Raw genomic sequence first — 986,061 nt, forward strand, 5'->3', positions numbered from 1 at the left:
TCTCCCTCTTTCCTCTTCGTTCTTTCTTCTTTTTAATCTCTTTTGCTAGCTGCCTACCTTCCTGTCTTTCTTTCTTCCTTTCTTTCTTCTTTCTTTCTTTCTCTTACCTGTGTACCTTTTTCCTCTTTTTTTTTCTCTCCCTCTCCTCTTCGTTCTTCTTTTTAATCTCTTTTGCTAGCTGCCTGCCTTCCTGTCTTTCTTTCTTTCTTTCTTTACATTCATCTTATATTGTGCTGTAGTGTTAGTTCATTAAACATACAATCTTTTTTTTCTGATACGAACATATGATAGGCGAAGGAAGAGATTCCTTGTAGACTTTTTTACCATTCTCTTTCTTTATTATAGCGGTGTTATTATTCCAATAACTTCTGTGGTTTAAGAAGTCCTGATAAAAATCTCCATGTCTGCTTCCATGAGAGTATAGAAGAACCAAGAAAAAAACTTTATTCTTGAAATCAGATGAGCAAAAGGAGCAAAGAGGAGGGAGATTTATAATCTTGGTGGTTTTGGTGATAGAACAATAGGGCCTATAGGCCTAATGGTGTTGAATTTCTTGGCGCAACTACTTCGGCGCGCGGTTATAATTAATGTATATCCATCGCAATATGTAATACATTTCGGAGTTAGAAATTGTAATATATAAGAGTCATTTGCAAAATTTGTGTAACAAATGGACGATTGAGAACGTCAAAATTAAAAGTACTATTTAGTGCATGTTCTGCATGTATTAATATAGTGCAATGTCTCTGCCATAGTAATCAGCCACTGTACACTCACCTTGCTTTACAGCTTTCTCTACAAGTATTAATGAATCTTTGATGACACGACTAAATGTCAGATGTGTTATAGTACAAGACAATGGATCTTTTATAGAAATAGAATTCCTTTATTTTCTATATCAGATATTTAAAGAGTGCATGGATCCTAGAATAGTAACAGAACTAACTTCAGATCAAAAATGAACAAATATTTTAAATATCTTAATATCAGATCTGTTACCTAAGATAATTTAAATGCAAGAACTTCTTCAGTAACCAACAGGAAAGCATTCTTTCAACGACAATTATTATCTTTGTAGATTGCCCATAAGGCGAAGATATTTAAGCCTTAGTTTCTTTAATGATAGATAATTAGAAAACAAATTAAGGCACTGCGCACTGTTTTGAATGATATAACAGACATGACATGGAGTAACAGATCTGACAGGTAACAGACATGACAAAGCAAACATAAGCATGTGCTAACCAATTTTTTTTTTTTGCTTAAAATCTTCAATATCGCAATTTAACTACTGCACACATGTACTATTATGTCCTCTTGATCTTGACTTTAGCCTATATGTTGTTATTTGTGGAAAACAACACAAACAGATCTGACAGAGTAAAATGCACGCTTAGACTAAAACACAAAACAAGAGTATGACACAGAAACTCACCAAACCAACATGGGTGAACATTTATTTATTTAGTTATTTATTTATTTATTTATAACATAGCAATACAGTCAAGATGGATTTTTGTGCATCATCCTGGCTTGTGCTAATATCTGTGGGATTTTTTTTTCAACTGTGTATTCATAGTAACAGAATGGTGTAACAGACCAGACTGACTTACTGGACTAGAGTAATTATGCAACCATATTTAAGGACATATAAAGTCAGACATAAATGAAGAAGTTTTGATAATATGAAATGTTTCTTTATTTTTTTTCTCATTTACATTATTAAACAAACCTTTATCTGGACATAATCATACTCCATTTTAAATACTTAATTAGTATGGACACGGCATTTTAGCTGTTACTGTGATAATTTTATTTTATTATCGTGAAATATTTCACATGAAGGAAATAATTCTTATGACGTTTACTACATAAGTATTGAAACTACTCACTGTTAGGAATTTATAACTCTATAGTTATAAACGCAATAAATGAATGGTATGAATTGATGGACGTCATTTGTTATACAAATTCTGAAAATGACCCATAATTGTTCATTTTTCTGTACCTATTTTTATCTGATATTATTAACAAGTTAAGTACTTGTGCATAACTGATATACTCTTGACTCACATCTTATTAAATTTAACAGGAATATTGACTACACTTTTCTCTTTCTCACGTTCATTCTTAACGTACTCCATGAGAGTGTTTTTACAGAGATTTTTGTGTTACATTTCTCAATAGTACTAATGAGAATGTAAGATTGTCTTTTGACCATGCAATGTAGTATATCAGGTGATATATTAAATTTCTAACGGGTCTGGTCTGTACATGTGCGCTGAAAAATGGTGAGGAAATTGTTGTTCACAGCTCTCACGCTTCCTCACTGTTATCATGTGTAATACTAGAACACACCGGATGTTGGACCCATGTCCAACATCGCCCACTAATGAGAGAGTGTAGCTCTGCTCAGAGACAGATGCGTGTGAGAGAGTGATGCAGTAACATTATTATTATTATTATTATTATTATTATTATTATTATTATTATATGGGTGGTGTTATTACTACAATGCAGCGTGCGGTGGGAAGAGAAATAAGTCAACTTTTACTAACCACAACGCAATAAGTGAACTTCCAAGAAGTCCTCATATCTTCCGCGAGTGTTCTTAAAAAAAAGTTGAATCGCAGTTGAGGGCAGGTGACGTTTATTTACCGTAATTCTCTGAATCAAATAACTGATGGTTCGCGTGGTAAAAAGTGCGAATCTTCTTTACAGAATGTGTGGTAAGCTTGAACGCAGAGTGTGGGGTAATAGCTATTTTGACCCTGAAATCCTGAGTCAACTCTTCGTGTGCTGATCACGTTACTCCTTCGTACAATTCAAGGGCGATATTGCTATTATCTGACCTGGCCGGGAAGATAAAGTCAACAGGTGAAAAATTACTTCTGACTCATTTCTTACTGACAAACACACATTAGGCAGATCAGACTGTGCTTCTGGGATTTTATACAAGGTACTAAGTCCTCTTTCATCAGATGCTTGTGTTGAGTTTTGATAAAAATATAACGCATTTAATTTTCACGTCTTGTACCGAGAACTGAATGTAGGCGTATTTGTGCTAATATCAATCTTTTATGGCGAGGAATTGCTACTACATAGCTTATCGTAACTTTCCTAATCGAGTGTGTTATTTACAACAGATTCTTAAAGTGTAAGAAGAGTGTGCACGTTTTGGAAGCTTGCGAATACATTGCAAAAGAAGCTGGGCTTGAAGACACATGGATATCTACGTATGTGTTCGTCACAAGCGGAGCGCGTGAGGTAGGGCATGTTTAATATTTACTTTTAGTCATCATCTCATCATCTTTATAAACAAAAGCCCACACTGTACTGGAGCAATTTGTGTAAACGTCTTTGTAAGCAGAAGCAGCATCTTTGTGTCATATTTATTGCTGACTGTAACTGTACAGCGCGGCGTCTTTTCCTTGTATTGCAATACGTGCTGAAGAAAGCGCGTTGGTGCTATATCCTAGGTGACAGTTGCTCTGCATGCTGCATGGCCAGAAAGATAAGCGTCAGTAATACGGGAGCATATTTTTGGTTACACAACATAATAGCGTGTTACGCTGTATTACGTTATGTTAGTGGGGATAACTAGTTCTGAAGAGAGGTAAATTAAGTTTTTATTCTTGTATAGAAATACGTTTTTAACGGACTCGTTTTCTTTGCTTGCATGAAACCATGCTAATTGTAATTGCAATTAAGGAGTTTCTGGTTGCCTCCGTCCTTGACCACGTCATCAATAATCGCCTGACGAGCAGTTTTTGCTTTCTAATTTGTTACACTCTGTCCGACGCATAGACTACATAGGACTTAGAACTAATCTGCAAGTTACAGTTTTATCACGGACTCTGAATTCATAAACAACTTTTGTATGCATATGACTCCAGGGCAATATTTACAATTCTCCCCTCCCCAGACCAAGTCTGAAATGACGTCCCCTCTGTTTATAGGCCTACTATGCAGTGCCAATCGATGGGTGAAAAAATAAGTGAAGTGGAGGACACCCAAAATTTTTAAGATATCGTGCTCTTTAGCTATGGAGCATTTCGTTTCTATGCATTTTTTCTATTGATTTTTGTACTTCTAAACGTTTCTTATATGTTAATATTTAAAATAAATTCTTAAAATTCTAACGACTTAGGGATGACAATTTTTTCACGCTCCCCGAATGTAAGTGTTTGCACACATAACTATAACATCACTTGCTAACTAGGCTCCGAATTTGTCGATTTAAACCAAAACTTTCAATATATAGTAAACAGTCCTGCATTTTCCCTTAGACCTTCAGCGATTATCACTAAATCTTTGCTTATTCCACACACCGCTTTTATTAGCCGACTGAACAGCAAGAAAGACCAAAAAGTAACTTTGTTAATACAGCAGTGCTGCATAACCATGTAAATTGTGTAAACCACGTACTTTCTTTGAAAGATTTGCATTTTTACTTAGTTCAATAAAGTCCACACGCCGTCCACATTTTAATAAAACTTATCTTCGTCCTCCCACGTACTGAAAGACGTCTCTAATTAAAGTAATTACACAGTTACAATAAAATATACAACGAACACATTTTAACACTACCAGATAAGATATAATAACGAAAACTTTAAAGCAACAATAATGTACGGATGTGCTAGGAAGAATTGCATGTTTATAGACAAAAAATGAAGTACCGCCAAATTCAAACTTCACTTGCGCTGTTAGCTATGTAGTCTACATACTATGTAGGGCCTACAGGTGTAAGGGGTGTAAGTGCCATTATTTTAACTGATTGTTCATGTCATAAGGAAGAAGAAATGTCCTTAAAATTTTTTCTACTTACAGCATTTAATTAATTATTAAAATTTGGAATATTAGGCGTTTGGCAACGTTGCTGGATGGGAAGGAGGGAGTTTACAAGTACACAGTACAGCTCAAGCGGACACAGACATACAGGTACAAAACAGATGCTCTGTTCTAATGCAGAGGCGGACCATTGTTTACATAAAACGAACAGTAAATACAAACTTTCAATCTCAATAATAGAACTTTATGTTAAATTTCATTTTATTTTACAATATTGGTTCAATTTTTTATTGTACGTTTAAAAGTAAACAATAATGGTTTACTGCACAAAATCAGACGAACTTTTTTTAAATGCAACATTTTAATCTCTCCCGCTTCCATAAAGCAGTAACATTTTTAAAGAAATTTCTGTTTGTGTGATTTTCGAAACGAGGTAAGAGAATCCTAGTTCCTAATAATCGTTGAGAAACCGCTACAAAAGTTCGCCGATTAGGTAACCTTAAATGTGGAAAAATTGACGGTACATCTTCTCGCCTTACTTGAATTACGACGACTTTCTCCATAAATTAATAACAGATGATATTCCTAAACTGTGAATGACATTGTAAGTTGTTTATCGAATACCTGGCACCGAACTGTCGTCCGTTCGGCAGTAGACCTATGGACAGGGAGCTTGAACTCAGCTGACATGTACGTACGTCTGTGCAAAGTACTGCCTGCTGAACACGTTGCCACGTCTCTCACGCCAGAATATTAACAAATTTAAGCATGCAATTTTATTTTATTTCACGAAAACGTAATAGAACACACAAATATATATTTAAACTAATATTAACTCTGTTAGATATACCTACTGATGTAATTGTTTTCGTAATTTTACTAACGATATAAGCAGTATAACGCGAATAATATAAGAGAAGAAATATTTTTTCTGGGAAAACTATCAAGTTTTGACCCTATGTTGTATGGACTTTTTTGATCCTGTAGGCCGTCCCTACGACTGTGAAAAGGACGGCACTTCTACCCCTTATCCTACACCCTGTCCACATGGTGGCCCACTTAACATTTTCACCTCCGATAGCATGTGAAATAATTCAGATACACACAAACCGACAATTGCAAGTTAAATTACGTCGAAGGGGACATCTGATACACGTAATGTATTTTTGTAAATGAAATAATTTTCAAGATATTAGAGACAACTTTGTTGTTTTTTTTTTTAATGGGAACCAACTATGTTTTGTATTGCAAGTGTTGCGTTAATTCTGTCTAATAATAACTGACTACTTTACCGACTGTTTGAATGTCACCGGTAAGAGTAAACTTAAACAGTGTCTGACGCACCCTTCCTTAATATCTAGTTCATAATGTTGACGTAATTGAAGATCGAACACACCCATAGTACTGTACACTACCCAATACAACCCTTATTTCGTTAGTTCTGTACTGAACAGTTGTACGACAAGACATCGGCGAAGTGTTTCGGAACGGCTCTCTAGAAAGTTTCCACGTGTGTAGGTGCGTTAAGCTACTGTGTATTATACAATTAATTGATATGAATGTTTTAAAAGTGAAATCAATTTAACCTGTCAATCATTACTAGGCATTTGATTGCACACATTGATTCTGTTTGCGCACCAGAGATTTTATGTTTTGTTTTTTGAGAATAATTTTTTATTTTTTATTGTACACTACTTTTGTCTTTTGTATCTCACTTCACCACGTGCAACATTTCCATAGTATTAAAATGTACAGTATATTGTGATTGTGATTTGATTGACGCACAACTCTAACCCTAGTTGTCCTCCCTCTGTTCGATCCTTGGTCAGACATTATGTTTACTCTTACCGGTGACATTCTTCTTTTTAGTAGGTTATTTTATTACGCTTTATCAACATCTTAGGTTATTTAGCATCTGAATGAGATGAAGGTGATAATGCTTGTGTAATGAGTCCGGGTTCCAACACCGATAGTTATCCAGCATTTGCTCATATTGGGTTGAGGGAAAACTCCGGAAAAATCTCAACAAGGTAACTTGCTCCGACCGGGAATCGAACCCGGGTGACCTGGTTTCGCGGTCAGACGCTCTAACCGTTACTCCACAGATGTGGACCCGATGACATTCAAACAGTCAGTAAAGTAGCCAGTTGTTATTGGCCAGAGCTAACGCAACATTTGAAATACAAAACCTAAGAAAAAAGAAAGTTGACTCTAATATCTTCAAAATTATTTAATGTACAAAAAAATACATTCGATGTATCAGTTGTCCCCGTCGATGTAATTTAAGTTGTATTTGTCGTTGTGTGTATATTTGAAATATCTCACACGCTATTGGAGGTGAAAGAGTTAAGTGGGCCACTCTGTATACGAGGGTTGGGGCGTAAGTCAGGCAACTATTTTTTTGTAAGAATGTAGGTGCGGTTAGAGATCTATAAATATGCAAATTAAAGGGCAGGGTACGTGTACTAATGCCGTAGGGTATGGTAGGGATTAGACATTAATAAACGACGCAGCATTTATTTATTTATTTATTTATTTATTTATTTATTTATTTATTTATTTATTTATTCTGGTGTAGTTAAGGCCATCAGGCCTTCTCTTCCACAACACCAAGAATACAAATACAATAACAGAAATAAAAAGGGAAAAAAAACACTATAAACGAAGTAAAGTCACACAAAAATATACACAGGTTGCAGTCACACAAACTTTAAATGAGTGATTAAGTATAATTAATTGTATCCTAATTAACTAACATAAACAAGAAACTTGCGATTTTAATCTGGAGTAAAAAAAAAACACAAATCAACACTTCTAGCAATATCTAAAAAGCATTAAACAAGACAAAATTTTCCAATTTAATTTTGAATTGTGATAAAGTCCGGTAGTCCCTGACATCATTAGGTAGCGAATTCCAGAGACGAGGTATTTCTACAGTGTAGGAGGATGAGTATAGAGACGTTCTATGATGAGGGATAGAAAGAAGTGCTTGATGTCGGTTTCGAAGAGTTGTAAGAAATTGAAAGCGCGATAAGAGATAATTCGGAGTAGAAGTATGCATGATTCTAAATAGAAGAGACAGTGAATGTATTGTTCTTCGTTCCTTCAGACGCACCCATGAAAGTAACTGGAGGGAAGGTGTTATATGGTCAAATTTACGAGTATTGCAGATGAATCGTATGCACACATTATGAACACGTTGTAGTCTCTCAGCTAAGAGTGAACTTACATTAGTTAGTAAGGAATCGCAATAATCAAAATGGGGCATTACAAGCGTCTGAATAAGATTCTTTTTTAGACTAAGTGGTAGAAATTCTTTCATATGAAACAAAGAGTGAAGTTGAGAAAATATTTTTTTGCAAGTGTGTGTTACTTGGGTGTTCCAATTTAGATCGCTATCCATAAAAATGCCAAGATTTTTAACTGTTATGCTATGCATTATGCTATTTGAAAGGGCAATATGTGTACTATGTATACTAGTGAGGCATGATAGGGTAGAATAGTAATAAAACATCCATAAACGACACAGCATCACGTTACTCTTGTTTACACGACAATTGGAATAGCATTACAAGACACAAACTCACCCTAAAAACTCATTGGGACACATTCACCACGGCGATCGACTCACAACTGCGTCACACATTACACGTAACATCACCCTGTGCGATAACCATATCACACTGCCATTCCCGTAGTGCTGCGACCACAAAATCGTACTATGGTTCCATGACACGGCGGTGGACTCACAACTGAATTATTCATATTGGTCTTTGTGCAATAACCATACGTTACACTGGCATCTAGTGATGCGACCACATACTTTGGATGCCCTACTATACACGACATACGAAATCTTTTGATATAGATCGACTTTGAAACAATATTTGCCATGACTTATGCTCCAACCCTCGTGTGTGTGTGTGTGTGTGTGTATATGTATATATATATATATATATATATTTATTTATTTATTTATTTATTTATTTATTTGGGGAGAGGACGCTACGAATCAAAAGGACTGAAAACATTAGTCTATATCAGGCCTGTACAAGGTTTGCGCTCTCCGAGTCGGCTCACAGCTCGAGAGCGGAATGCAGATATTGGCTGCGCTCTGTATAAGGGTGGTCTGGAAGAAGGGGTGATCTCGTACAAAATGTACATAAAAGCACTAGTACGAGTGTTCATGAAATGAGTTCCCGTTCAGTGTTTACAAAACTATCTTGGACTATTATTAATTAATAAACAAATATTTATTTTACAGAAATAACAGAAACTCTGTAGCTACTTAAATATACAATATTATTTTGTAATATTTTTATTTATCAGTACATCAAAACGGGGTTTTATGCTGTTGGCAGCTGAAAGGAACAGTACTGATCGTAATGAGACATCAGTTACAGATGTTCGATGTCTGCCTTTATTGAAGTTGTTAATAGAAAACAGTTGCTCACGAATATAAATGTTGAGCCAAACATAGCAATAATTTTCACAGTCATCTTGTGTAGTCTTGTATATTATTGCTGAGGTTTAGTCTTGTAAAACTCAACCAAACTAGTAGTATTATTCAAACGGTCTTTAGCCCTTAGGCCACATTGAAGATCAATAAGCTCAAGCTATAAATCGTATGATACTGTTTCAACTGGTGTTGAAGGAATTTATTATAACTTTAAACTTCTTTCCAATTAAGACAAGATCTTGGAACCTAGAATTAAATTCATTTTGAATTTCAATTAATATTTGCACATAATCGTTTAACATGACTTCACCACGAGCAGTTTCTATCGTTCGAAAGTGAGCCATATTACCTTCCCGAAACTGACTTACCAAAAGTGTAAGTTTACGACTGAAATCCTGTTATTCAACATATCAACAATCAGCTGGCTTTTTCCCAAGAGAGATATACTTAAATTGTTGAAGATTAAAAAATTCTAACGTACTGTACCTCATGTAATAATGCAACTTTCAACTCCTGAAAACTTTTACTGCTATCTTCACCAACAGAACTATCGTATCAGTATGTGTGGACTAGCAATAACTCATTATAATGTTTTCCTCTTTCTTTCAACTTTTGTGGCAGACAAGCATTCACGCCAGCTGCTGTGAAAAAAAAAAAGCATTTTCCATGCAATATTGAAAGAATTTGCCTGATGATCACTTTTCCGTCTTTTAGATTCCTCCATTATGTATGTATGTATGTATGTATGTATGTATGTATGTATGTATGTATGTATGTATGTATGTATGTATGAATTTATTCACACTGCAAAAGGGTAAATACCCGGTGCCAGTGGTAACTAATTACACTCAAAAATGACAAATAGTAATAATAATAATAATAATAATAATAATAATAGTAGTAGTAGTAGTAATAGTAATAATGAGCATCCCAAATTAAATGAAGCACGATCACTTAAAATAACATTTCAAGTAAATCTAATTGGTATCTTAACACTAAGTTCGAATTAAAATTCACGAGTATGATATGTTCATACATGCACAAGTACCTTTCAGCACTACACTCATTTCGCTGTCAACTCGCTCACTCCACTGGAAGTGCGACACATTTCAGTGATACTATCTGATTTCACTAACACTTCAAACACATTTCGTTGTTCAAATACTTTGCACTACCACTATAAACTATAAAACTTCACTGACACAAACACACTTCACTTACACAACACACTTCACCCTTCACCGACACAACACACTTGTTCACTGATACAACACTTCAAATAATGAAACATCAATTACACCCTTTAAGTAGTGTGTATAATATACTACCGTCTATTAGTGAAGTCCTTAAGCCTATTTTTAAATACATTTTTGTTTATTGGAAAAGCCTTTAGTAAGTCTGCAGGTAAAACTTTCCAGTCCCTGATAGTACGATTGAGAAAATAAAACTTTCCAGTGTCCGTCCTCTGTCTCCTTTCCCTCAATTTATATGAGTGGTCTTTCCTTGATGAGTAATTTGGCGGCTGCAACCTATTTTTTATTTCTCTTCTGTCTTAATATGTAGCCGTAGATAGGCAAAATGAAATACATAACTACTGATAATACACACTACACCTGATAGCTGCGTGGACTATCCTCTACCTATAGCAGCCTACGTCATTCCGACGTACCTTTCCTGCGAGCGCCGTTTGTGTAGGGCTGTTCTTTCTATGTAATGTTTAAAGACTTTATTTATTTATATTTACAGTATAGGCTACTGCTAATTGAATAATAAAATATATCATTACACATAATATGAAAACAGATTAATAATTATTATACAATTTAGACCAAATATTAAGAGGACACGTTCCCCTCGGCCCCCCAGTAACGGCGCCCCAACCAACTTGACACGGTTAAGCTCTAGTCATAGCTTTAGATTTTTGAGTTTAAGAGCTTGCACAAGTAGAAGACATGACACTTCATATTGAAAGAATCCGCATTTAAAACGTGCTATAATACGTCAGTGTTTCCATGGTAACCAACGAGTGAACAACATTATTGTGACTGCACGTCTGTCGTTGAATTTGTAATGTAGTTAGTTGATGCTTTCTTTCAAACGGTTTCCTTGTTTTTGAGTAGGATACCATTACTGAATGTACACTTTGGTAGAGGCGCAATCATATGAGCACTGTAGGGGAGTAGAAACTGGCCCAACATAATGTTCGAAATGCAAAATACGAGTAACATGAGATGAACGTTGAGGGATTGAATACCACACCAACGGAAAAAATGAATACAAAATATTGCTGAAAGATGGTATAAGTGGCACTTCACTGTACCTGAGTAGCCGCCACTGACATTATGGTTCAGAAGTCAGATTCTCCTTTTAACATTTTGTTCGTTTTATAAAAGCAAATGGAGGACACTTTAAATAATGAACTTGTTATAAACGATAGCTGAAGGAGAAATTTACCTTTGCGTTACCTAGTAGCCTTACTTAAAAAATGGCTTTTAAGGAACCGAAGGTTCATCGCCGCCCTCACATAAGCCCGCCATCGGTCCCTATCATGTGCAAGATTAATCTAGTCTTTATTATCATAGCCCATCTCACTCAAATTCATTTTATTATCCTCCCATCTACGTCTCGGACTCCCCAAAGGTCGTTTTCCCTCCGGCCTCCCAACTAACACTCTATATGCATTTCTGGATTCGCCCATAGGTCTACGTGCTACATGCCCTACCCGTCTCAAAGTCTGGATTTAATGTTTCTAATTATGTCAAATGAAGAATACAATGCGTGCAAAGCTGCGTTGTGTAACTTTCTCCATTCTCTAACTTCAACCCATTTAGCCCCAAATATTTTCCTAAGAACTTCATTCTCAAATACCCTGTTCCTCTCTCAAAGTGAGAGTCCAAGTTTCATAACCATACAGAACAACCGGTAATGTAACTGTTTTATAAATTTTAACGTTCAGATATTTTGACAGCAGACTAGATTACAAAAGCTTCTCAACCAAATAATAACACGCATTTCCCATATTCGTTCTGCGTTTAATTTCCTCCAGAGTCATTATTACGAATAAATGGTGAAATCAATTTTATACGTAACAGAAATAGAAGGCCACCGACACAGCTGAGGAGTGGGTTCGATTCCCGCTTGGGCTGGTTACAAGATTGGATTTTTATTCAGGTTTTCTCCAACTGTAAAGCAAATGTCAGGAAATAATAGTGAAAATTCTCAGACTCATCTATACAAATAAAAACTTGCTATCACTAGTTCCATCGACGCTAAATAACTTAGTAGTTGTTACAGCATCGTTAAATAGCCGACTTAAAAGAATAGAAATAGTATGACGTTAAAAAATATAGGCCTAAAATCTTGCAAGAAGTGCTTATAGTACTTTAGGCCTAATCAAAATTCTCCCCTCGTTTCATTATGGATAATATTTTTGTATTCATTTTGTGCTTAAATTGATATCTCGCCATGATGAAGCGGCTTGCTTCGTGCTTTCTGTTGGATATAGGCAATGCTCTTATATTCATAATCTACTACTTGCATCAGTTACGTTTGCTGCACATAAGAACCAAAATCTGTCAATATCCCTGAGGTAGTGTAGGCCTACTGTGCTGCGAAGATACTAGGGCACATTACGAACAGTACTCATGTGTTAAGACAGATTGAAGTGAACGCAAGGGTTGCCAGATTTTGAGATGGGTAATAAGGAACATCTTTAATCAACATTCGGTTTCTTAGTAAAAAAAAAATGAGTGTATAAGAGAATTCATTCATTCATAGTTTTCTGTCCAAATGCAGGTCTTTTCTGCAAACCCAGCATTCTCCAATATTTTCTATTTTCTGCGTTCCTTTCAGCCTCCGCATATTATGATCCATATATCTTAATGTCGTCTATTATCTGATATTTTCTTCTGGCCCGAACTTTTCTCTCTTTCACTATTCCTTCCAGTGCATCCTTCAGTAGGCAATTTCCTCTCAGTCAGTGACCCAACCAATGTATTACATGTTAGTAGAATGAATCTTATTATGATTAATGCATTATGTAATTATTTATTACGTCATATAATTATATTGTGAAGTTTGAGCTTGACTCTTTCATTTTATATATTCCTATAACATGTATTTCCCACTTGCATAAGCCGTATTTAACTATTTATTTATACATAGGCCCCTATAACAAAATCTTCTTGTAAAATTCTCTGTTGAATTACAAAAAAGTTCATTTTTATAAAATTTGCAGTTTTCTATTGTTTTCATCCATCCATTTTGTAGCCATTACTGAAAATAATCGCCGTAAATTGGGAAAGATTAGCAAGAACTTCATTACAAATATGTATAATATGTTTCGGTTTCTGTGCATCAGTTTAATCTATAAAATACTACTCGGGACAGCTATCTTTACCGGCGGCTTCTTTCTAAATCAACTCGACTGCGCAGCGAATCGGGAGTACACTCAACAGCAAATATTGATGCAATCAGTTGCTGCTCTGTCACTGTGCGGAAAGGAAGTTACTTCGGAACAACGTTGCCGGCCCTGAGGCTTGATTGGATTGCACAATTGTTTCCAAATTATCGTACTTTTCATTGGAGGATCTTACACTACATATAAAATAGGCCCATTTTGATTAGTTTATCTAAACTCCCTCCAAAGTGTTTTATTTAAGTGATTTTTTTTTTCATTCTTATAAGGAAATAATTGTTAAAAATTAAATATCAGCATATAAAACGATTTTTAAACACTTTATCTTCGTACCTTGGGAGCATCTTCAGAAGGATCAATAACAGCAGGAACATAAGAGCCAGAACCCACATCTAGCCAAATCATGCTTTCTGGTATAACTTCCTGTAAAGTTGATTTGAATAATTTCGAGGAAAAATTGTTCCGGGGCCGGGCATCGAACCCGGGATCTTTGGTTGAACGTACCAACGCTCTACCAACTGAGCTACCCGGGAACTCTACCAGTCACTGATCCAATTTTTCCCTCTATATCCACAGAACTCAAAGTGGGCTGACAACCGTCAAGCAACCAACATTGAGTGCACACTAACTCTGTGTGACTTAAATTGTGGTTTTCTGTTAACGAACAGTGACGTGTATTATGCAAATCAAGCTTTCAGGTATAACTTCCTGTAAAGTTGATTTTAATAATTTCGAGGAAAAATTGTTCCGGGGCCGGGCATCGAATCCAGGACCTTTGGTTAAACGTAGAGGGGAAACGTAGAGGGAAAAATTGGATCGGTGTCTGGTAGAGTTCCCGGGTAGCTCAGTTGGTAGAGCGTTGGTACGTTTAACAAAAGGTCCCGGGTTCGATGCCCGGCCCCGGAACAATTTTTCCTCGAAATTATTCAAATCAACTTTACAGGAAGTTATACCTGAAAGCTTGATTTGTATAATACACGTCATTATTCGTTAACAGAAAACCACAATTTAAGTCACACAGAGTTAGTGTGCACTCAATGTTGGTTGCTTGACGGTTGTCAGCCCACTTTGAGTTTTGTGGATATAGAGGGAAAAATTGGATCGGTGTCTGGTAGAGTTCCCGGGTAGCTCAGTTGGTAGAGCGTTGGTACGTTTAACCAAAGTCCCGGGTTCGATGCCCGGCCCCGGAACAATTTTTCCTCGAAATTATTCTACATCTAGCCCTTTTACAGTTTGTTTCATTAGAGCAAAAACAAGCTTTAAATTAAGGAATTGTTTATCATAATTTTCTACAATTTTATTTCCGTCCTGTATATTTAAGTACACTGGATGTAGATTTTTTGGAGTAGGACCTACTAGGGCTACTATCACTCTCTTCTGATTCCATTGCGACTATTTCACGTCAGAACCTATCACAGTGACATCTGATTTCTTACTGTCCGTGCACTACCACGAACACAACTGGCACAAGCAAGTACCCATATATGTACCATGTATGTACTAAATAGGCCCATATATTGAATATGTTTATTTCCTTTTTCTGTTATGGTGTTCTCAAAACATTACAACCAACTTATTAGTTATTACATGCTTATGAGGCTACAGCAATTATGTTTAGACTATCGAGAGAATTGTAGAGACCATTTCTCTGACATATTTGGAAATAAACAAAGAAATGTTTGTCAGCATCATTTTTAAATAGCCAGAAGCAATGGTCACTACGTGATTTCTTGTCGCTATAATAATGTTCACCAAAATCAAGTTGCCATATCACCTGGGTTTGGAGACATAGGAGAGCAATGTTTATAGAAATATGTTTTGCCACAATAGACTTCTACAGTAATTGTAACGCAGAAGTGCTACATGCAGAAGCTACTATAAATGTATAAATGAAATATGCCCGTAATACTGGAGAAATGTATACATGAAATTTCATTGTAATAAATATTTAAAATCCTCTCCTTTTGACCTGTTTTAATCTCTTTGCCGATAGGATCCTACATGTCACGCACTATCCATGGAACGCGCGATCATACAGTACATGATACCAAATTATCGCATATGCGCGATCCATATTGTATGGTTGGCAACAGTGCTTCGGAAGTATTTTATACGTGGTGACATTGTGTGTAATTTTGAAACATGGAAACTCCGCCTAGGATGTCACCTCGGGAAAAAAACGTTCGCAAATAGAAAGATAAAATATAATGGATTTAAGTTTGTAAAGAAGAAAAAAGAGCGGTCTAGCCATTCCTCTGAAAAGAACTGTGGATAGAACGGCGAAAGCAGTGGGGGAAGAGTGAAAAATCGGTGAGAAATAGCAAAAGAATGCGCGAAAGCTAGCATTTCAGGCATGCAATGCACGTATGTCTATAACATAGCGCATTTTCCCATCTGTGGATAACATTTTGACATGTAGTAGTATGTAGTATCTTCCTCCGGGCTCTCTTCTCTGCTACGATTATATATTCGATGTAAGTTCACGTTCCGAGTTATTCATACGTGTCTCGGATACGTAGGCTACTGCATCTTTGCAGATTGTGTACATGCTCTCTCTCTTCCCCTCCACTCCCTGTTCCCGCCTAACACGCACATAAACATGATAGTGGCGCCCTCGGAGAGCAGCGGTATTCCTATCTGTCCCGAGTAATGCACGCAATGGTTTATGCAGAAAGGAGCCGGCCACACAAGCTAATATGATGTCCTTGCATTTCTACTGGAAGCGTTTGGCAAAAGAGCTGCCCTACCCTCCTACCACTTTTCTCTACGCCATCATTCATTTATAGTGTTCTGCCCAAGGGCAGGTCTTTCACTGCAAACCCAATTCTCCAGTCTTTCATATTTTCTGCTTTCCTCTTAGTCTCCGCAAATGATCTATGTATGTTAATATCGTCTATCATCTGATATCTTCTTCTGCCCCGAACTCTTTTCCTGTTCACCATTCCTTCCAGTGCATCCTTCAGTAGGCAGTTTCTTCTCAGCCAGTGACCCAGCTAATTTCTTTCTTTCTTCCTGATCAGTTTCAGCATTAGTATTTCTTCACCCACTCTTTCCAACACTGCTTCATTTCTTATTCTCTCTGTCCATTTCACGCACTCGATTCTTCTTCATATCCATATTTCAAATGCTTCTAGTCGCTTCTCTTCTTTTCGTCGTAATGTCCATATTTCTGCCCCATAAAATGCCACACTCCACACAAAGCACTTCACTAATCTCTTTCTTAGTTCTTTTTCCAGAGATCCGCAGAAGATGCTCATTTTTAATTAAACGTTTCCTTTGTCATTGCTATCCTCGTTTTGACTTCCTGGCAGCAACTCACTGCTTATAGTACACTCCAAGTATATGAAGCTATTCACTTGCTCTACTGCTTCATTTAGAATTCACACGTTTACCTTCTTTACTTTTTTCGATAACCACGGTCTTGCTCTTGTTGGCATATATTTTCATCTCATATTCCTCACATCTGTCATTTAGTACCAGCAGCATATTCCTTAGTATCATCTCCTCTTCTGCTTACAACGCCATATCATCATGAAGTCTTATGCACTTTAATCTCCTTCATCCTACTATCACCCCTCTCATGTTTTGAAAAAAGTTCTTCATTAAATCCTCCAAGGGTAGGTGATAAAGGGGAATTCTTGTCGTACTTCTCTCCCTATTTCACTTCCTTCTGAAATTTCTTCTCCTATCCAGACCTTGACTCGTTGTTTCATATGAAGGTTATTGATCAGTCTCATTATTAATCTTTATATGAAACAACTAGTCAAAGTCTGTCAACTCAAAGTTCCGATATCAATCCCTGCAATTATTTGCTTTGGGGATTCTTAGAAAAACAAGTCTTCCATCTGCATCCTGAATGTCTGGTGAAACTCAGAGCCCCGCATCATGCAAGTGTGCACCACAAGCGATGAAGATCTGTGTCGAAGGTTAGTTAGACCATACAACATTTCTCAAAGTAACAATCCCCTCTCTGATGTGGAGTTCGTGAAAGACTGTACGCTTTGTGTTTGTGATATTTTATGTCCTAACAACACAAAATAATAATTGTGAGCCAGTAGGTTTGTGACGGAAAACAATTTATTACTACTAGGATCGAAACTATAGATGAAAACCTAATATTACAGCCACAGTCAGAAATTGAGTTTGAGATAATATAATTTTCCAACAAGCGGAGGAAAATCAAAGTAAGCCACCGGCATGGCTCAGTCGGTTAAGGCACTTGTCTGCTGGTCTGAAGTTGCGCTCGGGCGCGGGTTCGATCCCCGCTTGGGCTGATTACCTGGTTGGGTTTTTTCCGAGGTTTTCCTCAACCGTAAGATGAATGCCAGGTAATCTATGGCGAATCCTCGGCCTCATCTCGCCAAATACCATTTCGCTACCACCAAACTCATCGACTCTAAATAACCTAGTATTTGATACAGCGTCGTTAAATAACCAACAAATAAAAATCGAAGTACCGACACATGGGACGACTTTAGCCTTTTCGGTATAGCTTTGGCCCAAATAAAATATAAGATTTTAATTTTCATATCTGGCACCCGACTTCAGATAATAAAATATTTGTTTAATTGGCCTATAGGTGGTAGTATTATGCACATATTCTAAGCATTTTAAGTTTATCAGATGACCGCAATAGCGCAGCACACTCATTAGTACAACAGCTGTTATATAATATCAATTTATTCTCTGCAAACCTTTTTCTTATTGGGTTATTTTACGACGACGTATTAACACCTCAGGTTATTTAGCGTCCGAATGAAATGAAGGTGATAATGCCGGTAAAATGAGTCCAGGGTCCAGCACCGAAAGTTGCCCAGCATTTGCTCGTATTGGGTTGAGGGAAAACCCCGGATAAACCTCAACCAGGTAACTTGTCCCGACAGGGATTCGAACCCGGACCACCTGGTTTCGCGGCCAGACGCACTGACCGTTACTCTACAAGTGTGGACCTCTGCAAACGTCTTTGTGTCCAGACCACAAATTAAGTGATAAAAATCAAGTAGCTTACGTGTCTTAACTTACAAAATATATGTGGAACAGGTAGAAAACTGTTTGGCTTTTATGTTTTCCCTTGTTGGCGTAATTTCATTCGAAACAAAGTGATGTCTTTTCAGTTGATTTCTTGGGCATCTTTAGCCTTGGGCTAACGTTGCCGAATCAATTTTAACGTGTTTATGTTAGTTAAAATATTAATCTGCAACGTAATTTATTGCTTATTTCGTTCTTTTTATGCGACTTGTCTTGGGACACACATTAAAGCATTAAGGGCCCGCACATATGCAAATTATACAAACTAGCATTTTGAACAATGCCTACAGAACAGCACTTAAGAACAGGACTAAGAACACGGATAGCAGCTTCACAACATTACGGAATTCCCAAAAGTACGATTAAGCTACTCGTAAAATTGAAAGGCAAACATCAGAAGAGTCCTGTACGTCCAACAATATTCACTCCGGAAGAACAAAAAGTAATTGCTGCATATTTGCTGAAAATGGTAGAGATCAGTATACACGTTAACAACACTGAAGATTTTCAAGTTGACATCAGTTCAGAGGAATAGACTTGGACTGATGTAAGAGATCAGATTTTGTCTCACAATCTAAAGGAGACACTGTAAGAAAGGGATTTTGTCATCGTACAATATGAGATGGAATAATTGTATCCTGGACTTTGGTAAAACTATCGTCAAATGAAGAATAAGACGTAACTGTGGACTGCATGACGAAAATGAAGAAATCGTGGAAGTGGCCAAACGAGGAAATTTAACTTAAAATTGGTGTGACAAAAAACAAAACAAAAAATTGAACCACGAAAAATGATTGGAAAAAGGCATTTGCTTTCTGTCTCTCAATTGAAAAAGTAATGTTTCTTTCTTAAATGGGTATGCCAGCTAGATAACATATAGGCCTAAATCTATTTTTTTTTCATAATATTGTTCTCAATTTCAGTAATACAATTGAAGAGTCCACTGCAAGAATGATGGATGTCATTTGGAATACATTTTGCAGGAGAAGCAATTGAAAGTTTGAAATGCTTAGCGCTCAAAGCTTAACTGTGATTTTCCGATCATTACTGGACAATGACTATCAGTGTTAATGCCATATAACTCTCTATGTACATTTTATGTCTTAAGCTATGCATTGACAGTCTTGGTCCATTTTCGACAAGAAAGTGACATCCATTATTCTTGCAATGGACTCTTCAATATTTTCATTACATAAATAAAAAGCTAGGTGATTGTAATATTTTTGTCTATTATTGTTTCTGTGACATGCAGATGCCCAAAATTGAGGTTACTTTGGCCAAAGACGTGTTAAAGTCTTGATTACTATGATATATGGTGACTGGGTTAAAAGTTGCTCCATTTCAGGGCAACATTAGTCCAAATAAAAAAAAAACATTTAAAATTTAGTAACATGTCTGTGATTGCAGTATAATACTGACTGACATCTTAGGAACTCCAGCGGTGAAAATGAACAATTTCAAGTTAAGCAAATCTGGCTTTCAGGTAGTAGCTCCCTGTAAAGCAGGTTTGAATAATTTCAAGAAAAAATTGTTTCGGAGCCGGGTATCGATTCCAGGACCCTTCGCTTAGCGCACGAATGCCCTACCGACTGAGCTACCCTAGGAACTATACATGACAACGTCACAATTTTTCCTTTATATCCACACAACTCAAATGGGCTGACAAGACGCCCAACTTTGAATGCACACAAATTCTGTGTGACTTAAATTGTGCCTTCCTGTTAACGTACCTCCACTAACGAATATATTATGCAAATCTGGCTTTCAGGTAGTAGCTCCCTGTAAAGCAGGCTTGAATAATTTCAAGGAAAAATTTTTCCGGGGCCGGGTATCGATCCCAGGACCCTTCGCTTAGCGCACGATTGCTCTACCGATTGAGCTACCCTATACACGACACTGTCACATTTTTTCCAGGGAGCTACTACCTGAAAACCAAATTTGCATAATATATTCGTAACTGGAGGTACGTTAGGCCTAACAAGAAGCCACAATTTAAGACACACAAAATTTGTGTAAACTCAAAGTTGAATGCTGGTGTCTTGTCAGCCCATTTGAGTTGTGTAGATATAAAGGAAAAATTGTGATGGTGTCATGTATAGTTCCTAGTGTAGCTCAGTCAGTAGAGCATTCGTGCGCTAAGCGGAGGGTCCCGGGATCGATACACGGCCCCGGAACAATTTTTCTTGAAATTATTCAATTTTAAATTAACTTCATAAAAAATACAGCACTTTAAACTACACTGCAAGGTAAAAGTGGGCTAATGTTGCCCCACTTTACGGTATATTATAAAATTAAGTTTAATGAAATTACCATTTGAAAACAGATTTTTGAATCACTCGCGGACTTTCAAATGTTCGGAGGTCCGCGGATCACAGTTTGGGAACCGCTGTTTAGGATATGAAATGTCATATTCTGCCCGTCTCTAGTCGTGACATTTAAAAGTCTTCAACTACTTGGCATGCGTGCTAGTACTGGGTGAATAGATTGTTGAGAAGCCGCAACGCCACTGAGAACCTTCCTGCTCGTTGCTCGCAGACTGTGCTTAAGCAAAGTAATTTAATTAAACTTAAATGTATAATGTACCGACAAGTGGGGCAACATTAGCCCACTTTTACCGTGCAGTGTAGTTTAAAGTGCTGTATTTTTTTATGAAGTTAATTTGAAATTGTTCATTTTCACCGCTGGGGTTCCTAAGATATCAGTCAGTATTATACTGCGATCACAGACATGTTACTAGATTTTAAATGTTACTGTTTTTTTATAATTGGGCTAATGTTCCCTAAAATGGGGAAAATTTAACCCAATTATCATATATCATAGTAATCAAGATTTTAACACGTCTTGGGCAAAAGGAACCCCAATTTGCTTGCTATAGCAAATCAAGTCTGACGTTTGTGAATTCGAAAAATAACACATATTACATATTTTCAACTGCAATGAATCATTTGCTTTCACAGTGAGTCATTCGCGTCGTTTTGGGACGCCAAGCAATTGACTTAACAAGTTGAAATTTTTTTCCAGTCTTCAAACATCATCGCAATGTTCACAACATGTCATTTATGACCTGCGGGAGTCGAGATGTAGAGACTTCAATTTCATCAGCAGCCTGAGGAGGGAAACCAATTTGGTTTTCTCAAAGTAAGAAGCGACTAAAATATTCATTCATTCATTCATTCATTCATAGTTCTCTGCCCAATGGTAAGCCTTTCACTGCAAACCCAACATTCTCCAATATTTCCTATTTTCTGCCTTCCTCTTAGTCTCCCCATATGATTAATAAACCTTAATGTCGTCTATTATCTCATATTTTCGTCTGTCCCAAACTTTTCTCCCGTCCACCATTAATTCCATTGTATCCTTCAGTAGGCAGTTTCTTCTCAGCCAGTGACCTAGCCAATTCCTTGTTCTCTTTCAGATCAACTTAAGCATTATTCTTTCTTCACCCACTCTTTCCAACAAAGCTTCATTTCTTCTTCTCTGTGTCCATTTCACACGCTCCATTCTTATTCAAATCCACATTTCAAGAGCTTCTAGTCGCTTCGCTTCTCTTCACTTCGCCGTAATGTCCATATTTCTGCCCCATAAAATGCCACACCCCACACAAAACACTTCACTAGTCTCTTTCTTAGTTCCTTTTTCAGAGGTCCGCAGAAAATGCTCCTTTTTATTAAAAGTTTCCTTTGGCATTGCTTTCCTCCTTTTGATTTCCTGGCAACACTAATGTTACTGCTTATAGTACACCCCAAGCATTTGAAACTGTCCACTTGCTGTACTGCCTCATTTAGAATTCGCAACTTTACCTTCTTTTGTTTTCTTCCGGTAACCATAAAATATATAATATGCGTATATACTTATAATAGACCCATTATTATCAATCTGTTCTACTCAAGATCCAGCACTTACTCAAGATAATCGCTGTGGAGTAGCGGTTAGCACGTGTGACCGTGAAACGAGCGGGCTCGGATTCATATCCTGGTTGAGGAAAGTTACCTGTTTGGGGTTTTTCCGAGTTTTCCCTCAGCCAATTGAAGGAGAACTTGGACCTCGGATTCATTTCGCCATCATAATGACACTTCCCCTTTTCCATCATCATCATCATCATCATCATCATCATCACCATCATCATCATCATCAGCAGCATCATCATCTCCATTTTTTCCTATGTTTCGGGCTTCCTCCGATGTAGATTCGGCTGCGGGCCGCCGACGAGCTTGGACCCCGTCGATATGTGGACATTCGTTGTTGGTGGTAGCGCTACGCACCTTGGGCTCTCCACTCGTGGGACCGGGGTTGAGGGACCGCGGTGAGGCTTATGCGGAAAGGGAAAGGGATTATGTAGGCTGTAGGGGAGTTCGGAGGCGGCGCGCAGGGAGATCCATAGAGCGGGCAGAGGGCCTTAGGGCATGCACACCATTCCATCCCGGGTAGTACAATGGACCCACCCGAGCGGACTGTGTGCGAGGACAGTCCCACTCCGTAACCTCCACTGAAGGGGAACTAATGTAATATAATAGAATAGAAAAAATAATCATATTAATTTTCAATTATGAAACAGCTATCGACACTCTTAAATGCGGAAAGAAACTTGCAAAATATTTTAGCGTTAAAATAACGATTAAAAATAATTAAACAATTACAGTATATGTGATGCAAGACAAACCTCGCGTTTTTATTAAGCTTCTTTCTGAACTTAGAATACTACCTGCAGCTGTTCAGTAGAATTGACTTCTCTGTACTTTGTGTTTTGTTCCTCACTGCATAAGCATTCTTATCATGCAGTGTGAAGAACATTAGAGCTCAGTCTGCAGTACTTGTTGAATTTCTTTTCGTTATTTAAGGGGACGCTATGGTGAAATAATTGTGAAAAATTAAGGAAATCCATTAAATTTTTTATGACTCTCTATTTAGGCTGAGCTCAAAAAGCTAATTAAGTCATATTTCCATGACTGTTTTCAACTTTTTGAGCTAATATGAACTAAAAATTTTGAAAACTTTGTCGCCAGGAGGCTTTTTTAGTGACATCAATATAAAATATATTAAAACATGATTTCAAAACTATTAGCCCTAATGACACCAAATTTTGTAAAATTTTGGATGAAAATTATAGAAGTTTTGAAACTCACGTAAGTGTCTTCTTAGCAGGTCCGAAAACAGATGACTGAAAGGTCAGAGTTTAGATCGTTTGTTATTTATAGGATGTATCCATACCCTGCATCATTTACTCTCTCAAATTAAGAAAGGTAAAGCTGAAACTCTCTGTCTTATGTTCTAAAGACTTGTCGCGCCTGCTCAAGAAGTGACACGTCACACGCTGCAGTTTCTGTTGTGTAATGAAGGAAGTGTTTTCCTGGTTGCTATTTGTCAGCTCTTTCAAGATATGTGAACTATTTTTGTACACTTTGTGTTTTAGAGTTATCTACATAGAGATAAGTCACAAGGAATTAGATCGAGAGATCGAGGAGGCCACACATTTACTGTAACAGGCCTAATTCTATCCTCAGATACTCTATGAAGTTTGTCTATAGAATAGATATATGTGCTGTTTTAGAATTCTGTTGAACAGATAGCACGCATTTACTTCCTCCTCGACATTCTCTGGGGAAGTCTAAAAGACAATGTACAAAAATGATGTGCATACCCGAAGAACTGAAACATATAGCAGCAGAGTAAATATCGCATGCATTCCTCAACGGAAACTACAGTGACCGGTGTGTCACTTATTAAACAGGTGCGATAAATATTTGGAACATGAAACAGGTAATTTCAGCGTCAGTTTTCCTAATTTGGATTAGTAAATTATGTTCTCACTGCTTACATTTATTACTATTTTACATTAATATTTTGTGGTGTGTTCAATTGCCGACACTGCAGCGTATCACCGACAACAAGCTCTTTACATAATCGAAATGTGCGAGGAGCCGGGTTTCCGCGTTGTAGTTTCTTCGCAATCTTCTCACACAATATCTTCTACTTCTCCTTTCTCGTATTTTTTAAAGGAGCAATACGGTTGCAACTGCAGTTAACCGAAACCTCGTCAGCATCCATGCATGCCATTAGATTTTGTATGTGGGCTCTCTCCATCTTTCACCACAGGCTTTAATTCACTGCAGTCGCTGAGATTCGAACCCGTGATCTTTAGCATGATATGTTGGCCGGACATACACTATAATAAGTGATGGACTAACACAAGTAAACGGTATTGCCAAGTCTTTATTTTGGGTATTTATCGTTATTTTCATGTTTACTTTGGCGCTTTAGTTATGTAGTCATTGATGCTTATTATAGTCCTTGTAAACAATGGGTGGCGCAAACGTATTTCACCGTTCATTCTATACTCATTCTCATGCGATTTAGCTCATGCAGAGAGCGTCTTTTTAGCCACCAGAACAACACGAACCATTCGCTCTTAAGCAACGTTCAACGTTGTCTTGTATTGTTAAAACTCGATCGCTGTTAGAAGCGGCCTCACCAACAGATATTATTAGGTTGGTGCATAATTCCGTAGCGATATTTCAGAAGTTTATTAAACACATCAGATATACATAAGAGAGAAGTTAATCATCAACAATGTATTCTCCTTCAATATTTACAACAATCTGCCATCGCTGGAGTAATTTTTCGATTCCACACCTGTAGAAATTGCGTGGTCTTGAGTTAAAGAAATCGTCAAGCCATGTTCGGAGCACATTTCATTCGGAAAGGAAATTCCTTGAAGGTTGTTCCATAGAGAGCGGAAAAGGTGAACATTTGAGGGCGCAAGATCAGGTGAATAAGGTGGGTGCGGAATGACTTCCCAACCCAACTCCTGGATAGTGTTTTGTGTCAGGTTAGCAGAGTGCGGACAGGCGTTATCGTGGAGTAGCATCACTTCACGCATTCTTGTTGGTCGTTTTTCTTGGATTGCGTATGAAAGACGTCTCAGTTGGTGACAATAAATTTCGGCAGTGATGGTTACAAATCGGGGAAGAAATTCGTAGTACAGCACACCCTCGTAGTTCCACCAAATGCATAACATTATTTTTGTGGATGCGCGCTGGCCTTTGTACGGGGAGTTGCTTTTTCGTTCGGGCTCAACCATTCCTTTCTTTTCCTTATGTTAGCATAAAGACACCATTTCTCGTCATCAGTAGCCGTATTAGATAGGAATGTTCGATTTTGTTCACGAGCCAATCTATGACGAGCAAGCAAAGATGCACATACGACCATGCGGTACAATACACCTGATTTTTTAACCTTTCTCATTGAATGCAAATGTTGCACGGTGGTGGAATGGTCACAGTTCATTACATTTGCCAGTTCTCGGGTACAATGACGTGGATCATTGTGGATTAATGTGTTTAAACGGTCTTCATCAAACCTCGAAGGTCTTCCTGAACGTGGAGTGTCACAAATGTCAAAACGACTTTCCTTAAAACGAGAAAACCAATTTCTTGCCGTGCCCTCTCCGATAGCATTGTCCCCATACACGGCACAAATGTTTCCGGCTGCCTCCGCTACTTTCACCAATCTATTGAACTCAAAAAGAAGAATATGTCGCGAAATGTTCCACTTTCTCCACTTGACACTCCATTTTCTAGGGTCCACGGCTCCACTCACTATCTTGCAAAAATGAAAATTTCAATATGTAAACTCAAGCACAATTAAATTTCAAATAAAAAATGACAATCCATAAATAAACGCATAGCAACCGGAGTACCAACACGCGAAACAAAAACGCTATGATATTATGCAACAACGCAATAAAATTTAACAAATCGTTATACTGATTTAACAATAATTTTAACACAAAAACTGTTTCACGAACAGTTGCAAATGTTAACAATTTTTAAACACTTTATTAAATTAATTTCAGAATATCCTGTGTTGAAATCTTAACAAAATTGTAAAAAACCTGAATTATATCTGGTCTAAATTACGCTGTATATGCAGAATTTACTATCTAATATTTTAAATCTACCGTACGTCATCTAGAGATGGGTGTATATGATTAATGAGTTTGAAAAACTAACTCAGGGTGAATTTTTAGTGAGGTATAGACTCTCGAAAACAGTAAGTTGTCAGGAAGATAGTAGAATACATAACGGAAATATGCCTCTCTCTCTCTCCCTCTCTATAGGTACAGTATTAATTGTGTTAGTTTCTAATGCTACAATTAGAATGGGACGAAAATATGTAAGTTCTTAGGGTTTCCAACAGTCGAAGAACGAGGCCACAAAATGTTACCTTATTTAGTTCTTTCGGCAATCTTCCCAAGACAATTGAATGCATTAGTATTTCACAATCACTCGTTATCCTTGGCTTTGATTTTTACACTATCTGTTTCTTGCATTTCAAATTACATTTTCATATTTGGTTACTAATAAAATTGCTGTTTTACCCAATGTCTAACAAACTAACACAGACTTTTCTATATTAGTAAAGTTGAATCATGCATTTCTTTTCACACCACCAGTTCTGCCTTCCGCTAAAGAGACCGCAATATTGCACAGTTTTTCCTCCTTGTGAAGCGGATGAAACGTGTTCAGAAAGGCTTTGGTTCTGACACGCCTTCCTGATTCATACTAGGCCCTATTCGAAATGTTTAGAGAGTTAAAAAAACGTTAGATAACATCCATCTGGAAATCGTTGATGGAACCGAAATTCACTAAAAAATGTTAACACAATTGTTAAAATTTTTATCATGTGTTAAGAAACAACGTGTTAATGCATTTTTAATATTTGTTGATTGTCTTTTGTGGTGGTAATTTAAATGTTACATGTCCCCACACAAAATATTGTATTCGCGAAGAAGATGAGGCGTATGAATTAAGTTGAGTGAAAAGCGATACAGTTCCGAGATCAAGAAAGCATGGAACTCTAACTCTGTGCCGACCACGCTCTTTCATGACGTATAAAGAGGATACATTACCTACATAATTGTTCTCTCTCTTCCTTCAGTTTTTGCTGACATTCTTAGGTACTGCTATTTAACTCGGACGGTTCCAGGTGCATTGTTCCCAATTCCTCTGAATAGACATATTGTATGTGATTGTGTGTGTAGGTGACATTGTATCTAACTCCTAATAAGTAATACTATTCTACAACTCGAATGACATAATTCAAAACGCTTACTCACCTGATATCCAACTCCGGATGTACTGAATGCTAGCCGTGCTCATTGTGAGTAGCATGATCAAAATTCGCTAGTTCATCAAATAATTTCATTCACAAAGGGAATGTTCCTCAGCTGCATACTATGAATGCAATGTAATAAGTCACTAACAGCCTGACAGTATCGTAATATGTAACTGTCATTCATTGTGGCGGCGTTATCAATCTTTTTGTGTTTTACGTTAATGATTAATGTTAACAGATTTCTCCTCCTTACTATAATTTCTACACAATGTGGAAGTTTTAAGAACATTCACCTTCACTACTAATTGCAAACTACGTTATTCAGAGTTTCCTACTAGGAATACAGGGTTGTTTCCGATCTCTGTTAACGAATTTGAATGACGTCATGTTCGTCAGAAGTCACACGACAGCTGAACTGTGGCGCGAGGTGACAGACCAGTAGTGAGTGATCTCATAGTCAGAGTGCACGACGACTCAAGCAGAAATTCCCAAGAAAATCTAGCCTTTTTGGGACGGGTACATAAACACTTTCCGATGCCAAGTACAGTCAAGTGAAAAAAAAGAAGCCTGGAATAAAAGACGTTTCGTTATTTCCAAGAAAGGTATCTTCTGTGTAGGCCTACTTAATAAGATTGGTAAAGCTCGAATGGAATTAATTTGTATCATCTCGTGGGTTGCGGCGACTTGTGACGGGGGTGGGTTTGCTTGCTTTTTCCACTCTGGAATTAATCCCATCCGAGCTTTGCCAGTCTTATTAGGTACACACAAGATGCCTTTCTTGGAAATAACGAAACCACGTGTTTTGCAGGCTCCTATGATTTTCACGTAACTGTATTTGGCATCGGAAAGGGTTGTTATGTAACCCTCCCAAAAAGGCTCGAATTTCTCGGGCGTGATACACCGTGCACTCTGATTATGAAATCACTCATTACTGGTCTTTCACCTCTCGCCGTAATTCAGCTGTCGGTGTGATTTCTGACGCACATGACGTCATTCAAATTCGTTATCAGAAATCGGAAACAACTCTGTATTTCCCAAATGTTGGTGTAATTCCTATTCACAAATTTCAGAATTTATTGAGATAACACAATTGCCAGGATATATTACGGAACGAATAGAAAGAATTTATTGATATGTACAGTTCCCCTAAAAAAGAATGAGACGGCTCTTGATTGTCGAGAGTTAAGTTCTAAAGCACGGTTCACGCGGTATCGACGTAGGCAGGAAGACAACTTGTCGTGCATTCGTAGGGTCATTTTCATCCTACTCCAAAGTACACACCAGTGAAAAATGTTATTAGTTGTCTGTCTTCTGGTGTAGGTCTCTTTTTACGTCCTTGATCGTTTACTTTTTATGAAAGTTTGAAATATATCGTGTAAGACGAAAGTCATTCGCCAAAGAGGGAGAACAATATTAATTTTGAAATGACAAATGTAAACACACGGAAAAGACAGCAAGGAACATTGTGAGGACCACGATAAGGCCAAAGATCAGGACCACGATAACATATTACAAGAAACACGACAAACACCACGACAAGGATTAAGATAAATACCACGACATGGACCACGATAAGGATTACAAGGATCAGAACCACGAAAAGGACTATTAGAAAGAGAACAAGCATCACGATAAGGACAAAGATCAGGATCACGGTAATGTACTACGACAAGAAACACGACAAACACCACGTCAAGGATTATAATAAATACAACAATATGGACCACGATAAGGGTTACGACAAAGGACCAGGATCACTACAAAAATATCAACAACCTTCATAAGAACCGTGAAAGTGACGAATATATGAACTCAAGGACCACAATAAGGATGAACCATGGTAAAGAAAACGATACTGATCACAACATGAACCATGACAAGAAGCACGATAAGGACTACGACAGAAACCACGGTAAGGATCACGTCATGAAACACGACGAGCTTCAAAATAAGAATCACAATAAGGACCTCAATATGGACTACGATAAGGATCACAACATCGACCAAGATAAGGATCACAACAAGGACCAGGAGAAGGATCACGGCGTGAACCGCAGCAAGCACCGACAAGGATCACGATAAGGACTCCGACGTAGGCCACGATAAGGATCACAGATATGGACCACGATTAACACCACGACAAAATTACGATAAGGATCGCGACATGGACAGCGACAGACAAATCAAGGATCACGGTAAGAACTACGATAAGGTCTTCGAAATTTAACAAGGTAAGGACCAAGACAAAAACAAGGAGCAACACTATAAAGACCATGACAAGGACAACAAGTAGAACGATAAATAACATTACAATGGCAACAAGCATTATGATAAGGACCATGGAGAAACCAACAAGGACCACTCTAACGGCTGCGATAAAGAAAACGATCACGATAAGGGCCACGACATGAAGAGTGATAAGTATTACGATAAGGAGTACGCTAAGGATCCGAAAGGGCTATGATAACCAAGAAAGAACCGTAAGAGGACCACGAAAAATTTCACGAAAAGATCGCGATAACGACTAGGTCAAAGATAACAAGGCCCACGACAAGGACAAAGCAAAGACAAAGACCACGATAAGGATAGCGATATGGGCAACGAAAAGCACTTTGATAAGGATCACTATAAAGGCCACTACAGTTATCACAAGGAGGACTGTGATAGAGATCACAAGGACAACGATTGCGATAACAACTATGAGAATGACAAGGATCACAACAAGAACAAAGACAAGAACAACGATAAGGACAAAGACAAAGACCACGATGAGAATCATGACATGGGCGAAGACGAGCACCACGATAATGATCATGAAAGGGACCACGACATTGGGCCACGATAAGGATCATAAGGAACAGGATTGCGAAAATAACTATGACATTAACAAGGACCACTATAGAACCACGACAATAACAAAGACAGGGACCACAATAAAGATCCCAATATCGACCACGACAAGCACCACGAGAATAACCACGATAGGGGCCACGATAAGGATCACAACAAGAACCATGATATGGACCAAGACCACAATAAGGACAATGACAAAGACAACAAATACCTAATGAGAACTATTACAAAAACAGCTATTAAGACGATAAGGACTATTACAATGCCAACAAGGATCACGATAAATACAACAAAGATCACGATAAGGGACATGTCAAAGACAACAAGGAGCACGACAAAAACAATAAGGATCTCGATAAGAACAGTGACAAGAAAAGCAAGGGCCAATATAAGAAACGCGACATGGACAAAGACAAGGGCCAGGATAATAATTACGAAATGAACCAAGTTGAGGACAAAGTTCACAATAGGGACCAAGACCACGATAAGGACCATAACAAAGACAATAAATACCACCATAAGTATCATGATAAGGAGAACAAGAACTATAAGGGTCATTGCAGTGACAAGGATCATGATAAGGACCACGATAAGAAAAATGACAAAGACAACGATGACCGCGACAAGGTCCGTGACAAAAACAAGAATCATTATAAGATTTATGGCAAATAATCACGATAAGGACCATGACATGGGTCAAGATAAGCGTCACAAGTCCCAAGACACAGATCATGACAAAGAGCAGGACAAGGACCATGATTCACGTCATGATACTTAAACCTATCTTGGTTCTTGTCGTAGTCCTTATCGTGGTCTTTGTTTTCTTTGTCAGGGCCTTTAAGCTGATCCTTGTTGTCTTTGTCGTGATCCTTACTGTGACCCTTGTCTTTGTCATGGTCATTATCGCGACGATTGTTGTCTTTATTGTGGTCTTTATCATGGTCCTTATTTTCTTTGTCTGGGTCGTTATGGTGATTTTATTCATATTCGTGTTTCATTTCGTGGTTCTTATCGTGATCTTTGTTGTGGTGCTTGTCGCAGTTCATGTTGTGGTCCTTGTCGTCCTCGTCTTTATCCTTCTTTTTATCATGTTCCTACAAATTTTCATTTTAAATAGTAATGTTTTTCTCTTTTGGCAAGTGACTATTGTTTCACACGCTATATAATGTCCTCAAAGTGGCGTTTTAAGATGTTGTACGGCAGCCAGACCGATCACAGATTTACTCTGGATATTTTCTACCGAGCGGTATGTAACTAAATTTGAGGTGAGCTATACTATAGTAGAGGAGGCAAGACTTGCCCTTTGACCTTATCATGTGTCGTGGATATATGACCAATGAGTATAGAGGGGGAAGATAGATGAACTTTCGTATCAGTAGATTCGTATAATATTAACCAACATGAAACAACTCTATCCTAGTAGCTCATTCTTTCCCTTGTCACACAGCTCATATGCCGTATCTCGCCTCCTCATCAAGGGCCTTTAAGGTACAAAAATTTGTACAATTGTACTCTCACAAAATTGTCACTTATTCCACATCTTGAAACTTCAATACTAATGTGAGATCTGTAGAATACAGTAAATGAAATAAAATAAAATAAAATAAAATAAAAAAATAAAATAAAATAAAAACTTCTCTTGGAGAGGAAGTCAGCATTCTCACTCGCATGTTTTCCCTCTTGGAACGTCTTTCTAAATGGCCCGGGCTACAACACTCTTTGTCAGTATTGTGAATGGGAACCTGCCTGCGGTGAGACTAAAAGCTGGATAAATGTCCGTCTCTCCATCTTTTCTCAGTGGCTGATACGGTTAATATTTAAGTGTAGCAATTTAAAATTAATTTCTTAATGCTTGTTGTTAAAGCATTTTATATTTTTCAATTTCATTGTAATTGTTAGTTTTTAATATATACGCATTTACAATGTATATATGTATAATATATAAATGGTGTAATTACATTCATTAGAATAACGTTTATAATATTACAATTTCTATTTTTCTATTGTCTGTGATTATTAACACTCAATCTAAGGACTCTGTAAAACTCTATTTCAACGTTATTCAGACAAAAATGATTCTTGGTATAGACTAAGAATCGAATTCGCTCCCTTTTGCACAATACGCAGAAGACTTAACGTCTGAGCTATTTATACGACACGGAAGTTTTCATTTCTGCACGGAGTGTCGATCTAGTCATGAAGATTCAAATTTCGATTTAACCACGCGATTTATGTATATATCTATCTATTATTTACGTCATATTACCATATTTCTTGCAGTTTTTGAAGTGCATTTGGGAACGATGCTAGCAGCAAACCAAATAGCCTGAATTTAAGTAACTCAAATATTCGTTATCTTTTGTATCAATGCTCTGGTCTTCGATCATGCGCAGTATCTTACATTTGAGACTTAAGAATATTCCATCGTCTCATTCTTTTCTTGGGAAATTGTACATATGTAAATAAATTGAAATGAAAGAAACTGCAACATTTAAACACTGCCTACTGCATTTAATGGAGTAGTAGAAATGAGAAGATAGAATGGTTATATTTATTTCAGTAGGAATTAACTGACATACTTTTAGCACCACAACAAACGTGCTTCACTTAACCTTCTGAGGACTGGATACATTTTGTAACATAGACGACTGTGTGGGGTGTTTCTTCACCGCAACTGATTATTTGAGATAATAAGTATTACTGTTCCTTTTTTATGTATATTTATTCACAAAAGAATATTAGGACAGTAAATAAGCCTCAATAATTAAGATTGTTGTAAAACGGGACCACCAACAATGGTAACTAGCAACAATGTTTACAAACAGTTTTATTTCTTAGTAGGCCTACATAAAATAAGGATAAAAACCATCTTACAGTTTATTCTTTCTATGCACTCTCAGTAACTGAGGCTCATCAATGAACCATTTTCATTTAGTGTTCGGCCCAAGGGCAGGTCTTTCACTGCAAACCCAGCTTTCTCCAGTCTTTCCTATTTTCTGCCTTCCTCTTTGTTTCCTCATATGATCCATATCTTATGTCATCTATCATCTGATATCTTCTTTTACTCCAAACTCTTCTCCCGTTCACCATTCCTTCCATTGCATCCATCAGTAGGCAGTTCCTTCTCAGCCAGTGACCCACCCAATTCCTTTTCGTCTTCCTGACCAGTTTCAGCATCATTCTTTCTTCACTCACTCTTTCCAACACAGCTTCATACCTTAGTCTATCTTTCCACTTCACACATTCCATTCTTCACCATATCCACATTTCAAATGCTTCTATTCGCTCTCCTTCAGTTCGTCGTAATGCCCATGTTTCTGCCCCATACAATGCCTCACTCTATACAAAGCACTTCACTAGTAACTTCCTTAGTTCTTAGTTTACGTCCGGAATCTTTTACCATGGAAAGACTCATCATGCCGTGTTTGCAGTTTTTCTTGGGAAAGGTAAATGCGGTAGCTTCCCGTTGCTTTCCACACACCACTCTCTCTTTCGCATCTTAAAAAGGTCCTAGGTGGAGATGAGGAGAGTGGATTTGACTAATTAGGCCCTTCGTACTTCACTGAAATTCAACGCAAGGGTCAAATATCAGTTCTATCAGGGTTTTGACCCGATCAGAGATCGGGAAATCCCAATAAATTAGCCTTTGCCCCAATGTGGACTTATGAATAACATTATAATTATCTTGATTTCGTACTTTACCGGCTTTGACTTCATAAACTCTAAGAGGACATAGTCCCATAGGTGGAACCAACTGTTCATCAATGTCAAGTGTGAACACGGATTATAGTTTTCTTGGCAGTGCCGAACAAAGTTAGTGAAAAGTTCTCGGAAAGCAGCCATTTTGTCTGTGGATTTCCCTTCTGTCCCAGAATTATAATCGTCAAATCTTAAGTCTTAGAGACCTATCCCTGACCAGAGATCATGAGAAGGAAGACCTTTGAAAGAGGGTGTCAGTGGTTTAGAGCATACTTACTGGTTCCTCAATCAGTGCACCAGCTACAAGCACAATTCCGAAGAATGCATGTATTTCCTCACGAACTGCAGGAACCCAATGTCTTTTTTCCTTATTCGGATTTTCAAGATTCCATTTTCCGAACACTAATTCTCCTTTTTGATTTGAATATAAAACTATTATGTCAACTATTTCATTATCAAGGAATAGCTTGAAAATAGTTTCAATATTTTCTGTACATTTGCACTCACAATATTTGGCGCGGTTTCTTCGTGTTGGTGTGTAGGACAATTTTTTCCACTTTTCTCCACTTCTACTAAAAACATACGAAGAATCGTCTTCTCCAGAATCTCCTGTAGATGGATCCACTTCATCATGGGGTACAGGTTCACGTGTGATTACAACGTCAAATTCCCCTATAATTTCTAAATTATCATCTACTTTTGAATCAGAAGAAGAAGAAGAAGAAGAAGAAGATCATTTACCAACCTTCCTAGTTCTACATTATCAGTTATAATCTTCTACGTTTAGTACTTTTCGACGTATTGCAAAAAAAAAAGCCATACTTCAAGACAGTAAGAGAGTAAGTGATCCTCAGCAATGAACAATTAAGTTAAAATGTGGAACATATTTAACTTACATGTTGTAAGACCGGTAGGCTACTATCAACATAAATAATCTACAAAACATTTCAAAGTAAAAAAAAAATAACAAAATTAGTAAGTGACAGTAAAGACTGTGGGGTGTTTCAACACCCTAACTACTAGTTATATGTTTTCTAAGAAAATTAATAAACTGTCTTACTTTTAACAGTTGGCATATTAAAACTTAAGGCAACTTTGACACAATAAGAAATATCATTACATAAGACGAGCTTTTAGTGTGTTTTTAATTTAAAAAAACTGCGACTGGGGTGTCAAAACACCCCACCCAGTCCTTAGAAGGTTAACCCTCATCGGGCCAGATATGGTAGGTTCTGGGGAGATAAAAATCGTCCTTGCCTTTGAAGTTGAGGATTTTGCCAAGGGACGGTAATTTTATGTAGAAAGAATTTTTACATAATTAAGGCGAATATCTGTCACTGGTGATTTCTGTCTGTGATATATTCAGACCTTACTTTTTCGGTCTTCTTTATATAAAGGCATTAATTTAAAACTGATAGAAAGACGAGCACCGGGATGTGACTAGGATTTAATGGTTAAGAGTCGTTGGACGCCTTTCTCTTTTGTCTCCTCTGAATTTCTTCAAGTCCTTAATGTAGTTACACAATTTGTATTCAGATAAACTTTCATTTAGTTAGTATGATACTAATGAAAAGCCTTGTGCTTATCTGAGAGTTGTTCATTTCACTGTTAAGTCTCGCTTTGAGCGTCACTTTAAACATTTCAAAGTCCGACTGTTTTGGACAAGGAGACCATACTACTTCCAATGTTTTCATACAGCAGATTTTCATCGCCTTCTTTCCCTTTATTGTACTCGTAAACAAAAAGAAAGCTGTTTAATGCAAAGATGCCACGATCGACAATCGGGGGGCACGGTAGCGTTGAGGTTAAAGCGTAACGCTGCAAAGCTGTAAGATCTTGGATTCGATTCCCGATATGGGCATGAATTTTCTCATTTTTATCTAATCGCTCCGGCCGCACTATGGCTCTGGCGCTTTACCAGCCTCTAACAAATAATTACTAGCGTGTTTCCTTGATGGTGAAGGCGGCGACACGCAGGATTAGCATCCCTACCGTCATTAATACCGATCTTCTGTACAGATGGGAAACTTAACCTCCCACCATCCTGAGGATCTCCATGGCCTGTGATGGGTCAAGAGTCTGAACTATCGCTGAAGTCCAGTGGAATTCTACTGATATCATCAGAACCATAAATGTCAGTTTTGAAAATATGACTATTCGTGATGCATCTAGAAATTGAATATTCAATTTTCCGCCCTGCATGATAGTTTATAGTCAGGCATCACTGAATCTACAAGTTTAGGACGGCACTTCTCTCCTCCACGAAGCTGGAGAAAAACATTACAGACCACATCCTATAACTATCAAATTGTTTTATGTGGTAACATCTGATGAACTGCGTTTCGAGCTACCTACGCAAGAAATTCGGCCTGAAATATGCATTCGGGTTTGGTAATGATAGTCGTTTTTAATTGTAGTTCATATATATTTTATTTCTCCTAACATTGTGCTTAACCAGTGGTTCTGTAAGTGTTCAAATATTACATTAATTACACTGAATATATATATATATATATATATATATATATATATATATATATATATATATATATACATACATAATAGTTTATGTTTTAAGGTACTCTCTGCATCCTTGCTTCCCTTATTTGCTCACATTATTATGAGATAAAATTAAGATAGTCCGAAGTCGTGTTAGAGTATTTGCCAATCCATGAGTATTGATAAAGTGTTAACGTCATAAGCAAGGGTGAATATTCAAGAAACTTAGCAGGTCATTGACTTCTCTCTGTCGCGTTGTATTTTCTAAATCTACATATATTCCTGGGTCATCGTGTACAAAGTTCGTTTGTTTCTTCTATATGTCTATTACGAACTGTTATTTTATTTATTTATTTAATTAATTTAATTATTTAATAACTTATTTATTTAATTATTTATTTAATTACTTATTTATTTGTTTACTTATTTATTTACTTATTTACTTATTAATCAATTAATTAAATTATTAATTTATCCATTTTTATTATTTATTTAATCAGGCGTAGTTAAGGCCATCAGGCCTTCTCTACCACATCACCAGAATACTAATAGACATATACAAGAAATAAATGCAGAGAGAAGTAAATAAGAAATAGAATTAAAATTAGAGATACAAATACAAAAAGTATAAATGCGAAAAGAATGAGAGAAATAAAAAAAATATATGTATACCAGTAGGAAGATAAGATCACAATGAGCACAAAGGTACTAATAGAGTATATTGTCCACCTAATGTATTAGTGATTAAGAGAAACTTAAACTCTCAAACTAGAAATTTTGAACCAATAAAATGTAGAGACTATGAAAATAATGTGCTAATTAATGGACGCTGCCGTAAAAAAATATACAGTATTATTAAATTACGTTACTACTAATTGCGTAAAAATTAGGGCAATTAATTAAAATCAATAATTGCAATATAAAAACAGTTCTGTCAGAAATTGTGCCATAGCGAAGACATTGTATAGTATGTGACACTGTGGGATGACGAATACTGTACTTAATATGTACTAATTTTGTGTTAACAGAAACGTAATATATATCACAAACTGTATGGTGACAACTGTGTAATACATGACAAATATTGTGCCGATGAATATGTAATATGTGACGAATTTCCGTGTGATCTATAATTTGTGACGAATCTGCCGGAACCCGAACTCCACTTCTTTGAAGCCATAAGTCATAATCTCCCCTTCAACTCCATTCAAAAATGTATTTAACTCTGATTGAAATAAGGGCATCTCCTGACCAATCAATCGCCCATGGGATTGAAAGATGAATATATTTTATACGAGTATGTAGGCCTATTGTATACGCACATCCAGCATCGATGTAAGCAAAGAACTTAATTTTAAAATACCTTTTATAGAAATATTTTAAATTTTCAAAATTTAAATCTATGTGGCATAAATAGCCGAACTGGTAAACAAGTACTTTGTTTTCCTCTTTGCTAAATAAAGGAATAAACCAGTTCCATTAAGCATAACAAGAAATGATATTACTAATATGCATTCGAAATTTTACTAGTTATCGCGTAGTGAATATTGGTAAACCTGAATATATGATGGGACTTGCACGTAAATACATCCGAAAAAAACTCTACATTTGCTAACTTTTTAGCTCTAGTTACACAAGAAATTACAGCCATAATTTTATGTAATTCTTACAGCGTTGTAATGGATCATGTAGGTGTTTTAAGCTGGGAGCGGGAGTGGGAAAAATACTGATATTAAAGTATTTTATATACAGATACAAAATAATTCAAAGAGCAGTATTTTAAATACAAATACAAAATACTTTAAAAACACACCGAAATACATTTGTATTTCAAAAACTCAAAATAAATTTTTGTATTTTAAATATTCGATAAAATATATCAAGATAGAGTAGGCCTAATTATAAGCATTTAGTTTTGGAGCTCAAATATATCTATTATAATTTATTTACATTATATTTAACTACGTACCATATCATAACTTCCTCTGATTGAGATTCTGGCTGATATGTACAGTAGTGGCAAAAAAACCGGACCGACTCTTGTAGCTGATTTCAGAGCCTTGTTCACTCCAGAGCACGATAGACTGGTAACTAAGACTTTCGTGGTTCGAATCCTGCCTGGGAAGGAAACTTTTTTTTGTTCCTTATTCAAATTTATTCCCAATACTTTTCGATTGCAGCGATATTTTACTATTTAATTAACTTATTATTCCCAGAACATGAATTTTACCAGCAATCGAAAAGTATTGGGAATAAATTTCAACAAGGAACAAAAAAAAAGTTTCGTTCCCAGGCAGGATTCGAACCACGAAAGTCTTAGTTACCAGTCTATCGTGCTCTTGAGTGAACAAGGCTCTGAAATCAGCTACAAGGGTCGGTCCGGTTTTTTTTTTGCCACTGCTGTACAGTACATCTATTATCAGGCAGTACATCTCACTTGACGATATGTGTCAGAGGAAGAACAATTGTTTGTAACATCTGAAGTCTGATTAGTGTAACATGTAGCTAATCAGCGATGTATGCAATGGAGGGGGAAAGGAACTGGTCACCCTACCCCATTATCTCCTGGCCTAGTTCCCTCATAAGTGGTGCTTTTTGGTATCACTTGTGAGGTTCAGACCTGTCTTCGGACAGTTGACTAAACAACAACATATCATAAATCAAAATTCGTAAAATATAGGGTGCGGCAGTGGAATATGACTGTTTTTATAGCCCTGTCGTGGTGCACTCAGGACGAATTAAAAGAAAACATATATACTGGAAGTAATCTAGTGCAATGCAATTTATTACTGTCTGATTACTTTATAAAAACTACATTCCATAAGTGAATGGGTTATTTATGAAAGGGCCTAAGTCTTGAATACTAAATTGTTAGCAATTAAAGAAAAACTGCTTACAAGCGAAATTTTGAGATTAAGGCTGGAATAAAAATTGTATCATAAATTCTACAAAGCATTTAGACTAGAGTGCGAAACTTAGTCCTCTTCATATCTAAATCGATGTATCTACACCCAAAGAGCAGTTATTACATTACAAACTCAATTTCACAAAATAATGACTTAGGCCCTTTCATAAATAACCCATTCAAGTAGCCTCCGGGGTAACGAATACACTCCTGCAATCTTCTATGACTTGCCCCAACAAAACAGGTTCAATGGCATTAATTTCGTTCTTTGTTTTGCTTCAGCTGGATGATGGTGCGAGTTTTGTTGCGATACACCATACTTTTGAGGCAACCCCATAGGGTGTAATCAGCGCACACTTCTCATGGTTCAATGAACTGTCTGCGAAACATGTTTCCAGAACGAATAATTTCACGATTTGGAGACATTTCCTGGCCGCCAAGATCTCCTGACCTGACTGCAACTGATTAGGCCTACTTCCTATAGGGTTATCTCAAAATAGGGTGTATCGCAACAAGCCTCGCACCATAATCCAGCTGAAACAAAACCATCGAACCTGTTTGTTGGGGCGAGTTATGCAGAACTTTCATAGACGTTTGCAGGAATGTATTCGTTGCCGTGGAGGCTACTTACGAAATGTAGTTTTTTTAAAGTAATCGGACATTAATGAATTGCATTGCATTAGATTACTTCCAGTATATATATATATATATATATATATATATATATATATATATATATATATATATTTCTTTTAATTCGTCCCGAGTGTCCCACAACAGGGCTATAAAAACCGTCATATCGCACTTCCGCATCCTATATATTCCTGCTGGTATCAGAAATTTCACAATAACATTATTCAGTGGTCATAAAGCAATGCTGTACAGTACATTGTGACTTAGATATTTAATACTTGAAATAGTGAATACTGCTACTTAATGCCTATTTTTTATTTAAATATTTACAGTGAAAATAATGAATTAGATAAGTACATAAAGAAATTTGTGTTATTATTTTACAGTTTATGCAGTATTCTTGAACAGGCAAAACAAATTGTTTGCAGTTCCTGTGAGACAGTATTGCCTTCTGTATAAAGAAGGAATAAAGATGTAACCAACATAAATGTAATTCAGGAGAAAGGAAAATAATTTCAGGGGCGTATTTTAGTAGGCCTACATTTACTGTATCATCACAACCATTTGACTAAATATGGATACAAGTTTATTCAGCCATTGAACGCAATAATTTATTATTATAAATAAATGCTTCAAAATTACTTTTTCCACGTACATCATATTATATATCAAGAATCTGATGTTACATCCTTTCCCGGGAGGTTTTCAATTATTGAAAATCTACAATATTTACGTAAGAAGTATATTTGTTGGATTACTGAAGAATTGGAGCAACATATTTTTCGCTAATAAGTTTCTTAACGTTTAAACTGAACAGGTTACCTGAACATTTTTTTTTCTTTTTTCCAATCAGCAGTTGAGACAGGGACCCACTTACTCCAATTTTTTATAAAATTTAGTTATGGGCTGGATGATGCTTTTTAGTTTGTCCCTCATGCGTGGAAGGCAAGAATGCACTAATTTCGACATTCATCTGCATTCTGGGGTCTGTTTTAAAACTCGTAGGAGTCAGAACTCCACTTACTCCGTGGGATAACAGAGTTTCTGCATTTCAATCTTAATTTCCCGGTAGGTGGCAACACTATTGTTCAACCAGCTGAGTAAAGTGATACGGTACGGTATTCGAAATGTCACAAAAATCTATGAAATCCATGTAAGACTATTAAAGGCACAATATCGAGTCGATTAACTTCCAGAAACCCAATATAAATGCATCATTCCTCAGTCAACTAAAGTACAATTCAGCATTGCCATTGAAAGAAGAAAGCAAAAGGACTTGCAAAATTTAATGCAGTTTATTTCTGAGGAAAGTAGGATGAATTACCAAACTCTGTTTGCGGACAGTAATAATCTAGAATCTATGCATGATTTGGGGCTTTCTCGGCGTTGGTTCGCTAATATGTTTTCGCGGGATATCAGCAGAGTTAAAATTTTGGAATGTTCCAAGCTTTCAACTGCTATCTCTGCAGCCACCTTCAGGGAAGTTCCCTGAAGATGGCTGCAGAGATAGCAGTCGAAAGCTTGGAACATTCCAAAATTTTAACTCGGCTGATATCCCGCGAAAACATATTAGCGATCTAGAATCTAGATGCACAGGAAGAACATGAGAGTGAAAGAAAAAAACAGAATCTGTAATATGAATCAGACTGTGTTAACATTTTGATATTGTTTGTGGTTTTTTTTTGCGTATTTTGATGTGCTTTATGGTAATTTATGATTTCCTGTCTCATATATTTGAAATAAAAAAAAAATGTAGCAATGTTAATCTTAATAATAAACTTCCATTTTGTCGTATATTCCTGTTTCATAAGGGAATTATGATATACTTATCTTTTTTCACATGGCTCATATTTATTCACTTTTCTTAATTCACACACTGGCACTGTGGAAGTCAGAAAACCACTAACTCCAGCAGTGTTTATTTCAAATTGTAGCGTAAGATAACCTAAAAATTTAGGTTTTGAAGTATTTAATTGATAGAGAATTTATTTTTACACAATATTAATAGATAAATGTATAATATTTAAAGTTAGTAAGAGAAATAATAAGTTTTTTCTATCTCCTGTAAAATTTGGTATATTGGAGTTAGGGAGTTTTTGATTTCCCTGTCTCAATTATATTATCCTAAATCTCATAATGACTCTTCCCTTATAAAAGAAAAATTTCTCAAAAAGTTCATCCGATCAAGATCTCTTTGTTAGTGAATGTATAATTCCTGCAAAAGAGAACAGTCTTTCTACGGGCGCAGAGGAACACAAACTTGTATTGTACAGTAATTGATAAAGGCGTTTTTCACTATTGGATATTAATTGTCTAGAATGCAAGGGTTTTCTCTTTGTCATTAAAATTGTATGAGCTCATACTCAACAGTAGACAATTGTTTTATTTTTTTCAATGTCTGCATATATTCATTAACTTCCCCTGGTCAGATTAGTTTATGATCGGAAGGAAAAAGGGATGCTGGTAGTATTTTGAAGAAAATCTCGGAGTTTTCTCCACAAAGGGCGTTTGCAATGAAAATCCGAAACTTAGCCAGGTAACTAAGTTCATAGGAGTTATTTGTGAACGCTAAACTTATAAGCAGGTTTTTTTGTGGCTCAATCAGCGCTTTATATGTTCGAGACACATGTGCATTTGCATTTTTGCTTGCGGTTTAATTAACATATTATGTTAATGTCACGCACAAAAGGCCTCTGTCCTGAAGACGGCAGTATACAAATATTCGAAATGTATACTGAAGTAACATTTCAAGAATTGCAGGGTCATATAATACGGTATTTAGTTGTAGCACAATGAGGAGCGAAAAGGGAAGGGATTAGGAATGAATATTCCTCCACACACATATATAATATTTAAATGAATGTGTGCTGGAGCTTCAGGTCACTCGGCATTAGAAAATGGGAGGCTCATATCAATCTTCCGTCGTATTTAAAACTGTAAACGACCATTTATTTCTCGTCTTATATTTTTAATATGCAATAGAATCCCCGGAGATTTAACCTTCGAAGATGTGGAAAAATTCAAATATCTTGGAGCAACAGTAACAAACATAAATGACACTCGGGAGGAAATTAAATGCAGAATAAATATGGGAAATGCCTCTTATTATTCGGTTGAGAAGCTTTTGTCATCTAGTCTTCTGTCAAAAAATCTGAAAGTTAGAATTTATAAAACAGTTATATTACCGGTTGTTCTGTATGGTTGTGAAACTTGGACTCTCACTTTGAGAGAGGAACAGAGATTAAGGGTGTTTGAGAATAAGGTTCTTAGGAAAATATTTGGGACTAAGAGGGATGAAGTTACAGGAGAATGGAGAAAGTTACACAACACAGAGCTGCACGCATTGTATACTTCACCTGACATAATTAGGACCATAAAATCCAGACGTTTGAGATGGGCAGGACATGTAGCACGTATGGGCGAATCCAGAAATGCATATAGAGTGTTAGTTGGGAGGCCGGAGGGCAAAAGACCTTTGGGGAGGCCGAGACGTAGATGGGAAGATATTAAAATGGATTTGAGGGAGGTAGGATATGATGGTAGAGACTGGATTAATCTTGCTCAGGATAGGGACCAATGGCGGGCTTGTGTGAGGGCGGCAATGAACCTCCGGGTTCCTTAAAAGCCAGTAAGAAAGTAAGTAATAGAATCCTTCTACTTTCACTTATTGTACGAAATTATATGAAAATCTGTTACATAGAGGAGCAATTCGAAGACAGTGTAAAACTAACGTAACTACAAAAATTTACATTTTTAGGTTTTTACATCAATCGACAATAATTCCTTCTTCTACTTGGTCACAAAAAATCGTAACTCAGTTCCTAACAGTCTTTTATATAATACAATTCGTAACTACAAAACATGATGGTATAGTTCATGTGTAATAAGCGTATTGCCTGTTAAGGATTTTGTTGTGAATACAAACATCGAATGTAGTTACGTAAGTTTCACATTAACCCTCGTACTACCAGAATTATTTTGTTACATTGGATACCACTGTGGTCTTTGTTGACCCCAATTCATGTAATTAAGGAAAAATGTTTTAAGAATTAAATTTATATTACACTTTTACTACGTCATACTACTTTTGACCAATGAAACGTACGAAAGGACGTGTTTCAACCAATCATGGCTGTTTATCGCTACAATTTTATCACTTAGCATTTGTTTGTTTTTATCACTTCCCTAGCAAGTTTCTTTGTTTTCCAACATTTCAATATGCAAATTCTATACGGTACTATAAAACATGCTTTATGATCCTCATTTGCTTCCCGCATAAATAGTCAACTGAAAATGGCGGCTCCGTTCAAACTTTTTGGTGAAGCTAACATTAGTGAAGTAAGTCAATTAATATTCATTTTATTGTATTAGAGTACTTTATTTCTTCTAATCTTTATATAAGGTGAGTTGGGGTAAGTGCATCCTCTAAATATAAAAGTTCAACTTTGGTGCATAGTAACACCATAACCCTTTGTAATTTTAAAATAAGATTTTATTGGTATATTAAGTGGTTAATTCTGTGTATTTCATCTTGTCAGTTGCGTAAATTGTCGAAGCATGTTTTATGAAACAAATAAATACCATTATAATTTTGAGGGTATGCAGTTCCCCATTGATATGGGGCAAGAGCATCTCTAGGCTTAACTTTCCGTGGTAATGGACAGAACATAATCGAGGGGCAAGTGCGTGTTCTCTGTTCTTTGAGCTACAAATGCAAGTTTCAAATTTTATTTTATTAATTTGTTCTGATAAGTTATATATTGCCTATTTCGGCAATAAACGGTGTTGAGGGAGTAAGATTAACACTCCCCGAAATGGAAGGACGAATCTCACATGAACTACAGAGATATGAACTGAAGTTGCACTTGCCCAAGAAATGCACTTACCCGAACTCACCTTACTTTCTTCTGTTTTTATCACCTACCTACAATTTGCTTCTTTGTTTGCGAAAATTTCAAACTGCAATGTCTTTACGATACTGCAAAACATGCTTTGCGATCGTCATTTGTTTACTGCATAAATAGTCCACTGAAAATTTCGGCTCCGTTCATACGTTTTCGTGTAGCTAACATTAGTGAAATAAAATTGTAGTAAGTCAATTAATATTTTATTGTATTAGAGTACTTTATTTCTTCTAATCTTTATGTTTTCTTCTAATCGTGTAATAGTCAATTAAATCCCACTAGAGTTTTGATTTTCTCTAGATAAATCAAAACCTCTAGTGAGATTACTGTTGATAATACTGATGTACTGATACACACAAAAATATTGACGAAACCGAGTATTCATACAGTATTAATTGAATAATTCTATTTTGATTTATCTGTAACATAATAATTTTTGCACCTGACAAAGACAGATTTGAATATTTCCTACAAACGAAAGAAAAGTATTTATGGCATCAGTCTTGATATTTTCTGTCCATAGAACGTTCACATATGTGACATCATCCGAGTTTCGTTCCCCTCTGTATATTAGGAGCCAAAGGAACTTCACTCGACTTCTGTTGTACTGTGTTAGAGATGTTCCCAACTTCAGGAGAAATTCCCTCCTTTTACAATTATTACTGTTCTGTTTCCATTCAGGATTTATGTGCATCCATATTGTGAAACATTGAGTGCACTGGAATCTAGTATAATGTAGAAAATTATCACAGGCCATTTCCTTGTCATCCATTTTGTGGTGTAATTTCTGACTAAATTGTCTATAATGTCCACTCCTGAATTTCTAGCATTGCAATCGAGTATTATGATAACTTAAGTTACGCTGCTTCACTATTTCCTGTCTTTTCTTTGAAGTGCATGGTACTCAGCAATGTTACTTCCTTACCTTTTTTTTTGGGGGGGGGACAATTAGAAACTATTGTAGTTAATTCTAGGAATGTAAAGAGAGAGGAGGCAGAAGCAGGAGATTTGGATTTCCTGGAGTGACCGAGAATTCCTATAACAATCTTCGTCCTTTTCATTTCCAGTTTAGAAATAATATGAAGCATCTATTTTCCCGTCATCATCAGACTCCTCATCAGCATTGTTTGGATTTCTTGAGGTGACCCATCATTGGGTGGTATTAATAAAAATGAAGACCTTACTTTGCTCATCTTCCTCATGAGCAAAACGAGCTTGCTCTTTCTGTGAGTTTTCTTCACTTCGCGTGGGAGTTCGTATCAATAGATTCGAGGTCAGTCCAGCCATAACAACTTGTTATTAACAAGCGATACCGCTACGTGCATTTCGATCGAAAGAATTAATGATTGAGCTAAGAGTGACACTGAGGAAGATGTTGAGGAAAAGGGGAAATATTTATCTTTCTTTATGGACATCATTAAGCATTTTTCAGTTATATTTCAGAAGTCAATGTTGTCGGATCATGGCAAAAGAAATCCGCCGCATTTGCAGATATTAGAGAGAAGTATGAAAAGGGGTTTGGATGCCAATAAATATGGCACAATTAATTTAGAAAGTGTCCCATATGAAAACCAGACTTTAAAAAAAGGTAGGAAACAAGCCCATAAAGATGAATGACTGGTAAACGAAGTTGTGGGAATTAATGGAGGGGGAAATCAATTGTTATAATAGGGTAGAAGGTAAACAAAAACACTATTTCAATCTAGATAGCTTAATGATATCAATGTTAAGTTAGAAAAAATATGGCAATTATCACATTCCTTTTCAGTTACTATTTCCGTTTAGAACTTTCATACATCTTTCTGTTTACATTGTAAAATAATGTAGGCTGCTTAAACTGTGGGAGTCTATTAGCCTTAAACATTTCCCTCTACAGAAGCGAAATATGGACATTAAACGAGGTCAAATGCAGGGTAACTTACTCAAAATAGCTTTTAAGAACCCAGAGGTTCATTGCCGCCTTGATATAAGCCCTCCATCGTTCCCTATCCTGAGCAAGATTAATCCAGTCCCTAGCATCATATCCCACCTCCCTCAAATCCATTTCATATTTTCCTCCCATTTACGTCTCGGCCTTCCCAAAGCTCTTTTTCCCTCCGGCCTCCTAACTAACACTCTATATACATTTCTGGATTCACCCATACGTGCTACATGTCCTGCTCATCTCAAACGTCTGGATTTAATGTTCCTACTTATATCAGGTGAAGAACAATGCGTGCAGTTCTGTCGTGTAACTTTTATCATTCCAAAAAAAAAAATGCAGTGTAACAGTAGACTTAATTATATACCGATATGCTAGAATTAAAATACAAATGAAAGAAAGCAAAGCCATTACCAGACAAAATAGCGGTTCGACTCGGCTTACTTGTAAAAAAAAAAAAAAAAAAAAAAAAAGCACTACACATCATAAAGAACTGCGAACTTCTAGGACGATAGAAAGTTACCTGGTTGAGGTTTTTCCGGGGTTTTCCCTCAACCCAATATGAGCATATGCTGGGTAACTTTCGGTGCTGGACCCCGGACTCATTTCACCGGCATTATCACCTTCATCTCATTCAGACGCTAAATAACCTAAGCTGTTGATAAGGCGTCGTAAAATAATATACTAAAATAAAAAAATCTAGGACGATAAATGAATAAACTTTTATAACAAGTTTTAAGGTGTAACTCTCTGCCGAGTCGGGTTCGTATGGGATCGTTAATAAAAAAAATCCATAGTGATACTTGTGGCGGACAAGATTGCTGTTGTTTTCTCGGGGTTCTGCCGTTTCCCCTGGTAGGAATTTACATCATTCTGTCAACATTCCTCCATTCAGTCATTATTCCATAGCATCCCTCGAATGCGACGTAAGGAGGGGGCTGGCCTAGGGTGGAGTGGGGTTGCCTGCTCGAAACCTGGATACATAGCGAACCTTAGTGTAGTCAGCCGGTGTGAGTTTGGTAATGTGCCTAGCTAGAGGGTTAGTGCAATAGATCTTGTTAGGTCGCAGTGCTGGGTCATAGTGGCCCTCTCCCGAAGTTCCATTTCATTCCAATGCATAATACTTGACCTGATAATTTCATGTAATTTACATTTGTGTGTAAGTTGTAAATAAAGAGGTATTGGACATTCTGTATGTTATCAGCTGTGGTTTGATAGTAGTTTTCAGGGATTCTTGCACGCTTTTCCTTATAATACTCTTGTTACAACAGCGCTAGCCTCTGCAAATCTGTTAAGGAAATATTTAAATGCACTGCCTCTGGTTCGGTTTGTGTCACCTAAGAAATAGTCGGTTAAACAATCCACATTTTCTTGATTAAATCGGTACAAAGTTTTGTAATCTCTCGAAAGTGAATCTCTGTGCTTCTTATACAACTTTTGAGGCCATTGAATATCCATGAAACTCAGCCATTTCGATAGGCCTACAACAGCTTCACTGCACAAGCTTGAGTTACCTATTTAGGTACCTCAGGTTTTTTGAAGCAAATGCCTCAGAGCAAGAAGCAAAACTCCGTTTTATTAATATGTAATGCGAGGAAACTATTATGTGTTGACTCCTTTCTCAAAGGTGGAGGAAACTCTTGATGAGCAAGCTCATTTTCCTCAACTTTATTAACAGGAAAAGGAGGAAGATCATAAAATTTGAAGGAAACTCAGATTCCTCATCTTTATTAATACCAACCATTCTTTTACCTATCCAACATTATTTTATATCTTTTGTTATGAAAACCTATTCTTATTGATAATGAAACACTGGCACGAACACACACTGAAAGGCACAGGAACTTAGTAGACAGAGGCAAAAAAACTTACATTAGTCACAGCAGAAGAAACAGAAAGGCGAGATTTGTCATTGTTGCAAGTGCTTTGTAAAATAGGAATTCGAAATTCTTACTTTCAAATTATTTCATTGTTTAGTGCAACTAATTAATCAATAAGATCAACTTTGTGTGTGTTCATTTGATACCCCAATGGTACTCAGTGTAGTAATAACAATTAATAATTTTTTGTGTTCAAAATAAAACAAAAAGGAAATGTCCCTAGATAGATCACACTCAAAGAAAGAAAGTCAATTTATTTCAAATTTTAACTGAGAAAACAAAAAGATATATGACTTCGAATGTGCTTTTGGAGTCTTATACGACCCCATGAAAGTAGGAGGGTTAAGCCCTCGAATTATTAATTTTGTCTAAATTCACCGTCTAAGAAAGTGTAGTTTATCTTGTCCAAACATAGTTTGTCAATATAAAGAAAGCGCTTCCTGTGACTTCTATGTACCATTTTATATAAAAAAAATCTGTTATATAGGACAGAAGTTACTAATTTTGTCAAAATTCACCTCCTAGGAAAGGGTAGTTTATCTCATCCAAACGTAATCAGAGAGAGTGAATATTCATAAGGAAAATATCACCTGCGAGTCCTGCGACTTATGATGTATGCTACGCTAGAAGTAGACAATTATTATCATACCTCACGGTCTTAGCACTATTCCACAGTAGGCCTACTAATATTTGTTATTTCTAGTTGGTTATTTAACTTATCAATTACTAGGTTATTTACCGTCGATGGGATTGGTGATAACGAGATGGTATTTGGCATGATGAGGCCGACGATTCGCCATAGATGACCTGACATTTACCTTACGGTTAGAGAATCGAATCCACGCTCGAGCGCAACTCTGGATCAGGAGGAAAGCTCCTCAGCCGACTGAGCTACGCCGGTGGCTACTAACATTTGTGAATCTTGTTCTTCTAAATATAATAAGTGTCCAATTTTCGCCGTTCACCCGATATTACAACGTCTTCATGATCCAAGTATGTTTGTGTTATACTGAATTATTTGTTTTGGATAATCGCCGTAGAAAATTGTGCAGAACACAATACGCGAGAACTTCGGTATCAATCTCTCAATGTCGGAAGTTATTCATTGAAAGAACACTCGAAATCGTGATGCTAGTATTCCGAAAGCACTTTCTGCAACTCACCGTGCTGTCTAGGGTCAGTAATAATTTTGTTTTCGTCGTGAGTTATTTCTCTTTGTGAGCATGGTTTAATTATATTTTCCATAAGGAAAAGCCTCATCCCCATGGTAAAATATAATCTGATTTTGATAATTTGACTGAATTTGGTATATTCAGATTATTTACTGCAGACATTTGTAAATCTCCATTGATTTCCATATCTCCCTGTCTGATATACATTCGTTCGTAGCCAGTTAACATATACAAAGGGTTGTTTCAGATCTCACGAGCAAATGCTGGGTAACTTTCGGTGCTGGACCCTAGACTCATTTCACCGGCATTATCACCTTAATTTCACTCAGACGCTAAATAACCCAATAAAATAAAAGTTTCGGATGGGATTAATTCCAGAGTGGAAAAAGCAAACAAGTCGCCGCACCCCATGCGATGATACAAATTAATTCAATTCGAGTTTCACCAATCTTATTAAGTACACAGAAGATGTCTTTCTTGGAAATAACGAAACCTCGTTTATTGCAGGCTGCTTTTATTTTCACTTAATTGTACTTGGCATTGGAAAGGGTCGTAATGTACCCGTCCCAAAAAGGATCGATTTTCTTGGGAATTTCTGCTGTGAGTCGCCGTGCAGTCTATGAGATCCTCATTACGAGTTCATTCATTCATTCATTCATTCATTCATTCATTCATTCATTCATTCATTCATTTATTTTATTCCATAGATCTTACATGAGCAATGAAGCTTTAAGATGTGGAACATGTCAACATTTTACAATATTACAATTACAATTTTTACAAATTTTTATAGTTTTACAATTTAGTAATTTTCTACAATTTTTACAATTTTGTACAATTTTTTTACATTTTTTTTTTTTTTTTTTTTACATTTTGGCGAGATGTAATGAGATGAGATGAGGTCCGAGGATTCGCCAAAATATTACCCGGCATTTGCCTTTTCGGTGGGGGAAACCTCGGAAAAACCCAACCAGGTAATCAAATCAAAGGGGTTGATGCCAAGGACTCGCCATAGACCATCCGGCTTCAGTCCCACGGCTGGGGAAAACCTCCGAAGAAACCAAAGTCCAAAGGGGGATCCAACCCAAGCCCGAACGCAGCTCCGGATCAGCAGCCCAGCGAGTCTGTCGACTGAGCAACATCGATGGCTCTACTAAAAGTATACAATACATAGCCAATCAGATTATTAAATTTACAAACGCAAACGATCATTCATAAGTTGAGCTATATTATAATACAAAACAATTTAATTAAATTTAAGGCATAAACAATTCAACCAGTTGTGATATACAGAAATTGATAATACATATCATGCAAACTACTTCAAATTACAAACACAAACAATTTATCAGTAGAGCTATATAGATTACTATTCAATTTAAAGCATATACAATTCATCGGCCAAATCTATACAAATATATACAATACAAAGTAGCATACTTTCATTAAGCTATACAAATTTGTGCAATTAATATCAAGTAGATTAATTCAATTTATAATCATAAACAATTCATCAGTTGAGCTATACATATTATCATTCAATTTACAGTAGGTCTATATACAATACATCATTAGAGCTACACAGACTAGTAATCATTTTAAGAACATATACAATTCATCAGCCAAACTATACAAACATATACAATCAAATTAGTATTTTCGTTAAGCTATACAATTCATATGAAGTAGATTATTTCAATTTATAAGCTTAAACAATTCATCAGTTGACCTATACAGTATACTATTCAATTTACAGTACATACAATTCATCAGTTATGCTAAACAAAAAATACAATACATAGTAAACAGATTAAGTCACTATAAAAACATATTTTAGTTGAGCTATATAAAATTGTACATGTCATTTAAGTAGAATAATTCAATTCACAAGCATAAACAATTCATCAATTGTGTAGAAGGTATGAGTATGTAGAAATTTGGTTAATTCTTTTCTGAACCTTTTCTCGTTGTTCTTCAAATCTTTAAGATAATTAGGCAGTGCATTGAAGACTGTTATACATGAATAGCGAACTCCTTTTTTAAAACAGCTTAGACTAACAGAGGGTAGATGAAGATCTGATTTATGTCTTGTATTAAAATGATGAATGTCTTGATTAGTACTGAATTTATCTTGGTTCTTAATATATAGCATCATTAGGGAAAGAATGTATTCACAAGGTAAAGTCAAGATTTCTAAGTTTCGGAAAATATTTTTACATGAGGTCCTTTTATGCACACCGGCCATTATTCTTATAGCTTTCTTTTGTAAAACAAAAACGTGTTTAGCTTCAGACGAGTTACCCCAGAATATTAATCCATATTTCATTACAGAGTGAAAATATGCAAAGTATGACATTTTAAGTAAGTTTATATCACCAATAGTAGATAAGGATCTTAATGCATAACAGGCAGAGCTCAATTTACGAGTAATACATTCTATATGCGTTTTCCAGTTCAAGTGATTATCCAATTCTAATCCAAGAAACTTTGTGCTTATAGATTCTTTGAGATGAGTTCCATTTAATCGAATACTGTAGGAAACCTGAGCACTATTGTGTGTACTAAATTTGACTGCACTGGTTTTATCAACATTAAGTGCTAGTTTATTTGCATGGAACCATTCATTCATTAGATTCAGCACTGTATTAGAAGTGTTTATAAAATGATCGTATTGTTTGCTTGAAATAATTACACTTGTATCATCTGCAAATAAAATTACATGGGATGAATTGTTTATGGTCAAGGCTAAATCATTAATATAAACTAGAAACAACAATGGACCTAAAATTGACCCCTGCGGAACACCATGTTTAATATTTCTAAATTCTGAATAAGTAACTGTCACCTCACGCCACAGTTCAGCTGTCGTGTGACCCCTGACGCACATGATGTCATTCAAATTCGTTATGAGAGATAGAAAACAACCCTGTATAAATTCATAGTTTGCATTAACTATTGCATACAAAACAACACTGACCGTGCCCTTGTAGTTGTAAAAGTGAGATAGTGCGATCCAATGTTTGCAGGTTTCTTGATTAAGACGCATTTGCGATCCATGGCTCCCAGAAAACTTTTAAAATTTACTCCTGATCACAGGAAATATTCTTAATAAAACACAATTAACTTTATTTATATTCCTAAGATCTTCCAGAATATTAAATAAATATTAAAATCAAAGAATAGAATTCATTACATCTACTGCTGATCTCTAAACGTAAATAGACATGTGAACTGTAACTAAAACTGGGGATTTCGGATTATGCCACACAGCGGCATACATATAAATCGATTTGTAAGTCAAACAATTGTGATGTAGTTTATGCTGTGGGCAATTTTATTGTTTATGGTGGTTGTACTGTTTACTTTATTTTTCCTGAACGTACCCTGATCTTCTCCTCCGCTGATTGGAGGAACGACACGCATCGCCGGCCTCGGCTTGGAGACCGAGCGAATGTTCAGTTGGTGAGAGAATTCGACGCAGTTACGACTTCAAGAGAGAAACGGGCAGTCTCCCGTCTCTGCTGAGATTCTCAACTCATCGTATTACGTGGTTCCGGTGGTCAAGGTGACCCCGCTGATTTGGATAGCTGCGACTATCTGTGTGGTATAATTCATCGGTGGAACATCGTTTGGATATCATCGCTTTACAGACTAAGGGATGGTCTGTTTCATTCTCAGCATTCCTGATTTTCATATTCTATACTACGAGGGATCATCGACGTCCATAAGCCTACAGGGAAGTTCTCTGGGGCCGTTACGCCATTAACGTATATAACGGCTTACTTGGTTACCGTGTGCTTTCCATGGGTTTGAACTTTGATTCAGCTAAAGGTTGGAGACTACAACTTTATATGTCTTATTTGAGCCGAGTCTATTCAGACTGTATTTTCAATGAGTGTTCAGTTTACAGTGTTATACATCGCCTTTCTTACATTGATCTTGATGGCAGACATTAATTTTCTCTCTTTCATTATCTCACTATTTTATATTGTTATTAGATCTATAATTCTTTGTTTTTTTGTATTTTTACTTTAATTTATCTCTCTCAGTTTGCTAATATTAAATTGTTATAATTATTATGGTACTTATATTATTTGTGAAAGGCAACCAAAAATACCTAAAGTTACGATCCTTTCCCCTTTCCTGGGTTTTACTCAGGCACGTTGATACAACACTATTTATTTAAAAAGGAGTATAAAAAGACCAGTCACTGTGAGGTTGCCATTAATTGTACGGTGTAGGTCTGCCCTAAATCCAAATGGCTTGTATATCTAGGTACGTAATTTCTAAAATAAATACATGATAATCCTAATGAAATCGTTATGCGAGTCCTTTGCATCTATCTCTGCTGGATGGGATAATAGATAGGGAATAAGAACAACAATTATTCAGTAGTTAAGTAAAAAATGCGTTCGTAGATAGTCATAGACACGATATGCCAAAAGTCATTCTCAATATCAGGAATGCTGAAAACATGTAGCCTATTTAGGGGCGCATACTTAATTTCCGTAATTCACCCAAGCTTTCACATCTGTAATTCCTTGAGCCGCCCGTAGTTGTTGTCCTTGGTGCCCCATGGGAGGCGAACTATATAGCACCGTATGATTAGGGTGACCAGATTCACATCGATAAAAAAGAGGACACATAACTTCAAAAAGGAGGATATTGTTCGAAAAAAGAGGACAGAAAATATGTACTGTATTTAGATTTAGGCTTAATATAAGTTCAAATTCCGTCAATATCTATTTTATTACAAAATATTTACAGTATAGACTTAGGCTTATATCACACTACTTAAATGTATATTAATATCTATTTTATTACAAAATAATTATGAAAAATACTAATTATTTTACAGTTAGCTACATATCAAAGTCAAGGGAACTACATTTGAATCGATTATTTAGAAAACTTACCTAACATGTGGCCTTTTCGCGCATGTTACTTTTTTAACAAGAGTGTTCTTTACTCTTTCCTATAACATAGACTATTGTTAAAAATCATAAAATAATTCGCATATTTCATCTATAGAAATGGATAAGAAATGGACTTTTAGTTTGGTTAAAGTAATAAATGCTACTGAAGTAGTTTGCGCAGAAGAGTACATAACCGATTCAATTGTTAAAGAGGACAGATAATATCTATTTGGATTTAGGCTTAGGCTTATATTATACTTAAAATTATATCAATATATATTTCATTAAAACTAGGTCTACTTATGACATAACTTAATAATATAAAATTATTTTATAGTTAGCTACAGTATGAAAGCAACGGCAATAAGAAATAGGAGCAAAGAGATTTATGATCGTTGGCAAAGAGTATATTCCGTCGTTGCTGCTGCCACCTTCAGGCAAATTACTTGAGAAAGGCGTCAAATGAGATACTTTCAAAAAATCAGGCATACAAGTTACGAAAAGGACATTTCTTGATTTCTGTTAAATCCGCCCGAACCCTGGACAAAGGTCTAAAAAGAAGGACATGTCCGGACAAAAGAGGATGTCTGGACACCGTACATATGATGATTAAGAGAGCAATGGTGGAATATCGGTAGGGGAAACGGGAGTACCTAGCGAAAACCTACCATCATGCACGTTTTGTCCACCACAGTTTCCAGTTACATCCATCATAGGGACTCGAACCCGGGCAACCAGCGTGGAAAGTCGACGCTCTACCGGTTCGGTTAACGGTGCGTCTTCAGGGAAGAACTCAGCGTCAACTTTCTGCAACATATAAATCCTTCCTTTCATATTACTTCCAATAATGAGGCAGTAAGAGCAGGTTTCATCAGCAGAATAATGTTAAAACTTTAGGATGCTATTCATAGACATTTCGCGAGCCCGCGCTACGAGCGTGCTAAACTAGCCCCGGCTATCGACTGGCTACTTGTGCGGGATTCATATCATATCATATATCATATCATAATATATCGCTGACACTAGTTTATGAATACGAAAAACATTAGTTCGCTGATCATCGACCGGAAGCCAGCGCTAAGAATGTCTATGAATACGGAGAAATTGTTGGTACTGATCTAACAATAAATTTAACGAAAAAATTGTCCCTTAAACTCTTAATAACTAATTTGCTAATCTGTTAAGATAAGTTAAGTATTTGCTATGCTAAAATTTTAAGAAAAATGTTAAAGCAACAATTATTGCAGGTACAAGCCTAAATTACGCTGTAGATGCAGAACTACTTTTAAATGTGCCGTACGTCGTCGTCGTCTTCGTCGAGAGAGAGATGCAAGGATTGATAATTTCGATAATCTATCAGAGTACGAAACTTTACTGAGGTATAGAGTCTAAAAAATTGTTGTATCTTATTTATTATTAACTGTAAATTGGCGTATGCAGTATCACATAATCTAGATATTTACACAAATTTTGCAACACTAAAAATAAGAAAAAATACGAGAATAGTACAATAAGAAGACTAACAAAACAAGATATTTACAACACTTACATAGAATGATAATAATTACTTCTAATCATTTAAATTACAGTCCACATCTGTGGAGTAACGGTTAGCGCGTCTGGCCGCGAAACCAGATGGCCCGGGTTCGATTCCCGGTCGGGGCAAGTTACCTGGTTGAGGTTTTTTCCTGGATTTTCTCTCAACCCAATATGAGCAAATGTTGGCTGGGAAACTTTCGGTGCCGGACCCCAGACTTATTTCACCGGCATTATCACCTTCACCTCATTCAGACGCTAAATAACTTAAGATGTTGATAAAGCGTCGTAAAATAACCTACATACGTAAGGACACGGCTTTTTGATTCGCACTCTTCCCAATTTCCGTGAGAGTTCCAACTACCAGTACCATGGCGAGAGTTAAGAAATATAGCTATCAGCTAACATCCACTTGGAAATGCTTGGTGAAACACAAACGCAAGAAAAAATGTTAAAATTTTTAAAAAAATCTAGCATGTTTTAATAAATAATGTGTTAGTGCAATTTTAACACTTGTTAATGAAAGCGCCCTAAATGAAGTCATAAAGTCCTAACTTACATTTTAATTTTACGTTCATGCGTTCCGGAAAAATATATTTCCCCATGTTTACATCTTCTATACATTCATATTCACACTACATAACGTAAAATACCAGAAGTTGTAGTAGTAGGTTAGTTCTAAGCCTGATCACATATAACAAATTGATCAGCCTAATGGAATTTCAAGGCAAACCCTTTTATAAATATTACTATACTGCCATCTAGCAACCGCAAAAGAAGCCATGTTATAACCCTTATGAGATTGCATGGAGCAACTACGTATATTTCATCTAGCGGTCGTTACCAAAAAATGCCTTTTCGACAGTGGAGACTCTGGTGGTTGTTCTCATTTTATGTTTTCATTTCATAACATAGGAATGGACAATCTGATATATATGTGATCAGAGTTGTAATAGCAACAGCATCAAAATGTATATATTATTTCAAGTTTAAACTCAATTCGTCCGTTTAATCTTCTATATTCTCAAAATTTTAAGCAGCATAGGTTACTCAGAAGTAGAGGGGCTCTTTGCTCGTGTGGTGAGCATGACACAAGTCATGGCTTAAGACAAAACAGGACAAACAAAAACCATTTCAATCACACTAAACCCTGAGTTAGGAAAATTGTTTCTGCTCCCCGGCCTGAAATCGGGTTGTTACAGTAGAGCGTCTCGTTTAGGCACAGTGAAAACGCAAACAAAATGCCGGTAACGTGTGGGAAGGACAAGCCGTACGATAAACACGAGGGATGCACAAGGTTTTAGTTACAACATTCATGACGGAGCATTAATTAAAATTATATTTTTCAAAAACACACAAAACAAAACAAAAATTGCATAACGCTATCATATACACATTTTAACAAACAAGCAATTGTAACGTTGAAATAATTCAATATAACAAATCAAATTTTGCTACTTATATGATGTTGCTTCCAAGCAGCATTTTTTTACGATCATGAATTTCATTTTCTGTATCACCGTCTTCTCTGACAGAACTAACAAAACTACAGTAGGCTATATTGGTCATGTACAGTGCCTGAATAAATTTAACTTTGAGAAGGGATAATTATGTTAAGGAAATAGTGTTGTCACTTCAGATCAATATACTGTAGTTTTGTTAATCCTGTCACAGAAGACGGTGATATTATGTTAGTCATACAGATAATGAAATTCATGACCGTAAAAATGCTGCTTTGAAAGCAACATCATATAAGTAGCAAACTTGATTTGTTATATTGAATTATTTCGAAGTTCCAATTGCTTGTTTGTTAAAATGTGTATATGGTAACGTTATGCAATTTGTTTCCTTTTGTTTAGATTTTTTTTTTAAATATAATTTCAATTAATGCTCCGCCATAAATGTTGTAACTGAAACTTTGTGCATCCCTCGTGTTTATCATACGGCTCGTTCTCCCCACACACGTTGCCTGCACTTTGTTTACGTTTTTACTGTGCCTAAACGAGACGCTCTACTATGTTTTTTATTATTGTTACTATTAGTATTATTATTATTATTATTATTATTATTATTATTATTATTATTATTATTATTATTAAACATATATAACAATTATCATGGTCACGGCCATTACATTTTTTCTGTGAATTAATACAATGCTACGCAATACACTTTTGGAAGTCAATTGCCTAGTTACAAGTGTCTAGATGCAGAGTAAATCTTCTGCACGACGGATTTGGCGTAGTCACTACAGCATTGAATAACGAATGTTGAAAGCCACAGAGCTGGTCGCAGCTGGCTGCGAATTATCGCGCGATGAGGATGTTTTATTCAAGCTGTATCTGTTTCGACGCAGTTGTTCATCCTCATCAAAGATTCCAAGCGTTGCGGAGGACGGGGAAATCGTATTATACATCAAATCTCCGCTCGTGACATGAAATTCAATAGTGAGCTGGAACGTGAATGGTAATAAAGAACAATGGCATAATGCTCTCCATTGTTTACTGTTTCATTAGCGTATACTTCACGTGTTCAGAAGAGCTGTCGACTGTCCACGATCTGGAAGGTCTCCGATTAGACACCGGCAGAAAAGTAGTTTTACATGCGGTAGAGGAACCTGTGCCGTCCCTAAAGAAGTGAGAAAAACGTACATGAAGATGAGTGAAGTACATTTCAATACATTGAATTTTATACTGTACCTTGAGAATACTGAACACGGAATGAAAAAAGAAAATGATTTGAGCCTAATTTCGAGACGTTGTTGTGCATACTAAACGAAGACACAATTGAAGACCTCCCGGTAAAAAGAATGTAACATCATATTCTTGAAATAAGTTATGTAGGTAGAAAAAGTAATTTTAAAGCATTTATTTATAACAAAAATGATTGCGTTCAATGGCTCAGTAAACTTGTATTCTTGTTTAGTCAAATGATTGTGATAGCAAATATAGGTATAATAAAATATGCCCCTGAAATTATTTTCCTTTCTCCTGAAACACGAATTACACATTTGTTCATTACATCCTTATTCCGGGGAGGTCTTCAATTCATGTTTCTCTTGCCCACCAACATCAAGTTGGGAGCTTTTGTTTCTGCTGTGATGTCTTGTTCACATTACAAGTGAATATGTCTACACTAATTCAGGCTTGATTCGTTATGCATACAACTCAAAGAGACATGGTTAAGTGCCCGTTCACACGGTACGGGATTTTATAAAAACAGGCATTTACTCGAAACGATATCGTGCGGGCAGCAGTAGGCACACGGTTCGCTTTTTTTCCGATATGTATCTTAAATTTTATCAATCTACTCATGGTTCGATTTTTTCCCCGTATATAATGAAATTTAAGTTATATGCGGGAAAAATTGAACTGTGTGTACACTGCTGTCTGCACAAAATCGATTCGAATAAATGCTCGTTTCGAGAAATTCCTGTACCTTTGAAAGGGCCCTAACTATCGCCAGAAGCCATAGAACATTCCCGAATGCAGAAGGACACCACTTGAACAGTCTCTGATTGGCACCAAGATTATACCACGAAGCTTGAGTTGTGAGGGTGCTAGGAACAATAGACTGTAGCGGTACTATTTCGCATTGTCTGTAATGAGGTGATATTAGCGATCCTGAATGAGTGAATGTTAGCCATGATGTCCTATGTTGGGCACAGGCCTCCTGTGATGGGGTTAGAACCCCCTCGACAGGGATGGCTCAAGTGTACTCACTTGGTGAGACAATCCAGGCGAGCTTGTCGTGTATACTGCTTTCGTGACATGGTTAATAACCATGTTAGACTTTAACTAGTCTCAGGACTCTGTTCTTTGTTCATGTTTTTCTTGCACAACACACATTATACTGACACTGGTACTTTGACAAACTAGCGATCCTAGTGGTTAGTAACTATCTATGGATGCATATTTACTACGTATTGAGCTTCGTGACTGTATATACTAGACTGTTATTATACCTTGCAAGCAGTTTCAAAATACATTTTAAGATTTGTTTCCAATAAGTCATGTGTCACTTGTGTAGTACATGACAAATCATTTGACGGAAATTGCTTGTAAAAAAGATTACCGAAAACATGCCTGAACCCCAAAATGATACCAACATGGTACTATTTATGAGACAAATAGGCCAAGAGATAATGGGGTAGGGTGGCCAGTTCCTTTCCCCCTCCATTGAATACATCCTCAATTAGCTACATATTCCACGATACTTCAGATGTATATAAACGATTGTTCTTCGTCAAGTGAGATGCACTGCCTGATAATATATGTACACTTCAGCCAGAATCTCAATCAGAGGATTTATTGAATGTGTCCGTCTGAAACTGGTGCACGATCGCCAACACTTAATAGCACAAAGCCCATAATAACATAAGACTGAGCACGAATACTATCATTGATCTATTGTAGGTCCTACTACCCCTCCAGCTAATGCTAGACGCTAATATATGCCAGAAATATCCAGTCACAATGTCCATCAATTCGCAAAAAAGTCCATGATAAAATGTCCATGCTAGAAATATTAATCGAACATAATAGTCCGTATAACTGATTTATTCATTAAGATGCGCACATCTCGGATGAGAAATGTCTGACATTGGCTTAACAATGATGATGGATTTCGAATTAGCCCTTAAGGTATGGTCACATGTCGCTACTTTTGCAGCGATGCAGTAGGCTACAAAAAACTGCGCAACTCTCGTACTGCGACGTGTGAAGAACGGTGCAACCCGAAAAGTAGCGGCTGCCGAACCTGCTGCTCGCTACTTTTCCATGCTGCGCGCAGCTTAAAAGTAGCGACGTGTGAACAGGATTCTCAGGGTTGCAGCCGCAGCATTTTTGATATCGGTTTTGTTGAAACTTTTGCTGCGGTTGCGACCAGTGTTGCCACCCAAATGTGCCAACGATACTTTTATTGTTTTGATGTATTTTAATGTCAGATGTGATGAAAATAAATTATTTGTAACAGTTATTAAATGCACAACACAGTCTGAACATATTTGCTCACGATATAATTCACTTTTTTAATTTTCTGTAGCGTAGTTTCAAACAGGAGGGTTGCCAACATTGATTACGTGAATATGCTGTTGGTTATCATTTAAGTATATAGGCGTTTTTAAAAGCTTTATAGTAAAAATAATGCCAATTTCTGAATACTAGTTAGGACAGAAAAGCAAATAATAGATAAGTAAGTTTTCGCATGAGTTTATTAATAATGCGAACATAACCACAAAATGTATATTGAGAAGTCGACACGGAGATGGAAACCTGCAGCATGACTGCGGCTGCAAAAGTAACGCCTTGTGTGTGAACAGACTCGCAACCTCCAGTTGCAACTTTTGCTGCACTCGGGTTGCGCAGCACGAAAAGTAGCGTCAGCGCGCTACTTTTGGCTTACGTGTGAACACGACACGTAACTTTTGCAGCTGCAGTACAAAAATTGCACAGCAAAAGTAGCGACGTGTGACCGTACCTTTATGAACGCAATATAAACTGCATGTCTCTTTCACTTGGTACAAACCATTTGGAAGCGTGTGACTGACCTCGGACGCCGTGGGTATTACGAAAATATTGAAAGCACTATTTTTCGCGATGTAATTGCACCTCATGATCCTTCTATTTATCCCAATTGAAGACTGATATTACACGTAATATAGATGACCATCTTCACGATCTAGTAACACCAGTGGTGTAGCGTCAGGGGAGATAGGGTAGACACTGTCTACACAAAAGCCACGAAATAATTCATACAGGGTTGTTTCCGATCTCTGATAACGAACTTGAATGACGTCATGTGCGTCAGGAGTCACACGACAGCTGAACTGTGGCGCGAGGTGGCAGACCAGTAGTTAGTGATCTCATAGTCAGAGTGCACGGCGACTCAAAGCAGAAATTCCCAAGAAAATCGAGTCTTTTTGGAAAGGGTACATTACGACCCTTTTCAATGCCAAGTACAGTTAAGTGAAAATAAAAGAAACCTGCAATAAACGAGGTTTCTTTATTTTCAAGAAAGGCATCTTCTGTGTACTTAATAAAATTGGTAAAGCTGGAATGGAATTACTTTGTATCATCGCATGGGGTGCGGCGACTTGAGACGGGGGGTGGATTTGCTTGCTTTTCCACTCTGGAATTAATCCCATCCGAGCTTTGCCAGTCTTATTAGGTACATACAAGATGCCTTTCTTGAAAATAACTAAACCACGTGATTTGCAGGCTCCTGTACTTGGCATCGGAAAGAGTTATTATGTACCTCTCCCAAAAAGGCTCGATTTTCTTGGGCATTGCTACTGTGATACACCGTACACACTAATTATGAAATCACTCCCTACTGGTATGTCACCTCTCGCCGCAATTTAGCTGTCGGTGTGATTCCTGACTTACATGACGTCATTCAAATTCGTTATCAGAGATCTGAAACAAGTCTGTATTACAAGTATCTTTTATAATTTTCTTATGTTTTTTTCTAAACTTCTAAATAGATTTATTTTTATTTCTGATAAAATTAATGAAGTTCCGCGTAATCTATTTTAGGCGCCACAGAAATAAGTTTCCTGCAGCCATGGTGATACTGCATGTGGGGTAGACAGAACACGACTTGCCTCTTCCGTCTTCTTCAGTCTCTCGTAGCTGCACCAGAGTACCCGCTCTGGCTGCGCTTCAAAAACGTGCGCGCGTAGGACGTCCTTCTTCCCACACACACCGAACATAACGCTCCCTACTCGCAGATGGCTAGACGTGTTTACCGCGGTTTGTGCACTGCAGCAATACGATAATGTTTGTACCAATCCAGTGAGTGTTTTGTCTTGTGCTGTAATTTTTATCAATCTTTTTTAAGCATGGAAAGATATAAGGTTATGATTGGCATGAAACATGTGACTTTTGATTCTGTTGGTTTCCTCAAAAGCAATTATTTCTTGTCTTTAACATTTATTAATGAAAATAAACATAGTTCGCAAACGGGACGTTTAAGCGACGTACTCTAGTATATATTGCAACGCTGCTTTCTTAGTCGCGTGTCGAGTTGTGAAACAACCACTGCTTCGGTAGCTTACTCACTTATTGCACACCTTCCCCTGGTTGTTCTCCGATCGAACGTAGTGATAACGCAATGGATGGGTCGCACAACCACTTTCCACGCTTATGTGCTTCACGCGTTACTCTGAAAGATTCTCGAGGTGTTACGGAAAGAATAAAATGAAATTTGGAGTCAAACAGTTCAAGCAATAACAGACCGTACGCAGTTGAGAGAACCAGTGAACGAAGGCTAGTTTCCGCGTAACGCCTTAACCGCGTTGCTGTCGCGCCCCTGTTAAGCTAAAGGTATTCAAAAGAGACTCGTTATGATTTATTGTTCTTGTATGAGCAATTTGTTTTATTTTTAATTAAAATGTGAGAAATATAGATAGTTCACTGCCTTGGTAGCTCAATTCACAGTGTGTTTATCGCGACCGCAGATCAGAGTTCAAATCTCGGCGATGACGACATTGTATTTGTGATGGACAAGCCAAGATTTTGGAATATTTTTCTCAGGGTTTTCCCGTTTTTCCCCGTCACTCCACCAACACTCTCCACAATTACCCTTTCATTATCATCTGTCTCGAAAAATAGGTCATCATTCGTGTTTGGGAGACGCCGAAACTATCGACCGCCATGGTAGGTTTTCCTCGCGGTTTGTCCGGTGATTAGTAGATAGGAGTAGTGGTGAATTCTAGACGGCTTATAGGGCTTATAGATCTGTGTCAGAGGCACCGGAGCCTCATAGATCACAACCACGAAGACGCGTGCAGATCTGTGACGTTACGACAGGCCACTAGGACAGGTCTGGTATATGAATTTGATGGATAGAGAGTAATGCATGTTTTGAAGGATGATTGGCCCGGTTTAACCGAACAGCACAATCGACACGTAATTAATTCCATCACTGTTGTACTAAAGGCCTACTTAAACTTAAGTGGTTGGGGATGCTCTTTGTCCCTCCCTACAAACACCTCTATACCTCTTTGCCATTATACAGATAATTAACAACAATTCTAATTCCTTGGACACTGGTGTTCAAAGATATCTTACCTACATTTTTCTGATCGTGTAAGCGAACTTTCTAACCACGGGATAAGTCAGAACCAATGATGTAACAAATTGACTAACTTTGAAATAGTTCCGCTAATTCTCAATACGTGATACTGTTATTGATATGAGTAAAAATGTGTTGGAGAAAGTAATTATGTAGATTAAAATATTCCCATAATTGACAGTAACAACGGTTTCTCGCTAAACATACTACTTTTACAATCATTAGAGGGGGATGAAACTTTGAATTCTATAATTCGGGTACATTTATGTACCATTGGCGATACTGACTGTTATCTTCGCCATCTATTCGTAAAAGTAATAACCAATGAAACCACATTTACACAAACAAATTACACTGCGTAACAAATTTTAACTTTTATTTTGCGCTGGGCATGTGATACATGTTTTCCATATAATTTGAACCTCCTGAATACGAATATGACAATAAAAACAGTTGTTGGATACGATTTTTATAAATATTCGAATTTATATGTATTCAAAATACTGCTTTATGTAATGACAATAAGGTTAAATATTTACTGTACAGAAGATTACAGCTTTCTTTTTCTGCATTTTCTTTCATACTGGGCATCAGATACATCACGAGCTAATGTCCAAAAATAGTCTGTTAGCATATTGGTACTCCACAGTCCTTGGTATCCTTCTTCCATAATTGAAATTTCTTGATGAAAGCCTCACCATGCTCATAACTGAAATCGCCAAAATTCTCGGGGAGAAGTCAAGATGGGAGTGAAGGAAGTGAATTTTCAGTGATATTTTACAACCCAGAATTTCATACACCAACAGTGAATTTTGCAATAGTTCTTCATAGTTCTCACTTCTACGGTTATCCAGAAAATTCAATACAACCTCCTTGAATGAAATCCAGGTGGCTCTCTCTTTTCCTTGCAACAAAGTTTCGAAGTGATTGTCCTTAATTTTTTTTTTATAATTTGTGGTTCATTGAAAATTGCCTCTTTTATTTTTGAGTCACTAATAGCAGGAAAGTTTTCCTGGATATGTTTAAATGCTTCAGTTTCATGATTCATCCTTTTAACAAAATTCTTCATTAATCCTAACTTAATGTGTAAAGGGGGTAAAATTACCTTACTTTGAGGTACAAGGGGTTGATATTATTTTTCTTCCCTGGCTCTAGTGATTGTCGTGTTGGCTATCTACTTTAATTTTATAATGCTTATCTCTAGCGCGACTGTCCCATACACACAGAAAACAGCAAAGTTTGCGTAGCCTCATTGCATTCCAAGAAGCAATGCTACAACCTTCAAATCCGCACATATAAACCATTCGTAACTTTGAATATTATAATTAAAGCACTCTTTAAAGAAATATAGTTCTTACACAGAATATTAACACCACAGAAATCTCCTGGTAATCTGAAGCGATTTCATACGGCGAACCTGTTTCTCCCCCCTCCAAATGGAACCGAAAAGTGCAATAAAACGATTTGCGCTTCTAGAAGTGGTTTCGGCAGGGTGGTCTATTGCATTAATATGAACTACAGTAATGTGATTGAAGCTCACAGTCTCGAGTAAAATCTGGTAAACTCGAGTGAATTCATACCGCGTAAAAGGGCAATAAAATAATTTCCTTTTGTACAAGTGCTTGTAACATGGTGGCATACTTATACCACTATTGTTTTCATATAATGGGTCGTCACATTTGTAAAACAAAATAGTTACACACGAAATATGGTGATTTTTTTTCAAATAAAATGTATAGAAATGAATTATATTGTGCATCTCGAAAACCTGAACAGATGGAATATTTTGCTTGTTATTTTTTTAATTCAGGAGGTCGAAATTAGTAAGAATTTGTTAGTTTTATGTTTGGCACAAAATGACTGTCGGCCAGTGTTATTGATCACTCGATTAGTAGGAACTATGAACGCGCCAGCACTCAGGATGATCATGTAGTATAAAGAGCACGTCGTTATTAATTTTTATTAATTTTGCTTTCTTGATGTTAGACAATTTGTTGCGCTTTCCAAAACTTTGTATAATTCACGAAGTTGAAAGAAAATGTTTAATACTTTTTCCTTTTATATTGACGCTATGGAAAATATATCTCCTAAGGAAAGGAAAATTGACTTCATATACCATCACTGCATAGAAGTCAGATCCTACGACTTTTGAAATGAATACAACTGCCGCATGCTGTGCCTGTGTACATCTCTTTGTGTGTCAGTGCTACATTTTCGTAATATCTCATCGAGCCTGAATAGCAGCATGTAGGAAGTGAAATCTCCGCTACTAAAGAACGTTAGCGGAATTCATTGAAAGCCCCTCAAAAACCCCCATGGCTGTGGACGTGAGTACGTCGCTGTAACTATGTATGTTATCGGCGTCACGAGAGCCTGTTGCAACCTTCGCGCCGCGCCGTTATCAGTATTTCCCTGGAAGACTCTTGGTAGTCAGTATTCAGCACACAAGGGCTAAACATTTTCTATGCGCATTGGAGGTTTGTACCTATATTCTAACAAAGGTCTCACGATAGACGTCACAGAAAGATTACGCTGTTGTTCCTAAAGTAGTTTAATTCTGAGATTCGTTTTGCATACTCACTCGTTGCTAACAGTAAGTAGTCTAATAATTTTGTATAACTCCTGACATAATTTTATTACTATTTTATTTTGTTTTCCCGAACTGAACAGAATATACGTAATCGTCAGGCTTCGAGACTTCGGACCCGATAGACCAATTCAGTGGGAAATCCACATAACGGCGTACTGAGTATAGTGGTAAAGCGTACTGTAGAATGAATGCCAACAAATACGCAAAGGAAAACGCTCTGTATTTGAAGGTTCTGACGAATAATTTGGTTTTCATACAAATCTATTTTCAAACTGTGTCTGAAACTATTACACGATTAGAAAAGTCAGAGCAAGAGATGCCGGAAGTCCTCAAATTAGTTGAGGAAATGACACAGAGAATTAATGAGACACCAAGTACACCGTTACTGAACGTGTAAAACATAAGTGGAAATCAATTTTATGTAAAAATAACGGATATGGAACATTGGGTAATATAAACAGCACATAGAGTCACCCGAGAAGGACTGTCTCTTAGAGACTGCAATGATGGTAGGTTTTTCGTTTTGCTCCTATCACGTCATGCGATGTAGAACGCAGCTTGTCACAGTACAAACTGTGTTTGGCAGATAAGCGAAAAATATTTACGTTTGAGAAACTGAAAATGTATCTTGTAGTACATTGCAAAACGGTACTGTAACTGGACTTCCTAAAGACGACCAATAGGATAAATGAGTAAATTAAAATTGCTACATGTTTATTTCCACCATTAACACTGTGTATAATTAAACACAAATGCTTATAAAAGACAGGATAATAAATGCTTTTCACATTCTTTTGACATTGTCATTGTGTAATGTATATATACTTTCAGAATGTACATATGTGTGTGTTTCCCCATACTACCGTACTCTATTCTAAATAGCAACGTTGTTACCTCAACACATCTCTACTTTTCACTATCTGCAGCGAGTCAACAACCTATAGTACATGCACAGTAAACTTATTTTATCGGGTCCCAAGTCTCGAAGCCTGATAATCGTAATGAAGACTAGAATTTTGATTATGTATTTTTCCTGTTGTTTTCTTTACTTTCACATTTCAGGAATTATCCCCATTAAGCACTGTGATGCTGTAAAAATTTATTTCGATATTTTTACGCTAAGACACTTTTATTCACTTTGATTATGTAATGTGGACTTTATATTGCTAATAAAATATTCTAAACACGTTCATTACGCAACTAGTTAGGTAATGATGCTTCTATTGCGCAACTAGTTAGGTAATGATGCTTCTATTGCGCAACTAGTTAGGTAATGATGCTTCTATTGCGCAACTAGTTAGGTAATGATACTGATATTACCTAACTGGTTGCGTAATGTGAACCACACATTAAATTAAATTAAATGGAGTTTATTTTATTTATTGCAAACCTTGATGTCTTATGCAAGATTTCGATAGTATTAAACATTCAATTATAGAATTTTTAGCATTTTCAATATCTGAATCCTCGTTTGAACTCATTTTAACGATGTTATTTCTCCTAGTACTGTTGTTCTTCTGTTATAAAGAAAAGCCTATCGTGTTCAAAACTAGTAGAACAAACATAAACAAAGCGCCTCTCTGACAGAAACTAATAATAATAAAATCGCCTCTACCAAAAAGAGACATGCTCAAAACTAACAAAAAATAATGCAATTACTTTTATTAAAAACATGTTTTTATCAAAGTGGCCTCGTTTAAGAACTTTCCATTCTCGTATTGTAATATGAAACGTTATGATATGAGTATCGTAAATAACTATTATACTGTCCCTGATAGATAAGAAGTGGTTTTGTTCGTGTTGTCTAGATATCTACAATGATTTCTCTGAAAATATTGGGCGCATTTTGTTCACATCTACTAGCCAATTTCTCCAGCAATGACGGACATTAAATAGAGTATTTCAGTAAACAATTAATAAATCTGGTTTTTATTTAAAATAAATAGCTCACAATGGAAATCCACTGAAAATGAAATCATACTGTTTATTTAATCATTTTTAACGTGGAACCAACAAAATATACATGGATATGCTTCTTTCCTAAGCAGAAATATCTTCCCAAAGTGAATTGGTAACTGTGTGCAAAATATAATTTATTATAATATAACGAAATAAGATACAATTTAAGCCACCTGCGTAACCCATGACATAGCGCACTTTTCTGCTGATCCGTAGCTGCCCTGGGAGCAAATATAGGGTAAAATGATTGTTTCTCCGAGTTTGAAATCACCGTTGTGCTCTACTAGATATCTGATATTTGTGACGCATTTATGTTCTTTTCGATTACTTTATAACTAGACTTCGTTGATTTGCCACACGCGCCGTACAGTCAGGTTGCCGATGTACGTAGTATAGAGGAGGAGGGCGACCTCCCGGTCTTGTAGTATAAGCAGTTCGTGTCAAGAGATGTGACCGGTCCAAATAGATAGAGCAGCTACAGCTAATGTATACCTATGTAAGCCCTGTTTTTGCATTACTGTGGTTAGAATAGTCAAAGGTTAACATTAGTTCAGTGCAGACAAGAATTCAATCAAACATGCTACAATGAGTGTGTTGCTGGTCCAAACAATTGCCCCTGGAATACCCTTACCCCCGCAGCCAGTCTTGACCCGTTGGAAAAACGTGGTTGGATGCAGAAAATTACGGCAAAATAATGGAGGTAATTGATGCATTGGATAGCACAGACAGTTCCGCTGTTGCAGCTGTAAAATCATTGCCTTCTGAACAGCTATTGGAAGATATTCTGTTCATTGATTCTGATTTTAAAATCGTGTCCAAAAGAATCACCCTGTTAGAATAGTCTAAATTACAACTCTCAGAAGCCCTTCATATAGTGGATAAAGTATCACAAACCGTTATCCAAAATAACAATTCACTAATTTCAGAAAAATTGAAATGTAAGTTGAGAAATATTATTGCTAAAAATTCTGCCTATTCACAACTTCGTATTATAAATGATGTAACGGTTAGCGCGTCTGGCCGTGAAACCAGGTGGCCCGGGTTCGATTCCCGGTCGGGGCAAGTTGGCTGGTTGAGGTTTTTTCCGGGGTTTTCCTTCAACCCAATATGAGCAACTTTTGGTGCTGGACCCCGGACTCATTTCACCGGCATTATCACCTTCATCTCATTCAGACGCTAAATAACTAAGCTGTTGATAAAGCGTCGTAAAATAACCTACTAAAAATAATAAATTATGTACTATCAGGTCACGACAAGACGTCTGAAGTTGGTGTACTAAAAAGTAGTGACTTTCCGTTCTTCAAATATGCACCTATTACATCGTGTGATGTCGAATGTACATTTTCCCAATATAAAAACTGTTTAAGTGACCATCGGAGGAGGTTCACTTTGCAGTCGCTCAAAATGTACGTAACTCTTTAATGCAATGCACATATTCAAGGATGATGTGAATATATTACATTAAATTTTAAGAGTTAATATATTTCACTACAAAATAATTGTGTATTTACATGTTTAGACATTTCCTACTTCAATGATCATTCATTTTATTTCTTGAATGCAGGATACAGGTTTTATTGTAATCGCAGTATACTGCTCAGTGTTTACATTAGAGGCATACTCCATCCGTTGCACGTCCCCTTCTCATACAATCTATACCGCGTGCGTAGTAAACCTTACGATTCTCGTGGCAATTCCACGAAGTCTATTTATAACCTTGCAACACACATAATAATCTCACAACTATAAGAGGCTTTCTTACTTATCTCTTCTATTGTTGGCCTATATTATGAATCGACGAATATAGGAAACTTTTGTCTCATAGTATTATATGTAATATTTTGAGTCAGAAATTTCCGTTAACATTGTCCGTATTTCTCCCCCAAACGTCAGCATTTCTTTGGTTATCGTAGATCTACTAGAGGAGATCATCAACTTCACTTTTTCGAAAGGAAAGTACGATATAGAATCAAACACCTTCGGACGAGTTTGTGATGTCCAGCATAATTTCAAGAAAACTGGCATTCATTATACCTTAATTTTTCAGTATAGGCCTACGTAAAGAAAATAAATAAATACATACAGGGTGATTCACGAGGATTTACCGTCCCTTACGGAGCTTATTTCCGAAGACATTCTGAGCAAAAAATGTCATATAAACATTTGTTCTACTCTCAATATTTTCAGAGTTACACTAATTTTGAAATTGTTTGTAAAATACCATTATTCTTTAGTTTTAAGGGTAAAAGAATATTAACAGATAAAGAATGAATTATACAGGAGTATCATTTCTTCAATTAGCTAATATTCTAAAGATAAAAAGTGTGTTGTGAATTTTGATAGTTGCTTCGTACAGATTTTTTTTCTATTTTTAACTACAAAATTACATTTTCTTACGCATTTATTACAACAATTGTAAAAAATCACGCCACTCTTGTAAATTCTTCAATACTGTACATTAGGATGCATAATTAAACTGTAAAGAATCAAGTTCCTAAAGTCGTATGATTTGTAACAATTTTTGTGTTAAGTGTGTAAGAATGATGTCATTTTTAGTTAAAAATTGAAAAAAAAAAAACTGTACGTAGCAATTGACAACACATTTTTAGCTTCAGAACACTAGCCAATTAAAGAAATGATACTTCTGAATAGTTCACTCTTTATTTGTAATATTCTTTTAACATTAAGACTGAATAAAAAATGTATTTTACTAACAACTTCAAGATAGTGTATCTTTGAAAATATTGAGATTAGGACAAAAGTTTATATGACATTTTTTGCTCAGAATATCTTCGGAAATAAGCTCCGTAAGTGACGGTAAATTCTCGTGAAATACTCTGTATACACAGTGAACCGTGAATAATGTCATTAATTTCAGCGGGTTATTCTTTTGAGATATATCAAACAAAAAAGATAAATATAATTTTGCTTCTTTTTGCTCCTTTTTTGAGATAAAAATTGTTTAACATGAAACATTTCATACAGTTGGGAAAACCATTGATTTAATTCCCAATATTTTCAGTCACTTTAAGAGAGCAGTGTATTATGACAATAAATGATTGAAAGAATTTTTGTCCTTTAAATGTGCAGAAATTTCATTCGAACAAATATAACTTTTGGTTTTGCAATGAAATTTTAAAATGCTACATTTGTTGGGATAAAATTTCTACCCATTTAAAGAAAAAAATTAAAATTATTTCAGTCATTTATTACCATAATACACTGCTGTCTTAAATTGACTGAGAATATTTTGAATTAAATGAATGGCTTTCCAGAAACACGCTATGAAGTGTTACGTATAAAACAATTTTATCTGAAAAAGGAAGCAAAACCGAACAAAATTGTATTAAACTTTTTTGTCTGAAATATCTTTAAGAATAACCCCCTGAAATTAATGATATTACTTGCGGTTTATTCTGTATAGATCAGCACGGTGAAGTTAAGACCACGTTCAGAAACTTTCAAGATCATTTTATCAGTGTTAATTTTAAACCGAGTTTTTCTAGGAATAACACTAATTTTATGCTGTAAAATCGTAACGGATATCGTGGAGTCTATGTTCGAAACAAGATATCTTGTATTTGTTAACTTTCATTCGATTTATTTAGATTAAATTAGAAATTAACCTGCATAATTTATCAAAAACTTTTTCTTCATGAGTATCCGATCCCTGAACTTTGTAGACTCCGACCAAGCACGCTAGCACAGAGCTATCGAAATGCTTGCGATGAATTGTGAATTGTCACAATCGGGGTTGTCGTACTGTATCGTATTTTGTTTTACGTATAATGAGCTTATAACTCTTAGACATTAATTTAATGTTATTTCAAATCAATTTCGTAACTTTTGCATTAGTTATGAACAGGGAACGGATTTATATGGACTAAAAATATATGAAATATGTAAATATATATGTAGTTATTTTTACCAAAATATGGAATTAAATATGGATTTTTACCAAAATATGGAATTAAATATGGACTTAAAATTATAAAAAAATGACTATGTACGTTAAATATTGGTACATTTTAATCAAACTAAACAAAAAATATAATGGACGTACCTTATCTTCCAATGTAGTTTCAACAAAACACAATTTTTATTGTCTGTTACCATAACAATAGGTTACAAACATTTCTTTCAAGTGCTGAAAAGTGAATCTTCTTCTATTGTCTCTGAGGATAGATTTATACTGACTAAAAGAGCGTTCGACGTCACAAGAAGTAACTGGTACATAATTCAATTTCACAATGTCTGCTGGGGATAAGTCCAAGTTAATCTTCACTGTTGATTCACCACTCATCACAGCAACAACCTTTTGTAGTTCTTCATATCCAGGGTTTTTTGAAAGTACAGTGTCCACCTTAGCTCTTACTGCATCTGCAACTTTACCTCTACCACGATTCAGTTGTTCCACAGTACTATTTATAATTTCAAAACTTTCAGATAGTGAAAGGTGCCTATTTTGGAGACTTTTGAGCGTTTTTATGATGCATGAAAATGTATGCTGAATGTGAGCTAAGTCATTCTTCACACTTATGTCACAGGTAACTGTTTTCGCAGTATCAATTGAGACTGCATCTTCAGAGTCCAATGCAAGGAGAACATTGTTAATAGAGTCTATATGTTCGGCATAATATTCAACTGCTTCTAGCCATGTACCCCATCTAGTTAAAATTGGCTTTGGTGGCAATGGAATTTCAGGGTACATTTCTTTCAACACGTTAACTCTACTGGGAGCTTTGAGAAATACTTTTTTCACTGATGAAATCAACAAATCTACTTTAGGGAAATTGTCTCTGACCACTTCTGCCACACGATGAAATGCATGCGCCACACAAGTAAAATGAGTCAATTTAGGATATACAACAGATAATGCTTGTCCAGCTTTGACCATATAAGGGGCAGCATCGCTAATAAAGAATAACACATTATCGTACATAATACCCTTTGGCCACAGGATACCCATAGCTTCGTTGAACAGTTTAACTATAGTTTTGTTATTGCACTTTTCTAGAACATCACAATGTAAAAGAATTCGTTCAGAATATTGTTCACTTAACAAACCGATAACTACATTACCAACAAGTCTACCTTCTTTGTCGGGAGTCTCATCAATGGAAACCCAAATTGAACTATCTTTAATTTCATCTCTTATCTTCTGTATTGTCTCATCGTAGATGGATGGAGCATACGTCTTCCTAAGTGTTGACTCATCCGGGATTGTATGTTGAGTATATTTTTCAAGGAATTCCCTGAAGACCTTATTCTTTAGTTTGTAGAGAGGAATATCAGCAGAGATGAGAGAACGGCACAGGTCGATGTTAAACTCAGATCTTACATTCGATGTTGTTGGTTGTGTTAAAAACAATTGTCTCTGCTTGGAATTTAGTTGTTTGTTGGCCTGATGTTTACTAGTTGTAATGTGTTGTTGCACCAGGAACTTTTGTGTAGATGATACTGCACACTGACACAAATTACAAAATAATATTTTATTGTCAGTTGATAAACCATCTTCTTTAAATTCTGAAATGTAACTTGTTAGTTTTGATTTTAAATTGACTGAATGACGTACTTTTGGCATATTTACCGTCTTTATAGTATGATTTACAAAACTGAACCTATGTGTACTCTGACTGGCATTTAACTGTTGAGCTGCACAACTGAAGTCTGTTAAAAATTGTAAATTAAATTAATACAGTTTTGTAACTTACTTTCCCATTGTTGATAGGACTGCTAATTTTCAAATAACTCTAATGTTAAAGGGATTACTGAACATGTGTTTAAATCTCTATTGTTGAAATGTATTTTTAAAAGTTAATGGAATTTTGTTTTGTTTTATTGTTAAACCTAATATAATATGGACTGTTTTATATGAAATATGGAAAATATATGGAAATTAACGAAAATATGTACTAAACTCTAAAATATGGAAAAATATGGAAAATAAAAGTAGGATTTTTCAACCCTACACATTGTGAAACATAAAGATAATGCAAAATATAAATTATATTAGCTTTATAAGTAAATATGTATTTACATATAAATCCTTTCCCTGGTTATGAAATACCTTCATGTAATTGTACTATTCAAATAACATTGGGATGGAAACAGTCATTAAATGGTTGTGGTGTGAATCGTGCTCTGTAGAAAACTTCGAGTCGGGACTTTTTTTTTTTTCTGGGATTCCACATCATTATTTGAAACTAGTTTACAGCTACATACCAAATAATATTGTTAAGCAAGTTATGTAATTTTCTCACACTGCACTGGCTAGAGTCATTTACTTCACTTTTCCGATCTCTGCTGTCTCAAAGTTCTGTATAAACTCTCTTACAGTTATGGAGATAATTGGGGAAATGATAATATTCTGTCATTACCAGAAAATGGTTCAAACGAAAATGTCCAAGAAGGAGTAAGGGACAAGGGAAAAACTCCACATCCTGAAAGGTCTAACGTAAGCAATAATTTCGTCTAATCCTATATAGTCGTAAGTACAAAAATGTCCATGAAGTATTTCAGTAAAATGATACAAAGATCCAATAAAGAAAACAAATAATAAATCATAATTCGTTAAGACGACGGTACAATGGAATTCAAACACTCAAATAAACATTTCTTGTTAGTTGATAGAACTCATCCCAAGCTTAGAATTATCCAACAATGTATTTTAAATAATAGCAGAAATGTAAATTTCAGACAACGACGACCAGGTTGCTGTAATTTCAAAATTTGTTACATTTTCATTCCGTAAACAGAAACCACACTACAAAACACTGCAGATATTTCCATAGGCGCACATGTAATGTTAGATCAGGCCTGCACAAACAGCGCTCAACGAGCGCGCGCTCTTTCGGAGCGGGAGAGCGGTGTATACCGCTCGCCGAAACGGAGAGGAAGATACGTCAGAATGACATAGACTTGCTATATACAGGCTGTTTAAAAAATACGGGGCATAATTTCAAGTATGTATTTCCCACATGTAGACAATCAAAATAGTTCATTACAACATGTGTCCAGAAATGCTTCATTTCCGAGTTATGGCCTTCAAAACATTGAAATTCACCGGAACGTTTTTCTTTCCGCAGGTCGTTGTCATTACAGAAGATGTTCAAAATGTCCACCTCCTGCTTGAATACAGACCTCACATCGATGTCTCATTGACCTGCGAACACGATCCCAAACTCCAGGAGTATTGCGTATGTCCTCAGAACATGCCACAAATCGATTCCGAAGGGATTCCAAATCAGGCACCGGAGACGAATAAACCAATGATCTTAAATGGCCCCACAAGTAGAAATAGAGAGGGTTGAGATCAGGTGAGCGTGGAGGCCAAGCAATTGGGCCACCTCTACCTATCCATCGATCAGGAAACCTTCGATCCAAGTACCGGCGAGCCGTACGACTGAAGTGTGCAGGAGCGCCATCATGCAAGAAGTGAATGTGTTGACGATTGATCAGTGAAGTGTTTTCTAAAACATGAGGTATGGTGTTTTCCAGGAATTTTGTGTACGCCTGCCCCGTAAGTTTGTTTACAACTACATGGGGTACAACTAATCGATCACCAATGATACCGGCCCACATATCGAGGGAGAACCGCACTGGTGATGAGATGGAAGAGTTGCACGTGGGTTTTCATACGCCCATACATGCTGATTGTGGAAATTTGTTATGCCATCTCGTGTGAACTGTGACTAAGGCAGGAAAGTTCGGATTTACACCACACTGCTGCAAGAACCACTGACAGAACCTAACTCGTGCAGGGTAATCTGCTGGTGACAGGGCCTGTACACGTTGCAAATGATAAGGATACAATTGATACTCTTTCAACAGTCTCCAGACAGTCGTATGAGGAACATTGACTTGCAACGCTACCCTTCGTGTGCTGATAGAAGGAGGCATGTTCACAGCCTCCAGAATCTCCTCCTGTACTTCTGGAGTTGTAGATCTTGGTCATCCCCTTCCCAAACCAGGAGAGTTAAATTTTCCATACTCGCACAGACGGTAATGGAGATGTACAAATGTCTTCCGATCTGGACATTGTCTCTGTGGGTACCTCTCCTGGTACAAACGACGAGCCAGCGCAGCATTGCCGTCCGCCTTACCGTACATGAAGTGTATCTCTGCCAGTTCTTGATTTGAATACATGTCGCACAGTCTAACGCCTACACAACACTGAATGTAACCTTCGCCTCGGAATGAACTGTCTGAGTGCCCTCTTAATGTCTCCTTAGACGGCAACGATCTGCGGAAAGAAAAACGTTCCGGTGAATTTCAATGTTGTGAAGGCCATAACTCGGATATAAAGCATTTCCGGACACGTGTTGTAATTAACTATTTTGATTGTCTACATGTGGGAAATACATACCTGAAATTATGCCCCGTATTCTTGAAACACCCTGTATAGGTAGAGGAGAGGGAAACAACCTCTCAGCTATCTAGTGGAATGGAGTGCGTATTCCCAGTAACTGTTTCACGTTGCTTAGCTACTGCTACAGTACAGTATGAAGGAATCTAAAAGACGGAAAAGTAGTGATCAGACAAATTCTTTCAATGTTGCATGGGAAAATGCTTATTTTTTCACAGCTGCTGGAGTAAATACTCAGTCCTTTATCTGCCACAACATTTTGAAAGGTAGAAAGAAACGTAACATAATACGTCATTACGAGTCCAGACATAAAGATGCTAAAGATATTAATATTCAACAATTTAAATATCTCTCTTCAGGGAAAAGGCCAGCTCATTGTTGATATGATGACTAAATTACGGGATTTCAGTCGTAAACTTACACTTTTCGTAAGTCAGTTTCGGGAAGATAATGTGGCTTACTTTCGAACGATAGAAACTGCTCGTGATGAAGCCATCTGAAACGATTATGTGCAAATATTAATTGAAATTCGAAATGAATTTAATTCTAGGTTCCAAGATCTTGTCTTAAGTTTCACACCTCTGGAATAACGGTTAGCGCGTCTACACGCGAAACCAGGTGCGAGGAGTAGTAAGGAAAGTGTGGTCACGTGATCAGCTTGTGGGTATGGAGGTCCTGGAGGGGCGTGGCCAAAGGAGGGGTGGGGGAAGGAGGCGTGGCGTTGCTTCGTCATTGGTTGAAACAGAAGTGGGGGAACTCAATTTTGATTGGTACATGGGGAGGGTCTCAAATGCGATGTGTTAATGAGGTTGGAAGGGGGTTGTGATTAGCGAATGAGGATGGAGACCTCATGTATGTGAATGGTCGTAAACGGTGGTTGGGTGGGGTGATGCTCGTATGCGAATGGATAATGGGAAAGCGATTGGCGAATGAGAATGGAGGGAATGTTGAATTCAACTGCTACTGGGGAGAGGGGTTTTGTGAAAGTGAAAGCTTGTTGACCTCTGCGTTATGTAAGTACCACGTGTCGAGGTCCGTTGTTAGTAATCCACATGGTTACAAAATAATGTGGAATAGTGGCGTAACGTGTTGGCCTCGGCAGGGCAAGTGACAAGGTAAACAACACCTCGACGCGTGTTGTGTGCAACTTTGTCCATTGTATTGTGAGAACGTTTCCCCCGGCCAGTTGAAAATAAAGTGTTGTATGAGTTTTTAATACGCGATCGGTGTAGCCATCTGCGTGAGAAGTGGGTCACGCATGTCGGAAGCGCAAGGTCTGTCTCGAATACACACCTGTCGACCTTACTTGAAAGAGAAAGTCGCTGACACGTGTCTGTGTACACCTCCTGACCTTCCGCAGCCCAGCCAGTTGAAGAGAAAGTTGTGTTGCGAAAGATATAGCCTATGAGTTTTTTGCTCAATGTCACTGATATAAAAGCGGAAGTATTAGGGCATGATGAGGAGTCATGGACATTAACGCTTTGAAGAACATTTCACTAATAACGAAAGAATAACTTTGAAAATTGCCATTTGAGGTAACATATTCATATCCAACTGTTATGAGAGAAGAATGGTTGGATGAACCGCACCAAATCGTTCACAAGTACTACATAAACAACTGTAATAAAATACATACGGAGGTGAAGAGAATAATACATGGAGAAAATCAGTTATAGTACGTCCGCTCAAATGAGAGCCACTTGCACCTACATTGAGCGGGAGGCGTCAGGTGTTTGTCTTGAAGCACGCGGGTGGTTGCTGGTACGCCAGCGCTGTTGACAGATCTAAGTCAGTGCTCCGGGAACAAGTTCATAGGGCTATAATATTCGGTTTCAGACGAACCCGGAAGTATAATAGAGTTAACTCAGAACGAGGCAGAGGACAGTAAATGTATATTGCGGCTTTTGTGTTCCATATAATATAAATAAAAAATTAAATAGCTTCAACGTGAAACATCTCAATGCAATGCGTAATAAAACACAAGCTACCCAATATGAGTTTCCGTATCAAAGAAATACTTTAATGGAAGTATTAGCTACATTTAATAGGGTTTAAATATAAAATTCATGGATCTCAACCAGCAGCAATGGAATCATTATGAATGCGGATGTGGCATTCCTCGTATTTACGGAATATGGAGTATTATGACAATTGGTTTATGAAGAAGTATACTTAGACGAAACATGGCATGATACCCATAACGGAGTAAAGTGTCGTTGCTGAGATGGATCAAGTTATTGTGATGACAATTTTTCTTCTGGTAAAGGACAACGAATACTAATTTTACATGCGAGGGGAAGAAATGGTTTCATTCCAGGAACATTATTCGTTACCCACCAAAGCATGTGTGATGCCCCGGCTGATTATCGTGGGACTATGAATTCTAAATTCTTTGAAGAATTGTTTGAGGAATGTTTGCTAAAATGAGTAGAAGAAACGTCTGTCATCATGGATAATGCCCCTTACCATTCCCGTATTGTAAATCCTGTACCTACCACTAGATCAATAATAGATGTCATTAAGACATGAAAATAACATCCCTTTGCCCACGCCAGTCCCAACAACAAAGTTACATCTACTACAAGAGATAAAACGTAGACATTACAGAAAAAAAGATGTATGTTATTGACGAACTATCATCAAAATACGGCCATGTTGTACTACGACTGCCCCACTACCATTGCCATAGAATTCGTTTAGTCGGAACTGAAGAGAAATGTCTGGTCAGAAAATGCATTGGGAAATAAAACTGTTCAAGAAGTACGCGATTTAATAGTAACTGTGATGGACGGCATTAACAATAAAAAGCATTGTGTAAAGTAGGCCTATATCGAACATGTAAAGACAAAAGAAAGTGATTATCGCTCCTTAGAAGCTAGCATGGAATCTTATGTAAATGACTTAAATAATGATTCAACAGACTCTGAATAGGAGGTGTTCGTGTTTTAGTTCTGTATTTATAAGACGCTCATGAAGGTTCACTTCAGTCTTCAGAAGGGAGATATGGCAACTCAGCGTTGTTTACATGCAACCTGCTAGGAGTTGCGTGACTACTTGCTCCCTGCGGTAAGTGTGTCCAAACGCACGTTCCAAGTGGCTCTGATTTGAGCGGATTACTGATTACTCATTAGTGTTACCATGTGGTAATACGGAAATTCTTTTTTTAAATTCAATTTCAGCACACGAGGACACCTGCCTAAGTAATGGTGAGCACCTGATTGAATGTAGCGACCATCCGAGTCACATTTCCCCGTCTGGCGGTAACTGTGCGATCCTAGCTGCCTCACAAATAGGTGAGTACAGTGTGGTTATTTCTTTTATTAATTCTAATATGATATATATAATGGTGATATTTGTTATTTTACTTTTGTGTAGAAACCAGAAAGTGTGGACGTGGTTGTGAAAGCGCCAAAAAAATAAAAATACCGGGAGAGATGTGATGACACATGTGCCAATTATAAACTGGTAAGTGTATTTCTTTATCGTATGAAGTATAACTGTACTTGTGATGCACAATGATTATATTTGTTATTGTTTTCTTAACAGAAACCTGAAATTGTGAAAATAGTCGTTGATGAGGAAAAAAAAAGCCAACAGGAAAAATAGATTTTGGCGGGAGAATTGTATTGAAACATGCCCCAACCACAAAGCGGTGAGTGTATTTTTGTTTGTTCTGATATCAAATGATGCTTATGTAGTGTGTACTGTATGCATGGCTAACTTGCATTATTGTTTTCAGCAGAGAACTAAAAGAGGAGAAAAAAGGAAACGCGAAGCTTTGAAGGAGGAGGCGACGGATGTGGAAGACATTATTCAACAATTCACCACATAAATAACAAAAATGGAGAACAAATGCGACATTTGTGGCAAAACATTTTCACATAAATGGAGATTAACAGCACATGTGAAGAACAAACATAGTGCGATAGGGTACAAATGCGATATTTGTTCAAAAGACTATTCATCCAAAGACATTAGGCACGACACAAAAAAGAATATCACAGCACAACCAGGTTCAAGTGTAAACTATGTGGTACAGTTGGCAAAGTCGAAAGACATATGGTCCAGCATGTGAAAAACCATAGTATGGTAAGTATGTAAATATAAACATTTACAAAGTTTGTTTAATACTTATGAAAATATTGATGATTGGCTATCAGGTTACAGATATCAAAGGGGCTTATGAGAAAGTGAATGGAGATGAAAACGCTACACTTGTCATGAACACCGCACGGGTAGATTCTATGCCACCATCTACCTCTGCATCCGAGATGATTACGTCACCTTTCTCGGGAGTGGTTGCTATCCCAACATCAACATCTAGGATGGTTGCACAACCGACCTCTGGAGCGGATGCTGTCCCAATGGTGGCGTCAACATCCAGTCAAGTATGTTCAGGATCTGTGTTTGCGTTATCGGATAGAGCATTCAAAAATCGTTTGAAGACTTATATTGCTCTAAATCTGACATCATGAGAGTGAATTGAAAGATAATTTAGAATGTGTCACTGATGAAATGCAAGACATTTTAAAGAGACATTTAAGCGAGTACTCTGCTTTAAAATTTAACATATTTGTTGAATGTATGTTTGCCAGTGTTCACAACGAGACAATATTTCATAATTTTAGAATTAGGCCTAAACACGGTGTGCTATATTAGTATTCGGATATCAGGGAATTTATCAACAAACAAAAGGAAAAGGTTCTGAAAGAGTTTCAAGAATGTAGTACGAAGGGTTGGGGTTTATTTTATGTCAAATTACATAAATTAGAATTGCGAGTAAATAAATATACGCCATTGATGGGTGGAAGTGCACACATGGAACTTCCCCACAGGTACAAAAATTCAAAGTCTCTAGTAAACATTGCCAACAGTGATATCTATTGTTTTAAGTATTGCATACTATCGAAATATGTTGATAGAGACAAGAACTTTACGTTTAGCTATGAAAATAGACCAGATTTGGAATACAAATATGATTGGTGTATTGACTTCCCCGTGGGAATTAAGGACATTGCAAAATTTGAAAACCGCAATGATATTTCAATAAATGTGTTTGCACTTGACGAGAATGATGATGTATTTCCCCTCAGGATGTGTGAAAAGGAATTACCGGATCATAGGGATTTGTTATACATCAGTAATGAAAACATCTCACACTACTGTTGCATAACAAATTTCAGCGCACTCGTACGGCCTCAACTGACACCTTCCGACAATAAAATTGCTGCTTGTAAACGGTGTTTTGCATATTTTCGACATAATGAGGTTAGGTCATGTGCAGAACGATTGAAAGATCACGAAAGCGTATGTTCACAATTTAGTGCTGTTAGATCAGTGTTTCCGTATAAAGATTATCTGTCTTTTGATCGTCCCGAGTTTTCGCAGAAGGTGAGATTTGTGATTTATGCAGATTTTGAGTGTCTACTAGAGCCCATTGAGAATTGTCATGGGAATCCAGACTCCAGTTATACGGTGCAATATCAGAAACATACACCGTTTAGTTATAGCTATGTCCTTAAGGATAGTCAGGATACGTACACTGACATGAAATTGTACAGGGGGTGTGATGCAGCAAATCATTTCGTACAAGACATGGTGATGGAAACGAAAAAAATTGAACAAATACTATTTCAGGATATTAAAGAAATGATTCCATTAACCAGTGAAGAAAATGACGCATACTTGAAAGCAAATATATGTCATGTCTGTAAAAAGGGCGATTTTATAGGTGATAATTATAAAGTTCGTGATCATGATCATTTGACGGGGAAATTTCGCGGTGCCGCTCACAATGAGTGTAATTTGAGGTATCAGCATCAGCACTTTATTCCTATTGTACTGCATAATTTGTCATCATATGATGGACATTTTATTGTGAAGGAATTGGGTTATGATGACAACCCCATCCGAGTTTTACCAAACACGCAGGAAAAGTACATCAGTTTTGTTAAAAATGTTCCTAGCAAATACAGAAGAAAGCGTTATATGCAAATGCGATTTCTTGATTCTTTTCGGTTTATGCCCTCCAGTTTAGCACAATTAGCAGAAAACTTGCCCAAAGATAAGTTTTCGGAAACGAAAAAAACTTCAAAGATAAATTTGATCTTGTTTGTCGCAAGGGTGTTTTTCCCTACGACTATTTAACAACGTCAGATAGACTAGAGGACAATTGTCTGCCACCGAAGGAGAACTTTTTCAGCAAATTAACTAATGAGCATATTACCGAAGAGGACTATAATCATGCAAAATCTGTGTGGGAGACATTCAATATTCAGACGCTGGGGGAGTATTCAGATTTGTACTTAAAATCCGACAACCTCATCTTAACAGATGTGTTTGAAAATTTTCGCGAAATGTGTCTCAAAGCATATGATTTAGATTGTATGTATTACTATACAGTGCCAGGACTTGCCTATTCAGCAGTGTTGAAATTAACAGGTGTTGAATTGCAATTGATTAAGGATATGACTATGCTATTACTTTTCGAACAAGGAATACGTGGCGGAATCTGTCAATGTGTGACTCGTCATGCAGTTGCGAACGATCCTAAAAGCGACAATTTCGATGATTCTAAATCCCATTCTGCAATTTACTATGTGGATGCAAATAATTTGTATGGATTCGCCATGTCTAAAAAATTACCATACGGGGGATTTGCATGGTTAACAGATGAGGAAATACATCATTTTGATCTTCAAGCAGTAAATGATGATGGTGAAATAGGTTATGTTTTAGAGGTGGATATAGAGTATCCAAATCATCTGTTTGAAAAACATAGAGATTTACCATTTTGTGCGGAATTTGCAAAACCACCAGATGGGAAGCATAAAAAATTGTTGACAACACTGCATTCGAAACAAAACTATGTGCCACACTACAAACTTTTGCAGCAGGCAGTGGATCATGGCATGCAAATTGTGAAAGTACATCGTGCTATAAAATTCAAGCAATCGCATTGGTTAAAACAATACATTGATTTGAATACTGAAATGCGTAGAAATGCAAACAATGATCTTGAAAAAGATTTTTTCAAAGTTATGAATAATGTAGTATTTGGAAAGACGATGGAAAATGTTCGAAAAAGAACACATTTCAGATTAGTTTCAAATGATGAGAAACTGAAAAAACTCATTTCAAAATCATACTTTCTCGATCGAGTAATTTATGCTGAAGACCTGGTGGGTATTCATTTAAGGCAAAATCAAATTTTGTTTGATAAAGCATTGTATGTAGGTATGTGTATTTTGTAACTTTCAAAAGTGCAAATGTAAAATTTTCACCATCGCATTATGAAAGAACAATTTTGGTGACAAATTTAAGTTGTGTTACATGGACACAGACAGTTTTATATATCTTGCTGAAACAGATGATTTGTACCATGATCTGCAAAATGTACGGGATCATTTAGATACTAGTGTGTATTCACCAAATCATATTTTATATTCAATACAGAATAAAGGCGTGCTTGGAAAGTTCAAGGATGAAATTCCCAATTCACATATTGATGAGTTTGTAGGTTTGAAGGCTAAAGTGTATGCCTTGAAGTGTTCCGATTTTGACATTAAAAAACTGAAGGGGATTAAGAAAAGTGTAATTAGGAATGAAATCACGCTTGCAGATTATGCAACATGTCGTGAATCTGGTATCTCTACTTACGCAAGAAACAATTCTATTAGATCATATTTTCATAATGTGTTTACAATGTGTGTAAATAAAGTGACTTTAAATTCTTTTGACGACAAAAGATTTGTATTACAAGATGGTGTTAATACGTGCCACATGGATTTTTATGAACCTCCATGTAAAAGAAGATATGTGCAAGAGTGTGTTTAAATAATAAGAATATTATATTTTATATACTTTTTATTCACTCATAATAAACTTACAATGATTGTGCATAAACTTGTTTTTATTTCAATACATCACCCTCATCAATCCAACTATTCTTTGAGTTAGGAAACCCATACCACTTCACATACACCTTCCCAGCCTTCCTCCTCAAAATTTTTTCAACCAAATAAATATGTGGAAAGTTTGTCTTTTCAAGTTTCTCGGTATTGAATGCTCCTAAAATGGGTGCACCTTCTAGATCATGAAGTATGTAAGTAATTGGCTGAGTCTGTTGCACTTTTTCACATTGAATATTTCAGTACTCCGCGATGGTAGGTAGCCCTTGGTAAACAGCTTCTTATACTCATTTTTCGGATTTGCAGCTCGGACTTGGGTAACCATGAAATATCAAAGTCAGATTTTTCGACAACTAAGAACGATCCCCGCAACTTCTGGACAAAAATGCAACTATTATTCGATCATGCATGGTCATTTTCGACATCATTGATTAGAAATTAAGATAATTTCAAATAGGGCTGAACTGATGCATGCAGGTAGTACTTCTAACGAAATAATTTGAAACATCACATCCTGTTGCAAATAGGACATAGATGCAACAACATGTCGAAAATGTGATATATATGCAACAACCTGTTGCAAATAGGACATATATGCAACAACATGTCGAAAATGTGATATATATGCAACAACATGTTGCAAATGGGACATATATGCATATGCACAGGATGTTGCATATATATATCACATTTTTGACAAGTTTTTGCATATATGTCACAACAATGTCATTTTCGTATCAGTTGCAATGATGAGGACAGAGGAACTGGGTGTGCGACTATCTTCTTTCCCGATTACACATGGAGTATCTCGATATGATTGTATAAATCAATAGGTTCAATATATCCCATTGAAAGGGAGAAAGACATGTGCTCCAAAAGGGTGTAACAGCGTTGTTCGAACACAATGTTCAAAGTGTCTTATTGGGTTGTGTATAAAGTGCCTTTACTCATATGATATGTTTAAAAATGTAAGTATGTGTTTACTTTTTTTTTCTGAGACATTATACAATTTGCAATAGGTATCATGCTACACCACTTTTATTTTGTATCAGGACGTCCATTATGATAACTGATGTACAAGGTTTCTAGGAAGCTTGGATAAACAACTGCACCCTTTTGAAAGAACTCGCCGTCTCCACGGGAATTTGCAGCAAGGTTGCTGTTTTCTGCTGAAACCACCCCGTCACTTGGCACCGTGAAACTATCGACATACTGTTGCATGGGTACAATTTTTGTAACATGTCACAAGTATACCATTCTCGACTATCAGCACTTCTTGCCTTTTCCTATTCAGCTTTACAAGGATTTGATGAGCCTGTGTAAAGTGGTGTTATTCCCCCAAATCATTGCAATGAATCCATTCGTCTGCAAGAGAGTGCATCAGTTCCTAACTGTTTATCTGAAATGATGAAGCTCTTGCAGTTGAGTAGTATTTTGATCTGTATGATAGTTTTGCTTTAGACCTATACAATTATTCCCCCAAATCATTACATTGAATACATTCGTCTGAAAGATAGTGCATCAGTTCCTAACTGTTTACCAGAAATGATGAAGCTCTTGCAGTTGAGTAGTATTTTGATCTGTATAATAGTTTTGCTTTAGACCTATACAATTGCAATTTGTTTAATTTTCTGTTTAAAATTCGAAATAAAACAATGTGAACTAACCAATGCTGTAATATAAACAATGTACAACATTTTACTTGAAATTTTTCTCGATTATCAATATTATTGCGTCTAAAGTGATGTGATGTTTCAAATTATTTCGTTAGAAGTACTACCTGCATGCATCAGTTCAGCCCTATTTGAAATTATCTTAATTTCTAATCAATGATGTCGAAAATGACCATGCATGATCGAATAATAGTTGCATTTTTGTCCAGAAGTTGCGGGGATCGTTCTTAGTTGTCGAAAAATCTGACTTTGATATTTCATGGTTACCCAAGTCCGAGCTGCAAATCCGAAAAATGAGTATAAGAAGCTGTTTACCAAGGGCTACCTACCATCGCGGAGTACTGAAATATTCAATGTGAAAAAGTGCAACAGACTCAGCCAATTACTTACATACTTCATGATCTAGAAGGTGCACCCATTTTAGGAGCATTCAATACCGAGAAACTTGAAAAGACAAACTTTCCACATATTTATTTGGTTGAAAAAATTTTGAGGAGGAAGGCTGGGAAGGTGTATGTGAAGTGGTATGGGTTTCCTAACTCAAAGAATAGTTGGATTGATGAGGGTGATGTATTGAAATAAAAACAAGTTTATGCACAATCATTGTAAGTTTATTATGAGTGAATAAAAAGTATATAAAATATAATATTCTTATTATTTAAACACACTCTTGCACATATCTTCTTTTACATGGAGGTTCATAAAAATCCATGTGGCACGTATTAACACCATCTTGTAATACAAATCTTTTGTCGTCAAAAGAATTTAAAGTCACTTTATTTACACACATTGTAAACACATTATGAAAATATGATCTAATAGAATTGTTTCTTGCGTAAGTAGAGATACCAGATTCACGACATGTTGCATAATCTGCAAGCGTGATTTCATTCCTAATTACACTTTTCTTAATCCCCTTCAGTTTTTTAATGTCAAAATCGGAACACTTCAAGGCATACACTTTAGCCTTCAAACCTACAAACTCATCAATATGTGAATTGGGAATTTCATCCTTGAACTTTCCAAGCACGCCTTTATTCTGTATTGAATATAAAATATGATTTGGTGAATACACACTAGTATCTAAATGATCCCGTACATTTTGCAGATCATGGTACAAATCATCTGTTTCAGCAAGATATATAAAACTGTCTGTGTCCATGTAACACAACTTAAATTTGTCACCAAAATTGTTCTTTCATAATGCGATGGTGAAAATTTTACATTTGCACTTTTGAAAGTTATAAAATACACATACCTACATACAATGCTTTATCAAACAAAATTTGATTTTGCCTTAAATGAATACCCACCAGGTCTTCAGCATAAATTACTCGATCGAGAAAGTATGATTTTGAAATGAGTTTTTTCAGTTTCTCATCATTTGAAACTAATCTGAAATGTGTTCTTTTTCGAACATTTTCCATCGTCTTTCCAAATACTACATTATTCATAACTTTGAAAAAATCTTTTTCAAGATCATTGTTTGCATTTCTACGCATTTCAGTATTCAAATCAATGTATTGTTTTAACCAATGCGATTGCTTGAATTTTATAGCACGATGTACTTTCACAATTTGCATGCCATGATCCACTGCCTGCTGCAAAAGTTTGTAGTGTGGCACATAGTTTTGTTTCGAATGCAGTGTTGTCAACAATTTTTTATGCTTCCCATCTGGTGGTTTTGCAAATTCCGCACAAAATGGTAAATCTCTATGTTTTTCAAACAGATGATTTGGATACTCTATATCCACCTCTAAAACATAACCTATTTCACCATCATCATTTACTGCTTGAAGATCAAAATGATGTATTTCCTCATCTGTTAACCATGCAAATCCCCCGTATGGTAATTTTTTAGACATGGCGAATCCATACAAATTATTTGCATCCACATAGTAAATTGCAGAATGGGATTTAGAATCATCGAAATTGTCGCTTTTAGGATCGTTCGCAACTGCATGACGAGTCACACATTGACAGATTCCGCCACGTATTCCTTGTTCGAAAAGTAATAGCATAGTCATATCCTTAATCAATTGCAATTCAACACCTGTTAATTTCAACACTGCTGAATAGGCAAGTCCTGGCACTGTATAGTAATACATACAATCTAAATCATATGCTTTGAGACACATTTCGCGAAAATTTTCAAACACATCTGTTAAGATGAGGTTGTCGGATTTTAAGTACAAATCTGAATACTCCCCCAGCGTCTGAATATTGAATGTCTCCCACACAGATTTTGCATGATTATAGTCCTCTTCGGTAATATGCTCATTAGTTAATTTGCTGAAAAAGTTCTCCTTCGGTGGCAGACAATTGTCCTCTAGTCTATCTGACGTTGTTAAATAGTCGTAGGGAAAAACACCCTTGCGACAAACAAGATCAAATTTATCTTTGAAGTTTTTTTCGTTTCCGAAAACTTATCTTTGGGCAAGTTTTCTGCTAATTGTGCTAAACTGGAGGGCATAAACCGAAAAGAATCAAGAAATCGCATTTGCATATAACGCTTTCTTCTGTATTTGCTAGGAACATTTTTAACAAAACTGATGTACTTTTCCTGCGTGTTTGGTAAAACTCGGATGGGGTTGTCATCATAACCCAATTCCTTCACAATAAAATGTCCATCATATGATGACAAATTATGCAGTACAATAGGAATAAAGTGCTGATGCTGATACCTCAAATTACACTCATTGTGAGCGGCACCGCGAAATTTCCCCGTCAAATGATCATGATCACGAACTTTATAATTATCACCTATAAAATCGCCCTTTTTACAGACATGACATATATTTGCTTTCAAGTATGCGTCATTTTCTTCACTGGTTAATGGAATCATTTCTTTAATATCCTGAAATAGTATTTGTTCAATTTTTTTCGTTTCCATCACCATGTCTTGTACGAAATGATTTGCTGCATCACACCCCCTGTACAATTTCATGTCAGTGTACGTATCCTGACTATCCTTAAGGACATAGCTATAACTAAACGGTGTATGTTTCTGATATTGCACCGTATAACTAGAGTCTGGATTCCCATGACAATTCTCAATGGGCTCTAGTAGACACTCAAAATCTGCATAAATCACAAATCTCACCTTCTGCGAAAACTCGGGACGATCAAAAGACAGATAATCTTTATACGGAAACACTGATCTAACAGCACTAAATTGTGAACATACGCTTTCGTGATCTTTCAATCGTTCTGCACATGACCTAACCTCATTATGTCGAAAATATGCAAAACACCGTTTACAAGCAGCAATTTTATTGTCGGAAGGTGTCAGTTGAGGCCGTACGAGTGCGCTGAAATTTGTTATGCAACAGTAGTGTGAGATGTTTTCATTACTGATGTATAACAAATCCCTATGATCCGGTAATTCCTTTTCACACATCCTGAGGGGAAATACATCATCATTCTCGTCAAGTGCAAACACATTTATTGAAATATCATTGCGGTTTTCAAATTTTGCAATGTCCTTAATTCCCACGGGGAAGTCAATACACCAATCATATTTGTATTCCAAATCTGGTCTATTTTCATAGCTAAACGTAAAGTTCTTGTCTCTATCAACATATTTCGATAGTATGCAATACTTAAAACAATAGATATCACTGTTGGCAATGTTTACTAGAGACTTTGAATTTTTGTACCTGTGGGGAAGTTCCATGTGTGCACTTCCACCCATCAATGGCGTATATTTATTTACTCGCAATTCTAATTTATGTAATTTGACATAAAATAAACCCCAACCCTTCGTACTACATTCTTGAAACTCTTTCAGAACCTTTTCCTTTTGTTTGTTGATAAATTCCCTGATATCCGAATACTAATATAGCACACCGTGTTTAGGCCTAATTCTAAAATTATGAAATATTGTCTCGTTGTGAACACTGGCAAACATACATTCAACAAATATGTTAAATTTTAAAGCAGAGTACTCGCTTAAATGTCTCTTTAAAATGTCTTGCATTTCATCAGTGACACATTCTAAAATATCTTTCAATTCACTCTCATGATGTCAGATTTAGAGCAATATAAGTCTTCAAACGATTTTTGAATGCTCTATCCGATAACGCAAACACAGATCCTGAACATACTTGACTGGATGTTGACGCCACCATTGGGACAGCATCCGCTCCAGAGGTCGGTTGTGCAACCATCCTAGATGTTGATGTTGGGATAGCAACCACTCCCGAGAAAGGTGACGTAATCATCTCGGATGCAGAGGTAGATGGTGGCATAGAATCTACCCGTGCGGTGTTCATGACAAGTGTAGCGTTTTCATCTCCATTCACTTTCTCATAAGCCCCTTTGATATCTGTAACCTGATAGCCAATCATCAATATTTTCATAAGTATTAAACAAACTTTGTAAATGTTTATATTTACATACTTACCATACTATGGTTTTTCACATGCTGGACCATATGTCTTTCGACTTTGCCAACTGTACCACATAGTTTACACTTGAACCTGGTTGTGCTGTGATATTCTTTTTTGTGTCGTGCCTAATGTCTTTGGATGAATAGTCTTTTGAACAAATATCGCATTTGTACCCTATCGCACTATGTTTGTTCTTCACATGTGCTGTTAATCTCCATTTATGTGAAAATGTTTTGCCACAAATGTCGCATTTGTTCTCCATTTTTGTTATTTATGTGGTGAATTGTTGAATAATGTCTTCCACATCCGTCGCCTCCTCCTTCAAAGCTTCGCGTTTCCTTTTTTCTCCTCTTTTAGTTCTCTGCTGAAAACAATAATGCAAGTTAGCCATGCATACAGTACACACTACATAAGCATCATTTGATATCAGAACAAACAAAAATACACTCACCGCTTTGTGGTTGGGGCATGTTTCAATACAATTCTCCCGCCAAAATCTATTTTTCCTGTTGGCTTTTTTTTCCTCATCAACGACTATTTTCACAATTTCAGGTTTCTGTTAAGAAAACAATAACAAATATAATCATTGTGCATCACAAGTACAGTTATACTTCATACGATAAAGAAATACACTTACCAGTTTATAATTGGCACATGTGTCATCACATCTCTCCCGGTATTTTTATTTTTTTGGCGCTTTCACAACCACGTCCACACTTTCTGGTTTCTACACAAAAGTAAAATAACAAATATCACCATTATATATATCATATTAGAATTAATAAAAGAAATAACCACACTGTACTCACCTATTTGTGAGGCAGCTAGGATCGCACAGTTACCGCCAGACGGGGAAATGTGACTCGGATGGTCGCTACATTCAATCAGGTGCTCACCATTACTTAGGCAGGTGTCCTCGTGTGCTGAAATTGAATTTAAAAAAAGAATTTCCGTATTACCACATGGTAACACTAATGCGTAATCAGTATGTAACTGATTTTCTCCATGTATTATTCTCTTCACCTCCGTATGTATTTTATTGCAGTTGTTTATGTAGTACTTGTGAACGATTTGGTGCAGTTCATCCAACCATTCTTCTCTCATAACAGTTGGATATGAATATGTTACCTCAAATGGCAATTTTCAATGTTATTCTTTCGTTATTAGTGAAATGTTCTTCAAAGCGTTAATGTCCATGACTCCTCATCATGCCCTATTACTTCCGCTTTTATATCAGTGACATGGAGCAAAAAAACTCATAGGCTGTATCTTTCGCAACACAACTTTCTCTTCAACTGGCTGGGCTGCGGAAGGTCAGGAGGTGTACACAGACACGTGTCAGCGACTTTCTCTTTCAAGTAAGGTCGACAGGTGTGTATTCGAGACAGACCTTGCGCTTCCGACATGCGTGACCCACTTCTCACGCAGATGGCTACACCGATCGCGTATTAAAAACTCATACAACACTTTATTTTCAACTGGCCGGGGGAAACGTTCTCACAATACAATGGACAAAGTTGCACACAACACGCGTCGAGGTGTTGTTTACCTGTCACTTGCCCTGCCGAGGCCAACACGTTACGCCACTATTCCACATTATTTTGTAACCATGTGGATTACTAACAACGGACCTCGACACGTGGTACTTACATAACGCAGAGGTCAACAAGCTTTCACTTTCACAAAATCCCTCTCCCCAGTAGCAGTTGAATTCAACATTCCCTCCATTCTCATTCGCCAATCGCTTTCCCATTATCCATTCGCATACGAGCATCACCCCACCCAACCACCGTTTACGACCATTCACTTACATGCGGTCTCCATCCTCATTCGCTAATCACAACCCCCTTCCAATCCCATTAACCAATCGCATTTGAGACCCTCCCCCATGTACCAATCAAAATTGAGTTCCCCCACTTCTGTTTCAACCAATGACGAAGCAACGCCACGCCTCCTTCCCCCACTCTTCCTTCGGCCACGCCCCTCCAGGACCTCCATACCCACAAGCCGATCACGTGACCCCACTTTCCTTACTACTGCCAGGGTTCGATTCCCGGTCGGGACAAGTTACCTGGTAATTTTTTTCCGGTGTTTTCCCTCAACCCAGTATGAGCAAACGCTGAGTAACTTTCGGTGTTGGACCCCGGACTCATTTCACCGATATTATCAACTTCTTGTCATTCAGACGCTAAATAACATAAGCTTTTGATAAAGCGTCGTAAGATAACCTACTAAAAGCACATTCTACTATATACAGTCGCGAAGCTTGAGGTGATTTTTTTTTAAATCTCGCGATAAAGCGCTCCAAGCGGTTAGCAACTAGAAACAATAGACTGTCCACTTTCGACTTTGGGTTTACAGTGGACTCATTCGTATTTCCATCGCGTGCTAGGTCGTTGCGTATTTCGCATTGATGCTCCTGAAAAAAAATCCTAACATCTATTTCTTATTTTACTTCTAGATGCCAAAAGTGGTTAATAAACAGCAGGAGGGAAAATCTAATGACAAATAATGAAGCATATCTTTATAATAATATAAAGTTTTGCTCTGTTCATTTCGAAAACACACAATTTATGAATGAAAACAAAAATAAATTAATCTGGAATGCTGTTCCAACTTTATCTGATGTTTCAAATAAACCTGTTCTGTTATTACTTGAGAAACAAAAGCTTTGCACTAATTCTACGCCTGTATCAGCTGATACCTTGAATAATTGTACATTTTCAGACAACTTAGGCCTACTTTTTTTTTTCAAAGGATATGTTTTTAATTATAGCTGTTAATTTTGTTGTTATTGTTATTTGTTACTTTACTAGAGACGTAGAAAAAGTAAGTCTGTTACAATAAAATTTATTGATCACGTTTTATTTCCAATTCTGGTGTGATTATTATTGCTTAACCTCATCCCACTTTGTTAACTACGTAAGCCTTCACTACAAGTACCGGTACACGTAAGTTACTCCCATTAATTCATATTTCCATTATTGTTATTATATTATTGTTTTAAAGGGAAATGAAAATTAATATTTATTGGTTTCATAGTTAATTATCGCTATAATCTTGAATGAGTGAAGCGATTATAGTAAATTTCAGTTCGTTTTGCACAAACAAAAATAATACAGTGAAACCTGTTCAAATCGGAACCTGAATAATCCGGAATCCTGTCTATTTCGGAACAATTTATTGGTCCCGGCGAAATTTGTATGTATTATGTGTAATTTTTCCTGAATAAAACGGAAACTGTCCAACGCGGAAACGGAAACTGTCTGCTACTGTTCAAAACGGAAACAATATTTTGGACACACTATATTTTGTAACTATATTTTGAAATAGCGCGTAATTTCAAGGAATATACGAAATATGTAGGTCACCAAGATAAAAACAAGTTTTCTTTGCAAAATTCTAGAAGGTACGAGGGTGTGTGGGCCTGTCGGTCATAAATTTTATAACCCTGTTGACTAGGCAGACGAATCCCTTCAAAGATTTTCAATGCTTCACACCCGTATACTCTCGTAGCTAAACAAAGCGCAAGTGTAGTGATTTCCAGGTTAAAAAAAAGTTGCATAAAATGTGGCATTAACATTAAGTGATGAAGTAAAAGTTATCGAGATAAAGGAAATTAGAAACAAAGTCTATGTGAAATAATATTGAAGTACAGTTGTGGAAAACTCAGGTGTGACACTTTAAAAAATAAAGATCATAATGAGTGAGTGGCGTGCGGCCAATATTAGTGACACAAAAGGAACCAGAAAGCAACTGTTTATGTGGAAATAAATGAACTGTTGTGGGAGTGGGTTCTTCAAAGAACAAGCCAATTTCTGGATCTATTCTGCAAAGCAAGTTATTGAACTGCGAAAGAAATTACATATATCAGAATTCAAGGCTTCTAATAGATGGTTCCTAGTCCAATTAATTAATAATGTGCAGTGATATGCAGTACAATATTAGAGTATACTGTTAGATTATAAATAGAATGAGATTAGTAAACTTGAGTAATGTTTAATGTCTAATGAGTGAGTTACGATAATATTTATACAGAAAATGAGATTTTAATCAAGATGATTCACCAACGTAATAAGCGACAGAAAGCTGATTTAATGTGATGAATGTCAAATGGAATATTTTGTACTTCTTGCAGTTTGCGGCATGTCATTTTGTTTTTCATGTATATGAATGACAAAATATTCCACTTTAATGTCACACCTGAATAATACGGAAACCTGTCCACAACGGAAAAAAATTAGGACCATGTCACTTCCGTCTTGAACAGGTTTCACTGTATTAACCTATTTCTTGCAGGTATCGAGTTTATGGTGGAATTTAATATACTTAATTAAAATAATAAATTAACTTTATCCATTTAATATTTCAATAATGGAAGGAAGGTGTTAATTTTTCCAAAAGAACACGTCAACGAAAGTGTAACATATTTTGTCACCTGCTAGGAGAGATCTGTGATGATGAGGCGATAGTAGCGATCCTAGTGGTGGGCAATTACCCATGTTTGCATTTTTACTACATATTGACCTTCGCGACTGTATAGCCTATAGTAGACTGTGCTAAAAGTCTTGTCTTAATTGAAAAGAAGTTTAAAGTTATCATAATAAATTCCTTCAACACCAGTTGAAACAATGTCATTTAAGTTACAGGTGGGCCTGGTTGGCGCAGTTAGTATAGTGCTGGCCTTCTATTTCCGAGGTTGCGGGTTCGATTCCTGGCCAGGTCGATTGCATTTATGTGTGCTAATATAACCTCGGCAGTTGCGATCGTCGTTAAATAAAACATAACATTTAACGATTTACAGCTCGGACTTACTGATCTTCAATGTGGCCTAAGGGCTAAAGATCGTTTGAATAATACTACTACTAGCCTGGTTGAGTTTTAAAAGACTAAACATTAGCAATAATATCCACGACTACACAGGCTGGCTGCAAAAATGATTGCTATGTTTGGCTCAACATTTATATTTGTGAGCAACTGTTTTCTATAATCAACATTAATAAAGGCAAGCATCGAACATCTGTAACTGATGTTTCATTACGATCAGTAGGCTACTGTTCCTTTCAGCTGCCAACAGCATAAAACCTCGTTTTTATGTACTGATAAATAAAAATATAAGAAAATGATATTGTACATTTAAGTGGGTATAAAATTTATATTATTTCTGTAAAATAAATATTTCTGTATTAATTAATATTAGTCCAAGATAGTTTTGCAAACACTGAACGGGAATTCATTTCATGAACCTCGTAATAGTACTTCCTTTTGTGTACATTTTATACGAGACCACCCCCTTCTTCCTGTCCACCCTATACTGAGCGCAGCTAATACCTGCATTCCGCTCATGAGCTGTGGGCCGGCTCGGAGAGCGCAAACCTTGTGCAGGCCTGTGTTAGATGAAGATTCAGACAACATTGTGATAAGGAAGGATGATACTAACAATCAACTCCGACCTCCTAATTTACTCGAGATAAGTGGAAGGGAGGTGTCAAATAGGTTAAGAAATGCTGAGCGAACCACGCGGAACCATCTAGCTCTGCAGTCCGACATGAATTAGCTCCAGCTGTAAACCAAGAAGTGCTGATATCTATTGCGTAATTCAGTAGTGAGAATGGTTTCATAATAGAATTCATCCCGCCAACCAGTACAGTGTCAGGATTGCTTGAAGACCTCGCTATTGTGGAACCACACAAGACATTAGCAGGAGAAAATGTAATTATTCTATTTATTATACCGTATAATAAGAGTCCAGGGGGAAAAGGGGGGATGTCCACTTTTAAACAATTTTCAGGAAATCAATTTTAAAATTTAGAACTCTATCATTTTGAAAATAATACTGACTGATATCTCAATTTTATTTTGTGACATTTATTGTTACATATTCCACCAATATAGGCCTACAACGTGTGATGCACAACATTGAAGTATTATGACTACAGTAATTAAAAAACTCTTTTGGTGTAACCTCATACCTGGGAAAATGGGGCTCTGGCAACTAAAAAAGTTAATAAAGGTGGGGCTACCCCTATAATGATGACATTAAAAATGTCATAGAAAAAGAATAAAATGTTAGTTAACTATGAAATCAAAAGAGAAAACTAAATATAAAATTATCACTTATTATTGGAGAAAAATTCCTTCCAGGACAGGGAATCGAACTCAGGACGTCTCAGCTCTGCGCGCTAAGCGCTCTTTTCATCTGAGCTGTACCGGGACCCGATTCACGTCGCCGGTCGAACTCTCCTCCTTCGCATTATCAGTGGTCTACTACCTGCATTTAAGACATACAAGCCATGTATGCAGGAGCGTATATTTAAATGACTTTATGTCCATTTTCGACGACAGTTTATGAATCACTGTTAACATTGATATAATATACTTATATTCATATACGAGACCTCGGCGTCCTCATTGAATAATCAGACTATGAGTAGACATTCTGTATAGCTCAGATGGAAAGAGCGCTCAGCACGTAGAATTAAGAGGCCCTGGGTTCGATTCCCGGTGCTGGAACTAATTTTTCTCAAATAACAGGTATCTACAGTATGACTACTCATAGTCGTTGATTATTCAAAGTGGACGGCGTGGTCTCGTATATGAATATAATTACGTATATAAAATTAACGCTTCACAACACTGAGTAATTGGTTCTCTTTCAGTATGTTTCCGTTCATGCCAGCCAATTTTTTTGAGCTTTGAGTAGAATTTTTTTAGCGTATGGTCCACATAACACCTTTAATTCTTGCAAAACCTGCCACTTCTCTTGTGATATCGGTAAGTTCCCTAAAATAATATATTACTATATTAGTAATATAATAAATTAATAATTAGGCCTACTTATAATTGATTTTGTAAAAATATAATCTCACCTTCATATGCTCTGTCTGGATACAGGAATTATCCACTCAATAAGTCTGCATTCACTGGCCGTTTTCTAAGTGGAGGTCGAATCACAGAAGAGTACCAGGCACCGTTGTAAGTATCCCTATGAATCACCATTCTTGGATGTTTTTCTACTCTCACTGGCCTTGATTGGAATGGACAATTCTTCAGGTAAAATTCTTCCAAGAATGTAGTCCAGTCTCCAATCATGGAATTATCGACTTCATTGACTTGAAATGATGTGGGCTTGGTTCTGGCACATCTGATTATATTATTCCAGTCGTCAGGAATTTCAGTTCTTGATTTTGTGTTTACAAGTGCCATATTCTTGTCGCAGTCCATGTAAGAATATCCCCGAATAGGGAATATGATATGAATTGAACTGAACCTCTTTTTCTCGTGCACCATGTAATGAAGATTTCTTACTACTGTATAATTCTTGTTTTGACCACTACAGGAGTCACAGAACAGTTCTAGGTGGCGAACATTAGAAGATAATTCAAATTGTCGGCATCGGTAGCGTAGTCTGTATAGCGATGACCTTCTGTGCTCGAGGTTACGGATTCGATCCCGGCCTAGGTCGATGGCATTTAAGTGTGTTTAAAATGCGACAGGCTCATGTCAGTAGATTTACTGGCATGTAATAGAACTCCTGCGGGACAAAATTCCGGCACACCGGCGACGCTGATATAACCTCTGCAGTTGCGAGCGTCGTTAAATAAACCATAAAGAAAGGTAATTCAAATTCGCAATAGTGATTCAAGAATGAAACTACTTCATTAGCACCCTTTTTTTTCCAGTTGTTTCTGTGTTTGCATAGGAAACTGATTTAAGATCAAACAATTGGTGCACATTAAATTAATAAAAATATAATTGGCGCTTGTAATATACAATGTTTGATATGTTTGGTGTCGGCAGATTCTTCTGGTAGTCCATCACTAAGCTCTCAACTTCTTCTGATTTCCTGCACCTATTTTTATATTTAGTCTTACGCTGAGAAAATGTTCGTTTGCAAGATGTACTTTCTTTTGAACATCTGAATGTTTTATTTCCTGTTCAATCTCATTATTCCTGGTTGTATTTTCTATGCGCAAGCTGTTAAGTTCAGTACTTAATCCCTTTAACTTGACTGAAAATTAATCGCAAGTACTGACATGTCACATCTTGAGTACTTAGTGGAGAATACAGTTCCGTAAGTTTCATAATTCACATAATGATCATTATACATCTCACAATAAATTTCATATATTCTCTTTATGTTGAGGGTTTCAGGAAGATTAATTTTAGAATTTTCTCCATAGAATAATGACTTAAACGACCTTTGAAAGATTTAATATGCTCGATGACTTTGTCATGTGTATCTGTGGACAGTTTGTGAGGACGATTTCCATGTTTTCGCCTCCCATCGATAGGTACTAATCCAGAATATTTCAAAGAACACTGAATTGTTTGTAGTCTCTTCTTCGTTATTCCATGGAGAGATAAGAAGGATTTCTGACACAACAAAATTACCAATTCTTCCGTATTCAGCAGTTTGCTTTTCTCTGTAAGAGGATGAAGCATCGTGGCACTGGACATCATCTTCATTCTTCCTGCTCCTTCTTCGTGATTTAGTTGAACAGTGATGATGCCAGCAAGGTGAGAACTTAGTGCATTTCAAGCAGTCAGTACATTAAAGCCACGTATTATTTTCTGAATGTCAGAGTCTTGTAGTTTTCAAAACATTTGTTTCTACAGTTACATTCTTTACCAGTTTCAAAACTTTGGGCTCTTAACTTTTTAGAAGCATCACTAACACGTCCAAACCTCTTCCTTTTTTGTATTGGTACAAAGAGATTCTGATACAGAGTCACACATGTTTGCACTTCAGTTGCTCTAGTAAAACCAACATGAGTAATAATTCCATTGTTGAAGCTAAATTTATTAGTGATTATTGTCAACAATGGATTATGATTAATATTCAATCCAATATCAAGGAAACAATGAAAACCAGATTGTATGACCCCCTTCTTTCATTGTTCGACATGGAAACGCCCCCTTCTTTTCCTGTACAAGTAATATTTAACCAGCAGTTATTCGGTAACTGAGATCTTTCTTCTCCTTTTCTAAGTGTAGAATGAATACACTTCATATGAAGTATATTATAATCGGATGGAAATATGAATTTACCTGAAAGTGGACATCCTCCTTTTCTCCTGGACTCTTCAATTGATAGGACTTTCATCGTATGTTGATGCTGTATATATTAATGGACTTCCAGCTAGGGGGAATAGAAAAACAGTGCCTCCAAGGTATCCTCCAGAGACTTAGTTTGTTTATATGTTTTGAGCGGACTACAAATAAAAAATATTGTTGTGGATGAATTCTATTCACAAATTCAACGACTTCGTTGTGGCACTTCAAGTAAATATTTGAAGCTTCTTTAGCACCTACAGAAACATAAAGTGAAACAGAAGCACTAGTAACCCAAGTAATGATAGGACACTTGCATGTTAAGTAGCCATTAAACAAAAAGTATCTGTTAAATCAACAACGCGTCTTCCTTATGGTTATAGGCCTCGATTACCGAATATATAAATACACTAGAAACCTTCTCCATTACTTACATTTACATTACATTTAAAGCGTCATAGTAATACAAACGGCGAAGAGAATCCTCAAGAATATATCGAGTAATGTTTGTTTTCTGTGGAAACATATTAATAAATTACGGATTTCTTCCTTAAAAGGATTATTTTATTACCAGAAAGTGGAGAGTTTGAATGGAATTAACATTAAGTAGGATATTAATTACCTCTGATTTTTGGGTCTGGCTGATATGTGCAACTATTATCAGGCAGTAGGTCTACATCTCACTTCACGATGTGTCAGAGAAAGAACAATTGCTTGTATGCATCTGAAGTGTGATTAGTGTAATAATATGTAGCTAATCGGCGATGTATGCAATGTAGGGCAAAGGAACTGGCCAACCTACCCCATTATATCCTGACATAGTTGCCTCATAATTGGTACCTTTTTTTGTATCACTTGTGTGGTTCAGACCTGTCTTCGGACAGTTGACTCGACGACGACGACAACAACAACAACAACAGGACATTAAGTTAATATTTCCTTCGACAGGACTAAATGAAATGTTAGAAATAAAATTGTTGTTATGGACATTTAATTATTGGACATTTAACTCTACGGTTATTACCAATGTGACATGATAAAACAGCTGTAGGATATCTTAAGGGTGGAGAATTTTACCTATAGATGGATTTGCCTCTGGGACATGTCACATAGTGAACGTTACGAAATGTTGGACATTTACCTTTATTGGATATTTTCGTTTTGGACCATGTCTCTGATAACCCCTTATGAGTATCGTAAATCTAAAGTATCATTTACACGCACAGACAGTTCAAAAAATGGTTTGTGCATGTAATTGGCGCAAGTCTATTGCGGATACCACTGGTGAGAGAATCTATATTCCGTGCGAGTGACTACTTGTCTACGGATGACTCCGCAGCAGTGTTGCCAGATTGTGGGAAATTTCCCACAGGCGAGGGAAAAAATAAGCGAAAATTTTGACTTGTGGAAAAAAAGAGAAAAGAAGAGAAAACATGTAAAAAAAAGTGGGAAATTTAGACGCGAATAAAACAACCTTGAAATAGATAAAGTAAGAAAAATTGTAGAATAGGTGACGAGGCTGTCGGCGGTGTTGTTGTAATACGATCCACTTTTCAAGCTAAAAGATTGCACTGCTGTTCATTCAAGATCTCCAACACCCATCTGAGAGTTTACGGTTCAGATGTTTTGTATTAGATTTGGTGAATGATGATATATTTATTTACATAGTATAGACCTCTTATTACAGGAGGGGTCGCGACAGGAAAATCTTGGCTGTGAGAATACAGTGCGCGTGCACGGACTTCTCATGCAGTGTCAACGTGATCCTTAGCCGGATTTATATCCGCGTGCACATTCCATATCAAATCAAGACGTTTCCTTCGTACTCCGGTTACACATCTTGCATATACGAAGGTTAGGTTAGTTTAGGTATTTTTAACCAAGTCCGCGCATGCGCAGTTTGTTCTCACAACCAAGTTCTTCCTGTCGTGAGCCGCACGTGTAATTATTATGTTCTTTTTATTACTATTATATGTGTTTATTTACTACGCACCGACCGCACACAAGTATCCATAAGTGTTTATGTAGACTGTGGGAAAAATCTCAGTTGTGTGGGAAATTTTATGCTTCTTTATGGGAAAGTCAAGGTGGGGTTCCTGACAGCACTGCTCCACAGTCGATCTCCAGCCGCTCATTGGCCAAACTCTCTAATATACTTAGCAACAACGGTTACACTGTGTTGCATAAAATAATTCATTTTTTTTTTGTGAAAAATGAAATGCACATGTGCTAATGTACACAAACTCTATCCGTTTTTAGTGTGTGTGAGACAACTAATGTGGTTTGTGCAAAAATCTGAGTATGCTAATCTACGCATGCGCAAAGGTTAGTTTGTGTTCTTGAAAATTACTTAACATAATATGTGGGTTCCTTTTCAAAGAAACCATGCTAATAAATTGCATCCTCCAAGATTCATCGCGTAGCCGCCACGGTGGATTAATGGCTAGAGCATTATACTTATAATCATGTGGACTCGGGTTTGATTCCCGATTTATAACTTGTGGTCCAGGTAACACAGGGGTTTTCTCCACAGCTTTACAACTCCAGTTTTATTATCAAAGTCTACTTTTACAATTATCTTTTAAGAATTACCAGTAAAATATCATGCTCTCAACATGATTTATTTTAGATCTGAACATTATTATACTATTATACAAATGCCTTTTGAAAACCCGGAGATTAATTGCCGCCCTCAAATAAGCCCGCCATCGGTACCAATCCTGAGCAAGATTAATCCACTCCCTACAATCATATTCCACCTCAATCAAATCCATTATAATATTATCCTCCCATTTACGCCTCGGCCTCGCCAAAGGTCTTTTTCCCCTCAGCTCTCCCAAGTAACATTGTATATGCATTTCTGGATTCACCCAAATATGCTACATGCCCTGTCAAACTCTGTCTGGATTTAATGCTCCTAATTATGTTATGTTATGTCAAGAATACAATGTGTGCAGTTCTGTGTTGTGTAACTTTCTCCATTCTCCTGTTAACTTTATCCCTCTTAGCCCCAAATATTTTTCTAAGCACCTTATTCTCGAACATCCTTAACCTCTGTTCCTCTCTCAAACTGAGAGTACAAGTTTCACAGCCATACAGAACAATCGGTAATATAACTGTTTTATAAATTACAATTTTCAGCTTTTGAGACAGACTGGATGACGAAATTTTCTCAACCGAATAATAGCAGGTATTTTACATATTTTTTCTGCGTTTAATTTCTTCCCGAGTGTCATTTGTATTAATTGTTACTGTTGCTTCAAGGTACTTGAATTTTTCCACGTTTTCAAAGGATAAATTCAGAATTTTTATATTTCCATTTCGTACTATATTTTGGTCTCGAGACAGTCATATACTTTTTTTTCCGGGGCTTACTTCCAAATCTATCTCCTTACTTACTTCAAGCGAAATGTCCGTATTTTCCCTAATGGTGTGTGGATTTACTTCTTACATATTAAAGTCATTCGCATAAACAAGCACCTAATGTAACCCGTTGAATTCCAAACCTTCTCTGTTTTCCTGGAATTTCCTAATGGCATATTCTATAGCAAAATTAAAAAGTAAAGGTGATATAGTACATCTCCTTGCCGTGCACACTCATTTAAATCATTTTTTCACACAGTATGTAATAGTGTATAAAGACAAAATTATGTACTTTAAAAGTTATATGACACTCCTTAGAATATTCTTAAATGATACCCTTAAGGTTGTTAGATGTGTGTTAAATTATGGGTACAACGTTTTGTAGATCTACGATTTAAATATTAAGCATGCGTTGACGTACGTAAAGTTGTGATCTGTAGTTAAATGGATATAGCTCAAAAGTATAGACATGTTTATTTAGCACAAAGGCTTTATGAACGAGCAAACTGTATCATATTATAAGTGTGTGGCTTAGCAGACGTATTGTGATAGGAGGTCCTGGAAAGTCTCTTTTTCTCAGAAGGCAGTGGTCCCGAAACGATAAGAATGCAAAGATACGAAACAAGCGCTTCCTGTTTACACCAATCATCATATCGCAATAGAACGCAATGCAACAAGAGTAAACGTTTACGATCTCCGTGCATGGCCATGACATGTTCTGCATTGGAGAGAAATTTAAATTTTTCCAAGTTGATTCGAATCCCGCCCTTGAAACGTGAAACATAAAATGTTGCCTGGCTTTGTCATAACTACTGAAACTGGTGTTCTCCAAAATGAAGCCTTACAAAACTGCAGAAGTGTCACAAACTTCAAAAATATCTCAAAATGGATTCGAATTAATATATTATACATCTATATAAATTCTACAAATTTTAGATAGCATCAGATTATTTTATCAAACTGAGAAGAAAAATTAGTCAGTGATCCGTAAGATGAATAGTAAAACGTTTCATATAAACCTGACCACATTCAAAATAAAAATAATAGTTTTAGAGGTTAGATACAATCTGAACAAAAGTAGTGAAGTACAAAATTTAGACAAGTTACTGATTTAAAATTTGTGACTTCACGTTATATATTATGTAAAATTTGAACATATCCGTAAAATATATATCAATTTAATCACTCTATATTGAACAATGAAGAGAACACTAAATAAAAGGTGCGTGAAACGTTTATGCTATTCCTGAATATTATTGTGAGCAAGGTTGAGCTTATAAGGATGTTTGAGATTTGAAATAAAACTTTAATATTTTCTTTCCTTACCTGAATACTTCAAAAATAAAATGGGCCAAGTGACAGTAATAAGTAGACTTCGTGGAATTGCCACGAGAATCGTAAGGTTTACTACGCACGCGGTATATATTGTATGAGAAGGGGGCGTGCAACGGATGGAGTATGCCTCTGATGTAGACACTGAGCAGTATACTGTGGTTACAATAAAACCTATATCCTGCATTCAAGAAATAAAATGAATGATCACGGAATAGGAAATGTCTGAACATGTAAATACAAAATTATTTTATAGTGAGATATATTAACTCTTAAAATTTAATGTAATATACTCACATCATCCTTGAATATGTGCATTGCAGTAAGGAGTTACGTACATTTTGAGCGACTGCAAAGTGAACCCCCTCCGATGATCACTTAAACAGTTTTTATATTGGGAAAACGTACATTCGACATTACACGATGTAAAAGGTGCATATTTTAAGAACGGAAAGTCACTACTGTTTAGTACACCAACTTCAGACGTCTTATCGTGACCTGATAGTACATAATTTATAATACGAAGTTGTGAATAGGCAGAATTTTTAGCAATAATGTTTCTCAACTTACGTTTCACTTTTTATGACATTAGTGAATTTTTATTTTTGATAACGGTTTGTGATACTTTATCCACTATATTAAGGGCTTCTGAGAGTTGTAGTTTAGACGATTCTAACAGGGTGATGCTTTTGGACACGATTTTAAAATCAGAATCAATGAACAGAATATCTTCCAATAGCTGTTCAGAAGGCAATGATTTTACAGTTGCAACAGCGGAACTGTCTGTGTTATCCAATGCATCAATTACCTCCATTATTTTGCCGTAATGTTCTGCATAATAATTAACAGCATCCAACCATGTTTCCCAACAGGTCAAGACTGGCTGCGGGGGTAAGGGTATTCCAGGGGCAATTGTTTGGAACAGCAACACTCTCATTGTAGCATGTTTGATTGAATTCTTGTCTGCACTGAACAAATGCTAAGCTTTGACTATTCCAACCACAGTAATGCAAAAACAAGTGCTTACATAGGTATACATTAGCTGTAGCTGCTCTATCTATTTGGACCGGTCACAACTCTTAACGTGAACTGCTTATACTGCGAGACCGGGAGGTCGCCCGCTTCCTCTATACTACCGTACATCGGCAACCTGATTGCATGGTGCGTGTGGCAATTCAACGAAGTCTAGTAATAAGTTCTTGAGAAAAGAGAGTTCTCTTTTTAAGAAACACATTTTTAGTCACACAATATAGGCATAGGCCTATTTGTCAAAATTTTATGAGATAATGTAAACATAATTTTACATATTTGTCACGTTGTTTTTTAACTCGCACTTATTCAAGAACATGAAAAATATAACTAAATCAAACAGCATGAAATGTAGCTCTGCGCTACAATACTACGAAACATAACGGACTATGGAAACTACAGGATATTGTATTAAGTGTAATGAGTGAAACAAAGTGAATGAACATAAATATGGAAATAGAATATTTTCTTCAACGCTAACAAAGAAAAATAAAAACCTGTACTTATTTTTTCAAGATTTGTTTAATAAGAAAGAAAACTAAATATCTTGAAGTAAATCTTTTTTTGAGTGCACCATTATTATGGAAAATGTCTTGTATTTCAAATGAGATTACCTCGGTAGGTTTTCATAAAAGGGTCTATTTTGATCCTTCAGGTAATCCATCATATCCTGCAAGTCCGTCTTCTTTTCAGCTCAAAGTCTTCTGATGTGTTTAGAAGGCTGCAGAAAAGAGGAATTATTGTTCAAATTCACTTTCTTCTGAAAACATCAATCTCGACCCACTGTTCAAAATCATTGTTATTCGAGTAATCACTACGTGTTTGCTCTTCGTTATTCTGATCCACTGAGCTTTTGAGATCTTAATTTTAGTTGTTGCAAGTTCTTCTTTAGAAGCAATTTTAAAGTCATAGAGCTCAGTTGGATGGTCAATTAATGAGGAAAAAATTACTTAGATCATGGTAACTGATAGTTACTCTTATGCATGCGTTTTCGATTTGGGCAAAATCTCGATCATAGCTTGGGAGTGTCTTTAAACACGGTACATTCGGTTAACTTCATCAATAAATCCCTTAACTTCGAGGTAAAACCATAAACAATAACATTTTATTTTTATACATCTTGATTAGACACTAATCACTAATGAATACAGGGTGATTCAGGACCTCTGCAACGAACTCTGAGGATTGACAGATCTCGCAATGAGGATCATTTTTCGTAAAACAACCCATGTTCTCCGACGTCTCGTGTAATAGCTACGCGACATCGAAAAAAATACAGGTTTTTAGTGACATTTACAGTTAATTATGAAATTAATTATTCATTTATCTTTTCAAGTACCCTTCGGACAGGTTACAAGTGTCTTGTCATTTTGCTGCCGCGTTTGAATGGAGCGCTCAACGGAACTCGCGTCCTCTGATCATGGAGGATGTACTCTTCACGTAGTGAGGGAACATGTGATTCAACATAACGTCCCAACGCACTTCAATCTGGTTGTACGAGCACATCTGAACATCTACGTGGAGCAATGGATAGGAAGAGCCGGACGTGTTGCGTGGCCAGCGTGATAACCCGACTTCACGCCCTTAATCTTTTTTTTCTTTTGGGACATGTGAAGTAATACACCACTCGAATTAACATCGGAAAGGAACCAACAATGCGATTATTAGCTGCTTTTGATCAAATTCGACACAGGCCGATAACCACTGCTAAAGCGACAGTGTAATGAATGTAATCAGGTTCAGGGTAGACACTCTGAACACCTGTAACTTGTCAGCAAACATACTTGAAAAATAATTCATTTCATAATTGTTAATGTCACTAAAACCTGTCGTTTTTCGATGTCGCTTAGCTCCTAAACTAGGCATCGGAGATCATGGTTTTTTTTACGAAAAAAAAAAGATCCTCATTGCAAGATCTATCGATCCCCAGAGTTTGTTGCAGATGTATTGAACCACTATGTATAAACATATTTGGTTTATTAAATGAAGCTATTATGGAATTTTACCTGAGTCACTAGCCATTGTTATTTGAGGAGTCTGATATCAAAAACGGATATACACCATTTTTATCGAAATTTAGTTAAGGATCAGTTCTTGTAGTATTTTTCGCACTCTTTTCAAATCTACGCATGATCCATTTATTTTAGAAGCTGTTATTTATATGCTTTTGTGAACGTTAAAGTTTACTGTTACTTTCATAATCGGATACCTCTATACATCACCTCCGTGGTTTTTGTACTAGGGCAAAGTTAAATGACACAATAATGAATTTTGCTCAGGTAAAGAAAATAACATTACGCTGGCATTTCCAATGCTTGCTAATCTCGTTGAACATTATCTATCGCTTCTGTGGAGAGGATTTTCTCATCTGTAAACTATATGAAAATAAAGAAAAGGAATAAACTTGTCAGCTCAGCAATAATTTCAGGCCTATTATAAAGTAAGAGAATAATAGAAGAGAGTCTTTGTTACGAAAAAAATAGCATGAAATCAAAATTCAGATCTGGATCTATGTGTGATTTTAATAGGATATCAGAAGATATTTCTGATTGCGAATGAATAATTTCACATTCAATATAAGAACTATATCAGAAAATAATTTTTGTGTGTTATCAATTTCGGTTATCTTAATGTGTTTATTCTCAACTCTGAACTGTTATTGAACAGAGAAATGCTGATTGATAGGAATTTTGTTTTAATTTTTAAATTTTTATGCATTTTTTACTCTCGAGTAACTTATAAAGATTTTTGGTTTGTGATGCTATTACAGACATTTGTGATTGTTATGTGTGTTTAGATATAACTTGATATTCTGATATTATAGGATGATACTGTCTATTTCTTGCAAAATTATCGGATTTTTTTTTATAAAACATAGATATATTCGAACGGGGCACAGTGGTCTAGAATGTAAATTTAGCGGGACAAACTAATAACGTTTCAGCTATCTGACAGATTTTTATAACATTTTACACAGTAGTTACAGGTAGCATATATGTTTTATATACAACCTCTGATTACGTTGGTATAAGTGGAACTACCCCTTATGGGGGGCAATTAGACAAAATTAGTACCTTTCCTCCTATTTAACAGATTTTTATGACATTTTACACAGTAGTTACAGGTAGCATATATGTTTTGTATACAAGCTCTCGTTACGTTGGTATCAGGGGAACTACCCCTTATAGGGGGGCGCAATTAGACAAAATTAGTAACTTTTGTCCTATCTAACAGATTTTTATGAAATTTTATACAGTAGTTACACTTAATACAAAGGCATTAGCGGACTACTATGAACTGTACAATACTGGCGTGCCGATGAGAACCTTCATGTTTACACGTGCAACATAAATGTCCACTTGCGCATGCGTCGCCACTGGCGCAACGGGAAGTTAGAATGCCACTAATATTTCCAAAAATTGCATGTAGTGTCGAAACTTGCATGGCAGTACAGGTTTACACGTGAATTTTTTTTACTTGCGTGCCAATAACTACTGACGCCAATGAATCCATGCACGTGTAAACCCACCATAAGCTTCGCGTCATCCATTTTATTATACTTTCAATATTACCGCGATTGGAGGCCTTGCAATCGATATATTTCCCATGACATTCTCTATTTAGATCTTGGACCGTACGTAAATCCGTTTAGAATTCTATGGCCAGAATTCTGGAGGGAATCCGGTCATGCGGACAGAGGCGATACGGCCAAGTGGGCGATGCTCCATTTAAAATAATGCAAAAAATAAAAACCCAAACGCGCTGTACGGATCCGTTCCGGTAAGTGAGCGCCTACCTTTAAAGGTTTTAATTCTCTCTTTTAATTGTAGGCCTAACTCATTTAGTCCTCCTTGAGGGAAGGGGCACGGACTTGGAATTGCCCTCGCACATAGGACGCTTGGGTTTGCCCATTGTACTATCCGGAATGGAAAAGTATGCATGTCCTAAGACAGTGGTCGTCAGCACTCGCTGAAATGTGTTACGGGTAAGCAGTGCATGGCAACATGCACCCTCGTGCAGGAGGAAGCTTACCCGCCAGCAGCTGATGCTGTAAGAGACGTGCGGTTAAGAGACGCTAGCCTGAGAGTGCAGTGTTCTGACTACCGCTGCCCTAAGACCTCACGCACTACAGATTCCCTGCCGACCGCTTCCGAACTCCCTATAGCCTACATAGCGCGTAGACATTAACGTGGTCCCCCAATTGTGGTCCCACGAGCTACCATAAGTCCAGGAGAGAGAGACCATGGTACATAGCACTACCACAAACAACTAATAACCACATACCACGAAGTTCAAATTCGTTGGCGGCCCGCAGCCGATTCTACATCATAGGAAGCCCGAAATATATAAAAGAAACGGAGCTGATGATCAGAGAAGGGAATTGTAATTAAGAAGGCGAAAAAAGTCCGAGGTCCAGCGTCGAAAGTTACCAAGAAATTCTACTTCAATTGGTTGAAGGAAAACCTCGGAATTAACCTGAACCTTGTAACTTATTCCAGCCAGGATTTGAACTTGGGACCGCTTATTTCACGGTCAGGCATGCTAACCGTTTCTTCACTGTGGACGCTCTGGTATAGCCTTTCTACTGATTTTTCGTAAATCTCAAAGATTTTCTCTGGGCCTGACCCTGTACCAGAAACAAATTAAATTAGTAAAATAAATTAAATTGTTAAATGAGGGTTATCTCATCTATATAATAGTGGTAGTGGTAGTGGTAGTGGTAGTGGTGGTAGTAGTGGTGGTAGTAGTAGTAGTGGTAGTGGTGGTAGTAGTAGTAGTGGTAGTAGTAGTAGTAGTTTAAGCACATACTCGTAAATGAATATTTGCCGAAGTTTTTCTTAGTGCACAGTTAAAATGCCGTTTTATATTGCACTGTTTTACGCAACGCGATTCAACTGAACAATTCAGAAAACGAGTTTTTTTCATTATTATGAAATGAAATACTTTCAAGCTCTCTCATATTACAGTGACGTAGTACGCCTCTGAATATTCCTCATTCTCATTTTTAATGAATGCATATTGTTCAGCTTTGCTTGTTCTTTCATAGAACAATGTCTACGTAACAACGCAGTAGGTCGCAATAGCCATAATTATGTTTACATTCTGCTTTCGGAACGGAGCCATCACTCGCATATTTCCACATTTGGGACGTGACTTTTTTTTTCCTGGCAGTCCGTCCAAATTGACGTTATACATATTCTTCAAAGCTAGTCATGGTTCTGATTTATAAAGCAAAAAATAAGTCCCCAACACTATTCCACTACCAGCTGTAAGCAGCCGTGTTTTTGAGTCATATCATGCGACATCAAGACTAAAGAGAGCCAGCGGATTGGTCAACACGGATGTGAGACATATTGGAAATAAATACACAATTGAATTACGTCACTTTGCAAATAAAAACGGTTATCAGATAATTATCTGTTAACTTGGGAATATAAGACATGTTGAAACGAAAGCATTTGCAAGGTGATGGAAGCTGTAAACTGTTAATGAAAACAAAAAAAATAAAGAAACATTAATTTTGGATTTACGTCACTTTGAAAATAAGCGCTTCAATTTACATACCGTCTAAAATGTTGACAAGAGCATTTTTTCCGAAAAACTTGCAAAATGTTGGTTAACATAATGCTACACATTGTACCAATTAATTTAAAAGTATTGTTTCATGTTTATAATATTCAAATAACATATGTATAACAGTTTGTAATGACTCCAGGACTCTGGCATACATAGAACTATCCTTTGTTGCAATTTTATACCTGTAGGAATACCTGAAAAATTTACCATGGCCTGCTGAAAACTGCGTTAAGTAAAGCTTGGTTGCTTTAACTTAGATTCTAACCTATGAAAAGTTTTGATAATGATATCGGTAAGTTTTCTTTCAAAGGAAAAGCAGTTTATTCATTGTTACCATGTGAAGAGTTCGCGGGAAAAAACGATGAATGTCACATTTCTGTTAAGGATTAGATAATGATCTAATTGAGTCTATAACTGCAAGATGTAGTGCTGTTTCTATAGAAAATAAAGGAAAGGATTACTGTATTCGTGGTGATAATTCTCCTTTTTACCATTTTTCATAAGAACAACATTAAATTTCATAGTGATCCATTGAATTAGATAATGACATCAACCTTAAATAAAACTGTGACATTCATCGCTTTTCCCGCGAAATCTTCATGTGTTAAGTGTCACATTTCTTCGTTCACGCGCAGGTTACATACTGTCTGCTCCGTAGATTATCCTATGTGCGCCATAATGCAGGATGTGACACGAGCTCTGGGCAATCTTTCACACAACAGGCGAGTAGACTTCCCGAGATGCGTATACAATATGTGCCCCGGGGCGACAAAATCGCTCTTGTACTACTACAGTCTGTACACGCGGCGTTGAGTACAGAGATTTGGAAATACATTAAACTTGCTTTAGTCGTGAATATTTTAATTATGTTTTAATTCCATATTTATAGGGGTACATACTGAGATTATGTATTCCAAACAACAAGTATTTATTTATACACACAATGCTGCAAACTAGACCTTTCTATGACTAATGTTTTCCAAGTAACGTGCTTCTAAACGTGGATACTGTTGGTGCTATATTGAAAATCATTCGACATTTTGAGATACGGTTTTAGTGCTGTCATTAGCTCCCTCTTGTCTACAGCACATGAAAAGATATATATTGTTCAGTACTTCTTTAACGTCCCTCTTAAAGTTAGAGGTGAGATGCTAATTGGCAATAATGGAACAATAATAAAATGAAAATGACTGTGGATAACTAAGTGCCCTATATCTGTTACATTTACGACCAAACTCTCATGTCCTGCAAGGAATCGAAACCCGGAAATATGAGACCTAAGTTTTGTGTACACGTCATGCAGATCAGTAAACAGAAAGTAGTTCATTTTTCTACAAAAATTGCAGAATTTGTAAACTGAAAGATAATAATTGATTCTACATGATTTGTAGGATCCTTAAACAGGAAGAATAACAATTTAACCATTCACTCATTTTGGAACCTCTAAACAGAAAAGATACCAATTGACTACATTATTTGTAGAATCCGTAAATAGAAGGATTAACAATAAACATTACATTCCTTGTTGAACTGTGAGCAGAAAAAGTAGCATTGAACTTATTTTTAATTTTCATTTGATTTCATTTATTATATTCCATAGATCTTACATAAGCAATGAAGCTTTAAGATGTGGAATAAGTCAACATTTTACATGATTACAATTACAATTACAATTTTTACAATATTTTACAATTTCTTACAATTTTACAATTTTCTACAATTTTTTAATAATATTTTGGCGAGATGTAGTGAAATGTTACATGAAGAAACTCTAAAGCAGAAAAAGCAACAATCCTATTAACAATGCTTGCAGATCGCGAGATATTTCATTCACAGTCACATCGATATACGCAACATTATCACGAAAAAATGTCGCATCGCGGTCTTCTAGAACCAGTGAAATATTTTATGAAAATAATTACATAAGTTACCATTGTAGGAAACAACGAGATAAACATTTTGGAAAATATACAGCCATTTATGTGAGTTCCAATAAACCAGTTACAGTAATTGCTCAAATGATATTTATTTTATACTAACTTTTTTAGATGTGGCTCGTTTCTCGAATGATATAATATTTGGAAATGGAACAGGAAAATATATGCAAACCGTTGGCAGTAGGATAAACTCAGCACTATTCAACCATGAAGTCTTCTTCTGCTGTCACATCAAAATCATTATCATTAAATCTCAGCACACAGAAATCTCTTTTCATGTGTACATCATCATAAAGTAGCCGGAAGTTTTAGACACTATGTAGGTCAGTAAATTGATACAGAATTCATAATTTGGCTACATACAGAGTGGATGGTAACCTCTACACCAAAATTTAAGAGGTGATTGTACATGTTAAATATAACAAAACTTTTATTACACATTTCCTTCGATGAAGCACCATTAAGCAGGAAAAGAATAGCCTTTGCCCAATGTTTGCAACGCTATATTGAGATGATGGCCCGAGAGAAATGTGTGATTGCCATAAAAGCAGACAGTTAAAAGTAATCTGAACAGTTAATGTCTTGAATCTTTTTACAAATTAAACTGTTTAGCCATGAATTTAAATTTAATAATAGCTAAAATCGTTTAAATAAAGCTTGCAACGCAGCGCACATCGCGTGTTACCTACTAAGTATAGGAGAGGGAGAGGAGAAGCTAAGGGGTTCAGGCCGCGCTTGTTTAGAGTTATTGCAGTAACCGTGATGTTGCCAAATGCTTCATAGGAACATAACAATTTTCTCTAAAACGGTGCATGTTAGAGAAAAAACTTACTTGGATTTTTCAAATCTCTCATGATTTATTACCAATTTCACTTTGGTGCAGAGGTTACCATCCACTCTGTATATTACTTCATAAGACTAGTAACTGTAATGAACATAATATACCTTTCAGGTCCACACCTGTGGAGTAACGGTTAGCACGTCTGGCCGCGAGACCAGCTGGCCCGGGTTCGATTCCCCTGTCGGGGCAAGTTACCTGGTTGAGGTTTTTCCGGGGTTTTCCCAGAACCCAATATGAGCAAATGCTGGGTAACTTTCGGTGCTGGACTCCGGACTCATTTCACCGGCATTATCACCTTCATCCCATTCAGACGCTAAATAATATAAGATGTTGATAAAGCGTCGTAAAATAACTTACTTTAAACACTACTGGAAAAAGAAAAACAGAGAGACTTCATATCAAATGAGATGAAGAAGTACATCAAAATACAATATCTTTGGGAGACGATAAATTCTTAATAAATTAATCGTACAGCTGTGTAGTCACTGCACACAGGTCTCGAAATGTTCAATATGTACAGAGTGAACCGTAAGTAATATCACTTAATTTCAGGAGATTGTTCTGTGAGGTATTTCAAACACAAAAGTTTATTCTTCATTGTTGGATACACACTTTTAATACTCATATAATTACTGATTAATTTTATAATTTCTTTACTGTGCTAACATTAGATAATTATCTGGCTGACTAGTTTTGAAGTGTGTTCTTTGTTGTCCGAAGCCTAGTGAAGGTTCCGTTCTAGCTTAGGTTTCGAACAATGAAGAACACCACTTCGAAACTAGTCAGCCAGATAATTATTCTAATTTTAACACGGTAAAGAAGTTATAAAGTTAATCAGTGATAAAAGTTTATTCAATTTTGCTTGTTTTTGCTTCCTTTTCGAGATAAAAATTCTTTTATATTAAACAATTCATAGCGTGTTTTGAGAAAGCCATTGATTTAATTCGCAATATCCTCAGTCAATTTAAGACAGCAGTGTATTATTGTAATGAATGATTGAAATAAATTTAGTTTTGTCGTTTAAATGTGCAGAAATTTAATCCGATTAAAGTGGAACACTTAGCATGAATATGATTTGATCACGCCACACACATTTATTCTGTCACAGAATATGATGCGTGCAATAATAATAATAAATATAATAATAATAATAATAATAATAATAATGATAATAATAATAACAAAACATCATACTGATAATCATACTGATAATAGTGGTATTAAGAATAATAATGACAATAATGAAATTATTATGATTTAAATTGAATTACTACTCTCTTTTCCATTTTAAATTCATTCATTTATAAACGTATTACACATTTCGGATATGAGACATTTATTATGTTGTAGGATATGTTTTAATGTGACGGGCACGTCCTCCTACAGTGGTAGTGATAACAAGGTGTGACTGTTGATGTCCTAATATAAAATAAAAGGAAATAATTATTGTAGTATAGGTTTTGGTTAGTTCAATAATGCCGTAAAAGGATAATATGTTTCTTAACGTTTCTGGAATCATTACCGGTTTTGTTTTCGAGGGTTTTCATTACAAGTATAATCTAAAGGACACATACGCATGTTAAATTGATCAGTGAAGTATTTTTAATTAAATTTACTATATTCCACGTGCACAATTTCTGGGAAAACAGACTCTCACAGTCAGATACCTGTATTCAATATGAACAAATCCATCCCTTGCTTTAGGAGAAATCGTTTTCCACAGTTAGCCGGCCGTAAACCAATAATTGGATATTAGGAATGCCAAAAACCTTAATTTTCGCAAATATTTCGACATCGACGTTTGGAAGCATCAAAATGCTCTCTCTTTATAGGTCTACATCTTGGTAGTATGTAGAAGGAGTTACAATAATAACTTGCTAATGCCCATGAACCAAGATTGAAAGTTTCTCACATTATAATAGTCTCTTTGAAATATTTCTAAACTGTTGTAGTCAAAAGGACAGAATCCTTGTTAAATTGGCATTGATACAGAATCCAGTTAGGACAGTAAATACACTTTAATGTTTTAACGTGTTATTCCAATAGATACCTTTGACATTCATGTGGCAAATATTGCAGGGATTGAATCAGTGTTTTAAATGTGGACTGAACTAAATGTACAGAATAAAAAACAGACAACATGAGGTACTGCCATATACATTTCCGCATTCTTCCTTTGCAGGAATGTAGAGGAATAGTAATCTTTTTGTCATGTGTCGGAAGCCATATGTCCAGAATATTCCATGTACAGTTGTCCTTATTACATAAGAAATACAGAACTGAGTACAGTAGAGCATCGATTATCCTAAACAACGGGAGGGAGTTGTTTGGATAACTGATTTTTGGGATAACCGATCATTTACGAAAATGAATTGAACCGGTGTCATAGGAGCAGTATGAAACAAAGAAACACTGATATTAAACACAAAATTGTACATATATATTTTGTATAACACGTCGTACAAATAAAACAAAACTAACCAGAGCCTAGTTTGACAAGTTAAAATGGCCATTAAAGTAGGCCTACAGTTTAGTTTTTTTCCTTCAGAGCTGATACTAGTTTTTTGCAGCCAAATCTCGCAAACAACGCTAGCGAAACGTCTACATGGTGCGCGCGCAAATTTGAATTTGCCGACTGGAACGCTTTCGGTTAACCGATGTTTCGGTTGATCGGTATTCGAATAATCGATTCTCTACTGTAATACATTATGTCGCTTGATGGAATCAGTGCCTTAAATATAGACTAATTTGCGATGTGGTTATTCCGTATTTTATGTGAAGATTTAATTAGGCCGACTTTAAAGAGTTCGTTTGAGGAAATATATTATTATGCATTTGATATTTCATAGTTTGCTAAGACAAGTTATTAATACGTAGAATATGAAATTTCTCCTTGAAATGCTTTTTTCTTTATAAATTTAAGAGATGTGACACAATGCCCAAAACTTTAAATTGAACTGCTTTTTTTATTAAATACATAGTATTAACTAACAAAATAAATCAACATTCTTAACCTGATGAACTATCGATAACTGAAGAGTACTGTAATTGCATACACTCCAAAAGAAAGTATTTTTCTGCTTTACCTGGAACTCATTTCGCCTGTTATCTCACTAGCCAATACTGTTCAGAGAAACATAAGAAATAAAACAAGCACCAATATACGACTTAAATGTTATAAATTTGTAGAACTGAACTGAAGGAAAGGGGGGAAAGGGAGGGGAAAAAAAGGTACACGATAAGTTTATCGCGACCTTGAAAGGCTATTGAGACTAATAATAGCTTATATGTGAGCTCCTAGCCTAAAGGCCATTTGTCTCACTCCGTTGACACTATCCCAGAAGGGACGTGAATTAATTTAGCAGGAGTAAAAGTCGAAAAGACCGTCAACTCTTAAAAACGTTAGTTGGCATGGAATTTAACCAAGCCAGGAGATATCACCCGTCATAGCAGGTCTCGGTGCTATTTTACAGTATACTCATGTGAGCTACGGTCTCCACTGAGAAACACGAGATGAAAATACGAAGCACCGAGATGAATTTTGTTTAAAGTGAAACATTTCATAAGATTAAGTACGAAGATACGCGTTCGTATATACAGTAGATGAAAATGGAATACTAGCTGAACAAATTTTTAAGACAGCAAAGACTCATCCAAAGAGATATTGGAAAGCCAAAAGAGAGATAAATAACGGAACAGGAAACAGCCAATCCAACGAAGGAAGGATAAAAACCTGAAATGCTAGCTTTGAAAGAACGAAGCTGCCAGTTCCGTTATGTTGTGACTTAATTATTCTGAAGCACGTACTAATTCCTGTCTTGTATAGTTCCTTCCATAAGAGGTTTTAGAATATTACAATAGTAACAAAAATAGCTTGGATACACTTCACAGAATTTCCGATATAAATTATACTAAATTTGAGTAACTTTTTCATGTAAGAAATTTGTGAAGAATAACCGAAAAAAGCGCCAGATCGTGATGGGAGAGGATATTAACCTCATTTAGATTTAAAATAAAATCCAAGAAGCAGAAAAATTGCATTGAAATATTTGCTGTAGCTGAGAGAGAAATAGAGCGGCCGACAGGTTTGCTGTTTCAATAATAATTAATTTTCTATGCAGACATGATTTATTTTTCACTTTAATAAATAATGGAACTTTTGCTCGGGATGGGTTTGATTTCCGCTTCGACTTATTACTTGGTTCGATTCTTTCAGAGGTTTCCCCAACTTTAAGGCGAATGTCAAGTAATCTATGGCGAATTCTTGGCCTCATCTCGCTATCACCAAATTCATCGACGCTAAATAACATAGTTTTTGATACAGCGTCGTTAAATGACCGACTAAAACAAAAGAATAGCCTATGTTTATTCGTATTAATCTAATTGTAGACTTGGTTGAGTGGAAGGGAAGACCTCAAGGTCTTAACTCTGCCAGCAAAAAATAAAATAAACAATTATTATTATTATTACTATTATTATTGTTATTGTTATTATTATTATTATTATTATTATTATTATTATTATTATTATAACATGTAAAACTAGATTATATCATTTGACGTCTGTAGCTTTAAAATCAGAAAAATATATGCACCTCTGAATTTCTGCTTGATATGCACAATTTTCTTTTTTACAAACTGTGAATCTCCCAATTCAAACGTGTTGGCAGGATGTGAGGTGCAACATAGAATTCCATCCGCAATGTAGTTTCTAACATTACGGACTTGTACCGACTCAGGGTTACTTGGGAGACCACAGGTTCCTACTCGTAAAGTTTTACATTTCGACCCCTCTACAAACTCCTTCAGTTTGAGCACAACATTTTCAGTCACTCGGTATTTAATTAATTTTTCATAAATGTTGCTTATAATAAATATTGTAATATCAATTTGGTATTATTTTATCTTCACAGGAAGGACTTAAAAGTGATACGATATATTCTAAATAGTGTGATAGTAGTTCTCGAAGAAACTTTGACCAAATTTCTCTCTTTATATTGAACATTTCTTGCTTCAGCTGTTCACCCATGCGTTAGAAATGCATTTGCAACCCATCCGTAAGGGTACGTACAAGCTGGAAGGAATGCCTAAACGTTACGCAATGGAGACGAGCAAGACGAAGAGTGTTCGGTCGATTGCTACCGAGTCTGTTAGCTCTCTGGTAGCTGTTATAATGGAACCCTTCATTATTTCCAGCTACCAGCGACCTAAATGGCTTCACTGTGCATGCGTCTTGACAGTCCGTACACACTACCTCACGTGCTAAACACGTACTGCTATTCATTTCGATGCTTATAATAGATTGTGAAGGATTAATTTCAAAGATTTACAATGTTTGGTATCAGATTCATCCTGACTACCAAAACCTATATCTTATTGTGAAATTATGAGATGAAGTAGCAGTTGAAATGGATACCAATAAAGATAAAGGCTCTTGGAGGTCATAGAGATAGAGTCCCATGCTTTCTTGACCTCTGCACTAGAATGAAGTAGTGTGAAATGGATCCCAATAATAAATGAAAAATTGATATTTTACGGTAAGTGACGATTTTAGAAACTTGAGACAATTATCGGTACTGACCTTTTGGCAATTAAAACATATTATTTTGTCCATGTTCTATTTGCATCAGAATTAAATATTGTGACCAATATGGGATGAAGATAAATGCAAACAAGAGCAAGACCATGGTTATCGGAAGAAACGTAAAGAAGGTAAACGTGCGAATTCTAAATGAGGCAGTAGAGCAAGTGGACAGCTTCAAATAGTTGGGGTGTACTATAAGCAATAGCATGAGCTGTAGCCAGGAAGTCAAAATAAGAATAGTAATGGCAGTGGAAGCTTTTAATAGAAAAGGAGCATCTTCTGCGGACTTCTGGTAAAAGAACTAAGGAAGAGATTAGTGAAGTGTTTTGTGTGGAGGGTGGCATTTATGGGGCAGAAATATGGACATCACAACGACGTGAATATAAACATTTGATATGTGGATATTGAAAAGAGTGGAGCGTGTGAAATGGACAATGGACAGACAGAATAAGAAAGGAAGCTGTGCTAGAAAGAGTGCGTGACGAAAGAATAACTGATTAGAAAGAGAAGAGGTTCTTCACTACTATTTGATAAATCTTCGGGATTCTGGTATACAATCGTCGTCAGAGCTTGTATCTGAATCTAATTTATTTTTAAAAGGTTCCTATAACACCACTTCTAAAGTTTTGTTACCTCTCGACATACTATAAAATGAAAAAAAAAGTTAAATATAAATGCAATGAACACCAATTATCAACAAAGACACATTAAGCCGCAATCATAAGAAAGCAGACGAAATATAGCTGTGCTACCAATATCAGTAAAATTTTAGTTTCTAAAATTTTTGGCTTTCCACTATACTTCGCTTTAATTCTATACATCAATTAACTCATTCCAAAGACGTTATAATAAAATTATTCATATTATACTGTAACCATGCGGATGAGTTCTAATCTTGCTGCTCCCGTATAGGTCATCCAGATCCAACCTGCAACACTCACGCTGCCACTCTTGGCAAGAATAGCCACGAAGCGAGAATCATATCGTTGTCCGACTCGGCACACAGAACACTCCCGACCTAGCGAGATGTAATAATGTATTATTCCTTCACTGGAATAGAATTAAAAGGTGAAGGAAGTAAATAATCTGCAGCACGTGTAATGCAGAAAAAATTGTAAATAAAGTAGTGAGTACATGGATACACGCTTCGATCCCTGTCGTTTCCATGAGAACAATAACAGATATGATATTAAGTTATCATAATAAAGTTAAGAATTTATTAAAAACAGGAAAAAAGCCGAAAATCTAATGAATCTAAACTGGACTGTATGAGACGTAACAGCCTAAGACTATTTGATATTGCAATATGCAAATGCCTTGACTTTGCGAACTGTAAATGTGAAAAGTCGCGAAAAATCCATAAAAACAAAGAAATTTCCTGGTCGATCAACGGACATGTATAAAAATAGCGATTGGAAATCTTGACAATGTAGTAACAAAAAAAAAACTTCAAAAACAAGAAGAAAGCAGATCCATGAAACGTAAACGAAAAGAAAAGCGTCATCTATTTCTCTAGAGTGTGCCATACAACAGAGCACCTCATCGGAAGAAAATACTTATTCGGACTCGGATTTCACTTCAAAATATCCTCTGGAACTTGTATTTTAGAAGCACGAAGAGTTTTGGCAAGGAGAAGTAATTGAAAGTCTGTTGGCAAGTTTCTAGTGCCAGAATTAAATTTCATGCCTAAGGAATATATGGACTTGTTTGACTGAAACAAGTATAGTGTCACGGACCTACAGTGATAGCTCATATAAAAACTGAGGATGTTCTGAAAATACTGAGTGACGTAAATTTACAACAAATTGATGTTCCTTGTTTCCCTTGCCACACAGAGGCCGTTGAAAGACTAGTAAATGTGGTCAGTGATGCTGCTCCTTCTGTATGTGGCTATGATGCAAGAGATGCATACATTCGTTCCAAGCTTCATGCAAGGAAAGAATTACCTAGGTATGAAAAGAAAAGTAAGTATTTTTCATCTAGGCTGGAGTAACACTGTAACAGAAAGCAAGATAATAAATGGGAGGGTGGGCGAGAGGAACTCGATAGTAGCCACCTCCCCGTGATGAGTTCTGGGTTGTTAGAGCCTGAAAATATTGTTAAGAGTTCTGTTCAGTTATCTGGCTACTTCTATTAAATATTAAAATGTTTAAAGTACAGAAAATATAAGATATATAATGAATATTACAGCCTGAAGCAAGCACAGAGCTGCGAAATTATTGAAACATATATTTAGATAAAATTCTTAAACTTTAAAGCTAATGCACCCCGGCTATAAATCTTCTTATGAGATCCAAATTTGATACAGATAATAATTAACTCATAAGACAACTTTTTAGACCCCTAATTTTTTAATTAAAAAAAATTAACCACCGATTTCGATACACCCTACTGTGCAAGTCCATAATGTCAGGAACTATATTGCGAATGTAATCCTATGTTGCACTTTACATTCTGCCACCACGTTTGAATTAGGAGATTCAAAACATTTGTAACAAATTGTTCCAGAACTCTTGGAAAACGTGCCACTTACAGTGCGTCACTAGATTTTGATAGAACGAAGTACCAGCACACTTTATTCTTGTTGTACGAGACATTCTAAAGTTTACATATTCCGGGAATTTTATCGGAAGAGGAGGATTGTATTGCCAACCCGATCCCCTGATTCGATGTCTCTTCATTACTTCTTTTTGGAGAACATTAAAAGCCTCCTTTACGAGACTCCGGTGGAAGATTCAGAAACACTTTTAGCTAGGATACTTGCAGCATCCGATGTGGTTCGGAGATGCCTGGGTTATTTGGGAGTGTGTGCTACAGTTTCCTTGGACAATATAGTGCCTCTACTGAATCTAGTGGTCGCCAGTTCAAACAACTTTTGGTGTAGTGTATAATAAATGGTTAAATTCACTTAATTTTGCCTGCTGAAATGTTTACACAAATCACTATTACTTCATTGGTATGTTGTCAACTTTGTAGTTGTGCACAATGGGCCATTTATATCTGAGTGCCATGGTAGTAGTCAGCACCCACAGTGTAGTTTCTAACATTCAGAGGCTTATACTGTCTCACGATTACTTCCTAGACCATGAGTTCCTGTTGAAAAATTTATATGTTGAAATCTCTCTGTAAGCTCCTTCAGTTTGAGTACACCTTTTGAACGCAAATATGAATTAGGTCACATGTCTAGGTGTAGGGATTATAAAGGTGCCTTCTTTGTGGAATCCAGCAAAATACATTTATCATCATGTTTGGGCGCATATTAAATGATTCTTCTTTACAGTTTTTTATATTAACCATTAACAGTCTTATAATTCGCAGCATATTTCAGGAAATTAACTTTTACGGAATATGTAGACTGTAGATTTGTAGAACATTGGGTGGTTGACTAAAAGGCCTTATGCCTTAGCATAGGCGAAGATGGAACGAATTCCTTGGGGAGTACAGTACAATAGGACGATAAAATAAGCTAATTCATGAATACATATTCTAATCATGAGCATAAAAATGCACCGCAGCCCGAAGCTTATTGTTCCTACGACTACTGTCTTATGAAATATATTTTTCGCCGAACTGTACGTGTACAGCATGCTGCACCCTGAAACTCGGGCTATGGTAATGATCACAAAGCATTTGAATAAATTTTGGCGAAATGAGTCCGATGCACAACGCCAAAAGTTACACAGTAAGTTTGTTTCAATTATTTAAGGAAAAACTTCGGAAAACTCAAATCAGATAACATGTCCCAATCGAGATTTGAACCCAGGCCTGCTCCTTTCATAGTCGGCCATGCTAACCGTTACTTCATTGACGATACATATCTATATAGATGACAGAATGCTAATGTTGAGATTACTAGGGAAGAAACTATACTTAATGTAGTGCAAATTTACATGCCACATAGTGGATTAGCAGACGAGGAAGTGGAAGGAAGCTATGACAAGACAGAAGAGATAGTTAAGAAAAAGAAGAAGAAGAAGAAGAAGAAGGGAGCATGAGTAATCCTAATATGCGACTGGGGCACAGTAGATGGGGACAGGATGGAAGAACAGTTGGAAAATATGGATTGGGGAAAAGAAATGACAGAGAAACATCTTTGGTAATTTTCTGTAAAAGAAATGCAATGATTGTTGGAAGTACAGTTTCCCTGGAAAAGGATGAGACGATTGAATATTCCTAAGTCTCAGATGTAAGACACTGCGCATGATCGGAGACCAGAGCACCGATACACAAGATAACGAATATTGAGTTACTTAAATTCAGGCTATTTGGTTTGTTACTAGCATCGTTCCGAAATTAAATTAAAAAACTGCAAAAAATATGATAATATTACGTAAATAAAAGATAAATATATACATAAATCGTGTAGTTAAATCGACAATGGACCTTCATGACTAGATCGACACTCCGCACAGAAAGGAAAGCTTTCATGTCGTTTCCATGGCTCAGACGGTAAGACTTCTGCGTGTTGTGTAGAAGAGTGCGAGTTCGATTCTTAGTCTACACAACAATTTTTTTTGTCTAAATAACGTTGAAATAGCTAAGTCACGTTGAAATATAGTTTTACAAAGTCCTGAGATTAAGTGTTAATGATCGCAAACAATACAAAATTACAAGTTATAATATTATAAACGTTAATCTAATGAATGCATTTATACACACACATATATACAATGTAAATGCATATATATTAAAAACTAACAATTAAAATGAAATTTAAAAAAAATATATAATAATAGACAAACTTTTACAAAGGTTTAGAGTCCTTAGGCTATGTCATTTGTTGAGTAATTATTACAATAATTTATTAATAGCTTTCCCATATGTGTAAGAAATGCACTCGCAAAAAACAATTTTTGTTAAAAGTATGGCTTTGGATTATTTCATTCTCACCCCTGCAGTTAATTTTAACTATTTTATCTACGTGTTTGCATTCAATTTTATTCATGTTATGATTGAATGTATAAGCACAGTTGCAGTTATTGACTAATTACATTTATTAATAATAATTATTAAATACATCTGTTAAGTAACCAATTGCAGTATCTTTTGCAAAACCTTGAATGTTTAAGTTGTCAATAATATTTCTGTACTATATACTATAATACGTTAAAAGAATTTGCAATAGATTTGGGATCCTCACTTTATATTCATTGGTCTTAATGAAAAAATATTTTCTTTCTTAGGATATCTACAAGTTTAAATTTAATAATATTACGAATAGGTTTAATTGCATTATCTGAATTTTGTACTTTTCTACTCAAATATATTCTATTTCCCTCTTTCATAATTTTTGATAAATTACACTGTACTTCTTGCAGTATTTAAGAACATGAAGATCATTACATTGCAACTCATTACATATAGATTCTTCTTTTTAATACATGAGATTTTGAAGTCCCTGCGTTATCTACATGTTTTAACTTTTGAATTTTTTCACAACATTGAGTGGAGAACATCCACTGAAGTGATTATGAAATTAAGTGAAAAATTCAATACATTTACTCTTAATATCAGTAGTACCAGTATCATATATGTTTTTCCAAGATTGATTTTGTAGACATAAATGTAAATAATCACTAGATACAGCAATTACGATCCTTTCTTAGTTTTTAAATTAATATTTTGAAATTGTTCAGTGACATTGGAAACACATAGGATTTGTTTATCATGGTCAGACAAGCCATTGATTATAGGTTCTGTCGAATAGGAATTCAGTCTAATTCTGTGTACAAAACGTTTATCAATGGCTGTGTTACTTCAGCTTGTATGCTATGGGAAAATGACCCTACGAATAAGGTTTCCAGTTTCAAGGAGTGAATTTAATTTACTTTTACGGAAAAGTTCCGAGAGATAATCTATGTTTATGTCACTACAGATCACAAATTCCATATGAGATTTCTAAAGTCTTTTCTTTACAAATTCAATGTTGGCTATAAATATTAATAAATAATGTAAGAAATACGAATGATTGTAGTTATAAGTCTGATTTACATTATAAAAAGCAAGAAGTTACATTCCTCGGCAAGATTCGAACTTTCGATGTTCGGTTTTGTCGTCCAACGCACAACCACGGACCTATTCAATGCTTATGTTAACAACATACAATTTAGCTGTAGCAATGTGGTGTCATAACTTGGGGTTTGTTTAATTAATGTAATTAGATTTAATTTGATTAGTTTCGCAACAATTGGACTTCCTGTTATATCCTGTTATTTAGATATTTAATTTAGGGTTGATTTATGAACTCTTACTATGCAAGATGCCTCTTATTTCAATAATTCTATATCATGTTAAATAGTCATTGTCTACACTAAAGTATTATCGTCATCTCTCATTTCTCATCGTAATGGCGAACCGACGTGACATGAGACAGCGAGTTATAGCTCTAGTTGAGGCTGGATATGGGGCTAGATCTGCTGGCCGTTTGGTCGGTGTTCCTGGAAGTACAGCCGCGAGATGGGTTCATCGTTACCAAAATATTGGGGAGGTCTAAAATCGCCCTATTCCTGGGCGTCCGCGGTTTTCTTCATTGGAAGAGGATGCTCTTTTATTCGAGACAGTTCGACAGGACCCCTTTCTGACTGCTAACGAAATAAGAGCAGCATCTAACTTTCCCGGCTCTTCACAGACTGTGATCAGCAGGTTGAGGAACCGCGGTATTAGGAGCCGGAGGGCTGCGCAAATGGAAATATTTGGGGAAGCACAAGCTGTCGACCGTCTTGCCTTCGCTACCAATCGAGTGGATTTCGATTGGAGAAATGTAATTTTCTCCGACGAAACAACCATCTCGAGTGATTACGAAGGTCCTGTCCGTGTCTATCGTGAGGATGGTCTCCGACATGACCAGCGCTATGTGCACCGACGTGAAAGATCGGGGCGCTTTAGCATATCGTGTTGGGGTGGATGTCTTACGATGGACCTGGCGTTATAGAACGCATCGATGGCCGGTTTAATGCGGAAACTTACGAGCAGATTCTGGAAAATATATTCCTTCCCTCCGCCCGAGAACGTTTTCCCGAAGGAACATTGCTGTTCCAGTAGGATAACCATCCCGTGCACTATGCTGCAAGCATTCAAAGATGGTTTCAAAGGAGACCCGAGATCGAAATCATTAATTGGCCTCCGAAGTCACCTGATTTGAATGTCATCGAAAATTTATGGGCGGAATTGAAAAAGAGAAGGATAGCCACCTATGCCCACCGACGCCCTCGAAATCGAGACGAATTGTGGGATCAAGTTGTTGACACCTGGGAAGATCTCGCCGGGGATCAGAACTTATTCCACAATCTCGTGACATCCATGCCGGATCGACTTAGAGCTGTAATAGAAGCTGATGGCATGTGGACAAGATTTTAAGTTAACAGGTCTCTTTTTGTTTCTTATGATTTTTGTTTGAGGAAGAATACTTTTAACTTCCAAGTAAGATTTATTTTTTTTGACGAGGTTCAGCCCACTTGTAAGACCCAGAAATTGGGCATAAATTATTCCATATTTTTCGACAAATTAGACAGTCGAGGAACTCTGAACAAATTAATTACACCTCAGTAAAAAAAAGTTTTACCTGGGATCGAACACGAGACGTTTCGGTTATACAATGGAACCGGCACGCTACTATATGAGCTACCGAGACAAGACAGTGATAGCAGCAGTTCAGAATGTAGATCCCTTAGCAGGCATTTGCCATTCGGTACAGTGAAGCAATGATATTTTGGGACTCGAGCTATGTTGTGAAATCCTGGCCTTAAATGGCAGTGTTATTCGTGATCCTTATTCTGGTCCTTGTCCTTGTTGTGGTCCTTGTAACAATTCTTGTACTATCTGTCATGTTATGTATCCCTACGTCGATATCGAGTGAACCGCGCTGTAGAACTTTAACTTCCGACGACCAAGAATCGTCTCATTCTTTTTCAGGGTAACTGTACATTATTCCAAGAACATAAACGAAGAAGATACACATGGACATGCCCAAAGAACGAAAGCAGATATCAGATAGACTATATTATGGTACAGGTAAGGTTCTGAAATTTCTTAAAAAATGACTTTACAGGAGCGGATATTATCTCGGATCATGTCCTGCTGATAGGCGAAGTAGATATTCGTCTGAAGAAGATAACAGGAAGACAGGTGACGAAGAAATTGAACATGGAAAAACTGAAGAACGAAGAGGAAAAAAGGAAATTTGAAACAAATTTTCAAGAGAAAGCCGCTATATTACCCATAAAATCCACACCTGAGAATAGTAATGAGTACTGGACTCATCTAAAAACCTGTATACACATAACAGAAGAGGAATTAGGATAGAGAGAAAGTGTGAGAATGAAGAAAACTTCAGTCACAGGAAAAATGTTGGAGAAGATAGAGGAAAGGAAAAAAATGGAAAAATATCAACACAGAAGAAAATAGAAGAAACTACAGGAAACTAAAGAACGAACTAAGAAGAGAAACTAATAAGGCGAAGAAAGACTGAATAAAAGAGAAATGTATAGAAATAAAGGATATAGAGAGAAAAGGAAGATATGATTTAATGTACAGGGAAGTAAAATGTTTGGACTTCGTAAATAAGAACAGGAAACCCATGTGGTCGTAGAAGACGAAATCGGAAATGATATGTAACTAAATTAAAAATGTAAACAGAGGAAACTACTGACATATAATAATAAAGTATGAGGATGCAAATATATAAAAGTATTAAGATCTATGAAAAATGAAGAAACATACCTTCAACATAATACGTAACAAAACACATTATTATCTATTAGGTATGTACCAATTAGCGTAAACTCAGTGAACTTTAAATCCTGTAAATACTAAGTGAAAAGGAACATGTTTATAACTAATTTATTACAAGAGAAATAATATTAATAAACAAACCTTGAAAACCAACAAAGTGAGTGTATGCATCTACAAATTATAGGTAGTTCTGACGTATAGCAGGCAATCCGAATCTTCCACAATATTGCAACATATTTACGGGATCACAAAACAGCTGTTTACAATGAGCTTGAAAATCAACGGCGTAACTTTATAAGCAGGCGGGACCCAACAGTTTGGCCAGAATTCTGATACACCAGAAACCACAAGTAAGACTATAAAAATGTAGTTTATACAATATTTAATATTTAGAAGAATTGTCAATTACTTTGTCATCATTAACCGTAAAAATTGCTAAAGACGGCAACGATTTTATTTTCATTTATTGTCTTGTTTTTATCGCCAACTCGCACTTAGTTTATAATACATAAACAATGAGCGTTTGGTACGACCGCGAATAATTCCATCGACACACACATATTGTAACATTAATTTACATTGATAATCGGCATTAGCACAAACACATGCTCTGTATCGTAGGCCTCCATTTGACAATTAATTACAGTGTTGCCGACGTATGGCTCCGTCTTGTAAATGAAAAAAGCTCTGGTTTGTACATGGTCCTCGAAAGTCTGTGCGTAGAGCTATCCTGCAGTTAAACATTTCTAAATCCACCGTTTCCAAGGTCCTACGTTCTCGTCTGCGATTTCACCCCTACAAACTGCAATTAGTGCATAAGTTGAAACGTGATGACCATGCAAAACGACGTGTTTTCTGTGAAAATTTATTTACACTAATGGGGGATGATGAAGACCTTTCAGTCAAATTAATTTTTAGTGATGCGGCAACCCTCCACCTCAATGGAAGCACAATTCACACAGACTTGAAAATTTAGCATTCAGATCATTTAACACAATTTGCTTGTATCCAACAATGCCTTAATGACAAGCGAAATAGTGGAAACGGCGTTTTTTCTTTCTTCTTGTGCTGCCATCTGTTGTTTCGGTCAACAATTACCAATTACGCATTTCCTGAAATTCTTTCAGCTGTTCTGTCTAATGACACCGGTATGAATTTCGTAAAACACACAGTGGCAGAATTATAGCAGTTTGTAACCTCTGAATGTTTCTGCGCACACACTGTACTTTAAGTTGTTTATATGAACAGAGTATAGTGTGCTAGTGCATTAGATCTATAATTACATAATTAACTTGTACCAGTGTAAAGTAACATAATTATCATATTATCTATACGCTTGGCTGCACTCAACCTTAAATCAGTTTTTAGGTATGAACTTCCTAAGACTGATGATAACCTACTTTAAATAGCTGCTAGAAGGTAAAACGCCATTAAATAAATCAGTGGCATTTTAAATCTGAAATTAATAACCCCCGCAACGGTATCCTTTCAATAATCCAGTACGTAGAGCTTGCTTTTATTTCCACTGGACTTCGCATGCTACTGAACCCGGTGGTAGATAGACAGTAGCACAGTGCATGCAAAGCTGCAGCAGCCGTAGTCACAACAAGCTGGAATTGATTTGGATGTCGGCCCTAACCTCTTTGTGGGCCTGTACTAGAAAATTTGAGGGGTGCGGTGGGTGCTCCTCCAATGCCGCCTGCACCCTGACGCGTTGCGCAGCAGCGCCGCTTCTGTCTCGCTCGCTCATTCGCTCAGTCAGTCGATGCGGCCCGGTGGAGAAGTGTAGAGGGTACTGCCGGTCGCCCGCAGCTGTTCGAGAATGTGAGCGAGTGAGTGAGTGAGTTAGTGTCTAGTGGTGTGAATGTGTCATCGACATCCAGAGGCTTGGCAACGTTCACGCAGATAGAACAATCATGATACTTCTGTGAGTAGCAACTCATCTTTGCATAATAAACAATCGCTCTTATCGCGGTTACGTAACAGCAAATAATTACGCATGTAACAACACGAATTCTGTATTTCGGCAGAACTGTGGCTCCATAAATTTAGGGACGCACAACAGCTGTATGTAATCTGTTATGCTTTAATTTTATTTGCATTCACAATCCTCGCCGATGAGAGCTTTCCTTTATTTTATTTGCGTATCTTTAAATACGACCAAATGAGACATTGGAAACGCAATTAATTTCATTGCAACATCATTGTTTAACCGAATGTTTTATTCTGAATATTTACCTTTGTACGAATTAATTTTGTTTGGAAGGTAGCTACCTTTTAACTTCCTGGTGATAAGAGGATGATTGTTATGTCATATGTAGCTAGTTATTTGGAGTCAAATTTACACTCTCTCGAATTCATTCATAGTTGTGCCTCAAAATCGATGCTTGGAATGAAAACAACCACACAAATTTTTCTTCCCCTTTCAAAAATATTTGCTAATTTCTTTGAGTTTTATGTGTGATAGGTTACATTACTGGGAAAATCCTCAGTGCACGGTTTTTTCACTGCCAACAAGGTATCTTAAAAGACCAGAGTTTGCCGAATGCGAATAATCACGATTATGAAAAAACACTAAAGGGCACTTTCCAGTGCCAACAATTTATTTTGTGTGCACAAGGGAGAGGTAGTTGGGGTGGAGGGGAAAGATGGAAACCTTAAATTGAAGTTTATCCCATTACTTCTTTTTACTGAAATGATAATGGTGATCATAGTGATGATGATGATGATGATAATGATAATAATAATAGTAATAGTAATAGTAACTATACGTTTTTAAGAGAATATTTCCACTTGTGGAGAAATTTTTAATGTTCAAACTTAGGTCTTACGTCTGAAAATATTACTTTACACTGATACAAGTTAACACAACAATAACGACAATAAAATTATTATCTCTTTAGTATCTAAATATCACTAATTTCACAATGTATTAAGTTTACACTTTATAAATATTGATTCTAATATTATACTACTACAGTTCCGCGTCGTAGCGTTATGGTGTTAGGTACAGCTCACAGCAGTAAAATTTTGGAAATATTCAACATTTTCTTTCTTTCATTATTGTATCTTGTACAATAACGAAAATTAGTATGTGTAAATAAAATTGTTTGTGTATTGATGCATGTCATATCTACAATATGGTCCACACCTGTGGAGTAACGGTTAGCGCGTCTGGCCGCGAAACTGGTGGCCCGAGTTCGATTTCCGGTTGGGGCAAGTTACCTTGTTGAGTTTTTTCCGGCGTTTTCCCTCAACCCAATATGAGCAAATGCCGGGTAACTATCGGTACTGGACCCCGGACTCACTTCACCGGCATTATTACCTTCACCTCATTCAGAGACTAAATAACCTGAGATGTTGATAAAGCGTCGTAAAATAACACACTAAAATAAGAAAATCTAAAATATGATATAAGATCACTTCTCTACCTTTGACAGATTGATAAAAATTAAATTCATTTTAAAAATGTTATTTATTTATTAAGGAATATAGTTGAAAGAGCATGATATTGTAAACATGAGTTTCAGCAATAAAATAAAAGGGAGAGAACATGAAATAGTTAACAAGTTTAAGAGTTATGAGAGAAACGCTTCATCATTGCACAGTAAACTACCACCATTTTGAATTTTGAAAAAAATAATAAAAATACTTTTTTTAATCGTAAAAATGTTTTTTTCGTATAGCAGAAGGACAGTGTTTTATACATAAGCTTACCAATTTTCGTTATTGTGCAAGATACAGTAATGGAGGAAAAAAATGTTGAATATTTCCAAAAATTTTACTGCTGTAAGCTGTACTTAACCCCTTAAGGCGACTCGTCTGGGACTAGCGTTACGGGAGCTGTGGTTCGAGTCCTCGTGGAGAAGAAATTTTCTCATTTTTGTGCCAACGTACGGGATTGTTAGGCAGGGCTGTATGAAACATTGTCACCCCGAGCCATTAAACAAATTCTGCTCATCAACATAAATACCGATCTCCAAAAATATAAATGAAACGAAGACAGAGAATTCAATATTGAATATTCAAATGATAGTAACAAAAGAAAGACAAAGGTACTGAGCAAGTAAAATTAAATATAATTTTAATTGTCAATAGTGATGTAGTGCAGTACCTCCAGAGCTCACAGTTCTGCTTTTTGCTGGATCTGAAATATTACAAAGTTTGTTTATCCCCTTGACTGCTGAAATATTGATTCGTTGCTTCGTTTATTGTCCAGAACCCTGGATCATCACTAATTTTACTTATTCCATTTCTACAGTCATCGCTGTCATTAATTTCATTACGTGGATACTGATCGATATTGCCATTAATTCCTCTTTCACTCGTAATTAGCAGTGACGAAGCTAAGGTGTTATTAGTGGTTAGGCTGGAAAAACCGCTTACCTTGTATCTTTTTATACGTCAGATGTTTCTCGGCTTTTCTATCAAAATTTGTTGTGACACTGACCATAGATGATGATGATGATGATGATGATGATGATGATGATGATGATGATGACGATCACCACTCATTTTCACCCCCAAACACAATACAGGTAGGCCTATAACAATAGTGTCAGAGTTGTAAGCTCCGAAACCGGTTGTGGTGCTAGAGACGTCCTGTCGGAGCGTGAACTTGCTTATGTCTGTGGCAGCACCGGAGCACGCAACGAGTCATAGTGGAGCGCTCCGCTCCGTTTAGGCTGTGTCTGACAACGCTGGCCTATAACAATGTAACTTGTCTCAGAGCACTCTGTTAGCCAGGGATATTTCTTTCGTATTTTGTCTTCCTCCATCCGCTATTTTAGTATCTAAATGTAGTGTCAACCTCCTCTCTTTGCAAGCTCATTTTGTTTCATACGCCCAACTTGAAAACTGTTTTTCTTATAATTCTGCAAATAATGATCTCATTATTCTCTCAGTATGAGCCATTTTACACAAAATTAGTATGTAACACACGCATGCACTTTTTTATTTAACTAACACTCAACAATGCAGCGCATTCAAATATCGCCGTTGAGGCTAGCCCCTCATGATGCTACTGACTGAGTCGTAGCGAATCGATATCCCTAAGATGTTGATAAAGCGTCGTAAAATAACCTACTAAAAAAATCGATACCCCCTCCTGCCCGGCCTCCCCTCAAGCTTGGGAGTCCTCTGCCTGTGAGCGAGGCAGTCGCGTCGCGGTACGAGGCTTCTGCCAAAAGCTTTTCCCAATGAAATGAACGCTAACAGTTTATTTAATATATGGAAGGATCGGAGTGAAACCAAGATGTGTTAAGATACATCGTTATTACGAACGTACAGTATACTGTTACTGGATATAATAACTCAATTTTTGGGTAGGCAAAGCCTCAAAACCCTCTTAAGAGCTTTGCATCTGAATTAATTAGTTGTAATACAAGTATTATCACAATACTGAAGATGTACTCACGTCGGTTTCCGAAAGAACGCCTCATTTCATTTCTAACTGGGAAATTGTGTTCTATTTTTTATGTCAGATAAAGCACTTTCGGTCATTTTATAATTTAAATTTCGACTGTTTTATATACTCAGTCTCACGTAATTTTATTCGCATCCCAACTTAATAACGAATAAGTGAAGACTGTTATAGTCTCTCAGTCACAGCCGACTTTTAAACACACCATAACTTGTGTACTAGTTCATTTCAATTGCCAAGATTAATAATGCATATTTCTGACAACAATGAAATTGGACAGACTGGAAGATCATTTCAAACACATCACAAGGAACATATCACAACCATAACCAAATTACATAACAATTCAACCTACGCAGAACACATCACAAACTCCAATCACAACTACAGCAACATGGACACCGACATGAAAATACTACACATCCAACCAATGAACCAGAAACTTGAAACTTTAGAATAATATGAAATTTATAAACATACAAAAATACAACCCCAGCATATCCTGAACACTCAACTCAATTTCAGAACACACACCCTTTTCAACACAAACATCAACATACCCCACCACAACAGAAAACCTGAAGAAAGCGCGGAACTTTCACTATCAATCAGTCAATCAATCAATCAATCCAATCAATCAGTTTTATTGTCATAAGTACAAAGTACTATAAACATGGTCAATAAAATATATTAAAACCTTATACTAATACTAATATTAGAATTAAGACATTCATTTAAATTATAAAATGGATTTTAATAACCATTATTTCACTTTAGTGGAGATAAACTAAAACTAACAAAATGGGCCTCAGGAGGCAACAGATTAAACATGTGGACTGCTAAAATCGTGCACCAATTTTTATAATTGGGTAATTTTGTATTCGGAACAAGAAGACGGTAAATACGTCTAGTAGAATGATTATGACTGTTGTTCTTAACATCGAAATATTTTAAGTTGCTTTTTACTTTCAATAAGCATTGATATACATACAAATTGTAAACAGCCAATATGCCCTCGGGAATAAACAGAGTTTTTTTTAGAATCAGTGTCCTAGATACTGTATAAAACGAACTATTTCCCTAAATATGTATGCCATAAGCAATAATATTATGAAAAAAATGTATAATAAGCATTTATTAAACATTCATTAAGCACCAATGGTTTTTAATTTCCTCAGTAAAAAAATTACTCTTGATAATCTAATACAAATACTATCAATATGTACTTCCCAGGTAAGACTTGGGCCTAAGTGGATACCACAAAGTTTAAGTTCTTGTGTTATCAATAAGAGTACTCTTTAAGGAAAATAATATTTCTTGTGTTTTACTCAAATTAAAATTTAAACCATTTGATTGAAACCAACTGGTAGCCATTTCCAATGAGGTATTCATTGATGATCTAAGAGGCTTAAGACTATTACTATAACAAAGAAGTGTAGTATCATCTCAGAACAGGATACTAGTACCATTAATATTTGAATGTATATCATTGATCATAACTAGAAACAATAAAGGACCCAAAATTGAACCGTGAGGAACTCCACTTTCAAGATTTAAAGATTTAGAATATTTTCCCATTTATAAAAACCTGTTGTGAACGATGAGATAAATAGCTTGAAAATAAGTTTAATTCAAAATTTGTAATTCCATAAAAACATAACTGACTAATAATTGTTTGGTGGGGCATACAGTCAAACGCCATGGTCAAGTCACATAAGGTAGCCATAGCATTCTTCTGAGTTTCAAATCCAGAAAAAAAAGAGAAATCTTTGGACAATGAAGAACATCATTTCGAAACTAGTCAGCCAGGTAAATTTCCTAAAAAATTAACACAGTAAGGAAGTTGTAAAGTTAATCAGTGAATGAAATTAAATTATAAGTGCTGCAAACTGCAGGTAATTAAGATTTTTTTATTTGGTTATTTAATGATGCTGTATCAACTACTAGGTTATTTACCGTCGATGGGATTGATGATAGCGAGATAGTATTTGGCGAGGTGAGGCCGAGGATTCGCCATAGATTACCTGACATTCGCCTCACGGTTGGGGAAATTCTCGGAAAAACCGAAATAGGTAGGCTAATTAATCCAAGCTGGAATGGAACCCAAGCCCGAGCGCAGTTCCGGATCAGAAGGCAAGTGCCTCTGCCGATTAAGCTACGCCGGTGGCCTTCAGAATGTTAATCAACAGTGGAATGGTTTTGAAATTGCCCTAAAGAATAAAATATCAACAGTGAAAGAAGTTAGTAGTAGACTAGTAATTTAATGTTCTTGACTCTTGACTATCATCATTCTAAACATAAATAAATTCGCAACATTAAAGTTATGTAATTACTTTTTTTCTAACCAAAGGGTCTCTATAAATTTCAGGTATATAAACTTAATAACTTGCCAATGTTAGCATACAGCAGGTGTTATTTTGCTTTGCTGTCATGTAACAAGAGACAGCTAGCCACCGACGTAGCTCGGTCGGCTAAGGCGTTTTTCTACCGATTCGGAGTTGCGCTCGGGCGTGTATTAGATACCCCCTTGGGCTGATTACCTGGTTGGATTTTTCCGAGGTTTTCCCCAACCTTAAGGCGAATGCCAGATAATCTATGACGAATCCTCGGCCTCACCTCGCCAAATACCATCTCGTTATCATCAATCCCATCGACACTAAATAACCTAGTAGTTGATACAGCGTCGTTAAATAACCAACTAAAAAAAGAATAGAAACACATACTTAGTGGTCAGTTATAATTGTAGTAGTAATAATAATAATAATAATAATAATAATAATAATAATATATTATTCAGCGTGTCAATTAATGTTTCTATATACTCCTAATTGAACCGTTGAGCAAAGTAAACATATTACATTTTGTCCGACAGAACAACAAAAAAGTTCTCCTTCTCATTCTTTACGAAACCACCTCTTACTGCTTGTAGAGACAGAGTTTGTAGAGCGATATGATACCGCCACTGCTTGCCTTCAGCACGTGAACGAAACACACAGCAATGTTGTACAGGAAACTCCTCGTACCCGTTTGAATGTCTGATTGCACGATGTAATCACGACACCCGCTTTGGTCACCGCTGATCTACATGTATGCAATGTCTTTTCAAACTCATTATTGTGCTTTCTATTCTATCTCGGTACCAATACCAAAGCACAAAAAGTGTAGGCCTATATCTTGCCATGCGCGTCCGAGTTCCAGAGTAACATTTTTTTCCTTTACTTCAACAAAAAAAAAAAAGTGAAGATTTCCTGTTGGAAGATTTGTCACTAAATCAACGAGACAAGATGTTGTGACTGATATTGGTGATCCGTATTCCGAGAACAATCGATCTCTACTCCCACAACGTTCCATAATTTATTGCTTAGGATGATGCTTGCATTTTTAAGTCCTGAAATGCGTTAAGAATAGCTTTGTTCAAGGAATCTTCGCGAATCTTACTTGGTCAAGGTTCTTATAAGAAATTTATCAGCATATGAAACGATGCCGGCTCAATTAACCATATATTTTCTTTTTATCCTGTAACATAATGTTTCATTCAAATTTATTAATTAAATGATATTACTAGCTCTCGATATTTCTTTTATTTATTATTTGTTTTTAGATGGAATGGAATTTTCAGGAGAGGGCACTATGACCCAGCACTGCAACCTTTCATGATCTATTGCGCTAACCCTCAAGCTAGACGCATTCCCAAGCCCAAACCGGCTGACTACACTAAGGTTCGCTGCGTGCCAAGGTTTCGAGCCGGCAAAACCTCTCATCTGCGCCAGACCCTCCGTGCGTAGCCAAACGGGAATCGGTGAATGCTATTGAATGATGAAATGGAGAAATGTCGACGGAATGATGTAGATGCCTAATATTGGGAAACGGGAGAACCTCGAGAAAAAATCTAACTGCGACCTTGTCCGCAACAAGTATCACTATAGAATTTTCAATGATAAATCCCAGACCTGACCGGGACTCGAACTCGGACCGCCTGCGTGGCTGACTGAATGACCACTCAGCTACCGCAGGGATTTTGTTTATAGAGATAAATTCTGCGCTCCTGGAAGAATTTGGAAAACTTCTTTCACTAAGTTCATAATTTTTGTCGAATAACAAAATTAACACAAGATTTATAGGTTACTGCGCTAATACTATCACAAGAATCATGCACTACGTGTCTGTGTGAAAATCTGGTGTCATATGTAATAAAATAAGGATAAAATCATAGTATAACAATATCTATTTTGTTTTCAGAATATGTTCTTGCAATTTAATTGTAAGGAAAAGAAAAAAAACGATCTTACGTTAAATGTTATTTTCACTTGTAAGTTTGAGATATGTAAATGAAGGGTGACGGGAGAAAACAGGAAATGTCACAGAAGACTATTATTGAGAAAATCAAGTTTTAATATCTGAACATTCCTGCTTTTTATTCGGTGTACAAAATGTTTAATGTTGGCACATACGGACATTTTCAATTTAATCTCTCTGTGATTGGACAATTCTGTAGTCCCATTCACCAACTATATACCATAAAATCTCTAAAAAAAAAAGTGGACATTACCTGTTTTCCCCGCTAGTCTTTAAATTCAATTAGCAGGCATTTATTAGTGACGTTGAGTGAAGAAGTATGCTATTGTTTTCTTCTATAAAGTTACATCCTTGATCACGCATGTATAACCACCGTCGTAGCTCAGTCGGTTGAGGTGATTTCCTATCGATCCTGAGTTGCACTCGGGCACGGGTTCGATTCCCGCTTGGGCTGATTACTTCATTGGGTTTTTCGAGGTTTTCTCCAATCATAAGGCACATGTCAGGTAATCTATGACGAATCCTCGGCCTCATCTCGCCAAATACTATCTCACTGTCGTAAATACAATTGACGACAAATAACCGAGTAGTTTATACTGCGTCGTAAAGCCTTGGTTCTTCTGAACCGACGCATGCGAAGTGCGAGGCCCACCTCACACAAATCCAGAGTACACGAGAGATAGTGAGTGGTTTCTATAATGTTCTGCGAGATGCGAGGTCTTCGTACCTCGCAGTTATAGAAACCACTATCTCTCGTGTAGTCCGGATTTGTGCGAGACGGGCCTCCCACCTCTCATGTCGCATGCGTCGGTTCAGAGAAACCAAGGCTTTAAGTGACCAACTAAAAAATCACGTATACCATATATCAGATTGACCATGCCCGTGTTATGAAATGGCAACATGTGGAAGAGAACAACCACTAGGATCTCCACTGTTGAAAATGAAATTTTTTATAACGACCACTAGATGGAAGTACTGCTGCAAGCTATTACTCCATGGAATTCCGTCAGGATTGTAAAGTGACTTATTTTGCAGTCGCTAGATGGCAACGTAGTGAAATTGATAAAAGTTGTCTTGAAAGCGCATTAGGCTGTTCAATCTGTTATATATGATCAGCAGGCCTCGGTCTAGGGTCACCGAGCCACTAGATTGAAGTTTGAAACGCACGGAGTATAAATGACGCCATGACTCGTAGGGCGAGGTAACACTGCGAGAGTACAGTTGGTTTCGTAACAAAGTACATCATCGTCGCTCTTATTGCTGTTTGACGTGAATCCCTGCGATCACCATACGTACGAGGCGCATCCAGAAAGTAAGTTTCCCGATTTTTTCCCCTTGAAAGTAAACGTAATTAGCCGTGTCAATTGCGCATGCGTAACAGATCTATGACGTATCAATCATATGACAGCCGGACAGGTCCCGCCTGGTGCCAGTAGCGCGGCAGCAGTGGTCCGAAATGGAAGCTCTTATTCCTTCTCCCGCCGCCTGCGAGGTTCGGTCGGTGATAAAGTTCTTTAATGCACAAAGCATTGCGCCAATTGAAATTCATCGGCAGCTCTGTCAGGTCTATGGGCCGAACATCATGAGTAAGCAGATGGTGCGTCGCAGGTGTAGGCAGTTTTCCGAAGGTCGTCAATGTGTCCATGATGAAGAGCGCAGTAGGCGACCGCCCCTCATCAATGATGATCGTGTTGAGCTGGTGCGGCAGTGCATCATGGAGAACCGTGGCTTCACGATTACGGCGCTGAGCAGCCATTTTCCGCAGATATCGCGATCCTTGTTGCTTGAGATTGTCACTAGGCACCTGCTGTTCAAAAACGTGTGTGCCAGGTGGATGCCGAAAAACCTGACACTCGAACACAAAATGCAACGTTTATGAGCAGCACTGACATTTCTGCAACGGTATCACGATGACGGCGACGAGTTCCTCGACAGGATCGTCACGGGCGATGAGACTTGGATTTCGCACTTCACCCCGGAAACCAAGCAGCAGTCAATGCATTGGCGGCATAGTGGATCTCAAATTCAAACAGACGCTGTCGGTACGGAAAGTGATGTGCACGGTGTTCTGGGACAAGAAGGGCATTCTGCTCATTGACTTCCCTCCAAGAGGTGAAACAGTGAACGCTGACCGTTACTGTGAAACATTGCGAAAATTGCGACGTGCCATTCAAAACAAGAGGCGTGGAATGTCTACTGTAGGTGTTGTGCTCCTCCATGACAATGCTCGTCCACATACGGCAGCTGTTTTGACGGAATTTGGCTGGGAGTTGTTTGATCACCCACCCTACAGTCCTGATCTTGCTCCCAGCGATTTTCACGTTTTCTTGCACCTCAAGAAATTCCTGTCCTCCGGTGAGCGTTTTGGCAACGACGAAGAGCTGAAGACGTCTGTCACACGCTGGTTCCATTCACAGGGGGCAGAGTTCTACGACAGAGGGACACAAAAGTTGATCCCACGATACGACAAGTGTCTCAATTCTGATGGGGGCTATGTTGAAAAATAGCTGAAACATTGCTGTACCTGTTGCCAATAAATGTTTTCCTGAAAGTGTGTGTTCTTAAAAAAAATAGGGAGACTTAATTTCTGGATGCGCCTCGTACTTTAGATTCTGTGAGTATACAAGCAGACTATATTTGATCTTATTTTATTTATTTATTTATTGATTTATTTATTTATTTATTTATCTAATTATTTATGTATCCGTATTTATGTTAGTGTTAATTTCGCTGTTTTTGAATTCACAGTACTGAGGAATATGTCGAAAATTAAGAACACCAAGCGTTTTTTCCAGAAGGAACTTGTAGAGAAGTTCGGAAAGGAATATTTTCTTACTCTTATTAAAGGAAGAAAGACTGGATATTGGAAATTGTGCAAAAAGATACTGTATAAGGGCAGATATAAATCGATTTAAAAAACCTCCGTAATGGCAAAAGGCATATCGAAAATATTAAATTACACAGTCAAGACAGGGCTTCAACATCATAATGAGACATAGAAAATCAAATTATTATTTTGTGTTGTTAAAACATGCATAGTATAATATAAACTGAAACATGTAATGGTAGACAATTCTTTTCTGTAGTCTACTAGAAATGCACTGTATATATTATACGGTATATGTAAAACGTGAACATTTATTTTGTGTCCTACTGTGACTGAACATTTACATGTTGAGGCAAGGAGTAACTGCGCGCTCCATCGCCTATTCCCCTCGAACTACACAACACAGTCGACCGTGGGTTTCGGTACCCTGGACCGAGGCCTGGTGATCAGGGGTTACACTTAATACGCTTCGAAGACTCACGGCGCAGCTTTGATGCTATTGGACACTATGAGATCAGGTTGGAAAATCTTATACAGTATAATTTTTTTTTTCTCCTTTGTCAGTGTTATGTTCTATGGGCCGTTATATATTTCTTCACGTAGTGGTCAAGGTAACACCAAGTCAACTAAGTTCCATAGCGTGTCCCTTCAGAGTTAGAACGTAAAATGCTAACATGTGGGTTTAATGTATAAATAACAACGAATTATCCATAGAAGAACATAGAAAATTTGAGTGTAGATTTTCTAATTAACGTCGACGATGTAAGAAAAGCATTGCCATCATCGCTTTACTTCCACTCCCGGGGAAGAAAAGTCCAAGAAATATTTCTTTGGTCGGCGGGAAAAGGCACATAAGTAAAAAGAAATTAATTTTTCAGGAGAAACTATTTTTTTTTAATTTACCCTTAATTGAATACAAGTGTAATAATGAAATTCATATATGTTGGTTAAAGTAGGACCCTTTTCAATTTAACATACATGAAATTTTATTATTTCAAAAATTAGAAAAAATACTTGACTTATGTGATTAGGTACAACAGAGAACTCTGACTTATGTCATTTTGTGCAACTAATATATCTAACTGAACATTTTAGTTTGAAGTTATCGCCTAATAAGAATGCTGTTGGAGGGTCTAATGCCAGAGTGAACCAAGTACGAAAATTTTAAGTTGTGTTTATGACAGAAAAAATTCCCACGGTGCAGAGTATGATAGTAGGACGCTACTGTGGTATTTTTGTTCCCACTTTTTTAAATATCAGCATTTAACTTTAATATCAACTATATTAATTAAGACAAGATTTCATACCTAGTATTTCCTGACATCATACCCTCCAATTTTGGAATACTTCACAATAAGATCCCTGCTAACTTTTTTCGGTTTTCACATTCAATTAAGTGTGGATCACTATTGTGGACACTGAACACTATTGTTTACTGGTATATGCTGATAAAATTGGTGAGCAAATGCTGGAATAAGTGAAAACAAAGAAATGAAATCGTTTTTCTTCTCAGTGTTTATTGGAACTGGTTTTCCTGTGATTGGCTTTACTGTATACGTCCTCTTCTCACTTCCTCCCCTCCTGATGCATAATGTATGGAAAGGAGCACTTTCTTCCAAGCTATTTTTGTACATAACTCCACCAAAATGCTCAGATGAGTAGCGCAGTCATTTCACATCATGCCATTTGAAGATACTGTTTTGTCTACCTCGTGTCCTCATAACAAAGGGTCTTTCAGTAAATATGAAAAGTCCAGCAAATTATGCTGTCCCATTTCCACAACTCCGTAACGACTGCTGCTTGATCGTACTAACTGGAACCAATCGTATGATACAATAAATGTTAATACAAACTGGATATTCTGTTGTCTCCTTGTAAAGAGCATAGGCCTAGGCATCTGCTCTAAATTCAAGTCACAATGTAAGCGAAGGTTACTATTTTGTTTATGGATATAGGGACTCTCATACGCAGGAAAAGATATTATGTGGTTTCTCACTTCTTCAGGCTTGCTTTCAGGCATTTGTTCCTGGGAGGCATTTTACCATGGAATCTATCCGTCTGCATACATGCTCATGAAATTAGAAATAGTGAACAATTATATACTGTAGATTACATAAGACTAGTACAAATGTTTCTGTCATGCGGATGAAATTATACATCTGACACATACTGTATTCATCTGACGTTGTTTACGTTGTCTACTTACAGTATTCCATTCAGTGCGCTGTCTGAGGGGTGGGGACAGGAAACTACACTAAAGCAATGCAGATAGCGTAATGTGTAACGACCATGGTCGGTCCTGATATGCACGTCTTTAGACAGCAGTGTGTGTGTATAAGATGCAGTGTCCAGTCGATCAGTCCTAGTGAAATGGAGGAGTACACGAAAGCGGAATATGCAGACATGATTTTCGAATACGGATGAGCCAATGGGAACAGTAGACAAGCTCACAGATTGTATCGGGTCAAGTACCCACGCAGGAGACATCCGGCCCATACCATCTTTCCACAACTGTTCCAAAGGTTAAGGGAAGGAGGGCACGTGGTGTCAAATTACAATTCCATTTCCACACAAATATTTTTGCTTATAACTTGCGACTCAGTCATTTCCAGACCATGGTTCCTCACCTCAAATTGATACATGTGCCTTTCCCCATCATCCCTGAAAGTTTGTAACACTAGCCAGGAAACATCCTGTATGTGGACAAAATAATATAAGTTGACTTTGGTGCCTTTTCCATTCCAATACTTTTTCCATATTTTTAGTAAGTGACTTTTTCCACAGCGATATTATGAAAACTATAATGAAAATATTACAGTCGAATGTACTATTAGATGCGTCTCAGTCTCCGCTTTAATGTAACACAAAAAACTACAAATCGACATTTTTTACTTATGTGCCTTTTCCCGCCGACCAATGAATTTTACCGGGGTTTAGTGAGTTCCAGAGCCGCCCTGAAAATTCATTTCTGTCTAGAATAAGGGATGTTAGTCTCGGCCACTCTCCAATCCAGATCATACAGTATGCAGTTGTTGATATTATCACACTTAACTCAAGAAGCGGCTGAATCTAAACCCGTGCAGGATCTCTAATCTATTTAGACCAGGGTTGGGCAGAATTATGCACTTTGTGCTTGCACGGTGTACTACGAGAGAATTGTGCTTATAAAGTGCACGAAAACCGGTTTATTCAAGTTGCGGTACGTACTGTATGTTTCAAAAGAAAATGTTATTCTGCCAAACTAAATAAGAACACAAAGTAATGAAACACTTCCTTAAACACAAAACAAAACATGTCTGTTGCACATTAATTCATATTACTCAATTTCTCAAGATTTAGAGAAACTGTATTAGTACAAGCTATGCGAAGAACTGCCGTTAAAAGGCCATCATTTCTTGTTTGAGATTTGTTTATTTTCGTAATAGGAAGTAACTGTTCACATCTATAAGTGGAACCAAATAAACACAAAACTTTCTCACACAGCTTATGGGAAAGCGTCCTCTTGGGAATCCGTCATAAAACTGCATAATACTCGACCTTGAATCATATTTCGCTCGCATCTCTCGATCATATCGCAGGTCAATCAATTCACACTATAATAAAGGGGGGACGTTATCAATAATCAGTTGGAATCAGAACATGTAGCAAAAATACGCAAATCCATTTCCAGGCAATCTAAATCGTGGAACCTTGATATAAATTCCTCTAATAGACCGGATAGAATACATGCGTACATTTCGAAATTTTCATTGTTCAAAATTCTATTCGCTTAGATAAGGATGGGAAATGATATATTTCGCCCTTTTGCATTTTACGTATCCATAACAGCAATTTCTCCTTAAAAGCTGCAATTCTATCTGAAAATTGTGTATTATGAATTTCTTTTCCCTGAAGTCCTAAATTTAGCTCATTTAAAAGTTGTAAGATCTGTTATAGCTAGTGCTGCTTATGATTAGGTTTTTCTCCGGAGCGGTTGTTTGTACGCTTTCAATCGGAGACCTCCGGTTACCTCCGATTGATGCCGCGCGGGTTGCATATGTGCTGCGGCGCAGACATACATTTTCCGCTGAGCATTCCTTTAATCGGATCAGGTAGTGATTCGAGTCCGCTGACGTCCGCGTATCGTTTATATAATTCATAATTTTTTGTTGTTTATTTTCTCTTTTTTATTTACCTCTCTCTCTCTGTCTCTCTCTCTCTCTCTTTTTCTTCCTTCCGCTCTTCTTTTTTTCTTGTTTTGCATAAAGTACTAAGTTCGCTGACAGATTTTTTTTTTCTAGTTTAGAAATTCGTAGTATATATGGAAAAAGCGCATTAGTTTAAGTCAATGATTAAATTAATAACATTAAAATTAACTGAAAACTAACGCAGAAGTAAAGCTTTTCAGTAGATAATGTAAACATTTATAATTTTCCCGGAAATACTTGTTTATTCAGAAACAGTTTTTGTCAATTATTATTCTAATCCGTTTAGTTTAACGTAAAATATATTAAGGGAGTTTCAGAATGGAACAAAAGAAACGTGTGGCATCAATGGATTAAAGTTTACTGTCCAAAATAATTCATTCAGTTACTTCACCGGACAGGATTGTGATCATTGTGTTAAAGGGTGCCAGTATTTGAACTGTCTTTTCTAAAACGCGTCACTCTTCCTCTGTAATAAAAAATATAAGCTGATATCAACTTAAGGATAATCGTAATTATATTATTACCACACGTTTCTTTAGTTTCAGAATGAAACTCAATATTTTAATCTAAACATTAAAATATAATTCAAGTTGCCTTTTAAATATTCCATATAAGATATGTATGTTTTTATTGCCTCTATAGTTAAGTTTTATAGAAATTTCAAGACTTTTTTTCTAGACTGTGGACCTTTGGAACAATAGCACAATATGTTGGAACAATCTTAGAGGGTCCTTTTTTGCTGAAATTCTTCTTTTTTTTTTTTTGTTTTTTTTTTTTTGTTTTTGTTTTTTTTTTTTTTCAGTTTTTCATTCGCAATGTTACTCTGTTCCACACACCAAACCACGAAATTATTTATTAGAACTTTTATGTATAAATCAAAGTAAACACGCTTTTTAAAAGAGTTCAAAAGTGTTTTGAACAGTTAAATTTACTTATTTGAAAAAAGTGACGATTGCCGAAAAGTGTGAGAGAAATTCATCCACATCTGGGGTCTTATAAATTTCTACTTTCATGGTAAGGTTCAAGATGTGCGTACCACAGCCTAGATGGCAAAAATTTATTTTTTTTTAACGGCAGCAACCATATTTGGGGCATTGTCTGTGACAGTGGCAGAAACTCTGTTTAGTCCCCATGAATTAATGACTTGAAATCAACCAGCAATTTTTATCGGATGTATGACTTTCCTTGATGATAGATAAGTCCAAAGAACAGAAGTTAATTGGTCACCTGTCACGTAGTGGCCTGTTACTGTTATGTATCTATCTTACCTGTTGGAGGACCAACAGTTTTTTAAGTCCTTTAATTCCGTTCGCAGTTTATTCTGAACGCTGTCGTATAAGTCGCTTAAAATAACTTGCAATATTCACGTAAACGTAGATACCAATTGAAGAAAGCAACTAAGAATCCTGGTTAGTTAAATTATAATGAATAGTTTTTTTATGTTTTCTGCACATTATCACAATGCTTTTATCACGTAAACCACGCGCTCTATTTACTTACATGAGAAAAAGTGTTACGACACTGCAGTGAATATCTTGGGTTTAAACCCTTGACGATATATTTAAATCCGGCATCTTCGACGACGCTGAGTGGTTGCATATCATTGGACATAAACTGAATTAAAAGTTTATCCAATTTAACTTTTTCAGCACTGTTCGATAGTTGTGCTGAGTGTTCGAGCTGCTGTCCAACATAATTGTCGGCGCTTTCTTCAAGTTCGCGATTGTGCGATCGCTTCAAATGGTCTAACAAATTCGAAGTCCCACCACCCTTAGAGTAAATTCGCCCACAAAGTTCACAGCGTGCGACTTTGTTATTATCTTCATCAAAATTAAAGAATTTCCATGCGACGGATATTCAATTTGGTGCCATTTTATTCCACTCAAACTACCGTCAGTCCGTACGCGCCGGTCGTCCTTGAGCTCTACGTCATCCAACTTCGCTTCGGTCCGAACCACCGCATCCCTCCGTATGTCCCCTGTTCCACCTACGATAGTACCGGAGATCATCGGTGGAGAGCTTTATTCGTAATCTCCGATTCCTCCACGGTAGAAGTCACTCCGATGAGCAGCACTAGTTATAGCTGCTGGCACACTACAGCGCGCTGCAGCGTTCGCACTTGGAATTCCCCGTGCGCACGGAGGGCAAATGCACTCAAACGCCCATCGCTGATTTAGACTTTGTAATCGGCAGTGGGAGGAAATTTCGTATGTAGAATTGCAGGCAATCTAATGCCTTGGTGCCTCGCATAAATCCGTACCACAGGAGAGACTAGTGGTTTCTATAGGTGCGAGGCGCGCAGACCTCTCATCTCGCAGTTATAGAAACCACTCACTATCTCTCGTGTAGTCCGGATTTCTGTGAGGCGGGCCTCGCACGTCGCATGCGTCAGTTGAGAAAAACCAAGGCTTTATGTAGCACTTACTGCGCATTCGTTATAAAAGTATGTGAGACGAAGTACGAAACGGAATCGAACTAATTTTTTTGACAAGAACAAGATAAATTGGAAATAATGATAATAATAATAATAATAATAATAATAATAATAATAATAATAATGGTTTTATTTAACCTATTAGAGTTAAGATCATAGAACTTTCTCTAACACGTCTAGAAGCGAATATTTTTGCAAGGCATTTCATATTGTGAAAAATTATGAACATTGCAGAAAGTTAATAATAATAAAATGCGCTTATTACACAATTTTAATACTATTAATAATAAATACTATTATTAAAAATAAATTACGTGTACATTATGTACCGTAATTTTTTATTTTCTTTCTTCCTTCCTTCGCTTAACGTCCCCTTTTATAAGCTTCCCTTTTATCCGACTTAACACTACGGGTAGGGGAGGGCGATTCAGCTGACTTTACACTAGCGTTGTGCATTACAGGCGCTATGTTCCTTTCAAGTTTGTCGACAATGGCAAAGTTCGATATTCGCCGATGTTTGCTCAGTAGAAAGAGGCTTGTCGTGTTTGTTCCACCTTGTTATAAAATATTCACTGCCCTCCACTCCCACCAATTCATATTTTAACCGCTTAAGGATTTTCAGCACAGATCTTGTTATTAGTTTTTCATATGAAATGAGACGAAGTTTGTAATGTCTTGGCTGCCTCTCTCATGTTCGAACGTTGCAGGACACTATTGTACACCATCTAGATCTGACATTACTGGCCTCCTTGTTCATAGGATCAGTTTTGTATTTACTCCTGGTAAATCAAAGTCTCTACATGTACAATATTATTGAAAATAAGTAACGCAATTGAGTAGCTGGGTACAATAAGAACGTTAGCCTGTCAACGCTGTTATTGCATAGACAGCTATTCTTAACCCGGCGGAGGGCGCACGTAATTTACTCGCTCTGGCTCTGACAAACCGAATTTAGGTATTTTTTTTATTTTATTATTTTACGATGCTGTATCAACATCTCAGGTTATTTAGCGTCTGAATGAAATGAAGGTGATAATGCCGGTGAAATGAGTCCGGGGTCCAGCACCGTATTGGGTTGAGGGAAAACCCCGGAAAAACCCCAACCAGGTAACTGGTCCCGGCCGAAAATCGAACCCGGGCCACCTGGTTTTGCTGCCAGACGCGCTGACCGTTAGTCCACACGTGTGCACAAATTTAGATATAAAAGAAAATTAAGGTTATTATACAGTCTTTTTTTTTTTTTGTTGGTAAATGAGAGTTTAGCCACCGGCGTGACTCATCGGTTAAGGCGCTTGCCTGCCGGTCTGAAGTTGCGTTCGGGCTCGGGTTCGATTCCCGCTTGGGCTGATTACCTGGTTCGGTTTTTTCCGAGGTTTCCCCCAACAGTAATGTGAATGCCAGGTAATCTATGGCGAATCCTCGGGCTCATCTCGCCAAATACCATCTCGCTATCACCAATCTCATCGACGCTAAATAACCTCGTAGTTCATACAGCATCGTTAAATAACCAACTTAAAAAATGAGAATTTAACTACGTTTTTACATAGTAACGTAGAACGTGTAAACTATTTGCTCTGGGTCTCGGAGACCCAGCTGGAGTACTACAGGGTTAAATATTATGAATTATAAGATATCCAGTTTTACTTTATTACTACACAACCCCTTCATATAAGGTTAATTATTTAATTACCAAATGTAAACATCTTGTTCTAAACATTTTAAAATTTCTGTGTATTTTTTTCTCAGTAGGGAATTATTACATCTACGCTGTTATTTCACCCAGCTCCTCAATTTGGAGAGTACTTAAAGCTTCACATTCGAGGACCCTTTTACTCTCGAACACCTAATAACGAAATGACATCTGATTCGCTGCATTTGATATGTAGAGTCAATAACAAATCAGATATTTTACACTATGCCAGACACCTCCAAAGGAAAATACTCCTCTAATACTTTCAGCCCATGATCATGAAACGCTGGGTTCATATTATTTTGAAGCTGACACCAATACATTGAAATTAAAGTATTGTTTTAAGAAGTTTTGTTCAGCATCCTATATAAATGGTTCTATACGCTCTACTGACAACACTCTACATAAGACGAACACTGTCAAAACATCATAATCTCTGTCCACTCATATTGACTTAAAACTCCCGTGTATATTACACTATATGCCCCGATTGCTTTCACAGTGCACTAAATGCGTAATGGTGGTATTTGAGCTTTACGTCACTGCCTTACAGGTCTCCAAGTCCTTTTGCTATGTCTATATCTGGAATTTGTATATACGGGGTGGAAGTGAAATAACTCTGCAGATTTTCAGAGTAAATAGTTCATGTTGTATGTAACAAAAAAGTGAAATACCATATGGGTGGAAAGTTAATAGTTTTCTTAGAATAATTTTTTTTTTTCTTTTCCAGATATTAAACACAGTAACTATTGCGAGTAGAGTCGTGACTTTTGTCCATATCGATATAAAATCTAATAAAGAATCATTTATCCCTCTGACATATTTCAATAGCGTGGATGGTTTTCGTGTAAAATTAATTTAAAAGCCACTAATTTTAAACCACTGAACGTTGCGAACAGATTGCAACGTCGTAGCGAGGAAGGGAAGCTGAGTTCGTTGAACTTTTACATCTTTAGTACTAGAAGAAAGATTACTGTGTTAGCGGCGATGTTGCCGGACTGCTGAAACTTCCAACTTAATTTTCCAATTAACCGTGCATTTAATCACAAAACGTAAAATAGGTTTTATATTAATTTAAGTGTAACTATCGCCCCTTTCAATATGCAAGGTTATGTGTCCGTGACACAATTATGAACCTCCAAATCAGGACTCCATTGACTGGGAACGTTACGACATTTAGGTCTCTGCCCAAATAACATTTTTGTCCTCTGCAGTTCTCTGGAGAACCTCGAAATTTTCAAAGACCTTCCTCCATTCTGCGCATACGATTCTGGATTCTTGTTTTCCAATTACGACATCCAAACTTCTTTAGTTCCTCCTCTAGTCCATTCAGGCAATTCTCTGTTCGTTTGTCTTTCAGGATTTTCAAAAAGGAATCTGCCTAAATGACACAGACATATTGACAAGAAACAAGCATTCATGCCCAGCGTTGAATTTGAACCCACGATACCATTCATGCATCGTTAAAGCTGCGTTTTTTCTTGTTAGTCGTTTTGTATACAGTGGTCGGTCTAGAAATTTGGCCTTTACTTAATCCTGGATAAAGTTACGAACTGAGAATCTTTAAAAAAAAAACTTAGAAACACAGTTAATTGTCGCTGTACAACAATATGGTGCGTCGTCAGCAGCACACTTTGGGATTTTTACTCCTATACAGGGACCTCGTTTGCTGAAACCAAATACCCAGTGGCGTTTGCTAACATTTCTGAACCAACCGTAGTCATTGAACAAATATTTGTACTTCCAGTCGCTCAACTGATTGAATTAATTCAGCTTACATGCCGAGACCGCTTGCATCCCCTCTGTGAAGTAATATTTAATCTGTCAAATTACGGCCGCTAAACAATGGGGTAAACTCATAGTAAGGTTAAAATAAATAGAGGAACATTTTCAAAAATGTTTTTATTTTTGCGTACTATAATTTAACATGTAGAAAAATAATTTGTGGTCAGTGTCATTGCATAGACTACTACATCCCGTTAATAATATTAAGCCTCCTGTAAAATATGAAAATATATGCCTATGAAGCGGGGTGATGGGAGAAATTTATATTTTATACCATTTTAAAAGTAGATATTTCAATAATATTTTTACATGCAATCTCCTTGCTATACGTATTCCTGCATCTAGTACAGTAGGTTTGATTATGATCAGATCAATGGTTTTTGAGTTATTAAAATTAAAATATGCATATCTTCAAAATCTATCTCCTCTTACAAAATTTAAGTTTTGTGCATTACTCTCATCTTAAAGGCATTTCTGAAGTAGTTGGAGAAAACCAAGCATCCAGAATTTTAAATTTATATTTTAAATAGGGAGAGTTAAAAAATATGCAATTTTATAAAAAAATGTTTAGTGTCGACTATTTTTTTTATTTTGAAATTATTTACCTTATCAAAAAATTATACTCTGTTACGGTAACCATAGTATATACAACATGCATAAAAATGTTGATGTTCATAATATTAAAGTTGTAAGAATCTTAAAGCCATCTCTGAAGTAGTTAGAAAAAACCAAGCATCCAGAATTTTAATTTTACATTTTAAATAGTGGGAGTTAAAAAATGCTATTTCAAAATTTAAATGTTTAGTGTCAATTATTTTTTATTTCGAAATTATTAACTTCATCAAAAAATGATGCTGTGTTACGTTAACCACAGTATATAGAGCATGCATTAAAAATTTGATGTTCCTAATATTCAAAGTTCTAAGAATCTATAAACTTTGAACATGAAGAAATAAAGAAATCTGCTGTAAAATTTGTCAGAAAACAACTTTTAAAATTTACATGGAAGGGTGCGCATTCATGGATGCAGCCATTTATATATGGCCTAATTTTATGCTTCCAATCGCCGCGAAGCACGGGAACTTGTACAACACACAAACAAGAGACCGCTGATTCATTTTTTACAAAAAGAAAGAAAGAAAGAAAGGAAATGGAAAACCTATTTTGACTGAAAATGACCAAAATTTAGGTAATCGTTATGAACGGATAATGATGTAGGCCTTTGTAACAATTAAGGCATAAGACTAGCGTTTCATGGAAGGAAAGTTCGAGCCACTGGAGAAGTGTAAGGGTTGCGAGCGTGTGTCATACTCCGACATTGTGGTCGGCAGTGGATTTGATTCCGGCTTGGTGGATTACCTGATGTGGTTTTAAGAGGTTTTTCCTGGCTGTAAGGCGAATTCACCCATTCCCAATGCAAATCGCGCCAAATACCACCTCCTTGTAACCAATTCTATCGACGCTGGATTACTGTGCAGTGGATGCACAGTCTTTAAGTGACATTTGCATCAGCATACTTGCGTGAGAATACATTTTCTGCTATGGTCTTCTTGAAGAACAAATATAGAATTGAACTTAATGTTCAGGTAGACTTGCTATTTAAAGTATCTACAGTTGAGCCAGACTTCGCAAAACATCAACCATTCCACTGATGACCTTATAATAAGTGTAAAATATTGATATAATTTTTCGCAGCAAAGATATCAACTATCCCACTGATAACAATATGGTAAGTCTAGAATCTGGTTTCATTTTACACAGTAAAGGCATAATATAACGTGAAATAATTTATATTTATGAACTTTCATATTATATTCAAAAGCTAGTTCTGAAATTTAATATCACTGTCAATTCAGTAAGGATGTTTAATTCACTATACATTATGCAAATGTTTAATGGGTAGAACACGGTTACCAGCCTAAATTGAACAAAAGAATATGCGTTCCCTTCGAAATGAAGAATGAGTTTCAAGTGGTTCGTGACACTCAAAAGATCGGGTAACACTGCAGTAAAGCATTAAGCCATGCCAGCGGATTTATAATTAATTACCTTTCATAAAAGTTTCGTTACCGTAGGATACTATAATTACGATTGTTCTATAATAGATTCTTTAAACAAATCATCCCGATATTTATTCTGGTTTCAAATAATAATAATGATAATAATAATAATAATAATAATAAAATTTAGTTATGTAATTAATTAAATTATTTATTTAATTAATTACTTATTTATTTATTTATTTACTTATTTATTTATTTATTTACTTATTTATTTATGTATTTATGTATTTATTTATTTATTCTATTTATTTTATTGATTTATTTATTTTATTTATTTATTTATTTTATTTATTTATTTAATTTATTTATTTAATTAATTTATTTAATTTATTTATTTTATTTATTTCATTTATTTAATTAATTTATTTAATTGATTTATTTTATTTAAATTTATTTAATTAATTTATTTATTTAATTTATTTATTTTATTTATTTAATTATTTTATTTATTTATTTATTTTATTTATATATTTCTTTATTTTATATATTTCTTTATTTTATTTATTTATTTTATTTATGTATTTATTTTATTTATTTATTTTATTTATTTACTTATTTACTTACTTTATTTTATTTTATTGATTTATTTATTTTATTTATTTATTTATTTATTTTATTTATTTATTTAATTTATTTTATTTACTCAATTTAATTTATTTGCTTAATTTATTTTATTTATTTATTTTATTTATTTAATTAATATATTTATTTAATTTATTTATTTATTTTATTTATTTATTTAATTTATTTATTTAATTTTATTTATTTATTTATTTGTTTATTTTTTATTTTTTATTTATTTACTATTTATTTATTTATTTATTTATTTATTTATTTATTTATTTATTTTCATTGGCCATTGGCCAAAAAAAATCCAGCACAGTGATACAATTAATAGATAGATAGATAGACAGACAGACAGACAGACAGACAGACAGACAGACAGACAGACAGACAGACAGACAGACCTTTATTGTCGATGGCATAATGTATGCATAGACATGGTCAAATATATACAATTACAATTTAATGTAAAATAAGTCAAATAAAAAAAAAAAAAACATTCATTTCAACGGCCCATGCGTGCATCCTCAAGACTGTAGGGACACAATTTTATTAATTTCGTTTTTATATAATTCTTAAATTTCAGAGAATTTTTTGTATATTTGATGTCATCAGGCAAACTGTTGTATATTTTAATACCAAAGACCATATATGTTCTACTAGTGTTTGTAAGGTGGTGAACTGGAATAGTTAAACTATTTTTGTTACGAGTGTCGTAGGTATGGAAATCACAATTTTGATGAAAATCAGACATATTTTTATAAACTAGTAGTAAAACATTAACAATGTATAAACCATAAACAGTAAAAATATTATATTGTAAAAAATGTTCCCTACAAGAAGTCCTACTGTCAACGCCCGCTATGCATCTGACAATACGCTTTTGAGCAATAAATATATCATTCAGCATGGTTCCAGATCCCCAAAAACAAATACCATATGAAAGCCTTGACTCGACGTGAGCGAAATAATAAGACATTAATGCATCTTGATTTATTATCGTCCTCAAAATTCTGATTTGATAACAAATGCTATTGAGCTTAGAAATTAAACTTGTGCAATGGGGTCTCCAAGACAAACAATCATCAAATGTAACGCCCAAGAATTTAGTAGTTTCCCATTTACATAAGTATTGATCTTGAATAGAAATATTGATGTCCTTCAAATTTCTCATTTGAGAATTGTGAAAGTAAATATATCCGGTCTTATTAACATTTAAGTGAAGCAGATTGCTATCAAACCATGTTTTGAGATCTTTTAACAGGTCACAACAGGTTGTCTCTAAATCCAGTTCCTCTCCATCTTTTACAATGACAGAAGTATCATCAGCATACATACACATAAAATGATTTCTCACATACACGGGTAAATCGTTTACATATAAATACAATAAAATTAGTAAATATTGTACAAATTAAATAATGGAGATAATATAATGCAGAACATAGATTACAATGATTATTTTACAAGGATTAAAACTATAACATTTTATGGAAAGGAGTTGATTCTTACAAATGTATTGCCAATTTGTGTAGAATGATTATGCAAATAATATTAGCAAAGACATTGCCATGTTCTAATACTTCTATACATTGAATGGATCGAAATGTCCTACATGTAAGTTAGCATTTTTAATACATCTGGAGACCGGCGAGGAATATTTAGAATTTCTAATATTGAAGAGTTTGTGGTGTCTCATATTCTTCCTAGGAATACGAAGGGTGACACTGTTTAAGAAAGATTGACAATTAATGCCACATTTAAGGACCTTACATAAGAATAAGTAATCGAGGTCATGACGTCTAGCATACAAGCTTCGACATTTAAAGTGCTCGCATTTTTTTATCATAGTTATACCCGGAGTTATTAGGCAGAAATCTGTACGAACGTAATGAAATAAATTTCCTTTGAATATTTTCCAGTTTTGTCGAATCAGTACTAGTAAAATAGTTCCAAACTACAGATGCATATTCGAGTTTCGATCTCACTAATGTATAAATGTATTAAAAGAGTCAGGTGTTGAAAAAGAATAAGTAATTGACCGAATTATTCCTATCATTCTTATTGAATGGTTATAAATACAATCAAGGTGGTTGTGAAAATATAATTTGTCAATTAATACACTAAGGTCTCTAATTCAATCTTTTCTGTTAATTAATATATATTTTAGATGATAGTTATATTTTTATTGTAGAGATTTCCTTGAAAATGATATTACGTAAGTTTTGGATTCATTAATCATTATCAATTGACCAATTGGTAATTGAATTGTCATATAATAATAATATTGTTACTTGATGAACCGAGAAGTCTTGAAAAGTAACAAGTGAAATCACGACCAAATAAATCGAATTGAATGCAGACTACGTGCGTAATATTGCATTTGTGAAACCGATACTGTCATGGGGTCATTCTTTCTCAGCCCTGCAAGTTTCATGTCTCATCTCCAGACGAGTAGGCCTAACTAATAAGCCTCAGAGGAAGTACCCCTTCCTATATCAACATCGAAAACCAGAACTACCTCTAGATTTCGCCCAGCACATTTTTAACAAGTAGATATAAATTGAAAGAGGGGGAAGTAAAGATTGTTGGTGGAATGACGAGATTATCTCAAGAAATAACCTCTGCAACGTCTTTTTCTATCACAAATTTCATTACGACCTCGGAGGATATCGATCCCCGGTCACCTAGACGGAAGACCAGCGCGCTAGTATTGAGCCGCAGGCAAGACAATGTGCAGTATTATCAAGCACTTCATTTGGAACCTCGCTTCTGAGCGAGCGATGGACGATATTTTTTTCCGACGTACTCCAATGCCTATTTCTAACGAAGTATTCATTATTAGTAGATCTGTTTATACCTATAGCCTATGTGACTAACATACATAACTTAAGAAGAACTCTCATGTTGCTGTGGTAGGAATATAGACATCGGTCGAAGTTTGACTGTTGTAGACTTGTAGAGTTATCAAAGTTTTGTATTATGAGAACCGCACTTCCGTGAAGAGCACTTCAATTCTCGGATACTAAACAAACATCGGCCAAGCCTTACTGGTTCCCTTTAAAAATTTGCTGGGTGTATAGGTCAGTTCCATGAGTGTGAAGATCCATTCATGATACCACGTAGGCCTACATTTATAATGTCTATGTAGTTTACGATGAATACCTGTATTTTCGTTCTACCAGCGATGAGAATACAACGAACCTGTGCAAAGTGTTGTAAGTTAAAAAAATTTCTATTTCGCGTTTATTTCACTATGCAGTCTATGTTAATAGATAAACATTAAAAATGTAAGAAAAGTGAAACTTGTATTCACTTCTAAAGTATATGACTAGACGGCGTGCTTGGAATACCTTTACGGCGGCTATAGGTTGTTGCACAACGGAGCTTAGACATGTGATGTTACTCTCGTAGGTACATTTTGTTAAGAACGCAAAATGACCTGTCAGCCGTCCCGTTGCGCGCTGTAGGAACCGAACCTAAGCCAGCAGAGTACTGTGCGCAGTCATAGTGAATAGTTGTCTGACCTTAGTGTCGAGCTTGTTTGTCACAGTGTGTACGTGTACAGTAGAGCGTCTCGTTTAGGCACAGTAAAAACGTAAACAAAGTGCAGGTAACGTGTGGTGGAGGTCGAGCCGTACGATAAACACGAGGGATGCACAAGGTTTTAGTTACAATTAATTATATTAATTAACATTAATGGACATATTTTCCAAAAACATACAAAATAAAAGAACACAAATTGCATAACATTATCATATACACATTTTAACAAACAAGGAATTGTAATGTTAAAATAATTCAATATAACAAATCAAATTTTGCTACATAGTCTATATGATGTTGTTTTCAAGCAGCATTTTTATGGTCATGAATTTCATTCTCTGTATGTCTAACATAATATCACCGTCTTCTGTACTGTACCTAAATAAATTGAACTTAAGAAGTGATAATTATTATGTTTAGGAAATAGTGTTGTCACTTCAGACCAATATATTTTAGTTTTGTTAATTCGGCCACAGAAGACGGTGATATTATGTTAGTCATACAGAGAATGAAATTTATGACCGTAAAAATGCTGCTTGAAAGCAGCATCATATAAGTAGCAAAATTTGATTTGTTATATTGAATTATTTCAACATTACAATTGCTTGTTTGTTAAAATGTGTGTATGATAAAGTTATGTAATTTGTGTTCTTTTGTTTTGTGTGTTTATGGAAAAAAATAATTTCAATTAATGCTCCGCCATAAATGTTGTAACTAAAACTTTGTGCATCCTTCGTGTTTATCGTACGGCTCGTCCTCTCCCACACGTTACCTGCACTTTCCTTACGTTTCCACTGTGCCTAAACGAGATGCTCTACTGTATTTGGTAACGTGTACAAGTGCAATGTCGAAACACCAGTCGTATTATTTGCATTCACCATTGACATCCTGTGATGTTGAACGGTTCTTCTCAAAATATAAAAACTGTTTGAGTGATCGCCGCAGAACGTTTCAGTTCTCAAATCTTCGGATGTATTTTGTTGTTCATTGTAATGCAGTCAACGAAACCGAAGAAGACGGAACCTTGCATGTGTAGGGTATGTATTCATGTACTTTATTTTCAATCATAACCAGACTGTACTTACCTTTATGTCCGCAGTGTGTGCCCAGTACCGAGTGTGTAAAAGCTATAGTCAATGCTTGGGTACATTGATTGCTAAAGTATCCCGGTTCCACCCTCTATATATAATACCGTACATATGACCATATGCCAGTGACTACGCTGATGAAATGATTTTCTTCCTATCGAAGACATACGTATTTACATTTGAAATGCTCATTAACTTTACAGTTGTTTGCGTTTGGCGATGTTATCAATCCGAGATATTCATTAGCGTTGATGCTGTGGTAGTTAATATTCTTCACCACCAACTTCAAGGTTAGTTTTGTTAGATTATTCCACCTTGAATGAAATCGTGGACGTAGTCTTTCCAAACGAAATTAAGCTTCCTCACGCTCTGTTTTCTAGATATGTATTTGTAAAATTTCATACGATATATATTTGATTTCATTCCCTCCACATGTTTATAACATGTTTCGCGATTATTCATTCTGTATGTTAATAGTATATTATGCAACGAGCCTATAATATTCGTAATTAAGACGCGAGTAGGCTTATGTTTATGAAACGAGCGTAAGCGAGTTTCTTATTTTCATATGAGCATTTTAATTACAATGAATATGATTGTTTTTGTTCTATCATGATTGAATGTCTAAGTTTTTACAAATTTCTTACCTTGTTACTTTAGTGATAATGAAATGGTGAATATGCGTGTATTTTCATATACCACACGATGATAGTACCTGATTGACATGGTTACGTTTCTGTGATGTCGCATAGAGAAACGTAACCATGTCATTCAGGTACTACCATATGGTGATAGATGAAAGAAACGCACTGTACGATACTACCCGATGTCCGATACTACCCGACTCTCCCCTAATGTTTATTTCTGTGATTCTATCAATGTCACATTCAAAACTAGCGCCTGCCATTTTGGAATGATGCTCTCAATGCTTGCGAGATGTTACGCGTATGATATTAATAAATATCGCATATGCTTAGTTGGAAGTCGATAGTTACAATAACATAATGAATAGCAGTACTTTAATGTATGTCATTAAGATAAAGTTACGGCTAAGTCTTACTTGAACCAAGATTTAATAAAGACTTAAATTTAAGTATGGATGGTGAAATCTGTCTTAAGTTTTCCAGCTCTAATTGCTTTCTGAAGGAAGATGTCCCTTTAAAAAGCATCGCCCTCGAATCCGTTAGCCACGGATCTAACGGGAAGTAACACAGAGAACGACTATCGGTTAAGGTGTTTGGATTTCACTATTAAATACTGAATAACAGTGACTGAGTGTACAAGTTAATACATCGACGTTGCCATTGCCATTATCTTAATCATCATCATCATCATCATCATCATCATCATCCTTGTACATAGTCTATTATTGCCCAATTTCGTAATTTAAGACCTACCGAGGTTGAATTGTTCTGTGCATAAAGGATGTACGAAGGATTGTTTCCGATCTCTGAAAACGAGATTTGAATGACATAATGTGCGTCAGGAGTCACACGACAGCTGAACTGCGGCAAAAAGTGACAGACCAGTAGAGAGTGATTTCATAGTGAGAGTGCACGGTGTCTCATAGCAGCAATATCCAAAAAAATCCAGCCTTTTTCGGAGGGGTACATTACGACCCTTTCCGATGCCAAGCACATGTAAGTGAAAACAATAGAAGCCTAAAAAAACGTGGTTTCGTTATTTTCAAGAAAGGCATCTTCTGTGTACGTATAAGACTGGTAAAGCTCGGATGAGATTAATTTCGTATCATCTCGCGGGGTGCGGCTTGTGGCGGGGGTTGGATTTGCTTGCTTTCTCCTCTCTTGAATTAATCTCATCCTAGCTTTGCCAATCTTGTTAAGTAGGCCTACACAGAAGGTGTCTTTCTTGGAAATAACTAACCCACTTTTTTTTTGCAGGCTTCTATGTTTTTTCACGTAACTGTACTTGGGATCGGAAAGGGTCGCTAAGTACCCCTCCAAAAAAGGCTCGATTTTCTTGGGCATTGATGCTATAAGACACCGTGCACTCTATGAGATCACTCATTTCTGTTCTGTTACCTCTCGCCGCAGTTCAGATATTGTGTTACTCCTGACATACACTACGTCATTCAAATTCGTTTTCAGAGATCGGAAACAAGTCTCTGTATTTTGCTTTCAAAGGAGTCCATATTGAAAGATATAAAATTATATTAGTCATATATTTAATTATTTATTGCAGAACACACGTCTTTCTTATCTAATTTTGTTATTTATTTTCTGTAACAGACGAGCAACGATATTCACAAATTAAAAACCTGACGAAAACAATACAAAAATAATGAAGTAATATTTTATCAGACATTTTGTTCTCTTCGTCAGTAGCAAGAGGCCCAAGAATTCTCTCAACCGTCTAGTACACTTACTCTAGCTCCACAGTATGGAGTTTCTCGTGGACAAATTTACTGAAATTGTTACCGTATAAGATTTGTTTCAAAGACTGAATAATCGCGGTAGCAACCCTACATTCAGTTTCCGAATTGTTTCCTGCAGTGTGTACATGAGGAATTATGATCCCATAACTGATATATTTTACTGACTAAGCGAGCCAAAATTTATTGGGATATGTAAATTTCCAAAACAATCGTTATTGGAGTTCGGAAGCACCTCTTGAGTTACATAAGTTCCCGTTTCATGATATTCGTAATGTTTTCTACAATACTACACAAGAAGAACTAGGCCTAATATTCAACAATTCATTTGTTGTAATGTAGGATAAGATTGAACACTTTGAGAGCATTTAATTACTAGGGATCGTTTTCTAGCCCAGGGCGTACGGAGATAAGGTTTGTTGTTCATGGACTATATTGTCGTGACGTCATGTTTTGGTATGTGTCACTGGTAAAATCAGGGATCACTTGCAGTTGTCGTTCTATTCGTGATTCAAAACTAGACCTCGCAGACTGTTCACAATGCATTATAGTGATGAATACTGATACAGAGAAGACCTTTCCTGCATTTTAAATTATTTATTCATTCATTTAATTGATTTATTTTTACTGGCAAAGTTAAGGACGTAAGGCTTTCTCTTTCACAAAACGGTATAACAATACATAATAAATAAATGTAAATAACAGCAATACAAAAACAATGAAATAATAATAATAATAATAATAATAATAATAATTAGTAAAATGTAGGTGTATTTAATTCTACATGTAATTCTAATAGTTAAACTATTACATTTGTTATCACCATTAAATCGAGAAAAATTCGTTCCGGCACCGGGAATCGAACCCGGGACCTCTCACCTCTGCGCGCTGAGGGCTCTTTCCAACTGAGCTATGCCGGGACACGATCCACGGTGCCGGTCGAACTCCTCTCATTGTACTGTTTTACGGCCTACTATCTGCATTTAAACCTTGTAAATCAATATGTAGGAGCGCATATTTAAATGACTTTTATGGTCATTTGTGTTAAATAAGACAACTTGAACCAAAGGAATGATTAACATAATGAAGGAAAATGTGTATATTAAAAATAAAGACCACATTCTTAGAAGTAACATTTCAACAAATATATTCTAGAGCAGTGGTCGTCAGCACTCGCTGAAATGTGCAATGGGTACGCGGTGCCGTCCCGTGTGCACTGTCGTGCAACAGGGAGAGATAGAGAGCATACCCGCAAGCCGCTACGAGAGCACTATAGTGCACAGCGTTTTCCGCGGGTAAGAGAGGCTAGCCCCAGCGTCCTCTGTGCTGACGACCCCTGTTCTAGAGAGAGAAGTAGTCATTTGACAATCGACTTTTGTAAGTAGTCAATGTCTGACAGCTTCTTCACACTATGTACACTAGAACACACTATTTTTACTATTTAGATTATCGTAAAGAATGTAGGCTTACAGTGATCGAAGATATTCATACTATTTACAAAATAAGTAGCCTATAGTATTTATTTACTTACTGACAAATGGTTTTTATAGAACCCAGAGGTTCATTGCTGCCCTCACATAACCCCGCCTTCGGTCCCTATCCTCAACAAGATTAATCCAGTCCCTACCATCATATCTCACCTCCCTCAAATCCATTTCAGTATTATCCTCTCATCTACGTGTCGGCCTCCCCGAAGATATTTTTCCTTCCGGCTTCCCAACTAACACTCTATATGCATTTCTGTATTCGCCCAAACATGCTACATGGCCTGTCCATCTCAAACCTCTGGATTTTATGTTCTTAATTATGTCAGATGAAAAATACAATGCTTCAAATTCTGCGTTGTGTAACTTAGGTGTAGTATTACTAAATAAAATACTTTGCATCACAGTACACAGCACTGTACATATGAGTGTAAATAATGTTAGATTAATGTGGGTCTACATTCTTCATAATAGTGTAAGAGTAAAACAGCGTATTCTAATGTACCTAGTGTAAATAAATTAAATTGTAAATATTACTGTAATTGTTAAAGTGGACATGTTTTGTTCTGCCCATCTTGATCAATAAAAAGTCGCGTGAGCATCAGTCAAGTACTTCGCTTGCTAGATGCATGCGCGTCTTCCACTTAAACATTTCTGTAATACTTGCTCTTGTAGCCTCGTGGGGCAAAGTACGTTCTTTATTAATTGCCCTCTTAACCCTGTAGTTTAACTTGCCTTTCTTTTACTATGGCCGAACCAGGAATGGATTCATGCCCTTGAGTCGACCTGGTTGGCAAGTTGGTGTAGCGCTGGCCTTCTGTGCCCAAGGTTGCGGGTTTGATCCCGGTCCAGGTCAATGCCATTTAAGTGTGCTTAAATGCGACAGGCTCATGTTAGTAGATTTACTGGAATGTAAAAGAACTCCTGCGGGACAAAATTCCAGCACATCCGGCGACGCTGATATAGCCTATGCAGTTGCGAGCGTCGTTAAATAAAACATAACATTTAACATTTCTTGCCCTTGAACTTACGGTGGTGCATTTTACGTCGTATTTATGTGATGATTGCCAATGTCCGGTATTTGGCCTGGTTGGCATTTCCGAGTTCGATACTGACAGGTGAAGAATTCTGCCTCAGCCCAGATAGAGGATGAGTCCATCCTCAGACGAGTACTGGATAAGCACTAGAAATCGGATTCTCGTACTACTCCAAAGACTTTATCTCAGTCTATTTGAACTATTATAGATGATAGATTGAATAAGGGGGAGATTGTGTGTGTTGATGGGATGAAAGAGGCAAAACCGGAGTACACTGAAAGAAACCCTCTGTAACTTCTGCTTTGTCCAAGAAAAAATTCATCGGAACCAGGCCGGAGATAGGATCCGGACCGCCTGGATGAAAGACAAACGCGGTGGCGCCGAGCCACAGACACGATCATCCTGTAGTTTGATCGTAAAATTGAAGCACGGTGAAAGCATTTCCCGTTATGATGGTGGAAGCCTTAGCAACAGGCCGAGGTATTGCTGGTATGTGTAAGTTTTCTCTTCATTGCAAACCATGTAAGCTACATATTTTGTCCATAATTTACTCCTAAAACGGTACCTTTTCAGGTGAAATCATGGGGTCAGAGTACTTCTAAGGTTTTCAAAATGAAAAGGAAGTAACAGCTATTTTCAGAACAAAAAAAAAGTGGTTGAAACGAATCAAGATTTCCATCATTTCGAATCTGAAATCAATGTACAAGAGCTGAACGGAATAAATATGGATCAAACTCTACATTCAAATAATATCTGCATAAATATTTCTAATCACATCCCTACAGAAATTAAAAACAAAGTACTCTGCAACTTGAACAGAGTCAAACAACAAAATCTCCCTCCATATATGAAAGCACTACAATCAATCAGTTGTCGTCACTCATTTATACCAGGGAACAATACCTTCAGAAGCGATCGAGCCTACCAACATTTTTTGACATATTGAATTAGAAGATGTCACTGCCGAAGACATATTCACCTCACTGATGAAATTTTTAAGACCACTGGGGTTTCACAACGAGTTTTGAAAGATAAACTTATTGAAGTTGCAAATCATAGCGCAGCAATATTGTTTGGCAGGAAGAAAGGAATAGTAGCATTAATAAAGCAACAATTTTCCAAGTGTTGGTTTGCCACTGTGTCAATCACAGGCTGGAACTTTCTGTAGCACGTGTGATAAATAAAGTTTTCCCATTACCGGTAATTCATTTTAAGCCTTTTCTCGATAATCTATACACACTTTATTATCAATCACCCAAAATCGAAGGGAATTAAAAGCACATGCACTGCAGCTTCATAGTGAAATCCTTATTGAGGTGTGTAGTTGCAAAAGCAGATAATCACTTTTTTTTTTTTTTCGAAAATGAGTTAATGTTATATTTCATATCTTATGTTTCTACAACTACTGTAGCACTATTATGCTCCAAAGCCAGATGCATTATATGGATATGTATGATGCAAGAATAGTATTGGTTGCAAATTCTTGGTTCCTTGCAAACGTTTCTCCATCATACTGAAAAATTATGTTTTAGTCATGTATCTTATTTTGCAACTAAACGCCTCAATTGGGAGAATATTATATATCCCCTAGATTGCCTGCAGATTCAGAAGTGTTTCTACTGTATGGAAAAATTCTGAAAAATTGGTTGCCCACTTCAAAACTGCCAAAGACGATGAAAGCGAAATAATACTGAAAGAAACATGTATCAATGATTACTGAAAACAATAACGAATATTCATTTCATGTTAAACCTTGGGTTGATGTGTGTTGTGCTTCAAGAATTGGCAGAGCTTAGCACTCAGTTGCAAGCACGTGATATCACAGTTTACTCTGTCCACAAAAAATAAGCAATCAATTGATTCATACTCTTTGCAGAAAGGAAAGTAAAGGTTGAGCCATAATATCTTCATGCTTTAAATGCAGAAGCACAGTGTAAGTTCAGAGCTGCAAGATATCGACAAAAGAATCATATTGATGCGACTAAATTGTACGAGTGTCTAAAAGAAAACTCATGGAGAACCGACTTTCAAATGCAGAGCTGCAGACGATATTGAAATACCTGAGTGGACAAGAGTGACTCGTTCTTCAACTTGACCGGATAGTCCTGGCTTAACTTGAGAGAAAACAGAAGTAACCAACTTCAGGAAGTGAGTTGTACTCCCTGAGAAACAAATGCTAAAAGGTTTTAGAGATTATATTTCAAAGATATTTCCGTCATCTCTTCTCGCACTGGTTTACACTGTCAAAAGCATTTCAATTTTGACAGTGAGAGTGAACGTGGTTTATCACAAAATGTGAACGTAGGGGAGAGTCGGGTAGTATCGGACATCGGGTAATATCGGACAGTGAGTTTCTTTCATCTACCACACGATGATAGTACCTGATTGACATGGTTATGTTTCTGTGATGTCGCATAGAGAAAAGTAACTATGTCATTCAGGTACTACCATATGGTGGTAGATGAAAGAAACGCACTGTCCGATATTACCCGATGTCCGATACTACCCGACTCTCCCCTAATACTAACTCCAACAAGAACTTCATTACATTTGAAAACTATAACAAATTTAATTTCATGTAATTGTTTGGCCTCCTCTCAGATTGTTTAAAATTATAAATTATGTAAATTCGTGGTTCCTGAAAGGGCGACATCTAGCAACCGAAACTAAAAGTAAGAAGAGGAAACTTGAAGATGGCAGTAATAATAATGTGGTACCAATTTGGAATTTGTTGCGACTAAAGTCTAGGGCAAGAAACAAATTTTACACGAAAAATTCGATCATTAGGTATAAGGTGAAACATAACTTACCTACGTAAATCAACACAGCTTTTCTAGTACACCCTCGAGTGTCGAGTCAATCATAGTAGATAATTGTAAATAGGAGAGAAAGCTATTTGGGGAAGACACACCTATTTCTAGTTGCCAAATGTATGAGCACTGGAAGTTTAAAAGACATGAGATCGAGAGACGGCAAAATCTTAGAGCATGTATACTATTCCCTCTGTCCAGGTTAAGTTCGGTCTTCCTCTCTTTCTTCTTCTCGTCGGAATTCATTCATAAATCTTTTTCGGTAATCTGTCTTCCATCATCCTTTTTATATGGCCAAACCATCTTAACTATATTGTTTTAATGTCTTCTACAAGGAATCCTTTCAGCTTCATTTTTTTTCCTTATCACGTTGTTACTGATTTTCTGTAATAATAATAATAATAATAATAATAATAATAATAATAATAATAATAATAATAATAATAGATGTTGAGTATTGGTGGGAAGAAAGAAAGAAAGAAAGAAAGAAAGAAAGAAAGAAAGAAAGAAAACCGCCCCTAGATAAATTCTCCGCAACTTGTGCTTCATTCACAAGGTCCCTCACGACCAGGCGGGTATTGAACACGGGTCACCTGGTGGGAAGACTAAAGAGCTAGTGGTGACAGACGCGCCGAAGATTTGTTACACACTCGCTTTACTGTTTTCTTTAATGTATATCACGTTTGAGCTCACCTACAATGATGATGTGTGTGCAGGTTAGAAGTCGGACTCTGTTGATTTAGATCAGGGATGCAAAACTGTGCTACAATTGTGGCAGACGTTACAAGCCGGAACACGTAACTCATCCCTTCCTTTCGACTCTCGCGTCATTGGAATTTGTAGGGGAGAAGAGATATCTATTCATTGTGCTTGTGAAACGTCACAGGTACGTCATTGAAGGCCGGAGGATTGTGGACAGGAGAAAAAACCCTTTCTCCATGCTTCCACCTCTCTCTTCTCCAGTTCTGCATCCCTGATTTAGTCGAATGCACTAAAAGATAAATGAGATAACTAGTAGTCTTTATTCAACAACTTTAACTATTTTTCATTTGTTCTGGAGACCTGGTTCGGGACAATAAATGAGATAAATGTAAGAGTATTATTGATTCTATAAAAGGAAGAAAATAAGAGAAGTAGATAGGTTCACCATTAATCGAGCAGCTAGAGTCACTATTTTCCTGGTAGAAAATACTTCAAATCTTGCCAAATACAATATAATTTTTTACTATTAAACAGGTTGTATTGCAGATTTTCTGTGATTGCTCCTTCTCCTCTTACCAGCATTTCAACATTTCTACATAACACACAGTCCAGAAAATTCTGTGAAAGTACCTTATCTTACCTCTTTCAAGTGAGTCGTTTCGCAGATTTCCTAGGGATTAAGGTGAATGCAAGATTATCTGAAGCTGATGCATAACGGAGTATGTGCCGAAGTTACAACAGTTCATAATGGATACAAAAATAACGAGAAATTGTGGGGATATAAACGGTAATTTATTGTCTAGTACTGGTGAAATCAGCCAAGTTCAAAAGTAACTGGAGTCCACACCTGTGGAGTAACGGTTAGCGCGTCTAGCCGCGAAACCAGGTGGCCCGGGTTCGATTTCTGGTCGGGACAAGTTACCTGGTTGAGGTTTTACCCGGATTTTCCCTCAACCCAATATGACCAAATGCTGGGTAGCTTTCGGTGTTGGACCCTTGACTCATTTCACCGACATTATCACCTTCATCTCATTCAGACGCTAAATAACCTGAGATGTTGATAAAGCGTCGTAAAATAACCTACTAAAATATAATAGAAAGACAGTAACTCGTACGTGTTAGTGGCATTTGAGCTATGAGCACCCCCTAACTCCTTGACTTGAGGCGAAAGAACTTGCCAGTTGTCTGTCCCTTAATATGACATTCACATTAGTTCATTCGCAGTGGCGGCGGCCGTGTAAGTTATTGTAACTTTCAATAGCTTATCTAAATACGTAAAAGATATTTGGAAATCTTTGTCATTTTTCTTTCTAGGATTCGCTGTTTACTATAAAATGTTAGTTTGCTAGTGAAATATCTTGTATTATGTAGCAATTATATACAATTTTCGAATCACAATTTGCCGACCTGAAAATGGTGAACTGGAAAATTCTCCTGTTTAACAGCTCTCTGAACTTCCTCTACAGTGAGGCTTCACATAATCTCCAAATGGAACTATTTGAATTACAGAATTCTACTACAATTAAGTATTCTAACAAAGAAAGCTGGTAACTATATTTTAAATCACTGGCCCTGTGATAGATTTCCATGGTTGCGTGTGTTTGCAACAAATGTAATGACAACCTTCGGATCTACATACATTTGCAAGCAAACCTTTTCTAAAATGATTTACATTAAAAGCCAGTATCGAAATAGGATACGCGACGATCACTTGGTATACCTTCTAAGACCTTGTAGATAGTCATTTGTGCCAAATATAGATAAATTTGTAAAAAATTAAAAGTTGCCAGAAAAATCAATAAGAGAAATGTGAAGCACAAACGGCACGAAATCTACAAAGTTCAACGTTCATATTCAGATAATTGCATTAAATTTCGTTAAAGAACATCATAATGCATTCAAGCCACCACTGAAACTTAGCAGACATAGCCCATGTTTGTAAACACAGAGTACACGATCACAACAGAACGTCGCAGCTGGTGGAAAGAGGTAAACCCACCTTCCCCTCTTCCAACTGCGGTTGCGCATCCCTGGGTGAAATACTTGCACAAAAATAAGCGGGCTTCGGCCTAGGGACACAGAGTAACCAGTATGAGGTTTAGAGTACACGGAGTATAAATGACGTCATGACCCGTGTGCAGTCACCCGACTGGAACAGCACAGGTGGGTCCGTATGCATTACCGTTGAGTGTAGGCCTATTGCTGCTTGGCTGCGGTACGTGTAACAGGCTTCGGCATAGGGACACCTGATTGAAGGTTACAACTCACGTTAGTACTTTAATGGTAGACATTTATTGTCTACACTAGGAATGTACTGTATATACTGCATCTGTACAGCTTTAAATATATTTTGTGCCATACTGTGACGGACTGTTTACATGTTGAATCATGAAGTAACAGCGAGCTCCATCTCCCACTCCACTCGACCAACACAACACTATAGTCAGTGCGTTCTGAACTTCATACGTTTCTGTGCCCAGGACCGAAGCCTGAAAATAAGTTTGTCACAATCACTTAAAGGAAAAAGATAAAGAAGAAATTCTTCTCTGCCGCTTTGAATTGACGGGTTCATCCATACAGACTTATTTACGCAGTAGGACTACTGCACACGCAAACAGTTCCCTGTCGACGCAATTTCTTGCCTTAACCTGAAACTACACACATCCATGGAAATTATTCAGAGTCAATGTCACGTATTACTAACATATTGACGTACTAAATTAAATTCTCGCTAATGCAGCTGTGAAACGCCTTTGAGTGGAAAATTCACTTTCACTCTTCGAGCACAAGTGCCGCATGCTGTCAGAGACTGTTTACTTTGCAAGTCCAATAGAGTTTGACTCTGTCACACATACATTAGTTAATAACAACTAGCAATGAAGGCCACTGGCGAACTACCGAGATAACGATTGGGACTCGAAATCTGAGATTGCGTTGAGGTCTGAGTTCGATTCTTGCTTGGGCCGATTTCCTGGTTTTGGATTTTTTTCTAACTATATACGAACTATGGACGAACGTAAATTAACTCCACAGAAAATCTTAAGATTCATCCCGCCAAGTACCATGTCACTATCATCGTGTATCCGACGTTAGCTAGCCTTGTAGTTGATACAGAATCGTTAAACAACGGACTGAAAAGCGATGAAGCTAAAATATAATCACGGAAGCAGTATGTTACTTTGTATCTTAAGAGTTGGTAGTTGGTGTGGTCATCATTACCTTCAGAGATGTACGATAATTGTGCAAATATTGTAAGTGGTGATAGATAAAATTATTAGGAATTGAAGAACCCTCAGCAACCTTGTGTTCATTGTAACGGTTTGTCCAGTATTTAGTAGTATATCGATCTGGCATATACATACAGGTCTATAAGCGCCTGCAGTATTAGGTTGCTCCCCAGAAAGGAATAGTGCCCTTTGCACTCTGAAGATCTCACATGAATTGCTTGTACTCAATTTGTTTATCTAGGGTTGCCAGGTTTTACGTTTTTCACGTAAGTTTTAGGGTTTTTAGTTCATTTTTATGGCTTACTTTTTTATTTTTCACGTAAGACGCTTTCTTCCGTTCATTTACTTTTCAGCCAAAAATATATTTTAGAAATTATAATTTAAAATTTTGTGGTAGTGAAAATAATAAAATAATGTTCAAGATTATTGAACTTTTCTTTAAGTAGTGAGTTAAATTTTTATGATTCAAGGCTGTTGTTGAAGTATTTGGAATCAAAGAACATGAAACTGACTATAAATTTTGTTTACTTATATTTGATGCGATTCTGACTTTCGAGAAAGCAAATGAACTATTAATTTTGTATACAGGCCAGATCGTGCCTAATAATAGCCCACGAATAATGGGCTGTAATATGTTTGCAAGACTTGCATTACCAAGTTTATTAACAAATTCCACTAACATTTGTCATTAAAAACATAAAATAATACAATAAAAAAATCAACCCTGCCGGGAAGCTAACTTACAACCTTTTATTCCGAAATCAGAAACCTTACCCCTACGCTACAGCACCTCGTAGCCTTTGCTGCATTGTAGACGGATCAATATCAAACAATCAACCGGAACAAACATCACAGCATTGCCTTCGAACGCAATGAGTTTACTCGTGTGACCTGACTTAAAACTTTACATTTTAACTACCAAGAGTCGGCCCATTCTTTTTGAACACAATTGTACTTTTAATCAAAATAAAACTTTTATCTGTATAACTTCATGCTATAGTAAATGAAAGAACTTCAAATTGAAATTTTTAATGATTTTCATTAAGCCGGGCAAAATCTTCCTTTTTATTGTTTTCTGAAGAAGATCTGGCAATCTTACCTTTAACTGGAGTTGCCCTTCAACTCTATTATCTATTTATATATGTATCTATATATGTTTTCTAATCGACATATTTTGTTATATCTTCGGCAATAAATATTATTGTCTACTTTAAATTATTGTTTCCAGTATAAAAGATCGTACCATTATTGTTTCATCATCATTATCATCAACTATCAATATACTGTAGGTCATTTAAACCTGTTTCGATTCAAAGGTCATCTTCCCAGTTACGTCTGGATCTTCCTGTGGCACGTTTTTCTTTTGGGTGGTAATGTAACTGTTTTGTTGATGTGTCTTCTGTCATAAGAGTAATGCGCGATCGTTTTATAGAGCGTAGATGTTGCTAGTTGAAGCATATCTTAATTTTCAGAAAGTATCACCTGATAAATATCAGTTGCGAGGTGCGCAGACCTCGAATTTCGCAGTTTTAGAAACCTCTCACTATTTCCCGTGTAGTCCGGATTTGTGCGAGACGGGCCTCGCACAAATCTGGACTACATGAGAGATGGTGAGTGGTTTCTATGGCTGCGAAGTACGCAATCTGCGGAGGTTCGCAGAGAGGCATCGCAGCGTCGTCTCGGACCGAATCGCGCGGCCGGATTTGTGCGAAGCGCGCACTGCGAGGCCTCAGCAAATAACTTTGGTTCTAGAGGGAAGAAACAATGGTGGGTGGTAAAGAAAAGTTGTAAATTCACATTTTTTCACTCCTTAAATTTAAAGGAATTCACAACTTTTCGATGATTGGTTCTATCTCCCTATTCAGGTGAGAAAATAAGAGGTAAGAAGGGTAGCCTACTCGTCGGAGTCGTTACAAATACCTGTTCTACTTGACTAACCAACAATAGATTGCAAAGAGGGGAATATAAAATACGTAAGAGATGAAAAACAAACATGAGGGTTCACAAGAACGGATATATGAAGAAAATGCTGACGTATCTATAAAAAAATTGAAATTAGATAGCCTAGATAGAGTAGAAAAAGGCAGTCTACTGATCGCAAATACTGTGCATGTAGCAGTAAAACCGTATTAATTCACTGACAGTGTTCGTCCCAACGACAGATCCTTCACTGCAAATCTAGCAGTATTCAATCTTCCATATTTTATGCCTTCTTCTTAGTCTCCACATACGTTTCAAATATCTTATATTGTGTAACATCTGATAATTATTTCTGCTCCGAACTTCTTTTCCCGATCACAATTCCTTCCAGTGCATCTTTCAGTAAGTAGCTTCTTCTCAGCCAGTGAACCAACCAATCTGTTATCTATTCACAGCAGGGATGTTAAATCGCCTGTATTACGTGCTCATACTGCAAGCATTACAAATCCAACAAGATTCACTTTTCAGCAAGATAAAGTGCAAATCATCGCTCTTAAGGAAATGGTTTGCAGGTTCTTGAGAGCACGCAGTGCAGGCGCTTTGATAGCCCTGGTTTACAGCTTTTTAAAATGAATCCAGTACTCATTATTATTTTCAGGTGTGGATTCTAATTTAGTGGCTTTCTCTTGAAAACTTGCTTCAAATTTTCTTCTTTCTCTTCGTTCTTCAGCTTATATATATCCAATTTCGTCACAAGAAAAATATTAGAATTAGATACATATAGCGTTGACAAATAGTCTAATGAAGATATCACTGTCTTCTCCACTAACAATGCAGGATAATTTTGGCTTATTCTTTCAAAAGTAGCAAGACGATGAAATCCATTGGACATAACAAGCGCTCACCAACTGATTCACGCGAACTCGCAGGATGAGAAACCACAAGCTTTTCAGCGTCATTGCGAAAATGGTAAGCAGGGTCGGGGTTGGTTTTTCTGAACCGACGAATGCGAGGTGCGAGGTGCAAGGCCCGCATCGCACAAATCTGGACTACACTAGAGATAGTGAGTGGTTTCTACAGCTGCGAGATGCGCGGTCTGCGCAGCGTCGCAGAGAGGTCTCGCTGCGTCACCTCGGACAGATTCGTCCGACCGAATTTGTGCGAGGCGCGCACTGCGAGGCTTCAGAAAATAGCTTTGCATCTAGAGGGAAGAAACAATCGTGGGTTGTATAGGAGAGATGTAGATTGGATTATTTTTACATTGCTTAATTGTAAATGAATTCACAACGTTTCGTAGAATGGTTTTATCTTCGTCATAGGCGATAAAAGGGAAGTGAGAGTTGAAGATCAATATGAGAGTTCACATAAACAGATAAATAAAGAAAATAATGAAGTATATGGGAAAATAAAATTATTATAATTTAGATATGTTGAGTAGGGAAAACCTCCATTCACGTCCACGTCGTGGTCCCCGGGGCAGTGTAATCCGTGGTTACACTGAACAAATTTTTATATTTTATCTTGCTCCGAAACAAAAATAGGTGAATATTACTAATAATTATGTGTACCCTAAATCTTAATTTATAATCCAAATTGCCCCATTACGTACAGTTTTCCACGGAAAATGAATTTAATTTTTAATGAAAAACTTGTTTTTAATTTTTCACTGCTTCTGGTAAAATGACAACACACATGGGATTCAAAACGCCTCATAATATTTGAAAAATGTTTACTGGATACAAACATGATGTTATATAGTTTAAAACAGAACAACAATAAAAATATTTCATGCATGTAATGAGACAATTTTTGAAATTTGAACTTACATTAAACGAATTTTCTGGATCACTTCTGTTTATAAATAGACCCGATACTTTCTTTTACAACGAACGAACAATAGTTTCCAAGCATCCTGGATGATGATCTTCCTTTATATCGTCTTTCCATTTCAGATATTTCTTGATGAACTCTTTTCCCATGCTCCTCGCGTACCGCTCCAACGTTGGGAGAAAAGAAATTCAGATGAGAATATAATAGGGTATTTTGAGAGACATATTACACCCCATTTTCTCATATGCACTTGACATGGCTTCCACAACAAGTTCTAAGTAGTTGTCTGCCATTGAATTTCCCAAGGAAATTTCAGCATACATCTTTGAAAGCACGTCATGCCATTTTTCTATAATGGAAAGTTTTTCCTCAAACAAAGGGTCAGCCATAACTTTGTGAATTTGTGAACCGATGAAAATGCCTTCTTTTAATTTACCTGCACTCAAACTGGTAAACTTTTCTTTTAAATACTAAAACCACACCCTTGTTTATTCATTGCGTATACTTCACGTTGAACTGTTCTGAAATTTACTGAATAGAAGGGACCAATATCTGTTAATCTATTACGAGTACAAAATAAAATGCCAACAACCATAGCAAACCGGAAATAAGTTATAAACTCATAAAATGCATTAGCTTTAGGTGCATTTTCAGATTCAGCGCACACAAAACCATAAGGAACACATTGTTTTAAGTTGGAGCAAAATTCTTATTGTTCAATGGTATAGAAAACGGGAGAGAATGAGAGCGTGGGTCCGTTCCGTACAAACCGGAATCCTCTGGCTATGGGGTCATAACTAGATAGAAAAGCAGACAAGTTTAGAGGTTTTAAGGTAACAGTCCCACCACGAAACTCACTCATTGAGGGACTAATGCCCTAGTCTGAGGATATTTTCAAATACTCGAAATTTTCAGGAAAAAAGTCGGAAGCGGTGGAGAGACCAGCTTTTAATCAGCGTTCAGTCTGAAGCGGAACAGACGAGTTAATTTAATGATGAGGATAGTGATGATAATGACGATGATGTTGGAGTAGGGAGATAGTGACTACTGGATGCAAATAACCGTGAATTTAGTAGTAGAATAGCATAGGGAAGCATAAATCTGTAGAAAATGTGTAAAAAAACCGGAAATCATATCTCAGGAAGGTTTAAACTAGGTCGAAGTTTTCAGATGTCACCATCAAGCAACCGAGTTTAAACCTCCCTGACGTGTGCTGAGCTATCATACAGCAATATTAAAGCTAAATAGAAAATATTACAACGCCCTTTCACGTGATTCGTTTCGCAGCCGGAAGATGTAGGTTAGTTAATTTTACGGCTCTTTATCAATATATTATGGTTATTTAACTTCTGAATGAAGTTGATAATGCCGGTGAAATGAGTCCCGGGTCCAGCACCGACAGTTACCCACCATTTGCTCATATTTGGTTGAGGGAAACCCCCAGAAAAACCTTAACCAGGTAACTTTCCCCGACCGGGAATAGAATCTGGGCCACCTGGTTTCGCTGCCAGACGCGCTAACCTTTACTCCACAGGTGTGGACCACAGATCATACAGAACTCTAGTAAGTACATGGGTTGATTGGAGCATGATAACTGGTTAGCAGGCAAATATGCCACTTCAATCCGTGGGAAAGAGTGGTCAGAAAGTTGGTTATGGATATAGTAAATGGTTGGATTATCTACAGAGAAATACATGGACGAGATTCCCTGGACCTACTTGAATTCCGATGATACTTGGCTGTTCAATATCTCAAGATGTTTTCGAATTGCAAGAGAATGGGGCGCCCTATTTCATCACCTCGAGGAGTGAAATTTGATATGAGGTTTGATAATAGAGGTCATTTCATGGCAAATCGACGCTCTCAGAAACACTGCCGGATGGAATGGTGTAAATGGAGACCAGTAACATTTCGCAAGAAGTGTGATGTAACACTCTGTCAAAGATGCTTTGAGCCTTACCACACTTGGTAAAGACAGATATTATTAAAATAAGTGTGTTTCATTATTGCTACAGCATTGTATTGTTGCATTAATTACTAAAACCGTCATAAATAAATTTATTTATATTGGTGTAAATATTTCTGGTTATAATACATTAAATATACAAAAAAATATATTTACTTTATTGCAAATGAATACGCAGATATCATAAGTGCCCAGCGGTCTATTTATAGACAGGGTGATATTCAACTACTTGGTGCACGGCAGAAGAAACAAAATATATTCTTGACATCTTATGGATTAAATTTTTGAAATAGATACATTGTTCTAGTTTTTTTAAATAAAAATAATTTGGGCTTTAATCGGTTAATTAAATACAAAATTCTATAGAAGAGATCCGTTGAGACTCCAAAATAACTTTTAAATTTTGTTTCACTATCAATCAGATGGCGGTTTATAAGAATATTGTAAGCACCCTCGCTTTTGCTATTCTTGAAGATATCACTGTCTTCACCAAAAAGCCCTTTAAAGCCTTGGTTTCTCTGAACCGACGCATGCGACGTGCGAGATGCGAGGCCGCCGCTGCGAACCATCTTCGCAATGACGCTGCGAGGCTTGTGGTTTCTCAGGCTGCGAGATCGCGTGGATCAGTCGCTGAGCGCATGGTGGATCTCGTCACCTGTTTGCTAATGCTTGAAGAGGAAGATAATGATGAAGAGGAAAATGATCCTGATCCTGCATTCTTTTTGGTGAAGACAGTGATATCTTCAAGATTAGGAAAAGCGAGGGTGCTTACAATATTCTTGTAAACCGCCATCTGATTGATAGTGAAAGAAAATGTAAAAGTAATTTTGGAATCTCAAGGGATCTCTTCTATAGAATTTTATATTTAATTAACCCATTAAAGCCCAAATTATTTTTATTTAAAAAACTAAAAGAAGGTATCTATTTCATAAATTTAATCCATAAGATGTTAAGAATATTATATTTTGTTTCTTCTGCCGTGCACCAAGTAGTTGAATATCACCCTGTCTATAAATAGACCGCTGGGTCTGCGTATTCATTTGCTATAAAATAAATATATTTTTTGTATATTTAATGTTTTATAACCAGAAACATTTACACCAATATAAAAAAATTATTTATAACGGTTTTAGTATCTAATGCAACAATACAATGCTGCAGCAATAATGAAACACACTTATTTTAGTAATGTCTTTACCGAGTGTGGTAAGGCTCAAAGCATCTTTGACAGAGTTTCATCACACTTCTTGCGAAATGTTACTGGTCTGCATTTACACCATTTCATGTGGCAGTGTTTCTGAGAGGGTCGATTTGCCATGAAATGACCTCTATTATCAAACCTCATATCAAAATTCACTCCTCGGTGATGAAATAGGGCGCCTCATTCTCTTGCAGTTCGAAAACATCTTGAGATATTGAACAGCCAAGTATCATCGGAATTCAAGCAGGTCCAGGGAGTCTCGTCCATGTATTTCTCTGTACATAATCCATCCATTTACTATATCCATATCCAATTTTCTGACCATTCTTTTCCATGGATTGAAGTGGCATATTTGCCTGCTAACCAGTTATCATGCGCCAATCAACCCATGTATTTACTGTAGTTCTCTATGATCTGTGGTCCACACCGTGGATTAACAGTTAGCGCGTCTGGCCACGAAACCAGGTGGCCCAGATTCTATTCCCGGTCGGGGAAAGTTACCTGTTTAAGGTTTTTCTGGGGTTTTCCCTCAACCAAATATGAGCAAATGCTGGGTAAATGTCGCTGCTGGACCCCGGAATCATTTCACCGGCATTATCACCTTCATATCATTCAGACGCTAAATAACCTAAGATATTGATAAAGCGTCGTAAAATAAACTAACCTACATATTCCAGCTGCGAAACGAATCACGTGGGAGGGCGTTGTAATATTTTATATTTAGCTTTAATATTGCTGTATGATAGCTCAGCACACGTCAGGGAGGTTTAAACTCGGTTGCTTGATGGTGACATCTGAAAACTTCGACCGAGTTTAAACCTTCCTGAGGTATGATTGCCGTTTTTTACACATTTTCTACAGATTTACGCTTCCCTATGCTATTATACTACTAGATTCACGGTTATTTGTATCCAGTAGACACTATTTCCCTACTCCTCCATCATCATCATCATCATCATCATCGTCATCATCATCACTATCCTCAGCATTAATTATCTTAGATTAGGCCTTCTCGTCTGTTCCGCTTCAGACTGAACGCTGGTTAAAAGCTGGTCTCTCCACCGCTTCCGAATTTTCGCCCGAAAATTTCGAGTATTTGAAAATATCCTCAGAATAGGGCATTAGTTCCTCAATGAGTGAGTTTCGTGGTGGGACTGTTACCTTAGCGCCTCTAAACCTGCCTGCTTTTCTATCTAGGTATGACCTCATAGCCAGAGGATTCCAGTTTGTGAGGGACGGACCTACGCTCTCATTCTCTCCCGTTTGCTGGAACACTTAACAACAAGAATTTTGCTCCGACTTAAAACAATGTGTTCCTTATGGTTTTGTGTGCGCTGAATCTGAAAATGCATCTCTTTCCTTCGTAACACATAAGGGTTTTAAGAGATACTATGATTTCACTTTTCGGTCAGCGTTGTCCTAGGAAACATCTGGCGCGGGATGGAGGTTGTAAACCAAAACTAAAGCTAATGCATTTTATGAGATTATAACTTATTTCCAGTTTCTTATGGTTGTTGGCATTTTATTTTGTACTCCTAATAAATAAACAGACATTGGTCCCTTCTATTCAGTAAATTTCAGGACAGTTCAACATGAGGTATACGCAATGAATAAACAAGGGTGTGGTTTTCAGTATTTAAAAGAAACGTTTACCAGTTTGAGTGAAGGCAAATTAAAAGAGGGCATTTTCATCGGTCCACAAATTCACAAAGTTATGGCTGACTCTTTGTTTGAGGAAAAACTTTCCGTTACAGGAAAAATGGCATGACGCACTTTCAAAGATGTATGCTGAAATTTCCTTGGGAAATTCAATGGCAGACAACTACTTAGAACTTGTTGTGGAAGCCATGTCACGTGCATATGAGAAAATGGGGTGTAATATGTCTCTCAAAATACCCATTTTACATTCCCATTTGGATTTCTTTTCTCTCCAACCTTGAAGCGGCAAGCGACGAGCATGGGAAAAGCGTTCATCAAGAAATATCTGAAATGGAAAGACGATATAAAGGAAGATCATCATCCAGGATGCTTGGAAACTATTGTTGGTTCGTTGTAAAAGACAGTATCGGGTCTAGTTATAAACAGAAGTGATCTAAAAAATTCGTTTAATGTAAGTTCAAATTCAGAAATTTTTCTCATATGCATGAAATATTTTTATTGTTGTTTTGTTTTAAACTACATAACATCATGTTTGTATCCAGTACACATTTTTCAAATATTATGAGGCGTTTTGAATCCCATGTGTGTTGTCATTTTACCAGAAGCAGTGAAAAATTAAAAATAAGAAGTTTTTCATAAAAAATTTAATTCATTTTCCGCGGAAAATGGTACGTGATGGGACAATTTGGATTTTAAATTCATATTTAGGGTACACATATTAGTAATATACACCTATTTTTCTTTCGGAGCAAGAGAAAGAGTAAAAATTTGTTGTTCAGTGTAACCACAGATTACACTGCCCCGGGGACCACGACGTGGACGTGAATGGAGGTTTTGCTACTCAACATATCTAAATTATAATAATATTATTTTCCTATATACTTAATTATTTTCTTCATTTATCTGTTTATGTAAACTCTCATATTGATCTTCAACTTCTCACTCTCCTTTTTTCACCTATGACGACGATAAAACCATTCTCCGAAACGTTGTGAATTCATTTAAAATTAAGCAATGTAAAAATAATCCAATCTACATCTCTCCTATACAACCCACCATTGTTTCTTCCCTCTAGATGCAAAGCTATTTTCTGAAGCCTCGCAGTGCGCGCCTCGCACAAATTCGGTCGGACGAATCTGTCCGAGGTGACGCAGCGAGACCTCTCTGCGACGTTGCGCAGACTGCGCATCTCGCAGCTGACTCATTCCACGTCAAATCGCACAAAATTATACAAATTTTGACCGTCATATTTCTGATTGCGTTTATATTTTTTTTACCAACTGTATGGGTCTAATAAACCAACAAGTGTATTTTTATTTCCTCCTAAGTCCACATGTTTTAAAAATATTACATGTTAAAATTCGTTAAAAATATCGCACAATGCAACATTTAAAGAGTCATATTTCTGACGATATTGATGTTAAATTTTTTTTGAAAACTGCATTTAAAAGCTTAAAGTACTGTCTTTTATTAAATATTTACTAACTAATTTTTATATAATTATTACAAATATTTATTTATAATTCAATTTTTAAAACATATATGTCAATGTGAAATAACCCTATTAAAAATCTAAAAAAATGCCTACTAGGTGCACTGGAGTATTCTTACTAATTCCAGAAAAAATCAGAATGGGATCTCCAATAGTTTAATGAAAATTTAATTACTTATGACAGAATGTGTAGCGGTCGGCGCAGCAGCAGTAGACGGGAAGCGTTAAAGCGCGCTGGGAGGTTTATCGGCGCTGGATGATTGGCTGATCGTTGCAGCATTATACCCAGTACGGATCAAGTCACTCGAGGAAACACTGCTAATTTACTTATTATGATATCTTCAAATAATTGTACATTATGCTTTTTAAATGTTTTTCATTCACACTTTAAATTTTCATTCGCCTACCTTCTTTCTTGAAAGAAAATTCTTTTACTAAATCTTCAGTTTTTACAACAGAATGAAAGAATGTAATTTTAATGTACCAGTTATTGGTTTTATATTATGGTATCTGGCCTGTAAATTTTCAGTGTGGTTTTTGTGCTTATTGAATGGACAAAATATAAATGACACGTTAGAAATGTTTTTTTTTTGTGACCAATCAAACAGTTTCTTTTTGGTGTTGTTATAGGATCTTGTATAGGCTAACTCTCGTGGCAAGTCTTTTAACAGTATCTCCAATGCCATGACATGGACCTTTACCATGCGACGTTGCAAAGAAGTGTCATTGAGCACTAATTCCACAATCGTCTTCATGTAAGCAATTATTTTTAAAATTCTATTTTTTTTTATTGTGAACTTGATCCATTGGAAAAGTAGATGATTTTTTTCATATCGTTGAATTCTTGCTTTAAGAAATTGATTGCTTCGGATTGAAAAAAGTGAAAGGGATCGGTGTCATGTTTCATGGTTTCTGAGATGACAATACTTTTGTAACGAATTCCTGTATCTCCTTTGAAATATACTACGAAAGGATCTATTTATTTATTTATTTAAATATACGGAATAAAGAATATAACTACAAACAAGAGAAATAGAAATAAAATAATACAATCAATATAAAAAAGGAGATATAGTAGTATTAACAAAATTTGAGACCGAATGAGCAGCGCTCGTGTTCGGTCGCAGTTCAGATATGATATTAATAGGCCTATAAGAGAATATAAAATAAAATATAGTAAGAAGTAAAATTAAAATTGTATTTTATTGTGGCTTGGCATATGTTCCAATGCACACCTTGTATTGAATCTTGTATTACAAATGAATAATTTTCAGAAAAGTCTGCAATAACTATGTAATTTTGAGGTTGTACATGTCTTTGCATTCCGTCAAAAATGAAATATGGCTGACTTTTGAAGGGATGATGATGCATTTTCTACATAGAAAACTTAACATGCTAGGGAACCTTTTACTTTTTGAAACTTTTCACGGGGGTATCGTTTTTGTTGTAGCTTTCTTTTCTTGATAGGGGATTCTATTGACATCAAACTCTTGTTTAATTCCTCAATATTAGTGATTTCTAGCACTGTACCCATAGAACTCTAGAAGAAGATCTGGGATTATCACTTTCTCTGTCTGCACTTTAATTTGATTCATGTTTATTAATATCACAAGAACTACCGGCTTCACATATAATTTCATCTGACCTATCCGGAAATTGATTGATTTTTATGGAACGAATCACATATTTGCACATTCAAAGACTCCTTTAAATTGAGCTTTATCAATAAGTCGCGACTTACGCTTCTTAGTGTACTTTTCTTCTTAAAAGCGTGATTAGGAAGGTAAATGGATTTAAACACTTGTTATATATTACGCGATCTTTACCATCACTCATGTTGTATAGAAGTCACGCCACTGCGCGAAATTCAAACCCAAACTGATTATTTCTCTCCTATATTTTGTCTCCTGCCATCTGTTTACTGCCATAAAGTTTACTGCCTTATCCAGCTTTGCTATCATCAAACACTTGGCTGTATTACAATGTAAACATATAATGCAGCACTGTGAAGGGCTTCCCCTCTTAGCTCAGCTGACAATAATAAAATAATTTTAGATAAGATATTTACTGTTCCTTAAGGTATGAATCATTAGATGATTAGTATGGTGACATGAGATGCAACGGGGGATTTCGTAAAAACTTTCCACGGGCAGCCTTCTAGCCTATGGCTGCAAGCAGTTCATTAGCTGGGCATCGCGAGCGCGTGCATGCCTCCGGAAAATAAATTGTTACAAATGTATGGGCGCCGATCCCATATTTATAAATGCAGTAGTTTACAGATAATACATCAGCGAACAAGTCTATATTTTTTTTTTTCAGATTTTTAACTTGGCTATTTAATATAGTAATTTTGCTTTGGAAAAGAAATGATTAAAAAAATAGGCCAAATTTTAAATGTATTTTTGATAGGCCTAAAGTAATAAAAAGTGTTGCATTTAGTCTTTCAAATGCGCCAAACCGCAAATCTCAATTATATGTAGACACAGAGTTCCAAGTGAATTTATGTAACAGTGCGCGCATAATTTGCGTAACTTCAAATATTCATAATTACACAAATAATTAATAATTGTGAAAATAAAACAATACGGGTCTCCTTATTTGATGTCTGGAATTCATTAAAAAAAATTCGACCATTTCCGAGAAGGTCGTGTTTATTGCTGTGCGATTTGACGTGGAATGACTCAGCTGTAGAAACCACTCACTACCTCTAGTGTAGTCCGGATTTGTGCGAGGCGGGCCTCGCATCTCGTCGCACCTCGCATGCGTTGGTTCAGAAAAACCAATGCCGGCGCTGCGTATAATTTTCGCAATGACGCTGACAAGCTGTGGTTTCTCATGCTGCGAGTTCGCGTGAATCAGTTGCTGAGCGCTTGTTATGTCCAATGAATTTTACCGTCTTGCTACTTTTGAAAGAATAAGCCAAAATTATCATGCATTGTTAGTGGAGAAGACAGTGATATCTTCATTAGACTATTTGTCAACGCTATATGTATCTAATTCTAATATTTTTCTTGTGACGAAATTGGATATATATAAACTGAAGAACGAAGAGAAAGAAGAAAATTTGAAGCAAGTTTCCAAGAGAAAGCCACTAAATTAGAATCCACACCTGAAAATAATGAGTATTGGACTCATTTTAAAAGCTGTAGTAAACAGATGACAGATCGGTTGGGTCACTGGCTGAGAAGAAGCTACCCACTGAAAGATGCACTGGAGGGAATTGTGAACGGGAAAAGAAGTTCGGAGCAGAAATAATTATCAGATGATACACAACATAAAATATTTGAAACCTATGTGGAGACTAAGAAGAAGGCATAAAATATGGAAGATTGAATAATGCTAGATTTGCAGTGAAAGATCTGCCGTTGCACAGTGGGCCAGACTGAGTCAAAAATGGGACAAAATTGAAAAAGTGAACTTTTTTTACAATACTTTTGACAGTGTATACTGATAGTAGGGATGTTTGTGAGCACTAAACTCATGATGCTTCATCGATAACACGTTTTAACAACTGTGGCTACAGCCTTGAAAGAGAACTATTGTAACCAGGCGGTAGCGCACCAGTTAGTCCTAGGCCGTGCGCTTGAGACAGTGGTGTGTGTTACGTGGTCATATTCATGAATAAAGAAATAACAATGGCTGAGAATGTTAGAACAAAGGGTAAGTTTTATTAGGAATATTTGTCATTTTGAATTGGTTTAAACAAAGTGTAAATATTTGCGATAACTTGGAGGGATGCAATTTAAGCTAATATATTTTAGTTTTCAATATTTAAAGAGGGTTATAAAGTGCGTGTCACTCGATGTTACGAAAACGTTTGTGTCGATGGTTCAAACAGACCCTATAGATTGCAGAAAAGTCGTATTCAGCTGCAGATACTTGCACTTTTATGTTTAATGTGCGAAAATTCAGATACTTACGTATTATTCATTACTATTCCAGATGACCGCTGTTTTTATACTGTGAAATCATGGAAGCCCTGCTACAAAATAATAATGATAAGACAGCTGTTCACAAGTTTGTTATTTCATAATTAGGATTACGTGAAAATTGTCAACAAGATTTTTCTTCAGAACTAAAGAAAAAAATATTTCATTCTCCAGAATTTTAATAAAAGATAGCAAAATTACTACAGAATGAAAAATAAATAGGAAGAAAAATATGGCAGTTCGTTGGATCAAGAATTTAAGCTGCCCCCATGTAATAAATTTCATGTTGAACATGTTTCTGGATGTTCATAGTTGTATAGACATTCTGGGCATCCAAGAAAATTGTTCTCTGAAACATCTAAGAAGACTAAGAGGGAAACTGAACATCTCAGAGAAGCTGCTGATCCTGCTGACCTTACTGTTGCTACTCAGATAATTCTGAAGACTTCTGGTAAAAAGAAGCAGCTAAACTAATGGAAAATGCTCTAAGTACACCACCCCGTGCAGCAAAAATTCTAACTGCATATACGTAACGAGCATAGTGGTTCCTGCAAAAATGTTATAAAATATAGTGGTGATGACGTTTTAACCCTGATAATGGATGCGAAATTATCTAATACACTTTATTGAGACTACAAGCAAAACGTAGAAATGTAGATTTATATCCAACGTACAATGAAGTACGAGAAGCAAAGCTGCATTGCTATCCATGTGATATTACTGTGACAAATAAGTGCAGAAGTGAAGTTACGGAGTCTATTAGATCATACAGCCAGACGAATTTATGAAAAGGAGAAAGGAAGAAATTCAGAGTCGGTTTCGAAATCAGATGGGACTTCTTGTGAACAAATCTAAACCTGGGGGATTGGAAACTCAAACGACGGGAATTCTCCTGGAAGTTTCTTCTCAAATCCCGAATTAACATCGCCCATAACCAGGATAGACAAAGACTTAATTATACGTTTTCCAGTTGTTCTTCGAGTAATTTCTAGTGGAAGAGACATTAAAGTTGATTCTTTCAATCAATGTGCGCTAGAAAATGCAAAATTGTTCTTTCAGAAGTATCCCTGGTTTAACCTCCCAGCTAGCTTACACAAAATTTTCATCCATGGGTCTCAGATTATTAACTCAGCTCTGCTTAAAATTGGACAGTTATCTGAGGAGGCTCACGAGGCTCATATTAAAAAGATACTAAGATATACTGAGAGCCCCACACAAGGAAAAGTTCTCGTAAAAACACTGATAGATTTAGTCAACAACCTTCTCATATCTTCCGATCCTCTCATTTCAAATATCAGAAAGTCACGTAAAAACACAAAACTCCCTTGTGGAAGGAAGCATTACATCTACTGAAAGATTCTAGTGAGGAAGAAAAAGAACGTGCCATTCATGAAGAAAATGTCAGTAATGAAAATGTAATGAGGAATCAGATATTGAATAAAAAAACTATAATGTTGTGAAAGTGCTTTTAACTTAAAGAAAAAGTGAAAACTATTGAATAACTATTGATTTTATGCATCCAAGAAACCAATGGAGACATAAAATAATTTTGTCCCATTTTGAGTCGATTCTGGCCCAATGTGCGTTGGGACGAACACTGTCAGTGAATTAATACGGTTTTACTGCTACATGCACAGTATTTGGGATCAGTAGACTGTCTTTTTCTACTCTACCTAGGCTATCTAATTTCAATTTTTTTCTAGATACGTCAGTAATTTCTTCATATATCCGTTCTTATGAACCCTCATGTTCGTTTTCCATCTCCGCTCTTTGCAATCTATCGTTGGTTAGTCAAGTACAACAGGTGTTTGTAACGACTCCGACGAGTAGGCTACCCTTCTTACCTCGTATTTTCTCACCTGAATAGGGAGATAGAACCAATCATCGAAAAGTTGTGAATTCCTTTAAATTTAAGGAGTGAAAAAATGTGAATTTACAACTTTTCTTTACCACCCACCATTGTTTCTTCCCTCTAGAACCAAAGCTATTTGCTGAGGCCTCGCAGTGCGCGCTTCGCACAAATCCGGCCGCGCGATTCGGTCCGAGACGACGCTGCGAGGCCTCTCTGCGCACCTCGCAGTCATAGAAACCACTCACTATCTCTCATGTAGTCCAGAAGAAAAACCAAGGCTTTAAGCATTGGTTTTTCTGATATCTGCGCATCTCGCAGTTACAGAGAATACTCACTATCTCTCGTGTAGTTCGGATTTGTGAGGCGGGCCTCGCACCTCGCACGTCGCATGCGTCGGTTAAGCCTTAGTTTTTCTGAGGTCTGCGCATCTCGCATTATAGGCATCACTCACTCTCCCGTGTAGTCCGGATTTATGCGAGGCGGGCACGTCGCATGTCTCAGTTCAGAAAAACCAAGGCTTTATCGTCCACTCCGCAAGACTTGCGAGAAGAGGATGTGAACAGAAACGTCATAAGGAGAGTTTTATGGTATTAAAGTTGAGAACTTGAATTGGTTTACATATTATTTATCAGTTATCACATAGAAAATAAATATGGAAATAAATATACCAAATAATCTAAGTTATTTACTCGGAATTCAAAAATATTAACAAGGTATTTTCCTGGGATTCATTTTATGTTCATTGTTGTTTCTATTTTATATTAATGATTTAAATTGAACCATAAACAATTTATCCCAAGTAATATTACTTACAGATGATATAATTAACTCACCCGCACAGCGGTTAAATGACCTCAAGGAGCGTTACACTGTTGGAACACATTACATTTCGTATTCTCCAAACTATCGGATGTATCAGAAAACTTATTTGACAAAATTTCTCATTGACTCAATCTATTACCTCTTTGAATTAATGTAATACGAGTAGGTTCCCTTCCATCCTGTATATACCAATCCGCAGAAGTCCCAATAGTCATTAAAGCAAGGATAAAAAGTGTCCTTGAAAATATTTTGTATGAGTTTAATTTGATGTGCCACATACGAGGTGCACTATTAAATTCACGAAGTTATTGTCATTTGACGATAGAGTAAGAAATAAGGCCTACTGTATCGTATTTTAGATTTTTCGTCACGTCTTGTGATTTAAGACGAATATCTTCGGCATACAAATAGTTTTTCTCAACATAGTATTTCTTTTGATAAAGTGAACGTACATAATTGAGTACTACAACAAGTGTAGAGATCTAGCACTATATATGTGATTTGTTACTTTTATACGTATGCGTAAATTATTTTATACTGAAGTTTACGAAGATTCTAATCGGCAATTAGTGTATTTTTATTTTATTTGATCATTACGTTTCTTGTCCTATGGTCGTGGACCATTGACACAAAGACAAATTTTGTCACCACCCGACTGTACGTGTTTGTTGTGCTGGTTTGTTGACGTTCAGAACTGTGTTACTACTGTCCATTCGGTAGGGATATAGTAAAAGTTCACCCAACTTAATAGTTTCGGTACCAATTTCCTAGTTCTGATGATCACTGTTGTGTACTAAATTTGATTAGACTCGTATGATTAACATTAAGTGCTAATTTATTTGTACTACACTTTTCATTCCATTGATTTATTACAGTATTGGGTGTGTTTATAAAGTGTAGATAGTGAAATGGGTTTCATAGTTTCATACATAATGTTGTAATTACTAATTACGTGAAAAGCTGGATCACTATCTGGAGATTATCATGATCAGATGAAGAGCAAAATATTAAGTTAAGTCGTGACCAACATTTTCAATTTATTTAGAGCTATAGGTTATGCATGGATGAGTGACGTAGTTGTGACGGACAGAAAGCGCACAGATTGCCGTTATCTGTAAATTTCTATATTGAAAATTATCATTAACGTTCTAAACACATTTCCAAACATTCAATTCTTACCTGAGTGTAAATTGAAACCGTGGCCTAATAAAGCACGACTGTGTTATACTCCTATATTAAAACCTTGTGACAAAATGACGAGCTAGTACCCTGGAAAGTCTTCTGTTTCAGTAAATACTCCTGAATCAGCAGTGTGAAATGCCCCAGAGATATCCAGAGCTTTATGAGAATTGTTGGAATTATCAAAAAATAAAAATATGGTGATACTAACGTTTTTGAACAAATCCTATTCTCGGATTTTCTTATATACTTTACATGATGACCTTTAGTTCCTCGGTAGCAAAAGTGGGCAGATGAAACCGCTACGATTAATCTATATCCAATGCCTTCTTAATGGTTTAGACTAGAGTTTATGACGTCACAAACTAAGGCGATTATAGTCCCATGTGCAGTATAAACCGAAAGTAATGTATATTACATCAGAGTACATAACAGAAAACTTAATATTGTATTTTACTCTTCGTGTTATATAATATTACGCGGTGCCACATTGCAATCTCGGACACTGAAATAATTCGTAAGAAAATAAAATTAAGTTACAATACAATATTTCGTTACAAATTTATGGGCAACATTTTGTTGTTTGAGATTAAATATGCTCATCAATTTGTTGTGTTATTTGTGTAATAATATCAATTGTGGATTTAAAAACACTGTGGAGTAATGGTCAGCATGTCTGGCCGCGAAACCAGGTGGCCCGGTTCGAATCCCGGTCGGAGCAAGTTACCTGGTTGAGGTTTTTTCCGGGGTTTTCCCTCAACCCAATATGAGCAAATTTTGGGTAACTTTCAGTGCTGGACCCCGGACTCATTTCACCGGCATTATCACCTTCATTTCATTCAGACGCTAAATAACCTGAGATGTTGATACAGCGTCGTAAAATAAACCAGTAAAATAAAAAATTTAAAAACATGACACTTCAGGCAGAAGGGTACCCTATTACGTTTGAAAATATGTTGTTTGAAATAATTTGTGACCTTTATGTGAAATGATGATAATATATAAACCCACTAATGACTGAGCACACCGAACGCCAGAAACGTTTGTGGAAAATGTGTTTCGTAAAATATTGTGATTTTTATGTATGAAATAATGACCAAATTGTCGTATAATAAAAGTTAACAAATTGCTACATATTTCATACGTTGGAATAGTAGATTAACTAGCACATCGTCTCTGCATGAAGTGCGGAATGAAAATGCCTTTCTCAGTATTTTCCTGAAATTTGAGAAGTCTCGTTTTGCGGTATTTCGTGTAGTGTCTGACACATAAATGTTAGTTTGATATTCCAGTGCTAATACTAGACAATCTGAATTTTCTTGTGAATATCGTGGATATATAATACAGTGAGATTTAGATCCCTTATAAATATATGTTCCCCTACCCGCTTATAGTACGTATGACGGATAAAAGGAGTGGTAAAGCAGAATAGGAAAGGAGAAATATATGTGCAATCGGGAAACATAAGGGAATAATAGGGCCTACAAACAGTGATAGCAAACTAAATAATTATAGTCTTTTTAGTCTCTAGTAGTGTAAGTTGTTCACATATGAACTTCAGCAGCTGTATTTAATTTTCTTCATTTTTTGTACAAACTCCTATAGATTAGATCTAACAAACACTGGCTGAGTTATCTTGAAAATTAGTCATTGCTCTTAACGAATTGTAGGCTGTAATGTGAATATAAATCACATGTGAGATTTGAACCCAATAGCCAGTCTAAGTACTTAACATTGCTGTGAATATATTTTACAATTATTCTGGTGTTTGTTATCCGAAAGAGCATTTTCTCAGAGAAGATGAAACACTAAACCAATATCATGATATATAGCTCATCAGTATGTTTCTTAATAATTAAGACACTCAGAGTGCTTGTATAGGGTGATTCAAAAGAAAAGGGTCGTACTTTGAGATATGATAGTATGGGCGATTCTAAAGGAAAAATATTGTCTTATTCTCAATTGTTTTGGAGAAAACCAATCGAAGCAATGAGGAACGGAAACAATGCAGGTGATAAGAGATCATTACCTGTATATTGTGTTTAACTGTCCATTGTTATCTTTCCATAACATGTTAAAATATTCCGCAATCAACCTCGATGCAATTTGCAATTGTTGTAGCCAGTAACCGTATTGCTAATTTGAGGTGGTTCATATATTATTTAATGTGATTACAAGCACTTAAAACGCGAGCAAGCATTTGCTTCCTTCTTTTCCACTTTGCGCTTCGCTCTTTAGCCATGACAAAGAATAATCTAATGATGTAAGGTCGGGTGACCTTAGTGGCCAAGAAATACCGCGAACAATTCAACGCCCAGGATTGTTTTCTTTAAGAACCTGGATCACTGGCCGGCTGGGATGTGCAGGGACCCCATCTTTTTGAAAGTACATACCAGCCCATATTGCCAAAAGAACATCCTCCAAGTATTCTGGCAACACAATTTTCAGAACTCAATATACCGTGCTCCATTAATACTGTTATCTAAAATAACTGGACAAGTGAGATGGCCATTAGTAATACCACACCATACATTAAATGTGAAACGACGCTGAAAATTACTGACGGCTACGGGTAAATATTGATTCATTCGTGAACAGTAATTATGTGTGGAATCTATCGGTCATTAGCAATGATCCATTGATAGAATTCCAGGCGTTCATCATCATCGCTTTCATGAAGGTTAGCACAAGTTGGTGATGATCGGACTTCTGCGTTTGGTTACTTTGAGTACAAGTTAGGTGTACATGGATTATAGGCCTACTAGCTTCGCTTGGAACGGAAAGCTCTGACTCGTCTCCCTTCTCTGTTTCGTGTGTTTACATCTGCTTAATCCTATAGGCACTGAAAAATGGGAATACCACTCACATACAAAATATACTGTCACGTGGATTTAATAAGAAACTAAATATTTACTTCAAGCCACCTTATAGGCAAAAGGAGATTATTCTCACACTAAGTAAAACGCATCTAAATTCTAGATAAGCCTCCTTTTTGTTTTACAAAATATTTTTCACCCAAATAGTAAAAGCCAATGTTCATTATTTTTCTCCTGTTTACAGAGTTTTGAATATTTCAATTGAACTTATTAAAATAAATATATGTATTTCATGAAAGTGAAAATGTGAAATGTGTTTAGAAATAAATAATAAGACAAGTTATTGAAAGGTTTGAAATTTGAATATTTACTTCTGAAAATGAGCTAATACTGAAATACATAAAATATGTTGTGGCCTTGATGTTTCAACTTTCGTTCATTTAGAAATGTTTGTAGGTTTTTTGTCTTTATGTATTGTCGTCTTTAATGTCTGATTGTAGGAATTAATTATGAATACTTGTTTTATATGTGAACGTTGTGGCTGGGTACAGCCTATGTATGTACACATCAATAAATAGATAGATAGATAAATAAATAAATAAGTAGTGGAAATTACAACAATAAAATAAATCACAGTTAAAAGGAAAGAAAATTATCTACACTGACTACTTGTTTCACGAGTCACGTTACGAGTGACTGTAAACATTTTAAACGTTTCAAATAAAATTTTTCTACTTTTTCCTGATAAAATACATTTCCTCCTTTCCTAATGAAGTGCTCGCTACCAAATCCTTCTATTAGAGCACTGATATCCAAGCGCCTAGCTTGTTTTGGCATGTTCACTGAATAGCAGACCTTAAGTGTGTACTCCGCGCTATACTCCATACAACCTACACTGTTGCGGATTTCTCGGAGTCTCTAGGTAACCAAACGCAGGACTGTAGTGATGATACGGATGAAGGCCTTACTCGTGTTTTATGCAGTACTTCTTCTAGCTAGAGCTAATAGTTGGGCTGCGTTCAATTATTTGAAAAATGTTCTCCGCTTCATTTGTGTCTTGTTGGTCCCGTCGCCCAGTAAAACATGGACACTAAGAAGAGTACCACGTGCACTCAAGTGTCAAACACCCTTCTATGGAAAATTTAGGTTAAGAAACCGTCTTTGGTTTACACGAACAGCACCTCTACAGTTAGGCCTATCGTTGTAAGAATCATGGACATACACCATGTAAGCATATTTTGAATGTTTAAAAACTGGTGGCAACATAACTTCACTACATAAAATATTCTCGCCCTTAGTAAACTGCTACAATCTTTCTGACAAAGATTCGAAGTCGGAAAGCTAGAATGATAAGACTTATCTCTCCACCAGTCCATGTAACATATGCAACAGCAAGTGGCCAACATGACAAAAGCAGTAGTACAACCTAGTATCATTTTGGTTGCGTCTGGATTAATGTGAGCAATTATGCGCAGGAAGAAATGGAGACTCAGGCCTATTATTTTAAAATAGCTTTTACTCGGAAACCATTCAGAATAAGACATGTTTATATAATGTTTTTACTTTGGAATCGCCCATATTCTTCTCTTGTACGGAGGAGGGACCTGAAGGCTTACACTGCAGCCTGAGGCTTTTTGTGCTTACCACTCCTATTCTGTGAATGAGTGGATATCCGAACGGCCGCGCTCTTGTACAAGTACAGCACTCCGCACCGTGAACTTAACCCGGGCTATGGTATGGATTATGATGATGATGATGATGATGATGATGATGATGATATGTGAATTAATTATGGCAAAATGAGTTCGAAGTCCAACGCCGAAAGTTACCCACCAATTTTACTTCAATTGGTTGAGGGAAGATCCCGGAAAACTTCAACCAGGTAACTTGTCCCAACCAGGATTTGAACCCGGGCCCGCTAGTTTCATGGTCAAACGTGCTGACCGATACTCCACACCGGTGGACTAGAATTGTCCATATTATCATCCCTAAACATTTGGATCTTTCCTCCTGAATCACTTTGTATCTATGTTTTTGAGAATAGTAGGGCCTACTTAAATTTGGTGCTATGTTCTTTAATAAACATTGCTCACACTTCTTCCTCTTGCTTTCTAGATTTTTCATCGTCCTTTTTTCAGGATCTTTATGATAATGGTCTATAGTTGGGTTAGATATTCTCGAAAATCAGGAAATATTGACGGAAGTGTATTGGTGCTGCAGTAATGTTTTTTACGTGAAAGCACTTGCTTCGAAACTAAATGATGCAGTATTTTAAATTTAATTCTTTTATGGATATTATCTCGATAGCAGTAACCAAAATAAAAGTAGGCCTATATTACCCAATATTTTAAAATTTAGTGACGCATGTATTGATATATTTTACGTTAAGTATGTTCACTAAGGTAGCTTGGAAATAATTTCCTCAATACACGTGTCGCCCTATTTCCCTTAAATTCCACTTTTTTAAACGAACGAGGCTCTGGGGACCGAGTCATGGTGGTATAGCCATTCCACCTTATACTGAGGAAATGCAGTACACGCTAGCTTGTCCAGAAGCCGGACTTACCCCGCCACTGGACTTACCTCCTCCTTGCTAGCAACTAGTTGGAGGGAAATTCCTAATATGCTTGCAAGTCTACAAAAAGATATAGCCACACGGATTCTCAATAATAATAATAATAATAATAATAATAATAATAATAATAATAATAATAATAATATAGCAAATATCTCGCCGAAACTCTGCACCCCCAGATTAAAAATCCTGGAGTCCACACCTGTGGAGTAACGGTTAGCGCGTCTGGCCGCGAAACCAGGTGGCCCGGGTTCGATTCCCGTTCGGGGCAAGTTACCTGGTTGAAGTTTTTCCGGAGTTTTCCTTCAACCCAATATGAGCAAATGCTGGGTAACTTTCGGTGCTGGATCCTGGACTCATTTCATCGGAATTGTCACGTTCATCTCATTCAGACGCTAGATAACCTAAGATGTTGATACAGCGTCGTAAAATAACCCACTAAAATAAAAACTCCTGGCGCTGTCCCTAACTTCAGTTAACTGCACTGGTTTTCAACTCTGTCGGGTCGTTGTCAGTGTCAAATGTATAGAACTCCTGTTGTGTTACAAAATAGACGAGCCAAAGTACAGTAGAAGTCGGCTTCCAAAAATGACTTTGTGACTATACTTGTGGGGGTCTAAACTGCTGTGACGACATACCTGAGAGTGACTTATATATCTGAAATAGGACCTGAAGTACGGACGGAACACTGGAATCTTGCTCCGGAACTGCAGTCAGGCGTTGCACAGTGGTACAAAATCCATATTTAGGACAAAAGTAGAAAATCACATGTCAAAAAATGAAATAAAACCTTAAATTATTCTTCCTATATAACTGAGTAACCCTCGATTAGTTAGCGGAGATGGCTGCAGAGCGAGGTACGATACCGGTAACTTATTTCGACCATCCAACATTCTTACTCAGCAAGTGCTGAGAGTTTGTCGTTTTCCTTGTGCTGTAGCTCTGTTGTAAGTGGTCGATTCCCTTCATATTTTGTATCAATATGTCAAGTAGTTCTTAAAGTATGTAAAACTATGTTTCTGTTTTATTTAATGCTGTTGTAGCACGTGAATGGACACGGGACAAAACATAAATATAACCATTGAGTACAGATTTGGCTAAGACAGAGAAAAAACACCCTTTGTTCCGTCCCAAAATGATTTTTTTTTCACTTCCTCGAGTATTATCTGTATTTTAAATGATGTTTTAAGGTGCATAGTTTTGCGGAAATAGTAAATTATGCGCACTATTATCTCCAGGTGTAGTAGTGCAATTTTTCTCAATTGCAATTGATTGAATATCGGAGAACGGAATCTGCTTCCAAACTACAATTCAGCGAATGCAAGAACTATTAATTATGTATCAAATAAACTTCCCGAGTACCCGAAAAATGTAATAATAACTGAAATTTTACCTATTTCCCATGATATATTTTTATCGTTGGAGAGCAAAAGGATAAAGAATATGATTTTTTTTAACGAAATGAATATTTGCTTAGGACGTCCACGTACAATTCCACCAATGAAAAGAAATAGGCCTACTGATTTTGTCTAAATAAACCCCTCTATAACGGGCAGTTCTGCTTATGCCAACGTAGTCACAGCTTATATACCAAACAAATGTACTATCTGTAACTGCTGTATAAAGTTTCATGAAAATCTGTTAGATGGGAGAAAAGTTATTAATTTTATCTAAATTAACCCCTACGAGGGATAGTGTCTCTTAAGCAAGCGTAATCGGAGTTTGTAAACAAAATAAATCTACTATTACTCGTCGACCTGGTTGGCAAGTTGGTATAGCGCTGGCCTTCTATGCCCAAGGTTGCGGGTTCGATCCCGGGCCAGGTCGATGGCATTTAAGTGTGCTTAAATGCGACAGGCTCATGTCAGTAGATTTACTGGCATGTAAAAGAACTCCTGCGGGACAAAATTCCGGCACATCCGGCGACGCTGATATAACCTCTGCAGTTGCGAGCGTCGTTAAATAAATCATAACATTAACATTATCTACTATTACTCAATCAAGGCGAATGGAGCCGCGGGCGTAATGTGAAATATCGCGATGCGGTATTATGAACGCAGGAGCAGTTGCCACGGGTCTGGTCTGCAGGACTCTACTGGCCTTGGTCGAGTAATACCTGTAACTAATGTATAACATTTCATGAAAATATGTTAGGATATAAGTTATTAATTTTGTCCAATTGCACCCCCTGTAAGGGGTAGTTTCCATCATACGAACGTAATCAGAGTGTATATAAAAAACAAATACGAGTATGCTACCTGCAACTACTGTATAAAGCTTCATAAAAATTTGTTAGAAAGCTTTAAATGTATTAGTTTTCCCCGCTAAATCTGCGTTTTGGACCACTGTGCGTTGGTTCCAATTCAGTTATACTGTAGCTAATCCAGTAATTGGTTCTGAGGTTTTCCCCAACTGTGAATCGAATGTTAGACACAGACATGGCGACTTCACGAACTCAATGTCGTTAAATAATATCTTGCTATCACAGCTTCCACAGATGGTAGATAATCGCGAAGTCATACAGCCTTGTAAAATGTCTCATTCAAAATATATAATACACCAAGAAGTTCATCGTCGAAGGAATACTGATGATCAGGCTTAGGATCTGGGACACTTTAGTAACCAATGTACGCACAACTTGACTATAGAGTTCTCTGAACATAGTATACAGACATACTGTTATTGTAAACAACGACGTCAATGTGCTGCGTTATATTCTACTGTTAATAGTACAATCTAGTGACGGTGCAAAATGAAGTAGGATACATACCTCACAAGTTTTCGTGTCCCTCGGCGAAGTTGAAGTCGTTAGCGTTACAATCAGTGGTCTCCAAAAAGCGTATAGTCTTTCGTGTTCTCGATGCTGTCCGCCGAACACAGTGTGCTGTAAGGCTAGAGAAGGGGAAGAGACTCGTACCTCAACAGATGGGAGCGATCAGTGGGGGATCGCGGCAACGGTGTGCTTATGTTTACAAATAATATCAAAATAATAAGAAATATCATACGTTTGTATATTATTTTGACATATATGAAGCTGGAGCCCCGTCTGTTGCTATTGACACAAGCCATTGCAAATTCAACCTCTTCTGTTCTGTGGTGCCTTTCAGTGCCTGGAAAAGATCTTCTCCAGTTGTGTTTTGTAATTACATCTAGAAGACATTCAGACACAGTAAAATGTTCATTAACTCCTCGGATGAAAATGGCTAGGTGAGCTTTGTCATTTCTATCTGTGCTTTCGTCCAATGCAAGTGAGTAAGCTACAAACTGGTCAATTGTGGTTTCGACTTCGGATTCAATTACATTTACAATCTTGAAATTCCTTCTCTGAACTGTGATTGGAAACAATTTAATTTCCTCAAACTTTGACTTTGTTCTGGACACAGTATTTAATAACGTCCTGTATGCACGATTTTACAAATGATGCTTCTGTAAAGGGCTTAATTGATTTTCCAATATTCTAAGTTAGAACATAGCTAGAAATAAGCTTTTTTTGTTTAAGACTGAGGATACGTTTGTGATTTGTGTTTGTATTTTCTTATTTTATATTTATCAAAATATTTCTAGGCCTACGCACTTCATTTAAAATTATACGAAAAACTATATGTTTGTCATGCGGAACTGAGTGTGATTATTATGTATAACCAAAAGTTATACAGATAGTCCCAAAATAAATTCTTTTCACATGTCCAACATGCCTGTAATTGTATGATATTCTTTGTGAAGATCGACTAGTGTCGTCGCACGTTGAATTTTAACACACCCTTAAAAATTTTGAACAAAGTAAGCATTTCACATTCTCCCTACTAACACAAAAATATTTCTCTTCCTATTCATCCTTGAATGTACTACGTCCATGATTAGAAGACATTGTGAAACGGTGGAACACTCCGACCAACACAATGATAATGGCAGTCCGCCACTGCTCTTCGTTTGCTCATAAACATTGAGTACAGTACACGTGGGGATGGGTGAGGCGGAGCGCGCTCCTTACGTACTGGCTTCGGTTCCGTTAAGGGGCTTACTCGCGAGTACGGTTTTGGAGACGTTTGGTTACAATGAACAACCATGTAAAAAACTGTTCACTATGAATTAAAATACACTATGATGGCCTGAGTTATTTTCGTAGAGAGAGACGGAAGAATACTGTACCGCTGATCAGGAATCGGATTGTACTCTAACGGACAGGTAAACAAAACTCAAAGCGACACCTCACTCCATCTGTACTCCGTTGCACTGCAACTTCAATTCATTCTTAAGTTGTCTCGGTCCTAAGCATGCTGATGATGCATGTAAGTGTGTAGAAAGAAGAGACTATTCTGTGTCATTCTAAATTGAGAGGCTCATGCCACATTTCTGTTGATGTTTAGTTTCTTCGATAATCCCACAGATCTTGCCATCTAGGATCACTTTTATGAACTTCCCGTCTTGTGGCAGGTGTCTACCGGACATGGTAAGCATTAGAGATGAATAAAATTAACTGCCGCTCTCGCTCGCTCTGTTTGCTGCATTTGTCTTTCGAGTCTCATCTCGTAATTCTCGCTGCGCTTCGAGTCTTGCTCGTCATTCTCGAAATAGCATTTGGTCGGCGTGGAAAGATTTCGTAACTTTGAATAACATATATCATTGAAATAAATAACATAAATGTTTAAATGAGACAAAAAAGACAAAACAGAACAGTATCTTAGATATCAAAATGTTCTAGTTCTATTATATGATATTACCTATGGTTATATAAATAATAATAAAAAAAATCTCAAATAAATTTGCATTTCTAAGAAACATAAAACATGACATTAATATATTTTTACTTCAGATTGCACACTCGATCTTAAACATATGAAAAGAAAATTCCTAGCTTTCAATAAGGGCCTAGAAATTAAATAAAGACTGAGGAACGGATTATTATACATGAAAGGTAGAGATGATGTTTCAAATAGGCTACTTGATTGTTTATACATATATAACAGTTGCCAAAGTAGATAAAAGTTCAGTGAGGTATAAACAACTGCTGACGTCGGGACTTCGGGAGATGATCAATATCAAGTCCCGGAAGACTCACAACCAGTCTTTACGTCAAGGACGCGACATAATACAACATTGTTGTGCGGGTTTTCGGCTTTGTGGGCGCTGTTAGTCTTGTTTTCTCGATCGTTGTTCATCTCTAGTAAGCATTTATAAATGCCTCATCTTCACTTGAAGAGAGAATCTCAGTGGAATAAACTCTTCTCCTGCAAAATTAATTAATTTTTTTTTTTTGCATGGGCCCCTTTCCCACTGAGCCCTTCAAACATATACAGAGTGAACTCTAAGTCATGTCATTAATTTCAGGGTGTTATTCTTTGAGATATTTCAAACAAAAAGGTTTAATATAATTTTGCTCGTTTTTTCCTTATTTTTTCGAGATAAAAATTGTTTCTATTAACATATTTTCATAGCGTGTTTTGGGAAAGCAATTGACTTAAATCCCAATATGTTCAGTCAATTTAGGAGAGCAGTGTATTATGATAAGTGATTGAAATAGTTTTAGTGTTGTCCATTAAACGTCCAGAAATTTGATCCAAACAAATGTAACTTTTCGTTTTGAAATGGAATTTTAAATTTGTTCGAGCAGATATGCTGACAAATATCCAAATGAGGGAATGTATTAAGGGAAGTCTGTACTTCCATATCTTACAATGTTAAATTCCTCAATTTTGGGTACACTTTTCTCAGAAGGTACAAAAGATACAAATGTAGAAAGAATAGGGCATATGTAACATACCATTATGTATATACCCGGTTAAATAAATTTAATATTCCATTGAGCGGTTTGCAAAAAAAATCATTGATAACATTTTTTGCATTAAGAATGTCTGCAAATTATTTTTTTATTTTTGCTGAAGATGGAAATAAACTTCTTTTTTTTTAACCTACTGTGTAAAATGTCATCACATTGATATTGTGCAATATTTTCTGAGAAACGTATACCAATGTCACAAAAATAAGAAAGTGCAGAAAAATAACAAAGTTTCCATAGTTTGCAATGTTAAATTCCTCAACTTTGGGTGCACTTTTTTCAGAAGTGATGAAAGATACAAACGTAGAAAACAATAGGACATATGTTGCATACTTTTATGTATACACCAGCTAAATAAATTTAAAATTCCACTTAGGCCCTAGTGGTTGGCAAAAAAAAAATTTTCATTGATAACATTTTTTGCATTAAGAATTACTACAATATTTTTGCTGAAGATAGGGCTAAAAGCTGACAAATAGAAGAAATAAAATCATATTATCATTTTACACACATTAAACTACCGAAAAGCGATAAAAACCAAAATTTCATTTTTTTGTCAAAATTCGGTGTACAGACTCCCCCTTAATTTTATCTCATTGGATATTTTCCGTGCATATTAGAACCATTTGCATTTGTATGTTGAGGATTTATTTTATGTATTTTTTAGTTTTGCATAGCCTCCTGAGTCCTGAGACATTTGTTGTTGTATTTTTAAAATTAATGTAATGTATAATTTCAAGGGAAAAATTGTTCCGGGGCCGGGTATCGATCCCGGGATCTCTGGTTGAACGTACCAGCGCTCTGCTAACTGAGCTACCCGGGAACTCCACCCGACACCGTCTCAGCATTTCCCTTTATATCCACACAACTCGCGTGGGCTGACGAAACGCCAGAGACCCACATAGAGTGCACACAATCTCTGTGTGACTTGGAATTGTGATTTTCTGTTAACGTACACAGTGACGTATATGAGACGGTGTCGGGTGGAGTTCCCGGGTAGCTCAGTTAGCAGAGCGCTGGTACGTTCAACCAGAGGTCCCGGGATCGATACCCGGCCCCGGAATAATTTTTCCCTTGAAATTATTAAAATCTGCTTTACAGGGAGCTTTACCTGAAAGACTAGATTTGCATAATGTAATGTAATTTTACATTTAAAAAAAAGTCACTGACATGAGGGAAAATGTTAGAAAAATTCTGCAGGTTACAGTTAGGACACAAATACAAGTTACTTCGGTTCTCTGCACATACATCTTGTATCATAATCATGTATGAAGCATGTTTTTAGTTGGTTATTTAACGACACTGTATCAACTACTAGGTTATTTAGCGTCGATGAGATTGATGATAGCGAGATGGCATTTGGTGAGATGTGGCCGATGATTCACCATAGATTACCTGACATTCACCTTACTGTTGGGGAAAACCTCTTAAAAAACCCAACCAGGTAATCAGCCCAAGTGGGGATCGAACCCGCGCCCGAGCGCAACTTCAGACCGGCAGACAAGCGCCTTAACCGGCTAAGCCACGCCGGTGGCTATGATGTATGATATAATATGCTATACTCTCAGAACTCAGAAAGATAGCCAAATATACATCGCATTGATAAGGGAGTTCAGCAAAGAAATGTTTTTTTTCTATTTTCCCATTCATTTCTCAGATTTAGATTATAGTTAAACGTGATTTTCACTGTCTAAAGCTTTTATATTTATTGTAACAGTATTGCATATCTTCCGAATATTCTTATTCCAAGTTTACATTACATTTCAGCACGTACGTTCATGCCATTAACAGACCTTTTTTTAATTTCATACCACTTTTCTGTTCGGCATCAATGTGTTTAACACCAACCGTCACAGAAAATTTAAAACAATTAACTCAGGACTCTAGGTGAAATCTGTAGAACAAATCCAAAACCAGTGCTTCTTACACTCTTACACTCAAGAGGGTAGTTCCGTTACGAAAGTCTTATATGTAGTCTAATTAAGTCGTGGTGTGATAAGTGAAAATTTCGTTACGCAAAAGCGGTGTGTTACCAGACTTAAGAATTGACTCTATTGTTTAGAAAGCCACCTACAAAACATACACCAAGGTTATGTTCATCATGAGGTATCAAGTTGTACAATTTTGTGTAGGAGAGCGCACGAAAACCTTGACCGTAATTGCTTCATTGACAGGAGTAAACTTAGTTGAAATTTACTGCGTACGAAGAATAATAGTTGGTTCACACCCCAAAATAAAATCGTCGTCAAGTGTAAATTATCCAAATTGCGAAAGCAGTGGTATATCAATTCTAAGTACAAATTGTATCGATGGTTTATGCCCGAATTCGTATTACTCCATAATTCTGTTGCATAATCGAGACTGCTCATCATTGCACATATCAATGTGTTCTGCGAAAGTGTTATATTTTTACGTTGTTTCAAGTTGCTTGTGTTGACACTTTCATTATATACATATTCGTAATAATTCGTATGCCTTAAAAACTGTAGAATTGCTAAAAAAAATGAAAACTTTACGAGTGTAACAGGAGAAATGTTTGTATGAATTCCTGCTATGTTATAAATGTACATATTGAAATTCTATGCATTGCGGATACATCACGTTGAGGACAATGTGCAATCAATATGTGTCCGAACTACTTGTACACTTGTTTTTATTATACAGGGACATCACTTTATTTTACCAACATTTTTAACATTAACCTTGCTATACTTGGAAACACTGTTGCCCCCTTCCATTACAGGAGTTTGATGTTACTAGTGCAATATGTAAACAAATCCTTTTACTAGGTATAGGAAGAGAGAAAAGTAGTGTATCCATTTATGTTGTAGGGAAATACGATATTACGATTTTCAGTTTGATCATCACTTTTACGGAATTTATCAAAATACAGTAGAGTAGTAACTTTTTTTTTCAAAAACTCAACTTTTCAGGCGGCTATGTTCGTTATGTAATGTCTACTTTATTTAGCATATTAATTATTGATGTTAACATACAATATAGAGAGTGCATTTAAATTGTGGGGGTCAAAAGTAAAGGGCTATAAGTGCACTTAAGTTATTTTTGAGAAAATGGGGTTTACATATTTAAGCTTTCGTAAAACCGGTGAAATTTGTATTTAAATTTTAATGTGTGATGCGATTAAAATATCCCTTTGCCACTAAAATTTTAGATACTTTAGCTTACACTGGATGCACTTAACTCATGTTATTACAAATGTCACTAGCATTCCTTTGCTTCTAGCCACCTCAATTCAAAATAAGCTAATCTGAATTTTTAAACAAGTTGCTGAAAATTGTTCACGTTCATTACAATGCAGGCTTCAATTCCTTACGCATATTATTAAAAACATTTTGAAGCATATTCTCTGAAATTTAATTTATCGTTTCTTCAGTATAATTTTTTAGTACGATATTATTAATATAGGTTCTTTCTTCTGTAGGAAACGCAACCATATTTCTGAAACACACTATACACTGCAGTGTTTACTTCACTGCTTGAAGACTTCGAATGCAACAGCGGCCGTAAGTTTGTGTGTCTGAGGGGAGGAAGGACATTAGTGAAGGAGTGGGAGTGAAGTACATTCAGAAATGCAGGTACAATAAAATGCAAATAAAAATAAAATGATGTCCCTGTACAAATGAAATATATGTATGTATCACTGAAAATCATTGCTTTCATGCCTGTTGAGTCAGTCTATCAAAGAGCGTCAGATTGTCTTTAAGAACTGGGCCTCTATACGTGATTTCGTGTTAAAATGTCAACTCATTGCGATTTTTTCTGGAATCTCCTCATATACGCCGTATGGCTAGATTTCTTCTCTGCTTTTCAAGTAATGCATTTAGTATAGATTTCAGGCGTTTCCCTGGTTCTAGATAACTTGTCCGTTTCCTATATCCTGTTGTTGCCTATAGTCGGGGTAGTCCGGTAACTTATTGTTTGCTTCCTTTTTTTTTTAATTTCATGCAAAATAAAAGGCAACTCTTTTTATATAAGAATGGCTTTGTATGCTGATGCTTATTTATTAAATAAATGATGACTTAAAATGACAAATTGAACTAAATTATTTTTCTTTAACGATTCTATCACTTCGAATGAATTTTCGTTGTGTAAAACTTCACAAATCATTAATTTTGAGTTTCAGTTTTCATTAATTTGTATCCTCTTACTATAGTTTAACTTTAAAAAGTCTTAAGCATTAGAATTTGTCTGTGGAAAATGTATTTAATCTTTCCCTAGAAATACGGAATGAAATATTAATCATATTTAGTAAAATAACTCAGTGATGAAAAGTACTGTATGTTTAATTAGCTGTTTATTAATTTCTGGTTTTCACTTATAATGAGATATGTTTTAGACGTTATGTGATTATTAAAAAGTGTCAGTCACACAGAGAAAAATAGGCATGTAATAAAGTGCATGTGCATTGACAAATCAATGTAAGACGATCTTAAAATTCGTAGCTATTCCTATGCGAAGTAATATAAGATTGAAACTGACGCTAGAAACATCACAGTTGCCATTTATAACCCAAAAGTTTTAGAATTTCAATAGTGCCTATCTACTTACTACGTATACTTACGTACTCATCCCATAGGAGATTTTTATCAACATCGGTAATATGCTTTCAAAGCTCACAACATTATACTAACGACAATCCATAGGTATAAGCCATTCTCTTGCCAGTGAGTTCTTCCGTATATATAACGAGAGGAGTAAGTTGCTATTAAGTTGTATGGGAAATAGGCAGCTCATTTTCCATGTATGCTATACGGTTTGCCTCGTTTCCTACTGCTTTGATGTTAATTAATTCAAGTGAAAACTCGCAACCAAGGCGCTACGGTGAATGAGTTCTTATTAATTTTTATGACCCCACTTATACACCCAAAAATTTGTAACAGGATCACTCACTGAAACATGGTGTTTAAATATGTGGTTGCACATGCATTAATGCATGCGTGCGTACATACGTACATAGGTCGCCCTGAGTGGCATAGTTGGTATAGCACTTGCCTTCTGTGCCCGAGGTAGCGGGTTCGATCCCGGCCCAGGTCGATGGCATTTAAGTATGCTTAAATGCGATAGGCTCTTGTCACTAGATTTAGTGGCATGTAAAAGAACTTCTGCGGGACAAAATTCCGGCACACCGGCGACGCTGATATAACCTCGGCAGTTGCGAGCGTCGTTAAATAAACCATAATTTAATTTTACATACGTACATACATATACATACATAGGCTTAGATACGTACATACAGTAGAGTGAAAATTAATCCGAACACGACATATTTTTACATTTTCTGTCATTGTTGGCCTCACACCTGCTCATACCGCTTTAATTGACATCTTTAGTACGTGTAATTCCATTGTTGAAGGTCTGTCGTTATTATTTTTTTATAATATGTGACATTTTGCCTGTCGTTTTGTACTTATAAGCATTTCAGTTGTGTTTAAGACTTAATACTGCAATCCTGTGTACATTCTGTCGTCTTCACAAATGGATACAACTCCACGAAAACGGTCTAAAGTTATAACATTAGCAGAGCATTCTTCTATGACACAGAGGCAAATTGCTGCAGAATGTCACATCGGTTTGGCTACTGTTAATTCGATCATAAAACGATACAGGGAGACTGGATCCATCACACCCCAGAAAAAAGGAAACTGTGGCCGGAAAAGGAAGACTTCGCCTGCAGATGATCGTTTAATTGTCAGGAAAAGTAAATTTAATCCTAGACTAACTGCTGTCGACTTAACCCGCGAATATTCACGTCACAACAGTACGGCGTAGGCTTTTGGAAGCTGGACGAAGGGCTCGTAAGCCTATTAAGAAGCTACTGCTAACCCCTGTTATGTGCAAAAAACGCTTAATGTGGGCAAAATTACATCAACACTGGACAGTGAATGACTGGAAGAATGTACTTTTTCCGATGAGTCTCATTTCGAGGTCCACGGCCACCGTGTTTCTTACGTACGGAAAGGATCCGTAAAAGTAACAGCAGCTCATCTCCAACAAGCACCCAAATACCCCCCTAAAGTAATGTTTTGGGGTTGTTTTACACATGAAGGGCCTGGAGCCTTAATACCTATCAAGGGAATGATGAATTCTGACAAATATATTCACTTATTGGAAACCAGAATCGTACCCCAGCTACAAAAATCATTTCCGGATGGCAGAGGTATGTTCCAACAAGACCTGGCACGTCTCGAAAAACTACAGAATTCTTCAACAAGAAGAATATTCAGGTACTCCCCTGGCCAGGCAACTCACCCGACATCAACCCCATTGAGAACTTGTGGTCAATTTGCAAAAGAAGAATGCGAAAAATGGATTGTTCTACAATGGAGAAGATTATTTCTGCCCTCATTGGTGTGTGGTTTCGCAATGAAGAAATGAAGAATATTTGTGGGAAATTAGTGGAATCCATGCCAAATCGTCTCAGAGCTGTTATTAGGAACAAGGGAGGCCACATACATTACTGAGGTATGTCTTAGATCCTTTTTTATCCCGTTTGAGTGTTTTTGCATTAGTAATTACGTTCGGATTAATTTTCATGCTACTTTACATACAGAGACACACACACATATACAGTGCATTATAACATATTAAAGCAAAAAAGACATAGCATAATATGTTAAATACTGGCTTACATCGCTTGTATGGAATCAGTCATACATTTTGAAGGTTTGTAATTGTTGTGACAGTTAAATTAATACAGAGTACAATGGAGTTAAAGTGGGAACATTGTGTGGTATCGCAGATAATCTCTATTGGCACCAAACGTAGTACAATTCTTGAAAATCTGAAATATATATTTATTGGTTGGTCTACTGACTATGGAATATGGACCTCAGTATACACCACGAGAGTTTATAAAAATGTTCTATCTGTTAGTTAGAATGCATAAATTGATTATTTATAAGTAGACGACTGGGAGGAAATGCACAATTCCTGCTACAGCGACGTGGCCGGACGTTGAGTTTACCACAAGGATCGATTTTATGTAGTGTGAGATGATAGACGGTGCGAGTGACTTCCTGATGATAGCAGTGGAGCAGGAGAAGGGTGGCCTACAGTGTTACTGAGTTCTTTCCTATAATCGGCATCAAACTAGTGACTCCAGTACCTACGAGTCAGTTAAACAATAAATGCTTTGTAAAGGGTGTAGTGTGATAATGTCCTGTTAGTACACTCAGACGCGCATCTCGTATCGAGATAGCCATGTGAATATTTCTTTTCGTTCTCTGAGCATATACGTGGAAGAGGCGAACAATATCTCTTGTCAAGTTGGTACGAGAAGTGTGTGGTTTTTGAAACTTGTGTGAACTCCTCAACAGAATGGACAAAGACTTCATCTGGTCAAATATATGAAGACGGAAATGCAGGTACGAATATAAACTCTCCTTTTGAGCATTGTATCAAGTTTGACACGCATTTATATTAATATATTTGGCTTTTGGATGGATGGATGGATGGATGGATGGATGGATGGATGGATGGATGGATGGATGGATGGATGGATGGATGGACGGTTCGTCGGGCGGTTGGACGGACGGACGAATGAACGAAAGAGTGATTGAAGTAGTAGGAGTACTGAAATAAAGTCTTGGTAGGGAATAGCATGTGTTCAAGTGACGGAGATAATTATGGGGCTGATGATTACGATAAACGAATGGGAATATAAAATATGGTAGGTTGTAAATCAAACTTCCCTATTTAGAATCAGTCTCTTTCTCGTTTTGAGAAGTTGAGACACAGTTAAGCTTCAATAAGCGATTCTCCAACAATTCCAGAGGTATAATTTCGTTTTCTGTGTTACCCCGTAAAGCAGGCCTAATGCTCACAACTCCATGCAAAATTTAGATTAGAATGACAGTCAGGATCTGCCTCAATATTGCTATGCAATGTGTAGTAAGGCTTATATGTACAATAGTGGCAAAAAAAACCGGACCGACCCTTGTAGCTGATTTCAGAGCCTTGTTCACTCCAGAGCACGTTAGACTGGTAATTAAGACTGTCGTGGTTCGAATCCTGCCTGGGAAGGAAACCTTTTTTTGTTCCTTATTCAAATTTATTCCCAATACTTTTCGATTGCAGCGATATTTTACTACTTAATTAACTTATTATTCCCAGAATATGAATTTTATCAGCAATCTAAAAGTATTGGGAATAAATTTGAATAAGGAACAAAAAAAGGTTTCCTTCCCAGGAGTGAACAAGGCTCTGAAATCAGCTACAAGGGTCGGTCCGGTTCTTTTGCCACTACTGTACATATGCTTGGTTGGAAGGTGAGGTGGCGTTATTTTTATACACATTAAAAATTTCACGTATAATAAAGCCAGAGACTACCTTGATAAAGGATCTGTACAAAAGACAGTAGACGTATTTTCACTTTTTTTACGAACTAACAATTTAAATCTATATAAATCTTGATTTGAATTAAATTGTAATGCACCGCTTGTGTCTATTCTTCCAATAGTGATTGTGTTCGATCAACTTATTGAACATTATCGTATCCATGCGGATACAGGATCCGAAGCTTTCAAATACAGAGCACAGAAAAGCAGTCAGGTCGCTACAACACAGAAATAGTCCGAAGTGAGGATAAAAATAATGTCGTTTCGGATTGATTCATATATAATATTAATAGTGACAAGAAAATCGATAGCCATTTTTCGTCGAAGTGGTAGACCAACGGTACTGCCCAGTTCATAGTAGTAGGTCAAGACAGAAGTCCTATAGAAAGGAAAAGGGGTGGTTCAAATTACATATAATATTTCATTGTATGTTTTACGCCTTTCGCAGCTGTTCAGTTTCTTTATTATAACTTATTTCTTTGAACTATTACGCAAAAGAATGCACAAATTAACTCGTATAATATTATGTACTTATAGAATGAAATCAATGAACATCAATTTTCTGAACTGCATAGAAAAAGTATTATCTCTAATCCCAATATTAAGTCATTTGAATTTATTTATAAATGCTGTGGTACTGTATACGTAAATTAATGTACTAATTAATTTTTCACAAAATTCATGGAAGACAATTTTCCATGTTGTCTTTTCTAATATTAATGTCCTATTTACGGACTTTTCTGTCTAATAGCGAGTACATGACTTACGTCATTCACCCAAGTGTCTCCATCTGTGGGCAATGCCCCGAAGCTGTAGTTCTTTTAGCTGCCGTAGGCGTTATCCTTGGCGCAGCATGGGAGACAAACTGCATAGTACCCCATGACGAATGATTAATGGAGTAATAGTGGAATGTTGTTTGAGGAAACGGGAGTAACCCGCGAAACCCACCACAAATCAATACGAGAGCCACTAGGGAAGTTCTGAGATACGTAACAATGAACAAGAGAATTATCATACCTATTGCATTCTTTCGAAGTACTCTCCAGCACAATCTATGCAACGTTACATCCTCTAGAACCATGTCTGGAAGCAACTACGCCACTCATTCTCTAGGTTGGCGCTCAGTTCCTCTTCATAGGCAGCAACAGCTTCTTCAGGACTCGAAATCTGTGTCAACGCAAGCGATTCTTCACATTTGGGAACAGGAAGAAGTCGCGCGGTACCAGGTTAGGACTGTAGGTCGGATAGGTGAATAATTTACGATAAGTTTTCTCCAGAAAAGAAATTGTTGCATTGGTCGTGTGGGCAGAGGCATTGTCGTGTTGCAACAAAATGCCCCACAGTCCTATCCATGGACGCCTCTCCTGATGTTTTGCGAATAATCTGGGCAGACAGGTCTCTGTATACCACTTAGCATTAACAGATCTCTGGTTTTCCAGCATAACAGTAGCCACATGACCGCTTATTGAGAAGAAAGTGGCGGCCATTTTCTTCCCTACACTCCTAGGTCTCTTCACCTTGATCGGTGGCTGCTCGTCTGGAAAGAACCAGACTGATGACTGACGGTTGGTTTCGGGATCGAATTGGTAAACGCAGGTCTCATCCCTTGTTACGATATCCGAAATTCGTCGGGATTCCCCACTGTTAAATCTTTCCAGCATTTCCCCGCACCATTCCATCCTGATGTGCTTTTGACTCTCGGAGAGGTTGTGCGGCAGGATGGTGGAAACACTCGGCGAACTAATCCCTAAGATCATCTCTATGTTCTTATAGGTCAGTCTTGGATCATCTTTTATCATGACCTCCACACGAGAAATGTTTTCCTCAGTAACTACCGTTGACGGCCTGCCACTTCTCTCTTCGTCTTCAAGTGAGGTTTTTCCCCGTTCAAACTCGATAAACCAGCCGAAAATTTTGGCACGTGAAGGAAAAAGGTCACTGAAAACCTGTGTCGAACGTTCAAGAGATTGTGACTCCTTCAAACTCCATTTAAAATCGTAAAAAATCATCGCACGACAATGGTCTCTCTTTAGCTCCATTTTGCGCTCATTGATTTCACGCACCCTTACAACTTTAAAGGACGACTGCTCAGAGATGACTGAAGGGATATGTTTCAACTGCCAAAGTTACGGCACCAAAGGACGGGACTTTCAAGTGCCATAAAAATTTTGATCTGTTTGTTGCCAGATTGTCGTGCCTCATAACTTTCTTATTAATAGCTACCCTCGTATCTTTGTCCGCCACAAATTCCAGTTGTAACTTTTCGTTCTGGAAAGTAATTTTAAAATATTACATTTGTTCGGATCAAATTTCTGCACATTTAAACGACGAAACTAATTTTTTCAGTCTTTTATTATCATAATACACTGGTCTCTTAAATTGACTGAGCACATTGGGAATTAAATAAATGGCATTCCCAAAATACGCTATGAAATGTTTCATTTGAAACAATTTTTATCTCGAAAAGGAAGCAAAAACAAGCAAAATTATATTAAACTTTTTGTTACAAATATCTCAAAGAATAACCCCCTGAAATTAATGGCATTACGGTTCACTCTGTATACTTTCGGTAGACTATTCAAACTTATAACCGAATGATAACATCAATAGTGTCCGAAATCGTAACCACATTTCATGTTGCATAGCTCGATCGGTATCACAGGTATCAATTATACCAACAATATTCCGTACTCCACAGAAGAGTGCATAATGATTTAACAGTTTAAATTAAATATTTAACCACAGCTTTTGGTTTAACATGCATATGAATATGCGTTTCACAAAAGAACTGTAGCTGAATTTATTTGTTGTGCTCCATTCTTTCGTGCATGTTCCTTAGTGATAGTATTACTTGTTTTTGAAACTGTAAGCATACTGTGAGTAAACTACACTTTCCACGTTTATTCTTCATAACTACTTCGAAGCGACATCTTCCACGAAACAATGACGCAATTCCATCAACGACAGGGTGCATAACCGCATAAAAACATTCTGGCAACAATGAATTGTTTATCTAATAATTCAGTTGCAGCAAACTTATAAAACTCCCTGCGATCATTTTTTGTTTTTATAATCAAATTTTATTATTCTATTCTTGTTATCATCTTCTTTACCCATATAGACAAGAATTTCTATATAACCCATAAATTCTAGTCTGTTTGCTTGTGATATTTGTGCCAGCTTTTTCATTGAACTGTTTTACAATGATGTATAAAATTTCCAGAATAAATAGCCTAACCTCTCAAACCAGTCATATAGGCTATTGTCGTCACACTTTACTTTCATTTCGTAGCTTTTCGCGTTCTTTACAATGTTTTATGCAACTCGCCTTCAAATTCGAGGAAGTTTGGAAATGACAGCTCTTCAGTACTCGTAAAATACTGAACACTGATTTCATTTTCAGATTCGTCATGGAGATCATTTCCAGAACTGGATTCCATTCCATCCCAGTCCACTTCTTCACGCATAGCACATTGGTCTTCAGGTTCACTCACTCCTTCATATTATTCATATTCGACTTCAATTTGAGAATCTGTATATTCCTCTAATAACTCTTGTGTCTTCTTTCGACCCATTTCTATAAGAATATATAGCAGACCGAACAATAAATTACAGGAAACAAATTGCAGACAAAAATGCCTCATCGCTCCACCAGACCAGTATGATGTACAAAAAGGAAACGATACATTTAATATGTCCATTATTGGTGGATGTAACAAAACAGGAAAGAAATATGTCCATTGTTAGTATGCTAAGTGTAGTAACATAAATCACAGCGGTCAGTGGTTCAAGAGTCCTCCATCACTCTTGAAATAAGTTGAAACTCTAGGCGTATCATGGACGACACCAATTACTAAGTGGTGTGGGGTATTTTTTGTTCGCCTCCCACATATTTTCACATTTTAGTAAAATTATCATTGCAAATGTTTAAGCAATAACAGAATAAGTTATTAGAAGGCTTCATAGCACAATAAACAGTATTTTTATATTTTGAAAATATCATTTACATACTGTATACAAAGCATAATTTTCTGAAAATGTGGGAACAAATTAGGCCTACTCCCTGTTATGGATAAGGCTAATAGTATTGACCACAGGCATGGCATTTCATTATCTCTTAATATAATGTAAGGAGAAAAAACCATTACCAATTCAAATTAATCGTCATTTTACTTTTTGTTTCTTTTTACGTAGAGGCATAAAAATTTGTCAATAAAAATGACTAGTCTATATATCATGTGCATCTTTCAGAATAAGTTGACTCGTAGATAGCTATTATTAGTAGGACAGTAGTTTTCAAACAGTGCTCCGTGAAACTATTGAAGAGAAAAACAAATTAAATAAAGAAATGACAAGATCTCAAAATTATGCATTTGTGCGACCATCAGCTGTGTGTAGGTATTTGCTATAAATTAATTAGCCCCTACGTTGTGCTGTGAAGCAGTGTACAATGTACGTAGGAAGTGTTACAGAGCAAAGTGCATGTTATGCGTCACCTCGGTCTGTTCTGCCAGCCCGCACGCTCTCGGAACCACGCAAAACATCGAGAATATCCCTGAAGCGCACAGACTGAATGCCGCGAACCCAGACTCGACGGCGCCACACTAAGGCCCATTGACAATGAAAATTAAACGTAAACGTAAAGTTAAACGTGTAAAATTACTGAGATGTAGGCATTCACAATGAAATACGGAATCGTAAATATTAGCCAATCAGAAGAGAGAACAAGTGAAAAGATGACAGTTGACTCAAAATGGCTGTTTGTATCGTTCTCGTAACAGTTTCATTCTTGATTGACAAACATAAACTCAGCCACCGGCGTAGCTCTGTCGGCTAAGGTGCTTGCCTGCCGATCCGGAGTTGCGTTCGGGCGCGGGTTTGATTCCCGCTTGAGCTGATTACCCGGTTGGATTTTTTCCGAGGTTTTCCCCAACCGTACGGCAAATGACAAGTAATCTATGGCGAATCCTTGGCCTTATCTCGCCAAATATCTCACGATAACCAATCTCATCGTCGCTAAATAACCTCGTAGTAGTTGATACAGCGTCATTAAATAACCAAGTTAAAAAAAAAAACATCAAATCTAACAAAATGCAGATTTCCCATATAAAATACAAATTACAATTTGAACTTATTTCTGATTTAACGATATTTAGTAGGCCTATAGACGCAACAAGAAAAATAAATAATTGAAACATTGGAAAACGAAGTGGGTTATGTTCGTACATTATTATAATTCATTAATTAACATTAAAATAAAACACATTTTTTATTTATCTTCGCAGCGCAATTCACGTGAAATTGTTTCCGATATATTAGTTTTAAACGCTCCATTTTTGTATAACTCCGACTTTTTTGTCATGTCATAAATCGCAACTAACATTTCATCCAACGACGCCATTGTGAAACTGCAAACATCAGTGCGTTCTGATTGGCTGATTTCTTACGTTTCGCATAACCGTAAACGCAGAAACTTCCAGTTCGCGAGCTTCTAGTTAACATTTAATTGAACGTTTTTGTTCATGTTTACATGTTCCATTGTGAATGGTTCCATTATATCAGACATGGGAATTTCAGACTCCGCGTGTCAGACTACTATAGCTACCACCCCTCACTTTACTCTGCCTTACAAATGGTATTTAAGGAGCCTGGAGATTCATTGCCGCCCTCACATAAGCCCGCCATCGGTTCCTATCCTGAGCAAGATTAATCCAGTCTCTATCATCATATCCCACCTCCCTCAAATCCACTTTAATATTATCATCCCATTTACGTCTCTGCCTCCCCAAAGATCTTTTCCCTCCGGCCTCCCAAAACACTATACAGGGTGTTTTAAAAATACGGGGCATAATTTCAGGTATGTATTTCCCACATGTAGACAATGAAAATAGTTCATTACAACATGTGTCCGGAAATGCTTTATTTCCGAGTTATGGCCTTCACAACATTGAAATTCACCGGAACGTTTTTCTTTCTGCAGGTCGTTGCCGTCAAAGGAGACATTAAGAGGGCACTCTGAGAGTTCATTCCGAGGCGAAGGTTACGTTCAGTGTTGTGTAGGCGTTAGACTGTGCGACATGTATTCAAATCAAGAGCTGGCAGAGATACACTTCATGTACAGTAAGGCGGACGGCAATGCTGCGCTGGCTCGTCGTTTGTACCAGGAGAGGTACCCACAGCGACAATGTCCAGATCGGAAGACATTTGTACATCTCCATTACCGTCTGTGCGAGTATGGAAAATTTAACTCTCCTGGTTTGGGAAGGGGACGACCAAGATCTACAACTCCAGAAGTGCAGGAGGAGATTTTGGAGGCTGTGAACATGACTCCTTCTATCAACACACGAAGGGTAGCGTTGCAAGTCAATGTTCCTCATACGACTGTCTGGAGACTGTTGAAAGATTATCAATTTTATCCTTATCATTTGCAACGTGTACAGGCCCTGTCACCAGCAGATTACCCTGCACGAGTTAGGTTCTGTCAGTGGTTCTTGCAGCAGTGTGGTGTAAATCCGAACTTTCCTGCCTTAGTATTATTTACAGATGAAGCACAGTTCACACGAGATGGCATAACAAATTTCCACAATCAGCATGTATGGGCGTATGAAAACCCACGTGCATCTGTTCCATCTCATCACCAGGTGCGGTTCTCCCTCAACATGTGGGCCGGTATCATTGGTGATCGATTAGTTGGACCCCATGTACTTGTAAACAGACTTACGGGGCAGGCGTACACAAACTTCCTGGAAAACACCATACTTCATGTTTTAGAAGACACTCCACTGATCAATCGTCAACACATTCACTTCTTGCATGATGGCACTCCTGCACACTTCAGTCGTACGGCTCGCCGGTACTCGGATCGAAGGTTTGCTGATCGATGGATAACTTGGGTAGAGGTGGCCCAATTGCTTGGCCTCCACGCTGACCTGATCTGAACCCTCTCGATTTCTACTTGTGGGGCCATTTAAAATCATTGGTTCATTCGTCTCCGGTGCCTGATTTGGAATCCCTTCGGAATCGAATTGTGGCATGTTCTGAGGACATACTCAATACTCCTGGAGTTTGGGATCGTGTTCGCATGTCAATGAGACATCGATGTGACGTCTGTATTCAAGCAGGAGATGGACATTTTGAACATCATCTGTAATGACAACGACCTACGGAAAGAAAAACGTTCCGGTGAATTTCAATGTTGTGAAGGCCATAACTCGGAAATGAAGCATTTCCGGACACATGTTGTAATGAACTATTTTAATTGTCTACATGTGGTAAATAAATACCTGAAATTAAGCCCCGTATTTTTGAAACACCCTGTATATGCATTTCTGGATTCGCCCATACGTGCTACATGCCCTACCCATCTCAAACGTCTGGATTTAATGTTCCTAATTATGTCAGGTGAAGAATACTATGCGTGCAGTTCTACGTTGTGTAACTTTCTTCATTCTCCTGTAATTTCGTCATAGCTCCAAATATTTTCCTAAGAACCTTATTATCAAACACCCTTAATCTCTGTTCGTCTCTCAAGTTGAGAGTCCAAGTTCCACAACCATACAGAACACCCGGTAATATAACTGTTCTATAAATTCAAATTTTCAGCTTTTTTTAAAGGTAGACTGGATGACGGAAATTTCAAACCGAATAATAACAGGCAGTTCCCATATTTATTCTGCGTTTAATTTTCTCAGAAGTGAAAACTACTGTCCTACTAATAATAGCTATCTACGAGTCAACTTATTCTGAAAGATGCACATGATATATAGACTAATCATTTTTATTGACAAATTGTTATGCCTCTACATAAAAAGAAACAAAAAGTAAAATGACGATTAATTTGAAATTGGTAATGGTTTTTTCTCCTTACATTATATTAAAAGATAATGAAATGCCATGCCTGTGGTCAATACTATTAGCCTTATCAATAACAGGGAGTAGGCCTAATTTGTTCCCACATTTTCAGAAAATTATGCTTTGTATACAGTATGTAAATAATATTTCCAAAATATAAAAATACTCTTTATTGTGCTATGAAGCCTTCTAATAACTTATTCTGTTATTGCTTAACGGGTTTGCTCACGCCAGCTGAAGCCTGTAAGTAGAGAGGTTATCATGGACTGTGAAAAATTAGTAAGAAAAGTGCAGAAACGACGCTCTTTGTGGGGACATGAGGAACAAAGAATACTGCAATAGAAGCAAAAGTGCAGAACTGTGGGAAGAAATGAGGTGTATAGTTCCAAAACCCGACATTTGCTTTCTAAGTGGTTTAGAGAAAAAGCAAAAAAACTATCTGTAGTGTTTCCAGTTTTGAGATGTGCAGGAAATTTTTATAATAGTCTTTAATAGTAAAGCTGAGGATAAAATTACATGTTTGAACTAAAGGTATGTATTTTTGTAAGAGTTATTAGATTATTAAATTTGGACATGTCGTGTTTTGGAACTAACTATTGCATATGTCGGATTTTGGAACGAACAATAAAATATATGTCGGATTTTGGAACTAATAATAAAATTTATGTCGGATTTTGGAAATTCTAATAACATTAGTTTCATTAAATAATCCACATTTTATACTAAAAAGCTATTAATTTTATTGAATCCATGGAATATAATAAACAATTGTCATTTATTTATATATAGCATCAGAATATTATATTTCCCTTCTTCCTGTGGTTCACAGATAGTCAATCTTCTTCACACTCATCCTCGTTATAAATACGGTCTGTGTTATTCTTGCAATAGTCCAAAATTTCCATGTCTCTCCAGTTATCTTAAACATTTCTTTAAGTAATTTGTTAACATTACTTAGTTCTTCCTTATAGATTATTCATGTGTTTTTGTGCAAATGTAATTTTTGCATCCAGAGCACGTTTTCCTCTTTTTCAAAATACTTTGTACAAATTTACAATTCTTCTATAGTTTTGTTCACCCCTTATCGCAACTCCATTTTTTATTCCTTTATCTTGATTCTTTTACAGAATTTCAGTTTGAAATGCCAGCCATTTGGTGGCTTCAAAACAGTTTGTATATTCGTTTTCCAGTCATAAACTGGACAGTCTATACTTAACTTGTTTATGGTGTCATTGATGTTGAAGATATTGCAATAATCTTCGGATTTCATAATGTTCATCTTCTTTGCCTCCTTCTCAATTCCATAAAAAATTCTATCCGTTGGTATGGAGGAAATGGAGTGACTCATTTTACCTAATTGTTCGATGAAGTCTTTCATACCATATCACTTTATTTCACATTTCTTGCTACATATATCCTCTTCTCTTCTTTTTTTACTGGCGGAAGTCCAATTTTTAAATGCCATTTAAATACAAGTCACACCCAATTCTTTGACACTTGCAAGATTTTTAAGAAAGTTTGTCGGTAAACTGGTAGAACACGACCTGCTCCCATCCCCTGATGTCTCATTGTTCTGTGAACAAAATATGTTTTAGGATAATCAGCTGTTGTGTATTCAGTATGAATTCATCTTGAACCAACTTATTAGGGACGCTGTAAAACACTTTGTAAAAGTGGTTGATATCACGCTGAGTTAGGAAACTTCATTGGTTTATGGGTAAAATTTTGAGTTCTGAGAGAGTAGCTACCAATAATCAATACAAAAAATTATCAAATACAGGCATGCATCGCACAATCACTGTAAAGACAAACATTACAGTTAGCATAAAACTTAACTTCCTATCCTTTTTCTGTGTTTTGACTAATTCTCTGTATCACCGACTCACTTTCTTCCGCTCCCAGGCTCTGAAGGCGAAGTTTGTATGTGAGATTCTATGAAAATTTTACTTCTATAAGAAGCTCACACAACACGTCAACACGTTGTAAAAATCTGCACAGCTCTGAAGTACCAATATAATTATACTTCGCACGAAAACATGACGACCTTCCCTCATCCCCTTCACCAGTTAACTGCAGGCACGCGCAAGGGATAAACCCTTAGCCGAGTTGCCAATTCTTGAAGTCATTGTGATTTGCGAACGTTTTTCAAACTGTGTTTCGTGAAACCGCGATTTTCAGAGAGACTATATTATCTTTGTAAATATACCTTAATTTGTAATTACTAAAACAAAATTGGTGTAAAAATGAACAAACTTATTTTAAAAACACTTTATATTTATATTTTCACTAACATGTTTTGCCTAAATAAACAAAAAAAATGCAGACTTCTATAATAAGTGTTAAATTCTCATGTTAATGCAGTTCCAGAATTTTATACTTAATTAAGAATGTTGCGCCGGTAAAATTTTCTGAAACTGTGATCATTGAATAGTTATTTTTTTAATTGGGTTATTTTACGACGCTGTATCAACATCTAGGTTATTTAGCGTCTGAATGAGATGAAGGTGATAATGCCGGTGAAATGAGTCCGGGGTCCAGCACCGAAAGTTACCCAGCATTTGCTCGTATTGGGTTGAGGGAAAACCCCGGAAAAAAACCTCAACCAGGTAACTTGCCCCGACCGGGATTCGAACCCGGGCCACCTGGTTTCGCAGCCAGACGCGCTGTTGAATATTTATAGAATTTATAGTACAAAAGAGTAAAGTTAGATTTTATCAGCTTCGCCTTGGGTGATAATTTCCACGAACGCATAAAATCTGTTTACTCTAGTGTGCTATACAATATTTTATTTATTACTGGTATGTAAATTTAATTTTAAATTGTATGGCTTTTCTTTGTAATGTGTTGTTGGCGAAGAAGTTCATATATATTCATTTTACTATTGCTAATATGTTGGTTGTCATGTAGAGAGTGATTTAAAAACATTTAATTCACTGCTGTAAGTTAGAAAACTTTTAAGCACTGCTGTGAATAATGTCATTATTTAGGTTGCTAAGGACGGTGTTGCTGTTGGCGATATCTCTTTCGCGTGCTGTTCACATACTGTTCGGCGAAGTAAATCACGTATAAAATCGTCTATCTTACCGAATTCTATTTTAATTTGTTTATTTTCTCTTTAGTTGGTGAACCGTAATTCTTAATTTCTATGCCCATATATCCAACTCCGCCGGTGGTTAAGATTTATACTTATTAAACTGCCTGAACTTTTGATTACTTTATGGATAGAATTTCTAACGTTAGACACAATTTTAACACTTTGTTTTCTTAGCTACGCTCCTCTGCAAATAAGATATTCTGTTTTCTTCGACGGTGTTATTTGTTGTTCTTGTCGTGATGGTCCTGGATCTTCAGGTGTATCAGGAGGCCTGGCTGCGGATCATCTGCTCCAATACTCATTAATCATGGCCGGAATAAATTAGACATATTGAAGCGCACAACGGTATAAAACAACACGTCGACAAAGACACTGAGAACGGGTGAAACCCAACAGGTAGAGGCAATGACTGCTACATTTGGCAATGCTGGGATCTATTGTATTTCTGCCACGCGGCTAGGGACTGAGTAGAGGATGGGGGTTTATGAGAGATTACCAATTCCAAGAAGAGAGGCCGTCATGTTTCCGAGCCAAGTATAAGCTTATTCTTGCAAATCAAGATTTTCAGGTATAACTCCCTGTAAAGTTGATTTGAATAATTTCGAGGGAAAAATTGTTCCGGAGCCGGGTATCGAACCCGATACCCGGCTCCGGAACAATTTTTCCCTCGAAATTATTCAAGCTTATTCTTATTCAGCTAAAGTTCCACTGTCGATTTTCCCAGTAAGTTCCGTGCACTGAACAATTATGATATTCTAAAAGAAAACACTAGTGGTATAAAGAAATCACACACTTTCTTTGTCTTGAGCAAAGATGTCGACTTCTGGAACTTTACTGGCCTTCATAGTTCACACAATGGAAGTGTAAATGTCGGACTTTGGAATAAACTGCATATGTCGAGTTTTGGAACAATACCTTAACAAAATAAGTCGGGTTTTGGAAAAAATTCCATATTTTAAAGCTTGATTTATGTTAGAAATATCGTTTTTTTGAGGATGAAATAGTGTTTTTCCAATGTATTTCAACCCAAAAATATAAGAAATGATCGTAACTCATTTTTCATAAAAATGGCAGATGTCGACTTTTGGAACTATACACCTCAAATAACTAAATAAATGGGCAGAACAAGTATTTATGTTAATTATATTAAAGTAAATTATAAACACTTTCATTTTTATCGTTCAAATATTGTGTTTAGGCCACTATATTGAAACAGTGCACAGTCCTTTGAAGCATTTAAGCCATTTTTGTTCACACGTGAAAAAAATATGAAAATATTTAGCATTGTCTTCCTTGACGGTGTTTGTTGTATGTTGGAACTGAAAAACGCTTTAATCACATTACGAACTTCTGTAGCTGTGAAACTGGGACGAATGCTTGGAAATTCTCTGTGATCCTCTGGAATGTTGGTATTCTCACTAGGTGAAGTAGAACTCTGTGACGCCATTAGTGCCGCATTATCAAGTCCTTCTTGATCAATAAAGATATTGTGAAGGAGACCCACACATCTTGTGATAATTTTAGCAGTTTCGACATCCGTTTCAATTTGCCTTTCCCAATATTTGCCACTTCTAACGGTCAAACCAAATGTATATTCTATTTTCTGCCTTGCTGTTGATAGGTTTTCATTGTATAACACAGTTTGTACATTTAAATTACTTTACGGAAGAGGTCTCATTAAATGTGTTTTTAAGTGGTACGCCTCGTTTCCTATCATTAGGCCTACATAGAGTGTTTTAACGTCTGTGCTTGGTAAGAAAGAAGGTTCTGGAATATTAAAATTACCACGTCCTATCAACTTTCTTAAATTCGGTGATTAAAAAATTTCACATCACTTTGTTTGCCAAAGCCCCCTACTTCAATGCAGACAAATCTGTAATCTGAATCACAAAAACCTTGTAGAACAACAGAGAAATAATGCTTGTAGCTGTAATACACGCTTCCAGATTGTGGAGGACATTTAATTCGGATGTGCTTCCCAACTATTTTACCAATAGTATTTGGAAATTCCCATTTTTCGTAGAAAGATTTAGCTGTTTCTTCACGATTGTTTTTCGTCGGCTTAGCCATATGTATATTGAATAAGTTATCCCATATTGCATTGAATATTAGTAATAAGGTGCAATGAGAAATACGATAAGAGAATGATAATCTTCTGTATGAATTCCCCTTTGCTAGAAATAAGAAACAAATCAATTACTTACTTACAAATGGCTTTTAAGGAACCCGTAGGTTCATTTCCGCCCTCACATAAGCCCGCCATCATTCCCTATCCTGTGCAAGATTAATCCAGTCTCTGTCATCATGTCCCACCTCCCTCAAATCCATTTTAATATTATCCTCTCCCATCTACGTCTCGGCCTCCCCAAAGATCTTTTTTCCTCCTGTCTCCCAACTAACACTCTATATGCACTTACTCTATGGATTCGTAACAAGCTGCTTTTTACGGTGACGGGTCGTTACCCTTCGCCCAACCCTCAAGCTGGAGGACCACCCCTTATCGGCTGTCCACGACTGCTTATTCAATATTTTCGCAGCTACCTTCCATATCTGGAGGCCGTCTCCTCTATCCACATATTATTTAGCATTCTGTTCTAGTTTAACGCAATGTTACAAACAAAATGCAACAACTTTCCATTAAAAAGTTCTCATTAGTTCTCATTGTATTTCAGAAACCAAAGTAGTCAAAAATAGAAAAGCCTTAGAGATAATTATAGGCAAGAACTCAAAAAGGTTGCAAGCTTTCAAAAATCTGGAAATCTGGAAACGAAAATCTGGATTTGCTTTGGACAGATGTCATTCTTAAAAGATATAAGGAACCCAGCACCAATGTCAGGGAACCTATTATCTGTTCCGGATAATGGCATGGAAGAAAGTATCTCTTAATTCCGAATCCTGACATTGTACCTGAAGAAAATATACCAACTACCCCATTATGAAACATTACTTGTGACAGTCAGTTTTCTGCTTCTGATGGTCGCAAAAAAATCCCAAGAGAAAAAGAGAAGATTCATTTTTAGCCACAGAGAGAGAAAAATTGTCAATTTTGAAAAGCAACAGTAAAATGAAAATGGATGTAGATTATAATTTCTTCATAAGCTTTCTGCCTATAATGAAGCAAATGAATGATATTCAAAAGTTAAATTTCACGATGAAAATGAGCTCATTTGCTTTGGAAATAATGACTGGATCACAGCCAGTTTCCTCGGCAACTGGGATAAGTAGTAATGAATAATTTCATTCACCTCTTTGTCCAGCAACCGAGTTTAGTTTGAATGTAATAACCAAGAGGGAAGTAGTAATGATAATGAAAATTTGATGAGATTTTGGAATTTAAAGTAAACTATCTTCATTACATTATCTGAAAGAAAATTTTATTTGATTATATTTTATAATTTAAAGCAAACCACCTTATACTGTACTATAAAATGGAAGAAAATTTTATTTGATTTCAGTTTCGTTATATTTTAGAATTTAAAGGAGACTATTTTGGACCATATAATATGAAAGAAAATTGAATTTCATTATATTTTAGAATTTAAAGGAAACTATTTTGTAGATGTCCTAAATTATAAGCAGAGCCGGGTATTTATGAAGATCGCGAAAATCACGACATAACAGATATACAATACATTTTTACTAATCTATACGAATTAAGTGATTCTGATTATTAATATGCGGCTAAAACAATCGCGAGAAATCGCGAAATAGAGTTCTAATAGCAAAATATGAACACATTCGCGAATTATTACTATTGCGTCCTTTTATAGTAAATTTCATATTCTGAGTTTTTTTTTCGGATTTTTTTTCACTTGAATTTGTTATATAACCGAGTAGACTACATTACATGGTATTCCAGGTGTTCTGATTACATTAATGAACTCAAAAGACGGAGAATTCAACATTTCACTAATAATTTGAAAGTGTTAATTTGAGAGTTGCAAGTTTCTTTTTTCCGTTTTTAATGAATGTGTGTTAATACAGTCTCAATCCAACAAATATTGTCTATTGGCCATACCGCAACTTTACCAGAATCCAACGAACCTTTAATGTAAATTATTTGGAAAGTAATATTCATACTGTGTTAATACTCCAATTCCAAAATAATTGTATTTTACAAAATTTCCATTAATCTCCGCCAAAAGTAGGCCTACAAATCAATCTCCAACAATCTCCACCGACACCAATATTAAAAAAAAACACAATTGATAAAATTAATCTCCATAAATATCTGCCCCTCATTATAAGAAAACTTTTTTCATTTTATTTGGTTACTATATCTTAGAAATTAAAGCAAACTACCTTGTACTATATCAATGGTGTTAGATAAAAGGGCTTAACCCTCATTTCTTTATATGTGACTCTTTTGCTGTAATTAGTTAAAATTTAATTACAAAACGTGAATATATGTTTCTTGACAATCATGTTTACATTTCTTCGTATAAAGTAACTAATAATTCTGCAGTGCTTAGGAAAAGTGACATTAGTCAGTTTCCACAAACCTATTTTGATAATATATTGACAACTGACGGAACATCTGCTCGCTTGAAAAAAAATACATAATTATTTCTCCCATTACAATAATTCATACAGAAAAAAATCAAATCGACATAAACCAGTGTAAGTTGTCAATAAATTATCAAAAAAGGTTTGTGAAAACTGACTTATGTCACTTTTTCCAGGCACTGCAGAATTATGTGTTGAAATTTAATTATAGCTGTTTCTGAAAAAAAATTCTTTTATGGGATAAGCTCTTTTACGTGAACACCGTCGATATAATATGGAAGAAACTTTTATTTTATTTGGTTCAATTTTAGAATTGAAAGGAAACTACCTTGTCCTATGGGCCATTCCATGTCAAATCAACACAAAAAAGTGGACTTTTCAACCTGACCACCTCAGATTTTCATTAAATTTGGTGGGATGGTAAAGAACCTTAAGTTAATTAATTATGTAAAATTTTAGCCCTCAATAATGCACGATATCCATACAGCAATTCTGTCAATATGAGAAAAAATGTAAAAATGTCGCATACTACGTCAACAAAAATAATTCATAACTTCTCTTCTAATTGAGGTACAATCTTAAACTTGGGCTTATTTTAAAGCTAAGGGATCATACGTTTCAATAAAAATAGGTTTGCATCAAAGTAATGAATTCTTTATTGAATGGTCACGTGAAACACATTTTAACATTGAATATCTATAAATGCGGGTCATAAATTATTTCGCGAAAAATGTATGTAATAGAGATAAGAGTATTCTCCCCTCGGTGTACGTTTCATTTTGGAAACGTTTCAGGAATATCAGTAAAAAAAAATATATCAGTGTATTGGTTTGTAGCACTTAAACCCATCTTACACCAACACTGCATGCGCGCGAGTTCGTACTTGTCTGATTATCTGCGTCGTCGATCTGTCAGGCCGTCATGAGTGGCAGTTTATGCAGTCTTCAATTTATACAAAACGTGCGATCTGTTTCAAGTGCAGTGTTGTTAGTTTTTGTAGTATGTGATAGTTTTGTGCAATGTAATGGAGTCGCGTTTTAAGTTATAGGCCTATGTTTGCTGCAATCCCTTCGAGAAATCGGGGCATTGTAATTAGAGGAACAATTTAAAAAGTGTTATATCGTGGATACTTAATGTATTCCCTGATTTAAAACAGGAACAAAAGGTGTGCCCTATGTGTCGCAAAGAAAAAAATAATAATATGATGCTATTACGCAAAATCCTCAGAATGACTGTAGTAATGAAGAATACGTCGATTCTACAGCAAATGTAAGTTCATTAAATACAAGTCTTTTTGACCAAGGTGTGTTCCTTATTAAACAAAAAAGGCTACAACAAGAGAAATATAAGAGACAGAAATTTGAAAATATTGTAAAAGATAAAGTCTTCGATATTAAAGACGCCGAGGGACCAGGACCTTTCTGATTCTGAAATTTTGTCTCAGTTGCAGGAAAATTTTCAAAATTCAGGTAAAAGTGAGAAAATCACCATTTTAACACTACTACCTAAAAGCTGGAGCGTAAATAATATAAAAAAGAGTTTCTTTCAGCTTTCGAATATGTAATTCGGAAAGCAAAAGTCCTGGCGAAGGGAAAGGGAATTTTGTGTTCACCAAATCCGAAACCTGGAAAACCCTTGCTCCCGGCTGTTGCCGGTAAAGTTAAAGAATTCTGTTGTTCTGACGAGATAAGCAGAATGATGCCTGGTAAGAATATTTGTTGTGATTAAAGAATCAGGGAGTAAATCACATGAGCAGAAATGAATTATATGCAGTGTTTAAAAATTCTAACCCAGAAATGAAGGTAATATTCTCCAAATTTTCAGCTCTTAGACCAAGAAATTGTATTCTAGCTGGAGTTAGTGGAACTATACTGTCTGTGTTTGTGTCCTTTTCAGAATGTAAAATTTATGCCGGAAGCAATTTATTAAAGTTTCAGGCCTACGTGGATTTCTAGAAAATTTTTCTTTATACCTTCCAACTTACCAACATTTCTTGGCTACTATGGTGTGCAATCCTCCTCATATAAATTTCTTGTTCAGGAAATGTACAGAATGTCCTGAACCATTCAAAATAAGAGAGGGTTTAGAGAAATGTTTCGAATAAAACTTCAGTGAATCAGTGACCTACAAGCAGTGGATGACGACTGACCGATCAACGCTTGAGACCATAATGAAACCCACAGACAAATTTTTCGACTGTCTCTTGGAAAAACTTGGTGATTTACTGACTCACTCATTTATATCATCTGAACAAAGTAAGTTTCTACGTGATATGACATCATTTCTACAGCCATGCCAGCTTCTTGTGTTATGCGACTTCGCTGAAAACTATTTCGTAATCGAAGATGAAATTCAGTCATATCACAGGACTAATGTGCAGACAACCATTCATACTTTAGTAATATATTATAACGAATCGTCATCCGATACGGTCTCTATTAAAAATCTGGTAATAATTTCACACTGCCCGAAATATGACACTACAGCTGTACATCTGTTTCAAAAATATCTAATGGAGTCATTAAAATAAACATCTGTAATTCACCACAAAAATTATGTATTTCTCCGATGGATTCTCTACTCAGTATAAAAATAGCAAAAAATTTCCTGAACCTCACATTACATGAAGATTTTGGATTTCCAACAGAATTGCATTATTTTTGCATATTGCATGGCAAAAGAGCATGCGACGTTGTAGGTGGGACACTTAAAAGGTTTGCGGCTTGTGCTAGTTTGCAGAGACCATCCGATAAACAAATAACTACACCTAGGGAATTGTACGACTGGACAAGGGATCATCTCCCAAACATTACTACCGTTTATGTGACTGAAAAAAGCTATACTGAAGAGGAAAAAATGATTGCTCTTCGATTTGCAAAATTCACCGCAGTGCCTGGAACACAAGTTTCATACAGTCCTGCTGTTTAGGATGGGTATTATACTTGCTAAGCAGTTTTAAACTGCAGCCGAATCAACGCAGCATCCTGTCTGGAAAGATGATCAGGCTATTTCATCTCAACAATGAAAGATAAGCATTTCTTACAGAACTTCAGGTTTAACAAAATCCATGTGACAATTTATTTGAGTTGATAATTAAAAAAATCGAATTATATATTACATGTTAAATTACATAGTGACATTCAAGAATAAGATCAAATATAATTAAATACAACGAATGTGTGGGACATAATTATCGCGACTTATACGGTTAGCTTACGCTTGCAGTGACATAATAATTTTTATCTTTGTAACCTATGATGATTCCAAGTTGAAACTTATCAGTGCATTATATCACTAATTCAGGCGTACTATGTATTTTTTTCCTTAAAATAGAACCCCCGCAATTTTAAATATGAATATATGAAAATTGTTTCACCATGTTTTTTTAGTATAATTGAATATATGCAGAAAACAATATAAGCAATAAAAACTATCACATATTAAGAATGTATCACCCAATTTTTGTAAATTTATCTGGAGACGTTGTTGAGATATATAATTTTAATTGAAGCGGCGTGCCTACAAAAATATGATTTTCTTCATGTTTGAAACGCCACTGACAGAAAACGAAAAGCACAGGACATATGAAACTCGGCAGTTTTAGTTAGCGCGGCAGGTAAAACAAACCCTCAAATTTTGAAAGAAATCTGAGTCGGTCGGGTTGAGCGCCTTGTTGATTTGATATGGAATGACCCCTATACAATACGTAAGAAAATTTTATATATGATTACAGTTCGTTATAATATGAAAGAACATTTTATTTGAGTTGAGTTGCTTATATTTTAGAATTTAAAGGAAAATGTTTTGTACAGACCCAGAAACAATTTGGACCACCTGAATTTTGTTTCTGGGTCGGTACTATACAGAGCGAACCGTAAGAAATGTCATTTATTTCAAGGGGTTATTCTTTGAGAAATTTCGAACGTAAATGTTTAATACAATTATTTTACTTGCTTTTGCTTCCTTTTCGAAATAAAAATGATTTTATATGAAATATTTCATAGCGTGTTTTAGGAGAGCCATTGATTTAATTCCAATACCAGTCAATTTAATAAAGCAGTGTATTATGGAAATAAATGATTGAAAAAAATTAAGTTTTATTCTTTAAATGTACAGAAATTTGATCCGAGTAAATGTAGCATTGTAATATTTCTTTACAGAACGAAAAGTTAACATTTGTTCACATCAAATTTGTGCAAATTTGAAGGACAAAACAATTTTTTTTCAATAATTTATTATCATAATTCACTATTCTCTTAAATTGACTTAGCATATTGAGAATTAGAGCAATGGCTTTCCCAAAACACGCTATGAAATGTTTCATATAAAACAAATTTTATATCTAAAAGGAAACAAAAACGAGTAAAATTGTTTTATACTTTTTTTGTTTATAATATCTCAAAGAATAATCCCCTGAAATTAATGACATTATTTATGACTCACCCTATAAAATATTAAAGAAAATTGTATTTCATTTGATTAGAATTTAAAGAAAAATACCTTCTACTATGTAATATGGAAAAGAAAAAATCATTTTGTTACATTTTAGAATTTAAATGAATGTATCTTGTATTATTTGATATGAAAAACGTTTTGATTTAATTTGATTTTAAAAAGTTAAGGGAAACTGTATTACGTGAAAGAAAATATCCTTCTATTATATTATCAAATAGTTTAATTTCATAAAATGCCCTTAACTCAATGTTACTGCAAGCTTCTCTTCTGGTGAAATGGAATGTTTTCTATTTCTTGTAATATTGTTTCTTATCTCGTTTAAGATATAGTAAAATGTAACTGGCTTCATCCTATAATATTCGAAAAATCTTTGTTCGTCTTTAAGCATTCTATGCAAATGATGAAATTCATCCAATTCACGTTGCTTTTCATAAATTGAGGTGTACGGAATACCTTTGTCTATGTAAATGTCTCAATTTTAGAAAACTATTTTCATATAAAAATAACTCCACACTTACGGAGAAATTCATTGCTTGTACGGTAGCTGTATTATATGTACGTGGGTGTTTCATACACTATTTATTAACATCAGGTGTCTTTTGTGCGCTGAAGTGTTGGTTGTGTATGGCATCGGTTGAGATAAGAGGTCATAAGGTCTGTGTTATCTGTGTATTGCGTAATTGAACTGCCGAGAACTCGCTCAGATAAACATCCAGTCAACTAACGAAAACAAGCTCAAAAGCATCTACTAGCTACTAGCACGAAAAATCTCTAGTAGAAGCGAGTTGTTTCGTAACCGTACACTAAATCCACGGGTAAGAGACGACAGCCCGAGGGTGCACTGTAGAGATGGGATGAACTGTTCTTTTTAAGAAACATTTTCGACTGTAACTGTTTCATGAACGAAACTGTTCCAAAATAACAGTTTCAAAGAATATGTTTACAACATCAGTGCCAACTGTTTCAACCTCTCATCTGCTTCGGGAACATGTTTCAAGGCCCTTGAATCGTCTTTAAATCACCTGTTCAGTGTATTATAACAGCGAAAGATTAGTTTTCGTAGGTTACTGTTAAGGGTACAGTAAATAACTAAATTCAAAATAAATCGATTTTAGTCAAAATAACGCATATAGCCCTAGGAGAGTTTAATAACGATGACATTAGCCGACGATATGTTTCGCGGTATATTGATAATTAACACTATGTTAAGGCACCATGAACGTATTCTCCATCAATGGACAGTTAATATTTAGGAGATTTATTAGGGAATTTGATTCGTACAATTAAATTGCGCGATCCTACATAGGCTACTGTTGCACGAAGGTCGTGTGGAGCATGGTTAATATTATACATTCTTTATCCCCGCTAACAGGTCCCATCTACTTGATCTTCCTACAACACGTATTGGAACCACACCTGTGGAGTAACGGTCAGCGCGTCTGGTCGCGAAACCAGGGGGCCCGGGTTCGATTCCCGGTCGGGGCAAGTTACCTGGTTGAGGTTTTTCCGGGGTTTTCCCTCAACCCAATATGAGCAAATGCTGGGTAACTTTCGGTTCGGGAACATATGGACCGACGATTCGAACAAAGATGGATAGGCCGACGTGGTCCAATTGCATGGCCTCCACGATCATCGGATTTTACTCCATTGGACTTTTTCTTCTGGGGTCGTATTAAGAGTTTGGTTTATGAGACTCCTGTAGAGACAGCAGAAGATCTGGTGGCACGAGTTGTAGTCGCTGCAGGAAAGATTGCAGATACACCAGATGTGGTAGAGCGCATTTACCAAAGCATCATTCGTAGGTACAATGCGTGCAACGAAGTTGGTGGTCGCCACATCGAACCGCATTTGTAGTGGATTTGAATGTTAACCATCATATTTTGAAAAGGACAAAAACAGTTTAAGTTGAACTGTAAACAAAAGTGTTTGTGACAAATGATTCAGTTTCCATTTTGTTTCTTTGGTTATTAATGAGTTGAATTGTAAAACAAGTGATGTACTGGGTCACGCCTCATAATAAAATAAATTACTTGTAAAAGTGGTCGCATTAAAAACATGTTTTCAAACGGCTGTAGCACGGAAACGTTACGTTTCCGGACATGGATTCCAATTCAAAATATTATCTACTCAGTCCCCTTAACAAGTCCTACTGTACTCCAACCACGAGAAAGTCTCCAGGGAATGAAACGAAGCAGGGTGATGCTGTGAATGTTGATGTCATAAGATGTCATAAGGTCACACACGTGGGTACTCATATCTCTATTGGCTATCTCTCAAAGCACAAACCATAACACTGATACACATTTTTGTACTACCCTAGTTACAAAATTAGATCACTGTTAATCTCCTGATCTTTTAATTCCTCCATACAGGAAATAACATAGCAGGAGAGCGCATGATTTTCAAACTGACGTTATAACTCTAATATTATCTATCTACTTCGCTCCAATAGATGACGCAATAGTAAGCACATTCCTTTCACGGCTTATTTCCTGGTTGGAGAACAGTAGAAGTTTGTAAGGGGAATTTTAGAGCAGCCTGTATCTACTTTCGATTGGAGGTCAATGATAGCGCTACACATGGCCTTTGCAGACAAGAAGAGGAAAATTGTTTAGAAACTGAACTGTTTATCTCTTGGAACCATGTGGAACTTGGAAGTTATCACTGGAGCAGTGTAACCCTCTTTGGAACAGTTGGAACAGGTTATATCACGAAACTGATTCAATATTGTGAAACAGTTTCAAGTAAACTGTTCCAGCTTTTTTTACCCATCTCTAGTGCACTGTGCCGAGGACCGCTGTTGTAGAGCAACGGCTTTACTCTGCCAGTGTTTATAAAGAGCGCGACCTGTGAGCATACTGCTACTTTGTGGCGGACCACCGATATAAGCATATTATAGACACACGATTTATCCCATAAGAAGAGGTGAAACATTTCAAGAGGATATTTTGTGGCTTACAAAGATTATGCAATATACTGCGTGCTTTGCAAAAATATAAACAAAACAAAAAAACAAGAACAATTGTCACGTATTTCTATTTCTATTTATAATAATAATAATAATAATAATAATAATAATAATAATAATAATAATAATAAAAACCTCTGACTGAGGCTCTAGCTGATAGGTATATCTAGGAGTATTATCAGGCAGTGCATCTCACTTTACGATTTATGTCAGAGGAAGAACAATTTATTGTTTTATGCATCTCAAGCCTGATTAGTGGAATATGTTACTAGTTAGCGATATATGTAATGGATGGGAAAGGGAACTGGCCATCTTATCTCGTTATATCCTGACTTGGTTGCTTTCATGAGTGATCCTTATTGGTTTCACTTATAAAGTTCAGACCTGTCTAAGGACAGTTGACTAAATGATGATTATGATCATGATGATGATGATGATGATAATAATAATAATAATAATAATAATAATAATAATAATAATAATAATTTTTATAACGGCCATCTTCGTGGTTTTTCGAAATCCATTCATTGTTCTTGCCGGTAGTTACAGATGAAGTTATTGAAACTTCAGTGTAACCACAGTTTAGTATATACAGTTGCGAAACTCAATACTTACTAAATATGCAAACATAGACAGTTGAAATATGCATCCATAGATAGTTGCTAGCCACCAGGATCGCTACTATCGCCTCATCACAGATTCTTTCCCTAGCAGACGATAAAATGTATTGTACTTTTGATATCGTGTCCTTTTGAAAAATTAACACCTTCCTTCCACTATTGAAATACGAAATACATAAGGTTCATATATTATTTTCATAAAGTATATATTATATTCTATAAACTCACCTTCCTGGATCTTTCGGAAGAAGGATAACTCTGACCTCTTTTTCTTACAATTTATAGTGCAACAAACGTTTCCTTGTCCCATATTATTACTCAAATTATTGTATTTTAGCCATTTACAGTTATTACAGCAGATAACGAATATTTCACAGTTTACACAACTTTTCACAACAATGCGAAATACGGCACAGTCAATGCCTTTTCGATCTAGACCAGGCCGTAATATATGTTCGGGTTTTCTACTTTATTGTATGGAGCTCAATGAATTATTATATTATAACTTTATTGCGTATCATAGCTAAGTTTTATTTAGTGTAATGTGTCCATAAGTTCCCTTTACTTCTTGTTGCATAATATGTTGCAGAAATAATGACAAAACTGTGTTATTTTAATGTGAAGAGAATTTTACATGTTAACATAATCTTTTCGCATCAACATTTTAAGTTTATAATGGAAGCTATTTTGAGGTTTAATAAAAATAATTTATATTGTGATTATCATATAGCACATCTACCTTCCTTGATAAAGACAGAAAATTTATCATACTACCCTTATGAAATTAGTGTACGTACGATTGTTACTTCGTCTCTTAGGTAGTAGATAAATACAATAATTCAGTACTCAATTGTAGTATTAAAATACAGACAAATTGAATGTGCGAAGTATCATACATGACATTATGCTTAATTATAATTTATAATTGCGAATTTAGGAATATAAGATATAGTAAACATAACCTATAATATTTTCATATGAATGGCAGGGCATTGGAGATCACTAAAATTAGACAGAAAGGGGCAACTGGGACAGTAAACATAACCTATAATTTCAACATATCTAAATATTCGTGCGATGCAACTGAAAATTATTGAATCGTGCATAAATGAATGTACAAGAATTTCGCAATATTTAATCGAAATAAAGGCAGGTAGGTCTATTACACATACGAACAACGTAATTTTCACACAAAAATAATATTACACCTTAACTCGCAAGGAATTGTGTGTTATATCTGAAGTGTCTCCTAATCATTGTTTTAAATTTTATTAATGCAATTGCACTACATTTTAGAGAAATATATGTTACTTTTTATGCATTCCAATTAATTTATATGGTTGAAACGCCGCCCTTCGTGATCGGGTTAAGCGAGTCACATGGTCTGCCTTACGGCCTGTATTAGATCACGATGGCAGTGACACAGTCTATTGTTCCTAGTACACACAGCGCTCCAAGCGGCTTGCAACTATCGCGAGAAATGCAAAAAATCACCCCAAGCTTCGCGACTGTATATACTAGATTGTGTTGTAACTCTGAGCTCGTTGAGAAATGTTATCTCCGAGGCAGGGAAAATTTCTAGCTACAAACACGTCAGTCTGCATACCTTTGGAACGAAGACTAATATTATGATTCAAAATATTATATTTGTGAATAGTTTTTGTCTTGTATCGTGTTTACAAAATCACCTCACCATTCTGGGTTGCTACACACAACTTGTCAATGCTCCGGCTGAGTGTGTCCAATTTGAAGCCAAGGATTTCTCTCCTTGCTAAAGCAACGTAAGACGTAAGCACTCCTGAAAACAGTAGTTATTTAAGTATTGATGTAAGATTATTTTTGTATTTCTCCGGTTGAGAATGTCAAATTTTACGCCAAGAATTTATTTCTATAGCAAGTGGATAAACTGTGTGGTATCACGTTCATTATTTATATTAATATTTCTAAGATATAGGTATCCCTTTTCGTTGCAGGATTGTATTTATTGATTTATTAAACAAAAAATACGTCTATTTAAAACGATTATTCCCTTCCATACAAAACAAATCCCACATTTTAAGTAGTACATCCAGGTATTTAAGGGTCCGGGTGAATTGGCACAAAACCCGAACAGGTAAAGATAGTTATAAGATCGAGATATGTTAATTGCCACAAAATTACCTGTGGTCAATTTTAGAGTTGGACCTGCGAGATATGTTAATTGCTACAAAACTATCTGCGGTAAATTTTTTGGTTGGTATCTGTGTCGATCAAGTTTCTTATGTTTTGTATCAGTGTCTGTTCTACCCTGCTTAGTGGTGGCAATGAATTTGTCTTACAGTGAAAAAAGTAAACAGCATTTAGCGATCAACAATTTTAAATTTCATGTTCATTATACTGTACATCTAAAAGTAAAAAAAAAAAATACATGGCGGTGTGTCCAAAGAAACTGCAGAGCGAACGTTTACACAGCAGGGTTAACTGAAGAAATATAACATGGGGAAATGTAACTTTACTCATCATACGAGCATAGCCGAGGTAAAATTAAATCGACAGGAAATAAACTATACTTGCAAAAGAAAAGCAATAGAAAACTTAAAAACCTTAAGAAATCATTCGTGTTGAATTGGTAAATCATGACAATGAACGTGAGTTGACAACAGCGGATCTTGAACTTATTAGACGAAATATACATTTTTCCAGATCAGCTGTATATTCCGCATTGCCTAGAACAAGACGAGAGGTCCAAGAAATGCTGGAATCAATGACCATAAAGACAAATAGACGTGAAGATTTTATTCTTGAAAACTACATAGAAAGTGAGTTAGTGATATTTTCGTGTACCACAAATGTATCAGCTTTGACTTTGTGGCAATTCACATATCTCACACTGACCCAACCGCAATTTTGTGACAATTGAGTGTTCCAGGTATTTAAACCGAAGCATAAAATATATTACGGTACGCCGCTGTTTCTGCTTCAGCGGACAGAGGGGAAAGGTAAGTCTCAGTACTTCCCTCCTCTCTACTGGCTGGCACACAGTACGTCCATACCCGCATTATATTACACAGAATCTAGTTTTAATGTTTACGTTTCATTTTCATTGTGAATGACCCTTAACTTCGAGTCCTCTGTGAGATAATTTCCCCGCGCTTCTACACCTTCGAGAATTGAAGCGTCGGCTGGAACAACGTTATAAGTTACATTTAGTAAAATTTACAGGAGCTGCAAAAACATGTACACGTACAACGTTGTTCTTATAGGGTAGCAAACTTTCGATTGGACAGATTTCACGTACTGCATTGATGGACAGTTGCAAGCCAAAGAGATAGCAAGGTATACTTCGCACGAAAACATGACGACCTTCCCTCATCCCCTTCACCAGTTAACTGCAGGCACGCGCAAGGGATAAACCCTTAGCCGAGTTGCCAATTCTTGAAGTCATTGTGATTTGCGAACGTTTTTTAAACTGTGTTCCGTGAAACCGCGATTTTCAGAAAGACTATATTATCTTTGTAAATATACCTTAATTTATAATTACTAAAACAAAATTGGTATAAAAATGAACAAACTTATTTTAAAAACACTTTATATTTATATTTTCACTAACTTGTTTTGCCTAAATAAACAAAAAAATGCAGACTTCTATATAATAAGTGTTAAATTCTCATGTTATTGAAGTTCCAGAATTTTATACTTAATTAAGAATGTTGCGCTGGTAAAATTTTCTGAAACTGTGATCATTGAATAGTTATAGAATTTATAGTACAAAAGAGTAAAGTTAGATTTTATCAGCTTCGCCTTGGGTGATAATTTGCACGAACGCATAAAATCTGTTTACTCTAGTGTGCTATACAATATTTTATTCATTACTGGTATGTAAATTTAATTCTAAATTGTAGGGCTTTTCTTTGTGCTGTGTTGTTGGCGAAGAAGTTGATATATATTCATTTTACTATAGCTAATATGTTGGTTGTCATGTAGAGTGATTTAAAAACATTTAATTCACTGCTGTAAGTTAGAAAACTTTTAAGCACTGCTGTGAATAATGTCATTATTTAGGTTGCTAAGGACGGTGTTACTGTTGGCGATATCTCTTTCGCGTACTCTTCACATACTGTACGGCGAAGTAAATCACGTATAAAATCGTCTATCTTACCGAATTCTGTTTTAATTTGTTTATTTTCTCTTTAGTTGGTGAACCGTAATTCTTAATTTCTGTGCCCATATATCCAACTCCGCCGGTTGCGTCCGATGTTAAGTGGTTAAGATTTATACTTATTAAACTGCCTGAACTTTCGATTACTTTATGGATAGAATTTCTAACGTTAGACACAATTTTAACACTTTGTTTTCTTAGCTATGCTCCTCTGCAAATAAGATATTTGTTTTCTTCGATGGTGTTATTTGTTGTTCTTGTCGTGATGGTCCTGGATCTTCAGGTGTATCAGGAGGCCTGCGGATCATCTGCTCCTACACTCATTAATCATGGCCGGAATTAATTAGACATATTGAAGCGCACAACGGTATAAAACAACACGTCGACAAAGACACTGAGAGTGGGTGAAAACCAACAGGTAGAGGCAATGACTACTAGATTTGGCAATGCTGGGATCTATTGTATTTCTGCCACGCGGCTAGGGGTTGAGTAGAGGATGGGGGTTTATGAGGGATTACCAATTCCAAGAAGAGAGGCCGTCATGTTTCCGAGCCAAGTATAACATGACATACAACATTATTACACGGAAACACGTCGAATGAAAATTTTGTAACTTACCACGTTGTTCCAGCCGACGCTTCAATTATCTGTTAAAGTTTGTATTACATATTAAAGTCTCGCATTTCTTCGCACTTTCAGTCGGCTGGGGTTTAGTTAGCATTCAGTCGAAAGTCGAAACGAATCAAGCCTCGGTGCAGTGTTATTTATTTATGATTGCTTTAAGTACACTCTTTTCAATTCAATTTTTATTACAATCAATCACGAGAATATCGTGTCGTCCGTATTGAGCACGAAACACAGGTCGTTTGAAGCACCTACGCAGTGATTCAGGAAAAAAAAAAACAGTCGAATTTATTTCAGTAGACTGAAGTCTTGATCCCTACAAAAATCTCCGTTACAGTACTTCCAATAGCCGTGAAAGTATCGACAGCTAACAGAAATATACAAATTTTATATTGTTTGCAATTTCGATTAGTATTTATTACTTACCCGACCACCACCACTACTACTGCTACTCCTGCTGCTGCTGCCGCTGCCACTACTACTACTACTACTACTACTACTACTACTACTACTACTACTACTACTACTACTACTACAATCCACACCTGTGGAGTAACGGTTAGCGCGTATGGCCGCGAAACCAAGTGGCCCGGGTTCGATTCCCGGTCGGGGCACGTTACCTGGTTGAGGTTTTTCCGGGGTTTTCCCTCAACCCATTATGAGAAAATGCTGGGTAACTATCGGTGGTGGACCCCGGACTCATTACACCGGTTCACTGGCATCATCACCTTCATCTCATTCAGAAGCTGAATAACCTAAGACGTTGATAAAGCGTAGTAAAATAACCTACTAAAATAAAATAAATTTATTATTATTATTATTATTATTATTATTATTATTATTATTATTATTATTATTATTATTATTATTATTATTACAGTGTGGAATATGTTGAATCAGTTGATAGTGATATAATTGCTGAGAAGGTAAAGGATTTAGGACGAATGAGGGACAGCGTGTATGCCAGAACCTCTTCAAATGTTAACCAACTACCTTGATCTTCGTATGACATGCCACAGAAATAATGGTATAAATGAAGTAACACGATTACTAGTTAAATATTTTGTTCGTGTCGGCCTAAGTGGCGCAGTGATTAGAGTGCTGGCCTTCTGTGCCCGAGTTTGCGAGTTCGATCCCGGCGCAGGACGATGGCATTTATAATAATAATAATAATAATAATGATTTATTTAACCTGGCAGAGTTAAGGCCATACGGCCTTCTCTAACACTCAACCAGGAGTAAAAACTGCGTTATAGAAACACTACAAATTTACAAAGTACACACAAAACTGAATAAGATAATAATAATAAAATGTAAACAACAAGTAAGAAGAAATCAGACATAATATATAACATACAGAAAGAAAGAAAAAAAAAGCATAATAAAATGTCAACAGCAGGTCAAAAATAAATGAGGCCTACAAAGTATAAAAAAATAAGAATTATTGATAATAATAATAATAATAATAATAATAATAATAATAATAATAATAATAAATAGAATAGTAATGATAACAATAATGATAATAATAATATTAATAATAATAATAATAAATAAAATAATAATAATAACAGGCCTAATAGCAATAATAATGCTAATAGTAGTAATACAATAGTGCAGTACAAAGCATACAATGAATACAATATTTTTAAATATACACAGTAAGGAAAATTATGTTTATATATAGCTCAACTTATCACATTAGAGATATACCATTATCGGAAAATATGAGAACAAAAATATAAAATAAGTTAAATATCACTAGAACATAAAAAAAAAAATTGTGAATACGTGGAAACATGCAATACAACACTTGTCATAATAGTAAGTTAGTTTGGCAACTCGTCATAAGATAATTTTCTAACTTGGATTTGAAAGATTTCAATGTTCGGCAGCCCTTGACTTCAGGCGGCAGAGAGTTCCAGTGACGAGAGGTAGCAACAGCGAAAGATGAGGAATACAGAGATGATGTGTGAAGTGGAATTTCTAGCGTGTTATCGCGTTGTGATCGAGTATTAATATTATGATAGCGAGAGAGAGTATGAAAACGAGCGAATAAATAATAGGGGGATGAAGTGTGCATAATTCGATATAGGAGAGAAAGTGAGTGCAGATTTCTCCTCTCATGTAACCTAAGCCATGATAACTTCTCGAAACAAGGTGAGATATGATCATAGTATCGAACATTACAAATGAAGCGGACGCACGCGTTATGAACACGCTGTAGTTTCTGGGCGGAATCAATCCTGAGATCACTGAACAAAACGTCGCAATAATCGAAGTGAGGTAGAATGAGTGTCTGTACCAGCGTCTGTTTTAATTTAGATGGATAATGATACAATCTTTTTAGTGAATGGAGAATAGAGAATGCCTTCTTACATGTATATTTAATATGCGTATCCCAACTAAGATTAGATTCGAAATGCACTCCGAGATTTTTTACGGTAGAGCTAAACGGGATGATTGTTTTATCCAGTTTCACAGGTGGAATATTCAGGTCGTTGACTTCAGGAATTAATCTACGGTTCGCGAACAGAGTAGCCTGTGATTTACATGCGTTTAGGTTAAGCCCAAATTGTTGAGACCAGGAAGAGATGGAATCAAGATCTTCATTAAGACTATTAATGCTATCATTTAGTGCATCAGGACGCGCTGAAATATACAATTGAACGTCGTCTGCATATATTTGATATCTGCAGTGCTTAAATGATTTAGAAATTCCATTTATATAAATAGAGAAGAGCAAGGGGACTAATACTGATCCCTGAGGAACTCCTGTATCTACAGTACGCCAGGATGAGAAACGATTATTAGATATGACACGCTGCTGGCGGCCAGTAAGGTAGGAGTACATCCAGGTGATAACACTATCAGAAAGGTGTAGCGTTTGTAGTTTAGTCAATAGTAGATCGAAGTCAACAGAATCAAAGGCTTTGCTATAGTCCAATAAAACTAGTACAGTAGCCTGTCGTTTATCCATGGCTGCGCGTATGTCCTCAGTAACATTCAACAAAGCAGTAGAAGTGCTATGGCCATTTCTGAATCCTGATTGTAAAGGGTCTAAAAGATTAAATTCTATTAGGTAGTCTGACAACTGCTTATGAATGATGCGTTCCAGGGCTTTGGATAAAACGGGAAGAATGGAGATTGGCCTATAGTCTTTTGCAGAAGTTGGTGAATTTACTTTAGGAAGTGGGCGTACCAAAGCTGTTTTCCAGAGTTGCGGATAAACAGACGTGATAACTGAAGAATTGAAAATATGGGTTATTACAGGAAGCACTATATCAACTAACTTATTGATAAAGACTATGCTTATGTTGTCAGAGCCTTGTGCTTTAGATTTAATGCTTTTAAGAGCCCTTCTTACTTCAGAATCAGTAATGTGCGAGAAGAAAAATTTTTCGCGAGAAGGAGGAGGATTAGCTAGGAGAGTATTAATTGTATTTAGTTTTGACTGTTTTTCAGGTCGTATAGTGGGAGGTGAGGTAAAGTATTCATTGAGTTTATCAAGTGGTATGTTTATAACTTCAGCTTCTGATGCTTTCTTCCCTACTCCCATATCACGTAAGTTATTCCAAAGACACCGCGGGGGAACGGACGGGTCGACGAGACTCAGAGCGTGACGGCGTTTAGCATTCCTAATGCTTTGTGTGGTTTTGTTTCTAAGTTTTTTGTAGTTGTTAAAGTTTTCGGCAGATTTGTTGTTTCTGTACTTCCGGAAAGCAGCGTCACGTGACGTCATAAGATTACGAATACTGTCATTCAGCCATGGGGCGGGTCGGTGGGTGACTCGTCTCTTCTTTAAAGGTGCATGTTTGTCGAATAATTGTATTATCATGTCATTAAAGGTGGCAACTTTTTCGTCAACAGTGATTAAATTAAAAATAGTATGCCATGGCATTTGTAAGGCGTCAGAAGTTAGTTGGTCGTTGTCAATGCCTTTTAGATCTCTGTAAGTAATTACCTTAGCTGCATTTTTTGGGCACTGAAGAGAGTACTCGGCAAAAATAAGATCATGACCAGATATTCCCGGAACTGGTAACTGTCCTGAAGTTAGAATTCTATCAGAATTATTCGTAATGATTAGGTCAATTAAAGTATCGGAAGTAGGTGTGTGGTGGGTAGGATTGAGTGGAAGAATTGTTAGATTGAAAGTTTCGAACAAATTACGGAGTTGATTAGTCCCATTTGATCTAACTGCCAGAAGATTTAAATTGAAATCCCCCATAACCAAGACATGTTCATATTCATTTAAGTGTGCTTAAATACGACAAGCTCGTGTCAGTAGATTTACTGGCATGTAAAAGAACTCCTGCGTGACAAATTCCGGCACACCGTCGACCCTGATATAATGTCGGCAGTTGCGAACGTCGTTAAATAAAATTTAATTTAAATTTTATTTTGTTCGTTGAGACAAGTGACAACAAACCGCAGTACGAAAGTTACGGCAAGTCCTTGCCAAACAGTGCGATGTTTCTTAAAAATAATTAGCCCTCACTTTTAGGGAATTCATCCAGATTGCAAGGCCAAACCGTCTGATTTCTTCAGAAGGAAGTACGATAAATTTACACAAGCCCATTCTGTCACTCAGAAATAATTAATGAAAATAATAGCGACCTACTTTGTTACCGAGTTGCTGAAGCTGGCGAATATATTATCATATGCCTTTAAATAACCTAAAAACAGTAAATACAGGTGTAAAGTATTATCTCGTGTCTCTTCAATAAATCGGTTTTACGTTAGAAACCGAATCTATACATCCCCTTCCAGTTCTAAATGCATTTTGATTTTCGTCCAGATTGTTTTCTGCATATTTGTCTGACTTATCCTGGCGTATATTTTTGATGCTGTAGATAATACTGTAATTACTGTGATTGTCACATTAATTTATTGAAACTTTCTTTTAAATATTGACTATATAATCATGTGATATCTGGTTTGTCCCCTATATTCTGAAATAAATTTAATTTTTTTGTTTCAATCCTTGTCCCTCATATTGATAAAGCTCAACCGACATGGTGTCTAATCTCGGAATCCTATTGCTTTCTAGTTCATTCGTATTAATATCTTATGTTTCGAACTCATTGAGATATATTTCTGCCACTTTTTAACACATAATACGTATATATTATATATAAACAACTTGCAGAACATGTTTGAAGAGCTCCCGCAACAGATGAAAGGCGACATGTATAGGCCTATTCCATTGGAGCCGTCCTCTGTGGTCTTGCGGTTACCGCGCTGAACGCTGGATCCGAGATACGCGAGTTCAAACCCTGCCGATGGTGATAGATTCAATGTCAGATAAAGTTCTTAGCGTGGTTTCCTCCAGGAAGGATTAAGGATTTTATGGGGCTGGATCTGAAATGGATCTTTGCACTTAGACCGTTTATGCTCATTGTACGTTCTATATGCGGTGGTTGTCCAAGTCCGATGATGGCCCGGGTCACATTCGTTAATCCGACGCTGATAGGTCGGTCATTCTTCCCGGGGCCTGTAAGTAAGACTCCGTCTACCGAGGGATCCCAACCCGTAGTCCGGAGCCCCAAGCTCTTAGAACCTAGATCACCATCGGAAGCCCATACTACCTCCAGATATCATCCCAGCCTTTTTTATTATTACAGATGATAGATAAAATGATGGAAAAAATGGAAAATATTTGCGGAATGAAAGAGTACCCCGAGGAAAACCCTCTGCAAAGTATGTTATGTCCACCACAAACTCCACTCAGACGTGGCTAGGGATCGAACCCGAGCCTCTGGAAGGAAGATCAGTGCACTAGCACTTGAGTCACAGTGTTATCGCGGAGCACTTTTAAGGAGAGAAATTCGTCACTGAACACTATTATCCTTACACAAAAGACATGTTGACCAATGTGTGTTTTTGCCTGCATTTCTTAGTTGTTATTGGATAACACATTGGCGTCGATCATCTGCTATTTTAATTTCTAATTAACTGTAAACATTTTGTTAGATTTCTTCACAGTATTTCTCCAGAAGCACAAGTTCAGTCTTGTACGCAAAAGAATTTAGACAGAAGGTCTGTGTTACGGTTGAATATCGCAGATGTGAAATGAACGTGGCAAAATTCTTAATACACTGCTCAACACCAGACTGTGGCCCAGGGTACCGAAAGCATTAAGTTACAAACGCACGGACCACTGTGTTGTGTAGATGGAGGGGAATGAGAGATTGAGAGTGCAGTTACCCTTGCCTCAACATGTAAACATTCAGTAACAGTATGACACAAAATAAATGTTCACGTTTATAACTATAATATATACAGTGCATTTCTATTACAACAAATAATTGTCTAACATTACATTATACTGTACAAGTTTTAAAACAACATAAAATAATCATTTGTGTATGAGCAGAAAAAAATACAGTACTTACATAAAATACATTTCTTCACAATTTAACGCACCGAATTACAAAGTACATTCGCAATGTATCAAAAGAAAAGTATCTTCTACTTTCACTCAAAATGACTTTTTCAAGAAACGCTTTGAAATGTTGTTGAAAGGGATGTTGGCATGTACCAACATACACAAATGTCGATGAAATTCTTTCTGATGTTCTATGTCTGATTTTGATGTTGAAGCCAGTTTTGACTCTATAATTAAATATTTTTCATGTACCTTTAGCTGTTACACTGCTTTTGAAAGAATCGAGTTCTATCTGTTCTTATGCTATTTTTTAACAATTTGTAAAATTCAGTGTTTTTTTTTTCTTATAATAAGAGAGGCCTAATATTCCTTTCCGAACTTCTCTATAAGTTTGTTCTGAAGGGAACGCTTGGTGCTCTTAATTTTCGACATGTTCCTCAGTAGTGTGAATTATAAAACAGCGAAATTAAGACTAACACAAATATGCAGGTATAAATAATCAAATAAACAAAAAGAAATAAAATATACTCATATTTGTTTACTCACAGGATCTCAAGTACGTATTGTGATTGCAAGGACCCACGCCAAGCAGAATGAGAAAGACGGTAATATAATTTCTTACGGAACGAACTGTAGTCTCACAGTGCCAGCCCACACCATGAATCATGACGTCACGTATATTCCGTGCGTTCCAAACTTCAGTATCGCGAATCGTTGACCCTAGACCGCAGTCTGCTCAACACTAACTAGTTGCTAAGACGTAAAATTTCAACTTGGCACTCAAATTTATAACGATCATATATGAGATGAAACACAAGAAAAATATTTGTGGTAGACTCCGCATACTCAGTCTACTACTACCTTCACCAACTGTACTCTGGCCTTTGAATTTGTGGGTGAGGATTTACTGAATGGCCTGCACTCTCTCCTCACTTCCATAATTTCGCGTGCTTATTATTTGGCCATACCTCAGAGAGCTAGCATATGTCTCGCCGTTTTTCTCACGTGAGATTCTTCCGCGACTTATTGTTGGTGACACTTCATTGTGAATATTGCCTGAATTCGTCATTACATGAGGCGACGCCGTGAAGCAGGATTTTCTGCTGAAGAAAGCACCTTAGAACGTTTCCTGTAATATACAAGTGTAGGCATTGAGGACTAAGTCCGACGAGAAGCGTGTTTTGACCTACGTAGGTTCATATTATTTATTTCGTTCTAGAGCCATTACAAAAGATTTTTCAAATACTGCAGGAACAATACATATCTTTTGGATATTTGTTCAACATTTTAATTTAAGTTATTTGAGTATCAATCTTGCTGAAGCACTGTCGATTATTGCACAAGATAACCTTCTAAATACTGCAACTGCCTACGTTGTCAGTTTTTAATAGCTAGGCACATTGGGAAATGTTTTATTAACTCTGGATATTTTCAATAATCGTACTTGCTAAAATTTTTTTCTTAAGGGGTTAGGTACAGCTTTACAGCAGTAAATTTTTTGAAAATATTCAACATTTTCTTCTTCCATTACTGTACCTTGTGCAATAATGAAAATTGGTATGTGTAAAATACTGTCCTTCTGCTATATGAAAAAATGTTTTTACAATGTAAAAAAAATATTTGTTTTTTTTTTTTAAATTCAAAATGATGGCAGGTTACTGTGCAGTGATGAAGCGTTTCCCTCATAACTCATAAATTTGTTAATTTTTCATGTTCTCTCTCTTTTATTTTATTGCTCAAACTCATGTTTACAATATCATCTCTTTCAACTACATTCCTTAATAAATAATATATATATTTTTTTATTTTGTGTTAGAAGAAAATACTGATATTTGACCATTTTTAAACTAATTTTCATTACTGCACAAGATAGAGTAATGGAGGAAAAAATGTTGAATATTTCCAAAATTTTACTACTGTAAGCTGTACCTAACCCCTTAAGGTCTGTAGCTTATTTTTTTTAACAATATTATTTGCTAATATGTTATATTTCGTTCTTTTCCCTTCCATTCAGATCATGTCTACATATTTGAACATACTGAGTAAATATGTGGGATTACTTCATGTGAACTTGTAAGCGATGACGTAGGTCGCTGATTGCCTTTACTTCCAAAGCATATCTGTTTGCATCCAAATGTAAACAGAAGCAGATAAGTAACAAGTCTGCGTAGTCATACATGAGTTAATTTCGAATTCAGCACCCGAGTATGGTCAAAGTATCTGATATAATTTAAGGTTCTGCGAAATATAATGCAAGTCCGGAGATCGCGATGACCTGAAACTAAAGAACACAATGTCATTAGCAATCATGAACGGCTTTTTAATTACATTAGCTGAAAAGAATGTGATGAAATTCTATACTGTAGTTTCTTGTAATGCCATGAGATATGTAATTTCGGGTGTAGGAGAGTCGACCCTGTCTCCGAATTCAAATCTGTTGAACAAGCCAAAGTGACTGCTGATGTTAGCGGTAAAGAAATGAAGTAATAGGCCTACATTGTATCATAGAAAGTTTAAAATGAACATGGCGCTCCAGCGATATAGAGGCATTAATGTACTCGGGACGGGAAGAAAACTAAGGATATCAGTCCCATGTGAGATGCGCATTCGACAGACTTATAGGGGGAACTCAAGAACATAACTCGTCTTCGGTATAACAAACTCCTGATTGTCGCTCTATCACCAAAATAGTGTGCGATGCTTTTGAAGTTGTTATTTCATTTTCCATTTTAGTGAGCATAAACTCCCCTCTAAACACCATACGAGGAGTGATTTGTATGGATATCCTGGATAGCATACCTGAGAAGATGTAGCTGGAATTGACAGACTGCCCTGTGTCCATGTACCGTTTAAAAATTGAAGAGCACGGATAGACTGTTCCCTTCCGTACGGTTTACTTCACTTTCGAGAGAGGTCACTTGCGGAGAAATCGTTAGCTACGAAAGCCACCGTATATGTGCTTTTGTACCGAGCCCGATGCGACACTTCGTTGTCAGAGGTTCAGACCTAACTCAGAATCGGTGTACGAACATCATCGAGTGCTCATAGTGCAGCGAGAGTTACCATGGGATTTCCCAATGTCCCCCCGCTGGCCAGTACTCCTCTGATCGAAAGAGTGCACTCAAGAGGAACTTTCCCATCTCCGTATTCAAGAAAATATGACTATCTTGGAGGCGCGTAAGCTTCGCTACGAGAATAAGGAGAAACAGACCGAAGCATTGTGAGCATCAATATTGGATAAAACAATTCAGGGCACTGATACCTTGACACAGACTCCACTTCTCGACTGTATATTCGGGCGGCGAAATGAATTTTTTTTCCTGGACGTACATGGATATAAGCCAAAAAGAACTGTGTTGTTTTCATTTCATTTAATTTCATTTCATTTATTATATTCCATAGATCTTACGTTAGCAATGAAGCTTTAAGATGTGGAACAAGTCAAAATTTTACAATATTACAATTACAATTTTTACAAATTTTAAAAGTTTTGCAATATTTTACAATTTTTACAGTTTTACAATTTTGTAATTTTCTACAATTTTTTTACAATACTTCGGCGAGATTTAGTGAGATGAGGTGAGGCCCGAGAATTCGCCAAAAGATTACCTGGCATTTGCCTTATGGCTGGCGAAAACCTCGGAAAAGAAACCAACCAGGTAATCAGATCAAGGGGGTGGAATGAAGTGAGGCCGAGGACTCGCCACAGACCATCCGGCTTCAGTCCCACGGCTGGGGAAAACCTCGTGTGTCACGTCACACGCAAGAAGCTTGACGTCACATTTCTTGATGCTCGGTCTCGTTCTTATTCTCGTTCGCGATTGAGCGAAAGTAACTCCTTATATTCCTATATTATAAGATATCAAAATATCTTGTCCATTCCAGTTCCCAACTAGATTATTGAGATGAATTTTTGGTTTCCATACGCTCAATGACAGAAGAATGACTTACTCGATTATATTTCTCAGAACATTATGAACAAAAATAATACTGATTCCACTAAAATATTCAAACTAATTCCATTTTGCATCCCTCCAAATGTATATAGAAGAAATTTGGTATTTAATAACTCTAGATCGAGAAAACTATCAACGCTTTTTCCTTGTTTTGGCCCTGCAATTTATTATCGAGTTATTAAATATCTTATTTTTGTCAATATTGAATCTTAGTAACCTACATTTTTTTTCATATTTTCATTTATTTTATTTCTATTGCATAGACCTATATCTATTTTATAAGTGCCGCTCATGTGAATCATTACACTAGCCTGCATGATATCAGATGGCTGAAAACTAATTATGGTATTAGCTCACTTTCTCATGGTGATTCCAGAACTGTTCTTGGTTTTCTTCTAACACGTATAGTTTTTTCATAATAGACCCAATTTTATTTGACTTCAAGGATTTCTTGCTGAGAGCATTATACATGCCAGTAGGTAATGAGTATTGTTGAAGGGAAATTTCTCAATAAAGACCTGTAAGCCTCTAGGTTGGCACAACTGCTACTGCTATATGTAATTGTGTGACCTTGGAAGTGTAGCAAATGTCAGACGCTTCCATCATTATCAGTGGTGTTCTCGTTTTATTTCTCCATTCTGATTGCAAGTATAGTTGCAGTCTTACAATGTCTACTCGCAAGCGTGTGAACAATCCTAATAGTTTGCGTTACATTTGTGGAAATTACACAGTGCTTAAGCAAAGAACGAAAAACGCAGGCTTTGTGAAAAAAGCTTACAATGCTTATTTTAAATTTAAACATGGTGACCAGAATAAGGCCTGGGCGTCTAAGAAAGTTTGCCGTTATTATGTTGAGAGACTAAGATTGTGGATAAAAGGGAAGAAATCATGCATACCGTTTGCAATCCCTATAAAGTTTATGAATTTGGCCAGAGCGGAGAAATTTTGTGCCTGGAACTAAAAACATCCTACATGAACCACTTGTTGACTTCCAAGACTTCACATCAAACTGGACTTGATGAAGCAGTTTGTAAGGGCTCTACCACAGTATGGGCCCAGCTTCAAGTACCTTTCTAAAAATTTCCCTTCATCACAAAAGAAAAATTGAAAGTTGACAATACTGTTGTTCCTCAAATAAAGAAACTGATGAAGGATGAAGATTTTGAGAAAAGAGTACATGAGAGAGAAAAAACGCATGGATCGCCTTCCGATCTGTTACTAAAGACTTTCTAGGGAATAACAAAGATCCTAATTACAGGGCCATTGTTGAAACAATGTTACAAATTTCAAGAAATTTGGTTGTAACATGTGAGTAAAAGTTCACTTTCTCTACATTCCCATATCGACTACTTTGCGGAAAATCTGGGACATTATAGTGAAGAGCAAGGTGAACAATTTCACCGGATATTAAGAAGTTGGAGAGGAGGTATCTTGGGAGATGGAATGAAACTATGTTTGGACTGTTGTTGGATGTTGAAGCAGGACAGCAAAGATTGAGGATCTGCAAGGAAGCCAAAGAAGAGAACGTTTGGAAATTAATTGAACACTGTTTGCTATTTGTTTTGTTACAGGAGAGTCACGAAATTATAAGGGCAGTTCTTTACAGTATTTTAAAAAAGTGTTTATAATAAAAATTGTCCATGTGTGAAATTATATTGGATTTTATGCTTACAGTAGCTAAAATAACGTAACTTTCTTATTTTGTGTAAAAAAACCTGAAGTGACAGACAAAAATGGAAGTCATTTCTATAATCAGTACAAAAAACTGATTGAAGACCACATATGTTTAAGAAATCACATGAGAAAAAAATTTAAAATGCAGACTGGTATTATCAATAATTTAAATTATTCATGTATATTTATATGAAGAAGTTGCTTTGATGGGCATCTAGCCTGTGCACTTTCCCATAAGTCATGATGAATAAATAAAAATAAATGAAGATCTCCCTCAAAGAAGGTTGTATATCATATGATAAGGTATATGATATAAAACAGAGATGTCCAAAAGGTGATTCGCGAATCACTGTGTAGTCACTATGCAATCTGCAATGTAACCCCCTCCATTCGCCCTCCTCTCTCGTAAGGCACCCTGACTGCCATAGCGTGTGCTTGATACAGTAAACAAGGCAGTGACGGGCGTACTGGATGTATAAGGTGGTTTACGAATGTCTCTGTCCAAGCCTTCGACCTCCAAATTTAATGTAGAGTGAGAACTGGAGTTTCTTTGAATTTTGAATTCATTTTAATAAAGCTGCCAAATAAGTCGAATTATAATGAAGAAATAATATAATTTCAGTTTTGTTTCCGTCTTGACAAAACTGAAATTCTATTATTTCTTCATTATAGAGTTTCTTTGCTTTGAAGATGGTGATAATATAAAATGTCTTATATGTTCCAAGATAATTTCCGACATGTTTCGAGGGAATGTAAAACGTCATTTGTTGCATGGCATTCTCAATATGCTGAGATGAAATGTATTATTGATTATTATAAATATTATTATATTATCGTTATTGAATATTATATTATTATTATTATTATTATTATGCATATTCCTTCATTATTCCAGGAGTAGATCGGGCAAAAGAATTGAGTAACCTGTTAAGTAAGCATGCTCTGCATACTGACGTTCCTGCACCTGACATGACAGAAAAATATTTGTTAGTTAAACTGTGTCATGGGAGATAGCCAAATCTCTCAAATCATTTGAGGAAGGCGAGTTTGTAAAAACATGCATGGTTAGAGTCGCAGAAATGTTGTGGCCCAAAGAATTGCAACACTTTCACAATTTACACCTTTCTCGACAAACTGTTGCACGAAGAATTAAACTATCTGACATATCTAGGCAGATTGATGCTACAATTCATAACGTTTTACATTTTTCTCTTGCTTGTGATGAAAGCAATGATTTGATAGGTACGGCTCAGTTATCTTTATTTATACGAGGTGTTGAAGAATATTTATTAGACCGGATTCCTTTAAAAAGTAATACCACTGGAGAACAAATATTCAATGACCTTTGCTCGTGCGTACATAAACATATTTACAGTAGTCAAAGCTAGTGTCCATAGCAACTGATGGAGCCCGTTCCATTATTGCCGAGAAAAAGGGTTTAATTTGCAGACTATAAGTACAGTATTTCTTAACGAAAGAGATGTATCAAATTTCTACACAGTACATTGCATTTTTCATCAAGAAGCCCTTTATGAGAAAACTTTGAATTTTCAGCACGTCATGGATGTGGTGATACGTAATATTATAAACAAAATTCGAAACAGCGCGAAGTCAAGATGTAGGACCCGCATGACGGACCAGTGTGTGATGTAACTCCGGATTTCAATACAATATTGCTGAAACATATATGTGAAACTGAAGAAGGCTAATTTCAGTAGAATACATTTCATTCATTATTATACTTAGACATAAATATTGGTTTATTTTTACGTCAGACTAATGATGATCATGTATTTAATTTCCATTTACATGGTCCTTGTAGTTCATAATAGTTTATTTCCAATTGTTTTGAATCTATTTAATGGTTTATACTACGAGTAGTTATCACACTATTCCAACGCCTATTGTTTGTTTATGTATTTATTTGAATTTTTATTTGTATTAATTAACAAATTGTGATTATGAATCAAGTTAAAGTACACAAACTTCCCCGATGATGTCTAGCGTACAATAAACCGCCACTGTTCTAGTTAACTCACCTGTCGCTACATCTTCAACCCTCCCACCCAAGGTCATGAGCGTCTTGCAAGTGATTCGGCGCAGACGATCCTTTTGGACGCCCATGATATACAACCTTCTTTGAGGGAGGTCTTCAAATATATAGACTCTATTGTAACATTAATAAAAATAAATAGCCTATATAGACCTTACTGTACCATTTTTAGAAGTGTATGAAATGTACGAACTTCCGTGGAATATACGGCACGAGATACTTTAATAATAATAATAATAATAATAATAATAATAATAATAATATAATATAATATAATATAATATAATATAATAATAATAATAATAATAATAATAATAATATTGTCCTTATACTGCTTGTTTGAGGCTTGAAAGTAATGTAATTTTCCCTAAGATAGGTTACTAGCCTTATCGTTAGGTAGTCCAGTAGTGGGGCTGCCACTTTTAGCCTCTGGACAGGCTTGTAATGCAGCATTATTTTAAAATGGAACCAAATCTACACATCAGGAATCAAAATAACCAGTGCTCTAACATTAAATACCTTACTCTATGCCGATGATCAAGTCATAATTTCCAATTCAGAGGATAATTTACAAAGAGGATTGTATACATTAAATAAAATATTAAAAAATTTTGGGATGGAAATTTCAGCACAAAAATCAAAAGTAATGGCATTTTTAGGACAAGACCCGGTCAGAAGTAAGATAATACACAATAACCAATGCCTCGAACAAGTGCAAAATTTCAATTATCTAGGTTGTGAAATATCTTATCAAAATGAAAAAGATGTGAACAAGAAAATTACCAAATTTACACAAATTCTAGGAATAATAAACAATACATTAAAAGCTAAATTAGTACAAAAATCTACAAGAATAAAAATATATAATACCACTAGCATTACCCTCCCTTTTATACGGAAGCGAGATTTGGACATTAAAGAAAAAAGACATGAACAGAATCAAAGCAACGGAAATGAAATTTTTCAGGAGGACAGCAGGATATACTCTTTTAGACCGAAAAAGGAATGAAGAAATTTTAGAATAATTAGAAGTAGAGTAAGTAGAAGAAAAAATCAGCAGATACAAATTCAATTGGCTAGATCATGTAAGAAGAATGGAAAATTCAAGAATCTAAAAAATTATGATGCAGTATAAACCTAAAGGACATCGTCGACCAGGAAGACCTTTAAGAAGACTGCTAGATGGGGCCGAAACAGGTCTACAGAGGCCTAATTCGTGAAGGATGATGATGATGATAATATTGTAGGATTTAATCCATTAATCTACTCGATTAAACTATCAATTTCTATTTGTAAGATTAATCGATCAAAATATTTAATCGAATAATCGAGTTGATTAAAATTAATCGGTTGTAATTGATATTAATTATTATTTTGTTAATACAAACTCATACTAAAAATTCCGACAATATTTCTCTCTCGGAAATTGCTTACTTAAAAACACAATAGTACTATTATTTTCTAACTGTAAACCCGATAGCGTAGGGAAAATCTTTCCACAAACGCTTCGGAAAGAGATGGAGATGTGAGGACAGTGACCTAGTCTACTTCAATTGAAAGTTGAAACACAATGCGAAAACCTTATTAACTTTTATGGTTTTCCAAGAAAACTTCCACCTTGTCAGTTCATCTTCCCAGCATATGAAATACATACTATTCTGGGATTCGTCTCCCTCATTCCTTATAAAATAACCATGTCTACACTGTGTGCAAGTGAGAGCATAACTATCTTCTCCTTTATCTAAAATTTGGTAATTCGGATTACAATAGGACCCAGTCTTCTTTTCGACCACTGTACTTTTGCAGGTGCTTGCAGTTTCTGTAGTGAGTTTGTATATGACGGTCGTGTTTAGTTTGATAAAGAAAAAAAATCAGCCTTCTGTGGTCTGTGAAAAATGTAAACTCCATTATGTCATGAGAATTTGAGAGGTAAACTCGGTGAAACGTTTGGATTTAAATTGGACGGTCGTGGAGAAGTGCTTGACAGAAAAAAAACTCGTGTTTAGTGATGCAGGAAACATTGTTACTAAGCGTAGAGCGGCACTTAATTCGGAGCATGTGAATGCACTCGCATGTTTAAAGTAATGGATGAAGCAGTATTAACTACGTGAGTCTTCATACTTTTTGTTAATTATGTTTGTCTCAAAAATTCCCGGAGAAATTGACACAATAAATTATAAGCCTCATAATAAATATGTTAGTAAGTAATTAAAATAGTTGTTTTGTAATATAACGGTACAATATATACAGATATACAACATTTAATACTTATGCTTATCACCTAACACAAGTTAAATTTAACAATAATAAATTGTGTATTACAGTTTATTAAAACTTTTTTCAACTCGATCAAATAGTTAATCGATTAAATACTTTGATCGGTCGACAGCACTAGTAGCAGCAGCAGCAGCAGCAGCAGCAGCAAGGGACGACACTTTGTCCCAGTTCGCCACGAGGTTCACCGGTACTGGTGTATAGAGTATAGCTCGCGCAAGTAACTATTACCGAAAACCAATGGTGGCGTTGCTGTCTGTTTTGACGTGTGTATGTTGGCACGCCGAGGGGGGAGAGGTACGAGCCGATGGAAGTACTCTCTCTTCCAAGAAGATGAAAAAATGAGGACATCGCTGTGGAAATAAAGAACGTAGCAAGAGAAAAATTCGAAGCTAATTAAACGCGTAACATATGTTTACGAATGAAATAATAATAACGTGCGATACAAGACACGCATTCACATGCAATGGAACAAACTAAAGTCGTAATGTAACTATCACAACGCAAGACTGATTTGATCGATGTCATTTCTCTTCCGACTGTACTTTTCAATATCATTTAAGTTATCTCGTGACCTTTCCTCTCGCCCGCTCTTCCTTATCGCAGTGTTTGAGTCGCATTTCTTCCGTCGGTATTCCCTGCTTGCGAGATCTATACCTATGTTTTACTAGTTGATAGGATCAGTCCAGCGACAGTACGCGACTATTTGCTGGTATAAATCGGCGGCGGAACAAAAATGCAATGTTTCTACAGGTTACCACTGCCATATAATATGTATGCGCATAGCATATGCCTTGATTAGTTACATGTTTACAATATTACTTACACATATTTACAACACCATATACAACAACGAAGAGTTAGTCAAATTACATACAAGTATTTGCAATCGAATTACGTTCAGCTTGATTCAGGGATTTTGGCCCTTGCATAAAGTAAGTAGATAGACAGGGTACGAACACGTTGACGATGGTAGACCGCTCCTCAAAATCTTTACTGGTTACCGAGTTACGGCCAATTAACGTCAAAACTAAATCACACGCGCGTAGTTTAAAATAGAATACAAATTTGTGTAAATTAAAAAGCACGAATTACACAAATAATTGATAAAAGTCGTCTCTACTAATTACACAAGTCATCATTGACATCTGGTCCACAGATCACCTCTCCAATGCCTCTCTACTCCACGCCGAGACTTGCGCTGCAAGCTTGAAAGAATGACTGAAACCATTCTTGGAGCTTACAGCGTGCTGGAAAGCTAGCAGTAAAGCGACCATCCATGAGTCAACGTGTGCGGTGTCATATGATTCTAGCGATTCATTTCCCCCACTACCGCTACCAGCTAGGGGTACGAACACGTTGACGATGGTAGACTAGCTGGTAGAGTAGCTGGTAGCGGTAGTGGGGGAAATGAATCGCTAGAATCATGACACCGCACACGTTGACTCATGGATGGTCGCTTTACTGCTAGCTTTCCAGCACGCTTTAAGCTCCAAGAATGGTTTCAGTCATTCTTTCAAGCTTGCAGCGCAAGTCTCGGCGTGGAGCAGAGAGGCATTGGAGAGGTGATCTGTGGACCAGATGTCAATGTTGACTTGTGTAATTAGTAGAGACGACTTTTATCAATTATTTGTGTAATTCGTGCTTTTTAATTTACATAAATTTGTATTCTATTTTAAACTACGCGCGTGTGATTTAGTTTTGACGTTAATTGGCCGTAATTCGGTAACCAGTAAAGATTTTGAGGAGCGGTAACTTTTAAAACGAATTTCCATTCTTACTCAACATTTTTCTCGCTTTGACCCCCCATCTAACGTGAAAAACAAAAAAATTTACCGCTTACCGAAAATTTTTTTCTGTGTGCAGATCACTTCAAAGTTAGTATTTTTTTTCTCACTTTTAAAAACAATATTTTGACTTCGAATTGTTTTCTGTGCTTCCCTTGGACATTGACCTATCAATACAAAAGATTGCAGCGCGATTGTTTGAATATTATAGATGCTACGACGTGATAAGTTAAACGGAGTGAGAAATATCATTCTTGGCTACTCCGACTATCAGCCAGCGGCCTGTCAAGCTCCGCCTTGAGCATACCGCTTGCTTCAATCGTGGCGGGAATCCTGTGTCAGTGGTTGTAAAGTTTTAAAACACTGCACACATTGGATGTAGAAAAACGTATTGCTCGTGTGTTCGAAAGACCTGCCACGACATTAACTTTTCGTATAAGATTCAAAACTGGAGGTAATTAATTTTTTTAATTACAAACTACTAATGAATTCGGATGAATGGACATCGTCGTTCACCAATAGGCCTGATTTCCAGTCTTCGACCTCATTTCAAGAGTTTAATCGCTTTCTTCTGTATGTGCCTTAATACCACGAAAAATAAAAAAAATAAACAAATAAATAATAACTAATATCAATCAAATTATTGAGAATGTTCACTAAACACTATTTTGTAAGAATTGTACAGTTTACCTCAGTGTGAGTATAAGCCGTTCTTCCTGCAAAATAGGATTCCCTGGCAATTTTTCCAAGCCTTCTGTATGAAAGCTTTGGTTAAATAGAGAAGATAATCGAAAATTTCGATTTCCACTCTCGGGTAGCTAATGCATTTTTCTGGAAAGTTCCGCAGATATTTAAAAATATAATATTCACCAAACGCAACCCGTATTTATAGGATGAAGGGAACACTCTCGAGAAAAGAATTCTTGTAATAATAGTCACTTTGATTCTGCACTGTCTAATAAATCAAATTCGTCCTCACTACTTGAATCCCTTGCGATATCAAGTCTACACAGAGATTCCAAGGAGATGACCTAATCAGCTGTGAGTCAGCTGACAGATTAAAGCGACCTGCAAACAAGCTCCAATTTGTGCACACCAAGCTTCCTTGTCTTTCATAAACACTGCTATAGCGGTTTCAGAATAAGAAGGCATATGGCCTAAGCCACTGCCATCGTGATCTAGACCAGGCCGTAATGCAGGTTGTGTGACGTCACTCGATGAGTCGGGCTTTTCTATTTGAGTATACGGAGCTGAGTGAAATATATTACTTTATAGCGTGTCGGCGCTCAATTTTATTTAGTGTAATGTGTGTGTAAGACCCCTTCACACTTCTTATTGCATAATATGTTGCAGAAATAATTACAAAACTGTGTTATTTTAATGTGAACGGAGTTTTACATGGTAACATAACCTGGTTGCATGAACATTTTAAGTTTGGAATGGAAGCTATTTTGAGATTTAATAAAGAAGAATTATCTATATTGTGATTTTAATTTAGCACATCTACCTTCCTTACTTGTAGGTACAAAATTTACCACAGTCCCTCCTATGAAATTAGTGTATGTACAGTTGTGTGTTAATCTGGTAGGTTAGATAAATACAATTCATTACAACCCAGTATAGTAGGGAACAAATACATAATACAATTAAATTTTTATTCAATGTAATATGTGCATAAGTTCCATTTATGTGTTGCATAATGTGGCAGGAATAATAAATAAAACTGTGTTATTTTTATGAGAAGAGAATTTACCATGTTAACATAAGCTATCTGCGTCAACATTTTAGGCTTAAGTTGAGAACGAAAACGGTTTTGAGATTTAATAAAGAAGAAAATATTTTTAGGATAAACTTAAGAACACGGTTACGTCCTTACTTATAGGTAGAAAATTCGCCACAGTCCCTCCTATGAAATGTACATACGTTATATTACTCAGTAGCGCTGAGGTATAGTTCCGGTAATTTCTGAACTGAAAACAGTTGAATTTATTTTTTGTGGAGATGCATTTGATCCTATAAGCAAGGCATATTAAGATCCTGAACGAACCGAACTAATTTGTATATGCAAGATGTATGAATACGAAGGGAACTACCTCAGCGCTAGTTTAGCCCTAGTAACATATTAAACTAATCAGACTTCAGACTGGAGTACCGTCTGAAACGAATAAATACAATTGAAGTGTAGACAAATTGCATTTATAAGTTATACGTAGCGTTATGCTTAATTATAATGCATAATTGCGAATATGGAAATAAGGCAAGTACTGATAGAATAAACATAACCTATAACTTCAACACATTAAAATATGCGTGCGATGCAACTGAAAATTGTTGAAACGTGCATAAATGAATGTGCAAGAATTTCGTAATGAAGCATGAGTGCTTTATTTCAACTAATTACAATTCTAGATACTGTAACAGTAATGAAAACTATAGGGTATAATTTTTCGTAATATACTATATGTATCTCGTTTTTAGTTCAAATTGTGTATATTATCAAACGTCGTATTATTTACTCGTATAATGTAGGTTATTCACAAATAAAAAGGGCGCAATAATTTAAATTTAATAAGACAAATACGGTAAACTATCAATAATGGATTAGACAAGAGTAACATCGGTAACGCTGCACTTAGGCCTAATCACAACTTACTTTACATGCCAGTCAATGTTTCACTTTCACGTATATATTATTACACATACTTAGCCTACTGTTTATAAGACCAAAATTTCACTTAACCACATAAGGGCGCAACATTTAGTCGAAATAAAGGCAGGTATTACACATACGAACTTTGCCTGCAACATCGTAATTTTCACACCAGAAATAATATTATACCTTAAATTGCAAGTAAATTGTGTCACAAGTGTCTCACAATCACTGTTTAAAATTTTACTGACGCAATTACACTGCATTTCAGAGAAATATATGTTATTCTTCATGCACTGCAACTAATTCATATGGTTGAAAGACCGCCTTTCGCGATCAGCTATTAAGCGAGTCACGTGGTCTGCCTTACGGCCTATATTAGATCACGATGGCAGTGCCTAAGCCAATTGAGTGCTAGCAACAGTTCGACGTTGTCACACAGTGCACGGTGCACGAGACGTGGAAGACAGAGACAACAGATAAGGACAGAACATATCAGTTGCAGCTCTCTCGCTGCGCGAGCTGGTCGAGACCTGTTTCTTCATTTTGTGTAATGTTTAAATATAATTACTCTTACTGAAGTAATTCTCATCTCAATTTTTATTACTTCTTAGCTTCATAGATCAGTAGCTCTTGGAGTCAATGACTTGCGAAATAAAGTGACAGATATGTAGAAATTTACTTTGCTAATGTCTGAGAAAGAATGTTTTAATTCTTACTCAGACTTCCTTGTACAGCAAAGCTGAATTTATTATTGTTTATTTCTCCAGAGGAAAGATAAGGTACAGTTTATTTGTAGGGGCAGCCTAAGAATCTAGCGATAACAAAACGAAAACAAATCTGTAGATACGTAATTTAGTATTGAAGTTGGAAAGTATTTTATTTTTCCTCCGTTAAATGAAGCCTATATAATTTAATTTAATTCTCTAGCTTATACATTTACCTAGGGGTCCAGGGTTCTACATTCTGGTTACGAATCTGGCTATAATGCAACGTAATCATAATGTGTGTTCATACATAATTCAGTACTCATACTGGAACTGTAGATTATTTTATTTTTCTATGATAAACTAAGTCTATCTAATTTTATTTTATCATATAATTTTTACACATCTAGAGGGGCAGTGTTCCATATTCTGACTAAGAATCCGGCTGTAAGGATATAAGCATATCTGTTCATATGTAGGCCTAATTCAGTACTCATATTGAAACTGAAGATTACTTCCTTTTACTTTATTAAATCAAGCCTATCTAATTTAATTTAATCCTCTAGCTTATACCTACCTAGAAGTCCAGGATTTTATGTTCTATCACTCTGGCCTGTGGCAATGTAAACCTACGAGTGAAGGTAGTTGTATAGAAGCGAATATGAAAACCGTAATCCAATAATATCGTTAATATATTGAAGATAAAATTGTATATTAGAAAACATCATATAAAGTGTAATATATATAACGAAAGGTTTTTAAAATAAAAATTGAGTTTTGGAATTATAAAATCTCCTCGTTCCTAGCATGCTTGTATTTATTTTAAAAGTGAAATGTAGTTAATGTGCTTCATTTTATAAAGTTTTCTAATGCTCTTAAGGAAATGTTGTTAATGCTCTTCGTATAATTCATGGAAAAAGAGGCAGGAGTGTTTATGTTTATAATATCATCCAAATATCTCATGTTTATGCAATATTTCGTCTTATACCATGTATAATATTCAAATGAAAAGTGAAAGTCGTATCTATGATTATTCTCAGCTTTCTTCTTCTTTCCACGTTCTATTACAATGGCACTGCTAACACATACTACTAATGTATTTAAAATATCGTACGATGAAGTAATACACGGTTCTGAAAATTGTACAAATAATTAACACGTTTGTTTTGCGTTATTTTCCAGGAGAGGTAAATTCAAGTATACCACCTATTTTAATTGTCTCTTTGTCCTGTCCGAGAATTTGAGATAACGTGTGCACTTCTAAACCACACGTCTCTGCAGTCAGATTCTTTGTTTGTGAAGAACTGACACGCACTGAAAAAAATTATGTACAAAAATACAATACCCCTCGCCTGTGAGTGTAGAACTATCCCTTTGCGTATAACAGATGAAACACCAGAGCCAATTGCAATCCCTTCAAGAGACATTGTTACGGTAAGTTACGCATCACACAAGAGAAAACAGTCCACAACTGAATTTGAAAATAAAGAGATTCTATCTTCGTTTACAGAGACGGAATTCAGAGCAAAATATGTTCTATGCTGTACGTTGGATATCTCTGTTTAGTCTTAAAGCGATAACACGCGAACCAGTTGACATACAATTGCCATTCTTGTACTGTTGGATTCAGAATTCGGAGCTCTATCGAATGCGATAGCTTAAAATTCATTCCTAGCCATAAGTATTGTGCGCGCAAGAAAGAAACTAATACGCGGCGCTTCAGCGAGACTTCGCGACGATTTAACTAGGCAACACCGCTTCACTGTCACTGGCTAGTCGACATAGACCGGCCTGAACTAGCTCCGCCTTATATGCCTTCTTATTCTGAAAGCGCTCTAGCGGAGCCTGCTAGCTTTAAAGCTAGGCGCCAACGTGTTCGTACCCGCGAGTTACTCATCACCACTGCTCTGCTCATCACTACTGGCGGGCTGGGTCACACAGGTCAGGCCGCGAAGTCATAACACCCGACACTTCCTTCTTATCATGGCGCGGCACACTCCGTCTTAAAACACAATATTCTTCCACACGTCCCGTTACTAACCACTACGTCTGTTGTTTAAACAATGTCATGATGACTTAGATTTTCTTGACATGAGTGTCCCTCAGCTTCGAGCATAGATATTATTTTCGTTCTTCCTCTTTCCTCTTCCCCTCCTATGCACATTTGTGATTAAATTTCTTTCTTACGACGCAACACACAGCTCGCTCACTAGCCAAACAAACAAGGACAGCGGCCATTAACGCTGAATGGAGCTGAACTGTACATTATTCTGATACAAACTGCAGTCCGTTACAATATATATATATATATATATATATATATATATATATATACATATATATATATACAGTAGCGTGCAAATTAATCCGAACATGACATATTATTACATTTTCTGTCATTGTTGGCCTCACAGCTGCTCATACCGCTTGAATTGACATCTGTAGTACGTGTAATTCCATTGTTGAAGGTCTGTCATTATTTTTTTTATAATATGTGACATTTTGCCTGTCGTTTTGTACTTATAAGCATTTCAGTTGTGTTGAAGACTTAATACTGCAATCCTGTGTACATTCTGTCGTCTTCAAAAATGGATACAACTCCACGAAAAAGGTCTAAAATTATAACATTAGCAGAGCATTCTTCTATGACACAGAGGCAAATTGCTGCAGAATGTCACATCGGTTTGGCTACTGTTAATTCGATCATAAAACGATACAGGGAGACTGGATCCATCACACCCCAGAAAAAAGGAAACTGTGGCCGGAAAAGGAAGAATTCACCTGCAGATGATCGTTTAATTGTCTGGAAAAGTAAATTAAATCCTAGTCTAACTGCTGTCGACGTAACCCGCGAGTTAATGGCTACCACTGGGGCGAATATTCACGTCACAACAGTGCGGCGTAGGCTTTTGGAAGCTGGACGAAGGGCTCGTAAGCCTATTAAGAAGCTACTGCTAACCCCTGTTATGTGCAAAAAACGCTTAATGTGGGCAAAATTACATCAACACTGGACAGTGGATGACTGGAAGAATGTACTTTTTTCCGACGAGTCTCATTTCGAGGTCCACGGCCACCGTGTTTCTTACGTACGGAAAGGATCCGTAAAAGTAACAGCAGCTCATCTCCAACAAGCACTCAAATACCCTCCTAAAGTAATGTTTTGGGGTTGTTTTACACATGAAGGGCCTGGAGCATTAATATCTATCAAGGGAATGATGAATTCTGACAAATATATTCAATTATTTGAAACCAGAATCGTACCCCAGCTACAAAAATCATTTCCGGATGGCAGAGGTGTGTTCCAACAAGACCAGGCACCATGCCATACGTCTCGAAAAACTACAGAATTCTTAAACAAGAGGAATATTCAGGTACTCCCCTGGCCAGGCAACTCACCCGACATCAACCCTATTGAGAACTTGTGGTCAATTTGCAAAAGAAGAATGCAAAAAATGGATTGTTCTACAAATGAGAAGATGATTTTTGTCCTCATTGGTGTATGGTTTCGCGATGAAGAAATGAAGAATATTTGTGGGAAATTAGTGGAATCCATGCCAAATCGTCTCAGAGCTGTTATTAGGAACAAGGGAGGCCACATAGATTACTGTGGTATGTCTTAGATCCTTTTTTTATCCCGTTTGAGTTACGTTGTTCGGATTAATTTGCACGCTACTATATATATAACTTATATATATATATATATATATATATATATATATATATATATATATATATATATATATATATAACAATGTGCATTTTTAAGTATAAAAAAGTGAAATTTCTTCTGTTTGCACTATAAATATACTTGCACTGCAAGAAAGTTCGCTCAACATCGCACGATGTTATAGGTGTATTTTTTAAATAAACACTATTGTCTACGTTATTGACACCAAGCTGCATGCTGTTGATTTTACACACTTCTGAATAGCAAGAATTTTTTTTGAAGGACATGCTGCAGTTTTACTTTAATTCTGTCTGTAGCCGGTCCATTAGGAACATTTCTAATCGTCTCTGAAATGTTTCGGACTGCACGAAGAGTATCATACCGTGGAGCTTTATCTCTCAAAAAAGGTAATAGTCTTTGATAAGGTGTTAAAGTTATTTGAAATAAACAGTAGATTCATAAGAAGATCTCCTGAAAGAAGTGTTGTTGCTGATTAAATGGCACAATTGTCCTCACTGTCGAAGCTTCGCAACACTTCAGCTACCTTTTTATAATGTTGTGCGTAATAGATGACTACAGATAGCCAGGTTCCCCATCGCATTATGATTGGCTGTGGTGGTAGAGGAATATGTGGTGCCATTTTTTGAATTTCAACACTCTGGATGAAGCTTTGCAGAACGCCTTCTTAACACTAGCTATAAACTTGTCAACATCGCCAAAACAGGACCGAACCTCTTCTGCCACCCAATGGAGTGCATGGGCTACGCAAGTGAGGTGGATTTTATTGGGGTATATTGTTTTTAATTCATTTTCTGCTTTGATCATATATGCAGCACCGTCTGTCACAAATAGTATCACATTGTCCCGTTTAATGCCATCAGGCCATAAAAGGGTCATAGATGTCTCATTTAATTTAACAATAGTTGCACTGTGTACTTTATCTAGACATCACTCCTACAACAACATGAGCTACATATCGTCCCACAGCATCCGATGTCTCGTCTATAGATACAGATATTTTGTTATTACCTATAGCTCTTCGAATACGGTTCAGAGCAGGGGCGGCTTTAGAGGTAGGGCCGTTGTGCCATGGCACTACCAGAATACAGAAGGAAAAGGAGAATTCATATTTTCCGCTCAAAACCTGAGAGAAACAAGTTACGCTTACACAAACTCTACCGTCAATATGATCTTTGCAGCGAAACACGTTGTAACCAGTGTTTGGAGGATGGATCTGTGCCAGGCACTACATCCCATAAGAAATATAATTGGACGCGCGCGCAATCTTCATGTTCGCTCGTCCTTTTCAGCATCTAAAGCATGATCTAAAACAGGCCTGCACAAGGTTTGCGCTCTCCGAGCCGGCTGACAGCTCATGAGCGGAATGCAGATATTAGCTGCGCTCAGTATAGGGTGGACTGGAAGAAGAGGTGATCTCGTACAAAATATACACAAAAGGAAGTACTAGTACGAGTTTTTATGAACTGAATTCCCGTTCAGTGTTTGCAAAACTATCTTGGACTAATATTAATTAATACAGAAATATTTATTTTACAGAAATAATAGAAATTTTATAGCTACTTAAATGTACACTATCATTTTGTTATATTTTTATTTATCAGTACATCAAAACGAGGTTTTATGCTGTGGGCAGCTGAAAGGAACAGTAGCCTACTGATCGTAATGAAACATCAGTTACAGATGTTCGATGTCTGCCTTTATTAAAGTTGATTATAGAAAACAGTTGCTCAGAAATATAAATGTTGAGTCAAACATAGCAATCATTTTCACAGCCAGCCTGTGTAGTCCTGGATATTATTGCTAAAGTTTAGTCTTGTAAAACTCAACCAGGCTAGTAGTATTATTCAAACGATCTTTAGCCCTTATGCCACATTGAAGATCAATAAATCCGAGCTGTAAATCGTTAAATGTTATGTTTTATTTAACGACGATCGCAACTGCCGAGGTTATATGAGCACATATAAATGCAATCGACCTGGTCCGGAATCGAACCCGCAACCTCGGGCATAGGAGGCCAGCGCTATACCAACTGCGCCAACCAGGCCCACCTGTAGCTTATATGACATTGTTTCAACTGGTGTTGAAGGAATTTATTATAACTTTAAACTTCTTTCCAATTAAGACAAGATTTTTAGTAGATTATTTTACGACGCTGTATAAACAGCTTATGTTATTTAGCGTCTGAATGAGAAAAATGGTGATAATGCCGGTGAAATGAGTCCGGGGTCCAACACCGAAAGTTACTCAGCGTTTGCTCATACTGAGTTGAGGAAAAACTCCGGAAAAACCGCAACCAGGTAACTTGACCCGACCGGGAATCGAACCCGGGCCACCTGGTTTCGCGGCTAGACGCGCTAACCGTTACTCGACAGGTGTGGACCTTAAGACAAGATCTTGGAAACTAGAATTAAATTCATTTTGAATTTCAATTAATATTTGCACATAATCGTTTAACATGGCTTCATCACGAGCAGTTTCTATCGTTCGAAAGTAAGCCATATTACCTTCCCGAAACTGACTTACGAAAAGTGTAAGTTTACGACTGAAATCCCGTAATTTATTCAACATATCAACACTGAGCTGGCCTTTTCCCTGAAGAGAAATATTTAAATTGTTGAAGATTAATATCTTTAGTATCTTTATGTCTGGACTCGTAATGACGAATTATGTTGTGTTTCTTTCTACCCTTCAAAATGTTGTGGCAGATAAAGCACTGAATATTTTACTCTAGCAGCTATGAAAAAATAAGCATTTTCCCATGCAACTTTAAAAGAATTTGCCTGATCACTACTTTTCCGTCTTTAGATTCCTCCATACCGTACTGTAGCAGTAGAACAACGTGAAACAGTCACTGAGAATACGCACTGCTTTCGTAGATAGCTGAGTGGTCGGTTCCCTCTCCTCTACCTATAGTAAGTCTTGTCATTCTGACGTATCTTCCTCTCCGATTCGGCGAGCGGGTAACACAGCTCTCCCGCTCCGAAAGAGCGCGCGCGCTCGCTGAGCGCTGTTTCTGCAGGTATGATCTAAAATGTGCCAGGCACAAATTGCCGCTAGCTTTTGAAATGCTTGTAAAACTGTATACATGCCCATTTACTACGCCAATCCCTCGCGCTCTGTCTGTCCTTCCGCTTTGTCGGAACAAGTTTCTTAGAGCGAAGACTGCAACAATAAGATAATAAAATCTCTCCCGGTTTCTTGAAAACTTGGCTTGAGAAAGTTTTCACTTTATTATTTCTACCAACAGTACCAAGTGTAGTGTGAACGTGTTAAGTCGTGAGGTTGTCATCGTAATAGTGGTCGTGTTATCGTGTTGTGTACTGTGAAAAAATGAACTCGGTTGGCGCTTTATTGAAATCTCCGTTTTCAACATTAACATATGAAAACAAACTTCGTGTTAAAGAATTAGGCAGACCAACACCGCACTTAAATATTCATCAAAAGCAGCAAAGTGCTAAAGTTAACAGCTCTCGTAAATTCAACCCAGATATTTATTTAAAAAACAACTGGTTGTATGGATGTGATGTGAAAAATGCGTTCTTCTGTTTCCCGTGTGTTCTGTTCGGAGGTGAACTTAGCTGGTCAAAAGTGGGTGTGACAGATTTAGTACACTTATGGGGTAAAATAAAAAACACATCATAAGCCAAAGGTTAATATGAATAACGTCTTCAGTTTGTCTATGCTGGGTAAAGCGAACACTGAAAATCAGTTAAATTCACACTACAGACTCGCGATTGCAAAACACAATGAGCAAGTTGATAAAAACAGATATGTGTTAAATTTAATAATAAATTGTATACGATTTTGTGGGGCACTGGATTTAGCACTAAGAGGGCACGATGAATCTTAGGAGTTTTGTTTGCAAAATAGACAACTTCAACAAAAAAATGATGGATTTATTTTCAAGTCAGAAGAATCGGCGAATGGGTTTTATCTATCGCGCATATTAACCTGGTCAACAAAATTGCTCAAGTTCTCCAGTTGTATAAATTTTGGTGAGTGATGATGATGCTGATGATGATGATGATTATTATTATTATTATTATTATTATTATTATTATTATTATTATTATTATTATTATTATTATTATTATTATTAGAGACGAGAATTTCATGCACTATAAAATCCCAAAATATGCATGCATTCATGCACTATCAAACAATGAAATATGCATGATCAAGCGAAAAAGACGTTAAAATATGCACTTTTATTTTTGTTTCTAAATGTCTTATTTCTCTTCGCTTTTTTTTGCACAGTTAAAAACCTAACAACATTTTTAAATTGGTTTCTGTGGGGTTCCTGCACTTGTCAGTCAATATGTTTTTGTAGGCAGAGAATGACCTCTCTATATTGCAAGAAGTTACGGGTTTAAACTTGAATGAACATATTTGTGACAGTGTCAGGTCAAATTCTTCATTCAAGTTTTCGCCACAAATAACCTTATTCACTGAACAAAAGAATCCGCAGTCCGGGTTAGCATTTATGACCCTGTCCAATTTGTTTTTCGCCGCTACATCCACTTTCCCACGGGCGTAACTGAGGGATCTATGAAATTCTTTGAAGATTCTTTCTTTTGTTGCATTCTTACAATATGTGAAACAGATGCGACATGCTGGTCGACTTGACATTTTTTAGTACATTTCATCTGAAATTATAATAGACCTTACGGTTACCTAGATACAATTTAAAAACGGACATTGTAATTTAATAATTATTTTAAACAAGTTTTGTATTTTTTTTTACAAAGAACAATTGTCATATAAAATATTCGGAAACAGAACAGCATTGCTTTACTCTTTACTCCAACAGTCGCAAACTACGACATCCTCATCTGACCTAATAAAATCTTTTCCTTTACAGTAATCCACTGTCCAAAGAGTACACTTTTGGAATCTTTAAATTGGAAACATATTACAACCACATTAACACGCGCAAACGGAATAAACAAGCACATTAACAACTTACGACATTCACACACTTCAAACACAGTTTAACGATGATTCCAATTTTAGAAGAATCTAAATTGCTACTAGTACTAGAAAAGGAAGAGAATTTACAACCTCCCTGAAAGAGGATGCTTTTGACCTAAATTATTTGTCGGCAATTTCCTTGAGCCCTCTATATTTCCTCTCTACTTACTATTCTCAAAATATCCAACGTAATAAATTTATGACACGCAGTGTATGAAGGGTCGTCGGTAAAGTGTTGTAAAAGTGAACTTCCGTCCAGGGAAAGGTCCTCTAACACCTTATTGAGAAAATCTTAACATTTTATTTAATTTTTCTGTTATTTAGTTTTTTCTTTTTCTTCTTCAATCCTGATTCCTGAAGCTAAAATATGGGACATAAAATCGAGAAACTGAGGTGTCCACACAAAACCATTAAAACATGCATTTAAACTGAATGTAATGTATATTATATGCATTATTAAGCTAAAGATTACCTAAATATGCATTATGCATGTTTTTATCCCTAAAAAGTCGAAAACATGCAAATATGCACGGGAAAAGTACACATATTTGGAACCGGAAAGTAATGAAATGGATAAGTACTAAGTATGAGCTATGTCCTATGTTCCTATAAAAACATGCATTTGCATGGAATTCTCGCCTCTAATTATTATTATTATTATTATTATTATTATTATTATTATTATTATTATTATTATTATTATTATTGCTTATTTCTTGTCTTTGGTTGAGACCATACGCGGATCCAGGGAGGAAATAGTAGGAAAAAGAGTTACCCTCCCCCTTAGGGTATCCTGGATATACCACTGATTTTGGCACTAGGCATTAAATATGTACAGTATGAGCCGCCACTGGTTCAGAGTTTTTTCGTATGCAGACGATAAATACTTTGTACATATTGATGTTATACTACGCATTTTTCTAGACGTGTACTTTTCCATAAACCGCTGAAAATATGGACTACTGAGCTTGTGTATTGGAATATTCGCCGATACCATCATCTCTCTCAAATCATTATAAAACTCAGAGTTTGTAAACCGAGCACATGAGAGAAATAACGGCAAACGTTCACTGTACTTTTCTTATCACAGTGCTTTTGCAAATCTCTACGAACATTTACCTTTAGTTCTTTGTTGCACACTTTACAGTGTATGTTGTCGCCCTTCACACTAAAATACTCACTTCAAAACGCAGTTGCAATTACATTAAGTTTAGACTCTTGTCTGACTACATTGTATTATGTTTACACTACCGCGCACAGAATCACGATCACAACCACGTTGCCATTAAATGACAACAGGTAAGGAACAAGCAGGCAGCGGCAGAGAGCAGCATAGGTTCGAATCCTAAACAAATCAAACGTACAGTTTCCCTAGAAAAGGATGAGACGATTGAATATTCCTAAGTCTCAGATGTAAGACACTGTGCATGATCAGAGACCAGAGCACTGATACACAAGATAACGAATATTGAGTTACTTAAATTCAGGGTATTTGGTTTGTTACTAGCATCGTTCCGAAATTCACTTCAAAAACTGCAAAAAATATGATAATATTGCGTAAATAAAAGATAAATATATACATAAATCGTGTAGTTAAATCGACAATGGATCTTCATGACTAGATTGACACTCCGCACAGAAAGGAAAGTTTTCGTGTCGTTTCAATAGCTCAGACGCTAAGACTTCTGCGTGTTATGTAGAAGAATGCGAGTTCGATTCCTCGTCTACACAACTATTTTTTTTTGTCTAGATAACTTTGAAATACCTAAATAACGTTGAAATAGAGTTTTAAAAAGTCCTCAGATTAAGTGTTAATGATCACAGACAATACAAAATTACAAGTTACAATATTATAAACGTTAATATAATGAATGCATTTATACATACACACATACAATGTAAATGCATATATATATATATATATATATATATATATATATATATATATTAAAAACTAACAATTAAAATGAAATTAAAAAATATTCCTAAGCCACACAGACACACTTTTATAAAAGGTTTAGAGTCCTTAGGCTATGTCATTTGTTGAGTAATTATTACAATATTTTATTAGTAGCTTTCCCATATGTGTAAGAAATGCACTCGCACAAAAACAATTTTTGTTAAAAGTGTGGCTTTGGATTATTTCATTCTCACCCCTTCAGTTGATTTGAATTATTTTATCTACGTGTTTGCAATAGTGTTTAATTTAATGTGAATTCAATTTTATTCATGTTATGATTGAACGAAAAAGCACTTTTGCAGTTATTGACTAATTACATATATTAATACTAATTACACTAGTCAACAAGGTTTTTGTCACAAGGATGAAAATGGTAATTTTAGATCAATTTTTGTGTGCTGATAGTAGATCTAAACTTGAAAATTTTCCATCACGCACCATTTAAGAGGAAAATTGGAAATTGTGAAAAAAAAAAAGAATGAACTTACCAAAGAATTCGGGTATCGAACTATGGACTTTATTTAAATGGTTACAGAGTAAATTCATACGTTTTATAACTTATTGTTGCTTAGGATATACTAGAAGTGTATTTTAAAGAATAGGTTCTTTCAAATACATGAGTCTGCATTAATAAGGTGCGTAGTGGGTGATATATATGTGTATTATTTTATTGCTTTATGGCGCTAGACCGACAGAAATCACTGAGAGGGTGGGCTTTTAGAGTGAAATAGGTTGCATTTTAGGATTAAAGCGGCTACACACGACCCAATCTGCAGGGTCCGATTTGCAGGGCGGTTGGGTCGGACGAATTGGTTCTGCTCTCCACACGACCCAACCTGCAGTAGGCTGATCCGCTCCATTGTGAAAAGATATATCATGGCTCGTTCACTTTCCAAGTTTCAAAAAGTTGGAATTGCATTGAGTTTGTTGTTACAGAACGATAAACAGGTACTATATGAAAAAAAAAATTTCCGGTTAAAAAAATATTTAGGAATATATATATATTTCAAGATTCAAAATGTTGACAGTTCACTGTGCAGCGATGAAGCGTTTCCCTCATAACTTAACTTGTTAACTTTTCACGTTCTCTCTTTTTTTATTTTATTGCTGAAACTCATGTTTACAATATCATGCTCTTTCAACTACATTCCTTAATAAACAATATTTTTTTTATTTTGTGTAATAGAAAATACTGATGTTTAACCACTTTTTAAAATGAATTTATTTTTATCAGACAATCTATCAACGATAGACAAGTGATCTTGCATCATATTGTAGATATGACATGCATAAATACACACAAAAAATTTTATCACAGAATGTCGGATAGTTTTTTAGTTATATGGGAAGCGCATTATCACTGCACAGTGAACTGAATTTGAAAAAAAAAAAAAAAAGTAAATAACTTTTTTAACCGTAAAAATATTTTCTTCATATAGCAGAAGGACAGTTGTCTATGCGGATGACGTGAATTTGTTAGAAGAAAACCCACAAACGATTAGGGAAAAAACGGAAATTTTACTTGAAGCAAGTAAAGTGATAGGTTTGGAAGTAAATCCCGAAAATACTAAGTATATGATTATGTCCCGTGACGAGAATATTGTACGAAATGGAAATATAAAAATTGGAAATTTATCTTTTGAAGAGATGGAAAAATTCAAATACCTTGGAGCAAAAGTAAGAAATATAAACGATACTCGGGAGGAAATTAAACACAGAATAAATATGGAAAATGCCTGTTATTATTCGGTTGAGAAGCTTTTATCATCCAGTCTGCTGTCAAAAATCTGAAAGTTAGAATTTATAAAACAGTTATATTACCGGTTGTTCTTTATGGTTGTGAAACTTGGACTCTTACTTTGAGAGAGGAACATAGGTTAAGGGTGTTTGAGAATAAAGTGTTTAGGAAAATATTTGGGGCTAAGAGGGATGAAGTTACAGGAGAATGGAGAAAGTTACACAACTGCATGCATTGTATTCTTCACCTGACATAATTAGGAACATAAAATCCAGACGTTTGAGATGGGCAGGGCATGTAGCACGTATGGACGAATTCAGAAATGCATATAGAGTGTTAGTTGGGCGGCCGGAGATAAAAAGGCCTATGGGGAGGCCGAGTCGTAGATGGGAAGATAGTATTAAAATGGATTTGAGGGAGGTGGGATTTGGTGATAGAGACGATTAATCTTGCTCAGGTTAGGGACCAATGGCGGGCTTAATTGAGGGCGGCAATGAACCTCCGGGTTCCTTAAAAGCCAGTAAGTAAGTAATTAAGTAAGTAAGCAAGCAGAAGGACAGTGTTTTATACATATTAATTTTCATTATTGTACAAGATACAGTATTGGAGGAAAAAAAAAAGTTTAATATTTCCAAAATTTTAGTGCTGTAAGCTGTAGCTAACCTCTTAAAAATAAGAAAACATTTAAACTCTTCTCATATTTTCGACAAAGCATAGGTGTGCATATTGATAACGTTGATCCTATTGTGTTGGCATGTTTTGCACTACATAATTTGTATTTTTCGAGAAGAATTCCTAAAGCTTGATTACGCATATCTCTGTTCAGATAATTTGCGTTTGAAATGTCCCATAAACAAGGCATATCTTTATACAGTTCAAAAATATCCCTCCAGACTTCTTTCTCTTTTTCCGTCATTCCACGTCGCACTCCTGTCACTGCTCTCAGTTCTTCATAAACGCCACTTCTGCTGTTCTGCAAGCTGCAACTGACAAGAAATCAGCCCGATCGTGCTACACACGACCCAACTTGCAGGGTGTTGGAGTGGGGGAGTCGGCAGATTGGGTGGCTGCACGAACCAACCACCCGACACAAGGTTTGCTGTCCCAGAAAGCCTACACACCACCCGATCGGCAGGGTCCCTGCAAATCGGACCCTGCAGATTGGGTCGTGTGTAGCCGCTTTTAGTAGAATGTTGGTTGAGCTTGTGACAAGTTGTATCGCTGGTTTTAAGTGTTTATCTTCGCGTTCATTTACGCTTTCTCAGAATGAAAAAATCTCGTCTTGCGTGTGTAAATTCGCCGGACAGCTTTTGTTACGTATGTGGAGAATTTACGGCAAAATCGCAGCGTCGGCCTTTATCAGATAAATTAAAACAAGCATATTATTGCTATTTTGAATGTAATGTGTGTCATGAGGAGAAATCATGGGCTCCCCATGTGTGCTGCACAACATGTTACTCAAAACTGATAAAATGGATGAATGGAGAGAAGACTCGAAGTATGTCGTTTGCAGTTCCAATGATCTGGCGTGAACCGACAAGCCATGCAGAAGACTGTTATTTCTGTTTAAGAAAGATTACGGGATTTTCAAAGAAAACAAGATCTAAAATTGAATATCTTAATGTTCCATCCGCAATAAGACCTATACCACATGGACCAAAACTCCCTATTCCTAATCCTCCTTCGCAATTGGAGGAATTGTTTCTTTCAATAGAACAAACAGATAACTTGGCTCAACCATCAACATCCTCTGATCAGTCCTATGGCCCAGAACATCATAAAGAACCCCATTTAATTCAACAATGTGAACTGAACGACTTAATAAGATATCTTAATCTCACTAAATAACAAGCTGAGATTTTAGGGTCTAGACTGCAAAAGTGGAACCTGCTAGCACCAGATACTAGAATTTCATTGTAAAGGAAGAGACATGAACGGTTTTCAAAGTATTTTATAATGAAGCAGTGTATGTGCGTGTGTGTAAATATAGACGGCTTAATGGAAGAACTAGGATTTCAGCACATCCCAGAGGAATGGAGGTTATTCATAGTTTCTTCCAAAATAAGTTTAAAAGCAGTGTTATTGCACAATGGAAACACTAAACCATCAATTCCAGTGGTGTATTCAGCAGATATGAAGGAAACTTACACAAATTTGTCAGTGTTACTAGATGCAGTCCAATATAAAACATACTGCTGGAAACTCTACTGAGATTTGAAAATTGTCGCTTTATTGCTTGAATTTCAGGATGGATTCACAAAATACTGTTGCTTTCTCTGTTTGTGGGGTAGTAGAGCGACTGAAAAACACTACCCAGAGAAAGTTATGTCCCAGGAGAACATAATATCAAGTATGTCTCTTTAGTAAAACCGGAAAAAGTACTGCTTCCTCCTTTACAAATCAAGCTTGGTTTAATGAAGAATTTCATTAAAGCTATGGATAAAAATCGAGAAGGTTTTGCATATGTAAGGAATATGTTTCCGAAACTCAGTGAGACTAAAGTGAAAGAGGAAATTTTTTTTGGCTCTCAAATTAGGAAACTTTTGAAAGATGAGAGCTTCGAAAAAAATTAAGTGTTGAGGAACTAGAAGCTTAGAATGCCTTTTGAAGTGTTGTTAGTGGGTTTTTAGATAATAATAAAGCTGACAATTACCAACAGCTTGTACAATAACTCCTGCATAGTTATCAGAAGCTTGGTTGTCGAATGTCATTGAAAATACATTTCCTACATTCCCATCTGGACTTTTTCCAGAGAACTTAGGAACTGTAAGCGATGAAAAAGGGGCAAGATTCCATCAATATATACACAGGATGGAACAACGATATCAAGGAAGGTGGGATTCTAGTATTATGGGGACTACTGTTGGTTTTTGTTCAGAGAAGGTGACTCAAACTACAAGAGGAAAAAATAACTGTAAGTAACTAAATACTTTTTTTTTAAATCTAGCTTGAAGTCTGTATATGGTTGTTTACTTCAATGTAGGGCTCTTAAGTTATTTGATTCGAGATTTTAATCAATTTAATTTATAAACCTTAAAAAATTATAGTTCATTTGATCCAGCTTTAAATTAATAAAATAGAAGCCTATTATGAAGGGGGGAAAAAAGGAACATAATGTGGTCTTTTCTTATTGAAATTATTATTTATGCAGCGTTATTATTTTTCAGTGAAACGTCAGTGTATTTTGTGTATAAATTTTGCATCTTAGGAATTTATTTATTTTCACTGTTGTAATTACGTATTTTGAAATGCGCGAAAACGTTTTTTTTAATCAAAATACTTCCCCTTCTGTCACACAACAATGTTACGTGTTACAAATTTTTCGCTGCCATTTTCGTAATCAGCAGGGTTGATCTAGTAAAAATCAGCTGATTTCATTTCTGTGACAGACAAAAAGTTAAAATTTGTTGACTAGTGTTATTAAATGCATCTGTGAAGTTACCAATTGCAGTATCTTTTGCAAAATCTTGAATGTTTAATTTGTCAATAATATTTCTTTACTATATACTATAAGACGTTAAAAGAATTTGCAATAGATTTGGGATCCTCTACTTTATAATCACTGGTTTTAATGAAAAAATATTTTCCTTCTTAGGATATCTACAAGCTTAACTGTAATAATATTCCGAATAGCTTTAATTGCATTATCTGAATTTTGTACTTTTCTATTCAAATGTATTCTATTTCCCTCTTTCATAATTTTTAATAAATTACACTGTACTTCTTGTAGTATTTAAGAACATGAGGATCATTACATTGCAACTCATTACATACAGATTCTTCTTTTTAATACATGAGATTTTTAAGTCCCTGTGTTATCTACATGTTTTTACTTTTGAATTTTTTTACAACATTGAGTGGAGAAAATCCACTGAAGTGATTCTGAAAGTAAGTGAAAAATACAATACATTTACTCTTAATATCAGTAGTATCAGTATCATATACGTTTTCCCAAGATTCATTTCGTAGACATAAATGTAAATATTCACTAGGTAGGCTACAGCATTTACGACCCATTTTTAGTTTTTAAATTAATATTTTGAAATTGTTCAGTGACATTGGAAACACTTAGGATTTGTTTATCATGTTCAGACAACCCACTGATTATAGGTTCTGTCGAATAGGTTCTGTCAGTCTAATTCTGTGTACAAAACTTTTATCAATGGCTGTGCTACTTCAGCTTGTATGCAGGTGGGAAAATGACTCTACGACTATGGTTTCCAGTTTCAAGGAGTGAATTTAATTTACTTTTACGGAAAAGTTCCGAGAGATAATCTATGTTTATGTCACTACAGATCACAAATTCCATATGAGCTTTCTAAAGTCTTTTCTTTACAAATTCAATGTTGGCTATAAATATTAATAAATGTAAGAAATATAAATGCAGTTAGAAGTCTGATTTACATTATAAAAAGCAAGAAGTTATATTCCTCGGCAAGATTCGAACTTTCGATGTTTGGTTTTGTCGTCCAACGCATAAGCACGGACCTATTCAATGCTTATGTTAATAACCTACAATTTAGCTGTAGCAATGTGGTGTCATAACTTGGGATTTGTTTAGTTAATGTAATTAGATTTAATTTGATTAGTTTCGCAACAATTGAACTTCCTGTTATATCTTGTTATTTAAATATTTAATTTAGGGTTGATTTATGAACTCTTACTATGCAAGATGCCCCTTATTTCAATAATTCTATATCACGTTAAATAGTTATGTCTACACTAAAGTATTATCGTCATCTCTCATTTCTCATCTTAATGGCGAACCGACGTGACATGAGACAGCGATTTATAGCTCTAGTTGAGGCTGGATATGGGGCTAGATCTGCTGGCCGTTTGGTCGGTGTTCCTGGAAGTACAGCCGCGAGGGGGTTCATCGTTACCAAAATTCAGGGGAGGTAAAAAATCGCCCTATTCCTGGGCGTCCGCGGATTTCTTTATTGGAAGAGGATGCTCTCTTATTCGAGACAGTTCGACTGGACCCCTTTCTGACTGCTAACGAAATAAGAGCAGCATCTAACTTTCCCGGTTCTTCACAGACTGCGAATAGCAGGTTGAGGAACCGCGGTATTAGGAGCCGGAGGGCTGCGCAAATGGAAATATTGGGGGAAGCACAAGCTGTCAACCGTCTTGCCTTCGCTACCAATCGAGTGGATTTCGATTGGAGAAATGTAATTTTCTCCGAAGAAACAACCATCTCGAGTGACTATGAAGGTCCTGTCCGTGTCTATCGTGAGGATGGTCTCCGACATGATCAGCGCTATGTGCACCGACGTGAAAGATCGGGGCACTTTAGCATATCGTGTTGGGGGTGGACCTGGCGTTATAGAACGCATCGATGGCCGGTTTAATGCGGGAACTTATGAACACATTCTGGAAAATATTTTCCTTCCTTCCGTCCGAGAACGTTTTTCCGAAGGAACATTGCTGTTCCAGCAGGGTAACCATCCCGTGCACTATGCAGCAAGCATTCAAAGATGGTTTCAAAGGAGACCCGAGATCGAAATCATTAATTGGCCTCCGAAGTCACCTGATTTGAATGTCATCGAAAATTTATGGGCGGAATTGAAAAAGAGAAGGATAGTCACCTATGCCCACCGACGCCCTCGAAATCGAGACGTATTGTGGGATCAAGTTGTTGACACCTGGGAAGATCTCGCCGGGGATCAGAACTTATTCCACAATCTCGTGACATTCATGCCGGATCGACTTAGAACTGTAATAGAAGCTGATGTTATGTGGACAAGATTTTAAGTTACCAGGTCTCTTTTAGTTTTTTATGATTTTTGTTTGAGGAAGAATACTTTTATTTTTGACGAGGTTCAGCCAACTTGTAAGACCCAAAAATTGGACATAAATTATTCCATATTTTTCAACAAATTAGATAGTAGAGGAACTCTGAACAAATTAATTTCAACTCAATAAAAAAAAAGTTTCACCTGGGATCGAACACGAGATGTGTCGGTTATACGGAAGAACCTACACGCTACTCTATGAGCTACCGAGACAAGACAGTGACAGCAGCAGTCCAGAATGTAGATCCGATAGCAGGCATTTGCCATTCGGTACAGAGAAGCAATGATATTTTGTTCCCCGAGCTAAGTTGTGAAATCGTGGCCTTAAATGGCTGTCTTCTTCGTGATCCTTATTCTGGTCCTTGTCCTTGCAACAATTCTTGTTCTATTTTTCATGGTACTTATCGTTACGTCGATATCGAGTGAACCGCGCTGTAGAACTTTAACTTCCGACGACCAAGAATCGTCTCATTCTTTTTAAGGGTAACTGTACGTACGTTCGTTCGTTCTCCGGCGCAGCACACACAGGTTGCCCTTTCCTGTCACAGTGCAGTACCTTCGAACCCATGGCCTCCGTGACGTCAATATAGGCAAGCAACAACCAACCTAAAATCCGTCCATGCTGGGACAAAGTGTCGTGTCGTCCCTGGTAATAATAATAAAAATAGAAGAATATAATAATAATAATAATAATAATAATAATAATAATAATAATAAACAAGAGGGAATTATTTCAGAAACTTGTTACGAAACTTAAGGAACAAGGTTTTCAAAAGAATAATGTGGAAGTGGTTAGAAAAAAAATTAGAAACCCTTAAAACAGTATACCTCGAAGCCTACAACATTCACCGCGCAGTTGTTTATGCCTATTTGTGGAACATGGTTTCAAGTTTAGTGGCGTCAAGTTTAGAGGCTTCAAGCACTTGACTCCTGTAAACTATCCCCGTGTGAATCAGGGTATAAACAGTGTAAAATTCACAGTGTCCTTGAAAACAGAGAAGTGTAAAAGTAACCAGTGAAGGGACCATAAATTAGATCTTCTTGTCCATTGACTTTGTACGCAGCCATATGTAGAACTGCAACACCTCAATTGTCCAGAGAATCCTGCTGTATTGTGTCGCTAGGAAAGACACTTCCATTCCGAAAATTGCCCGAGCAATCTAGGTTACAGAGTTTATCGATATGTCCACCCAGCCAGTGTCAGGGTCCGGGCCGACAAAGGTTATGTATGCTATCTCTGATAGACACAGTATGCATACATTTTTATGATCAACCGGCATATGCTGCGTTAGTGAAAATATAGGTATATAAAAGCATTCCACGTCAGCTTATAAGCAATGCAATGGTCCTGCCCACCTTCACTTTTCAATAGTATGTCTAATATGTCTATATCTGCGTCCTCATATACCTTTTACTAAAGAATTAACTAAGTAATTAGAGTGAATAATTGAGTGAAAGAATGTGTGATTGAATGAGAGAGTGAATGAATGTGTGATTGAATGAGAGAGTGAATGAATGTGTGAGGGAATAAGTGAATGAGTGAGAGCATGAGTGAATGAATGAGTGAGGAAATGAGTGAATGAACAAGCGAATAAATGAGTAAGGGAATGAGTTAATGAATGTGTGGTGGAATGAGTAAGTGAATGAGTGAAGGGATGAGTGAATGAATGATTAAGGGAATGAGGGAATGAGTGAATGAATGAGTGAGGGAACGAGTGAGTGAATGAGTGAAGGAACGAGTGAATAAATAAGCGAGGGAATGAGTGAATGAATGAGGGAACGAGTGAATGGGTGCGGGAATGAGTGAGTAAGAGAATGAATGAGTGAGGGAATAAGTGAATGAATGAGTGAGGGAATTAGTGAATGAGTCAGTGAGTGAATGAGAAAGAGTGAATGAATGAGAAAATGAAGGAATGAATGAGAGAATGAATAAATAAATTAATGACTGAAGGACAGAGACGCTTGCCTCCTAATCCGGAGCTGCACTCGGGCGTGGGTTCTATTCGCGTCTAGGCTGGTTACACGATTGGGTTTTCCCCAAACATGAGGCGAATATCATGTAGTATATGACGAATCCTCAGCCTCGTCTATTCAAATGCCGTCTCGTTATTATCAATTTAATTGCTAGTAGTTGATATAGCGTCGTTAATAGCCAGCTAAATGTTAATAGAGAAACCTTGGTTCCCATTTTACTGCTAAATAACCTTATGTAATGTATTTGTATGTCTATGTTTTGAATTTTATTAAATATTATAATAATTATATTGGCGCATATGATGAGGATGATAATAATAATAATAATAATAATAATAATAATAATAATAATAATAATAATAATAATATAATAACAATTTATTTTAGATGGTAGAGTTAAGGCCGTAAGGGCTTCTCTTGTCCACTGCTGTGGTCTCGTGGTAGCTTCTTCGCTCCCGAACCCAGCGAGCTGGGGTTCTATTTTCCGCTTGGGACGAGTTGACTGGGTGAGGTTTTTTTCGGAGTTTTTCCCTTCACTCCTATGAATGAATACTGTATCGGGTAACTTTATTAGGCGTATGGAACCCCACTCATTCTCTCCACTTCCTTTCTTCCCTCATCATCCTTTCGTCATCATTCCGGTTGTCTTCCTTGGTTTTCAGATCGCGCCTTCGGTGGCTCTCCGAAACTGCTGACACTCTCGGCCGGCCTCCATGGATATGTCAAGCGTGGTAGCTGGTGACCCAACGGGAGAAGGAGTCCTACACCTCAGACCGTTGAGACGGGAGGGATGGCTTACACCTCAGACCGTTTGAGGGGGAAATGTGGGGGAGCTGTCGGGGGTGGAATGGTATACGTGATTGGAGGAATGGCGGGACTAGTCGTCCGGGTGTTAGCGGTTACGTCGGTTCCTTGTCATATTGTCAAGACAAAACTCTTAAACCTTTTATACTCAATCTCCTCTTAGAATTTTCCTCACTCCAATTAAGCTAAAGTATCTGTTAACTAGTTCCTCTCTTCATCAAAAATAATATTTGCTTCTATTTTTGTCTTTCTGGACGAATTTGGCATTGATTTGTGTCATAGTGCAAAGTTCACGTTCTGTGTTGTTCATAATTTCTGATGCGACGTTTAATTATCACATCTAAAACTATCGTCATTATGATCATAAACATGACAACCACGTCCTTCACCAACCAGAGAGACTGTCGGAATAACACATGAAAGATATTCACATCTGGCGCGATACATGAAATTGCTTAAGGGGACGGATGGAAAAATATACTTCAGGCCTGTATTTGCACAGAACTGCAAATATACAAAAAGTTGCAGCCATAATTTGATGCAATTTTACAGCCTCAGAATGATGTATATTTAAGTGAGAGTCGTACCTCTAAGTGCAGAGTTTATTTACTGACTATTATATATATTCAAAATATTAAATTTGATACAGTGCACTCGTCTCAAAATCAAATTATGTTAGGCAGTTGAAATTTGTGTAGACTTCCAGAACTCCAGAAATGTAAAAAATATACTTATTATGGTACTGATGTAATAGCCTAATTTCAAGTATTTTTACAGAAACTTTTAATTTCAATTAAAATTAATATCTATAATCGAATGATAAAGTCGTTTCAACATAACCAATCACAGAGATATTTAAGATAAACTTTAATAAAAAATTGCAGTAACAAAATGAATATCGTTACATAATAAGTTTTTGAAATGTGTGTATTCATACTCGTACATGCATTTTTTTCAAAATAAAATTTTAACATAATATGTTACGTCTGAATTATGTTCTGGCTGATACATCTATTATCAATAGGGATGGAAGTTAGTACACCGAACCTATGAAGTTAACTACGTCGCGTATTATACAAGTCGTGTTGTTTACATCAACTGAGGATAGTACAGGGACTTCTACAGAGTACTGCTATGCTTGAATCAAAACATTGCTCGGTATAATCAGGTGAGTAAAACAAATAAGGTATGACACACATTTACGAAAGCGACTTACCTCATTCTCTTCTTTATAGAAAACGGTGATACATTTTAAATAAAAATGGTGTACCGGTACTTTAAGTGTCACTATGTAATTCTGTTGCAATATACAACTATGTACATTCGTAAATTGTCAAATATAAACCTGTTTCGTTTGTCACTCAAACAAGAAAATGTTCTTTCCACATCACTCGATGCAAATTTGATGTAGTTTTTATTTACTATAATCTTGTGCCTGTTCACTATTTAGTTCATATTGCACTTCACATGGTTCCGAATATGCAGGATTTTTTCAAGGATAATCTTCAGTTCTACTTCAACTCTTCTCTTACCAACAACTGATATTTTTAGCGCGGGCTTTCGGTGGATTATCAGCGTTTTTCATATTCATAAACCAGTGTTAGCGATAGGATATGATTTGAATTCTGTACTAGTAACCAGTGGATAGCCGGGGCTAGCTTAGTACGCTCGTAGCGCGTACTGCGAAATGTCTATGAATAGCACCCATAGAATTTAAAGTTATTTCATAACACTAGCATAAGTATTGTGTAAGCATGGTTGTTGGAGTTCTGGAATTCTCTAGAGTCTAGACGTATAACTTTTCAATGAAGTGTTTAAAATGTGAATTCTAAAGTTTATAGAACGGAATATTCGCACCTATCAGCATCAGACAAAAGTCATAATAAAAAGTGGACTGATCCGAAATCGACTTACTAAAGAGTTTCAGATGCTCGATGTATCTTTTAGAGTCACAATGTTTTTGTAAATAACGATGCAGCAGAGGGGCTGCTGCAGGTAATTGTTTGAAGAGATATTGAAACATAACATCATACATAAGTCGAGAAAGCAAAAAATTAAGGTCTATTTTGAGTCAAATTTTGAAGTAGAATGTTTCTCTTGCCAAGAAATGTATTCCATATAAGTATGTATGTCGTAGCACAGCATCCGTGAAATAATATTCCTTCTTTACATTGTGTATACACATTACATAATTTCCACGTAATATATATCTCCAGTTCCTGATAGGTTTGTATGATTACCAGTAAATCTTGAAGTTTTGCATTCAACTTCATGTGATTGGAAGATTTAAATTCTGCCATGTTAAAAACCGCTCACAAAACAATACAACTCCGCTGCAAACGTTGCCACGTAATGAAACTGCTTCTCTACTGTGCATGTTGCTGTAATGTAGTTACGAAAGTCATCTAACCACAGTTGCGGATATACTGCGAGCTTTTAAGTGAACAGGAGACAACTATTAAGATGTTGCTTCACACAATCTGAAATCTATGTTTTGGTACGAGCTTCCTACCTCTACTTATAAACTTATATTAATGTATACTTCAATCAACGTAAGAAGGAGATTGTAATTCAGGTTTCATGTAATTAGCAGACCGCGCATTTTCGATCCCGATACTGAACGTTAGGTGTACGTCAGTTGCAGGAACCTCATTGAAGTCATTGCTACGCTCCCTCCGTACGCCAAGGGACGTGATGTCTTATCTAAGGACCGAAAATCCGCTGTTTGGTAATTAGTATTATCAGTATTATACTTTCTGGGCTCTAAATTTCGTACGATTTCTTTGTCTTTTCTTAAACTATGTCCGATTTATTATTTTCCACCACGTCTTTATGTTTGTAACTTAGTTCTTTGATGTAGAGCTACATTTTCATCTGCGGCTTCTTCCATTTCACTGGATATTTCTGAATATAACAGGTTTTCAACGAAATGTAGCCAGCATTGAATTAATGATTTCCGCACTTTCCGCGTGGAACAGCTGTGGGATAGAAGCACTACGTAATTATATAACGACGTCGCTTGCTTTTACCAAGCAGTTTTAAAGGACAATGGAGGCGCCCTTCCTATAGGCCTACTGTACTTGTTCTATAGGTAAAATGGGATTGCAGTGAAGGCGCAGACAGCTAGTACGAGCACGCCCACTTAGTACCAGTTGAACAGCAAAATGCTATGTTGTCTGTTTGTTCTACGCTTTTATGAATATTTCGTATGACTGAGTGCAAGTCAAATATTGCAATTGAGCAATGAAAATTCATTTCACAATACCCTTACTTTCCACTTATATGAAGTATACAATAATGGTAACAATAATAACTTACATGTCAGTTTATAAAAAATGATAAAATCATAAGAAAAAAGTTACAAAACATTCAAACTGTATTTCACATACTCTTAATTTCCACTGTTATGAAGTGTACAATAGTAGTAGTAATAGTTGGAACATTATTTATCATGGACCAATGTGGACCATGGCCCGGGGACGCAAATTTTTTGGACCAGCATTATTTTGTACCGAAGTTGAACTGTAAAGATCTGAGAAAATTTTATGCACACGCGCATATGACACAAGCATTTTACTTTAAGTGTTATATGAGGAGCTTGGTATCAAAATTGGACAGCTCCACTTTTGCTTTTTTTTACGGGAGAGGCGAAAAACTAGATCCTTGGAAACCAATGTCACCATTATACGTACATTTTTTTAACATTCTCATGGGTCATAGAAATATTTTTTCAGTCTAAAAATGTGATTAAAATTAATATTCAGGTCGAAATTCAAGTTTAAAAAGTGAAGTTGTCCATCTCTGAAACCAAGTCATGGAGTTATCTGTTTTTGGAACCAAAATGAATCCATATTTAAAGTAAAATTGTCTACTTTTGAATCTAAGTCTCTTCTAACTCGGTTTCAAAGCAAATTTACGTAAAACAGTACCTATTCATCCACAAACCGATTATATAAACAATCAGCCATGTTGGATTCGCGATGCGGATAGGAAAAGGTGGTACGAATGTGGGCTTCTCATTGGCTACTGAAGGAATTGTCATAATTTGAAACCAAGCCACAGTGGAGTTGCCTACATTTTGATTCTAAAGCGCATAATTAAGTGCTATTTTCACTCTGTTCTGTCCGTTTTTTGAACATAAACAGTTCCAGAATCGCAATCAGCACACAAAATTCTATGAGAAACAATCAGTATCTCGAAATCGCAAAAAATGGAATTGTCTAACTTTGATACTATGCTCCTCATATAACCATGTTGCTAATTAATTAACTAATACATACAAATCAGAATTATGTATAACTGGGCTCCGTATAACTGAGGTTTTACTGCACTTATATTTCATTTTATGAATGGTGGTGTGTGCAAAAATTATGGAATGATGGTAGGAGAAACAGAGAGAACTTTCCCAACACCGATTTTGTTCTCCACAAATTCCATTTGAAGTAGCCGGGATCTCTACCCAGGGCTCCAGTGTAAAAAGCCAGTCATAGGCATTCCACCAAAATTGTGCCAGCATTTTGAGAGTGGCTACTGTGATTAAAAACTTTATTTCCATATTCAGCGTACTCACTCGCATCTGGTTCTGCATATATGTTTTACTTTTCTTCAGTATGCATATTTGCTTGTACATAACCTGACCACAAGTTGTGACTATGTGAATGTCTGTCAGCCTGTAATGAGTTCACAGGTGGGGTGTGCTCAACAATATCGAGCTCACGGGCATACTGGGGTGAGAGCCAGTTCTCTCACAGGAGACTTGTTACTGATGAACTTCGCCGTTTATACTCTAATCTTTAGGCTCCTTGTGTCATTAGACCTTCGAGGCATTGTGATTTCAGTGTGATATCAAGTTTTTAAAGCTATCTTCCCTGCATCTCGTGAGGAATTAAAAAAATGTTGTAGTTTTAGTGAAATCGCGCTGTTTCAAATATTTCACTCTCACGAGTAGTACAAGAAAATAAGTATTGACTTGAGTCGATCAGAAAATAACTGATATTTTTGTACATTACTGGGTTTAAATTTAGATTAACCCATTAATGCCCGTAATTCCCTGTATGAGATTTTAGCGTGATATTTCTGTTATGTGATCCTGGAAGAAACCTAAGCACTATAATTTTATATCATTCATGTACCTTCAACCAAAAGTACCATTCTAGGCTGGCAACTTTAGTTGCCACTGGGCACTTGCGTGTCTAATATTTTGTTATTGTGAAATAAATGCATCTTACTTCATTAAAGCTTTTGCTTTATTTAGCACTTGCAAATTTACAAACACCACATCACTTTAGACTATTATTTTTCACGCAGTCCATAATTATTATGTGTAATTTAAGGGAAGAGTCGATTTTATTCAACACCAAATAGTCCTCATGCATCATAAAATGTTTTGAGACATGAATCAGGAAAAATAAAAATGCAAACTACAGTTGTGAAGAGATTATCGGAGTAGAATTTTATTCCTTGTGGTAACTGCACATGATCAACCAATCCCAAAACAACATGACTTCCTTGGCCAGGATCTGTTTCAGGAAGGCAAATTGAACTTCCACAATATGGTTCAGCATGAAAGATAAACGCAAATGGATCAGCAGCAACTCACAATTTGAATCTGATGCGCACATTCTTTCCCCTTATGAACTGTCATGATGCTAAACAGTTCATAAGATCATACTTTCATCAATGTTTACATATTTGCCAGACACCTGTTTGAAGGAAGCGTTCAGTATGGAAGAGTTGTCTCACTTTATATAGATAATCAGAACATACAATCCGTCATTATTTGCTAGGTGAAGGAATCTCAGTAGTTCATCAAATCGATTGTGTCGCATAGATTCTGACACTAGTGGCACATGAACATCCTAATCGCTTTTCCAATAAAGCCTTCTTGATGGCAGTTTGTGGTACCCAGACAGAAGTAGAATACCGATTAGAATAAGAATATCTTCCTTTGAGATAATCAAATTATGCATAAGATGCTGGCTGAGCCGCATATCTGTTGGTTTCCATAACTATAAGCTGAAGTAATTTTGTAGAGAAAAAGGGTCTAAGACAGGCTCGCAGAAGTGGGCGCCAATTGTGGCGTTGCGTCACTCTTCGGACTACGTCACTCATTCCTTCCTTCCATCCCCGCGTCATTGACTTGGTAGGAGAGGGAATTTGTATTCAGTATCTATGTATGCGATTGCGCATGGATCAGTGACGTCATTCAACGCCGGTGGACTGTGGACGGGGAACCAACGCTTTCCCCATGCTTTTCCACCCCTCTCTAACCAGTTCTGTATCCCTGGTCTAAGAGCATATAAAGGGGATTTTCTTGTTTCTCTGTAAGTAGATCTTTAGCGTTTGGTCAAATATCGGGACTCCTCTTCTTGATTTTGAAGTTTTCACTCTGCTGCCTTTGCTCCATTTAAATTTGAAGTAGTTAGCTTCATTATTTTTCGAGGCTGTATTGGAACATTTCCTGCAAATGAACATTGAGTCGCTGACGAAACATTTGACTTCATTGGAACCATGGATGAAGATACCATAGCAGGAGTAGAGCATTAGTCTTAGTAGAAGTAGTAGGCCTATATATTCCAAAAGTTCCTGTAATTGCAGATACAGCAGAAGTGTCTGAATGATACCCATCGTCAAAGTCTATAGGAGAGCTCGAGAGCGAAGTATTCTAGCTGGAAGGTGATCAACGTTATCTTGAGCTTCATTATACGGGAGGTATAAATCCTGATCTGTTTCAGCTTTCTTCTCCTCGAATGGTGGACCGATTGCTATGCTATTCACCGTGCTTTCTTTGTCTTCCGCAATATCCAGAATTTCATGAACTGTTAAAGATTTTACCTTTCCTTTTCTTGGAATTTTGTGAAATCCTAAAATAAACATAAATGTTATTCCAATTACTTCATAATGAATGTATAAAATCTCTATACTTACAGTTTTATATATAGCCTACCTGTAAAACGATAATGCAATAACATATGAAAATCAGAGATATCAGTTCCAGATATTACGCAAATAAAAATGTACTACAGCACGGTATCTAACTACGAATTAGCCAGTAGTGAAGGAAAGAATTGCTATAAAAAATTATATTATGTGATTGTTCGTTTCCAGCGTTAGCAATGGTAAAATTTGGAAGAATTTGTAAAATAGATAAACAAACAATCGTAAGTGCCCACTGGCAACTAAAGTTGCCATACAAATTCAAACCACTCTAATGAAATTGTGAGAAGTTATACATTAAAAATTTGGTTAACATAATAAAATTGCACATATTCTTAATAGATTTATGTAATTTAAATTGCTATGCAGCAATTGTTAGATATAATTATACTTACATTATTGAAGGAATGTGTAGCAGTCGAGAATCTTTTGTGTGCACTCCTCTTTAATTTCTTCTATACTAACGACGTAACAAACGGATGAGCTAAAACTCAACACGAACTAGTGGAGGACATTTTAATCTTTATACCAATTATTGTGAACAACGAAAAAAATTGAAATCAACCATTCAGTAAAGCATTATTGCCTTGGCAACTTTAGTTGCCACTGGGATATAATGGGTTAATTTCGCTTACAAGCAAGCATATACGGCGCCAAGGATTCAATTTACGAGGTAGAAGTGATTATGTATTTAACTCCGGTAGAAGATGAGAAATTTTAAATTTTCAATGCAACCACACAAGTATAAACACAGAGTAATATTATATTTCAACTATTCCACCGTTAATATGACAAAATTGCATCAATTTCCTTATGTTAGTGCTATTTAAACTGCAAGACATCAGTATCCGCACAGAAAAGCCCTTTAAGGGCCCAGACCAACCAGCCGGCTGCTGGCCTCACGCCCACATGCCGAAGTAAAGGTGGACGATCATTCAATCAGAATGGAGGTATCGTGTGGTTAGCACGATGATCCCCAGCCGTTATAGCTGACATTCGTTACCGGATTTCCCTACCTATCGCATCTCCTAAAGTGGATCACGATGCTGGGTGGGGACCGGACCCATACACTGGCCGAAATTTCACGAGAATATTCCTTCCCCCATGAGGACTCGAACCAGCCCGCATTCCGTAACGCGAGTCCTAGCCAGGATGCCTTAGACCAGGGGTCGTCAGCGCAGAGCACCCTGGGGCTAGCGTCCCTTACCCGCAGAGAACATAGTGCACCATGGTGCACTCGTAGCTGCTAGCGGGTATTCTCTCTACCTCTTCCTGCTGCACGACGGTGCACGCGGGACGGCCCCGCTTACCCTTTGCACATTTCAGCGAGTGCTGACGACCACTGCCCTTAGACCATGAAGCCACGGCATGGTACGCATAGAAATACTGTCAAATTAAAAATAGAAAACAATTATAGGCCTACGTATTTATCCGTTTATTTGTAACTTTGGTACATCAATCTGTCTTATGTGACAATACAGTAGTTAAAATCTTCTCAAAAATCGTAAACGTTATTATGTCATATATACAAATTTCAATTGATTTTCAACGAATAGCAATAACGAATAACGTATAACTATCCCCTATTAGGATATAGACCTATTTTGTATTAGCGACATTTCTGTCAGTACTTAGGCCTACAGAAGTTCTTTCCTCGGTAGTCTAGTGGTTGTCATACTAGCGACTAAAGGACGAAATCCGGACGCAAAAGATGAATATTAAAGGGACAATAAAATCTTGAATATGACTTCCTTCGGGAGGGAACGAAAGCTGTGAGTCCCGTTTCTTATATTCACGGGACGTAAACGAACCCTGTCCCTGACAGAAAGCTCCAAGCAAACTTTTTTTTTTGTCCATTTCTCGCTTATATTGACTTTGGAACCTGAATACCCTCTTGAAATGAAAGACTCGTTACATAAAATGCCACTATTAGAAATACGTACTGAAAGCTTTTCTCTGTTTCATATAATCTATTTCTTTGTCAGCATAGTTAGAAATCTTTATTTTCATGACAAGAACTTGATAGTAATTCCTATCGGTGATATTTCCAAGTGGAACAGATCTGGATATTTATACGCATGGTGTTTTCATGTCTTTTCTATTTTTTGCAAGATTTCGTCAATGAAAAAAGCGATGTAATTTACATCAGCTATTTTGTTTTGAATGTGATTTTACAAATACCCGTCACAATAATTTCTCCAGTTCCGGTTTGCTGTGACGACATCATTTCAAGAGTGATTTATGTCCGTTTTTTAGAAGTTTGGCAGGTGTGTTTAATATACAGTTATGTAACTTGAATGAAACTAATTTTAATAGCTCAATCTTAAAAATAATTTTTGCAACACATTATTGCCTGTTTACATATTTTATGTTATTAATGTCTAGCAGTCCGATGAAATTTTATAGATTCAAGCTACATACGGATAGCAGAGGTGGCTTTTCCTCAATATTTGTAATTTCAGTACAGGCACCTGTCTTTTTCAGATACGATAGGTACCATCTGACAATGAATAGTTGCTCCGAAAATTTGTTTGTAAAATTATTATTATTATTATTATTATTATTATTATTATTATTATTAATTATAATAATAATTAATAATAATACTAATACAAATATGATCATCATCAGTATATTTTATGAGTTTATTTACGTTGATAGATAGTTCTTGCGTGAAATACGAGTTTTGTTTTCTTTGTTGAGACCGTAAAATGTTAATTGTGTTCGGCTGCATAAAAGACAACTTATGAGGCTCAATGCTTTGATGTAATGTCAATGGAGTGTCGGAAAATATTATTCGTATATTATTAAGAGAGCTAGGACAAATATCTCCATGCTTGCAATGTGTACGCGTTACGATTATAGCTTGTCTGGTAGAAATGATGGAAAACGCAATCCAGTGGCCTGGAACTGTAAACAATAGAGATAGGGGTGTGTAAGAAGTTGACTAGAGTACAGTACAAGTATTAGCCATTGTTGTGAAACAAATGCGTAATATACAGTATATAAATTTAGTTTACATTATAATAGTTATTAATTCTGTACAACTGAAAACTGACGGTCGGATACCTCAGTTCATAGAGCGCTGGCTACTGACTGGAAGGTCCGGGGTTTGATCCCGGGTGGTGACGGAATTTTCTCGTTGCCAAACTTCCAGAACGGTCCTGAGGTTCACTCAGCCTCCTATCAAATTGAGCACCGGGTCTTTCCAGGGGGTAAAAGGTGGTCGAGTCCACACCTGTGGAGTAATGTTTAGCGCGTCTAGCCGCGAAACCAAGTGGCCCGGGTTCGATTCCCGGTCGGGGCAAGTTACCTGGTTGAAGTTTTTCCGGGGTTTTCCCTCAACCTAATATGAGCAAATGCTGGGTAACTTTCGGTGTTGGACCCCGGACCCATTTCACCGGCATTATCACCTTCATCTCATTCAGAAGCTAAATAACCTAAGCTGTTGATAAAGAGTCGTAAAATAACCTACTAAAAAAAGATAGTTGAAGCGTGGTGCCGACCCCACTACCTCATTCTAGTGCCGAGGAAACGGAAAGCTCTACGTGAAAAACTTCGCTCCAAATCACACAATGTGATGGGAGCGAACAGAACATATTGTAGATCATGTTCAAAACTAGATGGTGTTGTGTGAATCTAGGAAATAATTTCTTATCTGAACGATTGTGGCATAGTCAGGATTTTTCTACAAAATGGTTTTCATTTTCTGCTACACTTTCTCTGTGACAGACTCAGAAGCTGTTGTATCAGTTTTTTTAGAAACTTCTACAACTGGCAGGATATTAAGCATTTGAAAATTGTATTTTCTAAACTCATAATGTTTTGGTCACATCTGCAAATTTGTTTTTAATTGATAACAAATTTGCATACTGTATAGTTTGCTTGAAACAAGCGTTGGTGGAGTTCTTATGTCTTATGCCGTATTACAGTATTATTTTAATGATTTTCATTTGCGATGCTTAATGTACAACGGAAATTTGTCTATCAGATTTCTCTAATAACGTATTTAATGTGGCAGGACGTGATGTTTCTGACATTATTGATTTATGTTCACGTAGCCGTTGAATAGAGTATAAACACGGAGCGACTACAAAACTGTCCGTACTGCTGTCGTACTAGAGACTGTACAATTCAGAGTCAGTTTGTGCCGTATGACTTAACGCATAACTATGCGCGTCGTAGGTAAGTTGATTTCTTCTTCAGTGGATACGTTCTCTAGCTCTAATTCATTGAACAACAAAAATTTTGCTCCGGCTTAAAACAGTATGTCCCTTATGGTTTGATGTGCACTGAACCCGAAAATGCATCTCTTTTCTTCTTATCACGTAAGGTTTTTAAGATAAATTATGATTTCACTTTTCGATTAGCGCTCCTCCAGGAAACATCTGGCTCGGGTTGGGAGTTGTTGTAAACCAAGAAAAGTTAATGCATTTTATGGGTTTATGATTTATTTCCGGTTTCTTATGGTTGTTGGCATGCTCTTTTATACTTCTAATAAATAAATAAATAATGGTCCATTCTATTCAGAAAATATGATAACAGTTAAAAGTGAGATCTACGAAATGAACTAAAAAGAGTGTTCTTTTGAGTATTTAAAAGAAATGTTTACCAGTTTGAGTGAAGGTAAATTAAAAGAGGATATTTACATTGATCCACAAATTCACAAAGTTATGGCTGACTCTTTGTTTGAGGGAAAACTTTCCGTTACAGAAAAATGGCATGGCGCGCTTTCAAAGATGTTTGCTCAAATTTTCTTGAAAATTCTAGGGCAGACAACTACATAGAACTTGTTGTGGAAACCATGTTAAGTGCGTATGAGAAAATGGGGTGTAATATGTCTCTCAAAATACACTTTTTACACTCTCATTTGGATTTCTTTCCTCCTAACCTTGGAGCGGTAAGCAAAGATTTCATCAAGAAATATCTGAAATGGAAAGGCGTTATAAAGAAAGATCATCATCCAGCATGCTTGCAGACTAGTGTTGGTTCCTTGTAAGAGACAGACCCGGGTTTAGTTATAAACAAGTCATCCAGAAAATTCTCTTAATTGCTAAGTTCAAATTCTGAGATTTTTCTCATTATACACATGGAACATTTTATTGTTCTTGTGTTTAAAACTATGTAACAACATTTTTGTATCCAGTATACATTTTGTCAAGTAGACCCTATTATGAGGCATTTTAATCCCTAGTGTGTTGTAATTATATCAGTATCAGTGAAATATTAAAACAAAGGAGTTCTTTTATAAAAAAAAGTCAATTCATTTTCCCCGAAAAATGGTACGTGATGAGGCAATTTGGATTTTAAATTCAGATTTAGGGCACACATATTATTAGTATCTACCTATTTTGATTTCGGAGCAAGACAAAAAGTAAAAATTTGTTGTTCAGTGATTATACGCGTACCGGTACCTAACAGTGTACGGAAAAAAATGCTTTATTTCCCACAAACTCTTAATTTTGTGACAACATTTATGTTTCGATATATATTTACAGTAAAATTAGCTGCAGGATGTCCCTCAAAGACCATCTTGATATGAGCTGTTCAGAGCAGAAATGATGTAAGTCAGAAATGGGTAATAAGGGTTAAAGTAAACATTCTGTAAAATACAGCGCAAAGTAGCAATTAATATTCAATTTATATAAACTATTAGTAGTCAGTGGATAGCAAGGAGGATATGTTAATTGCTACTTTGCGCTGTATTTTACAGAATTTTTACTTTAAACATCATTACCCAATTTTGACTTACACCACTTTTGATCTGAACGGCTCATATATTCAAGGAAAACTGCGAGCGTAGTGGAAGTCTACTGACATCGTGGGTTCAACTGGAATTGAACCCACGTGCAAGTAAACGCGGCTGCCTGCTGAGCTAATCTGGTGGCTTAAACAGATCTTCTAGTAACACAATTTTAGAGATCACAGATGTTCGAATTAGCGATAAACGCGACAGTTCGATGCTTAAAAGAAAGTTTTTCTTTGCGAATGCGTCTGTAATAATAGCGAAAATGACAATATTTTTAGCGCGAAATTTTGCGAAATATGTGTGTTAGAGCGAATTAAATTATTTTGGCGAAAAGAGCGAAATATATTTTTAAAAAAGCATTTCACTACTTTTTAAAAATTTGATTCACCGTTTTAACACATTTAACTTGTGATCAGAACGTCCACTCTTCTTACAAGCTGAAAGCTAGAATTATAAAAACACACACTCGAAGGGAGATTAAGAGATCATCCCTCCTTCCAAACCCGGCCATTGACACTTGGCAGAGGGGAAAAGGTACTCTCCATCTGAGAGGTTGCTTTTGTTTGCTGGTGTTATAATAAGGCAAAGGGTGTTGCTATTTTAGGAACTTCATCCGATATTCAGTTGTAAAGATGGGTTGAATATCGCATTCCAGAGCTAAAGAATTTGGTAATGAGGGGCTTTATGTATCCGAGACTAATATTTTAATGAGTAAATTTTGTAATGTGCGAGTAGATTGAAATAAATGAAACACAGTGTCTAAACATTGTTTAAAAAATATAGAACATGTGCGCCTTAAGGTGAAAAACTAATATAGCCTCTAAAAGACAAGCATCAATGAAACACTTTTCATCATTATTTTGGCGCCTACTACGTAATATAGCTTTATCTTTTCATATAAAAATTCCTTTCGTATTTATACGAAATTATGATGATCTTATAACTAATTAGCGATGAAACGCGAAATATAATATTTTTATCATGATTTTCTTCGAAATTATTGTAAAATTCTGTGGTCTTTACACATTTTCATTGTTCACATATTGTTTCTAAGTTGTCAAAATACTGAAGTCTTAGGCCCGGTTTCAGAGACAACGATCAAAAGAGGGTTTGATTGGCCATCAGTTATATTTTCGTTGCAGAAAGAACAATCGATTTTGGATTGGAAATCAATCTTCCATCAGATTTGATCAACAGATTTTTGCTGATTAGTCACTGATCAGTGGTCATTGATCAAGTGTATGTGAAGTTACAGCATTTTGCATAGGAAATAGATAACGTAGCTAGTTATATTGTTCTAAAATGACCTAATAGATGCTTACGATGAAAACATTTTCAAACAACATGAAGATATATTCGATAAATATCGATAAGCGATGTCTGACGTCATATGGTGAATGCGTTGTGATTTCAGAGATCGGAACCGAAAAATTGTTTTCTTTTCCTGCATCATACGAAACCATCCATGTTATTTTCTATTACACTCATAAAGCTCTCTACCATGTTTAATAAGACGACTCTATTATTATCAGAAAAATTTGCCCCCTTACGTTTTTAGTTAGATTCATTTCTTTTACTCTATTTTTTAGTTTATACAGATGGTATCCGCCTGTTTTACTTCTACAAAAAAAAAAAAAAAAAGACAAAGGCATTCATTTGTTTTCGTGATCAGCTCCCACTTGATGCATTAGTTTCTCACCTCTTAAAGAGCATCAAATTGCCCGTAGTTGCTAAATAGCGTTGGTGCTAAATGTACTTCTTTCTCAAGTCAGCAATTGAAGCGTCGGCTGGAACAACGTTATAAGTTACATTTGGTAAAATTTACAGGAGCTGCAAAAATGTGTACACGTAGAACGTTGTTCATATAGGGTAGCAAACTTTTGAGTGGACAAATTTCACGTAGTTACTGCATTGATGGACAGTTGCAAGCCAAAGAGTATAGCAAGGTAACATGACATACAACATTATTACACGGAAACACGCCGAATGAAAATTTTGTAACTTACAACGTTATTCCAGCCGACGCTTCAATTAGTAAATCGAGGCAAGTTGTCTGGAGGTTCACTTCCGTGCAACGCAATAAACAATCAAATAAATAACACGTCAACTGATTGGTAATCAGAGACTGATTTGACTTGCATTTCTGCAACCAGGTCTTACAGTCTTGCCAATAGTGACCTGCATCCATGTAGTAGTTCTTCCAAAACCCCCTTAATTTTGTTTCCTTTTTGGGCTCTTACTACATGTCTTATTCAATTTAGCATTTTAATGTTGATTCTTACAACTATGTTGGGTTCTCGATAGAGACTAAATTTCTTGTTCATTCATCTTCCCCATTCTAAACATAATCTGCACCATTTTAAGCTGCCTGATTAAAACACTGCACCAAATATTTTGCTCAAAATTTTACTTTCAAAAATCTAGTTCTTAATCTCTTTTTGTTATTGTGGAAGATTCAGAAGCATAAGTCAGTATATGGGAACCAGCGATTTGTATATATTCAATTTTACCTTTCCTAATATTAATTTACTTTTTACAGAATCTCCAATCCAGGAAAATAACATCGATTTGCATTCTGGATTCTAATGCCAATTTCTTCTTTTGCATTGTTGATCACATTTGTTTGTGTTAGTAATTATGAACCATTTCAAATATATTGGTTAATATATAGGGTGTTTAAAAAATACGGGGCATAATTTCAGGTATGTATTTCCCACATGTAGACAATCAAAATAGTTCATTACAACATGTGTCCGGAAATGCTTCATTTCCGAGTTATGGCCTTCACAACATTGAAATTCACCAGAACGTTTTTCTTTCCGCAGGTCGTTGTCATTACAGAAGATGTTCAAAATGTCCACCTCCTGCTTGAATACAGACCTCACATCGATGTCTCATTGACCTGCGAACACGATCCCAAAATCCAGGAGTATTGCGTATGTTCTCAGAACATGCCACAATTCGATTCCGAAGGGATTCCAAATCAGGCACCGGAGACGAATAAACCAATGATTTTAAATGGCCCCACAAGTAGAAATCGAGAGGGTTCAGATCAGGTCAGCGTGGAGGCCAAGCAATTGGGCCACCTCTACCTATCCATCGCTCAGGAAACCTTCGATCCGAGTACCGGCGAGCCGTACGACTGAAGTGTGCAGGAGCGCCATCATGCAAGAAGTGAATGTGTTGACGATTGATCAGTGGAGTGTCTTCTAAAACATGAGGTATGGTGTTTTCCAGGAAGTTTGTGTACTCCTGCCCCGTAAGTTTGTTTACAAGTACATGGGGTCCAACTAATCGATCACCAATGATACCGGCCCACATGTTGAGGGAGAACCGCACCTGGTGATGAGATGGAACAGTTGCACGTGGGTTTTCATACGCCCATACATGCTGATTGTGGAAATTTGTTATGCCATCTCGTGTGAACTGTGCTTCATCTGTAAATAATACTAAGGCAGGAAAGTTCGGATTTACACCACACTGCTGCAAGAACCACTGACAGAATCTAACTCGTGCAGGGTAATCTGCTGGTGACAGGGCCTGTACACGTTGCAAATGATAAGGATACAATTGATACTCTTTCAACAGTCTCCAGACAGTCGTATGAGGAACATTGACTTGCAACGCTACCCTTCATGTGCTGATAGAAGGAGTCATGTTCACAGCCTCCAGAATCCTACAATTGCACACATATTCAATAGTTCCTTAATCACTTCAACTTTCCCTAAAATATGGAAGCAAGCTTTCGTTCTTCCTCTTCCAAAAGTCAAAGTTCCCACCGACCCGAACGACTATAGGCCAATCAGTATCCTGCCAGCCATATCAAAAGCACTGGAAAGAATCGTACACAGACAAATTACTAACTACATGAACGAACACAAACTATTCGACAAGTATCAGTCAGGTTTCAGAGCTGGACACAACACAAGCACTGCTCTACTTAAAGTGACAGAAGACATTCGTGAAGCAATCGACTCTAATAAAGTAACAATACTAACACTTCTTGACCTTAGCAAAGCTTTCAACTCTGTAAATTTCGACCTGCTCACCCATAAATTGAGAAATCTGCATTTGTCAGAGACTGCTGTGAGTTGGTTCGAATCCTACTTACGGGAAAGACAACAATGTGTTGTATCCGGGAATCGAAGCTCTTCCTGGCTTAACATAACATCAGGTATACCACAGGGTTCGGTACTCGGACCATTGTTGTTCACAATATATGTCAGTGATATTACATCTCATGTAAGGCATTGTAACTATCACTTGTATGCTGACGACCTTCAATGCTACATCTCTTCCCGCTTAGATCGAATAAATGACGCTATAGATAAATTGAACAAAGACATTGACTCGATTGTGACATGGACAAAGAAATTCCATCTTAATATCAATCCTGGAAAGACACAAGCAATCATATTAGGACACAAACGGCAAACCGACGCTGTAAAGCACCTCGACATTTCCCCCGTTAAAGTAAGTAAAGTGCATATCCCTTTCAGTTCTTCGGTAAAATATCTTGGCATTCACATGGATAATAATCTCAACTGGGACATGCAAATCACAGAAACCTGCAGAAAAGTATATTCTATTATTCATGTGCTAAAAAGGATAAATGTTCATCTTCCCTCTTGCTTAAAAAAGTCCCTTGTGCAGACCCTTGTATTTCCCTATTTTGACTATGCTGACATTTTACTGACTGACCTTTCCAGCGACAACAAAATGAAACTTCAACGTGCTCATAATTTGTGTGTACGTTTTGTAAGCAATGTTCGTAAATATGATCATATTACCCCATCCCTGGAAGCAAAAGGTTGGCTTAAACTAGATAAGAAAAGAAATCTACATTCACTTCTCTTTCTCTTCGAAATCTTGAACTCTTCTATTCCTTCGTACCTGTCGTCTCGCTTCACTTACCTTTCTTCCCACCACAATCTGAACACACGCTCTCGCCATGAAACAATACTAACAATACCATCCCATCGCACCTCCTCATACTCATCCTCTTTCACAATAGCCCTGCCAAGACTCTGGAATTCGTTACCTGCTAGCATCAGGGACTGTCGAAATAAAATTCAATTCAAACGCAAACTTACTAGGCACTTGGTCAGTAATTGAGACTCGTTCAGACATGGTTTCTTGTAAATAGTTCTTTTAATCTACCACAAAATATCTCAATATCCGGTAATTTCATCACTATAGAATTTTGTTATTGTAGGTTTAATTTGTAATTTAGTAAATACAAAAATATTCTTTGTTCTTAACTTCTATGATAAAATGTCTAGCTTTCATTAATCAGGTATTCTTGTCGTACTTTAATTTTTATTGTAATTGTAATTGTAAATTTAATATTAATTGTAATCTTATTGTTCATGTTATAGTTGTAATCCCCTGGTAGAGGGGCAGAGAAGGCCTGACGGCCTTATCTCTACCAGGTTAAATAAATAAATCTAATCTAAATCTAATCTCCTCCTGTAATTCTGGAGTTGTAGATCTTGGTCGTTCCCTTCCCAAACCAGGAGAGTTAAATTTTTCATACCCGCACAGACGGTAATGGAGACGTACAAATGTCTTCCGATCTGGACATTGTCGCTGTGGATACCTCTCCTGGTACAAACGACGAGCCAGCGCAGCATTGCCGTCTGCCTTACCGTACATGAAGTGTATCTCTGCCAGCTCTTGATTTGAATACATGTCGCACAGTCTAACGCCTACACAACACTGAATGTAACCTTCGCCTCGGAATGAACTGTCAGAGTGCCCTCTTAATGTCTCCATTGACGGCAACGACCTGCGGAAAGAAAAACGTTCCTGTGAATTTCAATGTTGTGAAGGCCATAACTCTGACATAAAGCATCTCCGGACACATGTTGTAATGAACTATTTTGATTGTCTACATGTGGGAAATACATACCTGAAATTATGCCCCGTATTTTTGAAACACCCTGTATATGTGATTACATGAAGATATGATTCGAGAAATGACTAAATGTTTAATCTTGCAGTATAATTTTTTTAACCACTTGTTTTAACATTACAAAGTTTTGTAGTAAGAAATTTCACAATAACATTTTTATAGTAAGAACTTTGACAATATCATATTTTTATATGTGCTACTAAAAGTAACGAAATACACTGTGTTCTCCATTTAATTTCTCTGTTGTTAACACTAAAAGGAAAACAATAACTACAAAATTCTGAATCATAGAAACATGAATATCACTTCACTTCAAAGCCAGCTATATAATGGATGGTCTTATGCCAAACTGAACTACGTGACATAACTATGTTTCTTTCGAAATATGTGTTAACTGTATAGTCTTGCAGCAGCTTAATCACTTGGAATTTTAAATTTGTTCTGAACTCAAAATATTCATGTCTTCTAAATAACTTAAGCATTAATCAGAACACTTGCAGCACATTCCGCAATCTTGGGCTTAAAATTAAATTTTGACATAGTGCACTTAGGTGTAAGATTTCAAATAGGTGTTGAAAGGAGTAAATATCTTTGAGACTGATGTAGCTGCAATTATTACTGTTATAATAAACAACGGTTTTAAAACATGGAACTTACACTAATAGAATTCTTTATATAGAAAAACACTGCATATTATTACAAAAATATAGTCCTATTTCATAGAAAACTATTTTAACCACTGTTCTTAGTTTCTCCTTTCACTCAGGATCAAAGAAACACTTTAAGAAAACCATCACACTTAGGTATGAAAAAAAATATATGTAAGACATTCAACAAAATTTTACAATATTTCCCTAATAGTGTAGATCTTCATATTCACTGATGTGCTCATTATTTTCTTGCAGTTTACATTGTGATGAAGCGTGAAATATTGTACTGTAAAATGAATGATGAACTGGTGGGACAAGATGTAACAAGCTTTTGGTGTCTTTCAGTTATTCTGGGTTAAGAGATCAGCCCAGAGGATCAATGTGGTTAGAATTATATTTACAATATTACCTGGCCGGCCATGTAGACTGCTATTGAAATTTAGGCTACTTGTGAATGTTCTTCAATTGCATTATGTGTATGTTTGAATTCCATAATTCCTGGTCTCTTGGTTAAGAATCTAATTTCTCTTATTCTTAACCATTGCACTTGGTTTCCTGCTTGACTCTTCTTCCTATAAATTAATGCTTCTTCGAGCACTTTTCTACTTTTGAAGTCTTTTGATTCCATTCTGACAACTTCAAATTTTGTTTTTTTTTACCCTTGATTTTTCAATTATTTCAGTCCATTGCGTCGGAAAGTAAATTTGAGAATGGTAGCGTAGCTTCTTTTCCATGTCCCCAAAATCATTATCATTTGGAAGAAATGAGTGTCCTGGTTCAGCAAATTTGTGCACATTTCTCTAATAGTGTTTTTTGAACTAAATACATCCTAATTGAAGCCATTTTGAAGTTCTTGTTCTGTGCTCCACATGAGTCGGACCACACAGTTAGCTTCTTGTCGGTCTTAGTTATGAGTTGCAATATATTTTAATTAACATCACTCAACTTCCTGTGCTCCTCTAGATGCAATGCTTTCATTCCGCGCATGCATAGTTACTTCGCTACATGAAACATCGTGTATCCACAGATTAAACAGGTGTTGTCTTTTATGATATGCTACTGCATTAATAGTTTTGGAAGAAGCATTGCTTTCTGTAAGTCCAACGTTAATACCGTGAGATTCTCATTTTCTTTATTGTTTTGTGAATCTCCCTTGGGACTTTGTCTTGCAGACTCTACTCTTGTTTGTGTTTCAGATTTTTTAACAATATCTCTTTGTCCTCATTTCCTGTTTCCTCAGCTGCTTGAATCCGCACATTCAGAGTCACAGATATCTTTCAGAGGAGACCTGAAATTTAAATTAAAATCTCTCCTGGATACCTTCTCATAGACTGATTGACTGGAACTTGAAGCTTGTCATCTTCCTGTTGCATTTTTGTGATGAATTATAATGAGGCTTAAGTTGAGATTAGTACCTAAATACTACCAAATACTCTACAATGATAATACCGGAAAGTTCACGGAAAAAGTGGCGAATGGCTCGCCAGTGCTTTCTAGCGGCAGGGATTGTAGGCAACGAGGATGACGTGACGAATAGCGCGTTGAACTGTGATAAGAGCTTTGTTCTTCAACAAACACATGATGTCGTAAGGATTATTCTCATTATAGTTGTAGTCTACACAATATCAGTTAAATGTGGAAATGTTTGTTCTATGTTTTGTAAAAACTATGCCTAGCAAAATATGCTAGATCTTTCTTCAGATTTCCAAAAGATAGAGATTGGGAGTAGTCATGTAAACACCAGTAGAATATTACTTTTCTGTTACAAGGTGATGATGATGATGATTATTATTATTATTATTATTATTATTATTATTATTATTATTATTATATTAATACTGCTTCTACTTCCGGTGCTACAGTTATTTGCTTTTGTCTTTTAGGTGTGCCATGCTCATATAGGTAATTAAACGCAGATAGACGTTAATTAATGAGGTTTAATAGGGCGCGTCAGTTACTATCGCTATTTGCGTCCTTATCTAAACTTCTTTAAGAAACAAAACACAAACAATATCATAACCAAAATGCGAGCACTAACTAAAAACGCTGTCAACAGTTCTAGACGAAACATTTAAAATTAGAGGGATAGAATATAAATATGTACAAAAATCACAAAATATACTGAGATCACTTTTGATTATCGGACTTCAATAACCATAATTCGAAACATTAGGGGTAAGTAAAAATAGAGTGTAATAAATTGCAAAAGTATACCGAAGTTTCAAATCAGTCGTAGGACTGTTAATTTTTAATAAGCTACTCTGTTTTTAATAACAGACTGAAGATAATAGTTATTCATTCATTGAATTTAATAGCTCCTTCTTCCGAAAATATGAGTCAAAATCAAAGCACAATGAAAGAATCGCAGAGGTCTCAAATAAACATATTAGATCTTGCATCGAGGAAGCTGCAGATTTTCTGATATTAGAAACGACAGACCATACTCCTCCATCGCGTAAATGGATAGTGCATTAGCAATGACATATTAACTGAAACTGCATAAATCTACTTTACATTGTTCATATAAAACACAATTTCTTTATAGCCTAGTTTATCCGTATAAAAAATTGAAAGTCTTTACTTTTTAATCCAAATAGTGTCTCTTGGGATGCGTAACATAAAAAGGTGAATTGATTTTGTGAAGAAAGTGGACTCATGTTTTTTCATAATAAGTGATTCATATAGTTATTTGGACAAATAATTTGCCTAGTCCTATATTTTAAAGGCATTATTAATATTTCACTAAATTAAGATCATTTTTTTACGATTCAAGAAATCCTAAAAGATAAAAACTGGCTCAAGCGGAAATGACAGCTCTAAACACAGTAAGTCCAAATACCGATGTAATTGAAATTGTTCAAGATGATGAATTCATTAGTCACAAGTGTGCTTAAAAAGAAGGAAATGGGAAACGATATTCCAGTTAAGATAAAAGTTTTGCCGCAACATTTCATTAATGTTCACCTCAAGACGAAAGATTTCTAAGAAGAAAATTATGTTTACAAACAGTTAGATGTCTGAAAAACTGACTTCATGAATTTGGTATAGGCTCGGTATAAATCGCACCCTTCTAAAATTAATTATTAAAAATAAAATCCGACATTGTACCATTGAATGAAAAGGTTGAAACTATTATTGTTGAAGATAAAATATCTTTGAAGGAAAATATAACTTATAATGCTAAAACAGACACTTTGAGGGATTCGTTGAATTATGTATAGACAGGCCTAATCAACAAACTTCAACTGACGTAAAAATTTCAGAAGTGCCATTTGCAAACCAAACAATGATTTTCATTATTCGAGGAATGTGCAGATTTTTAAAACAAACTATAAGTTATTTTCTATCAAAAGATACAGGTCTGCTGAGATTTTAAAATCACATCTGTTCGATGTAAGAGATAAAATACAAGATACGGGCTTCATCCCTAAAGCAGCGACTGTGCCAGTATCTTCACTGGCAAATATTTCAATGTGGTAATAAATTGTTACATCAAAAATAAAATGGATAACCATTAGACAAGGAACGAAATACGCGATGTATGAAAGTTTCTAAAGTCGTGCACAACTAAATCATAATTACATTTGAAAATACGAGAATTGTTTCATTTCATTTCTATTCCAATAACTTTGTAATTTCTTATTAATTTAAAATGCTGTGAACCTTGTGACTCTAAATAAAATTATTGATTTGCATTTTTTTATTGACATCAAATGAACACCTCTCCGTTTTTCCTCATGTAACCTAGCACGCCGCAAGGAGTGTATAAACAATCCAAGCCGCTAGATAGCAGCACAGTCACTTTTCGCCGCCGCTTGCAATACTAAACCGGCAAGCTTTCCAGTATTAATGTTATAGAGTATTTGATACTACTTAGAAAATATTTTCGTGCAGTAATAATTTGATATAGTTGGAAAACTTCAAATATGTTCTTGAATGCGGTGAACCATCCCTTCTGGAGTTTTGTTGTGCGGGATACGTTTTTCCCTTTGGTGTCCTTGTGAGTGACCCGAATTTTATGGTGCATTTGTAGTTGGTAATCAGCTAGTTTTTGTGGTGGACGAGATTTTAACTTGTTAAAAGGACTTGTGATTTGAAGTCCAATATGAATATTACTAGTATTATTACTGTTATTATTATTATTATTATTATTATTATTGTTGTTGTTGTTGTTGTTGTTGTTGAATCTGAAAAATTTACAAATAACCCTATCGCGTCTAACAAGGTATGTTAGGGTTGTAGTTAAAATGAATAATAATAAGGTAATCATAATACACAACTATTCAAATATTTTTAAAACCTTTTAAAAATATGGCAAGTGAAACAGAAAATATTTACAACAGCAAGGCTTAACGAATATTTTGAATGTAATGTTGCATTCATATAAATATGAAGTTAATTTATATCTTTCTCTGCAGAAAAATTAGACAAATAAATCGAAGATGATAAGCAGTCTGTTATGATTCGTTACATTTACAGAGATAATCGTTTTAGTTATTAATATGAAAACTTTGTAAATAGGAATGAAATTTACCATGACGTGATAGAAATTGAGTAACGATGTAGTTGGATGCCAGTAATTTACATTTAACCCGATGTGAAACCGTGGAGGAAGAAATAGCTATTTTGCTAAAAATCCCGATGCACTATTTCTTCAGTAGTCATCCCATTCCTTTATCATATTCTTCCTAAATTTTAATGTTCTTTAATGAACGAGAATGGACACTTTAAACAGGGATAGTCTAAACTAGAAGATGCTGCTTTCTGGTCAGCCCTTCCATTACTGGTGGTTCCAGCGTGTCCTAGTACCCATATCAAGCTTGTGTGCTCTGCGTGATTACTAATGGTTGCTCTAATGCTAACTGATATTTGATTCAAGTTGAACTTGTCATTTACCGAACAAAGCGCAGCTTGCGAGTTACTAAACACTTGAGCACATATTTGTTGTCACAACACCATTGAACAGCTTTCTGAATGGCGAGTAATTCAGCCTGTAAGACTGAGAGAGCAGGTTTGATTTATTGTACCTACACTTCATCGCAATTGCAATAAACAATGATATATTAATATCAACTCCAATAGCCACCGGCGTAGTTCTGTCGATTAAGGCACTTTCCTGCCGATCCGGAGTTGCGCTCGGGCGCGGGTTCGATTTCCGCTTGGGCTGATTATCTGGTTGGGTTTTTTCCGAGGTTTTCCTCAACCCTAAGGCAATGTTAGGTAATTTATGGCGAATCCTCGGCCTCTACACACACAAATGTAGCTTTTTAAGTTTCTAGGTCTTGATTAAGATGCATGTTCTTGTATAGCACATCATCAGAATTAGTTTTAATTGTATTATTGTTTTATATGCATGTTGAATTTATGCCGAAAACTGTCCCGTTTGGCGCTCATTAAAAATATACGGCTGGCCACTTTATTTTTGCGCAAGTGTTGGCCTGCATGAAGCAATGCGTCATTGTACAATTGAAGCTGATGTGTTGCATGCGCGATACATTGAAAGAATAAGGTTATGTTAATTTAACATACAAAGAACAATCGAAGATAATAACACAGCATACACCTGGTAAATTTCTCCTCTTCAGATATTTCGCAACGTTTGACAAGATGCCAGTCGTTTGTGCAGACATGAGAAACCAATTTACACTTAAGGTTCGAATGTTTACTTTTCCATTATTCCTTGGGCTACACCGCGTTTTAGTATCATTACCAAATAACAGTACTTTCACGATACTTATACACTGAAACTGGAATTCGGTTTAGGTTGCTATCACGAAATATTTGAGTCAATGAAATTGTGAAGTATGTTTAAACAGTGGTGTCAGGTTTATATTGTTACACTTCTGATTGAGGTAAATTTCGAGACTAACGGAAATAAAAGCTTTTAACAAATCTGAAACACCTTCTTGCTATCTGTCGGCTTACGTCGATTTCTACTAAACTAATTAATACATTTTGTTCATGTTTAGTATCTTCGAGTCAAGTCATATGGCATAATTAACAGGAAATCTAACATTTTTATTGAAAAGTACTGTTAAGTTTTATTTAAGGGAATAACACAGAACTGTGATATATTATTTCAAATTGAGTTTCGTATTTTCTTCTTGAACGTTTTCGTTAATAATACACGTAGGCCTACCGACTGAAATAATATAAACAAAGTCTCCAAAGATAATTATTGTTTCGAGGAAGCTTTTTGTCACAGGTAATATAACAAGAGGTTTTAAATCTATCAGAGCAAAAGAAATTCACTCATGATATTTGAAGCGTCGGCTGGAACAACGTATAAGTTACATTTGGTAAAATTTACAGGAGCTGCAAAAAATGTGTACACGTAAAACGTTGTTCTTATAGGGTAGCAAACTTTTGAGTGGACAAATTTCACGTACTGCATTGATGGACAGTTGCAAGCCAAAGAGTATAGCAAGGTAACATGACATGCAACATTATTACACGGAAACACGCCGAATGAAAATTTTGTAACTTACAACGTTGTTCCAGCCGACGCTTCATTTAATAAGGCTACTTCGATAATAAGATAATAAATAATAACATTATTAATAAAATAATGTCCACCGCTGGGGAGTAACGGCTAGCATGCCTGACTATGAAACGATCGGGCCCGGATTCAAATCCTGGTTGAAACAAGTTATCTGGTTGAGTTTTTTTCTGGGGTTTTCCCTCAACCCATTAAGGGTAAATGCTGGGTAACTTTCGGCGCAGTCAACGCCGTAGCTCTGTCGGCCAAGGCACTTGCCTATTGATCCGGAGTTGCGTTCGGGCGCGGGTTCGATTCCAGCTTGGGCTGATTACCTGGTTGGATTTTTTCCGAGGTTTTCCCAACCGTAAGGCGAATGTCAGGTAATCTATGGCTTCATCTCGCCAAATACCATCTCGCGATCACCAATTCCATCAACGCTAAATAATCTCGTAGTTGATATAGCGTCGTTAAGTAACCAAGTAAAAAAAACTTTCGGCGCTAGATCCTAGAATCATTTCGCTGACATAATCACGTCCATTTCACTCAGACGCTAGATAACCATAGCAGTGGATAAAGTGTCGTAAAATAAACAAATAAAATAAAAGTAATACATACTATTATTGGATAGAACAATTGATTTGAGGCGTCTAGTATCAAAACCGGCCAAGTCACAAAATAAAAGAAAATGAGTTTTCACTATAAACTGAAAGTAGTAATGTACCTCTATCTGGTGATGAAAGAATTTATTTTGAATCCTATATTGCTGGATTATGCAACAAAGTTACCATGTAAGTAAATCATTCTGAAAGTACAGACTCAAAAGCAAAATTTGGTCCACCTAATTTTACTAATTTCCCGATACAACGCATTGTGTATGTGCAGTAAACAAGAGCGCCTAAATCTATGCTGCTTGTGGACAGTCTTGCGAAGTCTGTTGCCTACATAGAGGAGGACTGCAACCAAGACTCGGTACATTTTTAAATTCCTTATCTGTACAAATATATTTGATCTTAAACACTGCTTTCTATGTCAGTTTAATATATTAAATAAGTAAGTGCGCAGGAAATTTTCCAAAACATGGTACATCTGTGGAATAAATAATGAAGGTTCGAGAAGATCGTTAAACCGACTTGTGTTTTGTCACATTTTTGTGGTGTTTCTTGAAATAATCAGACCTTACACTTTATTAGAATTACTACCGTTGTGATCCACCGCTGTCTGACCGTGAAATGAGCGGGCCAGTGTTCAAATCCCGATTGGAACAAGTTACCTAATAATAATAATAATAATAATAATAATAATAATAATAATAATAATAATGATGATGATGATGATGATGATGATAATAATAATAATAATAATCCGTGGCGCTACAGCCCACGAAGGGCCAAGACCGACCAGCCGGCTGCTGGCCTCACTCCCACAAGCAGAGATGGACGATCATCTAACCAGAATGGAGGTATTGTGTGTTTTTATTTATTTTAGTAGGTTACTTTACGACGCTTTATCAACAGCTTAGGTTATTTAGCGTCTGAATGAGATGAAGTGATAATGCCGGCGAAATGAGTCCGAGGTCCAACACCAAAAGTTACCCAGTATTTCCTCATATTGGGTTGAGGGAAAACCCTGGAAAAAAACCTCAACACAGGTAACTATTGTGTGGTTAGCACGATGAGCCCCCCAGCCGTTATAGCTGGATTGCGTAACCGGATTTCACTACTTATCGTAGCTCCCGAAGTGCATCACGATGCTGGGTGGGCATCGGTCCCATACACTGGCTGAAATTTCATAAGCAAATTTCTTCCTCCATGAGGACTCGAACCAGCGCGCATTCCGTAACGCGAGTCGTAGGGTACGCACACAAAGGAAGCAGGTTCCCCGCTTTCAGGTTGCCGGCGCCGACACCCGCTTACCAGCGCCAAGAAGTTTTACGTGTTAGCTAATGAGGTCCGAACAGAAAGGAAACAGGTTCGTACTTGTCAACGCGTGCAACAAGCGCCTACAAGTTTCCGGAATGGTATGCACACGAAGAACGCTGGTTTCTCGCTTTCAGGTTACCGGCGCCGACACCCGCTTATCCGCGCCAAGAAGTTCGGCATGTTAAATAATGAGGTCCGAACAGAAAGGAAGCAGGTTCGTACTTGTCAACGCGTGCAACAAGCGCCTACAAGTTTCCGGAATGAATCTTTAATTCCTGCTCGCTGGTTGTTGACGTCTGTATTCTGTATTATCGGTACACAGGAGGAAGTAAAATGAATTGTGATGCATTAATTGCTGCTATTTATAACAATCCTGCTATATGGGATTAAAAAGACAAGTACCATAGCAAAAGGAATGTAGTAATTGTTTAGTCAACTGTCCGAAAACAGGTCTGATCCTCACAAGTGATACAAAAAGCATCATTTATGAAGCAACTAGCCCAGGAGATAATGGGGTAGGGTGGCCAGTTCCTTTCCCCCTCCATTGCATACATCGCCGATTAGTGAAGAATAAAGTTGTTGGAAAGGGATAAGTGCAGAAATGAAGCAGGACGGTAAGTAAAATATCTCAAGATAAGAATAGAAAATGTTTCACAATAATTGAGGGGTTTCTAGATTAAACATCACGTCACAAAAATTTATTTTTAAAAGGTTTATATGATCCTAATGGGGAAATTAGACTAAGCAGACCATTAGAAACCTTTAAATGGGGAATTTCTTAAAAATATTTTACAAACATTTTTTTCTATAGGTAAGACGGTATTACGTTTTTAAAATGTTTTCTGAAAAATCTTATCGATTAATTTGATAACTTTTATCTTCCAACACTTCGGTTGTTGATTTGATTGCTTACGAAATGCTACATTAGAGCTAATTAATTCTCACTTATAATACTCTTCTTAGAAACAAAGCTGAGGATGAAGTGGAAGTACGAGTATAAGCTACTATATGTAAGAGATTAGTTTGCAGTCCATTAGTGTAATATGTTTCTAGTTAGCGATGTATGCAAAGGATGGGAAAACGAACTGTCCACCCTATCCCTTTATCTTCTAGCTTAGTTGCCTCATGAGTGATATCTTATTGGTGTTACTTATGAGGTTTATTCGTACAGTTAACTAAACAATAAACAATTTGCCGTCAAACGTGCGAAAATTCCACCTTCTCGATGTGGAGATCCTGGTAACTGCAGCGATCATACAGTAAAATGTTCACATTTTTGAAGCTATGAAGTTCCTTAACATGTAGTGAAGCCCAGGGAATTTGACCGAAGTGTCTGTAGCTCCTGGTAATCCAGACGAGACAGCGACTGAATTCGACGACCATCGTAGTGCAACACCATCCTCACCCTCACCGACTAGAGAGGATATTAGTGACATTAAGCCCTAATTTTTCCCACAATGATGACTAGATCTCGGATTTTTAGGCATTTAAAAACTGACTTCTAGGCCCATAAAATAGATCCTGAATTTATCAAATTAGGCACTAAAAACATGGATTTAGGCAACTAAAAATACAATTTCAAGTAGCTAAAATTACTATTTTATGCAGCTAAAGTGTACTTTCTAGCCACACGAACTACAGTAACTATAAAAATGCAATTAATTAGTGAGTATTTAATATTACGTTGTACAGTGACAAAACAGTAAGAAAAATATTGCGGTTAGAAACTTTGTTTCTGTTAAGTCTTAAATTCTGAATACCGGTACATAATTTTTAAATAATTCATCGGCCTCAGTGCTCTAAGGCTGCTAATACATAAGTGCTTATATTACAATTAAATTAATTAATTTACCAATGAATTTACAGTTAACACATTATTCATAATTGGCATTTCAATACATAACTACGTTTTTCTCTAATTTTCTATCGTCAAACTTTGCCTTTTCTTAGATAGAACCAATTTATAATGGAAAAAATGCTTCTCAATGATACTGAAGCAATGGATACCTATTTAAATCTAGCAATATTTACCATGCTGATTTCTTTAGGGAGAACTGCACCCTCCCTATTCTTCACATTTCTACTGTCTGTTCAAGTGCTCAACAAAACCAGTCCTTCCAGGAATTTCTTCTTTCCTACAACCAAACTGTTACAGGATACTTGTACCATACGCACCCCATCACATTCATAACTTTCTCTTTCATGCTACACGAAAATTAAAAAATATACAGGCCTACGTAACAAAGAGAAATGGACAATTTTACGATCTAAAACCTTAAAAATAGGCATTTTTAAGAGCCATAAAACCGCTTTCAAATATTCATATTGTACATAAAATATGAAGATATTTAACTAGATTTGATTTATTTCTACAGATAAAAATAGGTATTTAATCTAAAATCCGAGATCTAACGATAACCCACGGCCTACTGTGTCAGAGTCCCTGATATTAAGCCTACTACAACGTTTTTGGAATCCTCTTGTGTATGTGTTACAGAAAAAAAGACGTAGGCCAACAGATGTATTCAATGATTCTGTGCTACATATTGAAAGGCAGAAGCTTCAATATTTACAAAAGAAAAGACGTAGAAAACGTGGCCAAGAACGTGAGGAGACGAACATCTACACTTTTTAAAAAAATCTACTACCATAGATATCAATTACACCAGTTTTTGGCTAACAGATGTTCCACTGCATTTAAAATGTAATAAAATGTGTCCAAAGTGATTCTGGTATACTGAAGAAATGTATCTTCGTCTGCATTCAGCTCACTAAAGAAGTGATGTTATTCACAACATCTTTTTTTTTACAAAGATTTATTGATGAAAGCAAATTGTATTTCTTGTCTCTCTTAATACATCTATATGAGACTATTAAAATATAGAAGAAAGTCTTCATCAGACGAGCTAGTCATCGTGAAAGCAACTGGCAGGTTTTACCGCTTTAACACGCGTTCTCTGTGTCCACCACTCAGCGTCGACAGGCGCAGGCAATCGACGCTGGCAGCCAGCGAGCAGGTTACCAGCGTTTACATGCTTTCTTTGTGTGTGTACCCATAGACAGGATGCCTTAGACCACGACGCCACGGCGCGGGACGAGGATTTTCCCTCAGCCCAATAAGATCAAATATTGGGTAACTTTTGGCGCTGGACCCTGGACTCATTTCGCTGGTATTATCACCTTCATCTCTCTCAGATGCTAGATAACCAACGCAATCATTCCAATAAAAAAAAACCACCGGTACGTTGCTTATGAACAATTCCCGCATTAATTGACTCGTAAATACTGAGTAAAAACGAAACTCGTTCAATTTTTGGAGACATCATTGTATACAAATAGGCATAAGTCACTTTTGTCGATTTCATGGATGCGAAAAGGATGTAACTGACTTTACAAATCTCTCGATCGAATTCTTTTAGAAGTAAAACACTTTGTCGTTGTACTTCGCACATAACAAAGAGGGGAAGTAAAGAAGATGGGAGAAGAAAGGAGGAAATAGAAACCGCAGAAATACAGTCTACGAAGTTGGTGCTTAAGGGGGTAAGTAATAAAAGAGTGGCAAAAGACATAGAAACAATTGAGTGTTCAAGGAGTAAGAGTAACTATCAAAGTAATCGGAGGGGAAATGTATGAACGAATAAATGAATTAGTGTCCAGAGAAACAATAGATAAAGGAGGTGACTAGAGGAATTTGGAAGTATTTGTTAATAGGAATTGGTAGTGAAATGTTACTAATATTGGAAATCTCGACAATCAGAGAAATTGAAATGATAGGAAGAGAGGAAGTATTTCAACTTAAGTTTACAAATGAAGGTTGAGTTGACTTACAAAAATAGTGTCTAACGGAAAATTTATCGGGGTGAAAGTGAACAAATAAACATGTGATTCAGTGACTAATGGAGAAATAGGGAATAAGGGTAATGACAGAAGTGAGGAGAGGTAGAAGTGATTGTAAATTAGAGACGAAAGTGAATGATTATGATTAAATAGTCTTAGTAAAAGTTAGTTTAAAATTAGGAAAATTTTAGACGATAGGAAGTACTTCAATATAAATAAACAGAAGTTCTGAGGTGTTCATTAGATAGAAGAGACAATTTTAAGGTGAGAGGTTAGAGAGCAAATTGAGGGTATGTATTATAGCAGTCATGTCAATTAATGCCCATAGGCGCAAGCGCGCGCTTTAGAGCTCAAGAGAGCCTGAGCGCTTTACAGCGGAAAGGAGACAGACGAAAGAGGTAGTATATGCCGCTTGGTCGAGCTATATACAGGGATGGCCAGCACTGATTCAATAGATAAAGGGAAGAGAACCTATTAAAACTGTATCCAATGTTAATTTTTAGATTTGTCTGAGAACTATAATGTGCATTATAGGAATGTAAGTTTTAATTTTAATGCTCATTTTTCACAAGTTTGTTTTTTTTAATCAAAAGGAATATTATCTCAACTTTTTTATATAAAAATGAAATTTTCAGATGTAGGCATATTTATTTAGTAGCCTTACAGGTACTGAAACAATGTTTTCGTAAATATAATATACCGTAAATACGTATTACTGAAGTTAGTGTATTACAAATTTTGAAAATATTCGCATGGAAAATGTTTGTAAGGAAATGAATAATTAACAAAGCAACTATGTTACATCATAAGCAAAAGATATGTGCCCATGTGTTGTAAAAATGTTACCCCTATAGCTTCAACAGGTTTCGAGAAAATAATTTAATATTCTGATGATAGAAATTTGCTCACCAGTATCATCATCTTTGGGATATCACTTCCTTTATTAATGATGTGTTTTATCCACTTAGTACAGTATAGTTGTACTACTATGGAATTTATGTGAATATTTCTTCTTAACTCTTTATTATGTTATTAACGTTTAAAACACAACAGCAATATTAAGAAATTGGTGTTAGTACTTTTGTTTTACAGACAATATAGATAATATTAAACAGAAAGAAGCCATATAAAAATAATGACAAAATTTCGTTTGAAGTTTGTGCACCACTATTTTCTTAATCCAACAGGCTGCTTATTCAGATATACAACCCTTCCTCTTTCCATATCTAGCGCTTGATGCCCGCGCACGACGTCAAGGTCAGAAAAATGCGCTTGCTTTGACATCACTGTATTATAGTAATAGGGTTAGCAAAGGTAAAGTAAGATGACTGCACACGTCGATGAAAGTTTGTATGTGTTATTGTAATTAGAAGGTGATGGGGAGCACGAATACAGAGATCTAGTGGCGACCCATTACTAAATAAGATCTGTAGAAGTAAACATATTATATCATATACTTCGCACATTGAAATATAGAATGCAATTCAAATAAAAAAATATGCAATACTGTGGGGATATGATAGAGGATTGACTCACGACACATTTTGTATCAGTGAGACGCGTTCAAACGTATTTGCACCGTGCTTGGAATCTTTTGCTTCAGTGTCACTGTACCCTAGCGAACTCTGTGCATAGGTGGAGTGATCTCCGCGAGGAGTTTTGGCTGCACGTGAGCGGATAAGAGCAGATGAATTGGCTTTGCATGACGTCAGGAAATATCCCTCGTGTTGAGCTCTACTCACCCCAGTGCATTTGCGTGCATTCGATCTAGAGCAGGAACCCGGATCGTGTAGGTATAGGGTGCATAATAAAAATGTAACGTCGTGGAGAGAGTATTGATTAATCTTAAAGGCTTACTCATGAAGAACAAAATTTTCTTTTTATACTCTCTTGTTCGTTCATTTCTATTGCGTCTCTTTTCATCACTCAAAGTAGCTATTGTAGCACCACCAGAATCTGTGTAAGAATTCCCAGAAGATAAAACGTTTTCAAAATCACTTTTCTAGTTGGTTATTTAACGATACTGTATCAAATACTAGATTATTTGGCGTCAATGTGATTGCTGGTAGCGAGATGGTATTTGGTGAGATAGGCCGAGTATTCGCGATAGATTACCTGACATTCGCCTTACGATTGAGAAAAACCTCAGAAAAAATCCAACCAAGTAATCAGCCCACGCGGAAATCGAACCCGCGTTTGAGCGCAACTCCGGATCTGAAGACAAGGACCTTAGTCGACTGGGCTACGCCGGTGGCGAAAATCACTTCTCGGACGTGAATTCTGTGTTTACTCTTCATCTCCTGACATCCTTTTGCCCGTCTGCTTGAAGATTGCGTGATGGTTATTCTACACTATAAATTACCTAATGAAGTTACTGTGGAAATGGTATTGGACGCATGTTGCAATATTTAGTTTGCAGACGTTCGACGACGCGACGTTGCAAAAGCTATTCACTCTTTTCTATTTCTTCCCAATCTTACTCTAACGTTAACCAAGTGAGATACTGAATTGCCTGTTTCGAAACTTTGACCCTAATGTTATTGTATATTGCATTACATTATTTTCTTTTACCGATATTTATATCATATATTAGTTTTAGTTTAAATAGTGGCCGCAGTATAACAAGTCTTGAATATTTGTTGAAGTATGGAGTAATGGTGACAGTGTATGCACGTATAGTGAGTCTCAAAAAACATTTCCTATGTTTCTGCCGGCCGGCCAGTGGCAGATTCCCCCCCCCCTCTATCGCAGCTGTTGTATCCGCGAACTCGCGGCGCTTGGCGGATTAAAACTTACGTACTATGTTATACAGGGACATCATTTTTACTTCAATTTTTATTGTACCTGAGTTTTTTAATGTACTCACTCCCACCCCTTCTACTAATGAAGTTCCAACTGTCCTCCACACAGAACCAAGGCCGCATATAGTAAACAGTACTGAGTTAGTGAATATAGTACGTTCCAGAAATATATTCGCGTTTTCCAGCAACGAAAGAGCTTTCAATATTGAATCATATTTTCGCACAAGAACTGCCGTCTGTTTGCCTACGTCGCATTCCGATTTCTCCCACCCGCTTCTGCTCCCCCCTCTGTAAAGGCTAGTGGCTGGGCTGTCTTAGCTCTTTTCTGAAAACATTAAATTCTGTCAGGAATTGGACGGCTACGTAATATTATACAACTGTTTGAAATAACTTAAATAAAAGTCACGTGATTTCCCCCCTTTCTACGACCCTGAGACAAAACCACTTCGACGGACAGTAGATAGCATGTCTGAGTAATTTTATCTGTGCGGGTCGGGCAGAAGTGAAGATTGAATTTACAGTACGTAAGGTAGGCCTACTCTTTTATAGAGTAGGTACATAATTATTTCAACATGAGTTACTAGTACGAAGGACGAAACTGGTAATTGGAATTAGATGTAACAGTCTATAGTGCGATAATATGCACAGAAGAACTGAAGCCTGTATTGAAATTACCTGCCACCATTTTCAAAAATGTGTTTAAATATTCATATTATGATTATTTTTCAATTTAATTTCATTCTCTATATTGTACGCTAATGTGCTTTAGACAGTATAATATGCACTGCATAATGAAGACGTTCGCATGGATAACTCGGATCGTGAGTAAAAACACTTATTGTTAATACTGTACTGTATTTTGATTAAACGAAAGCCTAATGAAAATTATCAAACTCCAAATAGCGGTATTTCCTAGTTTACGTAAATGGATGAACTACTTTTCTTCCCTCCTATACCTAGTAAAGTGATTTGTTTGTATTTTACGCCAGTATCATCGAACTCCAGTCGTGGAAGGGGGTAGCAAAGAGTGTTTCCGGTTCTCAACCGTTAATCGAAAGGTATAGCCAGGTTAATATTAAAAATTTTAGTAAAAATAAAATGATGTCTCTGTATTAGTAACATTCGGTATTCACCCTTCTCACGGTAGCTGCTGGAAGTGTTGCCCATAGAGATGAACAAAACTAACTGCCACTCTCTCTAGCTGTGTTCATTGCATTTGTCTTTCGAGTCTCGTCTCGTCACTTTCGTGCGCTTCGAGTCTCGCTCATCATTCTCGAAATAGCATTTGGTGGGCGTGGAAAAATTTCGTAACTTTGAAGTACATACATAATTGAAATAAATAACATTATGAATGTTTAAATGAGACAGAAATACAAAACAGATCAGTATCTTAGTTATCGAAATGTTCCGGTTCTATTAGATGATATTACCTATGATTATAAAAATAGAAAAAAAATTCTAAAATAAATTTGCATTTCTAAGAAACATAAAACATAACATTAATGTCTTTTTACTTGAGATTGCACACTTGATCTTAAACATAGGAAAAGAAAATTCCTAGCCTTTTAATAAGGGTCTAGAAATTAAATAAAGACTGGGGAACGCATTATTATACACTGAAAGGTAGAGATGATGTTTCAAATAGGCTACTTGATTGTGTATACATATATAACAATTGCCAAAGTAGATAAAAGTTGAGTCAGATACAAACAATTGCGGGGATTCAAGGCTGCTTGACTTCGGGACTGATCAAATCCGAGTCTCGGAACACTCACAACTAGTCTTTACGTCAAGGACGCGACGTAATACAACATTGTCGTGCGGGTTTTCGGCTTTGCGGGTGCTGTTAGTCTCGCTTCCTCAATCGTTGTTTATCTCTATTTCTTACTATATGAACTGTACACGACAAAAAGGATGAAGAGAGTTGCCGGAACATTCAGCGTCATATGCCATTGTTGTATGAAGCTTAGAAGATAGACCGGACCTAGCTGGTACGTAAACACAGAAACAAAGCGAATAGTGTCAGTCTACGAGTATACGGATGTATAGTATGCGTTCACGTACAGGAAGAAAAGACACTTAGGGTGCTATGCATAGACATTTCGCTAGCCCTCGCTACAAGCGTGCTAAACTAGCCCCGGCTATCCACTGGTTACTTGTACAGGATTCATATCATATCATATCGCTAACACTGGTTTATGAATACGAAAAACGTTACTTCGCTGATCATCCACCGGAAGCCCGCGCTAAGAATGTGTATGAATATGGCCCAGAGAGTTTATTTTCATAAACTTTGAGATTAGTCTGAAACTTGTCACATGTACTTAAAGTGTCACGGCGGGCTATCCAAATGAAATGTTAAATCTGGTGTTGAAGATCGTTCTTTTGTATTTATAAGACATCGGAGCGACATTGTGAAATATACATTTCATATTTTTTTTATGTTGAGATTGTCGGGAAGATACATTCCATCACTTTTTGACTGACCATAATGGCTTTTCCGTCCCCTGAATGATTTAATGTGGTTGAGCACACTTTCGAAGATGTCACATTTTTTGTTCTGATGATTATGATGTTTGCCTCGTTGATATTTAGGTGGCATACCTGTAGACTTGAGATAGTTCTGTAGTACCTGAACGCGCTTGTAAGAGATCCCATGGAAGGAAATGAATGGTTTCGAACACACTGGTATTTCGTCCATGTCGTTAGATTTTAACACCCTTACCTTATAAGAATACTTCCTATAATGTAATTTAGCTGCTTCAAAGGAATATCTCAGAAGTGTCCCTCATAAGAGGATGTAAATCTATAATTTCAACAGTCAATGAAGTTTTGTTTTTATATAACAATTTATTTTTTATGACTGTACCTAGTTCCCTTTATTACGTTATGTATTAATTGTATCAAAGCACCTAGAGCAGACTATTCCAACACAGCGTTTGAGGGCTAGGGAGCCCGGACGCTGCCCTGTGTCTGCCCTGGGCGGACCCCACTCCTCTCTGTCACTGCGTCTATGGTGGTGTACGAAAGCATACGATCATCAACTCTACTCGTCTGTTCGATAATATTCTGTAGGCATTGCTGGATTATGCGTTCCATCATTCATTCATTCATTCATTCATTCATTCATTCATTCATTCATTCATTCATTCATTCATTCATTCATTCATTCATTCATTCATATGGTGTACTATCGTTTGTGCTTAACTGTTTTCAATAAGAATGAAGAGAAGTGCGTCGACAGTCGGTTAGGATTTAACCGCTCTTGGAAGGGCTTATATCTTGTCTAATCTGACGACAACAATGTTCAATGTTTAATATGTCATATTAATGTACATACAAAAACGTGCAACATTAAGCGTCACTTTGAAGTTAAACATTCTGATACCCACGCTCATATTATCGGCGAAGAGAGGACGGCATTAATAACGAAACTAAAGGTCGAAATGCAGTCTTCTTACGACGAGATAAATATCATTTCAACTAATTAAGTACTCTAAGGACAATATGATTAAATTAATGGTTAGGTTATAGTAAGTTTATTTTGAACAGTTGTCAACAATGTATGGGAATTATTATAAAGACGTTTGTTAAACTGTTAAAGTATTTTCTGTCCGTTTAACTATGTATGTATATTTTACATAGCGACGAAGTCATTAAAAAGTAATCAAAGGAATGTCATTATTGTCTTCCTAACTACAGAAAAAAAAGAACAATTTTATTTTGTTGTATTATTTTGTAATGACCAATTGTTGTAATCCTTGATTTCTTCCTGTGTATCATAAAATGTGCCATCCATATATGTACCTCACTGGCTCACTCTACCCCTTGCACGCTTGCAACCCTCTCAGCGATCGGTATTCCGTCTCTTTCCCACTCACTCGCTGTCTCTCTCCGGGGCTTGACACGGCTCCAAGGAACCCAGGGCAGCCACGGGGCATCACGGGGGCTGCCCACTTGGAATGGTCTGACCTAGAGCATATTAGTATTTTGTCCTTAAGAATTTATGCTCATTAAAGGCTTGATTTAAATAGCTATTAGACTATATTATAACAATTTATTTCGTTTTCTTCTTTAATTCGATCATTCTGTTCTCTTACATATTATATTACTCTAATATTTATTAAATTTATTAGCCTATCATAAATTGTATGCATTAAATAACATAGACCCTATGACTACATCATAACGAAGTACTAATGTATTACAAAATCCTTGCTGCGAGTTACTACAGGAGTAGGATGGTAGTAGTGTAGGGGACAACTCCTCGGTTGCCGCTCCTTCCTCCTCACAAGAAAAGCACAAGGAACATCATGCGCTCGAATGCTTATTCATCCTTCTTGCCGTGTAGTCCTCATATGCTACGGCGCACACAAACATTTGGTTTCACGAGATAACGAATGACCTATACCGGTACAAGTTTCATTCCAGGTCAAGTGTACAGGTTCTGTAAATTATAAAATAGACTTAAGAATGTTAATGACCTTACATCTTAAATAGTAAACATTCAATTATATGCTATTAAATCCCAGGGAAATTCTTATGCTTTTTCCTTACTTTTTGTGAACTTTTTTATTATTTTCTAAAATAAATCTTGTAACCCTAGCACTATAATTAGCAGTCATCACTAGACTTCGGAGTTGAGTCACATTTACTCTGAATTTAAGTACACGCATAATAATACAGTGTTTAAGAAGTAGTTGACAAGGTCCTCTTCCCTCATACGTACATCATATTAGTGGGATGGAGGAATACAGGTCATGCAAATAATAATAATAATAATAATAATAATAATAATAATAATAATAATAATAATAATAATAAATGTTCGCCTGAATGACTAACATAAATATTACGTTGGTTGGAATACATCGCATTATCATCTCTAGGTCGTAGAAACGTAATATTATACTTAGGCCTATAAACAGTTATACAGGACCATACTATTTACAAAATAACAAAAAGAAGCGATATGAACACAGTAATTTAAAACATAGGTCACAGAAATACTGTAGATTTGTATGAAACCAATCAGATTACCTACTATAAAAGAAACAATGTTTAGATCAGGGCTGCAGAACCCGTAAGTAGGGGAAATACGACATCAGCCTCACTCCACTTCTATTGGGGATGATGATCGACTTCTGCGTAGAGTTTTTGACATTCTTTGCGTGTGGAAGGTTCATCAGTGGCGGCAATGTAATTTTCAAAAAGGATTGTAATAAAGTCGTTGCATTTATAATGCGTTATGTCGTTTCTAGGTTTACGATTATGCTAGATTTTCTGTCGGTAGTTTCTTTGAGATTTCTCTGCACCTAGCCTGCTTTAGATTTTCCAAAACTTTCCTCCTATCATCACCTACGGAAACATAAATTTGTAGCTTTTAATAATGAATCTTGAAAGTTCATTTAAATGTCACTATTCATTTTAATACAAAATGAACACAATGAGTGATGTCCTTAATTTAACAGCATATAAATAAATAATTTACAGTTCGTAATAATTAACTTACCCGAAAGTTTGTCTAGTCCATAATTCTTAATATGAGCTTTGTTGAAATGTCGTTTATTATTGAAATGACAAGTAGAAATAAATTTGATGAGACACAGTAAACAAGCAATTCTTTCGCCTTCCTCAACAACAAAATAATCATATTCCCATTTCCTTTGGAAGTAGTATTTCTTCACGGGTTTAGATTTTGCCATGTTCCAGTTCTCTTCAAACTGCAGTACGCGTATTGTGTACCTGCAGCCGCTAGGATGAATGTTGATATAGCCGGGCGCAACTAGAACGCCATGACCACACTGGTAGGAAAGGTGGATGAGGTAAAAGGGATACGAAGGCAGTCGCTCTGAGGAGCTACAGTTCCGCAGGTCTGGTTTAGATTAAACATTTCGTAAATAGTATGTTCTATTTAAAATAAACCCAACCCCCGTATGAGTAAAACCCGTTACCAAGAAACGAAGATAATATTATACTTAAAATGAAAATAACTTAAGTATTCTATTTAGTAATTTAATATTAGTAAGAAGTCAAAATGAAAGTTTTGTACGTTAACTTGATAACAAAACAGAGTAAACTAATAATCAAATGAATTAAAATGATGTACTGGCATCACAAATTAATAAGAATATACTTATTTAAAATATACTGTACAGTATGTTAAATATAGTAATATATTAATATTAATTTAAATTACGTATACTACATACCTCCTATTTCTAATTTGGATTTATACAGTATAATTTTTAAATATAGATACTGATACTTCAAAATCATGTCATTATAAATTTTGGTCCATAATTAAGGCTATGTTTTTTGCCGGCAATTGTGACGCATTTTGCCATTTCAAATAAAATTACGTATTTTTACTGTAAGCTTTTGTGGAAGGAATTTAATAATATAGCCTATACTTAAAAATTTGTTCCAATTGAATTTCGTTTTCGACATCGCAATGACTTCACGTAGTCCCAACTGTAGTGCAGTACGAAACCTTCAACTAGATCGGAAAAAATAAACAAGCCCTAGCCTGTTCCCCCCTCCACTTCAGTCCAACACTCCGCTATCAGTCAACCTATAATCTCCTCCATCGGGACCTCAACTTCGAAGTCTGCTCATCACTTAAAGCCAACTTTATCCTTTCATTCACAAGAGAATACAAGTAATTAGTACATTACAGCAAAGAAAAATCCATTCAATATGCAACCCACCATATCGACTGTGAGATATTTGAGATGCAGAAGATAAAACATGATGCCCGTCAAACATTCAAGCATTGCACTACCGTTACCGGTACGCGTGCATTTAACAGCTGCAAATAAACATGAATGAAAGCGATCTAGCGAGTGCCTGTGTGTGTGGAGAGTGAATGCTGTAACCCAACTCGACCTTGACACAATTGGCGTGATGGCCCGCCATTACTCCGTCACATATGCTAATACAAAGTGCCTGTGTCTTTTTTTGATTTCACGGACACATTCATTTCCGAAGAACCGACTGAAACATCTGCCAAGAAGTCGACACGTTTCTTGAAGTGTATGCTTCGTAATGATGTCACAAATGAGGCAACAAGTAGAAAGTTAGCTAATAAAACTGTTAGACCGCAGTCGAAGGATGCCACATGAATTTAAATTAAATGGTCTCTAAATTTATTGATCATGAAATATAACAATTTTCAGGTTATTATCTGAAAAAATAGACTTAGTACCGTCAACTGGTCTGACTGAAAATGTCAGTTGCATAGAATTGTAATGTAAGCAACCGATGCATAGGAGAAATAGGACTGTTTTTGGGTTGCAGCAAAATTGACATGGTAGATATTGATCAAGTAAATTTCTCCTGCAATTTTCTGTCACTTAATTCCTCTCAAGAATTGAAGGGGTGAGAATAGTATAGTCCTAAGCCACAAAGACACAATTTCACAGGAGTGCGTATTAAAGGTTTAGAGTCCAATGGTATTAAGTGCGGTATCATAATTTCTTCTGCGTATATTTACGTCATTTGTTGAGCAATTTGTACTGTATATTTTTAGTAGCTTGCCCATATGTGTAAGAAATGAACTCGCACAAAAATACATTTTTGTTAAAAGTGTGGCTTTGGACTATCTCATTCTCATGCTTTTAATTATTTCTTTCCACTAAAGAAACTTACGCTCACCATCATCCCTATCCAAGTACAATAATATTGGTCCTCGAAATAATCAGATTGGATCTGGCAGCCATTTTGTTTTACTAGACTTACTAGTCACCGATTATTTCCTTTAACCGTTCGAATATGGTGTCGTGTTTAACCTCTTTAAGGTGAGACAGTAGGCCAAAAATAAAAAGTATTTTTTTTGTTTTTATATATAGTTGAATTGTTGAAACATTTCTGCGCATTTTGGTACATAATTTAGCTGTGTAACTCAATTATCAGTGTTAATTATTTTTTTTTTAATATTTAGTAACAGCTGTATTACGAGCCATTTCACAAGAATTGTGATCTCTGGAACTTTTGCGCTTAGAAGGCTGTGGTTTTGCTTGTTTTCTAGCATTTCTTCTGGTTTATGTATTGGTAGACCTGTCGCAGCGTATTTCGATAGTCGTATGTTTGTTCCCGCGTCTTTAATGCTGTCAGAAAGTAAATCTATAAAGAAGTCTGTAAGACTAACAAAGTTATTGATGAACTCCAGGATTGTTACGGAAATCCCATTAAGTACAATACAGACAGCTTAGAGGCAATCAAAAGAGCTGTGTGGGCCACTTACTACCACAGAATTTCAATAGACGAGACGTCATGCCACTATCTTTGTCCACCTCCACCTGACACATGGTGTAAATATAGACAAGCCGAGGAAGCTTGCACCCTTGACAAGTTCACTCACAACACTTCATTCCTGACACTGTTATGGAAGAAATAAAACTTGTATATAGAGATCTGGCCAAACCTGACCTTTTGAGAAAATGTCTACATGGCAACACTCAGAATGTGAACGAAGCATTCAATAACACTATCTGGACTCGTGTGCCAAAAAAAGAATGTATTTGTTGGCTATAAAGCCCTATAGCTCGGAGTGTGTGATGCTGTTATCACATGGAATGATGACAATATTTCCAGAATAAAAGTGTTAAAACAGGTGTAAAAGCAGGAAGAAATACTGTCACCATTGTGCAAGAACTTGAAAAGCTACGTGTATCGAAAGCAGAGTACACAGCACAACAAATGTCCAAAGAGGCTAGGAAGAAGAAAAGATGAAAACATCTGTACCGGTATGTCTAGAAGATGAAGAAAGCTGAGACTATGGTGCAGGGTGATTTTAGTCATCAGAAAAAAAATGTAAATTAAAACAATGTTTTTATGTTGGAAAACTTTGAAGCACTTTTTCTCAGATATGAAATTTTCAAAGCAATTACCCCATTTTCCCAGAAACTATTAGAGATGTTTTCATTAAAATTTCACAGATAGTCAAGCTTACTAAGCTGAATCTGTGGATCTATAAACGTAATATTGTACTTTATAGTTCTTGTGTAATCATGATTTTTACATTAAAAATTCAGAAGAAAAATAATGAATTGGAAAAAATTATTATACACACTTAGACTACAAATATAAATTGCATAATAGATCAATGACCTCTACAAGGGTCATGTAAGACACTTTGAAAAATTCATCTGTGTGCATTCAATAGTTCAATAGTTCAATGGGTTATCAATTTGTATGTTTTAACATTAGTGGGATACAGCCTACCGTCTCACCTTAAGTTCTAACCGAGGTAAATGCACCGCAAAAATGCTTCATTAGTGATTAGGTGACAATTTTAATCGGTGTTTACACCAACCGACGTTGATGCACGTGGCTATTTGTCCTCTACGTCGTGTTCAGACGAATGTGAAACTGGAAATTATTGCAAACAGAAACTCGTAGGTTACTTCATTGAAGTGACATGATACGAATAGCATCATGTTTAAAAGAAAAAGAGAAATATGCAACAACATTCTTTGTATTGTGATAAGACCATATTTACAAAGTCGCTAAATCTCGTATTCATGCACTAATAAGTAATAACACTAGAACCATTCTTGCATCCGGCCTCAATGGTTCGCCAGCTACAATAAATTGATAATGCTGTAGTGTTGCAGTGTGGTGAAATTTTCTTAATTCAATATGAATAGAATGTACTGGGACCGTTTCTGCTGTGAAACCATGGTTTTCACTACTAATGTCTCATAATCTCTACATAATAACGTATAGAGACGTCCTTCGTTTTCGTATGATTAGCCTACTTCTATAAATAGAACAAAATTTGTAGTTTCAAGCCAGGCTAAGAGGGGCGGATGTTTAGTATCTACGAAGCTTTCAGTACAGCTTTCTTCGAAAGACAGTAAATTAAGACTTCGGTTCCCTGAATATATTCTTTGATACATGAAGAAACTCGTTCCTCATTTGGAGGGTTTCAAGGCAAATTTTCCAGTCGGTTCTTCCTCATGTAAAATTTCAGTTTTCGTATTCGCTATGCTCATTCGTGACTCGCCTGCTTAGAATCAAGTTGTTCTAAACCCACTTCTTTTCTAATCCCGTTTTTGTGTCCATTATTCTTCTAACTCCTCTTCTGTAACAGTTTCACATTTAGAATTGTACATTTTTCGATCGGAGTGTTTTAAAAATAACTGTTCCACATGTTTCCAACTATACTTTCCAAGTTCTGATTAGTTCCACATTTTCGTAATTCCATCATTAGAGACGGTAAATTTTAGCAACATAGAACTAAAAATGTCGCAATTCAACAACCACACTTAGCATTTTATAGTACTTTTAAAGTTAGAATTTAGCACTTAGTAGCGTTTTGAACAGAACAATTTTATGGAAAAGTTATGTAGTGGAAATTCAATGTTATCAATGTGTTAACAGATGCATTTTCTAGATTTTCCAGTTAAAATTCTTGAAAATAATAAATAAGTAAAGGAACAATATAAAATTAAAATGAAATTGTTAACATTAAGAAATATGACAAAACAAAATGTTGTAATTTTATCCCGACGCATGTTGTTGCTCAATAACAATTACACGCTACCACATACAACTATTTTGGGAGTGACTACTGGACCTAAAACGATCGCATAGACAGGCAATATTCTATCACCAGCACTACACAGGTTACTTGAAAACTTGAGGTAACAGTACAGATAACAACAAAGAAGATATCATGTAGGTCACATTCTTGTGCTACTTATACCGTAAAAGCTAACATCCACGGGTGAACAAACTTTTTAAAAGAAAATATAATATTCTCTATGTGGCGGGGCATTTAGATTCTGATTTTTTTTTACAAAACACACAAAAAAAGTCTTATAAAATGTTGTTTAGTCAACTGTCCGAAGACAGGTTTGAGTCTCATAAGCAACACCAATAAGACATCACTCATGAAGCAACTAAGTCAAGATATAATGAGGTAGGGTGGCCAGTTCCTTTCCCTCTACATTGCATACATCGCTGAATGTTCATACTACTCAAATAAATTGAGAAACAGGAAGAGGAACTTCCGAACCGAAAGTAAATTGCACAAGAAATGAATACAGAGCTTCCTATAAAAGTAGTTCGATTTTGTTATCTTCGGCTTCCTTTCGATTTTCAATATATATAATTTAACGACCAGGAGAACATTTTCGATTTTTTGTAATCACTCACTGTTGCAAACTTATATTTCACTACAAAATATTCGGAAAAATAAAACTATTAGTTTACAAGTTACATTTCCAGAAATATGCAATTAAAATTTAACTGGAAAGTCCCTCCGGACTTCTCTACTACTAATCCCCATCATGGGTACCATTATAATCGAAAGTTATTTGTTAATAATAATAATAATAATAATAATAATAATAATAATAATAATAATAGTGTTGATATCATAGGCGGAGATCCGAGGAGGAGCATGAGGGGACAGTGCACCCCCAGGTCCAAAAAATATAGGCTACTGTCTCGCTGTAGCTTTATGTATGAATAAAACATAATTAGTATTCAAATCAAAGTTTACTAAATTGTTTGAGTTTCTAAATATAGGCATTCAGTATGCGGTTTAAAATTTTATAATGTGGGTGAGAAAGACTCGGTAAAAGTCTGAAACATATGAGGCATTCCGTAAGAGAAGGGCGAAGCCGTCAAATGTACCTGTAGAGATAATCGATGTTGAAAGTATTTTACCTGTAAGCGATATAAGGTTGAAGCCGCCGGAGACAGGTCTGTAAATAATGATGACTACTTTTTAAACGAAAACGAATACCTTTATTGAAAATTGCAATCAAATGTCCAATTTAATATTCCAACTTAATAGTGATCATAGGTGACATGAATTCATCAATATTATGGGAATAATTTGAAAACAGTATATTAGAAGAAGGAAAGGACGTAGAATGAACTCAATAGTGACAGACAACAACAACAATAATAATAATAATAATAATAATAAATAAATAAATAAAAACACTTAATCACACTGTGATGTGACATTTACAAAGAGTCTGAAATTATTAATAAACAAAAATAAGTAGATGCCTGTCATGTTATTATCCTTGCTATCAAAAGTGGTCTCACTTGTTCTGGGAACAGAGGCGCTAATAATCCATTACAACATCATGAGTCAGTCACTGCTAGTTGCACGTTTTATTTGCCAATCACGGCGTCCAGAAACGTTCTGTGGCACATAGATAAGTAGAGCTTTCAGATTCTTTATTTTCTCATAAGTGAGCTTTATTGGCGTGACATACCTCTTTGGCAAAGTCAGCTGAGAGTATCGACCTGTTCTTAATGCGACATCTGTTCACATCAACACTGGTTACGAGCTTAGAAATATAGGAATTCTGGAGGTCATAATCACCCAACTCCCAAAAATTACGAAATACAAGTTGTATTTTCTCCATACCTAATGCGTTGAAGCATCCACAAGTACATGACGGGCCTATACCGCGAGCTTGCCCATGTCGAGATGTTCTCGTACTAATGCACGATTCACCTTTGTTCTTTTTTTAATCTTTGCTTGTACGTTTTTCCATTTTTCGACATGCCTCTGACGTTTCTTATAATAGCCAGATATGCCTGGTTAATTATCACTGTCACTACTACACATAATAAGCTATTAAATGGCCATATGCTGTACACGTAATTCCTCACTACGGTTATACTCGCCTGTGTAGTTATAACAACACTGAGACAATGAATGGCGCGCGCCTTCAGGCAGAGTGGTGTATTCGCCCTTCTCATACGGAGCAATATGAATATTGTGAACCTGTCACAGACTACGCAGTTTCTCCAACCTTACAAACAATGATAATTTCGATGTAGTAAGGGCGAGCTGGCCAACGTCGCCCTTCTCTTAACACCTCAATATTATAGAGTTCATTCAGTTCACTTCACGTGACAATGAGATCGCGGGATATCCGTTCCTTTTTTAAAAGAATAGAATAAATTTGAATTAAACTTATTAGTAACAATTAAGAACCTGCTAATACTACAGGTAACCCTAATCGTTATAATGGATAGAAGAATAAAGATTATAAAATTTACGGATTGGAATATTAGTGTCGCTGAAACACAGCGAACAATCTGTTTAATTATTGTATCTAGGTACACTACGGTCTCTGGTGTCAAACGTCAAAGTACATAATGATGTAAATCTCTCCTCGTGAAGCGGCGACGAAAGTAAGTTAGTGTGTGTTTACTGATTTTTTAGTCTCTGGGTCTTAAGATTTATGAAGGGAAAATTTTTGGTAAATTTTTCAGTCTGGTAAAGCTTAATAAGAATAGAAAGAGGTACATTGAAAGCAAAGAACGCACTCTCCCATATTAGTCACATTACTTTAGCAATTGTGGGAATAAAGTTTGCTCAGAACTGCTTAAACTGGTTTACTCTAGCCCATAACGCGAATAGTGAAGCAACATCCTCTTTAAAATACAGTCAGTGGGTAAAAAATAGGAATGTCTCTCAGTTGACTTCGTTAGGAATGCAATATAACTTCCCAAATATGAACGGTAATAATTATTTTTATAAATATGTTCAAAGTACTGTAATCAGAATTTGAATGAAATGATAGGCAAGTAAAAAGAAAATACGTTGTGAATTAAATATTGATTTCATTTTACTACATCAGCGCAATTCCTGATAAGTATATTATTTTCATTGTTATTAAAGAATTTTTAACCATTAAAATGTTTTTAATATTGCATGTGGACAGTGTTTTGGGTTTTAATAATGTTTTTAGTAGGTTATTTTACGACGCTTTATCAACATCTTAGGTTATTTAGCGTCTGAATGAGATGGAGGTGATAATGCCGGTGAAATGAGCACGAGGTCCAGCACCGAAAGTTACCCAGCATTTACTCATATTGGATTGAGGGAAAACCCCGGAAAAAACTCAACCAGGTAACTTTCCCCAACCGCGAATCGAACCCGGGCCACCAGGTTTCGCGGCCAGACGCACTGACCGTTACTCCACAGGTGTGGACTGAATAATATTTGCTGAGAAGTACTTTAACTGTGATATATGTTTTTTTCTTTAATTTATGTTAGTGTCCTATTAGATAAGTCCTAGTTTTCAGTTTGAGATGTCCTCGGATCCACAAATTTCTTCTGGTAACCCTAATGCTGAAGCAGCTATTATTATTGCGGGTAATGACATTTAACTGCGATGCGCCTGGGTACAACCACACACCCACCCATGGATTAATTGTGTATCGGGTTATATTGTGATCTTTTTTTATCTTGTGATAAGTAAAGAATAAGTGTGACCAACATTGAATAGAAAATGAACCTTTATACCAACACGTTGACTCGAACATTTTTATTAACATAGAAACATACACATACATGGCACAAACGCCCCAACACAATCTATTCCCCCTTCCCTGGCAAGAGACTAGTAACAACTAGAGATCGGCAAATCAGACAAGACTCACGCCCGTACCTGCTTGCCGTCAGGCTTGGGTTCCGGTGACGCTACAAAGAAAGTTAACTACTAAGACTGAACCCATTGAGCCCGGGTTTTATAGGTTCAGTCCAGGCGGGACCCAAGAAAGCCTGCCTGTTCGCTCGTATTATTAGGTAGAGTACTTGCATTCACGGAAGCCAGTCTGCGCTGGTTAAGATGAAACAGTACTAGTTTGAAATCTAAGTTCGTTAGCTATTTAGTCACTTCAAAAAATCTTTATCTTATGGTCCAACACGGCAGATAATTCTTGATTAAAGAAACACAGTTTTACGATTTATTGCGCTACAGAATTCATAAAATAATAAGACAATATTATACATTTCATATTCCTGCAAAGTGTATTTGACACAACAAAATAGTAACATTTCGTAACTTGTGACTAGTTGAGAAGGGAAGAGAAGAGACGAGGGGAGAGGAGAGGAGAGGAGAGGACGGTGGGGAGGAGAGGGAAGGGTGGCCCACGGACGTAAACAGTCATGGGCAAGCCTGATAGACATTTTGCCTTCTCTGGTAACAACCCAACAAAGCGAAAGAAAATCCTGAAATAACCCTCATCTCTAGCGAGAGAAGATGAAAAGAAGAAAAAAAACTAACTGCTAATACAAAATATAATAATTCGTATGAACTCAATTAGTTCACTCCGCCGCCTCTCTTAATTGATTTTTAGTTGGTTATTTAACGATGCTGTATCAACTACGAGGTTAGTGTCGATGAGATTGGAGATGGCAAGATGAGGCCGAGGATTCGCCGTAGATTACCTGACACTTACCTTACGGTTGGGGAAAACCTCGGAAAAACCCCAACCATGTAATCAGCCCAAAAGGGGAACAAACTCGCGCCCTAGCGCAACTTCAGACCGCCAGGCAAGCTCCTTAGCCGACTGAGCCACGCCGGTGGCTCTCTTAATTGATAACAACCACACTCAGAATGGATCATAACCCCCAAAGAGCGTACGATGTTACAGACCAAATAAATATAGTACTGTTCCACCTTGAAACATAGTCATATGCCACACTGGAGGAAATCTTAATGTACCATTAGGTGTAGAAAACAAAACACCATAAAACATGGTTATGCACTTTCACACACATTCACCACAAGGAACGACATTTCTCACTAAATTACGTGGATAATCTTCTTCTAGTAAAATACGTAGGAAATCCAACAGTCACTCAGCGCGTGGTATAAGTAGTCGTATACTACCAGTAATGGTGTGGCAAGTGCAAAGCAGAAAATCCAAATCAAAACATGGTCTCTTATGCGGTCGACGTACAACTCGATTGAGCGTTAATGGTCACTGTCCTTGGTTGTTTGGCTAGTGAGCGAGCTATGTGTTGCGTCGTAAGAAAGAAATTTAATCACAAATGTGCATAGGAGAGAAAGATGAAAGAGGAAGAATCAAAATAATATCTATACTCGAAGGTGAGGCACATTCATGTCAAGAAAATATGTCATTATGATATCATTTAGTCAAAAGATGTAGTGCTTAGTAACGCGATGTTGGAAGAATATTGTGATTTTAAAGAGGACTGTACCGCGACACGATAAGAAGGAACTGTTTGGTGTTATGACTGCGCCTCCTGACCTGTGTGACCCAGCCCGCCAGCAGTGATGAGTAACTCGCTCTTGGTCTATCTACTTACTTTTTGGAAGGGACAAAATCCCTGAAACAAGTTTGCAACTTCCGCACTGGCTGATAGCAGACCCAATTCCCACGCTAGCTGAATGCTTAACAGGCAGTCGACCTTAATTCGTCGTTGGCTGATAGCTGACTCATAGGCAGTTGACAATACTTCGAATATGGTTGACAGAAGACTCACAGGCGGTCGACCTTACTTCGAATCTGTTTGATTGCACTCTCCCAGGCAGACGACCTTACTTCAACTCTGGTTGATAGCAGACTCACATTAGGTCGACCTTACTTCGACGCTAGCAGATAGCAGATCCAGAGGCCGTCGACCTTACTTCGTCGTTGGCTGATAGCTGACTCATAGGCAGTTGACCATACTTCGAATATGGTTGACAGAAGATTCACAGGTGGTCGACCTTACTTCGAATCTGTTTGATAGCACTCTCCCAGGCAGTCGACCTTACTTCGACTCTGGTTGATAGCAGACTCACATTAGGTCGACCTTACTTCGACGCTAGCAGATAGCAGATCCACAGTCCGTCGACCTTACTTCGGCTCTGGTTCATAGCAGACTCACAGAACGTCGAACATACTTCAAATCTGGTTGATAGCAGACACACAAGCGGTCGACTTTACTTCGAATCTGGTTGATAGCAGAATCAAAGGCCGTCAACCTTACTTCGACTCTGGTTGATAGCAGACTCACATTAGGTCGACCTTACTTCGACGCTAGCAGATAGCAGATCCACAGTCCGTCGACCTTACTTCGACTCTGGTTCATAGCAGACTCACAGGACTTCGAACTTACTTCGACTCTGGTTGATAGCAGACTCACAGGCCGTCGACATTACTTCGACTCTGGTTGATAGCAGACTCACAGGCCGTCGTCCTTACTAAGACGCTGGCAGATAGCAGATCCACAGGCCGTCGACCTTACTTCGACTCTGGCTAATAGCAGACTCACAGGCCGTCGACCTTACTTCGACTCTGGTTGATAGCAGACTCAGAGGCCGTCGACCTTACTACGACGCTGGCAGATAGCAGATCCACAGGCCGTCGACCTTACTTCGACTCTGGCTAATAGCAGACTCACAGGCCGTCGACCTTACTTCGACTCTGGTTGATAGCAGACTCAGAGGCCGTCGACCTTACTACGACGCTGGCTGATAGCAGACTCACAGGCTGTCGACCTCACTTGGATGCTGGCTGATAGACTCACAGGCGATCGACCTTCGACTCTGACTGATAGCAGACTCACAGGCGATCGACCTTACTTGGATGCTGGCTGATAGTAGACTCACTGGTGGTCGACCTCACTTGGATGCTGGCTGATAGCAGACTCTCAGGCGGTCGACCTTACTTCGACTCTGACTGATTACAGACTCACAGGCGGCCGACTTCACTTGGATGCTGGCTGATAGCAGACTCACAGGTGGTGGACCTTACTTTGACTCTGACTAATAGCAGTCTCACAGGCGGTCGACCTCACTTGGATGCTGGCTGATGGACTCACAGGCGATCGACCTCAGTTGGATGCTGGCTGATAGCAGACTCACAGGCGGTCGACCTCACTTGGATGCTGGCTGATAGCAGACTCACAGGCGGTCGACCTCACTTGGATGCTGGCTAGTAGCAGACTCACAGGCGGTCGACCTCACTTGGATGCTGGGTGATAGCAGACTCATAGGTGGTCGACCTTACTTCGACTCTGACTGATAACAGACTCACAGGCGGTCGACCTCGGTTGCTGGCTGATAGCAGACTTACAGGCGGTGGACCTTACTATGACTCTGACTGATAGCAGACGCACAGGCGGTCGACCTTACTTCGACTCTGACTGATAGCAGACTCACAAGAGGTAGACCTCACTTGGATGCTGGCTGATAGCAAAGTCACAGGCGATCGACCTTACTTCGACTCTGACTGATAGACTCACAGGCGGTCGACCTTACTTCGACTCTGACTTATAGCAGACTCACAGGCGGTCGTCCTCACTTGGATGCTGGCTGATAGCAGACTCACAAGTGGTCGATCTTTCTTCGACTCTGGTTGATAGCAAACCCACAGTCGTTCGACCTTACTTTAATGCCGGTTGATAGCAGACCCACTGACGGTCGACTTTACTTAGATCCTGGCTGATAACAGACTTCTTCTCACAGGAAAATAGAACATAAAGCCGTTAAAAATTTGAAAGAGCCATTGAATCAACCCGTAGCAATTACCTTCGAAAACTCGGAAGAACCAAGAATCAAACTGCTGCGCTTTAGCGAGCGGAAAATTTTTTGGTATAATCTGCAAACCCCCCGGCAACGTAAAGAGGAGCACAAGTTCTCTCTAGTGAGAAAAAGAAGAAAAATAAGAACGGGAATAAATTAAAATAAATAAAGTAAAAGGAAAGAAAGAAATAAAACTGCAGTAAAAGGAAAGTATGAATGGAAAAGGAGAAAACGTGGCCGGAGAAGCAAACGCCACACAACTTACCACTAGTGACCATAAAAGTGTTAACTGGCGAAATGGGCAAATATAAAGCATGCCACAGAATAATTGATGGCACAGCTCTTTAGTTCACAGAAGGATCTTAGAATCTCGTTAACAAAAATCAACAATATTTATTTTATTGACATTTTCTGTACTTAGCTAAGCAAAGTATAGGTTTCAGACTGCATAAAGAATGTTTATTTGTTCTTTGTGTGTATATGAATTTGTTTTTTATGCGTGTTGGTTCATTAATATGCTCATGATAAGAATACATATTTGTGAATTTAAATTAAATAATACATTAGAGGAATATAGGCCTAATAGGAAGCTAAGTGAGACGATAGAGATAATTAAAATAGGCGAAGAGTATGGTGGGAGAGGCTAGATCGGATAGCGAAGTATAGTATGTAGAAAATAAGTGAGATCAGAAAATGGAATGTACACAAGAAACAGACATAATAACATACATATTGGTTAATGGTGTAGTAATATTTAGTAAAAAGTATTATTAGAATCGGTGTGTGTTCGATATAAGTGAACTGGAAATCAAGAAAGGAGTTGTAAAAATGTGAATTTTGAATGATCTATATTAAGTCGTTAGGTTTGAAATGTGGGGATACTGATCAATTTAAGTGGGGACAAAAGTAAAATTATAAGACCGGCTACAAAAGGTATATCTGTAATGAATGTAATTGTGGCCCCAGATACAAAAATTCTGAGGTTCACATTACATGGATGTAAATGTTGACATCAAATAGGGTAAGAGAGAGTGAATAGGACCACTAAATGGAAGATTGTCTGCAACGCGTACCAGTTAAGTAACTCAGTTTTAACTATACTCTAGTTAGGTAGCCTGTTTCTTCCTCTATCTCAATCGGCCTGGTTGGCGTAATTGATATATCCTTCTATGCCCGATGTTGCGGGTTCGATTCCGGGCCAGGTCGATGGTATTTAAGTGTGCTTAAATGCAACAGGCTCATGTCAATAGATTTACTGGCATGTAAAAAGCTCCTGCGGGACAAAATTCCGGTCCACCGGCGACGCTGATGTAACCTCGGCAGTTGCGAGTGTCGTTAAATAAAACATAACATTTCTTCCCCTGTCTCCCACATTAAACTTAAATTTCTTGCTTTCAAATATTAAATGCTGTTTTGAATCAAGTCGACATAGCCTACTGCATGGTCCTCTTCGACAGACGTCGTGCGAGTGAGTAGGTCCACATAGATGGGTGAAAGGGTCCACTTCGAGGAATGTAAAATTATGACAAACACGCTCTATTTATACTTATCAGACATTATTGAGTATTTTATTATAATTTCTCCAATTAATTTTACTATAATTACCATTATTACAAACACTAGGTGTGACATGTAGAAGAAACAAAACAACTGACGCGTAAAAATAATAATTTTAAATTCTACAAAATTTAAGATAATATTAGAAAACCCCGAAATAAATTAGATTTTGGACAGTGTCCATTGCCTGATGTATATTTGTACGACGTTTCGAGACTTGGATCTGCTCTTGTCTTTAGCGCTTTTCGTGAAACTGACACTTCTTACTTTTCTTCTTTTTTTTGTAATTTCCTTGAGGTTACCGGAGGCAAGTATTTAAGCCTGAAACTCTTTAACACTAATCCAGTACGTTAACCACTAGACCACCGAATTCTTAGCGGACTGGACTAATGTTTAACCACCTCGGAATAAAAATAATAAAAACTATCAGTATCATGAAAAACACCTGAATAGGAGAGTAGACCGATCTCTCGATACGTCGTGTATTTCTAATATATCAAACAATGGACAATGTCCGAAAAAGACGAGTCATTAATCTTATACCATTGTCACAGAACTGTAGACTTTTTGAGATTCTTTAGTAATTTACACTTAATTATTTTATTTCCTCATAGTCATTAAAAATTCACACTTACTGTGGTTTTATTTGGCTGAAAAAATACAGTTCTGAAGTCTAAAAATCGCTGTAATCGAAAAGTATTGGGAATAAATTTGAATAAGGAACAAAAAAATGTTTCCTTCCCAGGCAGGATTCGAACCACGAAAGCCTTAGTTACCAGTATATCGTGCTCTGGATTGAACAAGACTCTCAAATCAGCTACAAGGGTCGGTCCGGTTTTTTTGCCACTACTGTACATAATCTGTTTTAAATTGTAACACTTTTAACGATTCGACTATATAGTTTTAGATTTTAAACAAGTGTTAACGTGAATAAAAACAATAAAATTCTCTGTTTTGCTTGGTTAAGCAATTTGTGTATGTTCTTAATAGTCATTTCTCTAGATCTCATGTAATTATGTAAAAAGATTTTCACGACATTATAACGTATTAATTATCTTACAATTAATATTGGATCATTTGAGTTCTTTTAATTTTCCTTATCACATACTGTACTATCATTTGCATAATTGTGATGCATTCGCTACTGACACTTGCGCAAACACACCCGCTCGCGCACGTCGTCGTACCAGTAGTATACGTATTTAAAATCATCTCCATCACAGGCGATGGTTAAGACTCCCACTTATGCAGATAATCAACTGCATAATCTTTTCTCTGTTAGAATAATCCTCTAGTAAACAATAGCACGGGAGTGAAATGAAGCTTGATTGCCCACAGCTTTGCGTCACCGATTCTCAGTAGGCCTACGTGATCCCGCCAACTGTTGTACATTCTGTTTCATGTCAAAAATTTCCCTTTACTCTCAAAGTAACCCTACCGTCACTACTCTGCATTCGTTTGCTCAGGAAGGAGTTACTTTCTAATTAACATTCCTATTATGTTCGAAACTTTGTCACACATGTTGTGAATGGGTCAGTTTGACCCAGGATTTGAAAAACGGATGTAATAGTAAAACATCTACTTTTATTTATGTCTTGGTTCAAGAAAAGCAATTAATGTCTTATTTTCCAATGTGTGAACACAAAATAATTACCAATTTAGTCTATGCAAATGTTGCATTAGGCCTAAAATGTTTGCATGATCTTGGCAGAGAAATGCTTTGCATCTATTGCATTTTTGACAGTCTTTTGGTCTTTGTTCGGTCTGTACATTCTTTTTGTTGCACATTCTCCTTAACTCGTTCCTGGAACGTTTTCCAAACTTAATTTTATCTTCTGAGGCAGGCTTCTTTTCATCCTTTTTTACTCGCATTGCTTGTGTTAATTGTAGGCCTAGTCCGATTCCTTCAGGAACAATCTTCGTCTGTACAATTTATTTGGATTGTACTCGCATGAGCATAGAATAGCCTACATAAGCATTTATTCCTTCAATATCGAGTACATTATAAAACACACAATCAGACTATTTTTTGGTACTCCTTTTGCAAGAGTAGGTACTGGCACGTTTATGTGTGGTGATAATTTCTCCCTTCGTTTTGTTGTAATGTAATATGATTTCAGGCTTTCTGTGCTCTTCTGAAGATGGACCGCAGTCGTGATGCAGTGTGGACAGCAAAATCACTGATTTATTCTTCTAAGACACATGCGACACCATAGTTACGTCGGGCTGAAATCCGAAAATGCTTGGACATCCTGGTCTCATACTGTTTGGCTGCATATCTTATGGTTTGCTTTTTCTCAGAGTTCTGACTGACGTTAGATTCCTCTTGAGAAGTTCCTCGGCCAAAATATAATAATCCGTGGCGCTACAGCCCACGAAGAGCCAAGACCGACCAGCCGGCTGCTGGCCTCACGGCCACATGCCGAAGCAGAGGTGGACGATCATCCAACCAGAATGGAGGTATCGTGTGGTTAGCACGATGATCCCCCAGCCGTTATAGCTGGTTTGCGTAACCGGATTTCGTTACCTATCGTAGCTCCCCAAGTGCATCACGATGTTGGGTGGGCACCGGTCCCATGCACTGGCCGAAATTTCATGAGAAAATTTCTTCCCCCATGAGGACTCGAACCAGCGCGCATTCCGTAACGCGAGTCCTAGGCAGGATGCCTTAGACCACGACGCCAATGTGTGGGAAATGCCAAAATATAGCCGGTGAAAAAATTGCCCGTGATGTTTCGATCAGTCTTTTCAATGCTACCAACATTTCTGCCTTGGTTTGTTTCTCGTGGTCGACTTTCTGGCTTTGATTTGTAAACTTCTGCTGCACAAACATATTATGCTGTTTTTATATCACAATTGATACCATACTACCCTCTGGGTTTTGAAAGTGTGTACTGGCGGAACAGATATTTGTCTCGAAATGGCTCCAACTACTCATATACTGTGACATCTTGGTAGGGTAAGAACATTTTTGGCATTTGTTCCACAAACATAGGAGAAAAAAATATAATAGCAACCAATTTATCATGACGTTATCTAATTGGTCGGACTGATTTTTATCAAACCTGAGAAACTTGCTAGTAGTATGGAAAAAACTGTTGCACAGAAAACAGGTCTACCATACATACTGTCCCACAGTTCTTGAAGTGATTATCCAGCAGATCTGTACATACCAGCTAATATCAGTGTGAGTGAGTGAGTGAGTGTGTGAGTGTGTGAGAGTGTATGAGAGTGTGAGATTGTGTGACTGTGTGTGAGAGGGTGAGAGTGTGTGAGATTGTGTGACTGTGTGCGAGAGTGTGAGAGTGTGTGACTATGTGTGAGAGTGTGTAAGAGGGTGAGAGCGTGTATCGGAAATGTATCGGAACCAGTGGCGGTTATTCAAGTGAAGTACATGAAGGCCACCTTCACCCCTTTTTTCGTGCTTTAATAAAATATATTTTATCAATAAATTAAAATAAAATGAATCCTTCACTAAACCATATTTTGCTCTATTTTTTAATATCTTGTTCGGCTTAATCAGCTCAGTTAACATTCACTGCAGCACTTCACATGAACCCCTCACCAGCCAGGCCACGTGGCTAGCAGACCAGCTGAAGGTCCGAATGAGACTTTCCTTTTGGCCTTCAGTAAGGGAACGAACAAGTGAAAAATGTGGAAAAATGGAAAAAAATACAAATTTTTGTTTTTATGTTCATAATTTTATTTAAACCTTCTACTTTCATAATATGGCCTCATTTTTTTATTTGGGAGCCCTTTAAACCGTGTCACATGACGTTTAAATGTCTGCTTGCACGTGCTTCGTTGCCCTTTAAACGAGCTGTCAGCTCTAAAGTTTATGTTGAGCTTTGTAATTTGAATAAAGCGGGCTAGTTTTTTTTCTGGTGTGTATCTAGTGAAATTAAGTTTGTTGTCACTCCTGAATATACTATCAGCTTGCCTGTCAGCCCTGCAAATACTTCGTTTTGAAACTGAACGGCAAAATATTGTTTGTGGACCGTTTCTTCTCGAGTTTGTGCGTTTGTACGTGAATATTCATACTTGTTTTGCTGATTTCGTGTTATTTAGGATGTTATTAAAGTTTTACACTAATTTTGTATTCAATTAGTTGTATATATTAGTGTGAATAAGTTAGTATAAGTGCATTAGGTTAGGAATCGTCACAATAACATTCAAGACCACGTGTATAACTCAACATTTAGCATTTTAGGCATAGTTTTAGTTTTCTAAACATGAATAGACTAAGTGACATTCATAATAAGGGCAAGAAACGATCAAAATATGCTAATAGGGCTAAAAATTTAGCAAATATAAGGTGGAAGAATGCCAAAACTATTGTGGAATGTGTGCAACAAGAAAATGTGTTAGGCCTAGTTGGTGATAATGAAGATCAAGTGTCAAAAGAAACAAATAATAAACAAAGTGCTAGTGAGATAAAGTTGATAAAATATGGCAACTTGCAGGAGAATTCAAATATAAGTGCCCCCCAGTGTAGTGAAGACTACACATTAGTGCATGTAAGTTTGTGGAGTGAACTGTATAAAGGAGTAAAATGTGGTGAATGTGGAATGGATAGTGCAAAAGCTGAGCTTACTGAACCATCAGGCTTTGCATTTAAAGTGATAGTGAAGTGTTATAATTGCAACACAGTGTTGAATGAAATGTATACAAGCCCTAAGGTAGGTAACACTGAGTCAACTCGACCTCCCTTCGATGTAAATAGGAGAATGGTCAACGCCTTTGTTACCATGGGAAAAGGACACTCTGCTATGGAACAACATTGTATGGCTATGGGTATGGCAGGTTTGAGCTCACCATCCTTCAACTCTCACCTGATAAAACTGACGGAAGAAAACAAACTTGTTAGACAACATGTGTTGAGAAATGCTCACTCTGCAGTTAGACGAGCTCACATGGAAGTGGACAGTTCTATTAGTGATAGTGATGTTATAAATATTGGTGTGTCATACGATGGCACATGGATGAAGCGTGGACATACATCAAAGTATGGTTTAGGTTTAGTCATAGATATTTTAACAGGGCTAGTGTTAGATTTTGAAATAATGTCAAAATATTGCAGTACTTTTGAAAAGACAGAAAAAAAAATGGATGTTGCAAGTGACGAATATAAACAGTGGTATCAAAGTCACAAAGATGCTGGTGTTTGTGAGAAAAATTTTGATGGATCTTCAAATGCCATGGAGATGAAAGCTGCAGAAATTCTCTGGACCCGGTCCATTAGGTTGTGTAATATGAGGTACACAACCTTATTGTCTGACGGGGATGCAAAAACACACCATCACCTTCAGCAGCTTCAAGTTTATGGTGAAGGCATTGACATTAGAAAAGAAGAATGTGTGAACCACGTTGCTAAGAGAGTAGGTAAAGGTCTACAGAATATTGTTAGGGAATGGAGAGGGACAGATTCCTCAATCGGAGGCAAAAAAAAGGGAAGTCTGACTGCAGAAATGATACCTCGACTGCAAAATTACTACAGAAAGGCCATTATTGATAATATCCCCGATGTAAACAAGATGAAGAAAGCCATCTATGCAACACTTGACCATGCAATGTCCACGGATGACAAGCCCCTGCATTCAAGATGCCCTAGTGGTGAAAAGTCATGGTGCTTCTTCAACCGGGCCATTGCGAAGCAAGAAGCTGTTCCGAAGCATGACTTGAAAACCATGAAGACAGTGTTGCGACCTGATGTTGTGGCTAAAATCATGCCAGTGTACTGTAGACTAGCTAGTGATGAACTTCTTAGCAAGTGCACTGCAGGAAAAATTCAAAATGTGAATGAAAGTGTTCATAGTGTGATATGGCGGAAGTGCCCAAAAGAAATTTTTGTATCAAAAAAAAAACTTGAAGTGGCTGTTACTTCTGCTGTGACTGAATTTAACATGGGTTGTACAGCAAACATTTCCATGAGAGATTTAGTGTCAACAGTGAAATTATCTCCTGCAGCATACAAAATTGGCAATAGGAGAGACAAGCGTCGACTGCAGCAAGCGGCTACTTCAACCAGTGAGAACTTCAAAACAAGCAGGAAGAAGCTACGTTTGTCAAAAAGTGTCACTGAAAGTAGGAAAAAGCAGCAGGAGGGGTCAACATATCAGGCAGGAGGGTTTTAAGCAATTTCCATAATGTGTAAGTACTCAAACATAGTGTTGTACTTTAAAACTTGATTTTCTCCCTTTTAAATTTTATTACATTTTAACATGTTCAAATTGCTCCATATGATGCATTTCTTAACCAATAGTGATGAAATTTTTACCACAAGCCCACATTACCTAAAGGAAAAAGACTGTCACATGGATTTTTAAAATATTTATTATTTCCCAAGATATAAATTGATTAAGATGCATGAAATTAATTTTTTTCTTTAAATTGGCACTCACCCAGTTTTGAATTTTTTTCTCAGTAACTAAGAAGTGCTAACTAAAAATCATGTGATAGATGTTTTATTATTGTTAGAGGAACTGTTCTATATTTTTTTTAAATTCATAATGTTAAGCGTTCATCATGCAGCATTTTTTAAATATTAATTAGTATTAATTGGTAAATAATTAATTTCTTCAAAACTAATTAAGATACATTGATGAAATTTATAGGGATGTTTTAAATACATATCAGCACTCTGTGGTAAAAATTTCAGTCCATTAGCATCACAAATGCATAATTTGAATATTTCACTTGTTCATTCCCGTAAACACACCCGGTTGCCATGACAACGAGTTGCTTACTATGAATTACCGGTCCCTTTTGCGAGGCTATTATGAGGGTCTGTGGAGCAGGCATTCATCTCCTTTCTCTATTCTTGAAAGACAGAATCTCTCTCTCGTCCAAACATTGGATCAGGGTGGCAAACTGTAATATTTTGCAACTAAATAAGAAAACATAAAATATTCTGTAAAGAAGTTAAATATTGTTTAAATTTAGCATATAACGTATATATTTTGGTATTTTTTAACGTTAGCATCTCTTGAATATTATGTTTTGTATGGATTTTGAAATAATTTGAGTATCCTGTAATAAAGAAAGTTGGCATAACATTTGAAACTACGTTGTACATTTGACCCGCGCTGACCAACGATTTCGCTTTACGTATTCTTTGTTGTGATAAGTGCAGCGAAGTGTGAAGGTGTTACTACGTGTATTAATGCGATGAAAAAATGAATCCGTTAAACGATTAAGTGTGTAATCTTTTGGAGACACCGTTCTCTCCTTGGTGTGCAGAAGATAAGCAAGATATTTTAAAATACCGCAGAACAACAAGTCACATTAATATAACTATGAAAAAAGTGAAAAGTGGTGGTCGGTCATACAATATTCAGTTTGAAGATTCGTGGTATGCCGATTGCAACTGGTTAAGTGGGAGTCACTAAAACGAGAAGTTATATTGTTGGTCTTGTCTTCTTCTGGGGAACGAGAAACCCGCTTGGAATTCAACTGGATTTTGCGATTTCAGAAATGTCAATCGCGGTCTTCACAGCCATGCAGATTCAGCTGAACACATTAAATGTATTTTGCAATTAAAGGCACTGCAGAAGAACGTGAACACCATTGCGGATGCACTAAAGGGAAGTTATAGGTTATACGTAAATCAATTTAATGAAAACGTATGTTTAAATAGACTGGTAATGCACACCGCAATCGATACGGTATTGTTTCTAAGCAAGCAGGAGTTGGCTTTTCGCGGTCATGATGAGAGTATTTCGTCACAGAACAGGGGGAATTTCAAAGAATTATTGGCTCTCATTTCATTGGCCCTATGAAAATTAGAAATCACTATGAAAAAATTAGGCCTGTTCTTTCTGGGAAATCTAAAACGATTCAAAATTAAATAATTGATTGTATTTCTGAATGCATCAATGAACTTGTAAGAGATGAAATTACTAGTGCCCCTTTCTTTTCCATTCAAGTGTAAGTTTTCTGTTCAACAGAATACTGCTTTGATTTAATCGTAGCTACTGATTTTACTGGATAGGTAAGCTTATATCGGAAGTTGCATGTTCCGAAGTTGATTTAAAATATGAATACAGTTTACGATTATGATTGTGATTTTGAATTTTGTTATGGGTCCTATTTCTTGTGTACTCTTTTAATTTGATGTGTTGTATAAAATGTGTTAGATTTTGTCTTTTTTATGTCATGTGGACTTGTGGTTGTTTTATTATGTTGTGGTATGTATTGTGCGGAAGTTTTGCTGGGACAGTGAATTCTTCGGGATTAAGGGGACGTAGCTTCCGAAAATGTTGAAAATTTGTTTATTTTATATGCTATGCTTTTCATAAAACTTAAGAAAATGGTGAATATATTACATTAATTCAATATGACCATCGTATAGGTTACAAAAGCATTCGCGACGTCACGGCTATATAACGATTCTAGGAAATTACCTAGAATTCTATTGACCTCCACCTAATTTATCCGGCACGAGCCGCCACTGATCGGAACACAACAACAGTACGTAACTCATAATTAAAATCAAAATCCGTGATTGGGTCTAAATGACCCAATCACAATAGATGTGTCAAAGTGAAATATATGACGAAGTACTATATTTTTCTGTATAAAAGTAATAGGAAATATTCGTAATGATGTTTTTTAGAATTACTCAAAGCCCTGTTACATTATCGCCGTTTTTGTACGTTTTGTGTTAATTTTAGTAAGTGTAATGGGTCAGTTAGACCCATTCACAATAGGAAGGTTAATTAAATTAGTTTAAACTGTCGCGTAAAGCCAATCGCCGTCGGACAAGGGTGTTATTCCTTTCTTATGTTTTACCATACACACTGACACTATACAAGCAGGGGTGTAATTGTGTCGAGGCCCGCCGGGGCGCCATCCCGGTATTACTCGACCAAGGTGAGCCGGAGCCGTGGCGCTACTGCTCCTACGTTTGTAATACCGCATCGCGATAGTTCACATTAAGCCCGCGGCTCCATTCGCCTCGGTCGAGTAATACTTCTGCAACCTCGGAGCGCCCTGCTTCTTTATTTTCACTTTTTAAAATAACATTCATATTTGCGTCTTACTGAACTTTGTAAGGTAAACATGGATTAGTAATATGCCTATGTATAATAGTAGCGGCATTAATAATAATACTAATAATAATAATAATAATAATAATAATAATAATACTGTATTTACCTGTGCACTTAAGCCTACATAGCCCACCCTCTTATTGGAACTTTTGCCTCCGCACCTAAGCCTAGATACATTACCCTTTTCTCACACCCTCTTTCTCAAATAATTTTTCTCAGTCGGCCTTAATTCTGGAAATTTTTGCTGGTGAATTTGTTTTCTTTGGTGTCTTGAAGTGTATATGACTGTGATTCTGATTAATATTTTCACGAACTTTCATTTCAGTTCTTTCAGCAATGTCTCTTATACTTCTTTGAATCATGTTACTGGAGAGAGATACAGTACCTGACCACATTAATAGAATCACTTCCAATTTGTCAAACACTTCATTTTATTTCTAAATTTACTGGTCCACACCTGTGGAGTAACGGTCAGCGCGTCTGGCCGCGAAACTAGGTGGCCCGGATTCGAATCCCGGTCGGGGCAAGTTACCTGGTTGACGTTTTTTCCGGGTTTTTCCCTCAATCCAAACAAGCAAATGCTGGGTAATTTTCGGTGCTGGGCCTCGGACTCATTTCACTGGCATTATCACCATTTCATTCAGACGCTAAATAACCTAGATGTTGATACAGCGTCGTAAAATAACCCAATATAATAAAAAAAATACTGAAATTTTACATTTAAAAGTAGAACTATATTATCTCCCCTTCATTTTCAGAATATATTTTGAACAAGATTTATATTTTCACATTAGTAAGTGGCAAAATACTCTATATAAGACCATATGAAGTACTTATAAATTTGAGTCCTCCTTTTACTCTAATAACATCAACTTTACATGGCATACTCTCAGTGCTTGATTGTATCACTTCCTGGATTCAATTATTGTGATTCCAAACCTGAATTAGACGTTCAATTAATTGTACTTTGGTTGCATTAACCTGTTTAGCCATTTCTCTTTTCACCACGTCCCACAAATTCTCAATTGAGTTCAAATACACAGAATTTCCGGACCAAGGCAAAAGAGGGAAGTTTTTCTGATGTAGAAAGGTTTTCACTCTTTTATTAGTGTGACAAGGTGCCCCATCATGCATAGATACATATTTTTCTCCATTTCGATACCAGTCTTTTAATTGTGAAATTAGTCACGTCTCCAACATATTGATTATTATTGAATATCCAAGTTTATTGAAACCTATTTTACCCTAAGGTAGCGAACACATCGATATACAGGTCCTGTTTTATTGTTCCCTGAACAATGTACAGGCGACTTGCACCTTTTCCTGATATTACTGACCACACTATGACCGATGTTAGATGCTTCACAGTTTTAACCATGCATTCGGAATCCAATTTTTCTTACTTTTTTGGTAGGAAAAACTTTTCTTTATCAATAATTCACTGGAAGATTGACTCGTACGAGAAAAATACTTGAGAAAGATATAAATACAGTATGAGGGTATAAACTTTAAAATTTAACAGTATTTATAGTTAGAAGTTTAAAATACGGTTTTAGAACATGCACAATGTTTGTACGTTCAACACTCTTTTTACAATCTTTCATAGTGAAATGATAGTGCTGCTTTGTCCAAAATAGACGCTTCTGCAACTTTGCATCTTTTAGTAAGCATGCAGCACTTGTAACCTTGCTCGTACAATCTCTTGCCACAGTTCTTTCAGAAACCGCAATTCCGTCACATTCCAGCTTAGTTGCCAGCTGACATTATGCTCTCTTTTCTGATTTCCCTGCATATCTTGAGAATTTTTCTGTTATCTTTTGGTGACGTTTTTCTTTTTGAACGGAATTTTCCTAAACGATAAGAAGATAAATTTTCTCCCTTTTCCAGTTTCTTCTATTGCGGTAGACAAGATTTCTGAGAAATGCTAAGTTTTCTCGGAATTTCTCTTTGTAAGAAGTTTGTGTTCTGGGTTGAAGCTGCAATCCCAGACTTCTTCCGAGGCGTAAGATGCAAATTTTGGCCGTAACAAACACTTGAAAAAACTCCAAAAGCACAATGTGGATTAGGTAATATTCTAAAAACACTAGAATACTTTATTACAGCAAACTAACCCAATATCTCACTATGACTTTGTGAACGATAATGGAATGTTACATGAACACTCAAACAGATTTAATGAGTAATATCCTCGAAATGAAAGACATTGTTGTCAACATATTATGTTGCAGTCATGATCAATGATTAGAAATAATGTATTAAAGAAAAAATAATGTCTTGCACCGTGTACAACAGCGGTCATCAGCACAGTGAACCCTCGGACAAGCGTCTCTTACCCGCGGATAAGATATGCGCTGGCGTGCATCCGTTGCTGCTGGCAGGTACGCTTTCTGCCTCTCCCTTCTTCACGACGGTGCATATTGCGATACATTTCTTACCCTTTACCCATATCAGCGAGTGCTGACGACCACTGGTGTACAACATAAATTACTTCAATTGTTTTAAAATTCGGGAGTGATTCTATTAATATGGCCAGGTGCTGTATTTGCTTCAGCTTATCAGCCTCCTTTTTTATCAACCATTATTTGCACCACATTCACAGCAGTCGGTAAAAGCAGATTTTTAGCAATTGTATATGGATTACTAGAGTTTTCAGTGCGAACTTGCTAGTAATGCTTGCTAAGTAAAACATCTTACTCCTTGTGGAAGAGGTTTACCTTTCTGTCAAAGAATTGTACAGGTTTGTCTCTTATGTTTTGATGTTCGGTATTTAAATGTGGAAAAACCTTTGATGGCTTCATACTTTCTTGTGACTACTAAACATTGAGATTTATGTATCCGGCTTTAACAAAATGCGTATAGCTTGTATTAATAGTGTAATATTCTATATTTCACCTGTATCGCAACAATACGATTGAAATATTACCGCAGCGCCACCGCATTGAAGCCTAACGAAATGCGCGGATTTTTAATTATTAAATTATTATTATTATTATTATTATTATTATTATTATTATTATTATTATTATTATTATTATTATTATTATTATTATTTCTATAATATAATGTAACAGAACTAACATACATTACTGGTATTTTTTAAGTTAAAATGCGTAGTCTGTTACCCTTCTGCAAAATCATATCTACACAAGCAGGTTCATTTCTTAATTTATTTCACCTGTACTCTGTTCTGAATTACGAAATTTACAAAAAAAAAAGTCGCATACAACTAGAAGGCAATCAACAATATTCGCAATTGTAAATGACTTAATTTCTGCTACATGGTATGATACTTTTGTTGACAATCCGTTTTTATACACAATGGAATATATTACTTTGTGTTCAGATAATACGGACATTTTTAGAATTTTCAGTTTTTCTATCCTTGATTGATGTTTTGGGTACTTGTTATCAAAATTTTAATGCACGCTATTGTTATGTCCATTAAGATAATAGTCATTTATGCAACAAGTGGATAATCTTGATGATTATGGCATGAGTGAATCTTTGTCGCACTCACTTATCGTTCGTGCGACAATTTTCACGAGTGTAATAATAAGATTATCCACGAGTTAGATATAACATTTTATCGCATCTTAGCATTATAATTGTAGGAAATAAATTATGAAATAATTCGGCATCCGTAGCTGATGTAAGTGTTGATATGTTCATATTGATCGTATCGATTATTTGCGCCTGGCATTGGCATTGAATAAAGGGAAATGGATAACCTTGCAGGTATTACAAACTCTATTTATACCTCAAATTTTATGTTACAAATGTTCCTTTATTTTGTTAACATAGTTTCTCTGAACCACAGAACTTGATATTACAAAAGTGATTCAAAATTGGAAATAAATGATACGTTACCTTCTGTCCTGCATTTCATTTCTTGTTACGTGGCCCGTAGAAGCGATAAGCAAGATAGCCAGACGAGGTGCATGCATCCTCTCCCAAGCGTTCCGGTATTACGTCATAGTGAATAAGTCATTGCTATTATTGGCACGCGTGCCACAATAAGCCGATTACGCACGATATTGGATGTAGTAACAACCTGTTTATAATGCTAGGATGGCACAAAACTTTTATAACCCATTATTATATCAATTATAATAAGTACATGACACAGGACATATTTCTTTAAGAAAAATAGGTCTATGTGTCGTTGTTTAAAATCTTCCTCTGCAGTAATGATGCAGGGTAACCAAAGTTTTCTCCAGCTACATATTATTACAGAAAGTAAACAATGTTTCTCAGAAAAAGAATAGTAATATTATCCCAAGAGCGGCAATAAATGTTTCTGAGAGCCACATGCGGGCCGCGGGCCGCGGGCCGCGGGCCGCGTAATGAGTACCGCTGAACACTGACTGGTTTGTGGTGTAGTGCGGCTGGCATAGCGGCCTCGGTGTGGGCGCACCTTTATAGGCTGAGTAAAACACAGGATCATAGTGTGGCCAGAAGGATTAGATCAGCGTTTCTCAAACTTTTTAGAATTGGGGACCACTTTTTTAAGTCAGAACAGTTCCGCGGACCACCTTACACTTGTTCCCTTCGAAAGAAAATTGATCATTTTTGTAGCATATTTTAATACCAGTATACCTGTATTTTAAAACAGAATTAATTAATTAAAATTAATTTAATTCAATTAATTTTATATTATTAATTAATTAAGTTAATGTTACTAGAACAAAATTCATTTTTTTAAATAATTCAAAGCTATTAGAGTGTGGATAATCTTTAACTTATTAACTGAACAAAATAAATAAATGTTGATACATTAATGAGATGGATGAGCCTGCCGATTATTGTTCAATTGTTATTATATTTGGATGTATGCTGGTAAGCTTAAGTCGGAGATCGTCACATACATTGAGTCGATCTCGGTACTTTGTTTTTATTAGAGTTAGTGATGAAAACCCTTTCCTCACACAGATACTTAGAAGCAAACTGAATTATAATCTATAAAGCAATATTGTACAGTTCACTATAGTCTCTTTTCACTTGTGACGAGGTCTACAAATTAACCATACCTTCCGATTAGAATTTCATTTTAAGTCCAGTGTCATTCGTGAGTTCAATATTAACTGTTCTCTTTCACTCAATGAAAGTTTGTTAGTTTCAATATCGGAATGAAAGAGATCACGAACCAATGAAAATTAATCATATTTGCTTGGAAAATAAGTTTCAAATTGTGACCTCAGAGTTTCAAAATAAGAACATAGTATGTCACTGCATAATTATTCCTTTCCAATAACGAAATAATTTTCAACCAAAAAAGATTATAGGTTTGGAAATGGTGGACAAATACTCTGTTTTACGCAACTGACCCATAAACCAAATTTTCTCTCGAACCCCTATATTTTCTCATGTGCATTGAGAACAGTCAAAGAATTACCTTGTAGACAGAGATTTATTTCGATTAGTTTTGAGAATGCATCTGAAAGATATGCCAATATACTTAGCCACATGTCATCAACTGATTAGCAGGGAAAAGATGGAGAGAAATTCCACGTTCATAGTGCTTTAAATCACTCTTTTGTTGCTGAGAGTAGAGTGGGAATTCGGTAGATGAGTAGGGTAATAAATTTAATAAAATGTCGGTAGGTACTGGGAGAAAAAGTGAAAGCCAACTGAAATGTGTCATTTTCAAACTCAGAGATTTTCAATTATAATGTGATACGCAATTCGTTTGAATATTATTTTTTCTTCTGTCCCTTTTGAAGGACCACAAGGGCAGACCTCGAGGACCACAGGTGGTCCGCTGACCATAGTTTGAGAAATGCTGGATTAGATCATGGGAAAAGATTTATATGGCTCTGTCGTGAATCGATCCCTCGACCTTTCGACAGTGGAGCATTACACTTTAACCGCGACGCTACCGCGCACTGCAATATACCAATATGCTGTATGTTACGCACTTGCGCCAAATTTTACACAAGTTGAGTATTCTATATTATTATTAAGGGTGTTATTATGACCTAGCACTGCGAACTTCTACAACTCTTATGCTGACCTCGAGCTCGGTGCATTTTCAACCCATACCAGCTGACTGACTTGAGCCAAGCATTGTAATGTAACGCTCACTTTGAATACTCCGTATGTGTTATTTGTAAAAGACGTTCTAACCGTTACTCCACAGCTGTGAACACGCATCGGCTTTCGGAATTTGAATCTGATTCGGAATCGGCCTGCAATCTCTCCGTACCTTTAAAGTTTTTATGAGTATCCATGTTTAAAGCAGGCGACCCCGTTCTTCCCTCCACATGCCCCCTCCGTGAGTCACCAGACAACAATAAAAAAATACTATGAAATTGTAATGGAACGGTGATCGGAGTGGGAGAATTGAGATGACTCCAAGAAAAAACCCAACTGCGACCTCGACCGCCACATGTACGATTATGGATTTTTCAATAGATAATGTCAGATTTTCCGAAACCGGACCGCTTGCATGACAGCCTGATGGTCTGTCTGGAGTACCCAGACACTACAGGAGACATGAGTTACCTTTCATGTGCTGTTTTTGATTTGAGACTTTCGTCACTAGCGCCATTATTCTTGAGTCGGAATCAGCGGAAGTGATATACGTATATGCAAACGAATTTTCGCATCACATACACAGCAGTAAATTATTTTCAATTACAGTGCAATAACTTATACTTTGTTTGTTTCCAAGAGTTGAAGTCATAAGAGCGTTCTCAAATTCAGGTTAACAGCTCCAATAGTATACAATTGGAGATGTTAACCTGAATTTCAGAAGCTAATACGAATCGAACTCTTGGAAACAAGCATAAAGTATAAGTTATTGCCGTGCATGTTATGTACGGAATGGGCAGGAAGTCCCGTTACCCCATGTAAATACCTCAAATATACGCACTATTTATGTAAGTCAGTAATCTGAATTAATCTCTTTACTTTGTATTGTATATATGTTTGTATAGTTTGGCTGATGAATTGTATATGCTTTAAATTTAATAGTAATCTGTATAGCTCTATTGATGAATTGTTTATATTTGTAATTTGAAGTAATTTGCACGATATGTATTATCAATTTCGGTATAGCTCAACTGATTGAATTGTTTATGCCTTTAAGTTGAATTAACTTACTTGCTATGTACAGTAGTGGCAAAAAAAACGGACCGACCTTTGTAGCTGATACAAAAGAATCCTGTACTGTGTATTGTGTCAAACTGTAGTAACTTCAATATGGATAGTGAAACTACAGGTATGTACTGCTATTTAATGTAAAAATACGCAGTTATCTTTACCGAATAGAGGTAGAAATGTAATATTGATGCCAAAAGAAAACTCTCAAAGTTTTTTCGTCTGTAAGTTTGAGGCACTGAAGGAAACAAAGGAATGTAAGAATGGAACAAATGCAAAAAATGACATTGTTACAATTAATTATACAAGATGGATATGTTTTGTGACTAGCAAAATTTGAATCTGTAACTCTGAAATCAGCTACAAGGGTCGGTCCGGTTTTTTTGCCACTACTGTACTATATTTTGTAGCTCAACTGATGAATAATCGTTTACGTTTGTAAATTTAATAATCTGATTGGCTATGTACTGTATATTTTTAGTAGAGCCATCGATGTAGCTCAGTCGGCAGACTCGCTGGCCTGCTGATCTGGAGCTGTGCTCGGGCTTGGGTTAGATCCCCCGTTTGGTCTCATTGATTGGTTTCTTCCGAGATTTTCCCCAGCCGTGGGACTGATGCCGCATGGTCTATGGCGAGTCCTCGACCTCGCTTCATTTCACCTCCTTTGATCTGATTACCTGGTTGGGTTTTTTCCGAGGTTTTCCCCAACCATAAGGCAAATGCCAGGTAATCTTTTGGCGAATCCTCGGGCCTCACCTCACCTCACTACGTCTCGCCAAAACATTGTAAAAATTGTAATTTTAATCTTGTAAAATGTTGACTTGTTCCACATCTTAAAGCTTCATTGCTAATGTAAGATCTATGGAATATAATAAAAAAAATACATCCACTTTACACTGTGTGTCCTAAGTTTGCAAAATGTCAGTATTTCCCCATCATTTTCCTCACAAAATAATGCTGATGTAATTTGTTGGATAGCGTGTCGCACGGCGTCCTTCAATTCATCAATGGTGTCGTACCATTCCTATGCAACAATGGTCTTGAAGAAACCCCACAGCGCATTGTCACAGATTGTGAGGTAGCTAGTCGTGAGGAGCTGGTGTAGATGGGTGACCCACGGCCAATTCAAACGTTGTGAAAACACCTCATTGACATACTCACGATCGGAAATGGCATAATGGACACTTAGGACACACACTTAGTGAAAAGTGGATATATGTCTGCATTATGACGGGAATTACATAAATAGTGTGTATATTTGAGGTATTTATAGAGGGTAATGGAACTTCGTGTCCATTCTGCATATACTTTAACTGTATGTTAAAAAGACTTCGTTTGATATATCTAATTTCGTTTCATGAGAGTATGTGTGAGGACATTATAAGAATGGCTGGTAAACATGTTATCTAAACATGTCTTATCTTTACAATTTTCCTAATTTCATGTTTATAAGGACATACAAACACATTAGGTAGAATGAAACTTTTGGGTATTTCACCGTGCCTTGGAACTTTTCACGTCAGACTAATCCGGACGATTAAGTTTCTAAACGTATGTATTGTTATTTATTAGGCCTATTGTTTTTTTCACCGACAACAGTTTCTTCCCTCTGTACGCTGTCTAAAAATCACAAGATTCAATGGAAAACTACCAACGTTGGCAACAGTGAACATGAATTCCGAAATAACGGAATTCTACATTTTAATATACCTTAACAATGGCCACCATTATATCTGGTTATTTAATTCCCTACATCAGTTTTTCCAAAGTCAGACTTGTTAAGTCGCTTTCTAACACCCGTTAACGATATATTGACTACATTTCACAAAAATCCTTACTTTTTTTAAATAAAATTTACAAATGTATAAATATACAAGAATTTTTCGTTTTAAGGGGTACTGAACTAAAAATTACATTCTGGAATGATATACTGCATTTAATTATACACATAGTGGCGCAAACTAGACTTTTCTACGACTAATGGTGTCCAAGTAACATGCCTCTAAACGTGGATAGTGGCGGTGCGTGTGGCCTCACACTGCTACACCGTACCGCACTGAGTCCATTTTTGCTTTAGTTAATCACATTACATTCACTATAATTCATGTTCAAATCGCGAAAATTACCGTTCTTTTCTTAACAAAGAGTTACGTAGCTGCGAGCTTACACGATGCAAGTCACGTGTGCGGCAGTGTGACGTCAACAGTAGTGGTGGACAAAATTCCTTTGTTCGTATATTGACAAACATTTGATATTTTGAGTTGCGGTTTCCACTGTTGTCATCTGCTCCCTGTTGTCTGCAACATTATGAAAAACGTACTTTTTTAATTCAGTGCCCCTTTAATGGTATAGGATCTCTCCGAGACACAGGTGGTGTCTGGTGACATACTCGGCAGTTCATTTCATTTATAGACGTAGAGAGTGGTCGAAACTAAACGCCATTGTGGTTGAAGGAAACTAGTCGACTGCGAGCCCATACATGCTTTCGGTTTTATGGCTCTGTTTACCCTTGTAACAGTTCCCGCCTCCTCCCCTGGGCTGCGGAACGACGCCTTTCTATTTGTAATACCTTCACGAAATATTCTTCCTGAAGAAAGTGTTTCCGATTTTCTTGTGCCTGATATGACAGCAATTTACAAACTCGTAAAGAAAGTAACGAGACAGACTCGGTTCAAAATGAGAAACTTCAAGTTATTAAACAGGTCTTAACAGAGTAAATATGAGACAAAATAGGTTTCCGATTAGAAGAAAGCCCTTGAAAATCTTTGTGCCGAGTAGCTTAGCAGATAGAGATGTATAAAAGCTGAGTTCAACACGCCACTAAGGGCCGTATTCACCAACGTCGGTAAACATTTTATCTCGGTTTTTAGCTACAAAAACTTAGATAATAGCTACATTTGTATTCACCAACAAAATTATCTCGGTTAATTGGGATTATCTCGGTTTAAAATTTTACCGGAGAATTGTTGGCCGATAAAATAGGAAAAACTGAGATAATCGGAATAACAAGATGACTCGTAGACGACTGGAACATTTAATTGATGAAAGGGAAAATGACAGTGATGAGGAATATGGCCAAGAGTACAAAAGACGACGTCCTAGGTGGCTAAAAGAACGCGCCACATACTTTCAGGACTACGATGACTCAGATTTTGTAGCACATTTTAGATTATCTAAAACTTCAGCTTTATCAGTATTATCAATTATAGAACATAACCTGGAATTTACAACAAATAGGTAAGCTGAATTCTCTACAATACCTATTGTTTATACCAGAGAGGGGCAGCAAAAAAATTACCGTACTTTACAAGGGACGTCGGGGAACAGATCGCAAGCAATCCATTGCTCGACTCACCGATCAGCTGTAGCAGCGCGTGCGGGCCGAGCATTCAGTTTCATTACGGTAGGTCTAAATTATTAGTTTCTCGCCATTTTCTGAATAACTTGGTTATGTATTGCCTCGAAGGCATTGCAGCGTCACGAAACTGATGTAGAAATTTGCGAACAGTACAATCATAAGATTTGTTTTTTAGGAGAAATGTCTCAACTAGAAATATTCGTTGCACAATACTATACGTCACCATACTGACAGCGAACACAATGTTCAATAACAAGTGTAATAATGCAACACTACGTAATAACGTGCACTCAATAAACACTCCACTCGTTAACTAAACACTCCATACGCTTCCCGCTGTCCACACACTCAATCCTCACCACTTGGAATTTTAGGCCTACCGTATTAAAACTGAACGCCTGGCCCGCCCGCGCTGCTACAGCTGACCGGTGAGTCGAGCAATGGATTGCGGACAATCTGTTCCCCGACGTCTTCTGCATAGTGCGGTAACTTTTCGCTTCCTCTCTCTGTAGTTACCCAATTTATATACCTATAAGTTAGTGCTATAAATACACACACGCGCATATACATGCATACTAACGATCGTATTGACAGGCATCGTGGTTGGCTATGTATCTTCACATTTTTTTTTTCATAAAATTAAGAAAATTAAAATTACATTGAAGTTACTTTTCTCCCATTTTAGGAATCAAGCTGTATCGCCCATAAATCAGCTGCTACTAGCACTAAGATTTTACGCTACTGGTGGTGACCAGCTCAGCGTTGCAGATTACGCTGGTGTGAGTCAGTCTACAGCTTCCCGAATTGTACATAGAGTCAGCAGTGCCGTAGCTACTTTACGATGCCAATATATTAATCTTCCGCAAACACCTCAATCTGTACTTCAAACGCAGATGCGTTTTTACAGCATAGCCAGATTTCCAAAAGTAATAGGAGCAATGGACTGTACCCATATTAGGATACGATTCCCTGGAGGTAATACTGCGGAACTCTTCCGAAACAGGAAGACTTACTTTTCGCTAAATTTACAAGCAATATGTAATGCTAATATGGAATTTAGCGACATAGTGGCTAGATGGCCAGGCAGTAGTCACGACAGTACCATTTTCAATAATTGTGTACAACGAACCAGGCTCCAACAGGAGATCTACGGGGATTCAGTGTTACTAGTAGATGCAGGCTACCCCTGTAGATCTTACCTAATGCCTCCTCTGGATATAGTTCATACACCGGCAGAGAATCTCTATAATGAATCTCAAATCAGATCAAGAAATGTAATAGAGAGAACGTTTGGCTTATGGAAGCGAAGATTTCCGGTTCTTGCTTTGGGGATGAATGTAACATTAGATCATACGTTTGCCGTGATAGCTGCTACAGCGGTACTGCATAATATTCTTCGTCGAGCTGAGAAGAATTACCTCAGGACGATCCACATCTACAGTTACCTGCACCATGGGCTGAACTCTTAGGCGAAGGACAGATTGTTGGACGACTGATCAGCAAAATAGACCTATATCTCGCCGCGACAATCTAGTGAGACGAACAATAATTGATACCCATTTTAGAAGCCTCCTACCACAATAGCAGTACAGCATTTTACATTATTAAAAGGTCTTGAATAAATGTTGTCTATTTTTCCTTACACGTTGTTCTTTTATTACAAAACATAAGAAATAATTTGCTTTTTTCATGGTTCAATTCTATAAACAAATGTACTATTTACATATTACTTATTCATTACATATTACTTATTTACATTACTTATTCTTTTAATGTACCGACACGGCTAAATTATTTTTTCATATAATGAAAACAATAAAATTGAATTAATAATTATCAGCACAATGCATTGTAACAATTTTAATTGTTGTTTAATAATATTTCAGTTTTCATTTTCTCGTGTTTGAGTATAGTTCATTTTCGCTTTCAAGTTTTACTCTTTCAATTTCGAGTTTTAATTTTTCGTGCTCTAGTCGAAGAGAGTGAAGCTCCTTGTTCCACAATGTTCTTGTGTTGCTTGTTCAATGCTCTTCATTATTGCCTCAGCGTTTAACTTGTGGATTTTTGCTAAGGGCTCTTCTGACTTGCTAAGCATTGATCTTCTGCGTGTAGTCCAGCTTGGGGGGACATTTTTGAAGAAGTTGAAGGAGCTGTACCACTGACGTTGGCCGAGTCGTCACAGGCAACTTCACTTGTAGCTTCAGTGAAGCAGTTTTTTATGGCTTGAATATTAGCGCTGTCGGCGGCTCTACTGCAGCTTGCAGTCACAGTCGATTGCAGTGCTGGATGCTTGGGAGACTTAAGCATATTTGGTGTATATTGACCCCAATTGAATTGCGTTGGATGAATTTCAAAATTACTACTTATTTCCGCGGATTCTTCTGTCAGCACAATTGTATCACCATTATTAACAACTACAGTATCTTCATCAATCCTAAACAGATGGAAAAACTATTTTGCGCAACTACTAAATGTACATAGGCCAAATAGAAATGATCGGGACGATATTGAAATACAAACTGCTGAGCCATTTATACCCGAACCCACGATTTCAGAAGTCGAAATTGCGATAGAAAATCTGAAAAAGTACAAGTCTCCAGGTATCGATCAAATTCCAGCAGAATTAATACAAGAGGGTGGAAGTGCATTACATAGCGAAATTTATAAACTTGTACTTGCTATTTGGGAAAAGGAAATTGTACCAGAACAATGGAAGGAGTCCATAATTGTACCTATTTTTAAAAAGGGGGACAAAACGAACTGTGGTAACTTTCGAGGAATATCACTTTTGTTGACGTCGTACAAAATTTTGTCCAATATTCTTTTGAGGAGATTAACTCCGTACGTAGATGAAATTATTGGGGATCATCAGTGCGGTTTTCGGCGTAATAGATCGACTATTGATCAGATTTTTTGTATTCGGCAGATAATGGAGAAAAAATGGGAGTATAAGGGTACAGTACATCAGTTATTCATAGATTTCAAAAAGGCATATGACTCGGTTAAGAGGGAAGTATTATATGATATTCTTATTGAATTTGGTATTCCCAAGAAACTAGTTCGATTAATTAAAATGTGTCTCAGTGAAACATACAGCAGAGTCCGTATAGGTCAGTTTCTATCTGATCCTTTTCCAATTCACTGCGGGCTAAAGCAGGGAGATGCACTATCACCTTTACTTTTTAACTTCGCTTTAGAATATGCCATTAGGAAAGTTCAGGATAACAGGCAGGGTTTGGAATTGAACGGGCTACATCAGCTTCTTGTCTATGCAGATGACGTGAATATGTTAGGAGAAAATACACAAACGGTTAGGGAAAACACGGAAATTTTACTTGAAGCAAGTAAAGCGATCGGTTTGGAAGTAAATCCCGAAAAGACAAAGTATATGATTATGTCTCGTGACGGGAATATTGTACGAAATGGAAATATAAATATTGGAGATTTATCCTTCGAAGAGGTGGAAAAATTCAAATATCTTGGAGCAACAGTAACAAATGTAAATGACACTCGGGAGGAAATTAAACGCAGAATAAATATGGGAAATGCCTGTTATTATTCGGTTGAGAAGCTCTTATCATCCAGTCTGCTGTCCAAAAATCTGAAAGTTAGAATTTATAAAACAGTTATATTACCGGTTGTTCTATATGGCTGTGAAACTTGGACTCTCACTCTGAGAGAGGAACATAGGTTAAGGGTGTTTGAGAATAAGGTGCTTAGGAAAATATTTGGGGCTAAGCGGGATGAAGTTACAGGAGAATGGAGAAAGTTACACAACACAGAACTGCACGCATTGTATTCTTCACCTGACATAATTAGGAACTTGAAATCCAGACGTTTGAGATGGGCAGGGCATGTAGCACGTATGGGCGAATCCAGAAATGCATATAGAGTGTTAGTTGGGAGACCGGAGGGAAAAAGACCTTTAGGGAGGCCGAGACGTAGATGGGAGGATAATATTAAAATGGATTTGAGGGAGGTGGGGTATGATGATAGAGACTGGATTAATCTTGCACAGGATAGGGACCGCTGGCGGGCTTATGTGAGGGCGGCAATGAACCTTCGGGTTCCTTAAAAGCCATTTGTAAGTAAGTAAGTACAATATCTAAAGGTTCACTGTCACCATCATATGGGTTTTTCAGTCCCTCTACTGAAGGCCGAATAAGTTCTATTACCCTTTCAAGAATAGGATCATCTATAATAACCTTACTTGTGCCCCCACCTGTTTTCAATGCTTCCATCTTGATTTCCGCCGATGCCTTTCTAGAAGCCTTCTTTAAATTTTCCCAAATATTTCTCAAGTTTGTAGCATCCCGAACAGGCCCGTTTCCTTGAGAATTAAAACTAATTGAAATTGTTTGCCATTGTTCATTTTTCATTTGAGTTGTTACAACATCTGTTTTTTTTATTTTCTATCACATTTATATTTTCTGCCACCAAATCCAATAACAATTCCTTCTCTTGACATGTCATATTAGGTTTCTTTCTACGTTTCTGATCAACACTAGCCATAACTTAAGGTAGATAAACTATTTTCGCACACCTAACCTATATACACTCGTAAACTTGTTTATTTTTATCATGAATTTATAGTTTCCATGGCGTTAGTCAATTGTTTCCCTCTATGCTTTCCGTGCTTCGTTATGAAAAAATTAACGATCAAATGCAGTCTGAAACGAAAACTCCGTTTTTGAAAACCAGGATAATAAATTATGTGGTGAATACAGAACCGAGCGTTATCCGAGATAATGGTATTACGAGAGTTTTAGAAATCTGAGATAATAGCAAATATTACTGACGTTGGTGAATACGGGCCTAAGTTGTTGAAGTTTAAAACCGTCCAAATCGTGTGTAGTGCTTTTTGTTCCAGATGACGCCGCTAAGACAAGGTAAATATCCCACAAGAAATACGGAACATAAGTCAAAATGAACTAAAGAAAATGTCCGGAAAAGTGCTGAAGAAATGCTGGAATGCAGGTCACCATTTCCAGCATTTAAACAAGTTAAGCATTTTTACTTGAGTTTATCTTGCCTCAAATTACGATCATAGTTTGACGAGAGACGGGCTACCTCTATTCCAGGGATGTCAAGGTCAGAGCACGTGAAAGACTCTACGTGCTTCCAAGCGCTCACGGGTTCCAACAAATCTATACTACAGGCAGTAGCAGTGAAAAAGAAGGGGTGAGCAAAATTAACTCTATTGGCCTACCACTGCAAGATGAATTAAACTGCTCTTCAGTAATAGATAATGTGTTACGCTCATACAATAAAACAAGAAATAAAGGCTTGTTTTGCAGCATGTTCCTCTCTAATAAATGCAGTTAATTATAAAATAGTAGGATATAACACATAATAAACATAGCTTCACTTTAACTTAAGCAGTTTTAAATAATGAGGATTATAATTAGCCTAATTATTATTAACTGTTACATAATCATGTACTACTTATATGAGCGTCATCACACTTCTAGAAACAAATTTAAATTCCTGACTTCTCGCGTAATTCAGAAGTGCTTTTTCTGATTTTTGCCGACACCAGCCTTCTTATGTCCGGTGAAATGTTGTTTCCTGCAGCAAAATAATTTCTAATGGAAGACCTGAATTGGCTAACATACCAAGTCCATTGAGGTAAATTTTTCAGGACCGCAAAGAAAGTATATAGGCTTGCATTATGGGTATTGAAATAAATATTTGTATGATCCAAAAACATAGGCTTAGAGTCGGACTTGGGATATTATTTTTACAGCGTTTTAGCCTATGTTAAACACAACACAGCTTGTTAGGCAGAAACTCGAATTCAGTAAATTTTGGACTTGGAAAGTTTGTCAATTCAGGTATTCATTTGTAACTGTGTTGGTATATTTTCTGGGTTTGATGAGTAAGAATCACAAAAAAAAATCTAACTTGGGCTGGAGCAGGTCAGTATCTTTAAAACGTCTATGGAACTCTTCCCAGAGATTTTTTTAAACATTGAATTGTTTTATACTGTTGAGCAGAAGTTCAATGACTCTACAGATGGTGATGACATGCCCACGATGATGAATATCAATATAAAAATGACTGAGATGAACAGCTGGGAGAGGAGGACTTTTTATTATAAAGTGATTACTTTGGCGTATGAGGGAAAGTACAGTAGCGGCAAAAAGAAACCGGACCGACCCTTGTACCTGATTTCAGAGCCTTGTTCACTCCAGAGCACGATAGACTTGGTTTCGCAACAAACCTTAGTGTAGTCAGCTGGTATGGGTTTGGAAATGAGGCTAGCTTGATGGTTAGGGCAGTAGATCTTGAAAGGCCGCAGTCCTGGGTCGTAGTGCCACCTCCCGAAAATTCATTTAATTTGATCTCTCTATCATGAATTCCACTGACACTACATAATCTAGTAGTTAATACAGCGTCGTTAAATGGCAGATAAAGAATAACGTAATTTCTAAACTGCACAGTCGTACAGTTTCTGGTAGGCCTACTAACTACTTTATATCTTGAACACTGATCTTGTTGTGGAACGCTTATTTTATAGAGGGTGGAAGGGAATCTATTACATTAATCGACAGAGGTAATAGATCAAGTCAATGATAACAAGTTTTGTCAAATAAGTTTTTTGATACGTCCAATAGTTACGAGAATACGAAATGTAACGTGTTGCAGAACAGCTATGCTCTTTGAGGTCATTACCGCGCAGTGGGGGTGAGTTTGACTGCAGTCATCCGCTCCGCAAGACTTGTGAGAGAAGAATGTGCTCAAAGGAAAAGGAACAATCTCCGGTATAACCTCCACCTTGCAGTTTCGTTTATCACAAGTATCTCCTCATTTCACGCCATGAATCTACTCGATTTCGCGAAATGTCAAGCCTGCGCGTTAGTACTGAGCCACTAGAAGGGAAAGTGATAATGTAATAGCCTAATGTGTAGTAGCGTACGTCATTAATTCGTGCAGTAATGCAATGATCCAACAGGAATTATGAGAGTTGGGGTAACAATTAATGTGTAACTCAGTAGATAGTCCTGCACAAGAAACAGCAAAGCTTTATTTGACAAAGAGCCACTGATATAATAATGTAAGAGATAATAGATCAGCTCGAGGAAGAATGATGGGAAAGCAGTCTTGGAGAATCTTGCTCATAAATCGTGGTGCTTATCACAAATAAACAGAATCAGGGTCATGAAGAAGACATTCTCATAATAACTTTTACGCGTTTCACAATAGATCAATTGAGACCCGGAATCCATTCTGTATCGAACTCGAGTTAGATACACGATTGCATTGACTTCGTTACTGGCATCTGTACATCTAAAATAGAGGCCCAACTCCAACATTTAACCATGCTAAAGTGATGTGGAATATCTATCGGAACCAAAGAGAGACCCAAATCCAGGCACTTGGGCCCTCTTGTACTCCATTAGGCAGTTGCCGCATTTTATCGCTAGATGACAGCAGGAGCGTTCTACATCAGTTCAAATACCTTACTAGACTAGACGACAGTTCGGAAGGCGGTCGGCTGCTATATGCGCCGTAGCATTTCTGGTATGTGACGTCACAAGCTTGTACAGTAGAACCAATCGGAATCAGTCTATAACAAGTACTTCTCGAGTTCGTTTGTTCACGTGTAAGTGTTTCAATACATTGAATAAGTAAAACTAACATTTACTGTGTTTGTGTAAGATAAATAAATGGAAGAAGAGACTGTAAAAAGACAAGTATTGCACAGGCAGGTGCGGAAAATATTGTTTAAGGTGTATAATTATTTTAAAAACGTTGACGAGCAGAACGCTGCCGGCCATCTTGATGCTGGCTGCAACGTTGCCAACGTGGAAGAAATGACTCCAGAAGCATGTGGTGTGGGATTGAGAACCATGCAAAGAATATTGTTAGTGAAGGAAACAGGGTTTTTTGGTGTCATGCTTACAGTAATCAATGGCTAAGTTCATTATTGTTTTTGATCATTTAAATTCTCTCCTACGCTGTTTGTATCGCACGTGCGCGTGAAGTACGATGTGGCAATGTTGTAAGCTTCCTTGCCCTCTCTATCTCTCTCGACGCAAACGCTAGCAGACTACCGCCTTACGAATTGCCGTCGACTCTATAAGCTAGGGAAAATCCTGATACTGAAATGTTATGTTTTGATTTCATGCAAAACATTCCATACCCATATTTCCCTATCGGGCAGATGTTTTATTTCATGCAGTTGTGGCTACATAAATTTTATCTTTACAGTGAAAGTTAGGTAAATCAACTATGTTCATGTGGCCTGAAACAGACGCTAAAGGGGGGGGGGGCAAGTGAAGTGGTAAGCTGCCTGAATGAATACATTAATGCAAAGGTAGATGCAGAGGTTAAGAAAACTTTACATATTTAGCGATGGGGCTCCAGAACGAAATAAGAATCATTGCATGGTTGCATTTTTTCTACACTGATCACAATGAAGCGTTTTGAAAAGATTGTACATTACTTTCCGATCACAGAGCATAGTTTCTTGCCCTGTGATATACATTTTTGTGTGATTGAGAGGATGAAAAGAAAAGAGGAGGAAATTCAACATTATATGGAATGGGTAGACCTTGTTCGTAAAAAGTTTGATGTTAGAGTCATGTCAGGGCAAGAATTTCGGGATTATAAGAATCACTTCCTTCAGTATTTAAAAAAGACAGCAACAAAAAATGGAGAAAAATTCACAATATCTTAGTATAATTTTTTTACCTACAGTAAAACTCATGAGAATGAGACTACAGTTTCACGAACAGTGTCAAATGTTGTGTTTGATTACTTCAGATTAATTAAGCCAAATTCTAAGCCTCCGAATCTTCCCAATGTATACAAAACCCTGTCCAGTGAAGGTTGCCAAAATTCGAAACTTAAACACAATAAAATTCATCTAAGACAGGACGTAGTCTCTTATATAGAATCACTGCAGTCAGCAGAAATTTGTCCGATTCTGAGGGCGATTAACATGTTAATGTGTATTGTGTAACAAATAAAAGAAGGCCTATTGTAAATCAAAGTGATTACTTGTCATTTATATTATTGTTTGTAAATACCCGCACATTAACATTCAAAACCACTCAATATGGCTGCAAACTTGTATGTAAAGGCTCCGGAATCCAAGAGGGGCCCAATATTTAATCACCTTGAAAATTTATTTCGCATGCAAAATAATTAGTAGAAGCTTGTTACTATGATGTAATGGAGATGTACTTACGAAAAAAAGAAGTCAGAGGCATTTTGTAGCAATAGAAAACATTTTTTCAATTTCGCAAAAGTTTGATGTAATGGACTTGGGCCCCTCTTGGATTCCTGATCTCAATTGAGGGATATCATAGCTAACTCTGCAATCTCCACTTTTTTCCATTTTCCATGTTTCCATTGCAATGTATTCCTCAGAACCTATTCTTTCAAATGATGTCTTCCTTTCATGAAAATGTCATCAACATTCCATTGAAAATAGAGTTTAAAAATCAGTGTTCGCTGCAGACTCTGCAAGCTCCCTTTGGTTTTCCATGGTAGACTCAACAATCTCCAAACTACCAATAGCGTGCCAATGTTGTAGTCACGTGATATCACATTCACTGTTCTTACAGCCTGCTTAGCGTGGTTAGTGAAACATGCCCGACAAAACATCGAAAGTATTGAGTTATTATTTCAAGACGAAGGCATTCAATCATACCGCTGGACCGTGTATTTGGCAATATGGAGAAAAATTAGGAAAATCGGCACTATTGTCAATCCTACGTAGTATCGAACCATCGAATTGTATCGAAAATGGGAGAAGACTGTGAAGTAAGAGATTTAAAGAGACTGCAAGTGAAGTAATGAAAAATACAAACACATGGCATTTTAAGATAGTGAGTGTAAGAGGTTTTTCTTGAAAAGAAGTTGAAAAAACAAGTATGGTGTAAAACCAATAAATCTTTAAACTTGTTTTTCCCTTAAAATAAACTTCGGGATAAACTTCGGAGTCGCCCTCGGTAGCGCAGTTGGTATAGCGCTGGCATTCTATACTCGAGGTTGCGGGTTCGATCCCGGCCGAGGTCGATGGCATTTAAGTGTTTAAATGCTACAGGCTTATGTCAGTAGATTTACTGGCATGTAAAAGAACTGCGAGACGAAAATTCCGGCACACCGGCGACGCTGATATAATCTCTGCTGTTGTGAGCGTCGTTAAATAACCCATCATTTATTTAAACTTCTGAACACGGTTACATTCCTTCCCCTCTTCCCCAAAAATTCAAACCTTATGCACATAAAATAAATTGTTGGGACTGAAAAGTGCCTTTTCGTAAGCGTGATAACGCATATTCGACAAACAAAGACGAATATGTTTTTTCCTAGTATTTTAGGAAAAATTGTTGTCCGTATACTATGGTTTTGCCTATCTTTGATAAATACGAGTATATGACATAAAATTTAATGAGCATCTATGGCCTTGTCGACTGCTGTGACGCCATCTTATAGCACTTGTTCCTAGGATATCGGAATTTTTAAATTACACTGAACTTCCGTTGCAATTTCCCGTCATTTTTTTTAAGTTTTTTTCTTTGTCTTTGATATGTGAAAAATGTTAATCCATACCTATAATGTAATTTTTTATAGCAATTTTAAAGCGGGTTTCATATGTTTATCAATAAAATAAAACTTATCTAGGTATTTCGACTTAATTAATTTGCCAAGTAGCTTGGAATTGTAATGTTGTACTTCGTTACAGCCAAGAATTTTTCTCCATTCAGTATTGTTTGACCCTTGATCCCAAGACGCATCTATTTGATTCGAAAAAAATCATGAATTTCGATCTTTTATATGGATAAACTATCAAGAAATTATATTTTGTAAAAGAAAATAAAGTAGATTTATGCAGTTTAGTAACTGATTCAGTTAACATACAGAATAATATATTATTGCTAATGTACTATCTAATTACATAGTGGAGGAGTATCGTCCATAGTTTCTGTCTGACATCAGAGAACCTGCAGTCTCCTTGATGGAAGATCTAATACGTTTTTGGGACCTTCGCGGTTTTTTCATTGTGCTTTGAATTTGACCCATATTTTCGGAAGAAGGAGCTCTTAAATTCAGTTATTAAAGCAAAATATTAAAAATAACAGGCCTACGGCTGATTTGAAGCTTATGTATACTTTTCCAATTACATCTCATTTTTACTTACCCTTGACTTTTTAGATGTATTATTGTTATTGAAGTCCGATAATTTAAAGTGATCTGAATATATTTTGTAATTTTTGTATGGATACTATATCCCTGTAATTTTAAACTTTTTGTCCAGGACATACTGCCTGTCTGTATATTTTTATAAATTTGAAGAACGATCTGGCAACTTTTACAGAAGAACACAGAACAAATGGATACTTTAAAGTAGAAGGGTGCCAAGTGCCAAAATGAAACATTGGAGATAAGATAAACAAATGTAGCTATAAGAATAATTGTACACATATTTGTGTCATGTTTTTTTTTTTTTACTGATAGAAAACAGCAATAGTACAGTGTTTACTCATTAATAATAGTGGTATGTAAAGAAATTACTTCTCCATATTTAATTATATAACGCAAATTGTGAAAAGGGTTATGTAATGGGTACAGTTGCAGTAGAATGGTGCAAAGTCCAATATCTATTTTTTCCTATTCTGGAGCAAGTTTTAGTTACAGATCTGCTTGTAGAACTGCCTATGCTCCTCATTTGGAAGGTAGGGAATCATTGTTCTTCTTTTCTTCAGTAATTTCCCTATTCTGTACTTTAACTTGAAAAAACGCTGATTGCATATCTTTCATGTTTTCCCCCCTTTTTAAGCAGTATGCACTGCTTCATTATCATGGGACTGTTTCACAGAAACACTACCTGCTTTACTAACATCATACTGAATGCAACACGCCTTAGAAATATTCAAGTTCTTGTTGGAAATTAGTTGATCAGCAACATCTTGGATATTACGGAAATCTGACTCTAACATTGGAACTGTTTGAAATGATTTTACAACGTGAGATTCTTGTGCGATTTTAAGCAGATCACTAGGATTTAAGACTTTTGTCACTTTCTTTCTTTTTTCAATCAAAGCGAAATCAAAATCGCATTGCAAGAAACTGTGGCCACTGAGAAGGAAATGTTGTTCTATGTGCTCAAATAAATCAATAGGAACAGAAAAGAGACTCAAGAAAACCATTACACGGTTTTTGTTTTGAGCTGCACAGTTATTGCTCCAGAATATCAGATTCTTCTTCTTTATTATGTCCATATTGATCAGTTTTAGCAGACACGAGGCAATCTCATTGGCACCTCTGCTCGCGATGCTTTCATCCCACATACACATGTAAGACTGCATTGTATCACATACACAAACTCCAAAGTTACAACACAAAAGCTGACGTCTGTAAAACATTTCGCTGTGTGTAAGTGTGGGCACAAACATGACCTATTGAAGATCCATTTCAAGGGAATAAGCATTACTATCAGGCAACTGTGAAAGATTGGTGTCAGTCTTCATAATATTTTGTGCAGCTTACCGTCTGAAACTGCATGGTGCTGGCAACGTGACATCTAAATATCTCTTTTATAAAAAACAACTGGATGTAGCCTCTTTCATGCATCAACCTCCTAGGCACGTTGCACTTTTCTGCGTAATAATTTCGTTTTCTATGATTTTGGCACTTTGCATCTTTCTACTTTAAAGTATCCAAATAATTCCACATTTCCCTGACATTGTATGCAAAAACAATGATAATAATCCTTATGACTTACAGCAATATAGGTGGCATTGCTTACACCACGTATATGTCGATGAACAAAGCTCATGTCACAGTTAACAGCGCAATGCTTCGTCATCTTCGCTGCCTGCAATCCCTGTCGCTAGATAGCTGTGGTGAGTTATTCGCCACTTTAACCATGAATTTTCCAGTATTACTATTAGAGTGTGTTTGGTGAGATCCTGTAGCATTTTATATATTTATGTATTGTTTGTTTGATTATTTTATTTCAAAATATATAATTTTTTGGGGTGATTGAAATAATTAGTTAACTCTTTTTTATAATTATACGTTTATTTATGGGAAGATGATCCATTTTTGTTCATTACACGATTAAATTACGTTACGGATATAAGTATAATTATGAAGACTAATTATTGGCACTCAAATCGCACTACTATTTCTAGAATCAGCAGTAGCAGTAGAGACTGTAACTGCTGTACAGGAAGGATGTACAAGTCTGAAAATTATCTTCATTTTCAAATAATTTATGTAATTTTTTAAGTTCTCGCATTGTACCACTTTTTTTTACTAAGTTTTGGTGAATACTTCTCTTTTTACCACGTCTTGCAATCCTTGATTTAACCCACAGATGTTTCCTTTTGTTCTTATTTTTCAGCAAAATGGATAATATTGTAATATTTTGAACTAATTGTAGTTAAACATGCGTAGTACTATTCATCATTCATTTTTCATAATTCCTCTAGATTCAAAATCCGCTGTATCCACTTTCACAAATTGAAGGATTTTGACAGTAACTAGTCCCAGAGAGAATTCTCAACCTAAGAGTGACTTAACAAACCTTTTGCATTAAATTTAGTGGCTTATTGAATTCAAACTATATAGCCTAATGATTAGAATTCATTCTCAGCAAGCAATATGTAGGCATAACTCAATTATGAAAAAGATGATCTTTAGAGGGCTTTGGATCTAAAGGATTCATATGTGATAAAAAAGATTTTATTTGATTTATCTATAAATGGAAACTGATTAATTTTATACATCTTGATTACACAACTTTTAACACTATATCAAACGGAATATCTATTATGTCTTTCTCGTGTTAAGAACAAATAATACTCTACAAAAGCATCTCAACACAAAACAACACAAACAAATGCAACCACACAGGCGTATACAAACTCAAATGCCACACCTGCAACAACTTCTACATAGGACAGACTGTTAGATCATTTCAAACACGTTACAAAGAACACATCACAGCCATAACAAAACTAACAAAACGCTTTTACATATGCAGAACACATAAAAAATGCTAACCACATATACAGAGACATTAACACAGACATGGAAATTCTACATATTCAACCAAAAAGCCAGAAACTAAACACACTAGAACAATATGAATTACATAGACACACAAAAACACATCCAAATGAAATTTTCAACACACCTCAATTTCAGAACACACCCTCTTTGATTCCACATTACACTACACAAACACGCCCCCACAGAAAACACAAACAAAAGGCGCCAAGACCAATATCAACCGCTTCTGAAGATGGCCCATAATAGGCTGAAACATGTTAACCAGGTACGGTAAAATTTAACACGAGAAAGACATATAATACATATTCCGTAATTATTTTTCGTTATATTTGATAAATATTTTATATAGTGTGATATACTAAAAATTCGACATTCTTTCACATATCTTTCGTAAAATATTTTATCATATTCTTTGTCAAAGAACTTTGATAGTGTAATGATCGGTAGAAGGCAGTAGGATTGACAGGCGCTAAGGCCGTGTCCCAAAGCTACATTTAAAGCTGAAGTGAACTATATAGTTTACTAAGTAATCGGATGTGACGTAGCAAGTCATGATCCAAAAATACATAGTGCATAGTAAATAAGTCCGTAGTAGCTAGTGAACGGAAATGCTTGCTTGATTGATGAATTTTTACTAAATAAACATGAATCTCTCATTATCTGCTGTTGGAGCTATGGAATCTGAAGATATTTTCGAAGTATAATGAAATTATAATGTAGGATAACACGTTAACTTTCAACGTTGGCATTGTTAGTATCCATTTTTTTAAGTAAGTTATTGTAACATTTTAGACTCTTATTTTTTCACACATAACTCATAATCAAACTGCATTAGAACCCTGCCTCCGTAATTGAGTACTGCACGGTGATGTTATGGTGTTAGAAAAATAGTCTATGAAGAAGGACGTGATTCAATCATTCATGTTCAAAGTTCTCTAGTGTGTAATTCACTAGTCATCTACAGTAGTCGCTAGTCACTAGTGTGTAGTATGGACTTAAGCTTTGGGACACGGCCTAAGACTCTTTTCTCTATATGTAGGAAGATAAACGTATAGAAAGGTATATAGGTAGATACAAGTAGGTTACGGGTGTAGGATGTGTGGACGGATCGATTGATGGGTCTTTAAAAATATCCATGATCCTACAGACCATAGAAAGAGAACCGAAACTGTCTTCGCAACCGAGATGGATGCAGCTCCCCGCCCTCATTAGAGGCATTGCGGACGTGTAATAGGTTAGATGAGCATAGATAGCATTGAGATTAACCTCTTGCGCAGGCGGTTCAGTGAGGCGATCCATGAAACAGTCGTGGATATTTGGAAGACACAGTTTGAGGCGATAGACAGCCGACAAATGTCAGATTTCTGGCTTGTATCTCGGTACCTGTCCTACCAGGCGCAATCAAATCATCCATTAAAGGTCGCATCTGAAGTCCGAAGAAAGAAGACCACGACACTGCGGCGTCCATTATTTTCCTGATGCACTCTGCCAGGTCGCTAATATACCCGGAGCCACGGATTTGAATCGCATATCTGGACGCAACGATGCTTTTGAGCCACTTACACTCAATTTAGTTTTGGATTTGACCTACTTTATAACAGGTGGAGAAGACGCTTGTAGAAACATTTTATTTTGTTACGTTGGCAGTAAAGTTAGATAACACAACTTCCCGTCCCACTTATTAAATCCAGATTGCGGACTGGCAGTTTAATAGGTAAATCATGTTATTGTAGTTACTCTAGAGCAATCAAAAAGATTTTACTAACATTTTAACATTTCTAACGCATTAAATAAAATATTTCGCTTTTTCTTTATGTATATTTAATTTAATTAAGGAACAATAAAAGTTGAAATAAAATTGTTTTGATGTCTCTATAGGTGGCATACTAGACTGGTGTGTTTAAAAATTGTATATCCAACCTTTGGAATGTCAATAAAATTCACAAAATACACTACATATTAATAATTAGTTGAACATTTTGTATCCACTACTGAGGAACGTCTCCTTACATGCTATAAATTGGCTTCGGGGACTGAAGGTACAGTTCAATGCTTTCATGATCTTAGGACTCGAATGAGATGTTGTTTAAAATATGGCCATGTACGTGAGAAAGGTAAATATATGAATGGAATTAGGAATTAGTAACATTATAGAAATCACTGATTATTATAGATCAAAATGGTAAACTATTTTACAGAGAACAGATTAAAGCTGTATACTTACAAAGCTACTACAATAGCAACCCATAGAACCCAGAAAAATGGGAAGATCGAAGAAATACTGGAATAACTTTAAAACTTAGAAAGAGGAATATATTGTAGTGTCCAATGCTTGATGATCTAAATGATATACTTTCTTAAAATATTTTCTTTGACTTGATTTGAGAGTTTTCATATTCATTTATTCAATTGTATCACTTTTAAGATAGATATTGAGATAAATTTATTGAAAAAAATCTTGAAGTGAAATATATTCCAAATTGTTGTGCCAAAACCTCATATGTCACAAAAATGTCTATAATTTATACAAAGTTTGAAATAAAACAAAAAGTACACATATTTTTCCTTTGTCAGTAGACATTGATTTGTAATGGCATTATATAAAATAAATTCCAATAATTGTGTGTATTACACAGTTCTTTTTCTGTTTCCTGAAAATTCTAGACTCCTGATATACGAGGATTTGCTGTCATAAAGACAGAATCTATCTCATTGTGCAGAAAGAATTTTAGAGATGAAGCCATGCGCAGAATTTTGTGAACTCCCATTAACATAATAATTGGTACACACATTGCAATAGGCCTTATGGTACTGTAATCTGTGACAATATTATGCAGTGATCTACGTGAAATGTGTTGAAAATACTGTGTTTTCATTTCCGAAATTGTTAAGCACTGATTTTGCGATTTTCCACCACTATATTCTTTCCGAATGTCTCGTAAAGCTTTGGTTTTCTGAATCAATGCATGCGACGTGCGAGGCCCGCCTCGCACAAATCCGGACTACACGAGAGGTAGTGAGTGGTTTATATAACTGCAAGACCTCGCATCTCGTAGTGCGGGGCGGGCCTCAAACCTCGCACGTCGCATGCGTCGGTTCAAAAAAACCAAGGCTTGAGATGTTTACTTGGATAGAGAAGGCGCTGTGTGAAGTAACAGAAATTTCAATGAAAATAGACCATCATTATACTTTCGCTATCATATCCGTTGAGATACTTCTAATTGAGTTTCTGACTGATATGTACTGTACATTAGGATGGAGCGAAAAATAGCCAAACTTTTTTTTTTTAAGTTTATAACGCATTACCCGTCAAAAGTTGCCTATTTATGTAAATAATTTGTCTGCCAATTGTCGTATAATTTCAAAAGCTCCTTTTTTTGTCTCCAACTTCCATCCAAATATTTTCCCCGGCTTAGCATGTAATAGTGATAGTTCATGCTAGTTTAGACTGACGTGAGTAAGAACAAATACATTTTTAAATTCATTCCATTGCTCTTAACTTACATAAACATAAAAGAACACAAAATCCTTGAACTACACTACAATAACCCAAACTTTCAAAATACTTGAAAATTTGATTTAGTTTCAAAACTTAGCAGGTCCTGTCTGGATTTGATTCTGGTTTGGATCGAACCATCTCTTGCGTCAGGTCCTACAACAGATATGCTAGCCTCGGTTATTAATTTCACCCATCATTCCACTGATTATGTGTAGCAGGGAAATCTTCAGAAATGTACCACTGCACTGGTTGTTGTTTCTTGCTCATATAACAACTGTAAATCTTCATCAGAAATATATTATTTTAAAATAGGAGGCTCCGTTATTTCAGTTTTCTGCCAATCAATCACATAATTGTAGTCCGTTGCAGTGAAATGAAGTCGTGGAATTTTTAATTGTCTTGTAAAATGTTTGTTTTTATCTTGGGATTTAAGGATATTACACCGTAGTCCTGGTTTTCATATGTGTTTTCTCTCATCGGTTAACATACTCGACAAAATATTTTCCGGATGAGAAAAATAAGCATTCTTTGAATGACGGGATCTACTTGCGTCTCTGTACTTTTGAAAAAAAAAGTTCTGATATATTATCAATTTTTATTTCTCCTCGTAAAGACAATTTCTTTGTCATAAAAAATCAACGCTACCAATCAATGTTTGTCATAAAGTCCGTTGATCTATGAGAAAAATGCGTTCATTTAAGGGCACTATTCGTATCTTTTCATACTTGAACGCAGTGGTGACATAGTAACATTGCATTTTCAGATGGCTATATAAAATAACTGAATTTTATAATTTTCTCTCAATGTTATAACATTTTCTTTGTATGTATCACTATTCAACTTTGATTTTCGTTGCTTCGTCAAGCACATATAATTACTAAGATGAATGAGAGATTTAATGCGAGGTTCAGAAAGTGTCCGTGTTGAGGCTTTTTCCCCATTTTCTTTTTTTCAATTTTAATGTTAAGGGGTTTGATATTTCCGAAACTGTCGGTTCCTTTTTTGAATCTTGTTTAAGTTCATGTCTTAACTACAAGTAACACTTAAAAACGTCTTCTTGAGTAGATAAAACATCACCACTAAAGTTTTTGGTATGTCAATAATATCATTAACTTGACTTGTACTATGTGTCGACGACATCTTTGTCTTCAAAATGAAACAATAATATATTGCTAGAGATACTACATTCTCATTATAAAAACACTTAGGCTACTTATTACGTAGTGTTTATAATCATTATGTCACACCACGCCAACTACGGTATAATACTTACAGACACAATGCAGTACAATACAACAGAGATGAGGGAATCACATAATTAACCAAATAATGATTACATGGCACATATTTTTGTGTAAACTGTCAGTTGTATTTAGACGTTAAATGGTTAGAAATTTGTGAAAAATGCGTCATCTATCTTACTGTTTCATAGACATGTTTCGTGTTTTGAAATATATCTGTTATATAGCTCAGATGTTCAGATCATAACTGCATTATAATCATTATTTCGTTACAGTGGGCATAATGTAATATTTTGGTGATCATGTAAATTTCAAGGTTAAGCTGAAGGCAAGATAATGTTTAAAAAATCTGAAAAAAAAAAAAAAAAGTAGTTCACCGTTTCCACCAAACACATGTTTTGAGACATCATCCTATTCAAAATTTTGACTTTTATTTTTTCGCTTCTATCAGGCAGCACATCTCAATTGACGATATGTGTTGCATGAAAAACAATTGTGTGTATATATCCGTAGTCTGATTAGTTTAATATGTAACTAGTTAGCGGTATATGATATAGAGGGGGGGGGGAAGTAACTGGAAAACCTATCCCATTATCTCTTGGCTTAGTTGCCTCGAGAGTTATGTCTTAATGGTGTCACTTAATGAGGTTCAAACCTGTCTTCGTACAGTTGACTAAAGAACAACAAATTGCATTAAATCTGAAACATGCTGTAACCCGACATTTGTGTAATTGGTGTTTTGCTTGTGAGATATTGTTTTCCAAATCTTATCGATGTAAGGATTGCTTCATAAATGCTGTTTTGAATATCTTCTCGCGGAGAGATATTGCATTATTTCTCTTAATGTATTAGCTCATTAAAGTACTTTCTCAGGTACGTGCATACCGAGCAATGATTCCATACTCAAACCTTTTGAAATATTTCTAACAATGATATTATTTTTTCTTATTATAAACAATTAAATCGATAGAAAGTCCTCATAATACTGTTTATGTAGCCACCTAAATGAACGCAGCAAATCAGAGTGAGATGATAGAAAAGAGTTTTATTCTATAGACTTGTCTTACACCGGATTAACCGTTAGTCATTAATTAATTTTGATGGATGATTTCTTTAGTGAAAGCAACAAAAAAGTCGATTACCTTTTTTGTTTTTTTTTTTTTTTCTTTTTGATAGTTTTCCAGAAAAACGTGCAACTTTTTCAACACATGAATTGTGCCATCTTGCAACGCTGTAATCAGTGACCGAATGCACAGTAGTCTCCGATGGGCAACCCCTTCACCATACCTGTTTCGAATAGGGGAGCGGAGGTTATTGCCACGTAGGTTGTTTTTGAATGTCGTAAGAAGAATATACAGATAGTGTAGTGTTTAATTTTTGTTTTAAACAGTTATAGAGATGCTACAATCAGTAGATTTATTTAACAAATTAGAAGTACTTGCCTATAACTTCAATTTTTAAACTAGTTAACAAGGATACTTACATAAGAGAAACTAAATTTCCCGAAATGTCTTTAAACGCAATTGTTCATGTTCACTTTATGTATTGCTTAGATTTATCATTCTCTCCTCCATCTCGTTCTAACGTACACGCGAGCTGAACTACCTACATATCTCTTGACTCCAGGCAATAACCTTTTACAGTGTTGTCACGGTTTCGTATAATGTAATATTCCTCTGAGGAAAGAAAATTTACATTTGTTGGAATCAAATTTCAGCAAATTTAAGGAACAAAACTAAATTTCGTTCAATCATTTATTATCAGAATCTACTGCTCTTTTAAATTGCCTGTGATTGTGGGGAAGTTAGTGAATAGTTTTTTTTTCTAAAATACGCTATCAAACGTTTTATTTAAACATTTTTTTCTCGAAACGTATGCAGAAACGAGCTAAATTGCACTGAAAGTTTTATTTGATGTATCTCAAAGATTAACATCTGAAATTAAAAGAATTTACGGCTCATTCTGTAGGCTATATATACATATGAACGATGAGTGTAATTCCTAGGAAAGTTGTCTTCCTGACTCATACGTACAATATTATCACATTTTCCGGTACATATTTGTTGCTGAAGTTGTACCTTATTCAGTGAGATGTAGGAATTAATTTGAGTATCACTTCAGTTTTCGTTTCCCGATTTTAATAAAATATTTATATCTAATAGAATGAAACAGGACCATTCAGCTCACCCGCTTAAATCGCCACTGCAACGTACTCTACATTACCATAATGCAATTCTGTAGTGCTCGGGAAAAGTGACACAAGTCAGTTTCCACAAACCTTTTTGATAATTTGACAACTTACGGAACATCTGTTCGCTTGGAAAAAATACATAGGTATTCCTCCCATTACAATAATTCATACAGAAAAAAATCAAATCGACATAAACCAGTGTAAGTTGTCAATAAATTATCAAAAAAGCTTTGTGAAAACTGAATTATGTCACTTTTCCCAAGCACTGCAGAATTATGGCGTAGATTAAGTGTGAAAATCGGGACAAGCTCCTGCTGATTTAGGCCGTTGACGTGAGCTCATTGTGCTACGTCTAAATTTTGATGTGTGGGGGAAAATGACCAGGACAGGACTCTTTTACTACACCGGTATCCACCTTTACTTTCTTTCCGAAGGAGGCCACGCTAAGAATATTTATCGCCCTTAGCTGGGTTTGAACAGTCAAAAGTCGAATTGAATGGCAAGCATGTATACCACTAGACCACCGAGGATGATTCCCTAATTTCTGTCATCCTGTCATAAGATATTTCTCCTCCAATCCTTTCAGCACTAACATAGCAGTAATATTATCAGAATTTATTCAATTAAACACACTTTCTGTGGTTCATTTTCTTGAAGACATTCCCTTGTTGCCATCGTTCACTAACGTTTGGACTCTGGCTTTGTTAGGAATTGTACCTCACTCCTACACACAGTTGGAGCAAACGATCTGATGAAACATCTGTATTTCCGAAGCAAATATCAGGCAATCAAGATCAGCACTATTTGTCACGGAGAAATATAGACATCCGCAGACAAAACAAATAAAATCTCCTTCTATCGGGTATATTAGTTAACTGTCACGTCTATTGTTCCCACGGCCGTGTCAGCGCTGACAGATAACATTGCAGACGGCAGTGACTAGGCCTTGATAATTTACTGTCAGCGGAGAATTCATTTTATTTCCATGCATGTATATACAGGGTCATCGTTTTATTTTTACAAACATTTTTAATATTAATCTGGCTATACCTTTGGATCAAGATTGAGAATCGCAAACACCGTTTCCTAACCCCTTCCACGACTGGAGTTCGATGATACTGGCGTAATATACAAACAAATATCTTTACTAGATATAGGAGGGAAGAAAAGTAGTTCATCCATTTACGTAAAGTAGCAAATATCACGCTTTTGACTTTGATAATTTTCATTAGGTTTTTGCTTAATCAAAATACAGTACTGTATTAACAATGAGTGTTTTTACTCACGAACTGAGCTGTCCATACGGACATATTTATTATGCAGTGTATATTATATTGTCTATAGCACATTAGCGTACATTATAGAGAATGAAGTTAAATTGAAAAATAATCATAATATGGATATTTAAACACATTTTTGAAAAATGGTGGCCGTTCATTTCGATACAGGCTTCAGTTCTAATGTACAGCTGTCAAAAGAAAAAGTGGCCGCTCTCCTGAAACAAAGTTCCCTTCGGGTATTTTCGCTATAATTCGGAGACAGGCGATGTTACATGTTGTTGGACCACGTTGCCTGATATCTACAGTTATAATTGAAGTATGCTGTGTGTTATTCGATAGCATAATGGTAGCGTTCAGGCCTCTTATTCATGAGGTCCTGCGTTCGACTACAACCTCGTGCTTTTTATGTTCTTTTTTGTTCTGTTTTTGAGAGAGACAAACTAGACATAATGGCTCCTTTCGCTTTTAAGATTATTTTAGTAATTAACATCAGGTTCATTAATATATTATGCCATGACTTTATCATTATGATATTGTGGCTGCAAATGGAAAGAAAAAAGATTTTATTCTCAATAAAATATCTTTCGTGGCATAAACAAAACAAATTTACTGGCGTCGGCCTTAAAACATTCAAACAATTAAGCGTTCGAGAAACAAAACAAAAAGCCACAATTCAGTATTTAGTCTATCTTCCTCTTATCTCGATCATCTTGCAGTCGAGTGGGCATGGAATTGACTAGTCTTTGCAAATAGCGACTGTTCTTAGACACGATATTCCAGGCATTCTGAACATACATACATAAATGTTCTGTCCATGGCAGGTCTTTCATTGCAAACCCAGCAATCTCCAATCTTTCCTATTTTCTGCCTTCCTCTTAGTCTCCGCATATGATCCACATATCCTAATGTCGTCTATTATTCCTTTCAACCAGAGACCCAACCAATTCCTTTTCCTCTTTCTAATCAGTTTCAGCATCATTCTTTCTTCACTCACTTTTTCAAACACAATTTTATTTCTTATTCTGTCTGTCCACTTCACACGCACCGTTCTTCACCACATCCACATTTCAAATGCTTCAATTCGTTTCTCTTCATTTCGTCGTAATGTCCATGTTCCTTCCCCATACATTGCCACACTCCACACAAAGCACTTCACTAGTCTCTTCCTTAGTTCTTTTTCCAGAGGTCCGCAGAAGATCCTTCTTCTTCTATTAAAAGCTTCCTTTGTTCATGTTTGCAGTTTTTCTTGGGAAGGATAGGCCTAAATGCGGTAACATCCCGTTGCTTTCCGCATACCACTATCTCTTTCGCATCTTATTAAATTTCAGGGGACCCAAGCGTGGAGATGAGGAGAGTGGATTTGACTAATTGGGCCCTCCGGACTTCACCGAAAGTCACGGCAAGGGTTAAATATTAATTCTATCAGGATGTTTGACCCGGTCAGAGACCGGGAAATCTCAATTAGCTTTGCCCCCCGCATCCTGGACTAGCTTCTACGAATCATCAGAAAATCTTAGAGTGTGATTGGGCCAATTTTTCCGAAAATGTTTCCACACTTTTGCCCTCGTAGCTCAGCGGACGAACGTCGGAATTTAGATGTCAACGTCTCAGGTTCAATTCCTCGTTACTCCTTTTCATTTTATTGTGGTTCAAGATAGTATAATGTAATAATACAAAAAGAAAAACTAATAGCAGTATCATGCAACTGGATTTTTCCAAACCTAATATTAAATGTATGTTATTTATACGGCTAAAGAACGATTACAATATAAATAACTTGAATATTATTTATACAGTATCACTAAAGAACGATAACAGAATATAAATGATAAATATCGGTTTGTTTAATTAATATAAGATATTATATAATACGTATTTAATTATCTAAATAAAATAACCTATTTTACAAAGAAAGATGGTTATTTGTGTTATAATAATTACTTACATAAAATACAGATTATTTATATTGCGAAAGAACAATAACAATATAAATAGCTTGAATATTATTTTATAATGCTAATGAAGGAAAACAGAATATAAATGGTAACTTGAATATTATTTATATCGCTAAAGAACGATAACAATATAAAAAAACGTGAATATTATTCGTATCGGAATTTTACAGATTTATTACAGATGTATTTAAGAAATTGTAGAAGAATAGTAATTAGTAACAGTGTCCTATTTATTCTTCTTGGAGCCAAATTTGTAACTTTTAAAAGTATGGTTACTATCTTGAAGTGTATGTGTTGTAACGGATGCTTGATTTGTTATGTATGTGAGTCAGTTATGTGGTGCTTGATGTCGTCGCAATTTTGTAATTATAGTTTGATTGTGTTTGTGTGACTATTGTGTATTAATTTATTATGTATAGTACGGAAAGCTGCGTATTTGTGTTATAGAAGTATTACGTATGTGTGTTGTTAATGTTTTTGTATGTTTCAAATTGATAACTGATATTTATTTTGCAATCGCAATGCCTAATTTACGGTTTGTTTATGTTTTGTTTACATCGCGTAAGCTAATTTAATTTTCTTTTCTATTTCTCTTTATGCTTATCTTTTTTGTGTATAAAACTATAGCCCTAACATACATATGTAAAATAGGGCTAACCACCATTGGAGATACAATAATAATAATTGTTATTCATATCGTTATAAAACGATAACAGAATACAAATGATGACTTGAATTTTATTCATATCTCTAAAGAACGATAACAAAATATAAATAACGTGATATCCATAAAGAACGATAACTGAATATAAATGATAATTTGAATAGCATTTATATCGCTAAAGAACGATTAAAAAATAAAATGAAAACTTGAAGAAGGCCCGAACCCACAACCTCTGAATCATTAAACAAGCACTCTACCGCTGGCCTACGAGGCGCAGACATGGAACACTTTCATAGTTCGGGAACTGCTCGTACAAGCACATGCATCGTGTAACATCGCCGCGACCCGAGGTGGACTTTGAAAATATTCGCTGTTCACGAGTGCGGCCACTTTTTTTTTTTGACAGCTGTACATATTATCGCACTATAGACTATTGTACGTAATTCCAATTACCAGTTTCGTACGTCGTATCAGTAACTCAGGTTGAAATAATTCTGTACCTACTCTGTAAAAGAGTGCTTTATGTACTGTAAATTCAATCTTCATTTCTGCCCGATCCGAAAAGATCAAATTACTCAGACATGCTATCTACTGTCCGTCCAAGTGGTTATGTCGCAGTGTCGTGGAAAGGGAGGAAATCACGTGACAGTTAATTACTTAACGAGGCCCTTTTATTTAAGTTATTTTAAACAATTATATGGGTATAATATTACGTAGACGTCCAATTCCTAACAGAAATTAATGTTCTCAGAAAAGAGCTAAGACAGCCCAGCCACTAGCTGGCGAATAAAAGCTGGTGGGGGAAACCGGGATGCGACGTAGGCAAATGGACGACAGTATCTGTGCGAAAATGATTCAATATTGAAAGCTCTTTCGTCACTGGAAAACGCGAACATATTTTTGGAACATACTGTTTACTATGACCGTAAGACTACTATGACTGTATATGCGGTCTTGGATCTGTGTGGAGGACGGTTGAACTTCATTAGTAGAAGGGGTGGGAGTGAAGTACATTCAAAAACTCAGGTACAATAAAAATTGAAGTAAAAATAAAATGATGTCCCTGTATTTATTAAGACCATTAATCTATTTGGTCCCGCGTCGTGACGTCGTGGTCTAAGGCATCCTGCCTGGATTCGCGTTACGGAATGCACGCTGTTTCGAGTCCTCATGGGGGAAGAAATTTTCTCATGAAATTTCTTCCAGTATATGAGACCGGTGCCCACCCACCCCGGTGTGAATTTCTTGCAGAAAGACTAAGCACTAACAAATAATAGCATTGTAGCAGGGATGTCGAGTTCGGATATATTGTACCTTCTGACAAGGAGTATGCAGACCTTCCGCTTACAGAATTGCATAAACATGTTTAAAAGTGTATGACTTGAGGCTTTCCCGGCGTTTGATATAGAATAACTCTTCTCGGGTTTTCAGCCACGTGAGTTGAAGATTAGCTTCCAAGCTTTCGACGGCTAGCTCCCTGAAGAAGATGGCAGAGCTAGCCGTCGAAAGCTTGGAAGCTAATCTCCAACTCACCTGGCTGAGAACCCGAGAAGAGTTATTCTATGTTTAAAAGTGATTCTTTCTCACTGTTATACCTTGTTTGTAAGCTCCGCACCTGGCATGTCTGCTCAATAGGAATAACACAAATCAACAAGTTACTACTGTGATTCCACGCAAATATTTTAATATCACCTGAAGTTGTCACGTGCTCAGAACAAAAGGCTAATTAAGAGTTACCTCGCTACTAAGGTTAACCGCAAAATTATGTCATATTTGAAAGAAATTGCAACGAATAATATATTATGATTTAAAACTTTTAGTAGAATCGTTTTGGGAGATCTCGACGCTTTTAAGAAAAGTAGCCTTTGCGAGCACTTGTCATAGTGAAAAAAGTTCGAACTACACAAGATCTATATTGACCGCGATTATAATCTTTGTGTAAGTGAAACTTGTGGGTTCAATTTGTTTCACGTTCATAGAAAACAATAAACATAATAAAATGTGAGTTACACTTTTCTTTCGCTCATTAAATATAATGTACCATCTTTAGTTGATTGTATTTTGACTGGATGTGCGTGATATTAGTAGATGCACAAACTATTGTATACGCATTTCACAGGTTATTAAAGGCACCAAAATGATTACCCTCAAACAATTATCTTTGTTTCGGGTGTGCTGCTATCCTTCGAATGAAAGTATAACTCTGGGAGATTTCGACAATGTTTTGGGGTGATCTCGACTTGTGTCGAGTTCTTCTTGATTTCGCTTGCGGTCCTTAGATGACCTAGGGGCTGTCTCTATCAAAATTTTAGTATTCTTGGTCTTAAGAGGGTTCCCAATCCTTCATAGAGCTTTTGAGTGCCACTTTGTTCGTCTATCAGCTTTTCTCTGTGTCTGTTTCCTTGTATGAATCTACTCATCTTTCATTTAACCAATTTAAATTAAAATTTATATTTCAATTTTCACTGATATCGAACAAAGAGGAAAAAGCACAACTCTTGTTACAAACATTGAACATCAATTAGTTCGGCATATCCTTCGCCTTGATTCTAAAGACTTATGGATTAACAATTAATGACGTAAGATAATTGAAATCTTGACGTACTGCAGGATAACATGTTTTAGTACGATCTGGTTCCAGCTGAAAATTTGTGTGAAATTCGCGTTGAAGAAGACATTACAACTCTCCCAAGAACACCACAGACACGATCTGCACAAGGAAATTTAGATTTGCCTAATTTCTTACATACTGGTATTTCCTTTGAAGAACTGTCGCCAGTTCCGCTGCTAACACTTTCATCTTGTGGCAAAAGAGTAAGAAAACTGCAAGATTCAGACGTAATAACGTCTGAAAACTATAGGATATAGCTGAAGGAGACTAAATAATAAAATGAAGTTAGGCTTTCCCATAGAAGGAAGCTGCCTAATGCTCGGCGTATAGGTGGAGGGAGCTAATTCAACGAACAATTTGGACAATAAAAAAAATCTACTGTGCCGCATGTGGTGCGTATTAATACGATGAGAATATAAGAGAACTTTGTGTTCATTGTGTTGGAGAATACGAATAATGGTATCACGATACATGTGTGGAAAATGACACCGATAAATAAATTCATATGTGACCAACGCGAGTAAGAATAACTTATAAAATATTTATATTTCAGGAGCAAAAAGCTGTATTGTAAATGTTGGGTTTTAAAGTGTTTCGTTTGTTTGCCGTACTATGTAGAAATCTGCTCCATTATGGGAGAAGTCGACACTTGGGCATAAATTTGTATTTTTTTTTTTTAATACAGTGATATAAAATGAGCACATTGGCACCAGATTTTGTGAAATGTACGTAAAATATGTCCGTACATATTAGGATAAAATATTAGAATAAAATATGCATATATTGGTCCCGAAATTAACATTTATCCTTAGTGTGTCGAGATCTCCCTGAACGAACCTATAGGTTATCGATGATGCATGCCGAAATCATAAAATATAAAATAACATCGAAAATATTCAGTTACTATGCTTCTAAAAATTTGATATATACAAAATCATAAAATATGCAACCATATGCGAAAGCAGACTAGAAGAAATCTTAATGTCGACTTCTGCACCACTATCGCTTCACAACCTGCAGCCTCAGTTTCAACCAAAAAATGTGCACCGAAACAAACAAAAAATAAAACTGTCTGCGAGTCTTCTAGCGACAGTGGAAATGATGATGAAGACAATGATGATGAAGATGTAGTATTCCCGTTATGTGGGAAAAATTTTCATGACATAAACAAGGACAGAAATGGATCAAAAGCACGCAATGCTGCCATTGGACCCATGAAATGTGTTCATCTTGTGAACAGAACAAAATTTATTTGTGACGTGTCTGAATGGGTGAAATATAAAATTGAAAGGTTTTAATTATATTGGACGTAATGAACTATTTAATGTTAGGTTAAAAAGTTAAACTGTAATTTTGCTTTGGAAGTGCTAAGAAACTTAAGAAAATATCACATGAAGGAGTTTTTGTTTTACAAAATGTAATTTAAATAATTTTCTGAATGCTCTCTTACATATTTTCTATAATTATTAGTTATTAATAAACAGGGAACGGATTTATATGGACTAAAAATATATGAAATATGTAAATATATATGTAGTTATTTTTACCAAAATATGGAATTAAATATGGATTTTTACCAAAATATGGAATTAAATATGGACTTAAAATTATAAAAAAATGACTATGTACGTTAAATATTGGTACATTTTAATCAAACTAAACAAAAAATATAATGGACGTACCTTATCTTCCAATGTAGTTTCAACAAAACACAATTTTTATTGTCTGTTACCATAACAATAGGTTACAAACATTTCTTTCAAGTGCTGAAAAGTGAATCTTCTTCTATTGTCTCTGAGGATAGATTTATACTGACTAAAAGAGCGTTCGACGTCACAAGAAGTAACTGGTACATAATTCAATTTCACAATGTCTGCTGGGGATAAGTCCAAGTTAATCTTCACTGTTGATTCACCACTCATCACAGCAACAACCTTTTGTAGTTCTTCATATCCAGGGTTTTTTGAAAGTACAGTGTCCACCTTAGCTCTTACTGCATCTGCAACTTTACCTCTACCACGATTCAGTTGTTCCACAGTACTATTTATAATTTCAAAACTTTCAGATAGTGAAAGGTGCCTATTTTGGAGACTTTTGAGCGTTTTTATGATGCATGAAAATGTATGCTGAATGTGAGCTAAGTCATTCTTCACACTTATGTCACAGGTAACTGTTTTCGCAGTATCAATTGAGACTGCATCTTCAGAGTCCAATGCAAGGAGAACATTGTTAATAGAGTCTATATGTTCGGCATAATATTCAACTGCTTCTAGCCATGTACCCCATCTAGTTAAAATTGGCTTTGGTGGCAATGGAATTTCAGGGTACATTTCTTTCAACACGTTAACTCTACTGGGAGCTTTGAGAAATACTTTTTTCACTGATGAAATCAACAAATCTACTTTAGGGAAATTGTCTCTGACCACTTCTGCCACACGATGAAATGCATGCGCCACACAAGTAAAATGAGTCAATTTAGGATATACAACAGATAATGCTTGTCCAGCTTTGACCATATAAGGGGCAGCATCGCTAATAAAGAATAACACATTATCGTACATAATACCCTTTGGCCACAGGATACCCATAGCTTCGTTGAACAGTTTAACTATAGTTTTGTTATTGCACTTTTCTAGAACATCACAATGTAAAAGAATTCGTTCAGAATATTGTTCACTTAACAAACCGATAACTACATTACCAACAAGTCTACCTTCTTTGTCGGGAGTCTCATCAATGGAAACCCAAATTGAACTATCTTTAATTTCATCTCTTATCTTCTGTATTGTCTCATCGTAGATGGATGGAGCATACGTCTTCCTAAGTGTTGACTCATCCGGGATTGTATGTTGAGTATATTTTTCAAGGAATTCCCTGAAGACCTTATTCTTTAGTTTGTAGAGAGGAATATCAGCAGAGATGAGAGAACGGCACAGGTCGATGTTAAACTTAGATCTTACATTCGATGTTGTTGGTTGTGTTAAAAACAATTGTCTCTGCTTGGAATTTAGTTGTTTGTTGGCCTGATGTTTACTAGTTGTAATGTGTTGTTGCACCAGGAACTTTTGTGTAGATGATACTGCACACTGACACAAATTACAAAATAATATTTTATTGTCAGTTGATAAACCATCTTCTTTAAATTCTGAAATGTAACTTGTTAGTTTTGATTTTAAATTGACTGAATGACGTACTTTTGGCATATTTACCGTCTTTATAGTATGATTTACAAAACTGAACCTATGTGTACTCTGACTGGCATTTAACTGTTGAGCTGCACAACTGAAGTCTGTTAAAAATTTTAAATTAAATTAATACAGTTTTGTAACTTACTTTCCCATTGTTGATAGGACTGCTAATTTTCAAATAACTCTGATGTTAAAGGGATTACTGAACATGTGTTTAAATCTCTATTGTTGAAATGTATTTTTAAAAGTTAATGGAATTTTGTTTTGTTTTATTGTTAAACCTAATATAATATGGACTGTTTTATATGAAATATGGAAAATATATGGAAATTAACGAAAATATGTACTAAACTCTAAAATATGGAAAAATATGGAAAATAAAAGTAGGATTTTTCAACCCTACACATTGTGAAACATAAAGATAATGCAAAATATAAATTATATTAGCTTTATAAGTAAATATGTATTTACATATAAATCCTTTCCCTGTTAATAAACATTCTTGGTGTTCTATGTTTTTATTTCATTGTACTCTTGAAATAATTGTCATTCAATATGCTAAAAAGTATAGGGGACGAAATTTAGACTGCTTCATTGAAATGTAAAAAATTGCATAATTTCATTCTTCATGTTTTATATTCAATTTGATTACAAATTTATGAATTTTGAATTCTGTGCCTTGTAGTTAAATGTTGAAAGTTCTTAACTAGATTAGTTTCAAGTCTTCAACTTTAATGGTATATGAATGGTGAGACAAAACTAAATGGGGGACGATAAATGGGCATCCTACCTTACTAGAGGGTTAATATTCCTACTCAATGGCGAAAGTACAAACCTCTTCGTTGCGATAAATACTTTGACGAATTTCAGAAATATCTAAGGTAATTTCAGCTCCAGAATTTAATATATTAGAACGAATAAATTTTTTATCGGTCCTTTAGACAAAACAGTAACTGCTTTTCATTTCACACTCTCATATACAATTTATCTGATCAGGTTAGCGCTTACCTCTTGATTTCGATTAACTTCATTACTAAACATGATGATCGTTGCTGCTTTATTTAGGAATAATCTTGTTTTACATGATTTAGCAGTCCACTTCCATGCCACTCCTCGTTGTGTTTCTGGATATTTCTTAAAATTTTTTACCATTTACCGATATCAAAATTTCCTCCTCCCGCTTAAAATCTTTTGTAATTGAGCGTTACTCGTTAATCGATTGAACTCCACAGAAAGTCTAATGACCATTAGAACAAAGTGACAAATGATATTCGAGTTACGTATTGCCAATCCTTGTCACAGAAGGGCGATGGGGTCAGAGCGCAACTGATGTCCTTACAACTACAGCATCCGCGCGGAACTGATGGGTTTATTTTCAAGGGGTCCGCGCGCAATTGACGAATTTTTAATTTCTTCGCGCACAACTGATTTATACGCTCTAAATATGTTACAGTATAATGAATAAGCAAATTCAGTCATGAAGTGTTGTTTTGAACCTAGGCTTACACAAGTCCGGTGTCGTAAAATTTATAAGGTATTTGAAACACTCGCATTATTCAAGAACTTAGCAGAATTATCACCTTATTTACATTATAGAAACGAGATATTGGAACTAATTACTGCTGACATTAAGGGTTCACTTTATTAAAGCAACAACTGACTCTAAAGGATTAGTATGGGTGTAATTTTATTGCACGGTTGGAAATGAAAATAATACTGTTGTTGCCTCATTCTTCCAAATTTATACTGTGTTGAGCGATATTCCTTGGAAACCGTGTGTTTCTAGAAAGAGTTCTGATAAGATAGATAAAGGTTCATAGATATCCCCTTCTATGTGCTGTAGGAATCCATGAAATAAAATTATGAAATTAGCTTTTTCAGCTCATTTGAAAAATATGTCACTTTTAAAGGGATCTGTGCATTTAATTCACTTTCAGTGTTTCGTGAAGGCACATTTCGGTGACGGCTATCCGTCGCAGCTCTTCTCATTGTCGCTTCTCTGATTAGAATTACTTTATGTGAGTGTTCCATGTCCGTGTGAGACCAGTATTCTACCATTCCGAGTGCTTATCTGCTTTTATTTGTGTACCGTTCGTTACGCTTTTCTGTCATTCAACTGGTTCTCTATTTTTGTTTCGCTTTCATGTCATATGTAAGCCTATACAGAGTAAAAATAAAGTACTGATTGAAAATTGTATATTATGTTATTCCACGCTATTCTTTTAACTTCAACCGACTGTCACGTGTCCAAATGTTACAGTCCGGCTATATACCTACATGTACGCCTAGAAATGGATGTTGTTTTGGGTTTCCAATGTGATATTTAGAACGGAGGCTCACATATTATATTATCGTGTTCAAAACAAGTCAGTATATAGTCAACGCTATTTAGTCGACCATCTGTACGTATACAGACTGTTACAGCAATAAGTGCAAATATTTTAACAGATGTTAGATACAATTCATAGACTATGTATATATACAGTTACAGCAATAAGTGCAAATATTTTAGCAGGTGGTAGATACAATTCATGCAATCTGAACAACCTGTGTTTATATGCGTTTAAAGAGTTCCACCGGTAGATGTGATCAGAATAGATTTTGGGTATTGCACAGTGTCCTGGAACTTAACATTTACAACGTTTCGGAACTACACAGGTCTTCCATCTTCAGGCAGATAGGTATTACCAGAGCGGTCGTCTACTTTATTGGGCTGGTTATGTCTGGCTACTCCAAGCAACTGAGCAACGATAATTCTTAGCTATTGTTTAAGTGAGAAATACTTGGTAGAGCCAATTGAGACCGTGAATAACAAAATAACTGCAACCAGTAATAAGTAGGGATTAGAGAGAAGCATAATATAGTTCACAATCGGTTTAGATTCGACCGGTCAGAGAACATCCGTCAAGATCGACCATCCGACCGAATGTTCGAATTTCAACCGGTCACGCCTTACGTTTTGCAGACTAGACAGAACACCAGGCTTACTTATGGAACTGACATTTTCTGAATACGCATTCGGAGTAACAATAGAAGGAAATTTATTATGTCTTATTAAAAAAATGTGTTTGTTTTTATATAGGTCTACAAATGATTGGACACTCAAATACACTTATCTTCATAACTAATACATAAATGAACAAATGGACACCGGTAACAACAAAGGAAATAAGTGTAATACATAATATGAAATCTGGTTCCGGTACGTAAAAAATACAAGAATAGAATAAATTACAATTACTTACTAAAGAGAAGAGCAAATAAGTACATAGACCTACATGCTAGTGTAACATTTACACTTTAAATTCAAAATGCATACTTCTAAAACATTATTTGTTAATATTATAATGCCTTTTATTTACTCTAAACAGTTGCATTGTTATTTCATTAATAAATCGTTTTTAAAAAGATAGAGTGTTATTAACAAAAAGAAAAGTATTCTAAAGTTCTAATGCTTGTATTTTCACTATGCATGTTGTTGCTCTTGATGATATCCAACTGCAATACCTGGATGAATGATTCAATGAAAGAATGAACTAATGAATGAATCAATCATTGAATCAATCAATGAATCCATGAATGAATGAATCAATGAGTCGATTGATTGATTGATTGATTGATTGAATGTAGTGAGAGAGTAAGAATTATCAATTGAATGGTGCTACACTATGATAATTGCGTCCTTGTAAGGGGCTCTTGGAACTCCTGCATGGCTCAGTGTGGTCTGCCAAAGCCGTCCACAAGTCCCTTGTGCAGACCCTTGTATTTCCCCATTTTGACTATGCTGACATTTTACTGACTGACCTTTCCAGCGACAACAAAATGAAACTTCAACGTGCTCATAATTTGTGTGTACGTTTTGTAAGCAATGTTCGTAAATATGATCATATTACCCCATCCCTGGAAGCAATAGGTTGGCTTAAACTAGATAAGAAAAGAAATTTACATTCACTTCTCTTTCTCTTCGAAATCTTGAACTCTTCTATTCCTTCGTACCTGTCGTCTCGCTTCACTTACCTTTCTTCCCACCACAATCTGAACACACGCTCTCGCCATGAAACAATACTAACAATACCATCCCATCGCACCTCCTCATACTCATCCTCTTTCACAATAGCCCTGCCAAGACTCTGGAATTCGTTACCTGCTAGCATCAGGGACTGTCGAAATAAAATTCAATTCAAACGCAAACTTACTAGGCACTTGGTCAGTAATTGAGACTCGTTCAGACATGGTTTCTTGTAAATAGTTCTTTTAATCTACCACAAAATATCTCAATATCCGGTAATTTCATCACTATAGATTTTGTTATTGTAGGTTTAATTTGTAATTTAGTAAATACAAAAATATTCTTTGTTCTTAACTTCTATGATAAAATGTCTAGCTTTCATTAATCAGGTATTCTTGTCGTACTTTAATTTTTATTGTAATTGTAATTGTAAATTTAATATTAATTGTAATCTTATTGTTCATGTTATAGTTGTAATCCCCTGGTAGAGGGGCAGAGAAGGCCTGACGGCCTTATCTCTACCAGGTTAAATAAATAAATCTAATCTAAAATCTAATCTAAAAAGAGTGAGAAACAAGTCGAAACCGAATAAAATGAGACACTCCGCGAGACGGAATAGTAGATTAGTTTTGCATACTGAGTAGAGCGCCAGGCGTTCAATAGCAATATATAATTTCTATTTTTTTCGTAACCAGTTGTGCACGACTCTAGTAGGGACCGTATTCTGTCTCAGGGCAATAGTCACCTGTGGATGCAGTACTAAGGTACTATTTATTCAGTTATACTACAAAATATAGTTTTACATTAGATAATTTAGCTGGTTGCATGGGATCAGTGAATTGAACCCAAGGCCAAGACAGAGAAAGAAGAAGAAACAAGAGGGAACATTTGCATCTTGTTTGTGTGCAGTTGACGTTTCATCCATGATTCAAAACAAGACCCCGCAGATTATTTATAATATGACACTACGATGATCTTTCCTACAATCGAAATTCTTTGTTGATTTATTTATTTTTACTGACAGAGTTAAGGCCTTCAGGCAGAGATGTCAAAGCGCCTGCACTGCGTGCTCTCAAGAATCAGCACAACATTCCCTTCAGAGCGATGATTGTACATACTTCATCTTACTAAAACGTGAAGCTTGTTGGATTTGTGTTGCTTGTAGTATGAGCACACAGTGCAGGCGCTTTGACATTCCTGCCTTGAGGCATTGTCTTCCACTCAACCAGTATAAAAATACATAGCAAATATTATAAATAACAGCAATACAGAAAACAATGGAATAATAATAATAATAATAATAATAATAATAATAATAACAATAATAATATAATAATAATAATAATAATAATAATAATAATAATAATAATAATAATAATAGCAAAATATAGATATGAATACATTATTACAGAAACAACCTTTGTCAAAATTGCTATTTTTCAGGAGGACAATAAAAATAAATAGAACAACACAAGTCAGCTGTTTCAGTACAACTGGTGTTTATCCTTGTGGCTATTGCACCTGACATGAATCATTTTTGGAGTCTATAAACATTTGAAATATCAAATGTGTCCTTAACTCAATTTCATTAAAAATGACTAGGGCTGTTTTTGTAATAATGTCTTGATATGTTTAGATGCATGCAAGTCTAAGAGTTAAACAATTACAATTTAGTGTTAAATGATCTAATTTGGACCAAAGGGATAATAAACATAATGAAGAAAAATTGATGTATTAAAAGTAAAATTCATATTTTACACAAGTAATATTTGAAGATAGATCATATTCTAGAGACGAAAAGCAGTTTTTTGACGATCCGTTTTTGAAAGTACGGTAGTCTTACAGCCACTTTAAACTATGTATACTAGAATACGCTATTTTTACTATTTTCACTATTATAAAGCATATAGGCCTACATTGATCGAACATATTTACACTGTTATAACACTATTTACAAAATAAGTACGCTATAGTATTATTAAATAAAATACCTTGCATTACAATATACAATATTGTACATAGAATTGTAAATATTGTGTGATCAATGTAGGCCTATATTTTCTATGATAGTGTAAATCAGGGATGCGATGCTTACTAGTAATTCCGTGCGGGAGCTTTTTTAAGCTCTCTCCATAAACGCGGCGTTCTTCTGCTGCTAGTGTAGCAGTAAGAAATGGTGTACAGAACGTTGCAGATCATGACAGATAGCAAGCGAGATTAAAGTGCAGATTTTAATGATAACTAGAAAGTTCAGTTCATTCGAGAGCAGGTAGTCGTAGAGAAAGGTTGTCTTAAAGAGCAGGTAGAATGGGTTGTGAACTAGCAGTGTACCGGGCGAGGATCGGTACCTGGGCGGCGCGGGTGGTGAAGTGGATCCCGGCAGCTTCGGGCCAGGGGAGTGCGGAACCGACCCTGAGCAGTTTTGTGGTCCTGATACTAGCCATGCTGTGATTGGAGGAGTGGAACTGAACCCAGGACCTGTGGAATCTGTGAAGTGCGGAGTCTGCAGAAACAATTTGAGGACTGGCCTTCTGTGCATCACCTGTTCGACGTGGTTTCACTTCTGCTGCCAAAAACTCAAGAGGGACCAGCATATTGAGGAGAACTGGCGGTGTAAGGAATGTATGAGGGACATAGCTGTTGAGACCACGGACACAGAAATTGAGTCGCTGAAGAAAGAGGTGGCGGAACTGAAAGGAAAGCTGCAACAGACGTAAGAACGGCTGAGAGAGATGGAAGCAGAGAACAGGCGACTACGCTAGGAACGACACGGGGAGGCGAGCGAGGAGAAGCAGATATTGGTGATAGGAGATTCCATGGTGCGACATGTGGGACAGGAAAATAAGGACCTCGAAGTGCTGTGCTACCCGGGGATACGAGTCGACGAAGTGAAACTCAAACTGGAGCAACAGGAGAAAAGGGACAAGAAAACTGTAATATTACATGTGTGGACCAATGACCTGAGGCGACGATTTGAGTACGTTATGGGAGATATGTACGACTTGGCGGTAAGGACGAAGGAGCTGTACCCCCAGGCGAAGATAATTATTAGCGGGATAGTGCGACGACGAGATTTTCATTGGACTCGGATTGGACGACTCAATGAGGCATTCGACTGGGTGGCAGACAGGACGGGAGCAACATTCGTGGACCCAAATTCGTGGATCGGTGACGGGGACCTGGGACATGATGGAGTCCAACTAAATCGACGAGGAGCGACGGGACTAGGAGCGCTGTTCTCGAGGGCGGCGGCAACGGAGAGGAGCAACGACCGGGAATGACGGCGGCAAATAGTATGTACGAGTGCTATTACTACGGCGGAGGAAGCGGCGACGGCGACGGCAACGGGAGAGACGGAGGCGGTAGCGGCGGCCACAGCGGAAACAACAGGGATCACCAATATTATGTCATGTAATGGTAAGTCTTTAGTAGTACTGCAGGTCAATTGTAGAATTATTTATAATAAATCAATTGAATTCTGGAACCTAGTAGATTCGCATAATCCTGACGTCATAATAGGAACGGAATCATGGCTTTCCAGCGAAGTAACAGATTCAGAAGTATTTAGAAACGATTATGTAACATACAGACGCGACCGTGTAGGAACAGGGGGAGGGGTTTTTATATGTGTAAAAGAGTGTTTGCAGAGCGCTGAAAATTTTAAAGACTCGGAGTTCGAAATGTTGGGTGTAGACATAGCGGATGATTATTCGCGAAACATATTACACATCATCGGTTTATACAGGGCCCCGAAAGAAGGCTTGAACGTACTGTGTAAAATAAGAGATATGTTGGAAAATAGACAAATCCGGGGTCAATATGTTATCGTTGCGGGGGACCTGAACTTGCCCCAGGTAAACTGGCAGGACACAATAGAGGGAGGGATGAGTCAAGCCCAGTCATTAGTAAACTCACTCATCTGGAAACATAACTTAATACAAGTAAGACAGGCCGACAAGGGGAGATTCCTTACTAGACATATTTCTTTTAAGAGCCTCAGAAATAGTCGCAGGTATTGAAGTGATTCCAGGTATTAGTGACTACGACGCGGTAATTATTGAAATATTATGGAATGCTAAGTACAAGCAAAGCGGAAAAAAGCACAAAAATATCTTACAATATAACAAAGCGGACAGAGAAGGCTTCCAAAATTATCTTAGAGAAAACTACTCATTATGGTAGTGAAGGGCAGTAGTGTAGAAGAATGCTGGGCGGAGTTCAAGCAGATTATATTAACAGGAATACAGAAATTTATCCCGGTTAAACGCTTATCAAACAATCCCGATCCGGATATTATAATAAACACATACGGAAACTGAAAAGAAAACTAAGGAAATCCTATAGACAGCGCAAGGAAAGCCTTGCAAAACAAACAAATTTCACACAACTATCGAAAGAACTGCTAAATGCGAAGAAGATAGCGCAGGAAAATTACCTAAATAAACTTTTTAAAGGTGAACAAAACGGGTGGGGGGGGGAATTTTATAAATATGTGAAGAGACGACGCAAGGAAAACTATTCGAGCCTCCCCCTAAAAAATTACCGCAATCAATTTATCGTACAGGACAGCGAAAAAGCAAAAAAATTAAATTCCTATTATGCCACTGTTTTTGGGATGAGGACAATAATACCCCACTTAGCTTCTGTGGAAAATACGGGTCAGTTTTCTATCAAGCCTAGGGACATAAGGAGAAGGATCTCTAAATTGAAAACTCATAAATCAGTAGGACCTGATGGTATCGCCGGAGATGTACTGAAATTGGGAGGAGAAGCCATGATTCCGTATCTAGTGCGTACATTTGAAATATCAATTAACAATGGTACTGTCCCGCGAGATTGGAAAGATGCAATAGTGCTTCCAAATATAAGTCAGGGTCTCGCTCAGATACAAAAAATTACAGACCGGTCAGCCTCACCTCTGTAGTTTGCAAACAGATGGAACACTTGATTTCAGCTTATCTAAGGCAGCATTGGGATAACTCAAATTGGTTACATAACTGTCAGCATGGATTTCGGGGGGGGGGGCTATTCATGTGAGAGTCAATTAGTAACTGTATGTCAGGATTTAGAAGACGGAATAGATTCCAGTAGCCAAGTAGATGCAGTGATTATTGACATTTCACGCGCATTCGATGTAGTCCCACACGATATGTTGTTGGTTAAACTACAATCAACGGGGATTGACTTCAGAGTACTCCAGTGGATCAAGGAATTTTTAACTTGTCGCACTCAGAGAGTACGGGTAGGGGAGGAACTATCGAACCCAATTGAAATTACTTCCGGAGTCCCACAGGGGAGTGTCTCGGGGCCTCTTCTATTCCTGGCTTTTGTAAATGATCTGTCAGTTAATATCTTGTCTAGGGTTCGCTTATTCGCGAATGATTGTATGGTATACAGGGAAATAAAAAGTTATGAAGATACTACTCTTCTTCAGACTGACCTAAATAGAATAAACGATTGGGCAATAGCCAACAAAATGAAAATAAATTCTCTAAAGAGCAAAGCCATCAGCTTTACAAGGAAAAGAAATAAAATAGTCGCATCGTATACGTTAGGGAGTGAAACCATTCCGGAAGTTAACAAATGTAAATACCTCGGAATAACATTTAGCAGCGATCTCGGCTGGGGGGAACACGTTACGGACACAGCGGGAAAAGCATGGAGAGCGTTACACTTTGTGATGAGGGTAATAAGAAAAGGGTCTGATAAATCCAAAGAGATTGCATATAAATCACTAGTACGTCCAGTAATGGAATATGGTGCTGCATGTTGGGATCCTTACAGATTAGAACATATTAAGACACTGGAAAATATTGAAAAACGGGCTCTCAAGTGTTGTCGGAAAAATTCACAATTAAGGTGGGACACACTCACAGACAGGAGAACGCGAATTCGATTATGCGCACTGTTCAAAACATACAGAGGTGAGCCTGCCTGGAGAGAAATAAAAAATAGGTTGCAACCGCCAAATTACTCTTCAAGGAACGACCACTCATATAAATTGAGGGAAAGAAGACAGAGGACGGACACTGGAAAGTTTTCTTTTCTCAGTCGTACTATCAGGCAGGGACTGGAATGCTTTACCTGCAGACTTACTAAAGGCTTTACCAACAACCAAAAACGTATTTAAAAATAGGCTTAAGGACTTTACTAATAGACGATAATTATACATAGTATGTAAAGGATGTAAATGATATTTTGTTATTGAAGTGTTGTATCAGTGAAGAATTATGTTGTGTCAGTGAAACGTGTTCCTGTCAGGGAAGCTTTATAGCTTATAGTGGCAGTGCAAAGTATTTGAACAGTGAAATGTTTTTGAAGTGTTAGTGAAATCAGGATAGAATCAGTGAAATGTGTCGTAGTTCCAATGCAGTGAGTGAGTTGACAGCGAAATGAGTGTAATGTGGAAAGGTACTTGTGCAGATATGAACATACCATACTCGTGGGTTTTAGTTCGAACTTAGATTTAAGATACAAATTAGATTTATTTTAAATGTTTTTTAAGTGATAGTGCTTCATTTAATTTAGGATATTCCCTATTATCATTATTATTATTATTATTATTATTATTATTATTATTATTATTATTATTATTATTATAAATTATTGTTAGTATTAATTATTGGTATTATTATTAAGTGTATTTTTAATTAACAAGTTTATTATTGTCATTATTGATTGTAATTGGTTACGCCTGCAACCGGGTATATACACATACATACATATATAATGAATATGGCGGTGAAGTACAGTGTTTAACAAGTAATTATATATTATTTGCAAAAAAATGTCAAACGTCGATACGAAACACAACATAAACACGGATATAGACATTATTCTGAAGAAGAAAGAAATTGATTTCAGACAAGACATCACAGGTGCAACTACTATTTAAAGGGACACTTGTGAAATAATACTGAAAAGTTATGAAAATTCACAATTTTTGTTTTTTTATGATCGTTTTATATTTGAGACTGTTTTAAATGATCTAACCATATCAAGTGTGGCCAGACATACAGCGCATGGGGTGAGAGAAATGTTTTTTTTTTTTTTGTCATTTTAATGCCGTTTCTCGACTTAAAATTTTAGTAGTTTATTGCATAAAAAAGCTCCTTGCACAATAGTTATTGTCATATTGGTCTGAAACTTCTCAAAGAGGTCAATTAAATGTTGATAAATAAAATTTAATTAGCATTTATATGAAATATTAATATTAAGTTTCTTCGGGGAATATTCATATTGCACTTAAATTAAATATGTTGTAATGGTAAAATCATAAAGTTAAACGTTTATTATGTCTCTCTATTTAGACTGAGCTCAAAAAGCTAATTCATTTTTATTCCCATAACTATTTTCAAGAATTTTAGCAAATATGAACTAAAAATATTGAAACTTTGACGCAAGGAGCTTTTTTTAATGACTCCAATATAAAACATATTTAAAAAAAGTATAATTTAAAAACTATTAGACCTAATAGCACCAAATTTTGTACAAATGATAGTATTTTAGTTCTGTTTATGTAGTTTAAATTTCACAAATTTTGGATGGAAATTGTGGAAGTTTTAAAATTCATATGTGTCCCTGTAAATGATTGACCCCAAACATTACAATGACTCTCCAATGGCATAATTTAATTAATTTGCTTTTCCGTGTTATGTGCATCTCACAAATAACTCTAAGAAAACTCATTACATAATCATGATTGGAGAGTATGGACTACATTTTCACAATCACACAATCAGTATACTTTATTTCAATGATATTGTCATTATTTTTTAAACAAATGCTCAAAAATACTTACAGATCACACACATCAAGCAGGCAGACTCTATTAGATCCTCCCAACTAATGAAGTGAAGAGTTTAAAGAATAAACAACTGCTTTAAACAAGAAAATGGTTTACAAACAATTAACTTTTTCTCTTCTCTTTTTGTTCTTAAAACCCCTTTCCTTTGCGCTTTGTTTATATATGTGCATGTATATTAAATAATTATTATATAGCCAGAAATTTATTAACGCAAGTTATTGTAATAATTATTGTCTTTATTCGATGCATGTGTATGTACAGTTGTCAAAATAAAAAAAAGTGGCCGCACTCGTGAACGGCGAAAATTTTCTAAGTCCACTTCGGGTCACGGCGATGTTACACGATGCATGTCCTTGTAGAAGCAGTTCCGGAACTATGGAATTATTCCATACATGCGTCACATAGACCAGCGGTAGAGTGCTCGCTTAATGATTCGAAGAGTGTGAGTTCGAGCCTTGTTCAAGTTTTCATTTTATTTTTTTAATCGTTCTTTAGTGATATAAATAATATTCAAATTATATTTTGTATTCTCTTATCTTTCTTTAGCGTTAAAAATAATATTCAAGTTAACATTTATATTCTGTTATCGTTCTTTATCGATATAAATAATATTTAAGGTATTTATATACTGCTATCGTTCTTTCGTGATACAAATAATATTCAAGTCATCATTTGTAATCTGCTATCGTTGTTTAGCGATATAAATGATATTCAAGTTATCATTTATATTCTGTTATCGTTCTTTACCGATATAAATAATATTCAAATTATAATTTATACTCTGTTATCGTTATTTAGCGTTATAAATACTCTGATTTTATATAGTAATTATTGTAATATAAATAACCATTTTCTTTGTAAAATAGGTTATTTTCTTTAAATAATTAATTATATATTATATAATATCTTATATTAATTAAACCGACATTTATCATTTATATTGTTATCGTTCTTTAGTGATCCTGTATAAATAATATTGAAGTTATTTATATTCTGTTATCGTTGTTAGCGATATAAATAATATTCAAGTTATCATTTATATTCTGTTATCGTTCTTTAGCGACAAATAATTACATAAATTTAATATTAAGTTTGGAACAATACAGTTGCATAATACTGGTGTTAGTTTTTTTTTTCTTTTTGTATTATTACATTATACTATTTTCAAACACAATAACATGAAAAGGAGTGACGAGGTATTGAAACTGAGACGTTTACATCTAAATTCCGACGTTCTTTCGACTGAACTACGAGGGCACAAGTAAAGAAACATTTGCGGAAAAATTGATCCAGTCCCCCTCCAAGATTTTCTGATGATTTGTAGAAGTTCGCCCAGGATGCGGGGGGCAAAGGCTAATTGGGATTTCCCGGTATCTGATCAGATCAAAAATCCTGATAGAACTAATATTTAACCCTTGCGGTGAATTTCGGTGAAGTCCGGAGGGCCCAATTAGTCAAATCCACTCTCTCACCGCCACGCTTGGGCCCCTGGGCTCTATTAAGATTCGAAAGAGACAGTGGTGTGCGGAAAGCAATGGGAAGTTAACGCAAGAAAAAAGAAAAACTGCAAAGATGGGCAAAGGAAGCTTTTAACAGAAAAAGGAGCAACTTCTGCGGACCTCTGGAAAAAGAACTAAGGAAGAGACCAATGAAGTGTTTTGTGTGGATTGTGGCACTGTATGGGAAAAAACGTGGACATTACGATGAAATGAAGAGAAACGAACAGAAGCATTTGAAATGTGGATGTAAAGAAAAATGTAGCGTGTGAAGTGAACAGACAGAATAAGAAATGAAGTTGTGTTGGAAAAAGTGGATGAAGAAAGAATGATGGTGAAACTGATTAGAAAGAGAAAAAGGAATTGGTTGGATCACTGATTGAGAAGAAACTGCCTACTGAGGGATGCACTGGAAGGAATGGTGAGCGGAAGAAGAGTTCGGGGCAGAAGAAGATATCAAATAATAGACGACATTAAGATAAATGGATCATATGCGGAGACTAAAATGAAGGCAGAAAATAGGAACATTGGAGAATGCTTACTTTGCAGTGAAAGACGTGCCATGGCAGAACATATATGTATGTATGTCCAGGATGCCTGGAACGTCGTAGCTAAGAACTGTCGCTATTTGAAAAGACTAGTCGAGTCAATGCTCACTCGACTGGAAGATGTGATCAAGATGTGGGGAAGATAGACTACTGTAAATATATTGAATCGTGGCTTTTTGTTTGTTTTTTTTTAACGATTAGTTTTTTTAATGTTCTAAGGCAGACGCCAGTAAGTTTGTTTTGTATATGTCACGAAACAGATTTTTGTTGAGAATAAAATCTTTTTTTCTTTTCAGTTGCAGCCATAATGTCATAATAAATAATGATAAAGTCATGGCATAATACATTCATGAATCTGATGTTAATTACTAAAATGATCATAAAAGCGAAAGGAGCTATTATGTATATTTTATATCTATGTCTTAAAAAGAAAACAAAAAAGAAGATAAAAAGCACTAGGTTGTATTCGAACGTGGGACCTCACGGATAACAGGCCTGAACGCTACCATTACGCTATTAAGTAACACAAAGGATACTTGAATTATAACTGTAGATATCAGGCAACTGGTACAACAACATGTAACATCGCCTATCTCCGAATTGTAGCGAAGATACCCGAAGGGAACTTTGTTTCTGGAGAGCGGCCACTTTTTCTTTTGACAACTGTACATCCCTGATGTTTACGTTTGAACGCTATATAGTGCATACGCTATGCGCTCGTGATTAAGGTCGAGCTCTTCTACCGTGGTGGAGAGCTAATATCGTCTCATCACTGGTGTAAATAGTAAAAGTAGCGAATTCTAGTGTACATAGTGTAAATAATTTAAATTGTTAATATTAGTGTAATTGTTAAAGTGGTCCATGTTTTATTCTCCCAACTTGACCAAATATAAGTCGCGTGAGCAGCCAGTCGAGTACTTCGTTTACTTATGCAAGCGCGTCGTCCACTTAAACATTCCATTAACACTTAACCTTGTAGTCTCGCGGGAGAAAATGCGGTCCCTATATTTCGTTCCATAATGTCTGACGGGAGATGTAAATATTGCTGGCAGAAGAGGAGAAAAGTGTAATTGCTATTCAACCAATGGCAGAGGACTCACTCCACACATGACTTGAAATTGGGCGGTCTGAAGCGTTCTATCCCCGACCAACTTCAAGCCAAGAGTGGAATGAGACTTTTGCCATTGATGAATAGCAATTATACTTCTCTCCTCTGCGGGCAATGTTTACTTCTCCTGTCAGATATTATGGAACTAAGTATAGTACTGTTATTGCAAGTTATCTTGAACCTTACATCCCCTAAGTCTGTCTTTCAAACTGCTCGGTACGGCATGTGCTCATCAACGTAACGGCACGGCAAGGATGCCCGTCCCTCGGGTAACGTGACTCTTTTCAGAAAACGTTGGTTCTTTCACTTTACGGCTCTCTACTGTAAAAGAACTTGGTCCAATACAGACATCATCGTCTCACGACACTCCGGTTTTGAGAAGAGAACATATTTTCGTAGCAGGTTTTAATTAATCTGTAATGAGTAAGTATTTAAATATAATCGTGTGTACACTCCTCCGCTCTCATCTGGGCTGGGGACCGGCAATGGTGCAGTTACTACAGTTATTTCTATACGTTATATGGGCCTACATGACTTACACCTACAGCTGATATGTACTTATTCTTATAACAATATTTTACAGGCTTATTATTTGAATTTACATTAATTTACAATTATACACAATCCATATCCCTATCATTACTGCCATCATTGTCATCGTCTTCATCGCTTGGTCCAAAATTAATTATTTCCTCAATGGCATCATCCATTCGGAATTATCTTCTCAATCGTAGGTACTACTTTCTGAACAAGATAGAGTTCCTCTATTGTATCCCAAATAACATGTTGATCGAAGTCGTCCACTTCAACTGTACACAAGTCCTAATTCTGGAATGAAATATGTTTTGTAGAACTATAACAAAATAATAACTTACCACAGTAATTCATTATGTCGCTTACAGGACACACACTATTGTACATAACTAATACAGTATAGCAATAATTTCTAAACATTACATATCTATTCTTTCCCGGAGTAATGTGAGGTTCATTCGGTTGTAATTCAATATTATTCTTAATTCTCTTCACGGAACTAGTACTTTAGCCAGAGTATTTAGCCATCTCTCATATTTTTTTATCAAGCGGTTCCAGCAAACATTTGTTTAATTTTTCGTCCTCGCAACACTTAATTGTATTTGCGATAATTTCTCTTTCTCCGTTGTGGATATCAGCGTTACTTTTTCTCCGCAATGCGGTGGTGTGATTTAAACATAATTACTACCCTGTGGTTGCTGCTCCATGTTAACACTACCGGTACGTAGTGAAGGAAATAGTTCTATGTTTCTTGACAAGAGATTATGATGCGGAGCATGCGCAAACAACTCAGTTGGCTCCACCCACGTTACGCGCTTCCTTCCCTCTGCCCCTCTGTCGCCGCTCAGGAAGATCAAGATAACTTTCAATAACAGTAACAAGTATCATATCTCGGCAGCATGCTTTTACCATGTCTAGCTTCTACCGCTATGGTTGTCTAGCGTCTGAATGAGAAGGTGATAATGCCGGCGAAATGAGCCCAGGGTCCAGCGCCGAAAGTTACCCAGCAATCACCTTCTTTTAGAGCAGACATGTCAAGGACACGGGCAAATGTTTTCTGTGAGAGTGCACTTTGCGAGCGATCTGGTTTGAGTGAGAGTAAAAGAAGTCCTAAGTAGGGGTGTGTACGTTGTACAGGAAATAAGTTACTACAAGAATGTAGAGTTAATACTACGCCAGACATCGCCCTATTAGGATCATTTATTTAGGAAATTTATGTTTCGACAGTAATGTTAAATGTACTTGACAATAATTCTTAATAAAAATTATTTTACATTAAAACACAAACAATTTGAAATATTACTATATTGAATGACACTACCCCATCCATGAATAAATGCGAAGTAGGCTATATGCTGACACCTTTTCAGAATTTTTATATATTGACGATTTTTTTTAAATAAAGCTAACATAATTCAAATCTCTTTTGCTTTTACACACATGCGAACATCCGGATTTGTCATTATTCGAGAAATTTTCAATCTTCTAACTTTGTGTGCTGTTCTCTAGAAATAATTATTCCAATGTCAGTTTTACTGCAAACTATCCTCATAATGGACTCTATGTGAGCTTCTATCAAACGTGACCTTCGCCTACTTTGGCTGAGATTCATTTCTGAAAAACTGTATACGCACCTAAAAAGTGTTCCCAAATATTGACATTATGTCTGCTGCAAACTTACAAGCGCGATGGAATTTAAACAAATAAATAATAATCACAGTAAAGGCTTTAAAATTCTTAAAAACACAGCGATATAACTTTAAGTTAGATGTAAAATTTTGGACTAATAGCTTGAAATGATTATAATCAATCATTTTCATCCTACCATCTTCCGCGACGTTCTTGTATTCATAAGAATTATATACATTGTAATGTCACAATACATTAAATTTCTTACAGATATATTTTTTACACATTATACGAGGCGCATCCAGAAAGTAAGTTTCCCTATTTTTAGAAAAAAAAGAACACACACTTTCAGGAAAACATTTATTGGCCCAGCTACAGCAAATGTTTCAGCTATTTTTCAACATAGCCACCATCAGAATTGAGATACTTGTCGTATCGTGGGATCAACTTTTGTATCCCTCTGTCGTAGAACTCTGCCCCCTGTGAATGGAACCAGCGTGTGACAGACGTCTTCAGCTCTTCGTCGTTGCCAAAACGCTCACTGGAGGACAGGAATTTCTTGAGGTGCAAGAAAACGTGAAAATCACTGGGAGCAAGATCAGGAGTGTAGGGTGGATGATCAAACAACTCCCAGCCAAATTCCGTCAAAACAGCTGCTGTGCGCCGAGCCGTATGTGGACGAGCATTGTCATGGAGGAGCACAACACCTGCAGTAAGCATTCCACGCCTCTTGTTTTGAATGGCACGTCGTAATTTTCGCAATGTTTCACAGTAACGGTCAGCGTTCACTGTTTCACCTCTTGGAAGGAAGTCAATGAGCAGAATGCCCTTCCTATCCCAGAACACCGTGCACATCACTTTCCGTACCGACAGCGTCTCTTTGAATTTCGTCCTGACCGGAGATCCACTATGCCGCCAATGCATTGACTGCTGCTTGGTTTCCTGTGTGAAGTGCGAAATCCAAGTCTCATCGCCCGTGACGATCCTGTCGAGGAACTCGTCGCCGTCATCGTGATACCGTTGCAGAAATGTCATTGCTGCTCCTAAACGTTGCATTTTGGGTTCGGGTGTCAGGTTTTTCGGCACCCAGCTGGCACACACTTTTTTGAACAGCAGGTGCTTAGTGACAATCTCATGCAACAAGGATCGCGATATCTGCGGAAAATGGCTGCTCAGCTCCGTAATCGTGAAGCGACGGTTCTCCATGATGCACTGCCGCACCAGCTCAACACGATCATCATTGATGAGGGACGGTCGCCCACTGCGCTCTTCATCATGGACACTTTGACGACCTTCGGAAAACTGCCTACACCAGCGACGCAGCATCTGCTTACTCATGATGTTCGGCCCATAGACCTGACAGAGCTGACGATGAATTTCAATTGGCGCAATGCTTTGTGCATTAAAGAGTTTTATCACCGACCGAACCTCGCAAGCGGCGGGAGAAGGAATAAGAGCTTCCATTTCGGACCACTGCTGCCACGCTACTGGCACCAGGGGAGACCTGTCCGGCTGGGATATGATTGATATGTCATGGATCTGTTACGCATGCGCAATTGACACGGCTAATTACGTTTACTTTCAAGGGGAAAAAATCTGGACTTACTTTCTGGATGCGCCTCGTACTTTGTGCCTCTCCATCAAAGCTTGAATAAAGAATCTTCATGCTAAGGTTGAATAACAGGTACTACTGATTCTAGAACTAGTAGTGCGATTTGAGTGTCAATTAATAGTCTTCATAATTACACTGATATTCATAACGTAATTTAATCTTATAATGAACAAAAATATATTCCCACAAACAAACGTATAAATATAAAGAGTTGATTGATTTTTCCCATCACCCCAAACAAAATACGTAAATGTACGTGCCATCTTGTTGTTTTTAGTACTCACTATAGAGCAAGCAATCCTATATTTCGTAATACAGTACCAGTGTACTTATTTTCCCCTGTCGCCCCTCTTGCAGCGAAAGAGGGGAAGTGTGCAGTCGCACGAATGCTTGCATCGCGAGCGAAGAACACATCGTGGGCTGATTCTGACGTGACTGTTATAGAGCATGCACTGGTATTTAGTGATAAGGATTAAGATGTAATAAACGTGTTTCGTTCCTTGCAGATTGCGCAGACATGCTAGTCTGCTCAGATACCAGTAATTATTCTTTACCGATTTTTGTGGCGAACTTCCGAGAATAGCGTCAATGGCATCTAATCTTGCTGCTGTTAAAACTGGTCTGTCTCTAGAACGGTCCTTCTATAACACCGACCATCTTTGAAGACAGATGATTTGTAATGTTACTGGAATTGCTGATTAGCTGGAACTGTTCATGAGCCACCCGCTATCAATTCAGAGAAACAACTTTCAATTCAGTTTTATTTTTTTGTTTTTTTTTTTGTTGGTTATTTTACAACGCTTTATCAACATCTTAGGTTATTTAGCGCCTGAATGAGATGAAGGTGATAATGCCGATGAAATGAGTCCATGGTCCAGCATCGAAAGTTACCCAGCATTTACTCATATTGGGTTGAGGGAAAACCCCGAAAAAACCTCAACAAGGTAACTTGCCCCGACCGGGAATCGAACACTGGCCACCTGGTTTCGCGGTCAGATGCGCTAACCGTTACTCCACAGGTGCGGACTATTTTCTTGCTATTGTATAATTTAAGAGAAGCGCAAAATGGAGCAAATGAATATTTTCAAACGGAGTTATTGTTGTCAGTGGTGAGATTTATTTACTGGGACTCTCTCCAGCGTTGACGTCAAATGGAGGTACAAAATAAAAAGCTTCGAAAATTCCTCTGACAATCGAGGCACTTTTTCCCCCTCTGTTCACTACTTAAAACAATAAATTTGAATGGGAAATCACAGAAGTGGCAACCCTAAGGAAGAAGGTTATTGAAATAACGTAATTTCAAGTATAGGGTCTATAATTATGTTAATAATTGAACCTTATAAATCCGGTTATTTAGCCCCCTAAATAAGTTTGCGCTTTCTCGCACCCGAAAAAAGTAATTCCATTATATCAAAATCCTTACGCCCATTTTCAAGGTAAAATTTACAGATACGTACAACAACAAAATTACTCCTTTAATAGTACTTTTTGATGTTTACACATTTTACATTACGGTAGTATGAAGTTATAATTAAGTACATTTTAACTGCATGTTGACGTCATAAGCTACTAGTTTCACTATAATGAAAATTTTATTAAACTAATATTATTTTAATTTCTATCCTTCTAGTATAGATTAAATGATACAGTGTATATATAGAACATATAAAAACTAACTTTCTTCGACTACTTTTATATGCATAAAATTCTTTCTCTCTTCTTTTCGACATTCCCCAAAACTTTACTGGCTCCTCCATGGAAATTCCCCTACACGCCACTTCAAAATCGCTGCTGTAGCCATTCTGTTAACAGTGTCATTAGTTGTAAGTTTTTATTTATCATTTACCATTTATTATTTATTTACCTTATTTATTTATTTACCTTATTTATTTATTTATTTATTTGCGTATACATTTATTCATTCATGTATTTATTACCTTTTCTGGCAGAATTAAGGCCATGAGGCCATAGGATTTGAGGCACACGACCAATCTTTTTCTTGCTGGCTACGAATAGCAAAACAATTTTATTTTCTACAGCAGTAGAGAGATGCTTGTCTATGGGGATGACGTGAATATGTTAGGGGAAAATCCACAAATGATTAGGGAAAATACGGGAATTTTACTTGAAGCAAGTAAAGAAATAGGTTTGGAAGTAAATCCCAAACAGACAAAGTATATGATTATGTCTCGTGACGAGAATATTGCACGAAGTGGAAATATAAAAATTGGAAATTTATCCTTTGAAGAGATGGAAAAATTCAAATACTGGGAGCAACAGTAATAAATATAAATTACACTTGGGAGGAAATTAAACACAAAATAAATATGGGAAATGCCTGTTATTATTCGGTTGAGAAGCTTTTATCATTCCGTCTGTTTTCAAAAAATCTGAAAGTTAGAGTTTATAAAACAGTTATATTACCGGTTGTTCTTTATGGTTGTGAAACTTGGACTGTCACTTTGAGAGAGGAACATAGGTTAAGGGTATTTGAGAATAAGGTGTTTACGAAAATATTTGGAGCTAAGAGGGATGAAGTTACAGCAGAATGGAGAAAGTTACACAACACAGAACTGCACGCATTGTATCCTTCACTTGACATAATTAGGAACATTAAATCCAGACGTTTGAGATGGGCAGGGCATGTTGCACGTATGGGGGAATCCAGAAATGCATATAGATTGTTAGTTGGGAGGTCGGATGGAAAAAGACCTTTAGGGAGGCCGAGACGTAGATGGGAGGATAATATTAAAATGGATTTGAGGGAGGTGGGATATGATGATCGAGACTAGATTTGTCTTGCTCAGGAAAGGGACCAATGGCGGGCATATGTGAGGGCGGCAATGAACCTCCTGGTTCCTTAAATGCCAGTAAGTAAGTGAGTAAGTAACAGCAGTAGAGAGAAGAAGGTGTGCAATCTTGTGGACCCTTACAGTTTATTGGAAGTGAGAGAGCGCTACCGAACTGCAAAGTGTGTTCCGATGTTCGGCGAGATAAATCTTTGCGTCCTAGGACTCCTATTCAAGCGGGATAAATTCCATGAGTATGTTTTGTACGCAGTAACACTTGCTGTGTGGTCGGTTACCTATGCATGAGCTACCAGAATGGCGCAGCATAGCAATGTTTCGATCCCCGAATGCTATTGATTTACCACACTCCTGTCCCGAGCCCGCCTGTATTGGAAGGAGATTTGCGTATTGTCAAGGGATAACATGTAAGATTTAAGTACAATAGTTGATTAGAGTAAGGTGACCAATTATGACCCTCGCTCTGTATTCGCCACTAGATCGAAGTTCTTAAAAGAATGACAAAATCTCTACAGAGAATTTTTTCTGAAAAGGGCCATTCCATCACAAATGAGTCTAACATCAAAATTTTCAATCACATTTTGAAGATTTTGCAAGAGAAAACATTGAAATAATCTGTGAAAAAAGAACTATGGGTTAGTTCACCATTTATTAAGAAATTATGGCTTGAACTAGATTTTGTACTGTAAGTTAATATTACCACAGTCTAGTATATACAGTCACGAAGCTTAATACATAGTAAATGCGCATTCATAGATAGTTGCTAACCACTAGGATCGCTAATATCGCCTCATTACAGACAATGCGAAATAGTACTGCACAATCTATTGTGCCTAGCACCCTCACAACTCAAGCTTCGTGACTGCATATATTAGACTGTGGTATTACTATGTAAAACTCCCCATTTTATTGTTCTGAATGAAAGGAGATAGTGCACTGTTGCAGCCACAATAATATTTTGTTCTGAAAGATAGGCATATCCTAAAATTAGTGCATATTATAGTGCTTGGTTTAATGTCTCGCCTGAGACAAAATAACTTAAAAATTTGTTTTTAGAAATGCAAAGATTTAGATTAAAGTTGAAGTTATATATAATTAAACTTGTCTTCGTTAACATTACGAATCCAGCATTTCAGATTGGTACAGAAAGAGGTTTTCGAGATTTATCGTGATTATCGTATGTCCCACCAGTGACAGATTTTATGGAGACATCTTTTTCCACACATGGGTAAAACGACATCTGCTAACAGGATGCAGAAATTGCTTGCAGAATATAAAAGGAAGTATGGAAATCATAAAGAAATGGAAAGGGAGGACAAAAAACGGGAAAAAAAAATTATAAGAAAAGTAAGAGAATCGAGCAGTGCATTTAAAGGAAACAGATGTAAAGAAGCTGAAAGAAAAGAAAATACTGTACTGGAAAAAGATGAAAGATAATAGTGAAAACAAAAAAAAAAAATACGTTTTTCTTCCAAATTAGGACCATATAGGACTCCCCAGACACAGTTAGAGTAGAGTTAAGAAAGTTCTTTCTCTCAGCGAAAAATTTGCTGTTGTAAAGGAGCTTATGTTGGAATATATACCTAATACTGATAAAAGAGAGGTACAAAAAAGTATTTTCGCTCATTATATGAAGATATAGTTACTGAAGTTCAGAAGTTTTGTGCTCTAGATCATATCAATCGGCAAGCCCCTGCTATCAAAAATTCCTGTGAACATTCTATAACTCGATGGCTTGGTTCCAAACGTGGCTAGCTACAAAATCATAAATTTTCAGTATTCACAAATTAAACTTTGAAGCTACACATCAAACCAGGGTTTTTATTTGGTTATTTATTTATTTCACTATAAAATTTTGACATTAATAATTTAAATAATTTATTAGCTACAAATGTTTTGCACTATCAGTTAACATAAATTTTGATGATTTTTTTTAAATAATAAGATAGCCACGTATGGAATTGTCAATATATGAAAGAATAACATTGAAATAAACTAGTACATAATGAACCATACTTCATTCACTTCAGATAAATACAAATAAATGTCAGCTACAGTAAACGTATTCAATTTTATCAATGCTTGTTATCCTAAGATGATTGATTATTTAAAAACTTTAATTCTGACAAAAAAATTGTACTAGTTCTGAACAAAATTAAAAAAAAAATTTGTAGAATGTAATAGTGTATTTTATCACACACTGAGTTCTCTTTACAAACAAATAGAGACAGATATTATTTTCAAATTCTTGGTAAACTATAGTCTTGCTCATTTAAAGAAAATATTCATTTTCGTCATCATTGATATCTGGCACCACTGTTTCATCATTTTCAAGAGCAGAATCACTTAATAAATTCTGAAAGAAATCTTGACAGTCATTAGCAACGTCACCTGAATTGCAAATTTCTCGCAAATGCTTCAACTTCAATCTAGAATTTGTCCTCTTCTCAATGTGCAATGGTTTCAGACATTTCTCCATTGTATTCATTGTAAACCGTATTTATTTTGCTGCCCTCATCAGATGTATTTCTATTCATCATCACTAACGTTGCTAATGCTTTACAGTAAACAAACTTGATATCTTTATTTTGGTAAACTTGATACTTCGGTTCTGTACGATTGGATGGTCTAGCAATCGTCATCCATTCATATGGCAAGTAAACTGGTACATTTTTTGACGCAGTTTCATTCTGGCATGCATCGAATCGCACTCCATCTGACTATGGCGAGACACAAGAAACTTTTGGTCAATAGTTTCTTTTGGTAACACCATTACAGCATAAATGAATACTCCAGCTACATACTGGTTCTTATTTTGTCCTTCACATGTGTCACTTAAGAGCCTTACACTCTTCACTCCTTCTGAAATACTTTTCAAGGTGATGAAACAATTTCACAAGGCCCTCGTCCACCTTATATTTCATTCCACATGTAACATTTTCCACTCCCATCTCCAACATTAAATATAGTAAAATTATATATAGTTAACTTTGTTTTGTAGAAGAGGATGGGTTCGTTGGATTTGTGGGGACATACAGAACTTGTTGTAAGTCGAAATTACAAGAATGTATTTTATCAGGATTTAGCTTAGCTTCATTTTTGTCAAGTTTTTTTTTTCCTCTTGCTCTGTCCTTTACTGCTGTGTGTCTGTTATGTTCATCTTGCATTAGTATTAGCTTTTGTTCCGCATTAGATGATTCATAGGTTGTACATTTAGAACATTGATCTTTACGTAGTCTATGGAAGGACAGGTTAAAATAAGTTTTGAAAACATGATGGTAAAACTGTTCCTGACAGGTTATAAACCAGTATCCTTACATTCAATTTTGTATAGTCTGTACATCTTTGCAATATTCAATTTGACTCAAGTATTTCTTTTTTAATCGTTCCTGCAATAGTGGGATGACATTGTAGGAAATTTGTTAGTGTGAGCTTTTACTAAAGATACCAACTCCTGAGATATTTTTGTAGATCCATACCCACTCCTTTTGTCCATTTGTGTTGTCCTGCTTTGAATAGCAAAATGTAGTACGCCCTTCTTAATAGCCAGAGTATTGAGAAACGTCTTCTTGCATATTTCTTTTCCCGAGTTTTCAACATTAAAAAAGACTTTCAGTGTTTTAGACCGTTTAGAATTTTCTGCACATGTTTTTCTTTTACATTCAATCACCACTACAAGACTGTTAAAAATCACGTTGCCTATTAAAATTGCCAAATCCAATAATTAGTGAAAATTTCGCTTCTTTGCACTTGGATGATACGTATTTTGCATTTTAGCCTACAATCATAAGGCTCAGCCAATGATTTATCTGGAATATGTTGACTCTTCGAAGTCTATAAAATTATAAGAGAGTCAATTTTAATACATTTACTTCTAATTATAAAAATATAATAAAAGAAAATTCATAACAGCAAATAATGAACACGTGTGCAATAATTAATTTCAAATAAAAATAACAATAAGTTACCAGCTGAGAGTTGTATTTCCATATCACACTGCATTGCAAATCCACATCCTGCGATGTTTTCGTAGCAGTGGCTGTACTTGTCTCTGGACTTATTACAAAATGGCTATTATCTTCGCTTGAAAGAGGCTGTGTATTCATTTCCTTAGATGAATAAGTAGCAGTAATATGGGGATCATATTTTTAAAATGTAATAGTTCTAGCATTATTTTACTTCTGGAAACCATCTTCAGTACAATAATTGTATCACTAATTATTCAGAAAACTCGCACAAGTAACTAGCGTGCTGTTGTTCACAACAGTAACCGAGCTATGCTTACATAAAGGAGTGAGAAAATTATTATCGTTGGAGTATTATGATTTCTAATTTTAGCCATCCATTACGACAAACAACTATAGGTTAAAAAGTTTTATTGTCATTGTTAAGACACTTAGTAAGTTACTGAATTTCAGATATTAAATTTTAACATAACGAATTAACGACTATAAATCTAGTTTTCCTTCACGAGTAAGATTCGTAACAAAATTACCTATTGCATTTATTATTATTCTATGTATCTATCTGCAGAATTCACAAACTTTGTGCAATAAACAAGCCATTCCACAAGTAGCTATGTGATATAGCTATATATGGAAAACATAAAAATAAAGAAAACTCTATTCCAATTATGGCTATCTGTTTTGAGACACATTTGGAACTGATATTCAACCTTGGGTTTCACATAGCTACATTGTTACACCATGATTTGAGGTGCTATTTTTGAACTTAACGGATAGACACTTTTAGAGCTGATATATAATCAGGTTCTGAGTCAGAATATGCAGAAATCTCAAAATCGAAAATTTTGCAGATAGCCACATTTGGAACCAAGCCATCGAACTGTTTACTACAGAATCGTCACATGATTTATTTTGTCTTCTTTGTAGTGGCCATCAATAAGTCCCACACGTTCCTTCTAGTAGTATAGAACTTTCAGAGGTCGTTATCTGTGATTTAGAAATTGAGCAGTGCATGACTGACCTGATTGCACTCAGAGCATTATTTCAAGGGCTATGATTCTGACAACTTGATCATTGGTTTTACACATCTATTATAACTAATGAAATACGAGGTATTTAAGCCCAATTCTGACTCTGATACTGACAATAAAGGTGAAAATGACGATTGAAGAAAACTGCAAGAACATAGTGCAGGAACAACAGCATTAGCAACTCATGAAATCAACACAAGATCATTTGTGCTAGTGGAATTTAATAGTGACACTAGAAAGACTATATCAAGGCCTAAGTATGCAGCCATCCACCAAAGTAATGTAGATGAGGATGGTGATGTGAAAATAATGTGCATGCGAACTGTTGGTGAATCATTGACGTTTTAAGGACTGATGAATCTGATTCGTCATATTATGTAGATGTGATCAAATTGTGTGCGTCTTTCTGTAACCAATAATGAAATAGCTATGTGAGAAATTGTATTTTCTATGAGTTCAGTGGAACTATGGACATACGGGTATATGAGTGAGGATAAAATGAATAATTCACATCATATCCCACCTGTGACAAATGACTGTCCTACCTGTGACAACAATTAATAATTTATATTCTGCATGTAAATGTAATTATTCTTATTTTATGCGGATTATGGTGAAATACGAGGCGCGTCCATAAAGTAACTTTCCCACGCCTGCGTGTACGTGATAGAGTAATGTCCCGGCATGGCGCATGCCCGAGCGGAACTTCCCGATTGCTCTCAGTAGATTCGTTGAAGATGGACGTTCCTATTCCAGCTCCCGCCGCGTGTGAAGTGCGGTCAGTGATAAAATATTTGAATGCACAGGGCATAGAGCCGATTGAAATTAATTGTCAGCTGTGCCAGCTGTGCAAGCAGATGGTGCGTTGCTGCTGTAGACAATTTTCAGCAAGACGCCAAAATGTGCATGACGAGGAGCGCAGTGGGAGGCCAACCATCATCACAGACGACCTTGTGGAGCAACGCATCATCTAGTTCAGTGATGTCAATCAGAGCGTATATGAGCTACGAGAACGCTTGCGCCACTGGAGCACGCAGAGCGCGCCAGCTACGAATACGTACTGCAGTGAGGGCTGTACAATGTACAGTTGGCATTAATCATGCACCCAGCGAAGAGATCGCATAGCAAGTTCCAGGTCGAATGGGCACTGGAGTTCCTATGCAAGGAACAGGAAGGAGATATACAGTGCTTAATATGTGGTAAACATACGATTAATGAGAAAAGCAGCATACAGCGACATTATTCAACATACCGTGAACAAACGTACAGATATATCGAGGGGGAAGAACGATTAAAATTATTAGATACATTACAGACTACCGTAAGTACAAATATCTAGATTATTTACTACGTATCAATTAATTTATTATTTCTTTATTGAGAGTCGACCTGGTTGGCGAGTTGGTATAGCGCTGACCTTCTATGCCCAAGGTTGCGGGTTCGATCCCGGGCCAGGTCGATGGCATTTAAGTGTGCTTAAATGCGACAGGCTCATGTCAGTAGATTTACTGGCATGTAAAAGAACTCCTGCGAGACAAAATTCCGGCACATCCGGCGACGCTGATATAGGCTAACCTCTGCAGTTGCGAGCGTCGTTAAATAAAACATAACATTTAACATTTTCTTTATTGAGGGTCCTTACAGGGAGTTATTCCCAATTACAAGCACACCAACATAAAGAAATAGCCTACAAACAACAAATTAAAAACAAATGATACATAAACATGTGCTGTAAACACAAAGTTTACAAAAGTTGAGTGTATATACTAATGTGATAAACTTCTAATTTCCAAATACGTAAACTGAATTGACAGATGTATAGGGCTACATAACAAAAAAATAAAGTACAGTTATTAAAGAGGTATTCAATTGAAGACAGTCCTGTAGGCCTAAATAAATAGTGTTCAAATTTAATATATGGGCTATTCCATCTCAAATCGACCGAAATATAGAGAAAATTGACCTTGCAATTTTTAAATACAATGAAACTTTTTCTGTCCGTTGACAACTGTGATACAATGCTTTGTACAAAGTTTGAGGCATCAGAACTTCATAGTGTTTAAATTTAAAATATTTAAATTTATCGTATTTTCACAAAATTAGCAACTTTAAACTGTTGTGGCTCCGAAACCCTTTCACCCAATGATCAAAATCATGGTTTATTTTGATGCTGAGAAGTTAAAGTTTATATTCACATGTAAACAATTTTTCTTACTTTTTATGGAAATGGAGAAATAGAGATTTTTCTTCATTACGACGCCTTTGCCCACGAAAAAATATTTTTAAAATATATGGTTAGATTCCGCATTGAATGTACAAATAAGCATATTTTTTACTGGTGCACCGTTGATAAAGTATTGAAAATATCGAATAAAGAAAATAAATAGTACGGGCTGTTCCATGTGAAATCGGACAAAATTTCACAAAATCTGACCTCGCATTTTTTAAATAAAACGGTGCTTCTGTCATTGAAAGGCCTTCACTGGACAAGCCTAATGGTGAATTAAAATATCCCCAACTAGTATTACATTTCATTTTATAGAGCGTCAAATTTATCGTACTTTCGTAAAATTCTTAGATTTGGAAGAACATTGCTCAGAGACATTTAGTGGTAGAATTTTCAACGACATCTCTTTTTAAAGCAGACTCAGAGAGTAATATAATGACTTTGGAGGGATTTTTTTAAAATTCTTATTCACTTGACTAGGCAGATTTATTTATTTTACTTTTTTTCTTTAAAAAATAGCTGAAACAAAAATACGACAATATGGGCGACTTAATATAGAATGAAACATAATTTACAGATCCAAAATTTTCTTTGGTTAAGGGTGAAAAAAAAATAAAGAAAGAATTCTCATCGTGGATTTCTTCGCCGCGCGGCTGCATCCCACAGCAAGCTGAGCGTGCGCGTAGTTGGCCAACGCTAGCAGCTCGTTAAGTTGCTTCATGCGAGTAGTTCACGCATTTGAAAACAACTCGAAATGAAAGACGTATTTCTCTGAATACTAAAATAATTACATAACCCTACACTAACCTGTTACTGTTTAGTGATGGTTACTTCAACACTATTGGCAGCATGGGAGAAAAGTTTCATTTCCAGCTTTGATGTGGAGACAGGTATGAAGGCATGCGATGTTCTTGTTCCAGTGGACTTTCCTCAATAGAAGCGAGCGATTGATTTAATTTTGGAATCTCAATTTCTTTCTGAAAGTCATTAGAAGTCGTAGTGGTAGTAGTGGTGGTAGTAGTAGTAGTAGTACCGTCACTTGTATTATCAGCACTATCCACTTCAATAATTTCTCTCCTGTTCTTTCCTCTGTAACACTTGGGTTACCTGCGCTTCCTCCTACATTAGTTTTATCACTGTGATAGGTATCAGAATTGGGATTTGTAATTTGTTCAGCACAATATTTAGAAGTACCGGTAATATCCGTAGGGGATGGTCTCATTATGTACCTAAATTGTATCAGTATGTAACTACTTAATTCCGATCCAGTTTTATGTTCAACTGTGTAAGCAAATCTTATTCCTGGTTGAGTGTAAGAGAAGGCCTTACGGCCTTAAATCTGCCAGGATAAATAAAGCCATTATTATTATTATTATTATTATTATTATTATTATTATTATTATTATTATTATTATTATAGTCTTGTATAATTGCAGGAACACGTTTTACACATTCTCACAGAGTTTTTTAAGTTAATGGGAATGTTAAACTTTTCCAATATCCAATTTGGCACTACCTTCAACTTTTCTGTGGTACTTTTTCTATGTAATCGTTGGAAGGGGCTGAAGCAGCGATCTGTCCTAAAACGATTTTCCATTTTGGGCACCCTATAAAAAAGGATTTGACTTTTCAGTACCGATAATGTGCACATGTATTTTTGTGACGCGATTCTGTAATAGCATGATTGATAGCTATAATTCTTGCTTTTAAGGCAATACGTAATCATCATCTTACCTTAACAGAGTAGTTTTTGTTGAATTTTCTGCAACACAATAACAGAAAACTTTCAAACAATGGAACTGAATATCCTCTGTCACCCTGTAATAATATACGCAGAAGACTGGCTGGTGGGTCACGTAATCATCTCATCCCTTGTGTTGTGACTACACACCAGCTGTTTCAAGGCCAGCTGATAACATTCTGGCTCCTCTCACATCGCCGCATGACGCTGCAGGGAGCGCGTATTTTTATAGCGAGATTTGAAATATTTATTTTAAGGCTTTTCATTTAAAATAGCTTTTTAAAAAAAATTGTATGATTTTTGTCTCAACAATAACTAATATTATAGTATTTTATATCCATACTTTTTTGGTGGTAACAAGTTATAAATCACAAAAAAACAGTATATCCATGATTTCCACAAACAATAAAATATATGTGTTACACCCCATTAATACACTTAAATGTGCACTACAAAATTAGCTATAGCTTAATTTTTTATTTCGAAGCCAGGCGTAGTAGTATGTGTTTAAAGTAAGAAGAAAATACAAAATACGCTAAATTTTAAAGAATTTTATCTGAAAACTACTGGGCTAAGGAAAGCCAAAATTTGTACATTTACTAGTTCCCATATAGTAAACGTCTGTACGAATTTTCAGACAATTCTGACATGTCATGGTATTTCGTTGTCCGATTTCATATGGAATAGCCCGTACGCGCGTGAACTAACCAGCAGGCTGTGAGACGGGACCTAGCCGAGATAAGCAAGGCCAGGAGACAAACACGTGATGTTTCGTCTAGTAGCGCATAGCTGGACTAGCTTTATCACAAGTTTTCATAAACACAGGAGTAAAATGACTCCCAACGCTCGCTTATCTTAAGCTCTCGGCCAGTGCGTTCAAGTCTAGGCGTGTGAAAATAATTCACTTTGTCCGCCCCTGTGTCTTGCTCTTATCTGTGTTAACGGCTATCCACTCCATCATCTAAGCACGCGAAGGAATCGAACGTCCGTTATGCGCTCTTTCTTTGACATCACTGCTAGTTGCTCCACTAGAAAGTGGATGCGGGATGACGTAAGGAAAAGTGAAGTTGTTTCGTATCAGAGTATATGGCACGTGCCGCGCCGTCCGTCTTTTGTGTACCTGGCGAGTACAGCAGCGTACAAAACGAAGGAACCCCGGTCCGTTCATAGTAACATTGCAACGCAATGTGTGCAGTTGTGTTATCCTGCTCGTTGTGCTGATCCATTCATAATGGCAAAACGTTAAATTCGCTCACAGATACGAAATCCAATTAAGAAGTATGAGAGTGACATTTTATGTATTAACGAAGACAATATCGTATGTAATGTGTGTAAAATTTAAATAAAAACCAGAACAACTCAGGCTATAGAGGAACATTGCAACAGTATATCGCACAGGAAATGCGTTGAAATGAAATCTGAGGAACCATCTACATCATCATCATCATCATCATCATCATCATTTAGTCTAACGACACGTGCAACATGATGCTGAGTACAAATATTCCCCTAAACAAATTGAGTGATCCCCATTTTAGAGGTTTTGTTCAGAAATTCTCTCGATACAAGAACTGTTTAAGCGATAGGCGAAGACGATTCAGCTTCGACAACTTTCGAGAATATATCGTCGTTTACTGCAGCGCTGGTAATTGCATCAATGATGACGAGGACTGAACCTTGCAAGATATGTATTACAGTACGTTATTTTTCTTTTCCTTCTGACTGTACGGAAATACAGTAGCATGTTGACGTCGTCTGTCTACGATTAAAACCTGTTGAGCCAATGGTCTGAATGAAAAATATGTAACATATAGTAAATGTGCACCTTCATTCAACGATAAGTCATCCCGCATCCACTGTCTACTCATGACGTTAGGTCCATAGACCTAGCACAGTTGACGATCAATTTCAATCGGCGCTATGCCCTGTGCATTAAAAAACTTTATCATTGACCGCACTTCACACGTGGCGGGAGCTGGAATAGGAACGTTGATCTTCAACCAATGCAACGAAACTACTGAGAGCACTCGGGAAGTTCCGCTAAGGCATGCGCCATGCCAGGACATTACTCTATCACGTACACGCAGTCGCTTCGCGCAACATATGGTTTGCTAGCTGTGGGACGAGTGGGAAAGTTACTTTATGGACGCGCGTCGTACAGTTCCTCTTGTATCAGTCTTGAATTTATTTTTCCAAGCACATCACAGAACTTTGATAAAACTTCATACTGTGCCATGCTTGATGTCCATTTTTGGTCCCACCTGTGACAAGATTTCAAAACTTAATAATATTGAAACTCGGGCAAAATTTCTTTAAAATTTATAAATGATGGAAGATTTTAATATAGGGAGTGCATATCATATAATGGTTTTTAATTTTTGTTCCTATTGAATGAAATATTTGTCATATGAGCAGAAAAAATGAAATTGTCCCGTTCGTGAAAATGGAATGGCCGAAAATATATCTAACTGGAAATTCAACGTTAAAAATCTATTTTGTTTGCTATCTTCGGCGACTGTTGTCTTTATTGATTGATTAATTTTTTTCACGAGGGATAGATCCGGGATGATTGTCTAAGTCCGCCGAATGGTCCGGGTGACATTCGTAAATTCGACACTGACAGGCGGGTCATTCTTCTTTTTGCCCTGAATGTAAGATCCCATCATTTACTGACGAGCCCAGAGTCCCAAACTCCAAACCCCAAGCCCTTAGAACCTATATCAGCCTCTGAAACCCATACTACCTCCAGACATCACCCCAGCCTATTTATACTACTACATATATAGATGAAATGAGGAGGAACTGGAGAGTTGGTAGAATGAAAGACAGAAAAAGGAGTACCCCAAGAAAAGCCCTTTGCATTATCTGTTTTGTTCACCAAAAATTTCACCCAGACCTGACCGGGAATCGAACCCGAGCCGCCTGGATGGAATTGAATTAATTGAATATCATTGCAGTCAGTGAGCACAATTATGTGCAATCGACAAAGTCAAAAAGGTCAACGCGCTAACACTGTAGCCACAGGCGCGGCTGACTTTCCTTGTAGTTGTCGCATCTCAGAAATAGGATCCTGTTCTAGCATACTGGTCTTATACCTACCGAATTATCGCTTACACACTAAGTGCTGTCTATGACTTCCTAACATCCTCCCTAAAATTGAATTCTTCTATTCAGAATTAAAAGTGTATCTAAACCGCGAGTCATTTTCACAGATTTAGACGCAGCCATTTCTTGAATTGAGTGTTATGTCAGTAACTGCAAATGTACCGAACTGAAAGTCGGAACACGAAATTCCCTAGGATTTGGCAGGCTGGCTTTTCGAGAGCTGGACCTGTAACGGAACTTGGAGTTAAGCTAACATTGCTCCATTATGCGTCCTATATGCCATGATTTTTTCAGTCCAACAGGTGGCCTGGCCGGTTTTCGTGAATCCAATTCTAACAGGAGGGCCAACCTACCTCAGCCCTAACAGCCACATGCAATTTCCAGACGAATACCGGATAAGCGCTAGGGCCCGTAGCACCAAGTTCTTAAATGCTATATCAACATAGAAAAATGTAACCATATACTATTTTTAATTATTGGAAAAGGTAAGATGAAATGAGAGGGAGGTGGAGAGTTTTGGTGTAATAAAAGAAGGCAACAGAAGTAGTACTTAGAGGGAAACCACTGCTTTGTCCACCACAAATTCAATCACGGCCAGGACTGGGGTCGAACACGGACTTCCTTGATGGGAGACTAGCATGCTAGCACTGAGTCATTGGTACAGCGTGATTTGATATCAGACTTAGGACAGAACGAGGAGAAACCACTAACACGACTCGTTACACTTAACCTTCACATTGAAATAATTCCATCTGCACGACTGATGATACCTAACTTTCATAATATAATAACCACTCTGCCTACATGACTCATGATAGTACTTAACTTGCACATTACAATCATTCTGCTTACACTACTCATGATAGTTAACCTTCATATTACAACCACTCAGCCTATACAACTCGTCACACTTCACCTTCACCCCGCCGCAACGCCTACACGACTTATGCAAGATACTTAACTTTAACATTTTAAGGACACCACCGATAGGCCTACGACTCATGACACGTAACCTTCACATTTAAATGCAATTTTTCAGGACAACTAACCATCTCATTATAACCTCTGGGCCCACTCGACTCATGAAACCTAATCCTCGCAACAAAACGGCTTACACGACTCATGACTAGGGGGTGGATGTCGATGACCTAAAAATCTACTTAAAATAATCATTAAAATGCCCTTAAACTAATGGAAAAATGACATAAAATTAAAGAAAAAGACATTTAAATATTATTCACCGTACTCGCACCACAACTTCTTAAAAATTAGTCACCTTGTTTCAATGACTGCCCTGCAAATCTCGGAGAGAGGAGGCAACTTCCTGGAATTTGGCTAAGATAAAGGAAAAGAACATCCAACAAAATGAAGGTTTTAAGGGAAAACTATAGATTTTAATGAGGGTTTGCAATATGTTTCAATCAGTAGTAGTAGGGTTTAAGAAGGGCGCGTCAGCTACTATGGCTATTTGCGCCCTTATCTAAAATTCTTAATATTACAAATACATAAATAAAATAGGTAATAATCAGAGTGCCAAAAGAACTAAAAAGGGTTGTCACGATAAAAGGAGGCACTGTTTCAATCAGAGGTGGTCCATGTCAGTGTCTTCATTCTCCGTCTCTTCCTCCTTCCGCGCTTCACTTTTGTTACCTGATCTTCCAGATGAGGGAGTGTGAATGACAAAAAACAAATTGTGGGCGCAGCGTGCATTCTTGCAATATTTGTGTTAAAAATACTGGCTACTACAACTACTACTACTACTACTACTACTACTACTACTACTACTACTACTACTACTACTACTACTACTACCACCACCACCACTACCACCATTACCACCACCACGATCACCACCGCCACGACCACCACCACCACGACCACCACTACTACTACCACCACCACCACCACCACCACCACAGTAGACTCCCTTTCGAACCATGTTGAGGACACAACATACTGTCAGGGACAAGGTGAAAGTTTCCCCCCTTCCAAACATAAATTCTAAAGACACCCTCATACCGACAAAAGAACAGTATCGGTCAAAGTCCTCACTTAAACTAAGCTGCTGTCAAGCATTTTATATTACTTCCGTTGTGTGAAGTGAAGCCTTCAGTGAAATGAGGGCTGGGCTTTAGATCTGTTCCAAACTATACAACTCAATCTTCACTGTTTTTCACTTATTCAGTAGGTAATTACTACGGATCTATTTAGTTAGAAAATGATTTAACAGTTCTGTCGGTAAAGAAGAAATTAAAATACATTCCAAATGATCTAAAAGTTCTTCAAAGTATTAAAAATTACCCAAAAAATTCCGAAAAAAAATATATAAAAATGACCTATTAGTTCAAAAACGTCAAAAAATGCAAAATATGCAATATAAGAAATTATTTGTTTACGTTAATATTAACATATAAAGGATTTCTATATTAATAGACATTGTCCTAATGTGAAAAATAAGAAGATGAATTTCTTCAACATCCGCCCCCTACTCATGACACACTCAACTCACACATAACCTTCACGTTAAAAATGATCTGCCTCCACGAGTCATGACACCTAACCTTTACATTTAAAATATTTTTCCTACACGACTCAGCACACTTAACCATCACATTATAACCACTTAACCTACACAACCCATGACACCTAACCTTCACAATAAAACATTGTGCCTACACTACTCACGACTCCTATATCATTGTAAGCACTCAATCCACACAACCCATGATACCCAATCTTTACATTAAAACATTTTGCTTACACTACTCACGACTCCTATTTTACAAATCACTCATCCCCCACAACCCGTGACACCTAACCTTCACATTAAAACATTTTGCCTACACTATTCACGACTCCTATATCATTGTAACCACTTAATCCACACAACCCATGATACCCAATCTTTACATTAAAACATTTTGCTTACACTACTCACGACTCCTATTTTATTATAATCACTCAGCCCCCACAACCCATGACACCTAACCTTCACATTAAAACATTTTGCCTACACTACTCACGACTCCTATTTCATTATAATCACTCAGCCCACATAACCCATGACAGCTAACCTTCACATTAAAACATTTTGCCTACACTATTCACGACTCCTATATCATTGTAACCACTTAATCCACACAACCCATGATACCCAATCTTTACATTAAAACATTTTGCTTACACTACTCACGACTCCTATTTTATTATAATCACTCAGCCCCCACAGCCCATGACACCTAACCTTCACATTAAAACATTTTGCCTACACTACTCACGACTCCTATTTCATTATAATCACTCAGCCCACATAACCCATGACAGCTAACCTTCACATTAAAACATTTTGCCTACATTACTCACGACTCCTATCTCATTATAATCACTCAGCCCACATAACCCATGACAGCTAACCTTCACATTAAAACATTTTGCCTACACTACTCACGACTCCTATCTCATTATAATCACTCAGCCCACATAACCCATGACAGCTAACCTTCACATTAAAACATTTTGCCTACACTACTCACGACTCCTATCTCATTATAATCACTCAGCCCACACAACCCATGACAGCTAATCTTTACATTAAAACATTTTGCCTGCACTACTCATGACTCCTATCTCATTATAACCAATCAACCCCTCTTCATCGCTAAATTATAATCACCCTCCTTAAATAACTCTACGCCTTTTGAATTCATGGTATTATGCACTGTCAGATTTATTCAAGTACAATTTTCTCTCTTTCCTTTTTTAGATAATTTGTTCACTTGTGGATTCCAAGGGCAAAGGGAAGTTAAGACGATGAAATGGATTTTAAACAAACACAGGCGGCACAACACTTGCTTCGGTATAGCGCAGGTATGTTCAGCACGTGCATTTCTAGCCTTTAATCGTGGTGCAATAGTGACGTAGAATGTCAGAATTGCATGTGGGCACACGTTTAAAGATATGCTACATCACTTCTGTACTTCATTGAAAGGCTAGAAATGATCGCGTTGAACATGCCTGGTATAGTGTCACAACCGTTAAGAATGTTATTGCGAAAATGTGTTACAGTGAGCGTCAGGGATTTTGCCACATGCATTTTGTTATTCTGAACTTCAGAGCTAGGTGCTCACTGATGCAGAGCCAGTTGATATCTCTGTCTCAGGCTGCAGGGACAGTTGTAAAAGTAAACAGGCCCGTGGATAGTGCTGGATAGTCACGTTCAAAACTTACGCACATGTCGCTAAGTATAGAACTAAAATATTCTTGTCCTACGTGATTTTGCACAAACCATACATAGGCTGGTATTCATAGTCGACATTTTATATCACCACTTTGCAAAGTGATACTTTTAACGCAAGTGGCTCTTTCATGTTTGTGGTATTCATAGACCATTACCTCTGATTGAGGTTCTGGCTGATATGTATATCTATTGTCAAGCAGTACATCTCACTGGACGATATGTGTCAGAGGAAGAACAGTTGTTTGTATGCATCTGAAATCTGATTAATGGAATATGTAGCTAATCGGCGATGTATGCATTGGAGGAGGAAAGGAACTGGCCGCTCTACCCCATTATTTCCTGGCGTAGTTTCCTTATGAGTGATGCCTTATTGGTGTTACTTATGAGGTTCAAACCTGTCTTCGGACAGTTGACTAAACAGCAAACAACATAGACGTTTGAAGAAGTGCACTTTACAAAGTGTCACTTTATGCCAGCAAAGTGTTGAGTTATAATTTTGTTGGTAACAGAAGTCCCACAGTGCCCTTCAAAACAAATGAACAAGCAATAACAAATTAATGTATAACCCTTATTGCCAATTTTAGTGACAAGTCTCTAGATCTAGCGGTTTTGAGGGGAGTCCAACGACAAACATTACGAAATAGCGACCAGCGACTTTTCTGGAGTTTTTATTAATGATTTGGCAACAAAGTTAGTGATTTTTTGTTTTTTTTTTTTCATTTTACCTGTTTTTAGTAACATGTATTATTTGGAAAAAAATAATTTTATATTTTGACATTTTTAATATTATTACAGAGGAAATATTTTCTTTGGTATATTTTCAAAACTTTATAAGAACAACCCTGCGCGACGAATCATGACGGCAAGTGAAATCCCCTGCATTATCTTCCCTCTCACGAATTCTTGGCATTATTAATGGAGTAGTATTTCATCAACAATAATTTTTTAGGTTGAGGTGTAGCCTACCAATACAAATATTCTGCCTGGTCTAATTCTAATAGATTTCTGTGTTTGCTATGGCCGTACTTGCTCTTTCCTATTCGAATACTAAGGTAGAACGCCTGTTCATCAAAACTACGCAACAGAATTCATATCAAAACAGCTAGTGCTATATCTCACACCAGTAACACCTTGAGGATTTCGGGAAAAACGAGTTACAAACACCAAATATCATGAACATGTTTTGCGGAAGACTGGAAATACTGAATACTACTTCCGGGCTATAGGAGTCCTTGTCTTCAACGTCAACAGTTACAGTAGCAATGAAGGATATAGATTATTTATATCTCTAAAAGTTACGATATATTTTTGTGTTGTTAATCTTACCCGTTTCTTTAGATATGCTTATCTTTTTTTGCTTATAAATTGAATTTAGCGACTTTTTTTAGCGACATTTGATATTTTATTTGACGACTTTGAGGAAACAATTATTGTTGGTACACTGGTATAACCCACAGATTATAACCCTTGTGATTTGAGTTGGGAGACTAATATTGATCGCGCGAGAAAGAAAATATATATTTAAAGTTGTTTTATTCAGTTTTCGTTTTTTTTATAGTCTACATTATTTCAGTCAGTTCAGATATAGAACAGTTTATTAAATAGGTAGTGATACTGCTGGTGGAATTTTTGTAGATAGGCCTATATGCTAAACTTAGGTTAGGTTTTATACATTACATAGCTGATCCATCGATTTATATAGTTAAGTTAGGATTTGTACATATCTTTTTTCATTGATTTATATCGTTAAGTTAGATTTTGTATGTATCCGTTCCACTGATTTATATAGTTAGGTTAGATTGTGTACGGTTTTTTTTTTTACCTTGGGGATTTAGTTGAAGTGAATTTTAATGGCAGGCAGAGTAACTATCTCATGCCCCCATGTTTTAGATTGCTACCAGTGCACTTCATTAGAACCAGGTACCCAGCTTCGAAGCCGTTAGCCCTGTGAACTTACAATATATTTATTTTCCCCTATTATCATAATACAGGGTTTTTATCTAAGAAATTAGCAAGTTCTTTGTGATAGTAGAAGAGAAAGAGTGGGGGAAAGGAAGTGGTCCGTGGCCCATTTCTTTTAGGGCTCATCCTGACATTTGTCTTATTGCTCAAGGGAAACCACTGAAAAACCATGAGCAGGATGAGATGTCGTGCTGACGACAAGCCAATTGGCTATAGTGGGGTCGGAATATGTTGAGGTGGGAGGTTTTGTTTTAATCATTATTCAAAGTACAAATACATTAAAGGTACATAAAAAATTGTTTGCAGTAAAAACAATGCATCTATGCTGCCAATAACGTGATGACCCTGAAACAGAGAAATAACATTATTAGTGCATTAATAGATTTGTCTGTGTGTAGAGTCAAGTGGTTATTTAGTGTTCAAGTTGGTATTCGTCTTGTACGTTGTCGTTCCAAGCTAGAGGGTGGAGTACACTCTTAGGTCTTTTATGTTTATCTAATGCAGGATTGTAATTTCCTAGTGAATAAATTAGTGGGTTTGTGCTGCTGTACGACTTGGTGTACGTGCAGAAGGCTTGATTTGAAATATATTCTTGAATTGTCGAAATTTCTAGTTCTTCATGAATCAATCTAACAGAAGTTACTCTAGGAAGTCCTGTAATGAATCTTAAAATTTTGTTTTGGAAAACTTGTAATTTTTTACGGACTGTAATAGGTGCATGTCCCCAAGCAGGACAAGCATATAATATTACTGACCTAATTAATGTTTTATACAAACTTTGAGCTGTGTGTATGTTTAGATTACTGCTTTTATTTAATATTGGATAAAGCTGCACCATTCTAGAATTGGCAAGTCTGAGTTTCTGTTGTACGTGTTCAAGGAACGTAAGCCGTCTGTCTAGTGTCACTCCGAGATATTTTACTGAAGTTTTCCACTCGATTTGTGATCCATTTATGGTTACTTTTGTATTATTTATTCCCGGTCTATTGAATTTATTTCTTCTGCTAAATAAAATTGCTTGTGTTTTGGAAATATTTAATTTAATTCTCCATCTGAGGAGCCATGGTTCAATGTCACGTAGGTGACCTTATAGCCTGTTAATGGCGACAGTTGGCTTCCACGATGCCGTGAGAAAAGCCGAATCGTCCGCGTATAGCGCCAGAATGCTATTGTTGAAGTTTTGATTAAATGGTAGGTCATTAATATAGATTTGGAAAAGTATCGGTGCCAGAATGCTGCCCTGAGGCACTCCAGCGTTAATACCTCGCGACGTGGAGTGCACGTCGTTCAGTTTAACCTGGAACGTTCTGCCCCGAATATAATTGTCCAACAGCTTCACTAGGCGGCAATATAAATTATTGTTAATTAATTTATATATCAAGCCCGCATGCCATACTCTGTCAAAAGCTTGTGTATAATCTAGGAATATAGCCGCTACTGTTCGATTTAAGTTGAATGCAGTGGTAATGAATTCCGTTGTGCGCAGCAATTGCTGTGTGCACGAAAGACCTGAACGGAATCCAAACTGTTCGTTTCGGATGAGATCATTGTTTCCGAGTTGGGATTTCAGTCTTTTCTGTATGATCTTTTCCGCAACTTTACCTAAAACATTTAGTAAACTAAGGGGTCGATAATTACGTGGATCCGATTTATTCTTTCCTGGCTTAGAAATTTGAATAATGAGCGTGTGTTTCCAAATATTAGGAAAATAGCCTATCCGAAAGATAGCGTTTATGATGCTTGTAAGCATTTTAAACGATTTTTGTGATAACTGTTTCAATACTTCAGCATGTATGCCATCGGGGCCAGGAGCTTTTTTTATTTGGCAAGTGTCTAACTTGCCATTTTATCTCGTGAACACTAGCAGGACGGATTCGTGGTGCATCGTTATTGTTGAGGTCCACGTTTTGTAGGTACGTAGTTGTGTCTTGTGTTATTTTGTCATGTATTTGTCTGTCATATAAGTCACCGTGTGGATGGAAGGAGTTCTCGAGGACTTCCGCGAAAATAGTTGCTTTCTCCTCTGGACTATTGTACGTTGTCCCATTGTGCTGGATGGGAGGGATGTCACTATATGGCTTAGTGAAGAACTTTGTAATTTTCCACACTTCGCTCATATTGTCGGTATCTAAATTAGTAACTTTTTGGGTCCAGGCTTGGATGATCTGATCGTTTATTTTCTGCGAAATTTCCCTTTTTAAACGATTTATCCGTGGTCTTAGGCGAGGGTCCCGCGTTCTTTGCCAGGCACGTCGGCAGTCATTTCTTTCCCTTATTATTTTCATTTTTGTCTCTTTCGTTACCGATATTAGTAGAAATTACATAAGTGTTAGGTTTATATTTGTCATGGACGATAAGAAGATGCCTCCTCTAACTGGTATGAAAAAGATATATCGTTGGAACTAATCCAGCAGTATAAAAAGTGATCGAAAACAAAAAACCGACGCAGTAGGAATAAAAGAAAAAAAAAAACAAAGCATGGAAGGAGCTGTGCTGTATTATTGGAGACACTGACAAATTTTTATTATTCGCTTTTGTCAACCGGTCCTCGAAAAGATGAGCAATCTCAATAAGAGTTTCTTTATCAAATCGGAACTGTTTTTTAAATTCTATATCATTATAAAATTCCATGGGATTGTCTTTATCCCTAATGTAGCCTTTCGTACATTGTCCACTAATTGTGCCACTTCTTCCACACGTTCTAATAACACGACAACTTCAAGACGTCCGCCATTTTTTTACGAAGTGACACTTTCGGCTCAAAGTTTGATCGGAAGTACACTTCCATCCAAAGTGTTCCTTTGCACCAAAGTGTCGATTGTGCAACGAAAAAGTGAGACTTTGCGTCTTCCAAAGAGTGTCGACTATGAATAACAGCAAATTGTGGAATGCAATGGAATGGAATTTTTTGGAGGGGGGACTATGACCCAGCACTGCGACCTTTCATGATCTACTGTGCTAACTCTCACATTCCCAAACCCATATCAGCTGACCACACTAAGGTTCGCTGCGTACCTAGGTTTCGAGCTTTCCAACCCACTCGTTTCAAGGTCAGCCCGTCCGTGCCAGGCGACTATAGGCACCGTGAAAGCTCCTCTGGTGGCGACTGTTGTTGCTAACTGCAGGACAGCAGAGATAGAGTTGTGCTTGAAGCGTATGATATACTTAACGTCTCAGGTTAAACGATTAGAAATATGGATGGATCTAAAAAGCGGAAAAGTAACGCTAATTGCCGTGCTCTTGGGTGCAATAATGCTTATAGGAACAAACCAACCGATATAAATTTTATTCATTCCCAAAACATAAAACTGAAGCGGAACGTCGCTAATTATTGTGGATCGAAGCAGTAGGCCTACACTGCTTGTAATAATAGTAGGCCTATTATTATACAGGGTGTTTCAAAAATACGGGGCATAATTTCAGGTATGTATTTCCCACATGTAGACATTCAAAATAGTTCATTACAACATGTGTCCGGAAATATGGCCTTCACAACATTGAAATTCACAGGAACGTTTTTCTTTCCGCAGGTCGTTGCCGTCAAAGGAGACGTTAAGAGGGCACTCTAACAGTTCATTCCGAGGCGAAGGTTACATTCAGTGTTGTGTAGGCGTTAGACTGTGCGACATGTATTCAAATCAAGATCTGGCAGAGATACACTTCATGTACGGTAAGGCGGACGGCAATGCTGCGCTGGCTCGTCGTTTGTACCAGCAGAGGTACCCACAGCGACAATGTCCAGATCGGAAGACATTTGTACGTCTCCATTACCGTCTGTGCGAGTATGGAAAATTTAACTCTCCTGGTTTGGGAAGGGGACGACCAAGATCTACAACTCCAGAAGTACAGGAGGAGATTCTGGAGGCTGTGAACATGACTCCTTCTATCAGCACGCGAAGGATAGCGTTGCAAGTCAATGTTCCTCATACGACTGTCTGGAGACTGTTGAAAGAGTGTCAATTGTATCCTTATCATTTGCAACATATACAGGCCCTGTCACCAGCAGATTACCCTGCACGAGTTAGGTTCTGTCAGTGGTTCTTGCAGCAGTGTGGTGTAAATCCGAACTTTCCAGCCTTAGTATTATTTACAGATGAAGCACAGTTCACACGAGATGGCATAACAAATTTCCACAATCAGCATGTATGGGCATATGAAAACCCACGTGCAACTGTTCCATCTCATCACCAGTGCGGTTCTCCCTCAACATGTGGGCCGGTATCATTGGTGATCGATTAGTTGGACCCCATGTACTTGTAAACAGAATTACGGGGCGGGCGTACACAAACTTATTGGTAAACACCATACCTCATGTTTTAGAAGACACTCCACTGATCAATCGTCAACACATTCACTTCTTGCATGATGGCGCTCCTGCACAATTCAGTCGTACGGCTCGCCGGTACTTGGATCGAAGGTATCCTGATCGATGGATAACTTGGGTAGAGGTGGCCAAATTGCTTGGCCTCCACGCTGACCTGATCTGAACCCTCTCGATTTCTACTTGTGGGGCCATTTAAAATCATTGGTTTATTCGTCTCCGGTGCCTGATTTGGAATCCCTTCGGAATCGAATTGTGGCATGTTCTGAGGACATACGCAATACTCCTGGAGTTTGGGATCGTGTTCGCAGGTCAATGAGACATCGATGTGAGGTCTGTATTCAAGCAGGAGGTGGACATTTTGAACATCTTCTGTAATGACAACGACCTGCGGAAAGAAAAACGTTCCGGTGAATTTCAATGTTGTGAAGGCCATAACTCGGAAATGAAGCATTTCCGAACACATGTTGTAATGAACTATTTTTATTGTCTACATGTGGGAAATACATACCTGAAATTATGCCCCGTATTTTTTAAACAGCCTGTATACCAATATAAAAAATATAATGTGCATATTATATTAAGATTATAAATAACCATTAAGTGAACAACGACGGGAATTTATAATTTAAATTCCAATGCTGTGTATGCTATTGTATTTAAAAGTAAAAACATAGTACTTAATTATTAAGTCGTTTACATATACGGTATATTATTTATAATATTAGCAACAATAAATAATAATATATTCATTTTTTTAACGTATTCATATCGATATATAATTCTTGATTTCAAATGCTGATGGTTCATCTTGGGAACCAACACCCGCAACAAGAATTTGCAATATTCATTTTATTGGGAAAGAGATTCGAACACCCCCAAAACCAGCATACCGTTCCTAGTATTTTTCCACAAGATTGCAAGAAAAAGGCTGTCTCATCTCAACTAGCTTCGGAAAGGTACGAAAGAGACGCAAAAAGAAGAAGAAAAGGTGAAAATTTAAGTATTATGGTAGATGAATATTCAACATGTGTTATTTCGAAAAACGAAGTAGCCATACAGGCAGAAGTAAATGAAACCATTCTTAGTGATTCTGTTTTTCCTTTCACAATTGAATTGTGTGAATTTTCTATCAAGCGTCTATTCCATTACATGCCAAGCTGAAGTCACATAAGAAGTGTTATGACAAGAGTTCAGGAACAAATTAGCCTATATGTTTAATGAAATGTAAGGTTTCCAAGATTATTCTTCAATAAGAGACGAGACAGAACTACGAGACTTACCCGGAGTGACATTTGTAGTTTTCAATCTGTTGTTAAAATTGCTGCCAATTGAAACACAATCTTGCAGTAAGATTAGTAAAGAAAATCGTCTACTTACATTGTTTTTAATTAAAATGAAAATTGCATTGTCGTATTCTCCTATGAGAGTGATTTTCGGAGTTCATCGTACAATTATATATGATGTATTTTTACCACCACATTAATGTTGTTGACATCCACAATGGCTAATTTTGTGTACTGGTCTAGTAGAGAAAGTATTCAGGAAACAATGCTTGCAATATTCAAAAGAAAGTACCCAAAATGCAGAGTGACAATAACAATTATTGTTGATTGTACTGAAGTTAAAGTGGAACAACCACTCAGCATGGATCAAAAATAGTAGCCTTCAAATCTATTTGCTACGGTGGAAGATCGAGTGACATTCATAAAATCTGATTGCGGATTATTGACTCTATTAGATTGTGGTGATGAAGTCAGGTTCGCCCGGAATAAAAACAAACCTCTCCGATAAATGGGTCATTGTTGTTACTCCACCGTATCTGCATGATGGCAAATTAACAGCTGAAGAATACGAAACTACTTACAGTGTTCGAATTCATGTCGAAAGGTGCATTCACCGAATTAAAATATAAATAACATTTTACACAAACTATCGATTGAATTGCTTCCGTATGTTGATGTTGTTTAGTCAACTATCCGAAGACAAGTCTGAACCTCACCAGTGATACCAGCAAGGCACCGCTTATGAGGCAACTAGACCAGGAGATCATGGGGTAGGGTGGCCACTTCCTTTCCCCCTCCATTGCATACATCACCGACTAGCTACGTATTACAATAGTCAGATTTCAGATGCATACAAACAATTGTTCTTCCTCTGACTCATATCGCCAAGTGAGATGTACTACCTGACAATAGATGTACATATCAGCCAGAACCTCAATGAGAGGTACCGGTAATATGTTGATATTGTTCATGTGTGTTGTGTTTTAGCGAATTTGCAGTCGCCCATTATTCAGGAAGTGTAATTAACACTACTTGTAGAACTAAATCACATTAAAATACGTAATTTATGGAGACATCATACACACATAAATATTACACACGTCATGACATCAAATATAAATATATAAATGTTTTCGTAATATGACTTCCCCCTCATTCAATGGTCTGAAATCTGATTTAAATGCCAAAGAACTGCACTGATATTCAAAGAACTCTGTAGTCACACTTTTACACTCCTCTAGCAGTACTGAACTTTCCACTGTGTGTATTAAATAATTAAATACATATTTAACATATTTACGGTCACGTCACACTTCATTCTGTTTTCTGCTTTCAGTATTCTACGTAAAGGACATGAAATATTAATTAAGTCGTCTAATTTAAAAAAAGAAGCCGGCACAGCTAATCTTAGTTCTTTTTTTCGGAAATAGGTCATTAAATCTCCTTCCCTTAGAATATTTCTCTTTTCCTACTGGAACTATCTAGTTTGTTCATTATTAACGTAATAAAGAAACGCAGCTACATGTTTACACGAGTTTCCAAGTCCTGCCGAGCAAGGGCAAGTGCTATTAATAATATTTATTTCACCGTCAATGTATAAAAAGGTCGATTAGAGAAAAAATCACGAACAAGAAAGTAGTAATAGTAGTAATAATAATAATAATAATAATAATAATAATAATAATAATAATAATAAATCATAAAGTATTGCAGTATAAACTTTGGGGGACATGCACTTACTTCAAGAGATACTTGGTAAAAGTAGTCTAATTTTAAAAAAGAACCCGGCACAGCGAATCTTAGTTCTTTTTTCGGAAATAGGTCACTAAATCTCCTTCCCTTAGAATATTTCTCTTTTCCTACTGGAACTATCTAATTTGTTCATTATTAACGTAATAAAGAAACGCAGCTACATGTTTACACGAGCTTCTAAGTCCTGCCGAGCAAGGGCAAGTGCTATTAATAATATTTATTTCACCGTCAATGTATAAGAAGGTTGATTAGAGAAAAAATCACGAATAAGAAAGTAATGATGATAATAATAATAATAATAATAATAGTAATAATAATAAATCATAAAGTATTGCAGTATAAACTTTGGGGGACATGCACTTACTTCAAGAGATACTTGGTAAGGTGGATAAGTAACAGACGTTTGCCGAACTTCTGCTTTTAATAAAGGAAAATCATCCTTCATTTCTTTCACATTATTCACATATCCATTAATAAAAAGATTGTTTCCTTTCATTAGTTCGGGACAGAAGAAAATATAAAATAATAGACGACGTTAATATATATATATATATATATATATATACATATATATACATATACACTAGTGTCCAAAATTTAAGCATAATTCAATATTTTGTTCCCAACCTATCAGAATGGCACCAAACTTGTACAAATGAATCACACAGAATCTGGTATGCAACAGAGTAACACATATCAGCAAATTTTGTTTTATTCTGGCTTAGGGACACATTTTACACAATTACGGCACAGAATCAATCACTTCCACAACAATGATGGTGCTGAATGGTTAATATGGGGTGTGGTTACCCATCATAGCTACACAGGCGTCGCAGCGCCGTGGCATGCCCTCTATCAGGTGGTTCAAGAGCTCTGCAGGCAGCTGTTTCCATTCCTGACGAAGAGCACTGCGGAGGGCTGGAAGTGTCCTTCATGGAGCCTGGTGGGCTGCAACTCGTCTTCCTAATGCATACCAGGCATGTTCTATAGAATTCAGATCCGGGGACATCGCTGGCCAGTCCATGCGCCGCATATCTTCCCCCTCATGATACTCGTCCACCAGGTTGGCTCTATGCGGACGTGCATTTTCATCCATAAAGATGAAGTGTGGACCAACTGCACCTCTGAAAATTTGCACATATCGTTCCAATACCTCGTCTCTGTACCTCTGGGCATTCACAGTACCAGCTGCGAAGATGTGCAGATCTGTACGTCCATTGAACATTATGCCTGCCCACACGAGTACGCCACCACCACAAAATGGGCGTTTTTCCACGATTTTAATGGGATGAAACCTGGTTCCACGTTCACTCCGGATTACCGTGCGACTGGAATCATTGGTCAAACTGAATCTGGACTCGTCTGTAAACAGCACGTTTCTCCATTCATCCAAAGTCGAAAGTTGATGTTCCCGACTCCATTGTAAGCGATTCCTTATGTGTATTCGAGTGAGCTGGACACACACTGCTTGTCGTCTGGCACAGAGACCGCCTGCCCTGAGCCTCCGGTATATATTTTGCCTGGAAACTCGAACGCCTGAGGCAGCTGCAAGCTCAGAAGACAGTTGTATTGCAGGCATCGTCCGATTACGTAGTGTTGTTAAGGTCAAATATCGGTCTTCTTGCGGCGTTGTGACCCATGGGCGACCTTGTACAGGCATACGACGAACATCTTCTGTGTCTTCGAACCGTCGCCAAAGCCTGTAAATGACACTTTGTGCCACATTCAGGGCTCGAGAGACTTCGGTCTGTGTCTGACCTGTTTCCAGACATCCGATTATTCTACCCTTCAAAACAGGGTCCAGTTGGCGTCTCTTTGGCATGTTGGTGCTGTCCTGTATACACTGTGATAAGAAACTACCCTCCGTTCACAATGAGAGAACAAGAACGAATGAGTCGCAATGGGTCTGTTTGCTTACCTTCGAAACACGTGTTTATTCGGAGAGAAGGCGGAGGTTGAGGTACCCCCTGCCTATGCACAGAGCACAAGTACGATGCGGCACACACTGTGATAAAGGTTTATAGCGATTGCTCACCGTTTTCCCTTTCATTTCTCTGTTTATGAATTATGCTTAACTTTTGGACACTAGTGTATATAGCCTATATATTATATGGATCATATGCGGAGACTAATAGGAAGGCAGAAGATAGGAAAAAAACTAAAGAATGCTGGGATTGCAGTGGAAGACGTGCCCTTGGGCAGAACACTGTGAATGAATGAATCCCTTCTCACTAATATTACAACTTTTTAATCGACAGAAAGCCGCATGTAATTTCTATATCATACATGACTAGTGAATGAATGCGATCCTGTAGTTAATTAGGAATTGAGACACTACGCGGCGCTACCAGTACGATTTCCAGACCCATGCACGATGCCTATATAAGACGAGCCCTACAGCCAGACTGCGCAGAAGCTTAGAGTAGGGACAAATTGAAGCTTGCGTCCGCCGCCATGCTTTGGGACAAGCACCGGCTAGCAGACGGCTGCACTATACAATGCTGAATGTTTAATCTATATGTTTGGTGTCTCTTATAAATCAATCTGAATGGGTAAATGGAAAAACGGTTTTATTAACATTTAAAGCGACCACGTTAAAGACATAATCAAGCTTAGTTACCATTAGTTTGACATGAAACGAAGGAAAACTGTAACTATTTGATACCGTAACTAAAGATGTTGTATAGTTACTTGACAATATATAGAGCGAACAGAAATACAAATGGATATTGTAGTAATAGTTCAGATGAAAAGAAAATTATTAGTATTAACTATTATTAACGAAACACTGCCTGTGTAAGACGTTACATTAGGCCTACATTGTAAACACGTTTGCTTTGATGTGGACGAGAAAAGAACAATTATTATTTATTCGCTTCCATATCACATAATATAGGCCTACACCTGTAAAATAGAAACACGTACAGTACCTAATGTTTTAGTTAGAAATGTAAGTAGGCCTACCGTGTAATAGCTTATTATCACAGCTGTAGTATGAAATAAACGTCACATGCATGAATTAGTTAATTAGTCGTATAATAGAACTCAGGCCTAGTGTACAGAACATCTTGCCTATTGATTTATTATTATTATTATTATTATTATTATTATTATTATTATTATTATTATTATTACTATTATTATTATTATTATTATTATTATTATTATTATTGACTCCGTTAGATATTGTCTTACAACATGTTTATGTAAAGTCGTGTTGTACTGGTAACCTTAAGCTGTGTGCTAACATCTGCTCTTTATGTAGTACTTTCTTCTATTTGGTTATTTAATGACACTGTATCAACTACTAGACTATTTAGCACCGATGGAATTGATGATAGCGAGATGATATTTGGCGAGACGAGGCCAAGGATTCGCCATAGATTACCTGACATTCACCTTACGGTTGGGGATATAAGAAAAAACCCAACCAGGAAATCAGCGGGAATCGAACCCGCGACCGAACGCGACTCCGGACCGACAGTCCTTAGCCCACTGAGCTACGTCAGTAGATCTTTATTTACTTTTATCAGGATGAATAGAAGAAGTGTACGCACTTCTATGCTTTCCCATTGTCGGTGGCGGACCTGACAACTAGTGGCTCTTCGATCGCTTAGCTCCATCTGTTGTCTGAAGTCAGACACCTCGAAAATATATTTCTTGCGCGTTTAATGAGGAAAGTTGCTAGGGATTGTTAATATGCTTTGTTGTTGAGTTATGTAGATGTCTTCAATATGTTGTGCTTTGAATTAACCAGTGACAAGAGAATATTGTGTGGTGGTTTACAAAATAATTACAAAAATTCCGTACTGTTTTGTTCCGGGTTATAGATCGGAATACAGTAGAAATAGTGTAACAAGACATTTCTTTTCATCTCCTAAAGAAAAAGATGAGTTTGGAAAGTGAGCCAGAGCGATTCCGCGGAAAGATAGGCAGCTTTCGGTAAATAACCGATCAGACTGTTTTAATATAAAACGTCATAAGACAGAAATACCGCGAGTGCGTTGAAAATTACAACCAAGAGTTGTACCTCACATTTTCCCCAATTTACCGAAATTGAATCGTCCCATGCAGAAAGGGCTTCAGTCACAAATTTCGAAAAAACGAGATATCGATGGAAATCGTATCTTTATGGGTGGCTCCATCGGCCTGTGCAGAAAGGTATTCAGTCCAATGCTTGGAAAGATAGAAACTGAAGCGTCAGGCTCAGAGTTCTATGCAGAAAGGAATACAGTGTACAGAATGTTTTCTTTAGTTTTCTCAAAACTAGGTCTAATGGACTGAAGCCCTTTCTGCATGGAGCGATTCAATTATGAAATATATATGAAAATAAACGTTGCGGAGTGGTAATATTCGATGAGGTCAAACTCAGAGAAGAAATTCAATTTAATAATTATTCCCTTAGAGTGGATGTATTTGTTGATTTCGGAGATCTCACGTCTGATCTCCAAAAGAAACAATTAGCAAATCATGCATTAGTATTTATGTAAGATTTAATTCAACCAATTGCTATTTACGCTAGCAGAAACGCTACTCCAGGTGATATTCTCTTAAAATCCTTATTCAAGTTATACTACAATTAGAAGCAGTTGGAACGAGAGTAGTCGGTTTCACTTGTGATGGCAGTCAAATAAATAAAAAGGCCTGGAAATCTCAGATTTTGTGCACATATTGAAATGCATAAGAAATTATTTCCATGATAAAGTCGAACTCTCTGACAAAGAAAAAACATCAATTTCAGTTTTTATAGGAGACTTTTTGAGGAAGATTTATCTGGATGTGTCGGATTTAGGGTTTGTCCCAAGTTGACAACAGCTCATTTACATCCTTCGTCCTTTCAGAGAATGAATGCCAGACTTGCGTTCCAACTCTTCAGTGACAGTGTCGCCAAAGATCTCAAATTTTATCGTGAAGTAGGGTCATCGGGTTTCGAGGGAGTGAGGACACTGAAGAATTTACAAGGCATTTAAACTGCATTTCCGACGCATTAAATTCACACACTCCTGCTAAGGCTCTTTATAAAGACTCTTCTAACCACAAATTCCTTATTGATTTTCTTCAATGTCTCAGAACTACAACCAACACACTTGCTTCTGGTATAACAATGGAGTCTTTAGTAGTAACTTTGCAGAGTACCTTAGGAATGAGTGAATGGCTCTGGAGCAAAGGATACAAATATGTCCTAACAGGGAAACTCACCCAAGACCCCTTGGAACGTCACCTCGGAATTTTACATTCACTCAGTTCTGATGACCATCCTTCGACGATAGATTTCCTCCATATGCATTTATTACAATGTATTTATGTCCCTCCAAAGCAGGTCCTTAACATTGCAGGAAACTGTGAACGGAAAAGTGATAAACTACTCACATCTTTTGTGAACCAAATGCGAACATTAGCGCGAAATGCGGAATTATGTAACAAGGCAGTTAAGAAGTCTGTAGAAACTTGTATAAAAGAAAAAATTGTTCTTTGTGGAGAAATGCATGGTCAAGACTGGGAAAGTGCTGTGCCCGAGTTGGTAAATACCACTCCTGCCGTGTTGATTGACAGATGTTTAGTGTATCATGTGGCAGGTTATGTCGTAAATCATTCCTCTAAGTTTATTGCGTGTACCCTCTGTGTCCATTCCCTTCGACAGAAAAGTAATGTGTCTAAACATTGTGCAGCTCTCACCCAAATCAAGGACTACAGATCCGGTAGGAACGTCAGTTTTTTAACCCATCCCTCCCAAGCTTCTTCAAACGGATAAGAAAATTAAAGAAAAGATTAGCTCAGCGAGTGCAATGTGGGGTGATATCTTGTATGACTGTCTTGACACTATTGACGCTCTTACGATCCAGTCTTCGGGAGCAGGTTGTTGCAGAGAACACATAATGGATATTATTCATAAATTAGTCTACCACTACTTAAAGTGCCGATTCTTCTAAAGGACAAAGGAAATCCGAAGAGAATTAGAAGTTCGTAAATCCGCCAAGTCATCTCACAAACTCTCGAAGGTAGCAGGCAACTAATCATTCATATGGTGAGTAATTTAATTAATCTATAAGCACGTAAAATATCTTTCAACTCTGGTTTTATTTAACATTTTGTAGAGTTTTCTGTCTCTGAATTCGCAACTTGTTAAATACTAAACTTATCGCTTTCATAGCGTTTCAGATCCCATTGTATTTTCTGTTACGAACGTTCATAATAGTATAACTGAGAGAAGACTATTAATTATGAATAAGGGACTATGCAGGTATTCTTAAAGTTACGAATAGACGAGTTAAATGGTAGAAATTTGCTTTTAAAAAGGACTACGTTTAGCGTAACAAGAACTGTGAACTTCCTCCAAGTCAGGACCCTAGCGATAGAAGCGCCGCGTTGCGGCGGACCCGTGTAAACTCGCTGAGTGCGTACACTATTCCTTCTATTATTCCTGCTTTTATGGTCAGTTTAACAAGTTTAAAATATGATTTTAGGGAGGAATCTGGGATCCATTTTCTAAAATATGTTTTTATACAGTAAGTGTAGAAAGATTGTACAAGTGTTCTACTTCTAGAGCACATTGTTTTCAGACGATGTAAGAATGGGTGGTAATATGCCATTGAACTGTCAACATCTGTATAATCGCTCTTTCACTTAAACGGCATATTTCTATAATCTCAAATGATGGTATGACAAGACTCCCATTATTCTTTCGTTAAAAAAATAAAAGAGATTTTGTTTACTGCTGGTAGGCTAAGAACCATAAATTGAGCCTTTAGATTTATTACACCATATTTTTCTTAATGATTTAACAACAAAGCCAGCAATGAATACAATCACATTTTGACAATATTGTGTCATTGAGAATTATGTAAGAATGAGGGAATTGCAATCAATGTCTGCAGTAGAAGAGTCATATCGCCTCTGATTCTCAAAACACTGAGGATTGTTACAGTGCGTTAGGTGTTTGGAAAACACCATTAGGTATATAGACATATTTAGCGGACATCCCTCTCTTTGTAATATAATTTAAATAAAGTATTTACGTATTTTCTAACATATATAAAAAACATAAGTAAAAATATTCCATGTATTCGGTCATAGGAAATAGAAATAAACTAATAAGTATATTTATGAGCAATATAAGGCGTTTATATTTAAAACAATGCTTAGTTACAATATTTAGATTTAATTCTGTTATTTTATATTATATGTTAGAAAATACGTACTGTAAATAAGTTTAGTTATATTACAGTGAAGGAGCAAATCCACTAAGTAAACGCCTATACAGGGTGTTTTAAAACTACGGGGCATAATTTCAGGTATGTATTTCCCACATGTAGACAATCAAAATAGTTCATTACAACATGTGTCCGGAAATGCTTCATTTCCGAGTTATGGCCTTCGCAACATTGAAATACACCGGAACGTTTTTTCTTTCCGCAGGTCGTTGTCATTAGAGAAGATGTTCAAAATGTCCACCGCCTGCTTGAATACAGACCTCACATCGATGTCTCATTGACCTGCGAACACGATCCCAAACTCCAGGAGTATTGCGTATGTCCTCAGAACATGCCACAATTCGATTCCGAAGGGATTCCAAATCAGGCACCGGAGACGAATAAACTAATGATTTTAAATGGCCCCACAAGTAGAAATCGAGAGGATTCAGATCAGGTGAGCGTGGAGGCCAAGCAATTGGGCCACCTCTACCTATCCATCGATCAGGAAATCTTCGATCTGAATGTGTTGACGATTGATCAGTGGAGTGTCTTCTAAAACATGAGGTATGGTGTTTACCAGGAAGTTTGTGTACGCCTGCCCCGTAATTCTGTTTACAAGTACATGGGTTCTAACTAATCGATCACCAATGATACCGGCCCACATGTTGAGGGAGGACCGCACCTGGTGATGAGATGGAACAGTTGCACGTGGGTTTTCATACGCCCATTCATGCTGATTGTGGAAATTTGTTATGCTATCTCGTGTGAACTGTGCTTCATCTGTAAATAATACTAAGGCAGGAAAGTTCGGATTTACACCACACTGCTGCAAGAACCACTGACAGAACTTAACTCGTGCAGGGTAATCTGCTGGTGACAGGGCCTGTACACGTTGTAAATGATAAGGATACAATTGATACTCTTTCAACAGTCTCCAGACAGTCGTATGAGGAACATTGACTTGCAACGCTACCCTTCGTGTGCTGATAGAAGGAGTCATGTTCACAGCCTCCAGAATCTCCTCCTGTACTTCTGGAGTTGTAGATCTTGGTCGTCCCCTTCCCAGGAGAGTTAAATTTTCCATACTCGCACAGACGGTAATGGAGACGTACAAATGTATTTCGATCTGGACATTGTCGCTGTGGGTACCTCTTCTGGTACAAAAGACGAGCCAGCGCAGCATTGCCGTCCGCCTTACCGTACATGAAGTGTATCTCTGCCAGCTCTTAATTTGAATACATGTCGCACAGTCTAACGCCTACACAACACTGAATGCAACCTTCGCCTCGGAATGAACTGTTAGAGTGCCCTCTTAATGTCTCCTTTGACGGCAACGACCTGCGGAAAGAAAAACGTTCCTGTGAATTTCAATGTTGTGAAGGCCATAACTCGGAAATGAAGCATTTCCGGACATATGTTGTAATGAACTATTTTGATTGTCTACATGTGGGAAATACATACCTGAAATTATGCCCCGTATTTTTGAAACACCCTGTATACTCAATGGTATTTTCTTAACTCCGAATGCTTTATAGAAACAATCATTCGTACTCCCAAAGCATGGCGTTGCGCGAACCTACGCGAGAGGTTTCAAATTTGTACACGACACCAGAGCCAATTGTGTGTCTAGATATATAACTACAACCTCTTGGATGTAAGCCACTCGGTCAGTACTGTGGTTCATTTGTATGTTTCATAATAATGATATGAGCGGATGATGTGAAAAAATAAACAACACGGGGAGCGTTATCGTTACTCATTCATACAGTACAACAGCAGCTCGTCGACTGAGCACTGTCAGAAAGGTCATGCGCCAAAATCGGTGGTTCCAGTTGTATCGTTCATTAGTAATTTTTCATTAAATAATCCGAAACTTCTTCATTCCTTGTTTCATTATCGACAAAATAGTAGAAGTGTTCTGATCTTAATAATAGTAGGCCTAATTCATTTGAAATTTTTCACAGAAATATATATTTTCAAATTTCTCTGAGCGAAATATCGGTTAGTGGCCTTCTCTTCGGTTTGGTTCTATAAGGTAAAAGTATTAAACAACGGTCAGTATAAATCGTTCTGAGTAAATTTGATTTTTGAGATGTCTTCATAAAATTGAAATAGTCCATTCAAAAAGTCTCAATATTTGTCTCCCGTTGCGCGATCTCTACATTTTTAAACGAAAATAAAAGCCATGTTCTACGTATATTGCGTGCAATTTTGAACCAAAATATTAGTATGGAAAAGAATAATGAACATGCCAAGGAAGCAAAAATTCATTGATTTACAGTAGAAGTAAGTTTCCAATAAAACTTGTCTGGATTTGTGCTCCAAATCTTACCTCAAATTCAATACGACATTTAAATAAAATTTACACAAGTTCCATATCTTATGTTAATTTCTGTTATGAATAAATATACAGTATATCTTGTGAGTGAATTTTACTAGATATTTTGGGATACTGTTTTAGAAATAATAGTGCCTTTGGTTTTCGTGGTTGCCCAGGTCTTTCCAGCCTAATGCTGGAATAGCGCAAATACAAGGGCCAGTCCACACCTGTGGAGTAACGGTCAGCGCGTCTGGCTGCGAAACCAGGTGGCCCGGGTTCGAGTCCCGGTCGGGGCAAGTTACTTGGTTGAGGTTTTTCCGGGGTTTTCCCTCAACCCAATACGAGCAAATGCTGGGTAGCTTTCGGTGCTGGACCCCGGACTCATTTCACCGGCATTATCACCTTCATATCATTCAGACGCTAAATAACCTAGATGTTGATACAGCGTCGTAAAATAACCCAATAAAATAAAAAAAATACAAGGGCCACGACCCGCTTCCTTCCCCATCCTACAATTCTTCATAATATTATTTCGTTATAGTCTTCACAATTTCCGTGACGGGGCTGGCCATCTATCCGAGAAGTATCGCATCGGCTGGTCACCTCCCATCTGTCGACAAAAAAGAACACTAGAGGCAAAGAACTGAAGAGTGGAAAAGGTCTAACAAGAAAAATATGCATTGAGTCCCATTATACGTTTTGAATACACAATCTTAATAATTTTAAATTGTAATATTTATTTCTGTTTCTACTGTAGTATATGATTATAATCCAAATTAATTCGTTTCATCTTAAATAAAATCACCCATTTGTACGCATATCCCTGACAGCTGCGATTCAACACACCGTTCCAATGAAATTACCATGGTTCCATTATGCCCGAGGTCAACAAACATCAAAGGCACCAACGAATGTGGAAAGTACCGTAAGCAAAGAGCTGCACCAGAAGTGCCAGTTAACTATTACTAAGATCAAATTTAAAAATAGGATAACGAGTTAGAGAATAATATTACAAAGATAAAAAACGAAACAATTTATGTTACATATATTCTTTCATATTCTCCTTCTCTCCGAAAAGAGACTGATCTATTTAAGTACCTTAAAATGAAAACAGAACCCAGGCTACAAACAATAAAATATATATTAATTATATTGTGCTAAATAATTGTTTGATCCCAAATTGCTAAATGCTGTACAATGGAAACTTACAGTCGCGCTCAAACCTCCTGACCTTTCGCGAAAGCCAGTAACATGCGAGCGCGATGTTGTCACAACTACTCTCTCCGTCTCTGTCACTCAGCGGCAGAACTTTTAAAACTGTGGAGCGCGACCCTTTACCTGAGGTTGGTTTGATAGGAAGATGCAGAAGACTTATAATAATAATAACAATAATAATAATAATAATAATAATAATAATAATATTATTATTATTATTATTATTATTATCTTCAGACTGCTTCGAATGAAATTAAAAGTCACAAAATATAGAAAAATTAGTTGAGTCAGACGTAACTCGCTGAATTTATATCGGTTTTGTAAGCTTTACTTTTATTAGAGTTAATAAAGTTGTCGAATAACACAAAGGCGCAGTTTGATCAAATAAATTGAATAATAGGATTAATTTTAAATAGTAATTTTCTGTACAAATGAATTGATTGAATTGACATGGCCCTAAATAGCATTATGTCCATGCTGTCAGAGCACATTCTCACAAAAATAGCGGTTATTATATGCCTGTGTTTCGTTTAAGGAAAATGATGAATTAAAAAAACTTACCTTTTGTGGGAGTCTTATCACTTCATGCCCCATTTCATTGGCCAGCTGATCAAGTTCATATATTTTTTCACTGCTTTTGAAAGGCAACACTTTTTCCAGAAGTTCTGACTTAGTTTCTGATGGAGAAAAACTAACACCTTTATTTTTCAGCCATTCACTGATTTCATCTTTTTTAGAGGATGTATTTGGTGTTCTATTAATGGTAACGGAATGGTATGGAGCATTTTCCATTATAATTATACTCCCTTCCTCTAGATGGTTTAGAAATCTGTTTAAGAATCAGTCGCGAAATGATTGTGCCGTCATTTCTTCGTGATAATCACTGGTTTTCTTTAATCTGAATACCCATGTACTACCTGGAACGAAACCTGTTTCAGCTGATCCTACATGGCAAACAATAAGTCTACCTCCCTTTCCTAAAGGCACTTTAAGACCGCCATTTCTATTTGAGTCTCGCCAAACATATTTCAGAGAATGATTTTTGTTGACCCACGTTTCATCAACGTAAAATGTGGGTCGAGTGTCACCTGATCTGATCATGTGCATCTTGCGCAGAAACTTCAGTCTTGGGGCAACAATTTCATTCCGTTCCATTAGATATTTTCGCCCATCAATGGTTTTCCTGTAGCGGAATCCCAACCGATTCAATAATTTTTAGTGGAAGAAACTGAACCTGAGTAATTAATTTTTTTTCTGAGCAGTACGGTTTGTTTGTCAGCTGTCGGAAATTTTCCGTTATCGTAAAAGTAACAAATTGTACGTCGTACAACGTTTTTTTGGAAGTCGTCTAGATTTGTAACTCTTTTAGGAACATTTATATGCTTTGTAGTAGAATGGAACAATTTATCGGCACCCTGTGTTTGCGCTCTTTTAACTTCTCTGCATACACGGGACACTATAGAGACACTTACAGAACACACCTCGGCAGTCAGTGCTTGACATGTTTAAAAATTAAGATTTTTACGCATTTCTTCAGAAGAGCATTTCCTAAAGAAATTATAAACACTAAACACCATTTTTCGAATTTTACTGACATATCCACTCGATCCACCATTCCCACTTGCACTGGGCTCACTAAGAGACATTAATTGTTTTGAGAATGCCAAATTGCCAACACACGACAAAGATATTACATTACTCTACCGTACTTTAAACAGAGCCAACTGCACACAACACCATCAGAAATCGAACTGACAATTCAATTTAGTAGTCTCTCTTCTCTTCTCTCACAAAGAGATAACTCTGTTTATATTCTGAAGAGACCTTTTGCTTGAAGTTGTAAGTTTATGGTTCTCAAAATTCTTACATATAAACATTCCTTATCGCATCGCAGCTGTATAAACATCGTCCACTACTCCAGTGCTGGAAGTCAGCACAAAAGCACTGAGACAGAGGCAACTGTGACGGAAAAAATGGAAATCTTACGAAATTACGATGAAAACAGTACTCTTAATCAGAAAAAACTCTCTGATTCATTAGAAATCGGAAGGATGTAAGCGCAGGAGAGTGAAGGTGATAAACATGAGGACTTGGAAACACGCACACGACAAATAACTATAAATTACTTTTTTCGAAAGAATTGAGTAAAGTATATATTGTAAATGTCTTTGACGTACAGTATAGTAATTACATAATGGAGTAATGCTGTATTACCTTTCATGAATCATGTATTTCAATAAAGAAAAATGCTAATAGATACTGTATGCAAGTCAAAATTAGTATACCCGTGTAATACGCGGTCCCGATTAATACGAGGTTTACACGCGGTCCCTTGAACAGCGTCTTATCGGGGTTTTACCGTATTAACCCATAAAATTGGAACCACTGGGGGTAGAAATGTGATTTTTGTTTCTATGTGTTCAGAAAACATTAAACATTCATCATATATACATGCAGGGTCCCAACAACATACCAATTGTCCCAGCGCACTTGTTATTTGATCTGTAGATTTCTAAGCGGCGACTATGCGGCGGGTCTGCGTAGCCCATATGTTGCAACGCAGCACTGCCGCTATTGGCTATCGCCGATAAGCACACACACCTGCAAAGGTCAGGAGGTTTGAGCGCGACTTGAGAATATTGGTCCAAACTAACATAAAAGAGTTCATAGTACGAGATTTTCTCATTTTACCAACGACTTTTGAGTATTCATGAATAAAGGAAGTGTGTGTGTTCGTACGTGCGTGTGTTCTTATGTGTGTGCGGGATATTATTTCCAGAATTGATGATTTAAAGCGTAACTACAATTATTTTCAGACAAAATAATATTACTTATAAATCAAATTATTCCCTATGTATGCATAAAAATTTACTTGAATATTTTGGACAGTAAAATAAATGGTTTTAAGGTGTGGATAATGTGATGCATTGTGTACTCTCTCAAAGCATAGTGAATCAACATCAAATTGTGCAGAAATGTAAAGGAGACAAAGTCTTCTAGTTACTCTTTCGTTAGAGAATATATTCTGATACCAGAAAAAGATTTATTTCCAGATTCTTAAGAAATACAATATTTCAGTACCGGTATCGCTTTTTTTACGGATATAAGGGCAATTTAAATCTTAGCGAATAATTGAGGGGGTCAGCATAACAGTGGTCTAAGCCACTTTTCAAAATGTAGAAAAATCAAGTTAAAATTATATAATTGTGTATTTTTCCTAGAATTCGAAAAATCAAATTTTGTTGGTAGTGTGTTGTGTGATGCTTAGTCAACTTAACTACTATGTTATATAATCGTTTATTAAGAAGTTTTAGATATGTTATAGATTTTATGATGATCCTACAACACTTTTTCTCGGTTAGATCATTATTACACGCGAACAAATTTCAGTGTAATAATGATCTAACCGAGAAAAAGTGTTGTAGGATCATCATAAAATCTATGACATATCTAAAACTTCTTAATAAACGATTATATAACATAGTAGTTAAGTTGACTAAGCATCACACAACACACTACTACCAACAAAATTTGATTTTTCGAATTCTAGGAAAAATACACAATTATATAATTTTAACTTAGCAGAACATATTTCGAAATTTCACAAATATCCTTATCTTTATTTGGATTTATTGGCCTTCGTTTGCAATATTTTTGTACCAAGTTCACATGTTGTAGATAAAGAGTGTGTTTATCTTTTATCTTTAGTCCTTTAATAATATTTACATAACTATTCAAGTTACTTGATACTGACTTCTCATTGGCTGTTTGAGGTTGGACCAACGTTACACTCAAACACAAAGGATATTCTTTTAGGGGAAAGATTACATGCTTCGTAACAAGCTATATAATGGTGAATTGATCTTTTCCATTTCGTAGGAAGATAGTTTACGTCAAAATCAACAGACTGCGTCAATATTTAATTTTTCGCATTGGGGAGGGTTAGACCTCTGTTGTGCTGACCCCCTCAATTTATCTTAGAGAGAAAAAGTGGAACATTTAAAGAAATAGCAGTGGCAGAGAAGATAATGAACCTCCTTTTAAGTATGTGAGTTGAAAATCTTGCGCTATACGCTTCCAAAAATCTTGTGCTTGTAAATACATAGCGAAATAATATATTTCGCTACTTTTCCCTTAGTGACGTTGATGCTTCGAGATCATAAAAAGTAAGATTGTTGTAATAGGTTTATAGACACAGGAGTCCCACATCTTCTTTCCTATCCTACCCTCGTAATTCCACACGAAAGAAGGCTTATCCCCTTGCTACTACACCTCTCACACCTCGCGGTCGTGCTAAGATTCGCGTATAATCCTTCTCTAAGCCATCGCTCAACCAACACCGGAGATAAAACTTTATTTACAAATCTTCTTGCGTAAGAGTAGTTTCAAAGCTGTATCCCAAAGAAATGTGATAATTTTTCTTATAGGCCTATCTTTTATATAGTTTCCAATAAATTCAACTCCATCACATTGAAAATGATATCAAAATTAATAGCTTATTCTTTGATCTGTTATCAAAAAGGCATTGTGTCTAAACGAGATAATTTAATATGAACACAAATATGATGATTAATTCTTTTTTAATAAAATAAATAGAATAGGCTACCACTATCAATGCAAAATTAAGATATTACACCTTTTACGAATCTTTATAAAACCACGAATTTAAAAATAATTATACAGAGTGATTCACAAGGATTTACCGTTCTTTACGGAGCTTATTTCTGAAGACATTTTGAGCAAAAAAATATTATATAAACATAGTTCCTATTTTCAGAGTTACACTAATTTAAATTTGTTTGTAAAATACGTTTTCTCTTTAGTTTGAAGGTAAAAGAATAATACAAATAGAGCATGAACCATTCAGAAGTATCATTTCTTTAATTGACAAGCATTATGAAGCTAAAAATATGTTGTAAACTTCTTAGTTGCTTCGTACAGACATCTTTTTCTATTTTTAACTAGAAAATTACATTATTCTTACGCACTTATCGCAACAATTATTACAAATCACACCACTTCCACCGACTTAATTATTTGCAGTTCAATTTTGCATCCAAATTTACAGTCTTCGAGAGTTTACAACACATTTTAAAAAATCTCACCGTCCGCTTGAGTACATTTGGCCGCAGCATTTGAACACCGCAACGCCAGCGCAACACACATAACTGAATACGCGTTCACTTGATATTTAATTCGTGTATTCGCACACTGAATAAGCAGATATGCTTTCTGTTTATGAATTTTATGATGGCGATGCATTGGCTGCTTTTGAGGAATACAACCGATGTTTTCCCAATGGAACGGTTCCCTATAGTGCTTATCGATGTTATCTGAAACTGGCAAGCTACCATGTACTTCATTGAGGTCGGAAAAGGAACCAATATCGGTACTAGACATAACTGCACAATTCATGGAAACCATAGGAATGGCAAATTTAGTCATTTTTCTTGTGTAAATATTTTATTTTCAGAGTTTGTACTCAATTATGAAATAAACTTATTGGAAAAACACAGGATGCAGCATTGTCAGTAATGTATCATAGCACAATGTTCTAAACCGTAGAAATCAGTTTATAATGCCTCTTTACATTTAAAAGATCGCCCATCAATGAATTCCCAAGCGTTACATTTCGAACATAGGTATATCAGGTTAAACCGATATACTCGTAGATTAACCCAAACTACATTATCCTGAATTATTTTAAATTCCTCTTGAGATACTCTGTATATGAAAAATCTTAGCAAGTTACAAAAGTGAGCTCGATGAAAAATATATACGCGCGCGCGCGCGCGCACACACACACACACACACACACACACACACCACACACACACACATACACACACACACACAAAGTGATTCACGAGGATTTACCGTCCCGTACGGAGCTTATTTCCGAAGACATTCTGAGCAAAAAAAAAGTAATATAAACATTTGTCCTAATTTCAATATTTTCAGAATTACACTAATTTGAAGTTGTTTGTAAAATACCACTATTCTTGGGTTTAATAGTAAAAAATATTACAGATAAAGAATAAACTAGTCAGGAGTATCATTTTTAATTAGATAATATTCTGAAGCTATAAATGTGTTGTGAATTCCATAGTTGCTTCGTACAGATTTCATTTTCTTACGCATTTATACAAAAATTGTTTCAAATCACGCCACTCTTGTAAATTCTTTAATACTGTATATTATGATGCATAATTAAACTATAAAGAATCAAGTTCCTAAAGTCGTATGATTTGTAACTATTTTTGTGATAACTGCATAAGAATGATATAAATTTTAGTTAAAAATTGAAAAACAAAATCTGTACATAGCAATTAATAACACATTTTTAGCTTCAGAACACTAGCCAATTAAAGAAATGACACTTCTGAATAGTTCATTCTCAATTTGTAATATTCTGTTATCCTTAAAGCTAAAGAAAAAAAAAAAGGTATTTTACTAACAATTTCAAATTAGTGTAACTCTGAAAAAATTGAGATTAGGACACATGTTTATACTTAAAGTGTTGATATATTTCAGAATAATGCTATAGAATAGAAAGAAACTAGAATGAGAGTAATGAATAGCCTAACTGAAAGAAAAGCTACCTTGTAATCAATTACTGTTAAACATCAGGTAAATAGATTCAATTACTAATAACAACGCTATCCTTCAATCTATTCCTAACCGTTTATTATGTTGCAGCCCCTAACACTTTGTGATAAAGAATTCCATAGCCTTGAATTGAAGACTGTAAAAATGATTAGTAACAAAATGTTCAGTGAAGGAGTATACTTAGTGTATCACTGATACGTGATCTGATATTTAAATCGTGGTTAGAGTATAGATAAGAGAAACGAAATGAAAGGTAATTTGGTGGTATAGTGTCCAGAATTCGGGGCCACTCTAGCCTTCAAAGATGGTGCTTCAGTGACTAGAATATCTTTTTACGTGTGCGTGCATGATATTCTGAGATCTACCACTATTGGACCATGTTTGAAGGTTAGATCTGCTCCGGCTGAGCATGCCTGCTGTAGCTTGTTTGACAGTTCAGAACTTCCACTTAGTCACTTAGCAGAACGTCACAATAATCAATGTGCTGCGTTAGTAGGGGAACGTCCCCTAGCCCCGGACAGCTCGCAGTATCGGACAAATGTAGTTCTTGCTATGCCCGGTAGGTGGTAGATGGCTACTATGAATCGTTACAGAATATTTACTGATTCACTCCTTTCGACAGGTCGAGAGGCGTTAAACCACAGTCTACTATATACAGTCACGAAGCTTGGGGAGATATTTTTTGCAAATCTCGCGATAGTTGCTAGCCGCTTGGAGCGCTGTGAGTACTAGGAACAATAGACTGTGCCACAGCCATCGTGATCTAATACAGGCCGTAAGGCAGACCATGTAACTCGCTTAACCCGATCACAAAGGGCGGCGTTTCAACCGTATAAATTAGTTGCAATGCATAAACAGTAACATATGTTTCTCTAAAATGTAGTGTAATTCCATTAATAAAATTTAAAACAATGATTATGAGACACTTCAGACATAATTTACTTGCGAGTTAAGATGTAATATTATTTATGTTGTGAAAACTACGTTATTCGTATGTGTAATACCTGCCTTTATTTCGATTAAATATTGCGAAATTCTTGTACATTCATTTATGCACGATTCAATAATTTTCAATTGCACCGCACGGATATTTAGATATGTTGAAATTATAGGTTATGTTTACTGTACCAGTTGCCCCTTTCTGTCTAAATTTAGTGATCTCCAATGCCTTGCCATTCATAGGTTATGTTTACTGTATTTAACTTATATTCCTAAATTCGCAATCATACATTATAATTAAGCATAATGTCATTTATGATACCCCGGACATTCTATTTGTCTGTATTTTAATACTAAAAATGAGTACTAAATTATTGTATTTATCTACTACTTAAGAGATGAAGTAACACAATTGTACGTACACTAATTTCATAGAAGTGGTATGGTAAATGTTTTGTCTAAAATTAAGGAAGGTAGATGTGCTAAATTGAAATCCCAATATCAATTCTTTTTTATTAAACCTCAAAATAGCTTCCATTCTAAACTTGAAATGTTGACGCGAACGGATTATGTTAACATGTAAAATTCTCTTCACATTAAAATAACACAGTTTTATAATTATTTCTGCAACATATTATGCAACAAGAAGTAAACGGAACTTATAACACATTATACTAAATAAAGCTTAGCAATGATAAGCAATAAAGTTATAATATTTCACTGAGCTCCATACACTGAAATAGAAAACCCGAACAAACATTACGGCCTGGTCTAGATCGAAAAAGCATTGACTGTGCCGTATTTCGCATTTTTTGTGAAAAGTTCGTTATCGGTTGTAATAACAGTAAATGGCTAAAATACAATAATTTGAATAATAATATGGGACAAGGAGACGTTTGTAGTACTATAAATTGTAAGAAAAATAGATTAGAGTTATCCTTCCGAAAGATACAGGAAAGTGAGTTTATAGAATATAATATATATTTTATGAAAATAATATATAAGCCTTATGTATTTCATATTTAAATAGTGGAAGGAATGTGTTAATTTTCTCAAAAGAACACGATATCGAAAGTACAATACATTTTATGGTCTGCTAGGGAAAGAGTCTGTGATGAGGCGATAGTAGCGATCCTGGTGGTGAGCAACTATCTATGGATGCATATTTCAACTGTTTACGTTTGCATATTTAGTAAGTATTAAGCTTCGTGACTGTATATACTAGACTGTGGTTAAACCAAGACCGCTTCCAATACTCAGACCTTAATGTAGGTATCGATAGTGACCATAATGGCGCCGGTGGCGGTCCAAGCATGATTACCACGTGGTTTTATTATGTTTTCTTGGGTTAATTACGTCATGAAATGGGCCGTTCGTGTTATGTACCGGATTGTAATTCTAATAGTGTATCTGTGTCTCATATTACAGCGTTTAAGTCCCGAAAAGTATAACTTTACTACGCGAGAAATGGTTTAGGTGCATAATCGTGACAATTTCCAAGTTAAGTAAATTACAGTATGTTGTTGTTTAATCAACTGTAAAAAACAGGTGTGAACCTCACAAATTATACCAACAAGACACCACTTATGAGACAACTAAGCGAAGAGATAATGGGGTAGGGTGGCAAGTTCCTATCCTCCTCAAATGACAGTGTTACACATAAAACATTTTGAACCTGGATTAGTTATTAGGAAAGACATTTTTCGTATCGTAAATGGTGATGCATTTCGTATTGCTAGGGAAATTTCGAATCTTACCAATGACTAATACAATATTATAATAAATTACTTACCAATGACGCCTAAACAACCATATTTCCTAGCCAACCTTCATACCGTACTGTCAGTCATTCTAGCGCCCAGAAAGAATCCACATCAACGGAAAGGGGAACAGATGGTGAGAGAAGAAGAATTTTTCAGGGAATGGTGTAAAAGAGTCATTATTACCACTTTTGATCAGTTTCAAATGATGTTCAGGAAAGAAGTGTGGTCTCATTTATGACTGTTGTTTAAAGTGCCTATGTTATTTTTTTGAATATGAAAGATGACAGTGTAGAAGAAATTCCATCATTAATAACTATACAAAGATGTTGAACGGGGGAAAAACATCTCAAACCAATTATCGATAAAAGTGATAATAAATCATGAAGAGTTAGACCTAAGTCTAAAAGTGAGAAAACATAAAGAATTGAAATTCAGGACGAATTAGGCTAAGGACCCTAGGTTGTCAACATCCATCTATTAAAAATATGAAATATAAGCTCATTTATTATTATTATTATTATTATTATTATTATTGGTGGTGGTGGTGGTGGTGGTAGTAGTGGTAGTGGTGGTGGTACTGTAGTAGTGGTAGTGGTGGTAGTGTTAGTGGTAGTGGTAGTAGTGGTAGTGGTAGTAGTAGTGGTGGTAGTGGTAGTGGTGGCGGCGGTGGTGGTGGCGGCGGCGGCAGCGGCAGCAGCAGTAGCAGTAGTAGTAGTATATTATTGATTTTGAGTAGGCCTACTGTATGTTATCCAACAACTATTAGCGAACGTTTGTATTTACTGCAGTAACTTATAAGGAGTTCAGTGTATGATTTTCAACTTACTAAAAACTATTTTCAGGCTGTATTTGCACTGTCAAGTTCATAACTTTATAGCGATGTGTTTCTACTCGTACCGTACATATCTTGTTTCCTCGACTTTGAAATTGAACCTAACATTGCTCATAAATTAACACTGGACATTTATTTAAGACAAAATTTAGTAATTCACAGCGGCGGTTACTCTATATGAGCACAGGAGCACGTGAACACCATAAAAACCAACAATAATCATACATATTACTGTATTAATATTATTACATCTATTACTTTCCAATGTGCAATGACGTTCCTACACTTTTCGCCTCGAGAAAGTGTCCCCTTCGTGTGTCGTCTCCATTGGACAGGTTGACAGCAGCTCGTACAATTTTTCTCTAGCAGGGTGAAATAGCCTGAGGGGAGAATATTTTCTGGTTTGTTACAATGGTTGCAATAGCTCTGCTCGCACAGGTCTTAACGTGCTAGTGACAGAGAAACAGATATGCTCCATCTCCCTTGCAAGGATAAATATATAATAGGATGCGAAATTGCGGTCAGCACCATCTGGCCGTGCGGGGCTAAAATAAGATGATCAGCGCCCAACCTCGTAGGTGGTAAACGTTAGAACTAAGTGTTGGGTACATTACCCAGAGTTCTCTATTTATCCGTTCGAGATATTGCTCGAGAGTCGAGGTGACGAGATGGCTGACAGAAACTTGCTAATAAGTGAACATAAAGTGATACGTGTGTGTATAAGCAGTGTACAGTATGTTAAACAGTGATGTTTATGGACGTTGTAAAAATAGTGTTGTTGAATGTATTGTAAAGTAATAGTAATATAATAAATTGAACCATCTGAATAGTTCTTGCAGACTTTTCCATTGCGCTGTGCAATAAATACCCAAAGAATACAATCCCAATTATCTAAACTTTGCTTTAGTTTTTGTCTCTGTCCGGTTATATTTTAATCGGGTAGTGTAAAACACATCGTCTCTTTTATCTTCCTGTTGGCTCCGGTAAGAATTTTCAGTAGAATATGCTGTGAGGAATAAAACTGTAAATGTTTTATTTTAAATTGGGTTAGTTTTGAATATCTAGGAGGGTGGGAGGGAATACTTTCTGCACAGTTTAACATTTTCGTCACCAGGTGCGCTGCTAAATGCATGGAGTAATTACTCTTTTCGCTACTTGGTGCGCTGCTAGATGTAATAACGCCCCTCCCCCAAACAGATGACAGCAAGATCAATTCCTACAACAGCGCCTCTAGTATGTGTTACGGGAAACTCAGGAAGTTTCGCATCCTATTATATATTTATCCATGTCCCTTGGTTCTGGCATCCTGTTCCTTTCTCCCTCTTTCCTCGTTTTCTTTCTTTATTTTTTATTTTTTCAAAATAGCGTTACGCGCGGGAGCTGATTCTGTTGTCTTTTGTTCAGCAAAGTAAGGAAAATACAAGCTGAAATGGTGCGTATTGAAAGTTGAAACAGTGAGTGAAATTGTGTGTTAAATTAAAAGAGGATTAAAACATTCCTCCGCACCATGATAGAAGACCTATTAAGTACATTGGCTATGTTGGCAGCGGAAAAAAAAAACTTGTTGACGAAATTAGAGACTTCAATAATAAAGTTATTGATAAATTTGCATCTCTCAAAACTAGGCGTATGGAATTTCTCTACAAATAAATCTAGATCTTTAACACCATCTACAACATGTTTATGGGATGTTAATGCAGGCTTGCATCACATAGCATCAATATAAATTCTAACTTATGTCATACTCAATGTCTTTCTTTAGAATTTCACTTTCTTTATGATCCACTTAATACAGTATATTATACTACTCTGGAATTTAAGTGGATATTACAAACTGCTCTAAATCATACTTTCGCTAATAATATATGTCTTAAAATAAAACCAATAAATGTTACTTCAAAATGTATTAAATTGGAATAATAATAATAATAATAATAATAATAATAATAATAATAATAATAATAATAATAATAATAATAATAATAATAATAATAATGTCACATTCTGATGAATTTAATGTGGGTAATAAATTAAAATTAAATAAATTAAATACACTAAACAATCCACTCAAAATGTATTACTTCAATTTTGGTGAAAACATTATCACAATTGGGATTCACTAACTGAAAATATATTTCAATACTCAGTGCATTGTATTTCTTTTTATGAATAAATATATACGCATAATTTTATGTTGTTACTATTTTCTTTTACCAAGCACATCCCCATCCCCAATGACTAGATTCAGTTTAATCATTGACATTCTCTCAATCATCCTCAGGTTTTATCATACAAACATGTAATGAATCCACCGCTCCCAAATCAATAAGCTACCACTGGAATTATGTTATATTCTGGTAACATATATGTTTGGAATAATCTCAACTTATACACCAATTCTTAAGGATTATTAATATTTGAAAACCAATATACCAATTCTCAATATTGGAAAAGGATTACTAATATATGAAAGGAAAGTGTTATAGGTTAATTCTCTAAACGAACCCAACCCTTTGGTTATGTGAGATGGAAATGGATGGTTAAGACATAGAAGAAATTACAGTGCAAAACTATTTCCAAAAAGAACATTTATTACAATTCGAACATTCTTCATAATCAAGCTTAACATTCACCACGCTTCATCATGGTCACTGTTTTTTACACTCAGAGCATTTAAATTGTGCGATTTCTTCTTCTTCAGCTCAAACCGAGACTGGGGATGCAGTATAATCTAAATTAAAATAAAAAATAAATATTGTGAGACATTATTAACGCTATGGCTGCTATTACACTACCAAAGTTTTTTTGACAAAGATCTTTTATAAAATATATGATAGTGTAATAGTTGTATAAATTCGAGCGTATTATGCATCATCTTGCCCCCCCTCCCACTGCTGTCTAAACTTGTTCAATGTCAATTATTCCAAACTGCAATACTTCTTTCATTACACTTCTAAATAATTCACCTCATCATCCAGCCATATTACCTCCAAGGTCATTATCAAAAACATGTTTTTTATCATTACTCAGCAATTTCATCGTCGGATATAAAATTAGCAACCTTGCATAATATTTTCACACATAGCAGATAGCTATTATTTACTTGTAATCAATACAATATTTGTGTAACATAAAACGCTGTGAGAACAATCGCCGGATGTCAATTAACAGCTTGCATATTATTTGCATCATGCAATATTTGTGTAATATAACACGTTCCAGGTGTTTCAAAAACCTATTTTTATCATTACTCAGCAATTGCATCGTCGCCGGAAGTGATTCAGCAAGCTTGCATAATATTTGCACACTTATGCATATGTAATAACATTACACAACATATACATCTACATTGATTTATCTGCTACAATTACTGTATTATGAAATAATAATGTCACATTCTGATGAATTTAATGGTGGTAATAATGTATGGCTTAAATTAAATACGCTAAACAAACCACTCAATTTTACTTCAAAATGTATTACATTGGAATAATATTAGAAGAATGTATGTGTTTAATTTACAAGTGTGTAGATTAATTTTTTTATCAATTGGCTTAAAGTACAACCATTTACGCCATCAATAATTCCCCCATTCCAATTTCAATTAACACTTGCGAATTTCCCTTACCCATTACTATTTATCAATTAAATTACTATTACATTAGAATTTTATCAAATTCCCCCCCCCCCCCATTTCCAACTTGAATTACAAATTTATAACATCACACTTTAAGTTATGACGTATGTATTTCAAATTATAAACAGCCCTCACCCATTTCCAACTTCAATTACAAATTTATAACGTCACACTTTAATCTTCTTTATGACGAATAATAATGAGAAGAAGAAGAAGAAGAAGAAGAAGAAGCAATTACTATATTACGAACTGCTTCGGTAATAATGTATGGCTTAAAATAAATCCAATAAATGTTACTTCAAAATGTATTAAATTATTAATCAATCCAATAAATGTTACTTCAAAATGTATTAAATTGGAGCCATAATAATAATAATAATAATAATAATAATAATAATAATAATAATAATAATAATAATAATAATAATAATAAGGTGGCCATTATTCAGCACTTGCGTCTTCACCGGATGTGAATTAACAGCTTGCATTTTATTTGCATCATGCAATATTTATCTACGTTGATTTATCTGCTACAATTACTGCTCTAAATCATAATAATGTTACATTCTGATGAATTTAATGTTGGTAATAATGTATGGCTTAAATTAAATACGCTAAACAAACCACTCAAAATGTATTACATTGGAATAATATGAGAAAAATGTATATGTTTAATTTACAAGTGTGATAGATTAATTTTTTATAAATTGGTTTAAAGTACAACCATTTACGCCATCAATAATTCTCACATTCCAATTTCCATTTCCCATTACTATTTATCAATTCAATTACCAGTACATTAGAATCTTAATATTTTTTATCAATTACTCAACAATTGGCTTAAAGTACATTTTTACCCCCCCTCCCCCATTTCCAACTTCAATTACAAATTTATAACGTCACTTCAGCCCCATCCTGTTTAATTTACAAGTGTGCTAGATTAATTTTTTATCCATTTATGTCCCACATTCCAACACCCATTCCCCAATCAATTAAATTACCATTACATTAGAATCTTAAGAAAAAGAATGTATGTGTTTAAGTGTGATAGATTAATTCTTGGACACTCGCCGGATGTGTAATATTTGCACACATAGCAGTTTTCAAACATGTATGAACTTGTGTCCTTCACCTGAGAACAATTGCCGGATATGACTCAGCATTATATTTGCACACATAGCAACATTGATGAGATGAACCTGTATGAACTTGTTATACCACAACTTCAATTACATACCTGCACGTGTGCATGACGTCACACTTTAACCTTGACGTAATTTAAGTTACGCCCCTTTCCTACGTCATAGTTTAAGCCCCCCACATTGAGGAGATAAACATGTATGAACTTGTCATGCCATTACATACCCGCATTACGTCACACTTTAACCTTGAACTCTTAGATTGCCATTTATGACGTTACGCCCCTTTCCTACGTCATAATTTCCACATTGAGGAGATAAACATCATACCTGCATGACATCACACTTTAACCTTGACGTAATTTAAGTTACGCCCCTTTCCTACGTCATAATTTCCACATTGAGGAGATAAACATGTATGACCATGTCATGCCATTACATACCCGCATGACGTCACACTTTAACCTTGAACTCTTATGACGTAATTTATGTTACGCCCCTTTACTGCGTCATAATTTAAGCCCCCCCACCCCCTCCATGACGTCATACTTTAGCCACGCCCATGACGTCACTTGCCACGCCCACTATGACGTAATACTTTGGTCACGCCCACCTGTGACGTCACCCTCGCACCCGCTTTGGAGGTGGTATGGCCGTCATTTGTATTCTACTCATTTGAGACCATGTGGACTGTATCGATTCAGATAATATTGTTTTTTTTTTGTTTGTGATAATTGTTAGTAAATCCAATAATTGTCCCACATACATCAATCAGTGTCTTCAAATAGTGCGATGAAGGATTGTTTAATAAGAAGTTGTATTGTGTGTATATTCAATAAGCTTATGTTTTTTTTTATAAATATAAAAAAATATTCACTTATGATTGAAAATACCTTCATGCTAATGATTCCTTATTTTTAATTTCTTGTATTTCTTTTAAGTAGTATGACAAATAGTGTTTACTGTATGTCCGATACTGGGATCCATTGTTTGCTGTACTGCAGTATCAAGGTTGTGCAACTTTGTTTATGTAATTTGTCTTAAATTTAGATCACTCAATTCATGGAGATTGTGAGAATAAAAGCCAATTGATCCATTTTCAGTATCTCTATTGCAAAGAGTTAATTTAAATCTTCCACAATTTGTTAAAAAGGCTAAAGTGTCCGATATTGGGAGAACTTCCCCTACACCATTTCGCAATAAATTGTCTCGTAGATACTAAATACACACAAAATATGACAAATAGGCGAAATCGATGTATACATAGAGACAGATATAAGACATGCTCAAAACAAACGTTTTGATTTCAGAGAAACGTAAAACTTTATTTCGTTAAACATTTTAAAATTCATTTTTTCCTGTAACAGAATACATAATCTAATGAAAGGTTAAATAAAGGCTTTCATATATTGGGCTATATCTTACTCTTTGCTCACATGAAACGTCGCCTTTTCATTTCGTGGGAATTTAGTATTGTTCCTTAATGCCCCGAAAGAAGATGAAATGCATTAAATTATACATAATTTAAAACCGCATGCCTTTTTTTATTGTTTAAGCGCGAAATGTTCACGTGAATTTCCTGTCGTACATAGATAGGCAACAATTATTTTTAAAATATTTCATTAGTAATTTTTTATGAAAAAAATTACAGTTGAAGTTTACAGTTTCAGTTATTAGTTCTGAATGAATATACCGGTACACGATACTTTAATCATTAATAATTCTGCTGTGTATTATCCATCTTCACGCAATGGCTAGTATTAAACTTAAAAATGCATCTCTTTTCACTTCATAGCGGAAAGACCATTTGAATTGATAATGCAAAACAGTCTAAAAAAAAAGAAGCATTTTAAAAAGAATAATTAGAAAAAGTTAACTGACTGTAAGATATAAAACATATTATATTGTACGTGTTTTTCAAGGTAATTTGAAGTTCAATATAATCCTTTTAAAGGGAACCCTATAGCTTTATTTTGTATCCTCATTTCTCCGACAAAAATAAACGGCGTTTGTATAAATATTTTTCAATTTAGCACGTAGTTTCACAGTTATTTGAAAAAAAAAGACATTAATTCATTTTATTGTCGTCTATTGTGATACGAAATCTGGTTGGGTGACTGCTTGGAATTTTTGTGGTTGGTAAGGATAAAGTTACTTCCAGTGTAACACCTCCAACACAGTGCTATGCGCTGCTCACGTAGCGTGAGCTATAGCACTAGTGTTGGTGGATAATTGGTCACGTATACAGCTCATGCATTTTGTCAAGACACTCGGGATGCACAGTAGGAGATCGTTTCTGTAGAGGGGGAAGAAGTAGAAAGGAAGGTCGGGCGTGTGTCTACCGAGTTCAAGGTACATGCTCACCCATTCCCCTATAATTCGTAAGTAGACTCATCCGATCTCGTGCGCAACTCTGTAGAAAGAGTGGGGGAATGTCTGGACATAATGCATGAGCTATACCTACACAATTTAGTATGGCCTTCTAGAATGTTGGGATTCTTATTGTACGCGTTGTACCGAAGCCTTAGTACTTATTAGGTTGTACAGTACTTATTAGGTTCTGAGTCTGTCTATATCCCAATATATTCCATATGCGTTGATGAAGCCCAGGAAACATGGTGGGCACTAGATGAAGTGTGTTCGGAAATCTGGTACGATAAAGAGGCTCGGGTTTCTCTACTGTTATACTTCACTATAAACAAAATGGATGTCTGCAAGTTCTGTATGTGTGAAACACTCCATTGCAACTACTAATGAGAAAAAGTACAGTAAACACGAAACTCAGTATGTTCCATAACCTAACTTCGTGCTTAACTATATTTAGCAAATGAATAAATATCTACACAATATACCATATCTCTTTAGTAATACCCAACCAAAGGTGGAGATACGAGTTGCCTATAATTAAAGACGTTTAATACATAGGCCTACTTGGAATATGACAAAACGGATTGCAATTAGCGGCATTCGAGGGTATGTAGCGTCATACTGGAGCTTCGCCCGATATTTTTTGATAATAAGCAAAGGTTTTTCTATTTGACACCACCTATCACTCCTTCAAGTTTGTTACAAACTCATCCGATCACTGTATAAACTTCCTTGCGAGAAACTGCTTCGAATATCGTATTCTAAAAATACGACTTTACTTTGTGATCATCGTGCACAAAAAAAAAATACTTCATAGTTAAATTAACTTTTCATTTCGTGAATTTATTTAATTGTAATATTGAAATTACATTCAGAATTAAATAATATGGCTGTACAAGAAAGTACTGTCTTAGAGATCAGTAATTAACTGAAATAATTACACAGTCATTACAGGGTGGAAGTGAAATAACCCTGAAGATTGAATGGGACAATAGGGTACACTTAAAAGATTAGAAAACATATATTGTGAATAAGTGCACTGTTAGAAAATTAAGTTGAAAGTTTCAGCAATCTGGCAACATAGCCGCAAACACACTGCTCCTTCTTCTCGTAATACAGATGTAAGTGGTCAACGAGCTCAGGTCTGTCTCCTAGGTGAATCTCTCCCTCTCTGACTACAACGTTGCAGTCTGTTCGCATCGTTCAATGGCTTGAAATTAGTGGTCTTAAGTTAAATTTACACGAAAACCGTCCACGTTATGGAATTACGCCAGAGGAATAAATTATTCATTATTAGATTTTCTATCGATATGGACAAAATCACGATCCTACTCGCAATAATTACCGAATAAGAGGGTGTTAAACGTTTGGAAAAAAAAAACATTTATTCGCTCTGAAAATCTGCAGGGTTATTTTACTTTCATCCTGTATATTATGCACTTTAGAAAATTCACGTGAAAGCAGTACTGCTTCCTGAAGACATAGGCCTACGTGACAATCATATTGAAATGCCAAATTTATATAGGCTATTTACCTTAATATAAATGTATTACACAAAAGACTGTTGCAATTGAAGGTAAAATTGAGCTCTTCATGTTTCTCCTTTGGTCTACGTTGGTCCAAACTACAAGATACCAGGTGGTGTCGTGCAGACCATGGCGTTATTCAATAGGATGAAAGAGTAATGGAACGGAGAAAAATTCTCTCCGGCGCCGGGATTTAAACCCGGGTTTTCAGCTCTACGTGCTGATGCTTTATCCACTAAGCCACACCGGATACAACTCCGACGCCGGTTAGAATCGTCTCAGATTAAGCTCCAACTCTTGGGTTCCCTCTAGTGGCCGCCCTCTGCACTATGTCATAGATGTCTATGAACGCAGGACCGAAGTCCACACTTGTACTGAGGTGCACTCGATATGAGTGACTAGTTGGCCGGGATCCGACGGAATGAGCGCCGTCTTAAATCACGAAGTGATTACGCATATCATATATATTATTTTAATGTACCGGAGTACATATGATATTTCCATGCAGATATTCTGCGTCATCATACGATGATAGGCCTATGTTGCCTATGTTGCGCTGGACCTTGGTCGGTAGTGTAGCACGGTCCTGAGCGTGTCTGTCTCTTCTGCAGATACTCCGCAAAGCGGATTATTCAACTAGCACCACCTCACGGATGGACGGTTATCGATCTGTGAGCCCTGAGCATCGTCAAGGGATGATTGTGGCTAGTTGGTCCAGTCTCTTCAACATGCTTTGTTGCTAGACAGAATTAGGGAAGAACATGGAATTTTAATATAAGTGGCATACAATTTTGTGATTATTGGTACAAATTTCGTACAATTATGTTTGCACGATAGTGTGTTTTCTCATTGTTACAGCAAACGGCCGCCACGATTAAAAGTTAATTTTACTGAATTCGGAGTTGCCAACCTAGATAAGTATGTTGAAATATTACAAATAACTGCTCTAGTGTTGTAATGAAAACCACTGCCTTCTATGTATTCTACAATCCTACAATGCATGTAAAATTCATATGCAAAAGGCAGTGTTAATTAATATACATTATACGAAACACATTTCTGGATTTAAAATGTACTGAACTTTATTTAAACAATTGAAACTTCACTTAACATAAAAAAACAAAAATTACTCCAATTGAATACGAAATATTACGAGCACCTGAATCATTTTTACCCCTTCACATTGAAGTTCATGGTGAGGTTTGTATGATACGTTGACCAGACTGCTAATCTTCAGTCAGCTATTCATAGTGTAATGTACGTCAGCTATTCATAGTGTAATGTAGTGTAATGCCTAGTTGCCTCATAAGTGGTGCAGTTGGTACCACTTGTAAGGTTCAAATCTGTCTTCAGACACCTTACTAAACAACAAAAAACAGTACACGTTTTTAAGTGCATTACAAAATCTCGGAAATTGAAGAACTCGATCTGCTCATTTCTCGATTTTGTAAATAGCACTTCCCAACCTTGTATCGTAATATACTATTACAACCTGCAAGCAAAATAATCAACTGTTTCTTATTACAGATTTCTGTATTGTTTCTCAGCAGTTTCTGAGAAGGTTATATTGAATGAACAGGTAATGTGACAGGTTAAATACTGATTTTCTGCTCTAGCAGCTACCTTATATCAAACCTTCACCGTACCATTATTTTCTTATTTAAAAGTGTTCAATATTTTTAATTGTAAAGTAGTTTTGTTAAAAAATAAAATGCGATATAGGATGAAGTGATTTATATGCCAATATCACGTATATTGTCGTATAATATCAAGAGCTTCATACCAGAAGGGCGTAAGTTACCAGAAATGTTGCGTTATTGAAATATTGAGTACTATTTACTTAGGTTTGAAAACAATCGTTTGATATTACAATGGATATGAGAACGAATCAAGGAAAGTACTTTGTTATGCAGACAACGATAGAAAGAATCCTTTCATATTTCAATGGCTCAAATATGAAGTTGCAGTTTTGTTGATACATCTTTCTGGCATGATGTCCCCGAATATTATTGTTTATTATACTGCATTTTATTCATTATATACTAGTACATTATGCAACGAGCCTATAATGGTAGTAATTAAGACGCAAGTATGATTGTTTATGAAACGAGCGCAAGCGAGTTTCATAATTTTCATACGAACGTCTTAATTACCATCATAGGCAAGTTTCATACGACTTTTTATGCTCGACCATATTTCTAACTTGAAAGTATTGAAAATAAGGTCTTTTTATGGTTATGTGCGAACTGACCTGAATTGTGAGATGTGTGCAGACGCGAAAGTATTGATTTTTTCCGAGACCGAATGTCATTGACCTTGGCACAGAATAAGAATGAACATTAGTCTGATATAATCTAAAAATTGATTTAGAATTGAAAAACAAGATGACAAATTGAATTTATTTGAATATTATTTACAATAAACGCTAATTATTATAGTAACAGAACATAACCTTCTGCGACAGTATTGGATTTCCAGCCTCCGTGACTTTTCGCTAATTGTCTGTCGATTGCATATCCGAGAATAATCGATATAACGGTACAAAGCTGACTTGTGATTGGCTGAAGACCTGTACTTTAATGACATGCATTAAAGGACTGCTACCAGGTGTATAATTACTACATTTCGGCATGGTCGAGCATAAAATATATTATACCATATATCATATATATTTTATCATATAATATTAGAGAGAAAAGAACTGATCACCTACCCAACTACCATCTGGCTTAGTTCCCTCATCAGTGACGTCTTATTGGCAGCACTTTCGAGGTTCCAACCTGTCTTCGGACAGTTCACTAAAACATAATTGGTATTATATTATATTGTATTCTGTACTGCACTGCACTGCATTATACGTACTGCAACGTAGTGCACTGCACTATACTGGACTGCTGCTATATTTTATTATATTATATTGTACTGTTTTGTACTGTACTGCACCACACTCTATTGCAATGTACTGTACTGCACTGCATTGCACTGCTACTGTACTGTACTGCACCACACCGCACTCTATTGCACTGTACTGCACTACACTGCACTATACTGCACTGTAGTGTATTGCACTGCACTATTGTACCGCACTGCACTATACTTTAATGTAATGTACTGTAGTCAACTACACTCTACTGCACTGCATTGTACTGCAATGCATCCTACTGTACTATACTGCACTACACTGCATTCCACTGTAGTGTACTGAACTCTGTGCTGATTTGCACTCTACTGCAATGTAGTGTACTGTACCGTATTGCATAGCACAGCACTGTACTTCACCGCACTGCACTCTACCGCACTGTATTGTACTGTACTGCACTGCACTCTACTGCTGCACTGCACTCTGCTACACTGCACTGTATTGTGCTGTACTACACTGTACTGTAGTAAACCGTACCGCACTCTACTGCATTGCCCTCTATTTCACCGCATTGCACTGTACTGCAGTGCATTGTATTGTACTGCACTCCACTGCACTGTAATGTACTGTACTGTAGTGTTCTGTACCGCACCGCACTCTACTGCACTGCACTGTACTGTACTGCACTGCAACGCACCGTACCACACTCTATGCACTGCACTGTTTCTCACCGCACTGTACTGTACTGCACTGCACTGCACTGTATTGTACTGCTCTCCACTGCACTGCAATGTACTGTACTGTACTGCACTGCAACGCACCGTACCACACTCTATGCACTGCACTGTTTCTCACCGCACTGTACTGTACTGTACTGTACTGCACTGCACTGCACTGTATTGTACTGCTCTCCACTGCACTGCAATGTACTGTACTGTACTGTGCTGCGCTCCAACGCACCGCACCACACTCTACTGCACTGCACTGTTTTTCACCGCACTGCACTGTACTGTATTGCACTGCATTCCACTGCACTGTAATGTACTGTACTTTGCTGCGCTGCACTGCACTGTACCCTACTGTACTACACTATACCATTCTGTACTGTACAGCACCGCACTGTACTGTACTGCTCTGCAATGTACTGCACCGTACCTCACTGCACTGAACTTTCCTGCATTGCACTGCACTCTACTGCACCGCACTACTGCACTGCACTGTATTGCATTGCACTCTATTGTACTGCACTGCACTGGACATTTGAAGGACAAAACTAAAATTGTTTGAATCATTTATTGGCATAATCTTAAATTGACTGTGTATATTGGGAAAACAATCAACGACTTTCCCGAAACACCCTACAAAAAGTTTCATAATACAACAATTTTCATATAAAAAATTTTCATCTCGGAAAGGAGAAAAAACGAGCAAAATTGTATTAAACTTTTTTGTTTGAAATACTGTATCTCAAAGGATACCCCCCTGAAATCAGTAACATTACTTATGGTTCAATTTGAATACATTTCTTGTAGAATACCATGTATTATGTCGACTTGTTAAGTTATTTTGAAAACCTTTATTCAGTACTGAACATTTACTGTCACAGAATAATAGGGTATAGAGAGGTAATTCGGATAGGTAAACAACAATTTTCAAACACATAGGAAAAAGCTTGATGTTGTACAGAGCAGACAAGTAAACATACAAATAGTACATTACAGTATTTTGGCGTACTGTGGAATTAATTTCACTGCAGAGAAATTATTACTGACATTGAAATTAAACTATCCCAATTATACCACCAATTCGAAATGAAGGAATTAAGAGGGCTAATTGGATATTGCTACGGGGTAATATGGATAGCATTGAAAACGCTATGTAATGTTGGATTTTTCATGCACTGAAAAAAATTATTCATTATATGGTTATTTTATTTGCTTTTACCACAAATGAATTGTTTTGTTCCTTGTGCTCCCACACCCTTCTCATGAAACCATACCTTATATTTCTGGCAGCGAATCCAGTCACCTTTCACAGTTGATGACTTGGAATAATGACTGACCATCCAGAACCTACAATTATAGTCATTATCCTCTTCACTAAATGGTGTTTCAATAGTATCACTTGCCTTTTTAGCTTTTTTACTTTTCCTTCCACTTTCTTTGCCACTATCCTTAGGCCTATCACTGAATTGAAGTCGAGTTTGTTTACCCTTTAATTGGAACTGTTTCTTTGCTTTAACAACTGTTACATTCTCTGGTGATGTGCTGTGACAGACTACTAGCTTAACTCGAGAAGATTTTTGCATTGTTTTCCTTTGAGGGCCAGGAAGAACCTCTCTAAGTTTTTCTGAAGCGATTCGCACAAGAGGCTATAAAATACTAGGTTGTCCAAGTTGAACTACTACTTCGTGTTGCATGTCGTTGGTAATGTAGTAGTGGAAGGCCTATATGTCTCAGAAATTGCAAAACGGAAGTCCTGGATTGCTTGAGATCCGAAGGGAAAAATTCCTGTACAGGAAAACCCATTTATTCCCAGTCCAACTGATGCAGTTGCCTTTCAAGTTTCATTAAACAATGAATTGAATTTGGTCTTAGTTATATATTAGATCGTGGATTCCTGTGTAGCTATGATGTTGCTTCACGATGATAACTAGCTTTGAGTGACTTGAAAATACAACGATCGAGGGACTGCAAAAAACGCGTTGTGTGTGGGAGAAGACAGAGGATTTCAATATCATTATTCTGGCAGTATTCAAAAGTAGAAAGTGCTGCATGGGATGAATGACCGAACATCTACAGTCAGAAGAACTTTCACCGGTGCACAATGTTCCTGGAAATGCTGAAGAAATGTCACAAATATTCGTTCGTTAATATATCCATTTTCAGACATACATACAACTGATTCATTAGGAAGATTTTCCTTAAACTCTGGTCGCTGACATATTCCCTTTGAATATGATGAATGGTGGGATATATGATCCAGCAGCATTGCAGCACACTACTACCGACACATTTTCTCCCCTTTCAGCACTTGTCAGACTTATTACTTATCTTTCACCTTTCTCTGCTATAATTTTCGGTGGTCGATTGTTTAAGGGCAGTCCACTCTCATCCATATTATGTATGTGTGTGTGTGTGCGTGTGCGCGTGCGCGCGCTTATCGTGAAGAGAAAACTCAGTACGTTAGCCAATAATTCGAGATAAGAAGTACAGCCACTTTATTTATGCCCTCTGCTCTCGCGTTAGACTTCCAGGCTTCCTCAAACTAAAACCATTTCTTCTACAAAATTCGAGACACCAGTTTTCCCAGCCATTCCATTCGTTGACCAAGGACTTCGTACTTCAACATTACATTTCAAAGCATAAGAATATGCACACATACGTAGTTCATTCTGAGTCATTCCGAATCCACGACATTCTATGTGGAGTAACGGTTAGCGCGTCTGACCGCGAAACCAGGTGACTGCGGTTCGAATCCCGGTAGGGCCAGGTTACCTGAATGAGGCTTTTTCTGGGGTTTTCCCTCAACCTACTACGAGCAAATGCTGGGTAACTTTTGGTGCTGGACCTCGGATTCATTTCACCGTCATTATCACCTTCATTTCATGCAGACGCTAAATAACCTGAGATGTTGATACAGCGTAGTAAAATAACCCCTCTTCACGCCATTCTAAATATTTCAGGCGATCCGTAAACGTTTCCTCATTGTCTTTTGTGAAAACAGAAGTGTGGCGTAATGTTGGTCCTAGCGTTGAATGTCCTATGCCATTTAATTCATTTCTTTTTTACTGCACTCTTGTATGCAAGATAGTATATGGTATTTGGAATAACTGATTTGCTCCCAATAATGCCATATTCCCCTTTATTACAGAAGACACTGCCTGATGCATAGCTTCATTGTTCCGCGTTAGCCGTAAATTCTTTGATTTATAATGCCTTACCATCTGAAATAATGAATGAGAAAGTGACTTTTAGTTATTATGAACGAGAAAGCAACTTTTAGTAATTAAGCATAAGAAAAAAATATATACGTTTAGAAGATCCTGGAGAGCAAAACAGTCCATCCTGAAACTTTTACAAATTGTTATTGTTTTTAAACACAATTTTGAACAGTAAAGTGAGTTCAGCTACACTGACTGGCAGATACAAACAAGCTTCGTTTTGATCACTCTGACTTTCTACCCAGCTACGAGCTAGGCTACGAGCGACGAGCTTAGTAACCAGCCAGGCTTCGTCTTGTACGTACCGTAAGGCAGGATGGATTTAATAAGTGGAATTGGAAATTGTGTTATCTAAGTTTACTGTCAACGTAATAAAGATAAAAATGATCTAAAAGTGCCATCTCTATCTTTTATAAAATGGCTCAAATCCAAAACTGAATTGACCGTAGGTAGCTCAAGAGCGTTGTGCTGTACAGTACAATATGGGCTCAAATTCGTTTCTCCGTCTCTTCACGTACCTTCTATGCTTATCGTGGTTGGAAGCTCTAAAGTCATGTTGCCGCCAACGTTTGGTCATCTATAATGCTTCGAAAAGGCAAGAAAACGGGATGAGGTAAAGCAACATTTGTTAGGGACATTGTTTCACCAGCAACCCTTCTAAACGAGTTTAGAATTTATAACCGGTTATATTATTTTGTAGAAATCATAATATTAACACAAATCCGGAACACGGCCGAAACGTAATGCAGTATATTTGGCAAACTCCTCCATTAGCAATATTTACAATTATAGCGGTTAGTCAAACGTAAGTATTGTGTTGTGCCACGTGAACGAGGAATAGAAAATTATAATTATATAGTGGGCCGTAGAAGCACATTTTAGGCACTAAACCTGTACCGTTATTTCCCATAACTGTGGTCCCGGAAAACGTCTATGGTCCACGGTACAACCATTCAAATTTTGTGCTCCATAATGTATTACCTCGTTTATACAGGGTGTTTAAAAATACGGGGCATAATTTCAGGTATGTATTTCCCACATGTAGACAATCAAAATAGTTCATTACATGTGTCCGGAAATGCTTTATTTCCGAGTTATGGCCTTCACAACATTGAAATTCACAGGAACGTTTTTCTTTCCGCAGGTCGTTGCCGTCAAAGGAGACATTAAGAGGGCACTCTAACAGTTCATTCCGAGGCGAAGATTACATTCAGTGTTGTGTAGGCGTTAGACTGTGCGACATGTATTCAAATCAAAAGCTGGCAGAGATACATTTCATGTACGGTAAGGCGGACGGCAATGCTGCGCTGGCTCGTAGTTTGTACCAGGAGAGGTACCCACAGCGACAATATCCAAATCGGAAGACATTTGTACGTCTCCATTACCGTCTGTGCGAGTATGGAAAATTTAACTCTCCTGGTTTGGGAAGGGGACGACCAAGATCTACAACTCCAGAAGTACAGGAGGAGATTCTGGAGGCTGTGAACATGACTCCTTCTATCAGCACACGAAGGGTAGCGTTGCAAGTCAATGTTCCTCATACGACTGTCTGGAGACTGTTGAAAGAGTATCAATTGTATCCTTATCATTTGCAACATATACAGGCCCTGTCACCAGCAGATTACCCTGCACGAGTTAGGTTCTGTCAGTGGTTCTTGCAGCAGTGTGGTGTAAATCCGAACTTTCCTGCCTTAGTATTATTTACAGATGAAGCACAGTTCACACGAGATGGCATAACAAATTTCCACAATCAGCATGTATGGGCGTATTGAAACCCACGTGCAACTGTTCCATCTCATCACCAGGTGCGGTTCCGCTCAACATGTGGGCCGGTATCATTGGTGATCGATTAGTTGGACCCCATGTACTTGTAAACAGACTTACGGGGCAGGCGTACACAAACTTCCTGGAAAACACCATACCTTATGTTTTAGAAGACACTCCACTGATCAATCGTCAACACATTCACTTCTTGTATGATGGCGCTCCTGCACACTTCAGTCGTACGGCTCGCCGGTACTTAGATCGAAGGTATCCTGATCGATGGATAACTTGGGTAGAGGTGGCCCAATTGCTTGGCCTCCACGCTCACCTGATCTGATCCCTCTCGATTTCTACTTTTGGGGCCATTTAAAATCATTGGTTTATTCGTCTCCGGTGCCTGATTTGGAATCCCTTCGGAATCGAATTGTGGCATGTTCTGAGGACATACGCAATACTCCTGGAATTTGGGATCGTGTTCGCAGGTCAATGAGACATCGATGTGAGGTCTGTATTCAAGCAGGAGGTGGACATTTTGAACATCTTCTGTAATGACAACGACCTGCGGAAAGAAAAACGTTCCGGTGAATTTCAATGTTGTGAAGGCCATAACTCGGAAATGAAGCATTTCCGAACACATGTTGTAATGAACTATTTTGATTGTCTACATGTGGGAAATACATACCTGAAATTATGCCCCGTATTTTTGAAACACTCTGCATATATTGTTGCTGTACTCTAGTTTTTTAAGTCAAGTCACTGCATCTACGAACATTCTATGTTACTTCTACAATGTTCTTTGAATGGTTGTGTCATGGACCATAGTTGTATTCTAGGACCATAGTTATGGGAAATGACAATAATCACATCGAGAAAAAATTAAAAAATGGGGTAACTGTGTTATATGCTCCGTGACTGTTTTCCTGGAAGAATTTCGTAGAAGAATTCCTACTATTCTAATATTTAATAAACAGAATGGCTGGATTGAGCTGTCCAAAGTTCGACCAGTCGTATAATTGAGCCTTTTAAACGAGTAATTTTAACGTAGCCTATTTTCCCCGCTGCCGAATTTTGCGCAAGTCACTGATGTTTTTATTATTTCATTAGGGCAGACTGAAAACCTGCTTTTGGATCTTACGGTTTATTACATCATTGAATCCCTTGGAAGATGAAAATGAGATGATTGATAGGCCTATATTTGTACGGGAGTGCTTGGGGCCCAGGAAATACCATAGGCATAGGTCAGGCAGTGCAAGAGCAGCCATGAGACTGAGACCAATCTCGACTGAGCTATTAGTGTCTTTTTGTAGGCGTCCCCGAGGTTGTTCTAAAGACCACGGTCGTGAGCATTGTAGAGAAGAAAATTTTGCCTGGTTCACTATTTCCATCTAATAAATTGGAGGCTCGTACGCTACCTTGTGGCACATTTCTTATGACAAGACATGAAATATGACATGAGGAGCAAGTTAGGGTGAAATATATATTATGGATGGAAGAAACTCTGTGAAGATGAGGGAGATAGGAGAAGACCGCAGAAATCACTCATCCTCCGTTCTTGTTCAACACAAGTTTCACTCCAATCTACGCTTAAGTTCGAATCACAGACCGCAGAATAACAAGATCGTACTCTGGGACTAATTTTCCTGAGAATGAGATGCCTGCTATATCGTTGAAGAGGATTTTATAATGGTTAAAACAAGGTGTAGGCCTCATCTTAATTCTTGTAGAAATAAATGTTCTTGCCGGATTTCTTCCCAGATCCTTCTGATTTATTGTTACGTGCAACTTCATTCGTAACATTAAACGTTTGGCAAAACGCCATTTTAGCTGAGTAACGATGCCAGTTCATCGTTGCCAGTTTTTCTTTGCAATGAACGGAATTAGACCCTGGGTAATTTAAAAAAATTATTTGACATCTTGAAGCATTCTTTCCTACAAATGTACATCGGTGTCAGCGGAAAGTTCAACATTCGAAATTTGTATCTGATATTGCGTCCTGGTCTAGTCTAAGTGTGTAAAAATTAGTAAAACATGTGATTTTCAGACATTATATGTCACGAAATAGAATTCGCTTTCCTCTTGCAAGAGATTGTAGGAAATGACGCCTTCCCATGATCTATTTCTGCCGGGAAAATGTTGCGTTATTTCTATATGCAAATGACTGAAAATTTATTGTAAAAGTAATATTAAAATACACGATTTATGGACAGGTATTAAGGAGAACGATATAAAAGTTTGCAGAATTTTAAAACTCACAATACATATTTCAGATAAAAATTTACTCATAGAATATTAGCCCCAAATATTATTAAACTTACTTACTTATTTATTTATTTATGGCTTTTAAGGAACCCGGAGGTTCATTGCCGCCCTCACATAAACCCTCCATCGGTCCCTATAGGCCTACTGAGCAAGATTAATCCAGTCTCTACAATCATATCCCACCTCCCTCAAATCCATTTTAATCTTATCCTCCCATCTACGTCTCGGGTCGCCCTCAGTAGCGCAGTTGGTATAGCGCTGGCCTACTATGCTCGAGATTACGGGTTCGATCCCGGCCGAGGTCAATGGCATTTAAGTCTGTTTAAATGCACCAGGCTCATGTCAGTAGATTTACTGGCATGTAAATGAACTTCTGCAGGACAAAATTCCGGCACACTGGCGACGCTGATATAAGCTCTGCAGTTGCGAGTGTCTCTAAATAAACCATACATTTCTACGTCTCGGCCTCCCCAAAGGTATTTTTTCCCTCCGGCCTCCCAACTAACACTATATGCATTTATGGATTCGCCTATACGTACTACAACCCCTGCCTATCTCAAACGTCTGGATTTAATATTCTTATTCATGTCAGGTGAAGAATATAATGCGTGCAGTTCTGCGTTGTGTAACTTTTTCCATTCTCCTGTATCTTCATTCCTCTTAGCCCCAAATATTTTCCTAAGCACCTTATTCTCAACTGATTTTTTAATTTATGATATAAATTAAATTTGTTTGAAATTATTTTATTTGAGATTGCTATAATTAAGCAAGAGAAAGTTACACAACACAGAACTGCACGCATTGTATTCTTCACATGACATAATTAGGAACATTAAATCCAGACGTTTGAGATGGGCAGGGCATATAGCATGTATGTGCGAATCCAGAAATGCATATAGTGTTAGTTGGGAGGCCGGAAGGAAAAAGACTTTTGGGGAGGCCGAGACGTAGATGGGAAGATAATATTAAAATGGATTTGAGAGAGGTGGGATATGATGATACAGACGATTAATCTTGAATAATTTCGAGGGAAAAATTGTTCCGGGGCCGGGTATCGAACCCGGGACCTTTGGTTTAACGTACCAACGCTCTACCAACTAAGCTACCCGGGAACTCTACCCTCGAAATTATTCAAATCAACTTTACAGGGAGTTATACCTGAAATCTTGATTTGCATAATACACGTCACTGTTCGTTAACAGAAAACCACAATTTAAGTCACACGGAGTTAGTGTGCACTCGAAGTTGATTGCTTGACGGTTGTCAGCCCACTTTGAGGAATGTGGATATAGAGGGAAAAATTCGATCGGTGTCGTGTAGAGTTCCCGGGTAGCTTAGTTGGTAGAGAGTTGGTACGTTAAATCAAAGGTCTCGGGTTCGATACCCGGCCCGGGAACAATTTTTCCCTCGAAATTATTCAAATCAACTTTACAGGGAGTTATACCTGAAATCTTGATTTGGATTAATCTTGTTGACGATAGGGACCAATGGCGGGCTTATGTGAGGGCGGCAATGAACCTCCGGGTTCCTTAAAAGCCAGTAAGTAAGTATAATTAAGCAATTTAATTGTAATTCAATAGTATGAATAAATGTACGATAATGAAAATTCACATCTGGAACGCAAGAGGTGAGAAACATGGTATTTATTTTCAGCAATTCTTTTTATAAAACGAAAGACAAAATTATTAACATGGTAATAAACTTACAAATAATGAAGCTATTCGAACATTATTAGCCACCAACGACTCACTCCCTAACTCTCAAATATTTCTGTATTGAGAATTATTTGCACTAAAAGCCGTAAAATAAACTTGAAAATATGCACTAAAGATTTCAGAAGGAGTTACTTATACAGTTCATGCCCTAAAAATTAAAGACTTAGCACACTAACAGTGGCACAGTGCCAAGTGTGCTGACTCCTGTAAGTGAAAGGGCTGGTCCCTAAATTTCGTTTAGTTTATTCTATCCATGGTAAAAATAATATTTTCTTTCATATAAGCTGCCGTTCAATAAGTACTTCGTTATTATTGTTTTTGAATTCAAGTTGTATATTGAATATCAGTACTATTCCTGTTGTTCACTCACTCATTCACAAGGGTACACGAATAAATAGTTGTAAACACAGTACCAGAGCGTGCTCGAGAGTACTTCACTGCAGGGTAAACTGTTGACTTGTAATTTACTCTCCGTACTAAGATCGACGAACATCTAACTTGTTTTCAAAGTAACCAAACGCAGGACTCTACTTATAATAACACATATTTTTCAATGAAAGATGTAAAGTTACTACAGTACCTGTTTTCTCTTTTATGGACATAAAGTCAAATAGAGCTACTGGTGCCATTCACAACCGATTAAAAGCAGAAATAGGTCTCTGCTCCTTTCACCTCCGTCATCTATTCGCTAGGATAATATTAATGGTAATCCTCTACGGTACCTGTGTGGTCAGACCTTCAGCATGTCACGCAGGCGGTCCAGGTTCGAGTACCAGTCAGATCTGGGATTTTTCTTTGAAAAATTCATAGTGACACTTGTGGCGGAGAAGGTCGCAGTTGGAATTTTTCCTCGTGGTTCTCCCGTTTCCTCATATTAAACATTATACATCATTTCGTCATCATTCCATAGCATTATCCGAATGCCGGGTGGCGACGCACGGAGGGGGCTGGCCCAGGGACGAGTGGGGTTGCCTACTCGAAAGAGAAACTTAGTGTAGTCAGCCGGTGCGGGTTTGGGCATTCGCCTAGCATGAGGGTTAGTGCAATAGATCGTAAAAGCTCGCAGTGCTGGATAATAGTGCACCCTTCCGAAAATTCCATTTCAGTATTTATGATATGTCCGATTCTTACGTTACACTTAAGTAGGTACACTCATGTGCATTGATATTCGGAAGATGTAAACAACAAATTCTCTTTCTTCCCCTAGCACAAGAACAACCATTATGTTGTTTGAAAGCCAGATTGGTGTTCAGTGTGGGAAGGAGCGAAGCCAATGATGGAATTCTTTCTAATGCCTAAATGTTTCCGGTTAATTAAAAAGTTAATAATATTTTATATGTAATAATAAAACGTAAATTATATTTCAGGGTCGATTTCAAAATAAAAAAGTGTATTTCAATTTATCTAAGTGACTCTTAAAATAGAAACATAATACAGGGTGCTCTAAAATTTCCCTTACAAACTTCTAGGACTTGTTAAGGGGACTGAGTAGATAATATTTTGAATTGGAACCCATGTCCGGAAAAGTACCGTTTCCGTGCTACAGCCGTTTGAAAGCAAGCACTGCCTGAACGTACGTCACGTGTCTCAACAAGTAATAGCTTCGCGATTCGTCCTCCTGCAGCGTTACATGATAAGGGGTGCTTACGTCATATCCTCCATGGCCTCCACGATCACCGGAATTGACTCCATTGGACTTTTTCTTCTGGGGTCGTATGAAGAATTTGGTTTATGAGACTCCTGTAGAGACAGCAGAAGATCTGGTGGCACGAGTTGTGGTCGCTGCAGGAGAGATTGCAGATACATCAGGTGTGATAGAGCGCGTTTACCAAAACATCATTCGTAGGTACAATGCATGCAACGAAGTTGGTGGTCGCCACATCGAACAGCATTTGTAGTGGATTTGAATGTTAACCATCATTTGAAAAGGACAAAAACAGTTTAAGTTGAACTGTAAACAAAAGTGTTTGTGACAAATGATTCAGTTTCCATTTTGTTTCTTTGGTTATTAATGAGTTGAATTGTAAAACAAGTGATGTACTGGGTCACGCCTCATAATAAAATAAATTACTTGTAAAAGTGGTCGCGTTAAAAACATGTTTTCAAACGGCTGTAGCACGGAAACGGTACGTTTCCGTACATGGGTTCCAATTCAAAACATTATCTACTCAGTCCCCTTAACAAGTCCTAGAAGTTTGTAAGGGGAATTTTAGAGCACGCTATATATAATACCACCATTTGAGCCTCCTCTAGTTATGATGGTTATGAGTGAAATGTTTGGAGCCATGCTTCGAAGTCCGCCACTGCATTAGATTGAATTCAACAAACTGGACGCCTTGCTGCAGCCATGAAACCTACAGATTGCAACTGCCGCTCGTACATTGGGGAGGGAGTGATGTAGTTGGCATTTGTTTCTACCGTTCGATTATCAATGCATTCGAGTGTACAGCATTGTTGTACCGGAGGGCAATTTCACATATTCAAACCTGCATTTGAAATCGTATTAATCATTCATGTTTTACTGTAGTTTGAACCCGGAATTTTGAAAGAGAAGGCGTAAGTAATTATTAGGGAACGAAGTCTGGACACCAAAAACATTGCCTAGAGACTGCTACAGGTCTAAGGAACACTGGCTATAGGATGACGTTAGTTTAATGTACTAATGTATTTTCAGGTTCATATGCAAAATTAAAGACGTCACATGAAGGAGCTCTGTTCATTCGCAGTTGAATGTAAACGGGTTTTGTACTGTTTGCTGCATTCTAATAGATTGTTTCGACACAACACGCCTATTTTCTTTTTAAAAAGTAAACCTTTCGCAAGGAGTTCAGTTGTGATCTTGTGAAGGTACTGTGAAGTTGCATTAAAATGCCTCCAATAAAATCTGCAACTTTGCCTGTGCTTGTAAAAGACTTCGGAGGTGACTTTTTCTTCAAGAACAAAAATATATTATGGTGTAAAGTGTGTAAATTCGTTAAAAGGCATCGTGATATAAAAAAAAGTCGCTCTAAAAGACACATCGAACATCGGAAATTGTTTAATGATGCGATTTCATAACATTCCACTTTTTATTATGACTTGTGTCCGATGCAGATATGTGCGAATATTCCGTTTCATAAACTTGACAGTCAACATTTTAAACAATTCATTGAAAAGTATACGTCTAGAAAATTGCCGACTCCAACAACCATGCGTACACAATACTTACTATCGTGTTATGTAAAGCTTTAAAATCTATACCAGTAGCTGTTGGTAATTAATAAAAGGGTTAAACCAAAACTGAAGCGCGTTATTAAAAAAAAAATTCTGCATATTCGAAACGCTGTGAAGAGCAATACAAATTAATTAGTGAGCAGGCATAAGATGGTATACAACATTTTAATAAATATAAACTATTTCAAATTCGCACCAATAGGTGGACAAACACACACATTTTTTCCTTTGTAAAAGCGTGGCCTCGAATCACGCGGGAAAGTGTCTGTTAGTGTGTATCGCCAAGAGCCATGGTAGAACGCGAAGCATCGTGTGATGACGAAAGAACATTTTCTTGTTTGAGTGACAATCGAAACAGGTTTATGTTTGACAAATTACAAATGTCCAGTAGTGGCAAAAAAAAACCGGACCGACCCTTGTAGCTGATTTCAGAGCCTTGTTCACTCCAGAGCACGATAGACTGGCAACTAAGACTTTCGTGGTTCGAATCCTGCCTGGAAGGAACCCTTTTTTTTTTTTCAAATCTATTCCCAATACTTTTCGATTGCTGGTAAAATTCATGTTCTGAGAATAATAACTTCATTAAGTAGTAAAATATCGCTGCAATCGAAAAGTATTGGGGATAAATTTGAATACGGAACAAAAAAAGTTTCCTTCCCAGGCAAGATCCGAACCACGAAAGTCTTAGTTACCAGTCTATCGTGCTCTGGAGTGAACAAGGCTCTGAAATCAGCTACAAGGGTCGGTCCGTTTTTTTCCCACTAATGTACACAGTTGTACACTGCAACAAAATTAGTGACACTTAAAGTACACCATTTTTATTTAAAATGTAAGTTATCACTGTTTTCTATAAAGAAGAGAATGAGGTAAGTCGCTTTTGTAAATGTGTGTCATACCTTATGTGTTTTATCACCTGACTATACCGAGCAACGTTTTCATTCAAGCATAGTAGTGCTTTCATTCAAGCATAGTAGTGCTCTGTTCAAGTCCCTTTACCGCCCTGAATTGATTTAAACAACACGACTTATGTAACATGCGACGTAGTTAACTTCACAGGTTCGGTGTCCGAACTTCCTTTCCTACTAAGTATTAGTTCGGCTTTACACATTTTTACGAAACATGTGCATTTAACAGTTATTGTTTAGTCAACTATACGAAAGCAAGTTTGAACCTCATAAGTGACACCAATAAGACATCACTCATAAGGGAACTAAGTCAGGAGATAATGGAATAGGGTAGCCAGTTCCTTTCACATTGTATACATCGCTGACTCGTAAAATAGTCCTCATTGCATACATTGCTGACTAGTAAAACAGTATGCTAATCGGACTTTAGATGTATACAAAGAATTGTGCTTAAAAATAATCTGTGGCGCTACAGCCCACGAGGGGTCAAGACCGACCAGCCTGCTGCTGGCTTCACGGCCACATGCCGAAGCAGAGGTGGACGATCATCCAACCAGAATGGAGTTATCATGTGGTTAGCACGATGAGCCCCCCAGCCGTTACAGCGTAACCGGATTTCGCTACCTATCGTAGCTCCCCAAGTGCATCACAATGCTGAGTGGGCACCAGTCCAATACACTGGCCGAAATTTCATGAGAAAATTTCTTCCCCCAAAGAATTGTTCTTATGGTAAGTAATAGACCAAGTAACGTAGGCCTACTTGTCATTGTGTACTTCGCACTGAGAGCACATTCATGTTTGGATACTGACACCAAACTCTTGTGTGACTTGGAGCAATTCTGTCTCTCTTCTCACGTTTGCAATGATATGATGTAATTGTTGACTTCCTGATGTGGTGGGCATTGAGTGCGGGCGGCGTGGCTCCCCACGGGACGCGAGACGTACGTGTGTGGCACTGGCTGTAAATTTCAAGGCCGGTCGGACAGGCCGGTGCCTGAAGTTGATTAATCGGCACATTATTTTGTGATTCCTTGACGCACATTTTCTCAAATTATGTGCATTTTCCGCATAAATACGCTAGCCTGTCAGTTGTAACCTTGGAACCATTGCCTGAAAAAATAAAGTGAGTCAACATGTTACACTTGATGAGATGAATTCATCAAATCAAGTTCATTGCTATCACGTAAGGCAGGGCTTCACAAATGCTCAAAATTGCACGCGTGCAAATAGCCGTGCAACGGTACAATGCACGGTGCAACGAGGTAAAGAGTATTGCTGTGAGGTATCCAAATACATCTTTCGTGATTGTTGCTGTAAGTCTAGGGGGCGGAACTAGTCGAAAGTTTACGCATTTTAGCGATCGATCTGTTTTTGTTCTAACCTTCAGAATAGTGTTGCTTAGGTAAATAAAAAAAATATGTTTGTTATGTTTGGTTAGGCTACATTAGATAAATAAAATCTTAGGTAGGTGTGGTATCCATCACTGAACGGAGCTTAACTTCGTTTACTTTAGTTTTACTCAACTTGTATATGTGAACGATATTTTCTTGTCCCCATGTGTACAAAAACAAAATTGCGGTCGAGTATTTAAACCATATTCTCAGGGTTTCTGTCAGTCGTACTATTGCTACTGATATAACTGGTATGATCAAAAAAAAAAAAAAAAAAAAAAAAAAAAAAAAAAGAACGAAACATCAATAGGCTACGTTTTATATTATTGGCCAGTTTTTCCAAGTAATGTTTAATTTGGCTTAACAAATGTTAAATTAGCAGCTGGTTTATTTTTAACGTTTTGTTAAGATGTTTTCCATTTTTTCAACATAATTTTGTTTAAAATAACCAACACTTAACTTTAACTGTCGTTAATACTATTCTAACTACTCAACAGCAGTTGGTAATGATTTTGCATATATAAGACAACTTCTTATTGGCTGATATTATTATTTAAATTCTGTACTGTAGAGTAAGTCATGAAACATGTGTAAAATCATAACCTGTTACAGAGCCATGATTCATACAGTACAGAGAGTTGATAAATGAAAGTTGCATTGACTACTATTGAATAATAATAATTATTATAAGTATGGTTATATTTTATAATGCTAAATATGAATTTCTGTTTAGAAAAATCTCAGCATTATGACCACCAGGTGAGAATAATTACACGAATGTGCGTGTAGTCAACTGTACACAAAACCCGAGGAGAATTCCGTATCATGTAAAATTCTCTAATTCAGGTCCATGTATAAATTACATTTAATTTCGCCCTAAAGAAGCAATTACTGCTGAAACATTTTATTATTTACTCACTGAGTATTTTGAAGTACTATTGACATCGGCTATAGTTGAAGAGCCAGTAACATAGAATCTAGAGTTAATAGTAGCTGGTGAATTGGAACAAGTGGCCTATTTCTGTTTGTAGGATATTCAAATCTGACTTCAATTTCTTGCCACGTTGAAATCGCACATTTTCTCAATATTAAATGGATAATAGCTCAGCATCGAAATAAGCGTCAGTATGATAATCAGTTGACTTATAAAGACTATCTTCCCTACATCAATATTCCAAAATATCTTTTAAATTATATATTGCCAGTCTTATGGCCGGTTTCACAAAGCTTCATTATGGTTTTAATGATTCATTAATTTATTTACTGGTTCATTAAATCATTTTTATATCTCACCAAGCATCTTTAACCTAACGAACCAGTAAAACTATCATTAAATTTAGTGATAGAAATTTCTGTCTTTAAATTTTTAATTATTCATTAGTTGCAATATAAAATGGCGGAACGTTTCGACGCAGAATTGTTATATCTGGAACTGCTCGAAAATTAAGAGTCAAGTGGAGATAATGTTAACCATTTAAAAACCGATCATTTTGAAAATTTGAATGACACAAAAATTCACAAAAGATACCGCGTCACTAAGATCGTGGTACCGGTACTCAAAATTTTAGAAGAAACTGATCATAGGTTAGAATATCATAAAAACGGCTGAGACAAAGCTGAAACTAGTCATCTAGGTAACATACAACTGAGTTTTATTTTAAGACATGAAAGTGATTATTATAACTACATACCGGTACCTAAGTTATATTAGTAAATTAATACATAATGTGCATTCAAACATAACAAAACTTAATTGGTATATTAACTTTCATTTATTAGAATTATATTACAGCTAGCGATAAGATATGTTTGCACTGGCTTTAAAACAGAAGCGAAAGAGCTGGATTCTTGGAATTTATAATCGTTTTCTTTCCGATGGAAATTTAATTTTCCAGCAGGATAATCACCCCGCGCACACCGCCATAAACGTTCAAAGACGGTTCACGGAAAAGCATGAAAAAGAGGAGGATTGACAAATATCGAGACATCCCACCACCTCAAAATCCAGATCAGTTCTGGGATCAAGTTCTGGCTACCTGGAAAGATTTCGCTAAGGACCAGAACTATTTCCACGATCTGGTGGACTCAATGCCCCGAAAATGCCAGGCAGTGATAGACGCCGGTGGCATGTAGACAATGTATTAGATCCACATGTGTATTTCTTTTATTTTTCTTTAATTTGTTTGTTTATCTTTGTTTTATTTCGGGAAGAAAATTGATATACCAAGAGTTTTTTAAATTCTCCTAGTGGAGCCAGAGTTGCGAAATAATTCGTTCCACTACACAAAATTAAAAAAATGAAGAATGTTGATATGTATAAAAATTAGTTACGTTAATAAAAAAAGTTATCGCCGAGAATCGAACACAGGGCCCCAAGGATGGCAAGCCAACTCGCTAGTGACTGCTCTATCGGAGAGCCATAACGCAATCGGCGCGACGAGGCATATATAGCTGCTCGCCTTGAACTCTACGGAGACAGCGTACATATAAACGTACTCGTGTACATATTTTAATGTTCAGTACTAGTTAATGTTTCATTTGGACTGATTTGATGAAGCTTGGTGAAACCGGCCCTTACTCTAAACATTCCTGAAAGAGAAACATAACATGTTATTTTCACAACTTTTTTCTGAACAGCTGTGGTGTTATCGGCCATGTTTAACTGTTTGTTAAATGAGTTAACGGCCTGAAATCCTACATTTAAAGTTAACAAACGGTTAAGAATCTGTTAAGTCAAACTGGTGTTGAACAAATGGAAAAACTGTATTTAACAAACTGTTGAAGGTTTAACAGTCGTTAAGTGTTATGTTTCTGTCAATAAAAAAATACATTCAAGTTACCTCAACACACTTCCTGTCAGATATTACTCAATAAAAACAAAAATTGTAAATAAATATGTAACTTACATTAATTTATTTTGCCGTCACGTATACAGTTTGCACTGACACCCCTCAGTAGGCCTATTGTCTTGTTAATGCACGTGCAGTGCACTCTGTGAAGCACTGACGTAAGGAATCTTATCAAATCGGAACGATCATATTATGTAATTGCATGTCGAATATGTGAATTTTGTTAGAAATTGAAATATTTTGTACACAACTTTTAGATCTAAAACTTACAATATAACACAGGATAAATAAAACTGATTCAAGATTTTGAAAGTAATTGTTGAAATGCCCATACGAGTTGCTGTTTCACGTTTAATATGAGGCGCTCAGCACACAAAATTGGCGCAACCCACAAAATTATATTTGCACTTTATCTCTTTGTAATAGTGCGCGAAATGTGATACATAATGAAAATTGTGCTGAAAACTCTTGAAAAAACTGGAAATGATGATGAGACCGATTTACACTTTGAAGAGAATAATTTGACGAGCTCTTTAAAGCAATTAACTCAATATGCAAATTTTGTGGGTTGAGCCATTTGTGCGCTCTGCGCCTCCGTAATGTAGACATATTCTAATAAACGCGTAAATATTGTGAGTATACAGGGTGGACCGTTATAAATGCCATTAATTTCATGGGATATTCTTTGAGATATTTCAAACAAAAAAGTTTAATACAATTTTGCTCGTTTTTGCTTTCTTCTCGAGATATTTTGTTATATGAAACATTGCATGGCGTGTTCTGGAAAGCCATTTGTTTAATTTCCAATTTGCTCATTCAATTTAAGAGAGAAGCGTATTATGATAATATGTTTGAAATAATTTTAGATTTGTCCTTTAAATGTGCAGAAATTTGATCCAAACAGATGTAACATTTTAAAATTCCTTTTCAGAACGGAATGTTAACATTTGTTCGGATCGAATTAGTGCACATTTAAAGAACAGACCTATTTTTTTTCAATAATTTACTATCATAAGACACTGCTGTCTTAATTTGACTGACCATATTGAGAATTAAATCAATGGCTTTCCCAAAACACGCGATGAAATGTTTCACATAAAACATTTTTTTCTCGAAAAAAAAGCAAAAAAAGTAAAATTGTATTAAACTTGTTGTTTGAAATATCTCAAAGAATAACTCGAACTTAACAACACCTACTTACGGTTCACTCAGTATATTGTCATATTCTTGCCATAGGATCCAAATATAATTAGCACAATATATTTGGATTTCACTTTAAGCTTCTTGTAATTTACGTATCAATGCTTTTGCAAAGATATTAAATGTAGCCTAATCGCCGCTTTTTGTTGTGAAGATCGTTTACTCCCCTTCCTCGTACTATGTCTGTGGGAAATCTCGCTTGAGCATCCGACAAGTCGGCGATCATAATGATGTTTCAGAGCCCTTAATATCTTCTCTCCACCTCCCTTAACCATTTCTGCTTTGTTATTCATTGAAATGTAAGAGGTTTCAGGGAAGTAATCGAGGTGAGAATGTAACAAATGTAAGAAAGCATTTAAGCAAAAAATCTCAATCTCATACCTTCAGTGGTACTCATTTTCAGAATTGAAAAAATTATATTTAACATGAAATGCACAAACTATACACTTGTCGCATTTGAACTTGATTCTAACACATGTAGGCTACTGCTAATCCAAACGTCATTTAACACTGTAAACAATTGAAATATCCGCCTTATGATTTAAGCAGGAGGAAAATTGGGCAATGTTGCCAACTTCATTTCGAATGAACTGCGAACCCGTATTTTTAATTGTATATTTCTGAAAAATACTCTCGTAGTATTAGAGAGAATAAGGCATTTAATTATGGTCGTAGTGTATCTAATTAACCCTTCCCTTAAATCAAGAGAAGTTCTGACTGTAGTTTTTCTTGGTTTCCCTAAGATATGTGGAATGAACCTAAAAAGAAACGGACCACAGACGACCTATATAATCTCCGGATAATAATTATGTTTTCGCAATTTTCAAATGAGTGCGTTAAAAAAATGGTTTCTTGCATTTCGCGTGCCGCCCTGAGGAAGAATCAAAATTATACTAGGTAAATAGTCTTTATTACTCTTTGCCAAATTAATTAAGCGCGTGATTCGCAAATTTAAAACATTTGGGACATCTTCAACTTGAGTCTAATGTTTCAATTCAATCTTGTACACTCACAATAATATGATCTCACGCTAATAGATTTCTTCATGTGGAAATATGGAGACGAAAATAGCCTAATGTGGGTTACTTTTCTTGTTTCTTTAATACCGTAAAGCATATCAAATATTTGTATCCATAGATTTTCCAATCTTTCCTTACGTTGTAGGATGTCATTCACTTCCATACATTTTTAGTAGATTATTTTACGACGCTTTATCAACATCTTAGGTTATTTAGCACATGAATGGGATAATTCCTGTGAAATGAGACCGGGGTCTAGCACCGAAAGTTACCCAGCATTTGCTCATAATGGGTTGAGGGGAAAACCCCGGAAAAAACCTCAACCAGGTAACTTGTCCCGACCGGGAATCGAACCCGGATCACCTGGTTTCGCGGTCAGACGCGCTAGCCGTTACTCCACAGGTGTGGCCACCTGCATAAATATACTACTTTAAGCTACAAACTGTATTTAAAGAAAATATTGAAATTGGTTTCGTAATATTATGGGGTAGTGGTGTTAGAGGTTCCTAATATGTGTTGGGATTTCTAAGGTTCATATGCTTATAACTACAACAATTTCAGTTATTACAGTAAACAATGTCTCTAATGAATGAGATCGGTTGGTCCTCCGATTAAAAGTCACAGGTTCAAATCCCGGTTGATTATAATTTATTCTCAACATTTCAGTAGTTCACTTTTAGTCTCTTTTTTATATCATTCTCGGATGAGGATGGAGATTCAGATTGAAAGCATGCAGATATGGAAGTTCCGTTTGCAGTTAATAGGACTGTAATCCAAAATAGTAATGTATATTCCCTAATATGGGCCTCTGCCATGTGAACTACTAAATCTTCCAGCTACTCTTTGGAATGGAGTTAGGCCAAGAGCAGAATAGCGTCGAATAGCGTTATTTTTAATACTAGCACTTGAATATAAATTTGTTAAAACCTTTAATTACCTTCATATATTTGTGTACACAGATGTCACTACGAACAAAATTTTTCGAGGTGCCAACTTCTTTCCTCGACTCACTGAGGCGGCTTCTCACACAGGAATATGGTAACCTACTCACAGAAAATGTGTTTGCATGTGTCCTTGTGGTTTATTAAATTTCTAGACGATATCAACGCCAAACAACTGAGATTCTGAGGTGCCCCATATGAAATACCACTCCATATTAAGCTACTTTCCTCTATAAAACATTGTTTACTTGGAGCTAATTCTCAACCTGTTATATAGTGAGGGTCACATAAGAACAGATCCTAAACAGCAAATATTGCCGTCTTGTCAGTGTTGCCAACTGTTACCAGATATCACACGATCTTACGTACTAAATGACTTATTTACTTACCGTACTTTATGTTGGAAGGTTATTATAAATAAATCAATAATTTGTAACATATTTTCGTAGGCAAACTATACGGGAAAGGGATAAAAAATGTCAAGTATTTTGTCTGGCAATACGAAATTCATTGGTTTGATAAACAATTGACTCACGAGACCTAACCTAAAAATGTATTTTTGTTTGACCACGTGAAATTTATAGTATTAACTCTGAAAACTTATCTGACTATAGTCTTGAATTATAACCACACGCAACACATAAAATAACTATTATGTATTAATATTGATACTGATATTAATTAATTATTAGTATGTTCAAATTTCACTAGCTTCCAGTAACCGGCTCAGAAATCTAGTACAATTTTAAATTCATGGAACTCCAGTACCGACAAATATTGTAGACATTTGTCTCAGTTGCCAACATACCAGTTACCATTTGTAGTATTTATCAGTATCGAAATTCGAAAACGAAGTTGGCAAAAGAAAATTCAACCTGCAAAGTAGAAAATCACCACAATCCACTAGCATATTTAGTAATGGGGGGGGGGATGGTAGGTATCACCCTTAGGGTATGAAGTAAGCTGACCCGGACTATGGAAGAGAGATTCGCCGACACGGAAACAACTATTTTGTATTGAAATGATTCAGCGTGCTTGTACCTCCTTCATTTCTGCAGATTTGCGATTGGTTCTTTTGAGTATGGAAATCCAGTTATCTTATCCTATGGTCATATATGTCATATTGTAGAACTGACTGAGGAGGAAATAAAGCTAATTTCGTCCCTTGTTCTTTACAGTGTGTAGTTTGCTGAAGGCGTGGTGCAGTAAAGGAGGATCCGGCCCTCGCCTCGACACCTCCATGCTCTGACAGGAACATGGAACTCTGGACCTCGGCGCCTCGCAGCAGTTAGACTCAACACATGCATCAAAGTAAGTTTCTCCGTCGAATCGCACGAACTGTTAACCGCAGTGTAGAAAATGAGTCCAGTTCTTCTACATGGAAGGGGGAGAGGACATGAAGCGCACTGCCGTGGTAAGATCGATAGCGAGGTCAGCGCTAACGGCGGCTCGGCGCGGCGCGGGCGTAGGGTGGCGTATGCGTCTTCCTTTGTTTCTTTTTTTGCCTCGCTGTTGCAGCCAAACAACCCCACGTGGTGTCCGCTTCCCCTTCACTCGCACTTGCAATAACAAATAGGAACCAAATATTCCCGCAGTATCTAAACTAAGGCAACCAGATTTTTTACCTGATATCCGGGGACATTGTATTAGTATTATTAGTATTAGTATTTATTTAACCAGGTAGAGATAAGGCCGTCAGGTCTTCTCTGCCCCTCTACAAGGGGATTACAACTATAATATGAATAATAAAATTACAATTAATATTAAATTTACAATTGCAATTACAATAAAAATCAAAGTACGAAAAGATTACCTGATTAATGAAAGCTAGGCTTATCATAGAAGGTAAGAACAAAGAATAGTTTTGTATTTACTAAATTACAAATTAAACCCAGAATAATAAAATTACTTTTTAACTTCGCTTTAGAATATGCCATTAGGAAAGTTCAGGATAACAGAGAGCGTTTGGAATTGAACGGGTTACATCAGCTTCTTGTCTATGCAGATGACGTGAATATGTTGGGACAAAATCCACAAACGATTAGGGAAAACACGGAAAATCTACATGAAGCAAGTAAAGCGATAGGTTTGGAAGTAAATCCTGAAAAGATAAAGTATATGATTATGTCTCGTGACCAGAATATTGTGACGAAATGGAAATATGTATAAAAATTGGAGATTTATCCTTTGAAGAGGTGGAAAAATTCAAATAACTTGGAGCAACAGTAACAAATATAAATGACACTCGGGAGGAAATTGAACGTAGAATAAATATGGGAAATGCCTGTTATTATTCGGTTGAGAAGCTTTTGTCATCTAGTCTGCTGTCAAAAAGTCTGAAAGTTAGAATTTATAAAACTGTTATATTACCGGTTGTTCTATATGGTTGTGAAACTTGGACTCTCACTTTGAGGGAGGAACAGAGATTAAGGGTGTTTGAGAATAAGGTTCTTAGGAATATATTTGGAGCTAAGAGGGTTGAAGTTACAGCAGAATGGGGTTCTTGTTCTTGTTCTTGGAATATATTTGGAGCTAAGAGGGATGGAGTTACAGCAGAATGGAGAAAGTTACACAACGCAGAACTGCACGCTTTGTATTCTTCACCTGACATAATTAGGAACATTAAATCCAGACGTTTGAGATGGGCAGGGCATGTGACACGAATGGGCAAATCCAGAAATGCATATAGAGTGTTAGTTGGGAGACCGGAGGGAAAGACCTTTGAGGAGGCCGAGACGTAAATGGGAGGATAATATTAAAATATATTTGAGGGAGGTGGGGTATGATGATAGAGACTGGATTAAACTTGCACAGGATAGGGACCAATGGTGTGATTATGTGAGGGCGGAAATGATCCTCCGGGGTTCCTTAAAAGCCATTTGTAAGTAAGGATAACAACATTATATAGTGATGAAATTACCGGATATTGAAATATTTTGTGATAGATTGAGAAACTATTTACAATAAACCATGTCTCAACGAGTCTCAATTACTGACCAAGTGCCCAGTAAGTTTGCGTTTGAATTCAATTTTATTTCGACAGTCCCTGATGCTAGCAGGTAGCGAATTCCAGAGTCTTGGCAGGGCTATTGTGATAGAGGATGAGTATGAGGAGGTGCGATAGGATGGTATTTTTATTAATGTTTCGTGGAGAGAGCGTGTGTTCAGATTATGCTGGGAAGAAAGGTAAGTGAAGCGAGACGACAGGTACGAAGGAATAGAAGAGTTCAAGATTTCGAAGAGAAAGAGAAGTGAATGTAAATTTCTTTTCTTATCTAGTTTAAGCCAACCTATTGCTTCTAGGGATGGGGTAAATCACTACAAGTTTGAAGCACAAAAATATAACTTTTCTGACATAATTCCTGATATGTCATGGGAAAGTTGTGATGACTAGGGAGCGGATTTTTAGGTGCTAATAGGGAGATTTAGAACTTTATAAAAAATCTAATTTACAACTTTTAAGAGATTATATAAAATTAACACTTAATTAAATATTTAATTTTAGTAAAAATCTCATTGTAGGGGTAGGTGGCCCAAATTTTGTTTCTGGGTCCGTACAAACAATTGATGCTGAAAATGAGTGCTACTGAAATGAAGACTCAAATTATTATGAGTGAAAGAGATTGAAGTCTGATTGGTCGGTTTCATTTCAGGAGTGCATTGACGCGAAAACTAATTTGCAAGCTCTCGCCTAACCTGAACAACCTATTACCCCTACTGTATTAGGATGGACATTTCCAAACGAATTTTGGTTCCAGAAAATTAGGTAAAATGTTCTTCCCTCCCCTTCAAAGACATATGGAACAAACACATGCCGGAAGCTCGATACTGTTCAAGGCACTTATAGGCCAAGTGCAGCGTCCTGTGACTGTTGAGAATGCATTCTTTCACTTTTGCTTCGGTTAATCGACAATTCTGAATTAAGTAAAAGTAACAAGAACAACTTATTTGCAAAGCCTTTACAAACTCCTTCAATCGCGCATATTTTTAATTGATGTGCAGTGGATGTAGCAAATGTTTTTCTGAGTCAGTTAATGAGAGAGTTGATAGCCTACATTTCTTGTCGCCTCTTAGGTCAATTTAAAATTTTACATTGTCTTTCCCTGGCTTTATTGTCCCATTCACACAGAAACCATGAACATTTTGTGTATCCACATTCCTTTCCCAATAAAATAGTGCATAATTTCTTTCCACAGCACGTATGTTATTTCTGTTAATTTTATTTAATTTTTTCTATTTAAAAAGTGTACATTTTCATAAGCTTCTTTAAGGGACGTTGAATGAGCTATTGCCCCTGACGCAAGTTTATTTTCAATATGAAGAAGAACACACTTAAATTTCTCTTGCTTGGGTCACTCTTGCGTGTTATACACTGTTCTTAGACCTAGACGACCAAACAAAGTAAGAATGTCGCAATGAAATTCTTTTGAATTCTTCCCCACGATTTCTATACCACTAATACGTTGTTCCAGGAACTAAGAATATTTTTCTATGAATGTCGAGAATAAAAGTTCGTTCTTTTCATTAGTAGGCCCAAGGCGCGTACTAAATTATTCAAGTCTAATTGACTGAAATAATGTGGATTTTTATCTTCTAAATCTAGTGCAAAATATAGATCTACTTCCTCTTTTTCTTCTATATTCAAGATTAATGAAGTTCCACTTTCTTGTAACGTTGCTGTTGGTTTCGAAATTGGAACATCTGGTCCATGAGGCGCGGGTTTTACTGCTGACAACAGGTTTGAATACACAATGACCTCCTTGTTCTCCTTAATAAACAATCGTAATGATTTTGTTGCTCACGTAAAATCATTGGAATACCAAATGAAGAGTCCACTGCAAGAATGATGGATGTCACTTTCTTGTCGAAAATGAACCAAGACTGTCAATGCATAGCTTAAGACATATAGAATGTAATTAGAGAGTTATATGGCATTAACACTGATAGTCATTGTCCAGTAATGATCGGAAAATCACAGTTAAGCTTTGAGCGCTAAGCATTTCAAACTTTCAATTGCTTCTCCTGCAAAATGTATTCCAAATGACATCCATCATTCTTGCAGTGAACTCTTCAAATGGGATAGATGAATTAATCTCTTTGTGCCACTGTCTTAGATTTTCTGCACAAGTATTAGGCCTACACACAACATTTGAAGTGAACACTTATCCTGATCCTCTAAATTAATTTGAAAATACGGTCAACTTCGGTTATAATGAACCTCTGCGGTCCAGCACATTTCGTTCACTATATCCGAGGTTAACTAAAACCGAAGTGTCTGTTTTTATACTATACATACAGTATTAATGTCTGTTTGGGACAGACCACGTTTAATATCAATACTAATGTTCTCTTTATCTTCGAACTTAAACACTTTACACTTCGACATCCTTCGACTGGTGTTCACAGTTCGAAACTTGAATCTAATCTGGCCATGTAGGTAGTAGGCACTGACCGATTTCGCACCTCTTCCCACTAGAGGTATGCTATGTACTCGGCCTTGGAATTTCCCCGGGTTCACTTTTACAAAGATGCGAGAGGAAGGGTTGAGGACCATTATACTGTAATCTTTCCTGTATTTACCCTTTGGTCATCACTCTACTCTCTTTTACAAAAGAAAACACTTTTTCTTCCTATTCTTGTAATAACCTATTTAAAGGAGTTAGAACTAATTCTTCATTTATCCCTCACAGCGTACACTACTCTCTTTAACACGTTTCAAACTGTCCAGGAAGCTGAACAAATCCTTTGTTTTTCAATGCACTTAAGGAGTAGAAGGTTTGAGAGTTTGTTCTTGCAAGTTTATAGGAGAAAGGGTTTCCTAAATTACTATTTTGGCCATTTTAAAATTACATTTTCTTGAGAAAGTTCTACTTTTAGGTTCACTATAAACGTAAATATTAATATACTTTTTAATGTATGGAGGTCACGACCAGCGATTTAGGTTCACTATAGCCGAATGTTCAATATAAACGAGTTCACTACATCCAGAGCTAGTTCGATTCCCGGTCGGGGCAAGTTACCTGGTTGAGGTTTTTTCCGGGGTTTTCCCTCAACCCAATATGAGCAAATGCTGGGTAACTTTCGGTGTTGGACCCCGGACTTATTTCACCGGCATTATCACCTTCATCTCATTCAGACGCCAAATGACCTAAGATGTTGATAAAGCGTCGTAAAATTACCTACTAATTTAAATCCAGAGCTAACTCTACCAAGTTTAAACTTTTGACAAGTGGAGCAATGTTACTTTTCTGCTTCTTTATCACATAATACCAATACTGTATGTACACAAAACTATTCCTTTTATTCACATAGCCTCTCCTAAATACATCAATCGAAGTTGCCGTTATAACCACACAAAAAGCAGAATATATACTGACACGAGGCAGTGAAAAGAAAAATACTAAATAGTTAGAATCTTCAGTTTTGATGTAGGGAAGGGTAGGTACCACTTAGAAAGGAAAACGTGGTTTATGAGATTTTATTGCTTCTGCGATAAACCGACCGGAAAGGAACGTAGAAAAGGCGATTGCTTGTCGCTAGACGAACCCACCCTAAATGTAAAAGATTACAAAAATCGAAACACAATATACTCTCGATTATCCGCGCGCGGTTTTTGTGTTTTTCGGATTACCCGTGCGTGGCTTACGCTTAAAAGTAACTGATTACTTATTGATATAAAGTGACAAGAAATCATTAAAAAAATTATACTGGACTTCAAATTAAAATGGTAGGTTGTGAACTAAGCTTTGCTACTTCGAAGTCAATGTTTTCCGTTGAGAGGGTGGGAAAACAAATTTGCTATCGTTTTCTACAGTATGAAATTGTAAGTAAATTTTATTGTTATGTGTAAAATGATATACATCTAGTGTGTCTATTACAGTAAATATTAAATTAAATATAGATTTATAAGTATTTGTTCATAAAATAGGTTATATATTACATAGTACATGGAAAGTAATAAACTTCCGTATTATCCATTTTTCGCATTATCCGGGTACCTCTTCCCGGTCTTTAGTTTGGATAATCGAGAGTAGGCTATACTGTAATAATAATTATATGAAAGCAACTACAGACGATGACAAAGTGAAATTTGAGATGTTCACGCTGTTAAAATATTTTGCTATAAGTATCATATACAGTGAATTTTGTAGTAAAATCGCTGCCCTCTTGGTATTATACAGGCTGTTTCATAATTCCTACTACACGCATCTTAATAGATAAAGTTTTGATGCGGAATCCATGTTCGGAAAATTACCGTTTCAGTGTTACAATGTAAGGAATTAATTTCAAATCTCCCACTTCAGCCACGTCAACGAACTCTTACTTACGCGCACTACTAGAGCTGCTCCAAGTAGTGATCATGACGTTCGCTAAATTGTATCTGCGAAAAATTTTCCCACTCACACGCTCAAGAATAGGCCTCTTTGGTGTGTGCTGAATCTCTTCTGCCACAGCCACAACTCTTGTATGCAGATCGTACTCCGACTGTACAGGGATCTCATGAACAAGACTCTTCATGTAGTTCCACAAGAAAAAGTTGAGAGAATTTAAATCCGGTGATCAAGGCGGCCAAGCAATTGGTGCATCTCGATTTATCCACCTCTCCTTGAATGTTTGGTCGAGTTGTTGTCGTACTCCAGATGAGAAGTGTGCTGATGCGCCATCCTGTTGGAACTAAATTTGCTAACGTGTATGCAGCCATCCCGTACTGTACCGTATTCATAAACGACTGAATGACAAGTGAAATGAAGGTCGAAACAGTATGTCAGATTGTAAACAGAAGACACATGACATCAAGTGACTTCGGATGTCGCCCTTTGTCAATTTCGATTGCCTGCAATGCATTCACCACATACCATACTTATCATTGTCCTATTCGTGTTGTGTATGATTTCATTCAATCTGTAGCGTACCGTGATTTTCGCCCATTAAATAATGATGACTGCATACACAACCTCGTTTCATTTCTCACATCATCCACACGTGCTTCTACGTAAAGATGTGCAGCATCTCGACAGGTGAACGCACCAACACGTAGTTTTACGCAAAGATATACAACATAGTAAAGCCATGCATCTCTCAAAGTTGAATGCACCAATACGTAGTTTTACGTAAAGATACACAACATAGTAAAGCCATGCACCTCTCGACAGGTGAACGCACCAGCACGTATTTTACGTAAAGATATAGAGTATAATAATAAAGCTGTCGATTCTGTAATACTAGGTACACAGTTTGCTTGTGCAGTGCAATTATTGTTATTCGGAGTATGCAAGATATGACATAAATAGCTTAGGGCTAATGTTTGATTAAAATGTTGAACCTCACTCACAGCTTTCTTTTCTATAGGAAGTACAAAAAGAAACGGTGTGAACTTGGAGCGAGGGGGAATAGGAGGCCCCCATTCAGTGAGCGGATAAGAGGTCACATGCGGCCGGTGGGCTGGTACACCCTCATCCTCATTCATCCCATAAATTCGGGGTGCGCAGTAGGTCTCAGTATGGCGGATGTGCCAAGGGGTCGGCCTAACCCGCCCATAGTCACCGACACCTAACCTAACATAACACAAATGAAACGTGAAGTCTTCGTCAGAAGCTGAAAAATGTCTGACTGCGTCAGGAAGGGAATCATCTCTAAGAGTATTTTGTGTCTTCATGTTTGTAAGTTAGTCAGCAAGCTATTCTCAGGATTTTTGTGGGCTGTTGTGAGTCTCTCCGTCGAACTGTTTGGGATGCTTACATTCTTTTATGTACGACTTTAAAAAAAAAAAAACATCGTGATATTGTAAGATGTTGTAGCAGTGAATAAATAAACCTGGCAGCAGAAAAACTACAAAAAGGAAACCCCCAGTTTCATTTCTCTTGCATGATTTATGCAGTTTAAAGCCGTAAGTTGGAGTTCTATTGTAGTATCGGCACATTAGAAACAGTTTCTCGATGTCTGAAGTGCAGAACTCGGTTATTTCAGCCAGAATTGGCATATATTTAAGTAATCCATTAAACTGAAAGTGGCTCGCCTTTGAAAGTATTGCTTTATGAAAACTCTGAAATTTGGAATGAGTTAAGGATCTGGATAAATTTCCTACGAATATTTTATTTTATTTTCTATATTCGTTTGCGCAATAACTATTCCATCATTAATATCAATACTGCACCATTTCATGATAAGAGAATATAGCCATTTCTTCAATTATTACAATAAATTTTGTTTGTTGTTATTTCGTTAATAATTATTATTTATGGTAGTTTCAACTCACGTTTTTGCTTTGCACGCATTATAATCACATTTTTATTTTGCTTGGTTATTTAACGACGCTATATCAACTACGAGGTTATTAAATTTAGCGTCGATGAAATTGGTGATAGCGAGATGATATTTGGCGAGATGAGGCCGAGGATTCGTCATAGATTACCTGACATTTGCCATATGGTTGGAGAAAACCTCGGAAAAACCCAACCAGGTAATCAGCCCAAGCGCCCGAACGCAACTTCGGATCGGCAGGTAAACGCCTCAAGACATACAAACAATAATTTTTGCAACACTAACAAATAAACCTATGTTTGGAGTTACTCTAACGGCCCTTACACACGAGCGACTTTTAGCCGCCAAGGTCGACTGCAAAAAGCAGTCGGTCTGACGCCGATATGAGCTGTTCTTCGACGGCAGAAGCAGTCGACATGAGCGACTCTGCAGTCGATACGGGCGTTGTGTGTCGTCGGTTCCGGCGGCAGTCGAACTGCAAAAGGTGTGTCATTATTCACTCATATTATAATAATGCACGTCGAAGAAGAGCTACTTTTATTATTTCTTCTCCGTCCTAGAGAAAGACGTGTTAAACATAGAAAATATTGGATACATCGGATTCTCATTCAATAAGCGCATATGACCAATTTCACTGCATTTTTCACGAGCTTCAAGCCCATGAAGATAATTTTTTTCACTACTTCAGAATGTCAGGGTTATCATTCGATCATCTGTTGGAAAAAGTGACAGACGGTGCAGACTTAGGAAACTTTTTTCTGAATCTTCTGAAAGTTCTGAGAAAAGGAAAGCTTGGAACATACTGCAGACTACCGGCGTCAGTCGGTTGAGGTGCTCACCTGTCGATCCGAAGTTGCACTCAGACGTAGGTTCGATTCCCGCTTGAACTGATTACCTGGTTGAGTTTTTACGAGGTTTTCCTCAACGGTAAGAGAATGTCAGGTAATCTATGGCGAATCCTCGATCTCATCTCGCCATGTAAGATCTCGCTATCACCAATCCCATCGACGCTTAAATTACCTAGTGGTTGATACAGGTCGTTAAATAACAAACTAAAAAAATACACTGCAGTCTCAAAACAAGGAGTAACTTCTCTTTGTTACACAGATAAGCTTGAATGATCAGGGAAAGAAAGATGCTGCTAATTTTGTCAAGGAAATTACAATTATTACACCGAAACGTGCTACAAAATAAAAAGAGCGTACATGTCAGCTTTCATAAAAACCTATTCCACTAACTTCTGAGAAAGCTATGCCTCTTGTTACAAAATAAATATGTTACCTCTAATTATTGTACAAAGTTTGATCATAATAATCTGTTAGATAGAAGAAAACTTTTTAAATTTGTCTAAATTCACTCCTATAATGGGGCAGTTTTCTTTACATAAATGTAATTAGAGCTTGTATACAAAACAAATGTTACCCTTAATTAGGCCTACTGTACAATTTTGATGAAAATCTGTTTCGTATGAGAAAAGCTACTAATTTTACCTACATTCACCCCTACAATGGGACAGTTTCTTTTACACAAATATAATGAGAGTTAGTATATAAAACAAATATACTACCTATCGCTACTGTGCAGAGTTTAATGAAAATCTATCATATAGGAGAAAAGCTATTAATTTCTTCTAAATGCACCCCTTATAAGTGTCAGTTTTCCTCAAACATAACAAGAGTTTCTATACAAAACAAATATACTACCTGTAACTACTGTAAAGTTTCATGAAAATCTGTTAAATAGGAGAAAAGTTATTAATTTTTCTCTAAATACACCCTCTGTGTATCAACGTAATCTCAGTTCGTATACAAAATAAATATACCAAATGAAACTACTGCACAATGTTTTATGAAAATCTGTTAAATAGGAGAAGATTTATTAATTTTTCTCTAAATAGGTTAAGGGGTAGTTCCCCTTGTACCAACTTAATCAGAGTTTGTATACAAAACAAATATACTATCCGAAACTATTGCACAAAGTTTTATGAAAATCTGTTACATAGGAGAAAAGTTATTAATTTTCTTTAGGTGCAGCCCATAAAGGGTAGTTTCCCTTATAAAAACGTTATCAAAGTTTGTATGTAAAACAAATATACTAACTGTAACTACTGTACAAAGGTTCATGAATATCTGTTAAAGGAGAAAAAGTTATTAATTTTTGCTTAACGCACAAACTACAGCGGGTAGTTTCGTTTATACAAGTACAAACGTAATCAGAGTTTGTATACAAAAAAATGTACTAGTTGTAACTACTGTACAAAGTTACATGATAATCTGTTAAATAGGAGAAAATATATTAATTATATCCAGCTAGATTTACGTTTGGACCACTGCGTGTCGCCGACCTTGGCGCTGTCTTGCAATCGGTCCCCGCGACAGGCGGCAGCGTTTTCTGCTTACACACGGACGACTTTTAGCCGCCAAGGTTGGCGGCACGCAGTGGTCCAAACGTAAATCTAGCTGGATATAATTAATATCTTTTCTCCTATTTAACAGATTATCATGTACCTTTGTACAGTAGTTACAAGTAGTACTTTTTTTTTGTATACAAACTCTGGCTAGCCGACGTTTGTACCTGTATGAACGAAACTACCGCTATAGGAGGTGCGTTTGGAAAAAATTAATAACTTTTCTCCTATTTAACAGATATTCATGAGCCTTTGTACTGTGGATACAGGTAGTATACTTTGATAACGTTTTTATAAGGGAAACTACCCCTTATGAGGTGCACCTAAAGAAAATTAACAACTTTTCTCCTATGCAACAGATTTTCATAAAACTTTGTGCAATAGTTTCGGATAGTATATTTGTTTTGTGTACAAACTCTGATTACGTTGGTACAAGGGGAACTACCCCTAACAGAAAGTGCATTTCGAGAAAAATTAATAACATTTTTTCTATTTAACAGATTTTCATGAAACTTTATAGTAGTTACAGGTAGTATATTTGTTTGTACAGAAACTCTTGTTACGTTTGAGGGAAACTACCACTTATAAGGTGTGCATTTAGAGAAAATTAATAACCTCTTTCCTATCTAACAGATTTTCATTCAACTTTGCACAGTAGTGATAGGTAGTATATTTGTTTTGTATATTAACTCTCATTACATTTGTGTAAAAGAAACTGTCCCATTTTAGGGGTAAAAGTAGTAGCTTTTTTCATACTAAACAGATTTTCATCAAAATTGTATAATAGTTAAGGGTAACATATTTCTTTTGTATACAAGCTCTAACTATATTTGTGTAAAGAAAACTACCCCATTATAGGAATGAATTTAGACAAATGTAATAAGTTGTCTTCTATCTAACAGATTATGACCAAATTTTGTACAGAAGTTAGATGTAACATATTTATTTTGTAACAAGAGGCATAGCTTTCTCAGAAGTTAGTGGAATAGGTTTTTATGACAGCTGACATGTACGCTCTTTTTATTTTGTAGCACGTTTCGGTGTAGTAATTTTAATTTCCTTGACAAAATTAGCAGCATTTTTCTTTCTGTAATCATTCAAGCTTATCTGTGTAGAAAAAGAGAAGTTACTCCTTGTTTTGAGACTGCAGTGTGTTTTTCAGTTAGTAATTTAACGACCTGTATCAACCACTAGATAATTTAGCATCGATGAGATTGGTGATAGCGAGATGTTATTTGGCGAGATGAGACCGAGGATTCGGCGTAGATTACTTGACATTCGCTTACGGTTGAAGAAAACCTCGGAAGAAACTCAACCAGGTAATCAGTTCAAGCGGGAATCGAACCCACGCTCGAGTGCAACTCCGGATCGACAGATGAGCACCTCAACCGATTGACTCCGGTGGCCTACAGCATGTTCCTAGCTTTCCTTCTCTCAGATCTTTCAGAAGATTCAGAAAAAAGTTTCCTAGGTCTGCACCGTCTGTCACTTTTTCCAGTAGATGATCGAATGATAACGCTGACATTCTGAAGTAGTGAAGAAAATTATCTTCATAGGCACGAAGCTCGTGAAAAATGCAGTGAAATTGGCCATATGCGCTTATTGAATGAGAATCCGATGTATTCTAGGACGGAGAAGAAATAATAAAAGTACATAGTTCTTCCTCGACGTGCATTATTATAATGCGAGTGAATAATGACACACCTTTTGCAGTTCGACTGCCGCCGGAACCGACGACACACAACGCCCATATCGACTGCAGAGTCGCTCATGTCGGCGGCAGACCGACTGCTTTTTGCAGTCGACCTTGGCGGCTAAAAGTCGCTCCTGTGTAAGTGCCCTAACATTTAGAAGGATAAACAAACAAAAATAAAAACCACTAACCAAGCTAGCTATAACAAAATTCGGCGGTTCATTCTTCGTACAACGTAGAGTTACTTACTTATTTACCTACTTACTACTCGGCACTACAGTCCTATGTGAGCTTTGGCCTCCTTCACAATCAGTCCCCATTCTCTTCTATTTCCAATCTTTTCTCTCCATCTCCTCACGTTCATAATTTGCAGATCTTCCATCACATTATCCATCCATCGTATTCTAGATCTTCCTCTCTTCCTTGTTGAATAACATCTTGCTTTAAACACTTCTAGAGGTATTCTATTCTCATCCATTCGTTCTAGATGTCCTAGCCATTGCAGCCTTAGTGATTTTATAAATCTTAATCTTCTCATTTAATAAGTTGGTTGATTTCCTCATTATATCGAATTCTCCACATGCCGTTATCCAAAACAGGTCCATAAATTCTTCTCATTATTTTACAACGCATAGTATGAAGAAAAATTTATTTCCACTCATAGTAAGAGATAGCTCACTGTGTTGTGTCCATTGATTCAAATTAAAATTGAGTAATGTATTCTCTCTCATCTTAAGATGGAGACATAGTGAACTGGAATGTTTAAACGGAGGGAGGAACAGATTTCTATACCTTGTGAAAAGTTTCTTTTTCATTATATAATTGGAAATTTATAATTTAAAATTTTCGAAAAAATTAAGTAATAGTTTATATTGTGGTTCAATTATATAGTGCGGAGTACATGACAATAAAAGAGAAATTTTTTTAAGAAGGAGATTTTAAATTACAGAATAGTCAAATAGCCTATACAAAATAGTAAGAAAATAAATAAACTCATTTTGATAGGTGATAGATCAATACAAATTCAAAATTTTCAATCAGCTAGCGGTTGGCACAGAGCTTGAAACTATATCCAACTTCATCTACATTGTATATCCAGCTACCACATTCTCCAAATGAGTACAACATTCCAACGCCTGCAAGATTGAGCTTCCGTCGGAAGGGGGTTAGTATACTTTGCCTTTCGAAGATCTCCAGTGAATGAATCGTTCTCAGTTTGTTTACCTGGAAGCTGCACTTCAACTGTATCGTATAAATATTGTTATGTTTACGTCTATTTTTGTAACTGAGAGTTTTGCTAAATTCTAAGTAAGAAATATTATTTTCTATTCACAATTTATTCTTGTTCCGAGTGCTAAAGACTGTTGTTGTTGATTGAGCTCATAATATTATTTTATCTTTGAATGTTTACTTAATATAAAAAATAACATACATTTCGGTTTGACAACAAATACGTAATTATCTATCCTGAGTGTGAGATATTCATGTAGTTCTTATAAGCATGCATAATTTTTTGTTTATTTTAGTGTACTATTTTAATCGGTAGACGTCGCTGCATCAACTGCGAGGTTATCTAGCGTTGGTAGAATTGGACATGACTAGATGGGACAGAGGATTCACTACGTATTACATAATATTCGCCTTATATAGCGTTACCATATAAAAAATCAGAAACCTAGGACATCAAAGTTGAAAAACCAGGACAAACGAGGACATGAAACATAAGAAACCACGATACGTCGTACTAAAAACAAAAGTTATAAACATATTTCGATAGGCACACATATTGTTTATTACAGAATATGTTACATTAATACTGTTTCCCTTACAAAGATTACACTTTGTACTTTTATAATTCATCAGCCATTGCCAGAAGCTCGCTGTTTGTCAGAATGTTGTCGTATGTGTAGAAAGCACTACAACTCATTCTGAAAGTTATACTGCAAGAATATAATTGCGCGTACTGTGCCTACAGAGAGACGATTTTTCTCCTTCGTCCACTGACTCTGAATTAATGAAAATTTTATTTCAATGTTTGCCTTATGGCTCAGAATTGAAAAAAAATTGTACAATTTTCAACAATTCTGAACATAACTTTCGATTTGAACATTTCAAGAAATAATCTGACCATTGCTGATGTGCTAACATTTCATTACACTTTCCTCTATTCAAATTCTCAATATAAGTATATACTTAAATTGTAAAACTGATGAAAAGCTTTTACATCACCAATTTATGACTCCTTTACTTTGGACAAATTGCATTGTGGTACAATATTCTTCCAAGAAGGAACTTCTCTCAAATTCATCCACTCAAAACAAAAAAATTCCTCAAAAGGTTTCATCCGGATCTCTAAGTATTCAATCCATTAATATACAATCTCTCTGATGCTGCAATATATTTCCTACGTTCAATACTTGAACATTCATCCTCTACTTTTTGGAAGATTTCCTGGACTCTGAAGGGAATTAATTTATGTTCCATTCTCTGTTTCAAGTTTGAGGTTATCTCATTAAGAATATCAACTACATCAATAACTGAATTTCCCTTTCGTTCTATTACTTAAATTGTAGTATGAAAAATTGACATGAGTTAAAACAAAGGAAGCAAGTAGCATTCACTTAGCTCAATCCGGAAAAACTGAACTAACTACTGGCCAACTTTCCTATGACAAAAAAAAATATATTTCAAAGGCTCAAATAACTTTAGCATGCGACCAATGCCAGGAAACAAAGACAACTATCTGGTTTTTGAATGGTAGAGATTTTGGTGGTATTCTACATGAACAAAATAACAAAATTCCTTCAGAGTCTCCACTCTGACTGTGTATATACTAAAACAATTATACACTTTCACAATAATAGATTCAGTGTCAAATGGAAGTGTGTCTGCTCCATGATGCACAGCATCATTAAGTACATGTTCAGGACAGCCTACACCAACTAGATTTGTGTCAACAGTAGATTTAAATTTGCTAAACATATTGTTACATAATTTCCTCTTTAACCCAACGTAATACGTTTTGCAATTGTCCGCACAGAAGGCTACACATTTACGAAGAATTTTATTTTCACTTAGCACATCTGTTAGCAAACTGGACACAGTTCCTGATGTTTCATCTTGTTGGCCAGTACTTCGATTACTTTACTTTGATTACCACCATTTTTATAGGCGAAATATTGTATTACAACAGGGAACAGTTTCATGGTCTTGTGATTGCTTGCATCTGTCGCAAATCCTCTACAACTTACATATGTCTTGCAAATTATTTATTGTTACAGCTATGGAATGTGGTGCAAGTACACCAGTAAAAATGACCTCTGTTTTCGTATAAGAACACGAAACCTTTTTTCTGATATCCGAGTCTTCAAAAATCTTGCGTAACAACGGTGTAGTACAGTCCATGGAATTAAGTGATTGGTGATGTTTAATTGCATGCTATACCAAAGTACCTTCTGCAGCTCTTACTAACTTATCATCACCACCACTTACAGTCACAAAATTTTTCGAGCTTCGACTACTACTAGCACTCTGGACACTTAACTTATGCTCCGATATCTTCAGTTGGTCTTCTAAATCACCGGCTCCTTTGTGTGCAATAAATAAATTAGAATTGCAAATTGCACAGCTCACTTTCCACTTATCAGTTTCTCCAGTGTGTCTTTGGAAGCTGGAATATTTACTGCGAAGTTCATCGGTGAAAAACCACTTTTACTTAGCTATCTTGTATCGGAAAATAAATTGAACAGCACGTGTTCATACTACACCCAGATCAAACGAAAACGTGGTGCCGCGTGCTAAAAATGAGAAACAAGAAGAGGAACTTCAGAACTGGAAGTAAATTGCACAGGAAATGAACACAGCGCATTCTATAAAAGTATTTCGATTCTGTTATCTTCGGTTTCCATTCGATTTTCGATATACTTACAGTATATAATATATTGACCAGGGGGGCATTTTAGATTTTTCGCAATCACTCATTGTCGCCAACTTATATGATTTCACTACAAATTAATCGGGAAGAGAAAACCATTACATAGTTTACAAGTTACATTTCCAGAAATATGCAATTAAAATTTAACTGGAAAGTCACCCCGGACTTCCCCGAACGCCATAAAAACCAGGACATGTCCGGGAAGATCCGGACGTATGATAACCCTAGCCTTATAAAATAATAATAATAATAATAATAATAATAATAATAATAATAATAATAATAATAATAATAATAATAATCCGTGGCGCTACAGCCCGTGAAGGGCCTAGACCGACCAGCCGGCTGCTGGCCTCACGCCCACATGTCTAAGCAGAGGTGGACGATCATCCAACCAGAATGGAGGTATCGTGTGGTTAGCACGATGATCCTCCCAGCCGTTATAGCTGGCATTCGCAACCGGATTTCGCTACCTATCGTAGTTCCCCAAGTGCATCACGATGCTGGGTGGGCACCGGTCCCATACACTGGCCGAAATTTCATGAGAAAATTTCTTCCCCCATGAGGACTCGAACCAGCGCTCATTCCGTAACGCGAGTCCTAGGCAGGATGCCTTAGACCGCGACGCCACGGCACGGGACCCCTAGCCTTATAGTCGGTATAGTCGGTATAAATTTCGGAAAGAAACGCAACCAGGTAACAGCACAAGCGGAATTCGGACTAACGTCAGATTGTAACCTCAGATGAGACCAGCTCGTTGTCCCAGGTCCCAGAGTACCCCGGAGGTTCTTTATCGCCAGATATTATGTTTCGTCACAGTAGACACTGATTTTATCATGTTGAGAGACGACTAGCCATAACCTTTCACCAACACTCTTTTCAAGGTGGGCTACCTACAAATAAAGTACTTTTATGCTTGCTTGATTAGTGTCTACCTCAAGGTTAGATCATTAGTATTTGAAGCACTCACACTGTTTGGCAAAATAATAATTCTGATAGTATTTTAAATATATCGTACTTTGCAGTGTATACAAATTCTACGAAATGTATCGCAGTGGATTAGAATTTTTTATAACCTTTCATCTCCTGTAACTAAAAATCTATTTGCATATCGTATGTTATTCTATTACTTGTATTTTGTGTCGTGTTTACGTTGTATGGTGCAGCAGGCAAATTGAAAAAGAAATTGATATTTGAAAACTGGATAAAAACAGTTATTTGAAAGAGAGCAATTACAGTGTACGATGTGTGTGTGTTTATGATTGTGTTGATATTGTTAGTTGTGTCAGTCATATGTGGAAAATTGTTTCGGATTGACCACCTGGTTTCGTTTCTAATGTTAAGCCGTTTTGGCGTAGTGAGGTATTCCTATCCATTATATCCGGATAGACTTATTAATAGGGTTAGACGAGATCAAGTGATCAGTTCAAATATGATAATAGAAAAGGATGATTAGTAATATCATTTATTTTTATTATAACGAAAATTTCAGTGCTTTTACAGAAATATTTCTTTCTGGTTTTATCTTGTAAAAATATATAAAAGAAATATTACGTTACATATCACCGACTTAGGGGCTGGCAGTAACTTCAATACCAATTTAAAATGATACCACACGAAACAAACGTTATACTGTATATATAACACAGGTCTGAACCTCACAAGTGTTACCAACATGACAACACTCATAAGACAAATAAACCAGGAGATAATGAATTAGAATGGCCAGTTCCTTGACTAAAAATAGAAATATATACAAAGTGATTCACAACTAATCACCCGCGCTTTAGGAATCAGTTCTGTAGGCCATTTTGAGCATGAAATATCCTGTGAACATAGGTGCGATTATCAACCGTTAAGTCGACTCGGTAGCGTAGTTGGTATAGCGCTGGCTATGCTCGAGGTTGCGGGTTCGATCCCGGCCCAGGTCGATGGCATTTAAGTGTGTTTAAATGCGACAAGCCCATGTCAGTAGATTTACTGGCATGTAAAAGAACTCCTGCGGGACAAAATTCCGGCACACCAGCGACGCTGATATAACCTCTGCAGTTGCGAGCGTCGTTAAATAAACCATAATTTGGATTTTTTCAACGGTTACGGAGTTACAGCTGATTGAAGCCTATGAAAAAAAGGAATGATTTTGAGCAGAATTAAGAATTATTCACTTAAAATACACAGAAATATTAAATTCAAAACAGCGTATTAACCATAAAGTAAATATACATCAGTATGGAAGCAGATTTTCACATATCCCGTCTTCCACGTCAATCCTCTTGGCCGCACGGATGTGAATGGCGCTCGGAGCGCATAGCGTTCCGTACTTCGGCACAGCTGTCCCTGATAAACACAGCTGATAATCACCAGACCTATCTCCCCCTTCATCCCCGTACTTCACGTCATATTACAACTCTCCATTTAGTTTACGTTCCAACGTTTGTATTACGATGCAAGCAACCCCAAAGCCTAATTCAAAATATGGCGTTTAGATGTTTACGAATAACTTTCAAACTAATGATAATCGAACCCATGTTCATATGACATTTTATGCTCAAAATGGCCTACAGAATTGATTCCTAAAGCGCGGGTCATTAGTCATGAATCACTCTGTATAAGAACCTAAACCGCAGAACGATTACAATTCTACATATTTTTGGGCGTTAATGTAGCCAATCCACATCTAGAGAGACAATGAACTAATTCAATAAATAAATTTGTTTAAAGAAATAAAGAATACCACGAATACTCTTACTTCTTACATTTAGAAATAAAATAAATGTTGCTAACCGAACCGAAAAGAAACAATTGATAAAAAGTATCTTGTTTTCATAAACATATTTATTTGTATGTAAACTATACTTCTACTCTACCCTTATACGAGGCCTAAAGAGGATAATGTGATACTGTAAGCTATCGAGTTCAATATTTTAATGGAAATGTACCGTTTTCAGCACCTTTCATACTGAAGGATTCTTTTTGAGTTGGGCTAGCCTCTCTTCTGGAAATATTTCTTCTACATTATTTACATGTACCGATTTTATTTTTTCACATTCAGAATTTACGAGTCAATTCATCTCAGAACAATACACATTAAAATAATTTATTGTCTACAAAATTTCAATAGGCCTACTTATTTAAGAATTACAAAATTACAATGTACTAGAAGTTGACACTAAGTATTTCTCTGGATTTCCTCATAGATAAGATAGAATGGAGAATTAATAATTGTTACAGGCAGGATATATCGCAGATATTAAGTATTATTTATGTAACTATAACACAAAAATTGAAAACATGAGACAAAACTTCAGAACTTACTGTAAAATATCTGTATGAAATTGTTTTAAAAACACAAGCCATTCTGGAAATAAAGCAATAAAATGTACTTAAATTTCTTCTCAAAATTACTTCATAACAATTGTATAAATACATGTTTAATTGAAAACTTCTCTAGACAAAGCGGACTGATATCTGTATAAAAGAAAGTAATATTAGAGATGAATGTACTGATGAGCAGTATAATTGCTTTTATAACAATTAATTACTTATACAGAGTGAACCGTAAGTAATGACAATAATTTCAGTGTTTATTCTTTGAAATATTTCAAGCAAATTAGTTTGATGCAATTTATTTTGCTCGTTTTTGCTTCCTTTTCGAGATAAAAGTTGTTTTATGTGAAACATTTCATAGTGTATTGGGAAAACCGTTGTTTTAATTCCCAATATGCTCAGTCAATTTACGTGTGCGGTGTATTATGATAATAAAGGATTGAAAGAATTTTAGTTTTGTCCTTCTATGTTCCAGTTATGTTCCTTTAGCTTATGGTGTTTCCCTCGTTTGTGGAATGCTGAACGTTAAAATTATTTTACGTGTCTTCGCATCATTTCGTGTAAACGAGCTCACACCTTGACAGTAAATCTGATTGAGAAAAGTTGTTCTGAAATGAATTAAGTTTCGAAGTAGATTTAGTATTTAAAAAAGAGCTTCTCGTGGATAAGCTTTTCGCGAAGTCCACATCATCTCTTTAATTGAAATAAAACCATTGTGTCTAATGATAAGCATGATTTGGAACACTAAGCGCCACGCTACTCTTCCTAACATTTTGCCACAAAATGACAAATAAACATTAGGCCTCTTTCATTCGGAAAAATGAGAAAGCCATGTTGTCAGGCCCCAGATGTCAGAAGTTGTATTTATTAGCCCTAGGTACAGTTTCATATCCAAGAAAAGGAGTGGGGACTTCATCAGTTTTCTATAATGTGTAGAATTGTATCTGGTGATGAATATGAATCTGACGAGTGGCAACTCTTCGTCGATTCTTCGAAATCTAGCTCAGTAGCCTACCAGTTATAGGTATTGAAAAATGGAAACGATATATTTCTAAACTTCTCTTGATTATTATATCACTATAAAAGACTCTAATGACAAGGTGGAGACGATTCTGAATGCTACTGAATACAAGGACAAGAGGACGTACTAATTATGACACTATTACTTGAAATTCAAGTCGGATTAGTCAAATAATAATGCTTCTGATGCGTGAGGAATAAGAGAGCAAGACACGAGTTTTGACTTGGCATAAGCTCATGACATTATATGATCCTTGGGAAAACTCCCAAGACTCTTCTTCTTGTACAGCACATCACAATAGAATATCAGGATAGATTTTATGAAATGCATGGTGAAACAAAGTGAAGAGATTTTTGTATTTAACAAGGTTTTAAGGGGATATTGATGCGAAATTTAAGAGGATATCTGAGTTTGACCACAGATTAGAAACTTAGATTCAGGAAGTTCCTATTTAGTTTTCCTATATGACAATTTTTGGAGAATTTCGTGGTAAGAAGCAAAATTAAAAACAAAGAAAGAGAATTTGTGAACTACAGTAATTAATACAGATTACGTCTGAATCTAAGCTTATATTGTCACCTGGACTCCATCCCGAATATGTCGACCTAGTTATTAAATGTAGAAGAACAAACGGGAAGGTCCTACCGAGAAAACCGAATAAATTCTCCCTCTACTTCAAATATTTTTTGAGCCGCGCCAATAGTTTATAACCTTGTTTCAGTATTAGGCCTACTTTAAAAGGACTCTAACCTCAAACTGTATCACTTCTATTTTGTATTTTTTATATTAACACTTGACTGTCACTTGCTCACAGTATGCATTAGTAACCATAGTGGTCTGTAAATTGTATTGCCCAACTAAAGAAACCAAATTTAAAGAACGGACATTAGGCCTACTCATGAGACTACTTAATAAAATGCAAAGAAATCTGTTTCCTTTTCCTGTTTCTCTGAACGTATATTGCAGAGTTAGATAACGTTGTAATGAATAACACTCGAACACATCTACCAGAGGGAAATTCAGCGGGATAGAAAGCCCCTACTTTGACGATAGCGAAACCATTGAAAATGTACTGCACTTCTTAACATAATTCATATGTTTAGTCTGTTATTTTCGAATCCAGGTCAGGCACGGGATTTTTCATTTAAAATCCATAGTGACACTTGTGGCAGACGAGCCGCAGATGGGTTTTTCTCGGGGTTCTCCCGTTTCCATATTAGGCATTTACATCATTCCGACAATATTTCTTTATTCCGTCATTATTCCATAGCATTCCCCGAACGCCGGCTGGCCACGCACGGAGGGGGCTGGTCTAAGGATGAGTGGGGTTGCCTGTTCGAAACTTGTGTACGCAGCAAACTTTACTATAGTCGGCCGGTGTAGGTTTGGAAATGCGCCCAGTTTGAAGTTCAGCGCAATAGATCGTGAAAGGTCACAGTTTTGGATCGTGGTGGTCATCCAGAAATCCCATTCCATTCTATTCCTAGTCGGTTATTTGATTATGTATTAGTACTACGTTATTTAGCCACGATTAATTAGTCATAGGGAGATTGTGTTTGACGAGATGAGGCCGAGGATTCGCTAGCTACCGCCAGAGCTACGCTGTTGCTGTTATTCGTATTCCATACCTAAAGTGGGATAAGAATCTATTCGTCGTTCGAATGCATGCATACAAATTTGGCTAATTCCAGTGCAATTTCTAGTTGAGATTTGATATTTAAACCGAAAATTGATTCGTAAACATTCTTCTTTCGCGACCTTCATTTACTTGAAGGAAGGAACAAGATATTCTCTCAATCATGTGTGTTTTACTTCCGAATGCATTTAAGCAGTTTAGTTATTAATGACAATGTCTAAGTTTGAATTTAATTTTGTGCGAACTTTCACACCTCCCATACATATTTCTTCCACTTACCTATGACGCGTAAATTTATTCGTTTTTTATACAGCCTTTTTTAATTAGACGCCGGTAATATTATGAAAACCGTTTCTTCCTTTGAAATTTTACCATTGCCTCTTTTTCTTTCAGAAAATTTCAACCTTACACACTATAAAGAATCTCGATAGTATTTTCATGGCGTGGAGTTACTACGACGTAGGCACTTTATATGAGATAACACAGGACACTACATTGGTAACGTTCAAACATCTTTGCCCTAGGTGAGCTTCGAAACCATATATAATGTTACAGCCCCACGATTAACAACGATGTACACCGTGTTTGGCTCCATGCATACTTACTAGTGTGTCGTGTTCGTAACAGTTCTGGCTGATTGCAATCTACGTATGCGCAGCTTGGTTCAGGGATTTTGACCCCTGCAAAAAGTAAGTAGATAGACTAAGAGCGAGTTTCTCATCACTACTGCCGGGCTGGGTCACACAGGTCAGGCTGCGCAGTCATAACATGCAAAACATCCTTCTTATCATGTCGCGGTACACTCCGCTTTAAACACAATATTCTTCCACACGACCCGTTAACCACTGCGTCTGTTGACTAAACAATGTCATGATGACTTATATTTTCTTAACATGAGTGTCACTCAGCTTCGAGCATAGATATTATTTTCATTCTTCCTCTTTCCTTTTCCCCTCCTATGCACATTTGTGATTAAATTTCATTCTTATGAGTTTATGACGCATCACACAGTCCGCTCACTAGCCAAACAACCAAGGACAGGGGCCATTAACGCTGAATCGAGGTACATAAGGAATTAGGCCTTAGGAGTAGCAATTCTATTTTTAACGTTATCAACAGCCTTTATGGGCTACGTACTTCCATGAGGACAAATGTTTCGAGAGCAACATTAATCACAAATAATTTATCATCAGCAATTCGATTCGTAAGTATTGATCTTGTACAATATTTTTTTGTCGTTTTTAAGACAATAGCTTTCCATTTTACATAAGAATTTTCGCATAGTGTAAAAGTAACGAGATGCATGTTACATTTTCCATCATTATATTCTTCTGTCATCACGACGGAACATGTCACAGCGATGTGTCTTCAAACTATGTTTATGAAACATTAATGAGAACATAACAAATAGTTCTAACCTTTTACAAGGATATAATATACACACGACACTAATTAACAAACTTAAGGTCAGAAACTTTTATTTTGTAGGCCTACACAAAACTGGAAATTTGTTGCATACTGCATTGTATTAATCTGATAATGTGCTGTAGGTGAACAGTAGATACACAGCAAAATCTTGAATAAAATATTACATTTGCCTTCGAAAAATGAGTATTTATGTCCAACAAAGTTAAAAACAAGTTAAACATATAAAGACAACAAACTAGCTTGCCAGATTTTTTATAGCAGTCTTCCGAAAATTTCAAGTCAGTTGTATAAAAATTTTTGTTAGATTTGGAAATACAGCTTCACTAAGCTACATTTCTACATTTTCGTTTTTGAATGGATGGTGAGTTGATGCTTTTTTAATGCTTATGCTTCAAATTCGCTCGTTATTGTACATTTTCTCTGCAGTTTCAAATTATAGCTTGTTTCGCAATGATCAGAGAAGTGCAGTCTCAATTAGCTCTGCTCCATTGCAGTAATGATTTGAAGTGGTTAAATTTATGCAATTGTACCGTGTTCATTTCGGAAAGCTGTTACCTTCTGGAATTAAATAATTCATTTTGCAATAAATGTTGAAGGGGTATTTTGTGGTTGCACGTTTGAATCGCTGATCTACTGTGGTTATCATACAATGTAATTCTTCATTTAACGTCCTTTGTAGCTTATAGAGACTCTTTTGAGAACGATGATAGGTTATAGCGATGATTTGGCAATAGTCGAATATGAATTGGAAGGAATACAAAATATTCAGGTGAATTCTCAATTAAAATATACTGTCTTGTCACAAAGCACCTGCAAGTATATCCCATCGCATTTCGTGAGAAGTGAGCAGCTGGAGTTGGGTACCTGCAACTCTTCTACTCTCATCAAGTCTTAATTATTTGAGCTTGTTTTGAGTAATATTGTCACAGCTTCCTCCTAGTTTCAGGCTGATAAGGTGTCGACGATTGTCCCAAATTTTGCGTACAATTGTGTGTGATAGATGTTAAAACCTTCTTTAGAATATACTTCAAATTTTCACCTAATCAGTTACAATTTCAGTGGAAAATAATAGTAAGGCCCACTTTGAGAGTAACTGTTAGGAAACTTGTCGAACTATCACCTACGAGTCGCTCCATTTTAAATTTGTCACAAAGTAAAAAAATAAACGTTATTTCACAAGCTCGAACATTAACTTCACAAGTTAATACGGATATCGCTCCATTGGTCCGGGGTTCGAGTTTCGCACTTTCATTATTGGGCTCTTATGGCTGAGAATATTGCGTAAATGAGTCAGCCTATGCCTCTAATGCAAAATTCGTTTCACGGCCGAAAATTTTCGATTTTTACTTTTTTCCTTTGTTTTATTTTTGTTTTTATTTTGATTATTGGTTTTTTTTTTGTATTACTACCTTCAATAATATCTCCCTCCTATTTTGTACGTTAACGAATGACAAAAGTGCATTAATTACTTTCAAATGCAGAGGCATATTTGGTAGAATTTGCACCATCAGTTAGCCATCGTAAGGCTATTCTGACAGAGACAGTGAAATAATGCGCTAATTATGTAGTGAAGATATTGGGGAAGCTGTGGAGTAATTACGGTCCTGAAATTGAGAAGATGACTTTTCCCCGTCTCTGAGTCAACTAACTCCTCCTTGGCCTTATTAGGTTGGCTTGATACTCTCCCATCAGTGATCGTGCGTGTAGTCTCATGTCATATTTTCTCCACCTATTAACGACAATCTTGAAATAATAAGAATGGCTCGTCTGTCTGTAAATGTTAGTCAAAACACGGTTTAGAAATTGCACATTCTACTGAAAGTTAAGGTAACCTAAAACATACAGGCCCTATCCGTAATCTGTGAACCGTGTGTATGTATAAAATTCATAGTGTAGGTATGATTAGAGATTTTCATGATGTTCAACGTGGTGCGAGATATTTCAGGTTTTGCACCAGAATCAGTCTTGAAAATGATCCCTTTTCAAAGAATTCGCCAGGTATAATTTTCTTTTCTCTTTTCCTTGGTGATGATCTTGTAACTCCGAAAATTTCGGCGTTTCTACTTCTATAACATGGCGTAAAATCTCGAAAATCTCATAGAAAATTAATATGTATGTATTTTTTCTGTGATCTGTAAAATAATAAATATCAAAATAGGAACTACAAGAGTAGGTAAATTATATGCTGTAAAAGCGTCTTTTTTTCACGCTTGAATTTCTTACAATTCTGAATAATATAATAACGTTTATTATTAGGTTGATGTACAAATTCATAGCGGTTTTTATTAAATTCAAAATTATTTATTCTGCATAAACAAAATACATAAGATAATCAATAATATATTGCCATGCATTGTTTATGACTCACTTTCAACGTTCTGGCAGGTTTTTTTTTCAATTCCACGCCTGAGGATATCTGGTGGTTTTGAGTTGAATAAGTCGCCAAGATAATTTTGAAGTCTAATTTCTTTGTTAAATGGGATTCCCTGGAGATTGATAGAGCGCAGGAAAGATGAAAATCCGTTGGAGCAAGATCGGAAGAATAGGGTAGATGTGGAATATCCTTCCAACCGAACTCTTGGATATGCACTTTTGTAATGTTAGCAGTATGCGGACGGGCATTATCATGTTTCAAACTCACTTTATACAGTTTTTCCGGTCGTTTTTCTTGAATTGTGATCTCAAGGCGACTGAATTATTTGCAATAAAACTCAACAGTGATGGTTACATTCCTAGGAAGTAGTTCGTAGTAGATGATGCTTTCATTGTCCCAGCTGATGTACAATATTAACTTACGTGGATGGACGCCAGCTTTTGCACGGAGAGTTGCTTTTTCGTCTGTTCTGTTCTTGATGTTGATGTAAAGGAATCATTTTTACCTTAACAATTTGCGACAAAAAACGATCGTTGTTGACGAGCTAAACGATGACGAAGAAGCAAAGAAGCACGAAAGGTAACACTCTGATCTTTGTTCTTTTCGCTATAAACGTTTGGTGCCCATACATTTAATGCTTGAACATTAACCATGGATTTCAAATGTTGTACGATATTTTATTGGTCACAGCTCATCATATTGGTCAGCTCCCGAGTTAATTATTGTTGTGCATCATTGTGAATTAACGGTTTTAAACGGTGATCATCATAGTGTGACAATCTTCCTGCACGTCGAGCATCATTCTTGTCAAAATGGCTCTATTTGAAACGAGAAAACAATTTTCGTACTCTACTCTCCCCAGTGACGTTCTCCACATAACCGGCATAAATGGTTCTAGCGGTCTCCAATGTCTTTACTTATCGGGTAAGCTCAAACAAAATGATATCCATGTTAGAAATTTTATTTTATTTATTTTTTACATGACACTCCAGTTATTTAAACTCATAATCAGGGAAAGGGATTTTGAGTATTATAACGAATGGTGAAACGCAGTATAGATATTCGTAGCTCAGTGACTGTCAAGCGAGCTGCATGGACGAGTACAGCCCACTTCATACAAACTTACACGCAACGTGCTGTAAACGTATTTCAGAATAAACAAATGTTATAGTTTAATTATATATAGTGGCCTACATACATAATCTGCATTTCATTTTGAACTACATGTGTTTTTCTTGGCAACGCATAAGACACCAATAAACAACATTACAAATATACATAATTAAATATCAATATCTGCATCCTCGTGTGTCAGTGGAAATATTGATGGCTGATAGACAGTTGTCTTCTGCAAGGAACTCGCCTCTGAATATGTATGTTTTTCTGTCAACAGCGTGTTAAATTAAAATCTTTATTTACAATATTATGAAATACGATAATATGTATACAACGTATACTACAGTGTTTACAATATATACAATATACTACAATATTTACAATATAGCCTAATACAGTATCATTAAATGTTGAACAAAATGTAGAACCAAACGAAATGGCATTTTCAATTAATGCTATGATTTGTTGATGAAACAATTATTCCTGCTGTGACTTGTTATAATAAAGTGTAAATATCATTTTCAAATTTTCAAAATAAACTTTGCTCTGTTGCAAGGAAGAAAATTTTTTAACATGGAAAAACTCCGCTCTACATCTGCAGAGACAATTGGAGAGTACTTGAAACAAGATAGGCTACGTCAATTAAATTCACGTGTTGAATGACGTCATTGCGACACATCTTTGTTAGTACATCTGAAATCCGACCTAGAATACTGTACCCATTATTTTTAATCAAACTCTGTTCATTTTCTCACCAACACGTTTTCCTACTTCACCTTCTACTGCACTCAGTTTATTTACAATAGTCCTCATGATATTTATTTGCTCAACTAGTTCTACCCCTGACTTTACTAATCGAATAATGGCATCCGGTAAATATAAAAAATTTGACTTAATATCCATGACTTCTTTCTCGATTGTTCTATCAATTAGTAGTTCCTGGCGTATTTGAATCGCAGCCGCGTCATCGGGATTGAAACACTGGACCACTTTCTTCACAGATTGGAGGTGATGTGCGTAATAATTGCAAGCTTCTAACGATGACCCCCATCTCTTAAGAACTGGACATGGGGGGAGCGACAATTTAGGGAATTGTTTCCTGAATTTTGATATTCGATCTGGAACTTTTACAAATATAGTCTTTCAATTTTGTGTTGTTAGTTGGTTTCACTTTCGGCATTGTACCTGCACTTCACTACTCTGAACTGCAAACCTGCATGCTGAGGTTCTTATGCGACAACTGTCCCGTTCACCTGTTGTTGAAGTGCAGAGATCTGCGAGTATGTCATGGAGGGGAGGACTTGGTATAAAGGGTTGTAAACAAATGGCTGTGTAGATGCCAATACTAGCTTTTACTGCTCCAAATTCCGTTCCCTACTCATAATTAACATAACATTTCTTAAAATGTGAAAAATCAAAATGTACTGGAATTTAGTAGCACATAATATATTTCATTAAAATATATTGGAATTTATTAGCACAGTACTATGACAAAGTGACAAAAGCTCTATTGCCGTGGAAAACAAAATCACTACAAATTTACAAGTTCATCATCATCATCATCATCATCATCATCATCATAATCATCTACAACAAGATAGGCCAAGTTAACATGTTCATCTATGTCATTATTTTGCCAGTGCAATATCACTGCAGTGAAGAGAAATTATTGACATTGGGACTGCTAAGCTTATGAGAAACTTGCAGAAGTAGCCAAATGTTTGAGTCGTCTGCATTTTGTTTTTATTTGCACTGAACTTACACGAACATAACCCACTTTAACTTAAATTAAATGGAAAAGAATTATATTTTCTTTATGTCATAATGTTTTCAAATGTTCTTAGGAATACTCGCATGTAATTGTGTTTGAGATTTTTTCTCTGATTAAATTTTTACTTTGTTAGTTATATTGTCGTTATCTTTTCTCATATTATGTATCTTCGATTGATTTCTGTTTATATATTTTATCAACTATTTTTTGCATGTTTCAATAAATTCTAAATATAAACAGAATCATGGTATTATGAGAAGAAAATACGACTTTCTAACCACTAGGAATTTTTTTAAGAATTGCCGTAAGTTTGACGAATTTGGTATCGATACAATAATGAACAGATGTAAATCTCTCATTGGTTACATACCAAAACATGAGATAAGTACAATTGTTAAAGTCTTTTACTGGACATAATTTAATTGGATTAACAAAATATATAAACATATTTCACCCTACACTTCTTTATAGTTTTTTAAACAACGAAACAATAGCAGTTCTATATTAAGAGGGATGTGTTCGATAGTGGGGTAGCGAGTACTGCGTTGACACAGTAAGCAAGAATGAGACAATGCAATGAGGGTTTCTCATGCAAAATACATGCTAGCAATAAATTAGCAGCATATCCTTGGAGACATTGCAGCATAAATTGTCTTGCTTGACCAGATGGTTATGTTGCTTTGTGGTTAAGCAATGAGTTCGTGTTCCTTTTTAATTTTACCACTATTATTATTATTGTTATTATTATTATTATTATTATCATTATCATTATCATTATTATTTTATTATACACAAACGCTCCTAAGACTCTCAGTTTAAACACACTAATGGCAACCATAAAGTGCTGAACAAAATTTGAATCTTGGGCAACTATGTGGTAACTTAACAGATTCTCCACTGTAGGTAATCAAGTGTTGCTTTCGGTTTAGTTGTTTCAAAGATTAAAAATTAGTTTTGATACTTTAGTCACGTTTTCGTAGTAATGAATTTCGACTTCTTTGAGAGTTAATGCTAATGCTTATGCTTACACATTCAATTAATCTGCTTGTTGTGTATTGTATAATTTTGTACAACGTTTGCTTTATTCCAAACTAAAAAACTACAATGCTAATGTAAGATCGGTATAATACTATAAATTAAATAATAAATAAATAAAGTCCGGTAAATAAATGAATAAATAAATAAGTGAGTGAATTAACTGATTAATTAATGAAGAAACGAACGAATGAAGAAATTAATAAATAAATCTGTTAATGAATGAATAAATAAATAAAATGTAATATAATTCAGTTACATTTGTTATATACAGACTGTTCAATCATGTCATGTGGAGTCATATTTCAAAAACAAATTTTGTTGGCATGCATACCATGAGGATGGGGGTACATGGTTATGTTGTAACAATATCAAGTGGTAAAGAAATTGGCGGTCAGTCTTGGAAAAAAACATGTTGAAAATTCTTCAGGAACTGGATGAACAACACATTGAAAATTCAGAAAAATCATCAACTGCAATCAATAGAAGGCAATAGAGACATCAAGAAGAGTAAAAAGGAAGATAAAAGAGAGGATGGAAGCCTACAGATGATCCATCTTACGGTGAAGATCTCTTTTGATTTACTGTAAGTGGGGAAAATAATAATTATGATTTATAGTCGCAATCCTTTCATCGTGAGTTACGGAAAACTTTCTTTTTTAATAAAATGCCCCATTATCCCAGAAAGTACTGAAGTTGCTGCTCTGAAATTGCTTCTTAGTGTGTTTCGGATTGCTGGGAGCTAATAAATTTATCCTACTCAGAAAAAATTAACTAAAATTTGTGAAAATAATAGATAAATTTATTATCATAATTGGATAATTTTTAACGTGCCTAAAAGCCTTGAATAGGGTAAATCCGATAGTGATGCCGCACTTTTTAAATTATGTTTATAACTTCTCTCCAAAAGGCTCAAAACGGCTAAAATTCTGAAGCAGTATATTTATATATGGGTTTTCACAATATATATACGCAGAACAGGGGTAGAAATTAAACTTTCATGGATATAAGAACAATGTAAAAAGCTGGATCCGAGGCGTCTCTCCCGGGTATGCCGTCTGTTCAGGTTGAGACGCCGCGCTGTGAATTAAATATAAAAATATATGTACATGAAAATATAACACGTCTAATTTATTGAAAACATTTCTATTCACTAATTAAATAGGCTATAAATAGGTAGGGTTCTTAAAGTAGACCTGTCTATTTCTAATTTGTATGTTGACTACTTAGTTTGTTAGAGTTGAAAGGATTGAATTCATATTGGCGCGTTTTAACGGTCGTTCTTTTTTCATACCACAATCGACACATATTTTATCTCCGTGTGGAAAGGAAGGCACATGAAACCATTTTCTATAATTTATACACTCGGTCCAATCATCATTCTTTATTGTAAGCAAGTAAGTACCGTATTTGCTCGCGTAATTTGCGCCTCCGCGTATTTTGCGCACCCTAATTTTTAAGGGATTATTTTGAACTTTATTTTTGCTCCGTGTATTTTGCGCACACATTTTACGTACATATTTTTTTTCAGTGTAGTAGGGATTTTCCTTCCCTACAGTCCATCGTAGGTCATTCACCAGCAACTGAAGTACCTGCTTCAGAAAGAAATCCCAACGTCCCGCTACTTTAACAATGCTTGTCCTTGGTAGAGACAAGTTACCGGTATAGAAAATTAGCCCTACCGTAAATACTTGTATTTCAGTTGACTTTCAACACTTCTAATGTGCACTTGTATTTATACAGTATTTCAAGATGGGAAATAAAAATAACAATTACACCGCGTCATATAAATTTAAAGTGATATGTTTCGCGGAACAGTTCGGCAATCGTGCAGCTCAGAAATCAGAATAGGACCTCTTATTTGAAAAATCCGCATATTTTACGCACCCCAATTTTTCAGTGGCCAAAGTTAATTAAATAGTGCGCAAATTACGCGAGCAAATACGGTAGATTTCCCAGCACTCAATCACTTGTTGAACTTTCAGGCTCAGTCTTTTCTTGATTTCAGCTTTTGGACGACTGTTTTTCCTCACTCCACTGACCCCTGTCCACATTCGCCTTTATTTTATATTCAGTAGGCATTTTGTGTTGTAATCTATTCATATCTGTAAAAAAAGAATCGATCGCCATTTCTATAAATAATGATAGTCTTACTAGCGAGATAAAATAATAGATAAAGAGATTTATTGAATAACCTGTAAGGTTATGTATTTATAAAATATATATTCAATTTTTTATATTGCGGCATCTTTCCCAGACTTCAGGTAGAGATCCCACACCTCCCTACTTGCCATATTGAATTTTATACAAGGAGGCAACATCACGTGAAGTCAAGAAGAAGAAAGTTACAAACCTCTAATGCAGTGTAATTTCACGGGAACTGCGATAGGAAGCACTTCAGCCACTTTATATGGATGTTAAGAAAAACTTTAATGCTACATTTAAGTAACTCACGTGAAACAACACAGATATTCAACACATCCACTCATAATGCTTGCTTTAACTGACTAAACAACATAATGTGCTGTCATCTACCGAACATGACCTGAACTATCAGAATACGAAAATGTGGCACTCTCCCGCCCTTCATCACTATCTGATTTACTCTAAGTTTACGAAAGGATCAGTGACTTCATTACACTGTAAATAATAAAATTTTCATGTCTTCAGCTACAATAGTTTCTCCAGAAATGTGTCACGTAGCAGTTTAACATTTTATATAGTCTGGGTGAGGTTCATTAAAAATTTAAGATTTAAAATCCGACCTCTGATTGTGTTTGTAATTAGAACTCTGATACAAATTGAAGGATGACTGAAATAGAAATATGACGAACAATTTCCAAGATTATGATCAGTTATATAGGGTATTTCAAAAGTCAGTTCAAAAATTAAACCGCTATAAATATTGTAATATTTGAGATAGGGGAAAAAAAAAAAACATCACAGTGTTGGGCAAACAACGGGGTTTACAAAACATTGGAAGATGTCCGCGTTCTCTTGTTCAACGTACAGCATTCTGTCTGCGACACCATGCACACCATTTTGCAGATAATGTCTTGGAATATTGGCAATTTCTTGCGAGATGGCATCTTTCAGTTGCAGTAGGGCTATTGGATGTGTCAGGAAAACTCGTTCTTCAAGGTAACCTCACAACCAAAAGTCGGCCGGATTGAAACCTGGAGATCACGGAGGCCAAATTATTGGAATGTGCCTACTGATGACTTTGGTCGGAAAACGAACGTCAATTGCGGTGTTAACTTCACCATTAATGTTTAGTTGGTTATTTTACTACGCTTTATCAGCTTCTTAGGTCATTTAGCGTCTGAATGTGATGAAGGTGATAATGCCGGTGAAATGAGTCCGGGGTCCAGCACAGAAAGTTACCCAGCATTTGCTCATATTGGGTTGAGGGAAAACCTCGGAATAAACCTCAACCAGGTAACTTGCCCCGACCGGGAATCGAACCTGGGCCACCTGGTTTCCCGGCCAGACGCGCTAACCGTTACTCTACAGGTGTGGACAATAATAGAATCAGACTGTTACAGTAAACGGGGAGCGCTACTACAGCATGTTACATAATTCCGTCATCCCTAGACTGAGGAATCACGATATGGAAAACATAATCTTCATGCAAGATGGCGCTCCACCCCACATCCTTTTCCCTGCAAAACAATTAATTACGCAGATGTTTGGCGATCGTGTCATCAGTAGGCACTTTCCAACAATGTGACCTCCGCGATCTTCAGATTTCAATCCGGCCGACTTTTGGTTGTGGGGTTACCTTAAAAAACGACACATCCAACAACCCTACTGCTTCTGAAAGATGCCATCTCGCAAGAAATTGCCAATATTCCAAGATATTATCTGCAAAATGCTGTGCATGGTGTCGCAGACAGAATGCTGTACGTTGAACAAGAGAACGGCGGACATCTTCCCAGTGTTTTGTAAACCCCGTTGTTTGTCCAACACTGTGATGTTTCTGTTTTTTCCCTGTCTCAAATATTTTAATATTTATAGCGGTTTAATGTTTGAACTGACTTTTGAAATACCCTATAGAACTTGCACAGTCGGATAATTAACGCTCTATTTGATAATATAATTATGATTTCCTGCACAACTGGGTGTCCTTTTGCGTCACACGTTGCCAGCCAATTGACAACACGCATTTTGTTTTCTCACAGCAACATTGTTGAGCATCACCTTACTGATTTATTACCGGTACGTATAAACTTAGCTGATTAATTTGTATTATATATTAGGCCTACTGTTTTTTAAGTTTATCGACTAATAGAACTGCAGATGTTACTTGCCGACTTCTAGTAATTTAGGTATGTCTCTATCTGACGAATAAAAAGTATTTCGAGATGCTAAGATTAATAACCTGTCATTTCTTTGGAAACAAAAATTTTCATCGAGTACCAACTTCGGAACTTTCTGATTACGACGCAAATATAGAGAAGGCGAAAAATGTTCTGTATATTAAGAATTTTTTTAATTGATAAGCAGTAATTCGTATTTGAGGAGATAATTTATCTGGTAACAATGGTGTACGTGTTATTAGTTTTCAATTAAGAATTAGAATTTTAACATAGGCCTATATGTCACAAACTTTCCAGTACGTTTTAACCCTTAACTAGAAACATAGGTCTGTGAGACCCTGGTGGAAATTAAAATCTTTTGTGTTGTTAATACTGCCTATGTAAGATATTTGTTGTTTACAGTACCTTCTTATCAAGATGTTATTTGCATGATGTCACCATTGTTGTCATAATAATTATTAACATAGATGGTATATTAACTATTTTTTGGAAGTCTACTGGTCTGGGAGACCTTATGTTTCTAATTAAGTATGTTTTTTGGCATGGTGTCAGATCCAGTGTTTCTGTGTGCGAGTGTTTGGAAGAATTCATGTTAGTTCCACTCTGAAGTAAGTTGTTAGATATTGAAATTACTTATTCAGAAGGAGTTACAAGACACATCAGTGTCCAGTGATCTACAAGATGGCGTTCTAGATGATAGACTTATAAACGAAAGTCATGCAATATCTACCCTTCTTCCAAGATGAGAAAAAGTGCTTTCAACCTATACTGTACAGTGTTCGAAACCAATCTGCCTAAAATGTAGTAGAAAAGTGTTTGTTGAGTATGTAAAACAGAAGTAAGTGTAATTTCAAGGGAAAAATTGTTCCGGGACCGGGTATTGATCCCGGGACCCTTCGCTTAGCGCACGACTCAAATGCGCTGACAAGACGATATCAGACAGTGCTTAAATGAGTCCATGTTTTGTTGTAAGCCTCTTTTTTCACTTTCTTCTTCAGTCTAGATCAGATTTTCAATTTCGTTCATGTCTGGTCTTCTTGCAGGTCATGGGAGAACAGACTGTCGAATATCTTCTGCAGCATATAATTAAACCACCAGTAGTACCAACACAGCCAGACAAAATATACTTAACCTTTGGAAAAATATACCAGAAGATGTAAACAATCATATTTACAACAATAGAGACTCTGTGAATTAAACTGATAGTTTCTATGACAAACTATATTATGTTTCCAAGAAAAACTTTTTAGTCTAATAATTTGTCCACGTCTGTACTGTCCTTAATATGTAGAAAACGTAGCATTGTTAAGAAATGCGGTATTCAGAGACGCTAAATGGATATGATGCAACACAAATTAGAGCTCTTCTGTCTCCCCCATTCCGCAAATCCAGGAAATTTTCCTCCAGAGTTACAACCAAAATTCATTGATCTTTCACATACTGTACTGCTGAAATGTACAGACCCAGAAACAAAATTTGGGCCAACTGAATTTTCCAAGTTTCAGTTATAACATAGGCTACTCCGCATGCTCAGTAAGCTGTTTCTGGCTCTGTACGTATAATGACAAGGACTTATTTAGCTTTTAAAAATCCATAAATTATGAACTGTGTCCGAGGATTCGTAAATTTGCTGCGAAAATTAGTCTATTACGATTTTCGTCAGCACATACCTACCACTAGGTTTTCATATACCTAACAAAGCCAAGATTAAGTGCCAATCTATTCGATCATGATAAGCGCCCTATGCTTAGATTTGCTTCTTTAATTAACATTTTGCGAGACGTAATAAGGCTGGTGTGAGGCGGAAATCGTAGAAGAGATTCTGGCGAAATTTAATCTTAAAATGTTTATTTTCGCATAACAGTATTGCTATTACGACAAAAATGATGTAATACTCCAGCAGTTTCGAAAGTTGTCTACGTGAACGCAGTTATTTTTAAGTTATTCATTTCGTATTGAAATGTTCAAGTACCACTTTGTTATTATTCAAAATCGTAGATATATAACATCTGCTCTAAAATAATTGTATTGCATATTTATGAAAATGTGTAAACAAAAGTATAGAGAGTTACTGCATCTCGGCTTCATAAAGATAATTTTGTTCAACCTTGTCTTTAGTCGCTGCTAATTGTACTGCATAGTCTATATACTGCAGCCAGGTAGCACGCAGAAGAATCAAAGGTCGTTCGCGCGCTGTTTCTTATACATTACGGTCATAGATGACACCAATGATATTATTGGATGATATACAGAGTGATTCACGAGGATTTACCGTCCCTTACGGAGCTTATTTCTGAAGACATTTTGAGCAAAAAATGTCATATAAACATAGTTCCTATTCTCAATATTTTCTGAGTTACACTAATTTAAAGTTGTTTGTAAATACGTTTTTTCTTTAGTTTGAAGGTAAAAGAATAATACAAATAGAGAATGAACCATTCAGAAGTATCATTTCTTTAATTGGCAAGTATTATGAAGCTAAAAATGTGCTGTGAACTCCTTAGTTGCTTCGTACAGACATCTTTCTCTATTCTTAACTAGAAAATTACATTATTCTTACGCACTTATCACAAAAATTGTGCTGTTGAGAGCAGAAGTAGTGTAAGTCAAAAATGGGTAATGAGGGTTAGAGTAAACATTTTGTAAAATACAGCGCAAAGTAGCAATTAATATTCAGTTTATTTAAACTATTAATAGTCAGTGGATAGCACGAAGGACATATTAATTGCTACTTTGCGCTGCATTTTACAGAATTTTTACTTTAAACCTCATTACCCAAACCTGACTTACACCTCTTCTGCTGTGAACAGCTCAATTATTACCACTTCCGCCGACTTAATTATTTGCAATTCAATTTGCATCCTAATTTACAGTCTTGGAGAGTTGACAACACATTTTAAAAATTTCGCCGTCCGCTTGAGTACACTTGGCCGCACACTTGTGAACGGCACTCGTGAATCACCCATGTATAGAAAACATGATTGTGTGTATATTGCACCACTTGCATCATTCACGAATGTTTTTTGACATGTGAAGTATTGGAAGAAGTCTCATACAAATATTTGAAATTGTTTTTTTTTTTTTTGGTGTTATGTCCCTTTTACGATCTGACGGTATTTAGGGGGAAATGCATTGCTTTTATAAACGACGCTGCTTCTTGTGTGGTAAAAGCAGGAGAGGAGCTCAATACCGTGTACCCCAGCGTAATGCATTTGACAAGCTTTGTTAGTTAACGTGCGTCACAGCGTGGCAGAATGTTTGGGCTTGCTACGAAGATATTGACAGCTTCATGTCAGGTGTCATAAAAATACTCTTCGAGAGTACAAGAATTCAAAGAAATTGCTCCATAAATTCCTTTATTTTCACAGCCAATATTAAGACGATGGAGAATTTGACTATTTGCTGCTCACTATTATGCAAAACAATTTCCGAAAATAGTTGAAAATATTACTCAACGTGGGCAGTACTAATCCTTGTGCTATTAAAAGTACAAAAGCTTCGATTTTGGAATAACTTGCAGAAACATTTATTGCAAATAACTCTGTGACCTTATCCAAACTCATTCTTTTCTTGAGACATCCAATAGCCCATTGTGTGAAACTCTCGCTGCTTTTCAAAATATGTCAGAAATAATTGAGGTTCCCAATAAAACAACAGCCCAAGTTTATAAAAATAAATTTTATAGGAAAGGCTTTTATTTTAATTATCCATTTCTGAGTTAAATTCTATTAAAAGGTTTTAGGTTATAATTTTACATAGTGAAACTGCATATAGCATCAAGTTTTAATCTTTGTGTGCTTGTTGGATGCAGAATAATTAAGGCTTATTTAAGCTTAACTTGGCACGTTGTTTTATTTTAGGTCGTCTTTGCTGCACTGAATTAAATTTTGCTTCATTATAAATATACTAAATGAACAAAAATTCACATAAATAATAATTCTCATACTGTTTTATTATACTGTTTTTGAAAATTATTCCAGTTTTATTTGAGTATTTTTTTAATATGTACATTCTGGTTACTAGAATATATTCAATCCCATACTGGACCAAATATATTTTGGATGGAAGTATATAAAGGACTTTTTGGTTCGGGATTTTTGTGTGTGGACATTCTTCATGAGAGGACCTTTTCGAGCGGTGGACCTTAACATGCAGTGAACATTTACATAGATTGGATATTGTTTCGTATTGGACTTCATCTCTGATAACCACGGTGATGATAAAAAAAACGTTGATGAGACGGGAATTAATAATCCCACAGATCACAAACTTAATGATCTTAATAAAAACCGAAGGGGAAGAAGATTTAATGGAGGTTAAACAGCTGTTCCTAGAATACCCCGTCGTAAAGGCGAACGTTACGAAAATATACACGTGGGATGAAGTGGTGATAACCTGATAACACTGATGTACATTTTAAATCTATTTTTCTGCTTGATGAGCAAAGTGACAGTTTTATTTAATGGAAGTGCTCTGAAACCGAATCTGTATTTAGACTTTGTGTATCACGTCAAGTTACTTCTAAAAGTGTTGAAATAAAAACGAAAAATCATCAGTATTTATGAATTCCATATTTTTAAAGTATGTTAACGCGATAATCTAACTTACATGATTGTTTCTAGTTGAGTGAAATTAAAATGAAACGGGAAATTTCAACCCTCATTAGATTGCGTATCTGTGGTACTACAAATATGTCAACTTTAATTTTTGCCTCAGTTTTCACTGAAAATTTAGTTTTAGATATGGAATTACTTTGATTTCGCTTCCGGGGCAGATAAAAATTGCTTCATAAATTCCATGCTTAATATGGAGTGAGGTAACAGAAATTTCTCTTTGGGGATAAGTAGTTCTTACAACACATTTTCCCCCGTGATAAAATATCTGAACTTGAAGGCAATGTGACATCGTAGGAAACAAAATTTCTGTTCACAAATTCAATATTGAATTCTTTATCCGAAGAAGTTTAAACACTGATCGAAAACTGACAAAATAATTTCTTGTAACTAGTAACAAAACAGGAAGACATAACTATAAATGCATCATGCAGGTTACCAATACAACTCTGCACTTGATCCCCGGATTTATTACCTGCTTTTGGAATTCTGTTCTTTGGGCGTACACTTGAACAGGAAGTAACTTTATTGCACTTCTTAAGAAACTTTCTTTTCACAAAAGAAACACAAATTTAAGAGGCTTATAGATACAAGCTCCAATGAAAAGTCACGCAAATGATTGCAGAAATGAATATATCTTTTCATGATTCCTAACAATATTATGAATTATAAAAATAAATTTTGAGATACATTGTTTATAATTACTAGTTTATATTGCTTTATAACATTTTTCTGATTCGATTGTGTATAAATTACTAGCTTCAATATAATAATAATTTGAATATCTAATTATATATATGGTAAATGATTTCAATAAGTAGACATTTTTAGGAACTTCTAAAGACTTCTATTTCTAAAAATTGGATGTGATGAAACGAAATATGGGTTTTGTGACTATCCACAGTTCGGGACTGAAAAATATAAACTGTTTCTCTGAGGCAAGATGGTTGCATACCAATGTAATCTGTGAATATATAGGGTGTAACGAAAAATGTGGTCAAAACTTCAGGCATTGGATTCCTCATACGTATAGAAAAAAATGTTATATTAACATGGGTCCGGAAATGCTTGGTTTCTGAGTAAATTCCAAGTATGATTATGGTGCACCCCTATACGTTTGTTTACTGCAATTACGGTATTATGATGCATTCTGTTTATATTTCCTTAGATTAACTGTTCAAGATATCCACCTCCTGCCTGAATACAGGCCGCAACTTGCCTTCTCATCGAGATCCGAACATTCTCCCAAATTCCTAACATAATTTTTGTCTGACAACTTTGTAGAATCCGCTGACGGAAGTTCCTTCATTGCCCACAAAAGTCAAATACACCGTCATTAAGAGTCCATACAGGAAAAGTGCAATGAATTGAGATCTGGTGAGCATGGAGGCCAAACATGTTCACATCTTGATGAGATGACAAGCTGTGCCCTGTGTTCAGCAGTAGGTGGACATTTTGTACAGTTCATGAAAGGAAATGTAAACAGAATGCATCATAATAATTCCTTAAATGTACGTACTGGAGTGCATTATGATTATACTTGCAAGTCCTACTCAGAAATCAAGCATTTCTAGACCCATTTTGATATAAACATTTTTGTTCTATATGTACGAGGGATCGAAACCTTAAGAGAATGTAAGAGAATGAAAGGACTGTAGGTAATGATATGGAAAGTATAAGAAAGGAAAATCACGAGGGCCACTATTGCATCCTCTTGTCACCAGTTTGGAACATCTCATCTCGCCTGGACGTTGTTCGATATAAGAATGACAAAATAACGATTTTATGATGACCTCTAGGCCTATATTGAAAACTAATATTGAAGTTAAAGCGATGTCGACTGGTAGGGAAAGGTGTACTCGTTACATAAATTTAGGTGTTTTAAGAACGCTGTAGTAACTAATTTTATTTTGTTATGTAATATCTAGAGTCCTGCGTTTGGTTCCTAAAGCCTCCCAAGCGATCCGCAACAGTGTAGGTATGTATGGAATATGCAGGGTTTTAAAAAAAAAGTGTCCAATATTTTAGAAGATGTTAGTACGCATCAAAACAATAAAAAAATGTCTAATAAACATGGGTCCTACAACACATACTTTCTGAGATCTGAACACTTGTTCATAGGAGGTGCTCAATGTGACGACCATTCATGGCAATGCATTCCTCTGCCCTTCGGCATAAGGAATCACGCACTCTTTGAAATCGACCTGGTAGTCCTTGATAACCAAAGGTTTAGGGTGTTTAAGTTTGGGGAACGAACAGGCCAAGGTGTGGGGCCTCCCCGATCAATCCAGCGGTCCTGAAATGTCAGCGTCAGGTGTTCACGCACATTGCAGAGAAAATGTGCTGATATGCCATCATGCATGAACCACATCTGTAGTCTTTGCTGAACTGGCACATACTCCAGCAAGATAGGCAATACGTTAATAATAAAGTCCTGATAACGAGTCCCAGTTAATGTCTATGGAAGCACGTATGGCTCTTAATCTATCACCAAGAACGCCTGCCCATACGTTGATTGAGAATCGGTGCTGATGCCTTATTTCTTCAACTGCATGGGGATTTTCATCAGCCCATACATGCTGATTACGAAAATTCACAACACCATCTCTGCTGAACCCCGCTCATATCCGCAACAAAGCTTTTGTTTTCAGTATCCCTTGCGACATATCAGTATTCCATCAACTACGGTATGATTATCTGGTAGTCTGCTGTATTCTAGGGCAAAGGAATGCATTGCCATAAATGGACGTCACATTGAGCACCTCCTATGAACAAGTGTTCAGATCTCAGGAAGTATGTGTTGTAAGACCCATGTTCATTAGACATATTTTACTTGTTTTGATGCATACTATCACTTCCTAAAATATTGGATACTTTTTTAACACCCTGTAGATCGGCGACACCTGACCCTATTATACAGTTCAGGTCTGCTGTTCAGTGAACACGCTAAAACAAAACAAAGCTGGGCGCTTGGAGATCAGTCCTCTAATAGAAGAATTTGGTAGCCAGCACTTTATTAGGAAAGAAGAACATGTGTTTTATCAGAAAGAAGGATAAATTTATCATTTGAAAAACTTAAAATGTTTACAATCATTTATCATAGTGTGTAAAAACTCGTAAAGCACGCACTCATAATTTGTTTTATTATAAGTTTGTTCTGACATTTACGTTTTTTTTCAACACAATGTTAATAAAAGCAGTTGTACGGTATGAAAAAATTCAAATGTGCTTCTTAGATTAATATTGTTACATTTTCTGCGCATCTCAAGATATTATCACTACACAGCTTTAGTGGAGAGCACACCGCGTCTCTGAGAGGGTGTGTTTGCATTGCTTAGATATTTAATATTGTTTAATATGTTTCAGTAAATGTATCATCTTAGCTCGAATGGTTTAGTTTTGTCTAACCGTGGTAAAAAATATATTTTATTGCGTATAGCTGCCTTTAAAATTTAAATTTATTTAATAAATATGTATTTATTATTATTAAATTCAAGTAGTATTTTGTAAATGAATACTATTCGTGTTGTTCACCGACTTATACACACAGGTACACGAATAGATGCAAACACACAGTACCAGAGCGTGCAGAGAGAGACCGCAGCGTGAAATGTTGACTCGTAACTTGCTTTCTGTACGAAGCTAGCATGATCAACGTACACCGAACTTGTATTCAAAGTAACCAAGCACAGGATTCTAGTAATATCTAATCTCGTCCTATCTGATGTTATATCATCTAATCTCATTTCTTTTTGTAGGCCTATCTCATTTTATTTCACAGTTGAAATTCAGATATAAGCGTCAATTTCAGGGAATCGCAGATTTCTTATTCTGTGGAGTAATAGACATGAATTTTGTCTCGTAACAGGATAATATGGTGCAGTCGTATTCTATTTCTGCATGGATGGTAAAGATGAATATAAATTATGGAGTTCTGGGTTTGATGTAGGAAATGTGTTTCTAGAAATTATGATTCAACGATTTTTCTCATTCATCTTCTACTCTTCAGTTCCTGGTGTGAAAACTATTACCAGCCGGTCGACTAATCGTCTGCAGCATTAATTTTCAAATGAAATATCAATCGTTATCGATACGTTTCTAATCGGAACCTAATGGGCATCCACAGTGACGAGAATCACTACGAAATAAACTTGTTAAATGTAACGAACTTGAAATCTGAGTGACGTGGAAGTTGCGCATAAGTGTGGGATTCAATTGCCATTCTGTAATGACATCTTTCATTTGTCCAATACAGGCACGTGCTCAGCGCTCTCATGAATCACCAGTCTACATGCCATCCGCTAAGTAGGATGGACAAGAATGTTAGAAAGCAAAACGAGGTGAGTGCGCTGTAGATCCGCTATGTCAAATTGATTTAAATAATTGTTACACGGAATAATATTCACACACATCTCACAGAACGGATCACTTGAATTCATTTAACGGAGTCGCACAAGAATTGGTCTGTGTTTCACATTTCTCTCAGATTTCGCTCACTCCACTAGTTCTGGTGATGCATGATACAGAATAACTAAATGCACTAGTCCACTTAAATACACGCTGTATAAAGGAAATACGCCGCTTCACAATAGTAAGGTTGATGTGAAACAATGTGACACATCCGTACTGCACTTATTCCATTCAGAACTTCTCCGCTTCTTATTATGATTTTGCAAATACAGAGAGATTTTTTCCCTACCGGCGGAGAATTCACTCTCCCGTCTAGCGAACGAGAACACTGTGATTAGCGCCACACAGAAACAGTAATAGTCGTGAAGATGGGCGGGCGGACGAACAACACATGTTATTCAGACTAATTCTCAACACATGAAAGCAATATGAGGCAGTTTGGCAGATACAGTAAACAGCTGTATTGCACGTGCTTTTCGTATACCGTATCCTCGTTCTTGATTCTACAGCTTAACTAGGTACAGTACATTCTGTTGTGTTCAGATGGCAAGTGACAGAAACAGGTTAGAATAGCGAGAAAAAATATATGTAGGGTAAGGTTGCCTAATTCCGTGACATATTTAATAAAGTCTATATTTATGCAAAAAATTGTAATAAAAATTTTCAAATAACACCTAGACGACGTTATTTGAACCCTTAGCTACAGTTTTTACAACATTCATTGTCAACAGTTTCACAAGTTTGGTATGCAATATATGATCCTTCATTGTTATACAGTGGCTCCTAAATCTGTGACAGGGACCCAAATTTCATGATAGTAGTTTCCTAATTTCGTGAGTGATAGCCTAATTCCGTGATACTAAAACAATCCTCATTAACTGCTCAGAAAACAAACGTGTATTTGGAAAAACACATTAAAGTCATGGTATATTGTTTTAATCTGGATTAAGCAAGAAATTACAACATAGAGAAGGGCCTAGGTGACAAATTTCATAGAAAATACTTGCGTAACTACAGGAATACATATTACATATTAATATATTATAAACAAAATAAACTGAAAGTTAAGTTCAATACAAGATTAACTTTGAATAAATTGAATTATAATACAATTATTTCTCATTATTTATATTCCTAACAAGAGCAGTAATTAAGTTAAATGTATTCCCTATTATTTTATTATAATTATAATCGATGTTTTCTATAACTTATTTCTATTATTATTTTCAGGAACTATTTTCTTTCATGGACATTAATTTTCACAATTTAGCGTTGGCATCACTGGTCGAGTGAGTCAGGAAGGAGAAATATGAAAATTAATCCGAAAATGGGAAAGCTCCTATAGAATTGTTATTGTCTCATGATGTTTAAATAATCATACACATTGATTCAGCTGACTATAATCTACAGTAATATATCATTTTTATAATGCTATATTAATTCTTACCTCAAATATAAAATGTTCCTTCAGGAGCGGTCACAAGAGAAAGACAAACTTACTGATCAAACACCTTTCACTGAACAAAAGCTTCTGCAGTCGACTGCTTCTTTTCAAAAGACGGTTAGTCAATAGAATTGAAAAGAAGACATCTCCCGGCATCTGTTAGGTAATTCAAAAACTTAAAAGTCAGAGACCACAACTCCATGGCAGTCAATTGAAATTTTATCACGGGATTAGAGGTATCACGGAATTAGGCACCTTTGCCCTACAGTAATTTTGTGGAAAGAAAGCAAGAGTGAGGAGAAGATTCCGAGAAGAATTCCCGAATTATGTGGTTCCAAGTCCATCAAGTGTAAGGGTTATAGTCAAGGAATTAAGAGAGACTGGCTTTTTAATTGATAAGAAACCTCATAAGTACCGTAGATTTCTCACTGAAGAAAGTTTAGACGATGCTGGTGCTAGGCTCGGAAATTTGCCGCGAAAATCTCTCAGACAGCACAGGAGGTTGGGGTATCTAAATCATCAGCAAGAGTCAGAAGAAAGTTATGGAAATTGAAATCATCTAAAACAACGCAAGTGGATGAACTTCATCCGGGCGATCTTGACAGCAGCGTAAACTTATGTAAATGGGTGTTACGAAAAACACGTGCAAAACAGCTGCTGTTAGACTGCCTCATATTGCTTGCATGTGGTCAGAATTAGTCATGAATAATAACACGCCCACCCACCTGCACGTCCGTCACGCCCGACACTGCTTCCTATTTGGCGGAAATCACAGCCTTCTCGTCCGCTAGACGGGTCAGAGAATTCTAAGTGGATAGGGAAAAACCTCCCTGTATCTTATTTGATATATATGTATATATTCAGGTTAGCTCTGACAAAGAATGTTCGCTATTGGCTATATTTAGTCGTGCCGTCCTGCTCTTGTCTTGCAGAGTTTGGTAACTTTCAATGTATGCCTATTAAAAAGAAAAGCGTGGCGACCTCACTACAAAAGGGAATTTTGCCGGTGATCTGGAGAACGGAAGGGAAAGAATTCCGATTCTACAGTAGATTCCAGTGATAGATTGTTAAAAACATCTTTAATGGGTACATAATAATTTTTATTGATTAAAGTGTCTTCTAGTTCCACGATAAATTCTTAGACCATGGAGGCGAGTGCATTATCTATATAAATGTACATAATGTTCACTTTTTAACTAACAAGCAAACATTCTGTTGGGGGCAGATGAAAAGTTATTTTTTTTTCGCCACGGGCTATTAACAGAAAAAATACACAATTTCATTGGAAAAATATATTGGAACGGACACAGCAATTGTTGAGCTATTTTTCAACATATTCCCCACCGGAATTGAGACATTCGTCATATCATAGGATCGACAGAGAGTTGCAGACGGCTGTCAAACGCTGCTTCCGATCACAGGCTGCTGACTTTTACGACACAAGTATACAAAATTTGGTCCCATGGTATGACAAATGTCTCAACAATTGCTGTATCTGTTGAAACAAATCTCTCTATGCAATTGTGCATGTTTTGTGTAAACGACCCCAGCGAAAATCAGTTTCTGGACGGCCTCGTAATTGCGGTCGAGTGGCCAAAATTTGTATAAGCACTTCTTTTGACATTATTAACATGGTGAAAGAAAAAATTTAACTTTTTATCTGTCCCTATCAGAATGTTTGCTTGTAAGTTGTACAGAAAGGTCACGTGAATTTTACCTGTCAGAAGTTAGGTCTCTCTCTCAGGGTCTGAAGAACTGAGCAGGAATATTTTTAACTTGTTATACTTAACCTAAAATTTTTATTTCACTGTCATATTTCTTTTTTTTTTTTTCTATATCTTTCATGACACTGACTTAATTATACACATACCACACGAGTTTTAATTAAGCGAATTTAGACGAGGGAAATAAAAATGTCTTTAAGAAGAATAAGAAGAAGAAGAAATTTCATTATTCCTCTATGTGCTACTTCTCAACACAATCACCGTGAAAGCCTGAAATCTCATGAACTGTTCTTTCTTCAAAGTTTCAAATCGAAGTTCAGGTTGCCTTACAATTAATACTTCTACGACACTGTGGATGTCTACAGAGTTGTTTTGATTCTGGCCCTATCGAGTATCGAGATTTTTACAGCGAATAGCTCATGTTGTATGTAACAAAAGATTGTAATACCATATTAGTGGAAAGTTCATAGTTTTCTATAAAAAAAAGTTTCCTTCCCAAATGTTTAATAACCTCTTATTCGGTAACTATTGCGAATTAGATCGTGATTTTTGTCCATATCGATAGAAAATCCAATAAAGAATCATTTATCCCAACGTCGTATTTCAATAACGTGGGCGGTTTTGTGTAAATTTGATTTCAAAACCACTTAACGATGCAATCCTCATCGCAACGTTGTAGCTAGGGAAGAGAGCGCGAGGCAGTACACGTACGCTGAGTTCGTTCACTGCTTACATCTGTATTGCGATACGAAAGGAGACTTTAGCGACGAGGTTGCCAGACTTCGAACTTAATTTTATAATTAACATTGAATTTGATCACAAAAAGTAGCATAGGTTTTCTATTCATTTGAGCGCACCCTTTCGTTCCTTTCAATCTGCAAGGTTATTTCACTTCCACCTGTATAGGTTAACCATGCATAGATTTCAAGTTCCGTTATACTTTTCCTTGCAATTCAGTATTAAATTGCCTCATATTGCTAGGAACTAGAGATGAACAAAACTAACTGCCACTCTCGCTCGCTGTGTTCGTTGCATTTGTCTTTCCAGTCTCGACTCGTCATTCTCGTGCGCTTCGAGTCTCGCTAATCATACTCGAAATAGAATTTGGTCGGCGTGGAAAGATTTCGTAACTTTGAGTAACATATATCATTGAAATAAATAACATTATAAATGTTTAAATGAAGCTAAAAGACAAACCAGAACAGTATCTTAGTTAACAAAATGTTTTGGTTATATGATATTAAATTACCTATGGTTATATAAGTAGAAAAAATACAATCCTCAAATAAATTTGCATTTCTAAGAAACATAAAACAACATAAATATCTTTTTACTTGAGATTGCACACTTCATCTTAAACACATGAAAATAAAATTTCTAGCATTTTAATAAGGACCTAGTAAATAAATAAAACTGGGGAACGGATTATTATACACTGAAAGGTAGAGATGTTTCAAATAGGCTACTTGATTGTTTATACATATATAACAACTGCCAAAGTACATAAAAGTTCAGTCAGGTATAAACAACTATGGCGATTCAAGGCTGCTTGACTTCGGGGCTTCGGGACTTCGGGAGTCATCAATATCGAGTCTCGGAACACTCATAACCTTGACGTAAGGACTTTACGTCAAGGACGCGACGTAATACAATATTGTCGTGCGGGTTTTCGGCTTTGCGGGCGCTGTTAGTCTAGCTTTCTCGATCGTTGTTCATCTCTACTAGGAACTAATTGTGCAATTCGCATATTTTACTTCGAAATTAGAGCATTCATTTCACTGTACATACGTTATCCCTTATGAGGGCTGCTATGATATTACGAAGACTGAAAGAAGCCTCAGTATTGTGCCTATTGTAATCTATCCAAGAACGCAATAATATGCGCACGATTCACGCCATATTTTGTATTTTCTTCAAGACTTCGATCAATTTTGGAAATTGTTGGCTCCTTAACTAATTTAATTTAATTTACTGTGGATACTACCGCATTCATCACATTCATATCCAGCATGAGCAGATTTTAAAAATAAAAAACGGGACACACTTATGCTGTACTAAATTTCCAAAAAAAGTTACCAGTACAAACTATATTACCCAAACAACCATTCTTACTTTAATTCGTATGTTTTGAAAAAAAAAATACCCCACAAGGACAGGAACAATTCCCAAATGTTTATGATTCGAGGAATCAATCGTCACAGAAATGAACCTAGCGGCTTGAAGTTCCTTCACAATGACTTTCATTACAAAATGTGTCACCACATTCATTAAAATCTTTTGACATATAATGCGACCTCAAGTAAAGCTGTGTCTATTAAAAGCTGCGTAATAGTGGAAGAAATTCAGTCCATCGAACGAAAACTGCAGTTATGTTTGTGGTGTTATAAGTACTAGTGTCTATTTCAGCTGCAGATTTTAATTAGATATTCTTTTCCTGCTATGGTTAACTAAAAAACATTTTATTTCATTAGACGATGATATGTAAATTTGCTTTTTATTCTTCTTTTTGTTTACGTGTTCATTGACGTCTGCTCTCCCAAGATGTGCTCTTGAATAGATCGAGTTACACAGTTTACATTATACTTTCTCTCCTCACTTTAATTTCGGAATATATCGAAAATCTTGAAATTTATCATTCAATGAACACTTCCTTTTTGTCATATTAATGATAAACTCTCCGTTATTATTAGACCCCGAAAATTATGCAAAATGTCTTTTTTTATCTTGCTAGATATAAGAAAGTGTTTAATAGAAGAAAAACGTGTTTCCACACTTTTCGGGACGATAGGGCCAGTTTTTTAGTTTGCCTTTTTTGCCTAGTTCATCTTCCGTTACCGATTTCAAGGTTTAATGCCTAATTTTGCCTTTTTTTGCTTTCTGTGGAGATTTTATGCTATTAGGTATATATTAAGGCAACACTTTCGTGAGTTTTAAATCTTTTACAATTTTCATCCAAAATTTATTAATAATTTTAAACGACATAAACATGCCTACACTATCATGTGTAGAAAATTTGGTGCTGTTAGGGCTAATAGTTTTGAAATAATATTTTTTTAAATATATTTTATATTGGCGCCAGTAAAAAGACTCCTTGCGTCACAATTTGCACAATTTTTAGTTCATATTAGCTCAAAAGCTTCAAATAATCATGGGAACATAAACTAACTAGTTTTTTGGGCTCGGTCTAAATAGAGAGTCACAATAAATTTTTTAATCGATTTTCTTAATTGTTCATCATTATTTCACCATAGTGTCGCCTTATATTAATGAGTAGCCTACAATGAAATATTGCACGAATTCTGAATATATTAAAAATTTAATATAAATGATAACTTTTTATTTTATAAATGAAGCACCTGTTACAAAAATTAAACGATATTTTTACATAATGGGAATCTATTGGGAATCTCACCCCACATAAATACATTTACATTATTTGTGGCGGCATATCTAAAAAGCAGCCCAGAGCTGATCAGTCGGCTGAGAGGGTTGGTGGGATTAGTTACTACTGTTGCACCTCATAGCCCAAGGCAGTTGGTATCTCTCATCTATTAACCTATGTCATACTTTATATCGAAGTATTAGTCAGGTTTAGAATCAGTAAACAGGAAAATTTTTGTAATTTACTACGAATAACTGTAGTTTTCGATTTATAAAAGAACGTAAACAAGTCTCTTGAAATGTTACATTCGACGTGTTATTATGACGGTAGTAGTATAAGACGATGAATACAATTTTCTTTAAGCAGAATGTTTCGTACCGCTTCATCGGTGGACGGGACTGAAGAATATTGAAAAAAGTTCATAAACACTTTTTTTTTTTTTTGCCGAGTTAAAGCTAACGGAACTATTCATGAGAGGTTCAGTTTCTACAGATTCCAAGAAAACATTGGGGAGAGAGAAAATTCTTTGATAGATTGAATCGTGTTCAAAGTAATTTGTAGGATTGCCACATTTTTCTGCGCTATTGTTACCGATATGAATCCATCCACACAATAGCATGTTTTAAGTATGCTCCAATCCCTTCGGTGGAAGTAGAGTGATCGTTTTCAATTATGAAATGTATTCTCTCTGACAGGCGGCTTACTGTCAGTAGAGAACTTGAAAAATTATCTCATTCATTCATTCATTCATTCATTTATTTTATTCCATAGATCTTACATGAGCAATGAAGCTTTAAGATGTGGAACATGTCAACATTTTACAATATTACGATTACAATTTTTACAAATTTTTATAGTTTTACAATTTAGTAATTTTCTACAATTTTTACAATTTTGTACAATTTTTTACATTTTGTGGCATGTAACCAAGAAAAACGAGATAAAGTACTGATATGTGATATACAGATTTATTAAAAACATATTAAATTACAGTACTATTTTGATGATTTTACTGTCCAATTTCGTAATTTTTAAATGCCTATTTTTATTATCTTACTGTCTTTTTCTGAGATTTAAGTGCCTATTTGCCTGCTTATTTTATCCAAAATAAATACCCGAACTGCCGGGCTCTAGTTATTATACTCACATGAAATGAAATGATTAGCCTAAAAATGTCCCGTTAAGGGCAAAGGCCTCCTCCTATAGAGGGAGAGCTCTATTTGTCTCACGCGGTGAGCTACTCCGCATAAGAGATGTTTACATGCTTGGAATTGTTCACTTGGTTCACATTCTGCACTGTTTGATATTGTTCGCTTGTTTTTGTCGCACTGATTTTTGTCGCTGTTCACTTGTCTTCTTAGCTTTTTCCAGTCTTCCCGATTTCTTGCTCTGCTTGGCCAATGGCTTCCTACACGTTCACTGAAGAGATCGGCCCATCTTCTTCTTGGTCTTCCGCGTGATCTCTTGCCAATGCGGGGATCTCATAGTGTGACTTTCTGCGTCCATCTTCCGTCTCTAAGGGCCTGTACTACGACTCTCGGATAAAGTTCTAGTTTAAACTTATCCGGCAGATGGCATATTTATCCGGAAGTTGGGTTGTAATTGCGTACTACGACTTTTGGTTATGTGCAATCTGGAGGCTAAACTTCCAGATTAGCAATCCGGAAGCCAGAGTGGCAGATAGGCGATATCCGGAGGTTGGAACTCAGTGTTGAAATCAAGATGGCTGCACGTCGTACAGCTGGTGATTTCAAGGATCAATTTAATTTTGATACTGATTCTGATGATAAGTTCTGGAGCAGATGCTTCGTTATATCAGTACAGCAAAACGAATTAGGCTGCGTCCAAATAATTTTGAAGAGTGGGATGACGAGAAATTTTTGAGACAGTTTCGAATAATGAAACCTACTACATGAAATCAATGATCAACTGAAACAAGACACAGATCGTAAGTACACAGTTAATAATAAGCTACACTATTTCGGTAGATATTACATTAATATTTTGTATATAATAGCACTATAATAATTATTTTGAAGTACAGTAACCTGTAATTGGCGTACAGTAGAAGTGAGGTTACAATGTTGCAGGTGTTCTGTTGCCCTTACAAGGTATTAAGGTGATCGATATAATAATATAGGGCAACCTACAATAAGTTTCAAAATATTTTTATATAAAAATAATAATAACCATATATAATATATCAAAATCCTTTATATGGTAAACTATCATTTCTTCACAATTGCGTTACCACTTTAAGATACAAATGTATTCACATATTTGGCTTCTAGTCAAGTCATATGTACCGTAAACGAAAGAAAAATTGAGTACCGACACCAATTTCCCAACTAAAGGTGGAAAGTTGCTGTGAAAGTGGAGTCCAGTGGAGAGGTACGGGTAGGCGGGATTGCTCTATCGAGATAGAAGGGGTAGGCGGCAGGAAAGGGCATCACATTCATTTCATTACTGTGTTTCCTTACTAATCAAAGGGAAAAGACAAGTTTTCGTAAGATCGAGTTAGTGACAGGTTAGGTTAGTATAATTTGCATATATTTACAATTGTCAAAAAAAAAAAAAAAAAAAAAAAAAAACTACATCCAAACCTCTCTCTTCCAGGCTATCCTGTAGGGAGTCCTTGCCTTCTTTTGGTAATGCTATTGTAAAGATTTACCGGTAAAGGTGTATCCAAATCTCATTGTTTGTTCATTTTTCCAGAAATAATGCCTTGCCTCCAATGGACCAATTACTACTGGTATTGAGATTCTATGCCACTGGGAGAACATTAACAACAGTAGGAGATTTTTTGTGGGGTCCACGAAGTTACAGCAGGAATTGTTGTCAATCGAGCTAGTTCTGCACTTGCTGCTTGGTTTAATTGAAGTGATGACTTTTAATGCTTCATTGGGAGTAGTTTTATTTGCTCCAGTAATTAAGTGCAAGGCTTGTTTTTTTTTTTTTCCGAGGGATTCTGGCTCTCTTTTTGATGCTGTTACGAATACTTCTGAATAGTATTTTAATACAGGTTTTATGTACATATTATAGGTCTTGATTAAAGTTTTCCTAGAACTGTTTCATTTTGTGTCTGCTAGTTGTTTAGTCAACTCTCCGAAGATAGATTGGAATACCAATAAGGCATCACTCATGAGACAACTGTCAGGAGATAATGTGGTAGGGTGGCTAGTTCCCTTCTCCTTCCTTGCATATATCGCTCGCCAGTAGGAGTAGGCCTAACATATTTCACTAATCAGACTTAAGATATGCTTGCTATATATTATTATTTAACAAACTGTAACAGTTTATTGAATTTTAGACGTGACAGTTTTTCTTCATTTCCTGAAGGTTTTGGAATTGGCATTTATGTCTTGCAAGGGAGCTGTTTCATTCACGCTAGGCCTAGTGATTCATGTATGCAAACATATTCATATCGTTACTTTTTAAATATATTTTATTGCTTGGATCCCTCACAGTGATCTCTTAACAGGCTAATGCACTGTATCTGCAATTCAAATTTATTTTACATAAGCAAAATATGGTAAAACAACATTTTTCAAGAGGCACATTAATTGAAGCGTCGGCTGGAACAACGTTATAAGTTACATTTGGTAAAATTTACAGGAGCTGCAAAAATGTGTATGCTTACAACTTTATTCTTATGAGGGTAGCAAACTTTTGAGTAGACAAATTTCACGTACTGCATTGATGGACAGTTACAAGCCAAGGAGTATAGCAAGGTAACATGACATACAACATTATTACACGGAAACACACACCGAATGAAAATTTTGTAACTTACAACGTTGTTCCAGCTGACGCTTCAATTGTATTCAGGTACTCTGTGAATGTGTACTTAAAACAAGAGAGATGGACTATAGCTGCAATTAAATTTAAAATTTATTTATTTATTTTGTGTAAACAAAACACGACATTTTTCAGGAGACACAATAAGCATAATCATTTATTACATTCACTGTCTCATTATATATATGCTATGGTACATGTCATATTTACAAATTAATAACATGCAGGCCAATACATAAGAGTACATAGTAACTGTAATTAAACACAACACAAATACATATGCAAATACACAAAACTTGGAAAACTGTGGCAGAGCCAACTTCAGCTATAAGCCCCATTTGTTAGAGATCTGCACGGGCCATAATTCTTAGGCCCGGCCCATCTCGGCCTGATCTGAACCAGACCCGAACCCAACCAGAAACCTTAGATTAGCTTTAATTATCATTTGACTCGAACCTAATCCTGAAGACTAGCAGATAAAGCAGAGACCATAGGGATCAAGAACAGCTGCAAGAGATTATCACTCCATTAGAAGGATGAGAAGAAGTAATCTCCCAGTCATCCAGGTCAAACAAATCTGGTCAACAAAATTAAACATATTTTTTGTTAAAACATAAAGAATGAGTGATTTTTGTAGCATTTACTTCCTGCCACTAATTGAATATGTCTTTGTAGATGGACCACCCATTAAAGAGGAGGAAAAAGTAATATAAAAACTCCAAATGTTACTTTTGATATTCCAAACTCCATCTCTTTCCAAACATGAGGACATGACTTACTTTTATTTCAAATCATTCTTTGTTATAATGTTAGCATCCAACTTTCAACTAATGTATTTTTTAAAGAAATCACTGTAATAGTATTGAAGTTCATGCATTTCTAACATCTCAAGTGTAATTAAGTCAACATTAAACTTACAGTTCACAGATGGAGACAGATTTTTCAATGTGGCTAATGCATTCCTCAGAGGCTTTTTTTTTTTTAAGCATCCTTGGGGTGTAACTCGATCAGCTATTATCCCATTATCAGCTGAAATATTTAAGAGAGGGATATATGTTTATATTCAGACCTTTCTGGGTTTAGCCTACACTACCTACAGTGAATAAACCAGTAATTTCACTTAAAACTTACTTTCATTACACTGTGTAGACACCAGTACAGTGGAAGACCTTCATCTGCTGCACCAGCTGACTCTGTAATATTTTAAGAGTGGAATTAATTCTTAAGATATTTAATTCTGGAGAAAGATGATGTTTTATCATAAATGTGTGGACACTTCAAAGTCAGCAGCTGTAACAGTATTGTATTTTCTAACGTGCTATTTTAATCCAAACTCATTTTTAACAATAAGAAAGTAAAGCTGCAATAAAAAAGAGAGAGAAAGAACCAAGCAAATAGTTCTATTGTAAATAGAGTGTAGTCAGTTTCTGTTTTACCTTATGAAGAGATATTTTTCAGTTTTTCTGTACACAAGAAATCATTCACAAGTTTCAAAGTGAGAATCCTCACAGTAGAATTGAAATACAACTTAACATAATGTGGCCTAATCTGATTACAAACCCATTACAGAGAAATCTCAAAATAAATTCTTCAGTTTAGTGTACTTTCTATTTTTAGGCCTACATTTATAAATTTCAAATCCCACATAATATTATAATACAATGACGTTTACTTTTTATGACATCCATTTCTTGTGACCATTTCATCATTATGTACAATTTATATTTTAACATTTTTTTTTTTTTTTTTTTTTAACTTTTGATTCTAATTTATCTACTGCTTGCTGCAGATTTCATATAGTATGTGTGTTAGTTTTATTTTCAACATGTTGGCTGAAAATGTGTTTACATGTTACAGCTATTTCAGATTGGAAAAGTAAGCATCATACGTAGAATGTGAAATAACGTTTTGTAGTATAAATCAAATTACCTGGAGATATTGTTGGGATGTCCAGTTTCACTTCAAAAACTAAAGAATTGCACTGTGAACCTGAATGGTACTGTAAATAAAAAAGAAATAATAGTATTATAATGTAATACCGACATTAAATTAAATTTGTATAACAATTTTCAAGAATCTAATATTTTTTTTATCTCTAAAGCTCATCATCTCTTCTTCTGACTCTTAATTCCTTACACACTAACCTCATTCGTGTTATTAGCTGCACTGGTATCAGTGGAACTTGGTTTAGTTACTACTTCGGCTGTAACAAAAGTAAGTAAATAAATAAATAAATGAGTGAATGAATAAATAAATAAATAAAAAGAATTCAAACTTGTGTTATACAATTTCCTCTGCTTATTATTTAATAATTGTATAATTTAACATATAAGTGAACTTATGCATTGAATAGGAATCAAAATCACTGAGAAATCACTCATTTGATAGGAGAATTAAATCACTTACCTTGGCTAAGTTTGGATTTGGTTTTGCTTCAGTTGGAGGGGCTCCAATTGTTTGTAGCCTGCATTGTCTCTCTGCAGCAGCAATTTTATTTGTGTTCTTTTCCAAGAATTCAAATTTGCTTCTCAGCTGTTTTCAGGTCCTTGTATTTGTGCTGATGTTACTATATTCTTCCCATGCTTCATTCTATATTACTAAAAAGGAAGTAAAACTAGGTTAATTCCATATGCAACCTACAACATTAGAAAATATACTGTATTTCTCTTTTTCCCTTATCTAAGTTTCTATACCTAAATAAGCAAAAGCTTTTAATGGACGATTGTCAGTACAATATCAAACATATGACTATACTGTACATAGAAACTTTGGAAAAAACTTAATATCTGCTGTTTCTGTGTTATTTTACGAGGTGTTGAATGTGCATTACAAACAGATAGGCCTATTGCATTTTAGTGGAAACGTCTCTCCACCTCATGCTGTTCTTTTAAAAAATAATGTTAGGCCCTATCTGTGATCGAATGGTATTATGGGCCTAATACAAAATATCCGCCCATTTATTAACAGTAAAATACGTAGGCCTAACATACTGAAATATTGGTAATTTGCTAGGAACAGTGTACCTTGCTGTACTAATGTTGGTTAGAAATCCCAGGCCAAAGACATCATTCATTATTATCAGTATCGGTGAACTTTTCTTTTTTAAACGAGTTATTGTGCCTTCGACCCATGATTTGAAGCCGTGAAGTACGCTATTTCTAAAAAATTACCGAAATAGGCCCTATTCACTAATAATGTAGGCTATACAACAAACTGAAAGCACACTTAATATTAATTACAATACAAAAATAATTGCCACCTACACTTCTTGTGCAGTTACACATGAATAAAACAATGATTATAGAGAAAAACGCACTTTTGCTGGAACCCGCACCCGTTCTGTTTAGGCCTACTAATTAAACCAAAATACTATCATATGGTAGGAATTATTACTATTCGAAAAGAAACATAACCTTTGAAATCTTACCTTTTGCTTCCATGTAAAGTTTCTTCATACAGTATGTGTAATTTTCTGTTCTTCACTCTGTTATTTTTGGCTGGAGCTTCAGTATTATAATAAATAATAACAATAATGTTTACAATAAAACCTCAAAATAAATAGTACCATATAAACACGGAACATAAACATGAAATACGCGGGGAAAGATATACCAACGCAATAAATTTCACTACATTTTCAGTAACTTCATTGCCAACGTAATAAAAATGTTACTGTATCTTCCGGATAACAATCCTGCAGTTAAAATCCGCTGGTAGTACAGAACAAAATATTTAACTTCCAAATTGCTAAACTGGAGTATACGAATCTGGAGCTTTAACAGGCGATCGTAGTACAGGCCCTAAGTCTTGCAACATGGCCTCCCCACTTCCATTTGGTGTTCGTGGCTTGCGGTGGTGAATCTTTAATTGCTGACATCTTTTGTAGCACTTTGTTTGGAACTCTGTCCCTCAGTGATAAGCCTAGTATCCTCAGCATTTTCCTTTGGCATATTTGGAGACTGTTACGAAGTTTGGCAGTGAGAGACCATGTCTGACACCCATATAACAGTATAGGAGTTACGCAGGTCTCAAATATTTCTATTCTGAGTTTCTTGCTGAGTGTTCTCTTCAGTACGATGAACTTGAGAGTCCAAAATGCCTTCGTTTTATTTCCTTCTCTGCCTTCTGGTGAAAGGAGACTAGCTGTCCTAGGTATACGTATTCAGATACGTATTGTAGTTCTGCACCATCAATTATTATGGGTGACTCCGGCCCGTATGACATTACTTGTGTCTTGGTCATATTCATCAGGAGGCCTGTTGATATACTCACATATAAACCGTAAATAAGAAGTACATGCTAATAAGAAAAAGCACCAAATGACCGAACCTGAAACTATTAGTTCGCAAATTTCGTTGGTTAAATTCTTATCTCTACGATTGCCGCAAATAGGACAGTGAACACATTTAGTTTGAATGCGATTATTTTAACTCAATCTTGGTCCTACTGATCAATAAGGCATTACATTTTCGGAAAAGGTTGGTATAAGTCTAAATTCGGCGCAAATCCAATTACTCTCATAATGAGAGTGATCAATTAAAAAAAACGAGAGTGTTTTTCTTCGGAACATGTGTTATGTGTCTTTCTCGTGTTAAATTTACATTATCTCGTTAACATGTTTCAGCCATCTTCAGAACTGGTTGTTGCTGGTCTTGGCGTCTTTTGTTTGTGTTTCCTGTGGGGGTGTGTTTGTGTAGTGTAATGTGGAGTCAAAGAGTATGTGTGTTCTGAAATTGAGTTGTGTGTTGAAAATTTCATCACACTAACATACGAAAACAAAAACCCACACAAGATTGCAACCTCATTCAATAAATTAAATTACAACATCGCATACAGAACAAATAATACTCTATAAAAGCATCTCAACACACAAACAACACAAACAAACAAATACAACCATACAGGATTATACAAACTCAAATGCAACACCTGCAACAACTTCTACATAGGACAGACAGGCAGATCATTTCCAACACGTTACAAAGAACACATCACAGCCATAACAAAACTACAAAACACTTCCACATATGCAGAACACATCACAAATGCTAACCACGCCTACAGAGACATCAACACAGACATGGAAATTCTACACATTCAACCAAAAAGCCAGAAACTAAACACACTAGAAAAATACGAAATATAGAGACACACAAAAACACATCCAAATGAAACCCTCTACACACAACTCAATTTCAGAACACACACACTCTTTGACTCCACATTACACTACACAAACACACCCTCACAGGAAACACAAACAAAAGACGCCAAGACCAGCAACAACCAGTTCTGAAGATGGCCGATAACAGGCTGAAACATGTTAAAGTGGTAATGTAAATTTAACACTAGTAAGACACATAATACCTTTTCCGAAGTGATATAGTGTTAAAATGTGGGTAATCAACATGCATAACGAGAGTTTTTGCTTCCCGAGAAAGTTTTTCCTGACACTGGAGCAAATCATTCAAAATTGGGACTGTTTCGGAAAAACGGGGACGTCTGGTCACCTTGTTCATACGAGCATTAGCCGATTACACAATTTCGCAATATTTCCGGTTTAAATTTCGACTGGCAACTTAGGGAAGCTATCACTCTTGGTAAACCTCTCAATGTTACCTTACGAAGAGTGTCAGGGAAATGAAAATATTCGTTGGAGTATGGAAGGAAAAATAAATCCCTCTCATTTTTTTCTCATATCTCGCAGAGTTTATGTGCATTAAACATCCAATGTTCTTAAGTTAATATATCCTCCATTTAAACGAAATAAGAACCATACATTCACTGATGATCTTCAGAAACCAAAGGTCAATAATACTTTCGGGGGGATGTCTAATCTTAAGATTCTTTCGAAGAAAAAACACTGCAAATTACTGAATAAAGCCGTTTTGATAACGCAATTTTTCAACTCATGTTGGCTTAATCTGTCAGCAGTTAAATTATTCACACACATCCCGTAAATCTGTACTTTGTGGCCAACAATTGAACATGTATTGCATTCATGAGTCACAGTATGTCCATTAACTTTCAGATAGTTTCAGCCTCACTTTTGTTTGGAATAAATACAATTTACACTACATTACTCAAGTGAAACGGATTTGGAAGTCTTTCGCGAATACAAAGTGGAAGGAATTTCTACATAAGCAGACACAAAATTCGGGTACTACGCCACGTGGTGGTCAAGCCACCTCCACATTACATATCTACTATATTCCTCACTTGTACGTCGCTATGGAGTAACGATTAGCATGTCTGACCGTGAAACGAGCTGGCCTGGATTCAAATCTTGGCTAGGACAAGTTATCCGGTTGAGATTTTTTCCGGGGTTCTCCCTCAACCCATTAAGAGCAAATGCTGGGTAACTTTCGGCGCTGGACCCTGGACTCATTTCGCTGGCATTATCAACTTCATTTCACTCAGACGCTAGATAACCAGAGCAGTTGGGTAAAGCGTCGTAAAATAACCAGTGAAAAAATATTCCTCACTTCGTTCGGTAATTCCCCCTACAGGGTTGTTTCCGATCTCTGATAACGAATTTGAATGACGTCATGTGCGTCAGGAGTCATACGACAGCTGAACTGTGGCACGAGGTGACAGACCAGTAGTTAGTGATCTTGTAGTCAGAGTGCACGGCGAATCACAGCAGAAATTCCCAAGAAAATCGAGCTTTTTTGGAGGGGTAATTATGACCCTTTCCAATGCCAAGTACAGTTCAGTGAAAATAAAAGAAGCTTGCAATAAACGACGTTTCGTTATTTCCAAGAAAGGTATCCTCTGTGTATTTCATAAGATTGGTAAAGCTCGAATGGAATTAACTTGTATCATCTCGTGGGGTGCGGCGACTTGTGACGGGGGGTGGATTTGATTGCATTTTACAATCTGGAATTAATCCCATTCGAGCTTTGCCAGTCTTATTAGGTACGCCCAAGATGCCTTTCTTGGAAATAACTAAACCACGTGTTTTTCAGGCTCCTTTGATTTTCACATACGTACTTGGCATCGGAAAAAGTTGTTATGTACCCCTCCCAAAAAGACTCGATTTTCTTGGGCATTGCTACTGTAATACACCGTGCACTCTGATTATGAAATCACTCACTACTGGTCTGTCACCTCTCGCCGCTATCGGTGTGATTCCTGACGCACATGACGTCATTCAAATTCATTATCACCATTTATTAGAGGTCGAGGACAATCCTGTGTATGTCTTAATTTGTTTCATAAAATGGTTAGAAAATTAATTAAAAGTATAAAGTTCCTTTATTTTCTTAATAATTTCAACTATGAAGATGGAATATTACTTTAAAAATCTGACAAATACATCGTAACAAAGAAGAATGTTTCTTTTTATACAAATGCGTTCAGTTTATTTAACCGCAAGTTAACTACTAAATAATAAGAAGGACATGTTGCTACTGAAAAATCAAGCAGGATATTTCTTACTCATTCTATCGACGGGTAACTGCCTATAGATTGCATAAATATTTGAAATATTACTGGAGGGTAGATGAAGATTGCTGAATCACAACGTCAGATAATAATTGGACATTTGGGTTTATAAATATTAGAAATGTGATGTTAGTTTTTAATAGATAGAAAGTATGTAAATATTATTGTACGCGTAATATAAGAAATCAAATAACATTTTTTTTCTTATAATATTTCTAATGTTAGACATTACTAAATATCAGGTATATGTATTAGAATCCTGCAATGTTCGAACATGAGAAAGGCAACCAAGACATTGCAAACTTCGTCTTATTTCATATTAAAAACTAATCAAAAGATATGTGCTAAAATTCTCAAGCGGTTAAAGCATTAAGGGATGAGAGTGGAGGACAGGGAATATTTTTATAATAAGGTGGAACAACACGACAGGCCTCCTTCTGCAGAGCGAAGATCGGCGAATATCGAACTTCGTCATACTCGACAAATATGAACCGAACATAGCGTCTATAATGCATGACGCTAATGGGTATACTAGTATGCCTACCTAATCTGTTAGAAATTAAATTTACAAATTAAAATCTAACTTTATATTATTACATTATTTGCAGTGTACAGTGTAAAACAATTCCGTTTTCATAAGGGGAAATTAATTGTTAACATGTTAAAGGAACTTGCCTTTAGGTTAGTTTAACTAAATAATGAATGTATTTATTTATCTTTACCGTTAATCTGTAAATTTTTATAATAGAAACACACAACTTAGTGTCCAAGAATAATAAAAATATGTTATAAAGGTCAAAATTTGTGTGAAAATTAGTAATAATGCAAGCAAAATGATGAATTTTATGAATTTGTTTTTTTAATGTTGCGGTGAAAAGGTGGTAGAGAGGGAAAATAAACGGAGTCAGGAATGTAGTCTAAAGGATGGAAATAAGAAAATTGTACAGAATTTAACAGCTTATTTTTTGGATATTAGTCCTAAATGAATAATTTTCTCAGAGACATATAATTTTCCCTTAATTTTAACCCCTTACCGCATGGAACAGTCTTGCACACACCGGTTTAATATTCAAATAACTTAAGTAGTTCTTTCTTTCTCAACTGATGTCACATATGGTCAAATCCAATTTTGACCGTGTGCCATATCTGTCCCAGTATCCAGTTTGAAATATTATATGCTTTTATTATAAGTTATATGAATATAAAACCGGTATGTGCCATATCTCTCCCAGTATGCGGTGAGGGGTTAACCCTGTTTTATTCGATAAGTTCTGTGATAAGATTGTGATTTTTACTATTAACATTAGAGAAATTGATAAGGAACGATTTATTTCTTTGCTGTTTTACATTAACATGGACGGTTTTTACTTTTTGGAAATTAAAGAAACTTTGCTATGCAGACCGAGTGCGTGTGTGCTTTCGTACATGATTCAGCGACGAGCTGCTCCCAAACTACGCAGACTTTCGGCTCAATTTTCTAATTATCACTTAATTACAAAATGTATAATAGATTTTTATTTATTTTAATGTATCATATTGCCCCCTTCAATCTGCACAATTATATCGCTTCCACCTGTATATGTAATGCGGAGATCGCGCCATCACCAAGTGACGCAGTACCATCTCAATTTTTAGGCCTTTATAATTACCTAGTTGCCCAGAGGCGGGCACAATTCGGCTCAATTAGCAGGGTCCCCGGTCAGTCAGAAGAAGGAGCACAGTATGCGCTCGAACGGAAGGCACTGCAGGTAGCTGCTTGCACGTCTGTAGTTACAACTAGGGAAATGTTAAATGTTATGTTTTATTTAACAAGGCTCGCAACTGCAGAGGTTATATCAGCGTCGCCGGATGTGCCGGAATTTTGTCCGGCAGGAATTCTTTTACATGCCAGTAAATCTACTGACATGAGCCTGTCGCATTTAAGCACATTTAAATGCCATCGACCTGGCCCGGGATCGAACCCGCAACCTTGGGCATATAATACGTCCGCTCAAATGAGAGCCACTTGGAACTTACGATTGGACACACTTACCGCAGGGAGCAAGTAGGCACGCGACTCCGAACAGGTTCCATGTAAACAACGCTGCGTTGCCATCTCTCCCTTCTGACGACTGAAGTAAACTTTCGTGTGCGTCTTGTAAATACAGCAATAAAACACGAACACCTCCTATTCAGAATCCGTTTAGTCACTATTTAAACCAATTACACAAGATTCCAAGCTAGCTTCTAAGGAGCGATAATCACTTTCTTTTGTCTTTACATGTTCGATATACTTCACCCAATGCTTTTTATTATTAATGTCATCCATCACATTTACTATTAAATCACGTACTTCTTGAACACATTTGTTTCCCAATCCATTTTCTGACCGGACATTTCTCTTCAGTTCCGACCAAACGAATTCTATGGCATTGAGACAACAATGGTATGGAGGGCAGTCGTAGTACAACATGGCCGTATTTTGATGATAGTTTGTCAATTACATACATCTTTTTCTATGATGGCTACGTTTTATCTCTTGTAGCAGATGTGAATTTGTTGTTGGGACTGGCGTGAGCAATGGGATTTATTTTCACGTATAAATGGCATCTATTGTTGATCTAGTGGTAGGTACAGGATTCACAATACGGGAATGTTATCGGGCATTATCCATAATGATGACAGACGGTTCTTCCAGTCGTTTTTAGCAAACATTCCTCAAACCATTCTTCAAATGTTTTAGAATTCATAGTCCCACGATGATCAGCCGGGACATCTCACATACTTTGGTGGGTAACGAATAATGCTCCTGGAATGAAACCATTTCTTCCCCCCCCCCCGCATGTAAAATTACCATTCGTTGTCTTTTACCTGAAGAAAAATTGTCATCACAATAACTTGACTCATCACTTTACTCCGTCATGAGTATCATACCATGTTTCGTCTAAGTATACTTCTTCATAACCCAGTTGTCGATAATACTCTATATTCCGTAAATACGAAGAACGCCACATCCGTATTCGTAATGATTCCATTGCTGCTGGTTGAGATCGATGAATTTTATATAAGAGTTACATTAAAGTAGTCTTGATACAGAAACTCATATTGGGTGCCATGTGTTTTATTACGAATTGCATTGAGAAGTTTATTTGACATTGGAGCTATTTTATTTTTGATTTATATTATATGGAACACAAAAGCCACAATATACATTTACGATCTTCTGCCTTGTTCTGAGCTAATTGCATTATACTTGCGGACTCGTCTGAAACCGAATACTATGTGAACTTGTTCTCGGAGCACCGACTTAGATCTGTCAACAGCGCTGGCATACCAATAACCAGCCGCGTGCTTCAAGACTGAAACACCTGACGCCTCCCGCTGAAGGTAGGTGCAAGTGGCTCTCATTTGAGCGGACGTACTGTAGAAGGCCAGCGCTATACCAACTCGCCAACCAGACAACTAGGGAAGGGACGCGTATCGAAACATTTAACAGTTTTATTGTACCTAATATCTAGTTCTATTCAGTTCATCAGCTTATGATTAGGAAACACAAACGAGATGTGCCAAGTAAATATGTCTAGTTATATTCATTTCATTAGGTTATGATTAGGAAAGAAAATAAATTGTTTTCAGTTTAATGATAACTAAATACTCTTTTGACTAATTAATACCTGTAGTCTTGGAAATACAGTACATAGAAGTACACAAAAATTTGGTTAGGAATACAGCGTAAACAATGAATGACAAACAAACTGTAGGTTAAATACAGAAATAAATTAATATTTATCAGTAATCATAAAGAAAACATTTGTTTTTGCATATCTTAAAATTCATTTAGCAGATGATGAGAAGGGCGTCTCTTTTCGCTGAATAAGACGATTTATGTTTGGTGCGATCGATCTTGCACTTGCAATTCGAAATACTGCAGTGAGATGTTCATCAGTTAGAGTAGCTCTTGGAGATTTATGTATCTTCATTAAAGAGAACAGTTTCTCACACAGATATGTTGAGCCAAACATTGATAACAGTTTTGCAGCCATTTGCGAAAAATGTTCATAAAATTGTGATAGGCTTTATCGCGATTCATATTTAGCCTCCAACTTATTATCACATCGAATTGTGAGCAAATCTCGTTGAAGATCAGAAGGAACAGCATCAATTATTATAGTAGTTGTAGTAGTTGAATAGGGCGCAGCGAAGACTTTAAGATCCATTGATAAATCGTATAGATCTCGAAATCTGATATAAAATTCTTGAATTAGATTCTCAAGAATACCTGCAAATGCCTGAATTGATCTTGTGTCAAAGTAGATGTTCTCGTTGACAATTTGGGAAAATGGGCTAACACTACTTTCAGAAGCTGAAGCTGTCAAAGCTGCCAAAGTTGCCAAACTCAAAGTAATGTGGTGCCATCTAGTCTTACAGCGCAAACTATTAGAAGTCAACAGCTCTTGTCTCTTTCAGGCGCTCATCCCGTTAGCTCTAAGAGCGAGCTCTCTCATTGCCCACCTTTGTAGTAGCTTATGACTGTAAATTTTCATCTGCAAAATATAAAGAATGTGGAGATCTCTACCATATTGAACAATCTTCATTTGTTATGTTTTTTTGTTGGGATTATAAGCAATTGAAATGGGGATTACTCTACGCGCTTTTTTGACTTTCCGACTTTATATTAGGTGGATAGAATGAGACTCATGTGATGTTTGGTAGCGCAACTCCAGGACGCTTCGTATGGAACACACTTTTGTAAATAACTGAATAACGTTCACTGTTGGAAGATATAGCAGGGCTATTTTCATTTGCTCTATAATGGTGATAAGTAGACTTCGTGGAATTGCCACAAGAATCGTAAGGTTTACTATGCACGCAGTATAGACTGTATGAGAAGGGGACGTGCAAGGGATGGAGTGTGCCTCTGATGTAAACACTGAGCAGTATACTGCGGTTACAATAAAACCTGTATCCTGCATTCAAGAAATATAATTAATGATCATTGAAGTAAGAAATGTCTAAACATGTAAATACACAATTATTTTATAGGGAGATACTTTAACTCTTAAAATGTAATGTAATATATTCACATCATCCTTGAATATGTGCATTGTAGTGAAGAGTTACATTTTGAGCGACAGCAAAGTAAACCTCCTCCGATGGTCACTCAAACAGTTTTATATTGGGAAAATATACGTTCAACATCACACGATGTAATAGGTGCATATTCAAAGAACGGAAAGTCACTCCTTTTAGTACACCAACTTCAGACGTCTTGTCATGACCTGATAGTACATAATTTATAATACGAAATTGTGAATAGGCAGAATTTTTAGCAATAATGTTCCTCAACTTACATTTCACTTTTTCTGAAATTAGTAAATTGTTATTTTTGGATAACTGTTTGTGATAGTTTATCCACTATATTAAGGGCTTCTGAGAGTTGTAGTTTAGAAGATTCTAACAGGGTGATGCTTTTGGATACGATTTTAAAATTAGAATCAATGAACAGAATATCTTCCAATAGCTGTTGAGAAGGCAATGATTTTACAGCTGCAACAGCGGAACTGTCTGTGCTATCCAATGCATCAGTTACCTCCATTATTTTGCCATAATATTCTGCATAATAATTAACAGCATCCAACCACGTTTTCCAACGGGTCAAGACTGGCTGCGGGGGTAAGGGTATTCCAGGGGCAATTGCTTGGAACAGCAACACTGTCATTGTAGTATGTTTGATTGAATTCTTGTCTGCACTGAACAAATGTTAAGCTTTGACTATTCCAACCACATTAATGCAAAAACAAGTGCTAACATAGGTATACATTAGTGTAGCTGCTCTATCTATTTGGACCGGTCACATCTCTTAACTTGAACTGCTTATACTACGAATCCGGGCGGTCGCTCACCTCTTCTATACTACCGTACATCGGCAACCTGATTGCATGCTGCGTGTGGCAATTCAACGAAGTCTAGTGATAAGTGATAACACAGACAAAAGAAACATTTAAAATAAGTCCATATTTGTTTAATTAGCAACTTTTGAGTGCAAGCCTACGCCTGGCACAGAAGCCACTGGCGTGGATATTTCAGTACAGAATCGGACAGGAATAGGCTTATTTGTTGATGTTTAATTTTTGTCCTCTCCTCTGCTGTGAAGGGAGGCTGTACAAGGGACGTGGATAGTTTTCATTCCATGCGAACAATAGTTTTTCACACATTTACCACTGAACCGTGACAGTAAATAATTGATCTCATATTTTTAACGTGTTTCTCTGCCTTATGAAATGTGATAAAGTTATCCAGGATGATGAAATGGTGCTTCATTCCTGTGCTGGTTATAACATTGCATACTTAAGTCTATTTAACTTAACTGAAGTCAGTCGTCTTCTATTCTGAAGCGTACCATTTGCCTGACCAGCTAGAATGTCATCTTTCACTCCTGAGGGCCGGGATTGAAGGTCCACAGAGTTCAAATGGAACCTTTGGTGACTAAAGACTATAATATGGGGTAGAATTTCCCTAGTTTTAAATAATTACGTTCAACTCAACTAACTAAATATTACAGATCAGCGTCTCAATTGTTCAGAAAATTTATGAAATTAGAGTAGGTTAAAACGTTCGATGAAATTATTATGTCCATGGTTATGCCGTTTATCGAGTAAAACGTTTTATTCCGCATTTTGCTTCCATATCATTAGTTCTGAGAATTATATGCACTAAAATCTTAAAATATGCATGCAATAAGTTTTCAAATTTTAAAATTTGCACTTATATATGAAGGGTTCAGAACCATAGTGGGCCAAGCGCCATTTACTAAAACTGTAGAAAACAAGGGTTAAAATTACGTTATTGCCATAATTCAATGGGAATATATTATAGCAAGTTGTATAAAGTATACGCATTAAAACTAAATGGTATGTCAAGCTTCATTAAACTATGGTAGTCACTTAACTTTAACCCTTGCTTTATCCGTTTTTAATAAATGGCGCTTGGCCCACTATGGCTCTGAACACTTCATATACACTAAAAATTAAAGAAATAGCAGAATACATGTTTCTCAAAGCTCAAAATACTGTTCGTATAATAGAAATTTTCTAAGCTATTGTGTTCGAGAACGACAGTAATTCGTGTAGATTCTTAACACTAATTTATTAAAAATCTTTTTCCAAGGAAAAAAAAAACAATTTTGTATTGTGGGTTTATGAAAATTGGGCAAAAATTATCTTTTCGAAGTTTTCTACTTCTAACTTATATTTATTCCGTCAGTGAAATCATATTTCTTCATTTATAAACTTCTTTCCACATCATATGAATTGAGAGAACGAAATTTAATACTGGTAACAAATGGGAATGTCAACATCGTCATCACAACCTACGAATAATTTGCCGATCCTTCTTGGCTTCTGTAATCCCACATTCTTTGCCAAGATGTTTTCCATCCTCTGACAACTACTTCCTCTCCTCGGGCTGCTGCTGATGGCAGCATTCAATGTTTTTATTCCTTCTCTCAGCCCCAAGCTCTTTGTCTTCAGTAGTTTGATGGTGACTGAATTGATATGGTAGTTCGTATTGATGTATGACAAGTTCTTATGAATGCCTGATGCAGCCATAGCTCTTTTCTCTTCTACACAAGTAGCAGACAAGGATCACAACGTGGATTTTCACAATTAAATGAGTGATTGAAGTAAAAGCAGCGAATAAATGAATTTGTATTCCAAACTTCAACTAATATCGTTATTTTATTTTGGAGAAATAGGCTAGTCGCTGTAAATTCAGCAGCATTAAACTAAGAACCAGGCTATCAGAGGCATAAGGGAACATTTTTAAATTCCTCCCGGTAATTCCTCACTCTGAAGTGTTTTCCAAGACACCATCTTGACATGCGATAGGACACTGTTTGCATTTTGGAATGAAGGCGGACATCGTCTACAATCCTGTGCGGACCATGAGCTGCACAAGTCGTGTGCATCATATTCGTACACTATATTTTGAACTTACCAGAGACATGGTCGAATAGAAAATGTTTAAAATGCGGTAACTTCCAGATAAGTCATTGTCATCTTCCTGTCATGCAAAGTAGACCGAGTGGCCTGTTTCTCGTGCCATCTTTTTCCAAGTCTTCCCAGTCTTCTTTTTACATGGGTCTACCAAGATTGAATTTGTTTCGATAATTTTGAATTTTCTATTCTAATAGTATGTTCGACGAACTTTGTTCTGTAATTTTGAAGATGTTCTAACATTGGAGCAATTTCAAATAAATTTATTAATATCTTTACACTTTCTTTTACATCCCATAAAATATATCCTGTAGTTTCCCTCATGAAGCGCACTTCTTAGCCTCGTATAAAACCAAAATAGAGGAAAGTCATATTGCATATAGTTTAAAATCAAAATGTCCATTCTGCACAGGAAACTAGACTTCAAAATTTCCTGATCTGCAATTAAATACTCTTCAATTTCGAAACTGCCTACTTTCAAGAAAGTCGCGTTGAAAATATTCAGATTTACTTAAATATATCGACTACTCTAAAATATTGACAGCGTAAAACTGAGTTTATTCAATCCAAAGAGATATTGTGACAACATGGACTAGGAGAAAATACTTCGCTTATTATATTACTATTGTGCACTGAAGTAGGCCTATATATGATATTTCCGTGCAGGAATTCTGCATTACCATATGGTGAAGAATGGGTAGAACAGAGAGAATTTTTATCCGTTTTACCCATGCTTCACCATATGGTAATACAGAATTCCTGCACGGAAATATATATACTTCGATGCATCATAGTAGGCCTAATATAATAAAGCGTAAGTAATTACTCGTGATTCAAGACGGCGTCATGTTCCGTTGGACCCAGGCCACTTAGTGACTCGTAATGAGTGCACCTCTGTTTCCGACATTGTGCCAATGTCGCATATTCTGTGACACAGTATATGAGGGTAGGCCACCAAAGGGAAACAGAGAAGTCGAAATTAAACTGAGAAGAATTCAATTCAACATTAGAATTTGAAAACGGTGTGGTTTAGTGGATAAAGCGCCAGCACGTAGAGCTGAAAACCCGGGTTCGAAACCCGGCGCCAGAGAGAACTTTTCTCCGTTCTACCCATTCTTCACCACTTCGCTTATTGTTGTCATTATGCAATTCCGGACTGTAGAAAATTTGTATTAAATAGCGAAAGATGATATCATCCTTCAAATGTTGATATCTGCTCAAGAATTTTGCCACTTGTTATTGATTGTTAAAATATTTTGTGCTCTGTGGTTGTTCAATGTTTCTAGGCCACTAAAATATATTGTTTCATCAATGTTTCTGTTTCATTCTACTGTTATGTTACACTGGTCAACAAATTTTAACAAGTTGCATCTATCTGAAGTAAAGCCAACCAATTACAGTGTAATTTGACCTTCTAAATACTAAAATGATAACGAAAATGGTTAGTTGGTTCTTGTTTTCAAGATATTTTGAATTTTATAATATATTAAAATGATTTTGTCTTGCGCCACCAAATAACAAGTAAATGTTTTTTTTTTCATACCTTCGAGGTCAAGGTAGCTGATTCTTATGGAAATCTATGTGCTGATTCCGAAAATGTCACTGGATTTTTTTTCTATCAGATCCAGTTCAAAAATACTCGAAAAAAGATATTCAATAAAAACCAAAATTCTATAAATTTGAAATATTATGTCGAATTAAGTGCATACTTTACAGATGTGGTTTATCAGCGTTTCTTCTGTATTTTACTTCTGGGAATCCCTTATTACTGACCAGCAATAATCAGCAATCATCGTAGTGCTCTATTTATCCTGATATCTTCTTTTTAGAGTAGTGATGTCTTGGTGAAAACATTCCTCATGTTCATCACTTACTTTTCCGAGATTGTCAGAGAAGAAGTCCAGGTGGGAGTGGGGGAAATGCATTTTAAGAGACATGTTGCTCCCCATTCTATTGTATGGCATCAGCATATTGTCCAATAATTTTATTGCCTGTAATTTGTCGCTTTGTTGTTTCCAAGAAAATTATGTACAACTAACTGGAATGATTCCCAAACGATCTTCTCTTTGCCTGTTAGAAGTTCATGAAAATGTTCATCAATCATTAACTTTCTAATTTGTGGACCTATGAAGATGGCCTCTTTGATTTTAGAATCACTGAGTCATGGAAATTTATGAAAGAGGTACCTAGAAAGCTTCTCCATCTCTATTCGTACCCTTTACATAGTTTTTCATAAGCCCCGGTTTAATATGCAACGCTGGTAATATTACTTTGGTCTCATCTATCAGTGGCATACGAATAACATTTTTAATGCCTGGTTCTAACTTATGGGCCCACAACTTAGTTACATAGTGTTTATCTCTTGCACGACTATCCCACTCACACAAAAAGCAACAGTATTTTGTGTAATCCTGCTGAAGACCTAATATTAATGCAACTACTTTAAAATCTGAACATACACACCACTTATACTTATAAAAATGCAAACAATTAATTCCTTAATGTTATAATGTCTCTTTCATGGTGCTGAATGTCCGACTGGAATACTTGGTAATTCATTGCTATTATGCAGTAATACTGCTTTAAGACTGATTTTGGATGAGTCTAGAAAAAGGCGCTACTCGTCTGTGACGTGTTAAATCCCATGGCATCAACATCATTACAGAATACAAGACTGTCTTGCATAAAAAAATCTTTCCAGGGGATGGTGACGAACTCGAAATCCGGTAATTTTAACATTTTTTTTTTCAAGATAAGCACTTTAATTAATTAAGTCGTGACCCTAGTAATTCAGTCTTGTTCTTAGGTAGTTCTAAGTCCCTAACGAGATCATTTAGTTCATTTTGAGCCATTATTTTAGGAAGACTTACTTTTATAAGAAATATCTCTCGTTGGCTGCTAAGTAGGGCATATTAGTAAATTTTGTAGTTAGCCTATGTGACAAAAATGATTTATAAATGTGCAGCTACAATGTACATTTATATATTTCTTACTATCTCATTACACTATGTGGTTATCGACATACATATAAATAAAAATAATACATAACATGTAAATAAATATCATCTCTAGAAAAGTCGTGAAATTCGAGCAAAAACGCTATGCAAAATCGAAATGAGAACTAATCCACCAAAATGAGAGTCATTTTCGTTTTTAGCACTCCAAAATTAGTAACAAATGATTAATTTCATCTCCGATACATTTTGGCTGTTGGCCAGTGTTATGTGTGCCATAAATTATCTTATATTTACGTGGTGACATAAAACAAATCGTCCACACCTGTGGAGTAACGGCCAGCGCGTCTGGCCGCGAAACCAGGTGGCCCGGATTCGAATCCCGGTCGGGGCAAGTTACCTGGTTGAGGTTTTTTCCGGAGTTTTCCCTCAACCCAATCCGAGCAAATGCTGGGTAACTTTCGGTGCTGGACCCCGGATTCATTTCACCGGCATTATCACCTTCATTTCATTCAGACGCTAAATAACCTAGATGTTGATAAAGCGTCGTAAAATAACCCAATAAAAGAAAAAAAAATAAAACAAATCTCTGAAACTGAGACCGGAATATCTCGACTGCGTTGTTTCTGCGTTGGCGTTATTTAATACTAATGCATACACATTGACATTTCTAATAGGAAATCAGGGGGTACAGCCCCCATTTCCCTTGCTAGACTACTCTTGATGTAGGCCTAAGTAGTTTGAAGAAATTAAACGAACTCCAAAATTTCATCAAGATTATCATTTAACGAATTGTATACCAAATGTAGATCTTACATTGGAATGAAAGACAGCGTCCTTGTTTCCTGAATATGGTTCCTTTTACGAGGGTTGTGTACGTGAGAACGCCTCTGTGAACCATTTTTTACTACGTATCTCCATAAGAACTGTGCAAAATAGAAGAGACAACTTATAATATTTTATGTTTTGTAAGATTGTGTGGCAAACAGTCTAACTTGCTAACTCAAAATCTGTAACCGAAAACGTGGGACCAGAATAAATGTTTTTCAGTGGCATAACGTAAGATCTCGCGATAAACTGAAAAGTATGTTTCTTCTACTTACCTCGGTGTTAAAATAATAATTGGGATTAAAAAAATCTTATTATGCTAAAGTATTTGATGTTAAAATATTGTTATCTCCTCTAATTGAAGAGTTCAGAGGCATAGTGGGACAAACGCCATATATTAAAAACGGAGAAAACAAGGGTTAAAATTAAGTTATTACAATAATTTAGTGAAACATATAGCAAATAATATAAAGTATGCATATTAAAACTGAATGATATGTAAAGCCTCATTAAACTATGGTATTCACTTAACTTTAACTCTTCCTTTCTCCGTTTGTAATAAATGGCGCTTGGCCCATTATGGCTCTGAACCCTTCAATTTTAATAATGAAACTAACGCTTTTATCTGAGCGTCCGCTTTTTGTTTTATAATAATAATCAAATAATGCTATATTGTTTTCTAATCTTGACCAATTTTTTAATGTTTCGCTCCACTTGTGTAGAATAAAAAGAGGAGGCCTTGGTTGTTTACATCGGCGAACTATAGCTCCTAATATTTGATCAGTTATTTTTAGGAAATTAGTGTTTATTACACTCAGAAGTGTTACTAAATATTTTAATTCTCGTGATTGTGTTTGTATTTATATAATATCGCTCAGTGTTTGTGTTGTAAGCTTATTCCGTTTCTAATATTCATTCAGCATGGATGTAATCAACGATGACAACAATGGGTTGAAAAGAAAGGGAACTAAATGCACGAAAATAAAGCCAGCGATATGCAGTCAAAACCCATTTGAACCATTGGCACATTTAGAAGATGATGACAGCAATCAAAATGTAAGTCAAAACAAAATAATATTGCTGAAAAGTACCAAAACCCCGACCAATTTATGTTAATGTTACCAACATAAACACCATTCTTCAGAACATGAATAGTAATTCGTATGGATCCTTCAAACATATTATAACTCTTGATAATCAGAGAGTTAAGTTTAATTTTGATACAATCGAGGGCTACAAAAATGCTATTTAATATTTTACAAAACATAATGCACAGTTTCACACTTACCAAATTAAGAATGAACGCAACTTCAGAGTGGTTATACGAAATTTGCACCCTACGCGCGACACGAATGTTGTAATGGAAGAACTTCGTACACTCGGCTATGAACCTGTTCAAATGATTTCTGTCCATCATTCCATCACCAAAATCTCTTTTCACCTGTTCTTTCTAGACCTCAAACCAAATATTAATAATGAAAAATATATAATTTATACCGTCATAAAGACAGAACCACCCAAACCGAAATGACATGTTATTCAATATATCAAGGGTTAAGAACCATAGTGGGCCAAGCGCCATTTACTAAAACCTAGAAAACAAGGGTTAAAATGAAGTTATTGCCATAATTCAATGGAAACATAGCAAATAATATAAAGTATACTCATTAAAACTAAATGATATGTCAATATTAATTAAACTATGGTATTCGCTTAACTTTAACCCTTGCTTTCTCCGTTTTTAATAAATGGCGCTTGGCCCACTATGGCTCTGAACCCTTCATATGAACTGCCAGGAGTATGGACACAGCAAAAACTACTGTTACAAACATGCACGCTGTGTTAAATTGTTAAATGCGGTGGGACTCATCCTACTTCGCATTACAAAAAATTTAACGATGTTCCTGCGGTGTGTGTTAATTGCAAAGGGCAACACACCGCCAACTATAAAGGCTGTCCTGAACATACAAAGCTGCAACGAGCAACTAAATCACTTAAATATAGGCGTGTTATTGGAAAATAAAACAAAAATGCGGGTGAAAGTGCTCAGAAAAAGTCTTCCCCATTACTTACTTACTTACTTACTTACAAATGGCTTTTAAGGAACCCGCAGGTTCATTGACGCCCTCACATAAGCCCGCCATCGGTCCCTATCCTGTGCAAGATTAATCCAATCTCTATCATCATATCCCACCTCCCTCAAATCCATTTTAATATTATCCTCCCATCTACGTCTCGGCCTCCCCAAAGGTCTTTTTCCCTCCGGTCTCCCAACTAATACACTATATGCATTTCTGGATTCGTCCATACGTGCTACATGCTTTGCCCATCTCAAACGTCTGGATTTTATATTCCTAATTATGCCATGTGAAGAAAACAATGCGTGCAGTTCTGCGTTGTGTAACTTCCTCCATTCTCCTGTAACTTTATCCCTCTTAGCCCCAAATAGTCTTCCACATTGCATAACTCAAATGATCGAAAATCATTTGCTGAAGCAGCTAGTAATCCAATGAATCAAAATCAGCTGCATTGTATTTTGAGCAAACTTGACTCATTATTAGCTCCTTTACAACCACTTATTAATACTCTGTCGCAGGTATTGCCTGTCCTACTAAAAATAATTATTAATCTTTCTAATTCAAAGGTTCGCATTTGCACATAAAATCTCCAAGATATTAAAAATAAAAATCATGAACTTCAAATTATGAAATATACGTATTACTTGCCACTGAAACAAAACTGGTCTCTCATATACATTTTTAAATACCTGGATACATGGCTTACTGTTGCATGCTGACGTGTGTATTCCGAACGTAAATGAAGCCCTGAGTCCACACCTGTGGAGTAACGGTCAGCGCGTCTGGCCGCGAAACCAGGTAGCCCGGGTTCGAATCCCGGTCGGGGCAAGATACCTGGTTGAGGTTTTTTCAGGGGTTTTCTCTCAACCCAATACGAGCAAATGCTGGGTAACTTTCGGTGCTGGACCCCGGACTCGTTTCACCGGCACTATCACCTTCATATCATTCAGACGCTAAATAACCTAGATGTTGATACAGCGTCGTAAAATAACCCAATAAAATAAAAATGAAGTCCTGCGATCGAGCTAAAGCAAGCTACATAATTCATTTGCTGAACATGTTAACCCTCTGCTCAGAGAAATTGCAGCTAATTCCCCGGAAAACTCAGCATAAAGAAGACTGAGAAGGAAAAGAGGTAGTGACTTGAGACTGAACGTGTAATAGGAACATCACTATTTTATATTCTTATATGTCATTTTCCTTTGTTTATAAGTTGGGATTGTCAGTGGACATGAACCCAAACACATGTTTCGATTTCTATAACAATTTATAAAATTGCAATGCACTGTAATAAGTACAATAAAATTATCTTAGGCCTATATATATTAAAAAAACTTGTGTACAATTTAGTTGCATTGAAGTAACCATTATCCTTATCTGTAATAGTTACAAATATAGGCTAAAAGATTATTAAATACGATTTAAACAAAAACACAAACAAAATAGAAACATAAAAATAAGGAGGATCTAACAAAACATCAACGCAGAATATGAACACAAAGACATAAATATAAATATGAGTATAAACGTAAAATGTAATGGTTAGAAAATAAACAATATACGGAGATGATGAAATGTAATCCACCTCCTCTTATTCCACCTCACAAAGCGAAATTTAAACATCGCAACCACGACATAAACGTACATAGATGTTGAAATAATTGGTGTTGAAATAAACTAAATTATAACCATAAATGTAAAACTACGTTTTGCAACAATTATAAAGCCGTTAAAAATATAGAAAATATTTATCGTAACGTTGTAAAAAATGTAATAATACTTTAAGTGCGGAATATATAAAAATTATTTATGTTAGACAGTAGAATTGGAATGTGATAAATAAGTTTTATATGTTTCTTTAAACAAACAACTAAAATAGGTAAACATAAAAAGTGATATTATAAAAGGACATATACAAAATATTACTTACGGTAATTCTTAAAAATTAATATAAATTAGTGTGTAATCAATTCTTTTCAATACTTACTAAATTCATATCTTATTCTCAATCCATATACTTTCCTTCTTCGTCGCTATTGGTTTTTCCTTCGTCGAGATAATTAAATGCAGTTATGATATTTGTAATATATTTTACCTTAGTAACTTCACCTAAATGTTGCAATTCTATAAATATATCTTTTTCTTCATTGTAAACTAGTAACTTATCTTTTCGCATGCATTCTTAAGCCTTATTATATCTAACCATTCTGTTTGGTAGTCTTAGTCCAATAGCTTATTCAATCGTTACCTAATATTTGATAATTAATTTTATTCTTATAAAACAAATCTAATATCCGACAATTAAATTATTTGAAATACATTTATTATTCGTAAAATTTAATGAATAAAATTGAAATTATATATTTACAATACTTAAAATAATTTATGTGTGTATGTATGTATGTATGTATGTATGTATGTATGTATGTAGTGTGTGTGTGTGTGTGTGTGTGTGGAAGTGAAATAGCCTTGCAGATTTCCAGCGCGAATAGCTCATGTTGTATGTAACAAAAAACTATAATATCATATTGGTGGAAATTCATAGTTTTTCCAGAAAGAATGTTTTTCTCCAAACATTTAACAATTTCATATTCGGTAACTATTGCGAGTAGGATCGTGATTTTTGTCCATATTGATAGAAATTATAATAAAGAATAATTTATCCCCCTGGCGCATTTCAATAGCGTGCACGGTTTTAGTGTAAATTTAAGTTCAATAACCCCTAAATTCAAACCATTGCACGAAGCGAACGCGTGGCAAAGTTTTGGCAGCTTACGTACGGAGACTGACAGAGTTCGTTGACCTCTTATATCTGTATATGAGTAGAGTGCTTTAGCGACGATGTCGGAATGCTGAAACTTCAAACTTAATTTTATAATTAACTGTGCATTTAATCACAAAACGTTATATAGGTTTTCTATTCAATTACGTGTACCCTATTGTCTCTGTCAATCTGCAAGGTTATTTCACCTCCACCCTGTATGTGTGTGTGTGTGTGTGTGTGTATATAATATGAAAAGTTATTTAAAATAAATTATTAAAATAATAGTACAGTACAGAAGATATGGCTTCTTGGAGTAGAAATGTAGAAGCATAACAAAATAATTTTTTTGTTGTTGTCGTCCACGAAAGTTCCTAAGTAGGTTCCTTACGAAAATCATTAGGCTTATCATTCGGCATTGCTTTAAGCACAGATCTTCTTCGTTTGACTCCTGAAGATGATGCTGTTTCCTTGTCTACCTCTTTCAACTCACTTGAGAGGCTGGAAATGTCATTCTCCTTGTCTGCTGTTTTGGCCCCTTCCTGGTCCTCGTCGAACTTGCAAAGAAAAAGACCAAGTCTCTCTGCAGCAGTTTCCTTTGTTTAAGATACAATCAATCATATCATTTATATTGTATTTCTTTCCACATTTGACCATGCGAGTATCTGCTATCTACAACATACACGACATGCACAATATATCAGGGATGCTATGAATACACACAAATATTTTGTTTCATGCATTTGATATTTCTTCCACCAGAGAATGTTGTTTTACCATAGAAACAATTTAAAGACAAGCATGGTGAAAGATGGTTTCAGTGTGACAGTTATGATCAATGGTTTCATGATACATATCAATACATTTCAAAATACTGGAAGAACTTTAATTGTTTAGGTTGTAGTATGAATCTTAATGAGGAATTTAAATTTGACTGAATATGCCTAAATATTTTGAATTTAAGGACGGTCACGAAAATATTCTTGTACTATAACGAAATGATACCAACTCTTCTAGAGTGCTATTTTTTTTATTCGTATTCCTTATACAGTATGTAATTATTGTATAAGTTTGTTTGAGGTAGAAATGCTGACATGTAACTTCCTGAAACCTAATAATGTACGTTCATTAAAAACACCAATTTTTATTTAATATGAATAATATTTTTGCACCAAAACCAAGTATCACGAAATTAGCCGAGTCTGCCCTATCAAAAGTACAACATTTTAATTAATTTAAAATTTTCATAGTTAAAGTAGACGAATTTTATTAAATCTGAGGCAAAACCACTTACAAAATCAAATACGAATATCATTGGTACATTACTTTTCACTACTCAATTTTAACTACATTTCTGATATTATAGCCTATATTGCTTTAGTTTACGACTCTATTAACTGCAATGGTTATATAGCGTCGGAGTGAGTTGGAGGTAATAATGCTAGCTAATTGATTCCAGGGTCCAGCGCCGAAAGTTACCCAGCATTTGTTCTAAATGGGTTGAGAGAAAACACCGGAAAAAACTTCAACCAAGTAACTTCTCCCAACCAGAATTTGAATCCGAGCCAACTCGTTACTCGGTCAGACATGCTAACCGTTACTCCACAGTGGTGGACCTCTAATCTTTTCATCTTATATTTTTACTTGATTTTTATTCATTTCTACATTATTTCACCCACTTAAAAATACTTATTTAACGAACTCCAGTAATTTTGAGATATTTTGTTACAATTTGCTCAATTGCCCATTAGTTTCTTTTCTTCCCCCTATGTAAAGCCGTTTAAATTTCTTGCTAATATTTACTCTTGTGTTAAATAAATTGTGTTCAAATAATGGAAGTCAAGAATAAGATTTCTACTACAACTGATAAATATTCTGTTACAGAATTGCTTGGAAATAGAATTAAACAAACCAACGAAAAGTTTGGATTATGATTATATGCAGAACATTTAAATCACCACAATCTTAAAACAAATATTTGAGAACGAAAGCTACAACAACTCAAACCCATTGCAGATCCATCAGTCGATAATATGGTAAGGAATATAGCAGATTTTACAGAGTGCGAACGTTTTCCAATGAATGGAGAGTTTCTAACAAAAAGGTTTGTGATGCATTTAAAATCTTCTCAGATCTATATTTTATCAGTTTAATTTAGCAAATCGTAGTGTTAACGTTAAGATTCCTTGTTTGTTAAATTTCATTGCAAAGACACTAAGCACTAAACAGATCTTCAAAGAAAATATAGACGATATATGTAACAAGTAGATCAATTACTGCATAATATAAGATAGAACTTGCGGGTGTGAAAATTGAAACACTTTAGAAGTGCTGCCAGAGACAATTACAAACTAAAAACTGAACGTTATTTCATTTTAAATATAGACATAACAAATGACGTTACTGGAATACTTAATAAGTTTATATTTTTCACCAAAAAGTATACAATGTCAGTACTTACCATTGAAAGCAATTTGGACCACAAAACACAGAAAAAAATATTCTTTTAACAAAGGAAATCGGATGATGTATTCACTCACAAATTCAAAGGTATTGACGTCACAACTCTTCAAGTAGTTTCCAAAAAATCAGCTCATGTCACTGCAAGAGCGCAATGAATAAAATCTATGTTATAATAGACCTACATCTTCTGCCATGCTAGTATAATTTCGTGATAAATTTAAATAAGAATATCAAGAAATTAGCCGAATTTGCCCTATAATAAAAGAATTTTTGGGCGCAATCCAGAAACCGAAGTTTATCTCCTTACATGGGTATATTGTAAGGAATTATCTCCTTGAATAATAGTTTAAGGTAGTAAACTTACAGTGTTCGTGACAGTTTAAAGAAATTGAATGTTGCGGTATGAGAAAACCCGTATAATAAAGTATGCATTACTTTCGTGCCGCTGTATTTTTCTTGTACGGGAATGTAGGCCAATCGAAAAGTAAGCGCAGTATTTGTGAGTTACTATTACTGCGTATGCGTCAGCAAAGATGAATATAGTTTACATACCTTTTGTCATAAATACAATTTCATTACAGTTTGTTTTAATGAGGACTGTAACTCTCTCAACAGAGATTTGTGCCAAGTTCTGCAGTATGGTAAAGATTTCAGCGAAACTGTTCAAATTGAATACACTAACCCACAATGTGGCGAAAGGCTTGTACCTCTATTGGCCGAACCCCAATGCAGTATTGATTCCCTCTCGCCCTGGTAGAAAAGTGTTGGTTGGCTTGTTGCGAGAAGCGATGGCGAGGGGGCGAGGAGACAGGAGACACCCTTCTTATCCCCGCTGGTAATACAACAGTGCGACACAAGCTTCCCTGTTGCAACGACGCGACGGGCCACAGCAACCCTATAGTACGATTTAAATAATTCAATCTTGAGGACGAATTAACTCAAAATATATTTTCAAAATTGTCAACAAAACTCATCTGAAATATCATTTTGTGTGTATTTCCCCTAATGATCTCAGCCATTTGGCTTTAAATTCGAAGCCTCTGGGTACCAACGAATATTTTACAGTAGTATCCGGCACGGCTGGGAATTTTATATGTTGCTGTGTAATGAGTGGTAATGGAAAATTTTGAAATAACGATTTAGGGAAAATGAACTGTTCCGCATGAACCAGCCCATTGAAATTTCCACTTACAAGCAAACATTGCCATTGGGGCAGATAAAAATGTTAATTGTTTTCTTCCATCATGTTGAAAAATAGCTAAAAAATTGTAATAATAATAATAATAATAATAATAATAATAATAATAATAATAATAATAATAATTTATTTATTTATACTGGCAGAGTTAAGACCATAGGGCCTTCTCTTACACTCTAGCAGGTCATAAAGTATAGGCCTATACAAGCAGTGAAAATTTAACAAAAAGTTAAAGAACAGAATACTAACATATTACAAAAAAGAAAAAAAAAGAAAATAATAATAATAATAATAATAATAATAATAATAATAATAATAATAATAATAATAAAGGTAAAGGTATTCCCGTCACATGCCATGAAGACACTCGGGGAGCATGGAAATAGAGTCCCATGCTTTCCATGACCTCGGCACTAGAATGGTGGTGTGGATTGGCGCCACGCTCTGACCGACTTTTACCCCCGGGAAAGACCCGGTACTCAATTTTATAGGAGGCTGAGTGAACCTCGGGGCCGTTCTGAAAGTTTGGCAACGAGAAAAATCCCGTCACCACTCAGGATCGAATCCTGGACCTTCCAATCCGTAGTCAGCTGCTCTACCAACTGAGCTGCAATAATAATAATAATAATAATAATAATAATAATAATAATAATAATAATAATAATAATAATTCGCAAAGGAGACCTTCCTTACTGAAGACCTAAGGATAAACATGATGCTGCCCAAGACGAACGCTTCGGAACGACTATTGTCAACACTAGGAGAGAAAAGAGAAGCCACCCCAATAGAATTCTACGCCACAGGAGCCATGATAGACCGAGAATGAACGAAGGAAAACTTTGAACTCAGGGATGTAATAACAAGACTGGCAGTCCACGGATTCCTTCACCTTATCTGCAAGACAAGAACATACCACGACCCGAGTGACTCATGCGTGTGTACATTGTGCAGCAAGAAATGTGAACGCTATCATCACAGTCTACTATATACAGTCGCGAAGCTTGAGGTGATTTTTTGCAAATCTCGTGATAAAGCGCTCCAAGCGGTTAGCAACTAGAAACAATAGACTGTCCACGGTCGACTTTGGACTGTGTCGTATTTCCATCGAGTGCTAGCTCGTTGCGTATTTTACATTGATGCTTGTGAAATGTTCGTTATTGGTTGTAATGAAAATGTTAATGGCTAAAATACAATAATTGGAATAATAATATTTTACTAGTGACGTAGAAAAACTAAGTTTGTTTTAATGAAATTTATTGATCACGTTTTATTTTCAATTCTGGTGGGATTATTATTGCTTAGGCCTACTTTTTTCAAAGGATATGTTTTTAATTATAGCTGTTGATTTTGTTGTTATTTTTATTTGTTACTTTACTAGAGACGTAGAAAAAGTCTGTTACAATAAAATTTATTGATCACGTTTTATTTCCAATTCTAGTGTGATTATTATTGCTTAACCTCATCCCACTTTGTTAACTACGTAAGCCTACAATACAAGTACCGGTACACCTAAGTTACTCCATTAATTCATATTTCCATTATTATTGTTGTAAAGGGAAATGCAAATTAATATTTATTGGTTTCATAGTTAATTATCGCTATAATCTTGAATGAGTGAAGCGATTATAGTAAATTTCAGTTCGTTTTGCACAAACAAAAATAATATTAACCTATTTCTTGCAGGTATCTTCGAGTTTATTGTGGAATTTAATATACTTAATTAAAATAATAAATTAACTTTATGCATTTAATATTTCAATAATGGAAGGAAGGTGTTAATTTTTCCAAAAGAACACAACGAAAGTGTAACATATTTTGTCGTCTACTAGGAGAGAGAGATCTGCGATGATGAGGCGATAGTAGCGATCCTAGTGGTGGGCAACTACCCATGTTTGCATTTTTACTACATATTGAGCTTCGCGACTGTATATAGTAGACTGTGCTATCATATTGAACTATGCGCCAAAAGAACAAAATCAATAAGCGAGTACGCAAAACAAAAGTAAATTAAATGCAATCAAAATGGCCATTTGGCTGCAATAAATACATCAATAATAATAATAATAATAATAATAATAATAATAATAATAATAATAATAATTATTATTATTATTATTATTATTATTACTATTATTATTATTATTAATTAATTAATTAATTTATTTATTTATTTATTTATTTATTTATTTATTTATTTATTTATTTATGTTATTTACATCTTGATTACACAACTTTTAACACTGTATCGCTTCGGAATATATATTATATGACTTTCTTGTGTTAAATTCTATCGTACCTGGTTTATATGTTTCTACCTATTATGGGCCATCCTCAGAACTGCTCGTTGTTTGTCTTGGCGCCACATTACACCACACGAACACACCCTCACAGGAAACAAAACAAGAGGCGCCAGGACCAAAAACGACCAGTTCTGAGGATGACCCATAATAGGTCGAAACATGTAAACGAGGTACGATAGAATTTATTTATTTATTTATTTATTTATTCATTCATTCATGCATTCATTCATGCATTCATTCATGTATTCATTAATTAATTAATTAATTTATTAATTTATTTATTTATTTATTTACTTATTTATTTATTTACTTATTTATTTATTTATTTATTTATTTATTTATTTATTTATTTATTTATTTATTTATTTATTTATTTATTTATTTATTTAAGGCCATAGAGCCTCTCTTACACTCTACTAGGTCACAAATTATATGCAAGCAGTGAAAATTGAAAAAAAAATTAAAGAACAGAATACTAACATATTACAAAAAAGAATAGTAATAATTCATTCATTCATTCATTCATTCATTCATTCATTCATTTTATTCCATAGATCTTACATGAGCAACGAAGCATTAAGATGTGGAACAAGTCAAAATTTTACAATATTACAATTACAATTTTTACAAACTTTTACAGTTTTACAAGTTAGTAATTTTCTACAATTTTTACAATTTTGTGCAATTTTTTTACAATATTTTGGCGAGATGTAGTGAGATGAGGTGAGGTCCGAGGATTCGCCAAAATATTACCCGGCATTTGCCTTTTGGTTGGGGAAAACTCGGAAAAACCCAACCAGGTAATCAAATCAAAGGGGTTGATGCCGAGAACTCGCCATAGACCATCCGGCTTCAGTCCCACGGCTGTGTAAAACCTCGGAAGAAACCAAAGACCAAAAGGGGATCCAACCCAAACCCGAACACAGCTCCGGATCAGCAGCCCAGCGAGTCTGCCGACTGAGCTACATCGATGGCTCTATTAAGGCTAGGGCTCCACTAGCTGTGTTTGACGGCTGCTGTGAGCTGCATTCTACTGCCTAGATTTGTACTGCAAGAAGGTGGCTCTACTTAATGTACATTTTCTGCGTGTGAAAGCCGTAGTCTACTGTTCCGCGCTGCTCTGGCCCGGCTCCACTCCTGTTCAGCTGAAAACAGCGTTGTGATGTTCTTTGTGTACTACAAGATCAAGCGAAAATTGCAGTGAAAATGAGCACACTATTTATCAAGGTGATTGTATGTTTGCTATTGGTTCGCCGTCGTCGAAGATTGCATCAAAGAAAATGGCGGATACATCCTATATATATTTTTAGTAGGTCATTTTACGACGCTTTATCAACATCTCAGGTTATTTAGTGTCTGAATGAGATGGTGATAATGCCGGTGAAATGAGTCCAGGGTCCAACACCTAAAGTTACCCAGCATTTGCTCAAATTGGGTTGAGGGATAACCCCGGATAAAACCTCAACAAGGTAACTTGCCCCGACCGGGAATCGAACCCGGGCCACCTGGTTTCGCGGCCAGACGCTCTAGCCGTTACTCCACAGGTGTGGACCATCCAATATTAAGTAACAGAAAACATGAAGGCATGTTTGCTGCAATGCATCACAAACTTAGGGAATATCCAGCTAAATTCTTTTAGTTCTACCGGATGTCGGAATTTTGTTCTAAGCATACGAAGTAATTATTCTGTATGGTTGTGAATCTTGGACTCTCACTTTGGGAGAAGAACAGAGATTACGGGTGTTTGAGAATAAGGTTCTTAGGAAAATATTTGGGGCTAAGAGGAATGAAATTACGGGAGAATGGAGAAAGTTACACAACGCAGAACTGCACGCATTGTAGGGCAATTTCAATGAAAAGTGGACATGATCGATGAAAAAAAAAAGTTCTGTTATTAAAACAAAAAATTACCCTCCAATTAAGGGATGATCTGTAATTTCTAAAACAAGAGTTGGCAATAATGTGTCACATGACATGCTGCCATATTGCTTCATTTCAATAATGACATCAGAGCTTCAGTTGGACACTGACTATTATCACTGAATATCTTCTGTTCTTTTCTGGAAACGAAGGTAAGGAACTGAAACTAATGTGGTATTAAAGTCAAGTTGAGGAAATGTACTTTCAGAATTGCTATGTCGATAAGCAGTGTGACATGTGATTTATGGATTTATGAAAGCATTAAAATGCCACATATTTGATGTTACGTCAGTTACGATTTTCGATACTTTTTTTTATATTTCAGCACTCAAGATAGATATATTTGTGATAATTACCAAATTTCTAATGGATTATGTAATGATTATGGAATGGTATGTCATTTGTTCATAACTCATTTACTTTGGTAGTTATGAACTGTAACAGACGTAACATACTTAATGTAACAGACATAACATAGTTTATGTTGTATTTGTAGCATTAACAACATATGCCCCAGAACCTATAAATGCAAAATAAGCTTCCTTTCCCCCAGGTGAACCACATGTCTATAGAAAATACTAAAAAGAAACCAATGACACCTGCAGAAAGAATGAGAAAATACAGATCCAGATTGAGTGCAGAAAAGGCTGAAGAAATAAGGAAGAAAATGCAGAAGACCAGAGAAATAGAAGATCTGGATGGAATCGTAGCAAAGGCGAGCAGAAGCAGCGAAATCAAGAAACAGAATGGCAGAAATGCGGAAACGTAAACAAGCGAGTGACAATCAACAGACAGCTGACAGCAGTCCCTCAAAATCATTTGCGTCACCACAGTCCTTTGGCAAAGCTCTGCAAAGAGTGAATAAAGTGCTATCCCAATCTCCAAGAAAGAAAGAAGCTGTAGTGAAAAAATTGTCTCAATCTTTTGAATTTATAAACCGAGTGACACACAGAAGGCTACCTGATGCAGAAACAAGAAATAAAGTTGTTAAATTTTACGAAAGTGATCTCATCTCCAGGCAATCCCCAGGAATGAAACATTTTATCACTATAAAACAGGAAGGAAAGAAGAAAACTGTGCAGAAGAGAATTTTAAATATGAATGTCATGGAAGCATACAGACTTTTTAAAGAAGAAAATCCGAGACTGAAGATAAGGAAGTCAACTTTGGCTAATTTAAGACCAACTCATGTAAGGCTATTGTCTGAGAAGAACCATGCCGTATGTTGCTGCAAGTATCATGAGAATTTTAATTTCCTGCTTGATGCATTTAATGTACTTGGTTGTAATCTTCCAAAGGTAGATATTATTGTCAAAGATTCTGTATGCTTGTGGATACCAAGTTGTTGTTTAGGTGATTGCAATAAGTGTGCAGATGCTGAAGCTTTTGTTTCACAACGGGTGAAGAATTTTGATCTAAATGCTACTATTACCTACTATCAATGGAATGCAGAAAGCAAGAAGACTGCCATTTCTTGTACTGTTCGTGAGGCTAATATTGCTCTTCTTGAACAACTAATAATGGTGAGGCACCACTGTTTCATAGCAAAAACTCAATTAAGAGCTATCAAATCAATGAGATCATCTCTTGCAAATGGTGAAGCTATCATGCATGTCGATTTTTCAGAAAACTTCAATATACGTCAGCAAGATGGGATTATGTCTGCACATTGGATTACACAAGGGGTAACACACTATACATGCATCATCACAAAAGACAATCAATCTGCTTCTTATGTTGTAGTAAGTGATGACTTACAACATGACAAACATGCTGTTCTTGAATTCAATCGAATCATTCTTAGTACCCATGAAGAGAGTCATCCAAACATTTAAAAAAATTCACCTGTGCACTGATGGTGCTGCAAGTCCATTTAAAAATCGATATACACTGACTATAGTTACAAACCCAACTCTATTGCACTCAGATTTGAAGGAAGTAACCTGGACATTTTTTGGCACTGCTCACGGGAAAGGCCCAATGGATGGCTTAGGTGGTACCATAAAACGGGCTGTGGAGAGCAATTCTTCAAAGGCAAATCACAATCACAAGTGCTATGGAATTCTTTGATGCTGCACTGGCAGTGTCTGAGAAAATCAAAGTTATTTTTGTACCAAATGAGAAAATAGATTTATGCAGACAGCAGAAGCAACATGAATGGTCGAAGACTAACTGTCCCCATTCCTGGTCTTAAGAATTTCCACTATTTTCTACATGATTCTACAACAAATGTGTTCCAAGCTTGTGAAATCAATACTAAAGAATACCAGAGTCCATTTAAGGATATGTATGTCTTTCGCCACCAGATACAGAACAGAATGTAGGCTTGATTACCATATTTAAAAGAAATGATTTTGTTGTTGTAATTAATGAAAATAATGAATTTTATGAGGTTGTGACTGATATCAATGGGAATGGAGAGTTCCGTGTACGGGTTATGCATCCAGCCGGATGTGGATGGGTACGGCCACAAATGGAAGATGAAATATGGTACTCACCTGATGACATTGTTAGAAAGATAATTTCACCTGTACCTGGCAATACAAGAGGACTCTTTTCATTTTCAACATAAATATTCAGTTGTTACGTCCGTTACAATCGTTGAGTTACGTCCGTTACGCTTATATTTCTTTGAAGAATGCCAAGGTAATCAGAGTGGTATGCTTTTAAAATAGTACCACCATAACATGTATGATGTCTACTTTAAAGTAAAAAAAAATGGAATAAATATCTGCTGTACTTTCAGAGAAATCAGACATTTAATTTAGTGTAGAAATTACCTTGTCCTTTCTTTCTTACATCCGTTACGTTTCAACTATAAATTATTATATAAAGACAACAATGGTTAGGTCCATTCACACTTCATACATTGATGCACTGGTATTAGATACATCTGTGGTAAAATTTGTTTCTATAGATGTGTATTAAGTTTGAAACAATCCAGATGTTTTCCCAAAATAAGAGGTCTGAGAGTTACGTCCGTTACTTTGGAATTGCCCTGTATTCTTCACCTGACATAATTAGGAGATAATAGGAACAGACTTTGAGATGGGCAGGGCATGTAGCACATATGGGCGAATCCAGAAATGCATATAGAATGTTAGTTGGGAGACCGGAAAGAAGAAGACCTTTGTGGACGCCGAGACATAGATGGGAGGATAATATTAAAATGGATTTGAGGGAGGTGGGATATGATGATAGAGACTGGATTAATCTTGCACAGGATAGGGACCGATCGCGGGCTTATGTGAGGGCGGCAATGAACCTGCGGATTTTTTAAAAGCCATTTGTAAGTAAATAAGTAAGCATACCAAGTAATAATGCTCATACATAGGGGGTGCTTCGCCTCATGGACAATTGGACAGACATTCGAAACAGGAGCACGACACATCTAATCAAATCAGAGCTGAAAACTGCAGTCGACTTTAACGATTACGCGAGAAAAATCTGTCTCAAAATACTCGTAATTTAAGCCTAGCTGGCGAAGTGTAGAATAAAGTTGTTTTTAGTAGCTAACTGAACGGAATATTTGTCAATTTTATATTCGAAATTTTGTCGATTCCTTAATCTCCCGTATTTTCTTCAAAACAAGTTGGCAACCCAAATTTGCAGTACGGGATATTTCTCAATTTCAATAATTTATTTATTTCCTCACTATCAAGCTCCATTTTACAAATTGCAAACAATCAATCAACAACACTATTGTGACACAACTACAAGCACTGCGAAACGTAGACTGTTTTACCACAGCTGCCAGCTGACTACTACGGCCAGTGGAGCCAGGCTTCGGCGACAGATAGCCTAACGGCACGAAAATGGAACATGTTCTATTCCTCCGGCAGTAGATCTTGGCACTGCCGCCGTAATTCTGTTAGGCGCAGTGAAATACTAGATTGTTTTGCGTGTATTCCATTTTCAGGCAGTAGTCTGCAGCTCGCAACAGCTGTCAAATACAGCTAGTGGAGCCCTAGCCTGAAAGTATACAATACATAGCCAATCAGATTATTAAATTTACAAACGCAAACGATCATTCATAAGTTGAGCTATATGTATAATACAAAACAAGTATTTTAATTAAATTTAAGGCATAAACAGTTCAACCAGATGTGATACACAGAAATTGATAATACATATCATGTAAACTACTTCAAATTACTAACACAAACAATTTATCAAGAGATCTATACGGATTACTATTCAGTTTAAAGCATATACAATTCATCGACCAAAACTATACAAATATATACAATACAAAGTAAGCAGAATAATTTAATTTATAAGCATACTTTCATTAAGCTATACAAATTTGTGCAATTAATATCAAGTAGATTAATTCAATTTATAATCATAAACAATTCATCAGTTGAGCTATACAGAGTACTACACAATTTACAGCATATACAATTCATCATTTGAGCTATACAGACTACCATTCAATTTACAGTAGGCCTATATACAATTCATCATACAGTATACTATTCAATTTACAGCACATACAATTCATCAGTTATGCTAAACAAAAATATACAATGCATAGTAAACAGGTTAAGTCAATATAAAACATATTTTAGTTGAGCTATATAAAAACTGTACATTCATTCATTCATTCATTCATTCATTCATTCATTCATTCATTGATTCATTCATTCATTCATTCATTCACTCATTCATTCATTCATTTATTTTATTCCATAGATCTTACATGAGCAATGAAGCTTTAAGATGTGGAACATGTCAACATTTTACAATATTACAATTACACGGACAGGAGAACGCGAATTCGATTATGCGCACTGTTCAAAACATACAGAGGTGAGCCTGCCTGGAAAGAAATAAAAAATAGGTTGCAGCCGCCAAATTACTCTTCAAGGAACGACCACTCATATAAATTGAGGGAAAGAAGGCAGAGGACGGACACTGGAAAGTTTTCTTTTCTCAATCGTACTATCAGGGACTGGAATGCTTTACCTGCAGACTTACTAAAGGCTTTACCAACAACCAAAAATTTATTTAAAAATAGGCTTAAGGACCTTACTAATAGACGGTAATTATTCACAGTACTTAAAGGGTGTAAATGATATGTTGTTATTGAAGTGTTGTATCAGTGAAGAATTATGTTGTGTCAGTGAAGTGTGTTGTATCAGTGAAGAAGTATGTCGTGTAGGTGAAGTGTGCTGTGTAAGTGAAACGTGTTCCTGTCAGTGAAGCTGTATAGGTTATAGTGGCAGTGCAAAGTATTTGAACAGTGAAATGTTTTTGAAGTGTTAGTGAAATCAGGATAGAATCAGTGAAATGTGTCGTAGTTCCAGTGCAGTGAGTGAGTTGACAGCGAAATGAGTGTAATGTTGAAAGGTACTTGTGCAGATATGAACATATACTCGTGGGTTTTAGTTCGATCTTAGTTTTAAGATACAAATTAGAATATTTCAAATGTTATTTTAAGTGATCGTTTCATTTAATTTAGTATATTCCCTGTTGTTATTATTATTATTATTATTATTATTAATTATTAGTATTATCATTAATTGTATTTTTAATTAATAAGTTTATTATTGTCATTATTGAGTGTAATTAGTTACCACTGCAACCGGGTATATACCCATTGCAGTGTGAATAAATACATACACATACATACAATTTTTACAAATTTTTATAGTTTTACAATTTAGTAATTTTCTACAATTTTTACAATTTTGTACAATTTTTTTACATTTTGGCGAGATGTAGTGAGATGAGATGAGGTCCGAGGATTCGCCAAAATATTACCCGGCATTTGCCTTTTCGGTAGGGGAAACCTCGGAAAAACCCAACCAGGTAATCAAATCAAAGGGGTAATCAAATCAAAGGGGTTGATGCCAAGGACTCGCCATAGACCATCCGGCTTCAGTCCCACGGCTGGGGAAAACCTCCGAAGAAACCAAAGTCCAAAGGGGGATCCAACCCAAGCCCGAACGCAGCTCCGGATCAGCAGCCCAGCGAGTCTGCCGACTGAGCTACATCGATGGCTCTACTAAAAGTATACAATACATAGCCAATCAGATTATTAAATTTACAAACGCAAACGATCATTCATAAGTTGAGCTATATGTATAATGCAAAACAAGTAGGTTAATTAAATTTAAGGCATAAACAATTTAACCAGTTGTGATACACAGAAATTGATAATACGTATCATGTAAACTACTTCAAATAACTAACACAAACAATTTATCAACAGAGCTATATAGATTACTATTCAATTTAAAGCATATACAATTCATCGGCCAAAACTATACAAATATATACAATACAAAGTAGCATACTTTCATTAAGCTATACAAATTTGTGCAATTAATATCAAGTAGATTAATTCAATTTATAATCATAAACAATTCATCAGTTGAGCTATACATATTACCATTCAATTTACAGTAGGTCTATATACAATTCATCAGTAGAGCTACACAGACTAGTAATCATTTTAAGAACATATACAATTCATCAGCCAAACTATACAAACATATACAATCAAATTAGTTCAATTTACAAACTTATTTTCGTTAAGCTATACAATTCATATGAATTAGATTAATTCAATTTATAAGCTTAAACAATTCATCAGTTGACCTACACAGTATACTATTCAATTTACAGTACATACAATTCATCAGTTATGCTAAACAAAAAATACAGTACATAGTAAACAGATTAAGTCAATATAAAAACATATTTTAGTTGAGCTATATAAAATTGTACATGTCATTTAAGTATAATAATTCAATTCACAAGCATAAACAATTCATCAATTGTGTAGAAGGTATGAGTATGTAGAAATTTGGTTAATTCTTTCCTGAACCTTTTCTCGTTGTTCTTCAAATCTTTAAGATAATTAGGCAGTGCATTGAAGACTGTTATACATTAATAGCGAACTCCTTTTTTAAAACAGCTTAGACTAACAGAGGGTAGATGAAGATCTGATTTATGTCTTGTATTAAAATGATGAATGTCTTGATTAGTACTGAATTTATCTTGGTTCTTAATATACAGCATCATTAGGGAAAGAATGTATTCACAAGGTAAAATCAAGATTTCTAAGTTTCGGAAAATATTTTTACATGAGGTCCTTTTATGCACACCGGCCATTATTCTTATAGCTTTCTTTTGTAAAACAAAAACATGTTTAGCTTCAGACGAGTTACCCCAGAATATTAATCCATATTTCAGTACAGAGTGAAAATATGCAAAGTATGACATTTTAAGTAAGTTTATATCACCAATAGTAGATAAGGATCTTAATGCATAACAGGCAGAGCTCAATTTACGAGTGATACATTCTATATGCGTTTTCCAGTTCAAGTGATTATCCAATTCTAAACCAAGAAACTTTGTGCTTATAAATTCTTTGAGATGAGTTCCATTTAATCGAATACTGTAGGAAACCTGAGCACTATTGTGTGTACTAAATTTGACTGCACTGGTTTTATCAACATTAAGTGCTAGTTTATTTGCATGGAACCATTCATTCATTAGATTCATCACTGTATTAGAAGTGTTTATAAAATGATCGTATTGTTTGCTTGAAATAATTACACTTGTATCATCTGCAAATAAAATTACATGGGATGAATTGTTTATGGTCAAGGCTAAATCATTAATATAAACTAGAAACAACAATGGACCTAAAATTGACCCCTGCGGAACACCATGTTTAATATTTCTAAATTCTGAATAAGTAACTTTATGACTATTTGGTACATTTATTTCTACTTTTTGTTTTCTATTTGATAAGTACGATGTAAACCAACCCAACATCTCATCTTTAATACCATAAAACTTCAATTTTTTTACTAATATACTATGGTCTACACAATCAAATACTTTAGCCAAGTCACAAAAAATCCCACCTACATGTAGTTTCGAATTTAATGAATTTAGTATTTCATCCACCAAACTAAATCAGCATTCTCTGTCGATTTTTGTTTTCTAAATCCAAACTGTTCTAAAACTAATATATTGTTGGACTCCAGGTAATGATATAATCTATTATACATAACTTTCTCAAACACTTTTGAAAATGTTGTTAATAATGATATGGGTCTGTAATTAGCAATAGTACATTTATCTCCCTTTTTGTATATTGGTTTTACTATTGAATATTTGAGTCTTTCTGGAAAAATACCACATTGCATTGACAAATTGCATAGATAGCTTAACGGAGGGGATAATATTTCAGAACAAGCTTTCAGAACTTTACTTGGAATTTCATCATATCCAGAGGAATATTTTGTTTTTAGTTGTTTTATCACATGCATGATTTCTGCTGCGGTAGTGGGAATAAATTTGAGACCTAAAAACTCAGTGTTAAATGCATCAGTTAGGTAACCAAGTGCAGCATCTTCTGCACAATCTTGAATGTTTAAGTTCTGAATAATATTTATATAGAAGTCGTTAAAATGATTTGCAATTGATTTTGGGTTATCTATTTTACTATCATTGATTTTAATGCAAGTAATATGTTCACTCTTTGAATATCGATTAGTTTCGTTTTTAATAATATCTCAAATAGTTTTAATCTTATTATCTGAATTTTGTATTTTTTCATTCAGATACATTTTCTTTGCATCTTTTATAACTTTTGTCAAAGTTTTACAGTAATTCTTGTAGTAATTAAGAACATGAGGATCATCACTATTCCTACTCATTAAATATAGATTCCTTTCTCTAGCACATGATATTTTAATTCCCTGAGTTATCCACATGTTTTTAATTTTACATTTTTTCACCACCTTGACTGGAAAATATTCATTGAAATAATTCGTAAATGTAGTGAAAAATGCATTAAATTTAGTATTAATATCAATTGTATCGGTACTATATACATTTTCCCAAGATTCATTTTGTAGACATGTATTTAAATGATGAAGAGATTCAGCATTTATAATCCTTTTTTTTAATTTTTAGATTAACACTTTGGAATTTTTCACTCATATTGAAAACACTTAGAATTTGTGCATCGTGATCAGACATGTCATTTAAATAGAATAATTCAATTCACAAGCATAAACAATTCATCAGTTGAGTAGAAGGTATGAGTATGTAGAAATTTGGTTAATTCTTTTCTAAACCTTTTCTCGTGGTTCTTCAAATCTTTAAGATAATTAGGCAATGCATTGAAGACTGTTATACATGAATGGCGAACTCCTTTTTTAAAACAGCTTAGACTAACAGAGGGTAGATGAAGATCTGATTTATGTCTTGTATTAAAATGATGAATGTCTTGATTAGTACTGAATTTATCTTGGTTCTTAATATACAGCATCATTAGGGAAAGAATGTATTCACAAGGTAAAGTCAAGATTTCTAAGTTTCGGAAAATATTTTTACATGATGTCCTTTTATTCACATCGGCCATTATTCTTATAGCTTTCTTTTGTAAAACAAAAACATGTTTAGCTTCAGACGAGTTACCCCAGAATATTAATCCATATTTCATTACAGAGTGAAAATATGCAAAGTATGACATTTTAAGTAAGTTTATATCACCAATAGTAGATAAGGACCTTAATGCATAACAGGCAGAGCTCAATTTACGAGTAATACATTCTATAATAATAATAATAATAATAATAATAATAATAATAATAATAATAATAATAATAATAATAATAATAACAATAATAGCATAACAAAATCGACACTGAACAAATGAAAATATTACCATAAAACAAAAAAGGTAGTAAAATACAGTTCTAAAGATTGGAATATAATAAAAGCAACTCAGTTAGTAAAAATAGTTAATAGGGAAAACGTAAGGAAGAATACAAAAAATGGAATGTAATAAAATAATATTATTGTATATGTTCCAATGAATACTTCCATGGAAATGTGTTTCCTTTCAGTAAACTGCCCCAGTGAAACTTATTTCTGGACGGCCCTCGTAATTGTGCTTGAGTGGCCAAAATTTGTATAAGCACTTGCTTTGACATTATTAACATGGTGGAAGAAAAAGAAACTTTTTTTCTGCCCTCATGAGAATGTTTGCTTGTTAGATCCTTCGCGGTTTGAAATTAGATCTCAGACACAGAGAGCAGAAGCTCTACTCCAGTGACTTCCAACTGGATTTTCTTTTGTATCGCTTCTCTCATTCCTAACAAGTGCACACTGGAAACTGGAGATAACAAAGAAAGCAAGGTCGAATCTCTCAGGAACTTCCGAACATTTCTCTAAATTATTCTAAATGTACTCCGAATTTTACAAATGCCATTGTGCGAAATAAGTACAGCTCCGAAAGTTGGGATTTTTTGTGACTTGGCTAAAGCATTTGATTGTGTAGACCATAGTATATTAGTGAAAAATTTGAAGTTTTATGGTATTAAAAATGAGACGTTGGGTTGGTTTACATCGTACTTATCAAATAGAAAACAAAAAGTAGAAATAAATGTACCAAATAGTCATAAAGTTACTTATTCAGAATTTAGAAATATTAAACATGGTGTTCCGCAGGGGTTAATTTTAGGTCCATTGTTGTTTCTAGTTTATATTAATGATTTAGCCTTGACCATAAACAATTCATCCCATGTAATTTTATTTGTAGATGATACAAGTGTAATTATTTCAAGCAAACAATAGTATCATTTTATAAACATTTCTAATACAGTGCTGAATCTAATGAATGAATGGTTCCATGCAAATAAACTAGCACTCAATGTTGACAAAACCAGTGCAGTCAAATTTAGTACACACAATAGTCCTCAGGTTTCCTACAGTATTCGATTAAATGGAACTCACCTCAAAGAATCTATAAGCACAAAGTTTCTTGGTTTAGAATTGGATAATCACTTGAACTGGAAAACGCATGTAGAATGTATTACTCGTAAATTGAGCTCTGCCTGTTATGCATTAAGATCCTTATCTACTATTGGTGATATAAACTTACTTAAAATGTCATACTTTGCATATTTTCACTCTGTACTGAAATATGGATTAATATTCTGGGGTAACTCGTCTGAAGCTAAACATGTTTTTGTTTTACAAAAGAAAGCTATAACAATAATGGCCGATGTGCATAAAAGGACATCATGTAAAAATATTTTCCGAAACTTAGAAATCTTGACTTTACCTTGTGAATACATTCTTTCCCTAATGATGCTGTATATTAAGAACCAAGGTAAATTCAGTACTAATCAAGACATTCATCATTTTAATACAAGACATAAATCAGATCTTCATCTACCCTCTGTTAGTCTAAGCTGTTTAAAAAAAGGAGTGCGCTATTCATGTATAACAGTCTTCAATGCATTGCCTAATTATCTTAAAGATTTGAAGAATCACGAGAAAAGGTTTAGAAAAGAATTAACCAAATTTCTACATACTCATACCTTCTACACAACTGATGAATTGTTTATGCTTGTGAATTGAATTATTCTATTTAAATGACATGTACAATTTTATATAGCTCAACTAAAATATGTTTCTATATTGACTTAATCCGTTTACTATGCATTGTATATTTTTGTTTAGCATAACTGATGAATTGTATGTGCTGTAAATTGAATAGTATACTGTATGATGAATTGTATATAGGCCTACTGTAAATTGAATGGTAGTCTGTATAGCTCAAATGATGAATTGTATATGCTGTAAATTGTATAGTACTCTGTATAGCTCAACTGATGAATTGTTTATGATTATAAATTGAATTAATCTACTTGATATTAATTGCAAAAATTTGTATAGCTTAATGAAAGTATGCTTGTAAATTAAACTATTCTGCTTATTTTGTATAGTTTTGGCCGATGAATTGTATATGTTGTAAATTGAATAGTAATCTGTATAGCTCTGTTGATAAATTGTTTGTGTTAGTTATTTGAAGTAGTTTACATGATACGTATTATCAATTTCTGTGTATCACAACTGGTTGAATTGTTTATGCCTTAAATTTAATTAACCTACTTGTTTTGCATTATACATATAGCTCAACTTATGAATGATCGTTTGCGTTTGTAAATTTAATAATCTGATTGGCTATGTATTGTATACTTTTAGTAGAGCCATCGATGTAGCTCAGTCGGCAGGCTCGCTGAACTGCTGATCCGGAGCTGTGTTCGAGTTTGGGTTGTATCCCCCTTTGGTCTTTGGTTTCTTCCGAGATTTTTCACAGCAGTGGGACTGAAGCTGGATGGTCTATGGCGAGTCCTCGGCATCAACCTCTTTGATTTGATTACCCCCTTTTGATTTGATTACCCCCTTTGATTTGATTACCTGGTTGGGTTTTCCGAGGTTTCCCCAACCAAAAGGCAAATGCCGGGTAATATTTTGGCGAATCCTCGGACCTCACATCATCTCGCCAAAATATTGTAAAAAGTTGCACAGAATTGTAAAAATTGTAGAAAATTACTAAATTGTAAAACTGTAAAAATTTGTAAAATTGTAATTGTAATATTGTAAAATTTTGACTTGTTCCACATCTTAAAGCTTCATTGCTCATGTAAGATCTATGGAATAAAATTAATGAATGAATGAAATGAATGAATGAATTACCCAGCATAATAAACTCCGGAAAAACCTCAACAGATAACTTGTCCCTACTGGAATATGAACCCAGGTCCACTCGTTGCACGGTCAGACACGCTAACCGTGGACTACTCCACAACGGTGCACTTTTCAATTTTACTGTCTCATTAATGTTTAGATTTGGAACTGTCTTTTAATTCCAATTATTCCATTAGCAAAAAATTAACAGGCAACCGTACCTGGGTTACAGGAGTGCCGCTAAACTTTTTTCTTTTTTTCACTGAAATTGCACTTAGCCCACATGCTTTTAGAGTCGGACCATCGATGTGTGATGCGATTATAGGAAAGATATCTAACAGACACTGTACAAACCACTGTTTCGCTTTTCAATACTACGTATACTACATGGGCAGTGTTAGAATTTTAATAGAGTCTATTAAAGTCTGGATTGCTCTAGTCACTGCAGTGCAGAATCCCGCAGCACAGACGGACGTGAGTGTTGCTGTGTGCATCAAGAATTCTAGTGACTGCATTATTCGAGTTATTTATCGAATTTTCTCGGCACTTCCTTTTTGTATATAAATAGTTATCTCCACGGCCTTCATTTGTTGAAGCTAGAACGAACTGAATGGTGTTGTGATAGAGTAAACATTTTAAAATTGTTGTTCTTATCCTCCTGAATTGGGCAATTTTTATTGAATGTTAATAAGCATTGTAGGAGCGAAAAAAAATGCTCCACAAACTAGTGGTAGATATGTAAAAAAAAAAAAGAAAAGTGTCGTAAATATGACAACAGTTATTTAAATTTTGGTTTTATATCGACAAATGTCAACGATTGAGAGACCAGCGTATAGATTTCAGTGACCTTCAAATCAGTTTGAGCGTGAGATTCTGCTTTCTCCCAGAAGTTGGCACTAACATCACACCAGCTAGCAGTCAACATAGCGGAAATATAATATATGCAATTAATACATCTAGATACATTATGTACTCAAATAAAATAAATTGGGACAGATGAAATAATAAATCCGTCATTAATTGTAATGAGTAGACTCTAGAGTTCCTTTATAATGAGAGTTGAGACGTTGACCCTAACAACAATTAAAATATGTAATGATTTGATAGCGCTGAAAATGGAAAAACAAAACTCCTATGAGAAGTAAAACCAAGTACCTATATTATACTGTATACGAATATTAAACGAATTTGATACATAATTTTACAATGTATATTATTTTATAATATAATTTATTATATAAAATATAAAAATTATTGTTACAACTAATTTGTCAGTGAGAAATAAGGAAAAGATGTTAACTTGATTTTATTTGAAGCAAAGCGTTACTGGATTATGCAATAAGGTACGCGATGTTTGGATCCTGTGTCTCAACTTTTATACTCAATTTATTATCTTAGCGTGTGCTCGATTACACTAACCTCTAGCGCTTGAAAGTGAAACTAAACGCCGGCGCACAGAGAAAAAAAAAACAGGAAAATCCGCTCAGTGTCCAATCTTTGTAATCTCTATTCGCTGGAGAGACCGCAGAATGTAGGCCTGCTGTATATGAAAGTCTTGGCACCAGAATACATGCTTCCAAGAAAACCAGAACGCCATTTAGAAAGCAATAATTATGGAAACTTGCAATTATTTTATCAGAAAGTTAAAAGAATTAAAACAGAAAGGTAGGCCTACTTTTTCTTAGCAGATGTCACACCGAGCAATGTTTTGCTAGCACCATACAATGTTACATATAGAGTAGCGAAGTTTAAAAAGCTCCATATCATAGTGGGACAACTAATTCTACTGGCTGCTGCAGATATGAACATTACGATCGGTGAGTTTGCGGGGAAACTGCCTTCAAAACTGCCTTTCTGTATCAATTATATTAGTCGCATAATCCAGCACAATTATCAAGTAATAATTAAAAAAGTAGAGGGGAAGAAATTTGGACTGCAGATGAATGAGGTCCAGACAGTAATAAGGATGTATTCTCATTTGATTTGCTAGGTATAGTTCGTAGATGATAATTACATTATAGAAAAAAAATATGTGAAGATATGGGAGCGGAATACACGTCTTTGCTGTACTATTGCATCTCGCAATGGCTCTTTCTCTCCGTACGTTAGAATTACGGTAGGAAGTGTACATAAGCAGATTTTTATATACTAAAAAGGAAAATTTGAAGGATCTTAAGAAATTTTTGAAGTTCCGCCTTGCTCAATAATGTCATGTTGGATGGTAGGCCAGAAAAGAGCTAACTAATTAAACTATACGCAAAACAGTGATGAGTAGAATACGATGAAGTATGAAAAATTGATAAATTCCTTTACGCTATCTGCTCCATAGGTGAGAAATATAAGAACAGTCTACCATTTCAGATGCTGATCAATAATTATTCCCTCCATTTTTAACCACAGCAGCTTCTTTAAAAGGGTGATGTTTACAATTAAAAACAGAAGAACTACAATTGAAGGAGTCAGAGCCACAATGGGCCTAGTGCCATACATTAAAAACGGAGAAAACAAGGGTTAAAATTAACTCCTTCAATTGTAGTTCTTCTGTTTTTAATTGTAAACATCTCCCTTTTAAAGAAGCTGCTGTTGCTAAAACTGGAGGGAATCATTATTGATCGGCATCTGAAATGGTAGACTGTTCAAGAAGAATTACCTGCATGGATTTCCCTTTTATATAATTTTATGAGGGCAGAAGCGATAAGTAACTCCAAATCCTTACGTACACACTACGCACCATGTTTAGTAATCATTGATTACAATACTTTATGAGCACGTTAATTCAATGAAACATACAGCAAATAATACAAAGTGTGCACATTAAAACTAAATTAAATGTCAATCTTCATTAAATTATGGTATTCACTTAACTTTAACCCTTTCTTTCTCCGTTTTTAATAATTGGCGCTTGGCCGACTATGGCTCTGAACCCTTCAATTATGTATTAAACTTAAATTACTTACGATTGTTATTGTTGATCTGTATATTTTAAATATTTTGTTTAATGTTGAAGAAAAGGAAATTAAACCCAAACCAATCTTTTAACTGTATTTATACCTATGTTACCATTTTTATAAACTTCATGAACTAAACACTATGGTTTCCATTTTGAACCCACGAAACATGCAGTAGTGTTAAGGGTGAAAGGTAGGCCTACTTGCGATCCAGAGTGGCACGCAGGTGTACACTTAGCAGCAAAATGAATGGGCCGGCCGACAACTTCTAAGTTCCAGGGACATACATTGCGCATGCTCGTCTCGTCAACGCTGTAGTTCACTAGGTAACACATAATTAAACCATTTAAATTTGCTGTATTTTGTTTAAGAGGTTAAAATATGTAATAAAATCGAATGGCGTGTTGATTCTAGATACATCAGGGCCCTTGAAGAGTGAAATAATAATAAAATTGATAAATACAAAATCAACCGGAGGGAATATGAACAGGAAAACCATGTATTATGCTGAATCGATATAAACAGTTACAGTAGCTAAGTTGTTACGGCATTGGTATATTGAACAATTTAGTAGTAGTAGCTCAAGGTTCGAATCTCCCCCCATCTTCATTTTTTTATTTAAAAATTGCCATTATATGTGTCTCGCAAAGCTATAATTATGTGGCGATATCTCTTAGAATATGCCCAAACTCTAATAAATAATAAACCTCCCTCTCTCTTTCAAGCAATACTGCTATCTGTTAATATAACGTTCTGTCTCGTCATTACGCTTGAAGATGGCAGAGAAACAATAACTCATTGCCCTGGTTCGTATAGGTTATTCTGCGTATGCTACTCTCCGACATGACTTCGATTGGAGAAATGTCATTTTCTCCGACGAGGTAATTGTCTCCAATAGCAATGATAGTACTGCCCTAGTTTATTCTATGAATGACCACCGATACGCTTCGCGTGAGGGTCGCGTGTTGGTTGTGGATGTCATACGATGGGGCAGGACTTCTGGAACGCATCCACGGTCTGTTAACGGCAGAAGTCTACGAACACATTTTGGCAAATGTAATGATCCCTTCCGCCCGAAAACGATATCCAGAAGGAACACTTTTCTTCCAGGAGGATAATCATCCGATACACACCGCCAACCGGATTCAAAGATGGTTTACGAGGAGGCGTGATGTCGACCCAGTCGACTGGCCTCCAAATTCACCAGATATGAAACCGTTTCAAAATTTTTGGGCTGCAGTCAAAAGGATCCTGCAGAACAACCACCCGTTCGGACACCTGAGGAATTGTGGGACAGAGTTCTAGATGCGTGGGAGAAGATGGCCAAGAATTTAGACCTGTTCCATAATCTTGTAGACTCCATGCCGCGCAGAATGAGGGCAGATGTTGACGCAGGTGGTTTGTGGATGAGATACTAGTGCCCACCACAGCCTTGTTTTGTTAATATATTAACAAATTGTTTGTTTTTGTTAATTTAATTATTTATTTGTGTTTGATATGCGTCCGTTTTTTTTTAGGATGTGAAACAAGTATTTTTGTTTATACAGACCAGGTCTCACCTATTAATAGCCCACAGGTGATGGGCAATAATATTTTTAAAAGGCAGGCATAACGAAGTTTGTTAACAAATGCCATTTCACATTTAAACTAATAAATTAAGTAAAAGTTAAAAAAATATATATATATATTACCGTACCAGGAGGCGAACTCACAACCTCTGGCACGGATGTCAGACTTCTTACCACTGGGCCACACACTGCTCATAAGGTTTATTACATTATACACGGATGACTTTCAATGAAGAGACACCACAGCAATGCCTTGCACTGGGTTACGTTTACACGAGTGAACCGCGCGATAGAACAGCATTTCTATCGACCAAGAGTCGGCCCATTCTTTTTGCCGCTAAGTGTACCTTTGAAACATTCAAGGAAAATTGTGCATAGATAACTAACTGGAATTTCTACTGACTGAGATGTGCTGTGTGCGAACTACGGATTGGCAACATGATATCTGAGACAATGCAGCAAAACCCATTTTCATCACACCATGTGAGGTAAATGACATTTTTTAGACCAGCAATAATTTCCTTTGTTTCACTGCCACTTCGCAGATTACGTGTATAGAGTTTACTTCCGATACTCTGGAACTGTTAAGTTCCAGTATACGGTGGAATACCCAAATGTCTGCTGCTGAACACATTCAATCTGAAAGTTTTAAATCTCACATAAGACTTCTTTACTAAAAGTGTTTCATATTTCGTCATGTTTAAAATAAAATCCGTATTTGGTAAAATGCAATTTTCAACATCTAACACCGAGAACAGAAAAGTGCACATAAAGTATTGTAATCAATGATTACTAAACATGGTGCGTAGTGTGTACGTAAGGTTTTGGAGTTACTTATCGCTTCTGCCTTCATAAAATTGTATAAAATGGAAATCCAACTGTGTAATTCTTCTTGAATCGGTTACTTAGCGACGTTGTGTCAACTAGAGATATTCTAGCGTCGGTGGAATTGGTGATTTTCCCGTGGCGCTACAGACCTTTAAGGGGAAACTATGGTGAAATAATGCTGAAAAATTAAGGAAATCCACTTTTTATGGTCGTAATTATATTGGGGACTGTTTTAAATGATCTAACCATATAGTCAAATGTCGCCAAACATGCAGTGCGCGAGTTAGCTGAGAGAAATGCTTTTAATGCTGTTTTCTCGACTTAAAATGTTAAGCAGTTTATGAAATAAAAACTCATTGCACAACAGTTATTGTCAGATCGATCTGAAACTTCTCACAGAGGTCAATTAAATGTTGATAATTAAAATTTAATTAGCATATGTATGAAATATACTGTATTTAGATTAAAACTTGCTGTAATGTGAAATTCATGAAATTTGAAATGTATTGTGACTCTGTATTTTTATATTAGGTTATTTTACGACGCTTTATCAACACCTTAGGTTATTTAGCATCTGAATGAGATGAAGGTGATAATGCCGGTGAAATGAATCCGGAGTCCAACACCGAAAGTTACCCAGCATTTGCTCATGTTGGGTTGAGGGAAATCCCCGGAAAAATCTCAACCAGGTAACTTGCCCCGATCGGGAATCGAACCCGGGCAACCTGGTTTCGCAGCCAGACGCTCTAACCGTTGCTCCACAGGTGTGGGCTCTATGTATTTAGACTGAACTCAAAAAGCCAAATGAGTTTTTTTTAGTTTATGTAGTTTAAATTTAACAACTTTAGGATGAAAGTTGTAGAAGTTTTAAAAATCATACAAGCATTCCTTTAAGGGCTCAGACCGGGTTGCTGTCCTCACTTCCACATGCCGAAGCAGAGATGGACGATCATCCAACCAGAATGGAGGTATCGTGTGTTTAACACAATGATCCCCAGCCGTTATAGCTTTGCTTTCGTAATCGGATTTCGCTACAAAGTGTAGCTCCCCAAGTGCACAACGATGCTGGGTGGGCCGGGGCGAAATTGGTGATAGGGAAGTGATATTTTTTCTTATATAAAAACAGCTTTATAAAACAGAAGTTCACCAATATAATACAAGGTACAATTATTGTCTTTCAGAATCTAGAGTTAGATTAAGTAAGTCCAAAAAATGGTTCAATTCTGTTGCTATAACAATGTTTAATAAGTTACCACAAAAGGCACATGATGCAAGTTATATACAATTTAAATCTGTTTTGTATGACTGGTTAATCAACCATCCATTCTATAGTATTAGTGAATTGCTTGACTCCACTGTAAATATATTCTAAATTTACAAGCTGCATTTGCTCTTCATTATTACGATTATTATTAGTATTGGTTATTATTATTATTATTATTATTATTATTATTACCAGTATTGTATTTCATTTGTATTGTTGTATTAATCTGTTTTTATATTTTATTTCAAATATTATTTTATTTTCGGTCTATTGCAACAAACTGTTCCTCATGACATTAATAAACGATTAATTGATTGTAAAAAAAAATAGACAATCAGCCTTGGTTGGATACGAACCCTCATCCGAGTGCAGCGTCGTATCACGAGTCCAGGTCCTTGCTTCTCAGCTGAGCTGGTGGGCCTTATGCAAACTGCTATTGTCTAATCTGATACCAAGAGCTATTTTCTAGTCCTGGAAAATGGCTGTTGATAAACTTACCTTTCTCTAAATGCCTTGATAATGAAGCTAATAAGTAGTTCAGAAACGTTGTATGACTTCATCTCTGGCACGCTACAAAATCCAAAATCCTCGTACCACCTTGAACACTGTGAAACTCTTAAATAACACTGCAGTAGAGTATTTGCTGGATAAATACAGCCTCGGACATTTATTCCAGCAGACTCTTAAAACTCATTAAAACACATTCGAACGAGTTTTCAAACAGAAATGGGGAAGGAAAAAGGTGGTTTTTAAAACTCGGATATTTTAATACGGCAAGTGTATTACTGATATTATTGTTCCTTCCTCCATGAGAACTTATGTCTAGCTCCCTTCTACAGATGTCATCTTTATCACATAACCTAAAGTCCAAGTCTGTAGGGAAACTGTCAACATTCCCTCCACAGCAACACAGTTGAAATCCCCGTAACCAAGTTTCAGAGCGTTTAGTGGAACTGAAGATATATTTGAGCGGACTGGTATTGGAAATTATGTCCAGTTTCCTGTCTCGGAAATGATACAAAACGACATTGAAGCACATGTTCATTATAATTCGCATCTTCTAACACATTAGTTTCAAAATTCATTAATCTGCCAACGGAAATAGAGCAAGATTTTCCAGAGCATTTAAACTTTGTTCAGATCGATTAAATACAAGGTAGGTTTGAAAAGTGAAATACGTCAATGCTGCCATTCGGATTCAAGAGTAACCATTTCCCAAATCCAGAGCAAAACTTCAATCTTTATTTCTCGTTAGGTCTTACAGGTTCTCGTTTTTTAGGTAATGTCAATCATTTTCTATATTATCTTCGATTGAAATTTTGTTCAACGTGAAGGTGCATCTGTAATGCGATTCTTGATTACAAAAAAAAAAACTGCTGAGAGAAATTCGCAAGAAATTAGTTCACGTAAAGTGGATTATGAAAAGCGATTTCTTGTAAACAAATGTGAGTGTGATATAACGATTTTCTATGGAATCGTATTTCACTCCTTGATGAAGAAAACGCAAGGAGATTAATAACTTCATGAAATAAAATCAACCGGCACCGGGTTAAATAGTTCCTATTCAGTGATAACAGTAGCCTATAAAACTGAAGATCGCATGTAAGGTTAATTTACCAAAAATTATTCTCTGTCACAAAGTGCACAACACGTTGTACAGCTTTAGCTTTACAGCTGCAAAGATGCTTTCATAGATCATCTTACGCAACGAATGAAGTATTCTATAAACCTTCTGCGTTATTACGAAAATCCTGATTTTATCGACATTATTACCTCGAGAGGGAGTGAGACACAGGCTTGTCATACGGCGCACAGTAGAATAAAATGTATTTCTTTCTGTGGGAGAATTTTCACTACTTTAAATAATTAAAAAAAAAAAACATCTTTCCAAAGAGTGATGTAACTGCGTTTCGGGGCACGAGGGGACTCTTGATTATGGACTTTATTATAAATAATAAAATTAATTCTTAGATTTACATTGAAACGCTGTTTGCTTTTCAAGACGTAACATCAGAAATTTTCATGTAAAATTTTCTACCTCGGGACTAGGAGAGATGGCGGTGCACAACTTCTAATCACTAAATTGTGCACCAATATGCATGGGTTAAATCCCAAATCTCTCTGAAGTGCATATGAAGAGAAGGCATGTGTCACTGTTGATAGTGATTCATCGGCGGCCCCCTTGGTGCTATTCGACACGAGTAGACTATGTCCCGGCTCCGGGTTACCCTTCTCCCTTCCTCATTATTACCATCACCATCACTTAGTACACGACATAAGTCTTCGCAGATACACATCATGAACAACGTGGCCCGCCGATGTGATATGCAACTTGAAATGGGTCGCAGTCCTACCATCTATCCGCAGAATGCGGAACCCGGATCACGCTAGTGAAGTGGGTAAGCATTAGATACACATTTGAAAAAAAATATATCATCGGTCCTTCACTGCACACATAGAATTTGTGTTGCTTGGATATGGATAAAAACTGACAGGAAATATTTTTCCGTCTAGGATACTGAAAGTGAAATAAAAACTTTCAGTTAGAGGTGAATTTTCATATACAGTAGGAGCTGTTTGTCAATTGGTACTGTATTCGCACAAACTTTTGGATTTGCAGATTATGTGAAGGTCCGAGTGAAAATGTGTTTCATTTCGATATGTATCCATTAGAAAATTATAAAATTTCCACCGCATTTTTTAAATATATATTTTCTTTGACATTTTTATGTCAAAATATTACGTTACTACCGCAGAATTTCATTAAAATAACAAACTATTATCCATTTTAGAATACAGTTGAATCAGTCATTTTTAAATGGGCCTTAGGCTATTTTATTTTTTGCTAAAATCAGTTTAGAACACTATCACATTCGTCTGACTTGAATACATTTTTCTATTAAAGGATATTATTCCATACATTTATTCAGATGTAAGCAGACTTCACAACATTCATAGCACTTTTCAAAGGACCCTATTCGTGGAATATGGTCATTTTTATGGAGACCTCATTTCTATTGTAATTTCGGAGTAAGTCCATTTTATAAATGACTGATTAAATTCTAAACTCATGTTGTAGAAAATAGTTGATATACTGCGTCAGCGAACACCATCTTTGATATAACTGTAGCTGCACTAATCGCAGCGTTGCATCCACGAGACTGAACAATAACGGGTAAATTTGTGAAGTTTTCACATCTATCGTGTGATATTTACCACGTATTTCATCTTGAATTTACCAACATTTTCACCAAGTAAATGCAGTAATCATTCTTTTGTGTATAGAGAAGTAATTGTAAATTACGTAAGAACTCTTAAACTACAAGGGCTAGTCATTGGCAGAATGTAAAAATAATGGGAGGGAGATGGAAAATAGAAATAGAAAATCTACCTCACAATCGTCCTTTGCAAAGTAAATCCCACAGGATCTATCAATGAGTTAAACCCCGTTCCTTAGGAGAAAATTCGTCGCCGAACTGCCTAAAATACGGGTGGAATAATTCATATCCAAAAGTAATATTGATGAAGCTTCAATCCAGGACATCTGGGATGAGTCTGAACCGTCCCATAGACTTAGTTTAGGAGCAACGAGTGGGACTCGTAGACTGAGGTTTTTTTCGAGCATCAGTTCCTATATTGTGTGGTTTTAAACTTTAATTGATTTTTTCCTTAGATTTTCCTCAGCTTATCGAATTCAACTCACCGAAATACCACGTCCCGATAACTATTTTCATCGACATTAAATAGCCAATAATACAACAAATTATTCCTGCTAACGATATAGGCCTAATGGTTTTCATTTAGGATGAATCAAAGGACTTACCTGAGCTGAAACCAAAAATTGTAGGCGAAACGAGCGTGTTGTAAGTGGGGGGGGGGGGAAGGGATGAGTTTCTTTCAGTTATTCTTCATCAGGATCGGTACTTTTTGACTCGCAGTCAACTCCTTAATAAACAAGCAAGGTGGAAGGATAAGGCATGATCTCCCTCCTCTTAGCCATAACTTAATCAACGTTAAGCAATTTGGGTATCCTCCCCGTCCTAACTGCCCCTTTGCGCTGTATTGCGGGCTGACGTAATCTTTGCCGACGACTGGTCTATAGTAATAGTCCTGGACAGCTTCACACATCTGTCAGTGTCATAAAATTTCTCCTTTACGCATGTTGTATGGCTGGAACTAAATATTAATAAAACCTATATACTTTATTAGAGAACCTGTCCTTTCTAAATAGCTTAGATGTCTTACATCAGCGGTGACCAAACTGGGTATCGTGATTACATCGTGTAATCAAAGACATTCATACTGGTAAGGGGAGTTTCCTGTCCATTGCTCTCTGTTTCGCTCACGTACTGAAGGTAAGCAGTATCGGTACCATGTTGCTCTACAAACTCTCTGTCTCTAGCAGGAACAGAAGGTTTCGTACAGAATGGGAAGAGGAATTTATTCGCTGTTCTGTCGGAGAAAATGTAATATGTTGTTTTGCTCAACGGTTCAATTAGTAATAGTATATAGAAGCGACATTACAGGGCATTACGCTGAATACACAGGCATAATAGGTATTATTATTATTGTTATTGCTGTTACGTTATTATTGTTATTATTATTATTATTATTAATCAGCAAGTGTTACCATAATTCTTATATACGTGCCTGAATATATAGGCCTATATCTTTCCTTGAAGGATGAAATAATTATTAGACTACGCTGTATCTCCATTTTGATTTTTAAAAATCTTTTGATGATTATTATCAGTTATTTACTAGTTATTGATTTAATAATAATAATAATAATAATAATAATAACAACAATAATAATAATGATGATAATAATAATAACATAGAGAAACTTATTGAATATTACGTGCTAGTGTAGTAATGAAACGAGTTACTGAACTCCAAGAACTGAAATCAGCTATAAATCATCGTCATGAAGAGAAATATGTCATAAATAAAATGTAAGGAAGCCAGCTATCTAGTGGCGAACGAAATAGCTCGTTCTCTTAAGCCTTACAACGAAGGAGAGTTTTATAAAAGCGTAATGAATAAGGTGGCTGAAATAATTTGTCCAATGAAAGTTGTTAATTAATTTTGAAAAAAAAAAAAAAACTTCGCTTTCTCGACTAAGTATCCAGAAGAGAATTCAGGAGATTTCTGATTGTGTTCATGAGGAATATTTGAAAAAAAAAAAAAAAAAACAAGAAAATGTATATATATTTCATTGGCTCTTGATGACAGTAGTGACATTACTGATACAGCAAAGCTTGCGATTTTTATTAGCGGATTGATGAAGAACTCAATGTTAGTGCACGAACCACCACTGGTTGTAGTTTTCATGGCATGTACCTCTCCCCCGTCTCTTTACTTCATAGACTGTCCCTCGCGTGTAATTACTGCCGTTCGAGTATTGGTCACCCCTGTCTTACATTATCGCAGAATGTGCGGGCCCAATATCGGTCCAGTTTAAAGCGCATCTTGCAGCACGACATTCTTAATTTTAACTGACAGTTTCTCACAAAGGGGATAGGAATTGAATTCCTAGGGAATACCTTGACATACAAGATGAAGAAAGATTTATGAAGGTTGTCTCTGGTCTCTTCTCTTCCCTTGGTCAACTTAATCAATTATTGATTGAACATTTATCTTCATCTTCCCTAAACGTGTCAATAGTCTCATTGGATCTAAAATGCGTTATATAGGAAAGTACTTGACCTGTTCAGCAGAAATATATATATATATATATATATATATATATATATATATATATATATATATATATATATATATATATATATATTACTATGAAAAGGGATTTTCGCTCCAAAACATAGGAATTAGCAGAATACTTCCAATCTTCGTGACTATAAATATTCTGGAACCATGTCATTTTATAATCATGCCATCAGTTAACAAGTGAAAATAAATTGTAAGCATCATATGAATAAAGATAAATTTATGATAAAGCGACACCATGTTTACAAGAACACCTGCCCTCTTGCTACTTAGGTTCCGATCCTAACAGCTTAACGTAAATTTAATATTCTTATGAATACATATTGAAGATATCACGAGAATATGTGTAAAGAAAACAAACAGCGTTGGTACGTTTAACCAAAGGTCCCGGATTCGATACCCGGCACCGGAACAATTTTTCCCTCGAAATTATTCAAATCAACTTTACAGGGAGTTATACCTGGAAGCATGATTTGCATAATACACGTCACTGTTCCTTAACAGAAAACCACAATTTAAGTCACACAGAGTTTAGTGTGCACTCAATGTTGGTTGCTTGACGGTTGTCAGCCCACTTTGAGGGCTGTGGATATAAAGGGAGGAATTGGATCGGTGTCTGGTAGAGTTCCCGGGTAGTTCAGTTGGTACGTTTAACCAAAGGTCCCGGGTTCGATACCCAGCTCCGGAACAATTTTTTCTTCGAAGTTATTCAAATCAACTTTACAGGGTGTTATACCTGAAAGCTTGATTTCCATTGTACAATTTACACTATCTACCTACTTATCTGTCTGTCTGTCTATATATCTATCTGTCCGCCTAACCTAATATATATATATATCTGTTAATTATGTGTTTATTTATTTAATTATTTATGTATTTATTTATTTATCTATTAATTATATATGTATTTATTTATTTATACAAAGGTTGTGACCAGTTATAACATTCACGTGTAAAACAAGTAGGCCTAGGCCGCCTATATGTAATTAATTTCTGTAATCTGACATTAGAGAGGCAACACATGAGACAAAAAACCTAAAAATATTTTATATATTTCAATACTTACCCATTTTAAATTGTGAATATTCGAATTTCAATCCTTTCAATAACTTATATTATTCAATTCTAAACTCATTTTCACTTTGATTATATATATATATATATATATATATATATATATATATATATATATATATATATAAGTTGAATTTAAAATATTCAAAACTTTGTAAACAGAAGAAAAATAATGAGCATTGGCTTTTACTTTTTTGGAGAAAAATATATTGTAAAGTAAAAGAGTAGGCATACACTACTCAAAAAAAGTTTTGCACCACCCGCATATCTTGCGTGTTTTTTGTTAGATTAATATTTATGTTAATGTTTATATTTTCGTGATAAGTAGACGTTGATATTACCGTAGTAGATTGCCACCTGTGCATTGAGAATGGAACTGAAGCTTCTGGCCTCGGTATGTTAGTGGAGTGCGTTGTGTCTGGAATCCTGAACTGCATTAAACAGTACTCTGTTCAGTTTGTCAACATGCCTAAAAGGATCATCACCACGTTTACTCATGCGAGCATCGTTACTTTGCGACAGGAAGGTTTGTCGTGCGGGAAGTTGCCCGTCGTGTCGTCGTACACCAGTGGCCGGCAGAAGCTGCAGTTATGACGTAAGAGCCAGTCAAGCCTCAAGAGCTTGGAAGAGCGAGCAGTTGAGTCGTATTACTGTTATCACGCACCAGCGCAGTGGCGTTAGTGCAGCAATGATACGACAGTTCTTGGAGATAAATTGATGGAATCACATTCCTGTATTTTGGTAGGGAATAACTACTCTGCGGTCATGATGGCAACATTCTTGGCAAATTCCCCGTCATTAAAAGAACGCATGTTCTTTGCAATGGCTAGTGAAATCTTATATCTTAAGCCTTAAGCTTACCATTGATTCACTGACAGTGTGTTCCCTAGCTTCACTTAACAATTTATCTTTCAATTGCTGCACCAGTATTTGTCGATGTTCTCCCCCATATTTGTCAAAATCATTTGTGTGGCATACAGAATAATGGCATTGCATATTGAATTTCTTTACATGCTGAAACAGCTTGCCACAAATCAAACACTTCGCCATTCCTCCATACTCCATAACACAGTTTGATCTCGACAAAGCATTTAGCTTGGGCACGATAGTGACACAAAGTGATGGTGCTTTTCAAAAGTTGAAATATACTTTGCATACTACTCACCAAGTTAAGGCCTAGATAGTTCCATTTGTATATTGTGTAGGAAAATATCTGTTAAAAGCACTTGAACTTTTTTCAAGTTTCCGAGTAGACAAAGTGTTGTAGTACTGCTTAAATGATTTATGTCTATATTTGTATATTTATAGCAGTTTCGGAGCCTCATTTACATAATGCGAACGCTTCTGCAGCTGGCTGTATTATGAATTTCATATTATTATAAGTATATTAAATTTGATTACAAACCAAAATATTTTATTACATTGATTTATCACGGATGTACAGCTTTGTTTTCGTACAAATGTATTGTAATTGTGCTGTTCCCATACTACCTCAGACGAATGGATCGCGCTCTGTCATTGCATAGGCGCCGTACGACCACTGTTCGGTTGAACCTTCTCTCCTCGCTGTGCTCAGTATGCAGAGTTTCCCGAGCAAAGAGCGTGGCTGCTCCGTGGTATGACGTCACAGAGCACGGAACATGCCGGTCACTGTCGTACACCATAGCGACGTCATTAGAACATGTCAGTGATATCGTGTTGTCCAAGACATGCCTCGCAGTGATCGTCCTCGGTCAACAGTAGCTGAAGACTGGTACCTACGAGTTATGGCTCGTAGGAACAGAGAGGAGTACGCCACGGAACTGCACAACGCCTTCCTGGAGGCAACTGGGACGGCTGTGTCGACCCAAACTGTAAGAAACAGACTTCATACAAACAATTTAGCCTCCTGACTTCCTACACGAACATCACTACTTCAACCTCAAAACCGTGGCTCCAGGAACAAATGAGCAAGAAAACACATGCAATGGGACCTGGAACAATGGCGTAAGGTCTTCTTTACTGACAAGTGCAGGATTTGTCTGACGCCTAATAATCGTCGTAGGAGAAGCTGGAGAGAACCAAGTACCATTCACGACTCAAGTATATTGTCCATCCGATCCGGCAGGGAGATGGATCAGTGATGTTTTGTGCAGGCATCATGTACGGACGTCGGACGCCGCTCATCGTCGTCGAGGGTACTTTGAGAGCAGCCCAGTACCGGGACAGTATTCTCCAGCCCATTGTTCAGCCCTATAGTCAATATATAGGCGATAAATTTATCTTCCAACGACAACGCGCGAGTGCACCGCGCCCGTCTCGTCAATAGGAAGCTTGCATACAAAGAATGGAATGGCTTTCGATGTCACCAGACATGAACCCAATTGAACATGCTTGGGACATGTTGAAACGTGTAGTACGACGCCATAGAAACCCACCACGCACCCTACAACCCCTCAGGAGAGCCGCTGTAGAAGAGTGGGACTTGCTTCACCTGCAACGCCTCGACCATCTTGTGGACGGCATGCTGAGGTGGATGCAAGCATGCTCCAACGCAATGGATGGAGTAACACGATACTATAGTCCCCCAGAAGAAGTTTTTGATATTGACGATTAGCACAGAAACAGTTTCCAGCTAATTTCCTTTGTTCTGATTAATTTTTTGTACAGTAAAATTTGTGTTTTGTTTTCCTAAGATGTATCAACTGTGATCCACACACTTTCACCAAAGTTGAGATGGTGTACAAATTGTTTTGAACAAAAAACCAGGTGGTGCAAAACATTTTTTGAGTAGTATATTTAGAATTTAGAAGCGTTTTACGTAATGTGAGAATAATTCTCTGTTGCCCATAAGGTGGCTTTAAATAAATATTTAATTATTAAATCCACGTGACAGTATATTTTGTATGTGAGTGGTATTCTCATTGTTCAGTGCCTATGGGAATAAGCAGATGTAAACACACGAAACAGAGAGGGGAGACGAGTTAGATCTCCCCGTAGTAGGTCATAATCGATGAACTTGTAGTCAAAGTAACCAAACGCAGGACTCTAGTTATGACACATTGTCAATTACAAGGACACTTCTATTAGAAAGGTTCAGAAGGAGCCCTTCTCTAAGTCAGTTTATATAATTTGTGTAATTCAACGCACTATGATAATCACCTGTATAAAGGTTAGATTATAACTGCATAACACGCTGAGCAAATGCATATATACAGGGACATCATTTTATTTTTACTAACATTTCTAATATTAACCTGGCTATACCTTTGGAACCGGAAATACCATTTGCTACCCCTTTCCATGACTGGATTTCGTAAAATACAAACACTTTACTAGGTATAGGAGGGAAGAAAAGTAGTTCATCCATTTACGTAAAGTAGGAAATATTGCGATTCTGAGTTTGATAATTTTCATTAGGTTTTTCTTTAATCAAAATACAGTACTATATTAACAATAAGTGTTTTTACTCACGAACTGAGTTATCCACGCGAACGTATTCATTATGCAGTGTATATTATACTGTCTACAGCACATTATCGTACAATATAGAGAATGAAGTTAAATTGAAAAATAATGATAATATGGATATTTAAACACAATTTTGAAAATGATGGCCGTTCATTTCGATACAGGCTTCAGTTTTTGTGCATATTATCGCACTATAGACGATTGTATCTAATTCCAATTACCAGTTTTGTCATTCGTACTAGTAACTCATGTTGAAATAATTCTGTACCTACGCTATAAAAGATTACCTTACGTACTGTAAATTCAATCTTCATTTCTTCCGATCCGAAAAGATAAAATTACTCAGACATGCTATCTACTGTTAGTCCAAATGGTTATGTCGCAGGTTCGTAGAAAGGGGGGAAATCACGTGACAGTTAATTACCGGTTCTTAACGAGGCCCTTTTATTTAAGTTATTTTGAACAGTTGTATAATATTACGTAGACGTCCAATTCCTAACAGAAATTAATATTTTCAGAAAAGAGCTAAGACAGCCCAGCCACTAAACTTTAAGGAGGGCGAGCAGAAGCGGGTGAGGGAAATCGGGATGCGACGTAGGCAAACGGACGACAGTACCTGTGCGAAAATATGACTCAATATTGAAAGCTCTTTCGTCACTGGAAAACGCGAACATATTTCTGGAACGTACTATACTCACTATTTCAATACTGTTTGTGTTTGCTATGACCGTAAGGCGACTTTGACTGTATGCGCTTGGATCTGTGTGGGGAACGGTTGAACTTCATTAGTAGAGGGGGTGGGAGTGAAGTACATTCAGAAACTCAGGTACAATAAAAATTGAAGTAAAAATAAAATGATGTCCCTGTATATGCATTTGCTCAGCGTGCAGAACAATTAGACCTAAACATTGAGTCTTTCATATAGGTGCAAGTAAACTATTACTTGCATTTTTTTACCAAGATTAAATGTTGTATCCGAAGTGCGAAGGTATGTTTCGTCAGTAATTTCTAGCGCAGTAGACCGACCTTCATCTCGGTGCATAATCATACGTCGCAGATATGTACACTCTTAGCCTTTGTATTTTAGCTCGCCATCACAAGTTGGCGATTGTTCTCATTTTTTTTTTAGTTGAGACCCAATTCAAGTACTTACTACATATTTTTATTTGTCTTACTTTCCTTTCAATCTTTTAAAGATAATACCTTTCAATTAACTTTATTTGAAGTTAGTTTCTGCTTGTATATGAGTTTCATTTTGTTCTGCGGATTACATTTTTATGCAACTCATCTAAATTACTTTCAGTGGCTAACCTCACTCTATTTTTTATGAGTAGAAAAACCGAATAATTCCCCACAATCTATTTTGCGTAGCTCTCTTGCAACCGCTCGAACTGGACTCTCTGAAACATAATTTGCTAATGAAGAGTTCCAGGTGGTTTTGACGACTTCAACGAGCCGCGTTCATCCTCGGCTATGTTGTGATGAATGTTTGTGGAGTAGCGGTTAGTATGTCTGACCGCGGAACGAGCGAGCCCTGGTTCAAATCCTGCTTCGGGAAAGGTACCTGCTTGAGGGTTTTTCCAGAGTTTTCCCTCAACCCATTAAGATATGTATATGTACACCCACAAAACGCAAAAAATGATGAAAAATTAGAATTTCAAAATATAACTATTTTAATAGAGAATTTTCTCCCCTTTAATTAGGTATAAGAATTTTCGACTTATGCCTTATGGTTTTTCAGGTAAGTCCCATTTTCCAAAATTCTGCGTCATCAGCCACGGTCACTTCTATGAAGATCACTCCAAAAGTAATGCACAACATTTTTTTAAATTTATTTTTTATTCTAAACCTTTGCAATTTATGGAGGTCATAGATACATCCTTCCCCCTTGTATTCAAATTTAATTTAAGTCGTTCCCTCGTGCACGCTACTAAAGAGTGGCTCAGACGTGTTGGTCCAGACTTTTATCGTGCAGGTATACAGGACCTCATTCCAAGGTGGCGTAAGGCAGTTGAATGGTGCTGGGATTATGTGGAAAAGTTACGTATTGTTCCTGAAGGATGTATCTACATTCTATGAAAATAGCAAATCTGTAGGATAAAAATGTAATTTTTAAATAAATATTGTGGATTAATTTTGGAGTGATCCTCGTAGCTGTCAATCTCCTCGTCCAGCATTTGCTTGTAAAATAAATTTCTTTCCCAAAATAGATGCATAGATATCAGGGCATTATCATTAGGTTGAAAAGACGTTTTTACATAATGAAGTAATTTAGTTAGTCACAAAACTGTAAATTTGTGTCAGTGATGTTGTACGTCATTTTAATAAGAGTCCAAAAGTAGAAATTAAAATTCTGAGGAGGATGGACATAAACCCTGGGACAAACACCATCGCAGGATTTGTTACATCAATGAAAAATAAGGACAAAAATGCCAAAAAAACATGTATCACCTGAAGTTAAAACAAGGAAAAGGTACTTGAGAGGCAGAAAGAAGCTGAAACTGGACCGACATGAAGCTGCTTAAGGGGTGACATATGATGATGGAGTCTTCTAGGCTCTGAAAGTTTGTGGCTCATTTCCTGTAAATAGTAATTTTATAATATTTAATTCTCTTAAACATGATATCTCAGCCAAATATGGTGATACCAAGAAAATATTTGTGTCATTTTGAAGCTTCAACTGTCTCCTAGTGCCTGACAATGAGTAAAATAATATTAATATAGTTAATAATTATCTATGGATTTTTTTACATGATTTATGCAACATAAAATATTAGTATAAGTTAGATATATGGTAATATTTAATTAATGTAAATTAAAATAAAAAATCTCTATTTCGGGCACTAAAGAATAGTTTTAGCTATAAAACAGTGAAAAAAATGTGGCTCTATCTTAAAAATTGCATGAGCTCTCATGTTTCAAGTTGTATGTCAAAATTATAAACAATTTAGACACAATTTCAAGGGATCTGTTCACTTCATTCTGGTACCATTCTCAAGTGCATAAAAATTTTACAGAGCAAAATTATGCAAAACAAAATTTTTTGTGTGTAAAGGTGTACATATACCTTAAGACCAAACGCTGGGTAAGTTTCGGCGCTGGACTCTGGACTCATTTTGCCGGAATTATCACCTTCATCATACTCAGACGCTAGATAATCATAACAGTTGATAAAGCGTCGTAAAATAACCAATTTAAAAGAAAGAGTCCTTTCTTCTGGCTATGCCTTCATCCGTCAGTTGCTGACTAGCCGTCGTGACAGCAGGTTGAAACTTGCAGGCTTAGCTGAATTGTTAAATGATCAATTTGGAAATGTACGTCATATTTACGTATAAATAATATTAAACGAAGAAATTCTGTCAGTGCGGTTTATTTCTTTATGGCATCCTAGTATTATAAACAGGTTTTTATTACATCCAATATCGTGCGTAATCGGCATATTATGGCACGCGTGAGAATAATAGCAATGACGTATTCGCTATGACATAATACCGGAACGCTTGGGTGGATATCAGATGGTGAAGTATCATTTTATTTCTAATCTTTAACAAATTTGTATCACTTTTGTAATATCACATAAAACAGTTCTGTGGTTCAGAGAAACTATATTAACAAAATAAGGGAACATTTGTAACAAAATTTGATACCTAAGGTATAACTAGAGTTTGTAATACCTGCAAGGCCTTTATTCACTGGCAATGCCAGGCGCAACTAATCGATACAAACATATGAATACTGTCAGAGTATTTCGAATCTCACCGGACTGGTGGATAACAATGACGTCACGCTGCAGCGAAATAGGAACAAAACTGCTGGAAGGTTCGATGGCTATCATGGTGGCTATAGATGTTGTCTGTGCTACGCTAGCAAGATTTTGCGAAATTTCCGTACTGTCAATTCGTTCAAAGAAAAGAGAGCATAAACAATTTATTTCTTGAACCGGTAGTAATAACTGGTCCCTTGACATGTTCGCTCATAAGGCATTAACATATTGTTTTTACGTTGTGCTCATTATAAACAATACCGCAGAACACACCACCATGACACAACAGTGCACGATGTCATTCGTCTGCTAATTCTCGCCCTATACAAGAGCCAATCAGATTCACTGATGGCGGCTGCTGGAGACTGCCACCACCTCTCCAAGCTGATGGAACCGGTGCGACACCGGTGGAGCAACAGTGACGTCATCGTTGAAATTCAGAACACCGTGATGCCATCAGATTGCTGAGCGCTGAGATTCGGAATACGCTCTTTGTGAGATATGGATGCCGAATTATTTCATAATTTATTCCCTACAATTTATAATGCTAAGATGCCATAAAATGTTGCATCCAACTCGTGGATAATTTTATTATGACACTCGTAAAAATTGTCACACAAACGATAGTGAGTGCGACAAACATTCACTCATATCAAAATCATCAAGATTATCCACTTGTTGCATAAATAACTATTATAGGTGTGTTTTATCTAACAATGTAAGAAAGGATGAAAATTTACTGTTGATCCTGGCACTAGTATTCAAATTACAGTGAAAATTCACGTGGTCATTGTGAGGACAAATTAGAGATTGATGACGATGTTTGCGACTGACAAGAATCCGGAATAATGTCGGGCGAAGTTACAGCTCAAGGAGAAAAATAATCGAAGATACAGTAATAGGGGTTGAGAATAATTCTAGGAAATAAGCCAAACAAGTGAATGAAGAAAGAATAAACGAAGCAAAAGAAAAGAGGAAACGGGAAACAACGTATTCAGCTACCGAAGGAAGGAAAAGAAGCGTACGAAATTCAACTGATATGCCTCTTGTTGTAGCTGAAGAAAATCCATATGCTGAAAATCCAGTAATAAAACTCCAATCCAATTTTGAAGCAACATTTCCCAGACTTTTATATGGGTGCAAGTTTGTCTTCCTGCCTGCGCTGCTCTCGCCTATCTTTATCATCAAATCGAATGCAGTTGATTAGAAAGTTGCACTTCTCTTAGACAAAGTAGCAAGATAACGCTCTCCACTTTTCTGTTGTATCACACGTGTTTCTAGATAGACAGTTGTCTTTTAGGACTGCCGCTAGTACCAAGATTCGTAATACAAAACAAAAAATAAAACTAAGAAAAGTAATTTATATCCTGAAATATTTTCTTGTGTTATACATATTTAATTTTTTGTTTTTCCTGTAAATTTATTTTCATGTAAATAAAAATTACAAACAAAAAGGAGGCCAAATAAAAAAAAATCCAAATTATATTCTGAAATGTTTTCTTTTAGTAAGGTTCATGTATGAGCGGCCTTTTCTAATGTACATTGTTTTTCCTTCAGCATGGTTTTCCTTATTACTTTCTTATTATGTTTGCTAATCATTTTTGCAGCTGTAGATTTTATACGCCGATATTAAACGGCTAATTCCTCTCTAATGTCGCATGTCGCAGCCATTTTTGCTTCCTTTCTCAAACATTGCAATTGTAAATACCTTCTTTTAGCATTTTTATGTGTCATCAAACTTGTTTAAAATATTTAAATATCATTCTTAAGTCTATAAAAGTAGCATAGTTTAAAATGTTGGGGTTGAAGCTAACGTTGATGTGTCCTGGAAATTTTCTGTTTTTCATTTTCATTATAACACATCAATATTCTTCGTATTTTTCGGTTATTTAACGACGCTAGATTATTTAATATCGTTGGAATTGGTTTGGCGAGGTGAGGCCGAGAATTCGTTGTGGGATTAGTTGACATTCGTCTTGCAGTTTAGGAAAACCCAACTAGGTATTCAGTTCAACGGGAATCCAACCCACGTCTGAGCGCATCTCCAAAGCAGCAGGCAAATATTCCTAGCCTCTGAGCGACGCCGGTGACGCTTCCCTGTAAGTTTAATTGGATGAACGTATATAAAACTGCCTTATTGATCTGACATATCTCCCTAAGATTATAACCATATACTTTTATAATAATTCAGCCACTTATCCTTAGGAATATTACATATTCGGGCTACATTTTCCTTCGTTTCATTTAGATAGTTCATAAGTTTTGATGGGACTCTACGTGCACTGTACACTATAACATACTGTGTTTTACTATTGTAGAGGCGTACGAGTACCGTCACGATTAAGCCGTAATGTTGCAAGCCGAAAGGTTGCGGGTTCGATTCTAAATGGGTTCATGGATTCTCTCCATTGATGCAATCCTTCAGACGGAACTATGGTCCTGAGGTTTACTCAGAATATGACAAAAGAGTAAAGGCAGCAAGCACATAGGAATGATATCCATACTGCTATTAATGCCGATTGTCTGTGCAGGAAGAAGCCTTAACTTCTAGCCACTCTTTGGGCCTGTGATGGAGATGATTTTGGTTTACTTTGTTTACAAATGTAATAATTCCAACGTTGTCTCTTAATTTCTTCACCTTTCTTATAGATATTGAACATTATGTTACATCTGTAAAAAATCCGTGGCGCTACAGCCCATGAAGGGCCAAGACTAACCAGCCCGCTCCTAGTCTCACGTTCACATGCCGAAGCAAAGGTGGACGATCATCCAACTAGAATGGAGGTATCGTGTGGTTAGCACGATGATCCCCCAGCCGTTATAGCTGGTTTGCGAAACCGGATTTCCGCTACCTATCGTAGCTCCCCAAATGCATCACGATGCTGGGTGGGCACCAGCTCCATACACTGGCCGAAATTTCATGAGAATATTTCTTCCCTCACAAGGACTCGAACCAGCGTGCATTCCGTAATGCGAGTCCTAGGCAGGATGCCTTAGACCACGATGCCACGGCGCGGGACTTATATGTTATATAGGGTTTGGAAAGGTATTTTCGTGATATTTTTAATATTATGGATAGTTTTTCCTATTTTGGAAATTATACTATATTTTTCTATTTCAATGGCATTATTGTAATAAAATATGTAACAGAGAGGTGTATTTTCTATTTTTTTTATTTTAGTTATTGACAGAAAATAGGATTGAAAATATGCGTGTTTGGTATGTAATTTCGTGATAGGGGTATCTAATTTCGTGAATGAAAGGAATACATAGTTATTTCATATTAGGCCTACTGTATATTCACAATAGTGTTTTTAAACACTAAACTATTTTTTTGATCTCTTATTTATGCAAGCCTATAAATGTATTTCAATTATATAGAATAATTCATCAGTTTTAACAGTCCATAGGATTGATCATGAAAAAACAAATCTTCTAGACTACTATCTTTCAAATATATAGGCTCAATAAAGAACAACACATGAAACAAAGAATAAAATATGAAACATAAACACATTATGACCGTTATGTAGGGATAGACCTATTTTGATTAAGTTGAACACTTTACAGGGACTGTTGATGTAAAAATAAGAGATCATCTGGACAACAGTCTCTAAAACATCTTAGGGCTAATAAAATTAAAAACGTTAAACAAAGAACAAAACTGAAACATAAACACATTTACGACTCTTGTGAGTTCTTTGCAGCAAGATTTTTAGGAGCCCTTATTGTGAGATTGTATCTCTGTTTAAAATGAAACCACCATCATTACCTGGCACTTTCGCTATCTGCATTCAACAAATATTCTCGCCCGACACTCCTGGCCATCTGGTGTGCCCCTTTCATAATTGGCACCGTCATGTCAAGTCCCAACTCTTGTATTTGTATAATACGAGGGTGGATCGGAAAGTAACGCACAATAATTTTTTTTTGCGTTGGCATTACGGCTGGGATGTTGACATTTCACCGAGATATAGATTTTTTTTTTTTACTACAGACAATTTGTTTTGCATGTACAGCTTTAGCGAGAGAAGCATGTGGGTGAACTACGCAACAAAGATGGCACGCATGTTACTATCGTCAACTTGTGAAGAGCAGCGAAGTGTTGTGCGATTTTTGTGGGTTAAAGAATATAATCCGGGTGAAATTCACAGGGACATGTGTGGCTGTACGGGGAAGACTGTATGTACTGTAGCAATATCTCCAGGTGGTACGCATTCTTCTCAGACGGCCGTGAGAACCTTGTGATTCGCCACGTTCCCGACGGCCGGTATCAGCTGCAACCCAGCAGAATGTCACAAACATTGAGGTGGCAATTTTGAACGAGCGGCGGTTCTAACTGCGAACCTTATCTCAGCAGTTCAACATTTCATACGGTGTGGTTTACGATATCGTGCATGACACATTGAAATTTCATAAAGTTAGTGCCCGCTGGGTACCTAAGAACCTGACAGACGACCGCAAGGGCCAGCGAATGATGAGATGCTTGGACCACTTAAGGTGTTACGCTACAGAAGGGCATGACTTTCTGGAAGCAATTGTCACTGATGATGAGTCCTGGGTGTACTACTAGGCCTACATGCCCGAAACAAAGTAGGCCTCTATGGAATGGAAACATGCTGTTTCCCCAGCAAACAAAAAATTCAAAGTGACGCAATCTGCAAAGAAAGTGCTTGTGATAGTGTTCTGGGATATGCATGATGTTTTGTTGGTGGACTTTGCTATACTCGGCACAACATATAGTGACGTACTAAAAAATCCAAGATGGCCGTACTTCAGTCTTATCAACTTTGAACGTAAAGCACTAATATTAATTCTTTTCAATAAATTGAACAAATTGTCAGTGGAGAGCATTTAAAAATTGTGGATCAGAATAAAACAAACTCTGAAAAAAAGTAAAACAATTTATGCCACGAAAGATGGTATTATGTGCCGTAAATAAAATTTGAAGAACAATTTAAATGGTCATGTCTAAAAAAAAAATTATTCTTAAAAACTACATTACATTCATCACTATTATTTTCCATTTTTTTTTTTGCTGCACATATTCCTCTTTAATAGATATAGATACGTATGTATAAATATAATTAAAAAGTACAATGAGAAAAGTGAAATTTTATTTTTAACTAACCAAGTAATGAAAATTTAAAAATCATACTTACTTTTCACGACCAATCTCTATACAAAAAGAATTAAACTTTAATTTTGTATAATAAGGATTTGTTTCAACCAAATGAAAGGATAACTTAAGTATTTTTATTATTTCAGGATTAATGGAGAAGGGTGATGTAATTTTATATATATATATATATATATATATATATATATATATTGTTGTGTAACATTATGGAATGCTGACAAGTTGATGTACTGAATCAGCATTACACAATTCTAATATCCCGACTTTTGCCTCAGGACTAAGGGAATACTTCGACAAAGGACAGATTGCAAATAACTTTATTTTATTTCTTCATTATACAAATTTAACATAAATCACAGTTAGGCAACAACAAAAATACACAATGAACAATCAACTGTATTATTTTCTGTGTAACAGCACACTTGCTTTATTTTTCTGAAAAATACAAAGTGATATAAAAAGAAAATAACTATGGTTTTGGATAGACATATTATGTTTGCTCCAGCATTTGCATCAGCCATAATTCTTAAATTAGTCATTATATTACCAAATTTCCAGACGTCCTCTTCCTTAACCAACCTCTTGATAATGTTTGGTGGCATCATGGGATCCTTTGAGACTAAAAGAAAGACAGAATTTGATTTAACACAGAAATTGTCAATGTTAAAAGGGGATCTGTGCATGTTTAATATAAGAAAGTAATTACACATAGCCCCATTTAACAATAACTGAATTAATTTTTAGTAGAATTATAGTGGACATTATGGTGACAACACTGGACTGGACAATTAATCATGTAAATATCAGTAGAAAAAGGGGGGGGGGGGAATTAAAACTAAAATAAAAAATATATTATGTTGTACACAGAGTGAAAATTAATACTGCATAAATAACATTGTACCGGTATCTAAAATGTGACATCAGGCTTTGAAACAGAAATGTTGAAAATAAGCCAAACTTTCAGTGCAATCTACCTCAAGGATCTGGCAAGTTTTGTAGCAAAATACCACCCTCACAGAATTCTTTGCTTTTGAAGGTACACAAATCTAACTATATCATATTTCGTGAAAAAAATAGTGGCTCCTCGTTGCCAAACTTTCAGAATGGCCCCGAGGTTCACTCAGCCTCCTATAAAATTGAGTACCAGGTCTTTCCCGGGGGTAAAAGGCGGTCAGAGCGTGGTGCCGACCACACCACCTCATTCTAGTGCCGAGGTCATGGAAAACATGGGGCTCTACCTCCATGCCCCCCAAGTGCCTTCATGGCATGTTACAGGGATACCTTTACCTTTTACTGATATAAGACATCATATTATCAGACACTTTCACTTTCCTCTGAATTAATGGTGGCCTCTGATATGCCTGTCTAGCTGGAAGTCATTGTGCAAAATGTTAACCCTCATGGCATGGATGTCGGAGAGGCTGGTGTATCTGAGAGACCAACGAAATAAGCCTCACTGACTTCTTGGAACACCACGATAGCTAATCCCTGAAAGGGAAACCCTATCGTTAAGTCCTAAGCAACAGAAAAAACACAACTTGAATTTATCAATGATGAGATCGTCTAGCATCCTTGTATTTGAATGTACAGCAATCTATCTGTAGGCATGTCATATTTTGTTAAAAAAAAATAGTGGGTTTTGATATGAGGTGTCTGATCATCAGAGATATTTTCACTTTTCTTAAATTAGTGGTGGCCTCTGATGCACCTGTCCTGCTGTATGTCGTGCAAAATGGTAACCTTCATGGCCTGGATGGTGGAGAGGTTGGTGTATCGAAAACCAGCCTCCTATGACACACCTTGGGCAATGATTGTGTTGATAAATTGGTCTACACAACTCGCTTCATATGGCTGAATGACAAACAGTCAATTAACCACCATTGGGGGGGGGGGGAAATTACTTATGAATTACTTACATTTAGAGAATCACCTTTCCAAGTGTCGTTTATTCCCGTTTGCATTGTCTGGCAATGGTAACGCCATTCTGTCTCAGTCATGTCTACAAAATTCACATTTAAACATAAATAATGCAATTTAACATCACAGTTCATTACTCAGATTCTACAGCAATTATATTTACCATTAACTGATCTCGTCTCCTTTTGTTGTGGGTTTGTATTCTGCAATTTTATTGTGGTAGAAAGCATTATCCATAACAATAATCGAAGGACCTAAATTTCTCAACTCAACAATAAACTACCTTTCCACCCACTTCTGGAATGTATTCATGGCACCATAGTAATCTTGGCCAGTCTTCAAATTGGATGCAAAAAGTTAAATGTGCATCTATAAAAGAGACAAGATATTTAGATTCTAGATAAAACACATAATAAAAGTTACTACACTATATATAGTTTAATAGTATTGTAATTATATTACCAGGTTCCAGCTTGTACAATGACCAGTCTTCCTTCCACAGCAGGTCGATGCATAACTCCTTGAACCTTACCACCAACGATACTGGTTTGCTCCATGAATGTGTTGCAGTCTATGAAATATACATGGAATTAATAATGTTACAACATTTATTCCCTTTACTATCTTAAAATATTGTAATAAAGCCTGCCATTCATAAAAATCCACGTTTCATCCAGAAAAACAACAGACTTTGGACCCTCACTTTTCATATTTCTCACATATTCTCTTAAAATTAATATTTTTACTTTTTTTACTAATGTGAGATTGCTCTCTTTTTTCAATTTAAACCACATTTCCTTCAAAATTGTCCTTAATGACGAACGTGATCGTTCAAATGAAGTATGTATCATAGTTTGCTGTTACATGGCCCAGTACCAGCATGGCTGTTACTCTTTTTCCTGAACAGGAATGAAAATAGTACCGGTAGTGGTAAATAAGAAGTAATTATAAGAGTAAAGTCTACAGTCTTTTAACTTATTAAAATTAAAAAAAAAAATGTTACTGCCATAATTTTCTTCATCTCGATTCGGTCTATCATATACAAATCTTGCAATGACTTCCTTGGAAAATTATCTGATGCCAGTTATAGATTGTGGATATTTCTTGTTTTTCCCTGGTGTAGACAGCATATGCCTCTTTTCAGATTTGGTAATAATTATTTCTACTGCATTCTATGAATGCTGTGATAAAAGTATGGAGATTATATATTTTATTTACAGTATTTACTTACAAATGGCTTTTAAGGAACCCAGAGGTTTTTGCTGTCCTCACATAAGCCCACTATTCGTCCCTATCCTGAACAATATTAATCCAGTCCCTAGCATCATATTCCACCTCCCTCAAAATATTATCCTCCCATCTACGTCTCGGCCTCTCCAAAGGTCTTCAAACTAACTCTATATGCATTTATAGACTCACTCATTCGTGCTACATATCCTGCCCACATCAAACGTCTGGATTTAATAATGTTAGGTGAAGAATATAATGCTTGCAGTTGTGCGTTGTGTAACTTTCTCCATTTTCCTGTAACTTCATCCCTCTTAGTCCCAAATATTTTCCTAAGAATCTTACACTCTAACACCCTTAACCTCTGTTCCCCTCTCAAAGTGAGAGTCCAATTTAATGCTTCTTATACATACATGCCTGTGGTGTAACAATATCTGGAACAAGTAAACATATAATATGCTCCTTTTTAATTATTCCTATAGCCTTAAAGATTATGGTAATACACTGAAGTACTTGGGACAATAATAAAAATATTCTTCTGCGTTATTGAATACGTATTTTTTTTTACTTAATTTCTAACAAGAATATTTTTATACATACGAAAGGTTATCAGTGATGGGACTTTACTTTATTTGGGACTTGTATTTCTAAGTAAGCTTGAAATTTTTCAAAATTCAGTTGCATGTAAACTCAACCACTTGCATTAGTTTATCATGAAGTTGCATTAGATTAGGTTACAGAAAAGTCTTCGTATGTTAAATTATGTGTAAATATTTTTTTAACACACTATCGTGGATGCATCCTTATGGAATAAGATCTGTACTGAACCTGTCAAATATTATCTATAAAAACAGGTAGGCCTACTTACAAGAGATTTGCAATTCTTGCCATTAGAACCGCTTTGGTTTGACAGATATCTTCCTATTCTGCTTTAGCCTTCAATTGTCTGTACATATTAACCACTGCTTATTGTAAGCTGCTCTGTAACGAAAGTATTTTCTTTCTTGATGTAGGCCTATAAGTTCTTCAGACTCTTTCCTTCTGGACATGTTATAACCTTAAAATAAAGTGATTATTGCATTTTAAAATATGAACTACAATTAACCTAACTTCAACCTTGATTTTATTCACTTTCATTAGACTGAATATTTGTAAGGTTATGTAAAATTATATTACGTAATTCTCCAAAATAACTGCACCATAGGAGACACTGTTTTCCTTTGTTCCACTGACTTCTGTGAGATGATAACACATGGTTTTAGTTTGGAGCTATAAATACTTTGAACATAAAAGTCATTTGATACCTGTATATTCTAATGGATAGTTGGAAGTTGTTATAACAGCAAACTAATAAACCACGTGTTTACTATCACTATCTACATCTCTCATAAGCCAGTGAAACATGCCTTCTTTGATGTAGCTTCTCTGGATAATACCTTATATTATGATAAAAATGTAATTGTTATATCATATAATTTATTTTTATATGGATAATGTTTTAAAGTTAAAATAATGCTCTTACCTCAGCAGAATCATCTGTAGGCGTAATTATAAATTTCACTATTCTAGAATATACGTATGCCTATGTAATATAATATCTTAATACATACTAAATAACAGTGAATCTTAATACAACACAACTTTCTAATATGTTAATTTATTGTAATATTGCAATGTAATGCTCCAAAATTTCTACTTACCTAGAAACATACAATACCGGTAGTTCTGATAATAACAATAATTGCACCACAGAGTTGCATTATGTGATGTGATGGAAATAGTAACTTCACGTACAACTCGCAATTCCCGGAATATATTATATATATATATATATATATATATATATATATATATATATATATATATATATATATATATATATATTATAATCGCGATATAAAATACACGCACAATATTACGTTTGAATAAATCTAGTGAATTTTAAATAGAGTAGAGGGTAGGCCTGAATAATAATTCCAAGTGTATCAACATAAGAACTACAAAATGACTAACTATCATGATATCTAGAACATGTGGGTGTTGAAGTAAGTGTTGCCAGTAGTGAAGTGAACCTGGGGGCTCCAAAAACACTAGATTTCAGCTGGTGATCACGTAATGGGGGAAAAATGTTGAAGTTGCACCTTAGTACCTCAAGATATGCTGTGCCGACAAAGTTCTACAACGCGGTTCACTCGATATCGACGTAGCGATAAGTACCATGAGAAATAGAACAGGAATTGTTACAAGGACCACAACAAGGACAAGGACCAGAATAAGGATCACGAAGAAGACAGCCATTTAAGGCCAGGATTTCACAACATAGTTCGGGTCACAAAATATCATTGTTTCTCTGTACCGAATGGCAAATGCATGCTAAGGGATCTACATTCTGAACTGCTGCTGTCACTGTCTTGTCTCGGTAGTTTATATAGTAGCGTGTCGGTTCCACTGTATAACCGAAACGTCTCGTGTTCGATCCCGGGTAAAACTTTTTTTTATTGAGGTGTAATTAATTTGTTCAGAGTTCCTCGACTGTCTAATTTGTCGAAAAATATGGAATAATTTATGCCCAATTTCTGTGTCTTACAAGTGGGCTGAACCTCGTCAAAAAAAAATAAATCTTATTTGGAAGTTAAAAGTATTCTTCTTGAAACAAAAATCATAAGAAACAAAGAGACCTGTTAACTTAAAATCTTATCAACATGCCATCAGCTTCTATTACAGCTCTAAGTCGATCCAGCATGGATGTCACGAGATTGTGGAATAAGTTCTGATCCTCGGCGAGATCTTCCCAGGTGTCAACAACTTGATCCCACAATTCATCTCGATTTCGAGGGCGTCGGTGGGCATAGGTGGCTATCCTTCTCTTTTTCAATTCCGCTCATAAATTTTCGATGGCATTCAAATCAGGTGACTTCGGAGGCCAATTAATGATTTCGATCTCGGGTCTCCTTTGAAACCATCTTTTAATGCTTGCGGCATAGTGCACGGGATGGTTATCCTGCTGGAACAGCAATGTTCCTTCGGGAAAACGTTCTCGAGCGGAAGGAAGGAATATATTTTCCAGAATGTGCTCGTAAGTTCCCGCATTAAACTGGCCATCAATGCGTTCTATAACATGAATAGAATTAAATGCACATTAAATTAAACACTATTGGAAACACGTAGATCAAAATAGTTAAAATCAACTGAAGTGGTGAGAATGAAATAATCCAAAGCCACACTTTTAATAAAAATTGTTTTGCGCTAGTGCATTTATTACACATATGGGAAAGCTACTAATAAAATATTGTAATAATTACTCAGCAAATGACATAGCATAAGGACTCTAAACCTTTGTAAACGTTTGTCTGTGTGGCTTAGGAATATTTTTAAATTTCATTTTAATTTTTAGTTTTTAATATATATGCATTTACATTGTATATGTGTGTGCATATAAATGCATTCATTAGATTAACGTTTATAATATTATAACTTGTAATTTTGTATTGTTTGCGATCATTAACACTTAGTCTCAGGACATTGTAAAACTCTATTTCTACGTTACTTAGCTATTTCAACGTTATTTAGAAGAAAAAAATCGTTGTGTAGACTAAGAATCGAACTCACACTCTTTTACACAACATGCAGAAGTCTTACCGTCTGAGCTATTGAAATGACACGAAAGCTTTCCTTTCTGTGCGGAGTGTCGATCTAGTTATGAAGTCCATTGTAGATTTAAATACACTATTTATTAGTATATGTATCTTTTATTTACGTAATATTATCATATTTTTTGCAGTTTTTGAAGTGAATTTCGGAACGATGCTAGTAACAAACCAAATAGCCTGAATTTAAGTAACTCGAGGTTCACTCAGCCTCCTATAAAATTGAGTACCGGGTCTTTCCCGGGGGTAAAAGGCGGTCAGAGCGTGGTGCCGACCACACCACCTCATTCTAGTGCCGAGGTCATGGAAAGCATGGGGCTCTACCTCCTTGCCCCCCAAGTGTCTTCATGGCATGTTACGGGGATACCTTTACCTTTTACTATTCGTTATCTTGTGTATCAGTGCTCTGGTCTCTGATCATGCGCAGTGTCTTACATCTGAGACTTAGGAATATTCAATTGTCTCATTCTTTTCCAGGGAAACTGTACCTTAGACATTTGGGCAAGCATATGAATCGTGACTCTTGTCATGGTGCATATCGTGGACCTTATCGTGGTCTTTGTTGTCTCTGTTGTGGCTTTATAGTGGCTCTTGTCTTTGTGTGGTTCTATATTTATCATTTACGGATCTGAAACCCTAATAACGGCAAAGACAGATGCATTAGAACTTGTGCGGAATGAAGCCCTAAGATTAATTACAGGAGCTGTGAAGAGCATACCAATATCTGCACTACAGCTGATAACAAACAACGCCCCAATCACAAAAGAAATAGAAAGATTTTCCTTACTGTTATATGAAAAAACTAATAAGACTACCATCTAACCCGTATTGGTCTACATATAAATGTCTACACCGACACCTCAAGACACAACAAGGTTTTATTCAACATATTAAGTTACTTAAATCACAGTACATCCCCATATACACAGTGGAAAACTTGTCGACTCCCATATCACCTTTATAACAATCTGACGTTCAACTCAACCTAGAACTCACAGGAAGAGTAATGAAAATTGAAACTCCCAAAGATATCCTGAAGCAGTTGGCTTTAGACACTGTTAATCAATTCTACCCCATACTAAACTGGTTGCATATATACATAGGTGGGTCACAGATTGATAGAGATGGTAGTGTTTGAGTGGGAATATACAGCAATTTATTCTGTTTATGTCGTACATTGGGCAGATTTCACACAAACTTCGATGGAGAAGTAGAATCAATAAGAGTGGCGTTGGAACAACTATGCATTAGATCCAACAACTTTCAAAAGACAGTTTTCTATGTGTTTCCCAGGCAGCAATACAAGCCATAGCCACACCACAGCTCCTCAATTCGAGAATAGCAACAATCCATGACTCACTATGCAAGCTACACACCAACAAAAAAAGTAATAAAATTTCAGTGGATTCCCTCTCACTGTGGTATAATTGGGATCGAGATAGCTGATACTCTGATAAAAAAGGGAACACAAATAGTAGTAACTTCAAATCACAAAATACCATTCAATTCGGCTAAAATCTACATAAATAGAAAATTCAAAGATGAGGAACGTAGACACCACCAAACAAGCGAAGGTAAGAAGTGGAATTCACTACTAATCTCCAAGGACATCCCAAATCAACCACACAGAGAAACAGTTGCAGCAGTCTGTGTTCTTTCTGGTCGTGATCTTCTGGCTGCTCATCTTCATCGGATCTCCATTTTGCGGTCACCATCCTTTGTTTTGTGCGAAGACAGTGATAGTGTTATGGACTGGGATCACGTTCAAAAGTGTAGTGCATTAAAATACTTTCAGTATAAGTCAACAGACGAACTCTACTGGGAAGTACGTAGACGAATGAATTTGTGTCAAGTGTCCAGGCATTAAATGAAATAAATTAATTAACATTTAACATTTTAAGTAATATTATTTTTCCAATTTGGCAGGTGACTTTGGTATCACATGGTACGTTCATATTTTTATAAAGATAAAGTATAAAAGAGTATGTTCGTAATCCGAGACCTATAGTATATTAGTAATAGACAATTCATTAATAACATTTTGCACTGATGTGTGCTTTTGGATGAGGTTGTGACAAAAGTGGAAGTTAGGTGAAAATATTCATGCGCGGCCATACGTCTTCCTGCATGAGTAGGCCTACATCTCCAAATACACGATGCTAGTCCCCGTATATGCATACATACATACATACATACATACATACATACATACATACATACATACATACATACATACATACATACATATACCAGGTGTTTCAGACCACCCGTGTCAGCCTTTTTTCTCGAAAACCATGTGATACTGGTTGTTCGTAAAGATATTTTGATAACCAAAAACTGTGTAAAGAATCTATTGGTGGTAATACCATTTCCCGTTAATAAAAATATTTTGATAACCAAAACCTATGTAAAGAATCGATTGGTTGTAGTACCATTTCTCGTAACAAACCGGAAGTAAGGGTATCTGTGATCAGCTTCAAAATATCAAATGAGAACATGGGTCATTGAAGATACCATTGGAAACTATTTTTAAAAAGAAATAACTTTTACTCAAACTTTATTTTCTAACTATTATTGTTTACTCACAAAGCAACAAAAATGGTATCTTCTGAGAAATAGTGTAGTTTTTGTACGTACACTCTTCACAGTAAGTGTTCAAAATGTACGCCACCCTGATCTAAACAAAGTCTGATCACCTCCTAACATCCGTGATTGCACTTCAGCACAGCTGAGAAACCCACAGGCTTCTCTGATTCTTTGTTTCATGTCCCCTCTAGTTGTTGGACGCACCTGGTATAACATGACTTTAATTCTCTCCCACAGAATCAACGGAATCAACATGAAGGCCTAAAACGTCGTGACTATTCACTGCTTTCAAAACTTACTTACGTTCAGTCATAGTTCATAATTCCACATAACGCTAAATTTTATTGCGAAGGTTAAGTTTACGTCTATGATTCTGTGTTCCTGTACCGGGAATGTAAAATTTTATACAGTATTAATCACCATTACAATAGAAATTTTATACGAACAAATGTCCTCCAATATACCCTGATGTAAGGCCCATACCACACTTTTAACATATTGTTCTCTTTCTTGTTGCAGGCCCAAATTTGGGCTCTGATAATGAAACCTTCGAAGAAAATGTGGCTCATAATGCTGCTGGGCGCGTGTGTGGTCATGGTGCAGTACCATGTGTCATCCACGTGGCTTGTGGGTGGCTCCAACAGTGGGACAGCAAATGGGCTGACGTTTGCAGAACCGGCTGTTGCTGCAGCTGTGAGAGAGGAGATCCTGCAGGCCGCTGTCGACCGACTGAGACTGGATGACACAGTGACGGCCAGTATTGGTCAGAAGCTGTTGCGTGACCTGATGATTCAATTGGGACGAGAGTTGATGTCGATGGGAGCGTGCAGCGAGTCGTCAGGTCCTGATTCTTCACTACCCGAAGTGCCACTTACGATATCAAAATTACCCCGCCTGTATATTATCACACCAACATATCGTAGACCAGAACAAATTCCGGAACTGACACGAATGGCACAAACCTTGATGCATGTGCCAAATCTACACTGGCTGGTCATTGAAGATGCAGATAACAAGACACAACTGGTATCTGACTTGTTGCAGCGAACTGGTATCTCACATGACCACTTAGTAGGTAAGTAATCTTTGAAACCTAGGGTGGTATTCATAGACATTTCGCAGCACGCGTTACGAGCGTACTAAGCTAGCCCCGGCTATACACTGGTTACTAGTACAGAATTCAAATCATATCCTATCGCTAACACTGGTTCATGAATACGAAAAACTCTGATAATCCACCGAAAGCCCGCGCTAAAAATGTCTATGAATACGGCCTCTAGTATTTACTGGGGAAAATATAGCAAAATACTAATTTCTGCTCTGATAACATTATAAAAGTGTATTTATTGTTCACTTTTATGCAAGGAAATTTGTAAAAAAAAAAAAAATATGTATTTTAGATAGTTTCTTCATTATTGGAATCAATTTTAGTCTCTTATGTGTATGAGGTCTGTCTGGAAAATATCCAGCCATTTAAAATCAAAGAAATAAATGAAGAACTTGCATGAAGTGAGGAATAAGCAGACGCATAGAGCGTATTCCGAATCTAAGCGCTGAGCACTCTGATGGCATCACGGTGTTCCGAATTTCAGCGATGACGTCACTGATGCTCCACCAATGTCGCACCGGTTCCGTCAGCTTGCAGAGGTGGTGGCAATATCCATCAACCGCCATTACTGAATCTGATTGGTTCTTACATAGGGCGGGAATTAGCAGACGAAAGACATCGTGCATTGTTGTGTCATGGCGGTGTGTTCTGCTGTATTGATTGTAATGAGCACAGCGTAAAAAAAATATGTTAATGGTTTATAAACGAACATGTCAACGGACCAGTTACTTCCACTGGTTCAAGAAATAAATTGTTTATGCTCTCTTTTCTTTGAGCGAGATGGCAGTATGGAAATTTCGCAAAATCTTGATAGCGTAATACAATAACAAGTTGTACAGCCGTCATGATAGCCATTGAACCTTCCAGCAGTTTTTTTCCTATTCCGCTACAGCGTGACGTCATTGATGTCCACCGGTCCGGTGAGATTCGCAATAGGCTGACAGTTACACATTTTGTCGCAAGAAGTTTACATGCCAAAATCCTTCTTCAAATTTATTAAACAATACTCCGTGAAGTCTCCCGATTTTCATCTTATTCTCGCATTATCATTCGCGATATTTCTTGATTTCTACCTTCACGCATTCGCCATTTTGGTGTTTTATACTTATTGAAACTGTTCCGAATTGTTGATCGCTGTGACTGTAGGCCTATATCCGGTCATTTCTGAAGCGTCTCTAATACAAGTTTAACTGGGCTTAATTTAGTGAGTCATCCCCGAAACCATCGTTATCACTCGAATAGTTTCCACAGGTGAATGTCAAAGTTCGAATCAAAATTTAATGCGGATTTGCTGATCTGCTCGCTCGGTCATTGTGAATGCGGCAGCCACAGTGTACTGTTCACCAGCTCACTTTCGGGCGTCTCACTGTCGACTGTGTCGGGTCATGAGAGAATGACACTTGACAGTTCATATATGCCCCCTTTGACCGGCTGCCATGTTACATCTAGGCCGCGCGACCGGTTCTCGAAATTTTCAAAACTGCTAATACTCTCTTTGTGTTAGGGAATATTCCAGAACTTACGTACGCCCTAATAATAAATATCGATAATTAAAACATTAGTAATTCTTTTGTTTTTTCTGATGTTACTGACACTGGATTAGATGTTTACGCTCTATAAAATTAAGGCTTATATATACAGGGTAGAAGTGAAATAACCTTGCAGATTTTCAGAGCGAATAGCTCATGTTGTATTTAACCAAAAACTATATTATATTGGTGGAAAGTTCATAGTTTATAAAAATGTTTATTTTTTTAATGTTTAACAATCTCTTATTCGGCAACTATTGGGAGTAGAATCGTAATTTTTGTCCATATCGATAGGAAATCTAGTAAAGAATTATTTATCTCTCTGGCGTATTTCAATAGCGTGCACGGTTTTCGTGTAAATTTAATTTTAAAAACCTCTAAATTCAAGCCATTGCAATGCGAGCAAGTGGCAACGTCTTGGCAGAGAGCAGCTCACCTACCGAGACACACCGAGTTCGTTGATCTCTTACTTCTGTATCACGAGTAGAGTGTGTTAGCGACGATGTTGCCGGACTCCTTAAACTTATAACTTAATATTCTAATTAACCGTGCATTTAATCACAAAATGTAATATAGGTTTTCTATCCATTTACATGTACCCTGCCGTCTCTTTAAATCTACAAGATTATTTTACTTCAACTCTGTTTATATAAAATCACTTTTTAAACTTGATCATCCTTCTGAACGTAGCATGGTGCAACTTTACGAAAAATTATTTTACCAAATATAACAATATTTTATTACAGTCTTATATATACTGTGTATATATATTTTTAGTTTAAAATGTTCTCAATTCTTGGAGTTTATGGATTTGTCAAATGAGAACTCATCATTCACTTAAGTTTAAAATTCGGAGGAAAATATAAATGTTTTAAACTGTAAGCTTGTTGCAAGTTATTTTAAAAGTGAAAAAAGTTCACATTTTCATAATTTCATAATAAGTTTATTTTATACGAATACTCATATATTTACTTAACCTAGTATGTAGTGTTCATTGCATAACGGATTTTGTATAGGTACTTTTTAAATTCTCTCATGCATTTTTCTTTTTTGTTTCCCGAAAACTCACTACGCAATGAGAGGTAATAATGAACTAAAAGTTAAATTGCAGTGCTCTTTTTTACAGCTGTACCTTAAATTTCCAACAACAAATAACTAAGATGTAAATGTAATTATTGGGAGTTTATGTCATTACCCCATTGATTAATGTACTACAGTATTCCGTTTATACATTCTGAAATACAAACAATTTAAATATACAGAATGAACCGTGAGAAGTATCATTAATTTCAGGGGGATTAATCGCTGAGACATTTTAAACAAAAGAGTTTAATACAATTTTATTCCTTTTGCTGCCTTTTCGAGATAAAAATTTGTTTTGTATGAAACATTTCATTCCCAATATACATTAGTCAGTCACTTTAAGAGAGCAATATATTATGATAATAAATGATTGAAAAAATTTTACTTTTGTCCTTTATATGTACAGAAATTTGATTCAAACAAATGTAACTTTTCGTTTTGCAAAAGAATTTTGCTATATTATATTTGTTCGGATCAAATTTTGCACATTTAAAGGACAGAACTAAAATTCTTTCAATCATTTATTATCATAATACATTGTTCTCCTAAATTTACTGAGCATATTGGAAATTAAATAATTTGCTTTTCCAAAACACGCTATGAAATGTTTCATCTAAAACTAATTTTATCTCGAAAAGGAAGCAAAAACGAACAAAATTTTATTGAACTTTTTTCTTTGGTATATCTAAAAGAATAACCCTTTTATTTATTCTAATGATATTACGTACGATTCACCATGTAGGCTATGTATTTATACATGTACTTACAACATCTTTGAAATATACCTAGGGTTTTGAATGTAGATGTTCCAAAATATTTTGCCAAATTGTACTTCAGAATCATGTTTGTTAATTATGGTTGAAATTATGCTTCAGATTTGTAATAATAGTTCATTGGAACATAAAGAATTCAACCGATGGGCTCTCCCATTCCCTACCTTTCCTGATGATGAAACAGAAATTTACCTCCGAAAATTTGGTTGTTTTTTCTTAACGATACGATGTAAGTACACACAAACCCTGCAGCACATTCAAAACCGTGAAAATGTGCAATTCTATTATTTTAATTTTCACGTTTGCCCGTCAAATGGTGTCGTAGTTATTACGTAGCATAGCTACAGGAAGGTCACACAGGAGAGAGATTTTTACCAGTATTAACAATGTTTAATTATTCTGAAAAGTAAAATCGTAGTAAAATATTATTGTTCCATTCATATTTTGACAAGTTTTAATATTATTTCAATTTTTTCATTTTTTGATAGCACCTCTCAAGACATTTCAAACTCTGTGAAAAATACTATAGACAAATATTTCTCTACAAGATTTCCTTAGTCTCCATGTAATTACAGGAAGACCTTACACATTGTTATAGGAAAGTGTTTGATAATTTAGTACGGCTTTTCCTTCGATCACTTTCTTTTCTTTCGATAATAAATTGCCTTCTCAGATCTAATTTGCAAGCAATTCGCTCCTTGTTCCAAATGGTCGTCGCTATTGATATTACCGGTAGGTACTCTCTCTCTCTCTTAGCTTTGATTGTGCGCCCTCCTCATTCTGAAAGTGAACTTCGTTTCTCTCGTAATCTCTTTCTTCATAATCTTCTGTATATCCTACCATTATTCTATGGAAAAATCTGGAAAACCGAACATTAATGGCTTGAAAATATTGTAATGATAAAGTCATCACACCTAACTCAATAAAAATATCTCAAATCATAAGTATCCAATTTTAGAAAATCTAACGGAAGCTTCGTGAACAATGTCGTGAGATCAATTAGACTCCCGTAGCATCATAACTCTTATACTGTAGAATACGCACCATACAAAGCACTAAACTTCACCACAATATTTCATCACACACAGATTTAAAGGTACACAAGAACCCGGACTTATAGGTTTATTCGACATTATGTAACAATTTATTTCAGAAGTAGGTGGTGGCACATGAATGAATAAGGTGGAGAAATGGGAGAATAGACATTAAAATGTAGGTAAAAACGCGTCCTTTGCAAGAAATTTCGGGACTGAGAAAAACTAAATATGTGAGCTCCGAGCCTGTTGGCCACTTGTCTCACTCCGAGTTTCGCCGCTCCACTGAAGGAGCTCTAGAATAGTTTGAAGGGGAAATTCCAAAAATTGACGTAAACTAATAGCTACCACATAAGGGGAGAGAGGAGAGAAGCATGACTACGGGATCAGAAGAAGAGAAATATCGGAAGTTGTAAATCTGTACATTGAAAGGTGCAGTATCCTTTCGCAGTGCTAGTGGAAGTCAAGTAATCTCTTTTAGTAACATGGGGAATGTGCGAAAGCTAAGCCAAGGCATTTATATCGAAGATTTATGTTTGGATAAAAATGCCACATTTTTGTGAGGAGGACACCATATGGTAGCACTCCGTAAGGCCCGTTACACACTTCAAGAGATTTCACTAGCGAGAAATATGTTGCGAGAAAATTCAAAGATTGATAACATAGATTCAAATGGACATCCACACACTGGAAGAGATTCTCATTCGAGGCAAAAACCTCGAGCGAGTTTCTCGCTGAAATCGGTAGCTTAGCGAATTTTCTTGACACATTTATCAAAGATGTTTTACATTTATACTCTTTATGACGATTGAATGTAGAAAAAAATATCACAGGTGGCGATGAATTGTATTGTTTTTGTTGAAAATGAGGAAAGATAGCTGATAATTGCAGTCAGAAACTTGTCGAACTTGTACGATGTCACCCGTAGGCCTATTTTTATGATACACGTGATGAAAACTATAAAAACACGAAACTTAAAGAAGAAATCTGGAGACAAATATGAGATGATTTGAAAATAAACAGGGCTATATTTTATTTTGATGAGATTTAATAGTATTAATTATAGCATTTGAAATAACGTATCTGTATGTCTTAACAGTTTACATACTTTTAATCAGAACATAGCAAAGAATCCTAAATCATATCATGAATGGCAAAAAAACTGAGGTCTATTCAACGTGAAATAACGCCTAAATGTTTCAACATCGAAATCAAAATCAGTAACCGAAACTCGTCCTTATCTTCATGAGATGCAATGTGATTTGCAGATATTTTTGGCTTTAATTTTAGGCCTACTTTTTGTTTTCATTAACAAAATATGTTCATATAACTCCCTTTCCTCATCATCTGAAGATTCAGATTCAACAAAGTAGCGTTCGTACATAATTTGTAAAGTACGACAATATACATATAGATTATATATTTAAGTACGACAATATACGTAAATATATAACCTGTAATGTTTCCCCCAACGAGTGATTACTATAATCATAAAAATACCCTCTGCATGAAGGCAGTGCATAGATAATCATAGCGAGGTATCACACCTCGCTATGATTATCTATTCACTGCCTTCACGCAGAGAGCATTTTTCTGATTACAGTAATCACTCGTTGGGAGAAATATTACATGTTATATATTTAAGTATATTGGCGTACTTAAATATCTGTAGTGCTCGGGTAAGGTAGCACAAGTCAAAAATGTTAATTTCACAAGAGAAGGGAAAACCTGTCTTCACACTGGTAATTGTCGATTTGAGTTTCTTTTGTATGAATTATTGTAATGGGAGAAATACTTATGCCTCTTTTCCCAAGCGAGCAGATGTTCCGTAAGTTGTCAATAAATTAATAAAAAAATGTTTGTGGAAACTGACTTATGCCACTTTTTCCAAGCATTACAGATATATAACCTATAAGTATATTGTCGAACTTTACAAATTATGTACGAAGGTTACTATGTTGAATCTGAATAGTCAGATGATGAGGAAATGGAGTTATATGAACATATTTGTTAATGAAAAGAAAACGTAGGCCCTAAAATTAAAGCCAGAAATATCTGGAGATCACATTGTATCTCACGAAGATAAGGCGAGTTTCGGTTACTGATTTCGATTTGGATGATGATGTGTTTAGGCGTTATTTCAGGTTGAATGGACCTCAGTTTTTTGCCATTGATGATAGGATAGAGGTTTCTTTGCTATATTCTGACTAAAATTATATAAACTTTTAAGACATATAGATACATTATTTTAAATGTCATAATTAATACTATTAAATCTCATCAAAACAAAATATAGCCCTATTTATTTTCAGATCGTTCTTTAAGTTTCGTGTTTTTATAATTTTCATACCGTGTATCATATAAATAGGCCTACTAGTGACATCGTGCGTACAAGTTCGATAAGTTTCTGACTGCAGTTATCAGCCATCTTTCCTCATTGTCAATAAAAACAGTACAATTCATCGCCACCTGTGATGTTACTTCTTCACCTTTTTCTACATTCAATTGCCATAAAGAGTATAAATGTCAAACATCTTTGATAAATTTGTCAAGAAAATTCGCTGAGCTACCGAATCCAGCAAGAAACTCGCTCGAGGTTTTCACCTCGAACGAGAGGCTCTTCCAGTGTGTGGACGTGTTTGAATCCATGTCATCAATCTTGGAAATTTCTCGCAACACATTTCTCGCCAGCGAGATCTCTTCAAGTGTGTAACGGGCCTAACGCCGTGTTCAAAGATATTATAACTGGACCCGCGTTAAGGAATGTGCGCCTGCTCGAGTCCTCAGAGGGAATGAATTTTTCATGAAATTTCTGCCAGTGTACGGAACCCATGTCCAGCATGGTGGTGAATTTTGGGAGCTGCAATAGGTAACGAAATTGGGTTACGAAAACCAGCTATTATTATTGAGTAGTCATCGCACTGACCTCACAGTGCCTCCGAACTGGTTGGATGATTGTTTACCTATACTGAGGCATGTAGACGTAAAACCAGCAGCCGGCTGATCGGCCTTGGCGCCACGGACTGACGCAGTGTCAAGCGCCACGAGAACACCGGCAAGAAGTTTGTCGCAAGAAACCGTTAAAAGAAAAGAAGCACATGCAGTTTTGGGTAGCAATGTACCTTGCAAGCACGCCGCATCTGTGGCTCAATTGCTACCGCGCTGATTATTATTTAGGTAGTCCGGGTTCAATGAAATGCCAGGTCGTGATGAAATTTGTGGCGGGCAAAGCAGACGTTGCAGGGGGTTTTCTCGGGATACTTCCGTTTTCCTCTATAATTTCACCAACACTCATCTTTCGCTCATATTATCTATCATCTGCAGTAATAATAGGCTCGAAATAAGTCTTGGGGACAGTACGGTTTTTCAATGCTAATATTCTGCGCTCTTGAGGCTTATGAGGCTACTCGTCTGCGGACAGGCCCTGAGACAGGATAAGTCCTCTGTACGACGTAGTCCTTTCTTCCTGAAAACAAAACAGCCCGTCTGTTTAATAGGGAATCATGCAAGTTCTGGTGCGAGAAAAGTGTCTATCATTTTGGCATGTTACTGTAGGTCAGGGATACAGAACTGGCGAGAGGGTGGAAAGCATGGGGAAAGCGTTGGTTTCCCGTCCACAGTCCACCGGTGTTGAATGACGTATCTGTGGCTCGTACGCAATCACAGAAGACAGACACTGAATACAAATCCCCTCCCCTACCAAGTCAATGACGCGGGAATGGAAGGAAGGGGTGAGTGACATATTTCGATGAGTGACGTAACGCCACAATTGTCGCCCAGTTCTCCAAGCCTGGTGTAGGTGTTCGTCTTTGCTCATTCTCGAAAAAGTAAAGACTGATTATCCCCTCTGAAGAGACTGCAAACCACAGCGCGATGTTCTGGCTGTTGATGTAACTTACTGACTGGGATTTTCATCATACCAGTAACAACAGTATTGTTTCTTAACAAAACCGCTAAGACGGAAGTGCGTCTCATCAGACATCCATTGTGAATGTAATGAAATTTGGTTTCCATTAATTTTAACACTACATTAAATTCTCTGTTCCTAATCATCCATATTTATCTGCTGGAAAACTTGTATACTGTAGGTTACGGTTGCAACTTCAAATCCACACGTTAGTTTCTATGCACATTAGCGCTTGAGATCTGTACTGCTGGCGATTAGTTCCACAGAACGTTTTGGACTTTGTATGACAACATTCCTCAATGTATGTATTGTTTCTGGTGTTTGAATACTCAGAGGTCTATCTCCAAGTTTTTCATCAAAGCAGTATTCGTAGCTTCAAAATATTGTACTCGATGGTACGGGATTATGCCTTCCAAGATAAAAGTGACTCCGATATTCTCTTCTAGCGGTGACCATACAATCACAGTTTTAACTTGAAATGTTTGTGCTCGATTGTGAAAAGAATAAAACGTTACGAAAATTATTATATCTTACGTCATTTGCTTAGCAACGACAATGAGTTAGTACTACAAACTGTTTTGGCGTCACTTGCTTAGAAACTGGTCAGATTCTTGCATTTAGGCCTGTATGATGTTTGCTGGAGAGATGGACTTACTTCCTTACATGAATTATATTTCTTATTTCTCTTGTCATAGACCCATGCTAATGACTCTTCATAAAATCCAATTCCCATTAAACGCAGTGATTTTATTGAATATACTTGTACAGATACTGCTGTATATCATTTATATTCCATAAAGAAATGGAGGAAAAATAATAATTAATAATACAACACATAAATTGCATTAAATTTATTTCACCTTCAGTCTTACAATATTCACAATCCTTACAATTGCGATCAATTTACTTAAAAATCTAAATACAAAATAACACCCCAACCGAGAGCAAAAACATTTCACGCATTTACAGGGATCCCAGAATTCCCTATCACTTCATAGAATGCCTTAAGAGCAACTGCACTCCACCGAGCCATATTTCTGTAAATAACATAATTTTCTAAAATTAATGACTATCAGTAAATTTTCAGTAACTTCATAAGGGAAAAATTTCGCGAAGCAAAAAGAAAGTCCCTTTTTAATGAAACACCTCGAGGTTCTATCTATGACAACATAGAGAAAACGGACAGTCTTATCAATCAACATTCCAGGAGGCCGGTAGTTGTCTAATCGCACAATACAGGATGTAAACAGCGATTGCAGACTTCACCATCAAAATCATTATGACTTTTCTAAGTGATTAGCTTTCCATGTTTCTCGTGTCAAAGAACTGCCAAAGCGAAACAATGGCTGTATCAAGAACATCGTGTCCAAGGATGTCCAGTTTTATTAATGAATCCAAGTCCACACCTGTGGAGTAACGGTTAGCGCGTCTAGCCGCGGAACCAGGTGGCCCGGGTTCGATTCCCGGTCGGGGCAAGTTACCTGGTTGAGGTTTTTTCCGGAATTTTCCCTCAACCCGATATGAGCAAATGGTGGGTAACTTTCGGTGTTGGACCCCGGACTCATTTCAGCGGCGTTATTACCTTCATCTCATTCAGACGCTAAATAACCTAAGATGTTGATAAAGCGTCGTAAAATAACCTACTAAAATAAAATAAATAAATAAATAAATCCAAAGTTAAGCTATTGATTTCTCATAATTTTGGACAAATTAGTTTACGAATAAAGCGTGCTTTCATCTAAGAGTATACCTCAACACATGTGTATAAACAGAAGAAAATCCATATTACTTGCATGCAGAGCATGAAAAATTCGGGAAAAGCGACTATGGCTTGTCGTTACTCGAGAGTTAACAGTCTCATTCTTATTAATAAACTGTTATCTTACCACTAAAATTTAGTTTAAAATTCTGTAAGTTTCTTAAGCATCTGTTCTCGGGTGATGAATTAACACAGAAATATTTTTGTAATCATTACACAGCTCAAAAAAGAATCTGAGAGAAGTTATCATTAATCTCTGGCCCGACAGCCCATGAAGGACCAAAACCGAACATCCGACTGCTGGGTCCACGTCCACATGTCTCAGCTGAGGTGGGCGATCATCAAAAAATTACAGGGATATCGTGTGGTCAACACCATGATTGCCCCAGCTATTATAGCTCGTTTTCGAATTCGAATGTGCAGATTAGCGTAGCTCCCCAAATTCATTACTGTAATGGGTAGGCACCGGTCCCATCACTGGCTGAAATTTCATGAGAAAACTTCTACCCTATGAGGACTCGAACCAGCACGCATTTCGTATTTAAAGAACTTCGCTACGGCGCGGTACAACGAAAAGTTTGAAGCTTACATAAATAAGTCCAAAACAATTGTAGCTATGGGGTCATTCCATATCAAATCAACAAGGCGCTCAACCCGACCGACTCAGATTTCTTTCAAAATTTGAGGGTTTGTTTGACCTGCCCCGCTAACTAAAACTGCCGAGTTTCATATGTCCTGTGCTTTTCGTTTTCTGTCAGTGGCGTTTCAAACATGAAGAAAAATCACATTTTTGTAAGCACGCCGCTTCTATTAAAATTATATATCTCAACAACGTCTCCAGATAAATTTACAAAAATTGGGTGATACATTCTTAATATGTGATAGTTTTTATTACTTATATTGTTTTCTGCATGTATTCAATTACAATAAAAAAACATGGTGAAGCAATTTTCATATATTCATATTTAAAAATGCGGGGGTTCTATTTTAATGAAAAAATATATAGTAAGCCTCAATTAGTGATATAATGAACTGATAAGTTTCAACTCGGAATCTTCTTAGGTTATAAAGATAAAAATTATTATGTCACAGCAAGCGTAAGCTAACCGTATAAGTCGCGATAATTATGTCCCACACATTCGTTGTATTTAATTATATTTGATCATATTCTTGAATGTCGCTATGTAATTTAACATGTAGTACATAATTTGAATTTTTTTAAATTATTACCTGAAATAAATTATTGTCACATGGATTTTGTTAAACCTGAAGTTCTGTAAGAAATGCTTACCTTTCATTGCTGAGATGAAATAGCCTGATCATCTTTCCAGACAGGATGCTGCGTTGTTTCAACTGCATTTTAAAACTGCTTAGCAAGTATAATACCCATCCTAAACAGCAGGACTGTATGAACTTGTGTTCCAGGCACTGCGGTGGATTTTGCAAATCGAAGAGCAAGCATTTTTTTCCTCTTCAGTATAGCCTTTTTTAGTCACATAAACGGTATTAATGTTTGGGAGATGATCCCTTGTCCAGTCGTACAATTCCTTAGGTGTAGTTATTTGTTTATCGGATGGTCTCTGCAAACTAGCACAAGCCGCAAACCTTTTCAGTGTCCCACCTACAATGTCGCATGCTCTTTTGCCATGCGATATGCAAAAATAATGCAATTCTGTTGGAAATCCAAAATCTTCTTCATGTAATGTGAGGTTCAGGAAATGTTTTTTCTATTTTTATACTGAGCAGAGAATCCATCGGAGAAATACATAATTTTTGTGGTGAATTACAGATGTTTGTTTTAATGACTCCATTAGATATTTTTGAAACAGATGTACAGCTGTAGTGTCATATTTCGGGCAGTGTGAAATTATTACCAGATTTTTAATAGAGACTGTATCGGATGACGATTCGTTATGATATATTACGAAAGTATGAATGGTTGTCTGCACATTAGTCCTGTGATATGACTGAATTTCATCTTGGATTACGAAATAATAGTTTTCAGCGAAGTCGCATAACACAACAAGCAGGCATGGCTGTAGAAATGATTTCATATCACGTAGAAACTTACTTTGTTCAGATGATATAAATGAGTGAGTCAGTAAATCACCAAGTTTCTCCAAGAGACAGTCGAAAAATTTGTCTGTGGGTTTCATTATAGTCTCAAGCGTTGATCGGTCAGTCGTCATCCACTGCTTGTAGGTTACTGATTCACTGCAGTTTTATACGAAACATTTCTCTAAACCCTCTCTTATTTTGAATGGTTCAGGACATCCTGTACATTTCCTGAACAAGCAATTTATATGAGGAGGATTGCACACCATAGTAGCCAAGAAATGTTAAGTTGGAAAGTATAAAGAAATTTTTTTTTGAAATCCACGTAGACCTGAAACTTTAATAAATTGCTTCCGGCATAAGTTTTACATTCTGATAGGACACAAACACAGACAATATAGTCCACTAACTCCAGCTAGAATACAATTTCTTGGTCAGGGTTAGAATTTTTAAACACTGCATATAATTAATTTCTGCTCATGTGATTTACTCCCTGATTCTTTAATCACAACAAATATCTCTTACCAGGCATCATTCTGCTTATCTCGTCAGAACAACAGAATTCTTTAACTTTACCGGCAACAGCCGCGAGCAAGGGGTTTCCAGGTTTCGGATTTGGTGAACACAAAATTCTCTTTCCCTTTGCCAGGACTTTGGCTTTCCGAATTATGTATTCGAAAGCTGAAAGAAACTCTTTTTTTATATTATTTACACCCAAGCTTTTAGGTAGTAGTGTTAAAATGGTGATTTTCTCACTTTTACCTGAATTTTGAAAATTTTCCTGCAACTGAGACAAAATTTCAGAATCAGAAAGGTCCTGGTTTCTCGGCATCTTAATATCGAAGACTTTGTCTTTTACAATATTTTCAGATTTCTGTCTCTTATATTTCTCTTGTTGTAGCCTTTCTTGTTTAATAAGGAACACACCTTGGTCAAAAAGACTTGTATTTAATTAACTTACATTTGCTGTAGAGTTGACGTATTCTTCATTACTAGAGTCATTATGAGGATTCTGCGTAATAGCATCATATTATATTTTTATTTCTTAGCAACACATAGCGCACACCTTTTGTTCCTGTTTTAAATCAGGAAATACATTAAGCATCCACGATATGACACTTCTTAAATTTTTCCTCTAATTACAGTGCCCTGATTTCTCGAAGGGATTGCAGCAAACATAGGCCTATAACTTAAAACGCGACTCCATTATATCGCACAAAACTACCACATACTACGAAAACTAACGACACTGCACTTGAAACAGATTAAACGTTTTGTATAAATTGAAGACTGTATAAAATGCCACTCATGATGGCCTGACAGATCGATGACGCAGCTTATCAGACAAGTACGAACTCGTGCGCATGCAGTGTTGGTGTAAGACGGGGTTAAGTGCTACAAACCAATACATTGATATATTTTTTTACTGATATTCCTGAAACGTTTCCAAAATGAAACTTACACCAAGGGGAGAATACTCTTACCTCTATAACATACATTTTTCGCGAAATAATTTATTTCCCGCATTTATAGATATTCAATGTTAAAATGTGTTTCACGTGACTATTCAATAAAGAATTCATTACTTTGATGCAAACCTATTTTTATGATCCATTAGCTTTAAAATAAGCCCAAGTTTAAGATTGTACCTCAATTAGAAGAGAAGTTATGAATTATTTTTGTTGACATAGTATGCGACATTTTTACATTTTTTCTCGTATTGACAGAATTGCTGTAGGGATATCGTGCATTATTGAGGGCTAAAATTTTACATAATTACTTAACTTAAGGTTCTTTATCATCCCACCAAATTTAATGAAAATCTGAGGTGGTCGGGTTGAAAAGTCCACTTTTTTATGTTGATTTGACATGGAATGCCCCTATGAATGAAACTATGTGTCATGAGGTGTAGCAGCTATTAGTGACACACGTTATATATATATTCAACATCAACTGGGAGAGGAATATGTTTACAGAGCTTCAATATGAGTGTGTATAAACCAGTGAATAAATTAAATGCAAATTAAAAGAAAATACCGACTTTTATTGCCAAATGTTTGGGCTTATAGCAATCGAAATACACAGTACAGTGAAACCTCTCATCTACGGACATCGAAGGGACGTAACAATCTGTCAGCATCTGGGAGGTGTCCTTTATTGGGAGGAAGGCTCCCCAATCTAACAGTAAATTTATAATATGTATTATGCATCCCTTGACGCTTTAAATGAAATGTATTACTGTAGTTTAATTCTAAATACAGTCTACTGTACTACAGTAAATTCTTTGCAACTTTGAAGTACAGTAAATAGGACCGAAAAAGGAAAATACAGTACTGTGCCATGCCATTTTATTCTAGATCTACGGCTATGCAGTACTGTAATTTACAGTTTTCAACTTAACCTTTACGTTCAGGTGCCATGTCTCTCGAAACAGAACTGATTGAAGTGAAGAGAATAATCCTACTAACCCTATCATGTGTCGAATACAATTTCACGATCGCGGAAACCTTGGACCCATCACACAGGTTAAATTTTGACTTTATCCTCCCGCTTCCAGCTAGCAAGAGGTAACCGGCTTGGCTAGTGGTAGCCTACGAGACCCTTATTGTCTGCTTTCATGTTAAGGAATTTCTGTACAGTTCTCATAGCTAAATTTTCCATTTTTATAACACATTAGGTCTTGAAATCCAAGTTCTGTCCGCAACCAGGAAGTAAAGCAAGCTTTAGGACTGTGAAACAGCTGTCCGTGTCCGTGTCTGAGTGTGTCCGTAAACGAGAGTTAAATTTATCATTATTTCTATATTATTTCAGTTGGGACATAAAAATCTGTCCGTAAATTAGGAGTGTCCGTATCTTGGAGGTGTCCGTAAGAAGAGGTTTCACTGTATATACTTCAGGAAGTAGACTATATTTCGTCCTTTCAATATTCTAGAAGAGGCAAGATAAGAGTTAAATTTTCTGTTCAATATCTATGAAATGCAGTTGAACTTGGTTATATCGTCATCGACGTTCAAAGAAAATAATGTTGTAATAAACGTATGTTACTATAGGAAAAAGTAAACAAATACAATAAACAAAATTAAAATAAAGACTACGTTCACGATATCATGTATTTTCTAGAATACTGCAATTTAAATTGTACTTTCATATAGAGCTAAAATACTACAACATTTAAAATACTTTACACAGCTCTTTTTTTTTTTATAGAAATGCTGTACTGGACTGTAGAAATACTTAAATCTGGAGTAAAATGCTATAACTTACAGCAATTAAAATACGTACAGTACTCACAATTAGAAAGGAGGATTGGAAAAATCTCTAATTGCTTTCTTCTTCCGTTTTGCATAATCCTGAATCTATAAATCATTCTCAAAATAATTTAGCACCTTAGTCTCTCGCACCTACTGCTTAGTCAGTAATGTTCCTCATGAGTGAGGTTTTCCATTACGTATAGTAATGTAGGAGGAACTTCCTTCTTACCAATAAGTGTGTAAGTATTTATTCATTCATAGTTTTCTGTCTCAGAGCAAGTAGCAAGACCTTTCCTGTAAACTCAGCATTCTCCAATTTCCCCCCCCCTTCCTCTTCGTTTCCTCATATGATCTATATATATTTATGTTGTTTATCATCTGATCTCTTCTATGATGAGCCTTTTTTTCCGTTCAAAATTCCTTTCAGTGCGTCCTTCAGAAACACTTTTCTCCTTAGCCACCGACCCAGCCAATTTCCTTTTCCTTTCCTGATCAGTTTCAGCATTACTCTTTCTTCACATACTCTTTCTAGCACAGCTTCAATTTTTATTTGTCTATCAATTTCATACACTCCATTGTACATTTCCAAAGTGAGCATATATACTTATGTACGTACATACGAGGCGCATCCAGAAAGTAAGTTTCCCTATTTTTTTTTAAAAAGAACACACACTTTCAGGAAAACATTTATTGGCCATAGGTACAGCAATGTTTCAGCTATTTTCAACATAGCCACCATCAGAATTGAGATACTTGTCGTATCATGGGATCAACTTTTGTATCCCTCTGTCGTAGAACTCTGCCGCCTGTGAATGGAACCAGCGTGTGACAGACGTCTTCAGCTCTTCGTCGTTGCCAAAACGCTCACCGGAGGACAGGAATTTCTTGAGGTGCAAGAAAACGTGAAAATCGCTGGGAGCAAGATCAGGACTGTAGGGTGGGTGATCAAACAACTCCCAGCCAAATTCCGTCAAAACAGCTGCCGTATGTGGACGAGCATTGTCATGGAGTAGCACAACATCTGCAGTAAGCATTCCACGCCTCTTGTTTTGAATGGCACGACGCAATTTTCGCAGTGTTTCACAGTAACGGTCAGCGTTCACTGTTTCACCTCTTGGAAGGAAGTCAATGAGCAGAATGCTCTTCCTGTCCCAGAACACCGTGCACATCACTTTCCGAACCGACAGCGTCTGTTTGAATTTCGTCCTGACCGGAGATCCACTATGCCGGCAATGCATTGACTGCTGGTTGGTTTCCGGGGTCAAGTGCGAAATCCAAGTCTCATCGCCCGTGACGATCCTGTCGAGGAACTCGTCGCCGTCATCGTGATACCGTTGCTGCTCCTAAACGTTGCATTTTGTGTTCGGGTGTCAGGTTTTTCGGCACCCACCTGGCACACACTTTTTTGAACAGCAGGTGCTTAGTGACAATCTCATGCAACAAGGATCGCGATGTCTGCGGAAAATGGCTGCTCAGCTCCGTAATCGTGAAGCGACGGTTCTCCATGATGCACTGCCGCACCAGCTCAACACGATCATCATTGATGAGGGATGGTCGCCCACTGCGCTCTTCATCATGGACACTTTGACGACCTTCGGAAAATTGCCTACACTAGCGACGCACTATCTGCTTACTCATGATGTTCGGCCCATAGACCTGACAGAGCTGCAGATGAATTTCAATTGGCGCAATGCTTTGTGCATTAAAGAACTTTATCACCGACCGAACCTCGCAGGCGGCGGGAGAAGGAATAAGAGCTTCCATTTCGGACCACTGCTGCCACGCTACTGACACCAGGCGGGACCTGTCCGGCTGGCATATGATTGATACGTCATAGATCTGTTACGCATGCGCAATTGACACGGCTAATTACGTTTACTTTGAAAGGGAAAAAATCGGGAAACTTACTTTCTGGATGCGCCTCGTACATACATACATACATACATACATACATACATACACACACTGTATATACATACATACATACATACATACATACAAATAGTCGGCCTCGGTAGCGTAGTCGGTATAGCGCTGGCCTTCTGTGCTCGAGGTTGGGGATTCGATCCCTTCCCAGGTCGATGGCATTTAAGTGTGTTTAAATGCGATAGACTCATGTCTGTAGATTTAATGGCGTGTAAAAGAATTCCTGCGGGACAAAATTCCGGCGCACCGGCGACGCTGATATAACCTCTGCAGCAGGGTTGTAGTCCCAAACTTTACAGTGCCGGAGCTCTTTATGCTTTTTAACCTTAGGGGAAGCGGGAAGGTTTGGATGCAAAAAAATAAGACAAAGAAAGAAATGTCATAAAGTAAGACTGTAAGTAGAATGCAAGGCAACGCCAGTCAATACCTACTCCATTTAGCTTCTGAAGCTCAAGTAGACCGAAATGGTCACTGTAAGGGTGATCATTCTGCGCAATGTATTAACCTGATATAAATTTCGCTTTTGTTGCTTCACGGTGGGCTGCACTCGTTTATTCGCCAACATTTTCAATTGATTGCTTTTCAGACGTATCAATATTTTTTTGTGCTATATTATGAGCATTGGATTTCTTATGTACAGTGAATTTTTTTGTAGTGTCTTAAGCTGATCTGACCTTATCTGTTCGATCCGTAGTAATTTACTGAATATGAGCGCCATTCATTAGATACAGAAATACACTCTTTTTAATGCACCTAATTTAGTTACTTCATGACACACTTTACAGCCTAGCTCATATTGCTTACAATCAATCCACGGATAAGCTTCTCTTTTTTCTTGACCACATATTTTCTTCATTCCATACATTCAGCCACATTTTGCAGGCTGAATTTTTGGCTTTCACTACTTTCAACATTATGACGTTGAATATTCTTCGCAGTCATATTGGAACTGTATCTTTTAAGACAGTTTCTCTGGTTGAATTACTAGGTTCATCAAATAGAAGCGATGGGCTTGAGATATCAACAATATTAGGAGAGGAAGCTTCTGTAACTCCACTAGAAACAGCATTGGCACGAGAAAAGGAAAAAGTTAATGTTTTTGTCTGTTTATCTTGTTCCATATTTACTGAAGAGCAATAGATAAAAACAAAATTTTCAAGCTCTCTTTTAGTCATGTTATAGGCAGTAAATTAACCGCTTAAAATTCACTTCGTAAAATAACTGGGAAACAAACATAACACATTTCGGTAACACCATAGACAATCTCCTGTATCGTACAAAGACGTGAAAACTAACGAAATACGAAACGAACGTGAATTAGGAATGGGATCATTTCGCGCAGGCGCACTAAAGTTTAGTTTGGTGGTTCTTCTATCACTGATTCTTCCTCCATTTCTCGCCACACACCCTGTCTACGCTTCTAGTGGTCTCATGACCCTCTACTTCCGAACTTGTTCCGATTTTCTAAAGGAAGCACAGAAAATGTAATCACTAAATATTTTGACATTAACTGAGATATCGTTAGCTGGGAAAGTATTGTGATGTCAAAACATATTTTAAAATTCCAAAGCAGTGCCGGAGCACCGCTCCACCTTCGAACACAGTGTGCAGTTGCGAGCGTCGTTAAATAAACCATAATTTAATATTTTACACACACATGCACGGTGACCCATAAGTCATCTGCCGAAATTATTATTGTTAGCATGGGCTACATTTAAAGCGTAAAGCCATACAGATAATACAGTATTTATTACAAAACTATCCTAATAATATGTTACTTACTAACATATACTAGATGCTTCAAGTGTCTTCATTCTCTTTCAATACAGAGATGATATCTATTCAATACAGAAACAAAATTCGTGTCACAAATGTTCCGATAGAATTGTTACCTTCTACCTCTCAGTAACAGTTCACTTGGGTCAGCAATTCCCACAGCGAAGGGTTGGTAGCTGGGACCCTATCACCTAGCCTACCAGATCCCCAGATTTAACACCCTTATATTACTGCATCTGGGGTGGATGAAAGTCATCGTGTATCAGGTTAAGGTACAAGGTACAAATACTCAAAGAGTTGCTCCAACACATTCTGATGTCGTGCCGAAAATAAGGAACAAACGTGTGAAGCTGCGAAATGTTACACGTGCGGTTCACACCCTTGCGGACCACTGCCTTGAGATTCAGAAGACATTTTCGAAAATGTAATTTAAAACCATTCCAAATAAAAGAGACTGACACATAAGCCATCAATTGTTTGTATTTTAATTATTTTTTGCATTGTTGTTATTTAAATCCAAAAATTAAAGTTTTTTTTCTGCCGTTTTGAAATTACCGTAACTCCGTAATAATGAACGTGATTCCATTATTCACTTATTTACATTTGAACCGTAAGTAATGTCATTAATTTCAGGGACTTACTCTTTGAGATATTTCAAACAAAAACATTTAATAAAATGTTCCTTTTTTAATGAATTTAAATACTATTATAGTCACATCATGCCATGGTATGAAAGAAAAATTACACAACCTCGAGCGGAAATCGAACCTGCGACTTCCTGTTCTTCGGTCAGGCGCTCTACCACTGAGCTATCGAGTTCGTCTCACGCCAAAGGCTTGGAATTATCCTTTCATGCTGGCGACTCTGTTATAGAGTACTGTCCATAGCGTCTGATCTAGTCAGCACTGCTTATGGGTGTGAAGAAACGTTTTACAAATGTAATCTTCATCTTACGATGTTTGGTGACGTATATACGTCCGTTGATGTGGCATATTAATGAATTTAAATACTATTATAGTCACATTGTTTTATATGAAACATTTCATAGCGTGTTCGGGAAAACCATTGCTTTAATCCCCAATATGCTCGGCCATTTAAGTGTGCAGTGTATTATGATAATTATTGAAATAATTTTAGTTTTGCCTTTAAATGTACAGAAATGTGATCTGAACGAATATAACATTATAAACTTCCTTTGCAGAACGAAAAGTTAGATTTGTTGGGATCAAATTTCTGCAGATTTGAAGGACAAAACTAAAATTCTTTCAATAATTATTTATGATCATAATAAAATGACTGAGCATATTGGGAATTAAATCAATGGCTTTTCCAAAATACGTCATGTTTCATTTAAAACAATTTTTAACTCAAAAACGGAAGCAAAAACAAGCAAAAGAGTATGAAACATTTTTATTTGAAATATATCAAACAATATATCCCACTGGATTTAATGACAATACTGACGGTTCACTCTGTGCATAGCTCCAGGAGCTGCCTCCTTTTTGGAACGAAATGATTGGGAGCTCACCTCCAAATCCGCTGTAAGTTACTACCAAAAGCTCGGAATCACATCGTTCTTGCACTAAAAGATCGGGCATATTTTTAACATATGAATCAAGCAAAAAACTTCAATTTCACCAAAAAGTGGAGCCACCCTCTTTTTGCAGGGAGCCCTTCAATTGTCACAAACCTAAATCATAAATTTGTTCACAGATTCTCAAGAACAATTGTGGGTATGCAGGTATGTCGGCTATACATGATAATATGCTGACTGGTTCCACAGATGCAGATCTGCAGGAATATACCTCGTGTGAAAGTGATATATTGTACCTTATTTCTGATACTAGCTGTACCCGTGCGCTCCGCTCCACTTGTTAGAAATAAATATAAAGTAATTACATAATTAAAATAGGACATCTGGTCCAGGGAACATTCGTGTTTGATAGAAGGATAAATCGTTTAATATGTCACTTAATTTAAATTGTATTTAACTAATTGAAATGCGATCATTTTGGTCCAGAGACCATTCACTTAGTGCAATGATAATTCCTTTAACATATTTCTTAATTGTTATTGCATGCAAATAATTAAAATATGATCATTTGGTTCAGAGGACATCCGTTTTTGGTGCAATTTGGTCCCATCAAAATTTTGCTTGGAATGAAACGTATCGGAAATCACTTTTAAAGAAACTTTTGTTATGCAACATTTTTCACAAAAATCAATAATAAGCGAGATATTTCGGTTTATTTAATTCAGACCCCCTTATAATCCCCCTTTTAAATAAAGTATTTTGAATGCCATATAGCCCAAAATCTAAGTTACAACGAACTTAATTTATATTTCAATTTTCATATAAATCAGTTCAGCCATTATCGCGTGAAAATGTAACAAACATCCAGACAGACAGACAGCCATACAAAAATTTCAAAAAAGCGATTTTCGGTTTCAGGATGGTTAATTATACATGTTAACACCAATTATTTTTGGAAAATCGAAAATTACCAGAAACGTTTTGGCTACAGATTTATTATTAGTCTAGATTTACGCAGTGAAGACGACGTTCAAAACGGTGCACCATGTAGACACAAAATCTTCATGCATCTTAATTGAACGTACATTTTAAACTTTATTATTTCAATATTCTTCCCAGATTCCACGCATACGCGATTGGAATATTGAACTGTGTAGATGCAGCTTTAGTTCCGTTACACACTGTAGCGAGAATGCGTTTGTCGAGCTATAAAAAATGCTTTCGTGTAGCACTGATTGTAACGGTCGAAATAAGGCACAGCTGACATTTGTCCTTCTCCCACAGGTAACTTAACCTATAATAATTATATAATTATTGTAGCCTATAAAATTTGTATTTTGTGAATGAAATGAAACAATTAATAGAAAGTCAGATGTTCAAATGTATGTAACATCATCGCATATCAAACCCAAAGACCTTGCATAGTAATAATAAGGTCTTTGATCAAACTGCCTTCCGTATGGCGTAATAAAATTCGTGTTTTAATTAGGCCTACCTATACAGAGATGGCGTCACTGTGTAGCAACATGTCTCGTTGTGAATACATAAGGATTGGTATATAGCTGTCCCCACTGTCACTATTAAATTAAATTATGATTTCAGGAACTAATGAAAATGTATTTATGTTATAATACCAGTATGTTGACTTGTATGTATGTATTTATTTACACTGCAAGTGGGCAAGCACCCGGTGGCAGTGGTATATACAATATTAACAATACACAGTTAAAATGATAAGCTATACACAATAAAATTTACAATACATAATACAATTTACAACACATATACAATTTTATACACAATACAATAAGAATACACAATACAATTTAACACAATAATAATAAAACATAAAATAAAACACCTAATTTTACAACACAACCTACATAATTATGTATAGGTCCTACATAATTTTCAATAGTCTTTCACTTTACTCTCATCTCATTCCCTGTAGTGGCACTATGACGCATTTCACTGACACTTTAGCACACATTTCACTGACACTCTGTAACACATTTCACTGACACTATAGAACACATTTCATTGACGCTATAAATTATCACTGATCGGAACTGTTCACTGCACTGTAAAACCATAACTTCACTGACTCACCTCGCTTCACTGATACAACAGTTCAAATAAGTCAAATAATTGCATTCTTATGCATACTTATAAACAGAACTACATTTAAACTAAACATTTCTAGTCTAAGGCCCTCTTACACGCTATTTTTAAATAATTTACAATTCAAACCAAGGAAGTAAACTCGTCAGGCTAGATAAATACATGCCACCTTAAAAAATTAAATGTTGAATGTCACCTTAATTTTAATTTTCACTTTATACACAACTCTTTAAATTATTCTTGAATCTCCTTAAGGAAGGACAGCCCTCAAAGACCACTGCAGGTAGGTCATTCCAATCATTTATAGTTCTATTTAAAAATGAGAATTTACCTACATCCGTTTTCTGTTTCCTACATTTGATTTTAAAATCATGATCGTTCCTACCATAGTACGTTGGCTTTTCTAACCGAGCCGTTATGTCTACCCATGCTTTCTAACCTAGATGTGCTCTATACAATGATGTTATTCTAGTTTTCCTACGTCTGTTTTCCAAAGTTTCCCATTTAAGTTCTTTTATCGTATCGTTCCCATCTTCTCTTTTACCTTTAACAAATTTAGCTGCCCTATACTGGATTCTTTCTAAGGAATTTATCTGATATATTCTATAGGGATCCCAACATGTAGTTCCGTATTCCATTAACGGTCGCACTAATGTTAGATATGCTATTTCCCTCGATTTGGGGCTAGCCTTTCTCAAGATTCTCATAATAAAGTGAAGTGCCCTCCATGCTTTGCCTGTAACATTATCAACATGCTCTCCCCAAGAAAGTTTGGAGTTTAAATACACTCCTAGGTATTTACAACATTGTTCTTGCGGAATTACAACACCACTGAATTCGTAATTAAGACTACTTTCCTCTCGGGTTTTACAAAATGTTATAGATTTACTTTTAGAACCATTTATTTTCATCCTATGCTTTAACGCCCAGTTGTAAATGTTATTCAAGTCTGTTTGAATAGCATCTACATCTGAATTATTTCTAATCTTTCTATAGATAATGCAGTCGTCTGCAAATAGCCTCACATTTGATGTAATATCCTGGCATAGGTCATTTACGTATATTATAAAGAGTAATGGACCCAGAACGCTGCCCTGTGGCACCCCTGAACTTATATTTCCAATTTCCGATATTTCATGACCTACTCTAACTCTCTGGGTTCTACCTTTTAAGAATTCTTGGATCCATAGCACCACTCTTTTATCTATTCCTAGCCTACTTAACTTATCTATTAATATGTCATGTGGCACCAAATCAAATGCTTTCGAAAAGTCAATCACAACTGCATCGATTCTTCCGCCTCTATCTACCTCTTCAGCTAGATCCTGAACCAGCGACGTAATTTGACTATCACATGAGAAGCCTTCCCTAAAACCATGCTGGCGGTTGTAAAACCAGTCTTTCGCATTTAGAACATGACGAATATAATCCGATATCAAATGCTCCATGACTTTACATACGACAGATGTAAGGCTAATCGGTATGTAGTTTCCGACATCTAATTTATTTCCACCTTTATGTATGGGTACCACTATAGCTGATTTCCAGACATAATAATAAGAGAAAAGTGCAGTACATGTAATTAACATTGTTAAACCTGTATTTCGCTTTTCGCAAATGGCATTACTGAATAATAACATCGAATTTCTTTATTGCAGTAATCGATATTCATCTACGAGTATTTCAACATCACAATGTCTGAATAGGTTAAGTATTCGTTAATATACAATTATTAACATTTTGTGATCGAATTTTAGGAATATATTATTTACATTTTTATTTTATTCACGAAATAGTCGTAATAAATGTCACTCGAGGTCTGAGATTACTACACAGAGTTCCACCTAAATTGCAAAAATGTCTCACTGATAACGTATATCTAAAGAAAATTGTGTTCACAAAAAATATCAAATGGTGTAAGTAATGATTAATCAAATATGACAAAATAAGTATTGAAGATCAAGACTCACCTTTATGGCTGTTTCTCATGTACAATAGCAGTATCGGCAACTTAATTGACATTGTTGACAATGTAATGAAATTCGTGAGTATTACCCCCTATATTTACTTGTCTGTAGCCATACCGTGGTTGCATTGTTTTTTTTATGGACATGCAATAAAAACTTCACTCTCAGGTTATGATGTTAATTTTAAAGTTAACCATTTCGCATGGATAGATAAACATTTATAACATTATACATTTAAATATTCCCATCATAGAATGCAAATAGTGTTAAATGAATATTCTCTCTTTTATGTGTGCAAGGCCATCTTAAGTAGACTGAGTTATTTGTTCTGATTTCATTACAGCCTATTAATCTGAGAAGTGCTGCGGCGCTGGTAAAACATAGTTATTTTAAAACTCTTGTATCTGCTTAAATATCAGTCCTATCAAACTTTTACATAGAATAAAACTTATCGGAAATCATTTTTAAAGAAACTTTTGTTATGTAACATTTGTCACAAAATCAATAAGAGAGATATTTCGATTTATTTAATTCAAGCCCCCTTATAACCCCCCTTTTAAATAAAGTATTTTGAATGCCATGTAGCCTAAAATCTAAGTTACGACGAACTTAATTTATATTCCAATTTCCATATAAATCGGTTCAGCCATTATCGCGTGAAAAGGTAACAAACATCCAGACAGACAGACAGATAGACATACAAACAAAAATTTCAAAAAAGCGATTTTCGGTTTCAGAATGATTAATTATACATGTTAACACCAATTATTTTTGGAAAATCGAAAATTACCAGAAAAAATTTGGCTACAGATTTATTAGTATAGATTATGTTCCCATTAAGTCGTGTGATGTGGAACGTTCTTTTCCACGATACAAGCTCTGTCTGACTGAGCATCGCAGAAATTGTTCCTTCGAAACACTGAGAATGTAGACCTACATTGTAATTCACTGCAATGCTGATTATAATTAAAAGTAGGGCATTGCTACAATTTCGCTATTGGAAGAAGCTAAACAATCTTGAAAAAGAAATCCAATGGTGTTAAGTGTATTTAATGTTAATATGTGAGTAATTGAAGATGTAGACAGTAATGTAAAATGTGCAAATAATATAAAATTACTGTGTTTGTAGCCCGTCTATGTACTGCACATATGATCTATGAACAAAATGTTTTGTTCCAGAAAATTTTGACAATGTGCAGATTACTGTTCCTTTATATAATTTGAATGTTAATTCTCCTGTGAAACTGCCTTTATAGTATGTTCTATTGGACGAGAATATGTTGAATAATACAAGGTGTTTTCAGTTTGTTTATTACCAGTATACTGCCTTCATTAATTATCATTATGACGCACGGACAAATCATATTAGATTGACCGCGTTGTGTGGACCTTGAGGTCTTATTAGAGCATGAGTGTTTTGTGAGTTGACTGTACGTATCTGATGCATGGCGCAGCAGTAAAGCAAACGTAATGCTAACGTTACGGATTAGAATAAAGGCTAAACCTTCAGATTTTACTCATAAGTGACACCAATAAGGCATCACTCATGAGACAACTAAGCGAGGAGATAATGGGGTAAGTGGACAGTTACTTTCTCCCTCCAGTGCATAAATTGCTGACTAACATATTACACTACTCAAAATTTAGATATATACAAAAATATAATTGTTCTTCCTTTGACACAAAGCGTCAAATGAGATGTATTGCCTGATAATATAAGTACTAGATTGGTCCTTATATGACATGAAAAAGAAAGTTCGGAAGTTCCCATTTCACACCCTCTTATCTAGTAGTGCATCATTAAAAACGCACATGTGCCAAAATTGAATTGATCAGACCATATTTAGGGTATGCTCAACGATGTTTAATTTCATGCAGGATGTGCCATACTGACATATGCGTTATTGGGTAATATGTTCAAATCGTACAACCATTCTCACCTATTAGAAGTTCTATAATAGATGGCGTGCAGACTCACATCCATGAGCTCCTTTTGGAGGAAGCATTTAGTGTCTGCATCACAAAGGGACTATCAACTGGACCGGAGATCCTACTGTGTAAGAAGTTCTGGCCCAACATCATGCGCAGTTTTCTCACTGATTACAAGCCTGGTGTAGAAGTACCATATATGGCAGCCGAACTAAAGGATGTTTGCACAGATGTGAAAGATTTTGTGGTTAGTCAAATTGAAGTAACCGAGTAGTATTGGAACTGGTCTTCTTATTCTTCGAAGAAGTCCTTCCGCAAGGTATGGGCCTACCATAAGCCAGGTGCGATCCATCAAGCACGATTCATGGCAATATCGATCTTCAGCTTTCTATGTGAAAATGTCGCTTTTTCAATTATTCGATGTTATCTACAATATTAATAATAAAAGAATGATACATCGATTGATTAATTGACTTAGCAATTAAAATATGGTTCCAACAGATCCCACGTAATACGTAGAATAACCGTTCACTAAGGGAAAATTTCTCTTGGATTGAACATACCTTAAATATTAACCTATTGGACCAGAATATTACCCACCTTAGTTTTAAGCCAGGGAGCATCGATTGGAGGTATGGTATGGAGGTATTTTAAAACTTGAAAAATGAGAACCATCCTAATGAGTACATATCAGCAGAAACTAAATCAGAAACCTGTATTCGTGGCGATAGTGTTATAGCCGTTGAGTGAGTGTTGCGGCATGGGGAGAACTGTCATTGCCGTGCTCCAGACAGGACTACTACATCCAATTGGGTAAATCTGTAGAGAAGAATGAGTGTAGTCGTCAATAAAAACATAAGGACTGCCGGAAAATAGTTTGTATGCATGAAAGTATACAGCGACTTTATGAGCCTATGCAACAAAATCCGTAGAGATCGGTGAGGATACTGTGTATGCCAGGCACTTCCTTGCGTAGAATTGTGAAGATGGACTTAAAGTTACACCCCTATAAATTGCAAGTGTCTCAAGAGTTAAGGCTGATAGATAAACAGAATAGAATACAGTTTTGCACAGGATTCCTGAGAATACTGCAGCAGGATTAGTCAATTCTCTCTCTTCTGGCAATTTCGGATTAAGCAAACGTGCACCTTAATGTGTTGTTTAGTAAGCATAATTTTTGTTACTATGCAGAAAAATTCATATAACCTCTTTGTGAAAATCCCAGCACAGCCAAATATCGTAGTCTGGTGTGCAATTGGAGCTTTCATCGTCATTGCGGGGCCGCGTTTCTTTGAATACCCATTGACTATCAACGCTGAGCGGTATGGTAACATCACTGGGAACTTCTTCTTTACAGAACTTTTGAAGACATTTTCTCACCAAAATGGGCTACACAGCCACATAGCTCTTACCACAAAGACTAAGCAGCTCCAGTTCTTTAGAAACCAACTGATCTCACGATTTGGAGATGTCTCAAGGCCGCTCAGGTCTCCAAATATGACAGTCCCATATTTCTTTATTTGGAGCTTCCTCAAAGGGAAAGTTTCCTCCTGCTCTTAAAAACGTCAATCCAAGAACAAATTCAGGTTATTCCGAATGAAATGATTCAACCTATTGTGAGTAACTTCCACGAGCGCTTCCAGCAAGATATCAATGTCGTTAGATGCCATTTGTTTGATGTTATATTCAAGAAATAGGGTGTATCAGTAATGACAATTGAGTGGATAAGAAGCAAAGGAGTACAAGCGACATTTCTAAAAAAAATAGTGAAGTGCATACTGGATAAACTAAGGCATATACAATTTTTGTGACAAAAGGATATGTAGGCCTAATTAACCACATCACATAATAACATTTAAAATTAAAACTTCACAGAATGTACGAAAGCTTAATAACTTTCGATCACATTTTCTCTAAAGTAACTGAAGTGCACTTTGCTTCTGACCCCCTCAATTGTAAGTGTAATCTGACAACGAAAAATAAAATTTGTGTAGTTATACACATATTCTGATACTAGCATTTTTATTTTGTATTATTTCCTTCGGTCCACACAGTATGTTACTGTTATCATTCGATGATAAATTAATTACGAATCACGGGCATGAGGTATAAACAATTAAAATGAAAATTACTTAAATCATTCCGTCGAAATGGGCATTAAGAAGTACAAGCTTCTTTGCTTTTATTCAATATAGAAAACTCAGTAATTAAATTGGCTAAAACTAGACTGAAATTCATACATTAACTGGAGACGGATAGGCCTACATTCTAGGTCAGAAGCTGGACTGCTATTGAAAAACGCTTATTTTCTGTATTATGTATTCCCTCGATATTGATCATGTTACAATTTTCTGAATTTTAACTCTTCTGGCATTAGGGAAATATTCTTATTCTGTAATGCATTTGTGAATTGCAGCTCCAATGCCAGAATCCTTCAAGAAAAGGAAAGGCCCAAAACCCCGTGGAGTATCCAATAGAAATCGTGGGCTTGATTGGATTCGAGCAAACGCCAAAAGCGGAGTTCTTTACTTCGCTGATGATGACAACACATATGATATTCAATTGTTTGAAGAGGTAGGTAATTTGGTTTCATCGTAACATTAATGCTAAGTATGTTATTCCTCCTTCCCTGTCTTAATGGTTAAGATAAACAAGAAAATAACCGAATCTGATACTGGTATAATGGTGTCTTGTTTTTGTATCCGTACAAAGGAAAGGCATTCAAGGTGGAGTATTTAGCCATATTATCATTCTTCATCACTTTAATTTCCATCTTTTTAGTGCATTTTAATTGGTAGGTTGATGCATAATTTTGGAGCATTTTTCTTTTCCATGTCAATAGGGTCTTTGTAAAAAAATTGTTTGGAATTTGTAATTTCAATGCCACGGTATTGTGTTACTGAATACTTTTATAATTCTTCAATTTCTAAGAGACGTTGTGCTAATTGTTGTTGTTTAGTCAACTGTCCGAAGACAGTTTTGAACCTCATGAGTGACACCAATAAGACATCACTCATGAGGCAACTAAGTCAGGAGATAATGGTTATAGTGGCTAGTTACTTTCCTCCTCCATTGCATACATGCTGACTAGTGAAACATTTCACTAACCATGCATTTTTATTATGGGATAAAAATGGAGTGCCAAATAAAAAACAAACATTTCCGACGTATCCCTTTGTTTGAGTTAACTGAAGAGTAAAGGCGTCTGAGACCGCTAGAAACGTTTGTGACATTTACTGTGAGTTCGCCGTCGGGGAATGTATGGCACGAAAATGGTTTTCTCGTCTGAAAGACAGCCATTGTAAGATAAATGATTCTCTGGTTTCAGGAAATCTTTCAACTTTGATGAACACCGTTTGAACGCTTTAGTTCATGGTGATCCACGTCAATCGATTAGGGAAATGGCTAATATGATGAATTGTTAACAATCAACCATCGTACGATATTTGTATTCCATGGTCAAAGTTTAAAAATTGGGTTTATGAATATCGTGAGATTTTATAAAAAATAATCGACCTCAAAATGTATGTTTCTTTGCTTGCTCTTCGTCATTTAGCTTGTCAACAACATCGATCTTTTTTGTTCGAGTTTGCTATCGGTAATGAAAAATGATACCTTCACATCAACAACACAATGAACAGAAAGGAATGGCTGATTCGTGACAATAAAGCAAATCCCTGTGCAAAAATTGGTATCAATCCACATAAGCTAATGTTGTGCATCTGGTGGCACAAAGAAGGCGTCGTCTTCTATTAATAAAATTGCTTTCGAGGAATATAATCACCACTGCTTAGGTTTGTTTCCAAGAATTCATTAGTTCACACCTTGGAGTAACGGTTAGCGCGTCTGGCCGCGAAACCAGGTGGCCCGGTCGGGGCAAGTTACCTGATTGAAGTTTTTCCGGGGTTTTCCTTCAACCAATATGAACCGATGCTGGGTAACTTTCGGATCCCGGACTCATTTCACCGGCATTATTATCTTCATCTCATTCAGTCGCTAAATAACCTGAGATGTTGATAAAGCGTCGTAAAATAACCCATTAAAAACACTCCGACAATAATTCATATCAATCTCTGCCAAGAAGTCAAAAGAAGGATAGCAATGGCCAAGGAAGCTTTTTGTAGAAAAGGGGGCATTTTCTGCTGACCTCCGGAAAAAGAACTAAGGAAGAGACTAGTGAAGTGCTTTGTGTGGAGTGTGGCATTGTATGAGGGCACAAACATGGACATTACGACGAAATGAAGAAAAGCAAACAGAACCATTTGAAATGTGGATATGGAAAAGAATGGAATGTGTGAAGTGGACAGACAGAATAAGAAATGTAGCTGTGTTGGAAAGAGTGGGTGAAGAAAGACTGATGCTGAAACTGATCAGGAAGAGGAAAAGGAATTGGTTGGGTCACTGGCTGAAAGAAATTTCTACTGAAGAATGCACTGGAAGGAATGGTGAACGGGAGAAGAGTTCGGGATAGAAGAAGATATCAGAGCATATATGACATTAAGATATATGGATCATATGAGGAAACGAAGAGGAAGAGCAGAAGATAGGAAAGACTGGAGGAAGCTGGGTTTGCAGTGAAAGACCTGCCCTTGGGCAGAACACGAAATGAAATGAACGTATCAATCTGTTAATAAAAGTTTTATAACATGACTTCCTATAAAGATTTCTGCGGAACTATTTTTTTCCGTACGTAGGCCTACGTTTAATGTGTACGCAAGATTCAGGTTTTAATTGAAATTATGTAAAGGCCATGAATGTAAAATAATATTTTCATTTTATTCCCTACTTCATTAAGTTCAGCTAGACCTAATAAAACACATATTTCTTTCATGTGCTCTATGTCCTCGTCACGTCCTAAATCAAATTCTCGTTATTTCCAATTTGCATTTTTTATTTATTTTGAATATTTGTTTTTGATCTCTCTTCTTCTATTACTCTATAAGTTATTACCTTCGTTTGGAAGGTCGATAATTTTTAATTACACACCCGTATAGAACATTCATTTTAACTTCTTTTTTCTACTGTAGTGCGTAAAGTTGCATTTTACCTACTGCTATCAATGCGTAAAGTGAACCTTTAAAATACTAGTGAGTAAAAAAGTAAGTAATCACTTTATCGCGCTGCCAAAGAAAATGCAATATTTATTGTATAAACTCCATTCAATAAGAAATTAATGCATTATCTCGGTCTTTCATGACGTAAATATTACACGTAACACAAATAAGTAACAAATTTAACATTCATATTTATATTTTAGCCCTATTATTCTGAAGTTACACTTGTAGTTCTCATTGCAACAAGATATACCATTCAACATTTCCTAACCCATAAGTTGATCAAATGGCCGGTTTAGACGACCATGAAACCCTGATCATGAATACAACAGACTGTAATTCCATTGATACTTATTTCTTAATGGTTCTGAGTTTAGACGGCCGTAAATCGTGATCTTATAACCTCTCCAACTTGAAGTATTTATTTAATGTAAACCTGCGTAATCGTAGAGAAAACATTGTATGATACAAATTCATAACGTTATCGTTTTGGCACTCACGTGTTCCTGGAAGGAGGCGAAGCCTCGTTTCACAAACTTTACACTCGTGCCAAAAAGAAAATCTTCACGAACTTGTATCATAAATAACTATTCCCGTTCAATGTTTGTAACTTCTATGTATACTAATTATTATCATTATATTCATTTCTTTATCCTATTATTTCCTGTAAAATAAACGTTTCAGTAGTAACTGATGGTCATTAATTTCTGATTCCTTATTATTCATTGATTAGTAGGCAATCAATGTAGGTGTATATTTCATATATGTATGTTGTGTATCATACACATTATAGTAAAATAATACTGACTGGTATACTTTCCTTTGAAGACTAACACTGCGTAATTTTTCCAGACATTCACTTACCATTTATTAATGTACCGGCATTAACTGTCAGATGCAAAAATGTCAGCTTTGTAAGTAGAACGTCATACTTAAATTATACTTCATTAACGATTTTTTTTCAGCAGTCCATAAAATGTTTTTGTCGATTGTAGTTCTTACATTGTAAAAACCTAGCGCCTATTGACCATTTTAATCTTCATAGAATAATTACTTTGTGAAAGGCCAGATTCCTCAGAAGGTATCATGGTAGTGGATATTCGGGAACATTGAAAGAGAGACTGGAAAGCTCTTTCTCATGGAACTACCCGAAAAAGACAGAGGCTACTTTGATGGAAATAATCCGACAGTTCACACTACCTGAGATAAATTTTCAGATGGATGAGCGGCATATAGCAACATTTCGACAAAAGATGGGGTATTGATAGACAAGGTCTTATTATTCAGAAGAGAAATTTTGTAAATCCGGGTAATTCTGAAATTCTTATACAGAGTTTAGAGAGTATCTTTGTGAGAACAAAGAGAGAGACTACAAAACATAATGAAACATTGTGGGTTCTCCTCCATCTTATCTCTATGAATTTTATTCCTCTAGAAAAACACATTTAGAAATACAAATTCATTGTAAAAGTTCTTTACTTCTCTCTGAAATGTGTACAGTTTCAACTAGAGTGAATCGAGGGGAGATGACTATCGGGGAAAGTTGCTTATATCTTTGTAGTTTCACATTCTTTCAAGAGAGAACGCCACGCGCATGTCTTTATGATCACTGAGACAGCTGAATATCTAGAGAGTGAAAGCTAACTCATTTTCCCAAGTATTATTGTTATGAGAAGCAAAAAAGCAAGGAAACAGCTCATTTTTCTGCTATAAAATAATTGCAAAGGTATGTTAAAATTTTAATACGTTCTTGAATTTGTAATAAATGTCAAAACTTCGTAAGCGATATTGTAGTAAAAGTACTAAATTTGTATTGTTAACAACCAACGTCCTTGCTCCACCATCTTAGGTTGCGTCACAATACTAGGCATCTTATATCAATACTTGGGGAAGATGCTCACTTTTTTTTCGGGGTAAGATGACAACTTGTTGCAAGAGTTTACTTTTTTGTTTTATTGCAGGGAATGCGTAGACATTACATAATGTCCTCTGATAGAGGTCAGTGGATTGAGGACAGTCTTCAACTTCCGATGGAACATGTTAGAACAGGGGGTATGAACTGTTTTAGAGCATCGCAAGCATACGGGATTCCTTATCGTACCCTTAAACGCCGCCTAAAAAGAATGATGACAAAAAATGTACTGGATTGAATTTATTGTGTGAAAGAAGTGACTTCACGAGCCTTGCACACGGCAATAAAATCTGTGCACTGAATGTGTTGCTAAATAGTGATAAACGAGTGAGAAAGTGTCCATGAACTTTAGATTGTAATTTTTTTATATAGGCCTACATGTATCAAAGCAAGTTCAGGTAAAATACATATATCAGTAAATGTGTTAATTGCAGTTACCATCTTACCCCGACTATCGGGGAAAAATGCCTAAAGTGAAGATGAGAAGAAAACCTGTATCTATATACATGATAATTAATGTTTTCTGTTTTATATCAAAAATATTGTTTCAAAATACTTTTCAGACTTTCATATTTCAATATGAAATTCAAAACTAAATCAACAGTACCTTAAATTTTCAATCAAAGAAAAAGTTAGGCATCTTCCCCCGATCCTTTCTAAATTGTCCTCTTTGGCTCGAAATTAATTTACAATCACCATTCCATGAAACAAGACGGAGAAGAAAAGTTCTCCTACATCGATGTATATATGTTTTTATAAAGACAATATATATCAGAAAGAGCATGAATATCCTAAGATAGCCTTTTCTTCCTCATTTGGGATCTATAAAAGTGACGAATTTGTTATCTACTATTGTGCTTTCATAGTGTCTGAAAAAATCACATATTCTGTTTCATTGGACACATTTAGAATATTTTAATTTTTTTCAGATACGTTCGACAAAACGTGTGTCAATGTGGCCTGTAGGTCTGTGTACGAAATTTGGATTAAGTTCTCCAGTCGTCGTGAACGGCTCGTTTGTTGGCTTCTATGATGGATGGGTAGCAGGGCGAAAATTTCCTGTGGATATGGCGGGCTTTGCTGTCAGTGTCCAATTTCTACTAGAGGTAAGGAATGAATTTTATTAACTAATAATTGCGAGGAATATAATATATGAAAGAAAATTAAGTATGTAACAATCACGATTAGAAAGTTGAAACAAAGAGTCACAGTGAACCAGAGAAATTAAACATGTGCAGGTGAGAATATGTTCCCTTTCCGTCCTCTTTTAGTATTCTAATGCAAGTCTTCATGAATATTCTAAAAATAATATGCTGCGGTATTTTATGTACCTTCCTTTTTATGCATTATACATTTTCAGTAACTTCATTTTTCGAAATTTTCGAAGTGAGTAGTACATAAGCTTAGGTTTCAAAGTATGTGCAGGAAGATCATGTCAGATGATGCAATTTATGTTTCATTAAGCACACATTACAGTATTGAAATCCAAGTGTTTACCCATGATAAAATCAGTGCGAAGAATGTCAAGTAGGCCTAGAGACCTACATTCATAGGCGTACACTCTGCTTTACTATCATCGAATAAAATGTCGGAGAATTCATAGACGAATAACTTGCAAAATAATGGATCAAATGAGATATTTTTCTTTTTAAATGTATAGAAATTTCCAAAGCATTTTCCTTTTTCATTAAGTCTCAATGTAAGGAAAATTCCGAACTCTAAAACATCAAGGAGATTCCCTATTTCCCTCCAAGTATGTCAAATAATGTCATGTATGATGGTTACTTCGCGTCGCTGATTATTTCTTCGGGTGATTTTTTTCGAGTAAATGTTTTTACATAAAGCTTCTACTTGAAGAAAGGTGTGAATAGCCCGCATGACATTCACTTTCTAAATGAAGGGTTCAGAAGCGCCATTTACTAAAACCGTATAAAAGAAGGATTAAAATGAAGTTATTACCATAATTCAACTCGCCGGACTCGAAATATCATGTCATTGTTAAGGCAGCTATTCATATAGAGCGTAACTTCTCCTGTGTAAATTAAATGTGTATTAATGTAAATTTCATTTAGCACGTGAGTATCAAATTCAGCATGTCTTGGACTATCTTCAAATGTTGTTTTACGTTGAAATTGAATCTTGTACGCTTACTGTCTGGCCTTCAAGTTTTTGTGATCTAAATCCCACGCATGTAATGGTTACTTGGGAAAAATCCGAAAATAGGATTACCGACTCATGAAAACCATCCCGCCTAGATCTCCTTGTTTATTACAGACATCCGAATAGATATTTAACCTACATTGAAATTGGAAACAAAAATTGGAGAATTTTTAGAGATTTTGAAAGGAAAATTACGCACGTTGCTCTCAATTAGGTACTTTGCAAGTTAACTAAGTATGAAATCCGGACATCTTATTCATTGAATCTGTGCAATTCATCCTGGAATCAACGGTGTCGTTCACCCGGTTCGCACCAGTTCGCCAGAACCGCTTGTTAAATTTGCCACAGTTCATAGAACCGTTGTTGAGTGTAGGCTATCTTCCTTACAAGAAGGAAGAATATTGACTTAACACGAAATTATGTAATTTTTTTTATATTTCAGCAAACATGTTCCAAAAATAAACAACAATTCAGCTTGAAGCGATCACATTTTATTTTTACTGTACAGATATGGAATTAAAATTTGGAGCCAGTCTTGATTGGAGTCCACCTGTATGTAGGCAACAATTTTGCTTGACTGCCCACAAGTAGCATATATACAGAGGCTCTTGTTTACTGCACATGCGTAGTGTGTCGTAAGCGAAAGAATAAGGAAATTTCAAATTTTATTTTCGTATCTCTACATCATGGGTGTCCAAACACCTATAGAACCAGGAGATATTGCACGTCAAGCATGCTCTCCTAAGGTCAATAACTTTCCATATATAATAGGAAAAGTCCCGCGCCGTGGCGTTGCGGTCTAAGGCATTCTGCCTAGGACTCGCGTTACGGAATGCGCACTGGTTCGAGTCCTCATGGGGGAAGAAATTTTCTCATGAAATTTTCGTCACTGTATGGGACCGGTACCCACCCAGCATCGTGATGCACTTGGGGAGCTACGATAGGTAGCAAAAATCCGGTTTCGCAAACCAGCTATAACGGCTGGGGGGATCAACGTGATAACCACACGATACCTCCATTCTGGTTGGATGATAGTCCACCTCTGCTTCGGCATGTGAACATGAGACCAGTAGCCGGCTGGTCGGTCTTGGCCCTTCAGGGCTGTAGCGCCATGGATTTACTTTTACTATATAATAGGAAAAACGACATTAAAGAATATGCGCTGCGGGCTGCTTACACCAAGGGTTACCTTGTGCGAGTTACAATTACTTGGACATCTATGCTTTACATTGTTGTTTCCTGTCCAAGTTTGCAGAATAGTCAGGACAGGAATACGCCTGCAACTTTCAAACCCATGTGTGGTAACTTCGGCAGTCGTCTACCTTTCTCCTTTCGAATGCTAGTACCCCATGCACAACAATGAAATGTGATACTGAAAAACATGATTTAAAAAATCATTTACTTTCAAGTACAAAATACACTACGTTAAAACATTGATAAAATACTTGTTTTCCTCTTGTAATACTTCTTTCACAATGTGATTTTGTTTTCATTAAAGTATTGACAATACTAAATGCACTATTGATCACTCGGTCCGTAGCGTTCGGTATCATTTAAACTACGCTTATGTCTGAATCTAATTCGCAGAGAGCAATCAGTGCAGCGCAATGAATTGTTAAAACGTTCGATCAATTTTTTTAGTGTTGTTGGTGGTGGTACGTTTAAGAACAGTTGAGTAGATGATACAGTAGTTTGTGTTTCGAAAATTGGAAAACTAAATTAGCAAATGTTCAATACATCATCGCCACTGCGTAGCAATGCCATATTGTATTTTAGGTCCAGGGAAAATCATTTATTCTTTTTTTACGGGAAAATTCTTCGCTGATATTTTCGTAATAATTACTATATTGAATTTTTGGTCCAGGTAAAATACAATATGGTGTTGTTTTCAAGTGTTTCAGTAAAATACAAGTGTCTTCCCTAGACAAAAATACAATATGCAGTTGCTACAATGTGGTGCTGATGTGTTGAATATTTAATATCCAATTAATTTGATATAACAGTAGAGGGTATAAGTTCATCTGCAGATGCATCTTCGAATGTTTCAGACAATATGCCGGTGAAGTCAAATATTCAAAACTGTTTGATGTTGTGAACATTCTATACTGCCCTTCTTTTAACGCGAGCCAGCATTTGTGAGTTCTTTAATATTAATCTACACCAGTAGTGTCAGAGTTGTAAGCTCCAATACCGGTTGTGTGCTAGATCGGAGCTTGAACTTGCTTATTTCTGTGGAAACACCGGAGCACGCAACCAGTCTAGTGGAGCGCTCCGCTCCGTTTAGTTCCTGTCTGACATCGCTGATCTACACAGTACATATAATTCTGTAATAGCATTTTACATGTAAAATGAAATTTCCCCATATTTTAGCCGCATATTAACTTATTTAAAATTGCAATTATGAATTTCCGGTAATTAGCAAAGCAAACCGATTGTAAAAAAATGTAATTACACTTCTGCCTGGAATCGAATCTTACTTCACTGATCCAGACTTGATGAAACACTCCCTTAACCTGATACGTCATTATTGTGAACATATGCTAACATAAGTTCTCTTTTTGTTTCAGAGGCCAAAAGCAGCAATGCCTTATAAGCCTGGTTTTGAGGAAGATGGCTTCCTCAAAAGTTTGGCTCCATTTGAACCAAAAGAGATTGAATTAAAAGCTAAGAATTGCACTGAGGTTCGTATGTTGTCTGTAAGAATTGTATTACACATTTTCTATTTATCAGTCACACTGAGTATTCAGCATTTACATTAAGATCGAACTCTTCCTGAAGGTATTAACATCCTATTTTCCATTTGTTCTTCTCCATTCCTTTCTCTCATAATTGGTCCGTATGGACCATTCCAACATATTTCTGATCGCATACTTCACCAAAATATTCCACATTTACGAATGCTGTAAAGTCATAATAATGTGGCCAACATGATGTGCTTCAAAGACAATACAAAGAGGATATACGCGTGCTCTAAGAAATTAATGGTCTTTATTGATACACTATTGTTTACTTTACTTACTGTAGGCCTTATACAGAGTGCGTCAAAAAAAAACTTACTGTAGGCCTTATACAGAGTGCGTCAAAATACCAGACGGTTTTTGCAAAGCAATACAAATCATAGCCGTTGAATTTCGCTGCTATAGTGGGTGTTCTTGTGTTATGTACGTTTTGAAGTTCAGTTGAAGTGGAACCACAGTCTACTATATACAGTCACGAAGCTTGAGTTTTGAGGGTGCTAGAAACAATAGACTGTGACGGTTCTATTTTGCATTGCCTGTAATGAGGCGATATTAGCGTTCCTAGTGGTGAGCAACTATCTAATGTTTGCATATTTACTACGTATTGAGTTTCGCGACTGTATATACTAGACTGTGGTGGAACGTTGATCTATTGAACATTGCATTGCTGCGGTAGAGTTGTTTATCAAAACAGAGTCCGTTACTGCTACGCAGCGTGGGTTCGACTGCAGTTTGATACACGTCATGCACCTAGTTGCAATACCTTGATATTGTGGGTAGCAAAATGGCGTACAGAGGGGTCAATAAAGGATACTAAGCCACCAGGACGTCCTAGTTCGGCTCGTACACCTGCAAATGTGGAACGGATTCGGGAAGCAATGCGTCGTAGTCCCAGGCGGTCAACTCGGCGACATGCTGTCGCTCTTCGTTTGCATGACAATCTTCTAAGAATGGCCCTGGAGATCCTAGCTGTGTGAGCTGTTCCTCCATCTTGCTGGAACCACCACTCACGATGACCACGAACGAAACTCGGAGAAAGCGTTTCCAGCATATTCATGTAACGCTCGGAATTTGGTAACTGTTTTTGCCTTCCTCATTCTCGAAAAAAATAAGGCCCAATGATGCTATCCGAACAAATTCCGCACCAGACTGTCACCTTTTCACTGTGCAGTGGGCGTTCATGCAGTTCCTGAGGATTGTTGGGAGCCCAGTATCGGTAATTCTGCTTGTTTACATATCCATTGAGGTGGAAGTGTGCTTCATCGGACATGATTAACGTACCCACAATACCAAGGCATTACGGCTAGGTGCATGACGTGTATCAAACTGCAGTCGAACCCACGCTGCGTAGCAGCAACGTACTCTGTTTTGATAAACAACTCTAACGCAGCAATGCGGTGTTCAGTAGACCAACGTTCCATCTCAAACTCCAAAACGTACACAACACAAAGGCACCCACTACAGCAGCGACATTCAGCGGGTATGATTTGTATTGCATTGCAAAAACCGTCGGGTGTTTTTGACGCACTCTGTATTAACGTTATATACGAACTAAAAAGTCTGTTTTACATAAGTCTTATCATCTGCATTTCACCCTTCCTTTAATACAACATTTTGTTGCAAAATGTATAGGCCTAGTCATTCCATAAATCAACCACAAATGCATTGATACACATTTCGCCGTGTAGGCTTTTCTTGAGGTCTGAGTGAAGCCAGTGGACTTAAGAATTAAAGTAAGAACAGGCGCTTCTATACGGCAACTCACATTGATTACATACCACATCTGATACGACTGCTAGATTGTGTCTAAAGTGTAGAAATCTGTTTAAAACATGTGATGTAAGAACCACCCACTTCCAATCTAACCGTCGCTATCGCTCAAGATATACTGTACCTCGTAATGTGTTACTGTTCTATCTATTGTCTTTTTTTACCTCTCCCTCCACGCCAGAGAAATAGTGGGAAAGATGCTAACTCAAATTTGCATCAAAATAATTATTTACAGTTGTGGATACATAGATTACTCGCGTTCAGATTAAGTCCTAACGCACTGTTTATGTGGTCTATGACAAATTGCACGTCAGATGACTGTAGTTTAATCTTTGCTTAGTTTCAAACTGCAGTATTTCATCACCGACGCAAGCTACATAGGTATTATTGTGTGCAAACACACAAAACATAGCGCTTCCATTCTTGCGTTACACATGATGTTATTCTTTTACATCCACTATTAGATAACGCGGACCGTGACAGAGGGTGTTGGTCATTTTACACTTTAAGTTTACCAGGAAATACGCCAACGCAGTAGGAATAGAATAGTGATATATTATATTCTTTAGAGTAAACCGTACTTCAAGGAGAAGATCCACACTCTTCAATAGACACAAGAAATATGACATTCCCCATTCCAGGCTGACAGGTAGGAGCACTTGGTTTGTGCACACATTGAAACATTTGTATCCCGGCTATAACTCCTTGGTAGAGCGTAGAGTTGTTAAATGATATATTGTGTGTTAAGAGTTATTTTACAGCAAACAAATGTTTTCTCGACTCCACCTGCACTGCAAAATGACAAAGTTCCTTTCAATGTGCAGACTTACACCTACCGCCATTTCTTCCTCGTCCTGTCCCGTAATCACTTTGATCATATTTCCCTCACCTCGCGTATGTGGTACCTAAGAGGTTACGTCCACTTTCGACTTTTCCCCTTCAAAATTTTCTAGAGCTCCTTCAGTGGAGCAGCATAACCCGGAGTGAGACAAGTGGCCAACAGGCTTGGAGCTCACATATTCAGTTTCTTTCAGCCCCGAAACCTTTGCAAGGACGCGTTTTGCGTATCTTTTAAATTTATCCTCCCACTTCTCCTCTTTCAATTCAATTCAATTTCATTCGAATTTTACATCTGTCTTCTTTATAATTTGGATACAATAAGACTCTTTTGAAAAGCCCTTACTTTTGTGTATGTGGGAATTATTTCATAGGTCTATATTTTTTAACGGTAACTCTCTCACTCAATATATAAATTCGGAAGTCTGATAATTTATTGTTCTGACTTTCCTTGGAAAAATAAATCAATCATAATACAAAGAGGATAGGTACTTCTTTCATACACTATTCACTCGTTTAAATACATATATCTCCCGAGGCATGGATAGAACAACGCCATGGAAAAGGTCCTCCTATGCCAATTCCCTCTTACGTAGCAAAGTCATCCCACGGAGTATCCATAGTTGTCGGAGGTGGGTCGGGCTAAGTTGACCGCAGCGTCCTCTTAAGAATAAACGAAACGTGTTTCACAGGATTAAAATCTGGTGACTTTAAAGATCATGGAATGCATGTAATATCACTCCTTCTCGGAAACTATCTCTGAATCCTCTGGCAAGTATGAACCGGGTGGTTATCCTGCTGGAATACAATTAGTCCTTCGGGATAACAAAATCGGTATTCAGGAACCAATAGCCTATGTTTTCCGCAAAATGTTCACATCACGTCGGTTTCAAATTATCGTGGATACAGTCTAACGTTCCTATGTCTGTATAAAGCTTTGGTTTCTCTGAACCGACGCATACGAGATGCGAGATACGAGGCCTGCCTCGCACAAATCCGGACTACACGAGAGATAGTGAGATGCGAGTTCTGCGCACCTCGCAGCTATAGAAACCACTCACTATCTCTCGTGTAGTCCGGATTTGTGCGAGGTGGGACTCGTACCTAGCATCTCGCATGCATCGGTTCAGAAAAACCAAGGATTAAGACATCCAGCCCAAAAAACGTACGCTAATACGAGTGTCCAACGTGAATCATATCGTTGCCCTTTGATGTGATATACACGAACAGGACCATTGTCTCTAGTTGAGATTGTGACTTGGACAGAGAAAATTACTCTTCTCCAGTCTCTGTTTTCCCGCCACACACAATTGGTAGTCGATCCACGGCTTACTCGTCAAACAAAGGTTATTTTGTTAATGCACGAAGATACCCGATTTCACGTCTTCTTAATCGTTTTCGAGCTGTTCTGGACGACCCAAGGAAATGAGACGATTCCTTTAACTCCTGGCCAGACGAGAAAAGATTTCCGCGCGCCGCCCTGACTAAGGCCGCGTCTTGTCTCCCTGGAGAAACTCACGATCTATAACCAAAGCCATCGTTTCTGGCGTGTGAAATAAGTAATGGGAACATTGAGAGCAAGTACTTTATCTTCGCCACAGTCTGTAGGCGAGAAATCTGACAACTGTGATTGATGGATTGCTGACGTCCCATCTGTTTAGGAAGTAATACACTCTCAGTCGAAATGATAACAAATGTCACTGACTGGATAGTGTACATAAGGACACACCCCAGAAACGCAAAGTGCGAATGTCTCGACTTTGACGCCTTCAGTAGGAAATAAGACTGACAACAGTGATGGGCAGATTACTGACGTGACGTATTGGGTGGTAGCGTTCTCAGCTGTACTGGCAACAAATGCTCACTCACTGGCTTTTTACTCAAGAACATGCGCTAAAAACGCTGACGTTGGCTGTACCAGGAATTGGTCATTTCGCAAACTCTCCATAAAATCTATAACGTCTAAATCCATCTTCTAGCCGTGGATCGATCAACAACATAATTTGTCAGAAGCATTCAAATCAGCATCAGTGAGAACAAGCACTCTCGAACGAACGCTCACATCAATAATTCTGAAGCACAGTAAATCCGCTGTTTCCTTCAAACCATAGGTCTATAGCGAACGCGATGACATCTCGTCTGGCTGGAGCGAATTAAGTTAAATTGATTCATAGATCTCTTATACACGCGCTATAAATCGCGCGAATTTTTGTGTATAATTATAATAATGGGCATATTGAGTAAGACACTCGCAAAACACCGAAAAAATGATATTTAAGGTTAAAGAACAGTTTAAATAAAGATGGACCCTCTCCAGACTCAAACCCGAGCCTTTACACGCGCTGTCTCTTGCCTAATCACCCGACCACTTAGTCATGTCCTGTGAAACACTTACTGTTTTAATTACTCTAAAGACGTGTACTTTCTTATCAACAAACCTTTTCCCATATTCAAGGAACGGTTTTCGAAAAAAGGGAACAAGTGCGCAATACCTCAGCGGCGAATATTTCGAATGGCACCACAGGTGAAGTGACTCAAAAACGGTACGACTCTTCTCTCTCCTCTTTCCTATAATATATATTTTTTTCATTTATACTATAATTTATTTCATACACTATTTTACATTCATCATTCATAAGCAAAGTGCAAGGTACGTACATTGTATTACATTTAGGATATGAATTACTTATCTTTTCTCGAAAAGAGAATTGAACCTCGACCAGTGGCGGCTCTACAATAAGAACTGCAGAGCTGCAGAACCGCCATTTAAATGGACCTGTAAAATTAAAAATGGAAAATGTGCTTTCATGTAATCTAGTTCATTGTTTCATTTATTTTTCCAATTCATTCTCCTTCGATTCGAGATTTTACTGTCTGTAGGAGCCTTGAACTGCTGGAGAATTTTATCTGTAGTGTACTTTTCGGATCTGTGCTCGGCAGTTCCTGAAGCTCAACGTAGGGTAGTCGGCAGCAGAAAACTGGTTTTCTTCACCGTCCCATAAGACTGCATTAGAGCTGCAACCGAAGCAGATCTGTTCGAGTATATAAAAGAACCGTCAACACCCTCATCTCTTTATGACCTGCGTTAGAACACAGGTTTCTAGACTACTGTATATCATTACAGTTCCAGTGTATTATAGTACTGTGGGTGGTGTGATGATTAGTCAGTGTGTCTAAGAAAATATTTTATATTAAAAATGAATGAAATGAAAATCTAATCGACCAAGCCTTTTCGAAATTAAAAGAGAAATTGCACGTTAACTTAAGAAATTAGGACATCCTACACCAAATTTAAACTTGGAAATTTCTGGAAAAAGTCCAAGAAATCATGTAGCCTACTAGTCATTTTAATACCGAAATGTGTAATGGAAACGATTGGTTTTTTGCTGCGATCATGAAAACGCTTTCTCCCCCACCCGTGTATTCTGTTTAGAGGAGAAAATACATGGACAAAGACCGGAGTAAAGGATTTAGTTAATTTGACTTAAAAAACTATAAGAGCATGAAAATTCGAAAACTCATTTCAAGTCAAACAGATTTGTCACTGTTAACGATATTAAAATATTCTAACACAGTTTGATTCTGCGTATTGGATTAACATTCAGAAACAAGAAGGAAATGTTTCTAAAAAGAGATATGGTCTATCTAAAATAATTAACTGTGTGAAATTCTGTGCCGCATTTGAATTAGCGATGCGAGGACTTGCTGAATCAGGAGATTCAACAAACCGCGGTATATTTCGTGGTTTGACTGATTTTACTCCACATTTAGATTAAACTTCCAAAGATCATTTATAGGGCTCGTCACAATTGAAAGGAACTACGAAAACAATTCAAAATTAATTGCTGGATAGCAATAAAATTATTGGAAATTTCTCTTCACTGCCACCAAAAGCTGAAAGTTTGGTGCAAACTATCTTAACGGAATGTAGGCTTAACGGTCATAATTCAGTCATAATTGCACCACATGAATTAATTGTGCTGGTTAATGGCGGGGCTAACGTAATGAGTGGGAAACACGGAGAATTTTTTATTGTGTCCCACAGCTCATTTCTTGCCAAGGAATTAAATTTAATAATGCAACAAACATGTTCACAAACTGGTCAAGTTACGATACTTTATTGCAAATCTGTAGGAACTCCCAGCTCTCTGTTTTATAATTCCGTCTGCCGGTACGGGTGTAGGCTAGAAAAGTTGACGTAAAGAAATTCGGTAGGAGTTAAAAGCGTTCGAACGATAAAAAGTTCCTGATGGTTGTTCATTCAGGTATCAACATGAGGGGCATATCTCCACTAGGTGACTAGTTGTGCCAGGTGGGAGAGGTGTAGCGCACGGGGTGGGCAGGGCGCACGGATTGTTGGAGTACAACTTCGAGAAGGGACTGTAATTACACGCGTTATCCGATTTAGATGCAATAAACAGCATGCGTTTGCTAAATACACTATTTTTCATGCAGAACTGCCAACCATTATAACCGCGGGCCGCTACTGACCTCGACCCTTGAATTCGCGAGATAGTACCTTAACCACTATGCTGCAAAGGCAAGTTATGAGAATGAGTTTCTAAATCACAAATATGAACATGTAACCTTCAACATATTGTCAATGATATACATCCGACAAAACGGCATGAAAACCGATGTTGATTCAATCTATTAAAGTCTCGTCTGAGGCTCCTGTGTTAGTGCGTTACTTTTCCATCCAGGCGGACCGAGTTCGATATCCGATCATATCGTTATGGAATTTGTGGTGAGCAAAGCAGACGTTACATAGGGTTTTTCTCGGGATATTCCCGTTTCCTTCTATCATTCCACCCACTCTCTCCAATTTCTCCTCATTTCATCTACTGTATCTTCTGTAGCAGTAAAAATAGTCTAGGGTAAATTTTCGAGATAGTACGGGTTTCCGATCCTGATACAAGAAGGGCTTGAAGTTCTGAGTCCCTGGGACTTATCAGGCTACTCGTTCGCACAACGGGACCTGGCCCTACCAAGGGCTGACAAACAAAGATTCTCATGGGGGCAGATAAAAAGTTATTTTCTTTCTTTCACCATGTTAATAATGTCAAAACAAATGCTTATATAAATTTTGGCCACTCGAGCACAATTACGAGGGCCGTAAAAGTAAGTTTCCCTGGGGCCGTTTACAGAAAGAAAACACAATTTCATGGAGAGATTTATCGAACAGATACAGCAATTGTTGAAGTATTTTTCAACATATTCCCCACCGGAATTAAGACATTTGTCATACCATGAGATCAAATTTTGTATCCCTGTGCCGTAGAAGTCTGACGTCTGGGATCGGAACCAGTGTGTGATAGCCGTGTGCACCTCTTTGTGGATTCCATGGTATGACAAATGTCTCAATTCCGATGGTGAGTATGTTTAAAAATAGCTCAACAGTTGCTGAGAGAACTTAATTTTTTCAATAATTTTTTTCCAATGAAATTGTTTTCTTTCTGTAAACGCCTCCAGGGAAAACTATTTTTAGGGCAGTCGTAATTGCGATCGAGTGGTCAAAATTTGTGTACGCACTTGTTTTGACAGTATTAACATGGTGGAAGAAAAAAAAATTTGTCTGCCTCCATGAGAATGTTTGCTTGTGAGTCAGAATGGCCCACCTGCCAGCCGACGATGACAGGAAGGGCTTCGGGCTCCGGGCTCCTGGGGCTTATCAGGCTACTCGTCCGCACAACGAGACCTAGCTCGATCAGGGGCTCAGACAGGATGGTCCACATGTCAGCATCGGATAGACCATGGGTGTCCAAACGCCTATAGAACGAGGAGCTATTGCACGTCAAGCATGCTCTGCTAAGGTCAATAACTTTCCATATAAAATAGGAAAAACGAATATGCGCCGCGGGTTGCTTGCGCCAGGGGTTACCTCGTACGAGTTACAATTGGACAGACATCTATGGAATAGACGAATTCCACCCAGGCCATCTGTCGTACTTGGACAATCGGCGCATATACAGGACGCACAATGGGCCAAAGCGTGCCAAGTATACGGGTCCAGCCCTCGTAAATCCAGCCAGCCAGTCTATTAAAAATATGGCTTAATTGCATTAAATTCGTCCATTCATTCGTATATTGGGGAAAGTTCCTAATAACGACTGAAATATAGTGAACAAACAGTGAACAGTGAACAGTGAACCGTAGGTATTCAACTTCAGGCCTACCAACCAGTGCTAGCATTAAACAATAATAGTAATCGGACAATAAAATAGTAGGCATTTCAGTAGTGGAGACGCAGAAGAGCAACCATTCCCAATACGATAGACACAGAAGAAAACACCTATACATCGGCTACCTCGCTACCTGTAGTAAGTTCAACATATTAGGGCCTATACTGTAAGACCAACAACGTAGACAAGTTCACAACCATTCTGCAAATACTGAGGGAATACATATTTTTAAAACTTAACCAAAATTAAATCGATTTGTGTTTTAATTTACAGTGTGTAAAATTCAGCTATCCAGCCAGTTTACTTCAGATTTGTAATGTGTAATAGGTAGCCATGTTCATACCATCTATATCACTGGTCAACAATAAAATTGCGACATAAGTGAAATGTAAGACTTTTAGTACATTTTGAGTCCCTGAATACAAAAATGACTTTGAAGATTATTTGGTTCTTATTTCGCTAGTATGATATATGGCTAAAACTTTGAAAGTTCTCAGTAGTCAAGTTCTTCGGAGTTATAACAGATGAATGTAAACATTCCTAGACACCACGCATCTTGTTCTTCATTATAAATCGGAAGAGACTCCCAGACGAGGATAGCAATGTTTTATTATTTATTTAGTTGTATTTGAAGTGTTTCTTGAACACAAATATTATTTTTTAGTCCATTAGTTTGATATTTAGTAATAATTTTTCATATGGGATAACTAAGTAAATTTCCCACATGGTGTAAAGACAATAAAATACCTGTTTGTAATCATTATTGTCGAAAATGCCATGCAAGTGAGTAAACAATTTTAAGGCTTTGTTATATTTGTGGTCAGATTGTGCTAGCTTCCGAAATAAAAATATGATCCCAATTATAAAAACATCTTACAAGTTTAGCTTTGGATACAAATTAGGAGATCAAGACAAGTTTTCAGCTCCACACGTATCAAAGAATTATAAGATAATATGAAACTCTTCCTCATTTCAATTCACTATAACAATTACAAATGGATAATCTTTGCAGGTTTAAAATTATTAACTGCAGCCCAAGAATCTATTAACCCCACTTTATGGGAGGGCACGGATTCGGACTGTCATCGCACACAGGCCGGTCGGGTGGGCTCATTTTACCACCCAGGCTAGAATGGTATGCATGCCCTAAGACCCCATGCTACAGAACCCCTTGCGCGCCGCCACCGACCTCCCCTACAGCCTACATCACCCCTTTATCATTCCACTTAGCCCTCACTACGGTTCCTCAATCCCAGTCCCACGAATTATCGTGAGGTGAGTGCAGTGGAGAGCCCACCTCACCGCGATGCTTCAACCCTGGTCCCACGAGTTACTACAAGCCCAGTGGAGGGCCCACGAAGCATAGCGCTACCACTAACGACTGACCACATACACACGGAGACCTAGGAAAAAACGGAGATGAAGAAAGAAGAAATAGGGGAATTGTAATTATGATGGCGAAATGAATCCGAGATCCAACGCTGAAAGTTGAGGGAAAACCTCGGTAAAATCTCAACCAGGTAACTTGTCTTAAACAGGATTTGAAACCGGGACCGCTCGTTTCACGGTCAGATGTGCTAACCGTTACGCCACAGCGGTGGACTAGAAGGTTGTACGGGCATTGTTGTTTGTTCTGAAAATGGAAAAGTAGAGGTAACAAATTCTCATTTAAAGAAAAATAATGACCTTCACAACAGTGTATGGGAGCCGGAAAATTGGATAACCATCGTCATTGGAGTCTGCGAAAAAATGTATAAATCACAGCGAAATTGTTGTGTAGTGAATTGCAAAAAAACAACAACAACAACACTGAAGGAACTGAAATTAAATTTCATTTCATTTCCTAATCGTCAATGAGAAACAGACAGACGGAGGAAGTGGATTTTAGCAGTGAGAAGAAAGGAGTATATCCATTACGCAATGTTTATTTAAATGTTTTGTGGGGGATATTGAAACACTGGGGGTGATTTGCTATTGAGTGACTAATAATTAAGTGATAAAAATAAAATTGAATCGGTCAGTGGAATAAGAACCGAAGTCCAGAGAAGTAAATTTTTCAGGAGACGAATAAAACATCACATCTCCTAAATCATTAAACCAACACCAACAAAAATTTGCACCGTTGTAGGTCATAGTGCACCACTCTGATAATGAACACTCACGTGTGAGTTTAATAGTATGGGTAATAAATAGAATGATAAGTGGGGGACTTCGGTCGTTATTACATTGTTTTACTACGCAAGTGTAAAAGACAAGGACAAAACCTGAAATAGTGAATTTTATTTATTGAATAAGTTGTATTTTCAGAATGCACACGTCACTTAAGCTAATTATCTGGAAAAACAGGATATAACATCAGTATGATTAATAATAATACTTATAATAAAAAAACTATTTCAATGTAATGAGAAACTGCCTTCTGTCCTTAGTCACTGCCATCATTCTGAGTTCTGCTACCTTCCTCACCCTCCTCTGCAAGTACTGTTGTACATTCTCTGACAGATATTTCAGGAGTTCAGATAGGCCTACATCACGTACCTTTGCACATTTAACGGGAAACTGCCAGTGATACAGCTGTGGTACATTGAGGTTGGGAGTAACGTTTTTCTTAAGGAGATTGAAGCTGCTCATGAACATTCCGCTCAATAATTTATTGACCTCTACCTGGTGTTTGTGCAAATGTTGGTATTGAAAATTTTTGAATTTTGATACCTGAAACACGTCACCATTTGAGATGCGCTTTTCTTGAAAAACTGCGGGAAAACCTATCAAAGTCTTTGAAATCAATGTGTGTCATTTCAACAACTTGGAAGTGACGTTTAACAAGTTCAATCCATTCACTTGGGATTTCCACTTTTTCCACTTGCAGCGCCTCTATGAGACACTCAGAATCATACTCGTAGCTCGACCAATACAATAATGTCCGGAGTCCCGGACATCGGACCTTGTTCCATGGATTGAAATTTTTAAGCCACTGTAATATGGTAACGGACATGGATAGGCTATCGGTCATTTTAGTAGTGCATAATGTGCCCCTTGCCTTTAAGAGTAAATTTCACTCAAAAACTAATTTCGGCAAAATTTGGACATGTGCCCTTGTTTCACTGGCTGCTTCAATTGAATTAATTATAGCCCAAATCAAACATTCATTACATCACGTTAGATTAGGTTGTATAATTTTTCCGTGTAAATTGTGGCTCGGCTATTCCCATAATAATGAAGTTGATGCTGATGCTACTGCTGATAATAATAATAATAATAATAATAATAATAATAATAATAATAATAATAATAATAATTATTATTATTATTATTATTATTATTATTATTATTATTACTATTATTATTATTATTATTACTATTATTATTATTATAAGCTTTCCTAGAAATTACCTGTAACTTTTTGGGAAACAAGCGGGCAGAAATCAATGAGGACTTTGTTGCCATCCTATTAGAAAACGGTTTGTAACATGCTCCTTACATTACGAATTTTGAACTAATATTTTAACTTTCTCCCTGAAAACTGTGTAGCGGTGTGTCATGAAGTTAGTTTTGCGTACATTTGCCCATTGTAGGCCCTACATATGCGACGATTGTCCACGTCTGACATGTGGCCCGGATGGCATTCGTGAATACGATGCTGACAGGAGACCATCCTACCGCAGTGTGACAGAGCCAGGTCACATCTCCAGACGAGTACCTGAAAATCTCCAGAGCCATAATCCCAAGCACTTCCTATATTAGGATTGGAAATTCGTACGACCCAAGCCTTTACCCCAATTTATTTTTAACTATTGCAGATGATAGATGAAATGAAGGGAAGTGGAAAGTATTGATGGAATGATGGAGGTAAACGGCAGTACCCCTAGTAAAACAGTGTAACGTCTGTGTTGTCCATCAGAACCTGGCCGGGTATCGAGCTAGCTCTTGACCCACTGACTGCTCCTTACTGAGTCATTCTTTTAGAAATTCAGTTAGGCATAGACCTAGGCTTGTAGTTCCATTTAGAAAACACGTGTTTTGTGCAGTACGCGAATTAGCATTTCACTGTGTTTTTAGAATACTCATAATAATAGCTAGTCTTAAACAGTGAAACTGCTCTGTGAGTTCCTAATTCAGATAATTGTCACATTACACTACGCCCACACAACTTTCGCTTGAGTGTGTTAATAACCCCAATAACTTGTGTTACATATTTGTAAAGACCGAGCGCAGTAGTTGAGACTCGCATTCTGGAGGTCCCGGTATAAAATCCCTTGCACCATCGCCTTAATTACCAATATCATAAACATTAAAACAAAAACATCTAAATCGCTTACGTGAACAAAAGCCGTCTATAATGCATAACAATAGAAAAACCATACATACGCGATATGACTATAAATGCTGAAGCGCGTATAAATAAGCTGAAGAAAAAATCTGTGGAGATGACTTTTAAGTTGCGAAAACGAATATTATTAACGCAAAAAGTAAAAAAAAAAAAAAATGTAATATTTATTTTTGGTATAAATTTTAACTTCGCTCTAGAATATGTCTTTAGGAAACTTCAGGATAACAGAGAGGGTTTCGAATTGAACGGGTTACATCAGCTTCTTGTCTATGCGGATGACGTGAATATGTTAGGAGAAAATTCAGAAACTATTAAGGAAAACACGGAAATTTTACTTGAAGCAAGTAAAGCGATAAGTTTGGAAGTAAACCCCGAAAAGAAGAAGTATATGATTACAGTATATCTCGCGACCATAATATTCTACGAAATGGAAATATAAAAATTGGAGATTTATCCTTCGAAGAAGTGGAAAATTCAAATATCTTGGAGCAACAGTAACAAATATAAGTGACACTAGGGAGGAAATTAAACGCAGAATAAATATGCGAAATGCCTGTTATTCGGTTGAGAAGCTTTTATCATCTAGTCTGCTGTCAAAAAATCTGAAAGTTAGAATTTATAAAACAGTTATAATACCGGTTATTCTGTACGGTTGTGAAACTTTGACTCTCACTTTGAGAGAGGAACAGAGATTAAGGGTATTTGAGAATAAGGTTCTTAGGAAAATATTTGGGGCTAAAAGGGATGAAGTTACAGGACAATGGAGAAAGTTACACAACGCAGAACTGCACGCATTGTATTCTTCACCTGACATAATTAGGAACATTAAATCCAGACGTTTGAGATAGGCAGGGCATGTAGCACGTATGGGCGAATCCAGAAATGTATATAGATGTTAGTTGGGAGCCCGGAGGGAAAAAGACCTTTGTGGAGACCGAGACGTAGATGGGAAGATAATATTAAAATGGATTTGAGGGAGGTGCGATATGATGATGGAGACTAGATTAATCTTGCAGAGGATAGGGACCGATGGCGGGCTTATGTGAGGGCGGCAATGAACCTGCGGGTTCCTTAAAAGCCATTTGTAAGTAAGTAAGTCAGTAGTGTATCTCGCGCCGTACCAGCGTGGTCTAAATCCTGGGCTGCAACACACCTAAGAATATTGCTCAAAATTAGCGTAGAATTATAAGCGATATATAGCCTACCGTCAAAATATTTTAAACCCATTACTAACAAACTTTCTTTTTCAATAAACAAATATAATTTTCTTGTCAATATCTTGTTTTAAATAAAATTACACTATGCATGTATGACTAAATTTATAAATCTGATTTATGCTTATATGTGTTAAGATTTACAGAGCGTGATAGCCCCGGAGCGCTTCTGTGATTCAAGCGCTAGCGTGCTGTTCTTTCATCCAGGCGGTCCGGATTCGATCACCGGCTAGGTCGTTATGGAATTTGTTTTGAAAAGAATTTTTCTCGGGGTACTCCCGTTTCCCTCTATAATTTCACCAATACTATTTACCTCCCCTTCATTTCATCTATCATTTTTATAATAGTAAAAATAGGCTGGGGTAAAATCTGATCTGGGGTCAGTACGGGTTTCTCATGCTGATAGAGGAAGGGCTTGGGACTCCGGGCCCCCAGGGTTCATGAGGGTACTCGTATGAGGACGAGGCCTGGCTCTATCAGGGGCTGAGGCAGGATAGCCCACCTGACAGCGTCGACTGTTCAGGAAGAGCTTGGGGCACAGGGCTCATGGGGCTTATCAGGATACTCGACCGGGAAGCAGAGTTTGGCTCTACAAGGGGCTGAGGCAGAATGGCCTAGTTGTCTGAGACGGATTCACAAATGCTACCCGGCCCACATGTCGGACTTGGACAATCATCCCATATACAGGGCGCACAATGGGCCAAAACGTGCCGAGTGTAAAGCCAGCCAGCTAGATAGCCCTGGGGACAGAATGCCCTGAACTCAGGAATTCTGGGTTCGATTTTCCGAGCCCGGGAATCATAGCTGATGTCTTTTGTGGTTCCCCTCAGTCACTCCAAAGAAACACCGGAAATGTCCCTTAAAATATGGACCACGACAGCAAAGTTTTATATTTAGTCTTCCTAAGTATTTAGATTTGTACACATTATTATTTAGATAACATGTACCGATGCGTGTTCAGATCTGTAGCTTATTTTTACATTGTTTTTGTTTTATTTATCTGTTTTATCTCTTCTGTTTTATGTATATCTTGTTATGTTTAACTGCCACCGGTTGAAAACCCAGCCGTAGTTAATAATTATTAATCCAAAGTGAATATTGTTTAATTTCATGAAGTAAGAAAACGAGGGGCGTCGCCAGCTTACAAGATAGAGAGGGCAGCTTAAAATTTTATAGAGCTTACAGGAAAGAAGCAAACATAATAAACTATAAACATTTGTATTGATATTTCATTAATTTTTAATTTATTAATAGAATAGAATAGCCAAATACAATACAATACAATATGAAACGATGAAAAATTCACAATATGGAAGAGTTGCAAATAATTGATAATTATTGAAAAAGTAATTTTCTTGAGTACATTGCAAAATTTTTCAACTACTGTTTGAATAAAGTAATCGTAAATTGTCGAACACAAATTTTCTGTGTATATATTGATCATAGCCAGTCCGTTTAACCGGTACTGTCCCACAGTGCTTCGTAGCCATGTCTTGATCCTTTGCAGACTGCTGAAAGAGTGCTCTACTTTACATGGCTCGGCTAGCAGTAGGTCTATGATCAGCAGAGCCTTTTTCGTCGCCAGAAAGAAAGGCTCAGTCTCCTTTAAGACTTGGGAGACGACAGGGTCTTTTAGATCTTCACTACTTAATTTCTTGTCCTTCCATATTTTGTACCAAAGTTCCAACTCTGCTTCTAGGCCCTCCAAATGGTAAAAGCCGTACAATGAAGCTGCCCTTTCCTTTGATTAATCGATTATCATGAATAAAATGTGCGAAGGATGTAGATATGTCAATGCGAAGGCAGGTGTATTATCAGTAGAAAACAGTAATACTAAAGAAGAAATAATAGAATCCAGGTACGGAGTTATCTTCTCCAGAACTCCGAGGGATTTGTTGCTGGATGGTTGCTGGGGTGCTGCTGCCTACCAACAATCCGTGGTATATTCAGATTTAGTCCTCGTTGCTCAGCGATTTCATTACCTTCTTTTAATACTTCGTCGGTGATTTTTTCTTCATCTTCTCCAGGGTGCCTAACCATTTCCACAATGCGTCGAGTGTGCTCCGAGGCTTTGACGATATTCAAGGAATCGGATTTGAGCGCATTCACTACTAGTTCTAACACTGCAAAGTACTTTGCGATCAAAATGACAGCCATGATGAATGACGACTTACAAACCGCTGAATGCAACTGAAAGGCGCTTTTTCTTGTGGCGGCATTTCCTTCAACGGAAAGGATTCTAACGCCTGAATTATTTATATCAAGTGCTCCTTAAACATTCTGCTGCACTTATGTTTCTCAGACCATCTGATCTCGCATAAGTATGGGATGTTTGGTACAAATTTTCTTCTCAACACCGACTCGCGGAAAAAAAAACGTAATAGGCCTAATGTCTTTTATGATTCCTAGAGTATTGCGGATTTCAGGTATTGTGTTCAAATCATTTACGACCAGATTTAGTTTGTGTGAAGAGCAATGAAAGAACAATGCGTTTTGATACTTTCCCGCAATATTATTTGGACCCCACCTTCTTTGCCAGACATCGTAGAACAGCTATCAAAACCCAAACCCACATATTTCTCGGGACACAGTTCTTCGCTTGTGGCAAAATCGTTAATGGTTTTCGCAATGGTTTTTGCGTCAAGCGCTTCCAATTTAACAAAGCTGACAAATTCCTCTTTGATTCCATCGGCCTCTTTGTCGAAATACCGCAACCCTATGGATAACTGCTCTTTTCTCGAAAGATCGACGTTTTCATAAGATACTAAACTATATGCGCACGCTTCTTTCAGCTTATTGACGATGCTCTCCTTTATAGTAATGCAACATAAAAAAAATATTTCATTTTCACTCTGAACTGTGGCATGTAGCATTTATCTTCCCATGTTTAACATATTTTTTTTTCAATGATTGGTGTCCAACACCTATTCGTAAACGGCATAAATCTTTCAGCACCCCCTCGTAATGATGCTTACCTTTTTACTTCATTCTGTGATTCTCTTAGAAAATTGGTTAATTTGAATATCTACTGGCACGTCTTGTAGGAACAATCTTGCAGCTTCAGAAGCAATATTATGCCACTGGGTGTTTGTGTGTCCCTTACAAACCTCATGCACATCTTTATATTTCGTGAAAGGTCTTATTATCTAAGAGCCTAGAACCCCTCTCACCACTTTTATTTGGTGTCAATGAGATACAATACTTGCGAAATGCTGAAGTATGCCAGTCATGGAGGATATGTCTCCAATCATTCATGATTGAATTTACCCTTTAAGAGGGTAGCATCTTCAGAAGAAATCATAGATTTTAGATGGAATCCAACTATCTTCCAGTAACTGTTTCTTTTTCTCAGAAAAAATCATAGATGACAGTCCAAAGTATCTACCAATGTTGGTTTCGTGGCTGCCATTCATTGAAACGCCAGTTTCGATGTCTGGCCCCATATCTTCACTCGTCGAACAGCTGGGTCTGGGTCCTGCATCATCCAAAGTAGGAGAGATTGCCTCTTGTGTAGCCTTAGTTGACACATTGGTATCTAATTCGTCTTCGTCGCTACCACTCCCATTTCCTTCTGGCTTTTTCCTTTTCAAATTAACTGCAAAATTTAGAACATAAATATTGAAACGACCAGTACATTCCATGAGGATATATGAAAACGTCATTCCTGACTAGTTTCATTAACCACAATAGCTTGTTATCGCCGATCCTTAATTTGTATTATATAAGGTAAACGGTAGATAGCAAAGAATTTCTTAATATTCATGTTTCATATTCTCACTGTCGATCTGATAAAATTGAACTAAAACTCGCAGATTGAGGCGGTGTTGGACCACACGGGGGCGTCACGGCGTGGTAATTTTATGGCACTTTGAACCTTAAACACTTAACACTGAGTTGAGAACACTGTCTGACTGCATAATTCACACTGACTGACTGGTGACTTAAGTACGCCGATTAAATACCCTGGTGCTGTACATAAAATCTAGAACCACGCTGATGACCATGGAATGCATGAACACACTAAATCTGGAAGGACATGGAAATCAGTAGAACAGCTGATGCCTTACAGCGCACGCGCACATCGTTGGTCAACTCCTCGGCCAATCAGGAACTTGGAACATAGGCCTACACGCTTCTAGAAGGATTCCATATACTTCATTTGTGGACCGGCTTTCCAGAGTATTCCGGAATTTAATCGTATACGTATTCCAGCAGTGCAGCATTCTTTACTTCAATAAAACAGATTATTATCATAAACTTCTTTTTTTCGTAAGTTCTCCATTTTTGCTTTTGCGTTTATTTTTTCGTCATTAATTTTTCTAGAGACAACTGTCGCCCCTTCCGACGCCCTTTAAGTAAACCATTCAATAAATGAAAAGATAACCTAACCTTTTTCTACGTAACACATTAAACTTCATGTTTTTTTTTTTTTTTTTTTTTTTACTGAATATTGAACGAGTAAGGAGATTGAACACACTGGAGATAATTCCCTCTTCCACAAAATGTAGGGTAAAGTTGCCTATTTCTGTGATACCCCTAATCCCGTGATACTTTTTTTTTAAAATTGAATGTCAGTCAAAGCTTTGCCGTTCGACCATACCGCCAGACTTCTTTCTCTAAAGAGTTCGTCTTTCGCCTACTTTGGAGACATCGGTGAACTTCATAGCAAGATACCCAATCCCGTGACATTCAGTGAAAAAAAAACGTATCACGGAATTAGGAGTACCACGGAATTAGGCAACTTTACCCTACATGTCGAGGGATTATACCAGCGGCGGCTTTCGAAGGGGGGCTGCGGAGCTGCAGCACCCCCAGACATTTGTGGCTCTTGTCTCGTTTTATGTTGTGAAATACATTTATTATACAGTCTCTATTTAGCGGCTCGATTTTTTTTTTTTAATTTCGCTCTCATTAACATGCACGCAATCGTTAGTGAAGTCACTTCCTCCCCTGGTGCTGCCAGAGCGAAACGAGAGACAAGGACGGATTGGTGAAGCCACTTCCTCCCCTGGAGCTGCCAGTCTCGTCTCGGAAGCTTTGCGCGTTTGTTTTGCACCTCCCCCTGCTAGCCTCTTGCCATGAATCCAGAGTTTGCAGGCGCTGCAAAATTTGCAGCAGTTTGTCAGTAGCGCGCAGTTTTAAATACATTTTCTTTACTGTTGTGAGTATAAGTGCGACAATGTTTAATTCTGTACAATATTTACAGTCTATTCAGTTCAGAACCTTAACAATTCAGGAGAAATGTGAAATTAAGTGCCCATCAGTTGAATTTCATAATCGAAAGGACCGCTAAACAAAATAGCCTACAAAGCTCGCATATTTTTTGCTAATGTACTCTTATCCAGTATCCCTGCTTTCTTCTCTCGATCTCCACACAGTCTGTATTAAATAAATGTGTTTGAAAGACAATTCCATCAGCTGGGGCAACAAGATGGAGTTTTAAATAAGAACAGTAAATCTTGTTCATGAGAAGAAGGAACCATTGCTAGAATGTTTTCAAACCATAATGGAATCTCAAACATCTAACAACATCACAATAAATGAATCAAGCGCCCTGGTGCATACTCTTGAAGATCCTGAATTCAATTTCTGGCCAGTTTTTTTTTTCTTTTTTAATTTATTGATGTATCATGTAGATATATTATACAACCAACTACAACTTCGCCAGTTAGATATTTTTAAGTTCAAAGCTGCATGTAAAAAATTAAATTATGGTTTATTTAACGACACTCGCAACTGCAGAGGTTATATCAGCGTCGCCGGTGTGTCCCGCAGGATTCTTTTAAATGCCAGTAAATCTACTGACATGAGCCTATCTCATTTAAACACACTTAAATGCCATCGACCTGGGCCGGGATCGAACCCGCAACCGACTATGCTACCGAGGCCGACTCTGTATATCAAGCTTTGTTAATGCCATACAGACGATGCGGAACAGTGCACAGTTCAGCAGCGAGATATGTGAAAATGAAAACCCTAAAAAGTATCGTAAGTTCGAAGGGATTCAGACAAGGGTTGCGGCAGCCAAGGAAGTGTGTGACCTCATTATCATACAAGCTAACACCCCATTCCAGTTCCTAGATCATCTGATATCTTCTCTTCTGTGTCAAGAAAAATTTGAATGCTACAAAAGATCATTTCCTGAAAATGACCTGAATGTATGTATGAAGCTATTCTCAATGCTCGATAAAGAGAAACTAAAAACGGAACTCACTGTGTTGTATCAGAGACAAGAATTCAGAAATATCAGTGACGCAGTCAAGCTCTTGCAGCTTCTTCTATCTGAGAACTTGCAGGCCTCATTTTCAGAAGTTGTGAAACTACTACGCATAGTTATCACCATGCCAATGACAACTTCTGAACCAGAACGTTGCTTTTCGTGTTTGAAGAGAGTAAAGTCCTATCTTAGAAATACGATGAGAGAAGAAAGGCTGTCCGCATTAGCTATGTTTTCCATTGTAAAGATTATGTTAAACGACATAGGCTATCGGATTTTAATAAGACGATGGTTCAAAAGTTTGCAACCTACAAGACAAGACGCATGGAACTAATCTTTAAATAAAGTAAGTTGCTTGGTCTATTTTTGTATGCAGCCCCCCTTAATTCAATACCCACGAGCCGCCATTGGATTATACCACAATTTATTTCATATAATTTCGAAAATTAATAGTATTATACATAAATAAATACCGGCGTGGTTTAGGGCTTTACGATACACTCGTGCTCACAGTCTGCTTTTGGGCGTAGAATTAAATTTATACGGGTTGCATATCTTCTCCTTGTTTTCTGGAAGTAGGCAAAACTTCATTTTATGAGATGATATTGGAATTCAGTTTACCTACAGTTCTTTATTATGTTGTTTATTATGTTGGGATTGTGTCAATTTTCTTGTGCTATGTATCAATACTATCAAATACATAGCACAAGAAAATGGTTACAACCCCAACATAATAGACAACATAATTAAAAAGACAAAACATAATTACAAGAAACATAGAAACACAACACAAACCACAAGAACACAAAAATACATCACACTAACATACTAAAACAAAAACACACAAGATCGTATTTTCATTCAAGAAACTAAAGTACAACATCGCATACAGAACACAAAACACTCTACAAAAGCATCTTAACACACAAATAAACAAATACAACCTAACAGGTACATACAAACTCACATGCAATAGTTGCAACAACTTCTATGTACAGTAGTGGCAAAAAAACCGGACCGACCCTTGTAGCTGATTTCAGAGCCTTGTTCACTCAAGAGCACGATAAATTGGTAACTAAGACTTTCGTGGTTCGAATCCTGCCTGGGAAGGAAACTTTTTTTTTTCCCTATTCAGATTTCTTCCCAATACTTTTCGATTGCTGGTAAAATTCATGTTCTGGGAGTAATAAGTTAATTAAGAAGTAAAATATCGCTGCAATCGAAAAGTATTGGGAATAAATTTCAATAAGGAACAAAAAAAGTTACCTTCTCAGGCAGGATTCGAACCACGAAAGTCTTAGTTACCAGTCTATCGTGCTCTGGAGTGAAAAAGGCTCTGAAATCAGCAACAAGGGTTGGTCCGGTTTTTTGCCACTACTATACATCGGACAGACATAATTTTACAAAGAACACATCACAGCCATAATCAAATCACATAACACTTCCACATACGCAGAAAACATCACAAACGCCAACCACACCTACAGCAACATACACAAACATGGAAATTCTACATATTCAACCGAAAACTAAAAAATTAAAGAAACTAGAGCAATACGAAATATATAGGGTACCGGTACAAAAAAACACACCCACAACACAAAACCTCAACACACAGCTGAATTTCAGAACACACAAACTATTTGATTCCAAACTACACAACTCAAACGCACCCCCACCGGAAGTGAATACACCGGAAGATGCAAGGACCAGAACCACAGCAGTTCTGAAGATGGCCCCCAAGCCGAAACTAGTCAACTAGGTATCTATGACTTAGTTTTAATTAACACGTGAAAGTTATATTATATTGTATTCAAGTCTCATAATAAGATGAACGTGATATCTTCTTGCCCTTTTACGTTTCTATCTTTAGTAGCGAAGAAAGCAACAATACCGCGTCATTTTTCGACATCACAAACAAAACAGAAGGGAATTTGCAGTCAGTGGGATTTGTCGCTTTTTGAATCATCGCTTCGAAGATTAATTGCTGTGATGAACCGTTGACATCAATAGTCTCGTGTGAAAGAGGCCTAATGACACCATGAGAACTAAAAATTTATTAATCAATTATAATAGGGTGTTTCATAATTTAATACACAAACTGGGAGGTGGTAATTGGAGTTTTCGTAGCAAACATTTCTTTTTGTCTGGCAACATATGATCGACGATGAGCAGTTATCCCGCTACGCGACGACCAAGTTGTCAAGAAAGTGACTGAATTCCATACAATCAGTACTTGCGCTGGGCAATGTGATAATCATCAGTGATTTGGTTAGTAAGGTTGTGTCAGTATCAGCGGTTAGTCTCGTCTTTCTATCAGTGCACCTTAACGGTGATATTTACTTGCGCCTTTTCCAAGAAACGTCCTCTCCCTTGTTTGAGGATGTGCCTTTGGCTTTAAGGGGACGCTTGTATTACCAGCACGATGATTGTCCAGCGCAATGACGCATTAACAATCGCTATTTTCTGAATGCCATCTTCTCAAACAGATGGAATAGTAGTGTTGGACCGATTGCTTGACCACCATGATCGCCAGATGTCACCTGCATGGATATATTTTTGTGGAGCTACGTTAAAAATTTAGTTTTTACGCCACGGCAGCCAGCCGCGAAGAGCGCTTCCATCACAGACTCATGACAGCAACACAAACAATCCGTGATACTCCAGGGATGTTGGAAGAAATGATACAATCCATGACACACCGTTGTGAGATTTATTTGCAGTTCAATGGAAGACACTTTGAATAATTATTGTAATTTAAGGGACAATGAAGTTCTAGTGTTATCTTTAACAGTTTTTCTCTAATATATTTTGACCGTCGTGTAGCAGGATAACGGAGAGTTGTCGACCCCAAGTTGTCTGAAAAAATGGTTGCCTTCACCCCTGAACTAACGCTCATAATGTTCTATATTCAGTTCTGAAACATCCTGTACACATGTAATAGTATTAAATTTAAAAGGCAATCGAGGCACACATTATAGAGGGAGGTTTTCTTTCACCTTTATACGGAGGAGGGACACGAAGGCCTAAGCCTTATTTGTGCATACCACTCCTTTTTGTGGGAATAGATGTTGAAGTCCGAACAGTCGTATTACCTGTAGGTAATCATGATTCACCTACGTATATGGTGCCAACTGTCGATTTAGCAAGGTAGGTTCAAGGCCCTTTCACACCCCGAGTAGCGTACTACGCCTCCTCACACTGATGCCATCTGTACGCCATTCATACTACTACATCCAGCCAAACCATATTGGTAGATGCTATTCAAATGATAATGATGAATATTGGCCGAGACTGACGGTGGAATTATGGAAGAAAACGAGGGAACCCCGAGAACACCCCTCATGGCTTTACTCACTACAAATACGATTCTGCCCTCGCCGGGACTTGAACTGGGATCCGCAGTCATCGTAAGCCAATGCGCTTCCGTCCAAGGCGGTGCAAAGAGAGATATATCGTTTCCACTTTTGAGTCATTCCACGTCAAATCGCACAAAATTATACAAATTTTGACCTTCATATTTCTGATTGCGTTTATATTATTTTCACCAACTCTATGGGTCTAATAAACCAACAAGTGTACTTTTATTTCCTCCTAAGTCCACATGTTTTTAAAATATTACATGTTAAAATTCCTTAAAAATGTCGCACAATGCAACATTTAAAGCGTCATATTTCTGACGATATTGATGTTAAAATGTTTTTGAAAAATGCATTTAAAAGCTTAAAGTACTGTCTTTTATTAAATATTTACTAACTAGTTTTAATATAATTATTTCAAATATTTTGTTATAATTCAATTTTTAAAACATATACATCAATGTGAAATAGCCCTATTAAAAATCTAAAAAAAAATGCCTACTAGGTGCACTGAAGTATTCTTAATAATTCCAGAAAAAATCAGAATGGGATCTCCAATAGTTTAATGGATATTTAATTACTTATGACCAGATATCGGATTCTAGGGCAAATGCCTATTTTGTTTCTTTAGGAGAAAAGTAAAAATAATTATTAATATTTGTGTTTCATGGAAATTGAAAGGTATTCAAAGAGTTTCATAGTGTCCTAAAATGCCCTAAAACGGTTATTAGAGCCTAATTTGTTAATATTCGCCTAAAAATTCCTAACTCACTGTAAAGTTTCGCATTTTACTCTTACTTTTTATAATTTATACATGCATTCACTGCGAAATTTAAGGCACTTAAAAAGTGGAAAGTTTGCTTCACACTGGCCATGAAACCATTGATAAAGGAAACAAAATGTTTTGAATCTCACGACACTCGCAATAGATTTCACCGAATTTAACATGTTTGGAGGCATAAATGCCGACAAAGAACCAACCTTAGTTTTGAAGCAGGCAACAATCACAACATGTGCTGCTACCGATTCAGAGATATACTATACTATAAAAAATGACTGTTTTCGGTCTGAAACCGATTAGCTGTACTGCCCTTCAGAGTGTCATAAAATCACAATTTTTGGAGAAAGAGTGTTTTTGAAATATTTATGAAAAGTCGTAAAACTGCGAATTAGTAGGGTAAACCGTTACAAAATATTTAAAAGAATGGCCCTCCTAGTGTTAACACTACCAGGAAATGCAACAATAAGTGGAACTTTGTATTTTTGTCCAATTGAATCTCAATAACAACGGTTCATTTGAATGCTCGTTAACAGTTATACAATGACTGAGCTATCCTGAGATATAATTCTTTTTAAGACCACTACACTTTAACCTTTTAAATTCCGATAGTTAAAGTATTTGCAGGTCATTAAAATTTTGATTGTTCGAACCCACTAACTTTGTGACAGAAATACGGCAATACAACAATTAGGATTTTATTTTAATTCAGTTTACTTTACATTTTTAGATTTCGCAAGAAAAGAAGTGCCACCTAAAGTAGCATGTGCAAGGAGCGGCTCATAAGGCTAAAGCTCAGCAGAAAAATCAACTGCAACAAACTTTACTAACACAGCCTACTTCATCCAATCTCAGCAGCAATTTCTATGCTGATTTAACCAGAGCGTTTGTTGCTGCTAACATTCCCTGGAATGCAATTGAAAATCCGGTTTTAAGACAGTTTTTACAAAAATACTGCAAACAAAATATCCCATCTGAGTCGACCCTAAGAAAAAATTACTTAGACAGAATATACAATGAAACTTTAGCTTCCATTCGGGAGGATATAGGTGATTCTTACATATGGGTCTCTGTGGATGAAACCTCAGATCCTATGAATAGGTATATAGCAAATATACCTCGTATACCTCGTATGTGTTAAGGAACTTTCGAAAGTGAATAGCCAAGCCATTGCTTATTTTGTAAATAAAGGCCTACAGTCTTTATACTCAGGTAATATAGACGATTCTAAAGTTCTGTTGTTTTGTACTGATGCTGCCTCATACATGGTTGCTGCAGCTCCACTTCTTAAAACATTTTATCCTAACCTCACGCATGTAACCTGTCTAGCACATGGCCTTCACAGGGTTTCTGAAACAATCCGGAATGAATTTCCTCTTGTCAATTCGTTTATTTCTAACACAAAAAAATGTTTTTGTAAAGCCCCATCCAGGATTTCAATATTCAGAGAGAACTTTCCACATATCCCACTCCCACCTCAGCCAGTTGTTACACGATGGGGAACCTGGATTCAGTCAGTGGTGTATTATTCTAGGTATTTTAAAGAAGTGGTCACCGTTATTGATAAATTACCTGAAACTGATAGTGCAGCATGTGTGAAAGCAGTGAAAGATTGTCTGAATGACTCACGAGTGAAAAACGATATTGCCTACATAACATCAAACTTTTCTTTCATACCTGCAAGCATTGAACAATTAGAACGTGAAAAACAATCTCTTTGTAGCCAAATAGCAATAGTAAAGGAAGCTCAAGTGAACATACATTCTGCTTTGGGCGAAACTGGGAAAAAAAGTTAAAAATAAGTGGGACAACGTATTAAATAAGAAAGTAGGATTTTCATTGTTGGAAAAAGTATCAAGAGTGATATTGGGGGAAAGTGTAAATGTTCCAGTAAGTATTGATGTTTCTATTGTACCTAATTTAAAATTTGCGCCTCTCACATCAGTTTCGGTTGAAAGAAGTTTTTCTGCTTTCAAAATGATTCTCAGTGACAAAAGGCAAAGGTTAACTGTGGAGAATTTAGAAAAAATTCTGGTGGTGTACTGTGCAGATAATTGTAATAAAGTCTGAGCATGGAACTGAATTTCAATAACTTAAAATGAGTAATCTTGATATCAATAATCATTATTTCATTAGTTTCAATATATTAAATTTGTGCAGCTCTGTTTATAAATATAATATAGTATTCTTTTTTAATGTTTAAACATACTTTTTTGTGCGTATTTTAGTGTATAACTAAAAATTTCAGTGAAAGAAAAAAGTATGATACCTTGATGTGCCTAAAATGCCTATTTTCATTAAAATAGAGCCTAATTTTACAAATTTTGAGCTTATTTTAGGCGCCTAAAACTGCAATTTTTAGTGCCTAAAAATCTGATGTCTACTTATGACACAATGTGTAGCGGTCGGCGCAGCAGCAGTGGACGGGAAGCGTTAAAGCGCGCTTGGAGGTTTATCGGCATTGGATACTTGACTGAACGTTGCAACATTACACTCAGTACGGATCAAGTTACTCGAGGAAACACTGCTAATTTACTTATTATGATATCTTCAAATAATTGTACATTATGCTTTTCAAATGTTTCTTTTCATTCACACTTTAAATTTTCATTCTCCTATCTTCTTTCTTGAAAGAAAATTGTTTTACTAAATCTTCAGTTTTTGACAACGGAATGAAAGAATATAATTTTGATGTACCAGTTATTGGTTTTAGATTATGATATCTGGCCTGCAAATTTTCAGTGTGGTTTTTGTGCTTATTGAATGGACAAAATATAAATGACACGTTACAAATGTTTTTTGTGACTAATCAAACAGTTTTTTTTTGGTGTTGTTATAGGATGTTGTATAGGCTAACTCTCGTGGCAAGTCTTTTAACAGTATCTCCAATGCCAACACATGGACCTTTACCATGCGACATTGCAAAGAAGTGTCATTCAGCACTAATTCCATAATCGTCTTCATGTAAGCGATTATTTAATTTTTCTTTTGTATTGTGAACGTGATCCATTGGAAAAGTAGGTGATTTTTTTTCATATCGTTGAATTCCTGCTTTAAGAAATTGATTGCTTCGGATTGAAAAAATTGAAAGGGATCGGTGTCATGTTTCATGATTTCTGAGATGACATTACTTTTGTAACGAATTTCTGTATCTCCTTTGAAATATACTACGAAAGGATTTATTTATTTATTTATTTATTTATTTATTTATTTATTTATTTATTTATTTATTTATTTATTTATTTATTTATTTATTTATTTATTTATTTATTTATTTATTTATTTATTTATTTATTTATTTATTTATTTATTTATTTATTTATTTATTTATTTATTTATTTATTTATTTATTTATTTATTTATTTATTTATTTATTTATTTATTTATTTATTTATTTATTTATTTATTTATTTATTTATTTATTTATTTATTTATACAGAATAAAGAATATAATTACAAACAAGAGAAATAGAAATAAAATATTACAATCAATATAAAAAAGGAGATACAGTAGTATTAAGAAAATTTGAGACCGAATGAGCAGTGCTCGTGTTCGGTCGCAGTTCAGATATAATATTAATAGGCCTATAAGAGAATATAAAATAAAATAAAGTAGGAAGTAAAATTAAAATTGTATTGTATTGTGGCTTGGCATATGTTCCAATGCACACCTTGTGTTGAATCTTGTATTACAAATGAATAATTTTCAGAAAAGTCTGCAATATCTATGTAATTTTCAGGTTGTACCTTTCTTTGCATTCCGTCAAAAATAAAATATGGCTGACTTTTGAATGGATGATGATGCATCTTCTACATGAAAAACTTAACATGCTAGGGAGCCTTTTACTTTTGAAACTTTTCACGGGGGTATCGTTTTGTTGTATCTTTCTTTTCTTGATAGCGGATTCTATTGACATCAAACTCTTGTTTAATTCCTCAATATTACTGATTTCTAGCACTGTATCCATAGAACTGCTAGAAGAAGAACTGGGATAATCACTTTCTCTGTCCGCACTTTCATTTGATTCATGTTTATTAATATCACAAGAACTACCGGCCTCACATATAATTTCACCTGACCTATGCGGAAATTGATTGATTTTTACGGAACAAATCACATATTTGCACACTCAAAGACTCCTTTAAATTGAGCTTTATCAATAAGTCGCGACTTACGCGTCTTAGTGTACTTTTCTTTTTAAAAGCGTGATTAGGAAGATAAATGGATTTAAACACTTGTTATATATTACGCGATCTTTACCATCACTCATGTTGTATAGAAGTCACGTCACTGCGCGAAATTCAAACCCAAACTGATTATTTTTCTCTCCTGCCATCTGTTTACTGCCATAAAGTTTACTGCCTAACCCAGCCTTGCTATCATCAAACACTTGGCTATATTACAGTGTAAACATTGAGCACTATGAAGGGCTTCCCCTCTTAGCTGAGCTGACAATAATGAAATAATTTTAGATAAGATATTTACTGTTCCTTAAGGTAGTAATCATTTGATGATTAGTATGGTGACGTCAGATGCAACGGGGAATTTCCACGGGCAGCCTTCTAGCCTATGGCTGCAAGCAGTTCATTAGCTGGGCATCGCGGGCGCGTGCATGCCTCCGGAAAATAAATTGTTACAAATGTATGGGTGCCGATCCCATATTTACAAATGCAGTAGTTTACAGATAATACATCAGCGAACAAGTCTATATTTTTTTCAGATTTTTAACTTGGCTACTTAATATAGTAATTTTGCTTTGAAAAAGAAACGATTAAAAAAATAGGCCAAATTTTAAATTTATTTGTGTTAGGCCTAAAGTAATAAAAAGTGTTGTATTTCGTCTTTCAAATGCGCCAAACCGCAAATCTCAATTATATGTAGACACAGAGTTCCAAGCGAGTTTATGTAACAGTGCGCGCATAATTTGCGTAACTTCAAATATTCGTAACTACACAAATAATTAATAATTGTGAAAATAAAAAAATACGGGTCTCCTTATTTGATGTCTGGAATTCATGAAAAAAATTTCGACCATTTCCGAGAAGGTCGTGTTTTATTGCTGTGCGATTTGACGTGGAATGACTCCTTTGCAGACAATTTTCATTAGTGTGGTAGTGGTAGTGGTAGTAAATTTCTTCGACGATGCTTTCAACTGCAGTGAATATTCAGAATCGAAATTCAACGTAGTCAAAAAATGATCAACAAATTTTGTTTTTAGCCTTCTATCAAGGGCAGTGTTTTACGTGCCGTAAATTTACGATACGGACCCCCAGTTTTACTATCTCCACGTAAGAAGCCATGGTAGTGATTTTATGGCTATATAAAATGCATCACCATCGATTCCGCTTGATCCAATGGCTACCATGACATCCACTAAAGCATCGTTGACGACTCTGGTTATCTGTAGCGTAGTTCCATATGCGAAGTATTTGTGATGGAAGTAATTCTCGACAGTCTTCCCTGCTTGCTTCATTCTGCCCCTTCGAGAATGAGAATGGCATGGTAGTTCGTCACTCTGAAGCACTCAAACAAGTTGCCCATTGCCGATGATGATGACTCTTGAAGATTTTCCCTTTGTTCGAAGTTGCATTCCCAATAAATTGTTTTTAAGCAGGTTATTTTACGACGCTGTATCAACATCTTAGGTTATTTAGCGTCTGAATGAGATGAAGGTGATAATGCCGGTGAAATGAGTCTGGGGTTCAGCACCGAAAGTTACCCAGCATTTGCTCAAATTGGGCTGAGGGAAAACCTCAAATAAATCTCAGCCAGGTAACTTGTCCCGACCGGGATTGGAACCCGGGCCACCAATTTCATCCTTCCCCTTCCAGATGTAACTATTGTAGTTCCTTTCCGCATTTCCTAAAGTGGATAAAACACAAACATTTTTACCTCCAAATATAATGTAATGTAAGCATTGCTAAGCAACGATTATAACGTAAAGTATTACTTAGCGACGCCAAAGTATGATTACATTCTCATGAATTGTTTAAATTTAAATTATGGTTTATTTAACGACGCTCGCAACTGTCGATGTTATATCAGCGTCGCCAATTTCCCGGAATTTTGTCCCACAGGAGTTCTTTTACATGCCAGTAAATCTACTGACATGAGCCTGTCGCATTTAAGCACACTTAAATGTCATCGATCTGGGCCGGGATCGAACCCGCAACCTTGAGCACAGAAGGTCAGCGCTATAACGACTACGCTACCCAGGCCGACTCATGAATTATCATGCAGAAATTACGCTTAACGAGAAAATTTTCTTTTCGGGAAAATAGACCTTAGGAAAAACTGTTTCCGAAAGTAAGTTTCAGGAAAATGGATTCGAAAGAAGTACAATTCGGAAAAAACAGACATTTCCTTTTCTAATTTCTACTGCAGAGCCACCAATTAAACTGGACTGCACTGAATGGAAGTCAGCTGTATAATAATGTTCTAACCTTGACGTCCCTTCAGCCTCTGTTATTTGTCCATACTACGAAACACAAAACCATTCCACTCTCAGTCCAGAGGAAATGTACAGCTGTCAAAAGAAAAAGTGGCCGCTCTCTAGAAACAAAGTTTCCTTCGGGTATTTCCACTACAATTCGGAGACAAGCGATGTTACATGTTGTTGGACCACGTTGCCTGATATCTGCAGTTATAATTGAAATATTCTCCGTCTTACTGTTGTAGCGTAATGGTAGCTTTTCGGGCTGGTATTTGTTAAGTCGTGCGTTCAAACAAAACCTGGTGCTTTTTATGTTTTTGTTTTTTTTTTTTTTAAGAGAAAGAGAAAATATAATTGTTTCTGTCTCTTATATGACTGTTTTAGTAATTAACATCAGGTTCATGAATGTATTAACTTATGCCATGACTTTATCATTATTATGACATTATGGCTGCAAATGGAAAGAAAGAAACATTATATTCTCAATAAAAATACAGCATATTGCGTGGCAGAAACAAAACAAACTTACTGGCATCTGCCTTAGAAAATTCAAACAATTAAAAGTTAAAAAAAAAAAAACAAAAGTCATGATTCAATATTTAGTCCATCTCCCTCCCGTCACGATACATCTTGCAGTAGAATGGGCATGGACTCGACTAGTATTTTCAGTTCTCAGCATGCACCAAACAAGCTATAACACTCCACAGATACACATCATGTACAGCTTGGCCCGCCGAAGTGTTGTGCAACTAGAAAATGGGTCACATTCCTGCCATCTATCCGCAATATGTGGAACCCGAATCACGTAAAGTGAAGTGGGTAGGCATTGGATACATACACGCACGCACACACACACACACACACACTCACACACTGTAGTCTATAAAATAACTCTTAAATCAATAACTTTCTGACCACAAAATCTATTACTTGTCCAACTGATTGGTGTTTCTTGCTTCTGCTGCTCCTACTGCCACTGCATATATCACTATCACTCACAACTACTATCACTAACACTACTACTATAGCCAGACAAAACACATTTCAAAATGCAAATGTTCCTACTGGTCAGACTAGAGTTGGAATTAAATCATTTGAAGAGTTTTTTGAAGAAAGAACCATAGTCCAAAAAATTCAAATTTGAGATATTAAGCATATAGTGAGCGTATTGTAGCGACCATCTATTGAATTAATTGTTAGGGGGAAAACACCATAGGCCTATGTATGACTTGAGGCTTTCCCGGCATTTGATGTAGAATAACCCTTCTCGGGTTCTCAGCCAGGTGAGTTGGAGATTTGCTTCCAAGCTTTCGATGGCTAGCTCTGCCATCTTCTTCAGGGAATGAAGTGATGTGGGACCATGTCTAGCCGGTATATATGCAATAGTAGGGTTTCCCGCTGTGGGCCAATCAAGAGCTAGTTCCTAGTCCCGACCACCAGGCGATCTGGAGCTACTTGCTGGTCCCGACTGTCTGCGTGTGCTGGTGGTCTAAGCATATTGATGGCAGGTTTCCATGCTGTACTCAGCTGTAGACCCCCGTTTCTGTTGAAATTATTGCCATCTAGCTGGATTTCGATGGCTTCCTTGATAACCAAGTCCCAGTAACCTGATTTCTTGTCCAAGATGGTGGTGGCGCCGAAATCTATCTTGTGAACAGTTTCTAGGCTGTGTTGGGCTACTGCAGACTTATCGGGGTAATATAGTCTTATGCTGTGTTGATGTTCCTTGCAGCGTTCCATAATGGTGTTCCCATCTGCCCAATGTAGCATTTCCCACACTCACAAGGTATTTTGTAGACACCAGGTGTCCTAAGACCAAGGTCGTCCTTAACTGGTCTCAGCAAGTTCTGGATCTTTGTGGGCGGCTTATGGATGGTCTTAATCCCGTGTTTTCTTAGCAGTCTGCCAATCTTGCCCGAGATGGGGCCATAGAACGGGTGTATGCCATGCCCTTCGTCTCCTCTTGTTCCTTGGCGGGTGGTTTCTCCAAAAAAGCCCTTCTGAGGGCCAAGCCAAGCCGATTTCCCTGTTACCGAAGTTGTTCTCTTGGAACGTCTTACGTAGGTGACGGATCTCAAAAGGGAGATTCTCTTTGTCCGAAATCCCTCTCACCCTGTGCAGAAGAGTCGACAGGACCATTCGTTTCTGTGCCAGGTGGTGATGGCTGCATCCATTCAGATGTGTAAGTTTCCTGTATACGCTGTGACCCAGTGTGCCATCTGGCTTCCTGAAGATGAGAATGTCTAAGAAGAGGAGACATCCGTCTTTTTCCACTTCTTTCGTGAACTGGATGTTCGGGTGAATATTGTTCAGGTATTCTTGGAATTCCTGAAGTTTTGCTTCTCCATGAGGCCAGATGACCAAAGTATCATCTACATAGCGGTAGAAGTGAGCTGGTTTCAGGGGCGCGTTCTCCAGGGGTCTGTGCTCGAAGTCTTCCATGTACAATTGTGAGTGTGGGAAATGCTACATCGGGCAGACGGGACGCACCATTATGGAATGCTGCAAGGAACATCAATGCAGCATAAGACTATATTACCCTGATAAGTCTGCAGTAGCCCAAAACAGCCTAGAAACTGGTCACAAGGTAGATTTCGGCGCCACCACCATCTTGGGCAAGAAATCAGGTTACTGGGACTTTTATCAAGGAAGCCATCGAAATCCAGCTAGATGGCAATAATTTCAACAGAGACGGGAGTCTACAGCTGAGTACAGCATGGCAACCTGCCATCAATATGCTTAGACCACCAGCACACGGCACACAGTCGGGACCAGCAAGTAGCTCCAGATTGGTTACCGCTTCCACCACCCAGAATGCGCCTGGTGGTCGGGACTAGGAACTAGCTCCTGATTGGCCCACAGTGGGAAGCCCTACTATTGCATATATACCGGCTAGACATGGTCCCACATCACTTCATTCCCTGAAGAAGATGGCAGAGCTAGCCGTCGAAAGCTTGGAAGCAAATCTCCAACTCACCTGGCTGAGAACCCGAGAAGAGTTATTCTACCATAGGCTATGTTATAGAAGTGGAAATTTTCAGTGGTTTTCATAAAACAACCATAGTCGAAAGACTTTTTTTTTTGTGAAAACACTCATTGTCCAGCCAGGACAATGAAAGCATATAGAAATAGCCCATACATACAATCTTGAAACATTTATCCATTCAATTTTAAACAGTAGTAGATTGGCAGTACTGCTTCTTACGTACGCAGCAAAAGTCACCTCAGAGAAAAATACTTTGGCACATGAATTGTATTAGTTATGAAGTCATCTTTAGGTGCAGAAGTAACCCATGGAATAAAGGTAAACAACGAAAGGAGAAGAAGCAGGATATAATAAAGAAAAAGAAGATTACAGGAGAGGCACTTCAGCCACAACACAGTACTTTTTTCTTGAAATAACCATTGTTCACAGTTACCTATATTTACACGTGTATTTCTATGAGGCAATTTAAATTATAAATATACTTCAACTTTCCCAAGTTTTCAAAACACCTTAAGAAATTGCATGATGAATTTCATACTTGAAGTGTCAACAACACTCATGCCAGATAGTTTTTGTTTCTCCTGAAAATTTATGTTTTTGGACTATGGTTTTTTTTTTTTTTTAATCTTTCATTTGTTTTGAGTCTCTTAAAGAGGGCAGATCTGCTCCTGTGAAGTACGGATTACTCTATGGTAGATAATATAATATAACATTGTTATTTTCCTAGTACATTAGTGTATTTCCCTCTGTCACTCCTCTCGATATCAGTTAGTAGTTGTGGAAAAATGACGTCATGTGCGACTCGAGAACTGAAGTGCTATGTTTTGTACGTTGCCTGACTATACTACATGGAAATATTTTCCCTATTGTAGCTTCACTGGTATTTTCTTCTTTTGCTGCCTCGATCTCTGTTACTCTGAATTGTAACAATTTGTAATTTTAAATGAACTGAAATTTTTCGTTCTTAGGTTGCGATGTTTTACTTATCTTTTATCGAATTTATTTCAAGTTCTTTTCTTTTATCTTCATTACTTTATATATTGACCTTTATACAGAGTGAAGCGTAAGTCGACGGCTTAATGTGAAAGAACACTGACTCCAAAATCACAACTTTACAGGAGAGGCAAAAAACAGTTTAATTGTGTACATTTTCTTATGTTACTGCTTTAATTTAAGAGATATGTTGATAAACATTTAAACCATAAATATAGAATATAACCCTAAAAACAATACAATAAACATTTTCTAAAAATATTTAATATTGTCTTAAAAATTAAGACATTTTGGAGATAGTGTTCTCTGTTACTAACACGGAGCATTTAATTTAGTAGATAGTGTTAAAAATAAGTGCCAAAATATTGAATTTAAACACTTTAACAAAAAATTATAGATCTATTTGACAATGTAGATTAATAAAATTAACTAATTGTGGTGAGCAGCAATTATCATATTTCTTCTTTATAAAGGAACATTATCTAAACTCAGAATATATCAGCATTATTATAAAAGTACCAGTTAATATTATTTATAAAGCATTAAAGCATAATATTATCATTATTAAACCAATTTATACTATTATCCGAAATAATAATTTTAACATTGCATTTATAAAATAATAAAAGAACAAAGTTATCTTCATTTTTACATTGCATTTTAGAACAACAGTGTTTTTAAATAGTTGCTAATGGTACTTTAATTTACCACAGCTGATGAGGGGTTTGGACGAAAAAGTTATTTAACTAATGATCAATTTATTTTAAAAAAATAGAAAGCCTACAAATTCAGTTGATTTAAAAGTCTGTTTGCACGTAATGAAAAAAAAAACACACTTATAATTTATGCCCTAAATGACATTGAATAAAATTATAATCTGAATATATTATATTTTATTTGATTCAGTATTTTGTTTTGAATAGTGTCAATATTCACATCTCTTATATAAAAATTTAAAATTTCCTTTTAATTTTATAATCACTCATTGCTCTTCATTTTGAGTATCTTCTACTACGATTTCCTGTTCTCAATTTTTAAACTGTTGTAAAAGAAATGGTAATTTCCTGGTTTAATGTTCTCTTTACACAGTTGCAATACATTTTTCATTTTCTAATCTTGTATATTTTCAGTGCCCCATGATGCTTTGTTTTAAGCTGAAGATTATCCAGCCTAAATCCACGTGTAATCGTCCTCTGTGCCTTGAATTTATGGAATTCTTCATCATAGTTGTATTTAAAAAATACGTGTTCCCTGTCACTTTTCCGATATTGGAATCACACTATATCCAGCCATCTTACAATGTTTCCATTAGTATCAACTTTCTTGTTCTTTATTGATGTCTTCTGAATTTCTCTTGCATCTTTACATCACTCTGTTTTACTTCTATTATTGATACAGCTCTAACTATAGTATACCACCCTGATGGATAAAATATTTCTGTATATTTTGCTGTTTTTTTTTTTCAATGTGTGCGTGGACTGTGTCCATTTGTGAATGTTCTGGTTAAAAAAAATGTTCAATTTGAGGCAAGTCCAAAACATTCACAGTGTAGAGGAGCATGGTTGATATAAGCACATTCTGGTTTTGTCTTCCACAGAAACTTTTACCATTCTGCAAGTTTTTTCATTTGAGCAAAGAGACATGATGCTACCTCTGCAACTCCCCTTTCTGCAATTCCCTCGTTCCATATAAAATTTTCTGCTGTTCTGTTGGGCCACATCATACACGGTCAAATCATATACAGCTAATCTAAGTTTATAAAACACTCATTCCATTTTAACATTTGGACTGTAGCGCACAGTTCAAAATCAAATTTAAAAATGTTAAAGATCGTTTACTGATGCCCTAATTTTGTAATCTTTTTTACTTGACGAGCTGCTTCCTTTCTTTCAATGTGGGACTGATTAACTGCCTCCATCTCTATCTTCTTACGTTCAGACATGTGATCATATTTATAACATGTATCACATTTATCCTTTCTGGGTTTATGAAAAGCTATATTAAAATTATTTTTGAAAATATGACGATGATATGAAAGCTTTTCTGCCTGAACATTAGCATTCCTGAATTTTTCTTTGTACAATTCATATATTTTTTTGTAAATTTAAATCACAAGACAGATATTCTCTTGCAGTGTCGTTTCTTCTATTCTTGTTGGACGGTATTCTATGAAATGAAGCAGTGTGGTTCACTATATATTCACGAGTACTTTCAGATTTCTTTGGGCTCATACTTTCCGCTTCGATCAGTATCCACTACATTATTGTCAGTTTTTTCAAAATATGTTCTATTAGGCCTATTGTGTTGGATACCGGTATATCAAAGATGGCGAGAAGAAACCCCTGCATACCCATATCTTTTCTTTATTTTTCACCAGAAAAAATGGTGTTTTGCCTTCTACATTCATCCTTTTTGGATTTGGATTTCCTTCACTTCTATAAGGCCCATCAAAAATTGCCGCTTCAAATCGTTATTCTCAATATTCCAATACTGTTTATGAATTTCATGTCTGTCTTCAGCACTAAATGAGAGGTTGCATTTTAAGGGGACAGTTTGTACAATCTTTGTATAGAACTTCTTTTTACCAGCAATTTCTTTCCACTATTTAAGGACTTGTGAACTTACCCTGTTATCCAGCGTTGGACATGGGCTACTAACAGCTATGCTCTTATTAGATTCATCATTCATTCCTTGTGAAATTTTAGATGTCGCTAAAGCCAACTTCACCATTAACCTGCCCCTAGTATTCGAACTGAGTATTTCTTAGCTCTAAGAAAAGAGTATCAAACTATCAGAGCAATCCTGTGCTGCGTTTATTACAAACTGTAAACTTCTTACAAACTGGATTTATTTAAGAATGCTTGTTCTGTTAATTAAAAAATTATCAATTCTCTATCAATTAACAGTATGCTGATTGTATTACATTCTTGGCTGTATGTTCTGAGGCAGTGTCACCAATAAAATCTTAGAAATGTTAAATAATTTATAGACAAAGAACACTATCTCAACTTAGTGTTCTTCTAGTCTATATTTTGTTATTGTCAAAAAAAAAAACTAAGTCTACATAGTGTTGTTTGACACTGAACATCTGTCTAAATTAACACAACACTATCTCCAAAAAAAAAAATAAAACTATTATTTGTAGAGACATATTACTTTCACACTATATGAAGACTACTTTGTACAACATGATACTATAAATAACTCAAAAAGTCGATTTTTGGACTTAGTGTCCTTTGACACTAAGCCGTCGAAGTAATGTCATTAATTTCGAGGGTTATTCTTTGAGATATTTCAAACAAAAAAGTTTCATACATAGAGTATTTTGTGAAAGCCATAGATTTAAGTACCAATGTCCTCAGCCGGTTTAAGAGAACAGCGTATTATGATAATAAATTATTGAAAGAATTCCAGGCTTGTCCTTTAAGTGTGCTGAAATTTGATCCGAACAAATGTAACTTTTCGTTCTGCAAAGGAAGTTTGCATGCTATAATCGTTCGGATCAGATTTCTGCACATTTAAGGCCAAACCTAAAATTATTTGAATAATGTATTATCATAATACACTGCTTTCTTAAAATTATCGAGCATATTGGAGATTAAATCAATGGCTTTCCCAAAACACGCTATGAAATATTTCATATAAAACAATTTCTATAGAAAAGGAAGAAAAAAACGATTAAAATTGTGTTGAGCTTTTTTGTTTGATATGTCTCAAAGAATTAACGCCTTGAAATTAATGACTTCACTTATGGTTCATCCTGTATATTGATTTGCTCATCGTAAGAATTTCATCTGAGGTGTAAACATTTATTATTATTCATTTTGTATGGTCACCCAGGTCCCAGCAATATTGAAGAAAGTTGATACAGCCGTGAATTTGTAAAAATTTCACTACAAAGTCGTATTATTAAAATAATGTTCTATTCTGTGACAGGCAAAACATTCTGCTCTGTACAGTAGCGTGCAAATTAATCCGAACAACATAATTACTTATGCAAAAACACTCAAACGGGATAAAAAAAAAAGGATCTAAGACATACCTCAGTAATCTATGTGGCCTCCCTTGTTCCTAATAACAGCTCTGAGACGATTTGGCATGGATTCCACTAATTTCCCACAAATATTCTTCATTTCTTCATCGCGAAACCATACACCAATGAGGGCAGAAATCATCTTCTCCTTTGTAGAACAATCCATTTTTTGCATTCTTCTTTTGCAAATTGACCACAAGTTCTCAATGGGGTTGATGTCGGGTGAGTTGCCTGGCCAGGGGAGTACCTGAATATTCTTCTTGTTGAAGAATTCTGTAGTTTTTCGAGACGTATGGCATGGTGCCAGGTCTTGTTGGAACACACCTCTGCCATCCAGAAATGATTTTTGCAGGTGGGGTACGATTCTGGTTTCCAATAAGTGAATATATTTGTCAGAATTCATCATTCCCTTGATAGGTATTAATGCTCCAGGCCCTTCATGTGTAAAACAACCCCAAAACATTTACTTTAGGGGGGTATTTGGGTGCTTGTTGGAGATGAGCTGCTGTTACTTTTTCGGATCCTTTCCGTACGTAAGAAACATGGTGGCCATGGACCTCGAAATGAGACTCATCGGAAAAAAGTACATTCTTCCAGTCATTCACTGTCCAGTGTTGATGTAATTTTGCCCACATTAAGTGTTTTTTGCACATAACAGGGGTTAGCAGTTGCTTCTTAATAGGCTTACAAACCCTTCGTCCAGCTTCCAAAAGCCTACGCCGCACTGTTGTGACGTGAATATTCGCCCCAGTGGTAGCCATTAACTCGCGGGTTAAGTCGACAGCAGTTAGTCTAGGATTTAATTTACTTTTCCTGACAATTAAACGATCATCTGCAGGTGAAGTCTTCCTTTTCCGGCCACAGTTTCCTTTTTTCTGGGGTGTGATGGATCCAGTCTCCCTGTATCGTTTTATGATCGAATTAACAGTAACCAAACCGATGTGACATTCTGCAGCAATTTGCCTCTGTGTCATAGAAGAATGCTCTGCTAATGTTATAATTTTAGACCGTTTTCGTGGAGTTGTATCCATTTGTGAAGACGACAGAATGTACACAGGATTGCAGTATTAAGTCTTCAACACAACTGAAATGCTTATAAGTAGAAAACAACAGGCAAAATGTCACATATTTAAAAAAAAAATAATAACGACAAACCTTCAACAATGGAATTACACGTACAACAGATGTTAATTAAAGCGGTATGAGCAGGTGTGAGGCCAACAATGACAGAAAATGTAAAAATATGTCGTGTTCGGATTAATTTGCACGCTACTGTAACTATATTGTGTAAGACGTCATGGCTTGGAGCAGCATTACAAAATATGCGCTGATTCGAGTCTTCATGTGGAAGAAATTTTCTCATGAAATTTTGGTCAATGTATGAATTTTCAATGATTTAAAATAAGATTGTATAAAGAGTTAGTCACAATTCTGTTCTATTTCAATGACGAATTTTGAAATATGATGATTGAAAACATGTAGGCCTATATAATTATGTAGTATGTAAGTTTGTTTGTATTTAAGTTTAACACTGTCTATTGCCTATATGGAGCTTAATGACAATGAATGTTGGGTACATTACATTATATTACCGATGCTCACCAAGCATCATGATGAGTTTGAGGAGTTACAATGAGTAACGAAATCCTGTTTCACAAGGCCAACTGTGCCAACCTCACGTTACCCCCCTATTGGTTGAATGATCGTTCAACTTTACTGATATAAATGTCGTAAAGCTTGCAGTCGTTCGGACAATAGCGTCCTCGCCCACAATGGGCTGTTCAACTGATGTTTTGTTTCTTGACAGGCAAAATATGTAGTTTTTAATATGATAACATTTTTATGTATCATTACCGGTATCATACTAATACTGATTATATATTTTCTTTTGACAGCTTCTGGTTTGGCACACGCAGACCAAGAAGAACGAAGCTTCAGCTCCACTTGATTTAACGAAATACAACAGCACAAACTTGGTGATATTGAAGCAGCTCATTGTGTAGCACTGATTCTATTAGCGGCAGCTTTCTCAGATAAAGACTCACAAATACCATCTTGAAAAATAAAAAATGCCTATTTATAAGTGCTTAAGAAGGACGCTTGGTTGGATCAAATGTTACCATAGAATAATCATCAAACTTCTTCCAATTTTCTGAAGTGAATGTTAATATGAAATTTTGCCATCCATCAAGAAGTGCTATTGTGCTAAGGAATCAGAACTGTGATAAAAAAAAAACAATTTTGTGACTCCTTGAATCTATATATGGTGCAGGTTGGATGTTGAAAACTTAACATTATTTTTAATTTTGCCACTAGCAGCACAACTTCAATTTCTTTCTTCGGCTTCATTATTCACAAGTCCACTAGGACGAAATTCACAATTTACAATTCCATTTCTGCACTTTAAAACTATTTGACAGAAAAGAGGGTTTGTAATAGTGATATTTGACATCATACTGCTTACCGAAAAGTTTATCAACGAGGTCATTAATTTTCTTTAACTTATAGAAAAATGGATGACTCTCGGGTAAGTATTGGTAGTCCTGCTACCAAGAAGTGGTTTATATGTAAAGAAAATATTTATATCATTGAAAACATGTGTTTTATTTGCTCTTTGTATAACTGAAGCTTTTGATGAGTGCAGTGTTCAATATCAGAAAAAAGAAAACATCCATAACAATTTAAACAATCACATTTCCAAACATTTCACATAATAAAAATTAATTTGCCATACATTAAAAAAATGTACATTAATTTTTCAATATAACCTTAAATTTTGAAGTAATACATTTCTCTAGCTTTAATAGCTCTGAACTTAACACCATAAGGGTCAAGAAACTTGTCTAATATTATTTTACTTGAATCATATTTCTTTCTAGCAAGATTTCTAGACAACATACGAGTACATATAAACTTTATGTTCTTCCTTGCATTTTTAAGTATCACACTCGAATCTTTTATGAAATTTGTTTCATAAAGAACTCCCGTAAGTATGTATTTGATATTGTGGGAGAATTGGTTGAAACAAATATTGGCGCTACACACATTAAATGTGAGAACTTCTATTATATAAAAGAACATAATATAGACCCTAAAATGTTAGTATTAACACAACAATTTTGGTGAACGCAACAAGATCTGAAAGTGACATATGCACTATATCTTAGACTAGAGTTACAAATGAGCGATGGCTCCAGTTTTCATGTAGGAAGGATTTTCTCATAAAAATTTCGGCCAGTGTATGGGATCTGTGCCCACACAGCCTCATGATGCACTAGGTTTGCTGCAATGAGTAGCGAAACCGGCCGCATCTGTGGCTAAGTGCTAGCGCACTGATCTTCCATCTAGGTGGCCCGGATTTGATGGTGATGAGTCGTGATGGAATTTGTGGTGAACAAAACAAATGGTTCAGAGAATTTTTCTTGGAGCACTTCCGTTTCCCTCTACCATTCCACATAGACTCTTCACCTATCATCTCATCTATGACCTCCAATAATTAAATATAAGCAGGAATGAATTCTCAAGGATAGTAAGGGTTTTCAATGCTTATGTAGGAAGAGTTTGGGGTCCTGGACCCTGGAGTTTATCAAGGTATTCGTCTGGAGATGGGGGCCTTGCTCTCTCAGGACTGAGTCAGTATCACGCACCTGTCAGCATCGGATTTATAAATGCCACCCAAGCTACCTTCGATAATCGTCGCCTATATAGGTGCATAATGGACTAATATAATGTAACGTCTCTGGCCCTCAAAAAGCCAGCCAAGTTAAAGCACAGAATATAGATATCCTGCTTCGCAAGCCAGCTATAAATGCTAGGAAGGATCATCGTACTAACAACACGTTAATCCCATACTGGTTTTATAATCGTTCATCTCCACTAAAGCATGTGGACGTAAGGCCAGCAGAGTCAGCTGATAGATTTTGGCTTTCCATAATTTGAGTTTTCACACAACGGATTCTTATTTTTTAAATTTATTATTGCTCATTTACCGTCTGTGTTGAACACGAAGTGTACAGAATAAATAAGTGACATTAATGAGTAGGGATGGTGATTTTTCGCAATAACAATATTACATGAAATGTTTATAAAGGGTTGTAATTTTGTATTTTCATTTTTCACGACATGTAAACTCATTTTCGATGTGTTTTGAATACCCAATAAAATGCGAAATTTGCTCACAATGCGAAATTCATACCAAAATGTGATATAGATGAGAAACCAAAGATTTTTTCAAATAAAATTTTATTTTATTATTTTTTTTTTTCCTTCTTGAAACTTAAACTAAGGAGTTCATGCACTCCTGGAATTTCTAGCGTTTTGGAACGTGAGCAGTAAGTAACTCCTTCTACAAACCCTTCAAAATCCCTTTGTCGCAAAGTCGATGCACCCTTACACATGGAGTGAAATTACACCGTCCTTGCTTTGTCAGTTTTCAGACCTTCCCACTTTCGTGTCTTCCATTTGCTTTGAATGTGTCAAGATAACACATACAGTACAGTGCTTTAAGATGGTGAGATTGAAAGAATCCATAAAGCAGCGGGCCGAAAATTATAAGCACGAATACTTTTATATCAGTGATAGTGAAATTTTAATGCACAAATTATGTAACCAGCGCTTGGTTTTGCGAAATAAAAGAAGTTTTAGATAAGCACATCAAAATTGGAGGACATGTAAATGGAAAAGAAACCGTCAGTAATAAATCAGAAGATGAACGACGTGGAACAAAGTGCAAGCTACTATCCAAATGCTGCAAGATAACGGAAAATTTACATGAAGATGTTTCTGCAGACTAATATCCCTATCCACAAAATAGACCATCCAGCTTTTCGGGAGTACTTGTCAAAGTAAGTATCGGTACCTTATTAAAGATTGCATATAATTTATTTTCTTCTTCATAATTCTTGAAGGGGAGAGAAAGCTATGAACTGAATAACTTCGCACCACAACATGAATTGGGGTTACGGGTCAATATGGTGGGGGTCAACGACGAGGCTATTTCCGAATTTTTGCTATGTTCAGGACAAATTTACAAAAAAAATTTAACAAAATATTAAAATGCATGAAAACTAAAAATTACACTTCAAGCTACTACTCTCACACTTTTGATATATAATCAAATGTACAAAAGTGTGATCCCTTAACTCCAACATTCAATCGCATACACTAATTCGAGGATCTGAACCATCACTTATCCTAATAGTATACAAAATATTCGGTAGCATTTTTGCTAAAGGTATTGCTATAATAAAATTGTATGTGAATCCCAGACGTCTAATTTGGGAAAATAAAAAAAATTATCAATGGAACTTTTGTTCATGATATTCCTGTAATTGTATAGTAATTTGAGATGCCTTATTTTGGACGTCAATGCCCTCGTGACTTAATCATTAAAGTTGTAGTTCGACCGCTTGCGAAGTTTCTGAAGAAATTATTTCAGTGAACATTTTGTGTCAAACGTTATTCTACTTGAGTTGATGGACAATTAGATTTCAGTCTCTTCAGCGCAGAAAAAGTTATTTCTAGAGATGTCGACGAAGCTGTTATTCTCACAATTAGTGTTACCAATTTAAGAATTTCAGGAATTACTTCGTTTGATCGATTTTCATGTAAGGCAGTCAGTACTTCATGGACTGGATTTTCGATCGAAGACTTCTGAAGAATAAATAACAGTCAACTCTTTTTTTCAATCACACTTTATTAAGTGACCGTAAAAATGAAATAATCTGTTCATTTCCTCATGTTGTAGTTCTCTTCATAAATAAAAAATTTGTATGTGCCTAGGAAATATGTTCGAAGCTTTGCATAATCAGAAAATTTTCATAAATTTCTATGTGCATCCGATCTAGTATGGTGTAATATTATGTCTGCCTGTATTTCAATTAATCATCGCCTTTGCTTTGTTTTAGTTGTAGTTCCGCTGTTCTCTATGAAGAATGATAATTTTCCGTATTATTTCATGCAGATTAAAATCCATTACGTTTGAACTGAAATATAGTGCTTTTAACTTGAATAACTATTGTAAAGCAGTATGATATGTCCATAATTTTGGTTTCTCAAGGGCAATATAGACCACAACTATAGGTGCAAACATTCCAGAATGTCTTTCAATCAGAGAGCTAATCTGAAACTTAAAAAAGTAATAATAATAATAATAATAATAATAATAATGTTATTATTATTATTATTATTATTATTATTATTATTATTATTATATCCTTGAGCTTTCACAACTGTATCATCATGTGATATTTTTTAATATAACAATGAGATACTGTTGGTATTCCTTCCCTGTATGAGAGTGATTCAAAAAGTAAGATAACAATAGCTCTCACGGATTATATTTTCCCTTCTTGTTCGAATTTTCCGCCAGGGTCGCGGCAGTTTATCACAGCTTTATCACACAGCCATTAGATGACGCATATGTTGCGTCTGACTCTCGTAATATCAGGTGTAATGTGGCTGCGCGCACAGAAACATGGTCAAACATGGAAGTGCTTAGTGTGATTCGGTTTTTGCGTCTGAAGGGAACCTCTCCAGCAGAAATTCATCGTCAACTTGTTGAGGTGTACGATGTGAAACGGCTCTTCTGGTCGGAAGTACTGGACCATCCTTCCTACAGCCCGACAAGGACCCCAGTGATTCCCATCTCTTCGGACCGTTGAAGAAGCACCTGAGTGGTAAGCGATTCAACACCAATATGGCCGTTCTGCAAGACTTCATGACGTGACTTCAGGGACTTGACGTAGATCTTTTCTATGCCGACATCAATGCCTTGGTCCACCATTAGAAGAAGTATTTGATCAAGCATGGTAAATATGTTGAAAACTAATGCGTACCAGTGCTTTCCTACTATATATCCTTATATCTACCTGTGAAATAAAGTATGTCCATGAGAACACTTGTTACTCACTTTTTAAGAACCATCTTTTTACAAATGAAAATGTGATATTTCATCTAGTTGGTGCCACTTTCGGGAATTTCTTCCCTATAATTTTTCTTTGGTTTTTCTAGTCTTTTAGAAGATGTTGAGAAAATGCAGCTAAACCTGACAGTGTTTTAAAAACTGCAGCACCAGCACATTAGGTAATACCTAGTTGCAAGACTACCGTAAATTTGAGAACGTGGCTGCAAAAATGGACAAAATAGTATTTGGTGATACATTTCTTTAACATTAGTTTGCAGTCCGTTAATGTTGCCCACCATAACTGAAGCACTATTATACGAGGGTAGAACGAATGTAATGCACAATTTTTATGTCAATGTATTTCATAGATAAGCAAAATGAAATAATGCACAAGAAAGCTACAGGTTTTATCTATTCTTCGACATTGGAACCAAGTCTTTCGACAAATTTCTCCCATCATGACACCATATTCAGTACATCTCGTTCATAAAACTCCGTTTTTTGGGTGTATAGCCACCTGCGTACGACTGATTTCACTTCATCAGAACCGAAGCATTGTCCTACTAGGAATTCCTTCATTGGTCCGAAGAGGTGAAAGTCAGATGGTGCGAGACCTGGAGTATAGGGTGGATGATTGCCGTCTTAATTATGCATCTGACATGGGGTGGTGTTGCAGCGGTCACTGATCAGCCAGAACGTGTTCCGTTGGCGGACTTCTTCGAAGAATCTGCACCACCAGGAGATGTTGCTATGGTCCAGACAATCAAGCGCCATACACTTCCAATATTTCCCTGTGGATTTCACTCGAATTTTTCGTTTATTCCCAAAAACAAAGACGAACTACATCTCGTTGCCCTTCACAAGTGAACGATAGTAGAAAATGCGTTATTTTTACTCAGTTAAGCTCGTTCAGCCAGGGTGACATCCAATCGCATCATTTCTGTCTATAGCGCAGATTCAAACTAACTATCTGCAAACTTTGAACGTCCTAACCAAAATAGCATTTCGTAATATAATTGTTGTACCAGTACATTACTTTCCGATCTACCCTGATATGTCAATGCAATTAACTTATTGCCGACATTGTATTTTGCGATAATATCTTTCACGTGCTGAAGGAAAGCAGCAGCAGTTTTGCACGAACTGATATTCGTGAATGCTACAAATCTCTCTTTAACAACGGCAGTACTGTTGACTATGTTAAAGGAACGAACACTTGATTTTGATTGGAAATAATTTGGTTCATCAATAATAATATACCTCTGATTGTGGTTCTGACTGATATGTACAGACCCAGAAACAAAATTTGAGCCACCTTATTTTACTAAGTTTCAGATAAAACGCATTGCGCATGTGCAGTAAATAAGAGCGCCTAAATGTATGCTACTTCTGGACAGTCTTTCGAAGTTTGTTGCCTACATAGAGTACTGCTACCAAGACTCGGCCCATTTTTTTAATTCCGTATCTGTGCATCTATTATTACACAGTACGTCTGTCTCATTCGACGATATACAGGGTGATTCAGGACTTCTGCAACTAACTCTGGGGATCGATAGATCTCGCAGTGAGGATCATTTTTCCTAAAACAATACATGTTCTCCGATCCCTCTCGTGTAGGAGCTACGCGACATCGAGAAAAAAAGAGAGGTTTTAGTGACATTTACAGTTAATTTTGAAATGAATTATTCATTTATTTCTTCAAGTATCCTCGCGGACAGGCTACAAGTGTCCCGTCATTTTTCTGCTCCGTTTGAATGGAGCGCTCTTAGGAACACTCTTCCACTGCTCATGGAGGATATACCCTTCACGATGTGAGGGGACATTTGATTCAACATAACGTCCCAACGCACTTCAACCTGGTTTTACGAGCACATCTGAACAACGTCTACGGGCAGCAATAGATAGGGAGAGCCGGACCTGTTGCGTGACCAGCGTGATCACCCGACTTCACGCCCTTATTTTTTTGGGACATATGAAGTAATACACCACTCGAATTGGCACCAGAGAGGAACCAACTATACGAGTATTAGCTGCTTTTGGTCAAATTCGACACAGGCTGATAACCACTGCTATGACAGTGTAATGAAAGTACGAAACGAAACCAAAGAATGAAACTTACGATACATTGAATAGTATGCCAAAGACTTTCTGAAGCATAAATTTCAGTTTTGTGCGCGCGCAGGTAATGACACAATACAACAATGAAGCGAATCACGCCATTTAGTCAAGATCTGGATGGTACAAAGAAAAGTTCAATGCGCCCTGTGACTTGCAAAATTTGAATCCGTGATGCGTGTTCGTCGTGAATATCGTCGCATGTACAATGAACAGCCTCCACATAGAAATAACATCCCCGGTGGGATAAGCAGCTGAAGGAAACTGGCAGCTTGTTGGAACAAAACGTTCTGGTAGACCTTCGGTTAGTGACGAGTCTGTTGAAGCTAAAGAGCCCCAAGAAATCGGTGCATACCTGTGCTCGAAATCTAGGCCTGAAGAAGACATTTCATAAAGTTTTAAATAACGTCTCCGTTTTATGGGTTACATTCTGCACGCTATCCGCCCAACTAATAAACCCAAACAATTTGAGTTTGCTGTACAGATGCTTGATGAAATTAACAATGATGTACAAGTCTTACAGAAAATTGTGTTCAGTGACGAGGCCACATTCCATGTGTGTGGTCATTTTCATCGCCATAACGTGAGAATATGGGCTTCTGAAAATACTCGTGCCTACATTGAGTATGAACGCAACACCCTTATGGTGAACGTCTGGTGTGCGCTCTTGCATGACAAAATTATAGGCCCATATTTCTTTATGGAGCAGACTGTGACATCAAACAACTACCTTGACATTTTTCAATTGTATGCAGTGCCACAAATTCAATAATAAGGCGAAGATGTCATCTTTCAAAAAGATGGTGCCCCTCTACACTATACCAACATTGTTCGCGAGTTTCTGGATACAACATTCCCCCAGCGGTGGATAGGAAGGAGTGGATGGCAGGCATGGCCACCACGATGCCCGACCTAACGCCTTTAGACTTTTACTTCTGGGACTATGTCAAGCAACATGTGTACAGTGCTTGTATCAACCACAGTCTAATAGATACAGTCACGCAACTCATACGTATAAAATATGCCAACATTTGACAGCTGGCGCGACAGTAGCCCTCTAGCGGCAGGCAAGTTAAAAGTGTGCACACGACTTATGATAACACATTAGAAAACGGGTTTTGCGTAGTTTATTTTATATTTTTATGCTATACAATAAGTGTATATGGTTCTTATTAATTCTACTTCAGAATCCTGGAAGAATTTCACACGCAGCTAATCTACAAGTTTCAGAAGCTGGGAATAAACGTAATTCTTTCTGCTCCTTACAACTGAATCATGGCTCTGATCACGTATCATGGTTTCAAATAATATAATTGTTCGTGCGTGGTCGGTTAATTCATTCATTCCTAAATATATGTATGAATCATTGGAACTTTGTATTTCCTGTGAGAAGAGTAAAAATTAGTAGCTTCAGAATTGTATGGCATATCTCGTAGGGTACATCGCGTGGTGAACTCCTCTCCCTATTTCCTGAGAAATTAACGATTTTGCATACCGCAAATTGGGGTAAACTCGGCCGCTGAGGTAAACTTGAAAATAAAGAAAAGGGGAGGATTTAAACATTAATATGAAGTTCATTATTTTTCCATTTCTTAAGAACCTGTATTTCCTTTATTATTTTGAGTCACAAATAGTGCTGATGTTATGGTTTAAATTTTTATAGCAAGTTTACCGCATTTTACATTACATTTCCAGTTTTCACACATAATGCCTAAGTTTAACTTATCCTACCTATATAATACGTAATTTACATGCACTTACTGTTAATATGACGTAGGTGAGAACAAATAAATGAACACACAATTTTGTTAAAAAAAATTGTAACTTCAATTAACTCAGAAAATGTAGGCCTAATTTTATTTTCAGAGCAGAAGTGATGTAAGTCAAAAATGGGTAATGTGGGGTTAAAGTAAACATTCTGTAAAATACAGCGCAAAGTGGCAGTTAATATTGAATGTATTTAAACTATTAATAGTCGGTGAATAGAACGAAGGATATATTAATTGCTACTTTGCGCTGTATTTTACAGAATTCTTACTTTAAACCTCATTACCTGCTTTTGACTTACACCACTTCTGCACTGAACGGCTCAAATAATCACTGGGAATGTAAAATCAACACCAATAACAGTCATGCAAATTATTACAGAAAAGATTGCTTTTTATATTAAATTTAAAAAGGCTCTTTTATTTCTTGAGAACTTAATACGTCTGCCACATGAATCTACACCAGCACATCAGAAATTTATCGACACAGTCTGGATTTATTCAAGAAGTGAATATTTTGCAAAAGGATTACTATACTCCATGAATTCTTGCAAAATTAACACCATGATACCTACTTGAATGCTATATAACATTCAACTTTTTAAAAATATAAAGAAAAAAAAACACGAATACAAAAATTATGGAATTACTTGCATTAAAAACTGTAGATATATTATCCAAAATCGGAATGGTTACACATTTACACATATGATCTCTGCAAAAAAATAATATACTGTAACAGGTATTTACTTTGTTTTTATTTAAACTGTCCTTCCTGACATACAAATAGGTAACCGATAACTAATAAATGTTTTATAGAACACAATACGTAGGCTATCTACAACGTGGATTATTGGTTATGACTGAGTTATGATTTTCTCTTGGTCTTTAGGGAATCTGAAGAACGACAAATTCGGAGATTTAAACTTGTTGTTACTGCAATTTTCGTCATTGCACACATTGCCTTTATTCCGACGCATGATCAAAACGTTATTATAACATCTCGCATCCCTTTAAAGCACGTGCTGGCTGTATCAACCCTATGATCAGTGCCTTGCCTGCCGCTTGGGCGCTAGTGTCGCGAATGTTAGCAAAAAAAAGTGTTGAAGTTGCGCGACTGTATGTATAAGACTGTGGTATCAACGACATTGATCATTTAAAAGAGGAAATCAAAGACGCCATTCACTTCATTACACTTGATATCCTTAGTCGTGTGTGGAATGAATTAGAATATCGTTTAGATGTGTGCAGAGCAACAAACAGAAACCACATCGAACTGCACTGAACAGGTGTGCAAGCTTGGAGAGATTTTCTTTCGTTTAGTGAAGGTTTCACAAACTCCACCATGACTTTACAGACACAGTGTAGATTCTGATATACTTTCAGATAACAGAGCGGATTGGAAGAATTCGTCACAATTGTTTCTTCATCGTTACAATGTCACACTTAATCTGTAAGAAATTCATATTCGCCACAGGTATATATTTGTCACAGGTGATTCATTGGTAACAATTTGAATTCGTGACTGGTGATTCATTGGTCACAATTTGAATTTATGAAATTTGATATTTGATATTTATTTGTCAATCAACTTTACAATTCACAGTTATGGTGGACCTTCACATTTCTGTTTTTCGATCTACCATCCCTTTAATACATATAACTCTTTTCTATTGATGTATTCTTTGCCGAGAACTTCTTGATTACTTTATAACATTCTCTTATAACTGAATTGCTATATGTCCTTCCCCCTCTATCCTTTTCTATTCTCTCCCTCTTACCTAGGCTGCCTCCCTTCCATTTCTCGCTCACCTATTAGATATTGCATATTCCTTCCTTAATAATTTGCGTTATTTATTTATTTTCTTCTCTACCCTCAAATCCTGCCTACTCTTAATCGTTGTTTTCCCGCTATTTTCTCCTACATTACTTTCTGACTTTTCCGTTTACTCTTATTTACAACACTTTTTTTTCTATCCTCTGTTTATTTGCATATTTATCACTTTCTTTTCGCTTCACTCCTAAATTTCCTATTTTATTACCTCTTTCCATATATTTATTTCTATAACACTCCTACAGTTGAAGTACCCCTGATACTTCTCCCAGCCCATAACACTGAAAAATTGAAATATCTAATTCAATTAATTACACTTGAAATTTCTCTCTCATTCCACTTCACATTTTTGTATTCATTGTTTGATAGTCTATCATATTCCACTCTTACCCTATCTTCTTACACTCAACACTTTCTTCTCTGTTCCTTTTCCTACACTTTTGCCACCCCTAACTTTCCAGCACTCACTTTTTAGCACTCTTCTTCTTCGCTAATAACCTCTCAAAAGCCCTATTCTGTCCTCACAATCACTAGTATCTGGTAGTATCGACATTGTACATCATTGATAATAAAGTTTTGTGTCGTTTGCATTTTATCATTCTTCCTAGCGTGTTGCCTTGACGTACGCATATTTTCCCGTTCATTGAACCTCCGTTTCACTGCGCCTTGATTCACCTGTCTTTGCTCGATTACAGTCCAAAACTCTGGATTGACACAATTCTTTTCACAGTATTCGAGAACGTACAATTTATCATTGATTATTCAGATCATCTAATGCCTCAGACTAAGTCAGATCTTCCCTCTAGTTCACTTTTACGCTTCACACGACTTAGTTTGCACTTCCTTGTCTTTAACTATCACATAGCCTAACTCGCTGTATTTTTTACAAGTTTCATCTATTTTCTCGCACATCTTTTTTAGTTCCCTCTCAAAATCATCCCTGGTTGCTGGCCTTTGACCATCTGCGCTCTCGTTGTCTCGACTTCTTCCCTCTCTTCACCGCAGTCCCTTTCGTAACTTGCACTAGGACCTGCCCTCGCAAAGACTCCTTCCCTTATACTCGCCGTATTCCCCTTCGATGATTCTCCTATTATTCCGATCCCTGGACTCCTCTCCTTCTCTTTCCTTCTTCTTACCTCTATTATCCGCTCACATGATTCATCGCCATCAGTAGCTCCCCCTTCACTAGACTCATTCATCATTACACAACCTAACCCTTTCTTTATCTTATCCATCGCATATTTCCTTCCCGCTGTATCCTTTATGCCACTCTTCTCAGAAGTGTACTTCTCCCTGTCTGCTAGTTTGGTATAATTATGCTTGGTGATCCGTTTTTTGCTCCCTGGTTCAATGTCTTCTTTCTGAGTGTATCGCTTACTTGATCCGGCTCCTGATTCATCATTTTCCGCCGCATGCTTCTCGTATTCTACATTAGCTCCAATGTTCTCTTTCGGAGTCGGTTGCTCTGTACGCTTGATTTCCTTCTCTACTACTACTTTCAATTCCCGCTGCGCGTGTTTGTCAGTCTGCCTCTGATGTTTCTCTGCCACGTTATTTAATCCAAATTCCGGATGATTTATGCTCTTCTCACAAAACTCCAGGTCATAGTATCTCCCGTCGACTTTCAGTCTGTCTTCATATATCTTAGCAAAATGTCCCTTATCTCTAGCCGCTTTCATGAACGGTATCAGTGATTTGCGTCTTCTTCTTGTTTCATAGTTTACGTCTTTTTCAACCCTTATTTTCGTCATTCTTAATTTTCTTAAGTTCCTTAAGATAATTTCTCTTGTTCTCATGCTTACGAATGATATTAAAATAGGTATAAATCTTCCTTTCCCAATTCTATAAGTCTGTTCAATGTGGCCCACTCTCACATCGATACCAAAAATCTTATCGCACACGTTACATACAGTCTCATATGTATCCATTTCATATTCATGACCCTCTTCTTCCACCCCGAAGAATATTAAGTTCTTCTTTCTTTGTTTATCTTCATAATATTTTATTTTCTCTTTCATTTTCTCATTATCCCGTACCAAATAATCTATCTTCGCACTGATGTTATCTATTCTGCACTTCAAACTTTCTGATGCTATATCCACTTGATTCTTCGAGTTTCCTGTACTGTTCTGCATTTGTAGTCCTCCAATCCTAGCTTCATTTCTCCCCTTCTTTATCACTTCTCGTTGTAGCACTTTATCCATTTTCTGTGTACCTTCTGCTCTATCACTCGCTCATAGGGCAATGCCTCTCTACGCTGTTCAGTCTCCGCTCCTTCAGCACACGTCCTTCCTCGGCTAAAACTCGCTGATGACTGATTTATGAAATTGAATTCCTACTAATTAATTAACAATAAGTTTCATGCTATATTATGGCCCAATACCCGGCAATAGTACAGAATGTTTTCTTCCATCTTGTATTGTTCGTAATTTTCGACGTAAAGTGAAGTAAATTGAACATGAAAGTTTTCCAACTAAAAACAATTGCGTTTAGTTGAGTTTAAAGGGAAAATAAATATAAAAACTTCTGACAGGCAAACACCTGCAAGTACAAGCGCAATATACAAAGCAGAGGCTCATTTATGCCGAAATTTGGTTCCAGTTTATACGATAAGGTGTCGTGATTATGTGGCTATGAAGAAAAGTATGCTCTATTGTGTTTTGTAGGTCTGTTTTTGGATGGAGATGATTTATCATGAGTGAATTAATGCGTGTGAATGATTTGAAACACCCATCTATGAAAATAAAAGGAATGTGTTAAGCTTTCAATTACTTGGTACGTACAATATTGTTTTCAGTTTAAGAGATACCTATCTATTCGAGCTCATAACGAACTAGAAAAAATATAGGAAGTTCTTTCTTCAGTAACGGAGAGTCGGGTAGTATCGGACATCGGGTAGTATCGGACAGTGCGTTTCTTTCATCTACCATTATATGGTAGTACCTGAATGACATGGTTACGTTTCTCTATGCGACATCACAGAAAAGTAACCATGTCACTCAGATACTATCATCGTGTGGTAGATGAAAGAAACTCACTGTCCGATATTACCCGATGTCCGATACTACCCGACTCTCCCCTAATTGGTGTTTAAAAATTAGTGGTAATTGTAACCTGCTCCTCCATTTGCATGACGAAACAGCGAATTCAGCAAACAAAGTTGTTTCTCTGGAAATGATCGATTTGTCCAAAAAAAACTCAATCCTGTGCTGAAAAGTCATATAGAAAATGCTGAGTTTTCAAAGGCACATTCAAGACCATACAGAATGAACTGATATACGTACTGAAGTGTACTCGAAGTGTGAAGGGAAATCAAGCAGTCATATTTCCTTGCTTGCATGGTTAACGATACGAAAGACATCAAATATTGCACAAACAGTGCTTGTAATTCATTACGACCTCAATGGAAAAGTACATGAACATTTCTGGTGATTTCCAAATGCAGAAATTCATCATGCAGGATTATCGAACTGTTTATAAAACAGTTGAAACCCTTACTACAAACTGTTCCGAAAAATTAAATTGTTGGGCAAAAGGAAAGGCCTGTGGCCTCAACTCTGCCAGATTGCAAAATAATAAATAATGTAAATTATTATTAATATCGGTATTATTATTATAATTATTATTATTATTATTATTATTATTATTATTATTATTATTATTATTATTATTATTATTATTATTATTATTATTACGGAGCTGCAGCTTTCGGGATCATTTACATGGTGTGAATGAAAAATTAAAGTTTATAGAATGCTCATTAGTTATTACATTTATTTTATGTACATCAACTTAACGAATTGAGACGCTGACATGGGAAAGGTAGTAACTGCCAAAAACAAAAGTTTTCAGGGGAAGAAAAAAACAAATTTATGAACACTCTCTCACTTACATTATTACAGAAACTGCTTTAAATGAAAGGCATACACTCATGTTTGTGTTACATATGAAATTTGAAAAGTGTGGCACAGATTTATCTGTGAAATCCTATTTTATGAAACTACAACATTGAAATCACTCCTTAGCCAAACTGAGAATTAACGTTATTTATACATTATGCACAACTTTTTCGGTAAAATGCATTATACTTTTCATCGAGGAAGTCTAACATAGATAACAAGTCTCTCTTTTTGGCATCAGGGACGACTGGTCTTCTTTCAAGGCGTTGCAAGCACTGCAAGTTAGTGATTGACGTTAATGACTGTCCTTTCTTAAAAATCCTGTGCTCTATCCGCATTTCAAGGTCATTAAATAACTGTCTTGTTTTTATTGGAGGAAAATCAGCTCTTGAGAGTCTAATCCAGTTGAGGGTGCTGATTTTGATAGGAGTTGTATTCAAAAACTTGTCACAATCTGCAGAAAAGTCGAAGAAATCCTCATCCTTCATCATTATTACATTATTAGGCCTTACCCCTTCTGGAACCATGGTCTTGCATCTTTTTTTTTTTCTTTCTTTTCTCTATGATGCCAAATTCCCTATCACATGGCATGTATGAATGTTCTGAAACCAGAAATTTCAAGTCCACTGAATCAAAATTTTTCTTGGCAATAATGTAAATCAGGACCATTAGAATCATCCGATTCTTATTCTGCCCTGCACAGTTATCAGCTCATATTTGCCTAGACACACTCTGATGTTGTAAAAGGAGTTACTACCTTCTCCGCGCCAACAGCTGTGCACATACAACTTACAACATCTAGTGACTACGTTTCCAACTTCGTTTCATTACATACGGACATACTACCTTCTCTGTGCCATTGGCATGGCAATTTACTACCTTTTCAATGAAAAACCTAAAAATTCGAATTTTTGGCAGTTACGACCTTTCCCATGTCAATGCCTCAATTAATGGAATAAACCTCGGCTCACATTTCCAGTGTGCGGGTTTTTTTAATATTAAGGGCATTTCAGCATTATTTTCCAATTCTTCTAACAGGAATGAAGCCTTACAAGAATAAATCTGTAAAAGAATAATACCAACGCCTTCTGGTACCGGGTTTTTTATTCTAGATGAGTAGAGTTTATCTTTAAAAGTAAGATATCACTGTTTCAATATTTCGAAACTTTTGAATCTGGAGTATCTAGAAAATTTAATGTCAAAACTACATACTAGGCTGCTGGATTTCTTAAATAGTTAAATGATAACACATTTAGAGCTGGTTAAATTTCTTCAACAAACTCATACCGCATATGGACATTTTATAAAGGCAGACACTGACGTTCTTAAGGTAAAATATGCAATAGATGGTTTTTAAAAAGTCGTACAAAAATCAGAAGTAGCTTAACTTCTGCATTGGAAGAAATTGCGAACACACTTAAAATATTTGTTACATTGCCAACGACCAGTTCCTAAATTGTGGAGGTTGCGAACAAAACCGGTCATTTCCAAAATATCATTTTTTTCAGGAAGTAGAACAACTTTGAATTAACTGAGTATCACTGTACTTAAAACGTTGACTTTTTATATTAATTTGCCAATAAACCTATTACCCCTCAGAATCACACAAGGATCTTAGGATTTTGTTAATAATATTTGGCAATATTAGATCTAATTGGCTTTTTTCCACTTAGCTAAGCAAGATATAGGACTGGGTTTTAGAGGGCTATAAGTAAGGCATAATGAAGGTATATTTGTTTTCATTGTGTGGGCTATATATCGCTTATGTATGCATATGTAACTCTGCCAGGTTAAATAAATTATTATTATTATTATTATTATTATTATTATTATTAATATTATGTATTTATCTTTTTTATGCATGTGCACGCATTCGTATGCTCATAATGAGAGTTCGTATTTATGAATTAGCTTATTTTATCATCCTATTGTGTCTCCCTACCCAAGGAAATCACAATCCAGTCCATTTTGAATATTGCGTACACTACTTTTAACATTTGCATATAATTAATTGATTAACTAGTGGACTTACTCGTGTTAATTATGTAAGCCGCACAAATCTTACATAATCAACACGAGTAAGTCCACTAGTTAATCAATTAATCACAATCCAGTGCTTTGACTAAATTGCAAAATGTCCTTCTGATATGTAGTTTCGAATTTGATTTCATATTTATTCCCCACTGTTTCATCAGTTTTTATTTTTCAAAGTGAACCTGCAAAAGAAGAAAAATACGTACCGGTACTGTGCAAATTGAAAGGTATGCTGGGGTTCGTTACAAATTTACGCATGCAACAAAATTCTGTCAATTAGCAAAACTATGCCTAACTTCATAAAATTTAGCTGAAATATGATATATATTTTGTATTTTTTCTACTGCTACTGCTTACATGCAGCACATACAGAAACATTTTCTTTTTTTCCCCCCCCCCCCCTTTCGTTCTTTTCTGGCTGTCATTTCCGTATGAAACACATGGTAAGCAGACGAAATTATACAATGGAGGGAGTTTATTAAATGGCTCTAGTATTTCGTCGAGGCACTACCCAGAGCGCTGTACAAAGCCAACCTGGCACTCTATAACTCTTCTTGCTCGTTGCCCCTACACTATTTTAACCGCCCCAATAATTTTATGTGAGTAATTCTTATATTTTTGGTTCTGATTTATCCCGTAGTTCGAAAGTTCGTTTACACGACGTTCAAAGATATCTGATTTACGATTTGCAAGTCCCCACACTGCCGGCTGCGCAGAAGATAGGACTGGACCCAAATTGAAGCGATCGCTCGCCGCCATCTTGGGGCCGTGACGATAGCGGACGGAAAGCAATGCTGATAGAACGCAATCGTAAAACAAACTAAGATTTATTACTATACAACATAAAAACAACCAAACATGAGCCTAAGAGTAACAAGGATAAAGACAAATATAAATAGTAAAACGTAATTACCTGCATTCTTGTGGTATAACATCAAATAATCAAAGATATTAATCCTGCAACTGTCAGTCAGTAATCTTCGTCGTCTTTATGAATTGGGCGTATTTCTGTTTACATAATTCATCATATCCGTAGGATTGGCTTCCTGAAATATATTTCAATAACCGAGTGAGAACATTAACTTAATCTTGCACATTGTGTGCATCTTGCGGTCGTGAAAATAGCGGACGAAAAGTAATGCTGATAGAACGCAACCGCAAAAGACACTAAAGATTTATTACTACACTATAAAAAAACAACCAAATATAAGCTAAAAGAGTAACAAGGATAAAAACAAATATAAACAGTGAAACATAATCACCTGCATTCCTGTAGTAGTCTACAACAGCAAATAATTGAAGAAACTGCAACTGTCATTCAGTAATCGTCATCTTTATGAACAACAAATATTAAGCTGTTATGCTAAAATTGTCAATTAAAAATTCTTGTCTTCGTGATTAGGCCTATTCATATTTACACAATTCATCAAATCTGTACCGATGGAGTTCCTGAAATATTTAATTAATCGAGTTAGGACATTAACTTAATCTTGCACACTGTGTGCATTTTGCTTAGGCCTAATAATAAATATTTCAATAAACAAGGAAATGCATCAACTGTTATTATTAAATCGAATATGTGTAAAAATATCAAAATATTGTAACTAGGCCATATCTAGATAGTATGAAAATACTTAACCAGATTTATTTTGCACTCACCTATTGATTCATAAATAAAATTGATTTAGAGAGATGTTGTCTAACTATCTTCTTGTGCAAAGCAACACTGTATGATTTTGCAATGTGATGACATCTGATTTTCACATACAGATTTATTGTCAGATGCATTATTCTTAAAATGTGGTTTTCGGGATATTCGTTGTCTAAAACATGGTCATGTAACTGGGGGAAAAGGATTGAAGAATTGAACTGGTCCAGAACTAATTTTTTCACTTGACTTGCCAAAGATCCTTTTGGAGGCAGACCATTGTTTTCTTTTAACAATAACCTAACTGTCTTTTTACACCAGCGACATACTGTTATCACATCCTCAGATGGAATATGAAGGCCTCCATTATTTTTCTTCAACAAAAATGACATTCCCTTGCTGTAGTTTTCATTTTCATAAAGCGCTTCTTCACAAGTGTCACAATTTATCCTTTTACTAATTTGCTTTACTACATAACCAGCTATGTATGTTACTACATTTTCTGAATATTCACTCAGTGCAAATGAAGTGAGGAAAAAGGTGCTATAGAGATCTTCTGCAGGTACCAGTAGATTATTACTGTTGTCATAGCGTCTCATATTTCCGAAACACAGAGGATCTTCAGTAACGGGCTCAACATGTGCCTTGCTTGCTCCACACCAAGGTAATAATTGGACATTACTCCTCTCGGTGACGTTCCCAGTATTTTTACTCTTTACTTCATTTACAACTAATAAATGTTTGTATGCTGCTTTGAACTGCAGAGCTGTAGGGTTGTTGTTGTGTCCAAGTCTGCTTCGGATTTTATTAAAAAAGAGTTCTAAATGATCTTGACTGAACTTGTAGGTGGCTAAATAGCTCATCTGATCTGTCTCAATCAAGTCATTGTAAATGTTTCTAACTCCTCGACACAATGACAAAAAACCTATGATTGCAGTTTTTCTTGCTGTCTTATATAAAGAGATGTCATACTGATCTTTCAGCCCTAGCAAGTAAGATTAAGCATAATCCAAAAACTGAAAAGAAATCACTTTATTTCTTTTACACAGAACAGACTTGTATCCCTTGGCAAATTTATTCTTTGAATTAAAAAAATCAAATAGTTTATCAAAGAATAAACAGAACTCTGCTGTTGCCTCTGAACCCTGGAATTCATTAAGACCTAGGTCATTGCAAAGAAATAATAGGACATTACCAACAGAGGCACTAAGCACTTGGACAGCAAGCTTAACCTTCATTTTCTGTTGGACATAATTAATGTGACGCATTGATACTTTGTTTGCCAAAGTCAATCCTTCAATATCCTGAATATTCTGTAATAGTTCAATAAATTTCCAGCTTATTATTTTGCCATTTTGATTTTTAATAGTTTTTAGTTCACCAAATAAATTTCTAACTAATTTTATCATGTGGCAAGCATCCAATATGACCTGAATTTTATGTTCACCTATTTCGAAAGATGGATCTAGTGATTCTGCCAAAAAAACTGCAGCCTAACTTAGTTCCGGCAGAAATATTTGAAGTTAAACCATCACACGTGATGGAAATAACATTCAAATTTATGTTTTGCAATCTTTTTACAGCTTCTGCGAGTATATTCTTCTTTATTTCAGCTGATAATCCATTTATCAGGTAGTAACCGATTGGCATTTTCCAGGAAGCGTTCAGAGCTACCACCATTAGTACAAGAACTTCCTTTGCTTCCTCTGTTTCGGTTAAACATACACCATCTCCCAAATCAACATACCCAACAAATTCCTTACCATTCCACTCAATGCACTTTTTAATTGACATCTCATCAAACATGAGAACAACCCATATTTGATGAGAAGAAAGCTTAGCACGTTCCTCTAATGCAAAGAAAGCTTCCTGAGTAAAACCAGGATCCCCTCTTACTGTATTGTACCATGTGCGTAAGGTATTGACATGTGGTAAAGAATTATTTAGATTCTGCCTGAGATATTCATATGCAGCTGGTGAATAAAAGTGCATTGTTATGGCAAACTTCTTAAGTATATCAGAATATTCACCCTTCTGTTCACCAGCTGCTCTAGAAATGATATCTAACATCACATCCGAAAAATTATCCTGCATGACTGATAGTGTGTGCTCAGTGGCAAGATTTTCTTTTTTCAATTCTTTTACTGCTACTTTCAATTTGTTGATTGAACCCTCTTGTTTGTGAGTTTTCTTTCTGTATGTGGAATTTAGATATCTTAAATTTTCAGTTTGTTCATTCTTTCTTTCCAGCTCTTTTTCCATTAATTTACATTTTTTTTCTGGGATTAAGAGCATAGTTGTGCTCTGTTACTACCTTATCAGTATTTATTAAAATAGTACCACTGTTACTTTCTTCATTTGTTTCATGTTTGTCTGATTGTAATGATCTCTTTAATACTCTACGAGGTGGTTGTTCAATCTGAAATAAATTTTAGAAGTGGTAAGAATTCTGAATGTGGACATACGGGTTCCAACACATAAAAAACATTAACTTATGAGCATTTTAATTATGATTTGCAAAATATAGACATGGATCTATGTTATAAGTAACTTTCAGTACCGTATTTCAATATAAGTTACAAATAAATGAACATAAAAAAACATTATCTTGAAGGTCAAAAATCTAACTAGGCTATGGTCTTTTAAACTTATTTTGTGATTACCTTTGTGACATGGGCTGGAAAATTAAAAACTGATGGAACTGCGTCAGGTTTCAGTAATTTATTACCATTAGTCTTCCAGAAACAAGATTCTATGAAATGAACTGAACAAAGCCTGTGGTGAATTGATGGTATAAATTTATCGCGTTTAACAGCAGATAACCATTTACTGAGAAGCTCAGGCTTTTGCAATGGAAACCTAAAAAGAAAGTTTGCGCTTACTCCTATAAAACATTCTCTTCTATTAACACAATAAATATGTACTAATGCTCTCAGTCATTTTACAATATCCTAATACAATATATGTAACTAACTTACTTGTGAAAAGAAATTTCCGAATCCTTCTTACGTTGATTCGTACAGTTGTATGCAGCACAACTATACACCATGATTCCACTTGCAGAATTTATATAGGAGTACGATGAAAATAAATGATAAAAGAACACTCTTTGTACAGTTGTATGCAGCACAAGAACACACGATGGTTTCACTCATAACATGATTAAAATACTATATAAACACTATATGTATAGGCCTCAATATGTAGCAAAATAGTAGGCCTACACTGTGATTTCACGTATATCGCAGGAGAACGATTCATTTAAACTATATAAACACTATATACACACACACACACACACACACTATTGATTAAATTAATACGCATTTACTCCTAACACATTCAATAATACTGAATAACCTTCTATGTTATTTAAAATTAAGCGGAATTGTGATGTAAACATATTGTAATCACATGGCTCTCTGCCCCAAGATGGCTATGCGCGAAAGTGTTCAATTTTTGGTCGAGGAACAGCGCTCGCAGTGAGTCTAGGTTAAACTATAAAACGTCTTTGGTAATAACCCTAGATCATATATACTAACAGATAGCTCTTTTATATAGGCTTTAAGAGTTCGCATCGAGTGCTGATCGGAGAAGCATCTTATCGAACAGTGCTCCGCCCTGATTTGTGTTTACGTAGTTGCGTAGTTTTTTCAAGTTATATTTAGTGGAATTATATTATTATCTAACAGTTTAACGACATTGTGTGGTGTTTGTTTAAGTTATAACTTTATTTCTTCATCATTTTGTGTTACGTGCGCGAACATAATCGAGTGATTGTGTGGTAATTACTTTAGCATGGCTCTCGGAGCCAAGCGTGGTGCCTGTTAAAATGACTCAAAATACTAAAGACTGGTGTTTAATCGAAAATCAACCTGGTGTATTTAACATAGTGACTTCAAATACGACAACAACCACAACATCTGTAACAAGTAGTAGTACCCCTACATCTACAATGACTACATTATGTGATCCTACTCGCGTACCCAATTCAACTAGCAAACAAATTAATCCCGCGGAAAACGCAACTTCAAGTAAAAGTAAAGTAAGAGATCATGTCGTTAAGAAACAGAAACTAAATACGGACAAAGCCAAACCGAATTCTTCAGTTTCCGATACACAAACAACATTATCTCATGAAACATTAATTCATCCAGATATCAAACTACAAAGTGTTTTTGATCCTCTTGTCCATGAAATGGACACCGACATATCACCACCAAACCAAAATAATCCTCAAGTAGGAAACCAAAAAGATAACAACAACACAGATTTTCCTAGACCCAAATCAACTCGAATGCCGCCAATTATTGTGAAGAATATCCCAGCCGGAAATTTCTTTGCAAATAATAAAAAACTGCAGTCACTACTTAGCCAGCCAATGAAAATCACATGCTCTGCTGAAGGAATGAAATATTTAACTAGTTGCCGCGCTGACTATGACAAGTTATATAATATCTTGCAAACTGAAAACCTTCAGTTTTATTCTCACGAACCTCGGGAAACTAAATTACTACAAGTAGTACTGAAAGGACTTCCAGCTTTTGTAGAATCTGCTACTCTCAAAACAGTACTTGAACTCTTAGATTTCCAAATAGAACACATTCGTCAAATTACTGTTCCTTGCTACGACACTGATGGCATACCGACACGACGTCCCATCCCCATCTGGATAATTACACTTCCAAATAATGAACACTCCCGAACCATATACCAATTGCAAGATATTAACAATCATATCATAAAAATTGAGTCATATAGACCTCGTCCGCATATCACAATGTCATAAGTGTCAGGGTTTTGGTCACACTTCACGTCGATGTAATTTGCCTACTCGATGTGTTAAATGCGGAAATAATCACTTATTCGCCGATTGTCCTCTGAAAGGCCCTGTACATAACCCTAAATGTGCAAATTGTGACGGTGCTCATACTGCCAGCTACAGCCAGTGCCCAATTCAACTAAAGAAGAAAGCGGAACTTCAAGAGAAGATGAGGAACAGGAGAATTCTTTCCGAAGAACGTTCTACACCACCGACATGGAAACACAGTGACTTTCCTCTACTTGCTAATCCTGGCAACACCAAAGCTTTCCAGTCAACATTTAATTCTCAAAGTGCTACATCAACATCATCTGAATCAATATCAGACTCCTTCAAAGATATTGTTAATATCTTACGCTCACTGAACATTCAACGAACAATTCAGCTTGTCCGCACAACACTTCATAAAATCCAAAATGCAAATGATTCAATATCCAAGGTCATAATATTCATTGAAGGTTTCATTAATCTTTTCAATTTACAACAATCTATAAATGACCCCTAAATGCTTTCCAAACACAGAGGACTAAACATCTTAAATTTCAATCCCATTGGAATAATCCACCAGACTTACGAACTACAAGCCTTGCTCTTTAATTATGATATTGACCTCGCATGTATTAGTGAAACTCATCTAAAACCCACTATAAAATTTCGTGTACGCAACTATACTGTTATCCGTACAGATAGAAACAACCGACCTGGAGGAGGAACTGCTATACTCATTAAAAATTCCATACCATATCGAACAGCCATTCTACCGATTTTTCAGAATCTTGAAGCCACTGGTGTATTCATTCAGCTTGAAGGAACAGAAATACTCATAGCATCTGTTTATTACCCGCCATACGCTCAACTCAATGAAAACGACCTGACCCTGCTTATCACACATCACAAACATTTCATTTTCTGTGGTGATCTCAATGCAAAACATAAATCATGGAATTCTAGACTGAATACTCCGAAAGGTGAAACTTTGTTATTACATTCCAATAAATTTCATTACTCAATTACAGGACCAAAAGCACCTACAAGATTTCCCTGGATAACCACTCATCATCCAGATGTACTTGATATTTGTTTATATAACAAAAAATATTCCCCGGTTCAACAAATCTGCTTGAACGCTCTTGACTCCGACCATATTCCAGTACTTCTGACTTCCAAGGTCCCTTTCCATATGATATCAGATCAACCTTCTACAGAAAAAGTTACAGATTGGAATGGCTTCACAAAACGCTTGCACCAAATCATCCCAGGTACTCTACCGACTTAAAAAACTTCAGAAATAGAAACTGCTATAAAAATATTTTCAGACACTATCATAGACACATTCGATGAAATGTCCTCCACATTGACTTTTGAGAAATCAGATAACAACGCTTATGGTAAAAATGAACTAAAATATCTTCTTAAAGCCAAAAACCAAGCTCGAAAACGGTGGCAACTTTATGCGGATCCTCAAGCAAAAAGAGCTTTTTATCGGTATCAACGTGCTATCCGAAGAAAATATGAGCTTTACAAAATCAATAAGTTTGCCGACACAGTGGAACACATAAAGCCTACAGGAAAAACCTTTTGGTCGTTTACAAAACGAATGTTAGGAAAATCTATCACAAAAAATTCAACACCTATTAAAGACTCAAGTGGTACATTTAATTATGATCCCATTGATAGGCTTGAAGCTCTTGCAAACTCCTTTCAAAACCGATTCTCCTCCCATCATCACTCTTCACTACAAGACTTTTCAACAACAATATCGCAACATGTACAGTCCATATTACATCCCCCTGAACCGGGAAATGCACCTCACGTACGACCACAAAAAAATCAAGATCATAATCCGAAATCTAGCACCGAAGAAGACACCTGGTCCGGATAAAATCACACCAGCCATACTGAAGAAATGACCAAAAAGAGCAATAACACATTTAACGAAGATATTCAACTCATGTCTACATCATAATTATTTTCCAACAGCATGGAAAACAGCACATATTATACCAATTGTTAAACCGGGAAAAGATCCAACATTGCCCCAAAGTTATAGACCAATCAGCCTAACCAACTTCCTTGGAAAAATTTTTGAACGTATCATTCTGGCACGACTAAAGCCATATTTAACTGCACCAGATGTCATCCACCATGAACAGTTTGGATTTAACCCCACCATAGTCCCAGAGAAGCACTTCACAGATTAACAACATCCGTTCAAAGAGGATTTCAACTTGGACAACATACAGTAGCTACATTTATCGACATTCAGCAAGCTTTTGATACTGTCTGGCACACTGGTTTATTATATAAACTTCACAAACTTAACATTCCTATAAATTGTATTCAACTTATCGCCAGCTACCTTTCAGATAGAACTTTTCGTGTTCAAAACGGACGCTGTCTCTCAAACGCTCACGTCATAACAGCAGGAGTTCCTCAAGGATCAGTTTTAAGCCCAACAATGTACTGTGCATATGTCCGTGATATACCAATTCATCCAAAATGTAAACTTACACTATACGCTGATGATACTGTTATTTATACGAAGCATATAAACATTCATTTTGCTTGTCTACAAATGCAGGAAGCCTTAAATATTATTACCCAATGGTCCACAAAATGGCGCCTTAAGATAAATGGCTCCAAGTCGCAAGCAGTTGTTTTCACAAGAAGATTTCCGCGGCAATCACAACCCTTAACCATTCAAAATGAAAATATACCTTTCACAACTACCGTCAAGTATCTTGGAGTTTTTCTTGATAAGAGACTTACTTTCAAACATCATGTCTTACATATTCGTGAGAAGGCCTTCCAACGATATATGCTTCTTTACTCATTTTTCAAGAGCTATACATCTTTAAATGTTAAAACCATGTTGTACAAAGTTCTAATTCGATCCTACATGACATTCTGTTGTGAAATATGGGCTCAAGCAAATCCGCGACATCTTCAACGACTGGACGGACTTCAACGAGCCATCTGCCGAACCATCACTGGAGCGGACTATCTCATTCGAAATAGCCAACTGTACGACGATCTTGGCATACTGTACTTCTCAGCTTATATCAAAACTCTTCGTACAAAATTTCTAACATCCCTCCATAAACATCCAAACCCACTAATAAGTACAAATATACCGGTTCCTTTTACATGACATTATCAACATGCTCACTCTACTATTGGTAGAGTCACGGTGCCTTGAAATATTTTAATTTCTAACTTGTCATATGATCTCCTACACTTCTTTTAAAAGGAAAGAGTCAATTTCGACCTGGTACTTATGAAAAATCAATCAATGAATATATATATATATATATATATATATATATATATATATATATATATATATATATATATATATAGGCTTTAGGGTTTGCAGTCGAGGCCGGCTTGATGTAGTTCAATAATCGTCAACAGATTGCACAATGACCAACACCATCACGAGACACGAACTCTGAACCGGTCTGGTCGGTCTAAATCGATTATTTCTTGCTTACGAGATATTCTCGTAAGCAACGGTATGTACTGTCGACAATTGATGACCATGGATAAATATTATTGGCCTATATGACCTATGCAAGTTCGGAACGAGGGAGTTCTAATTATAGTTGTCACGTGGGCGAAGCGGAGAGATAAGATAAAGTACGCCTTTGTATTGAATAGAATACAATGCAGAGTCTCGCGCAAAGCCAATCTACCTAGAATTTTTAGACCATGTTATAAAGTTATCGGTCGGCTAAATTATGATTCGTTATCTCTTCTGTTTTTATATATTTGTCGTGAATATTATTTATATTATCAACTGAGTGTATAACATAATTTATCCGTTAATTGATATTTCACTAATGATAAATCCAAAGAACAATGGGAAATAAGGGACTAAACACTGAAAAATAAATAAAATAAGAGAATTTGACGTTCATAAGTATAATGTTGTCGGAGTTTTGTTATACTTTACTTTGAATTATTTTAATTTGCACCACAAAAACTTATGAAAATTAATGTTAACATTACCTATTTAGTTATGATAGTAGTATATTGGAAAATTTGTGCATATAGCCTGATTACAATATATAAGTAATTCTATCCTAAACTAACCAATGGTAGTCTTGTTTATTTCAGACATGTTCGTATAATTATACAAAAACAAGAATAATCTAGTTTGCAGCCTGTGATATTGTCTCGTTTACAGTATTAGGTAATTTCATAGAAGACGGGCACTTGGTTGAATGTAATAAGTATTACCAACGTCTTTATTTCAGAGTTAAATGTTAGTGATCTTTTAGTGACTTTTACATGTTAGTTCTAGGTTTTTGTACTAGGTGTCGCCGTGATTTTCTTTTAATTTTATTGGTTATAGTTGTCATTTGTTCTAGAATTTTCGTTAATTTTGAATGGATAATGACGTTATCAGTTGTTCTTGGTTGTTTGACGTGAGTGGTGTTATGTTGTGTCTGATGGCTAAAGCTATTGAAAGTTTCTCATTTTATGATTTTTGTTATTTTCTTTCGATTTGATTGGTTATAGTTATCATTTATTCTAGAATTTTCATTAATTTTTCATGGATAATGACGTTGTCCTGTTGTTCTTGGTTGTTTGACGTGAGTGGTGTTACATTGTAGATTTGTCTGCTGTCGAATGCGCATCATCATGCTTACGAAAAGCCACTTTTCAGTGCCAATAATTTATTTTGTGTGCACAAGGTTGGAATTTTGAAGTAAGAGGGAAAGGAAGGAAACCGTGTTCTGAAATTTATCTATTAAATTTTGTGTCTATTTTGGTTTAGTTCTTTCGCTGGTGAAGAAGGATTGTGTTGAATGTTGAGAAGAAAACTGTTTTTCTGTGGTTTAAAGGAATTATTTACTGAATTTTCTGTAGAAGTTAAGATGTAATAAGTGTTCGAAAAGAATTTCATTTAGTGTAAACACGTGGTTTATTTATGCAAAGTTGACTGTACGACAAAGTGTTGGTTTAGTTCTTTGTTGCCTGCATGGTTTAAGTTTAGATTGCCTTAAAGCCTGTGTCATTTATACTGGAAGTGAAGAGGTTGTAGTTGAAGACGTCGATGAGAATTGAATTTTATTTGATAAGATGATAAATTATTATGTTTTGTTTTGTGTTTTAGTGATTTTTGGGGGTAAAGTGCGGACGAAAACTGCCAGAAAAGTACTACCAACTATGAAGTTCGAATGCCACCAAACGCCAAAAAAATCAAAGGCGAAAAATTAAATATATTTTCATTTTTTTGGAGGGCTTGTTCTTCTTTAAAAATATGAATATATATTTGATTTTTCATCTATGATTTTGCGATGTTTGGTGACATTTGGACTTCATAGTTGGCAGAACGTTTTTGGTAGTTTTCGTCAGCCATGTTGGATTTTGCCCGTCTTCTAGGAAATTACCCAGTATTATATAATATACATATTACGATATTTACTAGGTACTTTAACAATATACAGTTAATAATATTATAAAATATACAGGCCTAATCCATTACCAAGAAATAGCCCTTCCCTCACATGTTCAATACTGTTTAGGCTACCTTAAAAACTATTAGAAACTGGATTAAAATAGTCATGTTGATGTAGGCCTACAACATTACATTTTTTGTCACTACTCCTGATCCCATTCTAACAGTTTCAGGTTTTGTAATTTGTAACAATACTAACAATACTGATGGATCATTCCATAGTCACACACGTAACATTTTCGAAGTAACTATGATCTTCACAGGATACTTAATCAAATACTTAGGAGTTCATGAAAGACACATCACTGTTTTTTAACGTAAGCATTCCAAAATATAAACAGAAAATCATAATGAAAAGGAATAATTAATAATGTAAAAAATATTAAATATTATATGGTGTGACACATGAACATTTTCTTGCCACTTAATTTATTACCAAAATGAAAAATGTTCATATTATTGTGCCAAATGTCATAAATGCATTTAGTTGTTTTTGAAACAATTAAGACATTTGTGAAGTACATGTAACTGCTAAATCGCATACTTTAATAAAAATAACAGTGCCATTAACAAATAAAATATTACAAATTATATTGTGACACACGAACATTTCAGTCAAGTTGATTACTAATCTTTTCAAATGCATATAGAGATTTACCGTATACATTGTGCCTACAGTTCTTATTATACAAAGCAACACTTGATTACACTAAAGTGTCCACACCTGTGGAGTAACGGTCAGCGCGTCTGACTGCGAAACCAGGTGGCCCGGGTTCGAATCCCGGTTGGGGCAAGTTACCTGGTTGAGGTTTTTTCCGGGGTTTTCCCTCAACCCAATACGAGCAAATGCTGGGTAACTTTCGGTGCTGGACCCCGGACTCATTTCACCGGCATTATCACCTTCATATCATTCAGACGCTAAATATTTTAGATGTTGATACAGCGTCGTAAAATAACCCAATAAAAAAATTACACTAAAGTACACTTTCAGATTTAAAATATCCACGGTTGTTTACAACTATATGTGGTGATATCTCCTGTGTAATGTCACGTAACAAATACATCAATATAGGCTATCCACTTTTTCTGCCATTTGTAGTATTTCCCTTTTTTTAACACAGACGCTTTAAATTCTTCGCCACTACAAGCTTTTGTAACTTCCTCTGCTTATCTGACATCTTTTTTTAAATTGATTATTTAACGATGTTGTATCAACTACTAGGTTAATCGATGGAATTGATGATAGTGAAATGATATTTGGCGAGATGAGGTTGAGGATTCGCCATAGATTACATGACATTCGCCTTACAATTGGTGAAAACCTCGGAAAAAACCTCAACAGGTAACTTTCCCCAATCAGGATTTGAACCCGGGCCCACTCTTTTCACGGTCAGATGTGCCTACCATTGCTCCACAGCAGTGGACCGAACATGGGTTATGTACATTAATTCTTTTGACTTTCAGTTAGCTTTCTTAAGAATACGCATAAAGAAATGTAGTGTTTTCCAGGCTATCCTTGTAATATTAGTGACTTATTTCAACCAGTTTGTTACTAAAATATATACAGTACCTAAGTGTTTACTTGTGACACTGGTGATCCATTTAATTGGTATATGAGACTAATTTAATTTTGTGTTTTACAGAAGGATACATATTGATTTACTTTTGCTCACATTGATTTTAATTTTATTTGCTGTAGTCCAGTTTTCAATAACGTCAAGCTAGTTTTGCAAGGCGGTGATATAAGATTTATCACTAATTTTTTCTGTATATTATACAGTCATCCACGAATAACCTTGCCTGAGAAGTGACATTTATATTCAAATCCTACAATAATTTTCAGTAAATATTTTGCACCAAGAAGCTATTATACATTTAATTTTACTTCTGAGACCAGTGAAATATATGCCAATTTTATTAGAAAGGTGCATGTATAATTATCCAATAGCATGATATTATCTGCAACAAAAACTAAAGGGCATGAAAGAAAAGAAGAAAACATTAATGCTGTGGTTCTTAGAGTTCCATTAGAGTTACACGTTCATTGTCCACTGAAAGTTGTATTTCTCTATTGAAGTGTAAAAGAGAAACTCTCATAAATTATGTCAGAAACAAAGAAAGGCACCACCCAAATACGTGGGATAATTAATTTAATAATGTTATTACCGGCACTTGAAAAAAGCAATCATATGTAATGGGTGGGGAAAAAAATACTTTTTAATCGCGCTTCTATATTTCGACAATGCTGACTATTCAGAGTTTTGCCTGACAGGTGAGCTACCAAAAATTCCTTGAAGTCCTAGTTATTACTGAAGCCAAATGTGTGTCTCTTGTCAAGAGTCCATTTTATTTATACTTGTTAAGACATCATTCATAGACTAGTTACCGCTTTCAGTTTTGATACTACATACATTGAAATTAATCTATTATTATTCGTCCTATTTATACATTTATATTGAATGATTCGGTCTACCTTCATAACATATCTCATCAACAATACTCGATAAGAGTTGAATTAGCTTCCATGCTGCGTTGTATTTATTTTGTCATGTTCCTATAGCAGGAATATTAAATAGGAATTCCTTAAAACAGATTTATATTCACTACTATGTCTTTATATAGAATACCAGTACACATACTGTATTTCTTAAGATTTGGTTACTTTATAAACAGTATGTTAGTGCAAGAACTCTTTTTTTCATATTTAATCATTCTGGCATGTGTCAATAAATATGCTTGAGACCTCTGTCTCTCTGAATTACTCTTTACTAACTGGAAACATATTCCAAATTTATATTTTAAAAAAGTATTAAAATATCCTCACAATTTAGAGCATAACAATTCCCGAAATAATCATACTACATTAAATTATTAAGATAAAAATGATTCAATCTATCGCTTGTAACAATACCTTTATGGTCCTAATAAATTAAGAAATAATTTACATCCAACAGATTTATTTTAAAATGGCCTGCAGTTATTATTTTGAATTTTATTGTACCTTAATAAATTCAGTTAAGGTACAATAAAATTTCATCAAGTTTCAAACAAAGTAATTCCATCTTTCCAACAGGGGGACAATAAATACTTAAAGTAATGCTAAACTCGAAAAACTAATTGATCCAACTTAATTTCATATTATATACCACTAACACCAAAAAAAAGTGTCCTATTGTTCATACTGATTCAAGATGAATAGTTTCTTAGTGTTTGTCCATTCCACTTTTTTTTATTGTCCTTCCCATTTCTATTGGAGTGTAGGCTTTGACGGCCGGCGTCAATAGTAGAATAGTTTTCCGGGCTATGAGGCCGTGGTCTGTTGGTTGTGAGACCAAACGTTTCGTTCACTGCTGCGGTGAACATCTTCAGTGGTGTCTATTGCTGGTGCGCTGGTTCTACTGCGTGTGCCGATTACAGTCTGCGCTCGAAAAAATCGAAAAATCGAAGGAGAAATGGGAGGAGAATTTAAAAGGTACGCAAAACGCGTCCTTGCAAGGGGTTGGGGGCTGTACAAAACTAAATATGTGAGCTCCAAGCCTGTTGGCCACTAGTCTCACTCCGGGTTACGCTGCTCCCCTGAAGGAGCTCTAGAAAATTTTGAAGGAGAAGCCGAAATTGGACGTAACCTCTTAGGTACCATATACGCGAGGGGAGGCTGAGATTGATCAATTGATCACGGAACGGGGCGAGGAGGAGTTGGCTGGCGTTTGCCGTTAGGATGGCAAGACGCCGTCATCTGTTGTTCGATGACAAAGCAGGTGAAGGCCGTCGGAAGAAGCGCCGTGAAATCTAAGCTGCAATTTGAGAGGTCCCTGTCCTTTCAATTTGCCACTTATTGAGTGACCTTGTATGTTTAATAGACTATTAATATTATCTGAACTAGGGCATACATAATTTATAATAAAGGTGGAATATATATGGGGAAGGGCATATAGGTCCGTGGCCCATTTCTTATAGGGCTCATCCCGACATTTGTCTTACGCCTGAGGAAAACCACGGAATACCTTAGGCAGGATGAGTTGTCTCATATAAGAGACTAGCCAATTTGGCTATTATGTAGGAGGTCATGAGCCTTGTTGATTTGTCTCAATTTCGAGACCAGCCATTTGGCTATATGATGGCTCAATTGCGAAGAGTGGGGAGAGATGTAATTGTTAATAAGGGAGATTCATGGGGCTAAGAGTGCAGGTCCGTGGCCCATTTCTTTTAGGGCTCATCCCGACATTTGTCTTAGCGCCTTAGGAAAACCACGGAAAAACCTTAGGCAGGATGAGTTGTCTCAATATCAGAGACTAGCCAGTTGGCTCTTAGGTTGAATGACTCTATGAATCGATGCATATATACTAGCCAATTGGCTCTATTACATTTCCATCGATCAACAAAAGTAGATAATGTTATGGAGGGATTTTGTTTAGCCCAGTTAAGACAAGGTCATTTTACAGCGGTTGCACTATCCAAGGAGTCTCATGGAGTTGAGTCGTGGCTACCAAAACCTGGGAGTAACGCCAGCCTCCCTGTCCTCCTGTCTCAATAGTATAGCTAATGGACCTGTCTGGTGTCTACGCCGTAACCTAGGATCATACTGGCCGAGGCCAGATATGAGCGGGTTGGGGTTAGCACGAGCTTCCGCATACAGGTTCCTAGCCAGTCGAGCAATGAACTCGTCTATGGTTGGCAACTCTAGTTCATCATGGAACTTTCTTCTCGAGGCGACTCGGGGGAGATGGGTAATGAGTCGAATCACCTGGTTTTGGACAACTTGGAGTTTACGGAGATGGGACACTGCCGCAAACCCCCATGCGGGTGCGGCATAGGTAATGACAGAGCGAATGAGGGCCTTATACATGGTAAGTCCTACCCTCAGGTTGTCAGGAGTTAAGGCCGCCAGAATGGGATAGTGTCTAACTATCAGCCCGTTGGCCTTACGAAGAAGGGATTGGATGTGATCTCGGAAGTTGAGATGAGAGTCCATAATGATCCCTAAATATTTAATTTGGTTCATCCACGGCATTTCTCGTCCGAAAAGTGTGGGTGGTGGTGGTATGTCTTCGAGCCTCGCTCTTAGTGAAAAGAGTATGGCCTGACATTTCTCTACATTGACCTTGATTCTCCAGTCGTGGAACCACGGCTGGAGGTGATCTAAGATCGACTGTAATCTACGGGACGCTAATCTATAGGTTTTGCCCATCGCCAAGAGGGCAGTGTCGTCTGCATAGATATACAGATGACTACTTCTGCCGTGGATATAGCGAAACGGGAGGTCATTAATGAATATATTGAAAAGTATGGGCCCGATAATGGAACCCTGTGGGACTCCTGCGTGAATTTCACGGGGGGTGGAGAATCTAGTGCCTACACGGGTTTTGAATGTACGGCCTCGGAGGTAGTTAGAAATGAGGCGTATCATTCCATCTGGGACTCCCATGCCCAGTAATTTAACGAGGAGTCCCTCATGCCAGACCTTGTCGAATGCTCGCTCGATGTCCAGGTAAGCTGCAGCTACTACACGCTTCGTGCTCATAGCCCAGGTAATGTCCTCCGTCATGCGGAGTGCCTGGAGTGTAGTGGAACGACCAGGGTGAAAACCGAATTGCTCGTTCCTGATTTGGGGCAATACTACTTCAGTGAGGCGTCTATGTATGACCCGCTCCGCCAGTTTGCTGAGACAACTGAGGACACTAATAGGCCTATAGTTGCTTGGATTCGTCTTATCCTTTCCGGGCTTTGGAAAGAGAACTACGTGAGCTTCTTTCCAGGGAATGGGATAGTGACCGGAAGCCAAGATGTTATTAATTATCTCTGCTATGCGCTTCATAGCTGACCTTGGGAGATGCTGCAATATAATTCCTTGAATACCGTCGGCTCCTGCGGCCTTATGAGGGCCGAGGCGACGAATGAAATGGGCGACCTCGTGGGTGTTCGTAAGTCGTATCCCATTTTCCGGCTCCCTGCTAAGGAGGTCTCGAACCGATTCCTCAACAGCTCTGATATGGGGCAAGTTTAAATTTTGTTCCACGGGTTGAAAAGTGGTCTCTAGAACGTCTGCCAGTGCGGTAGCCTTCTCCTCAGGAGTAAAGGCCGTGACATCTGGACCGACTACTAATTGGTGAATAGATTGAGACGGATTGGACAGAGCTCGAGATACACGCCAGACATCTGACATGTTTCTGCTGTCCATCGTCTCAACCTTGGATTTCCAAGCATCCACGACCGTTTCGTGGACCGCCTCACTGATCCGCCTGCGCAAGAGGTTCATTTCTATTCTATGTTGATCTAACCTAGTACGCTTCCACAATGTTCTTGCTCTATTGCGGGCGATCTTTAGGTCTCTAATATAGGCTGGGAGCTGCATCCGTCCCGGTTGTGAAGACCGTTTAGGTATTGCAGCAACCATTGCCTTCTTTATGCACTCCGTCTGGTCGCTAACTGACCTATCTATCCCTGCCGGAGTGACTTCGGGAGGGAGTGGTATAAGCGTAGCGGCTACCTGGTCTTGAAAGAACACCCAGTCTGCCGCCTTGTAGTTGAATTTCTCAGCGGTTGGGGAGAGTTCGACTGGGTGCATGATCTCCATTATCACCGGTAGGTGGTCGGACGGAAGATCATCCAGGGTTGTTAGTCTCGCTCTAGTTGTGAGACCTTTCACCAGAGCGATGTCTAATATGTCAGGCAGTTGATTTGCAGCATCCGGTACGTGTGTGGGTTCCCTAGGGGCCATCACGACGTATCCGTTTCCTGTAGAATTAAGAAAAAGCCTATCGCCCTGCCGATTGGGGCGTCTACAGTTCCAGCTAGCGTGCTTCGCATTGAGGTCGCCGGCGACTACGAATCTATCGGATAGACTTGTCACTATATCTAAATCGCGTTCATCTAGTATGCCCGGAGGACTGTAGGCAGCCATAAGCAGAAAGGGGAGTCTGCCTATGTAGGCTCTAATAGCCACTGCCTCTAATGCCGCTAGCTGGGGAAGGAGATACTCACAGTGCGCGATCGTAGAACGAACGAACACCGCTACACCTCCGCCTCTTCTACCCGCTCTATCTTGTCTATAGACTTTAAACCCCGCGCATCTTAAATTTACTTGGGGTGTCAGGAACGTTTCTGTTATAAATGCTACGTCTATATTATTAGCGTCTAGGAAAGCCCTGAACTCATGTCTATCATGTCTAAGGCCCCTGGCGTTCCATATACACATCCTAGCAACTCCGTCACTTCGTCTGGCCATTGAGAGAAACGAGGGAGGTTAGGAGCTTAAATATCTCCGGGAGGGCAGACATAGGATTCTCCATAAGGAGAACTATCACTTTGGTTAATCCTTCTAGGATTGGGGCGAGCGGGAGGTTAGGGTTTGCTAATTGCAACGCCTCGGCAAAGTGCTGAACTTGGTCCAAGGTCGCGCCTTGACCGGTCGGGCCTTTCGAGGTGCTTGCAATAGCTTCCTGCTGGGCCGGTGGGACAGGGGCGGAGATGGACTCTACCGTGGTAGCCTAAGTGGCTTTTCTGCTGCCCCTGTTGCGCTTAGGGCGCTGAGAAAGGAGTCCTACATTATTGGCAGCAGTTTGGGGGGCTGTCGCTGCCACGGTGGACCACAGAGGCGCGGCAACGGGCACTTCCAAAAGCGAAGGGATGGTCGCCTGCTGCTGCTGCGTTTGCTGCTGCTGTTGGCGGACCGGCCCGAGTTCCGTGCGTCGCTCCGCACGGGGCCCCTGCACAGGTGCGCGAGCCTGTGGCTGCGGCTGCTGTTCTCGGAACAGCTGCTGCTGCCTCGCAGCTCGCTCCACACGCTGCTGCCGGAGCCACTCGTATTGGAGCGTCCGCTGTTCCTCGAGCTCTGCCCTCCTCCGTCGGGCAGCCCTGCTCGTTCCTTCCGTGGCATCTCTAACCTGTAGTGCCACGGGACACCCTCCGTAATTGGCGGTGTGAGCGCCAGTACAGAGTGCGCATGTAGCGGAGACATCGTGCGGCTTGCGACAATCTTTAGTCTTATGGGGGCGTGCACAAGCTCGACACATAGGCTGCGCTTTGCAGCTAGCCTGCGTGTGGTAGTACCACTGGCAGTTGCTGCACTGAGGGGGGCGCATGCTGGGGACGTAGTCCTCAACTGTTACCCTCACGAGGCAGCACTGACGCAAGGCTCTCATTCTATCCCGGGTTTCGGGGGAATTCTCCACATCGACAATGACCATTGGGAGTTTGGCCTTTGTCCTTGATGAGTGCATCCTCGTCACTCGCCGGACGATTATGCTTTGGAATTCCAGGTCGCCCTGGATGTCCTCCTCATCTGTGTGAATATCTATTCCTCTTAGAACGAATCGCAGAGGCTTGTCGTTCTTGGGGCGCAGCAAGTTGTACGCTACTCCCCGTTCGGTCAGGAACCTGCAAAGATTTGCGTAGTCCCTTTCGCAAACAGTTTTCACGGCCGTCCCGCCGCGTGCCCTGTACGAGCATAAGCCCAACGGTTCGTATTCGGCCTTGAACTCTAAGTTCAGTCGGCCCAGCGAGCCAGTGAAGGCTCGCGTAATAATAACGGGTGGGATATCACCACGTCGCCTAGTGAGGGCAGTCTCAACATCATCTTCCTCGTCCCCACTCTCCGACACGTGAGTACGAGCTGGGGAAGGGGGGCGGGGAACTGCCTCATCTACCTCAGGGGCAGCAGCCGTCTCCTGTGGGGCCTCAGGTTCGGCGGGGGGTGCTGCCTCCTCGGTCACGACTTGAAGAGTCGCCGCCTCCAATTGCTCCAAGGTAGAGAGAGCCGATCTCTCTTCCTTGGTGAGCTCACTAGCGGAAGGAATGCCGCCCTGCTGAGTCTTAGCTGAGCCCTTCTTCTTCTACTTTTTGGCCTTAATGACCTGAAGTGCGCCGGACCCAGATGGAATCGGCGGCACTTCATCAGCCAAGACCGTAACACCACGGCTATTGAGTCCGCTAGGACCGGGCAAGTCAATACGTGTCACCTCAGTGACCTTGGGAGCTATCTTGGGAGGGGTGGGCTTTCTCGGGAGTCCTGAAGGGACTGGGATGGTGGTAGGGGGACGAAGCTCAAGGATCTCCGCAACGGGGACCGGGACAGGCGGCGTCCGTACAGGACCAGCCGATCTCAGGTTCCGACGCCTGGGCGGAGGAGTAATCTGCGCGGGACGCGACACGCGCAAGTAGGAGGTGGCGGGCCCTGTCTGGCTAGTGCAAACTAGCAACCGCTTTACGCCACCTGCAGTAGGATGGCTCGTGGCCTTGTTGCTCTTAACTGGAGCAATTCGAATTACAGATTCTATCCTGTCAGGGGGGGAGACCTAAGCGGCACTCTGTCCGCAGTGCAAGAACCTGCTAGGCCCCTTTCCCACTAAGGGTGGAAGCCCAGCAGTTACGCCCGACCGGTCGCCGAAGCCTAGCCCGGTTAGCCGATCGCAACAAGCGTTGCGGAGCCCGCCGGGGACCGTCGGTTTGGTTCGCTAATTTCGTTGGCCCTGATAAGGGCCGGACGAAAATTTGCGTAGCCCTCAGAAGGGCCGGGCAATAGTAGAAGAGTGGAGGGCGGAAAGCAAATTAGCCCGAAGGCCCTGCCTTTGGGCAGTCCCTCCGGCACGAAGGCACAGAGTCTCTCCCTAGCAGGAAGCCTGCCTAGGGGCCGAGGACGGCTAGGGGTCTCCTCGAGAGAGGACCCAATCCCCGACCGGGATCAGGCTGGCCTAGGGAAGTTAGTGCGCACAGCCCTCCGTAGGCTGCGCGGCTTTCTTCGCGCTGAGCGCCGGTGCGGCAATGGAACCAATAGGCTGCTCTTTAAGGAGTGCCGATTACGTAGGTGTCCGCCGCCTGGCAGACAGAAGTACGATGCTCGGCGCCTCGAGCCTCCCTGGTCGAGAGCTCCTTGGCTGCTCCGCTCGCTTCCTGCTGTAGAACTGAGGAATCTGGTTGGTTGTCCGCTGTAGCTGCTTTTGCCGGTGAGCCAATCAGAAGTTCTCAGGACACGTCTTGCTCCTTTCACGTCCAAGAAAGAAGAGGCTCTGTCATGCCCCATGCAGTCTTCGCTCGAAAATCGAAAAATCGAAAATCGAAAAATCGAAGGAGAATTGGGAGGAAAATGTAAAAGGTACGCAAAACGCGTCCTTGCAAGGGGTAGGGGGCTGTACAAAACTAAATATGTGAGCTCCAAGCCTGTTGGCTACTAGTCTGACTCCGGGTTACGCTGCCCCCCTGAAGGAGCTCTAGAAAATTTTGAAGGGGAAGCCGAAATTGGACGTAACCTCTTAGGTACCACACACGCGAGGGGGGCTGAGATTGATCAATTGATCACGGAACGGGGCGAGGAGGAGTTGGCTGGTGTTTGCCGTTAGGATGGCAAGACGCCGTCATCTGTTGTTCGATGACAAAGCAGGTGAAGGCCGTCGGAAGAAGCGCCGTGAAATCTAAGCTGCAATTTGAGAGGTCCCTGTCCTTTCAATTTGCGACTTATTGAGTGACCTCGTATGTTTAATAGACTATTAATATTATCTGAACTAGGGCAAACATAATTTATAATAAAGGTGAGTATATATGGGGAAGGGCATATAGGTCCGTGGCCCATTTCTTATAGGGCTCATCACGACATTTGTCTTACGCCTGAGGAAAACCACGGAATACCTTAGGCAGGATGAGTTGTCTCATATAAGAGACTAGCCAATTTGGCTATTATGTAGGAGGTCATGAGCCTTGTTGATTTGTCTCAATTTCGAGACCAGCCATTTGGCTATATGATGGCACAATTGCGAAGAGGGGGGAGAGATGTAATTGTTAATTAGGGAGATTCATGGGGATAAGAGTGCAGGTCCGTGGCCCATTTCTTGTAGGGCTCATCCCGACATTTGTCTTAGCGCCTTAGGAAAATCACGGAAAAAACTTAGGCAGGATGAGTTGTCTCAATATCAGAGACTAGCCAGTTGGCTCTTAGGTTGAATGACTCTATAAATCGATGGATATATACTAGCCAATTGGCTCTATTAGATTTCCATCGATGAACAAAAGTAGAAATGGTGGGATTTTGTTTAGCCCAGTTAAGACAAGGTCATTTTACAGCGGTTGCACTATCCAAGGAGTCTCATGGAGTTGAGTCGTGGCTACCAAAACCTGGGAGTAACGCCAGCCTCCCTGTCCTCCTGTCTCAATAGTATAGCTAATGGACCTTTCTGGTGTCTACGCCGTAATCTAGGATCATACTGGCCGAGACCAGATATCAGCGGGTTGGGGTTAGCACGAGCTTCCGCATACAGGTTCCTAGCCAGTCGAGCAATGAACTCGTCTATGGTTGGCAACTCTAGTTCATCATGGAACTTTCTTCTCGAGGCGACTCGGGGGAGATGGGTAATGAGTCGAATCACCTGGTTTTGGACAACTTGGAGTTTACGGAGATGGGACACTGCCGCAAACTCCCATGCGGGTGCGGCATAGGTAATGACAGAGCGAATGAGGGCCTTATACATGGTAAGTCCTACCCTCAGGTTGTCAGGAGTTAAGGCCGCCAGAATGGGATAGGCAGTCTGCGCTCGAAAAATCGAAAAATCGAAGGAGAATAGGGAGGAAAATTTAAAAGGTACGCAAAACGCGTCCTTGCAAGGGGTTGGGGACTGTACAAAACTAAATATGTGAGCTCCAAGCCTGTTGGCCACTAGTCTCCCTCCGGGTTACGCTGCTCCCCTGAAGGAGCTCTAGAAAATTTTGAAGGGGAAGCCGAAATTGGACGTAACCTCTTAGGTACCACATACGCGAGGGGGGCTGAGATTGATCACTTGATCACGGAACGAGGCGAGGAGGAGTTGGCTGGTGTTTGCCGTTAGGATGGCAAGACGCCGTCATCCGTTGTTCGATGACAAAGCATTTCAAGGCCGTCGGAAGAAGCGCCGTGAATTCTAACCTGCAATTTGAGAGGTCCCTGTCCTTTCAATTTGCGACTTATTGAGTGACCTCGTATGTTTAATAGACTATTAATATTATCTGAACTAGGGCATACGTAATTTATAATAAAGGTGGAATATATATGGGGAAGGGCATATAGGTCCGTGGCCCATTTCTTATAGGGCTCATCCCGACATTTGTCTTACGCCTGAGGAAAACCACGGAATACCTTAGGCAGGATGAGTTGTCTCATATAAGAGACTAGCCAATTTGGCTATTATGTAGGAGGTCATGAGCCTTGTTGATTTGTCTCAATTTCGAGACCAGCCATTTGGCTATATGATGGCTCAATTGCGAAGAGTGGGGAGAGATGTAATTGTTAATAAGGGAGATTCATGGGGCTAAGAGTGCAGGTCCGTGGCCCATTTCTTTTAGGGCTCATCCCGACATTTGTCTTAGCGCCTTAGGAAAACCACGGAAAAACCTTAGGCAGGATGAGTTGTCTCAATATCAGAGACTAGCCAGTTGGCTCTTAGGTTGAATGACTCTATGAATCGATGCATATATACTAGCCAATTGGCTCTATTACATTTCCATCGATCAACAAAAGTAGATAATGTTATGGAGGGATTTTGTTTAGCCCAGTTAAGACAAGGTCATTTTACAGCGGTTGCACTATCCAAGGAGTCTCATGGAGTTGAGTCGTGGCTACCAAAACCTGGGAGTAACGCCAGCCTCCCTGTCCTCCTGTCTCAATAGTATAGCTAATGGACCTGTCTGGTGTCTACGCCGTAACCTAGGATCATACTGGCCGAGGCCAGATATGAGCGGGTTGGGGTTAGCACGAGCTTCCGCATACAGGTTCCTAGCCAGTCGAGCAATGAACTCGTCTATGGTTGGCAACTCTAGTTCATCATGGAACTTTCTTCTCGAGGCGACTCGGGGGAGATGGGTAATGAGTCGAATCACCTGGTTTTGGACAACTTGGAGTTTACGGAGATGGGACACTGCCGCAAACCCCCATGCGGGTGCGGCATAGGTAATGACAGAGCGAATGAGGGACTTATACATGGTAAGTCCTACCCTCAGGTTGTCAGGAGTTAAGGCCGCCAGAATGGGATAGTGTCTAACTATCAGCCCGTTGGCCTTACGAAGAAGGGATTGGATGTGATCTCGGAAGTTGAGATGAGAGTCCATAATGATCCCTAAATATTTAATTTGGTTCATCCACGGCATTTCTCGTCCGAAAAGTGTGGGTGGTGGTGGTATGTCTTCGAGCCTCGCTCTTAGTGAAAAGAGTATGGCCTGACATTTCTCTACATTGACCTTGATTCTCCAGTCGTGGAACCACGGCTGGAGGTGATCTAAGATCGACTGTAATCTACGGGACGCTAATCTATAGGTTTTGCCCATCGCCAAGAGGGCAGTGTCGTCTGCATAGATATACAGATGACTACTTCTGCCGTGGATATAGCGAAACGGGAGGTCATTGATGAATATATTGAAAAGTATGGGCCCGATAATGGAACCCTGTGGGACTCCTGCGTGAATTTCACGGGGGGTGGAGAAACTAGTGCCTACACGGGTTTTGAATGTACGGCCTCGGAGGTAGTTAGAAATGAGGCGTATCATTCCATCTGGGACTCCCATGCCCAGTAACTTAACGAGGAGTCCCTCATGCCAAACCTTGTCGAATGCTCGCTCGATGTCCAGGTAAGCTGCAGCTACTACACGCTTCGTGCTCATAGCCCAGGTAATGTCCTTCGTCATGCGGAGTGCCTGGAGTGTAGTGGAACGACCAGGGTGAAAACCGAATTGCTCGTTCCTGATTTGGGGCAATACTACTTCAGTGAGGCGTCTATGTATGACCCGCTCCGCCAGTTTGCTGAGACAACTGAGGAGACTAATAGGCCTATAGTTGCTTGGATTCGTCTTATCCTTTCCGGGCTTTGGAAAGAGAACTACGTGAGCTTCTTTCCAGGGAATGGGATAGTGACCGGAAGCCAAATGTTATTAATTATCTCTGCTGTGCGCTTCATAGCTGACCTTGGGAGATGCTGCAATATAATTCCTTGGATACCGTCGGCTCCTGCGGCCTTATGAGGGCCGAGGCGACGAATGAAATGGGCGACCTCGTGGGTGTTCGTAAGTCGTATCCCATTTTCCGGCTCTCTGCTAAGGAGGTCTCGAACCGATTCCTCAACAGCTCTGATATGGGGCAAGTTTAAATTTTGTTCCACGGGTTGAAAAGTGGTCTCTAGAACGTCTGCCAGTGCGGTAGCCTTCTCCTCAGGAGTAAAGGCCGTGACATCTGGACCGACTACTAATGGGTGAATAGATTGAGACGGATTGGACAGAGCTCGAGATACACGCCAGACATCTGACATGTTTCTGCTGTCCATCGTCTCAACCTTGGATTTCCAAGCATCCACGACCGTCTCGTGGACCGCCTCACTGATCCGCCTGCGCAAGCGGTTCATTTCTATTCTATGTTGATCTAACCTAGTACGCTTCCACAATGTTCTTGCTCTATTGCGGGCGATCTTTAGGTCTCTAATATAGGCTGGGAGCTGCATCCGTCCCGGTTGTGAAGACCGTTTCGGTATAGCAGCAACCATTGCCTTCTTTATGCACTCCGTCAGGTCGCTAACTGACCTATCTATCCCTGCCGGAGTGACTTCAGGGGGAGTGGTGGAAGCGTAGCGGCTACCTGGTCTTGAAAGAACACCCAGTCTGCCGCCTTGTAGTTGAATTTCTCAGCGGTTGGGGAGAGTTCGACTGGGTGCATGATCTCCATTATCACCGGTAGGTGGTCGGACGGAAGATCATCCAGGGTTGTTAGTCTCGCTCTAGTTGTGAGACCTTTCACCAGAGCGATGTCTAATATGTCAGGCAGTTGATTTGCAGCATCCGGTACGTGTGTGGGTTCCCTAGGGGCCATCACGACGTATCCGTTTCCTGTAGAATTAAGAAAAAGCCTATCGCCCTGCCGATTGGGGCGTCTACAGTTCCAGCTAGCGTGCTTCGCATTGAGGTCGCCGGCGACTACGAATCTATCGGATAGACTTGTCACTATATCTAAATCGCGTTCATCTAGTATGCCCGGAGGACTGTAGGCAGCCATAAGCAGAAAGGGGAGTCTGCCTATGTAGGCTCTAATAGCCACTGCCTCTAATGCCGCTAGCTGGGGAAGGAGATACTCACAGTGCGCGATCGTAGAACGAACGAACACCGCTACACCTCCGCCTCTTCTACCCGCTCTATCGTGTCTATAGATTTTAAACCCCGCGCATCTGAAATTTACTTGGGGTGTCAGGAACGTTTCTGTTATAAATGCTACGTCTATATTATTAGCGTCTAGGAAAGCCCTGAACTCATGTCTATCATGTCTAAGGCCCCTGGCGTTCCATATACACATCCTAGCAACTCCGTCACTTCGTCTGGCCATTGAGAGAAACGAGGGAGGTTAGGAGCTTAAATATCTCCGGGAGGGCAGAAATAGGATTCTCCATAAGGAGAACTATCACTTTGGTTAATCCTTGCAGGATTGGGGCTAGCGGGAGGTTAGGGTTTGCTAATTGCAACGCTTCGGCAAAGTGCTGAACTTGGTCCAAGGTCGCGCCTTGACCGGTCGGGCCTTTCGAGGTGCTTGCAATAGCTTCCTGCTGGGCCGGTGGGACAGGGGCGGAGATGGACTCTACCGTGGTAGCCTTGGTGACTTTTCTGCTGCCCCTGTTGCGCTTAAGGCGCTGAGAAAGGGGTCCTACATGATTGGCAGCAGTTTGGGGGGCTGTCGCTGCCACGGTGGACCACAGAGGCGCGGCAACGGGCACTTCCAAAAGCGAAGGGATGGTCGCCTGCTGCTGCTGCGTCTGCTGCTGCTGTTGGCGGACCGGCCCGAGTTCCGTGCGTCGCTCCGCACGGGTCCCTGCACAGGTGCGCGAGCCTGTGGCTGCGGCTGCTGTTCTCGGAACAGCTGCTGCTGCCTCGCAGCTCGCTCCACACGCTGCTGCCGGAGCCACTCGTATTGGAGCGTCCGCTGTTCCTCGAGCTCTGCCCTCCTCCGTCGGGCAGCCCTGCTCGTTCCTTCCGTGGCATCTCTAACCTGTAGTGCCACGGGACACCCTCCATAATTGGCGGTGTGAGCGCCAGTACAGAGTGCGCATGTAGCGGGGACATCGTGCGGCTTGCGACAATCTTTAGTCTTATGGGGGCGTGCACAAGCTCGACACATAGGCTGCGCTTTGCAGCTAGCCTGCGTGTGGTAGTACTACTGGCAGTTGCTGCACTGAGGCGGGCGCTTGCTGGGGACGTAGTCCTCAACTGTTACCCTCATGAGGCAGCACTGACGCAAGGCTCTCATTCTATCCCGGGTTTCGGGGGAATTCTCCACATCGACAATGACCATTGGGAGTTTGGCCTTTGTCCTTCATGAGTGCATCCTCGTCACTCGCCGGACGATTATGCTTTGGAATTCCAGGTCGCCCTGGATGTCCTCCTCATCTGTGTGAATATCTATTCCTCTTAGAACGAATCGCAGAGGCTTGTCGTTCTTGGGGCGCAGCAAGTTGTACGCTACTCCCCGTTCGGTCAGGAACCTGCAAAGATTTGCGTAGTCCCTTTCGCAAACAGTTTTCACGGCCGTCCCGCCGCGCGCCCTGTACGAGCATAAGCCCAACGGTTCGTATTCGGCCTTGAACTCTAAGTTCAGTCGGCCCAGCGAGCCAGTGAAGGCTGGCGTAATAATAACGGGTGGGATATCACCACGTCGCCTAGTGAGGGCAGTCTCAACATCATCTTCCTCGTCCTCACTCTCCGACACGTGAGTACGAGCTGGGGAAGGGGGGCGGGGAACTGCCTCAACTACCTCAAGGGCAGCAGCCGTCTCCTGTGGGGCCTCAGGTTCGGCGGGGGGTGCTGCCTCCTCGGTCACGACTTGAAGAGTCGCCGCCTCCAATTGCTCCAAGGTAGAGAGAGCCGATCTCTCTTCCTTGGTGAGCTCACTAGCGGAAGGAATGCCGCCCTGCCGAGTCTTAGCTGAGCCCTTCTTCTTCTTTTTGGCCTTAATGACCTGATGTGCGCCGGACCCAGATGGAATCGGCGGCACTTCATCAGCCAAGACCGTAACACCACGGCTATTCAGTCCGCTAGGACCGGGCAAGTCAATACGTGTCACCTCAGTGACCCTGGGAGCTATCTTGGGAGGGGTGGGCTTTCTCGGGAGTCCTGAAGGGACTGGGATGGTGGTAGGGGGACGAAGCTCAAGGATCTCCGCAACGGGGACCGGGACAGGCGGCGTCCGTACAGGACCAGCCGATCTCAGGTTCCGACGCCTGGGCGGAGGAGTAATCTGCGCGGGACGCGACACGCGCAAGTAGGAGGTGGTGGGCCCTGTCTGGCTAGTGCAAACTAGCAACCGCTTTACGCCACCTGCAGTAGGATGGCTCGTGGCCTTGTTGCTCTTAACTGGAGCCATTCGAATTACAGATTCGGTACTGTCAGGGGGGGAGACCTAAGCGGCACCCTGTCCGCAGTGCAAGAACCTGCTAGGCCCCTTTCCCACTAAGGGTGGAAGCCCAGCAGTTACGCCCGACCGGTCGCCGAAGCCTAGCCCGGTTAGCCGATCGCAACAAGCGTTGCGGAGCCCGCCGGGGACCGTCGGTTTGGTTCGCTAATTTCGTTGGCCCTGATAAGGGCCGGACGAAAATTTGCGTAGCCCTCAGAAGGGCCGGGCAATAGTAGAAGAGTGGAGGGCGGAAAGCAAATTAGCCCGAAGGCCCTGCCTTTGGGCAGTCACTCCGGCACGAAGGCACAGAGTCTCTCCCTAGCAGGAAGCCTGCCTAGGGGCCGAGGACGGCTAGGGATCTCCTCGAGAGATGACCCAATCCCCGACCGGGATCCTCCTGGCCTAGGGAAGTTAGTGCGCACAGCCCTCCGTAGGCTGCGCTGCTTTCTTCGCGCTGAGCGCCGGTGCGGCAATGGAACCAATAGGCTGCTCTTTAAGAAGTGCCGATTACGTAGGTGTCCGCCGCCTGGCCGACAGAAGTACGATGCTCGGCGCCTCGAGCCTCCCTGGCCGAGAGCTGCTTGACTGCTGCGCTCGCTTGCTGCTGTAGAACTGAGGAATCTGGTTGGTTGTCCGCTGTAGCTGCTTTCGCCGGTGCGCCAATCAGAAGTTCTCAGGACATGTCTTGCTCCTTTCACGTCCAAGAAAGAAGTCTCTTTTTTTTCTCCAGTCTGCGCTGGATGCATCGTTGTATATAGAGTGCGGGAGGGGGGGGGGCTTGCTGTTGTCGCCTCGGTCCGCGCTCGAATGTGCTTCGCAGGCGGGTTTGCTGTTTTCCACGCGCTCCGCGTCCGGGGTTGTGTTGTTTAATTGTGCTACGCGGGCGGGTTTGATGTTGGTTTTCCTTAATGCCGGATACCAGGCCTTCCCATTTCTATTTCTCTCATTTTTAGTAGGTACTTCACATGTAGTATATGTTTTATTTTAATACATATAATGACCATGAAGATATTTGGATATGTCTTACAAAATTCTTGCTGAAGACCATTGTGGTAATATTCTGCCACATTTGTAGTTTGTACATTTCGAAATTTTCGTGCTTCAGCCCAGAATTCAGGCGGGGGTAGGGGAGGTTGATGTGCCAATGTAGTTTTCCAGAATATAATAATATTCAAAACATTCTCTAATAGGAGAGGCCTCTGATATTAGCTCTGCAAAAAATCTGATATCGGTACTTCTGTTGCTGGTAAATAAGAAAGAACGAAATATAAAATTTTTTAACCACTTTCGAATTTCAGGTGCTTTGTGTCTCACCTGCTGGTTTGATATAATGTTTGTTTCCTTTAATTTTCCAGAGCAAAAACTGTCCTAAGCGAAATTTACACTCTGTAATTTTAACACTGGGAACATTTATTTTGGCAGCATTGTGTGATGCTATTTCATAATATAACAAGAGCTTTGAAATGATTAACTGCTAACTACTTACCTGGGTGAAGCAGTTCCTGTGATTTCTGAAGTGAAAACCGTTCAATTTATAAGGAATTTTTTTGTGGAGATGCATTTGATTGTATATGCAAGGTGTAAAAGTGCCTAAACTAACTGACCCCCAGTGCTGTCATGGAGGCCACACGAGGCCATATATTGTATGGAACCTACAATTTTTTTTAATTAATCGTATGGGGAAATGAAAATTTTGTCTGTAAGGAGCCATACGGCATATGGGTGCCTAAGTTTTGTACGTGGAGATCTATACAGATCTTAGATCATCTCTTCCTGTTCCTACTGTACCTACCGCCTATTTTGTTTGATGTTCATAAACAAAAATTATCCACCTCTACAGCACTGGAATCCAGAATTATATAAAATAATGGTTGAAAAACAAGAAGTGCTGCAAATATACACTCCAAGATTCATCGAGACAAGTGTGCATCTATGGTGGTGCTACATGGTGTATTCTTTAAATCAAACTTGTACAATTAAATTGTAAAGCAAAACAATTTCTTTACTTCTTTTTAATATTAAAAATAATAATAATAATAATTAAATGACAATTGGAGAAATAGAGAGAGGAGAGTAAAATATATTTCAAGGGAGAAAACAAGGGGTGGGGTGTATGGCCAAGAAAAAAATTACCATGACAGCACTGACCAAACCTAACCTGTTACAGACTCATGTATGTAAGGTGAATAAGCTGAGTATGAAGGAAACTACCTCAGCGCTAATTTAACTCTTATAGATGAACTATATAAAGAACTTCAAGTGTCAATATTGTCTCAAAGGTTTCTGTGTAACAAACTTAATTTAGAAATGCCCATCTGCGATTATGTTAACTGTAGAAGAAGGAAGAAATATTGTCGTCATATGAAGTTACTCAAATTTCCAATTAAGGACAAGGAAAGGCTACAAAAGGTATTTTTGATTTCACCCTTATAAATTGAACGATTTTCACTTCAGAAATCACCGTAACTACCTCAGCACTAGTTTCAGTAATTTAAGGACCAGTATAAAGTAAATTTGATTAAAGTGAGAAAGAAATTCGTAAGGGAGGCGGTCAGGAGGGATTGAGGTTGTCTACTAATTCGTTGCAAACAACTATTATAGGCTATTTCATTTGACTAACGATGATTTGTAGAGAGAAAAATACCTACAGTAGGGTAAAGAATCTAAATCAGTACGTTTGAGAACGGATATAAAAGTGTCAGGAAAATAACAGAATTACCGTATATTGCAATTAACTCTGCATTGGCAGAGAAACCGCACAGGGTATCGTAAATCTGCTGAAAATTAGAAAATTGTGTAAAAAAATGCATTCAGAGCGAATTTTCCAGCCTGATAATATCTCGCCCACGTTATGGACATAATTCAATACCGTAAGACTTATATAAAACGAATACTAGAACAATTTGTTAACCAAAGACGATGTTCAGTAGTTATTTAACAACATACAGAGCAAATAAAAACACAAACGCATATTCTAGCAATAGTTCAGATGAAAAGAAAATGATTAGTACGACCGCTTATTCGTAAAAAGAACACTGCCAGCTGTGTAGCCTACATGAAGCAATATATCAGGTCTACGTTATGAACACGTTGAATTTAATGTGGACGAGAAACGTACAGTTATTATTTATCTGCTTCCATATCGCATCATATAATACACCTGTAAAATGAAAACATATAGGCCTAGAAAAGAGGAAACATGTTTGGGGGGAGGGAGTTGTAATTCTTCCCCTTTCGGATAAATTTCAGAAGAGGGATACCTGCTTTTCCTTCATATTCAAAAATTGTAATCTTGTTCACACAAAATAAATTAGTGCCTTTTCGTGAGCATCATGATGTGCATTCAACAAACGCAGACAAATCTGCTCTTTTTAGTATTTTGTGATAATTGTTGCTAGGGAGGTATTGTATACTGAAAATTAAAAACAATTAGATTTCGTACATCAAATGATGACAGATTATATATTGAACGCAAACAACATTATATCAGCCATGTACCAAAAAGTGATCTATGTGTGTTGATGAATTTGGGTAAAACAAGCTTCTGTATACTACAATTTAGCGACAAATCAAAGTCTTATTGTAACATAACCTCACATTACAATGAGAAAGAAATTTGGAGGTGGCATGACGTAAAAAAGTCATCCCACAGTCGTATTACTCTATGTACTGTTCAGGTACTCTGCCATCTAGTGTTTGTTATTGCAAGCTCATTTCTCGACACTAGCGACGCATAGCGTCCGTTATTTTCCAGTTGCGTCTAAATTTAATATAAGCTTGGTCAATCTGTTTTATATATGATCTAGGTAATAACATGGATATATATAGGGAAAAAGACCTTTATGGAGACCGAGACGTAGATAGGAGGATAATATTAAAATATATTTGAGGGAGGTGGGATATGATGATAGAGACTGGATTAATCTTGCACTGGATAGGGACCGATGGCGGGCTTATGTGAGGGCGGCAATGAACCTTCGGGTTCCTTAAAAGCCATTTGTAAGTAAGTATATCCATGGTAATAACTAAAGAAGCCACACTTAAACCAACAATTTACAGTTCGCATCGAGTGCTGATCGGAGAAGCATCGTATCGAACAGTGGTCAGACTTGTCTTGTGTTTACGTAAATTCGTAGTGTTTTCAAGTTTATATTTAGTGGAATTATATTATTATTTAACAGTTTAACGACATTGCGTGGTGTTTGTTTAAGTTATAGGGGAGAGTCGGGTAGTATCGGACATCGGGTAGTATCGTACAGTGCGTTTCTTTCATCTACCACCATATGGTAGTACCTGAATGACATGGTTGCGTTTATCTATCTGACATCACAGAAACGTAACCATGTCAATCAGGTACTATCATCGTGTGGTAGATGAAAGAAACTGACTGTCCGATATTACTCGATGTCCGATACTACCCGACTCTCCCCTACATTTTTTTCTTCATCATTTTTGTGTTACGTGCGCGATCATAATCGAGTGATTGTGTAGTAATTACTTTAGCTTGGCTCTCGGAGCCAAGCGTGGTGTCTGTTAAAATGACTCAAAATACTGAAGACTGGGGTCTAATCGAAAACCAACCTGGCATTATACAACATAGTGACTTCACATACGACATCTGTAACAACTAGTAGTACTTCTACATCTACAATGACTATATGTGATCCTACTCGCGTACCCAATTCAACTAGCAAACAATTAATCCCGCGGAAAACGCAACTTCAAGTAAAAGTAAAGTAAGAGATCATGTCATTAAGAAACAGAAATTAAACACGGACAAAGCCAAACCAAATTCTACAGTTTCCGATACACAAGCAACCTTATCTCATGAAACATTAATTCATCCGGATATCGAACTACAAAATGTTTTTGATCCTCTTGTCCATGAAATGGATACCGACATATCACCACCAAACCAAAAAAATCCTCAAGTAGGGAACAAGAAGATAACACCAACACAGATTTTTCTAGACCCAAATGAACTCGAATGCCGCCAATAATTGTGAAGAATATCCCAGCCGGAAATTTCTTTGCAAATAATAAAAAATTGAAGTCACTACTTAGCCAGCCATTGAAAATCACATACTCTGCTGAAGGAATTAAATATTTAACTAGTTGTGCTGACTATGACAAGTTATATAATATCTTGCAAACCGAAAACCTTCAGTTTTATTCTCATGAACCTCGGGAAACTAAATTAATACAAGTAGTACTGAAAGGACTTCCAGCTTTTGTAGAATCTGCTACTCTCAAAAGACAACTTGAACTCTTAGATTTTCAAATAGAACAAATTACTGTTCCTTGCTACGACACTGATGGCATACCGACACGACGTCCCATCCTCATCTGGATACTTACACTTCCAAATAATGAACACTCCCGAACCATATACCAATTGCAAGATATTAACAATTATATCATAAAAATTGAGTCATATAGACCTCGTCCACATATTACACAATGTCATAAATGTCAGGGTTTTGGACGCACTTCACGTCGTTGTAATTTGCCTACTCGTTGTGTTAAATGTGTAAATAATCACTTATTCGCCGAATGTCCTCTGAAAGGTCCTGTCCATATCCCTAAATGTGAAAATTGTGACGGCGCACATACTGCCAGCTACAGCCAGTGCTCCGTTCAACTAAAGAAGAAAGCGGAACTTCAAGAGAAGATGAGGAACAGGAGAATTCTTTCCGAAGGACGTTCTACACCACCAACATGGAAACAGAGCGACTTTCCTTTACTTGCTAATCCTGGCAACACCAAAGCTTTCCAGTCAACATTGAATTCTCCAAGTGCAACATCAACATCATCAGAATCAATATCAGACTCTCCAAACATATTGTTAACATCCTACGCTCACTGAACATTCAACATACAATTCAGTTTATCCGCACAACTTTTCATAAAATCCAAAATGCAAATGATTCAATATCCAAGGTCATAATATTCATTGAAGGTTTCATTAATCTTTTCAATTTACAACAATCTATAAATGACCCCTAAATGCTTTCCAAACACAGAGGAATAAACATCTTAAATTTCAATGCAAACGGAATAATTCACCAGACTTAACGAACTACAAGACTTGCTCTTTAATTATGATATTGACCTCGCAAGTATTAGTGAAACTCATCTAAAACCCAACATAAAATTTCGTATACGCAACTATACTGTTATCCGTACAGACAGAAACAACCGACCTGGAGGAGGAACTGCGATAATTATTAAAAACTCCATGCCATATCGAACAGCCATTCTACCGATTTTTCAAAATCTTGAAGCCACTGGTATCTTCATCCAGCTTGAAGGAACAGAAATACTAATAGCATCTGTTTATTATCCGCAATACGCCCAACTCAATGAAAATGACCTGACCCTGCTTATCACACATCACAAACATTTCATTTTCTGTGGTGACCTCAATGGAAAACACAAACCATGGAATTCTAGACTGAATACTTCGAAAGGTGAAACCTTGTTACTACATTCAAATAAATTTCACTACAAAATTACAGGACCAAAACCACCTTCAAGAATTCCCTCGATAACCACTCATCATTCAGATGTACTTGATATTTGTTTATGTAACATTAAGTACTCTCCAGTTCCACAAATCTGCTTAAACGCTCTTGACTCCGACCACATCCCAGTACTTTTGATTTTCAAAGCCCCTTTCCATATGATATCAGATCAACCTTCTACAGAGAAAGTTACAGACTGGAATGTTTTCACGAAACGCTTGCACCAAATCATCCCGGGCACTCTACCGACTTTAAAAACTTCAGAAATACAAACTGCTATACAAATATTTTCTGACACTGTAATAGACACATTCGATGAATCGTCCTCCACAATGACTTTTGAGACATCAGATAACGTTTACGGTAGCAATGAACTAAAATATCTTCTTAAAGCCAAAAACCAAGCTCGAAAACGGTGGCAGTTTTATGCGGACCCTCAAGCAAAAAGAGCTTTTCATCGGTATCAACGTGCTATCCGAAGAAAAAACGAGATTTATAAAATCAATAAGTTTGCCGACACAATGGGAAACATAAAACCTACAGGAAAAACCTTTTGGACGTTTACAAAACGAATGCTAGGAAAAACTATAGCAAAAATGTCAACACCTATTAAAGACTCAAGTGTTACATTCAATTATGATCCTATGGATAGACTTGAATCTCTTGTAAACTCTTTTCAAAACCGATTCTCCTCCCATCATCACTCCTCACTACAATACTTTTCAACAACAAAATCGCAACAGATACAGTCCATATTACATCATCCCGAACCCGGAACTGCATCTCACGTACGACCACAAGAAATCAAGACCATAATTCGAAATCTAGCACCGAAGAAGACACCTGGTCCGGATAAAATCACACCAGCCATATTGAAGAAATTACCAAAAAGAACCATAACACATTTAACGAAGATATTCAACTCATGTCTACATCATAATTATTTTCCAACAGCATGGTAAACATTGGTCCGCCATATTTTGGTTAGTCAAAACAAAGGGGCGTGGCTCGGATGTTGTAGGAAAAACTGTGATGAAGTTAGTATTATTGTGAATTGAGTTACATATTAAGACTATGTTAATAAGTAAAAAGTAAAATAAACACAAAACTTTACGTTTTGTAACAGCTGTAGGCCTATGTTTTATTAGTTTCACTAAATATAGCCCAGATATTAAATGACAAGCTATACTCAATGCAACCAAAGCAAAGCACCTAAAGACGGATGAATGTATTCGGCAGAAGAAAAATAAATAATTTTTTGACTTCGTCACAAATTTAATTACCTTACAGCTAGTCTAACCTAATATAAAATCATGTAATTCAGTCTAACCAGGTTATTTCAAGAGAGACGACGTATGTAACTAATAGGAGTAAAATATAGGAAAGGTAGTGGCGAAATTAAAAATAAAATCCAATAATTAAGTTATTGAGAAAAATTCATTTGAAATTGGAATTAACACAGAGAACTTTTGAAAACTGCAATTATTAAAACTACAAATAACCTCTTAGCATGCAACATAATAATTAAAGAATGACACTAATAGAAAGTTACTCATGATCATAACTCACCACATTTATTGAAACGATAAAATACTTACGATTAAGATTGTTATCAGAAACAACAGGAGCCACAGCTAGCTACACTTCTTTTCGCGTGATGGAGACATCGTGTAGTCTAATATAATTTGAAACAAATATTGATCTCACACGTGTCTCGCAACTAGGCAGAGGCTTTTGCAGAATAAAACTGTTCTTACATTATTTTGAACAATGACAAATTGTGTGTGATACAAGTGCTAACTTTCCTCTTTGTTAACAAAAAAGAGCCCTACGCATTAATAAAAAGAAAATTGGAGTAGGCCCTATAAACATAATAAATACTAAACTCTTGATGGTACAAACTTATTAATACAGATATTTCGCTTATGCTCAGTCCGTCTTATCTTATAATTCTCTGGGGAAATGGTACCTGTATTGAGAGGGTTTAATTATCTAGCAACGAATATTATGATTTACGGTACATTTCATTTAAATCCTAGGGAAAGAGACATTATTGGAAATTTTAAAGTCTTAATTATTACTTTTTCATTTATAAATCAGCTTTTTACAAAACCTATAGCGAAATGTTTAAATTAAATATTGATGTATCCGAAAAATATAATTTGTTTTATTTTACCTGGCAGAGTTAAGGCCTGCTCTTCCACTGACCCAAGTCTACAATTAATACAAATACATAATAATAATAATAATAATAATAATAATAATAATAATAATAATAATAACAACAACAACAACAATAATAATAATAATAATAATAATAATAATATTATTATTATTATTATTATTATTATTATTATCATTATTAGATATGTTGTGAAATATTATTGAAAGTGTAACGTACAAGAATATGAAATAAAGTATTCATTGGAAACTACGGGACACCTTATTATTCAAAGTCTCCAGTTGTTTCCGTTTGCCACATTATAACCAAATTACTACTTGACATAATTTCAAACTTGTAATAAGTTTAAGGTGGTGTTAAAGGACTATTTGTTTTCATAATATTTATTCGGATCAAGTATCCAACTCGTTGCAGTGTACCTTTGATAAACACTCCTTGCGGAGTCTGGCGGTACTATAGACCGCCATGTTTTGTAGGGAAAGATCCATAGTAGTGCTGGCCTCCGCAGGGAGCGCTTATCAGAGGTCTTCAGCCTCTCTATAGTATCTAACTCGTTGACATTCTGTTGTGAAATGTGGGCTCCAACGAGCACAGAATACAATAGAGTAGACACTAGCATCTTAATACCATTGGACGGAGTGAAGCCGGTTTGATGGACCTGACGCCATCTTGCTGCTACCAAAACATTGCAAAATAGCTATTACGTTATAGAAGATCTTATGATAATAAGAATTCCATATGTCCCTAATTTCTTGTAGGACTCACACTTTCTTGTTTGTTTCGTAATACAGAATCGCTATGCACGTATTTTTAGCAAAAATTACGAAACTGTCATCGATAAATGACATATATACAGGTTATTTAAATTGGCAGCTCTTCAAATTGCAGTATGGTATTTAATAGATAATCTGGAAGGTTAAACAAACAATAATGATAAAAAAGGAAAATAACAGTTTGACCTTATTTTACTACTAGTCCAATAAAAATGCTACCCTATAATAATTACTTTTATAGGTTGATCCATTTGCTTCGATTTAATAATGAAACTTGCTTCTTAACGCAAATTATCATTCTCTTCCTTTTGCCAGTATTTCGTATAGATGTCCCGATTTTGTTTAGAGAAAAAATGGAATGCTCTTAACCATATAATATTTGATAGGCTCTTCGTTTATAGTATATAATTACATTATAACGGCGAACAAAAGTGAAGTTTTATTACCAAGTGGGTCAAGTCAGTTCACGACCGAGTTAATGAAGCTACTAAGTCTGTAAAGCATAAGTCTGATTTCGTGATTATAAAAATTAATTACAATAATATTAATACACTATTTCTTTTTCTTCATCAAACGAATACGTGCATTCGGTTTAAGAGAAACCTCGGTACACCAGTTTTCTATAGCACTCGACACAAACTTCCAACATGGGTTGTTAGGTTAGCTTCGCTCGTAAATGCTAAGTCTGCAAAGCATGTCTGATTTCGTGATTATAAAAATTAATTACAATAATATCAATACACTAATCCTTTCTCTTAATCAAACAAATACGTGAACAATACGAATCTAACCGACTAACTTAGGCTAAATCATTCATTACCGTATCTAGCCTACCGGTAATAAGTACATTTCACACATGCATATTTACCCGTGAAAAGTTATTCCAGGAATTTTTTTTGGAAACCTGTTTGTGCAGACATACGCAGAACATGTAGGCATATTGAAATTAGTTAATTTATTAATTAAAACAACGATGCAACATCACAATCAACTGCCCATGTGCTAACCGGGAGCGCAATGTTTTGGTAGCATCATAATGGCGACTGTCCACAAAAGCGGCTTCACCTCCAAGCTGTTTATATCTACTCTATGCATTCTGTGCTCGTTGGTGGGCTCTACAACGAGTTAGAAAGAGAAGGATATAGAGTGGCCATATTGTCCTGTACAGCGCTCTTTGCGGTGCCACCGGAAATTCGTCTGCTTACAATGTTGTGTATACGGAGGCAAGAACTACGGAAAAGAAAGAAAAAACATGCCTGTTGTGTGTGCTGCATATAACTGCAATGTCAGAAGGAATAAGACAACTGATATATCATATTTAATGTGAATTTTATGAAGTTACGTCTATAGTTTTGTTAATTAGCAGCATTTTTTTCATGCATAAATGTGTAACAACGCCCGGCATAACATGCGGTGTGTACAGTATTTTTCTTTTCTTGCAGATTCCCTTTGAAAAAAAAAAAAAAAGAAACTGTTGAAACAGTGGATAATAAATATGAAACGAGACAAATGGTGTTTCTCCGAGCTGTTAATTTCTAGAAGTTCTTTCAGTACTCCAACAAAACACTTGTTTATAACTTATGATGCAGTTTCACACAACCTATTGTTCAAGTCCCTAAATTATTTAGTGTAGTTTTGGTGAACTGCATTTTCTTGAAAAAATGAAATTAACACTGTCTTCATTATATCATAAGCTTTACGTTTCGTAGGTGAGGATCTGGAGTTCATGTTGTTCTGTAAATGTGCAGGAAAACCAGCAATTTTTGTACTGCCTTGTCAACAACTGCCTCCTATTCCTTGTCATGTACATAATATATTTGTCTTCTGAATGTGGAGAGCATAGGAAGCTGTGTTTCGTGGGATGCCATTTAACCCTTGTCTTGTTTTTTACCCACTGATTTAACCCTTAACTACTATTGTCCTTTTTTGGAACACAAGTACTATCATCGGGTCAAATCTGACCCGAAAACATTTTTCTATATATCTCGAGACTGAAGAATGTTGTGAACGTTCTATTAACGCACATAGTATTTTGAAGGTTTTGAAGACCATATTCATAACGTTTATTGAAATTATCCTATTTACCTTCTCTAATTACATCATGTTTAAATGTTAGTCAAATTTTCATCATACATTTTCAATGATTTGTAAATACATACAAAACATGTATTATTAATAATTTAATCACTATACATATGCATTATTACTGTTATTGAAGCATTAAACAATAAAGGAAATTGATGAAAATTTGATTTCTTTAAACAAAATTGCAAGCAACTAATATACTCATATAACGAAAACTGTGAATGGAAAGAAAGAAAATCAAAATTATCATCTTCATTATTTGGCCATTAAACATCAAGTAAAAATGTTCCTACGATAAAAAATCACTGAATACATGAAAGATTAGCTAAAAATCTTATGAATAATCCATGACCAGTGTCACCAGGTACAACAATATTAATCTTCATTGACACTTTTACTCATCACTGTCAGTGCTATGTATCTCTCCACTGCAAGGATTACAGATGATCTTAACAGTGCAATACTTCTTGCAAACAGTTCTATTGCATTCATTGCAGACTGGAATGCTTGTTGTCAACAGAAGATGGGCAAATATAACGCTTCTTCTTTTCGTAGGTGGCTCCTCTCTTCTCTCAGGTTTATCATTCTCTCCAAAAATTGTCTTCATGGTTGCTCGTAATGTTCTAGGAAGTCTAGATTCAAGCATCCTTCGTTGAATATGTGGGCTAACTAAAGCTTTCCCTGGATTTACACCGAAGTCCCTACAACTTATGTTTGCATGTAGGTCTTTTGATGTGAAAGCGTATGAGCATTGACGGAAGCAATATCCAGTAATGCCACGAAAATTGCAAGTGGTCATCTTCTCTTTCTTCTCTGAACAGAGTAGTTTGCACACTTTTGGTCCAATGAACCTACCTCTCCTTTAGTTCTGTTGTAATCTTTAATCATTTCTGGCTTTCCATTTTCGCATTGCTGCTGTCGTGATGCATTGAAAAAATAAGACAAACAAATTTTCCTTTCTTTGGTACACAGCTTACTAAGGTTTTATCCTTGGTAAAAAAAAAAAAACTTCTTAGTTCCTTCTCCATCCTTTTTCGTTCGGATAATGTTCTCGGGTATCTCCCGTTTGTTCTTCCTTACGGTTCCTATGTACGTCAGTCCAACTTTCAATAGTTCGTCGACTATCTCAACAGAACTAAACCAGTTGTCACCAGTTACGTTTCTGTTTGAGTGTGCGTATAGCATGACTAATGAGAGTACATTCTGTGTTGGAATACTCAACTTTCTTGGATTTGGAAAATTCCATTTGTCACTGTATATGAAAGCATTTACCACATAGTGCCTTTTAAAATCACACAAACACATAATCTTCAAACCATATTTCTGTAGCTTGCTCTTTATGTACATACAGAACAGACACCGTCCACGAAATCCAACCAACATTTCATCAACAGTTAAAAATTAAGATTGTGTATAGTTGGCTCTGCAGTTGGCAATACATCATTCAAATATTTCTGAAATAGCGGCTGTTCTATCGCCATTTTCTTTCCTCAATTCTCTCTCTGCAGGATCATCAAACCTTATTGTAATCAATAGAAACCGAAACCGATCTAAACTCATTGTGGGTCTGAAATTATCTCTGTCGGTACCGTCAGCATTCCACAAACCCTTTGCGTCCTCATTGCCAGACTTGAAAACTCCATTCAAGTACAGTAGCCCCAGAAAAGCATTCAGTTCCACAGTATCGATTTGATTAGTGAATGAAGCTGTTTTACCATAGTTTGTAGAAAGTTGTGTTATTTTTACATTTGTATTAGTAACAATCAAATTCAGAATTTTATCATCAAAAAGTAACTTCCAAAAATCAAATTGGTCCATTAGAATGAATTGTTCTTGTTGTACCTCTGAGTTGAGGCAATTTTACCTTAAGTATATTATGTTGTCTGGTCCTCGAAGTGTGGAAAGGTGCAGTAAACTATATGTATCTAATTTTTCCATAAACACTTTCTCTATGTTCTGTATATGTTTGAAATATCTCTGGTTCACGACCTCCCACTGCACATACCTCTAGTTCACGTTCTGCTAATATAGATGCCTCTGGTTCTTTAGCTGGTCCTATAGTTATAGCTGGTTCCTGTTGTAGAAATGCAGAGCCACAACTAATCCTGCTTCACGAGCCGCCACTAATCCTGCTTCACGAGACGCCACTGTTAATGTGTATGATTTTTCCATCCGGCACAGCAAATATCTCTGGTTGATGATCTAGTTCACTTGAATTATCTGTTGAGGATTGTAATATTTCCCTGAGATCATCATCTGAAATTTCTTCCTCACTCTGTACTATACTGTGATCACTTACTATAGTTTCTGGATCACTTAAATCATTGTCAGAGACTTAGTATAACAAGCAGTAACTTTCTTCTTATTAATGGTGCAATTATTCGGAAAATAAAATGCAATATAAAAACACTTATCGCAAAGAAAGTTGCGTTAACTACTATTGTCGGGTCACTGCTGACCCGACTTCCTCCTTGTGAGCAAGATACAACTTTTTCTGACGACTACCAAGCTTTAACTGATGCAGAACACTGCCATGGAAGAATACAGAAAGCCACAACAATGAATTATTAAAACTCGCACAGATATCTAAGAAATTAAAGTAACTGGGTCATTATTGACCCGACGATAGTAGTTAAGGGTTAACAAATCTTTGTTTTCTAAAGGAAAAGTTTAGGTTTCTCTGTTATATAACAGAGAAGACGATGAGCTGTAGCTTATAAAAAGTAGGCCTATTTCGAAGACAAACGATAAACCTAATAAATGGTTCACTAGTAATGTACTTAAACTAAATACGGATAAAACCACAACAATTCCGTTTCAGACCCAGCGAAAAACAAATAGCAAAAAAATATTAAAATTGTATTTCGACACCGGCATCCTTTATTTCTGCTCCTTGTGTCCTTACTGCTTATAGAAGAAGACGATGAGCTGTAGCTTATAAAATGTAGGCCTATTTCAAAGACAAACAATTAATCAAATAAATGGTTCATTAGTAATAAAGTTAAACTAAATACGGATAAAATCGCTACAAGTCCGTTTAAAACCCAGTAATAGCAACAAAATATTAAAATTGTATTTCGATACTCGCATTCAAAACAACGCAAAACTCTTTGGTAGGCCGTATTGTTTTTAGTATTTTGACTGGAAGGACATGAAAGAACATTATTGAGCACCTACATGCAATAATGGGGTAAGTATGAATATATTTTCTAACTACTTACCCCATTATTGCTCGTGGGTGCTCAATTATACACTAATAATAATAATCTGTGGTGCCACAGCCCTTGAAAGGCTCAGACAGACCAGCCGGCTGTTGGCCTCAGGTTCACATTCCGATAAATATACTCTACTGTAACAAAACAAAACTGAAAGCATGTTTGGTCATGTTTTACCCAAGTTACAAGCTTGGAGGTAAAGGTTGTTTACTACAGTTAGAGTTAGGCCCATCTTTCATTCTATATCTTATGGTATAATAAATAGTTTTGCAACGTGTAGAGACTGGGAAAACAATATAATAAAATCATCTGAATCATACTTGTTCATTTTATAGGCAATATTGCGGGTCGCATTTACAAGAACCTAGGAATATTAATATTTTCTTCAGTATATTTGCTAGGACTTCTTGTCATACGTACATGACCATTTTGCTTAGGTTATTCTTTTAAGTTTTCCTTCTAGGAATAGCTCAAGTGTTTTGAATTTAGCGTACATAATGTATTTATTTTAGATTAAGTTTCTAGCACATATTTTACGAAATACTAGGTTTTTCCACTTCAGTTTAACTTTTTTTTAATGTTTAATATTGGCCGACCAGCAAACTTGTTATACAGACCACTGTTAAATTATGGAATATCACATGCAGAATATCATGTTGAGGTTGGCTCTAAAGGCTCCTCTAATTAATTTAAGTTGATTAATTAAACATTTTTGTGAATTATGTGAATAAAAATATGATGATTTTCTATGTTAAATTTATGAAGAGTCGTCAGTATCACTAAGAAGGATGTCTTGAGGGAGTTTCCTTTAAGTCTGGATGGCTGACAAGATCTTACTCCAATGTTATATGTCACAGCTCCAGCAACACCAGGAAGTTTGTTGAAGAAAGATTTTGACATTGAGTGGATGTACTGTTCTAGTGGAAGAATTCCCAATTCTTGATGCAGTTGTTGATTTCTTACAAACCAGGGGGCATTTGTTGCAGTACGCAGGAACTTGTTCTGGAGAACTTGTAGGCGATGCATGTGTGTCTTATTTGCAGTCCTCCACACTGGCGCTGCATAAGTTAAAAGAGGTCGTACAAGCTAGGTGTAGAGTAGCATTGAACAGTCCAATCCAATTTGTGAACGTCTATTAACCAAAGGGTATAATTTTCGAATTCTAGAAGAGGTTAGTGTAACAATGTGAATTATATGGGCATTCCATGTAAGTTTCGTGTCTAATAATATTCCCAAATATTTGACAGCTTCTTGACTGGAGAGCCATGTAACTTGTTCATTTAGAAGAACCAAAGGAGGTGGATTATGAATAGGCCTTAAAGAGAAGATTTTAGCTTCTGTCTTGGTAATGTTGAGTAGTAATCTCCAGTCAGAGAGCCATTTAGACAGCTCCTGTAAGGATGTCTGAAGAGTGCTGATTGCATATTTAGGTTACTATGAGAATAAAAGAGAACTGTATCGTCAGCATACATAGCTATGTGTGACGGTTGTAAACATGGAATGTCATATGTGAATATATTGAAGAGAAGTGGTGACAGTATAGATCCTTGTGGTACTCCGGCTAAAACTGGACGAAGCGTTGATTTAATGCCATCTATACGTACTGAGAACTGACGCTCAGATAAAAAACTTTTCACGATGCTTGTGAGATAGGAAAACCAATTCTATATAATTTTAGCATTAAACCATCATGCCAAACAGTATCAAATGCTTCGGCAATATCCAGAAACACAGTGGCAGTATACTGTTTTTCTTCAAAGCTATTTATAATGGATTCAGTGATTCTTTGCAGTTGGTGTGTTGTAGAATGTTTTGGACGAAAGCCAAACTGAAAATCTGGTATTATCTTGTTTTGGAACGTAAATTTACAAATGCGATGATGAATAACATTCTCAAACAATTTCGATAGCGTGGGCAGTAAGCTAATAGGTCGATAACTTGATGGCAAGTCCTTAGGTTTGTTAGGCTTATGAAAAACAATGATTTCAAGAAGCTTCCAGGCTCGAGAAAAGTACCCAATTAAAAGGGCAGTATTGAAAATTATCGTCAAGTAAGTAAGAGCTTTGTTGGTGAGCTTCTTTAGTACAATGTTGGGTATAAGATCATGGCCTGGAGATTTTTTATTTGGAAGCCTTTGAATGAAGTGAGACAATTCTTGTGGAGTAGTATAAGACATTTTCTCTGGCACAGTCGGTTTATTAATATTTTCTATAAGTTCTTTTTATAATTCAGAGGTAGTCTGTTCATTTTTATTTTCGTTTGGGCTGAATACATGTTGATAATGAGATGCAAGCAAGTTACATTTCGACTCTGTGTCTGTGGCTATTTGAGAGTCTAACCGAAGTGTCGGGATGACTGTTGGCTCGCGTACAATACGCTTTGTAGCGTACCAAAGAGTATTATCAGCTTCAGGTAGAGATGATAAGTAAGACTGATATGACTGCAGGCGATGTTGTTCAAGATTTGTCTTCACTAATCGTATGAGATAATTCAGCTTCTTCCGCTGCCATGGTTGCCTCTGTCGTTGCCATTGTCTACGAATACGATGTTTTTCCTTAACTAATTGGAGTATGGAAGATGGTAAGTAGTAGCGCGTTAATGGCCGCTTGGAGCACATTGTAGAATAATTTACACATGAGCATATTGTGTCCGTAAAATGTTGAACATCATTGTCAATATCTGTTGCTGTTAGTGGATGATATTCTGTGACTAACATTGAGTCTAGAGTCAACTGAAATTTATCCCAATCAACAAAACCATTAATAAGGCGTTGCACTTTAGGTGTTACATTAGGAGACAATTGGAAAGTAATCAACACTGGACAATGATCTGAATCAAGTGCTGTTAATGATGCAATATAAGTTGGTAAATGCATATTCTTTTGAATTCCGATGTCAAGGATATCGGGAAGATTGGCGGGATTATATGGATAGTGTGTTGGTTCAGTTGGTGCGAGAATATGGAGACCAAGGTTGTTAATGCAGTTGTAAAGACGATGTCCATTTGGGTTCGATACTCTGCATCCCCATGATGTGTGTTTACAGTTTAGATCGCCCACAAGAGGTGTTGAACCGACTGAGGGAAATAAAAGAGCAAGGTATGCAGTATTTAGCAGATATTTTGGGGGCTTATAAGCACAAAATAAAACAAAATCATGGTTATTTTGACACTTAATTTTGATTCCGACTGTTTCTATATCAGACGTATAAGGAAGAAGGACTTGATGATGTGTAATATTTCGCTTAATTAAAATGGTAACACCACCAGATGCAGTTGAAGCATTCCTATCATATCTATATATTTTATATCCTGGAACAGTGAAGACTTCGTTTGGAAGAAGGCTAGTTTCTGTGATGCAGGCTATCATAATATTATGTGTTGACAAAAAGGCAATCAGAGAAGATCGTTTCATTCTAATACCATCAGCATTCCAATTGATTATAGTGAGTTGATGAATAGAAATTTTATTATTTGCTGCCATTCTGGAAGTAAGATGACAGAGAAGAGATAAAGTAATCTTTAATTTCTGACAAGAATGGAGTCAATAAAGTGATAATGTGCGGAATAACCTTAGAGAGTAGATAAGTTAAGAGAGATGTAGTGGAAGATTCTGGAGCAGGTTGACTTATAGGGCGACGGTGGCTCTGATAAAGGATCCTTTCACTGCATTTGCATACGTCTTAGATCGAGAATTTGCTTGAAATTTTGACGTAGATGGTTGAGACATTGAAGGATTTACTTGATGTTGAGAATCTTCTGTGCGTTGAAGTAATGGTTGCGAAGATTCTGGAACATGAGTCCGTTTTTCTTGTCTTAACTGAATACCACGTGAGAGTTGTTCCTTCAATTGTAAATAGTGTTCACAGCCTCTGTATTTAGCTGGATGTTGTTGTTCACAGTTCACGCACTTAGGCGGTATTGTTTTAGGATTTGGGCATTGAGAGAAATGATGAGCCTCTAAACATCGTACGCAGCGTGGTTCGAGTTGGCAGTAGTTCTTAGTATGACCAAAATTTTGGCACCTTGTACACTGAGCAATCTCCTTGGATTGACGTCTGATTTCGACTTTAACTACAGTGTAAAATAGGCGACTGAGATTTAGTATTGATTTACCTTGGTCATTGTTGTCTAGTTCTATTGCACAAAGTGGAGTGGGCTGTTTGTTCTTTCCTAGGAGTCTCGTTACTTTATGAACTGGATAGTTAAGTTCTTCAAGGGCGACTTTTATCTCTTGATCACTGAGAGAGTAGGGTACATTTCGAATAACAGCAGAAAATTTCTTTTCAGAGGGATTTTTATAAGTATAGTATTGCTGACGAATTGAGTCAAAGTAAGTAGTAAGTGATCGAATATCATGGGATGTTGATGCGTATACTTTTATGATTGAACCTTTCAACTCTGTATGAAATTCTGATTGTACATAATTCTGTATGCTTTTTAATAAGAGCTGATAGTTCTCAATGTTCTTTAAACAGATAGGTGGAATTTTTTCTTTGTGAAGTGTAGAAGCAGCAGAAGGTTCCTCCATGCTGTATTCCGTAGCTGAAGGCTGAAATCTGTTTTGAGTTGGAATGTTGGTGTAACACGTCATATTCTGTGTTATTTCTGTATTTGAGCTTGTGCACGGCCGCTTATTAATTTGCATATTAGAAGGCGTTGCATTCAGATTAGGTACTGAAGAGGCATTCTTGTTCGCAGTATTTAAAATAGTAACTTTTTACTTCCAAGAGGAGTCAACTTAACATGCTTAGCAGAAAGAGTTTTCAGTGATTTTTTTAGGTAGCTGCATAAATATTGTTTTTTTGATCTTCTTTTGTTTGTAACTAGGCACCAAGGAAATGTTTACAGAACCTGTGTCATTTCCACAATTATTAATATTTATATCGCTACTCACAGTTTCCATTTGATCAACCATAGTATGAAAATCATGTTCAAATGTGCTAGGATCTAAACCAGAAGAACCGGATTCATTTCCAGAAGAACCACTAATTTGAACTGTGTCCATGCTTGAAGAAAGTTTTTCACGCACTCGCACCAATGAATAATAATGTTAATTTGAAAACTAATTAAACCATTATTTTAAGTAATTAAACAACACTATAACAAAATAAACAACAATTAACACTAATATTGACTCTTCAGGTTGAAATAATCACAGTTAAATCACTCGAAAAATCAATACTGTATCAAAACACAAGGCACATACACCCGACCACCTCGACGGTTCGCGTGCGAATCCCTTCAGTTTAACTTATTTATGCTAACGAAATTTTGACAGCTGACGATTGCAATGTTACTTACCGCCACGCCCACTTTGTTTTGGGCGCTTAAGTTAATGGCGGACGGTCGTTCAATTTTCTTCAAATATGGCGGCGCAATGGCCACTCTATATCTCTCTCTTTCTAACTCGTTGGGGCTCAAGCAACTTCAACGACTAGACGTACATGACATTATCAATTTGCTCACTCTACTATTGGTAGAGTTACGTTGCCTTGGAATATTTTAAGCTCAAACTTGCCATATGATTTCCTACACGTGACAGAACACACCTTCATCCTTCTTACTGTAAGAGAGCCATGGAAATCTTTTAAGCCACGCACGCTGAAATTGTCTAGACAGTCCCGATTCTAGTGTCTTCGGAAATGAATATTTTTCGTCTGGAACCCACGGATTTGTTAGAGCTTTGTATTTTATCTCGTCACTGCATATTTCTTTTTCCACTAAGCAACCACTATCTAATACATTATGAGTCGTCGAACTAGCGTCATCACTTTCACCGCACATAACCGATTCCACTGTTACGGTATTAACAGGCATACACTACACTTCATCAGTTGTATCATTGTCATCCGTACTGCACTTTTCTTTCACTTCACCACACGGCTTCTTGATGAATTGTAAGATATTTGTTTGAAACTTGCGTTTCGACATGTTATAATTTCTTATAACTGTTACACTAAATAATTCACCTGTACGCACTGATCACTTCTCGTCTCAATTCAGAAGTCGAATGTAGTGGCTATTGTAAAGTACGATAACAAAGATACTGGTAGCGGCCTAGCTACAGTGTGGTAGGGATGGTTACCGTTAGATTTCCGTTCCGAAGTCCGAGCTATTGTTAAACCCCATGGTAACGACCCCTAAGGAATGCGACCACTTACCTGATCTGTTCACTGCGAACTGTAAAGAGAGCTTGTATGCGAAAGTAAAATAGCAAAATAATATGAAGTTTAGAGAGAGAAGAAATCATATAAGTTATATGAAGGAAAAAATAATGCTTTGTACATTTTAAATAAAAAAAAGTCTTTGAATTGATAGGGGGGTCTATAGCCCCCCAGACCACCCTTGTATCCGCGCCTGTGTAACAGTCCACAGAAGTTTATACGTAAACATAGGCCTACACGCTTCAAAATGAAGTGAACATAGTGTGATATTATTGTATTTCTACAAATAAAAGTAATCGGCATTTTTGCTGATTAAATCTAATCTTCTAAAACTTATCGGTCATTTTCTACTCCTGAAAGAAAAAAAATACAAGATGTAAGGTGGATAAGTAGGCCTAAATGCAAATATTCTTATTACTTTAAAATTAATATAACGCCGATTGTACGTTTTTCCACATATTTAAACTATTCTTTCTGACATACAACTAGGTAATTGCTAACCAATACCGTAAGTGTTTTACAGAACATAATACTACCAAGTTAGTTATGATTATGAGTCGGTCTTTAGGGAATCTTTAGGGAATAGGTAATCTATTTCTTTTATTCAGAGACATTATTAAAACGTTATTAACAACTCAAGTCGTTTTCATAAGCACTTGCTGGCAGTAGGAATCCTATGACATATTGCTTCACCTTACCAGCCGCTTGGGCGCTACTTTTGCATCAGCTGTCGAATGTTGGCAAAAAATGTTGGAGTTGCGCGACTGTATATATTAGATTGTGACTATAGACTAATTGTTGTTGTCCACACCTGTGGAGTAACGGTCAGCGCTTCTGGCCGTGAAACCAGGTGGCCCGGGTTCGATTCCCGGTCGGGGCAAGTTACCTGGTTGAGGTTTTTTCCGGGGTTTTCCCTCAACTTTCGGTGTTGGACCCCGGACTCATTTCACCGGCATTATCACCTTCATATCATCCAGACACTAAATAACCTCAGATGTTGATACAGCGTCGTAAAATAACCCAATAAAATAAAAAAATTGTTGTTTAGCAGTGAGTTCTATACTAAGACCTCACTGTTTAGTCAACTGCCCGAAGACAAGTCTGAACCTCAATAAGTGATACCAACAGTACTAGGCCAGGAGATAATGGAATAGGGTTGCCATTTCCTTTCCCCCGCCATTCCATACATCGCCGATTAACTACATATTACACTAATCAGACGTCAGATGCATAAAACAATTGTTCTTCCTCTGACACATATCGTCAAGTGAGATATACCACATGATAATAGATGTACATATTATCAGAGTGTACCTCATCCACCAACCAGCAGCATTCTATGTTGATTTGTCAAAAGTGCTCCGAAACTATTAAATTGTGGATTCTAAATAATAACATAATCTAATGTTAAATATGTATGTTAAATAATGTTTTGCAGCATCCTCTGTACAATTTTAATCTTTAAGATGGCAATAATATCTATATAGAATTTGTTAAAGGAATTTGCAATAGAGTTTGGATCATGTACTTCATAATAATTTGTTTTCAGTAAAAGATAGCTGTTTGGTTATGGATAAGTTTCATGTTTAATAATATCCTAAATTGTACTAATTCTATTATCTGAATTTTATGTTTTTATTTTATAAACATATTACGAAAATGTGAGCAATGTAATGCCTTATTATCAGACTGAAACATTGTCTCAAATATTACTCTCAAGAGAAACGGAAAACGTTTAGGCTTCCGTCTTAACGACACTAGCGCTTGATTGCGGCGGCAAGTGATCAAACTTCTCCTATTCGCTGCCTCGATGTAAAGAAATTTTGTAGTCATATAAGGAAATTTAATGAATGTTTGTTGGCGGCACTGCGAAATTGTAAAAGATAAGAGATTTGGAGTGTGTGTTAGTGATGGGCGAAGTTGTTCTTTTCCCGGAACAGTTCCGACTGTTCCGGTTCCGAAAAAATACTATGTTCCAAATAACAGTTCCGAAATAACAGTCACCAGTGGTGATGAGTCGGAGTCGTTGAGTCGTTCAAACGAACGGTACAGTACCCTCCCTCTTCACCATGCAGCTCACACTGGAGCACTCATAGGCATGACATAGTACACATTCTTATCTATAGATGGCACTGCAATGCACATTCGAATCGATTTTGGAAAATTGCTGTGCATGCGGACAGAACTCAAAAGCTTAATGTTAGTAATTACACAGCTGTTGACTACAAGGACAGAATACAACACTTTGTTTTCGTACATAAAGTTATAAAGACATGGTAGCCAAGTAAAAAAAAATAACATAACATTTAAAACATATGGTATGTAATTTCTGTTCTATTACATAATAAAAAAAAACAAATCATTAATTTTTAATTTTACTTTTCTTAATGCACAGTTATAATAATAATAATAATAATAATAATAATAATAATAATAATAATAATAATAACAACAATAATAATAATAATAATAAATATTACAATTTCATAAATAAAAAAGATATATATTGGCAGTACTGAAACCTGGAAACCCCGCAGTGGGTTAGTAAAATGTTGGAATCGCATCTTTACCAAAGTGTAATTTAAACTTCGCATTAAACCTCGCTCTCCAAATCAGTACTTATATGGGTAGTTTCCAACAAATAATGCTACAACATTTTTGTCGTTCTTTGATAACAGAGAAGATAGCACAAAAACTTGTGCTTGTCAGACTTAACCTCAACAAACGACATACAGACATTGTAACTAAACCACTCATTACCATTTACGACTTTAACCTTTGTATAGAATCAGCTGATCAATTAATTAATAATAGTATGCGTACTTTATGACTTTGTAGAATGTTTATAAAACAGAATTAGTCAACTAATGGTGAAATAAACCATAAAGCGGGAATCAATATTACAGATTATTGAATACTTACTATAACATTACAGATGATTGGCCAGTCTTACAAATGTTGATATTAAAGTTCGCGCCACCGCAAGGATTTCAATGTCCATGCGCCCCCCTCCAACCACGTGAGAGTTTCAAGTACAGTGTAACTGCAGCTGTCGTTGGTTCATCGGAACAAGCTCCGACGTTCCGACTGTTATCTCGGAGTCGGAACATACCTTGTGCAACGCGGTACTGCGAGCCCGCAACAGCTGGGCAAGTGAGCAGCTCGGAGTCGGAACACTGTTGTTTCGGAACAGGAGGTTCCGACCTACTGTTCATTTTTGCAACAGTTCCGAGGGAGTCGGAACATACCTTGTGCCACGCGGTACTGCGAGGCCGCAACAGTTGGCAAGTGAGCAGCTCGGAGTCGGAACACTGTTATTTCGGAACAGGAGGTTCCGACCTACTGTTCATTTTTGCAACAGTTCCGAGACCGGAACAGTTCCAAAATAACTGTTGTGTTATTTTTTACCCATCTCTAGTGTGTGTGTACGTTTAGTTGCCGGCGAGAAGTATTGGTGAGAGGACGTTGTTGTTTAGGGTGTGGATTGTATGGTTATAGATTATATGTGACTGAAAATCCTCATAAAAGTTAGTTAAAATGTTGAACCGAGCTCTCATGAGCGTTATATTTTTTATCTTGACTACTGTAGGATATGCAGTTAACATAGAAAAGGAAATGACAATTAACATTGATCCTCGAAAGGAGGAATGTTTTTATCAGGCAATGAAAAGTGGACAAGTAATTGATCTTGAATATCAGGTAAATGTCGGTAATTATTTATTTCAGTGATAAATTGCTTGCCTCTTGTTTATGGAAATAATTGAACAAGTTGTGAGCGATATAATAAATAACGGGGTATGTGGACGTTGTGAAGGGTCAAAGTGTATACCTATAGAAACAGTTTGTAATTGCAGCAGATATTATTATACACTGCCAAAAAGCAATTCGAGAAAGCGTGATTGGAAGGTTTCAGGGCGCACATAACCTAAACTAGCCTAACGTAATATAACTTCCTGGTAGTGAGGGGTAGTTTGAAGAACAACTGGATGGAAATCACACAGGAAGAAGTGGAAAAATAATGGATATTGACGTTATCGCTAAAGCAAATAATTACGTAAATAACTAATGATTAAACTTTATCGTATGTGTTTACCCCATAATATTAATTCTTACATTATTATTGGCCATAGGCAATGCTGCTTGCCTGCCTTCCAGGTTTAGTGCAGTTCAGTGCTATTATTTTCTTGGAATTGCATATTTTCAATTTATTAGTAAATATAGATTTATCTAAGATGAAAGAGACACAAACATAACCTGTATCCTTCACTGTGCGCTCACATAAAACTTTGTGGTGTGATAAAGGCCTAGGCGTAATTGTAACCGATGTATGTGGTGTTAAATACACAAAGTTATTGTAATTTGTAATATAATCTAAGTCATACTTTGGCAATTTTTCAGAACTACATCTAAGGAGGCCCATGTGTCTTCGTCCCTAATTCTTATCAGCATAATACATGAGAGATTCAGGACGCAATACTATAGCAACGGACCTTTCTTTAGTACTTCGTTCTGAATTTCTCTTGTGACATGTTGGTAATCAATAAGGGGAGGGAAAATGTTTCCTTTTGTATAGTTCTTCTGGAGATTTACCGGATCGGATTAAAATATGTGACCCAAACTTGAAGCAAAATTAGACAAGGAACGCCATTATGTAGTACTCTGCAAAATCACTCTAAGAACCTACAAAATGAAAGGGAATAACTCCAGTGAACTCCACGGTAAAATACCAATTTTTACCCCGCGTGCATTGTATTTTTAGTGCAGAGAAAATACAATACAAATGGAGTAAAGTTAGTGTTTTACGTGGACCAAATCTGTGATAAAATGTTTTTAGTATACATTACTGTGACTCACTGGAGCCGATCTCTTTCATTTTCTGGGTTATCTTAATGATTTTATAAAGTGCTACGAAATTGCGTTCCTGTTCTTATCATTCACCATGTAATGCACGTACATGTACTCTATGCTGTGGACCATCTATACCAGTGGTCATCAGAACACTGCACTCTCGGGCTAGCGTCTCTTACCCGCAGGTATGCTTCCTCCTGCACAATGATGCATGTTGTCATGTACTGCTTACCCATAACCCATATCAGCGAGAGCTGACGACCACTGATCTATACATTTTGTGAAGTGACAATATCTAGGAAATTACTTGAGTAGCAGGGAATATTGAAATGATAATTCTCCACAATACCGCTATCAGAGGAAGGTGATAGCAATGATCCCCAACTAAAAGCTTTATGGAACAGGATGGGGGCGCGCTTCCGTACAGGGGCAGCGGCATTTCTCTAAGGTGAGAGTCCAGTTGTGTGTGTGTATTAATCGAGAAAAATGTCATATAAACATGCCTCCCAATCTCAATATTTTCTAGCCCCTAATTTTCGATTAATACATACATGCTTAAACTGGGCTCTAACCTCAGAGAAATGCCGATGCCCCTGTACGGAAGTGCGCCCGATGGCATTTCTGTTTCTTCTTCCTCCCTCTCTTCTATTTTCTGTCTCTCCTCTCGTCCCTCAGTAGGCCTTCTCAATATGCATTGCACATAATTTTATGTATTATAAATGTCTTAACCTTGTGGAGATTTTGTTGAAACTAACACTGAGTTAGTTCCAGTTATTTCGGAAGAAAAATTCCGCCATTATACTATGGTAGATATTTTCTCGAGATACTCTGTTGTGACACAGGTCATGATCAACTGTTCAGTTATTTGGCAATTATTCTAGCCAATCAAGTGTGAGTAATTTTTGGCATCGAAATTTATAAACGAATTAACGTTTCTTTCTACTTCTAACAGTTTGGTAGCCATGTGACTTACTGTCATTAGCCGTGTGGGTTATGGGTTGTTGTCATTGCAACCAAGGTAAATTTTGGAAGTAGTCAATCATAGTTTGACGTCCCCCTGCTCTCTTCACCCAAGCTTATGGACAGTGCTGCCACATTATCGAACATATTGCTGACTAACAAGTTCCTAGCAGACCTGTAAGCCACATGGCTATTGAGCTGTCAGAAGTCGAAAGAGATATTAATTTTATTCTATTATACCTCTGACACTTTGAATTTACAAATTCCATCAGATTCGCTATTTCTCACATTTTCTCGCTTCAGTATTATTTTATTATTCTTAAATTATGGTTTATTTAATGACGCTCGCAACTGCAGAGGTTATATCAGCATCGCCAGTGTGCCAGAATTTTGTCCTGCAGGAGTTCTTTTACATGACAGTAAATATACTGACATGAGCCTGTCGCATTTAAGCACACTTAAACGCCATCGACCTGGGCTGGGATTGAACCTGCAACCTCGAACACAGAAGGCCAGCGCTATACCGACTACACTACTGAGGCTGATTTTCAGTATGCTAGTCACTGATAGGTTCCTTATATGAGTTTATTCATCTCAGACAGGGTTGCTCACGGTGCAAGGCATAGTGCACTGTGCAAGTTGCTTTGTTGGAAATGCACCCTCCACCACCACTTACTACCACACTATCTCTCTCCATCACTCTGTCTCACTCTGTCTCTCTAGTGGCGCATAATACTCATAGGATTGCAGGTGTATTTTGCATTTTGAATAGCAAAACTATGCAAGGTAGCATTTTTTTAAATTTATTCACGTTTTTATAGTCTTGAAATAATGCCAGTAATATCAAGGACAATTGTTCGACCGATGGAGGGTCTTAAAATGTACTTCAGGTTTGCGTTCGTCAAACCCGATTATAGTCTTGATTTCGTAATTTTCAAACATGGAGAAACCTTTCATATAAGTAACAACACATGGACAACACTTCAGCTGCTTCTCGATGGAATCGAGGTAAGTTTATTTCGGAGAAAGTACGTTAAAATGCAGACAAATTCCGCGCTGCTTAAAATATGTTCCATTGTCGAGTACTGAACTGTAACTCCAGGAGTTCTAATAAATTATAAATGTTCCAGAGTATACTTTCGTGTTTAGGGAAAATGGCCTCACAAAAACATCGAATTCAGAGCTCAGTCCAACGATGTCCTGAAAGACAAGTTTTAGGTTTAGAAGTATAGACCTGCATACATAAATAAATAAAGTATGTTTTTTTGGAGATAATAAAACTGTGGATAATAACTGTTAAAGTAATACTAATGATATACACATCTGAAGTGTGATAAATATAATGTGTAGCTAATCGGCAATGTATATAATGAAGGGGAAAAGGAACTGGTCACCCTACCCCATTATCTCCTGGCCTAGTTGTCTCATGAGTGGTGCCATGTTGGTACCATTTATGAGGTTCAGACCTGTCATCGGACAGTTGACTAAACAACAGTAATATAAGTAGTGATAATGAATTTGAAATTTATCTGAAAGTATTAACTGAAATCTTCACAAATGGCATGTAGGCCTATTGCTGCCATGTACTCTTGAAACCTTGAACTGTCTCATACAATTTCTGGCCAACCAAAGCTAATTGTCTTTAAAGTATGTTCAACAATTGCTCCTGTATGTTGTTAACCTACCAAGGGGGGTAATACGATTACCCACCGATGTTTTTCAACATTATTTTCATTTTTATCCATATTTATTTTTGAAATTCCACTTTAATAAGTAATTCGCATTATTGAAGTGGGTTCATCTTGTTAACCTGCTTGGTAGTCTGTGTCGTGAAAATTCCAGTATATGAAAATTCATTTTGTAGCTTAATTTTTTGTATGTTGAATATGTCTGCCTCCAAATTATTTATATTCATAATTATAATTATTCATATTGTTGCTTATATTATAATGTGTATCATGACTTTTGGTTCCATTTTTTTTTTTATTTTTATTTCTGTTATGGTTATTCTAATAGTGATTTTGCTTGAAATAATTGAAAGGTTCAGAGCCATAGTGGGCCAAGCGCCGTTTATTAAAAATGAAGAAAGCAAGGGTTAAAGTTAAGTGAATGCCATATTTTAATGAAGATTGACATATCATTTATTTTTAATGTGTATACTTTATATTACTTGCTATATGTTTCTATTGAATTATGGTAATAACTTCATTTTAAACTTTGTTTTCTACGGTTTTAGTAAATGGTGCTTAGCCTACTCTGGTTCTGAACCCTTCAATTTTTAGTAGAGCCTTTTTCCGAGATATTCATTGAAGTATAGGTGGTGTTCCAATATTTGAATAAAAAACTAAAATTTACGTTTTTATATTTATATCTTTATGTATTTATTTTTAGAATTTTAACGATTTTTAAAGGTTTTTTTTTTTTGTTTTATTGGAGATGTTCATGGTTCAACAAATATTTTAAATGTCTTTCAATTTATTTTATAGTACTGTGACTTTCATTGCTTGAAATTTGTTTTCTACCATGTCAAAACTATATAGCATTGAGGAATTTTTGCTGGACTTCTATGCCCAAGGTCGCGGGTTCGATCCCGGGCCAAGTCGATGGCATTTAAGTGTGCTTAAACGCGACAGGCTCATGTCAGTAGACTTACTGGCATGTAAAAGAACTCCTGCGGGACAAAATTCCGGCACATCTGGCTATGCTGATATAACCTCTGCAGTTGCGAGCATATTTAAATAAAACATAACATTTAACATTTTGAGGAGTTTGCCATGAAATGGAAGGGATGCAAGTTTAACTTTACAGATATGTTTTCTCTTAATGTCACCAATGACATATTTTCAAGTTAATTAATTTTGATATACCCTTTCAACAAAGTGAAACATGACTTTTTAATTACACTGTATTTCTGAAAAGGAAAAAATTATTTTAGATTTTTACATTTTATGAAGTTCATAGTCAGTAACATATACATTTATAAATACTTCAAATCCTTAACAAAGATTGGTATATGATTTCGATTGGGGTAATTGTATTACCCTCCTTGGTAGAAGTAAGCTGTGGAAAACCTTGGTAACAGGAGGGTTAAACCAGGAATAAAGAACACAATTTGCAAATATATATATGGCCACTGGCATGGCTCAGTCGGTTAAGGCACTTACCTGCCGGTCTGAAGTTGCGCTCGGTCGCGGTTTCAATCTCTGCTTAGAAAGATGGGATTTCTCTTTTTAAGTGAAGCAACTATTTCCTTTCTCAGTGCTCAGACGGGATGTATTGAATGTGAATAAATTAGGTTTAGGTCAGTCCATGAAAATGTGGATAAATAAGTAAAAAATAGGAAATGTATTAAACTCCAATATTAGTACAGCATAAGATAGGCAAAACATTGTAGTTTTGTAGCATAAAATAGTTGTTTATTATTTTATAATTTATTCATTTTTAACGTAATGTATAGATAAGAGAATTACTTGCCAGCAAAGGGGATCTGACAAATAAAATTGGCAATACCGGTACAGTAATCATGTGATTTAAAAAAGTGAGGAGAAATTTCAGGTTATTGTTGGATGCAGACTACTTTAAGAAATCTTATTATCTACTTCAAAGCTTATGTTGGTAAGTTTTTGTTTGTGTAGGCCTAATTCATGGACAAATATAGCACAGTTCTAATGTCACACCTGTTATAAAAATAGTAAAAGTGTATTCCAATAACATATTATGTGAGTGAATAACTTTCATTTTTTTTTTTTTTTTGGAGAGTGAGGTTAACATTAATCTCTATCTAACAATGTATTTTAAATGAACTTAACTGTTATTTTGACTAGAAAAATATGTAGCGGATGTGACAAGCAAAATAATAAGAAGTAATTAAATATCGTCTGTAATGATTGGCTACAAAAAATTGTTATACGTCGGTTTGCAAGAATATTTAAGTACGTACTGTATAATAATGTATGTCATTTTAACCATACTGAAGTTGTTTCATTCCATAATTGAAACAGACTTCAGGTATAGATTCTTCAAAATTGTAATATTGCTTCCATTTCCAGGTTATTGATGGTGGACAGGGCGAAATTGATATCAATTTTCATCTGGCAACTCCAACAGGAAGAGTAATTGTTTATGATGTGAAGAAACCTGAGAGTGTACACAGGTATATTTTATAATCTTATAGTGTTTTATATTTAATTGTCTCTAAAGTTTCATTTTCGAATTGACAAGTTATTCAGTTTTGAAACTAAATACTTTCCATTTGCTTGCTGTTATTATTGTTGCCTAATGCATCACATGCTAAATTATTTCATATAACATATCTTTAAATAAGCAGTTAAATGCTACAAAACCATGATTCCTTTCCTCTCTTTCCCCTCTCTTCCTCTCGCATCTCCCTCATACCCTCCTTCCCCTTCTTTCCCTCTTCCCCTGCCTATCTATAACACATTTAAACTCTCTTCAGAGACATAATATTGTCATAAAAATGTTTTATCATATTCTTTTTAAATTTATACTTTTTGTGTAAAATTTACATAATACACTTTCTTACAAAATACCTTTATTATAAGTTCTGTATATTCACTTTTATTTATGTATAGACATTATATAACTATTTGTAACCTTTTTATTTAATAACAACGAAAAAAAAGTATTCTTTTACATTTGTAATATGGATGCTTCAGGTCACTAGTACTTGTTTACATTTCATTATGACGTTATAGTCAGAATATAAGGCTGAGGAAACACTCATTAGCTTTTCATAAATGTGCAGCTGAATAAACAAGTTCAGTGGTTATCCTTTTAACTTCTCAAGCAGTTTGTTATTCAATGGGGCTGTATTGCCAATGAGAACTCGGAAGAATTGTTACTTAAAGAATATTGCATGTACTCCGTAATATTTTATTGCAGTTATTTTCCTTGGTTGAAAAGTGCAGTCATTTATTTCAAAACTGTTTGTGAATATTGTAGGTATTTAATCTTTTGGAGGATATTAAATTTAATATTAAAAATATAGATTATGAAATTCACTTACTCTCAGATTTGACTGCACTCAGCTCAAAAGGCAGCATATTTTTAATGAATATATGCGAGAGATATTTTATTGTAGATTTATGCACAACTCCGGTATACACTGAAGTGTAAATTATTTGTAAAATTCCCGGATTGTATTCAAAAGATATTTTGTGATCTCCTGGACAGTGTTACTTGTGAAGTCCTGTAAACTTGAAGATGCTGTATCTTTAACATCTATATTTTCCAGTGGTCATTTATATCAGTATTTTCATCTGTGGAAACAGGAGAAAAAAATTGATCTGCATTGCAGATGCACTTGACACTTTTCGTTTTAATGGGACAAGAAATAGTGTTTTTCAAGAGGAACTGAATATTCATTAAACACACTCGTGAATAGCTAATATTTTCGAAGTCCACTTCGGATCACTGTGATGTTACATGATGCAATGCGCTTGTAGAAGCAGTTTCGGAACTATGGATTTACTCGATATCTGCATCTCGTAGAGCACCAGTAGAGAGCTCGCTTAATGATTCGAAGGTTGTGAGTTCGAGTCTTGTTCAAGTTATCATTTTATTTTGTTATTGTTCGTCAGCGATATAAATAATATTCAAGTTATCATTTATATTCTGTTATCGTTCTTTAGTGTTATAAATAATATTCAAATTATCATTTTTATTCTGTTATCATTCTTCAGCATTATAAAAATATTCAAATTATCATTTATAGCCTATTCTGTTATTGTTCTTTAGTGTTATAAATAATATTCAAGTTATCATTTTATTTTGTTAGTGATATAAATAATATTCCAATTATCATTTATATTTTGTTATCGTTCTTTAGCGCTATAAATAATATTCAAGGTAAGGTCTGCGCACACCAATGCGGGAGCGGTAGCGAATGCAAAACCGATTGGAATTATTGTGAGTACAGCGGGATATGAATACACAATCCTGCCTAGATGGCGGGACTGCAGCGTTCTACTCGCAATTCGCTGCAAGCATCGTTTTCCCACGTCCCGCATTCATTTTGGCAATGGCAACTGAACTGGCGCAGAGAAGCATTATTACAATTTCTGCTGCTAGGTTCGCCTCGCAATGATGAGTAGTTCCATTACTAAGCATTGTGTTTCGTAAAAATTCTTTGATTAATTTTGTATTACTCATCGAGTACGAAGATTATAGACATGCCAAGCATATTACAGTCTTATTTGAGATTTATTGATGACTTGTTAAATAATAGTATGCAAGTTTTCAGTGTGATTTAATGGAATTTACAATTTTGTTTCTCGTAAGTCTGGATTTGTTAAATAAAAAATTTTGCTTTTAAACTACATTCTTCATCTGGTTCATTTACTTTGGTAAGTTGATTGTTTTCAGTTCCGTGTCTTTGCTTCAGATTTCGTTCCCTCTAATTCGTTTTAATTGTGAAAGTGAACTTTTTAGTACAATGACACATTTGTCAGTAAAAACATTCAAACAACAAATAACATTTACACATTTAAGAATTTGGATGCATTGTTTCAACTTGGCTTTTAAATTTTTTATTTAACAAATCCAGACTTACGATTAATGTTACTTACTTACTTACTGGCTTTTAAGGAACCCAGAAGCTCATTGCCGCCCTCACATAAGCCCGCCATTGGTCCCTATCCTGAGCAAGATTAATCCAGTCTCTAGCATGATTAATGTTGTGCATTAGAATCAATAAAGTGAAGAAGAATTGTGTAACTTTTGTTTTTTAATAATTTTTTTCTCTTCAAAATGATTTTCCTCTTACATTTAAACTAAATACTGAACAAAATATATATGTTACAAACTCTAATTTCCTCATCTAGTCCCGTAAATTAAACGAAGAGTTTGAATTCCCGTCTGAGAGCCGCCAGGAGCGCCACATGTAAGATTTCTCCCTATTATATCATGCGAAATACTGTAAGATGTCTGTCTTGTTAGTATAAAGTCTTTGGTGAAAGCCACAGAGCACGCAGTAAAGAATGAGAACATATTATATAAAAAAAAGAATTTCTGTTCTCTTAACTGGAGTTTCGGTTAACCAAGGTTCTACTGTGACAGCAAGAGTGTAGTAGTATGAACGAACCTATGATCATCTTCGGCAACTACAAGAAGCAGAAGTACTTCTTCATAAGAAGAACCCTATTTGCGACTGCATCCCGCTTTGGTGTGAAGACGACGAATTTTCGCAGCGATCGCGGGACTAAAAGTTTCGCTGTCGCTCCCGTGTACCGTGTTGGTGTGTGCAGACCTTTATCATTTTAATCTGTTATCATTTTTAGCGATATAAATAATATTCAAGTTATCATTTGTATTCTGTTATTGTTCTTTAGCGATATAAGTAAAATAAATTTCATGTTAGATTTGAAACAATAATTACATAATAGTAGTGTTTGTTTTTTCTTCTTACATTATTACATTATACTATCCTGTAACACAATAAAATGAAAAGGAGAGACGAGGATTTGAACCTGAGACGTTGACATCTAAATTATAATGTTCTTCCGACTGAGCTACGGGGGCACAACTAAAGAAACATTGATGGCTGAGAACCAGAGTGTTCTAAGTCCAACTTTTTATAAGAAAGAAAACTGTATTTCATTGTGTTCCAGTTCTTGTCTGCAAATGTGAATCGAACAAAATTATAAATATTCCTTACCATAAGGTTGCTATGAAGCTATTCCAAATTGTTTCATGAAGCTTTGAATATTAGAAGCTTAAAATAGCTCCCTTGAAGAAAAAAAAAAAGAATAGTAAAATGGACATAGAACAGTCTGGTTCTGGACCATCGATATGCGGAAAAATTGGCCCAGTCGCCCTCCAAGACATCCTAATGATTTGCAGAAACTCGTTCAGTATGCCTGGGATGCCGAGGCTGAGAACTGAAAAGACTAGTTGATTCCATGCCCACTTGACAGCAAGATGTGAACTTGATGAGAGGAAGATGGACTAAATATTGACTCGTGGCTTTTTGTTTTTTGAACTTTTAACCCCTTACCACATGGGACAGTCTTGCACACACCAGTTTAATATTCAAATAACTTATGTAGTTCTTTCTTTCTCAACTGATGTCACATATGGTCAAATCCAATTCTTGACCGTGTGCCATATCTGTCCCAGTTTATGCAGTTTGAAATATTATATTCTTATACCTATTATAAATTATATGAATATAAAACTGTTATGTGCCATATTTGTCCCAGAATGCAGTAAGGGGTTAATTGTTTGAATTTTCTAAGGTAGACGCCAATAAGTTTGTTTTGTTTATGTCACGAAATAGATTTTTGTTGAGAATATAATCTTTCTTTCCATTTGCAGTCTTAATGTCATAATAAATAGTAATTCTAAAGTTATGGCATAATACATTCATGAACCTGATCTTAATTACTAAAACAGTCATAAAAGAGACAGGAGCAATTATATTTTCTCTCTCTCTTAAGAACAAATACCATAAAAAGCACTAGGTTGTGTTTGAACGCATGACTGCACTAATACCAACCCGAAATGCTACCATTACCCTATAACAATAAGACGGAGAATATTTTAATTATAACTAGATATCAGCCAATGTGGTCCAACAACATGTAACATCGCCTGTCTCCGAATTGTAGCAGAGATACCCAAAGGGAACTTTGTTTCTAGAGAGCGACCACTTTTTCTTTTGACAGCTGTACATATCAGACAACCTCAATCGCAGGTAGGGATATCAGTAATAGAATTTAAAGTGAGTCGAGACTGGACAATATGATTGGGACATGAATGATTTGTTATAAGTAACTGAATCTAATCTGAGTCAGAATGATCACTCCTTTTGTGCATTCAGAACAAAAACAGTACTGTGTTCTTTGAAAAAAATCAATAACAAAAATAATTGCACTGGATATGTCATAACTAAATGAATGTAATCTAGTCAGAATGATAATCTCCTTGTATAAATTCACTACAGAAAACAGTAAGTTACTGTCTTTTTTGCAAATGTATTCTTGGCATTTCTCACATTGCTGCTCAAGTATTTTACTAATAGATTGTTTCAAACCAGTTGGTAACTTTGTTGGATGGAATCGCTCACGTATACATTGTTTACTAATGCTATTGCCAGTTCTTTTAACCTTCCTGCTGGCGCATTGATTTCCGCAACTTGAGCAGGCGCGCGCTGGACTTCGACCAACATGGATATTTTGAACTCATATCATGTAGTTTATATTATATTTAGAAAGAATAATTGACTAACTATGTTTATGTTTATTGCAGACATAATATTACAATGTTTATTATTATTATCATCATCATCATCATCATCATCATCATTATTAACTTGTATAGACTATCTTATATTTAATTGAATCACAATCTTGTCACTAAAATCCATACTCTTAATTATTTAGCTACAGACTACAATTTATAGAACATGTACCATTAGACTGTAATAGTCTATTTAATGACAACATAATTTGTTTCAAGTGAAGACAACAGTCTATAGGAAACGTGCGACACTACTTAACATACTTTCACTCTGCATACACTAAACAATGCACCTGTTTCTTAGAAAATCCACTAAAATCCATACTCTAAATTATTTAGCTACAGATTGCAATTTATATAACATGTACCATAATACTACAATAGTCTAATGACTTAACATAATTGGTTTCAAGTAAAGACAGTCTATAGGAAACATGTGATACTACTTATCATACTTTCACTCTGCACACACTAAACAAAGTACCTGTTTCTAGAATGCTTATGATATGTAAATTTGAAACATTTATCACATTTCGTTGTGGTGTCGAGTTCTTTTGCCGTCCACACAGGGAACATGTTCCTCGCTTTTTCCGTGGAGGGAGAGTGATATCAGAATCATTGTCTTCCTCAACAGGAGGCCGATATCTTTTCAAGAATGCACTTGTGTCAGATGGAAGTGTTACTATTTGTGAACGGGTAGCCAGGTGTTCTTTCGTCATGCTTAGAGCTCAGTTTTGGAGGAAATATCCTTCTCATTGACCCATCTGTGCATTGATCCCCGCAATGTTTAGGAATGTGAAGAACAATGCTAAAGGCCACCTTCTGGTTACACGCAATACTGAATAAGAGGCACACATCTTATCAACAGTATGTACTCCGTCTTTTGTTCTGTTATAGTCTATTATTATTTCCGGCTTTCCAGTCTCGTCGTCAATTGATGCAGAGTCGTGCATTGTTGACAGGAGGATGACCGCTCGGTTTTTCCTAGGTACATAGGACACCATTGTCTTGTCTTGCTGAAATCCAAATTATGTGGTTCCGACAGCTTTAGATTTATGAGGAAGGAATTCCGGTGGTATTTCGTTCTTATTTTTCCTCATTGTTCCCAGAAATGTAATTCTCTTTTCCAGTAAATGCTCACTAAGCTCATAGCTTGTATACCAATTATTTGTGGTCAAGTTCCTATTTGAATTCTCAATAGGAATTACAAGTCTTTTCACTATGTCTGCTGGAGTATTAGATACCTCATAATCCCCTTGAGGTTGTTTACCACAGTAGACTTCCATATTCCCACAGTAAAATGTTTTTACATCACATAATGCAAATATCTTTAGGCCATATTTAGCTGGCTTGCTAGGAATGTATTGAATCCATGTGCAGCGGCCTCTAAAAGGATGCAGCATTTCATCAATAGTGCAATATTCTGTTATGTTATAGCACTTTACGCAGTTGGAGATAAATGCATCCATTACTGTGCGAATTGCAGCTAATTTATCAGATTCCTTCCTCTCTGTTCTAGTGTCCATATCATCGAAGCGTAGGCTTCTAAGAAGAAAAAGAAATCTTTCGTAGCTCATAGTCGCTTTCAATATCTGAATCCCTGTGCCATCTGAGGCCCATAGTTCCAGAACATTTGTATGTTGTCCCTTTTTTACGCATATTAGGAAAAATAGGCGTAATAGAGCCATTATTTCAGACCTGGATGTAGATTTGTTATCTCTTTCCCAAGAATACTGAATCGTTTCACCCTTCTTTGATATGTATTGATTTGTATAATTTATAATTTCATCAATAATATCACAGTCAATCATTTTGAGAAATGAACTCAATTCGTCTGAGATGTCCTTAGAAAACTTCGTAGGATCCAGATTAATTCTTACAATATTTTTGTTCTTAGTTTTAGAATGCTTTACACATTCGGTTTTTGCCCACAGAGTAATTTTGTCACTACCGATAAAATAGTCACTGATTTCATCCCTGGAATCTTCAGCTTCTCCTTCCGAACCTTCTTGCTCTGATTCACTTTCATGATTACTGTCTTCAATATTTTCTTCATTCAGGTCCCTATCACTGTCCCTTTCTTCGTGGTTAGAATTAGGTTCATCAGAATCTTCTTCATCAATAAGCTGGCATATAGGTTTAGATCCCAATCCCCTAGGCTTATAATGCAATAAAATTAAACCGTAAGGCGACAAATTCTAGAAATTGAAATATGGGACTAAGGTCTTATTATAATTTAGATTATAAATTAATAATAATAATAATAAAAATAAGGAAAAATAATATAACTACAATAATAAAATAATAATAATAATATATAATATGCTACATAAATCATATATGGTAATATAAGAGCAGGATTATACTATATATATAATATAGTTAACATATATAATATATGTGTAATTACAATATATAGTATCTATAGTATATGTTATATCATGTACAAGTTACCACGTATGTAATGTAGGAGTTGAATATAAACTATTATGTATCGCGGTCATTTACATACTACATATTATATTTATATTATATTATATCATATCATGGGCGGCCGGGTAGCTCAGTTGATAGAGCAGCTGGCTATGGACTGGAAGGTTCGGGGTTCGACCCCAGGTGGTGACAGGATTTTTTCTCGTTGCCAAACTTTCGGAACGGCCCCAAGGTTCACTCAGCCTTCTATAAAATTGAGTACCGGGTCTTTCCCGGGGGTAAAAAGGCGGTCAGAGCATGGTGCCGACCACACCACCTCATTCTAGTGCCGAGGTCATGGAAAGCATGGGGCTCTACCTCCATGCCCCCCAAGTGCCTTCATGGCATGTTACAGGGATACCTTTACCTTTACCTATATCATATCATATTATATTACATTATATCATATCACATCATATTATATTATATTATATTATATTATATTATACTATATTAGGCCTATATTATATTATATTATTTCTCAACTGAAAACTGAGGATTTGAAATTTGCAGTAATGAGATAGGTGTATTCAATATTTTCTTCACTCAGGTCCCTATCACTGTCCCTTTCTTCGTGGTTAGAATTAGGTTCATCAGAATCTTCATCAATAAGCTGGCATATAGGTTTAGATCCCAATCCCCTAGGCCTATAATGCATTAAAATTAAACCGTAAGGCGACAAATTCTATAAATTGAAATATGGGACTAAGATCTTATTATAATTTAGATTATAAATTAATAATAATAATAATAATAAAAATAAGGAAAAATAATATAACTACAATAATAAAATAATAATAATATATAATATGGTATATAAATCATACATGGTAATATAAGAGCAGGCTATACTACATATATAATATAGTTAACATATATAATATATAACATATATAATATATGTGTAATTACAATATATAGTATACGATATAAACTATTATGTATCGCAGTCATTTGCATACTACATATTACATTTATATTATATTATATCATATCATATTGCATTATATCATATCACATCATATTATATTATATTATATTATACTATACTATATTATATTATATTATATTATATTATATTATATTATATTATATTATATTATTTCTCAACTGAAAACTGAGGATTTGAAATTTACAGTAACTTACAATGAGATAGGTGTCAAATATACTTCCATTTTTCATGGAAATGTTGAGTACTTTATATGACTTGTAATGTTCTGAATGGAATCATATAAACACTATAGTGAGAAATAATTTACAGTACGATTACACTACTAACACTTTCTAACTATTATTCACTAATCTTAACACTAACTCACAGATTCTACAAGTAAAAACAAGGTATGTTACAAACGGGTGCTTGCTGGACAATTACCAACAAATGCGTCTAAGATCTTTCAAACCACAATAGAAACTGCAAAAATACCCGCAGATACAATCCGCTACCAGCTATTGTTAGAGGAAAGGGTAATTAAAGAATACCTGTATTCAGTAACCTGTCACATTGACAGTAATTATTTACAATGGGGAAAACCCAGTGTGTTGGTTTTAAACCAACAACGCGCCCGCTCGAAGATTGAAAGCCATATGGACATTCTTTGTAATCATTATTTATTTTATGAAGTGTGTATACATTTATGTCTCCTGTATCATTGTAAAAAAAAAACAGCCAGTGGCTGCCTGCATTTCGTTTGTGAAACTGAATATACCTTTCATCTCATCCACATCTTTGACACCTTCTTTCGTCTTATTGTACATTGTGATATTTCTGGCTTTCCAGTCATATCTATAGCATTATCAAAATGGTTAGTGGAAATAAGAACAATATTTTTATTCGATGGAATATTTTTTGGTACATATGACACTGCAGTAGTGCAAGCATTGATTACAATTGGTTGGAACCAAAAACCCTTCCCATCAGTAAGTTCCTCTGCCAAAGGAATGGACAAAAACCAATTTTGTGAATGGTAATATTTCTTCAAATTTACTGATTATAAGTCTCTGTACGACGTCTGCTAGAGAGTTTCTTTACAAAAAAGAAAAAAAGAAAAAGACCCAAGTGGTTGTTGTCCTGGATAAATTTCTAAGTTCTTTGCATAAAATGTGCGGTCATCAACTATGGCAAAAATCTTAATTCCATACTTAACCAATTTCGATTTCCTATAATGTGGGAACTTTCAAGCATCTCATCAACTCTTGACGTATTCATTCATCCAGGCATACTTCTGACATGACTCAACGAAGTCCATAAATATGTCTCACATAGGGGCAAGTTTATAAAATTCTTTTCTCCTGTTCTGGCGTCATCAAATCTCAGACATTGAAGAATGAAGTAAAATCTTTTAAGGGGCATAGTAACATGAAAATACTCAGTAGCAGTGCCATCTATGGTCCAAAGTCTTGTAAATTTATATGAGCAGAGCAATTGATTCTAGCCAAATTGAGCAAGCCAAGAACAGCCTCTAGTTCAATACATGTAATTTCTCTGGCCTCACATGCTCTAGAAAACGTGTTTGTTTCTCAATATATAAGAACTTACTGTATATTTTTCCAAGTAACAATTTCTTCTAGCATGATTTCGGTAAAATATAGCCTCCATGACTCGAGATCAGATCTAATTTCCCTTGCTTATTGGTGAATGGATAATTAGGAGAAACAATGCTGCAGCATTGGTTCTGAACTTTTCATTCAGTGGTATATTCATCCACGTCGTCATTTGATCTTTACCTAAAGTAAAGTCTCAGTCGGCATCTGATAAATCATTCAAACCAGTCACTTCATTAGAAACATCACTTTCTGTGTCCATGTCATGGTCAGATTCTACCAAAACATCTTCCTCTTCCATTTCATCTTTACTAATTTCATATTCATCCATTATTTCATTAACTCTTGCAATGTGTTGGGGTGTCCTCTGATTGAGGTTCTGGTTGATATGTACATCTATTATCAGGCAGTGCTTCTCACTTGACAATATATGTCAGAGGAAGAACAATTGTTTCTATACTTCTGAAATCTGATTAGTGTAATATGTAGCTAATTGGCGATGTATGCAATAGAGGGGGGAAAGGAACTGGCCACCCTACCCCATTATCTCATGCCTAGTTGCCTTATAAAGTGGTGCCTTGTTGGTATCATTTGTGAGGTTCAGACCTGTCTTCAGACAGTTGACTAAACAACAAACAACAATGTGTTGGGGATTTGGTAAGATCGAATACCTCAGCCATCTACAAAGAAAACTTATGTTGTATAAGTCTACTTTGGAATTGCAGTAATGAGTTATTGAAATGGTACAAACAAAAATATTATATACCCGAAAGGTGTTCCACAGTCTAAATGACTGACTCTGTATTCTTGGCCTCTTCAAAAAAAAAAAAAACTAGCAACCAATGGTGGTGCGCCCATAAGGGCTGCTGGGCTGCAGCCTTACCTAATAGTAAGCCATTCCTGAAAGATATGCCTGTGTATTGAATATATTATTTATTTTTATTATCCTTGTCTTTAGCAAAATGTCAGTAGATACTTTTGTCAAGCTATATGTAGTGCACTGCTGGCAGATACTATTGTCAAGCTATACGTAGTGGCTCAGGCTGTGCCCACATAACGTGCTTATAGACTGCTGTTTGAGAGTGGTGGGGTGGGGGTATTAGTGTAGTGAATACCAACAGCTTCGGCCTACAGTCAATGCAGACTGTATGGCAAAGCAGGTAAAGAGTTCACATTTTTTCGTGGTGTGTTGTATTCTTTTTATTGTGCCAGAAACTTTATTTTTCAATGGATGTGCTGTCATATTGTTGTGTTTTTAAGACTGTGCAGTGTGTTTATTTAAGCTGTTTCACTTTTAAGACGATTATGATCCACACCTGTGGAGTAACGGTCAGCGCGTCTGGCTGCGAAACCAGGTGGCCCGGGTTCGATTCCCGGTAGGGGCAAGTTACCTGGTTGAGGTTTTTTCCGGGGTTTTCCCTCAACCCAATATGAGCAAATGCTGGGTAACTTTCGGTGTTGGACTCAGGACTCATTTCACCGGCATTATCACCTTCATCTCATTCAGACGCTAAATAACCTTAGATGTTGATAAATCGTCGTAAAATAACCTACTAAAATAAAGACGATTATGAATAAGAACCGTTTTAAATATCTGCAAAATATCAGTTTTTCATCACTCTCATTTGCAGAGAAGAGTGAAATAAAAAGTTTAGGTCGTGACACTCCAGACTTATTTATTTTTTAGGCATCATCAAGCAAAAATTAGACTTCCTCTAGGAAATTTAATTCTTCTATTTACGAGGCGCATCCAGAAAGTAAGTTTCCCGATCTTTTCCCCTTGAAAGTAAACGTAATTAGCCTTGTCAATTGCGCATGCGTAACAGATCTATGACGTATCAATCATATGCCAGCCGGACAGGTCCCGCCTGGTGCCAGTAGCATGGCAGCAGTGGTCTGAAATGGAAGCTCTTATTCCTTCTCCCGCTGCCTGCGAGGTTCGGTTGGTGATGAAGTTCTTTAATGCACAAAGCATTGCGCCAATTGAAATTCATCGGCAGCTCTGTCAGGTCTATGGGCCGAACATCATGAGTAAGCAGATGATGCATTGCTGGTGTAGGCAGTTTTCCGAAGGTCGTCAAAGTGTCCATGATGAAGAGCGCAGTGGGCGACCATCCCTCATCAATGATGACCGTGTTCAGCTGGTGTGGCAGTGCATCATGGAGAACCATCGCTTCACGATTACGGAGCTTAGCAGCCATTTTCCGCAGATATCGCGATCCTTGTTGCATGAGATTGTCACTAAGCACCTGCTGTTCTGAAACGTGTGTGCCAGGTGGGTGCCGAAAAACTTGACACCCGAACACAAAATGCAACGTTTAGGAGCAGCACTGACATTTCTGCAACGGTGTCACGATGACGGCGACGAGTTCCTCGACAGAATCGTCACGGGCGATGAGACTGATGTGCACGGTGTTCTGGGACAGGAAGGGCATTCTGCTCATTGACTTCCTTCCAAGAGGTGAAACAGTGAACTCTGACCGTTACTGTGAAACACTGCGAAAATTGCGACGTGCCATTCAAAACAAGAGACGTGGAATGCTTACTGCAGGTGTTGTGCTCCTCCATGACAATGCTCGTCCACATACGGCTCGGCACACAGCAGCTGTTTTGACGGAATTTGGCTGGGAGTTGTTTGATCATCCACCCTACAGTCCTGATCTTGCTCCCAGCGATTTTCACGTTTTCTTGCACCTCAAGAAATTCCTGTCCTCCGGTGAGCATTTTGGCAATGACGAAGAGCTGAAGATGTCTGTCACACACTGGTTCCATTCACAGGCGGCAGAGTTCTACGACAGAGGGATACAAAAGTTGATCCCACGATACAAGTGTCTCAATTCTGATGGTGGCTATGTTGAAAAATAGCTAAAACATTGCTGTACCTTTGCCAATAAATGTTTTCCTGAAAGTGTATGTTCTTTTTTTTTTTAAATAGAGAAACTTACTTTCTGGATGCGCCTCGTATTAATTATAAGCATAAATGGTTGTGTGGTTGTGCTGAAAAAAATATGTTTTGCTTTCCATGTTCATTGTTCGGAGGTGATGCGACTTGGACAAAAACAGGGATAAATGATTTAAAACATTTAGCTGAGAAAAAAAAAAGATTCTGCAAAATATACGTCATTGATTTGGCTATGTTAGGGAAAGAAACATCGCAAATGAGCTAAGTGACACTTACAGACAGCAAACAAACAAACAAACATAATGAGAAAGTGAGACAAAATCGAGAAATTCTCTAAAAAATTATAGACTATAAAGTTTTTCGAAAAATTTTGAACTTCCATTACGTGGCCATGGTGAAACCTTAGTAATCTCCATTCAGTATTTGTAGATAATATCTAGATGAATATCTCTTCATAATTTCTTTTCCATTATCTTCTCCAGAATCTCGAAAAAATAGGACATCTCCTGTCTTTGTGTTACATCACACTGGCCATCCACAACTTTTTCTTTAACTCTAAGAATACTTTTAAATCCACATCCTTCATAATGGAATAATTTCACACATATATTCAAATAATTTATGCAGATTTCCTAGAAAATTTACGTAATGAAAAAGTTAACATTTATTCACATAAAAACTACACTGCTAACAGTGATTAATTTGGAATTATCCAAACTCATACATGCCGATGTTACATTAGTTTTCTGTTTATTACATATTATAATGTATCGTGTTATTATTTATTGCTTTCGTAAGCAGAGCAATTTAATACACTCATGGACATATATAATTTAAATTATTGCCTTTGTTTCTGTTTTTTCAATAAGCATTAACATGTTCTTCTTTTTTTATTCTTAGGGTACAGTTGTCAGAAGACGGAGATTATAGAATGTGTTGGGACAATACATTCAGCCACTTCAATAGTAAGACTGTATTCTTCGAAATAATTGTGGAGGATGCAGATGATGATAAAGATCCGTGGGATATTGATTTTGAAAATTATGATGGCTTGAGTCCTGAAGAACTCTATGATATAAAGATACAGGATATTCAGGTTAGATTCAGTATTTTTCCATGGAATATGCTAATTTCCTTGAATTTAGCCTATTTGTTCATATTTATAAAACATAGAAATTAAGACACTTTCTTTAAATAAGTGAACCAATATCATAGGATAATATGTGCTTGCTTTCTCGTGTACAAAGTATAATGAAATTTGTATCGTGATGCTGCAAAAATTCGATTTCGATATTTTTGTTGTAATAGGGGTTTACCATCACATAGCAAATTCGCCTTCTGCAAATATGTCAGACGTATTGCAATTGTCTGAGTGTCCTTGCTTTTATTGAGAAGAAAGAGCATCAGAGACAACTGCTGAAGTGCAGAAACAAATTAATTAAATTAATTTACAGTAAAATCGCTCGTATCTGGTACCCAAATAACCAGCAATACTAAAACCGGCGCTTTTGGCTAAGCCAAAAAATAAAAGTCATTCATGCGAAAGGGAAGAGTTGGACGAAGATGTGATTGGTTTTTGTGGATCACACATGCTGCATATTGTTTTACTCTTTACATTGTTCATGCGTGAAAACATAGACAGGAAATCCCATTATGTCCCTGGAGTAGAACAGGTAGCATCAGTAAGCTGTCACTTGGGCATTGCAAACAATGCGCAAAGACGATATCTTTAAATTTACCACTTGAACTCGCTCATTTCGAAGGGGTGTTGGACGAGTCTATATAGGAAAGTGTGAAATTTTCTGTTCCTACAGAACGTAAAAGTTTCATTGAGTGATAGATAGTATACATAAACAAGAAGACATTAGAGATATGTTTGGGTTTTTTCTTGGGATTCTCCCGTTTTTCCCCATATTATGCATCTAGGCCTACATCATTTCATTACCATTTCTCCATTTCGTCATAATTCCACAGCATTCCCTGATCACTGGCTGGTGACATATGAAGGGGGTTGGTCTATGGATGAGGGGTTGCCTACTCGAAACCTGGGTACACAGCAAACCTTAGTGTAGTCAACCAGTGTGGGTTTGGGAATGCACCTAGCTTGGGGGTTAGCGCAATAAATTGCAACAGGTTGCAGTGCTGGGCCATAGTTCCCCGTCTCTAAACTTCCATTCCAGTGAAATCTCATAAGTGACTGCAGGCAGGAACAGTGCTGTGATTTCATGGATAGGAATGCCAGTGATTGCATTGGGCTTGGAGAACCAACTAGCCAAGCAATACTTTGCGACTTTTAAATTGCCTCCACTGTATTTGAACAATGCTAATTTTAAAATGAATAAAAGATGAGAAACATTTGAAACAGAAGAGTCCACTGAATATTACTCAGTGAAATAAGTGTTAGGTAAGTGAGATTTTGTAAGTTCAAATCCATGTTTGTGTTCTTACATATTGATGATTTAGTTTGAGTTCAAAAATTTTAGAAAATTCTAGTGCAATGTTAGATTTTTAGATCAGTAAAAGAGAAATACTTGACTAATGTATATTTTAAAATGAACAGAAGGTGGGGAGCATTTTAAGCAGAAGAGTTTGCTGAATATCACTTGGGGTGGGGGGGAAATGTTAAGTTAAATGTTGTAATACTGTAGTTCGAGTTCATGTTTATGTTCTTAAATGGCGATGATTTGCTTTGCATTAAAAATCTTTAGCAAGATTGGTTACGAGCTCTACACATACCTTTGCTTGTTTGAAAGAAGTGTATTGACATTTAAAGATAATTCTGCTTAATGTTTATCGTCTTATACCCTGATAAGTTTTTTTCAATGTGGTTATTTGGTAAACTCATATATACACATTTCTTCTGCATTGTTATACCCCTTTTCATATGACTTAGTTCTTAGAAGTCGATGCTTTTTAGCTGTTCAGAACTATACAAGCTATTCGCGCTTAAGCAGCATTGCTTAGTTGTATGTTAAGATTTCATTGCTATTAGCCCAGATCACATATATAACAGATTGCTCAGCCTTATAGGCTTTGACAGTAACATCTTTTGTCAGGTTTACTATGCTGCCATCTAGTTGTTACATAAGGGGTCACGTCATAACTCCCATTTGAATTGCATTAGAGACTGTACTGCCATCTCGTGTTCATTTACGGTGGATGGGTGGCAATCCTGGCAGTTGTTCTCTTCAAAGTGCTATCGATTTTAATATAGGGATGAGCAATCTGTTTTATATATATATATATATATATATATATATATATATATATATATATATATGTGTGAAAAGCATACTTTAGTGTTGTTTAAATAAAATTCACAACTCTGATTCACGTTTTGCTTGCAGTTTAATAATTGCGATAAAAAATCCATATAATTGCGCTAGATTTGTATTGTGTGTTGTTATATTTGCTTTTTTTTTTTATCTTCATTTTATATTTACACCAAGAAGTTGGTTCCATTGTCAATGTTATTTGCCAGAAGAAATGTCCTTGAGCTGGTTGGAATAGCTGAGGACATTCTTTTGGATGATAATATAAAATATAACAGGAAAGGAGATTACTTCGTTAGTCCTAACATTTAATTCTCCTTTAACCTCATCTTCCGCCTCTTTTCTGTCTCCTCCTCCTCCCCCCATTCATCTTTTCTCCTCATTCATGCCAACAATGGATAGTAAAATATTGGTCATTTTATTCATTGTGTTATGCAAATGAAAAATGTTTAATTCCTAGGATGTAATTGGACGTGTGCGGACAAATCTTGTGAAGATTCGGCATCTTCAAGACACACTGCGTGCTTTTGAAGCCAGAGATAGGAATACAGCTGAAGGAAACTTTGTGCGAGTTAATTATTGGTCCATGGTTCAGATAGCTATAATGATCGTAGTGGGATTGGTTCAGGTGAGTAGAACAAGTGTTTTTTTATTGAATTAATTCTCTAGATCTTTTTGCAGATTGTGTGGGCACATGTACAGTAGTGGCAAAAAAAAAACCAGACCGATCCTTGTAGCTGATTTCAGAGCCTTTTTCACTCCAGAGCACGATAGACTGGTAACTAAGACTTTCATGTTTCGAATCCTGCCTAGGAAGGAAATTTTTTTGTTCCTTATTCAAATTTATTCACAGTACTTTTCGATTGCAGCAATATTTTACCACTTAATTAACTTATTCCCAGAACATGAATTTTACCAGCAATCGAAAAGTATTGGGAATAAATTTGAATAAGGAACAAAAAACAGTTTCCTTCCCAGGCAGGATTCGAACCACGAAAGTCTTAGTTACCAGTCTATTGGAATGAACAAGGCTCTGAAATCAGCTACAAGGGTTGGTCCTGTTTTTTGCCACTACTGTACATACACATAAGCAGTGGATATCCCCTAAAACAGTGTTTCTCTACCACTGGGCCAATGACATCAATTATACTGGGCCTCCTGATGTTTTCCCTAAGTTTGTCATTTTAATAAACTAAGCGAATTTATCTAATAAAATGGAGCTAAACTATTTTAAGAAGAATATTCATCAATGAATAACAAAATCTTCAGGCATGTAAAATTATCTCACAAGGAAGAGGTCCCAAGTGTTGTCACGCGATTCCGATTTCTATGTAGTGTTGGATAGACTGTATCAAAATATACATACTACAAGTTTTATAGCTGCTATGGGCAATAAGCAGAGGAGGTATGAGCATCAAAATATGGAAATGATGTACAACAAAAAAGGAATCTCCATCCATACATTGTGAAGAGGCCATTCATTTAATTATTTATAAAAACACAGAAATTACTGCTGTAATGCTTATAGAGTTTTAAGCGTGTTATCAAATTTTTACAGAACTGTCTTATTTTTATCAGTCTTTCTTGTGCCGTTACAAAAGTGAATTTTACATGAGGTGACTTGTCAATGGTCAAACCAGGAGAACACAACTGAGAATGATCCTATCCTCTTGGCTGCTTTGTACAGATTTTATAAGCATCAGCCAAGTACCCTTCAGGAAATTTTGTGCTCTTATGTGGTAGTGATGATGGAGGGTACGACTATCCTGACTATCAATTAATGTAGGACTTCTTTTTGGACGTAACTCATCTTGCAATGCTGGTTCAACACCAGAATCACTATCAATTTTCTCATCATCTGTGATTTCTTTATCAATCATAAATGTATTACTCTCTTCAATAACAACCTGTTCAACTGTTTTATGTGTTCCAAAACTATAAGTTCTTTCCTAGTTGGCAATTCCCGAAACAGGAAAAAAAAAAAATCCACTAGCAACTTAACTGTCACAGCTTGTTTCATTCTCTATGAGGTTCTTGAAGCAGATCAAATTGAGTCTTTATGCATAGCAGTGCAATAATGAACAAAAGGATATTCCTGTTTTACCACTGTTTTGACTCCAGACTGAGAACTGCTCATGAGGCTTCCTGCATCAAAACTGTGTGATATGACTTTGTTCCTCTCAGAAACCATATCAGAAGTGCTTCACACATGGCAACAGAGCTGGTGCATTGTGTCCTGAGGGATTTTTGTAAACGTTCAAAATCTCTTTTCAGGTTTTCCGCTTCATAGTATGTACCAAAATATGATCATTATTTGATTGAAACACTGACGAATTATCAGTAGTTTCGTCATTTATAACAGAAACATATCAGTGCTTTGGATTTCGGCCATAATTTCCTCTTGACAGATTTCCAACATACACTTTAACAAGCTGTTTTCAACTTCTAATGCAAAGTCCAGTTTCAATGTAACACTTATTAGTCCCCAAAAAATTTCAGAATTAGTGTCCATGTCATGTTCTCTAAGAGGTAGCCCAAAAGCACCACAGAACTGTAAGCAGTTTATTACTTGTAAGAGAACATACAATTTTTTTCTACATCTTGATGATGTGTATTTAACCGAAACAGTTATAGTTATGCATTTTATGTCCTGTCGACTTTTTGTGTTTTGTAATTTTCTGTTTTAGATGCAAAAAATTGCCACTGTCATTATCTGTCCAGGGAAACAGTACAAATGTTTCGTAATTTCACAACCACAGAGCCAGTCATATCATATTTGTCATAAACCCCACAATTGAGTTTTCTATTAATGCCTTTGCCATTATATTTGCTTCTTTTTAAGCAAATTTATTTATGGTTAATCTTCCATTGTTTTTAATGTTTAACTTTTTCATATACTTAAATTATTCAAAATTTTTTTATTGAACTGAATTCATTGCTGAACGTGAAGCATTAATACAGTCGAAAAATATTATTTTAAAAGAAGCACAAAACAGCAATTCACAAACCATGATAATGTGTACTTTGTGTTAGTGAATCTGAGTTGTTTGAGTCCAATGAAATTATTATGTCCAAACTAGGAAATCTAAAGCCAAAATTAAAATACTGATTGCTGCCTGCAATTCTGTTTGTGTCATTTTAAAAAAATCTTATTTTTTCTAGTTCATCTATATGTGTATTAAACTCAACCTTAAAAGCAATATTTGTTTGCCAACATAATTCTTTTGTGGTGAAGTAAATTATGACGGTGCAATTTTCCTTACTTCTGAAACAACAAGGTGGGAAGAGTCATCCATGTCTGCCAACAGAACCTTGGACTGTGAAAATTTAAACTCATGAATGTCTCTGAGGAGGCAATGTGGATAAAAAGGAATACATCTTGTATGTTGCGCACGCGTGTGCCCACATGCACGCGCACACACACAAACACACTCACTCACACTCTTTCTCTCTCTCTCTCTCTCTCACACACACACACAGAGGAGCTTCTAATTGCCATGTGGTAATTGCTCATGCATCTCCTTGGCATTGAGATGGGGAGAGGGGAGAATGGTTTATTAGGAAAATGTTATATGTTTTTCCCTGGTTCTCAAAGTAGCTCGCAATTTTTTTTATTGCAGTGGGATTTGAAGGAAGAGCTGGGGTCGAGTAAGCTGAGATGAACATGGGGAATCAAATTCAGGTGAATGGTGGAAAGTTGAAGCTAACATGACGAGTCAAAGAACTGAGCTCATAGCGGGAATTAGTTTGGTTCTCGATTGCTCTTCAAGCTGCTTTTAATATGAGTCTGGAGGGATGCTTTCTCTTTACTGTACCAGTCGCATTTGTATGAGGCATCTTCTCAGTGCTGGAGCTCAGCTTTTAAACTGACGTAAACTGTGTGGAAGAAGGTGGGGCAGATGCTGCAGTTCACATAGCACTCGTATCACAGTCTAGTATATACAGTCACGAAGCTTGGGATGATTTTTTGCATTTCTCGCGATAGTTGCTAGCCGCTTGAAGCGCTGTGAGTTCTAGGAACAATAGACTGTGCCATTGCCATCATGATCTAATACAGGCCGTAAGGCAGACCATGTGACTCACTTAACCTGATCATGAAGGGTGGTATTTCAACCATATAAATTAGTTGGAATGCATGAAGGGTAACATATATTTCTCTAAAATGTAGTGTAATTGCATTAATAAAATTTAAAACAATGATATGAGACACTTCAGACATAATTAACTTGCGAGTTAAGGTGTAATATTATTTTTGGTGTGAAAATTACGTTGTTCGAATGTGTAATACTTGCCTTTATTTCGGTAAAATGTTGCGAAATTCTTGTACATTCATTTGTGCACAATTCAATAATTTTCAATTACACTGCATAGATATTTAGATATGTTGAAATTATAGGTTATGTTTACTGTATCAGTACTTCAATACTCGTATTTATACATTATAATTAAGCATAATGTTACGCATGATACCCCGCACATTCAATTTGTCTGTATTTGAATACTACAATTAGGTAATGAATTATTGTATTTATCTACTACCTAAGAGACGAAGTAACACAATCGTACATACACTAATTTCGTAGAGGTGTTATGGTAAATTTTCTATCTACAATTAAGGAAGGTAGATGTGCTAAATTAAAATCACAATACAAATTCTTTTTTATTAAACTTCAAAATAACTTCCATTCTAAACTTAAAATGTTGATGCAAACAGATTATGGTAACATGTAAAATTCTCTTCACATTAAAATACCACAGTTTTGTAATTATTTCTGCAACATATTATCCAACAAGAAGTAAACGGAACTTATGGACACATTATACTAAATAAAACTTAGCAATGGTACACAATAAAGTTATAATATAATATTTCACTGAGCTCCATACACTGAAACAGAAAACCCGAACATACATTATTGCCTGGTCTAGATCGAAAAGGCATTGACTGTGCCGTATTTCACATTGTTATGAAAAGTTGTGTAAACTGTGAAATGTTCGTTATCGGTTTTAATAATTGTAAATGGCTAAAATACAATAATTTGAATAATAATATGGGACAAGGAGACATTTGTGGTACTATAAATTGTAAGAAAAAGAGGTCAGAGTTATCCTTCTTCCGAAAGATCCAGGAAGGTGAGTTTATAGTATATGATATATACTTTATGAAAATAATATATAAACCTTATCTGTTTCATATTTCAATAGTGGAAGGAAGGTGTTAATTTTTTCAAAAGAACACAATATCGAAAGTATACATTTTATCGTCTGCTAGGGGAAGGTTCTGTGATGAGGTGATAGTAGCAATCCTGGTGGTTAGCAACTATCTATGGATGCATATTTGTTAAGTATTGAACTTCGTGACTGTATATACTAGACTGTGCTAATATCACAAAATTTATTTATTTATTTCGTCAGTCTTTGTTCACGTCATGGCAGATTAGATGTGTTCCAGTGCTTAATCCACCATTACTCTTTTATTACAAAAAATAATACATATTGAACCTATAAGTGTCATCATTCACAATAATAATAATAATAATAATAATAATAATAATAATAATAGCCCTTGTATTTGAAATTCTTACTTAAACTTTTTCATTTCTATACTCCATCTCTTAAGATTATTCTGTTAACTTCATTGACTACTTTTCATAGTTTCCTATCGTGTCCGTCTACTCAACATTTATAATTCCATATCCATTAGAGTTTTGACTTTCTCTTCCCATCTAATATATCCTGGTGTGCAAAACTGAATAAGTGCCACCAAGAAAAATTAATTCTTTCAGAAGAATGTGAAGAGGTCTGGGTCCGTTGTGGATTTGTTTCAGTACTAGCTTAGAAATGGCCCCCCATTGTGTGCTAATCACCATTGCTTCTTTCTGATACTGAGATGCAGAGAGGTGAGAATGGAACAACTGATAAGAGGGCCAAAGCTTTAGAGAGGGATAAATGATGTGATGTGGTGGTAAAAAAAGGAAAGACTTTCCCTGAAGGTACAATGTAGAGGCAGGACAACTTGAGAGAGGTGGAATCTTGGTTTGAGGTTAGATCTCGTAATCGAGGGCTTGAACAAGTCTAGCTCGCGATTTTTCGACAACAGGAGTAGGAAAATTGGTTAACTCCGCTATGGAGGGCTCAAACAAGATTTTCTCAAATTTTCTGACCTCAGAAGGTTTTGAAGGAAGGTCGAGCAAGCTGGGATGACCCTAGGGGATTTACGATGTTACACATTTGAATGTTGGAAAGTTGAAGCTAACATATTGATTCAAAGTGACGGAGCTCAGAGTGGGGACAGTTCTGGATCTTGCTTTCTCTTCAGACTGCTCTTTTATACGAGTCTGGAGGGATGCACAGAGCAAGAGAGAAATATCTTCTTACTACCTTCTGTGGCAACCCCCAAGCATGTGAGGTCACATTTACATGGGAAAGTGAGTTGCTGGCACTTGATTGCATTCTACCCTCTGGCTATGACAGAAACCGTGTGGCTGCTAGGAGGAAAGATAATGCCTGCCTATCCTCTTAAGTAAATGACGAAGGTTGAAAGCTGGCTTGTCATATCATGTCCTTTGACTCACTTTCAGTTTAGCAAAGAAAGCTAGCAGTGCCTATTAGTCGACCAAGGCAGATTGGATCTGCAGATGGAATGTGAACCCAGTGACGTAAGAGCTGTGGATATAACTGCTGTATATTGTGGTGTAGGTTAAACTGCGTGTGTCCACTTTGCTTATGATGTAACAGAAAGATAATAAAGTTATTCACGAACAAGCTCGGTGTGTTTTCTATATTGTTATTAAGAACTGTGATCAAGAGAAGAGAGAAAGTTGGGAGGTGCCTATTTATCCCTGCAGTAGGCACGCAATTATTTTTTTACTTGATTAGGCACAAGGGAGACACTTGTTATCTACTACGAAATGGCATTTTCGCGACATAATTTCGAATTCTTTTGAACTGTAACTTCTTTATTATGTAATTATTATATTGCAGTAATAAAAATGAAAGGGAAATGTTATACAGGAAAGAAGTGATATAACTGTGCAGATTTTAACAGCTTATTCCTTGGATAGAGTACAACAAAAAATTCTAATACCATATTCGTCCCAAATGAATACTTATCTCAGAATAAAGTAATAAATTTTCCCTAAATGTTAACTCTGTTTTACTATGCATGTACTATCCATACAACTCTTAGTTTTACTCTTATCGTTAAAGAAGCTGATAAAGAATGATTTATATCTCTGCAAATTTCTTCATTTGAATGAATGGTTTTCTTGCAAATTAAATAAAAAAAGAGCACTTATCATTATTTCCAGCTATTAGGAAGTCTAGCAGTATTACTGCAGTGACTAAGGGATAGAATGCTGCTATTTAGACCGAGTGCATGTGTATTCAGAGGCTAGCTGACAATGCACTGTTGACAAACACTGCAGACTTTATCTAATTTTCTAATTAACCATGCACATAATTACAAAATGCATAATAGGTTTTTGTTTATTTTAATGTATTCTATTTCCCCCTTCAATCTGCACAGTTATATTACTTCCACCCTGTATTGTGCACTCGTGTTCGAACATTTGTTTGTGATCTTGATTTACGCCACGCAGTCAATTATCCTTTAGTCGCATTTGTGACTCAATTGCTAGCACACTTGTCTACCATTCAGGCAGCTCGGGTTCAATTCTCGACCAGGTCGTGATGGAATTTGTGGTGGACAAAGCAGACGTTGCAGAGGCATTTCCCTATACAATTCCACCAATGCACTCCACCTCCCCTCATTTCATCTATTATTTGCAATAGTAAAAAATAGGCTGAGGTGAAGACTTGAAGGTAGTAGAGGTTTCTGATGCTCATAGGGAGAGCTTGGGGTTCATCAGGCTACTCGTGTGTGGAGGGACTGGTTCTATCAGAAGCTGAGGCACGGTGGCCACCAGTCAGCCAACGATGACAGGAAGGTGCTGGGGGTCATCAGGGAACTTGTGTGAGGATGGGACTGGACTCTTATCAGAGGCTGAAGCAGGATGGCCCACCTGTCAGCCAACGATGGGAGAAGGGCTTGGGGTTCCAGGCCTTATCGGACTATGTAAAGATTAATTTTTTGGTCCTACAGAATATATCTGTTATGGTAACAATGGTTATTATAGGAGAAAAACCATTGTTACCATAACATATATTCTGTAGGACCAAAAATTTAACCTTTACGTAGACTCTTCACCAAACAGTGCATATTACTGTGGAATCCCGGCCACTAAGTCACTGAATTGAGTGCGCTCTTTGTATAATGGCAGTCAACATATATGTCGAACTTGGAGTCAGGCCACAAAGGGAAAAACGCTGGAGGAGAGGGATTCGATCCAGTGCTGTGGATTGAACTTCGGCGTAGCTCAGTGGTTAGAGCACTTGGTATGTAGAACCAAGGACCCCAGTTCGATCCCTGGCGCCAGAGCGAATTTTTCTCCTATAATAACCATTCTTATCAGACTAGTCGTCCACAGATTGGAACCTGACTATGAAGAGCTGAGGCAGGATGACTCATCTATCAGCATCGGATTCACGAATGCCACCCAGGCCACCTGTCGGATTTGGGCAATCATCGCATGTATAGGGCGCACAAAGAGCCAAAGCATGCCTTAGAGTGTGAAGGCCTGGAAAATCAAGCCAAGACACTATCCTTTCCTATGTAATGCTCTCCTTCATCAAGGTTATCACTTGCTGTTGCTTGCTCGACCTCAGACAGGTCGTACTCTGATAAAGGTTATGATTGCTTTGATATGTTATCTTCATTTATATCTTTCATCATCAATGTAACCTTTTTTCTTCTGTTGTTTCATTGACCAGGTCACACCACACATTCAGGTCTTTGCTCCTCTAAATTTTTCATCGCTTACTTTCTGATATTATGTTACAAAATTCAATAAAAATCTTATAAGACGGTAAAAAGGAAAGTATCTATTACCATATTATAGACCCGAATTTTAGTCAGATAATTGATACTATATAAGAGGGAAAAATAAAAATGAGCACATATTTGTTATGCTTACTCATTTCAAAATGTGACACAGGCACGTGGGTGGCAGCTGTCATCCAGCTCAGTTTACAGGTCGTTTTTACCATGCACAAAGATTGAACACAGCCACTGGTCTGATATCGTGTTATAGCATCTACCAGCTAATGAAAATGGTGTTACACCAAAATGGAACCATGTAGAAATAGACTAACATTCACTGAGTGACAAGTGATCTCACATGTCTACTCTAGGGTTAATTATTCTGTCAATTCGTGAATGTAGTAGATTCTATTGGACTTTAGAATATACAATAAGAGAAAAACATAAAATTGCCATAATGTTGAATCAATTTTCCATAATGGCAATGCTTATGTACGAGACTGCAAGATGTTTGGTGCTTCAGTTGTTCTCCTCAGCTGATTACACTGTGAGGCAACAACGTTCATCTGTTAGCAGTACAAGTGGCACTCTGGGCTGCAGGACTCCACTCGCCTTGGCCAAATATATATATATATATATATATATATATATATATATAGAGAGAGAGAGAGAGAGAGAGAGAGAGAGAGAACATGCCCAAGAATCTCCACTGTCTGTGGTTACACTTTTTGGGGATATTTCAGTGATGTCCATATCTCAGGTGTTTGGTTGATATATAATGTGTATATTTTAAACTGGTTTGTGTTTCTTATGTGTGTTAAAAATGCTACAATTTCTCTTTTGTCTTCTAGTGTTGCGTTTCTTTAATTGTCTTCATATTGTTTGTTAAAAGTTTTGCTTTTTGATGAGGATAGGATAACACATTACAAATCAAACGATGTCCATTAGCTTTTTATGTCAATTATTTTTTATTTAGTTTATTCTTTTATTAAGTTTTGATGTGCAAATACAGTGAATCCGATTCTTAAGAGGTAATGTTGAATTCTTAGATTTGAAATGGACAAAAAATCAATATTTCTTTTTATTTCATTAATTAGTCTTAAATGTTTAAATACTGATTAGCATTAACAAATAGCTTTGCATGACTTGTAATTGTATCAATATTATGTTGTGATTAAAGCACAAAACTTAAACTGTTATTTTAATATCATTAATTTCATTTATAATATGCATACATTACTCTTTTCAGGTTGTGATGCTTAGAAGTCTGTTTGATGACCGATCCCACATTCATCGCATTTGGAAAGGTAAATTTTCGTCTTGATGACATCCATCTCCTTAAATACAAGTTTTTCAGGCCCAACGTACACCAAATTTTTAAATAGTTACCATACTTTTTTTTAATGAAAAAAATAACATTGGATCACAAGCTTCATCAAGCTGTTGATCTTGTGATTGATGAGAGCAGAAGTTCGGATTATAAAGGAAAATATAAATAAAGAAAACATTTTTCATGAAAATATCTAAGGATGTAAAGATATAAACTTTATCCCCTAATATGGAGTGAATGGGAATGCAGGGGTGAATAGGGACGAATTTTTACTGTTTTTATTTCTTTGTGTCAAAGACTAAATATAATAATGATAGTGTTTATTTGTTCACACATTACGAATAAAAACAGAAACACACTTATTATCTATTATATTTAGTCTTTGACAAAGAAATAAAAGTATATTAAAAATAATGTCCCTGTTCACCCCTGCGTCCCTATTCAACCCATATTGCAGTACTGTATTTTGTTAGGTGCCACTAGTGCATTACATTTAGTTCAGTGAAATATGTGAATATGATGGATTTTCTAACATACAGATAGATTTTCTACCATGTAGATTAGTATTGTATCATTAACATTAACTTCATTGTACCTAATAGTCTGTTGTGTAATACTACCACAACACATCCTCAGAGCAGTTACATTTATGTATTAAAGACTGAAACAATAGAGCCTTATTGATTTTTCGAAGTCATGACTGACAGAAGCAAGATAATATGCGGCATGGATTCATCCAGTTGTCACATGACTGAATTGTAGAGTACTTGAATGTTTGTTCGATATATGTTTACATCCTTATGATTTTCCATTACCTTAGCTTTAATTTCATTTTCATCAAAGCTTGTGATAAAAAGTGTGTGCAGGAATTTGTATGAGTGAGTGTGTGATTCATAGAGTGCAAATAAAAATAAAGCTCAATTTGTGCCATCTAAATAACTCTCTTAACGGTCAATGTTGTCAAAATGTTTTACCTTTTAATTTTAATTTCATGGTTATTTCTGCAATAGAATTATACTAAATAAATAATTTATATGTGCAAATTTTATATCTTCTATATCTTCCAAATAATGTGTGTTGAAGACTGTATGCTAGCCTTTTAGACATAACTAATTTCATACATTTGTATAACATAGACATGTTGTGTAGGAAAAAATAAAACTTTATATTAATCATTGCAATAAAGGATAGGCAACTATAGCAAATAATATTGAGAAATTGTCACATTTCTTGGATATTGGATGTAGCATATGGATAATAACCATAATATAGTAATTACAGAATGTGTGATAATAAAAAGCTATCAGGGTCTTTCTATTAAAAAATTGCTGTATATAGAAAGAATTTGACAAGAACTCTGTATACTCTTCATAAAAACGTTTCGTTGATTTGTTCAGTATGTTCTCTATGTTAGATTACACTGCATATCTCTTATGACCTGCTAAATAATTACCACGTGTTGCAGTACCGAAATTAATAATGAACAGCAACTTTGAAATACTGCTACAAAGTGAAACTCATATTTAGTATAGCCTTTTCATACATCCGAACACTGCATTTACATTTTTTATGTGTGCTCAGAACAGTAAAAATAAAGGACACAAAATTCATTATTAGGGAATAAAAGCTTGAAAAATATGAACTGTCTAGATATAGCCATTTCATTTTTATAAAAGTGTTATAATATAAATTAAATTGCTATTACTTTGTTGCTTGAGACATTTATGTGACCACCACTGTCACTTGTACAGCAATGTGAACAAATTTATCCAGAAAATATCAGGAACGCACATTTTATATACCAGTAGAAGATTCGTCTGAAAAAGTTGTATTTGTCATTATGTGAATGTGTGTGAGTGAAATTGAAAGTGACTAGCAATGATAAAAGTATGCTCTTAATGGAAGTAATTCTTCCTCAAAGTTTCTTAATAGTGACCAGTAAGTATCACAAAAAATGATATAGACGTGTAACATACACTGCAGAGGTCTGATTTATTGCACCCACATGAATGGTACAGTAAATGCAGAATTAGGACTTCAATAGCATTGTCTCCTACAGTTAGTTATCTGTACGAACTTAGACTCTACTTCTAAATTCTTAATTTTTTTCCACATTCTTGTTACCATATCTTCATTCTTTGTATGTTACTTATTAAGCATTGTTTTGGCTTTAGTTAAACATGAGAGGGTGTGAAAATTTATCCTCTCGTCCATAAGTCACTGCAACATAAATATAATGATATTAATACACAACTTCTTTTGTGAATATATAATGTTTATATAAGTCATTCAGCTTAGTGTTTAAAGACCAGATCTCTTACTTTCATAAAAGCAATCATTTAATTTTTCTTTTTCAATCAGTAATTCATTTTTTAGACAGCCATTTCTGAAAGTAGGTCTTTAACAGTGGGCAAGCATATTAAAGATTTGCTATTATGCAGTAGTATGCAAAAAGTACTTTTAACACTGATTTTCAAGTGTTAGTGCAATTTTTCCCATCAGATGTCACATGGCAAAAATCACAACCAATCAATCAAGCGGATCAAGCAATACCAAGTCAATAACACATTTTCATTGTACTTAACACATCCCTTATCTTACACCTTTTCGAAAACCTGTTTTATATCATATTGTTTCCTTCATTTTGCTGGTAGCAATTCCAATGTTATTCTCCTTGCAGCTTCATTTATTTCTTCCAGTTCATTTTTAGAATATTATTTATTTTCTAATGCAACTTTGAATGTCCAGCTTAATTTTTAATAAATTTGCTGCAAGGCAGCAGATCTATCAATTTCAAGTAAAATGTATAAATAAATTATTATATAATGTATTTATAAATACCGAATGACTGTCTAAAAAATTGTGTAAAACACACATGTTAAAAGTGATTTTATTTTGTTTGTAGATTTGCTATACTCGGCCTATGACCTTGTTTCACATACATTCATACTCACAAAATAATTTGCCACTTTTAACATTTGTATTGTTTTAACTTATAGTGAGTGTTAGAATTTTAAATTTTGTCTGTATCTGTAATATTACTTTTAAAGTGTGAATTTGTTATTCATTCATATAAGAACATGAACATTGCCAATGAATGTGGTGAACTCTAGCATACATAATTGATTTGTTGGATCGTCCACAGTTGCTTTTTTCTCTAAATAATAAGGAAATTCAAATATCTCTTATATAATTTTAAGTATACCTTAAAAGTTATGCAAATATTGATAAGTCATTGCATGAACATCCCTGTGTTAATATCATCAGTGTTGTTTTCTTTTAACATTATGTATTACATTTTATAATTATAGAGAGTACTGAAGTGACATATTTTCAACTGTGAATATTTTCAATATTATGAATGTAGGATGAATGTATGCTGATATTCAATTTGTATAAACTAAGTACTGAACATCGTTGTTATTATTTAATGCATTTGACTTCGTTTGATTTTTTGCTTCTCGTTACACAATGCATGGATAAGTTATTGCCATGATATAAAAAAAATTGATTTTCCTAACTACATGTTTTCACATGCTTACTTACTTACAAATGGCTTTTAAGGAACCCGGATGTTCATTGACACCCTCACATAAGCCTGCCATTGGTCCCTATCCTGAGCAAGATAAATCCACTCCCTACCATCATAGTCCACCTCCCTCAAATCCATTTTAATATTATCCTCCCATCAACACCTTGGTCTCCCCAAAAGTCTTTTTCCCTCAGGTCTTCCAACTTATATCCTATAGGCATTTCTAGATTCACTTATTTGTGTTAGATGCCTTGCCATCTCAAACATCTGGATTTAATGATCCTAATTATGTCAGGAGAAGAATACAATGTGTGCAGTTCTGCATTGTGTAATTTTCTCCATTCTTCTGTAACTTCATCCCTCTTAGCCCCAAATATTTTTCTAAGCACCTTATTCTCAAAAAACCTTAACCTCTGTTTCCCAAAGTGAAAGTCCAAGTTTCACAACCATACAGAACAACTGGTAATATAACTGTTTTATAAATTCTAACTTTCAGCTTTTTTGAGAGCAGACTGGATGATAAAATCTTCTCAACCGAATAATAACATGCATTTAAAACATTTATTCTGCATTTAATTTTCTCTCGAGTGTCATTTGTATTTGTTACTGTTGCTCCAAGGTACTTGAATTTTTTTACTTTTTCAAAGGATAAATTTCCAGTTTTTATATTTTTCATTTCGTAATATGTTCTGGTCACGAGACATTTATTTATTTATTTATTTATTTAATAATAACATATACATAAAAACGTTACATTAAAATACCCCGAAAGAGCAAAGCTCGTGTTCGGGGACAGTTCCGTTACATAGATACACATACTTTGTAGACAAAATGCTTAAGAAAAAAGCTCACATAAAGATTGTAATAAAATTAGTAAATAATAATACTAATAATAACTGAGTGAAAAAAGAGACGATGTTTAGATTGATGGATTAATATTAAATTATTATTAGTAGTATAATTAGTGCAGGTCATGTTGATATAGTAACCAAGATAAAATAGAAAAATACACTTAGGATAGAAATAAACTTGTTTTACAATACATGGTACATAATATATATACAGGGAAGTCTGTCATATAAATTTTTTAATTCTGGATCTGAAAATTTCATTGCTTAAAGTAGTCAATTCTGGATGAAATTTTATTATCGAATTATATAGCCGTGGACCATAATTTGTACTGTGTAGTAAAGCAGCAGATGTGAAATATTTAGGTTCAACTAATTTAAGAATTTCATTTCGTCTCGTATTATGAGCATGTGGCTGAGCTACAAATTTCGTTCTATTTTTATGATAGAATTTCATTAAAGAGTATTTATAAATTTGGTCAATTCTAAAAACATTCAATTCAGAATGGATCAAATTTGTTGGATAATCCAGTCGCCTTTTCAAACAAATTTTGATTATACGTTTTTGCAACATAATTAGAGGAAAAAGAGCAGTTTTTGTAATGCCTCCCCATCCAATTATACCATATTGGATAACAGATTCAACTAGAGCCAAATAAACCAAACGTAATACATGAGTAGGCAAGTAATGGCGAAGGTTTACAAATTTGTAAATTGTTTTACGTATCCTGTTACATAAAAAGGTGATTTGTCTATCCCATTTCAAGTGCTGATCAACAATAATTCCCAGGTATTTCACATCTACAGATTCTTTCATATATACTTATACTTATACTTATATATACTTTATTTTTTCGGGGTTTAACACACGAAAATTCGTTTTGTACATGTTTGTTTGTCTTTATCCATTGATGCATTCTTGTACGCCTTTTTCCTAAGTTATTTTACGGATTTTCTTAATATTCTGTATTGACAAGTCATTTATTTTATCAGAAAATATGTAGTCCCAAAAACAAATGACTGAACTATATAATTATGTTCTTACAGCCCACTAAATGGTAAAGCCGTAACCAAAATATACGATTTTAAGTAAGTATTTCAACTTCTCATCTTGCCTAGAATATAAAATGAAAAAAGAAAAAAATGGTTTGTGCCAACTACAATGACCTCTCTGGATTCTTATTTCTTGCTATAGATATATCAAAAACACATTGTGTTAATATTTTCTTAAATGAGCATTCTGAAACGGAGACAAATACGGCATTTTCTCATAACATAATAGCATAGGTGATAGGGAAAATGATTTGTCATGTCTGTTACTGAAGCTCTAGAATGCTGGTCTTCCATCCAGGCAGTCCAATTTCGATCTCCTACCAAGATTTGATGGAATTTGCACAAAACATACATTGCAAGGTGTTATTCTCGGGATACTCCAGTGTCTCTCTATCATTCCACCAACACACTTCAATTAGCCCTCATTCCATCTTTCATCTGCAGACTGGGGTAGTATGGGTTTCCGATGCTGATATGGGAAGAGCTTGGGGCTCTAGGCCCTTGGGCTTATCAGGCTACTATTCTGAAGATGGGACCTGGTTCTGTCAGGATAACCCATCTTTAGCATTGTATTCATGAATGCCACCTGAGCCACCTATTGGACTTGAACAATCACCACATATAGTGTGCACAGTGAACCAAAGCAAACCTAAGTGCAAAGACCTGTTCCAGGTCACCCCTTAGAAAGCCGAGCCAAGAGCAAATGATTTGTAGCTATACATAACACATGAGTCGTCCATTTCTGATACCTCTTAAGTCCTTCCAACAAAATGTTACAGAAATCAGGAAAAACCGTCATTTTTTTTCCAAATTCGCTTTTCTGTAATTTCTTTGTTTAGTTCTATATGGTAATTTATTTCCATCTGATCTACATGAAGTACTGAAATCATACTGTAATAGTTTCTTTTTAATTAAATATTTTAAGTTGGACTTAACGGTGTTAGGTTCTATAACTGGGATATAACAGGCATTGGAACTGTATTTGAATATTCAAGATGGCACACAACAAGGGAGAATACTTACGACATTTTAAATAAAAGTGACTTAATTACTGACTTATTATTTAAAAAATGTAGAGTAGAATTAGTCTGTTACTATAGCATATTAGCATCAGTTTATCACTAGCACAAAAAAAAAATGCCAATGGAACATTAGTACATTATGCAACGAGCCTATAATGATAGTAATTAAGACGCGAGTATGTTTGTTTATGAAAGGAGCGCAAGCGAGTTTCATAATTTTCATATGAGCGTCTTAATTACCATTATAGGCAAGTTTCATACGACTTTTTATGCTCGACCATATTTCTAACTTGAAATTATTCAGAAGTATTAATTTTATTCGTATCTGACTCAAGAGGGGAAGTGACCTTGTGCATAGCTCGTAAATTGTGAGATGTGCACAGACGCGAAAGTATTGATTTTTTCCGAGGAACAATAATGTCATTGACCTTGAAATAATCTAGAGAATAACATGAACTAATTTTGATATAACCTGGAAATTGATTTAGAATTGAAAAACGAGATGACAAATTGAATTTATTTGAATATTATTTACAATTAACGCTAATTATTATAGTAACAGAACATAACCTTCTGCGACAGTATTGGATTTCCAGCCTCCGTGACGTTTCCCTCGTTGTCTTTCAATTGCATATCCGAGAATAATCGAAAACCTGAACTTTAATGAATAGGTGTACTTTAATAACATGCATTAAAGGACTGCTACCAGGTGTATAATTACTACATTTCGGCTTGGTCGAGCATAATAGTACATTATGCAATGAGCCTATAATGAAGGTAATTAAGAAGCAAGTATGGATATTTATGAAACGAGCGCAAGCGAGTTTCATAATTTTCATACGAGCTTCTTAATTACCATTATAGGCGAGTTTCATACGACTTTTTATGCTCGACCATATTTCTAACTTGATATTATTAATTTTCTTTGTATCTGACCTTGACCAATGTCCCGTATGTTGTGAGATGTTGGCAGACGCGAAAGTATTGATTTTTTCCGAGGAACAGATGTTCACATTGACCTTGCTAGGCCATAAGAACCTACAGAGATAACATTGAAATTAAATTACACATTGAAAAACGAGATGACAAATTGAATTTATTTGAATATTATTTACAATTAACGCTAATTATTATAGTAACAGAATAACCTTCTGCGACAGTATTGGATTTCCAGCCTCCGTGACTTTTCGCTAATTCTCTTTCGATTGCATATCCGAGAAAGCTGACCTGTCATTGGCTGAACAGTTGTAACCTGAGTCGTCATTGGCTGAAAGACCTGACCTTTAATGAGTAGGTGTACTTTAATGACATGCATTAAAGGTCTGCTACCAGGTGTATAATTACTACATTTCGGCATGGTCGAGCATAAAAAATTTAAAAGAACTATGATTCATGACTGGCACATTAAGTAAGTTAAATAAGTCTTTTACGAAGTTATTTTTAATAACACAGTTAATATGGTAACATGGATAAAAGCTAAGAAAATAAATAAATTTTTTATGATTCTGTTTTTCTAACGGATAATAATTATTTTCAACTTTTTCACTTAAACGTTTATGATTTTGTTTTTCTAATGGATAATAATTATTTTCCACTTTTCCACTTAAACGTTTATCATTCTAACATCTTGATTTGGTAGTTCACCTATTTCACTATTCTTCTGACTCTTCAACTCCTATCTGTTGTGTTAAATTTTTGTAAAATAGAAGATCCTCGTAACTCTCCCATTCAAGCCCATTGTGTTTATTTAAGAGTTTGTGATATCTTTCATTTTGTCTTTTGTTTAGCTTTACACCCTTTTCAGTTTCTGTGGGCTGAGTTTCCATGAATGAATTACCTCTTCTGCAGATACGTTTTCCTACCCCATGTTGCAGATTTGCTCACCTTGAACAGTTACTGACTGAGCCCTTAGTGGTTTTCTTCTTGATAATGTTCCTTTTACATCTTTAACTGGACATTTCAAGCTGAAGAAAGCTTTACTATATCTTTGACAGTCGATTTCCAATAAGATACCTGTACGTCTGTTCCCAGTTTTAATATAGTCCCAAATTGAATAATATAATTTGTTCATAGTCAGTAGGTTTCAAGATAAGGCTTCTTGCTTTAACTTGCTCCTCTATATGACCAAACAATCTATCGGGAGGTATAAACAAGTGGCCAACAATAAGGAACAGTGGAATAATATTCTTGGCAGTTTTTGGAGAGTCTTTGGCTATCCAGGAGCATAGCAGACCTAATATAATGTGGTTTTTATTTATTAATTTAGCAGAAGTGATGGATTAAAAAAAGTGTGAATGTAACGTTGATTGAAACTGTATCTTCTATAATGCACTTTTTTCTATTAGACTTAACAGGCTTTACTCCTGTATACGCTTATGGACATAATGTTTTATGGACCTGTAACAGTCATGGACTTAACTGGTTCTGGAACTGTAGCCAACATTCAGTCGTAAATTTGAATAGGAAATAACGTCTATAATACCTGTAAATGTGGCTTAAAATGTATAAGACAATGCCAGCTATTACATGATGTACAAAACTCAAATTTGAATTTTTGTGGACTTAACGGTCTCTGGAAATGGGTGACTCACATATTCGTCTCATTTCGAAATTATTTCTTTTCTCTGACCTGTAGAGAAATTCAGAATTTTAATGTAGAAAGTGTAATATATAATCCTTAAAAGGCTATTTTAATCAGCACAATTCAGTCCAATGGTTATGATGGGATATGCTGGATATGGTATTCAGCAACCTCCTCCATTTATCATGTACTTTTTTTAGTGAGTTATTTTACGATGCTGTCTCAAAATCTCAGGTTATTTAGCTTCTGAATGAAATGAAGGTGATAATGTCGTTGAAATGAGCTCAGGGTCCAGCACCAATAGTTACCCAGCATTTGCTCATAGTGGGTTGAGGGAAAACTCCAGAAAAACCTCAACCAGATAACTTGCCCCGACCAGGATTCGAACCCAGGCCACCTGGTTTCACAGTCAGTCGCGCTAACCATTACTCCACAGGTGTGGACTGTACGTTCTTCATCAAGACAAGTATTTGATTAGTGCAGCCACGGATGCTAGTCATTCTAAAACCTTGGCCCATAATAGTAGTTCAACATGGACGAGAAATGATGGATAAATTTTGCCTGGGGCACTCTATCAGGAACAACATTCGTTTACATGCATTAAATCCATGACACAGGATCCATAGCATTATGGCCCCTTAGAAGAAGACATACTAAATTTTTTGATAGTCTTTGTTCAGGTGTGAATTCACAAACATAAAATCCAATGGTTGTCATGTTATACTCTAGCATTAATTGATTTGGACTGTCACAAAGACAGAAGCTATTGCCTTTGTGTACCTCTTATAAGTGTGAGAATTGATTTTGTATGTTTTTAATTGTTTAATTATGCTTATTAAGTGTAAGATTATGTAACATAATTATATGGAATTGGCAATAGTTCGATGGTATTTGGCAAGTTGGGTCTGAAGGTTTGCTATGGGATTGCATGACATCAACTTACAATTGGGTAACCTTGAGAAAATAAACTCATCCAGGTAATTTAGCATAAGCTGCTTTCAAACTCACACTGGAGTACAACTTCAGAGCGTGAGTAGAGCTTCTTATCTCCTAAGTTATATCAGTGACTGTCTTTTTGGACACCTTTCAATTACTTTGAAGAGTATTTTTCATAGTAAACTTTTGTATTTCAATTTGAACTTTAGTTAGGGGTCTCAAAAGGAATTAAATAAAGGCACAATTATACAGTGTCTGATTAATTTTTATGTGTAGAAACGTCTAAAATGTATAATATGGTATTGAAAGAAAATGTCAGTTTTAGTTTTCAACTGTACTTCAAGTTTAGACAATAATGTAGCGTTGAAATAAATAATGGCCTAAGTGCTAAAACATGAGAAATTGGGTTAATGGTGAAAATGAAATCTATGTGCCAATGCCTATAACATATAAACTGGGATAACTTCAAACACCAGGAGGTTGAATATTATGATAGATGACGGTTGAGTTATGTACCAGGCATTGTTCTATAAATGTGAGCTATGTACCAGAGCAAAGCCTTCAAAGAGATATATCATGTGACCCATATATCTTATCGCTTTTGTTACCAGGTATTTGTCAAAAAGTTCCTTAACCTTAAATTTCATCAATCTCGTCAAGACATCTGTGCAACTTGTGATGTACTTCATATGCAACTTCAAAGCCATCCTAGTAATAAAGAAAAGAAATGCAAGTTAGCACTACACCATTGCAGAGTTGAAGCAGCAAGTAAAGCTATGAAGAAAGACAACAGTCAATCACAGACACTCACCAGTACGTCATGTTCAGCTGCAATGGATCTCCAAAACTTTCTGTCATTACCACATTAACTCACAGTGAAATGTATTATATACGTCTGCTATCAAATTACAATCTATGTGTACGTATTGCAGACAGAAACGGATGACACATGTTCCTGTGCATGAAGGAGTGTGTGGTCGAAGTGTCAACGAGATAACATCTTGTATTTTAAGTTATTCACATCTGGTATAACTGTGAAGAAAGTTTTAAATTTGTGGCGTGACAATTACCCTGCACAAAACAAAAACAAAATGCTGTTATTTGCTTGGTTGCTAGTGGTACATTTGATTAAATTAATCGTAAGTACTTGGTAAATGGACATTCATACATGAGTTGTGATAGGGACTTTGTGCAAATAGAGAAAAGAAAGAGGAAAGAGAAGTGTGAAGTACCTTTGGACTTGGTTAAAATTATGGTAACTGCAACATCAAAGCCATTTCATATCACCATTATGAAAGAAATATACTTCCTGGACTTCAAAGCTGTTGCAGGTTCATTACTCAGTACCACTAACATACACATCACACAGGCTAAATGGATCAAAATTACGAAGGATAGGCCGGACATTGTCCAAGTGATGAGAACCCTCAATGATTTGGAAGCCTGGAGTGATATTTGGGTGATGAAGAATAATGTTACACTAGAAACAATTTTGCAGAGAGAGATCCTTCAGCTGAAGTGCGGAAGCAAACTTTCAAAGGAAAAAATAAACAAACACTCTAAGAGCTATGCAAATCTGGCTTTCAGGTAGTAGCTCCCTGTAAAGCAAGTTTGAATAATTTCAAGGAAAAATTGTTCCAGGGCCGGGTATCGAACCTAGGACCCTTCGTTTAGCGCACAAGTGCTCTGCCAATTGAGCTACCCCAGGAACTATACACGAAACCATCACAATTTTTCCTTTATATCCACACAACTCAAATGGACTGACAAGGCACCAGAACCCAACTTTGAGTGCACACAAATTCTGTGTCACTTAAATTGTGGCTTCATGTTAACATACCTCCAGTAACGAATATATGTTATGCAAATCTGGCTTTCAGGTAGTAGCTCCCTGTAAAGCAGGTTTGAATAATTTCAAGGAAAAATTGTTCTGGGGCCAGGTATCGATCCCGGGAGCATTCGTGTGCTAAGCGAAGTGTCCCAGGATTAATACCCGACCCTGGAACAATTTTTCCGTGAAATTATTCAATCTAAGAGCTATTTTGTCATTCCTGAAGCCTGAGAACAGAGGATTTTATGAACAGTTATTTGAACAGGAGTGATGCTTAACATTGTACTGTGTTAAAGAGTGAAATTATTTTGTTCTCTAATTTTATTTTTGATTAATATTTCTGGTACATACATCTTATTATTCATTTTGTTCCTAGTGGACGTACTCCACTATTCATGTAAATACTTCGGTACATGTCATTTCACTTTTTTTCAATTTGCAATTTAAATTGCAGGAGAACTATTCAATAATATTGGAAATTACAAATAGGCATTAAAGAATAAGAGCTAATGATTAAATCGTAATTTTTCTGTATATGTATCCATGATTATATTTAATTTAAATAGTTTTTTTCTTGCCTGAATAAATATGATTTTGGTATTTTACTCGTTATTTATTTCAATGCTATTAGCTTTCGGGATCTGTCTTCGTGTTTCTGGAAGTGTACAGTTCCAGAAAAAAAATGGGCCATCTAATTTTACTGACAATAAGTTCCAAATACAGTAAAACTGTATATCCTGAACACCTCGCTATGTTGGACGGTTTTGATTGGAACCGGCAAAAATCCTATAATATTACATGTCCACAATACTCTGTATCTTGGACACCCCTCTATCTTGGATCTTGGACATCTCTTGCGGTCCTATCTTGGACAGTACAGCACATTGTCTTCTGATTACCTGCTGAAGTATTGAATACTGGGCACTGTTTTGAAAGTGGGGTGAGAGGGTCAGTTCCTTCAGTGCTATGAAAGTGGAGTGAGGCTAGATGACGGATTTTTCCTATAACTTTACACCCTCCAGTGTTACGAAAGTGGAGTGAGAAGGTGAGTTTCTCCAGTAACTGTAAGATTCTTAGCTTATTGTTCACTTTAAAATTAAGAACTAAATGACAGGGTGTGGAGTGCCGTTGTAGTCTTATTGCAATTGTGAGCATGAAGTTGTACGTAATTTTATCAATATAAGTAGATGTAAGTTGGTGAAGCTATCTATCGAAAAGAAGAAAGAAGTCATTGACTGTTTATGTAGTGGCATAAGTTACAGGAATTTGACATTTCAAAATCAACAGTGTCAAACATAAACAGCAATAAAACTTCAATTATAAAAGCATGGGAACAAAACTGTAGTGCTCAACAAAAAAGAATACGTAAAACTCCGAATGACGAAATAAATGATAAAGTTTTATATTTCTTTGGTCCTATCGAAGCAAGAATATTCCCATCAGTGGTCCGTTGCTCCAGGAGAAAGCAAGAGACATTGCTAAACAAGTAAAAATCAGTGACACATTTGTGGCTAGCAGTGGATGGTTAGAATGTTTTCGAAAGCGAAATAACATAACATTCACTGTTCTGTGTGGCAAATCGAGTGGTGTTAATGTTGAAGAAGCAGAGGATTGGAAGTGGAAGCTGCCAGACATTACTTATGATTTTACTGAGGAGAACATTTTCAATGTGGATGAAACTGGAGTTTATTATTGTCAGTTCCCATCACGATCATTGATTGAAAAAAGTCAGACATGTAAAGGAAGAAAGAAAGTAGTGCTGCTCATCGGAGTGACTACTACCACGGAGGGATGCGGTGGTTCAGAGCAAAGCGAAGTTGGAGGACATTGAGCTCAAGGATGACCGGCACGTACGGACTGAGGGTAGTTGTGAGTGGAATGAAATGGCACCAAAGCGGATATCCATCGCATGGAAATTCATTAATTTAGTTGAAGAAAATATTAAAGTCATACGCTGTAAACTTTGTGGGCCAATTTACTCTAAGGGTGGTGGAACTTCGAATTTGTTAGACCATTTGAAGCGATTGCACAATCACAAACTTGATGAAAGCACCGACAAAAACAAATACCGTACGCAAAACATTTGATACGATTTATTTTTAAACTGTTTTAGTTCCCAAAGGTCCACAGTATAGAAAAAGTCTTGAAATTTCTCTAAAACGGAATTTTCGAGGCAATATAAAACATATGGAATATTTAAAAGACAACTTGGGTTATATTTTACTGTTTAGACAACTTGAGTTATACGTTACTGAGTTTCAGAATGAAACTAAAGAAACGTGTGGTAATAATATAATTACAATTATCCTTAAGTTGATATCCGCTTATATTTTTTATTACAGGAGAAGAGTGGCTCGTTTTAGAAGAGGCAGTTCAATTACTGAAACCCTTAAACACAATGATCACAATCCTGTCCAGTGAAGAATCTGAATAAATTATTTTGGACAGTAAACTTTAACCACTGATACCACACGTTTCTTTTGTTCCATTCTGAAACTCTCTTAATATATTTTACGTTAAACTAAACCGATTAGAATAATAATTGACAAAAACTGTTTGTGAATAAAGGAGTGTTTCCAGGAGAACTACAGTATAAATGTTTACATTAGCTACTGAAAAGCTTTACTTCTGATATAGTTTTGCAGTTAGATTTAATGTTATTAATTTGATCAGTGACATAAAACTTTCCTCAACAAATCTTGAATCTTTTTCAATATTCGCTGGATTCGAGGATTCGGATGCCCAGTACATAATAATAACTAACAAAGAGAACAGTAGTGTGTAACTTTTATGAATTGTGTGAGATAAGAATGTGACACCAGTGGGATAGTGGTAAGAAAAGCTATTACACTCCTTTGTTTGGGGAACATGTTGTGGTTTATATAAATATGTGACAGGTAACAATTTTTCTCATAATATTTGAAATATATCTTTCACCTTACCTTAAATTTAATGGTCTATGTATTAAAAAAAAAAGATTATTTAACTCTCTCATAAACACAGTTCAATTTCTGAACAGTTTGCCTAAAATATCACTGTACAAACCAACTAGAATTTTATTTATATTTTCTTTTCCTTCTGTCTGCCTTCCTATTTTCCTTTCTTTCTTTTTATCATCATCATCATCATCATCATCATCATCATTATCATTATCATCATTAAGTAGCATTTATTTTTTTCTTCATAAAATTTTACTGTCACGTAATCTCACTCCCATATAGGGGACTGTCCCATTTCTGGTGTCATTACTAATAAAATATCGTCATGATAGCATTAATTGTCTACTAAGATTATTTTTCTCTCCACTGTCCAATTACGACCTTATAAATTCATTATGCTTACAATTATTTTTCTTTACATGACATAATACTGTATATGATCCCTTATTTCTTGTACATCCCCTGGTGTATGAATCACAACACTACTTACTTACTTACAAATGGCGTTTAAGGAATCTGCAGATTCATTGCCACCCTCACATAAGCCTGCCATTGATCCCTAGCCTGTGCAAGATTAATCCAGTCTCTATCATCATATCCCACCTCCCTCAAATCCATTTTAATATTATCCTGCCATCTATGTCTCGGCCTCCCCAAAGGTCTTTTTCCCTCCGGCCTCCCAACTAACACTCTATATGCATTTCTGGATTCGCCCATATGTGCTACATGCCCTGCCCATCTCACTTTGCTGTGGTCGTGCCAGAGAATCAGTCCGATTCCAAGGCTTATTGTAAAGTTTCGTAACAAGCAGTTTTTTACGGTGATGGGTTGTTTGTTAGCCCTTTCTCCAACCCTCAAGCTGGAGGACCACCCCTTATCAGCTATCCACGACTGCTTATTCAATATATTCGCAACTACCCTCCATATCTGGAGGATGTCTCCTCTATCCGCAACCTGAGGATGTGCCATGCCGTGGTGATAGTGATCCACAATACATGGCACACTAACTACATAACCAGTTAAGTAATAATGAAAATATTTAGAGAAGAATGAAAAATTATTTTATGATTTTTTATGTTTATGATTATACATATACTAACAGGTATATTATGATTCATACATATCTTCCTGTATCCAAAGTTTTTTGCACTTTTATTTTGCTTTTCTATTACATCCTGTCTTCCCAATTCATTTATTCCAGTTCTTTCTCACCCATCAATCTTCTAACCTAATGTAACCAAGTGATATTAGGTCGACATCTCTTCTTCCCCAGGTGGAAACCATTCTAAAATTTCTCTGGGTAATTTCTTCTCTAGCATTCAACTTTCGTGCCCATACCATTCTAATTGTTTGTATTTTATGCACTAACAAAGAGTTTTGAATTTCCATTTCTTGTCAAATTTTCTCGTTTCTGTTTCTATAATTCGGAATGTCTTGTCGATCATCCCAAATAATCCACTACTATTGATAGTAATTTCAATCCAGTATTGTGATTTTATTCCCAAGTTTGAGATCAGTATGATATTTTACTTTGAAATAGGGATTAAACATTTGAATTTTTATGTTCTTTGTTACATTTTTTTCCCATATCTCATTTAACATTATTATTGCTGGTCTTCTTTTTTTGTATTCTGTGATTAATATAACTTTCTTGCACACTAACGTCCAATTCAGTGGCGGTTCGTGAAATTTTAGTTTGGTAGTGGTGCACTGTAATTTTCTACATATAATATTATCATATATCACAGAGAAATGTATGTTAATAGTTTTTACCTTTATTGAAGCTGAAGCTATAATGAGTCATTGGTCCAATGCTGTTTGATGCTGCTGCTGTTGATATTTATGTTTAATTATGATTGAAGTCACGAAAATCACATTATAATAGAAAATACTGAAGAAAATATGCAATAGTCCACCGTATTCTTAATAAAAATCATTCACAATTTTATTTGAACACGAAGTCCAGTCTCCTTTCTTTGTGACTGGGAAATTTATTGATCACTTTATCATAGAAATAAAAAATTTCGTCAATCATGACCTTTTCTACACTTAATATTCCAAAGCAGCAAGATGGTCTTGTGTCATTGTACTTCTTAGGAAAGTCTTCTGCCAATTCCTGTATCCATAATGATTTCATACACTTTAATAAGCCCTGAGATATTGCGGAATTCTTGCTTCTTACAAAACAGATAGGCCCTAGTTCAGTTTTCAGGCATTCTTTATACAAGAAATTTTAAGCTTCAATAATAGTTTCATCAAATTTGGCTGAAGGAAAATTGAATGCAACTTATAGACCATATTGCCTTTGAAAACAGAGAAATTTGTCAATTTTGCTGCCAACAGATGTTTTATCTGGTGGGAAATGGTATCACACACCTCTTTTCCAGAAGATATAGAGAGTTCGTTTTGCTTTTCTTAATGGAAGAAGCTTCTTCTTGTTGATTAGCAAGAGAAAGAAGTTGCCTCAAGAAATGCATTTACTACATCATGGATGCCAATGGAGTTGGCATTACGATGCTGCAGCTGTTTATCAAGCATCCCCATGAGGCATGGTCTGATGAAAAAATTCTGTGCAAAACTTAAGTCCTGGTCACTCAACATACTGAGAATCCCTGTAGTTGCTTGCACAGTGGAATGATTCATTCTCTTAGATTCTCCATATTTTCAAAAACTGTACTAACTAATCGGCTATTAAAATTCCTTATTGTGTTTAATCCTTCAGGTATTCATTTATAAGCAATATCCAGCACAGCTAATTGTGAGAATGACCTAGAAAAAAAATGCAGATATAGCTGGTAGGCTGATGAAAATGCGAGCTTATGAATTCTGTGATACTGCCATTTTTATAATTAGATTTAGCTGATGTGCATAGCGATGTACAAAAGTTCATATTTGTTTAGTAATTCAAGGGTGCGGTCGAAAAAGGGCATGAGTCATAAAAATCAAATTTTACAGGAGACAGAAAAAACTGAATATTGTTTAAAATATGAGACTCTTGTAATGATTTGATAAGTAAAGTTGACATAGCTATATCTCAGTTCAAAACGTGATGTGATTATAAAAAATTAATTGTTAATATTAATAAGACTATGTCTAAAATTTGTGACTAGACCTATGAATATAAATTTTCCATGAAAATTGGGGAATATATTGACTCAAAGCCAACACAGTACTAAATTTCTTAGCATAATTATGGATAATCTATTGACTTGGAACGAGCATTCTGATTTTATTGCTAAAAAACTTTCTTCTGCTAATTTTGCAACTGAGAGATATACTAAACTTCGAAATATTGATTTCAATTTACTACTCACTTGCTTATGCACATCTCAGTTATGCCGTTTTCTTATGGGGTAAGTCTATCAATGCTAATAGAATATTTTATTGCACAAAAAAGAATTATACGATCCATTTTTAAATTAAAGAGTTTTGACTCATGCAAACCTTATTTTAAACAATATAAAATTTTAACATCTTCATCCATTTACATTTACAAATGCCTAATTTTCTTGAAACAGAATGAGAATAAATACAATAAGAATTTAGATTATCATAATTATAATACACGAAATCTACATCTGTTTTCAATAAAAATTCATAGACTTGTGAAATATGAAAAATCGCCTGCCTATACTGGCATTGTGTTTTTCAATAAATTACCATTGCAGATACAAACTTTACCTTATAAAAAAATTTAAAGTGAAAGTTAAACAGGTTTTAACTATAATATAATATGTTTATTTTAGTGTTCAGTCTAAATGACTTATCATAGTTTAAAAAACATCAGCAACACTTACAAATGTAAATATTCATTGAATGTTTACATTTGTAAGTGTTGTTGATGTTTTTTAAATTGTGATAAGTCATTTAGACTGAATACTAAAATAAACATATTATATTATATTGTATATTGACTATCGGAAAATTGCTATTACCATGCTTACTAAGATTTTAACTGATCAAACTTTTTATTCAATAAAAGAATTCTTAAATCACAAGTTACGATATATGCAATACTACTTGATTATATTATTTATTTTAAATGTATTTTAGTTTGTAGTGTTTTAAAATTTTGTGTTTCTTATTATGTAATTGACGTGTACATCCATATATATAGTCATGTATAGAATAAACAATCAATCAGTTGTGTTTTTGCCATTTGCCTTGGATGTGGTGTATGGTGTAATATGCATGTGTGCATTTCTGTATTGCATTATTGCTTTTTTCACGGGAATTATATGCATTGTAACTACCTCGACTCATGCCCTTTCATAAATCTAACTCTAATTTAATAGCAAGAAAATCCCCTTGTTTTCATCTAATGTTGGAATAGATTAGTCTTATTAGATGTTCTCATGATAGACAGATGCGACATTCGTTTTTTTACTTCAAGCTCCCAGGATGTTACACATTCTTCAGACCACTACCACACAATCTCCGTCTGACTTGTAGTGTTTTTTATTCTGATTCTTCTGATGCAGAGCTCTCCTGTTCAGTAGCCTTGCTGGTGAAAGAGTCATATAAGCGGAATGGGTGATACAGAGCTGGAACAAGTTTTTTCAACTTCTGTACATATATCTTTGAACTTGGACTCAGCAATGGGACAATTGAATATAGATGTGTGAGTTTCGACAAATCTGGAATTGAATGATTTTGTTTGGAAAAATTCAATGTGTTGTTCGCTGAGTCTGTTCCCATGTCTTAACATGTAGCCATGTGTGCAGGATATCCTTTTGAATAGTGAAGCTTTTTGTACTTGAAGGTTGTAAATTTTGATCCCCTTGTTGATCTTAGGATTTCCCTGTAATAACGCAGAAAGTGACTACTATATTCTTTGAAATCCTGGTGGGTCATATGGATGATTTCAAAGACGTGTGATGCCGAACATATTACATCAATCCAATCAAGTGTATCATATACCACTTCATTACAGTGTGCTTTTCTTTCTATGATTGCAGAATATTGGTCGGTAGGGAGGTATTGACCTGGTTCTGGGAATATATGACATACCAGTATTTATTTAAATCACAGTCTAGTATATACAGTCACAAAGCTCAATACATAGTAAATATGCATCCGTAGATAGTTGCTAACCACTAGGATCGCTAATATCGCCTCATTACAGACAATGCGAAATAATACCGGCACAGTCTATTGTTCCTAGCACACTCACAACTAAGCTTCGTGACTGTATATACTAGACTGTGTTTAAATCATCAACACTCAATGAAACAGACAAGAAAGTGACTCAGAGTAACGTTATTTTGCAAAGCTGCATAGTTTTCAGGAATATAGCAGTAGTCTGTATATTTGTATCCACATAATTTCTGATGTAATGATCCGCGCAAGTAACCACCTCATTTGGACATTTTGTGCCATCATTCTCGGTGATGACATACTGGTACATTGTTGCTGCCTTTTTTTTTTTTCACATTGTATATTGCATACTCTTGTTATGCAGCCAGAACTGCCTGGAATAAATAAGAAACAGCACTGACTGTCAGATTGGGTAGGGGAAGATTTTGTTTAAAATCAAATGATATCGTTGTGTGTGTTGCAAAGATTATTGTCTTTTCTTTGAATTTCTTGGGAATATTCCAAAAAGTTTCTGCCTTTCACAGGTTCAAATCATTCACCTCAGGTTTTTAAGGGCTACAGTGTCAGTTAATGCGTCTCACTTTGTACATGTGTCAGATTGCGGGAACCCAAATGTCATGTTAAACTGTGTCACAGAATACTCTATGTAAAAGTGATACTTGACCTAATGATTGCCAAATACAAGACAAACTCGAGAAAACATAGAACATATACATAACACAATGAACTGTAATTCTCAATAGCTGCTTGCAGAATGAATTGACAACACAACTAGTGCTGCACCACTACTGTACACACCAAACATCATACCATGTTCTTCAAATTCATCATACTATTGGCGAAGCATAAAAACTCATTATGCTTTCAAGCAGAGAAACACGCTTCACTCCTGCATCATTCATAAGTCACAAGTATTGATATCTTAAAAATGGACTGTGGGATTGGTGTGATTTTTGTATTAGCAGGTGAGTAAACATTGGAAAAGTATGAAATCGTCAATAACTTATGCCCTTTTTCGACCATACCCTTGAATTGTTGTCTGCACATCTTTCTTCTCACCACTCATTACAGTCGTTCTGTTGTAAGTTTGGGCGATGCATTTGTCAGCATCAGCCAGCTCCACCAGCTGGCAGGTTGCACTGACTGCAGACCCTCGTTTGCGTTATTTACAAGGGTTTTGCCCGCAATCTTTCCGCGGTCAGCTTCTGCCCAGATGTTACCTACATGTAGGAAGGTCTCAGCCTGAACTGTGTACAGCTTGACAGATGAGCGCAACTAAATATATTACAGATAGCTGAATGAATTTAAAGATCATTTGGAAAGAATGGGTTAAGTTCAATTTTTCCCGAAAATAGGTTAATTATACTATTTGATAATCCAATGGACGTACTTCCAGGTGGTTAAACGTAATTGATAAACATGTGTCTAGTCACTTAGTTTTGCAATTGGAAGAAATGGTATACACGGAAAGAATGTGTCAAGACCATTGCAAACATGGAAAGGATGTGATAAATTCCTTTTTTTTTTTCTGTCCAATAAAGTCATTGTTGATATAAATTTTCGTGATTTATTTCATTATTGGTAATGGAATATGATTGTTGATATAATTATCACCAGTCTGCATTTTGTTAAGTATTGTCTGATGATTTCAAACTAATAGGTCTCCTAGAAGCAAATTTTAGAGCTGAATCCGAAAATTTCCTCAGTTTTTCTCCATCACGTCAGAATTGTTCACAAATGGAGAAAATTGTGTGAAAAAAATAAGAAAATTATGAGAATTAGACGTAATTTTTTAATTTTAAACTGTGTTACCAACACAGTATAATATGCAACTAACAGTAACAAAATATATAATAAAATAATTCTCCATATTGAATCTTTTGTGTCCACACCTGTGGAGAAACGGTCAGCGTGTCTGGCCACGAAACCAGGTGGCCTGGATTCGAATCCCAGTCGGGGCAAGTTACCTGGTTGAAGTTTTTTCCGGGGTTTTCCCTCAACCCAATACGAGCAAATGCTGGATAACTTTCGGTGCTGGACCCCGGACTCATTTCACCGGCATTATCACCTTCATTTCATTAAGATGCTAAATAACCTAGATGTTGATACAGCGTCGTAAAATAACCCAATAAAATAAAATTGAATCTTTCGTACACTACTTTTAACACTTTAATATAAATAATTCTGTTAACAATACAAATGTTTAGGGTTGAATTTCTGCCATTTAGACTGCCTTCACTGGTGGAACCATCTTTTTCAACATGCAACAAAAATCCGCCATCATATTCTTAGTCCATTTTCCTTGATATCTCTCTTCCATTTCCTTTATATCTTGGTAAAATCTTTAACCTTGCTCTTCACTTAAAAGATTTTCTGTGAAATATTCTAAGTGCGAGTGTAAGAAATGCGACAATCATATTGCAACCTAAGTTTTAAAGCTATGTAGCATGTCTTCCACAATGTGTTCATAGTTGGGATCCTTTAAATTTTCCAGAAAATTGAAGGTAACATTATTGAAGCCATTCCAGGCCTGTTTCTCACACTCGTTCATTGTGTTTTCGAATTCCTCGTCCAAAATTAGTAACCGAATTTGAGGTCCCATGAAAATTCTGGCTGTAATTTTTTCGTGGGAGATGAAAGGAAATTTTAGACACAAATATTTGAAATGCTCACTTTCCTTGCTGATGGCTTTCACGAATTGTTTCATTAGGCATAATTTAATATGTAAATAGGGCAACATCACCTACTTTGAATGAACTAGGGGATGGTATTTTGTATATTTGATCCTGGAGTGTACACATTTCTAGCAGGTCACAGCTTTTTTTTTTTTTTTTTTTTTTGCAGTGTTCTTTTCTTGCTTGACTGTCCCATCCAGACTGTAAACCCAGATTGTTGACCTAGCAATAAACCAACTACTTTGAAATCTCCACACAGTAGTCTACCATGATTATTGTAATAGACTTTATCTATCACCAATTTTATGTTTTCGTAAGTCTTCTTTAGAGAAACAAAATGCACTATAAGGATAGAGTGATATATGCAGTATTTCCATTGTGTAAGAAGACACATTTTAGAATTCTTTTAGAGGAGTCTATAAAGAATCTCCAATCAGAAGCTTCATAATTAATGTCGAAAAAAGTAATTAAATCAAGAATATTATTGCAATACATTAGAGAATTTTCCTCTGGGAAGCATGGAAGTACTCGTTCGTGATGTCTGTAGCAAGAAAAATGTGTACCTGCACTTATTAAATTGTGTGATTTTAATCTAGAACCAAGAAGTTCAGCAGATTGTTTGGATAAATATGAAGTCTCTAACTAAATCATTTCATTAGTTTTGTGAAAATAATTCTGGAACTGGTCTCTTGGCTGAGGAAATGGACCCAAGGTTCCTGTACCGATGAGATTTGAAGTCTTGTCAGATTTTGAGTCACGAGATAGCAGTTTAGACGAGCTGAACATGTGTGATGAACTTAGAGATCGATGTTTTGCTTCTGTCTCCTATTGCAGATTGTTTTAATAGCTATTCGGTGTCTGACTGCAGTCGATATTTTACAAAATATGCATTTTGTACTGTGTTTATTGAGTTAGGTTAATTACACTGAAATCTTCAGAGCCAGGAAATTGTGACAATTTCAGAAAGTAGGAAAACTTTGGCAGACCTTCTTGAGTGTCTAAATAACTAAGCACTATGAATAATTTCAAGGGAAAAATGTTCCGGGGCTGGGTATCGATCCTGGGATCCTTCACCTAGTGCATAAATGCTCTACTGACTGAGCTAACCCAGGAACTATACACGACACCATCACAATTTTTCCATTTATATCCACACAACTCAAATGGGCTGATAAGATGCCAGAACACAACTTTGAGTGCACACAATTCTGTGACTTAAATTGTGGCTCTCTGTTAACGTACCTACAGTAACGAATATATTATGCAAATCTTGCTTTCAGGTAGAAGCTCTCTGTGAAGCAGGCTTGAATAATTTGAAGGGAAAAATTGTTCCCATGTCATAACATGTAGCCATGTGTGCAGGATATCTTTGTGAATAGTAAAGCTTTTTGTACTTGGAGGTTGTAAATTTTGATCCCCTTGTTGATCTTAGGACTTCCTTGTAATAATGCAGGAAGTGACTACTACACTCTTTGAAATCCTGGTGGGTCATATGGATGATTTCAAAGACGTGTGATGCCGAGCATATTACATCAGTCCAATCATGTGTGTCATATACAACTTCATTATGGTGTGCTTTTTTTTTTTCTGTGATTGCATGATCTTGGTAGGTAGGGAGGTATGAATGACCAGGTTCTGCTAATATATGACAAATTTATTTAAATCACCAACACTCAATGAGACTGACAAGAAAGTGACTCAGAGTAACGTTCTTATGCAAAGCTGCACAGTTATCAAGAATATAGCAATAATTCCTATATATGTATCCAATTTCCCTGCAATAAAAAAGATATGAAAAATATCCTTTGGCGTCAGTAGCTGGTATGCGACTGTTAATGTAGCTTTGTGAGACATATGATGGTAAAAATTTGTAATTAAAAATGTGAAGATTGTTGGAGACTTGAACATTGAACTAGTACTATTCTCTCGCTTTGTAGATCCTTTCCATAATGATCTATGCTAATGACACTGATAGTATCAGATCGGCATAATATGTGGTTTTCTGTCCATATTCGCTTCAATTGATTCTGTATTTATCAATTTTATTATTATTTGACTCTTCCAAGGTCAATATATACGTAATGGTAATCTAAGTTGACATTAATAACAAATATCAAAATATGATTAATTTATTATTCAGTCAATATGGCTTAAGCATTGCATTACATATGAAATAAAAACATATGGGAAAAAATATATTGATGTGTTACATCCTATTTAATCTTGATACAAACGTTTTCGCCCCTAATGGGGCATCTTCAGGTACAAATATAAGTATCATCTAAAATCAATTACAATACAAGCTTACATTTAAAACTACTTGACTAGAATAAAGTATGACATGGATTGCAGTTTATTCCATTAGACCGATTACGGGCAAAAACACATCCCTTCAGTTCAACAGCTCGTGTATGATGATTAGACTCGCATGATGTTGTAATTTCATACCTTCATATGACTATTCATAATAATCTCTATTTCACCTAGCACAGATATATGTTTGTTTTCAGATACGAGGACGTTGAACATTTTACGAGAATTCCAATTGTTCCACGAAATTAGCTATACATGCTTTATGACTCCACATTTGATAATACTAGATTTTAATTTGTATAGCTTTAGTATTTTAATGATTTTATTGTCAACACAATACATTTGAGATACCATACAAGGGATCTACTTAGCATGACTAAGCACATTCACATTGTTTTAAAATGAATTCGTTTCTAATTTTGACAGGACAATTAATGTTGATATAGATAACATAGTCACCATGTCATACTTTATTCTAGTCAAGGTAGTTTTAAATGTAAGCTTGTATTGTAATTGATTTTAGATGATACTTATATTTGTACCTGAAGATGCCCCATTAGGGGCAAAAACGTTTGTATCAAGATTAAATAGGATGTAACACATCAATATATTTTTTCTCATATGTTTTTATTTCATATGTAATGCAATGCTTAAGCCATATTGACTGAATAATAATTAATCATATTTTGATATTTGTTATTAACACGAGGTGTAGCTGAACATTTTCCAACATGAATTGTAAATTATTAAGTTGACATTGTTTGCGCCCATCAAAATGAGAATGCCTATGAATGAGAATTTCAGTTGGACTTGTTTCTTCAACGCCCCTTCTCTCTGCCTCCTCATTTCTATATTGCACAATTTTAGACACAACTACACCAGTGAAAGACTTTGGAAAGATTCGTTAAAAGAATATGAAGACTTTATCAGTTGCTGGTGATGATTACTCCTGTGCTTAGGAAGTGAGGAGTTAAGCTATTAATTACAATTCTTATATTGTGGTTACTTGACCAGTTTGTCATAGTCCAGGATTTCCACGTACCAATATTATATTTACAACACTTCTTTGCGTGGGTTGAGGCAGATTAGATATTGTTTGTTACTCACGAGATGAAGAGCAGGAGTTGAGGCGTCAGGGAGAAGGACATTAGTGATTTGAATGTTTACATTATGTGATGCAGTACCTGTAACGATACTATTTATTAAAGAGTGTGCAGATTTTATCAGTTGGCTTAGGAAGTGAGAAGTTAAACTATTCATTATATTACAATTCGTACTAGTACACCTGGAAAGTGTGCTGTTTCTTGATTTAATAGGTTAGGCTATAGTTAATGTTAATGAAAGTAGTTGTGCATTCTGCATTAAACATTACAGTGCCTGAGAAATAAGCTTGTGATTGATGTTACCTGATGCCTTGTGGCATGATAGCACAGTGTTGTCACACCTAATCTTAACCTGACGCAGGTCACATGGTGTTTATTATGCAAGAGATCTTGCATGGTGCTCTTAACTGGGGGCCTTTTTTCTGCTTTTATAGTTATTTTACTTTTATTTTACCACGTTTTGAACCACAATTGTTTTTAATTTATTTTTCCTTTCATTTTATTTAATATAACAGGAAAAAAGAACATGAATTTGTTACGACAGTAATTTATTTTATAATAAATTTCAAAAGAATACAGTAATATGATTTTCTTCTATAATTACAATTATTTAATGTCACGCAGGCACTAGAACTAGGTAACTCGACTTTTAATCGAATTTGATCTTCTGTTTTTCGTACAGTTGCAGATGTAGCATCTTCCTTCTCCATTATCAATTAATCTCTTTATTCTTTATGCTTCTTGCTTGTATATTTTAATATCTTTACTGTACTACACTGCTTACAACTTCTAAATACAATAATAACCGATAAGAAGACTGACTTGTACCATAGTATTAGCTTCCTAATCCCAATCTTCCGACTGAAATATACTCCATTACAAAACAGAGCTTTATTTGTATTACAGTTGCCATTGTTGTGGTAAATTGATATCCAGGTGTATTAACTCTCTACTGTGTGTAATAACATTTGTTCACAAAGTCACAGGACGTGCCGCAATAATGGGAAAGAAAGAGTAATCAATTCAGAACATGTGTTAATTAATAAAATGTCAAAGGTCGCACATGTGGAAACGACCAGGCTCTTATTCAACAAGAGTTTACGCCAAGCCCAGGTCAATAATGGTGCTTATTTTTATTACACTCTAAGGAAAGTAGGGGAGAGGTACTGAAGAATGCAACAACCAATAAAAAAGAAACATTGTGTAATTCACCAAAATGTAAATTTTCTGGTCGAAAAAACCATGTGCGATCCCTGGTGGGTTAATCATTGTTGGTCTCCAATGATGGAACTGGATTTAGAATGCAGGCATACGATCTGATACGAACTATGACAACACTGAGTGCTTGTTCCATTATGTCACCCCTGGGTGATGTGATATTCATGAATTGTGATTAGACAAGATGATGCCGAGCCTCCACAATATTGTGAGTTCACCCACGCAGTGTCAATCACCTTATTTTTCAAGTAATCTGACACAAAATTGGATTCAGCATCTGTTTTGCTTAACAGCATCAGTTCTTCAACTGTCATGACTTTTTATTAAAAATGATTGTCTTCATATTCCCCCTACACTCTTACTCCACGTATTGTCACCTAAGACCTTAATAAAAACATGCATCCTTGTCAGAGTCGAATCTCTTTTCTGTAGTGGGAGCATTTGTAAGACAAAATTCGTTATCTCTTGTGATAAGATAGTAATTTGGGAGTGATTACCGTATAGCATGTCATATTGATAGCATTTTGGGCGTGAACCATTGCAGAAATATAGTTATATTGTCTATTCAGTAATAAGTAGGCCTACCTACATATTTTACTGAAAGCACAGTGAGATTTGATCACTTCACCTTAACTTTTTAAGTATGAGGACAGTGGATATAATAAAAAGTAGTAGTAGTAGTAGTAGTAGTAGTAATAGTCGTAGTAGTAGTAGTAGTAGTAGTAATAATAATAATAATAATAATAATAATCATAATTATAATCATCATCAAACACTCAAGGTTTTCGGCCTTAGTGGCCTGTTACTGTCTTATTTTTCATCCAGAATTCTTCTAAGAGGATGGATATGTCTCAATTTCCCTGTTGGTTGACACTTTAAAATTGAATTCGATAATCTATTCCTATTATTCCGACTTGTAGTTTCCGTTTATTTCTGAACTGGTAGATTTGACTTTAAGCTCTTATAATATTATCTTAGTTTATTTCATGGTCTTGCCATGTGTAGTTTGTTGTTCTCAAGAATTACATCTCAGTTGTAGTGATATACGGGAAACGGGATACATGCCCCTCCCCAAGTATCACATTCATACATTACCGAAGTGCTATATACTTTTAATCTTGTGTATTTCTGAACTTGAGAAGGTTTTAGAACTTTATTAATAAATTATTCCACTTATTACTTGAAAAATAATCATAGTCATGGTAGTAATATCTGTGTCGTGATAAAAGATTGAGCATTCCAAACATTTGAAGGCATTTATTTGTTCTAGTACATTGTTATTTGTTACAATTATGCTTCTAACTGGTTTTCTTTCTTTGAAGGTCATTGTTTTTGTGTTGTTTCTAGAGATCTTTAAACTGTATTTTGGCACATTTGGCATTAATTAATAGTAATTTATATAGTACAGATTTTGTAATGTGTCTTTTGAATCTGAAAAAAGAATTTTCTTGGTTTCTTTACTCCTTGAGATTTTGATTCACTTTATATTGTCTTGCTTCCGTTCTGAGATTATTTCATTAATGTGTTTGTTAACCCTGTGTAAGTGTGGCTCAAGACTGCAACATCTTTAGTGTGGCCAGTCTCTCAGACCATCCTACCAATATATTCTTTCTTTTTAGTTTTATTTCATGTTATGTTTGTGGGTAAGATAGCTGACTTAAATTTTGAGATATCTTGGGTTCAAATTAAGGACAGGAAGGTACCAGGTCTTGGGTTCGAGCCTGTTATTGCAATACAAATTGTTTAATTCCGTGTCCCATTCTTGTAATTGGAAATACTTATAAATTGTGAAGAGATGAGAGAGTATTATTTTGAAGTTCAGGGACTTTCATAATATATAGAGGGGGATTCTATAAAATGTTTTGCCTGAGATCTGGCTTCAAATCTTGTCATTCCAATGAGAATTTTTTCCTAAATTCTGAATATGTGGTAACTAGATACAAGGAAGATTTATGGGCCTACTCCGTTGTGTGGATTCAGATTTCAATTAGTTACATTTTGGTAAAGGATCCTGGGTTCAAATCTGTCATTCCACTTCAGGATTTTAACTCAAGCCCCATTCTCGATATTTTGTAAGGGCAACGAAGCTTGAAAAAGTATACGGTGTCCCTTTCAAACTTCCCACATTTTAATTAATCACTGGAATCATGAAATGAGTCTGGTAATAAAAGAAAGAGAATCTCAAAGAATTATTTCATTTGTTCCAAATTAATTCATCTGTCACATGTTCGGCAACAATGGCATAAAACAAGATGGCGACTCCGCAGCAACATGCACAAACTTTTCTGGTATGCAGAGACGAAATAAATAATTACCCGTGCAAAGAAATTACAGAAGAGAATATGAAGGAAATACACCTGATGGGAAAACCATTAAGGCATGGTGTGAGAAGTTTCTGGTGACTGGAAGTATGAACAAACAATCCGGAGGTTCTCGTCGACGTGTCTCAGAAGAGCAAATTGAAGAAATTAAAGCAGGATTTCAGAGAATTCCTCAAAAATCAATTCGCCATTCATTCCGACAGTTCAATGTGCCGAGATCAATTGTGCATCGAGTGCTTCGTAAGCAACTTCATTTGTACCCTACAAGAGGTAAATTATTCAACAATTAAAACCAGATGACAGGCCATGATGACAGACATTTGCTACTGAAATGCTGGATCGTATTGACAGTGACCTTCAATTTCTTGAAAACCTTTTGTTTTCAGACGAGGCAATGTTTCGTACATCAAGATCTGTCAATCGACACAATGTATAGATCTGGGATATACAAAATTCACACGTCTACCGTGAACATGTCCGGGATAGCCCAAAAGTAAAAGTTTAGTGCGGTCTGATGAAGGAGAGGATTATCGATTCTTTTTTCTTCCATGAGGAGTCAATAACTGGCACAGTATACCAAAACATGTTGGAACACTTCTTGTACCACCAGGTAGCTGATCTGCAACCTCAAGTAATCTTTCAACAAGACGGAGCCTCCTCATATTGGAGCCTGGATGTTCGGAATTCCCTAACAGAAACCCTCCCAGATCACTGGATTGAACGAGGTGGACCAAATTTGGTGGCCACCACGTTCGCCACCATCACCCCACTGGACTTCTTTCTCTGGGGCTTTGTAAAAGACCATGTGTTTGCGACTCCACTACAAGATATTCCAGTTTTACGGACCCATATCTGTGACGCAATATTGTAACAGTATCAGTGGACTTGTTGGACAGAACGTGGAACGAAATCGAATACAGACTTGATGTTCGTGCTACCAATAGTGTACATGTAGGGGGTATATTAGTGTGTGACAATGAAACTTCTTCAAGTTCCTCTTTCTTTTAATACCTGTCTCATTTCATAATTCCGCATATTTTTGTTAGGAATGATTAATTGAAATGTGGGACTTTTGAAAGGGATGCATTGTATTTTTTTCTACAGTACAATATAATGTTCAGCATCTAGCTCATGTTCACTTCCTGAATCATCTTCTCTCGCCTCTATGATATAGTCTTCCTCAGAGTCTGATTCGTTATTTGATACTAGTTCATGTTCGGAATATGAATACTTTCTAGTAGCCTCTAAATTCGACTTTCTTGTTCATAATTCATTACATCTAGAACAAGTTACATATATAAATAGCAATAATAATAATAATAATAATAATAATAATAATAATAATAATAATAATGTGATGAACGGGAGATTGGCCTATATCCTATTTTATTATATTTCATCAATATGCTAATTTTACACTTTACCTCCTTGTAATTATCGTTATTGTAATTAAATTAACAAAATATCAACATTATTATATATAATTGTATTTATATATATGGAAGTTATATATACCTGCTGGTCGATCTCCAAGTTACGACAACAGTGTGGTCGGTCTCTGACACCGAATTGCCTCGCCTTACTTTGAAAAGGGATCTTTTGTTAACTGGCCTTGCTCTGGTATGTAAAGGGCAATAAAATAGAAAGCTATACAAAATAACAACCCCTGTCCTTGAGTGGATGGGGAAAGAACAGTAAATTTATTCTAAGGTTGGTCTCTGACACCGTGCCACACTAAAGCAGGGTTAAATAGTGTAGGGGACCGGGGGGGCATCCTTGTGTAGCGTCTTTGTTAATTGAAAAGATTGGTATTAACTTACTGTCTAATTTGACTTCTTATTTTATTACTTTCATATATTTATTTTATTGCTGCGAATAGTGGATTCCCTTTTTTTATGTTGGATAACTGTTTCTGAGTTCATCGAATAATAATAATAATAATAATAATAATAATAATAATAATAATAATAATAATAATAAACTGAAAACTCACCTTCGTGTATTTATTGTAGTGGAATTAATATATGCTGTTTGTCACTCAAGTTATTTTTTTCACCATTATGTCAAGTTGTCACATTTGTTGAATATCTTCTTTTCTATATAATGTGTTTGGAATTGTATTTACTGTTATTGAATTATACTCTGCCTTATCCATGAATATTATACTCATATTTATTTATTTATTTTAGTGAAGTTAAGGTCATCAGGCCTTCTCTTCCACACCACTAGAAATGTAACTACAGCTACAAGTAAAAGTGTACATCAAAATCATACAAATTAATAAAATAACGCGTAATAGAATGAAGTTAATATAAAAAACAACTGCACATACAAGTAGAAATTCGAAATAATAGAAATTAGTCTGACATATTAAGAAATTATACAAAAGAATTAAAAACAGATACAGCAAGTACAGATACAAAATAACAGTGACTCTCAATTTCTCATATCTTATTCAATTCATAAAACTGATAAATAAAATGATGGGCTACTATTTACTTATGACAATTCAATGTTAAATTGAATCACAATTTCCAAATTCCTGTTAACTTCCTTTCGCAGATTTTTCTACTCTCTTTTGCCCTTTTTGGCATTGTGTTTCCTCAGCCAGTCTTTATACATTCCCTGTACTTTACTCTATATATTTTTAAAAATCTTTTTGTTTCCTGTAAGGTCTTTCCTCTGTTGTTTAGTCAACTGTCCGAAGACAGGTCTGAACGTCACAAGACGCCACTTATGAGGCAACTAGGCCAGGAGATAATGAGGTAGAGTGGCCAGTTCCTTTTCTCTTCTATTGCATACATCGTCGAATAGTTACATATTACACTAATCACACTTCAGATTCATACAAACAATTGTTCCTCCTCTGACACATATCGTCAAGTGAGATGTACTGTCTGATAATAGAGATAATAGATGTACATATCAGCCAGAAACTCAGTCAGAGGTAAGTCTTTTCGCTTTTGTTTACTAATTCTTCTATATACCTTTCCAATTGTATTTTCGGTCATCTTCTTCCTCTATTCCATTTCACTATGACCTCTCAAACATGTTTTCGTTTCCTATCACTATCCACTCTGCTTATGCGGTCATATCATTTCAATTCATTTGTATCTATTATTTTTCTGGTTTCTTATATGGCTGTTTCTTATTCTATACCTTTTGTTCTTATACATTTCCGCAGGTATCTCATTTGTGCACTTGTAATTTCTTCATTTCTTTTTTTTTAATCATTTTCCAGTTTTCTGAGCCATAAAGGAGTGTTGTAAGTTATATAGTGATATATATTCACATTTTAGTGTTATTGCTAATCTTATTTCTTTTCTATTGATTATGGTTCATTTGATATTAGATTTGTTTTGCCTTTTTCACTCTGTGATTAATTTCTGTGTCTATTTTCCCATTTGAACTTATGATTGTGCCTAAATACCTAAATATTCGTAATTCTCATCTTGTTCCAGAATTTCGCTGTCCCACTCAATATTTAGTCTTCCCTTGTGCTGCTTTTGTTATGTACATTATTTTGCTTTGCTTGCGTTTTCTGTCATACCTCTATCTCTACATGTGTTGGCCTATTCTACCACTGATTGTTGTAGTCCTTCTTCACTATTGGCCATAGTACAATATCATCTGTATAGAAGAGTGGCTGAATGTATACTGATTTCATATTCCAATTTCCTACTTTTACTCACCTGGTTCTTTGTTTACATTGTTTTAAAATTTGACCCATATATACAGAGTATGTTAAAAAAGTGTCACATATTTTTACAGAAGGTAGCATTGGTCGAAACTAGAAGAAAAGTTCGTATAAACATGCGTTGGGAAACAAATATCTGTTTAGATATGGGTCATGGTATATTGTGGCCTATGATTGTTATTCGTTTAAAAACACAAAACATTGGTGCATGCTTTGAGAGTTGATAGCATCTCTCAACAGAAATAAACACAGAATGTAGTAATAAACAAAGATCCAGGATACTACGGAGTCTATCATTTTACTTTTGTTGGTGAATAGGTACCTTATGTATAATATTCAGTGCTGTAGGCTGTCTTTCTCTTTGTGCTCGACAGGACATCACTCCATTTTTTACACCTCATGCGACAATACTTAACCCGAAAGTTTAATGGGTAATGATTGATTGAGGAGGTCCAGTATCATGGCCTTCCCGATCACCTGGCCTAAATCCTTTGGATTTCTTGCTATGGGGACATTTAAAGACATTGATATATGCCACACCCATCGAGAATGTACAAATGTTACAGGAACGTGTATCCACTGCATGTGAGTAAATCCAACAACAGCCAGGTGTGGTCGCAAGAGTTTGTGATTCACTGAGAAGGACTGAAGCATGTGTAACAATGCGTGGTAACCACATAGAGCACCGTCTGTAGTGTCTACGTAACAGACAGATGGGTATCATAGGCCACAATACATAATTGCCCATATCTCAACAGATATTTGTTTCTGAACACATGTATATTGGAACTTTTTTTCTAGTTTCGACCAATGCTACCTCCTGTAAAAACATGCGACACTTTATTAAACACCCCATATAGTAATGGGCTCCAACTGTTTCCTTTCCTTTTTCCATCTCAAACTCTTCTGACTTTGCACCTCCTGTTCTGACTATGCAGTAACTCTGTTGTAGAGGCATATTATTTTCCATAGCAGTATTTCAACGTTCCTTTGTCTCTTAGTGCCTTCCATGGTTATTTTCTAAGGAACATGTCAAAAGCTGCTATTAAGCCTAAAGAAGCCAAGTATAGTTCTCTTTCTCTACTTAATGTTTCGTCTATTGCTATTCACAGTGTGAAAATGTGGTCTTGTGTTTGTCACATTGGTTTGAAAACTCTTTGTTCTTCTTGCAGATTGTCTTGCATTTGTTTTCTCAATCTGTTTTGCAGTATTTTTAATTGGTTTATTTTACAACACACTTATTCTATAGTACTCACAATAATAGAGGTGATCTCTTTTCTCCTGAGCATAGGAGCCACTGAAGAATATTATGTTTTTTCTTAAGTTGGTTATTTAACGATGCTGTATCAACTACAAGGTTATTTAGCGTCGATGAGATTGGTGATAGTGAGATGGTATTTGGCGAGATGAGGCCGAGGATTCGCCAGAGATTACCTGGTATTCACCTTATGGTTTGGGAAAACCTCGGAAAAAACCCAATCAGGTAATCAGCCCAAGCGGGGATTGAACCCACGCCCGAACGCAACTTTAGACCAGCAGGCAAGTGCCTTAACCGACTGAGCCACACTGGTGGCTAATATTATGTTGTTCGGTATAGTTCTCGGCATTTAACATTAAGAAATGTGGTGTGAGAGTTCTTGCAGTTCTGCCAGTTTGTACTCTCTTCTTTGTGTAAACTAACTTGAGTGTTGCATAGTACTTCTGGCAGTACCGAACAGCTGAAGAGAACTGAGTGATCAAGCCTGAAACATTGAGTGTTATGCAAATTATTCTTCATGTGTATATACAGAATGAACCGTAAGTAATGTCATTAATTTCAGGAGGTTATTCTTTGAGATATTTCAAACTAAAAACTTTAATACAATTTTGCTCGTTTTTGCTTCCTTTCCGAGATAAAAATTGTTTTATAGCAAACAGCGTGTTCTGGGAAAGCCATTGATTTAGTTCCCAATATGCTTAGTCAATTTAAGAGAACAGTGTATTATGATACTAAATTATCGAAAGAATTTTAGTTTTATATTTTAAATGTGCAGAAATATGATCCAAACGAATGTAACATTTTAAAATTCCTTTTCAGAATGAAAAGTTGCATTTGTTGAGACCAAATTTCTGCACATTTAAGGGACGAAACTAAAATTCTTTCAATAATTTATTATCATAATATACTGCTCTCTTAAAACGACTGAGCATATTGGGAATAAATTCAGTAGCTTTCTCGAAAAAGAAGCAAAAACGAGCAAAATTGTATTAAACATTTTTGTTTGAAACTTCTCGAAGAATAACCCCTTGAAATTAATGACATTACTTATGGTTCACTCTGCATATATAAAATTTTTCATGTAATGGAAATATTTTTTTTTTAACTCAGAGTTAAAAACACAATTTGATGTGCTGAATGCTAGCTACTTTGTTACAAATTTAGTTTAATTGTGATGGAGCACATCCCAAATGTTCTGTTCCCAGAAATCCTATCAAGTAATGTTCACGAACTGTTTTCTTTTCGTGATGATAGTGTAATCATACATATTTGTGAGCACTTTCATTCCATGTGCCTTATGTGGACCATGAAAGAGTGTATCCCAATACAACTAACAAATGTGAATAACATGAACTATAGTGAGACAGCATTAGTGCTTCCAAAGCAACCCTGTTTTCACTGCAGTGTCGTCCTGCTTCTGTAATTAATGTTGTTCAAGTAATGTGCGTTTTATTACTGCTGTGTGTCATTTGTTAATTGAACTTATTGTATATTTTATAATATGAGCAAGAAATGGAACTAGCTTATTATTTGTATTTCTCGTGTATTCTCACTTAGTTGTAAAATTTATATGCATTTAACCAGCGCTCCTTTTAGTCTGTGAATGTTAAAATCTTTATGAAAGTGTGAACGATGTAAAATTCTTACTGTCAGAGGAATGGGTGGAAGATCAGAGTGTCCATTATTCCTGGTCGACACATGTAGTTCCTGCATGTAAAGTCACTTGAATCTGAATATTCTGTTACTCATCCAACACTGATGGAATTTTTAAGTAGAAGTGCAGTCTGATGAATGATGTAGCATACCATACATAGAAAAAATTATATGGATAATTAGTTCGTTATTTTTATACTTAATAAAGTTCTCAAACTACTTAAGGTACTATTCATTAATGAGATATCCCTATGATGACAAGGAAACAGTGGTGAATTAAAACTGCATAAAAAAACAAAGCACTACAGTCGCGCTCAAACCTCCTGACGTTTGCAGGTGTGTCTGCTTATCGGCCATAGCCAATAGCAGCAGTGCTGCGTTGCAACATATGGGCTACGCAGATCCGCCGCATAGTCGCCGCTTAGAAATCTCAGAATCAAATAACAAGTGCGCTGGAAAAATTGGTATGTTGTTGGGACCCTGCATGTATATATGATCAATGTTTAATGTTTTCTGAACACATAGAAACAAAAATCACATTTCTACCCCCAGTGGTTCCAATTTTATGGGTTAATACGGTAAAACCCCGATAAGACGCTGTTCAAGGGACCGCGTGTAAACCTCGTATTAATCGGGACCACGTATTAGACGGGTATACTAATTTTGACTTATATACAGTATCTATTAGCATTTTTCTTTATTGAAATACATGACTCATGAAAGGTAATACAGTGTTACTCCATTATGCAATTACTGTACTGTACGTCAAAGACATTTACGATATGTACTGTACTCAATTCTTTCTAAAAAAGTAATTTATAGTTATTTGCCGTGTGCGTGTTTCCAAGTCCTCATGTTTATCACACTTCACTTCCCTCCATTACATCCTTCCGACATCGCAGCTGCAAAGATTAAGTCGCGATTTTTTATTATTGTCCTTAACCCATTTATGCCCAGATCATTTTTTTTTATTTTTGTTTCACATATCATATTAGGTGAGTCAGAGGGACGTTGTAAGCATGAGGAACTATGAAAACACTGATTTAGTTACTTCGGTAAAAATTTATGGGGTGGATCGATAACGACCCACTAGGCACTTCCTCGAGAATTTGTTCATTATAATGTTTTGATGATTTCATGTTTTATTTATGCTTTTGCGTAGTATACAACTTGTTAAATTTAAAAGTAATGTATAAACAAATCATTACCATATTAAAACGCATACGATTTTTTAAAAATATTTATTGAATAATTTCCCGGAGAGCTATATTCACATTTACATGTATCTTACATTCACACATCTGAAAGGAAACCTTGTACAGGAAGAAATAAATAATTTGAAACACACAGTAAATTATGGTACATGACATAAGGTCCATACCTGTGGTTAGCGCGTCTGGCCGCGAAACCAGGTTGTCCAGGTTCGAATCCCAGTCGGGGCAAGTTATCTGGTTGAGTTTTTTTCCGGGTTTTTCCCTGAACCCAATATGAGCAAATGCTGGGTAACTATCGGTGCTGGACCCCAGACAATTTTCACCGGCATTATCACCTTCATCTCATTCAGACACTAAATAACCTGAGATGTTGGTACAGCATCATAAAATAACCTGCTAAAAATACATGACAAAAGTCCTTAGTTCTAGTCATGATATGGTGCATCTCTATCATGCTTTTACATTGTCACAAATCTTGTATCGCTGTCTTTGTTGTTGGGCTATAGTGCCCACAGTGATCCTTCCTCCGGTGTTCTTTGATGGTATCGAAGGAACGAACTCATCTTCCACTCTTCGGAGAAGTGTCAAATTTTAGGCTTGCGTTATTTCGTGGCCGAAGGCGAGTGCATCCAAAGACTTTCTGTATGATCGACTGACTGAGAAGCCAAGTATTGTTCATGCACACATCTAATAACCATGAAGGTAATGGTATGTGTTATTTTTTCCACGTATATCAGAAGTATGTACTCCACTCATATTGCAATTATATTTACGGAAAACATAAGGCAGACGAACTTTGATTTCCTCTTCTTGTAAAGGGGCTACTTTATGTTAATTAGACATGATGCTCACCTTTATTTCTTTCTCGCTTTATTCTACGTGTCGGTGGTGGGGAATTCTCAATTTCATTGCTGATAAGATCTGAATATTTTCTAATATCGGTGCCCCCTTCCTCATTATAAGGGTGAACAATGTCTGGTAGCTCTGTCACTAACTCTGCTGCGGCTTGTAGTTGAGATCAGTCGGAGTCCTTGCAATCTTCATCTCCAGAATCAGCATCCGTTATCCTCAGGCAGACCAATGAATATATCTGCCCCGTGTTTTGGGATTTCGGAAGATCTCTCCAACTATTCTAGAATTTAGATTACTGTCAGACCAGTGACTCTGAAAAGTGGGAATAATTATGATTATGAAAACTGTAGTGAAGGTTCTCAGTTTTCAGATGGGGCCAGTAGAGCTCTCTCATGAAGATAATAAAAAGACAAAACAGGGTCATTCTGATTGTTATTCACTCCCGGCTCTCATAGGTGTCGATAGTGCCGAGAATTATGAACTACTTAGTTCGTCAAAGACTATCCAGAGTGCATCCCAAGTGGTGAGATATAACATTACACAAATAAAACAATGTTGTAAACGAAAGCGGTAATAAGCCTGAGATATTCTGAGAAATGCTATCAGAATTATCATTCCCAAAAGCACTTCTAAGCCTTACACAAACTTCTATTGAGGTAGTTGTTCGTAAAAACATCACTCAAAGAAAAATAATAAGAAAACAAAATGATTTCATAATGAAAATCTATGTGAGAGGTAATCCTCGAATAAGTCTTAGTGGGTCGTTATCGACCCACACTAAATTCTAAGCCCTACTGTACAGCAAATAGTGTAAATGTTGACAAAAACATACAAGATACATATTCTCCTGAATCTTCTTGGCAGAAAACACTGATTGTTAATAAAATTCACGGATTGAACAGAGTTTTTACTCACTTTTTCTTCTCCAAGGCAGACGGTAGTTGCGTCATATTTATTCGGCAAGTTCCGGCGCAATAATGGCGTGGTCTGTTGGTTTCCCGCGTGTTCCACAAGTGCATTGTACCTTTGTGCATCTAAGAAAAGTAGACACGTAGTGTTGTCTAGACTAATTCGCGTGGAAAATAATTTCAATCGATGGGTCGAAAACGACCCACCTGGGCATAAATGGTTTAATGTGGATGATGGGATTTCTAATGAATCAGAGAGTTGTTTCTGATTAAGAGTAGGGCTACTGTTTTCATCGTAATTTCGTAAGATTTCCAATTTTTCCGTCACAGTAGCCTCTGTCTCATTCCTTTTGTGCTGACTTCCAGCAATGAAGTAGTGGACGATGTTTATACAGCTGCGATGCGATAAGGAATGTTTATCATATGTAAGAATTTTGAGAACCATAAACTTACAACTTCAAACAAAAGGGTCCCTTCAGAATATAAACAGAGTTATCTTTTTGTGAGAGGAGAGAAGAGAGACTACTAAATTGAAATGTCAGTTCGATTTCTGATGATGTGCGCAGTTGGCTCTGTTTAAAGTACGGTACATGAAAGTGTAATGTAATATCTTTTTCGTGTGTTGGCAATTTGGCATTCTCAAAACAATTAATATGTCTCTTAGTGAGTACAAGTGGGAATGGTGGATCGAGTGAATATGGCAGTAAAATTCGGAAAATGGTGTTTAGTGTTTATAATTTCTTTAGGAAATACTCTTCTGAAGAAATGCGTAAAAATCTTAACTTTTAAACATATCAAGCACTGACTGCCGAGGCTTGTTCTTTAAGTGTCTCTACAGTGTCCCGTGTACGCAGAGAAGTTAAAAGAGCGCAAACGCAGGGTGCCAATAAATTGTTCCATTCTCCTAGAAAGCATATAAATGTTCCTAAAAGAGTTACAAATCTAGACGACTTCCAAAAAGACGTTGTACTACGTACAATTTTTTACTTTTACGACAACGGAACATTTCCGACAGCTGACAAACTAATCGTAGGCATACTGCTTAGAAAAAAAATTACTCAGGTTCGGTTTCTTCCACTAAAAGATTATTGAATCGGTTGGGATTCCGCTACAGGAAAACCAATGATAGGCGAAAATATCTAATGGAACGGAATGGTATTGTTGCCGCAAGACAAGTTTCTGCGCAAAATGCACATGATCAGATCATCAGGTGACACTCGACATTTTACCTTGATGAAACGTGAGTCAACAAAAATCATTCTCTGAAATATGTTTGGCAAGACTCAAATAGAAATGGAGGTCTTAAAGTGCCTTTAGGAAAGGGAAGTAGACTTATTGTTTGCCATGTAGGATCAGCTGAAATAGGTTTCGTTCCAGGTAGTAAATTGGTATTCAGATTAAAGAAAACCAGTGATTATCACGAAGAAATGACGGTACAATCATTTCGCGATTGGTTCTTAAACAGATTTCTAAATCATCTAGAGGAAGGGAGTATAATTATAATGGACAATGCTCCATACCATTCCGTTAGCATTAATAGAACACCAAATACCTCCTCTAAAAAGATGAAATCAGTGAATGGGTGAAAAGTAAAGGTGTTAGTTTTTCTCCCTCAGAAATTAAGTCAGAACTTTTGGAAAAAGTGTTGCCTTTAAAGCAGTGAAAAATGTATGAACTTTATCAGCTGGCCAATGAAATGGGGCATGAAATGATAAGACTCCCACCTTATAATTCTCAGTATAATGCAATAGAACTAATTTGGGCCCAGGTGAAAAGGGAGGTCGCTAGAAACAACAAAACTTTCAAAATGTAGGATGTGGAAGAACTTGTAAATAAGGAACTTGATAATGTGACAATTGAGGACTGGGTAAAATGCGTGAAACACGCGGTGAAATTGCAAGAGGAAGATTTCGCTAAAGAGTTTGGCCGGGAAAACATTTTAGAACCAGTGGTCATTAATTTACAAGAAGACAGTGACACAGATGACAGTGAAACTGATGGTGAGGGGGCTGACGACGACGACGATGTTGGCTCACCATTAGCTCTTCCACTGGAGTATAAATTTGCAGCACAAAAGGTACGTTTTATTCATTCATCATTTTCCTTAAACGGAACACAGGCATATAATAACCGCTATTTTTGTAAGAATTTGCTCTGACAGCATGGACATAATGCTATTTAGGGCCATGTCAATTCAATCAATTCATTTGTAGGCTACAGAAAATTACTATTTAAAATTAATCCTATCATTCAATTTATTTGATCAAACTGCGCCTTTGTGTTATTCGACAACTTTATTAACCCTAATAAAGTAAAACTTACAAAACTGATATAAATTCAGCGAGTTACATCTGACTCAACTAATTTTTCTATATTTTGTGACTTTTAATTTCATTCGATGCAATTTGAAGATTATAATAAATATTATTATTATTATTATTATTATTATTATTATTATTATTATTATTATTATTATGTCTACTGCATCTTCCTATCAAACCCACCTCAGGTAAAGGGTCGCGCTCCCCAGTTTTAAAAGTACTGCTGCTGAGTGACAGAGACGGAGAGAGTAGTTGTGACAACGTCGCGCTCGCATGTTACTGGCTTTCGCGAAACGTCAGGAGGTTTGAGCGCGACTGTAGAGATATCCTTCCCAGTAGTTATATTGCCTTGCCTACGACAGTTCTCACATGCCACTGAAGAGCTTGAACCCTAATCCTGTTATTCAGAGGTCGTATTCTAACCAATTATCCCACTGCATACTTCATTAAAGCCTAGTCAAGTATTGATTTCTTATCAAAGTTCCTTCTAGGAAATGTAGTTATGTTTGGGAAGGAGTAAGCGACTTGAGGGAACTGTTTTCTCCCAGTAATTATGCGTTCCTTCCATTCCCATTCCCTTAGATCTTCATCAACGCAATGTTATAAGATAGAAAGGTGAGCCCCCACTGCCAATTTCTAAAACAGATCTTCAAACCAGAAAGGTTATGTTGTGCGTTTGGTAGGATTGGAAAGGAATTTTTTACTATGAATTTCTCCCAACTGGTGAGACCATCAATTCCGAGAAATACTGTACTCAGTTGGAGCGAATGAAGGTAGTCCTTCAAGAGAAAAGACCCTATTGTCCAGACATTGCCCCATCTGATTACTATCTATTCCGAGCCCTACAGAATTCTCTGAATGCTAAGCCCCTCACTTCCTTGGAGGAATGCAGGCTCTACATGCAAGAGTTCATCAATCAGAAAACCGTTCAATGTCAAGAGATGTAGTTTCCCTCGATGGCGAGTGACATACTTTCACTCCATTGTAAGTGACCTAATATCATCCTACGGCTAGTGAACTAATTTCGCTCGATGGCAAGTGATCTGCATTCGCCCAATGTCAAGTGACTTATATTCGATGGATGGCAAGTGACCTATTTCGCTTGGTGGCTTGTGATCTAATTTCGCTCGAAGTCAAGTGACCTACATTCGATGGATGACAAGTGACCTACTTTCGCTGGATTGAATGTGACCTATTTTTCCTCGATGTCACCTGAAGTAGTTTCACTCGAAGGCATACTGACACAATTTCGCTCGATAGCAAGTCAGCTACTTTCGCTCTATTTAATGTGACCTGATTTCGCTGGATCGCAAGTGACATATTTTCGCACGATGGCATGTGACCTACATACGTTGCATGGTAAGTGACCTACTTTCCCTCGATGGCAAGTGACCAACTTACGACGGATATCAAGTAAGCTATTTTCGATGCATGGCAAGTGACCTGCAATGGATGGAAGGAAAGTGACCATTTTTCGATTGATGAAAATTGACCTATTTTCGGCCGATAGCAAGTGACCTAATTTCGCTCGATGGCAAGTGACCTACTTTCCTCCGATGGCAAGTGACCTACTTTCTCTCGGTGGCCAGTGACCTACTTTCGCTGGATGGCGCGTGACCTAATTTCGCTGGATGGCAAGTGACGTACTTTCGCTCGATGGCAAGTGACCTATTTTCCCTCGATGGCAAGAGACATAAGTTTCTTCTATGTCAAGTGAAGAAATTTCGTTCGATGGCATGTGACCTACATCCCATCGATGACAAGTGACTTCATTTCCCTCGATGGCAAGGGACCTATTTTCCCTCGATGGAAAGTGACAATTTCGCTCAATGGCAAGTGACCTATTTTAGCCCGATGGGATGTGATCTATTTTCGCTCGATGATAAGCGAGGTACTTTTGCTCTTTGGCATGTAAAGTACTTTCGATGGATGGCAAGTGTGCACCTTCGCTCGATTACACGTGACCTATTTTTGGTGGATGGCAAGTGACCTGCGTTCTCTGAACGGCAAGTGACATACTTTCGCTCAATGGTAAGTGACCTATTTTCCCCCGATCTCAAGTGACCTAAATTTTCATCGATGGCAAGTGAACTAATTTCGGTGGATGGCATGTGACTTACTATCCATCGATGGCAAGTGACCTAATTTCCCTCGACGTCAAGTGACCTATTTTCCCTCGATGGAAAGTGACAATTTCGCTCAATGGCAAGTGACCTATTTTAGCCCGATGGGATGTGATCTACTTTCGCTCGATGATAAGCGAGGTACTTTTGCTCTTTGGCATGTAAAGTACTTTCGATGGATGGCAAGTGTGCACCTTCGCTCGATTACACGTGACCTATTTTTGGTGGATGGCAAGTGACCTGCGTTCTCTGAACGGCAAGTGACATACTTTCGCTCAATGGTAAGTGACCTATTTTCCCCCGATCTCAAGTGACCTAAATTTTCATCGATGGCAAGTGAACTAATTTCGGTGGATGGCATGTGACTTACTATCCATCGATGGCAAGTGACCTAATTTCCCTCGACGTCAAGTGACCTAACTTCCCTCGATGTCAAGTGACCTAATTTCGCTGGATGGGAAGTGACCTACTTTCGCTCGATGGCAAGTGACCAAAGTTAGATCAATGTCATGTGAACTAATTTCGCTGGAAGGCAAGTGACCTTATTTCGCTCGATGGCAAGTGACCTACTGTGGCTCCATGGAAAGTGAACTGCTTTCCCTCTATGGAAATTGACCAAATTTTCAACAATAGCAATAGACATAATTTCGATCTATGACAATTGACCTACTTTCTGTCGATGGCAAGTGTCCTAATTAGCTTCGATTGCAAATGACCCAATTTACCTCGATGGCAAGTGACCTACTTTCGCTCGACAGCAAGTGACCTAATGCCGCTGGTTTGTAAGTGACCTAATTTCAATCAATAGCAAGTGACCTACTTTCGATGGATAGCAATTGACCAACATTCGATAGAAGTCAAGTGACCTACTTTCGCTGGGTTTCAAGAGACCTACTTTCGCTAGATGGCAAGTCAACTACTTTCGATGCTTGGCTTATCACCTATTTAAGATGGATGGTAAGTGACCCGATTTCGATGGTTGGCAAGTGACCTACTTTAGCTGGATGGCAATTGACTCAATTTGGATTAGTGGTAAGTGACTCACTACCGCTGGAATTCCAGTGAAACATTTTCCCTCGATGGCATGTGGCCCACTTCCGTTGGATGACAATTTACACACTTTTGTCTGGATGGCAAGTGAACTAATATCACTGGATTACATGCGCGTTTCCGACGATGCAGGTTTGGGTTAGCGGAGCGTTTTCTTCGTTCTAGCGTTGATTTACCCGCACGTTCTTCACTTTTCGTGTCGGTTTAGGGGCGCGTTTTTGACGCTCTATGTTGGGTTAGCGGAGCGTTTTTGACTCTAGGCTTGGGTGAGTGCGCCACTTTGATGCTCTATGTTTGGCGTCATCGGTGTGTTTTTGACACGCTAAGGATATGTTAGAAGTGAGATATGAAGGACTAGGCTTGGTTTAGCAGAATATTTTGACGCTCTAGGCTTGGTATAGGGGCTCGAATTTGAAGCTCTAGAGTTGTGCTAGCGGCGCGTTTCTGGCACACTAGACTTGGGTTTGGGGTGGGTTTTTGACGCTATGGTTGGATCGGCTTCGCGTATTTGACGCTCTAGTGTTGGTAAAGGTGGCGATTTTGACGCCTTTTTTTATAAGTTAGAGTCGCGTTTTTGACGTCTAGCTTTGAGTTATCGGAGAGTTTTTGACGACCTAGTATTGGTTTAGCCGTGCATTTTATAAGCTCTAGGGTTTGCTCCTTGGAAAGTGACCTATTTTCGCCACATGGCATGTGATCTACTTTCGCTGGATGGTAAGTGACGTACTTTCGCTTGTTAGCAAGTGACCTACCTTCGCTGGAAAGCAAGTGACATAATTTCGCATGATAGCAATTGACTTATTTCCGCTCGATATCACGTGACTCACTTTCGCTCGACTGCACGTGACCTAAATTCGTCTGTTGGCAAGTGACCTACATTCCCCCGTTGGCAGGTGACCTACTTTCGCTGGACGGCAAGTGACCTACTTTCCCTCGATGGCAAGTGACATACTTTTGCTCGGTAGCAATTGACCTACTTTCGCTCGATTCGAATGACCTATATTCGCAGGAAGGCATGTGCCCATTTTCGCTCAATGTCAAGTGACCTACATTCCTTGCATTGCAAGTTACCTACTTTTCCTCAATTGCAAGCGACCAAATTACGATAGATGTGAAGTGACCTAATTTCGATGCGTGACAAGTGACCTACTTCCGATGGATGGAAAGTGACATATTATCGATGGAGGGCAAGTGATATAATTTAGCCCGATGGAAAGAGAGTTATTTTCTCTGGATGAGAAGTGAGCTACTTTTGCTCGATGGTAAGAAACCAATTTTCAATGGATGGCAAGTGATCTTTCTTCAGATGACAAATGACCTTTTTCGCAAGATAGCACGCGTCCAATTTTTGCTGGATGACAAGTGGCCTAATTTCGATATGTGGAAAGTGACTTACTTTGGCTCAATGGCAAGTGATCTAGTTTCCCCCGATGTCAAGTGACCTGATTTTCATCAATGGCAAATAACTTACATTCAGTCGGTGGCAAGTGACCTAATCTTCCATCGATGAAAAGTGACCTAATTTCCCCAGATATCAAGTGACCTAATTTCCCCAGATATCAAGTGACCTAATTTCCCACAATGGCGTGTGACCTACTTTCGCTCCAATATAAGTGACGTAATTTCGGCCTACGGCTAGTGACCTACTTTCGCTCGATGGCATGTGACCTTCTTTCGCTGGATTGCATGTGGCATATTTTTCATCAATGGCAAATGATCTTTCGCTCGATGGGATGTGATCTATTTACGTTCCATGGCAAGTGACCTACTCTCGCTCGATGGCAGGTGACCTGCTTTCGCTGGATGGCAGTGATGTTTCTCTCGATGCCAAGTGACAAACTTACGCTCGATGCGTTTGAACTACTTTCCCTCTATGGCAAATGACGTGATTCTTATCAATGGCAAGTGGCTTATTTTCGGGCGATGGCATGTGACCTACTTTCCATCGATGGCAAGTGACCCAATTTTCCTCAATGGCAAGTGACATGCAATCGCTCGATGGCAAATGAGCTACTTTCGCTCAATGCCAAGTGACCTAAGTTCGCTGGATATAGTGACCTACTTTCCATTGAATGCAAGTGACCTACTTTCGATGGATAGCAATTGACCTAACTTGGATTGATGGCAAGCGACCTACTTTCGCTGGATGTTAAGAGACGTATTTTCACGCGTTGAGCAGTAACCGACTTTCGCCTATGGCAAGTGACTACATTCGCTCGATGGAAAGTGACCTACTTTTAATGCTTGTGAAGAGACCTATTTCTGCTGGATGGCAAGTGAACTACTTTTGCTCGATGGTAAGTGACCTACATTCGCTGGTTGGCAAGTAACATAATTTCGACGTATGGCAAGTGACCTAATTTCGCTCAATTGCATGTGACCTACTTTCGTTGGACGGCAAGTAACATACTTTCGCTGGATGACAAGTGAATTATTTTCACTCCATGTAAAGTGACCTACATACGTCCGATGCCTAGTGACCTACTTTCGCTGGACGACATGTAATCTACTTTCCTTCGATGGCAAGTAACCTATTTTCCATTGATTGCAACTGACTTAATTTGGGTCGATGGCAAATGACCTACTTTCGATGAATGGTAAGTAACCTACTTTCCTTCAATGGCAAGAGACCTAATTTCGCTCGATGGAAAGTAACTATTTTTTTTCGATGTCAAGTGACCTATATTCGATGGATGACAAGTGGCCTACTTTCGCTGGACTGAATGTGACCTATGTATTTTCCCTCGACTTCATGTGACGTAGTTTCGCTCGAAGTCAAAGTGACCTACATTCGCTCGAAGTCAAAGTGACCTACATTCGCTCGATAGTAATTCAGCTACTTTCGCTCTATGTCATGTGACTTGGATTCGCTGGACTGAAAGTGACCTATTTTCGCTCGATGCCATGTAACCTACTTTCGTTACATGGCAAGTGACCTACTTTTCCTCTATGGCAAGTGACCACTTATGATGGATGTCAAGTGACCTATTTTCGATGCACGGCAAGTGACCTGCAATGGATGGATGGAGAGAGACCTATTTTCCATTGATGAAAAGTGACGTACTTTCGGCCGATAGCAAGTGACCTAATTTCGATCTATGGCAAGTGACCTACTTTCGTCCACTGTCAAGTGCCCTACTTTCGCTCGATGGCCAGTGACCTACTTTCGCTGGATGGTACATGAACTAATTTCGCTGAATGGCAAGTGACGTACTTTCGCTCGATGCCAAGTGATCAATTTTCCCTCGATGGCAAGTGACCTAAGTTTCATCTATGGCAACTGAACTGATTTCGGTCGATGGCATGTGATCTACTTTCCATCGATGAAAAGTGACTTAATTTCCCCCGATGGCAAGTAACCTATTTTCCTTCGATGGGAAGTGACATAATTTCGCTCGATGGCAAGTGATCTATTTTCGCCCTATGGGATGGGACCTATTTCGCTTGATGATAAGTGAGCTACTTTTGCTCTATGGCAAGTAACCTACTTTCGATGGATGGCAATTGACCATCATTCTCAAGATGGCAAGTATTCACTTTCGCTCGATTACACGTGACCTATTTTTGCTGGATGGCAAGTGACCTACGTTCGCTACATGGCAAGTGACCTACTTTCGCTCAATGGAAAGTGATCTATTTTCCCTCTATGTATAGTGATATAAATTTCGTCGATGGCAAGTGAAATAATTAAGGTCAATGGCATGCGACCTACTTTCCATCGATGGCAAGTGACCTAACTTCCGTCGATGTAAAGTGACCTAATTTCCCTCGGTGTAAAGTGACCTATTTTTCCTCAATGGCCAGTGACATATTTTCGCCCGATGGGATATGACCTACTTTCCCTCGTTGGCGAGTTACCTAATTTATTTCGATGTCAAGTGACCAACATTCCATGGATGGCAAGTGCCCTACATTTCTTGATAATAAGTGGCCTACATTCGGTGGAATCCAAGTCACGTATTCTTCCTCGATGGCTTGTGACGTGATTTCGCTCGATGGGAAGTGACCTAATTTCGCTGGATGACAAGTGACGTTTCGGTTAATACCAAGCGACAGAGTTTCGTTAGATGTATTTGATCAGCTTTCCCTTGCTGGCAAGTGACCTAATTCTTATCGATGGAAAGTGACTTATTTTCAGTCGATGGCAAGTAAGCTACTTTCCATCGATGGCAAGTGACCTACTCTCGCTAGATGTCAAGAGAGGTATTTTCAAACGTTGTCATGTAACCGACTTTCGGCCTATGGCAAGAGACTAAATTCGGTGGATGGAAAGTTATCTACTTTCGATAAGAGACCTACTTCAGCTGGATGGCGAGTGATTTAATTTTGCACGATGGCAAGTGACCTACTTTCGCTGGTTGGCAAGTGACTTAATTTCGATGGATGGCAAGTGACCTAATGTCGACGGATGGCAAGTGACCTAATTTCGCTCAATACCATATGACCTACTTTGGTTGGATGGCACATGGCCTCCTTTCGCTGGATAGCAAGTGAATCATTTTCACTCCATGTCAAGTGACCTACATTCGCACGATGGCAAGTGACCTACTTTCGCTTTCGACATATAACCAACTATCCCTCAATGGTAAGTGATCTACTTTCGCTGGATGGTGACATATTTTCCCTCGATGGCAAGTGACCTACTTTCGCTTGATGGTAGTGATCTATCTTCACTCGATGGCAAGTTACTTATTTCGCTCGTTGGCACGTGACCTACTTTCGCTCGATAGAATGTGACGTACTTTCTCCCTGTGTCAAGTGACCTACATTCGATGGATGGCAAGTGACCTACTTTCGCTTGTTTGAAAGTGACCTATTTTCCCTCGATGTCAAGTGACGCAGTTTCCTTCGATGGCAAGTGACATTCTATCGCTCCATTGCAAGTGACCTAATTTCGACCTACGGCTAGTGACCTAATTTTGCTCGATGGCAATTGACCTAACTTCCCTCGAGGGAAAATGACCTAATTTCCCACGATGGGATGTGATCTACTTCCGCTCGATGGAAAGTGACCAAAGTTAGATCGATGCCATGTGGACTAATTTCGCTGGAAGGTAAGTGACCTTATTTCGCTCGATGGCAAGTGACATAATTTCGTTGCATGTCAACTGTGACAACTGTGTGTATTTTCGCTCGATACCAAGTGACCTATTTCCGCTGGACGGCAAGTGACCTACTTTTCCTCGATGGCGAGTGACATTTTCGCTCGGTAGCAATTGATCCAAATTCGCTCGATTCCAATGACCTATAATCGCTGGATGGCATGTGCCCATTTTCGTTCAATGGCAAGTGAGGTACTTTCGTTGTATTGCAAGTGACCTACTTTTCCACGATGGCAAGCGACCAAATTACGATAGATATCAAATGAACTAATTTCGATGCATGGCAAGTGACCTACTTCCGTTGGATGGAAAGTGACATATGAGCGATGGATGGCAAGTGATATAATTTCGCCCTATGGCAAGAGAGTTATTTTCGCTGGATGAGAAGTGAGCTACTTTTGCTCGATGGTAAGAAACCTATATTCAATGGATGGCAATTGAATTACTTTAGCTGGATGGCAATTGACTCAATTTGGATTAGTTGTAAGTGACTCACTACCGCTGGAAATCCAGTGAAACATTTTCCCTAAATGGCATGTGGCCCAATTCCCTTGGATGACAATTTACACACTTTTGTCTGGAAGGCAAGTGAACTAATTTCACTAGATTACATGCGCGTTTCCGACGATGCAGGTTTGGTTAGCGGAGCGTTTTCTTCGCTCTAGCGTTGATTTACACGCAAGTTCTTCACTCTTTCGGCTGGGTTTATGGGCGCGTTTTTGACGCTCTATGTTGGGTTAGCGAATCGTTTTTGACTCTAGGCTTGGGTGAGTGCGTCACTTTGATGCTCTATGTTTGGCGTTATCGGTGTGTTTTGACACGCTAGGGATATGTTAGAAGTGAGATATGAAGGACTAGGCTTGGTTTAGCAGAATATTTTGACGCTCTAGGCTTGGTTTAAGGGCTCGAATTTGAAGCTCTAGATTTGTGCTAGCGGTGCATTTTTGACGCTCTGGAATTGGGTTAACGGCGCGTTTCTGGCACACTAGACTTGGGTTTGGGGTGGGTTTTTGACGCTATGGTTGGATCGGCTTCGCGTATTTGACGCTCTAGTGTTGGTAAAGGTGGCGATTTTGACGCCTTTTTTATAAGTTAGAGTCGCGTTTTTGACGTCTAGCTTGGAGTTATCGGAGAGTTTTTGACGACCTAGTATTGGTTTAGCCGTGCATTTTATAAGCTCTAGGGTTTGCTCCTTGGAAAGTGACCTATTTTCGCCACATGGCATGTGATCTACTTTCGCTGGATGGTAACTGACGTACTTTCGCTTGTTAGCAAGTGACCTACCTTCGCTGGAAAGCAAGTGACATAATTTCGCATGATAGCAATTGACTTATTTCCGCTCGATATCACGTGACTTACTTTCGCTCGACTGCACGTGACCTAAATTCGTCTGTTGGCAAGTGACCTACATTCCCCCGTTGACAGGTGACCTACTTTCGCTGGACGGCAAGTGACCTACTTTCCCTCGATGGCAAGTGACATACTTTTGCTCGGTAGCAATTGACCTACTTTCACTCGATTCAAATGACCTATATTCGCAGGAAGGCATTTGCCCATTTTCGCTCAATGTCAAGTGACCTACATTCCTTGCATTGCAAGTTACCTACTTTTCCTCAATTGCAAGCGACCAAATTACGATAGATGTCAAGTGATCTAATTTCGATGCATGGCAAGTGACCTACTTCCGATGGATGGAAAGTGACATATTATCGATGGAGGGCAAGTGATATAATTTAGCCCGATGGAAAGAGAGTTATTTTCGCTCGATGGGAAGTGAGCTACTTTTGCTCGATGGTAGGAAACCAATTTTCAATGGATGGCAAGTGATCTTTCTTCAGATGACAAATGACCTTTTTCGCAAGATAGCACGCGTCCAATTTTTGCTGGATGACAAGTGGCCTAATTTCGATATGTGGAAAGTGACTTACTTTGGCTCAATGGCAAGTGATCTAGTTTCCCCCGATGTCAAGTGACCTGATTTTCATCAATGGCAAATAACTTACATTCAGTCGGTGGCAAGTGACCTAATCTTCCATCGATGAAAAGTGACCTAATTTCCTTAGATATCAAATGACCTAATTTCCCACAATGGCGAGTGACCTACTTTCGTTCCAATATAAGTGGCGTAATTTCGCCCTACGGCTAGTGACCTAATTTCGCTCGATCGCATGTGACCTACTTTCGCGCGATGTCAAGTGACCTATATTCGCTGGAAGGCAAGTGGCCTACTTTCACTCGATGTCATGTGACCTTTCCCTGGATTGCATTTAGCATATTTTTCATCGATGGCAAGTGACTTTTTGCTCGATGGGATGTGATCTATTTTCGTTCAATAGCAAGCCTCCTACTATCGCTCGATTGCAACTGACCTGCTTTCGCTGGATTCAGTGACGTTTCGCTCGATGCTAAGTGTCAAACTTACGCTCGATGCATTTGAACAACTTTTCCTCTATGGCAAATGACGTGATTCTTATCAATGGCAAGTGGCTTATTTTCGGGCGATGGCATGTGACCTACTTTCCATCGATGGCAATTGACACAATTTTCCTCAATGGCAATTGTACAATCGCTCGATGGCAAGTGACTTACTTTCGCTCAATGGCAAGCGACCTAAATTCGCTGGATGTAAAGTGACCAACTTTCCATTGATGGCAAGTGACCTAATTTCGATGGATAGCAATTGACCTAATTTGGATTTATGGCAATTGACCTACTTTCGCTGGAATTTAAGAGGCTTATTTTCACGTGTTTACCAGTAATCGACTTTCGACTATGGGAAGTGACTACATTCGATAGATGGAAAGTGACCTACATTTAATGGTTGTGAAGAGATCTATTTCTGCTGGATGGCAAGTGAACTACTTTTGCTCTATGACAAGTGACCTACATTTGCTCTTAGACAAAGTGAAATAATTTCGACGGATGGCAAGTGACCTAATTTCGCTGGATTGCAAGTGACCTACTTTTGCCCAGAGGCCCGACCTTTTAACTGTAGCATCCCACGAAGTCCACTAATAATCACCGCAAAAATTCAGGAAAGCCGTCGCACTTTTTTCTAGATTTATTTTTCGTGTACCTAAAATATTTTTGAAATTCGCGGGATGACAATTGACCTATTTTCGCTGGATCGGAAGTGACCTACTTTCACTCGGTGGCAAGTGACCCACTTTCGCCCGGTGTTAAGTGATCTAACTTCCCAGTATGGCAAGCGACCTATTTTCGCTGGATGTCAAGTGACCTAATTTCGATGGATGGCAAGCGACCTACTTTCACTTAATGGCAAGTGAACTAATTTAGCTCAATTGCAAGTAACCTACATTCTCTGGATTGCATGTGACTTACTTCCGCTGAATTTGGAGTGACCTAATTTCGTTGTATGGCAAGTGACCTACTTTCGTTCGATTGCAAGTGACTTACTTTCGCTAGTTGGCAAGTGACATTTTGCTGCATTGCAAGTGACCTACTTTCGCTGGATTGCAAGTAACCTACTTTCGCTGGATTGCAAGTGATTTAATTTTGCTGCATTGAGAGTGACCTACTTTCGCTGCATTCCAATTGACCTACATTCGCTCCATTGCGAGTGAACTGCATTCGATTGACGACAAATGACAAATTCGATCGATGTCATGTGACCTATATTCGGTGGATGGGAAGTGACGTACTTTCGCTCGATGGCAAGTAATTTACTTTCGCTGGATTTAACCTACGTTCGATGTATTGCAAGTGACCTATTTTCGCTGGATGTCAAGTGACCTACTTCCGCAGGATGGCAAGTGACCTAATATCGTTGGATGGCAAGTGACCTAATGTCGCTCGATGGCAAGTGATCTACTTACGCTGGATGTCAAGAAACTTACTTTTGTTCGATTGCTAGTGATCTATTTTCGCTGGAATTCAGAGACCTACTTTCGCTGCATTGCAAGTGACCTACTTTCGCTGCATTGAAAGTGACCTACTTTCGCTGCATTGCAAGTGACCTATTTCCGCTGGATGGCATTGTTCCTACTTTCGCTGGATGGCAAGTGACCTAATTTCGCTAGGTGTCAAGTGACCTACTTCCCGTGCATTGCAAATGATCTACTTCGCTCGGTGGCAAGTGACTCAATTTCGGTCGGGGGCAATGACTGAGGATTGCAAGGGACCTACTTTTGCTGGTGGCAAGTGAACTACATTCATTCAATGGCAAGTGACCTACATTCCGCTGGATGGAAACTGACCTACTTTCGCTCGGTGGAAAGTGACCTAATTCCACTGTATGGCAAGTGATCTAATTTCGTTCCTTGTCATGTGACCTACATTCATTCGACGGCAAGTGACCTACTTTCATTCGAAGGCAAGCAACATATTTTGTATAGGCGGCAGGCGACCTAGTCGCGCTGGATGGCAAGTGACCTACTTTCGCTCGACGGCAAGTGATCTACTACCGTTCGATTGCAAGTGACCTACTGTCGTTTGATTGCAAGTGACCCACTTTCGCTGGATTCCGAGGGACCTTTTTTCTCTGCATTGAAAGTGTACTAATTACGCTGCATTGCAAATGACCTAATTTCGCTGCATTGCAATTGACCTAATTTCGCTGGTATGAAAGTGACTAACTTTCGCTGCTTATCGAGTGTACTAATTTCGATGGATGTCATGTGACTTACTTCCGCTGGATGCCATGTGACCTACTATCGCTCGATGGCAGGTGACCTAATTTCGATGGGATGGCAAGGTACCTACTTACGCTCGGTGGCAAAGTGACCTAATTTCGCTGGATGGCAAGTGACCTACTTTCATTCGATGGCAAGCAACATATTTTGTATAGGCGGCAGGCGACCTAGTCGCGCTGGATGGCAAGTGACCTACTTTCGCTCGATGGCAAGTGATCTACTACCGTTCGATTGCAAGTGACCTACTGTCGTTTGATTGCAAGTGACCTACTTTCGCTGGATTCCGAGGGACCTTTTTTCTCTGCATTGAAAGTGTACTAATTACGCTGCATTGCAAATGACCTAATTTCGCTGCATTGCAATTGACCTAATTTCGCTGGTATGCAAGTGACTTACTTTCGCTGCTTATCGAGTGTACAAATTTCGATGGATGTCATGTGACTTACTTCCGCTGGATGCCATGTGACCTACTATCGCTCGATGGCAGGTGACCTAAGTTCGATGAAATGGCAAGGTACCTACTTACGCTCGGTGGCAAAGTGACCTAATTTCGCTGGATGTCAAGTGACCAACTTTCGTTCGATGCCAAGTGACCTTCATTCAATCGATGGCAAGTAACATACTTTCGCTGGAAGGAAAGTGGTCTACGTTCGCTGAATTGCAAGTGACATACTTTCGCTGGAATGCTAGTACCTAGTTCCGCTGGATGGCAAGTGACCGACATTCGCTGGATGGCAAAGTACCTACTTTCCTTCGGTGGCAAGTGAACTCTTTCGCAGCATTGCAAATGAACTATTTTCGTTCGATTTCAGGTAACATGCTTTAATTCGACGGCAAGTGACCTACTTTCACTAGGCGGCAGGTGACCCAATTTCGCTGGATGGCAAGTGACCTACTTTCGCTGGATGGCAAGTGACCTACTTTCGTTCTATGGCAAGTGATCTACTTCCGCTAGATGGCAAGTGACCTACTTTTGTTCGATTGCAAGTGACCCACTTTCGCTGGATTAAGTTGATATTCATTCGCTGCATTCCAAATGACCTACTTTCGCTGCTTTGCAAGTAACATAATTTCGCTGGTATGCAAGTGACTTACTTTCGCTTTATTGCGAGTGCCCAATTTCGATGGATGCCAAGTGACATAGTTCCGCTGGATGGCAAGTGACCTACTTTCGCTTGATGGCAAGTGACCTAATTTCGCTGGATGTCAAGGTACCTACATTCGGTCGGTTACAAGTAACATGCTTTCGCTGGATGGCAAGAGACTTACTTTCGTTCGGTGTCAAATAACCTAATTTCTTTCGATGGCAAGTGACCTACTTTCGCTGATAGGCAATTGACCTATGTTCGTTGGATTGCAAGTGACTTACTTTCGCTGGATGAAAAGTGAATTACATTCTCTCAGTTGCAAGTGGCACATTTTGGCTGGATGGCAATTAACCTACTTTCGTTCGATGCCAAGTGACCTAACTTCATTCGGCGGAAAGTGACCTACTTTCGCTAGGCGGCAAGTAACTTAATTCGCTGGTTGGCAAGTGACCTATTTTCGCTTGGCGGTAAGTGACCTAATTTCGCTTAATGGCAATTGACCTACTTTCGATCAATAGCAAGGGACCTACTTTCATTCGACGGAAAGTGATCTACTTTCGGTAGGCGGTAAGTGAACTGCTTTCGATCGATGGCAAGTGACCGAATTTCGCTGGATTAAAAGTGACCTAATTTCGCATCATTGCAAGTGACTTACTTTCGATCGATGGCAACTAAACTACATTCGATCGATGGCATATGACATACATCCGCTGGTTGGGAAGTAACCTACTTTCGTCCCATGGCAAGTGACCTACTTTCGCTCGATTGCATGTGACCTACGTTCGCTGGATTGCAAGTGACCTATTTTCGCTGCATGGCAATTGACTTACTTTCGTTCGATGCCAAGTGACCTATTTTCATTCGACAGAAAGTGACCTACTTTCGGTAGGCGGCAAGTGAACTGCTTTCGATCGATGGCATGTGACCGAATTTCGCTGGATTAAAAGTGACCTAATTTCGCTTCATCGCAAGTGACCGACATTCGATCGATGGCAACTAAACTACAAACATTCGATCGATGGCATGTGACTTACATTTGCTGGTTGGGAAGTAACCAACTTTCGCCCCATGGCAAGTGACCTACTTTCGCTCGATTGCATGTGACCTACGTTCGCTGGATTGCAAGTGATCAATTTTCGCTGCATGGCAAGTGAACTAATTTCGATCGTTGCCAAGTGACCTAATTTCGCTGGATGTCAAGTGACCTACTTCCGCTGGATGGCAAGTGACTTGCTATCGCTCGATGGCAAGTGATTTTCTTTCGCTGGATAGCAAGTGACCTACTTTCGCTGGATGGCAAAGTCCTAATTACGCTCGGTGTCAATTGACCTACTTTCGTTCGATGTCATGTGACCTACTATCAATCGATGGCCAGTAACCTAATTTCGCTGGATGGCAAGGTGCCTACTTTCGCTCTGTGGCAAGTGACCTACTTTCGCTGGATAGCAAGTGACCTACTTTCGTCCGAAGTCAAGTTACCAAAATTCATTCGATGACGAGTGACCTAATTTCGATAGGTGGCAAGTGACCTACTTTCGGTGAACTGCAAGTGACCTACTTCTCTCGGTGGCGAGTGACCCACTTTCGTTCGGTGGCTATGACCTACGTTCGCTATATTGCAAGTGACCTACTTTCCTTGGTTATCAAGTGACCTACTTACGGTGGATGCCAAGTGACCTACTTTCTCTGGATAGCAAGTGACATACTTTCGCTCGATGGCAAGTGACCCACTTTCGCTGGATGGCAAGTGACCTATTTTCGTTTGATGTCAAGTGAGCTAATTTGATTCGACGTCATGTGACCTACTTTCAATCGATGGCAAGTGCCATAATTTCGCCAGGCGGCAAGTGTCCTATTCTCGCTGGATGGCAAGTGACCTAATTTCGTTGCATGGCAAGTGACCTACTTTCGCTCGATGACAAGTGATCTACTTCTGCTGGATGACAAGTAACATACTTTCGTTCGATTGCAAGTGACCTAGTTTCGTTCGATTACAAAGTGACCTACCATTTCTCCATTGCGAGAGACCTAATTTCGCTGGTATGTGACTTAATGTCGCTGCATTTCAAGTGGCCTACTTTCGCTAGATTGCAAGTGACCTCTTTTGCTGGATGGAAAGTGACCTATTTTCGCTCGATGGTAAGTGATCTACTTCCGCTGGATGGCAAGTGTCTTAATTTCGGTCGTTTGCAAGTGACCTACTTTCGGCGCATCGCAAGTAATCTAATTTCGCTGCAGTGCAGATGACCTACTTTCGCTCGATGGTATGTGACCTACTTTCGCTGGATGGAAAGGCACCGGGAAACCCCAGAACACGGTACCCCTTTTGCCACCCCCACCCCAAGTCACTAGGGGACGGTTGGAACTATGGGTAATATGGGGGGAACGGCGATGTGCGGGAAAAAAAATTACCTGCTTGGGAATAAATTCCCTATTCCTTTCTCTCCTTCTTTCTCTCTTCTCTCTTCTCTCTCTTCATGTGGTGTTATTCTGTTCTTCTATGTCCTTATTGTACATGTTGTTATTCTTCTTCAGGTTGTTCATCTTCTTTGTTGAATCTTGAATCCTCAGCAGTCCTCAGCAGCCGGAATCCTCAGCAGTCTCTCTGAAGAACACGTGTTCTTGGTTGAAAAAATTCGGAACTCGTGTGTGTGTGTGTGTGTGTGTGTGTGTGTGTGTGTGTGTGTGTGTGTGTGTGTGTGTGTAAGGAGAAAAAAGGAGGACCAAGGAGAAAAAATGGCAAAATGCGGGATGCAAGTGCCAATGATGAAGAATAAATTACTGTTTAGACATGATGGTATTTGATATAAATTATCGTGAATGTAATATTTCTCCCCTTGTAATAATGTTGAGGGATATATATGTTATCACAAAGCGATTTTATGTTGTATTTCAAATATATAAATTAATGTAAATTCATGCGACTAGATGGCGGGCGGGGGAGTGAAGTAGCGTGGAGTTAACGGTACCTATGCCACGACTGTCCAATCAGAGTAGGAAAGGGTGGCGAAATTAACAGGTGACGCAGGAGAACTTTGCGTGCCTACAGTTTTGTGCCGACGTGCAAAAGGGTTGGATGTGCGACTGTGTTCCTCTATCAGCGACATGGATTCGTTCGTCGATATTTTCGCCGTGCACAGCTTCAGCAGAGATATCGGTAAGTTGATCCGGTTTTTGCAGCAGAAAGGGTTATTAGCAAGTTCGTACACTTGCCGTAAATGTGGTGGCGACATGAAATTAACCTCGCGCGCAGATATTAGTGATGGGGCCACGTGGAGGTGTTACAGTAAATTACACAAAACACATGCACACCGGACGATTAGGAAGGGCTCTTGGTTTGCCTTTTCTAAAATGTCCATGTTCCGTGTTTTTGATCTCACGTCTGGGTAGCTGAGTTATCGCAGAAGCAAGTGAAATCGGTAATTGATATAGGCATAAGTAGTACCACCGTCACGGACTGGTACAACTTCTGCAGAGAGGTATGTGTGGAAGTACTTTCCAGGCGGCCACAACTCAGATAGGAGGGCCCGGACAAACCGTCGAGATCGACGAATCTAAGTTCTGGAAAAGAAAGTACAACAGAGGTAAGCGCGTCGAGGGCCAGTGGGTGTTTGGGGGCATCGACCGCGATACCAAGGAATGCTTTCTTGCCACAGTGGAGGATAGGACTCGAGACACTCTGTTGGGAGTGCTGAAGGAAAATGTCCTTCCGGGAACAATAATTAATTCCGATTGTTGGAAGGCATACGAATCTTTGAGTGACGAAGGTTACATTCACATGACTGTAAACCATTCGAAAATTTTCAAAGATCCAAGAACAGGTGCCCACACGAACACTGTAGAGTCGATGTCGAGACGTGTGAAGAGAAGTATGCCTAGCAGCAATAGGAATAAAAAGATGATGGGTTCGTACCTAGCGGAGTACGTATATAGAAAGCGGAGGTTCCATAATAAGACGACTGAAGAGTGTTTCCATGCATATCTCAGCGACATTTCTATGGTGTAAACAGCAGCAACTTGCGACGAGGTTAATTCATCCCCCGAGCAGGCAGGACCAAGCGAGGAGACTTGCTAATAATTCCCATGCAAACAACAATCGTGGTCAAACCGAAAGGTACCTTTCAGTGCCTACAAATAATCAGAAAAGAGCAGAGTCAGCATTTGTCAAATGCGCATCATCATGTTTTCGAAAAGGCACTTTTCAGTGCCTGAAACACCGCATTTTTTCATCATGTGCTGAACGTCGGGTCATCAATGGGGCTTGCAGCCCCGAAAACCCGCATTTTTTCATCATGTGCTACACGTCGGGTCATCATCGGGGATTGTAGCCCCGAAACCCCACTTTTTTCATCATGTGCTACACGTCGGGTCATCATCGGGGCTTGCAGCCACGAAACACCGCTTTTTTTCATCATGTGCTACACGTCGCTCGGGTCCGCGATGTTCACGGAGATCGTCAGTGGCCGCCATGATGTTTCGAGGTGGCGCGTGTCTCGAATGGAGCGAGATGCAGCGTGAGAACGCGAGAGACGGAGGAGTCTCCAAGGAAAGTAGCAAGTTGCAAAGTAGGTGCTGTGGGGGTAGAGGGGAAGGTAGGGTACTGTGTTCTGGAGTTTATCCAAGGTACGTACAGTTTCCCTTGAAAAGGATGAGACGATTGAATATTCCTAAGTCTCAGATGTAAGACACTGCGCATGATCGGAGACCAGAGCACTGATACACAAGATAACGAATACTGAGTTACTTAAATTCAGGCTATTTGGTTTGTTACTAGCATCGTTCCGAAATTCACTTCAAAAACTGCAAAAAATATGATATTACTTAACTAAAATATAAATGTATACATAAATCGTGTAGTTAAATCGACAATGGAACTTCATGACTAGGTCGACACTCCGCACAGAAAGGAAAGCTTTCATGTCGTTTCAATAGCTCAGACGGTAAGACTTCTGCGTGTTGTGTAGAAGAGTGCGAGTTCGATTCTTAGTCTACACAACGATTTTTTTTGTCTAAATAACGTTGAAATAGCTAAGTAACGTTGAAATAGAGTTTTACAAAGTCCCGAGATTAAGTGTTAATGATCGCAAACAATACAAAATTACAAGTGATAATATCATAAACGTAAATCTAATGAATGCATTTATACACACACATATAGAATGTAAATGCATATATATTAAAAACTAACAATTAAAATGAAATTAAAAAATATGTATAATAATAGACTAACTTTTACAAAGGTTTAGAGTCCTTAGGCTATGTCATTTCTTGAGTAATTATTACAATATTTTATTAATAGCTTTCCCATATGTGTAAGAAATGCACTCGCACAAAACATTTTTTGTTAAAAGTATGGCTTTGGATTATTTCATTCTCACCCCCTCAGTTAATTTTAACTATTTTATCTACTTGTTTGCAATAGTGTTTAATTTAATGTGCATTCAATTTTATTCATGTTATGATTGAATGAAAAAGCACTGTTGCAGTTATTGACTAATTACATATATTAATAATAATTATTAAATGTATCTGTTAAGTAACCAATTGCAGTATCTTTTGCAAAATCTTGAATGTTTAAGTTGTCAATAATATTTCTGTACTATATAGGCCTACTATAATACGTTAAAAGAATTTGCAATAGATTTGGGATCATCTACTTTATAATCATTGGTTTTAATGAAAAAATATTATCTTTCTTAGGATATCTACGAGTTTAAATTGAATAATATTCCGAATAGGTATAATTGCATTATCTGGATTTTGTACTTTTCTATTCAAATATATTCTATTTCCCTCTTTCATAATTTTTTATAAATTGCACAGTACTTCTTGCAGCATTTAAGAACATGAGGATCATTACATTGCAACTCAATACATATAGATTCTTCTTTTTAATACATAAGATTTTGAAGTCCCTGCGTTATCTACATGTTTTTACTTTTTAATTTTTTCACAACATTGAGTGTAGAACATCCACTGAAGTGATTATGAAATTAAGTGAATAATTCAATACATTTACTCTTAATATCAGTAGTACCAGTAACATACTCGTTTTTCCAAGATTAATTTTGTAGACATAGATGTAAATAATCACTAGATACAGCATTTACGATCCTTTCTTTGTTTTTAAATTAATATTTTGAAATTGTTCAGTGACATTGGAAACACTTAGGATTTCTTTATCATGTTCAGATAAGCCATTGATTAAAGGTTCTGTCGAATAGGAATTCAGTCTAATTCTGTGTACAAAACATTTATCAATGGCTGTGCTACTTCAGCTTGTATGCTGTGGGAAAATGACTCTACGACTAAGGTTTCCAGTTTCAAGGAGTGAATTTAATTTACTTTTACGGAAAAGTTCCGAGAGATAATCTATGTTTATGTCACTACAGATCACAAATTCCATATGAGTTTTCTAAAGTCTTTTCTTTACAAATTCAATGTTGGCTATAAATATTAATAAATAATGTAAGAAATATGAATGATTGTAGTTAGAAGTCTGATTTACATTATAAAAAGCAAGAAGTTACATTTCTCCGCAAGATTCGAACTTTCGATGTTTGGTTTTGTCGTCCAACGCACAACCACGGACCTATTCAATGCGTATGTTAATAACCTACAATTTAACTCTAGCAATGTGGTGTCATAACTTGGGGTTTGTTTACTTAATGTAATTAGATTTAATTTGATTAGTTTCGCAACAATTGGACTTCCTGTTATATCCTGTTATTTAGATATTTAATTTAGGGTTCATTTATTAAGATGCCTGTTATTTCAATAATTCTATATCACGTTAAATAGCCATTGTCTACACTAAAGTATTATCGTCATCCCTCATTTCTCATCGTAATGGCGAACCGACGTGACATGTGACAGCGAGTTATAGCTTAGTTGAGGCTGGATATGGGGCTAGATCTGCTGGCCGTTTGGTCGGTGTTCCTGGAAGAACAGCCGCGAGGTGGGTTCATCGTTACCAAAATTTTGGGGAGGTCGAAAATCGCCCTATTCCTGGGCGTCCGCGGATTTCTTCATTGGAAGAGTATGCTCTCTTATTCGAGACAGTTCGACAGGACCCCTTTCTGACTGCTAACGAAATAAGAGCGGCATCAAACTTTCCCGGCTCTTCACAGACTGTGATCAGCAGATTGAGGAACCGCAGTATTAGGAGCTGGAGGCCTGCGCAAATGGAAATATTGGGGGAAGCACAAGCTGTCGACCGTCTTGTCTTCGCTACCAATCGAGTGGATTTCGATTGGAGAAATGTAATTTTCTCCGACGAAACAACCATCTCGAGTGATTACGAAGGTCCTGTCCGTGTCTATCGTGAGGATGGTCTCCGACATGACCAGCGCTATGTGCACCGACGTGAAAGATCGGGGCGCTTTGGCATATCGTGTTGGGGGTGGATGTCTTACGATGGACCTGGCATTATAGAACGCATCGATGGCCGGTTTAATGCGGGAACTTACAAGCACATTCTGGAAAATATATTCCTTTCCTCCGCCCGAGAACGTTTTCCCGAAGGAACACTGCTGTTCCAGTAGGATAACCATCCCGTGCACTATGCTGCAAGCATTCAAAGATGGTTTCCAAGGAGAGCCGAGATCGAAATCATTAATTGGCCTCCGAAGTCGCCTGATTTGAATGTCATCGAAAATTTATGGGCGGAATTGAAAAAGAGAAGGAGAGCCACCTATGCCCACCGACGCCCTCTAAATCGAGACGAATTGTGGGATCAAGTTGTTGACACCTGGGAAGACCTCGCCGGGGATCAGAACTTATTCCACAATCTCGTGACATCCATGCCGGATCGATTTAGAGCTGTAATAGAAGCTGATGGCATGTGGACAAGATTTTAAGTTAACAGGTCTCCTTTTGTTTCTTATGATTTTTGTTTAGGAAGAATAATTTTAACTTCCAAGAAAGATTTTTTTTGACGAGGTTCAGCCCACTTGTAAGACCCAGAAATTGGGCATAAATTATTCCATATTTTTCGACAAATTAGACAGTCGAGGAACTCTGAACAAATTAATTACACCTCAATAAAAAAAAGCTTTACCCGGGATCGAACACGAGACGTTTCGGTTATACAGTGGAACCGACACGCTACTATATGAGCTACCGAGACAAGACAGTGACAGCAACAGTCCTGAATGTAGATCCTTTAGCAGGGATTTGCCATTCGGTACAGTGAAGCAATGATATTTTGTGACTCGAGCTACGTTGTGAAATCCTGGCCTTAAATGGCAGTATTCTTCGTGATCCTTATTCTGGTCCTTGTCCTTGTTGTGGTCCTTGTAACAATTCTTGTACTATTTGTCATGGTATGTATCGTTACGTCGTTATCGAGTGAACCGCTCTGTAGAACTTTAACTTCCGACGACCAAGAATCGTCTCATTCTTTTTCAGGGTAACTGTACATAAAAAAATAAGCTCGGTGGCAAGTGACCTACTTTCGCTGGATCACATGTGACCTACTTTCGTTCGATGTAAAGTGACCTAATTTCTTTCGATGCAAGTGACCTACTTTCGCTGGAAAGCAAGTGGCCTACGTTCGCAGGATTGCAAGTGACATACTTTCGCTACATTGCGAGTGACCTATATTCGATAGATTTCAAATGAACTAAATTCGATCGATGGCATATGACCTACATCCGCTGGATGGGAAGTGACTTATTTTCACTCGATGGCAAGTAACCTACTTTCGCTGGATTGCAAGTGACTTTCGTTCGCTGTATCGCAAGTGACGTACTTTCGCTGGATGGCAAGAGACTTACTTCCGCTGTATGGCAAATGACCTAAATTCGCTTGATGGCAAGTGACCTAGTTTCGCTCGATGGCAAGTGATTGACTTCCGCTGAATAGCAAGTAATTTACTTCCGCTTGATGGCAAGTGACTTAATTTCGTTCGATTGCAAGTGACTCACTTTCGCTGCATTGCAAGTGACCTACTTTCGCTGCATTGCAAGTGACATAATTTCGCTGGTATGCAACTGACTTACTTTCGCTGCATTGCGATTGCCCTAATTTCGATGGGTATCAAATGACTTTATTCCCCTGGAAGGCAAGTGGCCTAAATTCGCTCAATGGCAAGTGACCAACTTTCGCTGGATGGCAAGCTACCTACATACGCTCGGTGACAAGTGACCTACTTTCGCTGGATTGCAAGTGACCTACTTTCGTTCGATGTCCTGTGACCTACTTTCATTCGATGCAAGTGACCTACTTTCGCTGGAAGGCAAGTGACTTACGTTCCCCGGATTCCAAGTGACCTACTTTTGCTGGATTGCAAAGTGACCTAGTTCCGTTGGATGGCAAGTGACCTAATTTCGTTCGATGGTAAGGTACCTACTTTCGTTCGGTGGCAAGTGACCTACTTTCGCTGCATGGCAAGTGGCCTATTTCGTTGGATGTCAAGCGACCTACATTCCTTCAATTGCAAGTGACCTAATTTCGCTAGGTGGCAAAAGGACTACTTTCGCTAGGCGGCAAGAGACATACTTCGCTCGGTGGCAATTGACCCACTTTCCTTTCATGGCAATGAGCTACATTCGCTTGATTGGAAGTGTCCTACTTTCGCTGGAGGGCAAGTGACCTACTTTTGCTCGGTAGGAAGTGATCTACTTTCGATTAATGCAAGTGACCTACTTTCGTTCGATGTCACGTGACCTACTTTCATTCGACGGCAAGTGATATACATTCATTCGATGGCAAGTGACAAACATTCGCTACGCGGCAGGTGACCTACTCCCGCTGGATTGCAAGTGACATACTTTCGTTCGATTGCAAATGGCCTACATTCTCTGAATTGCGAGCGACCTACTTTCGCTGCATTGCAAGTGACCTAATTTCGCTGGTATGCAAATGACTTACTTTCGCTGAATTGCGAGTGTCCTACTTTCGATGGATGTCAAGTGACTTCCGCTGGATGGCAAGTGACCCTTGGCTCGATAGCAAGTGACCTACTTTCGCTGGATAAGGTACCTACTTACGCTCGGTGGCAAGTGACCTACTTTCGTTCGATGTCAAGTGACCTTCATTCAATCGATGGCAAGTAAGCTACTTTTTCTGGAAGGCAAGTTACCTAGTTCCTCTGGATGGCAAGTGACATACTTTCGCTGGATGGCAAGATATCTAATTTCGTTCGATGGCAAGTGATCTATTTTCGCTGCATGGCAAGTGACCTACATCCGTTCGATGTCAAGTGACAAACTTTCATTCGATGGCAAGTAACATAATATCGCTAGGCGGCAGGTGACCTACTTTCCCTGGATGGCAAGTTACCTAATTTCGCTGGATGGCAAGTGACCTAATTTCGCTCTATGGCAAGTGATGTACTTCCGCTAGATGGCAAGTGACCCACTTTCGTTCGATTGCAAGCGACCTACTTTCGCTGGATTGCAAGTGACCCACTTTCGTTGCATTGCAATTGACTTACTTTCGCTGCATTGAAAGTGGCTTACTTTCGCTCCATTACAAGTAACATAATTTCGTTGGTATGCAAGTGACTTGTTTTCTCTTCATTGCGAGTGTCCTAATTTCGATGGATGTCAAGTGACCTATTTCCGCTGGAAGGCAAGTGACCTAATTTCTCTCTATGGCAAGTGATCTAATTCCGCTGGATAGCAAGTGACCTGCTTTCGTTCGATTGCAAGTCACATACTTTCGCTGGATTGCAAGTGACCTATATTCGCTGCATAACAAGTGATCTACATTTGCTGCATTACAAGTAACATAATTTCGCTAGTATGCAAGTGACTTACATTCTCTCATTGCTAGTGTCCTAATTTCGATGGATGTAAAGTGACCTACTTCCGCTGGATGGCAAGTGACCTACTTTCTCTTGATGGCAAGTTACCTACTATAGCTGGGTAGCAAGGTACCTACTTTCCCTCGGTGGCAAGTGACCTAATTTCGCTGAATTGCAAGTGACCTACTTTCCTTCGATGGCAAGTGACATACTTTCGCTGGAAGGCAAGTGACTTACGTTCGCTTGAATGCAAGTGACCTACTTTCGCTGGATGGCAAATGAACTAGTTCCGCTGGATGGCAAGAGACCTACTTCCGCTGGATGACAAGTACCTAATTTCGCTCTGTGGCAAGTGACCTACTTTCGCTTTATAACGAGTGGCCTACTTTCGTTCGATGTCAAGTAACCTACTTCCATTCGATGGCAAGTGATCTACTTTCGCTAGGTGGCAAGTGACCTACTTTCGGTGAATTGCAAGTGATCTACTTTCGCTGGATTGCATGTGACTTACTTTCGCTGCATTGCGTGCACCCTTCTTTCGCCGGATTACAAGTGACCTACTTTCGCTGCATTGCGAGTGATCTGCTTTCGATTGATAGCAAATTACCTACATTCGATCGATGGAATGTGACCTACATCCGCTGGATGTGAAGTGACCTATTTTCGCTCGATGGCATGTGAGTTCAGGTCATTCGTGCACACAGCAATTGCTGCGCACAACGGAATTCATTACCACTGCATTTAATTTAAATCGTACAGTAGCGGCTATACTCCTAGATTACACACAAGCCTTTGACAGAGTTTGGCATGCGGGCTTGATACATAAATTAATTAACAACAATTTAAATTGCCGCCTAGTGAAGCTGTTGGACAATTATATTCGGGGCAGAACGTTCCAGGTTAAACTGAACGACGTGCAGTCCACGTCGCGAGGTATTAACGCTGGAGTGCCTCAGGGCAGCATTCTGGCATCGATACTTTTCCAAATTTATATTAATGACCTACCTTTTCATCAAAATTTCAACAATAGCATTCTAGCGCTATACGCGGACGATTCGGCATTTCTCACGGCATCGTGGAAGCCAAATGTTGCCATTAATAGGCTACAAGGTCACCTACGTGACATTGAACCATGGCTCCTCAGATGGAGAATTAAACTAAATATATCAAAAACACAAGCCATATTATTTAGCAGGAGAAATAAATTCAATAGACCGGGCATAAATCACACAAAATTAGCCATAAATGGATCACAAATCGAGTGGAAAACTTCAGTAAAATATCTCGGAGTAACACTAGACAGACGGCTCACCTTCTCCGAACACTTACTAAAAAAACTCAGACTTTCCAATGCTAGATTGGCGGAGCTTTATCCAATATTAAATAAAAGCAGACATCTAAACATACACACAGCTCTAACTTTGTATAAAACATTAATTAGGTCAGTAATACTATATGCTTGTCCTGCTTGGGGACATGCACCTATTACAGTCCGTAAAAAATTACAAGTTTTCCAAAACAAAATTTTAAGATTCATCACAGGACTTCCTATAGTAACTCCTGTTAGATTAATTCATGAAGAACTAGAAATTCCGACAACTCAAGAATTTATTTCAAATCAAGCCTTCTGCACGTACACCAAGTCGTACAGCAGCACAAACCCACTAATTTCTTCATTAGGAAATTACAACCCTGCATTAGACAAACATAAAAGACCTAAGAGCGTACTCCACCCTCTAGCTTGGAACGACAACGTACAAGACGAATACCAACTTGAGCACTAATTAACCACTTGACTCTACACACAGACAAGTCTATTAATGCACTAATAATGTTATTTCTCTGTTTCAGGGTCATCACGTTATTGGCAGCATAGATGCATTGTTCTTATTGCAAACAATTTTTATGTACCTTTAATGTATTTGTACTTTGAATCATGATTAAACTAAAACCTCCCACCTGAACATATTTCGACCCCACTATAGTCAATTGGCTTGTCGTCAGCACGACATCTCATCCTGCTCTAGGTTTTTCCGTGGTTTCCCTTGAGCAATAGACAAATGTCGGGATGAGCCCTAAAAGAAATGGGGCACGGACCACTTTCCTTCCCCCACTCTTTCTCTTCTACTATCACAAAGAACTTGCTAATTTCTTAGATAACAACCCTGAATTATGATAATAGGGGAACATAAATATATTGTAAGTTCACAGGGCTAACGGCTTCGAAGCTGGGTACCTGATTCTAATGAAGTGCACTGGTAGCAATCAAAACATGGGGGCATGAGATAGTTACTCTGCCTGCCATTAAAAATTCACTTCACTAAATCCCCAAGGTAAAAAAAAAGATGGCATGTGACCTACATTCGCTCGATTGCAATTGACCTACGTTCGCTGGATTGGAAGTGACCAATTTTCGCTGGATGGCAAGTGACTTACTTCCTCTGGATGGCAAGTGACCCACTTTCGCTGGATGGAATGTGACCTAATTTCTCTCGTTACCAAGTGACCTACTTTCGATGGATGCCAAGTGACCTACTTTCATTCAACGGCAAGTGACCTACTTTCTCTAGGCGGCAAGTGAACTACTTTCGATCGATGGCAAGTGACCTAATTTCGCTGGATGGCAAGTGACCTACTTCCGCTGGATGGCAAGTGACCTATTTTCGTTCGATGGCAAGTGTCCTAATTTCGTTCGATTGCAAGGCAGCTACTTTCGCTGGATTGCAAGTGACCTACTTTCGCTTAATTGCAAGTGACCTTCTTTCGCTGCTTTGCAAATGACCTAATTTCGCTGGCATGCAAGTGAATTACTTTCGCGCATTTCGATTGAACAAGTCTCGGTGGATGTCAAGTGACCTACTTCCGCTGGATGTCAAGTTACCTACTTTCTTTCGATGACAAGTGACCTACTTTCGTTCGATAGCAAGTGAACTACTTTCGCTGTAATCAAGTGACCTACTTCCTCTGGATGGCTTATAACCTACTTTCGCTGGATGGCAAGTGACCTACTTTCGCTGGATGGTAAGTGACCTATTTTCGATAGTTGGCATGTGAACTACTTTCGCTGGATGACAAGTGACCTACTTTCGCTGGATTGCAAGTGACCTTATTTCGCTGGATTGCAAGTGACCAACTTTCCCTGGATTGCAAGTGACCTACTTTCGCTGCATTGCGAGTGACCTACTTTCGCTGGATGGCAAGTGACCTACTTTCGTTCACGGCATAGAACAGTAGTTTTCGCCGTAAATACAGTATTGCACGGCATAGTACACTAATGGACGGCGTAAATACAGTAGTGCACGACGTACTACAGTAGTGCATGGAGCAAATAGAGTAGTGCACGTCGCTGTAGAGTAGTGCACGTCGTAAATACTAGAGTTCACGGGGTGGTACAGTTCACGGCGTAAATACAGTAGTGCACGGCGTTGTACACTAGTGCAAGATGTAAATACAGTAGTGCATGACGTAGGTCAGGAGAGCCCGGCGTAATACAGTAGTGCACGGCGTAAATACCATAATTCTCGGCGTAGTACAGTAGTGCACGACGTAAATACAGTAGTGCAAAGCATAATACTGTAATATACGGTGAAATACTGTATTAGACCGCTTAAATACAGAAGTGCATGGCTTAAATTCATCACCGCACGGCTTAACTACAGTAAAGCACTGCGTAGTACAGTGGTGCACGTCGTAAATACAGTAGTGCACAGTGTAAATACACTAGTGTACGGAGTAAATACAGTAGTGCACGGCGTAGTGCAGAACTGCACGGCGTAATACAGTAGTTTACGGCGTAAATACAGTAGTGCACTGTGTAAATATACTAGTGTACGATGTAAATACAGTAGTGCACTTCGTAGTGCAGTAGTGCACAGCGTAATACAGTAGTTCATGGCGTGAATACAGTAGTGCACGACGTAAATACATTATTGCACGGCGTATTATAGTAGTGCACGGCGTAAACACAAGTAGAGCACGGCGATATACATTTGTTCACGGAGTAAATACACTAGAGCAAGGCTTAGTATAAATGTGTACAGCGTAAGCACAGTAAAGCAAGTCGTAAATACAATAGTGCACGGCCGAAATATGGTAGTGATCGGCGTATTACATTAGTTTACGGCGAAGTACATTAGCCCATGGCGTAAATACAGTGGTGCACGCTGTAGGAAAATAGGGCACAACGTATATACAGTACTCCATGCCGTATTCCACGGGGTAATAGAAAAGTAAACGGTGTAAATACAGTAGTGCACGACGTAATTACAGTAGTGCACCGCTTAAATACAGCAGTGTACCTACGGCATAAACAAGTAGTACACCGCGTGTGCACGATGTAGATACAGTAATGCACGTCGTAATACAGTAGTTCACGGCGTAGTACATTAGTGCAAGGGGAAGGTCATTATCACACGGCATAAATACAATAGTGTACTGCGTTGTACTGTAGTGCACGTCATATTAAAGTAGTGCACGTCGTAATACAGCAGTACACGGCGTAATACAGTAGTGCAACTTGTAAATGCAGTATTGTACGGCGTAATACAGTAGTATAGAGCGTTGTACAGTAGCGCACGTCTAATTACAGTGGTGCACGTCGTAATACAGCATTACACGGCGTAGTACAGTAGTGCACGGCGTAGTGGAGTATTGCACGGCATAATACAGTAGTGCTCGGAAAAGTACAGTTGTGCAGGGCGTAATAAAGTAGTGCACGGCGGAGTAGTGTAGTGCACGAAATAGGTAGAGAAGTGCACGGCGTATTACAGTAATGCATGGCATAAATACAGTATTGTACGGCGTAACACAATGATGCACGACGGAAATACAATACAGCACGGCGTAAATACAGAAGTGCACGGCGTAAATACTGAAATGCACCGTGTAGTACATTAGTCCACGTCGTTAATTCAGTAGTGAACGGCGTAGTACAGTAGTGCACTGCGTAAAAACAGCTGTGCAAGGCGTAAATGCAGTACTGCACGGGGTAGAATAGTTGTGGATTGTACAAGATACAGTAGTCCTCGGCTTAAATACAGTAGTGCACGGCGTACAACAGTCGTGCACGGTGTAAATACAGTGGGGCAAAGCGAAAATGCAGTAGCACATGGTGTAGTAAAGTCGTTGAAGACGTAAATATAGTAGTATAAAAAGTAAATACAATATTGCACAGCGTAAATAAAAGTGTGCACGGCGTATTAGAGCAGTGCAACGCTTAAATAGAGTAGTGCATGACGTAGTACCGTAGCGAACTTCATAAATACAGTAGTGCACGGCGCAGTACAGTAGTGCACGTCGTAGTAGAGTAGAGCAAGGCGTAAATGCAGTAGTGTAAGGCGTAGTACAGTAGTGCACGAGGTAAATACAGTATTGCACGGCGTAATACAGTAGAGCATGGCGTAATACAATAGTGCTTGGAGTAAATACAGGAGTTCACGGAGTATGAAGTGGTGCAGGACGTAAATACATTAGTGCAAGGCTTAATATTGTAGTGCACGGCTTAAATGCAATCGCGTACGGCGGAAATGGAGTAGTGACCGGCGTAGTACAGTGTTTCACGGCGTAAATAGACTAGTGCACCGATTAATTACACTAGTGCACGGTGTAATACAGTAGTGCACGGCGTAGTACAGTAGTGCACGGAGCAGTACGGTAGTGCATGGCGTAGTATAGTAATATACGGCGATAATACAGCAGTGGATGTCGTAGTACATTAGTGCTCGGCGTAGTACAGTAGTTCACGCCGCAAATATAGTATTGCACGACATAGTACAGTAGTCCACGAAAAAGTGTGGTAGTCCAAGGCGTAAATACATTAGGGCACGGCGTAAATATATTACTGCTCGACGTAGTGCTGTAGTGCTAGGCGTAGTACATTAATGCATGGCTTAAATACAGTAGTGAACGACATAGTGCAGTAGTTCAAGAAGAAAATGCGGTAGTGCACGGCCTATATACAGTACTGCACGACGTAGTACAGTAGTGTACGACGTAAATACAGTACTACACGGCGTAACTACAGTAGTGTACGAAGTAGTACATCAGTACAAGACATATGTACAGTATTTTATGGAGTAAATACTGTAATGAACGGCGTAATACACTAGTATACGGCATTCTACAGTTGTGCACGATATAGTACAGTAGTACACGTCGTAATACAACAGGGCACGGCGTATTAAAGTAGTGCAGGACGTAAATATAATAGTGCACGGCGTAGTACAGTAGTGCAAGGAAGAGTACAGTAGTGCACGGCGTAGTAAATTAGTATAAACTGTAATAGAGCAATGCACGTCCTAAACAGAGAATTGCACATCGTAATTTCGCTGTGGTCGGCGTAAATACAGTAGTGCATGGCGTAGTATAGAGGTGCACGGCATAAATACAGTAGGGCACAGCGTAAATACAGTATTGCACGTCGTAGTACAGTAGTTCACGGCGTAAATACATTATCGCAAGTTGTAAATACAGTAGTCCGCGGCGTATTTCAGTAGTGCACGGCGTAATTATAGTAGTGCAAGTCGTAAATACAATATTGCACGGAGTAGACAGAGATGCGCAAGGATTAAATACAGTAGTGCACGGCGTAAAACAGTAGTTCTCGACGTAAATACAGTTGTGCACGGCATTATACTTTAGTGGACGGCGTAAATACAGTAGTACACGACGTAGCACAGTAGTGCGCGGCGTAAATAGAGTAGTGCACGGCGTAAATACAATGCTGAGTGTTCATTTCAAAGTGTGTCATGACGTCACTGTTGATGAATCAGCAATTTGAAGCGAGTTTCAGCTTTTGTGTCAGAGAAGATGCCTATTAATCAAGGCGTTCAATCTGAACTTGAGAACGTGTACGGTATAACTTGAACGTCGTAACAACAGATGGCGGTCTGTACGGTCTGTGTGTTACCATAACCTCTTTCGAACTGTGTTTTGCACGGCCAAGTCGTACGCAGGGTATTTGTTATCATCGGTTGCGTACAGGTAACATTCCACAATACAAATCAAATGCTCAGTGTCCATGTTGACCGTCGAAGTTAATGTCAACAAATACGTAAGTAATCGTCTTAACCCTCTCCCCATATCCCGACAGTAAGAAAAAACTCACCTCAGTACATGTTTCGAAACAGTTCACATTCCTGCCACTACCGGCGTTACCGTACGTATCGGTAAGTACTCTTCTGAATGAACGCCGTACTTGCTAGGCAACTTCTCTGGCAGATAAGTAATACACCTCTGCGGAAGTGTAGGAAGATTGAATTCTCTAGGCTCATTGACTAGCCACGTGACGGCATACAGCGAGCCATGACACACTTTGAACTGAACACCCAGTAGTGCACGGCGTAGTACAGTGTTGCACTGCATAGTGCAGTAGTTCTAGGCGAAAATATTGTAGAGCACAGCGTGAATACACTAGTGCACGGTGTAAACATAGTAGTGAACGGAGTAGATCGTTAGTGCACGGAGTTATACTGTAACTCACGGCAAAAATACAGTAGTGCACGGCATAAATACACTTGTGCACGGCATATTACAGAAGTGCATGGTGTAAATACCGTATTGCACGGCGTAGTACAGTATTGCAAGGCGTACATACATTAGTGCATGTTGTAGTACAATAGTGCAAAGTGTAATTACAGTTTTGCACAGCGTAAATACTGTTGTGCACGTGTAATACAGAAATGCTCGTTGTGAATATAGTAGTGCAAGGCATAATATCGTAATGCACGGCGTAACACTGTAGTGCATGGCGTAAATAAAGCAGTGCACGGCGTTGTACAATAGTGCACGGCATTATACTGTAGTGCACGGGGTAATACAAAGGTGTAAATTGTAACACAGTAGTGCAAGCCGTAGTACAGTAGTGCAGGGCGCAGTAGAATAGTGCACGGCGTAGTACAGAAGTGCACAGCATAATATTCTAATGCACGGCGTAGAACAATAGTGCACGACGTAAATACACTAGTGCATAGCGCAATACAGTAGCGCACGGAATGCAAAAGTACACGTCGTACATACAGTAGTGCACGACGTAATTGCAGTAGTGCACCGCGTAAAACCAGTAGTGAACGGCATAATAGAGTAGTGCACCGCGTCAATACAGAAGTGCACAGTGTAAATACAGTAGAGCACGGCGTAGTGCAGTAGTGCACATGGCAATACAGTAGTTCTCGGCGAAAATACAATTTGCACGGTTAAATACGCTAGTGCACGGGGTATTACAGTAGTGTACGGAGTAAAAATGTAGTGCACGCGTAGTACAGTACAGTAGTGCACGGTATAACAGAGTAGTGCACGGCGTAGTACACTAGCGCACGGCAAAAATACAAAATTGCACGGCGTAACATATGAGTGCAAGACGTAAATACAGTATTGCGTGGCGTAATACATTAGTGCACGGCGTAGATAAAGTATTGCACGTCACAATGCATTAGTGCACTGCGTAAGCACAGCGATGCACAGGGAAAATACAGTAGTGCACGACGTAGTACAGTATTACAACGCGTAGAACGGCATTGCAAAGTGTAGATAGAGTAGTGCGCATCGAAAATACAGTTGTGCACGCGTCACACAGTAGTACAGGGCGTAGTACAATATTGCACGTAGTAAATACAGTAGTGCACAGCGTAGTACAGTAGTTCACTGCGTAAATACAGTAGTGCAAAGCGTAAACGCATTGGTTCACGTTGTAAACACGTAGTGCACGACGTAGGTCATTAGTGAACGGCGTTATACAGTAATTTACTGCATAAATACAGTAGTGCACGGCATAAATATACTTGTGCACGGCGTCTTACTGTAGTGCGCTCCGTAAGTACAGCATTGCACGTCGTACTACAATAGTGCACGGCGTAAATGCATGAGACCCCGCCGTAATACAGTAGTGCACTGAGTAAATACAGTATTGCTAGTCGTAGTACTGTAGTGCACGGCATAAATACAGTAGTGCAAGGCGTAGTACATTAGTGCACTGTGTAGTTTATTAGTCCAAGGCGTAAATACATTAGACCACGGCGAAAATACAGTAGTGCACGGTGCAATACAGTAGTCCACGGCGGAATTACAGTGGTTCACGTTGTATATAGAATCGTGTAGGTACGCCATATTACAGTAGCGCAGTGCGCAAAAATAGAGTAGCGCACGGCGTAGTACAAGGTGCAAGCCGTAAATACAGTTGTGCACGGCGTAGTACAATAGTTCACGGCGTAAATACATGAGACCCCGCCGTAATACAGTAGTGCACTGAGTAAGTACAGTATTGCTAGGCGTAGTACTGTAGTGCACGGCATAAATACAGTAGTGCAAGGCGTAGTACAATAGTGCACTGTGTAGTTTATTAGTCTAAGGCGTAAATACATTATACCACGGCGAAAATACGGTAGTGCACGTTGCAGTACAGTAGTCCACGGCGTAAATACAGTAGTTCACGGTGTATATACAAACGTGTACGCCATATTACAGTAGAGCAGTGCGCAAAAATAGAGTAGTGCACGGCGTAGTACAAGGTGCAAGGCGTAAATACAGTTGTGCACGGCGTAGTGCAGTAGTTGGTGACGTAAATACTTTAGTGCACGTCGTAAATACTGTAGTGCACGTCGTAGTATAGTAGTGCGCAGTGTAAGTACAGTAGTACTCGGCTTAATACTGTAGTCCACGTCGTAAATACAGGAGTTCACGGCGTAGTACAAAATTGCACGTGTAGTACAGTAGTGCAAGGCGTAAGTACATTAGTGTACGGCAAAAGTACAGTAGTCCACGGCGTAGTACAGTAGCTCACGACATTAATACAGAAGTAATCAGAGTAGTACTGCGGTGCACGACGTAATAATGTAGTGCACGGCGTAAAGACAGTACAGCACGACGTAATACTTCATTTCACATTGTAAATACTGTAGTGCAGGGAGTAGTACAGTAACGTACGGCGTATGTACATTAGTACACTGAGTAAATAAAATAGGGAACTGCGTAGTACAGATGTGTACGGCGTAATAAATTAATGCACTGCGTAAATACAGTAGTGCACAGCATAAATACAATTTTACACGGTTTAGTACAGTATTCCACGGCGTAAATACAGTAGTGCGAGGCGTAGTACAGTAGTTCACGACTTACAACATTAGATTACGGGGTAGTAGCGTATTGAACGGCGTAAAATATTTGTGAACGACACAGTACAGCAATGCACGGCGTAATGCAATAGGATTTGACGTAAATACAGTAATGCAAGTTGTAGTACAGTACTGCAACGGCGTAATACAACAGTGCACGAATTAGTACAGTAGTGCACGGCGTACTACAGTTGTGCAGGGTGTAGAACAGAAGTCGTATATACAGTAGCGCAGTGTAATAGGGTTGTGTACTGCATAAGTACAGTAGTGCACGACATAATACACTAGTGCAAGTCATACTTACAGTAGTGCACGCATTAAATACAGTAGTGCACGCCTTAGTACAGTACTGCATGACTGAAATACAGTATTGCACGGCGTAATACAGTTGAGCTCAGCATTAAGTACAGTAGTGCACGGCGAAGTACAGTAGTGCACGTGTTAGTAGTGAAGTTCACAGCGTAAATACAGTAGTGTACGGTGTAGTACAGAAGTGCACGGCTTAAATACAGTACTGCACGGTGTAATGCAGTTGCGCTCGGCGTAAAATACATTCGTGCAAGGCGTAAATACAGTAGTGCACAGCATAAATACAGCATTGCTCGGCATGAATAGAGTAATGCACGGCGTAAATAAAACAGTAGACGGTATAAATACAGCAGTGCACGGAATAAATTCAGTAGTGCACGGCGTAGTACAGTACTGCACGGCGTAAATACAGTAGCGCAACGTGTAAATTCTGTTGCGGACGGCGTAGCACATTAGTTCACGGCGTACATATAGTAGTGCACGACGTGAAGACTGTAGAACACTGCGTAAATACAGCAGTGCACGGCGAAAAAACAGGTGTGCATGGCGTAAATGCAGTAGTGCACGGCATAGTAGAGCAGTACACAGAGAAAATACAGTAGTGCATGGGTTAATACAGTAGTGCACTGCGTAGTAGAGTGGTGCAAGGCGTAATACTGTGGTCCAAGGCATTAAAACCGTAGTACACAGCGTAAATGCAGTATTGTACGCCGTAGCACATTGGTGCACTGCGTAAATAGAGGATTGCACGAAGTACTACAATAGTGCAGGACGTAGTACAATACTACACGGCGTAGTGCTGTAGTGCACAGCGTAGAACAGTAGTACACGGTGTAGAACAGTAGTGCACTACGTAAATACAGTAGTGCAGGGTGTAAAATCTGTAGTGCACGACGTAATACACTAGTGAACGGCGTAAATACAGTAGCGCAGTGTGTAAATACTGTTGTGCTAGGCGTAGTACTTTAGTCCACGTCATAAACACAGTAGTGCACGGCGTAATACAGTTGTGGACGTTGTAAAGGCATTAGTGCTGGGCGTAAATAAGTAGTGCACGGCGTAATACTGTAGTGCACGTCGTAAATTCAGTAGTGCACGTTGTAGTAGAGTAGAGCGCGGCGTAAGTACAGTAGTGCACGGCATAAATACATGAGTGGATTGCGTAGCACAGTAGTTCACGGAGGAAGTACAGTAGTGCTCGGCGTATTATTTCAGTGCATGTCGCAAATACAGTAGTGTAAGGCGTAGTACAGTAGTGCACTGTATAGCACAGTAGTGCAAGGCGTAAATACATCAATTCTCTGAGTAAATACAGTAGTCCACAGTGCAATATAGTAGTCCACGGCGTAAATACAGTAGTGCACGGCGTAAATACAATAGTGTACGCCGTATTACAGTAGTGCACTACGTAAATAGAATATTGCAGGGCGTAGTACAGTAGGGCGCGGGGTAAATACAGTAGTGCACATCATAAATACTGTAGTGCACATCGTATTATAGTAGAGCATGGAGCAAGTACAGTAGTGCTCTGCGTAATACAATAGTGCAAGGCCTAAATACAGTAGTTCACGGCGTAGTACAGAAGTGCACTGTGTAGTAGAGTAGTTCACGACATAAATATTGTAGAGCACAGCGCAATACATTAGTACAGTACTGCACGTCGTAAACACAGTAGTGCACGTCGTAATATAGTAATTCACGCCGTTGTACATTAGTGCACAGCGTAATTCAGTAGGGTTGGACGTAAATATATTAGTGCACGGCGTAGTACAGTAGTGCATGGCGTAGTGCAATAGTACACATAGTAGTACTGTAGTGCATTGCGTGTTTCTCTAGTGCACGGCGTAAAACAGTAATGCACGGCGTAGTACAGTATTCTTAAATACAGTAGTGCACGGGGTAATTCTGTAATACACAATGCAATAGAGTAGTGTACCATGTAAATACAGTAGCACACGGTATAAATACCGTAGTGTATAGTGTAAACCTTGTACCGCGCGGAGCAAATACATTAGTGCACTTCAAAGTACAGTAGTTAATGGCGTAGCACATTAGTGCACGGCGTAAATACAGTAGTCCGCAAGGAAGTACACTAGTGCACGGAAGAGTACAGCAGTGCAAGGCGCAGTAAAGTAGTGCACAGTGGAGTTGAGTAGTACACGTAGTAAATAGAGAAGTGCACGGCGTAATACAGTAGTGCACTTCGTAATTTCAGTAGTGCACAGTTTCCCTGGAAAAGAATGAGACGATTGAATATTCCTAAGTCTCAGATGTAAGACACTGCGCATGATCGGAGACCGGAGCACTGATACACAAGATAACGAATATTGAGTTATTTAAATTCAGGCTATTTGGTTTGTTACTAGCATCGTTCCGAAATTCACTTCAAAAACTGCAAAAAATATGATAATATTACGTAAATAAAAGGTAAATATATACATAAATCGTGTAGTTAAATCGACAATGGACATACATGACTAGAGCGACACTCCTCACAGAAAGGAAAGCTTTCGTGTCGTTGCAATAGCTCAGACGCTAAGATTGCTGCATGTTGTGTAGCAGAGAACAAGACAAAAGTCTACATCAACGATTTTTTTGTCTAAATAACGTTGAAATAGCTAAGTAACGTTGAAATAGAGTTTTACAAAGTCCTCAGATTAAGTGTTAATCATCACAGACAATACAAAATTACAAGTTATAATATTATCAACGTTAATCTAATCAATGCATTTATATATACACACACACACACACATACAATGTAAATGCATATATATTAATAACCAACAATTAAAATGAGATTAAAAAATATTCCTAAGCCACACAGACAAACTTTTACAAAGGTTTAGAGTCCTTAGGTTATGTAATTTGTTGAGTAATTATTATGTTATTTTATTAGTAGCTTTGCCATATGTGTAAGAAATGCACTCGCACAAAACAATTTTTGTTAAAATTGTAGCTTTGGATTATTTCATCCTCACCCCCTCAGTTGATTTTAACTATTTGATCTACATGTAGTGTTCAATTTAATGTGCATTCAATTTTATTTATGTTATGATTGAATGAAAAAGCACTGTTGCAGTTATTTACTATATTGACATTATATTAATACTAATTATTAAATGCATCTGTTAAGTAACCAATTACAGGATATTTTGCAAAATCTTGAATGTTTAAGTTGTCAATAATATTTCTGTATTATATACTATAAGACATTAAAAGAATTTGCAATAGATTTGGGATCCTCTACTTTATAATCACTGGTTTTAATGAACAAATATTTTCTTTCTTAGGATATCTACAAGTTTAACTTTAATAATATTCCGAATAGCTTTAATTGCATTATCTGAATTTTGTACTTTTCTATTCAAATGTATTCTATTTCCCTCTTTCATAATTTTTTATAAATTACACTGTACTTCTTGTAGTATTTAAGAACGTGAGGATCATTACACTGCAACTCATTACATATAGATTCTTCTTTTTAATACAGCTACATCTATCTACATTTTTTTTTTTTTACTTTTGAATTGTTTCACAACATTGAGTGGAGAACATCAATTGAAGTGATTCAGAAATTAAGTGAAAAATACAATACATTTACTCTTAATATCAGTAGTACCAGTATCATATAGGCCTACGTTTTTCCAAGATTCATTTTGTAGACATAAATGTAAATAATCACTAGATACAGCATTTACGACCCTTCTTTAGTTTTTAAATTAACATTTTGAAATTGTTCAGTGACATTGGAAACACTTAGGATTTGTTTATCATGTTCAGACAAGCCATTGATTATAGATTCAGTTGAATAGAAATTCAGTCTAATTCTGTGTACAAAACTTTTATCAATGGCTGTGCTACTTCAGCTTGTATGCTGGTGGGAAAATTACTCTACGACTAAGGTTTTCAGTTTCAAGGAGTGAATTTAATTTATCTTTGCGGAAAAGTTCCGAGAGATAATCCATGTTTATGTCACTACAGATCACAAATTCCATATGAGATTTCTAAAGTCTTTTCTTTACAAATTCAATATTGGCTATAAATATTAATAAATAATGTAAGAAATATGAATGATTGTAGTTATAATTCTGATTTACATTATAAAAAGCAAGAAGTTACATTCCTCGCCAAGATTCGAACTTTCGATGTTTGGTTTTGTCGTCGAACGCTTAAGTACGGACCTATTCAACGCTTATGTTAATAACCTACTATTTAGCTGTAGCAATGTGGTGTCATAACTTGGGGTTTGTTTACTTAATGTACGGCGTAGTACAGCAGTGCACGGCGTAAATACAGTAGTGCACGAAGTAATATGTGCATGGTGTAAATACATTAGCGCAGGGTGTAAATACAGTTGTGCACGGCGTAGTACAATATTGCAATGCGTAAATACGGTAGTGCACGTCGTAGTACAGTAGTGCATGAAGAAAAGATTGTAGTGCACGGCGTAAATACGGTATTGTACGACGAAATATTGTAGTGCACGGCGTAAATACAGTAGCGCTGGGCGTAAAGACAGTTGTGCACTGCGTAGTACATTAGAGCACGACGCACATACATTAGTGCACGGCGTATGGACAGTAGTGCACGACGAAAATGCAGTATTGCACGCTGTAATGCAATAGTGCAGGAGGTAATTCAGTAGTGCACGGCGTAAATAAATTATTGCCGACGTAAGTAAAATAGTGCACGTCATATTACAATATTGCACGTCTTAAATGCAGTAGTGCACGTCGTAGTACTATACTGTAGTGTACGGCGTAAGTACAGCACTGCACGACGTAGTAGACTAGTGCACGGCGTAGATACAGTAGTGTACGGCGTAGAGCAATAGTGCACTTCGTATTGCAATGGTGCTAGGCGTAAATACATTAGTGCATAGCATAAATACTGTAGTGCATGGCGTAATACAGTAGTCCATGGCGTAAATACATTTGTGCACGGCGCAAAAATAGTAGTGTACGCCGTAGTATAGTAGTGTACGGCGTAAACATTTAGTGCACTGTGTAGTACAGTAGTGCACGTCGTAAATACAGTAGTGCATGTTGTAAAAACAGTAGTGCACGGCGTAATACAGTAGTTCACGGCGTAAATGCAGTAGTGCACGGTATAAATAGAGCAGTGCACACCGAAACCACAGTAGTGCACGGCGTAATACAATAGTGCTCAACGTAAATAATGGAGTGCATGGCGTAAATACAGTAGTGGACTGTGTAGTACAGTAGTGCACGGCGTAAATACAGTAGTGCACGAGGTAATACAGTAGTGCACGTCATAAAGACATTAGCCCAGGGCGTAAATACAGTTGTGGATTTTATGGTACACTATTGCGCGGCGGGAATACAGTAGTTCACGGCGTAAAGACTGTAATACACGGCGTAAATACATTTGTGCACGGCGTAATACAGTAGTGCACGGCGGAATACGGTAGTGTACTGCGTAATGCAATAGTACACGGCGTAAATGGAGTAGTGCGCGGCGTGATACAGTAGTGCACCGTGTAATACTGTAGTGCACGGCGTATTTACAGTAGTGCGCGTCTTTTTACAATAGTGCATTGTGTAACTACAGTAGTGTACGGCGTTTTACAGCAGTCCACGGCATAGTGCAATAGTCCACCGCGTAAGTATAGTAGTGCGAGATTCTTGCATTTATCCGATTTCTGCAAGCTCAGGTTCAATCTCCAGCAGACATCCACTTCCTATTGTGCAACGTGTATGTACCCGACATTATGAGCGACAGTATGATCAGATGATATTGAAAGCAAGTCACTGAAGGCCGCATTAATATCCACGACGAAGACCATAGTGGCCGACCGTCCCTAGTGAGTCGGGAACTGATGGAAAATGTCTGGCAAGGAGTTTTGCAGAACCAGCGCTTCTCAGTTTCGGAACTCTCTGGTCAATTCCCCCATATGTCCCGCTCACTGCTGCACAAAATTGTCTCCTGGTGACTTGGTTTTCGGAAAGTGTGTGCAAGATTGGTGCCAATGGAGCTGACAGATAAATACAGTAGCGTGCAAATTAATCCGAACAACGTAATTATTTATGCAAAAACACTCAAACGGGATAAAAAAAAAGGATCTAAGACATACCTCAGTAATCTATGTGGCCTCCCTTGTTCCTAATAACAACTCTGAGACGATTTGGCATGGATTCCACTAATTTCCCACAAATATTCTTCATTTCTTCATCGCGAAACCATACACCAATGAGGGCAGAAATCATCTTCTCCTTTGTAGAACAATCCATTTTTTGCATTCTTCTTTTGCAAATTGACCACAAGTTCTCAATGGGGTTGATGTCGGGCGAGTTGCCTGCCCCTGGAAGTACCTGAATATTCTTCTTGTTGAAGAATTCTGTAGTTTTTCGAGACGTATGGCATGGTGCCCGGTCTTGTTGGAACACACCTCTGCCATCCAGAAATGATTTTTGCAGCTGGGGTACGATTCTGGTTTCCAATAAGTGAATATATTTGTCAGAATTCATCATTCCCTTGATAGGTATTAATGCTCCAGGCCCTTCATATGTAAAACAACCCCAAAACATTACTTTAGGGGGGTATTTGGGTGCTTGTTGGAGATGAGCTGCTGTTACTTTTTCGGATCCTTTCCGTACGTAAGAAACACAGTGGCCGTGGACCTCGAAATGAGACTCATCGGAAAAAAGTACATTCTTCCAGTCATTCACTGTCCAGTGTTGATGTAATTTTGCCCACATTAAGCGTTTTTTGCGCATAACAGGGGTTAGCAGTTGCTTCTTAATAGGCTTACGAGCCCTTCGTCCTGCTTCCAAAAGCCCACGCCGCACTGTTGTGACGTGAATATTCGCCCCCAGTGGTAGCCATTAACTCGCGGGTTAAGTCGACAGCAGTTAGTCTAGGATTTAATTTACTTTTCCTGACAATTAAACGATCATCTGCAGGTGAAGTCTTCCTTTTCCGGCCACAGTTTCCTTTTTTCTGGGGTGTGATGGATCCAGTCTCCCTGTATCGTTTTATGATCGAATTAACAGTAGCCAAACCGATGTGACATTCTGCAGCAATTTGCCTCTGTGTCATAGAAGAATGCTCTGCTAATGTTATAATTTTAGACCGTTTTCGTGGAGGTGTATCCATTTGTGAAGACGACAGAATGTACACAGGATTGCAGTATTAAGTCTTCAACACAACTGAAATGCTTATAAGTACAAAACGACAGGCAAAATGTCACATATTGTAAAAAAAAAATAATAACGACAGACCTTCAACAATGGAATTACACGTACTACAGATGTCAATTAAAGTGGTATGAGCAGGTGTGAGGCCAACAATGACAGAAAATGTAAAAATATGTCGTGTTCGGATTAATTTGCACGCTACTGTACAAAACAAAACGTCTGGCCGCAGCATTGATATTCCTCCAGTGGTAAGCAGGGAAAGGTGACGAGTTTCTCGACAATGTTATCACTGGGGATGAAACATGTGTGTCGTATGCCACACCGGAAACAAAACAACAATCAATGCATTGGTGGTATAGTGGTTCACCTGTGAGGACGAATACGATAAATGCCTCAATATTGGTGGTGGCTATGTTGAGAAATAGCCAGTAAACAATAAATAGTGCAATAAATACTTCTTTCTTATTGATGTTTTTGTTTTCTTTATCGGCCATTGAAACTTACTTCCTAGATGAACCTCGTACATATTTTTGTTCATAATAATGACTTACGACCATAGTAAAGTTTGTATTGCTTTGAAAGTAATGTCTATATTTGTTTGGAATGCCCTAAAATTGTACTAAAATTGACCAAAAGTACTGTTTATAAACCAAGCCGTAGGATACATCTCTAAACTTTTTTCTATATAGTATTGCTGATGCGTATTGTACCTCATAGAAAATTGCATTAAATAATACCTGTATATGTTTATGTAGTTGTAATATTCTATTAAGTGAGATCCTGCAATATTAAAACTAACAACGATTAAAATGTGGATCAATAAACCAAGGTGACTATACAATACATTGTAGTTGTTTGTTTTCATCAAAACTGGAACAAACTGTCGAATATATAAGCAAAATTATAATCATATAAAACTGCAAAATATTATTAACATAACTCAATAAAATGCAATATTAATATGAGGTACTGTGGGATCCCCACGCGATTACTAGTGTCACAAAACTTTGTGCACCTACCTAAGGGTTTAATTACAAAGAAGATAAGATATATGACTTGTAGGAATGACAACTTTCAAAAATAAACACTAGGACTCTTCAAACAACTAGTGAGGAGGGGTCGGAATGTACCATTATTGGTCCTTTTCCTATATATTTAATATCAAACATTCTATATCTATACCAGATGATTTTGGAGCAGATATAAACAACGGAACGAAATTCAAGAGAGCGCGGTTCACGTGATAGTAAATGTCTGTATGTGAATTAAGTGACCGACTACGTTCATATAACGACAAGTGAAAATAAAAATAATGTGTCTTTGAACATACCTTCTTGCATCAGTCACTAGTTGTACTGCTGTCGTCTGCTAGGTTGATGAGCATCTAGGTTGATGAGCATCTAGGTTGATGAGCATCTTTTCAACTTGTTCCATTCGGTCATCAACGTCCCAAAAGCAAGACTCTTGTACTTCTATGACATGTCGAACACAATTTGCCCATTTTTCTGCCTTGATTTGGTCCACTGCTTCATGTAGAAGTCTTCTCACGTCATTTATTTTGAATGTGGTGTTATTTGTTGCCACATAACCTTTTACTTGAGACCATATGAGCTCAATCGGGTTAAGCTCATAGTGGTATGGCGGTAAACGTAGCACTGTTGTATTGTAGGGTTTGGCCATTTCGTCCACCACATATTTGTCATAATGCACCTTTGTATTTTGAGGCAAGGTCAAGTAACTTCCTTTTCAGCATAGTGTCACTTTCTAGAGGAATTTGTTTAGATTGAAGCCGGGAAATGATTTTATTTTTGCTCCATGATTTTATAGGTAGCCTCTCACATTTCATTGAATGGTAAGGAGCATATTCAAGTACAACAACACTCCCTAATTCTAGAGAAGGTAGAATTTTGCCAAACCATTCCTGGAAAGCGTCTCCAGTCATTTCCTCATGATATTCCTTTGATGAATGTGATTCAAACACCCACAAAGCATTAGTCACGAACCCCCTCTCACTTCCGATATGTACTATAATCAATCGTTTCCCTTTTCAGCTAGGATTTTTTAAACCTGTGGATAGGCCTTTCAGAAATGCATCCTTTGATGAAGTAACAGCTGCATCTTGCCAAACCTTCTCCTTAGTGTGTCCAGCATTCACCCAAGTCTCATCCATGAAGTAAATACATTTTCCTTCTGTCCGATATCGTCTAATTGCCTTCAGATATCTCTGATGCCATAAGATAATTTCTTCCCTGTCTATTAAACAACTGTTCCTATTTCGTTTTTCATGCGTGAAGCCAATGTGTTTAAGTAATCTATACAAAGTTGTTCGACAGAAGTTTGGTAGATCAGGATCTGAATTCACAATTGTACAAACCTTATCTAATGTTGGAATTTCATTACGGAAATAAAATGCATGAATGTTTCTTCTAATAGCAGCCTTAGTGTATGGTTTTCTCTTTTGGTTTCTGTTTCTTTGGCGACTTAACCTCCCCCACTATTCTGTATTCTTTCAATATGTTAAAAACACTGCTTTTTTCTTACACCTGATGATGATGCGACTTTAGCAACAAAGTCTCTTACTGCTATATTGGGGTTCTCTTCCATTAAACTGTTATACACATTTATAATTTGGGTCTTTTTACCAGTATGAAAACCTTTGCCTTGTTTATATTTTTGTAGCGGCGAAATTCCCGAACAACCTGGTTTGGGATCTTGGTCCATTTTTACATACGTTCAGTTTTGTAATGCAAATCCACTCTTAGTTGTACTAGAAAGATACGGCTAGGACATTAAGAACTTACAAAATCAAAACAAACAATAATCACATCACACATATCCTGCTCATACACTGCACAGATACTAGACGCAATAGAACTGTAGTAGTGGACGCATCTCTGAATACCGCCTCGTAACCAGGATATGCACGTGCTAGTGTCTACAGCGCTCTCAGCTAAGTAATGACTCGCCAACCAATGGGAGCACAGCAATAACATGAGATGCATCGAGACCCTTGTTATGGTCTGCTCCAAAGACATCTGGTATAGAGTGTAATGAAAAGCGATTTATATGCAGGGTGCAAATTGACAGGGGAAAGGGTGCAAAGATCATCTTCCCTTGAGAATTTGGTATTACCTGCTGAAATGGTACCGGTATTAATTTGTCATTTCCAGTGACATTTATTCCCTTTATGTGCCTAAATTATAGTTTCTGCACTTTATACATTAATATTACTAAAGTACAGTAGAAAATAAGTTTAACTACAATTTTCGTTTCTTTCTTTTATATGGTGAGCGTGACTACAAGTCGGCCAACAATGCCAATTATTATTATGAACCTTATTTTTATCTACAATGAGTCTGCATACTGTTGTTTAAAAGTTATAATTTAAATTTTCATTTTAAAGGCAGCCAAGACAGCAATCATTTTACACATGCATAGGTAAGAAAGAAGAACGAAAAATGAATACTGATTTTCTTTTCAGTTTTAATGTCCCCCTGTGCACCTTGTTCATACGGATGTAATGGATAAACATTAAACATAAAGAGTTATAACCAATTTAAATAACATCTCTTTATTATTATAATGCATGTCGTAATTAAAAAAGTCCATCTTCAAATAGAAATATAATGATCCTTGACACTATTAGGACCTAACACTATTTCAGCATTATCTAAATGAACCACACATTTCAATTTAATCTACAATGTAACCTACAAATTAGTAATTTATTCTATTCGACTTGTACATTATTCTGTGTTGCATAGGCAAGCCCTCATATTTATAAATAAATAATTATGTTGTAGCCTACACTAACTTAATGTTTTTGTTAGTACTGGTACTGCTGTTGTTGTTCCTGCACATTTGCTTCATCTTTTTTTTTTTCCCCTCCACTGTGGCTATCCTTTTCATTACCGCCTATTCTCTATTTAAATTTGCTAAACACTGTGGATCTACTGTCTAAACACAGACTGTTACTTACTATCGACTACACCAGGGGTTCCCAATTTTGGAATTGAAAAATAAATTTTATGCCATCCAGAAAGTCTCATTACAACGTATTTTGTATTTATTTTTAAATTTACAACGAAGTCTTTGATATGGTACATTTTATTTTGAGACAGACTTTACCAATGAAACGTGAAACATCTGCAACAATGCTCAGTTTAATTTTTCTTCCTGGCGATAATTCGAATGAAAGTAAACACCTGCAACAAAGCTTAGTAATTCGTTTACTCTCCCCACTTAGTAATAACCAGAGTCTAGAATCGTTAGAACAGATTATTTGATCAAAAGTGCTTTATTTAGATTCTTATGGACAAATTTTTAATTAAAAAAAACACAATCTGAATTAAGTTCTGGATTAGATGACAGCAGTGCTAATTCAAATAATGTGAGCGAAAGTTCCCTTCAGGGTTCGCAAACATGTATTGCGTTTCGTAAATATTATAGTGATGAATACTAGCAATATGGTTTTACGTGGCGTGGAGATTAATATAAACAAAATCTCGAGTGTCTCATATGCGGAAATGTTTTGTCAAAGCAGTCTATAGTGCCGAATAAACTAAAAAGACATTTAGAACTGTCGTTTTCAACGTCATACTTATGTGAATCAGCATTTTCTACTCTAAACAAAGTAACAGACTGCTGCGTCTTGAAGATGATTTACATGTTGGCCTGTCAATCATAAGCGCAGACTTCATATTAATTTAAATAGGTGAATTTACAAAAACGATAATAAAAATATTTTATCGGACATACAGCATAGACAGGTTGAGATTTTTGACACATACCTTTGTTTTTTTCTAATGCCATTCAAGTTGCTGCTTTTTTTTTTTTCGATTGCGTGTTAACATAGACCTATTTACAATACTGGATGTCCAACACTACATAAAAATTGTTATAAGTGCTCTTTTCTAATGGAATGCTCTGGAATGGCATTCTGGTACCTTTTTGTTACATTTTTCATCATAGAACCGAAATATGTGTCAATAACTATGTTTTTAATATTATTTTTCTTTGAATTCCGCTTAGACCTCGAAAGTCTTAGTTGGACGAAAAGGAGGTTGAAAACGACAAAATTCTCGTGCAGTGAACAGTAACCATCTCCCCTTCCGCTATAAAATATTCTACACAGAGTTCTACCACCTATTTCTCCAGAAGAAAAGCACTGGTTGTTAATATTATATCACTATTTTTTAATAAAAACAAATAAGTGTGTCGCGATATCGTGGACATTCAGTAAAGTGTGTCATCAATCAAAAAAGGTTGGGAACCACTGGACTACACTGATCAACCAAAAATGAAATTTAAATCTTCATTATTGTTAAAAAGCTGTTGTAGTAGCAATGCAGTGTTACAAAGTTATTCAAAAGAATGTGGTTGCAACGTCCAAAAAAAATAACAAATAAATATTCTACTTCAGAAAGAAATATAATAATCAAATTAATCATTAAAAAATATAAAATTAAGGACATTTTACCATCTCGACAACATTTTGTCTGAAATTGGGACTGTACCACCAAAATTTGACTGGGTGGCAACCCTAATGACTTAACACTACAGTTATGAAATTAAGCAGAAAATGTGTTCATTAAACTATCTAGAAACTATTCTTTCCCTTAATTTTTAGTTAAAAATCACTGTCTGCAAACATGTCCAGACATAAAATTGCTTATACCTAAGCCCTTATTCGGTTCGAAGTAGGGTGATGTGTAGACCATATACATAGCTGTTCATTCATGTTTAATAAGAAAACAACAGAGATATTGCATTATTATTTTTAATAATTGTATGCTACATTGGCCATTGTGTGAGTTCTCGCCAAATGTTCTCAGTGTGCAAGTGTTATCTTATTTGATGCAGTCAACAAGGAATAAAAAGGGGGACGACACTGAACTGTTACTAATAGCAAGAGAGAATGAAAGGAGAAGAAAATATGCCTGCAAAACAGCCACCTTCATGTGAAGTAGTTATGTACCAGTGCTGGATATGTAATTCTTATCTTACACATAATTATCTTTTTGACAACATGAATGCTGAATGGTAAACCTTAAAAATTATTCAGTTATAACCAGAGATAAAACATGTACTCATATAATGTGATTACAGTTTTGTAAAATATTTGTAGATTATTTACCAGTACCATAAAGGGTCTTGGTCCTTATACTTGTTTGGATGATGATGATTTACCGGTATTATACTTTAACTACTTTCCAAAATGCTGCATTAAAACTGTGTTTGGAAGTGCCTAAAACTACCTCAACATATCCAACCTGTTTGGTTATATACGTGAGAAAATTCTTAAAACTCGCCTTAAGCTTCAATCTTCGTCAAGATGATGTATGTTTTTTCAAATAACGGATCAAAACTTCAGCAAGTTTTATGATATACAAATGGAAGATGTTCCTTTGAATGTAACTTATTTAACGATGGAACAAAATTTAGTTGTCAATGAAACTCCACCATGGATGTGGAAAAGGCCGAAGTGTTATATTAATATCCCTGGTGATTATACTAAGAATGATGCACTACATGTTTTAAAATCTAGTGCCATGGAACTAATCTGTAACAAATATGAAAATTTTCTTCATATCTATACTGATGGGTCACGGAATCCTGATGATGGACTTTCAGGCGCAGGGTATTATATTCCAAAATATAACGAGAAATATTATATATCATGTTCATCTCCCTCTAGTCTCGAAACAGAACTACTGGCCAGAGAGGCAGCTCTTTTACATGTCTCTACCTTATCTGATATACTTGTATGCATTTTCAGTGACTTGATGGGAGCTATTCTAAATATCATGAAATACCGGTATACTCCAACTTCCTATGCACAAATTACAATCTCTATACAAAAAATATTAAATAAACTAAATTTTCAAAAAGAAACAGTATTCCAATGGATACCTAGTCATTGCGGCATTACTGGAAATGACTGAAATTTATGGATTGAATTATGGCTTTCTTCTGATAAAGGCCAAGTACTTCAAAACATTCAAAAGAAACCTAATGATTTACAAATGTTCCGCAACATTCCTAGACACATACAAACTTTCTTAGCAAGAGCCAGGACAGGCCATATTATCACTCAGAAATATCTTCACCGTTTTAATCTTGTTGACTCTAGTAGTTGTTGCTGGTGCAACAATAACGAAGAAGACTTGGAACATATCCTCTTAAACTGCCCTGTCACAAACATCCATAGAACTAATCTAAAATCTGCAATCCCTGTAACCTTGGACAGTTCTCTCCAATACATACTGAATAGGCCTACACCTCATCTTTGGAATGTGGCTGCTGAAATATACAACAAACATCGTGCTTTTTACCCATCATTAGTAAGAAGAGGAAATTCATAGTGAAACATAGTGGAACACGTGTTGTCAGCAAAAATACACTACGAAGATAGATAGATACTTTAACTTCTTTGTTATAGGCAAGTTGTAAATTAAAATAAAAAAGCAGGGAAATTTCTGTTTCCTATACGTAGAAGCTCGTCAAAAACTTCCACACAGTTCACAGAATATCACAAAATTCATATCTAATGAGTATGATTCAAATGGTCTCTGTGAAAAGACGTTGCAATTAAGTTATGATTATGATTTTGCTGTTCTTGAGAAAAGAAAACAAGTTACAAAAGCTTCTGTCCCAGACAATCTGCATAAAATGGCAAGAAATGCAAAAATAATCAATCAATGGCATATGGCCCATCTTTTGTCTTCCAGCATGCAGCTTATAATTTTATCAATACATCTTAAACTCCAAATAAGCAAAGTAATACACATGAAAGTTACAAAACATGACCGTCCATTTATTTTTGTAAAATACTTCATTATAATGATGACTGAAAAAAATGAACATTATGAAAAAGGGAAAATCATTGAAATATATAGATTGCTTAGAAATACATTGTAAAGAAACAGAGCAGAAAATTCTAGAGATAAAGAAAGCCGATTTGAGATCAATGATATAGGGCATTTGGTATGGTATCTCATGAAACCTGCACGTGAAGGGAAGGAAAATGTGGACTGGGAAGCTTTCCTCCCTGACTATGCTTCGACCAGCAGCTAACTTGCCCACTTACCCCCACCATAAGGTTCTTATTATGAGCTACAGCGCACGAATTCATTTAGTTTCATGAGATAATGTATGGTCTAGAATTTTGTAATACTTGGAAACAAAATGGGCATATATTATTTTTCTCTAAATATTGGTTTTATTATGTTTTCTTACTACTGCTGTAACAGCTTCTATTAATGATCTTTAAATACTACAACATATTTTAATATAGCTCCATGACTGAATAGGAGTTAACATTTTGTATGAGAAAATAACAGTGCTTATAAAATTCGGAGAGGCAAAAAGGTACTGTACATGCATTGTTTTAAGTAAATAGCCTTGTTACTTACAACCACTGATGATAAAATTCTGTTTTAATTAAATTTTTCCGTTCATACACAATAACATGATGGATTCACAAACCCATGTGTGACTTACAATTAGAGATGGAACATTTGTTATCATGTGATGCAGGGGCGAATCTAGCTACTTGGCGCCTCTAGGCAGAGAAAAATATTTCCGCCCCTTATTTCACCCTATATGCGTCATTTGGATCAACTGAAATAATTGATTCGGCATTATTATTACTGTTTCTAATATCAGAAACGCCTGACTCAGATAAATCATACTCCACTATTTTCGGTACCTACTGTTCACCACATTATTACACTTTGATGTACCTGGACTCGAACTGGAACAAGCTGGCTGTGTTTGTTTTTTAAATAACACATCTATTTTTTCACTTTTCTCACAATTTATTCTTTTTTTTTATTACCTTATCTTTCGCGAATTTCCGGTAGACTATTGTTGTTTAGTCAACTGTCCTAAGACAGGTCTGGACCCCACAAGTGACACCATCAAGGCAACTAGGCCGGAAGATAATGGGGTAGGTGACCAGTTCCTTTCCCCCTCCATTCCATACATCACTGACTAGTTACATATTACACTAATCAGATTTCAGATGCAGTTCTTTCTCTGACACATAGGCTATCGTCAAGTGAGATGTACTGTCTGATAATAGATTTACATATCAGCCAGAACCTCAATCAAAGGCATTTCCGGTATTGAGAACGACTTAGCTTTTTCCGACTGTCACTCATTATAATGAATATTAAAATATAAATCACCTAGGTACAAAACAACTGCACTCTTTACCGTTTCAAATTAAACTGAACTTCCAAGTGTCCAACTGCTACAATGGCTGGCGGTATTTTCTTTGAATTTAAGTCTGAATGGGCATTATTGAGTGTTGATACGGCTACTCTTATGACAAAGTTAGCGGCGTCTCTCATCACAAAGCTTATGATTGCGAGCAACGAGATTTGCCTTCCTAACATATCGTAATATAATACCAGTAAGTTCAATGTTATCACATGAGACTCTCACGGTGAGAGGGCATAACACTGAAAAAAGTGCTATGATCGCATTGTGACACTATTATTGAAAAAATGTTTTTTTTTTTTTTTTTCCATTGGCAGACCATTGATTAAATTTGAACTGATTGTTGTAAATGTTATTCATATCCTTTTCATTGTGCATTTAAATTCATGTACTCTTTTAAAGAGTTATGAATAAAATTTAAAAAATATAAAAAACTAACAGTAATAGCTTAAAAACCGCCCCCTCAAATCTACCGCCCTAGGCAGCTGCCTAGTCTGCCTAGGCCTAAATAAGCTCCTGATATGATGAGAAGTTGCCTGCACATCAACTGAAAATGTAACTGACTGTGAGCTGTGCTCAGTGTTGAATTCAGATCTTATACCCCAGGGGATTTATGCTTTACAGGGGCGTAGGTAGAACTGACAGCAAAAGGAACAAAAATTCAGACATTACCTAACAACAACAGAAGTTGTCTGTGTAAAAGGGAACAGAAAAATGGGTTCAATAAAAAAATACAGTTTTCATTAGTTTATATTTTTTTTTAAATAATGCTAAATGTTAATACTTACTTACTTACAAATGGCTTTTAAGGAACCCACAGGTTCATTGCCGCCCTCACATAAGCCCGCAATCGGTCCCTATCCTGTGCAAGATTAATCCAGTCTCTATCATCATATCCCACCTCCCTCAAATCCATTTTAATATTATCCTCCCATCTACGTCTCGGCCTCCCTAAGGTCTTTTTCCCTCTGGCCTCCCAACTAACACTCTATATTGATTTCTGGATTCGTCCATACGTGCTACATGCCCTGCCCATCTCAAACGTCTGGATTTAATGTTCCTAATTATGTCAGGTGAAGAATACAATGCCTGCAGTTCTGCATTGTGTAACTTTCTCCATTCTCCTGTAATTTCATCCCTTTTAGCCCCAAATATTTTCCTAAGAACCTTATTCTCAAACACCCTTAATCTCTGTTCCTCTCTCAAAGTGAAAGTCCAAGTTTCACAACCATACAGAACAACCGGTAATATAACTGTTTTATAAATTCTAACTTTAAGGTTTTTTGACAGCAGACTAAATGACAAAAGCTTCTCAACCGAATAATAGCAGTCATTTCCCATATTTTTTCTACGTTTGATTTCCTCCCAAGTGTCATTTATATTTGTTACTGTTGCTCAAAGATATTTGAATTTTTTCACCTCTTCGAAGGTTAAATCTCCAATTTTTATATTTCCATTTCGTACAATATTCTGGTCACGAGACATAATCATATACTTTGTTTTTTCGGGATTTACTTCCAAACCTATCGCTTTACTGCATTCAAGTAAAATTCCTGTGTCTTCCCTAATTGTTTGTGGATTTTCTCCTAACATATTCACATCATTCGCATAGACAAGAAGCTGATGTAACTGAATGTTAATACAGGCATTAATTAAAAAATATTAATATTGTTATGTAACACATGGTGAATTTGAATAAGTAGCTATCCTTCTGTGTAAAATTGTCCCATAAAGCTAGCATTAAGTGTTCTTTTTATACAAACAACTGAAATTGTGTACAAATAATAATTACGGTACTCACCTATTAAATTAGATGAATGAATCTTCCAGTAGTTTGTCTAAAGTTTTAAAGGATATCCCAACTGTTCTTGAAGAGCTTCGAGATCATTTTTAAAATTCATTTCACACAGTTTACCACTCCAAGTATGATCGAAACACAATCAATTATTGATTAACTTTTTAACTTCTTTACTGTGTTAATTTTGAGGAAATTGCCTAGCTGACTAGTTTTGAAGTGTTGTTCTTCATTCTCCAAGGCCTAGTCAAGAACAACACTTCGAAACTAGTCAGTCAGGTAATTTCCTAAAAATTAACACACTAAAGAAGTTGAAAAGTTAATCAATGATATACAAGTGTTAAAAGTGTATACAGAACAATGAACAATCAATTATATTTTGGTTCTCATCTTTTTATATTTGGTTTCGCGTCCAAATATTTTATTCACTGACTCACCACTAACAGCACTAGATGAAGGTAACACAGATAGAATTACCAGTATACAGACTTCGCTTTCACTTAAAGCCAATTGAGAATTTTCTTCATTCAATGCAATGGATGCACTTTCCATTAACTACTTAATAACGTCTTCTCTTTTTAAGAAAAGTAAACAATGTCTTTTGTTTTGCCATCGTACACTGAAATATTGATATACAGGATGATTTACGAGGAGTTACCGCCACTTACGGAGGATATTCTCAAAGACATTTTAAGCAAAAATGTCATATAAACATGAGTCCTATTCACAATATTTTCAGAGTTACACTAGTTTGAAGTTGTTAAAAAATAAATTTTTCTTTAGTTTTAAGGGTAAAGAATATTACAATTAGAGAATGAACTGTTCAAAAGTATAATTTATTTAATTGGCTAGTATTCTGAAGTTAAAATGTGTTGTTAATTCCAAAGTAGCTTCGTATAGAAATTTCTGTTAATTTTTAACTACAACATTACATTTTTCTTGTGCACTTATCACAAGAATTGTTTCAAATCACGTTATTCTTGTAAACTCTTTAAGACTATATATTAGGATGTTAAATTGAACTGTAAAGAATCAAGTTGCTAGAAGTCATGTGATCTATAATAATTTAAAACTATGCACATCATTGTGATTCAATATAGCTTGCCTTTTTGCAAACCAACGTCAGAACATTTCTAATAGGCCTACCACAGATTGCAGAATAACCAGGATTTTTCTCTAGAATGGTTTTTGATTTATGCTGCACTTTTTCCGAAATTGGTTCTGTTAATATTTTCAGATATCTCCTCTACACATTTCAGGGCATCAGACATTAGAATGTTTGTTGATTCCAGATGATTTCACAAAATTTAGGTAAATACTATTTAAGATCTGTTCGACTTGGACGATCTCGATTCAACTTATGTATTTTTTTAATAAAATTTCTGAAATGATAGTTTTCAGCTTTAGAAAACGGAATAATAGCAGACACCATCATTTCACATAATTCTTTAAAAAAATTCAGATTGTGTAGCTGAAAATGCTCCTTCACTCTCTTTGCATGCGGACAAATTAAAAAATTTGTCTTGTGTTTTATAGAATTACAGTGTTTTCTTAGTTATTGACGTTATAATTTCTTAAATTATATCTTACACAACTTACATAGCATTTTTTTCTTCTTTTAGTGTGAAATATTGACTTTCTAATTCCTGTATAGGTTAAGCTTACCAGATCCCATAAAAACCAGGGCAGTCCCTTTTATTGGCCTAGATGTCCGGTGTCCCCGAAATTTTTGTGGAGACGCGATAATCAAACTTTATTTCATAATGTAAAAATCAATAATTTCTCTAATATTTTCTTCTTAAATTAATGTTGAAATTATTGTTTTGACTTCTATAAATCTTTGCAGATATGTAATTTTGAAATCAGCATATGGTTTTCTGTCCAACCACCACCACACACACATACACAACACATCTAATCACCCCACACAAGACAAACATGCTGCATTCAGGATAATGGTACACAGATTACTCAACATACCCATGAGCCAACAACACTACAATGAAGAAGTGAACACAATCAAATACATATTACAAGAAAATGGTTACAACCCAAACATAATAGACAACATCATAAGGAAGACAAAACAAAAACTCAACAAATACAAAAACACAACACAAACCCAAGAACACAAGAAATACATCACACTAACATACGAAAACAAAAACACACACAAGATCGCATCCTCATTCAGAAAACAGAAATACAACATAGCATACAGAACAGAAAACACACTACAAAGACATCTCAACACACAAACAACACAAACAAATAAATACAACCACACAGGCGTATACAAACTCACATGCAATAGTTGCGAAAGTTTCTACATTGGACAGAAAGGCAGATCATTCCAAACTCGATACAAAGAACACATTAAAGCAATAACCAGAGGACACAATACATCCACATATGCCGAACACATAACTAATGCTAACCACACATACAATAACATAAATACAGACATGGAAATCCTACACATACAACCCAAAAACCAAAAACTCAACACACTAGAACAATATGAAATATACTGACACACTAAAACACACCCTGATCAAATTCTCAACACACAGATCAATTTCAGAACACACACACTATTTGACACACACTTCAACACTTTTCAACAATCGAATGCACCCACACAACAGGCAGCGAAGTTCGAGATGACGCCGAGATCTAGTAGGCTCTGAGGATGGTGTGAACCACCAAAACAGCTGTAAGCCCCACATGCTTACACAATTAACACGAGTAAGATCGCCATTTAATCAATTATTCACTTTTTCGTTATTTCGCAGTCTATGCAGATAGATCGACTGTTTGATGTTAAAATGACGTGATTTTATGTATCCATAACGAAGCTATTGAGAACTAAAATGCTTGAATTTTGTTTAAACAACGTCAGCCAGTGACTGATGCTCTTATAACAAAACATACAGTAAGCAGGCCCATCATAAGTACATTGGTACATAGGAAATGCTTGAAGTTTATTGTTGTGAATAGTACCAGTTAATTGTAGTTTGTGTCATTCTGTATGCAGTGAATCAGATAGAAGGTGGTGTTTCATTATTAAAATTATTTTACCTCAGACAGTTTACAGTAAATGTCTTTTGCATACGTAACCAATATTAAGACAAACAAAAGTATCCTCTATGTTTATCATTAAGAACATGGGCGTAAAGGCCCCAGTGGAATATGCTCATTTCTTAACCATTATTTGAAACACATACCAGGAAATATAACTAACCTTCTTTTGTTTTCAGACAACTGCCTAGATCAGAACAAAAATCAGACTTTATGCAGATAACTCTTGCTCTTGACTGATACTGGTAGATTAAAAAAATATTCAGCAATTTTTCCCCATTAAGGGGGCATATTTTTCTACTATGCAACAGAGACTTTGAAGTAATAAGTCGAAGACTAAAAGGGCATGACAGGTACTTCAGTATTCATCAAACCACTGAGCATATCATAAGTACCGGTATTTCTAAATGTGGGAAATTTATGGTGAAGGATATAGTAGGGTCTGATATTATTGACTTTAAAGAGTGGTAGAAACCCTTCTATAAAAAGGTGGCAGTATCAGAAGAAACAAAGAACAGATCTAGAAATAGGTAACTTACTTAAGAGCCTACAATAATATCAGTGGCATCATCTGACATACATTCTTTCTTGACCAAATTCGGGCCACGATAATACCACCAGGAATTCCAGCTTATCCTACTGCAGTGATGTCAACGACAGCACAAGCATGCCTCACCACCCGTATGCGCTGTTCAGAGCACGTACGGCATGCAGGTACAAGTCACTGATGAACATAAGGGTTGTACATTACACATTGAGGAAGAAGTCGTTCAGTAAGTTTTAGGCTGACTGGACTCTTGACTTCTTATGTAGTGTAATGTTCTTTGATATATGGAAAGCATTTACTTAAAAAGAGAAGCAGTGTGAAACGCCTGAAATTATTAGTCGATCTATATAATGATATATTCAAATTTTGTTGCTTTATTGACATTAAATTGTAATAAATATATGTGTAGATGTAGTGCGGAGGTTCCCCCTCACTGCATTGCATTTATGTTTACAGAATAAAGTACAAAAAGAGTATGTTGCTAATAGCGTAGAATCATTACGAGTTCTGTCTAAAAAATTGTCCAAACAAGTCGTCCATCAGTTTTACAATGTTCCTACCATTGTGATGTCCTTTGGTTAAGTCGATGAAAAGTTCTGTCCAGGTTCTTCGAATTGCGTGAACAGGGCCAAGTTGGAAGTTGGCTTGGCCGGCTAATATATCCAAAGATACGAATATTTGCTGTGCATATTATTCCTATACCCATTTGGCAGTACATACATATGTGAGTAATTTTCCTCACTTATGAATCTCATAAAACCAAGACTAATATCAAGATTATCAGATGATATTAAGCGTGCTATGTTATGTCATGCTGCAGAAAATAACATTTTGCCGGACATAAGGTTGGTGTCGGCAAAAACCAGAAAAAGCACTTCTGTATTAGACGAGAAGTCAGGAGTTTAAATTTGTTTCTAGAAATGTGATGTTCATATAATACTGTAAGTACATGATTAAGTAAGAAACAGTTACATAGCAATTAATTAGGTAGGTCTCTATCTAAAACCGCTAAGATAAAGAAAATGTTATGTTTGTTATTTGTTGTAGGCCTATCATTTCATTTCTCCATATGCAGAATGTCCCATGATTTATTTCACTTTTGTTTAGATAAGTTTAAAACAGGAAAAGTGTTTTATACTAATTGAATTATTAAATAATTATATAAAACTTAATTAGATTCTAGCTATTATCTGGAACTGTATAAGTTAAGGAGAAGTTATGTTTGTTATTTATTGTAGTTTACTGTTTATAATTATTCATTGCATTTATTAGAGAGGTGCATTCTACAAAACATTTCCTGATTTCTTGTTCTCTTGTATGAATTTAACACGTTATCTATTACTTAAAAGCAGTTTAATTCATCTTGCAGTGGTAGGCCAATAGAGTTCATTTTGTTCACCCCTTCTTGCTCACTGCTGCTGCATGAAGAATAGATTCATTGCAACCAGTGAGCGCTTGATTGCACGCAGAATCGTCTACGTGCTTTGACCTTGACCGGAAGAGTTCCAATGAAAGCAAAATTGAAAGACTTTGCAAAACCAAAAAAATATGTACCAGAGGAGCAAAAGGAGTTTTATAATGATTTACTCCAGTGGTAAACTGTTCCAGAGACTGTTGATGATGATGATGATGATGATGATGATGATGATGATGATGAATGAAAAGTTGGGAAATTAATGTAAGACGTTTATTGAATAGGAAGAATAATGTTCAGTTTATATTCAAGTTCTTTAATTTTCTTTGATTCTGCTATTCTGAATATTTACTGTAATTTGTATGTCAATGCAATTAAATGTGTCACACCTATACATTGCTGAAAACTGAGCCATTAAAAGAGGTTTATTAAAATTTATACATTCATTTGAAGATGAATTTTGTTAGAGCAGCGGCAGTCATGAAAATTAAAAATTGAATAAATACCACAACAATAGTTAATTTTCGTAAAATGTTATATCATAACATTGAGATGGTTGTAGCAAAACCTATGAACACGCTAGGAGCAATATTTAACAAGTAGTCTTTCTTTTAGTGAGTTTTTTGAGTTTCCCAAAAGACTTTCATGACCAATGTTGTTTTAACAAATAACAATTCAAGTGAAAATGAAAAAAAGATAATTGCAATGTACTGTCAAGTTACATAAATAAATTGACATGAATAAATATTGTTTAAAGGCAAAAGTGTTCTTTCTTTTGTTAAGCACCTTGTTTCAATCTTACTTAATACATTCTTCAGTAACTTCTAATTTCAATTTCCTTACAAAAAACGTCGATAGTAAAAGTATTTTCACGAGATATTTGTGGCAGGCTTAGTATAAGTATATTCAATTTGAAAATACGTGATGTTGCTTGTTCCATCTTAATAAAACTGCACTAAACTTACTTCACTTGATAACTACTACTGTACACTGGGATATAGAAGTCATCGGATTAATGGTGGGCGCTAGAAGGACCATAACAAAACAATTCGTCTCATTCTGTCATAAATTTGGAGTCCCAACAACAACAATTAAGGAAGTTTCTATGATAGCTTTGAAGGGTTCTCTGCAGATTTTACGGCGACACTTGTACTTCAATTCAAATTACAGTTGAATTTTCTCATTCTATTTTTTTATCTGTTTTTTATTTTAACGCAAATTTTCATTATTGTAAAACATTATCTACTATAAATTTCAGTTTATTGTAAACAAACTTCTTGTAAGACATTTTTAATGTCACATCTTAAATGTTACTGTTTAACATTCTTTGTCTTTGGCAACCTCACCAAGTTGAGGAAGATTAAAAATTATATTATTAAGAAAACACTTCAGTATTGTTATTGAAGCGAGAATGTACACTCACTAACTCTACCCCATTCTCCTGACATCATGTATTCTAACTCACGTCATCGTTATGCTGATATCACGTTTACTAAGGAATTGCTTCATCTCTACTTACAGTAATGTTACCATGCTTTTTGGTTTTAATTTGGATGGAGAAGTGTTATTTTTTTTTCTCACCTAAAAAATTTTGTTTAGTGCACTTGAAACCTTTGTTGTCTACAGTCTTCAGTTGGTTTCTACAGGCGAGAAGAAAAAATATAGAACTATGTACAGGTGTGATCATTTGTTGACTAGACCTCTTCATTCTCTTAAAAACGACCGACCGAGCTCGCTGATCAGTTCTCGGTTGTGAGATGGCAGCTGGGAAATGATACACTTGAACACATGCAATCAAGAATTTACAACTGATCGATTGAAACATTTACTCGGTCAGTTGCGAGCACTTGAGATTGTTGCACTACAATTACATCACCTTTTAGTGCCTGATACCCAAAACAGCCTACCTAAGAACGTTACCATTTTGTTTTTATTTCAGATAGCACGAAAATTAGGAAGTATTTGAACATTTAAACAAGGAAACATAATTTTTAAATAACACAATTCTTTAAATGAAATAATGCTTTATATTATCAAAAATGTTATTCAGAATCCATCTTGTGAATCTCATTATATCAGTACTGCTAACGAAAATGTGTAATATACAGTAGCTTAGTAAATATGTGATTGTATAAAAAAATAGAGATTTTGTGATGTGTGTAGGCTAAAATTTTTTCAAAAGCAGACATTATCTATTTCAGTCACAGTATTTAATAAAAATAAACCAAATCCACATGTTCACTTCGCTTAACATTTTTATATTAAGAGTTGCTTAATTGCAGACAATGACGGATGTTCGAGCTGCTTATGGTAAGGCATATGTAGATTCTATTATTCCACATTCAACGACATATCACGATATGTCAAGGATGGAGCAAACAAAATTGGTGCTGAAGTTATTCCAAAATTAAAACAATCAATGGAAAATTCGCCATTGGGTTTTAAAATTAGTCATTTTTATTCAATCTTATCTACAATTTCCTCCTTGGTTTTTTTAATGTATTTACTTCTGTCCTGTACCATTACGAATATAACACTGCTACAAAATATTGTAAGTTAACTGTTCCGTTCAACTAGAGGATAAACTAGTGCTGCTTATGATTAGGTTTTTCTCCGTAGCGGTTGTTTGTGCGCTTTCAATCGGAGACCTCCAGTTACCTCCGATTGATGCCGCGCGAGTTGCATATGTGCTGCGGCGCAGACATACATTTTCCGCTGAGCATTCCTTTAATCGGATCAGGTAGTGATTCGAGTCCGCTGACGTCCGTGTATCTTTTATATAATTTGTAATTTTTGTTGTTTATTTTCTCTTTTTTATTTACCTCTCTCTCTCTCTCTCTCTTTCTTCGGCTCTTCTTTTTTTCTTGTTTTGCTTGAAGTACTAAGTTAGCTGACAGATTTTTTTTTCTAGTTTAGAAATTCATAGTATATGTGGAAAAGCATATTAGTTTAAGTCAATGATCAAATTAATAACATTAAAATTAAATGAAAACTAACGCAGAAGTAAAGCTTTTCAGTAGCTAATGTAAACATTTATAATTTTCCTGGAAATACTTATTTATTCACAAACAGTTTTTGTCAGTTATTATTCTAATCGGTTTAGTTTAGCATAAAATATATTAAGGGAGTTTCAGAATGGAACAAAAGAAACGTGTGGCACTAATGGATTAAAGTTTACTGTCCAAAATAATTTATTCAGATTCTTCACCAGACGGGATTGTGATCATTGTGTTAAAGGGTGCCAGTATTTGAACTGTCTCTTCTAAAACGCGTCACTCTTCCTCTATAATAAAAAATATAAGCTGATATCAACTTAAGGATAATCGTAATTATATTATTACCATACATTTCTTTAGTTTCAGAATGAAACTTAATATTTTAATCTAAACATTAAAATATAATTCAAGTTGCCTTTTAAATATTCCATATAAGTAATGTATGTTTTTATTGCCTCGATAGTTACGTTTTATAGAAATTTCAAGACTTTTTTCCTAGACTGTGGACCTTTGGAACAATAGCACAATATGCTGGATGAATCTTAGAGGGTCCTTTTTTGCTGAAATTCTTCTGTTTTTTCAATTTTTCATTCGCAATGTTACTCTGTCTACACACTAAACCACGAAATTATTTATTAGAACTCTGATATATAAATCAAAGTAAACACGCTTTTTAAAAGAGTTCAAAAGTCTTTTGAACAGTTAAATTTACTTATTTGAAAAAAGTGACGTTTGCCCAAAAAATGTGAGAGAAATTCACCCACATCTGGGGTCTTATACATTCCTACTTTCATGGTAAGGTTCAAGATGTGCGTACCATAGCCTAGATGGCAAAAATTTATTTTTTTTTTAACGGCAGCAACCATATTTGGGGCACTGTCTGTGACAGTGGCAGAAACTCTGTTGTTTAGTCTCCATGAATTAATGACTTGAATTCAACCAGCAATTCTGTCAGCTGTATGACTTCCCTTGATGATAGATAAGTCCAAAGAATAGAAGTTAATTGGTCACCTGTCATGTAGTGGCCTGTTACTGTTACGTATCCATCTTACCTGTTGGAGGACCAACAGTTTTTTAAGTCCTTTAATTCCGTTCGCAGTTTATTCTGGACGCTGTCGTATAAGTCGCCTAAAATAACTTGCGATATTCACGTAAAAGTAGATACCAATTGAAAAAAGCAACTAAGAATCCTGGTTAGTTAAATTATAATGAATAGTTTTTTATATTTTTTGCACACTATCACAATGTTTTATCACGTAAACCACGTGCTCTATTTACTTAAATGAGAAAAAGTGTTGACACTGCAGTGAATATCTTGGGTTTAAACCCTGGACGATATATTTAAATCCAGCATCTTCGACGACGCTGAGTGGTTGCATATCATTGGACGTAAACTGAATTAAAAGTTTATCCAATTTAACTTTTTCAGCACTGTTCGATAGTTGTGCTGAGTGTACGAGCTGCTGTCCAACATAATTGTCGGCGCTTTCTTCAAGTTCGCGATTGCGATCGCTTCAAATGGTCTAACAAATTCGAAGTCCCACCACCCTTAGAGTAAATTCGCCCACAAAGTTCACAGCATGCGACTTTGTTATTATCTTCAACTAAATTAAAGAATTTCCATGCGACGGATATTCGATTTGGTGCCATTTTATTCCACTCAAACTACCGTCAGTCCGTACGCGCCAGTCGTCCTTGAGCTCTACGTCATCCAACTTCGCTTCGGTCCGAACCACCGCATCCCTCCGTATGTCCCCTGTTCCACCTACGATAGTACCGGAGATCACCGGTGGAGAGCTTTATTCGTAATCTCCGATTCCTCCGCGGTAGTAGTCACTCCGATGAGCAGCACTAGGATAAACACGAACGTATTTTTTTATCTTCTTTAGTGCTGCTTACTCTTTACATTTATATTCTTATAGACAACATAGTTTGATAAAACTTTATTTTATTTTACTGATTTATTAATTTTTATTGTTATTATTATTATTAAAATATTGTATTGTAATTTTTATTCAATCTGATAGCCCATATACCTACTAGGTTCACTAAACAGGAAGTTTAATAATTTCCATAGTGAATACTGTAAACAAATCGATCATAGATAGTTTTAAGTCTATGATACCCTTCATACGACTGGGATGACCGGTTGTCTGTGATGCTTCAGTTGGTGTTTTACTTTCTGCAGGGTCAGAACACGTGGCAGCCAGCTTTCTGTGTATATTACAAAGAGGGTGAGCGACCGCACATATTATCATCACTCTTGGTTGGTAATTCCTAATGAAATACAGAGCTCTACTGTTGCCAGGTGCATAGCTTCTGCTATTCTGCATATGTTTACATAGAACTACGTGTGGGTGGTGTGATAAATGAAACAGGAATAACAAGGAGGCAAGGAGAACAAGAAGAATACAAAGAGAACAAAGCGAAGACAAGGAGAAAAAGGCGAAAACAAGGAGAACAAGGGAAATACATGAGTATAACGGAAACAAAGAGGAGACAAGGGGAATACAAGGAGAAAAAGAAGAGAATAATGGGAAAAAAGAGAACAAGTGGAAGACAAAGAAAATGAGAGAAGACATTGAGGACAAGGGGAAGACAAAGAGAAAAAGGGGAAGTCAAGGAGGACAACGGGAAGATAAGGAGAACAATAGGAAGAAAGGGGAATAAGGGAAAGGCAAGGAAAATAAGGAAGGGTGTTACAATTTTATGCAATGGTCAATTCCCAACTTACTCCCATATACCTAGTGAGTTGAAATATGTATTCTACATCAAAAGTTACTTTTTATGTGGAAAAAGAGCCCAAAGTTAGCACCGCAGTTTTCAATGGGCTTATTGTGCCCTACTACGCCTTTATGTAGGAATGATTGTGAAGTCCGAATGGTTGCTTTCTTTGTAGATATTGTGACTCATCTATGTACTGCAATCTGTGGATTCAATCATGTAGACTCAGGGCCTGATGAAATCACAATAGAATGCCCTTCTACCCCCAGAGAGTGTACTATGCCTCGAGACTGAAGACATCTGCACGCCAGTCACAATACTGTATACCACACCACACAATTTTGGGTAGATACAGTATTACCGAAAAGATAATTATGAATATTAAAATGGAGAGCAACAGTGGAATGGAGGGATATGGGAAAACTCCAAGAGAAACCCTCAGGAAACTTGGCTTTGTCCAACACAAATACGACTCCTTCAATACAATGATCTGAACCAGGGACCACAGTCATCATAAGCCAACTCTCTTCCAATTGAACTACCAAGACAACAAGAAGAAATGTTTACTTTCTCATGAGCTTCTAAAATACTTGGTGGTTAGTAGACTGGATTCCGTATATCAAGAAATAACAATGTTATTAAGATTATTTCTAACTTTTCCTGCAACAACAAGCAGTGAAAAGAAGTTTAAGTCCACCCAAAAGAATCAAACATGTCCGAAGAACTCCATGACCATTAAACAGTTGTCATGTATGAGTACATTATCCTTAGCAAAAAAAAAAAAAAATAATAATACTGAGGAACTCTTTTCAGATCCATAATTTCTAGAACATGTTATTGATACATTCGAGGAGAAAAACAGAGGAATTTAGTGTTAGTGTAGAACAGCTATGTCAGACATGTGGCCCCTGCTGCTGCGAAATGCGGCCCTCTAAAGTTTAGGTTCAGTGTATGACAAAAGTATATAATATAAAATAAAAATTGCTTGGACAGCCAATTTTATGTTGGCAGCTGTTATAAAATACTTGTACGTAATGCAAGCACTGTACATGATTTTAAGAAATTCAATCAAAGTATTTCTGGTTTAGGTTTGCAAAGCTCGTGAAAGACAAACTATTGCATCAGTATTTTAAAGGTTAATATATTTTAAAAGTTAATACACTTAAGCGTGTTGAAGGGTGGTCAGGATGTACCTATCAGTCTCACAACACTACCTACCTGCAAATATTCCAGTATGTGTCCTCTCATAACTTGTTTACCTACAGACCATTCAATCAGTAATATTTAAGATTTTTTGAGGATGTATAGTTACAAGTGTGATGGCCGGCACAAAAACGAAACACTTGATTATTTTAAAATATATTTCACTTATGCCCATTATACGTAGAAAAAGTCGTTATTTTCCTTATGTTTTGGCAGGATATCTCGAACATCTCGCGCACTTTTTTCAGAAATATAACGTACAAGTGAAAAATATGGGTGTGCGGCTTATTCAAAATGAAGATGGGAATATTGTCCAATTTTTTTTACTGCACAATTCCTAAGGTGCAGCACAAGCCATTATCTTCCTGCATGGCTATTCCAATTGTTGACATTGTTAAATAGCGTTTGGATTAGCAGTACACGAGTTGGATTCAAGTCCAAGTGTGATGAATTTTCAGTTCTGAAAATAAGTACCGGTACCACTAAAGGTATGAGATTGCGATCCTTTACTTGCAGCAAAAAACTTAAAATTGTCAAGGATGCGGAGGAACATGGAACTCATGGCATGTGCTATTAATGTTGCAGGATAACAGGATGTAAACAGCCGATTAAGCATGACAACTAACATGCATGCAGTGTGTGCACATAGGATGGGTTTAACCCTAGAATGCATGGCTGTTTGGACTTACATCAAAGCATAATGGGGACCTCAAAGGCCCCCTTTATAAATTCAATGGATATTCTTAACTTTTAAGTTCAATTTCAATGTTGTGGTATTTTTATTCAGTTAGTCAATCAATACAGTGCTATAATAGAATAATTATACATTATGTATATGTTTTGAGTACCGGTATCTAAATATAAAAAAAAATTTTTCTACAGGCACAAGTTGTGAAATTATAGTTCCATTACATAAAGTGAAGCCCAATGCTCTTTTACTGAAAACAGTCTTCACAAACAAGAACACTATGCTCATAGCACACATTCTTAGAACATTTTGAACAATACTGAGCAATTTTTCTTTATAAGTCACGTGGACACAAAAATCTTCTTCTTCTTCTTGACATTTTCCTTGGGCAGAAGAAATCCATATTCACCTGCTGGGGCCATTTGACTCCACACTGGGACATTGCTTGAAGGACATTCATGTTCAAGTTTGAATTGTTGACTCTATGCTCTATATGTGGTCGTATAAGTTCAAGATCATAACATCACGCCATGTTTTTTTATGGCTGCTAAACATTGTCCCTTTAGATTTGTGGAGTAAACTATTTCGTCTACAATATTAGATCCCTACTTGTGATGAAGTAACTCCATGCATCCTTCGGTACTGACGTATTTGTTCCTCTTACGGGATCTAGAGAAATTTTTGTGTTATTACGAGTATGCACCCTGATAGAGGTAGTGGTGTTTTACTCCACTGAGTTCCATCACGTCCGATCAGAATGTTCACAGGCCAGGGTGTATTTTCTGTATGATTTATGTCAGATGCTTCATCATTACTTACTTCTTCATCGCTATTTACTACACATTCTGAACTATCTGTCATAGGCCTATATTCAGATTCATTCTCTGCAGCTTCGCTAGATTCATCCAACCATTCAGAAATTGCAGTTGAAGAGTTAGAATTATCTGTGTTTATTGTAGTACTTGTAGTAGACCTACATGACCTTTCTCGAGAATCACCAGTGATGCTATACTCTATACAAAAGAATAAAAGTTTCTAAGTTTAAAAATAAATGTGTAAATAGAAATGAGGATAAACATTTGCATGATTTCTATTTGTAATACATAAAAAAAAAACACAAATAGAGTAATAAAAATATTTACATTTCACAGCTCTGAGAACAGCAGCTTACTCTGCCAATATAAACTCCAACATTGTTAGTAATTAAAACGTTGCAACAACTGCCATTAGGATACAAATATCAGAAGTGCCAACATTCACATATTAGCAGTAAAACATAAAATTGTACTGAAGTAATTAATAATGTAGAACAAGACTAAGAGGCCCCTGCTGTGCATTTTATACATGTAGCATTAACAAAAATTAATTTTAAACCATTTAGTAGTATTTTTTTTCAGTATGTTAGTTTATGATGCTGTATCAACATCTTAGGTTATTTAGCGTCTGAACGAGATGAAGGTGATAATGCCGGTGAAATGAGTCCGGGGTCCAGTACTGATAGTTACCCAGCATTTGCTCATATTGGGTTGAGGGAAAACCCCAGGAAAAACCTCAACCAGATAACTTGCCCCTACCGGGATTCGAACCTGGGCCACCTGGTTTCGCAGCTAGACTCACTAACCGTTACTCCACAGGTGTGGACTTAAACCATTTATCTTAATGTATTAAACTATTACCTCCTTAAATGATCATACAACATGTTCTTAGATATATTTTAGAAAATTACATGAAGTTTGGTAAAATTTCATAATATTTTAAGACTCATAAGAGAGTAATTAAATTGAAGTAAGGCCTCAAAGACCCCTGCCATGTTTGTTTTTAATTTGTCATGAATACATTTGCTGAAAGTTTTATTTTTGTAATTCGTCTTTTTTTCCTCCCCTCCCCCAAAATGGTGTAGAAGAGGCAGCCTGATGGTCTTAATTACACCAGAATAAGTAAATAAATATTAAATTAAATATTAAAGTGGGGTGCGCGGCTTGTTTGAGGGCGCAGGATATTCGAGAAAATACAGTATAGTGCTTACAAATCTCCACAACGATTTTAGGTGTCTTGTGATCAATTTTGTAAGTCATTAGTGTCAAGTTCTGGCTTACTTTTCTATGGATTTTACTGTCAATAACAACACAGTCAACTCTCACAGAGGTTCACTCTCACCATTAAAAATGGGTATTCCCATGGGCCTGGATCACTACGTCCACTCTTTCTGGCATGCTATTGATGATTATTGTGATGGTATTCTGTGGTGTGCATTCCCATTCCTCAAGCAGGATATCCCGAAATTGTTGGAAGCTCTCAGAACCACGCTGGAGAATTTTTCTCCCCAAAACACCACAGATATGTTGAATGGGGTTGAGATCAGGTCTTCATGCTGGCCAGACTAGAGCCTGAATTCCCACCTCATTAAAACACTGTGTCACAGAGAGGACAATGAGTGGGTGAACACTGTCTTGCATCAGCCTAAAATCATTCACAATAAAGGGAGCAAAGAGTACCACATGGTCTTGCAGGATTTCTTGAATGTATCATTGAGCTGTAATGGCCCCATGCTCAATGAACATCAGTTCTGTCCTGGCTTCCAAACTGATGTCATCCTATACCGTGAGAGACCCACCACGGAATGGTGTCCTTAAGGAAAAGATATTGAGGGATAACTTTCCTCAGTTCTCCTCCATAATATCTTCAATCCAGTGCTTTGAGGTAAAATCTCGACTCAGTGGTGAAAACTGTCTGCCTTTGAGTTTCTATCCATCCCCGATATTGATGAGCAAAGTGAAAGTGTGCTGTCCGATGTTGATCTGTGGCTGGTCTTTTAGAGACAAGATTAGCCTCCAAGAGTCCCCTCTAAAATGTTCTTTCACTGACACTAACTGCCGTTGCCTGCTCAAGGTGATTTCTGGCTTCTACTGGAGTCATATGGTGATTGCATAAAACTTGGATGTCACCTTTGGGGGACTTGTCCCTGGTCTTCTGCTATAGATGCCAAGCTCTCTGTTCTTTCAGTAAGTTCTCTGAATGATAAAAACATTAACACCCAACTGTTTGACAACATAACACATAATTCTTCCATCCTCTACTAAGGCAACTGCTCTCACAGCTTGCTTGTACCATGAAACCTTTTTTACAACTAATCGAAAATTTCAGAAATGGCAATTTCATCAAAGTATAGTGTATCAGTTACAATAACGTTAAAAGAAAGTGTGAGTAATTCATTATTTCTATTGCAATGGTAATAAATATTATGGTTCAGATGCATCCAGTATGCCTGAGATGGTTACTAAGGGAGTGGGACTCTCATAAACAATTAACTTAACACAAAAATGTCTGTAAATAGCATAAATCAACTAACATATGGCATGGATAATACTGCATATTTAATTTTATTTAACTAGCTAGCTAGTGAGTGAATAGAGTACAAATTAAAATTATAAAACAAAAATGTTTTTAGCCACTACCATAAGAGCCAGGCTCGTGTACGGTGTGGTCTTAGCCAATACTATAACATAAAATTTACAAGGACGGTTACTAAATACAGTAAATAACTTAATTCAAACCAATAAATAACACACAAGAGCAAAAAAAAAAAAAAAAAAAAAAAAAAAAAAAAAAAAAAAAAAAAAAAAAAGAAGAAAGAGAAAAAGAAATTAGTTAAGAATTATCATAGTGTTTTCCTATGTATCAACAGTTACTTGAAAGGGGCAAAGTCATTTTCCAAACCATCAACAAGCAAGAAAAGAACATTTGAAAGTGACTTCAGTGTTTTTCATGAAAAATGGAAATTTGTTTACTTCTGCAGCGAAATCAGAGGTAAAATTAAGTGTTTGATTTGTGGGCAAAACATGTGTTCTGAAGGAATACAATATAAGATGCCATTGTGAAACTCATCTCACAAATGAGAGACAATGAAGCTGCTGTGAAAGTTAGCTATTTGATTTCAGAACTTACAGAAAAAAATTCTAAATGCTTTAGTAAAAGTGAATTTGTACAGACATCTTGTGGAAACCGCAGAAATTGTATATCTTCATAGGATTCAAGCTTTCAGAAACATTTCATTGTCATGTAATACTGTTGCTGAGAGAGATGATTTTCCAAATAATTTAAGTAAACAATTGCTGGCAAATTAGAGAGTTTCATAGCATACTCTACTGCAGTCGATGTTAGTGGTGTGGCACAATTTACTGTGTTCATTTGTGCCTGTAATAAAGGCTTAAATACAACTGAACAGTTACTGGTTATAATTTCCCTCAAAAATACCATAACTAGTGAGGATATCTTTCAAGCAGCACATGGTCTCTTGAAAAAATATAATCTTCCATTATCAAGACTAGTGTGTGTAGCAACAGATGACGCTCTTTATTATGGGGGAAAATAACAGATTTATCGCTAAGCTACTGACCACACAGAAATACATCTTTCCTAATACACCATGTTCACTGCATTGTTTATCAGGAAGTAGGCTACTCTGTTTAAAAACAATGATCACATTTTGAAATTTGCAAAGAAAACAGTAAATTTTATTTGCTCTAGGGGACTAAATCGAGGTCAGTATTCATCGGCTCTCTTGTTATCAGTATCATGTCTTGAGGCGCTTTTGGTTCCTTGAAGAAGAGATTAAAAAATTTTAATCCGATAAAGTTTGTGATAATATCCAGCTTCAGGATTTGGCATTTATGGTAGATATTAAATTTTAATGGCTTAAGGGGTTAGGTACAGCTTACAGCAGTAAAATTTTTTTAAATATTCAACATTTTTTTCCTCCATTACTGTATCTTATTTACATTTTTTTTTTTTTCAAAATTAAAGATGGTGGCAGTTTACTGTGCAGTGATGAAGCGTTTCCCTCATAACTCATAAACTTGTTAACTTTTTCATGTTCTCTCTCTTTTATTTTATTGCTAAAACTTATGTTTACAATATCATGCTCTTTCAACTATATTCCTTAATAAAAAATATTTTTTTTATTTTGTGTTAGAAGAAAATATTATTTGACCATTTTTTAAATGAATTTATTTTTTATCAGACAATCTATCAAAGGTAGAAAAGTGATCTTGCATCATATTGTAGATATGATATCCATAAATATACACAAAAAATTTCATCACAGAATGTTGGATAGTTTTTGAGTTATGTGGGAAAAACTTCATCACTGCACAGTGAACTGAATTTTGAAAAAAAAAAAAAAAAAAAAGTAAATACTTTTTTTAAATCGTAAAAATATTTTTTTCATATAGCAGAAGGATAATGTTTTAAACATACTAATTTTCATTATTGTATAAGATACAGTAATGGAGGAAAAAAAATGTTGAATATTTCCAAAATTTTACTGCTGTAAGCTGTACCTAACCCCTTAAAGTTAAAGTTAAAGTTACAAGCGAAAGATCAGATTGTGGTTTCACTATATGACAATATTAAGGCTTTCAAATCAAAGCTCAGACTTTGGGAAGGGCAACTGAACAGTGGCAGCTTACTTCATTTCCTAATTGCCAGAAAGTCTTTCAATTTTAGTCATTATGTTTTCAAAATAAAACATTTAATTAATGACTTTGGAAACAGGTATGAAGCATTTGAATTGTGTAGTGCTCCATTTTCCTCTGATGTTTTTAATTGGTTATTTTACGACGCTTTATCAACTGATAAGGTTATCTAGCATCTGAATGAAATGAAGGTGATAATGCCAGCAAAATGGATCCGGGATCCAACACCTAAAGTTATCCAGCATTTGCTTTTATTGGGTTGAGGGAAAACCCCGGAAAAACCTCAACCGCGTAACTTGTCCCAATCAGGATTTGAGCCCGAACCCGCTCATTGCCTGGTCAGGCAAGCTAACCGTTACTCCACAGTGGTGGACTCCTTTTATGTTCAGAAGGCAAATAGTAACATCCAGATAGATCTTACTGAAATTCTGTGTAACCCTCTGTTAAAAAAAAACAAATATAATGAAGTAGGGATCCTGAGTTTTATTCATACTTGCCGAGCCAGTACTGTGAAATGTACCAGTTTCCTGCGAGAATACTAGAAATATTTGCTTCCACCTGTCTCTGTGAACAGTTATTTTCACTTATGAAGGCAAACAAAACTGGTCATAGATCAAGACTGACACAGTGGCGGTTCCTCGGAGGAGGGAAGGGAGGAACGTCCTCCTCACATTTTTTTTTCTTTTGAAAGTAAATACCAAATAAAATATGTGCCTTGAAATTAGAGGAAGATTCGATAATTTTTAAGTTCTCAGCTATAAGAAAACCTTGGTTGATCGAGTTTTAAACGACGCGCGCTCATGTGCTGCTAGAAAACTGTGAGAAAGATGTGAGATTGTTTTTGTAGAGGAAAGTCAATCCATTCCTCCTTTACTGCAGTTAACACACATAGACAACAGCGCACTAGCGGCCAGAGCAAGAAGCAGACTTTTAAAGCAAGTAAATGAACGGATAGGAAGGAGATCCTCCTCTGAATCAGTGCATGGGCGGGAAATAGAAACAAACTTGTCATGCAGCAAGCTCGCTACCGCTGCCATCTAACAATTTTCCATTCAACCAGACTATAACACATTTAGGAGGAGATACATTAAAAACAGTTTTAACGCAAACCTATGAAAGATACCATATAGGCCTAAACTTTTTTTAAAATTATAAATAAATATTATTCATTGCACTTTATATAGGCTACTATTCATGGTTTGAATCTTTCAAGGATATTTGGAGGTTAAAGTTGGGTTTATATAAAACAAAGAGGAAGTAGTTTGTTCTACGTTAGTATCGCAGGTCTTTTGGCCCCTGAAATTCACTTCCATTCATTGTCTACTAGACAGGGCAACAGCCACAAGACCTGACATTCTTCAAAAGCATGTGATACTGATCTTGTAAAATGTATATGTGGCAACACAGACCACGTAGTTAGGTGCAGTGTTCTCGCTTTCCTCAGATTATTTCCCATTCCTATTTCCGTAAAATGGTTCCGATTACGTGTTAGTAGCTATAGTCTCTTCCAACACGTGTGATGCTGTAGTGTGCGCGAGAAATGTTGGGAGGTTGTGAATTTCCTTGTAATTGTTAATTTATGCAATTATTCAATAATGAATGGAAGTGAAAACATAATATATTTTGTAAAATTTAGGAAACTCAGTTTACAAGAACAGACTATTGCTATACAGAAGGGAAAGCCAACCCCAACACTACCTGGTCTTAAATGTATGCATGTAGGCTAATTGTAGTATGTTTTATTCAAGAAGGTATCATTTCGTGCTGTTAACTTCTTTCCTCCTCTTAAGAAATACGCAGGAGCCGCCACTGGACTGACAGCAGAACATTTATCCTCCAATCTGAAAATAGCATCTTCACAAAATCAAGAAGATATTGAAAGTATGTTTTCTCAAAAAAAAGATACCAAGTTTCAAGTACAAAGCAGTAACTATAAGTAAACTAATAAGAGTTAAGTTGGTTGATCATATATTATTCTTTGTTAATAACATTTGTTTATGTATTAACAGTACTGTAGTGGTTTTATTGTATGTTGTTAACATTATTTTTTTATGTGGGCTTAGGAGATTTTGTGGAAGTTAAAAATATATTTTTAATTTTATAAAGACAAAATATACCGGTAATTAATCTTCTCATTTTGAAGTGTGGCCAATTGGACTATAAATTACAAAGTAGAGTTGACCCCATGCAAAAGCAGAGTTTGACATAGCTGGTGCATCTGATTTTGTGGAAATTATGTTGTAAAAACAACTTTTTGATAAAGATTTCAATGTAATATGATGTAATTGAGGTGTTCCGTGAAATAACAACTTAACGTATGTTATGTAGTTTTCCTTTTCCAGTATATATATTGAATCCTTAATAACACATATCCCTCCTGAAAAAATATTATTACCCACCAACAAACACAGCACTCTCTAGAAACATCTGCAATGCCAGTGGCGCAGCCAGAATTTGGCTCTGGGGGGGGGGGGGGGGTTGAATTAAAAAACTGGCTATAATAACTTACATAGGCCTACGGCAGGGATGCGATGCTTTATATTAATTCGGATAATTTTACTTTAATGGTACTCATTTCATATTGGAGTTAAATGGCAAGTTGTAGCTGATTTAAGTGAACACCATATTTTAACGTTTTGGTGGCTACTTCATTTACACACAACCCCCAGAATGTCTGGAGGACCACACCTGCTGTTGGTCGACGGGTCCATTGGACCTAGCTGGGAGATCTTGTTGATCACCAGCTTTCCCTCCTTAAGCCACTGGAGGACGATTTTAGTGCCATAGCAGGTCAGCACTAGGAACAGAAAAGTAGAAAGAGGAGGAAGGAAAGGGAAATGAACCCCTAGGCCTCGAATGCTCTAATGCCGTTGGGGTCGAAGAAAGTAAGAGTTCAGTCAGAGGACTGGGTAGGAAAGGGTAAAGAGGGAATTAGGTATTGGATAGAGGAAAATTATACCAAATTCAGTCATTAACTCATCAAGCTGACCAGTGCTAATGGATGAGTAGCCCCTCCCTTTAGTTCAGCTCGTAAAATTATGCAAAATTATGAAAAATATTGGAGTACAAGAGGTCAAATGACTTTATTGTCAAACGCCTGGCATTAGAAAACAACAACAACAACATATTAATTCGGAGCACGAGCATTTTTAAGCTCTCTCCATAAGCGCGGAGCTTTTCTACCCGAGGCACAAAGGTGTACAGCACATACAACGTTGCAGACCATGACAGATCGCAAGCGAGATTACAATACAGATTTTAATGATAAGTAGAAAGTTCAGTTTTTATAATAATGAAAATGGTGGTGAAGTGCAATGTTTAATAAGTAAAAAATATATACTATATTATTTGTAAAAAAATGTCAAACGTCAGTATGAAACACAACACAGATATAGACATTATTCTGCAGAAGAGAGAAATTGATTTCAGACAAGAAATAATGCTGAAAAATTAAGAAAATTTACGTTTTTTTTTTTAAATCGTAACTATATTTGAGACAGTTTTAAATGATTTAACCATATAATCATATATGGCCATACATGCGGTGCGTAAGTCGAGAGGATTTTTTTGTTCTTTTTTATGCTGTTTTCTCGACTTCAAAATTTTAAGCAGTTTACTGAATGAAAAGCTCCTTGCACAACAGTTACTGTCATATTGGTCTGAAACTTCTCAAAATGATCAATTAAATGTTGATAAATAAAATTTAACTAGCATTTGTATGAAATATTAGGTTTCTTCTGGGAATATTCATATTGCACTTAGATTAAATATGCTGTAATGGTAAATTCATAAAGTTTAACAATTTATCGTGTCTCTCTATTTAGACTGATCTCCAAAGTTAATTAATTTTTATTCCCATAACTATTTTCAAGATTTTGAGCAAATATGAACTAAAAATTTTGAAAACTTTGACGCAAGGAGCCTTTTTATTGATGTCAATATAAAATATATTAAAAAATATATAATTTCAAAACTATTAGACTTAATGACACCAAATCGTGTACAGATTATATAGTATTGTAGATCTGTTTATATAATTTAAATTTCACAAATTTTGGCCGAAAATTGTGGAAGTTTTAAAAATCATATGTATCCCCTTAAATGATTGACTCCAAAAATTACGATGGCTCTTCAATAGCATAATTTAATCTGTTTGATTTTTCGTGTTATGTGCATCTCACAAATCACTTTAAGAAAACTCATTACATAACCACGACTGGAGAGTAAGGACTACATTTTCACAATCACACAATCAATATACTCTACTTCAATCTATATTGTCATTATTTTTATAATAAATGCTCAAAAGTAATTTAGAGATCACACACGTCCAGCAGGTAGACCCTATTAGTTTCTCCTAACCAATGAAGTGAAGTATATACATAATAAGTAATTGCTTTTAACAAGAAAATTGTTTCCAAACAATTAACATTTCCTATTTCTCTTCTTGTTCTTTAAACCCCTTTCCTTTGCGATTTGTTTATATATGTACATGTATATTAAATAATTGAATAATTAGTCCTATTACATAGCCAGAAAATTAGTAATGCAAGTCATTGTAATAATTGCTGCCTTTATTCGCTGCATGTGCATGTACATCCCTGATGTCTATGTTACGACTCTATGTAGTGGATGCGCTATGCGCTCGTGATCAAGGTCGAGCTCTTCTACCTTGATTGGGAGCTAATATCGTCTCATCCCTGGCCTACAGAGAGAAACTTTAATGTCTCATTACTTATAACTACAGTTTAAATTAAACAGCTTCTCATTGGACTAAATAGCTCCCCAACTAAAGCAAACAGAAATCCATTTCCTGCTGAATCCAGATGGACACATGCAGGTTATGCTTTCCCGGAAACAATGCAGTTATGCACATGCAGAATTTGTTATCACGACATCCTAGTAGCATTAAAAAAACTTTGATTTTATCTTTCATGCCATGTGCTGATGTGTAAACATGAGATGTAAATTTTCTCTCTGCAGTTCATTTCGTCGCATTTTACCCTTAGGAGATAGGTTTCATTTCATCGCACTTCTTTTAATTAGGCAGGTTCAGAACTCAGCACGCTTGGTTTTCGCAATGCTGTATGGTTTAATCTACTGCAGCCTCTCTCATAGGTAAAGAGTGCCTTTGATTAGTCTGAGTGGTAGTGTATAGTAGCGCATTTGCTTTTTTTTTTTATAGTGATTAGGGAATTAAGATGGCTTCAATATTATAGCCTAAAGCATTTTAGCGAATTTATTTTAAACAAATGCTCTTTTACAGATCTAATTAAGTTTGTATTTTAACGTGTTAACATTTTATAAACATGGACTTTGAAATAATAAAAAGTAACAGAGGACAAGTCATGAAAGTTTACAGCGAAACCTATCATGAGAAAAAGAAATTCTTAAACATTGATAAAACAGGATATCATCACAATGAAAACATTCCATCATATCCAATAAAACAAAAAACAAAAAATTCGTACAGCATTGAAAAGAAAGGCAACAGGTGATTTATATGCAAAAACCTTAAAGTTGATTAGGGACGAAATTAAGGAAAAATTATTTTTGAGATTTTTTTCTGAAACTGATCCATTCAGGCAGGCAGTTCATAGGAAACTTTGTAAAATGCTTGTCCTGTTCCTTCTTCCATCAAAGAAGCCTTATAATATGGTTCTGCCAAAAATGTTGTTACACACATTGGAGAGATATGTGGACGGCAACAGTAAAATTTTCTTAACTTGTAAAACAAATATGACTTTTCTCTTGAATAATGATTGCATCATTGTTTTGGCTGACAGTACTTTTGATTATGCTCCCAACCATTTCTATCAAAGGTACACCATACATTCGAGTGCTTAACATAACATGTGGTGCTTCCTGAAGAAATTATATCTCCAAATATGTGGAAAGTAATTAATCATATCAAAGTTTTTGTTAGATAATAACTAACAACACACAATACTACCAAAATTAAATTTTACCAGTGTTAAGGATTAGAGTGTAAATTTCACTTAGGACAGAGTTGGCTTAGGAAAATTAGAGGAAACAGGATATCAAACCAGGAGCTCCGAAATAAAATATTTGAAGTTCGAAAGCGATTAAAAAAATTTTCTTTTCATCTTTCCTATTTAACATGATCGGAAGTATCAGATGTTTTTGCAAAACTAATATCAGATGCCCCTCTTGTTTGTGAATGTTTTGAATTTTCTCATTATATTCTGGAAAACTATATTGAAACATCAACATTCTCCCCTGAATTATGGGGCTGAAGCACCACAATTCTGAACTGTACGAACTACAGATGTGGCAGAATGTTACACAACAATGGACTGCAACATGAATTTTGTAAGACATATCCATCAATTTTCATGGTCATAAACGCATTAAAATAAAACATAGACTACATATGAGGTACTAGAAATGTGAGAAATAGAAATGGGAAGGACAGTAAAAAAAGTATCAGAATGGACAAACACATAACATCTCGAATCAGTATGAACAATACACTTCGAACAAGATATCCCATATACAGGAAGTTGCTTGAGCATGTGATATCAAGAATAGGTGACAGATTTAAATTTTCATTACAGTGTTGTCATGTGACAAAATTTTACCCATCAAGGAAGGACTCATTAAACATTGTATTTATGATGTGGAATACGTAAAAATCACTTAGGCCCACATATACAGTATTTACATTGCCGAAAAAAATTTTTGGACTCATTTACAGACCCTTCCTCATTTGAGGACCATGGGTTCTAATGATACTTTTATGACATATATTGTCATAATATGGAATATGCATTTATTATAGCATAACTGATGATCAAGACTCTTATAGAACTATGTTTTTAATTGTCTCTTATGCAATTTGACGCTACTGACTATTCATTTTATTTTTTTTCGGAGATGAAACATAGCAAAACACTGATCGCACAATGTAGCATTACATTTCACATAATATGTATGGAGCTCCTATTGACAGCCTTGCCTCTGACGTTTTCCCTACTGATCTCTCCTGCTGCTAATTAAGTGATGTTTGCCATCGTATCTCACATACTTGATCATAGCCGCCACCTGAACTTTTGCCTCACTTTTTGAATTACTGCACATGATGAGGTAGATTGTGATTTCGATTGATGAACGAAATTACAATGTTTCTTCGAAAATTTAACTAGGACAGTGGATCATTAGGATGAACCTTCCTACAGAGACACCAGGCATTCACTATACAACCATTCAAGGACATTATTATGATGTACCGAAGTACATATATTTCCGTGCAGGAATTCTGCATTGCCATATGGTGAAGAATGGGTAGAACGGAGAAAAATTCTCTTCGGCACTGGGATTTGAACCGGGTTTTCACCTCTACATGCTGATGCTTTATCCACTAAGCCAAACCAGATTCAAATCCCGATGCTGGATTGAATCCCTACTACTTCTCTGTTTTCTTTGGTGGCCTACCCTCATGTAGGGCAGAGTGGTCCACAATGAGACATGTTCCACAATGAGACATTCCCTATAAAATATGAATGGTTTAGCTGATAAGTTTCTCACATTTGTGAGAACTACTAGGCAGTAGCTTTCAAGATATCGAATCGATCACCTTCTACATACTAGTCTTAGTAAACATTTAGCCATTTTCCAGTGTTTATGTCAATTTTTTACCTCAGTAATTGAAGTGTCTAGTTGTCTGATCAGTCAGGTAAGAAAAATGTGCTTTATTTCAGGTCAAGTACATATTCATTTACTACAAATTACCGTAATTAGAAGCACCTAACTTGTCTTAGGAAGTTTACTACGACCTGTTACATTGTAAGAAGTAATGTGGGCAGAGTGAGACACTACTAAATTGCTGTCTCATTGTGGACCACGTTAATTCTGTAAAACCACAGTCTAATACATACAGTCGCGCAACTCATACATATAAAATATGCCAACATTTGACAGCTGGCGCAATAGTAGCCCTCTAGCAGCAGGCAAGTTAAAAGTGCGCACACAACATATGATAACACATCAGAAAATACGTTTTGCGTAATTTATTTTATATCTTTATGCTATACAATAAGTGTATATGGTTCTTATTAATTTTACTTTAGAATCCCAGAAGAATTTCACACACAGTTAATCTACAAGTTTCAGAAGTTGGAAATAAATGTAATTCTTTCTGCTCCTTACAACTGAATCATGGCCCTGATCACATATCATGGTTTGAAATAATATAATTGTTTGTACGTGGACGATTATAATTCAGTTCATTCCTAAATATATTTATGCATCATTGGAGCTCTATATTTCCTGTGAGAAAAGTCAAAATTAGTAGCTTCAAAATTGTAGGGCATATCTCGTAGGGTACATCGCATGGTGAACTCCTTTCCCTATTTCCTGAAAAATTAACCAATTTCCATACCGCAAATTGGGGTAAACTCGACCGCTGAGGTAAACTTGAAAATAAAAAAGGGGAGGGTTTAAACCTTAATATGACAGACAATGATTTATGAAGTTCATTATTTTTCCATTTCTTAAGAACCGGTAGTTCCTTTATTATTTTGAGTCACAAACAGTGCTGATAATATGGTTTAAATTTTTATGGCAAGTTTACCGCATTTTACATTAAATTTCCAGTTTTCACACATAAGATTAATTTTAACTTACCCTACCTATATAGTACGTAATTTACATGCACTTACTGTTAATATGACGTAGGTGGGAACAAATAAATTAACACACAATTTTGTTGAAAAAATTTTAACTTCAATTAACTCAGAAAATGTAGGCCTACTTTCATTTTCGATAAAAATAATCACTGGGAATGTAAAATCAACACCAATAACAATCATGCAAATTATTACAGAAAAGATTGCTTTTTATATTAAATTTAAAAAGGCTCTTTTATTTCTTGAGAACTTAATACATCTGCCACATGAATCTACACCAACACACCAGAAATTTATCGACACAGTCTGGATTTATTCAAGAATTGAATATTTTGCAGAAGGATTACAATACTCCATGAATTCTTGAAAAATTAACACCATGATCCCTACTTCAATGCAATGTAACATTCAACTTTTGAAAAATATAAAGAAAAAAACACGAATACAAAAATTATGAAATTACTTGCATTAAAAACTGTACATACATTATCCAAAATCGGAATGGTTACACGTTTACACATATGATCTCTGCAAAAAAATTATATACTGTAACAGGTATTTACTTTGTTTTTATTTAAACTCTCCTTCCTGACATACAAATAGGTAACTGATAACTAATAAATGTTTTATAGAACACAATACGTAGGCTACCTACAATGTGGATTATTGGTTATGACTGAGTTATGATTTTCTCTTGGTCTTTAGGGAATCAGAAGAATGACAAATTCGGAGATTTAAACTTGTTGTTAGTGCAATTTACGTCACTGCACACATTGCCTTTATTCTGACGCATGATTAAAACGTTATTATAACATCTCGCATCCCTTAAAAGCACGTGCTGACTGTATCAACCCTATGATCTGTGCCTTGCCTGCCGCTTGGGCGCTAGTGTCGCGAATGTTGGCAAAAAAAGTGTTGAAGTTGTGCGACTGTATGTATTAGATTGTGGTAAAACTATGTATAATTGTGTATTTGATGTTTCAGAAACGGCTAAAAATCGTAAAATTAAAATACATAAAGGGTCCTTGACAGTCGAAAGTGTGAAATATGCTGTAAAATTTCTTCTAGAAAAAAAAAGTCAGCATTTATAGGGCAGCAGTTAGATATGATTGTCATTCCAAACACAGGTATGCTATCTTAAGAAAACTCCCATAAAAACAAGAGCTGGAAAGGAGACAGAAAAAGAAGAATGTAATGAAGAAGAAAAAAAGTTTCACAGAAGATATCTGATCCCTCTGAAGAGATAGATGTAGCAAATTCTGACCATTCATCTTCTGGAAGTGACTTCGAAGTTGAACATTCTCTATCACCAATGGACCAACAAGCCAAGAAGCAGACATGAATGGCTTCGTTCTTGTAAAATTTCAAGTTAATGAGAAAAATGTATTTTATGTTGGAAAAGTGCTCTCTCGTAGCACTAAGAATTACAATGTTCCATTTCCAAGGAGAAATGCTAAAATAGGGAACAGTTTCAATTTTTCAGAAGTGCCAGATGAAGCAATGGTTAATAAAACTGAAATTACAATGATTTTGCCAAAGCCACCAATTAGTAGTCAGACAAAAAGGCAGCATCAAGTTTGCTGGTAACATTCAATGACTTCCTCACACATAAACTGACTATGTAGCCTATATATACTCATCTCATGTTTGTAGAAGTCATATATATGTCACTACTTTGATATCATAATTATATTAATCCATCAGAAAATAGAATCTCATTGTGGAACTGTCACTGTCTCAAGGTGGAACACCATGGTCCACTATGAGACATTTTGCCACTTTGTACAAATCAGCTTGTAATCTGAAAATCATTATCATTAGCACAAATTTTTAAGATAAATTATAAAATGTAATAATGGTCAAACATTGTTCACAGATAAATGTCAATATCCACTGCAAATATTAATGTAAAAAAAATTAACAAATTTTCCTATCTCAAGGTGCACCACTCTCCCCTGAGTGGATTCTGTGTCACAGAATATGTGACAGTGGCAAAATGTCCAACATTATATACAGAGGCACACTCATTACGAGTGACTAAGTGACCAAGGTCTGATAGAACATGGTGGTCTTGAATCACAAAGTGATTACTTATGCTTATCATATTACTATGATCTAATATTATTAAACTGAGAGGGATTCAATCCGGCATTGAACTCAGTTGGGACTGATGAAAAGTCAAGAACGAAATTTGAATCCGATGTAGCTTAATAGATAAAGCATCAGCATGTAGAGTTGAAAACCCGGGTTCGAATGGTACTTACGCTTAACATATTACTATGATGATATATTATTAAACTAAGAGGGATTCAATCTGGCATTGGGATTTGAATCCAGCGTGGTTTAATAGATAAAACGTCAGCACCTAGCGTTGAAAACCTTGGTTCAAATGGTAGTTACATTTATCATATTACTGTGATCTAATATTATTAAACTGAGAGGGATTCAATCCGGCATTGGGATTTGAATCCTGTGTGGTTTAATAGATGAAACGTCAGCATGTAGAGTTGAAAACCTGGGTTCAAATGGTACTTACGCTTATCATATTACTATGTTGATATATTATTAAACTGAGAGGGATTCAATCTGGCATTGGGATTTGAATTCGATGTGGTTTAATAGATGAAACATCAGCACATAGAGTTGAAAACCCGGGTTCAAATGGTACTTACACTTATCATATTACTATGATGATATATTATTAAACTGAGAGGGATTCAATCTGGCATTGGGATTTGAATCCGGTGTGGTTTAATAGATGAAATGTCAGCACGTAGAGTTGAAAACCCGTGTTCGAATGGTACTTACGCTTATCATATTACTATGCTGTAATATTATTAAACTGAGAGGGATTCAAGCTGGCATTGGGATTTGAATCTGGTGTGGCTCAATAGATAAAGCATCAGCACGTAGAGTTGAAAACCCGGGTTCGAATCCAAGTGCTGGAGAGAAATTTTCTCCATTCTACCAAATCTTCACCATATCAAGGATGCTGGTGAGGACTAACCAGTATCACTTTCGGTCTTGAATACTTTCATTCCACTTCAAAACTAAAAGTTTATTGGCAGTATCAAATCTGAAATTATGACCTCCCCTTTCTTTCTTCTGAAGCTTTTTATTGCTCTCTAGAGGATATTTCTTCATTCTATATTCACGAATTGTTCCTGTGGCCTTGAAACCTATTGAGCAAATCTCACACATGATTTCGAAAATTTTGGAAAAAATTGTCGAAATATATTTCATGATTTAATAAATCTCATACAACTGTGATGAGGCTTTCTAAAACTTCTGCTCCAAGTGGAATTTTATCTTTCCTATTTTCTGTCCTACGGCCACAGCAGAGGTCAAACTCGAAAAAAAAGACACCCATTCTTTTTTTCCACAGAGAGTCCAAAACTTATAACCAAATAATTGATTTTCCTTTCATGAATTGTTTCACATTATGATGGTCGAAGTACTTTAAGCTTACGATCATTTCATTCACTGATAAATGCTTCTCAAAACCTCAAACTTCAGGAAAAGCAGAATTTACCACGTCTATCATTGGACGGACTTCGAAATTCTTATGAGGAATTTGAGCCTCTGACAGTGCAATACCATTCAAATGCAGGTAAGATTTCAGTTTCTTGAAGAATATTATATGCGTACCACTTGGTTCTAATATGACATTTGTTTTCTTTGTTTCTTTGTTTCGGCAATGTCACTATTGTGTAGAACAAGGGGACGTAGGCTTACAGATTTTTTGTGGTCCAACAGGGGACATTGGCAATTTAAAAAAAAAACACAAACACTTATCTAGTCACTATCCGTTGAACTGTACAGAAATTACATGTAACAGTAGATATAATTATAGAACTTTACACACTAAATTTGTAGAGTATTTTAACTTTCTGAATTAAATGAATAAACACACATAACTTCTATACATAATTATGGCCACTAAGATTTCAATTTCAGTACTGATGCATGTATCGAAGTCTTTCACATAATATTGTACACACTGAATTCTAACACACACATTTTACAAGTACTGGTCTGAAGAATGCATCTTTATCTGTTCATTCCCATACAACTTCACACTAAGTTCTTCACATGAGAAATGAAAGTTTGTTTTCACTTGTAACAAAGGTGTTTCAAATTTCGTTCTTGACTTTTCATCAGTCCCAACTGAGTTCATTGTGGAGAAAAGTCTTTCAACTGACGAATTACTGACTGAAAGACACAAGATTAATGACACTATTTTGAGAAGATTTTCAAATGGAATAGAATTTTTTTTTTTGAAATGTTGAAAAACATCACACCAATTTTCACATGTTGGTTTGTCACAAAACTTTTCATATTTTGAACTATGTACTTAAAAATGGATGCTGCAGCAGTTCTAATGCTTTTGCGCAAATCGAATGAAGACAAAGATGGTATATCGCATGTTCTTCTCAAAGAGTGTAGAATATCTTGTACTATGCTTGCTGGTTCTTCTGTCTAATACTGAGAACCATTCAGAAATGTGCATGAATCACAGCAGTTTCATCACGATACTTAAATATTCATGTGTAAAATGTCACTGAAACAAAATCAAATTTCTGGGGACAAAATTAATTTCCGGGGACAAAAAGGGGACATTTGCTCCCCGGGGACAGCAACTCAAAACCGGGGACTGTCCCCGGAAATCGGGGACGTCTGGTCAGCCTAAGGGGACGTCATTTTGAATAGTTTCTGTAATGCATAGCACTACACGTTGTCATGGCCCTTGCATGGCTACCCAAAACTAAAAACAAACTCTAGCATCATACTGATGCAAAGACAGGATACACATTGCTTACTAATAAATGTTTGTTTTAGTATCTCCCTCTACCACAGTCTTCTGTAACATAACTTCTGAATCACCTTGTATAACATATAATATATCAAATCATTGGCAACAATGAAAACAAATCATAAAACAGATATTATAAATTCACTACTCGAATAATGGCCATAAGCATAAAAAGAATCCCACTGTTGTTCAGGTACCCATTGTGCTGAATTGAGGGCACCTATTTTTATAGCAGTAAAGCACATGATGAAATATTTTTTTCGCAAATATTTCTATATTAGGTCTATCTGTAACTCATATTGATCACATTTATAGATCAACTGCGAAATTATAGCACTCCCTCCTATTTTATATGATTTTTGATGATGATTACTGTATAGTTGCATTAAATAATACCAACAAATTAAAATAAATTGCATGAAGATATAAACAAAATAAAGTTCATTTTTATTTCTAAAATGGTGTTTAGTTTAATGTCTCATGGTTTCAAAACTCAAAATATCTTTCAAATTGATATAATAAAAATACAATAAAATAAATCTATACTGTACTCATTTGAAGACAGTGCGACTAAATGGGTTAAAATAATTGTATTGAATTGAAAAAACATTAAAGTGCGACGAAATGACCTACAGAATATTTATTTTATTACATTTTTAAGCCTGACAAGTTGTATTTCATCACTGCGATTTTTAGCTAGTTCCTTGACCACAAAATTTTCATTCACAGAATTTTTTTTATGTAATGTATGTACCTATGTACAGCTTTCAAAAAAAAAGTGATCGCACTCGTGAACAGCGAACATTTTCTAAGTCCATTTCGGATCATGGTGATGTTACATGATGCAATGCACTTGTAGAAGGAGTTTCGGAACAATGGAGTTATTCGATATCTGTGTCTCATAGAGCAGTAGTAAAGTGTTCGCTTAATGATTCGAAGATTGTGAGTTCGAGCCTTGTTCAAGTTATCATTTTATTTTATTATCATTCTTCAGCAATATAAATAATATTTCAGTAATCATTTATATTTTGTTATCATTATCTTGCATTATAAATATTATTCAAGTTATCATTTTATTTTGTTATGGTGATTAGCAATATAAATAATATTCAAGTTATCATTTTATATTTTTATCATTCTTTAGTGATATAAATAATATTCAAGTTATCATTTATATTCTGTTATCGTTCTTTTGCATTATAAATAATGTTCAAGTTATCATTTTATTTCGTTATGTTCGTTAGCTATATATAAATAATATTCAAGTTAACATTTGTATTCTGTTGTCATTCTTTAGCGATATAAATAATATTCAAGTTATCATTTATATTCTGTTACCGTTCTTTAGTGTTATAAATAATATTCAAGTTATCATTTATATTCTGTTATCGTTCTTTAGCGATATAAATAATATAAATTTAATGTTAGATTTGGAATAGTACAGTTGCATAATATTAGTGTTAGTTGTTTCTTCTTATATTATTACATTATACTCTCCTGATACAAAATAAAAGTCCACACCTGTGAAGTAATGGTTATTGCATCTGACCGCGAAACTAGATAGCTCGGAATATTATGGATTTATTAATTTGTCCTACAGAATAATATCTGAACTATTGACAATTAATATTATAGGAGAAAAAATTCGCCCCAGCACCGGGGATCGAACCCGGGTCCTTGGTTCTACGTACCAAGTGCTCTGACCACTGAGCTACGCCGAATTCAATCCACAGCACTGGACCAAATTCCTCTCCTTCAATGTTTCCCTTTGTAGCCTTACTCCAAGTTAGGCATATATCTTGACGTTTATGTCCATGTCAATTGCCATTATACTAGGAGCACACTCAGCTGACTGACTTGTTTGGCCGGAATTGCGCAGTTATATGCGCTGTTAGCTGTGAGAATATTATGGATTTATTAATTTGTCCTACAGAATATCTGTAATATTGACAATTAATATTAGAGGAGAAAAATTCGGCGTAGCTCAGTGGTCAGAGCATTTGGTACGTAGAACCAAGGACCCGGGTTCGATCCCCGGTGCAGGAGCGAATTTTTCTCCTCTAATATTAATTATCAATATTACAGATATTATTCTGTAGGACAAATTAATAAATCCATAATATTCTCACAGCTAGCGGTGCATATAATTGCGCAATCCCGGCCAAATAAGTCACTCAGCTGAGTGCGCCCCTAGTATAATGGCAGTTGACATTGGACATAAACGTCAAGATATATGCCTAACTTGGAGTAAGGCCACAAAGGGAAACATTGAAGGAGAGGAATTTGGTCCGGTGCTGTGGATTGAATTCGGCGTAGCTCAGTGGTCAGAGCACTTGGTACGTAGAACCAAGGACCCGGGTTCGATCCCCGGCGCCGGAGCGAATTTTTCTCCTCTAATATTAATTGTAGATGGCTCGGGTTCGAATCCTGGTTGGGGCAAGTTATCTGGATGAGGTTTTTCCGGGGCATTCCCTCAACCCAATATGAGCAAATGCTGGGTAACTATCGGTGCTGGACCCCAGACTCATTTCACCAGTATTATCACCTCCATTTCATTCAGATGCAAAATAACCTGAGATGTCGATACAGCATCGTAAAATAACCCACTTAAAAAAACACAAAATGAAAAGGAATGACGAGGATTTGAACCTGAGACGTTGACATCTAAATTCCAACGTTTTCCAACGTTCTTCTGACAGAGCTATGGAGGCACAAGTAAAGAAGCATATGCAGAAAAATTGGCCCAATCCCCCTCCAAGACGTCCTGATGATTTGTGGAAGCTCGTCCAGGATGCCTGATTTGCTGTGGCTGAGAGCAGTCGCTATTTGAAAAGACTAGTCAATTCCATGCCCACTTGACTGCAAGATGTGATCAAGCTGGGAGGAAGATGGACTAAATATTGAATCGTAGCTTTTTGTTTTGTATTTTTTTTAAACTTTTAATTGTTTGAATTTTCTAAGGCAGATGCCAATATGTTTTTTTGTTTATGCCACGAAAGATATTTTTGTTAATAACAAAATCTTTCTTCCTTTCCATTATTTGCAGTCATAATGTCATACTAAATAATGGTGAAGTCATTGCATAATACATTTATGAATCTGATGTTAATTACTAAAAAGTCATAAAAGAGACAGGAGCAATTATAATTATATTTTCTCTCTCTCTTAAAAAACATAAAAAAGCACTAGGTTATGTTCGAATGCACGGATACGAGGCCAGAATGCTATCATCATGCTACAATAGTAACACGCAGAACACTTCAATTATAATTGTAACATCAGGCAACGTGGTCCAACAACATGTAACATTACCTGTCTCCAAATTGTAGCGAAGATATCTGAAGGGAACTTAGCTTCTAGAGAGCGGTCATTTTTTCTTTTGACAGTTGTACATGAGAGTCAGTACATTCAGAAGTACGAGTAGTTACAGAAAGAGTTGTCATTGTGAACATGGTGTGTATTACTGGAAGTAAGTCACTGTCATTGTATTGCAGAACTTCCAACAGCGGTTTTTTTTCTAGGATTCTGGGGGGGGGAGGGAAGTTACCCTCAAAACCCCCCTGTCGCTGTGCCAGTGGCAATGCTGTTATACCAGAATTAAAATGTTTGATGCTCTATCTCTCAAATTGAATATTTTATAGTTAAGTTCTTGTTCCAGAGAATGCCTCAATTATTCTAATAACAATTTACCATTAAATTGTAACTTCACTCAATATAACACAAGAGTGACCTAATGCTTTTTATTTCAGTATTTGTCAGAGATATATGTATGCTATAATAATATTTAATTTTGCATCCCCATAAGTCATTATGACAGCACTTCATTATATCTCTCATTACCTTAATTTACTTTGAATATACAGTAGCGTGCAAATTAATCCGAATACGACATATTTTTACATTTTCTGTCATTTCTGGCCTCACAGCTGCTCATACCGCTTTATTTGACATCTGTAGTACGTGTAATTCCATTGTTGAAGGTCCGTCGTTATTTTTTTTATAATATGTGACATTTTGCCTGTCGTTTTGTACTTATAAGCACTTCAGTTGTGTTGAAGACTTAATACTGCAATCCTGTGTACATTCTGTCGTCTTCACAACTGGAAACAACTCCACAAAACGGTCTAAAATTATAACATTAGCAGAGCATTCTTCTATGACACAGAGGCAAATTGCTGCAGAATGTCACATCGGTTTGGCTACTGTTAATTCGATCATAAAACGATACAGGGAGACTGGATCCATCACACCCCAGAAAAAAGGAAACTGTGGCCGGAAAAGGAAGACTTCACCTGCAGATGATCGTTTAATTGTCAGGAAAAGTAAATTACATCCTAGACTAACTGCTGTCGACTTAACCCACGAGTTAATGGCTACCACTGGGGGCGAATATTCACGTCACAACAGTGCGGCGTAGGCTTTTGGAAGCTGGACGAAGGGCTCGTAAGCCTATTAAGAAGCAACTGCTAACCCCTGTTATCTGCAAAAAACGCTTAATGTGGGCAAAATTACATCAACACTGGACAGTGAATGACTGGAAGAATGTACTTTTTTCTGATGATTCTCATTTCGAGGTCCACGGCCACCATGTTTCTTACGTACGGAAAGGATCCGAAAAAGTAACAGCAGCTCATCTCCAACAAGCACCCAAATACCCCCCTAAAGTAATGTTTTGGGATTGTTCTACACATGAAGGGCCTGGAGCATTAATACCTATCAAGGGAATGATGAATTCTGACAAATATATTCACTTATTGGAAACCAGAATCGTACCCCAGCTGCAAAAATAATTTCCGGATGGCAGAGGTGTGTTCCAACAAGACCTGGCACCATGCCATACGTCTCGAAAAATTACAGAATTCTTCAACAAGAAGAATATTCAGGTACTCCCCTGGCCAAGCAACTCACCCGACATCAACCCCATTGAGAACTTGGGGTCAATTTGCAAAAGAAGAATGCAAAAAATGGATTGTTCTACAAAGGAGAAGATGATTTCTGCCCTCATTGGTGTATGGTTTCGCGATGAAGAAATGAAGAATATTTGTGGGAAATTAGTGGAATCCATGCCAAATCGTCTCAGAGCTGTTATTAGGAACAAGGGAGGCCACATAGATTGCTGAAGTATGTCTTAGATCCTTTTTTTTTTATCCCGTTTGAGTGTTTTTGCATAAGTAATCATGTTGTTCGGATTAATTTGCACGCTACTGTAGATACAATTTCGTAATTCTTTGCATAAACACATGCCGAGAAATTATAACTTTTTATTTATATACAATTTTTGGAATCTGTTCCTCATAATTGAAAGATAACTTCAGCTAGCTTATCCTGTTCAAATTTTCATACTATGCCAGGGGCGTATTTTGCGGGCTACCGGGGCTACCGGCGGTAGCCCAAGGAAATTACAAAAGAAAAAGTTTATAATATAACATAATGTAATAATTTTGTATTATTAGTTTTACCATAGTAATTAAAATTAAAGTAATTGTTAGATATATTTTGTGTAATAATAGGGTCAGCGGTAGCCCAAACCCTTTAACCAGTATACACCACTGCACTATGCCACTGATATATTCTGACAGTATTTTGTCATATGTTATTGCAGTGGTTAAAACATTCGAGTGTCCACATAGAGCACAGAAAACAGGTGAAGACAGGAATGATGGGCAATTCTCCTCACCATACCACCAAGTACGAATGTCGAAAATTTTACAATGCTGTATCAACATCTAGGTTATTTAGCGTCTCAATGAAATGAAGGTGATAATGCCGGTGAAATGAGTCCGGGGTCCAGCACCAAATGTTACCCAGCATTTGCTCGTATTGGGTTGAGGGAAAACCCCGGAAAAAACCTCAACCAGGTAACTTGCCCCGACTGGGATTCGAATCTGGGACACCTGGTTTCACGGCCAGACGCGCTGACCGTTACTCCACAGGTGTGGACTATACTGTCGAGTTTTATGTCTAAAATGTTGACACATTTTTCTCCTAGTGATACTGGTAGTATTGACTCTTACAACTGGCACCCCTACAATGTTTCTCCTCTGAACTACACAAGGTCTACACTTTCACACAAGGCATCAATTGAACGGAATTACGCAATAAGAGACCAAGTACCAAAAACTGTTTCGAGATATTGGCCTTAGAAATAAATCTGTTTTTTTTTATAAAACATTTTATGCAAGAAGTAGTATAACATTCATATTATTACAAAAAAATAGCACTAATACCAAAAAAGGCTAACCGATTTTTAATAAGAGACCAGCAGTTGAATTAATATTTCAAAGCAAAATAAATAAATGAAATTTATGCAATAATCGAATTTTTGCTTATAAATAGCAGCAAAATTCAGATATTGCATTCCTCATTTTTTCTGAGTTAAATTAGCCTGCCATCAACAGACTTGTGCATATATCTAATTTTTCTTTCAAATTGTCGGTTGGTCTATTATTGTGTAACTCCGTTCAATTATGCTATTAACATATTAATATTAATATAGCAATATTATGTAGCCGTGGTTATGCTCTAACGTTACAGTCTGCTTATAAAGCCAGCCTCTCTGGATATATTAAGTTGCCTCAGTAATTCCCCGTGAGGATGGGCTGGGAATGCAGACATGCATTAGGGATAATTTCCTTAAAAATCTGCTGTTGTAGTGGGGCTTTGATGAAGTTCTTTTAATTGTTGCAATTAATCTGTCTATGTCAGGATAACTAACTATTCAATTTACTGATTTAAAAGAAAATTCTGAAAAATTACAAGAAATAATTCAATGGTGTGCAAAAGCCATTCTAAGATGACTGGTAAGCAAATGCATTAAAAAGGAATAAAATATGACTAAACTATGACCTAATTATAAACAATGATGAAACTATGATGGAAGTCTAAAAATAGACTAAAATATGCTACTATATGACCAAAAAAATCAGAATATGTTAAGACATGCTTATTTTAAGTTTACAATAAAAATAAGAAAAGTGGAACAAATATGACGTCATAAACATCCGGGCCCTACCTACGAGTAATTATGCCCATGTAGATTTGTTTCAGTTTCAGACATTAAACGGTTTACAAATACAACTCTACTTCTTTGATATTATAAGCTAGCATTCAGGATGGCTCACTTTTAACTTGCCATATTTTCTGCAATTCGCTGAACATTTAAACTATGACGTCCATATCCTATATGTAACTAATCATGAACAGCTTTTTAGCATCCACTGACGCTAAGCCATTTGTGCATACCATTACTTTATAACAGTTTAAAGACAATCAGCCGAGAAATGAAGGTCGAAGTGCAGATGTTGCATACCTTTCAGGATATACCTCATATTTAACAAACTTTTTCGAAAAACTGAGGCTTTGCAAACAACTAATTCCCTTCATCAAAATATTTATGTATATTTTACCTATATTGTAATAAAATATTTAACTGCTCCTCTGAAGCTCTCTACATATACAAATATATTTAAATTCAGCTGTACCGATAACAAAAATGAAAAAGAAAAGAAGAAGAAAACCTTAAAGAGACAAAAATAAAAGCATATCACAGTATTGCTTTATGTACTTTCAGTAAGGAGCACTGTCCCATAGTAAGGCAATGTTAGAGGCAGAGGGTGGCTATAGAAAAATAAACAAAAACCAGTTATGGGATAGGCATGTCAATATCTGGAACTTTCTATTACTCACTCTGTTCGTTTGGTGTCACAGTTATAATAAAAATAGTTATAATACTGCTTATCATTTTCTCATGATAGCAACCCAATTAATTTTTTCCGAGTCTTTGCTCCATAAACCATGCTATGCCATTAGTAAATAGCTACTCTAAAGTAGGTACTGGGTAAATATAATGCATATAATGCAGAAAAACTGCAACATGGGAACCCAGCTATTGGATATGTTGCTTTGATTCATTGTAGTTTATCTAAAATCTATGTACCCAATACTTAAATTAATTAGATCTTCTAGGAATCAGGTAAATCCAGTAGGACAAGAAAACCTCAAAGTTATATACTAGGGATGAGGGAGAAATCAGACGACATATGATGGTCATTTGAGAATAACAAATACCGGTATATGATTTATTTAATTCTGCTTCTTGTTTAAGGAAAGGATTCGAGAAAAAAACAGCAAGAGCTGATTTCGAGTAAAATGTCACTTTGTACTACTGTATTTATGCCAAAGTGCTTGATATTTTTCTTTCTTCATTTATTTTCATATTTCGGTAAAGTACTGAAATTTCATGTGCTCACTTCCCAGGTAAATTGACTGACTGAACTAAACAAATTCCGTTCAATGTGAAGAAGAAAATAACATACACAAGGGAGAGATGAATGGACAGAAATACAGATAAACACGCACAGACACAAAAACAACATGCCAAAACCACTTGTTCGGTATGAGAAATGCTGGGAACTTGTATTTCTGTGTAAACCTTGAAATCCATTTTTACAGCATAATTACACTTGTTTTGTTTCGAATAATGAGAACTAAAACAGTAACAGGTTCATTTATTTTCAAAAGTAGTACTTTCTAAGATGTTTTTGCTAGTGTATGAAAAAAAATTTCACTTATGATGTAATTTAAGTTATGAACTTCAGCATATTGGGCTTTGGGACTGGATTACTTATAGTAAACAATATATACATAAATATATATATTTTTTTCCACATATGGATTCATTCATTACCAATGGATGTTACGAAAATATTGTGAGCCAATTATTTTCTTTGGTATGAGATTTCTGGATTTAAACGACTGAAATAAATACTACTTCCATCATTTCAACTGTTTTCAAATAAATACTACTTCCATCATTTCAACTATTTTGAATCTAATGTCTTAAATGGCACTGGAAAGTCTTTATGACTATTGGCATGGTCTGAAAATTACACGTAACGTAAGTAAAATCAAAACATTTCCCAATGTTTTATAAGAACACATTTATATTATTTTCCATGATCACAACACATATACTACTAACAAATTATGTAACAAGCAGTATAGATTACAAGGACTAAGAACCAAGATTAATTTTGGTATGACATTAAAATACAGAAAAAATGACATGGTTTTTGTACAGGTTGACTGCTTGATCAGTGATATGAGATTTGAAAGGAACATGCATAATTCGAATCACCTCCAGACAAAATATTAAATGCTACTTTTTATGAGAGTATTCATTTTATGTTAGCTGGCAAGATGAGCAAAGTATTTAATCTCACACTGTCCAATTTTACCTGAAATACCACATTGATTGCATGTACAGCTCATAGTTCCACAGGTGAAATTAACCAGCATGTACAGGGCATTTCACTTGTAAGTCTTTGTTGGGATTTTAACAAATGATCAACAATATGTGTAACTACCCCAACTTTTTTCCTCACAAAAATCTCGGCGCTGCCAATTTTTTCCGCAAGCGTGAAATACCTTGCATGTGGCAGTGTTGAAGAGGGAACCAAAACACCTCTCACCATGTGGACCTTGTGATGATATGGATACAAGTTGCAACAAGTCACAGATACCCTGGGAACTAGTGAAGGTCTCTCCAACATGAGTTCTTTTATTTCTAGAAGTGAAATGGACGGTTCCCACTGTATGTCTCTATTACAGTTTATAAGGCAAACTGTCAATATGTTAGATATTTTATGAGCAATAATCTCATTATAAGATTCCTGCAAAATAAGTACCATATCTACTCTATGCCATAACAATTGTGCAAAGTATCAGACAAATGTTTTAGTGATTTGAATATACCGTTTTTATGATATTTAAACACCTATTTCAAATCGGAATACTAATAGTACTATGGAACAGAGTTCAAGGCTCTTATAGCATCGCTTATATTAAAATTACTATACTTTCTCTGTATTTAGCACAATGTGTACAACTTGCATAATTAATTACGAAAATAAAATATCCATTGTAACTAAACCAGAGAGCTTCAATACTCTTTGCGTAATATTAACATGAGTAGATACGGTACTAGCATACCAGATATATCAGGGTATTCTTGTAATGTTGCAGAACCAGGTCATTTCATGGCAGGGTCCTGCACAAGCGTAACCAATGTGGCAAAATATAGGTATTTTCAACAGGCTATAAGCTGTGACCCTATCCCTCGAGATATAAGTAAAATTACTGAACTAAACTTCAATCCCAGTAGGTTTAAGTTTTCAGCAGTGGATTATTGACTTTGAAGTGCCTATTTTCAACAGAAGCAGCAATCAACTTTCCAATATAACAAATTCTGTTTATTCTTATGAATTCACATTTTCAAAACATAAAGAGCATATTATACTGTATATAGAGAGCGTAATTTATTTTGAATAATGTTTCAATATATATGTAAGTTTTTTGCTTTTTTCTTTTTTGTTTCTTTGTATTTTCAACGAATCATGGAGGAAGAATTTATTGAACATTAAGTAACTTATTACTTCCAATTTTATTATGTTCTTCTTGAAGAAGGGAACAATAAGTTGTCCAAAATGGTGCATTCTACTTCAATCATGACACAGACCACAATGAATTCTTGAAGGCATATTTGTGTTCACCCCACCAGGCAGCGACTTGAGTTACATTACAGTCATGCTGTCATTTTATTACTAATAGATTATCAACTTGGAAATTAATTTACTATGGGTGTATAACCTTAATAACTGATAGAACAATGCAATCTGATAGGCCACAAATTGCATTGGCATATTGAAGCCTCTTGCCTATCTACAACATATATAATTCTGTAATAACAACAATATTACACAAATCCTGAAGTCTAATGTTTGTAACCATGAAATGATCTGTTTTATTTTTTTCGAATTTGACGAGTGATAATTTTTACATTATCCTGATGGCAGCTCTGTGCAGAAACCTGTCATTTCAAGCACTCAGGGAATCTCTTAGATATGGAAGGATTCAATTCTTTCAACTATCGACAATAAACAACAAGTCATTAAAGAACTGGCCAGCTTTAGATCAACGTAAAATATAAACATTAAAATAGATTAAACAACTTGACTACCTAACAATATAATACTGTGACGAGTATTAGCTGATAGACTGTACATGTTGCATTTAAGGTTTTTATATATAGCAAGGACATCTGAATTATTTAGCCATATAAAAAAATCTTTGACTTCTTCCAGCATATTAGTCATAGTGTACAATGACTTCTTGACAAAATGTAACTGTAAAATAATCTTAGATAAAAAGTGTTTAAATGTATACAGTATAAAACATTTAACATAACTGGGCACATATATATATATATATTTATATAGAGTTTCATCACTTCAGTATATGGAAGTTCTTCTGTAAATTCCACTTCCAGCACACGACACTACTCATCACCTTGCGAGCAGAATTTACACAACTTTCCTTGTGTCGGCAAACACACCAAAATGGTAGAACAAAGCCAAGTCTTCAGCCTCAGTTACCCTGTGCAAGTTTTTATTTTGTTTTTATAAGGTAAATCCACCATCAGAGTAAGGAAACAGAAACACATACTGTCAATGGAAATATCTAATGCACTTTTCTTCTAATTGAGATGGAAATTCTATCAACAGGATTGTATCAAATCATAACTTTAGACATATTAGAATCTTATAAAGAGAAATATACAAATTTAGAATACAGCAAACACTGGGATACAAGCACATCTCATTGTACACTGCAAAATTTTCAATCTCTTCACCAATCAGCATATCCATCATGCGGTTAAACATCACAAAATTTGACAAACATGCAAGTATAGTTTCAAAACCATAATTTTTACGTTGTTCCTTGATTTTTTAAAAATATTTTACAATTTTTCATTGCACTTTTGTCAGAAGTTGTAATATGTAGACTTTCTGTAGTAGTGAATTACTTTACTTTGTTTCAAATATTGGTGTCCCGAACTTAAATTCCCAAGCATACTATCAATTTTGAAGCAGACAAATAATGTCATGAACTCTGTAATCAGATTTAACATTATTCTTTGATCTAGATTTTTAGATATTACAACAAATTTCATATTGATTGCATATACTTGTAGATAAATTTCAATAAATCCGTGTCACAATTCAATAGATGTCTGGACATACATTCATAAATTACTTCCTTTTCCCTTATTCACACAAATATATGCACACTTACGGTAATAGAAATTGACTCAAGTGGAAGCAATCTCTTTTCAACTGCATTTAAATGAACAGAAATTTTGAACACAATTTCTAAATACCTATGAATTTGATAATATAAATTACTGAACTCCCCACAGGATATCATATAATTGGTTAAATATTAACCACACGCATGTACCAAGAAGTAAGAAGTGAATAAATGCTACACTAAGAAACCTCAAGCACTTACCTTAACTGCGAGAAGATGACATACATAGCAAATACATTAAGAAATTTGAAAATAAAAAAACTCTTGGGCAGTACATAACATCCATCACTATACTAGCCTATTTTCCACTTTCAAAATTCAGAAATGCAATCTGCATGCTCACAATCTCCAAATTGTACTATACTTTATAGATCCTTTCTCTTATAATATTTTATTTAATTTTTTGCATTCCTAAACAGTCAAACTTGTGTGGTAACTGAAAGAATTGCGGCACTCAGTGCATTTACATTTAATTTTGTATGATGACAGAAAAGAGAGCAAAGAATTAACGCAGTTTATTTCTAAAGTTATATACAGAGTAAAAGGGGTGTAACTGCATTAACATTAAGAATAGAATCTTTAGGTTGTAAGTAACCAAAAAGTCAAATGTAATTTTGGCATTTGAATAAATGTTCAGCCGAAAAAAGAATTATGTCTGAAGTTTGACTCCCATTTATGGTAGAACTATTGGATATTGGGACGTATGAGTGGTGAGATATCAATGTGAAGAACAAGCCGAAAAAAATATTCCTTTGTAATTTCTTCGAAAAAAGTTTGATTTGTGTAGTAACGTACAAAATTAACTGATTAAAAACACATTTACAGTGTGATGGATATTTAATCAGTTAATTTGTATGTTATTACACAAATGAAGCATTTTTCGAAGAAACGACGAAGGAATATTTTTTTCGGCTTGTTCTTCAAGTTCATATTTTACCACTCATACGTCTCAACACCCAATGGTTTTACCATAAATGGGATTCAAACTTCAGACACAAATTACTTTTTTTTCAGCTAAACCGTTATTCAAATACCAAAATGACATTCGATTTTTTGGTTACTTACAACCTAAAGATTCTCTTCTTAAAATTAATGCATTTATATCCCTTTCACGTTGTATATATATATATATATATATATATATATATATATATATATATACCTATATATGTTTCTTTCATTCATTATTTTTATTTGACTTCATGTCAATGTGTATTCTTTTAGTTCTTATTTTATCAGGAATGAGGTTCCTGAGAATAGTACACGAAAACAGAAAGGTAATAAAATAATAAACACCAACATTCAAGAGTAATTAAATATTTACGACCTAAAATAATTATAAGAAAAATAAAGATGGCGGTGAAATGAGCATACAAAAAAAAAAAAGGCATGGAAGTCAATCAAAGTGCACAATGGCATCCATTATGTAGATGTGGTCCAGTGAAACTGAGGAAAAGATGAGTCTGTGACAGACAATTTTTTTTATATTTTATATTTTTTTTTTATTTTATTGGGTTATTTTACGACGCTGTATCAACATCTCAGGTTATTTCGCGTCTGAATGAAATTAAGGTGATAATGCCGGTGAAATGAGTCCGGGGTCCAGCACCGAAAGTTACCCAGTATTTGCTCGTATTGAATTGAGGGGAAAACCCCGGAAAAAACCTCAACCAAGTAACTTGCCCTGACTGGGATTCGAACCCGGGCCACCTGGTTTCGCGGCCAGACGCGCTGACTGTTACTCCACAGGTGTGGACACAATTTTCTAGTATGAAGAGTGGTAGTAGTGGTGATGATAAGGAGCGGGAGAAGGAGGATGAAGAAGAAAGGAGGAGAAGGAAGATGACAAGATGAGGAAGACAACAGTGACTACGAATACGATGAAAGCGAAGATGTCAACAATGGTGGCAGATGTTCAACAATTAATGATGATTCAAGTTATTAGTTACGATTTCATATAATAAAATTTTGGATACAGCTCAGCTAAAGCAACAAAGTGAATGTATGCTAAATAATAATGTCACAGACTGTAATTCGTATCAGATATATATTTAACTGTAATATCTGAAAAACATGTTTGAAACTATATGAAACTTGAAGTTGTGAATGCTGAACTTATCTGAAATTATGGTCACCTTATGTCAGAGGAGTCCCATCACTTGTCTCTGGAGTAAGTGCAAGAAATCCCCAATAGGGAAAAATATTCACAATCCAAATAGTAAAATATAATTAACAGTTTACATTTACATAACTTGCTGTTAAGAAGTTTACAGAAGAGAATACTGGTTTAAAATGGTCATTGACAAAATACATACAAACTTGGTGTAATAATAATAATAATAATAATAATAATAATAATAATAATTTATTTATTTATTTTATTTATTTATTTATTTAGAATATTAACGTGCAAAAACAACAGCACAAGGCCAATTACAGTTTTGCACGATACAAAACAAAACAAAACAACAAATGATGATGCGAATGAATGATAGAAAATGGCAATGAGATGAAATACAAACAATATAATGGTCTAAATAATCAATGATCAAATAATAATTATAAAATTACAAAATTAGTACAATGAGATAATTGAAATAATGGAATAGTCTACATTAATCAATTGACCAAATGCAAGAAATAAAATGGACAAATAATTATTAAAATAAGATCAGTGAGTTAAAAACTCAAAGATATACTACACATTAAATGGATCCAAGTTGAATCCATGCAAATTAGCATATTTAATGCATCTGCAGACCGGAGAGAGAGATTTAGAATTCTTATTATAAAACAATTTATGAAATCTTAAACCATTAGCAGGAATAATAATAATAATAATAATAATAATAATAGTAGTAGTAGTAGTAGCAGTAGTAGTAATAGTAGTAGTAGCAATAATAATAATAATAATAATAATAATAATAATAATAATAATAATAATAATAATAATAATAACTACTGAAGCTTTCCTGGCCACGTGATAATTCGAAATTTTCTCGGGCTTCCAGCCAGGTCATAAGTTGGTAATCCACCGACGTTTCGAGGATGTTCATCTTCCTCGAAACGTCGGTGGATCACCAACTTATGACCTGGCTGGAAGCCCGAGAAAATTTCGAATAATAATAATAATAATAATAATAATAATAAAACTGAGGTCAACCTGTGTCGAAAAACATAAGTCCAATGAGCCAACCCACAAGATGCGCATAAATATATTAAATGTAAGTCTTTTATGGTTACATGTTTTGATTAGAACATCTAGGATTTCATCTGCCCACAAGCAGGTATTTTTTAAGTTTATAATATTCGCAACTCTTAGTGTTGTATCTATGAAATGGGACACAGCTCTGATAGTGTTCGATTATGAATATAATTTTATATAATTTTAGCTACCTTCCAAAATTTTTTGTAGCATTTTGGAGGCATTTTGTATCAAGATAATGAAATATTAACTAACTTAAGAAATAAAAGCAATTATTATTATATCATAGTCTATAAGAACAGATACTACAACCAAACAATATTTTATAGATAAAAACAGATAAAAGAATTCCTTTCTTCAACGAAACAGTTATAATTTGCTTTCGATTATATATTAAATTATTATGATCAATGGAATGATTAAAAAGAAACAACTTTAACATGCAAAATTAATGCTCTGTATACAGGAGTCCGTTAAAAATGGTGGCAGAATATAGAATAGCCAATGAATACTTTATTTAGTCGCAATTTTACATCACCATTCATTATTATTACTACTATTATTATTCAATGTAAGCTCCTGCCATATACTGTGCTTCATTCCAAATACGACATAATAATTATTACTAACACTTGCAATGAACCATCCTGCTGCTTAGGGTCTGATGGCGGGCTTATGTGAGGGCGGCAATGAACCTGCAGTTCCTTGAAAGCCATTTGTAAGCAAGTAAGTAAGGCAGTGCACATTCTCATACAACATAAATGATAGAGAATTTGTAATAAATGGGAATGCAAATGAAACTTTGAAAGCTGTAAATAATCTTATAAATTTTTACTTCAGCCCTGTATTGTTACATGATGGAATATGACAGCATAAAAATCGTAAGCCACAGCTAGTATCATTTGATTTTTGTGTAATCCCAGAAAAGATTATTGTGGTGTGAGAAGCCTGAATTGAGACATCAATATCGATCTAGACTCATAATGTTGTAAGATCGAATTGAGTTTTACAATGTTCTCACAGAATGAATAAATTGTTGAAATGATATTCAGGAAGTACTATGTTAAACTATGTTAAACTTCCTACATGTGAAAAATCTTTAATTTGGATCAGCATATTACTGGGAATAATAAACGACATCCCACGGAAATCAGTATTACCTATTTCTTAAGTCCAAGCTGAAAGTGGTTAACAACCAACTGACTGGAAAAATTGGGAAAGATATCACTATATGTCATATTATATTACTAGAGAATGACATTAAAATTAATTAAAGCACATACATTTGTAAATTTTGTTGTGATCCTTGACAAAATCTGAGCACAAACATATGAATCTGAATCGAAGAACGGCGACTTCGAGTTTTTTCATGTCTCAAGAATCTTCAAGAGGAATGCATAGAAGTTACAGTCATGTTTATTGTGCAGTAAAGGCTGATTAATTCGAATAAATGTTTACTCCCTTTGAGATTCCTACTTAAACCAACATTAAAAATTAATATTTAATTGGAACTTTCAAAGTTTACATTTGGAAAATTTCAAAACAGAATATCATTAATTTCAGAGCAGATAATATTCAATCTGGAATTCCAGAGAAAGTCAAAATAATTTCGTAATAACCTCAGTTTACAGATGATCCCAAGAATTCAAACTCTATTCTTAAACTTCATGGTGATCGAAAAGTGGAACAGAAAATGTTTTTTGATACTGTTAAGACACTTCATACTGTTAGCCAGTGACTGACTGCAGGCAAGAGCAGTGGACAGGATGTCAGGATGTGTAACACCATTGTTTACAGGTGTACACATCCCACTCCCTCTTACTCAACAGTCAATAACTTTGAAGAGAGCGAATTTTTTAAAATCTTCATCATATTATGTACAGAAGTAAGTGTGTTACTAGCTCTTCTGCATTCACAATGTCCAAAAATGTAGCATTTTTTGGTATTTCAAATTTTTTAAATTCCCCTTAGGGTTCAAATTAAAAATATTTCAATATACAGTAGTTGTATACACTGCCAATTTCATTCACTTTTGTGTAGTCCTACATAAAAAAAACTGAAAACAGAGTACTACTGACAGTTTCTGAAAGTTCATTTCCACTTTGGCTGTAAGACAAAGGATCTGCAATTAATTACAGGAGCTGTATCACCCTCATTCTACCAACGCTCTCCACCCTTTCCTCATTTCATCTAACATCTGCAATAGTTAAAAATAGGCTTGGTGAAGTCTTGGGGGTGTACAGTTTTCTGGTGCTGATACAGGAAGTGCTTAGGACTCTGCACACTTGGGCTTATCAAGTACTCATCTGTGGTGGAACCTGGCTTTGTCAAGGCTGAGGCAGCATCAGCTTTACGAATGTCACCCAGGCCACCTGTTGGACTTCGACAGTCATTGCATATATATGGCGCACGATGCACCAATACAAGTCTAAGTGCAAGGATCCCTCCCGGTTCATGCCCTCAAAAAGTTAAACCAAACCCAGGGAATAGACCATTTGTCTTCATGGCATAAGACTTCGAATATCTCCATATTTGATAAAACATGAAGTTTCTAATTTCCAATGTCCAAAAATCCCTTAAACCCAAGCAATTTCACAGTTTGGAGGAGGTCTAATGGATGGCAAAGGTGGTTCAACACACATATGTTAGCAAGAAGAACTTTTCTGGTGGCTTTCATCATCTTCTTCAGATATGGAACAAGGCATATTATTTGACAGAAGATTACACTGAAGGTTTGTAACAGCAAGTTGAAATGTAATGTATTACTTTTTACACATTTCTTATATTACAACTACTCTTACAAAACAAAAAAATTGTTAAAATGATATCGTTTACTTGTTCAGTTCTTAAAAATTTAACATTTGCATAATGTGTATGATTGAAAGTCATTTTGAAAACACTTAAAAGTCATGATTAATTATATTATTGAAAGATTCTCACAATCTCGATCTCCTTTTAGCACAGAATTCCAGTCACACATAATATCAAGGTGGGGGGAATAAATCTTGACAGAAGAAACTTGATAATGTAGTGGATGAGAAATTATTGTAAAGACTCTAAAAGTAACTTGAGTTGAAGACCTGGATAATGATATTTACTTCTTTCTTTGAAAAATTTGCATTACTGGTATTTACATCGAAACTGCATTCCCCTATAAAAGTAAAATTACTGGAAAATATTATATTTGTGCCTCTCAATAGTTTTTCAGGTTATCATTAACAAAAGGTATAACTATTACATTTTCTCTGTATATAATAGGTACTTGTTCAATTTAAAAAATAAAGACAAAGAAGAAAGTAAAATCGAATATATTTGAAAATAATTCATTAGTCTACATGTATATTGATGTATTTTTTATTACAACAACAAAGACAGTTCTTACTCATTAAGAAGTTAATGTTATGATGTTTAATTGTATTGGGAAATTCGTAATATTTTTGTAAGGAAAATTTTGATATGCTTCTTCTCAAAGTTACTTTTCATTTCATTTATTTATTAGTTGTCAATAGACTTGTATACAAGTTTCTGAGATATATAATTATATTCATTACAAATTTTGTTGAAGCTCGAAAGTGACATTTATATAGCTTCAATGAGGAATTTATCTTCTTGAACTACATTAACTGACTCTCTGGAAACTATTGCGTACTAAACTAAGTCGATGCAGACAAACTCAAAATCATGCAATATTTACCACTAATATGGTAATGGAATTTTGTATGCACGTATTACAAATTCATATAAAATTATTGATTAGCTTTCCTTTTATATCATGATGCTGATTTTAAAATACTTGAATATGTAGAATAGTATTACCAGAGAATATTGTGTGTGTTCATGAACATTTTCATATTATTCGCAACTGTCACTGACAAATTATTCAATATTAACATATGGTACAATTTTCAGAAACTATACAATTAATGACAGCATTTCAGAAGGAAAGAGAATTGAAACGAAAAAGACGTAATTTTCTTTTCTCTTTTACTAACAATAGAGAGTTCTAACGTCTATATTCCATATTCCAGTTTGATAACGAGAGTTGTCATCATCATCATTATCATCGTCATCATTCACAGAGCAATCAGGAATGTAGATCCCCCATGGTCTGTTCCAGTCCTATAATGCATCAGTCTAGAAGCCTCTTGAGAGGTAGGTCTTGACTGCTTCTTCCATAGGGATGATATTTTAGGATTAAACATGGTAATCTGATTCTGTCCATTTGATGACTGTTTTGAGTTCAACTGCGACAGTAATTAGAGTGAAATCTGTGTTCGTAATACAGCATGCTGATTTTTGTAATAACACCAAGATTTTTATTTTGTTACAGGATAATCTCTGAAGATTCTTACAATACAAAAAAGAATCGCAATTGCTTCTGCAAGATTACATGGTTAAACATATGCCCAGGTGTGAGCAGAATTTACACACAGGAAACCTGTGCCAAGTAGAGCAAATATCTGTATTCTCGTCATAAGGATCAAGAGGACAGGAAACGGAGAAGAAACAGGCTCTGTTAGACTTCTATAGCTCTGGATACTGTTCAGTGTATTAAAGAAGCAACTGAGAGAAACCAACAAGATTTAACTCGTTGTCAAAGTGCTGAGCTCAGTGTACCCAAATCAACAGTTTGGAAAATTCTGCATTCCACATATAGGCTAAAAACTGCACCTACTAGGATTAAGCAGCACGTACAGTTATGTGTTATGATCTGGTTGAGACTGTCAACAATGAAAACTTCATGAATCATATCTTTATAGACGAAGTGACATTTCATATTTTTGGTACAGTTTACAGACACAACTGTCACATATGGGGTGATGAGCCACCACATTGTTCTATCCATGAGTGGCAAAGAGATACATGAAAGATGAATAATTGGCTGGGATTTAGTAAGGCCCATATTTATGGTCCCTTTTTTTTCGCAGAAGCCATCTTTACTGGAAGTAGTTATCTCGATATGCTATAGCTGTTTCTGGAACCACAGTTGGAACAAGATAGAATTTTTCAAGAAGATGGGGCACCTCCTCATTTCGCAAACACTGTGTGTGAGTACATTAATAAAAGATTTTCGGACAGATTAGTAGGCAGAAGTTCACCCAAATTTAACCCCCTTACTTCTGAGCTTTGAAATTTATCAAATGAGATGTGTATAGAATTAAGGTTAGGTATCTGCAGCATCAAAAACATAGCATTCAATTAGCACCACAACAAACTTCAAGAGTTATGCTTAGGAATATGTTTCGAGCTACAAATGAATGTTGGTAGCAATGATTCAAAATGGAGGGTGACTATGTAGAGCAACAATAATATTTATTTATGCAACAAGTGGATAATCTTGATGATTATGGCTCAAGTGAATGTTTGCCGTTCGTGCGACAATTTTCACGAGTGTCATAATAAGATTATCCACGAGTTGGATACAACACTTTATGGCATCTTAGCATTATAAATTGTAGGAAATATTATGAAATAATTCGGCATCCATAGCTGACATAAGTCTTAATATGTTTGTATCGATTAGTTGCGCCTGGGATTGGCATTGAATAAAGATTAATGAATGACCTTGCAGGTATTACAAACTCTAGTTATACCTTAGATATCAAATTTTATGTTACAATTGTTCTTTCATTTTGTTAATATAGTTTCTCTGAACCACAGAACTGTTTTATGATATTACAAAAGTGATATAAAATTGTTAATGATTGGAAATAAATGATATGTTACCTTCTGTCCTGCATTTCATTTCTTGTTACATGGCGCGTAGAAGCAGTAAGCAAGATAGCCAGACGCGTTGCATACATCCCCACCCAAGCATTCCGGTATGATGTCATAGCGAATAAGTCATTACTATTATTGGCAAGTGTGTCATAATAAGCCGATTACCTACAATATTGGATGTAGTAACAATCTGTTTATAATGCTAGGATGGCATAAAAACATGTATAATGCATAGTAATACACATATATCATTTCATTGGAATATCGGCATTATTTCTTTAAAATGAATCGAGACTTTGTGGGCATATACTTTTGAGAAAGTTCTAAACATTTTATAACACTTCAGTTTTTATCACGCTATCAATGATATTTCTATATACACATTATTTGCCTGAACTGTCATTAAAAAGGTATGAATAAATTAAGTTCTCTACTGCGCATCTGAATAAATGTATAAACTTTAACTTGTTGCAATACACACAAACAATATAGTTTCCTAAATACCAAAAAATAAGATACCTTATTTAATTTATTAACTGCACAATTTAAGATGTAATTAAGTTTCATATCATAGCATAAGTTCCTATGTTGTCTGAGTTGTCTAGACCGTCTGTCTGCCATATAATTGGTCCTGAATAGAGTCCTGATCTAGCCTGGGATTTTTCATTGAAAAAATCCACAGTGATATTTGTGGTAGACAATTACGTAGTTAGGGTTTTCCCATTTCCCCACGTTAGATATCAACATCATTCTGTCATCTACATTCCATACCATTCCCCAATCACCAGCAGGTCTAGGGATGAGTGGGATTGTCTGCTTGAAACCTAGAAATCCAGCGAATTTTAATCGACTGGTCTGTCAGTGTGGATTGGGAATGCTCCCCATTTAAGGTCAATATAAAGTTCTCTCAAAGGGACATCGTGCTAGGATTCGTCCTCCTGAGAACTAATATCATAGCACAGCTCACCATTGAGTCATTGCATACGCCATCAGCCATCATTATGCATCATGTCAGTATCATCATCATCATCATCATCAACAATCATAGTTTATGTCCGATGTGACTCATTCTGCCTCCAAATTACATTAGTCGTGGTATCTATAACACTGTTAAAAATTTTACTATTATCAGTCATTTCATCTCATCCTTGGACACTCTAAACTTCTGTATCCCTGACAGATGTATTTTTGCATTACTTTTGGTTGTCTCTTATTTTCCATTCTTGATATATGTTCTTTCCATTTATTACTATAATTTTCAATGATTCCTGTAATACTATTTATACTGTACGTATACTATTAATGCTTCTTTTTGTCTAGGAGAGTATACCCAGCTACTTCCCTCAAGAATCACATTTTGGATAGCGCCAAAGAGCTAAATTAACAAGAGAGCTAACATTCACGCAATGATCTTGTCTAGTACTCCAGCCAGGCATGTTTCTGGATGTGAACAGATTAAGAGGACCACAGACAGTGTCAGTAACAAATTTCTGTTCGCTACGTGATGTCAAATAGGAAATATGTCGTATAAATTGTGAGAGATTTGATGATCTGTCTGAAACAGTTACATAAGTGAGACAAATTTTTGGAGTGTAAAAAAAATGTTGTCCTTTATTTAGGATAAACTTATTTACTGTGTAAACAATATCACTGGACTGTGGTTACGAATAAAACATCTTATTTTATGTGGACAACATAACCTAGATTTTTAATGGGAAAATACTTGTTTATCAACTGAAAAAAGTGCAAATAAGCTAGAATCCAAATTAAAATTGTGTTCATCTACTTAGCAAAATCAATAGCCTACTCTTAATTACAAAAGTATCACAAAACCTTGCATTACTCATGTAATGAATATTGAAAATGTCATTCTCTCATCTATAGCCTATATTATAAAGAACTTAACTTGCATATTTATGCTTCAATTATGATTCAATAATCATACAGGTTTTACATACACATCTACTTCTCAAAGCATTGTCTTCACATTATACGGAAAAGTTGGTTGGATACTTATTTTCAGTTATGGGTTGTATATACGTTATACTCCAACAAAATATTCCTTAAAATGAATAATTATTAAGAAAATGAAAAGCATGAAAAAGAGAATATAAAATATAACACCAACTCCTATATGGAATAACGCTGCACTAACCACAACATGAAGCAGGAAAATTAGCTAGCATAACTCTATGGCAGACCACATGTACCACACTAAACAAGTGATCTCAGTACAATCATTTGCTATTCTTCATATAACGAAGAAGTAAAACTTGCCAAATGAACTGGAGTGTGACATCTCCGAACAAGGAAACATTAAAAAACACACACACACACAAGCACTACGCATTAACTATTGTCATAAAATGAAACAATATCGAAATTAAGAAAATAACATCTTCCCTGTAAAATACATGTTTCAATTCCAGTACACAAGAATTGTTGATAGACTGAAACAATGTATGTTCTTGTTATTAGCTGCACACCATTGAATTAATTTAGACAGGAATAAACATACTTTATAATGTTAAAATGTCCCATGAAATGAGGAATATTAACAATCAGAATTTCAGCTATGTGAAGTGCATCTTGCAAGGTGTTTGGTTGGTGACTCAAACTCGCCACTTTATCTGAGAAGTCTGTTCAAATATATGTTGTGCGAATTCATTTTGAAAGACAAAATACATAAAACATTCCTTTCAGAATGAAAACAATCCAAAGGTTCCAAATTCGGACTTCTGGTTCTTACTAAAAACTTGAATTCTTATGGACGAAAATAATGTTGTTCGATTCCCATTACATTAAGCTCTTAGATATTGTCAGTTTATCTTCCAGCAAGTGAAATGAAGGAAATTGTAATTTTTAGCAGTAACATTTAAGTGGCTCAGTTACAGACTTGCCTAACCCACAAAATTTTTGAAATCTCTGACTTCTACACCAAGTGACTGTAAATTATCATTTCTACGTGTGCCAAAGTTGTTTACCCCTTATAAAATCCTTGATTAGTGCTGCCATATATTGAAAGGTTAGGCAGTTATGTGTACTAATCAAGTGATGTGCTACATAGTTGCCTAAGCAACAAACAAACAAACATGGCATATGAAGAGTCAGACCTGGAGTCCATTCATAACATGTTTGAAGATAACAGTGATGACAAAAATTATCAACCCAATTATGGTGATCTGACTTCATGAGGTAAGTTATTTCTGTAATAAGTATATTTTAATGGATGATTTCTCATTTTTAATTGTATTTTTGCAAAGTTTATATAATGTGACGCATAGGCAAGTTTGTACCTTACATTTTTTCAAAACCCATAAGAAATGCAGAGGGTTAGGGACTATTTTTGGTGGATATTTTCGTTTATATTTTCAATAATTCAGCTAATATTTTATAATGTAAGCGAGTTTAGCTCCATTTGCATGCATATGGAACATAATTAAAGATAGTATTTTACGAAATCAAATTTATTAAACTCCCTTGATGAGGCTGGTTAATCAAGCTTAGTGCTAAGTACGAATAATTGTTGTTTGGCTAAAAATTTATAGCTTATGTCACCACATGTACATTTTATTTTGTCATTTTAGAATGTTAAAAAAAATGTTATATTTTATTTAACAACACTCGCAACTGCAAAGGTTATATCAGCGTCGCCGGATGTGCCGGAATTTTGTCCCGCAAGAGTTCTTTTACATGCCAGTAAATCTACTGACATGAGTCTGTCGCATTTAAGCACATTTAAATGCCATCGACCTGGCCCGGGATCGAACCTGCAACCTTGGGCATAGAAGGCCAGTGCTATACCAACTCGCCAACCAGGTCGACGTCATTTTAGATGACTATGGAGTTTGGAATGGCATGCCTTCTCAATCATATCAACAATTTTCTCCCACAGACAACCAAAGCTCTTACACTCTATAGTGACAGCTGTGGACGGCAGAATCGTAATATTAAAACAGCTCTCTTCTTATCTTACGCATTGCAAAACCATCCAACCCATGAAGTGATCAATCAAAAATTTTTCATTCCTGATCACAGTTTTGATAGCTGTGATATAGAATTTGGAGTCATCGAGAGGTCTAAATGCTATCATGAAGAAGTATGTGTTCCTGAAAAATGGGAAAGAGTAATAGCTGATGCGAAGAAAAGAAATCCAAAATTCCAGGTCCATTGTATCACTAGTGAACTATTCTATAGTTGAGATACTTTAAAAAATGAAATAACAAACAGAAAAAAAAAAATTAGAAAATAAACAAAAAGTGGAATGGCTCAAGATTCGATGGTTACAGTTTCGGAAAGGTGAACCCAAGAAAATTTTCTACAAAACATACAGTGTGTCTGACTGCATAGATTTTGATGTGGTCGATATAGCACGGAAAGGGATCCGAGGACGCCCATCACGAAACTTCACGAAACTTTTCTCAGAAATTGAATCTCCTGTATCCCAGAGGTCGGCCAACCAGGAAAGAGAAGAAGAAAGATTTAATACCACTACTCAAATATATCCCTCCAATTTATCACCATTATTACCGAACTCTGAAAGTGGAAGGAGAAGGTTTCAACAATCCAGACATGGAAGAAACTGACGGAGATAATGAATAAAGAGTTCCATATTTTTGTGTTCCAAAGATTTATAGTTTGTACTTTGTTAATTAGTCCAATAAATCGGTCACCATACCTTTGACCTGCGATGATTTTAATGTCTTATACTTTTGAACCTAACTTGCATATCCTACTTATTTTGGTTTGAAACTCTTTTTTATGAGGGCCAAACTTGCCTAAACATTGCCTATGCCACACATTTGGGCTTGAAATATAATTTGTTTTAGGGCTAAACTTGCCTACCATTTGTTTTACAGTTAACACATTTCTGGGATAATGATATTTTTCAACTTAATTTTTTACATGGACTAGGTACATACCGGTACTAGATTATGGCAAAAGAGAAATAATTTTCATTTGACATTGATTATTTTAAAAAATGACGTCCAAATTTAAACTTGAATAACTCTTTTCAGTGTAATTGTGGTTTAGCCAAGTCTGGCACTCAGCCACTCATTTAACCTATATAGCAATCTTGTGTTCCCACAATTCCTTCAGTTGCCATTTTATTACATAGTTTCTATTTTGGAATCTTCTACTAATATAATTTCTGTTACAATTTTATGGCATGAGGCACTTCGTATAGGCACTTTAACCACACTATACCACACTATACTTTCGATTAATAATTATTTTATTTGTGGACTATGAAAGATTATTGTCTCAATATCAAGTCATATCTGAATAAGAAGGTAAATAAATAAATAGCTAAATAAATAAGTAAATAAATAAATAGATGAACAAATAAATAAATAAACAAATAAGCAAACGGATAAATAAAATAATAGATAATTAAATAAACAAATAAATACATACAGTATATAAACCCCTAATTTCACGAATGAAAATTACATAATTATCATCCAACATAACAGAATGTTGAAGACCAAATATGGAAAGATAGTAAAGACTGTAAGCAGCAAGAATACAGTAGAATTAATTTAAGATTGGATCATAATATTCATTCAGACAATATTATCAATAATTAAAGCAGTGTCTCTTAAAGAAAAAGTGTGCTATAAGAAGGGTGAGAAGTGTCAGTGAAGTTATGAATGAAGACATGCCCGATAATAGGTAAATGTCAAGAAAAATCTATGATGAGACAAGGAGAAAACTTTGAAATTAGAATTGGGACAATGTTCTAGCAATTAACCACTTAACAACTTAAAGACTGCAATATTTATGGTTGTCTAAATCAATGGAAAAAGATACTTTTCTATTACAGTTACTGCAAATGAGAAAATGTAAGGACTTTATAATGTAAAAGAATCAGAGTGTTAATACTGTATAGTTCTCTCAGTATTTTCGTAGAATATCTAAGTCTCATTTTAAAATTTAAAGATTAATTAATTTCAATGGCATATATTAAGTCATCAGCAAACTTAGCAAAACACAAATACAGCTATTATTCCAATGTATTCAAAATGTAATGAATAATCCTAAAGTAAAAAGAAAAGGATGTAAAACTGACGAGGTTTTAGTTAATGAAATATGATAAGTAAAAAAACAGAAGTCATTTCTTTCTCCCTTTACTCTCTGCACATAATTTACTGATTTAAATCCATCTTGTGGAAATTACAACATTAAGCGAAATTTTACCGCATCTCAATTAGAATAAGTCAGTAATCCTCACAATTTGGACGTTTCAATATGTCATTTATCCTTATGTAGGAGAAAAATTACTGGAAGAAGAGCCAAGAATTTATGAATCATCAATATCAGCACAAAAGCAATAAATTATATAAGGTTACCGGTATATGATAAAACTGTTTCTTCATACCATTCATATGACCATCCATTTCATAAGCCTTATCTGAAATGCTACATTATTTCGTTTGCTCCAGTTCACTATTTTATTCATTTCCTTCATTATGGAAATTTAACTGAATACGAGTATATTCCATAAATTATGATGGAATTCTGCTTAACATTATAATTTTCACACTAAGTTATTATTAAACCAACTAATGCAGGCAGAGAGTAAGAAAAGAGAGAATTAAAGAAAGAAAAGACATTGGCAAGACAAACAAGAAACAACAACAAAAAAGAGAGACAAATTAGATAAACAGATAGATCGCATAATGTAAGCTATTTTTTTAACAAGTGTATATTTTCTACATTATTCTTTGAAGCATTTAAATAATTTCTAATACCCAATATACATAAGAAGTTAAAATAAAATACAATTAGGTGACACAATTTCCTGTACTAAAACAAGTCATTCTACAAAAATTTGCACCTAACAATTTATGTAAAGGATAAGTGGGAGGAATATTTAGTATCTTATTTTAAGTGTATAAATTCATATTAATTTGTGTGGACCATTTCAAGCCTTGAAACTAATGAGGTATATTTTAGTATCTGACATGATTGCCATCTAAAAGAAGTTGTTAGGGCTTAGATCTAACATTTTTATTTGTAACAAAAGTTACTATTTTGTCCATTTTATTACATACATCCTATTTAAAATAATATATACATATTAAAAAAATAGTTCACGTGTATACTGTATTTAATGGTTAATTCTACTTGTAAATATGAATATAAACAAAATCAATAGTTGAAACGAAAGTCTGTGGAGAGATGGGCAATGCCAAAACATCAAAACATATATTTTGCTGCATCACAATGCTTTCTTATAAGTACTTAATTTAAGAACAACGTGAAAATGAATCACTAAATAAATAAATAAATAAATAAATAAATAAAATGAATTGGTTTACACGAAATCATCATGCATTCCTTGAAAGCAATAGCATTCTCGATAATATACCATACTCGTAGTATATAATTGCAGGCCTAAAACATAGATGACCATGCTCAAGATGTCATAGTGTCATTTATTGACTTATAGTGCTATGTTATCCATAACAATAAGTGTTTTGTCCATGAAGGGACAAAACCAATGTGTCGGCTGCTGGTGTCACATCCATATGCCTCAGCAGAGGTAAGGATCATAATTATACTTGATGTTATGTTTTAACGAAGTAATTATCCTTGTCAGATACAAGGCAAAGGCAAGAAGGTACTTGTTCTTTCTTCCCATTTCAATTAATAATCTACTTCAAAAGAACTGTAAGTCATGAAGAAGAAAGTTTGTTAGAAGAAATATTCTAAAATCTGGCTTTTAATATATGGAAAAATTACTACTTTCTGTAATATATTAACTTCCTAAACACATATAGAATCAACTCATATATAATTATTTTCACTCGAAACAGAAGTAGAAGAAACAACGAAGTTCTTTCGAAAAAATTTGTTACGTGTGTGATAAATGGAAAAGCCATAGATGCAGAACTTTGATCTATAATGAATTATTTTAACTGCCTTCTGTGAACATCAAATAAAGAGAATTTAATACTTCCTCTCTACATATGGAAATACATATAATTACGAAGTGAATTCATTTCGTATGTCCCAGAGAAAATGGAACAGCAGCACATTGGAACTGATCACAGGTTTCAGGAAAGAACAAAGGACTTGTATCTAAAATATAATTACCGTAGTTACTTAATTACCTCAAAACATGAAGTTCCTTCCTTTATCAATATTTCCTTTTAATGAACCAAAGTATTGTTCTCTCCTATTGTCATAGCAAAATCGTTCTTATATAAAGTTGAACTTTTATTAAATTTGAAATGCAATGACTAGTCTGGAAGCTGTAGGTACTGATCTCTGTGTTGGCACTGCAAATTATGAAAAACAATGAGGCATTGCTTAATAAACACCTCCGAATTTTATATTTTCAGAAATTACACATATCTAAAACGTAAATTAAGTCAGAACAAACTCTTGTAACATGTTGAAGACTGCCCCCTGTGTGGGGTACTTTTGAACAGGTATGGGGCACTTTTGAACAATGTCCAAATAATCTATTAAAGAACTAATTAACGCTAAAAATGTCATGTAAAGAGTACTACTATGGTTACATTATTTTTTTCTTTAAAACTACATTAGTCCATATCAAAGTGTTTCATTGTCATAGTGTGAGCAGTTCCTCCTGAATTCTCCAGTCATGTGAATTTCATTACAATATCACTTTTCTCTGTCTTACTGCAGTCTTCAGTTTTAGGATATGTGAAGTTCCACGTTCATCGAAAACTCCATTGTCCATCTACTTCTTCCACTTGTCCAACATAGGGAACTTTAGTTTCCTATATTATGTCACAAAAAACATTTCTTCAGTGCTATTTCTACGGCTACTATATCTTGTACAGTTCCATATGAACCTGAATTGTAGATGTAGCTCTTGAAAGACAGGTGTTTTCAGGTTTTCTAATTCTGAGTTGTCATGTAGCTTCATGAAGCCCTATAATCAATCAATTCCAGCAATTCTGTTATTATCTGATGCTTCTGTATACTTGCAAGCTAAATGATGAGCATAATCATATGCAATTGGAGTATATTTGTGTTAGTCGTGCCATAATTAATCTTAGTACATTTAATAGTATAATTAACTAATTCGGACTTCTGCTTCTCACTGAACACCTGTTGGCTCATGTATCATGGACCATTTTTCCATTTTTTTTTAACTTCTTCATTTGGTAAACTAATGATGTGTGAGACATGTCATACTTTGAAGCTTCAGCTCATAATGAGAATTTTCCTTCACTGGCAGATCTTGCTGCTTCCTAAATAACTTCATTGGATAATTCATGCTTGTTCTTTTCTTTATGTATGTCCGAACAATTTTATGCCCTAAAAACAAATGTAATATTATCAATAAATTAGTTATATTAACATTTTAAAACGTTTTTCACTGTATTGTTAAATTACTGTTGTGGAGCAGTTTTGAACATTATTCAAATGTCTTCCCAAGGAACTGTTAAAATGTGCGTCACATGACCCTATCAAGTGTGACCATTCATTAAAAGGAAGAAAAAGTAAATATTAGTGATCTACAATAATATTCGAAAAATGAATTCATTAGGCTCCAATATTAAATAATGAAACTCACCTCTGAAACGTTCATGTTGTCAAAATATCCTTAAGAAGTCCGAAAAAAAAAACTTTCTAAGCACTTCAACACAATTGCATCCACTGAGTTCACACCAATAAATTAAATGGAAGGAAAATGGCAGCCAGTATAACAGAAGGGCTGTCTTCTGCTGTCATTACCGACAACTTAATGAAAATGATGTGTTGAGGTGAGAAATTCAATCTGCTCTAATGTGCCCCCTTCTCCCCTTCCTATATTAGTCAGGTATTAATTTGTGTTCTGGTAAGTTTTCAGTATCAGATATAATAGCTTTTTAAAATAGAATTGATACAATGTGAATGTCAACATGATTGCTTAGAACAGAGCTGGGGGTGGTAAGACTCTGAGCAAGTGCTCACAGAGAAACCAGCTGCAGACAGGTGGATAGGAATGATAAACAATACAGAGGTTCAGTGACGTGCCATTCACGATGAGCGCAAGACATGCTTCACCTACATTTAACCCTCAATGGGAAGAAAAATATTTTGTAGTGTTTGAAAGTGGAAAAGCACGCTGTTTGATTTGTGGTACTGTTGTATCATATGCGTCACATTATAATATTAAGAGACATTTCACAAATATACATGCGGAGAAAGCGAGAACCGATAAATCAGTGGTAGGGATGCGACAGCTCAGACCAGTGTTTTGTCAGGTGTTAGCCTATGCCGACGACATCGAACTAATCACAGACTCAGAAAGGAAGCTCCAACAAACAGTGACTGAATGGGCAGAAACCCTAAAAGAAAGGGGGATGACAGTAATTCACAAGAAGAGTTAGGTTATAATGGTGGCGAGGACAGAAGAACAGGTAGAGCAGATTAAGATAGAGTATGACGGACAACAGCTGACACAGGTGAAAAGCTATGAATATCTAGGAACAATAATCCATCAAACAGGCAAATTACAAGGAGAGGTGTACAAGCGAACACAAAAGGCAACTAATACCTACTATGCTCTGAGCCGTTGCTTATTCGGTAAAGAAGAGGTGGATAAAAAGACCAAGACCCGTATGTACCAGGCAGTTTTGGAGCAGACACTACTATATGGTAGCGAGAGCTGGACAGCGACAAAGAACAATATAAGTAAGTTAACGCAGTGCAAATGAAGTGCCTAAAAAGAATAGTAGGGAAAACACGAAAGGACAGGGTAAGAAACGAGAGGATACAGGAGGATTTACAACTGCCACCCATAAGCAAAAGGATGGAAGACTGACAAGTTATTTGGTTTGGATATATACACGGATGGAGGAGCACTGGAAACCATGCCAATTCTTGGAGGCTAGGCCGCAAGGGAAGTGACCTATAGGCACACCAAGGACCAAATGGGAGGAGGTGATGAAGCAGGTGGCGGCAAGCTGGGGGAAAACATTGTATCAGCTCCGCAGCCTAGCCAGAGATAGAGACAAATACAAGAAAAGTGGGTCCGAGGCAATCCCCTAATGCTGTAATAGTGACACAATTAGGGAAGAAGAAGAACATGCGGAGAACTATGGTGAAGAAAAATTGTGTGGCGTAAGTAGCTCGTGAAAAAGTGCTTGATAACTTCAAAGAAACATTGCAAAAAGTAAGTCAGTGCAACAGTGAGGAAATTAATCAGGCAGGCATAATCTGTGCCAGTTTTAAAATTGCAAAAGAGCTTGCTCAGTCATCAAAACCTCTCTCAGAAGGAGAATTTGTGAAAGAGTGTTTAATAGCAAAGGATGAGGAAATTTGTCCGATTTAATTAATTCCTTCAGGGCTCTCAGTTTGTCTCGTTGCACAGTCACTGAAAGAATTTCAGAAATGGCTCTAAATTTAGAACAACTGAAAAAGAAGATCGAAACATTGGTATACTACCCACTAACACTGGATGAGTGTAGTGACATGAAAGACACTGCTCAGTTAGTAGTATTTTTAAGAGGAGTCGATAATGATCTCAACATTATTGAGAAATTTCTAGATCTTGCTTCATTAAAAGATCGGACCACAGGCCAGGATGTGTTTAACACTGTTGGAAAGATAAAATTGAAAAATTTAATCTTCCTTTGGGTAAATTGGTGTATGTTGCGATGGATGGAACGTCTTCGATGGTGGGTCACACATCTGGAGTCATGAGAAGACATAGGTTTATGGCAGAAAGTGAAATAAATCCAGACAGCATCTTACATGTACACTGTATGATACATCGGGAAGCATTGTGTGCCAAGTCAGTGACATTAGACAAAATAATGACCACTGTTGTGAAAATTTTGCATACCATTAAGGCAAATGCGCTTCATCATAGACAGTTTCAGGGATTCTTAAAAGACATAGAATCTGATTACTTAGATCTTCTGTATCATTCTCAAATTAGATGGTTAAGTAGGGGCAAGATGCTTGAGCGCGTTTTTAAGTTATGGTGTGAAATAGACATCTTCTTAAAAGATCAGAATACAGAATTTACAGAGTTCAGCAATAAAGACTGAGTGTCTGATTTGGCTTTTCTAACGGATTTGACATTGCATTTAAATAACCTAAACACCAAGTTACAAGGAAAGAATAATTTCATAATTACAATGATTGATGACATGAATGCTTTCATGGATAAATTACGAATGTGGATATATTAGACAGAACAAACAGGTTTATACCATTTCCCATCTTTAATAATATGTTCGAAAATGGATCAGGAGATCTTTTAGAGAAGTGCAAGATAATTATGGAAGATATATTATGTGAGTTCAACAACAGATTTGCTGACCTAAAATCCATGGACACAGAATGGAGTATTTTTCATAATCCATTCTCTTTCACAGTTACAGAGGCACTGTCTACATTGCAAAAGGAATTAATCGACCTCCAAAACAGTACACCACTGCAGATGTCAAAACTGTCAGGATTAGAACTGTACCATTCATTGCCCAAAGTGAACTTTCCAAATCTGTGTCTCTTCAGCAGCCATATTGTTGCCATGTTCGGATCAACATATCTCTGTGAACAGTTTTTCAGCAGACTGAACAATATTAAAAGTGTCTCGTGTAGCAGTTGTGACCATCTTTATTGTGGTTGAACTGCTCCAAAGTAGAACCAGAATATGACAAGATAATACATAAGAGGTGTCATGTTTCAACCTAAAGTTCCGAACTGGGAAGTACATCTATAGCTTATACAGTATATATTTCTCTTTATATTCTCTTTTAATTTAGTGTACATTAGTAGAATTCCATGAGTTATAGATTTAAATAAAGTTTGTGATCTGATCATCAGAAGTATGAGTAATGTGACACCTACAATTTATTATGTTATACATAAATACTACATTTAATTTTCTGTTTACAACAAATGTAAATGTAGCTTAAACATTGCACGCCACTGATCGATTCTTATGTCCACGATGAACACAATTGTGGAAGTAGGAGGAGACCGCTATCTGATGATCACTCAAGCTAACATATAAATCCCCCAGAATTTCGAAGGAGTTATATCTGAAAGCTTGATTTGCATATCAATTTTTGTTTTCCCTCCTGGGACATAATATGGAAACTTATGTAAGGTCACCAAATATACTTAAATTTCTATGTGAAATTATTTATTTGGAACGACGTATTGAATATTAAGCAGTTCTGGTAGGTAAATTAAGCCACACATAAAAATAAAATTATATATATATATATATATATATATATATATATATATATATTTATAATTAACGTTATTCTAAGGTAATACAATGTCTGACATATTCTTTTTTTTTTTTTTTGGTAGATTATTTTACAACGCTTTATTAACAGCTTAGGTTATTTAGCGTCTGAATGAGATGAAGGCGATAATGCCAGTGAAATGAGTCCAGGGTCCAGCACCGAAAGTTACCCAGCATTTGCATTGGGTTGAGGGAAAACCCCAGAAAAAACCTGAACCAGGTAACTTGCCCCGACCAGGAATCGAACCCGGGCCACCTGGTTTCGCGGCCAGACGTGCTAACTGTTACTCCACAGGTGTGGACGACATATTCTTAATTTGTCAATTTTTCTGAAAGCGAGACAGATTTGTATTATATTCTTAGATTTTTTTAGTTTGTAAGGCAATAACCGCATGCATATTTTCAGGAGTTTTAAGTTATAAAAACCCAGGCAATAATAATAATAATAATAATAATAATAATAATAATAATAATAATAATAATAACCATAATAATAATAATAATAATAATAACAATAACTACTGCATCTGCCACTCTGACATCATTTGCCATCACTACCTTGGATATTTTCTTTCCATTGGGCTACCAAATAAACAACAATTACACTTGCCAAAAACGACAGCCTCAAATCCAGATAAGAAGACGGGGGGAGGAGAACACATCATTAAAAATCCCGGACTCTGCTGATCCGAATGTTAGTGGGCTCCTAATCAAGTGTTACATGTTCAGGCACATACGTAACTGTGATGAAAGCAACCTTTCAAAGGGAAGGAGACACCAAAATCAAACTTCTGTGCTTTGGGTCAACAACCCTAAAATAGGATCCCATTGCAGAAAATGCATTGTTAAGGAACACCTACAAGATTGTCACATTTGTGGATGCCCCAAGTTACCCCATAAAATATTAAACTTGTAAGATCTTTTTCAAGCCTGGAACAGTAAATACTTTGAATGACGAGCTGCATAAATACAAATCCTACGTTGTTGCACTAAAAGAAATTAGATGGCCTGGTACTTAGAAACTATAGGGTATTCTACAGTGGCTCAGGAACTAAGTCGGTTTTACAATCAGAATAGATATTTGAACCTATTGATAATAAAGTTAAGAAGGGACTGTAAGAAACTTAAATGAGACAAGTATATCATAACGAAATAACTGTCAACAACCACCTCCAATGATGAAGTAAGAGAACAAATTATTAATCTGAAACAATAAGGCATCTGGAATAGATAATATTGCAGGTGAAATGATAAAATATGGAGAAGAGGAACTATTACATAGCATTTCAACCCTTATACAAAAAAATATGCACTAAAGAACAAATGCCGAAAGAATGGTCAACAGCTGTTGTGTGCCCAAAAAAAAAAAAAAAAAGTAAACTGAACTGTGCAAATTATAGAGCTATTGCTCTTCTTAATACGGTCTATAAAGTACTTTCCACCATCACAGCTAAAAGATTAAATGTTTTCACAGAAGAAATTTTAGGACAGCAAAAATGTGGTTTTAGAAATAACAGAGCAACCATAGACCATATTTTTACATTAAGACTATTTAAAAAAAAATGCTCAGACTTTTATTTTGTTGTTGTTTGTTGTTTAGTTAACTGTCTGAAGACAGGTCTGAATCTCACAAGTGATACCAAGAAGGAACCATTTATGAGGCAACTAGGCCAGGAGATAATGGGGTAGGGTAGCCAGTTCTTTTCCCCCTAGTTTAATGTAGAGTTACATATTTTATTTTTGTATTTTAAGTAAGCATATGATAGCATCAGCAGAAACAAACTTTTTACCAAAATTGGGAATTCCTACATAATTATTTAATTTAACAAAAATGACATGTAGGCAAAGTGAAAACACAAGATGTTTTAGCTGATCATTTGAGATTAAGAGAGGATTGAGACAGAGAGATCCATTATCCACAACACTGTTTAACATGGCCTTGGAGCAACTGCCTAAGGCGGCAGATTTGAGGGGGCAGTTTTTAAGCATTCAGCATATGCTACTTCCATTGCATTTGCTTTCTCTCTACAATTGTTCATTTGGATAGAAGAGTTTGTAATAGCAGGTGGTTTATTCTTAAAGTAGGATCATTTTTCTAGCATGTGGTCAACTCAATTTTCAAGTATGAATAGCAACTAACCACAGAAAAGGCTAAAACCGTTGTGTGTACCGCACTCTTGGAAAGATAATTTGTCGCGGATTTCACCCATAAAAATAATCACCATAAAGCATTTTGTAACATGACGTATAAACGTGAATTTTGCATCGCACATGGCTGCAATACCAATTGTTTATAACATGTGCAGACTAGGTAAGTTACATAGTGCAAGTGTTTGTAAACTTTAATATTGTGACAGCCGAGAGTCGTTCGCGCATCCCACAGAGGGCGGGGAGTGCGAGAGACGGGCAGCACGGCGAGGGAGGTTGCGCGCGCATTTGGTGCATGGGCATTTGCGGTGTGGTATGAAGCAAAGGGGACTCAAAGCTCCAGGTGCTGGGGACGAAACCTCCCGAACAGAATTATCCAGGAAGAAGCAGCGAGAACAGAAGTCTGTAGAAGTAGAAATTTCGAGCATCGTAGTTTCTGGAAACTATGGTTTAGTGATAAAAAGGAGACGAGAAAAAGGAGCCAGCCAGTAGTTGTTGTTAGTATTGGACGAGTTCAGCAGCGCCCAGGAGTCTAGGGTTCGGCACGCGAGTGAACTGGAGCAGCGTACCGCAGTTGGGGGACCTGAGTTCGAAGTTCAGTGGACTGTCTCTGGAAGTCTTGGGTTCGATATTCTGTGAACTGGAGTGAATGGGCTAGAAGAACTAGCCAAGGCAACGAACTGGGAACTGAGAACTGACAGTTTTGTTTTGTAAATAGTGCTTTGTGAACATTAGTTGAGATTAGCAGTACACTGTTGTTCTCAATAATCCAAGTGAATTGTCACTGTCGTCTGTGGAGTGCAATAACGAATACTGTGTTGCTGTGTGGAGTGGAAATCCCATTGTTGACGGGAATGTTTTAAATTCAATTATAGAAAGTGATTATTGTTGTGACAATAAAAGTTACATTATTATTTTGAATAAAAGTCACAATATTGTAAATGTGTTTCTTCATAACTACAGATATTTATATATATTATTTTAATGTACCGAAGTACATATGATATTTGCATGCAGATATTCTACGTCATCATATGATACGGAGAGAATTTTTCTCTGTTCCATCACTCTTTCATCGTACAGATATTTAATTTTTGTATAAATAGAAAACGTAGTAACAGCAATAAATGGCATAACTACCAGTACAATAGTTTGGATCCTACAAAAGTGTTATTGTAAATCTCAATTACGCCTAGATTGTCTCTCCACAGCTTGATCACTTATTATAACTGTAAAAAGTTGGCAACCCTATGTAGTTATGATGTCATAGCTGGTGACGCCAATGCTAAAATAGGTAAAGATGACACGTGGAAGATAATTACTGGCAAAGATAGCTCGTACAGTGTATCTAATGACAATGGTATGATGCATTTTAATTTTGCTATTTCAAAGAATTTAAAAGTTTTGAGCACTATGCTTCAACATAATGGTATTCACAAAATCACTGGACATTGCCTTTGCAAAAGTAACTCAAAAATAAAAAGTATCCAAGACCTAAACAGATTCAAAGTAAACTTGTTTTTATAGATGTCATCAATTAAACAGCAAAGAAAAGCCTGGATAATTTCAGTCGAAGATAGGTAGATTGAATATTGTGACAGCGACGTGAGATTCGAACTCACGACCAGCGTCCCGCAAGAAAGCAGATCGCACGGGCTCCACGGAACATTGGGTGACGTCGCGCGGTGGAGAGAAGGGAGAGAGGGTGTATTACGTCACGCGACGAGTCTGCGCGCGCAGCTGCTACGCAGTGGATGTGGAACGACCTTCCCGATTATTCCAGACGTCTGTCGATGTAGAGATATTTAGATAATTCTCTACACACCTGTAGAAGGTTCTCGCAACTATGATTTTGCTATAAAAGAGCAGGCGCCAGCGAACTAGTTAGTTAGAGTTTTCAGTTATTCAGTCAGTGAGAAAGCCAGAGCAAGCAAGCCAGCCGGAGTTCGACTCGAGTGTGCGTCCGCATCTGCGTCAGCATCCGAAGGCCTGAGTTCGAGTGCAGTGGACCGCAGTTGGAGGGACCTGAGTTCGAGTGCAGTGGACCGCAGTTGGAGGGACCCGAGTTCGAGTACAGTGAACTGTCTCTGAAGGTCTGTGGTTCGAGATACCGTGAACTCGAGTGACTGAGATAGAAGAACTGTGAACTGAGAACTGGTAGTTCTGATTTGTAAATAGTGCTTTGTAAATATTAGTTAAGATTAACAGTTCATTGTTGTGCGTAATAATCCAAGTAAACTGTCATTGTCGTCGGTGGAGTGCTATAACGAATACTTTGTTGAGTGAAGATCCAATTGTTGACGAGAGCGTTTAAGGTGAATTGTAGAAAGGAATTATTGTTGTGACGAATAAATTACATTGTTGTTACTAATAAAATTTACACTGGTGTCAGAAGTGGGATATTATCGACAATGGAGAACCTACAGCAGATCCTACAAGCCATCGCGGAAATGAAAGCTGAAATGAAAAAGGACATAAGTGACGTAAAAGCAGAAATGAAAGACGACATGAACGAAATGAACAAGCACATCAGTGAGGTCAAGAACGATATAAGTGAAGTGAAAACGGAGATGAAAAGTGACATAAGTGAAGTGAAAGGCGACATAAGCGGAGTGAAAGGCGACATAAGCGGAGTGAAAGATGACGTCACTACACAAATCGAAAGTGTTTCGGCCCACGTAGATGGAATTGTCGCCATTGTGAAAGACGAACTTAAGGCCGATCTGGATAAATTAAACCAGAATTTTACAACTATAAACGAGACAGTAGCCGAGTTGAGACAGGATGTAGACCATTTCGACGGAAAAATCCGCGATCTCGAGCGTCGTCAAGAGCAGACGACCGAGTTGCTGGACAAGACGAGTGAGATGATAGATAAACACGCTGAGGAAAACAAGCACATTCTCGCGTTGGTGGATCGCCAGGCTAGAGAACATAAACAGATAGTTGCCGAGGAAGTTCGACGTGCCATGCAAGAAGCGGCCACAGAGTTGAGGACTCCATATAGTGGCCCTGCGGAATCATCGCCTTCAGCCAGACATCACAACGTCAAGACGCCGAAGTTCGACGGTACGACGTCTTGGGCGATATTCCGTCGCCAGTTCGAGGCCATCGCAGAGCACAATGGGTGGACGCCAGCAGAGAAAACTACTCAGCTGCTGGCCGCGCTTCAGGGACAGGCGTCGGAGATTCTTCACAGCGTTCCAGAAGATGGGACAGCCGCTGAGATAATGGCGGCCCTGGAGGGACGTTATGGTGACCATCAACTTGCGGCAGCATTCAGGACCCAACTGAAAACGAGGGTCCAACAGTCAGGCGAGTCCCTGCAAGAATTCGCGATGGTGGTGGAACAACTGGCCCATAAGGCGCTCAGGGGCCTACCTAATGACTTCATCGCTGGAGAGGCGGCCTACACCTTCGGCAGCGGAGTTCGAGACCCGGAAATAAAGCAACAGCTACTCTTGGCAGAGCATCGCACCATCAATGCAGCTCTGGCGGCGGCCCTCAGGATGGAGGCGGCCAAGTCGGCGGCGGGAGTCTCAGCACCGCACTGGATCAGGAGCGTCACGGCGACGGATGCTGGGGGGCGCCAACCGAAGCCACCTGAGCAGCAGTCAACGGAGCGGCGGAGACGACGGGCGCCCACCTGCTGGTCCTGTGGCAAACCGGGACACTTGAGAAGGGACTGTGACCAATCCGGCCACAGGCAGGAGAGAGAGGTGGCCGACGTCGAGGAGCGCCAGCAGTCAACGGAGCGGCGGAGACGACGGGCACCCACCTGCTGGTCCTGTGGCAGACCGGGACACCTAAGGAGGGACTGCGACCGCTCTGGCCACCGGCCGGAGAGAGAGGTGGCTGACACCGAGAGAAACCTGCTCCTCGATTCGCAAACAACTCCGATAGATGGGGTTTATGTGGCCAGATCCCTACTCCCGAATCAGAAGGTGGTACCGGTGAGGGTCCTGAATGTCACCAATCGGGACAAGGAGGTGCCTAGTGGAACTGTACTAGGTAGCGTCGAGCCGGTGGTGTCTGTGACGTCGCTGGCAGAAAACGAGGAGTGTCACCGACCACATCCAGATCTAGACCCATCACTGAAAGAGCTGGCTCGAGAATTGCCGGCGAATTTAAGCAAAAGAGAAAGAAGACAAGTCCACGATCTACTGACAGAATTTCAGGACGTGTTCAGTCTGTCTGAAAATGACTACGGGAGAACGGAGAAAGTTCATCACCGCATCGACACCGGAAATGCTCGCCCAATCAGACAACCTCCTCGACGCGTCCCTCTAGCTAAACAGAGGGAGATTGACAGCCAACTGGAGGGCATGAAAGCAAGAGGGGTCATCGAGGAATCCGACAGCCCTTGGTCATCACCTGTGGTGCTGGTGAAGAAGAAGAATGGGGACCTGCGTTTCTGCGTGGACTACAGAAGACTGAATGACGTCACCAGGAAAGACTGCTTTCCCCTTCCACGAATTGACGACACCTTGGACACCCTGGCCGGAGCAGAGTGGTTCTCGACGTTGGATCTCAAGTCAGGATACTGGCAGGTGGCGCTACATCCGGAGGATAAGGAGAAAACGGCATTCTCTACAGGCCAAGGACTATGGCAGTTCACCGTTATGCCGTTCGGCCTCTGCAACGCCCCGGCTACATTCCAGAGACTAATGGAGTCCGTAATGAGAGGCCTGACATACGACACCTGTTTGCTGTACCTTGATGACGTCATCGTGGTGGGCAAGACTTTCGGCGAACAGCTGATGAACCTGAGGAAAGTGTTCGAGAGACTGCGACAAGCCAGACTGAAGTTGAACCCGAAGAAATGTCATCTATTCCAGAAGAAGGTCAACTACTTGGGACACGTAGTAGGGACCAACGGAGTGGCCACGGACCCGGAGAAGCTACAAGCCGTCAGAGGATGGCCGAGACCGAGGGACAAGCAGGAGCTGCGCCGCTTTCTCGGCCTCTGCACTTATTACAGAAGGTTCGTAGCTGGGTACGCCAACATCGCTAAGCCTCTAACCCAGCTGACCGAGGAGAAACGACAATTCCAGTGGACAGACGAGGCGGAGTCATCCTTCCAGTCGCTGAAAGAGGCGCTCTGCACTGCTCCTGTACTGGGATATCCCATCCCTGGAAGGAAGTTCACGCTCGACACGGACGCTAGCAACGTAGGCATCGGCGGAGTACTCTCTCAGGAACAGGACGGGCAAGAGAGGGTGATTGCCTACTTCAGCCGAACACTATCCAAGGCTGAGAGAAACTACTGTGTGACGCGTAGAGAACTTCTTGCCATTGTGGAAGCCCTGAAGCACTTCCACAAATATTTGTATGGCCAGGAATTCCATCTGAGGACAGACCATTCTGCACTCACCTGGCTATTGGGCTTCAAGAATCTGGAGGGGCAGACCGCCCGTTGGGTTCAACGTCTGCAGGAGTACAACTTCACCTCTGAACACCGACAAGGGAAGAAACATTCCAACGCTGATGCCCTGTCACGACGTCCGTGCCCGGATGGCTGCAAACACTGCCTGAAAGTAGAAGAGCGGGATGGCGCCCACGCAGTAAGAGCAATTGCCGCCCAGCCGAGCCCAGGATGGGATAACGCCGCCATAAGGAGGGAGCAGCTGGAGGACCCAAACATTGGACAGCTACTGCGTGATGTGGAGTCCGGCCAGAGACCAGTATGGGCCGATATCGCCAACCGTAGCACCACTTACAAGAGCTACTGGGCCCAGTGGGAATCCTTCACTGTCAAGGACGGTATCCTGAAGAGGATTTGGGAGTCGGCCGATGGAAGGACCCGCATAGAACAACTTGTCCTGCCCAGGAGCAAGGTGAAGGAAGTGCTGGAGGAGACTCATGCTGGAGTGACTGGAGGCCACCTGGGAGCCAACAGGACGCTGGACAAGTTAAGGCAGAGGTTCTATTGGTTGCATCAGAGAACCGACACGGAACAATGGTGCCGAAGATGCGACACCTGTGCAGCCAGTCGCGGACCAAGGACCCGCAGCAGGGGAGCCATGCAGCAGTACAACGTGGGAGCTCCTTTTGAGAGGATCGCCATCGACGTTGCTGGACCGTTCCCGGTCACGGATCGCGGGAACCGCTACCTGCTAGTCGCCATGGATTACTTCACAAAATGGCCAGAGGTGTACGCGATTCCCAACCAAGAGGCTTCGACGGTGGCCGACGCGCTGCTTGACAACTTCATCTGCCGATTCGGGGTGCCCCGGGAATTGCATAGCGATCAGGGGCGCAACTTCGAATCCAACCTGATGGGAGAATTGTTCGAGCGTCTCGGGGTGCATAAAACCAGGACCACTCCCCTCCACCCACAGTCCGATGGTATGGTGGAACGCTACATCAAAACCTTGGAAGAGCATCTGCGGAAGGTGGTGTCCAACCATCAACGAGACTGGGATGCCAGAGTCCCACTGTTCCTCTTGGCCTACAGAGCTTCGGTCCACGATACAACAGGGATGACACCGGCAAACATGGTCTTCGGGAGAGAGCTGCGCCTGCCCTGTGATCTGCTGTTTGGCACGCCACCCAGCGCCGACCAGCCAGCAACTGACTATGTGGCAGAACTCACCGAGAAGTTGAATGGAGTTCACCAACTGGCCAGAGAGCACCTCAAGATGGCCAGCGACAGGATGAAGGTGCGCTACGACAGATTAGCCAACTCTGCAGGATTCCATGAGGGCGACCTAGTGTGGCTGTATCGACCTACCAGGACCAAAGGGAAATCACCAAAGCTGCAGCGTGCCTGGGATGGACCATACCGCGTGGTGACCCGGATCAACGACGTGGTGTACCGCATCCAGCGACAACCTCGAGGGAAGATGATGGTGGTGCATCTGGACCGATTAGCAGCCTACCAAGGGACTGCCCGGGACGAGCAGTCCTAAGGAGGGAGCAATGTGACAGCGACGTGAGATTCGAACTCACGACCAGCGTCCCGCAAGAAAGCAGATCGCACGGGCTCCACGGAACATTGGGTGACGTCGCGCGGTGGAGAGAAGGGAGAGAGGGTGTATTACGTCACGCGACGAGTCTGCGCGCGCAGCTGCTACGCAGTGGATGTGGAACGACCTTCCCGATTATTCCAGACGTCTGTCGATGTAGAGATATTTAGATAATTCTCTACACACCTGTAGAAGGTTCTCGCAACTATGATTTTGCTATAAAAGAGCAGGCGCCAGCGAACTAGTTAGTTAGAGTTTTCAGTTATTCAGTCAGTGAGAAAGCCAGAGCAAGCAAGCCAGCCGGAGTTCGACTCGAGTGTGCGTCCGCATCTGCGTCAGCATCCGAAGGCCTGAGTTCGAGTGCAGTGGACCGCAGTTGGAGGGACCTGAGTTCGAGTGCAGTGGACCGCAGTTGGAGGGACCCGAGTTCGAGTACAGTGAACTGTCTCTGAAGGTCTGTGGTTCGAGATACCGTGAACTCGAGTGACTGAGATAGAAGAACTGTGAACTGAGAACTGGTAGTTCTGATTTGTAAATAGTGCTTTGTAAATATTAGTTAAGATTAACAGTTCATTGTTGTGCGTAATAATCCAAGTAAACTGTCATTGTCGTCGGTGGAGTGCTATAACGAATACTTTGTTGAGTGAAGATCCAATTGTTGACGAGAGCGTTTAAGGTGAATTGTAGAAAGGAATTATTGTTGTGACGAATAAATTACATTGTTGTTACTAATAAAATTTACAATATATTGCAGGGCAGTGAATATGAATGGAATGTTGTCTCTCATGTATTCAATGAAATTTTAAATCAAATAGCTCAAGAAAATAAAAATACGTTTTAAATGACAAATGTAAGTAACTGCTTGACTCCAGAAGGGACCTAAACAATGGCTACTAACTAATAAACTGGAACATAACTCTGCAGAATATCAACTTATCAACAAAAAAAGTACTGGTACCTAAGAATTACAAGGGGGAGGGGAAATTCCTGACTGAACAGATGCTAAAAGCATAAAAGGACAAAATGAAAGCAACAGCAATGGTAGCTTTTTTTTTTTTCAGTTCTTAAAAAAAAAGTTTTTCTCCTCGAATAAATGGAATTAAAAAACAAGAATAATATTTTACTCAATGATCCACAGAAAGTTTTGGAAATTTGAAAAGAACACTTTAAAACACGTTTAAATGATGATCATAGCAGAATAACTTCAGACAGAAGAAAATTATGCGAAGATGTAGAACCTCCCATTGAACCTCCAGACAATGAAGAAGTTAAATTTATTACCGAAAAATTATGTAAAAACAGATTAACGGGAGAAGGTGGAATTTTGAACGAAGATCTAACAAATGGTGACATGCTTTGGAGTCTAGATTTTGTGACTTAATTATACATATATGGAGATCTGAAATTATTCCCAAAGCTTGGAAGGAGTCTATTGTGGTTCCTATATTTAAAATAAGGAGATAAACTCGATTATAACTATAGGAGTATCTCTTTCCTTGGTTCATCATATAAAATCTAAAAAAAAAAAACACCATATTCCCAAGTAATCACTCTGAAGATAACAAGCTGGTTTTATTGGTGGACGCTCTATGGCTGATCAATTTTTTATAAATGAATAAATGAGTAAATGACAATGAAACTGTTTGCTTATGCTAATGATACAGCAGGTGATAGCAAAGACCTCATAAAACTAGCTGACAAATTGATTAGTGAGACTCAGCACTTTGGTCTTAATATTAATTAACGAGAAATTAAATGTATGCATATCACAAGAATCTGTAGAGCATATATACTTTTTTTTTACTTGGTTATTTAACAACGTTGTATCAACTACTAGATTATTTAGCGTTGCTGGGATTGATGATAGCAAAATGTTATTTGGCGAGATGAGGCTGAGGATTCACCACAGATTATCTGACATTCGCCTTATGGTTGGGGAGAACCTCGGATAAAACACAACCAGATAATCAACCCAAGCAGAGATCGAATCCACGCCTGAGCACAACTCCGGATCGGCAGGCTATATATAAACTTGAAGTACAATATCTCTCATTTGAAAGAGTCACAGATTTAAAATATTTACCAGTGAAAATTACCGAATTCAATAATTCAGAAGAGGAAGAAATAAATCGTAGAATTTACAAATATAAATAGATCTTATGCAGTGATTAATAAGTTATTTAATTCTACATTACTACCTATAAACATAAAATAAATGATTTAGGGTAACAATTATTTTACCTGCAGTGCACTAATCACATTTGAAAATGAAATACTGCAAAATATTAGAACAAATTAATGAAAACAAATAAAAATTGGAAACAAAAAAGGTATCAGGAAAATTTATAACAACACAGATTTAACTGCGATAATCTGAAGATGATGTTTAAGGTGACTTGGACCTAATCTGTGTAGCGAAGGCTACTATATCAAAGCACTGCTTCGACTTCCAGATTCCGCAATACTAATTTGTTCACGATTAAATAATTTGAAAATATAAATCCAACAGCAACAAACTGGCCCAATAATTATTTAATGAGCTGGTTTCCTACGGCTTTCAAAATTATATTTGTCCGGTCTAATTAGATTGAATCATGTGAGAAAGAGAAGGCCAAGGAAAAAAAACTTTTCATGTCAATTCTTATAATTACATGGAATGTTTACTTAACATAAAACAAAAAAATATGTTATCACCAATAAAAGTAGTTAACAAGCACAGAGAGAGAGAGAGAGAGAGAGAGAGAGAGTTCATGTTGATAGCCAAGTAAGTTAGAAGGTAAAAAACCTAAAATCCATGCCCATTACAAAATTCGAAAGAGCAAATTATTATATTTACCAGAAGATCCTAACATTCGAATGTTGTGTCATAGATCCAAAAAACACCTGAGAATTATGAATGATATTTTACCAAGCACATCCTAAATTTTCAGTACCCCAAGCAGGACTCATACATGCAGTATATTTGAGAAATTCTGAGTTGATATTTCTCAAGTTTTGAAATCACCAATGAAAAGGATGTAACTAACATACAAAATATTACAATACAATGATCTACAAGTTACAAAGCACTTCTGTGGTCCCGCTGTCCAAAAATATTTTCGTTGTCTATCAATAAACATAAGATGACAATGATTACAATTTCTTTCCTATTACAGCATATACAGTAAAACTTCATTTATATGTTTTGATGGGGTGTGAAGAAAAAAAACCGTATAATTGAAATAATATTTAATAATAACATCTGAAATAGCATTTGAAGACTATATGGAAAGAACGAGTTAGGTCAACTTAGTAAAATTTTCACATGAAATTTAGAATTTCACAGTTCAGCAATCTTTAAGTCCATAATACAATACTCAAATTCAGTGGTGGTCGGTGAGGCATTCTGGTGGTAGGTTATACGCAAATCACCCTAGTGAAAGTGATAATCACAGCTCACGTTTACATGTTAAATAAAACACATTAATTAAACCAGCTATTTTACGAGGTGTGCAATTAATAATGCATCTAGTAACAGTTACAATAACATTTCCGAAACTAATAACGAAATTTACAGACACAGGTAATGCAAAACTTTCACAGTATTGTTAGTCAAATATAAATAACTTTTATAACTAGTAAAATTACTTGCAAAAACACACGAGATAAACAATGATATAGATAATAAATGAACACGTTTGCACTTTATTTAACAGGCTGTTGAATCCAAGGCAGCAGCCTGAATAACACATCTTCATGTCCTGCACACATCTCATGTCTGTTAATAAAAGCAACAATACTAGCAACAGTGTAGTGATATTTAGTTGCCGCGAAATAAAACAAATATTACACAACATTAACAAATAGTGTTACATAATATGAAAAAAATATTTATCTTTCTAAAAAGAACCATGACCATCTCTGCATTTAATATAATTAAATGGATAATAATTTACACATTCCAATCCAAGTTGTGTGCATGAGTTTTACTGGCAACATTACATTAAGATTTGGGGCGGAACTTTAACTTCTGTTTTCGTGCAAGTCTGCACTTGATGGTTCCCTGCCTAACGTCTCCAACAACCCTGCCATCTAGCTAAATTTCTGCATTACTGCGTTCTAGAGGACGGAATATTAACTAATGAGTCAAATTGAATTCGACTCAAAGTCTGCCATAAGAAACGCACATAAACTAGAATCAGTAGCCTTTTGTACAGTGTTATATGGACATAGACAGTGCCACAGTGAACTGGCTCCAACGTTCGGAGGAAAGCTGCAAGAGTGCATCCCGATCTGTGTGCGCGTTCGTTCAGATGAAATACGAATAAAATGTGTATAAATAAACTATTACAACTGATTTTTAGGACATTATTTTCTGTTTCTTTCATTGGTAGTGCCATGGCACACTGGCACTACCCCAAAAGCCGCCCCTGCTCAAATTTATAAACATATTCATGAAGAATATAAGATTATTTTTAGGAAATCTTAGCTACATTTCAAATTCCAATCAGAAAATTTTACGAAATTGACTTGTCTTGTTCTCACTGTGCGATCTTCATTTAGTAACAAGTAATTATTTTTACAAATAAGCCAGATATTTTGGACTATTTGTCCTAAGAAATAAACCATACACTCAAATTGTGATAACTGTTCCATAATTTGTTAACCTTCTAAGGACTGGGTGGGATGTTATGACATCCCAGTCACAGTTTTTTTAATTAAAAACACATTAAAAGCTCTTCTTATGTAATAATATTTTTTTATTGTGTCAGAGTTGTTTTATGTTTTCATATGCCAACTTTTATAGAGAATAGCAAATGAAATGTAGGAGAAATACTGAAGGGGAGATTGACCAAGTAACAAAAAAGGTACATAGTGTAATTGGGAGTATTTGTGTAGACGTGTACTGCAAATAATGTGTTATTGTAATAATATGTTAATGGTGGCACCGGATACAGAAATGTGAGGTTCACCATTACATGTAAAGAAGTGCTGGGAAGAAATATATATCATATATATCATATATATGCCAACTTTTAAAAATAAGACAATTTATTTTCTTAGGAAACACTTAACTAGCAGATCCCACCTAGTCTTTATCATCACTTTCTAATTTATTTATTTAATGTTTTGTAGATTATTTATGCTGGTACAGTAGAATCTCTATTATCAGTAGTAATGACGGGAGTGGGCTGAACAGTTAATCGAAAAAATCGGGTAATCTGTATCATAAAAAATGTTCGTAAATTTAGTGAACAATGCTTACATTTTCGTAATTTCTTCTATGGTCTTGTATTCAACACACTAGGTAGTGGATTAGAAGTTCACTGATTTAAATCTGGCTGGTAAGAAAGGGGTTTTAATAGGCAAGAAAATTCCTTGTAATGGCTGTCCATGGAAAGATTGGAATAGTGGAGATGTCATGTTGTAGATTTACATACTTCTACATTTTTTTCTTGATTTTTATAGATTTGCACACAGTTATGACTTCAATCTCATATTCTGAGATGAGCCAAAGTTTCTCATCCCCAAACCACTCGGCTATTTGCACTTTTTTGTATTTAGCACAACACAATTTCTTTTGATAGGCATGGAAGACATTTTATGTAGAAGTTATACAGTAGGACAACTCGAACAGTAGACCATACTGTGTAAGGGTAAGGTCTTACAATAATCCTCTCTACATAGAATTTGACGATGTAATCATACATGAACCTATACCTGATGATGAAGTGGATCCATCTACAGGAGATTCTGGAAAAGACGATTCTTCATATATTTTTAGTAGAAGTGGAAAAAATATCCCTATCCACCAACACGAAGAAACTGCGCCAATATTATGAGCGTAAAAAGTGGCCCAACTGCAAATGTAAGTATCGGTACAGAAAATATTGAAACTATTTTCAAGCTATTCCTTGACGATGAAATAGTGAACATAATAGTCTTACATTCAAATCGAAAAGGAGAATTACTGTCTGGAAAATGAAACCTTGAAAACCCGAGTAAAGAAAAAGACATTGGGTTCCTACATTTCGTGAGGAAATATATGCATTCTTCGGAGTTGTGCTTGTAGCTGGTGCAGTGATTGCTAACCAGGAACCAGTAAGCATGCTCTAGATCACTGACTCCCTGTTTCAAAGGTCTTTCTTCTCAGGATCTATGGCAAGGGATTGGTTTAAAGATTTGCTTAGAGTCTTAAGATTTGACGATTACAATACTAGGACAGGAAGGAAATCCAAAGACAAAATGGCTGCTTTCCGAGAAATTTTCGCTATCTTTGTTTGGCACTGCCAAGAAAACTATAATCCGTGAAGAGTTGGTTCCATTTAGGGGATGATGTCCCTTTAGGGTTTGTATGAAGTCAGAGCCAGTGAAGTATAGAATCAAGATAATGGTAATGGCAGATACTGAAACAGTTTATGCAAAGAATTTACAGGTTTAATTGGGAAAACAAGAGCAGAAACCTGAGGTGAATCAAGGCCAGAGGGTTGTTTTGGATTAGTTTCTTGTTTGGATAAGGGATATGGTATAACCACAGATAATTTTTTCATGTCGTTGCCTTTAGCAAAGGAACTTCTTCTTAGGGACTTAACGTTCTGTGGAACTCTAAGGAAAAACAAGACCGGCTTATTGGATATCTTACAGCCCAATAAGTTAAAAACTGAGTTGTCATCTACTTTCGTGTTTCAAAAAGACATCACCTTGGTCTCTTTTGTCTCTAAAAAGAACAAAGCTGTTATTCTATTATCGACTGAACATCATGATGATAAGACTGACACAGATACCGATACCTCAAAGCCTCATAGAAGATGGCGTATGGTGTTATTGTGTAATTTAGTGAACATTGCTGCAATTAATTCATATGTCGTTATCTCCTCTCTGAAACCAGATATAAAATGAAACAGTGATCCTAGGTGCCGATTTCTACTAGAATTAGGCAAAGACTTAGTGAAACCATATGCTACACAAAGATTTTCATTGTCAACTAGGCAATCAATGAGTTTGATCACTGAAAAGGACAAACAAAAAGCACGGAAACGCAAAATGCTACCCCAACTCAAGGTCAATGCTATCTGTGCCCTAGGATAAAGGACAGGAAAATAAAGAAAATCTGCTCAGAGTGTCAACATTTTGTGTGCAAAGATTATAGTAAGGAAACATTCTTATGTGATAGTTGCATAGAAAAATGAAAGCAGTGATGTGAGTGCCTAGAAAGAATACAATATGTTTTATCCCCTTATTTTATGTCAGTTAATATGAAATACAACTCTTTGTAAACAATGTTTCTCGTTACCATTTTTAGTATTCTGACTTTACAACAAAATGTTATTTATATGTCCATATTGGTTCATTGTTGAGCCTCAGTTACTGAGAGTGCATAGAAAGAATAAACTGTATGATAAGTTTTCTCCTTATTTTATGTAATAAGAAATAAAACTATTTGTAAACATTGTTGCTAGACTCGGTTTTACAACAATGTTCATTACTGAGGCTCATTTACTGTCCTGTTATCCTTTTGTAAATAAATATACTTAAAAATAGGAACAGAAATATTTATCATCTTAAATAATGAGTTGGAGTGAAGAAACACCCCACATAGTCGCCTATGTAACAAAATGTAACCAGTTCTCTGAAGGTTAATTTACATCATGATGGTTTACGAAAAGTTTCAGTGTTTCTAAAGCAGTAACATTATCATTAACAGGACACAAGATTGTTGGAGGCAAGCATGGGCAACTTCGAATTTTCACGAATTTCAAAGTGGGCTTCATTTGAACGATAATCACATACATTATTTTCGCGTTCTTACATTTTCATGGCAAATCTAATTTCGAACAAAATTAAGAACATAAAAATGACGTTTAAAATACAAACATGTAAGCACAAAAAACGAATACCAGTAATCGAAAAATATACATATACCCGAAATAAATTAACATGGAAAGTATAGGAGTTTTCCGTGACCTAAGAAAACGAAACAAACAAATAAATGTGAAAAAACGAGTAAGTGTGAAATATATAAAATAAATTTTTACTGTATAAATAATTAACTGATAAATCTCAAGATGAAGTTTTTATACTGTAACTTTGTAAGTTTTGTTTCATGTCTATGTTGCATAAAATACTGGTTCATTGTTTTTATACTACACGTGTATACACTTAGACAATCTATTTAATATTTTATTATTTTTTAGTTTCATTATTTGAATGAGTACCATGAGAAGAAAAGGATACTTTTCATAGTAAACAGGTTTTATATAAACTTTTTACTTCGTTCTGAATAAGGGAGAAAGCAATGATGAATTATTCATTAGAGGCATAGTTAGGACTTTTCCATTGGTGGTAAAGAAATGATTTCCCATTATTTCCAAGGTTCGCTCTACCTTTGTCCCCAGGTGAACAGAAGAGGAAAGGACGAGAAGTGTTTCCTGCTCACGGGAATCATTATAAATTACTAAATTCAATCAGTAAATAGGATTTAGTTAATTGTAACAACTCCACTGAGCAGGAAATGCTTTTCTTCCCACTTCTTTGTTCACCTATTCAAAGTGATGTGAAATTATTTCTCCAACTATGGAAGAAGTCCAAACTACACCTGGTCCTCTTCTGATATGTTTACTTAATTCATAAATACCGTAATTTCAAAATTGTTTTTCGAAACTTTATTAAACAGACCTTGAGTGATATTATCGTGTATCCTTCATATTTACAATAACTAAGTAAAAAATTACTGTTTGGACAAGTAAGACTTCGTAATGTTTGTAAACAGCATGAATAAAGTTGTTGGTCCTGTAGTTTCTCTGCATTATCGGTTGCTGCTATGCTTCAGAATCTACTTCCACAAGATGCTCACTTATTCTCTGGAAGATCTTTGTTGAACATCAATAAGAAATATTTCAGAAAAAAAAAATGTCCTGCTTCATTCACTATACAATTAGTAACTCTGTAGTCGAGGTGGATGTCTGTTATTTTTAAATTGGAATGATATTCCATGATTAAAATAAATCCACTAATTCCAACTGAAATTGTGAATGGTGTATCAGAAACGTAGGAACATATGAACAGTCTGTGCCTTTTACTTCGAGAATAAGACAATTTCTCTTTGAATAACATGCACAATAGGTTGCCCCAGCCTTTATGTAATACTACTGAAATTTTTAATATAGTACTTGTTAGAAATGTAGACTAAGAGTTTGTTGCAGTTGCATAGAGTGATTCCTTAAAGAGTTCATCTTTAATTCAATCAGCAACAACAAAGTAAGTCACCACGACATTTAAATGCGACACTTTTTGTGAATATTTGCTAAGATCATATCAAAATATCATTAACGTGGAAGGGGGACAATTCGAAAGCTAAGCGAAGTCTGTTGTATGTTTATGTGAATTTATATTAAGATTTTAAATACTCTATTCACCATTGAAAGATTTTTTAATTACTATATTAAACTCTGCTTCAGAGTGGTTCTTGTTTTTAAGTTTTGGAGAACTGGAGGGGGCATGTTTTGAATCTGTTCTGTTATTAAAAAGTGTTAGTTTTAATAATATTTATGGGTTGCTACCAAGTCGTGAAAAATCGCAATGTGACATAAAGATAAACATAGGTGCACCATTGTGAAATTAGTGAATTGAATTGCAAATACTCAGTACTGAAAATTGTGATGCAACACCCATTGATCAAAGTTATATAATACTACAATAAATACAACCTTTCAGATGGACCCCTCAGAAATCCTGCTGAAGTCCACTAGCAGAAGTAATCTCTGTTAATAGTCCATATCAGAACTTTTGGAACAATCTAGAACTGTTCAGAATGTTATAGAAACTTCATAAACTATCTGAAATGTTCTAGAAACTTCTACAATTCGGAACTTTCTGAAACATTGTGTAGTAATGTAAAATCTTCCAGTACATTTTAGAACCTTCTGAAACGATCTATGGCATAAACTACATAAGCAGCCAACCTAGTGCAGTGAGTTCAGTTGTCATTGTCGTCGTCAGATAACCACAAGATGCTCACTTATTCTCTGGAAGATCTTTGTTGAACATCAATAAGAAATATTTCAGAAAAAAAAAAATGTCCTGCTTCATTCACTATACAATTAGTAACTCTGTAGTCGAGGTGGATGTTCATTAAAGATTTTTCTCCCATGCATCACATATTGGAGCTGGTAATGGAAGCTGTGTTCTCTGACATTGTAAGTCCATAAGTCCATCAGCAATCCCAGAAATACTAATATTCAAGTGATTTGAAGCCCCTGCTACAGACCAAATGAACCAGCAGCAACCTTGCGACAATTAGGAAAACTCTTGGAAGTCTCTATCACCCTTCTTGGAAGTGAACCTCTTCGTGGAATTTGAATTCTTGCTCGTAGTGCAATGCATAAGGTTCGCTAGATGGCCAAAGCCATATATCCTATCAAACTGTGGACGTTCAAAGGACAGTTTCCACTCAAGAGAAAAGAGAAAGTTGAGGTTAGGGACATAGCATTCTTTCTTCTAAGATTATATTTGAAGGCATGGTTTCAAGTTGCACTCCCAAATGCAGCATCTTAAAATGTCCTGATGCTGTTGAACCTCAAAAGTCGTCATCTATGGTACCTTAGCAAAGAACTGGTTGTCCTTACTTTCTTTAATAAAGAGAGTATCAATAGATACAAAAGCCAAAATGATTCAAGCTCTCAAGAATGATGAATAATGAAGACCACTCAAACAGGGTAACTGTCGATCTGGATAGCATCTTGAAGAATAATTGGACTATTTTATGTCAGCCAACACTTCGAGGTTCTTTGACATATGTACTCGGTCTTGACTCAAAATCCACAGAATTGGATATCGAACTCTGGCCTGGGAACTAAACTGCCATGGAAAAGTCCATCAGGTCCATTAACTGCATTAATGATATGGCAGAATACGAAGCTGTCTTGATAAATTAATTACATTTTCAGGATGAACAGCAAAAGCAATTTCTTCTGCAGGTTGTCAGCAACCACTAGAGGAGACTTCCAGATTTTGTGAAGGGGACACTTGCCAAAAACAAATAATATACCACTGTGCCAGTATTGTTTGTTTCAATCATGTCACAATGTAGCATAGAAATTATCACCTCTAAATTTTATATTCTTTGTACTATATTCTATTTTGTTTAAAATAAAGGAAACTTAATGTTTCAAGCTTTGGTAGCAACTTCTAAATTCTAAAATTTGCCACATTTTGGGGACATTACTTTTTAAATATTGGAAGAAGAGAGGCTGATGCCCATATTCAAAATAAAACTTTTGTCTTCCCCCCCCCCCCCTCATAAGGACAACCCTGTCCTGCACATATAGAATCCTTCAGTGATCATGTCACGAAAATTTAAGACTGATGAAGGAATTTTAGAACAGGAATTCAAATCTGAAAATACTTCAGTGCAAGTTATAATCCGTTATAGTTATGACTAAAACACTAGAAAGCAGGTAAACCCTCCTGCACGTATACATATTAAGATGACCAACAAGGGGAACTTTACCAGAGAATCGGTATAAATCTTCCAATATCCATAAGATTACACTTGTATAGGGTTCCCAGATGTCCTGGTTTATCCGGGAATGTCCCGATTTTTCAAAATTGGTCCCCCTGTCCCGAAATAATGTGTTTGAGATGCTAAATGTCCCAGTTTTCCTCGAAAACATAAGATAATGTTGCGTATGTGATATTTAAAATTTCCCGCTTTTGTTAATCGTTGACATTCAATAGGTTCAAATTCTCTTCTCTCTGATGCTCTTTGGCAATGAGTATAGTACACATTTCTTTGGTAATTCCTAATTATTACTTCTGTGACTTGCTTTGTCGTTTCCAGTATCGGCTGCAATCACATTGCAGTTTGGCTGGATTTGAACACATTTACACGGCGTCATTCTGTTTGGCCTTTTTGGAACTAGTTCCTCCACAATGCAGAATGCTTCACAAAGACGTTTTAATAGATGCTCATCCATAATCATTCACGTGTTTTTGTATTTTTTTCTGTTTAAACCGAAATTGCTAGATTGTTTATGAACATTATAAGTGTGCGCATGGTAAACACATTACAGTGCTTTTATTTATACTAGTTTTCACACTTTCTCACCATGTCTAAGAGAAAATGTAATTTTACAGACAATTTAAAAGTACATTATCCATACTTGAAAGAATTTGATCAAATTAACTCTCAAGTGGAGTGTACTATATGCAGATCTGTGTTTAGTAACAGTCAAGGAGGTGGGACAGATATTGTGGACCATGTTAAAAGTAAGAAGCACAAAACTGCAGAATCGGCGAAATACTCAAGCCATGTATTGTCTACATTCTTTAAGTACAAATCTATAGGTAGCCACGAAAAAGAATTGGGTGCCCAAGAAGCCACTATTGTGGCAGGGCTGTGATTGTACATCTAATTTATTGAAAAAAATTATGAATAAGGAGTTTACTTGTTGTCAGACGAAATGTAAAGCTGTAGCGGTAAATGTTTTAACACCATATCGAGAAGGAAATAATACAAGATTTGGAAGGTTTGCCTCTTTGTGTATTGTCAATTGACACTTCAAATCATATTGGCGCCTGTTACGTCAAATATTGCAAAACTCCCAATTTTGAAATCAAAAATGAAATACTGGAATTTAATAATATTTCTGGAAAAACTTCAGATATTCAGCTTGAACATATCATGAAAATTGTTGGCAGACATCGTATTTCAGATAAAATAGTAAGAATATCTGTAGGCAACACAAACACCAATTTTGGTGGTTTAAATAGGAAAGGGAAAAACAGTTTGTGTTATAAATTACAAGAAAGGCTGGGTAGACAAATATATGGACTAGGTTGTGCAGCCCACATCATCCACAATGCAACACAGACTCCAGTAGATATTTTACTAGTTGATATTCAAGCTGTTATAAGAAAGCTATTCCAATTTTTTCACTTGTTTACTGTTCGAGTTGAAAATTTAAAATTATTCTGAGACAATATAAAAGTGTAGTCGGACATAACAAAACCAAATGGCTTTCTTTGGAGCCTGCATTGAATTGTTCGATAGAAATGTATAAACCTCTCAGACCTTACTTCTTAAACCTGGATAAATGTCCAAGCATGCTGTATGATTTTTTTTAACGACAGAGAGAACTTTTTCTACCTGTTTTTCTTACAAAGACAGATTTGAATGTTTTCTGAAGCTGTCTTGAAAACTGAATGTGATATCTCCGCTATTGAAGTGAAGCATGAAATTGACAATCTTTTGTTCAAGCTCAGGGCAAGACAAGAAAAGGCCTTTATAAACAGTGAAATACTTGATGAAGTCTTCAGTCTACAAGAAGAAGGCCTCATAACAGAGAGCTCTTTCAAGAAAATGTTCAACAGTAGCAGACTACATTAATGAATGAACACAACATACATTTAGTGTTTTTGCAAAAATTGAGTGGATTTCATTAAAGTCTTTGTCATTTAGTTGGACTGCTGCCAAAGAATATGCAACTGAGGTGAAGAAAATCCTTCCAAAAGCTAACATATCTGAAGATGGCCTTTTCGATGATTTTAACCATGTTAAAATGTATCCAAATGAAGAGAAAATTAAGGAATGGAACACTTCTAACAAAAATATGACTGATATGTGGAATGAAATATTCTCTCATTTCAAGGAGGAAAATATTTCTTATAAAGATATTGAACTTATTGTTAGTTTTTGTTTTATCTTGCCGGACTCTAATGTGTAAATCTCACTGATGAACTCTCTTTGGATTTCTGAGAAGAATAGTCTCCAGGCGCAAGTTGTGAAAGCAATTCTTACTCTAAAGACACATTACAGAAAGTTTCTTGTTCGGAATTCCATGAGTTCATCTTCAAAGATAATAAACTTCTTGAAAAGATTCACTCATTGGAGAAGTACTGCAGCAACGTAAATGATATAGAAAGCTAACGCAAAGCACCAATAGCCAGTTGTAACTTTTGGTGAGTGATGACATATTTCCTTCCATAATTTTATACTATTAATTCCACTGGTACTTCAATACATGCGTATATAGACCTGCCTACCTACCAGAAATATGCTCCTTGGTTTCATTTAGCATAAAGTTTCGTAAAAATGTTTGTTTCCATATTCTCGCCATTAATTTTGAAAGTGTCCTGGTTTTTTAAGTTTAGATTTCTGGGAGCCCTACACTTGTAACAGCTAACATCTCTGCGACACCTGTGTGAGCA

General features: G+C 36.6%; 2 protein-coding genes and 3 long non-coding RNA genes across 12 annotated transcripts; 3 read left to right on the plus strand and 2 right to left on the minus strand.

Moving 5' to 3' along the window:
* Window positions 1-2,533: 2,533 nt before the first annotated feature.
* LOC138707899 (galactosylgalactosylxylosylprotein 3-beta-glucuronosyltransferase P-like) lies at window positions 2,534-699,640 on the plus strand. 5 transcript variants are annotated; one of them, XM_069837942.1, is made up of 9 exons: window positions 130,889-131,070; window positions 203,157-203,310; window positions 485,019-485,151; window positions 528,031-528,115; window positions 618,626-619,181; window positions 648,275-648,432; window positions 653,754-653,930; window positions 657,552-657,665; window positions 698,751-699,640. In XM_069837942.1, exons 4-9 carry the CDS (start codon window positions 528,050-528,052, stop codon window positions 698,856-698,858), a joined length of 1,179 nt encoding a protein of 392 aa, XP_069694043.1. In that variant the 5' UTR covers window positions 130,889-131,070; window positions 203,157-203,310; window positions 485,019-485,151; window positions 528,031-528,049; the 3' UTR covers window positions 698,859-699,640. The 5 variants fall into 5 exon arrangements, with proteins under 5 accessions (XP_069694041.1, XP_069694043.1, XP_069694040.1 ...); XM_069837940.1 differs by lacking the exons at window positions 130,889-131,070; window positions 203,157-203,310 and adding an exon at window positions 2,534-3,267; XM_069837939.1 differs by lacking the exon at window positions 203,157-203,310.
* On the plus strand, window positions 536,272-540,599 carry LOC138707897 (uncharacterized). Its single transcript, XR_011334426.1, has 2 exons — window positions 536,272-536,683; window positions 537,451-540,599. It is a non-coding gene; the product is annotated as an uncharacterized lncRNA (long non-coding RNA).
* Window positions 538,704-542,122, minus strand: LOC138707896 (uncharacterized). Of its 3 annotated transcripts, none has more exons than XR_011334425.1 (7): window positions 541,961-542,122; window positions 540,940-541,130; window positions 540,678-540,736; window positions 540,463-540,532; window positions 539,665-539,726; window positions 539,452-539,562; window positions 538,742-539,110 (listed from the first exon to the last, which is right to left on the minus strand). It is a non-coding gene; the product is annotated as an uncharacterized lncRNA (long non-coding RNA). The 3 variants fall into 3 exon arrangements; XR_011334424.1 differs by lacking the exon at window positions 541,961-542,122 and adding an exon at window positions 541,557-541,799; XR_011334423.1 differs by lacking the exon at window positions 541,961-542,122 and having other exon boundaries at window positions 538,704-539,110; window positions 540,940-541,801.
* Window positions 608,980-613,697, minus strand: LOC138707898 (uncharacterized). 2 transcript variants are annotated; one of them, XR_011334427.1, is made up of 6 exons: window positions 613,574-613,697; window positions 612,742-612,930; window positions 611,109-611,217; window positions 610,810-611,015; window positions 610,646-610,728; window positions 608,980-609,348 (listed from the first exon to the last, which is right to left on the minus strand). It is a non-coding gene; the product is annotated as an uncharacterized lncRNA (long non-coding RNA). The 2 variants fall into 2 exon arrangements; XR_011334428.1 differs by having other exon boundaries at window positions 608,980-610,217.
* Window positions 699,641-769,076: 69,436 nt separating the features above from the next.
* Window positions 769,077-805,540, plus strand: opm (opossum). Its single transcript, XM_069837944.1, has 5 exons — window positions 769,077-769,360; window positions 775,519-775,622; window positions 789,546-789,741; window positions 792,378-792,545; window positions 802,048-805,540. The coding sequence occupies exons 1-5, from the start codon at window positions 769,199-769,201 to the stop codon at window positions 802,120-802,122; spliced, it is 705 nt and encodes a 234-aa protein (XP_069694045.1). The 5' UTR covers window positions 769,077-769,198; the 3' UTR covers window positions 802,123-805,540.
* The last annotated feature ends 180,521 nt before the right edge of the window (window positions 805,541-986,061 follow it).

This window comes from Periplaneta americana, chromosome 10, assembly GCF_040183065.1.
Source record: "Periplaneta americana isolate PAMFEO1 chromosome 10, P.americana_PAMFEO1_priV1, whole genome shotgun sequence".
In the NCBI taxonomy this organism is placed as follows: Eukaryota; Metazoa; Arthropoda; class Insecta; order Blattodea; family Blattidae; genus Periplaneta; species Periplaneta americana.

Excerpts from the sequence above, each read along its gene's own strand:
- LOC138707899 (XM_069837940.1), top strand. The coding sequence starts at position 528,050 with ATGAATCACCAGTCTACATGCCATCCGCTAAGTAGGATGGACAAGAAT. Across the intron at positions 619,182-648,274 it reads CTCACATGACCACTTAGTAG|CTCCAATGCCAGAATCCTTC; the intron begins GTAAGTAATCTT and ends TGTGAATTGCAG. Across the intron at positions 648,433-653,753 it reads ATATTCAATTGTTTGAAGAG|ATACGTTCGACAAAACGTGT; the intron begins GTAGGTAATTTG and ends AATTTTTTTCAG.
- opm (XM_069837944.1), top strand. The coding sequence starts at position 769,199 with ATGTTGAACCGAGCTCTCATGAGCGTTATATTTTTTATCTTGACTACT. Across the intron at positions 769,361-775,518 it reads TAATTGATCTTGAATATCAG|GTTATTGATGGTGGACAGGG; the intron begins GTAAATGTCGGT and ends TTCCATTTCCAG. Across the intron at positions 789,742-792,377 it reads TAAAGATACAGGATATTCAG|GATGTAATTGGACGTGTGCG; the intron begins GTTAGATTCAGT and ends TTTAATTCCTAG.